Below are 1,153,433 nucleotides of genomic sequence, written 5' to 3' on the forward strand. Positions count from 1 at the left end.
CATCCCAGGAGGGTGGGCCAGGACCACTTCAAGGCAAGGACTTCCCGGGGCAGGAGGAAGATTTGGGATTGGCCGGGAGGCACAGAGCGGGCATTTCGTTTAGACCGGCGGGCGTAGCGCTCACCCGGAGCGAGGCGGGGTGGCGCCGGGTGCCCCCGGCCCGGGCGGGGCCAGCGCGGGAGCCCCGCCCACCTCTGCAGAGGCCACGAGCCCCGCCCCGGGCCCGCGTCGCCCCGCCCCCTCCTGCTTCTGGCAGGTCTGCGGCGGCCTGGGAGCGAGCCGCGCCCCCGCAGCACTGCCGCACCGCCACGCGGGTCGCGGCCGCGGGCCGCGGGCCACGGGGCGGGGCCGGGGGCGGGGCCGGGGGCGGGGCGCTGACGTCGCAGCGCGGCCGGCGGCTGGGGAGGCGGGGAGGTGGCGGCCGGTGGGCCCAGCCCAGCCCGCAGCTGCGGCGGTCCGGTGTGAGGGCGGCGGCGAGCGGGCTCCTGACCGCCCTCTGCCGCTGTCAAGTTTGTCACTTGGTCCCCGCGTCTGCGCCGGGTTCGGCCAGCCTTCCCCCGCCGCCGCTTCCCCCGCCATGGCCCTGGTGCGGGACGCCGAGCCGGTGGTGGGGCCCTCCCGCTGGCTGCCCACGCACGTCCAGGTGACGGTGCTGCGGGCCCGCGGGCTGCGTGGCAAGAGCTCGGCCGGCAGCACCAGCGACGCGTACACGGTGATTCAGGTGGGCCGCGAGAAGTACAGCACGTCGGTGGTGGAGAAGACGCAGGGCTGCCCGGAATGGCGCGAGGAGTGCTCCTTCGAGCTGCCGCCCGGCGCCCTGGACGGCCTGCTCCGGGCGCAGGAGGCCGACGCGGGCCCGTCGCCCTGGGTCACGGGCTCAAACGCCGCCTGCGAGCTGGTGCTCACCACCATGCATCGCTCGCTCATCGGCGTCGACAAATTTCTGGGCCAGGCCACGGTGGCGCTGGACGAAGTCTTTGGTGCAGGCCGCGCCCAACACACGCAGTGAGTGGGGGGCGCAGAAACGGTTGAAGGCCTCACCGGGTGGGGCTGGTGGGAGATCAGGACCCCGAATCTCAGCGGGGCAGTGAGCCCCTTGCCTCGCGCTCAAAGGTGTAAACCGACAGATAAGTTGGTTTTTCGCATTTTGGAGTCCTCTCCCGGTTTCTCAAACAGACGCTGGTGGGCTCTGGGAGGCCAGGGGAGTTTGAGTGGTGGCCAAGCACTAGCAGTAGATTGTCAAGTAAAGTTAGGAGTGGAATCCTGAGGCTTTGGGCTGGGAAATCAAAAAGGGAAATCTTAAGGCCTCGGGGCCTGTCTCTCTTTCCATGGAGAGGAAGGGAACTGCAGTCACTGCTCTGCCCTGTGGGGGAAGGAACGTGAGAGGCGTCCCACCTGAACCTCGAGATTGCTCAGGACATCTGCCCTCCACTGTCTAGTGTCGTTTGCAGTCCCAGTGTCCAGGGTCCCTGGCCTGAGGACTCGAGGAGCCCCTAAGAAAGGAAACACTTAGGTCAGCTTTCAAGTGGCCTGCCTGCTGCCCTGCCCAGGTGGAGTCAGTGGTGGTTAGTGCACAGCAGGAGCTCTCTCCCAGGCGCTTAGCTTGAGAAGGGCCAGTGGGTTTTTTAATAATTTATTTTGACAGCATTTAGCTTCCCCTGGGTTAAGATCAAGGCTTCAGTCTTGTAGCTTCATTTCCTGTTTTGGGCTTGGGCAGGATCTGGAAGCCAGTCCTCAGGGCGGACCACCTGCTGTGGATCACTGAGTGGTTAACTTGTCTGACCTGGGAGGGGAGGGGAAGAGGATGGGAACTGGGGTGTGTCCTAGGTGGGGACTAGTGGTCTCCAAAGTTTTGCCCAGGGGAATGGCTCCCACTTAGTAAACCTAGGAAGGGCTGCCAGAGGAGAGGAATGAGCCTCCAGCTTGGTGCAGAACCAGATGAGAGCAGAATTTGAGTAGAAAAGGGTCTGACCTTGAACATTTTTTAAAATGTGGCTAGAGAAGGGCCTTCCTGGCTGGCTGAAGCCTGGTGTGGGAAGTGGGTTAGCATGGGGCAGGTTCCAGGCAAGCCTGTGACCTGACTCCATCTCCCCCTCCTCTGGCCTTCTCCCCTCCTTTCCTATGACTTGTTGTTCAGTTGCTTGGTGTGGGATCATGTGGTATAGCTTGGCCCTTGTTTTGTTTTTTTCCTCCCTCTTTCTGTGCTCTCCTTCTTTCCTGGCTCAGGGAACCCAAAGGGGTGGGTGTGGGGTGAAATGCTCTCTCCTGGATTTCTTACCGCTTTCTTTTTCAGAAGAGGTATCTGTCTCCAGTGTACCTCTTCCCCCTCCCACTACTCAGCTACTCTGGCCAGGCTGGTGGATGACTTATCTGCTGTGTGTTGGGGGTTGGAGGGAGGGGAGCAGACCAATTAAAAAAAAAAAAGACAGGGAGGAGCATCTTTGATTCCCCCCTGCCCCCAGTTCCTGCCCTTGCTTTCCTCTTGGCCTCTGGATCTTAGCTGAGCCGGCCCAGCCTGAAGGTCCAGGTGGGCCTGTTTTCAGCCAAGAACAATGCTGGGAGAATTTGACTTACCACCCCTTGATCTGAACAAGAGCCTTAATTTACTTTATAGAAGTTGTCTTTTCCACCAGATCATTCCACATCCACCTGGCTGTCCTTCCTCTGATGCATTGACCTGGGCTATTTATAGAGCTTGGAGTTGGCAGGAGTGGGTCAGGATACTTAGGGTGGGCAAAGGGAAACTCCATGAAATTGGCCTCTAGCTTACTGCACCCAACTTCATGTCCATTGACCCAGGGTGAAGGCTGCCACCCCTACTCAGTCCCCACCTCTGGCTCTAATGGCCACTCCTAGTGGCATATCTTGACCCTGGTATGGGATGCTAAGACAGTGAGTCTGCACATTGCCCAGTAGGAAGAGGGCTAGGTGGAGACCAGGGTGTACCTTCCTCAGCTTTGCATAATGGTGGAAAAGAACATCCACATGTAGCTGTGATGGTTTTAGGAAGGTCCTGTGTCACTGACAGCCTAGGGAAGGGCAGGCTCTTGGTTAAGAGGAGATGGCTGTGTAGTTGTACCAAACAGATCCCAGTGTCAAGCCTGTCACCTTGTGGCAAGTTAGGTAAACTCCTGGTGCCTCAGTTTTCTCATCTGTGAAATGGGGATAATTGACTCCTTCTGAGGGCTGTGTGAGGAGTGAAATGAGAATGCAAGCAAAGCTTTTAGTGCAGTCCCTGGGCATGCTAGGGAGGTCAGTGGACACCAGTAATCATGGAGGGAAGTTTTGGTAACTGTGTCCAGTAGTACTAGTCTGGAAGACCTTCCCTGCTCTGGAAGAACTTGTCGTACGGGGAAGATAATCAAGACCTTAGAGTCTGGAAAAGCTTCAGGACCACTGTCGTGGGTGACAGGAATATGAGTTTCTAATGGAATGTCCTGACTCTGTGGCCTTCTGCCATGAGAACTAGGGCTGGGCATGTGGTCCTAAGCCAGGCTCAGATTAGCCTGTGGCTTTGCAGCCCTCCCTCATGACCTTGTCTGGAGCTGCCCCTGCCCTGGGTGGAATGCAGGACAGCACCGTGCTGAGAGACCTGGAGACAGGGTTTTATTCCCAGTTCTGTGACTAGTGGACAGGTTTCTTGATCTGTTTCCTCATTTCTTAAAAGATCACAATAATCATCAGTTATAGATTGAATAAGATACCACCTCTGAAAACCTCAGTATGGTTCCTGACACATAGAAGCTTTCAAATTGTTAGTGTTGGTTTGCTCTGGAGCACTGGTTCTAGGTGCCCCAGTAGTCCCTGAAAGTCCTTTGTCAGTGGGACCCTCTTTGAGATGAAGGTTTTCACTAGATTTTTTTCCAAATAATTGAACAGGAAGTTCTCAAAATAAAACTTAACGTGGTACACAAGGATACTTGATTAGAACATCTTCTCCTCTACAGAATTGTGTGTGGACCATCATGGTTCTGCTGGGTTTGACAATCCCAAGAGATGCTTCTCTGCTAGTGGTGGGTGGGTTGGGAAGACCTGCTCTTGACCTTCTGGGAGCCTTGGTTTATGTGTATTTGGCAGGGAAAGGGCAGGTCCTCTCAGGAAATCCATTCCACAGTAGTGAACCTATACTCCCAAAGATACTGATCAGCTTCCCCCTGACCCAAATGTGGAGTAAAATGGTCCCAGCCATTAGACCTAGAGTGTGGAGGCCTATTGGGTCAATAATTATGGGCTGGTCCCTTGGAAAAGCCAAAGCTATGGGTTTGATTTGGTTTGGGATTAGTTGTCTTTTTTCATCACAAAGACTAAAAATCTGTGTGGCTATCCAGGTTGCTAATTGTGATGTGGCCCCTGGAAGGCTCTGTCAACCCTTTGTGCAGACAGTGCCATTGGGGATTTTTTGGGGCGAGGGAAAGCTCAGGGGTCATGGTGATCTGAGACCTCTTTGAAAAGGCTGGTTTTGTGAATCCTGGGAAGCACCTGAGGGGAAATGCAGTTCGTTGGCCCAAGGGTGGGAGTTGTTTGAGGGCTTCTTTCTTTCCCTTGGGCTTTCTTTCCCGATGGGCTGCGTGTAACTATAGTGAGCAGATGATGCCTGACCTGCAGCCTTCCCTCCACTGTTTTTCAGGTGTGAGTCTGTTGTTCAGGAAGCAGCTAAGGCCACTCAGGTCCCTGGCTTTGGCTCTTGGTCCAACCCCAGGCCTGGAATCCAGGCCGTGGGGCTTCTAGGGAAGGGTGTGGCTGCACTCTAGCCAGTCGTTAGGACGCACAGGCATCTCTCTTGGTTGTGGGCCACTTTTATTTGGGGTGGCTTGAGCAGCAGCTTCTGGGAGTGGGGAGGGGTAGGAAGTGTGACTCCTCTGTCGGTCTGGGCAGCTCCTTCTTGCTGGCACAGCAGCTTCCGCTTCTCTCTGCATCTGCCCTTGGCCCTGAGCCCTGGGTGGGAACTGGGAGGCTACCAGGGGCCTGTGGTCAGCCTCATCTCTGCCCCGCTCCCCTGTCCCTGTAGACAGCTGGGGAGGAGGCACCATTCTAGGCAACCTTGAGAGCTGTCCTCTTTTTTTTTTTTGGTGGCAGCTGCCTGTCCCTCTTGTTATTGTTGCCACCCTGATGTGTGACGCTCTTCTGCTCTTCTCATTGCTAAACTGCTGGTCTGGCCTTGTCCAGATGTTTCCCCTGCCCTTCCCACTGTGCTCCAGGACAGATGATTAACACAGTGACAGAAACTGTGGTGACTCTGAGGAAATCAGTCATCTTTTTCAAAACTCTGCAGAATGCGGTAGCTCTTCTCCACAGCCAAGCAGTAAAAATGTGTCCACAACTTGGGTCCTCCATGTTCCTGGCAGTCTGGTCACTTTATTCTTTCTCTGTTGGCCTCAGGCTGTTTCTTCTTTCAGGATTTAAAGGGGGCTTGGCTCTGGGACATGTGGAAACTGAGGCTGGAGGAGGAGAGGAGAGGACAGTGCCCTCAGCTACTCAGCAGTTAGTAGAGGGTAGAGGGGACGGCTCTGTGTGGCTCCTCTCTCTCCCTCTCTCTCTTTTGGTACTGGAGATTTGACCCAGGGGCATATTACCACTGAGCTACATTCCCCACTCCTTTTTATTGTTTATTTTGGTACTGGGGATTGAACTCGGGGGCACTTGATCACTGAGCCACATCCACAGCCCTATTTTTTTGTAATTTATTTAGAGACAGGATATCACTGAGTTGCTTAGCACCTCATTTTTGCTGAGGCTAGCTTTGATCTTGTGATCCTCCTGTCTCAGCCTCCTGAGCTGCTGGGATTGCAGGCATGTGCCACTGTGCCTGGTAAACTAATTTTTACTTTGAGACAGGGTCTCGCTGAGTTGTGTAGCGCCTTGATAAGTTGCTGAGGCTGGCTTTGAACTTGTGATCCTCCTGCCTCAGCCTCTTGGGCTGCTGGGATGACAGGCGTGCACCACCACACCCAGCTCTGTGTGGATGCTGTTAAACCCAGCAGCCTGCAGAGCTGTAGGATTTGGGGTGAAGAAGAGATGGCTTTGGGCCCTTGTGTTCATTCCAAAGTTCCTGTGGATAAGCTGGTGGGGTTTTGCTGAGATAGGGATATTGCTGCTGGGAAAGGGGAGGGGACGTTGGGGCTCTCTGCAAGACTTGGCAGAGCAGAAGCGTTTCCAGAGGCATTTCTGGAGTACTTAGGTAAAGACCGGAAGTGAACCCCTGGTGGGGGAGGGGTTCCAGAGGAAAGGAGGCCATGGACATCCCTCTAAATTTTTGGGAAGTGTCATATCCAATAACAGTATTTTGGGATGAAAGTACATCTCTGGAGATGTTCAGAGTAGACAGGTCACTGGGGTAGGCTGTGGTCGGGGGAAGGCCTCCTGAAGAGGACTGCACCAAAGGTCTATTGGGTGGCCATTGGAGAATCCATCTGTCATCCCAGCCTTTTGAATCCCCACACTTGGAGCATCATGCACTCTTGTTTTGGTGGTTTATTATTGTTACCCTGTTGGTCTTGTGAATCATCATGAACCTCTTTCTAGGTGTTGGCCCTATCCTAACGACTTGATTTCTGTTAACTCACCTCAAGTCCTTGAGGTGTAAGTGCTGTCACTATGCTTAATAACCAAGGAAATATTGGCATAGAGAGGTCAAGTGACTTTTCTAAAGGCACACAGCACATGGCAGAGTTGGGATGTGCACCCAGGCAGTCTGGCCTCAGAGTCTATGCTCCTGACCATGACATGTGCTGCTCATTGTCTTCCACTGTCTCTCTCTTGATTCCACTCTTCACAGGGCCAGGTGTTCAGCAGCTGCCCTGCTGAGGTCTCTCTCCCTCCCTGATATATGTCTGGGGTTAGCTTTTGGGATTCATAAGTGAGACCTATTTCTTCCTGGTGAGCTCTGGGTTTATTGGAACAAGCATGTTTGGTATGTCCCTCTAGCCTGGTCATATCTGTTCTAGAGGATGGGGGTGTTGCCTGCCATTAGATGTCTCTGAGGGGTGGGGTGAAGCCTTGGAAGCTGTGCCTCACCCTGGGTGCTCCCCATTCCAGGGCTTGGGGCATCAGCACATAGAAGACTTCCTGACCTTTCCCAGGGTGTCACGTGCTTGCTTTACCTGACTGAACACTCCTAGCCCTTTGGTCCCTCCTCCTATAGCGATGTAGTCATTTCCTATATATTTTTCTTTTGGTTCAACATCTAAAAAGCCATTACTGGGCAACTGCTGTAACCAATGCTGGGAGAAAGCAGGGAAAGAAAATGGATAGCCCTTCCCCTAGAAATACAAAAATGTGTTTGGAGCAACACTCATGTGGAGGATAATGAGCCCACAGAGAAGCATATAAAAAATCTGAGAGAAGAATATGGTTGAGATAAGGGGGAGCTCATCAGGGTTGGAGGGATTTGCGTGGGTTTTGGGGGGGAGGCTGGGTCTTGAATGGCAGGTGTGGCCTGACTGGGGGACTTGGTATGTTGGAGGCAGGGAAACTGCCCCTCTAAAAGGAGAGGTGGTGTGGTGGGACTGGCCCAGGAGAGGTGGCAAGTGGGGAGCCAAGTTTAGTTTTCTTTGTGCTTCTCTCAAGCAAAAATAGCCTGGCTTTCTTTACTTTTTATTTTTGAGTAGTTCAGCTGGTTCAAAATTCTAAAGGTACAGAAGGGAACACCTTGCCCCCATCTTGAGTTACCTAGTTCCTCTCTTCAGAAGCAGCCAACACTGCCAACACTCCGGAATCCAACATTATTTTATGCATATATAAGCAGATGCATTGTGTGTTTTCCTCTCCCCCTCCCTCTTTGTATGTCCAAGTGCAACATTCCCAGCACACAGTTATGTGCTATGATTGGCCACTTTCCCACACAGGGATATTTATTGTTCATTTCTACCTGGGATTTGAACTGAGACCCAGAGGAGGAGACAGCCATCACTATGTTCTGTCTTTCCTGACCCAGGGCTGCTGTTTAAGGTGACTATGAGGTTAGGAGCCACGGGGGGCAAGTGGGGGAGGATGCATTATGTAGAATTCTTCCTTCTTCCCCAAGCTTCTGAAGATCCCCTGGAAGAGGGCATCTTGTTGCTTCTTTTCTTCCTCGTGGACAGGGTCATTGCTGTTTGGCTTGGACAACCTGGCTCCTGGAGGGCTGATGACAGCCTGTAAAAGGCCTGGGATAGACAGTAAACCCAAATCTTTATGTGTGGCTTGGCCTACTTTTCAGAGTACTTTCCCAGCATCACCTCATTTTGTTCTTCCCTAAGGGCAGCAGGCAGAGTGACCCCCATTTTCCTGGGCATGGGAGTCTGGGGTCTCAGGAGATAGAATGACCTGTCCAAGGTTACAGGACTTGTTTGATTAGTAGCTGGATTCCAGCCTGTACCTTTCCCCTGGGTTGTTCTGTTGGCCTTACATACTTTCTGTTGCTGTCTGGTGGTTAGACTTGCCTCCTGGCATTTTTATAGCTTTTTCTCATGTGGGTGAGCACGAGGCCTCTGGCCCCTTCTGAGGCAAGCTGACAGTGACAGACCTTTGGAGCCTCCAGCAGGAGGGTGAGGATTAGAGAAAATGTTTATGCTTAGGAGGGAGGGAGGCTGGACCTGGCTGGGGTCTGAGGTGGGGGGATGAGGCAGGGCTACCCAATGAATGATGGTATGGGCTCCCTCTGAGGGTTGTCGGTGCCAGGCTTGGTGTGGTGCCAGAAGAGGTGATAAGATCATCTTTGGGCTCGATAAGAGGCGTATCCTGTCCTGCGATTACGTCTGGCTTGCAGTTTTACTGTAGATAGCAAGTTGGAGTGGGTTAGGTTGTGGGTGTTGGGAGACACGGTTTGGCCTGAGGCCCCCACACCTCCTGTCTGCTGGAGTGTGAGACAGACTGCTTGGGTGGGGATTTGGAGAGGAGAGAAGGCATGGGAATGGAGGGGACTCTGGATAAAGGAATTTCTATTTGTCTCTCTAAACTCTGAATATACAACAGTTCTAGTTGGCGCTTCTCCCTGTCTATGTTATCACCCCCATTTTGCGGAGGTGAAACGGCTTGTTTAAAGCCACTTAATGAATGCCAAGACTAGAACCAGGCCTCCTATTTTCCAGTCCACTGGGGTTTTCCCACAATGCCCTTGAAATAATTTTTTTTTCATTTTATTTCTGAGACAGAAGCCAAGTCCTGCCAGTTACGGTGTTAGGAGGTTCCCCAGCCCCTTCTTCTCATTGAGACAGGCCTAGATGCATTGCCCAGACTGGCCTCAAACATCTATGCTCAAGCCATCCTCTGCCTCAGCCTCCCAAGTATATGGGACTCTGGACATACACTGCCACTCTTGGCTAGAAGATGTTCTATATCTTGGGCCTTGTCCTGAGTTGTGAGACATAAAAGGTAAATATTGGTCTCTGGTTTCAGTAGCAGTGAGTCCCGGGTGGAGTGGCTCTGCCACAGGCAGCTGTAGGGACACCAAAGAGAGGCATCCAAGGGGGGCCTTCTGACCCTCCTGACATCCCTGTTGCCCCTGACCTAGATCAGGATTTTTTTTTTTTAATTTATAGACTGTTAGCTGCTGTTGCCTTTTTAAAACCAGAGTGCCCATTTATTAATTTATGATCAGAAATTGCTGCTGTGGCATAAGGGAGTTACTCGGGTCATTCTGGCTTGGGTCTTCCTGGGTTGTACCAGCTCCACCCTGGCCTCCCGGCCTCACCTTGCTGCCCTGCCCTTTCCCTGCTGATCCTCACTTTTCCTACAGCATGGTGTCCTTCAGCTCCCGTCCTTGTGCTGTACCTTGTAGCACTCTTCAGGTTCCAGAGTAGAGTCACAGTGTGATATTGGAGACTAACTTCCATCTGCCCCAAAGCACCTTTCTGCCCACATTTGCACACCCAGTCCTGCCATCTGCATATTCTGTGCCTCTCACCTGGAATGTCTCCCTAACGCCTCCTTGCTTTTTCCCTACCTGCTGTTCAAGGACCCCTGTAAATGGCATGTCCTATATACCCCCTTACAAGATCACCCTGCCACTCCCTTTTAACCTTCTGTGAACTGTGGGGTTGACCACTCTGTTTCTTTTTCGTGTAACTGTCTTATTTCCTCACAAGATGTAAATGTCCCAAGGACACTGTGTTTTTGTTCCTGGAAAATCCTTGGGGAATTTGGGAATGGAGGACTGGGTGAGGCCTCCTTTGGTTTTGGATGGAATTTCACTGGCAGATTCCTGTGCCCCTAGGAGGGATGAGTGCTGGTGGTGTTGGTGTCAGGCTGGGCTGTCAGGCTCTCATGGGCCTGGCCTGTGCTGGGCAGTGGGCAGGTGGGGCTGCGAAGCTCACAGGGGAGCCTAAGGCTTGGGAGTGAGGAGCAGGATCAGGAGTGGGGTGCAGGACGTAGCACAAGGAGGAAAGGCCTGCATCCTGGCCCAAGGCTAATCCCCAGCTTCACAGAGGTCCTTGCAAGCCCACCATTGTTCCCTAGCGGGACCAAGAGGAGAGTATGCTCTCCAGCTGTCTCCATGATTCAGGCACTTTGTTAAAAAAAACATAACCATAATGTCATCATCACACAAAACCGGCAGTTCCTTAATAATCATCTAATATCCAATCCACTTTCAAATTCCCTCAGTATCAAAAATCTCTCTTCATGGATGGTTTGTTGAGTCAGGTTCCCAATAGGTCCTTGGGTTGTATGTCTCCTCAGCATATGTCTCCCCACCATTCCAGCTCCTGTTTCTTTGTTTCACAGCATTGGCTGGCATGGGAACTGGGCCCTTGTCCTTGAGAATGTCACACATTAGAGATGGATTCCTCATCATGCCTTCACCTTAATTTTCTGTTTTGTGAACTCTAGATCTCCCAGCACGAGTCCTTCCCAGGTGGGCTGTGACTGCATCACTGACAAGGAACCCAGAGTAAGCCCTGGATCTTGGCTGTTGGCCCGGCCCAGCCAGTTGCGAAGGTCCCCCAGAAACCTCCCCCTGTGGTTCTAGTGTCACTGGTGATGGCTGCCTGATCTCCAGTTCTGGTTCTCTGTGGGAGGAGCCCCCTGTAAGGAAGGACTCCACTTGGCTCCCTAGTCTCCCTGCTGTAGGAGTGGCAGGCTGGCACAGCTCAGCACCAGCAGGAATGGGATTCTTGGCTGTTGATTCTCATTTTGGGGATGACTTTCAAATTAAAATCCATCCTGCCTCACGATACTGTCTTGGCACCAGTCATTGAAGGCTGCAGGCCTTTTGAAGACGTATTCTCATCTACATGACATTGCTTGAAATGGCTGACTGCTGGCCAGGAGTGGCATCTGGGGCAGGCCACATAAGGCAGATGTCTTGGTATGTTGCCTAACATCTGCATTTTGAGGCACAGACCTTCTCGCTCTGGAACTCTGCAATCTCCTATTTATGTCAACTCTAGGGAGGGAAGTTGGAGAGTGGGGCTGGGAAAGAACTGTCAATGTTTTCCTTCTTCGAATAGCACCTGACTTCCCTTGACGAAGATTCTCATGGCAGCACAAGGGTAGCCCGATTGTGGGCATCTTGGCTTCCTTTGCCTCCGGGTGGGGTTTGACTCCTCCATCTGTCAGCTTTGCAGACCCTTGTCCCCTGTGTGGAGGTGGGTGTTATTTTAGTTAAGGTCTGTCTTTGAAGAGGCAGGAGCAGTGAGCAGCCATGAGAAGCTGCAGACCTGATGTGTGCGGCCTCAGCCTCAGCAGGTGAAGCTTAGATGAAGACAACCCCCAGGAATTTAAAGTTTGTGGGTTGAGGGCAAGATCAAAATAAGCTCCTGCTCCCTAGCTGGCAGGTGCCCTGCTGATTTGTTTCTCCAGAGTCATCTCTTTTGGCATGAGGCTCTTTGAGGGTCAGCCTCAGCACCGTGCGGCTTGCTGCTCACCAGGTCCTATGTGCCCTTGGGTAGGAAATGGAAGCAGCACATGGCCTCTGCTTTGAGCCCTCAGCCTGGGTGCCTGATCTAACCTGTGCTGAGCTGGCCCCCTCCCCACTTGAGAGTGGACCTTCTCAGCTGTCTGTGCCGTGGTCCCCTTTAGCATCTGTTGAAGTCCACAGGCCTCTCCCTAGAATAAGGTCTCTAAATAGAATTACAAAGTACACCAAAGATATTGAAGTAAATTTATCAATATGTTAAGACATTTGCTAGAGAAATGTACTTTATTACTGTTTTAAATAATGTGATCTAGTTGTCTAATAACTTTACAATTCAAAGTAACGAATACAAATACTTTGTGACATCTGCAATAGCTGTAATTCCATATGAAAATGGAATGTCTGGGTGACAAGCTTGTAGGTACTGCTACTATACTGTTACTGTTGCAGAAACTTACTGTCAATCGGCAAGCTAAATTTCAGTTAGAGATTAGGGGAAGTAAAGATGTAACTTTATTCCTAATACACATCCCTGCCCTAGAGAAATGAGATGACTTTGGATTCTTTGGTTGAGCAGAGATGCTGGGGTTCTGGGTCTGGGGCTGTGTATATGCTGTACTTGAAGAGGGAGGCAGTGATGAAGGCCCAGGGCTCTGGAGCCAAGGAGCCTGCTTTCAAGTCCTGGCTGTCCTGCTTCCTGAACAGCACGTGACTTACCTTTGTGAACTTCTCTGCACCTTAGTGTCCACATCTGCCAAACATGATAGCTGACACTTCTGTGCTGGCCCTGAGAGCTCCACCCATAATCCTGTGAATACTCGGAGAAGGGATGTCTCTTACCCCTGCTTTATAAATAGGTGAGGAACCCAAGACTTAGAGAGGTCAGTTAGCCTGCCCACCGAGCTCATGGTGAGTGACGGGCTAGGGCTGAAGCCCAGGCAGCCTGGCTCCCCAGTGCATGTTTCTGGCCACTCTTAGATCTTGCCTCTCATCCTGACCTCCGAAGGTTGTTCATGGAATTAAGTAGGATGTGAATTGTAATTTGGTGTGTCAAGGGTTTCGTATGGTATGTAGCTCACAAGTGCTGAGTGAGTGGTTGTGGTTGGTAATGGTGATAAGACCAGTGGCCTTTCAAGGCCATGTGGTGGGTTGGTGTGTGATCAGTACCCAGGCCTCCTCCACCCCCATGGCTGAGCACTTCCCAGGTCTGTTGATGAGATCTTAGCTTGGAGATGGGGGCTGAGGAGGGGTCTCACAGTTAGAGAAGGGCCTGTTTTGAAACTCACCACCCTCCTTAAGCCTGATTTCCGTGGCTTCTTCCCTCTGGAGGCTTCTGTCTAGGGGGACAGTGGACAAGGGAGGGCCCTATGCTCTGTGGGAGGTCTTGCTCTCATGGAGGAGACCCTGGGTGTGTCATGAAAGGAACAATTAGAGAGCACTTGGGAACAGGTACAAACATGTTCCTTTAAGTTCTTAATTTGTTAGTTTATTGAACAAATATTTGAGTGTCCCCTGTTAAGTGTTAGACATGCAAAGTTAAGCAGAAGAAATCTCCTGCCTATGGAGCAGGAGAGGTCAGGTGTGTGCACGGTCCTCATTTTGCTGTGGGGAGTGCGTCCATGGGTGCTCACATGGGGTCAGGGTGAGGTAAGTACAATGAAGAAATAAAATAAGGTGGAAGTGTGGTTGTAGTTGGGCTACTCAGGGAAGGCTGAGGAGGTGCGACTGAAGGGAGACCTGCTGGGAGGGAGTGAGCAATTGCAAGGTTTGGGCCTGTATTTCAGACAGAAGAAACAACACATGCAGAGGCTTTAAGATGGGACACGCCTCGTGGGCTCAGGGACTCCAGGAGAGGGCCGCTATGGCCTGAGTGGAATGAGAAATACAGAGAGTCATGAGTTGAGACCTAAAAAGACCTAAAAGTGCTGAGGGGTGCAGTGTGAGGTGCTCTGATTGTCTTTTCTGAGTGGACGCTTGGGCAGCAGGGTGGTGGGTAGGCAGGGAGTTAGAATGCTAGGAGGGTGGTGGTGGGGTGGGCTGCAGGGAGACAGTGCAGAGAGCGGTTGAATTCTGGAGATGATTTTCAGGTACAGCTAACAGTTTTTGTTTTTGCAGTACTGGGGATTGACTTCAGGGTGCTCTACCACTGAGCTACACCCCAGCCCTTTGTATACATGTGTATTTTTTTTTTTTTTACAATAAATCTCTTTCTTTTTTTAGAATATTTTTTGTAGTTGTTGATAGACCTTTATTTTATTTATTCATATGTGGTGCTGGGAATCCAACCAGTGCCTCACACATGCTAGGCAAGTGCACTACCGCTGAGCCACAGTCCCAGTCCCCCAGCCCTTTATATTTTATCTTGGGATAGCGGTTGCTAAATTGCTGAGGCTGAACTTGAACTTGTGATCCTCCTGCTTCTGCCTTCCCAGTAACTGGGATTACAGGCTTGGGCCACTTGTACCCAACCAGTTCAAAGTTTTGATTTGGGTGTGAGGGGGAAACAAAAAGAAACAAAGCTGGTTCCTTGGTTTGGGGTCTGGAATAAGTGGTGGGTGAGGGCTTAGAAAGAGGCACTATTATTTGGGTCTGAATATTGGACTAAGAAGTGGGGGGTGCATCAGGTGTGTTCAGATCAGTAGCTGCAGTGCCTCATAGCCCCCTCCCTGCTCTCTGACAGGATTCACCTGGCACTTGCATGGGTGTTTTTGGCAGCTGCAAGGTTGGCTCTCCTTGGGTGTTAGGCTTCCCTAATTATGTCATGTGACATCTGTTAGTCCAGCTGTGTTTCCTGAGAAATGGGTGGGGAACTGGGTATGAGGCCCTGGGAACCCTGTGGACAGGAATAAATACTAGGGCTATAATCTTGGTAACAGTTGAGCACCGTTGTTACCTTCCCACTCTCAATCCCGCTTTTGTCCCGCTTGTGGGGTATGTGGGGGGGAGTCTGAGGGCTGAGTCCCAAGTCCACCCCTGGGCCTGTTGAACTTTGACAAGCAGACAGGCTTGGGCGAGGAGTTTAAGTTGAGGAGGAGGCCCTTTAAGGGCTTTCCTTTCACATTCCTAGGAATTCTGGGGCAGATTGGCCTGCTCTTGACAAAGTTTTGGGGGGTTGGGGATAGGACAAACTTGGATCATGCCAACTTTTTGAAGTGGAGGGTCTGGCCTTCACACCCATCCCAGTGCCCCTTCTGGGGTCTGTGATGAATATCCAGGCCCTTTCCAGCCTCTGGGTCTCATGGCACTCAGAGGCAGGGGTACTTATATTCACCTTTCTGAGTGATGCTACATCTTAAAAGGACATGGACATGGAGTCGGGCATCGTCCATGTCCAAATTCTGACTTACTAGCTGTGTTAGCATTTTTTTGCTATGACCAAAATATCTGACAACAACAACTTAGAGGAGGGAAAGTTTATTTATTTTGACTCACAGTTTTAGATGTCCCAGTCCATTGCTCTGGGCCCAAGGTGAGGAGGAACACCATGGTCAAAGGGTACAGTGGAGTAAAGCTTCTCAACTCATGGAATCAGGGAGGCAAAAGGAGCCTCTTCCCAGTGACACACATCCCTCAGCCATACCCCACCTGTTATTACCCAGTCAGTCCATTCAAACTAGGATGATCTGATTAGGTTACAGTTTTCATAATCTGATCACTCCACCTCTGAATACTCCTGCATCAACACAGGAGCTTTTAGGGGAAGCCTCATATCCAAACCATAATTTTGGCTATTTGACCCTGGGCAAGTTAAAACCTTCTCACAGCTTAGTTTCTTCATCTACAAAATGGGTATAGTGGATCCCATACCCTGCAGGTATCCTGGACTGTGGGTAGTAAGAGAGGTACAGAGCTGGGTGCATAGTGAGCATCCAGTAAGATTAGCTCTGGTTATTTTCTAGCCCCATTATGTGCATCCCTCCACTTGGTGTGATCCATAGGAAGCAGCAGTGTGGGCATTCCTGGGAGCTGGGCAGAAATGGAGCCTCTCAGGCTCTGTCAAGGGCATCAGAGCCTGCATTTTCATAAGACCCATTGGTTATTTTGCAGTTTGAGAAGTGTTGATACATTTCTCCTGAAGAGCAGCATCTGCAACATTTTCAGGTGCAAGGAATTTTCTCTTACTCTCCCTTGCCTCTTGATGCCCATCATGTCTTGGCTACAGAGACACAAGGGACAAGACTCAGCTAATCCTCATCTTTATCAAAATGCTGTGCACTGAGCAGCTGCTGCCTGGGTCTTGGAGAGTCAGGTGTCCCAGATGGGGTGAGAGTTGGGGTGTGTGCATATGGGCGGAGCGGTTTGGTACCTGCAGTGAAGGATGTGCAGGTTGGTGATTGCATGTTGTAAGGACTGGGAACCTGGGCTTTGAGAACCCAGTGGATGTGAGGGGAATTTTACTAGGGCAGAATCACTGTCCTTCCCCATGTCTTGGTGAGATTGTCATTTCAGAAGTGGTTTTGTGGAAATGAGGCCTACTTCCTCATAGCACTCTTAATTTACACAGTGCTTAATTATGCCTGACCCTCTCCGTGTCTTTTACTGGCAGATTGCTTCCTCCTGGGGAGAGATGAGTGTTTTTAGGTTCAGTTCTCTCAGAAGCAGCATATTCTAGGGACTTGGGAAGGCAAGCCTTAGATGGGCACAAAGTGTCACTGGTTTCTCCTGGGTTCCACCAGAATGTCCTTGAGGATAAAGCCAGGTGGAGGGAATGTTGATCTCTGACCTGTGAAATGATGTAGAGCAGACAGGGGCCATCCCACTGTGGTTCCCACATGTCATTGAGGAGCCCCTTGCTCTAAAAAATGTAGATTTCCAGACTGGACCTTATTGTTCAGTAAGTTTTGGCATGCGTGTATGCGTCTGATACGTGGCAGGTTGGGGGTCTCTGAAGACAAGAGCTCTGTCCTGTGAGCCACCATCTTTTAGTAGTTGTATATTTGGGTCTTGGTCAAATCCTGATTGATTTTTGGCTGGGTCTCAGCCCTGGATGGGCGAAAGGGATCAGGCCTCAGCTTGGAATTTGTGGTTCCCAGGGCTGTGATGGCCCAGCCAGGCTCTGGTGAGTGGGCATGAGGGAAGGAACAGGTTTCTTCAGCGAAGAAACCAGGAGGCTGTTTCTTGTCCCATAGGACCATCTCCCCTGTTGCCAGGCCTGGGGGACAAGGGTGGTGTTTGTTAAAGGAACTGGCAAATTGTCTTGAAGGCCAGGCACAGTGCTCAGAGTTAGGAATCAAGAACCAGAGTCCGAAGGCTGTCGAGAGAAGACAGAACTGACTGGGAAGTGTTGGCAGCTGGAAGCCAGCTTCTGAGAGAGCAGTGAGGAGTGAATTGCTGAGGGGGCCTAAGAGCTCATGGGTTCTACCTTGCTTTTTTCCCTTACTTTGGAGCTGTGGGACCACAGTTCAGCTGGGGAGAAACACCCCAGGAGCCTGGGAATTGGATGGTCATGGAGCAGAGTACTGCCCAATCTGGTTGAAGGGTGAATTGGGTTCAGAGTGTCTGGCCTGGTCAGAAAGTGGAGGGATTGGATCAGGCCAGTGGGGTCGTAGCTAAGAGCTTCCCAGAGGATGAGAACTTGATGGCACAGGACCTGTTGTCACATTCCCTGCAGAAGCCTCAGGGATAAACTGTTAGGAGCCTGGAGCTCATTTGCTCTTGGGTCAGCTGGGGGTGGGACATTGAAAGGATAGTCTCCAGCTGCCCATCCTCGTCCCCAAGGTTTATAGCTCCCTAGCCTCCAGGGGACTGGGTGCTACTGTGCCTGGCAGGGTGGAGGGAATGTTGATCTCTGACCTGTGAAATGATGTAGAGCAGATAGGGGCCATCCCACTGTGGTTCCCACATGTCATTGAGGAGCCCCTTGCTCTAAAAAATGTAGATTTCCAGACTGGACCTTATAGTTCAGTAAGTCTTGGCGTGTGTGCGTGCGTGCGTGCGTCTGATACATGGAAGGTTGGGGGTCTCTGAAGACAAGGGCTCTGTCCTGGGAGCCACCATCTTCTAGTAGTTGTATATTGAGGTAGGTTGGGAGGCTTTCTGGTCCACAAAGAAGGAAGCAGGAGCTTTGGTCGTGGTGGGGGGTGGGCCTCATCTAGGAGCGTTTGGCTGTGCGGCCTTGCCACCTCAGCCTGAGGAGGTCACACTTCTGCTCTGGCCAAGTCCTCTGGGAGCCTGAGGTGCCTGGCAGGGTTCCTTTCAGTCCCACTTGGACTGGTGGGCAGAGGGAAGGTTGGGAGGCAGAGGGGTCGAGACATCCTCACTCTGTTCTGAGGAGAACCTTTTCGCCTTCCTGACCTCCCTAAATAGCAGGTCCAGAGAAAAAGCCGAATTCCTAGGGAAATTCGAAGAGAAAGTGAAGTGACCACACAGGGTAGGGCGGAGGATCCTTGGGGAGAGGCCTGAGCCTCAGCCTGGGCTGATGATCCCCCTGCCTTCACCTGGGTGAGGGAGAGCAGAGTGGCCTGTCCTGTGGCCCATAGTAGGTGTTCCTTATAAAAATTTTGAACAAGACAGAAATAGCCAATGTAGGAAGTGATAGTTCCCTGCAGCCTCACACCTGGGAGGTAACCACTGTTTTGGCTGTGTGTGTGGAATGTGACCAGCTAGGGCTGAGTGCCCTGACCTTCATGTCCCAGCAGAGGATATCTGTTACTGATTCCAGTTACTCAGGGGGCCTTGGCTAAATTGGGACTGGAGTCCATAAACTCCTTTTGCCTCACTTCCCAGTGTCTTCCTGGGCTAAATGTGGCCCATTCCACATCTGGGGAAAGTGACTGGAATGTGGTCTTTAAAGATTTAAGGGTCTGGCCAAGGGCAGGCATTGGGTTGAGAGGGCAGGAGGAGGCAGAGGCAGCTAGTGGGTCTTACCCCTAAAGTCGCCCCAGACATCCTCACACGCTGTCCTTCAGTTTGGCTCTCTTGTCGTGTACTCCTGCCCCTGTGTATCTGGACTCCCAAGAGGCGCATGCTCTTTGAGCATGGAGCTCTACCTTTCCTGCTGCACCACTGTTTTCTGGTCTGGCCTGGCCTTCCCAGAAGCTGGGAAGGAAAACCAGCAGCCCATACTCACTCTGTGCAGGCCATCAAGTGTGTCCCAAGGAGGGGACAGAGAGTAGCTCAAGATGAGCACCTGAAGGTTCAGTCACAATAACTCTTCGTAAGGGAGGCAATTTGGAAGTGCTCTTGGGACAGCCTTAAAAAAAAGTGTTAAACAACAACAAAGAAATTGCCAGCACTACCAAGTCTGTGCCATCCATGACTTAATTCTGGATATTTGGATGTGTAGGGATTTTTCATACAAAGGACTCTGCTCTCAACCCCCTATGTCCTGCAGAAGCTCAGGGAGCTGAGGACTGTACAGTAGGTGGATCCCAAAGAGGAATGGCTACCATACTGCTACTGAGGAGTGTGTGTGCATCAAGGGACTTCGAGCCCTTTGATGATCAAACTGACCACAGTTGCTAGACCTTATTTTGCCTTCATGCTTGATGGGCTGGGTCTAGAACTCTAGGTAGGTGGAAAGCTTTCTGTCGGGCACTTGGAGGTGTACTTCATACAATGCCCAGTGTGGCTAGCAAGGACTGGACACTTTTCATTCCTGGCGCATGATCCTATTTCCCCTCGGTGGAGGCCTTTAGGATTTCCTTTTCAGGCCTGGTGTTCAGAAATCTCACAGTGAAAGCTGAGCACACCGGTGCACGCTTACAATTCCAGCTATTTGGGAGGCTGAGGCAGGAGGATTTCAAGTTTGAGCTCAGCCTGGGCACATAATGAGGCCTTATCAAAAAGAAAGGAAAGGGAAAAGGGATCTCAGTGACACTGAGGGCATGGGTCTATTTTATTCATTGTGCTGCATACTTGGGGAGCATTTGTACCGGCACTGATATTCATGTTCAGGAAAGCTTTCTTGTATTATTTCTTTCATAGTTCATTTTTACTTTCTCTATTCTACTTTAAATTGATTAAAGTTTTTTTTAAAGAGAGAGAGAGAGAGAATTTTAATATATATATATATTTTTTTAAGTTTTCGGCGGACACAACATCTTCGTTTGTATGTGGTGCTGAGGATCGAACCTGGGCCACACGCATGCCAGGCGAGCGCGCCACCGCTTGAGCCACATCCCCAGCCAGATTAGAATTTTTTTTTAATATAGAACAGTTTTAGGTTTACCAAAAAAATGAGTAGAAAGTATGTGAGTCCCATACACCCCTACAGCCCCCATTATTTCCTTCCCGTCTACCCCAAGAGTCTCCAATTATTTCCTGTCTTATTAATGTCTTACCATAGTGTAGCAGGTTTGCTACGAATGATGGGCCAACATCAGGACATTGTTATTACCTAGAGTCTACAGTTTACCTCAGGGTTCACTCTTCATGTAGTGTACAGTCTGTGGGGTCTGACAAATGTAAAATGACATGTGTTCACCATGATAGTGTCCTTCAGGATTGATCCACTGCCCTAAATATAAAAAGCCCCAGTGCTCTCCCTCTTCATCCCTTCCTCCCTTCCTCTAAGTTGCTGGTAAACACTGATCTTTTTATTATTTCTGTAGTTTTGCCTTTCCAGAATGTCGTAGTGGAATCATATAAGACTTTTCAAACTGGCTTCTTTTACTTACACATTTAAAATTCTTCCATGAAACAAACAAAAACAAACAAACAAAAACCCAAATAAATAAATAATCTTTCCATGTTTTTTCATGGCTCAACAGCTCATTCCTTTTTATCATTGCATAACATTCCACTGTCTGGATGTACCAGTTTGTTTATCTATTCACCTACTGAAGGGCATCTTGGCAGTTTTCATGTTTTGGCAGTTTTATAACTAGAGGTGCCATAAACATTTGTGAGCAGGTCTTTCTGTGGGCATAGGTTTTCACCTTGGTAGGGTAAATACCAAGGAATGCAATTACTCCTTGTATGGCAAGAGTATGTTTAGCTTTCTAAGAAGCTCCCAAGCCACCACTCTCAGCCTCTTCTACAGTAGGGTAGACTCCCCTCACTCTGCACCAAGGTCATGTGTGTTGGGGTCTCCCTTTTTGTCTCCCTGGGAAGTGGAAAGTAGAAAGAACATGGGCTTCCCTGGGATGAAAACCTGACTTGGAGTCTCCCCTCTCCCGTCTGCTTCCTACTTTACCGCAGTATCACTCTCCCGAGCTGTAGACCGGGGTGGTGTCCGCTCCCCAGGAGCTGCTCATGAGGTGTGAATGGGAGTGAGGTATGACATCCATGTGGCTTGGCAAGTGAGTGTTCCTCCTCCCTGGGTCCATTGCTTCAGGCCTCTTGCTGTTCTTTCTGCCCTTCCATCTCTCAGAGGTGTTCCTGGCAGGACTTGGGGTGAGTCAGTGTGTGGGTGAGGGGTGTGTGTGCACTGGCATTCCCGTGTTCCTGGCCCTGGGCCTCTTGAGTGAGCTGTTCTTTTCTGAGAGCTAAGAGTAGTTCTTTGGCTGGGACTAGCCAGAGGAGATGATGTGAACCAGAGGAAGTGTGGGCCTGGATAAATGGCAGTCCCTCCCAGATCCAGCCTCACCCCTCTGGGCCTCAGAGTTTCAGAGGGGCATGGGACAGCATGGGTCTCTGAGCAGAGGGGAAGGTGCTGGCGGGAGGGGCATGGCATGGCAACCAGTGCCCTGCTTGAGTGCACCCAAGGACCTTCCCCCACTCAGGATGTGGTTCTCTTCCATGGGAAACGTTTGGGAGTTTCTTAGCTGTGTGGCTTGGCAGCCTGGGCTGGCATGTCAGAGCAGGAGTCTGTGGGGAGGCTCTGTGAGGTGCCTGGCACTGGGGGGAGCCAGGTGCATTGAGCCTGTGACCAAAGCTCTGCCCATCCCCCCATTCTCATAGATGGTATAAGCTGCATTCCAAGACGGGCAAGAAGGAGAAGGAACGCGGAGAGATCCAAGTCACCATCCAGTTCACTCGCAACAACTTGAGTGCCAGCATGTTTGACCTGTCCATGAAGGACAAGCCACGGTCTCCCTTCAGCAAGCTCAAGGACAAGATGAAGGGCAAGAAGAAGTTTGATCTGGAATCTTCTTCTGCCATCCTCCCAAGCAGTGCCCTCGAGGATCCAGAGCTGGGCAGCCTGGGCAAGATGGGCAAAGCTAAAGGCTTTTTCCTCCGAAACAAGCTGCGCAAGTCATCCCTGACCCAGTCCAATACCTCACTGGGCTCAGACAGCACCTTGTCCTCGGCCAGCGGGAGCCTGGCCTACCAGGGCCCTGGTGCCGAGCTTCTCACCCGCTCTCCCAGCCGCAGCAGCTGGCTGTCCACTGAGGGTGAGGGAGCTGGGGCCACATGCCCTGGGGAAGGGAGGGGGAGGGCAGGCTCTCCCCCTGGTAAGGAAGACCTGGGGCTGGGAAATGGGGCTCCCTTCCCTGTGCTAACTACAGTTATGTCTCCTTTTCAGGCAGGGATTCCACACAGTCTCCCAAGCTGCTCTCTCACAAGAGGACCTACAGCGATGAGGCTAGCCAGATGCGTGTGGCACCTCCCCGGGCCCTTCTCGACCTCCAGGGCCACCTTGATGCTGCCTCCCGCTCTTCCCTCTGTGTCAATGGGAGCCACATCTACAATGAGGAGCCCCAGGCCCCCTTGCGGCACCGCAGTTCCATCTCAGGCCCATTCCCACCCTCCAGCTCCCTCCCTGGTGTCTCTTCCCGGCCCTCTGAGGAGGTGCCTCGGTCCTCGGAGGACTCCTGGGGCAGAAGCAGCCGTGGCACCAGCAGCTCGGAGGTGGCGCCTGGACAAGAGGACTTGGGCACTCAAGCCAAAGTATTGGCCACTGGGGCTAGCCATTCTGGAGACGTGGAAGGGGTCCGGCATCCAGAAGGAAAGCCGGTCCAGGTTGCCACACCGATGGTGGCCTCCTCTGAGGCTGTGGTAGAGAAGGAGGGAGCTCGAAAGGAAGAGCGGAAGCCCCGGATGGGCCTCTTCCACCACCACCAGGGGCTGAGTCGGAGTGAGCTGGGACGCCGCAGCTCTGTGGGGGAAAAGGGAGGTCCTGCCCTGGGGGCCTCCCCCCACCACTCATCCAGTGGGGAGGAAAAGACCAAGAGTAGCTGGTTTGGCCTGAGAGAAGCCAAGGAACCAACTCATAAACCCAGGTACGTCCTTAGCAAGACTAGCTTTGCTCCTTGGGGAGGATGCTGAGGTGTTTGCTGCCTGGGACCTGGGGCAGGACCAGGGAGCAAACGTGACCCTCGGGCAGGCTGCTGGCTTCGCATGGTTAAGTGGGGGTACCCTGTTTCCTTAAGCTAAGGCTCGTTCTGTGCACGTGGACACAGGTAAGTTGCAAGATCACAGTGTCCTGCGGGTCCTGTCAGTGGAGGTTGTCCTTTGTCCCTGCTGCCTGAGTTAGCATGCCCAGTTCCTGAGGGAGGGACAGATAGGAGAAAATCAAGAAGGGGTTATCTTTAATAGATTCTTGGCTTCCTTACCTCTCCACCTCTTGCCCGTTAATCTCAAGGTGAGAAAGCCTTAGCAAGTAGTGAGGTGGGAACAGGGGACACCTCACCTTTGCTGAAGCTAGATGACTTCACTTCAGCTGCCCTGCTGGCTCTGGGACCTCTTCCTGCTAAGGAATAGGGGTCAAACAATTGTTGCTTTTGCTTCTCCTTACTCCCAGTTGTTTCCTAGCCTGGCAAGAGGCCATGGTAGCTTTCCTGAAATATATAGTCCCCCAGCCCCCGCCTCCTGGGCTCAGGCCCTTTCTAGTGTCTGGTGGTCTTGAAGTATAGCACTGTTGGAAGTGCTGATCACAGTTACTGATCACAGTTACTGTCTTTTGAATGTGACAAGTTCCACAGCTTGGTCCCCAGGCAGAAACCTGACCTCTACCCTGGCCCCTTTGTGGCCCCCTTGCCTTGAGCCAGGGGAGGCTGCTGCATTGTTTGGCAGGTCCAGGGAGGAACTTCAGATGTAGGTCACAGAAGCCTGTGTTCCCCTTCCCAAGGGCCTGGACCTGCCTGGATGGCAGCATAAGTAGCAGCCCTAGCCAGTGTGGAAGGCCGGTTGTTTCAGTCCCTCAGCAAGCCTGCCCTCCCCTCTGGATGGATGTAGGGACACGTGGGAATACTGGGCCAGTGGTGAAGGGTCAAGAGATAGAGGAGAGGGAGGACCCTGCACCTGTTCTTCAACAGAGGGGCGAGGAATCCTATAGTCCTGCTTTTTCTCTTTCCTTTGGAAATTGAGTCTGCTGAGAGGAGGAGGGGGTGAGGTACAGGGCCTTCCTGGGTTGGGGCCAGGCCAGATGGTGGTCCTCTTTAGAGGTTCATATGCAAGGGGTGTTGGGGCTGGATTAGTCTCAGGGTGATGCTGCCCTTTGCCTCCCCTGCTTAGTACAGCTGGTCCTGTGCCTTCTTCCCAGCCCCTACCCACCAATGCCTAGGAGATTGCTGGCCATCTGTAGCCTAGGGGACTCTTGGGAAGAATTGGGTAGGTCTTTGCCAGGTTGCCAGACTGAGCCTGGTGGTCCTATAACAACCAGAGGTACCAGAGGTGGTGGGCAGGGCATTTGCTGGGAGGAGCTGGGGGCATGGGGCAGAAGGGCACAAACTTTAGGATCAGTGCTATTGTCTGTAGAGGATCTGGATCTTTTTCAGGGCACGTTGGATACTCTTGTATCTCTGTGAGATTGTTTGTAGGTGAGAACTCAGGCTTTGGGCTCAGACTCTTGCAGACTGACTGAGAATGATATTGGGCGGTTGTTATCTTCTGGGCTCCCTCCAGTCTCCATTTTCCTTTTGTGTCCCCATGTCTTTTAATGGCCTTTCAGAGTCTGGAGAATTTGGGTCGCTAATGGATGTAAGGAAGCTGAGGTTCTGCTCACAGTTGAATCATGAGCCTTGTTCCCAGTAGGCTGGAGGGTTCCCAGGGATCCCTGTCTTCCCTGGATCATTAGCAGGTAGCAGCTACAGGGTAGGTCCTGGTGGTACATCTAGGTAGGGTGGGAGGAACTATTCTGGTTAAGTGCCTGGCCTGGAGCAGCACCCTGCCTCATATGCCTTACAGGGAAGGGAAACCTGGCCTGTAAGAAATGGTTTTTGTCTCTGACTTGGAATGGTTGCTTAGGGCTTCTGAGGAGACAGTGAGAGGTGGGACAGTTCACAGCAGCCATAGGCTGTAGGCTAGACTCAGAACTGTAGTAGCTGAATGCAGCTGCAGGATCTCCAGCTGGAACATGAGGAGCCTGTCTGTAGGCCTAGGGTTTGGGGTGCTTCTGCCCTTGGGGCTATTGTAGATTTCTGGGTGTTCCTCTCTAGCCAGGGCAATGGCGCCCTCTAGTGCTTCCATGTGGCATCAGTGCCCTATGGAGCGGCCTGAAGCTGAATGTCCGCTTGCACTGTTGTTGCCAAACACAGGTTGATAGAGAAGGAATGGAGGCCGGAGGAGCAGAGAAGGTCCTTCTGACGTGACCCTAGTCTGCTGGTCTGGGGCTGTTACTCTGGGCCCCTGCTTGTGTGGAGGAGGGACAGTGAGAGGTAGTTGAGACTGACTCCCATCTGGGTCGTAGAATTTATCAGTGTTCTCTGACCCTGCTGTAAGTCATTTGTGCTGAGCAATTTAGTGTGTGCTTGAGGGCAGGCAGCAGCCGCTCATGTTAACCTGTCAATGCCAGAGTAGATTGTTTTTCTGCCTGTTCCTTGTTTTCCTCATCCGCCCCCCATCCCCAATCAGGCTAACCCTAGAACTTTGAGCACTGGAAGGAATCAAATGCAAATACACCCCCCCCCCCAAAAAAAAGTGGGGACATAAGTTTGGTACAACAGAGGGGCAGTTGAGTCATTACAGTGGCCTTTGGCATCTCTGCCTTTCCTCAGCCCTTCCCCAGATGTGGGGGACAGCAGGTCCCTGTGGGCCTGGGATGTGCTATGATTGCTGGAGGGGCACAATATTTCTGGCTGTGTCCTGGGTGGTGTAAATGAAAACTGTGATATGTGCCCAGTTAAGAGTTGGTCAGGCCTTCTGTCCAGTTTGTGTCTGGTTTCTTGGCATAGTTACTATATTGAAAGTATTTTCATTTGGAAGAAATGATGGAGTCTTCCTAGTTATAACTTATAAGGGTCCTGTCTATCACCTTATTGTGACAGATGATGGGAGAGTGTGTGCCTAGCTTTCTGGTAAGGTTTCCTGGACACTGGGGCACATCTCAGGAGGACGCCAGGAGGCTATGCCTGAGGAGGGATGGCAGGAAGTGCACACTGGCTGGGGCTGGGTGTGCCTTGAAGGCTGGCTTTGGCCCCTGTGGGACTGCTTGGTGGAAGGCCTATGCAGGTCCATTTTTGCCGTGTTGGGAATAATGCATGGGACAAGGACACAGAACTCATCTCAGCCTAAGGAAGAGTGGCTACTAGTGAAAGTTGCCCCCTAGCTACAGAGGTGGTGGGAAGTTTGGTGTTTAAGTCAGTGGCAGGTCACGAGGGTGGGGTTCAGTGGTAGAATGCTTGCCGCCTGAAGTTCTGGGTTCTAGCCCCAGTACTGCAAAATAAATAAATAAATAAAATGCCTTCTATTTACCTAAGTGAATAGGTGATTTACATTAAGTCGCAGGTTCCTGCCCATCATCCCAAGTTCCTGTGTGTCCTAACATTTTATCCCCCAGATTAAAGGGGCAGAGTTATTTGGTCTTCTGATTTCTCGCCCCAACATTTGGGTCTAAATGAGAAGATAAGTCAGCATAATTTTGTCCCCACTTCTTAGGGGTGGCTAGTACAGTGGGTTCCAGGACTTAGAAAAATTTTCTCTGGTCTCAGACCCCAGCCTACAGAGTTGGACCACACAAGGGAATGTGCTTCTGACCTGTGCCAGGAGTACTGGCAGGGAGAGGATGTTTTGAAGTGAGACCCTTCAGAACGTGCCCTTGGTGTTGACAGGGAGAGGACAGATGAAGGGGAGAGTGTTCTGGAGACCAGGATGTACAGAATGCTCTCAGGCACCCCTGCTCTGGGAAGCCTGCTGTGCCTGGCGCCTTGTACCCAGAGCCCCGTTCTCTGGGGAGAGCCCTTAGTGGATTCCATACCAACGAGTTCATGTTCGTCTCTGGAGAGCCATGGTGGGGAGGGAGGCTGCTGAGCCTGGCTTGGCCTTCCTGGTGCTCCTCCTCTTGTAGTGGTGACTGCCACCAGGCTCCTGTGAAACTTCCTGGGTGAGTGGGGGGCCAGGCTGAGGCTGCAGGGTTAATGAGGCCCTCATTCCCAGGTCATTTAGGCCACTCATCACAAAGGAACTGGGAGAGAGATGTCCCAGACCTGGCTGTGACCCGCCCTCCCTACTCCTGTCTCTGGGATCCACCTTTGCCTCTGGTTGACTGAACTCCTTCCCATTGCCTGCTTGATTCTGTGTGCAGGCCTGCCCTGTCTGGACCCTGGCAAGCTCCAGACAGCTCAGCCTCTTTCCACTGATGCCCTGTTCCCCCAGCCTGCATTTCTCATGGACCATCTGGTGAGGCCTGGCTTCTGCTGCCTCAGGGTTTACCACCCACATTTCTTGTAGAAGAAACTGAATGGAGAAGATGGGTGTGGAGTTTTCCCTCTGATGTTTCCACCTAGGCAGGCAGAGGTCTAGGAGTGGGCCTTGGGAGCTTGGAGAGGGGGCCAGATGCCAGCCACGAGGAGTGAGACTGTTAGAGCAGTGGTGAGGCCACCAGGTGTAGGTCTGACTGTGGGCTTAGCTGTAACTCCTGTTAGACTCCAGGAAACCCTAGTGTTTGTTCTGCTTTCCTCCTCCAGTTTTTCTGGCCTCCAGTCTGTGTCTTGGGGCAGCAAAAGCTCTAAGTTTAGAGTATGCCCAGGCATCTCTGGAATGGGCTTTGTTCATAGGTATGGCTGAAGTGCTGGAAGACCCTGTGGTGGTCTCCTGTGTTTGGGGGGACTGTAGGTTCACTGTTAAGGAACGGGTTTCTTGAGAGGACCTACCCTGTCCCTGCTTTGTCATGCCCCTGCCCTCAGGGTGGCCAGAGATCTGTGTGGGGACCCTGGAGATTTATACAGAGTTGCTGTGGCCATTATTTCCCTATTCTTCATCTCCCAGGGCTGATCCACAAGGGAGGTGAGGTGAGGGGGCACCATGGGCAGGCGCTAGGCTGTGTGGATACCCAACAGCAGGTGTCCTCTGCAGGAGCCTGTCTTCCCTGGTGGGTTAGGTTGCCCCTCACAAAAATGAGATGGGCCGTCCTCTTTGATGATCACCTTGTCATGCTGGATGACAGTCCATCCTTACCTGCTTCTGCAGGGAATCAGTGCAGCCCAGTTTGTTTCAGGAGCCCAAATTCCAGGTGTCCTGCTTGGTTCTCTTAGTGCCGGCCCTGTCCAGCCAAATACCCAGGCCTGGCCTTATTCTGTTCTCTCTCCCCTCCAAGCTGGCTGGTGTCTTTGTTCTCAGTCCTAAAAGAGATGCCAGGTACTTTCAGTTGTTTTTGAAGTATAAATTTGACAAAGAGTTAAGTGTAAATTTGATAAAGACTCTTCAGCATGGGACAGAGGAGGGAACACTTGGTTTAGGTTTGGATCCTGCTGTAAGATGGGGGTCGGTGTGAGGATTAAGTTAGTTGTGCCCAGCACCCTTCTCCTTGGGTGGTGCCTAATAAAGTCATATGTTGGATCTTCCTTCTGGCCCCTGGCCCAAGTAGTGCCGTGGCACCTGGTCTTGAGGCAGGGGTGGGGGCGTGGTACTCGGCAGGGCCTTTTCCAGTCTCAGCATTAACCAGGAGGCTCATGGTTTTGTCTCCCTCCACAGCCTGGACGTGTCTCCTCAGGTAGAACCTGACCCAGCTGCTCCTCACCACTTCCCCTGCTCCCCCTGGGCTCCGGCCCCCCCCACTCCTGCTCCCACCGCTGCTCCCATGCTAAGCACTAACCTTTTTGCAGCCGCCTCCCCTGCTGCTGCCACCGCCACCATCACCCCCGAAGCCACCCCATCTGGATTCTTGGGTGTCACCAACCCGTTCCTCACCTCCTTGCAGAGCAACCCCTTCTTCGAGGAGCTCATAGCCGACATAGCACTAAACTCTCCTTCACCTGCTCCCTCTCTCCCCAGTGCCTCGAGGGCCAGCCCCGCCCCCCTGGCCTCCCTTGGGAAAGCCCTGCCTGAGTGGGACGACACCTTCAACATCTTTGCTGCTGGCAGGCTGCATCCGGAGGCCAGGAGCGAGATCCTGGCCCCTGAAGGAGTGGGGCTGGAGGCGGCTGGGCTGCAGGCCCCAGGCCCCAGGGCCTTGACAGTGAAGGCAGCTGAGCCCCAGGGAGACCCTGGGGGAGGAAGAGGTGGGAGCAGCATGTGGCTGGAGCCTGGGGCTCCTCTGGACTCTGAACTGGACCAGCAGAACACAAGTGCATCTGACCCAGGGCCCCTTGGGTCAGCTGGGCCTGGCCTGCCCTCTGCATCAGCCCAGCCGCAACTGAGAGCCTCGACCTCAGCACCAGACAGGGAGCCGCCGGACCCAGAAGTGGGAGCTGGACAGAGTCCAGCAGACAGTGGGACATCTCTTTTCAGCTCTCCAGAAGTGATCAGTGTGTGGGAGAGGCTACCAGGTTCAGGTGACACTCCTGAGGGCCAGGATGAGGAGGCCCCCAGAGGTGAAAATCAGCTTTTCCATGAGCTCAATACAGATGATTCCTGGCCTTGGGATGTGGTCACCATTTCTCCTGCAACTGAGATGGCCTCTACAACTGTCCTGCAAGGAGAGTCTAATGTGCTGTCTCCTCCCCGGGTGCAAGCAGAGTCACCAGAAACTGTGATCCTCAAGGGAAGCAAGGGGCCTCCCCCCCTGGAGCCAGAGCCAGAGGAGCCAGAGCCGGAGCCAGAGCCGGAGCCAGAGCCTAAACCCCAGCAGGAGCAGGAGGAGGGGCTGAGGCCCAGCACACCGCCTCCCAAGCCACCCCGCCTCTTCACACCCTCAAATTCTCAAGTGGAGGAGGACAAGGAGGAACAAGAGAAGGCTGCAGGGGGATTGAGTAGCTGGGGAGCAGGGGCAGGAGGAGAAAACTCTACCCTAGATGCACTCACTGTTGGTCCATTAGAGACCAAGGGGGAGGGCAGGAAGCCTGACTCAGAGGAGTCTGACAGCCGGTCATCTGGGACCCTGCTAGGTGAGCCAGGTCTGGAGGAGCTAGTAGAGGATGCCAGCCCCTCTAGGTCTGGGGCCTGCCCATCTGTGCCCATCAGGTGCCCTGAGGGTCATGTCCCCATTCCCTGTAATTCATTAAGCTTGGCACTGCCCAGTCAGCAGATTGCAGGGACTCTAGACAGGGGAGAAGGCTCTGAGGCCCAGAGTCTGGGGCCAGTCGGAGAGAGGCTTGGGCCTTTGTCAGTCACCCCCCAGCAGGCTGATCTGTGGGCCTCAGAGGATGCCTTGAGACCCTTCTTGTCTCAGGAGAGCCGAGATCCCCCTAGCCTCCCATCTACATCCCCACCAGGGTCCAGGGAATCCTCTATCCACTCTGGTCCGGAAGAGCTGCCCACGCCCCCAGAACCTGCCTTTCCTCCGCCCCCTCTCCCGCCCTGGGCCAGTCACCGCCATGTGGGTCCAGGCCTTCTGTGCTCTCCCTTGCCTGGAGCCTGGCCCCTGACCTCTACCTCCCCACCCCCCGGGGAGTCAGCCTCACCCCCCCACCCCTTTGAGCCCTCCCTTCCTGGAGGCTCCCCTGCCCCTGAAGGGGAAGACCACGCTGCAGCCACCCCAGCCTCCCCGCTTGTGCTTCTGCCCTTGGAGACACGACCAGCTGAGGAGCTACAGCCCCGTGCCAGGTGAGCATCCACCTCCCATCAGGAGGAATGGGAATGGGGCCCAGTATAGCAGTGGGTGAGGTGTTCACATCCCAGCCTCCTCCTTGCTTAAGGGCAGGAGAGGGTTTGCTCTACCCTAGGCAGGATGGTGGAGGCTGTGAAGTCTTGAGCTTTCTCTGGTACCAGCCCTGAAGCTGCCTCCATCATGGGGCCTTGGACAATCAGGGTGGCCCCATAAGCCGGGAGTTTGGGGGATAACACTGACAAGGAGGAGGGAGTAGGGAACAAAGTTGGGGAGAGCAGTACGTGCTGGCAGGAGGGGGGTGAGAGCCTTGCATGCAAGGCAGGGGGACTGCGGACAGGAGTGGAGCTTGTTAAACATGGAGGTCCACCCAGTTCTTCTGACAGGCGGTGGGGGAGCAGGCTGGCAGTGAAGCTGCGGACTGTTTTATGTCCAGGTGAGGTGAGGACTTGGGCCAGAGAACCAGAGGAGGGTCAAAGGTCAGAGAGGAAGTGGGAGAAACCCTCAGAGGAGAGAGAGGAAAGCTAAAATGCTTCTCACATGTGGTAAAAGAAGGCTTTCTGCCTCTGCAGCGCATTAGCCACTTGTCTGTCTTTGGTTTCCTGCCTTTCAGAGGTACCAGCCTCTAGGGCCAGTAGGACTACTGAGTGGACCAAGGAGGCCTGTGTGATTCTGGTCACTGGGCCTTGGTTTGGGGTTGCAGGTGTAGGGTGTCGGGGGCACAGGTCTAGAGGCTCAGGATTGGGATATGGTAAGTGTGGCTCAGCTGGCTGCAGAGTCCAGGGGACCAGGAGCATTCTAAGGAGTGGTGAGCAGAGGGGCTGCTGCTCCTGATGAGCACATGGGCCCTGGGGAACGGTCAGGCCTTCATCCCTCATTAGCTCACACATTAGTCACTTGAGTTCCCTGAGCATCTGCTCTATGTCAGACCCAAGGAATTCCCAGTCCAGTGGGGAAGACAGGTCCCAGAATGAAAGGCCTTGGGGGCAACTGCTGGCACTGAGAAGTGGGTGGGAGGGAGTCTGGATGCCCCACCTTTCTCCTCCAGCTGTGGGTAGTGCTGTGCCACCTGTGATAGGGGGAGCAGGCGAGGGAGCTGGTGGTTGCAGCTTCTTTGCTTCCTGATCACAGCATTGTCAGCTGGTCCCCAGCCTCCAGCACGACCTTTAATTACACATGCCATTTTTTGAAAGTTTTGTCTTTTCAGAGTTGGCTTCATGTCTGTGCTTTGCATGGTGAAGCAGAGCTAACCCCATTTCTCAGATAAGAGCTGCAGGGACCAAGGTCCTTCAGATGTGGGGCAGTTGGACTGGAGCCCAGGCTTCCTGCTGCCAACTCACTTAGGGTATTTTTTGCTGTACTGGTCATCCATTCCTGCACCACCATAGATGGCCCCCTTAGAAGTGTTGTCATACCCATTTCTAGTGTGGATTCCTAGGTGGCAGTTAAGCGCCTGGTTTTTTCCCTACTCTGCCCTGCTGCTGGGCACATGGCCACTCTTCCAATACTGTGTGACTGAATCTGCAGCACTACCCCAAGTAACAGAGCTGCTTCTCTGGGTCTTTGGGCCATTTTGCTTCCAACTTCTGAATGGCCTAAAGCCTCTGTAGGGGGAGCATAAATTTGTAAGAGGTCCCCCAAGGACAGGTTGGCTGATTTGAGAGCCTGATGCTTATAGCTTATATAAGTGTTATAAGTGCAGGGGAGCCCAGAAGAGGCTCATCTTAGCCTGGGGAATCAGAAAGCCTTCTTGGAGGAGGTGGCTTTGCACTGCTTTGAAACAGGAGTAGGAATAGGCCAGTGGGAGGAAATGGCAATACTTCAGATACAGGACTAGCTTTTATGAGGTCCTTAACAGATAGCACTCTTTCTCTTTCTTGCTGGGGAATGGTGGGCCATGAGGAAAGGGCAGGCCCCAGGTTTTGTTAGATTGTGTTCTCACTTTGATGGGAGCCATTGAAGGGTGGAAAGGTGAAATCATTATCCTGCAGCAGAGTGGGAGGTGGTTGGAAGTAGGCAAGATTTGCTTGGCAGAGCTGTTAGCTGTGGCTGGAGGAAATGTGTAGCTAGCCCTGGCTTGAAGAGGAGAAGATGGCTTGAGAGAAGGTAGGAAGGTGGCGGGGCTTGATTGATGAAGGCTGAGGCTGAAGGGGACAAGTCAGAAGGACACCCAGGTTTTTGACTGGGCCCTGGGAGGCTCTCTGCTGGGGGAGCTCAGAGGAAAAGGCAGGTGGGAGGAGAGCATGTGGCACCAGAGGTGGATCATGAGGGAGCGATTGAGCCAGCCTGCAACTGTTTGCACTGGTCTAGAGCCTGAAAGTGAGGTCTGGGCTGGAGCTGGAGACTTGGGTGGGAGGCTGGGTCAGGGGGAACATGAAGGGGAGAGACACCAGGGGCAGACCAGCAGTTGAGCCTGAGATAAGGCCCTCAGGTGGAGGTATTGGGGCAAGAGGAGGGAGAGCAGCCCAAAGGAAGGAGTAGTACAGGTGTGGACTTGGACTCCAGAGGGAGATGCCAGGCCCACTGCCACAGCAGGTTCTCCTGTGCTGGGCTGAGGTCCTGTTCTCATGGGTTGAGGAGTCAACAAAAGGTAAGAAATTAGATACACAGTGTGGCATCCGTGCTCTGGAGCGGTTTGGGTTTGAGGAAAGTGGTGATGACTGAGGGTGAGCGAGCAAGTACAGGTTGAGGGGGACTCATAAGCCTGACTGGGTGCACAAGTGATTATGGCAAGGCCAAGAACTTCAGTTTGCCCAGGTCTTTCCTGGTTTTAGCTCTGAAATCTCATGTTCTGGGAATCCCCACAGTCCTGGGGAAGCTGGGAAGGTTGGCTACCTCCCTAGAGAAAGTATAGAAGAGGAGGAAGGGAGAATGGCTGGAGGCTGGTGTCCCTGGCAAATTCCCAGTACAATGCAGAAATTTGTAGAGTGGCCTCTGCCAAAGAACCAGGTCATTAGGTCAAAGGGGGAATGAAATGTGGAGAGGGCATGTGGTGGGACGCAGATTGAGGCATGCAGGGTGCTGCTGCCCAAGAGACCTCAGCTGTGCAGCAGACCTTGGGCTCTACAGAGAAGGTGGTCCCACCTTCCCAGTGCCACCCTTCTCCCCTCATAACCCATCTTCTGTCTGTCTTTGCAGTCCCCACCCCGTGAAGCCCCTCAGTGCTGTCCCTGCAGAGGGCATTTCTGATAGGAAGCAGTCCCGCTCCAGTCTGAGCACAGCTCTGAGCAGTGGGCTGGAGAAGCTCAAAACAGTCACATCTGGTGGTATTCAGCCTGTGGCTCCGGCACCCCAGCTTGGCCAGATGGTGGACACCAAGAGATTGAAGGTGAGACCCAGGGTGCCAGGGGCAATCTGACAGAACATGGTGCTGTGGAGGGGCCTGTAGCATTGGGAGGGTGGAAGAGTGAGCAGGCCAGGTCCCCATGCCACAGTCCTGAAGTTGGTTAGCCCGTCTCTGGCATCTGAAACAGTTAGCTCTGGGGCCTGTGATGGGGTACTGGGGTGTAGGTGGGCAGTAGGCCAGGGGCTGCTCTGCTTATTCTCATTCCATCTGGCTTCAGGACTCTGCTGTGCTGGACCAGTCGGCCAAGTACTACCATCTGACCCACGACGAACTCATTGGCCTGCTCCTGCAGCGGGAGCGGGAGCTGAGCCAGCGGGATGAGCATGTGCAGGAGCTGGAGAGCTACATTGACCGGCTGCTGGTGCGGATCATGGAGACCTCACCCACACTGCTGCAGATCCCCCCTGGGCCCCCCAAGTAGCCTCCCTTGTCCCCATCCCTAGAGGGTTGGTGAGGACCTGCTACCCAGACAGGGGCTGTGACCACCTGTCCGTCCACCCTCCCTCCTGCTGAGCACATTCTCATCTGGGACGGGGTGCAGTCTGTCTTCCTGGCCACTCCATGCTCCCTCTCCCTCCTGCCTCTACTGGGGCTGCTGGAAGTGAGCCCTTGGACTCCTGTTAGAGCCTCAGGTTCCTTTACTACCATGCGTCTCTGGGAGCGCTCAGTCTTTCCCACCTGCCTGTTTTCATAACCCTTAGCTTTGGGGGCTCCAAGAAATTGGAATAGGGAAATTAGCCCCCAAGATGGAACAGGGAGAGCTGCAGTTTGATGTGGTATCTGGGACCAGACTGCTGTAGCACAGACTTTATTATCCTCCAAGGATGTCAGCCATTCCTTCCCATGGCCAATCCCTCATCTTCTTCATTTCCTAGTATTGCTGGGACTGGGACAGGACCAATTTGCCTGTTTGTAGGTTGTAGGCAGCCAGTGTGCCTATTCTCCTGCCCCGTGCCCATCCCCGAGAGCAGGGAGCCCATGTGGCCTGGTCTGTTCTGCTGCGTCCTGAGTCTGTTTCTGTTTGGAGCTGCTTGCATCAGGGGTGCAGTATAGATGGAGGTGGTGCTGTGTGCTCTCCAGGCTGCTCCCTGCCCTTCTCTGGAACTTTCCACTGAGTGTCATGGGTGACTGTGGAGGTAGGGTTGGGTCAGGGGAGAGCTCCTTGCTTTTCAGGTTCTCACCCACCTCTGATGTGTGGACCTGTCCAGGTCTGAGCTTTGGGCTGCTTTTGTTTTGGGGATGAAGCCTCCACATCTGTTCTTATTGTCTGTCCAGATGCCAAAACTCTGTGCTGCTGCAGGGTTTGAACTTTTGGAAACAAATTAAAACGTGCCTTTTGCGGGTGGGGTCAAGAGCCTCTGGATGTAGACCTTTCCTTCCTGGTGGCATCCTCCTCCTGTTGAGCACTTGGGGGTGGCTCTGGGAAGGGGAAGAGGGGTTGGAGGTAGCCTTGCTCTGTGCTCTTCCCTTCCCAGAGTTAATCTCAGCTAAGAGCCTGGCCAAGTGCTGCTGCCTCCTCAGCCTTCCTGCCGTCTTGCCCATTTCCCTCCTAGGCAGATCCTAGGATAAAAACTTCTGATGGGAGCAGGCCTGAGGCTGCTCTGCTCACTCTCATTCTGTCAGGCCTCAACCAAGCAGCAGTTGGCTGCTCTGGAAGTGGGAGGGCACACTATGCCTTAGGAGACACCTGTACATAGAGAAAAAAGCCTTTGTTGCCCTCCCACCTATCCACTAAGCTTCTGTCCTGGCCTGTCCCTTCATCCCCAGCACCTTGCCTGGCTTGGCTGCAGTGCACTTTGAAATGAAGTATCTGCCCTTTGGCTCAGCCCCTGGTTTGCTTATGGAAAGCATAGTAGGCTATCCCCATGACATCTGCAGGGACCCTTTGGTGGCTTGGGCATCCTGCATTAGCAAAGGGTGGGAGGTGAGAAGATGCCAAAGGAGGGTACTTTTGGCCCATTGAAGAGGCAAGAGCCCTTCTGGGGCTCCCTTCTTCATGAGAGCCTGTGGGCTCACTCAGAAGGCCTCATAGGAGATGGGCTCTGTGGGTGATGTCAGTCTTCTGCCAGGATGCACAGGAGCCCCATACATGGGGGAAAGCCCCTGCAGAGTTGACATCTTTAATGTCCACTCAGCATAGCTGAGAAAAGTATCCATAGGTGTCCAGATTTTCAGTTATGTTTTTTGGAGTGATTGGGGGTAGAGGTGTCTCTCGAGTAAGGAGATCACTCCCCTACTAGGTATTCCTCTGGGCTCTAGGTGATCCCAGCTCCAGTCCTGATCTTTCACCATCCTTGATGTTGGGCCTCTCATGTGCTCAGGGCAGGGGTGTCTTTAGAAGAAGGTTTGAATTGAAACCCAGGATTCTTGTTTGATGTTTCTGTTCTGGCCACAAGATGGAGAAGAGCTGCCGTGGGGTGGTCAGGAAGCAGGTACCATTCTGCTTAGCTGTTTGTCTTCCTAGTTGTAACTCCTCTGTTTATAAAGAGCTTGTTCTTCATGTTTCAAGCACTTTATGAAGAATAAAATTTCACATACTGCAGGTGGTCTGTCTTGTTCCTGTTTTGGAATGAGTGTGGGAAGGAGACTGCCTGTGGAAGAAGGCAGCCTTGAATTGAAGTGGGTGGGGTTCACCGATGATATCACAGGGCAGTAGTACAGTGTTGCCCAATGGCTGGGACTCAATCTTTCACCAACTCACAGGATCTCTATTAATTAGACATCTATTATGGCCGTGTTTATTGGTACAGTGAGGAAATACAGATGGCAAGACTTGAATTCTGTTCTCAAGCTACTTTGTCAAGTCTAGTAGGGGGAGATAAATTACAAATCCAAAACACAATTGTTTCTTATAGTTAGCTAGATTCTCTTTTCAGCTAAAGGAAAATTCTGTTTCTTATTGCTCAGCCATTAGTGCTACAACCTATGCAGGGTTCAGAAAGATTTGGGCGGACATGAGCCAACCCTGCACTTTACCCTGAGACTAAGAAGACCCAAAGTGAGGTTTCCCAGAGTCAAGTCCAAAATAATTTCACTGTCTTCGGTGAAACAGGCAGCCCCTTATACCCCCAGTCTGGTTCACTGACCAAATTCAACAAGGAGTCTTAAGCTGCTCTATGTAGAAGTGTTTACTATCCTTGCTGGGGTTGCTCCTTATCTAAAGTCCTTGGAGCTGGTACTTGCAAGGCTACTTAACCCTATTTTCAGCGGGCTCCCCCCACCTCCCTCCCACACCCCGACAGTTCTCTTCCTCCCAAGAAGTAAGGCCCAGGAGGGATCTTTCTTGGTTGGTCAAAGAAGGTGGAGGGCATTAAGGATTGGGTGTCAAAAGCCCAGCTTACTCTGGGAACCGAGTGTTAGTATGACTGGAGAGCACAGGGTGGGAGGTAGGGTGGTGATACAAGCAACTGTAGGAAAATTCAGCATTGCAAGTCCTTGCAGAAAGCCCTCCCAGTTAACCCCCACTTCACCTGGAGTCCTTGCCCATCTACTCCTGGGTCAGACCCATTGGTGGAGGGCCCTTGTTCTGGGCTGCTGCTTCAGGCACGACTTCTGTGACATCAACCCAAACTTCTGTGGGCTGGTTACTAGCGAGGGGCCGCCCGGTGTTCCCCTACCGGAACCTCAGGGCCATGCTTACATACCTTTCCCGTACTACCGACCCCTGCAACACCGAGACGGAGGCTGCGTGGATGCAACTCTCCGCAGTCTGAGGTTGTCAAGATTCTGAGAAGAGAAAAACTACACTTCCCACAACCCCTTGCGCGCCCTGCTTGCTGCGGTTGCTCATGGCCAATCGGGAGAGGCAGCTGTGGCGGGGGCCGAGGAGGGACATTTTAAAAGGGCCGGGGATTGCGGGCGTCAGTGGCCATGGCGGATACAGCGACTACAGCATCAGCGGCGGCAGCTAGTGCCGCTAATGCTTCGACCGATGCACCGCCTTTCCAACTGGGTAAACCCCGCTTCCAGCAGGTGAGGACCGGAGCTGTGATCTGCATGTCGGCGGGTGGCATAGGAAGGGCTGGCAAACTCCCCTCCAAAGTCCCCTTTAGCCCAAGGGTCTCCGACCCGCGGCCACCGGAGCCTGCAGTTAGTGCCGCGGGGACCTCGGCCACAACCACCCTTTTCCCATTGGTCAATGGGCCGGGCGAGGACTCCCAGTTTGACTTCCTATTGGCGGTTGTTTCTGTCACTCCTCTCCTGCCCGCGCCCTCCAGTCCTTCTCGCCCGAGGCGCTCTTTGATTGGCTACTGACGACCGAGGCCCGGACTCCCGGGCGCCCGGGTCCGGTCTGCTTTTGCAGGGTCGCTCCAGCTTGTGCAGCCGCCCACTCCCGGTGCAAAGTTCGGGCCCGGCCCTGGGTGAGAAGTTGGCGTGGCCAGGATGCCTTCTAACTTTTCCCCCGACTAGGACTGACTTTCCTTCCGAGCTGCAGGCTGAGCCGCCGTGCAGCTCCCGCACCTCGCGATCATACTTCCATTCCTCTACCCGCAAGTGGGGTCCGCGCTGCACCGCAGGGTGGGACCACGTGCCGAGTTCTGCGGCTCCCCGGCCTCTCCCATCCCCCAGCCGGGAATTCCCTGACGCAGCGAGTCGGCTGGCCGGTGCCCCGCAGAGATGGAGCTGGGACAAACCTGGAGAGCCAGGGGTGCGGAGGAAACGCTGTGTCATCCCCTGGGGCCGCAGTCCCTAGGAGGGTGCGTGGACCCGGGAACCAGCCCCAGCCTTTCCCTCGCTGAGTCCTCCGGTACCCCGGCCCAGGCACCACGGGGCGTTTGGCTCTGTCCAGATCCACTCGGACTCTTCTGGGCACGATGATTGTGTTTCTTTTCTTTCTGGACCCCCGCCTGGGCGCCGCTAACTTGGTACTCGGGTACCATGACAGGGATGGAACCTGCAGTCTCGACGTGTTGTCTGGGCCCGGGAGACCGGAGCCTAGGAGGGGCAATTCCCACTCCGCAGACCCTGGGGCCCTGCTGTCTCCAGCGCTGAAGAAGCGCACTTTATTAGGAAAAGGGCGAAGAGACTCAGCTAAAGGGAACCGGGGATTGCGATGGGTGGGGTGGGTGGCAGAGGAGCCAGAAAGAACTTTGCAGGAAGAAAGGCTATGGTACAAAGGTCGGTGCAGTGGCTTGCTTGCTTGCTTTTCTTTCTTTTTTTTCTTTTTTTGGCTGCAGTTGTGGGAGGGGGACTGGATCCAGCCTTGAGGTTTAATGATAATTAAGGAACTGCTCTCCTTATCCTTTTGAAAAAATGTCCCCGGGGGTTTTAAATGGGACTAGATTGTTTTTAAAAATAGATCATCTCAGCATGTAGGTATCTGAGAAGATACTGTCATCTTTCTGCTAGTGTAAGATGCCACCTATGGCGAAACTGGGGGTGGGGTTCTCCTGCCTCACCTGGGGTGACCCTTCATTCCTTTCTACATCTCCCATTCTGCTCATCCTTCAGTCAAGCTTAGGCCAATCTCTAGCTGTGGTGTTTTTCCCCCCTGGTCTGATAAAGTCAGGTAGCTGATTCCTTCCTGGAAGCCTCTTTGGCCACCCACAAAGACTTTTCCACCACCACAACCTTTCCCTGAAGTCTTTTCTGTTGTTCTCTACACCGTGGTCATTTGGTCTCAAACCTCATGTAGGTCTTTTGAGAAAATATTACCCTGTGGTGTTATGTAGGTAGTTAGGCTTTTAATTAGGTGTTGAGTAAAAACTTCTCCCCTTGTTCCTGTTATCTGTGTGTGGCCCTTGGAATATCCAGTCACCCAATAGATATTTATGGGGTACCTCTTAGTGGCTTAATGACTAGGCCCTTTGCTGTGGAGCCATAGATGCACGTTGGAGGCTATTGGTTCCTACTGCTGTTGCTGGTCCCTCTTTTGGGCAGTAAAGTGTGTGTTGCATTTGCTCTTGAAGCTGTCCAGCATAGTGGCCTGCATAAAGAACAGTGCCTGAGCACATGTGATTCATCCATGTTAAGGATCTTCTCTTTCCTCCAAACCTGCTCCTCCCACACTCTTCCCTGGCTCTCTGTAAGCAGCTCAGCTTGCCACCCAAGTGCTAGTCATAAACCTGGGATTTGCCTGTGTACTTCCCTTCCTCTCTCTCACTCTATAAGTACTATGAGAGGCCATGATCTCACCTCTGCAACAACTTTCAGATTTGCTCATCTCCATGGCTAGACTCCAAAACCAGCCCCCCTCATCTATTTCCTGGACCATTGTGGAAGCCTTCAGACAGGTTTCTCTGCTTCCACTCTGGCCCTCTTCCCATCCCTCTCTCTTCTGTGTGGCAGAGTCCCAGCAATGCAGGTCTGATCAAATGATACCCCCTCCCCCACACATGTACATTTAAACACCCTGAAGTGGCTTCCCTTGCTCCTAAGATAAAGATCTCATCTCTGAAGGGGCCCAAAGTTCTGCACAGTCTATCTATCCCTGTTGTCTTCTGTCTTGAGTCCTACCACCCACCCACCTTTGTAACAACCTTCCCACTACACTTACTGCTTTTTAGCTTTTAAATCTATTATGGCCTTTCTACTTCCCCCTCTCCAGGCCATCTGCTGGAATATCACCTCCCCACATCCTCAAATCTCACACCACTCCTCATTCTTAATGAATTAGTGAAGCATCACTTCCTTGGGGAAGCCTCCAAGATGAGTTGACTGTGCCCTGCTACTGCAAAGCAACTGTCTAGTGGATACATTGACTTGGGGATGACTAGTTCATTACTGTCTGTCTCCTCTTTTGACCTTAGATTCCATGGAATCAGGGACTGTGTCTGCCTTGACTCCCTATTGACTCAGCTATGTCTGGCACTTCAAAGATGCTCAGTAAAGACTTGTGAATAAATGAATGTGCCGCAAATACTTGAGTGGGTTTTGTGGACCTGAATTTGACATACTAGGTTGTGTCTGGAGCAGTGGTCATTGTCCCTTAGGAATCTTGTTAAATTGCAACCAAATGAGAGAATGTTTGATAGTTCAGAGACCCCAGAGTTGGTGGTCTCTAAGGGGGTGAATCTAGACAAAATTGTCTGCCTTGGACGTCCTGGGTTCATGAGCTCCTTTAGGGTCTAGTCATCTTTATCTGCCCTCAATATTTAGCATACAGTTGGTGTCCAATGTATACTCCTATTGCCTTGTGCTATTCTGACAGAAGCCTGCTTTGAGTAGCTCATAATCTAGCGTCCATTTCCAGAGCCAATGCTGGGAACACCACTCTGTTCTTCAGCTAGTTTCACTACTTTCTGTAGAAATTGGAACCAAAGTATTGCTTTCTGGAGTCACCTCAGAACTTCTCTTCTCCCCCGCCCCTAAGAGTCTCCTTGTGCTGGAGTGCAGGGGAGGAAGAACACCATGCAGGATCAGGGGGTGGAAAAAGGGTGATAAATGGACTTTGGAATGTGGCTGTTTTTCTCTCCATAAGATGGTGATAGTTAAGATTGTCCCAACCTGTATGCATGTTGAGTTATGAAATTTACACAACCCAGTGGGGTGAGTACAAGGATCTCCAGTTTACAGGCAGGAAACTTGTAACATATAAACAGATTAGATGACCTTATAGGCAGACTGGCTCCAGAGTTCATATTTGTTTATTGCCAACTCTTTTATTTCGGAGGTTTTCAAATGTACAAAACTGGAGAGACAGTCATTGAACCTCTACATATAACTCAGCTTCAACAATTACCCGTTTTTTTCTTTTCTTTCTTTCTTTCTTTCTTTCTTTTCTTTTTGTGGTGCTAGGAATTGAATCTAGGCCTTATGTTTTCCAGGCAAGCACTCTACCACTGAGCCATGTCCCCAGCCCCATAATTACCAATTTAAGGCCTGCTTTGTTTCATCTATACACCCCACTCCCAGCCACTAAATTATTTTGAAGCAAATCCTAAACATCATGGCATTTCATTGGCCTACTAGTGGATACCTCTAAAACTAAGGACTCTTGGCTTGTGTTCATTCATTCATTTATCATACTAGTGATTGAACCCTGTGTACTCTACCACTGAGCCATATCCCCAGCCTTTTTAATCTTTTATTTTGAGACAGGGCCTTGCTAAGTTGCCAAGGCTGACCTTGAACTTGGGACCTTCCTGTTTCAGCCTCCAGAGTAGCTGGGATTACAATCATGTACCACAAGTGTTCTACCACTGAGCCACAACCCCAGCTCCCCTAGCTACTTTTGATTAATTAATTAAATAAAATTAATTTTAATTTTGGATAATTTTAGATTTATAGAAGTTAGAAAGATGTACCTCACATTACCATGGTACATTTATCAAAACTAAAAAGCCAACATTGATATATTACTATTAACTATATTCCAGATTGAATTGGATTTCACTATGTTTTTTACATCAATGTCCCTTTTCTGTTCTAGGAGCCCATTATATTTAGTCATCATGTCTTAGTCTTCTCTGATCTGTAAGTTTCTCAGACTTCCCTTGTTTGGATGACCTTGATGATTTTAGCAAGTGCTGGTAGGATATTTTATAGACTGTCCCTCATTCTGGGTGAAGAATATTGCAGAGATAAAGTGCTCTCTGTATCACATCATATCAGAGGGCTTCTCAATTAGTTTTAATATAACCATAATACCCTTCACATACCTGAAACAATTAAATCTTAATGACTTCACATTTCTTTAATTGTCACCAAATGTGTGTGTGTGTGTGTGTGTGTGTGTGTGTGTGTGTGTTGGTACCAGTGATTGAACCCAGGGATGCTTAACATGAGCCACATCCTTAGCCTTTTTTTATATTTTATTTAGAGACAGGGTCTTGCTGAGTTGCTGAAGGCCTTGCAAAATTGCTGAGGCTGGCCTTTGAATTTGCAATCCTTCCTGAGCTGCTGGGATTACAGGTGTGCACCACCACGCCCGCCCGGCCCTAAATGGTTTTTTTTTTTTTTTTTTAAATTATTGTTGTTTGAATGAGACTTCTGTCAACTCTACACATTACATTTGGTTCATGTTTATTTTGTCTCTTGATATTCATTTCTCTCTCCCTCTTTATTTTTTGCAGAAACTGGGTTGTTTGTCCTGTAGGATGTCCCTTATTCTGAATATGGTTGATGGCATCTCTTTGGTATTATTTAACATGTTCCTCTGTCCCATTTCTCTTGCCAATTTGCAATCTATTTTTTTTTTTGTTGTTTTTTAATCTGTTTTAAAGCACTATCCCACCTGGCCTTGTGGAGGGGGGAAGAGGAAAAGGAAGAGTCAGCACCTGGAGCTTCTAAGACCTGCCTTCCTCTCTTTTCTTCTCCTTTGCTGCCCTTTTCCTCCCCTGAACTCTCTTCTCTCTCTCTCTCTCTTTTTTTTTGCTTCAGAGTAAGATCTAATCCGGCAGGTGGAGCCGAGGCAGGAACAAGAACAAACATGGATCTCCTCCCATTTGTTTTCAGTCTATCCAAAAATAGTTTGTTTTTTTTTTTTTTTTTTAATTGCTGCCTATTTATTTTTATTTTTTAAGCTTCCTCACTCCTTCAGAGAGCTCACCTCCTGTTAAGATGACCAGGGTGACAGTGAACTGTGTGTGTGCTCGGGTCCAACGTGGACTGTGGCAGATTTCCGTAGAGCAGGCGGGTTGCACAGGGCTCACTCTGTGGCCCCGGGAACTCCTGGGCAGGAAAATGTGCTCGTCACATGAAATTTGTGTGGGCTGAGAGTCCGGAGGCCAGGAGCAATTTCTCATATATTTTGCCTCATATGAAGTTTTAAAATCACAGTGCCTTTTAGATAGTTTTTTGAATCATTTCCTTCCCGTAGGCTATAGTGACTTTCTGAGAGCAGTGCTTGGGGTTGGTTTGTGTTGTGGAGCAGCTCACACTTCCCAGAATCACCTGGGAAGGTTTTTAAACCGATATTGCTGCCTGGAGCCTGGAGCACTCAAACCAATAGAACCAGAATCCGTGGGTGTCTGGCCTGGCCATGAAGTGCCTGCTGATTCAGACAGGGTACAGCCTGGTTGAAGACACCTGCAGCTCCAGCCTGTCTACCTTGGGCTATAGGTTCAGTGAGTATTTTATTTCTAATCCTAAAGAGCAATCATTTTGAGGTCTGGGGCTAGGTGTCTGTCAGTTCTTCTTGGGCCTTTGCCCTCAGCCTCCACTAAGAGGCCTGCTGTCCCCAGCTGAGCTGCATCTAGGGAGAGGACAACCTGCTGCTGGAGGTCCAGGGTCCCTGCCAAGAATCAGCAGACTCACCTTCCTTATGAAGGGAAAGGGAAAGGATTGTTTGACTGACTCATTCTCTGGTAAAGAAAAAGGGAAGGAAAAAATGTCCACTGTGTGATTAGATTCAGATGGGCTGAATTTAAGAGGTGGGGGTGAGTGGGTGCACTATACATTTTAAATTATTGAGAAAATAAAAATGAACTCAAAGAATAGAAACCTTGCCTGCCATTCATGGCAGGGAAGACACACAGAGGTAGTTTTTGTTTCTGCAAAGAAATAATGTTTCTTAGCTGAGGCTACAAAGTATCAGAAGGACCCCTTTCTTTGAGTAAGCACTCATTGAGAACTTGAGTTATCTAAAAATCATGGATTGCCAGAGACTTTGCTGTTTTAATCATATCGTTAGGAATGAAGTAACCAGTTCTTGATGGCAGATCTAAGCCACTTTACCTAATAGATAACCCAAAATGATTAGGTTTAAATGAGTTTCTGGTTTCTGGTCTCAATATTACACACTAGTTTTTCTTTGTCTTTGTGTGTGTGTGTGTGTGTGTGTGTGTGTGGCACTGGGGATTGAACCCCTGGGTGTTTACCCCTGAGTTATATCCCCAGTGCCCTGGCTCCTTTTTTAAAAAAAATTTGAGACAGAGTCTTACTAAGTTGCTGAGACTGGCTTTGAACTTGAGATGCTCCTGCCTTAGTCTCCTGAGTTGCTGGAACTACAGGTATGTGCTATGGTGACCAGCTCCACACTAATCTTAGCTTTATAGTTTCCATGGAAACAAGGCCCTAAGTCCACTTATCAGTCGAGACCTAGCTTGACCCTTTCCATGCATCCCCTTGCTTTGCTGGGAGTTAGGAGCAATCGAAGGACTACTTTATTTCAATTTCCCTCCACCTTTTATCCATAACATTGGACATCAACTCAATCTTTTCCTTTGGTGATACATCCGTCATAACCATGCTGTGCAGCCTTCCTTGTTGCAGTAATTCAGTAGACTTGACTTTGTTAAGGCTGGTCCCTGGGGGTTTTAGGCTGGCTGGGTTAGGATTACAATGTGCTTTGAACCCTTTTCATGGATCTCAGGCCTGTATTTCAAAGTGTTTATTGAACAGTTACATCTGGAATGCCCAATGACCTCAAATGTACATGACCAATGCAGAATCCTTGTCTTCCTCTCCACTAAAACAGTATGCCTCTAGCTCCCCTTATCCTGATTAATACACATTAGTATTGAACTGGCAATCTACACATCATCCATGACTCCTGGTTCTTCCCTGTTCTTCCACTCTCAGCAAGCCTCGCTGTACCCCAAGGCTCAGCACAGTGTGGATCACAGTAGGTCTTCAGAAGCTAGTTGAACGGTGAATGGGTGAAGAGACTCTAGGCATCTGCAGTTTCTGATCGCAGCCTTCATGCCCTCATGCTGTCCTGTATAACCTCTGTTAGGTTAACCAGCCACCTCCCAGTGTCAGTTCCTCTGGGTGCCTCCTTCACCCTCTCTAGGAAGAAACCTATGTGTCCCCAGTGCACTGTGTGATGCCTCATTTGGGCACTGATCACAGTGTTTTGTAGTTATTTGTTTACTTATTTGTGTTTGACTTCCTCGATGGTTCCGAGTTCCTGGAGAGCTTGTTCATGGTGATGCTCCTGGAGCCTGGCTCAGTAGGAGTTTGCAGATGTCTGTGAAGCAAAAATGCTTTATCTGAGCTTTTCCCTCAGTGACTGAAGTAGAAAGTGGCAAAAGAGGGCTGGCAGGGCAGAGACAGGATCAAAACCACAGGACAAGTCAGGGGCTGGAAGTGTCTGCTAGAGCATCTTTTCCAAGTTGCTTTGCTCACATCTGTTCCTGCTCATCCTCATCCCTCTTGGACCACAGACTTTTCAATTGTACCCTCCCTTCAAAGCCCCATCCCGCCCCGCCCTGCCCTATCCCCTTCAGGAAGTTTGGAGGCCACTGGATGCTCACTAGCCCACTCATCCATTCAAGTGTATCCGCACAGCCCTTTCTAAGTATGTGAGGAGACTGGTAGCCAAGGTGGATAAGGGAGGAACTATCCACATCCTACACCCTTCAGAAGTTCATTGTCGAGTATATTACTTAACATACCAGCTTGTACTTTAATTTACATATATTTTAAAAAACAGAATATTACTTCTATATGTCACTCCTAATACTGATGTTTTTTTCATTTTAAAAGCAATTTAAAAGATATAGAAATAATCACCCATAATCCTATTACTCGGAGGCAATATCTGTTATTATTTTAATGTATTTTCATCTAGCATCTTGAAAAATATGGTCTGTAATTTTTTTCTTTGAAACACCTTCAGTAGTACAGGAAAGGTGTCTTATAACTCTCACCTTACAAGAGTAGGAAAACTTCCCTTTGCCCTTTACCTACCTCCATCAGTTTTTAAAATTTTGTTACATTTCCTCATTGTTTTCTTTGTCTAGGTGATGAAGAAAGTCTAGAAACAGCAAATATACATGATCTCAAGGACATCCGCAGAGTGTAAAAAACAAAATAATAGCCAGTATGGTGGATCATGCCTGTAATCCCAGCAACTCAGGAGGCTGAGGCAGGAGGATCACGAGTTCTAAGCCAGCCTCAGCAACTTAGTGAGTGATGCCCTAAGCACCTTAGTGAGACTCTGTTTCAAAATAAAAAGTAAAAGGCTGGGATGTGGCTCGGTGGTTAAGTGCCCCTGGGTTCAATGTCTGGTACCAAAAAAATAAAAAATAAATAAATAAAATAAATAAATAAATAACAGTACTTACATTTTTAGGTTATATGACCACCTTTGTATTTATACATGTTCTTTTTCCTCAGCTACTTGAAAGTGGATTACATACATTCATCCCATAATTCTTTAGTGGATGTCTCCTAAGAATAGGGACATTCTCCACATAACCACAGTACAGTTATTACATCTAGGAAATTTAACATGGATACAATACTTTTTATTAATCTATGATTCATATTCCAACTTTTTCACTTGTGTCAATAATACTCTGGAAAACATTCTTGCATCAAATCCAGGATCCAATCCCATCACGCAATGTACTTGACCATCTCTTTAGTGACCTTTAACTGTGGGTCAGTTTTTCAGTCTTCGTCTTTATGACATTGACGTGTTTGATGAATGAGGCCAGTGATTTTGTGAAATGTTCCATAATCTGGAGTTTTCTGAGGGTCCCCATGATGAGATTCAGTCCCTCCGGAATGCCACATTGGTGACACAATTCACTTCTCACGTCTCCAGGCACAAAATATCCATCTGCCCCTCCGTGGTCCTTTTAACATGTCCCTGTCACTTTGGTGGAGATGGCACTTCATTACTTTCTAGCACAACCAGTTTCATCTTATACCATCCCTGCCCTGCCCTGGAACCAGCCACTTCCCTAGGGAACCTTGGTTCCTTTCACCAGGGTCTAGATGTCTTTTGGTAGTTTTGCTCTTCATTTAATATCCATCTGTTTCTATCTCCTGGCTAATTAAGTTGGAATCCCACTGCTTATACATTTTACAAAATCATGAGCAGTTTTCCATGTCATAACTGTGGTCTGAAAGCATGATTTTAAATGTCTGCATAATATTCAATCATATAAATGAATGTCACTCAACCATCACCTTGGTGATGATTAATGATGTAGCCTTGGCATGTACCTCTGACCATATCTCTGAACATTCTGATTGTTTCCTTAGACTGAGTTTTTGGAGATAGAATTTTTCCAGGACAATTGTATGAGCATTATGTACGTATGCTTTAAGTGGGGAATGGTTTGGGCCATTTGAGCTATAGAAGAGGCTGGAAAAGTGATTGTTGTAGCTAGGAATGCTGCTGAGGCTTGTTCTGGTCTGTGTTCTGTACCTGGAGGTGGGTGGCAATAGCGGGTAGAGAGGCTGCTCTGTGTAGGGGGTGCCAGGATGAGCAGAGGGATGGGTCTGATTTATGCAGGAACTTTGGTGACCCAGGGCCTGTTGCAGGTCTTTATTGGGAAGGGAAAGGAAAGAAGCTGACTGCAGGGGCTGCTGTCCTTGAATGCAAGGGCAGGGAAGTGGGAGCTCCTGTTTTCTTCACTATGTAGAGCATAGGGCTTGGAGAGCTGTGGGGCTCTAGGGAGGGATTTGGGGCAGAGCCCAGAATGTAGTGAGGCATGAACCCCCAGTGTTTGCAGCTTTCCCCTTCATCTCTGAGCTTGGCACCCTCTTTTTATTCCTCTTGAATTTGGCTTAGCCCAGCTGGCTTTGTCCCCAGGTCGAAGGCCCAGCAGCAGTGTTGCTTGGTTTCCTTTCACTGGGCTTGAATGCCGGTGGCCTGCTTAGCACAAAGCCTTCCTTTTCTAGGGCCCCTGCTCCGGGGCAGGGTTGGAGAAGCTGGTCCCTTGGCCTGCACCTCACAGCAGTTCCAGGACTCTGGTTGAAGCAGGGCCCGTGGGCCATGGGTGCAGTGCTGTCTTGCTTGGGCTCTGCCTGTGGCTATCTTCCCCCAAGTGCAGAGCCGGATCTTAGAGAGGGGCCCTATCAGGGGTGGGCAGGGTCTTCATGCTCCCTAGAGTTCCTAAGCAAGGCAGGGGGGCTGGGGAGATGGCTCCCAGTGATGCTTGGAAGCTTTTGAAGGGGTCAGCTTAGATCTCAGGACAATGGGAGAGAGGGAGAAAAGTGGGAGGCATCTGGAAAAGAAGTTGGGACAGTCACCAAGTATCTGAATGGTCTTTCTGAGTCCACTTTAGGAAACCCTCAACTCTGGGAAAGCTGCTTTCAGGTCCCTGAGCAATGAGGCCTCAAGGGCGTTCATCATCCCCACGGGGAGTCCTGAGACTGGGGTCCCCAATCATAAGGGCAAGCTGCAGGGGTGTTCCCAATGTCCTCAGGGTGTGTACAGCCGCTGACCTCCTCTCCTTTTCCACCCTGCTGCAGACATCCTTCTACGGACGCTTCAGGCACTTCTTGGATATCATCGACCCTCGCACGCTCTTTGTCACTGAGGTAAGTCAGGGCTGTCACTCTCAACAGAAGCCCCTTGGCTTCTGTACCTTGTCACTGCAGACTGTGTGGGCCATCTAAAGGGCCACGGAGGGTGGGATGAAGGAGTGAGGAGTTAGGGGTGGGTAGGAAACAAGAGGAAGGTAACGGATTGTCCGTCTGCCTACCTAGCTAGAGTTCATTGACTGCTATATACTGTTTCACATTATTTCATTTGGATCTCACAACGGCCCTTCAAGATAAATGCAGTGTTTTTGTTGTTGTTATTATTTGAAAACTTAATGAAATTATTACCAAATTTATTACCTAAATTATATGCTTGTTATAAAAGTTCAAATAGGGCTGGGACTGTAGCTCGGTGGTAAAGCCCTTGCCTAGCATTCGTGAGGCCCTGGGTTTGATCTCCAGGTCCCAGATTGGAAAAGTTCAAACAGCAGAAATGTGTTTAAGTAGAACAGAAGAGGATCCTTTAATCATCCTCCCTGCACAGTTTTCTCCTTTCCTACAAATTAATGACTTTTAAGGTCAGGTTTATTAAGACATAATTTATACCTTTTTTAGGTGTATAGTGCTATGGGTTTAGGCAAATGTATAAGTCATGTATGCATCACTGAAATCAAGATATAAAACATTCCTATCACCCTAACATGTTCCCTCACTTCTTTATAATCAATTCCCCTGACCCCAGCCCCTGGCCACCACCCATCTATTTTCTGTTTCTATAATTTTGCTGTTTCCAGAATGTCATCTAAATGGAATCCTGCAGCATGCAGCCTTCTTCCCTTGACCAAAATGCTTGTGAGATGCATCTGTGTTATTGCATGTATCAGTAGTTCATCCATTCTTATTGTTGTGTTCCGTTGAAAGAATGTTCCAGAATTTGTTTATCCATTCACTTGTTGAGGAATACCTGGGCTTTTTCCAGCTTGGGACTATTATGAATAAAACTGCAATGAACATTTTTTTTGTGTGGATGTATGTTTTAATTTCTCTGAGTAAATAACTAGGAATGAGATTGCTGGCTCATGGTAAGTAGGGGTAAATATATATTTAACTTTATCAGAAATTGCCAAACTGCTGTTTAGAGTGCTGCACATTTTACATTCCCATCAGCAATGTGTGAGAGTTCCAGTTGCTCCACTTCTTCACCAACACTTGCTATTGTCAACTTTTAAAATACATTTATATATTTGGTCTCTAAAGGCTTCTCATGTGTATTTACAAATATGTGTGCAGGAATGCATATGCCTATGAAATAGTATTACTTATTAGATACCGTGAGCGAAGCAATTTGTAAGCATTTTTAAAAATTGACACGTAGCTGGGTGCAGTGGTGCATCCTTGTAATCCCAGCGGCTTGGGAGGCTGAGGCAGGAGGATCACAAGTTCAAAGCCAGCCTCAGCAATTTAGGGAGGCCCTAAGCAACTCAGCAAGAACCTGTCTCTCAATAATTTACCAATAAATAAAATAAAAGGGCTGGGGATGTAGCTCAGTGGTTAAGTACCCCTGGGTTCAATCCCTGGTACCAAAAAAAATTGACACATAACCCAGTATTGCAGAACATCAGGAAATAAAGATAAAATTTGAAACCTAGTAGAGCAAAATTGAAATAAAAATAAATTGACACATAAAGTTACACATATTTAAGAGGTGCCATGTGATGTTTTGATACATGTATACATTGTGTACTGTTTAAATCAAAGTAAGCATCTGTCCCCTTAAACATTTATCATTCCTTTGTGGTGAATTTAAAGCATTTTCATGTATTAGCTCATGGGATTAAACTCACAGCCACTCTTAACAGAGGAGATGATTATACATTCCATTTCGCGGACAAAGAAACAGTAGAAGTTAAGTCTCATGCACATGGTGCTGGCCAGTGGTGGAGCCAGGGTCTGGACCCAGGTGTTTGTCTATAGACACTTATTCTCAGCCAGTTCACATTCCTATTCAGGGAACTTGAGTTGAGGAAACTCCTCAGAGATTTCTTAGGCAGCAGAAGGCCTGAGCGCCATCCCTAGCCTTGGAGGCAGCTTCCTCCTGGACAGCACTTCACTGCACTTCTCTGTCATGAGCAATGCCTTTCCTCAGCCCTGGAGTTGACAGGCTCTGGGAGCGAACAGTCATGGTGGGAGGAAACACAAGGCTTGCTGGACACCTGGGCCTGAACCATCCCAGTGTGCAAAGGTAGCAGCCCAGTAATGTGGAATGTAGGAATTACCCTGCTATGAATTTCCTACTGCATCTCTGCAAGAACTAATAAGGGCCCAGTTATTTTCCTGGCTGGCCTTATTGGCCTTCTTGGGCTACTGTATCTTAGGAGCAAATGTGCTGAACTTTTAGGCTCTGTGTGGATTCTTCTAAATAGGAATCAGTGCAATTACATAAAAATTTTTACCAAACTAGAGAGAATACTTAACTAGCCTAGGTAATATCATACAAGATAATTTCAGAACCATGCAAAACGAGGTACAATTGCAGTTCTGAAATCCCAGTGTAAGTGCTATCTGCTTGGGAGAGGAGGTAGCAGAACCAGAGCTTAACTCAAAAGATGGAGATGTTCATGGTGGACTTTGAGGCTCACTGAGAAATGGCAGAAGGGGATGTGGGAGACAGGAAGGTGTGTTAGCTTTCCATCACTATGATGGAATTCCTGAGAAAGGCAACTTAGAAGGAGGAAAGGTTTATTTTGACTATGGTCTCCGTCCATGGTCATTTGGCCCTGCTGCCTTTTGGCCTGTGGTGAGACAGAACATCATGGAAGGGAAAGCTGCTCACTTTGTAGCATGTGGGAAGAGAGAGAGAGGGAGGGAGGGAGGGATGGAGGGGGGGCGGGGGGGAAGGGAGGAGGGCTGGTCCCAGTTTCTCCAAGGGCACACTCCCATGACCTAATTTTCTTCTATTAATTCCACCTCCTAAGGTTCCACCACCTCCTGGATGGGGACATGCAACACGTCAACCTTTCAGGCTCATTCTAGATCCAAGCTATAGCAGGAGGTATTTCCATGGGCCTCAGATTACCAAGAGCAGACAGGGGGTTGGGGATGGGTGAGCTACAGGGTGGCATGCCACCTGGGCCAGGGAGCTCATCGTCCTCCCTTTTCCCAGTCCACCATCCTCCCATTCTCAAGACCATTTTATTTTACACTTCTCTTCCTTGATCCATTTCTCTTTTCTTTACCTCTTGTATTTTGAAAGACCTCAATATTCTTCCACATCACTAAGCCAAATTTGGTCTGTTTCTCTTATCAATCAATTTTAAAAAATGCTTTTTAAAAAAACTATTGAAGTGTCAAAGAAACTTAAATGTTTACTTATTAGAAATAATCCCAGTAGCTTGGGTGACTGAGGCAGGAGGATTGTAAATTCAAAACCAGCCTCAGCAACTTAGTGAGGCCCTAAGGAACTTAGTGAGGCTCTGTCTCAGAATAAAAAAGGGCTTGGGATGTGGCTCAGTGGTTAAGCACCCCTAGGTTCAAACCCTGGTATCAAAACAAAAACAAGGCAAACCAAGGCAGCAGAAGATTTAAAATACGTTTAAAATTTCACATGTTCCATCCCCTCATTGAGATCTAATAGGTTTCCCAGAAAGATCTGCACCTCCCTTCACCACTGTACCTGAGTTGTATATTATTTCCAAGAGTACCTGTTTACCTTTTGGAAAATTTCTGCTCCCAGAAGATATTCTAGGCCCTAAAATCTCTGGAAGGACCAGGTGCAGTGGCACACACTTGTAATCCAGCAACAAGGAGACTGAGGCAGGAGAATTGCAGGTTCAAGGCCAGCCTCAGCAATTTAGCAAGGCATGTCCCAAAATAAAAATTGAAATGGGCTGGGGATGTAGCTCAGTGATAAAGTGACCCCGGGTTCAGTCCCTAGTACCAAACAACAAACAACAACTCTTAACTCTGGAAGGGCCCTGAATGGGGTCTCCAGGCTGACAATTTGGTAAGTGGCCCTCATCCTCACTGGCTCAAGCACAAGCAGGCTGTTTGGCAAGGTCATTTCTATTGCCAAAAGGAGAAACTAGAAGTAGCAAGAGGAGCCTCTGAGCTGAGCCTGCCCTCCTTCAGGGCTGGTTCCTTCCACACTGCTGCTCAGTCCACAGATTAGGTCTACAGAACACTGCTTCTCTCCCAGGGCCTGTGGCTGGTGTCCTGGAAGGAAATATGGGGCAGTGGCTGCCCAATTGGAGGCAATCTGGATGGCCCATTGGCAGGGTGCAAGCATACGAGGAGGTGGCTTTGGAAACTGGAGCTTCCCAGAGTGGAAAGATCCTGGGCAGCATGAGCCATCTGTGACCCGGTTCTGAGGGGCATATGCTGAGTCAATGGAGAGACTCATCTTGAGAGAGTTTTGCAGCTGTTCGTTTGCAATTTATAACTGACCAAGCTTTAAAAAGATTCCAACCCTTGTATGTGTAATGAGGCGGAGGAAATTTTATTCACCATAATGTCTCTTAGGAAGAAGGCTGTCTTTGTTCTAAGAATGCCTTAAACAAAGACTTCAGAGGAGGAGGAGGTTGCTGTGTTTGACAGGGAAAGAAATGCACTTTTTGATCCTAAAAGGAGAAGGGAAAGAGAAGGAAGAGGAGGAGAAAAACAGTGGAAAGAAGAGTAAGAAGCCCCAGGGTGAGCTGAAAACCAGTACAAGAAATACCATAGCAGAGATTGCCTGGGCTCTTTTGTATTGTACTGTGTTTATAAAAGTTGTTGTGGACTTGCACTGTTGCCCCCCTTCACCATCATCCCTGAGAAGTTATCCACAAAGTCTGCTTAGTCCATGAAATCTCTGCAAGAGGAGATGACTTGGGTATCTTGGAAGGCCATGAACCTCCTGTAGCGTGCTTAGTGCCTTGCTTTTGCTGAGGCTGGTTTTGAACTTGCAGTTCTCCTGCCTCAGCCTCCTGAGCCACTGGGATTATAGGCATGTGCCATTGCACCAGACCCGAGTTAATCTTTTTTTTTTTAAATTTTTTTAGATTTTGGTGGACCTTTATTTTATTCATTTATTTATATGTGGTTCTGAGAATTGAACCCAGTGCCTCACACATGCTAGGCAAGTGCTCTACCACTCAGCCACAGCTCCAGCCCCACTGAGTTACTCTTAATTCTGGACAGAAGATGGAAGGCACTTGCTCTTTTGAATTTAATAATTACTTAAGGGTTGACAGATTATCATTCGGAAGGGCATAGAAAACTAACTGAAATAATATTAATAACACCAACTCAATTCTAATATTGGTGTAGTAATCTGAAACTATTTTGAATGCATTGTTGGATAGAATAAATAAGTAATTATACTGATATTGGAACCAGGATTTTCACTGTGGGAGTCAGGAGGTAGTATATGGAGTAGGAAAAAAGAAAAGGAATTGGTGTGCTGTTGTGTTTGAATTGGAGGTGTCAATGTGAACGCATGATTTGCACAAAACACACATTTACATTATATTTCCTAATTTCCTGGTTCTGTTCATTGAAAGGGCCTAGAAATAATGACACTCCAGTTACAATGAACATACCTGGCACTCAGATGTTGGTTTCTAAACACCATTACCCACAAAAAGGAACCAAGGCTCCTTGGAGAGATGGTGAAATTAGGTCGGAGGCAGGGAGGATTGCTGTGGAAAGTAAGGAAGTGCTGAAAGACATAGACATAACAATTGCCTTGAAAGAAAACCTACTGGTCATTTTTGGGATAATTGGAGCATTGAAAAGAACAGCAATAGATTCTAACACACTGAATAAAAAATAATCTGGGAGTCTGTAGTCATACTAAAACTGTGGGAAGGGGAATGAATCTCTTTGCAGAAGGATACCAGCTAATAACTGTTGAAGGAAATAACCTTGTGTAACTTTCATTGACGTAACTGTTCCTGTTAGGAGAGTTATTGGATGCTGCTTCTGTAGAGTAGAGGTTTTTGAGAAACAGAATATTTATTTTCTCTCAAAGTATCACTGGCAGATTACTTACTTAACAATAACAAAGGGGAAGAGAGAGGTACTTTTTAAAAAAACATTTGTTTTTTAGTTGTAGTTGGACACAATATCTTTATTTTATTTATTTATTTTTATGTGGTGCTAAGGATCAAACCCAGGGCCTTGCATGTGCTAAGCGATGCTCTACCGCTGAGCCACAACCCCAGCCAAGTGGTAGCTTTATGAAAGGCTTGGGGGATATGCTTTAACCAAATTAGCCTCACCAACTGTGAAAAAACGTTATATTATGTGCCTTCTGATGTGGTGAGAGTCAGGTGGTAATCACTAAATACTAGAAGACGCATAAAGAGAAAAATAAAAGTTGCTCGTAATCCCACTTGCTAGAATTAATTAATAAATAATTAATTTTGCAGTACTGGGGATTGAACTACTGCTGAGTTCTACTGCTTAGCTACATCCTTAGCCCTTTTAATTTCATTTTGAGACAGGGTCTTGCTAATTTGCAGAAGCTGTTCTCGAACTTGCCATCCTCCTGCCTCAGGCTTCCAAGTAGCTGGGATTATAAGCACATACCATCTTGCCTGGTTTGCTAGAAATAATTGGCATTAACATTTTGGAGTATGTATATGTACAAATTTGGGATGTTTTATACAATATGTATATGTATATCTATATCTGTATGTCTATATATATATAGGGAGAGAGACAGAAAATCATATGTGACATGTATGTATACATGATGCATCCTTTTTTCCATGAAGCATATATCATGAACCTTTTTTCTTGTTATTAAATGTTGTTTTAAAATGTAATAACTGCATTATAATTCATTATATGGTTATTCTAGAATTTATTTAACAATTTTCTCTATTGTTGATCATTTAAGTGGTTTCAAGTCTTTTGCCATTACAAATAACATTGCAGTAAATATCTTTGTACATAAATTTTACTGCATTTCTCTTTATTTTCTTTGGATAAACTCCTAGAAGTGGAATTTCTGGATGAAAGACTTTAAAGTTTTTGATATAAATATATATATATATATATATATATATATATATATTATATATATATAAATATATATATACACATATATATATACATATCCATATATACATGTCTCCACAAATTGCCCTGCAAATTTTACCAACCTATACCAAGATTTCCTCAGTATACTCCCAATTGCTATGAGTTCGTATCCTTATATACATAAAGTTTTTGTCTGTCTGCATACATTTTTGGCCTATTTATTACATCCAACATATACTTTGTACTTGTTTTTTTCCTTTCATTCATTTCCAAGTCTTTTACATAATTTTTAAAGATCCCATTTTATAGTATAAATAACCGTCTCCTGTTAGACTTCTAGTTCTAACAGATAGGTTGTTATCTTTTGCTTTTTTGCAAAAAAAAACGGTGTTGGGCATATCACTTCATTTCTGCTAACTTCATTTTTTTTTAGAATAAATTCCCAAGGGCAGGATAAGCAAACTGGAGACCATGGTTGTTTTTAAAGTTCTTGGGCCAGCTGGTTAGGTTTATGTCCTAAAGTAATGCACCACCTGTCATGCTACCAGAACTGTATCCGTTTACCTCAATAGTCCCCCTGAGGTGACTGGATGCCCCTGTCCTGGGGCCTATCCATGGCAGCAGTCAAGGACACATCCCATTAAAGACAAGTTTAACTCAGAGGTTCTGGAACTGCTAGGAGGGAGTAAGAAGTGGCATAAGATGTCCAGTGAAAGACAAGAGAAGGGCTTGGGACTTTGCCTGCCACGTGACCATTAACTTTGGCCCCCAAGTTCTACCACTTGAAAGTCGTGATATTATGGTTAATCTGTGAAAAAAATGCATGTCCCTAGCCCAGGTGGTGGGGAGTGCCTGTAATCCCAGCCATTCAGGAGGCTGAGGCAGGAGGATCACAGGTTTAAGGCCAGCCTCAGCAACTTTGTGAGGCCCTAAGCTACTTAGTGAGACTCTGTCTCAAAATTAAAAATAAAAAGAGCTGGGGATGGAGCTCACTGGCAGAGCATCCCTGGGTTCAATCCCCAGGATGAAAGAAAGAGAGAGAGGGAGGGAGACAGAGAGACAGAGAAAGCAAGCAAGCAATCATGACCCTGTTTCCAGTAGATCCAAGATGCGCCCTGTGAGAGCACCCAGTTACTGAATGATCAGGACATGAATTGACACAACCTCTGAGCCCCCTGCCATCTTATGCATCCAGCTGCTCATCCACTATCCCCCATCCCAGGCCTCTTTCCTTCTTTTTTTAAGTTGCCTTAGCTTTAGGGGCTGCCAACCTCGTCACTTGCCTGAAATGCCCTTGTTCCCAATATACGCACTTCCTCTAAACATTGAAGATTAATTCCTCTCCATTTTTTTTTTTTCTGTATCAGGTTGGGTATGGCTTTGAATGAGAATAATATTGCTCTTCCTTTTCTTACCTGGGTGCCCTGCCCAGGTAGCCATCAGCTTTGTGGAAGTTCCAGACAACTGCTGTGGTTTCTTTTAGAGTACAGTGCTATATCAGCTTTCTTGCTGATATCTCATGGAAATGGCTCAGAACTGGGGTGGAGGGTTCTCGGGATTTGTAGGTGCCACCCACCCACCCTGGGAACTTGGGTAAGAAAATATCCTTCTTGGTTACAGTTTTCTAAGAATGAGGATGGCCAAGATGGTTCTATGATATATATGTGCTGAGGAATAGTCTCACCCACGTATTGAGTGAGCAGGGCACGGTCTCGGATCCCAGCATCACCATTGAAGGGTTTCTTTTGGCTGCACTGGAACCTGAAATCCTAATCCTGACCCTGCTGTTCCCTTATCTCCCAGCAGCTGCAGTCCTTCATTCTGTCAAACTCCCACGATGCACGGCCTTGTATTGGTGATGGGTGGGGACAGGGTCCAGTCCTATGACACTGCAGATTCTTAAAACTAGCTCCTGCACTTTATCATATCTGACAGATAAGATGGGCACACCACTGGCAAGTGGTCAGGAACCTCAGAGAGGGGCAGACCCAATCCTCTCTATTTGAGAAGGGGAGGGAACATTTCTGGAAGATTCCCAGAGAAAATAGTACCAAGCCTTGCAGGATAGATGGGGCTGTGGTAGACTGTTGAGGAGGGAAGGACTTCTGCTGAAGGGAACAGTATGGGACTTTCCAGAGGAAGGAACACACAAGTGCCACCCATAGGGTCAGTGAAGCCCTTCCCAGGGGTCAGAACGTGGTGATGAAATAATCCTGGGTGCTACTCACCTCTTTTCCACCTGCTGTCACTACCATCTTGTATTAGATGAGTTAAATAGTATTATAATTAAATATTTAGATTTAATTATAGATATTTAGGGCTGTCTGGGGTCAGGAGTATAGAGACCTCAATATAAATAATTAAATATTTAGATCATTTTGACATTCAGGGCTTATACTGAGGTCTCTATACTCCTGTCCCCAGCTATTCAGGGTTGACTCTCCATCTGCATTTAATTTGGGGCTGGGCTGTGGTGCTCAGGAAAGATCAGTTTTGCTTCCGATGACTCTTCCCCTAACTGACTTTTGTCCTTTCCTTCCTGGGTCCCTCCATCCCCATTCCCCTCTAATACCCTGACCTCCAAACCTGTCCCTTTGCTTCATACCCCTTTCCCCTTGGGGTCTTGGAGGAGGCCCAGAAGAGCTGGGATTCTCCTTTGTTCCAAGTCTCTACTGTGGGAGCAGGCACATGCATTTGCGGAGAACTTTCTGGAGAACATTACCCCTATCAAATAAAAGGAGAGGCTCTCGTGGCAGGCCTACCAGCAGGCTGGCGCTCGAGAAGAGCTGGGGAGGCAGCAGTGCAGGCTGCTCTACCCCGGGCCCAGGGCTTTGCCCAGGCCCAGCCTTGTCTCTGGGCCAAGCAGGGACCCTCACAGCTTTGGCATTCAGGGGCTGCTAGCCTGTTTGTTCCTGGTTGAAAAGACTTCCTGCAAAGCTTACCCTGCCCCAAACTCCTGCCCAGCTTTCCCCCTCCTCAGGTTCCCGGGGCCCTTGTGTCAAGTCTCACAATACAGCAGCATGGGAGGAGGGTGTCAAGCCGGGAGACCTTCCTCAGAGCCCCCAGGTCTCTGTGAACTTAGCCACCAGAACAGGAAGTCTCAGGGACCTCTCGAGACAGGTGGCTTGGGGCCTTGCCCATCCCACAGGGCCTCTCAGTCTTAACAGAAGCGTCAAGCCAGGACCAGCCTAGGGCACCCAGGGGGCAGAAAAGCCTGTTCCAGCTTCCTGCAGTCCTGGGCCCTGAGACTTGTCTTCAGGAACTTTGGATTCAGTTCTCCCTCACCCACATCGTTTGCCAAAACCAGGACTTATTGGAACTTATTCTGTTGGCAGGAGGGCTCCCTTTGATGACCGTGTCAAATGAGATGGAATCTGGCCAGGTTGTTATAGGAACTCAGGAGAATCCCTAGAGTGGGAGAAAGAATGAGAACACGGGGCCATTCACCACTCAGCGTTGGAAAGTAGAGCATGCATTGTCCAGGCCCACGGAGGCCGAGGGAAGAAGCGGGCTTGGCCCGGGCAGCCTGCCCCATCTCTCAGAGGCTTTTGGGGCATTGGAGGTGGGGGGAGGGTGGGCAGAGCAAGGATCTGGCTAAACTCTGGGTTTAAATGCTAAATCACCCACCTACTATTTGTGTGACCTTAAGCAAGTTAAACCAATCGGCACCATCCAATTTTGTTGAAAAACAAAATGTATTGACTCTAGAGAGAAAATCAACTCCACCTTTGCAGAGTTATCACAGAGTATGTGAAAAGATGATTTAAACTGAGTTTTTGTGCTTTCCTATTTTTTCCCCCCTGGTATTTCTTTAAGCAGCATGAATTGCTTATGTAATTGGGGAAAAAGAAAACAAAAACAAAACAAATGAATAGTTGGAAATGAATAGTTTGGAAATGAATAGTTTCTAGGAAGTGGCTCTTTGAAGTCTGGTAGACATCTATACATTTAAAAGGAAATGAACAGTACTTTCCAGCCTTAGGCCATTCCAAGTAAGAAAAGCTTTCCTGGCCTGTGATTCTGCTGTGGTCCAGACCTGAATTGGATCAGTGCTGGCTGCAGGTCCTGTACACACAGACCTGATGGCCCAGGGGGCCTGGCTGGTTTGTTCTGGTTTGGAAGTAATTCCTGCTGCTGTGGCAGAGCCAGTGGCTATTCAGCATCCACCTCCTGCCAGCAGCCAACTTAGCAGCCCTGTCTGCCTTCTGGATGCGCCCCCCACCCCAGCACTGCTTCCTTGTTTAGACCAAGGACTCATATTGAGGTCTCTATACTCCTGTCCCCAGACAGCCTTTTTCCACAGGCCAGAGGTAACAAGGTAACTTCAGTGAGTTTTTCCCCCCACTCTGGCCCTTCCTACTGTCTGAATTTCCTTATCAGATCCTTGACATAAACTACCTTCTATCATCATTGTATGTTTATGGTTAATTTTTTGAGGTATGCCATATATATTTCAAAATGCACAACTCCTAAGTTTATGTCTTAATGAATTTTTACATCTGTTTATACCCATCTGACCAACATGCAGATCAAGACATTGAATATTTTTATTACCCCAGAGTATTTTTTTGTGTGTGTTTCTTAGTCCTTGTCCCCCTCCAAGTGTAATGCTGTAATGATCTCTACCACCCTAAGTTGTTTGGCATTTTTTTTTTCTTTTTTGGAACTGGGGGTCGAACCCAGGGCTTTGCAAATGCAAGGCAGATGCTTTGCCATTGAACTACATCCCAGCCCTGTATGGCATATTTTTGATTTGGGTATCCTCTTTTGTCTTTTGTCGTTGATCATTGAATGCATCAACCTTCCATTGCCATGTAACATATCACCCTGAAATTTAGTAGCTCAAAACAATCATCAGTTACTTTGCTTATAGAACTTTAATTTGGAAAGGACTTAGAGGGGATGATTTATCTTTGTTCCTGTAAAATTGGCTAGGGCGGCCCTCAGCAGGGAGGGACTGGAAGATCCATTTCAAGATGGCTTGCTTGCATGGTGGGTAAGTAGGTGTGGCTGTCAGCAGGTGGCTCAGTGGAGCTGTGCACCAAGGTCTAGTTCCTATGCACAAGGATGTTTACTAAGCTGCTTGGGCTTCCTTACAGCATGGCGAGTGGGTTTCAAAAGAGTGACTCTCTCGAGAACAAGGTGGAAGTGTGGGCTGGTGTGACCTAGCTGCAGATACTGCATGATCTTACTGCTCCATTCTGTACTTGTTGAGGCAATCACAAATCTGGCCTCCCAGAATCAAGGAAGGGGTCATTATTGACCTTTGGAGGGGAATATGAGAAGGTTCTAGAAGATTATGGGAGGTGGGGATATTGAAGTGGCCACTTTGGAAGATATATTCTGCCACATTATGTCTATGAGATTTGCCTACATTGTGACATGTATTTGTAATTTTACTTTTTCAAATGCTGTATAATATTTCATTGCATGCATATATTATGATTTACTTATTCATTCTCCTGTTAGTTATTTGCATCCTATGTGAATAGTACTTCAATAAACATTCTTTTTTTTTTTTTTTTTAATTTTTTATTGTGGGTTGTTCAAAACATTACAAATTTCTTGACATATCATATTCCACACTTTGATTCAAGTGGGTTATGAACTCCCACCTTCACCCCATACACAGATTGCAGATTCACATCAGTTACACATCCATTTATTTACAAATTGCCATACTAGTGTCTGTTGTGCTCCGCTGCCTTTCCCATCATCCACCCTCCCCCCTCCCCACCTCTCCCCTCCCCTCCCCTCCTCTCTCTCTACCCCCTCCACTGTATAACCCTGAGGGTCTCCTTCCATTACCGTGCAATTTCCCTTCTCTCTCCCTTTCCCTCCCACCTCTCATCCCTGTTAAATGTTAATCTTCTTCTCCTGTTCTTCGTCCCTACTCTGTTCTTAGTTACTTTCCTTATATCAAAGAAGACATTTGGCATTTGTTTTTTAGGGATTGGCTAGCTTCACTTAGCATAATCTGCTCTAATGCCATCCATTTCCCTGTAAATTCTATGATTTTGTCATTTTTTAATGCAGAGTAATACTCCATTGTGTATAAATGCCACATTTTTTTTATCCATTCGTCTATTGAAGGGCATCTAGGTTGGTTCCACAGTCTTGCTATTGTGAACTGTGCTGCTATGAACATCGATGTAGCAGTGTCCCTGTAGCATGCTCTTTTTAGGTCTTTAGGGAATAGACCAAGAAGGGGAATAGCTGGGTCAAATGGTGGCTCCATTCCCAGCTTTCCAAGAAATCTCCATACTGCTTTCCAAATTGGCTGCACCAATCTGCAGTCCCACCAGCAATGTACAAGTGTACCCTTTTCCCCACATCCTCGCCAGCACTTGTTGTTGTTTGACTTCATAATGGCTGCCAATCTTACTGGAGTGAGATGGTATCTTAGGGTGGTTTTGATTTGCATTTCTCTGACAGCTAGAGATGTTGAGCATTTTTTCATGTACTTGTTGATTGACTGTATGTCCTCCTCTGAGAAGTGTCTGTTCAGGTCCTTGGCCCATTTGTTGATTGGGTTGTTTGTTCTCTTATTGTCTAATTTTTTGAGTTCTTTGTATACTCTGGATATTAGGGCTCTATCTGAAGTGTGAGGAGTAAAGATTTGTTCCCAGGATGTAGGCTCCCTATTTACCTCTCTTATTGTTTCTTTTGCTGAGAAAAAACTTTTTAGTTTGAGTAAGTCCCATTTGTTGATTCTAGTTATTAACTTTTGTGCTATGGGTGTTCTATTGAGGAATTTGGAGCCCGACCCCACCGAATGTAGATCGTAGCCAACTTTTTCTTCTATCAGACGGCGCGTCTCTGGTTTGATATCAAGCTCCTTGATCCATTTTGAATTCACTTTTGTGCATGGCGAGAGAAAGGGATTCAGTTTCATTTTGTTGCATATGGATTTCCAGTTTTCCCAGCACCATTTGTTGAAGATGCTATCCTTCCTCCATTGCATGCTTTTAGCCCCTTTATCAAATATAAGATAGTTGTAGTTTTGTGGATTGGTTTCTGTGTCCTCTATTCTGTACCAATAAACATTCTTATACCTGTCTTGGTGGACAAAAGCTACCTTCTATCATTATTGCTGCCTCTTTTAGTTTTTTTCTTTTAATTTTTTTTTAGTTGTTAATGGACCTATATTTTATTTATATGTGGTGCTAAGAATCGAACCCAGTGCCTCACACATGCTATGCAAGCACTCTGCCACTGAGCTACAACCAGCCCCTCTTTTAGCTTTTAAGATTTAAAAAAATCATACCATTACCATCCAGCTCTCTTTTGTGTATGTTTGTGTGCATGTATGAGCGAGCACGCGGCTGAGGATGGAACCCAGGGCCTTGCACATGCTAGGCAAGTGCTCTACCACTGAGCTGCACTCCCAACCCTTTATTTACTTTCTTTTGGGACAGAATCGTGCTGAATTGTTCAGGCTGGCCATCCTCCTGCTTCAACTCCCAAGTAACTGAATTGACATGTGTGCTCCAGTGTGGCTTTGTTTTTTCCCTCCCTTTGTTATTGTCACCATATGTACTCTAGTAGATAATCTCTGCCAGTGTTTTTAAAATGTTCAAAGGAGATCATAAAAGCATTATATAAATATATCCTCCCTATAAATCAGAAGGTCAGAGTTCCTTCTGATACCCCTTTGCCAAGTCTGAGCTTTTCCCTCCTACCCTCAGGTAACACCTGTTTTTGCTGGGTCTCCTCCTAGCTCTTTTGATGCATTCACACACACACACACACACACACACACACACACACACACACTATTCTCATAGAAAAATGTGGTTTTGTACGTGTATCTTGTTTGTTTGGTACAACAAACGGCAATGTACTATTTGGCAATTTGCTTTCTCAAAGTATTTTGGAGATGTGGCCATGGAATCACATGTACCTCTATTTTACTTTTGTTTTTTCCTTTTTTTTGAAGTACTGGGGATCGAACCCAGAGCCTTGCATGTACTAGACAAGTGCTCTACCACTCTATATCCCCAGCCCTCTATGTCACTTCTGTTTTTTTTTTTTTTAACACACTGAGTCACATCCCCAGACCTTTATTGTATTTAATTTAGAGACAGGATCTTGCTGAGTGTCTCAGGGCCTTGCTAAGTTGCTGAGGCCTGCTTTGAACTCGTGCCTCAGTCTCCAGAGCCACTGGGATTACAGGTGTGCGCCATGGCTCCCATCTTCCAATTCACTCCTTAAATTGCCTAATAATGATCCATAGTATTATTATTATTATTATTTTAAATTGTAGATGGATATAACATCTTTGTTTAATTAGTTAATTTATTTTTATGTGGTGCTGAGGATCGAATCCGGTGCCTCCCACGTGCTAGGCAGGCGCTCTACCACTAAGCCCCAGCCCCAGCCCCAGCCCCATAGTATTATTATAAGACTGCTGCCCAGCCATTTCTCTATGGAAGGACATGTAGGTGCTATTCTTCCTATTGCTTTTTGTGTGTTCCATGAGCTGAGGGCTGAGCCCTCTTACCCTGTAAACATTGTCACTTTGATTGATACTGATGTGGTCCTACTTGATGATGGTTGTTAGGAACTTTGGCTCTGTGGCTTCACAATGCCTCTTCTTTCCTCTGCAGAGACGTCTCAGAGAAGCTGTGCAGCTACTGGAGGACTACAAGCATGGGACCCTGCGGCCAGGGGTCACCAATGAACAGGTAACTCCTTTGGAGATGGGCAAAGGCAGGTGGGGAGGGGAAGGAAGACAAATTTAATGATTAGAATCTGATGGGTAAAGTGTCAAAGTTTTTCTTTCCATTCATAAGTTTTATTTCATAAACTTAAAAAGTTAATTTTGTATTTTCAAAATAATATGTGGGCATAATTAGAAAAGTCTAATAGTACTCGGAACAGTTGTAAGAAAAAACATTCCTGTTCCCCAAAAGCAACTACCTTTAGCTGTTTCTCACAGACAAATCTGTATTTCAAACTAATATGGCCATCTATGCTGCTGTTTCCCAATTGATTCTTTTGCATTCTCTATTATGGTAGTTGAAGATTCCGCTTTCTTATTATCCACCCAATAAATCCACTCTTCCTCCCCTACCTCCTGCTCAAAATAGTTACCATGGTTTGAGGGTCTATAGTTATTCAGTATTCATGTTAGAATAATTATATAAATAAGCTGGGTGCAGTGGCACACGCCTGTAATCCCAGTGGCTCAGGAGGCTGAGGCAGGAGGACCGTGAGTTCAAAGCCAGCGTCAGCAAAAGCAAGGTACTAAGCAACTCAGTGAGACTCTGTCTCTAAATAAAATACAAAATAGGGCTGGGGATGTGGCTCAGTGGTTAAGTGCCCCTGAGTTCGATCCCTGGTACTCAAAAATAGATAGATAGATAGAGAGATAAACATATATATATATATATATATATATATATATATATATATATATATATATATATATGTGTGTGTGTGTGTGATATTTCCTGCATAGTCATGTTGGTTATATCATGATTAGGTTTCTTCTCTTTTTCAAAGTTTTGCTTTATCTGGAGTTAATAGCTGCCTGATTTTTCAGGTTTCCTTTGGGTTATTTCTCTGATCACACCCTCTAGCAGCCTTTCAGTGTTTTTAGTGTTCCCTTTCAATTGGAAGACTCTTATCTTTCCGTTCTCTCTTTTTTTCTCCTGAAATGTTCCTTTCTGGATCCGCCTCCCACCAGCGCCAGGTCTTCTTTATTCAGTGGAACACCTTTTTCAGTAGCTTCTGGGGGGGGGGGGGAATGGTAAATGGGAAGAACATTCTGGTTTCTTTTGTGTCTGAAAAATTATAATTCTGTATTCAGCCTTAATTGACAGTTTGGCGGAGGAGAAAATTCTGGGTTGACAGTCATTTTCCTTCAGACTTTTGAAGACCAGTGCTCTATTTTCTTCTGACTTCCAATATAATTATTGAGAAATCGGATGCCATCTCATTCCTGATTCCTTGCAGGTGGCCCGTTTTCATTCTTTGGAAATGTGTATTGGCCTTCTCTTTATCTGTTAAATGTATTTCTGAAATTCCTCAGTGCTGTCTCTTTGAACATGAATTAATTTGGATTTTTGTTGACCCCTTTCAATCTGAAGATTCTTGTCTTTCTATTATGGCAAAGAATTGTGCAGTTTCTTTGATAATTCTTTCTCCTTCTAGAACTCCTTTTTGTCACATATTGGATGTTTCAGGCTGACACTCAGCTTTTCTTACCCTTTTTCTATTTGATCCCATCACTCCAGGACAGTTATGGGGCCGGGGTCAGGGGATAGAACAAGGAAGAGACTGGATGAGGTAGGTTCTTGCCCCACGGGCCCCATGGACCCCCCAGAGGCAGGTGAAGACACCACACTGTGGGAAAGCAGTGGAAACAGTTTAGACTGGGGTGTCTGGTGAGGAGGGGCCCAGGGTAGGAGCCGTCCAGGGTGGAGAGAGCCCGCCCTGCACTGGAAGCCAATGAGGAATGTGCTGGGGGGGGAGGGAGGACAGGCGCACGGTGCATACAGCACCTTGGCCAGATGCGCTTGTCAGGGCCCCGGGGAGTGCTGTGACACACAGGACCCATCCTCAGGAGTCTGCACTGTGTGCTGAGTCATGGGCAGCCATGGGCAGGGACGGTGGGCTGCGGTCTTACTCCTGAGCAGCAGAACTTCTTTCTGGCCATGGACACTGGACACCCTGGGTGGCCTGACGTGATAGCACACCCTGCTCTGGCCTGAAGTTGTCCTCGGACCTGTGAATGTTTTCTCCCGATCCTGTGTCTGCTCTGGCTCTAGCTCCCCTCTGCCCCTGCTTGCTGAAGCTGGCCTCTTGGGACATCTTTCAGCTCCTGGAGTTTGGGGAATGAGGCCACATTTTCTCTCTTCACTCCCTTCAGTAGCCTAAAGCTGTCTGTACTGTTTCCTGGGCCTTCTTTGTCTTCTGTCCTGAAAGCCCCCATGTGCCTCTAGGGAACTGGAGGGAGTCTGGGGGGCCTCTTGGCAATAGCTGAGCCTCCCAATTCTGGCTTGAGGTGGCCATGCCTGCAGGGGCCATCGGATGACCAGGTAGCACAGTTCTTAGGTGTGAGCCTCCTGGAAGCAGATCCTCCCTCTCCCCCCAGCCCCCGTCCTCGGGGCTGCCCAGAGTTCGTGGCATTGGGCTCTGCATGGGTCTCCTGGTGCCTTCTTGGGCCACAGTCAAAAACCAACACCCCCTCTGACCTCCACAAACACAGGAAGAGAAGGGACAGTGATGTCGAGTCAACTCTGGGCTTGAGGAAGCCTCAGTGATCTGGAATTAAGGACACACCAACTCCTGGCCCAGGCTGGCCCTGCTCAAGGGTCACATCCATGCTATTTGAAGAGACCCAGGGCAGCTCTTGGTCTCAGTGGACAGCGACCTCGTCTGCACCTGCTCTTGCCTGCCCCATTGCACTCTTGCAGGTGGGTGTGTCGGAATCCTGAAACTGTGTCCCAATGCCTGCAGGCCTGTCCCAATGTCATGGGCAATACTGGGTAACTTGTGTGCACTCTTTTCTACCGGTTTGCCATCTGACCTGCCCTCCAGGTATGGCACCTCACCAGTGGGTATTGTGAAAGTGTGCCGAGAGTTTGTCCACTCCCGATGGCCTTGCTTTTGGTCTTCTGTTCACGAGGGGCTGATATCTCCTTCAGAGACTGTTACCATGTTGAGTGGTTGCTACACAAATAGATAATAAATCTCAAGGATAAAGGAAAGTTAGAGGCCAGATTGCGAAAATCTTTGAAAACCAGGAAGAGATGCTGGATGTGGGGCCAGAGGAAGACACTGCAAGCTCTTGAGCCAGGGAGTGACATGGCAGTGGTACTGCCGGCCTGGTGGTGGTGAACCAGGAAGGAAGCGCTGCTGTAGAAACCAGGCTGGAAGCTACTAGGGTAACCCAAGTGCCGAGCGCAGGTCTCCAGCAGCTGCTGTGGGCTCCTGAGTGGGGACTCCACCATCATTCCACATTCCCCAGAGGTGAGGGACCGGCCACCCTTTATTGAGTGCCTCCTCTATACCCAGCATAGCACACAGGCAGCTCAGAGCCCACAAGCAGCATGGATTTATGTCTGCAGCCTGCCAAGGAGAAAGGGCAGCTGGGATGTAAGAGATCCTGCGAGCCTTCTCCTCTCGGAGAGAAAATGGGGTCAGCTGTGTTTGGATTCTGCTGAAAATAGCAGAGCAAATACCAGAGGCTTAACAGCACTTGTACCCCAAACCTGTGCGTGTCTGCAGGTTTGCCGGAGCTGGCTGGCTAGTCTTACCAGGACTCCCAGCCTCAGGCTCTGGGACTCCTGGGCAGCACCCTGCTGCTCTTGGCCAGCACTGGCTTGACAAGTGTCATTAGCACAGTGATCCCTATTAGCCAAGGCCTGTGCAGGCTGGGCCAGGTACTGTACCAGGTGATATGGTCACACCTCTGGGGCTGGGTAACTACAGTGGCCTCCTAGATGTTCTTCCCATTTTACCTGGGTCCCTCCATCCATTCCCATGACAGCATCAGCACAGCAGCAGGCAGAGTGACCTGCGAAACACACGACTGGGTCCTCTGCTCCCGGCTTCTCAGCCTTGGCTCCATTGGCATTTAGAACTGCATAGTTTTTGTTTTGTTTTGTTTTTGTTGTTACTGGGGACTGAACCCAGGGAACTTAACCACTGAGCCATATCCGAAGCCCCCTTTTTAAAAATATTTTATTTAGAGACAGGATCTTGCTGAGTTGCTTGGGGTCTCACTAAGTTGCTGAGGCTGGCTTTGAACTCACAATCCTCGTGCCTCAGCCTCCCGAGGATCACAGGAGTGCATCACAGCACGCGGCCCCGCAGAGTTCATAGCTCTTGGTTGTGCGTCCTGTGCACCCAAGGATGTTCACCTGCATCTCTGGCTTCTTCCCACTAGATGCCAATAGCTCCCTCTCCCCAGGCATGACAACCAGGAAGTGTCACTAGGCACTGCCAGATGTCCCCTGAGGAAAAGCACCTCTAAGTGAGAACCACTGCTCTGTTAAGAAAAGTAGTGTTCCCCTCTTCCACTCACAGTAAAAGCCATCGTTCTGAACACGGCCTGAAAAGTCCTCATTCCTTTCTGACATTGTCCCCCGGCCCCCGTTCTTCCCTTATTCAGTCCACTCTGGTCACACTGGTTCCCTGCTGTCCCTCAAACACTCCTAGCAGGCCTACTTCTGCCTCAGGGTCTTTGCGCTGCCTGTTCTGCCTTCAGAGTCCATTCCCTCCCTTGAGAATTTCCTTCAGTGTCGCCTCTGAGACCCACCCTGATCCCCCACTGCTGTAACCTCTGTCCCCATCACCGCCACATATTCCCAATCCCCTTACCTGTTCCACTTTCCCTTGTTCCCTAAAGCACCGATCATTCTAACATAGCAGAGAATTTACTTTTTATTATTTTTATTGCTTATCCTCTGTCCCCCTTAGCTGGCAAGCTCCACAAAAGCCAGAGCTCTTTGTCTGATTTCCCCCCTCCTTCCTCTGATATATGCTCACCATGAACAGCAGCGCTCAGCACATAGTAGATGCTCAATAAATATTTGTTCGCTAAGTAAAATCAACTATTAATCCTGACAATAACCTGGTTCAACCCCAGGGTCTGTCCTCTCCATAAAGAGAAGCTATGTGGTAAGAAGTAGATGCTATGCTGCAGAATCAAGAAGAGGGCCTCTTTTCTTTTATGTGCCCTAGGGGTAAGGGTTAGGGATGTCTCTCAGTGGTGGAGTGTTTGCCTAGCATGCACGAGGCCCTTGGGGTTCAATTCCCAGAACTGCAAAACTAAATAAAAAAAGAGAGAGAGAATTGGTGGGAGGTTATTTCACCCCTCCACAGACTCGTACAGGTACATATTACCTGGGAGTTACCATGGCAACAGAATTAATGGTGAAGTATAATGCAATTGGCCCAACTGATAAATTGGGAAGTTTCTTTTTTGTTTGTTTGATGGAGGCATCCTTTGCCTTACAGAAGGATCCCCTTCAGGCTCTGTTTAATTACCTTCTGGAGGTTGTTTTAAATAGGCTCTGTCTATGCTGCCTTAGGAGGTTTGGAGAAGCAGCTTGGAAGGAGGCAGAGGGGAAGCTGAGCGAGCCAGACTGGGGGTGGGGCCTGGGCAGTTGCTCTCCTCTGGGTGCTGGGGGACGTCAGGCTCTCCTAGAAGCATGTGGTGACCCATCCCTGACCCTCCCTTGGTCTCCATACTGAGACTCAGGGTCAGAGGGCAGCTCCGTGGAGACGCTGGCCACTTCTAAAATCAGCAAACCTTTCCACCATTCCGTACTCTTTCCCCACACTGCCCCCTCTCCTCCTTCTCCAAGTTGAAAACATCAAAGTCCAAAGTCTCTTATCCACACCGGTTTGTCCCTGGAGCCAGTAAGAGATCAGGGCTGCACATTTTTATGTTCAGTTGGAGGCGTAGAGGGAGCTGGGCTCTGGGCTGAGCCAAAATGAGATCAGGTCACAAGTAGGGATTATAATTTGAAGTGGAGATGGTTCAGCAGGCTTCCGGAAGACACTGGGGCCCCTTGGCTAGATTCTCTGTGTAGATGGCCCATCCACCGTGTCTCAGTGGGCCTTGCTTGCAGTGCTTAACATCCCAGAATAATCCTCTGCTGTACCCTGTTTGCAGGATCAGCCTAAGAAACTTCAAATTTGCAACCAAGTCTTGGCTTCCATGGCCATTTCTGCTTCTAGCATTTAACTCATGGGTCCAGCAGGTCACAGGGAGAAGCGCAGAGCTAAGGGGTCAGACCGGAATCCTTCACCTGGCCTCCCCAGAAGCTGGACCTGGCTTAGCGGACTGTTGGGCAGGAAGAACCCTGGAGAGACTTGTTCCTCTTTCTGCCCCTTCTCCTGCATGACTAATTTTTAATCAGGTTCTACCGTGTGACGTGAACCACATAGGAAGACCAGGCCAGATAGTGACTGAGCCAGGGCCAAAGCTGGCTGTCCTCCCTGCAGCATGGAGAAGGGGATAAACCCAGGTAAGATCAGGTCTCGACTAGGAATTTTCATTAAAAATGGAGATGTTCCTCCCACTTCATCTCAAGCTCTCCTGAGGCTCAAGGTCAAGCCACAAGACCTGAAAAGCCATCTTCACTTCCATCCCTTCCTCTCCGCCATGGGGAGAGTAGTTTCATCTAACCCCAAGGAGATCACATTGGAGTTATCCAGTCACTGCAATAAAAACATCCTCAAACGCCCCAGCTCAAATAAGACAAGGTCATTTCCTCCTGGGTAACAGGCCAGTGGCTCTGCTCCACAGGGCCATTCAGGGCTTGTGTCATGCTTCTCTGCCATCAGACACATGGACAAACCTAACTGCAAAGGAAACTGGGAGATGCAGGGTAGCATATCAGCCACCTGCCGGCCAATTTTCTGTAACTATGGAATAGGAGGACAGAGATTTAACTGGACACTTAGTGGTCTATGCCATAGACATCCACAAAGGGCCTGGATATTGTGTAGACTATTTCCATTTTTCTAGTGGGTTTATTTATATTTTCCTGTGCTGGGGATAGAACCCAGGGCCTCACGCATGCTAGGCAAGCACTCTACCATTAGCTACATCCCCAGCCCTTACCTTTAATTTTTCTTTTTTAACAGAGTAGGTAATTTATGAACAAGATACAGAATTCTAGAGGTATAAAAAGATCAGAGAATGAAGAAAGAAGTCTCCCTTCTCTCCCACAATTACCCACTTCCTCTCCCTAGAGTAGCCATCAGTCTCTTCTGTATCATGCCAGAAACACCTGCATAAATTTGGTCTTTTTTTTTCAAATGCTGATATAATAATGAGAACGCCAGTGAAATTCACTAGAGCATGGTTCATAATAACTGTGACAAAAGGTATGACAGTCACCCCCAAAACCCAGATATTGTATGATTCTGCTCATGTGAGTTGTCTAGTATAGTCAAATTCATAGGGACAGAAAATAGAACCGTGGCTGCCAGGAGCTGGGGGAGGTTAGAGGATAGAGTTCCAGCTGGGGAAATGGAAGGTTCTGGAGATGGATATGTGAGTGTTTGCACAACTGGATAGATGTGCTTACCGCCACAGAGGTGTACGCTTACACATGGTTAAGGTGGTAAATTTTGTGTGTATTTTATCACAATAAAAAAAAAAAAAAAGATGGGAAGTTGCCTAAAAGTCCACCAGTAGGGGGCAGTTTATTTTTATTTTTATTAAAATTTTTTTTTTTTTTTTTCAATGCTGGAAATCAAACCCAGGGCCTCATGCATGCTAGGCAAGTGCTCTGCCACTGAGATCCTCCGTCCCCAGCTCAGGACAGTTTATAATATCCTCAAAGTTTCCACTAAGAAGAATACATCTCTCTGTGCACTGATATGAAAAGAGGCCAAATATACGAGGGCAGGACAATGTGCACAGTGTTTAGAGTCAAGCCCGAGTGGTATTTAAGAATGAGGCCTTGGAGGGGATAGGGAAATAGCTCAGTGGTGTAGTGCTTGCTCCAGCAAGTGGGAGGCCCTAGGTTTAGTCCCAACACAAAAAAAGAAAAAAGAAAAAAAGAGAGTGGGGACTTGGAGCTAAGTTCAAATACCTGCACTGCTGTGGGACTTTGGGCAAGTCACTTAACCTCTCTGTTCTTCAGTTCTGTAAAGTGAGAGTTAACAGGAGTTGCAGCCTCCTAGGGAAAATGCTTGGCAAAACAGAAGAGCTTGTATTCCTGAGGAGGCTTTGCCGCTGTCTTCATCTGTGGCACTGGCCTATCTGCTGGCTGGCTGGGTGGTGTCATTGTGGACTGCAGGATGTGTCTTCGGGCTCTGGCCTCCTCGGGACCCTCCTGCTGCTACTCTTACCACCCTCCTGCCTGTGCCGCTGAGCCCACTTCTGCCTGATGCCCTGTCGCTGCCCCGTGGGCAGAGGTGGAAGAGACAGTCCCAGAATCTAAGGGATACAGATGGCTTATAAGCGTGGTGCTATTTTGCTGGGTGCTGGTGGGAGGGGCTGAGTGTGCTGGTGGGAGGGGCTGAGTGTGCTGGTGGGAGGCGTCTGCCGTCAGGCTGCACTGAGGGGTCTGGGACCCTAGGACAGTGCCAGCCATTCCCTCCTCTTAGGCTTCTAGCAGTCATCCTAGCCAAGCTCAGACATTGGCCTGCTCCAGATGGGGGAATAAGGGGGGACCCAGCATACAGGCCAGGAGACCTGGGGCCCCATCTCCATACTGCCACCAGGCCCCTGGGACCCTGGCTGAGCCACGTGGTCTCTCGAGTTGAGCTACCCTGTCTGGAAAGAACCTCCCCACCTCGCAGGCACAAGGAGTGAATAAAACAATGAAGATGTAGTTGCTTTGCGAGATGATTAAATCCTTTAAAAACTGCTCATTTTAATTGCTTCCCCTCTATTTTAGGCAACCATACTGAGCACGTTCTATGAGTCAAATATTTTATATATGCATATCTCATTTAACCCTCTGTGTTAGTCACGTTAAGCCAAGTGCTATAACGAGCAAGCCCCAGATTTCAGGGACTTACCGCCGTAAGGTCCATTTCTCAATCCTGTCTGAATCCAGTGCACTGCATGGACCTGGCACATGCTATTGGCCAGGGACCTGGTTCCTTTCACTTCATGACTTTACCATCTTCTAGGGCCCCCTTGTCCTTCACTCGATCCTTCTTGGGAAGCTTTGGGGACAAGCAAAGGGATTATCATTTCTACTATCAGTGCACCAGCCAGTGCCCAGTCCCAGGAGCCCACCTGCCTTTTGGGGGAGGCTGGCTTCCCAAGCAGCTGTGCACCCCTACGGAAAAGCAAACTGTGGGGCTGCGGAGCACCGTCTGTCTCTCCTACCCTCCAACAACCCATTTGACTGATGGGGAAGCTGAGGCACAGAGACAAAATAGCTTTCCCAGAGCTACACATCCAGTAGGTGGCCGAGCCAAGGTTTGAACCCCATCCCTCTTCATTGCACAGGGCTCCTTTTCCAGGTCTGACTCTTTGGAGGTTGTCTGCAGTGCTCTTCAAGTTTCCTGAGTCCCTATGTTGTCTCATGTCCTCAGAGTTCATGTTCTATGCATGCATGTGCAAACTCTTAGCAGGGACCTTCTTCATTTAGGTCCTCCAAATATCAATTGATTTATAGGCAGAGACAAGTATAAAATTTGGGGGGCTCAATGCAAAATGAAAATTCAAGATCCTTCTTCAAAAGGCAGAAAAAAGCTTTCCCCTCTTTTCTGTGGGATCTCCCTTGCCCTCCCCTCTCTCTCTCTCTCCCTCTCCCCCTCCTCACTTTCTCCTCTCCAGCCTTTTAACAAGGTGATTTTTTTGCAGGGAGGGGGCAGTATCGGGGATTGAACTCAGGGGCGCTAGGCCACTGAGCCACATTCCCAGCCCTATTTTGGATTTTATTTAGAGACCTGGTCTCACTGACTTGCTTAGCACCTTGTTGTTGCTGAGGCTGGTTTTGAACTTGCCATCCTCCTGCCTCAGCCTCCTGAGCCGCTGGGATTACTGGCATGAGCCACTGTGCCTGGTTTAACACTTTTTTTTTTTTTTTTTAGTTGTAGATGGACAAATACATTTATTTTGTTTATTTATTTTTATGTGGTGCTGAGGATCAAACCCAGGGCCTCCCACGTGCTAGGCAAGCGCTCTACCGCTGAGCCACAACCTCAGCCCCCAGGGTGTTTTTTATTTGCTATTTAATGTCACACTTCCTTGGCCACAGGGACACCTGCGGGGCAAGCACAGATACTTGCAGGCACCCAGAACCTTGCTCCATGTCTCAGCATTGGGGACCACTGGTTCTACCCCATCCTCCCTGCACCAAGCCCTCTGCCAGGAATGGTGGGTGTCGGTGGTCACTGTGTGGGTGCCTAGAGGGGAGTGGCCAGTGGGGTGGCAGGACAGGAGTGCACTGAGGCTGCAGGCCCCTGGCACATCCCCACTGTCCACCAGCCTTTGACACAAATTCAAAGATAAAGATATTGAGAAAGTCAAGACAGAAATCACAGGGCCCTAGATCCCCAGAATGGGGCTTCCTTCCCACTACTGCACCGGGGGCAGAGCCTGTGGTCCTCTTTGTGGTCTTCTATTTCCAAGAGAAGGGGCCTCCACCCTCCTGTCTGTTGCATTCTGGGTGTGGACATGGGAAGGCTCCTGGAGGCCCATGTATAGTCCTCAGACCTTGGACTTGTCCCCCTCTGCCTGTGACCCCCACATCTGGGCTGCTCGGATTCCACTTCTCTGGAGAATAAAACTCCATCTCTGGAGCTAGGGCTTTGGGCCCCCTGCTCTATGGCCCCACCCCATGCATCTTCTTGCTTGGAACGTCTCCCAGGTTCACGGGCAGAGCCCACTGATCTCCCATTGAGCTTATCTTTGGGTGCAGATACGTGGGGCACACTGCTACCCCCCCCCCCACACACACACAGCTCTGCTCTCTATCCCTCATCATCTCGAGTCCTAGATATACTTCTATTTTAGAGGATGATATTCCTTCACCAAACACTTATTGAGTACCTACTGTATGCCAGGCACTCTGGGAGATGGTGCCCGGAGATAGTGCTTAAAGGCAAATTCCTGCCTCCCTGGAGGCTGGACAGTGAATCCAGAGGTGAGAAATGGAAGATTATGATTGGATGGAGGTGGAGGTGTCAGGAGTTGTACCACCCTGGGTGGCTTCTAGGACAGAGCCTCGACTTGGGGAGCACCTTCTGAGCAGAGGGGACAGGACTAGCCTCTCGTCCCCTAATGTTCCCACCTCCCTTTATGCTTGCAGGGATTCTGCAGTTGGTTTTTCTCTCTGCAGCCTCCTCTGTCTCCCCATTATTATTTTTAAAAGATCTACTGCTTCTAATCTGCCTGGTCTGGAATAGCAGACAATCAAGTATGTTTGAAATGTATCTAAAATAAGCCTTAATTAGGCTGGGATTTAAGTTTTGAGGGACTCAGCTGTGAATAAAAAGCATCAACTTTAATGTATCAATTTTAAAACTCCTATTTTTACTCCCCAGAGCTGCTTAACGTCTGCATCTTAGTTTATATTCCAATGACCATTATTACCATATAAATAAAGCATAACAACTATTCTACTTTATTGATATTTTTTTTGTTTGTTTTTTTGGTACTAATGATGGAACCCAGGGGTGCTTAACCACGAGCCACATCCCAACCCTTTTTACTTTTTATTTTGAGACAGAGTCTTGCTAAGTTGCTTAGGGCCTCACTAAGTTGCTGAGGCTGGCCTTAAACTTGTGATCCTCCTGCCTCCGCCTCCTGTGTTGCTGGAATTACAGGTGTGCACCATCACACCTGGCTACAACTAGTCTACCTTAAAAACTTTAAATATCAGCTGTGGGCAGGCTTTTCTTTCTAGTCCCCAAGCCCTTCTTCCTCCATTTAACATGTACTGGCCTTTGTTTTGCCCACAATATCAATTTTTATTCATCCTGTTTGTTTGATTTTGGGGCGAGGTGTACTGGGGATTGAACTTACGGGCATTGGATCACTGAGCTACACCCCCAGCCCTATTTTGTATTTTATTTAGAGACAGGGTCTCACTGAGTTGCTTACTGCCTCACTTTTGCTGAGGCTGGCTTTGAATTAGCAATCCTCCTGCCTCAGCCTCCAGAGCAGCTGGGATTATAGGTATGCGCCACTGTTTTTTTTTTTTTTTTTAAGATGATTTTATCACATTTTAGCATCTCTAAAATGGAATTGGGGGTCTGGACACCAGGTCAATTTTCTTTCTTCTGTGGCACATGATAGTGCATCTTAGAATCAATGATGTCCAGAGTCAATGAAAGGCAGTATTTATATCATTTGAAGGGATTGACAAATTGTTCTTTTTCTCTAACCACCCCAGCCTGGCTGTGCTAGAAAGAAACAGCTCATCCCTCATTTGAAGTTACCCTTTTCTTCTCACAACCTTCTTGTAATGACAATAGGAATAAATAATATTAACCACAGTGAGCAGCTGTGAACACCTACTGTGGGCTGATGCTGCTCCAAGCACTGTTTAGATACCTCTTCAACAGTCCTGTGTCAGAAGCCAGCTCTTATCCTCGTGTCACAGATGAGGAAACTGAGGTTCAGGGTTGGCCGTGACAGAACCAGGGCTCCAGGCAGCCTATCTCTGCAAAAAACGGTGCTGCACTGTAGCTCTCATGACTCTGGGAAACAGTGGAAGTGTATCCATTGAGATCGGGGACCTTAGTGAGCACACCTTAGCATCAACTAGGGAGCTTCCCTAGTTGGACTAAACCCTTGGACTGAACGATCTAACCAACTGTATGTAAACCCCTAGCTGTGCCCTTGAGGTCCTTTGTCTTATCACACCCTCCAGGTGTCAGCTCTTGGGTGAGAAGACATCATGAGACTCTGATGCTGAATTCCTTGATTAGAAAATAAGGCTTTGAGACCTTAAACTTTTAATCCTGCCCCCCATACTGGGGGGAATCCCAGAGCCTCACGCTTGCTAGACAAGCACTCTGCCACTGAGTTACATCCACAGTCTCTCCCTGACATTTTTTTTTTAAATTTCGTATGTCTTTTATTTTTAAGACTTTTTATTGGTGCATTATAATTATACATAATAAGGGGATTCATTATGCCACATCCAAACATGCACATAACATAATTTGATCAATCACATTCCCCAGTGTTTTTTCTTTCCCTCTTTTCCTCCCCCTGATCTACTTACTTTACAGATCTCCCTTCTATTATTTTAATTAGCACATTATAATTATATATATATAGTCAGGGTTCATTGTGGTATATTCATACTTGGACATAGCATGATTTGGCGGATTTGTTCCTTCTCTAGCCCTTTTTATTTTATTGTGAGACAGAGCCTCACTAAGTTGGCCCGGCTGACCTCAAACGTGCAATCCTCCTGCCTCAGTCTCCCAAGCTGCTGGGATTACAGGTACGCACCACGCACCGGGCTTGGGTTGCTTCTAATGTGTGTTTTCTTCCTTTTTCAGCTCTGGAGTGCACAGAAAATCAAGCAGGTAATCTAATTTTGGATTCTTTTTTTGTCCCCTATGTTTTCTTGGATCCTGACGCCCTGTCTCCCCGGGTTCTAGCAGAAACCCCTCCCCACCATGGCTATTGCATGCCCACCTTCTCCCCTCCCAGCCTCGCCCCTCCTGTTTGCCACCTCACCCCTTCCTTCCAACCCAGCACCCCAGGGCCTGAGCTTCTTTCTAAGCCTGGGGCTCGGGCCAGGGTGACCTTTCCCTGGGTGCTGTGAGTGCCAGGAAGGTCCAGGCTCCATCCACAGATTCTGAGTATGTGCCCGTGAGTAGACACGATCCTGGCCTCCACGGGCTTTAAGTCTTCCCCCACTCAGCTTTAAGGACTGGTCAGGAGGAGGGTGCTGTCGGGGCCCACACTTTGGTTTTCTCTTGTCCTGAATGGTGGAAAGGACCAACTAGCCAGAGGCAGTATGTAGCCACTGGCATCTGTGTCTCCGAGGGAAGCTGTCCTTCCCTCTCCTTCTCCTAACACTTCTGCTTGCCCCCTCGCCCTGCCCTCTCCCTCTCCCCTCCCCGACTGCCACCCTGTGCTCTATTCCCGGCTCTTGCCAGGCTATTCTGCACCCGGACACCAATGAGAAGATCTTCATGCCTTTTAGAATGTCAGGTAAGCTCCCAGGACCCTCTGGCTCAGCCCAGCCTGAGCTGTGGTCACAGCTGACTATATAGCCACAGCTCCAAGACGGTCCAGATGTACCTGCCTGAGGAGGGGACGGAGCCCGTCACACACCTGGTCGCACTTGCACCTATGGGTCCATCTTGGCTCAACTGTATGAGAACCTGGCCAGGCTCAGGATCCCCACGGCACCTGCCTGCCTTTTCCACTGAGTGGCTGGGCTGGAGCTGCAGCCCCCATGTGTGCCCCCACTCAACCCTCACTGGGGGCCGCCTGCTATGGGCAAACCCTGGCTTCTCCTGCCTCTGCCTCGGCCCAGGCACCATCCTGTTTTTCCTTCCATGTCCTGCTCCCTGCTGCCCCCTCTGGGCAGCCATCTGCAAATTAGCTCCTGTTCTCTGCTCCTGTGAGTAATGGATGCCCTCTTATTTGCACTACTGTGCCCACGGAGAAGGCTGGACTCCTGTTCAGTGGAGACGAGTGGACAGAGGGGGGGACAAGATCTCGGCCCCCAGGTTGTCCCCACCCAGTGGTCACTGGAGGACAGCTCTGTATGTTTGTGTCAGAGGCTTAGACAGCACTTGCCCGACACAGACTAGGGCTGGCGTGGTTGTCCTTTCCACGGTTCTGAGAGGTTGCCAGCCTTGCTCAGCATCATACCACAGAGGGTGACACTCATACTGGGGTACAGACGCCTCCTTGCCTTTTCTCATTACAATGGGTGTAGCCACCCTGAGCCATAAGGGTGACTGCTGGCTGCTGCCTTTGAGGGACCTCATGTGGCTGGAGAAAGAGGCTACAGTTGGATGAATCATTTAGGGTTCCCACTCCCAAAGAGCCTGACCTCATGGAGGCGAGAGACTAAGCAGCCAGTGAACAGAAGGTCACGTGATTCCATTGTGCAAACTGGGGCCATTAGTTTCCAGGGGCCCCTGGTTCTGCCCTGAAGAACTCCAAGGCAGCAAAGGCTCTAAGCACCTTGGAGCTGTGGCCGTAAGTGGCCCCAGTCCCCACACTGGGCCTGGCAGGCTATCATCCCGAGCCTGGCTTCTCCTGTAATTCTGGACCTTCTTGAGTCATATACTCCTCAGAGGCCCTGACCAAACAGGACTCTCCCCAGAGGGATGCAGGAAGGAGGAGGATGACGCTGCACATGCAGTTACCTGCACTTGGGATGCAAACGCTGGCTGCACATGCAACTCAGAGAGTATGTGCCACACGTCAGAGGGCACGAGGCTGCCCGTTGGCATCAATGGGGCCATAAGCAGTGAGAAGACTCCGTCCAGGGCATGGCCGAGTTCACTCCAGCTCTCCACTGCTCTGCATGGGCGTGCAACTAGGGCACTAGAGATTTAAGCAGCTCTGGCAAAGAGAGGTGCATATTTCAGGTGGGTAGGAAATTCTATTTCCAGAAACAGTCAGGATTGTCAGAGAAGGAAAAAAAAGACAAGCCCAGGGAAGAAGGAAAGCATTCTGGGGTCCTTGGAAGGTGGCCAGGCTTGCATAGTGAGTGTGGACAGGGATCCTTGTGCCTCATGGAGGAAATCATGGGACACCCCCGCCTCTGTGGTGGTCCCAGGCTGGGGTAACCCTGCCTGCAAAAATAGGCTTCTGGGCTTGGGAGGGGAGTGAGAGCTGCCTGACTATAGAGGAACCGAGGGAAGGAGGCGGGACACGTTGGCCACTGGGAGGGCTGCACTAGAGAGCGTCTGAGGGGCTAGAGGTGCCTCCTGCCTAACTGCCCTGAGCCCCTTGGCTAGGGCCATTGCCAACACCAAGCCTGGAGGTCCTGGGCATCTGGGTTGAGATGGTGGATTATAAGACCTGACGCTTCTCTTCCCCACTCACAGGTTACATTCCTTTCGGGACGCCAATTGTAAGTGCTATTTTCAAAAGATTTTTTTTTAAATGAAATTTTGAATGTATAACTTTACATCATAGTTTGTGAATATTTGACTGAGTTACTGATTTAGCGTAAATTCTTGGAGGGAAACCCTCAGATAAAATGGTACGGATTTCTCTTTTCTCTCTTGCTGTGCATCCCATGTCAAGCTTGTTTTTGATAAAAGGTGCTCTGACTTCCACCCAGCATGACAGGAAAGGGCCTTCCCCCCGCGTGTTTTTCACCTCCTGAACTCTCTGGGAAAGTAGGGAAGTTTTCCAAAAAGACTTAGGAAGGAGGTGCACAAAGGTGCCTTCTGCAAGCAAAAGTTTAAAATTAATTCCGAAAGGGTTTTCCATCTTCTTTTTGTTCAGTTTTGGAATCGGGGTTAGAGCTGGTTCATTATTTTCTTTCCTGTGTTAAGTATTCCACATTATGAATATGGATAAACCTCAAAGACAGTTGAATGAAAAAATAGTAGCAGAGTAGTAATGCTCTCTGATGTCATTTAGATCATGCTTAAAAATAAGCAAAGCAATATCATATATAGTTTATGGGTGTATTTTCTGTGTATCTGTAAAAGCATGCATGGGAACAATTAGCAGATTTGAGGTTCGGTTCACCTTGGTGAGAGAGAAGACAATGGAATCCAGCAGAAAAAAGGGGGTGTTTCATTTGTCTTTGTGCTTTGTCTCTTAGAAAAGACAAAATTTTCATAAAAATTTGACAAATGATAAGACTTGACAGCACAAGGATGCTCATTATATTATCCTCTAGACTTTTCTGTATGCTTGAAATATTTCATTTCATATATGTCTATCTATGTATCTATTCATCTATATTTATGTCTATATATTTTGGTACCAGTGGTTGAACCTAGGGGTACTTAACCACTGAGCCACATCCCCAGCCCTATTTACTTTGAAACAGGGTCTCCCTGCGTTCCTTAGGACCTTGCTAAGTTGCTGAGGCTGATTTTGAACTTGCCATCCTCCTGCCTCACTGAGGGTTACAGGTGCACACCACCACCACCCAGCTCATACACATATATTTTTAATCGAAAAAAATTGATGTCTGTTTTCATCAGATTACATTTTTAATTAAAAAATTTTAGAATATATATTTAGGAAGTGCAGTGTGATAATTTGAAATAGGTATATAGCCTATCATGATTAAATCAAGGTGACTGGCATTTCCTTCTCCTTAAACAGTGATCATTTCTTTGTGTTAGGAATCTTCCAACTCCTCTCTTCCGGTTCTTTATAAAATAAATGATGAAATGCTATGGGCTATAGTCTCCCTACTGTGCTGTAGAACACTAGAACTTATTTCTCCTATCTAACTTTATGCATATATCATTAATTTTATATGTAAATATGTCAACAGAAGTTATTTTTTAAATCTCTATCCTTATGTAGTTTTCCTGAAACTATTACATTTTTCTGAAATATTCTGAGAAAGGATTGTAAAGTTCCCACTGTGTGTGTGTGCGTGTATTTCTTTCTTTTGCATTTATTGCAGTTATATGTATTTTTTAGTGCAGTGGTGCTTGGTATATTCATAATGGTTGTATTTTCTTGATATTCTTTTGTCTGTCACACATATGTGAAATATTTCTATTTTATTGAATATTCTTGCCTTGAATTCTGTTTTATGTCACTAATATTTCTATTTCTATTTTGTTTAGTCTATTTGTCTTGTACATCATTGCCCGTACCTTTATGTCAGAGTCATTTACTTTGTGCCATTTTGCATTATAGGTTTGTTTTATTTGAAATCTAGCCAAATTTTGCTTTATTTTATTTTATTATTTTTTTAATTTTATGGCATACGGGGGACTGAACCCAGAGATGCTCTGCCACTGAGCCACATCCACAGCCTTTTAAACTTTATTTTGAGACAGGGTCTCACTAAGTTGCTTTGGACCTTGTGAAGTTGCTGAGGCTAGTTTTGAACTTGGGATCCTCCTGCCTCAGCCTCCTGAGTCGCTAGGATTGTAGGCATGTGCCACATCCTGTGAATTTTACTTTTTTTTTTTTTTAATCCAATTTGAGAAACGTTATCTTCAGTTTTAGTCATATGGGGAACCCATTCATGTTTATTCTGCCACTGATTATTGTGACCATGTATCCTAGTCATCAATTTTTTTTTTGCTGGTTTGTTCATTAAAATTAGTTATTATTTCCATTTCTATTTTGATTTGTACTAGAGTGATAGTTTTTATTGTTCCTTTAAGTTTCTTAAGTAGCTTGGAAGAGGAACATCCTAATTTTTCCTAGTCATCATTCATCTGTATTATTTTATAGTTCAGAGAGATTGTATTATACTTATATGTGTGGGTGGGTATGTGTGTGTATCAAGAATCAAATAATGAATGTGATTTCCCAACACTACCTCCATAGCAAGAGACTTTTACATATAATTTTACTCTAGTTTTTAACTTACCTCCAAATTTTTGGAAATAATCTGGAATTTCATTTTATGAAGTCCTTATTAACAGCTGTGTTAAATGTCACATTATTTAAGCTTTGTGTGTTTTGTGTTTGGCTAGAAGCTTCTTTGACTAACATTCAAAGTAAGTGGACAATCCAGCCTTTGCGTTCTTACGAACTTGGAAATGTCGTTTTCCCCCCTTTCATGCATGAACAATAGTTGGCCTTAATCTCTTTTCCTCTATAAATGAACTACCCCTCGTCTTTCCCCTGGAATCGTTTGATTATTTTTTTTTCTTATCTTGGAGTTCAGAAATAACTCTGGGATTTAAAAAATCTTCTCTGTATATTTTATAAAATTATACAAGTAATACATGAATATGTTCTTTGGGATTCAAAAATACCACCAAGAATTTTTTTTTTATAAAGAATATTTTAAAAGTTGTACAAGTGGTATATGAATGTCTTCTTAGCTCAGAATTCAAACAACACAGATGTGTCTCAACCCCAAATCTGTGGCTGGAAGTGACCTCTGATAGGAGTTTGGTGTGAACTTTCAGGCTTTTTTCTAGGCATATATGTACTTATAAGCCATCATATATTTAGTAGCTGCCTCAAAAAAAAGGGGGGGGGGCTCAGGGTATAGCTCAGTGATAGAGCTCACAATTATCATGGTAAGAACCTCTTACCTAGACCCTAGGTTCTATCTCCAGCAATAAAATAAAATGTTTTGTTTTTTTTTTAAATTTTGTTTTGCAGTTTTTTTTAACTAAAAAAAAATAATGCATTCACCTGCAATTACCTTGCAATTACCTTACTAAGCAGTTACATATAAATAGGCTCCATTCATTTGTTTCTTCTGCTCAGTAGAATTCTATTTCCTAGTTTTAAGGTATTTCTCATTATTTGTCATTAAAAACAATGATGTTGTGGCAAATCTTCCTACAGCTCTTTTCGCACAAGAATAAGGATTTCTCCAAAGCACATTCCAGAAAGTGAATTTGCTGCTTTAAAGACCATGCACATTTGTAGTTTTAATGGATAGTACTGAATTTCCCTTCAAAGAAGAGATATTTCCCCACATCTCTGTTACATTCCTATTCATTTTTTTTTTTTTAATTTGCCAGGTGGCTTCTCATTATGGTTTTAATTTTTATTTCCCTGAACACCAAAAAGATTGTGCTTTTTTTTTTTTTCATTTACTATTAGCCACTTCTTCTGTGAATTACCTGTTCATACCCTTTCCATTCCTCCATGGGCTATACTTTTCTAATTTATTTGTAGTAGATCTTTTTCTATTTTGGATATTAATCCTTTGAATTATGTAAATTGCAAATCTCTTCTCCAGCTGCTTTTCTTTTCTCCCTGGTGTCTTTGTTATAGAAAAGTTTGAAATGTCAGTGTTTTAAAATATCATGGTCTTCCCTTTGATTAATTTCGAGTTTATCCCCCTCATCTCCATCCTTTTGTTAAAATAACTAGATTCGTGGCTGGGGCTGTAGCTCAGTGACAGAGCACCTGCCTAGCATGTGTAAGGCACTGGGTTCAATCCTCAGCACCACATAAAAATAAACAAATAAAATAAAGGCATTCTGTCCATCTACAATTTAAAAAATAATTAAAAAAAAATAACTGGATCCGTGCCCGTTGTGTTTGGGAATCAGCTCTTGGACCTCTTTATCAATTTTTCTATTTTATTTTCTAATTTATTCATATTTGCTTTTGTTTTATGTCTTCTTTGTCTGTGGTTGGTATTCTTAATTTTGGAATGCTTAGTTACTTATTCTCATTTTTTTCCTTCTAATGAAAGTGTTTAGCATTATGAATTTGCCTCTGTCTATATCTACTACTTGGCTTTATCTAATAGGTGTTCATATATATGGTGATGATCCTGTGTTGTTATTTTCTAAGCAAGTTGAAATTATGATTTTGAGTCAATTAATCAAAAGAATACATTTTTATTTTTTTAATTTTTTTTTTAAATTATTTTTTAATATTTATTTTTTTTTAGTTTTCGGCGGACACAACATCTTTGTTTCTATGTGGTGCTGAGGATCGAACCCAGGCCGCACGCATGCCGGGCGAGCGCGCTACCGCTTGAGCCACATCCCCAGCCCCAAGAATACATTTTTAAATTCTAATTGGTGGGTTTCAAAAATATCTATTCTTTGGGGCTAGAATTGTGGCTCAGAGGTAGAGTGCTCACCTAGCACGGGCAGGACCCGGATTCGATCCTCAGCACCACATAAAAATAAAGGCATTGTGTTGTATCCATCTACACCTAAAAAAAATAAATTAAAAAAAAATCTATTCTTTTAAGTAATGTTATGGCTTATCTTATTTTCAGAGGGTGTGACCTCCATAATTCTGCCATTTGGGGTTTATTGTGGTTTTTCTCTGTGGCAGGTGATTATATTAATTAGAAGTAGGATCATCTTCATATAACAGAAAATCCAAAGTAAAAGGTATTAGTTTAAGTAGTTTATTTCTCTCTCATGTCTAAGAACTTTAAAGGTAGGTAGAACCCCATGATATCATCATGAATGCAGTCTTCCATGTTTCTACATCACCCATTTTCAACTCAGGCTTCTATTGTAAAAGTCATCTCGAAGACCAATATAGCTGCTGCAGTTCCAGCTGCAAGATTCACATTGCACGGAGGATAAGGAAAAGAAGTAAAAGGGTGTATCTCCTTACTGAGTCAGTTCTCTTTAAGGAATCTTCTTGGAAGTCCCACACAACAGTTCTGCTTATACTTCATGTGGGATTTAGCTGGTATATAGTTGACCCCTCAAATTTATATTTTATTAGTAAGAAAGAAGGAAATAATGGTTCATAGGTAGGCAAAAAGAGACTGCCATAATAATCCTTATAAATACTCCATCCACATTTAAAAACAAAAGATGTATCATTTGACACAATCACTTCTTTGCCCAACCAAAGACCTGGGTGTTTAAAAGGACAAAGGTGAATATGATCTCATTTTCCCTCAGAGGCCGAGAGGACTCTTGGTCAATGGCTGCCATCAACTGGGATGAGCCCGCCACGCCTAGAGATGCAGCACTGTTTATTCCCAAGGCATCGCTGAGGTTTCCCCCTTCCTCTCCCACTCCCTCCTTAGCCTGCGCAAGACAAGCGCATCACTGTGGCCCCTGGCAGCCCTGCCAGCCCCAGGAGCCTCGGTGCTGATCCACTGCGATGCTACTCGGGAATGTGTGCTGCGCCCGTCCTGGGAGGACCAACCCTCTCTGTGAACAGAGGTGCCCCGTGCAAGGACAGTGCTGACTCCCGAAATCCTATGGAGTCGTCTGATTGAGACAGAGTAGGTCACTGGACCTGGAGTGGCTCCCCGCAGGCCCCTGGCAGCTAGAACCCCAACCCCGAGCTCAGCTACCCGCTTCCCGGCCCCAAGTAGCTACCTAATGGGATTCAGGACAGCGGACCAGAGGCAGGCCCCGCGTGGCCTCAGCCTGTCGCCTTACATCGTGGCACTTGGACTTGCATAAGCAACACGAGGACCCATTGTGCCACTCCTAATCCTGCCCTCTGCCACTCCACCGAAGGCCTGGCACCACCCGTCTCCTCAGCCCCTCTACGGCCCTGCTGTCCCCTGACAGCGCGAACCCCGCAGCAAAGCCTCGTCGGAAGGGCAGCGAAAGTTCCAGTCCACACCTTCGGGAAGCCCCTGGTCGGAGAGAGTGGGTAAGAAACACACGCATGCAGAAGCCACTGAAAATGCTCACCAAAATAGAATCGGTGGTGCCAGCAAACGTGCTAGGAACCGGGCCCCTGAGTGAGGAAGGGAAGGGGTGAGCGCGCCTGGCACGTGCCTCCACCTAGAAACTTCTGGAAGCCACAGCCAAGCCGCCTTCTGCCCAGGTGAACATCCTGGGCTTGACCCCCGTCGCTGCTCCCAGTTGCCTGAGAGCAACCCCCACCCCCACCAGAGCGCGGGAGAAATGAGCTGGTTTCCTCCCAGGGGCTGCTGCCAGTTTAGTCAGCAGATTTCACAGATCCACTGGCACCGTGTAGTGTCTTATTTTAAGCTTAACATTTAAAGATGGGAACTTTTCCCCCCTTTGGTGTGTGGCAGAAGATCCCAATTTATACATAAGCACGACGGCTAAGCCAGTGCACCCAGGCTGACCCGAGGCCCCTGTGGTCTACGGCACCCCTTTGGGGGGATCCTCCCAGAAGAGACCCCATCAACGTGGCGGCTTCTTTGTAACCGGTGTCTCTGTTCCTGGGATGGCACCAAGAGGTGCGCTGCGCTGTTCTTTCCATGCACGTGGGACTGGGGAGGGCAAGGCCACCTTGGCCCAGGGGTTCAGCCCTTGACGTGCCTTCATCCTCTCCTCAGCTGCTGCCTGTGCTCTGCACCCTGGCCACGGTGGTGCATCAGATGCCAAGGGCCTGAGGCTCTTCCACGGAGCATCTGTGCCTCCCTCTCCAACTGCTGTCTTCCCCTTCACATCTGGAACTCTCAAAAGGCTCAGATCCAGCCCGGAAGCTGAGAAGGGTGGACCAAGAGCACCTCATCAGGGAGTCTGGTGGCCTCGGGAGAAATCCAAATGAGATTCTGTCCTTCCTGGGATATTAAGAGCTTACACTCTGTGCTCTGAGTCCCTTCCCTGTGACACTACAGATGATCCTGTGAACACAGAAACCCTCAGTGTCCGAAGGTGCTGCTGGGTGTCCTTACGTGTTCGGGAGGTGGGGGCAAGTTGGGGTGGGCCATCAAGGACTCACTTTATGTGAGGACGTGGCCACATCCCAGAGCCATTCTGACATTTCCCAATCCTCCTCATTCCAGATTGCTATTTCACACATTCTAACCACAATCCCAGTTTCCTCCCTGTCTGCCCTCAGCGTGACCGAACACCAGCCATTTTGTCCTAGTTCATACCACGCAAGAGTCGTCGGTCCAGTTAAGCTAGAATCGACCAGTCAGGGATAGACGCTCATCTGACAAATGACACTCATCTGACAGATGATCAGAAGCTGATATTTCTTTCACTATCTGGCCTCCTTTAAATAGCCAAACCCCGAATGCATGGGGCATTACTTTTCAGATCATTAGCCATATAAATCAGAAGATGGAGACAAAGCAGAAGGAAAAAAATTAAAAAGAACCTGGCAATTTGTTGGGTACCGGGGCTCGTGGCCCACACATCAGAGAGGAACGTTGGGGAATTGAGTGAGGTGGGAGAAGGGGGGTCATGTCAAAGCACTGTTCCTCTAGCAGTGTGAACTTCAGGTCTGTGGTGTCAGTGTCCTGTGGTCACACCCCTCTGAAGCTCTTGAGGAAGACAGAAAAGGACTGAGGCATACTCAGGGATCTTACCTCCTCTTGGGTGGGTGGGTGATTTCCTGGATGGATGAGCCAAATGGGGATTGGTGGAGGGGAGAGGGACGGTTATTACTGCCATTTTCACCGGGGGCAAGATCGTTCTGTCCCCGCCGTCTTCCCCTGGTGTGAATTTTACTACCCAGTTGTTTTCACGCACATCCTATTTCCTCTCCAGATTTCCCACACTTTAAAAATCTTTCTATTACTTGAGTCAGTTTCCGGGGGGGTGGCCAAGGGGGTAGGGGGCTGCTCGGTTCTCTCTGAGACCAGCTGTCTTGGTGCACAGAGTGCTGACCAGTGGCCTTGCTGCCCCTCTCCTTGTCTTTAGCTGCTCATGTCCCACTCCTGACCAAACAGATGGCCGCTCTCCCAGACTGAGGCCTCATCTGTCTGCTGTGGTTCAGACGCTCGGAAGGAGGAGACCTGCAAGGAAGCTGTGGTTTTCTTGTAGGTCCCTTTCTACATGGGACCATTAGTCCCCTTCCTTACTTTGTCCTGAAACTAGGGTCTAGCACACGCTGGCCCAGGACAGCCCCAGAGGTGAGCTGACGGCCCCTGGTGGGTGGGGTGATAAGCAAGGACACTTAGGAACCAACAGCACTGGTGAGACAATTCAAGGTATATTCATCATGGTGCAAAATTTGGGACCATGGACAGCAGATTCACTCTGTATGCGGTACCCCTCTGGGTACCCCTCTGTCAGTTAGCAGTTGCTGCCGTGGCACTGTGTAACAAGTACCCAAGCACTGCAGGAATGTTTGTAAGCATTGCAGGGGACCTGCAGTTGTCCAGGGTCAGCCGGCTCTGTCCCGTGGGTCAGCTGGAATCAGCAGGCCTGGCTAGCCTCTGCTCTGTCTGTCCCAGCCTCCCCGCACCAGAAGACCAGTCAGGGACATCTCCTAGTGCAGCGTTGGGTGCACAGGAGGACATCAGAACTGGCACACTGCACCTTCCTCCCACATACCCCTGGCCAAGCAGGTCAGATGGCCAAGCAGAGCCACCAGCATGGAGTACAGTCTTCCCGCTAGGGTGCCGTGGCGAGGGCTAAGATGCAGGGAGTGGGGATGGATCAGCACCAACTTCATTAAACCACCTCCCCAAAGGCAAATGAAGTTAGTGTTCTCCCACCCTGGAGTGTGGGTCCTGTCCTGGGCCATGTGCTTTGGGGGACATCATCCCTGATTGTACCTTGAGGAGCTCCCTATTCTTTGAGGGCTTAGACTAGTGTTCAAAGGTGATGTTCAACTGTGTAATGCAAGTTGTGGGATTCAGAGAAAGAAGGGACCATCAGAAGCTGGAAAAGAACTAGAGGTGGGAGGGGAATGACACTAACAGCTGGCCTGCAGGAGCAGGAGCTGTGTGCCAGACCCTGAGCCACATTCTTCCCATGCTGTCCTTCCTCTCCTGACCACCCAGAGAGGTGCCAGGGGTGCCCCACATTTAACAGATGAAGAAACAGAGGCACAAAGAGAGCTCAAGTCACCTACATGTGGTCAGTATTAGCATTAGCATCAGATGATCAGAAGCTGAATGTTAACTACTAGGGTCCTCAGCTGTGGATGCACCCGAGGGGAAGGGGACAGCAAGAATACAGACAGATGTGCAGAGAAGACAGCCGCCAGGGGACTGGAGCGGCAGAGGGGACTCCAGCCATGGTATGAACTATAAATGGGAGCAAAGATAGGATGTGCGATTTGGCCAAGGTCCTGCAGCAAGATAGGGTGGAGGCTGGGTAGCAATCCTAGCTGCTGGCTCCTGTTTCGCTCTCCTTCCACTTTCCTTGGTACCGGCGCATTCTGGGCTCTCTCCACCGTCTGCGCGGCCACGCCTGCAGCGTTTCCCTCTTGGAAGAGGTGCGATCCACTGGCATTGGAGCCGGGTGGACTGGCTCCCTCTCTCTATCCATCTCTTTCTTCCTTTCCCCTGCCATGTTCTGGAAAGGGCAGCGGGAGGGAATGTGGGCAGGTTGCACCAGAGATATACATCTGAGAGCTGAAGGGAACATTTATTTTTAATGTAGACTTAAAAAGAAAAAAGGAAGTTATAAAATATCTGCTCTTGCTCCTGGGATTGTGCAGATGGTGCTGCGTTTTGCCTAATAGGGAATGGAGCTGGCGTTGAACGCTGCTGGTCCCCCAGCCTGGCTGTAAGGACCCGGAGGGCAGGAACCCTGCTCCCCTGCCTTGGCCTCAAATGGCTCCCAGAGTCCATTTGGCCAACATGGTTTGGCGTTCTCTGCCTTATCTTCTCCAGCTGCCTCCTGCTGATTACCCTCCTCAGACCAGTCACTGGGCTGTCCCTGCTCCTGTCTGTCTGTCTGTCTGTCTGTCTGTCTGTCTGTCTCTCTCTCTCTCTCTCTCTCTCACACACACACACACCCATTCACTCATACCTCATCTCAGTTCTACCTCTTCCTTGATCACATAGCCAGGACACACTGACGACCCAAACTCCCGTGTGGGCATTAGCTTTGTGCACACCCCACATACTTCCAACCAGGCTGCCATTTTCCTGCCTAGATGCTACAAAGGCCATTCTTGCACACTGCCATGTTTGGTCCCTGTGTTTGTGGCGATCAGGGACCATCTATTTCTCTGCTCCAGCTCTCCCCACTGGGAGCAGCCTGGAACGTGACACAGAGACAGTTCTTTGTAGATGGGCTGGAGAGGTGACTGAATCCCTTCTCCCTTTGTGCTCTGGGGGATAAGCTGGAGAAGGAGCACCCCTAAAACTAGAGAGTCATGGTGGCCAAACCACGGTTCCAGAGAGCCGACTCTCTCTCTGGTTTGCTGTAAAGTCTTGGGCAGATCACTGAATTTCTCCAAGCCTCAGTTTTCCAATTTGCAAAATATGGGAGATAATCTATTTGGGTTGCTCCCCAGAGTTACTATGAGGATTATGGTAAGTGGCATCCAGGGAAATGCTCGACAAAAATTAATCCATTTCTAAGACAGCATGAGGAGATTTAACAGAGCTGCCAGCAAAGCCACCAGGCCCTGTTAGGACAGGAGTGGGGGCTGTTCAACAAGGTAGAATGCTCATTTGTCAACGTGTGTGTGTGTGAGTCTGCCTGTGTGTTATATAGCCTATGTACTAATTTGGTTTGGGGCTCTGGGTTGTTCTGGACAAGACTTTTTATCACTTTTAAATATGCATGCCACGTGATTAAACAAGATGAAAAAGATACAAGGAAAGTTAGGGAGGGGAAGATAAGAGGAAGCCAGGGATGACTTCTGGGCTCAGAACTTGCAGCATGAGTTTACCCTTGGCAGATGTGGTCACAGAGACCCTCCCTCAAATTCTTGACCATCAGTACAAAGAAAGATGCAGTAAAATGGCCAAGGTCAGCAAGACGCATGCAAACCAGTTGCTCAGAAGTATAATTTCTGACTTTTAAGAACAGAATTTCTCTCAGGGTAATTCATAAAGGGGTCCTTGTGATGTAACTAGGGGTGTTCTGGATCATTGTTGGGTAAGTGCAGTGTGTTCCATGAGGCTGAATCTTATGACATTCCCCATGGCCTCAGCACAGGTCAGGGGTACAGTGAGGAACCCCAGGGGAGAAGAGCATGTCGTCCATAACACATCATGTTGTATAGACTACAGATTGAAGGGGAATAAATAATAAACTGCGCTCTAAACGGTGGGCAGCGTGAATTTCCCCAGGCCTTTGGAGGCAGTTAGACATGTACGTGTGTACATCTATATGCACACTCGTCTCCACCCCCGCCAGGCTCCGTTTCCTCTCTGTATTCTGGCTTCCTACTGAGACCTGGCCAGGAGGAGGCCTAGGTCCCCCCGGAGACTCCTCAGCCTACAAGATCCCATCCCAAACATTAGGGCTATCTCTATTGACATCATACCTACCACTTGGAACATGAGGGTAGAATTTTAAATGGAGGTAGACCCTTTATCCTGCACTTTATAGGTAGAAACTCAAACCCCAAAGGGAACTGTCATCTGTCATCTATTAGAGACCCCAGGGATGGACCTGAGCCTGGAACTTAAGGTCCCCTGACTTTCAGTCCAGGTTCCTAAGTTGCCTCTGAAATGAAGATTCAAATACAGGTCTTATTCTGGGAGAAAAATCTCATAACTCCTCATTGGAGCTATGTAATGGCTTTACATTATATAATTTTATTCAAACTGATATGGGCCAATAAATATAAATGTGTGTGTGTTCACTGTTTTAAAACATTTTAATGTTTAAAACATGATTTACTAATGCTGCTGAGGATGTCTAGAATTTGATTTACTGCATAGTATTGAATGTTTATACTTGTTCCTTACAGAAATTCTTGCCAAAGCGCCATTTTATCTACAGGAATAATAAATAAGTCAATATGTGGATGGTTGTGCATATTTCTCCCATATGCAGCAATACTTGGTAAATGTTATTTTGCACACAAACATTCAAAAGGTGATGTTGAGGATTACACGTGGATCCTGAAGTCCAAGGCATGGCCAATGTCAAGATCAAACAGTTCATCTTGACATAAATCAAAAGAATTAGCCAGTGAGTCTAGGTCTGAGCTACTGTCTGGGCTTGGGTATAATGGATCCACACCTATGTAAACCTGGTAAACATGCTTAGCCTTGTATATGTGTTATTCATTCATTCATTCATACATTCCATCATTCATTCACTCAACAACCATTTGTTAGATATCTAAGAGTCAGTAGGTTAAACATAGTATAAGTTTTTGGTTCATGGAGATTCAGAGATAAAAAAAAAATTCCCTCAAATTCCACTTATAAGCCCAGTGTGGTGACACATGTCTGTAACTCCAGTGACTTGGGAGGCTGAGGTAGGGAGATTGCAAGTTGGGCAACTTAGCAAGATCCTATCTCAAAAAAAAAATATTTTTAAAGAAAAGGCTGGGGATATAGCTCACTGGTAAAACATCTGTGAGTTCAATCCCCAGTACCCCCCCCCAAAAAAAAAATTCTATTTATAAATCACTTGAGGCTTTTGAAATGATTCTTATTTAATCATCACAAAAATTTTATGGGGTGACTAGGGCATGAAGGAGTTCAGTTTACCTGAATGTCTGTGAATATGTTCCTTTTGTTTGCTTGTTTTTATTGGCCTCCATCCCTTCATTAATAATGCACCTCCATTGTTAAAAAGAACACAAAGCTGAACACTGGTGGTGGTGCACACCTGTAATCTCAACCACTTGGGAGGCTGAAGCAGGAGAATCGCAAGTTCAAGGTCAGCCTCAGCAACTTAGCGAGAGCCTGTCTCAAAATAAAAGATAAAAAAGGACTGGTCATATAACTCAATGGTAAAGTATTCCTGGGTTCAATCCCCAATACTGCAAAAATTTTTAAAAATAAATTAATGAAGTAATAAAAGGGCTGGGGGGGTAGCTCAGTGGTGGAACCTTTGTCTAGCATGTGCAAAGCCCTGGATTCAATCCAGTACTAATAAATAAGTAAATTAATTAAGTAGCCTGTAACCAGACTTCTAGAGAAACCCACAATTAATGGTTATGCTGTGCTATAATTTTTTCATGCTTGGGGATATTTGTGTGTATGTGTTTATAACTGAGAAGGTTTTCTTTACATAAATCGGATTATGCTATAACATAATTCTGCTACTTGATTTTTTTCATCTTTTACCAGCCCTCTGTGGGCATTTGTTTATATGAACACATCAAACCACATCAGTTTGTACAGGTGTAGCTCACTCTTGTTTGTGGCTGTGTAGTTCTTTTCTTTCTTCTGTTTTTTTTTTTTTTTTTGTGTGTGTGTGTGTATGTGCATGTGTCATACTGAGGATTGAGCCCAGGGGTGCTCTACAGATGAGCTGCATCACCAGTCTTTTTTGGGGGGGGACTGAACTCAGAGACAGTCGACCCCTGAGCCACATCCCCAGCCCTATTTTATATTTTATTTAGAGACAACTCTCTGAGTTGCTTAGCACCTTGCTTTTGTGAGGCTGGCTTTGAACTCATGATCCTCCTGCCTCAACCTCCTGATCTGCTGGGATTACAGGCATGCACCACCATGCCCGGCTCACCAGCCCTTTTTATTTTTTATTTTGAGACAGTCTCACGAAGTTGCCTTGGCTGGCTTTGAACTTGCAATCCTGCTACCTCAGCCGCCCAAGGATTACAGGCATGAGCCCCTGCCCTTGGCTGTATAGTTTTTTTTTTTTGCAAAAGGTGTGAGGGGTTTCTTTTGCCTTCTTCAGCCTTTCCCCTCTCTTCCTCACAGGTGGTGGGTCTTCTCTTACCCAACCAAACACTGGCATCCACTGTCTTCTGGCAGGTAAGAGGCTCTGCAAACAGCATGCTCCTGAAGGAAGAGCCCAGACAAGCACTGGTCAGGAATTCCCTTCTCTGGGCTCTCCTAAGCCCCTGGGGTAGAGTCAGCCAATCCCACTCCCCCAGCCCAGAAACCACTGGAGGAAAACCTGAGACTTTGGCCCAGCTGAGCAGGCCCCCTGTCAGGAGTCAGCAGGACTCTGACCATTATGTGTCACTCTAGCCTTTGAACAGAGGTGAAGAGGGGGCTGGGGGCCTGTACTTGGACCACAATGGCTTGTGGGTGGCTACTCCTTGGCTGCTCGTCCCATGGTCATCGATCTGAGGCCTACAGCTTCATTTTGACATCCATCTCCCCCAAATCTGTAGGGCAAGGTTGCGCCACCCTGAGGAGGTGAAGTGCATCACAGAGCCTGGTTTCTGCCCTTGGAGACAGTGTGTTGCAGTTCCCGGAAAACAGCTGAGGATGTCTGTGTGTGTCTGGGCAGGGGAAAACCTTCCCAGGAAGGAAAAGCTGTCTGACTCCTGAGAGGAAATGTCAGAGAATCTTCCCTGAAAAAGACTGCTGGGGACCTCTGACCTGGGTGCTGGAGCTGGTACAGAGCACTGGGCTAGGAGATTTTTGAAAGGTGCAAGCTGTCAATCATTCCACCTTCTGTCCAGCAAATATTATAATAAGGATAATATGGCAAAGGCAGTAGGGCCCTTTGGGGGAGTGAATGCCAGAATTTTAGGAGAGGGGACAGTCTCTGTACTGGGGTGGACAAGACCGCATCCTGATTTTCCAGAAATGGAAGGGTTTTCTGAGACCCAGGACTTTGATATGAGAACCAGTACAGCTCCAGGCAAACCAGGACAATGTGTTATACTAACCAGGGGGACTGAGGGAAATACCTGTGAGCCGGAGACAGCATCTTGTGTCTTTCTGGGGAGGTGTGGCCTCCAGAGGCCCAGGCCTGGCTTCCAGGAAGATGACAGTGCCTTCCCTGACTTCTTTCCCTGTTGCCTTTCAGTGGTTGAACCAGAGCCACAATGCTTGTGTCAACTATGCAAACCGCAATGCTACCAAGGTGAGTCACTGCCCTCAGCTCAGTGGTGGGTTCAGCGAGGGTGACCCAATGGTCCTCCTTACAGTGTCACATGCTGCCATCATTGGTATAAAGCATTGTCTTCCTGGAGACACCCTATTTAAGCTGCCAGCTCTGCAAGCAGGGGTGGTGCACTCAGACCTTGCTTATACAGGGCCCGTGGGAGTCTCCAGGCAGGACCTGCGGGGGGGCAAGGGGGACTGTGCATGAAGGAAGGTGGCCTGTGAAAGGGGAGTAGGATGGGGAATGAGCAAGGAATTGATTATTTTTTCCTTTTTAAAATTTTTTATTGATACGTCATGATTATACATAATATTGGGATCCATTGTGACATATTTGTACACCCACATGACATAATTTGATCAATTTCATTTCTTTATGCAAGGGATCAATTCTGCTGGCTTCAGAATTCCTCTTGCCCATCTCTCTCTCTTTCTTTTTAAAATATTTTTAGTTGTAGATAGACACAATACTTTATTTATTTATATGTGGTACTGGGGCTCGAACCCAGTGCCTCACCTGTGCCAGGCAAGTGCTCTACCCCTGAGCCCCAGCCCCAGCCCACGTTCTTGTGCATCTCTTGCTCAGATACTAGATCCTGATTGGCATCAGCCCCTTGGGGACCAAATTCCCCTATGGCTTCCTCCAAGCTTCTCTGGAAATTTTCTCAGTGACCCTGGTCCCTAGACTGTTGGCCACAAAAATCAAGGGACTGCTCTTGAGGTTGGGGGTTTAAGAACACTGGTACCTCCTCTCCAAAGTCCCCTGCACTCCTTCAACAAGCCATGTGGAGGCCCAATCACCCTCTTAGTGTCCCAGAGGGCTGCCGAGTCTTGCTTTCCTGGCAAGGCCACCACCCTTCTGTCAATTCAACATTTCAATCCAAAGGCAAAGGGAGGAGAGGAAGAATCTAGGTCCTCGGTGGGCGGGGGGAGCACTGTCAGTTTGGATAGGGGAGGGTCTTGGCATTTTTTAACCTTGGAGGAGAGTTGGGTACAGGAGTTAGAAGTTGTCCTGGGCAGTAGGAACCTGGGGTGGGGGGGTCCTGAGACTCAGGAAGCTACCTCCCGCATATCTAAACCTCAAATCCAGTCTCTTACAGGCTTCACCATGCATGTCGCCCTTTGGATGGCTTCTGTTTGCCTTAAACCAAGCATCTTCCACAACAGCAATTGTAGAGCAGGACATGACCAGCCCCTAGCTTTTTCTTAATTTTCTATGTTGGAACTTGGGCTCTGTTTTTTTTTTTTTTTTTGTACCAGGTATTGAACTCAGGGGCACTCAACCACCAAGCCTGATTCCCAGCCCTATTTTGTATTTTATTTAGAGACAGGGTCTCACTGAGTTGCTTAGTGCCTCGCCTTTGCTGAGTCTGGCTTTGAACTCGTGATCCTTCTGCCTCAGCCTCCCAAGATGCTGGGATTACAGGCATGTGCCACTTCATCTAGCTGGGCTCTGTTTTTTAATGGATGTATTGGGAACTGTCCTGTGTGGACATGAATTCCAGTTTCTCCCTGGTGAGCTGGCTAGACTATAGTGGGTGGCCGTGGATGATGGACAGTGCTCTAGGCGCCCCTCTTGACACTTAGCTTTCCTCACCTGGAGACTGTTCACCCCATCATAAATGACTCGTTTTGGCCCTTGCTGTCCTGCACCTCTAGCCAGCAATGTCTGCCTGGAATCTTTGTAGAAGAAGGCAGGAGTGAAACAGGCCTTTCAGCACCTTCCTGGATATTGCTTCCTTGTATTCCAATATTTGGATCCAAGTTGAGAGAGTCCAGGGTCCCTGTGGCTTCCCCTGGGGGACCTCTTCCTCCTTGCCAGACCTTCCAGGCTGGTGGACTGGCTTGTTTCTTGCTGGCTGGGGCTGTTGGCAAGGGTGGAACATGGAGCTTTGGGCATACAGTGGGTCTGCAATTCTACCTTTGTCTTCCAGCCCTCACCGGCATCCAAGTTCATCCAGGGCTACCTGGGAGCTGTCATCAGCGCTGTCTCCATTGCTGTGAGTAATGCCCTGACCCTGCCCTTTAGTTCTGCTGCTTCTTTGAGTGGGTGGACCTTGTCTGAGGGCCAGGGTAGGCCATGGTGTGGGGTCAGGGTCTGGGAGGGGAGCAGTGAGGGAGGCTCTCTAGGCAGAGAAGTGTCCCATAGTGAGAGTGTACATGCTAGTGCTCCATGGTTTGGAGAGGAGAGGAGAGGGGAGGGGAAGGGAGGGGAGGGGAGGGGGGGATCACATGGATGGTGAGGACAGGACATCTGTCCTTAGAGGAGCCCATACCACACTCTTCCTGGAGCAGGTGGTCTTCACACTGCTTATGCAAGATTGGCCCATCAACCAGCTCCTCTCTGCTTTTTACTTGAGCTCCTGGGGTACTGTCATTCCCTCTCTGTTGCCTTGGTTGTGTGGTCACAGGTCTAACTTATCCTGAATGCCTCAAGACAGTGGCATTAGGCTCACTTTGAATTTTTTTTGGGGGGGCGGGGAATTGAACTCAGGGCACTCAGCCACTGAGCCACATCCCCATCCCTATTTTGTATTTTATTTAGAGACAGGGTCTCACTGAGTTGCTTAGTGCCTCACTTTTGCTAAGGCTGCCTTTGAACTTGTGATCCTCCTGTCTCAGCCTCCCGAGCCACTGGGATTACAGGCATGTGCCTCCTTGTCCGGCCTCACTTTGAATCTTCACAGGATTTTAAGAATAGAGCAGCTACTTATTATGAAGTTTGTAGATTTGTGTCAATGGATGAGGGGTCCCTGTTCCCAGAGGAGGACAGAGGGGGAGGCAACACGGCAAGGGGCCTGGACCAAGCCAGAGTGGAGGCTCGGGACCTTAGACAAGGCTCCCAGGACCTTGCCCACCCTTGTCCCACCCTTGACACCACCCCTGTGCCACTATCTGGTACTCTCCTAATTCCATTGGGGTGGCCTCCTATAGCTAACTCCAGAGGGTAAAGTGTCCCTTCACAACTTTGTCATTACTTTCATTTCATAATAAATACATAACTGGAAAGAAAAAAAAATAATTAGAAAATGCTAATAAAGGCAAATCCACATATAATGGAAGAATTCAAATACAATAATTTTTCAGTAAAACCTCCCTTTCCTTATCTTCCCTGGATCCTTAAATAAACACCATCGGTGTTCACGACTCTGGAATGACCCTTTGTATCCGACACCATACTTTCACTGTGCTTCTGAAGTAGAGATCTGGGGCTGTCCTGAAATGGCCTCATTTGTTTTACTCCCACGTAAACCAACTCATCTCCAAATGGCTGTTAAGTGGGGCATCCCATCTCATGCCCAGGATCTCTCTCCTTCCCTAAGTCTTTATGTCTTACTGCCAGCGAGAAGCCACATGTTGCCTAACATATTTAGATGGGTCTCCAGGAGAAGGCCAACGCTTGCCTGCCACCCGGCATGGGACTTCATCTAGGAGTCAGAGTGGAGGTTCTTGATTCTGGGGCTTGCTGGGCTGAGGTTGTCCCAAGATAGGGAAAGGCCTCGTTCTCCCCTTTGTCACTTCTTGGCTCCTTAGGGTGAAAGGAGCTGATGGCCTGCCTAGCTCAGCACTTGAAAACCCCCTTCTCTTCTAGGAGATGTACAGGTCGGGGGCAGGGAGGAGGTCTCTCAGGAAAGGACATTGAGTTGCCCTGAGGGGAAGGGCTTGAGCCATGGGGATCATTGTCCTGGTGGGACTTCCTCCCCCTGCAGGCCTGGAGCTCAGAAATAGGAATTTACCTTCTTCTGAGAGCTCTGGACTCTCTGTGTCCCTAATCCCCATTGTCCCACCAAAGGACAACCAGTCATTCCAACCCACCCACTTCCCAGGACCCAACCTAGCCCAGATTGGTGGGTGTTTTAAAGACTGGGCCCAGCAGAGGTACGAGGGACTGCGGGCCTCTAGACCCTGAAACTGGGGACTCACCTGGTGGGGTATGAGGGCCTCATACTGCTCTGAGGGACACCCCCTCCCTCTTCTTCTCTGCCTAGCCCTAGAGCCCCCTGGAGAAGGCTTCCCTGTCCAACCTGAACCACTGTCCCCCCAGCCCAACTCCTAGAAACTTCTCCTCACACTCTCAATTACGCCCCAGGTCCCTGTCCTCTCATTGTTCCACAGCCTGAGTCTTGTCCCCCAGCAGGATTACAAGTTAACCAGGGACAGGCACGGTGTCTCCAACCCCCCAAGGGGAACAGAGAGCCCTGCTCCATAAATACCTATTAATTAGGCCTCTGATTGATTGCTGGCCTCGGGAGGTCCCTGTCCTCTCCCATCCGTGAGCTTTGGCGGTGGTGTCGTCCCTCCGCCTGATGTCTTCACACAGTGAGGGGCTAACTTCGGCAGATGGAGCCGAGTTTCTGACTTGGAAAATCTGCAGCCTGCTTGCTTTTCTTTTGTGTGTGTAAATCACAAAACCTCCCAAGAAAGAGGCTTTATTTTATTTTCCTTTCCCTTGTTCTCTGGAACCCCAGGCCCCACGGCCTCATTAACTGATCTCTGCTTCAATTAGTGACAAATCCCCTCCCAGGGTGAGCCTGTTAGGGGGAGATGACCTGCAAACAAGTGTCACGGCCCCAGTGGTTGGCCCCACTCTGGCATTAATTAAAACGAGTCCCCACATGCAGGCGCCTGGATGGGGGCTGACAGGCTGAGAGCAGGTCCCAGGGACGAAGGTGAGCTGAGGTGGAGGCCAGCCTCCTCTATGGACCCTCACCCATTCTCAGAAGAACCCCTAGGCTTGGCCAGCAATCCCCCTTGAATCAGGGATCCCCAGTTTTCATGCCCCCCAAATGAAGTCTCATGCTGGTTCCAGGACCACCAGGGTTAGGAGCCTGCAGTGAACCTCCTAAATAGATTTGGCAGTGTCTGGCTTCTTGCTTGAGAATAAAAAAGAAATTCCGTCTTAAGTTATTTTTGAAATCTAACAGTTTGCCGTCTTTTAACAAAGGAAGCCTCTCAGTCCTCGTTGTGTTTTCATTGGGAGTTTGTGCGGAATGATTATGGGATGGCCCTTGCTGTCCTCAAGGGCGAGAGAGGAGATGGGACCCACTCACTGACTCCCTTCAAGGGCCTATTCTGTGCTGGAAATATTACAGAGACTGGGCTGCAGCTGGGGCCTTCAGGATGCCAAGAGGGGACACTTGAGCTCACCCTGACGTAGTCAGAATCATGGTGAAGGCCTCAGGGTGCAAGGGGACCAGGGAGGGGCGCCTAATTCAGTCATGGGGCTCACTCAGGATAGACTGAGAAAGCCAGGGGAAGGCAGGGCTGGGTGTCGCAGAGAGAGGGCAGAGCACACGTAGAAGCAGGCAGGAGAAGGAACACTATCCAAAAACAAGTGGCTGCCACATTCAGAGCCATGTGAGAAGGTGTGGGGTGGTGAGCCATGGAGGGGGCCAGGGCCAGAAGTGCTGTGAGTGCCTGGCTCAGGAAGTAGGAGGACCACACCGGGAATCCTGTCCTGCGCTCAGGGACCTGGGCATTGCAGGGACTCAGGCAGAAGTGGGCTGGAGGAGAAGTTGTGAGGAGACCACACAGACCACTCATGGACGCAGGTCCTGGGGGAGGGTGGACGTGGAACAGGGGAGAAAGGCTCAGGGCTGAGGTCCCTCATGACTGGTCAAGGGCTTATCAGTAGAGCCAGATGATGAGAGGTGCTTCGTGGTCACTCCTTGAAACCTTGTCTTTCAGCTAGGTCTTGCTGGCAAAGCCCTTTCCCTGCTGAAGAATTGCTAACCTCCATGCCTGAAGGCTCTGGGCCCTGGGGTGTCCTTTCTGCATAGGACATGGTGGCTATTTCCCTGAATTACCAGACACTGGAGTATAGGGAAGGAGGGGCCTTGGGATCCCCATGAACCCCTATACCTCCCAGTTGCTTACTGGCAACTCCAGGTCCCCTTGATGGTCATGATCCTAATACTGGCAAATGATCATAATAATAGTCACAATAGCTGACACTTAGGAGTGCAAACACTGTGCCAGGCACTGTATCATTGTTCATCCCCACTGTACAGAGGAGGAAGTGGAGGCACAAGGAGATGTCAGCAGCAGAGCCTACCCTGGCTTCCCCACACACTCTTCTGCTGACACAGAGATCTCTTTTTCTTCCTGCCATTTCTGTGACATGAGAAGGTGAGAAAAGCCAAGCAGTGTTTTAGCTTCCAGATTGGAGGAACTATAACCAGGCTCTGGGTAGCAGGTACCTCCTCAGGTCCCCCTGGGAGCAGTGGGGACTGGAGGAAATTTTTTTGAGACACTCTTTGTGTCTTCTGCCCATCTTCATACTTGATTCCTGGGTTTTCTGACCAAAGTTGATTCAGCTGCATGTGTTTGCTCTTAGTCTGGAACATTCCCTGCCTTTCTACAATACAGGATCTAGCTGACTCTGTAGTAGAGGGTGACTCCAGACCCTTCTCTCCTTCTTGGGGTCTGAGGGAGGTGGGAGGGCTACACCTGTGCATCCTAGACCAGGTTATCATCTTGCTTCTTCTGTTATGAGCAGCTTCTTGGTTGAGGGACTATTGCATGGACCCTGTAGCAGAATCTGAAGTGTTCTGGAAGCCTGCAGATGGTGATGCTGGCAGTGGCAAGTCAGACATGAAAAGCAGCCCTGCATCTATTCTGGGGAGGACATGTTGCTGTCCCCTCCTACATGAAAGGGTCTGATGTAATTGGTTTCTCCCTAGGTGGCACACTGGTCCCTGGGGACAGTTCAGTGGTCAGGGTTGGCCATTGTTGCTAGCAAACAAGCCGCTCAGCCACAGATGCACTTACTGGCACTTTAACCTGTGCAGAACTCTGTCCCAGCCACCTCGGTCACTTTGCAGTTGAGCCCACTGCTGAGCCACAAGCTAGTTGGGGGTTGGAGGACAACTGACCTCCATGGAAGGTCATTGGTCCACTTGAGTTTATTCTACAAAGCATGCCCTCTGGTGGCATTTTTTGGTACTTCAGTGGTTGCTTGCAGGGCCCCAACCCTCGCCCTGCAGGACCCACTAAATCCACCACCATTAGGATCTATTATTACCCACCACCCAAGGGTGGGCCTAAATTCTGACCTTATGCCATCCTTCCTGCCAGGCATGCCTTCCCCTCCAGTGTTCTTCAGGGCCTCTTGGCAGAATTGATAGAGTCACAGAGCCAGCTGCAGGCTCCTCCAAGTGCCCTGTAGACAACCTGGCATTCCATGCCTCTGAACCTCTGCAGAGTCCCCCTCTTTTCCCGCCAAGCTGCTCCCTACTCACCCTTCAGGACTCAATCAGGCTTCCCTTTTCTCTGAAGCCTTTGTGGTCTAGCCTCTCTGGTCCCCCTCTTCCTGTCAGGGTGGGTGAGATGACATTCTGGAGGGGGCTTGTAGACCCAGTGTGCCGGGGCTGGGATCAAGCAGTGCTCAGTGTTTGCCGAGAGGGACAGCAGTGGCTCCCAAGACAAGTCTCTTTTATCGATTTTTCCCCCCTCTGCCTCAGAAATCATTCACTTCATTTGTTCTAGAAGCATTTAGTAAGCTCATATCACCATGCACTGGGAGTTCAGTGAGGAACAGGAGAGACACAGCCCTGTGGCCTGGTACCTAGGTTCTTTTGGGAGAGATGGAACTTTAAAGAGTCCACAGGAAAAATTAATTCTGTGCTCTTCCATTTTAAAAATCAGACACATGTGTTATTTTGATTCAGAAAATTTTAAGATGTACAAATAGGTACTTAGAGCTTGTGATAGGTACGAGGAAAGAAAAGGTTTTGGGATCTTTGCAAAACTATCAAGGACACCTTGAGCCAAGGGGAGGCCAGACATTTAGGCTGAAAGTGAGGAGGCACAGAGGGACAGTGGTCAGGGTGGAGGTTGGCTCATGGGAGGAGCAGGGAGATGGCCAGGTGGCTGGAGGCCTTTAAGCAAGGCCATGTCCACTTTCAGAAGACCACCCCAGATGCTGTGGAGAGCCAAAGAGAGGGACAGCAGAGGAAGTGGGGAGCCTGGTAGGGAGGCCGGGGCAGTCATATAGGGACAGGTGACAAGTGCTAAGTGGGAACAGAGAGAAAGAAGAAGTGCATTCAGGATATTTAGGTGACGGCACAGGTGGCTCCCAGCAGTGAGCTAGTTGTGGACCTGAGAGGCTTCTGTCCAGAAAGATCTTGAGGCTTCTGGCAGAGGAGCCGAGCTGGTCATGGGCCAGGAAGACAGGGTATGGGTGAGGCAGAGCTACATACCCTCCACCTGGGGACATGAAGATGGAATGCTGAGGCCCATGGGGACAGGCATCCCTCATCCTGTGCCCATGTGGGCTGGGAAGGAGAATGCAGCCTGGTGGGACGGGGATGCAGCCATGGCCCAGCCCCACCCAGGGTCTCCTCACCAGCCTGGCAGAAATGAGGCTCCTTTTGGCCTAGAAAGATGTCAGTATTGAGGGATACAGCCACCAGGCACATATCTCATGAGACTAAAGGCTGTATATCAAGGGGTCCCATCCCACCTGTGGCTCTTGGTGCCCTTTCCCCATCTCCTGGGAATCTGCTCTTGCTATGCAAATGGCTGGTCTTAGGTGGTTCACAAACATCATCAAAGCACAAACATCAAAGCATCTCTCCTTGGGAAGGACAATTGGAAAGCAAATAGCTCAGGATGAAGAGTGAAGCTTTAGAACTAGCAGGCCCCACGTGGACAGGCGAGACTTAGGAGGCATGTGTATGTGTCTGAGAGCAGGCCAGCACACGAAAGCCCCAGGCAGAGGCTGGGGACGAGCGCAGTGGGGAGGAGGAGACCTGAGCATGTGCGTAGCTGGGAGTTCTGTAGGACTTAGTGTGGTTACCCTGCCCACCCACCAGTGAAGGGACAGGGACAAGGAGGGTGTGAGTACAGAGGTGGCGAGTGGCTAAACGTACCCTCACTCCTCCCCTGGCCCCAAGTCCAGGCCTTCCTGCTCCAGCACCTCGGACAGCAACAGCCTGGGCAGGAACCCAGGGTGGGCTGCAAATCGGGGGGCTGGGAGCCCGTCTGTTCTGGTTCTTCAGGGCCCTTTGGCCTGGAACATTTGGTGGAGCCCATTAAAATTAAAAAGCCAAGTGGCTGGGGGCTCGGAATGCCAGCTCGTTTTCCCTGGCATGGTGGGTCCTGTTTAAGGGAACCAGCTGGCATGAATGGCACACAACTCATCACGAACAGCAGCTAGCGATCAGAAAAATCAGAGCTAATAATCAGGTTCGGGAAAGATAATGAGATATGGAACAATCACTGCTGAGGGTCCCCCAGGGTCTGTTTTAACAGCCTCCAAATAAGCTACAAAATAGAAATTAACCAAACAGGGGCTCCATTTGGGCAGAGGGGAAAACAAACAAGGTACAGATTTGCACAAGGATTCCTCATGTGGCCAAGCTCAGCCTGGGACCCTTGGGGCATTAGCAATGGCCTGAGGGAGGAAGGAACCTTCTCTATCCAGTCTCTCCGAGCTTTGATGGCCAGGCCAATGCAGTTGACAGGAAGCCAGAGAAGAGAGAAGACCAGCTTCTGACAGCTCAGGGGAGGGAAGGCCCAAAGACACCTGGAACCGGGGCTTGTGGGAGAAATGGGCTAGGTCACCTTTTTCTGACTGCGGCAGTTCCAGCCAGTGGGAAGAACAACCAGCCAGAGAGGGGACAGCTTCAGGGCACCCCAGAAAAGGCAGAGTGTTTGCCATAAGTACTGACCTCTCTTCCTCCTTGCCCTCCTGCTATATTCCAGCCCTGCCCAGCCCTGTGGGGAAGGGTCTGGAAAATTCCAAGACTCCTTGCTCACTTCCAAATGGCTCCTGCTCCCTGTCTCTTACACTTCCTTATCTCTCCAAGTGAATGTGCTGGGTTTTGGACCCAGGCCTTCTGACTCCTAGCTGCGGAAGCAGGGGTGTTGGAAATGATCTAGATCCCAGTCCCAAGCTGGCCTTGGTCAGGGGTCTCTTACTATGCAAACAGCCAGTTTTAAATGGCATAGGACATCATAGCTTCACTCCTGGAGAATAATTGAAAAGTAAATAGCGTAGCAGATAAGAGCAAAGCTTTGCAACTAGACCCTGGGTGGCCCATCCTAGCTTCACCAGTCTCATCATAGCTGTCTGTCCTTGGCAAAATTACTTAACCTTTTGGACCCTGCCTCTTATCTGTGAAAAGGGGCAATGCGGCCTCTCCAAAAGCCTGTGGTGGGGCTTTCCTTAAGACACTATGTGTGAATGTGTGTGAGTATGAGTAGCACATGGGCGGTCACCTAGTCACCTTTCTCCTCCATCTCCTCCTCATCACTAATGCCTGTTTGGGTCCTCTGGCTCCTCCATGTTTCTCCTATCTGCACTTTTTCGTAGGGTAGAGAGGCTATTTTGGGGAGACCTGAACTTGGTGAGGCCATGTGTGGCGGGGCAGCAGGGCCAGGGTAGGCTGGCAGTGCTCCAGCCTGGCCCTGCTGTGTCCAAGCACAAGCCTAGGACCCATGGGGCATTAGCAATGGCCTGATGGAGGAAGAAACCTTCTCTAGCCGCGTCTATCCTGGAACATTCGGTGGAGCCCAGTAAAATTAAAAAGGTAACCCTCTCAGCCTTACCTCAAGCCAGCAGGGAGGACAAGGAGCATGAGACAGGATAGAGGCTGGGCACCCGATAGCCCAGGCTGGGTGAGCTGGGTGCACTTTGGCTCCACAGGGCCCTAGGCTGCCCAGGGCTTGGCAGACTGGCATTCCAGGCCAGGTGGCGCCTGCCCCACTGTGCCCTGACTTCTGCAGGCACTGGTGGCCCTGAGGATTTCCCAAGGCTCTGCATCTTCCCCAGCCACTCAAAATGCTAAAGCCAGAGCCATACTTGAGGGTGCAGAGTGCCCTGCTGAGCCAGCAGGTGTGCAGATCTGAGAGCAAGATGGGCTGGCTCTGGCCTCAGTGTGGGGGAGCAGAGGCCTCCACACACTGTCTTCTGGTCTGGCCACATGCCTCACATCTTTTCTCACTCCATGCCTGTGCTTTTCCCCTCCAGAAAGTTCTGCTCTGCCAGCCTCTCCCCACCTTCCTCTCCAGGAAGCCCCTCTCAATCTTTTCTGTGCTCTCCCTGCTCTCCCTCCATTTGCCTGTTGGTTCATGCGCTTATTCCTTAATCATCAGCTTACAGAACATGAACTGGGTGCCACCAGGTACAACCCTAAACCCTGTGCACACAAAGAGGGAAAAGGTGTGGTTTCTCACCCCCAGGCTAGGGAATCAGACCCAGGAGAGGTAGACATTCCCAAGGAGGGAGGTACTGGTGATGTGGGCAGGGAGACTTGGGCTGCCTGGGAGAGGTGATATTATTATTATACAACTGCATTTATTAAGGCATCTCATGTACCAAGTTCATGCTTGATACTTTAAACCCTTATAACAGCCCTGGGATGTTGTATAAATTTCTATTCCTTTTAACCACAAGGAAATTGAGGCAGAGAAAGTTTAACTTATCTGCCTAAAGTTCTACTGCTAGTGAATGACACTGGTGGTAGAATTCAGAGGTGGGACCAAGAGTACAGGCATGGTCTGAGTTGGTGGCAGTGGGTATTGGGGGACATCTCAGGCATGGGAACCAGTCCTGGCAAAGGTCAAAGACCAGAAGACTCAAGTAGCATCTGATGGACATGCACTGGACACGTAGGGCTGAATGTGGGTGCTGGGGACTGGAGGGGCTGCACTATCTCACACAGGTTGAGGGAGAGCTGCTTTTCCTCCAGTTCTGCCCTTTCTTCCCATAAGCCATTGCAACTTTTTCTGTTTTTTGTTTTTTATTCTTTCCAAGGTGGGCCTTAATGTCCTGGTTCAGAAAGCCAACAAGTTCACCCCAGCCACCCGCCTTCTTGTGCAGAGATTTGTACCATTCCCTGCTGTAGGTAAGAGCTGCATAGTGCATGGATCTGGGCAGTGCTGCCCTTGGGTGGGTGGGACCATGGGGCTCCCAGCCAGCAGGACCTACAGCCCTTCCACACCTCTCCTGATGCCTGCAGGGGTTCTGCTGGGGGAACTGGAGTGAAATGTGTTCAGATAGAAGAAAGGATGACAGGGCTTCCCTGCCCAGCTCCATGCTGAAATTCTACATATTGCACAGGAATTCTTTTTTATTTTTATTTTTTTCTTTCTTTCTTTTTTCTTTTGCAGTAGTAGGAATTGAACCCAGGGCCTCAAGCATGCTATGCAAGCACTTGACCACTGAGCTACAACCCAGCACTCTTTTGTTTTCTTGGAGGTCTGGGGGTATAGCTCTGTGGTAGATTGCTTGCCTAGTATGCACAAGGCCCTGGGGTCAATCCTCAGTACAATAATAATAATAATAAAATTTTTCAATAGTTTTTTTTCTTTCTCAGCATATATTTTTCAATTGAAGAAATATATTAAACAATAATAATGATAACAGTTTGAGAGGGTCTTGCTGAGCTGCTGAGGCTGGCCTTGAACTTGAGATCCTGCTGTCTTGTCTCCTGAGTAACCAGGATTACAGATGTGTACTGCTACATCAGTAAGCATGGATCTTATGGGAATTCTTAACCTGGGGTCCCCAGGCCCCCAATGCTCAGTAGACATGATACAGTGGATCCTGTGAACTTGTAAAATACTTACCCTGACCATTAACAGAAATGTAGCATTTTCTTCCATCATGAATGCACCCAGCAAACCACAGTAAGGAGCAGGACACAGTTGTCACTTGGAGATCTTAAAACATTGTTTATGCACTACAGTAATTTAGAATATTTGTATTTAATATATACATTGCTAGATCTTATTTTCAATTCATTAAAGAACACATCTAATACCAAATCACAATTTAAAGATTTTTAATAACTTGTTTTAATATAATCCCTTTGTAATCCTTTGAATTTTGTTTTATGCATTTACAAACAGTTGTCTTCTTCCTCTTCCCCCTCTCCTCCTTCTCTTCCTCCACCTCCTTTTCCACCTTTTACTTTTTGGGGGCACTGGAGATTGAACTCAGAGGTGCTTTAGCATTAAGCTACATTCCAGCCCTACTTTTTATTTTTATTTTGAGTCAGGGTCTTCCTATTTGGCTCAGGCTGGCCTTGAACTTGTGATCTTCCTGCTTGACCTCCTGAGTTGTTGGGATTACAGGCATGTGCCACCATACCAGGCAGGAAAAATGACCCTGAAAGGGGTATGTAGGCCTAATGTTACTGTCAGAGAGGTTCCTGGCACAAAAGAAGGTTGGAAGCTTTTGCCAAACCCTGGAAATGCCACAAATCCTGGCCTGGCTCTTAGGAAACCTGAACTTTATTTGGGGAAAGAATACCTCTTTAGGTCTGACTTTGTTAAGTCCCCAAAAGTGGAACATTTTTCAAAGTGAAATAAACATCTAGAGCAGGACAAAAGCAGGGCATGACTAGTTGTCAAAGGAGACATTTAAGCAAGTGCCCAAACACTATCAGAGTCCCCCTCCCCACATCTGGTGCCCAAGGACAAATGTGGCACATGGCCTGAGGTCTCATGACCTCCCTGGTACTGAGGTTTGGTCTGAAGAGCCCAAGCTTGTGGCCTTGACCCTGATCTTCACCTGAGGGGTCTGCTTCCCCTTCTGTTTACCCACTCCTATAGCCCAGAGCTCTGGGAGAAGCAAATAAGGCCACAGACCAGATTTCATTGATAGTAAAGTGTTTGGGGGCACCTGTGAAGCCCCCGTGAGAAGGTGGGAGATTGTTCCTGGGCAGCCCCACCTCCTCCATGGCCCAGAGGCTAATGAACTCCCAGAACCACCCGGCTGAGCCTCTGCAGACGCAGATAATTGCTATGGCAACTCCACACTTTTAATGAACTCAGCTATTTCTGTCATGGGCCATTAATGGAATACCTCTTTAGGTCTGACTTTGTTACTGGACCTAATTGAATAAACGTGGCTGCCCAACTGGTGCTTGTGGCCATTGGGGTTGAAGGATCAAAAGCAGCCTGAGAACCAGCAGCTCCCAGCTGCCCTGGACTGGATCTAAGACTCCACACAGATGTAATCTGTCCTTGAGCCAAGCTTCAGATAACTTTGCCAGGGGCCCTTTCCAGACCTCTCTGCTGCCATCTTGCTGGGTAACCTTGAGATGGTTTTGACCTCTCTGGGACTCCTTAAAGAGGAGAGGCCCTTCTTTCAGTCTGAGCCTCTGGCGCAGTCTGACTCCCCTCCCAGCTTCTCATGGGGAAGGAGTCTTCGGCTCCCTCACACAAATCCAGCCATGGTTAGGTGTCTTGAGATCCCCCAAGCTCCTAGGCAGTTGCACAAGTCATCTGCAGCATGGCTTGCAACCTTGCTAGTCCTGGCTTGCCCGGAGAAGCAGGCCCTTCTGCAGCCCAGGCCCATCTGCAAACAGGCACTGGTCAACTCCCCCAGTCAGGGCTGACACCATGCTATGGGAAATGCAGTGGAGTGCCGCACCCTCACCCACCAAGGGCTGAAAAACCCCCTGGTCCTCTTAATCCAACATCCAGTCTCTGCACCTGGCCGTCTCCACCTTTCCCCAGGTGCCCCTGCCCAGAACAAAGCATCTCTGAGCCATACTGCAGGCTGGTAGGGCTTGATTGGCCCTACTTTCTAAGACAAGTGAGGCTGGAGCAGGCTGAACCACAGGAAGGCTGCTTACAAGCTTGCTCAGGATGTGCTTCACCTCGTAAAGTATCCTTTGGGCCCTTTGGGCCACTGGCACCATAGGGGACCACACTCAATGAGCTGTGGGTGCACATTGGAAGTTGGGAGAAGTGGGTGGAAGTGATTAAATGAAGCCTTGTGTTGGGGGTGGTGTGCCTGCGTGTGTAGGGTAATGGGGGGTCCTGAAGAGCAGTGTGCCCAAGCTCAGAAGCCGCACCCCACTCCCACTCTCCTGGGCAGGCTGGGAACAAGGAGGCTCCCAGGAATCAATTGCTTCTTCCCCCTGCTCTGTCCTGCTCCTCCAGGCTCCTCCCCAGCCGGAAGCCTGGGAGGTGAGGGGAGATATCTTTTCTCTGCTCCATGATATTGAGAGAGAGGCCTGAGACACCTGGGCACAGGACACGAGGTCCCTGCACCTGATTCCATTGCTCCCCATCCTTCCTCTTACCCATGGAGTCCCTTGCCACTGGGATCTCCCCGACGGTCACCAGAAGCCTCCTCTGGGTTTGCAGAGCCCAACACTCCCAGGAACTGCACACCTCTCCTCGCCTCTCCAGCGGTGTTCTTCATTTTGTGCTGGGAGGACCTTAAAGCCATCCTCATTTTACAGAAGCATAAGTAAATCCAGACTCACTGAAAGTTATATTCTAAATTGACCAAACCCCAGGCCTACCCAGGGCTACTTCAAGCTCGTGTGGATAACCCTGTGCCTCTGTCATGGAGAAACAGGGATGTGTCCAGAAGTGGCCAGGGCTACTCAGTGTCCTGCTGGGAGCATTCCACCTCCAGGTCACCCAATTTTTCAACTGGGGCTGTGTGTGCCTGTGCACGTGTGTCCCCCCACGTGTGGCTGATGCACGTGTCCATGCTAACTATGTGGGAAGCCTGGGATGCTCGCTGCAGCCACCTCCCTCCCTCAAGGTGGTTTCAGAGCCACGCTGTGGCCCTGGTCTAGAACGGCAGTCATGTGGGAAATCTTGGTTTCTATTTATACATGGAGATGTTAGGAAAGACGGTGAGCCCAGGAGCATGTGTGTTGGCATCGAAATCGATTGGGGACTGGTAATTAATTTGTTTAGACCTTAATTAATTCTCCAGTTCTTTCTTATTTGTGGGCTGTCACGCTTAATTGTGTTCAGGAGCTTGGGCTGGGAGCAGGCCCTCCATTAATTGACGTGTGGTTGCTGTGAGGTGGAGTTAATGGTTTGGGAAGCCGGGCAAACAGTGTAATTAAAGGTCGATAGAGGAGACCTCGGAAAAATACACACCCCCAGGCCCAGGAGCAGGCTCCATTCTAGGGGAGGCAGGCCCCACAAACACAGCCTTTCAGTGAGGACTTGGGGAGGGATAGTAGGGAGGTGTTCCTAGCAGGAGGGAGGGCCCTATGCAGATCCCATGAGAGGGTCAGTGGCCAGAGGAATAGACACGCTTGTCAGGAATGGGAAGAGTGGGGCTTTAGAGAGTGGGAGACCCCAGGGGTCACCTTGGGGAGCACATCTCTAAAGCTCACACCTCAGGCTCTGTGGATGTGGATATAGGCGGGAAGCCCTGAAGGTCACCCCAGGCCACCTACCTGTGTCACATGGAGAAGGGGACACCAGTAAATGCCATGGGCTAATGAAGACCCCATCTGGACCGTGGACTCCCATTGCAGGAGGCCTGAGCCTCAGCATCAACCTGCTGATCCCCGTCTATAGAATAACCTTCTCATAGGAACCAATGAGAAATGACCTCTTCTGGTGTCTTCGCCATATTTTGTTAAATGTCAAACATATTTCATTGCCATGAAAAAAAAAAATCTCTGCTCCTCAGTGAGCAGGGAGACGCTCAGGCGTCTGGGAGTCCTGGAGATCTGTTTGTTCACACCAGGGCACAGGACACCGGGTCCCTGTCCTGTGCCTGCTCCCTGCCCCCTTTGGCCCCCAGGCCACATAGGTCTTTATGTCCTTGATTTCCCCTGCTCCACTGCCCCTCCCTGTGCTCAGGCCACCTGCTGGTCTCCTAGGAGGTGGCTACGCAGTGCTGCCTGAGCCCCGGGGTCCAGACAGGTCAAAGCACAGCTCCCAGCCTGCAGCTCCACTGTCCCTTGGCCCCTGTGAGTAGGAGACAGCAGGAAGCACCCCTGGCAGATGTGTCCTAAATGCTGTGACATGTGCGCCCTTCATTGAGGTCAGTGGTGCTTCCTATGGCATCTCTGGCCCTTGAGGCTCCTCTGGAAGCCACAGTCCCTTCTCTGACTTGCTCTGTTCTTGCCCTTGCCTGCTCCCCAGCAGCTGTGGCAACTCTTGTGACCCTCCCCTCCTGCCTCTTGTGGGCCCCAGTCCTTTGCCCCTGACCCTGCTGGCCTAGAAGGCCACTCTTCACCACTCTTCAGCACTAGCCTTGGCTGCCAGGTATTTGTGATTTGGCTCAGACACCACCTCCTCCAGGAAGCCCTCCCTGGTAGTTTCATTCGGGGTTAGGCTGCCTCCATCTCTCCAGGACTGCCTCTCACATGTCCAAGTTCGCCGCTCTCATCAGGCTGGGTAACCCAAGGCAAGGACAAGATCTCATGGATCACCACCCCCCCAGGCCCCTTGGAAGCCAGCACACAGTCAGTGCTCAATGCAGGTTTATTCAATGATCAAACAAGTGCTTTACCACAAAAGGATTGAGATTGGGCACTCGCAGTGGAACTTCACCCTGATGACACTGGTAACTAGACTCTATCTCCCTGGATAGTTATTCTGGATTTTATTTTTCATTTTTTAAAATTGTTTTTGAGTATTCTGGTTGTGTGTGTGTGTGTGTGTGTGTGTGTATTGTGCATGCACGCGTGCGCATGCGTGTGAGTTTGCACCTTCACCTACATCCACTCTTTCAGTCAAGCAGAACTAGAGAGAATGATCAGTGAACCCAAGATTTAACAGTTCACCCAGTGTGTATCTGACCTTTCCGGACCATGCTTGCCCCATCCATGATATGGAGCTTCTAGTAGGTGTGGTGGCACATGCCTGTAATCCCACCAACTCAGGAGGCTGAGGCAGGAGGATCACAAGTTCAAGGCCAGCTTCAGCAAGTTAAAGCATGGGCCCTAAGTGAGACCCTGTTTCAAAATAAAAAGTAAAAAGGGCTAGAGAGCTCGGGGGTAAAGCGCCCCTGGGTTCAAAAAAAAGAGGGGTGGGGGGATACTAGTATCTTTAAGCAAAGTTTTCATGGGAGTTAATCCTATCCAGCTCCCAGCACATCATGAGCACCCAATAACTGTTAGTCCTCCTCCAGCTCCGTTCCCCTCCCCCTGTCCCAACCAGCATGGCAAGAACCAGAGAGGACACATACCTGCCATAGGGGAACTTGTTTAGGAGCAGGGATTGTCAAAATCTTGAAATGCTGCAAAAAGCAAATGTTCTAGTGATAAATACTATAAAGTTTCATAGAGGATAAAGCCTGTTAGATATTATTTCTTTTCTTTTGGGGTGGGGGGTTGGTGGGTGCCAGGGATTGAACTCAGGGGCACTCAACCACTGAGCCACATCCCCAGCCCTATTTTGTACTTTATTTAGAGACAGGGTCTCACTGAGTTGCTTAGCGCCTTGCTAAATTGCTGAGGCTGGCTTTGAACTTTCAAACCTCCTGCCCTCAGCCTCCGGAACCTCTGGAATTGCACATGTGTGCCACCATGCCTGGCTTATTAGATATTATTTCTAAATCAGCTTCCAATGCTTCCTAACATGAACTAAAGCATTTAGGTTAGATTATTTTTGAGATAGAGAAAGATCCTTAGACATCAAAGGGATGTGCGGACATGGTGACGTGGCTGTTGAGGAGCCACTGAAGGGTGCTCTTGTCGGAGCTTCCTGGAAGGAGGGTGGGCTGGGCTGGCTGCCGTAACAGGGGACAATCTCACAACCATCAGGGGCCCCAGTGTGTATCAGCCCCCAAGAGGACATTAGCAGGGAGTCCCAATCAGCCATGAGGAAGTCTCTAGTAGTGTGGCCTGGGGCGCTATCTTCAGTGCTATCCCTATCCATCATGTTGTGATTCTCTTGGACAGGGGAGGTTTGTGGCTCACATTCAGGGACAGGGACCCCCAGCCTGGTAGGGCTGTGAATTCATGAGTGAGAGTACATATCTAGAAAGGTCTGTAGAAGGGGGCTGATGGGCTCTCACAGGTTTGGCGTGAGGTATGCCGTTCAAAACAGTGTAGCTGCACAAATGTTAGGGCACCAACACCCGACTTGGCTGAAGGACTTAAGATGAAGAGTTGGGGCCCCTGGGAATTTCATGGACTATATGCTCAGAATGCCTCCCTTCTGGCTCTGGTGAGGCTCACTCAGATTTCAGCTACATTACCAAAGGTAAAATGTGCAGAACCAGGCTGGGTACCATAGCACATGCCTGTAATCCCAGTGACTCTGGAGGCTGAGTCAGGAGGATGGCAAGTTCAAGGCCAGGTTGGATAACTTAGGGAGACCCTGTCTCCAAATCAAAAAATAAAAAGGGTTGGGGATGTAGCTCAGTGGTAGAGCCCACTCACCTCTACAACCCTCTGGTTCAATTCCCAGTATTGGGGGCAGGGAGAATGTCCAGAAAGGAGGAGTCTGTATCCAAGTATCTCTGACAAGTAGGAGCCCAGCAAGAGAGATAGAACCTTCTGAAAATGTGATAGTCTGTTATTGGAATGAGTCTCTGACCCCTGGGATTTAGGGAAATATCTGATTAGCAGACTGGCTCAAAAAAAAAAAAAAAATGTGAGGGGCATTCACATGTGGCCGAATCACCAGTTTCTGGGCAGCTTGCCCAGGACCTGGCATATAGTAGGTGCTCAATAAATATTTATAGAACAAATGGCCTTCCAATTCAGAGATTTTGTAATTCCTAAAATCCAGAAGGCAGAGAAACCCAGAGGCAGAGAAGATGAGGCAGCACAAGACCAGGGGAAGGATGGTGATTATAGTTGGGAGCAGGAGACTGCCAGGAAAGGGTGGGGCATGTTGGGGCCTGGAGTACAGGTTTAGGGTTTGAGCTTTATCTTATGGCTAAAGGGAACCAGTGCACAGTCTCAAAGGAGGGAGCAGCTGCGACAAGAAGGAGCTTTTCAGGAGATGAATGTGCTAGCAGGATCTTACATTAAGAGATTCCAAACTTCAGAATCAGCCTACTCCTAGATTTGCAGGCTGATTTTTCAGTCCAGAAATTCCCAGTCCTGAGTTGGTGACACTTCAATATGGGTTGTGAAACTCTCCCCAGATTCTCAAGCTATTTAAAAGAAAATCTGTGCCATTTAGCACTGCCGCTCAGATGGAGTAACGGAATATTGTGAAATGAAGCAAATATTAGGGTATACATCTTCATTGGGTAATCATCACTCCTTTAAATCGGAGGGGTGTATCTTGCTGTGATTTGCATGAGAGAGTGTGTGTGTGTGTGGGGGGGGGTGATGTGCGTACGTGTGCACTTGTAAATGCATAGGTCATCTCTGGAGGACAGGAGAACCTGAAGAAGGGGGGTGAAGGTTCTTAGGAGAACCCTAAGAATCAGGGTTGGGAAAGATTTATAGCAAATATTCACACTTTTACACAATTTGAATTGTTTACTATGTGCACGGCTACCTGCAAAATAGAGGAAGGGAGGGAGGCAGGAAAAGAGGGAGGAAGGGAAGAGAAAGAGAAGGGGAAGGGGAGGGAGCCCAGCAATGCCAGACCATCCTTCCAGATGAGGAAGTGGAATCTGCTAGAAGTCAGTTTGGACCTCAAAATGGGAACTCAAGAATTCTGGGTACTACTGTGGTACTTTGCTTAATAAAAATGGCTCCATTTTTTTTTCTGATAATATGATTTTTTTCCCTAAAGTTAAACAGTCATCCAGAGATGAGTTTAATGTATCTCCCTCCAAATTCAAGTAAACATCTCAAAGTATATAAGTCAGTGCTTATTTATTATACCTAAATAAATACAAATGAACATTAATGGGATCAAATATGAACACAGTAAATTGCTTTATGCTCTCACAATAAATTTTGGATGTCTTTCCATGGAAGTCTTAAAATTCCAATTTATCCTTTTTAAACACAGAGGTAGTTCTTCCCATGGCAATTTTTGAAAATTATAAAATATTTCAAACACAAGAAAAAATGAGGAAATAGAAAAACAAAATGATAAGTGTGCTCAAAACACTCTGTACTCTCTGCCTTCTTAATTTGGGTCTCTTCTCCCCAAGGATGGCCATTGACCTACAGCCTGTGTATCCTTCCCATTTAGGTTTTTATTTTTTATTTTTGGGGTGCCAGGGATTGAATTCAGGGGCACTCGACCACTGAGCCATATCCCCAGCCGTTTTGTGTTTTATTTAGAGACAGAGTCTCACTGAGTTGCTTAGCACCTCACTGTTACTGAGGTTGGCTTTGAACTCGCAATCCTCCTGCCTCAGCCTCCCAAGGCACTGGGATTACATGTGTGCACCACTGTGCACAGCTAGGTTTTTATCCTATGTGCATGTGTCTCAAACCATCAACGGTATTTTGTCGTTGTTTGTTTTGTTTTTGTTTTCAGTGCTGGGGATGGAACCCAGGGCCTCACGCCTGCTAGGCAAGCACTCTACCACTGAGCTGTATCCCTAGTTCTTTTTACATTTGTATTTTGAAACAAGGTCTCACTAAAATGCCCAAACTGGCCTTGAACTCAAAATCCTCCTGCCTCAGCTTCCCAAATAACTGAGATTACAGGAGTATGTCACCACACCTGGCTTGTTTTTATATTTTTAAACATTTGTATTCACTATATGATACTGTATATGTCCTTTTGAAACTTGCTTTCCATTGTGGTTTTGAGATTTTATCCATGTTAATATGTATGTGTCCATTTCAGCTGCTACAGATGTTCTCCTGTTCTACAGGACTATCCACAGTTGATGCATCAGGATGTTTAGGTTGTTACACACAGTCCTGCTCAAACAACCTTGTACATGTGTCCATGTGCATGTGAATGGTTTTTTCCTGGATAGGGATTATCAAACCTTCATCTGTATCATGTCCACCTAGGAGGCTTAAGAAAAAAAAGAAACCCATCTGGGCCCGACATCATGTGACCAGTGTTGTGAATCCAGGGTTATGCACCTAAAAGTGGAATGAGTGTTGAAGGATGTGCCCTTTAATTTTCCTGGAGATTGCCAAATGGGCACACTGGCTTTTACTGAACCTGCAGGATATGATCTTATGTTTCTTATGTCCTTTTCAACATTTGATATTATCAATCTTTTAAATTTTTTGTCTATCTGAAAGGGTTTGTTTTGTTGTCTATTTATTTTATTTTATTTTTTGCAACACTGGGAATTAAATCCAGGGGTGCTCCACCTCTGAGCTACATTCTCCAGCCCACTTTATTTTTTATTTTGAAACAGGATCTCACTAAAGACCCATACTGGCCTTTAACTTTTGATCCTCCTGCCTCAGCCTCCTGAGTTGCTGGGATTATAGGCATGCATCACCATGCCAGGCTTATTTCTCAATTTAATTTGTGTTTTTCCAATTCCCAGTATGGTTTGAATCTTTTCTTAACTTATTGGGCATTTGGGTTTCCAAAAAGAAGAAAGCAAGAAAGAGATCTCTATTTCATATCAGATTCAAAAATGAATTCCAGATAAAGACCTAAATGTGAAAAGTAGAATTTTTAAATTTTTTGAAGAAAATATGGATGAACATCTGAGTAGAATTTATTTATTTATTTCTCTCTCTCTTTTTTTTTCTTGTGGTACCAGGAATTAAACCCAGGGGTACTTAACCACCAAGCCACGTTCTTACCTGTTTTTGTTTTGTTTTATTTGAGACAGGGTTTCGCTAAGTTGCTCAGGACCTCACTAAATTACTGAGTCTGGTTTTGAACTTGTGATCCTCGTGTCTCAGCCACCCAAGTCTCTGGGATTACAGGCATGTGCCACTGTGCCCAGCTCTAAAATTTCTTAATAACACAAAAAGCATATAGAAGAAAAAGAATTATTTATTTCACTACTTATTAAACTATGTGACAGAAGACACTATCAAAGAAGTGGCAAGTGTGGCTCACATCTGTAATCCCAGCAACTAGGGAAGCTGAGACAGGAGGATTACAATTTCTAGGCCAGCCTTGGAAATGTAGCAAGACCCTATCTCAAAAATAAAACAAAAAGGATTAGGGATGCACCTCGGTGGTAGAAGGAACTTGAGTTTAATCCCCAGAATGGGAAACAACAACAACAAAATTCACAAAAACAAAGTGGGAAAAACAAACCATAGGCCACGAATAGCTTATAAACTATTTAACCAAGGAGGCTCAATCTCTGAAACATAAGAACTCTTGCAAATTTGCTTTTTCTTAGATTAATTATCGGTCTTTGGCTATTGGTCAGACTGAGTTATGGCTATTGGTTTTTTGTACTCATATTTATAAGTAGTTTACTGTGATTTTTGATCACTGCACCTTTTTCTTAATTTTCTAAAGTTCTTTCTTTATCGTGTTGATGTTTTTGGCTGAAGCCCAAACCCTCCACTCTAACTAGCTGAAGTAACAAAGGAATTTATTACTTTACAAAGGGCAAGTCTTGGGGGAGGCACCCAGGCCGGCCCCATCTTTCTTCTGGCTCGGCTCCGCCAGTGCTCATGGGCTTCTTCTTCCAGTTAGCTCCTCTCATAGACCTAAGAAGGCAGCAGCAATTCCAAGCATCACCTGGAGACCCAGCAGTCAGAGGACTCGACACCGTGTCTGCTGGCTACCCCTTCTCAGATGGGAGGAGACTATTCCCAGTCCCAGGGGGTGCTTCTCATTGGCTGGGTTTTGGTCACGTGACCCTTCCTGGCCAATCACCCTCAAGGGGAGGAGTATTCCTATTTGGACTAATCTTTTGGAGGTAGAATAGCTGCTGGGTGTCAGTCATGTCTTAAATTTAGTGGCCCTTTGTTTATCATGTAAAATAAATATAAGTATCAATGTATATTTCCCCAGTTTCTTTATACTATGGATTAAAAATAGATCTCGTCTGCCATGGATGGCTTTCGAGGGTAATTATTACATTCCATTGTTTAAAAAAATCAAATAATATGGAAACATTTAGTGTAAAAAGTGAAATCTCTCAATAACCCCCGAATCTCAAATTGAGAGCCTTTTCCAAGGGCAGCAGCCTGGGGTGGCTGTGAGCCTTCCAAAGTGTTACCTGTGGATTTGTGCACACATAGATGTGTCTATAGCAATTACAGGGTTTTTACATACAGTAAATCATCATGCACACACACTCAGTAGCTTTTTTTCACATAACAATTTGTTTTGGAGAACTTCCCATGTGAGTTCCCTAATGGTGGACATTTAGGTTGTTTCTAATTATTTGCTCTTACAAACAGTGCTATAATTAACATCCTTGTAAATGTCTCTTTGTGCATATGGGCAAGCATTTCTTTAGGGTAGCTATCTATGGTTTGGCAATTTCTACTGCCTTTAATTGCATTGCCTGGTATCTGGCAGACGATCTTCTGCATGTACAATAACTTTTCATGTCCTTGCACCATTATAGTGTAAGTTTTAAAAAGATGTTTTAGGCAACAATTAGGAATCTAAGTTTAAGTTCAAATTCTGTATGGATTGCTGTGGTCGGCTGAGGTGACACTTGAATGAAGAGATTCCTCTACAAGTAGCTAAGTCCTTACAGGTACAGGCAATGGTTTGGGGTAGCAGGTAAGATCCCCCCCACCAATGTCCCAACATTGACAATAAGGCACATCATGATTTTTAAAACATTAAAATATGGGGAAATGCATCTTAGAATTGAGGAGTTATGATATCTCATTTTTTCTCAAATCAGTAGAGCACTGCTCCACCTGTGTTTGAATGAGCTTCCCCCCCTCCGTGAGTGGATACTGCGGTGGCTCTCCTACCAATCTGTTTGCAACACAGGTGTATGTGTTGAGGGACCAGTTCAAGGCATTCACCTATATGTTGTCTATTCTAACCTGGTGGGGGGCAAGCTCCCCTGTAGCCTTCCTTCTGAGAACTTTTGCTCATGTTTGTCTACTGCTCCTCCCTTTCCCCCATGCTGTCCCTGTTACACTGGGTGCTTCATTAACTGTTCACAATCTGCATGATTTTGCATCACAATGGGTTGGATGTGAGAACATCTGCAGCAGTTGAGAGCATATTTTGCTCAGGACTTGACACTGAGTTTGCTATCAGCATGAAGCAATCTGTGTGTGTGTGTGTGTGTGTGTGTCTCTCTCTCTCTCTGTATCTCTCCCTCTGTTGTTCCATGACATCTCCTAGCATTGCTGCTCCAACATTAGTTATGCCTGAGTCTTGAATGGTGTCAATCTGAGTTGAAAATGTGCCAGTCTTCTTAACATTATCACTAACAGACTGCTTAATTAACCTGCTGATACTGTCAATAGTACATCTTGCTGGTATGTCAGAAAGGAGACCCATGGTTGCATTCTCTCTCTCTCTCTCTCTCTCTCTCTCTCTCTCTCTCTCACACACACACACACACACACACACACACACACCTTGCTTGGGCTCTGAATGCCTCTGTCTAGAAGCTGGACTTCCCAGGAGTAGACTAAGAGGGACCTGGGAAGATTTCAAAGGAAGAGGTACAGCAGAATTAAAAGTTCTCGATTAAATCATGGAAATGAAATCACAAACAGGTCACGGTCTCATTGCTCAAAGGCAGGAGTAACTAGTAGCTTGTATGTATACAAGCTACTAGTTGGACCACCTGTGTACACAATCAACAGAGAGATGATGGACGTACACCCTCCACACAGGCAGTAGCCCATAGGCAGTTGTTCCCAGAAGGGGCCTGAGAGCTTCCCCCGTTTTGTGCATTAGAGTTTTCTTTTTTTCCCAATCCAGCTTAGATGAGGCTGGTGGGCATTGTTAGTCCCCAGTAGTGTCCTTAAAGTGGCTGTCTGTGGGGAAGGAAGGAGGCTGGTTTCCTTCAGTGCTGCTTCTTTTGTCTCACGTGGATTTTAATTTGAAACTAAGTCCTACTCTGCCCTGTGAGCCCTACACTCCACACTTGGGAATTTCAGAGAGCTTATAAACTATTTAACCAAGATGCCACAGTGAGCCTGGGACTGATCCATCACCACCCCAAGTCTACACTCCTTCTGATTTGTCTCCCCCAGACATAAACTCACAAAATGGGGACTAGAGACATTTCGCCTGTCCCTGGCTTCCTTGACCGGCATGGGTACAGGTGCAGAGGCTGGCATTTCATGTGAACATAATCTGTGCCCAGAGATCCCTATATGCTGCCTCTCGTTTTATACTCAGGGAGGCCCACTGGGGGAAGTGGGGGCAGCTGCTCAAGTTTTCACAGAGCTGGCCACCCTGACCTTAAGGAGATGCATGTTCCCTGGATCATGGTCCTGTAACTTTGCCTTTCCTGGAACATTGTGGGTGCAGTGGCATTGGTGATGGAAGGCATTCTCCAAGGGCAGGGATTGATGCCTTTCAGGGCAGAAAACCCCACTCTTCCTTCCACTGGTTTTTCTTGGCTCTCCTGGGAACTGAGGGCCTGGCAGCCCCAGGGGCCTGGGGATGCAGAACATTCATACTGCCACTAGAGGGCGTCCTACTAACACAGAGGCCCAATGCCAGCTTCCCTATGCCACCCTGGGGGTACCTTTCTGAGCCCTGAGCCCTGGGTGTCCTGGGCCTGCAGGAGCTCACTTTTGGAGATAAGCAGAGAGAGCCAAATTGAAGCCCAAGCCCAGAAAGCCCCCAACCCAGGCTCCCAACCCCTCCTCCAGGTCCTTTCCTGCTGCCCCAAATCTCCTTTACCTCCAATTCACCTTCCTAATTCCGTCTCTGGCTGTGGTTAAGACAAGGATTTTTGCATGTCAACATGACTTGGGGCTGGGTAATCCTTTGTCATGTGAAGGTGTCCTGTGCATTGCAGGGGTGTAGCAGTATCCCTGATCTCAACCCACTAGATGCCAGCAGCAGCCCCACCCCCAACCCCACCCCCAACTCCAGATTATGAGATAATAAAAAGCATCTCCAGATGTGGCCAAATGTCTCCTAAAATCACCCCTGGTTGAGAGCCAAAACAGGTGAGCATGTCTGCTGTGGGGACAGGAGGGGCCCAAGGCCTGAGTCCCAGCCTTAGGGGGTCTGCCCATGTTAGCATTGCCGAGTGTCGTGTGGCAACAGTAGAGATGCTCAAAGATGGCATATGTGCTCTAAATACATTGTACTGCTGAATCTGCTCTCCTGCTTTTCCTCCCCAAAGACTGCAGAGCCTCTCGGTCTTCGCCTCAGTTTCTTCCACCTCCCTACTTGATTGAAACAGGGGACTGAGGCTAAGAGACCCCAGGGTCTCAAGTCACCCACCCCTCATCTGCAGAGCTCTGTCTCCCAGCTGTGAGCACCCTGGACCTCGGGGGCCCCCAACTGTTGGCTCAGGCCCCAGGAGCATCTGTGGGCTCCCTCCCACTCTGCCAGCTCACTGGGCCCCGCTGCTCTCCAGCTCCCCAAACCCGGGTGCCCCCCCACTGGAGTGGGGGGAGCAGCAGGTGCGGATGCTAATCAGCGTTCACAGCCCAGAACTGCAGTCGCTCCCAGGCTCACACACTCCCCAAAATTAAACACTCATTATACAAAATTAATTGACATTAATTAGCAAAAATTAAAACTTTAAACACAGCAAGGCGCTTTGGGGGGAGGAGTGAAGCAGGCGGGCTCTGCATTTGTCACCCCCCACTTCCCACCCGCCCACCACCCTCAAGTCTCCCCATTTCCATCCTGAAGCAGGGCTGCATCTACACCCCACTATGATGAGTCCAGGCCTGGCCTTGTGCATCCCAGTGAAAGGGAGCAGGAAAAGGCACCCTGCTGTAGGCACCAGCTGATGTGGGGCCCACAGACGCCATATCTAGTGCTGAACTTAGGAGCCAGGAAGCTCCCCTCAGCGCAGGTCTCCAAATCTCAGCTGAGACAGGGAAGGGCATGGCTGAACAAAGGAATTCAAACATTGGAAGAACTGTGCTGCCTAGTCCCATGGGTACCCAAAGGTTGAGGCCTTGTAGTCTTTCTGCTCTGTTCCACTTTGCTGTGTGACCTCATATAAGTAACCTCCCCCGCCCCCCCAGCCTCAGTTTTCCATCCATATGATGAGGAGGTGGTGCTGGGTGAGCACTGAGGTTCCTGCCGGCTTTGGCACCTGCTGTCAGGGATGCAAATCTCTCTGGGAATTTGATTCACTCTGAGGCACAAGGGACTGAATGTGGGGACTGATATTTTGAATGGATGGGGTAGCCCATGGGGTAGTGTTCATGATGGTGGAACATCAGACTCCAGGGGGATGTGTCTGGAGGCCAGACAGCCCTTGCAGATGGGCGTCCACTGCACCTGCCTATGGGGCCTGGCCCAGAGGACAAGAAAGCAGCATTGTCCCTAAGTCCTGAACGGTTTCCCCCCAACATCCATTATTTTCCATCTTTGCTCACCAGGTTCCCAAGGTCCCCAAATCCCACACCAGGCTGATAGGCAAAGGGGCAATAGAACCTGGCCTGCCCCGACCTTCTCAGCCTTAGCACTCATTCAGGACCCTGTGGCTGGGGTGTGGAGGCCTGACAGTGAGGAGGGGGTGGCACCCGCAGGTGCAGCGCCATATCCCCTGCACCTCTCTCTCTCCAGCCAGTGCCAACATCTGCAATGTGGTCCTGATGCGGTACGGGGAGCTGGAGGAAGGCATCGATGTCCTGGACGCCGACGGCAACCTCGTGGGCTCCTCCAAGATTGCAGCCAGACACGTGGGTAGCCTGGGAGCACAAGGGACCCTGGGGGGCGGGGATTGGTTTTGCCCTCTTAATGTCTCCTCCCCACCCACTCCCACCTGCCATCTGTCCCCCTGGACACGCCTTTGCTTCTCTCCAACCTCTCCTCCCATCGCCACTGTGAAAAGTCCACAGTTCTTGTCCCAGTCCCTCAGGACCCAGATCCTCAGATGAGGTGTTAATTGATGAGGGCAGAGGAGACTCCCCCAGAGCTTTCTCCCTGTGCCCAGAACCCAGGGCTCTGCTGCCTGGGCCTTCACTCTCTTTTGGGTACAAACAGGAAGCAGGAGGAGAGTGGCACTTCTGCAGCACACTTCTGGGACCCCAAACCATGAGCTCTGGGATTCCAGGCTTGCAGAGGCCTCTGGTGTGATTTGGAGAAGAATGTTTTGTGACAAGACCGTCCCCTCACCTCGGTTTCACTAGCCCCGCCCACTCCAGAGCTGTGATTGAAGAAACAGCACCCTCCGCCATGGGCATATTCTGTGCATTCCCCACCTTAGCCTTCCTCTTAATGGTGGTCTGGCTCGTCCTGCTGCCCTGGGCTCTGTCCTCAGTGCTGGGGATGAGCAGTGGTCAGCCATGAGGTAGCTGAGCCTTCACCTGCTCCTGCCACTGTCCCTCTGTAGCTCCCACGTGGGACCCAAGTCTTACCTCTGCTCCTGAAGCTTTCTCCAAAAGCCTTTCATCTGGGGAGAGCCCTCTCTCGGTCCTCATCCTCTCCCCAGTGGCCACCAGGAAAGTCAGTGCCCATCTGGGGCTAGGGAGAGACACAGATGAGGTGCCACGCCAACAATGTGTCCTCTGCCCTCTGTCCTTCTAACACCTTATTCAGGGCCTGGAGCATCCTCTCGCTGGCCTCCCTGATCATGAAGAGCACAAGTTCTTAGGAGAAGCGTTTAGCCCTGAGCCTATCAGGGAGGGGATTTAGCCTCAGTTTCCTACCTGGTCCCAGCTCCTACCTCTACTCTATCCTTTCCCCCCAGCCGCTGTGAGGGGGGCAACTGTGATACCCCCTCATGGGCCCACAAGCAAGGAAACCCCTGCTCTTCTACAGCCCTGGGCTTTCTACAGACTAACCTGGTCCATTCCTTGCTCCAGGAATCTGTGGACTGTGAGCCCTTCCTGGAAACTCCTCTCAGGATGGGAGTCCCTGAGGTTAAAGAGACTTCCCCAATGGCCATCCAAACACAGAACTGCCACTGAGCTTAGCCCCAGTCTGTGGCCTCACAGGAATGCTAAAATCAAAGCTCAGGGCAGATCCCCAATGGAGACCCTGCAGGCACTCCACAGAAGCATGTATCCTTACAAAACTGACCTCTTGTGTCTAAGAAAGACTCAACCAGCAAGACCTGGTGGTGCATGTCCATGATCCCAGCGACTCCAGAGGCTGAGGTGGGAGGATTACAAGTTTAAGGCCAGCCTCAGCAAATTAGTGAGACTCTCAGCAACTTAAAAACACCCTGTCTCAAAAGAAAAAATAAAAATAGCTGGAGGTGTAGCAGAGTGGTAAAACACCTGGGTTCAATCCCCAGTACCAAAAAAAGAAAGACAGACAGACTCACCCAGAGCCAGGAGACACAAGATGTTCTGCATCTTTGTCTTTAAGAGATATCAAATATTAAATTAAAAAAAAATAAGTAAACCCCGAATCTCTGTCCTCCCTCGGCCATGGCTCAGCATGCCCCTTCCTGCTCCTGCTTTGTGAGCATCTCGGGTCCTCCATATACTGCTCCTGGGCCACTGCACATCCTGGGCTGAGGAGGCTGTCCTCTCACACCCAAGGCACCTCCCTGAGCACCAGTCCCTTCCTGGGGCTGCTTCTGTCACTGCCCCGCCCCCACATATGGTAGGTGACAGGAATCTGCTCTTTCCAAATGTGCATGGTGAGAAGCCAGAGGTGGCTTTTTCTGCTGTCTGGAGTACGGCTTTGTGAGCGATTCCATGAATAATTCCACGCTGCCAGATGTGCTTAGCAGCAGCACACACACCTAGGGCTCAGGGTGGGGTCTGTTGCCAGGTGGCTGTCCCCCACCCCAGATGCCCCTCTCACCCCAGCCTATCTTACCCTCAGGCCCTGCTTGAGACGGCGCTGACACGAGTGGTCCTGCCCATGCCCATCCTGGTGCTGCCCCCGATCGTCATGTCCATGCTGGAGAAGTGAGTTGGGCAGCCAGGACTGGGGGGCCTCTGGGGAGGGGGGAATGGGAGGGTCTAGGGCAAGGGACAAGGGAGCCACTGGCAGCCTGCTCAGTTTGTTCCAGGGGTGAAAAAGGTCCTGCTCTATTTTCAGACTCTCCCGGGCAGTGCTGCTGGAATCCCGGGAGAATTCGTGGACTTGTCTTCTGCAGGCCTCATGCTAGGGGCTGCGAGACACAGCCTACGGACAAGGCTGGCCTGCCCTGACCAGCCGACGGTTCAGGGGTGGGGGCAGAAGTCTGTGTGCGTGATTGTGAGTGTGCGTGTGTGCAGGCACACAGGGCCTTCTGAGTGAAGAGTGCGAGGCTATTGTGAAGGCAGTCTGAGGATTCAGGTAGGAAGACTAGATCTGGGGCCAGTGCCAGCCCTTGCAAACACCTGTCCTGAGGCAAGCCTTGGTTTCTCCACTGGAGAAAACACAAGTAATAATAACCTCCCTGCCCCACCCACCCTCAGAAGGATGTTCTAAGGACATATTTGTCATGACTGTCAAGAAATAAGGGAACATCATAATACCAATAACAGTGATTCTGTTAATGAATGAGTGTGAAACTGAATCACAGAGACTGATTGAAATCTTGCTGCAGAGACTGAGTAGAGGGGGCAGGAGGAACGGCCTACCTACTAAGGCCTGGGCAGGCCTGAGGTTAGGGGAGGCTCTTGCCTGGAGAATAGCAAGGGTGGGGGGCTCTAGGTGGAGGGAAGCTAGAGGGGCAGAGCCCTGTAAGGTAACTAGGTAACCTTGTGAGGTAACCAGGAGGAGATGATCACTCCCTCCCTCCTGGGGGCACTGACATGGGGTCCCCTAAGGCAGTGATGGAGAATGGGGGCAGTGTAGGATAAGGAGAGGATACAGGGCACTCCATGTGGGTTCTGGGACAAAGGCTTCTCCCCAGATTTGGGACCTTCTTATTCTTACAATTCTAATGATAATATCAACTAGCAGTTATTACTATTATTACTGTTATTGTTGTTGTTTTATGGTGCTGGGAATCAAATTCAGAGCCTCATGCATGCTAGGCAAGTGTTCTACCACTGACCTCCACCCCCAGCCCACATCAGCTAGAATTATTAAGCACTTACTACATCCTAGCCCTCTCTCAGTGGGCTTTCGAGAGGTCCCCCTGACCACCCCATTAAGAAATCAGCCTCTATCGCTCCCTCTGTCCTCTTAAAGCCTTTCCTATCTTCATTGCAGTTATCAATGTCTGAGATTATTTATCTAGTTGTTTATTGTCTTTCTGCTCCCCTAAAATGTGGTCTCCTTGAAGGCAAGTAAACCCCCTTGCTTACTGCCCTGCATTTGATCTAGCACAGTTCCCAGCACAAAGTTGATGTTCAGGAAGAATTTGTTGAATGAGTGAGTGAATAAATGCTCTCATCGACACCTCCTAACAGGGCAATGAGGTATTATGATGTTCCCATTTTACAGATTTTAAAAGGAAGGCAAAGAAAGTTATGTGGTCTGCTTCCCTTTGCATACTAGGGAAAGGCAGGGCCAGGACAGTCAGGAGAATGGCTGAAGATCCTGGGCCATTTCTACCACGCTGGCTGCCTCTCTGGTGTTCAGGTCACACCACATTATCAGAGTCTCCTGCCCTGCATGGAGATGGGGAAGGAACAGATTTGGGACCTGGCTTGGATGCCTGTATTGTTACAAGGGAGATGGGCAAGACCCACACAGGTCAACAGCAGATGAGACTGAGCCAAGGTGACCTTGAGAGGAGGGGGCACTGTGGGTCCATTAGCAAGGTGGGCTAGTCTCCAAGGAGAGCTGCGCCTGAGCCTGAGAGAGCAGGATAGGGAGGGCTGAGCAGGATGGTGGGCTGTTGTGCGGACACTGAGGAGTCCCGCCTTGCTGAAACAAAGTGCATTCACTGGGGCCCTGGGTGCCCAGCTGAGGACATGATCTCTCTCTGGCTCTAGAAGAGAGCAGAGCCTCTGGGAATATCTGAACAAGGGCATATTGAGTGTTGGGATCAAGAAAATGGCAGCCAGAGCTGGATGTGATGGCACAGTCCTGTGTCCCAGGGGCTCCAGGTTGAGGCAGGAGGATTGCAAGTTCAAAGCCAGCCTCAGCAACTTAGTGAGGCCCTAAGCAAATCAGTGAGACCCTGTCTCTAAGTAAAATATTTAAAAAGGGCTGGGGATGTGGCTCAATGGTAAAGTGCCCCTGGGTTCAATCTCTGGTACCAAAAAAAAAAAAAAAAGCAAGCAACAAAAATAAACAGGAAAACAATCTTTTTTGTGTCCCTGACTCTATCATAAACTGAGGTTGTCTCCAAATACCATTGACTGCAAATACACACAGAGACAGGGGCAAATGAGGTTGGTAGGCTATCTGTCTAGGAGGCCTCTGAATCCTGAGCCTCGGAACTCTGAGGCGGTTTCACCTGGCGCTGGTTGCCGATCGCTCGCACCATCTGGTGAGACAGAACACTTGCTGGACAAGTTAAGCAAAGAAGCTTCGTTAATCACAGATAGGCTTCAAAGGACAATGGAAACTTAGGGCAAGCTGGTCCCCCAAGGCTCAGGGAGGATGGAGTCACATCTGCCTGTGGCTCATGTCACAGCCCAGGGGATGGCTGGGCTAAAATGACAGGGTGTTCTGTGGTAGGCAGAACAAGCAATGGAGCCCAGGCTGTAGCCCTTCCTATCTCAGGATGTTGCCTTTCCAGCACATTCTACAGGTATCCTGAGGACCAAAGCAGAGGAGAGAGAAAGCTGATTTGGCCAAAGCCATGGGGGGGGGGGGCTCTCCTTTGGCAGGAATTTTTGGGAAGGAAACATGGTCTGTGATGCCTTCCCAGTTTGCATCTGTGTTGAGTTTGCAGAAAGTGGTTAGTGTTCCATGGGTTTGGGAACCTAAATTTAGTTTTGGGAGTCACAGGAGGTGGCATGGAGATTATTCTAGTTCTGGACCTCTCCAGCCTGGGATCTGCCTAGTGTCTGGGATGCCACATGGTCTGATTAAATTCAGGGTCCAAAGAAGCCTACCTGGCAGTGAGAGGTTAGCTGTTGGGTGCTTCTGGAAGACTTGCCAGGGGTTGGTCCTTCCCTGGAGCTCCTGGGAGAATCTCTAGGGAGAAGAGAGTCCAGCCCAAATTGCCCCAGTAAAATCAAGAAGAATAAGGCCCAGTGTGTGCCCTCAACAATTTACTGATCTCACACCTACTGCAGGTCTTCGTGGCAGGAGCGGCAGGGCAATGTAGCAGGGTGAGCTGAGACTTCCATTAGGAAAATGAAATCTAGGCCCCTCCTGCTCCACCACTTTCTGCCATTTCAATGTGGTCACAGAGCTTCCCTGGACCTCAGTTTCCCAGCTGGAAAATGAGGACACTACCCCTTCATCACTTTGCTCTTTGGACTTTGCATTTTGCACCATCCGATGCTTTTTGGCTCTTTGCGGGGTGGGTGGGGCTCTGCCATGCACCCCATAGTCTTTAGGTGCAGGGGACTGGTTCAGGGCCTCTACTGAGGAGGCTGCTGGGAGGGGCAGCCCCCACCCTCAGGGAGCTCCGCATGGGTGAGGGAGTCCGGACAGCCAGAGAAAAAAAGACAAAAGAACACTTACAAAGCAGCCTACTTGCAAATTAATGGAGCGCAAACTAAAACTGCGCTCCAAGTGCTGAAGGAATGCACAGCAATGGGGGAGACCAGCTGTTGTGTGGCAGCCGGGACTGGGACCCGACTTGCCTCTGGCCTCACTTTATCCTCTGTAGCAGGAGCACTCAGAGCCAAGGAGCCTGGGCTTCTTGCTAGGGTAAGAGAGAGGTGGGAACTCTGCAAGCTCCACTGTACTTGACTCTTGAGATGAAAAGGGAAAGTCTCAAGTCAGAGGCAGAGGAGCCTCCACGCCTGGCCCAGAGGCTGCTCTCAAGGGGGTGCAGGCAGGAAGGCAAGCAGGTGTCCTCCCCTGCAGCCTTCACCAACCAGAGCTGGGATGAGCCCCCCAGATGGAATCCCCCCATCTCAGAGGCAGGCTCCTGTGCTGATCAGGAGAAGCAGAGCAGGGCTCACTTCTCCCAGACCCTGGGATGCACCTGGAAAATGCACCAGGCTGGGTCTACGCTGGGTGGGGGGTGCCCAGGCCACACCCACAGTGGGTCCCTGAGTCCGCTCCCCCATCTTCCTTCATCCCTGGGATCCGGGTCTTTCCTTTCTCCAGGCATTCGCACATCTCTCCATCTGCATATTTTAACTCCCCCAGCTGCCTTTCCAATCCCTCCCTGCCATTTCCCTCTCCTCCCCTCCCCCGCCCTGCTGTGTTCACTCTGCCTGCTCTGGGCTGGGACTCCTCAGGCTTGGGTTTGGCTGTAGCCTTGGGCTTGCCTCCTTCCTGCATTGAGATAACAGGCCTGGGGCTTCCCAGACTCCCTGCCCAGAGAGACTTAGGCCAGCTGCCCCATGAGAGAGGAGCCCAGCTCACAGCCTACCTGGAAGGGAATCTATGTAGTGTTGTTCCCACCACCTCCCTCAGGAAGTCCCATGGACTGAGCTGTGATCTGCCCCTTCACCTGGTGACCTGCCCCTTCACCTATCAGGGAGGCAGCCACACTCTCCGTGCCCTCAGTGAACCTCAGGCCCGTGCCTCCAGAAAATTCACACCCTCCCATCTCACTACCTGAGCACGAGGCAGTCCCACTGTCCACATCCTGTGTGCTAGTTTGGACAGCAAAGCCTGCGGCCCACCTCATGTTCTACTCCAGAAGTTGATCTGAGCTGGAAGTCACCTAAGGCTGGTGTCAGCCTTGCTGCAGCCCCTCCACGTCTCCTGAGAAGCCAGGGGTCCTTGGGCCAATTACCAGGAAGGTGTGGACTTCACATGACACGAGGGAGAGAAGGGGTGCTAGCCTCCCAGGGGTCTGAACTTGACCCAGGCACCTTAGTTCTGCTCCTCTTGGTCCTGTGGAAATCCCCCTCTCCATAGTTCAATTTAGGCTTAACTTGAAGCTGAAGATCTTAGGGTCTGAGCAGGTGCAGGATCTCACCTCCTTCCTACACATAACATGGGCAATATCTACAGCAATAATGACGCTTACTGAGGGCCAGGCTGGGCTGATCCTTTTACTTGAATAGAATTGATAAATAACTGAATCTTTATTAATACCTAAGGAGAAATATCTGGGGCAGAGTTTCTCAGAAGTGTGTTCTGGCGATCCTCTATTTTAGATTCATGTGGGGTTGTTTAAAATGCAAACTGTCAGGTCTAATACCAACTGAATAAGGACCATGGGATTAAGCAACCCTTGGACGTTTGCTTTTTTAATCAGCTGACCAGAACATTCCAACGCACAGTCAAGTTTGAGAACAGCTGCTCCCAATTTTGTTCAGGGCCAGATGCCCTTGGAATTCTTGATCTAGAAGGCGAGGGTCTTACAGCCCCCTACACTGGGTCTCTGCCCCAGAGGGTCCCTGGTAGTCAGCTTTCCATTACTGTAACAAATACCTGTAATAATCAATTCATAAAGGGAAAGGGTTTACTTTGGCTCGTGGTTTTAGAGGTTTCAGTCCATGGTTGGTGGACCCTGTTGCTCTGGGCCTGTGAGGACACAGCATGTCATGGCAAAAGTACGTGGCAGAGAAAACCTACTCCCTTGTGGCCAGGAATTGAAAAAGAGAAAGAGGAAGGGGTGAGGCTCCCCTTGTCCCTTTTGAGATCACCACCCCAATGACTGGAAGACTTCCCACTAGGCCCAAGTCTTAAAGTTCCTCTACCTCCCTCTAGTTCCAAGCTGGAGACTAAGCCTTTAACACATGAGCCATTAGGGGAACGTAAGACCCAAACTTTAGCAGAGGCCTCTCACCTACCCAGGTGTGCTCCAATGGAGGAGGGGCAAAGCAGCCCTTCACACCAAGAGCTGGCCGTGTGGAGGGCCACGCAGCTACAGCTACGGAGGTCAGATATAGTGCCCACCTAACATCCTCTGGCTAATAGTCCACTCTGCTGGCATCCCTGGGGCCTCCCCACGTGAAGTGTATTGGTCCCCTCTGAAGGGGGAAAGCTCTGACAAACTTGGGATGGTGCACTTGCCAACTGGCATGGCCCCCACTCTGCCTGGGGAGCCCATTCTGTCCTGGAGCTGCAGTACCCCAGGCCTTGGAGGGGACTTTTCTTGCCCATCTCCTGCCCAGAAATCCCACCTCCAAAGTCTGCCATAGGGAGCTGGTGCCAGTTGTGATAAGCTGAGGATGAAATTGGCAAAGGGTCCTGAAGTTGGGAGCCAGGAGCAGCCCAGGGTGACAGCACTTGCCGGGATCAGGAGTGCAGGAAGCAGCCCTGTGGCCTCATACAGAGGTGGCCTTGGGTTTGGGCAAGTCCGTGGCCTTCTCTGGATCCAAGTGATGAGGTGGTCCTCGAGATGGCTTCCGCTCAGTAGAGCAGGACCTCCCCTTCCAGGCTATATGTGTATGTGTGCCCATGTGTGCAGATGCTCTATCTTCTTCCCTGGATGCCACCTACTCCGGTTTGTTTGTTACTTAAGCCTCTGAGGGCAATTTTCCACTCCTGCCAGTCTCCCCAGGGGCAGGGGGCCAATAGCCTTCTCTATTGTCTCCCCCACATGTGACCTTCTTGGCACAGGACTGGCCACATGATGGGTGGGCGCCCCACAAATGCTTGCTTATTGTTTGAGTAGTCAGGGTTCCATCCGAATGTCCTTCAGGCCTGGCCTGTGGGCAGGATAGAGTGACAACGGAAGAGGGCCCCAAAGACAGAATTTTGTTCCATCTATTTAGTTAGAAGCTGATATAGAACCAGGCTGCCCTGTCTCTGAGGAAGAGTGGTGGCTAGTGGCCAGCCCACCCTGTCTTTGGGCCTCATGGGGCTCCTCCTTCCCTCTCCCCCACAGGACGGCTCTCCTGCAGGCGCGCCCCCGGCTGCTTCTACCTGTGCAAAGCCTCGTGTGCCTGGCAGCCTTCGGGCTGGCCCTGCCACTGGCCATCAGCCTCTTCCCACAGATGTCAGAGGTCAGTGGGGGCCTCCAGGGCAGGGAAGGGAGGGGCGCAGTTGGGTCATTTATTAACAAATACTATCCCATGCTGATACCCTAACACTGTGCAAGGGACTGTGGTTAGAAGGGCAAATGGCCCAGGCTCTGACCACGGGAGTTGAAGGTCAAGCAGTCAACACAATGATGTTCAAGTTCAAGGGAGGTTAGGATGGGAGAAATCGGGCTGAATGTAGGAGGAGACAGCAGCTCGGAGTCTGGAGGGAAGTGGCATTTCCCTGGGATCTGGAGGCTGGGCTGGAGCTGGCCAGGTGAGAAGTGGGTCGATGGACACATGGCCTGGGATCAGCCAATGTGAAGATTCTAAGTTGAGGCAGCACATGGGGACTGTTCAAGATGGGATCAAAGAGCTGATCGAGCGCTCTTCAAGAGCTGACCACAGTCTGCAGCACGAGCAGAGAGTGGAGCCAGCTGAGGGAGCCCAGGTAAGTGGCCTGGGGCCAGGTGGTGCTGGGAACTTGGAAGCCAAAGCAGAGAAGCCAATGTCATCCTGAGGGCTAGCCTTAAAGCAGGACCACAGACTCCTGATTTTGAAGGGTCCCCATGCCTGTGTCATGAGTCTGGGTTGGAGCTCTGGAGAAGGAACCATCAGGAGGCTGTGGCGGGCATCCAGTGAGATGATGGCAGCTTGGACCGGGCTGTTGGCAGGGGGCATCAAGAGGAGTGGGGCCTTTGAGAGAGAGCTGGGTGGCCGCTTCATCAGGACTTCATGAAGAACTGCATGTGGTGGGAGGGAAAGGAATCCGGCAGGACGTGTGCCCGGCTTTCTAGTTTCAAAAGCAGAAGGCAGATAGGTGTAGGTGCTACATGAAGAGGGGCTGGCTGGAGGGAGGACACTGAATTGAGTTGGATGACCTCTGGGTGTGAAGAGTCTGTGGAACATGCAAATGGAGGTTCCCTGTGGAAAGTGGTTCTGGAATCAAGGAGAAAGGCCTAGGCAGCAGGGAGAGAAGTAGAGACCACTGGGGTAAAACCAGTACTGGGAGGGGCAGAGCCAGCCACATGGGATCCGGAGTAGGTGAGCAGTCCAAGCCCCATGGGGTTCAGAGTGTCCATTGTCCTTCAGGCAATGGAGACAAACCCTGTCCCCAAGGAGTGGAGCACAGGTGACCTACCTATGGCACCAAGGCCATCATCAGAGGTGAGGCTTGGCACCAGGGAAAAAGAGAAACAGGCACATCACTGTGACAGATGCAGGATCTTGAGAGCTTTTGTTATTTACTTTTCCCTTTTTATAAAGGGAAGGACTGGGGCTGGGTAAATGCAGAACAGAAGCACCCGGAGGAAGCTGAGGACATGGAAAGGAGGAGGATGGGGAGTAAGGCCCATAAAAGGGGGGAGGGGACCCAAGCAGAGACAAGGGGCAGATCTTGGCAGAGGGAGAGCCCCCTGCTCATGTTCGCATGTGGGAGAGGAGTCGGGGGCAGATGCCTTTGGGAGGGAAGATGGGTGGGAAGCCAAGCAGGAGGAGCAGGCCCAATGGGGCCGAGTGAGCCTGGTGTTTGGAGTAACGAGCTCATGAGAAGCAGGGACTGTGGCTGGAGTTTGTGATTTCAGGGTTGACCCTATTTGCGGAGGGCCCCAAGAAGGGTGGTGGGAGGGGTAAGTGTTCCCAGAGGGAATTTGGAGAAGGTGACAATAAGAGACAGGAAGGTGAGGACTGGAGATCTAGGGCCTTGAAGTAGGAGGTAGAGACCCAACTTTAAGGTCCCCAAGGGTCAGAGCTGGAGTTACTGCCCCCACCCCAGCCCCAGAGTCTAGGGAGGATACTATGGCAAGGGTGGGGCTCTTGTTTTATAGGACCCACCAAGGACACACCAGGTGGGATCCTGGTGTGTGAAATGAGCCCCCAGTTCCATCAGGCCTGAAGGGCTTAGCTTTGTTGTGGGGACAGGGACACTCTTCCCACCTGCAGGAAAGCTGAGCTTGGAAAGTCCCAATGGAGTCGAGAACACCAGGTTGCCTAGAAGTCTGAGGACAGAAGGGGGGTACTTTGCAGTGGTCCCTGACATCCATGTCTTGGAGGGTCTGAGCCCAGGCTGTCTAAAGTCTCTGCACATCTCTGTAGTCAGCCTGAACCTGAGATTCTAGGCAAGGGCCGAGTCCCCCGTGTGCCTCTAGCACCATTGTGCCCTGAGCATCAGGGGCTCTGGAAGCTCTGCATGGAGAGGGCCCAGGGCAGGAAAACTCTTGGCACCAGATCAGAGACCATCCCAGCTATATGGATTTCAAGGTCACCCCATTTACCACTGGGAAATGGAGGCCCAGAGCAGCCACAGGGGAAGCCCAAGGTCAGAGGAAACCCTGAAGGTCCACACTTCTGGTGCAGAGAGATGGTCCAAGGTCAGTTGCTCTGGCCTCACAGAGGCTCCAGGCAAAGCCTGGGCTCCACTGTCCCCCAGTGCCTGCTCAAATAAGCACAGAAGTCAGTTCCTCTGTGTGTCTAACCCAAGCCTCTGTGTCTAGATTGGGAAAAAATATCATCACCATATAATAGGTCTCTGTCCCCTGGGGAGGGAGGGTTGCATTGCCTCCAGCAGGATGCAAGCTGTCCTGGGCATCATGGGGTGTTCTGAAGCCTTTCTGTGACCTATCTATGGCACCAAGGCCATCAGCCAATGGCTGAGAGGACCTCATTCCCCCAGTCATCCTCCCAATTAATTCTAACGAGGTGCTTCTTCTACCGTGCAGGGATCATGTCTCATGTCCCAGAAGCCAGTGGGATTTGCCATAATAAGTCTGAACTTGCTTGGGCTGACCCAACTTTGCCAAAAGCCACCAAGGCTGTCAACAGAAGTAATCACTGAAACACTGATTAATTAATTAGGGGACTTGGAAATCGAGTTTAGGAACTGGTTCCTAGGATGGCCGACCTGCGGTGATTGGTGTGGTTTCCAACTCATCAGCCCCAGAGGTTGAGGAAAGAACTTCAATCCCTGCTTCAATTCCTGGGAGAGAGTTTTGTCTGCTCTTTTTGAATTAATATTTTTGCCTATTAAAATAGCACTGAGGGTCAAATTGCAAATAGTAGTGATAGCTACTTTTACCAAACAGCTACTAAAGCAGGCAAAATGCTGGAAACTCCGTGCCTTATTGTATTACCTCCTCCTAATGCTCTTCAAGTTCAAAGTATTATTGATTATCAAGGGATGTTGCCCAGACAGATAGATGTGTGCATCTATAGCTCTGGGGAGAGGTTTGGCTGGAGATATGAAACCTTCTGTACAAGGGGGAAATCAAAGCCTGGGGGAAGGTGAGGTCACTGTGAAGGAAGAAATGTCATCGAGAAAGGGAAGGAGCAGCAAGAGGCGGGGAGAGAGCCCAGGTGGAGTAGATTCATGCAAGCCGAGTACATGGAAGGCAGGGGCTCTGTGCAGAGTGAGCTCTGACTGAGGGTCCTGGAAGGAGCAGAGGAGACTTAGCCATTGTGTGGTGTAGATAGACACTGCAGTCAGGAGGCAAAATGGTAGTCGATTTTCTCTCTTTGTTCAGAAAAATGAGCTCAGGGATGGGCAACTCTGGGAGATCAGCACTGGGTGCTCTGTGAGATGGAGGTTGGGAGCTGGTGAGAGAGCAGCAGTGGTGAGGGAATGTCCACAGCCCAAAGAGGGAAGGTGTGGCCTCCAAGGAGTCCCTGGGTTCAGTGAGTAGAGGGGCCTGGTTGGTCATGGTGGCAATTCTACAAGGTAGGCTCCTATATTCCTTGTATGCAAATGAGAAAACTGAGGCACTTTAAGGTTAAGGACTTTGCCCAAGGTGCACTTTAGTAATGACGGAGCTGTCTTTGTACCCAGGCAGGATTCCCTATCCTTCCTCAGCCTGCCCATACCCCATCATAAAGAGAGGAGGCCAAGTCTCATCATAAAGAGGAGGCCAAGTGTGTGCCCCAGACTACTCACCACTAATTTATCAGCAAGAACATTCCAGTGTCTTCTCCTAGGCCTCCTAGACTTTGTGGGGGAAGTGGTATCCATTTTCACAGGAACCTTCTGGAGTGTGCATCTTTGTTTTCTGACCCTGAGCTGACAAAGGGGTGGGAAGGGTGGGGAAATCTAGAGGAGGGACAGGTGGGACCAGAGACCCCCTGAGGACTTGAGTGTGAGAACTGGAGGATGGGATCTTCCCTCCCTGCAGGGCTGTGATCCTATTGTCCATGCAGGGAGCATGGAGTCTGCCCTGATGGGCCCTGTGACCTGGAGGATGAGGCCACACAATAGGACATTGCCAAGAATCACTTGGCCAGGCTATTCCCAGGCACCAGCAGGCCTATCAGCACGCTAACCCAAGCTCTACCCCATAGACCCCCATACAGGCTGGGTTGCTTTCCCTTTCTGTAACTAGGATGGTCACATAATGGTTCCTAGTCTTAGGGAGCCTCCATTCTGGGGGTGGAACCCAAAATACAGTAAGTCATAAATGTCAACAGGAAGTGGAGCTATGATAAAAAGAAGGCAGAAGGCTGCGCTAGGGTATGTGGGTAATAGGGGCCTCCTGTGTCCAGTGGGGCCTGATTTACGCGGCCTTGTCGGCCCTGCCCTCTCTGGAGATTGCGACTCTGAGTTCCAGGCAAACTCGGTCACCTCCATCCTGCCTCCCCATCCCACTTACACTGGTGCCTCGTTCCCTGGAGGGAGAGTTCCAGGGTCAGTCTGGGCCCAGAGGCTTGGCTGCCATAGGAGGCCGGACCTGCTGATGGTGAATGTCCCTCCAACCCTGACAGGCGGTGTTCCCTACCGGGGAGCGCGTCCAATCCCCCTTAATGAACCTCGTGTCTCCTGAGAGAGAGAAGCAGCACCTTGGCCAAGGCCCCCTCGCCTGTCCCTGCCTGTTTCTGCCTCTATCTTTCTTTGTGCCTCTTTCTCCCTTCCCTGATTCCTCTTGGGCTCTCCTCCCACCCCAGTCCCCTCTCCTTCCCTCACGGCTCCCCCGGGAGCTCTGGGGCTGGGGGACGGGGCTGCACATACAAGCCGGAGCCATTGTTCCACAATCTGTTTTTGTCTTCATCTTGTTGGCAGGCGGCAGGAGAGGAGCGAAAGGTTAATGAGGCACTGTGAACGGGCGGCGGCGGGCGGGCGAGCCAGCGTGGTGACAGGGAACTAATTAGGAGCAGTTTAACAGGAGGAAAAAGTGAAATCTCCTCTTCACCAACTGTCAATAATTAGCTGATTTGGTGAGGTTGAAATGTGTCCACAGAAGAAGTGGGGCCTGTCTGGGGATGAGTGAGGCATGGGGAGTGGGGGGCAGTCAGGGGCTTGGCCCTGTCCCTAGGTGGTATTGGGGCAGGGGCTGACCTGTGTCCTCCAGGTCTGCCCTCTGCCCCGCTGGCTGGCCTCTGTCAGCCTCCACCTTCTAAATGGCCTGAGTCTTAACCTCAAAGACCTCCGTCCCCCCAGCTGTAAGATAAGGTGTTGGAACTAAGTTTCTTCCTGGCCTTATCCCATAGGATTCTGGAAGTGAAAACACAAGACAGGGCTCCCTTTACTAGAATCAGGAGAGCAGTGGTGGTTATGTGACCTAAAGTTCGGTGCTGAGCCCTGCAACATGGGTGTATCCTCTGAGCCATCCTCCAAGGCCAGGTCTGGCTTCCTGAACTGTGCCAAGATGTGAATGGGCAGGGGCCTTAGGCCTGCTTGGGATATGCCCCGTGGTCCCCTGGGTCCTCACTCTACTGCTGTCCTTCCAGCCACTGCAGGGGCCAGTCTAGAGAGAAGGGGAGGGCTCTGGGCTGAGGCTGCTTGTTACAGGAGCCTGGAGGGGACAAGGAGTCAGGTTCACCAGCCAGGAGGATTGTTTCCTGTTTGGCCTGTTTGCACTGTTCCTGTCAGTTGGCTTGTCTTTTGTCAGCTCCTGGCCTTTGACCTTCCCTGACACCTCAGCAGAGGACACCCCGCCCCCTGCTCTTACAGCTTCTGCTGAACACCTTGGCTGGGAGAAGACATGAGAGCCCCCCAGGGCTTCCTGCTCTGAGCCTCCCATGTCAGCCCTGCCAACCCCCAGGCCCCCTCCCTCTCAGTTGAATCCCTCCTCCCTCAGCTCCAGAGGGTCCCCGGACTAGAAGGCATGCTGTGAAGCTCTCTCCATGTCCACAGCACCTTTCACAAGCCATGTCTCACCCTGTCTTCAGCAGGTGGCTCTTAAGAGGCCACCTCCATGCTGCGATGAGGAACCCAAGGGTCACGCTCAGCCACCCCTCCCACACCCTCCCTTGACTCCTTCCTGCCACCCTTACAGCTTGGTGCATCAAGAAAAGAGGTGGCTGAGTGTGATGGTGCACGCCCTGTAATCCCAGCAGCTTGGGAGAGAGGCAGGAAGATTATGAGTTCAAAGCCAGCCTCAGCAACTTAGTGAGGCCCTAAGAATCCAGAGAAACTCTGTCTCTAAATAAACATAAAGAAATAAAATCACTGGGGATGTGGCTCAGTAGTTAAGCACCCTTGGGTTCAATACCTGGTACCAAAAAATAAACAAACAAGAAAACAAAAAACAGGGAGAGAGAGAGAGAGAGAGAGAGAGAGAGAGAGAGAGAAAGAAAGAAAGAAAGAATTACATCCTGCATAGGGAAAGAATGTGGGTTCCCCCAGGGGTCCCAGAACCCCCACTCTCTCTCTACTCCCTCACCAGTCCTGAGGAAAAGGGTGGTTTGGGGGATGGGGTTGTGCCTAAGTGGTAGAGCGCTCACCTAGTACGTGTGAGGCACTGGGTTCGATCCTAGGCACCACACACAAATAAAATGGAGGTATTGTGTCCACCTACAACTAACTAAATAAATATTTTTTTTTAAAAGAAAGAAAATGGTGGTTTTGATGAAATAGCTTGGCCAGGCAGCTGTGACCCACCAGAAGTCAGTCCCTGGCCTCCAGCTTATTCTCTGAGAAAGCATTTGAACTCTTCACTGAGAATGGGGAAGAGTTGATAACCCGCTTAGGTACCTGTTCAGACTGTTCTAGAAATAGCCCTCCTCAAAGACGTCATCCCTAATGTGCCCCACCAAGATCTGTCCCACCTCACACATGCAGATTCTGGTCCCATCTCCTGCCTGGGGACAACAGCCCCCTTTCCCTCCCTGGCAGCTAGCGTGTCCCTAAAACTCAGAACTGTGCTCTTGATCAACTCCTAACATAGAACATGGCTTATCTGGGTTCACCTTGACTTTGTTGGTTCCTCTTCTCTGGCTCTTCTGGGGCTGATACAAGGCAAGAGACGATGTCCAGGGACCATCATGTCCCTCCAGAGTCCACAGCACTTTCACTGTCCCCAGAGCAGGGGCCTCCTCCCCTCCAGTCTCCAATCCATCTCCTGCTTTGCTTGGAGATGTTTGTTTGGGGTTTTTCTCATTTACTGGTTTAATCAGGTCCCTACTGAACTCCGAAGCAAGCTATTTTTGCCGTCAGAAATCTGCCGCCTCCCCGCGCCCGCTGCTTTCTTGGAGTTTGCCCACAGGACCCCCCAGGAGGGACGAATGGGGATGGCAAAGCCGCTTGGAGCCCAGGAACGCCAACGCCACCTGTCATGTTGCCTGTTCCCCGCACCCCCATCCTAAACCCGCGCGTGCACACAGGCGCACACGCATGAACGTGCACACACTCTCAAAGACAGGCCTCAGCAAGGGCGCCTTTCAGCCTGTCCTTCCCAGATCTCCCTCCCAGGACCTTCTAGAACACCTCACTGAATTTAGAACAGACAAGAGGCTTGGTTGTGCGAAGCTTCCACTGAGATAACAGCAATGATGTGTGCACAGGGTCTCGAGCATGCCTGGCCCGCAGCAAAAGCTCCGGCCTGTGAGTGGGGTGAGCAGAACAGGGGTGGGCAGGGCAGGGCCTGGGCACTGGGATGGCTGCAGATCCTGCCTTAGTTACATAGCGTCACATGGGCTTTCTAAGCCTCCAACAGACTCCCGTCTGTTTCTAGATATCATTGTCTTCCTAGCTCCAGGAGGTTGAAAGTTTTCCCACTGCTTGTGTGGGGAAACTGAGGCCTCCAGATTGAGAAGATAGAGGACAGAGAAGGACTGTGAGATTGGTCCACCAGAGGGCACCCAGGAACAGTGCAAAGCTCCAAAACGGAGAGGGGGCTTTGACCATTTTCTGGGTCTACAAAGCACAGGGGAGATGGAAAGGTTTGAGATGGGCCCCCCGCATTCACACTTCGGTTCAGTTTGATTCAGTTCTTATGGAGGATCGAACTGTGTGTACCAGGTGCAGCTGCCTTGAATGGCACAAGATGGAGCAAGATGGGGTGGCTGTATTTACACCAGGTCTTCGACAGGGATATGATGAAGACCAGAACAAGTGCCAGGGGCACCAGAGGTGGAAGCAGGGGAGGCTTCCAGGAGGAGGTAGTCTTAGAGGAAGTGGATACAGCTTGGACTCAGGTCTCAAATATACAGGAAATGGAAAGTAGCTAGTGGATGAGGAACCTGGAGAAAGACCCAGAAGGCCTAAGTGTCCAGCCAAGGAGTGTGACCTTCATTGAGAAGACAATGAGAGCCCAGATCCAGTACCAAAGACCTGACCCCAGGGTCCAGGAATCCAAGTTCAGGCCTTACTCTTACACACCACCTTCTAGCTGCCCCCAAAAGGATAGGGCTTTCGTGTGTGTGTGTGTGTGTGTGTGTGTGTGTGTGTGTGTGTGTGTAGGGCCTGAGAGGCCTGCCAGCCCCAGTGAGAAAGGGTGGATGTAGCTGCCTATTGGGTCAGGGGTTGCCTTGCCGAGGCCTCAGGCACCCACGGGCAGCCATATGCCCACCTGGGCTTTGGGACCCTGTATCCATGTTGCCACCACCTGCAGACGTTAGAGGCTCAGACCTCGGGCCAAGCTCAGGAAGTGGCTTTGAGCTATGTCACAAGGTCAGGCTGAATGCCCCACCCCCTGGCCCTTAGTCTTTGAAAGGGACGCAGAGGAGCCAGCACAAGAAAGGCCAGGAGGAGCCAGTGCTTTGTAGTAGGTAAAAGCCCCTGAGAATGGGGCACAGGCTGGGGGATCCAGTTTCCTGTTTATGTCTCCACACCTCAGCTCCAGGTTCAAATATGTAAACTATCCACTGGCTGCAGGTGTGTGTGCTCCCAGGCTGGAAGGCAGAGGTGGCCCCAGATGCATTCCTCACTCTGGCCCCCCACCCACAATGAGCCGGGAGACAGAGAGAAATAGCTCAAGGTTAACCCTTCCCAGGCCACAGAGGAAGGCCACAGAGCTGCTCCAGGGGCTCTGGAGCCAGCCAGGCCTTGGGGTGCTCAGGGGAGGCTCTAGAGATATTGGACATGGTGCTTCCCACCTGGGGCTATCTCCTGGGAGGGGCAGGAGAGTCTGAGCTGGGCTGCAGGATGGAGTTGGTGCTCAGATACAGGCAAGTGGGGAGGGTGTACCCCACGAGATTGTGTGGGAGTCAAGGTTCAGGCTCGGCATGAGTCAGGCAGGACTAGCAGGTGACACTGCTTATTTCATAGTGGGCCGGGCACGTCCCTAGCATCCCCAGTTCTGGGGCTACAGGAACCATCAGCCAATGCTGACTGGGAACTTCAGCTTTCTCCGTGGTCCCTGCGACCCTCAACCCAGGTGTCCTGCCCTCCAGCTGCCGCCTGGCTCTCAGGTGCCTGGAAAAGGTACCCGCCAAGTCCCAGCTGCACCAGGGTCTATAGTCCCTTCTCCCTGTACCTGCTGCTTGCTCGGCCTCCTTTCTCATCATCACCTTCTCCCCAGAGAAGGCTCCTACCTTCTCAGCCCGACACAGGGGGTCTCTTCTGGCTACATCCATTCCTCTCACTGAGCCTTGGCATGTTCCTCCACAACCCCACCCATGAGCCACCTTGGCCCACAACACCGTTACTCTGCACATATAGCTGACTTTTGCTTCTTCCCCCTCAGCCTTCCCAGCAGCATGGTCCCCTAGAGAACACCTTTCCTTGGTTCCTGCCTCCAGGCCTGGAGCTGGCCAGAGCCACAAGAGGCAGCCACAGCCCCTGAACCACACTCACAACCGCCTGTCCAAAGGCCACTCCCGGGCAGGCCCCTGATGTCATTCCTTTGGAGAAGACTGGACCCCCACATACCCAGAGAGGGAACTTCCTAGGGGGCACTCGATTATTGGTAAGAGGGGAAGAAATGGCAGATCTGCTCAAGCGGCCAGCACATAGGGCTCTACCCCGTCTTCTCCCAGTGAGCCCAGTGCTGAGGACCCCGGGATCTCAACATCCAAGGGACCTGAAGATGGCATCCTATGGCCTCCCACTCAGCCATGGCCAGAGAGATAGAGGGGCCTGGCCAATAAGTGAGGCTGTTCCCAGGGTCTGCACTGAGTGAGGGGCTGGGGAATCTGGACCTAGGAGGTCACTGTCACCCAGTTGCCAAGATCAAGGCCTCTTGGCCCTCCTAGGAGCGCTTTCAAAAAACTGCCTCGTGTCCATTGCTGCTCCATGTCTGGATACCCTCTGTCACTGCTTCCGCTCCTCAGGCTGGTCCCCCGAGGCCGCCATCACGGGCTTGTTCCCTTCACCCGCCCCTCAAATGTGCCTGTTCCCCAGGCCCTGGCACCCGCCCCTCCATCTGCTCTCCTGGGCAAGCTTCTCCACTCTGGAGGCTCTGGCTGTGCTCACACATCCGGGCTCTCTCTCCTGCCCATCGCCCCAGAACCCTGGACCCATCTGCCCCCCAGGCCTCTCCACTTGGGGAGCTCACAGGCACCCCCAACTCAGCATTGGCTACCCTGAGCACACCTCCCCCTCCCAGCCCCACCCCCTCCCATATTCCCTGCCTCTGAGAATGGCATCGCCAGCCACCCCAGCTCCTGAGCTAGAATTAGGAGTCATCCAACGCACAGTCATCTTCAACACCTCCCTCTCACCCCCACATGGAATTGGTCATCAACTCCTATGGATTTCATCTTCAGAAAGGATCCTCGGCACACCCTCCTGCCTGCCCCCACTGGCAGCATCATAAGGCAGGACCTAGCACCTCTCTGATTCTGACAGCTGCTCCCTGGGAGGCTTCCCTGCCCCCTCTAGTCCATCCTCCACACCACCACCACCACAGAGACCTTTCTAAAATAGGCAAGGTTATGGCCCACCCCTGCTCTGAATCCTCCCATGGCTCCCTATTGCTCTCAGATAAAAGGTTGGCACCTTCATATAGCATAAAGGATTCTGCTTGTCCTCACCCCACCTCCATTGCCTGCCACATTTCCACCACATCCGACAGTGCTCCCCTGCCCTCGCGGCCCATGCTGGCCAGCTAATGCTTCTCCCTTCACCCAGCAGGCTTTGCCTAGCCTCTCTGATCACCAAAACCCTCTGTTCGCTTCCTTCCTCGTTCCTTCATCAGTTGTAACCCCCAGCCCCTCCCCAGTTTCCATGGCACTTTGCTTGTGTCTCTGGAATCCATCTGCGTTCACTGTCTGACTCCTCCCCTAGACTTTGAGCTTCTCAAGGACACAGGCTGATCTTGTCCTTCTCCGTGTGCCCAGCTGGGGCCAGGGAGTCAGTGGCCATCGACATCTGCTGAATTGAGAGCAGACTGAGTTGGAATGAGAGGAAAGCCTAGCTTAACAACTCTGTCCCCAAGCCCCTGCTCCTGGGCTCCTCAGTCACCTCCCCCAGGAGCCTTCCCACTGCCTGCATCTCCCCTCTCCCCCGTGCATCCCTCCTACCTGCTGCCCTCAGCTCCGAGGGGGCCCAGGGGAGCCTGGGGTGCTGGGAGGAGGAGGCCTCGGTCTCCCTGGGTCTGCATGCTCCAGGGAGTGAGCACCGTGGGCCGTGGCCCTGGGCCGTGGTCCTCCACTGCGGTGAGCAGCCTCTCTGATTTTAATGCGGGCCTCAGTGCTTCAGTGAAAGCCGGCATGGGAAGTTGCTAATAATGGCACTAAAATAAAATATGCTACATCTGTTATGGGTAGCAGAACAAAATTAGCTGCTCACACCTCTGACATCCAAGATGTCTTAACTTAAAATACTCCTTGGCTTACTTTACATCATTTACTGATTATATTTAAAAGAAATACAATTTTGCAATTACTGTTCTTTCCAGTGTGATATCTATGCATCATTTTCCTTTTATGTTTATATATTTCTCCTTCATTAGTGCAGTCTGAAGGGTGATTAGGATTCTTCAAACATTTTACAGAGGTTAAACGTTGATTAAGATTTAATTATTACTGTAAATAGCTTGGAATGACATATGGTGCAAAAGCCTGACATATGTGCATTTGAATAAATGAAGTGCTATTTCCCAGGATGCCTCAGTAGCTGTTTAACAGCTTTCCCGAAGGGTTATGTTACACCTCATGGTAAGATTGCTGGGATGTTATATTTTGTTGGTTTTTGCAGCTGAAAGCTAAGAACAGTTTTCCAGTTTTTTAAAAACATTGAATATTTTAAATACCTAAATTGTTTTGCACAAATTTTTGCTAATTTGTCTAACTAGGTTAAACATTTTCAAAAGCATTTAGATTTTTAAGCGTGGGCGCTGTGCATTGTGTCAGTGGCAGCATGGGGACGAGGGGAGCTGGTGGGGTGGAGGGGACTTGGGGTGGAGGGGACTTGGGGCCTGGCACGGGTGGGGAAGGAGAAGGTGGTTTGAGGAGAGGGTTGGGGGGCCAGGGTTGGTCTTGAGCCTAGTTCTTGTCTGTTTGGTCATCTCAAGGAGCCAGCACCTGGGTGTTGGTGTATCAAGACTAGAGGAGAAGGGTCCTCTGTCTCCAGGAACCCCACCACGCCCACCAGCTCCAGTCCTTACCAAACTCCCTCTCGGCTGGGCCCTGACCTACACAGCCTGGGTTGGTCTGAGTCTTTGAAGGCCAAGCTAGTCTGCACCACCTGCTGCCTCTCTGCCAGGGTTGCTATGTCTTGACATACATTAGGTGCCTAGGTCAAGTTCAACTGAGCTGAGTCTCAAACCTGATGCCCCTGTGATCCTTCCCAGGGTAGATGTCAGGCTGGGGCCTCCTCACTGAGGGGACACCTTCCTCCCTGACCCGCCTGGGGCAGGAGGCTCCGGTATCTCCACTGGTTCAAGAACCTAGAGCTGAAAAACAGATGCTGTAGCATTCTGCAGGGGCAACCCATCCTCCCAGGGCCTGTTCCACCCTTTTATTCAACACTTAGGGGCACTAGCACTGTACTAGGCCTTCAGGTGACCTGTATGTCCGTCCACTGCCTCAGGGAGCTTGTGACCTAATATGAAGGGGTGGGGGATGAGGAAACAGTCCCCAAACAACGTGATGTCACTTGGATATAAGAAGTGTGTGGGGCTGGGGTGCCAGTTGAGCTGAGCCACCAAAGTTGACTGAAGACAGGGGAAATGGAGTGGGGGCGGGAGGGGAGGCGGGAGGGCAGCTGTGGCAAAGATGGGGTACACAGGGGGAAGAGCACAGTGTGTCCACAGAACTCAATAAGTACATGTGTCCCGTGGCTCTAGGTCAAGGGGAAGGGTGTCCAGGGGTAGGGCAGGGGCTGGGTGGTGCAGGAGTCAGGATTTGATCCACAGAAGGAAATGGGAGTCGCCGAGTCATCTCATAGTAAGGAGAGGCACTAACAGATGGGAGCTGTAGAAGGTGGCCCCTGGCTGTGGTGGGGGGTGGACTGAAGTGGACAAGACCTTTGGGGAAGGGAAGGAAAGAGAAGGCTTGGGGCCCCAAGGTCTTTGTCCAGACCACCATTAGGTGGTGGTGCCATTATCAGAGATGGCGAGCCGGGGTGGGGCCAGGGAGATGGTGGATTCCATTCCATTTTCTGTATTTATTGGCCTTGGGGATTGAACTCAGGAGTGCTTAGCCACTGAGCCACATCCCAAGCCTTTTTGTATTCTTTATTTTGAAACAGCATTCACTGAGTTGCCTAGGGCCTTGCTATATTGCTGAGGCTGGCTTTGAACTTGTGGATCCTCCTGCCTCAGCCTCCCGAGTCTCTAGGATTACTGGCATGCGCCATCACACCTGGCCTCAGTTCCATTTTAAATGGGTTGAGTTCATGTGCCTTTGAGATGTCCATAGAAAGTCTGAGAAGTCAAGCAGGCAGCTATGGGCCTGATGCTCGGGGGAGAACCTTGGGAAGAGACACCTCAGATGTGGAAGTCACCCAGGGCGTCTAGTCACACTGAGACCCAAAGACCCTAAGAAGCATCCAGTGGATGTTGTGCAGTGAGGGCTGAAAGTGACCGTGGAGAGGAAGATTTTGTGGAGGGTGGTGAACAGAAGCCAGATTTACTGTAGGTTGAAAAGTCAGTGGGCGGTGAGGAGGTGGATACCACTGGTTTAGGCAATTCTTCAAGCAAATGTGATTGCCAGGGAAGGGAGCCAAGGTAGTAGTGGAGCCTGCCTCGGTTGAAGGAGAACTTTCCTCAGATGGAAGGTTCTTGTCCTGTGTGGAGGTGCTAATAGGCAGTGAAGGTGGGAAAGAGGGAGGAGCTGGGATCCAGCTGCCTCAGGGACTGGAGGGAGGTGGTGCCAGGTGGGGCTCTGCCTTCTGAGGGTCAGGATGGCTGCCATGAGGCACAGGAGGGCAGGTGGGAGCCAGGGTGGACACCAGGAAGCCATGGGTTTGACAGTGGGGAACTGAGTGGTTCCCTTCTGATGCCTTTGATCTTTCCCCTGCAGTTAGAAGACTCATGAGCTCAGGAGTGTGGATCTGAAGATGGGATGGCAGAGGAAAAGAGGGAAGGGTTAAGGTGGCCTCTGTGGGAGAGGGAGGTGACCAGGCAGGAGCAAGGGTGGGGGTGCTGTTGCCAGCTGCTGTGATGGCCCAGCCAAAGTCAGGGACGGTGAGCTTTGAGTGGTTCCATTAGGTGGTCAGGTCCAAGTGTGGAGATGGTGGGCACATGGTCGGGCGCCTCCACCAGTCAGGGCTTGGTTTGGGGAGTAGCTGAAATGATGTTTCCTGATGTCCAGGTTGAAGGGAAGGATGTGAAAACTGGGAGGTGAGGAGTCTGGGACTGGCGGCCTCTGCTGTCTAAAAGCATAGAGGAGCAGAAGGGGTGGGATACCACCAGGGTAGGGGACCATGGAGCTGAGAGGGCAGGGTTTGGGTTTGAGGAGACTGGGTGGAGCAGCCCTGGGTGAGCAGGTCCAGGCGACACCCTGAGAACAGTTGTCTGCAGTGTGAGGGACAAGGGCCTTGGAGATGAGGGAGACCCAGAGCTCAGAGACCAGGGGAGGGATGTTTTACCACATGGACATATAATGAGAATGAAGATGCCAGACCTGAGCTGGAAGGAATATGTGAGCCCCAAGGTGGCAAGACCGTGGAGAAGGAAGGAAAACAGGCAGGACACGTGGACCCAGAGGTGGAGGGCGCAGAAGGGCAAAACTGTGGGCACCAGCATGGTCTTAACTGCTACTCCAGCCTCCTCTTTCCCAGTCTCTCCATTCATCTTTCTGTTCTCTCTCTCCTCAGATCGAAACCTCCCAGTTAGAGCCTGAGATCGCCCGGGCTACAAGCAGCCGGACGGTGGTGTATAACAAGGGGCTGTGAGCGGTGGCCGGCTGGCCTGGGGACAGAGCTTTGTCCAGGCCAGGGAATTTGGGGGCAAGGAAGGAGTCTGGTGGGCTGCACCTGCAGGTGGACCCCACAGTCCTGGGCCACCTGGGGGAACACTCAACCCACTGTGGTAGGGAGACTAATCCATTCACATTTTAACTTAGGGGAGAGGAATTCTGACACATTTCCTATACAAAAGAATCAAGTGCATTTCTGGGCCTTATGTGGGGTTGTGGAAACTCCACTCAGCACAATTATGTATGAAACTGGAAAACTGCAGAATGCCCATGGGGTAAAATTAGGATCCTTTTATACATTGGTTTCTTTTTTCTTTTTCTTTCTTTCTTTTTTTTTTAATCAGAATTATGTCTGAGCCTTGGTTGCAGGTGACCAGAAGTGGCAGGTGGACAAATGATGGGAGCCTAGGAACCGGGTTGGTTTGGTAGTTGGGCTGGTAGATTTAGGATATCAGAGTGGCCAGGCCAGATGACTCCTCAGGCTGGAGAGGGGGAAGAAGGGGAGCTGGTTTGTACCCCACAGGATGGGAACTAGCCATGTTGAAGGTCCTCAGGAATTGGACCCAGGGAGTCAAGGAGCACTGGAGATTCTTTGGGCAGCAGGCTCTGAAAGTGGCCAGCTCTTTTTCATTTTCCAGCTGCAGAACCAATCCCTCTGCCAAAAAGCCAGTGATGGTGAGGCTAGGGTCCCCCTGATGGAGCTCTCGCTGATTCCAGTCCCCCAAGGGGACCCCAGCTCCAGGCAGAAAGCCCAAGGAAGGAATGATGCTTCCAGTGCAGGAACCACGCACCTGCACCGGCCTCTACAGGAGGGTCCCGTTTCAGGCACATGCTGGAGGCTGGGTGCTGGGGCTGAGGATGGGCTGGAGCTGGTCCAGCTGCTGTCCAGGGAATCTCCAGCCATTGACGCTGCCTGTCACATTCCACCACTTCCTGAGTAGGAGGGTCTCGTGCCTGAGAGTGCCAAGGCCAGATCCCTGGGAGCCATCTAAGAGACAGCATCAACCCAGGAATGGTGGGCCCCAGCTCTGGCACCAATGGGCCGTGTGACTCTGGGCAATTCACTCCCTTCCCTTGGCCTCCCCTCCTTGCCCAGAAGCAAAAGACTGGACCAAGGGGTGCCCTTCATTCTTCCAGCTTGTCTTTTCCTGTCCTGCTCAGGTAATGGTCATCCTGAGCACATGCACAGTATGGACACTGGACTGGGAAAGGGGGAGGCCCCTTGGAATGGCCTCAGAAATCGGACCTTGCCTTTCTGTGTGTGATCCCACATCTTGGAAGCACTTGACCTTTGCCAAAAACTTGGCAGTTCTGGAGGAGGAGAGAGTATGGATGGTTGGGTCTGTGTGGGGGGCCACACTTGCATGCCACTCCTCAGCTCTGCAGCCTGAGGCCCCTGGCTGCTAGCTCCCCTCTCCTTCTCCTTTGCAGGCCAAGGACAAGGAGAGAGTTCTACAGAGGGAAGCAGGACCTGGGTGGGGGCTAAGCAAGGTGACTCCTTGTCTGAAAGACCCAAAGGAAGGGGAAACACCAGCTTCAATGTGCCCCCCCACCCCCGACCCCCTCAAGGATGGAAGCTGCCAATGTGCAGCTTTTGGGCCTCCATCCCCTGGTGACTCCACCTTGGGGGGGATCTGGGCTAGAGCCTCTGCAAAACTTCAAGAGCATGGCCGTAGATGGCTTCTCAGCAACTTAGGGCAGGTGTCTGATGAAGGGGGTCTCCCATGGGCATTGACAGCATGTTCCCACCCAGAAGCCATGGTGCCTTTGCCCCCCAGCCAGCCAGCCCCTGGTGACCAGCAGCTGGCTCTGCAGGATGTTGTCTGAGCGCCCACCACTCTCCTGAGGAGCATCCCACCCGTCTGCTCTTCAGGATAGGAGGAAGACATGGGCAAGCAGGGAGGACAGAACAGCATGGGGGGGGGCATGGCTGAGGATGGGCTGGAGGGGGAAATATTTTTGAGCCAATCCTGTTATAATGTGAGCATGCCAATGACTGCTGTGCTGTGCTGGCTTCTAGGCATGGACGGGGCAGGGCGTGTTTGAGTCCTCTTTTGAAGAGCTCACTGCAAGCTCAGCCTGCCCCCACTTGTCATAGGGTCTTGTTCTTGTGCACTTTATCTTGGGACCAAAACTGCCTCCCAAGCCATATTCCCTCTAGAGGCCAGAGATGAAGCCTTTCCAGTTCCCCTGTGCTGGTTGCCCCTGCCCAACCTCACCCTGCCCTGTTCCTGTGGCCTTGGCCTCTCATAACTTACATGCCTTTTACTGGATGATTTGCATCAAGCTCTCAAATGCAATTTCATATGAGCTAAGGAAGATGTTCCCATAGGGGTGCAGTGGTAAAGGATCCTCACAGCTCAAGGTGATGGGGACAGAAGGACAGTGGGCCATGCTGCTAAGCCCTAGTCTGGCTTCAAAAAAAAAAAAAAAAAACCTCCATAGAGGGAAACTTTCTGCTAATTCCCATACCCAACTCTGATGAGGCCGGAGGAGAGAGGTCTGGGTGGGGCAGGTTGGTTTGGGTAAACTTGGCCCAGCTTTGCTGGAATACAGGGCACATCTGCAGCTCTGGTGTCCTTTCCCAAACCCCTCTGATCACTTCAAACATTCCCTCAGGCTTGGGGATGCCCTTCTCCCATTTCTGGAAAGCAATCTGAGAGTGCAGGAGGCAAAAGCCCAAGATGTCAAGATGGCTGCCAAGTAAAGATGGCCACCAGACCCCTATTCATTTCCCAATCCTGTTCTGAGTCTCTGGCCTGGGAGAAGGGTGAGGGTCATGAGAAGAAGAGCCAGTGGAAGATCTAAGGTGGTCTTCCAGCCTTGGATGGGCATAAGTGAGGCCCCAACCCACGTGCCTCAGCACACCCAGGGGACTTTACAGTGTCTTTTTAACCTTCTCAGAAATTTTCTCAATCTGTGTGATTTATGTAATACTAATGAACTGTGGGCAATAAACGATGGATTTAAAGCATCAGAGTGTGGTTTTGTGAATTATGTGGGGAAGGGTGGGAGCACGGAAACACAGCGGGAAAGGGTGAAGGGCGGCTTGAGGATTGTGTGGGAAGGTGTAGACCCAGGGTCCAAAGAAGGCCCAGAGAGAAGGGGACGGGAAAGGACAAAGGCCAAGTGAGGAAGGAAAATGGGAAAAGGGGGTGGGTTAAACTGCAGAAGGATACCCTTTGCAGAGCAGCTATCGAGTGCTCATGAAGGGACGCACCCAAGGAACTTGAGTACCTTAGGAATTCCAGTAGATTCTGTGCTCCAAGAGGCTGGTGGAGGAAGCTGAGGGGGCCACAGGGAGTCTGCCCACAGGGAGGAGGAAGGTCTGAGCTGAGTGGAAAGATGCAGATGTCTGCCACCTACATGATACCAGCTCTAGGAAATCTACCCTTCATAATAACTTCCAAGATCCCTTGCAGCCAGGACTCAGCCTCCTAATAGCCTCGGCTCCTCTTCCAAGCAGCCCTCAGAGGTCCCCCGTAAAGGAAGCCTGGCCTGGGACTCCAAGATTCTTCCAGTCCTGCAGAGAGAAGCCAATGAAGGGTGGGGAACAGGAAGGGGAGAAAAACCGTCATGGTTGGGGTCAGACAGACCCTCGTTCAGCCCCAGTGTGGCCCAGCATGACTGTGACTTCTAGCCAGTGACTTCCTTATTCACCCATTCATTCGGAAAGATGTGGATTGGGCATCTTTTCTGTGAGGGCATTTCTGTAACTGAGTCTTATCTACCAAATGCCAAGAACAGGGCCCTTGCTAGCCTGCTGGAAGGTTGGAGAGTCCAGATGAAGAATGGGCGCGAGTGTGTAGGTGTGAGGGTGGGTGGGTGGAGGTGCTGCCTCCCCTCTTAGGTGCTAGGCCTCCCTCCCTAGGAGAGAGGGAGAGGGGAAGGGGGTGGGGTCTGTTCTCAAAGTGATACCTCGAGGTCAGGGGGCTTCTGGTCTCTGGGGAATTTCTTTGCTAAGAGCCCCACAGGCCACAGTTCCCATCCGGGCCGGGCGGAAATCCTTGACTCTCAGGACAGACACAAATCCCTCCTGGGAGCTGTTTGTTGTTTTAAGCTGGTTTAGGGGCTCAGCTCCTGCCCAGCCCGGAGATCATTAACACTCCAGGAATGCGGTCTCCTCTGCCCTCCATCCCGCCCTCCTCCCACTCAGGCAAAGGCTACAAGAAGATTCAGAATACTGTGGTTAGAGCTGTGGTGAGTGACCCTTTCCTGAGGCCCTGGGGACCTGGCCTCATTTTCAGAAAGGAGGCTCCATCAGTCCCTCAGGGCTGCTGCTGCTCCTGCCATCTCAGTCATCCCCAGCCACTGGATAGCCCCTCAAACAAGTGTCTCAGTCATTCCCCCACATGCCCACCTTTCCTAACAGTACTGTCCCTTGGGGCAGTGGCAAGCAGTGTTCCTTCATCACCTGCCTCCTTCCTGACAAGGACATCTCCTCAGCCTGAGCAAGAACCTGGGGCCCCATTGCAGTTCCCTAGGCCTTATGAAGGGGTAGGAAGACAGAGGAGAACCAAAAAAGAACAGAAGGGACAAAAAATGGACAGACAGGCACAAGATCCCTTCCCTCCTTGGAGACCCCATACAAATCCAGTAAGGAAGTGGGGAGGTGGGGACCGCCATCAGTCCCACGCCACCTGATGTTGGCTTTCCTCCTCTTCAAATGCAAGCGAGCATGGCAGAGAGGGGTGGGGCAGCAGCTTCAGACAGCTGGAGGCCTTCATTAGGGAGTGGCTTCATCGGACCAGAGCATGGAGGAGAGAATGGATACAAAGGAGGCTGCTGGGGAGACCAGGCAGGGGCCATTGTGGTAGGGCCATTGTGGTAGTCACCATGGGGAAGGCGGGGACCTGGGCCAGCATGGGGAGAATGGGGCTGGAGAGAAGCAAAGAGGTTCTATTGGTGACCGGCACCTGCTGGTAGCTGAGGAACAGGGTGTCATTTCCCCAAGCCTAAACAGAGAAGGAAGAAAGGATCCCAGGGAGGGTGGAGCCCTCTCCTTTACAAGTTCATAGGGGTTCCTGTGAGATAATCAAGTGGGGACATCAGGAGACAGGAAGGGACTGGGGATATAGACTTGCATGGTATTCATTTCTAGAGAGCACAGGGAGTGGGGATGGCATGTGGGTAAGAAAAGACCTGGGGGCTGGGATTGTGGCTCAGCGGTAGAGCGCTCGCCTAGCACGGGCGGGACCCAGGTTCGATCCTCAGCACCACATAAAAATAAAGGTATTGTGTCCATCTACACCTAAAAAATAAATAAATATTAAAAAAAAAGACATGGGATGGCATCCTACAGAACCTGACTCTGAGGCCCAGGCAGAGCTGAACTGTGTCCTCCCAAAAGTCACATGCTGAAGTTCCAACCCCCAGGACCTCAGAATGTGACTATATGGAAGTGAGTTCTTAAAGAGGTAATTAAGACCAGTAGACTGAGGGTGGAGAAAGGGGCGAGAAAGGGATTGAGAAAAGGATACTGGGGATTGAAATTGACCAAATTATATTGCTATGTTTTGTCCATGTATGAATATGTCATAACATGTCCCACTCTTATGTATAATTATAATGCACCAATAAAAAAAATTAAAAAGAGGTAATTATAAAATGAGGTCCCAAGGGCCAACCCTAATCCAATATGGCTGATGTTGCTATCAGAGATCAGGACACAGACCTAGGCTAAGTGAGGGAGACATGTCAACGTGCAGGTGACTGTCCACAAGCCCAGGAGAGTGGCCCCAGAAGAAACCCACCCTGAGACACCTTCATCTCTGAAGTCTACCCTCCAGTTTGAGACAATAAAGTTTGGTTGTCTCAGGCGCCCAGTCTGTGGTGCTTTGTGGTGGCAGCTCTAGTACATCAAAAGCAAGAGGTAAGAGGAAGACCAGAAGAGTGTGGTGTCCTCAAGGGACAAGACATGATAGTGCTACCCAGGAGAGTTGTCCATGTATGTAGCTGGCGCTGAGAGTCCAAAGAACATGAAGACCAAGGTGGGTCCCTCGAGAAGCCTGGAGAGAACGATTCCCGTGGAGTGTTGAGAAGTCAGGAGGCCCCCTGCTGCAGAGATCATTCTTGAAAGAAATGTGGTTGTGAATTGGGCAGGAAAACATGGCTATGGCTATGGCATGGGTTAAGGCTTTTGAAGGCAGACTCTTGGACATGAATCAGAAGAGACTGTGAAGGCAGTCAAGAGGAAGAGCAGGACAAGCCCACCAGGAAGGCAGGTAGGATCTGGGGTCCTAATGCGCCAGGAGAGAAAGGTCATTGGTAGTGACAGGATGCAGGTAGGGACGATGATGCCATGTGCGTATGGTGGGAGTTGAGGGTGAGGCCCCTCGAGATCCACCTGCAACCTTCACCTGCTCAGGACTGGGAGGTGAACTCAGTGGGGGATGGGCTTATCTGGACTGGCTGTCTAGCTTTCACCCCTGGGAGCCACCAGAGGGAAATTAGAAGATTGGAGGAGTGAGTTGGGGATCTATCCCAGAGAGGGCTTCTCTCTACTGTAGGTCACATCTTCTGTCTGGGGCCTTCTCCAGCCGAGCTGTCCTCTCCAGGTTCTGGCCACTGCTCCCGCCTCTTTAGGCCTAAGGGCCATACAGGATCCCCACTGTTTCCTGTCTCAGAGTAATGCAATATCCCTTGTACACGTCCCAGATTTGTTCATCGTTCCTGTATTAAACTCTCCCCAATTGCCCTGTACAAAGGCAAACTCTGACTGTCTCGGAGGTGTTCCCTCTAGCCTCTTCAATCTGAAGACGGAAGTAAGGTTCTCTGCTGAGAGCAGGAGGGAAGGGAGGTCTGAGAGAAGGGCGACAGTCGAGACCTCCCCTGTGGAGAGTGGGGGTGGCCCTATCAACAGGAGTGAGGCCTCAGCTGAGACTGGGACCCCGGAGGCTGGAGTCAGGTGCAAAGGTGAACAGAAACAGGTCCAGGCAGGCTTTTGATTTTGCTAAGCAGGTACAGCCAAGGAAGAGTGGGACAAGAGCCTGTCGGAGAGAGAACAGGGGGAGCCATGGCCAGGAGCTCCTGATGAAGAGGAGAGCCGGTGACTAGTGGTGGGACAGGAAAGGATGTCTGAATGTGGGATTTGAGAGAAGGCCCAGTCCCAGCTCTCACAAGCCCTGAGAGTGAGCAGTGACGAGGGGAGGAGGCACTGAGAGGCTGGGGTGCAGGGAGGGTCGTCTTTCATCCCCAAGTCCTGGAGGGGAGCAGGAAGAGCATAAGCTGCTAGCCACAGTCTTGGACGCATGAGGGGGTGTGACCAGGACATGAAGCCACACACTGCACACGTGCGCAACACACACGCATGCACAGCCACACGCCCACACACACCCACACAGTCACACTCTCGCGCACGCCCACAGCCCTCCCAGACACTCCAAACACCCTCACATGCACTCACCCTCACACGAACCCCAGACAGCAGATGGGGCGCTCGGGTAATTGGTTAAACCTGTTCCGATGTCTGGCTCCGCCTTGGCAGCGCCGTCTGACAGGAAAGCTGGCTGGGCCTGCACCGCTCAGCCTGCTGGCCTCCCTGCCCCTCCCCCTGCGAGGCTGCCCTGCAGCAGGGGTCCAGGAGAGGCCCGTGGGGCTCCCTCCTGAACAGAGATGGCCAGGGCTGCTGGATGCCCTGTGGGAAGCGATCACAGCACCTGTGAGAAGAAAGTGGCCGCAAAGATGCGGAGATGCTAAGAACATGCGCCTTGCTACCCTGGAGGCCCTGGGGACCCATCCCAGAAAGTTCTGAGAACAAGAGGATGTGTGCGGATGGTTCCTTGAAGGCGAGGCCCATGGACTCAACCACAGAGTTAAGGACAATTCCCTGTGCTTCAACCTCGTGCAACTCAGAGCTATCACAGGTGCTCACAGCGGTCAGCGGTCATTCTGCAGGGCCACAGGGGGCCGGTCCAGCCCAGCCCAGCTGAGGGGAAAAGGCCAACCAGGCTCACTCAGGGAAGGCCTGTCCCAGCAGCTCCCAAAGGCTGAGGAAGCCAGCAGGCCAGTGTCCTCGGGCCTCACCCTCTGCAGGGCCTGCTCTTCAGGTGGGAGGGGCCCTCAGGGGAGAGAAGGGAGCAGCAGTCCTTGTCTTCTCCCCTTCTCGGCTGCATCTGCGTCTCTTTGAGAGAGACTTTGGTTTGTTCCCTGGAGAGGGCCCAAAAACTCCCAAATTAGCAAACCTGGCAAAGCCCGCAGCTCAGAAAATAGTTCATCCTGATTCCATGTTTTTCAGGCTCACAGAAGCCTTTATTAATGAAGTCACAACACCAATATTTACCGTCTGCGGGAGAGGCACAACATGGGGGATGGTGGGACTGCAGTGGGGACTCCCCAACCCGCCCCGCAGGCCTGGCTAGGAAGATTGGCAGGTTTCCTGGGTTCTTTCCAGCCCCTTATCTGCTTGACAGGGGGTGCTCTGCTGTAATCTTCCTGGACCCTTCCTCCCAACAAGTGAGACAGGATCTCGAGAGAACCACTCATCCATTCCTCTGCCCCCCACTGGGACCAAAAGGGTGCTTCTAGCCCTCACCCCACCTGGGCATGCATGCCCCCTCCCCGCCATGCCTACCTGCCCGTCGGTGAGAGAGCCACTGTGTGGTTTAACCTGGATTTTCCAGATGTGGAGGATGCCTTCCTGGCTGATGGAGGGGGTGGCAGAGGCACAGGGATGGGACGAAGCCCTTTGGTTTCTAGCACTGACTGAATACAAGTGAGGTGGGCAAAGAGGGGAAAGGGATGCACCAGGGCCCAGCAGGACCTGGGGTCTGTGCTCTCTGCAGAAGGACCTTGAGTACTTGGATCTCTGCACACGGCCCAGGCAACAAGACTGGGCCCTTGACATCTTCCCAGTGAGTTCAACACTGATTAAGCACCCACAGGATGCTCACCAAGAGCATAGTAAAGGCACAGCACAGTGGAAAGCCACAGCTCACTCAGGGGCAGGCACAGGTGGAACCAAAGCAGAGGACCACACCAGGAGAAAGTAGGAGAAGCCGAGGGTGGGAAGGGAGCCGGGGACAGAATTAAGAGGAGACACCATCCTGTTTGGGCAGGAGGAAGAGGATCCTGGCTGTAGTGTGGAGGGCCTCCTTCAAAGTGAACTTCGTCCTTGACATTCACAGAAGCCACAGGATTGTCCACACTTCCCACACAAGAGCAGGTGGGGCCTCGCCAGTGGGAGAGATGGCTGAGGACCCCTGCACTGAGGAGATACGGCTAGGAAGTCAGTGTAGACTCAACCGTAGAGGGGCTGGGGAGAAGGGGAAGGAGCTTGAGGAAGATTCCCGGGACTCATTTACCTTGGGGAACAGTGTACATGGCTAATGCGGCCTGCTGAGGTGGGCAACCCCGGAGGAGAACAGGTGGGGACATGAGTCCATCTGTGAACATGCTGGGTCTATGGTGCTCAGGGGCCTGGGTGCAGCAGGCAGCTAGCTCAGTGAGCCCACATGGAGCCCGCCAAAGAGAAGTACTGGAAGTGGGTGTGAACCCCTGCACAGAGGGTGGGATGAGGAGGCAGGAGGAACAAAGATGGACCTCGGGTGGACTGAATCCATGAGGCCTGGGTGAAACTGGGGAGAACTCAAGAGATACCAGATGCGGCATCAGAGAGACCAGAATGAAGGCAGAGGGGTGAAGGAGTCAACCAGGGCGCGGCCAGCAGATCTGGAACAGGTGAATTCAGACGGGAGCAGGTGAATTTGGCCACAAAGGAGAGACCAGTGACTGTGGTTGGCAACTGTCCTTTACATCAGTAGAGAGCTGGTGCAGAGGCCAAGGAACAGAGGGCTGGGGACACATGGGGGAATGAAATGGGGACAGAACTAGATGTTAGGAGGGGAAGATTGTTAGGAACACAGTTTTCTTTTTCCAGGATGAAGGAAATTTTAATGTACAAGTAGAAAGGACAAATGGACAAACTGAAAGACAGGTGGACAAAAGAGCTCAGCAAGACCTGTCTTGTGTGTTTGGGGCTGGGGAAGGCCCTGAGCCCTGGGCACTGGTGTGGGCTCAGCCTTGAGCTCTGCTTCTGAAGCCATAACCTGCCCAGGGGTTCTTTAAAGACACAGGAGCATCCGTATGGGGCCAGGACTGAGGGCTGGGTCAGCACTGTGTGACTCCTTCCTTCTCGTTTCTCCTCAACTGCAGAAGTCACCAGCATCTCTAACTATGGGAAACCTCTCTCCCTCCCCATGGAGCTACCTGGGCCTGATTCCCACGCTTCAGTGAGTTTGGAAAAACCTGGACCTAGCTTTCCTCAAAACACAAGGTAGCCCTGCCCTATGTCTGCACTCAGTTGCTCCTGCCGTGGAGCCCAGGTTAAGAGACCAGGGTCAACCATTTCCAAAGGAGAGCACTGAATGGACTGCCCTTGCCCCGTCCAATCACTTGCTGCAGAATCCCAGGCCCTGGGCTAACTCGCCCTGCCAGCCCCCACTGATCCCCAGAGCTGAAACCACCACCCCAGGCTCTTGGGTTGGAGCTGGATGCCTGTGTCATTAGAGAGAGACTTTTTTATTATTCCCATAGGGAAGGGAGACACAAGGGGATCACTAAGAACTATAGCAGGTGCCTGGAAAATAAATTAAAACAGAAATACATCAAAACAAAAAGGAGATAAGAGAAATGGAGAGCAGCGGGGGCTGCGGTGACAGGCGGCCCACCAGGCAGGCAGGCTCTCCCAGGAGAAGGCTGAGCAGTCCCAGGCTTCAACCAGCCCATTTCTTGTCCCTCTGTCTGTGATGGCCCCAGACTCCAAGCCTTGTGGGGCCGTGACTCGAGGCCTCCCTGCAGCCTGGCCAGGGAGTGGCCAGAGTCCAGCTTGGGCCCCCCAGGGGCCTGGCCGGCAGCAAGCAGCACTCTGCCCTCATGGGTTCGTGGGTGCTCCCTTAGTCATTAGAGGTGACATCGATGTCCTCCCCGTTGGCCTGCTTCGTGGCAATGCGCCACCGGTTGATGTGGTGGGAACCCTTCTTCTTCTGCTCGGACTCAGGCCCTTCCTCCTCCAGCTTCTGTCGTTTGTATTTTGTCCTCCGGTTCTGGAACCACACCTTCACCTGGGCCAGGAGGGAGAGGCACAGATGAGAACACCCAGCAGCCCCAGAGCAGCCGGGGCCTGAGCGCTCACGTGAGCTGGGAGGCAGCTGGAGAAACGCAGGGTCAGGGCTCACAGACCAGGGTCCTCTCCTCGGGACAGCTGCCACCTGATGGGTCTGGAGAACTGCTCTTCCAGGGCAAGTGAGATGGGGCCGGAAGAGGACTCTGGGCTGGTGAGGGGGACATATTCTGGTCCCTCTCACAGGCAAGGGATGGGGTGTGGAGCCACTGAGCATCCTGGTCCCTGCAACCACAGCAGAGGCAAAGCCCTGCAGCAGACCTGGTGCTACCGACTGCGAGAGAAGAGAACGATCGATCGCTGCTTTCTGGGGTGGAGTGAGTCACCATGTGGGTCCCAGCAGGTTCAAGCTGACTCCCTCCCGTGGCTGGCCCTGAGCTCTCCACTGCACAAAGAGGCTTCCTAACCTAGATATGGTTTCCACACCAACAGCAGGGCACAGGATGGCCAGGCCACTCCTAGGGTCATGGAGCCACCCCTAGAGGCTCTACCCCACCTCCTGTGCATCTCCTTTATCAGGGGACCCTTGATTGCAGCCTCTGGTGGAATCGCCAGCCCCCACCCACACACACATTAGAAGTGGAGCTGGGCAGGCTGGAGCTAGGCAGTGGGGAGCCCTGGCCTCTCAGTGCCAGGTCCTTGGGGTAGTCTGAAATCTACCACTGAGCCCTTGTCCTCCTTAGACAGACAGGGTGGGAGGAGGCATGTGTGAGGCCCCACATCAGGGCAACGCTCTGCCCTTCAGGATCAGCTCTGGACCTCCCGCTCCCACAGCACTGGCCCTGTCCTGCTGTGGGAACAGGTAGCACAAGAAACAGGAGAAATCCTGGGGACTATAGTAGACTCCTATTTGAACACAGAGAGCTCCCCACTGCATCAGGCAGTGAGAACCCCGACAAGAGGAGAGATGGGGCTCAAACCAAAGCTGGACAAAGGATCTCCATTGCAGAGGGGCAGGCAAGTCACGCTTCCAAACCACCCAGGAACCCTTCCTGGTTTTATCCTAGCTCTAATCGCCCTCGTCCTCCTCCCTCAGTGTTTACTCAGGGTCCAGGATGCAGCCCTTCACATCCTCCCATATGCAACCCGAGAGGTGGTACCTGGGAGCATCCTGGCCTGTGCCCTGTAGAGAAAGCCTTTGTCCACCAACTCCACCTGACTGTGAGCTTCTTTCTTTGGCCCTGCAGAGCTGGGCCAAACCCGAACCCTCCTCCTAGTTGGCAGGAGGAGCCTGGGTACCTACCTTGGCTAAGCCCCTTTCTCTCTCTGGGCTTAAGTCCCTCGTCCACAGGAAGAATGTTTTTTTGGAACCAATGCAACTCCAGGGCACCTCCTGGACTCTTGAGCCCAGGACCCAGAGGTCCCTGGGGGAGGGGATGCAGAGAGGGCAGGCTCACAAGGCATGGAGCGTTTCCTGGAAATGTCAGCACATCTAAAAGCAAGTTGGACCAGGCACAGTGGTGTGTGCCTGTAATCCCAGCAATTTGGGAGGCTGGGGCAGGAGGATAGCAAGTTTGAGGCATGCCTCAGCAATTTAGCAAGACCCTGTCTCATAATAAAAAGTAAAAAGGTCTGGGGATGTAGCTCAGTGGTGAAGCACCCCTGGGTTCAAGCCCCAGTGTCCCCCCAAAATAAATCAATAAAAGCACCCGGTGCTGGCAACTGTAGCTGTGCAGGTGGCATGGGTAAGTCATGTGCATGGAGTGCAGTGAGCACCTCAGTTTGGACAGCAGCAGTGACTGCTGAGGGAAGCATCCTGAGGATGGTTTCATGCCCAGGACATGCCACCCTCGCACACCCTCCCCAAATGCTCCTCTCTGTCCCCTCCATGGAACTCCCTGCTACAGGGTCCACCGCACGACCTCCTCTTTCCAGGTTCCCCTGGACCCTCTGCCCTGCCCCCTTGGTCTTACAGCATGAGGGTGGAGGTGGGGCAACAGGGCCCAATCACTGTCCCGGAAGACGAGGTGCACGGCTGCAATGGATGGAGCAAGGGTGAGGGGCTTCTTTCTCCATTTCCAGGGCAGGTTCAAATCAGTAGCCTGCACACTTCACTTCAGGTAGACTGGAGGATGGCAGTTGCTGTGGACACAGGGTTTCTGGATTCCATGCCCACCTCTCCTTGGGCACAGGGCCACCCAAGCCCTGGTCGGTTCTCAGCACAACCATTTGGCAGCCAGCCCAGTCCCTGCCCTCCACCCCAGAGCCTGCTGTGACTGTGCCAGCCAGTGGGTGGGTGAGCTCACCCTGCCTCCTGTGTGTGACTCAGGGCTGGATACAAGGCTGGGGTGTCATTTCTGAGAAGCCCAAGTGGGCTAGCCGAGGGTGATTACCAGGTGATGGTGGACAACACCAGAGACAGAGGCCCCTTCTGCACCTTTCTCCCCACACCTCCTAAATCTCCTTCTGGAAAGGAGTCTGACCATCACCCTGACTTCCAGTGGCTTAGACCCGGCCATGCTACCTTTCCAGCAACCCTGGCCAAAGAGGGACGTGCTGATGGTAGAACTAACTGCAGGCACAGGAGGACACGTTTTCAGGCCAGGGGCCGTGTCCTGGCACACCAAGTGGAGGTGTTTTTTCTCCATGAAAATCCTGGGGTCAAGGAGGCAGGTCTTGAGAAACAAGGACACAACCCTCTCCCTAAGCAGCCCAGCTATCTTCCGGAGAACAGCCTTGGACTGAGTGTCCAGATGCTGTTTACAAAGACTGTAATAACAGGGGGACGCTGATGACTTCATAATGCTAGTGACAAAGCCGGGATGCACAGCACTGGCACAGTGTGGTCACAACCATGGAAAACAAAATCTACACATGGGGAGAAAGACTAGAAGGGAATGTACCCGAACCATGGCTGACTCTTCTCTCTTCCTTTTACTTCTGAATTTTCTAGAATGCATTACTGATGTAACAATAATTATTTTTTACTTGGAGGGAAAGAAAAAAAGAAGGGAATGGGCACTGAGTACAATAGGAGATGAGAGTGTACTTCACACTCTTCCTAATCCAACCAGGTGACTCTGAGGACACCTCTAGAGGACAGAGGACCTAGAAGGAAAGCAGGTCACATGGTGTGGCTATCAGCTTCAAGGCAGCAGGCCCTAGGAGGCTGCACCTATTTTGCATGTGCCTTCCCACCCCAACACTAACACATTCATTCTCTTAGCTCCAAAGACAGTCAGAATGATTGCTGGGTGTGATGGCGCACACCTGTAATCCCAGTGGCTGAGGCAAGAGGATGGCAAGTTCAAAGCCAGCCTCAGCAACTTAGCAAGGCCCTGTCTCAAAATGAAAATACAAAAAAAGGCCGGAGATGTGGCTCAGCGATTGAGCGTCCCTGGTTCAATCCCTTGTACTGAGGGAAAAAAAAAAAAAAAGAATGACGATTCTCTTGCTCAGTGTGATGTTTCTGGGTTGGGGGGGGGGGGCGGGGTCTGTGGTCTCCCAAATCTCTCCCTTCATTGAGTGGCTCTCTGTTTCTTAGTGAAGCCAGATCCTTCTAAGACTTTCTCCACTTTTGCCTGAGTTACCAGACCTGGCGTACTCTCACTTGACCTTCAGGATGCTACTCAGATGGTCCTACACAGGACCTGCTCCCTCTTGGTGCTTTTCCACTGTCTCAGTAACAGAGACCTCCAGCTGCCTACTCCTCTACTCATTCACATCTCCATCTTCTCAGCAGTCTACGGGAATCTGGAGAACCAAGCAGTCTATTAGCTGGCCCCACCCGAAAACCTGTTCTATGTGTGGCTGTCCAGCTGGACTGAGGTGAGGTGCCACCTCGCCCAGGGCTCACTCAGGCAAGAGGTTCCAGGGCCATACCTAGAAAATAGAACATCAATAGAAAAAAGATTCAAGTCTAATCAGAAAAGGCGTTTGGGAAGTGCTGCGTGCAGGAGAGATGGGAGGTTTATGGACACTTTATAAGAGGTTTGGTTCCTAATTTTCCATGTGGAAAACTGGACTTACTGTTTCCAGGGGGAGTTGGGGGGAGGGAGACCCATATTTTTTTCAGAGGGACAAGGCTCAGGCCTGAGTCAGACAGGATCAAGGAGCTGAAATTCCTGTGGATAAATGAACATATCAGTTCAATAGGGGATGGTCAATGTACGCATTAGAAATGAAGCATGTGTATTAACACGTGAAAGATTAGACAAATGAACAGAAAACAAGCAAATTATAGCCCCAGCCAATGTTTCAGAGCTTCATTTTTTGCATAATGTCCTGTTTTGAACGGGGGAGGTCTAGACCCCTCCTTTTCCTCTGCTCCTCCAACCTTATCCTGTGGCGAATACGAAGGTCTGTGGTACCAGGTCCCCACCTACTTTCAGGGGAATACCTGTCCTTTCAAGGAGTTCAAATATCCTAATCCAGATCTTGTAATTCTGACTTAGGAAGTTCCTCCTTATGTTCTCCTGTTGTCTCTTCTGCTTTAATTTAAGCATGTCTTCTTATTCTGTCACTCTCAGACACACAGAAAGTCCTCAGAATAGATAGCAGCTTAAAACCATCAATCAAGTCACCCCTCAGCCTGCTCTTCTCTCTGCTGTGTCCCGTGGGATCCACTTCCTCTCATTTGATCATATCAGTGTTTCCTCTCCTAGAGTCAAGCCAATGCCATGTGAAGCTCAATCCCCACCCCAGCCACCTCAGGTCACCTCCAACTCCCCACCAACCTCAGCCCTAACTCCTCCTAAGCTTTCTTATCTCTTCCTCTCAGCCTACCCTGGACCCTCACCCTCACTCTCAGAGAAGCATCGCAAAATTCACCTGCCTCCTCAGGACCATGTCTCCTGTCCCAGCTCCTCACAGAATCACACCAATCTCCCTTTCCCCATCTCACCCCACCACCCAGGACTCCCGGAACATCAGAGATGCAAAGATTCTTGGAGAAGAGCCAAGGCTTAGAGAAGGGATGCGTCATCCCAAAACCCAGAGGGTGAGCAACAAAGGTCTCTTGACTTTTCCTAAAATTCACATCACTTGGGTGTCTCCCCTCATCCATCCTCCAAAAGGCAGAGCATTCCAGAGCAGAAAGAGACCCCCAGAGCCACCTTGCCATATCTTTCCCTACAGAGGGAAAGAACCGTCTCTAGAGTCAGGGATAGATGACCACGTACTCCTGCCCCTCAAGACCTCTCTCCTTGCTCTCTGGCTCCAAGATGACATCTGGACCTGACAGCTCCTTCTCCTTCTTAACCTGCCCACCTAAGCCCCCCTCCCCATCCTTCCCTCCAACATAGAATCCTATGCCTCTCTCCAGGCCTTCCAGATTGGAGGCTCCCTGGGAGCCTTCTGCCCATTCAGGTCTTTCTTGATCACCCCCTCAGCCCGCAGCTGTGGCCTCAAGGGGACTTCAGTCACTCATCCTGTGCACATTCTGTAAGTGTCCACACTTTCCATTTAGCCTCCACCACTAAATGAGGACTCTCTAAAACCAAGATTACATTTCCGCACCCTTCTCCCTCACAGCTCAGCTAAAGGCAAAGTCAGACAAGGTCAAGAGACACCTACTGATCTGTTCAGAGCAGAAGGAGCAGCAGCAACCTGCTCATTCATTTCCCCTAAAATTAATGTACCCTGCAACACACACACACACACACACACACACACACACAGCAGCATGCAAGCAGCATGATATCATGTGACTGCCTACTGGCATGTGATGAGTACCTATACCACCTGACCTTTGGGCGTCGATCACATTGTGGGCACACATCTGTTACTCATATACACCACACACACTTATCACACTCAGGCTCCGATGTGACACAGGCCTGAGCCTGCCCAACCAGCCACTGGGACTGAAGCTTAGATGCGTGCCTTCCTGGACACGCTCCAGCCCTGCACCATAGCAGTAAGGAGCAGCTAATTAGAGACAGAAGGGAGAACTGGCTCTTGCCCAGGGCCCTTTCTTCTACCTCTTGGGTTGACCCAGTGACCATCCCAGCACAAATCCCCCGACCTCCGACTAAAGGGTGTGCCTACACCAACAAAATAGCACAGACTGCTCACCTCTTGGTTCCTCATGCTAAAGTTCTGTGAGTGCAAAACTCCACACACACCGAACTGCTTAACCCTCCCAGAACTTTTATCTATGAACTGGTGTTTGCATCATCTAAATCAAAAATCATCTATAAAAATGCAAGGGAGAGATAGGATAGGGACAGGGAGGGAGCCGTGACAGCAGACAGCAAGGGGAATGACTAAGAAAGTTAGTGTTCATATCTGTGTGGAATGAAAAAAAAAATCTTTAAAACTTCCCATTCATTTAATGCATGTTTACTGAGCAGCTACTTCATGCAGGGCACTAAACTGGGCTCCCCTGAGAAATAAGACAGGATTGACTTCTACTTCCCACAGCTGAGATGCCCAGGTCTATTGTTCACCAAAATCATCCAGAGAGCTGCTTAATTTTTTCCCCCAATTCTGGACTTCCTTAGAGACTATGCTGGGGGAGGCCCAGGAGTATGTATTTTAAGATTTGCCAGAGAGATGGATTAAACTTATTTACAGATTGATATTTGCACATGAGAGATAATTAAACAAGTAATAACAGCAAGATTTGATACATATTAGGATGGGATATACATATAAAGGATATACTGTGGTCTCTGAGAACATAGAGGGGGGATTATACAGAAACACAGAGAAGTAGAATATAGATAATCCACAGAAACTCCAGGCTGGAGAGAACCCTGGAATTCATTTCATTCCATCTCACAGATACAGGAGCTGAGAGTCAAAGAGAAGACAAAGCCAGAGTCAACGAGATGACAGAGAGCCATTAGTAGACATCTGAACATACCCGCAGTTGCTAATAGCTCTGTAGAGGTGAAGTTTGAGATGGATGGTGGACACACAGAAAATATAACAAACTAGATGATAAAGAGATAACTAAGGATTGGCTAAATAGCAGTTATTGTTAGGAAGAAGAACATGTAATTAATAGAAAACAGGAAATATAAATTAACCAATTTGGCAGGGGTTTTAATGAAAGCAGACAAGTATAGATGGCTGGATATAAAACAGCTACCTAGAAGGGACAGACTAGAGAATTGTGAGTAACAGTTGTAGATATGGACAGAGATGCACAGCACAGGGCTGATGCTTGACAAATATCTGATGGCTGAAAAGGACACGTAAGCCTGTCTCGTACACACAGAGAGGTGGACAGACAATTATACAGCTTAGGTCCAAGTGATGAGTTAGGAGACAACTCTGATGTTAGAGACTGGATGTGGCAGAAGAACACTGGCCTAGAAGACATCTAAGTTTGTATCTTATGTCACTAACTTGACACATTCCTTTAAATGAAGAAAAGGAAAGGGATTGGGAATAGGAATTATTATTATCTGAGTTCATATTAGGCATATTTAATCATTGAACAATCTATTTTCTGGGTGAGGAAACAAGAACTCAGAGAGAGTGAGTAATTTTTCTAGGGTCACACAGTTAATATGGAGGTGGGTATTTGAAATTGCACCTGCCTGACTGTAGGGCTCTGCACAGTCCATCTCTCTATCTCAGGATCCTCACCTAGAAAGATAGGCAAACACAAGGAGATTCCTCAGGCTCAGACCTCCTATAATTCTATCACATGCAAAAAACAGCTCATTTACAGAGGGAATATGATTAGTCATGAGTTCTTATCATTAATGAAGCCGTAACTATTTCACTATTATATCTGGTTTTGTTCTAAATGTTTGAAATATCTCATAATTAAAGTAAAAGAAACAATCAGTCCATGTACTAACTGGCATTGTTAGGAACAAATATTGACAGGCCGCTAGATTTCATTTAAAAGAAAGTTAATTAAAAATGCTCTCATTGAGCTAAAAAATTGAAAGTTTAAAAACAATGACATTATTTCAACAAGTGCTAATCTGTGGGTGGTGGGATTATAAACTGTTTTGTTTTCTTACATGTCTGCAATTAAAATGCAATAAATATTACTTTTTAAATAAAGTTAATTATAAACACCATTCTTAAGTTGACACCTTGTTTTAAACAATAATTTTAAAACATTGTTTGCCAGGAGAGAAAAGAGGTGTTATTTTATCAACTTATTATTTTCTTTAAAACATTTTTAAAATTCACTTCATTGCTTCCAAAGCTTTTTTCCTACAGTTAGAACAGACACTTCAGCTCTACCAAGTCTGAATACGAACGGGTCCTGCCATGGAGAGGATGAATTAGTGGGGCATCAGACAGGGCTGCAATCGATGACCAAATAGGAGAACCAGAGGGTCAGGTCAGCAGCAGAGAGCTGAGGGTGCAGTTAGGGTTTCTGGCTCCCCCTCTAAACCCCCTTCCTAACCCATCTGCTAATGGGAGACCCCAAAACCAAGGTGGGGCTTCTCCCTGTCCTGAGCTAGGGGTGGGAGGTGTGGGAGAGGGAAGTGGGGAGGAAGGGGTGGCAGAAGGTGAAATGCCAGTTTGCTGAGAGTTGCTGGGCAGTGGGAGCCCACCTCTCATCTACAAATCTCAGAGATGACAGGGACTGAAAGCGTTCCAGGCACCAAAATCTGCCTCCAGGGCAGCAGCTGGGCAGAAGAAGGTAGGCCCTGGGTGGACAGGAGTTTCCATGTCGCTTTCAGGTAGTATTGGTGGCAAAGTATCTACAATGAACCCAAATCAGCTTTCCAGTAACTCCCATCTACTTCATTAATTTTGTTTCTTAAATTAATTATCCATTGCAAAAAAATACTTCATGGTAATTGTAACATCACTCAGTTCAAAGCCCTCTGACCCCACTGGAGTTTATTTCCTTCTGCACTTGACAGCACTCACTGTGGCAACAGCTCCTGTGTACCCAGTCCACTCTCCCACCCTCCCTAGCCTCTCGGAGGTTCTGCATACACCCTTCACTGTTCCCTAAGCCCCAGCTGTCAGCCTGCGTGGGGATCACTGCCACTCTTGGACCTCAAGCTGGAGCTGGTGGCTTCCTAGCTCAATCCCTCTGCTTCTGACGCTAGTAGCCTGAGGACACCTGGATTTTCCTCCCCGCTCCACACACGCTGGTGGGCGGCCAAAGCTTCGCCAGGTTTGCTCAGGAACAGCAGCTCAGTCAGTCGTTGGGAAGGCCAGGTCATCCCGCGGAACTGTGAGCGCCCCGCAGCAGCGGCGGGAGAGTGGCTGCAACAATCCCAGGGCTGAGACCGCTCCGCTCGCTCGGGTAGACTAGGTGCTGCCCGCGCGCGCTGCCGCTCCCGAGGCTGTGTGTTGCCTTGGGCTAACCTGGGCCCTCCAGAGGGGCATTAGGAGCCAACTCAACACGGTTTGTGTCTACTCTGCCTCCTGCTGGGTCGTTGTGCTAGACAAAAGTCCTGCGGTCTCAGCAGGATAAGCACAGCCCAGAGAGAAAGGGCTCTAAGGACGGGCTTTGCCGGAGCACCGCGGGGGTGGCTTTTGGAACCCGGGGGCAGAGAATTCCGGGCCGGGCTGGGGCGGAGGCTCGCGGCCGCTGCTGCCCCGCCCGCCCCACCTCCCGGGCTCCCGGGCGCCGCGCTGGACGCAGGGCAGGCTGCGGCCGGGGGTGATTATTACCTGCGTCTCGGAGAGGCTGAGGCTGCCGGCCAGCTGCTTCCGCTCGGCGCCCACCACGTAGTGGTTCTTCTCGAAGGCGCGCTCCAGCCGCAGCAGCTGCGAGGGCGAGAAGGCCGTGCGGATCCGCTTGGGCTTGCGCGCGAAGGGGCCGTGCAGAAGCAGCCCATCCTGGGGCACGTCGCTCGCTGTGGCCCCGGCAGCCGACGGCAGCACACGCAGGTACAGACAGAGAGAAGGGGCGCGGTAAGCTGCAGCCCGGCCGCCAGGCCGCCCGGGGGAGCGGGCCACGCTCGGCCTCCAGCCCCTCTCCCGAGCGTCCTTGAGCGCTCCTCAGTCTCCAATCCTTGATACCCCCATCCACTTCTCCCCTTTCCCTTTTGCCGTTTGACTCCACCCTGCTTCCCAACACCTCCCCACACTTGCAGAGTTACCCCGCCAGGGATGCGCGCAATCCCAGCCCAGTGGATCACTCTTTGGGGCCCAGAGTCCACGCCAGGCCTGATGAGGCGCCGACCCGCCCAAATCCACACTTCGTGGAGCAGCCGAAGAGGCCAAGGGATGGCAAAAGTCCTTTGGCCCTCCTTTTCCCTTTCACAGCCTTGCTACCTCTCCCCCCACCCCACCCCCTCACCCCACCCCCTCACCCCTCACCCCACCCCCTCACCCCAGTGATTTGCTTTTAGTAACTGCTTGTGAAGCACCTCCCTCCCAAAAGACCGAGAGTACCGAAGGTGAAAAGGGGAACAGTCAGGCTGTAGGCCAGCCCACCCCAAACTAGAAAGTACCCAAGGACTTTCCTCTCACACTTGCTTCAACTAATCTGGCAGCTACACGCTCAGGCTACTAGCCTGTTGGAAACTTCTGCCGAAAGGATAGGAGCAGGCTCTATCTTGGAAAAGGTAAAAATAGCCAGAGGTTAGGTCATCCTGCTGGAAGCACCTGGAGATCTAAATTGAAGTTGGGCTCCTTCTTCCCCCTGCCCCACCTCTCTCTCCACAAACCTTAGACTGCCTGGAGGCCCAACCTCAAGGATTAAACCTTGTCCTCACAAGAGACTCTAATTATTCCCTAGTGGGAAAAGGCACTGCTTCATCCCTAAATAGTCCTATGCTCAAGAAACATGTAAATAAATATCTGGATGTCATCTAATATATATATAGATATAGATATAGATATAGATATAGATATATTGGTTTCTGCAAAGGCATGAGTAAAAATATATGCTCCAGCTTTCCTACTACCTTCCCCCCCCCTAATTTATTGAATAGGATTTTTTAGTATGACTGTCCCTTGGCAGATGCTGGACCAAGTTCCTACACTCAGGGGGACTGGATGAGGCTAGGGCGGTGATCAGAAAGTACAAAAGCCAAAAGAGACTTCCACTCATAGACCCAGTCTTCAGTGAACCCCTCACACAATCTCCAGTCTTAGTTGCACATTCTTACAGCCTGGAAACAAGCTCTGAAAACATCACCCATGGAGTCTCACACAGTGGTATATAACAGTCTCCCTGACCCACCAACACAGAGCCCTAAACGGAATGTTTTGACAGAGTTTGCTGTTGAGAGTGACTGATCCAATTAATTTCTTCAGAGATGGTTACCAGTTTGACTCAATTTGACCAGCAGTTTTGCTCTTAAGACAATTATCTGGACAATTCAGTTGAGCTCTCCCATCTTAGGAAGCATCTATGTATGTGGAGTACAGGCACATCATAAAGATGCTATTGCTAAAACTCTCCAGGTAAATGTTTGGTCCCTCTGCTGGTGGAATCTGCCTGACCTCACTTTCTCCAAGTCCTTGGACTTTGGAGACATACGAAGGCCAATTTTATTACTGGGGTTTTCTGTGGAACAGGATTGCCTATGATTGAGACCTATGGCCTGGGGAGAGTCAAAATCACTAACCTCCAGTCATCTTATCCATTTAAGTGGCTGGATCTGTGATGTTAAAAAAGAGGGAGATGGAGGAGGGGTACTGGTCCCCTGAGCCGTTCAAGGTGGGGTCAGTTCCAGGGCCATTAGTCCTGACTAAAGGAAGAGAGATTTAAATGGAGGAGGTAGAGGGACAGATGGTCAGGGGAGGTTGTCTTCCAGAGAGAGGTAAAAGGAGAAAAAATGAGGAGTCTGCTCCAGGGGGAATAAGGAAGATTAAAGTGTCTGTGTGTTGGGGGGGGGGAACCAAAGTGATACACTTAGGGAAAGGTGGGGGAGGTGAGTGGGATGCTTCTTGGTGATGTTAAAATGAATTGCTTGAAAAACCAACATTGTTCTGAGTCCAGGTGAAGTCTTGGCACTGATTTCCTCTTGACAAATGAACCTGAGAGGGAAAGAAAAAGCCTAATTCATCCCAGCATTCAAAGGGTTTGGTTTCAGCTGCCGGCTGGCCTAAATTGGTCAGGAGTGGGGTTATAGCAAGGAAAGGCCCTGGATGTGTGGATGCAGAGGTGTGCAGGAAAGTGTGGGGCTGAGAAAGCAAATTGCACTCTGCGATAGTCCCTGTACTTTAATGGCTGTTTTATGATTTGGGGGAGTGTATCAGTCACCTGTGTAGTGGAGTTGAGTGCTGTCTTTATAATCCAGAGTGGAGGATGGCAGCCAAAAGCTCTGCCCTTCTGACATACATAACTCCTTTGCCTCCAGTCTTGTTAGTTTCAGGGAAAGCTAAGTTGTGTGGGATCTATCTCGCTGAAAGAATGGCCCCAGTTCATTGTAATGTCCTCTTGTGGTAGGCAACATGTGTCCCAGTCTATGTCCACATAAGGACAGGTATCCTTCTAACCCAACATGAAGAAGCAGGATTCTGGAAAATTATACAAAATGTTGATAAACAATGACAGGTTATTTGATCCAAAAGAAGCAGGGCTTCTTCCACTAAGAAGGAAGGATGTTTAGTACAAAACTAACATCCCAAGACACTGATCAATTGTTTCTGTAAGGATAAGGGTGCCTTAGGTGACTACTGGACCTGGACCCCTCTCACTCTGACCTGTAGGGAATGGTCCATCCCTTCCTACCACCTCCAATCATCCCTTATTCTTCATTTTCTCTTGACTGGGCCACAAGGGCAAAACAAGTTTGGGGCTGTGGTGCTGCCAGTTTGCACACATAATTCCAGGCTGAGAAAAGGCTGTCAGTTTCGAACTAAGAAAGGTGAAGGGGAAACGGACTGCTACAGCCTTCCCTGGAGTTTGAACTGAACATCCCCCACCTCTACGGTTTTCCTGTAGCCTCTCTCTGCGGGCCTCTTCAAGGCTATGGCTGGGAGCTAGCAGTAAGAGACTCCCAGGAATGAGGCAGCAGGAAGCGAGAGCTACGGATCGGAAGAGCCCTGGGCTCGAGCTGCAATCCTTACTTACTAGAGAGACCGCGGCCGGCCAGGGGCTCCAGGCCGGATTACCGGGCGGAGGGGCCTGGGGCTAGGACTGGGAAAGAAGGCCAGGCGGCGGAGATAACCTCAATTCTCCTTCTCTGGCTGGAACAAAGGCTCCCTTTGAAACATGGGCCCATTACCATCGCTGGACCGGGAGGGCTTGGTCTCACCCACAGCTCCCTCCCAGCGCCGCTTCCCTGCCCGGAAAGTTCTTGATCTCGGGGAAATAGCGCCGAAATGCAGCCAATCTCTCTCTTCGCGGATTCCTCTCATCCGACCTCGCGAGCGGCCCCAGGCTTTAGGGTCCAGATCATTCCATGCTCCTTTTTTAAATCTTCCACAGCCTAGCTTAGTGGAGAAGTCCATTCCCCGTGCGCCGGACCGCGCTGCCTGAGAGCGCCGAGCGCAGAGCAGAGCGCAGACATGTTTCCTTTTCGTTCGTGTAGGGTTTCGGTTTTTTTTGCATTAAAACGGGGCTGAAATGAGCAACGCAGAGACCCGGTTCTCTAGAAAACGCGGCGCCGGAGGCCCGGGGACGGCTCGGCTCCCAGCCCCGAGGCCCGGCCGGACTGGAGGGCGCTCGGCCGCCCGGACGCACTTCGATCTGCCGCAGAGACGATGGGCCCAAAGCCACGGTCTCTCAGGATTTGAAAAGTCCTTCAGTGCCCACCGGATTTTTGGATTAGAAAATGCGACCGCTTGCCTCCATCTCCGCGTCAAGACGCGATTCTTGAGAGAAAAATCCAACCGTTTCTGCAACTTGACAACGTATCCGCTGGGACTGATGGTTCGGGGAGCTGCAGCAATTTCCGAGAGAGGGTTTTGCGGAGAATTTATCCGGCCTCAACTGGCTAGGAATGCCCAGAGTAGGAACCTTATCTCTTGCAAGGCGCATCCAACCCTGGGTGCCCCAGGTCCTCGAGGGCGAAGCCAGAGGTGCAAAAGGTGTTACCGAGCGCGTGGGACTCAGGATCCGAAACGGAGGGAGCCTCTCGGGTGGCCATCAAGCCGAGCCGCTGCACAGGTCTGGGGACCTGTCGCCTGGTTCTTCTCTGAGCTCCTGACCCTCACCAGTTCCCTACCCGCCGGATGCGGGCTCACAATTTGCCGAGGCTGAAACTCCGCCCGTGGGTGCAAGGTTTTGAAACCCAGGCTGAGTCTACCCGGGGTAGTTTGCTGAATTTGAATATAACCTCATTTTATCAGTAAGCATTGGTTTTAAGTAACAGGAACTCTTGCTAAAGCGGCAAACATTGTAGGGTTTTTTTTTTCTTTTATCCCCCCAGATCTGGATTGGGGCAAATCTTTGAAATCCTCAGAAAAGACAAGTCTGCCCACAAAAATTCTTATCAAGTAATTACATTCTCTGAATCTACCGTGTGAGCATCTGTTGGTCAGGTGGAACTAAGAAAACTGACAAATCTGTTCCGGGAAAGCAGCTTTCTCTGAAACAGTCAAACGACTATAGCCAGGGCTTCAAGAGATAATTTTCTTTTATTATTTAAGTAATTGTACCAGACATCTAATTTCCTGTCGTACACCCAGCTTCCCTGCAGATTAGCTCCAGGAGCTGAAGCTCCAGCCTTGCCCTTTCCGTTGTTGTACTAAAATCCGAATTACCTAACTCCCACTGATAGATGGAACCTCCCAACACTGGAGTCCCCTTTACACTAACAAAATAAAAGTGAGAACTAAAGCAATTACTTCGCAAATTAAGGCCACTCTTAGAAGGAAGGAAGGAAAGGGGAAAAAACCCAAATTCCAACAAATTCAAAGAAGAAAACGAAGTCCAACAAATGCAACTCATTTTTAAGGTGAAAGTCAGATAATTGAAGACAGTGAGGGTGTGAGTGCGCGCGTGTGTAAGGCCTGTGGGGGATCTTAATTAGCAAACCGATTGCTTGGTGCAGACAAGGGGGATAGGACTTGCTACGACCTTAAAAGCCCTCCGCCCCCTGCCCGCTGCTCTGGAGGACTGTAGTCAGTCCCCCTGCAGCCGGGTAGATTCCCGCAGGCAGCCCCCCCGGTAAAAGAAGCCAGTTCACTTACTGCAAACCTTCCTCACCCTGGGTCCCAGAAGCACGTGTGACTTGGAAAAGTCGGGCTAAGGTTAGCTGAGAAACATCCCAAGACGGTGGCGCACTCCATACTGAACATTAACTCTGAGGTTTTCCCTGCCCGCTGCCCTGCTTCGTACTGAGCCAGGACAAACTGGTGGACTTTTCCCTGTTTGGATGCGCCCGCGAGGGTGGATCTGTGGGAGTTGGTAGTGAGTGTGAGACCGAAGAATCTTCCGGGCTCAAGCCAGGGCGAGGGAAGGCAGCAGTCCCTTCGCTTTCTGGGCTGGGACTAGCTCAGTGGGGAGAGAACGGGCAGGCCGACGGAAGGCCAGAGGAGACTCCAAGGATGCGCCTGTGCTTGGCGTCCGGACCAGCCTCATTCCTGGGAAAGCCTGGAAGTTCCAACCTAACTCACCGAGAGACCAACACGACAGAGCGCAGCTGGATCTGGCGAGGCTTTCCCTGGCTTGGAATAGACCTTCGCGGACCCACAATCTTCTCGGTAACAACTTCTGAACGGCCCCCTCTCGCCCCCGAGCCTCCCTCGCGTCCTCGCGGCACTGACACCGGCCAGCCCTTTCCGCAGGCACAGCATGGGCACTCACCCTGGAAGCGGTGGCCGAAGAAGCGGTTCCGCAGCACCCAGGGGTAGAAGTGGAGAGGGTCCCGGTGCTGGGCGCCGAAGAAGGAGTGCGGGGGCTGCAACGGGGAGGCGCCCAGCTGGTGCGCTGGGTGCACGGTCAGCGCGGGGTGGTTCATGGCCTCGGGAAACACGAGCTCCGGCCCTCCGTAGAGCGAGCGACCGGCGCCCGCGGCGGCTGCGGCGGGGAAACCGCTCACGAAGGCCGCCTCGGCCGCGCTGGGGTGAGGATAGTTGAGCGCTGTGGGCCGGAGTGGTTCCTCTGAAGCGGCCGTCGCCAGGGGATGGGAGCCCGCGCCCCCGCCTCCAGTGCCCCCGCCGGTGCCACCGTCCTTGGCCACCAAGGATTCTATGGTAAAACCTCGCTTAGCCGCGGGCTGGAACATGGTCGCGGCCGCCGGAGCCGTGAGAGGCAGCGGGGCTCTGGGGAGCGCTCCGTGTCCTGGCGCTGCCGCCTTGCGGGGTGTGCACCCAGCCAGGCACATGCACATACACCCGCACCCCTCACCTCCCCCGCCCGCCTGCCTGGGCTCGGCCCCCGCCGGCGAGCCAGGAGCGGAGCGGCGAGGGGTGTGCGAGCGAGCTAGCACGGAGTCCGGCCACCGCGCACAGCCTGGAGCTTCGGCCCCTCCGGCCAAGCGGGCAGTTTCTGGCTCAGGCACTGGCGCTAACGCGGTCTGCGTGCGCCACTGTGAGCTGCCTCTACGACCGGAGGCTTGTGCCCGGTTCCCTCCCTTCCAAGTCACGCCAGGACCGACCCCCGCCCGCGATCCTCCCAGCACTGCCCCGTCAGGCCTCGGCAGCCGCGCTGCTAGGCGCGAGTTAGCGGGCACCTGCCCCGCGTTCGCCCATTGGCCGCCGCTCACCTGCCCCAAGGTGGGGGGCGGGGCGGGGCGGGGCGAGGGACGGCGGGTGGAGATGGAGCTCGCAGTTGGAAGCAAAAGCCGGACTGGAAAATGTGCGGGACCATCTAGCCTCCCCCTCTCCGCCCCACCACGGGCTTTTCCTGGCGTCTCCTCCCTTTAGCTGAGTCTGGTGGCCGCTGAGCAGTCTCAACCCACGGTGGGGTCAGAGAAGATATCGGAAGAAACTGGGACTTGGCAAACCCTTTTCTCTAGTGAAACTCAGTCGAACCCTCTTCCATTCATCCTGGGATGTCATTTCAGTTCTTAGAGAACTTGATCTGGATTTGAGCATAGGGTGGGTGTTTGGGATCCAACAAATACGCCCCCCTCCCCGAGAATAAGTTCCCTGCTCCCCTGACCTGAGGGACCTTGCCGCTCACCCATCATCCATCTCTTGAATGCTCTCTGAAGCTGTGGCCTTGTTTCTGAGGTTTCGCGTTTCCTGGATGTCTTGGGGGACAGCTCCGGAATGGGGACGCTCATTCTTTTCACAAGGAACCAGGCAGAAGCAGAGCAGGAACAAGTCGCCGGGTCCATCACCACACAGCTCTCAAGCAACAGTTCGCGATGCTCCGAAAAACAGTTCGTTTACCCAGTCACCTTATGGTGTCTGGCTCAGACAGGGACAGTGGGCCTCAGCGCAGGGAGATCTGCTTTCCTTGCCTTCTCTGGTGGTGGGCTCAAGTCTGTTTGGGGTCTCAGGGACGTTGTACCTTAAATTGGAGCTGCTGGAGCAGCTCGACCTGATCCCCAAGAGGACATGCCAGCGGTACTAGGAAGCCAGCGTTCTTGGCCTCCCGGACCTTCACCTTACACCTGTGACCACAGAGCAGTGGATGAGTCTTGCTTGGGCCTATTTCCATTTCATGCTGTAATCTGCCGGGGATGAGAGAGCGATTGGCAATGAAAACCCGTACTCCGCAAACTTTTCCACCAGGGCATTCCAGGTCGCAAGAAACACCTTGTCGAGGCCTAGAAAGGCTCACAGGGAGGCTGCCACCCGCACCTTGCCAGCCCATCGGGAGGAAGGGATCCAAGCGAGTTCCGCTTTCTCATCGCTGCCGGGGTCAATCCGAGGGGCTAGAGGGGCGCGCGAGCGCGCAGATCCGGGCCGGGTCTCCTGGAGCGGGGAGGCCAGGGGGTCTGCGCGTCACACAACTCTGCGGGGACTCCAGGCCAGGTCTTGGCAGTGGCCTGTCTGAGAGCCAGGAGCCTTGGTCCGGGAGAGCGCTCCGGGCGCCCCTGCAGCCACAAAGCGGGTTAAAGTCTATTTTCCACTCGACTGCTCCGAAAAGCTCCTGCGCGCCGACGTCGTTCTGGCCCCCTTGGGCGAGATGGAGAGGGGGTGGCTATAGGAAGAGGAGGCCAGAGGACCGCACCCTGCAGTCTTTCACGTCCTGGGCAACCCAGGGTCAGGCACCGCGGCGACGCCCCGGAAACGCCCTGGGAAGGAATTGTTACTGAACCTGAGGCGAGCGCCGCGGGTCTTAGTGGCCTCTTTGGATCTTTCTGGCTCTCGGTGATGGTCGCTCCTTCTCTCCGGTTTCTGTCTGGGGCTATCCCCTCCTCTGTTTCCGTTTCCCTGCCCCCACTACCACCTTTTTTCTTTTCCTCCTTCTTTGCCTCACCCTCAGTCTTGGAAAAGGACGAGCGCCGTCGGGAAAAGGACCCGACCAAGCCAAATCACCAAGGGCGCGAGGATGTGCGGATAAGGAGAGGAACAGAACAGGAGATTTTCGTTTTCTATGTTAGGAGATGACAGGGAATTTTGCCGGAGCAAGGGTCCCCTAGGGAAGCGGATTCAATTGGATATACATTCCCTAGGCCTGTACTCTGCGGCTATAGACCAAGGGTTGGGGTGTGCAACGGAGGAGACTGGAGCCATTGGGGCAGGTTGAACCCGCTCCCAGGGCCTTGATTCTCTAGCCCAGGGATGAATCTAATCTTACGGGTCCATTTCTCGCCTCCCACTCAAGCTGCTGAGCTCTACTAGAGTCTGGAGCCTGGTCATGCACACTGGAATACCTATGTCCTACACATCTGCAGGTTGCTTATTTTTAATTTCGTATCTATCCAAACCCACCCCCAGCTTCCTGGATTTCCCGTCTCCCCACAACCCAGTGCCTCACTTTCTGCAGAGGAGCCTGATGCCAACCAGGCTGACACAACCTGAGCCACCTGTCTTGGTTCTGGCCCCACATCAACATTTTTCCTTCCTCCTCCCATCTCTGGAATAACCAAGGCTCAAATCCTGGCTCTTCCATTTACTAGTGATGAAACCTGAAGCCAATTATCTTGCTTCAGCTTGTACATCTATAAAATGGCAAATATTATATGGGCTCTGTGATTATTAAATGAGATAGCATGTAGTGCACAGGGCCAATGCCTGACTCCAAAGAAACACCAGGTAAAAGTTATTGACACTGCCTTTGCCCATGTGGGAAACTAGGAAATGATCCTCATGTCCTCCTCCCAGCTGGAATGCTGCGGTATACATCATGGCTCCCAGCACAGCCTGGCGATTTCTCCAATAGAGCCTTCACTCTTGCAGAGGGCTTGATCTGTCAATATCCTTAGCCATATCCCTTTTAGCTTCCAACTCCCTCTTTCCTCTTCAGCCTACTTTTATCTTAATGTTTCTTCACATACAAAAATTTTCTATCCTCATGTTTCCCTTAGTCTGTTGTCTTTTCTTCTTCACCACCACACTTTCTGGATACATTTTAGACTTTCTTCAATGTTCTCAACTTCTCTTTCACTCACGCCTTTGCAACCAGACTTCTGCCCCCATCACATTAGAAAAATGGGTTGCAAAGTTTCCAAACTTACATGATGTTATTATTGCAAGAGCCACATGTACTTGTGGAGATGATGATAAGCACAACAAACTTGTTGCTGATTTTGAGATTAGATTAGTTATAATCCTGGCCTGAAGGATTTAGAGCAGTCCCTAACACATAGGAATTGATATATGTTAGCTGCTATTATCTTAATAGAGCTCTGCTCTTCAGGAGACACATTTGTTTATAAGGCATACAAAATATGGATGGCCCAAATTGAGATGTTCTATAAATGTAAATATACACCACATTTGAACACACAAGTTTATTTTTTTTTAAGACACGCCATATTTGGCACCGGACGGGCTTAATGTTTAAAATATGTAAAATATCTTTTTAATATTTTCTATATTGATTACATGTTGTAATGAATATATTGAGTTAAATAAAATATATTAAAACTTTTCTGGTTTCTTTTTAAGTTTTTTAATGTATTACTCTAACATTTACAATTACATATGTGTCTAGTGTCGTATTTATTTTTTAAAATATTTTTGTGGTTGTAGATGGACACAACACCTGTATTTTATTTATTTATTTTTATGTGATGCTGAGGATCGAACCCAGGGCTTCACACATGCTAGGGAAACACTCTACCTCTGAGCCACAACCCCAGCCCTCATGTCATATTTCTACTGGACAGAGTTGTTATAGAAAATAAAGATAATGCAAAGCGGGGATAGATAAAGGGGGATGAGAGAATGGAAAACTTCTTATTTTCAAATGCAAGTCTTTTTTTAGTCATTATTGTCCTTAGTGTCTTCAGCATTGAGTATCTTTAACTCCCTTTTCTTTTGGAAACTCTCTTCCTTTTATTTTCCTTTCTTTTGCTGCCTGTAGGAGTTGCTCCTTCAAGGACACCATTTGTTCTTCTAAGTGGGTGTCCACCAAGGTATCCTTGTCCTTAGTCCTTCCTCATTCCGTTTATTCTATCTTTCTATCTATCTATCTATCTACCCATCATCTACTCCTATAGCTTCCACCAATATTTGATGCAAATTCCTTATGAGTTTATATATTCCCCCAGACCAAATCATTAAATTTTAGATGCTTGTGAGATGTCTTCTTGGGGATCCCACAGACCCCCAAGACATTCACCATGCCCCAAAACTGAGCTCGACATCTTCCCTGCCAACTCTGTGCCTCTCTCTGGCTTCTCTCTTTTGAGAAGGAGCATGCCTTTCTGCAGGACCTAGGCTCAGCAGCTAAGAGGCATCTGCGATGTTCCCTTCTCAGTCATGCCCTTTCTTTCCATTCTACCTGCCACTGCCTTAATTTGGGCTCTCCATGATACTTTTAAAATAAGCATTTGTGATTTCTCCTCTCTACAATTTATTTTATACATGACCACCAGAGTTCTGTAATATACCTCTAAACTCTTTTTTAAAATAGTTGGAATTATCACTATAATAATAATAATAATAATAATAATAATAATAGAACAGTCAGATAATAGAGGACTTGAGAAACATTATAAAGTTAAAATAATGCATACACATATTCAGAGCACTCCACTCAAGAACAGCAGAGTAATATCTTCTCCTGTTCTTTAACAAACATTTTAATTTTCCTGTAGAAAACAATAATTCAAATTATATTAGATATGAAGTTCCCCCAATTTTCTCCCCAATCTCCCATCACTATTTTTTTAAATTTTAGCTGCAGATGGACACAATATATTTATTTATCCATTTAATTTTTAATGTAGGTTCCAACCCAGTGCCTCACAAGTGTGAGGCAAGCACTCTACCACTTAGCCACAGCTAGTGTCATTGATTTGTAAGACAGATTCCACCCTTAGGAAAGACACTTATTAGGAAAAATGCACTTCTGATTATTCTGCATCTCTATACTCTTAACATTTGTTTTCACACAACAGTGGGACCCAGGTCAGTTTCATAAATAAACCATTACTCAGTTTTTCAGCATCGATATGGAGATAATAATAACACCTACTCTGGAGAGGTGTCAAGAGAATTAGAATCAGATATACCTCTTGGCATATAATAAATTCTTAATAAGCATGGACTGGGAATGCCACTATTTCTGATAAGTTCAAACAGCTTAGTTTAGCATGTGAAGCCATCCATGGGCAAGTTCCTATCTCTATAGCCTCCATCCTCTGCTCCTCTATGGGCAAAATGCCCTGAACAATACTACCACCAGCAAAGACATTCATCCAGGGACTTCTTGTTCTTTGTGTCTCTCTGTGTATGTCCAATACATTTCCCCTTTAAGCCTTGTTCAAAACACTACACTGAAGTATGTGTCAGTCCAACTTTGGAGAAGACAAAAATTGTCCAAAGTGCATGCAGTCAAATATTTAGAATGTCAACTTCATGACGACCATCTATGTAGTTCACTGTTGTGTTTCCAACATTCAGCACAGTGGCCTAGCATATAATAGATGCTCACTAAGGATTCATTGATTGACTATATAAATTTGAGAAACATACTTCCGGGTTATGAATGTTCTGAAACAGTATAAAAATGTGTTTTCATTATAATGGGACATAAAGAAGAGATAACTATATCCTGTAAGTTTTCCACGAAAGGAGAGCTGGAATTCTTGCTTGGTCTTTAGTGTGGGCTTCCCCAGGTCTCATTCTGAAAGAAGACTCCTCATGGAGAGCCTTTGACTGCTGGGGAAAAAAACTCAGACGTTTTGAACTTGGAGTCTGCCAATAATAAGCTAAACTCTTGGGTAGAGAAGACTATAAATTCAAAGTTTCCAGTGTATCTCTATATTATATGATGTGTGAACTTGGAGCAAATATCCCATTCTTCTGAAAAGACCTTTTCAATAGATGCTTTGTAAATCCAGGGATAAGCCAAACACTTAATTCTTAAATGGAGATTAAAGATCTCAGGGTTCTGCATAACATAAATGTTTTCTCTCTAACAGTCTATCTTTGCAGATTCATTTAATTTAGGGAAATGTTTCTTTTCTACATGTGTGTCGAGCCTGTTCTGTCTTCCCAAATTAGGGCTCCTTCTTTGGAGTGTATTTATGTATCAGAGCTTTAGTCTAGAAGAAATTCCCAGATTTGGTGAAATGTTGGATGATTATGTAGTAGTTGGCCCAGGAGGCATCCAGGCAAGGGCAGCCAATAGGATATTCTGGAGTGGACATCCCATGAGGAGCAAAAGAGGCTAGAAGGGGGCGGGGGGAATTAGAGTGGACGATACTTGGGCAGGAGCTGGGAGGCCATCTCTCTTACTTAAAACTAGACAGACAGGACCTAAGAAAGGGGAGGATAAAATCTTGCCATTACATAGATGTCCTGATCAACTAGCAGACACCGGATGACCTAGGAAGAACGGAGCCCTTTGACAGAGATCAATGTCAAGGCACCTCCATAGGCCTATCCTGACCTGGCTAGGTGTTCTGCTAAACTGCTCACCTGCTTTCTTCCCCACTGCCCACTCACACAAATTTGTTTGTTCATGTCTGGATCTGAATAGCTTCGCCTTGCTTAGTACACACATTTCTGACTCGAATTGAGTTGTTGAATGATTTGGCTTGTTTGCGGATGCTTTCTTTTGTGGGCACACTCAGCTGAATGTGATGTCAATTTTGTTTCTTATAATATGGTAGACTACATGTCCAGATGACCTTCCCAGGACAGAAGGTCTAATTCCATTCTATTTTATTTTGACCTTTTATTATAAACATTTCCAAATACAAAAAAAGTAGAAAAATCCTACATTTAACACTTAAATACACTGTCAGATTGAATTATTGTTAACAATTTTCTACTTTGCTTCATCCCTTTTTTCTCTCATGTTTTTAGTTTTTAGTTTTTTGAGGGCTACCAGGGATTGAACTCAGGGGCACTCGACCACTGAGCCACATCCCCAGCCTTATTTTGTATTTTATTTAGAGACAAGGTCTCACTGAGTTGCTTACTGCCTCGCGTTTGCTGAGGCTGGCTTTGAACTCAGGATCCTCCTGCCTCAGTCTCCTGAGCTGCTGGGATTACAGGTGTGAGCAAACTGGTTTTCTGGTGTATTTTAAAGTAAATTATATCCATTGTGAGGTTTCACTCCTAAATATCTCACTATGAAAAAAAATTTTTAACAAAAATTTTCAGGGTTTTTTTTCCCCCATACTTGGAATTGAACCCAAAATGCTTTTGCAACTGAACTACATACCCAGTCCTTTTCATTTTTTATTTTGAGACAGGACTTTGCTAAATTATTAAGGGTCTCGCTAAATGACTGAGGCTGGCCTTGAACTTGTGAACCTCCTGTCTCAGCCTCTGGAATTTCTGGGATTACAGGTGTGCACCACCATGCCCAGTCAAACTTTTTCTTATGTTGAAATTTAAGCATTCTTTGTAGAGAGGATGACGTAATGAATCCCCACATATTTTATTACTTAACTTTAACTATTAACCTTCTGCCAGTCTTTAAAACCTGCCCCCCCAAAACCCCCAAACAAACAAAACAGCAATTTTGGGGGGCTGGGAATGTTGCTCAGTGTTAGAGCACTTGCCTACCATGTATGAAGTCCTGGGTGCATTATCAGCACTGCAAGTAAACAAACAAAAAGTCCTATCTTCAAATGATGACAGAAATGGCACAAAAACAAGAAAGAAAAAAAAAAACTTTAGTTTTCCAGAAATTACACTTGGCTTGAATTGAGACAGGGAAGTAAATTCTAAAGCTAGAGTTTGTGTTGAGACAAATCTCAATTCCCTGGTAGCCAAAAGCTTTGCCTTTAAAGGGCCACAAGTAAAAGGAACAAAGGACAAAATTTGGGACTCATCCAAAGGAAGTCAGACCAGAGACCCCCTAAATGTTACATCTTTACTAAGTGAACAAAATATTCCACCCCCACAAAGGGAGATGATGGGCATATATGCCTTCCTCATCTTTAACTAGAAAGGAGAAAATGAGAAACTGTTTTCCTAAGAGTTCCTAACCACAGTCTCACTCTCACTTGGATTTGGGACCAAAAATCTTAGAAAACTCTAGAAGACTCCAAGCTAAAAATATAGGATCCACCAGGATAACAATGTAGAGTAACACATTTAAAAGTCAAACTTCATATAATTCCCATGGATGAAGTTCTAAGAAAGATAAACTCACAATAAAAAATTACAAAGCACCCCAAAAAACAAAACAGAAACTGCAAGTTACAGAATAAGACTTGAGAAAAGACCACATATAATAGAGAATTAGTAGGGCAGGGTAGACTTAGTAGCTCAAAGGTAGAAATGCTTGCCCAGCCAGTGAGAGGCCCTCGGTTGGATCCCCAGCACCAAGAGAGAGAAGTAAAGAGAGAGAAAGAAGAATTGTCAGATATGTAATATAAAATAATTTCCATTCAAAAATTTAAAAGGGTATTAGAAGAAAATAAAAAGTATCTAAAATAGGAGTATGCAATGGTTCAACTCAGGAAAACTATTTATCAATTTATCAATTTTAAATAAAAGTAAACATATACTCATTCAGCCATCCTACTACCATGCATCCATCCAAGAGAAAAGAATGCACATATCCACAGAAAAAAATTTACTCATAATTTCTAAGAACTTTAAGTAATCTTCATTCCCATAAACAGTAGAATAAATTGTTAGGTTCATACAATGGAATTTAGCAAAAGAGAGGGGAGAGAGAGAGAGAGAGAGAGAGAGAGAGAGAGAGAGAGAGAGATATTTCTAAATGCAGCAACACGGATGAATCAGAAGCATTATTGCCCACACAGAAGCTGGGCACAGTAGTGCACACCTGTAATCTCAGTGGCTCAGGAGGCTGAGGCAGAAGGATTGCAAGTTCAAAGCCAGCCTCAGCAACTTAGCAAGACCCTGTCTCTAAATAAAATGAAAAGGGCTGAGAATGTGGCTCAGTGGTTGAGTGCTCCTGGGTTTAATCCCTGGCACCAAAAAACAAACAAACAAACAAAAAAGAGACAGAAAAAAAGTACATGCTGTAAAATTTCCGTTCATATGGTACTGTAGAACAGGCAAAATTAATCTGTGTGATATAAGTCAGAAGAATAGTTATTTCTGAGGGATTACTGATTTATTGGCTGGAAAGTGGCACAGTGAAACTTTTCAAACTTCTGGAAATGTTCTATATTTTAATCTAGGTGCTGTTCACATGCATGTTACACATAAGTGAAAATTCATCAGGAAATACACTTAAGATATGTACATTTTATCCAGATGTGATGATGTGCACCTGTAATCCCATCTACTCGGGAAGATGAGATAGTAGAGCCAGAAGATTGAGGCCAGCCTGAATTTAGCAAGACCCTATCTCAAAAAATAAAATAAAAGACTGGGATGTAGCTCAGTTACAGAGCACTTGCCCAGCATGTGCTGTGTATAAATTATGCCTCAGTGTGAACAAAAAGGGCCCTGTTGATTTGGAACAGTACTAATGAGGAATAAAAAATATAGCCATTGAAATTAGAAGTTCAATTTATAAGAAATTAACAGATTAGACATAACAGAAGAGAGTGTTTATTAACTAGAAATATATACATATGGCACCAAGAGGAGCAAACTGTAAAATATATTGAGAGGTTAAGAGATATGAAGGGCTGTGCCTGAGGATGATCATTTATCTAGTCTGGGTTCTAGAAGTAGAGAACCCTAGAGAAGTTTTTATTTGAAGAGTTTATGGCTAAGAAACTTTTGAAGTTGAGGGATAATGTCAATCGTTGTAATAGGAAACCCCACTGGATCCCCACAAGATAAATAAATTTACACATAAACAATACAATTGCAGAATACATAATGAAAAAGGATCTTAAAAGTAGCAGAGAACCAGGTGTGGTGGCGCATGCTTGTAATCCCAGTGGCTTGGGAGGCTGAGGCAGGAGGATTGAGAGTTCAAAACAAGCCTCAGCAAAAATGGTGATGCTAAGCAACACAGTGAGAACCTGTTTCTAAATAAAATACAAAACAGGGCTGGGGATATAGCTCAGTGGTCTAGTGACCTTGAGTTCAATCCCTGGTTAACTGCCACCCCCACCCTACCCCGCAAAAAAAAGTAGCAGAGAGAAAAGACAAATTATTAGAAAGCGACGACATTTGACTGAGGACTGACTCTCGACTGTGGGTGCAGGTAAGGAGTGGGATATATCTTCAAAGCACTGAGAAAAAATAATTCACAAGTTAAAATTGTATTTTTAGAAAAAACTGTCTTTCAAGAATAAGAGTGAAATAAAGACATTCTCAGACAAATCAAAATGAACATTTCTACCAACCCAAACCTCACTAAAGAAATTTCAGGCAGAAGGAAAACTGTTGCAGAAGAGAAGTCTGAGATGGAAGGATGAATGAGAATTGAATTTATCTAAATAAATATCAACTGCACAAATCCATAACATTCTTGTATAATATATGAGACTCAAACCACAAAGAACTAAATATGGAATAACAATAGTATATAAGTGGGGCAGAGTGGGAGAGTTGAAGATAAAACCCATTGATATTAAATATTTTTTCTGAAAGATATTTTTTTCTGCAAATATAGTGATTAACTTTAGAGTTTGGAAAGTGAAATATGATTGATAAAGTGCCTAAGACAACCATCAAAGGATTAATAAAAGAAAAAGAATTAAGAAAATCAGGATGAAAGAGTGTTAAATAACAATAAAGCAAATTCCTCTTAAAAACTCTAGCCAGTGGGAAAACCTGAAATCCATTGTTTCTAGGCCATTAGCAGGAGTGTGTCATGAGGCTGAAAGAGCCCTGCTTTGGGACATTAATCTGGTTAGAAAATAACTGAGAAAACATGGAAGGCATCTTAACAGGAAGTGTTAGAGAATCTGTCATTGGCATTCTCTTCTTGTAAATGGAACACAATCACTGAGCAATTCTAAATAAATGCTTAAGTCACAGGAATCAAAAAACTGATGTCAAAACAAAAGTTTGGGTTTCTATTTTTCACAAAGATTTCCAAGAGTTTACCATCAAATAATGATGCCAGGAGTAGTAGTGAGGAGTAATCAAGTATTTCATCGTGAAGAGTAAATCAGGGTCAGCATGAGGGTTTGGGCATGGTGGCCCACGCCTGTTATCCCAGCAGCTGGGGAGGCTGAGGCAAGAGGATGAGGATCACGAGTTCAAAGCCAGCCTCAGTAACTTAGCAAGGCCCTAAACAACTCAGTGAGACCCTGTCTCTTAATAAAATATTAAAAAAAAAAGGGCTAGGGATGTGGCTCAGTGGTAAAGTGCTCTTGGGTTCAATCCCTGGTCCCCCCCCCAAAAAAGTCACACGTTTCAAAACAAGATTCTGCACATGAATTTTGAAAGGAAGCAATGGCCCTTATCACCCTCAAGCTATTTTTAAAGTACAAAGGGTCCGGGGCTAATAGAAATGCGATTTTTAAATCTTAGTAATTGGATTTTTCATTATAAAGGATATACAATTCTGTCAGCCACGCTAGTTGTTCTGTTAGAACAATTTAGGAAAGAAAGAGCAATCATAACTTGGAAAAATTCCTGGAAATTTTCAGAATACAAAAAAAAATGTATATGTATTTAATGTATTTATAATTGGTGTAGTTTTGTAATCATACACTTTTTGGTGACATTCTTTTTAAGCTATTATCTGATGAATTAAGACTAATGAGAAAAGTAGGATGTATTTGCAGTTGAAAAGATTTCAATTCTGGGAACACTGTCTATCTTTGGGCATTGGGACTCTAATTTGTGAACAAAGGCGAGTATTCTAGTAGGAAGTCAAAGAGGAACAAAGAAAATTTACAACTCATTTAAGTTGGTTTCTACACATTGTGCAGACTTGCTGTGAATCTTGGGCAAGTGACTCAACCTATCATTGCTAGTTTCCTTATCTGAAAAATGGGAATAAATCAGGGATTCTGCCTTACAGTTGGTTGAGAGGATTCAATGAGTATGTAAGTTAAAGCACTTAGTGTAACACCTGCATATAGCAAGCATTTAGAATTATTAATGGTGTGATAAAGACGGGCATTGTTTCCACAGATTACTCATGAGATACAATGAGACAACTGCTGGTGTAATGATGCCTAGCTCTCAACCTGTTCAAGGTCCCTGCAGAAAATATCTGAGGCTGTCTTAATTAAGCCGGCATTCATGGGTGCCACGGTATGGATAAGATCATTGGGAGGCTGTTACATCCAATTATTATGGAAGCCGATTTTAATAAAATGCATGGCTCTGTCTACACTGGAGCTGCTTACACAAGTGGAAGATTTAATAGTGTTGCTACAACGTTTACGGAGGATGAGCCAAGAGCTTTGTACACACATTGTCATGCACATCTTGGGGATTTAATGGTGTTGAGGTTTGTCGGGATATGAAAGAACTCCAAAGTGATCTCAGTACTGTCAATTCTTTGTATGACACTATTCATGCATCTCTGAAAAGCTGGCAAATTTTCAAAACATTTGTAAGGGAGGGAAGGCATAACATACAGGAAGCTCTGGGGTTGTTGAAAACATGTTGGATTATTGGTTGTGATTGAGGGGCTTCTGCAGATTATTCAAACCTGGGAAGTTGTATGGAGCTATTCTTGAAAAGCACAGGTGGCTGGTAGCAGGGAGGGCTTGGCTGACTTTGGTTTCCAAATTTGAATTCACCTTTTGTTTACAAATGTTAACAAATTTTAAACAATGGGCTAATCACTGCAAGCATTATTTTTTTTTCCTAAAGAGCTTCTGATCAAAACTACATTTTTTTTTCTCTTTGCCATCAGATTGGAGCAATACTTCATGGTTTGTCCTCTGAGAAGCAATAAATATTTCAAAACCATTTGGGACAGAACAGAGAAATTATGCCAGTAAGTAATCCCCAAAGATTTTCAAAGTGGGAAAAAAATTTAAAAGAAGAAAATGTTCATGATAATTCAGGTAGTACATTTTCTTCTGCTATATCAGAACAACAATTTAGAATAAATGTTTATTTCCAATAGACAGTGGCTATAATTACGAAGCTTGTGTCTTTCAAAAACCAGTAACAGCAAAATAAAATAAATTAAAGGGACACTGAAACAGTACATTAAATAAAAAAAAATCTAGACATGTGTAAAAATTTTCAGCATCTCTGCTTGCTAGACTCCCACCTCCTATTGGGCCCTGGGTAAACCCCACGGCCTTCCTTCTGGTCATCGCCAATTGCATCAGGGGTGGTCCCTGTGGGCGCGCTTGATTTGGGGCCTGACATAAACAATGAGTTTCTTTCTCAGGCATTTGAAGTAAGTGACCCAGAGGGAAGTGACATTTGGTAACAGGCAGAGGGTCACAGAATGAGTATGGCAAACCAGAGAGGTCGGGCAGTGTCTGGAGCCTCAGTGTCAGCCCGACAGAGGCCGAGGCCATCCTGGTTTCAATCCAAAGTCCTGTTGGACTCAAGGTCAGGTGCAGGCCTTTTTGTGGACCTGCTGCTCCCGTGTGTGCGTATCTCCCCTGAGCCACCATGAAGGCTGAGCACAGCTCTTGTGTTTTGTTGTCAGGTCCCCCACAGTAGATGGCATCCACAGGAAAGAGGACATTGCGTGAAGGGTGTGATGAGTGTGGAAGACTGCAAGAGAGGCTCTTGACTCAGCTGCGTCCCTAGATGGTGGCCACCAATGGCTGAGAGAAGCCAGAAGGAAGAGCATGGAAAGTATGGAGGACAGGAGAGTTGCTCCGTACCAACCCGGTTCCACAGCCCTGGGGCTTCAAAGACAGCTGCCATCCAGCCTCTTCTCTAACAGACCCTAGGCCACCCAGCTAGCTGTGTCCCTGTCCCCATGCCATGCCTGTTCCCTGATCAGTGGTTTTGCTTATGGGGTTTCTGCCAGAATGTCCCCCCACCCCCCACCGAGTGCCAACCATTCTCAACCTCCAGGTCAGTTCATGTCACTTCTTCCAGGTGGCCCTCCTCACCCTTCTTGTCCTAAGTGGTGTCCTTCAGAATTCTCAGACCTCTGCTTACACTTATATTTGTGTAACTCTGGAAAGGCATGTGGCAGGGACCTAGGACTCCCTGGGGCCGTGGATGAAAAGAACAAGGCAGCCACTGCCCTTGGTTCCATTTAGGTTCTCCTTACCCTCTCCCCCCCCCCCCCCCCCCCGGTACCAGGGATTTAACCCCAGAGTGCTTTACTATTGAGCTGCATCCCAACCCTTTATATTTTTTTTATTTCTTTTTGAGACCAGGTCTTGCTAAATTGCTTCGGGCCTCACTCGGTTGTTGAGGCTGGCCTCAAACTTGGGATCCTCCTGCCTCAGTCTCCAGAGTTGCTGGGATTACAGGCATGCACCACCACACCTGGTCTCTGTACCCTCTTTTGCTTCATGGCCTCTCCTCAGAAAAGAAGGGGAGTCAGAAAAGGCCTCTTTCACCTAGATCCATGTCTGATTTCCAGGGCCTCTTTCTTTTTCTATGCCCAGTGAGCCTCTGGTTTCAGCCATTCATGCTCCTTCTGCCTCCACAGAGGCACAAGGCTGCTCTTCACAGCTGCAACCTACTCACTCATCCCTACACAAGCCCAGGGGCACCCCTGTCAGCTTCATTTACGTCTCCTTCAGGAAGCCCTCCCTGGCTGCTCTAATTCACCTGGATCATCAGCTCTAACCAGGGAAATCTGAAGCTAACAGGTGACTACCACAGGGGTTCATTTTTTGCATCTCTATGTGACACATAGGTTGCGCCATTCATGACCTGATGCACTTTCCCAGAATTCAACAGATACATTCTAAGTGCATAAGTGCCAAGCATTGTGCTTAGTGGAAGAGAGCCATGGATAAGACAGAACTGGTTGCCCCCCTCAGGGAGCTTAGCATGTGGTGTGATGGCTATGAATAGAACAAGCCGCTAGACATTGACGATACAGTGTGAACCGTGTCCACATGGGGTGTTCTAGGGGCACAATACCAAAGATGCCAACCATTTCTTGTCCTACCCAGACCCCCATTTGAAAAACTGGCCCAAACAGTTATATGCTGTACCATGTGAACAGGTCTCCCACCACTCCACCTCTCCACAGTTCATCAGACCAAGGACGGACACATGATCCCTGGGAGCCAATCCACGGACCCATAAAGGAGCTCTAAAAGAGACCCTGGTCCAATATCATTCTCACTCTCAGAAATGAGAACTAAGCTGGGCATGATAGCACGTGCCTGTAATCCCAGCAGCTCAGGAGGCCGAGGCAGGAGGATCTCAAGTTCAAAGCCAGCCTCAGCAACTCAGTGAAACTCTGTCTCTAAATAAAATACATATAAGAAAGGGCTGCAGATGTGGCTCAGTGGTTGAGCACCCCTGGGTTCAATCCCTGGTACATCCCCCCAAAGAAATGAGAACTAAGAGACACACAAGGAATTGCAGTTAAGTGTGGGCCTCGGCCTCATGGACAGTGTTACATGTACACCGAAATCTCAGGGAAGGGAGATGAAGTGTGAGCAGAGGAAGTGTTCTGGGAGGGATGGGGAGAAGAGAGCTGCTCAGAGACCTCACGGTGAGCCTCTGGAGGCAAGGGATTGGGCTCCAGCTCCTGCTAACCAGTAAACAACATGGCCCCAGAATAAAAGAGACTCCACAAGAACAGACCCATAGAAGGCTGGGCGTGAGCGGCCAGTGGGAGACAGGTCAAGGAACAGGCTGAGGATATGAAGGATGAGGAAGCACTAACCAGTAGGAGTGGAGATGTAGAGTTTCCTGGAGTCCTGGAGGGGAGAGTGTTATAGTATGAGTAAGATCTACAGGGAGCATGGGCCATACAACTGTCATACCAAGTCTATCACCACTGTGGGTAGAAAATGGTAGAAATTTAGAACAGTAGAACTATATTTGCTTAGAGCATCTGTCTACCCTCCCTCCCTCCCTCCCTTCCTTCCTTCCTTCCTTCCTTCCTCCTTTTCCATCACCCTCCCCGCTCCTCTTCAAAATTACTCTGTCTTGAGGCTTGGGGTGTAGTTCAGTGGTAGAGCACATGCCTACGAGGCTCTGGGTTCAATGCTCAGCACTGAAAAAAAAATCACAAAATTACTTTATCTTATCACCAAGGTAATGTATGTTTGCTATGGAAAATTTTCAAGATAAAGAAAAACAAAAAGAGCTAAGTAAAAATTCCTTAAAATCCCACCACCCAGATAGCTTTACTTAAAAATCTTACTGTTACTAAAACTAGTAGTAGCTAACATTTATCAAGCTCTTTCTAGATATAAGACACTGTTCTAAGAGCTTCTATGCATTATTTTATTGAATCCTCATGAACCTATGAGTTGGGTACTCTTTTTTAAAATTCAACTTAACTAATGATAGTTTTCAAGTAGGTGGCAAAACTGTGACAGAAGTTCTGACTCAAGTTAATATTTTTATGTACATATTTGTGGTCTTTTAATGGAGATCATAAATTAACATGGACTCCTTTTCCTTTTTACAAAATATATTTTTTAAAATGTTCAAGTAGTATGTAGACATACTTTATGTTATTCAAACAATATATTTGTGCTAGAGAAAGAAAAAAGAATAAAACCAGATGATTTTAGAAAAGAAAACAAGAACCATTTGTAACCCCACCATCCAAAAGACCAGTGCTTATTTACATTTAGCCATAGCTTCCCCATTGCTGGAGTGAATGTGGGATTCGGAACAGAGATGTGGTTCCTGATCTGGGCAACATTACCTAGGGAGACTTTCAATGAGCTGGGAAATCACACGAGTATTCAGCAGTTAGGTGTACACCAAAGGATGTGAATTGCGTTTGAAACCAGATTTTTAGTGTGGAATGTCCCGCAGTCTTTATAAACTGGCTGCTGTGAAAGAGCTGGGCCCAGAGGTCAGTAGAGCCAGACTGTCCCTGAGAATCAGGGAGAAGTCACTTCCTGTCTGGGCCTCAGTTTCCTCATCTGTACAGTGAGCCACTACAATTTAGGAATGAATGAATGACCGCTAGCCGAGTTTCCTTGTTGGCATTTTGGATGATGCCTGACAGTTCCCACCCAGCTCTGGCACAAGAAACAAGAGGCCGGTAATATGAAAGGGCTGGGGTCAGGGAACACCAAAGGCTTAAGGACCCCCAAACGAGGGTGTGAGCTCTATTTTTCTGGAGGGCTGGGCCAGCCAAGCCGATTAGGGGCCCCAGAGCAGCTGTGGGCCAAGGGAGGCCGCTGGGGGTGAGGGGATTCAAACAGCTCTTTCCCACCCTCTCCCCCACCAGCCTGCTCTGTGTAAAAATTCCAAACTCCCAATCAAACCCCCTTCTCTTTTCTCCTTTCATTCACCTGCCCATCTTCCTCTCCTCTTCTCTCCTTTTCTATCCAAACTCATAATTAATCGCTCAAGGCAAAAGTAATGAATGTTAATTGGCCATCTGTAGGAAGACTAATTAAAATCTACCACGCTGGGGTTTCAAACATACCTATAGCAACGGAGTGAATCGGGAATGAGGCGAGGAGGGACTGAGGTAACAGCTGAAAGACTGCAAAACACCATTGGGCTTAGGTGTGAGGAACGACGCCAGAGAGGGGCCGAGATGCTGGAGAGAGGGAGAGATGGAGACAGAGAAAAAAAAAAAAAACCCGTCCTCAATTTGCGGCTGCCATGGCAGGGCCTGGCATTTTGTCCCTGTTCTGTTTTGAGTTTCACAAACACATTTACACATTTCCTTCTTGCTGGACGTGGCTTAAGGGGTGGCTGGAGTTTGTCAACACATAATTGTTGTCTCCAGTCGTGGGCCTAAACACACACATTTCTGCAGCAACACCTGCCCCATGTCAAAAATCACCCACACGCGCATGCACACACACACACACACACACAATGGTCAATGGTTAATGCACACAAGCTGGTTAAATCTCATGCACAACTTTGCATGGATTCTTGCTTGTATGCAGTTATGAACCCAAAGCAACCCAGGGGCATAATGTATGATTCAGACACAATTATTTGTAATCATATATATGTCCACTGGTGCACACGTGTGTCATTTAAACACGCATCCCACAGTTACCAAGAACAAATGCTGATGTGTGCTCCTAGCAGTTTTCAAAGTTACAATCACATTCATACAATAGGCTCGTAAGTATGTGCACAGTTACACACCCAACTCAAGCCCACATCGACACACTTGCTCTCTGGCAAATTTCATATCAGCACTGTTATACACAGGTACACATGCTATGGCACCCCTCCACGCATAAGTAAGGCTAAATGTTCAAGCCAACATATGACTATTAAGGTGGCAAAAGGTACACACATACACACACACACACACACACACACACACGGAGCTGGGGTTTTGGTTAGGCCCACATGGGGTTCATAGGCAACTATAAGAGTTTGGGTCTGGAACAAACAAACCCAGGGTGGTGGCCTCTGGTTCCCTTGAAAGGACTGGGCTTCAGCCAAGATCCAAGGTCTTTGGCTCCATCTCCTCTCTTAGAACCCTGACCTGGGCACCTTGAGTTTCCAAAGACTGCTTTAATGTCCTGACCTTTGGACATTAAAAAGGGATGATAGAAGAGAAGACCAGAGATGCCCTGGGGCTAAGATGAGTGCTAAGGCCAGGGAGGGTAGAAGGTGCCAGCCACAGGGATGGGTGGCAGCTTTTGTGCTCTTGTCTTGAAGCAGTTCTGTGGTTCAGGGGAGGCTTAAACTGGGTGGAAATGGCCTTGTGGGAAGACAGCAACATGGGAACTGAGACTTTTTGACCAGGGCTCCTCTTTGTCCTCACTTAGGGAAAAGGCTGCCTTCCTTATTGGATGGGTTTTGGAGCCTCCTCTGCATTACCATCAAGTCCCTCTGTGATAAACTTGGATTAAAGCAGAAAAAAAGGGCAAATACAAGAATGAAAGTTCTCCCACCTGGGGGTTCTGGAAGGGTGGGTATGAGAACATGGAAAGGACCATCAGACAGATAGGAACAGGATTCTACCCAGGGATTCTCACAAGAGAGAGCTAAGCACTCTTGTCTTCCAGGTTTGGTGCCAACTCTCTGTTCCTGGAGATTCTTACACCTTTTGCAACCCACAGTCAGTTCCCAAGTCTCATCATCATGTCAAACAAGGAAAGTAGCTGGGAGAAGGACAGGCCAGAGGAGGGCAAGGTGTTCAATGCTCCAGAGGGACCTGGATGTTTGGTGCATCCCCAGAAACCAGAGTCAGACACAGGAAGGACCTCCCAGCTATAATAAGAATGAAAGGAATCCCTGACATCCCAGGAGTGACCAGTACCCATCAGGCCAGATGCTCTGGGGTCCATGGAGCCCCGCTACCTGATGTCCCCCTCAGACAAGTGAGGAGATTCAGTTGCTTCTAGGAGAATTGACTGCCCAGGCCCACCAGGCTGAAAGTGGCCAAGGCAGGCTGCAGAATCCAAGCCCAGTGGGCTAGCTCTTAACCCTGGGCAGCCCCAGGCTGGACCAGCCCAGGAAGGGAAGGAGCAAAACTGCTTCCCAAGGCATGGGCTTCCCAGAGAGCCTTCAGGGTCTTCGGGGACTTCAGGGTCTTCTGCCGACTAAGGCCTCAGAATTCTTGGGGAGGAACAGGCCCACATGCACACACACACTCTCTCTCTCACACTCACACACACAACCCTATGACAGCTTCTACATTTGGAGCTGACAGATGTGCAAGGTAACAGCTCCGCACCGCCTGTGCAGCTGAGGCCCCGGCGTCGCGAACGGGATTATTTCCAGCAAGGCTCAGGGCGGCTGCGTGAGTGTGTGTGTGTGTGTGTGTGTGTGTGAGGAGAGAGAGAGAGAGAGAGGGGCTTCTCCTGCCATCGCTCTATTGCTCTCCCTCCATCTAAATCTGTCTGTTATATCTTTGAATCTTCCTGCTTTCCTCCCTGGGGCTCCTATTTCTGGCCCCTGTCTCCATCTTCCTCTTGTGGTCCTCTCAGCCTCTCTCAGTCTTTGCCTTTGGCTGTGTCTGTTTCTGTTCTCTGCCTGGATATTCCATAGAGGGGACTCGCCTCCTTTCAACTCCCCCACTTTGCCCCTTGTCCCTTGCTTTCTCACTCAGGCAAGTCACAGGATGGACTATTCATGAAGCTCCACTTTGTTCCAGAAAATAATGCAGCTGTCCCTGCCCTTTGCACCAGGGCTCCTGCCCAGAGTGTGTGGGGATCTGGGCCTTTTCCAGAGCCAGGAAAGCAGCTCCCGGTCTTCGTCACTGTCCTTCAGACCTGGCCTTCTCTCCATGGGCCCACTGGTCCTGACACTCATCATTTATGGGCAAATTAGCATCTTAAAAAGCAGACCTCTTCTGCCTCCCAGTTTTCTCTTGCAATTTCCATACTTTACTTTCCAACTTTTACTACAGATTGAGCCCAGGTTTGACCCCAGGTCTGGCCTCTCTGTAACTCTGACCCTGGCCATAACTGATCCTTAATTCTGGCCATAAACTGACCCCATTTCCTATCCCTGACTCTGTCCCCATGAACTTCCCCTTCTCTCCAGGGCTGCCTTCTCCGGTTTCTGCCAATACTCAGGTGGGTACTCAAGGCTCATAGCTCACTTTTAATACTCTGGTACCAAGGAGGATACACCTCATTGCACTGAATAAGAACCTGGGGTCAAGCAGGGGCAATGGGAGACTGAGAACTTTCTACTCCCCAGGTGATTCTGCTAAATCCCAGCTCTACCCACTTCCACAATAAGCATTTGTGGACTTCCTTTAAGGATTTCAAGGGGGACGGGCAGATTTTTTTCCCCAGGATGCCTGGGTTGGGTGAGGCCCATTCAGTGGGGTCTTGCCTGCCAATGTAGTGGCCCTTTCAATGTGTCTATACACCTGGCCATAGCCACTGCTGCATTCACTAGAGCTTGCTCACTCTCACATTCATTCATTCACTTAGCAAACACCATTGCCCAGATGTGTGGGTCTGGTTAAAGGATGTGGAATACACCCAGCCTCTTGAGAAGGAGGCCTTGTTCCCTGTTTTACATCTGGGGCCAGGTTGGAGAAGGAGAGGCCTTAGCAGCAGCCAAAGAGAGAACTGAACCACAGTGTGGGCCAGGCAGAGTCCTGCAGATCCAAGCAGACACCCCAGGTCTGGAAGAGAGGGTGGGTGGGGCCCTCTCCTCCCTGGCCTGGGGTTGGGGAGGCAGGCCTGTGAACCAAGTGGCCACTAGAAAGCTTCAGTTTCTTAGCTGAGGCCCCAACTGAGCCTAAAAGGTGGGTCCCCCAAAAGAAGAAAGAAAATTCCTTCTCCTTCCCCTCTCCCCTTCCCCCAATTCCTCACTAAAAACAGAAGTCCCAGGCTCTCCAGCTCACACTCAAGGCAGTTCACTCCCTCCTTGGCACCCCTGTCATTTAACCCCCCACCCCAGCTGACCCTAGAAGTTCTGAGTGACTACTCAGCTACATGGCTTCTAGACGATGTTCCTCAGCCCCTGCAGCCCAGGTCACTGAGAGGTAAGACTGAAGGGGGCAGTGGTAGAGAGATGTCACCCTAGGGGTCTCCACTTGGGTAACCGGAAGTGCTCTTTGTCTACCTCCCAGTCACCATGTGGGATCCCAGAGGTGAGGGAGCGCAGCTGGGCTTTCCTGGTGGGTTCACACGGGGTCGCACACATTAGCTCTGTGAGTCAGAATGACCACAGCCACAGGCAGTTCATGCATAGACAGGAGGTCATGCTCTATGGGGAAGGGTGTGAATGAGGAGAAGGTTGCTTCCCAGGGCCCAGCTCCCTGGAGTGAGATATTAGGATGGAGCTTGTCTTGGGGGAATGGTGACAAGAGTGGGGTAGGAGCAGCTGGTCCCTTCAGGCTTGGTTAACCATGAACCCGGTTCCAGCCTAGGTGTGGGGCATACATGTCTATTCATGGGACAGGGATTGGGAGTGGGAGGGCACCCTTGACCAGCCTCATCCTAGCTGGTCATGCTCAGAGTTAGAGTTCCCTAAGGTGGGCTTGGAATATTCCTCTCTCACCTCTGCCTCTGCTTGCCCCAAACACAAAACCCCAAACCTCAAAAGATTTATCCAGTTTTTTCACACCAAAGACAAAGAGAAACATTTGTTTATCTTTTGGCTAATCTGTGGTCCTGCTCACCCCAGCAGCTGGGCTCTGGGCATGTGTAGGCATGTATTTATGTGTCTTCTTGCATGTGCTCATATCTGTGGTAGTCCAGGCTGGACCATGAACTCCAGGAACACACACAGTTAGGCCCTGGAGGCTGGCACAAAAGTCTCCCTGCCTCAGTGATAGGTCCTGGGATCAAGATCTGGGAAATCCCTTTCTGATCTTCCCAGTTCCAAAGGCACCTGAGAGTCCAGAATCCTGGATTACACGGGAGATAGGCCTAGTAAGCACATAGAAGGCTCTGAAACCTGTGTTTTATGCTCAGAGAAGGCAAAGGCCAGGCATGAGAGGGCCTCGCCACCTCGTGGGGACATATGGTACTCCTAAGGCCCTGCTCAGCCAGGCGGGAGGGTGGAAGAGGGTGAGTAAACCCTGCTGGACCTCCCACAGGGGGCTGGATTGGTACTGATTACCCTCATTGCCCTGGGAGCAAGAGGCTAAGGGAGGAAATTCACCCACCACTCACCAGGGCAGCAGAGGCAGCCCAGGCTTCTGCAGGGTCCAACTGCAGAGACTGAACCAGATGCCACATGATGCAGCCTGACCACACTTACCACACCTTAGAGGAAGGTTTACTGAAAGGAACTTTGGAGTTCATTTGCTCTAAGGAAATTGAAGTCTGGGGAGGGAGCAAGGCCTGGCTCAAGCCCTACATGAAGGTTCTGGAGCCTAAAGTTCATGCATTCTCCTGCGAATTCATGATGGGTTATCCACATGGAACCCCAGTTCCTGGCCCACCCCAGGAGGCCTGCAATAGGGGCAGAGCAGTAAGAGTTTTTGCCACAGATCAGAAAGGGAAGGGTGTCTGGGCCACTTAGAGAGGAGGCTGCCAGTGGGGCTCCAGGACCATCTGGATCCTGATGCTGAAAGGTAATAATGTGGCCAGGCACAGGGCACACCCACCTGTAATCCCAGCAGCTTGGGAGATTGAGGCAGGAGGATTGTGAGTTCAAAGCCTCAGCAAACTGAGGCACTAAGCAACTCAGAACTTGTCTCTAAATAAGATACAAAATAGGGCTGGGGATGTGGCTCAGTGGTCAGGAGCCCCTGAGTTCAATCCCTGGTACCCCCACCCCCTGCCAAAAAAAAAAGGCAGTAATGTTTTATCATCCGTGGTGTAATGCCAGCACTATGCTTAACACTTAAGATCATAAAGTCACTTAATATTCATAATGGCCCTTTGAGATAGTGTATTATAATCCACATTTATCAGAGAAGGAAACTAAAGCAGAGAATTGCCCTGGGTTACCACCTGGTAAGCACCAGAGCAGGGATAAGCCCAGAGATTTTGACCCCAGTGAGGTCTGGGGCTCTGCTGGGCAAGGCAAGAGCATAAGTCACTTGCTCACTCCTTAGGGGTCTCTGAAGGATGCTTCCAGTTCCTGCCCTCCAACAGGAGCAGCTGCCGCTTCTCCAGGAGGAACAGCCTCAGAGTGCCCTCTGCTGGGCATGAGGGGGATCAAAGAAGAGTTCCCTTCTACACAGCCGCAGGACTGAGTCCAGGCATTGGCTGTCAAGAACTATGCTCTCTCCTCTCAAACATGGGCTGGGGAGCTAGCTATAGAGCACCACCGTGGAGCCCTAAGCCAGCCCCAGTCTTTTGAGCAGTAAAGGTTTGAATTTCTCAGGTTTCTCTCTTGGAATTTTTCCCATCTTCCTGGAAGGAACGCCGGTCCTAAGCCCACTCCACTGAGGACCAGGACCATGGGCCACATAGATGATGCCAAGGGGGCTCACAAAGTAGCTGGATGTCACTCAGAGCCCTGACATGTGGGCAAGGGGTAGAAATGGAAATCCAAAGCAGCACCAAGCAGAGAACCCCTCCATCCTTGAGGGCTACGGGGAGAGCAGGAGGCGTGTTGGGTCCTGAATGATGTATACTCTGAGTATCTTCAGGACAAGAAAAGGGTAGTAAAGACTTGGGTCATTGTGAGCAAAAGAGTGAAGAAACAGGCGTCTCAGCATCCATCTGGGACCACTGGCTACTTGGGTTTGTCACTGAGTGAGCCTTGGTGATATGAGGCAGACAGCTTCATGACAACTCCCCAGGAAAAAGAGCAACACACCCCAAGTTTGGGTTAATAGGCATTGGACCACCCTGGGGCCTAGGAAACCAGCTATGACCTCTAGGAGAGGAGGAGGGAGGCATTAGTGAAGACTGAGCCTCATTTTATTTGTGTTTGCCTTCTCTGTGTACATAAACTCCCAGCCTATAGGGAGGTGGGTTCTAAAGCAAGAAGGCATCAGGATAAGGACAGGAAATTTGACAGAAAGTGTTTGTTATCCAAAGCAAGGAGGATCTGTGTGGGTTGGAACCTGCTCTGTCCTCTTTCTCTCCAGGCCACCTGTGAGTCTGCATGGGCCACCCTTCACATCACATCACTCCCTCCTTTCCCATGGACCAGCCAGGGGCAAGAGATCCAAACTTTTCTCTTCAGTGTTTCAGCTGCATTTCCTGCTCTCCCATCCTGGGGATAGAGAACTACAATACCCATAACCTCTCTCCAAGCCAGGCTGCATGACACAGATCTGACAACTGGTGACACCTGCCACTCCCACTGGCTACCTTTGTGGGCAGGGCAGTAGGCATGAATGGTTGTCTGCATTGGGCAGGGTTGGCAGGGGGCTTTGTGAAAGGGTGTGGGCAGCCCCAGGGCTCCTGGGCTGTACCCCAAAGTGGAAGCCAAAAGACCCAAGAAGCCAAGGACATAAGCTATTTACTAGAAGGACACATGGGCTCCGGACTCAAACGTGTCTGTTTGCAGCAAGTTCAGCAGCTTCTGGGCTGACACCCCGCAATCCACCAGTTCCCCCTTTGTCTTCAGATCCTGTAGCCTTTTTCGTAAGTCTGGATCTACTGAGGTCTCCTGGGCCAACTTCTGCATGTCTGTGTCCATGATACCTAGAGGACAAAAAGCAGAAGACAGGACCAGAAGGTCATGGGTCCCTGCTATGTATTTAAGCTATGGAGCTGAGTCACGTCTGATCAGAGGCAATACCTACCTCATCTTGGCTCAAATGCATGGTCAGAGTGGCCAAAGTCCCCTCTTTGTCACTACTGAGTTCCAGACTCAAATTCCAAAGCCCACACAAAACACGGTCCCCTTCATGGGTCCTACTTCCTCATGAAGTAGTACCTTCTCCCCTGACTTTGTTTTCAATGTGGTGCTGGGGATGAAGTTCAGGGCTTTATATGTGTTAAGCACATACTAACTCCAGTCCCGCAGCACCTTCTCTTGATTTTCCCACTTCTACATATACAGTATTTAAAATCCCTGCACCCTCCTCCCACCTCGCCCTCCACCCAAAGCCAGCCAGGCCCCAGGCAGGATCCTCCTACACCTACATACCCTGACAACCAGGCCCTTCCTTTTCATAAAGCTCTGGTTCTCTCTCTCCCTGTTTCAACCCATCCTTCTGCTAAACTCATTTTCTAAAATCCCATACCCATTCCTCTGCTGAAAACCCCTCAGGGGCTTCCCAATAGCCTGGCCCAGTACTCAAGGCGCCCTTACTCACTTCCCTCTGTCCACAATCAGCTTCCAGACAAACTGCAAGGCCTGTCACTCTCTAACATATTTTCCCTCCTTTACCTGCACTGCTAGGACATGTCTACCACCTGCCAACATCCACACAGCCCTCATGAGTCAATACCAAGTTCATCTACCTCCAGTAAAATCATTCCTAATCTCCCATCTGTAAGGAGTTGTTCCCTTTTGAACTCTTGTAAGCACTTGTTATTCTTCATATAGAAATCACAACATCCCAGAATCTGGAGTTAATGATCCTGAGGGACAGAAAATCACAGAATCTCGGTGCTGAAAAGAGAATCACCTTCCTGACATTCAAACACCTTCCAATCACCTGTGCATCCTGATGACAGGAGATGTGCTACCTTTCCAAACAGCCCACTCTATCTTTGGACACCTGTTAGAACATTCTTTTTTTTTTTTAATATTTATTTTTTTAGGTGTAGATGGACACAACACAATGCCTTTATTTTTTGTGGTGCTGAGGATCGAATCCGGGTCCCGCCCATGCTAGGTGAGCGCTGTACTGCTGAGCCACAATCCCAGCCCTAGAACATTCTTCCAGAAACTGAAATGAAAACCAGACTGATCTCTGCCTTGTTCAGGCCCTGGGGAGCTCCTAAAAATCTCAGAATGCCCAGACTCCTGACATCAAACCTAGTCATTGGCCATCTGCCATCTCCACGCCTAGCTTAACTGACATTTGGTCACCGTGGTCTGACTGAGCTCTAGGCTGAGCTCAGAGCCTGTGATGGGCTGGGATGTTGGCTCCAGAATAACTGCATGTGTTTGCTGGGGTGGGAGCAATGGAGAACATGAGATGCACACATGGTACTGATCAAAATCTTGGAAGCAAGGTAGAATCCTGGTATTGCCACATATGGGCTTTGGGCAGGCCACTCTATATCTGTGTCCCCAGGACACAAAGCTGGATCTCCACCTGGCTGCTCAGACATTCAACCCCAGCCCTGTCACCCCCTTCTAACTTCAGGAACTGCAAGTCTAGAATAAAGGCCCTGGCATGTGGTATTTGGGTGGAGAGGTCAGAAACCAGACCAGGTGTCCCAACACCCCATACTTTTCAACTTCCACAAGGACAAGGAATGATCTTATTCATCCCAGCATCGCCCACTGCAAGGGTTCCAGCCCAGTTCAGCCTAGGTTGTCACCACTCAACAATGTCTGTCTGCATGTCACTCAGCTAACATTCTCTGCAGACTGCCCAATACTGTCCCACTACGGGACAATCCTGGAAGACCACCAGGAGGTTGATGGTCAGGCAGAGCATGAAGTCAAGTTCATAGCCCAGTAGCTTTGCTAGCTTGCTGCTGGGCACACACAGATGAACCGGTTTTCCCATCAAGTACACCTATAAAGGTAATGCAATGTGACAAGTCCTATGGAGCAACTAGAAGTTCTACCAATTAGAGAGTACTCCACTGAAGAGGATCATTTTCACATGCATATCTCCTTTAGCTCCCCTACTTCCCTGTTAAGACAGGTAGCATCTTTACCATTTCACATGAGGTGGTTTGGGCTCAAAATTCAAACCCTAGTGTTCTTCATCTAATATCTCAGACTTCCCTGTTCAACCCTCTAGTCGAGGCAAGTCCCCACCCCCTCCTTCCAGCTCTTAACTTCTCTGGAATCTATCTTTCCCTGAGGTGTGAGATCATGATTCAGAAACAACATACCTTGTGGGTCCTTCCCCCAAGGAGACAGACTAGGCCCTCTGTCCAGCCCTCAGAGGGGGACCAGCCAATTCTGGGGAACAGTGATGGCAATACCTTCCACCTACCTGGGTCATAGCTCAGCACCCTCACACTTGGTTCCTCTGCAGCCAGGACCTGGAACAACATGGCACGGGCAGCCTTCCCTGCACAGTACAATGCCCAACCCTTAAAGGGCTGCAGGGCACTGATGGATGAGATGTTAACCACAGTCCTGATCAAGCCAGGACAGTCCTGGAAGGCCCTCAGTAGTCCGGTGGTAAGGCAGAGCATGGAAGTCAAGTTCATAGCCCAGTAGCTCTTTGCTTCAGCTGGGTCACTTAGGTTCAGGAAGCCTTTGGAAACATCCCCAAGAGTGGCTGAAAAAAACAGAGGTGGAAATAACTCAGTGAAGCACCAGGGATGTAGTTCCATGGTAGAGCACTTGCCTAGCATGTGGGAGACTGTGGGTTCAATCCCCAGCACCAGGAGTGTGGGAAGCAAAAGAAATAACCCAGCACAGGAGGGGCTTTCTTCTCCCAGGGCCCTCCAGACACCTTTCCCATCCAGACCAAGAGCAAGCATCCGCCTCACACTTCCCAAGGCGTTTCCTGCTTCCCAAGCTCTGAAGAAACACTAATATGTAGAGAGAAGACCAACCACTCGAGCTGCCCACTGAGAATGCGCTTGTCTTGCTCTGGGACTGGGGAGCAGGAGTCTAGCCAGGAAGCTCTAGGGGTAGTTGAAGTGTATTGACTCAAGCCCTCGCTAGAGAGGGCTGCGCAAAATGTTCTGTAAAGTTCAATAACACTTTAGAAAACTTGATTGGGCCAACCGTGTCCGGATGAGGACCAGGTCGAGAACCAGGTCAGTACCAGAGCACCCGGCCTTCCTCCTGTACATTTTGCTTCCACGTGCCATGGAGGCTGTGTAACAGTGTAACTTTATGCTTTGAATATGACCCTTGCTGCTCTGCCACTGCAACTAATTTTTTTTTTCAAATGTACATGGTTCTTTCTCTCTCTGTTCCTCCATAACCGCACCCCACACACTCCCTAATCTCAGGGGAAACGGGATTACCTTTCTTCCCCACTTTAGGCAGATTTATCTGTCCTTGATTACACACCCACCATAGAAACAAAGTAATCCAGAGTTTGGGGTTGGTACCAGAAGATCTCAGAAATGACTATCCCCCAAGTTAACAAGTAAATTACAACTCCAACAGAGACCAGGTGGACTGTAGCCTTTGAATCACCTCTTTAAAAGACCCCTACTCCTACTGATGGGCAGAATCACAGTCTTTGGGACAGAGTCCCCTGTTTCTCTTTTATTAGCAAAGCCATAAACCTCTTTTTCCTTTTTCTCAAAACCGTGTCCTCCTTATCAGATTGGCATGGGGACAAGGACGGAGCTTCCAGCCACAGATGAAACAACTAGTCCTTTGGACTCAGCCGCCTAGTCTGCCCGCCTAGGTAGGAATCGCCCAGCGATGTGGGAAGTGAACGCTTAAATGGAGAGTCCGCGCCAGCCCCCGCGTCTCACCAGCGTTGTTTATAAGCAGCAGCCGCTGAAGCCCTTCGGGTCTGGGGAGGTCACGCAGGGCTCCAAGCAGCTGCTGAAGGCCGGCATCCGAGCCCAGGTCGGCGGGCACCCACACCACGCGCAGGCCTGGGTGCTCAGCGACCAGCTCTGCCTCCAGCTGCTTCAGCGCCTCCTCGTTGCGGGCGGTTAGGAGCAACACCGAGCCGGGGGACAGCAGCCCCGCCAGGAGCTGAGCCAGCGTGCGGCCGAAGCCGCGGGAGGCCCCGGTGAGCACGCACACCGTGCGGCCAAAGCCGCCTTCCCTGTGGCTCCCAGGCTCCATGCCACTGATCTCAGGTGCTCGAGAGGGGATCCGAGACCCTTAAGACCTGGGGCGGGGCGGGGCGGTAGGAGGAGCTGTCCAGCGGGGCGGGGGCGAAACCTAAGGTTTCAGGCGCCCAGTGATGGAACAGTTTCCCTAGCTCGCTGGTACCAGAAGTGAAGTGGGAGTGCAGGTTTGACCGGAGTCTGAGCGATTAGGTAAATAGGAAGGGCAGGGAAGTGGCCCCGAACTATTGGCGGTGTTCCCAGCGCTCTTGGGTGCTCACCGGGTCACTCCAGCTCGCCAAACCTCTAAACCACCTGCTAGCACAGGGCTGTGGGATTGCCTTTCAGCTCAGACCCAGCTTCCTTACACTCCTCACTTCCAGCGTAGATTGCCTTGCTCCTTGCCCCCTAGTGACTAGCCCTGAAGGAAGCCCATGCCTTGTAGGGCCGGGGTACCTGCTGGGCTTAGAGAATTACCCACCCTCTCTGTGGAGAGCAGGCAGTGCCCAGCTCTGAGTTACTCCCTGATATATAAAACAGAAGTTTTCAGGCGCTGCCTAAACCTGAGTTACTCCGTTTTGTATAGCAGTAGTCAGCAATGAGCTCCCCATTTTAAGTTCAAGTGCCAAGGTAGAATGGCTCTAGACCTTGTTTGTACAAGTATACAACCACCATCTGCCCAGCACTACCTTCAGGTACAAATTGGTAAATAACTTATATGTGCAAACTGAATCAAGGAGTAGCTGGATACATGGACATCCCAAATCATATGAGGGACACCAGACACAGGAGAGAATCAACCTCATCAGGTGCAAACCCCTCACCTATAAAAGATCAGTAAAAGGAGGAATGCTCTGAGACTGGACACAGCAGTACCCTGACCCTGTCACCTGGTCACTCATCAAGAGCCTTGCCCAGGAAAATCAGCATAGCAATGAACCTCTCTCCTCAGATTTCAGCAGAGCATATTTTCTCCTGCTCATGATGACGATGCAAATCTCACTTCCCACATCCTGAAACTAAAACTACTGTCCTTCATTCTTTGGAACCCTCTGCTTTGACAACTCTGCAGCACTGGTTCATTAAAATCCTTCTCTGATATTGGCCTCCTAGAATGAGTTTGAAAGTTCCTTCCTTTTCTATTTCATGAAATAATTTGAGGAGTGTTGGTATTAATTCTTCTTTAAAGGTCTTGTAGAACTCAGCTGTGTATCCATCCGCTCCTTTCTTGATTGGTAGTCTTCTGATGGCTTCTTCTATTTCCTTGCTTGAAATTGTTCTGTTTACATCATGTATATCATCCTGGTTCAGTTTGGGCAAATCATGTGACTCTTGAAATTTGTTGATGCCTTTGTTTTTTTCTATTTTACTGGAGCATAAATCTTCAAAATAATTTCTAATTATCTTCTGTATTTCTTTAGTGTCTGTTGTGATATTTCCTTTTCCATCACAGATGTTAGTAATTTGAGTTTTCTCTCTCCTTCTCTTTGTTAACATGGCTAAAGATTTATCAATTTCATTTATTTATTTATTTATTTATTTTTTGCAGGTAAATGGATGGAGTTGGAGACTATAATGCTAAGTGAAGTAAGCCAGTCCCCAAAATCCAAATGTCAAATGTCTTCTCTGATCTAAGGATGCTTACTCATAATGGGGATGGGGCAGGGAGCAGGGGAGGAATAGATGAACTTTAGATAGGGCAAAGGGGGTAGAGGGGGTTGTGGCTTAGCAGTAGAGCGCTTGCCTAGCACATGCAAGGCTCTGGGTTGATCCTCAGCATCACATAAAAATAAATAAATAAAATAAAAGTATTTTTTAAAAAAAGATAGGGCAAAGGGAAGGGAGGGGAAGGTGGGGATGGGGGTAGGAAAGACGGTGGAATGAGATGAACATCATTACCCTAAGTACGTATATGAAAGCACGAATGGTGTGATTGTACTTTGTGTTCAACCAGAGACATGAAAAGCTTTGCTCTATTTGTGTAATATGAATTGAATTGCATTCTGCTGTCATATGTAATTAATAAGAACAAATAAAATAATTTTTAAAAATCCTTCTCTGACCACCTACAGTCACTCTTTGACTCTAGGTTCATCTCTTGTGTTCTTGGCTCAGCATCCTATAACCCTGTGGCCTTCTCAACACTTTCTGTCACCTATGTGTACATCATTGTGTGAAGTATGACATTAGAAATCATGATTTTGATACCGGTGATGAAAATTCATCAGGGCCAAGTTCCATTCCCCTAGATGTGAAGATTCAGTACTGAAGAATTGCTGAGACAAGCACAGAAAGCAGGTTTTATTTAAAGGATAGAACAGAGATAGACTTCTCCCAGGAGAAGGGGTCCCAGAGCTGGGTGTGTAAGGAAATGGTGGGGGGACAACCTGCCCCTTTTGTACATTTTAGATTTCCTTTGTTCTCATGACCTCTTCTCCCATCCTACCTACATGGCTAAAAGGTGAGCCAAAGGTATAATGATTCAGGCAGAAAGGGAATGGCCTAGGAGACATTATTTCATTTGTTATTTCACAAATCCTAGTAGGGAGGAACAATTCCCAGGAGGCAGATATTCTTGGCAACAGGTAGAGGAGGGGGATGTGTCCTGAAAGTATTAACATTTTATTTCCTGCTGAATCAGCCCCCATTTCCTAGATGGGACCCAATTATGTATTACTTACACTGACTGTCTTTTTGTCCCCCATCCTCAATTGGATTAAAAGAATTTATGTTTTCCCAGCTTATGACTACTAGGTGACACACAGTATTCAGAGAACTGCCACAGATGAAAATGGTGTATCATTTGAATTTATTGTTATTCAACAAATTTTGACATTGTGGAAAGACACAAACGTGTTTGGTTCAATGTTAATGAAGCAGCTCTTTCAGGATAGAGCTGCCACAGGGCTCCTCCAAGTTTTGTGTGTATGTGTGTGTGTGTGTGTGTGTATATATATATATATATATATATATATATTTTTGCACTGGGTTCTTCTTATTATTTTTTTATTTTAAGACAGGGTCTCACTAAATTGCTGAGGGCATTGCTAAGCTGCAGATGCTGGCCTAGAACTTGTGATTCTCCTGTCTCAACCTCCTGAGTCACTGGGATTATAGGTGTGCACCACAGCACAGACTTATAAAAAGCTTTCTTCCTGTATTAAGTAAGTTCTGAGCAACTCTGATACCTATTACCCCTGATTCTCTATGATTTCTGACTCCTCCTATCCCTCAGTGTCATTGCCCCTGAGATTTTGCCTCTAAAGAAATTTAATACCTTTCCCCTGCTCTCTGGGCCTTAGAAAACAGGTTGGTGAAAGCACAATCTCATCCATGAATTCACTGGACATTTGTGGAACTCTTGTTATGTGCTAGGCTCTGAAGAAAAAGAGAGAACAATGAAGAGATGGATGAAAATCAGAAATTGACTCTGGAAATTGTTGCTTCTATGGGGAGCCATTTAGGAAGAGCCCCCAAAGACAGCAGTTTGCTTAGTTTGGCAGAACCTCAAAAGTTCTTCCCCTCCCAGGAAGATGCTTATCTACCCCATGAGTCCCCCAACTGCCAGTCTCACGAGTAACATCTCAAGGGCAACACAGCCCATAGAATTCCTTTGAAAACAGCACAAAATTTCCTGAATCTGTCTGCACATTGGAATCACTAGGCATTTGATAACTTCTGGGTCCAACTGACCTGAACTTAGGAAATTTAAAAAGATCTCCAGATGATTCTCATGTACAAGTCTGGGAACCACTGCAGTAGAAATTGACAGCAATGTGGGAATTTTTTTCCTTGCTTTTTTTTCCCCCCCGTGTGTATATGTGTGTTACTGAGGATTGAACCCAGGGCCTTGCGCACACTAGGTGAGCACTCTGCTAACTGAGCTATATCCACAGCATTGTTTTGGGTTTCTCTCTCTCTCTCTCTCTCTTTCTTTTTTTCTTCCCTTTTTCCTTTCTTTCATTCTTTCTTTTCTTTTCTTTCTTTCTTTCTTTTTCTTTTTTTTTTGTACTAGGGCTTGAGCCCATGGGCACTTTATCACAGAGCTACATCCCCAGTACTTTGTATTTTTTATTTTGAGACAGGGTCTCACTATTTTCTGAGGCTGGCCTGAAATTTGTGATCCTTCCACCTCAGCCTTCCAAGTCACTGGGGTTACAAGCATATATGACCAGCCCAGCAGTAGTATGTTTTTAAAGGTACACATGCCCCAAAGGTAAGAAATATATTAAAATAGCGTTAAAAGCCTAAATCTAATAAAGGTCATTAGTACAGAAATTGGTAAATTTTGTTTTTTGTGAGATATATAGGGTTAATTACTAGCATCATATCTTTTTCTGCTTTTGACTAGTGAACTATTATTATATTTTTGGAAATACAGTGAAGTATTTAGAGGTAAAGGGGTATCATATCTGAAACACACTCTCAAATGCCTTAGGAAAAAAATAGAATGAGACTGGGGTTGGAGCTCAGCCGTAAAATGCTCATCTAGCACGTGCAAGGCCCTGGGTTTGATCCTCAGCACCACATATAAATAAATAAAATAAAGGTATTGTGTCCAACAACTAAAAAAATAAATATTAAAAAGAAAAAAATAAAATGAATCAAGGAAGTGTGGTAATATGTAAATATTTAGGAAATCTGGATTAAAGATATTCAGGAGGCTATTTTCCCCCCTGCTAACTGGTGATTGAACCCAGGGGTGCTCTACCACTAATCTTCATCCCCAGTCCTTTTAATTTTTTTTTTTTTAATTTTGAGACAGGGTCTTGCTAAATTGCCCAGGTTGGCTTCAAACTTGTGATCCTCCTGCCTCAGCTGATCATTGAGATTATAGACATGCACCACCATGCCTGGCTATTCAAGAGTTATTTATTCTATTTTTTAAACTACCACCATGTCCAGCTTTTCAGGAGTTCTTTATTCTATTTTTCAACCACTTCCATGACCAACTATTCAGAAGTTCTTTATTCTGTTTTTCAACTACCACCACACCCAGCTAACCAAGAGTTCTTATTATATTTTTCAACTTTTTAAAAGTATGAATTTAGGGTTGTGAATGTATCTCAGGGGTAGAGTACTTGCCTAGCGTGTGTGAGGTCCTAGGTTCAATCCCCAGTACTAAAAAAAAAAAAAAAACAAAGAAAGAAAAGTATGAAATTATTTCTAAAAAGTTTTCAAAGTCAACGATACTTACAGTTCAATTATAAAAATGACAACTAACCCAAGGAGATTCACTGAGGTGCTCATGTTGCCAAAAGCTCAATCCTCACCACTGATGCCAATCCAATAATGAGGACATGGTTTTGAGAAGAAGAAAAAATAATATTTGTTGCTATGTTAGCAAAGGAGAAACGCAGGGGATTTCTGTCCCAAAGGCTGTGAATTCTGCCCATCAGCAGGTACAAGGGGCTTTTAAAGAGGTGATTCAAAGGCTACATTCCAAGTGTTCTCTGTTGGAGTTGTAGTTCACTTGTTAATTTGGGGGATAGTCATTTCTGAGATCTTCTGGTACCATCCCCAAAGTCTGGATTACTTCATTCCTATGGTAGGTGTGTAGTCAAAGACAGATAAATCTGCCTAAGATGAAGAAGAAGGTAATCCTGTTTCCCCTGAGATTAAGAAGTGGGGTAGGGCTGGGGTTGTGGCTCAGCGGTAGAGCGCTCGCCTCGCACGTGTGAGACCCTGGGTTCGATCCTCAGCACCATATAAAAAATAAACAAAATAAAGATATTGTGTCCATGTATAACTAAAAAAATATTTTAAAAAGAAGCAGGGTAGATTATAGAGGAATAGGGAGAGAGGGAGAGAAATAAACATGTCCCCATTTAAAAAAAATCAATTGCAGTAGCAGAGCAGCAAGGGTCATATTCAAAGCATAAATTAGGCCACTGTTGCATTTACCCACTCTCAATTTCTACACTTAATTTCTATGGAAATTGGGTGAGGACATCTACAAACTACTTCCTGCTGAAAGCAGGTGAAGTTGGGGGAAGTAACCCTAATTTCTTTTTCTCTATCAAGTGATGTGTGGACAGTTAAGGGCATTCAGCATCAGAATAGACCAGAGGTCCACAGTGGCAGATGGCAGGTGATTGGACAAGGCATACATAGGGCAGGGATCATACTAAGCCAATAATTAACAAGAAGCAAAGCATTACTTTTTTAAAAAAATAAACAATTGGCCCAAAAGCAATTGGTATTTCAGCCAGTTTCTGAAACCATGAGAACAGTAACTCATAATCTTATCAGTGGAAAACAAATCAAGTTTATAAATGTAGAAGGTGAGAAAGATTAGTAAGTCTATGAGATCAAACTCAAAGGAACTCAGGACAAACTGGCAACTCTGGATACTTTGGGATCATTATTATTAGGCACTCTCATACAAGAACCCTTTCTTTACAGCCTCCAGCTTTACTTACTTTTTGTAGGGCTGACATAGGTGTACATCTTAAGTTACATTTAAAAAATTGTTTTTCCTTTTAAATGTCCATGTTAGGACTGTGCTGAGGCTATGCTCTCCTGCCAGGTCTTTAAGACCAAGTTGGTCAACACTGACCTTGTGGGCTGGATCCCACCTTGTGGACATCTGCATATAGCTCAGTTGGTAGAGTGCTTGCCTCACATACACAAGGCCGTGGGTTTGATCCCCAGCACCCCCCTACCCCCCTCCCCCAAAAAAGACTGACCTTGTTCCTATCTGCTCTTAAAAATCAGCTGAGATTCCTCAGAGATCACTCTTGGGGACATATGTGAAGCCTCCTGGCTCCTTCAGCTTTTCTTCTACCAGTGGTGCCATCTTCCAGGATGGGTCAGGGTCCTGCTGACCATATGTAGCTTCTCTTGAAAGTATCAGGGACATTTCCATCTCCAATAACCCTCCTCTTTGCAGAATGTGCACTGGTTGGCTTCCTATTCTCTAGTGTCTTCTTGATCTCCCTGATCAGCAGATTGGGTGACTCACCAGAGTTGCAGGGTCCAGAGAGGGGTTCCTGTCATTCTCTGGGTCCTGGCTGACCTTAGAACACAAGGGCCAAAATATTGGCTGTTTTTTCCCTTGGCCCTTTTACTTTCTTGACTTCGGTCTCCAAGTTTTTGATTTTGAACACCCAACAAGCCAGCTTCACCAGTCTTTAAGAGAGAGCAACAGGTTATAACTTCAATATCTATAATTTTACAGTTATCCCTTTCATATAATTGGGGTCAGCATTAGTACTGATAGTCAGAATTATATACTATCTGTCCTGTATATGATGGCTTATTATCTCAAATTAACCCAGGTTTTTTTTTTTTTTGTTGTTGTTGTTGTTTTTAGAAGCAGTACCTCTGCAAAACACTAACAGGCAACAGTTACAAGGAAAATACAAAATGAAATTAACAGCAAAAACACATTCAGTTTGTGTAATAGCTATGAACCTAGAAAAATGAACTTCATACTCTTGAACCTTTACTTAGTTATACATTATATCCACAGTTTGAGATCACAGTAATCTTTACAACAAAAATCGATCTTTTGAACATAAATTTAAATGAGCTGAAGTGTAGCCTATTTTGGAGCCATTCTAACATTGAGTTAGGTGGGAGGCAGGGCCTAATCTCAGGTAAGTCAGGGCTCTTCATAATTAAGACAATGCAACATTACATCTGAAACATGAATTAAAGAAAGGCTAAGAGAGCTTTTAACTTTGTTTTTTGTGGAAAAAGTGGCACAATGCTTCCATGTTTTATAATGTCACCTTTAAACAGATCAGGATTTCCTTATTGTCTTTCAAAAATGCATTTAAATTCCAATTTCAGTGTGAGAAGTAACACAAAATTGTATATATAATTTATTGACAACAGGTTACGTTATCCAGCTATAAAACATCAAGTGACATGAATAAATACCAACCAAATTTGTTATTAGTATTATATTTTATGATTTTAAGTTGTCTAGATGGACACAATATCTTTATTTTATTTATTTATTTTTATGTGGTGCCAGGGATTGATCCCAGTGCCTCACCCATGCTAGGCAAGTTCTCTACCACTGAGCTACAACCCCATACCCCCAAATTTGTTATTTTTATATAAATTTGAGAATTTGGAATTCTCCAAACATAATTTTAGTTTGGAGAACACCAACTTGGCAAAATGTTCTCCTAAGCTTTACATTTAACTAAGTTTACCTTTGAAAGTACAATTTAGAATCCAGAATGTACGATAACAATAGTCACAGGCCTACATGGGTTAAAAAAAATCAAAGGATAGCCTTAAATCTGTTTTACATGTAGAGAACAGTGTTAATGATCATAAATTGACTTGGTCAAAGCAAACAAATATGACAGATCTTCAAATGATAATGTGGCCCTTCTATGTCAGATACAATGTATAAAAGGAAACTACATAAACTTTCATTTTATAAACTTTTACATAACACTTAAACAAGTCTTACACAGATATAGTTCTCAGATGCATATATATACCTAGTCACATATATTTAGGGTGTCAACTATATTGTTATAACCTAAATAACAGTTGTTTGTTTAACCAGTAAAAAGTAATCTTTAACACTTTAAAACAGGTACAAACCCTAATTCATTTAAGACTTAGTTTTCCCAAATAATAAAACCTAACAAATACAAGAAAATTATCTTGATAGATAAGAGCAGATTAATGTTTCAGACTTTGCTTCATATCAGTACATTAAAGTTCAGATAATTTTGACTGTGCTAATTATAGCCAATTGAATCACAAAAACAAACATTGAGATTTGTCTTCCACAAATGTTGGGCAACTTACTTAAACAGTCACAACTTTTTTATGTTCTTAGTTTTGTCTTCTTTCATCTTGGACTTTAGCCCAAGAGTATTACTTTACCAGACAAAATACTTTCTTATCCAGAAATAATTCTTTTACTTCTAATTTTCTCTACTAAATTATATTTCCATACCTATAACTTTCTTTTATCTTTTCTAGTTTTGGACCCTTTCTTAAATTCATAGTCTGAAACAGTCCTTATGAATGTTACCTCTGCATTTAATTTACACAAGAAATTTCATCCAGGGCGAGGTTTGGACAATTCAGCATATGAAAACCTGTGCCTTAATCTTTTTTCTTCCAGGCTGCATTCAAAGGGTTGGAGCACAAGGCACTTTTGAGCCTGACCTGTCTCCATTACCATCATCACAATGCCATCAACCCTAAGCGAGTTTGCCATTTTCAACTGTACCCAGGCTCTCTTTCTGGGCCTTTTTCTTATACTAGGCATATTGATATGCAATGGAGGAGGCTGTTTCCATCCTTTTATTTAAGCTTCCTTGAAGACTCCTTTGCAGAAGCTGCTTACAAAACTGGAGTTGGCCTTAGTTTCTGTCGTTTTCTTTTCTGGGTGCAGTTATCTATTCTGTCAGTCTCCCAGGCATTTAGTTTGATGGGATACTGTTATAGCAAAAACTGCTTTGCCTCAGTGATGGATATCTCCCGGCCAAATGGGATGTACTGTCAGATCTTAAAAGGGGAGACTATTCCTGTCCCTAGGTCATAAACTAACAGTGCTGAAAACTACTGCCACATCCTTTGTGGCCAGAACCCTCCACTTTCCATGGGCAAAAGGGGCTGGAAGGCAGGAGCTGAGGCCAGGGTCCCTTTTGCTATTTTTCTACAGCCCAGGCAACTTTTCTGGGATTTTTTTTTTTTTCCAACTTAGGGCCAGTGTCCTTGACCACAATGAGATGATCTGCAACTGCTTGGGACCAGGCTAAGAAACAGTGCTGGGAGTGCTGGTGCTGGGTTTAAAAGATTTAAATCTTTTTAACCCTTTCTTCTGGTGTCCTGCTATCCTTGCACAGAGGCAGTGTCTTCTGGCACCTTCAAATTAGTTCCTGACGGTTCAGACCCCTTATTAGGTAACTGCATAAATGCCTGTACATACAGAATCTCTTTCATATACTTTGCCCCTGACAAACCAACTTGAACTTCAGAATTGTATAATAATACAGCAAAGCCATTCAAAGTCCAGACTGTGTTACAGTAAATTCTCTTTCTCTTAGACAGGGTCATCTCTACCAATGCAGCATGGCCCATATAAAGAGCCAGTTACACATACAAAAAAATAGATGAGAGAGGATCACCAAAATCAGGGCTAAAAGACAGAAACCTTTATAACACACAGAAATGCACGTACAAATTTCTTCCACTTATTTTAGTTTTAACAGAACAACTCCAACTGCAAGATTATACAATAATCTAGAAAGCTATTTAAAAGCCAGATCATTGCAGAAAAACATCATCTTAGACTTATACATATAGGTGGCCCTTTCTTCAACTTACTTTACCTGTAACAGACCAACTCCAATTGCAAGATTGTACAAACAAGATACAACACAGAGAGACAACCAGAGAAGAGTGCCCAAACCATGGAACAGGAACCTTTGAATTGAGCAGCAAAGATCTTTCCCAAGAGACTACCTAGAGGATCAATGCAGTATTGGCCATGTCTTAAAAGTGGCAGTAACAGATACAAACAAAACAAAAACACAGACAACCAGAGGGAATTCCCAAACCCAAGTCAACAAACAGATGAGAACCTAGAACAGATCAAAAAGGAGTAAACATCCCTAGGTTCCTGAGTTATCCTTAACCGTGACTCCTACTCCAGTGGCACTGCAGATGTCTCCAGAAAGAAGACCAGATGTTCCCAGAAAGAGGGACCAGATGTTCCCACAAAGAGGGACCAGATGTTCCCACAAAGAGGAACCAGATGAGTGGAATCAAGGGTCTTGGCGTGCACACCGGGGTACTTACCAGATGGCCGAAGTTGTCTCGAATTTCCTCAGTTAAATTTCCTTTTTCTCAAAGTGGACCTTGATGGACCCATGACGAACAACCTGTAGAATGTTCAGAAAGGGAAGGCAGAAAAAGGAGCAAAAGGAGCTTCAGTAGCTGCTGGGATGGTCCCCCACTCCCTCCTTATACTCACAGGAACAGCTCCTCTGGTTCAGTTGCAGCAAGTTCACCAGCAACCTTTATCCTTACCATGGAAGTGGGGTTCCTTGGAGATGTAGGCCTACCAAGAAAGCTGGAGTGGGGACTGCTCTAGGGTCCCATCTAGGGTGCCAAATTTGTTGCTGAAAGTTCAGTCCTTGTCCTCGATGCCAATCCAATAACAAGGACACAGTTTTGAGAAAAAGGAAAAAGATTTATTGCTTAGCTAGCAAAGGAGAAACAGTGGACTCCTGTCCCAAAGGCTGTGAATTCTGCCCATCAGCAGGAGCATGGGGCTTTTAAGAGATGATTCAAAGGCTACATTCCACATGTTCTCTGTTAGAGCTGGAGTTCACTTGTTCATTTGGGGGATACTCATTTCTGAGATCTTGTGATGCCACCCCAATGGATTACTTCACCCTGATGGTGGGTATGTAGTCAAGGACAGATAAATCTACCTTAGAGAGGGAAAAAAGGTACTCCTGTTTCCCCTGAGATTAGGGAGTGGGGGTGATTATGGAGGAACTGGGAGAAGGGAAGAGTAAGAAACATGTCCATTTTAAAAATCAGCTGCAGTGGCAGAGCAGCAAGGGCCATATTCAAAGCATAAAGTGGACCACTGTTACATATTTGGCTTTAGCCAGGAATAATTTATAGAAAATTTCAGCTAATTAATGTAGAAGAAATGACAGAGCAAAAAAATATTACTATTTTGTAACTGGTAGTAAAATAATTGATTCAGGCAAAGATTATCAATGGGTGAAACAATTAGATGAAAAGTTCATGGGGAAATTTATAACAGAGGGACAGGATTGTCCCTATCTGAACCTGTTGGGTAATTCGGAGATTTCGAAGAGTTAAAAGGTCGCTCTTATCTGAAGTTCAGGTTCTGTATTATGTACCCTTTGATGTGATGAAATGTAAACTCCACAGCAACCCTTTAGAGTATTTGAGAGATGGGAAGTGAAAAATGAATTAAGAAAGCAGAAAAAAATCCAGAACATGAGTCTTTATGATGAGTTTCTTTGAGTCAATGGCAGACAAAGAAAGAAGGGAGGGATTACTTTATATTAGGGACATTACAACTGAATTCAAAATACAGATTTGATGCCTGGTGAGGTAGCCCATATCTAAATCCCAGCAACTAGGGAGGCTGAGCAGGAAGATTGCTAGTTTGGGAGACCAATCTCAGCAACTTGGCAAGGCCCTGTCTGAAAACCTAAAAGGGAGCTGCGGATATGGCTTAGTGGTTAAGAGAACCTGGGTTCAATCTCTGGTACCAAAAAAAAAAAAAAAAAAAAAAAAAAAAAATATATATATATATATATATATGTGTGTGTGTGTGTGTGTGTGTGTGTGTGTGTATTTACACACATACACATATGGATTCTGATTCAACCAAATCAATGTAAAAACACAGCTATAATATAGTGTGGGAAAATTTTAATATGGACTGGTTATTAATTTATATCAATAATTTATTTTTTAATCTTTTAAGATATGATAATGGCATATGATTATTTAAGAAAATGATCAGAGTTTTTAGACATATAGTAACACAAAATCTGGGATTTGATTTAAGATATTCCAGTAACACACACACAGAGAAGGAGAAAATAGTTAATAAAGCAAGGGGAGGCAAAACCTTGACATTAATTTTAGTATCGAATCTGGCTTATGGACACAATGAGGCCCATTATATTACTGTCTCTCTTTTTGGTATGTTTGATACGGAAATGGAAACAGTCCCATTGCCAGTCTGAGTATAAAGATACATGAGCCCCATGTTTGACCAACTTTTATAAAAGAAAATAATTTATAAAATCCTGGGAAACTGATAAAAGGACTTGAATATTCTTCACTCAAATAGATATTGTCAAAATGAGCTTTAAAAAGATTAAAACAAGTTTATACTCCAACCTAGGTAAGCATGTCCATTTCACTATGTTTCTTTCTTCTTTCTGCCCCACCGCCCTTCTTCGTGGTGCAGGGATTAAACCTGGGGTCTTATACATGCTGGGCAAACATTCTACCCCTGAGCTACACACTGGCCTTCCTTTATTTCTTTGGATTTTAGGAAGGTTGTTCTTTAGTTGCAGAGCTGGGGATGGAAACCAGGGCCTCAGGCATGCCAGGCAGAAGCTCTACCCCTGAGCTATTCCTCAGCTCCGGTTGTACATTTTTTTTCTTACCCTTTAAGCTGTTTGTTCATGCTCTTTGCCCATTTTTCTATTAGGCTTCCTATCTCTAGGCTTCGTTGAGCTTTCTATTTATTCACTTTTTCTTTACTCATTTCTTTTGTTATAATTACTTTACCTCCTATTGATCTGGAAGTTGCAATCCTACTTTAATTATACTAATGGTTGCTTTTGAAATAAAATTATAAATGCATGCACTTGTGTTTTTCCACCAACATTAAAATCAAAACCTTGGGCTAGGGATGTGGCTTAATGGTAGCAGGCTTTCCTAGCATGTGTGAGGCCGCAGGTTAGGTTCCTAGGACCATGCACACACCAAAGTCATCAAAACATTATGTGTTAGGACAACAATGACTTTGCACTTTGGAGGCCTGGTTATAATCCTTGCCTTTATTTGTACCGTCTTGGGCAGGTCATATAATACCTTCAAACCTTGTTTACTTTATTAAATGTTTTAATTAAACATTACACTAATACTTGTTGAAAGACTACTATGAAATAGAAAACCGGCTAGCTCTGGAGTTGTAATGGTGAGCCATTCAAACAATACACACACACACACACACACACACATACACACAGATTAAACGCAGGGGCATTAACCATTGAGCCACATTCCCAGCCCCTTTTAAAATTTTTATTTTGAGGCAGGTTACACTAAGTTGCTTAGGGGCTTGCTTAGTTGCTAAGGCTGGCTTTGAACTTGCGATCCTCCTGCCTTAGCCTCCTGAACCACTAGGATTAAAGGTGTGTGCCATCATGCCCAGCAAACAATTCTTATATTAATAGAGAGTGGGACAAAGCCACTAGACATAAAGCACTTAATACATTTTTCATGATTCAACAAGTAGTAGAAATTATTATTGCTATTAATATCCCTCCATATTATGAGAGATCTAGCACATTTAATCCCTTCCTCAATACCTTCTCAGGTACTATTTTTTTTTTTTTAATGTAGGTGCTGTATACAGTGGACACACCTGAAATTCCAGTAACTCAGGACGTTCAGGATTACCAGTTTGAGGCCAGTCTGCACATCTTGGTGAGACTTTGTCTCAAAAATTAAAAAGGGTGGAAATATAGCTCAGTGGTAGTGTCCCTGGGTTCAATCCCAGAACTGAAAAAAAACTTCATGTATCTTATGTTAGTTTTCCACCACTGTAACAAAATACTGAGAAATGCACTTACAGTGAGGAAAGATTTTGTCTCATGGTTTCTTGGCCCTGTTACCTCTAGGCCTTTGATGAGGCAGAATATCCTGGCAGGAGCATCTGGTGGAGGAAACCTACATACCTCATGGTGGATGGAACGAAAAGAGGAGCCTGGGACCCAATATCCCCACTCAAGGGCACGCCCCCACCCCAATGACCTAACTTCCTTTCATTAGGCTCCAACCATTAGTTTCTAACCATCTCCCAACAGCGCCAAACTCTGGCCATCAGGCCTATTTACCATGAGCCTCTGGAGGACACTTCATATTCAAACTATAGTTTTTTAAAAAAAAAAAAACAAAATATTTACTTTTTAGTTGTAGTTGGACACAATACCTTTATTTTATTTGCTTTTATGTGGTGCTGAGGATCAAACGCAGGACCTCGCACGTGCTAGGTGAGCGTTCTGCTGCTGAGCCACAACCCCAGCCCCTACAGTACAGCCTTTTGATTCAGCTTATCAGTATTTTGTCTCATACATTATGGTCTTCTCCTTTATGAATTATTTTTGGTATCTTCAGTTTTAACAGCATGGAAACAAAAAATATATTTAAACACTCTTCTGTTCTCACTGGTTATCTACATTTTTATTATACCACATCTTCTATGTATTCAAGTTCTAACCAGGTGTGGTGGTGCATACCTGTAAACCCAGTGACTCGGGAGGCTGAGGTAGGAGGATCACAAGTTCAAGGCAAGCCTTGGCAACTTAACAAGACCCTGTCTCAAAATAAAAAATAAAAAGTCCTGGGGATGTAGCTCCATGGTAGGGCACCCTTGGGTTCAATGCCCCAAACTAAAAACAACAGATACAACATCAAAATATGTACTCAGGTTCTTTATTTTGATTCCTTTCTTGGGCATCTGGAGTAATTCTTTGGCATTTTTATTTATTTATTTTTTTTGGTGTTCAGAGAAAAAAATAGTTTATTATTGAGACCTTTAAAATATAAACATGTCTTTCTGTTGCCCTCCCTTATGAACAAGACCTTAATAGAACATGGGGCATGAAGGTGCACACCCATAATCCCAGCTATGAGCTCTCTGAGAGTAGGATGCAGGCATTAATGAAGATTGAGCCTCCTTTTACTTGTATCTGCCTTCTTCATGTACATAAACACCCAGCCTAGAGGGAAGGTCAGTTCTAAAAGAAGGCATCAGGATAAAGACAGGAAATTCAACAGAAGATCTCATTATCCTGAGCAAAGGGTATCTGTGTGGGCTGGAACCTGCTCTGTCCTCTTTCCCTCCAGGCCACCTGTGAGTCTACATGGGCCACCCTTCACATCACATCACTCCGTCCTTTCCCATGGACCAGCAAGGGGCAAGAGTCCCAAACTTGTCTCTTCGGTGTTTCAGCGACTTTTCCCATTCCTAAAATTCTGTTCCTGGGGATAGAGAACTACAACACCCATAACCTTTCTCAGCCAGGCTGCATGACAGAGATCCTGACATCTGGTGACACCAGCCACTCCCACTGGCTGCCTTTGCAGGCAGGGCAGTAGGCATGAGTGGTTATCTGTGTTGGGCAGGGTTGGCAGGGGGCTTTGAGAAAGGGTGTGGGCAGCCACAGGGGCTCCTGAGATGTGCCCAAAAGTAGAGCTCAAAATGCCCAGGAAGCCAAAGACACGGGCTATTTACTATAGAAGTCTATATGGGCTCCGGACTCGAACGTGTCTGTTTGCAGCAAGTTCAGCAGCTTCTGGGCTGACATCCCGCAATCCACCAGCTCCCCCTTTGTCTTCAGATCCTGTAGCCTTTTTCGTAAGTCTGGATCCACTGAGGTCTCCCGGGCCAACTGCTGCATGTCTGTGTCCAGGGGACCTAGAGGATAAAAAGCAGAAGAATGGAGCCGAGTCAGGTCTGGCCAGAGGCAATACTTCATTTGGGCTGAAATGCTTGGTCGGAGTTGGCCAAAGATGCTACTTTGTCACTACGGAGTTCCCAACTCAAATTCCAAAGCCCACACAAAACACGGTTCCCCCCAACAAACTACCCTGTTGTCATCACCCCTCACCACCTGCCCAAACAGTACCTTCTCTCTCTCTTTTCCATTTGTTTTCAATGTGGTGCTGGAGATGAAGCTCAGGGCCTTACACGTGCAAAGCACACACTAACTCCAGTCCTGCAGCACCTTCTCTTGACTTTCCCACTTCTACACATGAAATATTTAAAACCCCTGGTGCCCTCCTCCCACCTTGCCCTCTGCCCACAGCCAGCCAGGTCCCAGGCAGGATCCTCCTGCATCTACATACCCTGACAACCAGGCCCTTCCTTTTCAAGGGTGGGTGCTTCAACCCACCCTTCTGCTGAACTCATTTTTATAAAATATCATGCCCATTTCTCTGCTGAAAACCCCTCAGGACTTCCTATCTGAGAGGTGGTATGAATCACAGTCATGGATGTCCAGCGACCAGAGCGCACCTGTGCTGGGAACTCCTTGTGCAAAGGAACTAGTTGAGACTGCCCAGTTGCCATGGTAATGCCCTGTTCTGTGCTTCCCATGACAGTATCAGTTTAGACCATTAGTTTAGATACCAGTTGCTGGGGGTAAAGAATTATGAGTACAAGCTAATAATTATAATGGGATAACCCAGAAGTTCATCCTTCATCCTGCATGCTTTGAAGAAACTTATGTAATAAACCCTCTGAGCTAGCTCTGGGTCATTACATTTCCATCAGGGTATAATGAACCAATTGGTCTCAGCTTTCTTTCTCTCTCTCTCTCTCTCTAATTTCTTAGTTATACATGGACACAATGTCTTTGATGCTGAGGATTGAACCCAGTGCCTCATGTGTGCAAGGCAAGCGCTCTGCCACTGAGCCACAACCCCAGCCCTCTTTCTTTCTTGTCTTTTCTAATCTTCCATTACCCCTGACCAGTTTTCTGAATTAACTGCCAAGTACTCAAGGTCCCTTATCACTTCCTACTGAGCACACCCAGCTTCCAAACTGCAAGGACTGTCACTCCATAACCCACTTTCCCTTCTTTACCTGCACTTCTGGGACATGTCTACCACCTGCCAACATTTAAATAGCCCTCATGGGTCAATACAGAGTTCATCTACCTCCAGTAAAATCATTCCTAGTCTCCCCATCTGAAAGGAACTGTTGCTCTCTTTTGAGCACTTGTAAGCACTTGCTATTCTTCATACAGAAATCACACCATCCCAGAATCTAGAGTTAATGATCCTGAGGGACAGAAAATCACAAGAATCTCAGGACTGGAAAGAATATCATCTTCTAACATTCAAACACCTTCTAATCGCTTCTCATCCTGATGACAGGAGATGTGCTACCTTTCCAAATAGCCCACTCTAACTTTGGACACCTGTTAGAACATTCTTCCAGAGACTGAAATGAAAACCAAATTGGTCTCTGCCTTGTACAAAGGCCCTGGGGAGCTCCTGGAAATCTCAGCTCTCTCAGAACACCCAGACTCCTGACATCAAACCTAGCCATGTGGCCATCTGCGATCTCCACTTCTAGCTTAACTGACATTCGGTCACTGTGTTCTGAATGAGCTCAGAGCACGTGATGAGCTGGCGTGTTGGCTCCAGAATAACTGCATGAGTTTATTGGGGTGGGAGCAATGGGAGAACATGAGACGCAGCACAGAAATGATCACAGACTTGGAAGCAAGGTAGAATCCTGATCTTGCCGCATCTGGGCTTTGGGCAGGACACTCTAATACTCTGTCCCCAGGACACAAAGCTGGATCTCTACCTGGCTGCTCAGACATTCAACCACAGCCCTGTCACCCCCTTCTAAACCGCGGGAACTGCAAGTCTAGAATAAAGGCCCTGGCATGTGGTATTTGGGTGGAGAGGTCAGAAACCACATCAGGTGTCCCAAGACCCCATACCTTTCAACTTCCACAAGGACAGGGAATGATCTTATTCATCCCAGCATCACCCACTGCAAGGGTTCCAGCCCAGTTCAGCCTAGGTTGTCACCACTCAACAATGCCTGTCTGCATGTCACTCAACTAACACTTCCTGCAAACTGCCCCAGTGGAGCTTTGATAGCTAGCTGCTGGGCACACACAGATGAACCAGTTTTCCCATCAAGTACACCTATGAAGGTCATGCAGTGTGACAAGTCCTATGGAACAACTAGAAATTCTAGGAGAGTACTTCATTGCTGAGGATCATTTTCATATACACTATCTCTTTCTTCTCCCCAACTACCCTGTGAGACAGGTAGTATCTTTCCCATTTCATATGAGAGGTGGTTGGGGCCCAGAATTCAAATCCTAGTGTTCATCTAACATCTCAGACTTCCCTGTGCCACTCTCTATTCCAGGCCAATCCCTACTCTCTGTCTTCATCCACTGTTCCTGCAAGCTCTAACTTCCCTGCTATGTACATGTCACCTTAGCGGGTGAGGATCATGATTCAGGAACAACATACCTTGTGGGTCCTTCCCCAGAGAGACAGGCTAGGCCTTTTATCCAGCCCTCAGGGAGGACCAGCCAGTTCTGGGGGACAGCGATGGCAGTACCTTCCACCTACCTGGGGAATAGCTCAGCACCCTCACACTCGGTTCTTCTGCAGCCAGGACTTGGAACATCATTACGCGGGCAGCCTTCCCTGCACAATACAATGCCCAACCCCTAAAGGGCTGAAGGGCACAAATGGATGAGATGTTAACCACTGTCCTAATCAAGCCAGGACAGTCCTGGAAGGCCTTCAGGGTGCTGGAGGTCAGGCAGAGTGTGGAAGTCAAGTTCAGAGCCCAATAGCTGTTTGCTTCAGCTGGGTCACTCAGGTTCAGGAAACCTTTGGAAACATCCCCAAGAGTGGCTGAAAAACCAGAGGTGGAAATAACTCAGTGAAGCACCAAGATGTAGTTCTAAGGTAGAGCACTTGTCTAGCACGTGGGAGGCTGTGGGTTCAATCCCCAGCACCAGGAGTGTGGGAAGCAAAAGAAATAACCCAGCATGGGAGGGGCTTTCTCCTCCTAGGGCCCTCCCTCAATTCCTCCAGAAACCCCCTTCCCATCCAGACCGAGAGCAAACATCCACCTAGCACTTCTCAAGGCGTTTCCTGCTTCTGAAGCTCTGCAGAAAGACTAATGGGTGGAGAGGAGACCACCTACCCAAACTGCCCAATGAGAGGGTGGGGCGGAGCTCTAGGGACAGTTTAGAGAAGCCAAGCAATTTGGAGACATCATGTTTGGACTTAGGCTCTCGCTAGAGGGCGCTGCGCAAGGAGTTCTGGAAAGTTCTATGGACGCCTTAGAGAACTTGTTTGGGCAAACCTTGTCAGGGTGAGGGCCAGGTCACCTCGAGTGCACCCGGCCTTGCTCCTCTACGTTTTGCACCTGGGTGCCACCCAAACTGTAACCACTGGGCGTCTGGGCTCTCAGCCACCTAGTCTGATGGCCGAGGAATCGCCCTTTCTTTTCCCGTGGGTGGGGGTGGGAAGTGAACGCTTAAATGGTGAGTCCGCCCCAAGCCCCCGCGTCTCACCAGCGTTGTTTATAAGCAGCAGCCGCTGAAGCCCTTCGGGTCTGGGGAGGTCACGCAGGGCTCCAAGCAGCTGCTGAAGGCCGGCATCCGAGCCCAGGTCGGCGGGCACCCACACCACGCGCAGGCCTGGGTGCTCAGCGACCAGCTCTGCCTCCAGCTGCTTCAGCGCCTCCTCGTTGCGGGCGGTTAGGAGCAACACCGAGCCGGGGGACAGCAGCCCCGCCAGGAGCTGAGCCAGCGTGCGGCCGAAGCCGCGGGAGGCCCCGGTGAGCACGCACACCGTGCGGCCAAAGCCGCCTTCCCTGTGGCTCCCAGGCTCCATGCCACTGATCTCAGGTGCTCGAGAGGGGATCCGAGACCCTTAAGACCTGGGGCGGGGCGGGGCGGGGCGGTGGGAGGAGCTGTCCAGCGGGGCGGGGGCGAAACCTAAGGTTTCAGGCGCCTGGGGCTGGAAATGATTCCCTGGCGGAAGTGGAGAAGTGGGAGTGCAGACTTCCAGAGTCTGCGCGATTAGGTAACTAGGAAGGGCCAGGGGGCAGCTCCAGCCGTTGGCCGCGTTCCCAGGGTTCCCTGGTGCTCACCGGGTCACTCCAGCTCGCCAAACCGCTAAACCACCTGCTAGCACAGGGCTGTGGGATTGCCTTCCAGCTCAGACCCAGCTTCCTTACACTCCTGACCTCCAGTGTAGGTTGCCTTGCTCCTTGCCTCCTAGTGACCGGCCCTGAAGGAAGCCCATGCCTTGTAGGGCCGGGGTACCTGCTGGGCTTAGAGAATTACCCACCCTGTCTGTGGAGAGCAGTCAGTGCCCAGCTCTGAGTTATTCCATCATGTATAAAACAGAAGTTTTCAGACACTGCCTAAACCCGAGTTTCTCCGTTTTGTATAGCAGTAGTTAGCAATGAGCCACCCCCAAGTGCCAAGGTAGAATGGCTCTAGACCTTGTTTGTACAAGTATACAACCACCATCTGCCCAGAACAACCTTCAGGCACAAATTGGTAAACAGCTTATATGTGCAAAATAAATCAAGGAGTAGCTGGATTCATGGACATCCCAAATCATATGAGGAACACCAGACACAGGAGAGAATCAACATTATCAGGTGCCCCCCACACACACCTATAAAAACACAGTGAAAGAAAAATGCCCTGAGACTGCATGCAGCAGGCACCCTGACCCTGTCACCTGGTCACTCACCAAGAGCCTTGCTCAGAAAAATCACCACAGCTATGAACCTCTGTCCTCAGGCTTTAGCAGAGCATGTTTTCTCCTTCCCATGATGACCACGCAAAGCTCACATTGGTCACTCTGAAACTGAAACTACCTACCGCCCTTCATCTTTAGGAACCCTCTGCTTTGACAACTCTGCGGCACTGGTTCATTGCAATCCTTCTCTGACCACCTGCATTGATGATCTTTAACTCTAGATTCATCTCTCATCCTGTGCTCTTGGCTCAGGATCCTGTAACCCTATGACCTTCTGAACCCCAGTCTGTGACCTACATGTGTATATCATTGTGTGAAGTATGATATATGAATTGGCTATTACATATATTAGAAATTATGATTGGACTAAAATAACTTGTATTAGCCTGGCTTAGGGACTACCAGGTGACCCACAAATATTCAGAGAACTGCCACAGATAAAAATTGTAACCTATGCATTTATTGTTATTCAACAACTTCTGACATTGTGAAAAGACACAAATGTGTTTGCTTGATGTTTATTGCACAGCTCTAGGAGGACTGCAGTGCCACAGTGGCTCCCCAAGAGATATAAACCCCAATCACATACTGGGGATTGAACCCTAAGATTCTACCACGGAGCTAAAATTATTTTTTATTTTAAGAAAGGATCTTTCTAAGTTGCTGAGGGCCTTGCTAAGCTGCTGATACTTGTTTAGAACTTTTGATTACCTGCCTCAGCCTCTTGAGTCACTGGGATACAGGTATGCACCAAAGCACAGATTTATAAAAAGCTTTCTTCCCTTATTAGGTAGGTTCTGAGGAACTCATACCTATCCCAACCCCACCACCACTTCTGTTAAGATTTCTTAGACTCCTATGCCTCAGTGTTATTGCTTCACCCCTGAGATTTTGCCTCCAAATAAATTTAATACCTTTCCCCTGCTCTCTGGGCCTTAGAAAATAGTTTGGTGAAAGCACAATTTCATCCATGAATTCATTGGACATTTATGTGCTAGGCTCTGAAGAATAGGAGAGAACAATGAAGAGATGGATGAAAATCAGAAATTGACTCTGGAAATTGTTGCTTCTATAAGGAGCCTTTTAGGAAAAGCCCCCAAGGACAGCAGTTTGCTTGGTCTGGCAGAACCTCAAAAGTTCTTCCCCTCCCAGGAAGATGTTTATCTGCCCCAGGTGTCTCCTCACTGCCAGTCTCACAAATAACATCTCAGGGGCAACACAGCCCATAGAATTCCTTTGAAAACAGCACAAAATTTCCTAAATCTGTCTGCACATTGGAGTCACTAGGCATTTCATAACTACTGGGTCTCACTGACATGAACTTAAAAAATTTAAAAGATCTCCAGATGATTCTCATGTACAAGTCTGGGAACCACTGTAGTAGCAATTGACAGTATTGTGGGTTTTTTTTTTTTTTTTTCTTGCTGGTGTGTTAATTACAAAGGATTGAACCCAGGGCCTTGTGCACACTAGGTGAGCATTAAACCAACTGAGCTATATCCACAGCATTGTTTGGGTTTTTTTCTTTTTGTTCTTTTTTTGTTTTGGGGTTTTTTGTTTTTGTTTTTTGATACTAGCGCTTGAGCCCAGGGGCACTTGATCACAGAGCTTTGTCCCCAGTCCTTTGTATTTTTTATTTTGAGACAGGGTCTCACTGTTTTCTGAGGCTTGCCTAGAATTTGTGATCCTTCTACCTTAGCCTTCCAAGTCACTGGGGTTGCAAGCATACATGGCCAGCCCAGCAGTAGTATGTTTTTAAAGGTACACATGCCCAAAAGGTAAGAAATATATTAAAATAGTGTTAAAAGCCTAAATCTGATAAAGGTCATTAGTAGAGAAATTGGTGAATTTTGTGTAAGATATGTAGGGTTAATTACTAGCATCGCATCTTTTTCTGCTTTTGACTAGTGAACTATTGTTATATTTTTGGAAATACAGTGAAGTATTTAGAGGTAAAGGGGTATCATATCTGAAACACACTCTCAAATGTCTTAGGAAAAAATAGAATGAATCAAGCAAATGTGGTAAAATGTAAATATTTAGGAAATCTGGGTTAAAGCTCTTCAGGAGGCTTCCCACCACTCCTCTCCCCCATACTGGTGATTGAACTCAGGGGTGCTCTACCACTAATCTATATCCCCAGTCCTTTTATTTATTTATTTTTTTATTTTTGAAACAGGGTCTTGCTAAATTGTCCATGTTGGCTTCAAACTTGTGATCCTCCTGCTTCAGACTCCCAAGTTGTTAGTATTACAGGCATGTATCACCACACCTGGCTATTCAGGAGTGCTTTATTCTATTTCTCAACTTTTTAAAAAGTACGAAATTAAGGTTGTAAATGTATCTCGGGGTAGAGCACTTACCTAGCATATGTGAGGCCCTGGGTTCAATCCTAGAACTGAAAAAAAAAAAAAGAAAAAAAGAAAGAAAAGTCTGAAATTATTTCTAAATAAAGTTTCAAAAGTCACTCATACTTACAAGTCAATAATAAAAGCAACAACTAACCCAAGGAGATTCGCTGAGGTGTTCTGAATCTTGTAGCTGTGTAGGGATTTAATCGCCACCACGTTGGGAGCAAAAAGGCAAAGATCAAGACCACCCTCAGCACGCACTATCCAATGTGCTTAGCATGTTTGACCAGACACAGATTTAGGAGTTCCAAGAGGCCTTCAACATGCTTTACAGAACAGAGATGGTTTCATCGACAAGGAAGATTTACCTCACTGGGAAAAGAATCCAACCGATGAATATCTGGATGTCATGATGAATGAGGCTCCAGGTCCATCAACTCCACCATGTTCCTCACCATGTTTAGTGAGAAGTTAAATGGCACGGATGCTGACGATGTCATTTTGCTTGTTTTGATAAGGCGATATGGGCACCATTTAGCATTACCAGAAATAGTTGCTCACAACAGTGCACAATTGGTTTAAGATGAGGAAGGGGATAAGCTGTACAGAGAAGCCCCTATTGATAAAAAGGGGAATTTCAACCCTCTAATCCCAGCTGCTCAGGAGGCTGAGGCAGGAGGATTACAAGTTCAAAGCCAGCTTCCTCCACATAGCAAGACCTTAGCAACTTAGCGAGACCCTCTATCAAAATAAAAAGGGCTGAAGAGGTTACTCAGTGGTTAAGCACTCCTGGGTTCAATCCCTGGTACAAAAAAAATTACCAAAAGGCCCCCTCCCCCAATAACTGCATTCTACAGAGTCAATATATTTTGTTCAGAGAAAGTTATTCACCCAAATTTTTTCAGAACCATAAACTTTATGATAGAAAAGACAAATAACCCAATTTAAAAGTGGGCAAAGGATCTGAACAAACATTTCTCCAAAGAAAACATACAAATGATCAATAAGCACATAAAAATATACTTACCATCAACTAGCCATCAGGGAAACACAAATCAAAACCAAAATGTGATGCCACTTCACGCCCATTAGGATGGTTATAAATAAAAAAGACCATAGTGTGCTACTAAGTATGCAGTACTTATTCGTGTTCATATCCAGGTGACATGAAGAAAAATATGTGAATGTGCCTTGTAAACTATTAAGCACATGAGAACTTGCGAGTTTCGGTGTTGATGAATAAATATTCATTACTTATTGTGCATCTTCCACTGTGTTGTGCTCTGTAGATACAAAGATTAGTAGAAGTCAGGAACTGTGCTCACACTTGCAACCCCAGCTCTTCAAGAGGCTGAGGCAGGTGGATAGCAAGTTATAGGTCAGCCTCAGCAACTTAGTGAGATCCTGTCTCAAAATAAAATTAAAAGAAGGGCTGGGGATGAATAAATATGTGCTTCGTCAAAGAACATAACACTATGTAGGCATAGTAAGTATTCATTAAATGAATAATTTGTATATTTGAAAAAAGACATAGTAAGTTTTGACAAGGCAGTGGAGAAATTGGAACCCTCATGCAAAAAGCTGTTGGCTTTAATTAATGAGGAATGATAGAAAAATTTCAGCGGATACATGTAGAGGAAATGACAGGAAGAAAAAAAATTACAATTTTTAAACCTCTAATAAAACGATTGAGTCAGGCAAAGATTATCAATGGGTCAAACAATTAGATGAAAAGTTCATGGGGAAATTTACAACAGAGGGACAGGATTGTCCCTATCTGAATTGAAAGGTCACTTTTATCTGAAGTTCAGGTTCTGTATTATGTGCCTTTTGATGTGGTGAAATGTAAACTCCACAGCAACCCTTTAGAGTATTTGAGAGTTGGGAAGTGAAAAATGAATTAAGAAAGCAGAAAAAAATCTAGAACATGAGTCTTTATGATGAATTTCTTTGAGTCAATGGCAAACAAAAAAAAAAAGAAGGGAGGGATTACTTTATATTAGAGACATTACAACTAAATTGAAAACACAGATTTTATGCCTGGTGAGGTAGCCCATACCTGTAATCCCAGCAAGTAGGGATACTGAGGCAGGAGGATTGCTATTTTGAAACCAACCTCAGCAACTTGGCAAGGCCCTGTCTCAAAACCTAAAAGGGAGCTGGGGATATTGCTCAGTGGTTAAGCAAACCTGGGTTCAATCTCCGTCACATGTGTGTGTATATAGTATATGGTTCCTGATTCAACCAAATCAATGTAAAAACACATTTTTACATGCTTGTGTAAATTTCAATATGGGTGTTAATTGATGTGAATGATTTATTTTTAATCTTTTTAAATATTTATTTTTTAGTTGGACACAATACCTTTATTTTTAAAATTTATTTTTATGTGGTGCTGAGGATCAAACTCAGAGCCTTGCATGTGCTGGGTGAGTGCTCTACCGCTGAGCCACAACTCCAGCCCTATTTTTAATCTTTTAAGGCATGATAATAACATATGATTATTTAAGAAAATTATCAAAGTTTTTAGACATATAGTAACACAAAATCTGGGATTTGCTTTAAGAAATTTCAGTAACACACACACACACACACAGAAGGAGAAAATAGATAAAGCAAGGGGAGGCAAAACCTTGACATTAATTTTATTTTTTATTTTTTTTTAATTTTTTATTGTGGGTTGTTCAAAACATTACAAATTTCTTGACATATCATATTCCACACTTTGATTCTAGTGGGTTATGAACTCCCACCTTCACCCCATACACAGATTGCAGATTCACATCAGTTACACATCCATTGATTTACAAATTGCCATACTAGTGTCTGTTGTGCTCCGCTGCCTTTCCCATCATCCACCCTCCCCCCTCCCCACCTCTCCCCTCCCCTCCCCCCCTCTCTCTCTACCCCCTCCACTGTATAACCCTGAGGGTCTCCTTCCATTACCGTGCAATTTACCTTCTCTCTCCCTTTCCCTCCCACCTCTCATCCCTGTTAAATGTTAATCTTCTTCTCCTGTTCTTCGTCCCTACTCTGTTCTTAGTTACTTTCCTTATATCAAAGAAGACATTTGGCATTTGTTTTTTAGGGATTGGCTAGCTTCACTTAGCATAATCTGCTCTAATGCCATCCATTTCCCTGTAAATTCTATGATTTTGTCATTTTTTAATGCAGAGTAATACTCCATTGTGTATAAATGCCACATTTTTTTTATCCATTCGTCTATTGAAGGGCATCTAGGTTGGTTCCACAGTCTTGCTATTGTGAACTGTGCTGCTATGAACATCGATGTAGCAGTGTCCCTGTAGCATGCTCTTTTTAGGTCTTTAGGGAATAGACCAAGAAGGGGAATAGCTGGGTCAAATGGTGGCTCCATTCCCAGCTTTCCAAGAAATCTCCATACTGCTTTCCAAATTGGCTGCACCAATCTGCAGTCCCACCAGCAATGTACAAGTGTACCCTTTTCCCCACATCCTCGCCAGCACTTGTTGTTGTTTGACTTCCTAATGGCTGCCAATCTTACTGGAGTGAGATGGTATCTTAGGGTGGTTTTGATTTGCATTTCTCTGACAGCTAGAGATGTTGAGCATTTTTTCATGTACTTGTTGATTGACTGTATGTCCTCCTCTGTGAAGTGTCTGTTCAGGTCCTTGGCCCATTTGTTGATTGGGTTGTTTGTTCTCTTATTGTCTAATTTTTTGAGTTCTTTGTATACTCTGGATATTAGGGCTCTATCTGAAGTGTGAGGAGTAAAGATTTGTTCCCAGGATGTAGGCTCCCTATTTACCTCTCTTATTGTTTCTTTTGCTGAGAAAAAACTTCTTAGTTTGAGTAAGTCCCATTTGTTGATTCTAGTTATTAACTTTTGTGCTATGGGTGTCCTATTGAGGAATTTGGAGCCCGACCCCACAGTATGTAGATCGTAGCCAACTTTTTCTTCTATCAGACGGCGCGTCTCTGATTTGATATCAAGTTCCTTGATCCATTTTGAATTCACTTTTGTGCATGGCGAGAGAAAGGGATTCAGTTTCATTTTGTTGCATATGGATTTCCAGTTTTCCCAGCACCATTTGTTGAAGATGCTATCCTTCCTCCATTGCATGCTTTTAGCCCCTTTATCAAATATAAGATAGTTGTAGTTTTGTGGATTGGTTTCTGTGTCCTCTATTCTGTACCATTGGTCCACACGCCTGTTTTGGTACCAGTACCATGCTGTTTTTGTTACTATTGCTCTGTAGTATAGTTTGAAGTCTGGTATCGCTATACCGCCTGATTCACACTTCTTGCTTAGCATTGTTTTTGCTATTCTGGGTCTTTTATTTTTCCATATGAATTTCATGATTGCTTTCTCTATTTCTACAAGAAATGCCATTGGGATTTTGATTGGCATTGCATTAAACCTATAGAGAACTTTTGGTAATATCGCCATTTTGATGATGTTAGTTCTGCCTATCCATGAACAGGGTATATTTTTCCATCTTCTAAGATCTTCTTCTATTTCTCTCTTTAGGGTTCTGTAGTTTTCATTGTATAAGTCTTTCACCTCTTTTGTTAGGTTGATTCCCAAGTATTTTATTTTTTTTGAAGATATTTTGAATGGAGTGGTTGTCCTCATTTCCATTTCAGAGGATTTGTCGCTGATATACAGGAATGCCTTTGATTTATGCATGTTGATTTTAAATCCTGCCACTTTGCTGAATTCATTTATTAGCTCTAATAGTTTCTTTGTAGAGCCCTTTGGGTCTGCTAGATATAGAATCATATCATCTGCAAATAGTGATAATTTAATTTCTTCTTTTCCTATTTTTATGCCTTTAATTTCTTTCGTCTGTCTAATTGCTCTGGCCAGTGTTTCGAGAACTATGTTGAAGAGAAGTGGAGAGAGAGGGCATCCCTGTCTTGTTCCAGATTTTAGAGGGAATGCCTTCAGTTTTTCTCCATTCAGAATAATGCTAGCCTGAGGCTTAGCATAGATTGCTTTTACAATATTGAGGTATGTTCCTGTTATCCCTAGTTTTTCTAGAGTTTTGAACATAAAGGGATGCTGTACTTTGTCAAATGCTTTTTCCGCATCTATCGAGATGATCATATGGTTCTTATTTTTAAGTCTATTGATGTGGTGAATAACATTTATTGATTTCCGTATATTGAACCAGCCTTGCATCCCAGGGATGAATCCTACTTGATCATGGTGTACAATTTTTTTTATATGTTTTTGTATCCGATTCGCCAGAATTTTATTGAGGATTTTTGCATCTAGGTTCATTAGAGATATTGGTCTGTAGTTTTCTTTCTTTGAAGTGTCTTTGTCTGGTTTAGGTATCAGGGTGATGTTGGCCTCATAGAATGAATTTGGAAGTTCTCCCTCCTTTTCTATTTCCTGAAGTAGCTTGAAAAGTATTGGTATTAGTTCTTCTTTAAAGGTTTTGTAAAATTCTGCTGTATACCCATCGGGACCTGGGCTTTTCTTAGTTGGTAGTCTTTTTATGGTTTCTTCTATCTCCTCAATTGATATTGGTCTGTTTAGGTTTTCTATATCCTCCTGACTCAATCTGGGCAGATCATATGACTTAAGAAATTTATCTATGCCTTCACTATCTTCTAATTTATTGGAGTATAAGGATTCAAAATATTTTTTGATTATCTTCTGTATTTCTGAAGTGTCTGTTGTGATATTGCCTTTTTCATCCCGTATGCTAGTAATTTGAGTTCTCTCTCTTCTTCTCTTCACTAGCATCGCTAAGGGTCTGTCGATTTTGTTTATTTTTTCAAAGAACCAACTTTTAGTTTTGTCAATTTTTTCAATTGTTTCTTTTGTTTCGATTTCATTAATTTCAGCTCTGATTTTAATTATTTCTTGCCTTCTACTTCTTTTGCTGTTGTTTTGCTCTTCTTTTTCAAGGATTTTGAGATGAAGTATGAGATCATTTATTTGTTGGTTTTTTCTTTTTTTAAGGAATGAACTCCAAGCAATGAATTTTCCTCTTAGAACTGCTTTTAATGTGTCCCATAGATTCCGATATGTTGTGTCTGTGTTTTCATTTATCTCTAAGAATTTTTTAATTTCCTCCTTGATGTCTTCTATAACCCATTGATCATTCAGTAACCTATTGTTCATTCTCCAATTGATGTATGCTTTTTCCTTCCTTCTTTTATCGTTGATTTTCAGTTTCATTCCATTATGATCAGATAAGATGCATGGTAATATCTCTACTCCTTTATATTGTCTAAGAGTTGCCCTGTGACATAATATATGATCTATTTTTGAGAAGGATCCATGTGCTGCTGAGAAAAAAGTGTAACTGCTTGATGTTGGGTGGTATACTCTATATATGTCAATTAGGTCTAGGTTATTAATAGTGTTATTGAGTTCTATAGTTTCCTTATTCAACTTTTGTTTGGAAGATCTGTCCAGTGGCGAGAGAGGTGTGTTGAAGTCTCCCATGATTATTGTATGGTGGTCTATTAGACTCTTGAACTTGAGAAGAGTTTGTTTGACGAACATAGCTGCACCATTGTTTGGGGCATAAATATTTATGATTGTTATGTCTTGTTGGTGTATGGTTCCCTTAAGCAGTATGTAGTGTCCCTCTTTATCTCTTTTGATTAACTTTGGCTTGAAATCTATTTTATTTGATATGAGTATGGACACGCCTGCTTGTTTCCGAAGTCCATATGAGTGATATGATTTTTCCCAACCTTTCACCTTCAGCCTATGTATGTCTTTTCCTATCAAATGTGTCTCCTGTAGGCAGCATATTGTTGGGTCTTGTTTTGTGATCCATTCTACTAGCCTGTGTCTCTTAATTGGTGAGTTTAAGCCATTAACATTTAGGGTTATTATTGAGATATGGGTTGTTCTTCCAGCCATATTTGTTTATTTCTGTTACTAAACATTGTTTGTTTTCCTCTTTGATTGTTTCCCCCCCCCTTTACTGTCCTACCTCCCACTGTTGGTTTTCATTGTTATTTTCCATTTCCTCTTCCTGTAATACTTTGGCTAGGATGTTTTGAAGAGATGGTTTTCTAGCTGCGAATTCTTTAAACTTTTGTTTATCGTGGAAGGTTTTAATTTCATTCTCCATCCTGAAGCTTAATTTCGCTGGATACACAATTCTTGGTTGGAACCCATTATCTTTCAGTGTTTGAAATATGTTATTCCAGGATCTTCTAGCTTTCAGAGTCTGTGTTGAAAGATCAGCTGTTATCCTGATTGGCTTGCCCCTAAATGTAATCTGCTTCCTTTCTCTTGTAGCTTTTAAAATTCTCTCCTTATTCTGTATGTTGGGCATCTTCATTATAATGTGTCTAGGTGTGGATCTCTTATGATTTTGCACATTCGGCGTCCTGTAGGCTTCTAGGATTTGGGATTCTGTCTCATTCTTCAAGTCTGGGAAGTTTTCTTGTATTATTTCATTGAATAGACAGCTCATTCCTTTGGTTTGGAGCTCTGTACCTTCCTGTATCCCAATGACTCTTAAGTTTGGTCTCTTAATGTTATCCCATATTTCTTGGATGTTCTGCTCATGGTTTCTTAACAGTCTTGCTGAGCTGTCTATGTTCTTTTCCAGTTGAAATACTTTGTCTTCATTGTCTGATGTTCTATCTTCTAAGTGTTCTACTCTGTTGGTAGTATTCTCCATTGAGTTTTTAAGTTGGTTTATTGCTTCCTGCATTTCTAGGATTTCTGACTGCTTGTTTTTTATAACCTCTATCTCCCTGTATAGTTGATCCTTTGCTTCCTGGATTTGTTTGCGTAATTCGTTGTCGAAGTGATCTTTCATTGTCTGATTTTGCTGTTTAATGTCTTCCTTGATACTCCAGATCATCTGAAGCATGTATATCCTGAATTCTTTATCTGACATTCCATCTGCTGCAGCTGTTACCTCTTCTAAAGTTGCGTTGACCTGCATTGCTTGTGGTCCTTTCTTTCCTTGTCTTTTCATACTGCTTGCGTATCTTTCCTGCAGGTGCGGGCGGCGGCTCTGCTCTCTCCTTATTCCAATTGGGGTGTCGTGGCTACCACGCCGGCAGGTCACTGGGCCTGTTCTGGGAGCTGGTGGCGGCTCTGTTCTGCCCCTACTCCAATTGGGGTGACGTGTCTGTCGTACCAGCAGGCCACTGGGCCTGTCCCGCTGGTCTGTCGCAGATCTGCCCAGCTTTCGGGCACGGGTGGAGGCTCTGCTTTGCCCCTACTCCAATTGGGGTGTCGTGACTACCCCGCCTGCAGGATGCTGGGTCTGTTCCTGGCAAGGGAGGCGACTCTGCTCTGTCACTACTCCAATTAGGGTGGTGTTTGTACCACGCCGGCAGGCTCCTGGGCCTGATCCGCAGGTCTGTTGTAGGTCTGCCTACCTTGAAGGCGCGGGCGGCGGATCTGCCCTGCCCCTCCTACCACGCCTGTGGACCCCTGGGCCTGATCTGCAGGTTGATCACTGGTCTGCTCACCCTGGGGGCACGGGTGGCAGTTCCGCTCCACCCCCACTCCAATTGGGGTCACGTGACCACCACACCGGCAGGGCCTGATCCGGGCGTGGGATAAGGATCTGCTCTGCCCCTACTCGAGTTGGGGTGACGTGTGTACCACACTGGCAGGCCACTGGGCCTGACCCGCCAGGCTGTCACAGGTCTGTTTACCTTGCAAGCGCGAAGGGCGGCTCTGCCCTGCCCCTCCTACCACGCCCATGTACTACTGGGTCGTGGGTCTGCCCACCTGGCGGGTGTGGGTGGCGGCTCCGCTCCGCCCCCTCTCCAATTGGGGTCACGCGGTCACCACGCTGGCGAGCCGCTGGGCCTGCTCCGGGGGCTGGCGGCGGCCCGGCTCCTTCCCTCTGGCTCGAGGACAAATTGAGGAGACTCGGGTGACTGAGCCTCACCCCCCTTACCAGGAGACCAACTGCTTATGTCACCGCTGGTATTGATGAAGATCTCTCCTCCACCGCTTTCTGCTGACATCAGATCTCTGCCATGTTGGTATCCTATGCGAATGGCAGCATTTCGTTCCCCTTGCCAGGCAACCCAAGCAATGGGTGAGTCCTGACCTGCCCTCAGCAGGACCCGGACCGAGACACAGTTTCCGCGGGCTCCTAGCCCCGGTCCAGGGAAGTTCCGGGAGCCGGAACTCGGCCGCTCCGTGCTCGGTGTAAGCTCCTATAAGTGTAAGCTCCAAGATGCAGCCCCCGCGGGCTCAGTTCCGGGAGCCGGAATTCGGCCGCTTGGTGCTTGGTGTATGCTCTGATAGTAGCAGGGTCCAAGAAGCAGCCTCCGCGGGCTCCGCAGCCCTGAGCCAGGGCGGTTCCGGGACGGTTCCGGGAGCCGGAACTCGGCCGCCCCACGCTCGGTGTTCACTCCGATAAGATCAGATTTTAAGAAGCCCCCAGGCGCTGAACCCTAGCAATCTGTCTGCAAGCCGCAGGCGAATTGCAGCCTGAAATTACCTGTTCTATGGCTGAATGAGCTGCGGTCAGTCAAAAACAGGTGTGGTGACGTCAGTTTACCAACATGGTGGCTGCTGGCCTCCTCTGTGGTCTGACCGGTGTGGAGAACCGAGATGGACCGCTTCCTTCCCCCGTCTCGAACCCAGAATTCAGCCCTGAGTGCGGTGCTTGCGCGTCTGGCAGAAACTGCAGCGCTGTAACCCTGCGTCTCTATCCCAGCGCGCCTTGCAGACTCTAGCCGCGGGGCGATTTGCTTAATAAGCAGTGTTACCCTCCGTGCGACAAACCTCTCGCGTTTGAGTCCCCGTAGCCGATCCTCATGCGATGGAAATCCTTCCTCCAGGTTCCGGCGCACCCCACTATTGCTGGAAATTCCTAACAAGATATCCTTTAGCCGTCCTGACTTGTCATACTCCCACACAGTGAAGCAGCACACGGGGGTAATGCACTCCCCTCGCCGCCATCTTCCCTCTCCCTTGACATTAATTTTAGTATCGAATCTGGCTTATGGACACAATGAGGCCCATTATATTACTGTCTCTCTTTTTGGTATGTTTGATACGGAAATGGAAACAGTCCCATTGCCAGTCTGAGTATAAAGATACATGAGCCCCATGTTTGACCAACTTTTATAAAAGAAAATAATTTATAAAATCCTGGGAAACTGATAAAAGGACTTGAATATTCTTCACTCAAATAGATATTGTCAAAATGAGCTTTAAAAAGATTAAAACAAGTTTATACTCCAACCTAGGTAAGCATGTCCATTTCACTATGTTTCTTTCTTCTTTCTGCCCCACCGCCCTTCTTCGTGGTACAGGGATTAAACCTGGGGTCTTATACATGTTGGGCAAACATTCTACCCCTGAGCTACACACCGGCCTTCCTTTATTTCTTTGGATTTTAGGAAGGTTGTTCTTTAGTTGTGGTGCTGGGGATGGAAACCAGGGCCTCAGGCATGCCAGGCAGAAGCTCTACCCCTGAGCTATTCCTCAGCTCCGGTTGTACATTTTTTTTTCTTACCCTTTAAACTCTTCGTTCATGCTCTTTGCCCATTTTTCTATTAGGCTTCCTATCTCTAGGCTTCTTTGAGGCTTCTTTTTATTTACTTTTTCTTTATTCAAGTTTCTTTTGTTATACTTGCTTTATCTCTTACTGATTTGGAAGTTACAATCCTACTTTAAGTATACAGATTTTGCTTTTGAAATAAAATTATAAATTCATACACTTGTGTTTTTCTATCAAGATTAAAATCAAAACATTGGGCTGGGGATGTGGCTCAATGGTGGGTAGTAGGTTTTCCTAGCATGTGTGAAGCTGCAGGTTGGGTTCCTAGAACAATACATATGCCAAAGTAATTAAAAAATTCAACATGGTATGTATACATAATGGAATATTATGTATACATAATATTCCATTGTTATGGGGAATGGAGGGAAGGTGGGGATAGGAATGGAAAAGATAAAATGAATCAGATATAACTTTCCTATGTTCATACATGAATGCATGATCAATGAACTCCACATCAGGTACAACCACAAAAATGGAAGTTATACTCCATCTATGTATGATATGTCAAATACATTCTACTGTCATGTGTAACTAAAAAGAACAAATGTAACAAAAAAGCAACTTTAAATAAACTGATTTAAAATAAATTATGTGTTGGGGAAAACAGCATGACTATGTACTTTGGGGGTCTGGAGCACAATGGCGCACACCTGAGATTCTAGCAACTCAGGAGGCTGAGGAGTCTCCAAAGGATTGCAAGTTTGAGGCCATTTTGAACATCTTGGTGAGTCTTTGTCTCAAAATAAAAATTAAAAAGCATGGAGTTATAGGTCAGTGGTAGAGTGCCCCTGGGTTCAATCCCGGTACTGAAAAAAAATTTTTTTCACATAGCCACTCTACTATCATGATGTTTATCCTCATTCAAGCCCCAAGGAATGGAGTCTGCTGCCTATAGACTGAGACCTCTGAGACTATGAGCCCCCAAATAAACTTTTCCTCTTTTCAATTGTGCTGGTTGGGTCTTTTAGTCAAAGCGGTGAAAAAGCTAAAACAAAAATTGTTACCAGCAGCAGACTCTTTATTGTGACTAACTGGACCATGTGGTTCATAAGTATTTGGATCATTTTTTAATTGGTGGAGAAATTTTTTAGATGTTTAGCAGTGCAAACTGGAAATGCTTTAGATTGTTGTAAGTGGAGCTTAATGGCCAATTCTGGTGGGATCTCAGAAAACCAGAATGCTAATAGGATCATGGACAGTGAAGACAGGGCTCAAGAGGATTTAGAGGAAAAGGTGGACATTATTGGTAATTGGACTGGATGCCATTCATGTTGTGTTCTGGCTGAGAGCTGGTTTGCATTTTGCCCGTGTCCTGAAACTTTCTGTGAAGCTGATTTTAAAATCAATGGACTTCATATTCTAGTGGAAGAAATAAGAAAGACAACATAGCATTCAGGCCATGCCGTGGATATTGCGGATAGTGTTTAGCCAAATTTATTGTGATCATCAGAAACAGAAAGCAGAGGGGAAAGATTTGAAAAACTTGGACTTGAAAGGTCGGAGTAAAACTGGGGCTAGGAAGTTGCAGTTGTTAAAGACAGTAAGACCACTAAAAAAAATGCTAAAAACTTTGCCCAGAGACAATAAGAAAGATGGTTTGAGGGCATCTCAGGTGCTGGCAAGACCACACCATCTCAGACTCAAGGAAGTAAGAATAAAAATTCTCTTGAGACGATATCAGTGGGGCACCCTTCTTGCACCAGGGGGCCTAGGAGATTTTTTTTCAACGTGCTCAGCCACCCAGGCACTCAGAGGCTGCTGCAGCCAGGGTTCCTGGAGGTTTGGGTACTGCTTGAGATGGCGGCAGACCTTGGTGTCAACCACATGGTGCTGGTTCTGTTGGTATGCAGGATGCTGGAGTTAGGGGGTCATGGAGGCTTCCAGCAAGATTTCAAAGGAAGGTCTGGGAGGCCAGGCAAAGTGCAGCAGGATCAGAGTTCCTGTGCGCAACCCCTGAGAGGGCAATGCGTGGAGATGTGAGGAGGAAGCCAGGGATGCAGTGGAGACCCCCGAGATTAAGAAATGCTGATACCATGGAATGCCTGCCAAGGAACACTGCAGGTATCAAGCTGAGACAAGCCAAAAGAAAGGCCACTTGGGCTGCAATAAGGCCACAGAGAGGAGCTACACATCACCATGCCACATGCCCCAGATGCCAGACGTGGAGGTACAGGACTTGTTTTCCCAGGTGGATTTCAGTCTTGCTTTGGTCCCACCCTTTCTTTCTATGCCCCTATTTTTGTGAATGGAAATATTTATTCTGTCCCTTTATATATTGCAGACTTGTAAATAGCTTTAAATTTTTTACAGGAATCATGGTGCATATTTTCCCTGAGTCTCAGAAGTGACTTTGGATTTGAAATTTGGGGCAATCTTGAAACTGTTGAGACTATGGAGACTCTTGGAAATGGACAAACACATTTTGCATTGTGAGATGGTCAGGAGCTTCTGGGGGCTAGGGGATGTGAGGTGCCTGCAACAGCTCATGTGTGAGACAATGCAAAAAGGTTTAGAGGAGTAACCATTGTGTCATGATGGCCTTAATCCAATCAGCAAATCAATCCCCTTGATGGGATTAACCGAGTGGTGATGGAGGTGAGTCACTGGGGCCTTGGCTTTGGGGTATATATTTTGCATCTGGAGACTAGAGTCTCTCTGTCTGCTTGTTCATCTACATGTGAGCTGCTTCCCTCCATCACACTCTTCTGTCATGATGTTCAGCCTCACTTCAAGCCCCGAGAAATGGAGCTGTTTGACTGTGGACTGAGACCTCTGAAGCCATACACCCTAAAATAAACTTTTCCTCTTCTTAAAAAAAAAATTCATGTAGCCCGTGTAAGTCAGTTTTTCACCACTGTGACAGAATACTGAGAAATGCATTTAAAGGAGGAAAGATTTGTCTCGTGTTTTCTTGGCCCTCTTGCCTCTGGGCCTTTGATGAGGCAGAATATCCTGTCAGGAGTGCCTGGTGGAGGAAACCCGTCCACCTCGTGGTGGGTGGAAAGAAAAGAGAGAGGAAGGGGCCTGGATCCCAGTACCCCTCCACTCCGGGGCGTGACCCCCCCCCCCCATGGCCTAAATTCCCTTCATTAGGCTCCATCCATTAGTTTCTAACCATCTCCCAGCAGCACCACCCTCTGGTCACCAAGCCTATTTATCATATGATACTCTGGAGGACGCTTCATATCCAAATGATAGTACAGCCTTTTGATTCAGCTTATTAGTATTTTGTTTTATACATTATGTTTTCTCCTTCATGAATTATTTTTAATATCTTCACTGTTTCGACAGCATGGAAACAAAAAAAATTTAAACGCTCTGCTTTTCTGTTCTCGCTGGTTATCTACATTTTTATTATATCACATCTTCCATGTACTCAAATTCTAACCAGGTGTGGTGGTGTACACCTTTACTCCCAGTGACTCAAGAGGCGGATGCAGGAGGATCACAAGTTCAAGGCAAACCTTGGCAACTTAGCAAGACTCTGTCTCAAAATAAAAAAATAAAAAGGACTGGGGATGTAGCTCCATGGTAGAGCACCTTTGGATTTAATCCCCAGTACTAAAAACAACAGTTACAACAACAACAACAAAATCTGTACTCAGGTTCTTTATTTTGATTCCTTTCTTGGGCAGCTGGAGTACTTCTTTGGGTTGTTTTTTTTTTTTTTGGGGGGGGGGTGTTCAGAGAAAAAAAAATGAGTTGTACATTTTTGAGACCTTTAACATATAAAGGTGTCTTTCTGTTGCCCTCTCTTATGAACAAGACCTTAATAGAAGACCAGACATGGTGGTGCACACCTGTAATGACTGGGAAGCTGAGGCTCCTGCCTCCTGCTCACATGTTCAAAGCCAGCCTAAGCAATTTAGTGAGATCCTATCTCTAAATAAAATATAAAAGGGCTGGAGATGTGGCAGTGGTTAAGCATCCCTGGGTTCAATCTCTGGTGCCCTGCCCCTCCCCTCAAATCCCTTAATATAACACAGAATTATTGACTCATAATATTTACCTTGGTACTCTGAAATGATGCTTCATCAACTTGCTAGCATTCAGTGTTAACCTAAAAAGAAGCGTGATATTCTTTGTTTTTTTGTTTTGTAGGTAACTCATTTGTTCCTGCCTGGGTTCATATAGGATAATTTTTTTTTTTGTACTGGGGATTGAGCCCAGGGCTATGCCTCCAGCCCTTTTATTTTTTATTTTGAGAAAGAGTTTCACTAAATTGTTTAGGACCTAAATTGCTGAGACTGGCCTCAAACTTGTAATCCTCCTGATTCAGTCTCCAGAGTTGCTGGAATTACAGGCATGTGCCATCTTGCCTGGTGGAATTTTCTATTTCTACTGGAAACTTTGAAAAGTCTACCTGACATGTCTAGGCACAGTGACCTGCAATCCCAGAGATTACAGAGGATGAGGCAAGAGGGTCACCAATTCAAGGCCACAGATTCATAGCTTAACGAGAAACTGTTTCAAAATAAAAAACAAAGGCTGTGGATGTAGCTTAGTGGTAGAGTGCCCCTGGGTTCAATTCCCAGTACCACAAAACCACACACACACACACAAAAGTCTATCTCATGTGTCTAGGCATAGTTCTCACTTTTCCATTCATTAATTTATTATACATATATTTATTGAGCATCTATCCTCTAACCATGTCTTCTTGGTAATTTTTATTATAAAAACTCAAGTTTTTATTATTTAATGGGGATCTTTATGTAAGTTCTCTCATTATAGTCTCTTCCAGTGGAGTTCCCACAATTAGTTCATGGGTTCTTCTGAATCTAACTCTCATATTTTCACTTACCATTTTATTAATTTCTTTATATGTTTCCCATGAATTCTGTAAGCCTCAAGAGAGCCAGTCTTTTAAATCAAAATAGTATCAACCTGTAAGGCATTGCCTCCAGAGGTTTGCTTGTTGAATGTGGGGCTCCAGATGGTTATAAGTTGTAGAGATGGAGCTCTGGGTGGAAGTCAAGTTTACCATTTTGGTACTCTACACGATCAGACAAACTTCTCTAGTAACGAACTATAGAAACGATCCCTGAAAGTATAGTCTTAAGTTTACCATTTTGCAGGAGGGATTTTTTTTCAGCTGCCCCATGAGTACCCCTCTTACATATTGCTGATTAGGGCTTTAAAGATTACAGCCCCATGGAAGGCAATTGGAAATATCATTCTTATTTACAAATGTTTTCACCCTATCACCTGTAATCCCACTTCTGAAATTCTCCCTCAAATATGCATCACATATATGAAATGACATGTTTAAGATTATACCTGGCAACATTGCTTTTAATGACAAAATATTGGAAAAGATCCAAATGTTATAGACCTGGTTAAACACACTATGGTTACCCCACATAATGGAATAATATGCAGCTGTAAAAGTGAATGAAAAATTCTCTATATAATAATGTAAGAGATCTCCAAAATATATTGACTGAAGAGGCAAAGGAAAGAACAGAATAAAGTACATATTATGCTACCTTTTGTGTAAGAAGGGGGATATATGTATGTGTGGGTGTGAGAGTGTGTTTATATGAATATATTATATATTTATGTTATTATATATTCTATATGTATGTGTATGTGTGTGTATATATATATATATATATATATATATATATATATATATATCCTTACCTGGGATTACAGGCATGTGCCACCATGCCTGCACTATATGTGGACTTTCTGACATTCACATATTAAATACTGGAAAAATACCAAATAAATTATAAAGCTAACAGGAAGGGGAGGGGAATATGGGTGAAAGTGAGTATACTCAGAGTGTATCTTTCTGCATTATTTTGAATTTTTTAAACCACTTAAATGCATACTGTATTAAAAAATAAGTGAATAATAGCTTCTTCAAGGAAAATATAAATGTACCTGAAGAAAAAAGAATAAAGACAGATTATATTAGAATTTTAATATTTGTAGATTTGCTTGGCATTTTAGCATTCACATCCTCAAATAAAATAATCCTTAAGTGTTATATTTAATTTTTAGGTATTTATTTGTGTGTTTGGTACTGAGGATAGAACCCAGGGATGCTTAATTACTGAGCCACATCCCAGATCTTTTTATTTTTTATTTTGAGACAAGGTTTCCCTAAGTTGCTTAGGGGCTAACTAAGTTGCTGAGACTGGCCTTGAACTTGGGATCCTCTTGCCTCAGCCTCTAGCACCACTAGGATTACAAGCATGAGCTACAGTGCCTGGAATTTTTTAGGTATTTAATTTCATTTAGTATTGAGTCATTCAAGAAAAAGTTCTATTTGGGAATTTTTCACATCTGGAGAAGGTGGCTGTTAGGGTTTGGATGTGAGGTGTCCCCCAAAGGCTCACAGGTGAGACAATGCAAGAAGATTTGGAGGAAAATGATAGCCCTAACCTAATCAGATAATTAATCCCTGGTGGGATTAACTGAGTGATAACTGGAGGCAGGTGGAGCGTGGCTGGAGGAAGAGGTTCATTGGGGGTATATGTTTCTATCTGGCCAGTGGAGTCTTTTTCTCTCTGCTTCCTGATCATCATGTGAACTGCTCCCCTCTGCCACATTCTTCTACCATGATGTTCAGCCTCACCTCAAGCCCTGGGGAATGGAGCCAGCCTTCTATGGAAGGAGACTTCTGAAACTGTGAGCCCCCAAATAAACTTTTCCCCCTCTACAGTTGTTCTGTTTGGGTCTTTCAGTCACAGCAGCAAAACAGTTTACAAATAAAACAATGGCTTAAAAGGAGAATATCAACTTTGCCGTTCCTGAAATTTATGAGAAGGGAAACTCTAAAATCCTGGGTACCTCACCTTTGCTGGAACACAAATATAACTGACCCAGATATAATAATGGAACTGGGGGGCTGGGGCAGTGTCCATGGCAGAGCATGTGCTTAGCATGTGAGTTCAATTCCAGGGTGGGGTTGGGGTTTAAGGGGATGGGGTGAATGAATATAAATTATTTTCATAGAAAAATGAGGTGTCCCAAATCAATTCTAGTCTTACTAATCACATTTCAAACCAGCCAACTTAAAAAAAAAATGTTTCAAGTCGGGCCCTTAATCCCAGTGGCTCAGGAGGCTGAGGTAGGAGGATCACCAGTTCAAAGCCAGCCTCAGTTAAAGCAAGGTGCTAAGCAACTCAGTGAGACCCTGTCTCTAAATAAAATACAAAATAGGGCTGGGGATGTGGCTTAGTGGCCTAGTGTTCCTGAGTTCAATCCCTGGTACCCCAAAAAATGTTTCAATAAAAGAGTTCCTCTTACTTTTGAGACTATGCAAAAATTTACCTAAAAAGCTTGACAAAAGTACTGTTCTAAACTGTCAACTACCAGTAATCCCAGCAGCTCGGAGGCTGAGGCAGGAGGATTGCAAGTTCAAAGTCAGCCTCAGCAATTTAGTGAGGCCCTGAGCAACTCAGCAGAGTCTGTCTCTAGTTAAAATATTTAAAAGGGCTGGGAATGTGGTTCACTGGTTAGGGACTCTGGGTTCAATCCTGAGTACCACACACACAAAAAGATTAAATAAAAAGGTAAATGATATTATCAAATGAGCTACTCTTGTACCTCTCCACCAGACATGTGGACATGCAAAAACAACCAGAATCCTTGAAAAAAAAAAAAAGATAGCATCATGGGTTACTGGCAATAAACAGAACGGGAGTTAACCTTTTCCATATCCTTCAGCCAAAGCAAACCAGGATATACAAGATACTTTGGAACCACCTGAAACATGTAAATTAAGAATTTAAATCATACTGTTCCATTGGGTCCTCTTACTGGATTCAAGGTTTAAAGACAAGTATTTTCTCAAATGATGTGTGAAGCAGCATGCACATGAAAGATATAAATAAAATTATACATGATGGCAATTATTATTATTATTATTATTATTATATTTTGTTACTGGGGATTGAGCCCAGGGGCTCACACATGCAAGGCAAACATTCTACCACTGAGCTACAGCCCTTTTCAAAAGTTCTCTCTTGAGACAGGGTATCCCTAAATTGTTGAGGTTGTCTTCAAACTTGCAACCCTCCTGTCTTAGCCTCCAAGTCTTCAGGATTACAGGTGTGTGCCACCATGCCCAGCTAGAATAATTATCTTACTACACCTCATTTTGAAAATATTCAGAAGGCATTTTCTTTCAGTTGTGTACAAAGCTTTGGAATGGGGCTGGGGTTGTAGCTCAGTGGTAGAATTCTTGCCTACCATGCATGAGGCATGGTTCGATCCTCAGCACCACATAAAAATAAATAAATAAAGATATTATGTCCACCTAAAACTAAAAAGTAAATATATAAAAAAACTTAGGAATGTAAAATCACTGTAACAAAAATGTACTGTCCTACTAGATAAAATCTTTAATCAAGTAGTTGAGAAGAAAATATCTTTACCTAGGTCAAGTACTGTCAAAGGAAAAGAAAGGTCCAATGACATGAGGGCAACACCACCATCAGCAGGGTCTGAATGGCAGAGCAGCCAGACAGTATTTTGACCTTTCACTGACCTCATTTTAAGATGAGTATGTGCTCTAAAAAATTAACATCATCTCTTAAAATATTGTCTCTTTAAAAATTCAATATTATCTCTTTCAAAAAATGAGTAAGTATTTAGTATCACAAATATTTTGTATGGTGACCACAGGAGCTGACTGGCAGTGCTGATAATTATTTCTTTACTATGTCAAATTGTTAAAATCTGACCATTAACAATAAAAATCAAATAATTTAACATTTTGGAAGAATTTCACTTGATTCCAAGAGTTTATTCTATAACAGTAATATTTGACTTTGGCCTTGGGTTTAGTCTAATATTAATCATTAACTTATTGGTCAGGGCATTTGGTGAAAGGGTATACTTGGTACCCCTCTTCTGAAAATGTCTGATCTCAGGCCAAATTTCACATGGACCCAGAACTCAAAATTACATTTCCCTGGGGTTGGGAAACTCCCAAACTGAAGTAAATTAAAGTGTAATCAGGTTGTTAGTGTCTCTGGTTACTCATAAATGGAGATTTTCCCTGGAAGAAATAGTTTTTAGTCAAGTTTCTCTGAATATAAATGACATGTTTAAGGAAACAAAAGATAAAAAAAAAATTCATAAGTGATATTGGTCTGTAGTTTTCTTGTAGTATCTTTGGGTAGCTTAGGTATCAGGGTTATGATAAAGGAGATTTGAATAACACAGTTGGAAGTTTAATTTAAGCATATATGTCTTATACGTGTTATATATGTACAGGAATGTGCATGTGTACATTTTGTATTCACAAATTGTATGTATGCATATGTATCCTATTTTCCAGTTATCCAAACATCATTTACAAAAATCCATCATCTACAGACAAATCTCTACAAATGTTCCAAATATTCCTCATTTAATGTTAACAAAATGGAAAAAAAAATCAATAAAATTGTCAAAAATATCACTTGGAATTCTAAAACCATCTTTCCAAATAACTGAAGTCAAAGAAATCAAAGCCCATTCAGAAAATGACAGTGAGACCATTATTTTGTATACCAACAAAATTGTCCTCAGAGGAAAATTAATATATGAAATGTTTTTTATTAGAAAGACAAAAAAGATAAAAACCAAATGAATCAAGTGTACACCTTATAGAAGTTCAGATTCTTTGTTGGCAAAACCAGAAATCAACTCAGGAAAAATAAAAGTTAAAACAAATTTTTGGTTCAGCTCACAGAACCGAAAGAGAAAGCTGAAAAATTAAGCCCCCAAAGGGTAGGAGCCACGGTGGCTCTGGGGAACCAGGTGAATTAGCTTTGGGATCCTCAGCTACCAGATGAGTGAGCTACAGCTGTTTTCCGTCTTATCTTTTTGCTTAAGATTCAGTTGCCATGGAGAGAGCATCCAATTAGTCTAGGTCAGGTTTCACATCTTTTTTTTTTTTTAATCTACAAATTAATGTTCAATGCATCTTAACTGATGGTCTCTCCAAACATTATCCAACAGGGAAACATTAGTTCCTTAAGAAAATTGGGATAGTATTATCAGAAGAAGGGGCAATGGATATGGGATACAAAAAACAGTAAATGGGTAAAAGGTAGATTTTTCTAGCATGTTCAGTATATAATTTATTTATAGTTCCAAAATTCATGAATGCTCAATAGTAATTGAATGGTTAGATAAAATATGGCACAATTAAGATAGTCTATAATGTAACCCTTAAACTAATGTTTTGAATTAATATTTAAAGATGGAAAAATCTTATTATGGAAATATAGGATAAAATCTTTATAGTTTATTAATTAATTTTAGTTTAAAAGTTTTATTTTGATGTATAACCAACACTTGAAAGAAATACACTAAAGTGTGAGTAGTAGAATTGTAACTCATTCCCCCCTCACCTCTCTCATCTCTATTACTTTCTATATAATACTGTATATTATCATATATTATATATATTACATATAGAGTACTATTTGTGGGGGTATATATTATGATAAAATATTATATATGTAATGTAGTATATATGGTATATTATATATAATTACTACATAATATATATTACCATACTATTACCATTATAGTATGGTAATATATATTAATATTATATATCACTGTGTATAATATATTATGATATGTTATATACTATTACTATTATATATGTAATATAATATAGTATATATTATAGTATATAATATAGTATATATCCATAATATATTGCTATATTATATGTATTAATATACAATTACTATAATATATACTATTATATATGTGATATAGTATATATGATATATTATAGGTAGTATATTATTATATTACTAGTATATTACATATTACTACTTATACTATATTAAAATGTTATATATTATTTCTACCATATATGTACTATATGATTTATAATATAATGTATTGCTATTTATGTATATTACTATACAATTATTATATTATATATTATATAATTAAGATGCTCTGACCATTAATTTCTAGATTAACAAGTCATCTCATATATACTATATTACACATATAATAGTATATAATGTATAATGTGTTATGATACATATTATAGATTATATATCATATATACTATATTACATATAATAATACCCACACACAAATAGTAATAGGTCTATATCAGTTATACAACAGGTATTTTCACAGACTTTCCATATTTTTAAACAATAAAAATATATAATTTTTTAAGATAAGGTTAGCAAATGTAATACCAGACAAAATTAAATTTGGGCAAAATATTCAAAGGGCCCATCTTCTCATGGACAATTCCTCAAGAGAAAGGCAACCACTGTGACATAGGGACAGCCGTGTCTTCTGTTGACTGCTTTGAGTGACTGGGCTCTTGCTGGGGTCTTCTAACCTTCCCACCTGGTCTCCTCTTGCTCCACCTCCTCCTGGCTTCGCTCAGTGTCTGAGTTGGTGGGTGATCTGGCTGGGGGTTCAGTTCTGCTTGGTTGCGGCCCTGCCTGACCCCAGCTCTCCGCATCCTAGCTTCCTGCTTGTGTGGAAAGGGGAGCTCATTTTCCCACAGAGCAACCTGGAAGGATAAGGAGTAAAAGCTGATGGCGACGCACAGCACACCAGTGACTTCACTGCAGCATAGGGTAGTGACTGTCTTCTTGTTTCCAAGGGCTGGGGATTACAGTGTGTTATGGTTGGATCCTAAACGTCCCTCAAACCCATATGCTAAACACTTGGTCACTTGCTTGTGGCACTATTGGGAGGTGGTGGAACCTTTAGGAAGTGGAGCTTGGTGCAAGGAAGTTGGGTCCCTGCGAGTGTGCCCTTGAAGGGGATATTGGGACCCTGGTCCCTTCCCCTCTCTGCTGCTTGGCTGCCATGGGGTGAACTCCTTTGCTCCACCATGAACTGAGCCATCATGCTCTGCCTCACCACTGGCCCCAAAAGAATAGAGTCAAATAGTCATAGACTGAAACCTCTGAAATTGTAAGCCAAAAATAAACATTTCTTTCTTTTAACTCATTTATGTTAGATATTTTGACACAGCTATGAAAAACTGGCTAGCACAAAGTGATTGTTCCCTCCACCCCCAGTCCCTTACTAGGGATTGAACCCAGGGGCGCTCGACCCCTGAACTACATCCCCAGCCCTTTTGCTGAGTTACCCAGGCTGGCCTGGAACTTGCAATCCTCCTGCCTCAGCCTCGAGAGACCCCGACACAAACTGACTACTTTTTGTCGGTGTGGTAGGTATGTGGGAAAGCCAGGGGGTGAAAACACAGGCCCCTCTACTTTTGGAAACCTGTAAGTGGAAAACAGACCCTTGTGTCCTCGTATTCTCGCCGCCCCATCTCTCCAGACTCCTCAACAAAGCACACAGATCCTGCCCCTCTCTTGGGAGTTCCAGCCAGCAGAGGCTCCTCCCAATGGCTCCACCAGCATCTCAAACAGGGTTTACCCCTGAGCCATCCAACTACCACCAGGTGGCGCCAAAGCGTATTCCAGAGCTGGGGACTCCGACGCCGGGGCTAAGAGTCAGATGAGTGTCTCTGGGAGGCGGGCCAAGCGCTCTGTCCACTCACCCCTTAGCAAAGAGTTGAAATGGCCCTGAAGGGGTAGAAAAGCCACCTAATTAGGAACGTGAGATCCAAAGCGGATATTTTCCAAGGAGAACAGGGAGGCAGCAAGCCTTGCAGATGCCAGTTCCCCAGCACCCTGGCAAATGATTAAGGCTGTCCAAGCACTAGAGGAGGTGGGATTGCCCCGGGTTTCTTCAGAACCCAGAGTAGCTAAAACGATATGTAAACGTTCCCCTTTGACCAAGAGGGGTCCCAAACTGGAAAACAAGTCACTAAGCTAATGACTGCTAAGTCTGCGTCAGGTAACAAAGGCCTGGAGAGGGCACTGACATACATCTCAAAGGATGCCAAAGAGGACAGGTGATGATCATTCAGAAGATCCTCCCTTCATGCTGCAAAAGTGCCCTTGACTTAGATGCAGCCACCAGGGAGGAGAAAGGATGGGAAAAACTAATTGGGAAAATCCTGCAAAAAACACAAGTGACTCATGCTAAGTGAAATAAGCTAATCCTAAAAAACCAAAGGTCGAATATTCTGTCTGAGATGCAGATGCTAACACATAATGGGGGAGAGGGGATTCATGGGATTGGATGGGGAGAGTTGGGGGAAGGAAGGGGAGATGGGAATGAGAGAGACAATCGAATGAATTGGACATAACTTTCCTGTGTTCCTATATGAATACACGACCAGTGTAACTCCACATGTACAATCACAAAAATGGGAAGTCATACCCCATGCATGTATGATATGTCAAAATACATTCTATTGTCATGTATAATTAAAAAGAACAAGTTAAAAAAAACAAAAGACCAACAAGTAGAGGAAAAGGATTGGGAGGGAAGGGATAGAATTAGGGACTAAAATGTAGCAAATTATGTTATATGCATTTATGAATATGCCAAAATGAATCCCACTTAAAAACAACTATAATTCACTAAATAAAAATTTTAATGCAGGAAAAAATAACACAAGTGATTGAGTTCATCTGGACATGACTAATATTGTGTGTGTGGTTGGTGGGGTTCCCCCCCCATTAATGAGCATTTGGAGTGAAGTATACTCAAAATGGATTAAAAGTATATAATAGGGGTGGGGTTGTAGCTCATACAAAATGGATTAAAAGTATATAATAGGGGTGGGGTTGTAGCTTAGTATATGTGAGGCACTGGGTTCGATCCTCAGCACCACATAAAAATTAAAAATAATAAAGATACTGTGCCCACCTATAACTAAAAAATAAATATTAAAAATAAATAAATAGGGGCTGGGTTTGTGGCTCAGCGGTAGAGTACTCACCTAGTACGTGTGATGTCCTGGGTTCAATCCTCAGCACCACATAAAAATAAATAAACAAAATAAATGTATTTAAAAAACCCTGATATTCTTAAACAAAAGATTAAGGAAATAACTGTAAATGTAACATTGTTTATAGATAAATAAATAAATAAAGGTATTGTGTCCATCTATAACTAAAAAATATATATATTTTTAAAAAGTATATAATAGAATGTAAAGTTACATTTTTCTTACCAAACCTGAATCTATGGCCTTTGAAATGCACATCAGCTACAAATACTCATAAAAATCAACTGCATATAAGAAATTATAATAAACTCCATAAAGCAGAAATTGTACAGACCAAATTCTCTAGCCACATTGCAACCAGTGAAAATGTCAAAACAAAATAATAAAAAGCCTCAGCCACCTGAAACTATAAAGAGGGAAAATTATCCCATAACACTAGAGTCAAAGAAAAATCAAGATTACCATATCAGATTCTTTAGAAAGAATGAATAAGAAAATATAACATGTAGCTGACCCAGGTATGATGGCACATGCCTGTAATCCCAGCTACTTGGGAGGCTGAGGCAAGAGGTTCCCAAATTTGAGGTCACCCTGGTCAATTTAGAGACCGTTTATGGAAGTAAATAATAATAATAATAAGAAGAAGAATAAGAATAATTTTTTAAAAAGTGGGGATAATGCTCAATAGTAGAGTGCCCTTGGATTCCATCCCCAGTAAAGCAACAAAAAAGAACAAACAAAATATCTAGCTGGGTGTGGTAGCACACGCCTGTAATCCCAGTGACTGGAGAGGCTGAGGCAGGAGGATTGCAAGTTCCAGGCCAGCCTAGCAAACTTAGTAAGACTCTGTTTCAAAATAAAAACTTTTAAAAAGGCTAGGGAGGTAGCTCACTGGTAGAAGACTCTTGGGTTCAATCCCCAGTACCAAAAATAAAAACATGAATCTAAGATGCATAGACCAAGCTGTGGTCAAGAAATGAATTCATAGATTTAAAATTTTAAAATTTGAATTTTTGTTTGTCGAGATTGTAATCCCCATATTTCACTTAGAAATCTATCTTATTTTATTAAGTGCTGGCGAGGATGCGGGGGAAAAGGTACACTCATACATTGCTGGTGGGACTGCAAATTGGTGCAGCCAATTTGGAAAGCAGTATGGAGATTCCTTGGAAAGCTGGGAATGGAACCACCATTTGACCCAGCTATTCCCCTTCTCAGACTATACCCAAAAGACCTAAGAAGAGCATACTACAGGGACACAGCCACATCAATGTTTATAGCAGCACAATTCACAATAGCTAGAATGTGGAACCAACCTAGATGCCCTTCAATAGATGAATGGATTAAAAAATGTGGCATTTATACACAATGGAATATTACTCAGCACTAAAAAATAATAAAATCATGGCATTTGCAGGCAAATGGATGGCATTAGAGCAGTTAATGCTAAGTGAAGCTAGCCAATCCCTAAAAAACAAATGCCAAATGTCTTCTCTGATATAAGGGGGGTGACTCAAAATGGGATAGGGAGGAAGAGCATGAGAAGAAGACTACCACTAAATAGGGAAGAGAGGTGGGAGGGAAAAAGAGGGAGAAGGGGAGTTGCACAGAAGATGGAAGGAGAACCTCATTGTTATACAGAATACATATATGATGTTGTAATGAGAAAAAGAAAAAAAGTGTGTCACATTAGATTGGATAGAGATAAAGGATGGGAGAGGAGGGGAGGAGTAGGGGGGATAGGAAGGGCAGCAGAATAGAATAGACAATATGATTGAAGTATGTACATTCCATGTATATATTATATGTCAAAATACATTCTGCTGTCATGTATGACTAAAAAAATAAATAAAATAAAGATGTTGTGTCCACCGAAAACTAAAAAATAAATATTAAAAAAAGAAATCTATCTTATTTTATTTATTTATTTATTTAGGTACTGGAGCTTGAACCCAAGGGCACTCTGTCACTGAATTCATACCTAGCATTGTTTGTTTGTTTTCTTTTTTCTTTCTTTCTTTCTCCTCCTCCTCCTCCTCCTCCTCCTCCTCCTCCTCCTCCTCCTCCTCCTCCTCCTCTTCTTCTTCTTCTTCAGACAGGGTGTCACTAAATTGTTAAGACTGGAGAATCTTCCTGTCTGAGTCACTTGAATTAAAGGTATGCACCACCACACCTGGCTCTTACTTATTTATTTTAATAAAAAGATTTATTTTGGCTCACACTTAGAATTTTAGGGGGAAAAAAAAGCATAAAATTACCAGGTGTGGCAAACATCTATAATCCTAACTATTCTGGAGGCTGAGGCAGGAGGCTTGCAAGGTTGAGGCTAGTGTGGGCAAATTAGTGAGACCCTGTCACAAAAATAAGATAAAAAGGGCTGGGGGTGAAGCTCAGAAGTAAAGTGTCCCTAGGTTCAATCCCTCATTATAAAAACAAAAACAAACAAACAAAAAAAAAAAACAGGGACTCCAGAAGATTGAGGCAGGAGGCTTGCAAGTTTAAGGCCAGCCAGTTTAAGGCCAGCCTTAGCACATTGGCAAGGCCCCAAGCAACTTAGTGAGACCCTGTTTCAAAATAAAAAATAAAAATGGCTGAGAATGTAGCTCAGAGTTAAAGTACCTCTGGGTTCAACCCCTGGTACCCAAACAACAACAACAAAAAAGTGAAGATACACCTATGGAAATAAGTTAATTTAAAAAAAAAAAGAAGAAAGTTTGCCTATGTTTTAAAAACTGACAAATTTCACTAAGAGCAAATGCAAAACACAGCTGGGTGAAGCAGGTGCACACCTGTAATCCCAGCAACTCAGGAGGCTGGGACAGAGAGATCATAAATTTGAGGCCAGCCTCAGCAAATTAGCAAAACCCTGACTCAGAGTGAAAATAAGGGTGAGGGGTGCTGAGGATGAGCTCAGTGATAGAGCACCCAGCCCTAGGAAAAAAAAAAAAAGAAGAAAAGGAATAAGAAGAGAGACAGAAAAAAAATGCATGCATATCCTGGTCTTTTCTGGCTCTGGGCCTGACCTGAGCAAGAGCCTCTGAAAAAACAGACCATGGAACGCCACGATGTTCCACAGGGTGGCAGCAGAATCTCAGGCTTTCTCACTGGTATAAATCCAGACTCCTTGCCTCCCTCAATCTGCCCAGGTTAAGGGAGTTCGTGTTTTCAAAATCCTTTGGTCTCTAGTCTGGTGTCTGGAGTCTGTTCCCGTCATTCTGCTTTTGCCTCCAACAAAATGAGCAACACTGGTTTGCATTAAAACACCACCGTGGCCAACACAGGCGAACTTTCTGTACTGGAGCCACTTTCCAGAGATAAATCACATCAGGCAATTACTCTGTATACTAGATGTTGTAGGTATTTATTTTGATTCGCAAAGCATTTATTTTGATTTATGAGCAATATAAGCTTTTCCTGAGTTGCCACTCATCACTTACTCAAATGTTGGCATCTAGTCTTAATTAAGCAAAATCCATGCATACCCTAGAACAAGCTAAATCTGAAGGGTGGGAAACCATCCCAAGAGTGAAAAGACTAGATCCTAAAGCTGCCCTGGTATTACTGAGCAGACCTGGCTCTAGCTGCCTACGTTGATCACCAATTCCTCTGAGATTTGGCATGAGTTTGTTGTGATTTATGCCTTTGTTGTTCTACACTTTCAAGGTGCTTTACAGGGAAGCTCAAAGAGGCTGTATTGAGGATTGCTAGCCAGGACACCCTTTCAAAACATAGCTGGGCTGAGCCAGTGTGCTGACACATGCCTATAATCCCAGCTACTCTGGAGGCTGAGGCAGGAGGATTACAAGTTTGAGGCTAGCCTCAGCAAATTAGCAAGGCTCTAAGCATCTTAGTGAGACCCTATCTCAAAATAAAAAATAAAAAAGACTGGGGCTATGGCTCAGTGGTTAAGTACCCCTAGGTTCACTTTCAGGTACACACACATACACACACACAAAAGAAAGACCACATAGCAGGACTGAACCTTTGACAGTGCAGTGGAACTGCTGCATGTTGAACTTGAAGGTTCCTAGAGCTGAGGGAAGGTCATCCTCCCTTCTCCTTCCCTCCCATCCTCACTAAGAGAGGTCTGACTGCATGTAAATGTCTCTGGTGCCGGGAAAACTCTCAGGAGGAAAGAAGAAGGGCTATCTAAACTGGCCGAAAGAAAAAATCTCATTCTCTTCTCCTACGTTCAGTCACAACTGAGTGCGAGCTCAGGGCTGTCACGATAGTCTTCTTCTCGTGAGTTCTTAGACATCTGGGAACTTCTGCTCTTGGAGTGTGGACCAGGCAAGGAGGGCATGACCTGCCTCAGCTCCTGGAAACCCCGCTCTGAAGTCTGGGATCCACCACTGAGGTAGCACCGCCCACCATCATGGCGCTCCCAGAGCCAGTTGTTCTAACCCCTGACAAGCCACCAGGGCCCACCCTTCCTTGTGTTTTTGGCAGTTTAGGGAAATAACCTGAAAAAGTTACTTTCATTTAACAGCCCAGGGGAGCCCAGTCCATAGCAGAGATTGAAGCCCATGCTCGGCGGGCTCCTGTGTCACTATATGGGATCTTGTTGAGGGTTTATTTTCATTAATTGTGTTGGGCAATTGATGGGCTCATTCAATCTAGGAACCCTTGTCCTTTAGTTTGCTTAAATTGTTTTTTTGGTACTGGGGATTGAACCCAGAGGCTCTTAACCACTGAGCCACAATTCTAGCCATATGTATATTAGAGATAGGGTCTCCCTGAGTTGCTTAGGGCCTCATTAAGTTGCTGAGGCTGGTGATCCTCCTGCCTCAGCCTCGAGAGCCACTGGGATTACAGGCATGTGTCATAGTGCCTAGCTAAATTTTTTTCTTATTTTTAAAAAAGATTCCCTCCTCTTCATTTTCTCTGTTCTATTTCTGTTACTTTTAGTAGCTGAATATTAGATGAATATTGGATTTTTTGTTTGTTTTGTTTGTTTTTGGTACTAGGGTTTGAACTCAGGGGTGCTTAACCACTGAGCTAAATCCCCAACCCTTTTTATTTTTTATTTTAAGAAAGCAATTTCACTAAATTGCTTAGGGCCTCACTAAGTTGCTGAGGCTGACCTTGAACTTGCAATCCTCCTGCCTCAACCTCCCGAGTTCCTGGGAAAACAGGTATGTGCCACCGCACAGATATTGGATCTTCTGAACTAATAAAATTTTATTTTATTTGTTTTATCTTGTTGTTGTTCTGTTCTCTGGAATATTTCCTCCATTTTAACTTATAATTCTTCTACAAGTTTTTAATTTTATTTTAAACCAAGATCTCTTTTATTAGGCCCAGACTTTTTCATTTAAAAACAAATTCTAGTGCAATTGACACAGTGGTCTTAAAGTTCATATAGAAACCCAAGGGACTCAGAGCAGCCAAAACAACCTTGAAAAAGAGAATCAAAGTTAAAGGATACAGGGCTGGGGATGTGGCTCAAGCGGTAGCGCGCTCGCCTGGCATGCGTGCGGTCCGGGTTCGATCCTCAGCACCACATACAAAGAAAGATGTTGTGTCCGCCGAGAACTAAAAAAATTTTAAAAAAAGTAAAGATTAAAAAATTCTCTCTTTCTCTCTCTCTCTCTCTTTAAAAAAAAAATTAAAGGATACACATTTTCCAATTTCAAAACTTATTATAAAGCAACAATGATCAAAACAAGGTGGAGCTAGAAGAAGGATAGACATCTAGATGAATGGACTAGAGCTGAGAGTGCAGAAAGACCCAGGAGTATGTGGTTAGTTGATTTTGACAAGGGTGTCAAGTCCACGTATTGGAAGGAAGACTAGTCCTTTCAACAAATAGTGCTGGGACAGCTGGATAGCCACATGCAAAAAAGAACGGAGTCAGACCCTTACCCCATGCTAAACACACAAAATGAATCAAAGGCCTATGTCATAAATAAAAGAGCCCAAACTATTGAACTCTTTTTTTGCTCTTTTTACATATACACGACAGTAGAGTGCATTTTGACATATCATACACATTTGGAGTATAACTTCCCATTCTTGAGGTTGAATGTGATGTGGAGTTGCACTGGTCGTGTGTTCACATAGGAACACAGGAAAGCTATGTCCAATTCATTCTACTATCTTTCCTATTCCCATCCCCTTCCTTCCCTTCATTCTCCTTTGTCTATCCAATGAACTTCTATTTTCCCCTCACCCCCATTGTGTGTTAGCATCCACATATCAGAGATAACATGGGGCCTGTGGTTTTGGGGGGATTGGCTTGTTTCACTTAGCATCATATTCTCCAGTGCCATCCATTTACCATCAAATGCTACAGTTTCATTCTTCTTTATGGCTAAGTAATATTCCATTGTGTATATATACTACATTTTTTGTATCCATTCATATGTTGAAAGGCACCTAGGTTGGTTCCATAGCTTAGCTATTGTGTGTGCTGGAGATTGAACCCAGCGTCTCACACAGGTGAGGCAAGAGCTCTACTACTGAGCTACCTCCCCAATCCTTTTATTTAATTTTATTTTTGAGACTCTGGGTGTTGAAACAGCAGGATAGCAAGTTGCATGTCAGCTTCAGCAACTTAGCAAGACCCAGTCAGCCTCAAAACCAAGAATGAAAAGGTCTGGGGTGTAGCTTAGTGCTAAAGCACCCCTGATTTCCATCCCTAGTACTGAAAAAAAATCTTTATATATTGTAGATAAAAGTCCCTTATCAGTATATGATTTGCAAATGTTTATTTTCATCCTACAGGTCACCTTTTCACTTTCTTGATAGTAGCCTTTGAAGAACAAGTGTTTTGTTTATTTATTTATTTCTGTAGTTGTCGATGGACAGAATGCCTTTATTTTATTTGTTTATTTTTATGTAGTGAGGAGGATTGAACCCAGTGCTTCATGCATGCTAGGAAAGCACTCTGTCACTAAGCTACAGCCCCAACCCAGAACATTTTTTTTTTTAACGTTAAAGAAATGTCGATTTAGCCAGGCATGGTGGCACATGTCTGTAATCACAGTGACTTAGGAGGCTGAGGCAAGAGGATTGAGAGTTCAAAGCCAGCCTCAGCAAAAGCAAGGCTCTAAGAAACTCAGTGTGACCTTGCCTCTAAATAAAATACAAAATAGGACTGGGGATGTGGCTCAGTGGCCAAGTGCCCCTGAGTTCAATCCCCAGTACACACACACACACACACACACACATGTGCGATCTTCTACACAAAGCCAAAGGTTCAAGTGGGCATTTCTCCAAAGAAGATTTGCGAATGGCCAATAGGCATGTGAAAAGATGCTTACTATCATTAGTCATGCAAATGTAAATCATAATTAGATGTTTCATCCCAATGGGGTAAAATGAAAAAAAAAAAAGGTAATTATAAGTGCCAGTGAAGATGTGGAAAAATTGGAATCCTCATACACTGCTTGTGGGAATGTAAAATGGTGGGCATTGCTTCTTTAGAAAAAAACTTGGTAGTTCCTCAGAATGCTAAATGTAGAGTTGCCATTTGATCCAGCAATTCTACTCCTAGGTATATATAGCTAAGATAAATTAAAACATTAGTTGAAACAAAAACTTGTACATAAATATTTGTAGCAATATTATTCATTTTAGCCAAAAGATGGAAAAACTCCAAATGCTGAATTAATAAATTGTGGTATATCCAAGCTGGGAGTGGTTACGCACACCTGTAATCCCAGCAGCTCAGGAGGCTGAGGCAGAAGGATCACAAGTTCAAAGCCAGCCTCAGCAACAGCCAGGTGTTAAGCAACGCAGTGAGACCCTGTCTCTAAATAAAATACATAACAGGACTGGGGATGTGGCTCAGTGGTCGAGGGCCCCTGAATTCAATCCCCAGTACCCTATAATTAAATAAATAAATAAATAGTGATGTATCCATACAATGGACTATTGTTGTTCATCCTTGAAAAGAAATGGATTTCTGATACATTCAATAATGCAGATGCACCTTGCAGAAGTTTTTAAGTGGTAAAACCAGACACAAAAGGTCACATATTATATGATCTCATTTATACAAAGTATCCAGAATAGAGAGATCTAAAGAGAAAGAAAGTAGATTTATTAGAGAGGGAATGGGCCAGTGGGGATAGCTGGAGAGGATGGGATTTCCTCCTGAGGTGATGAAAATGTTCTACAATCAATTGTACTTGTGGCAGAACAACATTGTGAACATACAAAAATCCGTATGTAAGCATTTATTTATTTATCTGTCTGTCTATCCATCCATCCTGGAGACTGAGGCTAGGGCACTCTACTATGGAGCGAGAGGCCCACCCCTTATTTTTTTATTTTATTTGAAACAGGATCTCTCTAAAATGCCCCGACTGGCCTTGAACTTGTGATTCTCTTGTCTGAGTCTTTGTAGTTGCTGGGATGTCAGGGCATGTGTCAACAGGCCTGGCTCATTTGTTTACTTTGAATGCTTGAATTGTATGAGATGTGAATTTTATCTTCCATAAAGTTGCTATAGAAATAAAGGCAAATCCTCATCCTGTGTCACAGGTAAATGCTCCTCTTTAGCTGTCTGAGTATGTTATTATTAGTGGTGTGTCTTTTGTTTTCGTTTTTTTCTGCTCCGTATATCTGTTTCCACGAATTTCTTTGTTTTTCTGTCTATGTAATTTGGTCTGTCTTTGTCTATGTTGGAGGTTTTCCTCAAATGTCTGGTGAGGCCTGGCTACCCAGATTTAAGACAGGGCATTAGAGAGCTGATTAGAAGTTGTGTGTGTGTCATGTGAGTACAAGCGTGTGTGTGTGTGTGTGTGTATACGTGTGCACAATGGGCACTCCCTGCACCAATGAATGGGTTTCCTGGTCACGTGAGGAGCAGGAGAGGGTCATCAGGGACCCCAAATGTCAGCATCTGAGTCTTCTTTCCCAGGCTGGATCTCCTAAGAATGTTCTCCACTCCAAGGCTGGTCCAGCACTCCTAAACCCTGCAGAGGATGCCATATGAAGTGCTCGCCCAGAGCCGAGAACCTCAGGCTGGGGACCAAGAGTCCTGGGGCACTCATCCTGCCATGGGCTGAGTAGGATCAGACACTACTTTTGTAGTTTGGGATAAAAAAAGATCTGTCCTGTTCACTTCAGAGTTATTGAGAGGGTAGAACAAGATGAAGTAAGTGAACATGTTTTGAAAATGGTAAAGCACTATTTGGACACACTACTGAACACTGGGAAAATATCCCAGTCGATGAATAATACAGGACTCCTGTTCTCAAGGTTTCAAAACAGAGGAGACAGACGGTGTGGACAGACCATTACACAGAAGTGTGCTTTGTGCTGTGATAAAGGCTGGCCGTGGAGCCCGGATCATGAGGTTGGGTTCTTTGTCTCATGAATTTGAAGAATAAAATCCATGGACACAAGATAAGAGCAAAGTAACAGGATTTGTTAGAGTAATAGAAAGCAGAGCTCCCAAAGAGGGAGGGGTCCCAGGAGAGGGAGCCCGAAGAGCGGCTAGTGTCTAGGGGTTTATATAGATCTATAGGTTAAGGAAGTCAGCCTCTGGCCCAATCCTGAGTACAGCACTCCATGTCCACAAGGTATTCACGCAAGCTTTAGTCAATCAAAATATCCCTCAGGCATTTTTCCTTCTTAGGAGAGGCATGGACCCCTATCACCTAGGTCCTGATTTAAAAATAGCCTTATTGGCCAGGTGTGGTGGGGCACTCCCAGCAACTCTGGAGGCTAATGCAGGAGGATCACAAGTTCAAAGCCAGCCTCAGAAACTTAGCATAATTCTGTCTCAGAATAAAAAAATTAAAAGGGCTGAAGATGTGGCTCAGAGGTTAAAACTCTCTGGGTTCAATTCCTGGTACCCCTCCCCCACACAAAAAAGTCTTTTTGTAAGTTTCTTATCAAATACCTGCAGGAGCAGTTTGTGCTCTTCTGCCCAGGAAGTTACCCAGGGCCTGTCTCTCTGTCCTCCTAGCCTTATCTCTTCCTCCTGATGTCAGCACTGTCCAGGGAGAACGTGAGAGATGGGATGGTGCCACATGTCACTGGGGGAAGCACTCAGGGAAGTCTTGCCAGATATTATCTCCAAGGGTGTGCAGTGGTTAATTAGGTGTGAAAGGCACAGAGCATGGAAGGGATGGTGCGGCTTCCTCTGGATGAGCGCAGCCTCTGAGTGGACCCCTGCAAGGCTGGGCATGAGGCCACGTCCACAACAAACCTGAGCGGCCCTATCTGAATGTTACCGTGAGAGCAGGTTTACAATTTGATCAGGTCCCTATTTCAGATAGCACCTCCTTCTGCAGTCAGTGTGGACACATATGTCTTGGAAGGAATGATGCTAGAAGCAGGCAGGACAGTTGGGGATAGTTCAAGAAGGCAGAAACTAGGACTATGGCACTGTGAATAGAGGAAGGGTGGACTCCAGAGATACTTAGGTTAAATCCATCGCCCTTGGTGAACACAATGTGGGTAGAGATGGAGGAAGGAGTCACGGCTGGCTTGTGGCCTGAGCAAAGGACATGGATGGTGGAATTATTCTCTGGTCACAAGAGGATAGAAGTGGTGGATTTCATTCATTCCTTCCGTAAATATTTATTGAGCACATACTACATGCTAGTGGCTCTGTAAAACACTAGACAAGCGCTCGACCCCCGAGCTACACTCTCTGCTTCATTCAAGTGTTCAAAGTAGATTTATGATATAATCTGATTTGTGTTTAAGAAAATATTTGTATTTAAGAAAATAACAGCACAATGATTTGGAGTGGGATAATCTTGTTAGGAGGAGGATGTTTTGTTCCCAGTAAGAGATGATGGTGGTGGGAGGGTGGTGGCCAGGGGGCAGGAGAGGAGACCTGTGTCGACTTGGGATCAAAGGGATCAAAGACACATTCACAGTATAAGGCACGTGCACACCTGCCATACCGTGCCACCTCCATCTCCGAGGCCCACCCCTTCCCTGGGCGCTGGGTGTTTTGCTATTGTACAAACGCACAGAAGCTGGTGTGCCTCCTGACCTTCATCAATGCTTCTCTGTCATCTCAGAGGAGGATTCCTCCACGGGTGGCTACAGAGGTAAACATGCAACTGACAATTGGGAAGAGTGACACCTGATGTGTCTCAGCAAGTCGATGACTTCAGCTGTGTGTGTGGGGGGGCCCTCCCCAGGGAGCCCTGGAGGGGAGCCTGCTGGCCACTCCTCTGCAGCCCTAGTTCCCTGAGTCCTGGTCTCTGGAGAAGCAGCACCAGAGTGCCATGGTGACGTGACCCCGCTCCACACTCCAAGGACCCAGCGCACCATAGGTGGAAGGAGGTTTGGGAGCCAGACCCCTGGGCTTTCTGCAGGGCTGCTTCCTTGTTTTGATGACAGAGAACGGAGCAGGGTGCTTTCTGACTTCAGCACCAGCCAGCAGGGAAGGAAGGAGGGTCTGCACTCCAAAGGGAAGGAAGGAGCCAGGCTGAGAGAGAATGTGCGTCTAGGCGTTGGGTTCCAGGCAACAGAATCAAAAGTAAGGAAGTGTTAAAAAAATATATATATATATAGGCTGGGGGCATGTTAAAATCACACAGCAACAATTTGAGCAATAAAATAAATAACATAGCACCAGGTGTGGTGTGCCTGCAGGCCTATAATCCCAGTGACTCAGGAGGCTGAGGCAGGAGGATGGCAAGTTCCAAGCCAGCCTCAGCAATTTAGTGAGGTCCTGAGCAACTCAGCGAGATCCTGTCTCAAAATAAAACATACTTTTTTTTATGGCTGGGGATGTGGCTCAGTGGTAAAGTGTCTCTGTGTTCAATCCCCAGTACCAAAACCCTACACCAAAACAAAACAAAACAACCCCCAGACAAACAAAACCCAAACCTCATAGTATGGGATTACTACCCAATATATGAAACAAACATACATGTGTTGACAGTGATAAAAGTACCTGTTTGAGCCAGGTGCATCGGCCCACGCCTGTAATGCTAGCAGCTCTGGAGGATCACAAGTTCAAGGCCAGCCTCAGCAACTTAGTGAGGCCCTGAGAACTTGGTGAGACCCTGTCTCAAACAAACAAACAAATAAAAAAGGGCAAAGGCTGTGGCTCTGTGGTGAGGCACACCTGGGTTCAATTCCTGGTCCAAAAAAATTTAAAAAGGAGTCACTCATACTCAAGTTCTAGATCACTAAACTGACACTAAATTATTATCAGACCTAATAAATTAGGAAAGAGATTTATTAGCCAAATTTCCCATGTTTCAATAAGCACGATAATGCTTTAACCCTTACCCTCATTCCAAAATAACTGGAATTAACTGCATGTCAATCAGTTATTTCTCTACTGTTCTATTTCCTTGTCCCTGCCTCCCAAGGAAAGTAACTTTGAAATATCCAATAACTTTTTGTTCTTTGTTTTTTGCTTTCTTCAGCCCTTCTCTGTCTGTAGAAGCAATTTATTCTGTTCAGCTCATTGGAATACTTATTCTATTTTATGGAACAAAACGTTGCCTGATTCCAAAATTGCAAATTAAGCCAATTAAGATCTTTAAATTTGTCGTAATTTGTCTTTTGACAGTTCCAAAGAACAGAATTTGGAAGGGGAAAATAGTAAAATTATAGCACGGCAACCTGACAAACGCTGCCCTAACCATGTGATGCTCTCCAGCTCTGATCAAAGCCCCTATACTTTCCCAAAACTCATAACCTCAGTCAAATCATCAGAAAAACTTCAAGTAGTGGGGTATGGTGGCGCACACCAGTAATCCCAGAGATTCAGGAGTCTGAGGCAGGAGGTCCTAAGTAATTTAGCAAGATCCTGTCTCAAAATAAAAAAAATAATAATAATAAAGAAAGGGCTGGGGATGTAGCTTGGTGATAGATCACCCCTAGGTTCAATTCCCAGTGCAGTTCAGAGAAAGAGAGATCAATCAGATAATTGGGTGTGGTGGTGCATGCCTGTAATCCCAATGGCATGTGAGGCTGAGGCAGGAGGATCATATTCGAGGTCAGCCTCAGTAATCTAGTGAGACCCTACCTCAGAATAAATAAGAAAAGAAGCACCGGGATTCAGCTCAATGGTAAAGCAATGTGGGATCCTGGAACAGAGACATTGGTATAAAAACCCAGTGAAATCTGAATGAAACCTGAAGTTTATTAACAGAAATGTCCCAATATTGGTAGTTTTGACAATGAAACTGTTAATGTGAGATAATAATGAGGCAAACTGAAATTGTGTAAGTTGTATTCAGCAACTCTGTACTATTTTCACAATTTTTCTCTAGATGTAAAATTATTCCAAAAATTATTTAAGAGTATGTACCTAGGGGGTTACTGATTCAGTGCACAGAGCTTCCTCACTTGTTTTTACTGCTGCATATTACTCCACTATGTGGATTTACTGTAATTTATTTAATCAAATTCTCTCTTGGGGGGCTGGGGCTGTAGCTCAGTGGCAGAGCGCTTGCATAGAGTGTGTGAGGCACTGGGTTTGATCCTCAGCACCACATAAAAATAAACAAATAAAATAAAGGTATGTTGTCTATCTACAATTATAATTTTTTTAAAAAAAAATGCTCTCTTGGTGAGTGTGCAGGTTGTTTCCAACCATTTTATAACACAAACAATGGTATATAAGTGGCATGTCATTCACATGTGTGAGAATATCTGGGGAGTAAATCCTGGGAACTGCAATCCTTAAGTTAGAAAACATTGGCATACCTGTACCTTTGGAGGCTGAGGCAGAAGGATCAAAAGTTGAAGGCCAGCCTCAGCCATTTAGCGAGACCCAAAGTAGCTCTGGGAGAGCACTTCCCTAGCACATCCCAGACCCTAGGTATAATCCCCTGCAATTCAAAGACCAAAAAACAACAAAACCAATAAAAAACGCACTTGTCGTTTTGCTCAATACTGTCAAATTGCCTTCCCTAGATGTTGAACCAATTTATATTTTTTTCCTTTTGTCAAGGAAAAAAAGATGCAGACCTGACTGAGATCTGATTGACAGTGGCCTTTCCAGCTCCACTTTAAGTGCCCCAAACCAATGCTACTCCATTTTGATCTTTTTACCCAGAAGCTGAAATTGCACCAAATCCCTTTCTTAGAAAACAGCTTTACTTTGTGAGCACCAATAATTATTCCCAAGAAGTGATGTAATTTCCAAACCCTTTGAAGTTTAAAGCTATAAATACAATCACTACAGCACATTTTCAAGGCTTTTTCAATCATTTTGAATCTGTTTCTCCAGACTGTAATCTTAATTAGCCCCAAATAAATATGACTTTCTTTGATTTAAATGAAGTTCTTTTTTTTTTTTTTTTTTGGTGCTGGTGATTGAGTGTTCCATCTCTGAGCTAGATCCTGAGCCCTTTTTTAGGGTCTTGCTAAATTGCTCAGGCTGGCCTCCAACTTGCAATCTTCTTGCCTCAGCCTCCCCAGTAGCTGAGATTACAGGCATGTGCTACTGTACCTGGCAAGTTGATTTTATTTTTGATCAACAATAACCAACAAAATTATGAATTTTGACAACCTAATAAGTAAACAACATTCTTTTGGTATAGTTTTGGTTTTAATTTTTCTTATTAAGAATAATGTAGGGAACAGGTAGAGATGAGCACTAGGAACATGGAGATGAAGGAGTAATTCCTCAGACTGAGCCCACATGCTAGCCCTCAACTCAGTTTTTTTTTTTTTTTCAACTCAGTTTTTTCTTCTTTTATTTTTTAGCTTTTATTAGAGTATTAGAGTTGTGCATAAGAGCTGTGCTCATTTTTACCTAATCCTACATGAATAGAATTTAATTTACTCCCTTTCAATTCTGGTGCCCCCTTCCTCTCCACCTTCCTCTACTGGTCTATTTTCCTCTTATTTGTTTATTTATTTATTGTGGTGCTGGGGATTGAACCCAGGGCCTTGTGGATGCAAGGCAAGCACTCTACCAACTGAGCTATATGCCCTTAGTTATTATTTTTAACTGGTGCTTTATACATATATATGAATATGGAATTTACTGTGTTATATTTATACAGGACTATAGCACAATTTTGTCAATTTCATTCCACATTTCCTCCCCTTCTCCATCCCTTTCCCCTCCCCATCAATCTCTTACTCCACTCATCTGCCCTGTATCTTTATAATATCCGGCCCCCAACTTTCCTTCTTCCTTTGCTCCAGCTTTCACATATGAGAGAGAACATTAGACCCTTGATTTTCTGAGTCTGGCTTATTTCACTTAGCACGATGAACTCCAGTTCTATTCATTTACTGGCAAATGCCATAATTTCATTCTTCTTTATGACTAATACTCCATTGTATGTATACTGCACTTTTAAAATCCATTCATCTATTGGTGGTACCTGGGCTGGTTCCACATCTTGGCCATTGTGAATTGTACTACTATAAACATTGAGTGGCCATCTTGCTACAGTATGCAGAGTTTAATTCTTTTGGACAAACACCAAGGAGTTCTGGGATATCTGTGTCAAAGGTTGTTCCATTTCTAGTCTTCTGAGGAATATCCATAGCACTTTCTGTAGTAGTTGTACAAATTTGCAGTCCCACTAATCATGTGTGGGTGTACCTTTTCCCCCACATCCTCGCCAGCACTTGTTATTATTTTCATTCTTGATAATGGAAATTATCTGAATGGAGTGAGATGACTGAGGTGTGGTTTTGACTTGCATTTCCCTGATTGCTAGGGATGCCTAAATGTGCTATAAAAGAAACAGCCTATGTGAAGTCATTCTGGCCCTGGTCTGACTTAAGATAATAGCCCATAACAAACAGCGTATTATTCACAGGGCTAAAAACTGTTTTCCGGACTGGGGATGTGGCTCAAGTGGTAGCGCACTTGCCTGGCATGCGTGCAGCCCGGGTTCGATCCTCAGCACCACATACAAACAAAGATGTTGTATCCGCCGAAAACTGAAAAATAAATATTTTTTTAAAACCCTGTTTTCCTACACCTTGTCCTCAAATAAGATGACTATATATTACCCTGACTGGAGGCTGGAGACTTCGACAGCCTCAAGGTCTACATAAAAAAGTTCTGGATAAAATTGGCTGGTACAGGCCAAAATGACCAAAGCATATTGTTTAATCTTATTCTAATAATTATGAATTTTCACCTCTGTGGGTTTCACTTAGACACTCATGAGTAAGACACATGCCATAGGGCTTTAGAAATCAGATACAACCCTAATGTTAATTAAGAGCTAGTAGGTGGTGCTCAGGCAGGAGCTTCTGGAAACTGACCCTTAAGCCCCCTAAAAAAAACAAAAAAGGGAGTTGTCAATCTCTTCTTTAAGATGACCCACTCTCTTCCTTATGGGTGTCTTTTTCTTGTCAGAAGTGGTGGTGCACATCTTAATCCCAGTGACTGGGGAGGCTGAGGCAGGAGGATCACAGTTCAAGGCCAGCCTCAGCAATTTAGGAAGACCCTGTCTCAAAATCAAAAATAGAGAAGGAAAGAGAAAGTGCTGGAGAGTGACACTGATCAAATTATATTGTTAAGGGCTGGGGTTGTGGCTCAGTGGTAGAGCACTTGCCTAGCACGTTCGGGGCCCTGGGTTGGATCCTCAGCACAACATAAAAATAAATAAACAAAATAAAAGTATGTGTCAACTACAATGAAAAAATATTTTAAAAAATTATATTGTCATATTGTGTGCATAAAATATGAATATGTAACAAATCCCATCATTATGTACAACTATCATGCACATATAAAAATGTGGAAAAAAGTTTTAAAAATTAAAAAGGAATAAAAAGGTTTGGGGATGTAGCTCAGTGATGGAGTGCCTCTGGGTTCAATCCTCAGAACTTTTTTTTTTTTTTTTAAAGAATGGCTCCCTCACCCCACGTCTTTCTCTTCTAAGAAATTTGCCATACTTTTACTAAGCCTCAGGTCTTGCTTGACATCTTGGAAAGGCTCAAGAGTCGAAAATACAATGGCAAACACTAGGAACAATTAAGGCTGAGCATCTTCTCCTGTGTTTCTGAGGCTCCCCATCTCCCTTTTTTTGTGATCTGTTTTGGGAGGATATTTGGGTAAAAATTTATAGATAAATAAGTCCTTTCAAAGGATCTAGACATTAAAAGTCGCCAGTACACCAACAAGTTAGAAGGGCCGGTGGAGAGGCCCTCAGCAGGTCCCAGGTTCCAGGCAGCGACTCCCTCCTGCTTGTCTCCCCTCCTTGGGGGGCCTACCATCATCCTCCGGGGCAGAGGTTCTCCCCCAGATTGTCACATGGTGGCCTGTCTCCCGGCATCTGGACCGTAGAGCTGGAACAGGAGGCTAAGTGGGGCCCTTCCTGTGGCCTAGAAATGGCAGCCATGGTCTAAAGCTGAGGACAAAAAGAAAAAACAAACAGAAATGTGGAATGTCCATATTCCTAACAGATGTAGCCAAGAACTAAAATCAAAGCTCTCTCCCAGGGACTATGGAGCTGGCCACCCCACCAGCAACGCAGAACACCCCATGTGGGAAGGGGAGAGGGAGGAGAGTGGTCTGTGTCCTTGGAGACCATATTCCTTTTGAGTTCCTGGCTCCTCCTCCTCCGAGCCTAGAAAGGGGGAGACTCCAAGAGAGGATACTTCAGAGGTTGGGGGGAACATGGTGTTCCACTTCCTAATGGATGTCAGCTTAGTGGACTCCCTGACTTTGCCTTGGTTTAGCCAAACAGGGAAGAAGAGAAGGCAGGGCAGTAAGGGGGAGTAGCAGAGCAACTGGGTGGGACCAGGCTGTTCCAGTTTCCTACGGGTTGAGTAGGCCACATGGGGGTCACCTGGGCTCACCTTCCTGGCAGGCAGCACAACCCCCCATAGTCCTGAGAGAAAGCGGCTTCTGCCCTGGGTCCTGTGAGTTAGAGGACCAGACGCTGGTCACCTCCAGCCTGCTCCTCCAGAGTCTGAGACCACCCTGGGGCCAAGGGAACATGACCACCTGGAACCTGTGCCTCATTGTCAGGACTCAGGACTCCAGAGTTCCCTGTCCAACTGGCTGTGAGCTCCCTTCTGGCATCTCTGTGGGTCTCTTTCTTCTTATCCTGAGGGCAGACTATGCTACTAATATAGTCTTCCTGGGTCTAAGGAACAGCCAGGCAGCTGATCTTGCGCTGGTGTGATTTGAACATGCGAGGTGTCCATAACTGTGTAAGTCCTAAAGTTACTATAATCAAATGTTCAGGCTGCCTGCCGCTCCCATTTGAGGCCAGTCTGGGCAATTCAGAGAGGCAGTATCTTAAAATAAAATATAATAGGGGCTGGGGCTGGGGCTCAGTGGCAGAGAGCTTGCCTTGCACGTGTAAGCCATTGATGTTCGATCCTCAGCACCGCATAAAAATAGATAAAACAAAATAAAGATATTGTGTCCATCTACAACAAAAAAAATTAAAAATTATAATAATTTAAAAAGGGCTTGGAGGTGAGCTGAGTGTGGTAGCACATGCTTGTAATCCGAGTGACTTGGGAGCCTGAGGCAGGAGGATTGCAAGTTCCAGGTCAGCCTCAGCAATTTGGCAAGGTCCTCAGCAACTTAGTGAGACTCTGTCTCAAAATTAAAGGAAAGGGCAAGGGATGCAGCTCAGAGGTTAAACACCCCTGGGTTCAATCCTCAGTACCAAAAATAAATGATAAATAAATAAATAAAGGTGTGAGGGTGTGGCTCAGTGATAAAGCACTCTTGGGTTCAATCCCTAGCACTGCCCAAAAATAGTTCTCAAATCTGGCTATACATTATTATCACCTGGAAAGTTTTCTTTTAAAAATTACTAATGCCTTGGACTCACCTGAGACTAAATCAGAATCTGTAAGGGTGTGACTGAGGTTGGCATTTAAAAAAATTCCCAGGAGCAGGGCACAGTGGTGCATTCCTGTAATCCCAGCAGTTTGGAGGCTGAGGCAAAAGGATTGTGAGTTTAAAGCCAGTTTCAGCAACTTATGGAGGCACTCAGCAACTCAGTGAGACCCTGTCTCCAAATAAAATATAAAATAGGGCTGGGGATTTGGCTCAGTGGTTGAGTGCCCCTGAGTTCAATCCCCAGTACTAAAAAAAAAAAAAAAACCCACAAAAAAACACAAAAATATGCCAGGGATGTGGCTCAGTGGTAAAGCGCCACTGGGTTCAATTCCTGGTACAAATAAATAAATAAATAAATAAATAATTCCCCCAAGTCAAAAAAAGTTTTTTGTTTTTTGTTTTTTTTTCCAGAACTGGGGATTGAATCCAGGGCCTTTCATATGCTAGCCAATTGCTTTACCACTGAGTTACATCCCCAGCCCTTTTTATTTTATTTTGAAAGTGGATCTTCCTAAATTGCCCATGCTGGCCTTGAATTTGTAATCCTCCTTTCTCAATCTCCTGAGTCTCTGGGATTATTGTCATGGGCCACAATGCCTGTCTGCCTTTCTTTCTTTTAAAATGCAATTTTGAAAGATAGCTGTAGGGTTGGAGAAAGACTTTTCAGGATAGGCAGGTGCAGCGGGGCACATCTGTAATCTCAGTGACTCTGGAGGTTGAGGCAGGAGGATGGCCAGCCTCAGCAACTTGGCAAGGCCCTAAGCAATTTAGTGAGATCCTGTCTCAAAATGAAAAATTAAAAGAGCTAGCATATGAAAGGCCCTGGATTCAATCCCCAGTTCTGAAAAAAAATTGTGGGACTTTTTTTGGGGGGGGGGGTACCAGAGATTGAACCCAGTGGCGCTTTACCACTGAGCCACATCCCCAGCACAGTAGTACAGCCTGCCCCCTACTTCAATCCCCAGTAGCGGAAAAAAAAAAAAAAAAGACATTTCAAGATAGAGGAATAGAAGGTAGTAGAGCAAAGAGCAAGAGAAGGAATTTAGGTTTGAAAAGCTTCTACAGGGCTTGGGCTGTGGCTGTGGCTCAATAGTAGAACACTTGCCTAGCATGTGCGAGGCCCTGGGTTTGATCCTCAGTATCACATAAAAATAAATAAATATAGATATTGTGTCACCAACTTGAATCTAATGTATGAAATATGATATGTCAAGAGCTTTATAGTGTTTTGAACAACCAATAAAAAAAAAATTAAAAAAAAAAAGAAAAGAAAAAGAAAAAAAAAAAGATATTGTGTCCAACTAAAAAATAAATATTAAAAAAAAGCTTCTACTACATTTAAAAAATAGGGCACCCAGGACTCTGTCCTTGGATTTGTTATTTACCAGTGCTTACTCCCTCAGGAAGTCCATTGAGTTTTAAGAATGTAATACCACTTACTTTTTTTTTTTTTTTTTTGAGGTGCGGAGAATTGAACCCAGCCCTCTCATGCATGCTAGACAGGCGCTCTACCACTGAACTACATCCCCAGTCCAATGCCACTTACATTTTTATTACTCCCAAAGTTGCATCTCCAACCCTAATCTCTCAATGATTTTTTTTTTTTGGTACTGGGGATTGAACCCAGGGGTGCTTAGCCACTGAGCCACATATTCATCCCTTCTTATTTTTTTTTATTTTTTATTTTGAGAAAGGGTCTTGCTAAGTTGCTTAGGGCCTTGCTACGATGCTGAGGCTGGTCTTGAACTTTCAAATCTCCTGCCTCAGCCTCCCAAGTCACTGGAATTTTAGGCATGTGCCTCCATGCCTGTCTCTAATCCTACTCTTACGTGAATTCTAGACTCACATGTTAAGTAACTACTTGACATTGCAACTAGAATGTAAAATAGACATGTCAAATTATGGGACAAGGGCAAAGAAGAGGTAGCCAGTTATCAAAGAAAAGGAAATGGCTACTCCCCCATCACCTGGTTGCCAACAACCTCTGGGGGAGGGGAAGGATCCCATTTTCCAACACAAGCAATCACTCCCTGGATGGCTCTCTTTCTGTCCTTTTTGGTCATGTAGGCAAGATAAGAGGAGGAAGGGACACAAGAAAGGAAACCTGAAACCTATTAAGGGCCAAGACACCCCACTCCCTTGGGTACCAGCTCTGGACCCCCTCCTCTCTGGAGGAGTCTCCCCTGCCCCTTTCTCTCTCTGTTCTATCCTTTAAATAAAACTTTTTTTCTCTTGTCTCAGAGTTTCTTGGGTATTTAATCTTCAACACAAGGGGAATGAGGGCCCAATCCTGATTTTCAAGACCAGTTTCAATATAACACATTCAAAATTAAATTCCCAATTTACCACCTCCCTCCCTACCTTGAACTCTTCCAAATCTTCTGAATGTTAGAAAATAAAAATGCCATTCCTCTAGCTGCTCAGGCCAAAAACCTTACAGTTTTCCTCCATTCCTCTCTCTCAGGTCATACATCTAATCCATCAGCAAAAAAATGCCAGTTCTACTTTCAAAACGCATCCTAAATCCAAACACTTCTTACCGCCTCTGAGGTGAGACCACTGTTGCAGAGTGAGACCCAGCTGAAGCGACCATGGGTGTTTGAGACCCCCTGTTTTTTGCAATCCCACAGGAATGATTTTTTTTTTTTTTTAAAGAGAGAGTGAGAGAGATAGAGGTAGAGAGAGAGAGAATTTTTTAATATTTATTTTTTTTTTAGTATTTGGCGGACACAACATCTTTGTTTGTATGTGGTGCTGAGGATCGAACCCGGGCCGCACGCATGCCAGGCGAGCGCGCTACCGCTTGAGCCACATCCCAGCCCCAGGAATGATTTTAAATGAGTCACACAGAGTAGCAGGCATGTGTTCATTAGAAGGGAAAGGGAAAAAGAAAAAGGGACACATTCAAGGGAGAGGGTGGGTTCTCAGGAAGAGGAGAGTGATAGCATGGCCCCGCCCTCTAGTTTTATTGGGGATCCCAGGGAAATTTCTAGAAAGCCCCACCCAGGTCCATCTCTCAACTTTTGACTGACAGCAGACTTCCAAGTCCCCATTGCTCATGGTCTCACCCACAGGTACATTAGTAAACTCATGGGGGGAAATTTTACTATTATAATGACATGCTAAAGATCCCAAAGCACCTCTGGGTCACCTTGGCCCATGCATTGTTCTTACAAATTTTATGATCAGTGGGCTTTGTTTCTAATTATCTTGTCTTCCTGAGTTCAGGAATCTTTTGGTCTATACAAAGGTCACCCCCTCCCTGCAGGGTGGCTTGAGTTCTTTTTACAGACAGGGAGGAGTCCTTAGACCCGCATTTCTCCCGCAGGTAACAGGTTGTCTGCTGAGGAATGCAGCATCTCCTGTTGTCGTTAGCCAGGGCAGGTCCAGAGTGATCCCAGGTAACTTGCTTCTTCAAAGAAAGCATGTGGGACTCATCACCCAATCTACAGAACTGTCCCCTCAACCGGGACAGTTGTCTGCTTCCTATCTCTACTACCATGGTCCAAGTGGTCTCACCTCTTACTTAGACAATCACCACAGCCTCCTTCTCATTCATGTGCCCATTTCCTTCCTTTTGATCTTACAGCCTATTCTTTTAATATTATTAACTATTTTACACTAGGATGTATTTTGACATATAGAACACACATGGAGCACAACTTCTCATTCCTCTGGCTGTACATGGTTCAGTCACTCGAGTGGTATAATCAGACATGTATACAGGGGAATGATGTCTGTCTCTTTCTACCATTACTCTATTCTTTGCATAAAGGTCAAAATGATTTTTATTATGTAAGCAAGATCCTGTCACTCCTCTACTCAAAAGGACCCCAAATCTCCCCATAGACCCCTTGTTACTTTTCTGTCCTTGGTTCTTACTCTTCTTGTTATCAATTCTTTGTTTTTGTTTTTCTTTCTTTTTTTAAGAAGATGGACATAATATCTTTAATTAATTAATTATTTTTTTATGTGGTGCTGAGGATCGAACCCAGTGCCTCACATGTGGTAGGCAAGCACTCTACCACTGAGCCACAACCCGCCCTATTACCAATTTCTGATCCCCAACTAGGTCCTTTTAACCCTCCCAGAACTGTGGAGGCAATAACAAGATGAAGCACTGACTGAGTACGAAAAAGGTTACTCTTGGCTAAGAATAGAAAATAGGAAAAAAGACAGATCAGTTTCTTGGCTCTTGGAGGGTAGGAGGTTATAGATAATAGGATAAAAGAGAGGGAGGGACAGGCTAACGAAGGGGAGGAATACCTCTGTGTTTCTTGCAAATGGGTGGATGTTTTGCAGGAATTCAGGTGCCACTTCCTTTTGGTCCTTTTATGGCCACTGTCAACTGCCATGGCACAGGGGGTGTGCCGTTGGGCATGCAGGTGGGATTGTAATGAAGTTAGAGGTTGTTTGGCTGGCAGTCTGGCAGTCATCTTAGGTCCAACCAGTTTCAGACAGTCCACCTGAGCAGGGGCTTCTGGCCTGCAGGTATCCTTTCCTCAAGGTAAACAAGATTAGGGTGGGGCAGAAATCCAGCTGGGGACTGGCCTGGTGGGCCACACCTGTAATCCCAGTGGCTCAGGTGGCTGAGGCAGGAGGATTGCAAGTTCAAAGCCAGTCTCAGCAACTTAGCAAGGCCATCATCAACTTAGTGAAACCCTTTGAAAAATAAAAAGGGCTGGGGATGCAGCTCAGTGGCTAAGCATCCCTGGGTTCAATCCCTAGTACCAAAAAAAAAAGTCTTCTGCAATTCTGCAAGCACCTCCAGAAACTGTCCTCACATTTGCTATTGTTCTCCATCCTTCTTACCAGGCTTTATTTTCTTTATAAACTTATCGCCACCTGATGTCTTATATAATTACATAATTATGTAATTATTTTTTATTTGCTATATCATCTCCTTCCCCTTCTGCTTACCTAGTAATAAATATAGTCCTTGACACCTAAATAGTGTTGCATACATTTTTTTTTTTCAGTATTGGTGATTGAACCCAGGGGTGTTCTACCACTGAGCTGCATCCCCATCTCTTTTTTTTTAAAGGCCGGAATGATCTTTTTTTTTTTTTTTAAGAGAGAGAGAGAGAATTTTTTAATATTTATTTTTTAGTTCTCGGCGGACACAACATCTTTGTATGTGGTGCTGAGGATCGAACCCCGGCCCCACGCATGCCAGGCGAGCGCGCTACCACTTGAGCCACATCCCCAGCCCCCCATCTCTTTTTATATTTTATTTTGTGACAGGAGCTCACTAAGTTGCTGAGGCTGGCCTAGAACTTATGATCCTCCTACCTCAGCCTCCTGAGTTGCTGGGATTACCAGGCATGTGCCATCATGCTGGGCTGGGTAAATTTAAGGCAGGTTTTGCAAGTTGGAGAATGTTAGAATTTGACAGCTTTGGATTGGTGGGTACAGTTAGGCAAAGGTCTTGAAGTGAGTCTTGAGGAACAAGTCATTTTAGCTGGTTCTCAGTCTTATCTCTCAGGCGCAGGTATATCCTGGAGCTATCAGTTACTTTTACTTGGTCTCCACGCTTAACACAAGGACAAGAAAGTATGCCTAGCTCCAGTGTTGTTAAACATAGGAACAAGGAAATTTTTAAATATTATTTTTAGTTGTAGTTGGATACAATATCTTTATTTTACTTATTTATTTTATGTGGTGCTGAGGATCAAACCCAGGGTCTCACATGTGCTAGGCAAATGCTTTATAGCTGAGCTACAACCCCAGCCCCTGGAACAAGGAATTTTATTGATAAAAGTTCTTACCAAAAATTCCAGTACTGGTCTGTATTTCTTCTCTTCTTTAGTTTAATAACCTTTCCTCTCTCCTATGAATCATTAATTCTGTCTATTGGATCATTTTCATCTTGGAAAAAAATAAAATAAAACCATTCCCCATTGGTCTCTTTCACATATGCCCCATTTGTTTCCCTTCACAAAATAAGCTTTTTAAAAACAATTTTTTGTTGGGGGGGGGCTACCAGGGATTGAACTCAGGACAATTAGCTACTGAGCCACACCCCCAGCCCTATTTTGTGTTTTATTTAGAGACAGGGTCTCACTGAGTTGCTTAGCACCTTGGTTTTGCTGAGGCTGGCTTTGAACTTGTGATCCTCCTGCCTCAGCCTCCTGAGCCACTGGGATTACAGGCGTGCACCACTGAGCCTGGCCCTTTTTTTTTTGTTTGTTTGTTTAAACAATTTATTTAGAGCATAATTTTCTACACTGAAATGAAAGTAAAGTAGCCGTCCCCTCTGAAAATTTCTACATTCTGCATTTAGGTATAAATGTTTTACACATATTATTAATTTTTTATTATTTATTTATTTTGTACTGGGGATTGAACCCAGGGGCACTTAAACACTGAGTCATATCCCAGACCTTTTTATTTTTTATTTTGAGACAAGATCTGCCTAAGATGCTTAGGATCTTGCTAAATTGCTGAGGCTGGCCTTCAACTTGTGATCCTTCTGCCTCAGCCTTCTGAGCCACTGGAATTATAGGCATTTGCTGCCATGCACAGCTTATATTTTATTTTGAATTAACCCATATTCATTATCCATATTAGTGGGCCTTGGTGTGATTTTTCCATATGGTCATACAGCTTGCACTGATGAAGTCTAATCCATCCACCCTACCCTCTCCGACCTCTATCAATCATTATTCTACATTCCAGTTGACTTTTTCTAGTTCCCACTTATGAGAGAGAACCTGTGGTATTTGAAAGAGCCGTCCATGGTTATCACAGTCACCTCTTCACCTTTCATTCTGGCTGGCTGCGCCTCCTTTGCCCTCAACTCTCCCTCCACACTGGCTTTCTTAGGTCCCTGGAACACTCCACATTTCTGCCCAAGGCTTCTCCTCTCTGTACCCTTTCCCTCTATTCCCTTCCTCACTATCTTTATAGGGTTAACTGCTTCTTATCATTTCTCAAACACTTCAACCATCAATCTAGAAACTCTGTACAGGCTCCCTAATGTCACTCCATTTGTAATAATATTTGTTTTTATTGTTATGCATAATATGACATTTGCCATTTTAACCCTTTTCAGGTGGCATTGAATGCATTCCCGTTGCTGTGTGACCATTACCACTATCTTCCCAAACTGAAACTGTGCCCATCAAACAATAACCCCCATCCCTCTCTCACCTCCAAGCTCTTGCGCCACCCCTTCTACCTTCTGTCTCTATGAATTTCACTATCCTAGGTACTTCATCATAGTAGAATCATTTCATTTGGTATGTCAAGTTTCATCCATGTGTGTCATGTGTCAAAATTCCAGGAATGGAATTTTAAGTACAATTTCATCGTATGTCCACATCATGTTTTGTCTGTACATCCTTCTGTCCATGGATATTTGGTTTGTCCACCTCTTGGCTCTTGTCAACAATGCTGCTCTGAACTTTGGAGTGCAAATACCTGTTTCAGTCCTTTGTGTGTGGAATAAGAACTGGAATTTCTGATCTTATGGTAGTTCTGTACTTAAGTTTTTGAGGAACTACCATAGTGGTTCCATAGAGGCTGTATCATTTTACATTCCTATCAGCAAAGCCCAAGAGTTCTAAGTTTTCCATATCTGCATAATTTCATATCTTTTTTGGTTTATGATATCCATGTGTAGGTGGTAAGTCACTCCATTTTAATTTTTTAAATACCTCCTATAATTGAATTTTTATTTTTTTTTTGAATTGAATTAAATTAGGGGTTGGTGAACGGAAGAGAGATTCCGTCTATGGAGATGCCTTTCTTACTGCTAATGGATCTGTCAGTTAAAACCCTAAGGCTCAGGGTGGAAGCCTCTGAGTACATAGAGGGAGAAAAAGCACACTCAAACTCGTTTTCTCATGTTAAGGCGAGATTGCAATAAATCTTAAAGCAGGAGACGGAAACTTTATTCATTAGCTGGCAGTCTGGATCCACCAGCTGGCAGGCCAAGGGGTAGGCTGCAAGTCTATATCCTTCGACCCCCTTCCAGGGCCTGAGTACACCTTTTATAGTCCAAAAACATATTAAAGCCTAAGTGGCTGTTTCTATGATTCAAAACCATCAATAAACGTTATGAGGTCTAAAATCAAAGCAGAAAAGAGAGTGGGCCAAAATGTCCTTAGTTGTGTACAAGTTAAAGAATGGTTACTAACATCTAAACAATCAATCTCTGACAGGGTACATTGTCCAAGAACAACAGGAACCAAAGAGAGAACACTTTTACATTGTATAAGAATTGCCAATTTGCCAATCATGCTATGCTAAGCAACTGTTGATGGGTACAGAGGCGGGGCTTTCCTGGGAGAAGCATTTCTTACATGACATGGAGTCTAAAGGCAAAATGGAGTCTGTTTGGTCATTGCCCATATAGCCTGGCTGATAACACTCCGACTAAACTCTCAGGACATGCTTGACACCAACTCTGTCCCAGCCACCAAGTGAGCAATGCAACACAGACAGCAGATGCATATCCTCTAGTTCCATTTTTTTTTTTTTTTGGTACCAGGGATTAAACCCAGGGATGCTTAACCACTGAGCCACAGTCTGTTTAATTTTTTTTTTTTTTTAAATTTCAAGACAGGGTCTCACTAGGTTGCTTAGGGTTTTGCTAAATTGCTAAGGCTGGCTTTGAACTTGTGATATTCCTGCCTCAGCCTTCTTTCCTACAGCCTTGTGCCACCACACCTGCTCCTCTAATTCATTTTGACTCTGACACTTTCTACCTGGAGATTACATCAGTTCCCCCGGACCCAGGTCTCAGATCTCAGGACTCCCCCTTCCCAAGATGCCAATCAAAAGCCCCAGGTTGTTTTACCTGTATCTCTGTCCATGGTGTAAACTGGGACTCCTGTAACCCCCTTCTCCTCAGATTTGATTAATACCTTCAAGTGGCTCTCTGAACTCAGGGACACCTCCATCTGTCAGTTTATTAGAGAGGTTGCAGCTGAAGAGGTGCATGGGGGAAGGAGCTCCCCCACCCTCTCCATGAACCCCCTCCCTGTTCCAGGAACCTCCATGTGTCCAGCTATCTGGAAACTCTCTGAGCCCTGTGCTTTTGTTTTTGTGTGGAGGTTTCACTACATAGGGATGAGTGACGAAATCATTTGCCATTGGTGATCAGTCAACCTTTGGGCCCTTTCCTCTCCCTAGGATTGGGCTGAACATCTCAGACCTCTAACCCTGCCTTAGTTTTTATTTTCCTTTTCCTCTTTCTTTCTTTTATGGTACTGGGGATTGAACCCAGGAGTGCTCTACCACTGAGTGACATCCCCATTTCTTTTAATTTTTTATTTTGAGACAGGAGCTCATTAAGTTGCGGAGGCTGGCCTGGAACTTGTGATCCTCCTGCCTCAGCCTCCTGAGTTGCTGGGATTACAGGTGTGCACCACCACACCAGCCTGTTTATTTTCTCTAGTGACTAGCTTCCATCCTGAAGCCACACAGAGGTTGCCATATATCAGTCAACTCGTTAGTATACCCAAAGTCACATCAATGACGATTCCAAGGATTTTAGGAGTTGTAAAGAAAATGAGATAAAGACCAAATACATATTTTACAGTTTCACAAAACATTTTCCAACTATTCTAAAGTGGAGCAGTCTTGTGAAAATCAGGTCCTGGAAAAGTTGACAGGTTGTCCTGATTTCCTTTTGCTCAGCTTTTCCCTGTTACAGTCAGACACACATCATTAGGGAATTTTTTTTTTTTTGTAATCCCCTGTGCTTCCCAATTTAAATTGGTGTGTCAGAGATTCCAGGCAGTTTAGGAGTCAAACAAAGTACTAAGTGAGGCATACAGTGTTAGGGTACAGATCTGTTAGGGTGAGAATGAGGGAGGAAGGCCACCTACATAAGGAAAAAGATCTCTGAGCAAAAGAATAAGCCCCCCCCCCCCAATCATGATCACAGAGGTTGTCTCCAGCAACAACACATGGACAGGGCTGAATTTCTTACTTAGCCCGTGGAAACATGGGTGATGTCAGTTGACTATGGACTCACAGGGGCCTGGCAGAGCAGGAGGCTGACATCACCACCCAGGGGACCCAGTGAGCTCAGACTCTGGGGAAGCTTCTGCACAGCCCCCAATGATGCTGGAGCAGCAAACATGGCTAAGAGGACTCTGAGGGCTGAGCTGCTTTCAAGGCTATTCAATTATTGTTCTTTTCCTTTACTCACTTCCCAGCATAGAGCTCTCCCTTGGTACTTTGGAGAGAGCCAGAAGGAAGGAGTATTGACGCTGGCACCCAGGAATCGGGAGGCTTATAGGGAGACATATTTGTTCCCTAAGAGAGCCATCTGCTGGGATACGCCCCTGTCCCCAAGGAGTTCATAGGTGGAGAATGAGACTTACAAACTTATAAAAGCAATAATAGAAAGTGTATGAGCTTTGAGGTTAGGCCTGGCTGCTAACATCAGTCTGTCACTTAATTATTAGCCATCTGATCTTGGGCAGGTTACATTACCACACTGGAGACAACAATTTTTTTGATCAGTGAAATGGAGACAATTCTTATCTCAAAGCCAGAAGATAAAAGGAGGAAAAAAATCATATTTTGTTCCTGGTACTCAGGAGGTGCTTAACAAACAGTAGCTATTATTATTATCAGTGCTCAAAGTCACACAGTTTGACAGGGATAATGTAAAGTGATCCACTGTGATAGGAATGGAAGGCTTTTGTTTACAGAGGGAGATCACACAAGCTGGATCTTTTTTCTTTTTCTTTTTTTTGGGAGGGGCACAGTACCAGGGATTGAACTCAGGGGTACTCTATCACTGAGCCACATCCCTAGCCCTAGTTTGTATGTTATTTAGAGACAGGGTCTCACTGAGTTGCTTAGCACCTTGCTTTTGCTAAGGCTGGCTTTGAACTTGCGATTCTCCTGCCTCAGCCTCCCGAGAATGCTTACCACAGAGCTACATCCCTAGCCCTTTTCATTTTTTTTATTTTAAGAGAGGGTCTCACTAAGACATGGAGGCTGGGCCTTGAATTTGTGATCCTTCTGCCTCTTCCTCCTGAGTCACTGGGATTACAGGTGTGTGCCACCTGTCAGTGCCTAACTAAAAAAACAGTAATAACACACTTATTTTAAGTATTTTGCATCTACTGATTCATTTTAACCCTATGAGGTCAGCACAATTATCATCCTCCTATGATGGGTGAGGAAACTAAGCATAGAGAGATTCATAATTTGTCCAATCACGCAACTAGACACTGGCAGATTAAGGATTTTAAGCTATGCTGACACCTGTGCTCCTAACTCCTGTGCTATTAACTCCCCTTGCTACAAGAGGATGAGCTGCCCTGAGAGGTAAGACACTGGTAAAATCACATGGTAATTCCCAGGACAGAGGTAGTCACAGGAGGCTGAGAGGCCAGAGGGAAGAATGAGCTCATAGAGGGAAGACTTCCCAGAGGAGAGGGTGACTCTGGAGATAAGTCTTAAAGAATGAGTGTGTTGTTCCAGGTGGAATGAACATTAACAAAACAATGCCAAGAATAAGTAGAGAGTGGTCTGGGGTTGGGGCTCACAGGTAGAGCACTCGCCTAGCACACATGAGGCACTGGGTTTGATCCTCAGCACCACATAAAAATAAATAAAATAAAGGTATTGTGTTCATCTCCAACTAAAACTAAAAATAAAAAAGAAGAAATATGAATTAAAAAGATAGAATTAAGTAGAGAGATTACAATGTATCTGATGTGAGATGCAAGGAACTGAACTAGGTAGGACATGGAGAGACGAGATAAAGAAGAGTCAACAAATGAATAAAATCAACAGGACTTGGTTGCTATTAGCAGGAGAGGAAGGAGGGATCTAGAATGACTCCCATTTCAGATGAGAGCACTGGCGGTCATTAATTAGATGGGTTTGAGAAGCGAGACACCATAAAATCACATCTGAACACATTGAGTTGGAAGCACCTGGGAGCTATTTAAGAATAGATTTTTGGGGTTGGGTTGTGGCTCAACGGTAGAGCACTCAGCTAGCATGTGCGAGGCTCTGGGTTCGACCTTCAGCACCACGTAAAAATAAATAAAAAGGTAGATTTTCATTCAAAAAATGATTAGAGACTTTATTACCCCACTTTTTTTTAAAAATGGGGGATTGAACTCAGGGGCTGTCTATCACTGAGTTACGTCCCCAGTTTTTTCCACTTTTTATTGTGAGACAGGGTCTTGCTAGATTGCTCAGGCTGGGTTTGAACCTGCGATTCTCTTGCTTCAGTCATCTGAGTTACTGGGATTACAGGTGTACACCACCATAACCTGGCTCCTATCCCCCTTTTAATAATGAGTAAAACAAAGAGGAACACGAGACTAGAAGACTCGATCAACAGCAAAATATACATTCTTTTCGAGGGTACTGGGATAGTCTCTGTGGTAGACCACATGAATAAATTTAAAAGAACTGAAATAATGAAAAGTGTGTAGCTGGGCATGGTGGCACACACCTGTGATCCCCCAGTTTGGAAGACTGAGGCAGCAGGCTCACAACTTCAAAGCCAGCCTCAGCAAAAGCGAGGCACTAAACAACTCAGTGAGAACCTGTCTCTAAATAAAATATAAAATAGGGCTGGGGATGGTGGCTCAGTGGTTAAATGCCCTGGGTTCAATCCCAGGTACCCAAAAACAAAACAAAAAAAACCTAAGTGTGTTTAAGTTCTGCATCATAATGGAACTAAATTAGAAATCAAAAGCAGAAGGAAAATTGGGAGTTCACAAATATGTGGAAATCAAATAACACATTCTTTTTTTTATTATTTAGTTGTAGATGAACAAACAGTATCTTTATTTTTATGTGGTGCTGAGGATCGAACCCAGTGCCTCACACTTTCGAGGCAAGCACTTTACCACTGACCTACAGCCCCAGTCCCAACACATTCTTAATAACCAGTAAGGTAAATGAGAAAATATTTTGAGATAAATAAGAATGAAAACACAACCTATGAAATATAGCTAAAACAGTACTAAAAGGGAAATTTACTGTTATAAATGCCAGTCTTAAAAAAAACAAGAGCCAGACGTAGAAGGGCACTTCTATAATTTGAAAGACTTAGGAGGCTGAGGTGAAATGATTGCTCGAGTTTGAGACCAACTTCAGCAACTTAGTGAGACCCTGTCTGAAAAGAAAAAAAAAAACAAAACCTGGGAATGTAGCAATGTGGCTTAATAGTAAAGTGCCCTGGGCTTGCTCCCCAGTACCCCTCCCAAAAAAAGAAGAAAGTTCTCAAGTCAATAACCTAAACTTCTATCTTAAGAATCTAGAAAGATAAGAGTAAATTAAGCCTAAAATAAGCATAAAAGGGGAGATAATAAAGATTTGAGAAGACGTAAATGTAAACAAAAATAGGAAAACAATAGAAAAAACTGAACCCAGGGATGCTTTACCAATGAGCCATAAACCTAGCCCTCTTAAAACATTTTTTTATTTTGAGACAGGGTCTGGCTAAATTGCTAAAGTCTTGCTATGATGCTGAGGCTGGCCTAGAACTTACGATTCTCCTGCCTCAGCCTCTTGAGCCACTGAGATTCCAGGAATGTGCATGTAAGTGATTTCTGACATCTACTTATCATTTAAGTCTATCCCATTGGCCAAAATAAGTCACATGGCTGAGCCCAAACTCAAAAGTCACAGCAAATTCACATGGAAGAGTGATTAACTCAGAATAATAATGCAATGAACTACATATATGTCACCAGCAAGGTTTGCACCCTAATGTTTTTCAAAGACTTTAGTTAGGGTTTTGAAAGGAAGCCCATTCTCCTCTACCTGGTTTCATTCAGTACCAGGAATTAACAATCAAGTAAAGAGTAGGATGAAGGCTGCAAAAATGCCTTCAGATTTGGCAGTTAAAAAGTTTAGGATCAGGGCTGGGGCTGTAGCTTAGTGGCAAAGCGCTTGCCTAGCATGGGTGAGACCCCGGGTTCAATTCTCTGCACCACATAAAAATAAATAAAAAATAAAGATTAAATTCTTTAAACAAAACAAACGTGGGAGACAAAGAGGAGGTATGTAAAATATATTTCCAAGTAATAATTGGAATGGAAAACTATCATAGCTGATGGAAGCAAGGTAGGAGGAGAACTTTTAGTTAGACTCAGGTATGTATTTATTAGCCAGAGTAAAGCAAAGAGGGGAAGATTGGAGCTATAAGAGGGAAGGCAGGATATGTCACGGAGAGATGGAAAAGCAACTGCTCCCAAAGGTGAGGCTGACTTTGGAAAGTGATTGGAATCCCCATTCCTGTTGACACAGGAGGTGAGAAGCAGTTGGACGAAAAGATGGTAGAGAGGGAAGATGAGGATATAATAATGGATGGTGGTCCTATATAAAAGAAGTGAGAGGCAAAGGTATCTTCTGAGAAGAATAGGGATCAGAGCTAGGGCCATAGGTAGAGAAGAAAGGATTATAAATGGATACCGGGAGTCTGGGGATACAGCTTAGTGGTAGAGCACTTGCTTAGCATGCACAAGGCTGCAGGTCCAATCCCTAGATTTAAAAAAAAAAAAGGTGCTGTGAGTAGGAATACAAATCAAAGGATGAGTAAGCTTCCCTGGGGGCCCAATGCTTTTGAGCAACACAAATGTGTTATGGCGCTGTCATGGCTACAGTCTTCCCCCACTACATTAGGAGGAGCAGAGGTTGGAGATGTGGGTATACTGAAGGATCAAGATGTTAAAGGAAGTTAGAGAATTAGAGAATTAAAGATTTAGTCACATTGGTGGCTTATGGGAATATATGCAGGTAACAGCTAATATTAATTCTTCTAAATCTTCATATAGCCCTATACTTTCTTTCTTTTTTTTTTTTTTTGGTGCTAAGTATTGAACCCAGGACTTTGGCATGCTCAACGTGTGTTCTATCACTGATCTACAACCCCAGCCTATTATTTATATTTATATAAATTATAAATTTATACTTATATAATTTATTTATATTTATAATTCTTACAATAATTTCTAACCCTAACCCCAACCCTAATCCTAACCCTATATAGATTATAAACCCCATTTTAAATACACACAAACTGCAGCTTGAGGAAGCCATGGAACTTACCCAAATTCATCTGCCTGTTAATGGATTAATGTTGATAAGTGGAATCAAATTTGGATCTCTGTATTGGAATGTTGGATATAATAAGATCCAGGATAGGCGTGGAAAAATGCTAACAGATTATATAGAAATCAGGGTTGAAGATGGGGATTAAGGAGAAGATCCCATAGAAATTAGAGGAAGAGTCATGGAGGTACACGCTTGTAGTTCCTGTTACTTGGGAGTCTGAGGCAGGAAGATCACAAGTTTGAGACCAGTCTCAGCAATTTAGTGAGACTCTGTCTCAAAAGGAAAAAAAAAGAAGGCTAGGGGTGTATCTCAGTAGAGAGCATCCCTTGGGTTCAATTTCCAATATCTGATGGAAAAAAAGAAATTAGAGGAAGAGGTAGGTGGGAAAGAGTAGAGAGAGAAATTTCAGTTTTGTAGTTCTGGAGGTGGAACATTTTTTGGTTTTGAGGTGTTTGGGATTGAACCCAGGACATTCTGTCTGTGAGTGAGATTCCCAACACCTTGTTTTGAGACAGGTTCTCATTAATTTGGCCAGGCTGACCATGAACTTGGGACCCTTCTGCCTCAGCTTCCCAAGCAGGGATTATAGATGTGTCCCACCACACCTGGTTTAGAGCAATGTTTATGGAATACACACACACACACATTTATCTGCAGTGCCAAGTGTTTATGGAATATTGAGGTAAAATAAAAGGTGGAGCCATGACTACTTTGCTTGTGTGGGATGAAGAGCCTGGCTGGGACAGGAGGGGTCCCTGAGGTCAGCGCCGGATGGATTATTCATGTTGTTGCTGATGTACCTCAGGGTGATGGCAGAGAATGGGACGAGGAGAAAAACTGAGCCAAGTGGTAAAACGACTGAGGAATATGGACATTAGTAAATGACCACGTGCACCTGCCCTTCACTTCGAAGGAGAGCCCAGGAATTGGGGTTTTAGACAACAGTCTAGATGTGACAGTGGGGAGCGATGAGAATGCTGCCTCTGTGCGTCCCCCGATGTCTGCTGACCCAGGAGAAGAGGTAACCAGTTCATTTAAACCAATAAGTGAAAGTATGTGGTTTTTGTTGTCGTTTGATTGTTTGTTGGTACTGAGGGTTGAAATCAGGAGTGCTTTACCACTGAGCTACAACCTTTTTATTTTTTATTTTGAGACGGGGGCTGGCTAAATTACAGAGGCTAGCCTCCTATTTGCCAGCCTCCTGCCTCAGCTGGAGCTATAGGTAGGTGCCAGCATCCAGAAGCATATGGTTTTGTGAAGAGATCACCAAGGTGATTCAGAAGGAGCCTGAGAAGTGATACAATATGTTACATTAGGGTGGAAACAGATTTGGAGGGGCAGAATAATTTGCTGAAGGAATGGTAAACTCCTGGCAGTAGAGAGTGTGGGTAGGGAAGAACAGGCTACTGGCTAGGAAATGGGTCTTTGAATTAGATGGACCTGGTTTGGAGGTCAGCTTCATTGTTTACTGGTGTGAGATGTGGGGTGCTACTTAACATTTCAGCTTTCTTATCTGCAAGGAAGGACACGCAGTATCTATTACAAAGGAGTATTGTAAGGATTTAATATGGTTGGTCTGTGTGAAGTGCTTCCTTTATATGTTTTGCTTGGAAAGGTACGTTGGAGAGAAATTGTGAACAGCCTTAAATACTGGGCAGAGAAATTCATACTTTATTCTAACAGTCCCTCTGCTCTGATTCAACAACCCATTGCATCAGAAGCTTTCTTTCTTTCATTTTTTTTTTTTAAATTGGTGTTTGAACCCAGGGGCACTTTACCTCTGAACTACATCCTTAGCCCTTTTTATTCTTAATTTAGAGGCAGGTTCTCACAAGTCTAAGTTGCTTAGGGCCTCACTAAATTGCTGAGGCTGGCCCTGAACTTGTGATCCTCCTGCCTCAGCCTCCTGAGCCGCTGGGATTATAGGCCTGCACCACTGTGGTTGCTCACCGTGCCCTGTTTTCCTGTGCCCAGCTCCTTTTTGTTTATTGAGACAGGGTCTTGCTAAGTTGCTGAGGCTGAGCTCAAACTTGTGATTGATTCTCCTGCCTCAATCACCCAGCTCGCTGGAATTACAGGTGTGGTCCACAGCTCACTGCTTTTTTATATTTCCGAATGCAGAGAAAATTTCCTACCTCTGGAGATTCTGATACAGGCAGCTGCTAACTACTAATGCTGGAACTGAATTAAAGGGATTCTGACTAGTGTTTTTCTGATCATTCTGTACTTCCCCTACATTCTCTCTATTTGGAGGGCATTAACATTAGGCAGTCCATCTTTACTGACTGGATCTTTCCTATACCAATTCCTCTGGACCCATCTACCTTTGTTGGTGAGATGTTGGGCCTCTGGCTTCTGTGGCAGCTCTAAAACAACCAACCAAACAGAACTGCTGACAGTAGCTGAAGTGAGTTAAACCACTACCATACACATCTGGTCTATACACCAGCTGGCTTTCTGTGACAGATGAAAAACTTTTTGTTCAATGAAATGATTTTAAGATGAGGCCCTAAAGGAGCCCTCTGTCTTATATTTAAAGAGATATTTAGAAATATGAAAGGCTTCATATTATTCCTACCCCTCCTACATCTGTGTGAAATTGTTTAAGCATGAGTAATGAACTAAAATGAGGACAGCCAGGGATTACCTAGAAACAGACAGGTTTAGCAACTTGCTCTGTTTCTACAAACCAGGACTTGTAACCCATTCTCCTCACTACTGGTTTATTTATTTTTATTTTTTATTTTTGTGGTGCTGGGGATTGAACCCAGGGTCTTGTGCATGTGAGGCAAGCACTCTACCAACTGAGCTATATCCCCAGCCCAACTATTGGTTTGTTTTTAAAATGTATTTTTAGTTAATAGCTACCATTTTAATAAAAAAATACATGTGCAAGGAAATCATTCCAAAAGTGCAAGTGATACATAATTAAGAATTATCTTCCTCCTATTCCAGGCCCTTTCCTTCCAATTCTTCTCCTGGCTGCAGACCACTGTCAACAGGTTTTTGGGTATCCTCTCAGAAATATTCTATCCATGTAATATCTTACATATATGTAAGCATATGTGTGAATATTAATTAAAAAACAAATGGAAATTTAGTTTGTATATTATTTGATGCTTTGCTTTTTTTCACTCAACATTATAACATGGGAGCAATTTTATATTTGAATATAGAGCTTTGTCTTTCTTTTTAATGATTGTATAATAATCCATGCTATGGTTGTAGCACAAATTATTTAGTCTTAACTTCCAGTTTATTTTCCTGACATGCCTTTTTTATTGTTGTCGAAGGCAGTACTATTCTCCCAGTCATTCTGGCTCTAAACCTTGAAGTAATACCCAACTTCCTCTTTCCTGGTATCCAGTAAATCCTGCCAATTCCTTCTTTACAATGTTTTCTCTAGCCGGGTGTGGTGGCACACCCCGTAATCCAGGCAACTTGGGAAGCTGAGGCTGGAGGACTGCAAGTTTGAGGCCAAACTGGGCAATTTTTGAGACATTGTCTGAAAAATAAAATAAAAAGGGCTTGGATGTAGCTCAGTGGTAGTGCTCCTGGGTTTGATACCCAGTACCAGAAACAACAACAACAACAACAAAACAACAAAAACAAAACACCCAAACAAACCCCTAAACAACAACAAAAACTCAAAAAACAATGTTTTCTCTATTTGTCCATTCTTTATTCTCATTGCTAATTCTCTGGTTTAGGCTTTAACATTTCTTACAGTGTCTATCTTCAAATTCTCCAGGAGTTTCTGATGCAATTGTTGTGGATCAATGGAACCATTAAAATAAAGTAAAAATCTCTCTATTCAGTAGTTAAGGCTCTTTACAATTTCAACCTTTCCCGCCTCATTTCTTTTTTTCTTTTGCAGTACCTGGTATTGAATTCAGGACCTCGAACATGCTACGCAAGTGCTCTATCATTAAGCTACATCTCTAGCCCTATTTTGAGACAGGGTCTCTCTAAGTTGTATAGGCTGGCCTTGAACTTGCAGTCCTCCTGTCTCAGCTTCCCAAATTGCTGAGATTACAACCAGTCACTGTACCTGGGCAACTAATACTTTCTTTTTTAAAAAAAAATATTTATTTTTTAGTTGTAGTTGGACACAATACCTTTATTTATTTATTTATTTATATGTCGTGCTGAGGATCTAACCCAGGGCCTCGCATGTGGTAGGCAAACACTCTGTCGCTGAGCCCCAGCCCCAGCCCAGCAACTAATACTTTCTTTTAAAATTCTTTTTAGTTATATATAACATTAGGGTACATTTTGACAAAACCACAAAAGCATGAAATATAATTTTCTCTAATTCAGTCCCTAGCATTTCCCCCTTCCCCTTCCTCCCTCTACTCTACTGATCTTATTTATAGTTTTTTTTCTATAACCTGATGTTGAGATTCATGGTGGTCTCTTCATGCATGTACATTTGGAAGTTCAATCAGATTCATTCCACTGTTCTTCCCTTATCAGGTCCTTCCTTTCTCCCCTTCACACTCTTGGTCTATTCTATTGAACTTTCCTCTATTTTGACGGAGTTTCCTCTCCCTCTTTCCCCCCCCCCCCCCTTTCTCTCTCTTTTCCTTTCTTCCCTTTTATTTTGGATTAGCTTTCACATATCAGAGAAAACATTTGTCCTTTGACTTTTGGGTACGGCTTATTTCACTTAGCATGATTGTCTCCAGTTCCATCCATTTACTGGCAAAAGCCATAATTTTATTCTTCTTTATGGCTGAGTAATATTCTAATGTGTACATATACCACATTTTCTTTATCCATCTGTTGAAGGACATTTAGGTTGGCTCCATAGCTTGGCTATTGTAAAATTGATGTGGCTGCATTCCTGTAGTATGCTGATTTTAAGTCTTGGATATATAACAAGGAGTGAAATAGCTGGGTCATATGGTAGGTGTTTTTTTTTTTTTTTTTTTTAGGAATCTATTACTGCTTTCCAGAATGATTGCACTAATTTGCAGTCCTGCCAACGATATGAGTGTACCTTTTCCCCCCACATCTTCACCAACATTTATTATTACTTGTATTGATAATTACCATTCTGACTAGAACAAAATGAAATCTCAATGTAGTTTTGATTTTCATTTCCCTAATTGCTTGAGAGATTGAACGTTTTTTCACATACTCGTTAGCCATTCATCTTACTTCTTTTGAGAAGTGTCTGTTTAATTCTTTTTTACTTTTTTTTTTTTTAATAGTTCCGGGCAACTACTACTTCTTTACACCTTACTCCGAATTAAATTCCACCTGGTTGGCTGGGTGCTCCTCACACCTTCCAGTCACACCTTTTTAGCCACATAAATCCTGTCTCTATGAAGCCTTCAGGTCAGAAGTGATTGCTGAACTCGATTCTCTGAACAGGCTTTCAGTCACATTATGCCCAGGATCAAAGTTTTGGATTCTCCAGCTAGCCCCACTTCCCGCTCCCCTCTAAGATCGCTGTCAGCAGACAACTAGTTAGATCTTTCTTCCTACGCATGCTATCGGACCTTTTGCACTTCGTGGCAAAAGTGTTAAGATTTCTAGGGTAAAGCCATTGCCTGACTTGGTCATCACTGTATACACAGTGTGGCTAATTTTTCCTGGCTTACAGTGGGCTTTCAACACGTATTTGTGGATTCAATGAATAAGTGAACAGAACCCCCCAGCATTGCCCAGAAAACTACAAATCCCGGCGGACACTGCGCGGACGCCGGCGGACGTAATGACGCAAGGGGGCGTGCCGAGCCCGAGGGAGGGGTCGTTCTGTGGGTTGCCGGAGGCTGGGGCAGCTGTGGAGACTGGGGTGTGAGAGCTAGTGCGAGGGAGCGAAAGGTGACCCGGGCTAAAGGAGGGGACGCACTACCGGGCGCCCCCAGTCTATGGAGCGGAGTAAGATGGCGGAGGCGGAGAGCCTGGAGACCGCGGCAGAACACGAGCGGATCTTGCGAGAGATCGAGAGCACCGACACGGCCTGCATCGGGCCCACGCTCAGGTACCCCGGGTACCGGGACCGTCGACGGGCGGGCACGGGAAGGACAGGATCAGGGTCCATTGGATTTGTGTGTGGTTCGGCTGCCGGTAGGGCCGGTGCCAGCCCCTCCCTTTGGAGAGACCCGCTAGCGACCTGCATCCTGCGCGAGGCGGGTCTCCCTGCGCAGCCCCGACGTGGGGTCCCTTCCCGGTCGCCAGCGCCTCTCGACCAGTTACTCAGTAGGCTCTGTGTGCCTCCTTCGGGCGGGGACAGCCTTCGTACTCACTCAGAGGCTAAGCCCAGCGCCGGGGAACAAGAGATCTCCCGACAGATGGTGGCAGGTCTTCTCCCTGGGGACATCATCCTTCTCCCTCAGACTCAAACCCTGTCCAGCCCTAGCCCTAAGTCCTGCTGTTCAGACAAAACAAAATTTCACTCCACTCTCTCTTGCTTGAAATTAAACTCTTGCCTCAAAATCACAACTACTTCTCCAAAAATGAGTCACTGAAATTCCTAGGCCCTGGAAGGAAGGAAGTTTCTTTCCACCCGTGCTCCTCTCCTGAGAGCCAGTGCTCCTTGAACCCTTGTTAGGAGGTTGAGATCTTACCAAGGTGCAGCCTCATGGTATTTTTATCGATGAGGAAAATTTATCTGGCTCCCGCACCCAGATACCATTACTTTGCACGTACACCCCCGTTTTTATTTTTATTTTTTGGAGATGTCAAAGCAAACTCAGACCTTCCTCAACTTATTTAAATACACACACACACACACACACGCCCGCACACACACGATTTATTTAAACCACAAAAACAATCCTAGTAGGTAGGTGCTATTCTTACTCTCATTTTTTAAATAAGACATTGTGCTTAAGTGACTTGGCCAAGGTCACAGAGAAAGTAAAGTGGGTGGGTCTGGAGATTCCTACTCAGTCTGGATCCAGACTCCTTCTCTCTCTCTCTCTCTCTCTCTCTCTCTCTCTCTCTCCCCCCTTTCTTTTGCAGTGCTGGAGATTAAACCCAGCCAGTGCCTTGCAGCGCAGTAGGCGAGTGCTCTACCACTGAGCTGTAGCTTTAGCCTACAGACTCTTTGCTGTTGTTCTACCTCACTTGGGGATTACCATCTACCATACTTCCTGTTGAAAATTACTCACTAAGCCTAATTTTGAACTTTTCCCTTTCCCCTCAGTTTACTGGTGCTGTGGAACTAATTCATCCTGGTATTTTCAGGTGATGCATTTTGATTTCCTTGCATCCAGTATGTAGGTAGTTAGCTTATCCTCCTTGTCCAGTCTTGGGTCACCTCTCCTCCTGTCAATAAAGAGTTACTACTCTCCACCTGCTTTTTCATGGAGAAAGTTGCTTTTTGAAACAGTGCTTTAAGGAAGATCAGCACAGCTTCCTTCTGTGGGGTGGGGGCCCCTGGGCAAATCTTAGCCTAGTTCTCTCAGTGCCATCCCTGGAAATAACTGTCCTTAGTAGTTTGCCTTTGCCCCTTTAAAGAGATTTTTGGGGCCTAATTCTACCATATAATTGTCCACTTTGCTTTGCATTATGATCATAACCAAGCTGTCCTCTTATTTCCTCCTCCTCCTCCTCCTCCTCCTTCTTTTTTTTTGGTACAGGGGATTGAATCCAGAGGTTCTTAACCTCTGAGCCACATCCCCAGCCCTTTCTGTCTTTTGAGACAAGTTCTTGCTAAGTTGCTTAGGGCCTCACTAAGTTGCTGAGGTCGACTTTGAAATTGTGATCCTCCTGTCTCAGCTTCCCTAGTCGCTGGGATTCCAGGCGTACACCATTGCATCCAGCTCATTTCCCAATTTCTTAAGCTTTTAAGGGTCAATGATTCTCTGTTCATAGTCTTTACTTCTCTGAAAGTAAGAGGTTATTTACTAATAGTTCTCTAAGTGCATCATTAATGGTTATTATTATTTGGTTTTCACAAAATAAAATATTGCTAGAATTACTGAGGATGCTGTTTCAATGTTCTGTAAAGAAATTTGGTTGCTGAGCTGCAGTTGGCAGCCTGGCACAACTCCCACTGGAGCAGTTGGGATTACCATGTTTTTAGGAAGGATTCCTTATTAGAGCACCATCCGTGTTATCTTGAGTTGTTGCCTGTGGTTTCCAGTTGCTATTGTTCTTGTTATATGTGATAAAAACTTTGTTATCATCAGTCTTATTAATTTGTCATAATTTTTATGTTAACCCTCAACCAAATGATAATACATATTTGTGTCCAATGAAGTTTTGTCTGTGATTTTCTAGCATCATATTGACTTTAAGAATTTATTGAATTATGGTTCAAATTATTGAAATATAATTCAAATGTCATTCATTAGGGAGAATGAATGACATTAGGAAGAATGTCATTCTGTTTACTGTTATCACTGAGTTATTTTTCCACTGTAAATGGGATTTTGTGGAGGTATATGAATGAAGGGATCTTTTGCCTTAAGGAGACACTGGCAAAAACAAAACAAAAACAAACAAACACAAAACTTGAGAGTGTTCCACAGTGTTCAAAAATCATGGCATTATCCTACCAGTTTTAGTTGCTTTTTCCGACACTGTATATCATTATTAGAAGATTTTCATTTATGCTTTCATCTTCCTTTTGAGATATAACCCTAAATCTTACTCTCAATTACTTGAATCCTATAAGTAGTACCCCCTGTCTTTTTAGCTCCTATAAGTAGTACCCACTATCTTTTTAGCTTAGCTTGTCTCTGCCCATATTCACAGAGCATGATCTCACCTTTTTTTTCCCCTTATCCCATTCAGAGGCAGCAGCATGCACAGACTTGATATTTCAGATTTCTAGCCTTCCCCTGCATGCACCTCCATTGTCATTATCTCTCCATCATAATCATTAAGCAGGTTTGATTAAGTCAGGCAGTAGACTTTCTTCCTTAATTACACCTCAGCTGCAAATGTCAAACTCCTCTACCTCTCTTCAAAAGTCTTTCTTACTTTTTCTGTCTTAGAGGCAGTATTTTTATTTCATTTTTTGGTGGGACTGATGATTGAACACAGCTCTTTTTATTTTACTTTGAAACAAGTTTTGCTTTGTTGCCTAGGCAGACCTCAAACTTGTAATCTTCCTGCCTCAGCCTCCTGAGTATCTGGAATTAAAAGCATGCACCGCTGGGCCCCACTTGAGATAGTATTTTTAAGACACCAGATTTTTAGCTGCTCCTAAGATAGGTTTTTCTAATAGAAGAGCAACTAAAGAACAGAGGATAACAAAAAATTGATAGAAAATTTAATTAGTATATCCATCCCTAAAATTGCAGTTTAACAGTCTAATTGCATTTTAAGATTTGCTTTCCAGCTCTAAAATAAACAGTGAAATACATTGCCATTTAAAAAATAGCTTTGAGATTAAATTCATATATCATCCACCTATCCATTTATCATTATCATTATTATTATTTTTCGGTAGCAGGAATTGAATCCAGGGACACTTAAGCCACACTCCCAGCCCTTTTTATTCTTTTCTTATTTTGAGACAGGGTCTCACTAAATTGCTGAAGCTGGTTTTGAACTTGCCATCTTCCTGCCTCAGTCTCCCTACCTTCTGAGATTATAGGTATGTGCCACCATACCCAGCTGAAGTATCATTTAAAACATATAGTTAGCCAGGTGCACATCTGGCATTCCAGCTACTATTATTATAGGCCACTGGGGAGGCTGAGACAGGAGGATCACAAATTTGAGGCCAACCTCATAAAGTTAGAGAGACTCTGTCTTAAAAACAAAAACAAAACCCCAAACAAAAACATAATTAAATGACTTTTAGTGTCTTCAGGGAGTTGTGCAACAATTACCACAATTTAATTTTAGAACACTTTCATCATTCCAAAAAGAAATCTACACCTTTAATAGTTACTCTTCATTTTGTTTCCACTCTCCCTCCCTGTTCTTACTTTCTTTCTCTATGGGTTTGTCTATTGTAGACATCTGGACATTTTGTATTAATGAAATCATATGCTTTTAAAATAATTCATCATGTTTTTAAGGTTCACACGTTTGGTAGCATGTATCAGTGCTTCATTTCTTTTTATTGCTGAATAATATTCCATTGTGTGGCTATGCATCTATTATTTGTCCATCAGTTGGTGGACATTCAGCTTTTTTTCTTTTTTTTTTTGTATTGGGGATTGAACCCGAAGCATTTTACCACCGAGCCACATTTCCAGCCCTTTTAATTTTTTATTTTGAAACAGGGTCTCACTAAATTGCTGAGGGCCTCACTAAGTTGCTGAGGCTGGCCTAGAACTTGCTGTCCTCCTGCCTCAGCCTTCAGAGTCACTGGGATTATAGGTGTGCATCACCATGCCTAGCACTTATTTAACTTTTTTTTTTATATATATTTTTTTGGTTGTAGATGGACAAACACCTTATTTTGTTTATTTACTTTTATGTGGTGCTGAGGATCAAACCCAGTGCGTTATATATGCTAAGCAAGCGCTCTACTGCTGAGCTACAACCCCAGCCTCTTATTTAACTTTTGATGCACAAGTTTTTAATTATTTTCTTTGGGGGAGGGTACTGGGGTCTGAATCCAGGGACACTTTACTATTGAGCTACATCCTCAGACCTTTACATTTTTTGGGACTGGGTCTTACTGAGTTGCTTAGGGCCTCACCAAATTTCTGAGGTTGTCCTTGAACTTGATGATCCTCCTACTTAGCCTCCTGAGTCTCTGAAATTATAGGCATGTGTCACTGCTGGGTTATTTTATTTTATTTACTTTTTGTGTATGCTTTTGGTGTCATTTGTAGGAAGCTTTTGCTCAACCAAAGATCATGAAGAGTTTGCTCTTACATCTTATTATTTTTGTCTGTTACATTTAGGTTTGTGATCTATTTCAAGTTTTCATGTATGATTTAAGGAAGGGTCTTTGACATGGGATGTCCTGTTGTTCCAGCATCATTTGCTGAGTTCTATCATTTTTTTTTTTCTCATACTAGGGATTTAACCCAGGGACACTTTATCACTGAGCTACATCCCCAGACCTTTTTATGTTTTATTTTGAAACAGGGTTTTGCTAAATTGCTGAGGGTCTACCAAAATTGCTGAGGCTGGTTTTGAACTTGGATCGTCCTGCCTCAGATTCCTGAGTTGCTGGTACTACAGGCATGCTATAACATCCTGTTTTCCTAGTACTGGGAATTGTATCCAGGGCTTGTGCATGGGGCAGGTGCTGGGCCATTCAGCTACATCTTCAGATCTTTAGCCATTTTTATTTTGAAATAGGGTTTCTCTGCATTGCTCAGGCTGGCCTCAAACTTTTTTTTTTTTAGTGGCTCTGAACTTGTGATTCTTCTGCCTTTGTTTACCGAGTAGCTGGGCATGCTCCACCGTTCCAGGCTCACAAATCTTTTTTTCACTGTGCAATTTTATATATTCATTTATATTTTTACTTTTAGTTGATACATAGTAATTGTACACATTTATGGGGGACAGTGACATTCAATATATTTACCATGTATTAATTACATTGCTTAATGATCAGATCAGGGAAGTTGGCATATGACAGTTCTTATATTTGTTAATTTGCTTTTAACTTTTTCCATATGCATTTTATTGCATTTCTTAATGAATATCATGTGTACCTTGCTTTTTCAGTTAATGTGTTATATACAGTTTCATATATTGTTATATATTATATACTTATATCATTTTTTTTGGTGGTACTGATGATTGAACCCAGCTCTTTTTATTTTACTTTATATTTATGTTTATATATTTGTATTTTTATATTTATAATATTGGTACACTATTTTTATTTTTATTAATCATGAACTAATTTATTTATTGATTTATTCATTTATTGAGCAACATCTGTATGCCAGATACTCTTCCAGGCTCTGGAGTGTAGCAGGGAACAAAATAGACAAGTCCTTGTCTTTCTGGAGTTTACTTTCTACTGGGACACACACAGAATAAACAAATGAATAGATACCTAATATAATGTTTAGTGATTAGTGTTACATAATGACAGGTAAGGTGTAGTTTAGGTCTTTGACATGGGATGTCCTGTTGTTCCAACCTGTTGGTCAAGGTCTGGATAGAGTGAAGTGCAAGCTATATGACTTCTTAGGGAAGTACCTTCCATACAAAGAGTATAGTAAGTGCCAAGGTCCTCAGGAGGAGAATAGTGTTAGGAGGTGATAACTGGAGAGTAGTTAGGTTCAGATCATATGGGCTAAGGGACTTTGATTTTAATCTGAGTGGTCTGGGAAAGTATGGGAGAGTTTTGAGCAGGAAAGTGACATGCTGTCACTTCAGTTAAACAATGGACATTCTGGCTGCTCTGTGGAGAACCAAGTAAGGGAGGAAGCAGGGTAGCCTGGGTAGGGATATTTACTCTAATAAGAGGTGATGGCTGCAATATGTAACAAGGCATTAAGGGGAAGGAGATAATGAGAAGAAGCTGAATTTAAAATGTTTTGAAGTACAGTCAAAATGATAGATTAGACTTGAGGGTTCAAGAAATGTGAGAGTCCAGGAAGAATCCAAGGCTCTTGGCCTAAGAAACCAGATGAATGATGGTGCCATTTACTGGGACAGAGGACAAGTGGGCAGGATTTTTTTTTTTTTCTTCATAGCACTTACTACTGGCTGATACACCTAGTTTTTAATATCTTCCCATCTAGACTCTGAATGGGTTTTGTTTCTTTTGTTTGCTGCTATATCCTAGGAACCTTAAGAGTGCCTGGCTTGTAGTTGTTGCTCAGTAATATTTATTAAATGGGATAGAAGAATAAACATATTGTACCATCAACTATTAATTATATGGGAGATAACATTTGCAGATTAACTTTTCAAAAATATGACCAGCTTTTGAGGAAAAAAAAAACTTCTAAAAATTATCCAGGCATGGTGGTGCACATCTGTAGTTTCAGCTACTTGGAGATTGAGGCAGGAGGATCCTGGGTTCAAGGCTAACTTATCAAGACCCTGTCTCAAAATTAAAAAAAAAACAACAAAAAACAACATGGGCGGGAATGTAGCTCAGTGGTAGAGATCTTGCCTAGCATGGCTGGGGTTCATTCCCTAGCAGTGCAAACAAAACAAAACAAATTACTTCTGAAAAATATTATTATAAGATAAATATATCAGAAATGTTTATTTTTTGGAATTACATATAATTGTATAGTTCTTCTTTCTCTTTATCAGTCAAAATGTAATATAGCGAAGCCCTAAGCAACTTAGCAAGACGCTGTCTCTAGATAAAAATATAAAAAAGGAATGCGGATGTAGCTCAGTGGTAAAGTGCCCCTGGGTTCAATTCCTGGTATCCTCCCCCCCAAAAAAAAAGTAGGGGAGAGAAAATAATTAGTCCCATTCCTTCTATTTTTTTATTAATTTGTTGTTTATTCTTCCATTGAATTTTTTTATGCAAACAGATGCTATATGATCTTAGTTTCTCCTTTTTGTTTCAAAGTAAGTAGTATACTGCATACAGAGCTCTGCAGTTTAAATCTCAGTATATTTTAGAGATTTGTCCATATTGATATGGAGATTTTCCTTATTTATTTATTATATAGCTACATAGTAATGTGTAAATACACCATGGTTTATTCAATTAGTTCCTTATTTATGGATCCTTGGGTTATTTCATCTTTTACTGGGTGAGATAATGCAGCAATGCCTTGAATATTTATCATTAAATTTATACTGTATCTATAGGAGAGGTTCCTGAAGTGAGAATCTAGGAATCACTGCTGTGTACAATGATGGAATATGTCTGTAATTTGGTAGATGTTACTTTCTATAGAGGTTGTACCATTTTATTCCTTCTTTAGCAGTCTGTGAGATAGCACATCTCTTCAGGGTTTTTTTTCAACAAAGTCCTCTCAAAGCTTCTTCAGCGATACAAAGATGTTTGGATTTTTGCCTGTATGGTAACAGCATTTTTTTTTTTCTTTTTTTGCACTGGGGATTGAACCCTGGGGTGCTTTACCATCAGCTACATTCCCCCAGCTCTTTTTAATTTTTTATTTTGAGACAGGGTCTCAAGTTGCTGAGGTCCTTGCTAAATTGCTGAGGCTGGCCTCAAAATTACTATCCTTCTGTCTCAGCTTCCCAAGCTGCTGGGATTATAGACATACACCACCATGCCCGGCCTCCAGCCCTTTTTAAATGTTTTATTTTGAGACAGGGCCTCCCTAAGTCCTTAGCATCTTGTTTGCCTAAGCGCATTGTTAGTATACAAACTGAAATTAGTTGTGATTGCTAGCAAAAACAAGCCATTGTATTTTAAGGAATGAAAGCTTCAAACCTGTTTCTTTATTATTTTAATCATAAAGGGGTATTCATAAACAGAGGCATTTAGACACAATTAATAAAAATATTATCAGTATTCGTGATAATTTGGTATCAGGAGATTTTATTGGTGAATACAGTTATGTCATTAGATAATGTCCTTTTTACACAAAACTCTTAGGCAGTCAGGGGATATCAACATTTGAATAAAGTTTTTAAAATATTATGGCATGTATCTATATGTTTATATCATTTCTAGAATCAACACAATTAGTATATGACTTACTTATAAAAATTATTGGAAAGGATTATTATTTAAATGGCTTTAGAAGCATTATAGAGTTTTAGATGGCATTTATCATAGAACTTTAGTTTATATGATATGTGTGAATATTGATTAGGTCATTAGGGAAAATAATATTTTGAGTGTTTACATGTGTGCAGTTCTTAGTATTTGCTAGTGATGTAATAATTTATTTACTCATATCAGAATTAAGCTTCTCTATATAAGCAACTTGATGAAATAAAATTAGTGAGTCATTTGTCAGTGAAATCTGTTGGATTTGAGATGCTGAGCAATGATGACATTTGAAGTTTGCTTGAGGGACATAGCAAAAATAATGGGTAGCAGGGGGAGTAGTAGAAACAGTGTTACACACAGAGCTGAACTTAAACTTGAGACCCGAGGTAACTAATAGGTTATTTCTTAGAGATGTCTACCATAACTGTTGGAAAGAAGAGTAAAACCATTATGATACAGTAGTGTCTGCTAGGGTTGTCAGGAAATAAGAAAGTTAGCTTGCTCAAAGGTAAACCAGTGTTGCATGGATTTTGTTCCAACATTTAAATTAATTAATTTAGCTAAAAAATAGACAATAATATTGAAGTATTTTAATGTTGTGGCTATTTTATATCTATCTATCTATCTATCTATCTATCTATCTATATATTTTAATTGTTGATAGACCTTTATTTTATTTATTTATTTGCAGTGCTGAGACCTGAACCCAGTGCCTCACACATGCCAGGCAAGTGCGCTACCGCTGAGCCACAGCCACAGCCCCAAGTTTTGGCTATTTTAAAAATGAAAATTTTGATGTTGTATATTATTGACTATGTTTTACATTTCTTGATCTTTGCAGTCTGTTGAACATTTTCCTTTAAATTGCATGGAATTTCTTGTTGACATTTTATACCACATTTTGGCTACTTTTTTTTGTTGGGGGATTAATTTTGTTCTAACTTTGCCTTTGAGTTATTCTCAGTCTCTTTTCTCTGGTTAGAAAAATGATGGTTCTTTTTCTTTGTGTCTGTTTTTTTCCCTGCCTTGTTCTAGAAAGTAATTAGGTGGTTTTCAAAAATCTAAATGATTAAAGACATGCACATAATAGATACATTAAAGGTAGTGAGGAAATGGTCAAAGGGGAAATAAGGATAGGGAGAAAAATATGATGTCCAGTGAGAGCAGTTAGGGTCTTCCTATCTGAGTGTCTGTACAGTTGTCTTGAGGATTTCCAGTAGATAGTGCCAAAAAAGGCATGCTCAGTTATTCTTTGAATTATGGTGTTGTAAAATTAAAAAGTAATTGAGTGTGGTGGCACATGCCTATAATCCCACTGACTAGGGAAGCCAAGAAAGGAGGATTGTAAGTTCAAAGCCAGCTCCATCAGTTTAGTGATGCCCTAAGCAATTTAGCAAGACCCTGTTTCAAAATAAAAAATAAAAAGGGCTGGGGATATGGCTCAGTGGTTAAATGCCCTTGGATTCAATCCCCAGTATTAAAAAAAAAATTATTACTAGGAGGAGCACCAGTTTTTCTTGGTTTTGAATTTAAGAACAGAAAATTGTTTTTCCCATGTTTCTTGACAAAGGTGACCCTGGTATGTGACTGTATTTCAATATGGTAAATGCAGCAATATGTGATGGGCTGTTTCTTTGCTTTAGTGAAAGCATTAGCATAATTAGTGTACAATTTAATAAAAGCAGTTCTTTGGGGTTGTAGCTGTAGCTCAGTGGTTGAGCGCTTGCCTGGCATGTGTGAGGCACTGGGTTCAATCCTTAGTACCACGTTAAAAAAATAAAATAAAGGCATGCTGTCCATCTACAACTAAAAAATAAAATAAAATAAAATTTTGGCAGGAGCCAAAATAAAATTGTCCAGGAATGCAGTTCTCTGTTGCTTTTGGTGTAATCAAGGTATAGATTTTATACCCACAGTAGAAGTTGAGTATGTACTTTCCCCACCCGCTTTTGGGGTCATTGATCACTTTGAGATTTATATGAAATCAGTAGATTATTTTCTTGTAAAATGCATATGTGTTCATAATCCGTGATTTCTAATCTGAGAGAGTATGTGTAATATATGTATGTGAGTTAATTCTTCATAAGTAGTTAAGATTTTTGCTGAGTATTGAATGTTAGTGAATTCAAGGTTATATTTTTTCCTATCTTTTTTTTTTTCTTGAGTATGTCACTTGCCTATGTTCTTGCTCTGTGTATAGATGATACATGTTTTAAAAGTAACCAGCTATGGGTAGGATTAATATCTTATGAAAGTTGAAGATCCTGAATAAACTACTTTAGGCCTCAAAGAAGTAGAGTGTGAAATAGCACCAAGGATAGGGCTAAGATCCTTTTCTAGAAATGATTTTGGGTGTATTCTATCTAGCACAGAAATAAAGGCCATAATAATTATGTTTGGAACACTCTTTAATTTGAAGTAAAGTCAATTCACCTTTACCATTTGGGACATTGCTAACCAATAAAGTAATCATAGACATTCTGCTTTAAGTTGTTTAAATTGGAAAATATGCTGAGTCGAAATGTAAGCCTTATTAAGTTAGTTATTTACCTGGGATTTTGGGAGCCAGATAAATTTTTTAGAAAATTGAGATATGTTAACTTCCAAGAGCAAAATGATAAAATAAATATAAACATATATATTTGTATAACTGTAATTTAAAGCTTTAAAATACACATCACCCAGTGAAACATCTAAGCTGGCAAGAACTATCACAGTGCAACCAATCATATTACCTTAATGTGATTTGTAATGTCATATATGGAATGGGACTCTTAAAACACCTACCTGCCATTCAGTCTTGGAGATGGTCCCATTACCATGCCTCTTACTCTGTAGTGATTTTATCTTCATTTACTACTGTGGCTTGATAATCAGATTAATCATTAGATAAAAGCAAAAACAAACTTCTTTTACAACACTGTATCAGAGTATTTAGATGCTTCCAGTGTTTAGAGCTCTATATAATGTTCTATTGTATGTTAGGTAAATAATGGAGGCTAGTTGCCAAAAATGATGATTTGCATTAAAATATTGGCTCTCTTGTTTTACTTATTCTCTGATTTCACAGTTGTAGAAGAAGACAGTTTTTCTGTCTTAGCCTTGTATTTCTTGACCTGGAACATGACAAACTCTGACTCAAGAATGGTTTTGGTACTATGATATTGACATCTTATTGCATATCCCAGCCAAGTCTCTTTTTTCCCTTTGTTCTCAATATCTTTATTTTTAAAACTTTCTTCTTCCTCCTCCTCCTCTCTCCCTTCTCCTCCTTCTTCTGGAGTGAAGGTAGAAGCATTCTACCTCTGACCTACATTTCCAGTCCTTCATCTCCTCTTCCTCTTTCTCCTCCTTTTCCTCTTTTTTCTTAATTTTTAAAAATTTGACACAGGGTATCACGAATGTGCCTAGGCTGGCTTTGAACTTGTGATACTCCTGCCTTAGCCTCCTGAATAGCTGGGACTCCAGGTGTGCACCACTGCATCTGGTTTAAAACTTGCTTCTTTATGTTTTTTCCTTTGCAAATTGTGTCTTTGCTTTTCCCCTTTCATTTGTGCTCTCCCTTCTACTTCCTGTAGTTTAAAAACACACATTGTCCAGTGAAACATCTAAATAAGCAAGAATCATCAAAATGCAACCCATTTTCATTTCCTGGGGAAGCTCTGGTGCAATAAACAATACAATTACAAAGGTTACTGATATGAAATGTGATCTTATCAAGCAATATATATGAATAAAAGAATAGGTTTGACTGAGTTTATACCATGAATAAATTGATGTAGAGTTTGATTTGAGGAAAGATATGTTTTAAAAAAGGAAAAAATTTGGAATTTTTTTTTCTTCAAAATGAGGTAAATAAGTTCCTTGACATTTGTAAGAAAGAGCTGTTTAATGAAGATCTTTAGGCATTGGTGTAGCAAAAGAGGAAAGTGATATGAGAAGAGCTCTTGATCATTCTTTTCTTTCTTTTTTTTTTTTTGGGTGCTGGGGATTGAACCCAGGGACTTGTGCATGTGAGGCAAGCACTCTACCAACTGAGCTGTATCTCCAGCCCCTAAGAAGAGCTCTTGAAATCCAAAGAAAAATGGGTCATTAAGGGCATTTTGAGCTAGGTGTGGTGGTGCACTCCTGTAACCCCAGAGGCTGAGGCAGAAGGATTGTGAGTTCAAAGCTAGCCTCAACAATTTATCAAAGCCTTAAGCAAATTAGTGAGACCGTCTCTAAATAAAATATTAAAAGTGGATGTGGCTCAGTGGTTAAGCGCCCCTGAGTTCAATCCTGGTACCAAAAAAAAAAAAAAAAAAAACAAACAAAAAAACAAACAAAACTTCTAATTTTGAAATTATTATAAATTAACATGCATTTGTAAGAAATAATACAGAAATTCCCTGTATTCTTTACACAGTTTCCCCAGAACTATAGTATAATATCAGGGCCAAGATATTGACAGTGTACCTTGGCAGTCAAAATACAGAACGTTTCCATCAGCACAAGGAGCACTTATGATGTTTTGTTAAAGCTCCAGCACCTTCTCTTTTTCCGCCCCCTGCAGGACCTTGCACTTGCTAGTCAAACACTCCACCACCTAGCTACAACCCCAGCCGGTTTTATTTTACTTTGCTAGTTGCCCAGTCTGGCCTCAAACTTCTGATCTTCCTTGCTTTAGCCTCCTGAGTAGCTTGTCCCCTCTTTGAACTCTAACAAATCCTAATCTGTTTCTGTATTTCTATAATTTTTTCAAGGAAAGTTGCATTTATGGAACCATATACATTATGTAACCTTTTGAGGTTGGATGTTCCACTCAGCATAATTCTCCGGAGAGTCATCCATATTCATTTTTATTGCTGAGTAGTTCTCCGTAGTATGGCTATACCACAGCTTGTTTAATCATTTATCCATTGTAGACATCTTGGTTGTTTCCAGTTTTGAGTTATTACAAATAAAGCTTCCATAAACATTTGGGTACAGGACTTTGTGTGAATATTATGAATTTAGTTCTCTTTGTATGTTTATATAGGAGTTGAATCGCTGGGTATATGGTAACTCTGTCTTTTATATTTTGATGAGCTGCCAAACTTATTTTTCAAAGTGGATGTACCATTTTATATTTCAGTAAACAGTGCATGAGGGTTTAAATTTCTTGACACCCTTGTCAATGTTGTTGTGACTTTTTAAGTTTGTCATTCTAATATAAGTGTAGTAATATGTCATTGTAGTTTTAATTTACATTTCCCTAATTGTTAATAATGTTTAGCATCTTTTCACATGCTCTATCTATCTATCTATCTATCTATCTATATTGATGGTGATGGGGATCAAATCTAGGGCCTTGTGCTGGCTAAGCAGGTGTTGTATCATTAGGCTACATCTGTTGTATTTCCTTTTTCCTTTTTGAAGATTTGTCTCTTCCTGTCCTTTTTTTTTTTTTTTTTTTTTTGATGCCGGGGATTGAACCCAGAGCCTGCTCTGTCATTGAGCTATAACCCCAGCTCTGTTTCTTTATGTCTTTTGTCTGTATTCTAATTGGATTTTTAAAAAATTGTTGCGTTTTGAGAATTGTCTTGGATATGTTGTTTGTAAGTTTTTTCTCCCACTCTGTAGCATGTCGTCTAATCTTTTTAAGAAGGTTCTTTATAAATCTAAAATCTCCTGTGTCTTTTCTTTAAAAGTTTTATAGTTTTACTAAAATGTAAAGCTGTGATTTTTGTAATATAATATTTATATAAAATATGAGACTAGGTTGAAGTTTTTTTATTTTGTTTTGTTTCGCCTGTATCTATCTAATTACTCTAGCACTAATCGTTGAAAAGGCTGTCTTTCCTCCACTGAATTGCTTTTGCACCTTTGTCAAAAACTACTTGGGCTGGGCATGGTGGTATACACCTATAATCCCAGTGACTCAGGAGGCTGAGGCAGGAGGATCCCAAATTCAAGTCCCTCCTCAGCAACTTAGGGAAACTCTGTCTCAAAATGAGAAATAAAAAGGGCTGGGGAGATAGCTCACTGGTAAAGTGCCCCTGGGTTCAATCCTTGGTACTGCTGCCCCCCCCCCCCAATTGCTTGGGCATATTTGTATATGTTTATTTCTGAATTCACACTTTTCCATTATCTGTATGCCTATCTTTCTGCCAATACCCAATCTTGATTACTGTAGCTATATTTAAGTCTTGATATTGGGTAGATTTTTAATTAGCTATCTCTAATTCTCTCTTTCTAATTATTTCTTATGATTAGTATTAGAATAAGCCATGCCTCAAATTTGCCAGCTCCTTGCATAATGTTAACTGGAGAAGCCCTGGGTTGCAATTATTGAGGATTCCAGCATACAGTTGTAATGCATTATTTAATAAAGTGCTGCATTTATTGAAGTTAAGGCAAAATGTTGTTCTTTGAGATAATGGCTTAGCTCTACTCTGAAATCAGAAAAGAACAATCTTTTGGAGTAGGTAATTGGCAAAGTGGTTCTTGAATACTTCTGAAGAAAATCTTTCTAAGGGCTTTATTTAGCTGGTTTTTTTTTTTTTTTTTTTTTTTTTTTTTTTTTTTTTTTTTTTAGTGATTGAGCCCAGCAGCGCTTTACCACTGAGCTACATCCTCAACCCATTTTGAATATTTGTTTTGAGACAGGGTCTTGCTAAGTTGCTTAGGGCCTCCCTAAATTGCTGAGGCTGACCTCCAATATGCGATCTTTTACCTCAGCCTCCTGATTTCCTGGGATTACAGGGAGTGCCACTGTGCTGGGCTCTGTACTTTTTCTTTTTTGCTGTACTGGGGACTGAAAACAGACTTCGCATGTGCTAAGCAAACACTCTACTACTACATATCAACGTTTTTTGGGGCGGGGGGACTGTGGTACTGAAGGTGGAACCCAGGAGCACTTAACCACTGAGCTACATCCTCAGCCCTTTTTATATTTTATTTTGAGACAGGGTCTCCCTGTGTTGCTTAGCGCCTTGCTAAATTGTTGAGTCTGGCATTGCATTTGAGATCCTCCTTCCTCAGCCTATCTTGAAGTTTCAAATTAGTTTGACAGTATTGGCATGTGTGACCAATATATATTTTTAGAAGTAGTTGAACACAGTACCTTTATTTTATTTATTTTTATGTGGTGCTGAGGATCGAACCCAGAGCCTCCACATGCTAGGCGAGTGCTCTACCACCGAGCCACAACCCCAGCCCCGTGTGGCCAATATTTAATCATAAAGTGGCCTCTTTTTAACAGACATATGAAAAAAAATCTCAGCATCACTAATTATTAGAGAAATGCAATCAACTACAATGAGATATCATATCAGTTAAGTGACTATTATCAAAAAGACAAAAGTTGCTAGGTATGGTGGCATAGGCCTGTAATCCCAGCAACTCCAGAGACTGAGGCTAGAGGATCAAAACTTCAAAGGCAGTTTGGGCAATTTAGGGAGACCCTGTCTCAAAATAAAAAATAAGGCGGGCTGGAGATGTAGCTCAGTGGTAAAGCGTCCATGGGTTAAAAAAAAAAAAAAGACAAAAGATAAGTGTAGGCAAGAATATGGAGAAAAGGGAAGCCTTGTACACTGCTGGTGGAAATGTAAATTGACACAGCTAATATAGAAAACAGTATGGAGGTTCCTCAAAATAGTATAAGTAGAACTACCTTCTGACCTAGCAATTCCACTTCTGGGTGTGTATCCTTGAGATATCTGCATGCCCATGTTCATACCCATGTTCAAGGACATGAGATATCTGCATGCCCATGTTCATTGCAGCATTATTCACAATAGCCAAGATATGAAATCAACCTAAGTAACCAGTTAACAGATGAATCTATAAGGAAAAGTACACACATATACATGCATGCATGCACACACATTATGGAATACTAGTCTGACTTAAAAAGAAGATAATCCGGTCATTTGTGACTACATTAATGAACCTGCGGGACATGATGCTGAGTGAAATAAGCTGGGCACAGAAAGACAAATACTACATGATCTAACGTGGATTCTAAAAAAGTTGAACTCAGTGGGCATGGTGGCAAACCCCTGTAATCCTAGTGGCTCTGGAGGCTGAGGAAGTAGGATCTCAAATGCAGTGCCAGCCTCAGCATTTAGCAAGGCGCTAAGCAACACAGGGAGACCCTGTTTCAAAATAAAATATAAAAAGGGCTGAGGTTGTAGCTCAGTGGTTAAGTGCTCCTGGGTTCCATCTTCAGTACCACTGGCGCCCCACCCCCCCCCCCCAAAAAAAAAAAAAAAAGATGAACTCACAGAAGCAGAGGGCAGAATGGTGGTTGCAGAGGCTGAGGGAGAAGGAAATGAAGATGTTGGTCAAAGGGTACAAAGTTCAGTTAGGATAAATATGTCTTAGAGGTCTATTTTACAGCATGACTATAGTTAATGATAATAAAGTATACTTGAAAATTATAAGAGAGTAGATTGTGAATGTTCTTACAAATAAAAAACAATATGTGAGGTAATGGATGTGTCACCTTGATTTAATAATTTCATAAGGTTTATATATATCAAAACATGTGCACTGTAAACTGGTGCAAATTTTGTCAGTTTTACTTTAATACAGTGAGGAAAAATTAAAAATTATCACCATCCAAATAAAAAAAAGAAAGGAAATGGTCTGTTTTAATATAGTAAGTTTCTGCCAATTTATACAACTGGGAAAACTTAGTCTCCAGAGGACTATCAGATTTAAACTATCATCACCTTGACTATCAAATTCATTCTTAGGACATCATGATCCAGAATTTGCCCTTGTTTCAGCTTATTAAAATGTTAGAACTTTACCGCCAGTCACAGTGTCCCACGTCTGTAATCCCAACTACTCATGAGGCTGACTCAGAATGATCCCAAGTTTGAGGCCAGACTGGGCAACTTAGCAAGGCTCTATCTCAAAACAAAATTTAAAAAAGGGCTGGGGATGTAGCTCAGTGGTAGAGCACCCTTGGATTCAATCCCCAGTACCTTCCCACTCAAAAAAGGTCAGAACTTCACTATAACTTAATTCTAAAAAAGAAAAAAAAAATCCCAGGTGTCATCTTTTCATTATTATTTCCTATGTTACTATATAAACTTGCTCAAGAGTTTAAGTTTTCCGTCAGTCTTTGACAAATTATGTACTGGAAGGACAACTCATATCTTCTTTAAAATCAGTTTATTTTTTTCTTTCTTTAGGCAGGTGCTCTACCTCTGAGCTATATCCCTAGCCCTTTTAAAATTTTATTTACTTTTTGCAGTACTGTGGATTGAACCCATGGTCTTGCGCATAGTAGGCAGGCACTTTGCCACCGAATTACACCCCCAACTCCCCTTTTTAAAATTTTATTTTGAGACTGGGTCTTGCTAAGTTGCCCAGGCTGCCCTTGAATTTGCCATTTTCCTGCCTCAGCCTCCTGAAAGCTGGTATTTAAAATCAGTTTTTATAGTTTGTTGATAGAAGGATACATGGACAAGATAGCAATTTCTCAAGATAGTTGAGGCAGAGTCCTGGAAGATTTTCATTTTTTTGCAACAATTTACTGGAAAGACTGGAATTGCCTTCATTCTCTCAGTTTTCCTTAGCTGATGGTCGAAGGCCAATCACATAGAGATGCCATTGGTATACCTTGTTCCTCCCCAACCTCCCAATCCTGGGAATTGAACATGGTAAGCGCTGAGCTACATCCTCAGGCTCTTCACCCTCCTTTTTAAAAAATTTGAGACAGGGTTTTTCTAAGTTGCCCACTCTGGCCTCAAACTGGAGATCATCCTGGATCAGCCTCATGAGTAGCTATAGACGTGGGACACTAACCTGACTGGTATAGCACTTAGGAGTGTAAATGAAAGAGAAATGAAAGTGACAAGGGATGCAGTGTCTAGGTTGCTGCATACCTGAGTAGAAATATGAGCCTTTTCTGTAAATATATTTCTGGTGCTATGATTTTGTACCACTAGGTTTGGTTCATTAAATAAATTCTTAGAGACAATTTTTTATTTAAAACAATATATTGTCATTAAAATAGTAGTTTACTAATAAGCAGACTACTTATTTACTCATAGCTCTAGGAAGCTTTGTCTAATGTAATATTTCTGTTGTCACAGATATAACATAAAAATGGGCAGCCAGACCTTTTAACTAAACAAGTGGATGAAAATGAAGTTCACTCAGAAACATTTGAAGAGAATGAGTCTGCAGCAAATTCTCCATCTGTTTTGCTTTCCTGTATTGTAGAGTCCATAGTTAAGGCCACATCATTCTTTTTGATGAAAAGCCAAGGGTCAGAGGACAGCCTACTGTTCTCAATCAGCTTGAAGCTGGAACCCCAAGAGCTATATTGCTTTATCACTAGTTACTTGTAAATATTAGGGTATAGGTTATGTACATACCAGAAGGCTGCTGTCCGCCTAACCTCTGTAAACTGTATAATCAAATCTTAGAGATTTCTAATACAGCTGGGCGTGGTGGAGCACACCTATAATCCCAGCTATTCAAGAGGCTAAGGCAGGAGGATCCCAAGTACAAGGCTAGACTGGGCAACTTGATAACACTCTGTTTCAAAATCAAAAATAAGGAAAACGGGGATGGAGCTCAGTAATAGAGTGTCCCAGTACTCAGAAAACAAGTAAAATAAGTATGGAGCTTCAAATGTGGTCAATGTTAGGTTAATTCTTTCTTTCTTTTCCTTTTTTTTGTGGTGCTGGGACTGAATCCAGGGCCTTGAGCCTGCTAAACAAGGGCTCTACAACTGAACTATTACCCTAGCACCAGGTTAATGCCGATTTATTAGTGGTACTGGTGATTGAATCCAGGGTACTCTACCACTCAGCAACATCCCCAGATGTTTTTATTGTTTTATTTTGAGTCAGGATCTTGCTAAGTTGCCCAGGCTGGTCTGGAACTTTTGATCCTCCTGCTTCCCAGGTTGCTGCTTAATTCAATATGGTGGCTGTGTATGATTGTGCAGATTTTGTAGTGCATGGCTGCACCATGTCTAAGGTGGTGACATTTGTAGCTTAGACAATGTAGATTTCTATATTCATTAGGAGAGTTGCAAACAGATTGCAGTCAAGCATCTTGAGGAGGGAAATGGTACCAGGGGACAAATAGAAACCCCATTTAAAAGTACTCATGTTTCTTTTCCTTCTTTTTTTCCTTTGAGGAGGGGGGATTTAACAAGGAGTATTTAACCACTGAGGTACATCCCCGGCCCTTTTAAAACATTTTTTTTTTTTTTTTTTAATTTTGAGACAGGGTCTCAGTAGCTTAGGGCCTCTCTAAATTGCTGAAGCTGGCCTTGAACCTTCTTTTTCTTAATTATTTTTATTTGTTATTTTTAGTTATACATGACAGTAGAATGTATTTTGAAATATATATATATATATATATATATATCTATATATGGAATGTAACTTCCCATTTTTGTGGTTGTACTTGATGTGGGGTTACATTGGAAATAAGCATTGGAAATTTATGTCCAATTCATTCTACTGTGTCTTCTATTCCCATCCCTCCTTCCTTCCCCTCACTCCACCATGTCCAATCTGGTGAGTACCCCCCCGCCCCCCCATTGTGAGTCAGCATCTGCATTTCAGAGAGAACATTGAACCTTTGGTTTTGGGGGATTGGCTTATTTCACTTAGCATGATAGTTTCCAGTTCCATCCATTTACTGGCAAATGCCTTAATTTCATTCTTCTTTATGGCTGAGTAATATTCCATTGTATATATATACCACATTTTCTTTATCCATTCATCTATTGGATATACACTGAGGGGTGGATAACCGGATCAAATGGTCGTTCCATTCCAGATTTCTGAGGAATCTCCATACTGCTTTCCAGAGTGGTTGCACCAATTCGCAGTCCTACCAGCAATGCATGAGTGTACCTTTTTACCCATATCGTCGCAAACATTTATTGTTACTTGTATTCTTGATAATTGCCATTCTGACTGGAGTGAGATGAAATCTCAGTGTAGTTTTAACTTTCATTTCTCCATACTAGTGATGTTGAACATTTTTTCATATATTTGTTTACTGATCATATTTCTTCTGTGAAGTATCTGTTCAGTTCCTTTGCACAGTTATTGATTGGGTTATATGTTTTTTGGTGTTTTTTTTTTAATATATTTATTTTTTAGTTGTAGTTGGACACAATACCTTTACTTATTTATTTTTATGTGGTGCGAAGGATCAAACCCAGGGCCTCTCATGTACTAGGGGTGTGCTCTACCGCTGAGCCACAAACAGGTGTTAAGTTTTTTGAGTTTTTCGTATATTCTCTAGAACATATATGAATGCTCTATCTGGGGTGCAGGTTGCAAAGGATTTTCTCCCATTCTGTATGGCCTTGAACTTTCCATCCTCCTGCCTCTGCTTTCTGAGTTGCTGGTATTATAGGTGTGTGCCATCATGGCCGGTTTGAATGTTTCTTTAAAAAATGTCAAATGAGAACTCTTCATGTCTAGGTGGTGCATGCCTGTAATTCTATCTACTTGGGAGGCCGAGGCAGGAGGATGGAAAGTTTAAGGCCAGCCTCAACAACTTAGTGAGACCCTAAGGAACTCAGTGAGACCTTGTCTTAAGACAAAAAATAAAAAGAGCTGGGGATATAGCTTGTTTTTTAAAAAAAAAAAATTTAAAACTTTATGGTTATATATAGTGCTTGGGTTCATCTTGATATACATGTATAGAAATTGATTTTAATTTGTGATTCCCTCTTTTCCCTCCCACCCTGTACTTGTCTACTAGACTTCCTATTAATTTGTATTTGGGGAATGTAGCTTAGCAGTAAGGTGCTACTGTGTTCAATCCCTAGTCAAGCACCCCTACCCCTGCAAAAAAAAAAAAAAAAAAAAAGAACTCTTTAAAGTTGAATTTATAGATGTAATAAATTTGAAAACACTACTTATTTACCTTCTTTTCCTGTGGGTTAAAAAAATTTCTTCCATATGTTTTGTAATACTGACGGCATTTTTTTTTTCCTTCCCTGGGGAAATAAGGTCTTAAGTGAATTTGCTCTGAAAGTGTTTTGAACTTTTAGTATTTCATATGTTAAGTTTGTTCACAATTTAGCAATTTGGAAGCCTTAATAAGGATGTTCTTGCCATGTTGAGATGACAATGCTTGGATTCATTTAATAGCTCCATTGTATGTAGAATAAACCTCACATTTTGGCTAGAGATTTGAGAATTACTCAGTGGCAATTCTGTCATTGTGTGCTGGGATTCCAAGTTCATTTGTTATTGCTCAGTGTTTCCAGAAAGTTGCCCTGGGTAGCATTGTAGGCTTTTATTATCATGTATTATCTAGAGAAGTTGTCTCTATAATTAGATTTGGAAATTTTATTTATTCTTTTTGCATCAAGTTTTGTCATAGTGCAGGTGGACTATGTTGCTGTTTCATTTCTGATATTTTGAATATGCTCGTGGTCTTTATCTCCCCACATTTATAGGTAAGCAGAAGCCACTGGAGGGGATATTAACTATATTTTTTTAGCTTTTATTTATATGTCAATACCAAGAGGAGTTTAAATTGGCCTTTAGTATTTTTTGATACCAGAGATTGAACCCAGGGGTGCTTAACCAAAAGTCACATTCCTGGCCCTTTTTTATTTTTTATTTTTAGATAGAGTTTCACTAAGTTGCTTAGGGCCTCACTAAATTGCTGAGGCTAGTCTTGAACTTGTGATCCTCTGCCTCAGCCTCCCAAGCTGCTGGGATTATAGGTGTGTGCCATGGTGCCTGGCAACACTTTTTTAAAAGTTTTTTTTTTTTTTAAATAACTTTTTAAAATTTATTTTATTTTTTTAATGTGGTGCTGAGGATCAAACCCAGTGCTTCACACATGCTAGGCAAGCGCTTTACCATTGTGCCACAACCCCAGCCTAGTTACAAGATTTTGAATTTATCTTAAAAATGGTTTTCAAACTTGATTGTCTCTGTGTCATTTCCAATCTGTTCATACAGATTGTTGAGCCCCCCACCCTTAGATTTTCTTATTTAGTAGGCTTGGGGTGAAGTCACAGAATTTGCATTTCTGTGTAGTTTCAAGTAATACATGTGCTGTTGATTTAGGTACCACACTTTGAGAACTACTGCCCTAGCATGAACTTTTAAATCTTTACTGAGTAGCATCTAGCATGAAAGGGAAGTAGGTTTAGTTCTTTGAAAAAGCTATTAGAGTCTTCCCCCCCCTCCAAGATGAAAATGAATTTTTTTCTTTCTGATTTTGAATATAAGAGTATAATAAAAAATTTAGATCATGCAGGAAAAGGTAAAACTAAAAATCACTTAAAACATTAATATGCAGTAAATTTGGTAAATATGATTCCTCATGTTTTTCTGTGTATTTATACAAATTTATAATCTCATTTGGAATGATTCCATTTATATCTGTTATTTTATAACCTACTTTTAAAATTTAATAATATGCAATAGACATGATATATATCAAATATAGTATTCCACAATTTATTTAACCAGTGATAATGATAAACAGATTGTTTCCAGCTTTTAAATGGTTACCAAATCTTATATCTTTGTACATATGTTTAATCATCTTAGGAATTTCAAGAAATGGTATTGCTGGTTCAAAGGAGGTACATTTCAAATTTTGATGCATATTGCCAGATTCCCTTCCGGAAAGGTATTATGAATTAGTACTTCCATTGAAAGTGTCAAAAGTTTGCCTGTAAAGTGAAATAGTTTTAAAAATAGTAACTCTATTCTTTGTATAGAAGAACAGGTTTTCTCTAAGATAGACAATGACTCTTCTTGGAGCAAAAAGAGTTCTGATAGTTCTGGCATGGAGTCTGTAACTCTAATCCTTGAAAATTCTATGCGGTGCTGATAAGAGTATTTACTTTTGGTGAGCCTCACAGGATTGCTCCAGACATCCCTTTATATTCATGCTACAGAAGGTGCCTTCTCAAATGATGACTGCATTATTTGTCTTTCTCACATTTTGTTGAAAGTTCCTGAAAAGGGCCTTTATTGTAGAGACAGTCAACATAGTGCTTTAGGAATCATCTGGTGACCAATGGTGACCAATGGACCAAAAATATCCTGAAATTTTAGTGTGTAAAGGAAGATCTGTAGGTGCTAGAGAACATGCCAAGAGGCCCTAGATTCAATCCCTAGTGTGTGCTTACACACACAGAAACACACACACACACAGACACACAAATTGTTACTTGTTTCTAAACTTTTTTTGCCATGTATTATTGGTAATAGTGCATTCACCTTTTTTTAAGTGTGTTATAAAATTGCAAGCAGTTACTAAAATATTTATGTATGTTATCAAACATACATAGAAAATAGAAATTTAAAAGGATGAGTTTAAGATATAGGTAGAGATGCTAATATTTTGTTTGTTTCTATACTTCAGTGGAAACTGCTGCTGTTCTTTGTAGGGTTTATTTCTTAAGTGCCTTTTTTTTTTTTTTTTTTTTTTTTTTTAAACAGAGGACAAAGGAGTTTCCTGATTTGACGCACTTATCTGAATGGAAACTTTTGTGCCTATTATAGCCCCACGAAGCCCAAATATCTGCTTTGATTATTTCCTCCTGAGCCCTGAAACATACTTTATGTTTCTCTAGCAACTTCCGAAAAAAATGAAGTTAGTTGTAATCACTACAGTGGAGAATGAGGAGGAAGAGGAGATATATTATGTGTTGTTCCTCTAGGTAGATGGAGAAATTCTGTTATTTAACATCTTTGATAGTGCTTGCCTAGCATGCATGAGGCCCTGGGTTTGATCCCAAGCACCACAATGAAGCAAAAACAAAAAAGACATTAAAAAAAATCTCGTTTTATCCCTCTTTATTATCTAGATTTAACTGTAATGTAGTGGAGCGTAGCCAGTAATCTGGAGTTAGATTACTTGGATTCAATTTCTGATTCTGTTGTATATCACTGTGGGATCTTGCCTACATCACTCAACTTTTCTGTGCCCCTCCTTTATCTGTAAAATTGGTTAATAAAAGCATCCATCTACTCTATCAAAGAGCAATGACACCTATCTTGTAGTCAGTGCTTTCTTAAATGTTTGTTATTATTCTTAGTCATTATTATTAAATTAACTTGTAAATAATATAAAAAGAAAAATTTAAAAATTCACCTCCAAATCTACCACTGCATATTTTGACAACTTTATAACAGGCAGAATAACATAATGTTTTGGAGTCCTCATGGTTGGATATGAACCCTGGCTTTATGACTTAACTAGCTGTGCCACTTTGGTCAAATCAACTTACCTTTGTCTCTGGTTACTCATTTAAATGGGTAATGATAGTGCTTATTTCATATCATTTAAAAAATCAAATGAATTTTACATATGTAGGGTTTAGGAGAATATATGGGTAATTAATGATCAATAAAAATGATATAATTTAAGCTGGTTGCACAGTGGTGTACACCTGTGATCCCAGTGATTTCGGAGATGAAAGTAGGAGGATTGTAAATTTAAAGCCAACCTGAGCAATTTATCAAGACCCTATTTCAAGATAAAATCAAAAAAGAGTTGGGAATGTAGCTTAGTGGTACAGTAGTTGCTTACTTACGCACCAGGTTCTGGGTTCAAGTCCCAGTATCAACCCATTCTTCATAGATACTTGAAAATACATATTTATAAATTTTAATTTTTAAAATAAATTATCAGATTATTTTTTTAGTTAAATTTGTAATTTTTAATGTCTGTATACTATTTGCTTATTTTAAGATACTTTGAATCCTAAACATTATTGCACCTGTATATTTAGAAATAAGATATTTTGTTTGCCTATTTCTTCTTCTTCCTCTTCTTCTTCTTTTTTTTTTTTTTTGGTACTAGAGATTGAACCCAGGGGTACTGAACCACTGAGCCACATCCCCAGCTTGTTTTATTTTTATTTTTTGGTATTAGGAATTGAACCCATGGGCCCTTTTACGATGAGCTACATCCCCAGTGGTATGTGCCTCTATGCCTGGCTTAACTTTAATTTGAAACACATTTCAGACAATATTGAACTTTAGGTCAAATGGACACATATAATAGTACCCAGAAATGAATTCATTATTGTTATTATTTCATATTATTGTCAACTTTTTCATGTTAGCTGAACGTGAACATTGAGCTGTTAGTGAATTTATGTGTATTGTGCACACCATCATGTACATGTTTTCATGAGTAATTCTCATGTTGCTTTGCCTGAGTGCCCTATCTTTAGTGCTTCAGTCTTTAAAACTTAAAATATATGATATGTGGTCACATACTCCTGTAATCCCAATGACCCAAGAGGCTATGTCAGGAGAATCGCCAAATTGAGACTAGCCTCAGTAACTTAGCTAGACTGTAGCAACTTGGTGAAACCTTGAAAATTCTGAAATTCTCAAAATTAAAATAAAAAGGACTGGGGATGAAGCTCACTGGTACAGCACCCCTGAATTCAGGGAACCCACGGATCTAAACGTTTGAAAATGGCAAAGTGAAAAAACATCTAAGCTATGCAAATCACTTTACATATACTTTTTTTTTCCTCTAAGAAAAAAACCTACTTGGTTTCATAAATGTGGCTTTTAGTAGTTTGGCTCTGCAAATGATGCATGTATTTGACTAGTGACTATAATATCTAGCGTGTTGCTAACATGTTACAGATCGGGGATAACTTTTTCTAAATGTATTTAAATTTTACACTCTACTTTTTTACAACTTGAATTTGGATAAAGTATATATTAGTTTGTAATAAACTCAGGCTAAAAATTGTAAAAATTAAGAGTTGGGGATGTGGCTTAGTGATAGCGTGTTTGCCCAGCATGAAGGAGGCCCTTGGGTTCAGTTTTCACACACACATTGTAAAAATTAAATATAATTCTTTTTCTTTATAGAGTTACATAAATGAGTTCTCATCTTTTATGTTTGTCTTTTCCAATTGGTAAGTGTTAAATGGATGAATTTATTATCCCTATAGGTGTTCATTTTCATTTACTAGATCAGTTTGTAAATACTTCTTTAAAATCGTCTATGTAAACTACTGTTTGTCTCAAAGAATATAAAGACAAAATTAGGAGAGCATGCTTTATCAGGAATATCTTTCGCAGTATACTCTAAGTTTTGTCTTTTCTTTCGTTTGGTGCTTGAGATTGAACCCAAGGGTTCTCTTACCACTGAGCTACTTCCTCATCCCTTTCTGTTTTACATTTTGAGACAGGGTGTTGAGGTTGGCCTTGAACTTAATGATCCTCCTACCACAGCCTTGAGGGTTGCTGGGATTATAGGTGTGTGTCACCCCATCTGGCAGACTCTAATTCTTAAATTGAAAAGTCACATTTAAGTAAATTTTCTATAATGTCAGATGTTTTTATTTTCAAGGAAAACAATTATTCTTAAAATATTAAGAATATAGGAAGTGAAATTAGTCATATCATCCTTTTTTGTGAGTATTTTTTTTTTCTGAGTATTTCTGAGTGGGCGCAGAAATAAAACAAAATTTTTCATATGCTGATAATATTTTAGCTGGATAATAGGTATGTGAAGGGAGAGTCATTTAATCTAGAATGTGAATTTAATGAAACGTTATTTTGATAAATATTTTGATCCAGTTAATATTTCTAGAAAAATTATAGTTTGTTTTATTTTTGGTACTGGGGTTGAACCCAGAGGTGCTCTACCACTGAGCTACATCCCCATTCTATTTTATTTATTTATTTGGGGGAAGGGTATTGGGGACTTAGCCCAGAGGTACTTTATCACTGAGCCATATGCCCCAACCCTTTTTATTTTATTTTTTTAAAATTTTGAGACAGAGTCTCACAAAATTGCGTAGGGTCTCCCCAAGTTGCTGACACTGGCCTTGAACTTGCAATCCTCTTGCCGCAGCCTCCTGAATTCTGGTGTGTGCCATTGTGTCCAGCAAATTTGGCAAATTGTATCTGGGGGTGGTAGCATATGCCTGTAATCCCTGTGATTTAGGAGGCTTAGGCAGGACAATTTTCGAGTTCAAAGCCAGCCTCAGCAACTTGGCAAGGCACTTAGCAACTCAGCGAGACCCTGTCTCTAAATAAAATACAAAAAAGGCCCAGGGATGTGGTTCAGTGGTTAAATGCCCTTGGGTTCAATCCCTGGTACAAAACAACAACAACAACAACAACAACAACAACAACAAAAAACCCCGGAAATTTTAGATTTAATTTCTGGTAAATTTATTCTTTGATTCAACATTTGATTTAGCTTGTGATTCAGTAAAATTATTATTTAGTTTGAGATTAACTGAATATTTAAGTGGGAAAATTGATTCTTATAAGCTAATGTAGAAGTAACATTATTTAAGCATGTTTTTTTCCTTTTCTTTACATGGGATGTATTAAAATTTATTCCTAGGGGTACTTAACCATTGAGCCACATCCCCAGCCCTTGTTATTTTTGAGACAGGTTCTCACTAAGTTGCTTAGGGCCTTGCTAAATTGCTGAAGCTGACTTTGAACTTGCGATCCTCTTAGGCTTGTGCCACCACGCCTAGGCATTTTGCAGTTTTCTAGGTAATAAAATTTTCATTATGGGAATTTTCAAATCACTTATCTCCATGTACTGAGTCTGAGTTAATTTTTCTAGATTATAGAATTTTTTTTAAAATTTATTTTATTTTTATTTTAGATTTTGATGGACCTTTATTTTATTCATTTATTTATATGTGGTGCTGAGGATCGAACCCAGTGCCTCACATGTGCTAGGCAAGTGCTCTACCACTGACTCACAACCCCAGCCTAATTATAGAAATGTTTAGGGAGATGATGGGTGTATCTGCTTGATGGCCTTATTTATAGATAATTAAAGGTTAGGGAATATATATATTTCTTGTTTATTACCGGGGATTGAACTCAGAGGTACTCTGCCACTGAACTACATCCCCAACCCATTTAATTTATTTTGAACCTCCTATCTGAGCCACTGTGCCCTGCAAGAGTATAGTTTTAAGAACACCATCTTGAGAGTTGGGGTTAGAGGGGAATATCCTTGAAGCTTATTTCAAACTCTGCATTTACTTTAAGAGTAAACTTAGGCCCAGAGAGTTGAAGTAAATTGCTTAAGATTGCCAAGTTTAGTTAGTTGGGGAGTTTGGATTGAAGCTAGGCTCTGTAACCCAAATCTGGTGCCTTTTCCCCTTAACTTTGGCTGTTTTCAGAGTATATTGTTTTGACTGTGTTGTATGGCTTTGAGTTTGTGATTGTTTTTTTCTAGTGATGCTATGTTGGTGTGGTTTCTTGAGGAAACCCTTAATATGTGTCTTTTACTTAGTCTTTTCCCTCTAATCCATTTCCAACTTTGTCATTCCTATCTTATGAAAGATTCAAATTCTAGACCATTTCATCTTTATTCTAGTCTTGCATTCTTCTACTAGAGATCTTTTCTAATCTTTCTGTAATCTCTTTGCTCATATTGAACTTAAAAAATAGTGGGAAATTATTCTCTACCTGGATTACTGTCCTTTTCTGAGAGGATCGGAGAAAAAGATACTTAAAAAAATGACAAGCAGGCAGAGATATAGCAAGAGACTGAGGGATATGTTGTAAATAGCTCTTTCTTTTCTCTTTGGAAAAGCGTCTTTGCTGAGGAAGAGGAATCAGCTAATGCTGCTAGGTTAATATTGGAAAGGATGAACCAAAGGAAATGGTGGGTAGTGGTCATTGGTGCCCACTGGCTTCAGCATGATGATCCCAGTATTGGGATTTCCAGGAGAGGCTCTCTTTGATTCCTCTATTCCTTTTATCAAAAGCCCCCTTCCTCACTTATAAGTCCTCTCAGAAGTTTAATTTACTCTGGGCCTTCCCTCCTTTGAAGTACTTTAACCTGAGGTATATGTGGATAGCATTAACTGCCCTTTTGGGAAGTTTACTTTGTAGTAAAATCTTGTTCTTTTTGATAAGTTGTCTCCTCTTCTTTCATGGGTGCTGTCCTGTGGTTTAAGTAAACTTGTCTGGTTGGAGGTTGATCTAGTGGTTTCCTTTGGCAATGGAGATGAGTGGGGGCATTGGGAGATCTCTTCCTCCAAACCTAGACTACCTGGATGTATGGAATGACAGATAGGTTGTGCCAGGTAGAAGAGAGAGCCTATGTGTGTGATTTATTGGATATGAAGATGGTTGTATTGTTTTTTGTTGTTTGTTTGTTTTGATCAGGATGCTTAGCAAGCCCCTCAGCACCAAGGAGTGGAAGATAGAATCATGAAAGTAGAGGTGAAGAGAGAGATTTACTTCTTACTTTTTGAAAGAATTATATAGTGCCTGATATATGTTTAGGATATAAAGATGAATAAGATGAATAAAATATGGTTCATGAAGAGCACATTGTCCAGGGGTGACGAGGGTTATATAAATATCAAATTATGACACATAAGCATGTCCATTTTTAAGGTAGAATAGATAAAATAGCAGTTAATTCTTTGAAGTAGAGGTACTTTTTGAGCTGGGCCTGTGATAGTGAAATAAAAAATTATTATTATTTTTGGTACTAGGGATTGAACTCGGGGGCGCTTGACCACTGAGCCACATCCCCAGCCCTATTTTGTATTTTATTTAGAGATAGGGTCTCACTGAGTTGCTTAGTGCCTTGCTTTTGCTGAGGCTGGTTTTGTACTCGTGACCCTCCTGCCTCTGTCTCTCGGGCCACTGGGGTTATGGGTGTGTGCCACCATGCCCGGCTCAAAATTATTTTTATGTAAGGAAGTACACTAATTGTCTAAGGCTGCCTTACAAATTACTGCAAATTTATTGTTTTAAAATAGCACACAATTATTATTTTCTAGTTCTGTGATTCAGAAGTGTGACAGGTGTCTCAGTGGGCTAAAATTAAGTTGTCAGCAGCGCTATGCTCCTTTCTGGAGAGTCCAATAGAGAATCCATTTCCTTGCTTTTTCTAGCTTGGGGTGGGCCATATACATTCCCCAGCTTATGGCCCCCTTCTTCCAACTTCAAAGATGGCCCACAAGGCTCTCTGTGACCCTACTTCTATCCTCACATCTCTCTTTCTGAGTCTTTTTTTGGTCTTTCCTTTCCACTTTTAAAAGCCCTTGTGATTACATGATATCCCTTGGATAATCCAAGATAATTGCTGTGTCTCACAGCTGATTAGCAACTTTAATTCCATCTGCAGCTTTAATTCCACTTTGTTATGTAACCTGATATATTCATAAGTTCTGATGATTAAGATGTGAGCTTCTTTGGGGGACCATTATGCTGCCTGCCATAAGGCAGGACAATTTTTATGTCATTCCCTGTTTAAAACTTCATCTTTTCTGGAAAACCAGAATCTGAACGTGATAAAATGGGCAGTTCCTTTCACCAAAATTATGTTTTTACAGAAATTTTGTAATAGTTTTGGGATGACCTGTTAGAAGCCCAGCCTGACTTTTGAGGTCTTCTTACAGATATCTGGCTCTCCTCTTCCCCCAACCCCTTCAGTCCCATCTCCCAATCTCAGTAGTCCAGTGCTCTCAAATCTGGCTGCATTTCAGAAGTACCTCTGAATTTATATAAAATCATGTACCAAAGATCCCTCTCCTTTCTAGTCACTGATGTAGCTACCCTGGACTAATCATATTCCTAGAATATCATTTGTTTTTGTACTTGCCTGCTTTGTCTTTGCTGTACTCTTGTACTTGCTTTGAATTTCATCCCTCTCCTTCTTTTACCTTTAATGAACAAATTCCTAGCATTGTTCAAGGTCTAGATGAGATGGTGTCTCTTTAATGTTTAATGTCTCTTTAATGTTTCTTCCCATTAGAACTTCCCTGTAAATTTCCTTTCTATTTATATTTTACACTCTTGTATTTCTGTCCTAGAATTTTCTCATAATGTGTACTGTTCATATTTGTTTACTGAGCAGGCTATGAATTCCTTGTTTCTAGCACTTACTACATATAGTAAATGAGTCATAGTAGCTGCTTATTGTTTGTTTGCTCATTTATTAAATAAATTACTGAATTTTTTTCATCTGATTTGATTAAGCCAAATCTATCAGTACCTTCTCCAGGAAGTTAACAGAGGAAATATGAATTTATAAAGAGGTAGGAACTGATTAAAATGTTCTATTAAGTGGATTTTATACTAGTAAAACATTTTTTCTCTTTGATGCTTCACATCTCCCCAAGATACCTGGGTGATATTTACCACACTTTAAGATTACATTTAAGATGTTTGTCTTTAAAGTAAGGGTTACATGACATTTATTTTGTGAGCTCTGGTGAGCTGATCACACGAAGCTAGGCAGTTGTCATTCCAAAGCAGTTGTTACTGAGCCAAGATAAGTCATATAAACATGTCACTGCCAGTTTGAGAGTCATGCTATGTATGTTTAAGGTTTCACATATGAGCTTCAAATCAAAACTCAAGTAGTAGACAAGATCCAAAGTATGTTGCATTGTTGCGGTATCACCCATATAGTGATTGGAAAGATACTAAATATTACATAAGAAACAGGGTTTCCCAAGAGTTACTATAAACTTGAAGATGTTCTCCACAAAAAGATGCAGATAAAGTCAACAATGAAGGTTGTTTTATACAGGTGATGACTATTATAGAGTCAGAAATTGGAGTTGTTGCAGGAATTTTCTTTGGAGTTGCCTGCTTCTAGCTACTTGGAATCTTTCTAGTCTGCTGCTTCTCTTGTGCCATAACAAATACCAGTATGAGATAGTGTGACCAGAAAAAGCAAGGGCATCTTTCTCTTCTACTTTAAGGATACTTAGGTTTCTCCTGTGAATTATAAAATTACCTGGTTGGAAGACTGACATCACTAATTACCACTAGGCTGACAAACTACACCAGTAGAATGAGAAACTATATCAATAGGCTGAAAAACTATACCAGTGGACTGATTCAATCAATATATTTGTTCAGTATGTTCTAAGTCCATTTTCTGTTGGATGATGTTGCTTTCATCTTAGATCATTGAAACTGTGTATCCCTTTGAAATACTGGAAGAGTTAGTAAATTGTAAAATGAAATAGAAAAAAAAAGTCAATTGGTCTGGGATCAGCAAACTTTTCTTTAAAGAGTCAGATAATAAATACTTTGTGCTTCATGTGGCATATGGTCTCTGTCAAAATAATTAGTCATGTAATTGTAGGGAGAATTGGACATATGTCATACGTAAGTGTGCTTATGTTCCAAAATTTCAATAAAAGTTTATTTGTAAAAAATGACAAAAGGCCAGATTTGGCCTATGAACTATATAAAAAAAGTCAATTGGCAGATTGTCTGTTTCATCAAAATTGAGCTGCTTCCAATAAGGGCAACCCTATGTAGCCGTAACTGGATTTCTCTGTATGATGTACTGAGTAACATGTCAGTGATCAGCAGGAGAGCAATTAGTTGTTCATAAACGTGTATTTCTCTCTCATCTCCTGGTACCAAGGAACTTTGTTTAACCAGAAGACACCTCCCTCTTGGAATGAAATTCAGAATAGCTCCTTCTGGTGTACCATAGCTCCAGAGGAAAGATTGGGGCTGAGTTTTAGTTTTCTCAGGATTCCCTTTTCTTCTATTTTTATTAATATTTCTCTGCATATTATCTACCACTTTTTGCCCATGTCATACTTGTTACTCTGGATACAAATTATTCTGGTATCCTCTTTTCTTGTGTGCTATTCTCTTTCTAGTTCAAGTTTATACCTTCACAGAGACAAAAGGATCTCTTCAAGTTGATTTGTTCTACCCAGTTACCTCTATCCAGTGACTTCCTCTTACATTTGTCTCATTCACCTGTTTGCCAGAAGTGTGCTTTCTATTGTTTTCAACCTGACTTCCACCTAGTCTTCAAAGGCCACTTCAAATGTAATGTCTTTCCCCCCCAATTCTCCAGAAGTTCAGGAGGTTATTTTCCTTGTTTTAAAAGAACATACCATTTATACTTCTGTTACAGAATTTTTCACATTATTTACAATCCTTCCTTCTCCTTAAAACTGATTTTTTCCCCCAAGCACTGGGAATTGAATCCAGGGCCTCATGCATGCTAAGTGAGAAGCCTAATACTCAGCTTCAGCCCCAGCAGTTTTATTTTATTTTGAGACGAGGTTTTACTTTGTTGCCCAGATTGGCCTTGACCTTGTGATCCTGCTGTCTCAGCCTCTTGAGTAGCTAGAATTTCTGGCATGTGCCACTGTGCCTGGATGAGACTAAGCATTTCTATCCTTCTGAGAGCTTTTTATTTAGAACTATCGCCAGAAATAGTAAGGTTTAGTTAGGTAAGGACGGGGTGATACCTTGCTTGATTAATTTAGTCTATTTTGAATGCAGCTTGTTTTTTAAGCATATCAGTTTTAGGAAAGAAAGAATACATATGGAAGATGTGAGTCTGGAATTGAATTCTTGAAAGACTATATATATGGCTCACTTAACGTTTGAAAGTCTTTGTATAGTCTTTATGTACCTTTGTATAGGTTTGTGTCTATTTGAAGATCACTTTCCTAAAGAAATTCTTGTGCATTTATATAAGGTTACTTGTAAAGGAAATGTTCATCAGGCCAATGTGTGATATCCAAAACAATAAGATAAATAAATTGTGTTATGTTTATGAGGTATAATATATACAGCTGGGAGAATGGTTGAATCCACAGATAAACCACAGAACTGGGATTGAATGCCTAGTTTTTATAGTATTAAAAGAGATGGCCAGGCACTACTAGTGGCACTTGTCTGTAATTCCAGTGACTTGTGAGGCAGAGGCAGGAGGATTGCAAGTTTGAGGCCAGCCCCAGCAATTTAGTGAGACCCTGTCTCAGAATAAAAATTAAAAAGGGCCACAGATGTGGCTCAGTTGTAAAACGCCCAAATGAGAGAACATAGTTCTGCAATTCCCTTTGTATAATATTCAATAAAAGGCAAAACTAACTATATTGTTGATGGATGCTCATTATATGTGTTAAAATATAAAGAAGAATGAGAAAATGATTACTAGAAAACTCAGGGTAAGGGTTTCCTGGGAGGGAAGGAATGGGATCGTGATTGGGGAGAGATACATGGCAGGGCAAATTGTAATATTGATTCTGATCATCAGTGACTTTGGGCAGATTATCCAATCCCCTAGCTTCACTTTCTTTGACAGTTAGTTGGAGTAATACAACCATCTTATGAAAGTAATAAGGACTGTTCAAAATTTTATAAAGCGCTTGACTTAGTGCCTCACTCATAGTAAACATTACGTGTAATATTTTCCTTATTTTGTTGTGTCTCAGTATAACTTGAAACAGATACTTTAGGTTTTTGGTAGGGAGGGTAAAATTCAAAAAACAAAAGGGAAGAAGGGGCTGGGGCAGTAGGTCAGTGGGGTGTGTGAGGCACTGGGTTTGATCCTTAGCACTGCATAAAAAAAAAAAAAAAAGAGAGAAAAACACCACAAAATAAAGGCATGCTGTCCATCTACAACTACAAAAAAAAAAAAAAAAAAAAAAAAAAAAAGGGAGGGGGGACAAGATTGGAACAAGAAGAAAAACTAGATAAGGACAAGGAAACTACATTTGGAGGCTATTGCCACTTTGTGTCATGTGTTTTATTAGGTGGGCATGTTATTTTACTTAATCTTTAAAATAAGTTGAAGACCAGTTCAGTTATAACAGCTAATCTTTATCTTTAGGCTTAGTTGTCACTGTCACTATTTTACATCAGATTGGTTAGGTAACTTTCCCTTTAAGTGGTAGAGCTAGGATTTGGACCAAGATTTTTTTCACTCTGCTGTTATTAATGATTAAATCTGACTTGTAAGATATGTGCAAATGGCTATTAGTCTTTATTCAGTGTACATGCAAGTACTCTCAGAAGTATTTAACTGAGAGAGTCTCTGAGAAAATTCTTTGGAAAATAGCAGAGAAAATATTTTTAGAGAGGGGCCCTTTCTTCTGTGGTTATGCAACAGAATCTGGTTGAGCAAATTTGGTTAACTCCAGGCCTTTGCGGGTAGTTATAATTTAGCAGTGTCTGCATTGAATTGCTAAAGCTTGGATTATGGGAAGTTATTTGGAATCTCAATTTCAGTGAACTCAAGATTACAGGCAAAAAATTACATTGTGCCGAATTACATCTCATGTTAGTTTTTTTTTGTATGTTTACTGCCTTTGATGTTTTATTGTGGTAAGCCTGGGTTTCAGAATTTGCATTCAGATTTACACTATATCCAAAGAATTAAAAGAATCACCATCGTCAGAGGTTGCTTTTCCACCAGATATCTATCCTTTGGGAGTTGACTCCATTCCGGCTGTATCATTATCTTGTATCATTATTGTTTGTTAATGACCATTTATGTAGTCCTTGATTTTAAATTTATTTTCAATAGGCCTATTCCAGTTCAGAAAGTTTGGTTAATATTATTTTCAGTTTTAGCATAAACATAGTTAAGTGGCTTGTTAAAAACTATCTAGAGAGGTCATAGTCATGGTGTATATTCCTAGTGATTTGATAGTGCTAATAGTAATCCCTACTTTAATTTTTCTAGAGTTTTTATTTTGCTTTCAACTGATAAATTTTAATTTAAAATGGACTATTTTTGTGTTGATTCATTTATACTTAATAAATGAGATATTTCATTTATAGTTTGTTTATTATAGTTAGCATTCATCTTAGTTTTTGAGGACTGCTTTAGGTTCTGGAAACTAGGGAATTATTGAGCTTTTAAACAAGTCCTTATCTTTATATTACTTTAAGTTTATTTTCTATAAGGAACAGGGTGATTAGGTCCTTCTGCAGTTGAAATATTGATGTAATATGAAACACAGATTCCTTTTCCATTTTTATTCAGGTGGAAAAAAAATCCTCTCTGCCACTTAGGTATAGAAACTCCCCACTTCCTGCTTTCTGCCTTACTGTTTTATTTTCCTTAGTTTATGTGGTTGCGTTCAGCATTTTCCTTTTTGGATTTGAAAAAATTTAAAAGATTTTTCTCAGTCAGGGTTTCTGCTGTTTTCTTAAGAGTGGAGGTGCTTTTATGCTGGAAGCTGGGATACCCTCAGCAGAGCTGTCCATTCAAACAGTATTGGAGAGCAGAAGGATTTACAGCTGCCATATGTGAATTCCTTTTCCTAATGGCCCTATATTATCCCTCTGTGTGTGGCAGACATCTAGGTAGATTGATAGGAGACTTGATAAAGTTTATGAGGAGAGGGAAGAAAATCAGGGGATTTTTGTTTTTATTAACTGGATGGGTAACCAGTAAATTGTTTATTTTTCTCACCTCTGGGAGTATTAGTGTATAAATCTGTCAAGTTCTGTTCCTCTATTCTCTGTTGCCCCATTTTGTAAAATTTAAAATTTCTTTTTTAAAAATTTTATTAGCTGTAGGTGGACACAATACATTTATTTATTTATTTTTACGTGGTGCTGAGGATTGAACCCAGGGCCTCACACGTGCTACTTAACTTCTTTGAACCTCAGCTTCCTCAGTTATAAAACAGAAAAACTAGTATTTATTATCATGAATTATTATGATTAAATAAATGCTAGTGTGCCTCACAAGTGCTCTACCACTGAGATACAACTCAGTCCTAAAATTAAAATTTCTAACTCATAGAAAAATGGAAATAAAAAAATGGAAAGCTGCCTAGATTCAGTAATTAATTATTATCATTTTTGCCATGTTTATTTTAAATATACACATTTCTCCCTCTGTATGCCACACTTTTTTTTTAAATAATCTTCCATTTAATATTCTTTTGCTTTATTCAGAGAACTTTTTTCTTTTTTTTAATTTTTAGTTGTAGTTGAACACAATACCTTTCTTTTTCTTTTTTTTATTGTTGGTTGTTCAAAACATTACATAGTTCTTGATATATCATCTTTCACACTTTGCTTCAAGTGGGTTATGAACTCCCATTTTTAGCCCATATACAGATTGCAGAATCACATCAATTACACATCCATTGATTTACATATTGCCATACTAGTGACTGTCGTGTTCTGCTACCTTTCCTATCCTCTACTATCCCCCCTCCCCTCCCCTCCCCTCTTCTCTCTCTACCCCCTCTACTGACCTTCATTTCTCCCCCTTGTATTATTTTTCCCTTTCCCCTCATTTCCTCTTGTATGTTCTTTTGTCACACTTTTTTTTTTTTTTAGAGAGAGAGAGAGAGAGAGAGAGAGAGAGAATTTTTTAATATTTATTTTTTAGTTTTTGGCGGACATAACATCTTTTTTTTCTTTTGTATGTGGTGCTGAGGATCGAACCCAGGCCGTACGCATGCCAGGCGAGCGCGCTACCGCTCGAGCCACATCCCCAGCCCCACGCTTTTTTTTAAACAATTTTTTTTAGTTGTACCTTTATGTTTTTTATTTATTTATTTTTATGTGGTGCTAAGGATCGAACCCAGTGTAGTAGATGAGTACTCTACCGCTGAGCCACAACCCAGCTGCTATCAAGCTTTTTTTATTTGAGAGAAAATTAGGTTTGGTGTCATCAGGTGTAGTTCTGATTTTCTTTTAACATTCTTACTAAAATATAGAATATTTTGCCTTCTGAGTCAGAAGATGAACTGGTGTTTTATTTCTGATGTTAACATTGATCATGATACAAACATATTCATGTAATTGCACCCCCTTTTAGAAACTTGGGAAGTACAGCTGAAATCAAGAAGTAGGAAACTACTGGGGCATGGTTACACATGCCTATAATCCCAGGGGATTGGGAGGCTGAGGCAGGAGGATCTCGAGTTCAAAGCCAGCCTCAGCAATTTAGTGAAGCCCTAAGCAATTCAGTGAGACCCTGTCTCTAAATAAAATACAAAAAAAGGCTGAGGATATGGCTCAGTGGTTAAGTGCCCCTGAGTTCAATCTCCAGTACCAAAAACAAACAAACAAACAACAAAACCAACCCAAAATAAAACAAAAACCACAAAGAAGTAGGAAACTGATATTGTTATGTATTCAACTGAAGAGTTATCAAGAACCCCATTGTCTCTAAGCTATGTGCCAACAAACCAACCTATTCTGTCCTAGTCTCTCTCCTCATCTTCACCAGGTATTCCCTGGGGTGGAGATGAAGTAGGGAGAGGAAGGGTAGAAAGAAAGAAACTACTCTCTCTCTCTCGCTCTCTCTCTCTCTCATATATATATGATAGTTGTATTATATATATATATATCATATAATACTCTTCTCAATGATTTATCTTTTGATGGCGGGGGTGGGGGTAGGGAGGAAGAAGAAAAGGAGAAGAAAACCCCGTAACACTCATTTAATCATAATAATTTCATGATAATAAATACTAGTATTTATTATTTATAATTGAGGAAGCTGAGGTTCAGAGAAATTAAGTAATTTGCCCAAAGTCACATATTGGTATAGAAGGTGCGAAGCAGGTGTGAAGTGTCAAATATACATATTTGAATTAAAAAATCTATTTTTATTTTCAGGTCATTGTGATGACAGTATATTTGAATTAGAAGTCTCCAGTGAAAAATAATACTTTTACAATGTTATGGTTGAATAGGTTTTCCATGATTAGGGTAGGACCTATCAATACTGCTTGTTAGAAGAGAGTTGACAAAAGTCTTAGTTCCTATTAGGGGGCTTGATCATGCTGAGTGTAGAACATGTAGTATGGCTTATGCTTTCGCTCATTCTAATAAAGAAACAGTGGAAAATTACAGGGCAAACAGCCTAAATACAACTGAATACTACCATATCAGCAGTCTCAGAAGAGATAGTGCCAAACATGGCACCACACCCAGAATCAGCCAGGCACAGCCCATGAAAGAACCTATATCAAGAATTCAGTGGGGGAGGTTGTGACTCATTCCAGAATCCTGGAAAAGAAGCTAACATGAGGATCTAAGGAGAAAACAAAAGCAAAGAGGGGATAATAACTTGCCCTGGGTTCTGCCAGTGATAGCACTAGGAATATGGGAGATTCTTGATATTCTTGAAGGACATATGCTATTAAGACTCCCCAGTTCTAGAATGTTGCTAGTTGAAATGTTGATGCTGTGTAGTTTGCTGAACTCATGTACTGGCTAAATGAGTAGGTTTCAGACTCACACCTATGTTTGCACTAAGGCATTTTTAATAATACTGATAATTAACCTCTATTGAGTACTTACTTTGTGCAAGGCCTTATTGTATGCAGTTTTACTCATTTACTCATTGAATGCAACAACCCTGTGAGGCAGATAAGGGAACAGATCAGAGAGGTTAAATTATATGGAGATCAAGGTCATGTCTAGGCAAAGGAACTAGGATTTGAACCTAGGAGTCTTTGTGCTATATCAAAATCATTATGTTATATAAGATAAGAGCACTATGAGTGTTCTTTAATAAATTATTTAATTGAAGTCATGCTTGACTAGTAAAAACGGGAATAGTAGGTATTAAAATTGTCGTGTACTCAGGTCTTTCTTATGTTCTCATAAGAAAGTTCTCAGATGCCTAGATGGGTCTTTCATTTAGTCTGTTGATTGTGTAATGTGCCATGTCTCAGAAATTACACCAGTAAGCTCTTTCTTGTTTTGTATTTTTTTTTTCTTTTTGATATTGGAGATTGAATTCAGAGGTGCTTAGCCACTGAGCCACATCCCCAGCTCATTCCATTTTTTATTTTGAGACAGAGTCTCTCTAAGTTGCTTAGGGCTTTGCTAGTTGCTGAGGTTGATCTTGAACTTGCGACCTTCTTGCCACAGCCTCCTGAGTTGCTGGGATTATAGGTGTGTGCCACTGTGCGTGGCTCTTTCTGGTCTTAACTAGACCCTTCTTGAAGGATACCCTGTGTATAGAATTATTGGAGATGTAAAGCAATGAGTGGTAGAGTGCCTGCCTAGCATGCATAAGGGCCTAGGTTTGTCCCCAACACTGCAAAAAATTCTATAATATTCTAAACTCTTTTTAATGATTTATCTTTTGATGGCGGGAGTGGGGGTAGGGAGGAAGAGAAAAGGAGAGGAAAACCCCAAATATTGAGGTCATTTAAAAAGATTTTCCGATTTGAATTCATAGTCAGTACTAGTTGAGAGACTCACTTTCTAATAACATGTGATTCATTTCATGTTCTATGGTTTCGATCTACAGTTCATAGTGAGTTTTTTTTTTGTGTGTGTGTGTGACAAGATTGCTTCCCTTTTTGGCACCAAGATGTCAGATCAGGCTGGGCAGGCAGCAACGAAAGGAGGCAGATTTAAAAGGGCCGCTGAACAGGCTTTATTGAGATATCACTCCCGGGCGGAACTCGATCAGACCCACAGAGGGGACAGGGGAAGGGTCTGAGGAGAAACCGCGTGGGAGCTCCACCGGACTGGACTTTTATGGGGCTTACAGCAGGAAGGGAAGAGCTTGGGACAGGAAAAGGTGTCTCTAGGGTCCCTTGCCCCCTTGGAGTTGGTCAGGGGAGTTGGCTGAACTCCAGGATTGGCCAGGGGGTCCTGCTGATTGACAGGCGTTAGTCAGGAGATCTGGCTGATTGACAGGCGTTTCCGCCGGCGTCTGATTGATGTTCAAAGCAGCACGGGCTGCTTTGTTCTAAGTTGCCACTAAGTCGCCACCAAGTCGCTGCCACCGACCTAACATAATCTATAGCTGTTTCTCCCAAATTCCTAGTTTATAAGCTAGACAATTTAGCATATAAATAAAAAGACTTATCTCGGTGTTGATGTCATCTCCAGTTCCCTCTGTCATTGCCCTAATTTTTCACTCTCATTATTCATTAAAGATAGCCTCTGTTTTGATGTTTCTGCTTTATTATTTTCAATTTTTTTCCAACAAGTATATGCTTAGCAAAACTTATTACACGTGAAATGCTCTGTTCAGCACTCCGTGTTTCAGCAAACAAGACTGATAACAGTGCCTGCCATGTGGCATACACAGTCTACCAGTCAGTTCATTTGCCATTCTACAATTACAAAAAATCCATATCAAACCTTTTCTGGTTCTTTTTCCCTATCTTATAGGCTCTTCATAGTCAGGTTGTTTACTGTTTAGATAATTTTTCCAATGAAACCATCCTTGATCTCTTTTTAGAAGCAGAACAATTATTTGTTTTCTTAATCCTAGTTTCCATAGTACTTTATGAAAATCTTTATCATGATTTTAATTGCATTTTATTACAGTTGTTTGCATCAGTTACCTCTGATAGTTTGTGAGTTTCTTGAAAACAGGGATAATATTTTATATATTTTTTTGTCCTCAGAATAGAACATAGTATCTGGATTTTAAGTGCTTAATAAATGTTTGAATTATGATGTATTTTTAGTACTTGCTCTTGTTTCATGCATATATGTCTTGTTTTTTTAACTACTAGCTCACAAACTGCTATATAGTGTCTTTGTATTCCTTCTGGCATCCAAGTTGGTGTACAGGAAATGATATACCTGTAAATATTTATTTACTGATTATTATTATTTTTTTATGTCTTCTGTGTTTGGTTTCATGTTAATAAAGCATTTCTTGTTTCCTTTTGTATTGTTAAGTGTTTTACTCATTTAAAAAAATCCAACATTCAACTTCAGGTGGCCATATTTAATTTCATGTGTCTCTTATTAGACTGTTTATCTTACTGATTCTGTGATTGATAAGATGGAGTCTGCTTTCTTATTCAGTTTGGCTGTTAAAAATACATAAAACTAAATTGTGGTTCACTTTCAAAAATGATATTTGATTTCTTGATATGCATCATGAAGTTATATCATCTTTAAATTTGACTTGTCTTAGGTTGTATCTATATTGATCTTGAATTTTAAATTTTATTTAGTGTTATATTGTGTGTCTTTATAAGCCTCTTCGAACTTTCTCTCTCTCTCTCTCTCTCTCTCTCTGTCTCCCCCCTGCCCCAGATAAAACAGAGAAACCAGTAGTACTTTAATTCATCCAACCTGTATTAATTGGACACCATCTTAAGTCACAGTACTAAGTCCTATGGAATATGCAAAGATAAATGATACTCTGTCTGACCCAAGTAGGTTGAACTTATTAATGTAGGAAACATTATATAAGAAAACATGAAATAAGAAAAGTTAGAGCAGGAGGACCAATTCTAGTCTCACAATTAAATAAAAAACTGAAAAATGTTAAAAAAAAGTTAGATAAGAGTGCTTTGGGAGCTGATGAGAGGCAGAGACTTTGGAGACTGTGATATTTGAACTGAGTCTTGAGGGTTGGGCTAGGATTTAGACTTGGAGAGAAAGGAGAAATGGGAGGAAATAATATACTTACTTATTATCAAGAAGATATACTTTGTGATGTTAGGGTTATCCACTCAGATTTCTTTCTCCTTCCAGGCACATGTGATAAATGCGTGTACTTTCCCCTTGGAAGGCAGATATGGTTATGTGAGACACTTTGGCTAATGATATGTGAGCTGAATTGGCATGTGTTACTTTCAGATAGTGATTATAAGAGTTCTTACACTCTCTGGGCACAGTACCACATGCCTATCTATAATCCCAGTGCCTTAAGAGGCTGAGGCAGGAGGATTGAACGTTTGAGGCCAGCTTCAGCAATTTAGTGAGACCCTGCCTCAAAATAAAATATAAAGGGTTTGGGATGTGGCTCAGTGGGAAAACATCCCTGAGTTTAATACCCAGTAAAACACACACACACACACACACTCACTTCATTTATGTATTGTCTATGGCTGCTTTTGCATTACAACAGCAAAGTTAAATAATTGTGACAGGAAGCATATGTCCCACAAAGCTGAAAATGTTTACCCTGGCTGTTCATAGAAGAAAAATGTGCTGATTAGTTGCTTCTTAAATTGAAGACATTGTAGAGCAAGAATAGAGCCTCCAGCCACCCCACAGTGGACTCATATATATTAGTCAGCTTTGCATTACTATAATGAAATAACTAATGTATAAGAAAGTAAGTTTATTTATTTGGCTCACAGCTCTGGAGGTTCCAGTGCAAGATTGAGTGTCCCCTTTCTCTAGGCCTCTGGCAAGGTCAGTGCATCATGGCTGGGATACATGGTGGAACAAAGTGCTCACCTCATGAGCCAGGAAGCAGAGAGACACAGGGAGGAGCTAAAGGGTCACAGTTTCCTTCAAGAACATGCTCCCAGTGACCTAAGGACCTACCACTAAGCCCCACGGCCTGAAAGTTCACGGAAGCTCTCAATAGCACCATTCTGGGGACTAAGCCTTTTTAATACATGGACCTTTGGGGACATTCATCCAACCCATAGCAGACATATGTCATCAGCAAAAAATAAATCTTATTTGTTTTAATCCATGAAATTTTAAGGATGTTTATTACCAAACTATCTAACTCATCTTCCTAAACCTAAAGGAGAGGAGTGGTGTGAAGAAAAGATGGATAGGCTCATTAGGGTAATATTGTGAAAGTACTAGACTGTTTAGCTCAGAAGTTTTAGGTTTTATTTAGAATGTTCAATGTGGATTCAGGACTTGGGTTTCCCACCCCGCCCCATCCCAAGGAACAGAAGAGTATCGTGGTTAGAGCTTTATGATATAAAGTTTTATCCACCCATGGTTATAGAAGGTCTGGAAGTAGTAATTGAGGCAAGAGTTTGATCACCTGAGCAAAACAAAACAAAACTCCTTGAAAACCTAACCCAATAGATATAAATGGAGGGTTTTTTTTTTTTTTTTTACTGTTTTTTGTTTTAATCTGACAAGTTGGCTTAGTTCTTTGTGCTATTTAATTATTTAATTTAATGCTTATTAACCAATCTCAGATTTTCAGTAATTTGAGCTGTTACACAGGTAAAGAAATAACATTGCAAAGGGTTGTGATAGCTGTAGCTGGGGGCTCTTTCTTTATTTTACTTCTTTTTTCTGTGAAACAAATATGTTCTATACTGCTAGCAACTCATTGAAATTTGGTATCAGGTGACCTAAGGTAGTATTTTAAAGTGAAAAATAGTCACTTTATAATTAGGTTTTATTCCACTTTCTGTTACTTAATCTGCTGTATATCTGTTGAAGGAAACCTTTGTCAACTTGCCAAATTACATGAATGCACCTGAGACTATTTGACAGCTCTTCAAAGTTAAAGTATAATATTTTAGGGGCTGAGTCCTTTAGGTTTCCTAAAGTAGCTTCATCCAATCTATGCTATTCTGAAGATACATAGGAGGAGCAAAATAGAACAAAAAAATGCTGTGAAAAATCCCTGTATAATCAGGTTATTTTGTGAAGTAACAGGAGAATTGTTCTTCTAATTCTGTTTTGTTCTAGTGAAATAAATGATTTACTGGTTTTTATTTTATTTGCATAAGGGCATTAAGGAATTTAGAAAATTCATTATATTGTTGGCATGTTTTTATTGGTTGTTAAATTATTAATATTTTTCTCCTGGAGTATGTATTTTAGTAATACATCACTGCTACATACAGATTATTTAAAAAAGTTATAAATGATAATTCATTTTTTTGTACTGCTGTTTGAACTCACGGATACTTTAACACAGAGTTACATCCCTAGTCCTTTTTACTTTTTATTTTGAGACAAGATCTTGCTAAGTTGCTGAGGCTGGCCTCGAACTTGTGATCTTCCTGCCTGAGCCTCCTGAGTTGCCGGGATTATAGGTGTACCCAGCTGCCTTTTTTCTGGTTATGAAAATAATGCATGTTTATAAGTGACAGAACTCAACAAGAACTTAAAAATAAATCTTATTAGCACAGGGTGAAGCTAGTGTTAATTGAAGACTGCAACATGTTTGTTTCATATTGACCAGAAAGTTTTCTTTCCCAGACTTTTCTCTTTCCTCCTAGTTCTTATTTATCTCTTTTGTTGTTTTCATCCTGTTGTAAATAATAGAACAGCTTCATCTATTCAGCAGGGGACATAGATAACGCTGGATACTTTAGGATTCCATTATAAATACATCTGTGAGACCAGAGAGGAAAAGAGTTCCTTTTTGTTAGCTTTAGTTTTTAAAATCTTGGGGAAAAGATCTGGTTTCCCATTCCTTAGATAATCTAATTCTTATGTCCTTGGGGACATGAGTTGTTATAATTGGCCCCAACTTGGACCCTTGTTTACTTTTGTGGTGGGGTCTAAGTGGTCTTTTGCCAGAAAGAGTTAGCATGTCGGGTAGAATCTGACTCAAATTATAATGCTATTGATGAAAATATGGCAATATTTAAGAAAACCTAAAATGGAGCAAAGTTTTATGTATAACTCATTATAGTCACTTATATTTTAGTGTATTTACTTTTTTATTTTTTTCTTCCTTAGGGAAGGGAATTGGATTCAGGGGCACTCTACCACTAGCCCTTTTTAATATTTAGTTTGGACAGGGTCTGCTAAGTTGCTGAGGCTGATCTCAAGCTTGTGATTCTTGTGCTTCAGCTTTCAGAGTGGTTGGGATTATAGGTGCACACAAGTTTTTTTTTTTTTTTTTTCTTTTTTTGCACCAGGGATGGAACCCAGGGATGCTTAACTACCGAGCCATCCCCACCCACAGAGTGTGGCAGAGGGAAGCAGCTCACATGTTGATCAGAAAGCAGAAAGGTTTGATCCTTTCATTTTTTATTTTGAGACAGGGTCTTTCTGTTGCTTAGGGCCTCCCTAAGTCGCTGAGGCTGCTGTTTGAACTTGAGATCCTCCAGCTTCAGCCTCCTAAGCTGCTGGGATTGCAGGGATGTTCCACCGTGCCTGGCCCCATTGGTAATTCTTAAAATATATATTCTTGTTTTGTGTTTTGGTATTTGGGGTTTGAACCCAGGCGTGCTTTACCAATGAGCTCTATCTCCTCCCCTTTATAAAAATTTCCCCTGCAATTGCCTAGGGTCTCACTAAATTACTGAGGCTAGCCTTGATCTTGCAATCCTCCTGCTTCAGCTTACTGAGTGACTAGGGTTGTGTGCGTGCAGCCACAGGGCCTGGCCGTTAAAATAGTCTACATATGTAAATATACATGTTTTCTATTTAGTTGACAAACATACACACATGCATATAAATAAAAATTTGTGAGTATATAACATGTATTTATAGTTTTACATATTTTGTATAAAGGCAGCAGTTTATGTACATTTATATAATATATATCAATTTTTTTGTATAGGTAGAGAAATGATTGAGTGTGTTTATATACTAATACCTTAATCATGAATTTATTTATTAGCTTTGTAACTTGGGTTAAAGCATTTATCTTATCTGTGACTCAGTTTCTTTGCATGTAAAATAAAATAAAGATAATACAGTTACCTTATATCATGGGCATGTTTTTTTTTTTTTTTTGGTACCAGGGATTGAACCCAGGAGTGCTTAATCACTGAGCCACATCCCCAGCCCTTTTTTTTTAAATTTATTTTTTATATTTTGGGGCATGGTTTTGAGGTTAAATAAGATAAAACAAAAAGATGTTTAAAACCTTTTTTATTTTTTATTATTCCAGGGATTGAATGCAGGGGTGTTAACCACTGATCTACATCTCCAATCTTTTTAAATATTTTATTTAGAGACAGCATCTCGCTAAGTTGCTTAGGGGGCCTCAATATTTTGCTGAGGCTGGCTTTGAATTTGTAATCCTTCTGCCTCAGCCTCTGAGCTACTGGGATTACAGGCTTGTACCACCATATCTGGCTAAAACAGTTCTTCATAAGTAGTGCACATCGAATAAATATTAGTTAATATTATAAATGTTTACATTATACCATGTTTATGTACATTTTCTCTGTATTGATTTTATTATTTAGATAGGTAGATACTTGCTTTTGCATCCTGCTTTTTTTTTTTTTTTTGGCTAATCTGTTTGTTTACTGTATTATGTTTGAGCTTCACCAGTTTTTAGAAAAGTACTAAAACTAAAGATCATACATTTTGGAGCTCATTGGTGATCTTAACTTTTCTTGGAAACAGCATTTTGGGAAAAATCTTCCTTTCACCTTTAACCCAAAGATGTGATGTATTGGAATTGGGGCTGTAGCTCAGTGGCAGAGCACTTGCCTAGCATGTGTGAGGCACTGGGTTTGATCCTTAGCACCACATAAAAATAAAGGCATGCTGTCCATATATAACTACCAAAAAAAAAAAAATGATGTGATGTATTCAGAAGGAATGGGAAATGACTAATAGCAAAATAATCATGATTTACAGTTCTTGGCTGGTGAGATTCATCTTTCCCTTTTCTGAATTGAAAGAATGTCTGGCATAAATGATTAACTAGACCTCCTTGTCAGTATATAAAGTAGTATTTTTTTGGTAACTAGTATAAGGCGTTTTAGTTTCTACCAATGATTTGATTCTATTATAGATAGTACATTATTTTAGGAGGAATGGTATATGCACTAGGTTTTGAGGACTAATTTTATGAACTCCAAAATAGAGATGATAAAGATACTCTGTATGCTGTTTGTCTTTCATAATAGTCATCTCTTGATGGGTTGCCCATTTTATCATTATATAATGTCCTTTTTCTTTTACAACTGTTTTTGTCTTAAATTTATTTTGTCCAATTTTAACTGTTTTGCTTTTGTTTAGTTATCATTTGTTACTGTTTGTAAAAAATATCTTTTTCTATCCTTTTACTTTTAATCTACTGGTATATTTGAATTTAAAGTAACTATTTGCCTTTTGGCACATTGATTATAATGTGCTTTGGTGTGGATATATTTGAGTACATTCTACTTGGAGTTTGTTGAATTTCTTGGATGTGTATATTCATGTCTTTCATCAAATTTGGGTCATTATTTCTTCAAATACTGTTTCTGCTTCTTTCTCCTTTCTTTCCTTCTGGAACTCCTGTTATATGTTTTTGGTGTGCCTTGTGGTTTCATAAGTCTCTTAGGTTCTTTCATTTTTTCTTTTCCTTTTTGCTTCTCAGACTGGATCAACTCAGTTGACCTATTGGCAAGTTACCTGGTTATTTCTTCTAAGTATTTCTGCTGCTGAAACTCTCTAGTGAATTTTTGTTTTAATTATTGTAGCTTTCAATTCTTATAGTTTTCTATTTTGATTCCTTTATATATATATATATATATATATATATATATATTTTTTTTTTTTTTTCTTTTTTCAAGAGGAGGAAAAGTTTATTTGAGGGCTCAAGGTTTCAGAGGTCTCAAACCATAGACAGCTGGCTCCATTCCTCCAGGCTTGAGGTGAGGCAGGACATTATGGAGGAAGAGTGTGGCAGAGGGAAGCAGCTCATATGTTGATCAGGAAGCAGAAAGAGAGGTCTCCACCTGCCAGATACAAATGTATACCCCAAAGCCACACCCCAATTCCTATCTCCTCCAGCCATACCCTACCACTTCAGTTTCCACTCAGTTAATCCCTATTAGGGGATTAATTCACTGATTGGGTTAAGACTCTCAGAACCCAATCATTTCTCCTCTGAATTTTTTTGCCTTGTCTCACATGTAAGTCTTTGGGGGACACTACATCTAAACCATAACATTCCATCCCTGGCCCCCAAGAGCTCACATTCATCTCACAATGCGAAATATATTTAATCCATTTCTAAGAGTCCCCATGGTCTTAACAGTCCTGAGATTGCACAACATTCAACTCCAAAGGCTTCTCTGAGGCTCAAGGCAATCTCGCACTGTGAACTCCTGTAAAATTAATAGTAATTTATAAGTATCCAGTATATAAAGGTACTGAATAAATGTTTCTATTCAGAAAAATAGGGGCACAGAAAGAAGGAATGGGACAAGGTAAGACTGAAATTCAAATCTTGTAGCTCCACATGCAGCATCAGGGGTACGTGGCAATGTGATGTTCTCTTCAAAGGGCTGGTGTATCTCTACACCTGTGGCCTTGTTGGTTGCAGCCCAAGTTCTTTCTGTTGGCTTGTCTATGCTCGATTCCTGCAGCTTTCCTAGGATGATGTCCAATGTTACTGGCATTTCTTAATCTAGGGCGTCTCCACTGTAGTTTCAGCTTCCTCCTCACATCTCCATGCTTTGCCCTCTCAGGGAGTGCCTGCAGGGACTCTAACCTTGCTGCACAGCCTGGCTTCCCACGCCTTTTTAGAAAAAATCTTAGTGGAAGCCTCCATGACCCCCTAACTCCAGAATCCTGCATTCCTGCAGGACCAGCACCAAGTGGTTAATGCCAAAGTCTTCTGACATCTAGAGCCAGTAGTAAAGCTTCCAGGGACCCTGGTTGCAGCAGTCTCTGAGAGCCTGGGTAGATGAGCATGTTGAAAAAGCTTCCTAGGCCCCCTTGTGCAAGAAGGATTCCCTACTGGTCCCTTTTTATAATTATTTGGGTCACTTTATCAGTATTCTCTATTTTAGTGAGACATCATTTTCATGATTTCCTTTAGCTCAAAGGAACTTGTTGTTTGTTTAGTCACTGGAGGGGGATGTGAGGAGGTCCTGGAGAGGGGGACCTCAACTCAGGCTGAGTGGGGTTCTTATAAATGTTGCAGCAAAGGATTTAAGGATGTATCACATAGAGGCACTAAGAGATTTATTTAGGAAAGCAAGAATTATGCATTTGAAGAAAGTTCAGGCTACCTCAAGAAAGAGAAGCAATACCTTGATTTGGGGTTTTAATATTTATAGAGGAATAGTAGTTAGAGGCTGAATTAGAGATAGAGTCAGGTCAGTATACACAATTTTGGGCCAGTTTTCCTGTGCTTATGCTTTATCCTTGCATCATGCAGCTTTCTGTGGGTAAGGATGTGGGTTCCTGGACCTGGGCTAGATTGCTCACAGGTTGCTTGTTTTGCAGTAGAGTGTTTCATGTGCACTTATCTTTTGAGATTTGAGTTTTTTTCTTTTATCTCCAAATTCCCATCAATTTTTTAAAATGAATTTGGTTAAGTTAGAATTACTTTATTCTGTGTGGCCACTGAAGTCTCTGTTCTGATAGTTTAGTGGTTAATCAAACAATGATAGTTAGGTGGTTTTTTTCCCCCCCTGATTAATCATTCCCTTGGTCACTGCAAACTTTTGATATAAAAAATTTGGAGAGAGTTGATTCTGACCATTTTTGCCTGTTTATGTTGGTTTTGTGTGGAGGGTGGATTTTTGGAGTTTTCCCTTCCTGCCATTTTTGTCCCTGTGTTTTTGAGAAACCATATTCACTCATTGATCCAGTTGATATTTATTGAGTTCTTCCTGTGTTCCAGGCACTGCTGGGGCTTGCACATATGCAGCATTCTTAGATACTGAGCTTCCTGGCAAAGCCTGAAGGCATGGAGAACAGAAAACTGGCATTCACTGATGGCCATGACCATTCTTCTTCTTTTTTTTAATTGTAAATGGACACAATACTTTTATTTTGTTTATTTTTATGTGATTCTGAGGCTTGAACCCGGTGCCTCACACGTGCTAGATGAGGACTCTTTCACTGAGCCACAACCCCAGCCCCATGACTATCCTTAAGTAGTATCTGACTTTGTTTTCATTCAGAATTTTCTAATGATCAGAGAAGTTGAGCATCTTTCTCTATTTCTATAGATCAGTTTTATTTTCTCTGACATTAATTGGAAGCTCCTGAACTTTTGTCTTTTTTTTCTTGTTTTTTTTTTTTTAAATACTACTGATCTATAGGAATTCTTATATGTCATGGGTATTAATCTTACTTATGTTAATTTTCAAAAGCACATTTTCCCATTTTATCTTTTTGTTTTTTGACTTATTTCATGTTGCAAGTTCTTATGTTACCAAAAGCTACATCCTTGTCCCTGATGCCAATCCAGCAACCAGGACACAGTTTTGAGAAAGAGGAAAAAGGAGTTTTATTGCTTTGCTAGCAAAGGAGATACTCCTGACCCAGAGGCTGTGATTCTGCCCATTAGGGAAATAGGGAATTTTTAAAGAGGTTATTCAAAGACTATATTCCATATATTCTCTGTCCAGAGGTGTAAATCACTTGTTAATTTGGGAGATAGTCCTTTCTGAGATCTTCTGGTGTCCTGCGCTAGTCTGTATTACTTTATTCCTGTGGTGGATGTGTGCTCAAGGACAGATAACTCTGCCTAGGATGGGGAAGAAAGGTAATCCTGTTTTCCTTGATATTGGGAGGGGGAGGAAGAGAGGAAGTGAAAGAAACATGTCCTTTTCAAAACAAATTGCAGTGGCAGAGAAGCAAGGGCTAAAATCAAAGCATAAAGTGGACCACTTTTGCACTTATACAGTAGTTTAAGAGTTTATTGTAGTAAAACCGACTAGTCTTTTCTTTTGGAGCATCTGAATTTATGTCTTGCTTAAAAAGTTCTTGCTGGGCGAGGTGGACTCAACAAGAGTACAAAGCCAGTCTTAGAAATTTAGCAAGGTCCTAAGCAACTCAGTGAGACCTTGTCTTTAATAAAATGTAAAAAAAGGCTGGGGATGTAGTTCAGTGTTTAAGTGCCCCTGGGTTCAATCCCTGGTAAGTCCTTGCTGGCTCCAGTGGTACATGCCTATGGTCTCAGCGACTCAGGAGGATGAGGGAGAAGGATCATGAGTTCAAAGCCAGTTCTGCAACTTAGCGAGACAATTTGCAACTCAGTGAGTTGCCTCTAAATAAAATATAAAAAAGGTCTGGGGATGTGGCTTAGTGGCTGCGCCCTGGTTTCAATCCCCAGTGCCCCCCAACACCCCCCCACCCCCAAGAAAAGTCCTTCTTTACCTTGAAATTGTAAAAGTATTGTTATGTTTTGTTTTTTTTTTCTTTTTGCAATCTTGCCAATACTTAGAGACTTTTCTTATCAAGTTGGGTAATGATATTAACAAATGTGGAATTCTGATACAATATGTCAGCATGAGAAAGATCTGTATAACCCACTGAACCAGTATTTTTCAAATGATCAGCAACTGATGTTACAAAATCACATTAAACGTTCATTTGATATGCAAAATAGACTAATAGATTTTAATCTAGCAGAGTACAAAAAGTTTACTGATATTGTTTCAGATTCTTCATTGTAACCCCCTTTAAGAGATACAACTTGTTCCAGATATGAGAACACCTGGAGTTAGTTGGCCCCAGAGTAGATGCTCAGCAAATACCCAGACTGTTCAAGGTGGTAGTGGGAGCAGATGAGCCTGCTCAGCAGGGCCTCGTTAATTTAACAAGCAGTGGAAGCCTTCACCTTAAAAATGGCTAGCAAGGATTGTGGCTCAGTGGTAGAGCACTTGCCTAGCATGCTTAAGGTACTGAGTTTGATCCTCAGCACCACATTAAAATAAATAAAACAAACGTAAAAAAAGAAAAATAGCAAGCAAAGAAGAGCTGAACATTTGGAGAGGGGGTATGTTTGTTTTTCAGTGTTTACAAATATTAAGTACTTTTAATATAAAATATACTTTTAAACTTTTTAAAAAAAATTTTTGTTTATTTTTATGTGGTGCTGTTAAGCTCAGGGCCTCACTCATGTGAGGCAAGTGCTCTATCACTGAGCTACAAGCCCAGCCCTATACTTTTAAACTTTATAACCTTTTTATAAAGGTTATTGCAGTAAAAGCTACTCCCTCAGTTCTGTGAATATAAAATTAGCTATAAATAAACAAATATCAATAAGAATGTACAAAAAATTAGAGAAAGGTACATTTGGGGTATAGTTTTAATGCTTGGCCAGTAAACTAGGATAAATCTAAGAGCACATTTTTTTTAAATATCTATTTTTTAGTTGTAGTTGGACACAGTACCTTTATTTCACTTATTATTTTTATGTGGTGCTGAGGATCGAACCCAGTGTCTCGCACGTGCGAGGCGAGCGCTCTACCACTGAGCCACAACCCCAGCCCCAGAGCACATTTTTTTAAAGAATTTTTTGTAAGTTTCCCAAATGTATATGTGTTTTGCAGTGGTATGAGAAATGTCCTTGGACCACTTTGCAATTGTAGATTCCAAACAATAAAATTGAAGATATGCTCAAACAACAACAACAAGAGAAATACACCTTGTTTTGAGATTTTCTCTCTCTCTCTGTTTATCTGAAAAGTCTTTAAAATACTTTCTACTTTTTAGTATATGTGTGAAGCTGGGTTTTCTTTGCAACCACACAGTTCCATATGTTAGATACAGAAGCAGTTACAAAATCCAGATGTCTTCTGTTATAACAGTTATTAAAGAGACATACACAAATATGAAACAGATTCTTTTTCTTTTGGTTAGAGTATATAGTTAAATTTCTTAAGATATATTCTTTAACTTGTGCGTTTATTATTCATTTCAAATGAAGTACTATTTTTGAATGCCTGATTCAATTTTTTCTAGCTTTATTGAGGTATAACACTGACATTGTATGCATTTAGGGCATATAAACAATTGATTTTGATATACCTGTGATGTTTTGATGTAGGCATACACCCTTTAAATGAATTACTCCATTTAAATTAATTGACATATTCATAATCTCACAGTTACCTTTTTTGTGGTAAGAACATTTAAGATATCTCTTAGCAAATTTAAAATATACACTACAGTATATTAGTGTATCCCATATATGTTAGAGTGTAGTCAGCAGGCTGTACATGTTCTTTTGTAGCTCTCTGAGTTTCTTTAGGGTGATTACTTTACATCAGTCAGTTCATAGATCTCTGCTTCTTTAAGTTTGCTTATTGATGATTTTGTTCCTTTAAGGGTGTCATGGTTTTCCAGTTTATAATCTTTGTTGCCTTACTTTGGTGGCTGTGCATTTGAAGAAGGAGTCACCTCTTTGAGACTTTATAGGGAGAGTCAGTCAATATTCAGCCCATCAAGCTACCTGAGCAGGTAGCTAGGTGGCTGGTGTGTAGGTGGCTTGCTGCTGGAGTCCTTGGTAGCTTGGCTTGGTTTCTTGATCAGAAGTTGGATATACCTGGCACCTGGGTTCAGGATCAGTCTTGTGCCTGAGTTGCTGGGTATGGGCCTGGATCCTGGCTTGTGTGGCCAACACCATCCTGTGCTGTTGTCTTTTGGGTTGGGCCTAGAGCTGGGATCTATGGCAGTCAACCAGGTGCTGGGGAGGCATTGTTCCTGCGTGTAGCTGACTGAGACTGGTTGTCTGATACTACATCTGCTGGAGCTGGAGTCTGCTGGGGCAAGCCTCATGGCTGGGTCCATATGGGCAGACCTGGTATCAGGTTCTGAGGGGCCCCTCTTGGCACCAGAGTCTATTGGGATTAATCTGGAGCCTGGGGTCTTGGGGATAATATGAAACTGTCCTTTATAACCTCTCAATGTATCCTTTCTTCTTTCTGTGATTCATGTTGGTGCTGTAGCCTCTCACCTGGATTCTTTAGCTCTTGTGAATGTTTTTTTGTGAGTTTTTCAAATTGATGTTTCTGAGAAAGGATGAGTGTCATCTTGCTGATGTCATTCTGTTTTAATTTGTAATACAGTACATATTATACATATAATACATATAAACAAAAGTTCTTTAATGTTCTTAGTAATTTTTAACAGTATGAAGTCATCTGGTGTCAAAAAAGAGAACTGCTAGTTTAGATGAAAGGGTACTGAAGAAATATGGCAATAAAATTTAATATGTGATTCTGGACTGGATCTGCTCCAGGAGGAAATGTCAGTGTCCCCAAGAACATTATTGGAGCAATGGACAAAATTGAAAAATGGATTGCAGCCAGGTGCAGTGGCACACGCCTGTAATGCCAACTACTTGGGAGGCTGAGGCAGGAGGATTGCAAATTCAGGCCAACCTGAGTAATTTAGCAAGACCCTTAAAATAAAAAAAAGACTGAGAATGTATCTCAGTGGTAGAGTACTGGCCTATCATGTGTGAGGTGCCTAGGTTCAATTCCCAGTTTTTCTGACCCCCACCCCCTATGGACTGTACATTAGATTATAATCGTATCAAAGTAGATTTGTTAAATGTGGTAACGATATTGTTATTATGTAAGAAAAAGTACATGCTGCTGTTTTAAGGGCACTTAAGGTAAGTGTGAAACCTACTCACATTAGAAAAATAGACATACATACATTTAGAAGGAGAATAATAAGACAAATATGGCAAAAGTGTCAAATTGAATTCTGTATGAAAATATATATGTGTTTTCTGCACAACGTAAAATTATTTCAAAATAGAATTAAACAAATTATAAAGTAATGTAATGAATATCTTCCAAGTAAATTTTACAAATTTATTAGTGAATGCTCTGTTAGGTTTGTGAATGATTGAAAGTTTTGAGCAATTGAAGATGCCTGAGCTAAGTACCTTGGAGTTTTTACTGCTTTTTGAAGAACACTCTTTGGGCTCTGCTGCCCTCTAGTGACTTTTATGGCTATGCACAGTTCATTCTGCAAGTGCTGTAACTTGGGAGTGTTGTAATCATCATCATATTATTATTAGAGACAAGGTCCCACTAAGTTATCTAGGTTGTTCTTGAACTTGCAGTTCTTCTAAGGCTTATGAGTATCTGGTATTATAGATGTAATCATTTTAAAATAACAGTAATAGGTAAAATAATTTTTTTCAGTGGTCGTGGTGATAGGGATACTACCGTGCAGCCACATGTTGGGCCTGTTTTTTTCTTTGAGTTTCTCTCCCTCTTTTGTGCTGGGGAATTGAACCCAGGGCCTCATGCATGTTAATCACTTATTCTACCACTGATGCAGCTGTAGCCTGTCTCTGTATTTTTTTTTCCTTTTTTTTTTTTTTTTTTTTTTTTAAATAGAACTCTGGCAGGGCATTCTATCACTGAGCTACATCCTCAGCCTTTTTAATTTTTGAGACATTCTCAGTCATTGCAGAGACTGTATTCTTACATTTACATAAGTTGCTCAGGCTGACCTCAGATTTGTGATCTTTTTACCTCAGCCTCCCTAGTCACTGGGATTATGGGCATATACCATTGTTCCCAGACATTTCCTTAAATTTTTAAGGCCATTTTAAAAATTAATGTTAGAATTCTAGGCTAACAGTTTTTTTTCAGAACTTTAAAGTATCTTCATTTGTCTTTTGACTTATCTTTGTTAAAAGTAAGCTCTTGGTCTTACTGTGGTTCTTTGAAGGTAATGTGATTTTTCTTGTAACAGCTTGTAATATTTTTCCTTTATTTTTAGTTTTTAGCAGTTTTATTGTGACATACTTGGGTGTTGTTTTCTTTACATTCCTCCTGCTTAGAGTTTGCAAGGCTTGATGTTTTTCATTAGTTTAGGGAAATACATGGTTATGGTGTCTTTAAATATTACTTATGTCCCATTCCCTAAAGATGAAACCTTTTCAGAGGAGTTACAAATTCAAAACTATTCCCATAATATAACACGTTATTTGCTCTTTTTATTTGCATTTGTACAAGGTAATATAGTGGAGTTTCCCAGAGGCCATATGACATAAAAAGATACTATCTTAATGGTGAATGTAATTTATGCTTGTGTATTCTTTTTTTTAATAGAAAAATGAAAGCTGATTTTTATTTTATCATCAACAGCCATTCTTACACATGGACATGCATATGTAATATCTTACACATACATCACAGTTTCTAACATTAGTTAATAAAAGTTAAACAACATACATCCTTTAAAAAGTCAAAATGCAAACTTAAAACTTTGAACAAAAGTCTTAACTAATTTAAAAAAGTTTTGTGTTGGGTCCCATTTGTACAATAGTTAATGTTTTTATTTTGTCTGCACATGAAAAAAGCAGCAATAGAAAATAAAATCATTGAAGGTTTTTAAATAGGAGAGTAGGATTAGTTTTTTTTTTTAAAGTTCCACATTTAAAAATATTTTGTTCAAGTCACAGAATTTTTCCCAGTAGAGAACCCAATTCAGTGCATAATTAGCTGCCTTAGATGGCCTGTTTGAAAGGACAGTGTCCCTTCAGAGTATAACTTTACTGATTTGGGCACAGAAAAGAAGTCTTAAGAAGAAGAACTTGATTAAAAAAGAGGGAAGAGGAACTGAGGAAAGAAATAAAAGCAAGAATAAATGAGATAGTACTTGCAATCACTAAAAAACTGCATTCTCAGTCATTGCAGAATACTGTCTTCTGTATGCTTATATATTCTTATGTTTACATTTTGTTCAGTTTTAATTTTTTCTTTCTTTTCATTGATTGATCCAAGGGATACTTAACCACTGAGTGCACTCCAGCCCTTTTTATTTTTTATTTGAGACAGGGTCTCACTAAATTGCTTAGGGTCTTGCTAAGTTGCTGGGGCTTGTCTTGAACTTGCGATCTTCTTGCCTCATCCTCCTGAGTTGCTAGTATTATAGGCATGTGCCACTGTGCCTGGTTCTTTAGTTTTAATTTCTACTATGGCAAATATCAGTAAAGAACAACATATTCAAAAGTTCTGTGGAAACCCAATATTTTTAAAAATATAAAAATATTGTTGGGCTAAAAAGCTTGAGAACTATTGGTTAGGTCTCTTAACTGTGGCCCCAGTGTTTCATGTTTCTTACATTCTTCTGTATTTTACATCCTTTCCCCCTTCCCTCCTGATTTGATAAGAATCTTTTGTGCTCATTTATTTTCACTTTTCTTGGTGATAAACTATCAAAAGGAATTCTTAATAATTTAAAAATTTAATAAGCCATATGTTTCAGTTCTGAATTTTCTTCTCAGTTTTTAATAAACATAAATTATAAGAGTCTGGTCAATTCTCTATTGTAGAATCAATCTATATTGATCATCATCTCACATTTTTCTTGTCCTATCAATTGTAGCCATTTAAAAATCCCTGTGTGACAGACACAACATATCGGAATCTATGGGACTCATTGAAAGCAGTTCTAAGAGGAAAATTCATTGCTTGGAGTTCATTCCTTAAAAAAAGAAAAAACTAACAAATAAATGATCTCATACTTCATCTCAAAATCCTAGAAAAAGAAGAGCAAAACAACAGCAAAAGAAGTAGAAGGCAAGAAATAATTAAAATCAGAGCTGAAATTAATGAAATCGAAACAAAAGAAACAATTGAAAAAATTGACAAAACTAAAAGTTGGTTCTTTGAAAAAATAAATAAAGTCGACAGACCCTTAGCCATGCTAACGAAGAGAAGAAGAGAGAGAACTCAAAATTACTAGCATATGGGATGAAAAAGGCAATATCACAACAGACACTTCAGAAATACAGAAGATAATCAGAAATTATTTTGAATCCTTATACTCCAATAAAATAGAAGATAGTGAAGGCATCGATAAATTTCTTAAGTCATATGATCTGCCCAGATCATATGGGCAGGAGGATATAGACAACCTAAACAGACCAATATCAATTGAGGAAATAGAAGAAACCATCAAAAGACTACCAACTAAGAAAAGCCCAGGACTGGATGGGTATACAGCAGAGTTTTACAAAACCTTTAAAGAGGAACTAATACCAATACTTTTCAAGCTACTTCAGGAAATAGAAAAAGAGGGAGAACTTCCAAGTTCATTCTATGAGGCCAACATCACCCTGATTCCTAAACCAGACAAAGACACTTCAAAGAAAGAAAACTACAGACCAATATCTCTAATGAACCTAGATGCAAAAATCCTCAATAAAATTCTGGCGAATCGGATACAAAAACATATCAAAAAAATTGTGCACCATGATCAAGTAGGATTCATCCCTGGGATGCAAGGCTGGTTCAATATACGGAAATCAATAAATGTTATTCACCACATCAATAGACTTAAAAATAAGAACCATATGATCATCTCGATAGACGCGGAAAAAGCATTCGACAAAGTACAGTATCCCTTTATGTTCAAAACTCTAGAAAAACTAGGGATAACAGGAACATACCTCAATATTGTAAAAGCAATCTATGCTAAGCCTCAGGCTAGCATCATTTTGAATGGAGAAAAATTGAAGGCATTCCCTCTAAAATCTGGAACAAGACAGGGATGCCCTCTCTCTCCACTTCTGTTCAACATAGATCTCGAAACACTGGCCAGAGCAATTAGACAGACGAAAGAAATTAAAGGCATCAAAATAGGAAAAGAAGAACTTAAATTATCACTATTTGCAGATGACATGATTCTATACCTAGCAGACCCAAAAGGGTCTACAAAGAAACTATTAGAGCTAATAAATGAATTCAGCAAAGTGGCAGGATATAAAATCAACACACATAAATCAAAGGCATTCCTGTATATCAGCGTCAAATCCTCTGAAATGGAAATGAGGACAACCACTCCATTCACAATATCCTCAAAAAAAATAAAATACTTGGGAATCAACCTAACAAAAGTGGTGAAAGAATTATACAATGAAAACTACAGAACCCTAAAGAGAGAAATAGAAGAAGATCTTAGAAGATGGAAAAATATACCCTGTTCATGGATAGGCAGAACTAACATCATCAAAATGGCGATATTACCAAAAGTTCTCTATAGGTTTAATGCAATGCCAATCAAAATCCCAACGGCATTTCTTGTAGAAATAGAGAAAGCAATCATGAAATTCATATGGAAAAATAAAAGACCCAGAATAGCAAAAACAATGCTAAGCAGGAAGTGTGAATCAGGCGGTATAGCGATACCAGACTTCAAACTATACTACAGAGCAATAGTAACAAAAACAGCATGGTACTGGTACCAAAACAGGCGGGTGGACCAATGGTACAGAATAGAGGACACAGAAACCAATCCACAAAACTACAACTACCTTATATTTGATAAAGGGGCTAAAAGCATGCAATGGAGGAAGGATAGCATCTTCAACAAATGGTGCTGGGAAAACTGGAAATCCATATGCAACAAAATGAAACTGAATCCCTTTCTCTGGCCATGCACAAAAGTTAACTCAAAATGGATCAAGGAGCTTGATATCAAATCAGAGACACGGCGTCTGATAGAAGAAAAAGTTGGCTATGATCTACATACTATGGGGTCGGGCTCCAAATTCCTCAATAGGACACCCATAGCACAAGAGTTAATAACTAGAATCAACAAATGGGACTTACTCAAACTAAAAAGTTTTTTTCTCAGCAAAAGAAACAATAAGAGAGGTAAATAGGGAGCCTACACCCTGGGAACAAATCTTTACTCCTCACACTTCAGATAGAGCCCTAATATCCAGAGTATACAAAGAACTCAAAAAATTAGACAATAAGATAACAAATAACCCAATCAACAAATGGGCCAAGGACCTGAACAGACACTTCTCAGAGGAGGACATACAATCAATCAACAAGTACATGAAAAAATGCTCACCATCTCTAGCAGTCAGAGAAATGCAAATCAAAACCACCCTAAGATACCATCTCACTCCAGTAAGATTGGCAGCCATTATGAAGTCAAACAACAACAAGTGCTGGCGAGGATGTGGGGGAAAGGGTACACTTGTACATTGCTGGTGGGACTGCAAATTGGTGCAGCCAATTTGGAAAGCAGTACGGAGATTTCTTGGAAAGCTGGGAATGGAACCACCATTTGACCCAGCTGTTCCCCTTCTCGGTCTATTCCCTAAAGACCTAAAAAGAGCATGCTACAGGGACACTGCTCCATCGATGTTCATAGCAGCACAATTCACAATAGCAAGACTGTGGAACCAACCTAGATGCCCTTCAATAGATGAATGGATAAAAAAATGTGGCATTTATACACAATGGAGTATTACTCTGCATTAAAAAATGACAAAATCATAGAATTTGCAGGGAAATGGATGGCATTAGAGCAGATTATGCTAAGTGAAGCTAGCCAATCCCTAAAAAACAAATGCCAAATGTCTTCTTTGATATAAGGAGAGTAACTAAGAACAGAGTAGGGAGGAAGAGCATGAGAAGAAGATTAACATTAAACAGGGATGAGAGGTGGGAGGGAAAGGGAGAGAGAAGGGAAATTGCATGGAAATGGAAGGAGACCCTCAGGGTTATACAAAATTACATACAAGAGGAAGTGAGGGGAAAGGGAAAAATAATACAAGGTGGAGAAATGAATTACAGTAGATGGGGTAGAGAGAGAAGAGGGGAGGGGAGGGGAGGGGAGGGGGGATAGTAGAGGATAGGAAAGGCAGCAGAATACAACAGACACTAGTATGGCAATATGTAAATCAATGGATGTGTAACTGATGTGATTCTGCAATCTGTATACGGAGCAAAAATGGGAGTTCATAACCCACTTGAATCAAAGTGTGAAATATTATATATCAAGAACTATGTAATGTTTTGAACAACCAACAATAAAAATTTAAAAAAAAATCCCTGTGTGATAAGTTCAGTATGTGTGAATCTTGATTTCTTAGTTATGTGATCCTCCCTTGGAATGCCTAGTAATTTTGTACATATTGGATGAAAAAACTGTGGAGGCTCTGCATGATATTTTCTTCCTAAAGAAAAGGCTTACCTTTTTTTTTTTTTTTGGTAAGGCAGGTGGTATGACAGTGATTTTAATACAGTGAGAAACTGAGCTCGTAAATCTAGGTTTTGGTTTTGGCAAGGCTGGACTGTTTCTGGTTCTTTACTACCTTACAGTGTCATCTTCTAGATAGTCCAGAGCCTGGGGTGATGCTTAGGGTCCCTCCCCCAGCTGGATCTTGGATCTATTTTTTGTTTCTTCTTTGACTCAAGACTCCTTAAAACTGTTCTGCTTCTCTGGGCTATTTGCTTATCTTCTTAGTTTGTAGCTTAATGTGAAATCATGAATGTTTGGTGTTTCCCCCCATTTTTCTTCGGCAGGATTCTAATTTTTCTTTGTTTCTTTCTGCATTGGGGATTCAACCCAGGACCTCAAGCATGGGAGGCAAGTGCTCTCTTACTGAGCTATACCGTCCTTCTTATTTCTTAAGTCTCTAATTTGAATTACTTGAATTCCATAAAACTGTCAAAAGTTCATTTCTCTGCTTCTTGGTCAGAGCCTTTTGCTTTGTCCCTTTGCTGGGAATTTCAGTCTCTTGTGTGTAGATTTGGCAAATACCTTAGAGGAGAAAAAAACTGACTAAGGAGTGTTGGCTCCACCCATCCTCATTGTTCCTGCTGTCCCTTGTTTTGTTCCCTTAATTCCTGGGGTCTGAGCAGCTCAGTAAGTCAACTAGGAAAGAACATCAGAAGTCGGTCTGCAGAAGGCCTGTGGAGGTATCAGTTTAGTTTGGAGCAGGAGAAAAGAGCTTCAAGACACAGGTTTCTCCATTGTGTATAAATGCCACATTTTTTTTATCCATTCATCCATTGAAGGGCATCTAGGTTGGTTCCACAGTCTAGCTATTGTGAATTGTGCTGCTATGAACATCAATGTGTAATTGATGTGATTCTGCAATCTGTATATGGGGTAAAAATGGGAGCTCATAACCCACTTGAATCAAATTGTGAAATATGATATATCAAGAACTATGTAATGTTTTGAACAGCCAACAATAAAAAATTAAAAAAAAAAAAAAGACTCAGGTTTCTAGGAAAGGGAGATTCCAACAAGAAAGGAATGGTAATCTTCATATATAGTCTGGTTTATAAGTGAAGAATATTTATATAAAGTTAGTGCAAATTTTATTTATTGGCTTTCAAAGACAAAGTATGGCCAATCCATGAAAAACAATTATGATTATAGAACAGAATATGTAAGCTGTCACCTTGACAATGCAAAATTCATTTCTGCACTTGAGGAAGGCAGAAACAGGAAAAGAGAGAAAGTAAGGGGAGTGCTAATGCCCCATTTTGCATTGTTTTCAGATTCTATTGTTAATGATACAAGAAATAAAAGTATGGATGTGTTATTTAAATTATTAAAGTAATATAATTTTTCTTGTTCTGAAGATTTTATCCAGGGGTGGTCTACCACTGAGTTATGTCCCAAACTTTTTTTTTGTTAGTTTGTTTATTTTTTTGAGACAAGGTCTTGCTAAGTTCTTGAGATTCGCCTTGAACTTGCTATTCTTCTGCCTCAGCCTCTTGAGTCCTTGGGATTATAGGCATGTGCCACAGCACCTGACAATCTTTAGAAGAACTATAAGTGGTTTAAGTATATTGGGAAGAGAGGTAGAAAAACGATATGGTATGATGAGTTATGATGTGGCGAATCTTGACTAATTATAGCAGGAAGTGAACAAAATTGATAAAAGGAAAATAGCAATATTATTATATTACTTAAAGACCTGGACTTACCTGTAGAAAATTGAAAATGGAAATATTTTAAAAATTCAAAGATTTTTCTCTGGAAAATTAGAATGGGAAACTAAAGATGCTGAGAGACTCTGTAATGGGATAAAGATAAACAACAAAACTACACCAACGTACTATTCAAAACAATGATCAACCTGATATGGTGGCACACACCTGAAATCCTAGCAATTCTGGAGGCTGAGACAGGAGGATTGCCAGTTTGTGGGCAACCTGGACCATTTAGTGAGACTCTGTTTCAAAAATAAAATAAAATATAAGTTCTGGGGATGTAGCTCAGAGACAGAATGCTCTGAGGTTCAATCCTAGTACTGAGAGGGAAAAAAGAAAAAGAAAAAAAAATAGTGATTACAAATATGGGAAGGAGGAAATGTATGCATACTCAATTAAAAAGAAAGCAAGGAAGAATCAATAGGTGGTATAGCATTAAATTAAAAAGCTTTTGCACCTTGAAGGAAATGAGTGTGAAGAGGAGAGCCTATTGAATGGGATAAATTCTTTGCCAACTACTCTCTGACAGGGAATTAATAATCTGAATATAAGGAAATAAAAAACTTCACATCAAAAAACAAACTGATAACCCACTGAATAAATTGGTAAAAGATCTAAAGAGCTGTGTCTTTCAAAAAGAAATACAAATGGTCAACAAATATATGAAAAAATGTTCAATATCCTTAGCAATCAGAGATATGCAACTCAAAACTACACTGAGATTCATCTCATCCCCATTAAAATGGCAATCATCAAGAACACAGGTAACAATAATTGTTAGTGAGGATGTAGGAAAAAAAGTATACTTATCCATTGTTGGTGGGACTGCAAATTAATATAACTACTCTGGAGAGTTGTATGAAGATTCCCCCAAAACCAGGCAGGCATGGAACCACCATATGATCCAGCTCTCCCAGTTATTGGTATTTAACTAGAAGAACTAAAATCAGCATACTATAGTGATATATATATACCATAGCAGCACAATTCACATCAGCCAAGTTATGGAACCAGCCTAGGTGCCCATCACTACATGAATGGATACAGCAAATGTGGTGTATATACACAATGGGGTTCTACTCAGCCATAGAAGAATAGAATTATGTTATTTGCTGGTAAATAGATGGAAGTGGAGAACATCTTGTTAAGTAACGTAAGCCAGAATCAAAAAGTCATGGGTCTCTCATATGTGGGAGCTAGAGAGAAAAAGGGAATTTAAAAAAGGGATCTTGAAAAAATAGAATGGCAATCAGTAGAGTCTAAGTAGGGGACCAAGGGTGATGGACGAGGAGAGGGAAATGGGTAAAACTGGGGAATGAGGTCTAATTATGCTAGGTGAATGTATAACTATACCATAATGCATTCTAATTTTATGCATAACTATAATGAATCAATTAAAAAAACAAATAGAAGGAAGAAATCTGAGTAAAGGAAGAGATAAGGGGGAGGGAGGTGAGGAGGGAAGGGTTGTACTGGAGTTTGAAATGGAGAAAACTATGTTATATGCATTAATTAATAGGTCAAAATGAACTCCACTTTTGTGTATAACTGTAATGCACGTAAAATAAAAAAGTAGGAAAAGAGGAAATAACTTACATTAATATAATTCCTACATGAGGAGGTTTAAGATTATATATTTTGTCTTCATTGTCTGAGGTTCTGTCTTCCAAGTGATCTAATCTGTTGGTGATGCTTTCATTTGAACTTTTAATTTGGTTTATTGTTTTTTTCATTTTAAGGATTTCTGTTTTTTTTTTTCTTTAGAACCCTAGTGAAGGAATCCTTTACTTCCTGTATTTGCTTATGTAGCTCTTTATTGAAATGATCTTTTGCTGCCTGTATTTGTTCTCTTATATCCTCCTTTAATTCACAGAACATTTTAATTATGTACATCCTAAACTTCTTCTCTGTCATTTTTTTCTGCTGTGCTGGTTGTGGATTCTAATAATGTAGTATCTTGATTTGTTTGGGGCATTTTCTTCCCTTGTCTTTTCATGTTGTTCATGGGTCTTTCCTTCTCTCACTGAGGATCCAAGGCATTACTGTTTTACCCTATAGACTTATAGTGCCTCTGCAGAGTTCTAATACCTCTAATACCTCTCCTTTGAGGTGAAGGTCAATGTTAACAAATCCCAAAACAGACGATATACAACCTTAAACCAAATAGTTGCTATTAAGACGTTTACAGTTTGGTCACAATATACAGAAATGGTGAGTTCAGTTATTATTTAAAATATAAATAGTAGGTTTGCAAAAGGGTCTACAGTTTTTTATGGTAAACAAAGAACTGAGGTGAGGTGTAGGATGAGATGTTGAGGGAGTAGGAGGTGAGGATATAGAGTTAGTGTCTCTTAGGAAGTGTGAAAGAGGAATGAAGAAGATTAGTAGTAGGAGATGGGAGAGGAAGTAATTTTGGGAAGTTTTTTTTTCTTTAGAACCCTAGTTCTAAGTGGGAAGACAGTAGAGTACATAAAACAAACACATATAAACATTAAGAAAAATAAAAACATGTAAAAATAAGAGAAAAAAGAATATACAACACAACTGTAATATACTATTCAGACATCCCAGTACTCAGTATCCTAATTCATGCAAAGTACTTTGTTTCACATATGTTGGGGATATGAGGGTGGAAGAAAAGAGAGGTAGAAGAAAAGAAAATCTCGAAGGAAGAAACAAGGATTGTTTTGGTTGGAGATCAGTATCTTTCCTGCTTCCCTTCTCATCCAGTAGGTTGGGTTGTCTGTTGTAAGCTTGTGTCTCCACCCTCAGGATGGTGAAGGTTACCAGGGTGGAAGGGTTGGTTTTGGGTGCAGGGAACCTGGAAATGGGGCATGGCACCTCCCAGTTATCAATGGGACCCCAAGGATCTCCTTTGGGGCCCGATCATGTGATGTGAGTGCCTGGTCTTATCTCCTTATCTCGCCTGTAGACCTCATAGTTCCTGGTATCTAAATTAGTCTTTAAACTGCATCTCACTCACCCTCTCTCTTTCTACTTCCTAATCAGGGACATTTCTCTCAGGAGGTCTTGTGGTTGTGCTTTGAGGACTGCACACCTGTTTTGGAGAGATGTTTTATGTTGGGCAGTCACCTGTCTTGGAGAGCTGTTTTGTGTTGGGCAGTCACTGTGCCGGGTTAGTGGCTGCCAGGGAAAGGAAGTTGGGAACTATGGTACCTGTTTAGCTAGTGTTCCAAACTGGAAGTTGCCCCAACTAAAGATGGTGACAAAGGTTATCGATTTTCCACTACTTGAGTCCCAGGTCACGGAGTGACACAGAATGCTGCCTCCCTCTGGCCCACCATCTATTATTTTCCTTTTTGTTTTGCATTTGTCCTGTGTTTTTTTTTTCCTTTATTTATTTATTTTTTGTTATTTTTCCTTAACTAAATTAGAATAACCAGATATTTTTTTAGAACTCCACTATTGGCTTATTATACCTTCTTATATGTGGGTATTCCCCACGCATCCTGTGGTTGCTCTAGGTGTTACAGTAGGCACCTTTACTTTATCATGATCTTTCATCAAATGATATCATGCCTCTTCACATATAAGTGTCCTTATAATAGTAACTTTAATTTCCCCTATTGATATTTTAATTTTTAAATTAATATTAACTTTACCTCTACATGTTATGAATTTTACAATTCATCGTTATATTTAAAAACAGTTGTCTCTTAAAGAAATTAAAAAATGAGGGCTGGGATTGTGGCTCAGTGGCAGAATGCTTGCCTTACACATTTGAGGCACCGGGTTTGATCCTCAGCACCACATAAAAATAAATAAATAAAATGAAGGTATGGTGTACATCTACAAGTAAAAAAAAATGAAAAAGAAATTAAAAAATGTTATAAAATGTGTTTACTCATATATTTGCCATTCCATGTACTCAGTATTTCTTTGCATAGATTCAAAATTTGAGCAGATTTTATATTCTTTTTGCCTAAAGAACTTCTTTAACATCCTAGAGTGGAGATCTGCTGGCAATAAATACTCGTAATATTTTGTTTTTCTAAAAATATCTTTATTTATTCTTCAGTTTTGAAGCATATGTTTGCTGGATATAGATTTACGTTTTTTCCTTCAGCATTTTAAATTTATCTTTCCATTGTCTTCTTGCTTACATAGTTTGGATGAGAAGTCTGCAGTCGTTCTTTGTTTCTCTGTGTTTTATGTGTTCAATCCTCCCTTCTGCTTTTGCTTTTAAGGTTTAGAAATTTTTGTTGTTTATTATTGGTTTTCAGTCACTCCAGCTGTTTCTATTCTGTTTCTACAGATAATCTATTTTCACATGGAACATTTGTTTATTTTTCATTGCTATGTCACCTACGTTTACAGATTTAAACTGTATTAATTTCCATACAGGTTTATAATTACTTTCAATTGTGATTTCTTGTGTATATACATACTAATTATAGTGTAACTATAATTATAATTATAGTGTCAGCTTCCTCAAAGGGAAGCGTTCTTAACTTTTTCTGTTTAGTAAATATTCAATAAATAATTATTAAAGAAACCCAAATGTAGGAAATTATTCAAATCATCTGGTGTAAACAATATTGTTAAATTTCCTGAGAAAACAGTTTCTATTTAATTTGCTGATGCCACTCATTTTATTTTATTATTTAATAGTCAAATTTTTGCTGTCTTTTGAAAATTCATTTTTCATACTTTATCTATATTGAACATTAAAAATGTTGCCCCTACTTTCCCTCATTAAATAAACAACCAAGTTATTCCAAACACTGGAGAAGTAGAATGTGGAGAAGTAGAATGTGGCAGTGAGATAACTTAGGGAAATGGTATTAAATATGACCATTTGAAGGCATAATTTACTGGTAAGCAGTTTTTATCTTCAGTGATAATTTGGACCATATTAAATCATTCCTTTGTTGAGTTTAGAGTTTATCTGCATAGGGTATAATATTTTCTAACAAAGTTATCTGACCTAGACAAGATTGAGAATAGATAAGTAATGAAAATGTGCATTACACCAAAGGTAGCTATCCAAGTTTTAATTGTAGATCATTTCTAAAAGGAGTACAACTTACTTTCTTTACACTTTCACACTGTAATTTCTTAGTTTGTTTTATTGAAAAGTTTTAGTCAGTTTAGTTACCTGTCTTTAGAGATGTCTTAATATATTAAACTGTATCATTAGGTATTTACATTATTGAAGTAGTCTTTCCTCAATCATTATTTTATTGTTTGAGTTTTGTCATTTATTGTGTTAATTTTTTTTGGGACTTTTCCCCCAAATAAATATATATAGATATTTTCAGGTATTATTATTATTTTTCAGTCTTAAACATAATATCAATTTAGTATCATTTGTATAGTTGAATATATGTTTGATTCCTTGATCCAGATAAAAAGTACAATTACTAAACAGCGGATACTACCATGGCTCCATATAGAGACAGTTATTGACAAGAGTGGGGCCTTTAGCCAAGACCATGACCATCACTAAACTGACCCTATCTTGAAATGTAAAGGTCTCTGTAGCCAGGCTCACTGTGATATGCCAGGACAATCTTTTGGGAGCATGACCCAGATTATTGCTCTAGATGCTAGCTAGCATTTGAAAATGATTTCTTGTTGGAGAATCTGTGACCTCAGAATCATGAATTGTCTTAAAATTTCTTTTCAAGGGAAAGAACACATGAGAGGGAGGGTAAACAAAATATTTTGTTTATAATTTGCTGTAAAGATGATTTATTACAGTTTAATATTAACCAGTTCTGTAGGCCTAAAATTTATCTCACTTGGTTCTAACTGGTGTGTTTCTCTCTGACACATGGTGTGAATCAACTGTCCTTCCAACTTGAAAGAGCAGAGTTCGCTGACGCAACTCCTTTGTTCTGTGGAATTGTTTCCATTGTGCCTTCAAAAGGGAGGGACATTAAAAGCTTTGGCTTATGGCTAAGTTTTTCCAAGTTGGACTCAGTTGGGGGGCTGAATATTGGCTTATGGAAGTGAGATTGGTGATTTCTTCTGTTTCCTAGAATTTCTTAAAAGGCTGAATGTTAATTTTTTCAAGTCTCTATTTGACTTTGATTAAACATCCCTCCTTCCCCCTTAAAAATGGAAACCAGAAAATCGTAGATTTTATATGTTCATGCTTTCCAGGGTTTTCCTTTCTTAGATCCTAGTTGCTTGGATTTCTGCCTTCCCCTATAGTAAATTTTCTTTTGTAAAATAATCTCCCTGTACCTACTTAACAAAAGGAAGCATGGAAATCGAAGTTAAAATCATTGTTCTGCAAAGTCTTAAAAGACTGGGAAAATAAAGTATAATTGTAACAGCTAGTAAATTGTAGACTCAGACTATCAACTGAATGTGTATAGCAATATATAAAAACCAAGGAAAAGGTTTTATTTGACTCTAAGCTCAATATGTAGCATGCCATGACTATCAAAACTGGACAAGCATTATTGTTAGGCTGTTTAAATTAGAAGTCAACTAACAAGATTAAAGGAGATAGGCCTTATATTCCTAGTGTGGCCATGCTTGATTTAAAAATTATTAATATTTATAGCCCACTGTCTGTGTGCCAGACCTGTTGTGAATACTTTATTTATCCCACTTAATTTTCACACAATGACTTCATGAAATGGTTGCTGTTATTATCTGCATTTTGCTACTGTGGAAACTGAAGTATAGAGAGGTGTAATAACCGTCCAAGGACACACAACTAATAAGTAGCAGAACCAAGGCTTGAATCTAGGAAGTCTGGACTTGAAGCCTGTGCTCTTGACCACTATGATACGCTGCCTATTTTATTACAGTTTAAGAAAAATGGTGTCATTCTGGGAGGGGAAGGGGGGATAGGAAGGGCAGCAGAATAAAATAGACACTAGTATTGCTGTATGTATAAATGTGGCTGTATAACCAATGTGATTCTGCAACCTATACACTTGGAATAATGAGAAATTATACCCCATTTTATTCAAATGTATGATATGTCAAGATCATTGTATTGTCATGAGCAACTAAAAAAAAAAAAAATGGTGTCCCAGTGGAACATGTCCAGAGGGTAAAGACTTGAATTGAAAAGTTGATTATATGTGGAATAGTGGGATACTTCGTGATTGTTTAGCCTGGAAAGGAACTATTGTTTGTGGTCCTTTGATGTTAAAAAATAAGGTAAATGGTGACCATTATAAGGCAAATTTTGATTTTGGATAAGAACTTTGCAATAGTTATTGAAATGGTATTGGGTGCCTTGTGATGATCTTTTTATTAGAGATGTTTCAGTAGAAACTCGACCAGTATTTGATGGAAGAATTTGTCATGTGTGTGAAATTGAACTGGATCATCTCTGAGGTTTCTTTGTTTCTATGTTGCTGAGAGGTCATTAAATGGGGCTAGTCTATACTGTCCTCAAGCAATTGTTTCTGAGAAAATGAGACAATATTGATTTCTAATGGAAACATGGTATCCATGGTGTGTATTTGTGTGTGTGTGTGTGTGTATGTGTGTGTGTGTGGTCCAGATTTGTTTTTTGTCTACAACATGAAGTTTCTTTGATTGCTGTGGAATTCTTTGCATATCATTTTAATAGATAGAATAGGAAGCAAAAGAAAGTGGTTTGCTTTGCAGTTCACAAATCAAGTTACTTCGAGATGGATTAGAGATTCCATCATAGTAATGGCTGGGACCTCTCCTTTTTTTTTGTCTCCACTTTGAGGAATAATGAAGGAAGATTAACTAATCTATTTTGAGTTCACAGTTAATAAAAAGAGGTGGTTAGAATGTGGAGAAGATACTGAATATTTAAAGTGATGACCAGTGGTGATTGCTTCTTTAGTTTATAGGAGATGCATTGTAAGAAGAAATTCTCCAGTAGATGAATAGATAATGTGGTGTCTGTACACAATGGAATTTTATTTAGCCATAAAGAAAAATGAAATTATGTCATTTGCAGGGAAATTTGGATAGATCTAGAAAGAATCATGTTTAGTGAAATAAGTCAATCTTAGAAAGGTTAAGGTTTATGTTTTCTCTCATATGCAGAAGCTAACGAGGAAAAAGGAAAACAAACATAGATCACCTAAAAATCAAAGGGAGATTAGTAGAGAAAAGGGACCAAGGGATGAAAGGATGGGATGGAGAAGGGAAATGCTGGGGAGTTATGTTGACCAAATTATATTGTTGTGTGCATGTACATTATATATGTCTGCATGTATTTTCCTAGAGATGTAGATTAATTATTTGGACATTTTTACCTTCATATTGAAATACATAGCATCATTATATACAATTATAATATACCAATAAAAAATGAGACAAAAAGAAGAAATTCTTACCCAGTTTTTACATTTGTTTTATTTGGGTGCTTATTAAAAATTAAACCTCAAGTTAACCTTGAAGTGTTTGTTTTTAATTTCATTTAACCTTTTATTGAACATCTACTATGAACTGCATTCTGTTCTAGACTCTTTTATGTGCATTTTTGTTTTTTTAATCAAAAAAAGAATACAAATGGAGAAAGAAAAAAGTAACAATCACATCATCCACACATTGCCCTTGGTCTTATTTTGTTGTTTTTCTCACTATTCTTTATTTTCCTAGATATGTAGATTAATTATTTGGACATTTTTACCTTCATATTGAATGTGTATATGGTTCTGTATCCTGTTTTTTCATCTTGCCTTCTCTCTCTTTCTTCTTCCTCTTTTTCCCTCTCATCCTTTTTCTTTCATTTTGTTATTCTTGCTTTAATTGTGGTAACTGGAGAATGGTAAACTTCTGTTGACTGCAGTGTCAGGAAGAATATTTCATGTACAAAATAATAATAATAATTAGTCTAGTAGGATTATATTTGAGGGACAAGTAATTTAATGTACATAAAATGTTGGCACAGATTTTAAAAAATGATTTTACTGTTATAATTTTGAACTAGATTTGCCCTTTATTGGTCTGGGTGACATAGGTATAGTAAGATTGCCTAGATTAAACTTCTGGGTGGTCAGATGATTAGTCTTTCTGTGCTTTTTGGATGAGTTGCTAACTGTCCCACTTATGTTCTTGAGCTGTCATTACAAACTCAGACACATATATCAGAACTTTTCTCAAAACCCTGATCAGGTATAAATTGACCTTGCTTTCCCACATGGAGTGTGGTAGGATTTCCCCGCACACTCCTTTGATAATCATTTAATAGCATGTTAAATTCAGGTCAAAATAAAACAATGAAAAATTGCCAAATAACAGAATGTTCAGGGTTGTCCTTTGTTCACCTCTCTATGAGTGTACATTACAGCATCTAGGATTGGCACGGAACTGATGTTGATCATTATGATACAGCGTTCTTGGGTACTTTTATGTTCTCCCAATATACATCTTTAACAGACTCCACCCTTCCCCTCACCCTTAAAACAAAACAAAACAAAACTTTGCCAACAAATATTTCTTTTCTTTGAGAGTTAACTTGGTAATTTGGATCATATAACCATGACGTTTAGGAGCCTGATTGTCCTTGGTTTAATCATCAGTAGTTATGAAGGAAAGACAAAAAATGGCTCCGGGCTGCACAGTACCATACAAAATTTCCACCTGGAAGCAATTTTTTCTAAAAGCCCTTGGGGACTGCTGTCACCCTCCCTCTTCTATTGGCAACAAGAGCCAGAAACATCAGTTCCCTCTAGAGCCAGATCTTGTTGTAGTTTATTCTTCCTTCTCCTAGCTTTCAGGGAAGGTTAGAGATCTGGGGAAATAACAAATTATTCCCAGATTCTATTTTTCTCCTACAATAAATTTCTTTGAACCTTTTAAGTTCCTCCTTTTCTTCCTCTGACTCCTCCTTTTTTTGTTTAGCATGTTAGCTGAAGTACAAATTATTTGCATTGCTAGAACTTGAGTTCACTTTTTAGTTAGAATGTTTGTTATTAACTCTAGCATTTGTCTTTGGGGAAAGTTGAAATGTTGAAACATTTCTGGCCGCTGCTTTAGGCCCTTTTGTCACTTTTTAATGCCTACTTTGTGGGATACAGGCATTGTTCCAGGTGTAAACTCTCAAGGAACTCTTGGACCTATGTGGGAGATAGACATGTAAATAAACCATTACTGTCTACAGTATTGAGTGTAGTAGTACCCTTTCAAAGAGATGAACAAATAAACATTTCAGAGCAAAAGGATATCAACTCTGCCTTATACCAGTGAATGTCCTTATTGGTGTCCATTCATTTCTGGGTCCATTATCCTAATGCCATCTCAGGATAATAGTAGGCATTTGTTCAAGAACTTAATGGCAAAGCAGGATGATAGTATTTTTTGGTGCAATTTGCTTCAAACTACGCATGGTTTCGTTGGGTCAAGGCCAGTTCAGATTTGTACATTGTCAAAGTGAGGGCCAAAGATGATAGCAGGGCTGTTAAGGATAGCTCCTGTCCTATAGCCTATTCTGTACTGCTCCTGATCATGGAAGGATGGGGCTGGGTCCTTTGACACATTTTGTTTTTTTAAAAATAGATTTTTAAATATATCACTTACAAAACAAGGCTCTTATATGCAGCAACAGATTTTTATTGGCCACTTTTGGGAAAAGATGCCTAATACGGCATGTCAGTAAATAGGAGAAGTGTAGCCTTCAGTTTGAATCTTCAAAGAGTGGATTCACAATCTTGTTTAGTGTGTTTGCCGCCATAGAGTAAAAGCTTAAAGTCCTCATTTTTAAGGTTTTCATTTGGGCTTTTAATGACAGTTTCTTAGGTTTGATCGTGTTGGTAAGGAGTCTATACCAGGCTGTAGTAGTTGTGTTAAAAAGGGAGGTTTCACAGCAGTGTTGTTTTGAGCGAAATCTTCAAGGATGAGTGGGAATTTGTCAGATGACTGATAATAGAGAGATTTCTAGGCAGAGGGAATCTGGACTATACCTGCAGTGAACATGGGGAGTATTCACAGGAAAAGCTGGACAAGAGGGGGTTTTATATACTGTGCTTCAACTTTGGAAATTGATCCTGAGGCAGGACAGAATGAGGGTGGGGATTGATTTTCATGACCAGGTCTCATTTAGAAAAGATAGCTATCAAAGAAGTGTGAAGAGGAGTTGTTAAGGAAATTAGAGGAGAGTGAAAACAGTTGCGTGAAAGAGAGAAAATGAGGGCAAGAATTGAGGCGGTGCCAGGGTAGGGCAGGGAGGGAGAAAGCATAGAAGTGACATTATGGAATTGGAATTGGTAGGTTTTAGTGATTGATTAGCTGATGGTAGGTGTGAGGTCGTTTGAGGGTTAGGGTTGACTTATATATTTCTAGTTCAAGCACCTGGGTGATTAGGGGTATCTTTAATTGAATTTGTGAATATAGGAGGGAAGCTTAGGTTTGGGAAGAAAGTTAATGAATCTAAAAAATTTTTTGTGGTACTGAGGATTGAACCCAGGAGTGCTCTATCACTGAGATAAATTCCCAGTCCTTCCCTTTTAAAAAACCTTTAAAATTTTGAGACAGGAGCTTGTGAGGTTGCCCAGGCTAACCTCAAAATTACTATCCTTCTGCCTCAGCCTCCTGAGTTGCTGGGATTTTAGTTGTGCTACTGCCACCTCTGGCTTATGAATTCAATTTTTAAAAAATTTTTAAAATATTTATTTTATAGTTGGACACAATACCTTTATTTCACTCTTTTATTTTTTGCGTGATGTTGAGGATAGAACCCAGGGTCCCGCACGTGCGAGACGAGTGCTCTACTGGCGAGCCCCAACCCCAGCTCATGAATTCAATTTTTGATGTGTATAGTTGAGATGTTTTTGAGGATGATGAGTGGTTGGGTATTCAGGCTTATAGGATTCGACAATGATATGCCTTGATGCTATTGATTTGGAAACTACAGATATTTAATAGTGAAAACTGAGATATTGATGAGACCTGTGAGGGAGATTACAGTGAGAGGAAATATAAGCCAAGCAGGTATTGAAAGGCAGAAAGAAGAATTATTGAAGGAGACTGGGAAGGGGGAGAAATATAATGGAGGATTTTAGGAAGAGGAATAGTTAGCCTTGACACCTGAAAAAGAGTCAAAGCAAATGATGAACTGAAAAGTGAATGTTGGATTTCACAATTAGTAGGCTTCTTATTGTCTGGTAAGAATAGGTTCACTGATTCTTCATTCTTGTACTTTGGATAATGATGTCCATCACATTCCACCATCCTTGCTAATCCCCTGCCCCCTCCCTTTCCCTCCCACCCCTCTGCCCTATCTAGAATTCATCTATTCCTCCCATGCTCCCCCTCCCTGTCTCACTAAGAGTCAGCCTTCTTACATCAGAGAAAACAATTGGCATTTGTTTTTTTGGAATCGGCTAACTTCACCTAGCATTATCTTATCCAGTGCCATCCATTTACCTGCAAGTGCCACTATTCTCTTTTATTGCTGAGTAAAATTCCATTGTGTATATATGTCACATTTTTTTATCCATTCATCCACTGAAGGGCATCTAGTTTGGCTCCACAGTTTAGCTATTGTGAATTGCACACCATATGTGCAGTCTTACATATACCTAGCGTAATGATGTCCTAGTACCTCCTTTTTCCTTTGAAATAATGGGCTGTGTTATTTTGTCAGAAGTCAGTAGATATAAACATTTGGAAGTACAGAATAATACCCACTTGCCCCCTGGGGGGAAAAAAAAAGAATCAATGGAAAAGCATTCCTGAGTAGAGAAGACATGAGATTTTTTAGAGCTAGGATTAGTCTTACATTGAGGTGGATATATATTCTATCAAGATAAGAAGGAATGAATATTTGTAAGGGTAGCTGGAAATATACATGGATTTGTGTCTTGGAAAGCAGGACATTAATTACACATATTAGTTCACACATATTAATTTTTAAGCCTTTGTGATTTGTATTCTGCTACTTGTGTTTCTTCTGATTCTTGTTTTATTGCTGTTTTCTTGTATGGTTTGTGATTGTTGATATATAAGTCCCAGCTTAAAAATACATTATTTGTGAGAAATATTTGAAGTATGGGTAAAAGTATATTCCTCCAGAGAAAATTTATCTTCTTTCAGTCAGCTCTCAGGGGGCACTGGGACTTGGAGTACTTTTAAAATAAATTCTTAATTTGAGATTTCTCAGAACACACAAATAACATTAATAGTGTGAATATGGGCCTCCCTTCTTAATGGTTTCCAATGATCATACAAGTTTTTCTTCTTCCTTCACCCAGGGCCATTACCAGAGAAGCAAAATTCCTTGTAGGCTGTGTTTCGGGGAGTTGTTTTTTGCTTTATCTTTCACTAATAATGTGGTCCTTTGATATCATGGCTTTATTAATTTGGAGCCTCTAATATTACTCCTTACCTTTTGTGAGCCTTAGACTTTGTCTCTTATTCTCTGTCTGGTTATAGAAGCATGAGTTTATAGGTAATTAGCAGAATCTTGATTCCAGTTCCTGTTTTAGCCTCTGGAGATTTTCCTTACTTTCTTTTCTGCTTAGTCATAGACTCAGAAACTTATTTTGCATTTTAGGTATTTCATAGTAAGAGGTTTTTCATTGTCTTCTGTATTGTTTGTGGCACTTCATCCTATTTTGCCAACTTTCTTCTCTGTCACTTTTTAGGATGGAAAGAAACTACTCTGATACTTTTCATTCATCCTCCTTCAGGGTCTTTATTGCTTACAGCCTTGAAGAGTTTCAAATCGTGGTCTCTTTTGGCCATGAGGTGTTAGTAAGCAACCACTTAAAGATGAAATTGGGCCAGGAGTTTAGTGTGATTTTTGTAGGTCTTGTTTTTTAGAAAACTAGAAAAGTGTGTGTGTGTGTGTGTGCTCATGACGTACGTGTGTGCATGTGATGTAGAGTATATATACTGTATAATACAATATATGTTTATATCTGTATGCATATGTGCACATATAGTGAACACAGTATACATATCTACAAATGATGTCACTTACCTTTGTCAGTGTTTCATTCAGTGATTTTGGGAAACTTGGCTCGTCTATTTTGTTAAGCCCACACTACATGCGTAAGTAAATCTACACGCGTAAGCAGATCAGGACTATTTGATGCAGTGTTCCTGCCATACTAGTGTTCTAATGCATTTGTTTTCCTTTATTAATAGCTTTCTGATCCATCATTGGAACTATAATAATTTTAAATGTGGACAGTCTAAAGTGTTTCAGCCAGTCTCTTAATATTTACATATCGCCTCAGAGTATTTGTTTAATTAAATTCTTATGATCTTTTATAAAGAATCTTAAAGAATTTTACCAACATGCCCTAGAATGAGGCTCACATGATTATGGTAGATGTGCAGTATAATGGTAGTTTCATTTAGCTCCAACATTGCATATTTAAGAGTTAAACAAGGCACATCGAATTCTATACAGTGAAGCTGTACCTAATTTATAGGTATATTATGCATTGCTGCTCTGCTTCTAGCAATTTCCCAGATTAGGTTCAGCTGGGTATCACCAGTTTATAGAAATACTCATTTATTCCTTCTAATTGGCAGCAACTTGTGGCTGCTGATAATCATGATCACCACAGAAAGATGCGATGGAATAAATCTTTTTGTACTTTACACAAATCCGTATAAAGGACAAAATGAAGCCACTAACATAGTCTGTCTTGCCTTTGTATCTTTTGCTTACTGATAGGGATGAATTGTTCTGCATATTATTATGACCTTAGTTATGGCAGTCTCTGTCCTTAATTTGGAGTTTTCTTGATTTCACTCATTTATTTTCTGTTTTATTTCTGTTGTTGATTTGACTGATGTTTTGTGACAAACTCTCCAATTTTCCTGTGGTATTTAACTAAAACCAGGTTTTTAGCAGGTCCTTTGGGTAAGAGCCAGTTGAAACTGCTCCACCCTGTTTTATGCCTCTGAAAACAGCCATCCTTGGGGTTCTCTTTGTGCCTTGGGGGAGATCTCTATCACAGTGTTGTTTTGGTTGCCTGGGCTGTCTTGGTGAAGCTGGTTAGATATCTTTGGTAGCTGTAAGGGTGGAAAAAGGGTTTGAATGTGATCTCCTGTGGCAGTACAAAAATCTTTGGGTCTAGTATTCGGCTAAGAATTCTTTAACTTGCATATGCTTCTCCTATTATGGATGATGATGTACATTGGTCTACTTTGTCTTTATTCGTCCATAGCATCCAGATTATAATACTAAGGTCTGAATTAAATCAATAGACTGTGAAGTAAGGAGAAGAGACTTTAAACTCTTTTTGACCTCCTGCAGTTTCTCTTTCAACATCATGCTCAAATCTGTTTTCCACTTTATTTTTAACTTTTGGAATAAACAGAAATACTAATGATGCTTTTATGGAGCTTAATGAGAAGAAAATGTTTGAGGACTAAAACCATGACAGAAGTTAAAAAGCATATATATGGAAAAGAAAAGGCCAGAATAAATTCTGGAATTTTTTCTTGGATTAATCAAAACCAAAAAACAAAATGTTCAGTTCTTGGTGTCTTGAAGTTCTCTCAGGTTCTGAAAATATCTCAACAGATATGCTTTGGGTTTTCTGATACTTGTTCCATCCACCTTTGAAATAATCAGAAAACCCCATCGATTAGTTTCCTATCCTTCTCTTTGTCCATCTTCAGCATACCTGGAGAGCCCTCTGTCTTAAACTGTAGATAAAATGGGTAAGACAGTCTTTACCCAAGAGGAGATTAACAATCTAGAATGGAGATTGATAAATCAATAGGCAATAAAATACAGTTTAATAAATTCCGTGAGGATGGTAATCACTAGTAGGAAGTGCATACCAGAATCTTGGAGATTAAGGGAGGGTTTCCCAGAAGACCACAATCTTGGAGATTAAGGGAGGGTTTCCCAGAAGATGTGAGCTGAGATTTGCAGGGTAAACACTGATTACTCTGAACTAAATTGGAAGAGGGAAGAATAGTCTTGGTTTGAGTCACAGATTCCTTAGCAATGTGTAGATCTTTGATTTGCCTGTTACCTTTAAAGACTATCATTCAGGATACTTTCCTTTGCAAGTAGCAGGACGCAAAGGGAAAGTAGCTTTAACAACAGGAAATTTATTGTCACATGGTATGAAATCTGAAGATAGGACTCTGTCAAGGACCAAAGTGTTTTCCATCTTTCCCCTTCGATGTCCTCAGATTATTGGGATATCTCCTCTCATCTCAGGCTGGATGCTGCATTTCCAATTATTATACTTTCAAAGGATAATGTCCAAAGTAGGAAGAGGAATTTCTTTTTCTGCATCCTTCATGAAACAAACAATCTTGACCTTTACTAACAGATTTCCCTTTACCATTCATTGGTGAGAGTTATGTGACATACCTTATATTAACTGGTCATTAAAAGGGGAATGGAATCACCATGATTAATTTACCCAGGAATTATCATTTACTTCTTGTGCTGGGATGGGAAGGGTAAGTACCAAAATGAATTGAGACTCTTCCAACAACAAGAAGGCAATAGCTGTTGTATTATAGGTACAGCTAATAGGCAGCAACTGACTCATCTTGAAGTAGAAGTTTGTCTCTGTCTCTTTTAAACCACTTAGCTTTGTGTTGGGCTTCATATTGCATTAGCCTTTTCTAATTTTGTTTTCTTTGGGAGTCAAGCCCAGCTGTATCAGTAACAAGCAGTCTTAATTTTGATTAAGGCATTTAACTTTTCTTGGCCTCAGTTTCCTTGAGTGTACAATGAGAACTTTATACTCTTAGACTCTAAGACCTCTTTGAACTCTGAGCGTGTTGGGGGCTCTTGTGCTTGCTTTCCTTGCTCTAGCAGGAGACAGACTAATATATTAGACTTCTTCTCTCTTCTCTTAGGGACTCATGCATGCTAGGCAATTGCTTTACCTCTGAGCTATATCCTCAGCCCCTGGACTGATGAGAGGAAGCTTTCTAATTGTGTGAATTGGCAAGTTAATTTATCTTCTTGAGTTTCAGGTTACTTGTTTGTAAAATGGGAATAATGCCTAATTTATAAGATGCATAGAATTTATAAGCATAATGCTTATAACATAATCCCCTACCTTTGACAAGCAGAGTTGAGCTGATATAAGTTCTAGCAAGTTATATAATTCTGTAATGGTTTAGTATAAGACAAGAGTAAATATTTGCTGAATCAGTTCCTCAAATGCCATTTAAAAGTTAAATCTCTGTCTTAATATGTACATGAAATCTAGGTGGGAGAGGGATAGAGCCCACTACGATTTTTAGAAGTGGGCATCAGATATGGACACTAGGATAAATATTTTGCTTTTCCCCACCTAAACCTGTTGGGAAGGGGGTTTGGAAATTAGATCCCACAGGCTAGTGTTTATTTAGTAGAGGCAAAATTTGGGCTATAAAAAGTTATTGTTAGTTTCCTAGTATTTCTTCTTGTTTACCTTTTTACTAAGTTCTAGAATATTCTTGGGATTGTCTGTCAGAAATACTTAAACCAGTGGTGTAGTTCATCCTATAGGCTTATTTGCGGCCTACCTGGACATGTCAGAAGCATAAGACTTCATTTTAAAGATCCTTTTTTATTTTTCAATAGAAATGAAAATTTAAATATTAGAGTAATTTATATTAGAGTAATTTAGTAATTAGGTATAAGTCTTTGGCCAACAAGTTTTATAGAATATAGTTTTTAGATTTTTAAGCAGTCCCTTTTACTTGGCTAAGTCAAATTTAAAATTTAAGGAATGTTTGAAATAGGCCACCACTAGATGGCAGTCTTTCTCTACTTTTTCATTTGTTTGGGGGGGAAAGGTGCTACATTTTGTTCAAGTATAATGTTGACTACCAATATTAGGTTAATTTTAGTTGAGCTCTGATCTTTCCCAAATGATTTGTTTATTTACTTTTGCCTTTTATGTCTGATAAATATGTTGATTAACAATGAATTATGCTGATAGATATGCCTGAAATGCTGATTCAAAGTGAAAAGCTGATTCAAAGGTTGTGGTCAGCCCACAGTTGCCTTGCCCTGTGGTAGACATTTTGAAATAAAACCTTTAAATCCTTGCTTTTTTTTTAAAAAATTATTTTTTAGTTGTAGTTGGACACAGTACCTTTATTTTATTTATTTATTTTTATGTGGTGCTGAGGATCAAACCCAGGGCTTCACATGTGCTAGGTGAGCACTCTACCACTGAGCCACAACCCCAGCCCCTAAATTCTTGCTGTTTAACCTGTTCGATAACCATATGGAAACTATGGATCCTTTTTCCTTAAAAAACACATGTGTGCGTGCACGCACGCACACACACACACACACACACAAATCTTTTAAGATCTCTCTGTGAATCTTAGATTTCCTAGGCATACCTATGAACAAAGCAAGTCTGCTAAATATAGTCCACATTCCCTATTTTACATATGTGCTCTTAGATTTTATTTGAACTTAAAAATGATTTTTAAAATTTATTTTTATTTTTAGTGCATTGTAGTTATTCATAATAGTAGGGTTCCTTTTGACATATTCGTAAATGCATGTAACATAGTTTTCTCCATTTCAATTCCCAGTACTATCTCCTTACTTTCCTTCCTCCCTCTCCCATTATTTCAGCTTTTTTTTTTTTTAAATTCTTAAAATTCCATGTCAGCTTTTCATGTTATTCAGCATTGGTTCGAGACAATTATAAAGATTCTGAATAGGAGAAAGAAGTAGGAGTTACTGATAAGGAGACAGAAAATTCATTAACTTGTTTGAAATACCACCTTTTTATTCTGAAAAATATTAATATTCTGAAAAATGTATGATCTTTGCATTATTGACTGATTTTGAAGGTGGAGGTGAATTGCAGAAATTTAGAGCTAAGTTAGTACTTCAGAGAATTTGTAATTGATTGCTTCCTATTCTGTTGAAGAGAAAGCTGAGGGTCAGAGTTTAACTGAACTGGCCAGACTCAAAGCTAATTACAGTACTGAGGCTAAAGCCATATTTGAGCAGCTAAAACTCAAATTTCCTTTCTTTAATTTTTGATTTCTGTTTTGTTTTAAATAGGAAATTCAGGGAGTTTAGGGAGGCCTGATTAATATAAGTTCTATATTTCTTAACTTTGGGATTTTTTTCTCTCCAAGGTAGTCCTTTGTGATGTTAATGTAGATCTTTGGAGGGAAACAGGGAAAAGTTCTCCCTGGTAGAAAGAGCTAGATTTGCTACCTGAGATGTATTGTTGAGGTAGAATGTACTGAATTTGAAACCAAGAGGTTGTTTAATATTGAGTATGTCAGCTTATGTCATTTAGATTGAGGAATTTTCCATGGTTTCTCCAAATGGCAAGGAACATGGATATCTTTAGGTATTGCGTTTTCTTTTCCTTTGAAAGGGGAAAAATTAAAGTTAATTGAGATTTGTTGAAATGTCAGCAGTCAATTCTGGTTTGTGTATTCTAAATGGCTTCTTCTGGCAAGCATAACCTTATGGGGAATTGTTTATAATTTGCTGGACTCTGTCCTTTTATCGTGGAAGAAGGGGAGCGAATCCAGACTGATCCACCTTTTCTGAAGTAAGTGTCAGGCACATATATGTTGTGTCAGTTTGAGTTTTGGGCAGTGGAGCTGCTGTGCCGCAGTCGGGCTGGGCACAATTCACCAGCCATTTATCAAGCAGAAACTAACTTTATTTTTGGAACACACCCGGTACCACACAAGCTCTTCAGGAATTCCCTCAGAGCCCAACTGGCACAAGGGCTTCCAGCAAGCCTCTCAACCCCCCACTCCTCCCGATTGGCTGGGTCGTGTGGGCCGAGCCAAAAGAGTCCCCCAATGAGCAGCTCTGTGGTCTGAAAGGGCGAGGAAACAGCCCAATGAGCATCACCACAGAGGAGGCAATCAGCTGGCAGCTGGAAGTTTGCTGGGGCCACGGTGAGCCAATCAGCTGGAAGTTTGCTGGGGCTGCTGTGAACCAATCAGCTGGAAGTTTGCTGGGGCCCCTTTGGCTGTGGCTCTCAACACTGCTGTGTTGAGGAGAGCATGCTATCCACAGGATCCAGGGTGGTGATCTGGCACCCACCAATGATAACAGGATCCAAAAATGTTGGCAGTGAGAATGTATATGTGTTGAAGAAACTTCAGAGATCAAAAAAGTCTTAGAGATAGTGTTAGTCATCTTTAGTCAGTGAATATTTACTTATTGACTGCTACCTGTTGGGCACTGTTCTGGATGTAGAGTTCTTTCCTTTATTGGAGTGGGTTGGAGAGAGAGATAGACAATAAATGATGGATGATGAGGAGGAGATTATTCAGACATACAGGGAAGGAACATCAGTACTAGCATAACAGCACACTGTTGTGTGGAAGGTGTGTAATGAAGCAGAGGATAATGGGGATGGGGAGTACAGAATGGAGACTATTAGACTACTAGATTGGTCTGAGGTGGTCATGTTATTGATGGGAACTTGGGTTTTGAAAGAAATGGTGGGATTTGGTCAATTTTAAGATACGTTTTAGAAGTTGAATTGTCACGCTTATCAGTGGAGTGCATGGGGGTGAGGATGGGACGAGATGGGTTTGACGTGACTACTGAATATTTGACTTGGGCAACTAGATAGTGCTATTAGTTGTGATGGAGTAGTTGGGTAGTTTGGAGGAGGAACAGGTTTGGAAGTGGAAATAGGTTGGTAATAATTTTTTTTTTCCTGTGTTAGATTTGTGATGGGTTTTAAAAGTTCAGTTGGAGTTAGTAAGTAGAAGCTGGACATTTGAGTCTAGTGCCCAGGGAAGTGCTCTGAACTGTAGGTATAGATTAGGAAGTCAGCACTATATAATATAGATGGTATTTAAAGCTATGAGACTGCATGAGAGAGCATAGAGAAGAGAAGTGATTTTAGGAATATTTAGAAATGTAATAGTGGCAGAGGAGCTAAGAGGGAGATTGAGAGGGAGTGTCAGTGAAAGGTGGAATAACAAGTTACTGTGGTATCATTGACGTCTACAGAAGGGACTGTTTAAAGAAGAGAATATCAAACCCTAGCCAATGCTGCTAGTAGGTGGAGTACAAGGAATAAGTCTAGGAAGGTAAAAAGTGAGGGGGTGAGGAGAGGAGAAAGACTTACCTGGAAGGGCAGCAGAAAAAGGAGATGGTAACTGGAGGGGGATGGGTGGGGCAGGTTTTAAGAATTCGTTTATATACAAATGAGAATGATCTAGCAGAAGGGGAGAAAGATAGGATGCAGAGGAAGGATAAAGGGGATTACTGCAGGAGTGATGTCCTTGAGACAATGAGAAAGGTCAACTGCAGGCAAGAGCTTGGAACATGGATGGCTTCCATTGCTGTGGGAGGGTGGACATAGTAAGTGGTACTGATGTAAGTAGGCTGGTTGATTTTCAGCGGGGAGGAGGAGTTATTTCATTATGTCTGTTTTTTTTTTTCTTTAAAGTATGAAATAAGGTCAGTAACTGAGAGTTAAGGGGCAAACATTTGAGGAAAGGAGAAATTAAGGTTCCCACACTTAGATACAAAGTGAATTGGTGGTGGTGGGGTGGTGGTGGTAATAGTTGTAGAGGTTGAGCATCCCTAATCCGAAAATCCCAAATTTTAAATGCTCCCATATTCAAAACTTTATGAGTGTGCACGTGACAGATGTCACAAGTAGAAAGTTCCATTCCTGTCCTAATGTGACTAATTGAAGTCAAAACATTGGTACAGGGCTGGGGATATAGCTCAGTTGGTAGAATGCTTTCCTTGCATGCCCAAAGCCCTGGGTTTAATCCCAAGCACCACAAAAAAATAAAACAAGACAAAAACAAAAACACTGATACAATAAAAATATTGTGTAAAATTACTTTCAACCTTGGTGTATAAAGTGTATTTGAAACATTAATGAATGTTATATTTAGATTTGAGTCCCTTCTCCATTACTTCATAATGCATATGCAAATGTTCTAAAACTTTTTTTTAAAAAAGTGAAATCTGAAACCCTACTGATCTCATTTTGGATAAGCATTTTGTATAAGGCAGACTCAGCCTGTAGTAAGTAGGATTTTCTAGTATTATTAAGTGTCTAATTTAGATTTGTAGCTTTATAGCTTTACTGAGTCTAGTCAGCACAGCTCTGTGATTTTTCTTCAGCATTGTTCAGTTTCTTGGGTCTAGTCATGGAGTAGTTATTGGATAATTGGGTTTACCAAAATTGCGCTTTTCTAAACTAGTTAAATTGAGAAAGAAGGGGACAGGGGAGTTGTAATTTAGTCCTTTCATTTTATGATGAGGATTCTGTGATGAATACTGTTAAATATATTTTGTAAAAGAAATTCTTAGTAAAGTTTATTGGTAGCAATGTAAATCAGTTACAATTAAAAAACAAACTAAACAATTTACCAAATGAATAAATCTTAACCACTATTAATTGCCTATAATGCATCTGGCAGATATGTCAATAATAGTATTTTGTTTTGTAAATTAATTGTAAAAAAAAAAAACAAAAAAACGTTGAGTTGATCTCCATTAGTACTTGAAAATACAAATACAGCAAGTCAAATAAAGTTCAGAAGACCTTATAACATATGACAAAATAGCCAAAAAAAAGCAAAGACAATTTTTAAATTGCTTAATTTATTTCTTAGGTTTTTTTAATATAAAAAAATAGTACATGTTTTTTTGATTATACAGGAAACTTCACCTCCAATTGTCTTTTTTTTTCAAATATTTAATATTTCTTCATTGTCAAAATCTTAAAATTTCACTTTTGGCTGGACTTTTCTCTCTTGATCTTTTTTTTTTTTTGTTATTCTGAAATAGTTATCATGGAAGGAATTATGACCTTTGTACAGCAGAAAATGGTCACTTAGCAGATGTGAATACTGGTCTGGGTTCTCAAATTTCTTCACCTTTTTCATTGTGATCAAGTGCCTTGATGTATGACTGGAAAGCTTCCGCTCATAGTTGCTGATGAGTTTCAGGCAAGAGTGCCAGGATACCATCTATTCAGCAAGCTCTTCTATATATACAGTGGTAACCAATAGATTAATCTTGCACCTAATATGATGGTCTAGCTTCAAAGTTAAACAGGTCAAAAAACATATCACTAAGGTGATAACTCAATGAAACCGGAACATGGCTTTCTGAACTTTCTATTTTCTTTTCTTTAAAAACCCTCTTTGGTATTTCTTTCTGTGTTTTTGTAGATTCTCTGATACCATGTGGAGGATCAGTGATAATAGCATCAAAATGTGTTTCCTTCCTGCAGGAAGGTTTAGATACATCTGAAACCAGGACGTACAGGGAATACTTCTGATGAAAATTTGCTCTATTATTTTCATGTGGTCCTCTCCAGTTCTGATTTTTCCTATTAGCCTTTCTGAACCCATGAACTATATTGTAGTCTATGTCTGTCTCATATATACATATATATGCACTAAAATGAGCAGAAGCTATCAGGAGGCCACCTGTTCCATCAAATGGATTGAAAACAGAATCATTTTCTATCACTTTTTCATGGTTTGCCATGATGAGTGGTAAACCTTCATCCATATTTGTATTTCTAGTAAAGTGTCTCTTTTTAACACTGTGTGACTCAATTAGCTCTCTCTGTTCATCTAATATATGGATTCTCAGAGATGCGGTTAGGTCCAAACCATAAGCCTCCAAAATAGAGAATATGTGTTGTGGTTTCTTTAAGTTCACTTTTCCTTTAAATGGCAGAAATTTAAGGGGGTCTATTCGTTTGATTTTTTTCTTCTTGTGTCAACGTTTTATTAAATGTGTGAATCTTTATTTTATATGTAGAGTCTGAATGCAGAAATGGAACTATCTCCTCAGGGTAATTTTTAAGAGAACTGTACACCTCTTCAGGAGATCTTCTGTGACCCCATAGTTCAAATATAGACTTGGCACCCACTGTCCAATTTATTAAGTGTCTTGTAGTATCTTCAGAGGGCATACTAAAAATCCCCTAAGTTGCCTGACAAACTGACCTCCAAAAAGCTAAAGCAAAGATTTTATCTCCCTCCTTGTCTCGGGTTCCTCTCTAGTGTTCTCTAAGTGATGTTTTTGCCTGGAAGTCCAGAATTATCTCTGTAGGTGGGATTGCAGATGCTCCTGAGCATTGAGCAGTAGGTGCCTGTTCAAGGTGGCCGGCCTTGCCATTGTGCCCTTCCATGTTCCTGCAGGGCTAGCATGGTTGGTTGTGTTTCAGTAAAGAGAAAGCAAAAATTTGGATTTTCCTGAAAAATACTCTGTTAACATTGAGACAGTGTTAATACAATTGGATTACTTTGTGGTTTACATACCCTGAATATCTAATTTCTAAAGAAATTAGCTTTTGGGTTTGTAGTCTTTTTTTTTCTTTTTTTTTTTAGAAGTAAATGTGACACCTGGCTGAGGTTGTAGCTCAGTGGTAGAGTGCATGCCTAGCAGCGCAGGTGTCCAGGTTCAATCCCTAGCATGGGGTGGGTTTGGGTGGAGGATAAATAAGTAAATAAATAAATAGGAGCAAATGTGACATAATCTCCATGTCATTTTTTTTTTAAAGGTCTGTCTATGATGGTGAAGAACATGGACGATTCATGGAGAAGCTTGAAACTCGTATCCGTAATCATGACAGAGAAATTGAGAAAATGTGCAACTTTCATTACCAAGGCTTTGTGGACTCTATTACCGAACTGCTGAAAGTGAGAGGAGAAGCCCAGAAACTCAAAGTAAGGAGTCTATGGGATTATGTTGCTGGTCATGTATTTGTGGTAAAGATTTTTGTGTAGTAAGAAAGGAATTTATACTGAAACCTCGATAATTGAGATCATGTCCATTAGCTAAAAAGGATACCCTTTTAAATTAGAGTTTAATTGGGAAACCTACACATGGTTCAGAACCAGTGATCAGTAATTGTTTCTTTCAAACAGAAACGTAAGAGTTTTGTTATTCCTTGATGGAATAACATCTCTGTAGGATGACAGAATTTATGGGGCATTGCTATAAGATTATTTGCAATATGGCACCTAGGCCAAGGATAAAAAGAGTTGTGGTCATTGTGGAATGTCTCCTACCAGAGGGTGACGATGCTTTCTTGCTTTGACAAATTGGGAAGGAGTCTAGGCACATTGGTCTGGTCATTTGCATGGCAAATTCCCATATGTTGTATACCAGAGTTTGCTTATTGATCTTAAATCTAACTACCCTACTAACACTTCTATTATGTCAAATAGTACATGTTTATATTTTTTGAGTTTTTATGAAAATACTTCGCATATGATATGTAAGTAGTAACAGTTTTATTTTTTCTTTCTAGTGCTTATGCTTTTAATTATTTTTTTCTTACCTGATTTTGAATTATAATCCTAAAGGATTTTCTTGGACATGAGGTTAATTTGACAGTAAGTATAAAATTCATCTAAAAGAATACATTAGTGGGTTGGGATTGTGGCTAGCGGTAGAGCGCTCGCCTAGCACGTGCGAGGCCCTGGGTTAGATTCTCAGCACCAAATAAAAGTAAAATAAAGATATTGTGTCCAACTACAACTAAAATAATATAAATATTAAATAAATAAATAAAAGGATACATTGGTGAGAAAGGCAAAGAAACAATTTTATTGAGGGGTAAAATGGGCTATCAGTTATTAAATTTTATTCTAAAGCTAAGGTATTTTAAAAATTCATCTGACTGCAAAACATGACCTAAATGGACATGAAACTATCAAATTTCTTAATTTACTCTGTTTATTGTGGGTTATTATGTTTTGCTACAGAAACATGAATATGTTTGATTATAGGGTGCTGAGTTGGTTCTCATTTGGGGATATTATAATATACGTGTACCTCATTATCTTTATGAAACCTACAAAATTCTGAAGTCAAAAACACATCAGGCCCTAAGGTTTATTTTTTATTTTTTGCTGCTGGGGATTAAACCCAGGTGTGCTCAACCACTGAGCAACATCTTTAGCCCTTCTTATTTTATATTTTGAAACAGGGTCTCTCTAAATTGCTTATGGCCTTGCTAAGCTGCTGAGGTTGTCCTGGAAATTGTGATCTTCCTGCTTCAGCGTCTCTAGTCACTAGGATTACAGGTGTATCTGTACCCAGTGGTCCTAAGGTTTTAAAAAGGAGTTCATGAACCTATATAGAAGCATGCATCCATCTTGAGAAATAGAATATTGCCAAAATTATTTAATCTCTCTTTTGTACCTCCCTAGTGGCTTCCTCCAACTAAGAATGAACAATCTTTTGATTTGTTGTTAATGTGCTCCTTGGGCTCACTCAGCCACCCCAGCTTCCTGTCCTCGTCTTGGGCTGTTCTTTTCTGTGCACTGTGGATACCTAAATCCCAAGTTTCTCTCACAGTTTCTTTAGGACTGTGCTCCATGATGTGCAATGGGATACTGAGGTGGCCATGTAGTGGAATACTTGCCTGGCCAGCTAGTAGTAAACATTGCCCATAACTATGCTCACTAGTTATTGGTATCACTTGCTAATTGGTACTCTTCTGTTCTTCCTCTTACTTCTGTCCAATTACTTCACATTGGTTCAAGTTACAAATTCCTTCAGATTGGTTAGGATGCCTCTGAAGGAACACCTAAACTAGATGCAGGGTTTTTGGCTGATTCAGGCTTCCACCCAGTTACTGGATATTAATGTTCAGCTGTATACCTTGTAGGCTCTGCACTTGGGGTATCCATTAGACCTAGGTTAAGAACCTAGGAAATGTAGAGTTTTCTAAACTCTAGAAAAGAGTTTAAAAGATGGAGCTGATTAAGTATTGATGACTTCCATTACCGTTTTAACATAACAGTGAAAAAAATTGTACATTTTAGGATGCCCATTATTTCCTTTGATTTACAGCAAGAATATACTTGTATGTGTATGTACACATTTATATTTTCTGAATCAAAAAAGTATCATCCCAGATAGTTGATATATTTTCTTTTCATTGTAATGTATTGAAATACTTATTGAAATAATTACTATATTTCTTACCAGAAGCATTGCTTAGGTGCCTATGGGTATGTTTTAGACCATGGTTTGCATGAAATCAGTTGAGTGAGCTTTGATCAGTATTTTTTTTTTAACAAAAATTGAAATTAAAGAGAAGAGAATTGAGTAGAAATAAAAGTGTATTACATGTAGCAAGGGTGAACAGTATTTCTTGAAAATTGTTCAGTTTATGTGTGTGTACATGTATGCATGTGTGCATGCATATGCTCCCTACTTCTGACTGAGTTGCAGTGTACATTGTATTTTTTACATTGAGTATGAGATAAAGAAATAAGATGCTGAGTTAGTTGTGTTCATGGAGGATTGAATTTAGAAGACCTCAGTATAGGATTTTAAAAGTCCAGCTAATTATCAGTTAACTACTTTTTTAAAAAATTTTCTTTTAGTTATACATGGATACAATATCCTTATCTTGTTTATTTGTTTTTATGTGATGCTGAGAATGGAACCCAGGGTCTCTCACATGAGAAGTGAGCGCTCTACCGCTGAGCCACAACCCCAGTCCTTAACTACTGTTGTTGACAATACTTCTATTACTGCCTTAGATATGAGTTTTGGGCAGCTACATCACACCCTTAGTTCATATTGAGCTCACAGTTCAATAAAACAACAAATTATTTCACATGTGGTGCTATTAGGTATATAATAAAGAGGTAATTTGGTGTTTCTTGCCTCTTTCTGATACTTAAAGGATTTCTGGGGAAGGTTAGGTTTCATTTTGTCTTTGGAAGCAGAGTGCATATGGTAATCTTCTCTGGACATGTAGTACAATTCAGGGCAATGATTTAAAAAAGTGTGTTTTCTGAAAAACTGGTTCCTTGGGATGATCTTGAATAAAAGGATGTTAAATAAGTTTGGAAAACCCTCCATATGATGTACTTTTCTTGGGCATTTATACTGCATGTTATATCATGTTTGCGTGCATGTTTGTGTGCGTATGTGCACAAGGAATGTCATAGGAAAAACTGGGTTGAAGAGTGCAGTAAAAGTATAAGTAGTACCAATGTTGATAAGGTCTGAGATGATGAAGATGTTATAGTCTTAATTTTTTAACATGGGTGTAGACATCAAAAGTAGATTAGTAAGAGGATGTGCCTGTTCCTTTAAATTACAAACTATATATAGGTCATTCAATGATTTAATCACATATTTTGACCATTGGAATGGGAGATTAAGGAGAATATAGAGCTGTTGGGAGCTATTAAGAATTAATAATCCAGGGGCTGGGGTTGTGGATCAATGGTAGAGCGCTTGTCTAACATGTGTGAAGCCCTGGCTTCGATCCTCAGAACCACATATAAATAAAGGTGTGCAACTACAATTAAAAAATAAATAAATATTTTTTTAAAAAGAATTAATGATCCAGAAAGAACTAAGATAAAAACATCTTCTAAAATTAGGATAATAAACACAGAAAAATTGACTTGAGTTAAAAAATCGAATTTATACCGAGCCTTTTCAGGAATACATTGATGAGGTGAGGAATATATATGATAAAATTTGTTCTTTCTTGGTAAGATTCTTTGTGGGTTACTTTTTCTATTATATTTTTCTCTCTTCTTTTTTTTTGTTTTAAAAGTTAAAGTGTGATATTTGGTCATTATTGTATCTTAGTTTGGAATGTTTCAAACTAAAGATATCTGTCAGTAAAATTTTCTTTTCATTATTCAAAAGGTCATGCAAAAGATCCAGTAGCAAAGTTGATGTCATTTAAATTCAAGAGACTGCTCATGACCAATATATGATAGAATACTGAACTATCTAGCTACCTGAGTCTTTTCACATGAAAATTTGATCTTTATTCAACTGTTGTCTAAATGTGTGTGTGTGTGTGTGTGTGTGTGTGGTTTTTTTTTTTATGAGTTTAAATTGTCTTCTCTCCACAGAATCAAGTGACGGATACTAATAGAAAACTACAGCATGAGGGAAAGGAAGTAAGGCCAGTTTATCTTTTGACCAAGCTTTTGTTTCATGCCATTCTCTTTTGATGACTGTTCTTCATTTAGTGGGCTTGTAAGACTATAAGCAGCATGTTGAAAGTTGTTGGGCATTATTGTTGCTTCTAGTATTTCTCTGAATTTAATGAATTTAGCCACTACAAAGTGTGATGAGAGTGTATGTAGCCTGTCTCTGATGTGTTTTAAGTCACTGAATGGTCCTAATGTGGCCAGTGCTGTTCTCCCTCCTGGAATGTTTTGTTCCCCTGTCCCCAATATTCACATACTTCAAATCTTTTCTCAAATCTTATCACCTTTTTTTTTAAATTGATGCATTTAAAAATATTGCCTTCTTAATAAAACCTTCCTAACCACCTTATGTGAAGATTTGAAGTTATAGTCTCACCTTCATTGCCTGCAATCTTTTTATATTTTTCCCATTTTGCTTTTCTCTATTATACTGTCATATTCTTTCTCTCTCTCTCTCTTTTTTTTTTTCGATATTGGGGATGGAACCCAGAGCTTCACACATGCCAGGCAAGCGCTTTACCACTGAGCTACATTCCCAGCTCTCATATTCTTGATATATATTTTTACTTATGTATTTGTTCTTTCTTTCTGTCTCCCTCCACTAGAAATTATGCTTCATGTGTTAAGAAATTTTTGTTTATCTTATTTATTGTATTCCTTCCATCTACTAAAACACTTTTTTGGCAGAAAGTGTTTAAAAAATGAATCATTACTCTCTTCATTGATGCACCCACTATTTAAACCTTTACATTTACATTGTTATTTTGTGTCCATTTCCTTACTGGATTTTTAATGCAGACCAATGACAAAGTCAGGACAGGTGTTATCACTATTTTATTAATGAAGAAACTAGAACAGGGGATTTGCTGAAGTTTACATTGTTCTGAGTATCCTGCCCCTTCCTTATGACCTAATCCTTATTTAGTGTTTAATTTTAATAATCTCTTAAGTTTAGATTTTGATTGTTAATGAGGGCCATTCTTGTTCATTTCTTTTTTTGCACGATATTTAAGGAGATAACATTTTTAGGTATGGCTATGAGACGAATGCTGCAAGTGAATATGTAAATTTTGTTTTTTGTCTCACATAGTCTAGATTCTATAGAGTCCAGTTTCTCCTGATTATATTATGGGGCAACTTCAGATAGAAGCCTTTAGGATGGGAAGAAAAGTGTTTTGTCTTCACTAAACTGGATCTCTTAAAAAAACCACATCTTCTAAGTGTGTGGTTTATTTGTTGAAATAGAGACTTTGTTGAAGATGATTTTCATGCACATTTGAAGCTGTATAGAAAGGATTGTTTTCCTCCAGGAGTCTAGCATGGCTGAAAGAAACTTAGGATCTCTTTAAAAGATTGATGAACTCCTAAATCATGAAGAGTCTCAAGGATTTGGAGAAAATATACAAAAAAATTTTTTTCCCTCCTGGACAGCCCCTGTATTTTAGGATTTCATTTTATCTAGCCTTTGGTAGGGTAGTCTGTATCTTGAGGAGAAAGTGGGAAGCTGTGCAGGAATGTTTTACTGGTTAGAAAGGCAGTTCCTTAGTCCACTTGGCAGGTCTTACTATGAAACTGTCTGGGATTTTCTGATGAATTGAACACAGTGTGGAAAAATGTGACTGAAAGCTTTTTATTTATAGCTATTGGCATAATTCAGTTTTTTTCCCTCTTGCCAAGCTGGTAATAGCAATGGAAGAGCTGAAGCAGTGTCGACTACAACAGAGAAATATTTCTGCCACTGTTGATAAATTAATGCTGTGTCTTCCAGGTGAGGAACTGGAACTGGAGTAGGATTTTTGATACAATTCTTTTAGTTTTAATTAGTCTTTCATTTTCTCTCAATAATGCTTGTGTGTTCTTTTCTCTCTTTCAAGTCCTAGAGATGTACAGCAAACTGAGGGACCAGATGAAAACTAAAAGGTAAGATTTTTTTTCTTGAACAGTTTTTATTATTTCTGAAATTTCTGTTATTCAGACTACTTTCAAGGTCTATATTTGGTATTGCTTTTCAAAAAATAACAAGTTTGTAACATCTTCTGTATCTTTTTGTCTATCTGTTGATTCATCCTAGATTTATTTACATATACAAATGATCATGTATTATGTTTGATAACATATATATACAGTTTGATTTTTAGTTGTTTAGGGGAAAAACATGTAATTATTTTTGTGATGGTTTGAGAAACATGTTGTGTAAGTTTAATATTGTCATAGAAAAAAATAGTCCCTAATTCTGGTACAAGAATGTATTTGTCAGGGTTCTCTAAAAAATAGCCAGTAGGATAGTGTGTGTGTGTGTGTGTGTGTGTGTGTGTGTGTGTGTGTATCTGGGGAAGTATTTGTTTTAGAAATTGGTTTCATGATAGTGAGTCTAAAACCTGTAGGATAGGCTAGTGAGCTACAAGCCCATGGAAGAGTTAATTTTATAGCTTAAGTCCAAGGGCAATCTGCTGGTGGACTTCCTTCTTCCTAAGGGGAGGTCAGCTTTTTATTTTTTTTAAACTAAGGTCTTCAACTGTGCTTGGAGGGCCACTCATATTATGAAGGGTAATCTTCTTTATTCCTAGTCTCCTGATTTAACATACATCTTGTCCAAAAAAAAAAAAAAAACCTTTACAGAAACATCTAGAAAAAAATGTTGGAACTGGGTACCATGGCATAGCCAAGTTGACAAATAAAATTAACCATTACAAAAGACAAGGTTATGTTAAATTTAGAGGATTCTTTCCCTATATAGTGTTTTCTTCTGGTTTTATTCCAGAGGAAACTCTATAGTGACTTTTTGACTCTTATTCCCAAAATAGAAGTAAGCATTCCAACCCTCTGTGCCTTGGGACACCCTCCAGTGTGAGGAGAGTGCCTGAAACAATAGGATAAACAGAGTACATCTTCTTGGAATGTTCAAAAGAATGCAGTTAAAATATAATTATTACTGAAATAAGACTGGAGATACTGGATAAAAATCCTAAATGCTCAAGAAATTTGAAGCTAAAGCATGAGCTATCAGAAATGTTGAGTTTCTTCAAATTATCTCCCAGACTCCCTTTTTTTCCAAGAGGATGCACTCACATATAAATATGTAGGTAGAAAACTATGAGAAGATTTGATCAATTTGAAATGAAAGCAGTAGTATTTCCCAAATAACCTTTGTTTTAGTTAGCTTTTCCATTGCTGCAACTAAAAGAACTGACCAGAACAATTGCAAAGGAGGGAAAGTTTATTTAAGGGTCTCATAGTTTGAGAAGTCTCAATCCATTGACAGCAGGCTCCATTCCTAAGGGCTCCAGGTGAGGCTGAACATCATGGTGGAAGAGGGTGGTAGAGGGAAGCAGCTCACAAGGTGATCAGAAAGCAAAGAGAGACTCCATTCTTCAGATGCAAAATATCTACCCCATAACTACGCCCCCAACGAACCACTCTTCCAGCCACACTCTACCTGCCTCCAGTCACCACACAGTTAATCCCATCAGAGCAATTCACTAGTTAGGTTAAGGCTATGACCTAATCATTTATTTTTTTTTATTAAGGTTTATTCCAAACCTTCTTGCATTGTCTCACATGTGATTTTTTGGGGGGATGCCACATCTAAACCATAACAACCTTTCAGTAAAGATCTAAAATTACAGAGGAAAAAAAAAAAAAAAACCCACCAACTGGTGGAATTGTTCTAATTAGGAGATGTTAATTTTCTAGTTTTGATTTATACATATAATGTGTATAACTACATATGGCATAATATATGTGTGTATGTATATATACACATACATACATATATAGACATGGAGAGTTAGATATATTTTTTCAAAAGCTATAAATAAAAATTTTGTTCCCTTCCTTGGTCTCATTCCTTACCTAAGGTACCATAGTTTTGTGTGTCCTAGTCCATGTTTAAATATCTGTAAATCATATATTATTTTGAGCTCAAAAACATTTACATAGAGGATTCATGATATTTATTTTAAAAAGTTTTTTTTTTTTTTGTAGTTGTAGATGGAGAATGCCTTTATCTTATTTGTTTATTTTTATGTGGTGCTAGGGATAAAACCCAGTTCCTCATACATGCTAGACAAGTGCTCTGCCCCTGAGCTATAGCCCTAGCCCCCTCAGTACTTGTTTTTTGAGATCCATTCTTTCACTCAACAAAAATGAATTGAATACATACCTATTATTCTTGTTGTTGGGAATAGATGTAGTTGTGAACAAAACAGACAAAAATATCTCCCCTTATAGGGCTTAGATACCAATAGAGAGCTTATTTTCTTTATGTATATAGTTTTAGAATGTTTATTTTATTTACTCTATGATTATCTATATTTTATATATATATATTAATAATATATGTATTATTACTCTATGATTGTCTATATATGAATATTTCATATTTCTCTTCCCAATTTCAGTGGTTGTCTTAAGTATTGCTCACCAATATTTTTAGCTCAATTGGCACCAGATAGGATTACTTTTTTTTCTGGCTTCCTTTGTATAGGTTGGGCTATGTTTTCGGTTCTGGCTGATAAAATGTGAGCATAAATGATCATTTTGGGTTTAGCATTAATTTCCAGTGCATGGCCCTCCAGAGTTCTCTTATTTTTCCTTGGTCAGAGCAAATGCCAGCTTTAAAAGATGGTAGTTGAGTCTTTGAGTACCTTCAATGAGCTTTCCTGGAAGCCTATTATGAATGTATAATGTGAGTAAGTTTTAAACTGTTGTTTTAAATCACTGAGATCTTGGGGGTTGTTACTGTAGGATAAGTATCCTGACTGATACTGAGGGACATTTGGTATGTTTCCAACTGTTTGCTGTGTCAGACAATGATGCAATAAATATCCTTGCTCATATCTCTAAGGACTCACATTCAAAATTTCTTGAAAGTGGTGCTCTTCAAGTTTTGTTTTGGGGATTTGCTAAATGTAGATCTGATTGAATAGGTCTGGGGTTGTTGTTGAGATTTTGCATTTTTTACCAAGCTGCCAGGTGATGCCAGTTTAGCTGGCATAGTATTTAAACCCAAAAGGTGATCAGCTGGATCAAAGAAGGATGTGTGGTCTTCAGTCTTACTAGATATTGTCTCCAATGTGATTTACCCATTTACACACTACCATGAGCATTTTATGAGAGGTTCTGTTACTTCACTTGTTGGTAGTGTCTCCACTTTTTATTTTTGCCATTCTAATGATTGTGAAATTTTTAGGTCACTTATGATTTTTCATTTCTTTGATTTTATTGCTACTGAGAGTAGATTTTAGACATTGAAGAGCCTTTCTTTTATATGCTTTGCACATTTTTCTAGGTGGTTGGGTTTTTTTTCTTCTTTGGTCATAATCTCATATACTTTAGATGTCTTTTTCTGTTATTTGCTACAATGTATGGCTTATTTATTAACTTTGTATATTTAATATTTTTTGTTGTGTGGCAATTTTACATTTTGATATAGTCAAAAATTTATTTTGTGAATATTAAATAAAATTTATTTTAAAGTATTTCCAAGTTCAATATAAATGTCTTTTTCCCACACCAACTGAAAGAGGCTAACATGATATGGTCATATTACTTTAGTCTGATTTTCTACAAATAGATATATTCTTCTATGCGACCACAATGGACAGAAAATGTAAATTAACATTGATATATTACTAACATCTAATTCTTACATCTAATTACCTAATTCAAGTTTTGCCAGTTGCCTCAATCATTATTCTTTATAGCCAAAGAATTCAGTTCAAATCACATGCTTTATTTAGTTGTCATGTCTCTTTAGTCTTCTTGAGTCTGTAATTGTCTTCAGTCTTCCCTTGATTTTTGTGATCTTTTAAGGATTATGGGCCTGTTATTTTATAGGGCATTTTTGCTTTTTAAAAAGGGTGTTATGTCTCAATCTTTGTTTTTTAACTGTACCATTTAGATCTTTAATATGAGTGCAATCATCAGTGTATGAGTTTAAATCTATCTTCTAATATTTTTTTTTGGTACTGCAGATTTAACTCAGGGGTGCTTTACCACTGAGCTACATCCCCAATCCCCACTATTTTTAAAATTTTGAGACAGGGTTCTCACTAAGTTCCTGAGGCTGGTCTTGTACTTGGCGATCCTCCTGTCTTAGCCTCCCAAGCTGCTGGGATTACAGGTGTGTGCCACTGTGCCCAGCTTCTAATTTATTTTCAATTTGTCCTATCTGTTCTTTGTTATTTCTCAGTATTCTTGCCTTCTTCTAAATCAATTGACTGTATTTTAGGATTCCATTTTGTCTACACTAATGCCTTGTTATCTGTATCTCTTTATCTTTTTAACAATTGCTTCTAACTTTACTTAACTTTTGATGGATCTTTAAATAATGTCGTGTCGAGTCATGTACAATGCAAGATTCTTATAACAATATATTTCCATTTAAAGGGAGATGCCATTCTCATTTGCTCAATACATGCTGTATGCATGTATTGAATTGTCACTCTATACTCCACAAATATGTACACTTATTATCTGTCAATTAAAATTTAAAAAGCTTCCATTTTACCCTCCCTTCCCTTGTGTTATTATTGTTATAGATCTTCTTTCTTTCTTTTTTTTTAAATTTATTTTTTAGGTGTAGATGGACACAACACAATGCCTTTATTTTTTTTTATGTGGTGCTGAGGATCGAATTGGGTCCTGCCTGTGCGAGGCGAGCGTTCTACCACTGAGCCACAATCCCAGCCCGTAGATCTTATTTCAAAATATGATATAGTGCCTAAAATACATTTTCATTTTTGCTGTAAGTCATCGTTTACCTTTTAAAGAAACTAAAAAATAAGAGAATATTCTTTCATATTTATCCACATATTTAACTACAAATGTGGCCCTTTTTATTTCTTTATGTTGAAGAAATATGTTATGTTCTTTATTTTCATCTGGTGTTATTTATCCCTTCTACTTGGACAGTGACCTTTAACATTTCTTGTTGGATCAGTCTGCTGGTTATGAATTCTCTCAGCATACAGTTTTTCTGAAAAAGTTTTTATTTTACCATCTTTTTTTAAAACAAAATGGACATTTTATTTGGATTGAATAAACTATACAAAATTGATTTTCTCACCAATAACAGCAATATTTTCTGTATTATTTATAAATAAACCACAAAACATTTATTTTGTAGGTTTTCCAGGTTTTGCTTATAAATCAAGACAAGGCAGTAGATATAGTCAGAAAAAGAAAAAAGAAGAAAACAGACAAGTTAATTTCCCGTAAAGATGGCCTCTGATTCTGTCTTGACTATGAAACAGAAGTTTCATCATCATTTTTAAAATTGAGTTATTTACCCCAAATACAGATTGCAGAATCACATCGGTTACACATCCACATTTTTACATAATGCCCTATTAGTAACTGTTGTATTCTGCTACCTATATTAAAAAAAAAAGAAATAAAAAAAAATAAAATTGAGTTATTTTATTGTTTTAAAGTGTATATTTCAGTGTTTTTAGAACATTCACAAAGTTATGCCACCACTACCACTACCTGATTTTACAAAATTTTAATAACCCCCACCCAAAGAAAACTTGTCCTCATTTCTCTTTCCCCTGAATCCAGGCAACCACAAATCTACTTTCTATCTCTGGAGATTTGCCTGTTCTGAATATCTTATATAATTGGAATCATACAATACGTGGCCTTTTGTATACGATTTCTTCCTCTTAGCACAGTGTTTTCAAGATTCAGTCATGTACTCAAAAAACTTAACACTACAAAAGCCCAAACAACCCAATCAATAAATGGGCTAAGAAAATTAACAGACAATTTTCAGAAGAAGATGTACAATTGATCAACACATATATGAAAAAATGTTCAACATCTCTAGCAATTAGGGAAATGTAAATCAAAACTACACTAAGATTTCATCTCACTCCAGTCAGAATGGCAGTTGTCAAGAAGACAAGAAACAATAAGTGTTGGCGAGGATGTGGGGGAAAAAGGTATACTCATACATTGGTAGTGGGACTGCAAATTGGTACAACCACTCTGGAAAGCAGTATGGAGATTCCTCAGAAAACTTGGAATGGAACCACCATTTGACCCAATATCCCACTCTTCAGTTTATACTCAAAGAACTTAAAAATAACATACGACAGTGATGCAACACAATTTTTATAGTTTATAGCAATGTTTATAGCAGCACAATTCACAATAGCCAAACTGTGTAACCAACCTAGGTGCCCTTCAATAGATGAATGTATAAAGAAACTGTGGTATATATACACAATGGAATATTACTCAACAATAAAAGAGAATAAAATTATGGCATTTGCAGGTAAGTGGATGGAATTGGAGAATATCATTCTGAAGTGAAGTAAGCCAATCCCCCAAAACCAAAGGCTGAATGTTTTCTCTGATAGGTGGATGCTAATCCACAATGGGGTGGGGGAGCATGAGATGAGTGGAGGAACTGTGGATTGGGCAAAGGGGAGGGATGGGAGGAAAGGGGGCATGAGGATAGGAAAGATGGTAGAATGAGGCAGACATTGTTAACCTAGGTACATGTATGATTGCATGAATGGTGTGACCCTAGTTCATGTACAACCAGAGAATTGAAAAATTGTGTTCCATTTGTGTACAATGAATCAAAGAGCTCCATTTGTGTACAATGAATCAGCTGTTATGTATAACTGATTAGAACAAATAAATAAAAAGATTCAGCCATATATGGCATGGATCACTACTTTATGCCTTTTTATGACTGAACATTCTTTCATTGTATGGATATACTACATTTTGTTTATTGCACATTTGGGTTATTTCTACTTTTTAGCTGTTATGAATACTGCTATTGTATATGTAAGTTTTTAAGTGGGCATATGCTTTCAGTTCTCTTGATATACTCTACCTGTGAATGGAAGTGTAGACCTTCCAGACTGTCTTGCAAAGCAGCTGCATCTTTTTATCTTCTTAACAGCAGCATACAAGGGTTCTAATTTCTGCATATCCCAGTCAATACTTACTGTTTTCTATCTTCTTGATCACCTTTTTTGAAAAAAAATTTTGATGGGTATGCAATTCTAGCTTTAAACCTTCATTAGTTGATAAGAAATCATTTCATTGTCTTCTGGCTTGTGTAGTTTCTGAAAAGAGGTATATGACAATTTAACTTTTGTTTCTCTGTATGTAATATGTCTTTTCCTCCAGTCGTTTTAAAGCTTTTGATGTTATTTGTTTTTAGCAATTCAATTTTGTTGCACTTTTGTATAAATATGTGTTAATGTGCTTAGATATATGTATTTTTTCCTGCTTGTGGTTTGTTTAGCTTTTGGGATTTGTATGTTTATAGTTTTCATAAAATCTGGAAAATGTCTAGATGTTACTTTTCTTCTCTCTCTCTTTCTCTCTCTCACCAGAAATTGAACTCAGGGGTGCTTTCCCACTGAACCACATTCCCAGCTCTTTTCATTTTTTATTTTGACACAGGGTCTTCCTAAGTTGCTTAGGGCCTTGCCAAGTTGCTGAGGTTGGCTTTGAACTTGCAATCCTCCTGCCTCAGTCTCCTGAATCACTGGGATTACAGGTGTGTGCCACCATGCCCAGCTCAGATGTTATTTTTCAAAACATTTTTTGGGTCCTTTTCCCATTGTCATTCTGGAACTCCAGTTATATCTATGTTGGACAGATTGATATAATCACAAAAGTGATTTAAAGACCCCCCACCCCATCTGCCTACTACCTATTTACAGTAAATGTTATTGCTATATTTATATGTACCAATCATGTTTAGAAGTTGTATTTTTTAAAAAAATATTTTATGGGCTGGGGATGTGGCTCAAGCAGTAGCGCGCTCACCTGGCATGCGTGCGGTCCGGGTTCGATCCGCATCACCACATACAAACAAAGATGTTGTGTCCGCTGAAAACTAAAAAATAAATATTAAAAAAATTCTCTCTCTCTCTCTCTTAAAAAATATTTTATTCTTGTCATCATTTTTGTGTCTTTCTTTAAATACACAGTTCTAATAGCTGTTTTCATATGCTTCTTTCCAAGTTCTGCCACTTCTAGCTTTTTTGAATCTCCTTATGGAGACTGATTTGGTTATTAAAGTTATAGGTGAGTTGTTATGTCTAGTAATTTTTGAGTGACTAATGAACATCATGATATTATATTGATGAGTGGCTGGATTTTGGGAAACTTTTTTCTCCTTAGTGTTGGATTTTATTTTTCAAACAGTTATGTGTGTAGATTACTTTGATCCCTCAGACCCCCATCTTTATGCTCACTTTCATTCCAAAGTGAGTTAGTTTTACTAAATAAGACATCATTCCTCTATAATCTACTCTGAATACTGAGCAGTCCCTCAGAACTCTTCATTTGGCTCTTCAGAGTTAAGATGTTTCCCTGTTTGTCTGAACTTCTTGAAGTCTTCAGCTTTTACTCCCTGTCAGTATTTCCATTTCTCTTCCCTCTGTTATTCCCCTTTCCTTCTTTTTATCTGTCCATGTGGTATTTCACTTTTCCTACAGCTGGCAAAGATTCAAGGAACCCCTTTATAGTTTTTTTTTTTTTTTTCCAAATTTCTTCCTTTAAACTGCTCTCACCTTCCTGAGAGACAACAAATCTGCTGGGCTGGGCTGTGTTTGGTTTTCTCTGACTGTATTCATGATTTCGAAATCACCTTTAGGTAGACAGCTCAGAGATTATTAAATTCGCATTGTAGGTGCTAGGGAGTATAGCTCAGTGGTAGAGTACTTGCCTACCATGTGGGAGGCCTTGGGTTCCAGCCCTAGCACTATCCCCCTGCAAATAAACAACAAAAACAAACAAACACAAAAAACAAACAACAATAACTCTCTAAAACTCACCGTGATCCCCCCCTTTTTTGGATATCATAATTCTGTGTTGCCTGAAGCCAAATGACTGAAAACAGTTGTTTTGCATGTTTTAGCCTGTACTTTACTTGTTTATAAACTGGGAGGTCATGTCTGTTTCTTGTTATGCCTTTATGGCTGGAAGCCTAATTTTGTTTTGTTTTAAAACTATAAATACTATTTGTACTACTGGGTTTTATGCTCCCAAAAGAAAGATATCTGACTGCCTATCTTTAGCATATAGAAAGGATGAAGTTTTTGTGAATGATACTCTTTGATTAGGAAAGGAATTAATATTTTCCTAAGTTAAAAGCTTTTATTTCATAGTTTAATCATACTCTAGATTAAAAAAGAATTATTATAGTTGTGACTTGCTTCCATCAACATTCCTCTAGTTAAGATAGCATTCAAGGGCTGGGGATATGACTCAAGCGGTAGTGCGTTCGCCTGGCATGTGTGGGGCACTGAGTTTTATCCTCAGCACCACATAAAAATAAAATAAAGATGTTGTGTCCACCGAAAAACTAAAAAATAAATATTAAAAAATTCTCTCTCTCTCTGTCTCTTTTAAAAAAAAAGATGGTATTCAACTTTGTCTAGGTTATTTGTACCTTATTTATCTGCTTATAGTATTATTTAGACATTTCCTTCTGCCTTCTTGCTTTTTATTTTCTGCTTTATATTTCCTTTAGTTTATTTATGCTGATATCTCTATTAGGGGCTCTGCAAGAGGGTAAAAGAGATTAAACACACATGCAAATGAAACTTAGAAATTTGGCTTTGGATTCAGTTTTAATGTTTGGAAGTTGTCAAAAGTAAAGTCAGAATCTAGCATGGGATGTCCATGACCACTGGAATAGAATTTTTTTTTCTTTTGGTGGCTGTTATACAGGTGTTTATTAGCTGTCATTGTTTATCTGCCATTGATATTGAAATATAGTAGAAATTTGAATGATCTAATTGATCTGTTATTGTTGGAATCTGGGTATGCTGGGGAAGAGATAATGGGGGAAGTAAGGTAACATTCTTTGTTGCAAGGAATCACTGAGTTTTATACTAATTAGCCTTGAAAAATGTGGAGCTATTTGACAGACCAGATGTTTTCAGCATGAGCCATGTGTCTCATCAGTGAATGTGCCTTGTGTCTGCAGGCAACATTGTTAGATTTTTCTCATTCTATAAACAGTGTTCCAAAATATAACTAAACCCCAAAGTGTGTTTATCTTTTTGGCTTAATTTCTATCCATTCTAAAGTTTCTCTCTAGAGGAACTGCATTTTATTACACATAGCTCTTCATACCTAATTGTAGTATAAACACCATTCTGTTTACATTAAACCATGTGACTTGTACTGTTTTCTTTGAGTCTGTAAAATTTTAATAAAACCAACTATTTGAGATCTAATCATAATTGTGCTTTTATTTCTAAATTTAGGAGGAATAAACCTTTCTTCTGTCCATTTATTTGAACTAAGATTTTGATTCTTGGAACACATGAGAGAAGACATAAAAGAAATTAAACAAACCGTCTCTAGTCTTTAGTGTTTATGGTATTGAGTGCTTTGGAGCAAGAAAAGCCTAAGTATCAGTTGCAAAAATCATTCTTTAAATCCAGAGTTGAGCTATATATCTTTTTAATTTATAGTTTTTCCTTTACTTACGTACATCATGGGAAATTAGGAAATTAAAAGCCTGAAGAAGCAAATTATCACTCATAATATTTTTGTGCAAAGAAAAAATCATGGTTAATATTTTTGCATGTATTTTTCTACTCATTTCTCTATTATTTATATGTGTTTTTGTAATTAATGATATATTGATAAATGATATATATACACATAGTTTTTAAAATGTCATGATTATTCTTATAAGATCATTTTTTTAAAATTGTTGTACCCTTCTTAGAGGTACTGTAATTCAAAGTTGATGGAGTGGATGGAACAGGCTCCCATTCCATCTCCCTACTCCAAAAATTTCATTTGATACATTGTCCATAGATAGAGAACATATCAGTTATGACACCGATAAAAACAAATATTATACTTGATCTTAGCCCAAAGGCTGATAAGTACTAAATTTATTTTTTGAAATAATTTTCATTTAACAGTATTACAGACTTTTTACTATTTCTTTAATACATGGACATGTTATGTTTGAAATAGTTGTTTTTGCCAACATTCTTCATTGAAAACTTGTTCACCCGAAGGCTGTGCATTTTCATTTATTACAATACTGATAATAATAGACATTATCTTTTAGGGAATCTTTGGCAGTTTGAATGATAAAATTCTGTTTCTGATTTGCATTTTTTAATCTTCTGTTCAACTTTTGTTTTTATATGTTGATTTCTCCATTTTTTATGTGAATTCTCTTTGTTTATTTCTATTCAATTATTTATTTTTGTGGTACTGGGGATCAACAAGACCTTGTGCTTGATAAGCATATGATCTGCCACTAAGCTACATCCTCAGCCCCAATTGTAGTCTTAAAAAAAAAGCAACAACCAAAGGTTATTAATCTTTTATATATGCATTACAAATAATCTTTACCAGTTTATTTCCCCTTTAAAGTTCTTATGTTCATGTAAGCCCAGTGGCTCAGGAGCCTGAGGCAGGAGGATCACAAGTTCAAAGCCAACCTCAACAAAGGCAAGGTGCTAAGCAACTCAGTGAGACCCTGCCTCTAAATAAAATACAAAATAGGGCTAAGGATGTGGCTCAGTAGTTGACTGCCCCTCAGTTCATCCTCAGTAGTCATCCCTGCCCAAATTCCTATGTTCTTTTTATGCATGACTAACTTTGTTTTCATTAGTTTTTTCAATCTTAGCTTTATTTATCCTCCCATGCTTATGAAAGCTTTATGGCCAATAAGGTAAATACTATATCTTTTATTAATATTAAATGTTTCTCTGGGTTGTCAGCAATATTTGTGGTCTTAAAATCTTTTGTATCTCATATTAACATAGCTATTCTATTTTTTTAGTATATCATTTTCCATCTTTTACTTTCAGTTCATTTGTGTCTTAGAATCTAAATTATATTTCTTTCAGAGAGAAATCAGTTGGATTATGCTTAAAAAAAATTCCATCTGGCAGTGTTGGCTTTTTTTTTTTGTGAGTTACTTTCTTAGGAGTTACTCTATGGATTATGATATGCATCTTAATTTACCATAGTTTACTTTATGCCATTACAAATTTGATATACATAGTTATAGTTCTGTTTCATCCTAACTCCTTTCTTCACTCATCTTTTATATTATGGTTCACATATAACATCCGTATATTTTATAAGCCAAACAATACAGTGTTGTATTACTTTAAAATACCTTATCTTCTGAAGAAATTAAGAGAAAAATGTGTGTATATGTGTATGCATATAATATACATATTGTATACATATATAATACCATAGTAACATATATATGTATGTGTATTTATATAAATTTCTGTCACTGAGGATTGAACCCAGGGCCCTTTACAACTGAGCTACATCCTCAGCGCTTTCTGGTTTTTAATAGATCACACTAAGTTGTTTAGGGCCTTGATAAATTGCTGAGACTGGCTTTGAACTTTCAATCCTCCTGCCTCAGCCTTCTGAGTTCCAGGGATTAAGGTAGGCTGGAAATATGTATATTTAATATTTTATAATCAGTATGCATTTATTATTTCCTATGCTCTTCATTGTTGTCTGAATTCAAGTAACTCTTGTCACTTCTTTTTGAGCTTTCTTTAAAAGTATTTCTTGTAAGGCAAGTTGGCTAGCAAGGCATTATCTGTCTGTTATTTGAAAATGTATTTCATTTCACTTTTATTTTTAAAGGATATCATCAGCTAATGATTGGTCAGAGGCTGGACTCAAACTTAAGCTGGTTTCCACTCTTTGCCAATAGATTTGTATGTGGATTATGGAGTGAGTTAAAAATTTAGGTATAGGAAGGGGATATGGGGGGAAGTACACTGGCAAATGAAATCTACCAAATTGTACTGTATCCATGTATGAATATACCACAATGAATCCCATATAATTTATATAATGTACTAATTGAAGTAATAATCATAATAATAGAAGGGAGATGAGTAGAATAGAGCAAGTGGATTAGGGGGAGGGAGGTGAAGGGGAGGGAAATGAAAGTGATCACATATGTTATGTGCATGTATGAATATGGCATAATGAATCCCATAATTATGTATAATAATAATGTAGCAATAAAAATGTTTAAAAAATTCAGGTAGGTTCCAAGTGTGCTTGAGTTTTTACTTTCTGATAGGCCTATGTATGTACCTATAGCCTCCTAGTCCGCCAGGCACATGTGAGGTGCTTAGGCCCTTTTAGATGTCCCATGTATGTCTGCACAGTCAGACAGCTAGAGCTGTGCAGAGAGCCTCTCTCTATATGTTCTTTCTATGACCTTCCTTTTGAATTTTTTTCTTCAGTCTGCCCTTTGCCCCAACCCAGACTGCAACTTTAGACAAGTAGAGCTGGAGACTTTCCTTATTCATATTTTAATTTTAATTTTTTTATTGAGTTTACTACTTCAAATATGGGGTTTTCACCCTCCGCTCCAAATCATGTCCTTCCCTAATGTCAAGTTTTCATGACTAGCTATGACTAATGACCAGTAGAAGGGTAATTGGTGGTTTTTGGTAGGGGTAGGTGAGTGATGGAAGTAGCCCCAGGCAAGATTACTACAAGAGCCCCATTGTTGAGCAGTTCTCATGAATAAACATTTCTGGATTTGTTGTTCTCATTTGTTCAATTTCCAGAACTCTGAAATGGTTGTTTTTGGTAGTTTTGTCCAGTGTATATTTGTTTTTTCTTGGGTAGAAAATTTGCCAGTTTCTTTACTCTGCTGTAGTAGAAGTGTAGCTTTCAGTACTTCGTTTTATAGGATGATTTTTTTGGTCACTGAGATGATCTTTTAAAAATTATTTTAATCTTTATGTAATTAATTCCTTATTAGATATTTTAAGTTTTACACATTTTTTGATAAAATCTTTTTGATTATATTTTTCTAGTCTTTGAAAGCATATGTTATTTTTTAATGAGATTTTTTTCATTGATGTTTTAGTTAAAACTGTATTTATCTAATGTACAGTGAAAACTAATTTAGCCTAAAAATTTTTACTGAGGAATATGTCTGTGACCCTAAAGAAGACTAAAAGTCCAGCTAAAGGTGATAAATTCCTTTTGTAGGCATTATCCTGCACTGAAAACTCTGGAACATCTAGAACATACCTATCTGCCTCAAGTAAGCCACTATCGATTCTGCAAGGTGATGGTGGATAACATTCCCAAGCTTCGAGAAGAAATAAAGGATGTTTCTATGTCTGATCTCAAAGACTTTCTGGAGAGCATCCGCAAACATTCAGACAAAATTGGAGAGACTGCCATGAAGCAAGTAGGTCTTGGGTTTGTGATAGGTTGGCCAATGACTTTGCAAGTATTCAGTTAAACATGGGTTTCTCTTTGCCAAATGTCCTGTTTCTTATCATTTTAAGGAAGTCCTTTGTCTTTGGGAATACATGATTAAAAACCTTTCTTATTGTCTTAACAGAGCAATGAATTATTGACTATTATATGGTTTTGCTCTGTGGATAGTCAGTAAATACTGATTGGTTATGATGATTTATATTGGAGAATTGAGGAAAATTAATTAAAAAATACTTCCCTTGGTTTTGGCTATGATTTGATGCTCATAGTATTTTAAAGTTCTTTTTATAGTTAATTATCTAAATTATGTTGCATGTGCCTTTGGCAGGATTATCTACTATGTAAGCAATATGACATATTTTATATGGGTATTTCTGATATTAAAAGGTAAATTTTTCTATTGAGAAATGCTGTGAATCATGATCACAGAAAGGAATATATTTATAGCTGACAAATTAATAAATGTGTTAGAAATATTTAGATTTTTTTAAAAAAATCTTTGTCTCTTAAGTCATGAAAGCTGCAAAGAACATCTGGATTTCTTTTGTCATTATGAATAAAAGAGTAGTAATGACTTGCAGTAGTACTTACTTTTTAAAATTTAAGCCACATTGATTTTATTAAAACTTCTCAGTATACCTGATGATGTAGCCTACAACCATAAATAGAAGATTTAGTTGTTTATGGAAAGTGTTTTTTGGTTTTATAACAACAGTGTTTTTGAATAGGTCATTTGTAGTTCTTATCATTCTGTGGAGAATGAGGGAACAGATTATATTTGGATCAAGAGATTTGCCGATTACCCTTTACTAAGGCACTGCAGATATTTTCTTTTTAAAAATTTTGTTAGCATTGCACTTTACAGTTTAAAACTAGTTAATGACAAGCCTGATAGAAATAATTATATGATTTTTTTATAATGATAAAGAAACAAAAAGTAATCATTGAAAATATAACTTTGCATTGCTGGGTATAGGAAGACAGGTATCTGGTACAAATCTTTAACAACTATGGTTTACTGATTTTTGCCAAACTTTGAAAATAGGTGAGTGTGGAAGTTGTCTTTTTAAAGGATGTTTTTCCTAGGCCTCTGGGTAAGAAATTAACTTTACTTCCCTTTTGATGAAAGAATCTATTAAGAACACTATTTCTTTGTTTAATATGAGGTTAGCTGGTCTCATTCCTTAATATTCCTTAATATTCTGAAGAAATGAATGCTCAGGGGAAGTTGAGAGAGTTGCTGAAGTTCAAACAAATCACTTGTAAAATTGGATCCTCTAGCAGAATTCATGTCAGGTTGAAATGAATATATCTACTGTGGTACTCAATCTGTGTAAATGATTGGCTGTTTGCCTCATTTTTGTCATACAAAGAAATGCTGGAGAAATCTTTTATAAATTCAGACTTTTATTAGGTCTTTATTCCCCCTATAAAAATTTTCATCTCAGGAATAGCTCTTATTGTATGAATTATTATCCTAATATGATATATGCATACAGATGTGTATGTGTGTGCATGTATATGTACACACATTTCTTGAATAAAGATATCTTTTGTATTTTTCAATCTTCTGTAGTACCTAGAAAGTAAAGATATGATATGAGAGGAATTACCATATACTTCATACTTAGTGAATGTTTAATATTATATTTTAATTCATGGATATTGGAAAAGAAGGAAAGGAAGTGGTCTATTTCTCACCTATATAAAGCCCCAAATGGTGTTTCTGACTTGTGATTTTTTTCCCCCCACAATGGTGATTTAGGAATTTAGACTCTTTCCATTGTGTGGCTCTGCTGTCTTTAGTATACTAGTCTTTGAAGATTGCAACCATAAGGGAAAGACCAAAGAGTATCGCATGTGGGAGGATTTTTAAGGGGACAGGCATGAATTTCACACATTATTACTTCTGCCCGCATTGCATTGGCTAAAACTCAGTTAACATGGCCATACCTACCTACAGTGAAGATTGGGAAATGTAATCTCACTTTGTCCCTAAGATGAGGAGGACAGAGTTTGGTGAATAGAAGCCAGTCTCTTCACCTTCTGCCCTATGTATAACTGTAGAACACACCCACCCCTTCCTTAAGGGAGAGAATCCAGTGGCCCACTTAGTCACAACATTCATCTCAAAAGTCTAGTATCTTCCATCTCACTCCAGTAAGATTGGCAGCCATTATGAAGTCAAACAACAACAAGTGCTGGCGAGGATGTGGGGAAAAGGGTACACCTGTACATTGCTGGTGGGACTGCAAATTGGTGCGGCCAATTTGGAAAGCAATATGGAGATTTCTTGGAAAGCTGGGAATGGAACCACCATTTGACCCAGCTATTCCCCTTCTCGGTCTATTCTCTAAAGACCTAAAAAGAGCATACTACAGGGACACTGCTCCATCGATGTTCATAGCAGCACCATTCACAATAGCAAGACTGTGGAACCAACCTAGATGCCCTTCAATAGATGAATGGATAAAAAAAATGTGGCATTTATACACAATGGAGTATTACTCTGCATTAAAAAATGACAAAATCATAGAATTTGCAGGGAAATGGATGGCATTAGAGCAGATTATGCTAAGTGAAGCTAGCCAATCCCTAAAAAACAAATGCCAAATGTCTTCTTTGATATAAGGAGAGTAACTAAGAACAGAGTAGGGAGGAAGAGCATGAGAAGAAGATTGACATTAAACAGGGATGAGAGGTGGGAGGGAAAGGGAGAGAGATGGGAAATTGCATGGAAATGGAAGGAGACCCTCAGGGTTATACAAAATTACATACAAGAGGAAGTGAGGGGTAAGGGAAAAAAAAACAAGGGGGAGAAATGAATTACAGTAGATGGGGTAGAGAGAGAAGAGGGGAGGGGAGGGGAGGGGAGGGGGGATAGTAGAGGATAGGAAAGGCAGCAGAATACAACAGACACTAGTATGGCAATATGTAAATCAGTGGATGTGTAACCGATGTGATTCTGCAATCTGTATACGGGGTAAAAATGGGAGTTCATAACCCACTTGAATCAAAGTGTGAAATATGATATATCAAGAACTATGTAATGTTTTGAACAACCAACAATAAAAATTAAAAAAAAAAAGTCTAGTATCTTTCAGGAATGCTCACCTCCTCCCCCACCATTAGGTCCATATGTGGCTCTTCATGGGCTGATGACCAGTTAACTGAAATTATAAATCATCTGTACCTGTGTCTCCTCTTGTCCCCAATACACAATGAAAAAGCTAGAATAAAAATAACTACAAACAAAACTTCCATTTAGGAAAGGAAAGAATAGGAGGCAAACTGTTCCCTGCTCCTTAGCAAATCATTTGGTCCTCTTGGGTAGGCATTAGGAAGTCCCTCAGGATTGTTGTAGGGGAACTTCTTTGCTTAGACCTTGATTGTCTAGAAGGAACTCCTTTTTCCATTGTTCTGCTATGCTTCTAGTTGTGCACTAGTTTTTTTCCCCCTGCATATACTCCTGAAGTGAATTCTGGGGAATATACATTCATTAGAAGGCATATTTCTTTCTCTCTTTATATCTATATCTACAATTACATCTATATTTGTCTTACTCTCCCTGCTTTCTGCTCCTGCAAGTTTAGGGATCTGAGGGTTGTTTTAAGGCTCTGAACAGTCAAAGGTTAATTTAGTCCAGATTTGTGTGTTTTGGGCATTATACTTCCCTTGAAACTTGGTAGGCTTCTGATCTGTTTCTTTCCAGTGGGTTCTGTGTGAACATCGTACCCAATGTTGTTTCCTAAATAAAGTTTTCAAGAATGGTTTTATTTTTCTTTTTCCCTGTTTAGAGAATTAGTGAAGGTGGGGAAGCATAGGGCTTGCCTCATGCCTAATTTTGGTTTAATGGTCTTACTTTGAGGCTATACGAAATAGTGGATGGGAAGACCATATTTGAATCTGATCTCTGCATCGGAATTGAGTCACTTTGTTCAGCTAGAAGTCTTCCTGGAGTTTTATTGTTCAATCCTTATTCTTTTCACTTACTGTTTAGAATTTATATGTGTTGAGCTTTCTAAATCTCTGAGGCTCAAGTTTCTGGATGTCTTCTATTTCCTATAATTTCAGTCTGCAAATTAATGAAGACTTTTATAGCTTATCTCTTTTATGTAATACCTTATTAAAGCAGAAAGTAAATGCCAATTGGACACTGTAACTCTTTTTATTCACTCATAGTGCTACAGGACCAGTTGGCATTTGGTATGCTTTTCTACTTACTATAGGTTCTAGTTTTACCAGATGTTTTCTCACAGAATTATAGGGCTGTCCAGCCTTTTGTCTTGTTAAGTGTATTCTTGATTCCTACTGCCTGATTACTAAGCCCAAATAAATTTCCCCTTTTTTATGTTTTATTTTGGTTGCTGTTGTGTTGGTAATATTATGCTTCTAACACCAGTTTCTGAATTTGTTAAATAATGCTAATTGCTATAATAGTTAAACTCCAAAATCTCATTATATATATATATATATATATATATATATATATATATATATATTTTTTTTTTTTTTTTTTTTTTTTCCTCATGTAAAGGCCAAAATGGATGTTCCTGGTGGGGTAGCTCTCCTCTCAAGTGATTATCAAGGGAGTCAAGACTCTTTTAAGTTATGGTTCTACAACTTCAACCTATAGCTTCCAAGAGTACAACAGAAGAAATAGAGTAAAGAATATAATAAGATTTTTTAATATACTGTTATGGTTTGGATGTGAGTCGTCCTTAAATGCAGGAATATTCAGAGGTAAAATGATTACATTATGAGAGCTGTAACCTAATCGGTACATACTAGTTTGAATGTGGCAGTTGTAGGCAGATGGGGTGTGGCTGGAGGAGTTGGGTCACTGGGGGCGTGTCCTGGAAATGTGCCTCTTCCCTGTGGCACCTTCCCCCTTTCCCTTTCTCTGCTTCCGGACTCCACTACCAGCTGAGCAACTTTCTTCTGCTGGGCCCTTTTCCCGTGGTGTACTGCCACAACTTGGGCCCAGAGCAATGGAGTCAGCCATTTATAGACTGAGACCTTTGAAACTGTGAGCCCCAAATAAATTTCCCCTTCTTTAAGTTGTTCTTGTTAGGTATTTTGGTCACAGAGACATAAAAGCTAACTAAAACATGGGCAAATATCACTTCTTCCAACATTACATTGTCTAGAGCTCAAACCCTACATGGGAGGTTTACAAATATACTCTAGCTGTGTGACCAGGAGGAGGGCGAAATAGGTTTGGTGAACAGATAGCTAGCCTCTGCCATAACTTGCTGTTGAATGGACTAGAAATATAAGTATCTTCCTTGTCTTTTTTTTCTTTCTTCACAGTTGTCATCCTTTTAACCACCTCCCTGATGTGTTTGCTTTCTAATTACTAATCCATTTTTTAGTGTTGTCAATGTTGCTATTTAGAACTTTTAGTTCAATAATCATGGTTTTGACTTTAAAGAAATTTGTTCTTATTTTTATATTTTCTTAACTGTAACTTCCCTTTTGAAAACATTACTAAGTAACATTCTTTAGAATTATTGAGAAAACACATTTGAAGGTCTTAATGTTGATGGTCGGTTTGGACTTTTCCAGAAATTATGTAGATGACTTTTTCTTGGTGAACATCCCTCTTTTCCTTCTTCTACTCATTATCTCCCGAGTTGCTGGGTGATCCATGAGTGAACTTTGTCCTTAGTGCAGTGAACTATTAGAGCCAGGTTTGTAGATTGGCTTCTCTTGTGATATACCAGCCAAATTAAATCAGCAGAAGGGCGCCACTCTAATTAAGTTCTACTGAACAAGTTAGGCTGCAAACATTTGAGATTATAATCTTAAACTGTTTGTTGTCCAATTTCACCAAAAGATAAAATGCAAATAATGCTATATGAAGATCATCTGAAAGATATATCATTTATCCATTTTTCTATTTGAGGTTTTACATTGGCTCTGATGGAACTTTATCACTAGGAAACTCCTTGCTTTGATTGCAAGTGACAGGCAGAATTCCGAGATGACTTCCAAGATCCCTTCCCCCTGGTGTGTATATCCTCTAAAATCTCCTCCCCTTGAGTTGGGCAGGCTTGATATAATCTGAGAGCTTCCTTAAAAGAGGGTCAGGGGCTAGGCACAGTGGTGTACTTCTGTAATCCCAGGGCCTTCTGAGGTTGAGGCAGGAAGATCATAAGTTCAAAGCCAGCCTCAGCAACAGTGAGGCGCTAAGCAACTCTGTGAGACCCTGTCTCTAAATAAAAAATATGAAAAAAGGGTTGGAGATGTGGCTCAGTGGTTGAGTGCCTCTGAGCTCAATGCCAGGTACCTGTCTCCCCGCAAAAAAGGAGGGTCAGGAGATCAGAGAGAGAAAGTTAGACAGATTCAAAGCTGCAGCAGATGCTCTGTTGTTGGTCTTGAAGAAACAGGATGCCATGTTTTGTAGAGGGCCATGTGGCAAGAAAATATAGGCAGCCATGAGTTGTTAAGAATGATCTTTGGCTGAAGCCAGCAAGAAAATGGCAACCTCAGTGTTAAAACTATAAGGAACTGAATTCTGCAACAGCCAGAATAAGCTTAGAAGAGTACCCTAAGCTCTAGATGAGATTAAGCCCCTGACTAACACCATGATTTCAGCCTGGTGAGATTTTGAGCAGAGGATCCAGTAAAATTATGCTGAATTTCTGAATTACGAAAACTCTGAGATAATAATTATGTAGTTTTAAGCTGCTAAATTCATTGTAGCAAAAGGAAACTAATGCATCTAGTATTTTGCCCTCAAATAGCATTACTTTTTACTAAATTGTACATTTATTTTTTTATTTGGACCAAGGCAACAATGTTATGGATCGGTTTAAAAGGTCCAGGTAGAAGTCTGTTTTTCTTCCACTGTATCTGGGAAGCTGTAGACAAATCAGAAAATGTGCAAGTGTGAAAATTAGGATAGAAGTTTACTCATTTAGCAGAATCTGAGGAGGAGTTTAAAAATTATTCATTTTACTGCTTATCATTATGTTGAATTTTAAGTTAAGAAGTTATGTTTTTATTTTCAAAACCTTTTTCATGTTTCCATGTTGCATTTTTTTGTTGTTTCTGTTTCTAACATGGATGTTAGACTGAAAGTGTGAGGTTCTGCTATGGGAAATAGAGCCAACTTTAAAGCAGGTAGAAAAAAAGCCTCCATTTTATCCTTCTCCATTTTCCGTGTTCATCTTCTTCCAGTATGTTTCTAAAATATTGTGTTATCTTATTTTGGAGTTATCACTTTAGCTGAAAGTGATTTTTAAAGATACCCAAAGAAGGCTTTTGTTAACTCTCTGCTGTTTTCTAGTTTTTCTTTTGAAATTAATTTCTGGAATTTACTTGTTATGGGACTGATTTGTGTAGGAGGGAATTTCTATATTTCTTATTTTGATTAGTTTGCCTTAGGCTTTGTGGGGCTAAATAACATTTGTGATATAAACATTTCTGGCTAGGTTGATGTCTGTGTGAGTCTCTTTAACAAAAAGAAGGATTATTTATTTTTAAAATTCTAACATGCCTTTGCCAAATTTTATGCGTTATATAACTGATGTTAAGGAAGTAAACTGGTAGCCTATAAAAGAAATCGAAGGCTTCTAGATATTCGTCCTTTAGTAACTGACCATTGGGTAAGAGTAGTTGTCACCATGATTCTTTTAGCATTTGATTGTTTTTGGTTAAATCTTGACTAAGAGCTTCATGGGCTCTTTTATTTATTGTGAAGAACAAAAAAAAATTTTTTTTGATACCAGGGATTGAACCCAGGGGTGCTTACCACTGAGCCCCATCCCCAGCCCTTTTTAATATTTTATTTAGAGACAGGGACTTGCTAAATACCTCGCTAATCTGCTGAGGCTCGCTTTGAACTCCTTCTGCCTCAGCCTTCCGAGTTGCTGGGATTACATGTGTGTGCCACCGCGCCTGAGAGTGTAGAACAATTTTTTTCTTAGCTCTGGTATAATACTCCAACTGTTAAGTGCTCTGTAAGGCAGTATTTCTGTTGAAATATCTTGTGTGCTGGACTCCATGTAGACCTCCACAAAATATGGCCTTTGGAGTCAAAAGAGATTGGTCTGGTATTTCTGGGTTTACTTTAGATTCTCTTTTATTCTTCATTTTGGTATTTATCTATGTGGACTCCTTCCTGATCTTTGCTTTTTTATCTTATGGGTGGCCTAGGGGATAGGTGGGGGAATCTAAGAACTGCTGTTGATTCTTGGCATATACATGAATCCAAATAGCTTACATTCAATAGTACAGTTTCACAGAGAGTCTGAAGAGGATAGTAGGGTTTTAGTGTTACTGTTAAGTGATATGGTAGTTAACAGAATAGACTTGGATTATGAATTAGACTCCTAGTTTGACATTTGTTTTATGACACTGAGCAAGTTGTTACAGCAATCTTCACAACAATGCTATAAAATTGAAAATTTTAACCTTCTTTGCACAGATAAGGAAACAAATTTAGAGAGATCCAGGATTTAGCTTAATTACAGCCGTATACTAAATTAAAAAAAAGAACCATTCTAGGTAAATGGTGAATGTGAGTAGACTGATGGTAGAGGAGATAAAGAGGTAGAACTTGATGTATTGAAATACATTTTTTATTCCTAAAATTTAATTGCCACAGTTTCTTGTGGCAATTTTCAGTATTGAATGAGATTTCCTTTTTAAGAATAATTGTCTTCTTTTTGCCCCCTAAAGTTGTTTTATTACATATACTTTTAAAATATATTGAACCTGATTTCAGTTAAAAAGCACATGTATATTATATGACCATTAAGTTTAAAGGATTGATGTTTCTTTACTGATATTAAGTTGAGGTGAGAAAAGAGAAATCAATCATTTCTTCAATCTAATTTAATGAGAATTAGGCAGTTTGTTTTGAGCTTTCTACTCTTCAGGGTAAAAAAGGAAAATATATGATTGTGTGTGTATATTATTTATTTGTTTGGGCTAAACAAAATACACTAGCTTATTGGGAGAACTTTTCCTTTATTAAATTTTAAGAGAGCATTGCTGTATGGAATCTGTAGTTTGAGAACATGGCTTTGTGGTGTGCTTATATTAAAATAGACATTGCTTAGAAAATTCACCAGAAGGGGTAGTTATTACATTATTCATGTCATCGTGTGTGTGTGTGTATTTCTGTCATTTTGAGATTAAATTCTTTAGAGAATCTTCCTTTTATTGGACCTTGGCTTGTGCTAATGAGAAACAATATCTAAAACAGTATGTTGTCCCAAGAATAAACTGAATGATGAGTGGAACAGAAGCAAATAACAGAAATTGACTTAAATATATAAAAAAGAATTTAATAAGTAGTAAAGGTGGTGTGATGCAAGACACACACACACACACTCTCTCTCTCACACACACACACACATACACACATTGGCATCACATTCTAGAGATGAAAAGTGAGTTTGCCCTTTGTAAACTCTACAGGTAGTGAGGTCAGCACAATGCATAGGAGTATCATCTTCCTGTCAATCTGTGGAGGGCTCTGATGGGTTCAGCTTTTCTCTTCCAAAGGTGGGTCATGCCTCAGGAAAGCGACCTTGCTTGTGTTTCATTTATAAAGAAATTCGGAGAAGGGCGGAGAACAGCTAGTCAGCTGTGCACCGTGTTATTCCTTGCTGACCAGACAAATGACTTGGCTAGGGGGAATTCTTATATCCGTGCCACATGTTTTAGCTAGAGAAACCTAGTATTTTTCAGATGATGCTAAGTCGGGCTTGCTGAGCTATGAGAATGGGGATAGTAGAGAACCACTAGGGCCCTCCTAGGTATCTCAGAAGAACAGTGGGGCACCCCATTGCTTTGGTTATTGGTTTACTTATCTTGTCTTCCCAATCTTCCCAACCAATCTGTGGTTTCTGTAGGAGTAGGGGCATGGTTTTTATTTTTCAATCTTTAGCCACCTTACAAGGTGGTAAGGAGATGGTTGGTGACAGATACTTGGTGATAGGAGATAGATACTAAATCAATTAATGACTATATTTAGTGAGTGTTTAATGTTCCTATACCTTCCAGGAAAAGCTATTTTTTTTTTTTTATGGTCTAAGATCTTAGTCTCCAATTGCATTCTTATTTAGGTATATAAGAATATTTAAAATTGCTCTTTGAATGGATTTTGACTCTTTTCTGAAAGTACTGTAGTCATGCTAAGAAATAATCAGATTGACTTCTTGTTAATGAAGGATTGAACATTTATGTCTTTTCCCTCTCCAGACTCATAAAAGCAGTAGCTGTAAGGGAATGTTTTAAAAAGCACAAGCTTCAAACCTAAAGGAGAGTAGATAATAGCAGAATTTTTAGGAAGCCAAAAAGTAAAAAGATATGTGATAATAGTCTTATCAGATCCAAACAACAATTAGTACTGTACCTGCAATACAAACCAGCAGTAGATAAAGCTGAGGCCAACCACTTTTATGGGTTCACAGAACTCCTCAAATCATAGAAATTTGTGGTATCAAGTTGCTCTGGGGAAAGGAGGTAAAACAGATGTCCAGATAGGGTTGGCTGAAAGTCATTTTCAAAAACAGACAATCCCTATTTCAACCCCAGCAGGACACTGGAGAAAAATAGACAAAAGATGAGGGTAGGGGAACCATATTGAAATAGAGTGAAAGTCAGGATAATGAATGTTGAGTTCATCCCCTTTCTCCCACAGCTCTCTCTCCTGATTTGGCTTCCAGAACTCTAAGAGCCGGGTTGTACCCACTAAATTGACATTTGAAGAGTAATATGATTAGCTCAAGAGAAAATTTCTAAAGATATCACCACTGGATAGTCCCCAGCAAAATGGACAAGTTAGATCACATTGAGTCTGTGGTGGACCAGACTGCTGGACATGCATAGAACTTTCAATCAGCTTTGTAAAAGTGTCTCAATTTAAAAATATGAACAGAAAGCTAAGGATCACTGGACATTTAAGAACTGCCTCTACTATGAAAGAGGTCAGAACAAACAATATAAAGAAGGAATTTAGAGAAAATATCTATGCAAGAAGAGAGAAAGTACTGTAGATGTACTACAGTATTTTAAGGCATGAATATCCAAATTAAAAGGTTCACTAAGTGCCCAATAAAAGGGATGAAAATAGATTTATATCAGGCATGTTGTGAAAATCAGAATTTAGAAGACAAGGGGAAAAATAATCCAAAATGCTTGCAGAGAGGGAAAGAAAAAAAAATCTAACAGGTTCGGGGAAAAAATTTAGTCAAAATGATTTTGGACTTCACAGTATTAATACTGGAAGCTAGACTTATATCAAGCAAGTGTGAGAGTAGAATAAAGATGTTTATCAAAAAGCCACCAAAATTTACTTCCTGTGATTTGTGTGCGCACATACAAAGTGGAGAATATGAGATTTAGGACACAGAGGAGAGACACAAACTGAGTTCTTGAATTGATGGTTAAGAGAGGTACTTGGTTGAAGGTGGAATAGCTGGTATAAAGTGCAATCAGGACTACTTTGAGCTTTTAAAAACGTTCAAAAGAGACATTTTTAAGAAGGTAAAAGTGGTAGAAAATTGCTTGTGTTTATACATAATGAGAAGAAATTCAGATAGTTTGGAAACAAAGTAATATGTATTTAGAAAACTAAACAAACAAAAAAGTAAGAAAGTTATCAACTCTGGGAAACAAAAATGGTGTGATAAAGGAAAAGTGATCCTAGTGTCTTACATGGCATTGCACTTATATAGTTAAAATGATTAAACATTAAAAATTATTTAAGCCATTGATGTATCTCTGTTTTGCAAGGGTAGGTGAATGGGTGCTGTCTATAGATATGTGGTGCTAAAGTGTTAAATGTATGAAAGAGCTGAATCTTCATCTTCCACAGGGGAAGGTCAATGGGGAATGCTCTAATCAAAACAAAACAAAAAAATAATACAATTAAAAGATGGCAGCAACTCAAGTGTCTATTGACAGATGAATAAATAAAATGTGCTGTATACATAAAATGGATTATTTACTCAGTCTTAATAAGGAAGGACATTTTGACACAACTTGGATGAACCCTAGATACATTATGCTGTGAGATAGGTCAGGCATAGAAGGACAAATATTGTACGATTCCACTTATACGAGGCTCTTGGAATAGTCAAGCTCATAGAAACAAAGTAGATGTTTTTCACAGGTCATGGGAGGGAGAATGGTGACTTAGTTTGAATGGGTATGGAATTTCAGTTGGGAAAGATGAGGACATTCTGAAGATGGATGGTTAGGATATTTGTACAACAGTGTAAATGTATATAATGCCATAGAACTGCACACTTAAAAATGGTAAAGTTTATCTTATGTGTATTTTATCACAATAAAAAAAGTTAAAAAAAAAAAAAAGCTGGGCGTGGTGGTGCACACCCAAAGGCTCTGGAGGCTGAGGCAGGAGGATCAAAAGTTCAAACCAGCCCCAACAACAGCAAGATGCTAAGCAACCCAGTGGGACCCTGTCTCTAAATAAAAAAAAAATACAAAATAGGGCTGGGGATGTGGCTTAGTGGTCAAGTGCCCCTGAGTTCAATCTCTGGTACAAAAAAAAAAAAAAAAAAAAAAAGCAGTAGCACACATAAGCACTTCATATAGAGATAAAAAGGTAAATGTGGAAAGAATGATGCCTCCAGGGAAGCGGACTTGGGGGGAAATAGAAGAGGGGAAGCTGCTGTTTCTCTTAAGAGACCCTATAGGATTATTGTGCTTTGGGTAATGTAACTATGCATAGCTTTGCATGTATAACTTTGATAAAATATGTTGAGCAAAAACAAAAAGAAATATAAGTGTGTATTTGAAATATATGAATAGCATACAAAATTTATTGGTGGAATGGATATGAAACAGGAAAAATCCAAACTTGAGAGTACAAAGGAAGAATTCCCCTTAGATATAGGGGATTATTTATGCTTATTTCTGTCATTATTGATTTTACTTTTTGTTTTCAGTGGGATAATTTAAGAGTCTCTGGTTTTCAGATTCATTGCTGTAGCAAGAGGAGATTGGATATAAATTAAATTAAGGTTCAGTTTGTTCTCTGTTTTATTGTGTGCCTTCTTGAAGAAGAGAACAGGTTAATTTAATATAATAGGTAACAAAGTAAATACTGTTGTTTGTTGAAATTGATGATGAAGGTTGAAAATTTGTGATAGTCAGATGATCTCTTTTGCTGGCCTTGGATTCTTAAGATAGGTATTTAACTATATTCAGAAGAGGGCATATGTTGTTCAGCTTCCCGTTTGATTGCAAAGTAAATGTCACACTGTCCTACCTCTACCAGCACTGTAGGACCACAACTTGGGCACATGTTCTGGTGGAGTGAGTGAGTGCTCCCTGTGCTGCTGCACAAGATAATGGAGGAAAGAGGGAAAGAACAGCGAGGGAAGATAGTGCTGATAGGCTAGCTCTCCTGTGATTGGCTTGGCTTCCGAGACTTATGGGAGACAGCCAGAGGCCTCATTAAGGTTTCATTGGGAAACTTAACTTTCCCTCAAGTTTAAAATAAAGGAACATGACCCACACCATGAAGTTTTTCTTGGGTGGTTTGTACAATAACTGAACTTGATTTTACTATGATACTCCTGGGACTTTCTGCTGCTCTAAGTTTTATCAGTAAATGTACTACACTAATGTGGAAATGAGTTCAGTTCACCAAACTAAACATTTGACTTTGACCTTGAAACTAATACTGTGCACCTACATTATGAAGTTGAAATGAGTTAATCTTGTTAACTTAAATCAGATGCTATCTAGTTGTGTTTTTATTATATAGTTTAACCTCCGAAATATGCAAGAATATGAAAAAGGTTACACAAAGGGATGTCTGAAACATAGTATGTAAATATACAACCTCAGTGCTATTGCATAGTACTGCACTAGGAGAGCCAAGAACAACCATGAATCATCAGATACAGTCTAGGTCTGGACTGGCACAGCCTGTCTGCTTTTTTAGAAGATAGGTGGAAACAAGACATGTTTTCATATCATTATTGGAATAAACTATCAAAACTTTTGTTTACTAATTAATGATCTGTCTTTACACATTTAAATTAATATCCTTGTGTTATATATTTATAAAGTTATTATCTTACTTTGCTTGGATATAGATAGTATTTTTCTGCATAATTGATATAAAAGATAGATATTTTAAAAAAAGAAGTACTTTTCTTTTACTCTCCACCTATTTGCATCATTAGTTCTTTAATTTCCCTTTTTTGTTCTTTTGCTTTTCTTCTTTCTCCCACTGTTTACTTCACTCCACTGTTGTTTCTAGAAATCCTATTTATGAGATTTGAGGCTTCAGCTTCTTCATGAATGCAGGCCTCTGTGTTGGCTTCCCCAACTGGGAGTCATTATTTTTTAAAACAAACCTCGATATAGTATCTAAAATCATAATCAAGTTTAAGTCAATGTTGAGAGTCATGGAATTTGCTTTCTATTACTCATATATGTTTTGCTGTCTGGATAATAGTTCTTTGGTATAAAAAGTAATTCCAAGTATGACATTTTTAGAGGATTTAAATTCAAAGGTATGGTTTTTAGTCAGTCTGGTTTCTCCCAGATATTCTGATTTATCTTCACTGTCAATTCTAATCAATTCTAATCAGTATTAAGTGTACAAAACGAACAGGGATACCAAAGACATGTTTTAAAATGGTTGCAAATCTTGCCATTTTTTTACTGAAATGTAATTTATCCTTGGACCCTGCCTGCAGATAGTTAATTCCTTCTACTGTTTCCTTCTTAAATTTGCTGAGTGCTTTCTTACATTCAGTTATTTTCAACCCTGAATTTAGATGCATTTAATATAATTTTATAAACTAGATTTCATAAAGTTTAATTGATAATTTCACCATTTCAGATGTCTTTTATTTTTTAATGTTTTCATTGGTCCATCAGGGATTATTAATACCCAAGGGAATAGAGTGTTTATGAAATTAACTATAGAAGTTACTGTAACATTTTATAAACAAAAGATTTCTGAATAATGAAATATTATAGTAAATGAGGAATTAGCACCAACCAAAACTAAGACTACATAATTTTAAAAAAGTTGAGTCAGACTATGGTGGTTGTAAGACCTTTTTAAGGTAGTTGTTTAAGAATATAGACCCTTTAATAGATCTAGGATTGGGAGAAAGAATTGAGATCATTGCTGATACCATCAAGGACTGTAGGTATTGACCTGGTTGTATGTACTTGACTTGTGCTAACTACAGACTAGGAGAGGTCTTGCCTTACCCTATCATTATACACTTGTAATGAATATAGAACAGTAATCACTCTCTTTCTGATAATTTTTAGAAAGTAAGCTCATATTTATTCTTAGTCAAATCTTGTAGAAAAACTTATGGTATCTTCAATAATAAAGAATATTGAGCTGGGTACAGTGGCCCATGCCTGTAATCCCAGTGACTCGGGAAGCTAAGGCAGGAGGATCACAAATTCGAGGCCAACCTCAGTAAGTTAGCAGGGCCCTAAGTAACTTAGTGAGACCCTGTCTCAAAATAAAAAAATAATTAAAAATAAAAAGCACAAGTGATATAGCTCATTGGTAAAAATGCCCCTGGGTTCAATCTCTAATACCCTTTCCTGCAAAAATTTTGCTTTGGAGTCAAGAAAGCTAGATTAGAACCCAGAACTCTCATTTAAGAGACTGGACAAATTATTAAATATAAGCTTTAACTTCCTTTTTTATAAGTGAAGGCCACATGAGATAACACAAAGCAGGCAATTAATAAATATGGTATTTTGGACTGTTCTTGTTTTGAAATCTGTGTGATTTTTCAGGCAACTGAGGTCTTCACTTGGGGTATTGATAGCCGATACCAACTGTTCACCTCTCCATCTTCTTACTAAACAGTGGCAACTCTATTTTTCTATGAGTATTTTTAAACAAATTGATTTAGGAGAAAGAATGATCTTTTAGGGAAGATTTTGTTGTTGTTTAAGCCCAAAAGTTTTTTCTTATTATTTTCAGGTTTCAGAGTTAAGAAATACAGTTAAAAAGATACAAATGCATACACATTATGTTTTCAGTGATGCTTTAATATTAGTGAGAAATCAAACCCTAGATCTATTTTAATAAGCAATTCAGACCATGAAAATTAGTGAGACTTAAACTAATTTCTTTATTTTGTTTTTTGGAAATTTGATTTTGGGCTCTTAGCCTTTCTGAGTCTCCTTGAATAACTTCAGTCTGCATTTGGTGATTGTATTTCTTGGTTACTGGATTGAACTGCATACCAAGCTTCTCAGCTTCTTAATTCTCAGCTACTTACTTCTTGGTATGAACAATTCAGTTTACTGGGGGCTGTGGTTTTCTTTAAGCAATCCAAGGTCCCTGGCATGTGTATAAAATGTATTGAAGCCCAATTTGAGGTTTAGATTTAGAAATTCCAGTTGAGTGCCTGTGATCTGGGGCATGGTTCTCACTAGCCTTGGGGAAACCCAATTGAGAATTCCTGGGATTGCTGGTGCTCTCAGCAAGAGCTTTAATCTTGTCCTCTGCCAGATGTTTTCTTTACTGAGCCTGAAAACATCATCAAAATAATGCTAAGAAAACTAATATATAAGGAAATAAAAAAGGAAGAAATAGGAATCTAGCTTGGTTGTGCTTTCTAACATCCTTATAGATCTCTTTGAAAGTTTAGCTTATTTTTTTAAAGTATTTTTTAAAAAAATTAATTATTTAAAATTCACTTTTCTTTGGTGTACTTGAATTTTAAATGAACAAATTCACGTAACTACTATTGAAAACAAACTATGGAACAATTGTATCACCTCTCTAGTCTTTTGTGCTACCCATTGCAATCAAATCTCTCCTTCATCCGTCATCCCCAAGAATCACTGATTTTTCTCCACCCCTATTGTTTTGCCCGTTCCAAAAACATCTCGTAAATGGAATGGCATGGAATGATGGGATTATTCATAGCTTCATGTGGTGGTACTTTTGCCTTTGTCAAACTTTTAAAATGGTACATTCACATGTAAGTTTTACTGTATGTAAATAAACATTTCCACCAGCTTATAGTTCTGTTACCAAAGAAAGGATCTTGCTGCGATGAATGATGATACATGAATGTTTTAATGATATTTTCAACTATATAGGATTGCAGTTCCACTGTCCTAACATGTCATTGCTATTTTCCCCATCTGGTATGTGCATTTTCTCATGTGCAAATTTCTCTCACATTTATTATTGGAATCTTGCATTTTTCTTTAAAATACTCAAATCATTATGTAATAACTATTGTTTTTTCTTATGAAGTAAACTTTTTCCAGTCTTGAGTTTTCTAAAAATTAATTTTCTTTGAAAATCTGAAATAGTCAGGTTATTGATCTATTATTACTTTTTCCATCACATTTCTGAAAGAAAACTTAGGTGTATGTTTTGATAACTATTTTATTCATTTTTTCTATCTGCTGTATATTTCTTTTTCCTTATAGAAATAATAGCTGTTGTTGAACTAATCTTCATTAGTTCACACATTCAGTGATGCAGTATGTGTTGGGTTTTTCTGATATGTGGAATATGGTGGTAGGTATTATGATATTCAAAGCTAAAAATCCTTGTCCTAATAGAGTTTTGTCTTCTAGTGAAAAATGAAAAATATACATAAAAGTAGAAATACAAAATATAAAATAAGTACCATGGAAGAAATAAAGGCAACATGTTAGAATAATCTGGAGGAATGAGAAATCTCTCACAATTGTATGAGATGCTCCAGGTTTAATATAATGGGGTATTTGAAATTGGTTTGGGTATATGGTGTTCCGGTTACTGTTGGAGCATAATAAACTATCACAAAACTTACTAGCTGGAAAAAGCAGCCATTTTTTCCTGCTTATAAATGCTGTGGGTCAGGAATTTGATCAGTGCTCATCAAAGATAGCTTTAGCCTGCCCCCAAGAGATCTGGGGCTTCTGTTGGGAGTGTCTTCTGGTTAGGAGCTGGAATTATTTGGAGTCTTCACAATCCTGCCATTTTTGTTGGGATGACTTGAAGAGATGTGCTGACTTGAGTGTTCATGTACAGCCTTTCCTCACAGTATGTAAGCCTCAGCATTGTTGGATTTATGGGCTCCAAGCACTAAGTGGAAACTATGTCACTTTTATTCCACCTAGCCACACTGAATAGGTCAGAGCAGTGAAATGCCAGCCATAGTCAAGGGAACAGCCTCTTGATAGGATGAAAGTCAATGAATTTTGTGGCTGTTTTAAAAATCTACTCCACAAGGCCATAGTCTTTCCAGGCTAAGGGGGTAATATAATTATAGCAAACATATAGAGAAGTAAAAATTTCTGAGAGATAATCCAAAACAGAGTTTCATCTCATGATAGTTAACCAAAAGAAATAAGGCAGATTAACTCCTTGAATAGCCAGTTACACATCTTAGCTTTTGCTGTCCACCTGCCCTTCCCTCGTCTCACCTGCATAAACACATATACACACACACACATGCTTGTGTGCATAAACACATGTGTGTGCATGCAGTCTCTCAGGTGTTCTTTGGGCAAATGACTGGGAAAACATTACATTGGAAAATAGTCTTCTTCCAAAAATTTGTTCAAAAATGCCTTCTTGTGAATATCATGTATATATGTCTTGCTCAATGACCTCTAAGTGAATTATCTAAATGAATTGTGATACAAATTTCCAAAAAACAGAACGGATACACTCATATGGGGAAGAATCACTTGACCAAAAGTTATTTTTTTTAATATATTTTTTAGTTGTAGTTGGACAGAATATCTTTATTTTATTTATTTATTTTTATGTGGTGCTGAGGATTGAACCCAGTGCCTCACGCATGTGAGGCAAGCACACTACTACTGAGCTACAACCCTAGCCCCCCAATTTTTTTTTTAAATATTGTGTTCAGGCAATAAACATGCAGTATTTTTTTTTTTAGATAAATAGTAGATTTTATTCTTCTGTCCTAATGGAGTTTGGTTTATTATTTTCCTTGGTCATTGATCATGAAATGTAAGAGAAATAGAGGCGGGAGGTAACGTTTACACCCTACACCCTTCTCTTTCCTAAAAAAAATTATGTGTGTGTGTGTGTGTGTGTGTAGAGGGGGGTGGTGGTGGCTGGAAAGCATCTTTACCAAGTAATGAGGAAAACCTGGCATTTTAGTTATTGTTTGATTTCTCATTGAATAGGCATATTCATCGAATGTGGCATATTTCTTTTTTTTTAAAATTTGTTCTTTTTTAGTTATATGTTACAATAGAATGTATTTTGGCATCTTATATATAGATGGAGTATAATTTCCCAGAATGTGGCATTTTTCTTAATACCTCTTATTTAGGATCTTAACAGAGAAATGAACCTTTAACCAAAAACAGAAGAGTTAAATTTTTGCAATTGAAAAGCAACACTGAGTTCTTTTTTTCTATATCTATGTGATTTTAAGCTTTATAGGATTTATGGCCTTTGCACCTGATTCTGAATGATTTTTGTTTCCTCATTAGAAGGTGAAGGATAAAGGACCCCACCGGTTGGTTAGAACATATCTTTATAGTTAAATTTTTCATTCTTAGAATCCTTTTTTATTCTTACAGTTACCTAACAAGTTAGTGTTAACAGTTTGTACTTTGAGCCAGGTGTAGTGGCCATGCCTGGAATCCCAGTTACTCTGGAGGCTGAGGCAGGAGACTTGCAAGATCAAGTCCAGCCTGGGCAACTCAGGAAGGTCATGGCTTAAAAAAAAAAAAAAAAAAAAGAAAGTGTCTAACTCAGTAGTAAAACACTTGCCTAGCATGATCCTGGGTTTAATCTTTAGTACTGAAAAAAAAAGTCTACATTTTGAGTTGAAAGTTTTTAGCTATGTTTTGTTTTGAAAGCTTGCAATGAATTTATTCTTTTAGCAAGTTAAGGCTACTGATGTACTTTTCTAATTGCATATCTATAGCAAAATTAGAATGGCTCTTAATTATTGTGTGTGTGTGTGTGTGTGTGTGTGTGAGAGAGAGAGAGAGAGAGAGAGAGAGAAAACAAAGAAAAAATTCTCTCACATTAGGGCAGTTGTTGGGAAGGAAAGAAAAGATTTTCAGGTTATAGTGTCTATTTGCACATGTGTGTGTTTATTTGCTTAAATTCTGAAGTCAGCCAACCATTGAGGTCGCTGAGTGTGGTTAGCCATTAAACAGAACAGTGATATGGATCTTTTTTAGTTGTAGTTGGACAGAATATCTTTATTTTATTTATTTATAAGTTAATTTTTATGTTAATTTTTAAGTATTTGAAGAATTTTTAAAATTGGGAAAACACTATTCTAGAAAGCGGAGTGGAAGATGATTACCTTCTATATCATTGAGAGGTTAATGAAATCGGGAGAGAAGTAGGAAATTTGAGACTTTTATTTGTATTAATTTTTTTTCTTGTGGTGCTGGGGATTGAAGAGAGCCCTGATTTAAAAAGCAGTCTTTCTCTCATATGCAGAAGCTACAGGAAAAGTAAGGAAAAAAATAAGGGGGTGGGGTAGATCTCATAAAAATGGAGGGGAGATCAGTGGAGTAGAGGAAGGGAATTGAAGGGAAAGGGAAGAGGTGGGGAAAGGGAGTAACTCCCAAATGAACAAGACAGAATTATGCTGTGTGCATATATGATAGGATATACCACAGTGAATTCCACCTTTAAATTTTTTTTTGATTTATTTTTATGTTTCCAAAATTAAACATTTAATTGCATAAAATAAATGTGTGCATACATACTTCATAAACAGTAATGAAAGTTCTTAAATAACAAAATTAAAGTGAATTTCTTCTTTATTTATATCTATAAAGCACCAGCTAAAAAATAAATACATAGAAGGAGCAGTAAAATAGAGGAAGGGGATCAGGGGGAGGGAAATGAAACAATGGGGAGTGCAATGGCCTACCACTATGAAGAAAGTGGGCTTTAAATCACGGGGCGGGGGGCTGGGGATGTGGCTCAAGAGGTAGCGCGCTCGCCTGGCATGCGTGCGGTCCGGGTTCGATCCTCAGCACCACATACAAACAAAGATGTTGTGTCTGCCGAAAGCTAAAAAAATATAAATATTAAAATTCTCTCTCTCTCTAAAAATAAATAAATAAATAAGTCACAGGGGGCCTGTTTAAATAGTAGTAGGTGACAAAATCTGGGGCAGGTGTTTAGAGGAGGGGAACATCCAGCTAGGATAAATGTGAAGAAGTAGAATAGACGATAATCATTCATGAACATTTTCTCTAAGATGTGTGTTTGAATTGGTTTCATATTTTGTGTCTATGGAACTTGCCTTGGACAGGCTAGGAATTCAGAAAATTCTTCTTTTACACGCATACATACACATAGAGAGTTTTATCTTATATATTTTATGTATATTGTTTTATTTTATATGTATATAATGGGGGTAGGAAGGAACACTTATTCATTCAAGGACAGGATGGATATTGTAAGAGTTTTAATATTTCGATTTGTCATAGGTGTTTAATTTGATGATGACATCAATCACTTACATTTGGCTTTGTTGTCTCAAAATGCAATTTATCTTTGAAATCTTATGTGAAAAAGTTTCACTTAAGTATAGTTTTTATTTTTATCAATTTTAAAATTGTATGCTATTACTTTTTATTATAATTTTTGTTTTTAAAAAACTTTCCACATTTTTTATTGGTACATTATAGTTGTATATAATGGTGGTATTTGTTGCTATGTGTTCATATATACACACAATTTTAAGTATATTTTATCTTGATACTTGTGTGACAAAACTTTCTCCATACCAGTGATTTTTTTATTGTGCTAAAATATACATATCCTAAAACTTACCATTTTAATAATTTTTTTAAGTCTACAGTTTTGTGACATCAAGTACCTTCACATTTTTGTGCAATCATTACCACCATCCATCTCCAGAAATTTTTTATATTCCCAAATTGAAGCTCTGTAGCTATTGAAATTTGAACTTAAATTTTGTGCCCCAACATTGATGCACAAATGAAATTGAATATATATGTTGAGGAACTCATTGTGATCTCTTTGCAGAGAAGAAAAGGAGGCAAAGGAAAAAAAGAATTTGCATGACAGCTTTTTAATTTAAAAAGTAGATTGTCTCAAATTTCATAGATAAGTTTTTCAGTTTCCTTCAGAAATTTGTTCAGAATCAAAATTGGGAGTAGGCTTTGTCTATCAAAGTCCATCTCTTTTTTGGTGGTTAATACAGAGAACCTGTGTGTGTGTGTGTGTGTGTGTGTGTGTGTGAGAGAGAGAGAGAGAGAGAGAGAGACAGAGAGACAGAGAGACAGAGAGACAGACTATGATCTTTGTTGTCTTCAAGATACATAGAAAACTATTTTTTTTTAGCTTAGATTTTGTGTAAAGGCTTTAAAGGTTGAAGTGTGGCTGAATCATGGTGTTCTCATTCTATTGTTGAGGGCCATCTTTAAATATGGTAGTTTTATCCTATTTACAGATAATTTGAGGATAAAGAGTATCTTTTTTTTAACATTATTTTTTTTAACATAAGTTAAAGTCTGTTATTAATTTTTACTTTTCCCTTACTTCTGAGTAAACCATAAAGAAAACAAGCAAATGCCAGAAAATAGTATGGCCTTCTTCCCAACAGAATGACTTCAGCTCTTCTCAGTCTGCTCAACATATGGATCTCCCAGCTTCCCTGATGAAGAAACCTGTGACCTAAATGGGCATAGATTCTGTTTGACTTTCTTGGTAGGTATTCAAGAGAATTTGACTATTAACATTGGAGAAAGGAGTGATTTATAGCAGTAGTTCATAAACATTTTAGGGACATAAATGTTTCAAGAATCTAATGAAAGTCATGAACCCTCTCTTTAGCAAAATTATAATGTATACATAAGTTTCATAAAATGTCAGACACTCTGAAATAAATTATATGTTCCTTGTAAGAGTCATTCAGATTATTAAGGCACAATATTAATGTCAGAATCAATGGAATATTTTGGGAGGCTCCTTTTCTAGTTTTTTCATGATTTGTGAAAAGTACACATTACGTTGGTGAGAGGAAAAGGTAGTGCAGTGAAAGAGTCAAAAGAAGACGGAGACTTGGGCACGTCAACTAGAGAAAGTAAAGTTGAAAAATAAAAGGAGAAAAAAGTGGAATTAACTGTCAAAACAGGATATTAGATTGAGTGGGAAGAAAGACAGTAGGAAATGTTGACTAAAGTTGTAACCATCTCAGAGTTTAATTTTATACCACCAGTGAAAATGGGTGCTATCTTCATGAACACATTGACAAATAGATGCAAGATGTTGGTAAACTTTTCTGAGTATCAAAATTTAGATAGCAGATAGAGATGTCTCAGAGAATAAGTCGACCTGTGTTGATTGCATTAGGCTCCAGCAGTGGTAAATTTGGATAAGGTTATATTTCCAATATTTGGACTTCTCCTGTGTGCTTTTGTCACTTGTTCTTTTCCTCCCGATTTCTCCCGTATGGGTAGTACAGAAGAAACAGGGAAGGACAAAATAGCAAGAACAAATGTTTTAATTTTTTGAGTTGAAAACCTAGAGGGTAGCATATGATAAGTAAGCTTAAAATTAGTATCTATTTAAATATTAATATTACTTGATGTAACACATGAAGGCATTTTGCTCTGGGAAAACTTTACCACCTCCTTCATGGAGAACATGGCCCTTTTTCTTTATGGGTGGCCTTACCACATAAGCAATGTCATAGAGAAACTGAGGGCTATTAGGCAGAAACTCTTGGCTTTTAGCACTGTTATTTTTTTGCTGTCTTTGTCTCTACCATTCGTTGTTTCTTTAATTCAAGTTTCATAGCAAGAGGCTATTCCTCCTGGTTTATGCTGTCTTCCCCCAGAATCAGAGAGGCGAGCTAGGCTAGTCTTTCTTCCCATGCTCAGTCTAATTTCCTTGTTTTGACAAGTTAATTCCACTTTTTCTCCTTTTATTTTTCAACTTTCCCTTCTCTAGTTGACGTGCCGAAGTCTCCATCTTCTTTTGGCTCTCTCACTGCACTACCTTTTCCTCTCACCAAACCATCCAATGCTTTTCTTCCCTGATTCCTTTCTCCTTTATCATTGACCCAAGGTAGATATCGGCTAGGCTAACAAAGTCAAACTTTAATCTGTATATTGGCTCTTGAAGGGGTTTACGTTAGGGATGGAAAGGAGAATGATAAGATATATTGTGGAGCTCTTTTTAGTCCTTCCTATTAGTGGATTGAGATCAGTGTCTTAGTTGTAGTGATCTAAGGGCGGTAAATAAAATATTGTAGAATGGTGGAGGAGCATGCATGATATTGTAAAATACAAATGCATTGTATTAATAAGAGCAGATATTAGAACTATGGAGACTTTTACTTTCCAGGACAGTTAGGAACTTGTAATGTGTGAAAACAGGTGGACTAAATAGCTTGATGGGGCTCTTTGTTCAACTTTACTACATGGCCTAGTGCATGGCAGCTCACCAGAGAGCTTCAAAAAAATTTGATAACTTTTCTTAAAAAAAATTTCACTTTTTTTCAAAAATGTTCTTCAAAGGAAGTAGAACATTTATGCCCAATATATGTAAATTTGTATTTATAAATTATATATGTGTACAACTTTCATTAGCTCATCATAAACCTTTTTAATTGTGGACTGCTTCAGTAAAACACTTTTGTGTTTACATTATATATATGGTTTATTACCTATGTATATAATTATATATGTAGTACTCTCATCAGCTAATATCTAGGGCAAGATATACATTTAGGGCAAGATCTATTGTTAATGAGCCATTTAAATTCCTTTTGTATTAATTAATTCCATAATTTTTGATAACTTCAAATTTTAGGTGTTCTTTTCTATCAGATCTGATTATTTTATTTACCACATAATATATTTGACCAAGGGCTCTTACCAGGTATTTTGGTTATCCTTTATTTTATAACAAAGAATCCTAAAATGTAATGACTTAAAACAATACTGAATTACTGTTTCTTTCTTACTTACTTTATTTATTTTTTTATGGTGCTGATGATTGAACCCAGGACCTTGTGCATGTGAGGCAAGCACTCTACCAACTGAGCTATAGTCCCAGCCCTAACTTAGTGTTTCTTGTGATTCCATAGATTAGTACTTTGGGCTGCTAGAGAGAGTGTCTGCTGGACTTACCTGGAATCACCGCTGTGGCAGGCTGGGCAGTTGGTGCTTATCGTTGAACTGGCTCTCCTGGTTCCCGTTCCAACCTCTCATCCCTTAGTAGACTGAATTGTTCATTATAGCAGGGTTACCCTGTTGGAGAGCAGAGAACTTAAACTACTAGGCCTCTTCAGACCTATGCAACAGAATTTGACAATGTCCTATATTCTTTTAGCCAAAACAAGTAATAGAACCAGTCCATACTCAAGAGAATTGAGAAATGAATGGTCTCTATATCTTTCTGAGATAATTAGCAGTGTTATGTTGCAAAGTGACATGGACACAGGAAAATATTATCCATTGGGAACCATCATTATAATAGTTTTAGCACATAAGGCTGCGAACAATCCTGCTATTTTCTTGTGAATTGCACATGGTAGCATTGAAAGTATTATTTTAGGAATATATTAAATCCATTTGTCCATTTTTTAAACAAGTTTAACTAAAACCAGATAACTGAATGTATTTTTATTTAACTGAGCACATATAATCTATAATATGTCACAGTAAACTGAAAGAAAATCAGCAAATGACAGTATTGCTCTCAGGCATTCTGTTCTGTCTTTCCTCTGTGTAGTGGTGGCACATGACTGACATACGGAGAGTAAAAGTATCAGAGTAATTCTAATTCCTTAAATCAAATGTTGGTAAAGCTTATTTTCTTTCTTTATTTAAAATGAAAATAGGGGCTGGGGATGTAGGTCAGTGGTAGAGTGCTTTCCTAGCTTGCATGTGGCTGTAGGTTTGATCCCCAGCACTGCAATACAAAACAAACTAAAACAAAAGAATAAAATAAAGTGCCAGTGGATTGTTTTTGTATAATCTTGGGGGATAGACACTATGAGTCTAAATGATACGGAACAGTGAAGCACCATGAGTCTGTGACACTGGTGTGTCTGTTAGTGTCAGCTCTGACTCGTGATTCATATGACACTTCCCATTGCACTGGATGGACTAAGCCAGAGAGTCCTCAGTGCAGTGGTCTGGGTCAGGCTTCACAAAGAGATTATATATGACACACGAGATAAAATTCATTTGTTTGTTATTTGTGGAAGGAGTGGGATGTTTATGTATTTTAGAGTAGACATTTTAGGAGTGTGTGTATGTATGAGGGAGTTGGTGGAGATTCTAGGTTCCTATCTCTGCTTTAGTAGTTTTTCTTCAGTTTTTAAATTATCGGTGATAAATTTCCTTTGGTTTCCACGTTCAAAGAATGACTTTAAAATACTTTCATATGTTTTTAACTTATGCTTATGATAGGAAAGGAAAACAAGTGTTTATTCCCAGTGCAGGAGGTTTACTTTAATCCTCTTCTTTACAAAATCCAGTTCATAGTTACAGCGTCTTGATGTGTGTGACTTTGTTGATTCGAGTTATTTAGTTTTTCTGACATGACTATTTTACAGGGATTGTATTACAGGAAGTTTTTGCTTTTACTAAGTTCACTACTAGAAAAGCTTTGCTACATTTGTAGTGTACTCACAGCTACTTCTCTTTTATCTATGCTTTTTTCTGTGACTAAAGAGAATGCTTCTTCCATGCAGCCAGCAGGATTAACAGATGGCCAAGCTGAACCCCAAAGCATCCAGCCTGTTTGACCCTTTAACCTCTCCCCTGGTTGGCAGTGTGCTGGTGTTGACAGTTCTTCTGGTTCAGCCAGAGGTGAAAGATAATTGCTTGTGGAGCAGTGGCTGGGATGGTATGTGTTTTTGCAGCAAGCACCCCCACCCCCGTCCCCAGGCAAAACTTTGAATCTGGTGCATATTTCAAAGCATGTGTTAAATTTTATGTGATACTGATTAAAATGGAGGGCTCCAGGGTGAATTGGCAGAGCCCCACAACTGCATCTGCCAAATGACATACAGAGAAATGTCTTGCTACAAATGGAAGGGCTGAAATCTATATCAGCAATATGCAAATCTGAAAAGCAAAGGTGACCATGGCCATGTGGGTGTCGCAGCCTGTGGAGCATCCAGGATTCCTTAGGAGCTCCTTTGCTATGGTGACATTTTTCTTTTCATTTTCCTTCTTCAAATAACAATAGCAAAACCCACACATAAACAATAGTTCACATTACTCTTTCCTCCATTTCTCCCTTCTCAATGAACATTTGTTTGAAAACTGAACTTGGGCTAAAGACACAGAGTCTAGGTTTGTGGGCCATTGAGATGAAATCTGTGAAGTTTATTCTCGAAGGATGAAAGCTCCTTTCAAAGCAGACAGAGCATCTAGATTCAAGGTCGTTTCATGATACCCATGCCCGTTTAGAAAGAAGTCTGCATGTGTTCCTTATAGGCAACGGAGACAGCCTTAGTGTGTCATGTTATATTCCGGAAGCATCTTGCCTCATTTTCATGACAGGGTTAAGATAGAGAAACCATTGAGTTCTTTAAAGGGATTTAAATATGTTGTTATGGAAGCAGAAAGGATAGAAATTTAGGGGAGTAAAAAACGTACATAAAACAAAAAAACAAAACTGTTATAGAAATTGGTAGAAAAGAGAGGTTGAAGAGAGAGATTAGTCTGGCTTCTAATTCATGGCTGAACCATAGGGAACAGATAAAAGATTGGGGATTTTGAAATGTAAAGTGGGTAGTAAATATCAGTATGAAGCAGTTACCATTACATTGATTTTTGGAATTAAATAAAGCCACTGAATGTTGATGTATTTCATCACATTCTCTGTTTCAGAGTCTCTGATCTCTAGAACCTGAAAAATTATTTGATCCTGTATATTGTCCTTTTGTTTTCCAAATGGCTCAAAAGATGGCTTTGAGGACTCATTGTGGGACTTTTTTTTTTTATCATCTAGGTTATATTTGAGTAGGGAGGTATAACTTGAAAAACTTTACAGGCAAAGAAAAGCACTATAGTGTATGTAGCAAACACTGGATTGGGAAAACAAATACACTTTATCATTCAGAACTTGTTTTTATAAACTCTCTTTAAAAAATTGCATGCCTTAAGCATATGGATATATTCCAGTTTTCTAGTTGAGACCATCAGAGTCTGTTTTGTTTTTTCAAGTTTCCTGTGCTGTATATTTCTTTGTTAACTCAAATTGCTCCTCCTCCTCCACCTTCTCTTCCTTCTGTTCTTTCTTTTGAAATGGGGATAAGGAATATGCAGGAACAGCTAGCTTTTTGCTTGCTGTTTTGGAGCTTTTTTTGAATTTCATTCAATTTCTCCTTCACTTTCCTTTCGTGTTAAAACCTTGTATTTCAGTCACAGGGGTTCTTATTTCTAAAGTGACTTAAATTATTTTAAGGGTGGTTTGGGGTTGGGAGAGTTAATAGTCTGTTTTTTTCTCTCCTGGAATACTGGTTGGGTCAAATAGGACTTGCCCTGAGAATGTTAGTATTGACTTTACGTAAAAGAAGTTTGGAACCCAAGATTCTACTTAGTTTCTTCTCCTGAGCTTTTGTAGAATATTTTGGACTGAGAGAAAAACACATCTAGAATATAGTCAGCCACTAAGGATCTATAGAATATACTCTTTCTAAGGATCATCTTGTAGTTCCAGATGGGTCACTTACTAAATGGAAGCTTCATCTTCTAGGAAGCAGTCTTAATTGATAAGGACAAGAAAGATTCTGCATACTTCTTTGTGTAGTGAAACTTGTCAAAGAGAAACAAATAATAGAAATGGAATTTGGAACTTGTCAGTACCTCACTAATTTATACTATGGGTGAAAGATTGTCATTGTTTATTAATGTCTCTGAATTTGAATATAATTTTTAAGAAATGCTGAGATTTAATTATCTTGATGATTCATATTTCATTTATTCTTTCAATCAGCAAATACCTGTTACATGTATATTAAAAACAAGTGAATATACAGTATGTCAGATGGTGACATTTGATATGGAAAAAGTAAAGCAGGGGAAGAATTAGGGTTTATTTTGGATTGGGTAAGGTATTCATGTCTTTAGCTAGATATGCAAAAATTAAAATGCTGATGTCATTCTGTCAGATAGGCTATCTCGGGTTGACAGAGCTTACTGTTGCTGCCTCTTGCATAAACCAAATTCTGACAGTAAACAACTATTTAATAAGCAAATGGCATAAAATTTTATCTTTGTCCTTGGCATTTTCTTAGTATCTTTGGCTAGTGAAAAGCTAAATACAATAGCAGGTCAAATAATAATAATAATAATAATAATAATAATAAATTATTTTAATATTTTTTTAGATGTTGATAGACCTTTATTTTTATTCAATTATTTATATATGGTACTGAGAATCGAACCCAGTGCCTTACATATGCTAGGCAAGTGCTCTACCACTGAGCCACAACCCCAACCCCTATATATATTTTTAAAAAGGAGTATTTGAAACTTCAAGATCAAAGAAGATTATATGTATTATAAATTTATATATTAAGTAAAAAGCAGATACAAATGTTCTTTCTATTTTTGTTGTAGTTGACATCTTTGATAAGCTAACTCATTTTTAGACAGTTTGCTAGACACTGTTTGTGTTCTATTATATCTAGCGTTTTGGTTAATACTTAGAATTTTGACTTATTTCACTGTATAGTAGGTTTTCTGAGGTAGACTTGGTGAACCCCTGGAGGTCTTTTCCAATTTTGTCCTTATGTGTATATGTGCATTATCTTGGTTTGTCACTTTCATGGACTTTCAAAGTATATGTATTGGTCAAAGTTTAGTCAGAGGAGAACCCCTAGGAGAGTGCTAGTTCCCACAACCGCATCAGGTCAAAGATAACATGCAGGGCTGGAACCCAGAAGGGTAGACTGAAATCCTGTCAGTTTTTCCTCTCTCTTACATTGATGATGTGGGTAACCTGCTGGAGAAGCTACTCTCTCATGAAGCTAACACACATGTGACGGGAGAAGCAGAAGAAAGATCCAGGAAAAGGTAGAACAATTGCTGAACGGACTCTGCCCCATGCTGACAAGCTTAGCCAGCAGAAAAGAACATTATGTGTGAACTATAGGATATTTGTTATTCATTTCCCCTCTCTAAATCTTGCAAAGGAATGTCTCTTGTGCCATATCCTAACAAGAAGCATATACAGAAGGGAATTCTGGGAAATGTAGTTAGGTGTAGCCAAATTGAGCCATTATGATTATGTGTCTGTGATCCTAAGACCCTGTAGCAGGGGTTGGAAGTGCAGCCAATTGGTGAAACATCTCTTTAGAGGTTTTGCAGTTATTGTTGACATTTTTGTGAAGTAGATTGGTGATTTTTCTTCACTGCCTGTAAGTGAGGAAGTAAGTACTCTGAGAAAAGCATCTAGCATCTTAAAAGCTCTAAGCATCTTAACCCAGAGCAACTGAGTAGAATCTTGGTGATAAACTAGTTTGAACTGAAGATTTATTTCCTGTACTCCAGTAAATCACCTCTGTCCTGTTGTGAAGAATTTAAATTTATGTAATAACAGCTGAAGCAGAGCTGGGATGAGAGGCTAAGTAACCCTCTGTGGGTGTTTTATATATACTTTGGGCAGACAGTCTCCTTCTTGATCCCAGAAAACTTAGGGACATTTGAGCATGCACCTAGATGTGTTCTTTGTTTTCTTGGTGCATTATGAACCAAAAAGGAAAGAAGTCAAACCCCTGCCCACAGTTTTGCATATTTAAACTGAGACAGAGCAGCCAGATTACAAGGAGAAATAGCAGTAGATTCCCCTGGATAAAGAATCACAGGAGGAAGATTTCTGGCAGTCAGCTAGACTTTGCCACAGAACCTGGATAGCAGAAAGGAGCCATTTCTTGTTCTCTTGATCTCACTTTATAGCCAAGCAGTTGTGTATACCTTGGGATTTATGAAAATGAAAGATGACATCAGAAGAAATTCTAGTCCTTCTGTTGTGGTATACCCATCTTTAAACAAGATCTTTAAAAATAAGACATTTCTGTACAGAAGAAAGACTTCTATACAGATGTACATATGGGTGGAGACAGAAGTTTAGTCACTTTGGTAAGTGAAGTTTTTGAGTGATTAGGTTTAGAGACATGTTTGGATTAACCCAATAGGATGCTCATGTTGAAGGTCCTAGGGGATTTCTGTTTGCCCTTATCTTTCAGAGATTTAATGTTGTAGACAGGTATAACTTTTAGTTTTGGTTACTTAATCATGAAATAAAATAACATGTACCTTTCCTCTCAGTTGCTCTGGGTTAAGATGCTTAGAGCTTGGAATTGGAATAATTAAGGCAAATGTAAAAGTTAATAAAAGACATGTTTTGAAAGGTTAAAATGGGAATCATGAGCTAGGCACAGTGGCTCACTCCCATAAATCCCTGTGGCTCTAGAGGCTGAGGCAGGAGGATCTTGAGTTCAAAGCCAGCCTCAGCAACTTTGAGATGTGCTAAGCAACTCAGTGAGACTCTGTCTGTAAATAAAATACAAAAAAGGGCTGGGGGTGTGGCTCGGTGGTTAAGTGCCCCCAAGTTCAATCCCCAGTATTAAAAAAAAGAAAAAAAGAATCATGAGTTTAGGTTTTCATTTGCTTTAGTTTACTTTGGGACCTCATGCATCACTTTATTGTTTTGGGTTCATTTTTTCATTGGCAATACAGGGGTGATTAATGTTTGTATGTAGTACAGAATGATGAAATTAGTATTATTAACTAAAATGATTATAGCTGTGACTAGATAATTTTGTAAAAGTGCTCGATACTGTTGGGATCCCTATCATTTATTACTAGATCCCTATCATTTACTACTAGTTTTCTTAAATACAGGAAAGAAAAGGATTTAAAAATGAACCTATAAGAGATGATTTTTTACATTGAATAAGATAGTAACACAATTTAGCTCAGTTATCCTGATGGACATAGCAGATGCTCTAAGTTTAGATCTTACTCTTCCTTGCATTCTGATCAGTCCTCCAGGTGCCAGCACCTGCATCTCTTTTCCCTAAAGGCTTTCTCTGGAAGTCAGATATGGGTAATTAATGCCCCCTCTTCTTTCCTCCTGCTCCCTGCCTTAGTGGCCGTCACTCAATAACTCGTGGAGGTTGGTATGTAAATACTTCAGTTCCCTTGTCCATTAGGTAGAAGGATGATAAAAATACCTCTGAGCTGTTGTAGAGGTATTCTGTGTCATTTCTGAGTTCCCCATGGAATTATGTTTCAGCATACCTAACTTGTTTGATAACTTCCTATTTTGAGTTCCTTATTTTGCCATCTCACTTGTTCAAGTCCCTAGAACCAATACCAATTAACTCCAACTCCCTTGGAAGTTATTTCCTAACCCTTCCTCACCTCTAGGGTTGTCTGAATGAACACTTGCCCTTGGGGGGGACCTCATTTGTTAGTGTCTTTTTTTTTTTTTTGTGGGAATGGGGTAATCAAATGACTAGAAGGAAGAATTAGATTTTTTTTCTGCTTGCCAATAATGAGATTGAGGACCTCAGTATTCAGTATATAAACTCTCATACTGATCCATTTTCAGAAGTGCATCCCTTTCCTCCGTTGTGACAGCTATCATAAAGTCCAGAGACCCTTATTTTATCTTCTGTAATGAATAAATTCTCAGCTTTTTGTTGTGGCAAAGGAGAAGCAATTGCTTGACTGGATGAAATTAGAAAGATAATTTCAGAGTCTACTGCTTCTTAAGCAGGCTGACTACCAGCTTAGCCCCTTCAGACTTCATTTTCTGCCTTTCCTTCCAGAGATTTCTACCACTCTCAATGTGATACTGTCATTCTGCCTCTTGACTTTCTCTAATACTTGCTTATTTTCTGGTTATTGACTGAGTCAACTTCTAAAATTTTGTTACCATTCATTATTTTTCTGTACTTTGAAATAAAAGTTTAGTTTTGTTTTGAGGAAGGAGTTCAGCTTAGTATACATGTTAAAGCTGTCATCTTTAACTTGAAGTTATAGAATTCAGTGTCTATCAAAGGTAGCATAAAATAAAGCTGTATAGATGACACTATTGAATATAATAATAGGTTGCATAGAGTGCCCCAGTAATTGATAATTTATATATTTTTGAACATCTGAGGAAAAACATTTGTGTTATTCAGCTTTCTGTCACTACAATGACTATCTGAGATATTAATTTATAGAAGGAAGATTTTATTTTGTCTCACGGCTTTGGAGGTTCTAGTCCATAATTGATAGACCTCATTGCTTTTGGGCCAGTGGCAAGACAGCACATCACAGTATGGAGTGTGTAACAGAACAGAACCACTCACCTCTTGGCTGGGGAGCAAAAGAGGATGAAGAAAGGGCTGTGGTTCCAATGTCCCCTTTAAGGGTATGCCCACAAGACCTGAACTTCTCCTACTAGACCCCACCTCAATGTGCCAAATTGGAAACCACGCCTTTATCCCGTGAGCATTTGAGGGACACTTAAGATCCAAACTATAGTACAATTCAAGCAATTATTTCTTTCCAGACTATTCATAAAATCATACCAAATAATTTTTCTTAAAACATGAAAGTGAAAGTTAGAGAAGGAACTTTATGATTTTAGTGTCTATGGAACATGCACTCTCTGCTTGTGTAGGATATTTTGCACTAACTATTATCATTTGAAATATAAGTGATTTTATATGTATTATAGAAGGCCTCCTCTTTAGTTGCCAGAAGGAATAAGTCAATAAAAAAAATCAATCCTTATTATTTCCTTTATGACAAGTTCATGTCTTTGTCTATAAATAATTGAGAAAGTTTGGTTAATTTTATAGGTAGAGTAAACAAAGAATTCAGAATGTTCCTTTTAGTTACACTGTTGTCTCAAAACAGAACACTAATTATTTATCTCTGAAACCTGGATTTTTCCAGATACTGTACCTTAGCAAAACAAAAACAAAAACAAAATTAACCCCCCAACAACAAAACACCACCACCACCCTGTGACTTCTTTATAACTTGTTTTGCTTCAGTTGGATTATTAGATCATAATTTTACATTTTAAAATGCCTATTAAAATGGAATTTTTTTTCTCTAAGAGTATATCCTTCCTCTGCTCCTTGATATTCTCTATTAACTTATTTTTTTTTTAAAGAGAGAGAGAGAGAGAGAGAGAGAGAGAAGAGAGAATTTTTTAATATTTATTTTTTAGTTTTCGGCGGACACAACATCTTTGTTTGTATGTGGTGCTGAGGATCGAACCTGGGCCGCACACATGCCAGGTGAGCGCGCTACCGCTTGAGCCACATCCCCAGCCCTATTAACTTACTAATTCAGTAAATTTCATATATGGCATGTTTGTTAAGTTATAAAATTCTGTGTGTGTTTTTTCTATCATAATTCTTTGACTCCCCAGACTGAAAATACTGAGCCTTCCTAAGGAAATTCATTTCCCCATACTCAAGACTCCATCTATGATGAAACTTAAAAGAAAAACTCTTGGCTGAGCCAGAAAGCTGAGACCAGTTAAGTGTTTTTCTCTGTCTGGAGAAAATTGGAAAAAGGGAATTATTAAGCCCAGAAAATGTAGTTGTTGATGGAATTGCTGACAGACTGGTCCTGCTTGGTGCCACTGTCGGGAGAAGTCAATCAATATTAGATGCATTGTAAGAGCTTCTGCTTATGTACAAGTTGTATCTTGTAGGCTTTGTCACATATAAATAAACCTCTTCAAAAAATGTTAAGTGATTTCCATAAAAAACATTTATTCTGTTCTCTTTCTTAAGTCAAATTCTTGTTGTTTATGGCTTCCTGTATCCAACAGTTCCTGATTGTCTCAAAAAGCAAAACATGTCCTGCGTGGATTAAGCTGCTGAAATGCCTTTCAGGCATTGTTTATGAGTCTGCACTCTTTATTTTCAGAGAGAAAGCGAATACTTTAATGTCTTCCATATTCCATAAATCTGTCCCAATGCTACAATTCAAAACTGTATGTGTTTTTGTTAGAAGGTACTTCTGGTTGTACTTAGAGTAGAAAAGCTGCCTAAAAATGTTAGTGAATATTTGGGTGGTGGTGGTGGACTCTTCTAAAGGGGATTTAGTACTGGTTGGAACCACTGTTAGTTTTTTGGCTCAAGAAAGCAGTTACCAAAGGTGCTGTTAAAATCAGTGAGAAGTAGTGTTGCCATGCTTTGATTGCTTTGCATCAGTGTGTTTCCTGTTGGCTCATCCTTAAGAACCAGTCTTCCCTGTGGGGCAAGCGTGCTAATCCACCACTTTTGACTCCACTGCTAAGTAGCATGCTGAGTGTGCCTGCCTAGTGCTGGAATAGAATAGAGGAAGTTGACTTGCCACAAAATGAGACTATCTCTGGAGACAGAGCAAAAGTAATTTGAGTTGGAGATGAAAGTTTGCTATTTTCTTCATAACACTTTATTTTGAAATATTTCAGGCATACAGAACATTTGGAAAAATTGTACAATCAACATTAATATTTATCTGTGACCTAGATTCTATAATTAACATCTTAAAATACCTGATTTATTTTGTGTCTACCCATCTACAATCTATCAGCCCATCACATCTTTTTTATGCATTTCAAAGTAAATCTGAGACATCTGTATACACTTCACTTCTAATATTTAAGTATGCAACATATTAGAGCTCAGTATTTGAGGTTAAATCTGAATTTATACAATATTATACAATATGTAGACATTTGAAAGGAGTTTTAACAAATATGTATACCTGTTTAACCTAAACCTAATTAAGCCCTAGAACACTGTCATCATCCTGGAAATTTTTCTCATGCTCCTTTCCCCCAGAGGCAACTAATGTTCCGATTTTTTTCCAGCATAGTTATTTTTGCCTATTATAGAATTTCATATCCATAGAATCAAAGAGTATATATTCTTTTGTATAAGCCTCCTTTTACTTAGTATAATGGTTTTGAGATGCATCTCTGTTGTTAGTTTCAAGTTCATCAATGAGTAGTATAATGTTTGAGTTTAATATTTTCTATATTCTCATGTTGATGGACACCTGGGATGTTATTATATATAAAGTCACTAAGAACATCCTTTTACAAGTTTGTTTTTGGACATATGTTCCATATTTTGTTAAATATATCTAGCAGGGCAATTCTGGGTCAGAATTCTGTGAGGTATTGTCAAATATTTTTACAAAGTAATTGTACCATTTTATGTTTCTTGAATTAATATATGAAAGTTCCAATTGTCTACCTCCTTGCCAAAAGTATTTGTTGACAGACTTTTACTTTAGTTATTGTGGTACCCACCACAATAGTGTTATCTTATTGTGGTTGACATTTATTTTTGGTTTAGTGTGGGAAATGTATAATAGATGGGAGAGACATAAAAACAAATTGGAGTGGTTGAAGTAGCAAATTGTCTGCCCTTCTTTGAGACATGGGTGAAGCAAAGAATGATGAAAAGAAAGAAAAGCAGGACAAAAAAGTAGAATGATTAAGCAAGTGATGAAGAAGTGACTACTTGAAGGATGGCAGGGTCACAGTCCCTTCAGGGAGTTGAGAAGAATTGTAGTTGGCTGAGTTAAATTTGGTTGGGACCCTCCCCCCACACCATATGAAAGCATCTTTATTATTTTGATATCTGTGGCAAGAATTACTATTCATTATTTTAAAATTTCACATACTATTTAAAAGTAGTTATCACAGAAATATAAGAGTCACTCGAAAGTCCTCTGTTTACAAATAAACACTGTTAACATTTTGGTGACAAGATTTTCGATTTTTACCTAGGGATCAATGAAAATCATTCATTTATCCATATATGCATATATGTTTGCAAAAATAGGCTTCAGTCATACAAATTATAGTTTATTTATTTACATTTTTTGACTATTTAATGCACATAAGTATAACATTAAACCATTTAAAAAGACTATTATATAAATCCATAATTTAACTATTCTTGTATTCGATGGACTTTGTGTTATTTCTAATTTTTGAAAATCAGCCACTTTTTGAATGGCTGCTGTATGGCTGGGTGGCCAGTACTGAGGAAGGCAGAGAATCCAAAATGAAAAAAACTTAGTTGTGCTTTCTAGGAACTCCTAATCCAGTGAAACGGAATCAGATGCTAAAAACTTTCAGAGTAACTGTTTTTCTTGGTATGCAGGGAGTATGTTGTGGTTTGTGCAAAAATTTTCTCAGTCAGACTTAGTATGACTGTATTGCTGGTCAGCCTGTTGTCAGTATACCTGGGCAGCAGGGTTGCCAAATTTTGGTTCAATTTGGTATTGTTAGAATAGTTAAGTGGTTTCAGTTGGGAATAGAAAACTGTTCCTCTGGTTTTCAAATGTTATTCTACAGAACTCTGGAATTATATGAGAAATTTATAGTGATTTGTTGAAATAAAGAATAATTATGGAGAGTATGTCATTTCCAGTGTTTACTTGAAGTCTTACAATAAGATTTGGAGGCCATGCCAGGCATGATGGTGCTCACCTGTAATCCTAGTGACTCGGGAGGCTGAGGCAGGAGGATCACAAATTTGATGCCAGCCTCAGTAACTTAGTGAGACCCTGCCTCATCATCTTCAACAACAACAAAAACAAAAAACAAGCAAAACAAACAACAAACAAAAAGATTTGGAGGCCTCCTAATATAAAACACCACCACAGAATAACTTCATAACATTTGTACTAAGTATGTGGGAGCAAAATGGATTTCCTCATCATGGTTTTCTTTATAGTTATGTTGTAGAACCTAATTAAGTTCAAATATTAATGCTCATAACTGTCACCTGACAACTTAAATGTTTTCAAGTTATTGATTGAACAAATAGTTCTGCTTTCCTTCTGTACTTTTTCCTTATCTCGTATGATCATCCTGAGCCTATCATTTTTCTTTTCAAAGTTTCCTTTAAAACAAGTTTTCCTTAAAGAAACTCCCTGGTGACTTTTCTTACAGAATGGTTAGCAATTAAAGTAGGTAAAAAGAGAAAAGGGAGGTTGAAATATAATATAAAAAGAAAAAAAAAACCTACCCAAAGTATGTCTAGTAGTTTGTGCAGTGTCTTACTGCAATCTGAATTTTATCTTCTTAAAATGGTGATTCTCAACTTCTGGTATTTTGTTTCTCAAACAGAATGAATAATAAGTCAGTCTATCCATTTGTGAAAAAGAAATCTTAGGAAGAAAGAGCAGATGGTTGGAGCCATTGTGTTTCTTACCCAGCTGGGAAGGATACAGTTTTCAAATGTTATTTCCATTGTGTTTAATAGGCTCAGGGGCCTTTTTCTAGCACCTTTTTTATTTGGCCATGTGTTTTGTCCAACTTGTGGTGGGAAAGGGAACTCTGGTCAAGACTTTGATTCTAGGAATTAGCCAGCCATTGTGACTAGCAAGATTAAAAGCCTTCTCAGACAGATTGTATTAGTTTTTCTTTTTTTAATGCTCTTGTTAGAAATAACTTTATGAACTGAGATTAGACTTTTTTTTTTTTCTTTCTATTTCATGGCTAGTGGAGAGAAAGAACTTAAAATAGTTGTTATTTTCTGGTGTATGCCTCTGGCAACAAATGTATTTTTAGTTATTTTTATTGTTTTTAACAAATTAGGACTATAATATTGTTGTGACTGGTGTCTTTTAAAAAAATCCATGAACATGTGTTTGGGGGGAATTCCCTTTCTTACTAGTTACATTCCCATTTACTGTTTCTGACCTCTTTTGAGCCATTACATTAGTTTTTTTTTATGATTAAAATGTATCTGGATAACATTTTATCTAATTGCTCAAACATATACTGTTGGTTTGTGTTAATCATTTACATTTGACAGATGCTTTCATTTGTTACTCAATAGATTATCCTATGTGAATATACATATTGGAAATTTAGGAATAGATCAGGGATGGATAAGAGCTGGTTTTTATTGCTTTCTTGTCAGGAAATTCATGTATTCCACATTAATTGAAAGCCTACATGGTATCAGGTTTTGTGTTTGGGATTCAGAATCTGAAAGATATAAGAATCTTGCCTTTAAGACTTAGAAACTAAGCATGTCAGACTAATCATTGGTCATAGTATGATATGCTGGAGGCATAGATGTAGAATTTTGGTGTGATCACAGAGATATCAATATTAGGCTTAGCTCTAAGTTTTAAGGATGAATATGGGTTGGCTTAATAAATAAAAGTGAAATCCTGTCCTATGCAATAAAGATAGTCTGTTTCAGGGTGGAAAAGTTTGTGTTCATGGAACAAGTTCATTGAGGCTTGAGTGAAGGGCGTATTTGTGGAAGTGCTGAGAAATGAGAAAAGAAAGGTATGCTGTGGTCAGATCATGATGAGCCTTGTGTTCTAAGTTTAAGGAATCAGAATCACATCCTTAAACTAAAAATGAAAGTTTTAAGGATGTTATTGGCTTATAAGAGTTGTGTGTATAAAGAGCTGAGTGCATGAAGATGGAGGAGTCCCCAGACAGCAATGGGAAAATAGTTTTAAGGAGACATAGACTGAAGGCAGGAAGCCAGCACTGAGGACCAATAATCCTGTAGCTGAAGATGAAGAACAGTGACTTTTTTCCATTGTTTGCTTGCTTCTGTCTTTTTTCCTAGAATTGGCCTGATCTGAGTCAGAGATGTTGGGATAAAATAGGGTGGAAAGAGGGTTATATTTGAAAAGAAATATCAACAACAATAATGATAAAGATTGGAGTGTTTCTTGCTTGTCATGTGTTGTTCTAAACATCTTTACACAAATTATCAGATTATCTTTTATTCTTTGCAACAACTTGAAGTAGAACTTTCATTATCTTCATTTTACAAATGAGAAAACAGGCAAAAAGAGGTCACATAGCTGATACATGGCAGAACCAGGATTTGAACCTAGGCTCTCATGCTTCAAAGCCTGTAATTTTTTTCCCCTCATGCCCCTTTCTTGACATAGTATCAAACTTACAGAAAAGTTATAGAAATAGCACAAAGTCTGTATATATTTTATCTATATTCCTGAAATATTAATGTTTACTGCATTTGCTTGATCCATTTTCTTTCCACATAACATTACTTTCATGGTTTTAGAGTTTGTTGTAGACACAATGACCTCTTTCTAAAAACACAAGTCAAAACAAATATACAAACCAAAAAAAAACATTCTCTTACATGAGCACGTTACCAAAAGCAGAAAATTAATATTCATGTAGTACTCTTGTCCACTTTATGAGCTTCATTTAAGTTTTGTAAAAGAAAAGAATTTGTTTTGGTCTAGGAGTAAATCCAGGGTCATTTATTCTTGGCCTGTGCTCTTAATCTCTATCCTGTACAGCCTTCCCAGGGACTTGTCACTATTTCTAGTCCTGACACAACCAGTGTCTTTAGTCATGTATTGATTATATTCCATTTCTCTTTTCAGTTTTCTGCCATTTTTGTCAACTTCAAAACTTTAATAAACAAATATTTACAGTTTGTTTTTTATCCACTCATAAATGTACATTCTACCTTTTGTTACTTCCTTCCAATTCATTTTACAACTTTTATGCTATCATTGAAGTCCCATGAAATTGCTAATTTTAAAATCAGAAATATTCTCTCTGCCATTTTTCCTTTATTCTCTCATTGAAAATATACTTTAAAAACATAAGCTTAAAAGATTAAAACTAAGAGACCCACGTTTTCTTTTTTTTATCATTAAAATATATTTTCAAAACTGGCGTTCTTTTTTTTTTTTTTTTAGAATTGTGTAAGAAACATTTTTATTTAGTAATCATAATAATTTTATAAGGTATAATATTTTTTTAAATTGAGGTAAATGACTAGAAATGTTGTACTACAAATAATTAGAAAAACTACATTTTATTATTTCAAATCTCATGTACTTAAACATTACTTTATCATCCTTCTCTTGGCAAAAACATATTAAATGTTACTATATCATAAATTTTTGCTTATTTTATAATATTCTATGATTTTAGTAAGAAAAATACATCATTCTACTTCATATGAACACACACACATAACAAAAACAGCATGGTACTGGTACCAAAACAGGAGGGTGGACCAATGGTACAGAATAGAGGACACAGAGACTAATCCACAAAGCTACAACTATCTTATATTTGATAAAGGAGCTAAAAGCATGCAATGGAGGGAGGATAGCATCTTCAACAAATGGTGCTGGGAAAACTGGAAATCCATATGCAACAAAATGAAACTGAATCCCCTCCTCTCGCCATGCACAAAAGTTAACTCAAAGTGGATCAAGGAGCTAGATATCAAATCAGAGACTCTGCGTCTGATAGAAGAAAAAGTTGGCTCCGATCTACATATTGTAGGGTCGGGCTCCAAATTCCTTAATAGGACACCCATAGCACAAAAGTTGATAACAAAAATCAACAAATGGGACTTACTTAAACTGAAAAGTTTTCTCTCAGCAAGAGAAACAATAAAAGAGGTAAATAGGGAGCCTACATCATGGGAACAAATTTTTACTCCTCACACTTCAGATAGAGCCCTAATATCCAGAGTATACAAAGAACTCAAAAAATTAAACAATAAGAAAACAAATAACCCAATCAACAAATGGGCCAAAGACCTGAACAGACACTTCTCAGAGGAGGACATACAATCAATCAACAAGTACATGAAAAAATGCTCACCATCTCTAGCAGTCAGAGAAATGCAAATCAAAACCACCCTAAGATACCATCTCACTCCAGTAAGATTGGCAGCCATTATGAAGTCAAAAAAAACTGGCGTTCTTAATCTAGGGCCTATGACCTGTTATGTGTGTTTGCATGTATTTCCGAAAAGAGCATCTGTATCTTTGATTACAATTTCAAAGTGGTTGATAATTTCAACCAGGATAATTTCAAGAGTCACCCTGTTAATGTGTTTACTTCTAGTGGAGATTACATGAGGTATTTTCATCGTCTTGTGAAATCCTAATAGGCAACAAAACAGTAGGTCCTTGCAAATTTTAACTAAGTGCACTTATTAAGAATTCACATTGTGCACCAATTTACTGTGTGTATGCACACTTTTTAATGTACCTATGTTCCTAATTTAAACAAATTGCTATTGTGTGTATGTTAGCTATCAGTTGGCTCCAGTTCTTTAATAACCAACTCTGTCTCCTCCTCTTGATACCTCTTCCAAGAAATGAGTGTCTGTTTCACTACTGGGCTGTGAAATCAGATTGTACACTGGTGGCCGTAGTATTTACAGGACTTGAAGCAAATTGGTAATTGTTACAAATGTTCGGCAAGCCACTTTTCATGACCAGCTTTGCAAGAAAAAATTGAAAGTGTGAACAGCTGTTGGTGCATTGCATTTGCATTTCTGAAGTTTGAAGTGAAAGATAAAATATTAGCAGCTGTGATAGATAGATTCCTGCACTTGACCTAGTGCCTTAGGGTGTGTAATACATTGATGTTGTCAGGCTGTCAGGGTCTTGGTGAGAACTGTGGGGAGAGGGAGAATCTGAGAGATGAAAACAAGTTTGTTATTCTTTTAAGACTGCCTGCCTTCCTTCCTTCCTTCTTTCCTCCCCCCTTCTTCTTCTTCCTCTCCCCTTCCTCTGGGAATGTAGCACATTAGTAGAGTGCTTACCTAGCATTGCAAGAAAATCTGTAGCATTGCAAGAAAAAAAAGTAAGTTAGTATTTTATCTGGAATAGTTTATTTTGGAAGACCCTTAAAGACCTTTTAGTCCAATAATCTGTATATATTCACATTCTGTTATAAGATTTGGGGAATTCATGATAAGAATGATAGTCTTTTGAGTTTTTCTTCTGGCTCATTTGAATCCAGAACATCATTCTGATGTGTCACCAGGTGGGTTAACCCAGAATTCTTTTGTTCTGGGGATTTTTCACTGGGATTCCTTACTTGAGAACCAAAACAGCTATATAGTCAGTGGTGACATCTTCTGTAGCTGCCTAGAGGGCAGGAGTATCTTGGGATCTGAGTTGCTTCTTAAGAATTCAGTTGACATCTGATTAGTAGAGATGATTTTTCTTGCCTTCTTTACTTAGTGTTATTGCCTCTGTATGAGAAATGGTATTTGGTGGTTCCCTCTCCACTTTCAACCACTAGACCCGTTAATCTTATTGAAGACTTCAGATTTTATATGCAGTCTGTGCAGGTAGCCAGATGCCATATGCTGTTAATTTCTGATCCCATGAAGGCCAGATCATACAGCTGGAAGTGATTGAGAAGAAAAGCATGTTCTTTTGTTTAACAAGACAAAGCCTATTGTGTACTCTGCTTCTGATGCTTAAAAGATGTATTTTTTTTTCTTACTGCATAGTATGTAGGGCTAAAAGTTTTGAACTCTTCACTTCAGAAATTACTTTTCCAGACAAAAGAGCAAAACAATATTTGTTTAAATTGTTCTCTGGAACATGACTGATAGTGTTTACAACATTTCTATGACATTTTGATCCAGTGGGGAGTACTTGGAGTGGTATTTAAAGTGCTTTTCACTAAATCAGATGCTTTGTAGTGTTTGAACCTTTTAAAAAAATCATTTGAAAGGTTGAAATTCTGAGCTGAGAGACAGAAAATGGCCAAGGCATTCTCTAAAGACTAAGAATGACTTATCATAAGCAGAACTGATTTTTTTTCTCTGTCAGTATTTGAAAACCTACTTCTCTTTTAACTAGAATGAGATGCATACATACTGGTTTCAAGCTTTGTCTATTCATGCCATAAGGGAAGTTTTCCAGAGTCAAACTTCTATTTAATGAAAACATCTTTGGAAAAAGCTGTTGAGATTGTGTGTGTGTGTGTGTGTGTGTGCACGTGCGCGCGCGTGCGCGCGCACACACACACACCTATTATTTGTGTGTGTTCTGTTTTTGTTTAGAAAAAATATATAGAGGAAGCTATAGCTTGATTCAGGTGAATTAGTAGAACATAGAGGAAAGAAAGTACACATAAGCATGTTGAACTGATGATAGAATTTACACAGAAAAATTTGTTTCATGCATTGTTTTTCCCAGTCTTAATTTTCAATGTGCTGGTCTAAGACATTTCGCTGCTTGAAACATCCTCAGGGGATCTTATGAGACATAAAGATTCCACAACAAAAGTATTCAAGTTAATTGACCCAATTTGCACAGTTAGTCACTTATAGAGGATCCAAGCTTTTAATGGGAGTCTTTTCAGGGGATTCTGTTTAATGACATCAGATTAATAGAATGTTTAAATGTTATTTTTAAACTGGGAGAGATCTTATTCAGCTTCTAATTTTTTTTTTTAACTCTGCTAGTCACAATTTTGCATTACAGAATTCCAACATGAAAGTCAGTACAAAGTTCAAGGAACCACTTAGTGGTATGACCTGATCACATGTATTTATCAGTAACAGGCTTTGTATTGTTGGATATGCACAAATCATAGTAGAGCAAGACATTTTAGTAGTGCTTGCTTCAAGTAAGTATATAAAGAACTGTGTCAACCTAATTTGCTAGAGGGGATATGTGTCAGAATTAGATATTAGCCGAAAGATATGAAAGGAATAGATTTAGGAAGTACTTAAGCATCCTTATTTTTCATTTGTTATTGTGCCTTGCCTTGGGCATCTTAGGTAGTTCAGTTGACATAGTCTATATGCTAGGATTGTAAATCAAAACATAAACATTTAATATTTTTTCAGTTATATAACCTTTTAAACAGTTATATGAATCATCACCATTATGTAAACATAAATGACTGAAGTAAATGGACATTTCTGTAAATGCATCTTGTGTTGATGTGTATGGACATAAGTGTGAAAAGGGTATTACTAAATGTTCAGGGGATACTGTATTCAAGGCCATGACTTAAAAGAATACTTTGTGTAAGAGACAGAACTCTGGATTTGAGGGAAAATTGATGTCATTTGTAGAAGATGGGATTTTCTTTATCATAGACTAAAACTTGAGACAAATCTCAGAAGGTTGGTGACATTGAAAGGAGAAGGAGTATGCTTGATTAACCTGATAGTGCTAAGGTTTAGATATTCAGTGTCCCTCAAAGGTCCATGTGGTAAAGACTTGATCCCAAGGATGACACTATTGAAAGGCACTGTGTGGACCTTTAGGATTAGGAGCCTTATGGAAGGTCCTTAGGTTAATGGGGGTATTCTCTTAAAGGGGATTTTGGGAACTTGGCTACTTCCTCTTTTGCTTCCCAGATAATGAGGTGAGTGTATTCATTCTGCCAGCATGCTTCCCAGAGGTCCAAAGCAATGAGTCCATTTGATCTTGGACTTGAACCTCCAAAGCTATGAACCCAAATAAACCTTTTCTCTTTGCAAGTTAATTATTTTAGTCATTTCATTATTGTAGTGACAAAAAGCTGACTTACATAGGTAGAAAGGATCAAAATGGGGAAACAGAAATGAGAGAACTAGGACTTCTTAATGAAACTCACTGGCATGAAGAAGTCATAGACTCATAAAAATCAAGTGGTAAAACAAATTTTTTTAACATAGAATCTGCCCTTTCTGCCTAGACAAAAATCTCTCTACATTCTTACTCCTAAATGAAGGGAAGTTTTAAATTTCTAAAAATCCTCATTTGGTCAGTCAGTAAATATTTCAGTATCTGCTATGCATTAGACATCTTATTATTAATGCTGTGGATACTGTTTGAAGAAAATAGATACTGATTGTCTTCTTGTGAGTTTTACTATCTAAGTAGGGTTGGTACTGATAAAAGACCAACTTAAAGGATTTTAAAACTAAATACAGTTGTTTCTCAGTATCTATGGGAAAGTCTCTCCAGGATTCCCATAGTCATCAAAATCATCTACATTCAAGACTCATATATAAAATAGCATATTTGCATATAACCTACACATATCCTACTATATGTGTTAAATAATCTGTAGATTATTTATAATACCTTATACAGTGGAAATGCTATAAAAATAATTGTTATACAGTATTGTTTTGGGAATAACAAGAACAAAAGTCTCTATATAGTTCTGTATAGATACAGCTTTTCTTCCATTTTTAAAGTTTGGCCTTTTCCTTTTAGCCATATTGAAACAGCAGAGGGGCATGAAGAGGTTGGTGTTATGTTTTGGATCTGAAATGTCCTTCAAAGGCTCATGTGTTGAAGGCTTGGCCTCCAGTGCAGCAGTGTTCAGAGAAGAGGCTCTTGGGAGGTGACTGGATCACGAGGGCTCTGACCTCAGGAGTATATTAATCCATTGATGGGTTTATGGCTGATGGCTATTGGGAGGTAGTAGAAACTTCAGAAGGTGGGACCTGGTTGGAAGAAGTAGGTCACTGAGAGCATGCCCTGGGGGAGGGTACACCTTATACGCAACTCTTCTCCCCCAACCCCACCTACCTTTCCAGCTGCTATGAGGTGAGTAGCTTTTCTCTGCCATTGCCTTCCACCATGATGTTCTGCTTTATCTCAGGCTCAAAGCAATGGAGCCAGCCAACCACTAATCTGGGAGCTAAAATAAATCTTTCCTCATCTCCATTGTTTTTCTGAGATATTTTGACACAGCAACAAAAAGCTAACCAGCATGTAAGGGTTACTGGTTTGCAGTGTGTAGGACTGATAAAACAAAAAGGGACCTGAGATACTCTTGCAAAATTTCAGGAGAGAGATGACATTACCTAATGTACTGATATAATTTAATGCTGCCTTTAATAAGAAATATTTTGTAATGCTCCTTTTATAATCCTGAAATAAAATTCAAAGGTGATGTAATCTATCTACAATAAAAATATTATGTCCTAAATGTAGTATTTAGAAGAAATAAAATGAAGCCCATTTATAATAAAGTATTACATATTTCCATTTATATGTGCTTGAAGACATAATGAAATATTGAAATCTTGCATAATGAAATTGTCAGGTACTTGCTAATAGTCACTGTATGTGTTAAAGTTAAAATGGAGACATATATACCAGCATGCAGCCTTATAACTTAAAACTGTAAGCAGTATTCTCTTTGGTACTTAATTTTCTGAGTCAGTGAAAAATGCTTCAAAAAGTTCTGAACTAACTATAAAATAATTTTCCCTCAATTTATATGGTTATTGCCATTTTTGGAAAGTTTAGTTTACAGTAGTTTCCTCCTCTTTAGAGTTTCACTTTCCATGATTTCAGTTATCCACGATTAGCTGGCATTGCTTTAGATTGAATACCTCCCTTTGACATGTCATTAGAAGGTCAGTAGTACCCTAACTCAGTGTCATAATGCCTATGTCATTCTTTTTGCTTCATCTCAGCACACAGGCATTATATCATCTCATAGCATCATGTGAACACAGTATGTTATGATAGTTTTCTCAAGTATTAAGTTGTTGTATGGGTGTACCACAAGTTGTTTATCCAGTCAGCTATTAAAGGGTTGTTTTCACTTAATAGAGCTTGTTTGTTTCCAAGTTTTTATGTGAACATAATTTTTCATTTATCTAGGATAAATACTGCAGAGTAGGGATTTCTTGCTCATGGGGTAGGTGTATGGTTCACTTTTTAAGAAATGGCCAGTCAGTTTTCCATAGGGCTGTTCCATTTTACATTCCCAGTATCAGTTTCTTAGAGTTCCAGTTGCTGTATGTTCTCCCCTACCACTAGGTATTGTCAACATTTTTCATTATCCTTAGGCATACAGTGATATCATGGTTTTAATTTGCATTTCTATGATGGCTAATGATCTTGAGCAACTTTTTCTATGTTTATTTTCCATCCAGTGTTCTCTTTGGTGAATTGTCTGTTCAGATATTTTGCCCAGTTTTTAATTGGGTTGTTTATTTTCATATTTTGGAAGTTGTATATCTATTCTGGATCCAAGTCCTTTGTCAGATATGTGATTTGCAGATATCTTTTCCCCAGTCTGTTGCTTGTTTTTAAATTTTCCTAGTGGTGTCTTTTGCACAGCAAAATATTTTAATATTGATGAAGTTCAATTCATCAATATTAAAAAGTGGGTCATGATTTTGGTGTCATTTCTAAGAACTCTTTGCCTCATACTAGACCATGAAAGTTTCTTCTCAATATCTTATAATTTTACATTTAGGACTATGAGCCATTTTTACTTCTTTTGTTCCCCCTTCTTTTTTTTGGGCAATACTGGGGATTTAACCTAGGGACTCACACATGTTAGGCAAGTACTCCACTACTGAGTTACATCCTCAACCCTTTTTTATTTTATTTTATTTTGAGACAGTGTTTTGCTATTTGCTCTGGCTGACTTCAGCCTCCCGAGTACCTGGGATTTCAGATGTGCACCATCATACTTGGCTTATTTTTATAAGAGAGTTGTAAGATTTCGTTCAGTTTTTCTTTTTTCTTTTCTTTTTTTCCTCTCTCTCTTTCTCCTAGTTTTTCTAGCACCATTTGATAAAAAGCTTATCCTTTCTCCATTGACTTGTTTTTGTACCTTGTCAAAAATCAAGCGCCCAGGGAGCTGCTTCATACCTTCTGTCTAGACTTTGTAACTGCATTTATGGGAGAGAGAAGTTTAAGAGTGCTTAATTAATTTTACCTGGAATTGGACTCCATTAAAGAAATTTTACAGGGATTGAGCTAAACCATCCTCTCTTGTGTGTGGAGTAAGTAATCCCAAATGCATGAGCTTGTGATGTTGCTATAGTTATAATGAAAGCATTCTATGTTAGGGCAATTAATACACAAATGCATTGGTGAAGGCAAATCTTTTAGGAAGCATTGAATCAGAATAGAACTTATAGTGTGCTCTTCAGTGGAATTCTAAGGATACAATAAATAATTCTATTTACTACTATTAGAAAGAACTCCCTTTCTATACTTTTTTATTAATTAAAAAATAGAAAAAGTCTAATTTTCTTAAGGTTGAGAAGGGAGATTGCTTTCTTAATAACAATCTATAAATACTACTGGAAGTACATGAAATAAGAATTTGTTGTTTACTTATATTCAAGATAATTAAATCACTACATGTTTCATTGAAAGTGGTTTTAAATTGTGCTTTAAAGAATAAGGATATGTATTACTTATATGTAGATTATGTTGGAGTAGTCAGTTTTTAACTCTTACTAGAAAAACAAAAGAGTTTTACTAAGGAAGAAAGTGGGATGGATTAGTAAAGGAGACTATCATATCAGCTTATACTCTGGTTCCTTGTTTTAGGTTTTGTCCAGATATGAAATAGATTATTTGCTGTTTTTTATCTTTTTCAGATGGAAGTTTAATACCTCACTTTAGGTTGGTTTTTGAAACTAGTTGTAATAAAAAGGTCTACATTGTTTCTATAGTGTGTATATCCCAGTTTGTATACTTATTGTATGTTTATGCCCCTACTTTTAAAAATGATTTGAGGCCTGGCGCAGTAGTGCCCGCTTATATCCCCATTGGCTCAGGAGGCTGAGTCAGGAGGATCGAAGGTTCAGAGCCAGCCTCAGCAAGTTAGAAAAGGCCCTAAGCAACTCAGTGAGATCCTGTCTGTAAAAGAAAATATAAAAAAAGGGCTGGAAATATGCCTCAGTGGTTAAGTGCCTCTGGGTTCAATCCCTCATATCAAAAAAAGAAAAAAAAATGAAGTACCTTGTGGGTAAAAACAGACTTACAAATTACCAATATTAGGATTAAGGGAACAGTGATACAGTATTGAAAATGATGATGGTTTATGGGTATAATGAAAGGGGACAGTAAATAAATACCAGGAAACAGATCTAAGAAGTTACTGCATTTTAGCATACAAATTTTTTAATTTTCTATCATCCAAGCTTAAAAAATAGACAACATAGGATGCATAATTTTTATCATTATCTGATAAAAAGAAGTGTGACCCCCCATTTCTAAGAGTATGAAGATAGGTTTTGCTTTGATTATATATCTATAGCTCAAAATAATTCTTGATTATAGAGCAAAGGTACATATTAACTAGTAAAAACACAAAAATAAATTTGTGAGAGGAAAAATAAAATTACTAACTCAATAAAAACATGCACACTTGGGCTGAGGATGTGGCTCAGTGGTAGAGTATTTGCCTAGCATGTGCAAGGTCTTGGGCTTAGCCCTCAGTACCCTCCCAAACCCACTCCAACACGTCCCCCCCCCCCCCCAAAAGTTACATTACTGGAAAGTGTTTTTGTATTTTCCAATATTCCCCCCCCCCCCCAATTTCTTGGCAGTTAGAATTGTAAAAATGGCCAGTTTTGTAGGAAAGGCAAGTAAGTAGAGACTCTATGTTGGCTCTAGTACCACAGTGTGAGGACAGTGATGGCAGAGGAATTAGGTGATGGGGAGGCAGTTGGAGGGAGGGAACATTGCACCTGGAACTGAGTCTTTTCCCTGATCTATTACATTTGAAAAACGAGCAGTTGACCATGAAAGTGGCAACAAATATAAATTATTTTAATAAATAGAATTTTTTGGTGCACTTACCATTAGGAAATTTCTTTTTGGACTTTTTAAATTATTGAACTTTTATAAATTTAGACATTATTGTTGGTTTTGTAATTTAAAAAGAAAACTGTCCTTTTGTTTTTACTATAATATATAACCATATGTCATTTTTTTTGCTTCTCTTCCTTTCTATTCTAATTAATTGAGAATAGATTAATCCTTTAAAGATCAAGGGCCATAGCTATATTGGTATTCTGAAGGTGTCTTTCTTTTATCTTCAGTGTAGTTTCTGGGGAAAGAACTGAATAACTGCATGATTATTAACTTATTCTTTGGACTTTAGTTTCTAACATCTATTGCTTAATTTCCATTATACATTTTTTTCAAATTATGAGAGTAATACTTAATGTACAACATCCAGGAAATAAATAAAAGAAAAAATATATAATATATGCATAGAGGTATGTGACCATTGACATTGTTTTGATGACTGTTCTTGTGATTGTATGCTAGCTTTTAAAATCTACTAGTATGTTATGAACATTTTTTATGTAAGTTAACACTCTTCAATAATAATAGTTAATATTTATTGAGCAAGCTCTTTTTCTCTAATGTAGAAATATTATGGTGGATTCTCCAAGTCTAGTCTTTTTGAAATGACTTTATTCCACAAAATCATCAAAGACCCAGTGTTTTTCTAATTTGCTGTTCGTCATCTGTGGATGCTACCTCTAGGTCTAAAAGATGACTTTTCAAGTTCCAGTCGTCCTATCCATATCCTAGTTAGCAGGAGAAAGGTTCAAAAAAATGCCCCCATGCCTCTCAAAAAGAAAGATCTAATGTTGAGCAGTTGCTGTAATGTGGTTAAGTAATTAATAAAATAGACATTGATGATCTATTGTTAATTAAAACACAAAAGAAGTAACATGTAGTAATATATTTATATAATTTTATGTGTATATATCCAAGTATGTTTATGCATGAAAAATGTCTGGAAAGACTTAAACCAGTACTGTGGTAATCATCTCTAGGTGGTAGTTTCATGGAATTTTAGGCAACTCTGTGATGAACATCAATGAATGAGTTTTTGTTTTTTTCACCAGTAGTAAATGAATGAGTGAGGCTTTTTATCTGAACTGTTGGCAGCATTTTTCTTCTTTTTTTTTTAAAATAAACTTTTTCTAAAGTAAAGGAAAAATTGATTTATAATTTATGATTTTTTTTATTTTAATTTTTTATTGTTGGTTGTTCAAAACATTACATAGTTCTTGATATATCATATTTCACACTTTGATTCAACTGGGTTATGAGCTCCCATTTTTACCCCATATACAGATTGCAGAATCACATCAGTTACACATCCATTGATTTACATATTGCCATACTAGTGTCTGTTGTGTTCTGCTGCCTTTCCTGTCCTCTACTATCCCCCCTCCCCTCCCCTCCCCTCTTCTCTCTCTGCCCCCTCTACTGACATTCATTTGTCCCCCTTGTATTATTTTTCCCTTTCCCCTCACTTCCTCTTGTATGTACTTTTGTATAACTCTGAGGGTCTCCTTCCATTTCCATGCAATTTCCCTTCTCTCTCCCTTTCCCTCCCACCTCTCATCCCTGTTTAATGTTAATCTTCTTCTCATGCTCTTCGACCCTACTCTGTTCTTAGTTACTCTCCTTATATCAAAGAAGACATTTGGCATTTGTTTTTTAGGGATTGGCTAGCTTCACTTAGCATAATCTGCTCTAATGCCATCCATTTCCCTGTAAATTCTATGATTTTGTCATTTTTTAATGCAGAGTAATACTCCATTGTGTATAAATGCCACATTTTTTTTATCCATTCATCTATTGAAGGGCATCTAGGTTGGTTCCACAGTCTTGGTATTGTGAATTGTGCTGCTATGAACATCGATGTAGCAGTGTCCCTGTAGCATGCTCTTTTTAGGTCTTTAGGGAATAGACCTAGAAGGGGAATAGCTGGGTCAAATGGTGGCTCCATTCCCAGCTTTCCAAGAAATCTCCATACTGCTTTCCAAATTGGCTGCACCAATTTGCAGTCCCACCAGCAATGTACAGGTGTACCCTTTTCCCCACATCCTCGCCAGCACTTGTTGTTGTTTGACTTCATAATGGCTGCCAATCTAACCGGAGTGAGATGGTATCTTAGGGTGGTTTTGATTTGCATTTCTCTGACTGCTAGAGATGGTGAGCATTTTTTCATGTACTTGTTGATTGATTGTATGTCCTCCTCTGAGAAGTGTCTGTTCAGGTCCTTGGCCCATTTGTTGATTGGGTTGTTTGTTCTCTTATTGTCTAATTTTTTTGAGTTCTTTGTATACTGTGGATATTAGGGCTCTATCTGAAGTGTGAGGAGTAAAGATTTGTTCCCAGGATGTAGGCTCCCTATTTACCTCTCTTATTGTTTCTTTTGCTGAGAAAAAACTTTTTAGTTTGAGTAAGTCCCATTTGTTGATTCTAGTTATTAACTTTTGTGCTATGGGTGTCCTATTGAGGAATTTGGAGCCCGACCCCACAGTATGTAGATCATAGCCAACTTTTTCTTCTATCAGATGGCGTGTCTCTGATTTGATATCAAGCTCCTTGATCCATTTTGAATTCACTTTTGTGCATGGCGAGAGAAAGGGATTCAGTTTCATTTTGTTGCATATGGATTTCCAGTTTTCCCAGCACCATTTGTTGAAGATGCTATCCTTCCTCCATTGCATGCTTTTAGCCCCTTTATCAAATATAAGATAGTTGTAGTTTTGTGGATTGGTTTCTGTGTCCTCTCTTCTGTACCATTGGTCCACCCGCCTGTTTTGGTACCAGAACCATGCTGTTTTTGTTACTATTGCTCTGTAGTATAGTTTGAAGTCTGGTATCGCTATACCGCCTGATTCACACTTCCTGCTTAGCATTGTTTTTGCTATTCTGGGTTGTTTATTTTTCCATATGAATTTCATGATTGCTTTCTCTATTTCTACAAGAAATGCCATTGGGATTTTGATTGGCATTGCATTAAACCTATAGAGAACTTTTGGTAATATCGCCATTTTGATGATGTTAGTTCTGCCTATCCATGAACAGGGTATATTTTTCCATCTTCTAAGCTCTTCTTCTATTTCTCTCTTTAGGGTTCTGTAGTTTTCATTGTATAAGTCTTTCACCTCTTTTGTTAGGTTGATTCCCCAGTATTTTATTTTTTTTGAAGATATTGTGAATGGAGTGGTTGTCCTCATTTCCATTTCAGAGGATTTGACGCTGATATACAGGAATGCCTTTGATTTATGCGTGTTGATTTTATATCCTTCCACTTTGCTGAATTCATTTATTAGCTCTAATAGTTTCTTTGTAGACCCTTTTGGGTCTGCTAGGTATAGAATCATGTCATCAGCAAATAGTGATAATTTAAGTTCTTCTTTTCCTATTTTTCTTTCAGTGTTTGAATATGTTATTCCAGGATCTTCTAGCTTTCAGAGTCTGTGTTGAAAGATCAGCTGTTATCCTGATTGGCTTACCCCTAAATGTAATCTGCTTCCTTTCTCTTGTAGCTTTTAAAATTCTCTCCTTATTCTGTATGTTGGGCATCTTCATTATAATGTGTCTAGGTGTGGGTCTTTTATGATTTTGCACATTCGGCGTCCTGTAGGCTTCTAGGATTTGGGATTCTGTCTCATTCTTCAAGTCTGGGAAGTTTTCTCGTATTATTTCATTGAATAGATTGCTCATTCCTTTGGTTTGAAACTCTGTCCCTTCCTGTATCCCAATGACTCTTAAATTTGGTCTCTTGATGTTATCCCATATTTCTTGGATGTTCTGCTCATGGTTTCTTAACAGTCTTACTGAGCTGTCTATGTTCTTTTCAAGTTGAAATACTTTATCTTCATTGTCTGATGTTCTATCTTCTAAGTGTTCTACTCTGCTGGTAGTATTCTCAATTGAGTTTTTAAGTTGGTTTATTGCTTCCTGCATTCTAGGATTTCTGTTTGTTTGTTTTTTATAACCTCTATCTCCCTGTATAGTTGATCTTTTGCTTCTTGGATTTGTTTATGTAATTCATTGTTGAAGTGATCTTTCATTGTCTGATTTTGCTGTCTGATGTGTTCCTTGAGACTCCAGATCATCTGAAGCATGTATATCCTGAATTCTTTATCTGACATTCCATCTGCTGCAGCTATTACCTCTTCTAACGTTGAGTTGATCTGCATTGCTTGTGGTCCTTTCTTTCCTTGTCTCTTCATACTGTTCGCGTTCCTTTCTACTTGGTGAAACTGTTGTGCTATTGAATTTTCCCCCTATATATTTATATTGGTCTTGTATAGTTGCAAAGTCTCCCTCGCAGGCGCGGGCAGCGGCTCTGCCCCTCCTCCAATTGGGGCAATGTGCCTACCACGCCGGCAGGCCGCTGGGCCTGCTCTGCCGGTCGGTCGCAGGCCCGCCTACCTTGCAGGAGTGGTTGGCAGCTCTGCCCCTCCGCGGGCCACTGGGCCTTTTCTGTCGGTGGTCACAGTTCCGCCTACCTTGCCGGTACAGGGGGAGGGGGCGGCTCTGCCTCTCAGCAGGCCGCTGCTCCTCTTCTCTGATTTATGATTTTTTGATTTTTATTTATTCTTTTGTGAATTATCTTTTACTGTTCCTTGCATTAACATGTAGAAGTTTTAGTTTTATGTAGTTATTTTGAACTTTTCTTTTGTTGTCTGATTTGAAATCTTTCTGTGTTCCAAAGTTAAACAGTTCCTTTGTGTTAACAACACAAAGGATAGTTAACAACACAAAGGATATAAAACAGTATAGTTGTTTTAGTATGAGACAGAAGAACCTTTTCCCTTTTCTTACAAATAACAATTTTCTTGGGTTACATAGTTTTTCCTTTTCAAGAACTCTTGGGTTACATATTTTTTCCTTTTCACGACATATTTTCACTTCGTTCTTGTGTCGCATTCATTATAGAAGTGTGTTGTCTGCCTGAGTTTTCTTTTTACCTTGCTTAAAAAGTTATGTGTATCATTATGCATTCTTCTGATGATGGTTCATTATATTTTAAGAGAAAATGTAACTAAAGTAATATATTGTTTATTCCACTGTTTTCCTTTTGATTAAAAGAAATGTTAGCTCAATTCAACGGACATTTGAAATTTAATTGCTAACATTTGCAGCACAGTCTTCAGTTTAGGTAGATATATATTCAATCCAATTTCATCAATTTATTTATTTGTTTATCTTTTTTTGTTTTTGTTGTTTTTTACCATACAAAACCAGACATTAATATTAACTATAGTTTTAAAGTTAATACCCAGCGACAACAATTAGTAGCAGTATAGTGATTTTTCTTACAATGGTCAAAATGAAGTTATTTCTACAAAAACACTCTTATTTACTATTTATAAACTACTGTATCTCAGTCACATTTACTCACTATATTAAAATACCAATACTCGTTGAACTAGGGTTGTAGCTCAGTGATAGAAAGCATGCTGGGTTAAATACCCTGCACCAAAAAATGAACAAAACAAAACAAAACAAAACAACTCCACCAATAATCAGTTTTTATGAACTGGCCAAATACTCAATATATTTGAAGTTTTAAAACCTGAGTACTCCAGAGCAAAGGTACTAGACATGTAATGGCAATAAATATTCCCAATGGGAAGAGTTTAGGTCTTTTACATGTAGTAGCAATGCAATTACACAATGAAAGAGTTGAAATTTCAAGGTCTATAAGTTAACAATAGGCATTTAAAAAGTAATCTTTAAACTTAAAGCACAAGAAAACCTTGATAATTTGAAGTGATTAACATACAATTATTGAGAATATGTGCTTATAATTTTTAAAATTGATTTCCACATTTTCCAGCTATTGAGCTGAATTATTTTGGTTATAATTATTCCTGTATAACCACTACCATGTCTAGAATTACTAAAATATTGTTTGCTCATTTACATCACTCATTGATCTAGTAATTCTGGACAGAGAAGTGTGGTTAATTTGTGAAAGATTTGTGCAGGTTGACTTTAGGCTTTGTACGATATGGCTCATCACTTTTCAAAAGATAAATACATTTGTAAGTTGAGAGAATGAGTTATTTCTGTACTACTATTTGCAAATGGTGGGAATTTGTTTTCAACTGGTATTTCTGACTCCTTTCTAGAAAGTATTTATGATAGCATATGTAGAATAAACTGAGGAAACTCTTTTCTGCTTGATAGTCTTCAAGATAACATATTGGGAAAGATCTGGAGGAGAGTTGAATTCTTGCATATTATTGGTAGGAGTATAAGCTAGTATAGCCATTATGGAAAAATAGTTATGGAAGCTCCTCAAAAATTTAAAAACATGATTCTAGCAACCACCATTTCTGGTTATGCATCCAGAACTATAGTTCCATTTCACTATATGACTCAGCAAATCCCACATCAGGTGTATATTTAAAGGAAATGAAATTAGTATGTTAAAGAGATATCTGCATATCCATGTTCATTGCAGCCCTATTTACAATAGCCAGGATATAGAATCAACCTCAACCTAAGTGCCCATTTATGGTTGAATGGACAAAGAAAATGTGATGTATATATACAATGGAACATTATTCAGCCTTAAGAAAGAAGGATATCTTGTAATTTGGGGCAACGTAGATGAACCTAGAAGACGCTGTGTTTAAAGGAGAGAAACCAGGTCCTGAAAGACATATACTGTATAATCACCCTTATTTGTGAAATCTAAAAAATGTTGAATTTATAGAATTGGAGAGTAGAATTGTGGTGGAGAGAATAGGGAGATGAAAAAAAAAAATCCTCAAACAGAAAGTGTAACTAGAGTGTTTTGTAGCCACGAATAAGAAAATTTTTATCACTAAGTTATTGCTGATTATTACAGCATTTCACTTGATTTATCAGGAAAAATGATAGGAAGGATAACTTTTACTTTAGAAATTGTTATTCTGTTTTACAGATTGGGTAGAAAAGGTAACATTGTTTTAGTGAACAGTTTGAATTACTGTTGTGGCCATTATGACAGATTTTTGATATAGACTCATGGCAATGAAATTTGTTGAAAAGTTAGAATTTGTGAATTGTGTAAGTATAAAAGCTTACTGTTATGGTTTGTATATGAGGTGTCCACCAACAGCTCATGTGTGAGAAAATGCAAGAAGGTTTAGAGGAGAAATGTTTGGATCATAACAGCCTTAATCCAATCAGTATATTATCCTCTAATGGGGATTAACTGGTAACTGAAGGTGGGTAGGGTGTGTCTGGAGGAGGTGTTCCTGAGGGTGTGACCTTGGGTATATATTTTGTATCTGGCAAGTGGAGTCTCTGTCTCTGCTTTCTGATCATCCTGTGAGCTGCCTCACTCTGCCACACTCTTCTGCCATGATGTTCAGCCTCACCTTGAGCCCCAAGGAATGGAGCTGGCCTTCATTCTATGGACTAAGACCTCTGAAACCGTAAACCCTGAAATAAACTTTTCCTCCTCTATAGTGGTTCTGATTGGGTCCTTTAGTCACAGCAGTGAAAAAGCTGACTAAAACACGAACCAACTTTCCACAAAGTGGTCATCATATTTAATTTCCTTTATTTTATTATTTTAGTAGCTTAACGTTAAATTAGAACAAAGTATATTGAGGAATTAGTAATAGCCTGTGATTGTCGGATGATTTCATTATTGCTCTGGATTAATGTAAATATATCATGCTGAAGAAGTTGAGAGGTCCATTGCTAGACCATAGACTTTGAACTTAATATAAAACGAGAGTAGCCTGAAAGATAGCCAGATGCAATCATTGTAAGGTTAGAGAGAAAATAATGTGTAAAGTCTAATTGAAACTATAAGGTAGATATGAATTCAATGACTTATTCAAAGACTTCATTATAACTGTATTATAGGCCTACAAATCCTTAATATTTTGAAATAAGATACTGTGCTATTATTGTTACTGTTCAATTATTAATAGAAAGTACAGTGCAATTCAAGAATATAAAGTCGATGGTGGAATGAGATGAACATCGTTATCCTAAGTACATGTATGATTGCACAAATGTGCGTCTCTATACTGTGCACAACCAGAGAATTGAAATGTTGCGCTCCATTTGTGTACGATGAATTGAAATGCATTCTGCTGTCATGTACAACTAAGTAGAACAAATAAAAATAAATAAATTAAAAAAGAATATAACGTCATTATTAAAATACAGAAGAGCAGAATTATTTTAATGTGCAATATAACATCATTTACAAATTCATGAAAATACATTGGAAGATTATTTTAACTAGTAAGAGAGATCAGTGACTAGCTAAAAATATGCAATACTCGGTTATTTACCATATGTAAGAAATAGTAAATAGAAAATAAAATGGAAAAAGAGTTCCTGTATGTAAGAGCATGGAAAACAACTGCAACTACTCAAGCATATGTTTATTTCCTAGTAATTAAACTGATAAAGAAGGTGTAGGAGCTATGAAGGATAGAACAAAGCATCATGAAAGGAAACAAAATGAGACTTCAGTACATGAAGGGAGTATGATGATGGATCATAAAATATCATAAAAAATCATAAAATGTCACAGTGAAATAAAATTTTTGGGGGATAGCAAAATTTAAAAGTAATTTCAGAGTTCACTTTGGAGGGGAAAGTACAACTGTATTATCATGAGTAGTGACATATGGCTTCTGTGCTGTTTGTGATTTGGTGCTAACATATTAAAATATTCTAAGTGGGGTACAGCAATGACAGAACAATAGACTAGAATATGGAGTTCATTAATCTTAGTAATATGAGAAATTGGTATATGACAAAGGCAACATTTTAAGTAAGTAGCAAAAAGACTAACAAGTTTGCTGTGGCGTACAAAATCTATACATGCTTTAAAGAAAGAAATGAAAAAAAATTCTTCAGAGTACAAGACAGTGTGGTTAGTTATTAATCTTGGGGTCAGTTGGGACTTCTAAACAGAAGTGTAACAATGTCTGGAAAAATGTGGTTAATTACATTATAACAATTAAAAACCTGTGTTATATTTATCAAAATCAAAAGGGAGAGGCAAGCCATATGCTGGCAGAAAATATTTCACATCTGATAAAGGACTTGTATCCAAAATATACAAAGAAGTTAAAGGAACAATAAAATAAATAACCAGGTTAGAAAGTAGGACAAAAAGTCTCAGTCTTTGGGATATCATCAAAGAAGATTATAGATGGGAGATAAGAATATGAAAGATGATCAATATAATGTCATCAGAGAATCACAAGTGAAGACAACAAGGAGATACTGTTACATAGCTATTAGAATGGCTAAACTCCAAAAAACTGACACCACCAAATCTGTTGAAGATGGTGAAGCAACAGGAGCTCTCATTTCTTGTAGTGGGAGTACAGAATGGTGTGGGCACTTTAGATATCAGTTTGGCAATTTCTTCCACAAAACTAAACATAATCTTACCATATGATTCAGCAGAACTGCTCTTTGTTATGTCCACACACAAAAGCTTGGGCAGGAAGGACTGATTATAGTAGCTTTATGCATAATTGTCAAATGTTGGAAGCAATCACAGTGCCTTTCAATGTGGTGCAGCCACACAGTGAAATATTATTAGTGATAAAAAGAAATGAAAGATCAAATCATGAAATGACATGGAGAAATTATAAATGCATCTTACTAAGAGAAAGAGGCCTATTTGAAAAGAGTACAACATACTACTATATGATTTCAACTGCATGACATTCTATAAAAGGCAAAACTATAGAGACAGTAAAAAGATTGCCAGGAACTGGGGTATAGAGTAAGGGAGGATGAATAGGTAGAGTGTAGGGAAATTTTAGCTCAATGAAACTATTTTTTTTTTTGTCATACTGTTAATGACATACATTTGTCAAAACCTGTAGAACTATATGACACAAACAATGAATCTTAATGGAAACGAGTTACTAATAATGTGCCATATTGTTTCTTCAATTGTGAACAAATGTATCATACCAATACAAAAATGTTTAAAAAATCATGCTAAAAAAAAAGGCAACTAACAATTGGAAACTACTTGTATTCTAAAAATAAATAAATAGTTAATATCTTTACTTTTAGAAAATGCTAGACAGAGTCTTATATAATGGGAAGATTGTTTACAAAAGAAGACAAGTAAAAATAATAAAATTTACATTAAAACTCTAATTTGCTGCCATTTGGCATCTATGAAATTGGCAGAGGTTTTAAAAGAGTGATAATATACTATGACAAAGAATGTAGAGAAACAGCTGTTCTGTTGAGTATTGAGTATTCAGGTGTGAAAAAATTTGAGAACATGTATCAAAGCTTTAATAAGCTTTAACCTAGATTTACAAGTTTAACGGTTAAAATAATAAGGGAAATGAAGATTTTTTATGAGGATACACATTATACTTTGTCAGCAAAAATTGGAAACCACCTAAATGGTTAAAATGTTAAACCATTAGAGAAATGGTTAAATAAGTGATTGTATCTTAATAGAGTGGATAAATATGCTGCCATTAACGGTGTTATATAATAGTGGGTTTCAAACTTGATTGTGTTTCAAAATCACCCAGATCCCCATTTTGAAATCTGTAGTTGGGGCTAAGAATTTGCTTTACTAATAAGTTCACACATGATGCTGGTGCTGTTGGCTTGATTTGAGAACCACTTTTTAAATGAAATATTGAGGGAACAAATGTTAATTATAAAATAATGTTTATTTTTTGATTCCACTATTATAAATGAAATGACTAACGTGCATGTATAATAAAGTTGAAAGAATACACAGCAAAATGTTTACAGTGGTTATTTTGTGTAATGAAAAAAGGGTGATTTTAGTTTTCTGCTTTTATTCATCTGTTGTTGAATTTTTTCGACAGTGAAGAGGGGCTATTTTTAAATGAGGGAAAGTTTTTAAGCAACTTTAGAAACAAGAAGATAAGGTAGAAGAAGTCAATTCTTTGTTGGTCCAGCATGAAAATAAAAAATTTCAAGTTATTCTGATTCCTTCTCCTCAGTCTTCCCCCACAAGGAATGTTATAAAGACTTGTTAATTTTACTTTCTAAAGAAATATTTTAGGGGGTTGGGGGCATTACTGGAGATTGAACCAGGGCCTTGCACGTACTCTGCCACTGAGCTATACACCTCCCCAGACTGGAAATATTTTTTAAATGTTTCCTCTGTTTGCCATTTGTTTTTTCATTATTTCCGTTTAGTTTGTTAAAATCTCATTACTGGATTTCTGGAGTAAACTCTTAATTTGGTTTCTCTTATTTCTAGTCTTACTATTTTCTAATCTATTCTTTATACAGCAGCCAAAATAATCTTTGTACAATTCTAATTTGAAGCCCTGAAGGAAATACTTAAAGTCACTTCATGTGGTTAACTTCTAGACTAAAATCCAGACTCGTACCTCTCTCACTTATCTTTTATAATTCTTCACTTATCTCCTCCTTTCCAGATATTCTGAACTCCTTTTATTTTAGTGTCAGTTAGATGCATTTTAGTTTGTCAGCTACATCTGAATACTTTATGTTCATTTCGTGTGAGGCTTATCTTCCTCCTTGACACCTGGCTAGCTCCTGGGTGACTGAAACATAAATATCATTTCCTTTGGGGAGTCTTTCTAAGGTATTTTTTGCACCATCACTTTCTATTTCTAGGTGAAGCACCCTTCCTGTGGATCCACATGCGTTCTCTACTTATCATAGACTGCTGAACATTGCATTTTAGTTGCTTCTATTCTGAATTATCCATGGGACTCTAAATCCTCAGAGGATAGGGATCAGTGTCTTGCATAGAGTTGGAGCTTGAGAAGTAATTGTTGGTATGTGCATGAATGAATAAATAGATGAAAAATGAAAAATGAATGTGAAATGTAGAGATGCATTGATATATGGCCTTAAGTATGACTCATGTAGCTTGCTCTGGTTAGACTAGAATTCCTTTTACTTCTTTGTTCTACCCAATAAAAGTTGGAAGGAATTCAGAAGAGACTCACCCCAAAGATTAAAGATCTAGGAAGTAGAATCAAATGAGGCAAAGTGAATGGAATTTAGAGGATTATGAGTAACCTGAAAATTAGCAGAATGATCTAATACTTAAAGTACATGCATACACAGTTATTTTCAAAGAAAATTGATCAGTGGATCTACACCATTTTATGAGGAAAAGGATTTAATTCTATAGTAGGACTTAAATCAGTATATTATGGGGAAAAGTTTATGACTCCTAATAATCCAGAGATAATGAGAAATGCCAGTGTTTGTTTTGTTTTAACATGGGGAGATGATTTTAATCTTTTTTGGTAAAATGATTTCTAACTTGTATTCAGAGAAACACTATAAAGAAAATAGATAAATGTGATTTCTGATGTTTATTTTATCAATCACCAATAATGCCTTAGGTACTCTGGGGATTTAAAACTGAATTTTTTTTCTCTAAAAGACCTGTTCAGATTTGAATACTGTTGATGGTGAATCATTTTTTGGCTAAAGTCTAGATAGCCTCACCAGTTTCCTCTCAAGATTTAAGAAATGTTGTTTCTAATCTGTGGAGAGAATACTAATGTCAAAATCTGAGATGTTAATAATCAATTTATGGAGAGCTATTTTTGGTGTAACATGAGCCTGGCAAAGTTGACTTGAATGAGCGATGTATATCCTATATAATCAACAGAACGCCAGGGTTTGCTTTCTGTGCAGCTGCAAGAGACATATTTAATTAATACTGAAGCAATTATCTTGACAAGTAAATCAAACTCAATTAGATCTCAATTAGAACACTAACATTTTCTCAAATATTGTATGGTTGCCAGATGGTTATGCTTTTTTGTTCTCCTCACCCTTCTTTTAAAGGTTTACTTTCTTGCTACTGTGTTTATTATTTATAATCATTCAGTTTTATTTTTATTTTTGGAAGGAAAATTTTTTAATTTAATTCATTGCTTTTCATAATTCTCTTCCTTGGTAATATAGGTTAATTTCATAGAAATTTGGAAAAGAAAAAATATTGATAAATTTTTATAATTAATAAATTCCAAGCTAGAAATTATGGAAAATTTAGTAGGAGACTTTTAGAAGGCATTTAGTTCATATCCTACCAGAGGCAGGCTGAGTTACTACTAGCTCTGTATATCATTGTGTCATACTTAAATTTTTCACTTAAAGTAGAATGGATGCATAGATCTTTTTAGACTTAATAATTGTAGGTTTTCCAATCAAATACAGTTATTTAATGCTCACTTAGTAGGAAATTATTCTAGCATCTATTAGTTATGCTAGAGCAATTGTGTCTCAGAGGTTTTCAAGTGCCTTTTCAAAGGTCAACTAAATTAATATCAATTCTGTTATGATGACCTTACCTCCCCCTTGAATTTAATTTTCTGCATTTTATTTGGTTATTCCCTCACAGATAGAGGTGGACAGAGTATTAAATCATGGATTGGGACTGCAGGCTTTGTGGTAGGATTGCTTGAATTTTGAATTTTGGCTTTATCGTTTCCTAACATTAAGGCTTTGAGTACATAATTTAAGTTCTATAATCCACTGTTAAATGTAGTGAACCTAACCCAAAGGACTGAAGGATTAGAACAGATAAAACATAGATGATACTTAATGTAATTCCTGGCACATCATAATATTCAGAATTTGGCTGTTATTTTTGTTATTCATTTACTTAATTTTGGTTGATTCATCCACTTCTTCAGTGAATACTTGATTAATACTTGTCTTTGGGTAACTTTAATTCTGAAATTTTAGAATTCAGGATTGTATTGGCTAGCTTATATATAAGATTTTTCAAGTGAGATGAAGTAGTCATCTCTAAGCTATTTCCTTACTTCTTTTTTTGTTCACCCTCTTCTCCACTCTCCAAATGCAAATATTAAATATTATAGGCTTTGTGGGCTACATACAGTGTTAGTCACATTAAGTTTTTATTTTGAAATAGTTATATAGATCAACAGAAAGTTGCAAAGATGATACGTAGAAGTCCTGTATACCTTCCATGCAATTTCACCAATGGTTATGTCTTACAGAATTATTCTGTGAAATTATGGAATAATATCAAAACCAGAAAATTGACATTGGCACCCTGTGTATGTTTAGTTTGTTTAGGTGTGTTCCCCACTCCTCAGAATGCTGTGAAGATACAGAACTATTCCGTAACCACAAACATCCTCATGTTCTCTCTTTATAGTCACATCCACCTTTTTGCCACCTGTCCCTAATACCAATCTTTGTCTCTATAATTTGGTAATTTTGAGAGTATTATATGAGGAGATGTTTGGGGATTGGCTTTTCTTTTACTTGCTCTCAATATACCTAAGTTATTACGTGAATTAGTGATTCCTTTCTCTTTATTGCCGAGTAGTGTTTTATGTTATGGATATACCACATTTAGTTTCACTGTTCATCTATTAAAGATCATTTTGGTTGTTTCTAGTTTTTGGCTGTTAGAAGTAAGCAAGTATGAATAAGTATGTATAGTTTTTTTATGGACGTATGTTTTCATCTCTTTGGCATAAATGCCCAGGAGTGCAAATTATGGTTGTATGTTTAGTATATGTCTATTATTTTATGAAATTTTCAAAATATCTTCCAGAGTGGGTGTACCATTTTTGCATTACTATCACAAATGGATGGGAGATATGGCTTCTACATATTCCTGCAACATTTGATTTTGACATTTTTTTTTCATTATAGCTATTCTGATAGGTGTTCTGCAGATGAAGAATACATTTTCATGTGCTTATTTACTGTATGTGTAGCTTCTTTGGTAAATGTCTTACTATCTTTTTTTTTTTTTGGCAGTAGTAGAGATTGAACCAGGGTGCTCCGCCACTGAACAAAATTCCCAATGCTTTTTTATTTTGATATGGGATCTTGCTAAGTTGCTAAGGCTGGCCTTAAACTTTCCATCCTCCTGGTCTCAGTTTCCCAAGTAGCTGGGAGATTACCCAGGTGCACCACTGCACTCAATTCTTACCATGTTTTTTGCTCATTGTCCGATTGGATTTTTTTTTTTTTTACTGTTGAGTTTTGAGAGTTTATTTGTACTTTCCAGATATGAGTGCATATGTGCCTAAAGATTACTCTTTTGGGATGTTTTTAGTAGCAGATTCAGTTTCTTTCATAGTCATAGTGCTTGCTATTCAAATGATCTGTTTAATGTTAGGTGAGTTTTGTTGGTTAAAAGTTTTTAAGGAATTGGTCCATTTCTTCAAAGTTGTCAAATTTACGTGTATAGAGTTGTTGGTAGTATTTCCTTATTATTGTTCTCTGTATGTCTGCATTTGTTTTGCAGATATGTGTTCTGGTTTTGTTCCTGATATGTGTTTTTCCCTTTTTAAATTGTCAATCTTGTTAGAAGTTTACTAGTTTTACGAATACTTTGAAATAATCAACTTTTTTGTTTCATTGATTTTCTATGTTATATTTATTGATGTATTTCATTGATTTTCTATATTATTATAGATTATATTATGTTTATATTTTCTATATTATTTTTACTGTTCTTAATTGATTTGTGCTTTTGTCTTTATTATTTCCTTCCTTCTGCTTGTTTTGGCTTATTTTGCTCTTTTTTTTTCCTAGTTTCTTGTGGTAGGACCTTTAGATTATTGATTTGAAACATTTCTTCTTTTCTAGTGTATATATTAGTGCCAGAAATTTCCCTTCTGCATTAGCTCTATCCTCTGACTTTTGATGTGCTTTATTTTTACTTTCATTCAGTTCAATGAGTTTTAAAATTGTCTTTGAGACTCTTTCATGGTCTGGTATCATTTAGAAGTATGTTTTCAAGTGTGTGGGAGTTTCATTATTTTTGAGATTAGAACTTATGACTTTAGTCTTTTAAATTTGTTGAGATATATTTTATGGACCGGAATATGGTCTATCTTGGTATATGTTTTGTGAATACTTGAGAAGATTGAGTATTCTGCTGTTGCTGTGAGGGATGTTGTATGAATGTCAGATCTTGTTGCTTTATGAGATTTTTGAGTTGTTCTGTCCCTTTGCTGATTTCCTAATTGCTCTATAAGTCATTGAAATAGGGCTGTTTTAGTCTCTACTTTCAACTTTAGATTTGTCTATTCCTCCTTTCTGTTCTATTATTTGGTCTCCTCTGATACCATGCCAGGGTTCCTTGTTACTGCCTGCTGGTGTTTAAAGTCAGGTTCCCAGTTCTACCTGTTCTGGCAGCATCTCTGAGGTGGGGAGAGGCTGAAGCATCTACTTTGTAGCCTGGAGGGATTGGAAATCTTGGTTACCTTGCTGGTCTTTGGTGGGGTGTGAGGGGGGTGGTGTTTCCTGCCTGGCTGGTGTAGAGTGATTATTGTGGGAAAGTTTTCTTTCTCCCTTGATAGCCTGCCTCTTTCCTGGTATTTTTAATTAGAGGGAGAAAACTTTTTTTTTCCCCCTGAACCTTTTTTGGTCTGCTTTTCAAGGTTGCTGGCTTCTCTAGCACCCAGTTTGGTATACATAAGATATTATACCAGTTATAATAAGATATCTACCAGTTTGGTATATATGTAATAAAACTTACTACCATGTTGTTTGTTGAGTCTTGAGGTCCCTAGATCTTGCCTATCTTTCTGTGGTCCCTTATGGTGTGCCTTCCTTTCTTAAGTTTGTTAAAAAGAACAAATAAATATTAAAGAAAAAAATGAAACCAAAAGTAATCCTCAAGAATTATAAAATCCATTCTTAGCTCCAGAACTGTACAGATACAGACTATGGATTGGCTTAGAGTTCCTATTGTAGTTGGCAAACGAGATAGCTGCCTATGTCTTTTTAGTGTTATCCTGAGTCTTTCTCCTGGTTGCTTAGTATATTGCAGCCCTTGGCTTTTTCTTTTTTCTGTTTTCCTTTTTAACTTGCCAACTCGTTTTAGTCTTTGGAACTTCATACATGCTCTTTTCCATCTGGGTAGCTCATGTTTATCCTTTAGATTTCTACCTAAATACCATTTTTTCAAAGGGATCTTTCTTGACCCTCAACAACAGAAGTTAGATCCCCTATGCTACTTTATAACCTTGTCAACTTTTCCTGTATGGTATTCATCAGAATATCTTATTCTAAATTAATTAGTGTAGTTATTTGTTTAAAGTTTCTTTTTATTCTCACAGAACTGTAAGGTCTTTAATGGAGCAGACCCTGTCTGTTTTGTTCACCAGCTTGCTGTGTGGTAAACAGTATTTCAGTGCTTAGCTCAGTGGTTCACACCCCAGCAGTTTAAGAAGGGGAAATGAACCTTCCATTTAAGTCAGTGCCATAATATTGTTCTAGGTTGTTTTACTTATGTTTACATTAGTTCCTACATTTGTGAATTTAATATTCATGCAAATTTTTAGAACAAACTTTACTATTCCCTTTTACAGGTGAGGGTGCTGAAGCTGTAAAAGCTTAGGTAGTTTGTTTCAGGTTAGAGAGTTAGGAAGGACTAGAGTCAGATGGTTGTTTGAATTCAAACTCATTTTGTTTTAATTATACCAGAGGTTGTCACTGAGGCTTCAGCATCATTGTGGATAGAGGATTGCACAGTGATATGCAAATAGCATCAGCAGCAAAACCCTCAAACACACTGTAGGATCTTGCCTGGCTCCTTCTCCATTTCCCTGCATAAGGGTGGGTTTGGGGGCTGGTTAGCAATGTGCTCCTCTGTTTAGAATCTCTGTACCTCCACCTGCTGGTAGAAAAAAGTGCTTTTCGTTAAGGGGCTTAATATTGATCACGTAGGCAAATTTTATAATTTGTAATAAGCTATAATATAAATCAGAATTAAATGCCACATTATAAAGTAAAAAAAAAAACAGCAAATATCAATGACTTATAACCAACTTGTTTTAACTGGACAGTTCAAAGAAGTTCTTCCACATCCTACTCCCTTTATGGTGAAATCAAGGATAGATTGAGAAGCTGGCCTTGAGGACTTACTTCCTGGGATCCAATTAGAATAGTTGCCTATTGATGTAACATTGAGTACAAAGAAATAGAAGGAAAGCTAAATAGAATATAATAGGCTACTATTATTAAAATTTCTGTTTACTTTCCGGTAGGATTTTTGTCTTCGCTGGTTGTGCTTTCTATAATTTATTCTTAATAATATTGTATGTGCAGGTATAAATCTTATTTTACAGTTTATTCATAAGTATTTTAATGTTATATTTCCCATGTAAACATCACTTTTGAATGTTTTTATTATCCAGGGAGTCATGCAGTATGTTAGTCAATTATTTTTACTAAATGATGGACATTTAGATTATTGTCAGATTTTTAAAAATATTGAAACACCACTATGTGACTTTAACCTTCCCCATATTTAAGATCATTTTTTTTAGGATGGATTTTGGAAATGGAAGTATTAGGTTAAGTAATATAAACCTTCTTAAGTTCCTACTACACATTAAAAAATTGTTTTCCAAATTTATTTTTTGTTTACATTTGTACTGATGTTTTCAGAGAGTTTCTATTCATTGTACTGTTGCCAACATGCATTATTATTTTTCTTCAATTCTTTAAAATTTGATTGGTGTTGTTTTGCTCTGCATTTCTCTAATCACTAGTATGACTGAACATTTTAACATGTGTTTATTCACTAGATGTATTTCTCTTTTGTGAATTGTGTGTTCATTTCCCTTGTTCATTCTTCTATTCTATTGGGAGGTTGTACTTAATTTTTTTTGGCTTCTGAAATCATCAAATGTATCTACTCCCATGTATATCATTTATTTATCTTTTAGATTTCTTATTGTTTATGTATTTGAGTATTTTTATTTTATACTTTAAAAATTGTTTGAATGTTTCTTTCCCCTTTATTTAGGTCTATAATCCATCTGGAATTTATTTTGATGTATGGTATGATATAAAAATCGAAACTTTTTTTCATGTTCATATCACATCCTCGTATTCTATCGTAGATGTGACTTCTGCAGTGCACAAATGTGTGTACATTTTCTTTCACAGTTTTGACACCAGAGTTACACAATATGATTGGGTGGGGAGCAGTAAGGTTCCTATATAATAACAATTATATAGAATTATGGATAATTTATCTTCGACTCTTTAAATTTTCTATTTACAAAACACAGAGAAATATACATAACACCCATCTCCACATTCTATACTTTCGAACTATGAAGGAGCATTGATTATACCATATTACCTGTACCCATACTGTCATAAATTATCCTTTATAAATATATGTTGGCTTTTGTCAGATGTTCTGCAGAGTCATCATGAATGTACTGTTATGTAGTTTGCTATGTCAGGACATCACTTTGGGATTATTTAGTTTAGTTTGGTGATTTGATGTGGTGCCAGTGTTTTTCCTTTAGGGTTGACTGCTGCGGCATTACATTATTACTTCTGTTGTTACTTCCTCCTGAGATTTGCACCTGGGCATTGGAAATTTTTTTCCAGACCAAAAATATAGTTAGTATGTTTTAAGTTTGCCATTTTTCCTACTGTAATTGTTTAATTAACTAGCTCAGGAGTTCACTTTTCTTTTAGTTTGAGAAGTAATCTTGTATTTCTGATTTTATGGCAGCATTATTGCTTTAAAAATGTAATTTTTTTTTGGGAAAATAATACATGTTTATAGTATTATCCAGAAGAGAGTATGGAAGTTTAATGATCTCAGAATGAGAGGACAGAGGATATAGATGAAGGTTTGGGGGAAGAGGTCATGGACATGGATAGATAGGTTACATTAGGGGAGATGTTGCATATTCATTTAACATATTCAGGAATCAAACAGGTAAGTATATGAGGATATTGAGGAGTATGCAGGTCAGAGGGGGTCAATTTCTGTTTAGATCGAGCTGTTTATTTTCATGGGGCAATATAGACCTAGTGGAAATCTTAAAAAAATTCTTTTAAGGCCTTATTTTTATTATTAAATTTAAATTAAAAATTTTAAGAGATCCTGGAAACCTGGATTTGTGTGAATTCCCCAAATTTCTAAATAGTGGCAGATCACATATATGTGATCTCACATGTAGGAGATCTAAGAGAGCATGTGGTGATGACAGTATGGAGGGAGATTAGATGATTAGACATCAGTCACTGAGGTAAATAAATGAATGTGAGCCATGATGTCCTGAGTCTGCACAACTGAGAAGGGACCATGGGTAATCAGATCTCCTGCTCTGTTCCTGATTGTTCCTTCTGGATTTGCTGGCTCCTTAAAGCTTGGCCTATTTTAATGCTACCATGGCTAATGGTGCTTCCCAAGGCCTGAAATCTGGTGAACATTAAAGACCAGAAGAAGCTACAATAAAGTACAGTCAAAACTATAATAGAAGGGTAGTGTAATTCTGAATCCCAGACAAGGAATATCTGACCCAGATTTGAGTAATCAAAGAGGTTTCCCATAAAAAGTGATGCATTAGCTGAGACAAAGGAGTTTGATGAAGGTCACTGTGCTGGGGGTGGCATGTTGTGGGTAGAGGACACAGTTTACAACCCTGAAGGCAAGAGAGAATGGTGTATGTAGAAACTAGAGTGCAAATAATTTATTTCAACTATTCTTCATTTTTAACATTGTTTTGTAAATCATTGCCCTAAGACCAATAAATAGTCAACTAGAGTACTGTCACTGGTAGGGGGAATCTATGAGAATAGAAAATGGCTGCTATTGTGTAGTAGAGTCCTTTGTACTGAGTATTGAGTTTTCCATCATAATAAAGATGTTAAGAATTTGATTACTGTATTTCTGGGTGGGGACTTTCTTTTCTTTTTGATGCCTTGGTCAACTGTGTTTATTTGTAGTAAATGAATATGATGAGTGTCAGATTTTGAAGGGTCTTTACAGTTTTGAATCTGGCTTCATCTAATAGAATTTAAACTTTATCATGAGTTAATGTGAAATCCTGCTCTTAAATCTCTAAAATTAATTCTAAGTACAGAATGAGAGAAGTTTATGAGCAATATACATGGAAGGAAAAGAAAGATGCAGTGTGATCATTCAGAAAATCCAAGGCTGCACAAATAGTTTAGTATCATCTTAGTGTCTGGATGAGGGAGTGATCATCTATTTCCTTCTGTTTGGGATATACTTTGAATGTTATATTCAGCTTTGGGTGCCACACTTTAATAGGAATAAGTGAAGCAGAATATCTTCAAGGGAAGGAACATAGTGCAGCTTTCTAACAGTATACTATTGCATAGGAAAGACTAAGGATGATTTTTTTCACCTGGAAAACAGAACTTTAGGGTCCATCATTACAGCTTCATATTTTTAAAAGGGTTGAACATGAAAAGTTGATGAAAATTGTTCTGGCACCAAGAGAGTAACATTATATTAGGTGGATAGAAGCAATGGGGTTGGGAAAATATTAGGATACAGAAAGAAAGTGAAAAGTTCATTTTTAAGTACTTACTGTATATTTCTGGCTTAGTCATTTTGAACTGCTGTATCAAAGAATCTGTGGCTCATGGAGTACCATAGAATCTATGGCTTATGAAGAACAGAAATGTTCTATTCTGGAGAATGGAAGTCTGGGATTTGGGTGCCAACATGAACTCTGGTGAGGACCCTCCTGGGTTATAGACTACCATCTTCTCATTGTATCTCCATACAGCAAAAAAGAAGGAGAGCTCACTGGGATACTATGTATGGACACTAATTCCCTTCTTCCTGATAACATCACATTGTGTGTAAACATTTCAACATATAAATGGGGGGATGTCAAACAGTCCTTAACAAATAATCTGTAACGTGTTGTCTGTTATATAATCCTTCCAACACTCAACACATTAAAAATTATTTTAAAAATAATTAAATTTTCTAGAAAATGTTAGTTTTTTTATAATTTATAATGCTTAAATTTGCTAATTCTATGTTTGTTCAAAACTGCTTTTTAAAAGGCTAATCTTTCATTTCAAATGGCTTCTACATCTTGCTCTTATAAAACAGTTAAGAACAACAACAAATAATATCTATAAGCATGAATGGTCACAAAAATAACACAACAAAAAATAACACAACCAAAAATAAGAGAGAATGGAACCTCAACCTTCTGTAAGAGAATTCCATCTTTGTGTTTTTTGTGAGTGAGTTTTCCAGTATTAGCATTTTCCAAATAAAAGGACTGTCAGTACCAGGTACATACTATCTCGTCTTCTCTTCAAAAAGAGAGATTGCCTGGAAAAGGTAGGCTTCTGCCAGGCCTCCCAGAGCGGGTGCCACATTGTGTAAGACAGTTGATTTACAGAGGAAGAAATAGCTAAAGCTTTTCATTAACAACTCATTTAATAGCTGTTATTAGTGGCTTTATTGATTATTTTTCTTTGAATGTAAAAATATAGTACTTTCTACTTGAACTTCATCCAAAAAGATTTTCCATCACAGGAAAGATATCTGGAGATGGTACACTGGTTGCATAAGAGTCCGTACAGCATAGTTTGTCAAATTAAAGATGTTCTGCTCTGTGAGTGGCAAGTGATTCTACATTCCGCCAGTGGTCTGTGATGTGGCACCAGTCAAGGGAGCACGGCTGAAATGCAGAGAGGTTTCAATACGTACATTTACAGGGACTTAGACTCAATTAGAGAAGGAATTTGGTTTGTATTGTGCCCTGTCTTTTAGTAACCTGAGAAGCAGAGATGAAAAGAGGTCCAATTTTGCAGCAGAACAGCATAGTCAGAATAACTCAAGAAAAATAAGACACTGATTTTTCCATTTTGCTTACTAAAAGTCTGTGCATGAATTCTGCCTCCACTTCTGTCTTCATAATAGCTCAGAAAGCAATCTCTCCTCTACTATAAACCATATGATATTCATCTGATATTGCTGTCTTCTATAGGTCTTCATCTAATCCACCCTCTGCAATATAATAGTCAACCAGCCTCATTAAATAGGAATTTGATTTGCTTCTGCTTACTAACATTTATCTAATAAGGCATAGACTAGAATCATCTTAATTAAAATCATTGCCTAGTAGTGATCAAACTTTAGATAATAGTGTAAGATTGAGTACATCTCAATTAACTAATGAACACATTTAAAAACAATATAATAACAAAGTTTTTTCTCTCATTTAAATAGATTTTGGGGGTTGGGGAGGGAAAAAGATCTTCTCTTTCAGACTTGGCAATGTTTAATTTTATGTGTGAAGTAGGTAGATGCCAAAAAAACCTAAAAGGTCATGCTTTTGTCTTTATTAGTTAAATATACTTGGAAAGATGTACATAGACACTAATGTGGAAGTATATTTTATAAGTAGCAAATAGACATTATAGGCAGTATGCAGTGAAGGGATAAGAATGAGGGGAGAGTAGTTGGTAGGGTAGTCAAAGAAAGCTAAAAACAAGAATTCACAGCATTGTGCAATTTGAAGGGATTCTAAAATAATCTTATGTGATACCCATTGAAGGACTAATCACAGAACATACTCAGAGTATCTTTGGATGAAGCTAAATTAAAAAATATCCCACTTTTTAGTCTTGGGAGCTATTAGGCCAACTGTTAATTATCTTTTGTTGAACTCTAAATTCTTTTTTTTTAAAAATATTGGTTCTTTTTAGTTATACATGACAGTACAATTCTGATATAATTGTACAATCATGGAATGTGTCTTTTTTGAGTTAGAAACCCATTTTTATGGATGTACATGATGGTGGGATTCACTATGGTGTGTTCATATAAGTACATAGGAAAATCATTTTAGATTCATTCCACTGTCTTTCCTTTTCCTATTCTGTCACCCTTCCCTTCATTCCCTTTCATCTACTCTACTGAATATCTGTTCTTCCCCTCTTCCCCCATATTGTGGGTTAGACTAGGAACGGAACCACCATTTGACCCAACTATCCCACTCCTTGGTTTATATTAAAAAGATTTAAAATCAGCATACTATAGTGACACAGCCACATCAATGTTTATAGCACCTCAATTCACAATAGCTAAGCTATGGAACCAACCTAGGCGCCCTTCAACAGATAAATGCATAAAGAAATTATATAATATATACACAATGGAATATTACTCAGCCTTAAAGAAAAATGACTTTATGACATTTCAAGTAAATGAACTCTAAATTCTTAAGGGTTCTTGGTATTTTCATTGGCCAGTTAGTGTTCATTCTCTTTTTGATAAATCTAATCAGATGACTGCTGAAAGACTAATTCATTTCTTTTGTTGAATCTGAGCTCAGCTACCAGAGTGCAGTTAGAATGCTCCTATATTTCATCTTTTTTATGTAAAAAGTATGTTTTGGAATTTTTAATTATTTTTGTCTGGGTTTGGTGAAGTTTTCTGGGGGAAAACAAAACTTGAAATTATTTGTTTTATGGAGTAGACCTAATATGGGAAAGGAATGGCTACTGTTAAATTCTGAATGAGGGTGAATTCAGAAGGGAGGGATGGATTAGCAGAAACTTTGAAGGCTAGCCAGAACATATATGTTTAGTCTCTTTGAAACCATGGAAAAGTTACAGTTTTGTGAAAACCACAGTAAATTCCATTGAATACCATTCTTAGTGTAAATGGTGACCAAATGTGAATTGGAGGTGAGGGTATTCCTGAAGAAGGTTTGTAATGGATATGCTGTGGTGGTCTTGCAGCAATGGAAGGATAATAAGAATATCTTCTGATATTTATACAATTCAGTAAAAGACTAAATCTCAAGAGAATGCATGACATTTGGGATCTTGAACAAAAGTGTAGGAATTTGGAGGTAATTGGTATAGCCTGGAGCCTTTCTTGGCATATGCTAGCAAATTTGGGGGAGAAAAATTTCTCTTTCCAGATGTGTTACATGAGAGATTTTCTCTTGAGCTGCTGGAATTAGGACAATAGGGGAAACAAGAAACTGATGTTTCCTTGCCATCCTTATGTATAGGTAGTGGGGGGCAGTCCTCCAGAGTCTGGCAATAAATTTTGTGTGTGAGAGAATTAAAAGGAATGAACTTAGCAGGGGCTGTCTTTAAAGGTTCCTGGACATGTATTTGACTGTGTAATTTTAGACAAATATAAAAAGGCTTTCAGTCTCATTTTGAGTTTCACAAGAGACAAATATTCAATAGTAGCAAAGTTTTTTTTAATGTTTACATAAAGGAAGAAAACCTCTATATATTCTTAAGCATGGGAAATGGTATGGAAAGACAGATTGCCAGGCTGATACTGTTGGTTAGGATGCAGAAGAGGGTGGTGGTTAATACTGTGTGGACTCTGTGGTCAGTCTGTTTCAAATTACAACTTCGTCACTTAAAATTTGTGTGACCATGTACGTACAAGACACCTAACTTACCCGTGTCTGTTTCTTCTTCTATAGAGTTGATATGAATATTAAGTAGGGTAACAATGTATAAAGTACTAGCAATGGTGTGGGGTGAATGGTAGGTACTATATAAATGCTTTAAATTTAACTACAATAAAATAAGCTTGTCTGATTTTGATTTGGGGAGAAAATTTAGAGTTGTTCTTCAGACCTTCATTTCAATTTAATTTCTGAGGACTAAAAACAGGATTAAAATTCTCACTTGGTATTTAATTTTCTGATTTTTCTGGCATAGAAATGTAATTTCGGATAGTATCAACCTTTAGTTACAGGTGTCCGGCTAGAATTGGCTAGGAAGATTGTTCAACATTGAGGAAGTCATAGGAAGAATATGGACAGTTGGATAGGAAGCCCACAATTTCGGGTCACCATTTGATCTGAAGTTGGATTTCCAAAATGCATCATCACCATTCTTTTGTTCTAATCTGCTTAGAAGGAATTGTATTCAGTAACTCCAGGGACAGGACTGAGCCTGTCATTTCTAAGTTCTTTGATTGCATGTTCCTAACAATAAAAATCTATATTTATTAATTTGGAAATTACACAAGCAATAGTATGTACATATATGTATAAATACTATGTATGTTGTCAAACACAAAAAAGAGGTTAAAAGGCTATAATATTGAAATGAATTTTAAACATTTTTATTTATCGACTTGACTTAGCTCTCATTAAATTAGGTTTTTATTAGTATCTTTAAGGAAAAGCAATGAAAGGGAAAGGTGACTTTCTGTACTTTGGAAATGTTTAGATTAACATTTTCTGGTGTAGCCAAAGTTCCACCAAGAAGTCTTCATTTCGATACTTGATTTTAATGGCTGCCATAGCTAGGAAAAGATACCTCACAGATATATGTAAATTCAAGAGAAAAAGTATATGATTGGTTGTATTTATAAAATAGTAACATTTGTTTATACATCTGCCAGTTGTGCAGAGATTATTTTCCCTATTTTTTTTCACTTTCTTATCCTTTGTGTTACCAATGTCTATTCTGGTACCTAGTAAGTGCACATATTTATTAAATAAATGATTGCGCTTGTTTCTTCCTTTGTAAAAATCTTAGTTCTTAGGTTAGCCCTTTCTTCCCTGCCTTCAACATTATACATTTCTATTTTTCCTTCCTTTCTTTCTTCTTCCCACTTTTTCCACTTTTCCCCTTCTTCCCACTTTGGACAAGCTTCTTATAGATATATTTTTCACACAGACAGATTGTGCTCTGGAGTGTTAATATGGAATGTTAACTTTTTTTTATTATAAAGAGAATACATTTTCATTGTAGAAAATTTAGAAAGAAATATGTAATTTTGTCATATGTAACTTTACAACTTAAAGACAGCTTCATTTTGTTTTTTAATTGCACAACAATTTTTAAATTATTTTGAGATCATAAGTATGTACACTAATTTTTTAACATTTTAAGTGATTGTGTCAAATGGATATGTCACCATTTGCTGAATCATTCTTTTTTTTTAAATTTTTTGGTTGTAGTTGGACACAATACCTTTATTTTATTTATTTGTTTTTATGTGGTGCTGAGGATCGAACCCAGTGCTTTACTCATGCTGGGCAAGCGTTCTACCCTGAGTCACAACCTCAGCCCCTGAATCATTCTTCATTTATTGGATATTTAAATGATTTTTAATCTAAGTATTAGGTCAAATGGCAGCTCTTTCAAAGATCTGATTTATGTTGCAAGGTTTAAAGAGGAGAATCTTGGGATTGGGGTTGTAGCTCAGGGATAGCACGCTTGCTTAGCACATATGAGGCACTGGGTTTGATCCTCAGCATCACATAAAAATAAATAGAATAAAGGTATTGTGTCCATCTACAACTATACATATTTTTAAAAGAGTAAAATCTTAATATAATATCCATGCTAGATTATTTTAAATTTAAAATATCTTCTATTAGTTAAACATCTTATATTCTTGGTTCTTGATATCTGTTTATTTGTCTCTATTTTTTCCTAATATCAGGTGTCTCTGGCATGGTTTGTTATTGTTTTTTTTTTTTTTTTTGGTACTGGCAATTGAACTCAGGGGCACTCAACCACTGAGTGCTGAGGTTATCTCATCGTGGGAGCCTTCCCTGAATCTTTTCTTCCCCCCTTCCCCTCCGTGGGCTAGTAAAGTGCCACGAGCAGACATGTCTAATGTTGTACTTAGTCTGCAGTGTAATGATTTGTCAATTTTTCCGACCTACGTTGGCTCCTTAAGAGTAAAAAGCCATGTCACATTGATATTTGTATACAGCATTAGCAAAGTGTCTGACATTCAGTAATTGTTTAATAGATGTTTGTACGACCGAGATGAATTGTTATATTTTAATATTTTCCATTATGCATGTCACATACTAGTTGTGTATAAACATTCTGTGTGAGTTCATATGAAGCCGTGCCATGTTTACGCTGCATACGGAAATGGCACTAGACAGAACAACATGTGGGCTGCTCATTGCTAACACGACCCATCTTTGGAAAATTTTATTAATTCTTCTAGATATCTAGACATTGATAATTATCAGGTAAGTAGAATACTTTTCATAGTATTTCACTGGAAGCCTGGTATGTTGGAAGTGGTGGTTCACATGTTCCTTTTGCGGTGCTGAGTGAAACTGTGCCATTAATATGTATTTTTTGAACTTTAGTTTTCTTTCTTGTAGATGCTGGCAATTAATGCTAATAGTCTCCATTGGCCTATGTAAATACTTCCAGTTGCAAATTGTTAGTCCGCCGTCAGTGCTTTCATAAGTGTCTAACTTTTGTCCTGATTAATCCTTTGTTTTTTCTCCTAAACTCTTGTCTTTTTTCATGGTGGTTGGCTTGTAACACTGGATTTCTTTAAGTTGGGAATCTTTTAGCCTATATGTTGTCTGGTGATTCTTCCAATTTTCTAAATAGAGCTAATTTTTGCCCTTGCCCTTGTATTTTTTTTTTTTTGTTGTTGTTGTAAATTTTCCCTGTCATTGTGTCAGGACTTTCCACATTCCTCTAGTCCAGTAATATCTCTAATATATCCTGCAAATTTCTAACTCTTTGAATTTGGCCAAAAGATATGTCTTCTACTGTTTTATTCACTGTATTTTTGATCTTTTGGATCAAAAGATAAAAATTGTATCAAAAAAATTTGGATCAAAAAAACACCACAAAACCCTACACATTTGTTGTATGGTTATAATCTACAGGTGTTCATAGTACTTTGCATAGACTCTTAATCCCTGTCATATTTTTGTGAATTATATTGAATGAAATGAAAGAAATGAGATTAGCCTGTGGTTACCAAATTTGTCAGTAATAAGAAAAAAATGTACTTAGCTTTCCATTTTGTGCTTAGTCTGCCTTTTTTGAGAGTAATATTATCTAAGAGTGAAATTTTTGTCAAATTAATTTTAAAGTTTTATTTATCGTCTTTTCCATTTTTAATTATAGTAGAATACACGATGTGTGAGTATGTAGTAGAAATTAAAGAGTATATTTAGGAATATAAATCCTAGGCAGCTTGTTCTTGCACTAGTATGTAAAGAATAATATTTTAGGTATATAGTAGCCCCCCTTATCCTCATGGAATGCATTTTAGAATCCACAAAGTATACCTGAAACTGTGGCTAGTACTGAACCCTATATATACTGCTTTGTCCAGTACATACATAGCTATGATAAGGTTTAATTTCTAAATTAGATACATTAAGAGATTCACAACAATAACATTAAAATAGTGTGATTATAACAATGCTTTAGTAAAAGATATGTGAATATGGTCTCTCTTTCTAAATGTCTCATTGTACTGTACTCACTCTTCTTATGATGATGTGAGATGATATAGTGCCCATATGATGAGATGAAGTAAGGCGAATGACTAATATTCTGTTGGCCATAACTTTTACCATTTGAGTTGCAACAGCAAAACTAATACAAATTTCTTTTTCCTTCCCAATTTCACTGATAAAAAATTCATTTTTACTGTAGATCTTGGCAACTTCAACATAGGATATTTTTTCTTTGTTTAAGTTGGGAACTTTAATCTTTCAACTTAAAAAGTATTTTATGGCTTCTCTTTTGGCATATCTGAATGGCCAGTGCCACTACTCTTATGTTTTGGGGTCATTATTAAATGAAATAAGGTTTACTTGAATACAAGCAGGATATCCCAACAGTCATTTGAGACAGATATTAAGTGACTGATAGGTAGGTAGCATATGATAACATGGCTATGTTGGATAGAGGGATAGTTGATTCATATTCCAGGTGGATTGCATGAGGTTTCATCAAACTATTCAGAATGGAATATAATTTAAAACCTTTGAATTATTTCTGGAATTTTCCATTTAATATATTCAGACTACAGTTGACCTTGGGTAACTGAAACCACAGAAAGTGAAACTGTAGATCAGGGGAGCTCTAGTATATTAGATTCTGGTTTTCCCCTTGACTTATGACTTCAGTGGCATTATTTTAACTTTTGGGTATATTTTCCCCATCATCACTTGTGGTTATTACTTGGCAGTGTAGATTGAAATTATGAAAAATGCCAACAGAATCAGCTGTTCAGGGAATACTTGTTAAATATTTTGAAAGTATGAGGAACTAGCTGAGTGCTTAGATCTGTTAACAGTAGGTGCAAGTAGAGATCTTAATTCAACCTCTGTTTTCACCCACAGTTGACTTTGTATTATATTTGCAGTATTGCTGTCTTGTTCTTTATACTTTACCTATTTTTTCTCAGCCTTGCTCTTCTTAAAATAACAGACACCAAAATGATTATTTCTGTGATTCCATCCCCTTCTATAATTGTGAGAGTATAAAATACCCCAGGAATAAAGAGAAGGAAAACAGAATATCAACTTCTGTTTCACCTTTTATGTCTTGAGAATACTTTAGCTATCCAAGTTACCTACCTGTTTTTTGACCTTTTCTTGTCTTGCATGGAAATGGTCAGTAGTGCTACATAACATCTGTAGACAGTTAATGATCAATTCACACAATATGTTTTTTGGGTCATATGCTTTTGGTTTTATCATCAACAGAAGTAAAAGTTAAGAACATATTTTTCTACATCCAATTTTCACTATGGATATTTGGAATAGTTTGTTACCCACATCTTTTGGTTTTTGATGGGGCTCTTGGCCTGAGAACACTGTGACCATTTCAGTATTCTACTGTTTTTCTAAAGTGCCCCAAAGACTACATTATTGGGACTTTCCTTATTTAAAACATGAAAGTGTTGTTGTTATTTTTAAAAATTACACCCATATTTTTTTATTAAAATCAGTTGCAAATAATAAAGCCAGAAATTTTCCAAACATTTGCTTTGAGTTGTTGCTTCTATTTTTAATTTTATAGAAACTAACTCCTCCCCCCCATTATAAAAGTAATATATATCCTTTTTAGAGAACTTGGAAAATGCTAAAAGGACAAGGAATAAAATATACACTATTAATTCTGTATCATCCATAAAGATATTATTAGTATTTTAATAGATTTAATTCTTTTGAAAAAAGATATATAAGCACATAAATTTAATAAGAACATTGACATCATACTTATGAATAGACTATTAGACATAGTTTAGTATTTATATTTTCCATCTATCATAAAATCTTTACTACATTCAAATATATAATATGTAAAAGTTATAAAGCATGAAATAAAAGTGAACATCTTAGCAGTCCTCCCCAGCTCATGGTAGACATGATTAATGGACTGGAAACCCAGGGGGTTGCTCCAGCTTCATAGTGTCCCTATAGTCTTCCCTACCAGAAACAACCAGGATGCTTCATTTTGTTCTAGTTTTTTTTTTTCCTTTTTGTAGTTGTGTCTGTACTCATATATAATATATTATTTAGCTTTTCTTGTTTTTGATGTGTATAAATATGTAACATATCTGAGGCTGACGTTTTACATTCAACATTGTGTTGCTACAAATCATTGGCTTTGTAGCTCATTCATTTTTGTTACTCTAAGAAAATACCATGATGTGCTTATCCATTCAGCTGCAGATGGGCATTTGAAGATGGCACAGGCCTGGAAATGAGAGAGAGAGAGAGAGAGAGAGAGAGAGAGAGAGAGAGAGAGAGAGAGAGAGAGAGAGATATGCAAGATGATGATCTGAAAGTAGGATAGCATGGTTTGGTATATGAAATTATATATAAGCCAGCCACAGTGATGCACACCATAGTAGTGTTGTACACTACTTGGGAGGCTGAGGCAGGAGGATAGTTAGAGGCCAGTGTGGAAACCTAGCAATATCCTTTCTTGAGATGAAAAGGACTATGTAGCTCAGTGGCAGAGCACCCACGGGTTAAGTCCACACAATATGGCGTGCGCACACACACACTTACATATATTACTGCACTATCATGTTTTGTTTTATTTATGTTTAACCTTTCCATCTTATAAGGTGATCTTTACCTCTAAATGATCTAATACTCTTGCTTGATATCTTGTATAAGATTAAAAGAGCTATATTAGCATTTTTTGTTAGTGTTTCATGTTGTATTTTTGCCCGTATTTTAATTTTATTTAAAATATTTTTAATGTTTCTTTTTTAAATAGTATATGGCTGGACTTCTAAAGCAATCCAGTGTGACTATCTTTATTTATTTATTTTTTAGTGCATTATAGATATACATAGGGTTGATTTTTAACAGACTTAACAATAGTGGGGTTGATTTTTAACAGATTCATAAATGCACATAACACAGTTTTCTCCATTTTATTCCCAGTACTACCCTCTTCCCTCCCCTCCTCTGTCCCTCTGATCCCCTTCCTCTCTTCTTCTAATCTTTAATTTATTTATTTTCAATTGATGCATTATAGTTTTATATAAAGTTGGTATGCATTGTGGTGTATTCATACGTGGAGCTACCATAATTTGTTCTTTCCCTTTCCCTTCCTTCTCTCTTCCCCTTGGGAAGAGATCTCCCTTCTATTTTTATGAGATTCCTCTTTAAAATTCTGTTTCTCTCTCTATCTTCCAATGAGAGAAAGCATTTGATCCTTGACTTCCTGAGTCTTGCTTATTTAAGTTAGCAAGATGTTCCCTACTTCCATCCACTTACCAGCAAATTAAAAGAAGATGTCATCCTTCTTTATGACTGAGTAGAACTCCCTTGTGTATATATGCCACATTTTCTTTGAATATTAGTTTATTTCTGAGCACCCAGACTGGTTCCATGACCATCCTCGCCAGCAACTGTTGTTATTTGTATTCTTGATGTTATTTGTATTCTATTCAGATGCAATATGAAATTTCAGTATAGTTTTCATTTGTGTCTCCCTGATTGTTAAGGATGTTGAACATTTTTTGATATATTTGTTGGCCATCGCTATTTCTTCTTTTGAGAAGAAATGTCTTTTTAGGTATTTTGCCCAATTATTGGGTGGGCTATTAGTTTTTTTGGTGTGTGTGTTTTTATTTCTTTATATACTTTAGTAATTATCCCTTGTCAGAATTGTAGCTTGCCATTTTTTCCCATTCTGTAAGATCTCTCTTCATATTCTTAATTCTTTCCCTTGCTTTGCAGAAGTTTTTAAATTTAATGCTATCCCTCCCATTGATTCTTGGTTTTATTTTTTGAACTTTAGGAGTTGGTGCCTCAGCTGGGTATGGAGGCACATACCCATAATCCCAGCAGCTCGGGAGGTTGAGGCAGTAGAATTTGGAAATTCAAGACAACTTAGTGAAGTTCTCAGCAACTTAGTGAAGCCCTAAGCAACTCAGTGAGACCCTGTCTGTAAATTAAAAAAAAAAAAAAAAAGCTGGGGATGTGGTTCAGTGTTTAATTAAGTGCTCCTGAAACCAGTCCTCAGCACGCATGCACACACACACACACACACACACAGAGGTTGGTACTTGCCGGCACCAATGTGTTAGATACTGAGTGTTACCCCTATGTTTCCTTCAAATTGTTTCAGTGTTTCTAGTCATAATCCCAGGTGTTTGATCCACTTTTAGTTGATTTTTATGCGGGGTGAGAGGGAGGGCTTTTGTTTTATTCCTCTACGTATGAGTATTCATCTTCCTAGCATCATTTGTTGAAAATGTTATCCTTTTCCCTCGTGTATGCTTTTGGCACTTTTTCAAAGGATCAGATGACTACATTCATGTGGATTTGTTCCTGTGTCTTCTCTTCTAGTATATTCCATTGGTCTTTATTCTGTTTTTATGCCAATACTATGCTGTTTTTGTTACTATAGCTCCGTAGTGTAGTTTGCCTTTAGCCTCACTCTTGTAGCTCAGGATTGCTTTGGCTATTCTTCTGGGTCTTTTATTGTCCATATAACTTTTAGGACTATTTTTTCTAAGTCTGTGAAGAATGTCATTGCTATTTTGATGGGGATTGCAATCTGTAGATTGCTTTTGTTAATATGGTCATTTTGATGATATTAATCCTACCTATGCATGTGTGTTATAGATATTTACATCTTGTTAAGGTCTTTGATTTCTTTCTTTAGTGTTTATTTGTTTTCGATACCAGGGTTTGAATCCAGGGGCACTTAACTACTGAGCCATGTCCCCAACCCTTTTTACTTTTCATTTTGAGATAGGGTCTCCCTAAGTTGCTTAGGGCCTCACAAAGTTGCTGAAGTTGGCTTTGAACTTGTGATCTTCCTGCCTCAGCCTCTCCAGCAGTTTGGGATTACAGATGTATACCACTGTGCTTGGTTTTCTTCATTGGAGAGGTCTTTTCACCTCCTTAGTTATATTTATTCACAAGTATTTTATTTATTAATTTTTTGGGTTTTTTTGGGAATAGAATAGTTTTCTTGGTTTCTTCTTTAGTAGATTCATTATTGGATTATCAGACAGAGTCATTTTTGATTGTTGATTTTTTTCATCCTACTACTTTGATTAATTTGTTATTCATATCTAAAAGTCTTCCAGTGGAGTTTTTTGTGACCTCTAGGTAGATGGTCATGTTCTGACTTTTTTTCTTATCTATGTACTTTTAATTTCTTTCTCTTACTCAGTTGCTTTTATTAGAGTTTCAAGGACTATATTTGAATAGGGGGATGAGTGTGGACATCCTTGTTTATGTTTTTAATTTTTCTCCATTTAGAAGGATTGAGTTTGTCAAATATAACCTTTATGTTATTGAGGTTAGTTCCTTCTATCTTTAGTTTCTCCAATGTTTTGAACATGAATAGGTGCTGGATTTTGTCAAAGGACTTTTCTGCAGCTATTGAGATGATCATGTGTTTTTTGGGTCTTTTTTATTCTATTTATGTGATGAATTCCATTTATTGATTTATGTATATTTAACTGACCTTGCTATCCCGTGGATGAATTCAACTTGATAATGGTGTACTATCTTTTTGAATGCAGTTTGCAATATTTATTAAGGATTTTTACATCTGTGTTCATTAGGGATATTGGACTATAGTTTTTTCTCTTTGATGTGTCTTTATCTGGTTTTGGTATCAGGGTGATACTGGCTTCAAGAATGAGTTTGGTAGAATGAATTGGACAGTATTACCCTATGTGCATATATGATTACATGACCTGTATCACTCTACATTATGTACAACCAGACAAATGAGAAGTTATATTTCATTTATGTATGATGTGTCAAAATGCATTCTACTGTCATGTATAATTAATTAGAACAAATAAAAAAAAGAGTGAATTTCCCATTTCATGGAATAATTTGAAGAGGATTAGTATTCGTTTTTCTTTAAAGGTCTGGTAGAACTCAGCTAAGAATTGGAAAATTTTCTGCTATTATTTCACCAAGAAGGTTCAAGAAGCGCTACTGCTTGAGCTACATCCCCAGCCCCTTTTAGCTTATATTTTAATGATCCCTTCTATTCTGATGATTCCGAAGTTTGATCACTTAATGCCCAGAAGTCTTGTATATTCTGATTATGGTCTTCATGTGTGTGTGTGTGTGTGTGTGTGTAGGAGATTGAACCCAGGGCCTTGTGTATGCTAGGCAAGCACTCTATCAGCTGAGCTATATCCCTAGTCCTGATCATGTGTCTTCTCCTGACCTTAATGTCTGCGTGTTACAGCTCAAATACCCTGTCTTTGAGATTTCAGGTTCTGTTTTCTATGTATTATAATCTATTGGTGATACTTTCATATGAATTTTTGATTTGATTTGTTGTGTCTTTCATTTCCAGGAATCCTGATTTGTGTCTTTTCAGAATCTCAATTTCTTTATTGCAATGATCTTTCACCTCCTGTAATTGCTTTTTTAGTTCATTCCCTTGTTTCTTAGATTTTCTTTTAGTTTATTAATCATTTTAATAATCATTTAAAAATCTATCTCTGGAATTTCATTTCTTCATGTTTGCTTATTGCTCTGTTGGGGGATTGTAACTTTTGGGTGGGGGAGGGACTTGTTTGTTTCCTCATGTTTTCTTGGGTCTTGTACATCTTTTGAGATGGATTCTTCTTCCTCTTTCGTGATGATGTCCTTTGGTGTGTACTTGTCTCTTTTATAAGAAGTTCTGTGTTGGCATCTCTTAGCTCCAGCACATAGGCTCAGAATGATCCAAGTGTTTGTTTCAATCACCATTGTGTCTTAATTTGCCATTGCAGAACTGCTAAATTCGTTTACTCTTGAGCTTCTGGAACACCGTGGTCTTTTCTGTGCCTTTCTTTTTGAAGTTTCTCTCTGTTTTTTTTTTTTTCTGTAAGAGTAGAGAGACCTTCTTGGGGCTTAGTCATTGTTGCTTTTTTTTCCCCCTCCTTCTATTTTGTATGTTAAAAATTGTGAAAGCTTTAGGGGGGTTCGTTTGTGTGTGGATAAAGATGTGCTGTCTCTTTGTTGAACTGTGAGTGTAGTTCAGCATGACTCTCTACCTTGTGAATTCCTAGTATACCAGACGCCTTTCAGCCCCTCTCAACAAAAAGGGAAACAGGCAATAGGAACAACCATAGTGATCAATGTACAGCATTAGAATAAATGTCAGTGTCTACTATGGCATTTACACCATTAATTACCGCACAAACAGGAATGGTGGTGCCTGCATTTAACAACAGCCATGATTGGCTGAACTTTAAACAGCTGTGAACCATCTCTAGCATTAAAGTAAACAACAGATGTCCACTATGCCTCCCTCGTACCAATAACAACAATAACACGAATGGTGGGGGCAGTAATTATATAAACTAAATTATTCTTAAAAGAGAGTAAAATTACAATTCACTAAAAGAAGAGAAAATGGGGTAGGAAGGTAAAAGAAAGTTTAAAACTATTTAAAAGGTGAACAAAGTATAGCAGGAGAGCGGTAGCCAAATGGTGGCTATAATGAAGGAAGGAGTAAAAAAATAACCCAAAAGTAATAAAATAATGAGAGAAAGAACAAGCGAATTTGGCTATTGAAAGATCAAGAGAGGAGAGGAGTAACAGAAACAAAAACATGAGCCAAACCAAACAAACAAAAAGTTAAATCAAAACACATAAACAAAAAAGCCTTCCCTCTCTTAAGGTCAAAACAAGGTGAAATAACAACCAGTTGAGGAAAGAAAAATAAAAAGTTAAAAAAAAAAAGGAGGAAAAAAGATGTGGTCAAAATGAAGAGAAAAAAATGAAAATGTGTATATATGTATGTATATCCATGAGCCAGTCAACACTACTAGTACCCACCCACTCATGATTTATGAAAAAAGGACAAAATAAAAGGAAAAGAAAAATTTTCCATTTTTTTTCTTGGCGATGTACCCCTTAGAGCAGAGGCCTGGGGTGTTAAACCGGCTCTGAGTTGCTTACTAAGCTGTCAGCTGGTGTGGCCTGGAACTGGATGGAGCTTCATGTATTGGCTCTCAGCTTCGCTTTTCCCCAGTTTAAGTTAGGACAGAATAGGAAGTAGTGACAACTGGAGTTTTGTCCCTTCAAAGTAGGTAGAAGCCCTCCCAGGGTGGAGTTGTAAATGTCAAGATTAGGCATGTTTAGGTTTAATTCTCACCAATCTTTCTAGCTTTGTCCTGAGGTATCTTGCTCTAAAGAGAATCCCTCCACTCATCCTATTGCTGGGCCGATGCCCTCTCTGCTGACCTTCTGGGTCTGGCTGGGGTGAGGTGGGGTGGAGCATCCTAAGAACTCCACTGCTTGGGCAAAGCAACCTATTTTCCACTATCCTCATACACTGACTTCCCACAAAGGTGGTCTTCCCAGGATCAAAACCCTACTGAAATATGCCCACCTCTCGAGCTTCTGGGATCTCCCAGGCTAATGCAACCCACCAAACCCAAAGGGAAAGCAAGAAGCACTCTTCTCCATATCCCCAGACTGAGTCCTCCTGGTCACAGTCCCCTCTGTGTCCACCTCAGTTGTGCCCCACCAGCAGGACTCTAGCTTTCACAGCAGGCGGGTGCAGAACATTCAGCTAATGCTGCAGTGAACTTCCTGGCTCCCCAAGCACAAAGCGGTATCTGAAGTGTACCCTGATCTCCCCACGACACCTCCCCACGATCCCACAGAGCAGTGCTAGCAGTGCCAAGTATCCCACACACCTGCTGCCACGTTTCTCCGGCCACTCCAATTCACACCACCTTTCTCTCTGTCCCATGGGTCCCCATGTCCCAAATTAGCCTCACAATTTTATTGTCTTCCTGTTTGGGTTGACCCTTCCTTCCATGGTGTACCTGCAATGTGGCTGATTCCCGCGGAATTCCTTAATGTCTTATGTTCAAAATCTCTAAATTTCTGTCTTTGTGATTCCAATATTGAGATATGGTGAATTCCCCATCACCCACCTCTCTGGAAGCAGTAGTCCTGCTGCTTAAATCCCAGGTGATGGAGCAACTGGAAATCTACCCTTCCTCTACTACTCAATCTTTTGTCTTCAATGACTGTATTTTCTAATGAAGCATTTTCCCCATTTATATTTAATTTGCTAGTATATATTTGAATTTGCATCTCTTATCTTAATTTGAGCTTTGTATTTCTTTTTGACTCTTCAATTTTCTTCATCTTTTTCTTATCTCTTTTTGGATTGATTTTAAAATTGAGTCTATCATCCTATCCCTCAATGTCCTACAATTTTGAAAACTACACACACTTTCTATTGTATTAGAACTTACCCTAGAAATTCAAACACTTCTGAAATTCTAATATTAGTTAAAAGTTTTGCCCTCTTCCAGAATAAGAACCTTACAACACCCAATTGCCCACCTGATTTATTAATAATTCAATATGCCATTATTGTAATTATATAATCAATGATATGTTTGTTTGCCTGAATTGTATCTTCTTTTCTTCCATCTCAGACCTTCCATTTGTGATAACTTTCCTTTAGTCTGAAGTTTGTCTTTTAGAATTTCCCTTAATGAATGTCTGCCTGTAATATTATCATTTTGTTGAGTTTGATTTTTTAAGCCCTTATTCTTGAAAGTTGATCTATAATTGGGTCTTGCAGCTGTTTTCTAGTACATTACACATTTTGTCCTACTGTCTTCTAGCTTCCATTTTTGTAGGATTTAAGTCAGCTCTCAAACTACTACAGCTACTTTGATTGTAATTTATCTTTTTTTTTCCCTTCCCTCTCCCCTGTCTGCTTTTAACATTTCTCCATGTTTTTGGTTTTCAGCAGCTTTGTTGTTACATGTCTGGGAGTAGATTTTTTTTTATTTATAGTGTTGGCTTCTTGAATTTAAGGATTTATATCTTTCATTAGTTATGGAAAATTCTCAGCCATCATTTCTTTAAATATTACTTGTACTTCAGTCTTTCTCCATTCTCTTTCCAGAATGTTAATTAGATGCATATTAGATGAATTTCACTGTAACCTGCTTGTCTGTTAATTGCTGTTCTATATTTTTCATCATTTTGCTCTGTAACTCATTCTACTTAATTCTTCTGCTGTATTTTCTATTAGTTATTTCTTTTGTTATGTTCTATTAATGACATACATTGAATTTTAAACTTCAGTTATATAGTTCATTTGTAGAATTTCTACTTCCTCAAATAGTTTCCAATTTCAGGAGATATTTCCAACAATTTCATTTCTAAAAAGGAATAAAAATAGTTGTAATATCTGTCCCTATTAATTCTAAAATCTAGTCTTCATGGGTATTTCCTGCTTGTTGGTACTCATTTTGGTTTCCATTTGTGCCTAAGTTTTCGTTGATTCTATCATGGTTGAAAATTGTCTGTGTATGTATTCCCAAAGGCCTAGGGTGGAAGTTCGTTCCTCTTAGAGATGAATTTTATTTGCTTCTGTTAGGTGTCTAGGAACACTACCAGTAAGGGATTTTTTTAAACCGAAATCACATGGGCCATCTAAGTCATGGCTCCCAAGCTTTTAAAGTCTTCACTAAGACTATAGCCTTTCCAGATTCTTGTTGTAGTTTTTCTTTTTTTTTCTTTTTGTTTGTTTATTTTAACATTTTGTTTTGTTCTGCACCAAAGCAACTTTTTTAAAGACTCCCCTCTGGTTATATATGATATAGGAATGATGTAGTCTTATGATCTTTGTCTTCTGTTATTTTAGAGACTGGTTAATTTATTAAACCTCTTTCCAAAGAGGTTTATTTTGGCTCATGGTTCTGGAGACTGAAAAGTCCAAGATTGAGTGGCTGCATCTGATGAGTGTCTCATGCAGCTTCCTAGTTTTGGTAGAAATGCAGAAGTGATCACTTGGCTAGAGTGGAAGCAAGAGAAAGCCCAGGAAGCCAAACTTACTTTTATAACATCTTGCTCTGTAGACAGTCAATCCTCTATTTTGAGAAGGACATTAATACATTCATGAAAATATCTTTTGCATAACTATATCAATTCTCACTAGGTTTTACTTCCCAATACTGCCACATCAAGGCATATGAAATTTTGGAAGATGCATTCAAGCTATAGGACTTATCTCTAAGGTGTAGTGCATTGAAGCTTTATATGGGAGACAGTTTCCTATAATATTCTTTATCTTGGAATAGACTTGAGCCTTGACTTCTGTCCTCCTTGCCCTTTAGGCCACCATATGGAACCCCAAGTTCATGGATTGTAATTGGCAAATGCCCTAAATTCAAAATCAGTTTTAGTACTTTCATATTCTCCTTATTTCTTTGAGTATACATTCCCCCATCTGGAATTCGTCCCTGTTTTTCCACAATAGTTTATTAGCATTTCATTGCTTTTGACCTGCTATTTTTAATATTTTAGCTATTATTTTTTCTTATTTTAAGCTAAGTGGTGGTTTTGGTACCTAGCTATTTATTACTACAAATATAATTACTATTGTGATTTGTTATTGTTGTTGGTGCTAATTCATTTTCTTTGGAGCTTTATTTGTGGATGCTTATGGTCCTTCTTAGAAAATATGTATTGGATTCAGTAAGATATTTAGGGGATCGGGGACACTGATTACATGAATCCATTTTAAAGTTTGATATTTATTCAACTCTGTCCCATATGCAGAGTGTTCATTGTCACAAATGCTAAAAGAAACTCCCCTGGTCCTCTGTTCAATCCCTGCCTGCTCCATGAAGTCACTGGTAGGACTGAGGCAGAGCTCCTTGGCAGAGCCCTTGCCAAGCACATGTGAGGCACTGGGTTCAATTCTCAGCACCACAGCAAAACAAATAAATAAAATAAAGATATTGTGTCCATCTACAACTAAAACAAAACAAAACAAAACAAAACAAAACAAAACAAACCCCAAAGAGTCATTGTAGAAGCAGGCATGTATAGAAGCAATATGATTTTGTGGGATATGTATTTTCCAGATCTTTCTTTTTTTTTTTTTAGAGAGAGAGAGAGAGAGAATTTTTTAATAATTATTTTTTAGTTTTCGGTGGACACAACATCTTTATTTTATTTTTATGTGGTGCTGAGGATCGAACCCAGCACCCCGCACATGCCAGGTGAGCGTGCTACTGCTTGAGCCACATCCCCAGCCCCAGATCATTTTTGATTAAATGTCTAAGTCTTTCTTTGTCAGTGCTGTCATACTAGCATGTCTAATTCAGTTACTTACTCTGCTTTATTTCCTTTTCACCTTCTCTATTCATTAAAAGTGAAGGTCTAGATCTAGGACTAGGGATGTAGGTCAGTGGTCAGATGTACAAAGCCCTGGGTTCTATCCCTAGTATTTAAAAAAGTAAAACAAGAAAACAGACAAGCAAGCAGCAACAACAAAGAGAAGATCGAGGCCAAGGATTGGCAAACTGTCATTCTGAAAAGTGTGTCAGACTTTGCAGGTCCTACAGTTTCTGTTGGAACTGTCCAACTCTGCTTTTGTGATGTGAAAACAGCTATAGACAATATGTAAATGAATGAACGAAGAGGGCCATGTTGCACAACATTTCATTTATTGACACAAATTTGAATTTCATGGAATTTTCATTTGTGAAGACTATTTTGTAAGTTTAAAAATTTAAAAAGTTTTTTTTTTAGCTTATAGGTTATTGATTACATTTGTCTTGTGCGTGGTTCCTGGTTTTCTAACTCTTGTCTGTAAGCCATTAACATATTTTTACTCTCTGTTGCTCCCATTTATGGGCCTTTTAGAATTTTTTTTTTCACTTCTATGGAAGCTTAGATGTGAAATTTGAAATTCAAGAGCTTGTTTCTGTATAAACAGTACTTCAGGTGTTTTTGCAGTGGGAAGATTTCAGAATATGTGTTGCAAATTTCACGTGTATTTTTTCATTTAATTTTAAGTCATAGTGAAATATGAAGTAAAAATTGATCAAATATTACCTCATTTATATTTTACCTGGTTGCACCTGATCCCTATTTTATGCATTTTTTTTTTTTTTAAATAAGAGTATATGCACGGGCTGGGGCTGTAGCTCAGTGGCAGAGTGCTTGCCTAGCATGTGTGAGGCCCTGGGTTTGATCCTTAGCACCACATAAAAATAAAAATAAAATAAAATAAAGGCATGCTGTCCATCTACAACTACAAAAAAATTTTTTAAAAGGTGTTTATGCACATTGTTTTCACTTATCATTCCTTGGACTTTTAAATGCATATTTATAATCTCTTTACTAGTTTAGTGAATATATAGTATTATTTATTCAATTTCCATATTTGGGTTTTTAACCCTAGATTTTTGTTGTTGTTATTGTTAGTTGTAACTGAGTATAACAAGTAGTTTTTGTCTTCTTTTTTTTGTTTCGTTTTTTAGAGATAGTTTATAAACTTTTTTTTTTTTTCCAGTACTGGGGATTGAACCCGGGGGCGCTTAACCATGAACCACATTCCCAGCCTTTTTCATATTTTATTTAGATACAGTGTCTCACTAAGTTGCTGAAGCTGGCTTTGAACTTGTGATCTTCCTGTCTCAGCCTCCTGATCCACAGGTATTACAGGTGTGTGCCACTATGCCCAGCTAGTGTATAAACTTTTATAGGAATAATTATGATCTCCTTGAAAACAGTATCTTGTTTCATTACACTTTTCACTTCAGTTGGCCTCTGCATAGCAAATGCCTATTCTGTATAATGTTTTATCCTGTAGTCACTGATCATTAAGTCAGAACATACATTGAAATGTTAACTCTGGTTTTATTATCATTAAAACTTCTTAAGATTTTTGTCCTTCCTCCTCCCTCCCACAATGATGGAAATGTTCATCTTCCAGCCATCCTAAGGAATTGAAATTGACATTTGTTTTAGCTTAAAAAATACCAAATACTACTGAGCTGAATGACCTTCTTAAAAATGTATTTTGTTCTTTCTTAAGACACCCAATAAGAAATATTTTGAGATATTTGTAGTGTACACATGTTCTTAGAAGGGAAAATTTGATGAGACTGTGAGGCTTAAACAAGTATGGGGTTTATTTTTCTTTTGTTAGGGGGAAATATGGAGGTAGGTATTCCAGGATCCATGAAGCAGAAGCATGGTGCCAACTGGGGCCAAGGATTCTTTTAACTTTCTGCTCAGAAATCTGAATCCAAATATAGCTTTTACCATTGTGCTTTATCTTCTCATAATTTTCAAAATGCTAGTTCTTGCTCTACTATTATACCAAGAAAAGGTTGGGCAAGAAGCAAAGTGGAATATAAGCTGAGCTGCAGCTTTCCATTTAAAGAGCATTCACAGAAACCTCCCTCAATGACTTATGTATACCTTTCCAAATGTAGCTTTTTATCTAAGCATATTGCTATCCCTAACAAAATTGGAATTCTGTTAGTATAGATGAAGGAGAGAAATGACATTGGACAGGGAAGTATTAGTGTCTCCCTCATTGCTTTATTTACAGTGCTACTTTTATAGAAACCTCAAAGGAGAGGTATGGAATCAAATTCTTTTGCATCTAAAACATAGTAGTGCTCATCACTTTTGTTGTACTGAGATAGAAATTTTTTAAAACCATTATGTGAAAAATTTATAGTTTTAAAATTTTGTATTTTTTCTGTGCACTATTGCTAGTATACTTGCGTGTGCTTTTTGTAAGATTTAGATCATACTATTTAAGTGACGTTTACACTTAACATGTTCTATAATAACTGTTTATCATATCATTAAAATTCTTCTTACTATTTTTGAAGGATTCACATAGAGATAAGTGTTCAGTTTTTCTACTATTAAATACATGGTTGGTTTGATCTTTTATTTATTTGTGTAATTATAATTTTGATGAAGCAATTTTAGATTTACAAGTAAGTTTCAAAGATAATAGGGGAAGTTTGGTTATGAACTCCCATTTTTACCCCAAATACAGATTGCAGAATCACATCAGTTACACATCCACATTTTTACATAATGCCCTATTAGTAACTGTTGTATTCTGCTACCTTTCCTAACCTCTAATTCATTTCTCTCCTTGTTTATTTTCCCATTCCCCTCACAACCTCTTATATGTAATTTTGTATAACAATGAGGGTCTCCCTCCATTTCCATGCAATTTCCCTTTTCTCTCCCTTTCCCTCCTACCTCATGTCTCTGTTTAATGTTAATCTTTTCTTCCTGCTCTTCCTCCCTGCTCTGTTCTTAGTTGCTCTCATTATATCAAAGAAGACATTTGGTATTTGTTTTTTAGGGATTGGCTAGCTTCACTAAGCATAATCTGCTCTAGTGCCATCCATTTCCCTGCAAATTCCATGATTTTGTCATTTTTTAGTGCTGCGTAATACTCCATGGTGTATAAATGCCACATTTTTTTTATCCATTCATCTATTGAAGGGCATCTGGGTTGGTTCCACAGTCTAGCTATTGTGAATTGTGCTGCTATGAATATCAATGTGGCAGTATCCCTGTAGTACGCTCTTTTAAAGTCTTCAGGGAATAATCCGAGAAGGGCAATAGCTGGGTCAAATGGTGGTTCCATTCCCAGCTTTCCCAGGAATCTCCATACTGCTTTCCAAATTGGCCGCACCACTTTGCAGTCCCACCAGCAATGTACAAGAGTACCCTTTTCCCCACATCCTCGCCAGCACTTATTGTTGTTTGACTTCATAATGGCTGCCAATCTTACTGGAGTGAGATGGTATCTTAGGGTGGTTTTGATTTGCATTTCTCTGACTGCTAGAGATGGTGAGCATTTTTTCATGTACTTGTTGATTGATTGTATGTCCTCCTCTGAGAAGTGTCTGTTCAGGTCCTTGGCCCATTTGTTGATTGGGTTATTTGTTCTCTTATTGTCTAATTTTTTGAGTTCTTTGTATACTCTGGATATTAGGGCTCTATCTGAAGTGTGAGGAGTAAAGATTTGTTCCCAGAATGTAGGCTCCCTATTTACCTCTCTTATTGTTTCTCTTGCTGAGAAAAAACTTTTTAGTTTAAGTAAGTCCCATTTGTTGATTCTTGTTATTAACTCTTGTGCTGTGGGTGTCCTATTAAGGAATTTGGAGCCCGACCCCACAATATGTAGATCGGAGCCAACTTTTTCTTCTATCAGATGCCGTGTTTCTGATTTGATATCAAGCTCCTTGATCCATTTTGAGTTAACTTTTGTGCATGGCGAGAGGAGGGGATTCAGTTTCATTTTGTTGCATATGGATTTCCAGTTTTCCCAGCACCATTTGTTGAAGATGCTATCCTTCCTCCATTGCATGCTTTTAGCCTCTTTATCAAATATAAGATAGTTGTAACTTTGTGGATTAGTCTCTGTGTCCTCTATTCTGTACCATTGGTCCACCCGCCTGTTTTGGTACCAGTACCATGCTGTTTTTGTTACTATTGCTCTGTAATATAGTTTGAAATCTGGTATCGCTATACCGCCTGATTCACACTTCCTGCTTAGCATTGTTTTGCTATTCTGGGTCTTTTATTTTTCCATATGAATTTCACGATTGCTTTCCCTATTTCTACAAGAAATGCCGTTGGGATTTTGATTGGCATTGCATTAAACCTATAGAGAACTTTTGGTAATATCGCCATTTTGATGATGTTAGTTCTGCCTATCCATGAACAGGGTATATTTTTCCATCTTCTAAGATCTTCTTAGAGTCAGTTGCTATTTTTTTTAAATCTTTGGTATTATTTTCATTGTTGATATCAGTGTGGTGTGAGTTTTTTTTTTTTTTGTGTGTGTGTGTTTGTGGCCTTTGAACTTATTTTTAAAAAATTTGTTTTAGCTTTGACATTCATTGCTGAAACTTTAATATGAAGGGCAGTTAGTCCCAAATACATGACCACTGTGTGTGTGTAAACAATAAAAAGAACTATGAAGAATCGTTGGCTCAGTAATGCTTCTATGCAAATATAATTTGTTTGAGGGGAGGAGAGGAAAAGAGTTTAATGAAAGAATTATGGTATTGTAGATCATTAAAACAGGAATACAGAGGTCTTAAAGTACTTTTAATAATTTCTAAGATCAGTGAGTTTTCACCCTTTGCCCACAGACTATTCTGGAATTCAACTATCTTTTTCTTATTTTTATATTTTTGATGCTACTGGTGATTGAAATCAGGACCTCCTGCATGATTGGCCAGCATTGTATCACTGAGTGACATCCCCAGCTCTACTATCTGGAAATCTCACTAAATTTTATTACTTGTTCCTTATTCTCTCTGCTTATGGCTTTTTAAATTTCCTTGAAGCTTCAGGTTTTTGTGTACCATGTATTGATCTTTCATTCTGAGATCTGTGGAGTGCTAAAGATTTCAGGGAGAGAATTCTCAGAATATTATGTGTTGTGTTCTGCTTTCATTTACTAGCATTGTGCATTCAGGTTAAGCAGTGCTGTTAGGTTATTTAAGCTTGTTAATTTTAATGATTGATTCTTTTCACATTTGTTGAATTTATACCAAGCCATCCTACCTTCAGATGTCCTATTTGTATTGTCCCATTTCTGACAACTTTTCTTAATTCTTTTTTTGTTCACTGTGAATTGGAATTCATTTTGCTTTCAATTCAGCATCGCTTTCATGTCTATTCTTCTTTCTTCTTCCTCCTCCTTCACCTCCTACTCCTCCTCTCTCCCTCTCCTCTTCCTTGCTCTTCTCCTCCTCTTCCTTGCTCTTCTCCTCCTCCCTCTCCTCCTCCTCCCTCTCCTCCTCTTCCTCCTTCTCCTTCTCCTACTTCCTCCTCCTCCTCTTCTTCTTTCCCTCCCCTCCCCCTCTTCCCTCTTCTCCTTCTTCCCCTTCCCCCCTCCTCCCCTTCCCTTCCCTCCCCCCTCCTTCCTTTTTCTTTTTGGTGCTGGGGATTGAACCCAGGAGCCTTATGCATGCTGGGCAAAAGTGCTGTGCTGCTGAGCTCTGCCCCCAGTCTTCATACCTACTCTTTTCTTTCATTCCTATTTATTTCATCCAAATTGTGAAAATTTTAATCCTGACCTCTCACCACTCACTAGAAAAATCTTACTGATATTATTTCTCATGTTTGTGAAACTTAGATAAATGTTGTATGTGACTTGTCAGCTACTAGGCCCTATTTTTTTAAAATGTTACATTATATAAAATCAGATATTTGGACTATCATTTGTTTAAGCTGTCCCCTCTTTTAAAAAGCCTATATTTCTCTAATTTATACATGGGCATTTAATTGACCCTATATGTGTATGGAATCTTATAAAATTTATATAGAAAGTTTTCCAAACAGAAGAATTATCATGTTTTTAAGTCTACCATATGGACCAAATTAAAAAAGAGGACTGATTTTTCCAGTGAATGGATCAGGAAAGGCTTACTTTATCCTTGATTATTCCATGGGCTGTAGGTTGTAAAATACATTTTTTTTTATTTTTAATTTTTTATTGTGGGTTGTTCAAAACATTACAAATTTCTTGACATATCATATTCCACACTTTGATTCAAGTGGGTTATGAACTCCCACCTTCACCCCATACACAGATTGCAGAATCACATCAGTTACACATCCATTGATTTACATATTGCCATACTAGTGTCTGTTGTGCTCCGCTGCCTTTCCCATCCTCCCCCCTCCCCCCTCCCCACCTCTCCCCTCCCCTCCCCTCCTCTCTCTCTACCCCCTCCACTGTATAACCCTGAGGGTCTCCTTCCATTACCATGCAATTTCCCTTCTCTCTCCCTTTCCCTCCCACCTCTCATCCCTGTTAAATGTTAATCTTCTTCTCCTGCTCTTCGTCCCTACTCTGATCTTAGTTACTCTCCTTATATCAAAGAAGACATTTGGCATTTGTTTTTTAGGGATTGGCTAGCTTCACTTAGCATAATCTGCTCTAATGCCATCCATTTCCCTGTAAATTCTATGATTTTGTCATTTTTTAATGCAGAGTAATACTCCATTGTGTATAAATGCCACATTTTTTTTATCCATTCGTCTATTGAAGGGCATCTAGGTTGGTTCCACAGTCTTGCTATTGTGAACTGTGCTGCTATGAACATCGATGTAGCAGTGTCCCTGTAGCATGCTCTTTTTAGGTCTTTAGGGAATAGACCAAGAAGGGGAATAGCTGGGTCAAATGGTGGCTCCATTCCCAGCTTTCCAAGAAATCTCCATACTGCTTTCCAAATTGGCTGCACCAATTTGCAGTCCCACCAGCAATGAACAAGTGTACCCTTTTCCCCACATCCTCGCCAGCACTTGTTGTTGTTTGACTTCATAATGGCTGCCAATCTTACTGGAGTGAGATGGTATCTTAGGGTGGTTTTGATTTGCATTTCTCTGACAGCTAGAGATGGTGAGCATTTTTTCATGTACTTGTTGATTGACTGTATGTCCTCCTCTGAGAAGTGTCTGTTCAGGTCCTTGGCCCATTTGTTGATTGGGTTGTTTGTTCTCTTATTGTCTAATTTTTTGAGTTCTTTGTATACTCTGGATATTAGGGCTCTATCTGAAGTGTGAGGAGTAAAGATTTGTTCCCAGGGTGTAGGCTCCCTATTTACCTCTCTTATTGTTTCTTTTGCTGAGAAAAAACTTTTTAGCTTGAGTAAGTCCCATTTGTTGATTCTAGTTATTAACTTTTGTGCTATGGGTGTCCTATTGAGGAATTTGGAGCCCGACCCCACCGACTGTAGATCGTAGCCAACTTTTTCTTCTATCAGACGGCGTGTCTCTGATTTGATATCAAGCTCCTTGATCCATTTTGAATTCACTTTTGTGCATGGCGAGAGAAAGGGATTCAGTTTCATTTTGTTGCATATGGATTTCCAGTTTTCCCAGCACCATTTGTTGAAGATGCTATCCTTCCTCCATTGCATGCTTTTAGCCCCTTTATCAAATATAAGGTAGTTGTAGTTTTGTGGATTGGTTTCTGTGTCCTCTATTCTGTACCATTGGTCCACCCGCCTGTTTTGGTACCAGTACCATGCTGTTTTTGTTACTATTGCTCTGTAGTATAGTTTGAAGTCTGGTATCGCTATACCGCCTGATTCACACTTCCTGCTTAGCATTGTTTTTGCTATTCTGGGTCTTTTATTTTTCCATATGAATTTCATGATTGCTTTCTCTATTTCTACAAGAAATGCCGTTGGGATTTTGATTGGCATTGCATTAAACCTATAGAGAACTTTTGGTAATATCGCCATTTTGATGATGTTAGTTCTGCCTATCCATGAACAGTGTATATTTTTCCATCTTCTAAGCTCTTCTTCTATTTCTCTCTTTAGGGTTCTGTAGTTTTCATTGTATAAGTCTTTCACCTCTTTTGTTAGGTTGATTCCCAAGTATTTTATTTTTTTTGAAGATATTGTGAATGGAGTGGTTGTCTTCACTTCCATTTCAGAGGATTTGTCGCTGATATACAGGAATGCCTTTGATTTATGCGTGTTGATTTTATATCCTTCCACTTTGCTGAATTCATTTATTAGCTCTAATAGTTTCTTTGTAGAGCCTTTTGGGTCTGCTAGGTATAGAATCATATCATCTGCAAATAGTGATAGTTTAAGTTCTTCTTTTCCTATTTTTATGCCTTTAATTTCTTTCGTCTAATTGCTCTGGCCAGTGTTTCGAGAACTATGTTGAACAGAAGTGGAGAGAGAGGGCATCCCTGTCTTTTTCCAGATTTTAGAGGGAATGCCTTCAGTTTTTCTCCATTCAGAATGATGCTAGCCTGAGGCTTAGCATAGATTGCTTTTACAATATTGAGGTATGTTCCTGTTATCCCTAGTTTTTCTAGAGTTTTGAACATAAAGGGATGCTGTACTTTGTCGAATGCTTTTTCCGCATCTATCGAGATGATCATATGGTTCTTATTTTTAAGTCTATTGATGTGGTGAATAACATTCATTGATTTCCGTATATTGAACCAGCCTTGCATCCCAGGGATGAATCCTACTTGATCATGGTGTACAATTTTTTTGATATGTTTTTGTATCCGATTCGCCAGAATTTTATTGAGGATTTTTGCATCTAGGTTCATTAGAGATATTGGTCTGTAGTTTTCTTTCTTTGAAGTGTCTTTGTCTGGTTTAGGTATCAGGGTGATGTTGGCCTCATAGAATGAATTTGGAAGTTCTCCCTCCTTTTCTATTTCCTGAAGTAGCTTGAAAAGTATTGGTATTAGTTCTTCTTTAAAGGTTTTGTAAAATTCTGCTGTATACCCATCCAGTCCTGGGCTTTTCTTAGTTGGTAGTCTTTTGATGGTTTCTTCTATTTCCTCAATTGATATTGGTCTGTTTAGGTTTTCTATATCCTCCTGACTCAATCTGGGCAGATCATATGACTTAAGAAATTTATCTATGCCTTCACTATCTTCTAATTTATTGGAGTATAAGGATTCAAAATAGTTTTTGATTATCTTCTGTATTTCTGAAGTGTCTGTTGTGATATTGCCTTTTTCATCCCGTATGCTAGTAATTTGAGTTCTCTCTCTTCTTCTCTTCGCTAGCATGGCTAAGGGTCTGTCGATTTTGTTTATTTTTTCAAAGAACCAACTTTTAGTTTTGTCAATTTTTTCAATTGTTTCTTTTGTTTCGATTTCATTAATTTCAGCTCTGATTTAATTATTTCTTGCCTTCTACTTCTTTTGCTGTTGTTTTGCTCTTCTTTTTCAAGGATTTTGAGATGAAGTATGAGATCATTTATTTGTTGGTTTTTTCTTTTTTTAAGGAATGAACTCCAAGCAATGAATTTTCCTCTTGGAACTGCTTTCAATGTGTCCCATAGATTCTGATATGTTGTGTCTGTGTTTTCATTTATCTCTAAGAATTTTTTAATTTCCTCCTTGATGTCTTCTATAACCCATTGATCATTCAGTAACCTGTTGTTCATTCTCCAAGTGATGTATGCTTTTTCCTTCCTTCTTTTATCGTTGATTTTCAGTTTCATTCCATTATGATCAGATAAGATGCATGGTATTATCTCTACTCCTTTATATTGTCTAAGAGTTGCCCTGTGACATAATATATGATCTATTTTTGAGAAGGATCCATGTGCTGCTGAGAAAAAAGTGTAACTGCTTGATGTTGGGTGGTATACTCTATATATGTCAATTAGGTCTAGGTTATTAATAGTGTTATTGAGTTCTATAGTTTCCTTATTCAACTTTTGTTTGGAAGATCTGTCCAGTGGCGAGAGAAGTGTGTTGAAGTCTCCCATGATAATGGTATGGTGGTCTATTAGACTCTTGAACTTGAGAAGAGTTTGTTTGACGAACATAGCTGCACCATTGTTTGGGGCATAAATATTCATGATTGTTATGTCTTGTTGGTGTATGGTTCCCTTAAGCAGTATGTAGTGTCCCTCTTTATCCCTTTTGATTAACTTTGGCTTGAAATCTATTTTATTTGATATGAGTGTGGACACTCCTGCTTGTTTCCGAAGTCCATATGAGTGATATGATTTTTCCCAACCTTTCACTTTCAACCTATGTATATCTTTTCCTATCAAATGCATCTCCTGTAGGCAGCATATTGTTGGGTCTTATTTTGTGATCCATTCTACTAGCCTGTGTCTCTTAATTGGTGAGTTTAAGCCATTAACATTTAGGGTTATTATTGAGATATGGGTTGTTCTTCCAGCCATATTTGTTTATTTCTGTTACTAAACATGGTTTGTTTTCCTCTTTGATTATTTCCCCCCCCTTTACTGTCGTACCTCCCACTGTTGGTTTTCATTGTTATTTTCCATTTCCTCTTCCTGTAATGCTTTGGCGAGGATGTTTTGAAGAGATGGTTTTCTAGCTGCGAATTCTTTAAACTTTTGTTTATCGTGGAAGGTTTTAATTTCATCTTCCATCCTGAAGCTTAATTTCGCTGGATACACAATTCTTGGTTGGAACCCATTTTCTTTCAGTGTTTGAAATATGTTATTCCAGGATCTTCTAGCTTTCAGAGTCTGTGTTGAAAGATCAGCTGTTATCCTGATTGGCTTACCCCTAAATGTAATCTGCTTCCTTTCTCTTGTAGCTTTTAAAATTCTCTCCTTATTCTGTATGTTGGGTATCTTCATTATAATGTGTCTAGGTGTGGATCTCTTATGATTTTGCACATTCGGCGTCCTGTAGGCTTCTAGGATTTGGGATTCTGTCTCATTCTTCAAGTCTGGGAAGTTTTCTCGTATTATTTCATTGAATAGACTGCTCATTCCTTTGGTTTGGAGCTGTGTCCCTTCCTGTATCCCAATGACTCTTAAGTTTGGTCTCTTAATGTTATCCCATATTTCTTGGATGTTCTGTTCATGGTTTCTTAACAGTCTTGCTGAGCTGTCTATGTTCTTTTCCAGTTTAAATACTTTGTCTTCATTGTCTGACGTTCTATCTTCTAAGTGTTCTACTCTGCTGGTAGTATTCTCCATTGAGTTTTTAAGTTGGTTTATTGCTTCCTGCATTTCTAGGATTTCTGTTTGTTTGTTTTTTATAACCTCTATCTCCCTGTATAGTTGATCCTTTGCTTCCTGGATTTGTTTGCGTAATTCATTGTCGAAGTGATCTTTCATTGTCTGATTTTGCTGTTTAATGTCTTCCTTGATACTCCAGATCATCTGAAGCATGTATATCTTGAATTCTTTATCTGACATTCCATCTGCTGCAGCTGTTACCTCTTCTAAAGTTGCATTGACTTGCATTGCTTGTGGTCCTTTCTTTCCTTGTCTTTTCATACTGCTTGCGTATCTTTCCTGCAGGTGCGGGCGGCGGCTCTGCTCTCTCCTTATTCCAATTGGGGTGTCGTGGCTACCACGCCGGCAGGTCACTGGGCCTGTTCTGGGCGCTGGCGGCGGCTCTGTTCTGCCGCTACTCCAATTGGGGTGACGAGTGTACCACGCCGGCAGGCCACCGGGCCTGATCCGCCGGTCGGTTGCAGGTTTGCCTACCCTGCAGGCGCGGGCGGCGGCTCTACTCTGCCCCTACTCCAAATGGGGTGACGTGTCTGTCGTACCAGCAGGCCACTGGGCCTGTCCCACTGGTCGGTCGCAGATCTGCCCACCTTTCGGGCACGGGTGGAGGCTCTGCTCTGCCCCTACTCCAATTGGGGTGTCGTGACTACCCCGCCTGCAGGTCGCTGGGCCTGTTCCTGGCACGGGCGGCGACTCTGCTCTGCCCCTACTCCAATTAGGGTGGTGTGTGTACCACGCCGGCAGGCTCCTGGGCCTGATCCGCCGGTCTGTTGCAGGTCTGCCTACCTTGAAGGCGCGGGCGGCGGATCTGCCCTGCCCCTCCTACCACGCCTGCGGACCCCTGGGCCTGATCTGCAGGTTGGTCACCGGTCTGCTCACCCTGCGGGCACGGGTGGCGGTTCCGCTCCGCCCCCACTCCAATTGGGGTCACGTGACCACCACACCGGCAGGGCCTGATCCGGGCGTGGGAGAAGGATCTGCTCTGCCCCTACTCCAGTTGGGGTGACGTGTGTACCACACTGGCAGGCCACTGGGCCTGACCCGCCAGGCTGTCACAGGTCTGTTTACCTTGCAAGCGCGAGCGGCGGCTCTGCCCTGCCCCTCCTACCACGCCCATGTACCACTGGGTCGTGGGTCTGCCCACCTTGCGGGTGCGGGTGGCGGCTCCGCTCCGCCCCCTCTCCAATTGGGGTCACGCGGTCACCACGCTGGCAAGCCGCTGGGCCTGCTCCGGGTGCTGGCGGCGGCCTGGCTCCTCCCCTCTGGCTTGACGACAAATTGAGGAGACTCGGGTGTCTGTGCCTCACCCCCCTTACCAGGAGACCAACTGTTTATGTCGCAGCTGGTATTGATTAAGTTCTCTCCTCCACCGCTTTCTGATGACATCAGATCTCTGCCATGTTGGTATCCTATGCGAATGGCAGCATTTCGTTCCCCTTGCCGGGCAACCAAAGCAATGGGTGAGTCCTGACCGGCCCTCAGCAGGACCCGGACCGAGAAGCAGTTTCCGCGGGCTCCTAGCCCTGGGCCAGGGAAGTTCCGGGAGCCGGAACTCGGCCGCTCCGTGCTCGGTGTAAGCTCCTATAAGTGTAGGCTCCAAGAAGCAGTCCCCGCGGGCTCAGTTCCGGGAGCCGGAATTCGGCCGCTTAGTGCTTGGTGTATGCTCTGATAGGAGCAGGGTCCAAGGAGCAGCCTCCGCAGGCTCCCCAGCCCTGGGCCAGGGCGGTTCTGGGAGCCGGAACTCGGCTGCCCTTCGCTGGGTGTTCACTCCGATAAGATCAGGTTCTAAGAAGCCCCCAGGCACTGAACCCTAGCAATCTGTCTGCAAGCCGCAGGCGAATTGCAGCCTGAAATTACCTGTTCTATGGCTGAATGAGCTGCGGTCAGTCGAAAACAGGTATGGTGACGTCAGCTTTCCAACATGGTGGCTGCTGGCCTCCTCTGTGGTCTGACCGGTGTGGAGAACCGAGATGGACCGCTTCCTTCCCCCGTCTCGAACCCAGAATTCAGCCCTGAGTACGGTGCTTGCACGGCTGGCAGAAACTGCAGCGCTGTATCCCTGCGTCGCTATCTCCTCGTTTCCCAGCGCGCGCTGCAGACTCTAGCCGCTGGGCGATTTGCTGAATAAGCAGTGTTACCCTCCGTGCGACAAACCTCTCGCGTTTGAGTCCCCGTAGCCGATCCTCGTGCGATGGAAATCCTTCCTCCAGGTTCCGGAGCACCCCACTGTTGCTGGAAATTCCTAACAAGATATCCTTTAGCCGTCCTGACTTGTCATACTCCCACACAGTGAAGCAGCACACGGGGGCAATGCACTCCCCTCGCCGCCATCTTCCCCAATCCTCTTGATTGGTTTCTTTATTCTTTCATTCCATAAATGCATACTGTGCCAGGTCCTAGACTTGGGCTGTCCAGTAAAGTAACTACCAGCCACATTTGGCAGTAAGATAGGTTTACTATGGAATTTGTCCTTAGCCAATGTAAATTGGCCTACTCTCTTTCTCTCGCCTATGTTCTCACTCCCAGTTGTGGTGCCATTAAATAGATTTCTTGTCTTTAAATTCCTGTTCCAATTTTATTAGTGGGGGTGTTTCCTTATCCGGCTCGCTATCTTTGGTGGTCTTGCAGGCCTTTCCTCTTTTAGAGGCGGTCAGCTTCTGAAAGTCTACGTCTCATTGTGCTTCCTTCTTAAGTCATAGCCATAGACCAAGTTCAGGTTTCACGGGTGTTCAAAGTGGACTTCTGCTCCAAAGTTAAAATAGATCACAGTGCCGCAGTCTGGCTGGGCACGAATAACCGAGCCGCCACAAAGCCTTTTAGGTTCAAACAGCAACTACTTTATTTCAACTCTCACTGGCACTGCACATGTGCTTTTCCTAAAATACATTTTTTTAGCCTGATGCAGTGGTGCACACCTGTAATCCCAGCGGCTTGGGAGGCTGAGGCAGGAGGATTGTGAGTTCAAAGCTAGTCTCAGCAAAAGTGAGGCACTAAGCAACTCAGTGAGACCTTGTCTCTAGATAAAATATTAAAAAGAGCTGGGGATGTGGTTCATTTGTTGAGTGCCCGAGTTTAATCCTAGATATCCCCCACAACAACAGCAACAACAACAACAACAAAACATTTTTTACATGTTCACCTAAAGACTTGGATTAAGCATATACTTCATTTGTAATGAATCTACTAAGAGAAAGAGAGATTAAAAAACTTATGAGTATAATACATTGGATAGGTATGGTTATATCTTTAGTAAGTTATGTGTAAAGACTATGGTAACATGAGGAGATAACTTGAGCTATAGAGTTAGATTTAGTTCAGATCTACCCCTATATGGGAAATAGATGTATATATTTTTTACATTGTAATCTGTTCTTCCTCTTTTCTTTTCATGTCAATATGTCCTCTCCCCATCCTACTTCAGAATTGTTGCTATTGTGAGAATGGCAATATATTTGGAATGCTATGAGTTTAACAAGGAGGAAACCACTACACTAAAATAGATTTCTTGTTTTATTATGTTGCATTGCATCAACCACGAGGGTGGTATTTTTAAATTTTGGCAGTTGGAATATTTGTTAGATTAAATCTTGATAGCAGTAGATTAAAAGAATGTGAATGTACTTACTGTGTTTATATTTCTGGAAAATGAAGTGATTTTCTGAATTCTTTTTAAATAAAGATAGGTGAACATTTTTACTAATATGGAGTAGAATTTTTTATATTTACTTCATAGGCCTGCCCAATATTGTCTCTCTCTCTGTGTGTGTGTGTGCGCGCGCGCGCGTTTACATGAATATATGGTAGTATATGTAGATCTTTTTTATCTTTAAGTTGAAAGCTTGATAAATGACCTAACTGGAGCCATTTCTGAAAGACTTGGTTTCAAAAATTGAAAGAATGTAGAGTATTAGTTTTGAAATTTGTATAGGTTGAAAATGAGAGTAATTATTGTGATGTATCTGGGAAATAAAATATAGTAATGCACACTAACAAGTTTGAGGAATCTTTATGTTCTCTCTCTGACTCATCCCACTGATGGCCTGTAGAGGGCATTACATGTATAATAAATATAGCTTTGTCTTTTCAGATTTTAGCTAAAGTCATTCAATTATTTTATGGTAGCATCATAGAGGGTGAAATAGGTTCCAAGTTATTATCCAAATAGTCAATACTGTGTCATAAATATCAAGATTATTATTTTAAGTGATATTATGTTGAAATAAAAGATGTGAAACTTTAATTCAGAAACATTAATTCAGTAACAATGACTTTTTTGTTATAATAATATTTTCTTTAAATGTCTTTCCATCTTCTCTGAGAACTAAAGGAAGAAAGTACACTTTGTATCTTTGAGAAATATAAATTAACCTTGCTGAGAGTTGTTTGCCTGGAGTAAATTAGCTAATGAAGCAGTCCCTAATGTACCTGTCTAGTCATACCTTTCCTGGGATGTGACAAGAAGGGTCCTTCTCACTAAAAAAAAGAGAGCAAAGCTTCTTAGACATTTTCTGATCGTTAAAAAAAAAAAAAAAAAAGGTTAGCTGCTTTTGAGACAAAGAAAATGGTTTAATTCCTTTTGAGACTGGTTGATGTAATGAGAAGTAGTAAGAACTTATAAAATGCTTTTCATCTAGGCTGAGAGGACAATTAATTATATAACCAAGGTAAGAATTGGGCTGGTAAGTTGCAAAGTGCTTCTGAGTTTCTCTCTGCAGTGTGAACTGATTGCTGACCTGCCTTCTCAGCCTGGGACTTTAGCATTCCTCTAAGTTGGAGCTTTTTTTTTTTTAATATTTAAAAGATTTTCTAGTTGTATATGGTCTGAATGCCTTTATTTGTTTTCGTGTGGTATAAGGATTAAACCCAGTGCCTCACACTTGTGAGGCAAGTGCTGTACCACTGAGCTACAATTCCAGCCCAAGTTGGAGCTTCTTAATTGTAATCTTTATAAGTTGTGTTTTGCTTTTAGATATTATGGACTTCTTAAGTGCATAACAGATGCTTGTATTTTTGTACATATATCACTGAATTGTTAAATAAGAGGGCGTTCATTATTTTTATTAACTAGGAAGCCCCCCTCCCTCCCAGGAATGTTTTAATTATTTCTTTTACTCTTTGGTGAGATAACAATATAAGCTAATGCAGGTATAGTGGTATACCTGTAGTCATAGCACTTGGGAGGCTGCGGCAGAAGGATCACTTGAGCTCAGGAGTTCCAGACTGGCTTGAGCAATATAGTAAGACCCTGTCTCAAAACAAAGCAAAAACCAAACAAACAAATTAACTATACATAATATGAAGCGAGTATGTGTGTGTGTGTGCGTGTGTGTGTGTGTGTGTGTGTGTGTATGTGTTCTAGACTCAGAGTTAAATATTTTTAATATAAGGTATTCTGGATATAATCAGTAAGAGGACTGCAATTATTATGCACATGAGGGTATAATTGTAAAGATTCAGAGTGCAGCCACTCTTTTAAGTTTTTCTTTAAATGTCTGGAATTTCCAAACTTTGGTGAGATAGTGCACCTCTCTAAACTTTAATTTCTTCTTCTCTAAAGTGAGTAACAAAAATCATCTACCTTATAGCAGTGTTTGAAATTTAAATAAAACAATCTAGATATATGCTTAGTATAGTGCCTGTGCATAAAGAGTATTCACAAATATGGTGATGATGGGATTTCTTTTTGTAATGTTTTTAAAGACTCAGAAGGATTACAAAGTTTCCTTGGTTCTAAGAGTGAAAGTGAAAATTTCAAAGTATCTTTGAAGAATCTGAAACCAGAGTTAATTCACTGTTTTTTTTTTTTTTTTAAGTGGGGTTAAGACTATGAATAACATAAACTCTCAGGGGAAACCTCCAGGCATCTCTGAGATTTATTTTGTAACACCGACTTTGGATTTTGTATTATACTTCTTCCTAAGGTGGTTAGAGCCACTAAATCATTTGGGGAATCCAGAAGATCAGTGTGACAGAAACTTCCATCAGCATCAAATGACCAGGGACTAATAAATCGAAATGATTTTTTTTTCCTGGCACAGTTAATAATTGCTCAGAAACGATTTTGATGGAACATAGAAATGAAAAAAACATTCTAACGGATCAAGATTCCAGTGTCGATATTAAGGGAGGAAGGGCCATAAGGGAAAAATATGGTGGGTGGGGGAAGTCCTTGAAAAGTTGTTAACTTGGGTAAGGGAAATACCAGTATCTCTGTGGTCTTTCAGGAATAAAAACATCTTTTGCAGAGGGCCTAAGGTTTGAGCCAAGATATAAAGTGACCTTTGTGGCTGGCTGGCTCACCCTCCAGTTTCCTGGGGAGAGTCCATCAGCACTGCTTGCAGCCTTGACAGTGGGCAAGGGGCACTTAGCAGTGGGAAGCAAGGAAATGATGGTTGAAGCAAGGAATGACTGTTATTTCTCACTAGCAGATAGGTACACACCACTTGCTGAAATGATTCAGCAGTTTCAAGTTGAGAGCTGTGAGACTTTGTGAGTTACACATGGGGAGCACAGGACCCAGGAGGGTCAGCTCTGTTGGAATACTTCTGGGATTGCACTATTCCCTCTTGCTTTGAATCACAAATGAATGTGTGGATGTGCCACTAGGCCTTTTCTTCTTTTTTTTTTCCCTCACTCCTAACCCGACCTGCGAAGTTCCTTTACTATTTGTAACAGAGTATTCTAGACAGCAGCAGGTCAAGTTTTCAAGTGCTGGGGGTCAGGGGAGGGAAAGTGAAGAGAAGAAGGGTGTTTCATCTGTCCCATCAGTGTTTAAGGTCCTTCCATCCTTTAAAACTGACATTATTCTATTCCACTCTCACTCCCTGGGAAAAAACAGGCCTCTTGTCTGGATCTTTTCGTTTTAATGATTTCCATGAAAAGGCTTTTACCCAGGCTCTGACATGACTGTCAGAACACATGTTTAAATGCGAGACCGCTTAAAAGGCTATTGATATTCCCAGGTGGAAAAGAGAGTGCTTTAAAAAAAATCCATCTGTCCATGAACAAGTTAAGTTAACCCTGGCCATTTTCCCTCCTCCTCCTCCTCCTCCTCCTCCTCCTCCTCCCCCTCCTCCCCCCCTTCCTCCTCCTCCTCCTCCTTCTCCTCCTTCTCCTCCTCTTCCTCCTCCTCCTCTTCCTTTTCTTCTTTCTCCTCTTTCTCTCCCTTTTTCTTCCCTTCCCTTCCCTCCTAATTTCCTCTTCACCCTGCTACCATCCCCTGGAAGACTGAAGTTAAAGCCAAACACTTGGCCCAACAATATTTGTGTGTCCACATCTCTAAGAAGTTGTCATTTTATACATTGATGGTACTGATTAATTTAATCCAGATCTAAGTTATGTTGAGTAGGGAAGAAGAATGGCTAATTTTAATCTAAGGCTGCTGTTCAGTCTCTGCAGACTGTTCCTTTTGAATCTGGGACTCATTTCTCTTTGTGTATCTTGGATATGTTAATAGAAGTAAATAATTGGTGTGATAAAGGGATGCTATATACAAGAATTATGTGTAGTATTTATAATCAAAAGCACATTTTGTCATGAATTTATGAAGTGTTAGTAGGAATTAAAGTTCCATGGCAGATTACTGTACCATTTAAACAGTCTGTTATAACAAATGGGTTCTAAAGTAAATCAGGTATTTGATAATATTTTAATTAATTGATAGGATGGGAATAATGAAGTTGTCAACATGGTTGATGTTTTCTGTTGGTAAGAAAATGTTATGTCTATTAACCATTCACTATTGCTGTCTCTCACATGAAGTATGATTGTTTTATCGAATATGCAAGAGATATAAACAGTAAAATTCATAACAAAAAGTACTGCTACTGAGAATTAAATCAATTCCTTGAAAAGGTAATATAATCATCCTGATTTTACCCACCATAATCATGATACCTGAACTCACCAAGATATTCATGGCTACTTACAAATACTTATAAACATGTCCAAGCCCTAATTACTTTCTCTAGATTGACTATTCTAGAGTTTTCTTATGTTATCCAATCCCCCAGGTTTACCTCTATTCTGCTTTTCAACAGATGATCTTTTACCTATTAGATAGAGCTTTATAAGTGATGTGGTACATTTAGAATAACTTTTTCAAATTTCTTTTTCTATTTCATGTTTCTTTTTGGTTATCCTTCACTTCCAATTTCCAAGACAGAAGTGCTTGGCTTCCTTAATGAGGTTAATAGCTACAAAAATTTTCATCCTATTTGTTCCAGAATTTTCTAGAACTTTGGTTCACTAGTAATATCCCTCCCCCCAATTTCCTTACATTTTCAGTCTCTTGAGTGGTTCTTTTACTTCTTCCCCAAACTTGGTCTTATATTTTAAGATAATAGTAAAATAATAAAAAGAAAAAATTCTTCTTCTAGCTATACTTCCCTCTTCAATGAAACTTTAACTTTACGGTTCTTTTTAATGCTTTACCAGACATACCTTTGATGTTTTCCAGTTCAGTTCAGTATTTACAGAGGACTTCTGTGTGCTTAGCACAAAGGATAGCCTGTTATGGCCTTTGTGTTCTAACATTGTATTTATGTTTCAAACTGGTGAAGAAGATTAGGTCAAGTTGTAATTCAAGTGATAGGTGCTGTTTTGGCCTTGAGTGTTTGTGTACCCCTACTCCTCCAATTCAGATGTTGAAATTCTAACCCCCAAGGTGATGTTTTGGGAGGAGACTTGGTCATGGGACTGGAGCGCTCATGAATTGGATTAGAAACTTTAGAAAAGAGGCTCAGAAGTGACCTTTTTGCTCTTCCTTCATGTGATGATATGGCAAAAAGGTGCCCTCTATAAACCAGAGAGGAATCTGCACAGACACTGAATCTGCCAGCCCCTCAGCCTTAGAATCGTGAGAAATAAATAACTGTTGTTTATAAGTGATCTGATTTATGGTCTTATAACACTCTGAACAGACTAAGATGGATGCTTTAATAGAGATATATAGTTAGTGCTCTGGGAGTTACACTGCTATTCACAATGTACCCTCAGCTTGTCTTTTCACTTTTATCTCTTATTGATCTCTGACTCTTCCAGTGAAGAGTAAAGAAATTAAGGCCTTTATGTCTATGCTGTATCCTTTTTCTTCTCTTATTTTTTGTGGGTGGTGAGGGTGGTGTTGGAGAGTTCTGGTCAGAAGTATTATTTAGTTCTTTCTGTGTAAAATAAAATTATTTAAATATATTATTTTGAATCAAGATTAATTGCACTTTTATCTTGAAGCAGATTCGTTTAGAGAGGTTCATTATCATTAAATGCTGTTTTGCCCCAGGGATTTAAAAAAAAAAAAAGAATAAATCTCCCTACGTTTTTAAAAAATATAAAAATACCTTCTTGGCTTTATTTTAAAATACCTTCTTAGACTTTATTTTTTAAGGAAAGTTTTGTGTTTACAGGAAAATTGGATAGTTTTCATATATCTCCTTATAACCTGACCTCTGCTAATCCCCACCCTTGTTCATCCTTTGGTGCTGGGGATTGAACCCTGGGCCTTGAGCATTTTAAGCATGTGCTCTATCATTGAGCTACACCTTCAAATCCTCCCTATTGTTAATATCTTGCACTAGTGAGACACATTTGTTACAATTGGTGAACCAGTATTGATTTTATTATTATTATTATTATTTTGTACTAGGGATTGCACGGAGTGGGGCTTAACCACTGAGCCACACTCCCTCCCCTTTTTATTTTTTAATTTCGAGACAGGGTCTTACTAAGTTGCTTAGGGCCACATTAAGTTGCTGAGGCTGGCTTTGAACTTATAAATTTTCCTGCCTCAGCCTCCTAAGCCACTGGGATTATAGGTGTGTGCCACTGTATCTGGCAGTATCGATATATTATTATTAGCTAAAATTTATAGCTTATTATAGTGTTTTTTGCCTTATATTAGGGTTGAAGTGTGTTGTACAGTTCTGTAGTGTGTGAGGTATGCATGATGCCATGTATGCATAATGCAGTATCATACAGAACAGTTTCACTTGCAAAAATCCCCTTTTGTGTAAACATGGTGGCACAATCCTGTAATCCTAATGGTTTAGGAGGCTGAGGCAAGAGTATTGCAAGTTGGAGGCCAGTCTCAGCAACTTAGGGAGACCCTATCTCAAAATAAAAAATGAAAAGCTTTGGGGATGTATCTTAGTGGTAAAGGGCCCCTGGATTCAATCCTCACTTAAAAAAATTAAATAAAATCCTGTATTTCTATCCACACTCCTTCAATCTCTACCAAGCAGTGATGTTTTTTCTCTGTAAGTTGTACTTCTTCCAGAATGTCATATAGTTGAATTCAGAGTATGTAGCCTTTCAAACTGGCTTTTCTTTCCCTCCCTCCCTCCCTCCCTTCCTTCCTTCCTTCCTTCTTTCTTTTTACTTAGAGTATGCATTTAAAGTTCTTTTGGTGTTTTTTTTTTTTTCCTGGCTATTTCTCTTTTTTATCAAATAATCTTCTGGTGTATGAATGTACTACAGTTTGCTTATTCATTCATCTATTGAGGACATCTTGGTTGCTTCAGCATTTTGGCACATATGAACACAGTGCTATAAAGATTTATGTGCAAGTTTTTGCATGTACTTAAATTTTCAAATCATTGAGTAAATAACTGTAAGTATGATTGATGGATTATATGATAAAAAACCGTATTTAGTTTGTCATAAATGAACAAACATTTTTCAAACTTGGCTGTACCATTTTGTTATCCCACCAGAAATGAATGGTAATTCCTGTTGCTCCATATCTTGTCAGTTTTTGGATTTTAGACATAACAGGTGTGTAATGGTGCTGTTTGTTGTTTTAATTAGCATTTTCCTAATAACAGTTGATGTTAAGTATCTTTTCATATTTGCTATTTATCTTATATTTAAAAAAATTTTATTTGTTCCTTTTAGTTATACATGACAGTAGAGTCCATACAGATATGGAATATGTTTTATTCTAATTAGGATCTCAGTCTTGTGGGATCTCAAAACCATGTTGAGATTCACTGTGGTGTATTCATATGTGTGCATAGGAAAGTTATGTTAGATTCAATCCACTGTCTTTCCTGTTCCGGTCTCCATTCTCTTTCCTCTTCTTGTCTCTATTCCCCTTTATCTAATCCACTGAACTTCTATTCCTTCCCCTCCTTGTTGTGTATTAGCGCCCACATGCTATTTATCTTCTTTGGTGGGGTGTCTCTTGGGGACTTTTGACCCCTTTTGAAAATGTTATTGCTCCTTCCCTTCCCTCCCCTCCCCTCCCCTCCCCTCCCTATCCTTTCTTCCTAATCATGCCAGAATTTATTCACCTACACTTAAATGTTTCCTCTTCCTGGAGTTTCTCATTTTCCCATTGTGTTCTATAACCCAGTCTTTGGGTTGTCTTTTCATTCTCATAATAAAGTCCTCTGCAGAGAAGATGTTTTTAATTTTAATGAATTTCGACCTGTCAGTTTTTCTTTTATGGAAAGAAAGGATTAATTACTGAATGAGTAATTACTGAACCCAAGATCACCTAGACTCTTTTTAATGTTATCTTCTAGAGGGTGGGTTTTACATTTAAATCTATGGTACATTTTAAAATTACTTTTTCTTTTTTTGTGAGAATGATATGTGCCTAAATTCATTTTATTGCATATGGCTATCCAGTTGTTCTATGACTGTTTGTTATAATTACTACCCTTTCTCCACTGGATTGTCTTTGTTTTCTTGTCAGAGTCAGGTGTCTTTGTTTTATGTGTGTGGGTCTGATTCTGAATTCAGTTCTCGTGAATCTGTTTGTCTGTTTTTTAATTTTGACAATACCACATTGATTTCATTATTGTAGCTTCATAGTAAGTCTTGAAGTTGAACATTTTCAGTCTCCTGATGTTTTACTTCTTCTACTTCAGTATTTTGTTGTTGATTCTGTCTTTTACCTTTTCCACTGAGACTTTAGAATTAGCTTGTCATTATCCACAAAATAGCTTGCTGGGATTTTTTTTTCTTTTAAATTGGGATTGTGTTGAATCTATAGATCAGGTTTGGAAAAACTGATATCATAATGGTATTCCTGTCAATGTACGTGGTCTTCCTATCAATGTATATGAAATATTTCTCCACTTAGATTTTTTATTGTTATCTTTCATAAGAGTTTTATAGTTTGCCTCCTACAGGTTACACACACACACCCACACACAATGTGATGGTTTATTTTGGGTGCTAATGTAATGGTTTTGGGTTTAATGTATCAAATTCTTATTGTTCATTGCTAGTATTTAGTAAAACAATTAACTTTGGTCTATTTCATCTCTATCCTACAACCTTACAATAATCATTTAGTTCTAGGACTTTTTTCTTTTCCTTTTTTTTTTCTTGCAATTCTTTGGAATTTTCTACATAGACAAGTAAGTGATTGACAAAGACAGTTCTATTTCCAATTTGTGTATATTTTATTTCCTTTTTAACCTAATTATATTAGCTAGGCCTTCCAATATGATGTTGAATGAGAATGGTGAGAGTTGACATTCTTGCCTTGTTCCTAGTGGTATCCTACTCTGCTTTGCTTTGCTGTGGCCAAACTACCCAACAAGAAAAACTTAGAGAAGGGAAAATGTATTTTGGCCCATGGTTCCAGAGGTTTAGTCTATGGTTGATTGAATACATTGCTCTGGGCCCAAGATGAGGGTGAATATCGTGGTAGACAGAAGCTGCTCTGTTCATGGCTGGCCAGGAAGCAGAGTGAGGGAGATGGGGAAGGGGCCATAGGGAAGATGAGCCCTTTCTCATCATGCCCCCAGTGACCCACCTCCTCCAGCTATGCCACTCCTGCTTATAATTAATTTGGTCCATTCAAACTAGGATAAACTAATGAGGTTACAGTGCTCATAATCTAGTCACTTCACCTCTGAACATTCTTGAATGAACATAAGAGCTTTCAGGTGACACCTCATATCCAAACAATAACAGGAAGACTGCATCTAATTTCTCACCATTAATATGATGTGCTATAGGTATTTTGTAGATGTTCTTATTGTATTTAGGAAGTTTGGCATTGGATTTTGTTAAATCCAAATTTTGCATGTGTTGTAAGATCACATGCGTTTTTTCTTTAGCTTATTAATATAATAGATTAATTGATTTTTGAATATCAAACTAGCCTTGCATACCTATAATAAATCTAACTTGTGGTATAAGATTATTTTTATATATATTGTTAGATTTACATTTTGTTAAATATTTTTCTATGCCTATTTTTTTTCAAGATGTTTGTAGTTTTCCTTTTTTGTAAGGTCATCTTCTGGTTTCGGTGTTAGGGTAATGATGACTTGATCCAATGAATTAGGAAGTATTCTCTATGCTTTTACTTTTCTGAAAGAGATTATAGTGAATTTGTTTTTATCTTTCTTAAATGTCTGGTAGAATTCCCCAGTGAATCCAGTGGTCTTGGTGCTTCCTGGTTTAGAAGATTATTAATTAATGATTCAATTATTCAATAGGTGTGTTCATATTCAAATTATCTATTTTCACATAAGGGAATTTTGAATGTATCTCAGGAATTGCTATTTTACCTAAGTTATTGGATTTGTGGGATAGATTTATTCAGGGTATTTTTTGTTAGGCTTTTAATATCTCTGGGATCAGTATTGATATCTCCCTTATGTTTCTACTATTTTTAGTCTAAAAAATAGTAGAAACATAAGTGAATATGTTATTATTCACTTAGCATAATAGCACATCTATTTTTTAGTTATAGATGGATGCAATATCTTTATTTTTTTTTCTTTATTTTTATGTGGTGCTGAGGATTGAACCCAGTGCCTCACATGTGCGAGATGGGTACCCTGCCACTGAGCCCCAGCCCCTATATTACCTGTATTTTTAAAGGACCAACTTTACATTTTTTTTTTGTCTCTGTTGTTTCTTTGTTTTCAGTTTCATTGGCCATTGCTCTAATTTACTTATTTCTGTTTGCTCAATGTAGGTTTATATTGCTATCCTTTCTCTAGTTTTCTCTGGTAGAAACTTTGATCACTAATGTTAGATCTTTCTTCTTTTCTAATATATGCACTAGTGCTATAAATTCCCATCTCTCAACACTCACTGCTTTTGTTATATTCCACAAATTTCAATTAGTTTTTGTTCATTTAGTTTTTTTTTTCAGCTTTTCCTTGAGATAGTTTGAGTATCCCAAATGCTAAAATCAGAAATCCATATGCTTCAAAATGTGAAACTTTTTAAACACCAACATGATGTGTGGCTTGTGGAAACCACTGATCTGCTTTTTATCAATTTGTTTTTTTTTTTAAAAATTCCGCATAAATGGAGTCACATATGTAGTTTTTGTGGTTGTTGGTGTGTGTGTGTGTGTATGTATGTGTGTGCACGCACGCACGCGCCTGCCTGGCTTCTTTCACTTACCATAATAATACTTTATGAAATTCACTCATATTATTATGTCTAACAGTGGTTTTCCCCATTAATTGCTGAATGGTATTTCATTGTATAGTTAGTTATACGTGAAAATAGGTGGGTAAATCTCTACATTATCTAGTCACTGGTTAATGGACATTAACTTTTCCTTGAGGCTTTTTCTTTAACTCATGCATTATCTATCTATCTATCTATCTATTTATTTAAAAAATTTTTTTGTAGTTGTTGATGAACCTTTATTTTTTTCATTTGTTATATGTGGTGTTGAGAATCAACATTTGAGGCAAGTACTCTACCACTGAGCCACAACCCCAGCACTCATGTATTATTTAGAAGGATTTTGAATATCCTGAATCCTAAAGTCTAAAATCCACATGCTTCAAAATCTGAAACTTTTTGAACACCAACACGGTGTTTGGTATGTTGCCAGGTTTTTTTGCTATTCCACATAAAACTGTCATTAATATTCATGTGTTAGGGCTGGGGCTGTAGCTTAGCATCTGCCTTGCACGTGTGAGGCACTGTGTTTGATCCTCAGCACCACATAAAATAAATAAATAAATAAAGAAAGAAAGAAAGATAGATATTGTGAAAAAATTAATGTATTAATCTTTGTATGTATACCTGTTTTTTTTTCTGTTTAGTAAATATGAAAGAGGGATTGTTGGGTCAGATGGTTAAATGTATTTGTTTAATTTTTTAAATTGTTCATTGTGTACCATTTTGTATTTCCACCATTAATGTGGAAGTGTTCCAGTTGCTCTACTTGTTATTGCCAGTCTTTTTTGTTATTGATTTTTTTCCTTTTAAACCTTTTTTTGGGATACTTTAGAATTATATGAGTTGCAAAGATAATGTAGAGGTTTACCCACCTACTTTCACCGTTCTTCCTCTTCTTATATTAACATAATCACAGAACATTGACATATTATGAAAATTAGGAAGTTACACTTGCTACAGTTATGCTACAAAAGTACAGACTTTATGGATTTCACTAGTTTTCCCATTAATATCACCACCCCTTCTTTTTGGTTCCAGGATGCAATTTAAGATCCCATGTTGTATTATTTGTCATACCTGTGTAAACTCCCTCAATCTATGTCTATCCCTCAGTCTTAATTTTCTTGACACCAGTCAGTGTTTTGTAGAATGCCTCTTAATTTGGGTTTGTTTGATGCTTTCTCAAGAAGAAATTGAGGTTATACATTATGGATATCGCAGAGGTACTGTGTCTTAGTGTAATGTGTCAGGGGTTGCATGATATTTCTAACCTCCATTACTTGGTTAATGTAATGCCTGGCAGGTTTTCCAGTGGAAGGTTACTATTTCTTTTCCTTTGTAAATTACTAAATATTAATTGGCAACATGTATTTTTCTGTTCTGTTTTCTTCTATGTACCTACATGTCTTTATACTAGTACATAGTACACTATCTTATTATTATAGTTTTTATAATAAGTTCTCAAATCAAGTTTTGTAGTATCTCCAACCTTGTTCTGCAAGATTATTTGGCAGTTCTGTGTCCTTTGCATTTCCATAAATTTTAGACTCAGTCTGTCCATATCTGCAAAGATCTTGCTGAACCTTCAGAGTTAATTATACCATAGGTTAACTTGAGGAAAATTAAAATCATAAATGTAAGAAGTTTTCTGGTTATGGGAGTAGCACAATGGTAAAGCTTTTGCCTAACATTCATGAAACACTGTGTTTAAATCCCCAACCCCCCCCCCCCCCGAAAGCCTTCTGATCCACAGGAACGATGAACCTCTCCATTTATCTCAGTCTTCATTGATTTCTTTCTTGATTTTAGAAATCTTTTAGTTTTTAAACTGTGAACCCCAAATTACATTCATTAGATACATACCATTAAGTTATGAAGTCTTAGCATCACATACACATAAATATATGTACAATTTGATTCAATTTGCCAAAAGTGTCATATCTTAATGTTTCTGTTCACAAGGGATGTAGGTCTTTGTTTTTCTTTTCTTGAAGAGTCTTTGCTTGGTTTGGGTAGTATGGTAGTACTGGCCACTTAAGTTAGTTTGTGTATGTTATTTTCTATTTGGAGGCCTAATGTAGAATTAACATTTTTTATTAATAGCATACACTTATGTTTATTAACAATATTAAATATTTAATATAATTTATTAGTGAACCATTGAGGCCTACAGCTTTATTTGCTAGAAGATATTTATACATGAATTTCTTTTCTTTACTATGTATAGGACTATTCTTCAAATGATCTATTTCTTCTTGAGTGTGCTGTAGCAGCTTATGTCTTTAAAGGAAATTTTCCAGTTCAACTAAGTTGTTGAATATATAGGCATAAGGTTGCTTTTAATATTCTTTTTCAATCTGTTGAATGTCTGTTAGATCTGTAGTAATATCTTACTTTTGAATCCTTAAAGTCTGTATGTAATTGTTAAACAATTTGGAGCTCTGGTTTATGTCCTTCCTCTGTTCTTTAAAACATATTGGTTTTTATTCCAATTGGTTTTAACCTTCTATTGGTGTTGGTTGTCTTTTGTGCTTTGTTACTTTGGATTGTGTCCTGGGCTTTTAAAAGTAAAAAAACCCAACACCCTTTTTTCAGTCTTAGAACACTCTGATACCAAATATATGCTTTTGTATACCAAGCAATTCTCCAATTCTCAGTGGACACCAACTGGATGTCCTATAATTTAACTTGATTCTGACACTAACTACTAGAGTTAGAATAGACCCCATAGGTTAAAGTCCTAATCCCACAAGACTGGTCCCCCCAACTCCCACTGTGCCAAATGCAATGAATAGGTCTCCTACTCATAAGTTATCCACACTACTGTTCAACTTGGTTACAGATTGGAGGTTTTTTTGACTCCCACTTCATGTTTGATAATTTACTATAATGGCTCACAGACTCAGGGAAACGCTTTACTTATCATCATGTGGTTGATTTCTCAAGTAACCAGCCTTTATTCATAATAAAGAACCAATAAAAAATAATCACTGCATTAGCATAAACTCAGGTGTAGTTGAAAGAGACTTAGTTTGAGTTACAACACTCTCTAACCTCTTCACTTAGAAAGTCCAGGGGATTTAAGGCACTCTGTGCCAGGAACCTAGGACCGAAAACACAATATTACAACAAAAGATGATCTTGTCACCTCTATCATTCAGGGGTGACATTTCAAAACATGTCACCATGTTTTAAAAGTTCTTTTAAAAGTTCTGTGCCAGGCACTGGAGTTGAAGATAAAATATATACATCTCTTATTGTATCACAACCACATGGCAATGTCATTGTAAAATTGTTTTTAGCAACCATTTAACATCTAGGATGATTGTGTCTTTTCTTGGAAAGGAGTCATATTTGCTTTTATCAGACACCAAGAATCAGCATTATTCTAAAATGCTGGGGTGTGGGGACAAGTGCATGGAGTACTGCATACATGGCATACATTAGGGGCGCCTGAGTGGCAAACCACTCCCCTCATGCTAGGCAGGTGAGCAGCAAATTGTTTACCCTGTAGGCACAGCCCTGGCATGAGGCCACATGTTGTGGTTCCAGCACTTGCTCTAGGGTCTGCTCCTCGTTTGGTCACCACAAGGACAGCTGGTAAGAAATTGTACTGGTGGCTGCCTGTAATCTGCTTAGCTACTGCCCAAGTGTATATACATGGTGACTATGCAATAAAATCAGGCCTGCTTCCAGCTTGGTCTCTGGAGGTCTTGATTCGTGACTCTGCAGCTGCACTCTCCTCTACTCTGTTCTGTGGACCTCCTCACTGGATGAGAGAGCCTACTCACTGGGACACACTGGTATTTTGCAGTCACATCAATCTGATTTTATATGTCATGTGAGTCTCTTTGAAGAGCCATTCTAGTCCTGGTATATCTGTCTCAGGGTGCACCTGTTCAGAGTTCCAATCCAAAATGAGTAGTATACCAACACCATTCATCTCTGATAGAGCTTGCTTTTTTATTTCTGTTTTTTAATTCTTTGGCATTCTCAAAAGTGCCATTGAGCTGCTCTGTCACCCCTTTCTATTTTGGCAAATGCTACAAGATGAAGAGTGGTTGAAAGTGTTGGTCTCTCTTCCCCATGTCACTTACGTTTCCTGGATCTTGGCCTGATGAGTTTTTAACATCTTGTTAGTTCTCTGCTGCCTTTAAAGAGATTTTTTTTTTTTTGCATTTTGTTTGTTTTTTTCCTATCTAAATATCTAGTCACCATTGTCGGAAGTGGATTTTCCTTTGTAATTTTTATGTTCATATTTCTTATAAAATTTTGATTATATTGTATAGAAAAATTATTTTGATTTTTAAACTCAACATGATATTAAGAACGTTTCTCCATGTAACCAAATACCATTTTAAGTCATATTTTAAAATTAATGTATATAGTTCTTCATATTTATGTCATATATTCTTTCATTCTTTTTCTTTTTCCTACTTAATTAGCTAACATTTTGAGTCCACCTCTTTATTTTCTTTTTTTATTTGCTACATAATGACATTTCTAGATTTACAATTATTTATATACCCTCTACTTTATACATTTATGAATGTAAACTTGATCATTCCTACTAAACTAAATACCTTGCTGTGATAACAAAATTAAATTTTACCAGGAGAATGAATAGAAACCTCTAATATCTTGAGAAACACCTGGCTTTTAAGTTAAAACTGGAAACAGAAGGCTGTGTGAGTGTATAGTTTTACACCTAGCAATAAGAGAACATGTGTCCATCTGATCTTAGGAAGATTTTATAAGCTTCAAATGGGTCTCTGGCCCTGAGCCATTCTTGCTGTCATTTTTTATTAACTTTGTTCTCTTTTTCTTCTTATAGAAGGTCTGCTTTTTGCAATATTATTTTAAAAGAATATGATGCCTTTCAAGAGGATATTGTAAATAGTCTTACAATTATGTAAATAGTCTTAAAATTGTGTGTCTTATTTCAATGAAAGAACTCATAAAACATCATAACACAAAATATGGAGTAAGTAATCAGAACCACAGAGTGAATGAACATTATTAGCTGTCTTTTGGCTGTGCTTAACAATCAGGATACAATGACCATCACATAAGAGCAAATTAAGTTGTTTCTTTTTAAAACAGTCTTCACTAGCTTCTTTGGTGAATAAAGATAAAGGCATTTAAAAATCACATTTATAGACAGATAGTCCAGATTGGAAATTTTAATAACTTCATTTTGGTTAAAACTTATAGCCTTCTCCTCAATTTTTATGAGACATTTGTATTAGCCTTTTTGTACATTTGAATAAAATAGATCTTGTTTGTAATGAATGTTTGGTCTTTCATAGATTGACTAAATTGCATTTTTTAACATTCTTTTTTTATGTGGCATTGTTTTTTAGAAGTAAGTAGTAGAGGGATGTTCTTTCTCTTCCCTGATTTTCTTCCTGTTTACTGCAGTTTTTCAAAACTCAATTTTTGTTGCGAATTTGCATTAGTTGTTTTATTCAGTTTTATAAGTTCCATCATGGTTTTTCCTTTAGGTTTTTTTTAGGTTGACTAAATTGTAATTAGATTTCCATTTTCTACAGCACATCTTAAAGGAGTGAGTAGTAAATATATGAGTTCCCTTTTCTGATATTCTTCTTACCTGAAAATATCATCCATGAAAAACATACCTACTATGTTTAACAGGAAGCCATTGATAAAGTAAGGACACACTAGCTCAAAGAAGAAGGGAAGTCATTTTTCAAATGCCTACTTATCAGTTGGATTGCTAGGCTCGCTTACATAACATGAAGCATAACATGAAGCAAATAATTGTTTTTTAAATTTGAATCTTTGGTAGAAATTCTGAATGTGAACAAAGATAGGTTTTGGAATTACTAAGTTTTGCAATTTTTTCTTTGTTATTTGTGCTATTTTTATTGTGAATTAATCAGGCATAGCAACTCATTTTATTTTCTTAGTAATATTTCTATTTTATATGGATTGGGTCTCTATAGTTTCTCTTTAGACAATGTGTTAGAATGTGGCCATAAGTTTGACATTTTCTTAACTTTTATTCTTCTTATATTTATAAACTATAATTTTATCTGTGTTAATTTTTCAGATTTGCATTGTTACCAGTTAAGCTTATTCAATGTATAAATTTTTGTTTATATGGAGTTTTTTTTTTTTTTCCTCTAGAAGTTGCCTTATATGCATTTGAGTTGCTCTTGTTAGCAACTTCTAGGACCAATGACTTATGTCTGGCAACTTTACTGGAATCCTAATACCATGCTGCCTCGTCAAGGTAGTTTACAGGATAGGAGAAGTCTGCCATGTCTTTTCTAGTAAACCACACTAAAGGTACACGTTTCCTCTGCCAAAAATTGGTTTTCTTCATCATTCTTCCCTCCTCAGATGGCAGCTTGGAGTATTGCCCTTTACTTTGATGTGGTATTTGAATTTCTTCTTTTCATTGGACTTCTTACAGAAACCTTTATTTGAAACAGAATGTTTAAATCCAAATATGGCTTTGTAACACATCATTTTTTTTTTCATCCAATGTCATATCAAGTAAGTTATGTCAGACCTGAATATTATTTTTTGGTACAAACCCATGAGGAAAAAAAAAGTGGAAATGAGGGGTAGTTTGAGTGACTCAGTTGCACACTTAACAATAACTTGTTTTCAGATTCCCCTTAATTTTGCTGGGGGAAATCTAATTTTCACGTAGATACTACGTAACTTGGGGCCATGGAAATTATCAGATAGACCTGAATATTCTGCTTCTTGCCAAAATTAAAATATTTTTCTTTTAATGAGAGAATAGTTTTCTTTTTTGGAATGTGTGCTTAAGTCTCTTGAATATATTCCATATGTACTACTGATAGTTGTGAATTTTGGTAGCATTTAAGAAACTCTAACACTGTTGAAGATGGTAGTGGGAAGATAAGAAATATGTTTTTAACTTTGGGCTATAGTTATTATTTCAATTGAAATAGTATAGATATTAATTAAAATAGGAACTATTAAATTTGTATCAGTACAGTTGCAACCTTCAGAGGCCCAATATTGTACATGTCAGCAACAAATTAACGCCTGTAATTTGCTGTAGGTTAATAACAAAAGCAATTTCACTTGTAGTTAGTTGAATTCCTGGATGTGGAACCTGTGGACATTGATGGCCAATCTTATTTATAGAACTTAAGTTTATATAGAATATAGAACTCAGCCTTATATAGAATTTAAGGTTACAACTTTTTTTAAAAATATATTTATTTTTTAGTTGTAGTTGGACACAATACCTTTATTTGTTTTTATTTGGTGCTGAGGATTGAACCCAGAGTGCGCACATGTTAGACCAGTGCTCTACAGCTGAGCCACAACCCCAGCCCAAGTTTACAACCATTTTAAGAGGTTCCAAATGTTCATTTTTTTTTTTTTTTCCTGTGAGTATACTAAAATCACAGAAAGTCACACAACTTGTTAGTTGAAATTAGATCTATAGTTGGGTCTCATGATCCTGATATCGTATTTAACTTTTTTTGTTTTTGTTTTTCTTGCTCACTTACTTGTTTTATCATAGCAGTTCTTTTAATTTTTAACTTTCCTGGGAAGATATTTGGCAGGAGGAAAAATACCCGTGAAAGAAAATTCTAAACTGGAGCCTGATTGCAAATCCATCCACCCATCCATTTCTCCTTCCCTCCCTCTCTCCTTCTGTTTCCTTCTTTCCTCTATTCATTTTGAGGCAGGGTCTCCCTGAGTTATCCAGCATGGCCTCAAAACTTGTGATCTTCCTGCCTCAGCCTCTTAAGTAGAGTATCTGGGATTACAGCTGCGCACAACCACACCTGGCTGCAAATCCTTTTCTTATTATAGGTTATTTCAGAGAGAAAACCTAACTGCTCATTTGAAAGGAAGTATTATATAAGATTGGGATCTTCAGTAAAATGCCGCTAGAAGCATTTTGTCTTTTGGGAGATAATAGTAGTGATATTTTATTTTTTTTCCTCCTCGGCTTACTTGATATAGTCTTTTTTTCTATTCCTTCTCATCTTTCCCAGTTCCTCTACCCACCTCACCTCCACTCAAACAAATATGATCTTCAGAGTTTGGAAGAGATGAGGAAGTGTAACAATACTTGCCTTGGGAAAAAATAACTTAGTCCTCAGATACTTGGAAGATAGGCATTTTCTCTGCTGCTTATAGGTCTTGAGATTCTGGCATTTATTGAGAATGCATTCTTAGATTTAAAGTCATGGACAAAAGTCATGGTTTACTAAAGGAAAACAATGGATAAATAATGAGTCTTAAAATTTTTGTTTTGCAGAAAGGGTGAATCAATGGAGTATTTCTTGCTGTTCACTAATATGGTGTCCTTGTGAGGTTTCCCCCTCCATGTAACTTTTGATTTTAAGTCTTGTAAGTGGAGTACAAAAATGAAGACACCTCTTCTTAGGTGGCTTTGTATAATAGAAATGGAAGGGACATAGAGGATAGATTTTTTAAAAAATTATTTGTTCCTTTAACATATACATGAGTATATAGAGTGTATTTTGGCATATTATACATACATGGACTATAACTTTTTCTAATTAGGATCCTATTCTTGTGATTGTGTGTGATGTGGAGTTACTCTGGGTGTGTATTCATTGGAGGATAACTTATTATGTATTTTGGCGATATGCGGGGACTCTGTTATAGTACCTGTATTGGGTATTTAGTTTTTAGATCTGATTTAGATTGACTTGATCGAGAAAAGTGCTCCAAACCTGTGTGAAATGTTAAGCCTGACTATGGAAAACATATATTAGTGGATATATGCCTGTTCTCTCTTTTCTTCTTCTTCTAATATTAAATATGTGTGGTGTTCTGAAATTTAAAAAAAATTACAGAAAACAGTCATATTTTTTAACACTGTTATCCTTTTTTACTATGAACACTTTGAAACAGTATGTTAACATGTTTAGTGACATCATAGTTATAGTTGACATTGGTCCAGTTGAAATATTGACTAAGGAAGTGTATTTCTTACTAGGGTTTTTCTTTTATTCTGACCCTATTCTGGGGGTGGTGTAGAGGTAGAAGTTGGTCTTTGGAGAAAGCCCTACTTATATAGACCTTATCTTTTCTGTGAGGCCACATTAAAACAAAACATTAGGCACGTGGAGTAATACTGCTCCCCAGGTACTACCTACCTTTAATTAGTTTTCTTCCTGCCTTTACTCACATTTTGAATATTTTGAGTCATTTTCATTACCACCTTTATTGACAATAACAAAGGATATAATAAACTTAGTAAAAATTTGCAGAGAAGATGACATTTTCTTAAAAAATGTTGAATTTGAAGATGGCTAAGAAATTTTTGAAATATGATTAATATGTTAATATTAGAACATATAATAGAATATGTTATAACTCAGCAGTCTTAAATCTATATAAGGACTTGGGTTTAAATGTGGTGGATTGACCATATGCATTTGTCTCCGTTTCCTAAGCCCACAATGAACATTAAATAAATAAGCTTTTACTGTCTGAAGCACATATGCCACTTTGTGACAGAGGCTTTCTTTTGAACACTGTATTTAAAAAGCTACCTTTCCTTCATTCTTTTATGCTTGTCCAATATATAAACTTATAAACTTCTTTTATATCTGCCTGTTTATCCTTCCCTTACCTCAACCATTGGCAAACCCTTCTCTTTTTTTTTAATGCTGATCTTGGAGTTTCTGACCTTTATTTTCTTCTCTCTGAACAATTCTTTAACATTTCTTACATGGCAGGTGTGCTGCCAACAAATTCCCTCAATTTTTGTTTGGCTGATAAAGCATTTTTCTTCACTTTTTAATGATAATTTCTCAGGATACAGAATTCTAGGTTGGTTGTTTTTCCTCTCAACTGTAAGTATTTCACTCTATTATCTTCATGATTGCTAGTTTCTGAAGATAAAGAAAAAATGATTTTTAATCTTTGCTTCTGTATAGTAAGGTGTTTTTCAGCTCTGGCTTCTTTTTAGAATTTTTGTCTTAGATTTTCTGGTTTGAATATTTTATGTCTAGTCATAGTGGGTTTTTTTTTTTTTTTTTGGTTTGTTTATTTATTATATGAGATGGTCTTCTCTGAACTTCCTGGATCTGTGGTTTGATCTGACATTAATTTGGGGAATATTCTCAGTTATTTTTGCTTTATATTTTTGTTTCTCTTTTTCCCCCTGTCCTTCTACTCTACTCTATGCATTACATGTATGTTGTACCTTTTATTGTTATCTCACAGTTCTTGGATATTCTGTTGCTGTTTTCTCAAATCTTTTTTTCTCCTTGGTTTTCAGTTTTAGAAATTTCTATTGTAATATTTTTAATTAGTTAATTTATTTTAATTAGGTATATATGACAGCAGAGTGCATTTTGATTCATTGCACACAATTGCAGCAAAACTTTACATTTCTGTGGTTGTACATGATGTATCGTCATACCATATGTGCAGTTATACATGTACCTAGAATTAGGCGTGGAAGTTTTTTTTTCCTCTACTGTACTCTGTCTACTAATGAGTCCATCAAAGGTATTCTTTTCTGTTAAAGTGTTTTCGCTCTATAGCATATTTTTTTCTTTCTTAAAATTTCCTTCTGTCTGCTTACATTATCTTCCATTATGTCTACTTTTTCACTTAAAGTCCTTAGCATAAGTCATAGATTTAAAAAATTCCTGGCCCAATAATACCAATATTTCTGCTGTATCCAAACTCTGGTTCAAATGCTTACTCATTCTTCTCCTCCCCCTCCCCCACCCCAGCCCCCTCCCCCTCCCCCTCCCTCTCCCCTCCCCTCTCCCTCCCCTCTCCCTCCCCTCTCTCTCCCCTCCCCCCCTCCTCCCCCCCTCCTGCCCCCCTCCTGCCCCCCTCCTCCCCCCCTCCTCCCCCCGTTTTTTTGTTATTTGTTTGTTTGTACCTTTGTAATTTTGGTTGAAAGATGGGCATGATATACTGGGTGAAAGGAACTACAATATGTAGACCTTTAGTAATGAAATGATAAGGTGTGGGGGAGGGGAATTTTTCTGGAGTTATGTGATTAGGTATCTCTCTTTTTGTGGGCTGTGAATCTCATCATTACTTCTTAATTCATTTTCTGCCTTTGGCGGGATAGGATGGTTAGAGGGAACTAGCATTTGACATTTCCTTTCCCCTAGTTGGATTAGGGATTGTGACCACCAGAAGGTTAGGCTCTGGTAAAATAGTTTCCCTGAGGGCGTGCCTTGTTAAGATCAGAAAGCTTGGGTGTACTTTAAAAACAATCCCTTTTCCCTTCCCCTTGCCAGAAGCATGATAAGAATTTTCTGTGATGTACATTGTGAGAACCAGATCTGGTTGGTGGAAGTAAATCAATAAGAAAGCATGGGATCCCTCAGTGACTGAGTCCTACTGGAATTTTTTTAAACTCTGAGACTTGTCCACACCGAGTCTTGTCAATTACAGTTTAGGTTTTCCTATCTCAGCACTGGTTATTGTAGAGGTTTCTGCTCTGGAGTTTCTGTCCAGCTCATCTTAAAATTGTTTTTGTCTGCCTTTCCAATTTTTGCCTGAAGACTTCATTTCTTTGGTAGATTTTTAAGAAGACTTGTTGATTTTTATTTGGTTTAGCTTATTGCATTATAAGAGGGAGTAGCAACTTCAAAGCTTCTTATGTTTCAAACTGGAAACCAGGTATCTCTACCATTAAAATTTTTAAACTATGAGTTTACTCTTTGGTAACACTTAAAATAAAGTAAATTAATAGGAAAATGATTAATTGTGCTTGGAAAGTTGAGTTGGGGGCAAATAACTATTTGGAAGAATGTTTTTCTGCCTTATATAACACTTCAAGGTAAATTATGAGAATAAAAATCTTAGGAGAGAAAATTAAGCTATAGATATATTAGAGAAAATGAACAACAATATAATCTTGGTTAGAAGTTTTTAGTATTTTTATTTAGGCCAGTTTAATAATATTTTTATATTACAGCTCTGTCTTTTTTAACTGCTTTATTCTTACTGTCACATTTTGAAATCTCATTTAGCTGGCAAGAAAAAATATAATCACTAATACCTAGTGATGGGCAGCTAGGAAGTAAACATCCATAAACTTTTACATGAAATGGCACAGCTTTTCTGGAGGGCAGTTTGTCAATATTTATTTATTCATTTATTTATGGTGTTTATTTTTTAATTTAGATTTTCTACTTTTAAGAATCCCCTTAATAAAGTAAATTTTTCTATAGTATCAGTAAATCACACATGTTGCAACATTGGAGCAATATAGAGAAAATTCTACTTATATAAAAGTATAGATTATTGTAGAAGATTATACTTATATAAAATTCATTTTTTGCTAAGTGATACAATGTAAACAGTATTATACACTTATTTGGATAGAAAGGTCTTTGTGAACAGTTTTGAGAAAAAAATCTTTACCATTTCTTTTTTGTGATTTTGATTATGGTTTATTATGATTCATTTTTGGTATGACAATATAATGCTAACTGCAGATAAATTGAGTACAGAAAAGCAAAAAATGAAATCCTTACATATGCATAAGAAATATTGTGGGATCTCTTTCACCAAAATAACTGATTGTTACTAAATAGGAATTTTGATAGAATTTTTTTCATTTAAAAAATTGTCTTTATTTAAACATTTATTTTCCAGTATACTGTGATTAACATATACTCTTATGTATGTGTTTGTAGAGAACAAAGGTAATATTTAAAAATAGCTGGAAATTATCCTAATTCTCATGAGTATATAGATTTTACGATGGCTTCATAGATATTGTAACACCCTACACGTGGTCCATCTTTTTGCAGTGTATTCTGTTAGTACAATTTTTTTTTTTTTGGTGCTGGGGATAGAACCCAGGGCCTTTTGCATGCTAGGCAAGCACTCTACCAACTGAGCTGTATCCCCAGCCCAAGACTTTTTTTTTTTTTTTTTTTTTTAACCATTACGTGAACTAGAGAGTTACAGAGAACTAGAAATCTCAATCACAATGTTTAAAATTATTATTTTTTTACACTTTTATCAAGTTTTAATTGTATAGTTCAGTAGTGTTGAGTATGTTCACATTGTTATGACACCAGTTTCTAGAACATTTTAACCTTGCTCAACTGAAACTCTACACTTGTTGAACCCTAACTTTCTGTTTATTATACTCCAGGCCCCAAGCAACAACTATTTCACTTCCATTGCTATTAGTTTGACTACTTTAGATACCTTGTATGAGGAGTTTATCACATAATTTTTTTTGTCTTTTTGTGACTGATTGGCTTATTTCAGTTAGCATAGTGTCCTCAAGATTCATAAATGTTGTAAGATGGAAATGTTCTTATTTTTTAAGGCCATGTAATATTTCACTCTGTGTCTATACCATTTTTTCTTTATGTATTCTTCAGTGAACATTTGGGTTGCTTTTACCTCTTAGCTGTAAATAATGCAAATATATTTTTGAGTTTCTATTATGAATTCTTTTGGATATGCACCTAGAAATTGGGTTGCTGGATAACGTTTTAATTTTATTTTTAATTTCTTAAGGAACCCCTGGAGTGGAATATGTTTTACATTCTTGCCAAAAGTATACAAAGGTTCTGATTTTATCACATCTTTGCCAACATTTGTCAATTTCATTTTTGTTACTTTATAAATTTTAAAATTTGTTTTAATTAGTTATATCTGATGGTAGAATGCATTTATGCACTTTGATATATCATACATAAATGGGGTATAATTTCTCATTTTTCTGATTGTACATACAGTCATATATGTACATAAGGTAATAATGTCTGTTTCATTCTATTATCCTTCCTATCCCTATATCCCCTCCCCTCCTTTCACTCCCCTCTACCTAAAGTAACTCTATTCTTTCCTACTATCCCCCCTCCCATTGCGAATTAGCATCCTTATATCAGAGAAGACATTTGGCTTTTGTTTTTTTGGGATTAGCTTATTTTGCTTAGCATAATATTCTCCAACTCCATCTATTTACCTGCCAATGCCATAATTTGATAGGGGTATCCTAATGGGTATGAGATGGTATCTCACTGTGGCTTTGATTTTTATTTCTGTAATTGGTAATATGTTGGGTATCATTTCATATACTTGTTGGCAATTTGTATGTATTATTTGGAGAAATTTCTATTTAACTTCCTTGATCCTTTTTATTATCGAATTTTTTTGTTGTTGAGTTGCAGGAGTTCTTCATAGGTTAAGGATATCAATCTCTAAGTAGATCTGTGATTTACAGGTATTTTCTCATGCACTCTAGATTGCATTTTTACTCCACCAAGTGTTTTCTTTGGTGCTTATTAATTATAACCCTAAAAGTGGAAGAATGACCACCTTGTTCAACATAAAGGAAAAAAAGTCCCAAAGCATCATAGTATTAAACTTATCCTATTGATGGAAATCCTTTGGGGCCTGATAACTGTTTATTCATCTTTTAAAATATCATACACCACACACACACACACACACACACACAACACATATAAATAGACTTCTGTGGGTTATAATATACGAAAAACTTTTAGATAATTTTGATATGTTCTTTTTCCTTCATTTTGAATCACTATAATTTTCCCCCCTGGTTTTATTTGAGTTTGATATTGGAATTAGTTGCCAAAGAAAGCTAATTTTGAGAGCTAGTGCTAATAGTGCAGACAAATCCCTGGTTTGAATGTGGTTCAATTGAAACTTGAAGAGGCAATTTAGGAATCTTCATTGCTTGATTTTGCCATTTAGTATGGGCTTCAGACACAAAACATGATTATATTTCATTGTAATATAGGATTGTTATTTTAGTCTTGGGTTAACTGAAGGCAACTGGGAATTGGTTCATTCAGTCAATGATCTTGTGGAACAGGAGTAAGGATCAGGAGAAGTGAAAAGAGAAGGGGGAGAGCCAGTGCAGTGGCCCAATGCTAAGGCAGCCTGTTTCCTTAAATCACATGATTTTTTGAGAAGTCTTGTGGAACTGACTGTGGGAGGAAGAGAGGGGAAGCATTTATCTTTTAGCTCCATGTTATGGATTGCTTCACTTTTGAAGTGGGCTTCATGAGTGCTAAGTTATTTCTTGTAGGACTACACATGGTGGTGTTATAAAAGCCTCAGGGCAGGAAGCTAGAGGTGTACTGTAAGTTTCTGAGCTGGTGTTTGGTTACATTGCGGGTTGCTTCTAACTCTGTTCAGCACTGGCTGCTGCTGATAGCTGAAATAAGAGGTGAGGCTGAAAGGATCTTTGGAAGTGTCCTGTACAGAAACTTAGTACTGGAAATGCATACAGAGGCAAAATTTGGTGCCATTAATGTTCATGTGTCTAAATATTGCTAGGTTTCAGATGCTTCCACACTAGATAGTGAAACAAGATTCCCGTCTCATTTTAAGAGGGAAGACAGGTGGAGCTTATATTTTAGTGTGTTTTGTTGTAATTTAAATTACTTCATATATATTATCTTATTTAATCCTTGAGATACCTCTGAGATGGGTTTGATTAATCTTGTTTTTTATTTATGGGTAGGTATGTTCCACAGAGAAGTGAAGTAACTTACCCAAAATTATTGAATTAATAAATTGCAAATATTAAAGACCTATATTACTCTATGAAACTTTTCTTCTGTATTATAGCACCCTGTTATTGAAAACTATGTATAGTAATTATATTAGAGATCCAACCTATAGGTCTAAACCCTTCATTTTTCAACTAGTTTCTGGTTTTAACGGTCATTTATATGCACTGCTCTGATCCACTAGAGGTCAGTATCGGGTTAACAAACAGGAGTCTTGTTTTTGATTCTTATTTTAACTGGCTCTAGATAGGTACCTTTGGAAATTATATTCTATGGTAAATCTTTATTTTAATGACATATATAGGATGCCTCATAGACAATTTTTGACTGTTTTAAAAGTGTTGATTGTGACTTTTTAGGTTAATAGTTCAGATTAGGTAATTCTTATGGTCATTCCCGTAGTCCTTAGCTGCTGTTGTCTTATCATAAGTAAGAAGAGTAGCCAAGTAATGTATCTCATGGAAATCCCTTTCTGTTTTGGTGCTCAATCTCATTCTCACATGGATTTCTTTTGTTATCTCCTGCCTTTACATAGTAAACATATATGTAAACTTACTATGTGTATGTCAATGTGTCTGGACTTAGGGGATTCCAAAATACGGTAGTGTAGTGTTTCTTACTCTAAAAGAGAGAAAAGTGGTATACTGAGGTGCTTCAGTGTCTTTTTCACCTGAATATCAGTAGGTTTACTGAACTCATTTTCTCAGTCCTACACTCTGCCTGCTATTTTCATGTTTCCTGTTGCTTGGAATCTTACCACCAGCTAGTCATCAAGGCCAGAACAATTGGAGTTACTTGTATTTCCTTCTTCTCTTCCATGTACAACATGAAAATCAATAAATTATTTTCCTTTTGTTTCTTATATATCTTCTGCTACCTCAATTCAAATTCTTATCATTGTTATGTGGACTAGTCTATATGTATTTTCCTGCTTCTAGTTTTTATTTTCTCCCAGTTAATTGCTCCTCTGTACCTAGAAGATTTGTCTGAATTGTAAAGCTGATGTTGTTTTCCCCTTGCTTACATTTTTTCATTGTTTCTCCATTGCCTGCTAACATTGAAGTTGTTTTATGTGGCATTTTTAACTTTATTTCTTGTTAATCCTTCATAACTCATGCTCTGTTCTAATTATTTAAAGTTTCTTATCGTTTCTGGTGGATAATGTTATTTCATATGTAGTCCTTTTTTTTGCTATTTACTTCTTCTGGAATAGTTATCCTTTCCCTCTATATCCATTTGGAAAAATATTTATCTTTTAAGAATATCATTGGATACCTGGTTCTTTGTGAAGTCTTGCCTGAAACTCTTTCATGCAGATCTGATTACATTTTGCTTTGTGCAATCATTGTCCTCTATTTATTTCAATTATTATACACATTTCATTGAACTTCATCTACTTATTTGCCTCTTCCCTGTAACAGTGAGATGGGAGGCTCATGAGTCAGAGACTTCATTTTATTTCTTAGCATACCCAGCATGCAGCACAATGCCTGCCTTGATTCCAAGTAGGCATTCAACACATGAACGCCCTCTCTTACTGCCTAACTCATAGGGTGCTTTGAAAGAGAGGCTTTCTAATGGAAGAAGAATTTTAGTTGGGGTTTTGATTCAGGCAGGGAGGAGTCATCACGTAGAGAAATGACGAGAGTAAAGGTACATCAGTGCAAATTCACCCAGCATATTAGGAGGCAGAGTCTAATCCAAGAGGAAGATTGAGGGTGGAGAGTACTGATGAATACATTGGAAAATATACTCAGCTTCCACTATGGGAAAATCCAAGTGATAGATTATGTAGTTTGGATTTTGCTTATTTAATCCCTCCTCTGCACCCATTTACCTTATTTTAAAGTTGCTTATCGCCTAATTTGCATGATGAACGTTGTAGGTTAAGAAGAGCCTGGCTACAGTTGGCAGAGACAGTGCAGTGATGTTGGAAGGGAGGTGATGGTAGGAAATATTAATAATAGGAAACCAGATATGCTACTGGGTAGGGAGAGTGAAAGGAGTAGTAAAAGAGGAGTGTGTGTGTGTGTGTGTGTGTGTGTGTGTGTGTTGTGTGAAACTCATTCAGTTTCTATATATTAGGAAACCATATATTACAGTATAGATGATGAAATGTATAAAAATTAATTCACAAAGAGAATGAACAGTAAAGAAAATTAAAATGCCTAAGTGTTTTCTAAGGTCCAGCAGCTATGTGTTTGCTTTGTGCCCTTCTCCTACTAATCCAACCCAGTTGGTAGAAATCAGTCACCTGCTTCTCTGGCACATTATTCTAGGAGTTAACTTTTAGGCATAGAATAAGTGGTCCTGGTAAAAACCACTGAGCATGTTAAGAAAGATCTCCAAAGTGCTTTTATGGATTTTTTTTTCACATTTTCATTTATGTTCTTATATGTTTATGTCTATATTTTGTCCTCACTACTTCATGCCAGTTTCAAAACACACATTTTGTATCATGTTGTTCCACCCGAAATTTGGTATTTCCAACGTGGCCCTTCCTGCTTGGCAGATCTCTGAGGGTTTCTTTACAGATTGGAAAAGCCTATCCATTCAGACAGAGCTTTAGTATACAACTTGAAACACTTTGATTTGTAGCAAAGGGTTCACTGTAACAATTTTCTGATTTGGCCAAAATGACTTTGCATCTTCTATATGACTAGGAAAACCAGATGACAACTAAAATAGAAAAAAAAAAAACTCATAGAAAATCTAAAAATACTTTCATAAGACCCTTTCTAGATTTTTATCACTTGAAGTTTCAGTGACAGTATCTAGTTTGGCTCCTCTTGATTGCTTTTGAGACATTTTATTGATGGTGAAAAAGTTATTAATTTGGAATTTAATAAAATCTACTTATGAAAGAAAGGTTTTGGTGTACTGAAAGAAGGTAGAGTTAAAGTGAGCAAGTGATCACTCTTCATTTTGGTGATTGCTTTTTTAAATATGGAAGCTTTAGAAGTTCTGCCTTCTTTTGTGCCTTCCCAGAGCTCTTGATCCCATCTGTGTGGCTTGTACTGAACATAGATGGGAAAAACATCTTACTTGTGAGAATAGAAAGAATGTTCTATTTTATTTGGGATCTCTAATGCTTGGAGGATATATGTCTTATGTACAAATCTAAGTTAATGTTTTTGGGTACCTCCTCTACACCAGTTTGTTAAAGAAGCCATGTATTTTATGTAAATCAAATCAAAATATCAATGGGTAATATGCAGAGAAACAGATTTGTCCATTGATTGAAATCTGTGGAATGTAGATTCTTCTTATTTTCTTGGCAGAAACCAGCTCACATACTTCAAGTTTTTCTCTGGCCTATTATAATTGTTTCATTTGACCAGTGCCTGAACTGACTTCTTACACTATAATATTTATCCTACATTCCTTAATCTCATTCAGAAGATTTGAAGACACTGATTTTTCTCCTGTTTCAACTTGTCACAGAGGAAAATTATCATATATTAATTAGAGTGTATGTTCTGAGATGTCACATGCTCAAGCTTTGTATCATGGCATGATGCTAAATATTACATTAAAAAAAAGAAAGTTCAGTTTGGGAAATGTTGTTTTGGAATGTGCTGGCTTTAACCAAATTAAGTTTCTTTAAAATTGTACTACTCCAAACTTTCATCCTGGTGTATATCCACAAGGCTGCATCATGTGTAGTGTTTCCCCATTCATTTGGCCACAAAATCCTTATCTTGGAAAACATTTTGTCATGTTTTTAGGGACTGTTGTTGTAGTGGAAGGATCAATGATCTGGAATTTGGAAATCACACTTTGAGCCTCTGTTTTACCATTCACTAGCCTTGGGACCTCAAACAAACGCTTTGTCCTCTAGCTTCAGTTTCCTGAGTGGTAATTGAGGTCACTTCCAGCTCTAGTCCTGTGTGGTTTAATGCTCCTATTGTTGACTCTGGATAGTCACATTTCCCACCTCTTTGCATCTATTGAAACCATACTGTAATTTTAGTAATTATGTTAGGCTGAGTGGATTGCACTTCCTTTTCTGTATAAGCTCCGAAGAAGAAACCCTTTAAAACTCTTTTCCATAGGTCATGATCAAAGGGTCCTGTTGGATTCATTAGTTAAATCTCAGAAAAAATTCATTTCTTAGATAATTCATCCTTATGATTATATTTTATTAGTATCTTATATTCATATAATTGTTTATTAAAGTCCCCTAAGTTCAAATGTATTAATTAGTTCCAATTAATTTTTCCTTTAACCATTATTAACCATTCATTGTGGCATTTTGTTCTAAGAGATAAAATTTAGGCATTTGTACTAATCTCTTGACTACTTATATGAAAATGGTAATTTAGTGGATATATTTGAAAAGTTTTATGATAATGTTGACTGATTATCTTTTTTTCTGTGTTAATTGGACAGTGAGTTAAGACCAAATAACTTCAGGGTTAAAAATTAATTAATCAGTATGTTAGATTTTGTATCTGGGGCTAAAAATTTATATATTAAGGAATTTTGTTGTATTTTCTGTAAGAAACTAATTTTTTCAAAATTGTAAGCTCATTATCAGCTTGATTAAGTGTTGTTTCTTTTCATCTTTTCTTTATCCCCCCTCCCCCCGCCCCATGTATGTTATTTTTCTGTATCCTAGGCTCAACAACAAAGAAACCTGGATAACATTGTCTTGCAACAACCCAGAATAGGCAGCAAGAGAAAATCTAAGAAAGATGCATATACGATCTTTGATACAGAGATGGAAAGCACTAGCCCCAAGTCAGAACAGGATTCAGGAATTCTGGATGTTGAAGATGAGGAAGATGATGAAGAGGTAACTAATATTTGAATTGTATAAATGAGATTATTTTTAAGCCTAAATATAGTTTGCTTGAGATAATAGTTTTTTGTGATCTTCTGATTATTCAAAATGTGATCTCATTTTGAATTCAGATGAGCCCTAATTTAAAGAAATTGAAGATACATGAAAAGAATTTAAGTCCTTTGGGTATAGTCTGAGGAGAGGGATAGCTGGGTCAAATGGTGGTTCCCAGATTTCCATACTGCTTTCCATATTGGCTTCACCAATTTTCAGTCCCACCAGCAATGTATGAGTGTACTCTTTTCCCCACATCCTTGCCAACATTTATTGTTGTTTGTCTTCATAATAGCTGCCATTCTGACTGGAGTGAGATGATATCTTAGAGTAGTTTTGATTTGCATTTCTCTGATTGCTAGAGATGATCAACATTTTTTCATATATTTGTTGATTGATTGTATATCCTCTTCTGAGAAGGCTCTGTTCAGATCCTTGGCCCATTTGTTGATTGGGTTATTTGTTTTTTTCGGTGCTTAGCTTTTTGAGTTCTTTATATACCCTGGAGATTAGTGCTCTATCTGATGTGTGCGTAAAGATTTGCTCCCAGGATGTAGATTCTCTGTTCACTTACAGATTGTTTCTTTTGCTGAGAAGAAACTTTTTAGCTTAAATTGTGGTATATATGTGAATAAGAATTGTAATGCAAAAAAAAAGTACATGTATAAAGACATGAATTGGCATGAACATACTTTATATACAAAGATATGAAAAATTGTGTTTTGTATGTGTAATAAGAACTGTAATGCATTCTGCTCTCGTGTATTAAAAAAATAAAATCAATTAAATAAAAAAAGAATTTAAATTTTGATTCTTTTGAAAGAACTTAGATTTTAAGTATATTTTCCATTATTTAAATGATTCAGAGTTTTTGATTCTATACTGACTATATACTACATTAAGGAAAGAGTAGAGTTTACCTGATCTAGAGACCAGAGGTCCAAATGACCATAAACTAAATCTAGAACAGTTATTTGAGATCAATAAAAGATGTTATTTTAAAAAGGAAGATGGATTTCATTGTCTTGAGAAATGATTTGGATTTAAAATATAAAAACATTCCTAAAAGCTGAGAGTATGTTTTTGGAAACAGTTGATTATGGGGTATTTGGGAATTTTGTGACATATCCATAACCTCTTAGATTATTAGTTCTGTGTCACTGTCAGACAAAGAATTAGATAAAGTGGCTTAACTAGTACATATTTTTATATACTTATTTGTTGTTGGAAGTATAAAATGTTATTAAAACTACAATTACAGTGACATTTGAGATTCCTATTACAATATTTATTCTAAATATTTATTATTTCATACTTAATCAGTTTCTTTGTGAGTACAGTATTTAGGAGCATGAGCTTTGGAGTCAAATAGGCTATTCGAATCCTGGCTCTGCTATTTTATTTTAAAAAGTTATCAGTAATTATATAATTTACTTTAAAGATGGCCATTAGCGTGTGAGGAACCATTTTACTCCTGAACTCAGTAACCTCTTTTGCCCTTTAAGTGCTTACCTTCTTTTCATTGTTTTAATTTTTCAGGTAAAACTAGGCTCACTATTTCTTCCCCATTCTTGTCCCCTCTTACACCTTTACTATCCTTCTTCCTCTCCTATCATCCCTAAAACCATGCCCCCCAAACCTGTCACCATCTAATTTTGTAATTTTGGGTAAATTGTTTAATTGTTGAAACCTTAAGTGTTTTCATGCGTCAAGTAAAGATAATAATCCTGGATCTACATAAGTGTCAGCTCCATAAAAAGTGGTCAACAAATATTAATTTTTATCTTATTTTTATTAGTCTTTCTTGCTGACTTCTGTTATGCATCACTACTGTCAGTATGCCTGTCCCTGTTATTATTCCTTTAACTTCAAAAATCAAGTTGACATTGTTTGAACTGTTTGGGCTGAAAAACAAATACCAAATTGTTTATGTTTGAAACATTAGCTTTTAGTTGGTTGAGTGTCTGAGGGACTATTGTATGTTTAAAGTACTACATTCTTTTATTTAGTTTTCATTGTTTAAGGGTCACATTTCTGTAATTTAAGTGAGTAATTGTACTTAGATGACCTAAAATTTATACTATACTAGGAGATATTTATGATGTAAACAAGATAAATAGTTAACAGAGCCTAACAGTTTGATCTCAGTCCCTATTATACTTTGATAATAAGAACTCTTAATGGCTCTTTATAGAATCAAGAAAAGTCCTTTGAATGTGATTTAATGGGACACTTTAGACTAAAGAACTTGCCATTTTTTTTTTTCCTTATAATCCATGGAGATAGATAGAGGCAGAAAGGAATTGATCTCTTTGAATATTTTCTGGTATTTTCTTTTCTTGCCCAAGATGACTAGTATGTAGGATATGGATCCACCCTGGGGACCAGACTGTGAAGTACTAGACTTATCACAGGTAGCCAGTTACAATGGTAGTTTAATACAGTCTCAAGAAAGACAAGTTAATTTTTTTTTTTAACATTTTAGGTACCCATCAAGGAAATTAAATTTGCAGAATGGCTTATGGAAACAGAATTTGGACATAAAGTGTATTCTTACTCCTTGACAAGATGGTTAGATGATAATATCAAAGAGTGAATTACATACCCTGTTCTGAATAGGAACCATTCTTTGTCACTTAATTCAGTGAAGATCATGAGTATGTTTCTTTTAATTTATGTGCCATGATTCTTCTTTGCTTTGTCCTATAAGGTCAAGAGAAGATGAGGAAAGTGGGACTAGTCAAATATGTTGGAATTTCCTCATCAAGGAACTATTATAAGAATGTATTTGGAAGTTAATATTTTTAAATGATTCAGTATCCCAAATCAAACAGAATTCATATTCAAGATTTGCTGATTGAGCTCTTACAACAAGAATTTGGCATTTCACTGTCATCTGATGGCATCCTATCCTTTAAAAAAAAATCCTACCTTATATTTATTTACTTCTCAGTTTGAATCTTCTTCTAGTGCACATTCTTAATCTCAAACCTCATGTAGAGAATTATTTATTTAGATGTCTCTAAACTGGTTTCTTGGCATAGTTCTTGCATGGTGTGAATAAATTCTTCAGATAAGGTCTTTCGTGACCCACTGTGACGTTCTGACCTTCATTCTTGTCATTCTTTAATGGACCTCATTGAGAGTCCCATAATTTTTGGAGTATTGTGACTTTTAACTGTGTGCATGATAGCCACTGCATAGATTCCTATAGGGTAGTGGTTCTTAATCTATTTGGGGTCATATATTATTTTGAGAGTTTGATAAAAATATACAGAGTCTTTCCTTAGTGAAATGTGTGTATATATATACTTGCAAAAAGTTCTGCATGAAATTTAAAGTGATTCATGAAATTCATTACCCCTAGGAGCCAACTTAGGCTCCCATGATACAGGGCAGTACTTCTTGAACTCTAATGTATGTAAGAAAATGCTTGGGAATTATATCAAAATGCAGATTCTGATACTGAACGTTGGCAATCAGAGTGAGTCTGCATTTTTACCAAGGTCTCAGTAAAGGAGGGTACTTTTGGTCTCTGCAGCATACTTTGAGTTGCAGGACTGTAAAGGACCTTGAGGAAGTTTCTTTAGTATATAAATAAAATAAACTCATGAGTGTTTGGGTCTCATATTGATTTTCCAATAAAATGATTTATAAATATTCTGGTAATAAATGCGATACTTGAAGATAAAGTTGTATTTGTGTACTAAAATCTGTTCCTTATAGTTGGGTACTAGTATTGCAAATGAAATTTGATATTTCCTCTTTTTTTGAAATTTTATAATTCTGATTTAACAAATTTACTTTATTATTCTTTCAATTAAGACTTTTTAACCCTTTTGTATACTTTTAATGGAAAAATACTTAATACATTCTTTGAGTAGAATGACAGTTGTAGATTATTTGCTATGTCTTTAGCTTAATGGTATTTCTTAATAGGAGATCATGGAATGAAGTAGGTAGGAAAACCCAAACCCCTAGAACATGGCTTTGCACATATGAGGCAGAAAATTCATGTATTATTAAACCGAAATAAAGTTTGTTTAAAAATGGTTAAATTTAGTAGCCTGGGGAAATGAAAATGGAGTCTTAGTAGTAAATTACCATCTTGGATGGAAAAACCAACTCCCATGTTGAACCTGCTGATGAAGTTAGGCCCTCTCCCCCCAGGTTTTGTTGAAGTATAGTACATCTCTCAGTGATTGCTGAAAAGTGTTGGAAAGAAAAATATTTCCTAGTAAAATTTTCTGTATATTTTTGAGTAAGTCAGTGAAATGGTCACAATTAAGAAAAGTTTTTTTAGATTAATCATATCTGATATTTAACTGTTTTTGATGAACAACTTAATTATTTAGATTTTCAGTGAAAATATGTGTGATTTGGGGAATCTGATTTGAATCTCTATTTTGTATCATGATATATGCATGTTTTAATGTTCTTCAATTGTCTAAGGAGGACTTTAAAACAGTTTTTAAAAGTAGTGAACATTTTGGATTGAGAATGTATTTATTGTTTGTATTCACCGGGAGTACCATTTTGAGACATTTGAAAACAAAATGCAAAGAAACTCTCAAGGTGACATATTGTTTGTGAAAAGATGAACAATAATATCTACTTGTGAGTAGGGCTGTTGTGAGGATTAAGTGAAATGCTTGATACATATAATGGTATGAGTGTAAATAGGTCCTATTACAACATTATGACTTTTTTTTTTAGATAAAGGTGAAATATCAGTTGACAATTTTTGGTAGTGTATATTTGCATAGACTGATGACTCTCATCCAATATATACAAAAAGTTGCTAAAATAGAGCAGTATTGAATAAAAAATTGTTTCAAAAAGGTGACACATGTCTGTAATCCAAGCTACTCTGGAGGCTAAGGCTGGAAGATTACAAGTTCAAGGCCAACCCTGGCAGCTTAGTGAGAACCCATCTCAAAATAAAAAGACTGGGGATATAGCCCAGTAGTACAATGCTCGTGTTCAGTACTTAACACAAACACATAACACACGCGCGGGTGCGAACGCACATACACATACATGGTTCATGATTTCCTCTTTGTTGCTAGGTTACTTCAGATCTCCTTCATTCTTAGAATACTTCCTTGGTAGCACACTTATGACAAATTTTAGTTTGTATCTCTTTTAATTTGTTTTCAAGCTGTTAAGGAACACTAGCCACCTTGACATCCAGGCCAACCTACAATGAAATAAATGTTTGTTCATCAAATGATTCATGTCAGGTGTAGCTTTCCAGATTTTGGTGTGTGTGTGTGTCCTTTGAAACATGGAATTAGCAGATGGATTTACTAATTTGCATATGAATGCCATGTACTTTAGAACCTTTAGGAATGTCTTGATTGTGGCAGTATACTAATTTTGAGGTGGCAGAGTGTATTAATGTGCTAGGGCTGCTTTAACAAAATACTAACAGAAGATGAGGATTAAACAACAGAAATTTAGTTTTTCACAATTCAGGAGTGAGGGGGAAGTCCAAGATCAAAGTTCAAGCATGGTTGCTTTCTCTTAAAACCCCTCTCCTTGGCTTATAGATGGCTGCCTTCAAGTTTTTCTTTGTATACATGTCCCTGGTGTCTGTTTCTCTTGTTAACATGACATCAGTCTTGTTGGAGTAGGGCTTCCATTATGACCTTATTTAACTTTAAGGCCCCTTTTGCAAATACAGTCACATTGGGGGGGTTAAAGCTTCAACATATTAATTTTAGGGGACTCAACATAGGATGATTGGAAAGTGCACAAATAAGACTTGTATTTAAAGATACACAGTCCAATCCTTGTGCTATTGTAGCAAATCATGTAAATTTCTCCGCTTTTTCTCACTACAAAATAGTGACAATAATTAGTTTGTGTCAAATTTCTTGTAAAACATAGTAGTTGTTTTGATATTTGACCCATATTTTAAGTGGTTTGTGTAAAAACTTTCTATTGACAGAAAGGTAGCAAAAAATGAGGATTATTTCTCAGTAAGTTAAAGTGAAATAAAGGATGCCATTATAAATTCATTTTCATTAAACCAAATTGGCAGCCCATAGGCCAGAAATAGCTTTAAGATGGTTCGTTGGCTTACACAGGGCCTTAAAAAATGTTAAATTGGTTGCTGTGTTACTTGGCTTTCCATTGCTGTGACAAAACACCTGAGTCAAAATTATTTATCAGTCCATAGAAATCCTCTCATTCTATTTTTATTGCTAGCCACTACTGCATTGTTTGGCTATAGCATAGTTTAATCAGCCAACCTATATATGAACATAGTGATCTCTACTATTTTCTTATAAAACAGTGTTTCAGTCGCACATATATTAAAATAGCAAAAATTAAAAAATACACTGAATATCAAGTATTGGCAAGGACATAGAGCAGTTGACATATCTGGTGGAAAATGTGAAATGGTACAATCACTATGGATAATGTTTTAGAAGTTTATTAAAAAGTTAATGTACCTTTATCATATGGCCTCACACTCCCACTCCTAGGTATTTAATTAATATATTCACTAAAAAGCCTGAACCTGAATATTTACAACAACTTTGTTCATGCATTGCCCAGAATACAAACAACCCAAACATCCTTCAGTGGATGAAGGCATAAACGAACTTTGGCATATCCCTAATTGGACTATTCCTCTGAAATAAAAAGGAATGAAAACTGATATATGAAACAGTGCAGATGAATCTCAGATGCCTTATGCCAAACAAAAGGATCCAAATTCAAAAGTCTACATACTGCATGAGCCTATTTATTTATTTACTTGTTGGGGATGGGATCGAACCTAGGTTCTCAAACATGCTAGGCAAGTGCTGTACCACTGAGCTACATTCCTAGCATGTATGAGTCTATTTGTAGGACACTCCTGAAAAGGAAAAACTCCAGGGGCAGAAAATGGATCAGTGTTTTCAAAGGGTGAGGCATGAGGGAACAATTTTACTACAAAGGGGCATGGAAGAATTTCAGGGGGTGTTGGAATTTTTTTCTTTTTATTTTGATTATGATGAGTACAGGGCTATATGCATTTGTCAGAATCTACAGAATTATTCACTAGAAACCATGAATTTTTACCATATGTAAAATACCTTAAAACTTCACTAAATAAAAAAAAAATGCAGGCAAACCTGAGAATATTTTTCCATATAGTTAATGATGTATCTTCAGGGTAGGTTCCTAGAAGCAGGAATGTTAAGTCCAGGGATAAATGTATAGTTTGTTGGATAATGTCAAATTCCCCTCCATAGAATTGTATTTTTCCCCCCAGCCGTATGCCAGCAATGTATGGGGTACCAATTTCCTTGTTCTTTAAGAGAGTATTTATTTTTAAGCTTTTAAATTTTTGCCAGTTTCATAAAGGAGAAATTGTATCTCTGTATAGTTTCAATTTATATTCCTATTATTATAGATAAAGTTGAGTTATAAGCTTAAGGACCATTTGTGTATACACACACACACCCCATGTAATTGGAGGGTAAACTACTCATGTATTTTGCTCGTTTTTCTAATGATTTTGTTTCCTTTTTAAATTTTTATGAATTCTTTATGTATTAGGGATGTTAGCTCTTTGTCTAGTATATTGTAACATGTTTCTTCTTAATTTGTTTACCTTAATTTTTCTTCGTCTCAGAACTTTTATATTTAATATTATACTTAGTCTTAAATTAGCTTTTTTGCCTAACAGTTTGAAGTCTCTTAGCATATTGCTGGTTAAATAAAGTCCACTTGAAGTTTTATTTTACCAGGGTTCAGCTTTAAGTAGAGACTTTGGAGAGAAAAGCCTTTGATTTTTGGCTATAGGTTTTTTTTTTTTTTTTTTGCAGGACCTCAGTACAAAGAAATAATCTCCACTTTTAAAAAATTGGTACATACTGATGGGATCCCTTCCCCTCTCCCCGATTTTCTTCTGCTTAGTACAAACACTTGCATAAATAAATTTGTAATCTACTTAGGGATTTGTCATTAAGGATCCTAATAATTTGTGAGAAGCTCTGAAGCAATATTCTATAGTTTTCAGATAGAGCTCTGGTCAGGTTATTCTTATGTGCTCAAAGGCTTAGAAAATATATTTTTGCTAATTCTAGTTACTTACAGCCATAGGACTTCTAGTTTGTTGGTATGTCTACTGTGTTTAGTCTAGTTCCATGAAAGCTTATGTCCATATGAATTCTACACTTCTCCTCTAAATTTTTGAAAGTAAAGTAATTCAGAAAAGCACCCTGGTGAAAAATGTTTGCCAGGTATTTCCTGGCTTCCAGACATAATATGGGCAGTCACAAATGATCCTCTGAATGCAAAAGCCATGCCTCTTCACTAATCATTTGTTGTTTGCTTCCTACAGAAAAATGCCTGGTACACTTTAATGACTTGAGATCCAGCTGATTCTCAGAAATGAGCACTAAGCCTCTGCATTCATGTACCAATACCAAGAAACTGTTTTGTGTAAAGTGGTAATTAGAAATATTTTCAAAGTGAAGAATGGCCCAAATAATTAGTGAGAAACGTATTTAAATTCTTTGCAAGCTTCTATCATATAATTTTTGGATGCTCCATCTACTTTAAAGGTTTCTTAAGAGAAAAAGAAATGGTGTGTGCTTGCGTGTGTGTGTGTGTGTGTGTGTGTGAGAGAGAGAGAGAGAGAGAGAGAGAGAATGAATTTGTGTATGTCTGCATCTTCTGGGACAGATGTGTGAACAGCAGGGCTAGAGTGTCCTAATGCATTTCTGTTTTCATGCCCTATCTTTATCAGCAGCATAGGCAAACCTCTAATAGAACATTTGCTACTTTTCTTGAGTGGAGGGAGCCAAACAATGCTTTCTTGTCCTGTTCTCCTTTTGTAAGGTTATGCTTACCTAGCAGTGAAGCCAGTACATTATCAGGTGATTACTGCAGATGCCTAACCCCCCACCCCAGACTTCCTTCTCTAGTGAGTCTTTTAAGATAGTAGAAATATCTACTGACTCTTATTCTTTTCTGTGGGGAGGAGAGGGTAACAAAAATATTAAATGGATGTATCTGTTAAAATTTGAATGGCATAATTTATTTTATAATCAAAATCTCCCTTTTTGACTGAATTTCCTCCTGAGTTATGGAGGAGAAAAACCATATCCAAACCCATGGAATGTCATTTGTATGTAAACTATCCAGAATATGTTATTTTGTTATAAAAGTACAAGTGGATTAAGTCTGTGGGCTAAGGATATAACTAAGAGATCAAATTTTCTTTGACTTCCCAAATGGCACTGTTTTCTTGACAGCTTGCTTAAAATATTTGTAAAATAGTTTTTAGACTAATTATAATTAAATAAATACATCACAGTAAAAAATTTCCCTTTTTACTTTAATGTGTAAAAACATTTCTCTATGTTTTATGGGAGGAACTTAGCCATTTACCTTTACATTTTCAGAAGCTTCCTTTTACTTAAACTAAGATCTCTACTAGAGAAGAAGCAAAAGATATCAGGAAAGACAAATTCTGATGTTTTGCAAGTATTTTCATAATCTAATCAGAAACAGAAATGTTCATGTTTCTTTTCTTCTTGACCACCTAATATTCTCATGTCTACTCTGAATCTTTGTATCTTCTTTAATATCATTTACAGGAGTTCCTGAGGCTGTTTTTTCAGTGTGTATTTAGTAATCCTATTTATAAATTGACTTTTTTCTTCCTTGTTTATTCTTTTGTCTATAGATTGTTTTTGGTCATCTTTCTTCATGTAATAGCTGGTACATTTACAATTTTTAAATGCTACTTAGCAAATATTCCATAGGCAAAGATGAGAAAATACTGCTTTGACTGAAACTGTTAATATTTATCACATAAGAGTCATTGTATTAACATCTGTATTAGCATATAGTGGATACAGCATCTCTTGGATATGTGAATATGAAATTATAGAGGAGTATAATAGTTACTTCCATGATATCTACTCCTAGATATGATAGTGCAGTCAATCCCCCCAAATTTTAATAGCTTATTATTTATCTTTATTTATTAAATATTAATAAATGTTATTTAAAAATATATACAAATTCTCTATATTATATAACATGCTTCCAGGCACAGATCTTATTTGTAGTATATAAAATCTTACTATTGGATCCTTCTGAAAATTCAGAGGTTTGAGTAGGCAAAAGGCACTACTCCATTCACAAACTATACAGGGAATTAAGCAGCTGCTGTCCTTGGTGATGAAATTATTTCATGTGACTTCTTAAAGAAAACAACTAGTTAAAAAAGCAGAATAATCTTGAATGTGCTGTTTGTGACTATTGTTGGTATCTTCCTAGGTCTATTTGAACTTCTAGAAAAATACAGACCCCAGTATCTTAATTTCTTGAGTTCCTGACTGCCAGGCAGAGGAAATGTTTAACTATTTTAATCATGTTTCTGTATCTCAAAAAGAAAGCCCTTATGAGAGGAAATGACAACGTCCTACCACAAAGTTATCTCTTATCAGTTATAGTCTCAGTCGATAATGATTTGTCAAATTTGGACATGTGTAAAATGCAAGGTCTGTGTTATTTACTTTGGAAAGGAAAAATTAGATGAAGCAGATAAAGAAGGAGTCATGGCTTTTGTTAGGAGACAGAAACCATTAGAGACAGTCATTGTTAGCTTAGGAAAGTGTCCTTGGACCCCTCCCTGTTGAAACCCAAACCTGCTTGAGTCATTCTTTGCCACTTGAGGGGAGGGAGGGGCAAAGGTAGGGAAGAAGTATGAAGACAGCTTTGACTGGGAGTTAGCATTTTAAATAGCTGAATGTGGACCTTAAAGCAGAACTATTGCTCTGAGTCAGGAAAAACTGTCTTTTGTTCTGATCTTCTTGCCTGCCCCCGTTTATTTACATTCTGGAAAATTCATTTCTTATCCTTGCAGCCGTGTAGCATTCCTTCACGTACAGCATGTGTTGTTCTCCTTTTGCCTTTCTGTAGATGTAAGTGATTCTTTTTCATTAGTGGAAGCAGAGAAAACACATCTAGCTCAAAGCAACATGAGTCAGTGCATACTTTACATACCTCCATCCTCACAGCACTCTTCTGGGTTCCTCACAGTGTTCCTTCCTAGGGTTTCTCACAGAGGGGAGCAGAGAGGAAAAATGATTTCTAAATATGAGGCTGCTAGGGGAGTAGAGGTGAAGATTGTGAGCTGACGTCCTGCTTTTCTCCTTCATTTTTTGGCCTAGATTTCTTTGTACTGCTTTCAAAGCAGGCAGTCCTTTACTTGGGAAAAACTTAGCCTGATGATCATTCCAGAGGTTAAGAGATAGAGTTGATATCTTAGGTCAGAGCATTTAACAGTTGGAAGTTGATATAAAGATATCAAAAAACCTCACATAGAATAGGTTTGATTGGAAATATTTGTTGGTGATGATGGAAAAAACTTTCGTCATTTCTCTAGATACATCTTTTTTTTTGGGGGGGGGGAGTACAGATAAACCAATCTTTGTCTGTTAGTAATAAGTCTCTTTCTTTGTTAAGGGATCTATTAACTTATTGGCTACAACTTTCTAGGGAAACTTTTCCTTGGAGTGGATGGTCATTCTATTAAGGAAGGGTCTGACTTTTGCAAGGCTCTGTCTGAGGAATCGTTGCAAGCAGTTTCCTTTTAAGTGAAACTATGGCTCTGTGATAAAGTAAAACAAAATAAATTGCATGAAGAAGAACATATAAAACAAAGTTATGATTGAATTTGCTAATAAAAATTAGGTATGAAATTCTTTAAACTTTTTTGTGAATATATATTAAGTAACTTCCTTATAATCCTTATTTCTAAATAAAAGAAAAATATTTTATTTCCTATGCACATCAAACTTATTTATGCTATATATTTGTGTTTTTTAAATTTTCTAGTTGTAGATGGCATAATACCTTTATTTTGTTTATTTTTACGTGGTGCTGAGGTTCAAACCCAGTGCCTCACACTGTGGTAGGCAAATGCTCTACCAATGAGCTACAACCCCAGCCCTATGTTATATATTTCTTCTTTGTTGTTTTTCCCTATGCATGTGTAATTTTTATGTAGTTTTGTGGATATGATTTTTTAACATGTTAAAACATGTTAAAACAATAGACATGAAAAACAATAGATTGTTTTTCTTTTGAGATTATGTTTTGCTTAGCTGTAGACTCTAGTATTTTGGTAGGCTAAAACCCATGTTTTTTTGGCAAGATAAAACAGGCTCTGGTTTTTTTTGCAAGATAAATTTCCTTCAAATATCCAGTTTGTAATAGGAGGGGTGACCATAAAGGTGGTTTAATGTTGGGGTCATTTCATATAGGGAGGGACTATAATGATCACTTGGTGGCCCTTTTTAAGTAAACTTATTCACATAAAATTTTGTTTTGTTTATTTATAGCGCATATAGCACAGTGAGGTACTTTATAAATGGAGAGATTTAATTTTTGCCATCATGGGTGTGAAGTATATGAACAGAATGTTCCATTGATTCAAAGCAGTATAGAGATATGATGGTTTGAGAGGGAAAAGAAACTAAATCCTGTGCCACTGAATTGTGGAATTTGTAGATTTCATTAAGAAAAGCATCTTGGTTACAGAAGGTATGCCCTTCAAAGAGAAATGTGGTTTACTTTATGAAATAAAGGAAACCAACATTGTCATTATGCATGAGCATAACTCAGTTGAGATGAGCCTGTTGCTTAAGTTCTGAGAATCATATAGTTGCCAGTGCCATAATAAAAACATCAGTGGGGCCTTTATTTTGATTACTTCTTCATGTATTTTTCTTTTCCTTTTTGGTGTGTTCAACATTTATTTGCAGCGTCTTCTTTTATTCTTATTGAATCCCTATGTATCAACTGATGGCTCTCTCTTTTCAATTGAGGAAAGCTAGGCCAAAGTAAACTGTGACCTACTCATTGTCAAGTCACATAGCAAATTAGTTTTGGCACTGAGACTTGACTCCAGTTCTCATCTAATTTTTTTTCTTTTATTGTCTGAGGGTCTAGATTTAATCAACATACATTATTCACATTCAATCTGCTGGTATTACTACGTTTGGCAATTTTATTTATAATCCTTTTTTTTAAAAAAAAATTATCTCCCCTCCTTTCCTAGAATATTTCTGTATTTCATTGTATAATGAATTAATTATTTACTAATTTTTGTGCCCTTCTGAAGTTGAATGCAGGCCATTTAATTCATCCTGTGTTGCAAGATTTGTTTTTGACTAGTGAAACTTTTTTGTTTTTTAATGTAAACTACCATGTATCTTAGAATAAAAAAGTCAAGTCATCAGAGTCATATTCTCACATTTTTTTGTATTTTCCCTTTAGAGTCCTAGGGCCCAAGAAGTATGTCTTCAGTGGATATAACAATGCCATCTGTTTCTCTTCTCTGCTATCCATCCTGTGGCTTGGCCCAGCCATGGTGTATACCTTCACAGTTTATTAATCTCTTAACTAGAATAACAGAACTAGGTGTTTTGAGGCATAGCTTTTGTTTGTTTTGTATTCACACTTAGAAGCTAATGCTGATTTTGTTAAAACACTTGAGTAATAAAAAATGCATAGTTACTCTTAATAGCTCTTTTTGAAAAATATTTTAATGATAATCTTGTGTTTGCAGGTCCCTGGGGCCCAAGATTTGGTGGACTTCTCTCCTGTTTATCGATGTCTACACATATATTCGGTTCTGGTGAGTCTTTATCTGGCTCTGCCTAATAAAGATATTTATTTTTCTGTTTATTATTAAGCATGGAATGAGAAATTAGTGTGTTCAAGGAGTTTTAAATAATTCAGTCTGTTCTTGGTTCTTGAATTTTTATGTTTGCTATGTAATATGCTATAGATAGTGGTATTTCTATCAGTCATCCTCAAATTAGTAGATTATAACTAGGAATGTAGCCAGTGCCACAGTAAAAACTTCAGCTAAACATCAGTAAGAACACATATCTCATATTAAAACAGTGTTTGTGAAAACTATTTACATGTACATTTTTTATTCTGAGGACATTTATTCCTTTTGTCTTATAAAAACACATGGGAAAAAGAAACTGAGTGGAAATATGGGTTTTAATAAAATTCCAAGAAATGACCCCTTTCTCTATCCTCGTGAGATAACCACATGTAGATACACAGATGAACACAAAATAACCTAAACTGTAGCATTAACAAAGACAAATTGATGAGAGGAGTCCATTCTTGTTATTTTTTTATAGCAAAGTTGTATGAAGCCTGTGTCAGGTTGTTTTTCACATGTTCAAGTATGTCTTACTGCTCAGTCTGTTTTCTTCCTTCATATATATAATGTAGCATCACTTAGTCATCACTCCAGTCCTTCTAGGACACTGATCTATGGATGTTAATGGCCTGAAGTATTTTGTGGTAGTCTCCATTGGTTTAAGAAAAGACCTACTGGCTTCTAGCCCTTCCCCTCCCACTGTTTCTTCCTCCAATCTCTTCCCCTCACTGTCTTCTCCCTCTCCATTCTCTCTCTCTCTTATCATCTGTCATTCCTTATGAATGAAGATGAAGCCAGGTGTAAACTGAATTGTATCAAGGCATTTAAAATAAGTCCACAATTTATTTTTAATCTCACATATAGAGAATCATATAAATCACATGTATCTTAGGTTATGGCACAGTATTATTATTTTATACAACACTATCTCTTGTATTTTAGTTTATTAGGTTTTTCTCATTCATTCCCTATCAACAAACCTCCTTGTCTCTTTTCCATGTATGCTGACTCCTATGTGTTTTTTAAAAATATTTAAGTTGTTGATGGACCTTTATTTTAATCTTTTATTTATATGTGGTCCTGAGAATCGAACCCAGTGCCTTACACATGTGAGGCAAGTACTCTACCACCGAGCCACAACCCCAGCCTTCTCTTACATGTCTAATGGTCATGAATGTGTATATGTGTCCTTGAAAAGAGTATGGTGATTTTTTTATATTTATATTTTAGTTGTAGTTGGACATAATACCTTTATTTTATTTATTTATTTTTTATGTGGTGCTGAGGATCAAACCCAGGTCCTCACATGTGCTAGGCGAGCTCTCTACTGCTGAGCCATAACCCCAGGCCCAAGTATGATGATTTTCCTATATGTATATGTTTTTAATTTACTCAAATGGTGTTAGGCTGCGGCTCTTGTTTTGTTTCCTGTATTTTTGGTTCAGCACTATTTTAAATATCTATCCTTATTAGAATTTACAAATCTGGCTCATTTCCTTCTACTAATGCATGATAGTTAATTGAGGGTTTGCATTTGCTGTGATTTTATTATTTATTACTTTAGTCATTAACACTTAAATTGCCTCTAGCAATTTGCTGTGGCAGATAGTTCTCCCTGATGGGTTCATGAGAGTTTTTATGGTTTCTATACCTAGGAACAGAATTGTTGAATCATAAGGTAGAATACTTAATTTGTAATTTTTTGGTAACCTGATATTGAATGAAATCTGTTTTAATTTGCATTTATTTTACTACTGGTAAAAATTGTGCTTTACTTTATAGAATTACTTATCATTTATTTCCTATTTTTAACGCTTACTTTGTGTTTATATTGAGCTTATTGTCTTTATTTCCTTTTTCCAAAAGAGAAATTTGTAAATATTGACAGTTTAGGATGTTGAAAATATTTGTTTTTCCAATTTGTTGTCAGATCCTAAATTTATGTTTTTTTTCATGAAACAGAATTGGTAGTTTTGATGTAATCTACTCCATCAATTTTAGCCCAATTTTGGTTTATAGTTTTTGAGTTGTGTTAAAAAAATTCTGTCTGTCCCAAGGTCACAAAATATTTCCATGATATTACTTATAATATTTGCCATTTATTTTTTCCAGTCTCAAGTATTATTATTCATTTTGATTTTCAATTCACTCAATTTTTTCCTCAGCATGAAGTGGATTTGGAGAGACAAGGATGTATAAATAAGTGAAGTACTTATGCTTCAAATGATTTCAATATACTAGGAGAGAAGTTACATTCTTTGAATGACTAATATAGTAGCACCATATCTCATCACTTTTGTGTGCTAGTTTTTATAAGCTTTATTAAGATTTTATAATATGAAAATATAACATTTGCCTCAAATGAGAATTCTAAAGTGATTCATGGATGTATTGGAATATTAAGTTAGAAATCTGGTTGTACATGGTGTTAGAGTATCCTAGCTTTTTCAATTATGAAATGGGATAATAATTACTTGCTTAGTACAGTTATAAACATTCAATGAATAGTGCCTAACTCAGCCTTTTGCAAATAATTGGCATTTAATAAATGATATCTGTCTGGTGAGAGGTGTGTTATCTCAGATACTGGTGGTTAGATACAGTACTGGTATTTTAAAAAGTATGCATAGGAGTTCTGGTCTCTGTCTTTGACATGCAAATTTTATAATTGTAAAAAATGTATACATTCTTAATTGAACAGTAACTATGAAGTTCTAATCTATGTGGGAGTGAGGGCATATTGGTAATTCTTTAGAAATGATGAAGTTCTTCCTGGAGGAGGACCTTAAACTGTCCATTTAAAAGTAAATACTAGAGGCTGGATCTGTAGCTCAGGGGCAGAATGCTTGCCTAGCATGTGTGAGGCACTGGGTTCGATCCTTAGCACTGCACAAAAATTAAATAAATAAAATAAAGGCATGATGTCCATCTGCAACTACAATTACACATTAGTGTTCTATACTGTTGAAATATTTGATATTCGTAAATTTTCTATAATTTATAAGGCATTGTTTGCATGGCAGAAACAGGTCCCTTCATAGTGTTCTGTAGTTTAGAAAAGGTGCAGCGAGTGGCTGGAACTTAGCTCTGGTTTTTGGAATGTATGTTAATATTTTAAATGTTGCTGTACCAGACCTGTCGGGACTTTGAATAAAATCTCCAATACCACTTTACTAAAGGAAAGGCCAGATCATGTGTCACTTACAGTGCTGGCTTCAGTGTGTTTTGGGGACTGTGCTTTGTTTTTCTCTGTATTTGCTTCCTCATTCTCAAGTCATTAATTTGCTTTACTGCATGGTAAATTGTAGCTCCTCATAATATTAACAACAAAGATATTTTAAAAGTGGGTTAGTAATATAAATACTATCATTTTTTTAAATTTTATAACATAGTTAATGTTAGGCCTTAAGAAAGATGATTTGAGTCTATTGAGATAGGGGGACTAAGAAGAAAATAAACCTTATTTCCTCATTCCTTTATATTCCAACACTTGACTCTGCTTCACAATTCAGTTTTTCATCAGTCTAGTGTGTTTTTCTTCCCTGCCTTGCTTCTGTATCTTACTGGACCTTCTGACTTTGACGTTGTTGGTCATTTTTGCCTTTTAACTCATAATCCCATTGTCTTCCTTTATACTGTTTTTCTTTCTGATAGTTGGTGCCTGTTTTGTTCTTTGTGGGCTCTGTTTCTTCTTTGCGTCCCTCGCTGTTCCCAGGGTTCTACCCTTGCTTCACTTCTCTTCTTTGTTTCTTGCCTTTCCTAAAAGATATAATCTACTCTCATGGTTTGCAGTATTTGATAACTTTCTTTTTTGGTACTGGTGTTGAACCCAGGGGCATTCTATCACTGAGCTACACCCCCAGTACTTTTTGTTTATTTATTTTATTTTGGGACAGGGTCTTGTTAAGTGCTCAGACTGGCCTCAAATTTGCTATTGTCCTGCCTCAGCCTCCTGAGTCTCTAGGATTACAGGTATTTGCCACTGTGCTGAGCTGAAGGTCTAATAACTTTCAAACCTGTATTTTCACTCTTTGACTTTCCCTTGAGATTGAAACATGTGTATATAATCATCTACTGGGGCAGGGGGTGTAGCTCAGTGGTAGAGTATGTGCTTAGCATGCACAAGGCCCTGGGTTTGATCCCCAGACCAGAATTAACCAAAAAACAAAACAAATCAAAACCGTATATTGAACCTAATCCTTTGGAGATTATACAGGCTATCTCTGTATGTTTCAAAAGAAACTCTTTTTATCTCTTGCCCCCACCCTCACCCATTCTGCTTCTCCTGAGTTTCCAGTGGTCTCAGGTAGGAATAGCATCATGTATCTAGTCACCAGCCAGAAACTTAATCTCATATTTTTTATCCGTGCCGTATCCAAATCTCCAAAGTTTGCAAATGTGACCTCCTGAATGTAGTTTAATTTTTTCACATCATCCCTACCCCCAAAATATAGCCCTAGTTCAGTATCCTTAACTCATCTTCCTACTCTCAATCTTAAACCCTTAACTCAGTTCTCACCAGGGTCCTAGTAATCTAACATACAAATCTAACATATGTGCTTAAAATTCTCCAATTGGTCTTCTGTAGGGTAAACTATAGAAATATGGAAGAAAATGTAGGGTATAGAAGGTCTTCCATATTTCCTTTTGCTTACCACCTTGACTTCATATCCTGGAATGTTTCTGATTCTTTCAATATAGCATGCTGTTTTATGCCTTTCATCCTTTCCTTATGCCAGGTGTTCTGCTTGAATTAATGTTCCCATTTCTTTTTATTTTACTGATTCTTATTTTATATCCTTGTGTCCTCCAGGAGTTTTCCCTGATGTCCCAGGTGAACTCATTGGACCTCCTCCTTCACTCTTATACTAGGACCCAGCACATATTTGTATCAGTGCTAACTGTATTGTATCATCATCTTCTAAATGTGCCTTTTCTTCAGTAGATTGTAAGCTCTTTTAGGGCAGGTATAATATTTATTCATTTTATTTTTTCAAGCCCCCAGCCCTTAGCACTTAGTGGTATATAATACTCAATAAATGTTTGTTTTTGATTTTGAAAGATAACCACTCTCCTTTTGACCTACAGATGAATTCAGTCTTCTAGTCACAGGCAGGCTTATACAATATCAGGGCAGGGACTTACACGAGGGAAAACAGTTCTATTGGTGTCCAACGGAAGGATCATAACATAAGTAACAAAAAGTTCTAATATTTTGTCATTTACAATAGTGTTTATCTGAACTTTTGGCCTGGAGGATAACAAGGCACACTTTGAATAAACATCGCAATATTTATTATTTTTAGTGAAACCGACCTTCCATTCACCCCCCCTTTTATGGCTGTGCTGCTTATAAATTCCCAAAGGATTATTTGAAAAATCCTACTTATATCTGCCAGCCTTATCAGTAGGGCAGGAGTTCACGTATTGTAACAGGAGGTCAGATTTCGGTCATGGTCTTATAGATGGGGCCAAGCACCTGTAAATTCTTCCTTTGGTGACTAAAGTGAAGTACAATATCAAACAGGCAGTGAGACTTTTCTAGGAAGTGCTGAACTTTGGCAGGAAGGGCAAACTTTGGTGGGTGGGGGGGAGGGAAAAAGTGAACAAGGGTCAGATACTGGTTAATGGTGACTTGGTCCTTGATATAATAATGCAATGGAAGTGTGCAGGGCAGAGGTAGGTGTATTTTATGGAATTGTTTTGAACAATTTATCTGGCTTAAATCTTCACATACAGTTTAGAGATGGACAGGTAAGTAGCAGAGTATAAAAATATTATGGTCATTAAAGAAAAATATTTTTTAAAGAGAAAAATCATAAATTTAAAAAATTTACTGTTAAAGAAATAATCTATAATAATAATGATCTGAGGTTCTTGTACACAGTATAGAGTTAGTTAAAAAGATAGATGGGCATCTAATGAAGACAGAAATCAGTCTGTCTTACAGATTTTCAAAAACTCAGTTGACCCAGTGTTATCTGCCATGTTTATGGGCTCCAAGCCTCAAACCCAGCTCAGTTTGGATAAAAATTTGCTCTTGCTGAAGCTCTTTTTATTCTCTGAATCTTTTCCAAGTTCACTGCTTTCTCACTGTTTCATGTACACCCCTTAGCAAACAGGTTGGATATCATTAAGAGGGACCAGAGGAGTAAACCTATAAATACAACCATTCTCCTGGTATATGGGTCTCATTTGTGATCTTTTCTTCTTTGGATATCTGGGTCACCAGCAATCTAATATCATCTGCTCATTAACAATTTTGATTTCTACATAAAAAAATGTAGAGAAAACATACACCTTTGATTTATATACTTTTCTGCATATGTGTTGTACAATCATCAAAAGTTTAAAGATTTCTGACATCTTGGGTTCAGGCATAGCAATTACAACATAGCAATTCTTTTTGGGGAAGCAGCAACGCCCTAGTATTACATGAATCATAAGAACCTCAGTTATATCTAATATTCCTCCAGTCTCTAAAGGCAACAGTAAGAGAGTCTAAGATATAAGGGAATGCAGAATGTTGTGCTGTGAATTCATTATTACCAACAGTCTATGATGTGCATTATTTTTCTTAAACTTTCTTAGGCAAGGGACTTTGGAGAATTTGATGAAAACTGGGAATCATTTATCCAGACAAAATGTACATATGTGCATGTAATGTTTTAATTGGAATTTCACAAGTATCCTCAACTCCCTAAATCTTATGCATAGACCCAGAAAGAATCCCTCATCTAAAAAGAAGTCAGGTTTTAGGTGTCTACTGAGAATGGCCACACAACCCCAATTGCATTTGAATACCTCATGTTAAAAGCCTCTTAACAACTTCCTACCATCTTGTCTTTTTCTTAGATTTGGAAACCTTGTCAAAATCTAAACGTAAATGTGTATTTCAGAGTGACCTTATTTTTGTCATAAATTTTTGTTCTCTGGACAGCCATTATGTAGGGCAAAAGTGATAATCTTTTTTTTTTTTTTTTTTTTTTGTTAGGAATAAGTTAGCCTCCACAGCTAGACTAATTATTTTGTTTCCTGAATTCTTTTACTTAGAAGGACCAGAGCAGAGATTTAGAAGTAATTATGAGAACTCTTGATTACTAATTGATTTTCCTGACAGAACTAATTGGTTAAGTTTCGGAATATTTTACTTTTATTTGCTTTTCAGAATATCTCTTTTTTTGGAACTTGATTCTTACTAAGAGAAGCAGCTCAGCGTCAGAGCTAGAATTTACCCACAATCTCTTCGTGTAGCAGCAGAGGGTGGGATGGAGTAGGGTGGGAAAGAATCTTCCTGAAACGTGTTTTTCTCACTTTCTATCTGAGAATTTCTAGTGGTATTGTCTGGTATGGTCTACAAAAACCATGGTCATGGTAGTTACAGATAATAGTAAGGAAAGGATCTGAAGAGTAAGTGACTTTTTTTTTTTTTTTTGAAGGTTTTAAGCTTAAAGAGCTTTGGTAGCAATTGACTATTATATTAAAGCACTGGGAAATAAGTAATTGAAGAGTCTAAGACATTACTAAAGTTTTTAATTGAAAAAAAAAAAAAAAAGATTTGTTTCAGCATTCCCAAGGTTACTTCATGATTTTTTAAAATGGTGGTTAAATGGTGGTAATTGAAGGGTGTTATTTATATATATATATTTGTAATATCATCAGATTGGATTTTTTGTAATACAGCTATTCAGTTTCATAGTGCTTCATAGATTTGACTACATTAAATAAGTGACCTATGTGGTAGATATAGGAAAAACACTTTGTTGGGTGGAGACTGGTCTTTCTCACTCCGAATCACACTGTGAAATAGTGCCTTTGTTGGTACCAATGTGAAGATTTTAGTGTTCTTATTTTTGCATTTTTATCAAAAGGCATTGTTGCTACTTAAAAAGTTGGCTACAAGAGTTTAAACATAGACTTAAAGCAGATCTGAAGGATTTCACTGTATTTCTGAAAATATATGGATTATATTTTAATGGACACTATAAAATTGGTTCAACATTTCTGCTATATCTTGATATTAAGACAGTTGATTGGCAAATGAAAAAAGATACAAATCAGCCTCACATTGTTTTTACCAATGCTCCTCACCAACTCCTGACCTGAATGCTAATAAACAAATAGAGCTATAACTGATTTCTTTTTAGTTTTCATTAAAATTTATAGCATTTCCATAATATTTAAAAAGAACTCTCCCGATTCTATTTTATATGTTGAAACTGTTGATTTGTATTTATTGTGCATAACTGTGGTAAAAATGCATTATTTGAACTTTCAGTTTTTCATAAAAGATACTTCAGTAAACATGCAAGCAAGATCATTTACTGTTCCTATGCTAGAAATTAAGGCTAATGAGAAATGCCTATGTATAAAATTCTGGGTGCTAGGAGTTTGTGAATAAATGTTTTTCTTAGTTGATATTTCCAGAGACACTGTTACACAGAAGGGGAAATACTTTATTTTGCCAGTGATGAGAAATTGTAAATTGTAAATCTAGAACTCCAGCATTGCTAGAGGCATATAGCTTAATAATTGAAATTACAGTTGTTTCTGGAGATGTATTTGTAGAGAACACTAATCTCATTAATTGACCTGTTAAAAAATAATGAAATAAAAAAGAAGAGGTCCCCTGTTTCAGATGTCATTGAAACTTCAGGTACTATACTGCTTGAGCATTTTGCAGCACATGTTAGTGTATTCTGAGAAGATCTACCAAAAAAAAAAATTGAACTTTTCTAAAGCCAGCATGTAATAATATACTGGAAAATACAAAGGACACCTTCTCTTCTAAAAGTTTATAATTTAATGGATCAAAAGAGAAGCTGCTTTGTGAGACCTGAAGAAGATTTTAAAAAAAAGCAACCATCATGTTTATTTGAAAAACACAAATTTTCTTTGGGAAATAAAAAAGAATATTAAACTTTTAATGGAAAAGGTTTTTTGAGAACAGAAATTTGAAATAAGTAGGCACCATTTGCAAATGTTTTGGAATTGCATTGGCTTGCGGATGTTTATATACTTGAAATCTATTTTTAAGAGTTTTAGATGACTTCAATATTTCTCAAGTTGGTGTTTAGACACTATTCTTCTTTATCCTTTTTACAATTGTAGTATTTCCATTTTAAATGGACTTCATTTTCCCCTCTCAAAATATTCATCTGTTTCTCACTGTATCTAAGAGAAATGCAAGTTGCACTTCGGGAAACAGCTTATATTTAGCAGAGCCAGAGCTTTCTGATTTGCTTCCAGATCTTGAGTACTTTTGAGCAATAATAATGTATTTTAAGTCTTTTCTTTACACACATACACACACACACACACACACACTCACAAATGTGGAAAGTTTTGCCCTGACATATTTGGTAACTCCTAGTTGATTACTGACACTTAACAGGTTGTCTCATCACTCTCCTGCCATATCTCACTGTCTCCTCACTTCTCTGACCCACCAGTGCCTGGTGGGGTTAGATAGGCAAACACTACATAGATCATAGAGAGAAGGCTGAGGGTGAGATACTTTGTGCACTGCATTGATAAGGACACAGGAAAAGCCATTTATAGTGATAACTTTCCTGCAGTATAGGCTAATGGGCCCTGGTTTATAGTAGCTGTAATCTAACTTCTTATAATTGTCATATTGCTCTTTTAACCTGGTGACCTTATTACCCATGGGCATACATATCATTTAGCCTTGAATGTAACAAGTGGGGGTTGGGGGGTAGGGGAGGAAAAAAGAAAGAAAGAAAGTAAGAAAGAAAGGTAGAATGAATTGTTTTCAAACACTTTTCTAGACAGGCATGCATTTGTTTTCCAAATGCTAACTTTGAGATAATCAAAGTTCTCAAGTGTGCTTACTTGTTTTTATTTTTTAAACAATAATCTCCCTGAAACAGCTTTAGACATCACAATAATATGATGACTTCTGTTGACAAAGTAAACAAGAAACAATTCATTTTCCATAAAACACTCAGCAATAAATACAATTTTAATCTTATCAAGACTATGCTTAAAATCTGTAGTTTCTCACTGTAGTTTCTTACTCAGAATAAAGTAAATTTCTTAACATTGTCTGAATAGTATTCTATATTGTGTCCTGGGTGTCACTTTACCTCTTTTCTCTCCCTCCTACCTGCTCACAGACACATCCTGTGGGCTCTATACTTATGCTATTGCTCAGAAACATTGTTCTCACTTTCTTTCTTTCTTCTTCTTTTTTTTTTTTTCCTTTTGACAAGTCTTCATAGTTATGCCAGTTTTCTCCCATTACCAGATATCTGGATTTGGGCTTGTAACGCTCTCACCCTCATCTTATATATCTGGTCAGATCTGACACATTTTCTTCCATATTTTTCTTCCTGCAACCTATTTTGGTTGTAACTGCCAAGTCTGCTTATTTATTTTTAAACTTAAAAATTTTCAGTATTATCTGGTCTACCTAAGATGCTTTCATCCTGGATAGCTTTTTAGTACATTGTCCCTGTAGTCTTCAATATCATGTGGCAGGGGGTAAGTAACCTGAGCCAAAGCCTGGTGATTTAAGCAACAAATGATCCAATAGGAGAGAAAAGGAGTTTTCTTTTGTTTTATGGGTGAATTTGGTCATCCAGATAGTTATGTAAGTGCCATATGCCAAAATGATTTTTACCAGAAGCAAATGCCATAGCCGAAGATCATGTTTATTTATGGGTTGATAATAGCAGGTGGAGTGAAGTATTTGTTTTTCAGTCTATGGAGAGAATGGATTTATTTTAAATTGCAGAAGCCTAAAAAGTTGTTTGGGACTGTGATGATTTTTCTACTTTTTCAGATTCCTAGCCACAATCTAGAGGTAAAGAAATAATTCTTCTTCTAACCGGCAAATTCTCTACTCATTCCCCAATCTCCAAATACCTATTATTGAAAGGACCTTTTAAAAATGCAGTAAGGAAGGAACAAAGAACCAGGCAGACTAGTATATATAGAGAGTAGATACACAGACAAAAGAAATAATGCAAGAAAACCTGTATACTATCTCCCCCAGCTCATCTCATTTCATGTTATAGTTATAAAAGTTTTAACCTACAGTTCAACAATCCACAACAAATGTTAGGAGATGAAACATTTTTTTTTTTATGCCTTTTCTTTTAGCCATCTCTTTTTTGCAGAAGAGGCCTACAGCAGCTAAGTTACTGACCTAAAATCAGATGAATGGTAAATAATGAAATTAGAACTAAAAGACTAGATATAAATTTTCTGTCTTCTGTACTTTTCTTCATCATCTTTATCATCATCATCATCATCATCATCATCATCATAGCAGCAAAATTTCCGAGGTTAAGCACTTTACAAGTTTTACTTCATTTATTAAGCAAAGGAATAAATTATGAACTTTGTAAACTTAGCTATGGTTTTCCTTTCACTACTACTGGTCAGGGACTGGATCTGGCTGCCTGTCAACAGTTGTTGGGAATACGGGGTGGGAAATCATCCTATTTTTTTTAAGCTACCTTTTAAAAAGTCTTTTCTCTGTAAGAGTTGCCTTTAGTACATTCTTTAACAATTCTATACTCTCAGTTGTTATGTGACAATGTCTGTCAAATATTTTTGCTCTGGTTGTCCACAATCATGCTGGGATGGGGGGCGGTGGCTTGGAGAGGCACTTAATGCTCACAGTTATTTCAGGGAAAAGGATTGGGTTTTATTTCCTGAGAGAAGTAAATCACTGATCACTTTCCTTCTTTGTGTGAATGTGAGTTTCTGCCTACTACTGTGTTTGTTGAAGACCATCTTTTCATGGGTGTTTGCAATAGCAAGCAGTTTTGGAAAGTGGGATAATGTCTCCTACCTGAGAAAAAGCAGATGTGCTAACAGCCTTGAGAAATATAGTTTTTCTGTGGAATGAAGGGATTTGGGTTCCCTATGTCCAGGGTTCCTCACTTTCAGTGCAGCTATTGTTTGTACACAGTATCACCTGAATTCTTCACATCACCCTGTGAAAACTGGGACTTGGAATTTGTTCAAGTATTCTAGCTACTGCTTTTAATATGATTAATAAAGCCCCTTGTCTCTGATCTGGAGGTCTTGTGCCTTCTGCTAGCATCATGAAACTGACCTGCTAATTGTTTATAGGTGAAACCATAGTATCATTTTTGTAGTCATTACAATAAAGAAAATTCAGGCAGGATAGATTGATACTAAATCTAGAGGGGACAATTTAGTAAGGACTAGGATACTTGTGTGGTTTTTAAGTGTCTCTTAAAGATTGCTTATTAATAAAAAGATAAAATAGTATTTGGTGGGGGATGTTTGTTGGGGGAGGTTCTGTGTTATGGAGATAAGGGGCATTTGGAAAATCTTTATGTCTTCTGAAATTTGCTGTGAATCAAAAACTGCTCTAAAAAAATGAAGTTTTGAACTGGGCATGGTGGTGCCTGCTCCTAATCCCAGCTACTTGGGAGATTGAGGCAGGAGGATCATGAATTGGAGGCTATCCTCTATCTTGGCCAACATAGCAATTTTTCCGCCCCCACCTCCTGCCCCCCAAAAAGTCTTAAAAAATGGTCTTTGGATACCACTCTCACTGGAGTAAAAGTTAACATCACAAATTGAGGATTAAGTAAACATGGCGTGCCTCTGAATGAAATGCTCTGAAAAGGATAGTGCTTCTGTAGTACTATTCCATCTGGAGTGCATCACTGGAATCTAATTTATGAGGGAACATCATAGAACTCTCCAAATTGGGAAATTGATATTAAATAAGAAAAAAATGTGTTTTTCAAAATTATTAGTCCTAAAAAATAAAGGAACTACTTAGGAAGCTAAAGAGACATGACAATTAAATGCAATAACTTATCCTAGAACATCATTTCACAAACCTTTTTGGTAAAGTTTCTGATAGTAAATATTTTAGACTTCTGTGTCTGTGTCTGTGTTACCACCACTCAGTTTTACTGTTATAACTCAAGAGCACCCAGATACAAGATGCAAATAAGCATGGCTATATTTTCATAAAACTATTTACACAACAGGTAATGGGAAAGGTCTGGCCATGGTTTGCTGACCTCTGTTCTAGATTGAATCCTCTACTCTAGGAAAAAGATGCTACAAAGGACATGTTTTTGGTGCATTGATAATATTGGAATATAGCCAATAATTTAAGAAAATGTTAAATTTTCTGAAATTAGCCACATATCATGTGGTTATACAAGACACTATTCTTTTTCTCAAGAAATGCAAAATTAAGTGTTTAGGAATAAGAAGATCTGATGTGTGTACAATACTTTTAAATAGTTTCAAAATATATGTAGAGTTGGTCCTCTATCTGTAGATTCTATATCTATGGATTCAATCAACAATGGATATACGTGTGTGTGTTTGTGTGTGTGTGTGTATGTAAAATGTATGTATATATAATGGAGATATATATATCTCCATTATATATACATGCATGTGTATACATATAAATATGTATACACATGCATGTATATATATTTATATATGTATGTATATGTATGTGTGTATGTATATGTATGTGTGTATGTATATATGTGTGTATGTATATATGCATACATACCTGGGTGTGGTGGCACAGCTACTTGGGAGGCTGAGGCAGGAGGATCTCTCAAGTTCAAGGAGTAGCCTGGGAAACTTAGTGAGACTCTGCCTCAAAATAAAAAGTAAAAAGGGCTTAGGATATAGATCAGTGGTAGAGTGACCCTTGGTTCAATCCCCAGAACAACATTTCCCCCATCCCAAATAGAAATTGCATCTGTACTGAATTTATACAGATTTTTTTCCTTGTCATTATTCTCTAAATAACACATTAAAACAAGAACTCATACCATATTAGATATTATAATTAATCTAGTAATAATTTAAAGTATATGGGAGGATCCGCAGAGATCATATACAAATGCTGTGTCATTTTGTATGAAGAACTTGAGTATCCATGGAGTTTGGTATTCACCAGTGGTCTTGGAATCAATCCTCTGTGGATACTGAAGAACAACTGTATTTAGGAAATGATTTACACAAAGTAAATGATAAAACAGGGCAAAATATGTTAATCTAGGTGAAGAGTACATGGGTTTTTTGGGCACAATTATAATTTTTATATAAGTTGAAATTATTTCCAAATAAAAGATTAAAAGGGTATATATGTTTATACATGAATTTTTTTTGTATATGTACATAGCCATACAGAAAGAAAAATATTTTAAAATTTGTGGCTCCTTGAGACTCTCTTGATTGATTCCTATGAGAGAGAGGAGTGGGGGAGGGAGAGAGGGAATTTAAGTGGTATATGAGTAGAAAACAAAAATCTGTGATTGATGTAACAAGGGAAACTAGCAGAATCATCCTTGGCCTAATCTGAATGCACTTAGTTACCAAGAGGCTGTAGTCTAGGGGCCAGATATTTTAGTGCAGTCTAAAAATGATGTTGGGAGCCACATTTTCCAGACTGTGAAACACAGGGTACCTTGTTTAGTCAGCACAGTTTAGGTCAAATGTGGTTATGAAAAACAGATGAATTCTGGTGATCAAGTTGTACTTTGACAAATATCCCATTGTTTGAACATGTAGTAATTTCTGAAAAATGTGAAGCAGCCTGAACTGCAGAGATTGAGTTCTCTCTTCTCAACTCCCTTGCCTGCTCACAAAGGTTTTATCATCGTGGGGAGTAGAAATAACAAGGCAGAAGTATGTTAGATGTTCCCCTCCCCCCCTTCCTTTTTTTTTTTTTCTTCCCATTTTCTTTGCTCTACTGGCAAATCAAGTTCTGGGCAGACTGTTTTGTCAGCTGGAAGTCTTGAACCATTCTGGGCTTTGGGGGCAGCCTTTGTGCTTCTGTTCTGTGGACAGTGGTGTGTTCTAGTGAATTAGATTCTTCAAGTTTATCCCATTGATAGAAAAATGGTACTTAAGATTAATGAGGCATTGTTATATGTCACAGGCTCTTCTGGCCTTGACTTGAGGCCTTTTACCACATCAAAAGGCTCATTCTTGTAGTTCTCTTCCTATGTCTTACAAACTATGGTAATAACATAGCAGGCCAGAGATGCTTGTTGTGAAGAACTCCACATTGATCTTTTTGTTTGATGATGGATTTTTTCATTTCTATGCTTATGTTGTACTTTTTTGTTGTTTCAGAATTTTGTATTCATTTGTTCACTCTGCTCATTCACCTATTCATACTTATAGTATGCAGAACATGTTGTTCATCCTTATGACTTGAGGCAGAATTTCTATTCTGATAGTTTAGACTTGTGCCATCCAACATGGTAGCCAATAGCCACAAGTGGATTTTGAAACAGATAATCTGAATTAAGATATGCTGTAAGATATACATAGGATTTCTAAAACTCATTACAAAAAAGTGATTTCAATAATTTTTATGTTGATTGCATATTGAGATAACATTTTTTGCTATATTAGGTCAAGTAAATTGTTGTATTTAATATCATATGCTTGTAACTTTTTTTTCCTGTGCTTGCTAGAAAAATTCATATGTGTGCTCCCAGTTGAAAATATTGCTCATATTTGTGTAGGTTGTATTTTATTTCTGTTGAACATGGCCATTCGTCATACATGAACTAGTATTTATAAATCTTGAGTATTCTTTTCTCCTATGGTGAAGGATTTTCCTGGTTATTTTTAGTGTTAATATGTTTAACATTTTCATAAAAGAGTAGCAGCTGTGATTATTTAGCTCCTTTTTATTTATCTTTCAAGTTTGATTATAGTCAGTATAACTCAAAATTACTAACAATTCTTGTCAACTTGTTATACCATTTCTGAATAAATTCAGAACCTTGGTGATTATACCTGGGCAACCAGATTCACCAATATTAAGTTGAATATTACCCAGAAGTCTTAATGAGGTATTTCTCTCAATTTTGCTTGAAATTTTACATCTTACTAAAAATCATAAAGACAAGATCTACTGGGTCTATTTTTTTTTAAAAAAATTATTTATTTATTTTGGTACTAGGATTGAATCCAGAGGCACTTCACCACTGAGCCACATCCCCAGCCCCTCCCCCCCCCCGTTTTTTTAGTTCTTTGATAGACCTTTATTTTATGTATTTATATGCGGTGCTGAGAATCGAACCCAGTGCCTCACACATGCCAGGCTAGTGAGCTACTGCTGAGCCCTAGCCCAACCCCTCCCCAGCCCCTTTTATCATATTTAGAGATGGGGTCTTGCTGAATTGCTAAGGGTCTTGATAAGTTCTGAGGCTGGCTTTGAGCTTGTGATCCTCCTGCCATAGCCTCCCAAGTGGCTGGGATCACAGGTGTGTGCTACTGTGCCAGGCTGGTTTTATTTTTTGTTTTAAACTTTTATAGCTGTAGAGAAATGAGGTCATGGTAATTGTATGATGTAATTATGAACTATGAAAGAAATAAGAACTGATTCTTAATCTTGAACATGCAGTCATCTGTGAAACTATAAACTCAAAATGATGCAGTACATATTTAATACTTATTCATAAATAAGTACCTTTTGAATCTGAAATCTAAAATTTTTGATGGCTGCCTGGCTGCCTTTTGGAAATGTTGTTCTTTCATTCCCTGAGATGACTGCCAAGATACAAGAGTTGTAGTGACCTGTAGGCTGCTTCATGTTCTACAGGTTTTAAATGAAATCTTCATTGTATACATTATGTACTACTTTGAACCCCTGAAAACAGCTGGAATAATCTTGATGTCTTTTGTCATCATTATCACATGGTTTGGAGTAGTCTGTTTGTCTTTAGGTAGGTCATTTGTGGTATTGGTGGCATGTATGAACTTGGGAATGGTTTTTAATCGAAGTCTCAGCTAGTGTGAATACTTTTCAGGCTGTAGGGCTTCCTTGACTTGAATTCTCAATAGGGAACAGTCCTAATGAGGAGTTAGGTTGTTGACAATGTTAAGAGAGGGAAGAAACAAGCAGAATATTGTGATAGAGACATTTCAGCAGTAGGTAGAAGCCTTACTTTTAGCTAAGAAGAATCATATACATGTGGACAAAGGCCTGCTCCATAACAATAAGCTAGAGTATGAAATATTCTTTTTCCCTCTTTCATTCTCTATTGCTAGTAGCTCTCACATGTTTTTGCAATTGACTGATTGGGAAAAAGACTGGTCTTTGAATATTTAAAGGAGTATGAGACACATTTCACATTTAGGAAAAATCAAAATGGATAAAATATGAGATGACTACTAATATGTATGAACTTTCTTATGTTGGTATGGGCATCCATGAAAATTCCACAGAAAAATTATATTAAATGACTAAACTTTAGAATGATACCCAGAAAAGTCAGGAAGAAGATGGAGATAAATGCTAGGACAAAGATGCCCATTTTCACTCATCTTGTTCATTAGCCCCAGAGTATTAGGCTGAGAAAAATAAAAAAGCAAAGAAGATGGATGAATAAAAATACATTCAACATAAAATAGCATTTCTCTAAATCAGTTACATCCATCAAGAAAGTGCAGTTGAAAATACATAAATCTTTTACTAGGAAATTAATCTAAAAAGTAGACAAGATTTTTGTGATGAAAATGTCAAAATTCTGTTTTAGGACATAGAGACAGTGCTGAATAAGTAGGAGAGAGATAACTTTTAATAAGTAGATTGTCTGAACATCGTGAAACCATGATTTTCTTATGAATTCAATTTGTAAAATCACTGAATCCCAATAGGAAGTTTGCACTAATTTCATGGGCCTTTTTCCCCAAAGTTGCCATGTTATAAAGTTTGTTGACTTGCTTTCAAAACAGGAGCTTCATTGTGATGGCCCATGTCCCAACGAAGCTCTCCTGTGTTTCTACAGGAAACATTTAATGAAGGTGTTTCTTTTGGCATTGTTTGCAGTAGCAAATTCTATGGGCAATCTAGGTATTCATCACTGGGGAAATGGATTAGAAAAATTGATATTTACATGTAATTGAATGTACTATGAAACATATATCAATCAATTGTAAATGGTGATATTCATTCATTTCTTCTTTCATTCTGGGGATTGAACCCAGTGCTCTCTACCACTGAGTTACATCCCCAGCCCATCTTTTAAAATTTTTGTTTGAGACAGGGTCTCACAAAATTGCTGAGACTGGACTTGAACTTGCAATCCTCCTTCCTTAGACTCCAAAGTCTCTGGAATTATAGGCTTGCACCACCATATCTGGAAAATAGCTTTTTCGTCGATTTCTTGTCTTAGAAATCCACGGAAAAGCTATTTTTAAAAACTTTAGTTAATGCTCTTGGTAGTTTCTGGGAAAAGTGCATTAAAAATAACAGGCGTGTCCTATCTTTTAATATGGGTAAAGTCTTAGAAATCAGATATAAGGACCCGAAGAAAGGCAGTTCAATAAACCACATTGGTTTTGGCTTAGAAAAAATGACTGCATAGAGAGGGATGATGGGCAAAAAATGCCTAATCGTTTACTCCAAAGTTTGGGAGTGTTGCCTTATGAGGAACTCTAATAATGTGTTAGTGTCGTCATACAAGGTCTCTTTGGGCCTGTCAGGGTTATTTTTAATTAGAAATCACCCTTTGCTCTCTGCGGTTCACTATAGACCTGGCTTGGGAAAATCAGGAGGGGAGGGGCAGGTGCTAATACTGCTGTTTTCAAAGGATCACTGCCAGCCCAAAGTTAGGCAGAGCCAGACTCATTCTGGACTAGTTTTAGGGTAGATCATCCTTCTTAGAGTTGCCAAATAGCCTTTCATGATGCCAATTTATTTTGCAGTTTGTTCCAGGATCAGACTTCATTTGGGCCATCCCATTCAGAAAAGAGCAAAAATTTCCCCTCTTTCCAGGCATAACTTTATTACTCTTTTAAGGGAGACCTTCAGATAGTTGGCTATTTCAAAAGACCTTTTGTTGAAAGTTTCCACTGTGCAGGATGTCTTCTGATGCCTGAAGTCATCCAGTATAGTGATCCTAAGTTGCATAATTGGTATTTTACAGGAGGATCATCAGATAGCCAGCTACCAAACTTGTAGTCACAAGTGGTAGATGGTCTCAGTAGATGGTCTCAGGGTTAACAATGCACAGTTTTTTTTTTAATATTTATTTTTTAGCTTTAGGTGGACACAATATCTTTATTTTATTTTTATATGGTGCCGAGGATCGAACCCAGTGCCTCATGTATGCCAGGCGAACGCGCTACTACTTAAGCCGTATCTCCAGCCCCAACAATGTACAGTTTTATAGTCATCTTATTCCTACCTGCACAGAGAGTTCCTTTCCACATGCCAACATCAGTAACTCCAATGCTGTTAACTCTAGGCATAGTCCAGGAACCACTTTGATTCCCACCCATCCCAGCTTCCAGGAAAGCACTTTTTTCCTTTTCCTTTTTCTTCTTCTTCCTGTGTTCTTTTTATCTTGGCACTTGGCAGTTTCACCACAAATCGGTTCACCATTGTCTGCTATAGGCGTTTTCTGTCCTGGCCTGGTGAGATTCATCAGTGGACACTGGGATGCCTTTGATATAGATGCTTGTGTTGCTATTTGTTTCTTTAGGAAAAGGTAGAGAAAGGTATACCTTAATATATTTTAAATGTCACTCATTGTTTTAAAAGAAAATTTGAAAAAACCAAATTACTTACAGTTTCACCTGCTTCCTTGCAAATGTGTCTTTGGACACATTTGATATATTTTTACAAACATTTAATTATATTATGTGCATTTCTTTATATTCTGCATTCCTTCTTTAATATGTACCATATCACAAGTATCTTTTCATGGCACCAAATATTGATCCAACATTATTGTTTATTTCCTGCTGTATGAATTTGCTTAATTATGCAGTGTTCTTGCATCAAGAGGGGAGAGACAGATGCTATTGTTGAAACCAATGACAATGATGATAATGATGATGGCTACCATTTACTAAGTACTTACTACATGCTTGGTACCACATAATATAATTTGCATACATTGTCTTATTTAATCTTTACAAAACCTTGATAAATATATATTAATATCCCCACTTTGCAGGTGATGAAATTGATGCCTTTAGAGAGATTAAAGAAATTGCTTCAAATCACACAGCTAGGGGTAAGCCAGGGTTCTAAACCACAATATTAGAATGTGAATCCAAGTTCTTTCAGCTGGAAATATTTTAAATTCCCCCTTTCCTTGCTTATCTGATTAACACTTTAGGTAAAATTGTTAAAATGAATTAAAGGCACACATTGTAAGCTTTCTTTTACCAAACCCCTCAGAAATGTCATAACTATTTGCATTCCTCAGTGAAAGAATTTGGGAGTGCCCTTTTATCATTTTCTCAGCAATACCAAATGTTGACTTATTTTCTTCTACTAAACTGTTAGGAAAAATATGCTACATTGCAAAAAAATCACTATTGATTGCAGACATTTCTGTAGTGTTTAGATACCTGTCATTTCCTTTTTGTGTACACTTGAAATATTTTTATTTTATTTATTAAGATAAATATTTTTGTCGGGGTATGCGTGTTTTGAGATTCATGCTTGTTGTTGCATTATATATAGGTAGTTTGTTCCATTTTATTGTAGAGTAGTATTTTGTTTTGATTATTGGTGGACGTTAGGTTGTTTCTAGTTTAGAATTTATAATAAATCAAGTTGCCATGACATTCTTGCACAAATCTTTTTAATGGACCTAGATACTCTTTTCTCTTGATAAAATACTTAGGACTGAGATATTCTTGTTGTCTTTGTTATTGATTTATAGATTTCCATTGAAGTCAAATAAAATATCCTGTGGAGCTCAACAATTTGAAATGTATGCAGATTTTCTTTATGATCTAGTTTATGGTGTAATTTGGTAAATGTTCACTGTATACTTAAAAAATGAATATTCTGAAGTTGTTAGAGTGTTCTATACTTTCTGGTTTGGTTTGAACAATATGTAGAAAAAATATTTAAGACAACTTTATTATAAATGGAGGACAGTGAAGACTTAAAGAGAAGTTGAATTTCTACACTTCCCTGAAATTAATAAAATGACAAAACCAGTATCCTATGTTATTTTATGTATGTATAATACCTACAGGAACCACCAAAAATGTTATACAAAGAAATATATTTATAAATACTATAAATAAATAAAAATGGAATTCTAAATAATATTCAGATAACAGGAATGATAGAAAAAGGGAAACAAATAAAAATAACAAACAAAATGATAGGTGTAAGCCTAAACATGTGAATAATTGCATTGAATGCATGTTATCTGAATATATCAATAAAAATCACACATTGATGGAGTAGATTAAGAAATATGACTGCTGGGCATGGTGGTGTGTGCCTGTAATAACAATTTTTTAGAAGGATAACCATGATCATGATTTGAAGGTTAGCCTGGGGTAACATAGTAACACCCTGACTCAGAAAACCAAAAATATTGACGACAACGATGACAACAGCAACAACAAACAAATAAAGGAAAAGAAAAGACAACCTGACTATATGCTCTCTGTAAGAAAACCATGTGGCCAGGTGCCCTGGCACATCCCTGTAATCCCAACAGCTCATGAGGCTGAGGCAAGAGGATCATAATTTCATAGCCAGTCTCAGCAATTTAAAGAGGCCCTAAGTAACTCAGTGAGCCCCTCTCTCTAAATAAAATATTTAAAAAGTCTGGGAAAGTGGCTCAGTGGTAAAGTGCCTTTCAGTTCAATCCTTAGTACCAAAAGAAAAAAAGAAAGAAATAGGGGCTGGGGTTATGGCTCAGCGATAGAGCACTTGCCTAGCATGGGCCAGGCCCTGGGTTCCACCCTCAGCACCACATAAAAATAAATAAATAATTAAAGATATTGTGTCCAACTACAACTAAAAAATAAGTATTTTAAAAAAAGAAATGAAAAAGAAAGTGGTGGTGAGGGAGAGAGAATTAAAAAATATACAAATTACCGGTGTTGGGAATAAAACAAGGAATATAAGTAGAGACTTTACAGATATCAAAAGGGATAATAAGAATATTATGAACAACTCTACACATATAAATTTGACATTCTTTAAAACATTGATCAATTCTTTGGAAAACCTATGAGAGTTCACTCAATATACAGTTGATTTTTTTTTTTTTTGTACCAGGGATTGAACCCAGAGGTACTTAACCACTGTATCACATCACCAGCCCTTTTTCATATTTTATTTAAAGACAGGGTTTTGCAGAGTTGCTTACAGCCTGGCTAAGTTACTGAAACTGGCTTTGATCCCACAATCCTCCTTCTTCAGCCTCCGAGTCTCTGGGATTACAGGCGTGTGCCACTGTGCCTGGCACAGTCGATAATTTAAATAACCCTGTGACTAGGAAGGAAATTGAATTTCTAATTTAAAAACTCACTCCTAAAATCACCAGGCTCAGATGGTTTCACTGGTCTTCTCCCAAATATTTATAGAAGAATTAGTCTCAATTCTACACAATGTTTTAAGGAAAGTAGAAGTGGAAGAAACATTTTCCAATTTTATGAAGCTAGCAGCACCTTTACAACAAGACAAAGTGAGTGCAAAAAAGAAACTACATACTAATATCCTGCACAAATATAGATGCAAAATTTCTTAATAAAATATTAAGTAGGATTCAGTAATATATAAAGAGAATAAATACCCAAATGAGTTTATTTCATAGTTGTATAAAGAAGAAAAATCACAGGATCATATCAATTGTTGTAGAAAAGACATCTAATAAAATGCAAAGTCCATGCATATTTTAAAACAATAAAATATTTAAAAAATATTTATTCAGTCTCAACTGAATAAAGAACATATGCAAATATTTACAGCTCACTTGGTACTAAGGGCAAACAATGGAATGTCTCCCCTCTGAGATAGGGAACAAAGCAAAGATATCTGCTTTCATTACTCTTATTGAACATGGTGCTGAAAGTCTTATCCAGTACAGTAAGGTAAAGAGAGGGGATGTAGATTGGGATACATAAGTTGGAAAGAAGAAGTATAACTGTCTCAGTTTAAAATAACATGGTTGCCTGTGTTGAAGATCCCAAATCCAGGTAAAATGAACTAATACTAATGAGTACCAAGGTGTCAGCATCCAAAAATCACGCAAAAGTCCGTTGTATTCTGTATGTGAGCAGTGAACCTGTAGATACTAAAAATTAAAAAAGATACTATTTTGAGTTGGGGTTGTGGCTCAATGGTAGAGTGCTCGCCTAGCACATGTGAGATCCTGGGTTCGATACTCAGCACCACATAAAATGGATAGATAAATAAAATAAAGGTATTGTGTCCAACTACAACTAAAAATTAAATATTAAAAAATACTATTTTATGTTTTTCAATAAAAAATGTAAAGATGTAAATCTAAAAAAAATCTATTTAGGATCTGCATGCTTAAAACTCTGAAATACTGATGGATGAAATTAACAAGATGCAAATAAATGGTGAGGCATGTTGTATACATGGATTTGAAGACTCCATACACACAGTAAATTTATTAATTTTCCCAAGTTGATATAGAGATGTAATGAAATTCCTATAAAAATTTAAGCAAGACTGTTTTAGATATAAACAAGATTTTTCTCATATTTGTATGGAAATTCGAAAGAACTATAATAGCAGAAACTTTTTAAAATAAGAATACAATGAGAAGTCAACTTACTCAATTTTAATACATATATATTCTGATATATATATGTATATATATATTTATTAATTCATTCATTCATTCTGATCCATTATTCTGTCTACAACTGCCAGTTATCAAGACAGTTTGGTATTGGCTGGAGGATAGACAGAGAGAATAATGGATCAGAATAAATAACTCAGAAACAGACCCACAAAATTATTTGACAAAACTGCCAAAGCAATTCAGTTAATATTGTTGCAAAAATTGAACATGCATAGACAAAAAAGCCCTTTGAGCTAATTGTTACATTTTATATAAAAATTATTATTATAATTCATACAAAATAGATCATGGACTTAAATGCAAATTTATAAAAAATTTTGGGAAAATCTTCAGATACAAAGGTAGGCAGAGTTTTCCTAAATTCTAAAAACACTATTCATAAATGAATAAAATTAAAATACTGGACTTCATCAAAATTAAATACTTTGGCTCTCAAAAAGATACTTCTAAGAGGACAAGAACTTAAACTAGAGTGGGAGAAAATATTTACAAAGCATATAATCAACAATGGAGTAGTATTTAGAATATACAAAGACTTTTCAAAATGCAACAGTAAAAACAAAAAACAGACTCTAAACAATATATACATATAGGAAATGAGCAAAAGACTGGGAAGAACAATTACCAAAGCAGATATACACACAGCACATAGCTGATAAAAAGATGTTCAATATCAGTATTCATTAGAGGAAATTAGGTTCACACTAAGCTATCACTTATACTCCTATCAAAATAGTGACAACACCAAATGCTAGCAAGCATTTTGTGCAATATAAAATGGTTTAGTCACACTGGAAAATAGTTTCTTAAAAAAGTAAACCTGTTCCCAACAGCTTGGGAGGCTGAGTAGGAGGATCTCAAGTTCAAGGCCAGCCTCAGCAACTTAGCGAGGCCCTAAGCAACTTAATGAGACCCTGTCTATAAAATAAAAAATATATATATAAAGGGTCTGGGGATGTTGTTCAGTGGTTAAGCACCTCTGGGTTCAATCCCCTATACAAATAAATAAGTAAACCTGAAACTTCCATATAACTCAGCAATAACACTCCTGGGTATTTATCCCAGATAAATGAATATTTTGTTCATGCAGCAATCTATACATCAATGTTTATAACAGCTTTATTCATAATAGTCCCAAACTGGAAACAATTTAGATGTCTTTTAACAGTTGAATTGCTAAATAAACTGTGGTACATTCATATCATAGAATATTACTTAACAATATGAAGGAAAGAAGGGAAGAATTATTGATGCATACATCAACTTGGATCACTCTCAAGAGATTTATGCTAAGTGACGTAAATCAATCCTCAACGATAACCTACTGTATAATTCCATTTGTGTAACATCCTTTTGTTTTTTTCCTTTCAGTTTTGAGGTATGGGAATTGAACTTAGGGGCACTTTACCACTACTGTATCTTAATAGTCATTTTTATATTAATATAGGGTCTTGCTAAATTGCTGAGGGTCTTGCTAAGTTGCTGAGATTGATCTGGAATTTATGATCCTTTTGCCTCAGTCTCCCCAGTCGCTGGGTTTACAGGTGTGAGCCACCATGCCTGATGTAACATTTTCATTTTTAAAATAAGGAATCTATAGAAATGGAGAACAGGTTAGTGGCTACCAGGAGTTAAGTAGCAGATAGAGGCAGAGGGCAGTGGATATGGCTGTAAAAAGGCAACTTGAGGAACCTTTGTAGTTTTGAAAATGTACAGCTTGACTCTTGTCAATGTCAACATCCTGGTTGTGACGTGGTAGTTTTCGAAGATGTTTACCATTGGGGAAACCAGATAAAGAGCACATGGGATCTGTCTCTATTGTTTTTTATAACTGTATGTGATGTATAATTCTTTTGTAATAAAAGGTTTAATTACAGAATTGATATAACAAAGTTAATTCAAGTTTTAGTTTTCTTATTTTCTCTTGTGTTCTTACATTCTTTTCCAAGTGCAGACCTAATATTGTCCACTTTGTCAGGTTTTAGATATTGTACCTATTTTTTCTGAACATCTGAAGTTCAGAACGACAGATTTATTTATTCTTAGATTCTAAATCTGTCTGTTTTTGTACAGCATCTGTTAATGGGGGAAAAGGCATAGATTTATTTATACAAAATTTTCCCGATCCTCACTTAACTATACAAAGGCTATTTTTTGTGTGCGTGTGGCAAATGTGATTTTGAAATGCAGGGAGGAACCATGTGTCTTTAATAAAACAGCCATTACATACATTTATATATCATAAAAATAACATGTATAACTCTCTCAGTTTATAAAGTACTTTGAACCTCAGATTCTGTGCTTTTTCTAGCATTAACTTTCTTGTATACATAGGAAGTCACTTAAAAGATCTCTGCCTACTTTTTTTTGCATACAATTCTTATACTGTACCTTCAGTTCAAGTCCATACATTTCATTATAAGGACCATCAACAATCTCTTATTGCCTTCATCTGTAAATAATGGCATTTTAATTTACATTTTAAATGCCACATTTCCCTTTTGACTCTTTAATAATTGTTCAGAGGCCCTAGTCATTTTGGCAACATGAAACAGATTAAGAGGTTTGTCAGGGGACGTTTGAACTTCCAAATTGTGATGCATGTTAGCACTTCAAATGATAAACTGGCATGAGTTTGGTTTTAAGAGACTTACCTTAAAAATGGGCAGTGTGAAATTGGGCATTTGAATAGTAACTTTGGAAAACTAATAACTTTGGGAATAGTTCTTTGGAAAAAAATGCAGAAAAGCCCCCTTTTGTTCACTCTCATTAATGGACTAACTCTTGTAGCTTATCATGTGTAGACAATCAAATCTCAAATTTTTGGTGTCTCATTGTTGCGCAAGTATTTGGTTTACTACCTTGCTCACATATCCTTAGTAGTTCCTGGTATGTCAGAGACCACTTTATAAAAGGATGGGATTTGGGATGGGATTATAATTTAAATCATAGTGCTTTTTAAAAATAGTACAATAACTTGCTTTTTATTTTATTTATATCAAAAGTTATGTCATATAGTAAAATTTTCTCATTAGTGGCCTACAAATTGAATCATATTCTTTAAATAATTAGCACACAAGGTGCACAGTTACATACAGATTATTCAGGTTAGGGTTTCCCTAACACAAGGGACACTCATCTTAAAAGTGAAATTCAAATCTTTCCCTGATCAATTGCCCTAATCATATAGGAAGTCTGTGTTTTTGTTCTAACCAGGTAGGTAAGTTGTAATTTTAAGCAGTTTGGTTTACTAAGCATGATTAAGACACCATTCCCTTTGAGGTTTACCCTTTCACTTTAAGGTACAACTGTTTATCATCTTGGGTCAAAGGTTATAAAAAGTAGTCATCAATTAAAGCTTTATTGGTTGTAATTGGTAATGCTATGAAAGGAGCCAGCTGAACTGAATCTGATAATAAAAGACTCTTTGTTAAAATATTTAATAAATTAACACTCTGTCTTGGAAAGGGGAAGCTAATTACAAAGGCCAAGATTGTTAATCATAATGTTTACTTTCTTCAAAACGACAGACTCAACTGCTCCATAATCATTAGACATCAGATTTCTTTCTTTTTCTGTTTTTAAATCCTGCAGACTGTGTCAGTCCCTGGAGGGGATGCTCTTCTGAGGCTCATGCTTGGGTATAGCAGCAGGAGGAAATGCCAAGACAAACACAGGTTTAAGGGCCATCTTAAAAATAAACAGGACTCTGTTAGAATGTTAGGCTGCCTCTGCTCATTTCAATGAGGGTCAGAAGTTTATGTAGATTCATTTCTGTAGGCTGTTTGTGTGATATCAAGAATTGGGGCATTTGGAAGTAATGATATTTTTAATGATAAATTATCTACCAGAGCAATTATCGTTTCCCTATACACAGTTTATTTTCTTAAGTGTTTTGACAATGTTGTAGCTCTGGAAATTTAGACATTTTTCAAAGTCCTAATATAGGTAAATGGAGCTGTAATACATACCTCCATGACTCTTGAATGACCCTGCCATGGGAACTCTCTGAATGGGCTTTTACATCTGGGAATCGAATGTTTCTAGGTTTAAGCAATAGGGGGCATCTTGGGTTTGTTCTTTACACATGTTTCTGTAGTCTGATCTTTAGGGCAGTTCTAATGAAAGAAAATCCTGCTTTGGGCCTGCTGTGCAAATTAGCCATATGGTGAAGTGTAATATCCCGCTGAACATCATTATGGGGCCCTATGAAAAGTGCTCCCCTTTACACATGGAAGCAAATTAAAATAGCCCTTTCAGTTTTTTTTTTCCCCAACCTCTGAATAAACCTGTCTTCACTTGGATACTGTGATAGTTAAAAGGGAGTTCCAGCTGCAGTTAGGGTGATGAAATTACAGGCTTTGCTCGGGACCAAATGGAAATATTGCTTCCTGTAGGCAAAGCCGGAAGAACAATTGTGTGTATTTCTCTTCTTCTGTTCCCCTCCCTTGTTCTTTGTCCATGTGTCCTTAGTTGCTTCTTGGTCTGGGGTTATTTTCTGTTAAGTGATTGGTAAGAAGAATTCAGCCTGCTTTTCCATAGATATTCTACCAAAACCTGCCAAGGAAGTCCACTGGAAGAAGAGCTGGTTTACTCTAGGCCCTTATGTTTTGTGGGGGTTTGGGTTCCAGGACCCTCTGTGGAAACCAGAATCTCTGGATACTTTAGTCCCTTATATAAAATGGCATGATATTTGCATGTAACCTATGTGCATCATCCTGGATACTTTAAATTTCTAGATTATTTATATTAATATGATGCAAATCTATATACATAGTTGTTATACTGTGGTGTTTAGGGAATAATGACAAGGAAATAGTCTGTACACATTCAGTCTAGAGGCAATTTGTGTGTTTTTGCCATATTTTCAATGCACAGTTGGTTGAACCCATAGATATGGAGGCCAACTATATATAATGTACATTGTCACCTTTATGAGGAAAAGCAAATTCATGGAAAGGTCTTTGATCTGGCATTCCCTCTCCTCCCACCTCCAGCACTGGGATTGTACAATCCTGACTTAATTGATTAATGGTTCACATTTGTAACCTATAGCTGCAAAATTTGGCCTTAAGCTTTGTTTTACCACTTTTGTGGACAAAAACACAAAACCTTACTCATTTCCTCATACTGGGTGGCGATATTGTTCATGTTTCATATTTTTATATCCAGATAAGTGCCTTGGTATAGAGAATGATTCAGAGTTGTTTTTATTTTTATTTATAAACATTTATTCAATGGTAATGATATTTGTAAGATTTTTGTTGTTGTTGTTGGGGTTTCTTTTGGTGGTACTTGGGATTTAACCCAGGGACACTGTACCAGTGAGCTACACTCCAGCCATTGTTTCTATTTATTTTAGACAGGGTCTTTCTAAGTTACTGAGGCTGACGTTGAACTTGGCAATTCTCTTGCCTCAGACTCCTGCATCACTGGATTGCAGGAGTGTACCATTGCAACCACCTGGTTTGACATTTATATGGCAAAGGAATACAGTATGTGTTTGATGAAAGGGAATCAGAACAGTGTTGTGGAGTAAAAATGAGTCATACCAAATTATGATGTTGAAGAATAGATTTTCCATGCAAAGTTTAATGAAAAGAGTACATGCAACATGACCCTATTTGTGTGTGTGTGTGTGTGTTTGAAATATCTATTTTTTTTAAAGAAAGAGTGAGAGAGAGTGAGAGAGAGGGAGAGAATTTTAATATTTATTTTTTAGTATTTGGCGGACACAACATCTTTGTCTGTATGTGGTGCTGAGGATTGAACCCGGGCCGCACGCATGCCAGGCAAGCGCACTACTGCTTGAGCCACATCCCCAGCCCTGAAATATCTATTTTGAAGAGGGAAAAAAATCTATGAGAGTACACCAAAAAGTAAATAGTAATTATCTCCAAATGAAGGGATTATGAATGGCTTTTATTTTCTCTCTGCCCAAATTGTGTTTACTTTTTCTAAAAGTCAGATATTTTACTTTTGTAATTAATAATTATTTTGAAAGAAATAAACATTATGGAAATGCAGCTACAAAAAAAATTCAGAAGACAAGTATTTCTGGAAGTGTGTTATTTCCTGTTAAAACTCAGTGTTAAGATTAACGATTAGGGAAACAGCAATAGCTTGTAGTGAACTTGATTATGAGTACTCACTTCCTAATTTATCATAACAAGTGGTATAATACTATTTAAATAACATAGGAATTTAGTAAATGAAGTACCGGATAAACTGAAGAAGAGGTTACAGAGCTTGGAAAATTTTCTTTCTCTCATTTTGGTATTAAATAAAAATACAGTATTGCTGCAATCATTTAGGTCCTCTAACTGAATGACAAGAAATTTATTATGGGGGTATCTTTATAATAATACAAACTTTAGTATTTAGGTTAAATTTCAGACAGGATATACACATATAACATAGAAATTGTTAAACAAAACTTTGCTTGTCTTCTTCTTTCTCTTAACTTTTACCAGAATATTTTAAATGCATAAAAATCCAAAAACATACAACACTTTTGACAATTAAGGCTGCTAATTAATATTTTGTCCTAATATGAATAAAATTTTCTCTTAATTGTTGTACCATTTGAATGGATCAAGAGATCTAATGGTTGACTGGTCTATGTTTTGCTTCTTTAAGTCAAAAGGCACTTATCTCTTTCTCACTATATGCCCTCTGGCTTGCAAATGCATTCCTGAATGGGGGAATGTATTAGTTAGGATCTTAACTCATTTGTACTGCTATAGCAAAATACTACACGAAGGATAACTTACAAGTAGTAGAAATTTATTTCTCATAGTTTTGGAGGCTGGGAAGCATAAGATCAAGGTGCCAGCAGGTTTTGTGACTGGTGAAGGCTGCTCTCTGCTTTCAATATGGGCCTGTTGCTGCATTCTCCAGAGGGATGAATGCTGTGTTGTTGGCAGAAGAGATGGCATAAGCAAACCTACTTCCTCAAACCCTTATATGAGGGCCTTGGCCTTAATCCCATCCCTGAGGGCTCTGCTCTAATGACTTAATTATTTATAAAGGCTTCACCTGTTTAAGCTCTCATATTGGTGATTTCCACACATGGAGTTTGGGGGACACATTCAGATCACAACAGTTGGTAACCCTTTTGATGCATGGATTTTCCTTTTTAAGGCTGCCAAAGTGTGGGATCAAGGGGAAAGAGGTGTTGTTGGTGGCAGGACAGTTCATCTGGTGCTGGAGAGTACTTAAAAAAAAAAAAAAGTAAACCCTGTCTATCCATGGGTTCTGCATCATGGATTCAACCAACCCAGATAGAAAATATTTGGGGAAAAATTACTTCTGTACTGCCATGTACAGACTTCTTTTGTAATTATTCTCTAAACAACTATTTAACAACTATGTATGTAACATTTACATTTACATGGTATTCAGTATTATAAGTAATCTACAGATTATTCAAAGTATACAGGAAGCTATTTATAAATTATATGCAGATACTGTGCTATGTTATTTTCTATAAGGGACTTGGGCATCCATAGATTTGGGTATACATAGGGGTTTCTGGAGCTCATCCTTCATAGATACTTAGGGCCAGCTATAGTGCCGTTTAAATATACAGATAGGAAGGTTCTGTATTACCCTGGTTTCCATTCACTTTAAAAGGTTCAGATTAATAAACACTGGGAACTATGTGGGAGGAGAATGGCTATATTTCATATGAACTTATTAGGCAAATCACTTATGAGACAGTAGAATTAGTTTTTGGATTCCTTTAGATACAACCTTGGACTGGGGAATATCAATTTGCTCTGAGTTGCTGATTCCATAAGAACATTAGATCTATAGCCATCTTAATGGTAAACTGGGCTAAAGAAAAACCACAAACTGACCCTGGAGGATAGTACTGGTCCAAAAAGAGTAGTACTTTGGCCTTGTTCAAAATAGAGCCATGGGTCTTGGATAGGCAGAATTAATATAGTCAAAATGGCCATATTCTTCATAGAACTAGAAAACGCAATCATGAAATTCATTTGGAAAACTAAGAGACCCAGAATAGCCACAGCAATACTCAGCAAGAAGAGTGAAGCAGGAACCATCACAATACCAGACCTTAAACTATACTACAGAGCAGTAGTAACAAAAATGGCATGGTACAGGTACCAAAATAGACATGTAGACCAATGGTACAAAATAGAGGACACAGACACAAACCCACATAAATATGGGTATCTCATACTAGACAAAGGTGCCCAAAACATACATTGGATAAAAGATAGCCTATTCAACAAATGGTGCTGGGAAAACTGGAAATCCATATGTAGCAAAATGAAATTAAACCTCTGTCTCTCACCGTGTGCAAAAATAAACTCAAAGTGGATCAAAGACTTAGACACTAGAACAGAAACCCTGATAGAAGAAAAAGTAGGCCCAAATCTTCATCATGTTGGCTTAGGCCCTTAATTCCTTAACAAGACTCCTAAAGCACAAGAAGTAAAATCAAGAATCAATAAATGGGATGGATTTAAACTAAAAAGCTTCTTCTCAGCAAAGGAAACAATCAGTAATGTGATGAGAGACCCTACAGAATGGGAAAAAGTTTTTACCGCACGTACCTCAGAAAGAGCATTTATCATCAGGATATATAAAGAACTCAAAAAACTTAATACCAAAACACAAAGAAAAACAACAACAAAAAAACAAAAACCAAAAAACAAATAGCCCAGTCAATAAATGGGCTAGGGAACTGGACAGACACTTCACAGAAGAAGAAATACAATTGATCAGCAAACATATGAAAAAATGTTCATCATCTCACTCCAGTCAGAATGACAATTATCAAGAATACAAGCAATAATAAGTGTTTGCATATACAACCAGAGATAAGAAAAATTGTGCTCTATATGTGTAATATGAATTATAATGCATTTTGCTGTCATATATTAATTTAAAAAATGGTTAAAAAAATCCCAGTATTAAAAAAAGGAGATTATAAGACAACAAAATAATAATAATAATAGTTGTTTGTGAGAATGTGGAGGAAAAGGTGCATTCATACGTTGCTGGTGGGACTGAAAATTGATGCAACCACTATGGAAAGTAGTATGGAGATAACCTCAGAAAACTTGGAATGGAAGCACCATTTTACCTAGCTATCCTACTCCTCGGTTTTTACCCAAAGGACCTAAAATCAGCCTTCTGTGGTGACACAGCCACATCAATGTTTATAGCAGCTCAATTCACAATAGCCAAACTATGGAACCAACCTAGGTGCACTTCAACAGATGAATGGATAAAAAATATGTACATATACCCGATGGGATGTTACTTAGCCTTGAAGAAGAATGAAAGTATGGCATTGCAGATAAATGGATTGAACTAGAGAATATCATACTAGGTGAAATTAGACAATCCCCCCAAACAGAAAGCTGAATGTTTTCTTTTGAATGGATGTTACACAGTGGGGTGGATAGGGAGGAATGAAGGAATTTTGGTTTGTGTAGAGGGGAGTGAAGGGAGAGGTAGGGCTGTGGGGATGGGAAGGATGGTAAAATGAGACAGACATTATTACCCTATGTATACATGTATGATCACACTACTGGAGTGATTACACCATGTTCAGCCAGAGGAATGAGAAGTTGTGCTCTATTTATGTATAATATGTCAAAATGCATTCTACTATCATGTGTAATTAATTAGAACAAATTAAAAAAATTGAAAAAAAGACAGCAAAATAAAGCAATGGGGAAACAAAACAACATACAACAAAATGAGATCTGAGAAAACTTATTGAATAAAAAGGGTCTAGGAACATCATCTTCAGAATCCATAGGTGACATAATTCTCTAAATGATTTTCTATAGGAACCAAAAAACAAATGCTTGAAAATTGTTTGATGTGTACAAATTACAACCTCTATATTGTGATTTAGATGTGAGGGGTCTCCCAAAAGCTCATGTGTGAGACCATGCAAGAAGGCTCAAAGTGAAATGATTTGATTAGGAGAGTCTTAACCTAATCAGTGCATTAATCCCCTGACGGAGAATTAACTGGGTAGTAATTGTAGGCAGGTAGGGTGTGGCTGAAAGAGTTGGGTTCCTGGGAGTGTGCCTTTTGGATTTTTATTTTGTCCTTATTGAGCAAAGCTCTCTCTCTGCTTCCTGTTGTGATGTCCTGAGCTGCTTTACTCTGCCATATTCTTCTGTCATAATGTTCTGCCTTACCTCAGGCCCTGTGAATGGAGTAGGCCATACATGAACTGAGACCTCTGAAACTCTGAGTCCCCAAATATACTTTTCCTCTTCACATTGTTGTTGTTAGGTCTTCTAGACACAGCAGCAAAAAAAAGCTGACTAAAACACTATGAGACAGGAATAAACTCTAAAAGAATAAATGGAGATAGAAAAGCAAGGATGATATAGGGGTACCAGGGATTGAACTCAGGGGCACTCAACCATTGAGTCTCACCTCAGTCTTTGGTTTTGTATTTTATTTAGAGATAGGGTCTCACTGGGTTGTTTAGTGCCTCACTTTTTGCTGAGGCTGGCTTTGAACTCGCTGTCCTCCTGTCTTAGTCTCCTCAGCAGCTGGGATTACAGGTGTGCACCACTGTGCCCGGCTAGATTCCTAATTTTATTACAAGGAAATGATAGTTGCAGTAGTAAATAAAGTATAAATATAAAATAGAAACTTTTAAAAGAAAATATAGATTATTTATTCATACTTTTAATCACTTATTCTATAACAAATATATATTGAATCCTGTTATGTGTCTGGCTCTGTTGTATGGGCTGGGAACTCAAAAGTGAAGAATATAAACTGAAACTTGTTCTCATAGAACTTGCAACCCAACGAGAGAAAACAGACAATAGACAAATGGACAACATAATATCAAACTGAGATACATGCTATGAAAGGATGAAAAAGGGGTGATATATCAGGCAAGACTTTCTTTGTTTTAGAGTATAAATTAGTTTCATAAATTTATTAGTACACTTACTCAACAATATTAATTGAAGCATTTTTTTTTCCGTATATTTGTTGATTGATTGTATATCCTCTTCTGAGAAGTGTCTGTTCAGGTCTTTGGCCATTTGTTGATTGTGTTATTTGTTTTTTGGTGTTTAGCTTTTTGAGTTCTTTGTATACCCTAGAGATTAGAGCTCTATCTGATGTGTGAGGGGTAAAAATTTGTTCCCAGGATGTAGGCTCCCTATTCATCTCACATATTATTTTTCTTGCTGAGAAAAAACTTTTTAGTTTGAATTCATCCCATTTGTTGATTCTTGGTTTTAATTCTTGTGCTATAGGTATCTTATTAAGGAAGCTGGGGCCTAACCCCATGTGATAGAGATTAGGGCCTACTTTTTCTTCTATTAGACACAGAGTCTCTGGTTTAATTCCTAGATCCTTGATCCATTTTGAGTTAACTTTTGTGCATGGTGAGAGATAGAGATTCAATTTCATTTTGTTGCATATGGATTTCCAGTTTTCCCAGCACCATTTGTTGAAGATGCTATCCTTTTTCCAGTGCATGCTTTTAGCACCTTTGTCTAATATAAGGTAGTTGTAATTTTGTGGGTTGGTCTCTGTGTCCTCTATCCTGTACCATCGGTCCACCAGCCTGTTTTGGTGCCAGTACCATGCTGTTTTTGTTAACTATTGCTCTGTAGTATAGTTTAAGATCTGGTATAGCGATACCACCTGTTTCACTCTTCCTGCTTAGAATTGCTTTAGCTATTCTGGGTCTCTTATTTTTCCAGATGAATTTCATGATTGCTTTTTCTATTTCTGTGAGGAATGCTATTAGGATTTTGATCAGAATTGCATTGGATCTGTATAGTGCTTTTGGTAGAATGGTCATTTTAATAATATTAATTCTGCCTATCCATGAGCAAGGTAGATCTTTCCATCTTCTAAAGTCTTCTTCTATTTCTCTCTTTAGGGTTCTATAGTTTTCATTGTATAGATCTTTCACCTCTTTTGTTAAATTGATTCCCAAGTATTTTATTTTTTTTGAGGATATTGTGAATGGGGTAGTTTTCTTCGTTTCCTTTTCAGAAGATTTGTCACTGATACAAGAATGCCTTTGATTTATGGGTGTTGATTTTATATCCTGCCATTTGCTGAATTCATTTACTAGTTCTAGAAATTTCTTGGTAGAGTTTTTTGGGTCTTCTAGGTATAGAATCATATCGTCAGCAGATAGTGCTAGTTTAAGTTCTTCTTTTCCTATAGTTATTCCTTTAATTTCTTTCATTTGTCTAATTGTTCTGGCCAGTGTTTCAAGAACTATGTTGATTAGAAGTGGTGAGAGAGGGCATCCTGTCTTGTTCCAGATTTTAGAGGGAATGCCTTCAGTTTTTCTTCGTTTCGAATGATGCTGGCCTGAGGCTTAGCGTAGATAGCTTTTACAATGTTGAGGTAAGTTCCTGTTATCCCTAGTTTTTCTAGTGTTTTGAACATAAAGGGGTGCTGTATTTTGTCAAATGCATTTTCTGCATCTATTGAGATGATCATGTGGTTCTTATCTTTAAGTCTATTGATGTGATGAATTACATTTATTGATTTCTGTATGTTGAACCAACCTTGCATCCCGGGGATGAATCCTACTTGATCATGGTGCATGATCTTTTTGATATCTTTTTGTATCTGATTTGCCAGAATTTTATTGAGGATTTTTGCATCTATAGTCATTGGAGATATTGGTCTGAAGTTTTCTTTCTTTGAGGTGTCTTTGTCTGGTTTGGAATCAGGGTGATATTGGCTTTGTAGAATGAATTTGGAAATACTCCCTCTTTTTCTATTTCCTGAAATAGATTGGAGAGTATTGGTATTAGTTCTTCTTTAAAGGTCTTGTAAAACTCGGCTGTATATCCATCTGGTCCTGGGCTTTTCTTGGTTGGTAATCTTTTGATGGCTTCTTCTATTTCTTCACTTGAAATTGGTCTGTTTAAGTTGTGTGTATCTTCCTGACTCAATCTGGGTAGATCATTTGACTTAAGGAATTTATCGATGCCTTCACTATCTTTTATTTTATTGGAGTATAAGGTTTCAAAATAATTTCTAATTATCTTCTGTATTTCTGTAGTGTCTGTTGTGATATTGCCTTTTTCATCCTGTATGCTAGTAATTTGGGTTCTCTCTCTTCTTCTCTTCATTAGCATGGCTAAGGGTCTGTCAATCTTATTTATTTTTTCAAAGAACCAACTTTTAGTTTTGTCAATTTTTTCAATTGTTTCTTTTGTTTCAATTTCATTGATTTCAGCTCTGATTTTAATTATTTCTTGTCAGGTAAGACTTTCAATTTTAATGATCAGTAGAAAAGTCTTCTCTATGTGACAAAGTTTTATTTGCATAACAAGAAAGAGCCATACATTTCCTTGATGTCAGTATCTTTTCTGGGTCTTTTTATACTTACATTGGACAGGCATTCCATAGAGTGTACTTTTTTCTACTAGGGCTTTGATTACTGTTTTTCTGTTAAGATTCTAACATTCATTATCTTTAGCCTATTCCATTCTCCTGAGATGTAGACAAAAATATTACCTGCTGTAAAACACTTGGTACTGGAAGTCAGTAACTGAATATGCCCCCCAAAGAAGCTATAATTATCTGTCTTTCCATAGTTAGCTTTCCTTAGTCATGGTAGTTATGTTCCATAAAGTCACCGTGAACACTGAGTTAGTGAATACTCAACCATTGCTCTTAAGGGATATGTGAGCTTCTTGTCACATATTCATTAGCTGGTCCATGCATAACCTTGATTTATAAATCTTTCTATTTAAAGTACCTTATTTAATATATTGATTTATTACTCTTGAGCTCAGCCACCAGCATTGTACTAATACTTGAATGAAGTACTAACATGTTTTATCTGTAAGTCACATCAAAAGTCTTTCTGAGCTGGACAACATTTTAGTGCTGTATTTGGGGTCAATTTTAAATAGCAAAATCACCAACGAAAAGTACAAAAATTCAAAAAACGTGGCACTGCATAGACCATGAAAATGATACTTGTTTACAGTATGAAAACTGAAACAAGAAGGCAGAGTGTTGCCCTATTTGACCTTAACTGGGAACATGTGCATTGAACAATTTAAATTTTTCAAAACTCTGCACATGGTTGTGAATGTCTATGTAAGAATGATGAGTATTTGTTTTGGAGTTACAAATAAATTTTAGCACTTAGGCAAGTTTTCAAGCACAGATTCCGTGAATAGTAAAGATTGTAAATTCCTTCCCTTGTGATGATAACACCATCAAGCCAGGCTAGAAAGATTGCACCAGCTTCTCTCCTTCCCACCTGATACCACCCATAGCCAAGGATGTCTCTCCTAAATATATCTCATTTGTGACTGATCCTTTAGAGTCAAATTTACCTTTTCTTCTTTGTACTCTCTATATTAAAACTTCCAAAATGTCTAAAACTTTTGTTGTCATTAGAACTTACGTCCCAATAATTGAAAAAACCCTTCAGCCTTGTCTCTTGCCATCCCTATACCTTACACCCTGAAGTTTCAGCCATGGAGAACTTCTTTCAAATTCACTAGATGTGTGATGCCTGTTTTTCTTTGAATCTCTTTGTCTCCACTAGGAACATTCTTTCCCTTTTGCTTTACCTGGTCTACTCTTCTGACTCATTCTTCAATTAGGAGTATAAATACCATTTTTTTTCCTGACACTCTGCCCCCAGTAATATATTCCCCCCCCACACACACATCCATACCATTCCAAATGCATAGGGTTCTGAAGCTCATTTTGTTTACTTGCCAGTCTTACACTGTACACTATAAATTCAGTGAAAACCGCATTTTCAGTGCCTATCACATGGTAAGTACTTAGGATATATTAAATGACTAGGTTTTCTGTGATATTATTTGTTAGTTATCATGAACTCTTTAGAGCAGTATAATATTAGTGATATAAAATGGGAAAGGAACAACCTTTCATTTACTTTTTTAAAAAAAATCTATTTGCTTATGCCTTCAACAGCTTCTGAGTTCTTGTGTTTGTTTTTGTTTTCTTAATGTTAGTGACAGAGAGAGGTTAGGGCTGACGTGAGACCTCTGTACTCTGTAGTTCATCTAGTGACCTATTCGTGAATAGAGAAGTACTTCACCGGTTGGTTACTCAGTTGGACTAGTCAAACATCTTCACAAATTCCACCTTTAAGCATCGAGTTGACAAAATTGGCAGACGAATAGAATAATCAAAAGTGAATTCATTCAGCAGCCACTAAGGAAAATCCAATTCATTTTTGTAAATGGGGGAGCCAGACCTACTAGATAGGTCCTTTCTTTTGTTTTTATTCTATTGAAGAAATATGTGAAAAGCAAAACTGTATCCAGTTTGGAATTAGGTAGAGGTTCATGATTTGATTTCTATATAGAATTTCACCCAATATATTTTCAATCATTTAAAACAAAAAAAAATCAAGTTAATATATTATGGCCTAATTAGAAAGAAGACTTTCCCTAAATTCTCAGGTAAGTGTATCTTGGCTGCAAAGCATGTTGAATATGTAATGTCATACTAGAATAATAAAGGTCCTTTACGGCTGTTAACCTTAAAATGAAAAGCCCTTCAGTGTATATGGAATGTAATTGACATTTAATAATACCACTATGCTGTGACATGGTGACAAGTGGGAGCTAACTTTAACACGCCAAATAGCAGTTTCTACTTTTTTCTTCTTAAATAGAATCATGTGCTTCCTCATTGACTTATGGATGAAGGAAGCGTTGAAATAGCTGTCCTAATATTTGATTTCATTTTATAGGCAGAAAAACTTAAGTGTATACAGTTATAATCACTTTAGCATTTTAAGACTTTTGTTTTTAAGCTATGCCAGGGCCCAACAAACCATGACCCATGGGCCAAATCTGGTCTGTGGTTTTTACATTTTTAAAATCAGAAGAAAAATAATGTTTCATGACAGGTCAAAATTATATGAAGTTCTAATTTCACTCCCCACAAATTAGGTTTTATTGGAACCTAGCCACACTCAAGTCATTTATGTATTATCTGTGGTTGCTTTTGTATGACAACAGAACCAAGTTGAAATAGTTTGCCCACCATCCTAAAATATTTACTGTCCTCCCCTTTACAAAATGTTCACCAACCTCTGAGCTATAGTACTGTGTTTGCATGATGTAGTATGTTAATCCAGCTGTTTAGGACCAATTTAGTAATAAAACAAGTCATATTGAAAAAGTTCTTGAGATTTTTAGGAAGGCATGGAAATTTAACTAGTTTATTGTATATTGCCAGGGTTGGTCATGGCTTTCCACTTTTATCATTGATTTCATCTTTTTAATTTTTAAAAAGATAAGTACTTACATTCATGCTTAGTATTTATCAAACACTATTCTAAGAGCTTTCTAACTCTTCTAAATGCTCCTAACAATTATGTGAAGTTGGCATCTCTACAAATGAGAAAACCACAGCATGCATATAAGTGAAAGTTAAATAAATAGTGGAAGGGAAATTATATAGCTATTTATAACAATTTACAGCTAGTAAGGGGCAGAGTCACAATTTGAATGTAATCACCAGGTTCCAAAGTCAGTGCTCTTTACTACTGTGGCATGCTGTCTTTCTCTTTTTACTTATTTAGAAAAGTCTTGTATTAATATTAGAATTTAGTCATAAGGTGGCATGACATTTTAAAAACTTTGAGCTGCTATAACAAAATACCACGAACTAGGTGGCTTAAAACATGAGAAATATTTTCTGTCCCCATTTTAGAGACTTGGAATCCAGAATTCAAAGCATCCACAAGGCCATGCTCCCACTCAGACTCTGTTGAATCCTTTCTTAGTTCTGCTGGTGGCCAGCAATCTTTGGTGTTCTTTGGCTTGCAGCTGCACAGTTCCAGTCTCTGCTTCTCATCACATAATGTTCTCCCTGGGTGTCTCCCTTGGTGTCTTTTGTTCTGTTCTTCTAAGGACACCAGGCATATTGTGTTAAGGCAAACCCTACACTGGTATGGCCACATCTTAATTTAACTGTTTTCATCTGCAGTGGCAGTACCTCCAAATAGAGTCATATTACAAGATGCTGGGAAGGACATAAATTTGGGGGGAGACTTTTCAACCCAATACAGAGCTCATGACTGTAGGGCTCATCTGCCAGATTTTGTTCTCTGAGCGCCTTTCATTTTAAGTTTAGTAAGTATAAATGAAAAGTGTAAATTGAATATCAAAAAGATTCATTGATTTGTCCCCTGCTCCTTGCTCCTGCTGTTGTTGCTGCCCCCACTCCTCTTCCAAGATGGATTTACTCTTCTCAGTTTCTGCCTTTTCCCCCACTTTCCATTGATCTTGTGCTTCTGATTCATTTGGTTTTATTTTGGACACTTTTCTTCTGGCATGTTCTATGAGTTTTTTAATGGAAATTTTTTTACCTGTGACTAAAACCTATGGGAAGATGGGTTTGCCTTCATTTTTGTGAATTTGTAGTAATTGACTCAGAAACCAGAGTTGGTGTGCTTGGGGTTGAGTTTTCACCCTCATGGGGTTAGCAAATAAAGTTCAATAAATCGTTACAGTTATTTTTATTTTCTATGATATGACCATTGTTAAAACAGCACATTTTAAGAAATGTTGTGCTGTCTCAAATTCTGGACCTAGAACCTCCTCTTTTTTTTTAACCTTGAATCCAAGAGTAATCCAACTGTGACAATTTATATTGTCTGTTTATCTTACAGGGTGCCCGGGAAACATTTGAGAACTACTACCGAAAGCAGAGGCGAAAACAGGCCCGTTTAGTGCTCCAGCCTCCATCTAACATGGTAGGATTACTATTTTCATTTTTCACACATTTACCCTTTTCTTTTCTGATATCTTTCAATTGTGTGTGTATGTGTGTGTGTGTGTGTGTGTTGTGTTTGTGTTTACTCTTATTCTGAGATCATTTTTGGTAGATGTGGGTTGCAGTAAGAATACCAATTAACATTCAATGATTTCTGCATGTTGGACATTGTTCTAAATATAGATATGTATTGTCTCATTTTATTCTCACTATAACTATGTAAGGTACATGATGCTATTATATTTACCTTATTCTTCAGGGAACTGAACTTCAAGATATTAAATAACTGATTTTAACTTTGTCTTAATGGAACAAAAAAAAACCAATAATTTTTTTTCTTTGTTGCAGCATGAAACTTTAGATGGCTATAGGAAGTATTTTAATCAAATTGTAGGGTAAGTGTATATTTATTATAGAAATATATTTAAATTCACCTACTTTCAATGCATAGATTTGTGAGACTTGGAAAAATAAATCAGATTTTCCTTGGGAAATTCTTTGTGTTTTCTTTTTAAAATTCTCAAGAAGACAAATTTATTTTTTATTTCCTTGTGATTTAAAAGGAACACCATGCTGGCTTCCACATTATATTGTTGGAGGATACTTTTTGAATTATAATCTTACTATAGTAGATGTTTTGTTCTCTATTCTTGGTAATATGGCAAAAGTTAGCAAACTTATTCCAAAATGGCCGAAGAGTAAATTATTTTAGGCTGAGTAGGCCACATGAAATGTCACTGCTCTTCAGCTCTATCATAGTCCAAATGCAGCTGTGGACGATTCGTAAATGATCGAGCATGACTGTGTTCCAGTAAAACAATCTTCATTAAAACAGGCAGGTTATAGTTTGGGTCAGGTTATAGTTTGCCACCTTCATCTGTAGTACATATAGTAATATGGAATTATAAGTCCCATATAAACATCCCAAGTACACATAGGGAGCTTGTTCTAATCTTAAAATAATAATTGCCATTAAAAGAAAGGGAAGTAAGTTGGATTCTTTCATCAAGTCTCTTTCTTCCTTTATAAAATCAGATTTAGATTGTTTTAGTGTAATTAATAATTTTGACTAAAATGTTATAAAATTCTCTAATAAAGAATAGTTTTAGTACTTGAACATTTAGGCAAGATAACTGAAGGTATGTTTTAAATGCATAATAACAAAAAGCCACAATAAGGATGTTAAAATATAAGTTTGCTTTACAAACCATTTTTAATACTTCGATGAGAAAAATCTACATAAGTGGAATTATTTTGATGTATTTTGTTCTTAAAAATACATATTTCAGCTTTCATTCTCTCTTTAAAACCTATTAGTTTCTTGAAATGTATTTATGACCTGATTTTAAAAAGATTGTTGAAATTAGCTTGTGGAATGAAATTGACCAAATTATGCTATATGTACCTATATGAATACACCAAGTAAATTTCACCTTTATGTATATCTGTAAGGCACCAATTAAAATTATTTGAAAAATAGAAGGAATATCAGTAGAGGAAGGGGAATATGGGGAGGGGGAGAGAGAGGGGGAAATGGGAAGTACTGGGGACTGAAATAGAACAAATTATATTCCATGCATATATGATTATGTCAAAATGAACCCCACTATCATATATAACTGTAATTCACTAATAGAAACTTTGAAAAATTATGTACTATTAAAAAAAGAAATTAGCCTTCATTACTTAGAAACGTTTTCTTCCATTTTAAATAGCGGGATAACATGGTTAACATTTTATAGAAATAGAACTCCATTTTCTGTAGAAGTGATTAAGAGGATATGATCATGGACATAATTATGAGTCTAAGAAGTCATTTCATTTATAATACTGAAAACTTTCTTTGAGAAAAAAAATGAATATTAATGTTGAATTTGATGTCAGCTCCTAATATTCATCAAAACCTAGAGACAGTAATCAGACTGCAATTTCTGACAGTTGTACTCTGTTTTCTCCTCAATCTTAGCTTTTTTGTGGTTGAAGATCACATTTTACATACAACCCAGGGCTTAGTAAATAGAGCCTACATCGATGAACTGTGGGAAATGGCACTTTCAAAGACCATCGCAGCACTCCGTACCCATTCGGTATGTAAGATGCACAAGAGAAATTCCTATTTAGAGCTGGTTATTTATGAACTATTCAGTGTTTTACTCCTTTAAAATCAACATGTATGTCTTTGAATTTACTCATTTGGAGCTATATATGTCTTTCAAAGTCATAGGGAAGTAGCCTCTTCAATTAGGCATATTCTCTAACACTGAGTTCAATTTTGTAGATGCTCTTCACAAAACACAAAATAGCATCTAACATCTATTGATGATTCTGTGTGTGTGTAATGCATCGTTCTGTGTATTTTATATACACTGTCTTATTTCATCCACATTACAACCATATAAAGGTAGGTATTATTAATGTATTTATCCTGTAATGTAGGATGCTAAACTCAGAGAAGTCAGGTGACCAGCTTTATGCCACATAATAAGAGATGGAACATGGATTCGAACCTGAACAGAGCATGAATTTTTGGTGATAATATAGCATGAATTTTAGGTAGAGGATGCTGGTTTTGAATTAATTATTCATTCATTCTTTCAGTATATTTTAACACTGACTATATGTTTGAAATACAGTTATAAACAAGAGAGAGAAAAACTTTGTTGCCAAAAGTTGTATTTTATTTGGAGATACACAGACAAATAAACAAGAATATCAGGCAGTGCTAATGCAATACAGACAATTAAAATAGAGTGATAGATTAGGGCAACAGGGTACTTGCTATTGATTATTTGGTAAGAAGTGGCATTCTGAGATCAGAATATTATGAAGTCACTATTTATGCAAAGATCAATGAAATTATAATTGGGGGCACAAAGAACAGCAGTATAAGGGCTTTTATGTGTACAGTGTTTGAAGAATAACAGTGGGAAGTCAATAACTAGGCAATTTAGTATTTAAAAAATTTTATTAAATGGCCCTACTATCCACCTACTTGTTCTAACTTGAAAGGATCATCATCCCTGATCCTGTAGGTCTCCTTATATAATTCATCAGGAAGAGTCTCAGACATAGAAACAATCACATGCAAAATCCATAGTGGAGCGGGAAGTTTGGCTCAGTGGTAGAGTGCTTGCCTAGCATGCACGAGTTCCTGGGTTCAATCCCCAGCATCACACACACACACACACACACACACACACACACGCACACACACACATACAAACACACAAATACAAAAAAGTTTATAGTTGAAGAGAACATGATCAGATTTCATTTTAAATACTTTATTTTAACTAAAGTGTGGAAATGGATGAGGGGAAAAAATATGAAGAGAACAATTAGGTTAGTCCAGTATTCTAGACAAGAGGTAGTGAGAGCCTGGATCAACGGATGAGAGCTGATATGGTGATATGTTGACAAATTCTAGAGTTTTTTTTTTTTTTTTTAAGAGATGAGATTTAACTGTACTTTCTGATGGATTAGATATAAGAGGTGAGAGGGAAAAAGCTATTAAGGTAATGCCTAAGCTTATATGGTCCATTATAAAGAAAAGAGATTTAGTTTCCTCACAGTTTTGGAGATTTTAGTCCATGACTGATTGGTCCTATTGCTTTGGACCTGTGTAATTTACCTGCGCGGTCAATTACATGGAGTCAGCAGTGCTCTGTGAAGGAAGCCCAGTCACTTCCTGGCCAGAAATGAGAGGGAGGAGAGAGGAGAGAAGAGGGGGAGGGACAAGGAAGACTACCTTTATTTTATATTTTAATGGACTTTAAAATATTTTATTATCGCTTAATAAAGCATATATGTGATATGTATGGTAAATACTGTTTCTTAGTTTCATATGTCTTTTCTCTGCTTTTCTGCAGCTTTTTAGAAGCTATAAAAATTTTTGTGTAGTTCAATTGATCTTTTACTTTGTAAATTATATCTTCTTTATTTCAAAGAATATATCATTATTTGTATTTGAATTTAGTACTTCTGTAGTTGCTTTTTCTTACATATACATTGCAAACATAAAAATGTTTATTTTAACACCTGGTATGAGATTGGATTCCATCTTTACTTTGAAAATGACTCATTATTCCCAGTAACATTATTGTAATTATCTATTGTCTTACTTAACTTGCACTGCCCTAACAAAATACCATAGACTTCATGGATTAAATAGTAGAATTTTATTTTTTCCACGTCCTGAGAATGAAAGTTGGAAATTAGGGTGCCAGTATGTTCATTTCCCGATGAGAGCTTTCTTGGCATACAGAATGCTGCCTTCTTTACTCAGTGTGTACCCTCAGAGAGAGAGAGAGAGAGAGAGAGAGAGAGAGAGAGAATGTGCGAACAAGAAACAGAAAATACTTTCTCATGACTCCTCCTTTTATAAGGAAACCAATCCCATTGGATTGGGGTCTCACCTAATCTTCTTCTTTGGCATTAATTACCATCCAAAGGCCCCTTCCCCACAAGAAGCCCCATGATGGATTAGGACTTAAACATATGAATTTTGGGAGACACAACATTCAATCCATTACATCCTTTCCTTTATATATTTTGAAGATCACCTTTGTCATGTAATAAAATATTATATGTACACTGAGGTCTTTTTCTAGGTTGAATGATTCATTCCCCACTTTCCTTGAGCCAATAAACACTGTTGTAATTATTATATCTGAAATTATATAATTATTATATCTGATAAACACTGTTGTAATTTTATATTTGAAATTATTTAATTTTTTATTGGGCATGCATATCCTTTTCAATCTTTTAAAAGTACAATAATTATTTATCCTCTTATTCTTCCAGATAAGCTTGAGAATCAAGATTCAGTTTATTATATCCCTCCTACCCTGTGTACTCCTGTACACCAAATTTGGGATTCAGTTTTGTTGTGCAATAAATCTGTAAATTAAAATGTATATAATTGGCATAGGGGTTCCTGCAATCAGTCTCCCACAAGTACTGAGGAACAGCTGTACAAAAAACTAAAAACCATTAAATTATATAATTTAAGTGGGAAAGCTGTATTGTATGGGAATTATATATCAACAGTTATTAAAAAATAATTCAGCATTTCACAGATTGACTCACTGAACCATTTTATCCATCAAGAGACAAAATGATTGGTGCCACAGATGCTAATTGTATTTCATGACACCATTTATTGTATTATCATTACCCAGCAAGCCAGACAAAATGAGGGCAACCCAAATATCTAAACAAATCTCAAAATAAACATTATAACTGAGTGATTACTTTATTTTTTTATAAAAAATGTTATACTCCCCACCAACTTTATGTGTGGCTATTAACATGATTTTTTTTCTGATTGAATTAATAGTATAGTTTGGGATATTTTGAAAGATAAACATTTTCATATATTAATATATGCAGAATTCTTAACGCTGATTTCAAACCTGGTGAAGATTTATATAATGCATCTCTTTTTTTTTAATTTTTTATTGTTGGCTGTTCAAAACATTACATAGTCCTTGATATATCATATTTCACAATTTGATTCAAGTGGGTTATGAGCTCCCATTTTTACCCCATATACAGATTGCAGAATCACATCAGTTACACATCCATTGATTTACATATTGCCATACTAATGTCTGTTGTATTCTGCTGCCTTTCCTATCCTCTACTATCCCCCCTCCCCTCCCCTCCCCTCCCCTCCCCTCCCCTCCCCTCCCCTCCCCTCTTCTCTCTCTGCCCCCTCTACTGACATTCGTTTGTCCCCCTTATATTATTTTTCCCCTTCCCCTCACTTCCTCTTGTATGTACTTTTGTATAACTCTGAGGGTCTCCTTCCATTTCCATGCATTTTCCCTTCTCTCTCCCTTTCCCTCCCACCTCTCATCCCTGTTTAATGTTAATCTTCTTCTCATGCTCTTCGACCCTACTCTGTTCTTAGTTACTCTCCTTATATCAAAGAAGACATTTGGCATTTGCTTTTTAGGGATTGGCTAGCTTCACTTAGCATAATCTGCTCTAATGCCATCCATTTCCCTGTAAATTCTATGATTTTGTCATTTTTTAATGCAGAGTAATACTCCATTGTGTATAAATGCCACATTTTTTTTATCCATTCATCCATTGAAGGGCATCTAGGTTGGTTCCACAGTCTAGCTATTGTGAATTGTGCTGCTATGAACATCGATGTAGTAGTGTCCCTGTAGCATGCTCTTTTTAGGTCTTTAGGGAATAGACCGAGAAGGGGAATAGCTGGGTCAAATGGTGGCTCCATTCCCAGCTTTCCAAGAAATCTCCATACTGCTTTCCAAATTGGCTGCACCAATTGTCAGTCCCACCAGCAATGTACAAGTGTACCCTTTTCCCCACATCCTCGCCAGCACTTGTTGCTGTTTGACTTCATAATGGCTGCCAATCTAACTGGAGTGAGATGGTATCTTAGGGTGGTTTTGATTTGCATTTCTCTGACTGCTAGAGATGGTGAGCATTTTTTCATGTACTTGTTGATTGATTGTATGTCCTCCTCTGAGAAGTGTGTGTTCAGGTCCTTGGCCCATTTGTTGATTGGGTTGTTTGTTCTCTTATTGTCTAATTTTTTGAGTTCTTTGTATACTCTGGATATTAGGGCTCTATCTGAAGTGTGAGGAGTAAAGATTTGTTCCCAGGATGTAGGCTCTCTATTTACCTCTCTTATTGTATCTTTTGCTGAGAAAAAACTTTTTAGTTTGAGTAAGTCCCATTTGTTCATTCTAGTTATTAACTTTTGTGCTATGGGTGTCCTATTGAGGAATTTAGAGCCCGACCCCACCGACTGTAGATCGTAGCCAACTTTTTCTTCTATCAGACGGCGTGTCTCTGATTTGATAGAAAAAGAGGGAGAACTTCCAAATTCATTCTACGAGGCCAACATCACCCTGATACCTAAACCAGACAAAGACACTTCAAAGAAAGAAAACTACAGACCAATATCTCTAATGAACCTAGATGCAAAAATCCTCAATAAAATTCTGGCCACTCGGGTACAAAATCATATCAAAAAAATTGTGCACCATGATCAAGTAGGATTCATCCCTGGGATGCAAGGCTGGTTCAATATACGGAAATCAATAAATGTTATTCACCACATCAATAGACTTAAAAATAAGAACCATATGATCATCTCGATAGATGCGGAAAAAGCATTCGACAAAGTACAGCATCCCTTTATGTTCAAAACTCTAGAAAAACTAGGGATAACAGGAACATACCTCAATATTGTAAAAGCAATCTATGCTAAGCCTCAGGCTAGCATCATTCTAAATGGAGAAAAATTGAAGGCATTCCCTCTAAAATCTGGAACAAGACAGGGATGCCCTCTCTCACCACTTCTGTTCAACATAGTTCTCGAAACACTGGCCAGAGCAATTAGACAGACGAAAGAAATTAAAGGCATCAAAATAGGAAAAGAAGAACTTAAATTATCACTATTTGCAGATGACATGATTCTATACCTAGCAGACCCAAAAGGCTCTACAAAGAAACTATTAGAGCTAATAAATGAATTCAGCAAAGTGGCAGGATATAAAATCAACACGCATAAATCAAAGGCATTCCTGTATATCAGCGACAAATCCTCTGAAATGGAAATGAGGACAACCACTCCATTCACAATATCTTCAAAAAAAATAAAATACTTGGGAATCAACCTAACAAAAGAGGTGAAAGACTTATACAATGAAAACTACAGAACCCTAAAGAGAGAAATAGAAGAAGATCTTATAAGATGGAAAAATATACCCTGTTCATGGATAGGCAGAACTAACATCATCAAAATGGCGATATTACCAAAAGTTCTCTATAGGTTTAATGCAATGCCAATCAAAATCCCAACGGCATTTCTTGTAGAAATAGAGAAAGCAATCATGAAATTCATATGGAAAAATAAAAGACCCAGAATAGCAAAAACAATGCTAAGCAGGAAGTGTGAATCAGGCAGTATAGCGATACCAGACTTCAAACTATACTACAGAGCAATAGTAACAAAAACAGCATGGTACTGGTACCAAAACAGGCGGGTGGACCAATGGTACAGAATAGAGGACACAGAAACCAATCCACAAAACTACAACTACCTTATATTTGATAAAGGGGCTAAAAGCATGCAATGGAGGAAGGATAGCATCTTCAACAAATGGTGCTGGGAAAACTGGAAATCCATATGCAACAAAATGAAACTGAATCCCTTTCTCTCGCCATAATGCATCTCACTTAGAAATGAAAGTTAGCAATACATTCTGACTTATTCTGGTTCCACCTTGGATTTTTCAATTTTACAGTGGTGCAAAGGTGATATGGGTTCAGTAGATAGTGTACTGCAAATATGGGAGTTTTAACTTTTCTTGAGCTAACATGGGTGATGTGATGCTTTTTTAGAATGCTGGGTAGTGACATTTAATAAAACATACCATAAATTTATGATAAGTTCTCTCAATAAATTATGAAAACAGGATTTAATTCAGCTTATCATGATAAAAGCCATTCTTTTTAAAGCCTATAATATTAAATTTAATTACCATTAGTTCTATTTGTATATTGTACTTGAAGTCATTTGCAGTGTTGTAAGCACCACAAAATAAATAAATAAAAAGCATAAATCTTTGAGAAGAAAAAATCTTGTCAGTTTTGCACATATAATTTGATACATTGAAAATTCAAAGAATTAACAAAAATTGTAATTAATAGATGGGTTCACTAAAATTCTTGGATAAAAAAATCATTATATAAAATTTCTCATGTTTTTATAATTTTGGAATAAAGTTGAAAAATTTTAGATTTGAAAGACAAAATTTATACAATAGCATAGATAAGAATTAGTTAGAAGTAGATGTAACAAAAAGTGATCACCATGAAGAAAAATTCTAAGAATATTATTGAGAATTAAAATTAAAGAAGATCAAAGTAAAACTGAGATACATATCATGTTCATTTATTGTAAGTTATTATTATAAAATTATTATTCTTTTAAGATTTATCAATAGACCTGGTTTAATGGCAATCAAAATTCGAATTCTTTTATTATTGGTAGGATGGGTGCCTTACAACCTGATTATAATATTTTTTAAGCCAGTACAAAAGCCAAGAGCAAATAAGAGACTTAAAACTGCTCGAATATAAAATCTATTAATTAAAAAAATACAAACAAATTGAAAAACTAAGGAAAGACATGGGAATGATTATCATCAAAGTCCGAATGAATGTTGTTTCTGTGACTAAGGAGGGATGAAGTTGTGATTAAAGCCCCCAACAGGGGCTGGCCTGCCGCTGGGGTTCTGTTTTGTTTAAAGGGCAAAATTGTGCATACAGGTTTTATTCATTTTTGTTTATGTGTACTATATTCATTATGTTAAGAAATGTAAGGAAAGAGGGAAATGATGAAAACAAGCCAAAGAAGGTTAATCCAAAATAAAACATGGATTCTTTGAAATTTATGTCTATCAGATAGTGAAATTCAATTCAAATATTAAATGGAGAAAAAAGAGTAAGAAGATGTGAGCAAGAAGATGAAGTCAAATGTATGTCCCAAAATACAAGGCAAAGTCACAGAGAGATAGAAATATGAAAGGAAAGCTAAGAAACATGGATATTGATATTGACTTTGGGATATATTTGATAAGAGATTCAGAAAGAAAAGATAGTGATAAATGAGGGGACTGTAATAACAAAATAAGAGAAAAAAAATTTCCTACAGTGAACAAAACCAGATTCTTGAGGTTGAAAGGATTGAGGACCAAGTAGATAAATGACAGGAGACAAATTTTTATATCTGATCCTTTATATTTTAGTTGGAGGGCAAAAGAAAGGGGTTTTCAAACATGAGGATTCTGAGTTTCCTTTTATCCGCCCTATCTTTGAAAGATTCTTACTGGTCTTCTGCAAAAATGAGAAGAAAATCCAAAACATAAAATGAAATCAGATTAAATAAAATGTACAAAAAAGGATACCATTCATAGAGTAATCCAGCTAACTAAATATGTGACTATTTGTAATGTTCAATGATATCAATAATTCCTACAAAAGGAGAGAGATCATGTTCAAAATATTTTAATGAAGACACTAGATTATTTTAAGAGTGGGCTGAGAGGATATAAGTGATTAAGCACTATAACATAATTAAAATGCTCTTATATAATAGAAACATGAAAGAAAAATTTAAAAGAAATCATTGAACCCACTTGAATCAAAGTGTGAAATATGATATATCAAGAACTATGTAATGGTTTGAACAGCCAACAATAAAAAATTAAAAAAAAATAAAATAAAAAAAAAATGAAAGAAATCATTGTATGTAGAAAACTTAAAATAGCATGACTTGAATAGGTCCCAATATGTCCCAAGAAATATTAAAGAGTTAGGAAGTTTTGTAGTATGATTACTAGGATGTAGTCATAAATTAAAATTACCTAAAGAGATTGAAATAAAAAGGAAAAACTGAGGGGCTGGGGTTGTGGCTCAGCGCTAGAGCGCTCACCTAGCACATGCAGGGCTCTGGGTTCGATCCTCAGTGCCACATAAAAATAAAATAAAGGTGTTGTGTTCAACACAACTAAAAATATTTTTTTAAAAATTAGAAAAGGAACAATGAAATGACAATATGGTAGGAGGCAAATAGAACCAAAGTTAAAGAACCTCAAATGGAAGAACAGAGGGATATTTTGTATTGATATTATTTATTTATTTAATAAATACATGACAATAGTGGAATGCATTACACTCATTATTACCCATATACAACACAATTTTTCATAACTCTGTATATAAAGTATGTTCACGCTAAATTATGCCATTATACATGTACTTTTTTGTATTATAATTCTTAATACACATATATATCATAATTTTTCATATCTCTGTTTGTATCAAATCTTCATACATGTATTACGTATAATGATGACCATCACATTCCACCATCCTTGCTAATCCCCTTACCCCGCCTTTCCCTTCCACCTCTCTTCCCTATCTAGAAATAATCTTCCTTCTATACTCTCCCTCCCTACCTCACTTTGAGTCACCCTCAATTATATCAGAGAAAACATTTGTTTTTTGGCATTGGCTAACTTCACTTAGCATTATCTTCTCTAATGCCATCCATTTACCTGCAAATGCCATGATTATGTTCTTTTTTAGTGCTGAGTGATATTCCATTGTGTATAAATGCCACATTTTTTTTTATCCATTCATCCACTGAAGGACATCTAGGTTGGTTTCCTAGTTTATCTATTGTGAATTGTGCTGCTATGAATTTGATATTAGTTTTAACCTACCAAAAAGACAAAAGTCTTTATAAGGGCAATATGTATGAAACCAAATCTGTTTGTAATAAGAAGAGAAATTGACAGACTTCATCATTAGGGGAAATTCAACATACCTCTTTTTGGAATTGAGGTTAAGTAGAGAAAAGAATCAAAATAATAACTGAGAAAAATCAGAATATCTAAAATCAATGTTAAAAATAGTAATATATATATTTTTGTCCTGTCTATAGAAATGATATTCCATAATTATTGAATTTTCAGATTCATTGATATGATATTATACATGGGCCTTATTGATAATTTTTAAAATTTTCCTCTTATTTGTGTTTATTTTTACTTTTGCATTCCTTGTATTGTTAATGTTGTTTTCTCTGTTGTGCAACCAGATTTGCCTAAGATTTGTCTGTTATTGTTTTATTTTTAACTTTATAAATGCTCTTATATAATAGAAGCACGAAACATTGTATATAGAAACATGAAACATTGTATATAGAAAACTTAAAATAGCATGACTTGAATAGGTCCTAATATGTCATTTGTCAGAAGAAATATTAAAGAGTTAGGAAGTTTTGTAGTATGATTACTAGGATGAAGTCATAAATTTTGGTTCAAATGATTAACTCTTTTATGTTTTATTTAAGCCATTAATTTGTGCTTTTAATTTTATTAATTTGATTTTTTGACTTAATTATGGTTTATTTGCCCTCCACCCTAGTTTCATGAATTCAGTGCTTAGTTTGATTATTTTCTGTCTTTTTTGTTTTCTAATAGTTGCCTATTAGGATATAAAGTTATTTTGAAAGTGGCTTTAGCCATATATCATAGGTTTTGGTCTGAATGTTTTTATTGTTATTTAGAAATAATCTGAAGCAATTTTGATTTCTATTTTAGGCAAAGATTTATAGTGTATGTTTTAATTTTTAAGTGCTGAAAATGTAGACTGTGGCTATTGAACTCTATCCAGATGTTCCCTGACTGGTTCTGTTGATACCTTGTACCACAAAATGGTCAGGTCCTTTCTACAAGAACCTTCCCCAGGTGGAGTGTTAATCACTTTAATAAATAAAAATTTAGTTGTATTTTTCTTCATTAAGAGGTCTTTTCCCCCTTTGTTTTTATTTTCCTTTAGTCTTACTGCTCTGATCCAAACCTTGTGTTAGATTTGAAGAACCTTATTGTGCTTTTTGCTGACACACTTCAGGTATGTGAGTTCTGTTTACATATGCTCATCTAGCTTAAGGTTTCATCAATACTGACTCTTGTCATATCTACATAAGCTTGGATAAGTACTTTAGTCCTTAGTAGTTTTTTCTTTTCCTAGAGGTAGACCTTTTTATCTATTTGTAGCATTTCCTAGGTTTCACCTTTTATGTGATATATAAACACCTTTGTGTTATAAAATACAATATAAAAACACCTTTATAGGGGAGCTGGGGTTGTGGCTCAGTGGTAGAGCGCTCGCCCAGCAGGTGTGAGGACCTGGGTTCTCTCCTCAGCAGCACATAAAAATACATAAATAAAATAAAGGTATTGGGTACAACTACAACAAAAAAATGTTTTTATAAGTACTTCCCACCCCCTTTTTTTCCTCTCATATCAAACCAATTAATCAACTTGCCACATTAGTTTTTAAAAAATGTTCTTAATTTGGGAATGGCACCTGAATGACTTTGTGGTTTTGTTAACTAACATCTTGAATAATGATGGTTGATTTGAACAACATAGTATCTTCAGCAGAGTAGCTTAGATGTGGTGAAATGGTACCATCTTTGTTTTCTTTCCTTATTCTCTAAGGCTGTTACTATAGGCAATAAAAGTTAAAGAGGAGTGAAAGGGAGAACTTTGCTTACAGCATACCTACCATATATTGATTTTAATTTTTATCATTTATTTTTTCTGACTGGCTTAGCCATTTTTGTATGTTTCCTTTAATTTTTGTGAAATAAACACTAAGTGTTAGGATGGGAATAGAAGATTTTCCCACATGGTTTCATTGAAATTGTCCAAAGAACAAAATGTCTTTCAGTGCCTAATCCTTCTTATGTTGCTTTAAAAAGCCACCTTAGAAAATGAAGTTATTTTCTTTTTTTTTTTTTAATTTTTTTTATTGGTTGTTCAAAACATTATAAAGCTCTTGACATATCATATTTCATACATTAGATTCAAGTTGGTTATGAACTCCCAATTTTACCCCAAATACAGATTGCAGAATCACATCGGTTACACATCCACATTTTTACATAATGCCCTATTAGTAACTGTTGTATTCTGCTACCTTTCCTATCCTCTACCATCCCCCCTCCCTCCCCTCCCATCTTCTCTCTCTACCCCATCCACTGTAATTCATATCTCTCCTTGTTTATTTTCCCATTCCCCTCACAACCTCTTATATGTAATTTTGTATAGCAATGAGGGTCTCCCTCCATTACCATGCAATTTCCCTTTTCTCTCCCTTTCCATCCCACCTCATGTATCTGTTTAATGTTAATCTTTTCTTCCTGCTCTTCCTCCCTGCTCTGTTCTTAGTTGCTCTCATTATATCAAAGAAGACATTTGGTATTTGTTTTTTAGGGATTGGCTAGCTTCACTAAGCATAATCTGCTCTAGTGCCATCCATTTCCCTGCAAATTCTATGATTTTGTCATTTTTTAGTGCTGCGTAATACTCCATGGTGTATAAATGCCACGTTATTTTCTTATTTTGTTTCAGGTTTATGGTTTTCCTGTAAATCAACTTTTTGACATGCTGTTAGAAATCAGAGACCAGTATAGTGAAACTCTACTGAAGAAGTGGGCAGGTATTTTCAGGTGAGAAACTATAGTCATACGTGTCCAAATGTGTACGCACATCTTTATGTACAGGATTTTCAGATGTAATGCAAGTAAGAATATGTGGCATATAAGTTTCTAGTTACTCCAGGTTATGTTCCAGAATTCAGATGAAATTTGATAATATTAAAAAATGATATTCCCAAGATATCCAGTCTTCTTAGTTGGGAATGTCAGAGTCATTGTTTCATACCATCGGGATCAACTTGTGTCTTATTCCAATTTTTAGTTTTCTCTAAGGATCATATCTAGTTTTATATCTCACGTATGTGGTAGTGGCATTTGTGCCTTTATGAATAATTTCAGCTTTGGGGAAACTGTGTTGAGGATACAGCCATGTTATCTGTCATTTTTCTTCTTCATCCTCAGAAACAGTGGATTAGTATAGTCCACTATTTAAGCCATGTTTTTTTGAATAGTTACTACAACTTGCATTCAATAATAAGAAAGTTATTCTGTTACAACTTACACTCAAAAATATGTTTTAGGATTGTTTTCTAAGCACATACCCTATGCCAACTCATTGTCTTTAAAACTTATTCCTTTAAGTGATCTTCTTGCCTTTTGCGTGATACCTTCCCTTGATTAGATTATCCTGCTTTCAGAGTATTATAGTTTTAAGATCTTACGTGATTCTTTTAATCTTATTTTTTATAGTTCATGAACATAGCCTTGATCATCATTTAGACAGACTCACTTGTATATTAATGTAAATACTTATACTTCCAAAAATCTGTATTTATTTAATGGTGATAATTGTTCTTAGGGGAGGGTTATCTCTATAGAATTTTCTGAAAATTAACAACAGGATAATGCTACAATCTTAAGTCCTTCTGTTATGGTGCTTTCACTCACTCCAGTGAGTTTCATGTTTTGATTTTGGTCAGCTGGTTTCTGTTTTTAGAGAACCCCCAGTCTAGTTAAGGAGAGAAAAATTATAGATGAACATAATGTGTGATTAATATAGAGTAGTAGATGAAGTAAATGAGCACAATTTAGATTTATGATAAAAGTTACTTATTCTACCTGCCAGTTTCAAAAGTTAGAATATCTAGCGCAGGATTAAAAAACATAATTATTATCACATATTTCTTGTGAAAACAAACAGAAACAACTTCTTTGTCTTTTCTAGAGTATACACTCTTATTATTTACTTCTCGCTTGCCTTAAAATTTTCTGACCCATTTTTGAATCTCAAATACTGCAAGATCATGTTTACAATTGTCTTCTATTTGTTTCAGAGCATAGTTTTCTTTCTGACTTCTTTAAAAATTGATCTTAGGGCTGGGTAAAGTATAAAGTGCTTGCCCAGCATATATGAGGCAAGCACTTTATTCCCCAGCACCAAACAAACAAACAAAAAAAGAAGTTTTTTAAAAGATGCTTTAAAAATCAATTTAATGTACATGTATGGATTTGTTAAAAAAAAGTACAATTATGTACAACTATATTCACCAATTAAAATGAGGAAATAAAAAATAAAAAAGTTGATTTTATCTTGAGCCAAATGGCTGTATTATAGAAGATATATATATATATATATACACACACACACACACACACAAATGGGCACTGGGAGTGTGACTTCGAAGTTGTGATATATGTATATAGCCATTGGCTGTTGGTGTTCATCATAAAATTGCTTGTGATTTACCCACCACCTCTCTTTCCCTCCTTCCCTTTCTTCCATTATTGTTTTTTATAGAAACATACTTGATTCTGACAACTACAGTCCCATACCAGTAACAAGTGAGGAGATGTATAAAAAGGTGGTAGGACAATTCCCGTTCCAAGATACAGAGCTGGAAAAGGTAAGGAATACTTTCAAGTAAACTTCCCTGGTTGTTTTGACATTCTGTAGAAGCTTTAATTAGATCAGTTTCATTGAAAATGATGACCTTCTCCCCAGTGGATTAGAATTCTAATGCACTTCCACGCATTATCTTTGGTGCTTAGAACAGAATTCCCTGATATGGCACTCAGTAGATGGCATTGGGGTCCAATAACCTCTGAAGGGTTTGGAGGACTGCTGGGGATATTCCAATTTGGTTTACACTCTGAAATGCTTGTTTTTATTATGCTCTTAAGACCATTTGTCCCCAGAATTCACAGTAAAATGTACCTCTGGGGGTATACATTTCTGTTATTTTTGACAATCTGTTGTGGATGTCTTCACTACCATGGTAAAAGAGAACAGTTTCATCACCCTCCCATATTTCCTCATGCTGCCCCACTCTGATTAACCCCTCCCATCACTTCCATACTTGAAAACACCAGTCTGGTCTCTATTTGTTTTTTTCAGAGTGCCATATAAATGGGATCATGTAGTATAACCTTTTGAGACTGACTTCTTTAACTAGTGTAATGCTTTTGAGACTTGTCTAAGTTGTTGGATAGATCAGTAGTTCATTTCTTTTTATTACTGAGCATGTGCTAAAATTTGTTTAGCCTTCCACGTGTTGAAGAACATTCGGATTTTTTTAAAATTTTAATTAAGCCCCCCACCTTTTTTTATAGTGGCAGAAAACTTTTGAAGACATTCTTTTAAATTTGAGCTTGTTAAGCAGACAGTTCCCAGTGTGGAAGAAAGTTCATTTTGTGTTTTAAATAATTTTTAAGTATATCCATTGTATGTTTGTGACTTCCTTTCATTAATTCTTGCATTTACAGCAACCATTCCCCAAAAAGTTTCCTTTCTCTGAATTTGTGCCAAAAGTTTACAACCAAATTAAAGAATTTATCTATGCATGTCTGAAGTTTTCAGAAGATCTTCATCTAAGGTACAGTATGAAAGAGTCAAAAATGAAGATTGTGGCCCTCTCTAAATAAAAATTTTGACAATTTTTCAATAGTGCCTTCATCTGTGATTTTGATTTTTAATATTAGCTCTTTGCTACATGACACTTTTATTTTTATAGTTCTTTATAGTCAAAGGAAAAGATGGCAATTTAAGAATAGTTTTAAAATTAATATTACCTATCTTATTTTTATTTTTAACAGATTTCTATCTTAATACTTTTATTAAGGAGAACTCACTGGAAAATTGTAGTATAACATAATAATTTTAATATTCTATTTAATGAAATTTTAAGGCCAGAAGAAAAATAGTCGATAAGATTCTTTGGAAACATTATTATTGCTCTGCTTATGTATATATGTTTCTGTATGTGTTAGACTATGGGCTTTTTTTTTCTTTGTTCATTTATTGGTTTATTTACCATACATTATGGCCAGTGTATTACATTAGATACTGCTTGGTAGTAAAGACAGTGAGATGTTAAAAATAGGGTCTCTATCTTCAAGGAGTATCTCATTTAATTAAAGGACTTAACAATTAATGGTACAAACTAGAGATAAACAGGAACAACATAGGATCCAGCATTAACACAAATTTAGAATGTTCAAAAAGACCTCTTGTAGGATAAAAACAGTATCTTTTATACAACACGATTTCTGCTGTATTCAACTCAATAAATTAAAAAAAATTTGAATGAATGAATGGAAAGTATAGTACACTGGGCCACTTTAAATTTAGTTTACCTTGGGTAAAATCTAAATGGTTCAAATTTCTTTTACTTGCATGAACACTATATTAAAATTTTGCCTGAAAACTCTCTTTGACTTGTTTCACATTGAAAGTTTAAATTGAATATTCAAGTTGGAGGCATTTTATAGTTACTTTTTACTCTTTGGTTGACATTTATCTTCTATCCTAGAGTTATTTGCCTTATAACCTGGAGTGACAGAGAATATTAAATCAATCATAGCTGTTTTAGGATGATGATTAATATGGCATATAAGACAATATATATATATAAACAGTTCTCTTAAACACGAGGATCTCAAAAATCTCAGTCCAGTGTTTCTCTTGTTTTATATCTCTTTAAGGTAATCATTGTCTTAAATGAAAGTTCCATTTCTTTCCTGCAAAAAATTTCTCCTTTTCAGGGGCCGGGGTTGTGGCTCAGTGGTAGAGCGCTTGCCTAGTATGTGTGAGGCACTGGGTTCGATTCTTAGCACCACATACAAATTATAATAAAAGTTCATTGACAACTAAAATAATATATATATACATATATGTATATATATATGTATATATATATATTCTTTAAAAAGTCTCCTTTTCATAGGATATAAGATGCTGCAAATTATTTAAAATGATAGAAATATGTAATTGCTTGAATACTAAGAATACAAAATTCTTTCTGAATGATTTTTAACAGTAAATAAATTGCATTTTTGTGATTAAAAAATGATGCTTTAGCATTAGTACTTGATATTAGAGTATAACCATAATTATGTTTTAATTATAAAACTTGATCTTTGAAAAGAATTTGGGGAATATTGAATAGTACAAAGAAGAAAATTACAAAAGACTCCAAACTTTATAACAAAGCATTACATTCTTTATACATGGATTTTTTTCTTTTTAATTTTTTCTTCTGTGTGAACAAATGCATATGTATTTATTATTTATTTATTTTTGTTACAGTAGTTAAAAAATAGATTGTTTTTAGATAGTTTCACTTATTATAATACAGAAACCTGAAAAAAGAGTATTGCTTCTTCTCTATCAATGAGAAAAAAGCATGTAAGCTAAAAAATTAAAACTCTTCTGAAACCTGTAAGAGAGCTGAAGATACAGGGCTACTAAGTATACTGAAACTACATATTAGGCTGGCCCTTCTTAGGAAGAGATAGGATACACAGATTCTACCACCTATAGCAGAACAGAGGAGAAAGGGATAGCCACCAGACAAAGGAGAAAGGGAAAACCAATTAGAGTCTTAAGGGGTTGCCAGCACCTTAGTGTGAGCTAGCATGGTAGTATAGAATTCCTAGTTGGGAGTCTCAGACTTAGGAGCTATTTACACTAACTCATACATTTTCTTCATGAACCTCCACTATGTGCTCACAAGAGAGATTGTGGGCTAGGTGGGAGAGACAATTACTGATAATGTTGCAGGTATGGAGAAGAGGATGAGACATGTATTCAAAAAGGCGTGAATCCCCATTCCTCATTGTTTGAAGTGTTCACTTATGCTCACCAGTTGCTTTCATGGCACTGGGGAAATGGCAGAAAACCCTGTCTATGGGAAGCAAGGAAAGATTCATTGTTACTGCCAGAGGCATTAAAGAAGCAACTTCCTATCTCTGCTAAAGAAGGTCAGAAAACAGTCCTGCACCCAGGCTCTTCTACCATTAAGAGGTCTTCTACAATTGGAAAAAGGGCAGAAACACCTCTAAGCTTTGGGCACACAGGATACACTTAAGATTGAGGCTAGCCAGGGCAAAAGAGAGCTTTGCTCACAGCTTAGCAAGAACTGAGTAACAAGTGGCTGCAGTATACCACTGGATGATGGGCCATGGATATGCAAAGAGTGGTACCTTCTATATTGGAGGTGTGCTGATATAGCTAAAAGATGGGGATGGTACAGAATCATTGTGGAAAAAAGCCTTCAGAGAGTCTACCATGCATAGAAGGCCTGTTTTACCATTAATTTTTTTTGAAATTAAAAAAAAGAAATTTAAAATCTATGAGACACTAAAGATAATCATAGCAACAATACAACTCAAGTGCAGGTCAATTCTTGCCTGTGTTTATTCAACCCATCACACTAAGGGTTCAACAGAAGGAGAGAGATGGAGTTATCAGTTAGGTGTGACATGTGTGAACATACTGAAACTTTTAGCACACAGATGGAAGTTATAGGAAAGAGTCAAATAAAAATTCTAGAAATACGAAATAGTTTTCTAGGTGAAGAATATCTTTGAAGAACTCATTGGCAGGCTTGATGTAGCTTAGGAAACAATCAGTGAACTTGAAGATATGTCAGTAGAAGTTACCCAAACTGACATAAAAAGAGAAAAAAAGTGAGGGCTGGGATGTAGCTTATTTAGTGGTAAAGTGCTGGCATAGAATGTGTGAGGCCCTGGGTTCAGTTTTCAGCATTGCAAAAATAAAAATGGAGTGGAGGGGTTGGGGGGAGAGAAGGAGAAGGAAGAACTGAAGTACCCAAGATCCTTGGAGCAATTTTAAACAGTAAATCCAAGAAGGAAAAAACCAAGAGATGAGGGAAGTAGAAATTTTGAGAGATAATGGCCATAAGAACGAACAAAGAAAAGTATTTAAAGCCTCATATTCAAACTGTTGAAAAGGAAAGGCAAAGAGAATCCTTGGAAGGCATTCAAGAAAATAAACATTCAATGCAGGTATACTAATAACAATACAGCAGAGTTTTTGTTTGAAACATGTAAGCCAGAGAAAATAGAGTGACATCCTCAAAGTGCTTAAAAAAGAAAAAATCTAGGGTGAATTCTGTAGACAGGAAAATAATTTTCAAAAATGAAAGCAGAGTAAATTTTTTCAGCTAAAAAACAGCTGAAAAGTTTGTTAAAGTACTTCAAATACTTTCTAGCATGAAGTCAATATTATTTGCTACTGTTACCAGTATCATTGCTATTATTTTATTATCATTATTACTGCAAGCACCACTGGCACTCCGTTTGCCAAATCAATTCTACTTGGCATGACTAACCTTGTTACTTATTTTCCAGTTCCACTGAAGTCGATGACATGATTCGTAAATCTACGAATCTGTTGCTAACCAGGACTCTGAGCAACTCTCTGCAGAATGTCATTAAAAGGAAGAATATTGGGCTTACTGAGGTAAAGCATCTCTTAGTGAAGGTAGCCAAGACAATATGTGAAAAGATGTCCCAAGCTCCAAGCCTCATGTGTGAATTAATTATCACTTTCTAAATGGTTTATTATCTTCTTTATAATAGATTCCTTATAGCGAAAGTACAAAATGAAATTTGTTCTTTGGTTTCTTTTGAGAAATCCATTATTTTTTCTAAAAGGTTGCTTCTTCCTCCTTTCATTTTCATTAGATTAACTGGTTTTCCTTTCTGATGTTCTTAGAATGGTTTTGTATAAGTTGCTATTGATCATAATTTTTGTTTTCAGTTGACAACAAATTCCTATTCAAATGAATTGCAGTGCATTTACAACATAGAATATGAAATCACATTTCACCTGCTTTAATTATTTTTGCCAAGGACAATGGTACTCAATAGTCCTTGCTTCATGACTGACTCAGCTTTTGTTTTTGTGGTATTTCATGTATATGAATGGTAAAGTAATCTATTAGCATATAGTGTTTGGCTAAAGGACTGGGGCTTTGAATTTGAGGAAATGTGAGAGAAAGACAATAGTTAATACACTCTCATAATGGGAGAAGGAATGTTGTACTTACATTGGGAATAATACCTTGGCAAACTGAAGATTTGGTTCATAGATGGATAGTTTCAAAATTTAGAAAGATATGAAGTTTTTTTTCTCTTGGAGACCCAGGATTATTTGGTGCCCTCAACCTGTCATCCTCTGAAGCATAGTGCCAAAAAGTGGGAGCTTGGAGAAATTTTCTTTTCCACAGGAAAAGGGAAAGGCTGTTAGCCATCTGTTATACCTATGGAGGTGTGTACTTTCAATGTCAGTTGCTCCAGGAAAAATTGACATTTTAAAATATATATTGTCAAAGAGTATGGTGAGACTCAGCAAATGGTTAATGATACTGACCTATAGGTAAAGACAGCTGGAAACCAGGTGAGCATCTACTTCTGATTTTGGAGTGACTTTCTTTCTTTTTGTTAAGATTTTAAAAATGTTACAAGGTGGGACATTGGCAGTGATTGGGCTCCACTTAAAACAACCTGTTGTTTTTTTTCAATTAGCATTCACCATAGTCAAGATTTAAGATACTTATCTCATTTTTCTAGAGTTTCCTTTTACCTCCCCTGGTGTAGAAATGTCAGGTATTGCCTTTATACATGTGAACATGGGCTAACTTCTTTTTATAATCAGGCCTATAAAAAAGGAAAGTAGGAGTAAGAATTAGAAAATTCTTGTGTTTTGTTAAACTGTACTGTTTTCATTTTTTCAGTCTCTACTAGGAAAAGAAGTCTATAATTTATTTTGTTAATTATCTCTTCACTGTAACTCTTAGTATGTGTGTGTGTGTGTGTTTCTGGTGGTAGGGATGGAACGCAGGGCCTCATGCATGGTGGGCAGCACTTTATCACTGAGCTACATCCCCAGACCTTTAACTCAAAAACTCTAATCATGCCATTTATTTTAGCAGTTTCTTTAAATCCATTTCAAAACAAGTAGACTAGCAAGGACATGGTCTGATACAAACACTTTTGGCCTCAGTAGACTCTTTGAGTTTTGTTGTAGCTTTGTCATTAGTTTACTGTGACATCTTAAGAAAAAGGCCTAACTCAACCAGCTGGGGTTTTCCTAGCCCCATTGTCCTTTACAAGGACATTATACAAATCCAATGATGATAGGAAGAAGCGATTAGAGCTTCTCAAGGAAAAACCACATTATAATTTTTGGCACTCTTTCATGGAATGCTAATAGTTATTCCTAAGTCTTTGGATTTTTTTTAGGCAAATGTACTTTCATCAGCATGATCTGTGCATGTAATTGAAGGAACAATTCACACAAATTAATTTCTTTTGCCTATTATCATGGTATATAATGTATAGACACACACACATCAAGGGTTTTTTTCCCTACCAACCAGAAAATCTTTGAAGAGTTATACCATTTACCTCTGGAAAGAGAAGACATTGTATCCTTAAAAGTAAACTAAAGTGATTTCACATCTGGAATCATCATCATAATAGGTAACATTTGTGGAGCAGTTTATATTCTTCAAAGCCCACTCACAAATACAATTTCATTTAGTATAGTAACATTTGAAGAGACTTGGCATGTGTTATTATTCCCATTTTATAGAAGGCATAATTAAAGTTCAGGGAGATTGCCCCTGAGGTCATACATCTAGCAAAATAGGAGAAATGAAACATAAATCTGGGTTATTTTTTTTCCAAGAGGTTCCCTTTTACTCAATTGAACTACCTTTCATATTGATTTAATTATTTCATCGTAACAAAGATAGAGATTTTACTGGAGGTATATAGCAACCTGGAAATTTTTTAATTAGAAAAATTTGGTTTCTAGTTAGAAAATTCACTCAAATAATGGAATTATTATAAGCATACAAAACTCATGAAATCCTGTATAAGGACATGAGATAATTTTCTTAAAACTTTGAAGTTCCTGTTAAGCTAATGTCTGTCTATCTGGCAATCTTGTTTTGGGATTACATGATATCTTGAAATCTCATCTTTTCTTTTTCTGACTACATGGTCTCTTCTTTTCTTTTTCTGTCTCCACACTGGCTTCTTGCTTCTGCACGTGTGTGTGTGTGTGTGTGTGTGTGTCTCCTTTGCTTTCCCATGTTGAGCCAATTCAACATTAGAACTCACTCTCAAATTTTATGTTATTCTCTCTAGTTGACTCAGCAACTACAGCTATTTTCCTAGACCTGCTTCTTCTAGGTCTATGGAAGTAGAAGTCGAGGTCTGCTTGAGAGGGGATGTCCTAATGTGGACATCTTGTGTTCCCATTCTGGTCCTCCCCTGAATAGCTGTATTCTTGGGCAAAATACTTGGCTTTCTGTGTAAAATGGGGATAATAGCATATATTTCATAGGATTGTTGTGAGGATTAAATAACCATGCTAAATACTTAGAACAGTGTCTGGGTCATTGTGAAGTAGTCAGTGGTTGTCATTGTAAAGAGGTCTGGGTAGGCAGTGGTTGTCAAGCCTAGTAGAAAAATGGACATTTTTGATTAAGAGATGTTGAAAGATGAGAAAAAAATCTTATTAAGATATAATAAAATAATCCATATCAATAAGTTCTGTGGAATTATCTATATTTTATATCTAATACTTCATTATTTATATTTAGTTATTAAGAATACATTTACTATTTCTTTGGCATAACCCTGATGTTATTATCTCAATTTTCAGATAATGAAAGATTATGAATATGAAGAACTTTAAGGCCAAACAGCCATTAAGAAATTTGAAATAAGTTTTCTTTTGGAATATGATTTGAAATAAGCTTTAAAAAAGAATTCTAATCCTTAGGTTTTTTTTTTTCATTCTACATTAATTTCAAAATATAATATGATGGAGAGAAATGAAACAATACAGTTTAATACTCTTAGAATATAATAGTTGTGCAGGGCACAGTTGTGCATGCCTGTAATCCTTGTAGTTCAGGAAGCTGAGACAGGAGGATCATGAGTTCAAAGCCAGACTCAGCAAAAGTGAGGTACTAAGCAACTCAGTGAGACCCTGTCTCTAAATAAAATACAAAATAGGGGTAGGGATGTGGCTTAGTAGTTGAATACCCCTGAGTACCAAAAAAATCCCCAGTACCCCCCCCCAAAAAAAAAAGAAAGAAAAAATAGTTGCAATTAAAGGAAAGTTTTAACATGAATCAAAGGAAATCCTGCTTCTATATTAATAGAAAACTTTAAGATATAAATTGAATTAAAAAGAATTTAAGTACTATAGATAATGGAAAAATAATATATTTAAGTCACTACTCAAATGTCATTTCCTTAAAAGAATCCTTCCTTAGTCTATTCCCTATTTCAAGATAGCTGAGAACTAGCAGAACCATTTAGTTCCTTACTCTCACTTTTATTCACAGTGTCTATTATAGTATAAACATTATATTAAATGTTTATGTGTATATGTGTTTATTGTCATCTTTATGAAGCCAGATACCTTGCGTACAGTTGTATATAGCAGTATCCAAAGTCCTTGACACATTTTAGGCTCTTAATTGACAAAAAGAGAGAAGAAAAGAAAGAAATTACATAGTTTGGTTCTTAAGGTAAAGTTAAAGATGTTCAAAGTGCCTATTAATGATACTGTATTGGGTATTTATATTTATTTATAATAGTGTCCCAAGAGACCTGAAGAAATGACCAATGCTTTGCCTTTATGCTTTGTTTTCTGTGTAATTCAGATTGATGACTATATGGCTCTTTCCTCTTATTTCTCACCTACCATTTACCTCCAGTCCCTATTAATAGCAGTGTTATTAGTTATTAGTTTTATACTTAAGTCAGGTTAAATAAAACTTTGTATTCAACCTTGGAATTCAGAATCAGTAGGTCTATGTATCTTAATATTTTCGATGTTTTAGTCGTTCATATGGTATGAAATAAGTAGTTGACACAGCTTTTTGTACCTTGGTTGTGGTGAAAAGGAGATAAAATCCCTTGAAGTCTTAGGGGTAACTCATTTTTGTGAGAGCCAGTATTTCTTTTTAAGTCTTTCCTTTTGTAGATCCAGCAGTTTGGAGGCATTAGTGGCATGTGACTTCTTATTTTTTTGCTTTGGGTTGAAGCTCTTGAAGCTTCAGTGTTCTGATTTTGTGCTTTTGAAAACAGACAAAAAGCAGTAATAATATAAGCAGATGTGAATACTCCTGGAGTGAGTTACATTTAGGAATGCAAACCTTGGAATTCAGGGATTAGATTTAGATGTTGAAGATGATGATTCTTTTTTTTCTGGAGTCTTTCAAGAATAGAACATCTGTCATTGTGGTTCAGGTTCCACTGGGCTCTTTGTAGCAGGATTTGAGGAGATGTGGTCTCCAGAATGTAGTCCATCTCTTTCTCAGTGGATCTTCCCTGGTACAAGGAAAGTGGGAGGCTGGGTGGGAGAATTCCAACTCCTAATGGTTTTTAACTTAAGTGATTTCTGTCAAAGTTGTGAGAGATGATTTTTCTTTATAATATTTTCTTATTCTGGTTGGTTCTATAGAACTTGCTATGAGAGATAACCATAATCTGCAGTCCGTTTTATTTTTTATTTAGAGACAGGGTCTTGTTAAATTTCTTAGAGTTTTGCTAAGTTGTTGAGGCCTGCTTTGAACTCATGATCCCTTTGAGAGTACCTAATTTGTTGTTAGTTCTGTGTCTTTGAAACAATGTTAAGGACAGTTTGGATTGGGAATTGGAGGTTAAAAATATCATCGAAGGAGCAAAACTTGGATGAAAGTTGATATCCGAAATTGCTTCATTTCATCTTTAAGTTCAAAATTATCTCCCAAACATCTGACTTTATATTTGTAAATGCCCTTGTAAGGATTGTGGTAACTGTCATTCAGGAGTAGAGATCACTCAGAGCTCATTAATAGACACTATTCCCTCTGAAAATGACATGGTATCTTCTGTAATCCTAGAGTGTTTTAATAGTCTATTCTGTGCTCAGCAATGAAACATTTCAAAAGTGACTGACAGCCAATTGATGTAATTCATGGTGATCTTTTTGTGTTGACAGATCTCTAAAAACTCATGGGAAATTACTACTGTACCCAGTGAAGCTGCCTCCTTTTTTTTTTTTTTTAAACTGCCAATATTCTACAAAACAGGACAATTTTCTCTTTGACTGCTGCTGATTTTTATTTCAATAACATGACATGATTCCTCCTTATTATTAGAATTTCTTTTGATAGTCAGAATGTGTTCCCTATAGATGTTAATTTTAAAATAGAAATTCTCCAAATTAACTCTCTTACTTTTCTAACTTCCATATCAAGACAACCTTGCCAGGAGCCCTTTTCCTACTCAGGAAGAAGTATTATTTAATTTAGACAATGTAAATATTTTTAAATGCTTTTTGTCCTTCACTAAAGGTAAAATATGGAAAGGATAAGGGTGATGAATTGCTTATTTTGGTGGGTGTTTTTCCTAGAGCACTGAAAAGCTAAAAGTCTGATATTTTGGTTAATATTAAGGAAAATAGCAGTCATGTGTTCAAAACTCAGAAATCTCCAGATTTATATTTTGGATGAATGGAAAGTGGCTGCTGATACATAGGCCCTTGTCTGATGAGTTATGGGGAATAACTCAGTGGTCTAGACCTCACTGTTGCCCTAACTTTTCATCTAAGAGAATTTGCTGGAACTACATCTCTTTGTCTTTGCCCTTTGTCACTGTGTTTCAAATGTAGCAGTTTTCCTAAGACTTTCAGGCTGATCTTTAAAGAGAAAGGGTACTCTTTTTCCTTAATTCAACTCATTACTTTGTAAAGCATGATTGTTATGAGTTGACAAGTTTTTTTTTTTTTTTTTTTTTTGGTACTGGGCTTGAACCCAGGGGCACTCAACCACTGAGCCACATCTGCAGTCCTTTTTATTTTTTATTTAGACACAAGGTCTTGTTAAGTTTCTTAGGGCTTTGCTAAGTTGCTGAGGCCTGCTTTGAACTCATGATCCCTTTGAGAGTAAACTGAATGGTGTAGCCCTGTGCTGGGTGTTTTGGAGGAGATCTGAATATACTTTCTGATTATAGTCTTACTCATTTTTGTTTACCCATTCCACAGCATGACACAATGATTTTATCAAAGTATAATTCCAATTTTTAAACAGTGTTTTGAAGTATCATTTATAATATGTGTAATACCTCCTTCATCTTTTGTTCTAATTTCTCCCTTGTATCATCTTCCCACTCTCCCCCTTGCTCAGTATTTCACTAAACTAAAAGGTGGCCTAAATCAGCCCATAGAGTCAGACTCTGAACCTCTCTGTACCTGCTATCAGATGTAATCTTGTGAAAATGAAAAGTTAAATGCAGAAAGGAGAGACCAAAAAGATTCCATTCTTTTAGACTATAGGGAATATGAAAAGTTACAATAGTTTCATAGTTAAGAAATAAATTGTAGGTACCCCCTCCCCCTCTCTCTTTCTTCCTTTCTTTCAGTGGAGAGTAGAAGAAAAGTATGGAGCTGTCTGGTTGATGGCAAACCCCAAATCTGACATATGAGCCCAATTTACACAAGCATGTAGTATCCTCAGTCTGCCATCTTATGCTTATGCTAAAAGGCACTGCTATAAGTTGTTTAGATGAGTCTGTAATTTAAAAGTAGATGACTTGGGATTTGAGTATTGATTCCAGTTAAGTGATTAATAAAAAAATCATTTTCATTGCTGTTACATAAAATGGAAGTAATAATTATATGCATTGAACCTACTTCTTCAGGTTTATGGGAAAACAATGTAAGAAAGTAAATTGTGAAGTTCTTTACAACTTTAATTTTATATAGAAATAATAATTCTTCTTCCTCATCCTCCTCTACAATGAATCCACTGAGGATGATTTTTATCTTACCAGTACTGCCTTTTCCTTCTCCTTCTTCCTCCTCCCTTCCTCCTATTTTTCTTCTCCTCATTATTAGTCTTTTTCCTCTTCCTCCTTTTGGTGCTGGGGATTGAAACCAGGGCCTTGCTCAAGATAAGCATGCACTTGGCCACTAAGATACACTCCACCCCCGATATCATCGTTGTCTTCTTTTGTTTTTTAATTCTGTTTGTTATACATGACAACAGAATGCATTCAATTCATATTACACATATAGAGCACAATTTTTCACATCTCTGGTTCTATATAAAGTATATTCACACCATTCATGTCTTCATACATGTACTTAGGGTAATGATGTTCATCTTATTTTTCAAGATCAATAATTTGTCAAGTGATTTAGTCCCCTGGTTTCTCTGACTTTAATGCCCATGATCTTTCCTTCCTAAACTAAAGTTATTTGTTAATATACTGCAATCTATTCTAACATCCATCTGTTCATCATGCCTAATTTTGAAACTTCTCATTGCTATTTCAGTTACTCTTATTCGTTTAGTGGGATCTCATTCGTTAATTCTTTGGGCAATTATTTATTTGCAGGCACTATGTTAGAATAGCAGCTTTTTTCTCTCAGTCTAGCTTTTTTAAAACAGAAGAAAACTGTGTTAAGAATAGAGTGACAAGTATTGCTAAAATGCAGAGAAATACAAAATGTTTTGGGAGGTCAGAGAAGGCATTGTGGAGAAGGTACGATATAAGCCCATGCTGCACCTAACCCTTTACAGGATGGCCTCTGCTACAGGCCATTCATTTGTTTTGTATCAGTGTATGAATATTGAGTCATTCTGTCTGGTGGCAGATATTCAAGTTACTTTTGCTTATTGTCTTCTAGCTTGTCCAAATTATTATAAATACAACACACTTGGAGAAATCCTGTAAGTACTTGGAAGAATTCATCACCAATATCACTAATGTGCTTCCAGAAACAGTCCACACCACCAAGCTCTATGGCACCACAACTTTTAAGGTGAGAGATTGTTTAGTATTATGGAAATGTTCTAGTGTACATAGTCTGGAGCATTCGATTAACACGGCTTTGTTTTCTCAGGATAATTTATAATATGCTTTTGAGAATAAGTACTTATAAAGGGTTTTGTTTTCCTTCTTCATTTTCTTTGAAAAACAAATATCTGTGTTAGTTTTTGGTGTTTAAACTAAACTAAAACAAAACAAAACACACCCCAAACCAGAACTAACCAAACAAAACTAAAAATATACAACTGTGTCCTCTAAACCCTTCCTTCTTTGTGTTTTGTGTAGGAAAATGACTGTTTCCTAAGTTGACTCCCTCACACCCAAGAATTCTAAATTGTGATCTAAATAATCCTCATTATGGCTGACATCAACATAATTAAAAATTTCTCCTTAGCTGTTCCCTTCTCTCTGGGTCTGATTTTGAAAACTCCTGATTTTTTGTGAGGAATTTCTCTCTCTTATTATTAGAGTTAGCATTTTTATAATTATTTTACAAGGTCATATCTTTAGTTTTGGTCCATCGTTGGATCAAATGGGAAAACTGACATTCTTGTAGAGAAGAAAGATTATTGGTAGATAAGTTTCTGGAGGATAAAAGCTTTAAGTAAAAGAATCCTAATTAATTCTTTTATGTTGCCATGTGAGCTTAAAATAGGTATTAAGCAGAACAAGTAATAAGGCAATGTGGATTCTAACATAAAGACTAACCTATGTGGTTTGAGATTTTGTTATTATTATTCAATTGTTTTCTTGTTTTAAACAAGTTCTGTTGCCCTTTTGAAATCTAGACATTGATAACTAGATATATAGTAGTTGAGATGAGACCAGGATTTATATTCCCTAATGTGTATTTATTTTGATTTTCTTTTTACATTTGTTGATATCTACTTGTTGATAGTATGTGCAAGGGAAGAAATCAAATTGAGTTCATACTGTCATTGTATGAGAGTACAACCAGTTGGTAAGAAAAAAGTACAGTTTTGAAATATAAAATAATTTTTGTGGATGATGTGATTAAGTTAGTGACTAGTTTGAGTTATATGTTCATTTGGTAACCATAGATTGTTTTATATTACTAATAAACTTACCTAAAATTTAATATATGACATATTATCTTCATGTCATTCTGTTCAAGTTGTTCAGTAAAGTCTAATTATTCCTTGGTCTTCATAATGGATTAGACCAGGATGCCCCATAGATGCCAGAATTTGTGAGAGGACCAATCTTTTATATAAATGGTTGAAGTATTTCATTTCCATATAGCTTATACACATCCTCCAGGATACTTTAAATCATCTGGAGATTATCTATAATGTCTTATATAATGTAAATGCTACATAAGTAGTTGTTATACTGTATTGTTCAGAGAATAATGATAAGAAAAGAATCTGTATATTTTTAGTATGAATGAATTTTCTTTCTCATATTTTCAATCATTGAATCCACAGATGTGAGCCTCTAGATACAGAGGGCTGACCATACTAAACATTGATTCTCTTTTAATAAAGAAAAGAATTAGAATGGGATAGTCATTTATATTTGTCTATCCTATGGAGAATATGTTGTATTTACTGGTACTCTTTCCCCAACCTATCTCAATTTTTTATTTTATTTTATGTCTTTTCAAATAGTGTCCAGAAATCCTCTCAAAGAATGGCTTGTGTGTTTTGTTATGGCTCCAACATTTAAAATGCTGAGGGAAAATGACAGCTAGACAGGAAGCCATAGGGGTTGAAAAGCCAGTTAAATACTTAGTAAAGGAGAAGTTCTGGAGCCACTAAAGGTCATGTTGACAGTGCCTATTGGAAACACTGATTGCTTAAAACACATTGAAAGTTTATTTTCACCAGGGTTGTTTCAGACTAGCTAACCCAGAACTCAATATAAACATGGCAATTATAACAGTTACATGTTGTGTATTTTCCTAAGCTACTGTTTCCAGAAAACTTTCCCTAGCAGATGGAAACCTTTATGCTGGAAAAGGGGCAGCGAGAATTAGAAGGTTTTCAAGGTATTTTCTTGCAGAGTTCCCTCTTGTTTGTGCCATATGTGACATAATCCAGCTGGCATCCTCAGGTTTCCTTGTTCATAAGATTTTCCTCACTTTCTTACATCTTCTTAGAATGAAGATATTTATTAACTTACAACATCACTAATATTGCTTGCATAATTACCATGTGACCTGTAGTAGATTCTTGGGGAAAGAAAACAAAAGTACTTTATCCCTGGACTTATAGTTTATGATCTACAGGTAAGAAAACACTACATTTTATGAAGAAGTATGCAAAAACACTACAATAAAACCCAAAATGCACTCATTCCCTTATTTAGTCAGTAAATTTTTATAAAGTATACCTCGATGCCAGGCAATTTCATAGACACCAACAAAATAAATGAGTCTCCTGACTTTACAGTAGTTATGTTTAATGAATTATATATGAGAAAGAAGTCTAATATAGTTTCAGGTAATAATAAAAACTAGGAAAAAATAAATGAACCAAATAACATAAAAAGTTGAGTCATTTGGATTTCTTGTGGATATGCATTCCAATCAAGGAGAATTGTACAGTGGTAGGTATAAGGGGTCAGTCTAACTGTGGCATATCTAGTACTTGTGCAGGTGGTAAGAGATGAAGTAGTAAGGAGTCAGATGATTTCTGATATTCTAGACCATAATAAAAACTTTATATATTTTTTTTAAATGAGATGTAAAGTCATGAGAAGTTTGGTGAGGATGGTGATCTGATTTATCTTTTTTTGGTTAAGCCTGGTTATCATATGGAAAATAAATACTTTGTAAGTCAGTAAGAGTAGAAGAAGAGAGCTTGGGTTGGAGGCCATTGCAGTAATCCACTAAGAGTTAGTGGTCACTTGGACTAGCGTGGTAGCATTTGAGGTGCTAAGAAACATTTTCAAAGGTAAGTAGAGATAGCAGGTCTCGTTGCTGAGTTGAATGTTGGTTTTTAAGAGAAGTCAAAGATAATTCCAAGATGGTTGAATGTTGGTACTATTCATTGAGATGGGAGTCTTTTATTATTCTTTATGAGAATAGTAGATTTGGAGAATTGAGGTAGAATCAAGACTTTCATGTTTGACATATTAAGCTTGAGTTATTTAGTTGTGATCTTCAATGAGGTGTTCTACTGATAGGATAAAATCTCATAACTGGAGATAAAAATTTAGAATTTATCAATATAAAGATGTATTCAGTGCCTTGGGATTGACTTTTTTCTGGGAATTGGACATATAGAGACAAAAGTTGTGAAGATTAACTCCATAGGTCTTCAACAGTGATACACCCAGAAGAGGGGAATTCCACAAAGAAAGGGAAAAAAGAAGGAGAGAAGAAATAAGTAAATCACAGTTGTTCAATAGGCAGAATGAGAAGAAATTACCCAGAAGAGTTTGTGTAACTCTGCTCTAGCAAATTTGAGGTCCTATAGAATATATAACTAAAAGTGATTAAAAAATATTTGGAAAACCTAAATTTGACGAGTAACCAAGTAAGAAATGAAAACATCGTCAATGACTTTAAAATTAGGCAAGGTTCAGATGATTTTAACAGTGAATTCATTTAAGACTCCCAAGAAACAGATAATTGCTATATAACAAACTATTCAGATCATAAGAAAAGAAGAAATGTATTTTAGTTCTTTAAACCCAGCATAAAATGATTCAAAATACAGAGAAACCACAAAACATAATGTGAACCATTAAATATTGCTGTAAAAATCAGAAATAAAAATCAAACAAAAAGTATATACCAAAAGATGAGGGATTAAAGTAGTTTAGGAATGCAAGGATAAATAGTACTAGGAAATTATTTAAAATCATTCCCTGCTTTAAAAGATCAAATGAGAAAAACATTTTGAAAGATATAAGAGGTATTTTATATGTCAACATCTATTCCTACCAATCCTTTCTATCTATAAGTGACAAATCCAGAAGGCAGGAAATCAGTAAAGATATAGTTGAACTGAATTCAACTAGATTTAATTGATATTTATAGAATATTTTGTCTAACAACAGCAGAATACACATCCTTCCTAAGCTCATACAGAACACTGACCAAGACAGACCATGTTCTGGACAATGCAATACGCTTTAAAAAATTTTTTTAGGAAATAGGGGCTGGGGTTGTGGCTCAGTGGTAGAGTGCTCGCCTAGCATGTTCGAGACCCTGGGTTTAATCCTTAGCACCACATAAAAACAAATAAATAAAATAAAGGTATTGTGTCCAACTACAACTAAATAAATAAAAAAAATAAAATTTTTTAGGAAGTAGAAATTGTAACAAAATTTGTTCTCAGACCACATGGAATTAAACTAGAAATCAATAACAGGACAATAACTAGGAAATCTCAAAATGTTGGGAGATTAAATAACATATTCCAAGGGAAAAATGTGTTTAAGGAAAAATATGTCATGAGGAATTAAAAAATATTTTGTTCCAAATAAAAATGAAAATACAATTCATCTATATTCATGGAATATAGTGCAGGTATTGGGTGGAGGAAAATTTGTAGCATTAATAGCATATATTACAAAATAAAGAAAAATCTGGATTCAATAATCTATGGTTCTACCTTAGAAAATTAGATAAAAAAGAATAAATTAAATCCAAAATAAAGCAAAAGAAAAAAGGAAATAATAAAACTAAGAGCACAAATTAATTAAAATGATCTAAAAAAGTGAAACAAGGTCAAAAGCTGGTTGTTAGAAAAATATCAATAAAACTATTTATTGATATTTGAATCAGCTAACCAAGAAAAAAGAGAGAAAACAAATTGTTAATACTAATATACGTGAAAGAGAAACTATTGTTACCAATCCCATCCATGCTCACTGAAATAATAGTAAATGAATATTTTGAACAATTCCTTACACACATCTTGAAAACCCACATGAAGTAGATAAATTCTAACTTAAAAGACATTGTGTTAACTTGCTGTTGCAGTAACAAAATACCTCAGATAATCAACTTAAAAGAGGAAAGATTTATTTTGATTCATAGTTTTGGAGATTTCAGTCCATGACTAATTGGCCCCATTGCTTTGGGCTTGTGCTGGTATGTACATCATGGAGGGAGTGTTTTGGGGTGGAAGCTGCTCATCTTATGGTGACTGGGGAGTGAAAAAGAGAGAGAGGAAGAGGCTAGGGTCCCAATATGTCTTTTAAGTGTACATCCTCAGTGACTTCTTTAAACTATGCCCCACCTCCAAAGGTTCTATCCTTCTCAATAGCACCATAGGCTGGGGACCAAGCATTTAACACTTAGGCCTTTAGGATACGTACGTTGAAGATCCAAACTGCAGTAGACACAGTGTATTTAAGTGTGCATAGGGAGAAAGATCTGAACATTTTTTTTTTATCTCTTAAAGAAATTGGATAAAAAATTAATGACCTTGATAAAACTGAAGACAGCAGGACCAGTAGACTCACTGGTGAATTCTGCCAAAAGAAAAAATTACATGAATTCTTTACACTGTTTTCCAGAAAATAGCAGCAGAAAAAAAACCCTTCCTGACTTATTTTATGAGGCTAGCAGCACCAAAATATCAAAAATGGATTTTATAACAAAGAAAAAATATAGAATAATATTGTTTATGGTCATGGGTACTAAAATCTTTTAAAAAACAGCAATAAATCCACAATGTATAAAAGGAAGCATATACCTCAACTAAGAGAGATTCATTCAAGGTCTGCAAGGCTGGTTCAACATTCAGAAATAAACTATGTAATTAATTATATTAATATTAACAGACTAAATCAGAAAAAAATATATACAGTTATATAAATGGATGCCAAAAAGTGCCCAATCATGTTAAAGACTTTCAGCAAATTAGAATAGAGGAGGAATTTTCTCCACTTGATAAAGAACACGGACAAAAAAACCTAAAGCTAACATATTTAGGATGAGATACTAGGTGTTTTCCTACTAAGCTCAAGAACTACCTGTCTTCCTAAACTACTCTTATTTAACATCCAATAAAATAAGAAAAGTAAATCAAAGATATACAGATTATTTCCAATAACATGGTTGCTGATGTAGACCATCCCAAAGGAATTACAGACTAACTGAAGGTACTAATTATAGCAAGATTAAGGACACAAAGTCAATAGACAAAAGTCAGTTGCTTTCCATTATATTTACAGTGAACAACTGGAATTTGTAATTAAAACATTACCATTTATATTAGCACCAAGAAATAAAATACTTAGATACGAATTTAACAAAATACGTGTCTGTCTGAGGAACCTGACAAAACTCTCATGCAATAAATAAATAGATAGATAGATATATAAATAAATAAATGGAGTTATTTTCCATGTTTCGGGGCAGGGGTACTATATAATATTGTGATCTAAATTTTTCCCATCACACTACATAGATTTAATGCAATCTCATTCAAAATTTCAGCAAATTATTTCTTTGATATTTGAAGTTTATTCAGAAAGGCAAACACCCAGAGCAGTCAACAAAATATTAAAGAAAAGCAAAGTTGGACGACTGACACTACCTGAGTTTGAGACTTAAGAATGAAGATAGTATAGTATTAACAAAGGAATAGCTCAGCAGATCAATGCATCAGAATATTTAGCCCAGAGATAAATCCATACAGATGTAGTCAACTCATCTTTGAGAAGGAGCAAGGCAATTTAATGGGGAATGGAGTTTTTTCAACAAATGGTGCTGAAACAACTGGACACTTATATGCAAAAAAGAAAAAAGAAAGAAAAAGGGGGAAAACCCCACCCAGATACAGATCATACATCTTTCACAAAAATATAACTTTGAATGTAAACACAATACCATAGAATTTCTAGAAGATAGGATTAGTGATGATCTAGGTGACCTTAGGTTTGGTAATGATTTTTAGATACAATGCAAAAGACATGATACATGAAATAAAACATTGATAATTTGACTTCATTAAAATTTTCTGCTCTGGAAAAGACACTGACAAGAGAGAAAAGACAAGTCACATACTGGGAGAAAATATTTACAGAACACATATTTAGTGAAGGACTTGTATCCAAAATATACAAAGAACTCATAAAATTTAACAAGAAGAAAAGAAACAAACCAATTTCAAAAAATGAAGAAAGTTCTGAACAAATTCCAAAGAAGATATGCAGATGACAAATATGTACATGAAAAGGTTTTCCACATCATATTTCATTAGGGAATTCCAAATTAAAACAAGAATGAAATACCACTACACACTGAAGAAGACATTGGCCTTGAAGTAATAGATGGCTTCATCCACAATATATGTATCTTTTGTTTCTCTGGGGGCAAGTCCTTTGAACTGACTTCTTATAGGTAATAGGGCCATGTTTCCAATGAGTTTGGTGTTGGGGTCCATGAGAGAAGATTGGTAAGCCAGCATCTTGGCAGCACCGGGCTTTGGACCCAGAGGAGTAGGACCTAGTTTGACAGTGTCTTTTTAAAATACTCAATACAAAGAGCAAACCCCATTGTTCTGTAGACTTTAGTTAATAATGAAATCCCAATATTGGTTCATTAGTTGTAAAAAGTGTACCACTTTAATACAAGGTGTTTCAATAGGGCCAATAGTTTGTGTTTGGGGTAGAGGGGAAGTTGTTACATACAAATGCTATGCACTTTGACTAATTTTTCCTTAAACCTAAAATGCTAAAGGAATTCAAGGACAATTTAAGGTTTTCATATAAATAGTGTAAAGATATAAGTAGAGAGGTGCTCACTGAAACTTTTTTATGTGAAAAATCTATTGAAAACTGTAAAATACTGACAAAAGAAATTGAAGGTGAGACAAATAGAAAAATATTATGTGCTCATAGATTGGAAAAATTAATGTTATTAAAATATCTGTCCTATCCAAAGTGATCTACCAGTTCAATATGGTCCCCATCAAAATTCTGCAGAGTTTCCACAGCAATAGAATAATGAATCCTAAAATTTGTTTGGAATTACAAAAGACCTGAATAGCCAAAGCTGTCTTGAGCAAAAAACTACAAAGCTGGTGGCATCATATTATTTGATTTGGAAATCTCCTGTAGAGCTGCAGTAATCCAAATAATCTGGTACTGGCATAAAAATAGACACATAGACCAAAGTAACCAAATAGAGAACCAAGAAAATAAATCTTCACATTTATGGTAAATTGATTTTTGGCAAAGATGCCAAGAACACAAAAAAGGGAAAGAATAGTCTCTTCAAGAAATGGTGCTAGAAAAACTGATTAGCCACATGTCCAAGAATAGAATTTGTCCTTATTTCACACCAAATGCAAAAATCAACCCAAAATGGATTAATGACTTACATGTAAGAACTCGAAACTGTAAAACTGCTAGAAGAAAACAGAGGAAGAACTCTATGACATTGTCCCGGGCAGTGATTTTTTTCAGATATGACTATAAAAGCCTGAGCAACAAAAGTGCAAATAGATGAGATTATATCAAACTTAAAAAGATCTGCACAGCAAAGGAAGCAGAGTAAAGAAACAACCTATTGAATGGGAGAGTGTATTTTGAAGCCATACATCTGATATGATATCAATATCCAAAATTTATCCATGTGTGGATAAATGTACCTGTAGTCCCAGTTACTGAGGAGACTGAAGCAGGAAGTTCAGCCTGGCCCCATCTCAAAAACAAACAAACAAACAAACAAACAAAAAACACTATAGTTTATAAGAAACTAAGACAGTTTCATAGTAAGAAAACATATACCCCAATTTAAAAAACGAGCAAAGGACCTGAACAGTCAATTCTCAAAATAAGACTTACTGATAGCCAATAGGCATATAAAATAATGCTCAACAGATTTGCAAATCAAAACCATAATAAAATATCACCTCATACCTGGTAAAATGGCTAGTATCAATAAAACCAACAATGGGAAGTGTTGGTGAGAATATGGAGAAAAGGGAACCCTTATACACTTTTGGTGGCTATGTAAATTAGTACAGCCATTAGGGAATATATGGAGTTTCTTCCACATATTCTACCGTATGATCCCACAATTCCACTATTCGATATATATTCACAGAAAATTACATCAGTGCATTGAAGAGAGATCTGCACTCCCATGTTCACTATAGACTATTCATAATAGCCAAGATATGGAATCCACCCACATGTCCATTAGTGGGTGGATGGATAAAGAAAATTTTGTATGTATACACAATGGAATAGTATACAGCTGAAAGAAAGAAGGATATTCTTTCATTTGTGACAATTTGAATGAACGTGGAGGATATTTTGTTAAGTGAATAAAGCAGGCTTATAAAGACAAGTGATACATGATCTAACCTATGTATGGAATCTAAAGTTATTGAACTCATAGAAACAAAGAGCAAGAAGAATGTTTTGAGGGGAGGGGCAGAGGAGTATTTGCTTAAAGATTACAAAATTTTTGTTAGATAAGAGGAATTAGGGGCTGGGGTTTTGGCTCAGTGGTAGCATGCTTGTGTGTCATGCGTGAGGCACTGGGTTTGATTCTCAGCACCACATACAAATAAATAAAATAAAGGTCCATCAACAACTTATACACACACACACACACACACACACACACACACATACACACAAAGAGGAATTAGTTCAAGGGATCTATTGTACAGCCTGATGACCATAGTTAAAAATAATGTATTGTGTTCTTGAAAATCTCTGGAGAGTAGATTTTAAATATTTTAACTACAAAAAAAGTGATAAATATGTGAGGTAATACATGTGTTAATTAACTTAATGTTTATTATATATATTACTGCTTCATTTAGCTGTTCCATAATATACATATTTGAAAATGTCATGTTGTACATAATAAATGCATACGCTTTTTGTCAATTAAAAATAAATTTTTTAAAATTTTGCTCTATAAGTAAACATAGTCACTACTTATGGTATGAAAATATATTATGAAATTATACAGACTTTAAATAAGTGAAATCATAAGTGAGGGTACAAGTTAACCAGTTAAATCCCATTTTTCAAGTCTGTGAATGTTTGATTGAGATTGACATAGGTGCCCTAAAATAGGTTGGAAATAATAATCTAGAACTTATTTTTTATTATATTAATTAATGTTAATGTTATAGCTGTTAGTGTAATACAACTATGTTCTTATTGTTACATAAACATATATTATATACTATGCTAAAGTTTTTATAGGTGTTTAATATCTGAGAAAATGGGATGAAATGGATTAAAAAGTAATTGAGGAATCAGAATTTACAGGACTCCTTTTCTGAATATGAACAAAAGAATGGAGTCAAATGTGTTGCTTATCTCTCTGCTTTGGTTTGAACTGAACATTGAAGAGTAGAAAATAAGATGCTTCTAGACTTCAACTTACTTATTTCAAAGTTTATAGGCATGGAGATGTCCACAAAGCAATAAGATATATGGTTCTTGAAACAGAATGTGTTTGAAAGAGATCTATCTATATTGAAGACTGGTACTGGAAGCTGTAAGAATTAATTAGATAAGCCAGGAGCGGTGGCGCACCCCTATAATCCCAGCGTCTGAGAAGGCTGAGAAAGGAGGCTGGTGGGTTCAAAGCCAGCCTCAGCAATGGCGAGGTGCTAAGCAACTCAGTGAGACCCTGTCTCTAAATAAAGTACAAAATAGGGCTGGGGATGTGGCTCAGTGGCTGAGTACCCCTGAGTTCAATCCCTAGTACCTCCCCCCACAAAAAAAGAAATAATTAGATCACTCAGAGAAAGTGAAAGAATGTATCCCCAGAGGTGTCAAAGCAAAGTCATGGGAAGACAGAATTTTCTCTTTTCTTTAATCCCCTGCTCTCCCTGCTTCCCTTCCTCTCCCTTCTTCTCCTATTGCTGGAGATTGAACCCAGTATCTCTCGTGCTAGGCAAGTGCTCAATCACTGAGCTACATCTTCAGCCTAGGAAAACATAATTTTTAATGGAGAATATTTAATAGAGCTGGAGTAAGTTCAAACTGGAAAATAAATATTGGATGTGGTAGCAATTAGTTAATGGGTTCCTGAATCTGTCCTTGTTGATGGATTATTAGTAATAGAATCCTCATTGTTCTGGTGTTCTGCAGACTCATTTGTCCTGAAAATATTATTTCCTAGGTAAATAAATTCCAGAATACTTCTTAGAGCATTTCATATGCTACTGTACATCATATATCTCTTAATTTATAGGGAATCTCCAATTTATGTGATTTGGGAATCTTTACTATTTGAGAATATTTTAAGATTAGTGTTACATAAAACACATTTTAGGAGACATAATGACATATTAGTCTTTTTGAAATAGATTGATAGTAAAGAAAGCCAAGAGCTATTACAATAAGTAGTGCGACAACATAGCATGAAGTTGAAACCTAGGGATACTTATAAGCAATGTGAAGAAACTAGAGGATATAGAGAAGGGTAGTATTGCTAGAAGGAAGCGCTCGGAGTCCCAGAAGAGTTAAAAGGGACTAGGATCCTGGAGAAGGTTTGCTTTTGAACAGAGATAAAGCAAGAAAAAGGGTACAGCTTCTGAGGGCAGTGAAGGCAGTTTGCTCATTTAGTGAAGTAAAAAAATGTTTTCTTGCAGACCAAAAAATAAAAAATAAAATAAAAAGAAGAAAGGAAGGAGACAAAAGATAGAAATGGCCACATTGAACTTTTGGAAAAAGAAAATATTAATGGAGACTGTGATATGAGTCAGTTTCCCAGTTGTGTAGCTCACTGAATGTAAATGTGAGATGGCTTCAAGTCATTTAAATTTCTGTCTTTTTCAAACTGGAAACGGAATTATATTTTAAATTTCATATTACTTCACAGGATGCTAGGCATGCAGCGGAAGAGGAGATTTATACCAACTTAAATCAGAAGATTGACCAGTTTCTGCAGCTGGCAGACTATGACTGGATGACAGGAGATTTAGACAACAAAGCAAGCGATTACCTTGTAGACCTCATTGCCTTTCTGCGGAGCACTTTTGCTGTATTCACGCACCTTCCTGTAAGTGACAGTGCCTCTTACTTTGCTCTTGGGTACAGAAAAAAAAGTTCCTTGAGCTCTAATTTTGTGAAAGATATTAGTTTCTGATTTAACTTACTGTTTGGTATTAAAAACTCACACTTTATTCATCAAACCTTAGTGATATTTTCCCTTTACTTTTACATTTTGTTTATTTTGAAAATGATCCCTAATGTCCTGTCTTCCTATTAACTTCAGGATAATTAGTACAAAGACATAATGAAAGCCTTGGTAGAAATAAAAGAGAAATATCAGAGTCAGAATTTCCATATATATATTTATTTTACTTTTAGAATCTTTTAATTTTTTTATAAATTGAAATTCTCTGATAAAATTCTTTGCTTTTTAAAATATAATTTGTCATTATTTTCTTGAGGATCATAGTTATAATTATTATAGCAATGTGTACTAACTCATGTATTATTTATCTACATAGTAGTAGAGTTATTTCTGATTTTTTCCTTGATTTTCTGTCATATGTTTCTGTGTCTTCCTAGTATTTTTTTGGTTGTTGTTAGACATTCCTTTACTGAATAAGTAGAAAGGGAAGGCAGGTTGTGGTTTGAGATCAGTTAGTCCACTTATGGACTGATGTGGGCTAAGGGTGGGTTGCTGATGTCCTGAATGGTTGTTTGTCCCTGTTGCTGGATATGATTCTACTGGGCCTTTTCTAAGAGCTTGGCATGTCATAATCTCTTTAAAACCAAAGAGGATTTTAGAGATTTTTACATTTTAGAGAACCTTGTGTATTCAGCTTTCTGCCTTCTTTGGTTTTAGACAATTTGACAATTGAGAAAGGAGTATTAGCCATTCTCAGGTCAGCAATTAATAACAGGAAGAAAGTGTGGTGGTAAGTTGTCATTGTCAATTTTCCATTTCTCCAAGAAAATAGTTCTTCCTGTGGTCTGAATGTGTACCCCAAAATTCACATGTTGATACTAATGACCAATATGAGGACAACAGGAAGTGAAGCCTTGGGAGGTGGTAGATCATGAGAGTAGAGTTCTCATGAATGAGATTAATTAATTTATAGAAGAAGCTCCAGAAAAGTGGCCGTTTTCTTCCAACATGTAAGTATGCAGCATGTAGATGCCTTTCATGAAATAGCAAGTCAGCTCTCACCAGACAATGAATCCGCTAGCACCTTGATCTTGGACTTCCTAGCTTCAAGTACTGTAAGAAATCAATTTCTGTTGTTTATAAGCAGTCCATGGTGCTTTGTTATTGCAGTAACTGCCTACCTGAGATTTTTCCATTTGTTAGTATTTTTCTCTGAAACACTGGGTGACTATGAGAAATGTTTTCAAAGGCTTTGATTTCATCCTTACATTTTTCAATGATGTAGATTTGGAATGGAGCAAATGTCTTGAGAGGAAAATTGGCCATCAAAGCTCTAATGTTGGCATTCTAACTCCTTGGAACCAGCAAAAATTTAATGGTTTATTTGACCGCTAGTTGCTAGTATATACCTGGACCTAACTTCAATTCTCAGTCTGATGCCTATGCTGAGTTTTGACCAGTGCCCTCAGAGACAACTGCAGATCTTTAGCTCAGCTTTGTAAGGTTCTGCCTTCTCTGCAGTTATATTCTGCTCAGCTTTAATAGTATCCTTAAAATTTTCATTTTTGGCCACATTTTTTACTGATTTACTTGTTCTTAATAGGAAATTAGGTCATTTCATCTAGCTTAATTGTAATTCCTAAGCCAGACAAAACTAGCACAAAAAAACTCCACAAATTAGTCTGACAATTATGGATAATAAATAAATAATTGAAAACAATTCCCAGTGTTTTAAGAAAGTAATTTAGTGCTATTCTATGGGATTTATTCCAGGAATGCCTGGATGGTTCAATGTTTTAACAATTCTATTAATATGATTTATCACATTGCTATGTGAAGAAGATAAATTATTGATTTTATCTGATGTTTTTCTCTCCAAGCCTTTAAAATTCTATCCTTATTCTTTATACTAGGAATTTTCATTATAATGTGCCTTAATGTGGGTCTGTTTTAGTTTTGTATATTTAGGAGTCCTATAAGCCTCTTGTATTTGATTTTCCATTTCATTCTTTAGATTTGGGACATTTTCTGATATTATTTCATTGAAAAGATTGTGCATTCCTTTGGTTTGTATCTCAGCACCTTCATCTATCCCAAGAAATCTTAAATTTTGTCTTTTAATGTTATCCCATAATTCTTGGAAGTTCTGTTCATGGTTTCTTAATATCTTCTCTCTGTGGTCAGCTCTATTTTCAAGATTATATATCTTGTCTTCATTGCCTGAGGTGTCTTCCAAGGGGTCTAGTCTGTCGGTAATGCTTTCTATTAAATTTTTAATTTGGTTTTGTAAGGGTCCGGCGAAGCGTCGGAGGAAGAGACCACCAAGAGACTGACTCATGCAATTGCAGAAGGGGATTTATTGGGGATCCATTCCAGCACGCTGGGGCTCTGTGCTCACTCAAGAATGGAGAGCAGCCCAGAGCCCAGAGCAAGGGTTGAGCAATGCTTAAGTACACTTTTTGGGGAGGGCGGGGACTTTACATACATCACAGTCTCCTTTAACAAATCATCATACACCGCGGGAAAATCAAACAACAATTCTGAGACATGATTAGTACATTCATTGGCGGGAACAGGTCAGGCGGGGGTGATAGGTCAGTTCTAAAGCAGGGTACACATTCAAACTGATTGGTTCAGGCCCTGTGATGTCTACATGCAAGGTCACACAGAGTCCTAGGTTATTAAACAACCAGGCGGTCAGGGGAAATATTTACTAGGCGGTTCCAAGTATTGTCTTAACAGCTACAGGAATTTCAGGTTTTACGTGTAGCATAGGAATTTAACAATACCTGGTCCTTTACATTTTAACTCAGGCCTTGCAGCTTAGAAACTTTACAGTGCCCGGTCTTTTATACTTTAACTTCAATTTCTTTTACCCTTACAGTTTATTGTTTCCTTCATTTTGAAGATTTCTGCTTTTTTTTTCAGAATTTCTGCCTCTTTATTGAAATGATCTTTCACTTCCTGTATTTTCTCTATGATTTCATTCATTATATGTCCTTTGCTTTGCAGATGAGTTTAATGATGTATATTTTAAACTCCTTCTCTGACATTTCTTCCATTGTGGTGTCAGTGGATTCTGTAATTGGAGTATCTTGGTTTGCTTGGGGTGATTTGTTGCCTTGCTTTTTCATGTTGTTTGTGTCCCTACCCATCTAAAAGTTCGGATATGAGGCAGTAGAGTTTCTACCCTGTGGACATATAATGTCCCTGAAGGTTTCCTGTACCTCACTGTTTAGGGTGAGGCAAATAATAACAACAACCAATGCAAACAATATGCATTGCAAATAGTTCCTACTATGACGTCTACAATGTTAATTATCACAAAACAGAAATTATATGATCAGTTATTGCCTATAATAAAAACAACAAGTTTGCAAAAGGGTTTATAATTTCAAATAGTGGACAGAAAGAGAGCAGAAGTTATATAGGATGTAATGACTGTGAGGCAGGAGAGAAGACAGAAGTAAAAGATTAAAGGAAGAGTGAAAGAACATGGAGGTTAGCTGTTAGTGGGAGAAAAGAGAGAATCAAGGGAAACAGGTAGGAGAAAAAAATATATAAAGTAAAATAAAAATATAAAACAAAACTAAAACAACTGATCAAACATCCTAGTTTACAAAAAAACTAATCCATGAAAAATAACTGGCCAGTTGTGTCTCACCCAGCTCATCCTGGAAACAGTGGAATTGGAGGAAGAGGGGTAGAGCCCGGTGGGTTTCCAAGACCAGTTGTCCCCTGTGTAAACTTCTGTCCACGTTTTGATTTTCTCCTGATCACGTAAGCACACTCCATGTCGTGCAGTGTGTATTTACTGGGCTGGGATTTCAGGCCAAACTTGGGTTTACCAGGAATTAGCTTCCTCAGATGCTGGCCCCTGTGCCAAGGCTGCAAAATGTTTCCTTCCTTTGTCCTCTTCAGGCTGCCACCTGGAGAGATGGTGGCTTCTTTCCCCACACATGGATATCCTGCAGCAAGTCTTTCAGGTTTGTTGGGCAATGTCCTTGATCTTTAAACATTCCATTTCCATACACACTTCAGTCCTCCCCCAAATGCTGGTTCCTTTAATTTCCTTATTTCTCCACTATGCTGACAAAGAGGCCACTCGGGCTGGTGCTTCAATCCCTGGCACAGCCCCCCCACCAGCCGCCCTGCGCAAAAAAAAAAAAAAAAATGCTTTAGAAATTACATTAAATAACATGGTTAGCTGGGTCCAATGGCACATCTGTGAAATTCCAGCAACTGGGGAGACTGAGGCAGGAGGATTGAAAGTACAAAGCCAGCCTCAGCAAATCAGCAAGGCCCTCAGCAACTTAGCAAGACCTGTCTCAAATACAAAAAATTAAAAGCAGTGGGGATGTGGCTAATTGTTTAAGTGTCTGGGTTCACTCCCTGGTACAAACAACAAAAAATAAGCAAGATTAAAATAGAATAAATTATAATTGTTATAATGTTAGCAGGAAGAGTGAAGCAGGTGGCATCACTATACCAGACCTTAAACTATACTACAGATTAATAGTAATAAAAACAACATGGTATTGGCACCAAAACAGACTGGTAGACCAATGGTACAGGATAGAGGACACAGAGACTAACCCACAAAATTACAATTACCTTATATTAGACAAAGTTGCTAAAAACATGCACTGGAGAAAAGATAGCCTCTTTAACAAATGGTGCTGGGAAAACTGGAAATTCATGTGCAACAAAATGAAATTAAACCCCTGTGTCTCACTATGCACAACTCAACTCAAAGTGGATCAAGGACCTTGGAATTAAACCAGAAAATCTCTGTTTAATAGAAAAAAAGTAGACCCTAATCTTCATCATGTGGGATTAGGCCCCACTTCCTTAATAAGACTCTTATAGCGCAAGAATTAAATCCAAGAATCAATAAATGAAATGGAATCAAACTAAAAAGTTTCTTCTCAGCAAAACAAATAATCTGTGAAGTAAACAAGAGAGCCTACATCCTGGGAGCAAATTTTTACCCCTCACACATCAGATAGAGCACTAATCTCTAGGGTATATAAAGAACTCAAAAAGCTAAGTATCAAAAATAAATAAATAAATAAATAACCCAATCAACAAATGGGCCAAGGACCTGAACAGACACTTCTCAGAAGAGGATATACAATCAATTAACAAAATATGAAAAAATGTTCATCTTCTCTAGCAATTAGAGAAATACAAATCAAAACTACTCTTATTATTTCACTCCAGTCAGAATGGCAACAATAAGTGTTGGTGAGGATGTGGGGAAAAAGGTACACTCATACATTGCTGGTGGGACTGCAGATTGGTGGCAGCCAATATGGAAAGCACTATGGAGATTCCTTGGAAATCTGGGAATGGAACCACCATTTGACCCAGCTATTCCCCTCCTTGGTCTATACCCAACAGACTTAAAAACAGCATACTACAGGGACACAGCCACATCAATGTTTATAACAGCACAATTCACAGTAGCTAAACTGTGGAGCCAACCTAGATGCCCTTCGATGGATGAATGGATAAAAAAAAATGTGGCATATATACACAATGAAATATTACTCAGCAATAAAAGAGAATAAAATCATGGCATTTGCAGGTTAATAGATGGAGTTAGAGAAGATAATGCTAAGTGAACTTAGCCAATCCCCAAAAAAAACAAATGTCGAATGTTTTCTCTGATATAAGGAGGCTGACTCATAGTGGGGTAGGGAGGGGGAACATGGGAGGAATAGATGAATTCTAGATAGGGCAGAGGGGTGGCAGGGAAAGGAAGGGGACAGGGGATTAGCAAGGATGGTGGAATGTAATAGACATCATTATCCAAAGTATATGTATGAAGACACTAATTGGTGTCAACATGCTTTATATACAACAGAGATATGAAAAATTGTGCTGTATAAGTGTAATAAGTATTGTAATATATTCCGCTATCATTTATTTTTTAAAAAATCAATAAAAAAGAAAAAAATACAACTTAATAGAAAAAAATTTCAATGACTGTATTTACGCTGCTGGTACTGGAAAAACAAAAACAAAGGCCACTGATGATAATGTGAACAAATATGTGACTCTGGTAATAAAATAGATGTATCAACTGGGTGCAGTGGCACAAGCTTGTAATCCTAGCTACTTATCAGGATGAGGCAGGAGGATGGCAAGTTCAAAATCAGACTCAGCAACGTAGTAAGGCCCTAGCCAACTTACTGATACACTGTCTCAAAACTTAAAAAAAATAAAGGACTAGGAGTGTTGATCCTTGGTAGATCACACCTGAGTTGAATCCCTCGTACTAGCACATAAAAAAGGACATACATATTAAGGTTGTCACATATTTTTAGCTGTACACTTGTTAAAGTAAAAAGGAAATAATAGCATTCAACATTTGTACTGGAAGTAGGTATTCTGATACATTGCTGGTAGAGGTCTCAGTGGTATAGTCCTTTTGGTCATCAATTTTTCAGTATACCACAGAAATCCCTAAAATGTATCTACCTTTTTACCATGCAATTTCGTTTTTAGACTAATTCCTTAATGAAATATTCATGAGTGTGTCATAAAATTCTGATATAAGTATGTTAAACACAGTATTATGTTTTGTATAGTGAGGAGTTGGTCTAATTAAAAGTCCAATAATATCATTTATCCGTGAATGTAAATGTATAGTCATTGAAAAACATCTTCATTATTTCTCATTGGAAAAACATATTGAAAACCAGACCCCAAAATTTCATAGCATTTTAAACATATATAATTTTAAATATTATACATACTCATTAACCGTTTATAATATATATAGTTAGAGTCTGAAATTGCTTACTTCTTAATTTTACAGTGCTTATCTATATACATAGTTTTTACTTTTTATCTTTGTTCTTTAAAAAAATTTGTCATAAAACATTTGCTGCTTCTTAAATCCTGGTGGTATGAGGAGGTGATATTTGGAATTATGTTCTTCATCTCAAGAATTATTCTGTCTTTAATAACTAATTTATTCATTATGAAAACAACACTTTTACTTGAATGATTTTTTTTCTAATGTATTTCATTTGTTGAAGGGAATAGGACCAATAGAATTTTGGCTATTAAGTTTCCCTTTGCTTTGTAGTGTTATTTGAAAGAGTGAGATCTTGGAGTATTACAAGAGCAAAAAACCACAATAATTCAGAACCAACACCTTCCTGAATTGGGTGTTCACTAAATTTATCATCTTCTGTTTTTTTTCTTTTGTGCTTAAAATATAAAAAATGATAACCTAATGAGATATTGTCTATATGTGCCATGAAATACAGTGATTCCTATATATGCAATAGTTATCAGATGTCAGTATCATACTCTGTTTCCCTTACTTTAAACTCTACATCACTTAGAAGAAGTAATGTGGATCAAATTGCTATTAGTTTGACTCAGAATGCATGCATTTTCCACCTGTGAGTTGTGACCTTAATTTTTTTATTCTCAGCTGTCATTGAACCTAAATATTGTATAACATCTCAGTGCGGATGAGTTGATCCTAGTATTCAGATTATAGAACCACTTTTCCAAGCACCATTAAGAACTAAGGTGGTAGGTAATTGACAGCACTAAATCCTCAATATTGCTTCCATAAATGCGATATTCTAAAGCAGAGATCTCTTTTTCTTAAATCACACTTTCAAAAATTTGTTGGATTGGCCAACTGTAATCTACAGAATGAGGTAAATATGACTTCCAAAGTACTCCTTCTCGTTTTCCACAGGCAGCAAATAGATTGCCTGGCGTTTGTGTTCTGTTCCCCAGAAGGCTAGATATTTTCTTCATGAAACTCCATGTGAGTGACAAAACAGAGCTATGTTCAACATTTGCCCTTGTGCATTACTAGAGAAAGAATGATAGGGGAAGGAGTTCTTCTGAGGAAGAACCAGATCATTTGTCTTTTACTTAATATGAATATTTTGTTTTCATGTTTGAAATTCCCAGACAGCACTGACTCTGTCAGAAGGGACTGAATCATAGGAAATATGTATATGAAGAGAACTGAAAGGAAAAAGCAAACACTGTCTTGTTCTCCTAAAATTTGAAATTGCCTGTTTCTCTTAGTCCTCAGTAATATTTTGTTGCCACATCACAACTGCAGCATAGTCAATGCATCAGTGGGGGAGAGGGAAAGGATGTGTGAGAGAGAGAGAGAGGGAGAGAGAGGCAGTATGTCTGAGAATGAGTGTATATATATTTGGTTCAGGGAGAGTATCCCAGATCATACTCATTATTAACCAATCAGGGAAACTATTGAATTTTGTGTCTATTTATCCCTGGAAGTTTTGAAAATCAGGGCTCCCACCTGTTGTCATGAGGCACCCAGAAATGACCATCATAGGGTTTTCCACAGTTAGAGTTTTAAAATGTTACTTTGTGCCTTGAGTTAACAGATGAGGTAAGTTCCCAAGTATTCATCTCAGGCTCCAATTGCATAATTTACGATTGCATGCATACTTACCCGTTTTGCATGCTCAGCATAAGAGCATATTTTTGAGGATTTATCTTTGTTATCCTGATAATTATCTTTCAGAAATGCTTAAGAGAGAGGAAATACTATCTCAAGTAACAGACCTAGAGGAGAGAATACTGAATTTGTTTTTTCTTTTGCTATTAATGTTAATTTGTATGTCCTGGGGCAAGATCTCCCATAACCCACCTTGGTTTGTGGGTTAAGTGTGGAAATTTTCTTAGTTCAAGAATCCAATGATACCTATCCCTGGCCTTACTTCCTGTTTGAAAGACCATCTTGAAGGGAAAGTTATTTTCCGTTAAAATATTTCTGAAATTCTTCTTATCTAAAACCCTTTTAAAATGGACATTTTTTCTTATCTCTTCATTTAATTGTATGAACTGCTACAATCTCAGGACTTAACAAATGTTACTCCTACTGAGAAAATGTCAGTGCCACTCATTAGGTACAAAATCTTTGTGATTATTCAGAATTTCCATTATGGGGTCTCAAACTGCCTTTTTTATCTGTCTGTCTCTCTGTCTTTCCTATTTGCTGAAGACACTCCTCCCAAATTGAAGCAATTCTCTTTGTCAAGAACACTCTTTAATACCCTGGGTCTTTTTACCAGGCATTTTATTATGGCTTGAATATGAGCTATTCCCTCAAACCCCTTATAACTGTAATCTAATTAGTAGATTAATTCATTTGATGGGTTAATAATTTAAATGGATTAATGAGTAGTAACTGTAGGCAGGTAGGATGTGACTGGAGGAAATAGGTCACTGGGTCCCTGCCCTTGCAGGTTATATTATCCCAATCTCCTTGCACTCAAGCTCTTTTTTGTTTCCTGGCTATCATGAACTGAGAAACTTTCCTGTCATGCTCTTCAGCCATGATGTTCTGTCAGAAGGGTGAGGCAGAGCTGTGTAATCCACTGACCATGGACTAAACCTCTGAAACCTTGAACCAAAATTTACTTTTCCTCCTCTAAGTTGTTATAGCAATGCAAAGCTGACTAAAACATCTTTATGGTCTACATTTACTGCTTCTGCCCTTTAACCATATGTGCTGAAATCTTACACATCCTTCCAGGCTCATTTTAAATACCAGAACTTTTATGAAGGTTTCTCCAGTTCTAAGTGGATGTGATGTCTTCCTTTTTCATAGTACTTCTTTTATGGCAGTACCTTATCTACCTTGAGTAGGATGTATCATTTATTTGTGTCTTGGATCCAGAAAAAGGAAAGATGATAAAGAAGTATCCCCTGCATTTCATTCTTTTCATGAACAAAGACTCAAAATACCCCAAATAGATAAGTATTGTTGTTTTGTTTTACTGATGAGAACATGAACTCTGGGCGGATATATTATTTTGGGAATACAGTAAATAGGTGGCAGAGTCAGGAAGTAAATGCATTTATTTGACTTTAAAGGTTTTCCATAATATCATTCTACCTAACATATTAATTTCCAGGTGTGAGCTGTGAATCTTGTGGGTAAAGATTTGTATTACTTATCTCTATTTCTGTGTAGTGAAGCACGTTGCAGGAAATGGTACATAGTAGCTGGGAATGGTAGTGCATGCCTTCAATTCCAGTGACTAGAGAAGCTGAGGAAGGAGGATTGCAACTTTGAGGCCAGCCTCAGTAATTTGGGGGGCCACTCTCTCAAAATAAAAGAGGGATAGAGGGGTATAGCTCAGTGGTAGGGTACTCCTAGGTTAAATACTCCATACCACACACACACATGAAAAAATGGTGCACAATAAGTTTTTGTAAAGTTTACTTGTTTTGAATAATAAAATAAGTGAATTCTTGTTTGGAAAAAAAACTGTTTTGGGGTCCTATGTGTAATTAAAAGTAATTTTATTATAAAAAGAGATGTAATCAGCTATTATTCTGAAATAAGGACCAAAAGTTGGGGGCTGAGGTTGTGCCTCAGTGGTAGAGTGCTTGCCTAGCATGTATGAGGCACTGGTTTGATCCTCAGAACCACATAAATGTAAAATAAAGATATTGTGTCCACCTAAAACTAAAAAAAGTAAATATTTTTTTTTAAAGTTGGTTGGGTTAACATTCCAATTGATCTTTCTTTTTCCACATTTGCTCATGTTTCTCCAAATAGAGTAGATTTTTATTTTTTCAAATGTCAGCGTTTTAATTTTAAAAAAGCCTTCAATTTATGTATTGCTTTGTAATGTTCAAACTTTCATTATCTCATTTCACTTTTATGATTTTTATTTTATTTTGTTTTATTGGTACTGGGGATTGAACCCAGAGCCTGTGCATTCTAGGTAAGTGCTTTACCACTGAGCTGTGTTCCCAGATCTTTTTGTTATTGTTATTATTGTTATAAAAGAAATTCAATGATAAATGGAGTTAATATTTTCCTCATTTGACAAAAGTAGAAACTGGGGCCTAAAATGATCTTATTCAAGGTCAAAAAATTAATCAGCAGTAGTCTTTTTGCCTTGGGTAATAGCTACCATATTTTGAGGATGTACCAGATACCAAGTATCTGCAAAGTGTCCTACTCCCATTTCTGTCCTTCATTCTGTGTGTGTCTGTATATATTCTCATTATTCCTTGCAATAAATTTGCAAAAAACAAAGAACTATTGTTATCCCATTTTACATATGATTCTTTTAAAACAGAAAGAAGTTTGCTAATGTGTTAAAAATTACTCATCTGGGGAAGTGGATCTGGGATGTGAGCTGCCACCATGTTCCTCTGTTTCTAAGCTGTGTATGAGGAGCACCAGGCTGTGGCACCCTAGCCGTCACTTAAACACCTTTTCTCCTGTGGGATTCTCACTTGGTGTTTTTTTTTGTTTGTTTGTTTGTTTGCTTTTTGGTTCATGTATAAAATTTTAGTCATTGTGAGCAGAATGTTTCCTAGTAGGGGAGAAAAACTGTGGTAATGTCCCCATAAGTGAAAACTCTATCAGGTAATGGGAAGGGTGCTAGTAAGTGGGTTGCCTGTTTCTGATTTACCTTAGTTCCCTTTTTTGACACCTTTTGTGAAAATTCTCTCATCTGTTCATAATGATCCTCTAAAGCAGCCCTCTCCCTATGGCTTTCTCTGGAACAAAATAAGGAAGGTTCAGGTTTCCTTAAGGGACTAGCAGGCATTAGAACCTTCTGGATGCAACCAAATTTTTCTTCAAGTTAATTAAGTTTGAGCCAATGTCAAATGAATCTTTTTCTTAAGTTCTTTTCCTCTGATGGGGCAAAAGAAATAGATTTGGTAATGATATCTCTGACTACCAAGAATTGTTTTATGTTTCCTATTTCTTTGCTGTTACCATTTACATTATTGGAGCCACTTAGAGGACAATGAACAACAAATGAGCATCTTTTTAGAATAGTATTGGTGTTTTTCACTTAAATCCTTCAGGGGTTTTGTATTCTTCACAGAGACCTTTGTGTGTTGAGCTATTACTTAGCATTTTTCTCCCCATAAAACTTGCATTACTAACAGCTACAGCTGCTGTTTCTGGTGGTATTCAGCCAGTAGTCCTTTGCCTCTTTAATGATACTGACTTTTGATTATCTTCTGGTCTTACAATTAATAAATAAAAACTTATTTGAGTTCAAACACTAAGAACTATTTACCTCTAATCTTGTTTTGGTAGTGTGATAAAGTATAAAATAAGCAGAACCTAGAGTTTAAAGGACTGTATAATCCTGCAACTGTAAATCTCCATATCTAATATCCTACTTAAGAGTCAAGAGATTCCAATGAGAGCATTTTAGATAGTACTATTCCTGGTCACATTAGTATTTCCAGTACCTTTATATGATGGAGAGACTGCTGTGAGTCTTTCTCATTGGTGCTGAGGTACTGGGATGCTGGGTATTATCTGAGGACAAAATACTTTTTATTTCAACATTGCTTACAAAGGAGCAAATAATTAAAATCCATAACTGTGTAATAAATAGGCAAATAGTTATATAAACTACAATGCTGTTGTTCAATTGAAATGTTATACATTTGCTAAAACTAATTTCATGAAGATCAAATAATATCCATGCAAAATATTTGTAATACAATGTCAAATGAAAGAAGCAGAATGAAAATTTTATAAACAAAATGATTGCAAGTGTGTAAAAACCATGTTCATAGTTGGGACAAAAGTTCAGCCTGAAATCTGTTAAAGGTAAATAATTGTGTTGGGGCTGTGTCTTCTTATTTTTCTTCAAACTTATCAGCATTTTATATTTTTTTTTGTTCTTGGAATTTAAAAATATTTAAACTTTTTTTAAAAAAATTAAATTTTTATAACTTTCTTCTAATTTCATATTTACTTTTGCCTTCAATTACAGTAGTACAAAAGAAATCCACTGTTTTAGATTTTTGTTTTTTTATATCAGTCTCCTTCATTTAGCTTATTTCTGCCTGTAAAATAATTCCTTTTTAACAGATTAGGTTTAGGTAAACTAAAGGAAGATGTTTGGCATGTGTAAGGGTTTTGTGGGATTAAGATTTCCTAGCAAAATTCTAGGCAAGGAGACTGAGAAGTGTGGTCAAGATTAGATCAGGGCAATAAATCATAACTGGTGAAAACCGAGAGTGTGTGGTCACTGTAAAGAAGAGCACCAAGGGAAGAACACAAGGCAGTTTTTCTATATGTCAGTTAATTTCCAACTGTGCCTTCCAAGAACTCTGTAGTATGTCATTCCCTCTGTTCAGAAACTTTTAATGATATCCACTCCTTCAAGTCAACTTCTATCCATATTGATTTTATTTCTTGTAATTCCCTTACAGTAAGTGTGACTTCAGCCAATTATATTTGTTAATTGTTCCCAGTCATTCTATGTTCATTTTTTTAGCTTTAGACACTTGTGATTTTCCTTCTTCTTAGAATGACTTCTCATCTTACTTTCAAATATTTCTTTCCTTTAAAATACAATTCAGTACCCATTTTTTTTTTCTATGAAGTGTTTAAGGGTTGGTCCCCCACTTCTTCATAGTTCATATCCCAGGTGTTTAACTTTCTTGTGAATTCCTATAGATCTTATTGTCTCTATTCTCTACTTGAAACTTATATATATATTTTTTCTTAGTTTTTCCCCGTATATTCTCTTTATCATTAACCAAGATTACAGTCCTTTGAAGGAAAGTATCTTAGACTTTTTAATATGACCAACACTGAATTGGTATCCAGCGGATGTCAGGATGAAATTGGATATGTTGAAGAGGAAACTCAAATGATTACTATCACATGATATTTTCTGTTCTGATTACCAATTTATTTTTGCTTTATAATCCCATTTCATTGAGAATGAGATTGGGAAAGCACTAAAAGGGTATTTATCCAAGTTTCTCAGGAAGAAAATATTGCTGCTTGAGAATGTTGCACTAAGGTCATTCTAAGTTACATTTTTTGCTTCTTTGACAGGATGGAAAATTTGAGCTTGTAAGTTAGTTGGTGCTAGGATACCCCAGCTGATCTTGCACATATTGTGGGGTGAGGAGTTCACCATTAAATGAATAGGAATCTGGTACATGCCACTGTTCAGCAGTGGTGGTGTATAGCCACAGATTTAATATGGCTTATTAAGTGCTACTTGAATTTCTGCTAACAAATAACATACATTATTGGAAATCAGACACAGTGCATACTTGCCCCTGGGGATTCCTCTTTCTTTGAATTGGCAATTGCCAGCTCCTTGCTCTTTTGAGTCCTTGGCTATAGATGAGGTCAGCTCTCTTCTTATGAAAAAGCTACCTTCTAAAAAGTGATTATGATTAAGGGGACACACACACACACACACACACACACACACACATTGAAATTTCTACTCTACAGTGTTTCCCTGAATGTATTGTTATATTTTTAAAAAAGGTTTCTCTAAAGGATATCTACTTCTTATTTATATAGCATGTACGGTAATTTGCCTTTACATGATTCATAAAAATGAATGATTTGCTTCCTTACCTATTCTAAAATGGTAACAAAGAAAGGAAACTTTTTTATCTTACGTGTGTTTTGTTTTGTTTTAGTCGATTATTACAGTTTATTTTTATTTTAGATTTCCTTTAATTGTTATATACCTTGATAACTCCTTTGGAATATAGTATTAGGATCAAGCAGTGACAGGGACCTGAAAATGGAAAGCACTCTTTCAGCAAACAGGTGCAAATTCTCCATCTAAAGAGTTTTAGATAGAGAACAAATCCTTAGAGTAGTTTCTTCTATGCCTGTTTTTGTAGATATGAGCATAGATATCAGATGGAACTATGTAAAATCTAAGGATTCTTTTTCAGAACTATATTATTTGTTCCACATTGACAATACATATTTTTATATTTACATACAATATGTATTTTTCTGCTGTGGTCATACACAGTTTGTTCATCGATTTCACTAACAAATCCCTGAACAAAATGTTTATTAAAAGTCTGTTCTTTAGAAAAGGAGATAAGTGGGGGCTGGGGTTGTGGCTCAGTGGTAGAGTGCTTGTCTAGTATGCATAAGGCACTGGGTTCGATCCCCAGCACCACATAAAAATTAAGGTATTGTGTCCATCTACAACTAAAAAAAATATTTACAGAAGAAAAGGAGATAAGTGGATGTGTCCTTTAAATTGATGAATAATGAACATAGGAAAAGGAACAAATCATAAGTATATACTTAGGTGAATTTTCACAAAGTAGGCATACCTGCATGATAAGCACCAAGATCAAGGAACAGAACATAACTAGTTTCCTGAAGGTCCCTTCTCCTTGTTCTCTTTCCTCTTCTCCTTCCAAATTATAACTCTTTCCTGGGGGCAATTATTATCTGTACTTCTTTTTTCATTATCTGTACTTCTAATATTGTATGTAGCTTGATTTTGCCTGTTTGTTCAATGTTGTAGTATGTACTCTTTCATGTAAGTTCTTAGATTCAACATTATGTCTATGAAATTTATCAATTGGATGTAGAAATTTTTGTTCATTCTTTGTCCTGTTATACTTGTTCTATTATTTGAAAATGTTTCATTGTGTTTTCCATTCTACTATTATTGGACATTTGAGTTATGTTCACTTTTTAGTTATTAGAAATAGTGTTCCTTTGAAACTTATTTTATATGTATTTTGGTGAATATATTTAAACATATATTTCAGAGTGGAATTGATGTGTCATAGAGTATGAAAATGTCCAGGATTCCGCTGAACAATTTTCCAAAGAAGTATGTCAATTTGTGTTTTCACTAGTGTAATTTGAGAATTCCAGTTTATTTATATCTTTGCTAACTTTTGGACTTACCTATCCTTTTTATTTTAGTTCTTCTATTAGATACATAATGGTGTTACATTGGCATTTCAGTGATCATTTTTGTGAGGACATATGAAATCAAGAAGCTTTTCATATATTTTTCTTGGCTATTTCTTTTCTTTTTCCTTCCCTCCCTTCCTTCCGTCCTTAGTTTTTTGTTTTTTTTTTTTTTGGTACCAGAGATTGAACCCAGTGACTCATAACCATTGAGGCACATCCCAGCCCTTTTTATTTTTTTGTGACAGGATCTTGCTATGTTGCTTAGGGCCTCACTAATTTGCTGAGGCTAGCTTTGAACTTGAGATCTCCTGCCTCAGCCTCTGGAGTTGCTGGGATTATACTCGTGTGCCACTGTGCTTGGCTTTATGGCCATTTCTATGTACTTCTTTGTGGAATGTCTGTTTGAGTCTGTTATCCATTATTCTGTTGAGCTAAATGCCTTTTTCATAGTGATTTAACATCTTTCAATATATATTTAGTTGAGCAGTTGTCATAAAAAGAATAATGTTCTCCCAAACATATTTACATCCTAATCCCCCAAGCCTTTAAATATGTTACTTGGCAAAAGATAGTTTGCAGATATCATTAAGTTAAGGGTCTTAAGGAAGATTATCCTGTACTAGCTGGATGGACCCAGTGTAATCTTAAAGGGTCCTTAAAAGAGGGAAGGAGGAATGTCAGAGAAGGATTCAGAATGAAAGAAATAAGAGTCTTAGTGCTGTAGTCAGGAGCCAATGAATGTGGACAGCCCTTTTTCAACCTTCTAAGAAGCTGAAAAAAGGAGTAGATTTTCCACTGGTGCATCCATGAATACACCCTTAAATTTAGCTCCATGTGACCCATTTTGGGCCTCTTGAGCTCCAGAACTGCAAAAAAAAAAAAATCTCTGTTGTTTTAAGCTACTAGGTTTGTGGTGATTTGTTACAAAAGGAATAGGAAGGTTCCCATATATTTTGGTCTTCAGAATCCTTTCTGTGATTAAATGTTACTGAGGATTCCAAAGAGCTTTTGTTTATACGGGTTATAGCTATCAGTATTTGCCATATTATATGCTAATATTTTAAATATATTTATATATTTATTTTAAAATAGCAGCAACACACCCATTATTTATGAACATGAATAACATAAATTTCAAGAAAAATAACTAGATTTTCCAAAAAAAAAAAAAATTTAGCGAGGAGAATAGCACCACTTTATACCTTTAATGTTTGCCCTAGGAGAAGTTGAATATCTCAGATTTGCTTCTGAATCAGTCTGTTGAAATATATTGTTCTGTTTGAAGTATATGTGAAAATATGGCCTTGCAGATACAAAGTTAGATAAAAGAGAAGTATTTTAATAGACCTTTCAAATAATTTTTGATATTTTTATTTCACAATATAGCAAAAACATGACATTTTAGTGGTTTATATAGTTATTTTATTTATTTATTTTTCTTTTAAAATTTATATACGACAGTGGAATGCATTACACTTCTTATTACACATATAGAGCACAATTTTTCATATCTCTGGTTATATACAAAGTATATTCACACCAATTTGTGTCTTTATACATGTACTTTGGATAATAATGATCATCACATTCCACCATCATTTATAACCCCATGTACCCTCCCTTCTCCTCCAACAACTCTGCCCTATCTAGAGTTCGTCTATTCCTCCCATGCTCCCTCTCTCTATCCCACTATAAATCTGCCTCCTTATATCAAAGAAATATTACATATTTGGTTTTTGGGGATTGGCTCATTTAGCATTATCTTCTCTAACTCCATCCATTTACCTACAAGTTCCATGATTTTATTCTCTTTTATTGCTGAGTAATATTCCATTGTATATATATGCCACATTTTTTTTTATCCATTCATCCACTGAAGGGGCATCTAGGTTGGCTCCACAGTTTAGCTGTTGTGAATTGTGCTGCTATAAACATTGATGTGGCTGTGTCTCTGTAGTATGCTGTTTTTAAGTCCTTTGGGTATAGACTGAGGAGAAGGATAGCTGGATCAAATGGTGCTTCCATTCCCAATTTTCCAAGAAATCTCCACACTGCTTTCCATATTGGCTGCACCAATTTGCAGTCTCACCAGCAGTGTATGAGTGTACCTTTTTCCCCACATCCTCGCCAACACTTATTATTGTTTGTATTCCTAATAGCTACTATTCTGACTGGAGTGAGATGAAATCTTAGAGTGGTTTTGAATTGCATTTCTTTAATTGCTAGCAATGATGGCACCAAAACAGACTGGTAGACCAGTGGTACAGAATAAAGGACACAGAGACTAACCCACAAAATTACAATTATCTTATTAGACAAAGGTGCCAAAAACATGCATTAGAGAAAAGATAGCCTCTTCAACAAATGGTGCTGGGAAAACTGGAAATCCATATGCAACAAAATGCAATTAAATCCCTATGTCTCACCCCCCAAAACTCAACTCAAAATAGATCTAGGACTTAGGAATAAAACCAGAGACCCTGCATCTAATAGAAGAATCTCCATTATGTGGAATTAGGCCCCAACTTCCTTAATAACACGCCTGTGGCGCAAGAATTAAAATTAAGAATCAATAAATGGGATGGACTCAAACTAAAAAGTTTCTTCTCGGCAAAAGAAACAATCTGTGAAGTGAATAGAGAGCCTACATCTTGGGAGCAAATCTTTACCCCTCACACATCAGATACAGCACTGATCTCTAGAATATATAAAGAACTCCCAAAGCTAAGCACCAAAACAGCAAATAACCCAATCAATAAATGGGCCAAGGACCTGAACAGACACTTCCCAGAAGATGAGATACAATCAGTCAACAAATACATAAAAAAAACCATGACATTTGATTCTCTATTAAAGGTTAGTTAATGTGAAATCTGGGAAATTATATATGAACTTTTCATGTTCTATTACCTTATAAGTTTATTAGTTCATTTTATATTTATTATAAACTGATGCACAAAAATTGCTTATACTTATTGGGTACCATGTGTTATTTTTACACATAAATATATTGTATAATGGTCAAATCAGCATAAGCATATGTATTTCTTCAAATTATGATTTCTTTATGGTTGCCAACCTTCAAACTTCTTCTGTACAATGACTATAGATAATAATAATGTATTGTGTACTTTTTCAAAAAAGCTAGAAGAAAGAACTTTGAGTATTTTTCTTTGAATAAAATGTTTATTCAGCATGTTTTTATGGCAACACACATTTATCATTGAGAAAATATTGGTTCACTCAAGTTATGTAGATCTACCATATGTTGATGTGTTTTATTATAAAATTAAAAATTATATTCCTTACTATTACTTGCAGTCTCATTAAAAAACAAAATAAAAACATTTTTAAGAGTCAGGACTCTGTCTCATGGTTAGGGATACTAGTTTTCCAAAATTCTGAATTTTACTTGTAGCTTTGAATTTTGTCATTGCAACTAATATTGTCTGTTGATTTTCTTGAAGCAACAGGTTTATGTTTTTTATTTTCTAGAAAATCCATAAAAAATTCCCAAGTTGGAGTAATCAAATTTGTCTCTTAGCAGTCTTTTCAAGTAAAAATGATGTTCCATGAAAAAGGAAGTAGATAGTTTAGCTTGCAACTACAAGCAGTCATACAAATGCTTTTATTTGAGATAATCCTTATACTTGGGTATGCAGTATAAATGCTTCTGCATATTTCCCAGTTTAATATGCAGAATTTTTTAAAAGTCATGTACTGAAGGAATGGTATTTAGTGAAATTAATAGCTTTTGCTGCTTCATTGCCATTTGTACATAAAGCTGCTATTTCTGTTACTGTGAGTACCTAGCAGTGAAGAAGGCAGGTACTGACCTCAATTCAGGCTAAGCCACCAGTAGTTTTGCCCATCATTGCTTTTGTACCATCAATGGAAGTGTCAATATAGTAAAAAAAAGGCAAAAAGCATATGAGTATTATTACAAAAATTGTTTGGGCCTCTTAAGAGTGTCTAAGGGTAGTACCCCCTGGGCATCTATAGACTGCAACTTTAGATCTACTATTGTAGTTGATTGTTCTTTATGGGGGTAAATGTGTGTGTGTGTGTGTGTGTGTGTGTGTGTACACATATATGATTCTCTCCTAGTTTGTAGCTTGCCTTTTTGCTCTCTTAATGCTGTCAGTTGATGATAGTATTATACTTTAGGAAGTATAAATTTATTTTATAGTTTAATTTTTTAAATTAATCTTTTTTTTTTTTTTGCTTCTCTGGGAATTGTAATGCCAGTCACAACAGTTTGGTCATATTATCATTTTGCTATTCTTCTCTGTGCCATACCTCTGTTTCCTAGCCCCTCTGTTTTCTTCTCTAGTACCATGGAGATGTCCAATCTACAGTGTTGGTGGATGTGCTTCTTGCAGCTCTGCCTTCTTTAATTGTATGCCTTCAGCATTCTTTGCTCTACATTCCAAGCATTGCTGTTAACTTGAAGTATATTAATTGACAGGTTGAAAGAAAAGGGAAAGATTATAAAAGTATATCTCAAATATTTACAAGAAGTTATATTCCTCTGGATCACCAATATATTTCCATTAACCAATGTAGGCCTAAAATTATTTTATTTAGAAAATGAGTAATCAAGATTGTTTTAAAACTAATAAAACTTTGTATATGATAACTGCCTTTGTATATGAAAACTTTGTAAATGATAACTAATAGCTAACATGTAGTAAGCATTTAACTGTGATATTTATAGTAGATAATATTAAAATTTATATAATAGTTATAGTATATATCATTATAATAAAAAGATTCTTCCTAATATATATGAGATATGTTATTTTGAAATTTTTAAAGGAACAGTATAGATATATTACATTATAGGTTCTATAGGAAATATGAGGTTTGGGATCCGGAGGGAACAGTTAATTGTGATGTTTCTTTAGGGTTTCCCTTTCCTTTGGCAGTGGTACCTGGGGATCCTTCCAGGTGTTTTTTGTTTATCTCTTTACCTTCTTGATGGAGCCTGGTTCCCAAGTGTAGGACGGAGAGTGATTCTAATAAGTATAAGCTTTATAGTTTCAATAGTAATAATTAAAACTTCATTTCTAGTGCAGCTTTGATGTTAGCTGATGGCCTTAGTTCTACTACACATGAGATCACTGTGGATAACCCTAATAATACCTTATCTATTTTTATTGAGGGAAAATTGCTGGACCTCATACAATTGTATTACTAATGATAACAGTAGAGTGTCAAGAGGAACTTCTGGTGACTTTTTGTCTGATTCAGTGAGTTCCTCTAATTATGATATGTAGCCCTCGATCTCCTTTTAACTATAAATTGCTACTATTCAAAACTAGTAAGCCACAGTACCTTTATGTACTTTATGAATTTCTACCAATCTTGTGAATCATGTGTAAGTTAGCAAGTAACCTCTCACACCAGTTCCTTTACTTAAAAAAAAAAAAAAAGTGAAAGTAATGTGATTAACTTCGGGGATCAAAATATTTTTAATTTATTTTTCAGCTGGTACACGGACAAAAAAAATTATATTAATGGGAGTCCTCTGTGATGTTTCAATGCATACATAGTTTGTATATTGCTTAAATCAGGTGAAAGATGTCTATTTCCTCAAATATTTATCATTTCTTTATGGTGAAAATTTTCAAAATCCATTCTACTTTTTAAAATAAACGGTACATAATTGTTATGTATAGTCATCTTACTGTGAAATAGCACACCAGAACTTTTTACTCCTCACTGTATCCTAGTACTCATTGATCAACTTTTTCCCGTCTTTCTTCCCATAATTGTGTCCTGTAATGTATACTATAACCTTTACAGTATATGAACTGTCTCTTACAGAACCCTTCAATAAACTTGCCAAGTTGTGTCATGATTTCATTTCTGCTCAGGCAGAAATTGGCTTAAAAGCATTCAGTCCAAAAGCCTGAGAGAGTTTGAGAAAGTGATCTTGTCCAAATACTAAAGTTTAGCATATTTTTCTTTCTTTCAGATCTCTTTGAAGGCCATTTTACTCTAACTACATTAATGGGGTATATGGAAATATTGGGTAGCCTTCCCTAGTTTTCTGGAGTACTGATTTTTCTGTTCATTATTTTCTTTTTCTGTTTATTATTTTCTCCAAAGGATACACTGTGGAGTTGTTAGGGAAAGAAAAGAACTTAGTCTCAATTGCTGGGTATTGTTACTGGGTATCTTACCATTAATTTCCAGTCTTTTATTTAGAGTAAGATATGAATAGTCAATGGTCCTTTGCTTTTTCTTGTTGATATAGGAAAGCCAAATGATGGAAAGAATAGTTATGTGGAAGTTGAATTAGACCTGTTATGAATGGATCTATAAAGCAGACCCTGGAGGGAGTTTAAATGAGCTAGTTAATTCATGGGTAGCCTAATAACAGAAGAAAGGAATTTTTTTTGAGTATGCTATAAAGTCAGTCCACATATAGGATAGTGTAGACTAGAACTTGTAATCTTCCAAATATGAGATTCTTGTGCCTCTATCTCTATATGCTGGACCCACATTTGTTTAAGAGTTTGATATAGTATAAATTAGTTAGATTTCATTATCTGTATAGTGCTTAGTAGTTATTTAGCACAATAAATGTAAAAGTATATGTTAGAAATTAAGCTAGTAGTGAAGATTATTTTAGATCAGGGTCTGAACTTGGAGGAATTTTCACCTTATATTTCTTGTTTTATTATTTAGTTATAAAATACTGAGTTGATTCAATATAATTATACACATTGGAAGGATTACTTCTGAAACTTCTTTATTATTTTATCTTTCAATAACTTCCATGGGAAAAATGATAATGCTATAAGACAAATTAGAATGTAAAATGAGTAACAAAGACTCAAAAGGTAAAGGACTTAAATCAGATTTACAGTTTACCACTCTAGTTAAGATTTCTAAAAGCTTTATAATATGAGCTGAGGTATATTTTTCTTATAAGTGAAACAGTAGACTTACAAATTTGTGCCTTTCTCTTATTTCACAATTGAACTCAATAAAATGTCATATGACTCTTTTGGACTTGTGAATATGTTAAAGAATGCTGATGACATTCTGTATCTCTCCAAAAGTCTTAGCCATCTTCTCAGATACCACAATGACAATAACTATCTCAACCAAAGCAGGGAGGAAGCTGACACTGATCTTCAGTTAGCTCCCTGTCTGATTGTTCTAACACAGCACTATATATTTATAGAGAACTTATATTTAGGCCATTTAAATTTGAATATTTGATTCAGTAAGATGTTCCAAACCATTATTTCTATAATATAACATATAATTTTTCTAATGTTCATATTCTACTTTCATGTTTTTTATCTTCTGCTATTTTAGTTGTCTAAGTAGTATGTTTTTTCAGTTAGCTTATTCCTCATTTTGTTAATGGGGAAATGATGGTAATAGATATCTAAAACGTTCAATCACAAGTTATTGCTACAAATACAGTAGGTTCACCTATTCCACAGTTTTACTTGATATGGTTTCAGTTACCTGTATTCAATGATGATCAGAGCACATTAAATGTAAAATTCCAGAAATAAGCAATAAGTTTTAAATTGTCTTCTGTTCTGAGTTGTGTGATTAAGTTTGTCACTGCCACATTCTATCTAGGCCAGGACATGAAATCATCTTTTTGTCGAGCATATTCGTGTCATACATGTCCAGTAGTCAATTATAGCCATCTAGGTTATCATGTCAACTATTGCAGTATCATGTTCAGGTATTCATTGTCTATTGCTTCATCAAAATGAAGCAATAGGTCATTAGCCTCATAAGAATTGTATTATCTCATATCATTACAAAGAAGAAGGATGAGCATAGTTCTATAAGATATTTTGAGAGAGGTAGAAAGGGATAGACTAAATTCATGTAACTTATTACAGTATAGTGTTATCATTATTCTATTTATTACTAATTATTTTTGTAACCTATTAATTTATAAATGAAACTTTATCATGTGTATGTAACTACAGGAAAAAAACTGTATATGTAGAATTGAGTACTGTCCATTGTTTCAGGCATCCACTTGTATCTTAGGAGATATATCCTTGAATAAGGGCCCATTGCTGTATAGTGTTTGTAATTATATTGTCTATTACCTTTATCTTCATAAGTTTATTTTGCAAACAACTGTTTAATTATATAAATTGAATTCCATTGGCTTGAATGAATAGAGATGCTCCGCTCTAGCTAATGATAGACAAACAAAATTATGTTTTTTAAAAGATGAGAATTCAAATAATTATATAAGTTTGATAGACTGATAAACATCTGTTAGAAGAGAAAGGACAAGACAGTAGGCAGAGGTACAAGGCATGTGAGGAAATAGAGGAATAAAACCAATCAGGGAGATTTTAGAATCGATAAAGGAGTGTATATTGAGGTGTTATAGAATAGAAAGTTAGGAGGACAGGCAGAGCCTTAAACAAGAATAACCTTGAATATCAAAATTAGGAAATTGGGCTCTGTGATGAAAATAATGTAGAAAGATAAATGAGTACAGGAAATTGCTGATCAAATTATGTTTAAGGAGAATCACTTTTTAGTTTAATGAATGAAATGGAGTATAACATGAATTACGATACTGAAATCATTTTGCAAGCATTCTAATATTTCTAGTGAATGATAATGAATATCTACAGTAAGTTGCCAGTAGTAAAGTTTGAAAGGAGAGGGCTAATGCAAGGAACATAAATGTAATCTGTAAGATCCAGAAAATCAACTCTGTAAGTACAAGGAAGTGAGGGCACAGCTTATTATCATATGACTAAAATTTGGGAATGCAGAAGACCAATAGATGTCACTGGTGAAATATAACGTCTAAAGCAGATAATATTTAGATAGCATTAATAAGAGTATAATTTCTGGCATCAGGGCCACAGTGTTTCAATTTCTGCTCTATTTCATTCAAGCCACACCTAATATTTTGTGTTTAATTCTTGGTCCACACGTATAAAGAACATTAATATATTGGAGCTCCTAATGAAGAGAGTTACAATGTGATTGGGTTTTTTTTGGGGAAAGAGGAATATTTTTCTAAAGGCCAACTTCTTTATGTAGAGGTGTTAAAAAGAGTTTAATAATATATGTTTAAATAATTTTTAAATCTTAAAATTTTTAAATCTGTTTTAAAATAGGAGTTTCTTAGTACCTTTTTTATTTTTTTTTAATATCCCTTTGAAACTTCCAAGGAGAAATCCTGGGTAAATCAATTTTTTTTCATCAACAACTTGTTTCCTGTTTTTTTCTTTTTCGCTGAGGTCAAATAAAGTTGGCTAGGACATTTTACAAAATACATGATACTAACCAATGTGTCAAACTTTTCTTGGGCAGCAGATTAGATAAAGAATCAAACATTGAAAGAGAAGGCAGTATACTAGGAAAGAGAATAAGCCTCAAGTGCTAGCAGGTGACATTTTAAAGTTTAAAAAACTTTAAGCTCCTTTTTGCCTCTGAAGAAGGTCTTCACAAGCAGTGCCATGCTCAAACCAATCCTTCTTGTCTTCTGAAATATCCTCTTGGTTGTTCTTAACCTGCTTCTTCATGAAAATCATCAGATAATTGGTGAAGACAAATCATCGGTTGCTAGTGTTGGTGCCTTCCATTTTATAAGGTTTGCTACCCATGATGGGTTCAATTCTTACAAAAATAGAGTTAATTAGAGAAAATATTTGCAAATTGAATATCTGATAACTGTGAGGTATCCAGAATATATAAAGAATGATTACAACTCAACAGTAAATTAATCTCAACAACCCTGTTAAAGAATGGACAAAAGATCTGAACAGTCATTTCTCCAGGGAAGATAATACAAATGGCACATAAACACATAATAATTTGCTTAATTTTAATAGCGCTCAGGAAAATTCACATCAAAATCATACTGCTAAGGATGGCTACAAATCAAATAAGACAGAAAAAGTGTTGCTTTGAATGTACAGAAATTAGAACTCGTACAGTACTGGTTTGAATATAAAATGACACCCCCACTTTGGAAAACAGTCTGGTTATTTCTTAGAAAGCAGTAACAGAATTACCACATAACTATACATGGGCTATACATGCAAAGGTATTAAAAAAGTTTTGTTGACCAAATTTTTCACATGGGCTATACATGCAAAGTATTAAAAAAGTTTTGGTGACTAAACTTTTTTTTAAATTCTTGTTTATTTTTTTTAGTCATACATGACAGCAGAATGAATTTTGACATATAATACATACATGGAATGTACATACATCAATCATATTGTCAATTCTATTCTGCTGTCCTTCCTATCCTCCTTACTCCTCCCCCCGCTCCCATCCTTTCTCTCTATTCAATCTAATGTGACACACTTCTTTTTTTTCTTTTTCTCATTACAACATCATATATGTATTCTGTATAATAATGAGGTTCTCCTTCTTTTTTACCAATGCAGTGCAGCATTATTTATAATAGTAAAACTTAGAAGTTAACACAAATGTCTTATTAATTGATGATTGGATAAACACAATATACTAAATCCATAGAATGTAATATTATTTTATCCATAAAAGTGTTGTAGTATCAAAATGTACCACTGAATGAAACTTAAGAGCATTATGCTAAATGAAGGAAGCCAGACACAAAAGACCACAAATTGTGTGTGTGTTTGTGCATCTTTTTTTTTTTTTTTGAAAGGGTGACTATAATTAGGGCCATGGTTTCTTTTTGAGGTGTTGAAAATGTTCTGGAATTAGAGAGAGTTGATGTCTACACAATTCTGTGAATATTCTAAAATCCACTGAATTTCACAGTTTAAAATGGTATACTGTATCATATGTGAATTATAGTTCAATAAAAATTAGAGAGCCTATTAAACATTTAGGGAAGTTGATTTTAGTAAAGTGGTAAATAAAAGGCATTTTATGTTCTGCTTTTAGGGTCTACTCATAATGGTACCACCTTCCCTTTAATACACCATAATTTTGCATTTTGAAGTAATAGATTAGGATTAAAAAAATCAGAGACTAATTAGGTTGTTTGGTGCAATGTGGTACTTGCTTCATAGTTCTGTTTCCAATGGAAAGAATGTGATTCCCAAAGGGAACTCAGAGGGGGAATCCCAAACTCAAAAGAATACTGTGAAAATGTGTCATTCATTTAAAATTGTTTATTCCAGTGAAAGCCTTGTGTTCATTGATAAGTTTTATGGAAGTATATTTTCATTTATTCCTAAACATTTAGAGGCAAAAAGGGGGGGGGGAACCTCCAAAATTTCTCACTGTGCATTCTTTTCATTAGAGAAGATCATTAGTTGATAAAATTTTAAAATTAATTGAACAAGATAATAGTTTTCTGAATTTGGATCCACTGACAACACATTTTTGAATAGCCCACTTATCTGAATCCTATGGTTGTTTGCCTGACTTTGAGTGGATTTATAAATTCTAGTTTGTGGCACTTTTCCAGCTTAAAATGATGGTTTCTGTTTTTAAACTCTCTACTTGCAATCTAGTTATATTATATTCATGGCATGCATGAATATAGAATTGAATATATGTGTCCTGAACACATATTATCTCCTCTAAATTGGATCCAGGGACTTATCCATTTTGATTGAGATCTTTCTGTGTGTCTATGGGGAAACAGCAAAACAGTAATCATAGTTGCCATTATGGTAGCTTCGCTATATTACTGTGGTAATTAGCCTGGAGCTGAACGTGTTTCACTCCATGCAGATTAGAAAAATGAATTTCAAAGATCTTATGTGCCATATCCAAGTTTATTATTTACTTAAAGGCAAAGAAAAACAAAAACAAAAACAGAAACAAAACCCTTAGATCTCCTGATTGCTTATCCAGCACTCTTTTTACACTGTGTCTAAGACTCCACTCAACTCTTTGTGTGTGTGTGTGTGTGTGTGTGTACATCTTATATCTGTATGCCTCTTTCGATAGATGGTATAGATAGATAGAGTTAGGTAGGTAGATAGATAGATAGAATATAGGTAAAAGGAAACTAAGTGACATGTTAATTACCTTGCCAGCAAATGCTCAATGGAGTGTTAGTTTCAAATCCTTTACCTTTATTTCTTCATATAAAAAGAGATGTTGTGTTCAGCAGTCACTAAAATGAAATCCTTGAACCTCTACATTGTGAAATGCACTGAACAAGTTTTTTTTCTAGTAATAATAGTTGAATGTAATGCCTATACATTTCTCTAAGAGAAATACATATTAAATATAATATATATTCAAGTAGTACTTAGATTTTTGTAGCAAGTTCAGGAATAAAGTTTTAAAAAGAAAATAACATCTGTAGCAGGTTTTGAAGAAAATTTGAGAGAGGTCTTTGAAGATATAAGTTACCCTATAAAGAAAGTAATAAAGGCTATAACCTTATTTAAAGAGAGTAAAGAGATAGCATATTAACTGGTAGATAAGAACATTTCTTTGTAAATATTGGTAACTACAGGCCCATGTTTTAAAATCACCTTACTTTTCTCCCTGATATTTTTTATCATTTTTTGATATATCTGTATATTTGTCCAGAGCCTTAGATAAATTGGTATAATACAGTTCTAATTCAATTCAATTTCCTTAAAATTGTTTAGTCTATTTTATTGTTATGTACACAGCTTTAGAATAACATGACCTCCTAGGATTTGGAACACACTGCTTTCAAATTATTTTTTTTAATTATTGAGTACCTAATATGTACTTGGTTATGTTCTACTTGGTAAGGTTATAATGAAATCTCTTCTCTGGGGAAAACTGATTTGACATATTGCTGACTGTATCATATGGGATGCATTTAGAATTTACTTGTCCTAAAGATTCCCTTTAGGAACAATGGTCACTTCAATAGTTTGAGAGATATCAATTAATAGATTTATTAAAAGATTTGATTATTTGCCCTCACTAAAGATCTAAGTAAGAGCTACATCTAATCCTGTTTCTAATAGTTATGTCAGGTAAGAGGAGATCCTTAATTCATTGTTGAGTATTGGTGGAGTTAATATGCAGCAACATTTAAATTAATATATTAGTCATTAAAGTAATTGTTTAAAATTCATCAGTGAATCTTTTTTGAATCCAAGATATCAATTCTCTAAAGTATGTACAGATCAAGAGTTTCTTTGTGGATAAGAGTAACCAGTAACTTTAAAATGATACTGTGGTCTTCTTAGTGCTCTAGGAAATTAAATCAGGGTGTATTATCTGATATTTTGTTCTTTATTGCTATTTATAGTAATAATAATAATGTGTAGCACCCCATAAGGTAGATTTTAATATTCCTGTTTTACAGTGAAAGGTAACTTAAGTTGCTTATGGCTGAATAACTTGGCAGTTTCCATAGCAATGGATTGGTTGGTCCAAAATTAATTCTCAAATCTCTGGGTGTAAAGTTTCTTCTCTTTAGTACATAATACATTTAATTTCTTACAGATAAGACTGGCAGTGTTGGCAGCTTAGTTTCTTTGAATAGCTTAATGCTAATTGAGAAATGCAGGATTTCCCTTTAACCAAGGTTCCTTCTTTGTTTTAATGGAGCTTGGTTGCTAGTGAAATGATATCTTAAGTGAGTTATAAAATTTAGTTTTCCCTCTGGTATGACTTTTTAAGATACTAAAGAGTTTTTATAGGTTCTGTTTTCCATTTACATCTTTTTACTCAAGCGTTTAACATAAAGAATTTTGAAGATATGTAGGCAGACTTATCTATTCCACTCACATATTTGGAAGCAAACACCAATTTCTTAGATGACCAGGCTACATCTATGGTTTACTTTTGCTTACTTATAAAAGTCACTGGTAATAAGTTTTAAAAAATGTAGGCTTCTTAAATTTGTTATCTGTCTTTAGTTGTGTGTGTGGCTTTTAATGCAATTATAACATAATATACTTCCAAATACATTTTGTCCTTTGAAAACAGTCTTCTTAGAAAGCTCCATAGTAATTATAATTTATTATACGAATCAGTGTCATTCAACTTAATTATTTCTCCATTCAGGAAATGTTTGTTAAATGCCTACAGAATGTAATAGACCATGCTAAAGTAAGCTTCCAAGTCATTCTTCAGTCTTGGCTCTGGAGTAGGGTTCTCCAAGCTTTGCACTGCTGACACTTTGGGCTAGATGACTCTTTGCTGTGGGAGCTACCCTGTGAACTGTAGTAGGTGTAGCTGCATCTCTGACCTCTGCTCATTTGCTTCCAGGGCACTCACTTTTCTCCCCCAGTGGCTACAAACAAAAATGTTTCCAAATATTACAAATTTTTCTGGAGAGAAAAATCATTCCCAGTTAAAAGCCATTTCTCTACTGTCTGAATTAAAATAAAAATGAATAAATAAAAATGATGAATTATTAATGTCACTGGAACTCATGAAATAATGACCAAGAAAGTTTTTCTAAAATAGGTGTTCATGTAACATTTCACAGGATGATTAGCATTATTGTATGACTTCCTGTGCTTTTTATCTATATTGTAATATGTTTATTAAAATATCAAACCACTTTATGCTTATATCTGAAATCATTTTCTGTCCTGGTGCTTGTATATTTCTTCTAATATGGCCAGTTTGTTTTTAATAAGACTGGGTTAATCATCCTAAAGTAATTTCCCATTAGTCAAAAATGTCTTGGCTATCTTCTATTACATTGAGTTTTTTTATCTGCTTCTTCATTTTGGGTAAGTAGAGGAATATCCATTCAAAACAACTGATGTTAATTTTACAGAAAATGACCAGAATATTTCTAGGCAACAAATGAGATTTTTAGGATATGTGACTCTCATGATGATTTTTAGAAAAGTTATTAGAAATTGACAGTCCCATCAGAATAAAAAAAAAAGTAAAGATAACCTTTTTTTTTTTGCCTTTGCCTTAAAGGAATTATATTAGTGACATCATCTTAGAACACTTCAAGTTCAACATAAAATTTATATATTATTACTACAAATTTTAAAGGCCTATTATTTCATAACCTTTATTTTAGCTTAATAAATGTTATTTAAAATCATGAAATTCATGTAAAAATTAACATTTGAAAGTTGAGTTTGATGGCTGATTTAGCCACTTGTCATTCCTGAAACACTCTTTGAAAAGCACAGAAAGTACCTTAAAATAGAGGTATAAGCTTTGGCGGTAAATGAAACCATAAGAGTAACCTTAACCCCATTTTACTTACAGCGAAGACTGTTTTCTACATATTGCTAATTTGTAAACCAAATCAGAGTTAGATGTCAATTGCTGATACATAGTATTCACAATTTCAAGCAGATTCTAGAATTTACAAAATAAGAAAATTCAGAAAGACCTAATCAGTTACACTTAACTTAAAAACAGAAGCTCTCGGAATGTGAGTGGCAAACATCAAATTGGGACTAACTTTCAAACTTCAGGATACAGAATGCTCGGGCAGTGGGTCTGACAGCAGGTCATGTTATGCTGTCTATTTTTTCATCCTGAATTCTCTGTAAAAGTTCTCCTTGTTGTGCTGCTGTCTCTGTGGTTAGTAATGGCTAAAAGTCTAAAATAACTGTCCCATGTTACTTGACATTGTCTCAGGACAAAGTTATCATTCAATTTGATAGGAAAATGTTTGGAGAAAATATATTTGAGCTTGTGTCATCTCCCCTATGCTTACTCGTGACTTGATAGCTCAGCACTGTGGCACACACCTGGAGGCTGAGGCAGGATAGTAAATTCAAGGCCAACCTCAGCAACTTAGTGAGGCCCTAAGCAGATTAGCAGTGGTTAAGTGCCCCTGGATTCAATTCCCAGTACAAAAAAAAAAAGACTTGATAAGCAGAAAAACTCAACCACACCTTTCATGGCATTTCATAGATATAATCAAATTGTCTTCCTTCTAAGAAAAAATAACTTTAGACCTATGTGTAATTACTACCAAAAGTAAATAAGGTAAATGAAAAGCAAATGAGGAATATATTTTGATGATGAATTACTTAGGGAACTAAAGAATATTTTAAGAAAAAAAATTTCAACATTTATATCTTAAGAAGATATAAATGATGATAGGTTCTAGGACATGAGATCAAGGAAGATATTTAAAAGATTAAAAGGACAGTAAAGTAAGGTTAAAGGAGAGTTGGCACAGGTGCATGAGTAAAGCTATCAAAAATAATTAAAACCATATTAGATCCAGAGAGAAATAGAGTGAATAATGCAGCATTTTGTGAACTTAATGAATTTAGAGGAAATGCTTGTGAAGAAAATCACATGAAAAGCAAAAAGAAAGAGATGAAAAACAATTGGTAAAAATGTGGTTATCAGTGTCGGAAGATGGCGGCGAAGGGAGTACATTACCCCTGTGTACTGCGTCACTGTGTGGGAGAATGACGAGCTAGAAAGGATAAAAGCTATCTTGTTAGGAATTTCCAGAAAAATTGGGGTGCTCCAAAACCTAGAGGAAGGATTTCCATCGCACGAGGATCAGCTACGGGGGCTCAAACGCGAGAGATTTGTCCGCACGGAGGGTCACGCTGCTTATTCAGCAAATTGCCCCTCAGCTAGAGTCTGCGGCACGCGCTGGGAAACGAGGAGATAGCAATGCAAAGATACAGCGCTGCAGTTTCCGCGGGCTTCTGCCAGCTGTGCAATCACCGTACTAAGTGCTGAATTCTGGGTTTGAGACGGGGGAAGGAAGCGGTCCAATTCGGTTCTCCATACCGGTCAGACCACAGAGGAAGCCAGCGGCCACCATCTTGGAGAGCTGACGTCACCATCCCTGTTTTCGACTGATTGCAGCTCATTCAGCCATAGAACAGGTAATTTCAGGCTGCCATTCGCCTGCGGCTCACAGACAACTTACTCAGGCTCAGTGCTAATTAACCCGTGGAAACTGCTTCTTGGAGCCTGCTCCTATCAGAACATACACCGAGCATGGAGCGGCCGAATTCCGGCTCCCGGAACTGCTCTGGCCCAGGGCTAAAGAATCAGCGGAAACTGCTTCTCAGTCCGGGTCCTGCTGAATACTGTGGAGGTAAATACCAACCGAGCCTTCATAGTCAGTGGCAACAGGACTGAGACGGGGCTTGTGAGGGCCGGTCAGGACTCACCCGTTGCTTTGGTCAGCCGGCAAAGGGAACGAAATGCTGCCATTCGCATGGGATACCAACATGGCAGAGATCTGATGTCATCAGAAAGCGGCGGACGAGAGAACTTCATTGATACCAGCGGCGACAGAAACAGTTGGTCTCCTGGTAAAGAAAGTGAGTCACAAACACCCGAGTCTCTCTCACTTTATCATCAAGCCAGAGGGGCAGAGCAGAGCCGCCGCCTGCGCCCGGAACAGGACCAGCGGCCCGCCTGCGTGACCCCAATTGGAGTAGGGGCAGAGCAGAGCCGCCACCCGCGCCTGCAAGGTAGGCAGACCTGCGACCGGCAGAACAGGACCAGCGGTCCGCGGGTGTGGTAGGAGGGGCAAGGCAGAGCCGCCGCCCGCGCCTGCAAGGTAGGCAGGCCTGCGACAGACCAGCGGATCAGGCCCAGCGGTCTGCCGGCGTGGTACACACGTCACCCCAATTGGAGTAGGGGCAGAGCAGAGCCGCCGCCCGCGCCCGGAACAGGCCCAGCGACCTGCTGGCGTGGTAGTCACGACACCCCAATTGGAGTAGGGGCAGAGCAGAGCCGCCACCCGCGCCCGAAAGGTAGGCAGATCTGCAACCGACCAGCAGAACAGGCCCAGTGGCCTGCCAACGCGACAGACACATCACCCCATTTGGAGTAGGGGCAGAGCAGAGCCGCCGCCCGTTCCCGCAAGGTAGGCAGACCTGCGACCGACTGGTGGAGCAGGCCCAGCGGCCGGCCGGGGTGGTAGGCACGTCACCCCAATTGGAGTAGGAACAGAGCAGAGCCTTCGCCCGCGCCCGGAACAGGCCCAGAGATCCGTGGGTGTGGTAGACAAGTCACACCCATTGGAGGAGGGGCAGAGCAGAGCCGCCGTCCGTGCCTGCAAGGTAGGCAGACCTGCAACCGCCCGGCAAATCAGGCCCGGTGGCCGGCCAGCATGGTACACACGTCACCCCAATTGGAGTAGGGGCAGAGCAGAGCTTTCGCCCATGCCCGGGACAGGCCCAGCGGCCCGCCGGCGCGGTAGTCACGTCACCCCAATTGGAGTAGGGGCAGAGCAGAGCCTCTGGCCGCGCCTGCAAGGTAGGCAGACCTGCGAACGACCAGCAGAACAGGCCCAGAGGTCCGTGGGTGTGGTAGACACGTCACACCAATTGGAGGAGGGGCAGAGCAGAGCAGCCGCCCGTGCCTGCAAGGTAGGCAGACCGCCACCCAACCCTGCAAGGGAGACTTTTCAACTATACAAGAGCAATATAAATATAAAGGGGGAAAAATTTTTCAAAAACACAACAGTTTCACCAAGCAGAAAGAAACGCAAGCAATATGAAAAGACAAGGAAAGAAAGGACCACAAGCAATGCAGGTCAACTCAACTTTAGAAGAGGTAACAGCTGCAGCAGATGGAATGTCAGATAAAGAATTCAGGATATACATGCTTCAGATGATCTGGAGTCTCAAGGAAGACATTAGACAGCAAAATCAGACAATGAAAGATCACTTTGACAATGAATTACACAAACAAATCCAGGCAGCAAAAGATCAACTATACAGGGAGATAGAGGATTTAAAAACAAACAAACAGAAATCCTAGAAATGCAGGAAGCAATAAACCAACTTAAAAACTCAATTGAGAATACTACCAGCAGAGTAGAACACTTAGAAGATAGAACATCAGACAATGAAGACAAAGTATTTCAACTGGAAAAGAACATAGACAGCTCAGCAAGACTGTTAAGAAACCATGAGCAGAACATCCAAGAAATATGGGATAACATAAAGAGACCAAACTTAAGAGTCATTGGGATACAGGAAGGTACAGAGCTCCAAACCAAAGGAATGAGCAATCTATTCAATGAAATAATATGAGAAAACTTCCCAGACTTGAAGAATGAGACAGAATCCCAAATCCTAGAAGCCTACAGGACGCCGAATGTGCAAAATCATAAGAGATCCACACCTAGACACATTATAATGAAGATGCCCAACATACAGAATAAGGAGAGAATTTTAAAAGCTACAAGAGAAAGGAAGCAGATTACATTTAGGGGTAAGCCAATCAGGATAACAGCTGATCTTTCAACACAGACTCTGAAAGCTAGAAGATCCTGGAATAACATATTTCAAACACTGAAAGAAAATGGGTTCCAACCAAGAATTGTGTATCCAGCGAAATTAAGCTTCAGGATGGAAGATGAAATTAAAACCTTCCACGATAAACAAAAGTTAAAAGAATTTGCAGCTAGAAAACCATCTCTTCAAAACATCCTCGGCAAAACATTACAGGAAGAGGAAATGGAAAATAACAATGAAAACCAACCGTGGGAGGTAGGACAGTAAAGGGGGGGGAAATAATCAAAGAGGAAAACAAACCATGTTTAGTAACAGAAATAAACAAATATGGCTGGAAGAACAACCCATATCTCAATAATAACCCTAAATGTTAATGGCTTAAACTCACCAATTAAGAGACACAGGCTAGTAGAATGGATCACAAAACAAGACCCAACAATATGCTGCCTACAGGAGATGCATTTGATAGGAAAAGACATACATAGGCTGAAGGTGAAAGGTTGGGAAAAATCATATCACTCATATGGACTTCGGAAACAAGCAGGAGTGTCCATACTCATATCAAATAAAATAGATTTCAAGCCAAAGTTAATCAAAAGGGATAAAGAGGGACACTACATACTGCTCAAGGGAACCATACACCAACAAGACATAACAATCATAAATATTTATGCCCCAAACAATGGTACAGCTATGTTCGTCAAACAAACTCTTCTCAAGTTCAAGAGTCTAATAGACCACAATACCATAATCATGGGAGACTTCAATACACCTCTCTCGCCACTGTACAGATCTTCCAAACAAAAGTTGAATAAGGAAACTATAGAACTCAATAACACTATTAATAACCTAGACCTAATTGACATATATAGAGTATACCACCCAACATCAAGCAGTTACACTTTTTTCTCAGCAGCACATGGATCCTTCTCAAAAATAGATCATATATTATGTCACAGGGCAACTCTTAGACAATATAAAGGAGTAGAGATAATACCATGCATCTTATCTGATCATAGTGGAATGAAACTGAAAATCAACGATAAAAGAAGGAAGGAAAAATCATGCATCACTTGGAGAATGAACAATAGGCTATTGAATGATCAATGGGTTATAGAAGACATCAAGGAGGAAATTAAAAAATTCTTAGAGATAAATGAAAACACAGACACAACATATCGGAATCTATGGGACACATTGAAAGCAGTTCTAAGAGGAAAATTCATTGCTTGGAGTTCATTCCTTAAAAAAAGGAAAAACCAACAAATAAATGATCTGATACTTCATCTCAAAATCCTAGAAAAAGAAGAGCAAAACAACAGCAAAAGAAGTAGAAGGCAAGAAATAATTAAAATCAGAGCTGAAATTAATGAAATCGAAACAAAAGAAACAATTGAAAAAATTGACAAAACTAAAAGTTGGTTCTTTGAAAAAATAAACAAAATCGACAGACCCTTAGCGATGCTAGTGAAGAGAAGAAGAGAGAGAACTCAAATTACTAGCATACGGGATGAAAAAGGCAATATCACAACAGACACTTCAGAAATACAGAAGATAATCAAAAACTATTTTGAATCCTTATACTCCAATAAATTAGAAGATAGTGAAGGCATAGATAAATTTCTTAAGTCATATGATCTGCCCAGATTGAGTCAGGAGGATATAGACAACCTATACAGACCAATATCAATTGAGGAAATAGAAGAAACCATCAAAAGACTACCAACTAAGAAAAGCCCAGGACCGGATGGGTATACAGCAGAGTTTTACAAAACCTTTAAAGAGGAACTAATACCAATACTTTTCAAGCTACTTCAGGAAATAGAAAAAGAGGGAGAACTTCCAAATTCATTCTACGAGGCCAACATCACCCTGATACCTAAACCAGACAAAGACACTTCAAAGAAAGAAAACTACAGACCAATATCTCTAATGAACCTAGATGCAAAAATCCTCAATAAAATTCTGGCAAATCGGATACAAAAACATATCAAAAAAATTGTGCACCATGATCAAGTAGGATTCATCCCTGGGATGCAAGGCTGGTTCAATATACGGAAATCAATAAATGTTATTCACCACATCAATAGACTTAAAAATAAGAACCATATGATCATCTCGATAGACGCAGAAAAAGCATTGGACAAAGCACAGCATCCCTTTATGTTCAAAACTCTAGGAAAACTAGGGATAACAGGAACATACCTCAATATTGTAAAAGCAATCTATGCTAAGCCTCAGGCTAGCATCATTCTGAATGGAGAAAAACTGAAGGCATTCCCTCTAAAATCTGGAACAAGACAGGGATGCCCTCTCTCACCACTTCTGTTCAACATAGTTCTCGAAACACTGGCCAGAGCAATTAGACAGATGAAAGAAATTAAAGGCATAAAAATAGGAAAAGAAGAACTTAAATTATCACTATTTGCAGCTGACATGATTCTATACCTAGCAGACCCTAAAGGGTCTACAAAGAAACTATTAGAGCTAATAAATGAATTCAGCAAAGTGGCAGGCTGTAAAATCAACACGCATAAATCAAAGGAATTCCTGTATATCAGGGACAAATCCTCTGAAATGGAAATGAGTACAACCACTCCATTCACAATATCCTCAAAAAAAAATAAAATACTTGGGAATCAACCTAACAAAAGTGGTGAAAGACTTATACAATGAAAACTACAGAACCCTAAAGAGAGAAATAGAAGAAGATCTTATAAGATGGAAAAATATACCCTGTTCATGGATAGGCAGAACTAACATCATCAAAATTACGATATTACCAAAAGTTCTCTATAGGTTTAATGCAATGCCAATCAAAATCCCAACGGCATTTCTTGTAGAAATAGAGAAAGCAATCATGAAATTCATATGGAAAAATAAAAGACCCAGAATAGCAAAAACAATGCTAAGCAGGAAGTGTGAATCAGGCGGTATAGCGATACCAGACTTCCAACTATACTACAGAGCAATAGTAACAAAAACAGCATGGTTCTGGTACCAAAACAGGCGGGTGGACCAATGGTACAGAAGAGAGGACACAGAAACCAATCCACAAAACTACAACTATCTTATATTTGATAAAGGGGCTAAAAGCATGCAATGGAGGAAGGATAGCATCTTCAACAAATGGTGCTGGGAAAACTGGAAATCCATATGCAAAAAAATGAAACTGAATCCCTTTCTCTCGCCATGCACAAAAGTGAATTCAAAATGGATTAAGGAGCTTGATATCAAATCAGAGACACGCCGTCTGATGGAAGAAAAAGTTGGCTACGATCTACATACTGTGGGGTCGGCTCCAAATTCCTCAATAGGACACCCATAGCACAAAAGTTAATAACTAGAATCAACAAATGGGACTTACTTAACTAAAAAGTTTTTTCTCAGCAAAAGAAACAATAAGAGAGGTAAATAGGGAGCCTACATCCTGGGAACAAATCTTTACTCCTCACACTTCAGATAGAGCCCTAATATCCAGAGTATACAAAGAACTCAAAAAATTAGACAATAAGATAGCAAATAACCCATTCAACAAATGGGCCAAGGACCTGAACACACACTTCTCAGAGGAGGACATACAATCAATCAACAAGTACATGAAAAAATGCTCACCATCTCTAGCAGTCAGAGAAATGCAAATCAAAACCACCCTAAGATACCATCTCACTCCAGTTAGATTGGCAGCCATTATGAAGTCAAACAGCAACAAGTGCTGGCGAGGATGTGGGGAAAAGGGTACACTTGTACATTGCTGGTGGGACTGACAATTGGTGCAGCCAATTTGGAAAGCAGTATGGAGATTTCTTGGAAAGCTGGGAATGGAACCACCATTTGACCCAGCTATTCCCCTTCTCGGTCTATTCCCTAAAGACCTAAAAAGAGCATGCTACAGGGACACTACTACATCGATGTTCATAGCAGCACAATTCACAGTAGTAAGACTGTGGAACCAACCTAGATGCCCTTCAATAGAGGAATGGATAAAAAAAATGTGGCATTTATACACAATGGAGTATTACTCTGCATTAAAAAATGACAAAATCATAGAATTTGCAGGGAAATGGATGGCATTAGAGCAGATTATGCTAAGTGAAGCTAGCCAATCCCTAAAAAACAAATGCCAAATGTCTTCTTTGATATAAGGAGAGTAACTGGGAACAGAGTAGGGAGGAAGAGCATGAGAAGAAGATTAACATTAAATAGGGATGAGAGGTGGGAGGGAAAGGGAGAGAGAAGGGAAATTGCATGGAAATGGAAGGAGACCCTCAGGGTTATACAAAATTACATACAAGAGGAAGTGAGGGGAAAGGGAAAAATAATACAAGGGGGAGAAATGAATGACCGTAGATGGGGTAGAGAGAGAAGAGGAGAGGAGAGAGGAGGGGAGGGGAGGGGGGATAGTAGAGGATAGGAAAGGCAGCAGAATATAACAGTCACTAGTATGGCAACATGTAAATCAATGGATGTGTAACTGATATGATTCTGCAATCTGTATACGGGGTAAAAATGGGAGTTCATAACCCACTTGAATCAAAGTGTGAAATATGATATGTCAAGAACTATGTAATGTTTTGAACAACCAACAATAAAAAATTTAAAAAAAAACCACTACAAATACAAAAAAAAATGTGGTTATCTATTTCAGAAGGAAAAATTATATCTGAAATAAAGACCTCAATCTATGGGTTTACTAAATACCAAGTAAAATACAAAAAGCAATAAAGTCTTAAAGTAAAACTTAGAGACACTTAATTGAACTTAGGGGGACTGTACCATCAATCTACTAGTTATGTAAGCATGACTAGTCTAAGAAAAATAGTCACCTACGATGGTTTTAAAAATCAAGTTGGCATCATATTTTTCTTCTCAGACTCCAAGTGATACTGTAATAATATTGATATAATATAAAAAATAGGTAGATATTTAAAGATCAAGAAATTATCACCTTTATGAACTTTTCCTAAAAACTCAATGAGAAGGTGAATCAACAGAAGGTTTTCATAAGTGTTAAAATTACCATTTACAGGGACTGGCAATTAATATGTCAAACACAGAATCAAGCAGATTTGGAAAAAGGGATGCAGTGTTTGAAGTTTTAAATTGAAGATACATGACGTAGAAATAATAATTGGATGATAATTAACTAAGACAAAAAATACAGGAAGAAGCAGCAAAATGGAGATTTGGGAGGCATGGGTAGAGGATAGGCCATATTATGGTGATTGCTTCATCTTTCCCAGGGGGAAAGTTTGTTTTTGAAATGTATACATAGAAGGTGGATTCAGCATACTAGTGTGTATTTTGTCAATTTTAGGAAACATTTCATATTTTAAAATCTCAGAAACTGACATATGTTTTTCAATCGATAGTGACTTACAATAGGGCAGTATTTTTTCAGGATCATCTAAAATACCAGTGCATCTTCTAGTTACTGGCATTTGAGAGTGTTTTAATGTTGATTTTGATCACAAAACCATCATTTATAGACCTAAAATTTGGTAACTTTTAAATTTTCTAATGTAATGATCAAAGGGAAGAAAGAGTAATAAAAATAATGAAATGCAGGCCATGAAACAAAATATGGAAAGCCAAATAACAGGGTCAGTGTATTAGAATATGCTAGTTAAGAGCTCAAACTTTGGAGTCTGTATGACATAGGTTCAAATTGTGATGTTAACAAATGTGGTGATATGGTAGATCAAATTATCTGAATAACAGAAACCTTGACAATTAAATACTTTCATATTAAACAATTTTTATAGATTTTATCAGATATGAAGAAATCAAAATTATAGGTAAAAACATACTCTTTCAAATTTGTTCTTTTTAGATATACAGGACAGTAGAGTGTATTCTAACATATTATACATACATGGAATATAACTTCCCATTCTTATGGTTGTACATGATGTGGAGTTTCAGTGGTGGTATATTCCTATGTGAACATAGGAAATTTATATCTGATTCATTCTACTGCCTTTCCTATTTCCTTCCCTCCTCTCTTCCCTTCATTCCAATGAACTTCTATTCTTCCCTCCTGCCCCCTTATTATGTGTTAGCTTCCACAAAGCAGAGAGAACATTCAGCCTTTGATTTTTTGGGATTGATTTATTTCACTTACCATGTTACTCTCCAATTCCAACCATAGTAAAATCATAATTAAAAGAAGTTCACAGTGTTAATGTTTACACTTGTTTATCTAGCAAGAATGAAAAGCAAGTAAGTTTTTAACAAAATGTGCAATAAAGGAAAAGCAATGGGAATTTATAATGAAAACTAGGAGTTTTATTTATTTATTTTTCAGTACTGGAGATTGAATTTAGGGGCACTAAATCGATATTGCTACCAATCTATATTGCCAGCCCTTTATATTTTATATTTTGAGACAGGATTGGTGAGGCTGGCCTTGAACTTGCCACTGCACCCAGCTTAATTTTTATTTATTTATTTATTTTTATTTTTTTGAGCAGTGGAGATTGAACTTGGGCACTCAACCACTGAACCACATCCCCAGCCCTATTTTGTATTTAGAGATAGGATTTCACTGAGTTGCTTAGTGCCTGGCCATTGCTGAGTCTGGCTTTGAACCCATATCAATAAGGAAATTGAAATATCAATAAGGAAATTGAAAACCTGAAATAAACAAATTCTGGAGCTAAAGTGTTCAATAACTGAAATGAAAAATTAATTGGAAAGAGTCAAAGATGTATTCAAGTAAGCAGAAGAATCATTCAGCATGATGAGGGGACAATGGCAGTTACTGAGTCTGAGGAGCATAAAACCAAAAGAATGAAAAAAATGAAATGCAGTCTTAGGGGCTTATGGAACACCATTAGTAAACTGTAGGAATCTTAAAAGGAAATGGCAGAAAGGGGAAAATAGAATACTTGAAAGAATAATGGTTGAAAATTGTCTAAATTGATGAAAAACATCAATACCAATGTAAAAAAACCTCCAAATTGGATGACCTCAAGGACATCCACACAAAGTCACATTATAATGAAACTGTTGAAAGACAGAGAATCTTGAGAGCAGCAAGAAGGAAGTGACTTGTCATATACGGAAAATCTTTGGTAAAAGTAGAAGCAGATTTCTCAGAAATTTTGGAGACCAGAAAGTAGTGAGCTATTATCTCTAAGTGCTAAAACAAAAAAATTAAGAACCATCAATTTTTCCTACGTCTGGAAAAATCATCATTCAAAACTAAGTAAGTAAGGTGTTACTAATACATTGAAAAGAATGATTAGCTTAGTTTTTTGAATGCACAGTACAAAAGTTGTAAATTTTGACATCAACAACTGAAAGTATTTATTAAATATGTAACAGAATTATTATTATCTCAGTCTTACAAGTTTCTCAAAATAAGCTCAATAGAAAAATGGAGAAAGAATATGAAGATATTATACAAAACAAGAAACAGAAATGACACGCAAATAAATGAAAAGACTTTTGATTTTTATTAGCAATCAAAGAAATTTAGTTAAAAATCACAGAAACATGCAATGGAGCTCACCTGCAATCTCAGGAGCTCTGGAGGCTGAGGCAGGAGGATTATAAGTTCAAAGCCAACCTTAGCAATTAGTGAGGCCCTATGCAACTTAGTGAGACCCTAAATAAATAAATAAATAAATAAATAGGACTGGTGATGTGGCTCAGTGATTAAACACCCTGTGTTTAATCCCCAGTACACCACCCTCCAAAAAAATTACAGTTATATGATGAGAAAAGGTGGTAGAAGGGAGCGAGGCAGCAATTTTGGATGTCCTTACAACAGAGAAAGAGGCAGTGAGGGAGAAGCAGATTGAAAGCTGGGTGACAAATAAATGCTTTAAGACTCAATATTATGTAATCTGATACCTGGAGAGATTTGAAGATTGGTTACCAGAGTAGAAAAAAGAACTTGAACCAGGGCGGGGGTGGGGGAGGACAACAGAAAGAGAAAGAAGGAGCAGGAAAGCTCTTAGGCTCACCCACATAAAAACATTTTGAAAAACAGACAAAATTGAAAGTATGACAAGAACAGCAATGTTCTTGAAGCAGATCAAACAGGTTAAAAACCAAATCATGAAAAGAAAGCTGTGCCAGGCCTTCACAGCCATCTTGTGGAGCTCTTACCCAATAGTCACCACCTTAAATAACCAAGGTATCTTTCCACATCTATATATCTTTAAATTAAAACAGAAGGAAGTCCTCTGTGGTGGTACCTCTTTAAGAATGGAGCTGGAAAGAACTTTTAGAGGGATCTCTATTAACAAAAAAATCAATCACTGAAACCCTCCTCACCTTACTTAGAACAAGGGGAGTAGGATAGAGCAGAACTCTGCAGGAAAGTAGACCTAACTGGGCTCGCCACACAGCCTCCAAGGAACCTGGGCAGAGATAGAGCAATTAGATATGGGCCCCCAAGCAGAGGAAAGGGTATTCATCAGATCCATACCAGCCCTGAGCACTGACATTGGAAACAAGCACCACGAGAAATTGCCTGAGTACTAAGAAGCCTAGAGGGACTGTTCCATTGATCATAGATCCTGAGGACCCCAGGAAACTTAAGCAGAAGGCATCTGGTTTGCACCATGACCTCCAGAGGGAGGAATGTTAAAGTGAAAAATTGCCTGATCCAAGGTAGAGGTGAGTAACTACTCCCAACCTGACACAGTTTAATCCTGACCTATGGTCACAACTGGTGAGTGAAAGGGCATAGTTTGGACACTCGATGGACCTTGAATCAATCATAGTTGAGAGAAGGAATTGGCACCTGCCATTCACAACCCAGGGCAGTGCAAACTGGTAAACTACTGAGTTCCTTTTCTACAGTATCCAGGAGAATGGTGTCAGCTAGGGGAATGCTTCTTTACCAGAGAACACCTACAGAAGATCTATAACCAGAAGCCCTGGGCTTATAGAAGCCAATAAGCTCTATTCCACCATGAAAAGGATCCAGTAGAGGGAAGCAGGTATATGGTGACCCATGGTAATCACCAGGAAACTCCAAAGCCTTCCTCCTGAACACCTATACACAATAAACAACCAAGCAGATAGCTGCAGACCCCTGAGCTGACAAACCCAAACTGGCTGATTATTGGTCCATAGAAAATAGGGAAGTGGTTCCGGTGCCCCCAGCATCTCTGGAGGAATCCACAGCCAGTATATGATGGACATATGCTAAATGTCCAAATCCCAATGAACTCCAAACCAAGAACCAACAAGAATTTTCTTCACCTTGGCATGGGGGTTTACTATAAATAACTCTAACGTCAACTTTGATCGTATATATATATATATATATATATATTTAACTTGATTGATAGTTTTTACCATAAAAGCAAGCATAATACCTTCAACCCATTTGAATGTATTTCTTTTAATGGTTTAAAGTATTAATTGAAATCAATCTTTCTATCTTTGTTTTCCCAGTTCCAGTTTATACTTGCTTCTCCTACTCCATATGTGCCTTCTTATATTATCTGTTGTTACCTCAAATACCCATCATGCATCTGTTTGTCCTTCCTTCATTGGTGTGTATTATTCTTTTCTCTTTTCTCTTTTTTCTTCTCATCTCTCTTCTTACACCCTTTAACCCTCATTTAAGGTAGCAATTTAAACTTTTTTTAGAATTTTTTTTTACCCATTCCAAAACTTTCCTATAAGTTTATACCTGGAATTGAGGATCTATGAAGAATAATATCAACAAGTTTTTTTTTTTGTTTTTCATAAAGTTGAATAGTGTGAGGCTTGGCTCTGAGGTGATTGTAGTAAATAGGTTTCAGTGGCATTTCTCAAAGTAGTGCTGATATTGGGATCAACAGAGTTCATACACAGAGTTAAAGTATCAACTTGTGGATATTTGCCCATCCCCAGGTTCTTAAGAGAAAGAAGCTTGCAAAGTAGTCCCTTGCATAAAAGAAGACATGATAACTAACCCAATGTGTGGTTAGACATACAAACAATATGAGAAGGCAAGGTAAAAACCAACCCAAATAACACAAATAACTTCTACAACTGACTCCATCAATACCGCGGTGGAGGATATGTCAAACAAAAGATTGAGCAAGTTCACAGTTAAAAAGTTCTACAATCTAAAAGAAGATGTAAGAAGTGAAAGAAAACATAGAAAGTGAAAGGTAACTTAAATAAAGAGATAGATATTAAGAAAGAGAACCAAACAGAAATCCTGGAATTCAAAAACTCAATAAACCATGTTAAAAATTCAATGGAAAGCATCACCAATAGATTAGACCAATTTGAAGATTGATTTTCAGGCCCCAGAGACAAAGTATAGAATCTTGAATATAAACTTGAACATAAAGAAAAGATGTTAAGAGACCATGATCAGAATATTCAAGAAATTTGGGATAATATCAAGAAGATAAATTTAAGAATTATTGGAGTAGATGAAGGCTCCCAAATACAAAATAAAAGGATGTACAATCTTTTCAATGAATTAATATCAGAAAAATTTCAGATTTTAAGAATGAGATGGAAGTTCAAATATAAGAGATATGTAGGACTCCAAATATGCAAAATTGCAATTGATCCACACCAAGACACATTATAACATACACAATAAGGACAGAATATTAAAAGCTGCAAGATAAAATGGCTGGTCATATTTAGAAGTAAATCAATCCAGATATCAACCAATTTCTTGACGGACTCTTAAAGCCAGGAGGGCTTGGTATAATATAGTCCAAGCTCTGAAAGAAAATGGATGCTAACCAAAAATACTATATCCAGCAAAATTAAACTTCAGGGTTGATGATGAAATAAAAACCTTCTATGATAAAGAGAAGCTGAAATAATTCACAGCTAGAAAGCCTGCACTATACTCAGTGACATATTTCATGAAGAAGAAATGAAAAATAAAGATGAAAACCAGCATAGGGAGGAATTACATTAGAAGTATAGTCAAAGTAGAATTAAGTCAGAATTAACATCAGAAATACATTGAAATGGTAGGAAATAAAAATCTTCTATCAATAATAACACTGAATGCAAATAGCCTAAACTCTTCAGTCAAAAGGCATAGGTTGGCAGCTTGGATTTAAAAATAAGACACAACAATATGCTCTCTGTAAGACTCATCACCTCACAGGCAAACACTTCCATAGACTAAAGGGGAAAGCATGGGAAATGACATACCATGCAAATGGTGCTTGTATGCAAGCAGGGTTAGCTATTCTCATATCAGACAAAGTGGATTTCAAGGCAAAATTAATCAGAAGAGACAAAGAAGGTCATTGCATACTGCTTAATGGAACCCTACAACAACCATTTACAATGATTGAAAATATTTATGCTCCAAAATATGGTACATCTTTATACATAAAGCAAATCCTTATCAATATTAAGAATCAAATTGAGTACATAATACAGTTAATTTTTAAAAATTTTATGTTGTCGATGGACTTTATTGATTGATTGATTTATATGCTGTGCTGAGAATTGAACCTGGTGCCTCACACTTGCTAGGCAAGTGCTCTACCACCAAGCTACAATCCCAGCTACATAGTACAATTACACTGGGTGACTTTTAACCTCACCACTAGATAGATCATCCAGACATAAGCTAAGTAAAGATTCTACAGAACTAAAAAATATAATTAATAATATGGACTTAACAGACATCTATAGAGTATTTTATCCATCAATGACTGATTTTATTTTGTTCTCAGCAGCACATGGAACATTTTATAAAATAGACCATATTTTAGGTACCAAAGCAAATTTTAGCAAATACAAAAAAAAGATAATACCTTGCATCCTATCAGATCATAATGGAATGAAACTAGAAATTAATGATAAGATGAAAATCAGGAACCATTCCAGCACCTGGAGGTAAAATAATATGCTTTTGGATGATAGATGAATAGCAGAAGAAGTAAGGGGAGAAATAAAAAACATTTGAAGTAAATGAGAGTAGTGATACAACATATCAAAAATCTCTGGGACAGTATGAAGGCAGTTCTAAGAGGAAAGTTTCTTACATTAAATAAAAAGATATCAAGTAAATAATCTAACATTACTATATTGATGACCTAGAAAAGAATGAACCAACATCAAAATCATTAGAAGACAGGAAATAATTAGAATCAGAACTGAAATCAATGAAATTAAAAGTTAAAAAAATATAAAAGATGAACAAAACAAAGAATTGATTGTTTGAAAGATAAAGATTGATAAACTCTTAATCAAACTAGTCCAAAGAAAGAGAGTGCTTGAATTTCCAAAGTCAGAGATGAAAAAAGAAATATCACCACAGGCACTATTAAAATTCAGAAGATCATCAGAAATTATTTTGAAAATTTATACTCCAATAATCTAGAAATTGTAAAGATATTGACAAATTCCTAGAGATATATGACCTACCCAAATTAAACATGAGTAGAGAGAAAACTTAAATAAATCAATATTAATTAATGAAACTGAAGCATCTATCAAAAGGCTTCCAACAAAGAAAAACTCTTCAACAAAAACTATAGAATACTAAAGAAAGATATTGAAGGAGACCTTAGAAGATGGAAACACCTCCCATGTTTTTGAATAAGCAGAATTAATATTGTCAAAATGGCCATACTAACAAAAACACTATCCAGATTCAGTGCAATTCCCATCAGAATACCAATGACATTCTTCACAGAACTAAAAGAGATAGTTCTGAAATTCATTTGGAAAAATAAGAGATCCAGAATAGCCAAAGCAGTCTGTAGCAAGAAGCGCAAAGTTGGAGGCAACGCAATCCCAGACCACAAATTATACTACATGGCTGTAGTAACAAAAATAGCATAAGACTGGTACCAAAACAGACATGAAGACCAATGGAATAGAATAGAAGACAGAGAGGCAAACCCACATAAATACAATTATCTAATAGTAGACAAAGCTGTCAAAAACATACATTGGAGAAAAGATAGCCTTTTCAACAAAGGGTACTAGTAAAACCAGATATCCATATGTAGAAGATGAAACGAAATCCCTCTCTCTCATCCTCCATGAAAATTAACTTAAAGTGGATCAAAGACCTAGGAATTAGGCCAGACATTCTGAAAACTGATAAAAGAAATGTAGAACCAACTCTCCAGCATGTCAGCCCAGGAACCAATTTCCTTAACAAAACTCCTAAAGTACATTAAATAAAATTTAAGAACCAACAAGTGAGAAAGCATGACTTTAAACAGCTTCTGCACAACAATGGAAATAATTAAGAGCATGAAGGGAGGGCCAACAGAATGGGAGATCTTTGTTACCTGCTCCTCATTTACGGCATTAATATCCAGAATATACAAAGAACTCAATAAACACCAAAAAAACAAGAATCAATAAATGAGCAAAATAATTAAACAGTCACTTCTCAAAAGAAGAAATACAAATAATTAACAAATATATGAAAAAAAATTTCAACATCTTTAATCATTAGGTAAATGCTCTAGTTAGAATGGCAGTTCTCAGGAATACAAATAATAATAAATATTATTTAATAATATGGTAAATACTTGGAATAATATTTTTTTTAAAAAGGAAATCATGACATTTGCCAGTAAATGCATGAAACTGGAGACTATCATGCCAAGTGAAGTAAGCCAGTCCCCAAGGGCTGGAGGGAGGAAAAAAGAGTGAGAGAAAGAGTGAGAAAAAATGGACAGGGAATTTTATTAAAATAGAGAAAGATAAGTAGAGTATATGAAGGAGTTTGATGGGGAGGAAGCAGAGTTGGGAAAAGTGTAGAACAGTGGATTGAATCTGACCGAACTTTCTTATGTATGTATATGAATATAACACATTAAATCCCATCATTGAGCATATCCACAAGACAGTAATTTTTTAAAAATTTAAATTCTATGAATAAATTTCAGAAAGTTCAATAGAGTAGAGGGAGAGGAGCAGCAGTGGGGAAGGATGGCAGGACAAAGTGCTAGGGATTGAATTGGAGCAAATTATATTTCATGCTTTTGTGATTCTTATGTATAACCAAGGTTGTTACATATAACTAAAGATGTTCAATGAAGTACAAAAGTCATAGTATTATGAGTTTTCCTATCAGATCTGCAAAAATGAATGAGATTGATGAATGTATGAAAATCAGCTCTTTTATATCTTTTTAATAATATAAAGTCCCTTTAGAGCACAATTTAACAGTATCTAGAAGTATTCATATACTCAGCAATTTAATTTTATACATTGGGGTGAGGATCAGTTTATTAAATACTTATTGTATCATTTTTGCATAAAAAAACCTGTAAGCAATTAAATGCTCATTGATAAGAGATGATGTTGGGTTAATTATTATTATACTACCATGGTAAATACTTGGAATAATACTCAGTCTTCAAAAGGAATATGGTGGTATTGCAAGTTATTATTTGGAAATATTCAGTTATAATATATCTTTACATTTAAAAAATAAGATACATATGCTTGTACATGTATAAAAATGTGTAAAAGCAAGATTAGAATAAATATACTCTGTTTTTAGGTTCTTCTCTGGATGGTAGTTTGTCTAGTTAGTAAGTATATAGAAGGACTTTCACATTTTGAGCTATTAAATTCTCTCTTCTATGAGTTTTTTATAATGACAATGTAATAAAATTGGAAGAAGCAACTGGGAATGTAACTCAGTGATAGTGTTACAGCTTTGCATGTGCAAGATCATAGGTTTGATCCCCAGCACTGTAAAAAGAAAACATAATAAAAATAAATATATAAAATTAGGAGAAGAAATGTGCAAATGGCAAAAAGCAATACCAATTGTCTAGTTTTCATAATTACAATAATAAATGACAACCCACCCAATGATCTCAAGCTTAGACATGTCTTCTTCTATCCTATGAGTATGTACAGAAGGGATAGATGTCACTTTCAAGCATAATCCTGAAGAAACATAGTGCTCTTCCACAGCTGTTTTCCCTTGGTTATGAAAGGAGCACATCCCAAACCTGGGCTACTTCTTCAGCTGACTGGCAGTTGACATATAACACAAAAAAGACATGTCTTCGTAGTTGTACATCACAAAAATTTAGAATTGCTTGTCACTGCAGCATAAGCTCTGATAAATCATTATTGGCCTAAACATTTGTGCTTACCTGTAGAATCTTCAAAAAGATAAGCCTCCAAAATCTTTTAGAAATCTATCTTTTGTTCTGCTTTTCTTAATGGAAGATTTGAATTAGAGCTATTACTCTTTGTCCCTATGTATACCAAGAAAGTGAATTGCTTTATTATCTGGTTAAGCCCAATAGTCAGAAACTTCCCTTGGTGCTACCTGTCCCTCCTTACTAGCAGAACAAAGCAGTGTTCTACAACAGTTCTGATTAATTGGCTTTTACATGAGCATGGTTAAATCTAGAAACTTTAATCTGTTTCTCACACTTTGATCACTTAATGATTATCTGAAGTGTCTGTGATTAAATATACTGTCAAAAAATTACAGAATGGTTTCATACATAAATGTCAGTGCAGTTTCAAGAGTTTTCAAAATGCTTTCCCAACATTTTTTTTAACAAGAATACCTTGCTTCTTTCCTCCACTACTTTTTCCCCCCATTTCTACAGTGATTCTGCTTTTGATTAGGTGCAGCATCTTTTCCTTGGTGAACCTGTCCTTTGAGTTCAGAACTCCATAATTGCATGTGGGAGATTTGGTTTCTTTAATTTAGCTGGAATGTGGAACCTTAAGGCTTATCTTTCTGACTTGAAAATGCAAGTGAGTACCAAGTGTTAAGGATCCCTCAGGGGTGCTGTAGCAATTATATTTCTTAAAAGAAACAGACATAAAAACACAGAATGTTCATATCATCTAGCATAAATATTTTTACCAACCAGTAACAGAAGAGTACTTATGATCAACTCAGTCATGGTTATGGGCCTAGTCTTAAATAAGGTTAAGAAAAAGAGAAATGTCATATAAGTTATATTATAATCCAGTAATTGTCTGGCCCTTGATCCTCTGCTACTCAAAGGCTCTTGAATTGTGGTAAGTATGAGTAGAGTTGGGCCCTTTTGGTGAGCTGGTAAATGTATGGAAGGTTGAAGACTGTTTTCTTGGAATGTGTCTTAAGTCTGTCATTCTGACTTGAGTTGAACTTTGGTACCCATGAAGTTGGCACAAAAATAAATGATTAACGAAAGCTGGTGAAGGTCATTAATTTCTAAAGTTTAGCTGATTGACACTGAGTGCATCTGTTCCTTGAGAGGCTGTTCTCTTAGCATATTAATATCCCTGCACAAGATAGCCTCTGTCTATGTTATGTGAAAATGGCAGGGTTCTTTGTCTTCTTGTCACATTGTCTAACTGGAGTCAAACATTCAAACATGAAACTAATTTTGTTCAATTGTGAGTAAGTATTTATAAAACTAGTATTTTGGACATCTAGTAATTGGACAATTAGATAAACTATTCATATGATTGAGAAGGAACAAATGGTTATTTTTCAAGGGTTTTTGGAAAGTATTATGTTGCTAATTCATTGTGGGTTTTTTTTTTATTGTTACTTTTTCTTGGTCATCCTTAGCAATTGTGCCCCTTAGCAGTTGTGCCATCGTGATGGGATTTTAGGAAATAATTTGTAGAATACCCAATGCAGAGCCTTCGAATTCTCTTAATGTTAGGAAACAAACCAAGAGACCTCAAAAACTGACTCACTTGTAAACCAGAGGCAACAGAGGTCTGGAACTCCTTTAAGCTTATGAGTCAAATCTAAAATATAAAAAATAATATACTCTCATAATAAGAATATATAGTGAATGATATACCACATGTAGCATGCTTTTTGTTGATTTTTTCAGCCTGTTAGAAAATAAGAAATAGGCATGTTAAGTAGGTTATTAAAACAAATTGCTCCTGTAAAAAAAAGACTAGGAATTAGAATTGACTGCAAGTTCACATTTAGTCAAGAATTGTCATTCTGTCCAAAAGTTAAATTTATCTTATATTGTGCTAAAGAAAAAAAAAAGTTATCTAACAATTTTCAAAGTGTAGTCTGTGGAACAGCAGTGTAAAATCACTAGAGAATCTGTTAGAAATGCAAAGTCTCAGGCCCCAAATACACCTTCCACATCAAAAACCCAGGCTGTGGCTCAACAGTTTTTACTTGAATGAATCCTCTAAGTAATTCTGATGTGTGTTAACTACTGATCTAGAACAAATTCCTCTTCTGGTTTATGCTTATCAGAGTGTACCTGGATTTTATAATTGTTGTCTTTAGTTAGCTAAAGGATGATCTTCATTCAAAAAAGTAGAACTGATAAATTTCTTACAAAAGTTATTATGTGCTGTCTGCATGATTTACTGAGCTTCACTTCTGCAGAGGCATTGGTGTTAAATTGTATGCATCCTCTGTTGTTGTTTTTTTTTTTTAATTGAAAGGAGTAGGATTTATTTAAGTGAGAATAAAAGCGACAATTAATGCATGGTCAGGGGACCTGATAGGGCTGTCCTGTATACGTTCTTGGAGTGGATTGAATTAGATTGCCAGTACCAAAAATCTTTTCTAGCACTTAGACTGTAAATTTATGGCTTAAAAGGAGCAGGCATACTCTCCAGGATACTTGTTGGTACCTATAGCAGCTTTCTCAAAGTCAAGTATCAACCTTTCTTTGAAAATGTTTTAGTTTCATCTCTGTTCAATTCTAGCTAGAATCAGAATTTTATTAGACCTTATTTTTATTGAACTTATTAAAGATAATATTTTTTATTGTTAGTTTTATTTATTATTTCTAGGGAATCTGTCTTCTTTATTGTTACTTTTAAATTTTTTATCTTTTTATCTTTTTGATGTACATTCTGGGTAATTCTTCAGATCTCTCATCCAATCTATGATTTATGCCATCTATTGACTTTTAAATTTCAGTTATGATGTTTTTCTAGAAATCCTTTTGCGTTCTTTTTCATATCTGTCAGTTTCATAATATTCTATATTTTTGTAATGATTTAACTCCTTTTTATTTTTTTACTTTCTTAAATGTACATATTTTATTGTATCTTTTTAAAAGTTCCTTCATCTTAGGTGGTTGTCTGTGCTTTTTATTCTTTTTGCTTTTCTGGAAGTTTGTACCACTCAAGGAATAATTTCTTTCAACAGATTTAATTTTTGGCTGTAAGCTTATCTTTAACAGGAATTGTTTTTTTATTTTTTTCTCCCATGGAAACTCATGTTTCTTAGATTATGAAAGTGTTCCTATTGAGCTATTTTACATTTCTTTTTCCTGATTAGAGGTTTCACTAATCCCGGACCAGTTTATGTTCAGTGGATACTGTATATGTGGATATTTTAAATTCTGATATCAAAACACACCTGGAACTTGATTTCTGTTGGAAAACCAATTTTACCTCACCCCCCAAGTGCACAGAGGAAACAAACATGTACTTAGTCTGGTCCTTTTTAAGTATAGCTTTTTAAAGTCATAGCTATATGCAGGAGTTTGTTTCTGTATTATCCAAGGTGAATGTTTAGTTTGGTATTTAAATCCATTATGTGGCCATTAGGTAATTTTGGCCTTACTGTTTGAGTTCTGAGCCAAATTTGTTTAGGATCTTAATTATCTGGCTTTTAGTTTCTTATTCATATCTAGCACTTAGAAATTTCCTTTCTTTCAAACTCACTTGTTTAATAAAAATATGTTTAATTCACAATTTTTGTATTTTAATGTTAGTTCAGTCTACCATATTTCTGGAGGTAAAATTCCTTGGTCACTCACTCCCTGAGTTGCTTAGTGCCTTGCTTTTGCTGAGGCTGGCTTTGATCTCACTTTCCTCTTGCCTCCGCCTCCGGAGCCGCTGGGATTACAGGCATGCTCCTCTGCGCCTGGCATTATTAGCAGTAATCTTCTAAAGACAACTTGAAGGTCAGAAGTAAGTGTATTGATATATTCAAAGTGCTGAATGTAAAAAAAAAAAAAAAAAGTCAACCAACCAGGAATTCTACTTTATTTATTTTTTTTTTTTTACTTTTTTTAGTTGTTAACAGACCTTTATTTTATTTATTTTTATGCCGTGCTGAGAATCGAACCCAGTGCCTCACACATGCCAGGCAAGTATTCAAGCAGGCTTCCACTGAGTCCCATCCCCATCCCTGAGGAATTCTACTTTTGATCAAAATATTCTTCAAAAATGAGGTAGATTTCAAGTCATTTCTTGATCAGTCAAATCTGAGGGTGTTTTTCAGTACCAGTGGCATCCTACAAGAAATGCTAAAGTGTCCTTTTTATTGAAATGAAAGAACACTATACAGAATTTAAAGCAATACGAAGAAATATAAACCTCCAGTAAAAGTAACTACATGTGAAAAATAGAAAAATTTATATTATATTTTCAATTTATTCCTATGTGGCTCAAAAGAAAAATACATAAAATAATTATAAATGTTATTTGAAACAAAATATATAAAATTATAATTTGTGACGATAATCTAAATGAAGTAGACTAATTTCAAGAATAACACATGCTACCTAAATAGAAAATATTTACATACTTATAATGAGAATAGGAGTAGAATTAGTAATCAAAAACCTCCTAAGAAAGGTCAGATAGTCTCACTGGTGAATTCTACCAACATTTAAAGAAGAATTAATGCCAATTCTTAAACTCTTCCAGAAATATAGAAGATGAGGAAACACTTTATTATTCCATGAGGCAGATTTTTATTTCTCTAAAATTTATTTTTCTTCATTTTTAAAGGATATTTTAAAAGTTCTTATGTAAGCAAGCTCTCCTTTCATTTGTCACTTCTGTTGAAAAGTCACTTGTCCGCTGCGGAGCCTGCGGAGGCTGCTTCTCGGACCCTGCTAATATCAGAGCAAACACGAAACACCAAGAAGCCGAATTCCAGCTCCTGGAACTGAGCCCGCGGGGACTGCTTCTTGGAGCTTACACTTATAGGAGCTTACACCGAGCACAGAGCGGCCGAGTTCCGGCTCCCGGAACCGTCCCGGAACCGCCCTGGCTCAGGGCTGCGGAGCCCGCGGAGGCTGCTTCTTGGACCCTGCTACTATCAGAGCATACACCAAACACTAAGCGGCCGAATTCCGGCTCCCGGAACTGAGCCCGCGGGGGCTGCTTCTTGGAGCCTACACTTATAGGAGCTTACACCGAGCACGGAGCGGCCGAGTTCCGGCTCCCGGAACTTCCCTGGACCGGGGCTAGGAGCCCGCGGAAACTGTGTCTCGGTCCGGGTCCTGCTGAGGGCAGGTCAGGACTCACCCATTGCTTGGGTTGCCTGGCAAGGGGAACGAAATGCTGCCATTCGCATAGGATACCAACATGGCAGAGATCTGATGTCAGCAGAAAGCGGTGGAGGAGAGATCTTCATCAATACCAGCGGTGACATAAGCAGTTGGTCTTCTGGTAAGGGGGGTGAGGCTCAGTCACCCGAGTCTCCTCAATTTGTCCTCGAGCCGGAGGGAAGGAGCCGGGCCGCCGCCAGCCCCCGGAGCAGGCCCAGCGGCTCGCCAGCGTGGTGACCGCGTGACCCCAATTGGAGAGGGGGCGGAGCGGAGCCGCCACCCACACCCGCCAGGTGGGCAGACCCACGACCCAGTAGTACATGGGCGTGGTAGGAGGGGCAGGGCAGAGCCGCCCTTCGCGCTTGCAAGGTAAACAGACCTGTGACAGCCTGGCGGGTCAGGCCCAGTGGCCTGCCAGTGTGGTACACACGTCACCCCAACTCGAGTAGGGGCAGAGCAGATCCTTATCCCACGCCCGGATCAGGCCCTGCCGGTGTGGTGGTCACGTGACCCCAATTGGAGTGGGGGTGGAGCGGAACCGCCACCCGTGCCCGCAGGGTGAGCAGACCTGTGATCAACCTGCAGATCAGGCCCAGGGGTCCGCAGGCGTGGTAGGAGGGGCAGGGCAGATCCACCGCCCGCGCCTTCAAGGTAGGCAGACCTACAACAGACCGGCGGATCAGGCCCAGGAGCCTGCCGGCGGGGTACAAACACCACCCTAATTGGAGTAGTGACAGAGCAGAGTCGCCTCCCTTGCCAGGAACAGACCCAGCATCCTGCAGGCGGGGTAGTCACGACACCCCAATTGGAGTAGGGGCAAAGCAGAGCCTCCACTCGTGCCCGAAAGGTGGGCAGATCTGCGACCGACCAGCAGGACAGGCCCAGTGGCCTGCTGGTACGACAGACACGTCACCCCAATTGGAGTAGGGGCAGAACAGAGCCGCCACCAGCTCCCAGAACAGGCCCAGTGACCTGCCGGCGTGGTAGCCACGACACCCCAATTGGAATAAGGAGAGAGCAGAGCCGCCGCCCGCACCTGCAGGAAAGATACGCAAGCAGTATGAAAAGACAAGGAAAGAAAGGACCACAAGCAATGCAGGTCAACGCAACTTTAGAAGAGGTAACAGCTGCAGCAGATGGAATGTCAGATAAAGAATTCAGGATATACATGCTTCAGATGATCTGGAGTATCAAGGAAGACATTAAACAGCAAAATCAGACAATGAAAGATCACTTCGACAACGAATTACGCAAACAAATCCAGGAAGCAAAGGATCAACTATACAGGGAGATAGAGGTTATAAAAAACAAGCAATCAGAAATCCTAGAAATGCAGGAAGCAATAAACCAACTTAAAAACTCAATGGAGAATACTACCAACAGAGTAGAACACTTAGAAGATAGAACATCAGACAATGAAGACAAAGTATTTCAACTGGAAAAGAACATAGACAGCTCAGCAAGACTGTTAAGAAACCATGAGCAGAACATCCAAGAAATATGGGATAACATTAAGAGACCAAACTTAAGAGTCATTGGGATACAGGAAGGTACAGAGCTCCAAACCAAAGGAATGAGCAGTCTATTCCATGAAATAATACAAGAAAACTTCCCAGACTTGAAGAATGAGACAGAATCCCAAATCCTAGAAGCCTACAGGACGCCGAATGTGCAAAATCATAAGAGATCCACACCTAGACACATTATAATGAAGATGCCCAACATACAGAATAAGGAGAGAATTTTAAAAGCTACAAGAGAAAGGAAGCAGATTACATTTAGGGGCAAGCCAATCAGGATAACAGCTGATCTTTCAACACAGACTCTGAAAGCTAGAAGATCCTGGAATAACATATTTCAAACACTGAAAGATAATGGGTTCCAACCAAGAATGGTGTATCCAGCGAAATTAAGCTTCAGGATGGAGAATGAAATTAAAACCTTCCACGATAAACAAAAGTTTAAAGAATTCGCAGCTAGAAAACCATCTCTTCAAAACATCCTAGCCAAAGTATTACAGGAAGAGGAAACGGAAAATAACAATGAAAACCAACAGTGGGAGGTAGGACAGTAAAGGGGGGGGGAAACAATCAAAGAGGAAAACAAACAATGTTTAGTAACAGAAATAAACAAATATGGCTGGAAGAACAACCCATATCTCAATAATAACCCTAAATGTTAATGGCTTAAACTCACCAATTAAGAGACACAGGCTAGTAGAATGGATCACAAAACAAGACCCAACAATATGCTGCCTACAGGAGACGCATTTGATAGGAAAAGACATACATAGGCTGAAGGTGAAAGGTTGGGAAAAATCATATCACTCATATGGACTTCGGAAACAAGCAGGCGTGTCCATACTCATATCAAATAAAATAGATTTCAAGCCAAAGTTAATCAAAAGAGATAAAGAGGGACACTACATACTGCTTAAGGGAACCATACACCAACAAGACATAACAATCATAAATATTTATGCCCCAAACAATGGTGCAGCTATGTTCGTCAAACAAACTCTTCTCAAGTTCAAGAGTCTAATAGACCACCACACCATAATCATGGGAGACTTCAACACACCTCTCTCGCCACTGGACAGATCTTCCAAACAAAAGTTGAATAAGGAAACTATAGAACTCAATAACACTATTAATAACCTAGACCTAATTGACATATATAGAGTATACCACCCAACATCAAGCAGTTACACTTTTTTCTCAGCAGCACATGGATCCTTCTCAAAAATAGATCATATATTATGTCACAGGGCAACTCTTAGACAATATAAAGGAGTAGAGATATTACCATGCATCTTATCTGATCATAATGGAATGAAACTGAAAATCAACGATAAAAGAAGGAAGGAAAAAGCATACATCAATTGGAGAATGAACAATAGGTTACTGAATGATCAATGGGTTATAGAAGACATCAAGGAGGAAATTAAAAAATTCTTAGAGATAAATGAAAACACAGACACAACATATCGGAATCTATGGGACACATTGAAAGCAGTTCTAAGAGGAAAATTCATTGCTTGGAGTTCATTCCTTAAAAAAAGAAAAAACCAACAAATAAATGATCTCATACTTCATCTCAAAATCCTTGAAAAAGAAGAGCAAAACAACAGCAAAAGAAGTAGAAGGCAAGAAATAATTAAAATCAGAGCTGAAATTAATGAAATCGAAACAAAAGAAACAATTGAAAAAATTGACAAAACTAAAAGTTGGTTCTTTGAAAAAATAAACAAAATCGACAGACCCTTAGCGATGCTAGTGAAGAGAAGAAGAGAGAGAACTCAAATTACTAGCATACGGGATGAAAAAGGCAATATCACAACAGACACTTCAGAAATACAGAAGATAATCAAAAACTATTTTGAATCCTTATACTCCAATAAATTAGAAGATAGTGAAGGCATAGATAAATTTCTTAAGTCATATGATCTGCCCAGATTGAGTCAGGAGGATATAGAAAACCTAAACAGACCAATATCAATTGAGGAGATAGAAGAAACCATCAAAAGACTACCAACTAAGAAAAGCCCAGGTCCCGATGGGTATACAGCAGAATTTTACAAAACCTTTAAAGAAGAACTAATACCAATACTTTTCAAGCTACTTCGGGAAATAGAAAAGGAGGGAGAACTTCCAAATTCATTCTATGAGGCCAACATCACCCTGATACCTAAACCAGACAAAGACACTTCAAAGAAAGAAAACTACAGACCAATATCTCTAATGAACCTAGATGCAAAAATCCTCAATAAAATTCTGGCGAATCGGATACAAAAACATATAAAAAAAATTGTACACCATGATCAAGTAGGATTCATCCCTGGGATGCAAGGCTGGTTCAATATACGGAAATCAATAAATGTTATTCACCACATCAATAGACTTAAAAATAAGAACCATATGATCATCTCGATAGATGCGGAAAAAGCATTTGACAAAGTACAGCATCCCTTTATGTTCAAAACTCTAGAAAAACTAGGGATAACAGGAACATACCTCAATATTGTAAAAGCAATCTATGCTAAGCCTCAGGCTAGCATTATTCTGAATGGAGAAAAACTGAAGGCATTCCCTCTAAAATCTGGAACAAGACAGGGATGCCCTCTCTCTCCACTTCTCTTCAACATAGTTCTCGAAACACTGGCCAGAGCAATTAGACAGACGAAAGAAATTAAAGGCATAAAAATAGGAAAAGAAGAAATTAAATTATCACTATTTGCAGATGATATGATTCTATATCTAGCAGACCCAAAAGGCTCTACAAAGAAACTATTAGAGCTAATAAATGAATTCAGCAAAGTGGCAGGATTTAAAATCAACACGCATAAATCAAAGGCATTCCTGTATATCAGCGACAAATCCTCTGAAATGGAAATGAGGACAACCACTCCATTCAAAATATCTTCAAAAAAAATAAAATACTTGGGAATCAACCTAACAAAAGAGGTGAAAGACTTATACAATGAAAACTACAGAACCCTAAAGAGAGAAATAGAAGAAGATCTTAGAAGATGGAAAAATATACCCTGTTCATGGATAGGCAGAACTAACATCATCAAAATGGCGATATTACCAAAAGTTCTCTATAGGTTTAATGCAATGCCAATCAAAATCCCAATGGCATTTCTTGTAGAAATAGAGAAAGCAATCATGAAATTCATATGGAAAAATAAAAGACCCAGAATAGCAAAAACAATGCTAAGCAAGAAGTGTGAATCAGGCGGTATAGCGATACCAGACTTCAAACTATACTACAGAGCAATAGTAACAAAAACAGCATGGTACTGGTACCAAAACAGGCGTGTGGACCAATGGTACAGAATAGAGGACACAGAAACCAATCCACAAAACTACAACTATCTTATATTTGATAAAGGGGCTAAAAGCATGCAATGGAGGAAGGATAGCATCTTCAACAAATGGTGCTGGGAAAACTGGAAATCCTTATGCAACAAAATGAAACTGAATCCCTTTCTCTCGCCATGCACAAAAGTGAATTCAAAATGGATCAAGGAACTTGATATCAAATCAGAGACGCGCCGTCTGATAGAAGAAAAAGTTGGCTACGATCTACAGTCGGTGGGGTCGGGCTCCAAATTCCTCAATAGGACACCCATAGCACAAAAGTTAATAACTAGAATCAACAAATGGGACTTACTCAAACTAAGAAGTTTTTTCTCAGCAAAAGAAACAATAAGAGAGGTAAATAGGGAGCCTACATCCTGGGAACAAATCTTTACTCCTCACACTTCAGATAGAGCCCTAATATCCAGAGTATACAAAGAACTCAAAAAATTAGACAATAAGAGAACAAACAACCCAATCAACAAATGGGCCAAGGACCTGAACAGACACTTCACAGAGGAGGACATACAGTCAATCAACAAGTACATGAAAAAATGCTCAACATCTCTAGCTGTCAGAGAAATGCAAATCAAAACCACCCTAAGATACCATCTCACTCCAGTAAGATTGGCAGCCATTAGGAAGTCAAACAACAACAAGTGCTGGCGAGGATGTGGGGAAAAGGGTACACTTGTACATTGCTGGTGGGACTGCAGATTGGTGCAGCCAATTTGGAAAGCAGTATGGAGATTTCTTGGAAAGCTGGGAATGGAGCCACCATTTGACCCAGCTATTCCCCTTCTTGGTCTATTCCCTAAAGACCTAAAAAGAGCATGCTACAGGGACACTGCTACATCGATGTTCATAGCAGCACAGTTCACAATAGCAAGACTGTGGAACCAACCTAGATGCCCTTCAATAGACGAATGGATAAAAAAAATGTGGCATTTATACACAATGGAGTATTACTCTGCATTAAAAAATGACAAAATCATAGAATTTACAGGGAAATGGATGGCATTAGAGCAGATTATGCTAAGTGAAGCTAGCCAATCCCTAAAAAACAAATGCCAAATGTCTTCTTTGATATAAGGAAAGTAACTAAGAACAGAGTAGGGATGAAGAACAGGAGAAGAAGATTAACATTTAACAGGGATGAGAGGTGGGAGGGAAAGGGAGAGAGAAGGTAAATTGCACGGTAATGGAAGGAGACCCTCAGGGTTATACAGTGGAGGGGGTAGAGAGAGAGGAGGGGAGGGGAGGGGAGAGGTGGGGAGGGGGGAGGGTGGATGATGGGAAAGGCAGCGGAGCACAACAGACACTAATATGGCAATTTGTAAATCAATGGATGTGTAACTGATGTGAATCCGCAATCTGTGTATGGGGTGAAGGTGGGAGTTCATAACCCACTAGAATCAAAGTGTGGAATATGATATGTCAAGAAATTTGTAATGTTTTGAACAACCCACAATAAAAAATTAAAAAAAAAAAAAAAAAAAAAAAAAAAAAAAGAAAAGTCACTTGTCAATATTTTTGCTATAGTTTTGTTACCTCTAGCAATTTTTATGAAAAATTTCCTTTAATTTTCTGTACTCATTCTACAATGGCTCCAGATGTGACATTCTTCTTATTAAAAAATGTTTGTCATTCATGATTTCTTTAATCTTCATCTTAGTGCTTTTTGTTAGTTTTGGAAAATTTCCAGCCAGTATGTCATCAGGTCTTTCTTCTCCCTCATTCTTTGTATATACTTAACTTCTAAATCCTTAGTTACACATTTAGTAGGCATTTTTATTGCATTTTATGTTTCCTATGGCATTTTCCACTTATATCTTTTTTCTTTCTGTATTTGAATCTGGATATTTTCTTTAAATCTATCTACCTGTTTACTGATCCTCTCTTCTGCTGTGTCTAACATGTCCTTAAAAAAATACCTCTTGTTGTATAATTATATTGTGCCAATAAAAATTATGGAAAAATAAATAAATAAATGAAACTCATAGTAAAATTAAAAAAAAAAAAACTATTGTCTAGGCCAGCAGTGTCTTTTGATAACAGAAGTTTGTTGCGTTGTTGTTGTTTTGTTTTGAGGTCCAGTTTGTCAATTTTTTGACTTGAATTCTAGTTTGGAATATTTATGTCATATCTGTGAAATCTTTGCCTACTCCAGGTTGTAGAAATATTTTCCCTAGGGCTGGAGTTTTGGCTCAGTGATAGAGCGCTCGTCTAGCACGTGTGAGGCCCTGGGTTCCATCCTCAGCACCACATAAAAATACATAAATAAAATAAAGGTATTGTGTCCAACTACTTCTGAAAAATAAATGTTAAAAAAAGAGAAATATTTTCCCTAAAAGATGATGTTATGACCTGTAACCATTGAACCATTTTCTTTTGTGTACTGTGAGGAAAGAATTAAATTTTATTTTTATCTATATGAATATCCACTTGTTCAAATGCTAATGTTGGAAAGTTCTTTAAAACTTTATTGGATATCACCCCTCTACTGTTAATAGGACATATGTCCTAATTGTAGTACACAGAGTTCAGTTCATATTTCTTAAATTCATATTTGTGCAATATTACTCAAATTCTATTTATCCTTGTAAGTTTTTCCAGTTAATATATCGACCTTGATGTGTTCTGTTAAGGTCTCATTGTCATTGTGCTTTCTTGTTGTTTAATAACTTAAACATGAAAAACCTCATTTATATTTTTAATTTAAGTGGTTTATATCACTCATTTTATTCATTTTCCTCTTATTCATGTTATTCCAATATTTTAGATCAAGAATAGTGTTATTACAGCATTATTTTTCTCTGTTAATATGTTTGTGAACAGTATTAAAATTTACATTTAGTTTAAGAGAGTTATTGAACTTATTTTGCTTTTAATTAGTTTCCTTGGCTTTGACAATGACTTTCTTAATGTATCTCTTCAAATAAAGGTATTTAGCTTTCTATTCAATATTTTGCAAATGTTATTTCACTATTATATAACTTTTAGTGTTGCAGTAGATAAATCAGATTTTCTTTTTTAATTTTTTTATTATCTACCAATATAAAATTGGTTATCAACCCAGTTTTCCTGCCTGAATGTGTGTACTTTAAAAAACATAAAAAGGTCATTTTGATCATGAGTTTTTCCTTGATGTACATGTCTGATGAGTCTGTTTTCACTGATTTATTTGGCTCAGCCTTTTTTATCTGTGTATGTTGGACTTTCCTCATTTGTAAAGTCTTTTCTCTGATGTATTGATTATTCATAATATTTTTTTCTTGGTTCTCCTTTAGTGACACAAATTTGATGTGATGCTAACTTTATTTTCTATCTTCAAATTACCATCTTTTCTGTCATAATTTTTAGCTTCCTATTGGCTTTCTAAACACTGGGTAAATGTCTCACATCTGTTTCCCACATGACTTTGGTAAATTTCCATAGTATAAATTTTGCAATATTCCCTCTTAGGTGGACTTTAATTTAGTTATGATGCTTTTTGTTCCCTTACAACACTTTTATTTGTCTTCCTTTTTATTTCCTATTGACTTTTGGGTTCATCATGTTAACATTTCATCTCATACTACTTACTGTTTTATCTTTATTGTCTTATTCTTCTCTTTCATTAAAAACAATTTATTTTATATCCTAGATGATGATACTAAAGAGTTCCTGGAATATTTCCTTTCAGTCTACTAATATGTAATTTTTTGATGTGTTATTATTCTGAGTCTTTTGAATGCTATATTATCCAGGGTTCTCCAGGGAAACAAAACCAATAGGATGTCTGTATTGGCTCACACAAGGCTACATAATAAGATCTGAAATTGGCAAGCTGAATGCCCAGGAGAACCAATCTATACTTCCATGTTGAATCTGAAAGCCTGAGAATCAGAAGAGTCTGTGGTGTGACTTGCAGTCTGAGAGCTGGCAGGCGTCAGCTCCAAGAAGAACCAATGTTTCAATTCAAATTTGAAACCTAGAAAAGACCAATGTACTGTCTTGAAGCAGTCAAGTAGAAGTTCTGTCCTACTCATAGGAGGATTGCCTTTTGTTCTGTTCAGGCCTTCATCTTATTGGATGACACCCATTGTACAGAGTACAATCCTATTTATTCAGGCCTACTAATTAGCCCCAAAGACCCTCCCAGGATAATGTTTGAATAAATATCTGAGCACCCTGTGGCTCAATCAAGTTGGCACATAAAATTAACCATCTCAGGTGCTATGCCCTTTCTTTTGTTTTGCAGTAGTTTTATATGTGCCCAATGCTAGTATTTTACTCCACTTCTAAGTTGATCTCATACATAGAAAAATCTTTATAAAATGTATACGTGTCAAACATAAGTCAAGTGGATAGTCCTCGATCCATTCCCTGGTTTATGATGATCTCATCCCTTTTGTGCATCATAATGCACATCTCTCCCTCTGATTCATGATTCTCCTAGATTTCACGTACATGTCAATTATCAATAGTAATAGATAAACAACTTCAAATGACTTGCACCCTGAAGAGTATGTTTTCTTACATAATAAGTATTCCATAAACAGTATTAACTCAGAGAATGAAGAATATCTATGCTAAGATCTTTGTCATTTTCTTGACCATTTTCTCAAGCTTCCAGGAAAGCTGCTAGAATTCTTGACATTACATCACATTTAGGCAGGAGAAAGAAGACAGGAGGAAGAGGAAGAGCTGAGGAGGTGTCTTTGGATATTGTTACTTTTAAATCATTTGCCTCTGCGTCCAGTGAGAGGCTGAGCATTATAATTGTTCTAACTGTTCATATTGCCATAGGTTATCATTTTTGAATTAAAAGAAAGCATGAATATTCCCTATTGGGATCACTTTATCTCTGGTTTCAAGAATCCTTGTTTTAGCATTTTGTGGCTTTTCATGTCTTTATGGGTTTTTACTGTTGGCAGTATTGGGAAGAAGCTATATTGAAGGCCTGTTAGCCAGACAGTTCCCCCGCCCCCGTGGGTATTTGTTTTTATAGCCATTTGGTTTCATTACCTTTTAATGAGTTCTTTGATAACAAGTTCCTTAATTAACAAGGCAGTCTTTCAGATTTCCTCTTCTCTAATTGTTAACATATTTTCCTGTATTTACGCCGATACACAGTGGTGAAAAGTTTCCTCTTTGCAGTTCCTTTTAGGGCCATTCAGAAGGAATGAGGGAGGGAATGGGGAGAATATTCAGCTTGTTTTCTTGATATAAATGATTTAAGCATATTTATCTTCCCAAGTTGTGAAGTATTCACATTTGATGTTTTGTTTCCTGCAACACAGTTGACTCAGAGTGGATTTCTAGGCATATGAAAATTGACTATGAAATTTCATGTTTTTTTATAACTACTATTCAAGAATATGGAATATTTAATTTCTACCTGGGAAACTCATAAAATTTGATTTTAAATTTCCCTTAAGCTATGGATAGTAATGCTGCATTTTTTTTTAAAAAATTACTCTAATTTGTTATGTATGACAGCAGAATACATTGCAATTCATATTGTTGCATTTTATAATCAAGTAGCTACCATTCACTGGGCCCGGACTCTGTCTCACACACTGTATTAGGCTCCATATTATATTAAGCATTTATTGCATATTGTCTGTGTAAGGTTGGTAGTGTTCTCTGTATTTTCCTGATGAGGAAGCTAAGTCTAACCCAAATTAAATAATGTCCTGAAGGTCATATAAGTGAAAGGGCCAAGATATGAACCTAAGTCAATCTGAAGAAAAGTTCTTGCTCTTTTTCTGTCTATCACTTCCTCTCTAGTCCTATCTTGTTTTTACTACCACATCCCATAAATTGGACATGATGGTTTGTGTACTGTTCTCCCATAGTGAGATTAATTAAAGAGCTAATTAAATTCTTGAAAAGAAGATCTTAAATTATTTCCCTCCAAGAAACCTAAGGTTTTAAATATTCTGAAACGAAGCATTTGTTATTGGCAGAGAATAATGAACCAAAGCACCTACAGGATACATTAGCTCAAAAAGGCAAAAAAGAAACTCAAGCTAATGAGGTGTTTGGGAGGAGAAATGCTCTTATTTAGGGTATTGACCAGTTAGGAACTGAGTAATAAGTTGTACATGGAAGTTAAAAGGGACTGGCTGGCAGACAGTCAGGCGTCTGTACCATTGTGTTTTGTAAACTTTCTCCTATGGCTGTGGTGTGTTTTTTCCAAGCCCACTTAATTTTTTATGAGGTTTGTAAAGGTCTTGAATAAACAATTGAGATTATACAGGTTTTCCTGGAAGCTTTGGTTAATATTTTAATATGCTTTGCTTTGTCACATTATTAAATAGCTTATTGGAAAGTTTGAAAGAGAGGGGTTTCTTTTTTCTTTTCCTTTCTTCTCTGTTCTCTTCTTCCTTATTTTTTCTGGTAGTTAAATATTAAAACTGGATTTAATTTTTAGTTGATTCCCTTTCTTTTTATTTTAACTTTAAATCACTACAGATCACTCTTAGATTGGGGCTCTGGCATCTGGGAAGCCTCCACTTAAAATCCACTTCAAGTGAAATTACAGTTCAGAGGGTGTATCTTGAAAATAAGCCAGTGATTGTAAATGTATGTAGTAAGAGAGGACTGGAGAAAGGGCAGGGGGAATTGGATAGGGCCAGAAAACAGGAACTAATCGAGCTTTGGAGATTACCTCATCCTGACCTTTTGCTCATTAATATTTGAATCTGATTCATTGACATCTTGGTTGTACTCTGGTGAAATGTCAGGCTCGTCAAAGACTGAATACCTTCAAAGACATTTCTGTGTTAATGGGATGACTTGGTGAAATTGACCTGTAACCTGAACAGGAGTTGAGAGAAGAGAAGGGAAGCTTTTATTTTTCATTATAAGCACCTCTCACTTTATAGAGGGTTGTATAGCAGTAATTGTTATTTGGAGAGTACTTTATTTTATTTCCATGTCTATTTGTAAGTCAGTTGAAAAAGTTTCCATGTTGGTGTCATTGTTGGAATGTGATGAGGATCACCCAGTGAGATCCACTTTTTACGAAGGCTTCTGTAATGATTTGGCCTCATAATTTTTTCTTCTAAAATCATATAGGACTTAGAGTTTATTCTGCTTAACTTATCACTTAATTGAATGTTTTCTTGATTTGTTTCAGAGCAGGAAATACACTTTCCACTTTTTTTTCAGATAGAATTATTTGGTTTGAAAGAAGAAAATCCTACAATTCTATAAAAGATATAAACAGTAAAATATTTTGCACTTATAAAATACCTACAATTTAAGCACATATACCCAATGTCTTTTTAAGTAGTTTCCATATTTAACTATAGGAATAAAAATTATGTATATCATACAGCATTACTCAGCACAATATGTGTTACCTAGGATTTATTTTTATTTAACAATTACAACACTCCTGTTTTGTAGATGATGTAACTGAGTCAAAGGCTAAGTATTCTAAGTTGTCATATCTAAAATGTAGTTTGGTTTTCATTAAACTACATGTCTGTAATTTATTTACCGTAGATTTTTTTTTCTTTACTTTTGCTCTGACACCATTATTGATTCATAGCAATAGATCTCTTAAGGTTGTTGCTAGTGGAGTTATAGTTGTTTTGAAATGGACATGCATCGATTAATAGCTACACTTTTAATGTAAATTTGGGTTCAAAATAAACATTTATGTATGCAATTTCTTATAAAGCAAACATGTTTGCCAAGATGATAATGCAAAGCATCACAAGACATATAGAACTATTGGCCGAGGAGATATTTGTTACATGATCCTTACAGTGTTGTGTCCCCCGACCCCAAGCCTGGTTTGGTACAAATTCGTAAATTAAAAAGATTATTTTTAGGATCTATTTTGTGAGACTGGCACCATATTTATCCTCTAGTCATAAACAACTATAAAACTTAGAGAAAATATAAAATCACACTTTTGCCTAATGAAGGAAGGCTTTAGTGTTTGGAATATCATTAAGAATAGGATTTAAATAAGCAGTATAACAAAGTACAGAGAAACACAGAGAAGGATACCTCACTACCATTTTTATTAAATTCCTGTTTGGTCCTTGGCTGATCTCTAAGCTGCACTGATCTCTAAGCTTCTGGTAGCTCAGAAGACAATAGCAGCTTCTGGATATTGAAAACTAAGCAAATACTCTTGAAATTACCCAGCATAGACATTGAGGATTGAACCCATAAGAGACTAGGTAAACACCATGGCTTTTTGTTTAAATATCAGTAAGTCCACACATGGATTAATAACAATAAGGCTCTTCAAGTAAGTATAAAAGTAACAGGGATCCATAGTAATAAAGTTTAAAAACCAAGCCTAATGTAGGTAAAGATGATTCATCAATTTAACAGCTTGCTGGAATAAAACTCAAAAGTCTTTTAAGGCTAATTGGTTAACCTAGAGCCTGTATGGCATCTTTTTTTTTTTGGGGGGGGGGCGTTATCAGGGATTGAACTCAGGGGCACTTAGCTACTGAGTCACATCCCCACCCCTATTTTGAATTATTTTAAATATTTATTATTTTAGTTTTAGATGGACACAATATCTTTATTTTACATTTATGTGGTTCTGAAGACCAAACCCAGTGCCTCGTGCATGCTAGGCGAGCACTCTACTACTGAGCCATAACCCCAGCCCCTTATTTTGTATTTTATTTAGAAACAGGGTCTCATTGAATTGCTTAGCACCTCACCCTTGATGAGGCTATCTTTGAACTCGTGATCCTCCTGTCTCAGCCCCTAGAGCCACTGGGATTACAGGCATGTGCCACCATGCCTGGAATCTGTAGCATCTTGTCTACAATGCATGGCATACAAAACAAAATTTTCTAATATTCTAATAAGCATAAAAAACTGATCTATAATCAAAAGTCAAATAGTCAAGAGAAGCAGATCATAAGATGATCCAAATATCAATGTTAGCAAAACCTTCAAAATAGCTTTGATTAATATGTTAAATAAAAGAGAGGAAAGAATGGATATGTAGAAAAAAAGATGAATTATTTGAATAGAAATTAAGAGTCAAATATGTATTCTACAAGAGCTGAATACAAAATCTGTGATTAATGACTTAGTGCATGAAATTTTTAAAAAGAGTGTTAAGTAGGTTTAATAGCAGACTCAACAAACCATAATTCAAGATTGGCAAACTGAAGTTCAGTACTATAGAAAACACCCAACCTGAAGCACACTGAAAGAAAAAAAGAAAAGAAGCATTTAATTTTAAGAACAGACAGGAGCATAAGAGATAGATGAAATACAATTGAAAGATCTAAAATGTGTATGTACAAATACTCTTCAACTTCGAGTGGGCTTTCATCCTAATAAACCTATAATAAGTTAAAAATATTGCAAGTTGAAAATGCATAATATAGCTAACTTATGAAACACCACAGTTCATTGTAGGGTAGCAGTCATTTACTCTTATGATCACATGACTGACAGGGAGCTGTGACCTCCTGGTGCTGCCCAACTTCACAGAAGAATATCATATCATATATATCACTAGCTCTGGAAAAGTTTAGAATTCAAGGTACAGTTTCTACTGAATGCATATTTCTATGACACCATAATAAATTGTTAAGTGGATCAACATTTTAATTGACAGTTGGGAACTTCTGTTCCTGGCATCCATGAAGGAAAGAAGAGAAAGAGAATGGTACAAAAGCAGTACTTAAAGGAGTAATGCTTAATTTTTTTTCATATCTGAAGAAATGCATTATTTCATAGATCCTGGAAGCTCCATGAGCCAGTGGAGAATAAATTAAAAGAAAACTATGTCAAGATACATAATGACCAGATTGCTGTTATTAAGTATAAGGAAAAAGAAATCTTAAAAGCAGCTAATGAACAAAGACACATTCATGGGGAAAACAGTAAGAATGATGGATGATGCCTCATAAAAATGATGGAGGCCAGAGGACAATAGAATGAAACTTTTTAATTAAGAAAAGACAAGACTACATTGGTATAGTTAGGTAACTAGCAAAAATGTGTTTTGAAAAAAGATGAGATGCCTCCTTCTGGCTATGATAACAATAACATTACCAGACTTAATCTCAACCACAAATATATGTAATAATAGAAAAAAGAAATAACTGTTTTCAGATATTGAACAGTAGGCAGTACAGTACAGCGATCCTAGAGAAAGAAACAAAAGAAGTGTAACCCTAGCAGTCTCTTACAGGTGCTTTGCAAATTGCTGTACAGGAAGGGGAGAACCAAGGCCAAGTCCAACAGAAGGCAAAGACTGGAGGTTGGAGAAGAAACTACAGTTTTCAAGGAAGTAGTTTGGAGTGAAAAAGTTATTCTAAGAAATAACAGGAGAAATCTTCATTGGATCCCTTGAGGTTTTGGTTGAATAGTAACCTGTGAAAAATCCATAAGGTCATGAAAAAATAAAGGAACTTCCAGTGTTCAGAAGCTGAGTACAATCACCAGAACTCACACAAGGCAGAGAGATATTCAAATTCCATCCTGTAAGACCAAGCTGAACTCCCAAATTATTCACTAGAGGCACCAGAAGAATGTGGCTAATCATGGCTCTAAAGTAGCCTTAGTACTGACCTAAAGTAATTATAGAAACAAGATGATTCCAGTCTCTGCATAAAAGTGGCCTGTGTGTGTTTCTGTGTGTGTGTGTGTGTGTATCCATATGATGATCTCCATAGATTCAGAGAAAGCATTTAGAAGCATTGAACATTTCATGAAAATAACCTACAAAGCAAAAATTAAAATTTTTCAAGTTAATCAAAGGTATCTATGAAAAACTTAAAGTTAATATTTTAATGCAAAGACTGTTTTACCCCTGTGATCAGGAAAAAGACAAATATATCTGCTCTCACCACTCTATTTCAACATCCTATAGAGCCCACTAGTGTAGTAAAGCAAGTAAAATAAATTTTAAAAAAAAGCTAATAGAAATGGAAGGAAAGAATTCAAATTTCTTTATTTTTTCTTTATTTTTGTAAAGACAACATGATCTATGTTGAAAATGTGTCAAAAATTATAGATAGAGATCCAACATGGCGGCGGGTGCGGAGAGATCAAGTCTCTGACCTCTTCAGCTGCGCGGGTAAAGGGAGCCTTAAACCGCCTAAATCCTGTTTGCTCAGGATCACTAGGCAATGCTAAGCTGACATGGATCTGGTGCGAACAGTCTGCGCCCCTCAGAACACACACCGAGCCCAGAGCAGCTGAATTCAGGCTCCCGTTCGCCTGCGTCTTGCAGACAAACCGCTGTGACTCAGCGCTAAACGCTCCCACTGAAACAACTTGTTGGCTCCTCCGTGAACCTGTGGAGGTTAATACCAACCGAGCCTTCATAGGCAGTGGCCACAGGATTGAGACGGGCCTTGGGAGAGCCGGTCAGGACCCACCCGTTGCATTGGACACCCGGCAAAGGGAACGAACTGTCGCCATTCGCATGGGATATCACCATGGCAGAGACCTGACATTACCAGAATGCGGCGGAGGAAATAACTTCATTGAAACTGGTGGCGGCAGGTGTGTAACCCCCTAGCCTTCCCTCTCCACACAGCGGGGAAACCTCAAGTGCCCCTCCCAGCTCTCCCGTGAGCTCGATAGTCAGACCAAAGGAATCAGGAGCGGCGCGGGACCCACAGCGCAGGACCCCCGGCTACCGCTCCCACCAGTGCTGACAACTGAGGTCTCTTGCACCAGTTACCAGGGGTGTGGCTACTGGAGGGCAGGCAAAATACGCTGAGGGTTCTCAGCCCCATGCTCCACAACCTTAGGGTCTGAGGGAATGGCAAGCAGGGAGAGTATGCCAAGTCGTTCAAGAAAATAGGGCTCCCGGGAGCAGCAGACCTGGTGTGTAGCCAGTATTGTGGTGAGCTTCACCAGTGAGCGGGGCCTGGCTGGAGGAAAAGTGGGGAAGTGACTAGACACAAGAAAAGGCCCTAGGCACTCAGGATAGGAGACCCGCCCAGTTGGGGAGGAGGAGCTGCTTCACAGTGGTTCCTGCATATTGAGAGGAGAAGCTTGGACTGGTGGGCACACCTCCACCTACTGGAAGAGAAGTTAGTCAAACTCTAAGACTGCATTTAAAAATTTTTTTTTCTATTTGTTTTTTTTTTATTTTTACTTTTTTTATTTTTTATTTTTTAATTTTTTTAATTTTTTTTTAAATTTTTTCTTTTTTTTTAATTTTCTATTTTTTCTTCTGTCTTTTCATTTCTTTTCAATTTCCTTATTCCCCTTTCCTTGAATTCTAACTGTTTACTCTCATTCTCTTTAGTGACTTCTTCCCTCCCCTTCTAATACCTTTCCTCCCAAGCATCACAATGCTATTTATGTGTAATTTACTAAATATGTATAGGTAAATGTTCCGAGGCATTATATAGTGCTACCAAGTCCCTAGCTACCCCCAAATACTCCAGACCATTCTCCTGTTAATATCCCTTGTCAGTAGAGCAACCTTCCAAAGTTTCCAAGAGATACCAACCTCAATCCCATCACATCATTCGACCTAAATATAAGTCCCAAGACCAAACTGCAGACCACTATATGCCATCAGAAACCGTACACAGTTTAGGAAACGAATGAATCTGCATTAAACTGCAACAAAACTCATCATCTCTAGTCATAGTCTCCCATCATGAAAGAGAGACCCCAGAGACATACAAAACCAAATAAATTTATAGGAATAAACAGTAACTCAGCAGTCAAACAGAACAAGAAGTAACATGAGCAGCATGAAAAAGCAAGGAAGAAAAGGAGTACAAACAATGCAGGACAGCCTAAATATATAGGAGGACCTAGAGGCATCAGAAAAATGATCAAATAAAGAACTCAAGGAATACCTTAGACAGATCGAATGGAATCTTAAAAGGACATGAGACAGCAAATTCAAACAATGAAAGAACACATTGAAAATGAATTACATAAACAGATAAAAGAAGCAAATAAGCCTCTTTATCAGGAGATGGAGATTATAAAAAAAAATCAGGAGGAGGGAAGATGGCGGCGAGGGGAGTGCATTACCCCCGTGTGCTGCTTCACTGTGTGGGAGTATGACAAGTCAGGACGGCTAAAGGATATCTTGTTAGGAATTTCCAGCAATAGTGGGGTGCGCCGGAACCTGGAGGAAGGATTTCCATCGCATGAGGATCGGCTACGGGGACTCAAACGCGAGAGGTTTGTCGCATGGAGGGTAACACTGCTTATTAAGCAAATCGCCCCGCGGCTAGAGTCTGCAAGGCGCGCTGGGATAGAGACGCAGGGTTACAGCGCTGCAGTTTCTGCCAGACGCGCAAGCACCGCACTCAGGGCTGAATTCTGGGTTCGAGACGGGGAAGGAAGCGGTCCATCTCGGTTCTCCACACCGGTCAGACCACAGAGGAGGCCAGCAGCCACCATGTTGGTAAACTGACGTCACCACACCTGTTTTTGACTGACCGCAGCTCATTCAGCCATAGAACAGGTAATTTCAGGCTGCAATTCGCCTGCGGCTTGCAGACAGATTGCTAGGGTTCAGCGCCTGGGGGCTTCTTAAAATCTGATCTTATCGGAGTGAACACGGAGCGCGGGGCGGCCGAGTTCCGGCTCCCGGAACCGTCCCGGAACCGCCCTGGCTCCGGGCTGCGGAGCCTGCGGAGGCTGCTTCTTGGACCCTGCTAATATCAGAGCAAACACGAAGCACCAAGAAGGCGAATTCCAGCTCCCGGAACTGAGCCCGCGGGGACTGCTTCTTGGAGCTTACACTTATAGGAGCTTACACCGAGCACAGAGCGGCCGAGTTCCGGCTCCCGGAACCGTCCCGGAACCGCCCTGGCACAGGGCTGCGGAGCCCGCGGAGGCTGCTTCTTGGACCCTGCTACTATCAGAGCATACACCAAGCACTAAGCGGCCGAATTCCGGCTCCCGGAACTGAGCCCGCGGGGGCTGCTTCTTGGAGCTTACACTTATAGGAGCTTACACCGAGCACGGAGCGGCCGAGTTCCGGCTCCCGGAACTTCCCTGGACCGGGGCTAGGAGCCTGCGGAAACTGTGTCTCGGTCCGGGTCCTGCTGAGGGCAGGTCAGGACTCACCCATTGCTTGGGTTGCCTGGAAAGGGGAACGAAATGCTGCCATTCGCATAGGATACCAACATGGCAGAGATCTGATGTCAGCAGAAAGCGGTGGAGGAGAGATCTTCATCAATACCAGCGGTGACATAAGCAGTTGGTCTCCTGGTAAGGGGGGTGAGGCTCAGTCACCCGAGTCTCCTCAATTTGTCCTCGAGCCAGAGGGAAGGAGCCGGGCCGCCGCCAGCCCCCGGAGCAGGCCCAGCGGCTTGCCAGCGTGGTGACCGCGTGACCCCAATTGGAGAGGGGGCGGAGCGGAGCCGCCACCCACACCCGCCAGGTGGGCAGACCCACGACCCAGTAGTACATGGGCGTGGTAGGAGGGGCAGGGCAGAGCCGCCCTTCGCGCTTGCAAGGTAAACAGACCTGTGACAGCCTGGCGGGTCAGGCCCAGTGGCCTGCCAGTGTGGTACACACGTCACCCCAACTCGAGTAGGGGCAGAGCAGATCCTTCTCCCACGCCCGGATCAGGCCCTGCCGGTGTGGTGGTCACGTGACCCCAATTGGAGTGGGGGTGGAGCGGAACCGCCACCCGTGCCCGCAGGATGAGCAGACCAGTGATCAACCTGCAGATCAGGCCCAGGGGTCCGCAGGCGTGGTAGGAGGGGCAGGGCAGATCCGCCGCCCGCGCCTTCAAGGTAGGCAGACCTACAACAGACCGGCGGATCAGGCCCAGGAGCCTGCCGGCGTGGTACAAACACCACCCTAATTGGAGTAGTGACAGAGCAGAGTCGCCTCCCTTGCCAGGAACAGACCCAGCGTCCTGCAGGCGGGGTAGTCACGGCACCCCAATTGGAGTAGGGGCAAAGCAGAGCCTCCACCCGTGCCCGAAAGGTGGGCAGATCTGCGACCGACCAGCGGGACAGGCCCAGTGGCCTGCTGGTACGACAGACACGTCACCCCAATTGGAGTAGGGGCAGAACAGAGCCGCCACCAGCTCCCAGAACAGGCCCAGTGACCTGCCGGCGTGGTAGCCACGACACCCCAATTGGAATAAGGAGAGAGCAGAGCCGCCGCCCGCACCTGCAGGAAAGATACGCAAGCAGTATGAAAAGACAAGGAAAGAAAGGACCACAAGCAATGCAGGTCAACGCAACTTTAGAAGAGGTAACAGCTGCAGCAGATGGAATGTCAGATAAAGAATTCAGGATATACATGCTTCAGATGATCTGGAGTATCAAGGAAGACATTAAACAGCAAAATCAGACAATGAAAGATCACTTCGACAACGAATTACGCAAACAAATCCAGGAAGCAAAGGATCAACTATACAGGGAGATAGAGGTTATAAAAAACAAGCAATCAGAAATCCTAGAAATGCAGGAAGCAATAAACCAACTTAAAAACTCAATGGAGAATACTACCAACAGAGTAGAACACTTAGAAGATAGAACATCAGACAATGAAGACAAAGTATTTCAACTGGAAAAGAACATAGACAGCTCAGCAAGACTGTTAAGAAACCATGAGCAGAACATCCAAGAAATATGGGATAACATTAAGAGACCAAACTTAAGAGTCATTGGGATACAGGAAGGTACAGAGCTCCAAACCAAAGGAATGAGCAGTCTATTCCATGAAATAATACAAGAAAACTTCCCAGACTTGAAGAATGAGACAGAATCCCAAATCCTAGAAGCCTACAGGACGCCGAATGTGCAAAATCATAAGAGATCCACACCTAGACACATTATAATGAAGATGCCCAACATACAGAATAAGGAGAGAATTTTAAAAGCTACAAGAGAAAGGAAGCAGATTACATTTAGGGGCAAGCCAATCAGGATAACAGCTGATCTTTCAACACAGACTCTGAAAGCTAGAAGATCCTGGAATAACATATTTCAAACACTGAAAGATAATGGGTTCCAACCAAGAATGGTGTATCCAGCGAAATTAAGCTTCAGGATGGAGAATGAAATTAAAACCTTCCACGATAAACAAAAGTTTAAAGAATTCGCAGCTAGAAAACCATCTCTTCAAAACATCCTAGCCAAAGTATTACAGGAAGAGGAAATGGAAAATAACAATGAAAACCAACAGTGGGAGGTAGGACAGTAAAGGGGGGGGGAAACAATCAAAGAGGAAAACAAACCATGTTTAGTAACAGAAATAAACAAATATGGCTGGAAGAACAACCCATATCTCAATAATAACCCTAAATGTTAATGGCTTAAACTCTCCAATTAAGAGACACAGGCTAGTAGAATGGATCACAAAACAAGACCCAACAATATGCTGCCTATAGGAGACGCATTTGATAGGAAAAGACATACATAGGCTGAAGGTGAAAGGTTGGGAAAAATCATATCACTCATATGGACTTCGGAAACAAGCAGGCGTGTCCATACTCATATCAAATAAAATAGATTTCAAGCCAAAGTTAATCAAAAGAGATAAAGAGGGACACTACATACTGCTTAAGGGAACCATACACCAACAAGACATAACAATCATAAATATTTATGCCCCAAACAATGGTGCAGCTATGTTCGTCAAACAAACTCTTCTCAAGTTCAAGAGTCTAATAGACCACCACACCATAATCATGGGAGACTTCAACACACCTCTCTCGCCACTGGACAGATCTTCCAAACAAAAGTTGAATAAGGAAACTATAGAACTCAATAACACTATTAATAACCTAGACCTAATTGACATATATAGAGTATACCACCCAACATCAAGCAGTTACACTTTTTTCTCAGCAGCACATGGATCCTTCTCAAAAATAGATCATATATTATGTCACAGGGCAACTCTTAGACAATATAAAGGAGTAGAGATATTACCATGCATCTTATCTGATCATAATGGAATGAAACTGAAAATCAACGATAAAAGAAGGAAGGAAAAAGCATACATCAATTGGAGAATGAACAATAGGTTACTGAATGATCAATGGGTTATAGAAGACATCAAGGAGGAAATTAAAAAATTCTTAGAGATAAATGAAAACACAGACACAACATATCGGAATCTATGGGACACATTGAAAGCAGTTCTAAGAGGAAAATTCATTGCTTGGAGTTCATTCCTTAAAAAAAGAAAAAACCAACAAATAAATGATCTCATACTTCATCTCAAAATCCTTGAAAAAGAAGAGCAAAACAACAGCAAAAGAAGTAGAAGGCAAGAAATAATTAAAATCAGAGCTGAAATTAATGAAATCGAAACAAAAGAAACAATTGAAAAAATTGACAAAACTAAAAGTTGGTTCTTTGAAAAAATAAACAAAATCGACAGACCCTTAGCGATGCTAGTGAAGAGAAGAAGAGAGAGAACTCAAATTACTAGCATACGGGATGAAAAAGGCAATATCACAACAGACACTTCAGAAATACAGAAGATAATCAAAAACTATTTTGAATCCTTATACTCCAATAAATTAGAAGATAGTGAAGGCATAGATAAATTTCTTAAGTCATATGATCTGCCCAGATTGAGTCAGGAGGATATAGAAAACCTAAACAGACCAATATCAATTGAGGAGATAGAAGAAACCATCAAAAGACTACCAACTAAGAAAAGCCCAGGTCCCGATGGGTATACAGCAGAATTTTACAAAACCTTTAAAGAAGAACTAATACCAATACTTTTCAAGCTACTTCGGGAAATAGAAAAGGAGGGAGAACTTCCAAATTCATTCTATGAGGCCAACATCACCCTGATACCTAAACCAGACAAAGACACTTCAAAGAAAGAAAACTACAGACCAATATCTCTAATGAACCTAGATGCAAAAATCCTCAATAAAATTCTGGCGAATCGGATACAAAAACATATAAAAAAAATTGTACACCATGATCAAGTAGGATTCATCCCTGGGATGCAAGGCTGGTTCAATATACGGAAATCAATAAATGTTATTCACCACATCAATAGACTTAAAAATAAGAACCATATGATCATCTCGATAGATGCGGAAAAAGCATTTGACAAAGTACAGCATCCCTTTATGTTCAAAACTCTAGAAAAACTAGGGATAACAGGAACATACCTCAATATTGTAAAAGCAATCTATGCTAAGCCTCAGGCTAGCATTATTCTGAATGGAGAAAAACTGAAGGCATTCCCTCTAAAATCTGGAACAAGACAGGGATGCCCTCTCTCTCCACTTCTCTTCAACATAGTTCTCGAAACACTGGCCAGAGCAATTAGACAGACGAAAGAAATTAAAGGCATAAAAATAGGAAAAGAAGAAATTAAATTATCACTATTTGCAGATGATATGATTCTATATCTAGCAGACCCAAAAGGCTCTACAAAGAAACTATTAGAGCTAATAAATGAATTCAGCAAAGTGGCAGGATTTAAAATCAACACGCATAAATCAAAGGCATTCCTGTATATCAGCGACAAATCCTCTGAAATGGAAATGAGGACAACCACTCCATTCAAAATATCTTCAAAAAAAATAAAATACTTGGGAATCAACCTAACAAAAGAGGTGAAAGACTTATACAATGAAAACTACAGAACCCTAAAGAGAGAAATAGAAGAAGATCTTAGAAGATGGAAAAATATACCCTGTTCATGGATAGGCAGAACTAACATCATCAAAATGGCGATATTACCAAAAGTTCTCTATAGGTTTAATGCAATGCCAATCAAAATCCCAATGGCATTTCTTGTAGAAATAGAGAAAGCAATCATGAAATTCATATGGAAAAATAAAAGACCCAGAATAGCAAAAACAATGCTAAGCAAGAAGTGTGAATCAGGCGGTATAGCGATACCAGACTTCAAACTATACTACAGAGCAATAGTAACAAAAACACCATGGTACTGGTACCAAAACAGGCGTGTGGACCAATGGTACAGAATAGAGGACACAGAAACCAATCCACAAAACTACAACTATCTTATATTTGATAAAGGGGCTAAAAGCATGCAATGGAGGAAGGATAGCATCTTCAACAAATGGTGCTGGGAAAACTGGAAATCCATATGCAACAAAATGAAACTGAATCCCTTTCTCTCACCATGCACAAAAGTGAATTCAAAATGGATCAAGTAACTTGATATCAAATCAGAGACGCGCCGTCTGATAGAAGAAAAAGTTGGCTACGATCTACAGTCGGTGGGGTCGGGCTCCAAATTCCTCAATAGGACACCCATAGCACAATAGTTAATAACTAGAATCAACAAATGGGACTTACTCAAACTAAGAAGTTTTTTCTCAGCAAAAGAAACAATAAGAGAGGTAAATAGGGAGCCTACATCCTGGGAACAAATCTTTACTCCTCACACTTCAGATAGAGCCCTAATATCCAGAGTATACAAAGAACTCAAAAAATTAGACAATAAGAGAACAAACAACCCAATCAACAAATGGGCCAAGGACCTGAACAGACACTTCACAGAGGAGGACATACAGTCAATCAACAAGTACATGAAAAAATGCTCAACATCTCTAGCTGTCAGAGAAATGCAAATCAAAACCACCCTAAGATACCATCTCACTCCAGTAAGATTGGCAGCCATTATGAAGTCAAACAACAACAAGTGCTGGCGAGGATGTGGGGAAAAGGGTACACTTGTACATTGCTGGTGGGACTGCAGATTGGTGCAGCCAATTTGGAAAGCAGTATGGAGATTTCTTGGAAAGCTGGGAATGGAGCCACCTTTTGACCCAGCTATTCCCCTTCTTGGTCTATTCCCTAAAGACCTAAAAAGAGCATGGTACAGGGACACTGCTACATCGATGTTCATAGCAGCACAGTTCACAATAGCAAGACTGTGGAACCAACCTAGATGCCCTTCAATAGACGAATGGATAAAAAAAATGTGGCATTTATACACAATGGAGTATTACTCTGCATTAAAAAATGACAAAATCATAGAATTTACAGGGAAATGGATGGCATTAGAGCAGATTATGCTAAGTGAAGCTAGCCAATCCCTAAAAAACAAATGCCAAATGTCTTCTTTGATATAAGGAAAGTAACTAAGAACAGAGTAGGGACGAAGAACAGGAGAAGAAGATTAACATTTAACAGGGATGAGAGGTGGGCGGGAAAGGGAGAGAGAAGGTAAATTGCACGGTAATGGAAGGAGACCCTCAGGGTTATACAGTGGAGGGGGTAGAGAGAGAGGAGGGGAGGGGAGGGGAGAGGTGGGGAGGGGGGAGGGTGGATGATGGGAAAGGCAGCGGAGCACAACAGACACTAGTATGGCAATTTGTAAATCAATGGATGTGTAACTGATGTGAATCTGCAATCTGTGTATGGGGTGAAGGTGGGAGTTCATAACCCACTAGAATCAAAGTGTGGAATATGATATGTCAAGAAATTTGTAATGTTTTGAACAACCCACAATAAAAAATTTAAAAAAAAAAAAAATCAAACAATAATCCTAGAAATCAAGAAAACTATAAACCAAATTAAAAACTCAAATGAGAGTATCACTAACAGAGTGGAGCAAGTAGAAGCCAGAACGTCAGATAATGAAGACAAAATATATCATCTTGAAAAGAGTCTAGCTAACTCAGAAAGGCTGGTAAAAAATCACGAGAAAAACATCCAAGAGATATGGGATAACATAAAAAAACCAAACTTAAGAGTCATTGGGATAGAGGAAGGTATAGGGGTTCAAACCAAGGGAATGAGCAATCTGTTGAATGAAATAATTATAGAAAACTTTCTAGATATAAAAAAGGAAACGGATGTACAAATTTTAGATGCATACAGGGCACTGAGCATACAAAATCACAGTAGACCAATCCCAAAACACATTGTTATGAAGATATCCAATATACAGAACAAAGAGAAAATATTAAAAGCCACAAGAGAAAGGAGGCAGATTATATTCAGGGGTAAACGAATAAGGTTAATGGCGGATTTCTCATCACAGACGCTGAAAGCGAGAAGATCCTGCAACAACATATTTCAAACACTGAAAGACAATGGATGCCAACTAAGAATTTTGTATCCAGCAAAATTAACCTTCAGGTATGACAACAATATAAAAATCTTTCATGATAAACAAAAGTTAAAAGAATTTGCAGCCAGAAAACCAGCATTGCAAAGCATCTTAAGCAAAACACTACATGAGGAAGAAATGAAAAACAATAACCAAAACCAACAGTGGGAAGTACCTCAGTAAAGCGAGGGTGGGGGGGAAAGTAATCATGGAGAAACAAACCAAATTAAAAAAAAAAAGATAAATAATCAAACATGGCTGGGAGTACAAACCATATATCAATAGTAACTCTAAACGTTAATGGCTTAAACTCACCAATAAAGCGACATAGGCTGGTAACATGGATTAAAAAAACAAATCCAACAATATGCTGCCTCTGGGAGACACATCTGATTGGAAAAGACATACACAGCCTGAAGGTGAAAGGTTGGGGAAAATCATACCACGCACACAGTCTTAGGAAGCAAGCGGGGGTGGCCATCCTCATATAGAATAAAATCTACATCAAGACTAAGTTAATCAAAAGGGATAAGGAAGGACATTATATACTGTTAAAAGGAACCATTCACCAACAAGACATAACAATTATCAATATTTATGCACCAAATAATGGTGATGTGACATTCATAAAACAAACTCTCCTCAAGTTCAAGAATCAAATAGACCACAACACAATAATTATGGGTGACTTCAACACACCTCTCTCACCATTGGACAGATCCAACAAACAAAAGTTGAATAAAGAAACTATAGAACTCAATATCACAATCAATAACCTAGATTTAACTGACATATATAGAATATATCAACCATCATTAAGTGGATATACTTTTTTCTCAGTAGCACATGGATCCTTCTCAAAAATAGACCATATATTATGCCATAGGGCAACCCTCAGTAAATATAAAGGTGTGGAGATAATACCATGAATTTTATCTGATCATAATGGAATGAAACTGGAAATCAATGATAAAAGAAGGAAGGAAAAATCCTACATCACATGGAAAATGAACAATATGTTACTGAATGCTCAATGGGTTACAGAAGACATAAAGGAGGAAATCAAAAAATTCTTAGAGATAAATGAAAATACAGACACAACATATCAGAATCTATGGGACACAATGAAAGCAGTTTTAAGAGGGAAATTCATTGCCTGGAGGTTATTCCTCAAAAAAAGAAAAAAACAACAAATAGATGAGCTCACACTTCATCTCGAAGCCCTAGAAAAGGAAGAGCAAAACAACAGCAAATGTATCAGAAGGCAAGAAATAATTAAAATCAGAAAGGAAATCAACAAAATTGAAACACAAGAAACTATTGAAAAAATTGACAAAACTAAAAGTTGGTTCTTTGAATAAATAAATAAGATTGACAGACCCTTAGCCATGCTAATGAAGAGAAGAAGAGAGAGAACTCAAATTACTAACATACGGGATGAAAAGGCAATATCACAACAGATGCTACAGAAATACAGAAGACAATTAGAAATTATTTTGAAACCCTATATTCCAATAAAATAGAAGATAGTGAAGACATCAATAAATTTCTTAAGTCATATTATTTGCCCAGACTGAGTCAGGAGGATACACACAATTTGAACAGACCAATATCAATGGATGAAATAGAAGAAGCCATCAAAAGACTACCAACCAAGAAAAGCCCAGGACCTGATGGGTATACAGCAGAGTTTTACAAAACCTTTAAAGAAGAATTAATACCAATACTTTTCAAGTTATTTCAGGAAATAGAAAAAGAGGGAGCTCTTCCAAATTCATTCTATGAGGCCAATATCACCCTGATTCCGAAACCAGACAAAGACACCTCAAAGAAAGAAAACTACAGACCAATATCTCTAATGAACCTAGATGCAAAAATCCTCAATAAAATTCTGGCGAATCGGATACAAAAACACATCAAAAAAATTGTGCACCATGATCAAGTAGGATTCATCCCTGGGATGCAAGGCTGGTTCAATATATGGAAATCAATATATGTTATTCACCACATCAATAGACTTAAAGATAAGAACCATATGATCATCTCGATAGACGCAGAAAAAGCATTGGACAAAGCACAGCATCCCTTTATGTTCAAAACACTAGAAAAACTAGGGATAACAGGAATTTACCTCAACATTGTAAAAGCTATTTATGCTAAGCTTCAGGCTAGCATCATTCTGAATGGAGAAAAATTGAAGGCATTCCCTCTAAAATCTGGACCAAGACAGGGATGCCCTCTCTCACCACTTCTATTCAATATAGTTCTCGAAATACTGGCCAGAGCAATTAGACGAAAGAAATTAAAGGCATAAAAATAGGAAAAGAAAAACTTAAATTATCACTATTTGCGGTGAAATGATTCTATACCTAGAAGACCCAAAAGGATCTACAAAGAAACTACTAGAACTAATAAATGAATTCAGCAAATTGGCAGGATATAAAATCAACATGCATAAATCAAAAGCATTGCTGTATATCAGCGACAAAACTTCTGAAATGGAAATAAGGAAAAACACCCCATTCACAATATCCTCAAAAAAAATAAAATACTTGGGAATCAACCTAACAAAAGAGGTGAAAGATTTATACAATGAAAACTACAGAACCCTAAAGAGAGAAATAGAAGATCTTAGAAGATGGAAAAATATACCCTGTTCATGGATAGGCAGAACTAACATCATCAAAATGGCGATATTACCAAAAGTTCTCTATAGGTTTAATGCAATGCCAATCAAAATCCCAATGGCATTTCTTGTAGAAACAGAGAAAGCAATCATGAAATTCATATGGAAAAATAAAAGACCCAGAATAGCAAAATCAACTCTAACCATGAAGTGTGAATCAGGTGATATAGGGATACCAGATTTCAAACTATACTACAGAGCAATAGTAACAAAAACAGCATGGTACTGGTACCAAAACAGGCGGTGGACTAATGGTACAGAATAGAGGACACAGAAACCAATCCACAAAGTTACAACTATCTTATATTTGATAAAGGGGCTAAAAGCATGCAATGGAGGAAGGATAGCATCTTCAACAAATGGTGCTGGGAAAACTGGAAATCCATATGCAACAAAATGAAACTGAATCCCCTTCTCTTGCCATGCACAAAAGTTAACTCAAAATGGATCAAGGAGCTTGATATCAAATTAGAGACTCTGCGTCTGATAGAAGAAAAAGTTGGCTCTGATCTACATATTGTGGGGTCAGGCTCCAAATTCCTTAATAGGACACCCATAGCACAAGAGTTAATAACAAGAATCAACAAATGGGAATTACTTAAACTAAAAGGTTTTTCTCAGCAAGAGAAACAATAAGAGAGGTAAATAGGGAGCCTACATCCTGGTAACAAATTTTTACTCCTCACACTTCAGATAGAGCCCTAATATCCAGAGTATACAAAGAACTAAAAAAGTTAAACAATAAGATAACAAATGACCCAATCAACAAATGGGCCAAGGACCTGAACAGACACTTCTCAGAGGAGGACATATAATCAATCAACAAGTACATGAAAAAATGCTCACCATCTCTAGCAGTCAGAGAACTGCAAATCAAAACCACCCTAAGATAACCATCTCACTCCAGTAAGATTGGCAGCCATTATGAAGTCAAACAACAACAAGTGCTGGTGAGGATGTGGGGAAAAGGGTACACTTGTACATTGCTGGTGGGACTGCAAATTGGTGCAGCCAATTTGGAAAGCAGTATGGAGATTCCTTGGAAAGCTGGGAATGGAACCACCATTTGACCCAGCTATTCCCCTTCTCGGTCTATTCCCTAAAGACCTAAAAAGAGCATGCTACAGGGACACTACTACATCGATGTTCATAGCAGCACAATTCACAATAGTAAGACTGTGGAACCAACCTAGATGCCCTTCAATCGATGAATGGATTTAAAAATGTGGCATTTATACACAATAGAGTACTAGTCATCACTAAAAAATGACAAAATCATGGCATTTGCAGGGAAATGGATCGCACTAGAGCAGATTATGCTAAGTGAAGCTAGCCAATCCCTAAAAAACAAATGCCAAATGTCATCTTTGATATAAGGAGAGCATCTAAGAACAGAGCAGGGAGGAAGAGCATGAGAAGAAGATCACCATTAAACAGGGATGAGAGGGGGGAGGGAAAGGGAGAGAGAAGGGAAATTGCATGGTAAAGGAAGGAGACCCTCATTGTTATACAAAATTACATATAAGAGGAAGTGAGGGGAAAGGGGAAAAAACACAAGAGAGAGAAATGAATTACAGTAGATGGGGTAGAGAGAGAAGATGGGAGGGCAGGGGAGGGGAGGGGAGGGGGGATATTAGAGGATAGGAAGGGCAGCAGAATACAACATACACTAGTATGGCAGTATGTTAAAAAGTGGATGTGTAACCGATGTGATTCTGCAATCTGTATACAGGGTAAAAATGGGAGTTCATAATCCGCTTGAATCAAATGTATGAAATATGATATGTCAGGAGCTTTGTAATGTTTTGAACAACTAATAATAAAAAAAATTAAAAATAAAAAGAAAGGGAAGGGATAGAAAATGGTATTCTGAGCATTTTATAAACCAAAAGAGAACAAGAGTAATAATAATTATATCAGATAAAATCGGTTTTAGTCATAAACTGTAAAAAGACAAAAAGTAGGTTATTATAATCATCCCAGGTATGTGTGGGAGAATTAGATCCAAGAACATCTAGAGACAATAAAATTTATGGATGATCAGGCCACTTATGTGCAATACATAGTATTTTTATATAACCTAGGCATCTTCTTCCATAAATTTTATTTTTCCATATTTTTATTGGTGTATAAAACTTGAACATAATGGTAGGATTTGTTGTTACATATTTGCATAAGTGCACAATATAACAATAAAATTTGATCACTATTAAAAAAAATATAGATAAATACCTCCACTACATGCAACACACACACACACACACACACACATACACACATACAAGTACTAATGGTTTAGCAAAGTCACAGGATGGAGATCAGTATGAAAAATCAATTCCATTTCTCTATATGAATAATGAACATTTAAACTGGAAATAATTAAGAATAACATCACAATATGGAAATATTTTATAGTAAATAAAATATATAAATAAAATATTTATAAACAAAATATTACCAAGAGAAATTAGAAAAGACTTAAATGAAGAACAATTTCTGGTTCAGTGGACTTGATATTGTCAAAATGTGTAAGTCTCAGAAAATGTAATTATAGTAGCTCTTCTCCACCAGGCTTCTTAATTAGAATTAAGCCCTAATCCTCTATAGCATTCACTATAGATGACTTAACATTTCTCCTATGAATGCAGAATAGTACCAGTTATGTACCAACCTTGAGTGAAATGATAAAATAGTTATTAATTATTAATTATTTTCTGTAAGTCATTCTGAAAAATGCTCAATTCCTCTTTCAAAGAAACTTAGCTGAGAAATACTGATATTTCACAATGAAAATGCCAGCTGATTTCTCTGTAGATATTATAAGCTGATTTTAAGATTTATATAAAATTTCAAAGGGCCTAACGTAACTAAGACTTATCGTGAATCTTAAGAAGAATAAAATTGGAGGACTTTGTGCTGCCCAGTTTCTATGCTTACTGTAAAACTTTAACAATTATTATAGTGAAATATTGGCATTAGCTTAAGTAAAATGATCAATGGAACAGAATAGATACTCTCAGAACAGTCCCAAATGCATGTGGTAACTTTTCAACAAAGGTGCCATATAGTTCAATCAGTAGGAAAAAGTATTTTCAATAGAAGTGATCCAGGAAACCAGTATTTGAATTGAAAATAAAGTTAATCTCAACATCTGCCCTATGCTATAAATTGAGATGGAGTATAGAGTTAAATGTGAAAGTTAATACAATAAGTCTACTAAAAAAATGGAATAGAACCTCTTCATGATTTTGAGATAGGCAAAGATTTCTTAGGTAAATTACAAACAGCATTAGCCATAAGAAAAAAGTTGATAGATTGTATTTCATCAAATTAACAATTGCTGTGGGTATTTGTGTGGATGTTTCCACTTAAAGACTTTATCTGTATGCTGGGCACAATGGTGTATAATGCCTATAATCCTGGTGCTTGGGAGGCTGAGTCAAGAGGATCGCAAATTCAAAGCCAGCCTCAGCAACTTAGTGAGACCCTAAGAAACTCAGTGAGGTCCTAGAAAAGAGCTGTGGATATGCCTCAGTGTTAAATGCCCCTGAGTTTAATCCTCAGTATCAAAAAATCGAAAAACAAAAAACTTTATCTGTAAATGGGAATAATTCAAATGCCTATCAATAGAAAACTGAATAAACAAATTGTGATTTATGTGTAGCCCTCTGCAGGAAGAGGAGACAGATTATGAATACATGTAACAACATGAATGAATGAATCTCGTAAACATTAGTTGAGAAAAGAAGCCAGGCACAAATGATATCATTACTAGGATTTCTTTTTTAGCAGGGGGTGGGTATCTAGGGATTGAACCTAGGAGTGCGAAACCTCTGAGCCACATCCCCAGTCCTTTTTTTTGTTTAGAGACAGGGTCTCACTAAGTTGGCCTTGCTAAGTTGCTGAAGCTGACTTTGAGCCTGCAATTCTCCTGCCTCAGCCTCCTAAGCCACAAATGTTTTTGTATACATTTAAGGTATATAACCTGATGTTATGGGATATATATGGACAGTAAAAAGTTACTGAAGTAAAGAAAATCAACATATCCCTAACCTCACATAGTTACTCATTTCTGTATATGTTATAAGAACCAGCTAAAAATTTACTCATTTATTATGAATCCCATATATAATACAAATTTATGACCTATATCCTCAAGATGTGCATTAGACTATGTTCATTCTACAAATCTGTTATTTTGTATCCTATGACTCATATCTCCCATTTCCTTATCATCCCCTCATCTCTCCATCCTTGATAAATACTATTTTGTTCTCAATTTTGATATATTTGAATTTTCTTTTTTTTTAAATCTTCATATGCAAGTGAGATCATGTAATATTTTTCTTTTTGTGCCTGTCTTACTTACATGGTATATCATCATCCAATATTATTCATATTGTGGCAAACAGAAAGGTCTTGGTTTATTTGGGGACTGCCTATTCTGTTGTATTATATACCATAGTTTCTTTATTTGTTCATCTATTGATGACCACTTAGTTTGTTTCCATATCTTGGCTATTATGAATAATGCTCCAGTGAACATGGTAGTGCAGATAGTTTTAGGAGGTGGTGATTTTCACTTTCTTTGGGTACATGCCCAGAAGAAGTCTGTCGAATTCCTTGTATATGACATTGATGAACAGACAAAACTAATCTATGGGTCTCTAAGTTAGGAAAGATGTTTTCTCAATGTATAGGTAGGGCATGAGGAACTCAGGAATTTTCTCAATCTGAAGTGCAATTTCATAGTTTTTTATATACATATAAGGCATTGAGTTGTACAAAAGATTTGCACATTTACTATCTGTATTTACCCTTCAGTAAAATCATCCATAGCAACAAGTGTTTTCAAAAGGATTTCTTGTTTTTCTTGAAAAGTGACTGAGAATAAGAAAATGAAAAAAACTGGGAAAATCTCAGAACCAGCCTTTTATGTCCTCTGACTCTTTCATTCTGAGTATATATTTCCAGCTGTCTTTTACTTCATGACAAATTAGGTACAGATTGTTTTCCTTCATTTTTTCTTTTTGCTTATTTCTTATTAAAGAAAAGAAATTTATTTATTTATTTTTACTGAGAGGCCACCATTTTATTATAGGCTCTACTCATGTCTTCAAATAATATCTCTTATCTTTCCCATGGTATTTCAGTCATCTTTGGGCTTCTTTTACTTTAGCTGTTAGGAAATATGTGCGTATGTGTCTGTGTGCACTTATGCATATGTGTGTAGAATCAGGATTTGTACATTCTCTTTATCGAGCATATATTTTTACAGATTGTCTAATTGAACTTAAGAATGTTCTTTTTAAAAAGAATTATAATGCTTCCCAAGATGTGGATTTAGCTGTGGAAGAATCTACTTGAGAAGGTAATTTTAAAGGTGATTTAGGTATAAGGGTGGATTAAAATCTTGCCATGGGATTTTTTTCATCACATGGGAACCAAAGTTCCAGACATGAGTCCCAGATAACACAAACACATACAAGAACTTGATCTTCAGAATGTTATGCATCGAACATCCATTCAACATAAGCAAAAGTCTCATTGCTCTGGGAATGAAATAGCTTCACCCATAGCTAATGGATATTAAGAAAAAGAGAATAAAAGAGCTTCGTTGTTCAATAGAGAAAGATAAATTATAGGAGCGATCCAACAATCAAGTTCCATGGCCAGGCAGGACTAAGGCAAGGATCCCTAATAAAAGAAGTGTCTATGTAGAGGTAAGGCTAGAGCATTAGGAAATAGAGTCATGACAAGAAGAGTTATTTTACAGCTACTGGTGCATAAGTGAAAGGGTAACGTCACCTTCTCTCTGAATGGTTCTCACTTGTCTTGCTTGATCTATTTTTGTCTGAATTGCTCTTTATTTCACAGTGAAAAAAAATCTTTGAGTAATTATATGAAGATAAAGTTGGACATACCAGAATTTAAACAAGGGATTTATAAAGAGAAAGTTGATGTGAGATTAAAAAGCCGCTGAGTAAATACTGGGAAGTAAATAAAGGCATTATAGATATGATTTTTTTAAAGGGGAAGCTGGTGTAAAATACCTCCTCACCTTTGTTTCCATATTATTTCTTTCAAATTTCCTAAGATCATCCACGGGAAGAAAAATTTTTGGTTGGCCACTAGAAGTCATTTATTATGTAAGATCTTTGATGATCGGGAACCTGGAATCGCTGTGGTTGGAGTCCAGTCTAAGTATTTGCTATGGATTCAGCATTCTTTTGTTGCCTGCTCAGATCAGGGAAGGGAGGAAAATTCTTACTCAACATCTTGGCCTTTCGGATTTGACTGATTTTTTTATCTTCCTGTCCTCTCCATTCCTTTACCCCAAATCACAGAGCAACCAAAAGATAATAGCAGCTATCACAAGGCCTTTATTTATAGGCAGGATCAAAAGATTAAAGAGTCTTTGGAGTCTGACAGGCTGGATTCATATTCTAGCCCCATCATGTACAAGATATATTCAAATTACTTAGCCTCTCTGTCTTTATCTATAAATTAAGGATTAAATACCTTAGGGGGTTCTTGTAAGAATCATATGAGATAACATTTTCAAAAAAATCTGCCATAGGACTGGGGCTGTAGCTCAGTAGTAAAGTGCTTGCCTCTTATATGTGAGGTCCTGGATTCAATCCCCAGCCCTAAGGAAAAAAAGAAAAAAAAAAGAAAAATCTGACTCATGGTGAGTGCTCAGTAAATGTAAGTAACCTCTGTGGTGTTGCTGGTAGAGGTATTGAGGAGGGCAGTACTTGCTCCAGGCTTTTCACCTCTACTCACTTGCTTCTGAATATAAGGATATAGCACTTGGTATGTGTGTAATTGAAGTACTTAGTAATTGAAAGAAATGAATACTAGTCTCTCTGTATTTCTTCAAAGGAGTTTGTAAGATCTCTACACATTTATCATAATTGTGTTTAATTTTGTTTTAGGCTAAGTAACAGTGTATGTTATCTTTCTTTTTTCAGAAGAGGATGTTATCCCCAAGAGATAAAGTTAGTTACCAGTTGCATACTTACTTTGTGCAGTCTTAAACTATACTTCATTTAGGTTTACCTATGACAAAGAAGTCAGAGTTTCTTTCCTTGCAAATCATGTACTTTTTATTTTAGCAAGTCAGCTTTTTAATGAAGTATAACATATGAATATAACTATGAAGCTGAATACCTTTTCCCAACTGGAGCATTCTGTGTAAGCAGCATCCAGAGACTATTAGAAAAGTCCTCATATCCCCCAAGGCATGGAAGGGTTTTTAAGCAGGAACATAACATGTCTTCAGGATGGTTATTTATTCCTGTTTTCAAACTTTATACAAATGGAAGTATACAGTACATGTGATTTTACATCTGGCTTTTAGGGCTCAAAATCATGTTGTGAGAATCATCCCTTTATTGTAAGTAGCATAAGTTTGTTCAATCTTATTTTAATTGACAAATACAGGCTGTATGTATTTATAGTGTGCAATCTCTCTTGATATATATAAGTATCATGGGATGAATGACTAAATAAATGAAATAATCCATTTAACTTATGCATTACTTTACATACTTATCACTTTTATGGTTAAAACACTTTAAAGTACTCTCCTAACAATTTTCAAGTATTCAGTTTAAGGCTGAATAGTATTTCATACATACCACATTTTCTTTATGCAGACATTCATAAATGGGCATGTAGGTTGGTTCCACATCTTAACTATTGTGAATAAAGCTGCAGGAGATTGCAGATATTTCTTTAACATACCAATCTCATTTCCTCTGGATATACACTCAGTAATGGGATTACTGGATAATATGGTAGTTCTGTTTTTTAATTTTTCAGTTACCTCCATTCTGCCTTCTGTAATGGCTATACTAATTTATATTTCTACCCTCAGAATACAAGTATTCCCTGTTCCCACACCCTTGCCAACACTTGTTATCTTTCATCTTTTTTATAGTAGCCATTCTAACAGGTATGAGAATGATATATCATTATTGTTTTATTTTGCATTTCTCTGATGATTAATGTAGTTTTTCATATGCCTGTATGTTGTATGTTGTCTTTTGAGAGTTTTTCTTCAGGTCCTTTGCCCAATTTTTAATTGGGTTATGTGTTTTCTCCTGATGTACAGGTTTTCTCTTCACTGTACTGCGTCCTTTGTTGTGCAGAAGCTTTGTAGTTTGATATAAACCCATTTGTATATTTTTAGTTTTGTTGCCTATGCTTTTGTGGTCATATAGAAAATAACATTTTCTACATCAGTTATGAATTTGGTTTGGTAGAATTCTATTGAGGATTTTTTGTATCTACGTTTATGGGTATATGGTTTGCAATTTTCTTTTTTTGCAGTGTTCTTGCTTGGCTTTGGTATCATGATAATGATGACCTTGAAAATGAGTTTTTGGAATAATCCACCTCTTCTATGTTTTTGTAAAGGTTGGAGAAGGATTGGTGTTTGTTTTTTAAATGTTTGGTTGAGTTCACCAGTAATGCCATTAGTAGGAGGGTTTTGACTGTTAATTTCAGTTTACCCATTATTGGTCTATTCATATTTTTCATTTATTCATGATTCATTCTGGGTGTGATATATGTCTGGGAATTCATCTGTTTCTTCAGGGTTATCCAATTTCTTGGTATTTAATTGTGAATAGAAGTTTCTGATGATCCTTTCTATTTATGTAGTATCAGCTATAATGTCTTTTTTCATTTCTGATTTCGTTTCTCAGAATCTTCTCTCTTTCTTAGTCTAGCTAAAGGTTTGTTGATTTTATCTTTTCAAAAACAAATTTTTGTTTTGTTGATTTTTTTCTGTTGTGTTTCTAGTTTCTATTTCATTCATTTCTGCTCTTTTATTATTTCCTTCCTCCTGCTGATTTGGGGCTTAGTTTGTTCTTATTTTTCTACTTCCTTGAAGTATATTATTGTTTATTTGTGATCTTTGTTCTTAGTTGATGTAGGCATTTTTTTTGCTATAAGCCTCCCTCTTAGAAGTGCTTTTTATGCATTCCATAAATGTTGGTATGTTGTATTTCATTTTCATTTCTCTCCAGAGCAAGCCATGTGCTCTTAAAGGCAATGCAAATGCCTGAAATGACAATGCAGAGCATCATTCAGTACATAATGTCATGGTACAAGTAGCATAGTACATAAGGAGAAAATAGGAGGTAAAGGAGATAATTAAAATAAGGGAATATGAATCTGGTGTATATTTTTGAAGACAGTGATTTGATATGGTTACCAAAAAGCTGCACAGTGAAAAGTAAAACAAATTAAAAAAGTAGAATCTTAACTCCTACCAAGTTTTGGTTCTTGCTATAGGAATATGTCTAGCTTATTGAATTAACAATCAAATTTCTTACTGGTTTACTCCTCTGTACTTCCCAAAACTTACAAAAAGTTATTGTAACTGGATTGATAAATAATGTGAATTATTTAAGTACTTTGGTATTTGACTTCCAGGTTGTGCAGTTTATATTTACTGACTGTCATGGAGTACATATTATAGATTCATGTAGAGACAGCATGATGTTGCCTCTATAGAGCTAGTTGTCATACCTATATCCCTAATCTTCCTGTATCCCATGTTTCTCATATTTTAAAGTATTACAATGATGATACTTATTTCATTTCCCTCTTTTCTAACATTCTGTTTATTTTAGTGCAGTCTGTGCCTTAGTTCTAGCATAATTTTGTAAGATACAGCCTCTATTTGATCAGGACTGATTTGAAACTGTTGCTACAGGTATCCAAAAGGCACTTTTGTGAAATATTTGGTCAGTATATGTTTTCTTAGTTTCAAATTCTTGCTTTGTCCTTGAGATCTTTGTTAAAAATTTTTCTCTAGATTTTGCTTCATATTAGGATTACTTAATGAAGAGGGTGAAACTGCCAATTTTTTTATCATTGGGTGATTGGTTGTTATTACTTGAGTCTAGGTTAATTCTTTCTTAGAAAGTTCAGGGATAGCATGGTAATGGAAAGATGTGGGGAAGAGTGAACTTTGAATTAACAAAGCCCAAGATGCCTTCTAGAATTAGAAAAATATATAACAATGAAAAAAAATATATATTTCTGAAATTAAAGCTTTGTTGAAAATAAAGAGTGGGCCTGAGAGAAAGGGTGGATAGTGATTAGAAGGCAGTTAAATAACTCAGTGTGGTAAAGTGACCGTCACATATGATCATATGTAAGTACATTTTGATTCTGTTGATTGATCTATATTGATATAGTCTTGAAAATCAAGTCTGTTTCATGTTAATGTTCAAGTTAGTAAGCTATTTAATATTTTGAGATGAATACTGAATCTGAAATGTCAAATATTGTAAGCAAATCACACAGCTAACACATGGTACACATAAAAATTCAAACTTGGGACTTTTTGACTCTGCGGTACCTTACTTTAATTTACTAGGTCAGTTTTAGTTCTCCTTAGAAATCTATTTTGGCCAATGAAATGCATTTTGCAAATACTATCTTAGCCTATAGCTTTTCTGTTTTTTGTTTTGTTTTGTTTTGTCTTGTTTTGTTTTTAAGCTCTTTGATTTTTCATGTTCAGTTTTTTTGGATCCCGTAAGCTGGTCTGTTTTTGCCTGGATGAGGATGTTACACTACAAGTTTAAAAAGTATGCTCCAGCAGATACTTAGAAGAGTTGGCTTCTAAACTACTACTACCTTATTTGCTTGGGCCTAAGGTTTCTCTTGGATAACCTTTTTAACCTCCTGATACTCTCTGAAACTATTTTTGCCCAACTATTCTAGTCTAATACAGTGATACAGTATAGTAGTATAGTACATCACTTCCTGAGGTAATGGTTTGGTGGAAAAACACAGATTTGAGATTGAGTAGAAATATCAAATAAGCATGTGGTTTTTTGTTTTTAATTCTCAAGATGAATCCTAATTTCTTTACATATAAGAAAAAATACTACTAATTCTTGAGGGACTATACTAAATGAAATGGTTTAACATGTCAAAGGCACATCTGGTATAGAGTGATGCCCAAGAAATGATTAGGTCCTTTCCCTTTTCTTTGGCTTCCAATCTACCATGCTGTCTCTGTGCATCCGCTTCAGTCTCACCTCTTTCTTCACTCTCATTGTCAAAAATCACAGTTAGTTTCACATCTTGATCTGTCCCCCTGAGAGTTCACACTGGGCCTAATCTGACAACTGTGTTGAACTTTATTGCTCATTAGAGGTGCCTGTCTCAAGTCCTCAGTGGGTTTAATTGAAAGCAAGACATTTAACATGACTGTCTATTATAATGGGACTTTTCTCTTTTAAGATTTTTGGTGCTTCCATTGCCTATTTCCCACATGGCCTCTGCTCCTCCACTTAAGGATTTCCATTTGTAGCCTTAATTCTTGTAAAATGTAGATCACCAGAAAATACAAACAGAATCATATAGATGAGAGATTTTTATAGTATTTATGTTAAAATAGATCATTATTGTTAGTTTTGTTACACGTTTTAGACAAATATAAATATCGAAAATATTCAGCTGCACAAAATAATCAAAGTAATAAAACAAAAAATCTCTTTGTTTAATTAGAAAAATTCATAGTAGTACTAAGTGCTGGGAATTTTGCAATAAGTGATATTCTCAGAAATATTGTAAACAGCATAGACAGAACATATCATTGAATGTATTACATGTAGCCATTTGTAATTAGATATTTGGGATTCCGTTTTCTTTTTACATTCTTTTTCATGTGTAAGCATTTACATTATGAATCACAGTAGTGATAGCCTTCTTCTTCAACTCTGGCAGATTTGAAAAGTAACCCTAAAGGAATCATCCATAATGGGAAGGGGGAGCATGGGAGGAATGGAGGAGCTTTGGATAGGGCAAAGGAGAGGGAGGGGAAGGGAGGGGGTATGGGGGTAGGAAAGACAGTGGAATGAGATAGACATCATTATCCTAGGTACATGTATGAAGACACAAATGATATTACTCTACTTTGTGTACAACCAGATAAATGAAAAATTGTGCTCTACTTGTATACTATGAATCAAAATGAATATTGATGTCATGTATAACTAATTCGAACAAATAAATAAAAAAATTAAAAAGGAATTATCCAAAATGTATAAAAAGATGCAAATAAAAAGATTTATTATTGTTTTATTTGTGTGTGTGTATATAATTTTTTTTTTCATTTAAAACCTGCTACTTTTGTGAAGGCCCTGGCCCAGTAAAGTCCATGAAAAAAACATATAAAAGGGACACTTATTCAGACTCTGGAATTTTCATTATCTCTTACTACACCTCTATAAGTCTATGATTTGTTTATAAGAGAAAAAAAAAAGGAAAGGAAATGGAAGAACAGAATGAAAAGAAAGGAACTAGGAAGGAAGGAAGGAAGGAACCAAGAAGAAACAACTAAATTTCCAGCAATAGAAGAATGGCCAAGATAATTGTGATAGATTCCTAAGAAGGAATGTTATGGAACAATAAAGGGGTAAACTACAGCTACATGTAATACATTCAAAATCTCCACCTTCATAATAATGAATTGAATAAGCTAGTTGAAGAAGGACATACCATAAGATAGTATAGGAAGATTTAAAATGTGTAAAATATTATTGGATATTTTTTCTGTTTATATACCTGTCACGATAGTACTTTTAACATACAAAAAGGTTATCTAATAGGATGGTTACCTCCAAGGAGAGGGAGGGAAATGATTAAAGACACTGCATAGGAACTTAGCCTACATTTGTAATGTTTAGTGAATGCATAAGTGTCAATCATATGATTTTCTACATATTTCTGTATAACTGAGTATTTCATAATTTCAAAAAAGGAGAATTCACTAATTTAAAAACTCAAACTTTTTAAGGCATATCATTCTGTCTTAAGAAGACAGTCAAATATTAATTTTAAAATCCAATTTTGAAAGAAAATAAGTTCATCCTTTTGATTATTTTGGAGGAATTGTTCTATATTAAATTATCATTTTTATATGTAAGAAATCATAAAGCAGTAAATTCTGATTTCTATATAAATTATAAACTATTGTTAATATTTATTTTTAAAAATTTTTTTTAGTTGTGGATGGACTGTTATTTATTTATTTATATGTGGTGCTGAGAATCAAACCCAGTGCCTCACACATACTAGGCAAGTTCTTTGCCTATGAGCTACAACCTAACCCCTACTTTTCAAGATTTTTAAAAAATATTTATTTGTAGTTGTAGTTAGACACAATACCTTTATTTTACCCATTTATTTATTTTTTATGTGGTGCTGAGGAGCAAACCCAGGGCCTCGCATGTACTAGGCAAGCGCTACCTCTGAGCTATGACCCCAGCGCAACATTTTTAAAGATTTTATTGGAGGACTTTCTCATATATTCTCTGAGGAATATTATTTCTCAGTTTACTTATGATATTGAGTATTGTTTATGTACTGTCAATTAAAAAAAGAAGAGCTTCTTGACCCCATAGCTGGGTTTTGTGTATTGTAGCTAACTATTATAGCTACTGTGACTGATGGGAATGCACCTAGTATTTTTGATGCTGCTGCTGGATGCTTTAATTCCAAGGTTGTGTGCCTGTAAGGATATCATAAAGGGGAGAACCTTATGGAAACTGGGGAATTCCCAATTGAAAAATTAGTGATTTTAATTTTTTTTTTTTTAGTTTCATTTTCATCCATTAACTTTATGGTTTACATTCTTGTATTTCAGGGAAAGGTGGCTCAGACAGCATGTATGTCAGCGTGCAAGCATTTAGCTACATCCTTGATGCAACTTTTGCTGGAAGCTGAAGTAAGGCAGCTCACCTTGGGAGCATTACAGCAGTTCAACCTGGATGTCAGAGAATGTGAACGTAAGAGAGTGAAACACCCCCTTTGCTTTTTTGTCTTACTTGCATACTCGCTTTTGTGGGGGGGGGGGAGTTTTGTCTTTAGTGTCCTTGTTCCTGATGGAATCAGACTGTATAGAAAAAAGAAATATTTTATGGACATTTAGAAATGAGCATATCAACAAGCTAATTTGAATGCCTAACAATGCCTAGACCTGTATTTAGTATGGAAGAGCTGTCTGGCCACAAGGAAGCTTGCAATCTAGAGAGGGATATAAGGCAGAGGTGCATTTAATAGACACCATTTAAAACCTGTTAAGTCCAAATATAGTCAAAAGAATGTAGTTCCCAATCACTTTGCTTTGAAATTTTATTTTGAAACCAAGTACATCTTATGTGCAAACTCTTTTTAGTCTGCAGTACAAGTGATGTATGCATTGATCAGTCAGAAATGCTTTCTGTTTGGAAAATAAAAAACTTTAGATAGTGATTTTTAAAATGTTTTATTTTTCTCAGAGGTAACCAGTTGCTCTATTGGTTAGTTGCTCTGTGACATCATCATTGGGGAACCAGACTCATTTTTTAATTTTCTGCTGTATATAGAATGTGGACTTTTTATCCTCATTACGTAGAATTACATAGACTCACCCGTGACAGGAAATTTTCAGATAAGAGCTTCTGAAAAAACCTTACATAGTATATTCCATAATTTAAAAGATAAGATGAACATGATTGGTTGAAAATTCCCTCATGATTGAGGAAAAAGTCTTAACTTAATTATTCAAGAAGCTTTAAAGTCTTCAGCAGGATAAACCAAAGAAAGCCACATGAAGGCATGTTTTGGTCAGGTTGCTAAATAAATGATAAAAGGAAAATTTTAAATCTTTTGAAGAAAAAAGGCATATAAGAAGTACTGCAAACTTTCTATCAGAAACAGTGCAAACTAGAAGGCAGTAAAATGATAACATTGAAGTGCTAGAAGGAAAAAAGAATTCTATCAACCCAAATAAAACTCTGTTATCCCAGGCTGAGGATGTAGCTCTATGGTAGACCACTTGCTTATTAGCATTTGTGAGGGAGGCCCCAGGTTCAAATGAAAATATTCTTCGAAAATTAAAAGTAAAATAAAGGTATTTTCAAATAAACAGAAATTGAGAGACTTTTTCACCAAAAATTGGTACCACAGCAAACCTAGAAGGTAATTTTTCAAGTTAAAGGGAAATAATGTTCTACATCAAAGCAGATCTATAGAGTAGACTGCATTTTTCAAAGATATCTACTACACAGTACCTTGTTTACCACATCTTTTTCTATAGCCTTAATGCTAACCCATTAAGAGGAGGTATCTAATCACCCTCCCCTTGGATCTAGACAAGCATGTAACTTGATTGTAACCAATAGAACATGGCAGAAGTAGCTGTTTGTGAATTCCAAGGCTGCATCATACAAGATGATGCAGCCTCCATGTCCTTGGTGAGATGCTAATGACAGCCCAGCTGCCCTGAGGCCTCCATTCTAGTCAGGAAGCCTATGTGGAAGAGACCACATTGAAGAAGGCCTGAGAGTATGGAGAGAGAGAGAGAGAGAGAAATCTAACCAATGACCAGTTGTCTCATTGATTTCTGCCTTTATTGCTTTCTTCTACTTAGTTTTTATTAATTTCTCTTTAGTTACTTTAGGTAGAAACTCAGATATGTTGAGGATTTTATTTTCTAGCATGAGTATTTGAATCTTAGAAATTATTCTTTAATTACTGTTTTAGCTAAAGTCTACAAATTTTGATATGTTATTAATTTGCGATGGGGGGGGGGGCAGGAATTGAACCCAGGGGCACTTGACCACTGAGCCACATCCCCAGCCCTGTTTTATATTTTATTTAGAGACAGGGTCTCACTGAGTTGCTTAGCATCTTGCAGTTGCTGAGGCTGGCTTTGAACTCGCAACCCTCCTGCCTTAGCCTCCTGAGCCACTGGGATTACAGGCATGCACCACCACACCCGGTGTGTTATTAATTTTTATTCAATCGATGTTTTCAGATTACTCTTGTGTTTTCTTCTTTGATATATTGGTTATTTAGAATATTTCCCAAATATTTAGACATTCTTATCGTTATGCTTGTATTGCAAATTCTAAGTTTACTGTCCTTTTTGGCCAGAGAATGTACTTCGCATAATTTCAGTTTTTTAAAATTCATTGAGACTTATTTTATGACCCAGGATATGGTAGAGTTTGCTAAAATTCTGTTTGCACTTGGAAAGACTATGTGTTTCATTATCACTGTGTGGTATATTTTATAAATATCAAATGGGTAAAGTTCGTTGATAGTGTTATTCAAGGCTCGTATAGTCTCACTGATTTTCTTTATACTTATTCCATCAATTACTGACAGGGTGTTGAAATCATTTTCATTAGTGGATTTCAGTTCTATCAGCTTCATATATTTTGAATCCCTATTAGTAGGTGCAAACATACTAAAGACTATTATGTCCCCATGATACCTTGATACCTTTATTATTACAAAATGACCCTCTTCATCCTTTAATATTCCTTGTTTGAAAAATCTACTTTTTATGATATTAATATAGTTCCACCCAAGTTTTTATGATTTGTTTTTGCATAAGAATATTCTTTTCCATTCTCTTAAAAAATATGTATTTTAAAGTTGTACCCAGCATATAGTCAGGTCTTCCTTTTTAATTCAGTATGACAATCTGTGATTGTTTTAGTTGAGTTGATTAGACCATTTATATTGAATATAATTTTTAATATGATTGTGTTTAAATTGACTATTATTTATTTTTTACTTTTCACATTCAAACTTTTACCCATTTTTAAGAAATAAAGAGGGAGGAAGGTGATAAACTAAAATATATGCACCTTTAGGGGGAATGATGGCCTGGGAGGAGCAGTGGAGAGAGACTAAGCAGCCTGAAGTACATTTTATTTAGAAGAATGATCAGTGTCTACTTGAGAGAACTATTCAGTGCATCAGCATCTTTAGTAGAGGGAGCCAGCTTTCAGTTAAGACTTAGAAATGGAGAGATCATTTATTGAAAAGGTGGAAACATAATAGTTTGTTAACCATGTAAAAGGGGCTTAAGGGAGCTAATATTTTTTCTGAAAAGCTGATAAGTATTTGCAATAGCCTTCAGACTTAGGATCAACTTGATGCTAACATTTGAAGGGCATGTCAGTACTGCTAATAACCATAATATCAGCTCTGAAAATTTTCTTCCATATATTGTGGAGCCACTAAGGTTCATTGATTTAGAATTTAATGTTTTATTTCTGATTGGCAGTAATTTGTCTGTCAAGAAACTTTCCATGGACATTTATTTTACTTCAAAAGAAAGAGTTCTATTCTATGTCTCTGCCTATACCACCCCCTTCTTTTTTTTTCTTTAAATGCTCGGTGGTCTATAAAAAAATCTTAAAGAAATGATACATAAAATTCAAGTAACTATACAGAGGCGTATAAAAGAAGCCCCAAATGACAAGATAATTAACACTTACATTTTTCTACCCAGTGGTGTGCGTATGAGATATTTTTCCATTTTTTTTTTCCTTTTTGTCTGTAAGTCCTTGGAAGAACTATATAGGTCTTGAAAGAAATCAAACCTTGGACAATATCTAACGCGAATGTACCTTGAATGTACCTTGAGTGTACTCTGAGGCCTGAGCTGCCATTTTCTTAGATCGCAAATGCACAGAGGAATTATGTACACTACCACAAGCCTGAAATAATCAGCTAGTGTAGTGCAGTCATTAAGAATGTAGATTTTAGTGTCAGTTCAACAGAATGGATCAAATCGCCAATTACTTTTAGAGAGACCACTGACATAGTTCCTAATATTATAGGGATGGGATCATAACTAAGTGAAATAATGCATGAAAGTATTTCTTTCCTTAGCTGGTATATATGCAATAATTAGTACCTGGTCCTGTTGTTATAATCATCAGAGCAGCAGAAGCAGTAGCTAGCGTCTATCTAGTTACTCTCAGAAAGTCTTTTGCAGACCATTGAACCTTTGTCTAGAGTTTGTCAATTGGTGACGTCTGAAGATGCCACCTAATTTGGTATAAGAAATTAACTTTTGCTTCTTGGTAGTTATTTGTGAAACTGCTATGGTTTCTGAAAGGTATAATCGAAAACTTATGATTTTCTAATTCTTGGCTGGATGCTTTTGTAAAAAATCAGTCAGTTAGCTCAACTGTTCTCTAAGAATGGTAACGACTGCCTAGGATATCATTATCTAACAGGAGCATTGCTGTTAGGTAATTCTTACTGACAGGCTACTAAACCTTTAAGGTAGAAGTTATTTGGGAAATGTGAAGCAATTATCTCTTTTCCTTTAAGAATTGACAGTGAATTCTTGAGTTTTTCTGCTTTGAGTGAACTTTCTTATCTCTTCTACCTTTATTTCTTAGGTTATTGAACAATGGATCCTGGGTTTTAAACACCAGAGGTTTTGATTTTACCTCCATGATTTTTGATTTTGATTTTTATCTACCTCCATGATCCAACCTGGGCTATTGTGTCTTCAGTTCACTATAATATCAAGTCGCCAATTATTTTTAGAGAGACCACTGACATAGTTCCTAATATTATAGGGATGGGATCACAACTAAGTGAAATAATGCATGAAAGTATTTCTTTCCTTGGCTGGTATATATGCAATAATTAGTACAGTCTGTGTGGGGTTTAGAATTTCCTAAATATTCATTTTGCATATTCAATATGAGGAGATGTAGATTAGTATTCCAGCTCAACTCCTTGTTATCAGCATTAAGTCATTGAACTATTCATTTATTTAACAAATGTATGTTCAGCTTTTATTCTGCAATATACCTTGCTGGACCCTGAAGGTAAAATGGGATATTCCAGATTTTATTTAATTTTTAAAAATTGTTTTATTTAGTTGTAGATGGACACAATACCTTTGTTTTATTTATTTTATTTTTACGTAGTGCTGAGGATCAAACCCAGTGCCTCGCACATGCAAGGCAAGTGCTCTGCCACTGAACCATAATCCCAGATCCAGAAGGAACTCTGAAATTATCAGGAGTTTTAGAAACCAGTTAAAAGGCTATTGCAGTAATCCATGATAGAGAAGATTTGGGAACTTAAGTATATGTCTGCCTGATGGTTCAAGATTGAATCAATAACTCATTTTACCTCCCTGAGCAATAAACTAGAAATACTAATCCCTGTTATATTTATCTCAGGATTGTTTTGAAATTAAATGAAATAATATATGTAAAACCATTGAAATTGATTTTTATTACAATGATCATTTCTTTATCCTATGCCTTTACAGATTTTCTTACTTTCTCACTTCTATATTTTGTGGTCTATAATACTAAGTATTTTCAGTTTTTAGTTCTCTGCTCAGCTCCCTAAGTTATTCAAAAGGTTGGTTCATTAGAAAGATGGCATAATTAAACCAAATTCAGAGCACATCTGGCTATAAGGAAATACAGCAGCAATCATAATTTTTTAAATTTAGCATATGTAGTCCATCATTGTCTAGAACCCATGGATCTTCGGCACAAAATAAACTGGGTACTCGAACAGGAAAGCAGTAAAATACATCTGGCCTAATTTTCTTGGTTCTTTGATGGCTGACTAAACTGAGCTTGGTTTACTGTTGGAAAAGGGACAAGACTCTCCAAAGCCTTCTATGTCACCATTTTTACTATAATAACCCTCACTCTACAAGTCAGGAAACCAATGTGTGGATTCTTCCTGTTCTTAGGATTTGGGGAAACAACTTGAAAGTAAATTTCTAATCTAAGTGAGCCACCATTACATAAAATAGTGGTGGAACACCATTTGCAACTTAAATACCACATTCTGACTAAGAGATCAGATTTTGTTCTTCCTCCCTGAAGAATGAACTCTAGCTCAATATCAGTACCCTTGAATTCCTGAAAAATTTGAACATTTCCATCTCTTTGCATATATTCACTAAAATAAATGGCTGCAAGTCCTTTTGGATATTGTTTGCTCTCCTCTGACTAAGGTGTAAGTGATTTCAGTGAATATTGATCAGACAAACCTTAACAGACTTGCTTGTAATTTTGCCACAGGAGCTAATGAACTGAGAACTCTTCACAGAAAGATCTCTCTGAACACTAGGCTCAGCTCCCTAAGTTATTGAAATAATTAAAAATTATGCCTGCTTCTTCCTGTTTTCCACACTACTTCTTGCCTCTCCAATTCCACATAGTTAATTATCTACCTTCAGGCACTCTCTGTAAGAGTCTCTGTTTATACTTGAGGCATTCCTTTATGGAAATCTTCCTATTGTAAGAGAGAGAGTCCTCTGGACCCTGGTGAGAACCATAGGAAAAGCACCTGTGACACAGCCATACTTCCATTCTTCTTTTGCAGCCTTTCAGGCCTGTAATATGCAGAGGGAGTTCTGGCCCTTAAATAACAACTAAGCTAGAGCTAAACCCAAACCTGTCTCAGCCAACCTGGCACACTGTGAACATAACTCCTAGCTGGTATATTAAATCAAGCCTTTCCAGTGGGATGCCCTATAGTAATTAAACTGTCAAATCAAAATTATGTTTAGTCGTCCTTGAAGAAGTACTACAAAGCACATACCTGCAGAGTTTTCCCTGGTTTTGCTGAGGTTCCCTAGAAAGCTTTTACATTTTCTTTTGGGTGTTATATTATTTCTTCTCTACTTTGAATTTTGCTTATCATCCTCAAGCCCATGTTGTGTTTAGACCCTAGTCACAGAACAAAATTCAGTGAGGGATAGAGCAGAGCAGAGTGCTTTCTTCTCTGGCCAGGGGAACACACAACATAGGAAGCTCCAAAAATCAGGACTCTATAATTTCCCTCAGAACCCTTTCTTTCATCAAGGAAATATGGTGAGATTGTGGAGGCAGCTGAAACTTGAAAGATGAACGTATACACTTGATTTTCAGCTTACTGGGCCAGCTGCAGGCAGAAGGGGATTGCTACAATACAGCTTCATTATAGTTCTGTCTTTTTTTTTCTTGGATTCTTGGCAGTGGACGTTCTAGGAAGAACCAGATTTGCCCTGTTTTCACCGTAAGTTGCCCCATGTTGTTAAAAGTGATCACATGACTCATATTCCTCAAGCTATTTAAATTGATAAGTGACAACAGAATTTTTCCTGCAAAGCTTCACCCTCAGGGAGAACATGTCCCTACATAACTAAAGGTAATACCTTAACTTCGAGCTTGGCTGCCACATTTCATAGACTGTTAACTTTCCATCTGGAAAATGAAGGGAAATCTCAATACCCTTTGCCCTAGCATCATTTGCTAACTAATTCCAAACATTCTACTGTGTGACACCTCTTTCCATAATAATAATCTACCTTAATTAAGTATGTTTACTTATAAATGTCTCAATTGATTTGTACTACTATAACAAAAGTCCTGAGTAATTTATAAACTATGACAATATATTTCTCACAGTTCTGGAGGCTGGAAGTGCAAGATCTAGCAGGTTGGATACCTGGTGATGTTCCTGCTATTGCTTTCAAAATGGCATCTTGCTCACATGGCAGAAGGGTGGGAAGACCACAAAGGACCTGTTTAGTTTCCTTCAATCCTTTTATAAGGTTACTAAATTCCATTCCTAAGGTCTGAGTCTCATGGCCTAATCACTGTTCCTTGAAGATTGAATTTCAACATAAATTTGGACAGACTCAAAAACAATAACAGCAAGAACAAAAATCTATTCAAACCAGTTAAAGAAGAGGACTTATTTTTATTATGTGGATTTCACAGAGTACAAGGAAAAGGTAAACTGTACATTTGTTGAGGCAGGAATCATGTCTGCCCTGCTCAGCCTCTTCCCTTAGTTACTAGCATAGTGCTTGACACATGGTACTTGAATTAGATTTTTGAATTAACAAAAATGACAAAATTATCAACTACTTTAGCTTCTATATCTCTTTGTTCAGCTCTCAGATCGGCAGTGAATAGATGTAGGAAATAGACCAGATGGATATTAGGTGATATGAATAGCAGGGCAAACTAAGATGTGATTGGAATTCTAAGTAATTATCTCTTTAGTGTATGCAACTAGAGAATCAGTGAGTTGCCCTTTGAGTATATACACACTACCATTGACTTCTATGGGTTATAAAACCATCTTTGCAGCAACATTGAATTTTCAATATGCCAGCTATATGATACATAATTAAAATCTTAGATGATAAGAACAGATTGTCCTTTGGAGCCTAGATCTTCAATTTAATGAATTGTGCATACACAATTCCTCTAAACCTCAGTTTCTTCATTTGTAAGAATGAATTTACCATTGTACCTATCTCTTAGACTTGTGATAATTCAGTAATCACTATCGTAACTGATCTATAACTGTTAGCAATCATCATTTTGCTACTTTTTATCACTGGAAAGAGTACTGAGCTGGAAATTGTATTATAACATTAGTTTTGTCACCAATTAGTTATATGGTCTTGGGTGTTCAGAAAACTCGTTTGAGCCTTGGGATCTTTTTTTTTTTTTAATTTTTTATTGTTGGCTGTTCAAAACATTACATAGTCCTTGATATATCATATTTCACAATTTGATTCAAGTGGGTTATGAGCTCCCATTTTTACCCCATATACAGATTGCAGAATCACATCAGTTACACATCCATTGATTTACATATTGCCATACTAATGTCTGTTGTATTCTGCTGCCTTTCCTATCCTCTACTATCCCCCCTCCCCTCCCCTCCCCTCCCCTCCCCTCTTCTCTCTCTGACCCCTCTACTGACATTCGTTTGTCCCCCTTATATTATTTTTCCCCTTCCCCTCACTTCCTCTTGTATGTACTTTTGTATAACTCTGAGGGTCTCCTTCCATTTCCATGCATTTTCCCTTCTCTCTCCCTTTCCCTCCCACCTCTCATCCCTGTTTAATGTTAATCTTCTTCTCATGCTCTTCGACCCTACTCTGTTCTTAGTTACTCTCCTTATATCAAAGAAGACATTTGGCATTTGCTTTTTAGGGATTGGCTAGCTTCACTTAGCATAATCTGCTCTAATGCCATCCATTTCCCTGTAAATTCTATGATTTTGTCATTTTTTAATGCAGAGTAATACTCCATTGTGTATAAATGCCACATTTTTTTTATCCATTCATCCATTGAAGGGCATCTAGGTTGGTTCCACAGTCTAGCTATTGTGAATTGTGCTGCTATGAACATCGATGTAGTAGTGTCCCTGTAGCATGCTCTTTTTAGGTCTTTAGGGAATAGACCAAGAAGGGGAATAGCTGGGTCAAATGGTGGCTCCATTCCCAGCTTTCCAAGAAATCTCCATACTGCTTTCCAAATTGGCTGCACCAATTTGCAGTCCCACCAGCAATGTACAAGTGTACCCTTTTCCCCACATCCTCGCCAGCACTTGTTGTTGTTTGACTTCATAATGGCTGCCAATCTAACTGGAGTGAGATGGTATCTTAGGGTGGTTTTGATTTGCATTTCTCTGACTGCTAGAGATGGTGAGCATTTTTTCATGTACTTGTTGATTGATTGTATGTCCTCCTCTGAGAAGTGTCTGTTCAGGTCCTTGGCCCATTTGTTGATTGGGTTGTTTGTTCTCTTATTGTCTAATTTTTTGAGTTCTTTGTATACTCTGGATATTAGGGCTCTATCTGAAGTGTGAGGAGTAAAGATTTGTTCCCAGAATGTAGGCTCTCTATTTACCTCTCTTATTGTATCTTTTGCTGAGAAATCTTAGAAGATGGAAAAATATACCCTGTTCATGGATAGGCAGAACTAACATCATCAAAATGGCGATATTACCAAAAGTTCTCTATAGGTTTAATGCAATGCCAATCAAAATCCCAACGGCATTTCTTGTAGAAATATATAAAGCAATCATGAAATTCATATGGAAAAATAAAAGACCCAGAATAGCAAAAACAATGCTAAGCAGGAAGTGTGAATCAGGCGGTATAGCGATACCAGACTTCAAACTATACTACAGAGCAATAGTAACAAAAACAGCATGGTACTGGTACCAAAACAGGCGGGTGGACCAATGGTACAGAATAGAGGACACAGAAACCAATCCACAAAACTACAACTACCTTATATTTGATAAAGGGGCTAAAAGCATGCAATGGAGGAAGGATAGCATCTTCAACAAATGGTGCTGGGAAAACTGGAAATCCATATGCAACAAAATGAAACTGAATCCCTTTCTCTCGCCATGCACAAAAGTTAATTCAAAATGGATCAAGGAGCTTGATATCAAATCAGAGACACGCCGTCTGATGGAAGAAAAAGTTGGCTACGATCTACAGTCGGTGGGGTCGGGCTCCAAATTCCTCAATAGGACACCCATAGCACAAAAGTTAATAACTAGAATCAACAAATGGGACCTACTCAAAATGGGATCTTTTTTTATTAGATGAAGAAGGTAGGGTGATTTCTGAATTTCTATTTAATACTAAGACATTAAGATCACAAACAGGAGACTGTGTGGATATTTTTAAGTCTGTGAGAGTTATCACAAAATTAAATGAAATAATGCATATGAAATGCTTTATACATTCTAGGATGTAAATAAATATTTGTAAGTCCAGGTAAATTAATATGTTTGCTAAAGTTTTCATTAGAGTTATGTATGATGCCAGGTTCCCCAGGAGAATTTCATTCAGAGTATATGGAATTACAAACCTGCTTTGAGTGATGGCCAGGGCTTTTTATAAATTCAGTGGCCATTGGAATGATGTCATTTTTTTTTTCCTAAAAGAAACCTTATATATAATTCTTTCAGGCAGGGTTATCTCAGAGTGTGCTTGCTTTTGGATAACATTGGTTTAAGGAGAAAGTCAAACTATCTAGTGAAGAACTGAAGCACTGTACTTTAGTATCCTAGTAGAAATGTCACTGTGGTTGTGGGTAAGATACAGTTGCCATAATGAAACATGTTAGCTAAGCAGTCCTAAACCTCAGAGGTGACTAATGAGAAGTAAGTGTATTTCTTTTGGAAACTTGGGTATCTGGATATAAATACCAGTAGAAATAAATTTTAAAATAAGGAGTTGACTGTCTGTGAAATAAAGCTTGGAAATGTTTGATCATTGTAGTAAACAGCACCATTTTATATTAAGGGATTCTTATGAAAATTTTTGAATTTGCTTCCTTTCTAATTAAGGTTTATTTTTAATGCTTCATCCAACAGATGCTTTTCACATTTTGTCTTAGGCATTTGTCACTGCCTCATGTATAAAAAGACAGCTATCTTAAGAGTGTAAGGTTTGAAGAGAGACAAGTGAAGGAAGTTTGAGCCAGTAAAAATTTAAACCTCATCTACTAGATTAAATGAAAATAACATATGCCTCCTTTGTTAAAGAATTTACAGTGCTTGAAGATGCAAATTTCCTTTGGGTAGACTACTAAAGACATTCTATGGGTTTCAGTATCATTAATTTCAGATCCCTTAGCTGCTATCCTCAACCTCATCCTTCTGAATTATAATTTTAAAACAAGCTTTTCTTTTCCCCTTTTTTCCATCTAAGAAACATTAAGGTCAGAGATTGATGATAGACTTTGAGTTTGTATGCAGAAAAATCAACTTGTATCCTATAATTTGAAGTGTTCTGCACATGTGAAAATCTAAGGATAATTAGTTGTTATTGCTTTAATATGATGAAGACAATAACTTGCTCCACGAGAAGAGCTCCATGGCTAATAAATTTTGTATTTTAGTTGATTGACTGGTTAATGGAATCAGAAAAATATTTTATGTCTCTTCTTTATAATAATGCTTTCATTCCCTACTGAAACATGTAGAGATTTGGGTAACCGGTCTTTGTTAGTCTACTTTATTCATTTTGTCACTTAGTTTCCTTTTTCTCAGTTTTATTCTGTATTCTTATTTATAATTCTCATTTTAATTTAATATTTTCAGTAAAACTTGCAAATTTCTAAGGGAGAATCATTAACCAGTAGTTCATTCTTTCTCTGCATTTTCTTTATAGGGGCTGGCACATTGGATGTTTATATAAGAAATCACATTTAAAATTCAAGAGCAGAGGGAATTAATAGGTTGAAAATAGGGATAGCATAGACTAATATTGTTTTCTTGAACACATGACTTTCAACCAACTTATGCAAAAACTTCTTTGGGAACTTATGGATTGTGTGACTTTGTCTTTTTCCTCCCTCCCACATCCTTACCAGTCTTTTTAAAAGCAGGATTGAGTTTGGATTCTCAGATCTAAAATGATGTGGGAAGAATATAAAGTGCAAATATCTCTCCTCCATCAAAAATCAGCAGTACAAAAGCCCTACTTTGTTTGCTGTTGTCTTTCCATACTTACAGTGCCTGATTGGCTAGGTAAGGAGTTTTTATGATGTGCCTTTCGCAGCTACAGAGAACCCAAATAGAAGGCTTCCTTGCCATTAAAACAGCAATGTCACTTCTTTTTGACTGTGGATGATGGACCCTATATCCTCTGACAGGGCCTGTCTCAGACATGGGTCAGTGAGTAGTGCCCACTCAGGAGTTATTTTGGTTTTTGGGCTGAAGTTCCTTGAATTCCAGGAGATAAGACGGTCATTGTGTCTCTGAACCCATTGCCACACACACAGTCATTTGATAGTAGATGCTGCCAACCTGAGCAGTGGGGACAAGCAGCCTGCTCCTGCTCACCATGGCCTAAGATGCCATCCTTGTCAACAAAATGGAGATGGATCAGGCTATTCCAACATAGTTATACATCACTGTCAGCCCTTGCTATTGGCTCCAGAGATTGGCCGACACAGACAAAGTACTTTTTCTGGTAACAGATGCTACCTTGGATTGTTTGTGGGGGATATTAGTGATGAGGGAGTAAAAAGGATTTGCTGCATGAAGGATCATAATTCCCCCAAAATACCTTTTCTTTCTCTTTTTTTTTTCTTTTTCTTTTGGCAAACTCCTCTAGTACTCTGAAACTCTGTTCGATGAGGCTGATTCCTCTTTTAAATTGTGTAGATTTTTCCTTAATCATTGTATTTTAAAGGACATTGAGGGGAGTGGGGAGTGGCTATGAAGATCTACCTTATTAAACTGATAATTTCCAGAAGGCCATTTTCTTGCTGTGTGGTTTTATAAAGGAGTGGACCAGAATTCTTTCTCTAATGTATTTCAAACTTGTTTCTCCTTCCTTCTTTCTTTGTATTTATTTATTTATTTATTTATTTATTTTTTGCATTCTAGCTGCTTTAGGTTTCATTTTGTATTTTTCTCAACTTGAGACCTTATATACCTTAGAAGGTGCAGGACCTACAAAGATTAAGAAATGCCATTTCAACAAACAAAAAGTAAAACATATATTGTGGTTATTGCTACCTTCATACCACTTGACCCTGGTTCTAAACCTGGTAAAACATATTTTCATAAAGTTAGAGGTATATGTCATAATAATTAATCTCTAAAGCCTTTTTACTTGTTTTTTATTAGAAAATTTATGGGATAGTTATTTTAAAATTTCACAAATCCCTATAATTTGCTTGAAAGTATTTTCAATAAGCCAGCAAAACAATGGCTTATATTAATTGTTCAAAAGAGAGACCTCACCATTAGCCCCAGAGCAATAGATGGCCATCTCTTTCTGTATCTCAGCTAACTCCAAACATCTTGGTATTTTATTTTTCCACTGCTTTGCTCTTTGGTTTACTCTTGTAGACCTCAGTCTTAATGTGTGTGCTACGCCAGAGTCTACCAAGAATTCTGATGCTTTTTCACTGTTCTTGCTTGTACCAAGTATTTACAAGGAGACATTTTATACATTTCATATTTTCTTTGGCCCTCACCTCAAGTTGTTAGGGCTCATGCCAATAAACCATTTATTTTAATTGGGCCATTTTATAGGGTATAAACTAGGAAGCCACATTAAATCCTTTGTCTATTTTGAAATTAATTTAATTGTTGAAAGTTGACAGACTTTACTCAGGTCCACAAGAAATTCCCATGACATTCTAATCCATCTGTTGCCTTTAGATGGAACACGTTACACTTATGAAAAAAATTGTTGAAAGCCCTAACTTTTACAAAAGATTTTGAAAGGGAAAAAAAATGCCCTGCCTTTCCATCATTACCTATTGTAGCTTATCAGCATTTTGATTCTGATTTCAGTTCTGCTGTTTCAGTTAAACCACCTATTTATTTTACCTTTACTATTACAAATTTTAGAAACGTAGCCTCTTTCTCTCTTTAACCTATTTGTGTCTTTTTGGCCATATTCATGAAAGAGAAAGGAGAAAGAGCAAGTGTGAATACCACCTTAGCATTCCTAATTACATATTTCTAAGATTAGAATGTAGAAAAGTTTGAGAAAATGTCAGTCAATACTTCCATTTAGAAAAGCTGAATTTTTCAGACATATTTTATATATTATAGAATTTTTAAAGTCCTACCTATAATGTTCTGTAGTGGTGGTTGATCAACTCTTTTTACTTCTATTTTCCACTACTTTCCTGGATGGAAAAGGTGTGATGTCATAGGGTCACTGGTTAGGTAGGTAAATTGAGGTCTGTATTTCATCTTTGTTTGGTCACTAAATGGCTGGGAATTAATACAATTCATTTGATCTTTCCCCAAATCTTTTCATTCATTTGGTATTTGAATGCATTAAAATAGAATATCCAGTTGTGCTAGATGACTAAGAGCCATTTTTGTGCCATGAGGTAGGTTGGGACATGTATTCTGAAAAAAGGAGTATGTATAAATTCTAAGAAAAAAGAAAAATCATAACCTATTATGTAATTTAACCTAGTTCATTGTCACTATAGAGTGGGATGGAATGAAGCTGGGTGGCAAAAGGAAGTGATGTAGGGAGAACTCATTGTTAGACCTTGCAAGACTTATTAAGAAATTTGTACTTTATTGATGTTTATGTTTTAAGTGTGAGAGTTACCATGATTATCTACTGCTTTAAAGAAAATCAGTATAGCAAAAGTGGGAAATTTGTGTAACAGGGGCAGGACTAACTGTAAAATTCATTTAGGAGGTTTGTCAGAGAAAAAACAAGACACCCAGTTAAATTAGAATTTCAGGGGAAAAACTGAAATTCAGATAAACAACAAATAATTTTTAATACCAATTGAGTATTTCTTATCTGAAATGGTTTAGGACCAGAACTGGTTTCAAATTTTGGGGGTTTTGTAATATTTGCTTATACATTATGAGATAACTTGTTTATAAAACCCAAGTTTACACAAAATTTATTTACAATTTATATATGCCTTATACATGTAACCTGAAGGTAATTTTATACAGTATTTTTAATTTGCCTGAGGTTTTTTTTTTTTCACTTTTAAAAAATTGGTTCTAATTAATTATACAGGACAGTAGAATGCATTTGACACATCATACATGAGTTTTGACTCTAGCCTGTCACGAGTTCAGATGTGGAGTTTTCCCCTATAGTGTCCTGTTGGCCATAAAAAAACTTTTTGATTTTATAACACTTGGATTTGGTATTTTCAAATTAGGGATGCTCAGCCTATAACAATGTCCCAGGTATTACAGAGTATACATGCAAATGTCTTAAGAACTGAGAAAGTATCATTTTTAGTAAAAAGGAAACCAAAGAAAAGTACTTTTTTGGAAATAATGTGGTAAAAACCAGAGTACAGATAGGTGAGTGAATGGAAGATAAATTGAATCAGTGTTTGTCAATAACTCAGAAATTTACTTTGAAAGAAGGGGTTTATTTTACCACTTCTAAGTGAGAATTAATTCTTATTTTCTTTGTAGCATCAGTAAAATTTGTCCATTAATCTTTCTCTTCCGTCTTTCTCTGTAATTTCTTTATGAATAATGTGCCTTTCTGGAGAAATGCAGTCTTTTTTTTTTTTTTTTTTTAAAACCAAATCCTAGCAGGCAGACTGCTTGAGGCCTGCCCTGCCCTCTGACTCACTGGAATCTCTTTGTCAGCTGTCTGCCTGTCAGGGGATGGAAACAAGGTGTAGCATAATCCTCTGCCCAAGCACTTCACCAGAGAAAAGGGTGAGGTTCTCTCCCCTACAAATGCCTTTCTGAGGTCTTTTTCAACAAAGACCATTTTTAAAGAGAGGAGTGCTTTTAATACTTGAAATGCTTATTTATCTCCTATACCTCTTAGTACTTAAGATATTCCTTAAAAAAAGCACGATCTGTCATGAGAAGAAGTTGCTTATGTACTGTTTTCTTCAAACTAACCTAAATTCTCTTTAATTTTTTTTTTTTTATTGGTTGTTCAAAACATTATAAAGCTCTTCACATATCATATTTCATACATTAGATTCAAGTTGGTTATGAACTCCCAATTTTACCCCAAATACAGATTGCAGAATCACATCGGTTACACATCCACATTTTTACATAATGCCCTATTAGTAACTGTTGTATTCTGCTACCTTTCCTATCCTCTACCATCCCCCCTCCCTCCCCTCCCATCTTCTCTCTCTACCCCATCCACTGTAATTCATATCTCTCCTTGTTTATTTTCCCAGTCCCCTCACAACCTCTTATATGTAATTTTGTATAACAATGAGGGTCTCCCTCCATTACCATGCAATTTCCCTTTTCTCTCCCTTTCCATCCCACCTCATGTATCTGTTTAATGTTAATCTTTTCTTCCTGCTCTTCCTCCCTGCTCTGTTCTTAGTTGCTCTCCTTATATCAAAGAAGACATTTGGTATTTGTTTTTTAGGGATTGGCTAGCTTCACTAAGCATAATCTGCTCTAGTGCCATCCATTTCCCTGCAAATTCTATGATTTTGTCATTTTTTAGTGCTGCGTAATACTCCATGGTGTATAAATGCCACATTTTTTTTATCCATTCATCTATTGAAGGGCATCTGGGTTGGTTCCACAGTCTAGCAATTGTGAATTGTGCTGCTATGAACATCGATGTAGCAGTATCCCTGTAGTACGCTCTTTTAAGGTCTTCAGGGAAAAGTCCAAGAAGGGCAATAGCTGGGTCAAATGGTGGTTCCATTCCCAGCTTTCCCAGGAGTCTCCATACTGTTTTCCAGATTGGCCGCACCAGTTTGCAGTCCCACCAGCAATGTACAAGAGTACCCTTTTCCCCACATCCTCTCCAGCACTTGTTGTTGTTTGACTTCATAATGGCTGCCAATCTTACTGGAGTGAGATGGTATCTTAGGGTGGTTTTGATTTGCATTTCTCTGACTGCTAGAGATGGTGAGCATTTTTTCATGTACTTGTTGATTGATTGTATGTCCTCCTCTGAGAAGTGTCTGTTCAGGTCTTTGGCCCATTTGTTGATTGGGTTATTTGTTTTCTTATTGTTTAATTTTTTGAGTTCTTTGTATACTCTGGATATTAGGGCTCTATCTGAAGTGTGAGGAGTAAAAATTTGTTCCCAGGATGTAGGCTCCCTATTTACCTCTTTTATTGTTTCTCTTGCTGAGAGAAAACTTTTCAGTTTAAGTAAGTCCCATTTGTTGATTTTTGTTATCAACTTTTGTGCTATGGGTGTCCTATTAAGGAATTTGGAGCCCGACCCTACAATATGTAGATCGGAGCCAACTTTTTCTTCTATCAGACGCAGAGTCTCTGATTTGATATCTAGCTCCTTGATCCACTTTGAGTTAACTTTTGTGCATGGCGAGAGGAGGGGATTCAGTTTCATTTTGTTGCATATGGATTTCCAGTTTTCCCAGCACCATTTGTTGAAGATGCTATCCTCCCTCCATTGCATGCTTTTAGCTCCTTTATCAAATATAAGATAGTTGTAGCTTTGTGGATTAGTCTCTGTGTCCTCTATTCTGTACCATTGGTCCACCCTCCTGTTTTGGTACGAGTACCATGCTGTTTTTGTTACTATTGCTCTGTAATATAGTTTTAAGTCTGGTATCGCTATACCGCCTGATTCACACTTCCTGAAATTCATATGGAAAAATAAAAGACCCAGAATAGCAAAAGCAATTCTAAATTCTCTTTAAATGCCAGGCCCTCTCTTTCAGTAGTACTCAGGAGTTCCAGTTCCCAGTGCCTCCTCTAGAGTGCCTGTGCTGTCTGAAGCCAACCTTTGACCCCTCACCTAATAACCAGCAGCCTGAGGCCTCCTGTTTCATTGGCAGAGATTCTCTTCTCCTATTTTATTTTTATTTGTTTATTTGATTTAGAAAGAAAAGAAAAGGGAAAACTCTACTCCAAACTGAGTACTCAGAGGCAAGTTTATATTCTCTGGTCAAATGCATTCTAAGTCTAGCTCTTGGCTTCTGAAAATAAATTCATTAATCTGTGTAAGTAAAATGGCAGACCAACATTTACATTCATGCTGATCTAATGCAGATGTTTAATGTGAATATTGGATCACTGTTTTTTTAAATTCCTTTCATGAAAATTCTATTTGGGGAATAAAATTTCCAAATAATTCTAAATCAATTCTGTGAAGCAAAGGAAAAAAAATAGAAAATATAAAAAATGTTAACTTCCTGTAAGCGATATATGCAGAGCTTTTTACTTGGGCCATATTGAAAATGACCTCTAATAATAAAAACTTTTAATATCTTTCAATTTTTTGATTCATTGAGGAATTAACCATGTAGGGAAAAAAGTATATAGTTATTTTATTACATCTGAATCAATTTAAGTTTTATTATAAAGGATACAACTCAGTAACAGGCAAATGGAAGAGCTGTAAAGGACAGGTAGAGAAGTGCATAGAACCTCGGTGTCTTCTCATGGAATCTAGGTGTGCTATCCACCGCCCCCCCACCCCCACCCCACACACATAATGGTATGTTCACCTCGGGAAACAGCACTGAGCTTTATGCCCAGAGTTCTGTATGGGGTTTCATCACATTGACATGATTGATTCAATAATTAGCCACATGATTGAACTCAAATCTCCAGTCCCAGTTCTAGCCCTGACGATCAGGGAAGGGACTGAAAGGTCAAACCTTCCAATCATGTGATTGCTATTTCTGGCATGGCTAGCCCTTTCCTTAAAACAATCTAAGGTCCCACCATGAATCATCCATCACCTTAACATTAAATCCAGATATTTTCAAAAGGAGCTCCTTATGAATGGCAAAAGGAATTCCTGTCAAGAAATTCCAAAAGATTTTGAGACTAAATACCAGGAGCGAATATATTCTTTATTATATCAAGTATATTCTTTATTATAACACAGACCTAAACAGTGCATTTAATTTAGTTCCATGCCTTTAATCAAGTGGAAAATCTGACACTAAGAACTTATATGATGGGCTCAAGGTCACGTAACTAGTAAATTCTGAAAAGGGCTGAAATCTCAGTTACCTTAGTAAGTGATAAGTTCATTTTCTGTGAATGTTAATTTAGAGTAGGTGACTAAGTTTTACTATCACATTGTGAGGTCATTCATGAAATATATACCAAATTTCAGCTTGGAGAAAGTTGTGTTGACTTAAATAAATAAATAAGTAGATAGATAGATAATTAGATAAATAAATTTTTGTTAGTTAGAATAAATAAATAGATAAATAAATATTTCTATTTGTTTATTTAATTTTCTTTTGGTACTGGGGGGATTGACCTAAGGGCTCTTTTACTATCAGTATTTATCCCCAGTCCTTTTTATCTTTTATTTTGAGAAGAAGACAGTCTTGCTAAATTGTAGAGGCTGGCCTTGAACTTAAGATCCTCCTACTACAGCCTCCAAAGTCTATGGGATTATAAGCGCGTGCTACCATGCCCAGGAGGGGAAAAAAATCTTTTTTTTTTTAAATATATGAAGCGTCCAGCATAAAGCCTGCCTTAATGATTTCTTTTTTTGTTATTTTCATAGAATAGGATACCATACCTCTACTCTGCTAGAAGTCTAATCATTTGTCTTGCTACTTTTGTTTTTAATGGTCAACCTTAATTTGATATTATACACTTAGGAAACAGTTTGCAGTTACAGCTCAAGATTGTTACTGTCACCATTGACTGGGAAAATAGGCATAGAGCTTTGTCCAGAAACATATGTAATGATCAGCAGTCATCATTTAAAAAAATTCTGCCCATCTATTTTTCAAATATAATTTAAGACCATTTTCAGTAGGATAAATTGACAAATATTAGATATAAGGAAGCAAAAAGTGGGATGAAGAAAATAACTTCAGCAAAAATGCAAGGATTAGTAAAGAGGTAACAAGTAGAGAATTAATAAAGAGGTAACAAATTTATTGATAGGTTTATTGAATAATATACAAATCTTATACCTGTGTCATTACCTAAGAGGGCAATATCTATAAAATTCCAAGATTCTAAGAGAAATTTTTTATAATGGGAACTAAATAGAAGTGCAACAGTCTGCATGTCTATGTCCCCCAAAATTCATACGTAGAAATCCTATCTGCCAAGGTATTGGTTACCTACCAAAAGATGAGGCCTTTGTTGGGGTCACTAGATCATTAGGCTAGAGGCCTCATGAATAAAATTAGAATCTTTTTAACAGATCCAGGAGAGATCCTTTTACCCCTTTTACCATGTGGTGACACAGTGAAAAGGCACATTCTGTGAATCAGAATGTAAGTTCTTTCTGGATATTAAATCTACTGTTGCCTTGATGTTGGACTTCCCAGCCTCCAGAATTGTGAGAAATAAATGTCTGTAGTTTATAGGCTGTAACTTCATTGTATCTTGTTATTGCAACTGAATGGAGTAAGGCATGAAGGATTAGTATAGTATCACAGGCATTTTCTTTAATTTCAGTTTTACAGCCAATATAAAAAATAGAATTCATATAGCTATAAATTTTCTTAGTGTTCCTTTCTTGTCATTTGAAAATCTTGTCATGCTTCACACATTTCGGTTTTGTTTATGTTCATTAAAGCCAGCCATCTAGACCTCTGTTGTGATACTTTAGCTACCAGCCACAAATGGCTGTTAAGAACTTAAAATGTGGCTAATCAGAAATGACATGTATTATAAATATAAAATACATATCATGTTTTGAAAAATACTTATAAGATCTTACTAATTTTGAAAATATTGATTTAATATTGAAATTCTATTTTAGATGTATTGATTTAGACAAGATATATTATTTTAGAATTAATTTTCATTTATTCTTTTTTAGTGTGTCTATAAGACTTCCAAAATTACTAGAGGCTTGCATTTTTACTCAGTGCTGAACAATAGAATTAATTTTCTGTTATGTTAAATGTCCTTCAGAATCTCAGGGTAAAATTTTAGGTAGCCCAAGGTTTAGAAACGTATTCATACAGCAGAATAATCAGTGGTAAACAAACACATGGATAAAATTAAGTCCTTGAAAGCACAGTAAAAATATCAAGGATATAAAGTTACTACTTTAGAACCCCAGGCTTTCTCATCTCTCAGGAAGCCTACCCCTTTCAAGGCAGATCTTCAGCTTTCCCAGAGATTATACACAGAACCACTACTGATTACTTACTTAGAGAGTCCCCCTTTCTCCATAATTTTAAAAGATCTATTGTGAAATTGGTCCTTATTACACTAAATTGTGAGGCATTCTGGAACTTCAGAGGAAAATTATGACTGTACATAGATCTATGTATTTTATGATTTTATTATTTCCTAAGTAAATGGAAAAGAATATGTAATATGTGTATAAAAGATCATGTATAGTGAATATTTCTTTGTAGACATTCTAGGGTGGGAGATGCATGTTGAAATAATAGACAGATTTAGAGGGATTTGATTGTAACTGGTTTACTGACTTAACCTTTTTGGCCTGATTTTTCCATCTGTGGAAGTCCTCAGTAATTACAAATGCTCCTTTCATCTTTAGGATTGTAGGGTTGTGGGATCTAAGCCCTAGGACATCTTTGGTATCCTTGGCTATTATTAGTCTGTGAAATGTAAAGGAAAAATCCAATGTTATGTGTAACGACATTATTCTACTGCTTGTTTTATGGTCTTAACATTCCTTAATCCTTCTTTCTCTGTAAGAGATCACACAATGCAAAAGTCATTCTGTTCATTTAGTCAATGTAGCTAAAATATTCTTACAACTCATTTAAAATAGTATTTCCATGGACAAAAAATAGCACCCAGTACCCCTGGACTCCCATGAATTGGCACAGACTTCATCTCCTTCAAGTTTTGACACAAAATTGTTTCCTAGTTTGCTTTATGAAATTGAACCTACTAATTTCCTTAAACTTTTACTAGTTATTCTTATATATTAAGCAAGACATAGAAATCATCTTCTCTAATTTTCTGGATTTATTCCTCTAATGACAGTTTTTTCTTTCCAGGTCAATTTGTGCTCTAATTGATATTAGTCACTGCAGGTGCTTAGACCCCCATTTTCTCTGATAATACTGTACTTGATTCGGCCAAATGGAGATTGATTGGCCTGTTATTTAAGCAGCAGCATGAAAGGCTGTGACATGCTTGTGGCTACTGCCAGTTTATGGGGGATTAATTCCTTATTAATTAAAAAGCTGTGTTGATCTGTCCTGGTTCTCACTTGTCTCTCAAAGCAAAAGACGCTGGGAGAATTGAACATTCAGAACAACTTTTAAATCCATTTGTAGTACTGGTGTGACATTTGCTATGAGATGTTATTATGATCAATTATAATCATCCTTCTTGCAAATAAACATTGAGAATAAGTTATGTGTTCCCCCTCTCTCTCTATTTAGCTCTTTCTTATAATTTTAGTAGACTTTATTTTAGGACAGTTTTAGGTTCACGGAAAGATTAATTGGACAATATAGAATGTTTCAATATGTTTCAGTATACTCTCTGCCCCACCACACCCATAAACTCTGCTTCTATTAATAGTCTGCATCAGAGTGGGAAATCAGTGAACCTAGAAGAAACATCCTTATCACCCAAAGTCTCTACTTTACATTAGGGTTAATTCTTGATGTTATACATTCTATGAATTAGGACAAATGTTTAATAACATATATCTTCCATTATTATAATTTCATAAAGAATAGTTTTACTTTCCTAAAAATTCTCTTTGTTTCACTTATCAATCCTTCTCTCCCCTCCACCCTCTAGAAACCACTGATCTTTTACTTTCTCCATAAATTTCCCATTTCCAGAATGTCATCAAATTAGAACACCACGATATAGTTTTTTCAGATTGGCTTCTTTCATCTAGTAATATGTATTTAAGGTTTTTCCATATTTTTCATGACTTGTTAGCCCATTTATTTTAGTACGCAACATTAACTAAGCAACATTCCATTGTCTGGAGGTAGTACATTTATCCATTCACATACTGAGTGACATCTTAGTTATTTCTGAGTTTTGACAATTATGAATAAAAGTAACTCTAAACATCAATTTCCAAGTTTTTGTGTGGATGTAAGTATTCAACTCATTGGGTAAATACCAAGCAATGCAATTCTTGAATTTTATTATAAGACTATGTTTTGATGGAATAGGAAGCACCAGGAATCTGTCTTTCCACTTAGAAAACAATTTACTGGCAGAATCTGTCCAGTGTAAGTATTTTTTAACTCTGGAGTTTATCGACAATATGCAAATTCCGGGTGGAAGCCTGGACCTTGAAATGTAGCTAATTTTGTTCGATTTCATTTCGTATCACAAAGGAAACTCTCTGTTCCCAACCCCCATGTCCAACAGCTTTGAATGTCGCACACAGCTTGTGGGAGCCAGGGTGAGCAAAAAGGACATTGTCCTCCAAAGTATCGTGTTCTGATCACTGATATCTGCTTCTCATCACAGAGATTCATAGAGGCTAGTGGCATTGTCATAAGCATCTTCTCTTTTTGAAGTGACTCTCAGGTGATTGAAAAGGTTGGTATGTTTTTTTCTTTTATTCATCCCTCTTCAGAATCCATATATTAAAGGCTAAGTCGTTCAAATGCCACTACATCGTTGAGAAAAATTAGAAGGTGACTGGGAAGTCCAGAGAAAGGTGCAGCCTCAAAAAAGACTTGAGAAAGTCTTAAATTTATATATTATACTAATCTTTTAACACAACAATCAACAAAACCAGAAGAATAACAAACAAGAAGTGTAGCAAAAACAAACACACCCTAGAGAGGTGAGAAAAATCTCATTTCCACAGTTATCAAATTATGAAATTATCAAATTCAAATGCTGAACATGAAAAAAGTCATAAAGCATACCAAAACAAAAGAGTATGACCCATTCAAAAGGAAAACAAGTGAACAGAAGCTGTCCCTGAAAAAGATTTGATGGCAGATACTTGATAAAAAGACTTTAATAAAAACAGGGGACTTAAGGACACTCAGAGAACTAAAAAAAGATGTGGAGAAAGAGAGAGAGCGAGAGAGAGAGAATGAACAAAATGGAATTATTACTAAAGATAGGAAAGTCAACAAAAAGCCAAAAGAATTCCCTAGAGGTGAATAGTATAGTAACTAAAGTAAAAAATCACAATAGGGGATTAAAAAGCAGAAATATGAAAGAATCAGTCATATGAACATAGGACAATGGAGATGATTGAGTCTAAAGAACAGAAAGAAAAATAATTGAAGAAAGGTGAACAAAGCCTTAGGTACATATTCATATTAGTCTCATATATTATTTTTCTAGTCTCTAATTTATTTCTGCTCTTAATTATTTCCTTCTTTCTACTCTTTATTTGTTCTACTTTTTCTAGTTCTTTTAGATGCAATTTTGGCTGTTTGTATATAAGTTTAGCAACCCTTATTCTTTTTTTAGTTTCCATGTACATAGTATTATCTTTTATGTGTCCATTTTTGTCTTTATGGGATAAATTAATCTCCTTATATGTAAAATAGTTCTTGATATGTGAATACTTACTTTTGCGCTTTTGTGCAACATTTACTGTTTATAGTGCCTTTGTTTATTCCAATTTTACTATCTTCCTTTGTGACTTGTTGGATCTTTGTGGTGGTATGCTTTGAATTCTCTTATCTTTTGTGTATCTACTATTGGTCTTTTTCTTTGAGGTTATCATAGGGTTTACATAAAAAATTTTTAGTTATAACATTTTATTTTAGACTAATAACTTCAATCTCATAAAAATACTATATACAGTTTGTCCTCCCTTTGCTATTAATGTCACACTTTCATCTTTTATATATCATGTATCCATTAACAAATTATTGGAGCTATAAGTATTTTTAGCCCTTTGAAAAAAAATATGGTAGAATTTAAATGATTTGCACACCACATGAACAATATTAGAGAATTATGAATTCAAAATTTAAATATGCATTTATCTTTCTTTCTTTCTTTTTTTTTCTTTTGTACCAGAGATTGAACCCAGGGGCAATTAACTACTGAGCCACATCCCCAGCCCTTTTTATATTTTGTTTAGAGACAAGATCTCACTAAGTTGCTTGGGGCCTTGATAAGTTGCTGAGGCTGGAGTTAAACTCGCAATCCTCCTGTCTCAGTTGCCCGAGTTGCTGGGATTACGGGCATGTGCCCCTATGCCTGGCCTACATTTACGTTTACCATTGAATTTTATACTTTCATGTTGCTTATTGGTATTGTCTTTTTTCAACTTGACTATTTGTTGTAAGATAAGTCTCATGCCTTTATTTGTCAGGGAATGTCTTTATCTCCTCTTTATTTCTGAAGGATAACTTTTCTGGATACAGAACTCTCATTTGACAAGTTTTGTTTGTTTGTTCTTTGAGCCTTTGAATATATAATTCTACTTATTCCTGGCTTGCAAGATTTTTGCTGAAAAAAAGGTCCTATAGCAGTTCCTTTTTATATTTTACTTTTAAGATTTTCTTTTTGGTTTTGACTTTTGGCAGTTTTGACTTTAATAAGTCTCAGATAGTCTTCTTCAGGTTGGTCTTTTCTGGGGGGTCTGTTGTACTCATGATTTATGATTGTTGATGTTCCTTCCAAGATTTGGGATGTTTTCAGGCAATATTTCTTTTAAATAAGTTTTTGGATCATTTTCATCTCTCTTCTTCTTTGGGGCTCTTAAAATTTATTTGTATGCATTATGGCAACACATACTTTTTTCTTTTCTTATTTTTTTTTCTCTAGTTGGCAAATGTCAAATGACCTGTGTTCAATTTTACTAATTATATTCTATGATTGAGTCTTCCATTGAAACTCTCTATTGATTTTTTTAAAATCCATCCTGTATTCTTTAACTTGCTGATTTCTGTTTGGTTCTTGTTAAGGTTTTAATTTCTTTGTTACATTTCCATTTTTTCATGCATTATATTCCACATTCTATTCATTCAGTTGTCTATGTTTTCTTGCATTTTGTTGAGCTTTTTACAAATGATTATTTTAATTTCTTTATGCAATTTCTAGGTTTTCATTACTTTGGAGTCAGTTACTGATGCTTTGTTTGTTTCCTTTGATACCATCATGTTTTCCTGTTTATTTCTTTTCTGGGTATCCACTAACTGATAAGATGGGTGTTTACTTATTTGAAGGAAAAATACACTTTTTCTAGTCTTTGTAGACTGGTTTAGGCAAAAAAAAAATATTGTCATTTCCTTTTGAGTCTTGTCTTATTTCATTGCTTCTACTGTAACAAAATACATGAGACTACTGAGTATTTATAAAAAATAAAAACTAATTTTTTTGCAGTGGTGGGGGCTAGGATATCCAAGGTCAAGATCCCAGTAGGTTCAGTTGTCTGGTGAGGACTGTTCTCTGCACCCAAGATGGTACCTTGATGGTACGTCCTCTGGAAGGAAAGAACGCTGTTCTCACCTTGCAGAAGGCAGAGGGCAAAATGAGACAAATTTCCAAACCCTTTTCTAAGGTCACCTAATCCTATTTGTGTTGGATGGCTTTTCATCACTGTGAACAAAATGCCTGAAAATAACAATATAAAGGAAGAGAGGTTTATTTTGGCTCTATGGTTAAAGGATTTTAGTCCATGAATAGCCAGCTCCATTGCTTTGGGCCTCAAATGAGGTCGAACATCATGGTGAAAGAGTATGGCAGAGAAAAGCTACTTAGTTTATGGCAGCTGGAAAGCAGAGAAGTGGGAAAGGAGCAGGGATAATGTATAGTCCCCAAGGACATGTCTCCAGTGTCCTTCTTCTAACCATTCCCCACTTGCCTACAGTTTCCATCTCCTCCCTGTAGCCCATTCAAATTATTAATCCATCAAATGGGTCAATTCAGTGATAATCCAATCACTTCTTCAAAACCCTACCTTTGGATACCTCTGTATAGTGGACCAAGTCTTCAATAAATGAGCTTTTGGGGGACATTCCATATCTAAATGATAATACTATTCATGAGAGTTTTTTGGATTGTGGAAGGTGGTACTGGGATTGAACTAGGGCCTCACTCATGCTAAGCACTCATTCTACCACTAGACTGCAACCCCAGCTCTGGGTCACCTTTTAAAGGCCATACCTCCCAATACTGTTGCATTGGGAATTAAGTTTCAACATGAAAAAAGTAATTTTTTAAAAAGTTTCAACCTGCATTTTGGAGGGTGCAGAAATATTTAAACAATTTCAGATCCAAACTGATAAGATTGACTCCAAGATAGTGATTGAGTGGGGTTGGAGCTGGTTACATGGTTGCTGATGGGTTCACAGATGGCAGGCCTACATCCTGGTCCCTGGATGGCCTGGACTGTCCCAAGGACCCTGACCCCAGGGTTGCAGTTCTAGGGATTTTGTTTCATTGTTCACAGATGGCAAGCCTGTTACCACTTGTGCCAATGGGTATGACATCCTCTAAGTCACTGAGAGGGTTGCTGTTGAGTTGCTGGGCAGGCAGTACTAGCCCCTGAATGTGAGAAATCCTGAAACTGAGTCATAGGGCTGCTTTAGAGTCCATTACTAAGACCAATGTCTGCAGGACTGCTTCTCAGGGTATAGCTGGACATGTTTTCCTATGGTTCTCTTTGCTGTCAAGACTATTCAGACAGTAACTGAGAGTGCATGCAATCAATGTCAAGCTCTTTTTAGGATCTTCTGTGGTACTGTGGTGAATGAGCTTGCCCCTACTATCCCAGACTGCATATCTTCCCCTAGGTCTCTCTGTGGGCAAGATAGTTTTACATGAAACCTGAAAAGGGATGGAGGTGAATTTCAGGGCCATTTCCATGTCCATGTCCATGTCCAAGACCAAGTTCATCAGCCACATCACCCAAGGCACAGGTAGGCATGACTCCTTCAGGTTCTTGTGGTGGAAGAATTTGGTACCAGAATCAACAAAGACCAAATGGGACTCTGGCCAAATGGGGATCTGGAGTCAGAAATACCATTGGCAGTTCTGCCACTTAGACATAGTTCTGCTCTCTCAAAGTACCTTGCTTATTCTTGGACTCTCCCAGGATTTTACAACCTCCTACCCGAATCCCCGTATCCACAAAAGCACTTTTATTTGTGGATGACTACTGTAGCTATGTTAGGCTATAAGTTGGGGACCATGTATTCCACTTTTTTGGTGACATATTTTCCTTTATGAGATATCTACTGTATTTTTGACTATTTTCTATTATTTAGCTTTATTATTATTATTATTGAATTTAACAATTCATTATATGTTGTAGATACAAATTCTCAAACATGATTTTTTGGATGTTTTCTATAAAGTCTATGGGTTACATATCATTTGCCTATTCATTCATTCATTAATTCTTTTTTATCATTGGACTTTTATAGTTATATGTAATATTTGGGTTCATTTTGAGAAAATTATACATGCTTAGAATTTACTCCATTTCAGACCCAGTTCCTTCTATTATTCACTCTTATTATGGTTAAAACACATATAAGATCCATGCTCTTTAACAAATTTTCAAGTATATAATGCAGTGTTCTTAACTATAGGCATGTTTTTCTATAGCCCTCACCCTTTCTTGAAGTGGGAGATCTAGTGAGTTAAGTTTTTAAATTGTTCTCCTTGGTTCTTATTTCCTTATGTTCTGGCCGACCTTTCTCTGACCAAAAGGACCTGGAGTGAATTCCCTAAGGAGTCCATCAACTCCTCTTTGTAATTAGCTTAGTGAAGCCACTGTGAAGTGATGCAAGAAGGTTTTAACTTCCCCAGAGCCACACTTGGTAGTCTAGCACACCCCTTATCTGTTGCTCCAGGGAGCCAGATACCAGGAAACCATTATATTAATACAGCAACAACAGCCCTTATTTTCTCAATCCCACAAAAAACACATGTGACCTGACATGATCTTAAAATATAAACAAGCACTCAATATACTCTAGACTCTGAAATACTGAATTTTCTTACTTATTTGGAATTTTGGCCAAAACCAAATCACTGATCCATTCAGTAAGAGCTATGTTGTCTGTTGTCAGTGCTGGAAGTTCACTGAGAGCATTAGTATATGATGTTGTTCGGGGACCTCTCTTTTCCACTTTGTAGATTGTCTTTTCACTTTTCTCTTATTTGAACAAATTATGTTTTCCTCCTGCAACTGCTATTTTAGCTGTTTGCTAGACATTATACTAATCTTGCTTTTTTGAAATGTTTTACCTTGTTCCTCATCTTCCTTTGAAAATTGTTCTTGTTCTGTGGACCGTCTGTGAAGATTAAGAAAGAATTTTGTATTCTGTTTCTCACAACTTGACTTTTGAACAATTCCCAAATGTCCCATCTAAATACACAAGTTACAGACTAGTACAGTCATTTTGACTCTTCAAAGCACATTCTAACTCTATCATTTAATTCTAATTTAGTAAACTGTGCTTTTATGTATTTTTTCAGATGTACCAGTTAAAGTTGAAATTCTTTTCCTTCCCCTTCTAAGTGACAGAGTTTGTTAATTTTATGATCAGCCTGCAATAAATCTAGAGACCATTTTGAGATTAATGAAATCCCTTTGATAATTTTATTTTACTATACTGTGACAATTATTAGAAGTGTGAACTTACAGAATATTTTTGCTAAAATAATATTACTATTAAAAATTATTACATCTCATTAGACTTACATGTATATGAGAATATGATGGGTTGTTGGATATTTGGTAGGTAAAATAAATTTATTTGTGATTTATCCATGATTTTCTTTTTCCTCTTGCCTTTTTTCTTGTAACTGTATAGCTCCTTTTAATTGTTATTTTAAAATGAAGATATTTTCTTCACAAACTTCAATGAATTGACAGTTTCCTTATTGAACAAGACTTTTGCAGTTGCAAATTGGATCTCGTACCACCTTCAACTCTGAGTCCCTACTGTGATTAGAAAGGGCAGGGTAGAATGCTGGAGAGAGCCAAGTCCTCTGGAGATGGTTTGGTGCTGATCAGAAGCTATACTAAACTTAACCTTCCTCCCAAGAGATTGCTACCTTGCCAGCCTCACTGGAACTTTGAAGTCTCCAAGTGATAGGCGTTGGACAAAGCAGCATTTGATTCTGTGTTAAATGGAGCAAGCACCTCTATTTCCTTGCTGATAATGAGGCCACATTGCAGAACTCTAGGCTTGGAAACTTTCATGATGGCCTAGGACACTTAGAGACAGAAAACCTACCTCTCCAGAGACAAGTCCGTGTACGCATTGGTTCCACTTGGCCACAGTTGCATGATTTACCCCTTTTTATGATGTCAGAAGATGGAAAGTTTTCATTGATGACTGTAAAGGGAGTCCTCTTGTATTTATGTATGATCAGTTTGTATATATGCATCAGCATGGTATAGCAGGCTGGGAGACTCTTGTCCCTCTCCCGTGTGTACTTTTCTTCCTCTCTGTCTGTCAAGCAACTATCTGGAAATTTGGGTGTACAGACCAATCCCAGTTGTCTATAGTGTTAAATCTTGAATAAATTATGTCTCTAGTTACTAGAGAAAGCACTGCTGAATCAGTACTACCACATGAAGTGTGCATGTGTGCATGTGTGTGTTCTCGCATTTCTTGTTTTTTGGTTACAGAAGTGGTCTGTATTAATTTGAAAATTTTATAAACTATAAAGAATAAAAAAATCTCACAACCTTCCTGTCTGTAGGAACCTTGGTTAGATTAGGAAGTATTTACCGTTATGTTTTCTATGACTATTTTATATACCTGAAATCAGGATATGCATAAATTCTCATTTTATTTTTTTAAAAACTCAAACTTCCTCATACTATTAACATTTTAAATATATTTAAAAAATGAATTCAGGAGGATAATCATGTTTCTGAGGATACATCATATTTCAAAGTTACCAGAGATGTATTGTATACATTTATTGACTTTTTTTTCCCAATAAATTACTGTGCCAAGCAACAGGCTAGTAATTAAGCCTATAAATATCCTTTCAATGAAACAATCAGATATTTGTCTATAAATAAATTTGCAATGCCATCTCACTAACTCATCACTGAATGGCACCTACATTTCTTCTAATGTTTTATCTTAGGTATAGAACAGTATTTCTTAACCTTTCTTGGGTCACCAACCCTTGTGAGAATTCATGAAGGCTGTGAACCTTCTTTGCAAAGAAATACATATTCACATAAAAAGCTGATTATAATGATAATCAGTTATGATATGCCAGGCACTCTGCCAACTGCTTTATATGTGTTATTTTGTTTCATCGTTGTTATGCTATAAGGAATGCTCAGTTTTTGAAATAAAGATACTCATGAGATAATGCTACTTTCTGAGATAAAGATATTGAAGTGTAAAGATGTTAGGTAATTAGCTCAAGCCCAGAAAACTAGTAAGTGGGGAACTAGGGCTCAAATTTGATTTTTCTCTGACCTCAAAGTCTATCCCCTTAAAATCATTGTGCATGTAATTTTAGGGAGCTCATCAATTCCTAAAGCCTGTTTATTGATACTCAAGTTAAGGACCTATAGCAATCCAGAGATTTTCATTGGCAATGACAAGTATACATGTTTAATGAATCTTGCTATTTGTGTAACTTATTTAATCAAAATATAGTATTTATTAAGCATGTACTATTTGTTAGTGATAATCTTTATTCCTAAAAGTTTGCTGTCTACATGGGAAGGTAAGAATTACATACATGAAGCAGTGAGGAAATACATACCAATATGAAGTCAAATATAGAGTAATCAGGTATTTCCATAAGCTACATGTGAAAATTAATCTTTTTATTTTATCATACCTGGTGCAATTGTCATTCTTTAATCCTCTGATTTTTAAAAGGGCAAATTGTATCCTTTGGTAACTTGGGAGACTCAGTCTGTCATAAAACTGAGGTCTGTACAGTGACTCAGAACTAAATATGCATCATATCCAGTTTCCTGAGTGATTTCATCAGCTTCATCAATTTGCTCCAGGAAGCATGCCCAGTAAGCAGGTTCAAAAGGTGTAGCCAGCTCCCAAGCATTCAAACTATGTATCACAGAGTAATTGTGTTGAGTTGAGCATATATAAGAACATCTTGATGGTTGTTGCATTTTGACTTAAGTAAGTTCCTGCTGACAGAGGGGACTTCAAATGATGTAACCTAGACTTGAGCAATGGAGGATCAATAGTGATATCTGTCAACCTTGGAAGAAACCATCCAGCCCAGGAAGCTTATTTAAGTTGACCATGTAACAAGGCTGTCAGAAAGAATGGCTATAGCCATAATTCAAAGAACTGATTTCAACAGGCACATAGTATGAGACATTTGTACATTTGAGTTGAGCAGCTCCTGTATATGAGGTTATCACAGATCTTGATTATTGTTGATGTGAAGAATGGATTATATCAAGCTTTCTGTTAACATGGCCTTCATCAAGTGTTTGTACAGTTTTAGAATTTTGTCTTATAAAACTTTTTCCTTTTGGGCTCTATCAGTAGAATCAATTTATAAATAGCATTATTCTTCTTCTTAAAACATTTAAAAACTTTAGTACTGCTAATCATACAAATTGTTTATCTCCTTCCATTTATAAGTCATTTTATTTAAAATGTCTACAATAAGAATATTTTATATAGAGTTATATGTTTGTTCTATATTTAAATTAGTTTAATACATTACTTAACGTTTCATTTCACATAGTGTTTCCATAATCCATACAATCTAAGTTGTTAGAATTATTTCTTGAAGTAAGAAAAGGTTTTAAGAAAATCTGTTATGTGTAAGAAGCTCCCAGGTAGAAAATATTTTTAAATAGCTGAAATTCTCATTATTCTTCACAGGTCATCATTTGTATTCATCCAGTTGTTGAAAGTAATTTTAGAGACATATGTATAAATATCTTGATATATTTCATTTAATTTCAAAAGAAGAATATGAGACCAATTCTGTAGTTTCTTAAATTCAGTCCTGAGGAATACATATATTTGATATAAATTTATTTTCATATTTGCTTCGAATAGTCACAAATGTAAATACAAGTTGATATTAAATGTCCATCACACTTTGTCTTCAAGGAGAGAACTGAAGGCATAGTAACTGTCTAACTTGGAATTTGTTCTGTGTGTGTGTGTGTGCACGCGCGTGTGTGCACGCGCGTGTGTGCATGTATAGAGAACTTAAGACCTTTTGATTTCATAATAAGCAGGGCTCAGGGACAATAAAACTTGACATTCTTATCTGTTACTAGTATTTGTCCCTATAGCCCTGTGCGGTTATCTTCTTTTTAATGACAAGGAAGCGCCAGACTCATAAATTGAGCCTCTACCCAAGGCGCTACTGTAAATTGCAAATAGCATGGTGTGGTCTTTTCGACCTAAGATGAAACTCGGGTAGAGGGAAGAGAAGAATTTTGAAAGTACAATGAAAATAGAAGTCAAGAATAAAAAATACAGTAGAAGGACAGATGTTTCCCTGAAATTTGCAGTGAGATTTATTTGGATGGGCATTTTCATATCCAAAAATACACTTTTGCTCAAAAGCCAAGCGCCCGATTGGGACAGCCTTTGCTGCTGGTGTGTGTGTGTGTGTGTGTGTGTGTGTGTGGTGTGTGGGTTGGCACTCATGAGATAATACAAATAATCAGTGAGGGAATAATTAATGGTGTGGCAGGGAATATTTTTTGATAAATGCTTGGGGAATGAGGTGACAAGCGTGAAATTAGAAAATTCCTTCAGCGATCTAAAATATAAATAGCTTTCGGAACTGAAAAGAGTTTCACAGCTGAAGATTTTATTGTGTTGAGAGGAAAAACTTTTTTCTCTCCCCCACTCCCTCCTCCTTTGCAAGTTGTTTGTCCATTCACAAAACAAATACTCTGAAGCCCAGCGCGGCTCATGGGAATAAATTTCAGGTCGAATTAGTACAGTTTCCTTGCTGTCAGGATGCTGGAATTAATGGTGTTTTGATGACACGAATTTTGAAGGGCAAACAAAGAAGCTGAAGGGAGAGAGACATGACTCCTTAGAAGCTTGGTCCTCCTCTCCCCCAGCCTCTCTTGTCTTCCCTGTCATCCGTCTGCCAATCTCCCTGTCCATGGTTAGTTAAAGGCGCTTTTTATCCTCTTTTCTTTCCCACAGAGTTTGCCAGATCCGGCCCGGTGCCTGGGTTCCAGGAGGACACGCTGCAGTTGGCCTTCATCGACTTGAGACAAGTAAGTCTTTGTGTTTTTGTTTTTTGTTTTTCTTTTAAGATGTGTGACTGAAGACCATCAGGTCTTAAGGAAAAGGGGAGGGGAGGGGGATTGGCGTTGGCGATTCACACTGGAGACCTAAGGGGTTTTTTCCCTGTGTTTGAGGCCACCTCTTTTATTTAGCTATCTGGGATCCTTAGCTATGGTGGAGTTAAAGGTTTTGTGGGTAGAAGGGAAGGCGGGGGGGGGGGTGGGAGGAGGGACCCAGAGAGTAGAGGGACTCAAGTGACCCTCAAGTGATGCGACCCATTGTGTTGTAGTTGGCTTCTGCAGACACAGCAGAAAGATAACTCGTCAAACCAATGCTAAGCAGGTGCACTGATGCAGAGACTGCCAGCTTGGACAACTTTTGTTTGTGGATAATGTGACTGCGGCGTTTAGGAAAAATGAAATATTTTACATTCTGGATTGTTGGTTTGGTTTGTTGACTTTTTCCTGCTGCCTTAAGTCTTCTCTTTGCTTGCTTTGTAGAATGTGGTTAGCCATGAGTGACTAAGTGGTCGTTTTTGAAGACGATTAGCAAAGGTCCTGACCAGCCACGCTAACTTGACAGGCAACCCTCTAAAAGAAACGTGATGAAAGCTGGGACTTAGGCGTACCTGAGCTTTGGCAAGCCCATTAGATAGAAAGCCATGGTATCTGTAGTTCTGTGGGACTGTTTCTTGCAGATTGAAATGGGTGGGATGATAGGCCTTGGTGGTTTGGATATAGTGGAACAGGATGGGCGGGGGCCCAAAGAGGGAGAGAGTTAACTGGGCTCTGTCATCTCTTCACTCTGAAGATGGATGGGGTTGGATAGAATGTGTGAATGAGGTAAGAATCAATGACTGATGTTTCTCTCCTATTAAAACAATCTTTTTTTTTTTGTCTGTTTTAAAAAGGGGGTTGGCTTTGTTTCTCCTGCCATAATGATGCAGTGCCTCTTATTTTCAGAGCTGACATAGTTTGCATTCTGAAAACTTTTAGATGCCCAGGGTATTTCTTAAAGCTGTAGGACCCCTTGTATCGGTAGACTCCTTACCACTGGGACTTGATTCATGCTGGAACGGCTTTTAACCCATAATGGATGGCCTGAGCTACCCCTGAATCCTTGTGGATGGGCGGTGTAATCTGTCATCTGATGACAATTCTGGAAAGCCCTGTTGAGTAGAAAACAAAATTGTGTGTCTACAGACCCGCCAAAGTTTGAGGATTCAGGCTGTGTCCTAGAAACGTGTATCAACTTAATATTTGGGGGCCAGCGTGGAGATTCTCTTTACACATAAAGGCTTTGCCAGCACGGTCACAAATGGAATTATCTCATCCCACTTATATGACCTTCCACCTGTGGATTCAGTAACTCAACTGAGATGCTCAGGTTTTAACCCTTTAACTCTTGAAAGATTAAAAGATAGTGATTTTGCTTTAGATTTTGTACCTCTTGGATTCCATGTTCACCCCCCTCCATTTTTGTCCATTTTTTCCCCGGAAACTTCTAAGACAATTGACTTTTCTTGGAAAGCAGAAATTGAATTTCATTGGAGAAACATATCCAAGAAGAATTTTTTTTTTTCCTTTTTCACTATTCATGAGAAGGAAGTGTGGTCATTCTGTCTAGTTTGTGGTTTTGGTCCCTATGGAAAGCAACTAGTGTTCACAGAAAATGTTAACTAAGGGAGTAAGTTAGAAAGCACAGCCAAGATAAGGTGGATCTGAGCCGGCAATGAATGCTCCAGTACTTGGGAGCTCTCAGTGAGCAGCAGTATGGTTCTTGCTTAAGTTCCTATTTTCTATTACATTTCTGTTCCCAGAGTTTCATCACTGGTGTTTTAGTGGTAGAAACCCAAATTCCAAATGAAAGACTATGCCTCTTCCTACTGAATCTGTTCCCTAAATTCTACTTATATTTGTCTCTATTAAAGCAGCTTGAAGGGTCAATTTTCCAACCTAAATCATGTGAAAAACTTCCTTAACTTTTGGATTGTATTAGCAGGCCTTGGGTAAGTTGAATCACCATGTGAAATATCGATCTCTTTGCAGTTTATCCTAGTCATTCTCAAAACTTAAAGTGGACATCTTTTAAAAGGAGACTTCTGAACTATAGAAATGTTCAAACTACAAATAGAAAGCCTGGGAGTATGTTTCCAAAGGAGATATCTTGACATCAAATGAGGCACAATTTGTCCTTTTGCATGTACTCCCCTAAAACAGGATTTTTTTAAATTTTGAGGTTGAGACTGATATTAAAATTCATATAGTAGAACCTTTGGCTTGATGCTTAAATCCCCTCACAGCTCTCGAGACTATACTTCAGTATCCTCAGGAAGGAGAACTCAGTGCCTGAAGCAGCAAGCTCACCTTAGGGCAAGGTGATTATTAGAAAGATATTTCTTAAGTTAACTAAAATCTGCCTCACTTAACATTGGCTCTTTGTCTCTATATTTTTCTTAATGCATTCCTAATGTAGGGGAATAGACTTTCTAGCCCTGGATTATTGAGCCTCCTATTTGCTAGTCATTGAGTCTTTTTTACATGTAGAATTATTATCTAGTCCTCATATGGTTGATTTCACAGACCTAAATTGAAGATTGTACTCTCATTGGTCATGTTTTTCTTTCAAACATATTCTTAGCAATACAAATTTTATCAATAAATAGAGTGGCCTTGCTAAGCTTGTTTGGGTCTAATATATAGCTTATAAACTGATTTGTTTTTTCTTTGTAAGTCACAGATAAAAATATTAGGGGAATAGCAGAAGTTAAAGGAAAGGTTAAAGTTTAATGCAGGATTTAGGGTTCATACCCATGCAAGAACGGGCTCTGTCTCCTGTGCAATACAGTAAGAGCATTCTTTTACTGCCATTGAGTGTATTCTGCTCACTGGTTTATAATAATCATTCTGATCATGCTTTCATATTCTCCTTGCATCAGAGTTTCAGACACTATTAATTGAACGATAATTTTAAAAGTATTCAAAACATGGAATGTTGATGAAATTATCTCTGTATAGACTGTAATAGCAGAATGTCATTAAAAAGCTGTAAAATTTCATTAGAAAGCAAATTAGATGGAGACAGCAAAACTGTTCATCCCTTTTTTCCTATTTCCACTTTTCTGCTTTTTCAGGAAAAGGGTGAAATGACATTTTGAATATACAAGCTTTCATGATATTTTACATTTGTATAGCACTTCAGAGTTAAAACACATTACCATACGTATCTCAGTTGTCAGATTTCTGGGTTTCAAAAACTTGTTATTAATACCAGTGTGAATTAGTACAAATCAAAAGCTGTTTCCTTTTTATATTTTATTTTTCCTTTTCTGATATCAGGGATTGAACCTAGGGCCTTGCACATACTAGGAAAGCTTCTACCATTGAAATACATGCCCAGCCCTAAAAGCTCCTTCTTAAATAATTTGTATTTCCTATATCCATAAATTCATAAAAGTAGGATAGCAGTTCAACTTTACATATAAATATCAATTATATGTGTGTATTTCTATAAAAATCCAAATTTGGCTTAATGCTAACGCTTGAGAAGGGCCAGGCACAGTGGTGCATACTTGCAATCCCAGACACTCTGGAGGCTGAGGAAGGAGGATCACTCAGCATCTTAGCAAGGCCTATCTCAAAATAAAAAAATAAAAAGGGCTGTGGATATAGCTTATTGGTGAAGTACCCCTGGGTTTAGTCCCTAGTACCACACACACACACACACACACACACACACACACACACACACACACACACAAAAACACCCAAAGCTTGAGAAGGACAAATTAAGGCCTCCTGAATCTTGAAGTGGTATATATACTCCAAGAATTAATAATTACAATAATGGCTGCCTTTATTGGAATTATACAGGGCCAATAGTAGATTCATAGTAGATATGTTATTCTTTAACAATATTGTGGTTAAACATTAAGTAGGTAATGCTGATAAAGAACAGAATTTGATTTTAATTTCAATTTCATCAAACTCTGAGTGTCTCCCATGTACAAAGCATAGCATAAATGCTGTGGAAATACACAGATGAATTTAATTTCTTCCCACCAGGATCATGTAAGGAACACTGTGATGAGTATTACGTTAGAGAGATGAAGCCGTTGTTTATATTTCAATCATTTCAGCAGCTTTTCCTGCATGGTAAATCATCCTACAACATATTGCCTTTAAAATAAGAATCATTTATTAAATTCAAGTTTCTACAGATTAGTAATTTAGGATGGATTCAGCTGGGCTCACTCCTACTTTGGGGTCAACTGCTAAATTGGTAAAGGACTGGCCAGCTCTTCTCTGCTCCATGTGATCTCTCGTTTATCAGCAGCCTAATCTAGGCTCATTCAATGCTTCTTGGAGGTGTTCTGAGAGCAAGAGAAGCATGCGCACTCCTTGAGGTCTGTACTTAGAACTAATGAATCATCATTTCCATCACATTTTCTTGCCTAGAACTAGCCACAAGGTCAGCCCACATTCAAGAAGTGAGGAAATAATTTCTAACTTATACCATAGCTGGGACATAAGACTTGTACATAAACAATGCAAATTAGGAGCAAGATTATATTTGTAAGTACAAAAAAAGGCCATGAAGTAAAGAGACCTTTATTTTATAACCATTTAAATATTTCATGGAAAAGGTAGACAGTTAAACTGAAGGTAAGTTAGACATTAATAAGAGCAGAAAGAATTTAAAGTGTAGAAAATAGCAGATTTATGTTTTGCTTAAAAACATGGGTCAGTGGGTGTTGATTTAAGTAGAATATTTAGACTGTCTTTCCTTCTTTAGGTATCTTTGTCAACCCCCATTTTTTTTAATATCTTTATTTTGTTTATGTATGTGGTGCTGGGTATTGAACTCAGTGTCTCACACATGCTAGGCTGGTGCTCTACCACTGAACCTCAACCCCAATTTTCTAATTTCTTATATGTAGTCCTTATTTTCTGGTGTTCAGTTTTCCCATGGATTTCCTTTTTTAAATCCTGTTTATCCTTCTCCTTATAAAATGCTGTTTATTGTGGGCTATCCTGAGATATTTCACTCTTCTGTTATTCATATTCATTGTGAATGCATTGTAATCCCCCTCAATGATCATTTGATTGATTGATTTAATTTTTGGTAGTTCACTTTACATGTTTGATTAGTAGGAAAAGTTTGGAGAGTATTCTTTTCCTTAGTAATATCACATCATCTTTTGTTCCTTAGTCCCAGTTCTTTTCTACTTCCGATATACATAAGTTTTCTAAAGCTGAATGAACTAGGTTGTGACATTGCATCAGATCTCCTGAATGGAGCTTGTTGGCAACGGCTCTTATACAGTAAGCCATCCCAAGATATCTAAGACTTTTTTTAGATTGAGTTGTTGCTATTCCCTCTTGATCAATTCCCCAATTTGCAACCTAAGGTCTAAAGTAAACACAGTGCATTTCCATTGCTGATACTTAACCTGCTTTAAAAACAACTACAAGACAAAAGAGAAATAATTGTATATTTCTTTTGGGATGTTGAACAAATGGTGATGCCATTCTGATTACAGGTGTAGAGATAAAACCAATAATTTCAGTTAATCAACACCAATTCGGGAATCCTGTGAACAACCCCAGAAACTATTCAAACTTTCCCTTCTATTTCCCATCCTATCTTGATCCTATTCAATACAAATTTGGTTTTCATATCAAATTACCTACATATAATGAACATTATGTTGTTCCTAAGAGGAATATTCCCCCTTTGCCTGATTGCTGTGTCTCGTGGAAAAATCTTAACCTTGCTTAATAATCATTTGTATGTTAGCTTTAGTAGAAAAGTCATTTACATCAAAAGCTGATTTTTTTCTGATACAGCATATATAAAATAATCCATAGAGTTTCTTTTTACATTTCACTTTAGTCATTTTAAACTACCCCCTAACTAGGAGACCTAGGAAGTAGGGGTGGGAGTGGGGCAGGCCCACATCTCAAAAGGCCTGAGCTTTCAGTCTTTTGTCTTTCTCCACAACTGTTAAGAGGAAGCCATCGCCCATGTGTGCTTCTTAATATTGGTCCTGAACATATAACTTGGGTTTTTGGAAAATTGTCTATAGTCTTTCCAAGTATTTACTGAGCATTTTCTAAGGAATACTGATGGAGAAGAAGAAAAGTATGGGAAAGTTTTTATGAGAGAGAGATGCTTGGTAGATGAAAATAGAGTGTGTTGTTTGAGAACCTTCAACCAGTGAAGTGTATGGTCCAGTAATATTGTCAGTAGAAATATTCTCCAAATGCTCTTTTGAAATATCCTATTGACCTTCTGTCAGATTGTGTGTGATCTTGAATAATGGCCTATAAAATGGGAGTCATCTGCACCAGAGTCAAAACCAAATAGCTTGATAACTCATGGAACTGGATGATGTCATTACCATGACTGATGTGGATCATGGGGTTGGAAGGAATGGTTTAAACCTTGAAGTACATTATCTTGATAAAAATTATCTATACCATCAATGTAGTAACATGTAAATGTGGGAAGGGCACATCAGAAATGAAATCCAGATTCATTATATCCAAAAGGTATTTAGTGGCTAATGAGGATATAATAATATATTAGACAATCCACATATTCTCTGTGCTGATATGGAGCCACTCAGAGTTCCTGTAGGCTATATTCATGTCTTGGCACAGGCACAGAAAGCACCTGTATGTAAATGTAGGCCTCCCTAATCCAGAAGCATTTAGTCATTCATTCAACACTGTGTCTAATGCTGTTGGAGGCAGTGGGCGTAGAATAGTGAAGAAAACATGGTCCCTACCTTTGTGGAGCTTAAATTATTAAATAATTTCTCATGCTTGCAATGCTGGCCTTTTCAACATTCTTTTCTTTCCATAGTCACTCTTTAGGTAGTCCTGGTACTATATAGGGATGTCATTTTAGCAGATTCTGATTTTTTGTATTGATGCTCTGTATTGTTCCATTGTAGGGATCACTCTGGTCTTTTGGTAAGATCCCCAGGGCAAGGCCAAGTCTTTTGTACGCTGATACCCAGGCTTTTAGAAAAGGACTATTAGTTATAGCCTGGCATAATAATATGGTTATCTTTAAAAGGTGGTCCTGTTTTCTTTGGTACCACATTTTTCTGATTGTTTTGAGAAGATTAGTTTGCTAGAGTTATTTTGATAGATACTTGTAACTTTCAAGGTAATAACTTACAACATCAAAGGAAGCTCTGACAAGAAATAACTCCTGTTTCTAAGAAGGGAAGAGCTAACATCTTCTGCGCTGGTACTGTAAAAAATATAGATAGAAACATTTTTGAGAGTGGACCTCACTGAGCTACATCTTTGACTTCATAAAAGATAAGAATGAATCAGTAAATGCAAAGACAAGGCACAGGTTGTCACAGTGTCCAGGTACTGGGATACTGCAGCAGCCTCTGCAAACCAGGTTTATCTCTTAACCTTGCTTGGGACATTGGTAATTGATTTCATCATTGAAAGTTAATGGAAGGAATTGCCAGCATTATTAACAAATTTTGGGATTTGCTGAATGTCTTGGATGATTGGCTTTTTAACTGGGGAGAAGATGACCTTAGAGATTCTCCCTCAGGGCCTTTTTGATTTAACACAGATTCCATTTTTCAAAGACCAGGATCTCATGAAATAATATACAAACACAGCATAATTTTTGGTACAGAAAAATCATGTAAGATGTCACTTAAGTTCCAAGAAAAGACCTAGACACTTAATGGTCCAATTGGCATTACAGCATATTTGGAAGGTTATTTTCTGTTCACTAACCTCTCACTATGGAAGAAATCATTTTAGCACCTCAGAGGTCTAATTTCCCGAAGTTCTCATGGAATTGTTTCAGGAGGCTGGGAATCAGAGGAAAGGGTATGACTATTAGCAGTAGATGATAACCATGTGGAAACTAAGGTAATTCTATTAGAATTGGACTCCTTGTTTAAAAAATTTATTCTAATTTTTATATATGACAGCAGAATGCATTGCAATTCATATTACACACATAGAGCTCAATTTTTCATATCTCTGGTTGTACACAAAGTAGAGTCACACCATTCATGTGTTCATGCATGTACTTAGAATAATGATGTCCATCTCATTTCACCCTCTTTCCTAACCCCATACTCCAACCTTCCCCTCCCTTCCCTTTGCCCTAACTTGAGTTTGTCTAATCCTCCTATGCCCCACCCCCCCAACCCTATTATGAATCAGCATTCTTATATCAGAGAAAACATTTGGCATTTGTTTTTTTGGAATTGGCTTTCTTCATTTAGCATTATATTCTCCAACTCCATCCATTTACCTTCAAATGCCATGATTTTATTCTCTTTTATTGCTTAATAATATTCCATTGCATATATATACCACATTTTCTTGATCCATTCATCTACTAAAGGGCATTTAGGTTGGCTTTGCAGTTTAGCAATTGTGAATTGTGCTGCTATAAACATTGCTGTTGCTGTGTCCCTGTAGTATGTTGTTTTTAAGTCCTTTAGGTATAGACTCAGGGGAGGGATAGCTGGGTCAAATGGTGGTTCCATTCCCAGTTTTCCAAGGAATCTCCATACTGCTTTCCATATTGGCTGCACCAACTTGCAGTCCCACTAGCAATGTATGAGTGTGCCCTTTTCCCCACATCCTCGCTAATACTCATTATTGTTTGTATTCTTAATAGCTGCCATTCTGACTAGAATGAGATGAAATGTTAGAGTAGTTTTGATTTGTATTTCTCTAATTGCTAGAGATGTTGAACATTTTTATATATATTTGTTGATTGATTATATATCATCTTCTGAGAAGTGTCTGTTCAGTTCCTTGGCCCATTTACTGATTGGGTTGTTAGTTTTTTTGGTGTTAAGATTTTTGAGTTCTTTATATATCTTAGAGATTAGTGCTCTGTCTGATGTGTATGGCAAAAATTTGCTCCCAAAATGTAGCCTCTCTGTTCACCTCACTGATGGTTTCTTTTGCTGATAAGAAGTTTTTAGTTTGAATCCAACCTATTTATTGATTCTTGATTTTAATTATTGTGCTTATTAAGGAAGTCAGGGCATAATCCTTCATGATGGAGATTTGGGCCTACTTTTTCTTCTGTTAGGAACAGTATCTCTGGTTTAATTCCTAGGTCCTTAATCCACTTTGAGTTGAGTTTTTGTTCATGGTGAGAGATATGGATTTAATTTCATTTTTTTACATATAGATTTCCAGTTTTAGAGTTGAACTCCTTTTTAATTTATCTTTTGACAGAGATGGAGTCCTTGAAGGGAAGGTGGAGGCCTAATGAACTCTACTGTATATTTTTCCAGGGTCTTTGGCTTTCCTCAGGGAGAAGCACACTCATTTAGTAGCAATGTAGACCCCAAATACAAATGTTCTTTGCACATTTGTACTTGGTAGAGAGGTAGCTTATGGGCCTCTCCAAATGGCATATATGTGAAAATAGCCATGGATAAAGGTCCTTCAGTTAAGAGTAGTCACTGACAACTTTTTTGGTAGCAGAAAACAAAATGGTGGGCTTTTGGAATATTTTCCCATGAAAAATTCATTGGGTTTGGCCTTCTGATTCATGGGCTCCCAAGTTACCACTATCCATTGTTACTGTCAACACATATTGCCATAGTCTTGGATTGGATGGACGCCTAACCAAAAGCTTGGTTGTCCAGCACTTTCTACTTCAGCCTGGTGAGAGTCCTACCACTTAACTTCCATTTCCAGTAGTGGGTAAAAGGCCTTTTCTAGTAGTGTGAGTCTACTATGTAACAACCCTCCTTTCCCTTTGCCCTAGTAGAAGGATGACTGAAATGTTCAATGTGGGCATGGTGCCAACTGAATAGCTTCATATCAAAGTTTGTCTGTTCAGAGGTCAGGATTCCATTCCCTTTCAACTTTTGAGTGAAGCAAAGACAAACCTAAAAAAGTAAGCCACCTGGAAGTGTCTACCAATGTTCACAGACAGAGTCACTGACCCCTCGTTCTTTATCATAAGAGACCTGGGTAGCCTATGAGACAGCCTCCTGCCCCAGGAAGCCCAAAGCGCTGCATCCCCCTGCTTCTCCCAGCTATCTAAGCCTGAGAAACTCTGAAGGCCACTCCCCCTTACCTCCAGCACCCAGCATGAGGATGCATACCCACATACCTGAAACTTGGATGTGTCTGAGACAATCAAATCTTTAGGAGCAAGGACAGGGGAATCAGCACCACTGAATTTCCCTGGCAGTAACAGTGGTATCAGAGACTATTGTGTTAGTGCTGACTGAGTGAAATCTTCTAGGTTCTGAACACTAATCTCATCTTCATAACCTGTATTGCCTAATGTTCTACTAGAAGACAGTCATGGGCCACAGGAAGGACAGCAAAGCCAGGCCTTGGAACTGACTTGTCACTACTGCATCCTACTGATAGCCGCTGGAGGGCAGCAGAGAGTGACAACAAAGATCCAGATTTAGGGAATTGGGGCATATTTCAGCCCCCTTAGCTGTAAGAGAATTAGTACCTCAGGCCATGGTCCCAAGCATAGTCCCCTAGGGAACAAGGACCAAAAAAAGAGAATCCAGAACCCTAACATGAAGGTTAAAACACTTCCTTATAGACAAGTTCAGGAACCAGGAATGGGTAGGGATTGAGGTAGGACTGACAGAAAGGAGAGCCAAACAACATCAGTGAAGGTGACAGTCTAAAGTGTCAAGTGCTAAGGGAGCAAGCAAAGATGGAAGAGTAAATAAAATGAAAGAAAGCACCATGGTAGGTGGCAAGCCAGAGCAAGTGAGTTGAAGAAGCAAAGATGGACTCAGGAGAGAGTGGCTTTCTGAGGTAGTGGTACCTAGAAAGAAACCTTTTGCAAGGAGGGATCTCAAAGGGAACAGTTCCACATACCACCAAACAGACATTATGTATAGGATCCCCAGCTCACAGAGTCTTTCCTTCCCTTAGCTGAGATCACTTTTTTCTTGGTCTATTGACTTTAAGGGTAAAATCGCCCCTTGAGGATGTAGAGAGAGAGAGAGAGAAAGAGATGATATGACATTCTAAGATGTGATTAAGGAGTTCTTATTCATGAAATGAAATTGAACTTGTGACATGAAGCCCTTCTGGAGAACATTTGTGTGAAAGGACAGCTCATTTTCCTTGAATAGCTTCTGATGTTCCCTTTTTGTATTTTAAACTGTAATACTTGCAAAGACTATCCAGTAGAAGATAGAAGCTGGCTCTGGTGACTGATTATATGGGCAAGATCTCAACCAATCTAGAGACTTGGGATTCATACCCTGTAGGTTAGCAGAAAGCATTGTGTAGGGACTCTTCTAAATGCTGACAGCACTTTTCCAGACCCCTTAGATACAGAGGAAGGAAACTGTTGATTGGCCTGCTAAACTTTTAGTATCGCTTTTCCTTAACTTTGCATGCATGAGCAAAATGGAGTTCCTGTAGCTACAAATTCCAGGACCCCATTCTGTTTGGCAGGGCAGCATAGTGGTGAAGAAGTTTGAACTTGTGCAGACTTAGTTTATTTGCTGTGACATTCGGCAAATATTTGATCTCAGATGTAGTTTCCTATGATATAAAATGAAGATTTTCAATAACTTAAAAGGCTAATAATTTGGGTGTATGCTGTAAGTAAAATAGCATAATTACATTGCCTTGTACTTGGTAAGTATATAATCAATGATAGTGCCTATTATTAGTAAGTGCTTCAACTATTGCTGCTTTTCAACTGTGGGATTCATACCCTGTAGGTTAGCAGAAAGCATTGTGTAGGGTGGAGGATGCCTGGGGATAGTATCCAACTCTGGAGACCCAGAGTAGTCTCCTAACTCTTGCTGATTCATTACATGACTTATGGTACTTGGGCCTTTGGCTGCTAACTCATGATGAGGTTCCTGCTCTTTCCCCGGGAGTAAGAAATACAGAGTGATAACTATTAAAAGTTCTGAGCTTCTGAGCATGATTGAAAAGAAAATAAACCTTAAGTTAACTTTTCATGTCTAACCAAATTAGAAGTTTTTTTTTCCCAGTAAAAAGTATTTCTTTAGGGAAATATTACTATATATATGAAAAATAATTTTTAAAGATGGAAAATAAAGCCACTATAGTAAATACATTGTCTTGACACAGTAGCTGTACTTTTGTGGCCTCTTTTTGGTCCTTTTTAAATGCTTATTTGTACCTATATTATTTTACATTCAACCTTTAAATTTAACATATCTTAAATATTTTTAGGCTGTTTTTAAAAATCAGTTTTATTATGTATAATTTATGTACAATGAAATATATGTATTTTAAGTGTACAGTTCAGTAAGTTTTGTTAAGTAAATACACATATGTAATCACCACCACTAAGAACATTTCCCTATTGCCGAGAAGCTCCCTCATGCTTCTTGGAAGTCAGTCTCATTCCCTTGCACCCAAGCAACCACTGATCCACTTTCCACCATTCCAGATTAGTTTGAACATTCTCGAATTTTAGGTGAAGTCTTCAGTTGATATTCTTTTGTGTACCCTACCCTTGTATCAGTCTTTTTTTATTCAGCATAATATTTTGTTATTTATCTAGTGCTTAATGTATCAATAGTTCATTTCTTTTAAATTGATTAATTCTGGTTTTTTATATGAATGCATCATTATTTATCCATTCACCTGTTTATATTTATGAATATTTTATTGGGTAATACTAGGAGTGTAATTGTTGGGTCTACAGTAAGAGTATGTTTTAACTTCATTTTTTAAAACGTCAAACTGTTTTCAAAACTATTTGTACTATTTTCCATTCCCACCAGCAGTGGATAAGAGTATAAGTTGTTCTACATCCTCTTTAACTGTTTGTGTTGACAGTATTTTGTTTGTTGGTTGGTTTATGAAAGCACAAATTATGCTTGGTAAAATTCATCCTTATAAATATATATCACTCTACATTTTTACAGACTTACACAGCTGTGTAACCACCACTAAACTCAAGGTACAGGAGATATCTATTGCTCAAAAAGTTCCTTGAAACTTTTTTGCAGTGAGTCTTCACTCCCTCACTCCCAGCCCCTACTGTGATTCCTGACACCGTAGTTTTGTCTGTTCTACGATGCCCTATAAACGGAATCATACATATAAGTGGAATCATACTTTTAATTTTGCCTTCTCTCACTTAGCATAGTGCTTTTGAGCTTTATCCATGTTGTTAGTACTCATTTATTTTTAGTACCAACTAGTATCTCATAGTATAAATTGTCTACTCATTGACCAGTCGATGCATTTGGTTTGTTTCTAGTTTGTAAATATTATGAATAAATCCACAATAAACATTTATGTACAGGTTTTTAGGTGAACATGTGTTTTCATTTCTCTGGAAAAAATACTTAGGAGTGGAATTATTGAGTCATACAGTAAATGTATTTTAACTTTATAATACAGTATTGGCCAAGGCTCATATTTTTACGTGGAGTGTATAGTTGTTTTAACTGTCTTATAAAGTGAAAATACATTTAACTGTAAACATGTTTTTACCTTATAAGAAAGTTAAAATACATTTACTATATAAGAAATGTCAAACTGACTTCCAAAGGTATTTTGCTATTTTGCATTCCTACCAGCATTACATGAGAGTCATAGTTGCTTTGTACCCCTTTTAAGTGTTTGATGTTGTATTTTTAAAATGTGTGTCATTTTAATATATATGTAGTAGTATCTTGTGGAAGTTTGAATTTACATTCCCCTAATGATACTGATGTTGAGCATCTTTTGTGTGTTAATTTGGCATTCCTGTCAAATATATTTAATTCTTATTTTTGAGTTGTGAAAGTACTTTATATATTCTAGTTAACACTCCATTATTGGATATGTGTTTGGCAATTTTTCCCATTCTGGGCTTTTCATTTTCTAAACAGTGTATTTCAAAAAGCTTGCTTTTTAATTTTAATGACATCAAGTTTATAATGAAATCAATTTATTCTTTCCTGGTTCATGCTTTGTGTCCTATCTAAAGAAATCTTTACCTAACCCAAGGTAACAAGATTATTTTCTGTGTTTAAAAATAAACATTCTGTAAAACTTCTAGGAGTTTTATAGAGTGAAGTTTTACATTTAGGTCTATGATGGTACATCTCAAGTTAATTTTTCAATATGATGTGAGGTTTGGCCAAGGCTCATATTTAAAAAAAAAATTATCTATTTTTTTGTTGTAGTTGGACACAATACCTTTATTTTATTTATTTTTATGTGGTGCTGAGGATCGAACCCAGGGCCTTGCATGTGCTAGGCGAGCACTCTACCTCTGAGCCACAACCCCAGCCCAAGGCTCATATTTTTATGTGGAGTGTAAAATTGTTCTAGAACAATTTGTTAAAATGACTAATGCTTTCTTCATTGATGTGCCTTGACACTTTTATCAAAAATCAATTAAACATTATATGTTATGGTGAATTTTTGGATTCTGTATATTCTGTTCAATTGACTTTCACATTTATCCTTTCTCTCTTAATATTTGAAATCAGGTATTGTGGCTTCTTTAACTTTTTCTTCTCTTCAACTTGTTTTGTATATTCTACATCTTTCCTATATTTCTTGGATAATCAGCTTGTCAGTTTGGACAAGAAAAGGTTTCTGGAATTGTGATTAGGATTGTGTTGAATTTATAGGTAAATATGGGGAAAATTGGCATCCTGATAATATTTGATATTCTAATTCCTAAACACAATCTTCCTTTCCCCCATTCACTTATGTCTTTGGGTTCTTTCAGCAGGGTTTTGTAGCTTTCAGCAGATCTTATACATACTTTGTTAATTTATTCCTGAGTGTCCTATGTTCATTGAAATTATATTGTTATTTTAATATCAATATTTAATTGTTCATTGCTAGTATATAAAAATATAATTGGATTTTCCATATTGATCATGAATCTGAAATTTGCTTATTAGATCTAGTAATTTTTTTGTACATTCTTAAGGATTTTCTCAGTGGATGATTATGGCATCTGTGAGTAGTTTTACTTCTTCCTTTCCAACTATATGCCTTTTTGTTTTCCTGGCCTTATTTCACTAGAACCTACAGTACAATGTTAAATAGATGTGTCAAGAGAAAATATTCTTGCCTCATTTCAGATCTTGGAAGGTATTCAGTCTTTCACCATTAAATCTGATGATAGCTGTAAGTTTTTATACCCTTTGTTAGTTAAAGTAGTTTCTTTTAATTCTTAATTGCTTAGAGATATAATATATGTATTTATACCCAAAATTTTGTTATCTGAACTCCTCCCTAATGTAAATTCCTTTATTCCCACATTTTTTATCAGTCCATAGTAGTTGTACATAATGGAGTGTTTGTTGTTGCATATTCATACATGCACACAACATAATAATATAATTTGGTCAATATAATTTCCCAGTATTTCCTCTTGCTCTCCTCCCCTCCTCTTCGCCCTGGTCCCCTTCCTCTACTCTACTAATTACCCTTGGACTTTCATGAGATTCCCCCACCTTTCTTTTCGGTTTTCCTCTCTAGTGTCCACATATGAGAGAAAACATATGACTCTTGATTTTCTGACTTTGACTTATTTCTTGAATTCCATCCATTTTCCTGAAAATGACATAATTTCATTTTTCTTTATGGCTGACTAAAATTCTATTATGTATCTATACCACATTTTCTACATCCATTCGTCTGTTGATGGACTTCTAGACTGGTTTCATAGTTAGGCTATTTTGCATTGTGCTGCTATAAACATCGGTATGCATGTATTACGACTTACAATGATTTTAATTCTTTAGGATAAATACCAAGGAGTGGGATAGCTGGGTCAAATGTGGTTCCATGCCTACTCTTTTGAGGACCCTCCATATTGATTTCCATAGTGTTTATACTATTTTACAATTCCATCAATAATGTAAAAGTGTATCTTTTTTTCCACATCCTCTCCAACATTTATTGTTTGTATTCTTGGTAACTGCTACTTTGGTGTAAAATGAAATCTCAGGATAGTTTTCATTTGCATTTCCCTAATTACTAATAATGTTGAACATTTTTTTCATATATTTGTTAGCCATTTGTATTTCTTCTTTTAATAAGTGTCTGTTTAATTCATTTGCCCATTATTAATTGGGTCATTTGTTTCCTTAATGCAAATTCTTATGAGAGAATTATAAACATGTTTATGGCTTTTAAATGTATTGTTAGTTCCTTAAAAGGGGCTATACCAACTTAAAATATTTCTAGAATTGTACAAGTTTTAAATCAGCCCCACCAGCACAGGGCCTATGCTATTAAGTTTTTACATTGATTTGGAAAGTATAAGCAGATACCCTTATTTTTTGTCCCAGAGTTTTGTTGTTGTTGTTGTTGTTGTTGTTGTTTTGTTTGTTTGTTTGCCATATGTAGAAAGAAAAATATTCAGTGGACCATGACCATTATAAATTTGCCAATGTCCATATTTTCAGTTCTTAATGCCCTGTCCTGTGATGGATGATGTTTTGCAATCTGATTTGATGTATTTCTAATTTAACCTTAAGTTATTATAATTATATAATAAATACAAAATTAACACTTCTAAAAAGTTAACTACTGGTAAAAGGTAATATGATTATGTGAGAAATAAGCAGCAAATATTGTATGTATTTGGAGGAGGGAGAAATTGCTGTGCCATTAGGAATGATGATTCTTGCCTTTTCACCCATGGGTCATTGGAGCTAGCTTTGTTTCTTAGTTTTATCTTTATTGTTTAGTTTTTATAAAAATATTCTATGACCAAAATGTTTGAAAATCAGTATTCATAGTGACTTTGAAAAGTGGTCAGCTAGGAAATTTAATTCCATGTTGATAAGAAAAAGTGTTCAAACCACTACCTGGCTCTAGTGTTACTACAGAAAAGAGCAAAATATTGGCAAGCAAAGTTAAGGTAGCCCTCTCTATTTTCTGCATTGGGTTAAAAAAAAAGCAGTATGCTCTAGAGACTTAATTTAAAGATTGACATGTGCATGAAAGCCCAATATCTATATTTATACTGTATAACTGCAGAAGCTACATCATACAGTCTGTACTATTTAGTGTCTTGCTATCACAAGAGAAAAGGAGGTGGTTTTTAGAGGTTACTAGTACACAAGGTTGTATCAAAAAGAACTACCTCCAACAATAGTAAATTAAAAATATGATTGAGTGGATATGTTTTATGAGGTAGTGTAAGTTGATTATCTTAAGTATTAGTTATAGTGACACAAACTTGACTAACGAAATAAAATAGATGTACTCATACTTTTGAATGTTTTTTTTGTGCTTCTCATTTGTCAGTTAAAGGGGTGTGTGAGCATGCGTGTGTGTGTGTGTGTGTGTGTGTGTGTGTATGCACATGCTTCCCTGTGTTCTAAATTCAGGTACAGTTAGAGTTCCTTTTGATGCTCTTTAATTTTTCCTTCCCTTGTAATCTTTTAGATTTTTTCCATGTGTTTCTCAGAGATACCAGCTTCTTCCATCTGCCTTCAATAGGGGCACCTCTTCTTTACTGCCTGCCTGGGTGAAATGTAGTTAAAGAAGACAGATAATTTAACTGATGGGAAGTAACAATAGGTAGTACGGATGAGAAAGGGACATGGAAGTAGATATGGTCATGGTTCTTTCTGTGAAATATGAAACTCCATTTTCTTTTTACTTATCCTCCTAATCTGTTTTATGCTACTACCACTGAAAATCTTTTATTTCTTTTCTTCCATTCTGCCACCTACTATTTTTAAAAAAAATTTTTTTAGTTGTGGTTGGACACAATATCTTTATTCTATTTATTTTTTATGTGGTGCTGAGGATCAAACCCAGAGCCCCGAACGTGCTAGGCAAGCACTCTACCACTGAGCCACAACCCCAGCCCTGCCATTTACTATTTTTCAAATACACTATTATGATCATGTCATTTGCCTTCTCAAAACTTTAGCCTGAGCACTCTCTGTTTGCTAGGGAGCTGACCCTAGCTTATCTTTCTGCTCTCCTTCTTATTATCCTTCCCCATTTAACTCTGCCCATATTACTCCTAACACCTCTGGAAACCCCAAACTGGTAAGTTTTATTTTCCCTCTGCCTGACACAAAGTGATATAGGTCTTAGTCTTGTGACAAACCCCTTTCCTTCTTCAGGGCTTGGCTCAAATGTTACCTCCTTTATAAATCATTCTCGACTTCCTCAAGCAGATTTAATTGTTCCCCCTTTGGGTACCTGACATTTTGTGTATGTCCCTTCATTATAAATGCTTTTATAATTATCTGTTTAATCATCTGCTCTCACCATGAGCTTCTGAGTTCACCAAGGGCAGGAACCCTGTTTCGTTTATCCTCAAATTTCCACTCCTTCAGTGGGTAACTTTATTTCTATTACATGTTATTCTTTCACAATTGCTTGTTAGAACACATTGGCTTAATATTGTTTGGTGACATTTCAGAAGTAAAGGAACTAAATGAAATTTCTGAATAATATTTGTACTTAATTGCTCATAAATAGATTCAAAATGTAGGAAAAAATAGATTCATCATTTTCCCCTCATTCCATGCTCTTAATTCTCACTTTACTTTTATCAGGTTAAATGAAGGCAGAGGCCACAGATATGAGAAGGCAGGGCCAAATATGGGGAAAGGGAACTCAAGAGGAATTTCTCTAGTGAGAGCCATGAGGGAGGGCTACTGAAGAGCACCATGCAGGTAGGTAGACGGCTCATGTCTTCTAGGCAGAGAGAGTCTCCCCTGGTAGATCACTACTGCTTCCACAGGAGGCATCTTTCATTTGAAACACTTGAGCCTATTTTTCCAACCTCATAGAGGTTCAAGTGTCAGATACTGTCTTCTTATTCCTTTTCTTCAAAGGAGAACATTTTTCTCAGTCCAAATATACCCTTGGAGTTCATGCAGCATTTCTTCCTTGTTATCTCTCTCTGAGTGAAGTAGCCACTTAACTGAGCTCCAATATTAGGTCAGAATGTCAGCCCAAACTCTGTAACCGATTTGAGAAGTTTAAATCTTCCTGGAAATGTCTTTTAAAGTAGTTTACAAATAATTCCTGCTGAAGCAATGAAGAGTTTTGAGTGATTAATGTGTTGAAAATGTAATATAACCTTTTTCTCTGTGCCACAAGTATACTAATCATTGTCAGGTATGATAATAATATTAATACTTGAAGGGTGTTATATTCTAGCCTAAAATATTCTGAAAATAAGTTCCTGATTTCCCTCATAAAAGCTTGTTCCTTTTGCAGTTCTCCTCATCTCAATTAATAGCAATTCTTTTCTACTAGGAATAGAAACCTTAGAGTCATCCTTGACTTCTGTTATCTCTGTTGGAAAACTGTGTTTTCTCTCCCTTCAAAATGTTTTCAGAAACCAATCACTGAGAACTATCATCTTTCTTCTCCTGATTTAAGTAATCATTTCTTTTTGTATCTGGCAATAGTCTTTTTTTAAAAAACAATGAGGCATTTTTACTCTTTTCTTTTTTTAAGTGGTAGATGGACACAATACTTTTATTTATTTATTTTTATGTGGTGCTGAGGATCAAACCCATTGCCTTACATGTGCTAGGCAAGCACTCAACCACTGAGCCACAACTCCAGCCCTTGCAATAGTTTTTTTAACTGGTCTCTATGATTCTGCCTTTGCCCTTCTACAGGCCAATCTCAGTAGAGCAAAAAGCAAGAAAAAGTTAAAATAACAGTCAGATCTTGTCATTCCTCTGCCAGAAATCTCACAGGGACTTCCTGTTTTATTCTAAGTAAAAGCCAAAGTCCTTTCAATGGTCCACGTGATCCTATAGAGTCTACACACACACACACACACACACACACACACACACTTCAACCCTCAGCTCCTGCTGCTTTTCTCCTCACTCTGTCACTCTTCTGATAGCCTTCCTATTGTTTCTGAGACATGCTAGGGACACTCCCATCTCAGCGTATACTCCTATCTCCTTGCACTTGATAGAATTATTCTTCCTTGATGACTCTTTTCCTGATAACCATATTGCTTGTTCCTCATCCCTATCAGGTCTTTATTCAAATCACTTAAAGTTCACTTCAGTGAGGCTTTTCCTCTTAAGATTGCAACTTCCCTCTTCTACTGCCTTTACCAAGCCAAAATCAAATCAAAATCATCGCCAAACCAAAATCAAAGCCAAACCCTCTGTTTTCTTTGCTGCTTCATTCTTCTCTGAAGAATTTGTCATCTTCTACTATATTATACCACTCACAAATCTTAAGTAATTATTCTAATCATGAAAAAATTATTCTCATTGGGGTAAGGTTTTGTACATTTTGTGAACAAACAAAATGATTCTTAGTACATAGAACAATTCTTAGCATGTGGTAGGCCTTTAGTCAGTATTTGTTGAAAGGAACAGAGTACAGTTTCTACATATTTGCCTTAGTAACTTTATTGACAAGAATTTTTCTTTGGAGAAAGCAGATTGTTTGTTATGGTTTAGATATTAGGTATCTCCCAAGAACTCATGTGTGAGAAAATGCAAGAAAGTTTAGAAATGAAATGATTGGGTTATGATAGCCTTAGCCCAATCCATAAATTAATCCCCTAGTGGGGACTAACTGAGTGGTAACTGAAGGTAGGCAATATGTAGATGGAGGAGATGGGCATCAGGGGCGGCCTTTGGGGTATATATTTTGTAACTGATGAGTGGAGCTCTTGCTGCTTTCTGATCATCATGTGAGCTACTTCTCTCTACCACACTCTTCCACCATGATGTTCTGCCTCACCTTGGACCCCAAGGAATGGAGCCTAGTCATCTATTGACTGAGACCTCTGAAACTGTGGGCCCCAAATCAACTGTTCCTCTTTAAAATTGTTCTTGTTGGGTCTTTAAGTCACATCAGCAAAAAAGGTGACCAAAACACTGATGTGCCATTAAAATTAGGAATTTTGGAAAGAACTTTTTATCAGTGATTTAAAAGTATATTGTACATATTGAGTATAAACTATATACCTTTCAGTCAATTGAATAAAACATATTTCCTAAAATTGTTTTTGGTTGTAGATATCTTTGCTTCACAATATAAATTGATACATACCTGCTAATAAATACCCTTTCCTAATAACATGTTACCCAGGAAGACGACAATAATGATGATGATGATGGTGGTGGTAACGACAATAACAATGATGACATTTGAAATAAAGCAAAAAAAAGTGTGAGCAAAAAAAAGTCTCTTGTCACAAGTTGGTAGTGAGACTTAAGGAAACCCAGCTTACAAAGAAATGCAGAAGTCATTTGCAAATATTTGAAGTAACTTGACAGAACATCTTTGAAAGCAGTGTTTTGGTAAATGGAAAATTGACTCTTGCTTGGAAAAGTGTGTCGTAAATTTTAATATTGTATAGGGACAAGGAAGCCCCTTTTCCAGCATATTATAATAAAATATGTAAAAACATGGAGTTTGGGAAATAAAAAGATACCAGGTAATTATGATATCCTGTGGTAATGACTATCATTGTACGAAGAAGATAGCCATAGAATTCCTCCCTACAATTGTGATAGTGTAAATACAGTATTTGGGGTGATGATGATGATGGTGATAATGGTGATGATGATGGTGATAATGGTGATGATGATGATGATGATGATGATGTTTAAAGTGCAAAACCTTAAGTCTACAAATTCAGTAACCCATCCTGAAAAGTGGAAGAGAAACTGAATACAATCTGTTCAATGCTAGTTAATCACCTTCTGTTTTTTTCTCCTATCCTTTTCTTCATTCCCTTTCTGAATATGGTTGACACTCTCCAGGAGGGCTTTAGGTCTATAGAAACCCAGAGAAGAGAGAATGATCGGTGGAGGGTCTAGCCTACTGAAATCCTCCACTGCTTTTGTAGAGGGCAGCTGGCAGCAGCTCAGTATTCTCAAGTAGCAAATTGCCTGGACAGGGATCATAGAATTTAATTGCTAAATCTATGATTGGCTAATTGCATAGATGATAGGTTTGGGTAGCCCAGATAGGCCAGCTGATTCCTTGAAATATTGACTTTTTAAAAATTTCAGTCTGGAACAAAATAAAATAGCTGTGGTTTTATGTTAGTTGTGTCCCATAATGTCCTGGGAAGCATAGGTTTCAGAGATTTCTTTATTTTGGCTCCTGTTTTTTATGAGGTAATAGGGTTTAAAAAGTCTTGGCAAAAAGTCTGATATGGCAGGAATGAAACCATTAACCTTTTTTTCTACTTTCTGTTTCCTATTTTTCTTTCCTCAGAATTTAGTGGTAATTTCACTCACTCACACACACACACACACACACACACACTCTAAAATCTCTTATGCAGAGTTAGCAAGCCTTGAGTTGTGTACTGTCTATGGTCTTCGAGACACACTGGCCCCTGAGTGGGAGGAAAAAAATCAGAGCTCATTGCTTTTTTACAAGTCATCTCCTATTATTTTTGAAAAGATGTTCTTTGCTGACTTTCTAGCAGAGGTGAGGCTAAAATTGATTGCAGTGGTAATGACTGGCACAGTTTCACCAGATTTTCGTTCCCCTCACTGAGGCTCCAGAATAAAAATGGCAGAGCAGTTAAAACTCATTTAGCAATATTAGAGACCTACCTCTATGGATCCTGATGTGGGACATTGAAGAGGAAACCAGGATGCTCATGATGTTGTGAGCAGTAGATATTTCCTGGTTGCATCTTACTTGCATTTTTATTTCCGCAGTGTAAAAATGAAAGAATTAGATAACCTTCATGTTATGTACCCTTTTGATCTCAAGTTCCATGACTTTTACTAGCTTTAGACTTGCCCTCTTTAAAGATGGTTTCTCCTTAACTTTTTATCTGTGCTTGCTGAGAATCCTCTATTTATGATTTAGAACATGACATTTTTTTAGTAGAAGACTTTTTATCTTTCTATTACTGATTCTCAGTTAATAACCCAGGATTCATGCAACTATTTTATTTAAATTAATATTTTTTCCATTCGCATGTCTATACCTCATAGAACTTATTTAATTTAGTTTTTTTAAGAGTATTTGAAGGGAAAGCAAGGAAGGAGAGACGGGTAAGCTAGAAATGAAAGACAGAGACCAGGCAGAGATACACACAAGATTTTATTTGTCAAAGGCCATCTCTCTATAGGAGAGAGAGGCAAAACAGGCTTGATTTCTGGGACTTCTATGGGGAGGCTCAGGAATCAGAGCCAGGTGGGTCCTAATGCAGTGGTTAAGGGTTGGGTTGTTATGAGGGAGTGGTGAGCCTTTCTCAGAAATGCCCTTGGCCAGAAAGCAAAACTTTTTCCTTAACATGGTGGCTCTCACTTCAGATGGCCATCCAGATGCTAAGCAAGACCTTAGGGTATTGACAACTGATGGCCTGCTGGGTGTCTCCTTTTGAAATCCTAGGGTAAGCATGCTGTTTGCCAGCTGTGGAACCTGCCATTTAGGTGTCACAGGTTTTCCCCAGCTTTCTGGTTTTAGGGAGTTCTGTAATAATCTCTTATTCTATTGCCTGGAGCAAGATGTTCCTGGAAATGAGGTCTTGGAATGTTCAGCCAATTTAAAATTCATTGGCTGAGTGTTCTGAGATATTTCAGGATATTATGTACAAAACTGAAATTTGTGTGGTCACTGCCCCAAAATCAGCACCATTAAAGATAACTAGACCAAGAGGTAAAAAAAAAAAGAAAAGAAAAAGAAAGAAACCTGGACAAAGGAACTTTTAGAAAGCTACTTCTAAGAAAAGAGGAAATAAAGTCCTGAGTAGGTAAGACACAAGAATATTCAAAATTAGTATACCTTTAAATCTAGCCCCAATTTACATCTTATAATGTTCCTTTTCATTCTCGTAGATGGGACGATTCCCCCTCACCCCCACATTTCAGCTCCTTGTAATCTTTTTCAGAGTTCTATCTTCAGTCCTCTGTTCTTTACTTACCAGCCTGAAAATACATGTGTGCGTGTGTATGTACATGCGAATCTATATATATATATTATATATATATATATATATATATATATATATATATATATATAATATATATATATATATATATATATATAATCTGTGCTTGCTGAGAATCTTCTATTTATGGTTTAGAACATGACATTTTTTAGTAGAAGACTTTTTATCTTTCCTATTACTGATTCTCAGTTTATAACCCAGGATTCATGCAACTATTTCATTTAAATTAATATTTATATATAGATAGATAGATATAATATTTATATATACACACACAGATATATATATATATATATATATATATATATATATATATCTCCAAATAATGTCCTGCCACCCCTTCCCAAATATGCCCACGTCTTAATTCCTAGAATTTATAACTCTGTTCCTTTATAGAATAAAAGAGACTTTGTAGGTATGACCTTACTGATCTTGAGCTGGGAAGATTTTCCTGGGTTACCTAGGGGAGCCAAATCCTGTGAGTCTTTAAAGCAAAAGAAAGAGGCAAAAAAGTGGGTCAGAAAGGAGAGATTTGAAGTGTGAGAGGAACTCCTCCTACCACTGCTGGTTTTGAAGAGGAGGACGGAAGCCACAAACCTGAATTAGGTAGTTTCTCTAGAGGCTGGGAATGGCCCTCAACTGACAGCCTGAAGGAAATGGGCAAAATGGGGATCCTAGTCATAGAGCTACAAAGAGCTGAATTCTGCCAACAACCCAAATGAGCAGGGAAACAGGTATTTCCCTGGAGCCTCCAGAAAGGAATGCAACCCTAGCAGTACCTTGATTTTAGCCCAGTGACTTCCATATTGGAATTCTGACCTATAGAACTATACAGGCATAAATTTGTGTAGCTGAAGCCACTAAATTTGTGGTAACTTGTTATGGAAGCAAATGAAAGTTAATACAATATTGATTCACTTTTTTCTCATTAATGTCAAAAACACTCTGTTATAGTATTCCAAATAAAATACAGCAATCGAAAGAAAAGAGTGTGGTCCATGCTATTAGAGCTGGGTTTGAGTGTTATTTCTATTGAATCCTTGCTGAAAGACTTTGAGAAAATAACCCTTTGAACTTGTTTTCTCTTTCTCAAGACAATGAACTCTGTGTGTGTGTGTTTGTGTGTTTACTAAATTAAATAATACATGAAAATGCTTGGCATATTTCAATAAATTGTACTGATGAATAAAAATTAAAGTCAACATTGATATATTTTAAGTGTCTATTTTTGTTAGAATCCAGAGTATACCCCAGAGGCTTATGTTTGAAGGCTTGGCCCCAAGTGCAGCAGTGTTCAAGGGTGGGACTTTGAAAAGTGATTAGATCATGAGGGCTCTATCCTCACTAATAGATAAATCTATTGAGGGATACATAGCTGAATGGACTACTGGTAGGTATTGGAAATTATAAGAGGTAGAACCTAGTTGAAGGAGTTGGTCCTTAGGGGTGTGCCCTTGGGGGTATATCTTGTCCCTAGCTCTTTCTTCCCTCCCTTCCTCTCTTTCTTCCTCCCTTCCTGCCTATTGCTATCCTTCCTCTCTTCTTTTTGGATGCCATGAGCCAAAAGAAATATTTCCTCTTTTAAATTTATTTTCTCAGGTATTTTGTCACATTATCAAAGAAAGCATCATGCTTAAATATGGCATCAGAAAAACAATAACAAAAGAACAAGTAAATAAATTGGACTTCATAAAAATTAAAAAATTTTTATATCAAAAGATGCAATCAAGAAAACAAAGGACAATATATATAACAGGAGATAATATTTGCAAATTGCATAATTTATAAAGGATGATTATTAAAAATATATAAAGAATTCTTACAACTCAACAATAAAATGATAAGTAATCCCATTTAAAAATGGTTGAAGGGTTTGACTAGATGTTTCTTGAAAGAAGGTTTTCACATAGCCAATAAGCACATGAAAAGCTTAAGATCACTAGTTATTAGGGAAATATAAATTGAAACCACAATGAAATACTAGGATGGTTATAATCAATAAAAAGGAAAATAAGTGTTGGCAAGGATATAGTGAAATTGAAACTCTCTGTTACTGGTAGGAATAAAAAATGGTGCTGCCACTGTGGACAACAATTTGGCAGTTCCTCAAAAAATTAAATAGAACTACCTTATTACCTAGTCATTCTATTCCTGGGCATATACCCAAAATAATTGAAAATATGTATTTAAACAAAAACTTATATGTGAATATTTATAGCAACACTATGGGCCATAGTCTGAAGGTAGAAACAACCCAAATGTACGCTGGTTGGTGAATAGATAAACAAAATGTGGTATATTCTTACAATTGAATATCATTCAGCCGTAAAAATAAATGGAGTACTGATACATGGTACATCATGAATGAACCTTGAAAACATTAAGACAAAGAAGTCAGACATAGAAAGGCAAATACTGTATGACTCCATTTATATGAAATATATGTAATAAGCAAATTCATAGAGTCAGAAAGTAGATTAGTTGTTGTCAGGGACAGGAGAATGAGATTGACTGCTTAGAGGATATGGGGTTTCCTTTTGGGGTGATTGAAATGTTCTGGAACTAGATGGAACTCATGGTTGTACAACATTGTGAGTTTATCTCATGCCATTGAACTATACACTTCAAAATACTTTAAATGGTCAATTAAATTTTACTTTTGATAATCAAATGTTAAAGAGTAGTCAGTACACGTGTGGAGGGGTGTGTGTACATTCATATGCATGTTCAAAAAAGGATCAGTGAATGGAAGAATTTTCCAAGTGTTAGATTAGAATAGGTGAGATTGCTAAAGAGATTGAAATAATAGCTTCTTAGCATGTAGGGAAATAACGTAGGCTTAGGACTTAAATACTATCATAATATAGTGTCCTGATGTTTTTATTTAAAGGAAGTAAAATTAGGAAGTAAAAGAGGCAGGGACCAAAGATTGAAGGATATATCTTCAGCCTGATTTTCAGTAATTTCACATTCTAACTTCTTCTGAAGCTTTGCCTTCAAATAGATCTTTGGTTAATTCAGTACCACATGATGAGAGTCAAATGGATCCCCTATAGTAGCCAAATAATTCTTCTTCCTTAATGCATTTCTTCTATACCTGCTTCCTCATTCTCTCTCATTCCTCCTATAAAGATCATTAGGTGGCCATTCATTTCTGATGAATTTTCCACAGTGGCCTGTGGAAGTCAGTATGGCTATGTTTGTGATGGATGATAGTCTCTCCTATTTTATATTATAAATGTTAAAGAGAATTTGCCAGATACAGAGTTTATTAAGTTTACCTTTTCATTACTCCTCTAGAGTGCATGCTACTATAAATTCATTGAGCATTTATGGAGTCCAAAGCACAGTACTAAACTTAGAGTGAATGGTTGTATAAGAAATGGTTGTGGCCAGGCGCAGTGTCGAATGCCTATAATCCCAACGACTCAGGAGGCTGAGACGGGAGGATCACAAGTTCAAAGCCAGCCTCAGGAACGGTGAGGCACTAAGCAACTCAGTGAAACCCTGTCTCTAAATAAAATAAAAAATAGGGCGGGGGATGTGGCTCAGTGGTCGAGTGCCCCTGAGTTCACTCCCTAGTACCAAAAAAAGAACTGGTCCTTTACCTTGGTTTATAGTCTAATGGGAAGATGAGTATAAGTAGTAATTTCTTAAATTCCTAAGGCAAAGAATGCCTCCATACCTATAGCCTGTAAGAAAGAGTCATTGTAGTTTACTACAATTTATCAGAGAGGGTAGACATTGAATAAAGAAAGCTGGACAGTGAGAGAACTTTAACCTAGTGACAGATGTAGTGACTTAAGAATAGCTCAGTAAAATTTATCTGAGAGAGACTGGAAGTACTAAGTATATCTGAAGATATCAAAACAAGAGGAGCATGGGATAGCTGATCCAGAACCATATAAAACAAGATGTTGGGTTTTGGACTATGTCATAAAAGCAATGAGAAGTCATTACAAATTAAGAATGGGATGTGATGAGACCTGGGTTTTTAAAAGGTTATTCTGAGAGTAATATGGAAGAGACATGGAGGAGGGCTTTCACAAACTTGGAAGGACAAGCTTGGAGATTCCTTAGTTTCTTATAGGAGGTAAATTAAATCTGATCTAGATACTAAAATGTACACTAAAGTGAGCATCTAAAAAAGCAACAGGAGAGTAATCTCACTTAGAATTACCTAGGAATTTATTACTAGTATGGAGAAACGAGTATCACATTTTTCTAGCACTTTGGAAATTGAGAACATATGGAAACCTACCATCAATTATAAAAGACAAAGATTTTTGGCAATGTAGACTTACACATAATTGAGTAAATTGCCAGTCTTTTTGGAGAATAGTTTAGCTGTATAAAATGAGGGTCATAAAAATGACTACTATTTTTTACCTAATTTATCTTTATAAAATTACCCAAAGAGAGTAAAAGAGAAGTACAACATATTTTCTACTTCAAGTGATGCTGCTTTACTATTTTAATAAAGAAATATATGAGAAACAGTACATATATCTAATAGTTTACAAGAGTTAAAACTATTACATATTATGATTAAGTCTTGCTATTAAAATGACACATTTGTGGGAGAGCTTATTACATGTAAGGCATACAGTACATATAAAATATACAACACAGTAATGTTTAAAATTTTTCAGCAACTGGTGTATCCATAATAATATAATTATATAAAAATATAATTTTTCATATTGAAGATAGAAAACACTGTAGAGTTTGAGGAATTATTTAAGGTGATGTCACCTTTGTTGACTCAGTTTTATCCACTACAAAGTGAGTCTGTATTATAAAAATATGCATTTTTGCTTTAAATTCTGGTCTATGAATTATTTAACCCAATTTTTATAAATATTGTTTTAATGGACAATATTATGACTATATCTTGGGGGGAAGCTTTAATGGGATTCAACTCTGCAGAGAGGAAGCATCCTTTCTATCCCGTAACTAGGCCTGCTGTCTCCAACAGGGAAAATGTGTTCAGACTCCAACCATGCTGCTTGCTCCCCCTTTTGGAATTGAAGAACAAGACAGGAGGCCCTAGTCACGTTCCATTACAAACAGGAACAAAACTTCTGAGCCCTGAAATTATAAACCTTTTATTTCACTGGGTTCTTAGAATAACCAAGAATCGAATTGTTTTAATCAGTATTTTTTTACTACTGTGATCAAAAGACCCCCGTCAAGAATAAATTTAGAAGAGGAAAAGTTTATTTGGGGGCTCACACTTTCAGAGGTCTCAGTTCACAGATGGCTGGCTCCATTTCTTGGGGCCAGAGGTGAGGCAGAACATCATGGTAGACATGTGTGGCTGAGGAAAGCAGCTGAGAACATGGCACCCATGAAGCAGAGAGAGAGCTCTTCTCAACAAGGATAAAATATATAACCCAGAGGCAGGCCCCCAGTGACCCTTCTCATCCAGCCACACCATACCTGCCTGCAGTTACCACTCAGTTAATCCCTAACAGGCTCTCATAAGCCAATCATTTCATCTCTAAACCTTCTTGCATTGTACATAAGCTTTGGGGGGGAACACCTCACATCTAAGCCCTAACACTAACTATATATTGTTCACAGTTTTAACAAACATAAAAGTAATCTGAGGAATCAGTAGAGATTAATTTTCTAAAATTTGGGTTACAATAATGTTCTGAACCTTTCTACACTTTAAAATAGACAAAGGATTTGGGGAGTTGCACTAGAGTAAGTATTTGCAGATATGTCTTATAGATCCTTTATGTAGAAAACAGTGTATATTTTATAATTTTAATCTACTGTGCAGTGTGAGTTGGATAACTTGATTACATAATTTTAGTAATCACATGCACCAGTTACTTTTGTGTGGGGAGAGTACCCCTAATCCTCCTTCGCAGGGTTCAAATATATACATATATATATATATTTTTTTTTTTAAGAGAGAGAATTTTTTAATATTTATTTTTTAGTTTTCGGTGGACACAACATCTTTATTTTATTTTTATGTGGTGCTGAGGATCAAACCCAGCGCCCCGTGCTTGCCAGGCGAGCGCGCTACTGCTTGAGCCACTCCCCAGACCCCCAATATATATTTTTAACTTAATCAGCTAAGCATTTTATCAAATACTTTCCCCACTAGTCTCAGAACTTAGGCTAACCTGGCATTCCCCTATACAAACTTGTACCTCATGACCTGGACAAGTTCATAAACTTTCTGTACCTCAGTTGCTTCGCTCAGAAAATATGAATAACAGAAGCAACCTCATACATTTATTGTCATGATAAATAAGCTAACCAATGCAAAGTGCTTAGCATACTACATGTCTTGTGGTAAATATTCAATAAATGTTTGTGATTTGTAGCCGTTGTGATTTAGTGTACCTCTCAGGAACTCCTTCATCCTTTAGGTACATATTCACTTTCCATGTAATGAACAAAATGTGTGTGTGTGTATGTGTGTGTGTGTGTGTGTACTATATCTGCTCGCAACCCCAGAAATAGGAGCTTCTGGACTCCCATGTTTCTCAAGAAACATTGTTTTAATCTCAAACTGGCCTGATACTGTCCAAATAACCTAGTCCTGATCTTATTGAATTTACCCCATATTCTCTAGGGTCCTTGCAACTTCCAGGCTAGCAAGTTTCCAAACAGCATTTTCCCATTTTTGGTAGATGAGATTAAAATAATAGAACTGGTTTGAACCAAAGAGGAGGCTCCACTGAATGCAGAGTTGACTGGTCTTTTCACAGCACACAGTATTTTGTATTAGGGGTTGGTCTTTGATTTGACTTTCTGCTCTATAAAGTTTGCTATAACTACTCCAAAGGCTGTGTAGTTTAGAATGACTTTCAAGAGCCCTGCTTTACTGAAAGGCCAGGAAGAGATGGGCAGTAGGGAACAGACAAATCATCAATGGACACTAAATGGTTTTTTGTTTGTTTTGGCCTGTGTAGAAAATGGGAAATTACTTAGCTTGTTCCTGTCTAGAAAAACTGACTATATCTTTCCTATATCTCTAAGAAGCAGCAGTCTAGAACTCAACTAGTGCTAAACTAGGTTAGGGAATAAGATATACTGTCCCCATGAAGAAAGAGACAAAACTATCCCAAAATATACAGTAGATATTTTGTTTTCATATTTCAATTTAATCAAAGTATTTATAGTTTTGAGATAAAGGATCAATTTCTTGGTTGTGGAAGTATGTATTTCCACTACACATTTTATCATAAACATTTTCCCCAAGATATCACTATGAAATCTCACCACCCTTGCCTAATATTGAATTACAGACCTATAACACAGAGCAAACTTCCTTACCAGTTAGGACTGTATCTTTATTTTCCTCCCCCAATGGAAGGGAAGTACACAAAGAATTGTCTTTTATTATTTTAAATGGAAATAAACATGTTTATTTAAAATAAATTTGAATATATATAATTTGGGTTTACAATAGTACGTAATATGATTCATACAGATAGTGAAATGGTTATATAGTGAAGCAAATTACATATGTATTCTGTTGCATAGTAAATTTTTTTGTATGTTTGAAAAGAATGGGTAAAACTTATGCATTTGATAGAAATACATAATATAGTACAATTAATTACAATTCTTATATTGTATATTAGATATCTGGACTTGTTCATCCTACATACATACTTCTTTGTATCTTTGACCAATTGTTAGAAACAAATTGTCTACATACAGAATTATCAACTTCCCATTTTTTGGTATTTTACATATTTTATGTTTGGCATGTAATGTTTTATAATCAGAAAAATAACTAAAAAGACTAAAGCCCACCAACATAGAGATTATATTGATCACAAGGGATTATTTATAGGAGAGGATTCTGAATAGCAAATATAAACTATCTTTAAAGTCTGGGTTTCAAGAAAAACAGTTCTAATTCCCTTTAAGAATCCATTAAGTGCTGGGGTTGTGGCTCAGTGGCAGAGCCTAGCATGTGTGAGGCACTGGGTTTGATCCTCAGCACCACATAAAAATAAATAAATAAAATAAAGGTATTGTATCCATCTACAACTAAAAAATTAAAATTAAAAATGAAATAAATTTTAAAAATAAAAAAAGAAAGAATCATTAAGCACAGCTTTAGGATTGATCATGTAGAGATTCCTGGATTTGGAGGCTCCTCCCCCCATACCTTCCCCATGTATCTCCTCATCCATCCATTCAGTTTTCACTTTGTATATGCATATCAAAACACCATCTTGTTTACCTTACATATACACAAAAATATAAATTAAAAATAATTATTAAGCAATAATCAGCCAACAAAATATTCTAACTCTGGATAAGAATTGTCTTTTGATATTATTATTTTAAATTTTTAAATTTTTTTGCTATTTTGCTGGTTTTCTCTCTCCTGCTATTTGGCCTGTTATGTTTCTTTTGTTCTTAGATTTTCTTTAGTAAACCCAAGATGCATGATGTATTTTTATTGCTGCTAGAGTTTAAATTACATTATACTGAAATTTTAATTTTTCCCAACCATGGCTTTATTTTAGTTGCTATTGATACTTGTGTATACATACAAGTGTAGCGTGTGTGTGTGTGTATGTGTTAGAAACTTAGAGAAGAAGAGAAGGAGGTCGTTGGCAACTATGGTTTAGTGGAGGAATTTGAACATTAAGTAGCCAGTGCTCCTACAGTATGGTCACTGCTAGAAAAGGAATTTATAGGGCACACAAGACACTGCTTAACTGAATTGAGGGTGGAAGTCCATTCAGGAAGTAGTTTGGGCAATTGTGTTCTTTTTTGTAACCACATTTACCACAATTTTGGGTTTAGCTTACTTGGCTGATCTCTGTGTTCATCACCAGTCTTCAACAACATGATTCTTCCGTTCACGAGTTCTTGATGGGCTGCCAGTATCTTTGAGTAATTTTTTTCAATAGTAATTTGAAGTAAACTTTGTAAGTCTTTTTATGCCCTGGAATGTTTTTTAGTATCATGGAAATGACAACCTGAAAAGTATAAAATTGCTGAAATACTTCCTCCCCCCCCCCCCCAGACATTGTTCTATGGCCAGCCTGATTTATGTTTCTTGGTAATTTACCTTTTTTGCTGCCTTTTATTTGGCGTTTGTAGACTTATTTCTTTATCATTAAAGTTCCACAAATTATCTAGTTCATATATTTCGGTATTGGTCTCTTTTTATTAAATTTGCTTATTATGGATCTTTCCAATCTGTGTACTTACTTCTTTAAACTGCTCAAAAACTTTTTACTATTTTAGTTCTTCTCTATGCTATTTTCTTCTTCATGGATTCCAATAATCCCTGTGTCTTAATAACTTTATATTCACTGTCATCTTCTTTCTGTTCTTTCTTCTGCTTTGTGGAGGAAGCATCTCAAACCAAATGACTAAACCATCTGGATTTTTTGTTCAAATTTTCAATATTGATTCTATACTTCACTGTATAAAACTGATTATAGTTTTAGTTTTGAATTTTTACTTCTTTACCATCTCATGTATTATCTGCCTCATTTAAAAATTCTATGCTACCATGGCTGGGGTTGTAGCTCAGTGGCAAAGTGCTTGCCTCACACATGTGAGGCACTGGGTTCAGTCCTCAGCACCACATAAAAAAATAAATAAACAAAATAAAGATATCATGTCTTACTAAAAAATTTTTTTGAATACTATGCAACCAAGAAAACCTTTTTATTTTCCATTTTCCCCCCAAAGAAACTATCATCCCTTGAATTCTATTGAAACATTAAAATCTCATTTTATTTAGATTTTTTTCTACCATTTACTCTTTTCTTGAAATTTACAAGCTTTATATGCCTTCAACTTACAAAATTTTTCAAGTCTTATGTGTTTATTTTCTTTAAAACTGTCTACTTTCCTTAACAAGAAAAGTGAAGCAAGAGACATCATAATACCAGACCTTAAACTATACTACAGAGCTATAGTAACAAAACCAACATGGTACAGGCCCCCCAAATAAACTTGTAGACCAATGGTAAAGAATAGAGGATAGAGGGCATAGAAAGAAACCCACATAAATACAGTTATTTCAAACTAGACAAGAGAGACAAAAACATTCACTGGAAAAAAGATAGCCTATTCAATAAAAGGTGCTCGCAAAACTGGAAATCCATCTGTAGTAAAATGATATTAAACCTCTATCTCTCACCCTGAACAAAAATCAATTCAAAGTGGATCAAAGACTTAGGCACAAGAACAGAGATCCTGTGCCTAATAGAAGAAAAATTAGGCCCAAATCTTCACCATGTCGGCCTAGGATCTGACTTCCTTAACAAGACTCCTTCAGTGCAAGAAGTAAAATCAAGAATAAATAAATGGGATGGATTCAAATAAAAAAAGCTGCCTCTGAGCAAAGGAAACAATAATATGAGGAGAGAGCCTACAGATTAGGAGAAATCTTTACCACATGCACCTCCAATAAAGCATTAATCTCTAGGATATATAAAGAACTGAAAAAATTTAACACCAAAAAACCAAATAACCCAATCAATAAATGGGCTAAGAAACTGAAAAGACACCCCACCGAAGAAGAAATACAATCAATCAACAAATATATGAAAAAGTGTTCAACATCTCTAGCAATTAGGGAAATGCATATCAAAACTACACTAAGATTTCATTTTACTCCTGGTAGAATGGCAATTATCAAGAATACAAGCAACAATAAATGTTGATGAGGATGTAGGGAAAAAATACACTCATACATTGCAGAATGGAGATTCCTCAGAAATCTTGGAATGGAACCACCATTTGACCCAACTATCCTACTTCGCAGTTTATACACAAAGGACTTAAAGTCAACATTCTACAGTAATGCAGCCATGTCATTGTTTATAGCAGCACAATTCACACTAGCTAAACTATGGAACCAACCTAGACATCCTTCAATAGATGAATGGATAAAGAAAATGTGGTATATATATTCAATGGACGATTATTCAGCTTTAAATAAGAATGAAGTTATGACATTTGCCAGTAAATGGATAGAGTTGGAGAATATCATGCTTAGTGAAATAAGCCAATCCCAAAAAACCAAAGGTGGAATATTTTCTCTAATATGTGAATGCTAATTCACAATGGGATGGGGGAGGCATTAGAGAAAAATAGAGTTATCTTAGATGAGGTAGAGGGAAGTAAAGAGAGGGGGATATGGGGATAGAAAGGATAGTAGAATGAAAAAAACATTATTACTTTATGTATTTATGTAAGTGCATGACCAACGTGATTCTACAACATGTACACTCATAAAAATGAGGAATGCATCTATGTATGATATATCAAAGTGTAAATAATGCATTATACTGTCATGTATGACTAATTAAAACAAATTTTAAAATTAAAAATTATAAGAAAAACTATCTACTTAAATCTGAAAAGAAAGTTCTATACAAAGCTATTATTTGCCTGTACTAGATGGTCACATCATTACCATTTAAAGTATGGTCTGCGCAGTAACAGCATCTGTATCATCCAGGAACTTGTTAGAAATGAAAAATCTCAGGCCCCACCCTGGCCTTGCTGAATCAGGATCTGCATTTTAATAAGACACAAAGGTGATTGCCATAGACCTTAAAGCTTAAAAAGCACTAATCTATGTTAATGCAATTAGAATACTCATTATGGTTTCCTATGTTTTAGGGATGATTGATGAATGTGATCCCCAGTTTGGGATATTTAGTCTTATTTTCTGAGGAAGCACATACTAGACCCATTTGATTAGCTGCTTGCTTATCTCCTTCAATTTAAAGAAGCAATTTTCTTTTCTTCTTTTGCCATAAAAATGGGAAGGATGTGGGGTGGGGGATCAAAAGTTACTACTCTCTTCCCTTTTTTCTAACCTTGTCTCCTTTACATTGAAGTTTCACACCCTGAGGGGAAAATTCTCATCCCTTGGATATTTCTTTTTTCTTTGTTCCAGGGATTGAAGCTGGGGGGGCGGGCAGCCGGAGGGGGAAGGTTATTTATTTGTTTGTTGCTTTGTACCAGGGATTGAAGCCAGGGGCCCTTAACTACTAGCCACATCCCCAACCCTTTTTGTTTTATTTTGTAACAGGGTCTTATTAAATTGCTTAGAGCTTCCCTAAATTGCTGAGGCTGGCTTTAAATTCGCGCTCCTCCTAACTCAGGCTCCTGAGTCACTGGAATTACAGGCGTGTGCCACCACACCTTGGCACCCCCTTAGCTATTTTAAGGCACATTGTATTCCTGATATAAAGGAGGAAATTTTTTCTTCTTTCCTCTTGTGTTCAATGGCTAGTGCCAGTAAATTGTGTCAACAAAAGACAGGTCAGTAGGAGAAAAGTTATACAACTTTAATACTTTTATGTGTATTGGGATTTCATAGAAAAGAAGTGAAAACCCAAAGCAAAGGTCCGACCCAGAGCTTTTCCACCATTTTAACAAAGGGCAGTACATTGTGGAGAAGTGGCTAAACATAGGAAAAGGGGGGTTAGGTTCCCAGGGGTGGTAAACTGTGGCAGTTGACTAGCAAATGTGTGGTACACAGAGTTGTTCAGTAAAGTTTCTTGTGTAGACTTATCTGAGTACCATTAAAGATCTTCCTATCATTGGAGAGAGGAACACCTTTTAAGTGGAAATCTATGACATCTTTGCCAAGGGAATTTATGCCCTGACTCTAGGCAGGAACAGAACTCTTCTTGCATCTATTGTTTCTCATTTGCTTTCAGATCAACATGATCCTTATACCAAAGTGGCATATTTAGGGTTGGTAAATCCTAAATGCTCTTACTGTGAATCATAGTCCTAAAATATCTGTCGCCATGCTTTGAAACTGTGAATTCTTTCTGAATTCTAACAAGTTCTTTAGTTGCCGATAAGTTTGAAACTTGTCATTACTTACTGTGTTTTTCTGAGAATTTTAATGGAAAGCGGGGGAATGACAAATCAGGCATTGTTAATGTTCCCATCAAAAGCTGAGAGGTCCTCACTACAAAAAAATGCAGGAACCATATGGTCATCTTATGCTATATGAAAAATTCCTCACTGAACGGAAGATTGCATGAATGATCTTCAAGGCTTCCGTCCACCCACACACACACACATTATGATTCAGTGGTCTTTTTGTTATATGTAATTCAGTTTACATATTTTTCCCTAATTGGAATCACATGAAGATTAGTAAAGTTATAGATATTGCAAAATATTTAGCTATAAATGTTTTAGTCTAGGATGATAACTTTATTAGAAAGATTGGTCTCAGTCCTTTTAAAAATCACCAAAAATGTTAAATTATTCCTATTATTTAGGTTATAATTTACATATATTCCTTTATTTTGCATCTCATTGAGGTTGACATTTTGATTCCTATTTTGCAATTGGACTAAAAGGCCAAGTAGATTAGGCATCTTGTTTAATATAATTTAGCTAATAATTGCAGACCCTCAATTATTTACTGGCTAGTGACCTTTTCAAGTGACTTAACTTCCTTGTGTTTCAGTGTCCTCATTTGTGTAAAGGCCATTTATCATACCTTACCTCAGATAATTCTTATGAAGATTGAATGAGGCAGTATATGTCAAAGCTTCTAGGTTAGCATCTGGTAAATAAGCAAACGATTATTGACTGTTCCTTCTGTTTGTGGCTTCCCCGGAACACCTTCTATCTAACTGACTTCGTATCTCTACTCCTGCTATCATTATTAATCCCAACCTGTTAAAAAGGGAACCATTTCATTTAGACTAAGGAAATCACACAACTGCACAAAAGGTTATGTGCAAAGAAGTTTGTCATGGCACATTCTCATTCTGGAGCCACTGTTCTTAACGTCTACACTGCTACCTGAGGGATTATTGTCAATACTTGATATCAAAACATTATGTAAAACTTTATATTAAAATTTATGATTTTGGTGCAAGTAGCACAACAGAAAAAATAGGGGATTTGATGGAACTTAGTTTACCCATGATAAAGGAACAATTTCAATTCAGTCAGAAAAACTTTAGTAGGGGAGGGGAGGGGGGATAGTAGAGGATAGGAAAGGCAGCAGAACACAACAGACACTAGTATGGCAATATGTAAATCAATGGATGTGTAACTGATATGATTCTGCAATCTGTATATGGGGTAAAAATGGGAGCTCATAACCCACTTGAATCAAAGTGTGAAATATGATATATCAAGAACTATGTAATGTTTTGAACAACCAACAATAAAAAATTTAAAAAAAAAGAAAAACTTTAGTAAATTATTTTAGAACAATTCACTACTTCTTTGGAGAAAGCATAAAAGTAGATCCCTTCCTCATTCTATACCGGCACATAATTTCCAAATGTATTAAAGGCCAAAAACATAAGAATAATAAAAGGAAAACATTTTTTGTATTCTCAGGGAAAAAAATCTAGAACCATAAAATAGAAGATTGACAAAAGTTGACTTGAGTATGACAAAGCACAGCGTAAACAAAGTTAAATCACATTCTGAGTGAATAATTGTAATATCTATAATGGGACAATGATTAATACCCATAATATATAAGAAAAAAATTCCCTAAGACTCAATAGGAATAAAAGGCTAACAACGACCCAGTACGAAAGTGATCAAAAGGAACAGAAAGTTCATAAGATAATATCTAAAAGTATCCCCCCAAATGAAAATATACTTACCTTGAGTAATAATAGAAATTAAAATAATAATGAGGTATCATTTTAACTATCATTAGTAAAAAAAAAATTAAACTTATAGTATCTAGTATTAGAGAAAGGAGTGGGAAAAACTAATATTATTTGAAGCTATATATTGTTACTGCATGTTTACGAACAGTTGGAGCAATAACTATGAATATTTTAAATTATACCTCCCATTTGACCTCTAGTAATCTCCCTTCCCCTCTCCTTTTCTCTTAACTTAAAATTTTTTTACATGTGTGTTAAATCAGTTTTCTATCAGTGTGACAAAATACCTGAGAAAATAAACTTAAAGGAAGAAAGATTTATTTTGACTCATGTTTTTGGTCCATGGTTGCTTGACCCAGTTGCTTTGGGCCTGTGATGGCAGATACTTCTTTGTGGGAGCACATGGTAGATGAGGTCTGTTTACCTCACGGCTACCAGAAAACAAGGAGTAGAGAGAGGAGGAGGCCAGAGTTCCATATCCTTTCATGCTCCTCAATAACTTATCTTCCTTCCTCCACAAGGCCCCATTTCCTAATGGTTCCATCACCTCCCACTAGCACCACAGGCTGGGGACCAAGCCTTCAATGCATGGGCCTTTGGAAGACACTGAAGATCTAAAGTGTCACACTATGTGTACAAAAATATAAGTATAAAATGTTCATTGTACTTTTATGTATAAGAATGAGGTCAGATCTAAATAGCCATTAGTAGAAGAAGGACTGAGTTATGACCAATACTATTATGGAAAATTAAAAGGTAGAAAGGTTAAACATTCAAAGGTAAGGTAGCCATATGAACTGACATGAAAATACTTCCAGGACAATGTGAAATCCTATCTATACATAAGAATCTATATTAAGCATATCTGCATATGTTAACAGCTCAATTATCATTTCATAGTGAAGAAGAAATGAGTTTCAGGAGGAAGGAAAGGGGGCATATCAACTTTTACATGATTTTAAGAATGCATTCACATATTGCTTGCTTAGTTTTTTAAAAGATAGCAAATGATTGAACATAAATTTAGAAAATTCCTTCTAGATAATTTTGTTCATTTCTTATCTTCCTTCCTTCAGCAAGTTTAGCCTAGAGACCTACTAAACTGCCAGAATGAAGACATATAATCTTATATTCAGCATTACACACAATTATAGTTTAGATCTGAAACGTCCCCCAAAGGCTCACATGTTGAAGGCTTGGTCCCCAGCTAGTGGTACAATTGAGAAGTGGTGGAAACTTAGAGATGGGGTCTAACTGGAGAAAATAGGTCAATGGAGACATGTCTTGGAAGGTTATAATTTGTTCCCAGCCCCTTCCTCTGCTCTGTCTTCTTCCTGGCTGCCATGTGATGACCAGTTTTACTTTACCATTCATGCCTTACCGTGATGTTCTGCTTTATCACAAGCCCACAGTGATGGGACCAAGTGACTATGGACTGAAACCTCCCTTAAATTGTTTTTTGCAGGTATTGTGTCATAGTGATGGAAAGCTGACTAACACACGTACTAATTTATTCAGAAGCAAATCTATTTTGATGTATTATTATTTAATGTCTCTTAAAATTGAGAAATACCTATTCAGGATACGGTTACAACTTTATTATATACCTGGGAACAAACCAATAGCCACTCTAATTCTTAAGTTCTTCATTTTTAAGGGATTTCTTTGTATTTATTTTACAGAGAAATTATAAGACATGATTCTTATTGGAAAGGTTCCTTGTAAATATTTAACTTCTACTTCCTCTTTTGTACAATCCTGAAAAACATACACATTCTGAATCTGCTTTTCTGTTCTTTATTTTATGTGAATCATCTAATCTTTTATAAAACAAATACATGAGAAGGTATAGGCAGACAGATGCTTTAGGAACTCAGGACAGAGTCATCTTTTCTCTACTTGCAAAACTAGGAAGATGTAAACTTCAGATTTCCTTCTCCAATCTTTGACATGAGGTCCCTGATATTCAAGATGTAGTTCTTTAAACCTTCATCCAGTTCTTACTGTTTCTGTGAACACTCACCATGATGCTTCTTAACCGCAGAGAACATTTTCATTCCTACTATGTGAACATTACATAGACGTAAGGGGCAATGTCAACTTACCCATTTATCATTTTTGTGCCACATAACAAATTACTCCAAACTTGGTAGCACTAAATAATATGTATTTATTAACCTTCAGTTTCAGTGTTCAAGAATATGTGTGGGTTGGCTGGATTCTCTGCCTCAGAGCTCCTACAGGGCTGCTCTACTGGGAAAGATCTGCTTCCTAGCTCACTTGCATGGTTCTGAAATATTTGCTTGTTGGACTGAAACCTGTTTCTCAAGAGCTGTGGGTCACACACTCAGTTTCTTCCTAAATGGGACTCTCTATAGACCATCTCACAACATGGCAGCTTGCTTCCTCAGAGCAATCAGTGACATGGAACCCAATCAGTGACCTGCCATCATTTTTGCAATATTCCATTCTTTCTTTCTAGTCTGGGTTTTAGAAAATTCCAATGCCATATCTACACACGTATTTGGGCATATGACAGTATAAATATCCAGTTGTTTCTTACCAAAATAAAAAATTTCATCAAAACATAGCATTTTAGATATTTAAAATGTCTACAACAATCTGTAGTTATCTGAATTCATATCTAGCACAAACATTCAAAGTTACAGATTGATTCAGCAAGTCACCTAACAAATTCTTGAAATCAAATATCCCTAGTTCTTCCTCTTCTCTACATGCTTCAAAGACTGGAATAAAAGGAAATTTGAAGCATGCCTACTGAGCAGTTGTAGCGTATATAAATGAGAGGATATCTTCAATGCAAACTATGCCAATATATGTTTAAAGCTGGGCTTATTTCCCTCCTGCAGAAGTTATCACCTGTAGTGATCAACCAGGCAGTCATCATTGGAATACTATTACCATTAGATGTTTATATGAAACAAGTCAGTAAATCAGACTGTGTTTTGGTTACATGGACTTGCAGAAGTGACAAAGCAAAGGCATTCTTTTTCTCCAGGTCCTACTAAAGCTCACCTGTATTAGGTTGGCACTCTGTTAGAGAAGAAAAAATGGTCTTCACTGTATTTGAGGAAGGAGATTCTGCAGTCTTCTAGTAGTTTCATTCCAGTGTTATCAAGCCTTCAGTGGAAGTCTCATTCTCATTATACTGACCTTGGTTGAGCCAACAAACCATTTAAAACCATTATTGCATTATACTTTTTTAAGTCATGATTGGAAATGGACACTCATACCACCATATATACAGAAATGAGGGCACGTACTAGAAAATTTTCTTCTCAGCCTTTCCTTCTCAAGGTTCAAATATCTCAGCTTTCATTAGCCTCATTAGAACTGTGTACCATCTCTTAAACCTTGTGGCTAGTAAATATTCCATATAAAAGTTGAGTTTAGGTATTTATTTGCATGTCTTTTCATCTAGCTCCTTAACCTAGCCTTCCTTTTTCTCTTGGTAAATAGATTAAGGATTATGGGATTACATTTTTATGACATAGATCTTAGAAACATCCTCAAATATATTGATAGATACATCTGTGAGTATTTATTCTCTCAACAAACCTAACTAACCTTTTCTAGAAGGTATCTTTTTTTTTCAGTCCCTGTAATTAAAACAGAAAGAAAAAACTTTTAATGCCTAACACGGATATTTATTCTGGGAATCAATTTAGGAGAGATACAGAAAGAGATAAACGAGGGATTTCTCTCTGAAACTCAAGAGTGTTTCTGTGTTCCCATTTTAAATGGTGAATTTAAACTCATAGGTTTGTCCTGGCTGTACCCTGTAGTTGTGATGAAAACTGTTCCTACTAGATTATGCTACATCTTTGGATTTATTAGCGTCCCTAAATTTACTTCTCTGATAATCAAATCTTATCTCCTCCCCCTTTCTTCTCCTACCACCTGGAAGATGCACGTCTGCTAATACTTCTTATGATTCCAATTTAGTGGACGAGAAGCCTGCCCATTAGAATCAATGAAGACTTCATCCATATCATGACAATGTAAGATGCTCTCAGATCTGTCTTCCTTCTCTAGTCAAGTTCAGGAAGCAGACGAGTGAAGTTCTTACACTTCATTCTGTGACCCAGTCTGGGTTTGTCACACTCAGAGCATTATAGAACTTTGGAGATTCACGTGCAAGTAGCCCCCATTGTTGCTACATTCACCAAAGCCCCATGAGACAGAGGACAAACTCTTAGGATTGCTTTTATATTATAGAAAACCCAAACTTTCTACTTGATAGAATAAGTGTATCAATAGAAATTAAGTGGAGATTAAAGAGGTAGTGTTCTTCAGTGAGAAAACATTTAGGTCTTTCTGATTTTACAATATTGTTTGAAAGCTAGTTTTACTTTTTCTTATTTTAATCATAATCAGTAATGATTTAGTATCAGCTGTACAGCCCATTCTCTTAGAAGAGGAATATCAGAGTAGAGAGTGCCTTTCATTTTATATAGTGTTATCTAACATTGGAGAAAGATTTAACTCATCAGACAAGCCCCAGCCTTTTCTCTACTGCAGGGGTCAGCAAACTATGGCCTGCTGCTTCTTTTTATAAATAAAGCTTTAGGAGAACACAGTGTGCCCATTTATTGGTTTGTAACCTGTAGCAGCCTTTGCTCTACAATGGCAAAGTTGAATCCTTGTAATAGAGAATTAATGTATAGGTTGCAAAGCCTAAAACTCTCTGGCCCTTTACAGAAAAAAAAAATTGACACTCTTTGCTCTATGGCTAAATGAAAGAAAATTAAAACATTTATAAACTTTTACGAGAAGAAAGTCTATAATCAAGTTGTTCATGTTCTTAGGCAATAGAAACAAATTGATATATACATATGTACACATAAATATATATATTCTTTTAATAAAAGAATATAGTGTGTAAAAGAACTGATAGAATTAAAATTTATAAAGCATGTTGAAGTCTGAGTTATTTTTGTAAGACACATTTTTAATATTTAAAAAGTTAAGATTCTTTATACGTATACATTTTTTAAACTCTTAAAGATAAGAACTAATTATACCAATCCAATCAGGAGATGAGAAGAAGTGTGGACTAAATAGATCCTCTTTATTCTTGACCCTAATAATTGTATACATTCATATATTAAAAATTGAATTGAGGGCTGGGAGCATTAGTTCAGTGGTAGCTGATGGCAAGGCCTTGGGTTTGATCCCCAGCACTGAAAAAGACATTGATTTGAAACCATTTGCATACCTTCTAAATCATTAGCTAAAAACAATGTCAGAGAAAGTCAATGAGCAAAAGCTAAGGAAACAACAAAGAAAAACAAAAGTATAAACAGGTAAGACAAGACCAAACATATTCATTTTAATAAATGTAAATAGATTAAGTGTTTCTATTAAAAGTGTTATATAAAATATGGAAAGAAAATAATCTAGATATCAAAAAGTAATTCTGAAATGTTGTTCTTATGTCTTCCTTAAAAGACATAAGACAAAACCATTAAAGCTAATGCAATTTAAAGAGAAGAGAGTCTATAGTAATGCCATTGGTGAGCACGTTAGGAGTTAGTATATTGATTTTTAGTTCAGATTGAAGTTCAGCTTCATTTAACTTTATTGAAAACTACATTATTGAATTTTTTATCAAACAAGATCATTCAAGCTTGTCATAATGGAAAACATATAAATACCCTCTGGAGGTTGTTGTCTTAGCCTTTGAATTCATCCCTATATATGTGAAAAGAAAATAAATTTGGTTAAGAGCAACAGAATATACTAATGTTTCTGAGGAAAGAAAGACAAGTGGAGGCGATTGTTGCCTGATTTCAACATGTGCCTTTCTGGTACTGAATGCCTTGAAATTAAAGTCACATTGGTGAAAATTTTAGAGCTAAGCAGCTCTATCAAATTGTAGAAGGTCTGCTTTTGTTGTGAAGAATCAAATTGAGAAAAAAAACGTAGAATAACTATAATAAGTATTAATTTTGGATGGAAAAGCAATAAATAATTGTTTATTTAATTCTTGAGTCTTGTTTCTTGATTCAAACTCTTTTCTTTCTACTTATCTTTTTTTTAAATCTCATATAACTTTTTGAAAGTTATTCAGATTTGTACTTTGTACTGTTGAGTTGCTGAAGTCATGATCATTACTGACTCTAATGTTTTCTGAAATTCTGCTACTGCTTGTTTTTTATTGTCTTCACAATCTTCCTTATCATGATTTATTATATAGACTTTTGCTTCCTTGCATTCTATTGTGAATGCAAAGCAGTTTTATTTTTTAATTTCCTTTTGGTTTCAATATAAGTCTTTTTCAGAAATATGTTTTCCTTTGGAACTTTGGATAAGAGTCTCTTTCAACCTAGAATATTTTTCCATAACAGTTTTTTTCTCCCTATTACTCATCATGAAATGAATATTCAAATACATTGTGTATTGCAACAGACAGGATGGGTGGTTCACTGTAGATCTTGTTTACTTGTGTTTGTTTGCCGTATAGTGTCTCCAGAAATATCACACACAAAATGTTCATGCTCTTTTATCTCTTGTATCCAAGTGAGGAGTCAGCACGATGGTATTCTCTACAAGCCTAGAGAATGAGCACAAATGTTGAATGTCACATCTTAGCATATATTTATTCCTTATAAAGATCCAATGTCTAACTCTGAGGGTCTCCTTCCATTTCCATGCATTTTCCCTTCTCTCTCCCTTTCCCTCCCACCTCTCATCCCTGTTTAATGTTAATCTTCTTCTCATGCTCTTCGACCCTACTCTGTTCTTAGTTACTCTCCTTATATCAAAGAAGACATTTGGCATTTGTTTTTTAGGGATTGGCTAGCTTCACTTAGCATAATCTGCTCTAATGCCATCCATTTCCCTGTAAATTCTATGATTTTGTCATTTTTTAATGCAGAGTAATACTCCATTGTGTATAAATGCCACATTTTTTTGGAAGTGAGGGGAAGGGGAAAAATAATATAAGGGGGACAAACGAATGTCAGTAGAGGGGGCAGAGAGAGAAGAGGGGAGGGGAGGGGAGGGGAGGGGAGGGGAGGGGGGATAGTAGAGGATAGGAAAGGCAGCAGAATACATCAGACATTAGTATGGCAATATGTAAATCAATGGATGTGTAACTGATGTGATTCTGCAATCTGTATATGGGGTAAAAATGGGAGCTCATAACCCACTTGAATCAAATTGTGAAATATGATATATCAAGAACTATGTAATGTTTTGAACAGCCAACAATAAAAAATTAAAAAAAAAACTGATAGGAACAACTTGCTTATAACTTAAAACTATGTTCTCAAATTTGTTCAGACTGTTGGAAAAAACCATAAAAATATAGATTTAACCCTTTAAAAAAAAAGATCCAATGTCATACTTACAATTTTAAAAACCATATACCTGTTAACTCCATTCTTGAGTGTGGACAGCCCATTTCAGATACTCAATTAGAACACAATTCCTATCTGGATATCTCACCTATTATAATTCATTGAATGAGAAATGTAACATTATTGTTTTATGTTTATCATAAGCCTATCTTCATTGTCCCTTTTTCTGTTATTCACCAGTAGAATAAATAGAGAAAACTATTGCCCCAACATATCCTCTTCCTGGCATCATCTAATCTGTACCCTTATTGAAATGGATTGCATCACCTCATATCTTTGTGCATATTATAAAAGCTTACGTACTCAATAGAAGGTGAGAAAAAAGGATATTCAGCTTTGTGCACCTCAAAAAACAGCAACTGATAAGCTAACTGGCTGGTGGGGATATAGAGCAACTGGATCTCTTATATGTATGATGCTAGTGGGTATATAAAATGGTACTGTCTTCTGGAAACAGGTTGTCAGCTTCCTCTAAAATTAATTATATACTTATCTTACAAACCAACATATGTCCTAGAGAAATAACAACTTACATTTACATAAAAAGCTATATACATGAATTGTCTTTACAGTTTTATATGTAATAGGCAAATATTGGAAATAATCCAAATGTACTCCAGATTTTGAAAAGATAAACAAACTGTGGTCCATCTATACAATGGAATACTATGCAGCAAATAAAAAGGACCACAGTGCTGATATGCAGAAAAACTTTGATGGCTCTCAAGGAATTATACTGAGTGAATGGGGAAAAGGCCAATCTCAAAGAGTTTTATGCTATGTGGTTCCACTTATATAATGTTCTGTAAGTGACAAAACTATGGTGATGATAGAGACCAGATCAGTGGCTCCAGAGGTTAGGATTGGGGAAAGAGGATAGTAAATTGTGACTATTAGGAAGTTAAAGAAGTTTCTTTAGGTGATTTCAGTAGTTTTGTATTCTGGGTGATGGCTACATGAATGAAGAAATTCTATAGAACCTAATCAGGACACACACACATACACACACAGTACATATAAAAACTGATAAAATTCAAATAAAATCTGTTCCTGAATTCACCGTACTGTACCAATGTTAGCTAACAAGTTTTGATAATACCCTATAATTGTATAAGCTATTATCATTGGGGGTAAGCTGGTTGAAGGGTATACAGAAACTCAACTCTTTTTTTCCAACTTTTTGTGAGTTCATTTCAAAATAAAAAATTACACTAAAACAGGCAGCAACTACATAATAGACAACTATCCAAATTTGCAGATTAGTATGGACCATCATTATCATACCTGGTAGATCAGATTGACTTGAAGAAATAAATACATACACACATGTATACACACATATCTCCCCACCCCCCAGCTCACATTCTTCTGGATTCTACCACCACCACCACCACCACCACCACAGATGTATTGAATCATGGTCTCTAAAAATGAAGCCAAGGCATCTGGGTTATCAGAAGATTTCCCTCAATCAGGAAACACTGTTATAGAGCCTGGTTTCTCAGGTAGGGATAGGAGTGGAGAAAACTGGTGGCTGTGTCTGTACGAACTCTTGATTGTGATTCTCAATTCTTTTCCACTCTTGTTAGTGTGAAAATCCTTCTGGATTCTGGCAGTAGTTAACCATCCACTTCAGATTTCATCATTGTTGAGTTTTTCTTATTTTCTGAGTTTTTATAGCTCTTTTAGTGAGAAGTTTCACGAGCTACTAATCAGTTGCCAATTTAAACCAGAAGCAGGGCAACAGTACTCTCAGGGATGGGCCTTGTCTTTGCCTGATTGCCTGTGCATGGTGACATGACTCCAGTTCTCCCCAGTGAGACTGCAGAATTCTGCTCTACTCAATCAGTTGTTCACACTGATGTGGTATCAACAAAAATCACATTTTACCAGATTGGCCAGTGAGTGGAAGACAGCCAAGGCACACCACAGTGAAGACATCAGTTAGAAAATTATATCCAAACCTGAAAGCGGCTATCATTGAAGTTTTTGTTTATGAAAATTGGATAAGCTCACTCCTCTCAGCCACTGACATCCCTGATTTATCGTTTCTGTGCTGAAAATTATCCAAAGATGTTTTCAGACATTAGCTGGTGAAAGCCACATCTATTGAAGATAGAGGAGAATGTAGAATCTTTCCATTTGAGAATTTCTCAGTCAGACATGGCATTCTTTAATAGCTGGAGTTGACCAGGTTCCTTTTGTGCCATATTGAAAATCAGTTGTGGAGCCAAGAACATGACCCATGATGCTAGAAAGGACAGATGTGCCATGGTGCAAAGAATACTGGATCAATAATCAGGAGGCTTGAATGTGTATCCTCCATCTGCTACTAACTCAAAATGTGCCATAGGTCCAATTGCCCAACTGCTCTGGGGCTCAGTTTCCTTATTTGTAAGATCTGGGATATAGCTTTAATTAAGCATTTTCAAACACTTGTGAGTTGTGGAATTTATAGTGAATATGATCTTATAATTACCTCCTCCAAAACTTTAAAGTAGTGCCATTTTTTTCATAGCATAAGATAAAGAAGCAAATTAAAGAAAATTTTGAATGTTGCAAATTTTTAAGGATTATAAACTTAATTTTGATTTGATTTTCAATATATCAATTAAAACACTTCACCTTTTCCCATATAAAAAGTACACATAATTTTAAACTATATATAAAAGAAAGCAAAACTTATTAACTAATCCATCTATAATGTCTTATCAAATTATTTGAAGATCCAGTGTGTATTAAAATACCAATCCAGAGAACCATATCAACCTGTATAACTTGTTGTTTAAATTTTTCATTTATGAATGTTGACAGATATTTACTTTTTAAAATTTGCACATTTTGTTTCTACATAAAAAATTTCATGCTCGGAAGTGGAAATATTTCTTTAAAAGTAACACTTCAATATGAGTAATGTTATATCCTAATGAATAAAAAGTCATATTGAATATAAACAAATTTCCTATTCCCTATTTTTAAGACTGAGAATAATTTTATGTATGGTATAAGGATTTCAATCAGTGAATGTCATTACAATTTTGTTGAAGATTATCTTTCAGACTTATTAGAAAAATTATAATTTTTATTGCTCTTCATTTTGTTTTTTAAGATTTTTTGTAGGTTTTATATTCTTTTATGTTCTGCCTTTATTAAATAGTCTGTGAGCAAAAACTTAGCAATATATTAGTGTATTATTGCTCATGATTCTCCAGAGAAGCAGAGACAATATGCTATATGTGATTATACGTGTATGTGTGTGTGTATATATATACACACACATATATTGTGTGTATATGTATATATATACTTACATACATATGTGTGTAGCTATATTGTGTGTATATACTTATACAATGTGTATGTGTGTGTGTGTGTGTGTGTGTGAGAGAGAGAGAGAGAGAGAGAGACCTAAACAGATTTATAAGGAATTGTCTCACATGATTATAGAGACTGACAAGTCTCAAGCGATGGGGTTGGTAAGCTAGAGGCCCAGGAGAGCCAAAGATGTAGTTCAAATTTGAGTCTGCAGGTAAATAAAAACTGATACATTTTGACCTATTGAGGCCTTCATCTGATTGGATGAGGCCCACCCACATTAGGGAAGCAGGTCAACTTTACTAATCTACAGATTAAAATGTTAAATTCATCCAGAAACACCCTTACAACACACCCATCCTATGGCACAATCAAGTTGACATATAAAATTAACCATCACAGTGAGTAACAATGAAAATATTTACAAAATTTATGATTAAGTGCACACGCACGCTTGCACGCGCATACACACACACACACACACACACACACACAGAGACAAACCAGAGCACCTGTTTTCCACCTGGGTGGAATACCAACCAAATGACTGAATCATGAGCAGTCCTCTGGATTGCATTGACTGCTGCTCCTTACTCTGTACTAAGAGGACCATAAGAAGAACATATTTAAAGAGAGAAAGTAATTATTCTATTTACTGACATCTTAAGATATTCTGACTTCAAATTTTATTTTTCCCCATTCTCTATCTCCTCCATAGCACTCCAAATAGACACTATGCCCCATATATTTGATCCTTTTTCTCCTCAATCTAGGCCTTGGCTTTAGTCAAAATATTTTTTGTTTATCAGGATTCCCGTTTACTAATATTCCCTTTAACTGTATCAATTCTGCTCATAAATCCTTCTGCTGTGTCCTTAGTATTAGCTATTATATCTTTCAAGGCTAGAATTTATTTTTTTAAGATTCTGTTATATGTGAAATTCTGCCTTTTGTTCTCTAATTGAACATATTAGTCACAGTTGTTTTAAAGTCTGTTTCTGATTTTGTTTACCAATAGGACTATCTCTGTTGTCGGTTTTCTCTTATTTCTGTTCTTGGGAAATTTGATTATTTTTTAAAGAATTTCAGCCATTATGCGTGAAAAATTATTGTAGCCCTGGATGATGATATTTACCTCTACATAGACTCATCCTTCCTTTTAAAAAAAAATTTTTTTAGTTGTAGATGGACACAATACCTTTATTTTACTTATTTATTTTTATGTGGTACTAAGGATTAAATCCACTGCCTTACACATGCTAGGCAAGTGCTCTTCCACTGAGCTACATCCCCAGCCCTCATCCTGCCTTTTGGCAGTTTGCATTCATGAACTTTACAGTCTTGTGGTAATAAAGTAGTCTGTATAAGTTTCAGGCTACTTTCTTTATACCCTTTGTTATAGGTGTCACTCTGTTTGTTCCACCTGGAGCCTAGGGCATTTAAGCAAAGCTCCTTCTGTAGGTGGGTCGTGGACTCTAATTTTTATATCCCTAGCAAAGGATTTGCTGAAAACTCTTCTGTGCTTTTCAGCCATTCTGCTTGGCTTCTTGCCCCTGATCACTACACCTTAGCAACAGTACATGCCGGTAGGCTGTTCTTAGTCCTCTCTTCTGCAGTCTTGATCATTTAAATTCTTAATTCTTTGGTATCAAACTCCACTTTTTATTTCTCCAACCCTATGAGTTTGCCAAAATTTCTCTAACTTCTTTGCCTCCTTTCTACTACCAAAAATATATGGTGTGCAGATATTAAAATTTATTTCAATAAGCTTTATTTTTCTTCCAGATTTTGTCTCCTCCAGCCCTAGATGTCTCAGCAGCTCTCTGATGCTTTCAAACAGCTTTATTTTTATATTTTAAATTTTCCTTTATGACTTTTCTAATTGCTCTTGGCAGAGTGTTGGTTTGCTTCAAGTTTCTCCATCATACCCAAAAGTCTGTTTCTTGACTTGAAATAGAAATTCTGAATGATGCCATTACCACCTTTAACACTTCAAAGCCTCAGGAGTTCCCAACCATATTTTATCACTTACAAAATGCAGTTCTTAAACATTTGGACCCTTACACAATTTTCGTGTGGACCAAGGTCCAGATTTTTTAATTGATCTGGTCTCTTACCCTAGTTGTTCAAATTTTAAGTTTAAAGATTAGGACAGATTATCCCTAAGGGGAAACTCAAATGTGATTTTGTAACTGTAGCTTCCAAAAAGCCTGGCAGAGTAATAAAAGAACAGATTTTAGCCCTGGGAAATAAGCCTGTGTCCATAGGACACTTCACTTCAGAGAATATCCACTCTCTGTTCCAGCTCCAGTTCGGAGCTGATTCAAGAACAGAAGAAGAGGTGGGAGAAAGAGTGAGAGGGAAGAGATAGTGAAGGCAAAGATATATGATAGAATGAAAGTCCTTTTGTTGTCATGGGCTAAAGACAATGGGTATTATTAGACAGTTCACAGATAAAGAAACATAAAAATGTATCATAGTATGCTTGCCCTATAAATCCAAAGTGGCTCTGGTTTTGCCTTCAATCTTCCTAGTGTTCTGAATAATTTGAAATACCCTCAGGTTTATTCTAGAACACATCCAGAGCCCTGGATTTCTTCCACACCCAATCCACAACTTTAGTTCCCTAGAACTGAGTTTGTACTCATGAGCCTTGTGAGTATTAAAACACAAATTGCCTTGGCTTTTAAATTATGGCAGTTGACTTGCAAAGTCATTTCTTTTGTATTTGCCCTTTGACCCATTTATATACCTGTGGTTTCCCACAGGTTACCGAATCAAATGTGCCCTGGGAATACTACTAGATATTTTCAAAAATCATACCTCTCTTATTTGAAAAATTATCTTGTGGGGTAGCAATTATTATTCCACTTAACAGATGACAAACAGATACTCGAGGTGCTCTTGAGCAATGTCATATGAGCCATCATTCCTAACTTTGGGCTCAAGGATCTGACTTCAAGTTCAGCGCTCTTTTTAGGACCCCAAAGGATGCAAGTAAATACCTGGTTGATTGTTGCCTGAGAAGGAGCAAGTCACCTAAAATGAAAGGCAAACTAAATTCTTTCCTTGTCTTGGTTTAACACTCACTATCTCCTTTTGAATGCACCACAAATAAAATGATTAGTTTAATTGTTGCCATTTATAGTTGGGAAAGTTGAGATCAAATAAGCTCTATAGAAGGCCTCAGCTTTCAATTGTCATTCTACATTTCTCATTAAGGAAAGTTGAGATGCTTGGAGGTTGTCACCTTGTTGAAGGTCAGGTGGAGTGTCCTGTGATGAATGGAGTCTGATTGATGAACAGTCTCCTGTGATCCTTGTGATGACTAAGAATTTCTGGGTGAATGAGGAGTGAAGACAAGAAGGCGATTTCATTCCTACTCCCTTAAAAGGACAAACTCTGCACGAAAGTAAGTTTTTTTCCCAATCTCCGGGACCAAAAGGTAGTGTGTGTATTGAGTTTAACAGACATTTATTGAACACTTAGAATGAACTAGGTATCTTGGGAGAATATAAACAAACCAAAGCTCCTGCCTTCAAGGCATGTTTGTCTTTTGCTTTTGTTTTTGTTTTACAGCTGGGGCCCCAACCCAGCATCTTGAACAAGTGGGGCAAACACTCTTCCAGAGCTGTATCCCAAACCCAAGAGATGATGATTTAATGAAAAAAAATGTCCTGACATGATTAGTCATATTATTCTGAGTTAAAGAAGTTTAGAAATTTGGTTTGCCACTTACAAATACCTTCTGTCTGATTAGTAACCAACATATCGTTCTCACTTCCTTTGAGACTATGCTGAATGGGAGCTCGTGGTTCTATTGAACTCCTTTGGGTGTAATTCTATGCAGTAGTAGAAGTAGGGGGTACAGGGACAGGTAAAATGGCTGAGCTAATAGATCTCTAGGTGGTTCATTCAAAATCTGCCTAAACATCATTGATATTCTGTATTTAATATACTGGGCTTCTTCATAAAATTCATTTTGGGGAAGAAAATAGGCTCTGCAACTATAAAAATTCACATCACCAGATTATACAACAATAGCAAAACATTTAGATTTTACATGTGGGGCACCCAGCTAGATGCTTTGTGATCTGTAGCAGCCAGAAACTATCTCCCTGATTTGAAAAGCAGTATTGAGATAATCCGTGGTTAAGATTTGAGAGTGAAAAGGATTGTTACACACCCACTTGTTTGCCAAGAACAGGATCCTCTGAAGAAGGAATGAGTGAACATTGTAGAAATTTTCATTTTGTCAGAAAGGATTGACAAGACAGATCAGATGGTGAGAGAGCAGATGCAGCCCTGCCAGGGCGTCATCCAAGGGCCAGGGAAGACTTCTAAGCAACTTAAGGCATGGTCTCATTCTGCTAATAACTATTGTAAGATGCATTGATGGCCAGGGATGAAACATACTAGTTGGGTCTATATTTATTTTCATTTTCTTCAAGTCAACTTACAACATGAACAATTTAGTACTATAAACAGTTGAGTCATTTACATTATTTGGAAAAAAAATTAAATTAAAACAAAAATTAGCTAAGCATTGTGAGATGGAGAATGAGATTTCTGTAACAAGTAGTGATGAATTCTGCAGGAATCATTCCTGAGCAAAAGCCTTGGGGCCACCTGTTTGGGGGGTTGAGATTTTTAGTGGGAAAGAGGGTCTTTTGGTCCCGGAGAGCATTCCCACAGAACTTGTCATTCTGTCATGAGATACTGCCACAGTCCGGCTGCAGCAAAATAACCGGGGGGTGATGAACGACTTGTGTACGTTGATACACCAGGAGTGGGAGCCGTTTATTGTTGGACAACAGAGGTATTTATACATTTTGCACAGCTTATCTTAATTAGCATAAACTAGATACATAAGTCAACCAATAAGGAATCTCCACACTTAATGGCTCGCTAGCGTTACTTCACAAACCACTCCCTCTGGCAAAATGCCAGGCGCCATCCAGACTTGTTTACAGACTCTAACATTTGCCAGGCGCCATCCTGACTTGTTTACAGACTCTAACAAGATACAGTATAGGCAGCAGAGGATGAGAAAAATCAACATCTGAAATGACTCTTCTCATTGATGTTAACTGGGCTCTTTCTTCCTAATTGATAAAAGAAAGAGTCCTTGTCTGCAGAAACCACCTACCTGAGAAATTTCTGTTCTGTTCCCACTCACTGAGAAAGCAGAAGGAAGTCAGCTTTTGTCCCAGTTGCCTTCCATGTAGAATTAAGCCTCTGTTATTGTGGGTCACTTCAAATGCAATATGAGGCCGCTTTTGAGCCAGTTTGGTTTCTGGCAGTGATATAGTCTCAAGTATCTAGAAACTCCTCTAAGACTCCATCACCAAAGTGCAGGCCCTTCCCCATCAGCCAGAAGCAACTCTTTAACCTAGTCATTGGCACTAAACCCCTCAACACTCCAGCAGTCAAGAGTTGTATGTATCTCTCCTTCCCTTTTCCACCCTCCTCTTATCCCTCAACCCTCTACCTTCTGCATCCCTACTTCCCTCATAGCTACTAAGTGCTCTCTCTGGAATGTTTGAAGGTGAGGATTTAGGTCTGGGCAACCTGTTAAAAATATGAATTGTTACCATGAACTCTGAGTGGCCTTTCAGCTTTGCTGACAGAAATTTACTCCATGTAGACCCCCCCTCAAAAAAAATTAAGCAGGTAAGGTCATTTGGAGTTGAAACAAGCATGCAGTCGGTGTGTTTGAAAATGAAATTATAATTAACCTGCTGATGGCTGTGAGGTGTTACCTTGAACTCTGTGTGGCCTCTTGGCACAGCGGCTGAACTTGCTTTATTGAATACCCAGAGACCTGAACAGGTGAAATCAGGATATGTCCGGAGCCAATTGTACTTTTAGAAAGAAGATTATATCTCTTTTAGTGCCGATTGCAAGAGAGTTTAGGATTAATTGAGCAGCACTAATCAGAAAAAAAAATGAGTTTTGACCATCCATGTCTTTGTGAAGCATAACATTTGTTAAAACTGCCAAGAAAAATGACTTTACTTGGCCACTTCCTGAACTGATTCCTAAAGTGAAGAGAGGTTTCCAGGCCTGATACTGGCCTCAGATTATTGCAGTTTGGAAATCACATAGCAGCTACATGTTTAGGAAAACATTGTAATTACCAGCTGAGAGCTATGAAATGTTGCTTGAACTCTAAGTGGTCCATTGATACCTGGGTTGAACAACTTTATGGAACCATTCAAAATGAGGCAGGTAAAACTGTACAGCAGTTAACTTAGCATTGTTAAAGACAAGAGGTGGTGGTGAGGTCATTTATGGTGTAGAATGAATGGATTTCAGATAAACTTTAACTCTGTCTTGTCCGTAAAATATTATTTTAAAGGAAGCATTCGGTTTACTGCCTTATATAATCAACTAAGTTGAATAATGGTGCTGTAGTTATCAGGTGAGTACTAGGTTAAGGGAATGCCATAAACAGTTTATTACCAGAGTCACTTATGACATCTTGTCACTGATTTAGACTGGGGGGGGGGGGGCGGGAAACTATCTCATGCTTTGTCACTCTGAATAAAAAAAGAACTCTGCATTATTCTGCTGCCTCTAACATCACATCTCTTCCTCTAATTATGTAATATCATTCCATGGTAAAGTCATATTTTATAAAAGCAAAAATTTTGGGTCCCTCCTTGTTTTGGCTGAGAACAACTATTGTTAGACTAAACAAACTGTTTAGTTTCACTTTGTGCTTTTGACAGCCTGGCTAGAGTGAATGCTCCTGTTGGTCTAATAAACAAAGAAGAATAATCTAAAATGGGTTTTATTACTGAGTAAATGACTCTATTCATAGGATTGGAATGATCTAATTATTCACATCTCTGCCTAGTTTAAGCATTGTGTGTATAAATAACATCGAGGTTTTCCTATTTCAAAAGAGGTTTCAGTTGGGACACATGCAGCAAGTCTTTGCCTTCCCATCGCCTCCTTTAGCAGCACAGCAGTCTCTGTTAACATACTCTTGTATCCCTCAAGATACACTTAAATGAAGAAGAACCTTCACATATATCCTGTGAAGGAATAAACCAATAACCCAGGCTCCTTAGCAAGTCAATGCCATATCACTTGGTTGGTGATTAAATTTTGACATTGCTAACAGACCAGAGAAATCTATTTCTTTGGGGGAAAAAAATGCTTTGTATTTTCCTAGTCTATTTTATCTCAATCAAATGCACAAACTTAGACACAGACTAGACTCCAAATCAGTAAATGTACAGGCTTGGTCAGATCAGATCAGTGTTCTCAGAAACAAGCTGGTCCAGTTCCACTTTGGGATCCCATTTAAATTTTGGTGCACTTCTATGCTACATTTCTGGTTAACTTGGAATACCTGTGCAAATGTGTGGGACCTCAGGTAACTATTTCCTTTCTTATTTCATCAGTCTAATAGTCTTCACTTACAGACATGCCCAGCTGTTAAAAGCATCACGTTTTATTTGATGCTCTACACTCTGAGATACTCTACCTAACCTAACATCAGTTGTTTCACTGTTCCTGCCTGTCTTGTCTATGAAACCTTCCTGCTTCATTTCATTCCAGACTCTGAACTCTTTTTTTAAAAAAATAATTAATTAATTAATTTTACAGTCCAATGCATTTTGGCATTTAGTACACAAGTGGAGCACAACGTCTCATTCCTCTGAGACTCTGAACTCTTATGTTATCCTCTAACACATGTAACAATGGCAGGTATATGACAGAGCTTATGTAGGTTATCACATTAATATTAGCACCTATCAGAAGCTTTATCAGCATTGTTTTCCATATTTGTCTCCATGTACCCACAGCTTTTTCATAGTATACACTCTACCTACACCACTGCCAAAGTGACCTTCCTAAAGTAAAATCTGATCATTCTCCTGCTTACAACTCGTAACACCTCACATGAAAAGCAGACTCCAACTCTTCAAGTATCCTCCTCAGGAGATACTACATGCTGTAGGCAGATTCACCAAAGGACTCCACGAAAGCAAGAAATCCAGGAGGCTGCGATTTTAACTGTTACTCTAGTAGTCAGAATACTCACCGTCATCTTTGCCTACTTAGTTTAAACTTTTGAGAGAGTGAAGACCAGTGTATAGAAAGAACATATCCCAACAAATCAAAGGTGACAGGGTCTTCCTGTCACCTTCAGGGAAGGTCCTAAGCACTTGTGTACAAGGACCTGTTTGTTAGGTACCTTCTCGGGCCAGGCCCTGCCTGTCTTTCCAGCTGCATTTCCTGTCATTCACAAGGTGTAGCCACACCAAATTTGTTACCTTTCCCTAAACATAACATAGCAAATTTCTTCCTTTTAGAGACATCCTTTGTCCTCTGGCAAACATTTACTCAATTTTTAAAATTTAGATCAGATGTTTCCTAGGAACCTTTCCCTGACCTTCCCAGGCAGGGACTGGACACTATACCTCTTTAACACCTTATGGAAAGCTCTGTCACAGAATGTCATACTCTACTGTGTTCATTTTCCTGTCTCTGCTGCTTGGCTGGGAAGTAAGATAGACACTGTTGTCTTACTGTTTTCATATCCTCTTCTCCATTCCTGGCACACGGCAGCTATTCAATAAAGGTCTGCTGATTGAATGAACAAACAAAAGAAGAAACATCATTTTTTTAATGGAATATAAAGAAAGCCAAGTGATTTTCTGTGAGAGAGATGCTTAGAAATTAAAGAATTTCATGTTCCTATGTGTCCTGCTTTCTGAACTACTTGTGGAGGGGCCTGGGTACACACCCTGGGTATTTGAGCAGAGAATTGAGTACTTTGAACTGAGTCTTGACCATGGGGAACCCCGATTTGAGAAACCCTTGGAGTTTGAGTGGAAATGATTATTGCCCAGATTTCAAATCAGATCAGAGAGCTCTAAGGACAGTTTGACTGAAACTAAGAAAGTAGAGTCTTCAGTTTCTTTTTTTTTTTAATTTTTTATTGTGGGTTGTTCAAAACATTACAAATTTCTTGACATATCATATTCCACACTTTGATTCAAGTGGGTTATGAACTCCCACCTTCACCCCATACACAGATTGCAGAATCACATCAGTTACACATCCATTGATTTACATATTGCCATATTAGTGTCTGTTGTGCTCCGCTGCCTTTCCCATCCTCCCCCCTCCCCCCTCCCCACCTCTCCCCTCCCCTCCCCTCCTCTCTCTCTACCCCCTCCACTGTATAACCCTGAGGGTCTCCTTCCATTACCATGCAATTTCCCTTCTCTCTCCCTTTCCCTCCCACCTCTCATCCCTGTTAAATGTTAATCTTCTTCTCCTGCTCTTCGTCCCTACTCTGATCTTAGTTACTCTCCTTATATCAAAGAAGACATTTGGCATTTGTTTTTTAGGGATTGGCTAGCTTCACTTAGCATAATCTGCTCTAATGCCATCCATTTCCCTGTAAATTCTATGATTTTGTCATTTTTTAATGCAGAGTAATACTCCATTGTGTATAAATGCCACATTTTTTTTATCCATTCGTCTATTGAAGGGCATCTAGGTTGGTTCCACAGTCTTGCTATTGTGAACTGTGCTGCTATGAACATCGATGTAGCAGTGTCCCTGTAGCATGCTCTTTTTAGGTCTTTAGGGAATAGACCAAGAAGGGGAATAGCTGGGTCAAATGGTGGCTCCATTCCCAGCTTTCCAAGAAATCTCCATACTGCTTTCCAAATTGGCTGCACCAATTTGCAGTCCCACCAGCAATGTACAAGTGTACCCTTTTCCCCACATCCTCGCCAGCACTTGTTGTTGTTTGACTTCATAATGGCTGCCAATCTAACTGGAGTGAGATGGTATCTTAGGGTGGTTTTGATTTGCATTTCTCTGACAGCTAGAGATGTTCAGTTTCATCCTTTACTTTCTCTTCAATCCAATTTGAGTTTCCGAAAATGAACACTTTTCCTTAGTGTTCTGCAGTGCTTTTGACTAAGACCTTAATAGGTGGGAATTAGGACTTCCAACTGGTTTATACTTTTGATCATTCTCTAGTAGGACCCAAGAAATGGACAAGCCTGTCAAAAATTAGCCTCAAAGAACAATGTCCCTGGCATCCTATTCAAGCCAGTCCATTCTCCCCCTGTCAGCCAAAGCTGGGTCCCAAAATCCAGAAGCACAACTCTTAAAATTTGACCTTGTGTTTCTTTTCCTGTCACTAAGACTTAGTTGTTCTGCTCTCTGGGGCTCTCTAAGCAGGTAACAGAGGCAATTTTAGAAATAAATAGCATGGACTGCCATTTTATAGGACAGGAAAACAAGGCATACCAAGGTTAAGTGGTTTGTGAGATGATGTCGGGGAGGTTCAGGTGCGGGTCAGTGCGATGGTGAGGAAAGCACCAGGTATCCTTGACAGATGGTCCCCTTTACTAAATGCCCAGCTCCTCCATCCACTGCAGTTTACCTTGTGCCAGTGATCCCGAGGATTTTCTGAATGAATTACCATAATTGGATTTAATTCAGGAAGGGGATGTTTCCTGTATACACCAAACAGGCTACATACTGGATTCTTTTGCCTAAATGACAGGGAGGAAGAAACCCAAGAGGAAATACATCTTTGCAAATTAGAAAAGTCGATAAACTAAGTCCTGCAAACATTGGGCACTTATCCAAGGTGAACTCTTACTGACCCCCTAGCACCTTGGCTCACCTCACTGTACTTCACAGCCAGAAGCACACCAGGTAGATTCACTATCTTACCTCCCTGATAAGGCAGAAGGACCTTGCCACACCCAGACTCACATCCAGTTTCCTTTCCTGCTTCCCCTGACCACAGGTCAGATAAAAATCCAGGTGATAATGCTATTGAGGTATGGACTATAAAACCATATCAGTATGTACGTAGGTGGAGGGAGGAGAAAGGGGAAGAAAAAGCAAAAAGGCTAAATGGAGAGTTCAGCCTCACCTCTTGGTGACCTTGGCAGCATGTGGAATAGAAGAGAAATTGCCAGGAACTTTCAGTCTCTCTCTCTTTTTTTTTTTTTAAGCATTGTTTTGACTTGGCTTTGCTACAGAGCAGCTTTTGTGGACAAGGGCAAAATATAGTTCATTGTAAACTGCAGGTGCAGTTTTGATCTCACATTATAATGCTCTGTGGTATATGTGCAAACCCACAAGTATTTATCAAGGTGAATATATAGCTTTTTCCTATAGGTTCATGGGCCACTTTCCATTATATTAGAACCAATATAAGTTTCTTTTTCCCCCCAAAAAGGATACTTGTCCTCTATCTCTCTCTCCCTCCTTCTCTCCCTCTTCATTTTTTCATCCCTCCTTCCCTCCCTTCCTCCTTTAATCCTTCTCTGAATCCCTCTCCTTCTCTCACTCCCTCCTTCCATACACCTTCCTCTGTCTTCAGGTGATACTGCACAAGGCGACAGACTCAACTCATGGACTCCCGATAGGCAAGATATTCAGGAAGCCAGGATTTTATTTACTTCTCCAAGGTAGTCCAAATGTTCACTGTGAACTCCACCTACTTTAAATTTAAACTTTTGAGAGAATACAGACCAGTACAGTACAGTACAGAGAGAACAAATCCCAAAAAATCAAAGGGAAGAGATTTAAAATCCTTACTTATGGCCTTAGTCATGTCACTTAATCCCTCCCACCATCTGTTCCCTTATTTTTTCAACATAATAGGAAATATGTCAAAGCACCTAGCTGCTAAAATGATAGGCATTGTCTCTGGACTATGAGGCAAATCCGGAGAGAGTATTGCGTGAACAATTTTGTTGAGATGCTAACAAATGGGGTTCTAGTTTCTGGTCTCTTCCTTCCAACTCTTCTGTATATATAATTAGATTAGGAGACCAGAGGTTTAAATTTCAACAATAAACATTTAGATTTGCTTAGAAATTTCTCCACCACCTTTTTGTCTTGAAAGGAAGCATCTTGGTGAGGCTGAATACAAAGAAAACTCAGTCTTATTTATTTTCTGATCATTGTCATTGTAGAAGATTAATAACTAGGGGAAATAGATATCTGCTACTGATACTTTGGGGATAAAATTTCAGTAGTTGACAGAAAATTTTGATGAGAAACAGTTAATAAAATCAGTTTTGTTCTGTTTTTAGCAGAATGTAGTTCTGTTGAGCTGTGTAACTGTATTATAATGAGTTCTGAATAGTGTGGATAGGAGGGAGGGGCAGTGAGAAGGGGAGATGCACAGACACCACTAGAAGTTTCTTCAGAGTCTATGGTTTAATCTTTCTGAAGAGTTCACATTTTTTAGCCTTTATTCTGAGCCCTTATTGATATTTGGAAGATGATGACATGTAGCATTATCTCTGTGACAAAGAGAAGTGGAACTTGGAGTGGAAAGATGCTTTAACACAACCCCTCAGCCTTTGTTTGGGATCCTGCTCTCTGATTCAAAGTGGAAGTCCCTTTAGACAACTCATATTGCTGCCAGGCTGTCTAGAATGACCTGCCACTACTACTCTACTTCATCTCTACCTGCCACCGTCACCTGCTGGTGCCCCAGAATTTTGCCCACCCAGGGGTTTTAACTGCTGCCAACAGGAAGTCTTATGGGACCTAGTCTTCTGGGAGGAACAGTGGTTCAGCCTTGACACCAGCCACATCTCTATAGTTTCTTTGAGCCTAAAATACCTTGGCCTCTGTTCTGCTAGACGAAAACAGTGATGAAGGAATGTTGGGGGGATTGGAGCAAATCACATTCTGTACCTGTGTACCCCACACACATTCCCACTATTATGATAGGAATGATGTGCCATAGTCCTCACATATGTTGAATTAACAAATTAAAGGTCAGGTTTTAAAACTCTTACTAATTGCTTCTTCCTTCCTTTCACTTTCCCCTTACTGTTCTTTGAATATTTACTATGTGATAGGCAAAAACGAAGTAATGTGTTTAATGCATTATCTCAGGTAATTCTCCAAATCCCTATGAGATAATTATTATTTCCATTTTATAGATGAGGAAACTGAAGCTCAAGGAAGTTAGGCAGTTTAGCTAAAGTCACACTAAGTAGCTGAACAAGGGGTTTAACTTAGCCCTTCTAATGCCTGAGATATCTGTTCCTCTCTCCAGTGACCTCTCCTAGAACAGTTTAATGAGTGACTGGCTCAGTTCTGAAAGAGCAAATATCCAGATAACCATGAATGTTCTGCCTTTAACCAGCATTTCCAGGAAAGATAAATAGTGCTAAGATTTTACTTATGTTTATAATTCCTTATAACAGTAGATGCTTTTCTTCAAACCTTAAAATAAATGAGGTCTAATGAGTGAACCCTTTGAGACCTATTTTTTTTTTTGAGAAATTTAAGTAAAATAACAAATACCTCACTCCACTATTTATACTTGAAATCTAACATTTTCTGTTTGTTTAATCTCAATTTAAAAATATATATGATTAACAAGAAGAAACATATGAAGCCAGGTGTGGTGATGCCTGTAATCCCAGCAGCTTAGGAGGTTTGAGGCAGGAGGATCACAAGTTCAAAGCCAGCCTCAGCAAAAGTGAGGCACTAAGTAACTTAGTGAGACTCTGTCTCTAAATAAAATACAAAATAGGGCTGGGGATGTGGCTCAATGGTCGAATGCCCCTGAGTTCAATCTCTAGTACCAAAAAAAGGAAAAGAGCCACATCTCCAGCCCTATTTTGTATTTTATTTAAGAAAGAGTCTCACTGAGTTGCTTAGCATCTTGCTTTTGCTCCTGAGCCAGGTGTGCATCACCGTGCCTGGCCAGTTCATTTTTTTTTTCATATTTGAGGATTATTTTTATTTGAAGGGAACAATATTTAGACTGTATATCATTCCATCAACAATAATGAAAATGAATGAAAACAGTAGGATATCTTCCATGTTTTGAAAAACATGATTTTTCAAGCAAACAAGAAATGAGTAAGTTTATGTCAGCCACTCCTGATTAAAGGAAATTACAAATGGTCGAATGGATGTTATAAATAAGAGAAATAATCCTAGATCATAGGTATGACATTTAAGAAGAAAATGAAAATAAAATATTTTAATATGTGCATGTAAGTACATTAATTGTATTAAAATAAACATGCTGTGAGGTTGCAAAAATAATTATGAAATTAAAATCGACAATAATATCCTATGGCAGATGAAGCTAAATACAGTTAAATGTTCTAAATTCTTTGTATAATTCTGGAGAAAAGAACAGATATTTAGTAATTATATAAGTTTAGTCTGCAAGTTTTATTTACCAGACAATGACTTTTAAAAATAGAAGTGAAATTTTTTACATATACTTTTTTAAGTCATCTATGAGTACCTATGAACAGTAACATTGCTTTGTGTGTTTTCCAAATTTACATACATGCATCACACAATGTGTCATTCTACAGCATTTTTTATTCAGTATTATTTTCAAGATTTTTTCCATGCCAATAATGTGATGTCATATGTTCTTTTTAACTGTTGTGTGCTTTTCCTTTATGTCAGTAGCCTCACTTTGTTAGCCTTTGTCCTATTGATGATCATTTTGTGGTTGTTATAAATAGCACTTTATGGAACATTCTTATGCTTGTTTCCTTGTGCATACGCGAGTTTCTTGGAAGTTTTTAACCTAAAAGTATGCCCAGAAATAGAATAACAGGCTTATTGAACTGTTTTGTCTTGACGCACATGAGATTTTTATTTGGTGAGTTGACCAAAGTGAAACTGTGAGAATATGTTTACAGTAAGAGAGGAAGGGTGGGAACAGGTATAGAAATTCGAGTATCTGGGTCCAAGGACTGTCTATAACAGCCTTCCCATTCAACAGTCAGAATGGCAGTCATTTGCTCTATAGGTAGAAGACAGATGAGTATATATGTCATTTGCTGTTTGTTGATACATTATTCTTTCTTCATACATCAGGGATGGGCCCATTCCTTAATTCAGAAAAAGGAAATAAAATAATTCAAACATCCGCAGACTCTGAGCAAACTGTTCTCAGGATCTTCCTACATTCTGACTGTCTGTCAGAATGCTTTACTGTGATGCCTGAAGCAAAACCTGAAAGAGAATTTGCTTTTGCAGGAGTGGCTGAGAACAGGGAGACTGTGCATTGTCTGGCATTCTGCTGTATGTATAAAGTATTTATTTACTTTATTTAGTGGCTGTGGCTGTGACTTTATCTTCTTCTAGCTCATTTTCCAGTGTAACAGGATAAGACCACTCCTGCCATTATGATTTACCATGCAGTAAACAATGAGGGCTTTTGGATCGCATTTTATAGAATTGCTTTATTCAACCTCCCTTTCCAACCCCTTTGGGAAAGAATTGACAATTGATATTTCTCTTTTGGATTTCTCAGTGAATTCAGCATTCCTAGATTTGGTTTCTATTTGTTTTTTGGCTTGTAAAACCCATTGCTTTGGGGACAAGACTGGCTTGTGTCCAGCATAATAGTTTTCTGCTTACTAGTCTACCCAGTGGCTAGAGGGAAAGGACAACGTGGCTTGCCCCAGCCCTGTCTCAGTTGTTCTTCTCATGTTCTGCTCCAGATATAGCAATGTCCCTCCCAAACCAGGACTGCATGTCAGTTTTGACCAGGGAGCAGAGCACTTTCCCAACACCCGATCTTTAGTCATGGAAAGTTCAGGTACATTGGAGTCAAAGAAGCTCACTGCTGACTGTAGTGGGGCGGGCAGACCTGATATGACACTGGCTGCTCTCCGGCAGGCGACCTGCTCCAGGAGGCCCATATCCAGTTAATTCTCATTCTAAGATCAGTTCATTTCACAGAGCAAGTCCCTGGACAGAAAAGGAATTCCTGGATTGTGTTGTGAGACTTCCATGAAATTTCCAATCCAATGTTAAATGTAACTTAGTCCCAATTCTAAATTGTCTTTCACTTTCAGAAGTACAGCTTCAGTGTAAGTATGTTTATATCTGTGCATCCATTTTTCTGTGATATCAGGGTGGCTTTTTGTTGTCTGCATGCTCTCTTCTTAACATCCATTACAGAGTTCCTTTAAGGCAAACCTTTTCTCGTTTGTAAATTTCAATTCTCACTGCCTTTTGTCTTGTTGATCTGCAGTAAGCATATGTTGAATTAATTCCATATGTATTTTGAAGGATAAATTTAGAACATTTAGGAAGTAGGGAAGAGATACAATGAAAGCACCTAAGCCAACCTCAACCAGGATGCAACCAGAAAGCTATTTTTCCAGTGCTCTCACCTTTGCTACACACATTTTAAATTCAAGATTCTGATTAAAGATAGTATAGCTCATAACTCAAGGCTTCCCTCACCACATGCCACTACCACCAGGACCAATATTATAATTGTTTTGCACTTTATTATTAGAGGATACTGTTGCCTAAATAATTACGTGTTGGGATTTCAGTTGGGAAGTTCAGGAAACCTCTTAAAGAAAGACCAGCAGCTGTTCATATGCTTTGATCCCCTGCTTTACTAGATCCTGTAAGACTTTTACTCAGAGAGGTTACCTGGGGGTACATCTTGTTTTCCTTTTCAGGCAGGAGTGGAGACCCAACAGGAGGAATTAAGCTAACCTAGAAGAAATTCTTGATCCTAAAACTCACTATTTTTCATTCATTCCTTTTGTCATCCCCCCAACTCTGTTATCCATATCAAAGAAACATTCTCATTTTTTCAAACCAACAGGTTATTTTCAGTGTGATACAGGGAAAGAATACTGATGTGAGAATCAGGAGATCTATGTCCTGCATCTATCTTTGCTACTACCTGCTGTGTAAGTGTGAGCCAGTAATCTAACCTTTCTGGACATGTCTTTCATCAGTTGTAATTGGAGGCAGTTAGCTATGATAATAAGCCCATGCCTAAGGCATTGCATTTCATTTAGAGGACCGCATTTTAAGGAGGATACTGATAAACTATGGTTAGATGTTTACCAGGCTAGAAAGAAGTCTGGAAATATTGTTAAAAGATCTATGAATATTTCTTGGAAAAGAGAAGAATTGGGAGATTCGTTACATCCAGATGCAAATATATAAAGGTCAAATTTATACAGAATTATGAATATGCTTCTGTGTTGCTAACTAGGACCTAGGTTGGAAGTTTAGGGAAGGTGGACTGCCTCAATTTAAGAGAAGAACTTGACAACAGCTAGAGCTCTTAAAAAATAGAAGCAGCCTACATTTCCTACAACCAGAGGCATGCAAGCAGCAAACAGATTCTCATTTATAAGAAATGTTTAATGGGTAACAGATTATGCTAAATGATTTCTGAAGTCCTTTCCAAAGCTAAAAGTTCATCATTTTGTGCGTAGAGAAACTTGAACCTCTTCTGTGATTTTTTTAAAAAGATACATAAGGTTTAACCAACTTTTCTTAAAATCCTAAGTATGAGAATAGATGAGGCATATAGTTTTACTACCTTTGGCATCTGACAGGACCTCTCAGCCTCTGATAGGTTCATAAGTTCCCTGGAGGGGGTGCTCCAAGTGTATTCTTCTTTTCCTTGTTCTCCCTCCCTCCAAGCACATCTGCCACTTTTTCCCCCCTTTTTCTTCTTAGTGGTTTTTGTATTTCTTTGAATCTTTACAGGTGGTAGCAATTTTGGTTCATCTGACTTGATGGTATGAAATTCTAAATAGTTGGGGGTCATTTGGAATGATTACTTTTTCTTTGTATTCTAGGAGCCTGGGGGAGTGTGTTTGGAGCTGCTTAGTTTATAGTCCTTGTCAACATAAACTCTATTCATCTTCTCATCTCTCTAAATAACAGACAGAGGAGGGTTCATGATATCGCAGATGTCGTGCAACAGACTCATACAGAGTCATGCAGAATTATAGTAGTCTCCAAAACTGGATAAATTTAGTAACATTTTCAAGCCAGTGATTTAGGGAAAAGAAATTCTGTAGATTATCAACCAGGTAGAAAATAAGATCTCCGTTTTGTTGAACAGTCTCTGTAATAGGAAAGCTGTTGGAATATGCTGTTGCATGTGGGAATATCCTCACTTCACCATCCCCCCAAGGATTAAGTTACCGAAATTGCAGCTATTACAAGGAAATTGCCAGGATCTTCTCTGTTCTCTTATCAAATGATCTCGATGGCTCTTTTTTACTTCCCCCATTCCTCTTGCTGAAATCTGCTGGAGACTGTTGTGTATGAGATTCTTTTCCATTACACTTTCAGGGTGTTTGAAATCCTGTCTAGGTTATTGGCCATGGGGCGGGAAAGGGAATCTTTGAACTTGATCTGTGTGGTGACATTTTTTAAAGCAATCTCTTCCAGCTTCACAGATTGTGCTAGTGACCCTCTGTTGAAAATTGTTCCCTCACATAAACTGGATACGACTTCTGTTTCCCTATGGGCTCCCTCCAGAGCATGGATATTTTTAAAAAGTGAATTGTCATGCTTTCATAAAAACTTAATTTCAGCTTCACTTTACCTTATGATATTGACAAAAGCCCAACAGAATCATAGCATTCCCTAACCATGCACCTCACAGTTCAATTTTCCTTTATATGTCACTTTTTATAATGTGTCATTAAAGTGACTGCTTTATTATAGTTGGACTTTATTATATGTAAACTTGAAAAGGGCGCACAATCTCTGCTACTGTTTCTCAAAGCAAACATCCAAAATGACATGCTAGAGGGACACTAACTAGAGCTAAATGATTCAGGTAAAAATGGGCTGATTAGAGCAGTCAGAGTGCTCACACATTGCCAGTGGGAGAATAAAATGGTACAGTCACTATAAAAAATGGATTAGCAGTTTCTAATGAAAGTACACATACCCTTACCCTATATCCAGTAATCCTGGATGTTTATCCAATATGAAAACACATGTCCACAAAAAGACTGCTCATAGAAACCATACCCATATCCCAAGGGTCCACTAATAGGAGAATTTATGAACAAACTATAGAATATTCATATGAAGAAATACTATTCTCCAATGAAAAAGGAACAAATACAACAGGATGAATGTATCTCAAAATATTACACTGAATGAAATAAGTCTTACAGAAAAAGAATATATTGTGTGTTCTTGTTTATGTTACATTTTATATTAAGTGACTTTCTACAGTATCCATAAATCAAGCATAATTAATCTATGTGGGAAAAATCCAAACAAAGATTGCCTCTGAGAGATTGGGACTGGGTAATGGAAATAACACATATCTGAATATAAATTTGGGCTACACCAGTGTATGCATTTGTAGGAATTTACTAAACTGTATACTTAAGATTTATGCATTTCCTTAGATGTAAATTTTACTCCAAAATAAAAAGTAGAACTTAAAACAGATATGGAACTCCAGTTAATGATATATGCAATGAAACTCTCTACAACTTACTTTGAAAGACATCAAAAAAGAATAATAGATGAATATATGTATAATAATACAAATATAGTAAAAATGTAAATTATAGAATTTATGTGCTTATGTATGAATTCTCACTGTTAAATTGTTTCACATTTTCTGTAAGTTTGAAATGTTTCGTGAAATGTTGATGGGTTGGGTGGGAAGCAATAACAGCCACAATGACAAGAAAAGTCATGCTTAAAATTTTTAGTGGAAGCCAGGCACTGTGGTGCATGCATCTAATCCCAGCGGCTCAGGAGGCTGAGACTAGAGGATCACAAGTTCAAAGCCAGCCTCAGCAACTTAGCAAGGCCCTAAGAAACTCATCAAGACCCTGTCTCTAAATGAAATATAGAAAAGGGCTGTGGATGTGGCAGTGGTTAAGTGCCCCCGTGTTTAATCCCACTAAAAAAATCTTAGTGGAGCATTGCTATCTCTGTATTATTGGAGCTTTTAAATAAGAATATCATTATTTTTCACTTCATTCACTTGTTCAGCAGGCATTCTTAGGGCACCTTCTCTGTATTGAGCTGTGGTCTAAGTGCTGGGAACATAAGATAAGCATACACCCTGTCCTTAAGGAACTCACAGTCTAATGAGGGAGATGCTTCTGTGCCCTTCATGCTTGACTTTCCATAAACACAGCAAGCTTCCTTGCTGTCTTTGTTTTAGTAGTCTAAGAATTTTTAAAAGAAATAATTGAGAGAATTCTGGACTGTGTAGATTTAAAGAATGCATAAGAATCCAGTCACATGTAGGCAGTTAGCTTTAAATTACTTAAAGACTCTATGACATTCAGTGAATGAGCAGCCTCCTGAAAATCTTGGGATGGAAGTTCCCAGACAGTGTCTTCCTGGAAAGTGTCCCAACTGCTTGACTGAGATATTTCTGTGCCCATTTAACTCAAGCTCTTCAAAGAGACCAGAGTTGTAGGAACCAGAAGACTGTCTGGGACCATGTGGCACCTCCCCATCCACTCCATGTATCCTATGACTGCATACGTTGTGGTGACTGGCCCAGCCCTGGTGATTTGGAGTGAGCAGAAGAAATAACTCCTGCTTTGATCGTCCTCAAGAGAGCCTTCAGTGTTTCATTGATCTAAGTCTTCCTAGTTCTGCAGAATTCACAAATCCTGCCTCAGTAAGGAAGCTGACAGACATGTAATTCAAGCTTCCTGCGTTAACAGGTCTTGTTAGCACACTGCATTTAGCTAATGGTAAACATCAGAACGTCGCCTACAGTCTTGACTTCATGACCAGAGGTAGTAGATTTTCATTCTCCTAAGACTGGGTTTAGTCAGGAACAACTAATTTTAATGATTACATGTGGCTCTAAAACAAATTAATTTATTCAGTTCTAATATTGTCAAAGATTAAATTCAGGGAAGAAAAGGGTTAATCTGAAAGCCAAGAAAGAACATAACCTATGCCTGGGTTTAAAAATAAAAACAACTTGTTTAGTCAACTGGGCCTCTTCTAAGAAAGAAGATGTGTTTTATTTATTTTTTTAAATCATGTGACTTTTGAAAGATGGAAAAGATTTTGCAAATATTATTCTCAGATGTGGGAAATCCATGTTAGCAGTACTAGCTTATATGCAGACATGCTGAATAATACCTGTTTCACCTGGCCTGATTTGTGTCACATCTGTGCTTTCCCTTTGTGGAGAGAAAACACTCTGTACTGTCATTTTAATCCTAGTACATGATGAGCTGGGGCAGGAGGGAGTCAGCCTAGGGACAGTGACTGTTTACGCATAACAAAGCATAGTAAAGGTTACTTTGAGCCCAAATTCCATGCCCCTGGAACCTGGAATAAATAGGTTCCAGATACTCGCTTTTATATTCAGACTCCTTATGTTCATAGGTACATTCAAAGTCCCATGCAGATACCTAAGTGCTGAAAACTATGGGATAGGTCTATAATCTCAGGTATAAAGCTTTAGCACCAGAAGAAATTTGGTAATCATCTAGTACTGTGATTCCCAAACTTGGTTCGTCTTAAATCACCTGGGAGTGTTTGAAAAATAGATTTTGGGGCCATAATGATTCTGACTCTCAGCTTGGGCTGAGAATCAACAGTTTAAGTAAATTTCCCACACATGATTCAGGTGATCAGCCAGTTTACAACTCTATTAATTTGTAGTCACCAGCCCTATTCACAGTTTTGCAGATGTGGCAACTGATGTCCAAAGAAGTTGTGCTCTGCCCACAGTCACACAGCTAAAGCCAGGGAGGTAGAACTCTAGTCTTAATTCCCTTTGCAGTGCCTGAAGGAGCAGTTACACAGACCAACTATTTCATGCTTGTTCTCTGAACTGAAATCACTTATCTCTAAATGTTAGTTACCTTATCTGCAAAATGTTTTGATAACATCTTAGTTGTCATATTAGTTTTCTGTAACCACCATAACAAATTACCACCAATGCGATGAGTTAAAACAACAAATTATTTTCTAAAAGTTCTGGATCAAAATCAAGATATCACGTATGTGCCCCACCCCCACCTCCCCACATGTCTTCCTTGCCTCTTCCAGCTGGTAGCTCCAGGGATTCCTTGGCTTGTGACTTGCAGAACTCTAGTCTCTGCCTCTGTCTACATAACCTCTTTCCCCCATGTTTTCTCTTCTGTCTCTCATAAGGACATTGGTTTTAGGGCCTATCTGGTTTATCCACAATGATCTCATTTTGAGATTCTTGACTAAATTACATCTGCAAATAGCCTTTCCAGATACAGTCAAATTCTCAGCTACTAGAGTTTAAAACATAGACATATCTTTTTTGGATCACCATTCAACCTACTATAGTTCCCCCTCTAGTCCTCAAAAATTTACATCTATTCCATGGGCAAAACATATTTACCCTTTCCCGACATTCCCAAATTACAATTCTACGTAATTCTATGTCTAAAATCTCATTTAAATATCACCAGTTCTAAAGTCCCAAATTTTCTATTCTAAATCATCAGAAAGTGGTAAGACTCTGGGTATGGCTCATTCTGGGCACAAGTATTCTCTATGGACCTATGAATATAGAAAACAAATTACCTATTTCAAAATACAGTAATGGAATAGGGCAGGGTGGGCATTTCCATTCCAAAAGAGAGAAATTGAGGATATAAAGGAGTCACCAGTTCCAAGTGAGTTTGAATTCAGCAAGACCAACTCCATTAGGTTTCCAGGCTGGAACTAATCCTCTGTGGTTCTTGGCGATGCCCTCTGAACCCATTGCTATGCCTTCCCGATGCCCTCTGGACCCATCACTATGCCTGCCTTGTGCTGGCTCCATTAGCCTCTACTTCTACACCCGTGGCTCTCCTGTAGAAATCATCCTTTTCTTTTCTTGAAAGGTGGTATATATTTGCAGCTAAGTAGTTCCATTAACCTATTTTCTGCTTGTAGAATTTTCAAAGTTCACCAACCCTTCTTTTATTTGACTTGTCTGTATCCCTTTCAGTCCACACTGGTAGTATTTTTTCTGATTCACAATTATTTAAAATCTTGTACCATGTGTCACAGGAATCCATACTGAGACAAAAGGGTCCTCTATAAATCTCTCCTGGATGATTCCATCACTATTCCTGGCTTCTGCTGAGATGGTTGAATCACACACCAAATCTGTAAACCCTAGGTTTGTCCAGCCACACCCTTGGCTTTATCTTTTGAGCAGACTTTTTTTACCAGTTAATTTCCTGACTTTGGCATCCAGAATCTCCCAAATCATCAAGTGCTGATTCCTTCATCAATTTATGTCTTTTCTCTCACATTTTACCAGAGGAAATGAGGAATCCAGCTGCACTTCCAATATTTTGCCTGGAAATGTCCTCAGCTAAACGTGCAAATTTGTTGCTTGCAATTTCTTTCAGCCAAGCTTTTGCCGCTACGTAGCAAGGATCACCTTTCCCTCAGTTTCCAATGATGTGTTCCTCATTTCTTTCTGAGACCTCAGCAAAATAACCTTTAATGTTTATATTTCTACCAGCCATTCTGTCAGGATGATATACACATTTTTTTAAATGGGTTCTTCTGAGTTACACATGACAATAGGATTCATTTTCACATAATCATAAAAGCATAGAATATAATTTCTTCTAAATCAGTCCCCAGTACTTTCCTTTCCCTTTCCTGCTACCTGCCCCCTTTCCCTTCACTCTAATCCACTCATCTTTTTGCTCTTTACTTAGTTATTTTTTTAAATTAGTGTCTTGTGGATGTACACAACAGTGAGATTCACTGTGCTGTATTCATATAAATACATGGGAAAATTGGGTTAGATTTACTCACTGTCTTTCCCTATCCCACCCGTCTTTCTCCTTTGTCTAGGCTACTGATCTTTCTTCTATTCTTTTTTTATCTCCCCCTATTTTGTATTAGCTTCCACATATCAGAGAAAACATTCAACTTTTGACTTCTCAGGACTGGCTTATTTCACTTAGCATGATAGTTTCCAATTCCATTCATTTACCAGAAAAATGTCATAGTCATTCTTCTTTATGACTGAGTAATACTCCATTGTATATACCACATTTTCTTTATCCATTCATCAGTTGAATGGTACTTACGTTGGCTCCAAAGCTTAGCTATTGGATATACACATTTTCTAAAGTGATAGAAACTTTTCCACTATACTCTTTACTTGTATATGAGCCTTCCTTAGAATTGCCTTGAACATGTATATTTCTACAGTCTGTACAGACTCTACTTCTATAGTTTCTTCAAAACTTTTTCCATCATTTACCTCAAAATTTTTCCAACATCTTCCTATTACCTGATTTCACAGTCATATATACATTTTTAGGTATTTATTAGAATAGCAGTTATCTTCCAAGTACAAAAATCTGTATTAGTTTCCTAGGACTAAAATTGGCATAAACTTCATGGCTTAAAACAACAGAAATTTATCCTGTCACAGCTCTAGAGGCCAGAAATCTGAAATCAAGGTGTTGACAAAACCACGCTCCCTCTGAAGGTTAGCCTTTTCCAGCTTCTGGTAGCTCCAGGGATTCCTTGGCTTGTGGCCTGCATAACTCCAGGGTCTGCCTTGGTCTTCTTATCATGTCTTCTCTTCTGGCTCTTATAAGGATACTGTTTGTTGGATTTATAGTCTGTCCAGGTAACCCACGATGATCTCAAAGACCTTTTCCCCAAATAAGATCAAATATATGACAGAACCTAGATTTTAACCCAAGTCTGTCAGACAATGAAACTGCAGCTTTCAGTCTCTACATTATATTACCTCCCAATATGTTACTTTTTCAGAATAGAACTTGTTGTAATCATATAAAACTCTCTGATATAATAGCAGAGAGTAGCGATGTGTTCCCATCAGCCACCCCCCCCAACACACACATGTCAACCAAGAAGGAATATTTATGTAGACCATAGGGGCAGACATTTCACCCTGTTTATATAAATGCAATTAAATAAAATTGTACAATTTCCAAAAATAACTGTTATAGCTGTGGCTCCTGTGCCCACCTTCCCTTTCCTGTGCCCCAGTGTTATTCAGGAGTTACCAAATTGGAAGATGTTATAATGTTTACGTATAATGGGAGTGATCTGGTAGAGGAAAAAGTTGATGCTTCTAGTGAGAAAGGGGAGATAATTAAGGGAACAAAGCCCTTAAAAAGACAGAAAGGATTAGGATGATTATTATTATATTTTTTTTAGAGAGAGAGAGAATTTTTTAATATTTATTTTTTTTAGTTTTCAGTGGACACAACATCTTTGTTTGTATGTGGTGCTGAGGATTGAACCCGGGCCACACGCATGCCAGGCGAGCGCGCTACCGCTTGAGCCACATCCCCAGCCCCAAGATTAGAATTAATTGCACAAGGGAATTGACAAGGCCAGTTGATCCATGATACCAGATGGAAGGGTGCTGATAGATTTGATGGTGATCAAACTGTGTAAACAATAACAGTTATCTAGTGTTGATGTTGATCAGGTGTGAAGTTACTTAAGCTTTTGCTTGCTAAATGTTAAATAATAAATCTTTCAAATTTTATTTTAGTTATTCTATTCATGATTGTACATAATGGATAAAGGTACAAAAGGGAAGAACTAAGAAAATGCCATGTATCATTCTACCCAGTGATCAATAAATTATGCTTTTTCTCTCCAGGAAAAATCAAAACACATGCAAATGTGTATTTGCCTGAAAACTAATTGTCTCAAGTGCTACTGAGGTTATGGTTTCAAACTTCAACTATGTCATTTTTCTTATTTAGAAAAGTTAAAATTAAAATGCAGCCCATACATGTATCCTATTACCTAATTTTTAATACCTCTAACAGTTTTGCAAATGTTTGCCTTCAGTTTCAGTGGGAACGTATTTGGTTCATATCTGTTCCTACCACTAGAGCACTAATCTAGCCAATATGCATGTGACAGCAGATGTGTCATTGTCATACCCATTCCTTCCAGACTGGGCATTTGAATTAATTACTTCTCTAGATTACTAGAGTCTGATGGAAAACAAGTTGTATTATGCCAACATAAATCCCAGCATACACTTTAGACACACAGGCATGTGGAAACCCTGTTCCAAGAAGTTGGTTTATGATGAAAGGCTTAGAATCTAAGTAGAAATGAAGAGGATGTTTTTAAAAAGACAACTATGGAGACATTTCCACTATCAAATAGAAAGTAAACAAGTGAAATAATGAAGACCTACCTGTGCTTCCTTTATTTTCGGGAAACAAATTGAAAGTGAGTTTCTAACAAGTGATGAGAGGAAAGGGAACCATAAATTTTCAAAAACTATAATGGATTTCAAATCAAGTAACTTTATCAGCTCACAGATTTCTGCAAGCTCTTCTGTAAACTTTTGCCAAGTACACTCATGTCTAGACAACGTTGTCAGGATCAGAAAGGTACTGACCAGTTTGATATACTATAATACAGGCTATCACTGGGCAACACATTGTGACTTTGATTGGTGCCATACTTGAACAAGAATTTGGAAATTGTCTTTATTTCCCAAAATTATAAAAATGAATGAAACTTGATTATGCTCTACTATGTTTTCCAAACTTTGTGTTACTTTCTGAATGAAAGATTTCCTTAAAATAACCCAGGGAGTAAAACTTCCAGATGCTAAGGAGTAAACAGTTAAAAAAAAAAAACAGGCTAGCTCACTGCTTTCAGGAAGCTTACATTCTAATAGACAGGTTTAAATAATCTAAATAAAGATTGAGCTTAGACACCCTTGACCTTTAACCTAAATAAAGCTGTTAGATCAGATTGAATCCTATGAAGCTACCAATATCTAACAAACACTGCAATTTCATGCAGTTTATCCAGCTGTTAATGAGGTAAATGCCTCCCAAAGGAGACACTTGCCCCCATTCCTTTGATACACTTTATTGTCATAAACTAAGAATGATCATAAGAAGCAAGTAAAGTCACTGGCTAATGGTTTTCCCTTAACATTTGACCCGCTTAAATTGTTTATTCAGCAAGCATTTATTGTACACCTTCCCTGTGCGGGGATTCTTTCGTGAGTTGGATATATGATATTGAACAAGACAGACCAGGGTCCACAGTCTGTTGAAAGCTGATGGAATCAGACAAGACACAAATGACTATATAAACAATGAATTATCAGGTAATGATAAGCTTTATAATAAAAATAAACTATATGCATTGACTTTTGTAAGTGCTATTAGAAATACCTATTTGGAATAAACCTTACAGATCTTTTACATAATTAAAGATAAAAACCCTGCGTGTGTGTGTGTGTGTGTGTGTGTGTCTACTATCCCACATATGAGAAAGAATCTATGTGGAAAAAAATCCTCTCCTAGAATTCAGTTACAGAAATATATTTGCCTCTTTAGATGCATGTTATTGAAACTAGAAATGTGATGTTTTTCTCCTTTTATTTGACTGCCAGGAATTCAGTAAAACTTACATTTAGTGCTCCATCCAGTGATAAATCCAATCCACATTTCTAGTTCATCTTTCTTTCCAATTTTTTTCTTTGCTTTATTGTTTTTTACTCTTTTTTCTGTTTTATTTTATATATATCTATCTTACGTCCTTTTTGATAGTAGGCTGTATTAATAACAATTCAATTACCTCTTAATGTAGAACTTTTTAGTTTATTCTACAAATATTTATTGAGCATTTACTGTGCTAGACACAAAGATAAAGCAATGATCAAAACAGATCTGATAAAAGTAATTACTGTTGAAAATGGACTTTTGTGTTCTCAAAGAAGTGAACAATCACATCTCAATGTTTTGATGGAAGACTGGATACTCAGAAAGCAGATCAACTTCAGGTAACAGTCTTCAGATGAGCCTACACTACATATGGCATATGATAAAAAAAAAATTAAAGGAAATTTAGGCTAAAATGCCTCTGCCTACAAAGACTTTAAAGTTTTATAAACCCAGATAAAACTATTATTTATAAGTTTCTCTGCTAAGTACTGCTTATGAGAAAATGATGACTTTTAAAACCTATATCTTATCTTCAAAGACCGTCTGTCTAGTTGGTAAATAAAACCCAAATCCAAGATTAAAGGACTTGAGGTATAGGTATATAACCTGTCAAGGAACATGGAATTAATGAAAAAACTCAAATGTGTTTTTTAGTCGTTATCACTTTTCTACTTACTAAATAGTTCATGTTTTAGCAGAGGGAGTGAGGTAATATGGAAAAGAATTTCCAAAAGACTAGAATGTAGACCAGTATCCCATGACCATGGGATAGCATAACCATCATCAACAGAATCATTGTGAGATTTGGTGGTATATTATTATAGGATCTTTGGAGAAAGACTCTTCAGGGACAGCTAGTCTATCTTCCATTTTCCAGTCATCTTCCATCTACACCATAAAAGGAAAGACGACAACCTTTCTAACTCTCCAAGATTCTTACAAGTTCAAGTTCAGAGCATCTTAATAAGCCTTCCAAACCTCCTCATCAGATAAATCAAAACAAATTATTAAAAGGCCCAAAGTATTCACTTTGAAAAAAAAATCTACCAACCAGCCTCACTCTTCTGTTCCACCAAAAGAATCTCAGCTGTTGGCCAATCATCATATTCTAATAAATTTGCAAATTTCCCAAGTTTGCTTTCCAAAGCAGCTGTAGAAAAGGAGCTGGGAGTTTACATGAGTAGTTGCACTCACGAACTTCAGCCTGCCAAAAAGTGTCTTAATTTCATAGCAGATCTAAAAAGGAGAATTTTGACATCTGGATAAGGCCAGAGACACACCATCAGGTCATCACAGTATATTATCCTTGGGAAACCCTGGAAGAAGAGCTAGAGGAAGATTTAAAACTTTTAAAAAGACACTAAGCAAACAACTATATCTGTGTGATAAGGGCATCATCCCTAGCATTCTTTTTCTCAGGCAGTAGTCTCTGAGACAGAAAAGGAAGAAAAGATTTAAGGGGAATATAAGTGTAATTCCTTGATTATTCAAGTCTCATTATTTAAAAAAGAGCTGTAGTAGACATAAAATACAAGTATTTCACATTTTTAAAAGTGGTATAGCGTTTTTTAGGTTAATAAAAAATTGTTCAGAAAGTACAGAGAGTTTCCACAGGCCTGATGCCCTTGCCACAGCTTCCTGTCTTGGGTACATCTTGTATTAGTATGAGTATGTGTGTGTGAGGGATGCAGGATACAAATCACCTTTACTTAGGAAAGGATGTTTAGTCCACACAGCCCTATGGCATCTTCTCTGCTTCACCTAGCCATTCCTCCACCAGGAACTTAGCCTACAGGTGGCTCACATAGGGCTTAGGAATCCTGCATGCAGCATTGCAGAAACGAGAGAGAGAGAGAGAGAGAGAGAGAGAGAGAGAGAGAAAGAAATATATATATATATATGTATATATGTTATAAAATATGAAATAACATATATATAATAACATATGTGTGTGTGTGTGTGTGTGTATATATATCACTATGTATCAAAAAAAAGTAGATTCACTGTCCTCAAAATCTGTGCTCCACCTGCTCTTCCCTTCCTAGCTTATCACCCTTAACCCAGCCCCCTGGCAAAAACTGATCTTTTTAACTGACTTCATAAATTTTCCATTTTTGGACTGTCATATTTGAAATCATACAGCACATAGCCTTTCCCGGTTAGCATTTTTCACTTAGCAGTGTCCTTTAAAGGTTGTTTCATGTCTTTTTATAGCTTGATAGCTCATTTCTTATGTATCATTGAATAATCTTCCGTTGTATGAATGTATCACAGTTTGTTTATCCATTCACCCATTGAAAGACATCTTGTTGCTTTCAGTTATGAATAAAGTTGCTATAAACATGTGCAGGTTTTTGGTTAGATAAATTTTCAACTTACTCAAATAAATACCAATTGCTAGATTATATGCTAAAAGTATGTTTTATGATTAGTTTTGTAAAAAACAGACAAACTACCTTCTAAGTGGCCATCCTGTTTTGCATTCCCACCAGCAATAAGTGAGAGTGCCTACTGTTCTACATCCTCAACAATGTTTTCAGTGTGGTCAATGTTTTGGAGGTTTAGCCATTGTAATAGGTGTGTAACAGTGTTTCTTAATTTTTTGAATTTGCAATTCCCTGATGGCCTGCAGTGATATTGAATGCTTTTTCTTATGCCTATTTGACATCTGTATATCTTCTTGGTGAGGTGTCTGTTCCAATCTTTTTTTCCATTTTCTAATTAGATTGCTTTCTGATTGTTGAGTTTCAGGAATTCTTTGTACATTTTGAAAACAAGTCCTTTATAAGCTATGTGCCTTGCAAATATTTTCTTCCAGTCTGTGGTTTGTCTTTTCATTCTCTTGACACAGTGTCTTTCACAGAACAGAAGTTTTTAATTTTAATGAAGTGAAGCTTATCAGTTGTGCCTTTGCTATTGTCTCTGAAAAGTCATTGCCAAACCCAGGGTTACCTAGATTTTCTCCTATTATCTTCTAGGAAGTAGTTTTGCCTTTTACACTTAGGTCTGTGATCCATTTGAGTTGATTTTCGTGAACGAAGTGAAGTCTGTCTCCATTCTTTCCCCTTCCCCTTCTTTTTTCCCCCAGTACTCTTGGTTAAAAGATTGTCCTTTATCCATTAAATTGCCTTTGCTTATTTGTCAAAGATCAGTTAACTGTATTTGTGAGTTTATTTTGGCGCCTCCATTCCGCTCCATTAATCATGTCTTCCCACAATGTTGCACTGTCTTGATCGCTGTAGCTTTAGAGGACATTTGAAGCTGGTAGTGTAGATCCTCTGACATTGTTCTCTTCCTTCAGTGTTATGTTGGCTATCCTGGACCTTTTGCCTTCCTATATAACCTTTAGAATCAGTTTGTGAATATCCACAAAATAACTTGCTGGGATTTGGATTTAGATTATATTGAATCTGCAGGTCAAGTTAAAAAGAATGAACATCTAAAAGAAATTGAAGAATACCAAAATATATGGAGAGATATTTCATATTCATGGATCAGGGAAGACTTAAAGATGTTAAAATAGGGGCTGGGGTTGTGGCTCAGTGGCAGAGCTCTGGCCTCATGCATGTGAGGCACTGGGTTCAATTCTCAGCACCACATAAAAATAAATAAACAAAATAATGGTACTGTGTCCATGTATAACTAAAAAATATTTTTTAAAAAAAGATGTTTAGATGGCAGTACTCCAAAAATTGATCTGTAGCTTCAACAACTTTGATGAAATCCCAGTTGGCTTCATTGCAGAAATTGATAAGCTGATCTAAAGTTAGTATGGAAATGCAGGTTTCTCAGAAGTCAAAACAATCTTGAGAAAGAGCAAAAGGGATTCATCTTCTTGATTTCAAAACTTACTATGAAGCAACAGTAATCAAGACTGTGTGGTACTATGTTAAGGATAAAAGTGTAGATCAACAAAACAGAATTGAATGGTCAGGAAAAAAACCCTTGTGTTTCTTAGCCCATTCATCTATTGATGGGCATCTAGGTTATTCCATAAATTGTGATATATATACACAATGGAGTTCTACTCAGACACAAAGCAGAATGAAATTATGGCATTTGTAGGTAGATGGATGGAAAAGGAGAGTATTATACTAAGTGAAATGAGCCAGACTCAGAAACTCAAAGGTCAAATGTTTCTCTCATATGTGGAAACAGGAGTAAAATAAAGGAGAGGAGGAGGAAAGACTAGAATATTGTAAAGATATAGGGAAGATCAGTAGTATAGAAGAAGGAAATTGATGGACAGAGTGAAGAGATAGGGGAGGGGAGGGAATATGGAATGAATTCTTTAAAAAGCGTGTTATGTGCATATATAAATATACCACAGGGACTTTACCTTTATGTATAAGTAAAAAGAACCAATCAAAAACAAATAAATAGACGACCAAAAGGAACTCTAGCAGAGTAGAAGAAGGAGAGTGGGGGAGGGGAGAAAGGACAGGAGGGAAAAGGGCAGGATGTGAAATTCCAAGCATGTATGATTTTGTCAGGATGAACCCAATTACCATGTATAATTACAATGCTCTAATAAAGAAGGTTCAAAAAGTTTTTAAAAACCTTTGCATTGGTAGCCAGTTAATTTTTGACAAGTGTTTGAAGATAATTCATTGGAGGAAAGAATAATCTGTTCCACAAATATCGCTGTGACAATTGGATATCCACAGGCAAAAAATAATAAAGTTGGACCCTTTGATATACTGTACACAAAAATTAACTCAAAATGTATGAAAGACCTACATATAACTAAAACTGTAATTCTTAGGAAGAAACATTAGAGTAAATCTTTTGGCCTTGGTTAGATGGTTCCATTTTTTTATATGACATCAGAGTACAAGTGGAAAATGAAAAGTAAATTTGAATCAATCAGAATTTAAAACATCTGGGCTACAAATAATACTACCAAGAAAGTAGAATGAAAACCAGCAGAATGGGAGAAAATGTTGGCAAATCATATATCTGAGAAGAGGCTTATATTCAGAATACATACAGAATTCTCATAAATCAATTCAATGTAATTTTTTAAATAAAAAGGATTTTAATAGGTACTTATCCAAAGAATATAAGAAGTCAATAAGCACATGAAAAAAGGCTTAATATAATTAATTATTAGGGAAATTTAAATAAAAACTATAAGGAATGATATGACATGCTCATCAGGATGGCTATAATCAAAAAGACAAGTAACAACAACTATTTTTGAGGATCTAGAGAAATTGAAGCTCTCATGAATTTCTGGCGTGGATATAAAATAATTAAGCCACTTTGGAAAACAGTCTGGCAGTTCCTCAAAAAGTTAAACATGGAGTTACCATGTGATGTAGCAATTCCACTTCTAGATGTGTATCCGAGAGTAGTGAAAGCATTTGTGCACATGAAAACTTGTGCGATGAATGTTCACAGCAACTTTATTCATAATAGCCAAAATGAAGACACCCCTAATTTCCTTGGACTGATGCCTGGATAAAAAATAAATCCATACAGTAGAATATTATTGAGTAATAAAAAGGAATGAAGTGATGTTATATACTATGACATGGATGAACCTTCAAAACAGCACATTAAGTCAAAGGAGCCAACTTGTAAGACCACATTTTATATGACTGCATTTATATAAATGTCCAGTGTAGGCAAATCTAGAAGACAAAGCAGCCAGGAGAGGGATGAATAAGATGACTGAAGATGGGTGCATAGTTTCATTTTGGGGTGATGAAAATATTCTCAAGTGATTGTGGTGCCAATTGTACAATTCAGTGAGCATTGAAGACTGTGGAGTTCTAGACTGAATGGTGAATTATATGGTTCTGAATTTTATCTTTTTTTTAATTTTTATTGTTGGTTGTTCAAAACATTACATAGTTCTTGATGTATCATATTTCACACTTTGATTCAAGTGGGTTATGAACTCCCATTTTTACCCCGTATACAGATTGCAGAATCACCTCAGTTACACATCCATTGATTTACATATTGCCATACTAGTGTCTGTTGTATTCTGCTGCCTTTCCTATCCTATACTATCCCCCCTCCCCTCCCCTCCCGTCCCCTCTTCTCTCTCTACCCCCTCTACTGTCATTCATTTCTCCCCCTTGTATTTGTTTTTCCCTTTCCCCTCACTTCCTCTTGTATGTAATTTTGTATAACCCTGAGGGTCTCCTTCCATTTCCATGCAGTTTCCCTTCTCTCTCCCTTTCCCTCCCACCTCTCATCCCTGTTTAATGTTAATCTTCTTCTCATGCTCTTCGTCTCTACTCTGTTCTTAGTTACTCTCTTTATATCAAAGAAGACATTTGGCATTTGTTTTTTAGGGATTGGCTAGCTTCACTTAGCATAATCTGCTCTAATGCCATCCATTTCCCTGCAAATTCTATGATTTTGTCATTTTTTAATGCAGAGTAATACTCCATTGTGTATAAATGCCACATTTTTTTTTATCCATTCGTCTATTGAAGGGCATCTAGGTTGGTTCCACAGTCTTGCTATTGTGAATTTTATCTTAACTAAGCTATATTTTTGTAATTCAAATGCTTCCCAAGTCCAAAAGTGAAACAAAATTTTGTTTCCTTTTTTCTTTCCCAGACTTGGCTCTCTCCTGCCTCTTCTCCATCCACACTTCAAGTCAGCAGCCTCCAAGGAGCACTCAGTTTACAGCCCCTGTTGCCCCAGTGTCAGATGCTGTAGAAATATATTATACAGAGCAGAAATCAAAAAGTCATAGTATGTGAAGTCCGACACAAACTGGCAATTACACAGAGATTCAGAGGTCAGGTAGGGGCCGAGGGTAAGAAGGACAGAGTTGACTAGTTGACTCCGGAATACATTTAAATTCTTTTTACCATCAAGCTTGCTTTCCATTGTCAGTAAGAGAGAGGCTTTACTTCATTCATGGTCTGTTTTCTTGTTTATTATCTGAGTTGGTTTCTTTGCATGTGTTTTCTTAAAAAATTTTGCTGAATCTTTGTTCCTTAAAGTATTTGCCCTCATTCTCTATCAAAACTATTTGATTTGAAATTCACATATGTACTTTTAAATTTCCTTATTATATTCTCAGAGAGAAAGGTGTATTTAGCCAATAATAAGAAATTAATGATCAGGCTGAGCATGGTGGCACACACCACCATGACTCAGGAGGCTAAGACAGGAGGATTATAAGTTCAAGTCCAGCCTCAGCAACATAGCAAGGCGCTAAGCAACTCAGAGAGACCGTTATTTTAATAAAAAATTAAAAGATCTGTGGATATAGCTCAGTGGTAAAGCATCCCTGGGTTCAATCCCCAGTATGTATGTGTATGTATGTATGTATGTATATATATTTTAAAAAATCTGTGATCAGAAATAAAGGATTGGGAGGTGGCATCCCAAATACAATTACAAATACAGATATCTGGCACACAGTATACACACCTTCTTTCTACCTTGAACGAATTCCCATCTTAATGGTGTATTGAACTTTGCATTCCCTCTGCCTTATATAACACCTATTACTTCATATATGCTCCATAAATATTTATGAATGAACTACTTGGATAGCTTTGACGTAATACTTCTTTCTATTCTAAATGGGCCTCTCTACCTTTTTCTTTTCCAATCCTATCTTTCCTTCTTGAAGTCTCGAGAAACATTGACAATGCATAGCATTTATAGCTGTGCCATCTCTCTACCTAGCAAGTAGATAATCATTCCAGAAGAGAGAACATGATCACTACTCTGCTGTGGTTGAATATGGGACTAGTGATTGGTGTTGATGGTGATCACACTCATACATAGCACAGACTTTGTCAAGGAACAATGGGATCACCTGAGACCATGTAGAAGAAACTGAGACTGCACTGGGCCCTCAGAATTTTGATGTCCCTCTTTGACTGTCCCACTGTTATCTATTTGCACTAAATATGGCTAGATGACAGTTAAGGCATAAATTGCCAGGAAAATAACCGTGTCTTTCAAGATCCTTCTGCTGAGTCACAGAAATCCCAGCCACTTTGCCTGTGGAATAGCATTGCTAATTGATTGAGTCACCATGGGCCAAACATGTCAAAACAATTCAGAGACAGGGATGGTGCTGGTATGAAATTTCCAGGGGATTCTGCAAAACATAAAAATATTTGAATTTCTTAGGAGATACCTTGAAGGAAAGTGTATAGAAAATAACACTGTATTTGAAAAACAAATATTTAGTGATTTGGGAAGTCTGAACTCAAGATAGTACTGAAAAGGATGTGATTTTTACTTCCCTTTGCCCTCAGAGTAGTGTTATTTCCCAATATCAAAGAAAATCAGGATTCAGAATATTTCAAACCATTTACTCCTCTTGTGTATTAGTAGCCTAATGTTACAGCCCTGCTCTCCAGCTGCCTTGCGCCTGCAACCGTAAATCAATACCAGCTCTACTGGTAAGCAGCCCGTGTTGCTGAAGGGTTATATACTTTGATTTTCCAAGAGGCCGCCTGGTCTAGTCAAGGGAGAAACATTTGCAGTCCATTTTGGTTCAGTTCAAGAATCTGATGGAAGTAAATTAACTCTTCGAGATGTCGGTTTTGTTTCCATAAAATGTGAGCAGGAATCCTTTCTTCTCAGGAATGATCAGAATGATTAATACAGCATTTGTTAGATGCTTTAAGCTCTGTCATGAATTGCCGTCTGTTAAGCTCTTCTGTATGGCTGTGTCAGCTGCAAAGGTTTATAGGCCCTTTGAATGGGGATCTAGAGAGGCACAATATATCTGTGAAAAGATAAGCCACAATGCAAAGTGGTGTGTGATAAGCACTTAATAAGTGGTATAGCAATGGGAAGGAGAGGTGAGCAGAAACTGCCACGGGATGGAAAGGCTTCTGGGAGACCAAGGGCCTTAACCATAAAGCAAAGGGGAAGGCAAAGATGTTGCCTCATGAAAGGAGCACAACATGTCTGAAGGACCATGGCTGGCAAACAGGGCTGGAGGAAGGAAGTCTTAAACCAGAAAGCCCTGTGCACCTGTGAAGTGAGATTCTTTTATGTTCAGTTCCTAGACAGCACCATTTAGAAGCGATATTTGTCAGTTCTGTCTCCATTTCCTAGTCCCTTTTATTTAATAAAGAAGGTAAGATTTCACAGTTAGATGATCTTTTGAGATTCTTGGTTTTCATGGTAATTTTTTGAGGGGTATTTTCGAAGAGTGTCTTTTCCTGATCCTAACAATAATATGTTTATTGTGAGAATTTTGAAATGTATAGAAAATTATAAATTTGAGATATTACTGAAGATATTATTTAACATAGATTTGTGTCTTGTTTTTTCACTTAATATCATGAGTATTTCTTCATATTATCAGAAATTATGTTAGCATCACTTTTTATATTCTACTTTATAGAATGTAATTTTTAACTATTATTCTGTGAAAGACATTTATATTGCTTCTAGTTTTGCCCTAGTATAAATAACTAGGACATAACTATTATGGACATCCGGTATGCATATCTTTGTCTATATTTATTTGCTCATTAGATCCTTATATCAATTCCCAGAAGCAGAATTTCTAAGTTAAATCATGTGAACATATTATGACTCTTGATGTATTAATAAATTCCTTTCTAGAAAGGTTTTACCAATTTATCCCCATATGTAATATATGAGAGGGACTATTTTAATCTCACTGTGACTAATATTAAATACTCTATTTTTAAAAGGTTTGCTAAATAGGCCAAAGGTATCACATCGTTTTAACTTGCATTTCTTTAATTGCTCTTGAGGCTGAATATTCTTTAGAGCTATTTTCCATTTATGTTTCTTCCTCTGTGAAGTATCTAATAATATCCATTGTCTTTGTCCATGTTTCATAGGTGTATTCAATTCTTATCAATTACAGCTCTTTGTGTAGTGACATTACTACTCCTTTGTCCTTTCTACTAAAGTCATTTTCTCCAGTTTATATACCTTTTATTTTATTTTTTTAACGTAAGGTTTTAATTTCTTTGAGGTCAAATCTGTAACTTTCCTTTTTGGTATCTCTTACTGCTTTTATTCTTTGAAAGTTCTCCCACATTCCGAAAAAAGATTAATACCTTCATTTTTTTTTCTTTATTGCTCGCTCCACTTTTCAATATGTAGATTACAGATACATCTAGAATTTATTTTGGACAATCAGTGTTAACTGCTTTATTCTTTAGCTGTTTCCATTGATAGAAAAATCATTTTTATTAGTTCTTTTTAGATATACATGACAGTAGAATGTATTTGACTTATTTTAATATGTGGAATAAGCTGCCCATTCTTGTGGTTGTACATGATATAGAATTACACTGGTCATGTATTCATAGATGCACCTAAGAAAGTAATGTCCAATTAATTCTACTGTCTTTTCTGTTTCCATTCATTTTAAGTGTTTGTTTATGGACTCTTTTTTTTTCATTAAGTTCTAATTAGTTATACATGACAGTAGAATGCATTTTGACACATGATACATAAATGGAGTATAACTTCTCATTTTTCTGGCTGTACACGATGTAGAATCACGCCAGTTATGTATTCATGTATGCACATAGGGTAATAATGTCTGACTCATTCTACTATCCTTTCTACCTAACCCCAAGCACCATCCCCTCCCTTCACTCCCCTTGCTTAGTTTAAAGTACCTGTATTCTTCCCTAGCTGCCCCCACAACACATTGTGAATTAGCATCTGCATATCAGAGAAAACATTCAGCCTTTGGTTCTTTGGGATTGGCTTACTTTGCTTAGCATGATATTCTCCAGCTCCAACCATTTACCTGCAAATGCATTCTTCTTTAAGGCTGAGTAATATTCCATTGTGTATATATACCACATTTTCTTCATCCATTCATCTGTTGAAAGACACCTTGGTTCCATAGTTTAACTAGTGTGAGTTGAGCTGCTGTAAACATTGATGTTGCTGCGTCACAATAGTATGCTAATTTTAAGTCCTTTGGGTATAAACTGAGGTGTGGGATAGCAAGGTCAAATGATGGTTCTATTCCAAGTTTTCTGAGGAATCTCCATACTGCTTTCCATAATGTTTGCACCAATTTGCAGCCCCACCAGCAATGTATGAGTGTACCTTTTCCCCAGTTCTTGCCAACATTTATTGTTACTTGTATTTTATGTACTCTTTTTTAACCACTGTTCTCCAACACATACCTATAGAATCTGTTCCTTCACTCTTACTAATATGTTGTTTTAATTCCTGCTTTCATTAATGCTGTTCCTAGCCTAAAATGCCCTGTGTTTGACCATCTCCCAGCAGTACTTCAACACCCAGATCAAATCCAAATTACTCTAGCCAGCTTTCTTATTCCTGTCCTTCAAATTCTAGTGGCAGTAGTAGTCTATGCATAACAATTGAACATGTAAATTCATTTTATCCTATGTGTAAATCTTATTTTCTCAGATACTGTAAGCTTTTTTAAAGAAACTATACATATTACAGAGCACTAAGAATTTTTAAAATATATGATAAGGTCCTTAGTTAAAGTGTTAGAATGCAGAGGTTCCATGGTTGTGTATATACGACACTTGCTGCCAGCATATCATGGAGCTAGTATAAGAGACTCTGTAATAACAGTGGTGAAATAAGGTATTATCTCCATTTCACATAAGATAAAATGATATGCCTTCATTGCTTAACGACAGTGCTCAGAAATCAGACCCCACAAATTCAGTCTTGTCTTTCTATTAGCTCTTCCCTTTCCAGAGTTTTCTTCTCAAATAAGAATTTCTTTTACATTTAGCTCATATTTCTCAAAGTATGTTCAATAGCATCATGGGCCCATAGCATGCTAATAAGTGACCAGCAGCAAAAGAGTTCCACAACAAATAAATTTGGGACAGGCTGAGTTAAACAAACATGCTACTTAATGACTATAGTTAAGCAAACTTACTGCTTTGGGAACTCTTTTCTTCTTCTTTTAATGCTATTCTAGTCCCTTTCCTTTCTATTTCACCCTTTTCTTTCTTTCTCACTTCTATTCCTTCTTTGGTTTTCTGTCTAGGTTATGTTGCACAATTAAGTGATCCTGGCATTTTAAAATACTTTGAGATGGGGATACCTGTCAGTAGGAATCCCCTGTCTTGATATAATTATATCCATTACCACACACACACAAAAAAAGCCAAAGCTTCACCAACAGTGTAAATTTTAAGAACGTTAATAAGTGGCATGTGGTATCTATTTCTCTGAACACAGGCAGCTTTTCTGAAAGAAATATGTTGAGTTAATGTGCTATAATTTACCAATTTAAATCTTTGTTGGAAAGTTAGATTGTATCTAATTTTGCTTTTGTAAGTGACTCTATAGCACACATTTTCATGCTGTGTTAACTATAAAGGAATGAAATGAAAATGGAATATTTGTGGATTGTCTCCATTTCCTCTTTTGGGACGCTCTATAGCCTTCATTGGGGAGCTCATTGCCTGTCTCCCTCTGATAGGTAATACCTGGCTTCTTCCAGGTCTGCAAAGAGATGTCTTATTATTATAACCATAACTTAGATTAATCTTGTCCCATGATCACAAAAGTGTAGCTTTAAAGAAAATGCGAAACTGATTATGTTTCAGCCTATTAGAATTTTGTAGCCCCTAATCTCTACCTGCTTCCCCTCACTTCCTCATGCTTCCTCCTAAGGCTCCAGGCTGTCAGGGTTAGGTTTTCTTAAGTATACCAATACTTCAAATGTAATATGTCTTGAACCCCAGTGCTTTATCTCTTTTTTCTCCTTTTCTACGTGCTTTTCCTTTTTTCTCTATTCCCTCTTCCTAACAAAGCATCACTACCCAATCCGTCAACCAAACTAAGAAACCTCAGATTTCTCCTTGATTCTTCTTTTTCTTCCAATCCATTCATTTTTCTAGACATTAAGTCAATTGTCAAGTGACATATCCCTGTGCCCTTAGCATCATCTCTCATCAACCCCACCCTTAGACACTTTAGATTGTCTTCCTCCCGCTAAATGATTAAAAACCAAACTTCCTTCTCCTGAATAAAATCCAAATTTCCTGGCTGCAATCTACTGTCACCTCTTTTCTACTTTTTCCTTCTCATCCTGTGCGTTAGTCATACCTCACCCCCAGCTGACTTGTCATTCGCATCTTCTAACCTTTGTAATCAGTATTCTACACAGCAGTACTCTTCTTGGCCTGGTCCACATTAACTGTGTAATATTAAAACAAAATCATCATTTCCCAAACTTTGTTTGCTCCCCCCAGCATTGTTTTGCAAGTTGAGTAAAATTATATGCTTCCTTGGGAAAGACTATCTTGCTAAAAATAAAAAGACATGCAGATTTAAGTTACTTATGTATGATTTTATTGCATTGAATCAAAGAATGTGACTTTTCTTTGAGGTTTTCTTTATAGCATCTTTGTGGCTAATTTTTGCAAATGCTGCATGGTGCTTCAAAGGATGTAAATGAATGCAAGATTGTATATCCCGATGATCAAATGTAATCACTGTGCCCTTACTAATTTTTTAAAATTCTGCTGTAGCCAGGTTTGGTGGTGCACACCTGTAATCTCAGGGGTTCAGGAGGCTGAGGCACAAGTTCAAACCCAATCTCAGCAACTTAGCAAGGCCCTAAGCAATTCAGCAAGAGTTTCTGAATAAATAAATAAAATATAAAAAAGGGCTGGGGGATATGACTCATATTTACTGAGTCATATCCCCCAGTAGTTACGTACCCCTAGGTTCAACCACCAGTACCAAAAAATAAAATAAAATAAACTTTATCCGCAATCAAGAAAAAAAGTTCAAATCTTCTATGATTGTGCTACATTAATGTATCTTTATAATAGTGTCATTTTTGCTTTGAACTGTTGTATATTTTGAGACTGTGCTATTGGGTATGTAAAAGTTTTAAAGTTTTATGTCTTCTTGGTAAATTATTAGTGACCCTCTATTTCTAATACTTTTTTGTGTTATGGTCCATTCTATACCAACTTTATCTCTTTTCTCTCTCTTTCTTTTCTTCCTTTTTTTTCTAGCATTCATTCAGTATGTCTTTTTCCATCATTGACTTTGAACTTGGTGTGTCTTCCTACTTGTAATTTAGATTTTTCTCTTGTAAGCAGCATATAGTTGAATTTACCTATTAATATAATCTGAGAACCTTTTTAACTGTTGAATTTAGACCAACCATTGCTCTGATATTTTTATTTCTAGCATTTTATTCATGCAATTCATCATGATTTTTATTTACTTATTTTTTGTTTTTATATTTTCCTGACTCCTACTTTTTATATTTTGCTTTTAAAAGTTAGAATTACAAATATGAATGTATAAAAGGCAGCTATATTTATAGGGTATTTTACACCTGAAATTACTTTTAGTCTTTGATATACATATCAAGGATTATATTATCTCTCTTTTAATTTTATATAAAATTTTATGCAGTGGTTGTCAGTAGTTTTATATAATGGTTGTCAGTTCCATTGCTTCCTATTTATCTGACACATATGCAGATAATTTGCCTCTGGTAAAGAGGGCAGAAAACATATTGTCAATAATCTCAAAAGCGTTTGATTTTGCTTTTGATATTATTTGATTAACAGAGATATCAAACTTATATATAATCACCACTTCTTGGCCATTCATATACCTTTGAAAGCAATTGATGTTTACCAAGTCCACTGACTTAATGAGTGAAGTAAGTCTCTTCACTCACAGGTGCTACCAGAATGACAAGGCTGGTATTATGTGATGGTAATAATGGTCTTATGACCTAATCAAAGTATATGTAAAACCTAATTTTATACCTTTTTCTTTAAAAGATGACAGCCCACATAAACATAGGTTCCAAGAACTTTTTAAGGAGACGGCAGGACAAAAAGAAATAATTAAACACTGTATACACTAAGAGACAAACCTTTGCTCCCCAGCAGCACCAAACTGCCTGTGGTTCCTTGCATGACTGTGTGTGGTCCCCCTCTGTGCATTTGCTCCTACTGCCTTCCTCTCTTGCTGAAATGGTCTTCCCATTCCCTTCTTTTTCTCTCATTTTAAAATAGATCTTTGGGAATAATTTCATTTTTGGAAAAGGTGCAGAGATAGTACACAGAATGTCTGAATGCTCTTGGCCCTGTTCTACCTAGCCTTGTTTTTCTCGTAGTAGCACACTTGCCATAGCTAAGAGATTAACACTGGTACATCACTGTTAACTGAATAGGAGACTTTATTTTAACTTCACCAATTTTTCCATCAGCCTTCTCTTCTTGTTCCAGGATCTAATCCAGTATACCACACATTTTGTCATCATACCTCTTTAGTCTCTCTACCTCTATTTGATTTTTTTAGATTTCCTTTCCATTCTGTTACTGTTAGTTTGGTGGTTTACAGTCTATTTTGATTTTTTTTTTTTTTTGGTACCAGGGATTGAACCCAGGGTTGCTTAACCACTGAGCTACATCCCCAGCCCCATTGCCTCCCCCTTTTTTGGAGACAGGGTCTTCCTAAACTGCTTAAGGCCTTGCTAAGATCTGAGGCTGGCTTTGAACTTGGGATCCTCCTGCCTCAGCCTCCTGAGCACTGGCTGTGGGCACCTCACCAGCTTCTATTTCTACTCTTTTAGAAGTTACCAACACACATGTGTCCCAGAGTCTGAAGACATAGTCACATACATTGCTATTGCTGTCATAATTTGACACAAATACTTAGAGGGAATATCATGGGCATATCTTTTGATGCAACAGTTCCATTCCAGGGACTTAGTCCCACAGATTTATATACTGTACATACATACATACTAGCTTATTCGGTATATTATTTATAGTTGTTTAATAGGACACTAATGAAAAATGTTTATATATGAATATGAAATAATGCCCAGTGTATCATTAAATGGAGGGAGAGCAAAATGTAGAGCAGTAAAGTTATTATGCTATAACAAAGAGGTTTCCTTGTTGCCTCCCTGTACAAAGGAGTAGATTTGTTTTATGGTCTGCCTATTCACCGAAGTTCAGATCTCTCTAAAGTAAGGAGTCCTAGCCTTACACAGAAGTCTCATTCTAACCTTGATCCATAGACAAGTCTAAGTCATTATCTCCATCCCCATGTAGGCTTGCAAACCCATACCGTAGACACCCTTCTGGCCTCTACAACAACCAAATGAATTTTTCATGTTACTATCTACTTCTGATACTGATTTTTTAAATCAATGTAAACTATGCCAACAGCTCTACCGCTTATAGATATGAAAATTAGATAAAGAATAGGGTCTGCTAAGAACTTAGCCCAGTACTTGACATATAAAGTGCCCAATAAACATTAGTTACTGTCATTGTTGAGTTGTTTTGTTGCAGTTTTCTGTTAGTAGACTTGCCACTGATGTTTAGATCACTAGATCTCAAACTTTCTTTACTCATGCCTGCTTTTAATGTACATAAAAATATATCACAGTATTATTTAAAATCATTTAAAAAGCAATTTTATGTCTTAGAGAAAGTAAAGTCATGGTTATTCTAAATATGTTTTTTCAGACTACACATATATTTGTTCCTCCTTCTTTTCTCCTGAGAAAATTCTGATATACTTCCTTCTATGATAAGGGTACTTATATGTACCTACTTGAGATCCATTTATTTGCTTTATTTCCAATTTTATGTACTTTCTTTTTCATCCTGAGAATTCTCTAACATACATCTTTATGCACATAGCATTTTTAGTTTAGTAAATTATTCTCTTCAGGTAAATTTTGCAGAGTGGAATCATTGTGCTGGGAGAGAATATTTTTGTGATTCTCAAGATAGGAGGTAACATTTCTTCCTAAATGATTTGTCATGATGCTTTTCACAATGCGGGAGTATACAGGCTTTTACTAAAGCTTTACAGACATAAAGAATTAATATTTCTAATTTATTTGCTAATTCATACATGTAAAAGAGCAATGCTTTGATGTCTATTTCCTTGATTACTACTGAATATAAACTAGATATTTGTATGACATTCACTTCTGGTACTTTTATCATTAAGAATATGATGGCATTAATCTGAAAAATCCTTAGTTAGGCTCTTGCACTCTGAAAAGATTTGGGGCTTAAACAAATTGAAAAAGGAGAGAAATTAAGCTAGAAAGTGGCTGTGTTTATAAACAAGCAGTCTTGAAACACAAGACCATTGTGGTAATTAGAATGGTCTGTATTCCAGAATGTTCTGCTTAATGGATGCCAAGCTCACCGACTAGCTGGGAAAAGACAGAGCAATGTGTTTACCCCCAAGGTAGTCAGACAAGGCAAATCTGAATTCCTAAACTCTATAGTTACTCTCTACCCAAAAACTTATTATGCCCCAGTCCATCTGAGTGTTTGCATTAAAGATTCTATCCTCCTGAAGTGTTACAGGATTCTTGCTTTTAAAAAAAAGCAAACAAACAAAAAACAGACTTCCACTAGGTCTAAGAACATTTTCTCTCTTTATAGATGTATTTAATAATAAAACAGAAACACATGTTCTTTTTTCCAAATACCATGTTAATTCAAAAAAGACCTTTCATTAGATGATATATATACAAGGGCTACAGATTACAAAGGCAAAAAATTAAATTGTAAACTATACAAGGATGCTTAGTAGAAAACCTTAGTGGGGTAGTAATCAGAGATGCTAACCCTTCTGGCTTTCTCTGTTTGCAATCTAACATTCATGGGGAAGACTGTCTAGGGAGAGCCTGAATTGCTTTCATAATCTGTAACCACAAAGGGATGACTCAGATCTTTATCTTTTATAAACTGTACTCATAACTTAGGGCTTTACTCACTTTTCCAAAGTCCAAGTGTTTTTGGTCTAGTGATTTAAAACAAGCTGAAGAAGTCTTTGTGTGTGTTTTTTTCCCACTACATTTTCTGAATAGTGGTCTCTCAATTGCTTTTAGCTATTAAAGTCAGTTAATCCTCATAATTTCATCTGCCTTTAGGGCTCTTCCTACCTTCTTACCAAACTAGAGTAGAGCTTGGTAATCAAGGAACAGACAGCTGTGCTTTTGGGGTGGAATGCAGGGAGGGATACTGGGTAGAGAGGATGGACCTCAGGGAGACTCAGAACATAGATGCTGTCACTGCTGCTCATTTCCAGTGCTGGTGACTCAAGAAGAGAGAGTGAGTGCATCGTGAGCCCTCACATGAAAGCAGGAGGCTCCTCTCCTCCTCCCAGTGTCTTAGCCATCAGTCTCACCTCATTGCTTCAGTTACTAAAGAATTATGAAGACATGAAGAGACCCTTGGCATGAAGCATTCCCTCTGCCCAGCTAGGGTTCGAAGTAGCTTGTGATGACTTATTTCAAGTGTTGGGGATATGTTAAGTGATATATATGTTAAGTGATATGTTAAGTAATATAGTTTTTTTCATTGTGAAATAATAGCATTTTCCAGGAAAATTACCCACATAACCCAGCCAGCCACCTGACCTATCTCCAACACAGGCCAGTATCAAATATTTCCTGAGAAAGGTACTGATGCCCCATTAGGACCCAATTATGAAACACTGTCTGTATCACAAAAAGAAAAGCTACGTGCTCTCCCCTAGATGCTAATCACCTTAGCATCTAGCCAGGAGGGGCTTTTGCTCAGTTTTGAGATTATCCATACCTAGACACAATGAAATGCCAATATATAATAATGTTTTTATACTACAAAATGTTTGAAGAAGCTTCCTGAATGAATTATCCCTTGCAGTCAGCTTTGTCTATATAAACATAGCTATTATATATACTTGTTCTTATGACTACACAGAAATATTTTTTTCCACATCGTAAGGCCCAGCTTTACAATACAGAACCTTCTCCACAGAGGCCCCATGAACTCTTTCCACACATTGTGCACTTTTAACCTTGTGCAGCATCATGTAAACATTAGTTGGCTTGGGGTAACATTTACCTCTCTTTTTTTTTTAGATCCAATTCTGTTTCTCTGTGGCAGTCATAATATTCCCTATATCTTATAGGATTCAACATTTAAGTGGCTAGAACATACCAGATAATAGGGATCAGCCAACAAAAGTGCAGAATTTGTACATGTTCAGAAGAGCCTCCATCTTCTCAGGCTATTCTCTTAAGGAATCTCCCAGGTTCCATGGCTCTTCCTGACTCATCTTGTTGTGAGCTCTCTGTTTCTCAGTTATTCTGGATCTCTACTTAGTCATCTCCTACTTTTTCCTTTGCATCCCTTGCCTTTATCCTGCTTCATCTTCCCAGCTTGACCCTCCTCCCCATCTGGCTAATTCACAAGGGTTTCCCCAAACCAAAGAGAAGATAGATGAAAGAATTTTAGTCAAAGAATATTTATGATTTCCAGATACATATGTCAATCAAATACAAGTTTTTTAAATGCCTACTGAGTCTAAACCCTGAGCTGGATATAGTGACAATTCAAAAGAAATTAGCTTCTGCTTTCAGGTAATTTAAGTCCCTATTCCTTATGGGTCATTCATTCATTCATTCATTCATTCAACAGATATTTACTGAGCCTCTGCTAGCTTCTGCTTGGACACCAAGCACTTGAGATACATCAGTGAACAAAACAGGCCAAGATTGCTGACCTCATGGAGAATATAATTTGGGTAGAGGAATGAGGACATAAATCAATAATAAATAATTTGTCTAGTTGTGGACAGGTGATAAGGTTTGTGGAAGGAATAAAAAAGTAGAACAGGGGAAAGGGACTTGAGCATGTGGGGATTTGAGGGGACCTTAGTGTTGAATAAGGTGGAGTAGGCGTATTTGAGGTGAGCAACACTTGGAGGGAGATAACATAACTAGTCAGGCACAGATACCTGAGAGAAATAGCATTTCAGGTGATGGGAAAGTCATGACTTATCATTTAAAATGATTTTTAAATTTAGTAATTTGATGTATATTATTTATTTTTGTTTTTCAAATGAAGAAACTGGATATGCCATCTGAACATTGGCCCTGGTTTAAAGTGACTTTCAATTGAGGCAGATTTTAGTCAGAAGCTATCGCCTTTGTTTTACAGATTAGGAAAAGTAAGACACAGAAAGAAGAGGGAAAGTGGCTTCTTCAGTCACAGGCTGAACATCACCACCCTGGTCACAGGGTTTTGTTAGTGCTACAGCCCTCTGTCTTGCCCAGCTTGCCTCCCTTGGGCCACAGAGATTTCTTTTCTTATAAAGTAAATTGATTTCATAAATTTTCTTGGATATAATGTTAACTCATCACCAATTTTCTCTGATGCTTAATAAACTTGTTATAAAGCAAGTTAAAAGAATTTCAATGAAAATGGGAAATATGTCCCAGAGACTTTAGATATAATTCTAGTTCATTTTTATTGGCCAATGCTGAACTGAAATGTGTGAATGCCCTGGAAATTATTAGGGATGTTTTCTGGAGGTCAGAGTGCCCACATGGAAGGTCTCTAGGGCCAACCTAAGGACAGGAGCCTGCTGTGATCTTCTCTGCTGCCTCCAGTGGGCATGAACATGAGCATAAGCACCCCTCCTTCCTGTATTTTCTAGTGGTCTTGGTGGGATAAAGAACATTCCACCTGCTTGGTTTCAAGAGAGGGAGAACTAGCAGAGGTAGGACTTGTAAATAGCAGGGCCAACTAACTATTCTTATTTCTAAGAATAGCTTAGAAAAAGCTGGTCATATTCCCTAAACCAACTCATTCCAGTGAATGCACTCTCAAGGCCCTGGAAAATACAAAGCTAACAGATAAAGTCACTTAATTTCCACCTATGGGTACTTAATGGAGCCTTAACATTAGAAGCTTATTAAAACATTTATGTAACATTTGGAATTTCCAAATCCCTTTATAATTATTTGTTGGCTAATTAATCTCTGCAGCTTCTCTGGGAAGCCAGTTGGTACTTTTATCCCCATTTTAGAGATTAGACACAAATAGGTTAAGTGACTTACCTGAGGCTGTACTGTGAGTCAGGTCCAGAGTAACTCCACAGTGCATGAAGCGGTATTCAACTGTGTCTGCACCAGCACAAATCACTTAATCTGTATAAGCCTTAGTTTTTTTCATATATACATAGGATGCTAATGATCTTTGTCCTGCCCATTTCAAAGAACTATTGTGAAAAATAAAATGGGCAAACTCAAAGTGCTATAATGCTAGTTATAATTAGATAATGGATTAAGGTGGAAGGACACAACAGCATCATTATTTCATATTTAGGGAGTGCTACTTACTTGGGACAAGAGTAGAAAACAATGAAGAGAGACTTGTGGCTGACCCCCTAACAAAGCTAAGTTCCTCTTCCTCTCATTTGTCTCAGTTTATATTAGAGTAAGGAAGAAGAGGAAAGCATGGGGTAGTAAACTGAAGACTGAAAGAGAGAAATGCTAGAAGAAAAATTCAAGTGGTCAAAGTGTGAGTCTTTGGTCCTGGCGCAGTGCTGGCACAGATTAGAATCCTGGCTTACGGATCATTTATGAACTCAAACGGTACTGTAGCACAGAGAAAGAGACTTCAAATTCAAGAGCAAGGGATGCTTCAAGGAGATAGATACAATCTGGTCTGTGTCCAGATTTGGAAGTGACCATTCAAGATCATGTAGTCCTCCTGCATGCTTCCCTCTTACCACTGTCACCCCCTCTTGTCACTCTCTGAGCCATGCTTTGGAAAATGAGACAAGTAAGTTGGTTGTCAGTGTCCACATACTGGCTGGCCACTTGGTGGTTGTAGCTGGTCTTGCCTTGAGCCTTCCCTGGCCTTCAGAGTTCAGATCAACTCCTTCTTTCTGTTTATCACTGCTAAATATCAGTGCCTCTCCTTGCCTCCTACAAACAACTGCAACTTAGTTACTAAAACATTCATTCATTTTGTTCTCTCCAGTTTTTTTGTTTTTCATTGGGCATAGAGGAGTAGAATTGAAGGATCCCTTGATCCTGGAAACAAAAATTTAACAAGGTGAGGAGCAGTATTGGAGGACATTTGAGAAATAAATCATTACTGATCAGGTTAGGTTGGTTAATTAAAGTGATTAATAATTGTTATAGATATGAATATAGACATATGCACATGTGCACATCATGTTCTGGGACCTTTCTTGGGTGTTCCTTATTCTAGGTTGAATCTTTAGAAATTAAGGCAGGATCAAAGAACTCATGCATATGCATAAATGCTAAACTATAGAATGACTTTATGCTTAGGATTAAAGTCCTCCAGCTAGTAGAGTAGGAGGCAACCTAAAAATTTTACTTTACCTTGCTTAAGAATAAAACAGTAAGTAGCCACTTGATACGCCTTACTGCACATATTCACAAATAAGCACTTAAGAATTATTTTTGAGTACCTAATTGACTTGTAAGCTGACAAAACCTCCTCCTTTCATTTCTCCTAACTGCATCCATTCTCCTTTTTCCAAAGAGTCTCAATGATTTGAAACAGGTTACTTAATCTCTCTGGCCTGGTTTCCTTCATCTGTATAGTGGGCTTATTATTAAATCCTTTGTCATAAGATAATTAAAATGATATATAAAAATGATGAGCACACTGTCTGGCACATAGTAACCATATTAATTTATTAAATGCTTAATTAGGTGTGAGGTCCTATCCAAGAAGAAAAGAAATCATAATCGAGGAGTCTTAAGATGCTCATCATCTTCTCAGGTCCTAGGAGTTCCTAACAATGCCAAGTGTCTGTCCCTTGAAGTTGACCTTGAACAGCTGAAGCACTCAGGCATCCAGAGTCACCTATGATTTTCTTTTGTCTTTTTTCCTAATCTCCATTCTTATGTCTGGCCCTTTGGAGAAAAGTACCCCCTCTCCTACCCTGAACAACGAATGTCCTTATCTTGAAAGAATCTCTCATCCACCAGACCAGAAGTTTCCCAAATGGGGGTAATTTGTCTCTTCCAGCAGGCGGTGGGCACACAGTGAGTCTTGCATACACTGGTGCTCTAAATGTGCCCACTCCTTTTACACCTGCTCCTTTTTGTAGCTGAGGGAACATACATAGCAGAGGTGGTCAACACCCTCATTCTGTGACACTGAGTTTGGAAGTCCAAGTTAAGTGTCTGTGTTGAACCAGTTCAGGAAATCCTGTTTTATGACCCTCCTCTGTGTTTGTTTCTCAACTTAATTTGAGCAAAGGGAGAGAAAGTATCTAAGAGGGAGGGATTGTGAGGTTTAAGTATTAGAATTGCATAATGTTTTTAATCCCCAACTTCTCCTGACCTGCAAATATTGGTATTATCCAGGGTGAGTCACCTTTGGGAATGTAGCCACAAGATGGGATTCTTCAGGAAGCACACAGTGTAATCCATATATTTTAATCATAAAAATAGGCCTATTGGTTTAGGCCACCTTCTTCTCTCACTTTGATCACTGTGAGTTTTCTTGAGGATCTCTCTGCTTCCAGTCTTAACTGTCTGCTGAATAATTGGCCTTGTCACTGCCAGATATCTCTTCCCCTCTCAAAGATCCTACACCTGTGACTGTCTTTACATTTATTGCTTTCTACCTTGTATGTAGAGCCATATGCACATTGTCTGTGTTTGCCAGATTAGCTGGCTGTGAGGTCCCCAAGCTAGTCTTCTTCCCTTTTGATTGTGAGGGTTCATTCCTTTATAAACAGCCCAGTCTCTACATCTGTAGAATCAGTTTTCTATGTTCATCCTGGCTTTGCCACTTGCCAAATTGTCCAATTGTGGGCAAGGTCATCCATGCCTCAGTTTCTCATTCATAAAAAGTAGATAATAGAGTCCCATAGAGCTAATGTGAGGATTAAATAAGGAGATGTAAAAACAATACCTGGAATAGAGTTAATACTTGATCAGTGTCAGCTGACTGCTGTTACGGCTGATAGTGATGCTACTGTCAGTTAGGTGTCAGTGTACTTTCTTGTGGCTTCTGTAGTTCCACACTTACTTCTAAGGTGACAGGTGCCCATGAAAAAAAGACTCACTTTCTAGTCATGAGTAGCTATTGTAGTATTAGCTAATTAAGAATGGAATCTATCCTTCCTTTGTATTCCTTATAGTGCTATTCAAATAGATGCTAATTAATGTCTTAGAATTTATTTTCCCATTTAAAAACTAATAAATGCTCATTAAATAAATTTAGAAAATACAAGAGGTGCAATTCCCCTCTTATAAGAAGGAAAAAAATTACCCATTATCATACCACCCATATATATCCATTTTAAATAGTTTTGTGTATCTCCTTTCCTCACTTGATGTGTATTTCTGTGTAGCTCACACTATTTAATTTTGCATGCTGATTTTTATATTCTAGATATTTTAAAACATTTTCTGCTATACTTTTACAAGCTTGATTAAAATTATCACAGCTACACTATAAATTACATTACCATTCCTCCATTGCTGGATGTTGCAGATTTTTAGTTATTATAAATAAATCTGTTGGGCTGGGATTGTGGCTCAGCAGTAGAGCACTTGCCTAGCATGCATGGGTCACTAGGTTCGATTCTTGGCACCACATACAAATAAATTAAATAAATAAATAAATCTGTTATCATTTTGGATTGTAAGGCTTTTTTAATAGCATGTCAGATAATTCAGTACAAACTCTCAGAAATACAATTACTGTATCAAAGGGTATTAAAGTATGAGAGTCATCTATTTTATTTTAGTTTTCATCATCTACTTTCTTTCCTCTTTTGAAAATTAAGGCAACACTTGGTCAACACTAAGTTTTTTTTTTTTAATTTTTTATTGTTGGCTGTTCAAAACATTACATAGTTCTTGATATATCATATTTCACAATTTGATTCAAGTGGGTTATGAGCTCCCATTTTTACCCCATATACAGATTGCAGAATCACATCAGTTACACATCCATTGATTTACATATTGCCATACTAGTGTCTGTTGTATTCTGCTGCCTTTCCTATCCTCTACTATCCCCCCTCCCCTCCCCTCCCCTCCCCTCCCCTCTTCTCTCTCTGCTCCCTCTACTGACATTCGTTTGTCCCCCTTATATTATTTTTCCCCTTCCCCTCACTTCCTCTTGTATGTACTTTTGTATAACTCTGAGGGTCTCCTTCCATTTCCATGCATTTTCCCTTCTCTCTCCCTTTCCCTCCCACCTCTCATCCCTGTTTAATGTTAATCTTCTTCTCATGCTCTTCGACCCTACTCTGTTCTTAGTTACTCTCCTTATATCAAAGAAGACATTTGGCATTTGTTTTTTAGGGATTGGCTAGCTTCACTTAGCATAATCTGCTCTAATGCCATCCATTTCCCTGTAAATTCTATGATTTTGTCATTTTTTAATGCAGAGTAATACTCCATTGTGTATAAATGCCACATTTTTTTTATCCATTCATCCATTGAAGGGCATCTAGGTTGGTTCCACAGTCTAGCTATTGTGAATTGTGCTGCTATGAACATCGATGTAGCAGTGTCCCTGTACCATGCTCTTTTTAGGTCTCTAGGGAATAGACCGAGAAGGGGAATAGCTGGGTCAAATGGTGGCTCCATTCCCAGCTTTCCAAGAAATCTCCATACTGCTTTCCAAATTGGCTGCACCAATTTGCAGTCCCACCAGCAATGTACAAGTGTACCCTTTTCCCCACATCCTCGCCAGCACTTGTTGTTGTTTGACTTCATAATGGCTGCCAATCTAACCGGAGTGAGATGGTATCTTAGGGTGGTTTTGATTTGCATTTCTCTGACTGCTAGAGATGGTGAGCATTTTTTCATGTACTTGTTGATTGATTGTATGTCCTCCTCTGAGAAGTGTCTGTTCAGGTCCTTGGCCCATTTGTTGATTGGGTTGTTTGTTCTCTTATTGTCTAATTTTTTGAGTTCTTTGTATACTCTGGATATTAGGGCTCTATCTGAAGTGTGAGGAGTAAAGATTTGTTCCCAGGATGTAGGCTCTCTATTTACCTCTCTTATTGTATCTTTTGCTGAGAAAAAACTTTTTAGTTTGAGTAAGTCCCATTTGTTGATTCTAGTTATTAACTTTTGTGCTATGGGTGTCCTATTGAGGAATTTGGAGCCCGACCCCACAGTATGTAGATCGTAGCCAACTTTTTCTTCTATCAGACGGCGTGTCTCTGATTTGATATCAAGCTCCTTGATCCATTTTGAATTCACTTTTGTGCATGGCGAGAGAAAGGGATTCAGTTTCATTTTGTTGCATATGGATTTCCAGTTTTCCCAGCACCATTTGTTGAAGATGCTATCCTTCCTCCATTGCATGCTTTTAGCCCCTTTATCAAATATAAGATAGTTGTAGTTTTGTGGATTGGTTTCTGTGTCCTATATTCTGTACCATTGGTCCACCCGCCTGTTTTGGTACCAGTACCATGCTGTTTTTGTTACTATTGCTCTGTAGTATAGTTTGAAGTCTGGTATCGCTATACCACCTGATTCACACTTCCTGCTTAGCATTGTTTTTGCTATTCCGGGTCTTTTGTTTTTCCATATGAATTTCATGATTGCTTTCTCTATTTCTACAAGAAATGCTGTTGGGATTTTGATTGGCATTGCATTAAACCTATAGAGAACTTTTGGTAATATCGCCATTTTGATGATGTTAGTTCTGCCTATCCATGAACAGGGTATATTTTTCCATCTTCTAAGATCTTCTTCTATTTCTCTTTTTAGGGTTCTGTAGTTTTCATTGTATAAGTCTTTCACCTCTTTTGTTAGGTTGATTCCCAAGTATTTTATTTTTTTTGAAGATATTGTGAATGGAGTGGTTGTCCTCATTTCCATTTCAGAGGCTTTGTCGCTGATATACAGGAATGCCTTTGATTTATGCATGTTGATTTTATATCCTGCCACTTTGCTGAATTCATTTATTAGCTCTAATAGTTTCTTTGTAGACCCTTTTGGGTCTGCTAGGTATAGAATCATGTCATCTGCAAATAGTGATAATTTAAGTTCTTCTTTTCCTATTTTGATGCCTTTAATTTCTTTCGTCTGTCTAATTGCTCTGGCCAGTGTTTCGAGAACTATGTTGAACAGAAGTGGTGAGAGAGGGCATCCCTGTCTTGTTCCAGATTTTAGAGGGAATGCCTTCAATTTTTCTCCATTCAGAATGATGCTAGCCTGAGGCTTAGCATAGATTGCTTTTACAATATTGAGGTATGTTCCTGTTATCCCTAGTTTTTCTAGAATTTTGAACATAAAGGGATGCTGTACTTTGTCGAATGCTTTTTCCGCATCTATCGAGATGATCATATGATTCTTATTTTTAAGTCTATTGATGTGGTGAATAACATTTATTGATTTCTGTATATTGAACCAGCCTTGCATCCCAGGGATGAATCCTACTTGATCATGGTGCACAATTTTTTTGATAAGTTTTTGTATCCGAGTGGCCAGAATTTTATTGAGGATTTTTGCATCTAGGTTCATTAGAGATATTGGTCTGTAGTTTTCTTTCTTTGAAGTGTCTTTGTCTGGTTTAGGTATCAGGGTGATGTTGGCCTCGTAGAATGAATTTGGAAGTTCTCCCTCTTTTTCTATTTCCTGAAGTAGCTTGAAAAGTATTGGTATTAGTTCCTCTTTAAAGGTTTTGTAAAACTCTGCTGTATACCCATCCGGTCCTGGGCTTTTCTTAGTTGGTAGTCTTTTGATGGTTTCTTCTATTTCCTCAATTGATATTGGTCTGTTTAGGTTGTCTATATCCTCCTGACTCAATCTGGGCAGATCATATGACTTAAGAAATTTATCTATGCCTTCACTATCTTCTAATTTATTGGAGTATAAGGATTCAAAATAATTTTTGATTATCTTCTGTATTTCTGAAGTGTCTGTTGTGATATTGCCTCTTTCATCCCGTATGTTAGTAATTTGAGTTCTCTCTCTTCTTCTCTTAGCTAGCATGGCTAAGGGTCTGTCGATTTTGTTTATTTTTTCAAAGAACCAACTTTTAGTTTTGTCAATTTTTTCAATTGTTTCTTTTGTTTCGATTTCATTAATTTCAGCTCTGATTTTAATTATTTCTTGCCTTCTACTTCTTTTGCTGTTGTTTTGCTCTTCTTTTTCAAGGATTTTGAGATGAAGTATGAGATCATTTATTTGTTGGTTTTTTCTTTTTTTAAGGAATGAACTCCAAGCAATGAATTTTCCTCTTAGAACTGCTTTCAATGTGTCCCATAGATTCCGATATGTTGTGTCTGTGTTTTCATTAATCTCTAAGAATTTTTTAATTTCTTCCTTGATGTCTTCTATAACCCATTGATCGTTCAGTAACCTATTGTTCATTCTCCAAGTGATGTATTCTTTTCCCTTCCTTCTTTTATCATTGATTTTCAGTTCCATTCCATTATGATCAGATAGGATGCATGGTATTATCTCTACTCCTTTATATTGTCTAAGAGTTTCCCTGTGACATAATATATGATCTATTTTTGAGAAGGATCCATGTGCTGCTGAGAAAAAAGTGTAACTGCTTGATGTTGGGTGGTATATTCTATATATGTCAATTAAGTCTAGGTTATTAATTGTGTTATTGAGTTCTATAGTTTCCTTATTCAACTTTTGTTTGGAAGATCTGTCCAGTGGCGAGAGAGGTGTGTTGAAGTCTCCCATGATTATTGTATGGTGGTCTATTAGACTCTTGAACTTGAGAAGAGTTTGTTTGATGAACATAGCTGCACCATTGTTTGGGGCATATATATTTATGATTGTTATGTCTTGTTGGTGTATGGTTCCCTTGAGCAGTATGTAGTGTCCCTCTTTATCCCTTTTGATTAACTTTGGCTTGAAATCTATTTTATTTGATATGAGTATGGATACTCCTGCTTGTTTCCGAAGTCCATATGAGTGATATGATTTTTCCCAACCTTTCACCTTCAGCCTATGTATGTCTTTTCCTATCAAATGCGTCTCCTGTAGGCAGCATATTGTTGGGTCTTGTTTTGTGATCCATTCTACTAGCCTGTGTCTCTTGATTGGTGAGTTTAAGCCATTAACATTTAGGGTTATTATTGAGATATGGGTTGTTCTTCCAGCCATATTTGTTTATTTATGTTACTAAACATGGTTTGTTTTCCTCTTTGATTATTTTCCCCCCTTTAGTGTCCTACCTCCCACTGTTGGTTTTCATTGTTATTTTCCATTTCCTCTTCCTGTAATGTTTTGCCAAGGATGTTTTGAAGAGATGGTTTTCTAGCTGCAAATTCTTTTAACTTTTGTTTATCGTGGAAGGTTTTAATTTCATCTTCCATCCTGAAGCTTAATTTCGCTGGAAACACAATTCTTGGTTGGAACCCATTTTCTTTCAGTGTTTGAAATATGTTATTCCAGGATCTTCTAGCTTTCAGAGTCTGTGTTGAAAGATCAGCTGTTATCCTGATTGGCTTACCCCTAAATGTGATCTGCTTCCTTTCTCTTGTAGCTTTTAAAATTCTCTCCTTATTCTGTATGTTGGGCATCTTCATTATAATGTGTCTAGGTGTGGGTCTCTTATGATTTTGCACATTCGGCGTCCTGTAGGCTTCTAGGATTTGGGGTTCTATCTCATTCTTCAAGTCTGGGAAGTTTTCTCGTATTATTTCATTGAATAGACTGCTCATTCCTTTGGTTTGAAACTCTGTCCCTTCCTGTATCCCAATGACTCTTAAATTTGGTCTCTTGATGTTATCCCATATTTCTTGGATGTTCTGCTCATGGTTTCTTAACAGTCTTGCTGAGCTGTCTATGTTCTTTTCAAGTTGAAATACTTTATCTTCATTGTCTGATGTTCTGTCTTCTAAGTGTTCTACTCTGCTGGTAGTATTCTCAATTGAGTTTTTAAATTGGCTTATTGCCTCCTGCATTTCTAGGATTTCTGTTTGTTTGTTTTTTATAACCTCTATTTCCCTGTATAGTTGATCTTTTGCTTCTTGGATTTGTTTATGTAATTCATTGTTGAAGTGATCTTTCATTGTCTGATTTTGCTGTCTGATGTCTTCCTTGAGACTCCAGATCATCTGAAGCATGTATATCCTGAATTCTTTATCTGACATTCCATCTGCTGCAGCTATTACCTCTTCTAACGTTGAGTTGACCTGCAATGCTTGTGGTCCTTTCTTTCCTTGTCTCTTCATACTGTTCGCGTTCCTTTCTACTTGTTGAAACTGTTGTGCTATTGAATTTTCCCCCTATATATTTATATTGGTCTTGTATAGTTGCAAAGTCTCCCTCGCAGGCGCGGGCGGCGGCTCTGTCCCTCTGCGGGCCGCTAGGCTTGTTCTGTCGGTGGTCACAGTTCTGTCTACTTTGCAGGCGCAGGCAGCGGCACTGCCCCTCTGCAGGCCTCTGGGGCTGTACTGCCAATGGGTCGCAGGTGCGCCTACCTTGCAGGCGCGGGGGGGGGGGGGCGGCTCTACCCTTCCTCAGGCCACTGGGCCTGTTCTGTCTCTTGGTTGCAGGTCTGGCCTGTTCCGATGGTGGTCACAGTTCCGTCTACCTTGCAGGCGCTGGGGGGAGGGGGCGGCTCTGCCTCTCAGCAGGTCGCTGCTCCTCTTCTGCCGGTGGGTTGCAGGCCCGCCTACCTTGCAGAAGTGATTGGAAGCTCTGTCCCGTCGCGGGCCACTGGGCCTTTTCTGTCGGTGGTCACAGTTCCCCTACCTGGCAGGCGCGGGGGGTGTGGGGCGGCTCTGCCCCTCAGCAGGCCGCTGGGCCTGCTCCGTGCATGGTCACAGTTCCCTCTACTTTGCCGGCACAGGGGGAGGGGGCGGCTCAGCCTCTCAGCAGGCCGCTGCTCCTCTTCTGCCGGTGTGTCACAGGCCCGCCTACCTTGCAGGAGTGATTGGAAGCTCTGTCCCGCCGCGGGCCACTGGGCCTTTTCTGTCGGTGGTCACCTGGCAGGCGCGGGGGGGTAGGGGGTGGCTCTGCCCCTCAGCAGGCCGCTGGGCCTGCTCTGTGCGTGGTCACAGTTCCCTCTACCTTGCCGGTGCAGGGGTAGGGGGTGGCTCTGCCCCTCAGCAGGCCGCTGGGCCTGCTCTGTGCGTGGTCACAGTTCCCTCTACCTTGCCGGTGCAGGGGGAGGGGGCGGCTCTGCCTCTCAGCAGGTCGCTGCTCCTCTTCTGCCGGTGGGTCGCAGGCCCGCCTACCTTGCAGGAGTGATTGGAAGCTCTGTCCCACCGCGGGCCCCTGGGCCTTTTCTGTCCGTGGTCAGAGTTCCACCTACCTGGCAGGCGCGGGGGGTGGGGGGCGGCTCTGCCCCTCAGCAGGCCGCTGGACCTGCTCTGTGCGTGGTCACAGTTCCCTCTACTTTGCCGGCGCAGGGGGAGGGGGCGGCTCAGCCACTCAGCAGGACGCTGCTCCTCTTCTGCCAGTGGGTCGCAGGCCCGCCTACCTTGCAGGAGTGATTGGAAGCTCTGTCCCACCGCGGGCCCCTGGGCCTTTTCTGTCCATGGTCAGAGTTCCACCTACCTGGCAGGCGCGGGGAACACTAAGTTTTTATAATTATTTTTTCCAGTAGAGCTTACAATTTATATATTCAGAAGTTAAAATTAAGGATAAGGAGATGTATCTGCAGAGGAATGATTTGCCATGGGATGACAGAGTCTGAGCAGGGTGAGGAGATGTCTGTGCATGAAGGATAACTTTATTGAGGCTATTTTAGCATAAGTCAAAATTCACACTTCATATTGTACAATTCTGACAAGTACATGAATTCATGTTATCACCATTATAACCAATCTATACCACAGTTCTGCCATCCTAAACAACGTCTTCATCCTCTTTGTAGTCAAACCTTTCCCCCACCCTCAGCCTCTGGAATCACTGATCTATTTTCTTCTCTATATTAGTTATTATATAAATGGAATCATACCATATTGAATGTTTTGAGTCTGGCTTTTTTCATTTGGCTTAATGCATTAGAGATTCTTCCATATTGTACCATGTGTCTGTAGTTCATTCCTTTTTTATTACTGAGTGGCATTCCTTTCTATGTTTGTGCTACTGTTTATTTACCCTTTTACTAGTTAGAGGACATCTGGGTGGTTTCCAGTTTTTTGCAATTAAAAAATAAAGCCATTTTAAAGATTTACATATAGGTTTCTTTCCTTTCTGTAAATGTAAATTTACATTTAACTTTTTAAAATAGCTTGGTTGGGATTACTGGGTTGTTTTTTAAGCTAACATGAGAAACTGCCAGACTGCTTTCCAAAAGAGGTCTACTTTGTTTCTTTTAAGCAATTTTAATAGATGTGTAATAGTATCATATTGTGGCTTTAATTTTCTTTTCCCAAATGACCAGTGATACTGATTATCTTTTCCTGTATTTACTTGTCATCTGTATCTTCTTAGGTGAGTGTCTAGACAAGTCTTTTTTCCCCAATTTTAATATTAGGTTGCTTTTCTTATTCAAGGTTTTAAAAGTTCTTTTTACGTTCTGGATACAAATCTCTATAAGTTTTATAGCTGTAGGTTTTACATTTGATCCATTTTGAGTGAATTTTTACATAGTATAACATATAGATCAGAGTTGGGGTTTTGTTATTGTTTATTTGTTTTGTTTTGTTCTTTGCTACACAACTGCAGTGACTGAATGGTGGCAACCAAAAGATATACCTATTTCCTAATTTCCAAGAGATGTAAACATTGTTTTATATGATTGTGATGTGCCCTGGCACATGCCAGTGAGTACATGGAACTATGAGAACTGGGAGAGGCAAGAAACAGCTTCTCCCAAAGAACCTTCAGAGAGAATGAAGCCAACATCTTGAATTTGGACTTCTAGTCTAAAGAACTAGAAAGGAATAAATTTCTGTTGGTTTAAGCCACCCAGTTTATGGTAATTTGTTACAGTAGTCATGGGAAATTAATACAGTGGCTATCCAGCACCATTTGTTGAGAAAGTTTTTCCTTCTCCATACAGTTCCCTTTGCATTTTTATCAAAACCAGTGAACACACCTATGTGTTTTATCTACTTCTGGGCTGTCTGATACATTGATCTCTATGTCATTTCACTGACACTATTTTATAATAATTACCATAGCTTTTAAAAATAGTTTGACTACTCCAACTTTTCAAATTGGTGTCACTTTTTTCTATACCAACTTTTAGAATCAGCCTGCCAATTTCTATTAAAAAAAAAAAAAACTGGGCTGGGGCTGCAGCTTGTGGTAGATAGACTGCCTCGCACATGTGCGGCACCAGATTCAATCCTCAGCACCACATAAAAATAAATAAAGAAAGAATATTGTGTCCATCTACAATTAGAGAAAATATTTTTTAAGAGAGAGAGAGAGAGAATTTTAATATTTATTTTTTTAGTTTTTGGCGGACACAACATCTTTGTATGTGGTGCTGAGGATCAAACCCGGGCCGCACGCATGCCAGGCGAGCGCGCTACCGCTTGAGCCACATCCCCAGCCCAGAGAAAATATTTTTTTAAAAACTCTAATGAAATTTCAATTGGAATTGTCTTGAAGCTACAGATCAGCTGGTGAAAATTTACATGTCAATAATCTTGAGTTCTCTAATCCATGAACATAGTTTATTTCTCCATTTAGTTGAGTCTTCTTTGATTTTTTTCATTATTTTATAGTTTTTTCATACAGATCTGATATCTAACTATTCCATGTATTTTGTGCTGTTGTAGATGGTGCTTCTTTTTAAAATTTTTTAATATTAAATTGTAGTATATGGCATTAGGATGAATTAGGTGATCCTACATAGATGATCTTATAAGTGAGTAGTGCTATTTCTTTCTTTCCAATATGTGAGCCTTTTATTTCTTTTTCTTCACTTATTGTATTGCTTCTACTACAGTATTGAAGAAAAGAGGACATACTTGTTGTAGTTCTTCTCTTTGTGCTTCATCTCAGAACATCTCTCCTCCAGCAGTTTGCTAGCATTGGTGGCCAGGGTTGGAGGTATTCATATTTGTCAGTCCTCAGTTATCCTGTCCCTCCTTCAGCACTAAGGAATTTGCTAATGATCTGGACCCAGTTCCTTTGGGAATCTCATGGATGAAGGTTTGTTTTCATTTTTGTTTTATTTTCTATTCCCTTTACCCCAGCTATACTGGGTCTTCCCCTGTGTGCTGAAGGTAAGGTTTGCTGTCCTTTCCCTCCCCGGCAGCTTAAAGCTTTTGTTTTGTAGTGGAAAAAGGGCAGAGCTTTGTTCCTTTCCTACCTTATCAACTATACATCTCCTCCAGGTCTCCACTAAGGAAGCCTTCTCTAGTCTCTTGTCCTATTCCTATTCTCTTATGAACAGTGAAGTCCATGAGAAAAATCTGTCAAAGGGTGCACATTTCTCATGTATATTGACACACCCGCCCCCCGGAGTTCTGTGCTCACACTAGTCCACACTCAGCCTGTAGCTATTAGTTAACAAGTTTAGCTGACTATTACCAGCTTGCCTGGCACCCACCTTCCAACCCAGATAAGCAAGTGTTCCATGCCTACTTGTGACTGTCTTTCTTTAGATTTCAGACTAATTAGTTTTGCAGCCATTTTCCTATGAAGTTTTTACTCTGCTTTGATCTCCTTGGTCATTTTTGTAGGGGGTAATAATTTCTTTCTTGGCAGTTACGTTTAAGTAATAAGTATTGCAGGAGGTAGGGAGAGTGAGACAGGATGAGGAGATAATGTGAAGCAGAAGATGTGTCTACTTTGGCCTTTTTTGGTTACTGGATGATGATAGGGTAGTAATCTAAACAGATATGTTGGAACTTGTGCCTAGCCCAGGGCAATCTCAGAATGAAACATGATTTCTCCTCCCTAACATCCTACCTCAGGGGACAGCCATGAAACAGTGACTCCTTAATTTGAATTTCCACCTCTTCTTGCTGTGTCCAGGCTTCCCAATGAAGTGTACCTGTGTAGGCAAGTGAAAGAAGATAAGATTTTTTTGTATCTCTCACTATTCAGCGAGAGATTCAGTGGCCCATGTGTGGTTCTTGTTCCCCATTTTCAATTTAAGCCAGCTCTTATGATTAATGAGAGAGGGCATTCACTTGTGCTTTTGAAAGATGGATCATTGTGAAAAGGCCCAACCCTGTTTGCTGCATTTCCTCCCTAAAAGCAGTCTTGACAGAAGCTATGCAAGTCATCCTGTCTCCCATTAACAATGATCTCAACTGTTTGTTTTAAAGAGTTCACAACCCCAAAGCAAAATTTTCATATACAAAAGCATAGTGTCAACCAAAACTTTTGGGAAAGCTTGCCCTGAGCTCTCAGCCTGTGCTTCTGTTTATAAAATCAAATTAATCTCTTTATGATAGGTGAGAATCTCCCATTAGTGGCACTGATATGGTCTTTTTAAAAAATTTGTTCTAATTAGTTTTGCATGATAGTAGAATGCATTTCAACACATCATACATATATGGAGTATAACTTCTCATTCTTCTTATTGTATATGATGTAGAATCACACAGGTTGTGTAGTCGTATGTGTACATAGGTAATAATGTACAATTCATTATATTGTTCTTCCTACCCCCATACCCCATCCTCTCCCTTCATTCCTCTCTGCCTAATTCAAAGTACCTCTATTCTTCCCTAGCCCCCCGCCACATTGTGAATTAGCATCACATATCAGAGAAAACAGTTGGTCTTTGGTTTTGGGGGGATTGCTATTATTTCACTTAGCATGACATTCTCCATTACCTGCAAATGCCATAACTTCATTCTTCTTAATGTTGAGTAATATTCCATTGTGTATTTATACCACATTTTCTTTATCCATTCATCTGTTGAAGGGCATTTAAGTTGGTTCCATAGTTTGGCTATTGTGAATTGATCTGCTATAAACATTGATGTGGCTGTGTCAGTATAGTATGTTGATTTTAAGTCCTTTGGGTCTAAACCAAGGAGTGGGATAGCTGGGTCAAATGGTGGTTCCATTACAAGTTTTCAGAGGATTCTCCATACTGCTTTCCATGGTTGTACCAATTTGCAGTCCCACCAGCAATGTATGAGTGTATCTTTTTCCCAAAATCCTTTCCAACATTTATTGTTCTTTGTATTCTTGATAATTGCCATTCTTACTGGAGTGGTTTTGATTTTAATTTCTCTAATTGCTAGAGATGTTAAACATTTTTCATATATTTGCAGATTGATTGTATTTCTTCTTCTGTGAAGTGTCTGTTAGATTCCTTAGCCCATTTATTATTGGGTGCTAAGTTTTTTGAGTTCTTTATACATCCTGGAGATTAGTGCTGTATCTGAGGTGCATGTGGTAATGATTTTTTTTCCCCATTCTGTAGACTCTCTCTTCACATTCTTGGTTGTTTCCTTTTCTGAGAAGATTTTTAATTTGAATCCACCCCATTTATTGATTCTTGATTTTACATCTTACGCTTTGGGAGTCTTATTCAGGAAGCCGACATGTGAATATTTGGGCCTACTTTTTCTTCTATTGGGCATAGGGTCACTGTTCTAGTACCTAAATCTTTGATCCACTTTGAGTTGATTTTTATGCAGGGTGAGTGATAAAGGTTTAATTTCATTTTGCTACATATGGATTTCCAGTTTTCCCAGCACTATTTGTTAAAGAAGCTATCTTTTCTTGAACGAATGTTTTTGGCACTTTTGTCTAGTATGAGATAACTGTATTTATATGGGTTTGTCTCTGTATCTTCTATTTTGTACCATTAGTATGTCTGTTTTGGTGCCAATACCATGCCGTTTTTGTTACTATTGCTCTATAGTATAGTTCAAGGTCTGGTATTGGGATGCCTCCTGCTTTACTCTGCTAAAGATTACTGTAGCTATTCTGAATCTCTTATTTTTCTAATAAATTTCATGATTGCTTTTTTTAGTTTATGAAGAGTTTCATTGGGATTTTTTTTATTTATATGTGACAGCAGAATGCATTATAATTCTTATTACATATATAGAGCACAATTTTTCATATCTCTGGCTGTATACATAGTATAGTCACACCAATTTGTGTCTTCATACCTATACTTTGGATAATAATGATTATTATTCCACCATCATTAATTACCCCATGCCCCCTCCCTTCCCCTCCAACCCCTCTGCCCTATCTAGAATTCGTCTATTCCTCCCATGCTCCCTCTCCCTATCCCACTATGAATCAGCCTCTTTATATCAAAGAAAACATTCAGCATTTGGTTTGGGGATTAGCTAACTTCACTTAGCATTATATTCTCTTACTCCATCCATTTACCTGTAAATGCCATGATTTTATTCTCTTTTATTGCTAAGTAATATTCCATTGTATATATTTGCCACATTTTTTTATCCATTCATCTATTGAAGGGCATCTAGGTTGGTTCTACAGTTTAGCTATTGTGAATTGTTGTGCTATAAACATAGAAAAAAGATAGCCTCTTCAACAAATGGTGCTGGGAAAACTGGAAATCCATATGCAACAAAATGAAATTAAGCACCTATCTCTCACCATGCACAAAACTCAACTTAAAATGGATCAAGAACTTAGGAATACAACCAGAGACCCTGCGTCTAATAGAAAAAAAAAGTAGTCCCTAATCTCCATCATGTGGGATTAGGCCCCAACTTCCTTAGTAAGACTCCTGTGGCACAAGAATTAAAATCAAAAATCAATAAATGGGATGGACTCAAACTACAAAGTTTCTTCTCAGCAAAAGAAACAATCTTTGAGGTGAACAGAGAGCCTACATCTTGGGAGCAAATCTTTACCTGTTACACATCAGATAGAACACTAATCACTAGGGTATATAAAGAACTCAAAAAGCTAAGCACCAAAAAAATAAATAACCCAATCATTGGGATTTTAATAGGAATTACATTAAATGTGTGTAATGCTTTTGGTAGTATGGCCATTTTTGAAAATATTAATTCTGCCTTTCCAAGAATATGGGAGATCTTTCCATCTTCTTCAGTTTCTTTCTTTACTATTCTGTAGTTTTTATTGTAGAAACCTTTTACATCTTTCGTTGATTGATTCCCAAGTATTTTATTGTTTTTATTTTTTGAAGCTATTGTGAATGGAGTAGTTTCTCTAATTTCTTTTTCGATGGATTCATCACTGATGTGTAGGAACACATTTGATTTATGGGTGTTGATTTTATATCCTGCTATTTTGCTAGATTCATTTATTAGTTCTAGAAGTTTTCTGTGGAATTTTTTGAGTCTTCTAGGTATAGAATCATGTCATTGACAAATAGTGATATTTTGAGTTCTTCTTTTCCTATTCATATCCCTTTAATTTCTTTTGTCTAATTGTTCTGGCTAGAGTTTCTAGGACTTTATTGAATAAAAGTGGTAAAAGAGGGCATACCTGTCTAATTCCAGTTTTTAGAGGGAATGCTTTCAATTATTCTCCATTTAGAATGATCTTGGCCTTAGGTTTAGCATAGAAAGTTTTTACAATATTAAGGTATGTTCCTACTATCCCTAGTTTTTCTAGTGTTCTGAACATGAAGGGGTGCTGTATTTTGTCAAATGCTTTCTGTACATATGAGATGATCATATGATTCTTGTGTTTAGTTCTGTTGATGTGATGAATTATGTTTATTGATTTCCATATGATGAACCAACCTTGCATTCCTGGGATGAACCCCACTTGATCCTGATGCACTATCCTTTTAATATGTTTTGTATGTGATTTGCCAGAATTTTATTGAGAAATTTTGCATCTATGTTCATCAGGAATATTGGTCTGGCCGTTTATTATTCCCATTTTCTCCGTGTGTATATTGTTGAAACCAAAAAGGTGAAGATGAGACCTCAAATTATTTCTGCCTAAATTCCACCATACAAATACTGTCTAATGTGTTCCAAGAATTTATCCAGAAGGATTATTTCCAACTGTTTTGATTGTCTTTTGCTACATTTATGAACCATCCAAAAACTTTGTTATTTTAATCAGTTATTATTTGTGCACAATTCTGTAGGTCAGACCAGACATCAGTTAGGAAATGTTACGTGTTGTTAGCTAGTTTCTCTCAGGAGGTTGCAATCAGCTGGTGATTGGGGCTGGAATACCAGGATGGCTTCATTCAAAGGTCTGATGCCTTGGTAGGGTTGACCAGGAAGCTGGGACCTCTTTTTGCCTCTCCCACGTGGCAAGTTTAGTCTTCTTTATGGGCAATTGGATCCCAAGAATGAGTATTCCAAGAAGAAACTACCATCTCTTAAGGCCATCTTCAGAAGGTGTGTAGTGTCACTTTCAGCACAGTGTCTTGAACTAGACCAAATTAAAAGGAGGGAAAGTAGATTCTACATGTTGGTGGAAGAGTGACAATGTGAATTTGCAAAAGAACTGGTGAGATGGAAGATATTGTGGCAACCACCTTTGGAAACACAATCTACTCTACCACCCCTCAGGCTATCTATCCTTCCAGTGCCTCTTGAACTGCTCTAGGAAGAACTGATTTGTATTTTGCTTGAGTATTATGCCCTAATATTGACATTCATGTCTTTTTGTTCACTTTATAGTAGAGATAGAGAACATGGGAATCCTCATCCTCCTACATCCATGAAAGGCTGATTATCCAATAGATATGCTTCTCTTAAGTAAGATTAGAAGTTGCAAGGAAAAACCTGGAAGGAGATAAGATACAAACTCTTGGTTCACTTCCCCCATTATTACCAGATGCATTTTTTATTATTATTAAGCTGAAGGTGTTTTATTATGTACACAGGGATTTTCAGTTCAGTTAATATGCTTGATCCTGACATTTAATTTTTTTTATTGCTGTTCTTTAATCCCTTCTCAGAACTGGCAAATCCAAGTCCTCTTTTATGGGGTTGTTATTTTGTAGGGCTATTCTGTTCCTGTGTGTGTTGGAAAGTCAGGTTTATCTTTGTGATATGTCAGTAATTAAAGCAAATTTCTACAAGTTATAAAACAGCCTGCCCTTCCCTAAGAAACTGTAACTGTGAAGAGAACTAAGAGCTAAATAAGACAAAGATTAAAAAAGAAAAGAAAAATACAGAAAGAACTGTGTTGGTAGCTCATAGATTAAATCATACCCTTTGAAAACACTGTTGTTACTCCCTACATCTAGCTGGGCTTCAGGTCCCCTGAGGGCAAAGATGCCACCTTCCTAGAGAGGGAGGCACTAAAGAGGCCTGGGCAGACTTGTCAACCACCTTTAAACAGCACTCATTTTTACACATCATTCTCCCACCAAAGGGAGAAATGCTTTCCTTGTATTCCAAAGCAGTGGAACCTTTTTTTCTTCTTCTTTTTTCCACCTCAACATACCTGAGGGATTCCGCACACTCCTACCAGTGTCAGAGGCTCATGGCTCATTAAGGCAATGAGTCTTGGGGAGGGTTATGTGGCTTGGAAAAATTCTGCCATTGAGAATCACTGGGATAAAACTTTAAGCAGCAGAAGGTATCACTGGGTGACAGAGGAAGTCAAAGCAAAGCAAAAGATAAACCAAACTGATAGGCAGCCTGCTAAATCCTTTGCACAGCCTCTAAGATTGACAAAACAAAACAAAACATACTCTTATCCAAAGTCATATTAGTTTCATAGTAATCCAAGATCATGTTACCTGACCACAGACCAGATTTACAGTGGGAAGTGGGTAGATGTATGATAAAAATCATTCATAAATTTGCATAGCCTCTTCTAATAACCTCACCATGTATGGTGTGGCAAGTAAAATCTCCATAAAACCCAGCCTATGGTGGGTATGGCATAATGGTTCAGCTTAAGCAGGGACACGGCCTTTGTTTCTGTTATGGCTTCATACTGTTTGGGGCACACTGCAGGCATTCATTGAATGCTGAATGAGTAAACAAATGCATGGGCAGGAATAATAGGGCCCAACCTTAGTCCTGAACTGGTGCCAGATTTCTCTAAAAGCTTTCCATTCCCTGACAGTGCAGCCCAGCAGAAGAGGAGAGCTCATTTGCCTACCTTTGTCTCTCACTGGAGAATATGACACACATAAAGATTAAATTTCAGAGCTAGAAAAGGGCCCTTGGAAATTAATTAGCCCCCAAATTTTATTTTATTGTAAAAATCAAGTCCAGAAATATTATGACTTTTTCCAGAATCACTTGTTAGTAAGTATATCTGTAATTGAGTTCTCTGCAAAGGAGCATGTAAACGGGTCCACTGAGGAATGAGTCTTAGAGGTTGCAGGTGCCCAGGCAGTTGGTGCAGACAGGACGCATTTCAGGTGGAGAAGGAGAATAAAACTGCTAATACTTTCCTGGGTCAGCTCTGGCTAGAGGGAGCTATGGCTGCCTAGAGAGGGCACAGGCGGTATTTCCATCTTCTGCAGATACATTGGACTCAGCCTCATGAGCACCCTCAAATAAATGCTAAGTAAAAACATTTTGAAGAAAGGCCTTTGGAAACCAGTACTGCTGTCTTATAACCCAGCCATAGCAGTCAAGATTCCATAGCTGGATGCCCTTTCAGGATATATACATACTGCACTGAGGAAAAAGGGACAAAGATTCCAGGATTTCTGCCTCACCACTGAAGACCTATATCCCCACCTTGCTGTTTCCCACCACTTCCACCACCTGCCCAAAAAAACTCATTAGCAGTGCAGACCAAGCTCCCATGGGCACTGTCCCCAGAGAAGCAGCACACACTGACTTGTTAGATGAGGCAGAGCCCCCTCTGGGATGGCTGCCAGAAAACTGCACAACCTTATGGAAATTGTAATGATTCTAGGGCCCTGTGGGGAAGGTAGGTGTCCTGGAAAACACCTGGTCCCTTGGCTTTGAAATAGATGGCAGATCAGGAGAGGGGGAAATTCATTCTATAAATATTTATTGGGTGTCCATTGTGTCAGGCACTGTGCGGGAAATGGGTATCCAGTATGAACAAAATGTTCTCGTCACCCACTTGTCTTCTTCTAAGCTTTCTATGGTGATCCCTGTCTTAATTTTTTATTGACTTGTTCATTTTACGTAGCATTAATGGAAAGTTAGTAATAGGCCATCCAAAAACAAAATAGGCCATCCAAAAACAAAAGTTAGTAATAGGCCATCAAAAAAAAAATCTTTTGATTGACTTAAATGTATGGATCTGACTCCACAATTAAACTGTAAACTCTTTGAGGGTAGAGGTCTTATCTTCTCCTTTCTTAATAGTCCTCATTAGCACTTTATGTGATGGCAAATGGCAAGAAACCACTCAGTAAAGTTTGGTTGATTATCAACCTGCCTAAAAAATATCTGGGAACAAACCAGAGAGGACTGGAAAGGAGACAGCAAGCAAAGGTTTGGGACCTCAAAGAGCAGTACACCCTATACACGGCAGCTCCAGATACCCACCAAAAGAGGAAAGCCTTTCAAAAAATGTTTTCCTGTATAATCCTTGCGTAGTAGCATCTTTTGTTGTATCATATTTGAATGTGAAAAGCCACAACATAAAATGTTACCACAGAAGATCAAAATTAAGTATCTTATCTAATAAACAAGAGACTGTTTTGGATTTGGTCCTTGGTGTTTTAAAAAAAAAAAAAAGTGTGTTTGCAATGCCCACATTTTTTAATTGCCCTATCCTTGATTTTAACACTCAGGGCACAGGTTATCCCACTTATTCTCTAACATAGACCTAAACCTTTACTTCAACAAATGCCATAATGGTCAGCAATATAACTAGAGCCCAGTTTTTAAATGAGCCACTTATTCTTTTCTTCCCTGAGCACAGGTCAGCACCAGGTCTTTGGCCAAAACACATCCAGTTTCTAATAGAGTAGAAAGTTCATACTTTCTATTTATAGGAGAGGGAACTAAGAGAAATTTAGGGAAGTCCTGAAGACACCAGACCTTGCTTCTTTAGAATACTGAAAATTTGAGGTTTTATTAGAGTAGAGAGCAACAGGAAAGAAATAGCTAAGGAAAACTACCTTAGGGTGTCTAATCCTTGCCTATGATATGTTCATTTGATGGAAGAGTTTCTAGAGAGTAGAGAGAAATAAACTGTGGTTGAAAGATTAAAGTCCAAGGAAATGATGCTCTTTAATGGTTGGGTGGTGACAATGCAAGATTACTACCACAGAGAGGTTCTGATCTGGGGATGGTGCCAGGCATGTGGCACCCAGGGTCTATTTCATTCTGAGGCATAGAGCTAAATCTAAGGAACTTGAAAAGGGTTAACATGACATCTGACATCCCTCTTTTACCCCATTTGAAAAATAGGATTTTGCATAGCAAATAGGTGGGTTTTGTACCAAAAAATGAAAATATACTTAAAACATTTTGCAAGTCTTAAAGTACTTTTTTTTTTTTTTTTTTTTTTGGTGATGAGGAGGGTAACCTGGGATTGAACTCAGGGACACTCAACCACGGAGCCAAATCCCTAGCCCTAGTTTTGTGTTTTATTTAGAGACAGGGTCTCACTGAGTTACTTAGCACTTTGCTTTTGCTGATGCTGGCTTTGAACTCACAATTGTCCTGCCTCAGCCTCCTGAGCTACTGGGTGTTGTAGAGGCGTGAAGCACTGTCTAAATGCAAATTAGCACTCATTCCAAAGTGATTCGGGTATTTTCAACTTGTTCTCATGGTCTTCATTATGTTTATATGATTTAGGAATAGGGTAAGAAAGTATGATAGAAAGGGATTGTTGAGATCATAAATCTAAAGCTTTTTGTTTAGTGAGATAGCTCCTCTAGTATTTCTAAGTTCTATTCAGGTATTCCATTCAGAAAATACTCTGGTAAAGACTTAGGGAGTATAAATTGATACACCATTCTATAGGGAAGTTTACCAATAGACATGAAAAGGTTTGACATACAATTCTACTTCTAGAATTTACCATCATCATTGTTAATCTTTGTTCAGCATTTACTGTATGAAAGGTACTGTTATAAATATTTCCCATGAATTAAATCATTTCCATCTGCATGGCAACAATATAATATGTGGACTATTATTCCTATCATATAGATGATGAAAATGGATTATAGAAAAGTTAGATAATTTGACCAAGGTCACAAAACTGCTAAGCAAAAGAGCCAGGAATCTAATTTAGGCTTTTCAATCCAGAGTCAAAGCTTAATCACTATGCTATATTGCAACTTGAACTATTTCCTAAGGAAACGCTTGAAAAAAAGTAAAAGATATTTTTGAATATTTTAATCAAGACATTGGATAATGTAGGAAAAGATGAGAAGCCAAAATATCCATGAATAAGAGATTTGTTTGACTCAGCATGGTATATAACCATTAAAAAGAGATACCGTAGAGCCTTTAAAACTAATTAAACTAATCCTGGCGTGGTGGCCCATGCCTTTAATCCTAGCCATTCAGAAGGCTGAGGCAGGAGGATCAGAAATTCAAGGCCAGTCTTGGCAATTTAGTGAGACCTCAACCTCAAAATAAAATAAAAAGAGCTAGGGATATAATTCAAAGATAGAGCCCCAGTACAAAAAACAAAATAACATCAAAAAAGATGAAGTTCATCTACACATATGTAAAAGATGTCTATATTGTCTTATTTGGGGGAAAGGTCAGCTTTTAACTATCCCATGCTCTACTTCTGGTGAGACAAAATTGTTAAAGGATAGGTACCAAATTGTTGAAGCTTATTATCCCTGGGAGAAGAAATTATGAATTAGTTTCCTATTACATTATTTTGAGTTAAAAACTGTTTTAATTTTTTGAGGGGGGGGCAAAGAACATATATTATTTTTATATAGAAATATGCAATATAGCTATATTGTTTTGTGGGGGGAATGCACAAAAGAAATAGAACTGCTCTTAAATATGTCCCTTTCAGTCTGTTCCAGATCATTCCACTAATAAACAACTCTCCTTATTTTATAGTTTTCCCTTATTTTGTATATCAAGAACTTTTCTTTTTTTTTAGTTTCTGGAGACAGGGCTTAGTCACAATATATTAAGGTCCCACTGTGTGTCTCTTACTGGCATAGGCTTTGTGGGTCTCAGACCTCAAAGACTGACATTCTATTCTGGGAGATACAAACACAAAACACTTAGGTTTCTCTCTATATCAACATCTGGTTTACTGACATAAGCAACTGTTCAGTTGTGAGAGACAAACAGTTGGAAGAATAGAAAAATATGTGATACAGTACTTCCTGTGCACCATAAACAATAAGTACAAACAGAGTTCAGAGAAGGGATGAATCTCAAAGCTGATAGTAGTATTCAAGGTTTCCTAGAGGAGAAAAGGACTTAAGCAGGGTCTTAAAGGATGGTAGGGAATTTTGATCAGTCTAATGGTATGAAATTTTATAGGTTCCCTTAAATGTCTTTTTGTAACTGGGAATTGAACCCAGGTATACTTAACCACAGTACCATGTCCCCAGCCCTTTTTATTTTTTATTTTGAGACAAGGTCTCACTAAGTTGTCAAGGGTCTCACTAAGTTGCTGAGGCTGGCCTCAAACTTGCAGTCCTCTGCCTCAGCCTCCCAAGTCACTGGGATTACAGGCATGTGCTACCATGTCCAGCTAGGTTTCCAAGATTCAATTTGCATATTTAAATATGCATTTAATCAAATAGACCTGAGTTCATATTCTGGCTTTCTTGCTTACTAGCAATTTGATTTTGAGCAGCTGCTTAAATTGTTCTGTGCCTCAATTACTTTATGTGTCAAATAGGCATGATAATAATTATCTTTCCCTTAGGATTATATTAAATCAAACTGTGCCCAGAATTTAAGATGTACCTGGCCAACTTTCAGCTCTCAACAAATGTAAGCTTCATTATGATTGTGCTTTTTCTCCCAAGTGGTCCATCCAACAGTCTCAACTCATTTTGCACTTCTGAGTACAGTATGCCTGTTCGCCTCTTGTGTGTGCCCTCCTGGTTCCCAGCTGCCCCGCTGAGTCTCTCTTTGCCCTTGGCTGGTAGCTGTGTATTGTGCGATGATGTGCCAAATTTCATACTGTCAACTTCAGTATGGTGCCCTGCTTGCTATCTCAGCTTCCATGATTCTCATATCCCAGCCTCCATATGTTCAGACTGATGGACTAACCATCTAACACAGCTCTTACTGAAAGTCAAGAACCTATTCTTCTTTTTCTTCAAGTCCAGACCAGAGAGTTGAACACAGTTTGCTGCTGAGACCAGAGGTTGACCTCAGAACTCTCATGCTAAACTTAAATATCCCCACTACTGCCCTGACACCAGGGCCATTTCACTTCCTGGCTCAGCTCTGTGTGTCAGAGGCAAGGCCTGAGCGTTTCCAAGGCCTGTTATTCTGACTTCTGGCTGATTCTTGCAAGCAATGAGAGATCTTGCAGCGAGTCAGAACTGACCTAAGCCATCAGCTGCCTTCCTCATGTGGACAGGCCCTGGGCTTTGCTGCTTTTATGACAGGGTCTTGCCAACTGTAGAAACAATGAGCCTCTTTAGCACCCCGTCACCACCATAGGGTAACCAGAGACAGAATGACTCCTTTCCAAAGGTGACTTAGCTGGCCAGCACCTATCACCTCAGTCTGGGCTTCCTGACCACTTTTTACAATTCTTTTGGATCAAACAGAGCACTCCCTGGCCCTTTCTGGTTATAGAGGTCTCATTGTTTCATGCGTGGTCAGCACAGGCCTTTTGCAGGCGTATCTTGGCTTTGGAATCCTAAAGAGTTTAGCAAACTTGACTTCAGTGGAACATCCATTTTTTTCCTACTTTAAGCATAAAACAGTGAATCATAGAAATAAATGTTCTTAGGTCATCTGGTCAGTCGCCTGGGTGTTTCCTTTAGAACATGGTCTAGTCTCTGTCCAGTCTCTGTTTAAATGTCCCAGATGTTGGGGCTTCCTCATCTCATAGCAGCTCAGAGAACAAAATGAACTGAGTTTTCTAGCAGCCTTCTTTTCCCTGCCCACCACCTTGTTACTTGTAGCAAGTGACCCCCACCATGTAGCAAGTTGAAGGGAAAATCTCACTCATTCCCTCAGGCACAAGTATTACTTCAGAGATCCCCTTCAAGATGCACCAGGAGCAAGCACAGAGCAGGCATGTGCTTCACCTGTGAACTTGCAGGTTGTCTGCAAATGGGACCAGGAGCACCCCCTCTGTTCTGCTGAGTTTGGGGCTTTTGCAGTCTTCTGGAGATCCGATTTCTCTCACATGACCAAATTTCTTTCCCCTTATTTCTGGGACACCTATACAGTGTTTTCTCTTTTGTTCAGAACTGTGAAAAGGAACTGTTTGTTTGCCTATGGGTTTCCCTTTTTTTAGCATCCCCCACCCCAAACCCATTGCTCTCTTCCTCTCCCAAAGAAGAAAGAGGAAAGCAAGCCACAATAATACTTCTGTAAATTTATGGCCACTCTGTAATGTTTAATCACAGCTACGTGACTGGGGGCTTCAGAGCAGGCGTACAAGTTCAGTGCAAGGTGAATCTTGTCTGAGATAATCTGAAAGTTCATTCAGAGGTGAGGGCAGCAGCCTCTTGCAGACGGGTGAGGTTAACAGGAGGTCACCTGCTTTTTTTTTTTTTTTCTTCTGGTCTTCTCCCCTGTAATGTGTAAACAAAGGGAAAATGTAACTTCCAATGAACTTGGCATATGTTGTGCTCACGCTAATCTTGGCCTGGCCAACTGTAAACAGTCCAATATCCTGTGGCTGAGCCTTTCCACCCATTCTTTGCCTTTTGGAGAACATGAAAAAACACCAACAGAAAGCAGAGACTAACACCTTATGCTAGCCGGACCCTCGTCCTAACCTGAGGAAGCCAGGGGTGCAGGCAGGAGGGGAGAGATGTTTGCTGTGGTACATTCGGGGCTTTGCCAAGATACTGGCCTCCTGCCATCCTGTCTCATAATCATTAGTCAGCATGCCTTTATTGAGCTCCCTCTCTCTTCCACCATACAGTGCTGAACACCAAGATGAACAAATGCCCAAGCTCTTAAGTTGCTTACAGGCTGGAAGGTGAAGTGTCTATGAGCTGGCCTTAGAGGTAGGAGGGTAAAGGAAAGGGACTTTGTTGGTAAACAGAAAAAGCTGAAGATAGCAACTGGATAGATTACTATTGAAAGTTCCCCTCCATATAGGACTGTGTTGTGGTATCCAGCCCATTTGCAGAGATGCATCTAGGGCAGAGAATTCCAGAAGCATATAGGACAATATAGAATACTATGGGGCCTATCACCTCAACCTCAACAGCTTACAGAAGACTATCAAGTAGCCACTTCATGATTTCTGACCAACTGTCATTTGCCATAAACTAATACCTTGGCAGTCCAAAGCTGCTAGATCAGGACAAATATGCACTGGGAACAGACCCCTGCTGTACCTCAGGCACCCTCATGGGAATGTAAGAATAAAATTAGTGCTCCAATATCTGGAGCAGGTAATTGCTTAGTGCATGATCACTAGCAAGTATGAAATCTCAAACTTCTAGAGCTTCTAGAACTCCTTACTCATAGAGTGGTTCAAAGAATGTAGACTTTTTACTCTTCAGCCAATGTAGGACCATTTTAGTTATATGAGTTGGTGAAAATTCAGGGGTATTGAGTAGCATTTGGCACCACTCTGTGACCATCAGATGAAAGTCTTCTCAACTCTGCTTAATTCTAAATATTTCATAGCTACCCTGGGCCAGGTACTGTGCCAGGTAGAAGCAGAGAAAAAGATCATACTGTAAAGAAACTTATAACTCTTCCAGAGAAGATAAAACAAAGATATAATTAATAATTTAAGATAGGCTGTGATACTACCAAATGAAATGTTGTGCCAAGGACTGATTGAAAAAAGCTTAAAGGTCTCTCTAGAATGGGAAGGATCCGGATAAGATAAAGAGGAAAAGAGAGCACTGTGAATCAGAAAACAACACAAGTGACATTGGAAAAGCAGAAGTGAGTTTGTCATCTTCACTGTCATCCTCTTCACTAATATCTGCTGAGAATTTACTAAGTGCCAGGCACTATGCTGCACTTTACCAAGCTAAGTATTATTTCCACCTTAAAAAGAGGTTAGAAACTTGCCAAAGGGCATGTGAATGAGAAAGAGTGAAAACCCTGAGCTGACTGTAGCTCAAGGCGGAAGGACATGCATTTGCCTCCACACCACTTCTCATCATAACTGAGGATTTCCTAACGTCCTCCCAGCCTTCTGTCTCCAGTTCAGTGTTGTAAAATGTTTGTGATAGCCATAAAGGGGACAGGAGGTAGAAGAGTATTAGAAAAATTGAACGTCTAAGGACAGCATCTTGAAGTCAGGAATATGGTGTGTCACAAGATAGAAAGTGCTAGATAAGGGGTCTGGCTAAAACAAGATGATGGTAATTTTCCATATCACTTTGGTATGTACTTGTAGGTAATTTTCTGGAAGATGTGGGATAGATCCCAGGTAAAAGGGTAGATTGTTTCTATAGTTTGCTCTTAGTATTAAAAGTACAGGCAGTCCCTTCTCAAAAATTTCTGAGCATAATCTGACCCTTGTTAAAATCCTTGAAGGAACTCTGCTCCCAGGGAACAAGCCACATGGACAATGCTAATCTGGAGAATATCCATCTGGCCCTAGCTCACAGAGAATGTGGACACGATGGCTCTGGGGTCAGAAGAAGGGAGTTGTAGCTTGGACAAGAGCCAGGAACTCAGTCTATATTACATTGAAGCAAAAGAACAATTCCTGTTGCTGTAAAGTTCACAAAGGGCAGTGCTTAGTTGATTTAAAAAAAAAACCTCTTCGAATAATAATGATACTTTTATGGTAAAAGTGTTATTAACTATAATAACAATGTGAGGTTTTAAAGTACTTTCACTTACTGTACCTCTTTTCACATCCTTATTCAATAAATTGGAGCAGGTTTTGACAAATTCACCTGATTAAGAAGCTGAGTCAGAAGCCTATAATGATTTGTGTGAGACCCCACAACAAACCACACTGTTACACAGAGATAATAAACACAAAGATCTAATGTTGGATAAAGACTCCTTTGCCTTCAGACCAAAGATATTCTTGCTCTGATCATACAAAAGGGTAGAAGATTAAGCTTCTGTGTGTAGAATGAGGGAAGACAGCTTTCCATCCCTAGATCTCTGAGAATGAGTGATACAAAGTTCTTCCATAAGGAGATTTCTCTCTTTCTCCTAAATTCTCCTACCCACTCAATTCAGACACTGGCTAATGGGTATTTGCATACTTCTTGGAGAATTTCAGAGTTAATCTATTCAAGTTTAAGGAAAATATAAACTTGGAATTGAGGATAATAGTTATGAAAGCAGAGCTTGTCCCTCTCTGCCATTCCAGATCAACCTTAAATACTTTGAAAATCCTATAGAGACTTCCTGATCCATTCCCAAAGGCTTGGAAATGGGAATATAACTTCCTGAAATTACAATTCAGAGAAGAACTACTTTGTGTTCATCTTAATTCTGGTCAAGCCAGGCCTACTGTACTTCTTTATTCCTCTGTATTTTCTCTTCCAGGGAAAGAGGAAAAAAAATTTTTTTTCAATTATCTCATTAAGAATCTTGGCCTGGACTGGCCATCTGAGGTTTGCTGTGCCCCTTGCTATAAGATCAAACTCAGAGAGTATTTAACTTGGCCCACATCATTTCATGTGTATGGTTGTAAAGACTGACTGATAATCCTTTCTTTCCACACCCTAGCATGCTGTCTGCTCCCCGGGTGTAGACAAACACCCATTCCCTCTGTTAGCCAGGAATACAATTGTATAAATTCCCATCATGAATGAATTGATAAATACATTATAATTTATTTAAGTATTCTTATACACTGAAGAATTCTATTTGACAGTTTGAATGAATGAACCATATTTAGATGGGTCAGTAAGGATAGATCTTGAAAACATAAGATTAAATGAAAAAAGCAGATTACAGAATGATACATAAAATGTTTCACATGATTTAAAACATTAGCACATACAACAAAATCATGATAGTAGTTGATCTTCTCCAGGAAGGTGAGAGATAAGAGGATTCTTTTTTTACCTTTTTATTTCTTAATTCAAAAACAAAACTTCCTTTTATTCTTTTTCATTTCTCTAGGCACTTGACCAGTATGCTATTCCCAAAGATTTTGGTTCTCCACCAGCCAATTAAATTGCATTATATAGTAGGAAAAAAGTGAACTCAAAGTCAGGGACATGAATTCTAACTGCAGCCCTAGTCATCATAGCTTTGCCACATTGAATCTTCCTGGATCTCTGTTTTCTCCTTTGTAGATGAAGGAACGGTACAGTTATCTGCACTTCCTCACAGTCTGCCATTTACAGCCCCATTCCTGCTTAGTGCTGAGAACTACTCTCTGTTACATAGATGTTTACCCCCTATAAGGACTTCATTAGAGTTGGAATCTTAAAACTGAAGGAACATTAGATATCTGGTTGTCAGTAAAAGTGAGTTTTAGAGAAGTCCTAAGTTGCAAGACAACTGGTGACAGATCCAAGACTACAGTGCTGGTCTTCTGTCTTCTATTGAATGTGAGAGCCTTTTAAAAGGCAAAAGAATAAGTCTAAAGCTAGCAACAGAAAGCAGAGTGACTGAAAGTATATTCACTAAGCTGGAGACAGCACAGAACAAACTGTAGAAGTTTGGGGTCCAGGAGAAGGTAGGTGTAGGGCAGACCCAAGATGGCTGTAGTTAGACTCCCTCACTGAGGCTGCTGGTGGGCTATGTTTTCAGTATGTTGCCAAGGGCGTAAACACTCTGATTCAGTGTATGTACTCAAAGTCATAAACATTTGCTTGCGAGCATGCACTCACTTATGATAGTAATGTGCTTTCTTTGTTTGACCTGCATATAAAAAAGGTCTATGAAAATGACTGGGGGAGGGAAGCAGCTGCTGGCCTCCAAATAAAGCATGTCCACTATCTGTCCCCCCCCCCCCGAAATATGCAAGGGAGAATTCAAGCAAAAATGTTTCTATGTAGGCTCCTTAGTCCCTCAGAGAAGAATTCTGAGAAATGATTTTGTGACAGTTTCTGGCATTAGGACAATATTAGATAGGAAATGCTACTAGAAAAGGAAGCATATTCATGGTGTTGATGGCTGGGGGTATTTGTCCTAGGTTTTAGAACATTTCTCAGACTTCATTGTTCCTTGGAGCCATGACTGCCTTTGGTCATTGAAACCTGCCGCAGACCCTCTGACCATAACAATGCACTTAAACTTGGACAAGATTTTCAGCAAGTACTCACCTACTGGACCTGCTTATATATATTGCCTTTGAGCATCTTGGAACTGAGTGAGCTATTGATATTGAGCAATCTCACCCTCTAAGACAGTTACCTAATAAAATCTTCTTGGAAATCTAAATTGAAATGTCTATCTCCCCTGGAGGGTGGCTCAGTGTTGCTGCCTAGTTATTGTCAGAAAGCACTGAGTCACTGAGGCTCACCAGCCAGCTCTGGGTGGGACTCTTCATTCTCCAGTCTAATACCCACAATTGTAGCTCCACTTTCTTTTCATGTGGTTTCCTTAGTGAACTCTGTTACTTCTTGGAATTTCGTTGAGTTCCTTATTTTCCCTTCTTGGAGGTTCTTCTAGCTGATGAGTACATGCTAGGCAAGTCAGGCATTTAGCCAGCCCAGCATTATCACATTCTAGTAGTTTCCGCATACCATGATTTAAATATGGTACCCAGTTTGGATTTCCCTGGATTGGATACCCCAGATTTGTAGTAATCTGATTTCAGTGTTGTTAACTGTTGAATTATATAGGTACTAGACTTCACTTAAGCAAAATACACATATAAAAGAATTCAGAAATGTATTGATTCATCTGCTTTTGTTTGGAATGAAAACAACAGTGAAGACCTTAGACCTTGACGTCTTTTTCCATTGAGAAGTAACTTGGCATTGTAGAAGGGTGTAGCTTTGGAGTTAAAAAGACTTATATTCAAATCCAACCCCTGCTATTTAATAACTTTATGATCTTTAGGCAGGTCACTTAAACCTCTCTTATTCACATCTATAAAAGTGGGCCAGTAATACCTCTCTCAGAATTGTGTAAAGGATCAAAAAAGATTATCTATGTAAAACATATACCACTGAGCCAACACTGGCTAGGTTCTCTATAAATATTCATAACCTTCTCTCCCCTCTGCCTTATGACTTGACCTGACTTGATCTGAGAAGTCCTTCACAAAATGGATCCTGATAGAGAAAGAGAGTAATCTCGGGGAGGAAGCAGCCCTGCTCTGTGAGAGAGCAGGCACTGAATACTGTGCTGGTGTTTTTTGGAGGCAACAGCTTATTTGGGATCTGTCTGCTTTCCTGAAGGCCATGGGTTTAGCTCATGCCAAAACTTGATATTCTAAGCAGCCTGGACAATACTGGCTTGAACTTGAAATACTTTTCTTTGCACATTGGCCATATTTCTTCTTCGTGCGACATGTATGTTAGTTCAGCTGGTGGAGACAAATGAGGACTGATAATGACCCTAATTAACTTGGTATATCCTGCTGAAGGGAGAAGAAAAGCAGCTGTGGGAACATGAAAGGTACATCTGGCATACTCACCAAGTCTCCTCTTTGGCCCACCCTTGTCTCATCCAGCTTCAAAACCCATACAATTTTCAAACCAATAGCCCAAGAAGTGACTGGCATGGTGTTTTAGAAACATCTGCTTTTGAATGCCTTTTGGGGGATTCCCCCTCTATTCCCTATTGCTTTTCACCTGCCTGATTTATTCATCTATTACTGTCTGGTCTATGCCAGCAATTGGTTTTGCCTGTGGCTAATTTTCATTCTTCCCCCTCAGATCCTACACTTGGACCTGAGACAGTGACCATTCATTCCTTTCTCATCCTAGGGCTGCCATCCTGGTCCAGATCGTTACTGACTCAGATCTTCCTGCCTGAAAAATTTCTACTCCAGTCCATTGCATAGGCTTCTATTAAATGTACCTTACTTAATATACTGCTACTGAAATGCTATACTCCCCATGAAATATACGTTTTAAAAGCAGATCCTTAGACAGGGAATCAATACTCTTTCATAGTTCAACCCTACCTAATTATTCTTTGACCTCTCCATTGTTGCTGCTCTATATACCACCTCAGTGTTCCTCCAAGGTATACACCAGTTGGCTCTTGACAGAGACCCAAAAGGAAATGGAAGAAAAAGGGTCAGACACCCTGGGTCCAAGCCCTGACTCTTAACAGATTGGTTCCTTTCAGTTCATTCTTTTATCCTTTTGGAGATACCCTTTCTTCTTCTGTAAAATGGAGATACTTTCCTATTAGGCTGTTGATTTTCCCAGGGATCAATAAAATAGAGGAAGATTCTAGCCCAGAATCAGCACACAGTAGTAGATGTTCAAGACATATCTGTTTTCTTCTTCCCTCAAACATATCTCAGAAATTCCTATTTTTGCTTCTTGGCCTCTACTAGTCCCTTTGCTTGAAATTTCCTCTGTTTTCTTCTCTGTGTATTTAAATTATGCCTGTATTTTTGGCAGAGTGGAACTGTGAATCTTTTGGGCCTCTCTGATCTTTCCTTGCTCTGGACACACATAGTCTTCAATGCCAGGACTCCTTCCTTGACCAAGGGCAGGTGCCATACACATGAGCAATTTTTGATCAAATTTGTTTAATCTGACTTGTTTCCAAAATGAAATTGAGGTGATTCATTAAGATGATACATAAAATGAATTAGTGAATAGAATTAAAAGAAAGAAAATAAATTTAATGAAAAGGAATATAGCAAATTTACTGTCCCCATAGGGCTGAGATTATAGCCTTCCTGGGAATGAGTATTTACTTAACATAGTCTTTGGGAAGTAGAACCATTTGATTTGGAGTTTATGGAGTGACCACAAACAAAAAGGACCATTTTGTTGAGAACCACTTATTTAATACTTCTTTAATTAATCTATTGATTAGTTCCTAAATTTGGTAATGGAATTCTGAATTGCAATTTGATGTGATCTCTGGCCCCTTAAACAAGTGAACAGGATATATTTTAAATATATATCCACTTGGGCTAAGGGTCTTAAGAAGTTAGTTGTCTAGTGTTGAGTCTTTTGGTCAGACTCGTATATCTCCTAGTCCACTGAAGTTCTAACTTCTTCTACACTTACCCAAGATATAAATACATTTCCCACTTTACTATCCTTTAATGTTTGATATTTTTCTTATGCCTATCATAAAATTAACTAGGCTGTAATTTGTAATAATAACATATATAAAGCACAAAGTAATTTTCTACAACTGTTTCTTAATTTACCCATTTATTTAAAAAAAAAAAAACCTAAACCATTTTCACTGTGACTTTATGATAGTTTTCCCTGAATATTATTTAGTTAGTGTCTCCAAACTTTCCTGGCTGAGTACCACTGTTGGTAAAATAAATTTTGAGGACTCAACCCTAATATATTTATGTATATAACTGCTGGCAGCTGGAAGTTTGCGGCCCCAAAGGGGCCCCAGCAAACTTCCAGCTGCCAGCATATAACAATGTATTAATACATTCTAATTAGATATTAAATAGCCACGAAAGAATATTTGCATACACCCCTGGCTCACTGCAGCTTAAGATATAGAACTTTCTTTATCACTACCTTTGAAAGTCTGTTTGCATGTATATGGACATATGTATATGTGTATCTACTAATATTAATATTTTAAGGCACAGTATGGACTTAGCCTAAGAAAAGTTCATTATAATAGTAGATAAAAGTCACATTTCAAATAGCCTTTCTAATAATTTCAAATTTTGCCAACTGTCTTGTCAAATCTGAGTAGCTTGTCACTCACTACCTTTACTTTCTGATGGAAATGATAAAAGAATCTGTACTACGATTAGGAGATTGTCAAGTTCTGCCATTTTCTTGATGCTTGCTTATACTTACATTATTAATGTTATCTTTAATCCATGGTCTCTTTGTAAATGTTGGTAAACCACGTAATCATTTTGGCCAGGAGGTGAGGACTAGTTTAGTTAACAACTCAATAATATATTCCCTAATCCACTCACCTAGAAATCTTTAACAAATCAAAGTATATTAAAAAAAAAAAAAAAAAAAAAAAAAACCCTAGCCCATGGCTCCTAGCTGCTCTCCCACCATCTCTGCAGCAGTTCCACACAGAACTCACACCTGCCTGTATCCCCCAACCCAACAAGGGACAACTTGTCCATTGCATGGGCCTCCCATCCTCCCCCTGAGTACACATGGTTGTATGGTATGGTTATTATCACCCAGTGAGGCAACAGGCTTTCTTTTCTTCTGCCCCCTGCAGGAGGATAGATGCTCTATGATCAGTGGGAAATGGCTGTATAGGACAGTCTCACTTGAAGGAATGTTTGTGTTAGCATTTTCATTTGGCAATCTTCCCCTAGGAAGCTGGTGAAAATGGAAGACCCTGAAGCCTGCCTATCTTTCTTTCTCTCTTTACCCAGGTAGTCTTAGAGGTGAGACTGAAAACCTGGAAACCTGTAGAGAAGTTTGGGACCTCTCCCCTCCCCAGTTCTATCACCTGTAGAAAATCCAAAGACCTCTTTCAGATTTCTGCGAATCCCTAGGTATGGAGGTCTTCTTGCCTTCAGAGCTGCCATTTGACAGTTCCGTTTTGCATATTCCTGGGTGTGATATTCAGCTGCTTCATACATAGGCATAGAAAAATCCTTCACCCAAGCAAGGGGGAGCAGAGGAGATTTGTCTAAAGATTGGGATCAAGGGGGTGAGTTCATAGAGGAAATTACATCACATACTGCACAGCAATGGCTTTGTAAAAGCTACTATTAGATATCCTAGTTCTCCAAAGTTTTTTGGAGCCTCAGTATCACTACAGATTTCCTTCTTAGCCCCTCTCACACATATTAGTGAAGTCTCCTGTCACATTCTGCCTCTCAAGACCCAGCAAAACAAATTTCTTCCCCTTCTCATCTAGATGTCTTCACACTTGCAGGGTTTCACTGAAGTAAGAAATTTTCCCAAATATATCTCTCCTTAAAAAAAATTCTAATGCCAGTTGTTAAGAAAATGAAGTTTTTATCATCTCATTGCAATCAGAAGGGTCTCCTTAGAGCCATTTTTTTTTCATTTCTTTCTTCAATTTAATCGATATTAGATATCACATCTGAGAAAATGTCAGAGCACACTGTCCTCCCTGCCTGGGACCTAGAGGTGAACTTTTTCTATGAAAAAATCAGATAATGAATACTTTAGGCTTTCCAGGTCATATGGTGTCTGTCACAGCAGCTTACCTCAGCTGCTGTAGCATAAAAGCAATCACAGGTAATATGTAAACCAATGAACATGTCTGTGTTCAAATAAAACTTTATTTACAAAATTGCCAGTGATTTGCCGTAGTTTTTTTTTTTTTAATCCCCCAATCTAGAAAAAAGCAGAGAGCAGTCTCCATGAAAACAAGTAGAGGAACCTCCAGGCTAAATTCAGTCTTTTTAACATAGCAGAGGAGGTCATTTATCACTTGCTTCATTTGTCCTAGTTATTCCAGATGCACTTCTGAGACCCAGCCCTGTCACATTCCTTGCCTGACATCTTATCACCCACCTACCTGGGTCAAACTAAGATGCCCTTCTTTTTAACTTTCTTTGTGCCTGTTAAGTGTATCTCTGACTATTCTCATCACTCTATACCTGTTTATTTACCTAAGTTCCTCAAGAATGGAGATATTGTTTTATCATATTTTCTTGTACAGTACCTAAGTGCCTGATACATTGTAGGTATTCGGTTTATATTTATTGAAGTCCAGTGTTCCCTTTCCAGTATTTGCCCAGATTCCTGCGTTGGGAAGTACTTCTGAGGATATGCAGGAGGCAAGCAAATGTTCTTCTTTGAATCAGAGTGGCCTAGCCCCAAGGATACCAGTTTGGGGAAAATCTTGGGCAATAAACCAAATGGGTCATTAGTCAATTCTATTCTTTTTAGTGGACTTTTTGCAATTGTTTTCTTATTCTGTCCTCAGCTGCTGATAGAATCCTAATATCTAAACCAGAAAAACAGATTTGGTGTTTACCTGGAGTCACAGAGTCAGGGAACCTTCAGTCTGTGGCTCTTTTTGCTGTGCTCTACTGTTTCCTAAAAAACACCTGTAGATCATAGATTGTGAAAAATACTTTATAATGATATGATTAATTACATCTTGTCAAAAACAGGGGATGGACAATAGGAAACTTGGGCCATCGTGTTCAGTATGTTACTATTCTCCTGAGCAAAGTAGTAGACTATACATAGTAGCCATGTTCTGAAGAGGTAGCATATTTAGAATTTTTGTTGGATTATATGATAAGTATCTCAGAGAAGCATGTTATTTGAAATCATTTTGTAATCTATCCTGTTTAGCATGAAGAATTTTGAATGTATATAAAGTGCAAATTCAGGTTTTCCTGCATCACGTTTACTTCGGGTCACACCTACTTTGGGAGCACAGTCCTCTTCAGGACTTAATGTGCCTATTCAAGAGACAACATGTAAAGAAAATCACCCTTAGGGAAGCGGGGTGTGGCTGTTGTCAGTGTGTCTTTGTATCTGTTTCTCTCTGTGCCTACCTTAGCTCCTGTGATTCTTTGCTCCCCATGGAATCTTTACAGGCATTCTGGAAAGAAAACACTTTCCCTAACACAACATGCTATCCACTGGAGCCAGCCCAGACATGACCAAACATCAGCTGGGTTCCTATTCACTACTTACATGAATCTTCCCTCGAAACCTTGAAATCAAATATCCAAGACTGGTTACCCCTCACCTGTAATAGATAGCATTCTTTCTACTCCCTTATCCATGAGAACTCATTTATTTGAATTATTTCTATATTTTCTGCTGGAAATGTTTGCCTACTAGTAGGCAGTAACAAAGATCAAGAGAATCCTAAATATCCATAATATCTCATCCTGAAGGTCTTTTCTGGAACTTTGCATTTGTTCTGCTATTATAGTGCTATCTGTCCTCTGTCCAGTTAAATTGATGTGTGGCCTTGAACGATTTTAGACTTTGACTTGTTTGGATTTTTCTAGTCTTTCTCAACTACCATTACAAAACAGAAGGTTTGGCCTAACCTCAGATGAGTACCAGAGATGGAATCAATGAGGATTTTTAAAAACAAAAAGAATTGGCATCTTGGGGAGAGTAAGCCAACAGCCATCTCTACCACTTGTCTACTTGTCTATCAGCCAGTTGCTCATTCTTTCTCAGTCTTGATCCTCCCCACTCCTACCCCTACCACCATGAAATAAGAATGATAATTTGAGTCCTATTAAGTCATGGGACTGTTTTGAAGTAACAAAGAAGCTTAACAGAGGCAACTTTAGAACTTTGCCAAAACCATAGTTAAAAGTAACATAAGAGGCAAAGAAAAGGTATTCTGTCGCAGCAGCCAGCTTAGCATAACCCAGCTCAAAATATCTTCCCTTTTCACATCCTTTCCTACCGTATACTTTCTTGTATAATAACCAGTGATCAGCTAATTTACAACTTGAATTAACCTGGGTAGCTTGTAAACTACTATACTAGTTCTCACTGTCAGAGAGGGAAAAGACTAGAATTAATTGGAATTGGAGACATTGATAGGAACTCATAATTTACACACATACACACACACACACATACACACAGTTCCAGAAATAAACTAGTATAGTACAAATACCATAAGCAAATAATTCCGTGTTTGAGATCAAAACATCATTGATGACTCGTTGAGTTTGCTAACCCTAATAACATTTATCAGTATGTCCCATTCTATAAATATCAACACTTTTGTTCAGTTTAACAATGTAATATCTGATCTGTCTCTTAAAAGTGACTTATCTAGTTTACAAAAAAACCATTCATTTGAATAAATCAAGAATATGAGCATTAGTGAAGAATGAGCTTCTAGGAGTGAGTTCTAGGATATACTGATATATGAGAAAAACAAAGTGAGGTGCAAACGAGTAGCTATGGTACGCTATCTTTCAAGTGAGAGAGGAAGATATAAAAAAATTCACAGGTATCTGCTCATTTGTGTGAAGGAAATTAAAAAAAAAGATAAACAAGAAACAACTAGATTGGTTACCTGCAAGGGATGAGTGGGAAAATGTAGAAAGAAATAAGGAGAATAGGATCAGATTAGTGAGGATAAAGAGAGAGTGAGTGATACTTCTCTCAGCATACTATTTTATAGAACTTTAACTCTTAGAACTGTAGTATTGTTTCACATACCCCCAAAATAAATAATTAAAATTATCCAGGTTGTAGGGGGAATCCAAAATGGAACAGAAGCAGTAAAAAAAATGAACCTATCTAAATTAAAAAGAACAGTCTAATCAAATGGAAGAGTGAGGTAGAAAAAACTAACTGAGGTAACTTTCAGAACCAGTATTTTGACTGTAATCTGTAAGGACAAAGACAAAAAAAAAAAACTGTATACAAATGCTGGACTCTAGTTAATAAATGTGTTTCTCACCGAGGACTGGGTTAGCAACTCTGAAACCACTTTAAACTAGGACTGAATAAATAAGGCAACTGCATTTTAGATGACAACCAACTTTCTCACTGTCAGAGACGGAAAGACTAGAATGAATTGGAATTGGAGACATTGATAGGAACTCATAATTTACACACACACACACACACACACACACACAGAGAGTTCCAGAAATAAATAGATGTATATACAAGTTAGTATATATACACATATTTTCCTTAGATCTTTCCATTGAGAGAGCCTGGATACAATATTATCCTAGTAAAAATGAGCATGATACGTGTTAAGACCTTGGTTTCTAAATACCATTCTTCAATGGAAAGAACCAGGGCATCTTGAAGAAGTGACTGATTCCAGGTCTGTGACAGGAATAGATGCATGATGAGCTTAGAACATCTTGTAGTAGCAAAAAGGAAGTAACTATTTATGAGAGGATTAGAAACAGATAAAAAATACAAGGAAGACCCAACCTTAAGAAGTTCCATCTTGCCAAAATGGGAACAACTTGAACAGCAAATAATAATTGTGTTAAATTATAACCCACAAATAAAATAAATATCTAGGTTATACTGAAAAAAATTGATGGATGGGTAAACAAATAAATGTAGGAGAAGGAGCAATGCTAAAGAATTTGAAATAAGAACTACAGAAGAAGTAAGGGAGATAGCGAATACCTTGGTCAAAACCACAGTAACTATTATTGTAGGCAGGACCCACTAATAGATGTTAAAATTGATAGACAAAAGTTTGAGGAGAAAAAAGATTTTTGCATCATCTCAAATACCTCCCCCCAAGAAGTGTATTAATTACAAAGGGGAAAATAGTTACTTTACCGTAGAGAAACCCATCAGCTACCCCACCTGAACCAGGTGATCAAGATTAATATCACCAGTGATAAGATATGCAGACGTCATGTATTCGCTGATTTGATGCATTAAACATAGCTCATATTTCTGATCATATTCTCATATTTCATCTTGATGGTTTAGAAAGAGAAACAATCAGTATGTCATTTAATAGCTAATTTGGTTTGGATTACAGTTATTCATTCATGGTTTTCTTTTATTCTCCAGTGTGATAGAAGACATTTTATTTTAATATTGCTTGAAAGGCCTAGCTCAGTTCTTTGTACATATTAGATGCTTTTAATTTTAATTATTAGCTAAATTCAATGGTTTTTACATCATTTTTAAAGAAAATCTGATACAAGCTATTATGTTTTAGGTATGAGGTATCCCCTCATATGAGGAAACATAGTCATGAGAAGAATGAGAATATAGGGACTAGCTTATTTTGCCTTCAAGAACTCTCTATGGTTGTCTCAGCAAGTTGTCTGGTCCATGTGGCCTCATCAGGCCTCACCAGCTCAAACATACATTTAGTTATGAAACATCCTGGCATCCAAGACACAGGACCCATGTGTGCACTGATCCTCTCTGTTGAAACTGATGCTTTTCTGTACACAAGCCACTTAACTCTGTTCTATGCACAAAATCATCACTTAACTCTGAAATCACAAACTAATCCTATAATATATGTTGTATGGAATATTAGAGGCACAGAAGGCCATAAAATGATACTCAAATAGGTTTAGATAGTACCAGATATGCCATTAGACACTAAATCACTTGAGAAAGTTTTCCCTTTTAATCTTCTGATGACAGGGAGAATGTCTCACTGTGGTTCTAGTGTCTGCATTGTCTTCTATTAATGGCAGATAATGTGGCTTCCTGATTATGTTGGTATTACAAAGTTTTCTTTTAAAATTTTCTTATAAATTAAAATGAATCAATACAAAAAAATTACTAAATAAATATTAACACATGAAGCATGAGATATGGCAACAATTTTGAAAGTGAAGCTCAATAACAAAGTTTGAGGAATAGTGATCTTAATTTATGTCTCCCACCTCTGACCCTCTCCTTTCTTCTTCTCCATCCACCACATTCAATCATTTCAAGAAATAAAATGCTTTGATGTGAATATAGATGTATGTGCATAGCATGTAACTTTTTATAAAAGAAAAAAAGGGAGATGAGAAAGCATGCATGTCTGCTGTATCTTTCCAAGTAGGGACATCAGAATAACAGACCTAAAAACAATGGAATTGCTTACCCTTGTGGCCCAGGAGGGATTGGGGTACCATAGGGAAGGAGTGACACTTCTTAGAGTTAACCTTTTTGTATAGTTTTGACTTTTGTAAGCATGTTAATGCCCACATATTAAAACAATTAACAAGGATGGGTGGGAAGAACCTAAAACTAAAAGCAAATTTTAAAAAAGGAGCACAATTGTATTTTGATGAATACCATAACTACACTGAACAGTGGTCAGAAGAAAATTAATCCAAGCAGATTTATAAACATGGTATTTGATGATAGACACTTAGTCTTCATTTGGAAAGGAAAATTATGAACAAATCTTGAGATTGTTTTGTAGTAGCATTGTTTTTGTTTTATTTTTTAGTGGTATGTGCAAACGTGAAACCATTTTAGATGTATTATAAGTTTGAGTAAATGAGATGATAATGTTGAATCCCAGGGCTCTCACAGGAGAAGACAAATAGAACCCTATGAGAATGAGTTAGAACTGCAGGTATTGGCTTCACACACACTTCTAAAATGTGTGTGTGTGTGTGTGTGTGTGTGTATTTACACATATGTTATTCCTAACTCTATCTGCTGAAAGGGTTTAGCTCCCCACAGATTGACCCCCCAATAGCAGTGAACAAACACTCCAGAAGCAATGACAATACCTGGCACCCAAATCTTGATCTCCACTAACATTCCTTCCAGAAGAATCTTCTCAGAGAAATGACTGGTTGCAGAGCTGGGGCAGCATAGATGCAAGATGAGCCTGCAAGTTCTTTTTATACCTGTCTATGCTCAAAAAAATCATGGGGACATTCAGAGAAACACTTGCCCCAGCTTGAAGGAATTCCCATTTGCCTAATCTGAAACAATTTGAGTGTGAAAACAATAGGCATAATAGTGAATTTAAGCCACTAGGGGGAAAAAGGGGGAAACCATGAGTCCATACCAATATAAGTTGATAAGTTTGATGCCAACATGGAAAAGACTGAATCAGAAAGGAATCCTCATCATATGTTAAATATACAGGGAAATTTTCATATGGAGCAGTGTATTTGCATGGTCTTCAGTAGTCTCCTTGATTGCTTACTATTTACAAAGGAAAACATGATAACTAGACAGTGAAGACATCAGACATCATCTTGATCAGGTGATCAAAATTAATATCAGTATGGAACAAATGAACATTGTATGTCTCCAGATGTGATATCCACTTATGTAATATTCTGGTCAGGAATGCATATCTTGTATCAGATAAAAAACAGACTGAGGGAAGAAATGGGGGTGAGGGAGACTCTATTCTTTAAAAATGTCAATATCTTATAAGAAAAAGAAGGGCTGTGGAAATATTCCAGATTAAAGGAGACTACAGAGACATGACAACTCTCCATGTGTTGCAGTAGCTTATTCCTAAAAAAAAAAAAAAAAAACGGCTATTCAGGAGGCTGAAGCAGAAGGATCACAAGTTCAAGGCCATCCTTAGTGAAACTCTGTCTCAAAATAAACTGAAAATGGTTGGGGGTATAGCTCCATGGTAGATTCCCCCTGATTCAGTCCCCAGTATTGCAAAAAAGGAGAGATTTGACAACTAAAACACATCATGCAAGAAAACAGCAACAACAAAAAGGCTATAAAGGATATTGGGTCAGTTTACAAAATTGTAATATGAATAGTATCAATATTAAATTAGCTGATGTTGAAAATTATAATTTGGCAGTGAACTACATTCACCTTTATTTGTTCATTGTTGAATGCTGAGCTCCTAGATTGGTGTTTGGGATGTGGAAGTCATTTGATAAGTGTTTAGTAAATTAATACATGAGTGATTATTATGAATCTGGTATGTTGTGCCAGTCCATTGTTAGTTTCTTCACAGGCCTGCCTCTGAAAACTAACTGCTATGGTCTTAGCCCTGTTACTGTGCTCATGGAAGAGATTACTCTCTTCTTTTTTTTTAATATTTATTTTTTAGTTGCAGTTGGACACAATACCTTCATTATTATTATTTTTTTAATATGGTGCTGAGGATCGAACCCAGGGCTTCACACGTGCTAGCAAGTGCTCTACCACTGAGCCAGAACCCCAGCCCCTGAGATTACTGTCTTCTTATGTTAACTCATTTATTTTCTTAGTTGTACTATGGTCTGAACCATTCATTCTCTCGGTAGAATTTTATTTTTATTTTCAGATCTGTTAACTTGTAGCAAAGTATGTTGGGATTTCTGGGATCCTGATTTGTCTGTTTGATTAATCCCTGCTATATGTATTTGAATATTTTACAGCTTTTGGATCTCTTCATCCAGTGGGATTGGTCAACATACCTTGCTGACTATGGTCAGCCCAACTGCAAATACCTCCGGGTAAATCCAGTAACAGCTCTGACCCTGCTTGAGAAGTAAGTATCCAGCCCAGTGGTTTATGCTGGGGATGGGGTACTGAGGTAGGGGTTGGTATAGAAGGTAATTTTCCTATTGCCAGTACCTTAAAATACATCCCTGTTCTTGACATTACTGTAGATGCTATCAACTGTCTCAATCATTGTATTTGTCAGACTAGTAGCCTCTTAATTGTTGAACTCTAATAAGCTAGGCCAAGTACAGGTCAGAATCAGACTCTGACATTACCTTATAGACTAATGAGGCAAAGTATCATGAACTAGAGTTAAGAAGGGCCTCTGACCAGCCTGGTGAGAGAAGTGAGGCTGATCCCAGTCTGGGTATGATATGCATGGAGCAGCCCCACAGAATAAGTGGCTTATCTGGTACCTAGCAGAGAAGCCCTGGGAATTATTGACACCTTTCTCTGTCCCCAACTCCTGCCTCCTGCCAGATAAAGCTTTATTGTGCTGACTGTCCCAAGAAATCTGTGTCCAAGAAGGTGCCTAATTCTTCTACTAGGCAGTTACTAGCTGGCACAGGTTGCTCTTCCATAGAGCTGTAGCCTCCCTGAAGCATAGGTATCACCTTTGGAATTGGGTTAGCCAACTTCAAAACATCTCAGGGCTAACCAGTGTGTCACCCAGAAACTGGGCTCTTCTATGCATTGCAGCCTGGCTCTGGTTTTTGCTAACCTAGTTGACAGCTGACAAGCCAGAGACCAACAACCATGTACAAGGGCAGCTTTCTCTTGAAACTGGAATGACTAGTCAGAAGAGTGCCCTGCATCTAGGCAGTGTGAAAAGTCTCCATATCTGGCTAGCCTAGCATGACTCCAGTCCCAGCAAAGCAAGGGCCAGAATCTAGGGAGTCAGAGTAGAGCCTTAGGCTGGCGAAGTGAAGTTGTATCTCACTGTGTGTTATGGAGAGGGTGAGAAGGGGAAGATAGAAGGTAAGCAAGAGCAGGAAGCACAGCTATGTTTTTGGAGCCAAGAGACTGACACCATGTCAGGGACTGATGTTTCCATTTTAACTTTGTTTCCCATGGTTCTCTCTCCCAATGACCTTCCTCCCTAGGATATCTAGAGAGTAAGTATATTATTCACTTGGGCCTTTTCCATCACTTTGAGGCAAGTCCTTCTGGTTTCCTCATTGACACTAATGACTACACTAAAATCCCTACCCTGTGAGTTGTCCCCACCCTGACATACTAATCTACTAAACCAGCCTGGTGCCAACTGGCTGGATGCCTCCTCTGTCCTTGATCCTTAAGTGACCCTTGGCTTACTAATTCCTTTGGGGTTGGGAGTGGTGACAGGGATTTTTCCCCATCAGTACCAGCCAAAGGATTGTTCCCACTCAGCTCCCTGGCACATTCAATTTTTGCTAATGCAGGGCCTGAAATTCAGTCCTGGCAGAGGAGAGCTCCTACAGTCTCCCCCACCTCCTGGTGGTGAGGCCCATGGCTTGAAGATCTGAAACCTATGTCTCCCATAGAGGAGCCTTATTACAGAAGAGGCCTAATCCCAGAGTCCTCACTGCCTAGATAAAATGGGGAAAGATTTTGACCTTTGAGCTTGTTCTGACATTGTCATATCCATTATGTATCCAGATAGATTCTGAGATTCCCTTCAGTCAGTTACTTCTCTTGGGAATCCTTTACTCCTCTGTTTTTGAGAATCTCTAGAACCAGAAAGTACTGGCTCACCTACTTTCCATGGATTAACAGTAGGCTAAAATACCCTTCTTTGCCAGTCTGGAGGCCATGACAGTAATGAAGCTATGTGCTTAGCCCTAGCAATCAGCAGGATTTCAAAACTTCCTTCCAAACACAACAGGCAAAGGCCATCAAGATTACCAAAATCCACATCTTCCAGCCTCATAGAAACCACCCCCTTTACCTGACCCACCCCTGCCTGCCCACAGCCAGCTGTACCATCAAGCTTAGCAATCTCTCCTTTCCAGTCTGGCCCTTCTTAACAAGGTGAGACATAGGAACACCCAAATACCTGCTGAAGACATTCAGGAAAAATAAGAGGCCTCTGTGTCATTGAGAGATGTTCATAGCTAAAGTAGAACAGGATCCCGGGCTTGCCAAATGGAGAGGAGGCGGGAGGATCGCTTTTGTTTTGGAACATTCCTGGTTACACACCAGCCTGCTACCATCAGCCCTCAGGACACTCATGTTATCTTTAGTCCTTATTCCAACTTTAATAGCCAAGAAATCCTAGCCCCAGGGGTCAGAAACTGCCCTCTTCATTTTCTCTTGCATATAGCCGAAACCTCTCTGTGGCTGCTTGCTCTGCCTCAGGAGCCAGGAAGTTCATGATCACATAGAGGTTGAACTAAATGTCCTATGAATATAGAAAGTGGTTTTCATTTTTGTTTGTTTGTTTGGGGTTATTATTGTTTATATTTATAGCATATCCAGCAGAGGAAAGGGATTCTTCTCTGGCATAATCTAAACTCAGGCCAGTTCCAGAAACATAACTGCACCTAGTGTGTAAGGGACCAGATCCAGGAATCCTCAGAGCCATGAGAACCCTTGTGCTTTCTTTTCAAGCAAGGCTTCTCCTCCTTACTCCCCTCCAAGCACAGGCCCCCACATTTGGGTGGTGGTTCCCAGTTTGTTTGATGAGTAATTCCAGCCTGAAGGAGTTACTTAGACAAGGGAGAAGAGTCTCAATCAGTTTTGGCTGCTACTGTCAGCCAGAGTCATACAACCATGGTTGTCTCTTGCCACATATAAGACCCTTATGGAATAGAATGAATACACACACACACACACACACACACACACACACACACTTCATATATCTGATATATGTCACATATACCAGATATAAGTGTCCTTGTGAAATCTCTGCCCATTTGACATGTTGACCTCTAATCTGCCCTTCTGCAATAGTCAGCCCACAGTAGAAAAAGGCCCAGGATTGGCCAAAGGCCCCTCACAAGTATACCCAGTGCATAATTTACACCCCAATGCTGGGTTTCCTTCCTTCTCTCTTCAAGCCTGACCCCATGCAGCCCAGAGAACTGGCTCAGCTCCTAGAGAATGGTGGTGGGGGCCATCAGGGAGAAATTGGTCCACATACTCTTTTAAATTCTCTAACACTAGAGCTAGCTATGAGCTGTAGGGGTTCTGGTGTATACAGGCTGGGACCAGAGTTAACCATCACCAATACATGACAGGGGTTATAGGCCCTCTCTAGGGAATAGCGGGTTCTAGATTCTGTCACAATGGCATGGTCAGACTTTGAGGTTCTGTGAAAATCTCAGTCTAATCTTGACTTTCTTTACCTGTACTTCCCAGTTAGGGCTCTCAATTGGACAGAATCATTGGCCACAGCTGCTCATTATTTGTGCTCTAGGAATATATCATGTGTGGAGTTTTAGCAGTGACAAGCTCGGTGATCTGAGGATATAGAGAACCATTAAGAACTCAGGGACTTCTCTTGCTTAAAGCTCTGGTTTATCAGGTGAGAAGATGGTAGTCTTGCCTTTGGTTCCTATTTTCCTCAGCACCTTACCCTTGTAGCCACCTTACTGCCTCTCAGCCCTTACCCTGAGAAAGAGAAAAGACAGACCAAGCCCTTAGTTTCATTAGGAATGGGAGATGGAACCAGATAGAGTGAGATTTGGATATACACAGTGACTTTCAGTTATTCATCATCTCTTGAAATTGCTAGTTTTCAAAGGTCTTTTTTTTTAATCTTCCATATACATCTCTAAGGTCACAGCCTACTCATGAGGTAATGAATAGACCCTAGACATTTGGTAAGAGCCTGTTGACCAGCAGAGCTGTAGCATCTCAGACTCCTGAAAGAGGTGCACACCTGGGGAGAGAAGGCAATGAATTGGTGGGTTAGGTATGAAGGATAAGAAGATTGGCCCCTCTGAATATTAGGGTCTAGAAATGGGATCAGGATAGAAGGGAAGGGTAGAAAAAGGGGGATATCATCAAAGCCTGATATATGTGTGTATGAAATGCCACAATGAAACTTATTAATTTTTACAATTGAGATGTATTAATAACTATGGTAATAAAAAAAATAATAAATAAATGCAATGTGAAAAAAGTAGGTTGGTGCCTCCAAAGCTGGCTCTTAACAAAGTTCCAACTATAGGTGAGGTTGGGAGAGCTTTAGGTACCAGATGGACAGCTTCCCAGACATAGGTAAGTTCAAGCCTGATGATGGAAATATTCTAGATTCTCCCACTCTGGATAAGGGTTAAGATGTGTCACAGAATCCCATCTCCTACAAGCTCTTCCCATATCTCCTCAATCACTTTGCCCTCTTTCTTTTCTTCTCTGTGTAGGATGAAGGATACTAGCCGCAAGAACAACATGTTTGCACAGTTTCGGAAAAATGAACGAGACAAGCAGAAATTGATTGACACTGTGGCCAAGCAGCTGCGAGGCCTCATCAGCAGCCACCACTCGTGAAGACCTCACCTTGGCCCACACAGGCTGTTTGCTGCAGCCACACAGTCTTGATCCAGCCCCAGCGGGCCCTGCATTTGCGCGTTCTTCAAAGAGAGCATATGTATTTTTTTATTAACCCCTGTACAGTATTCACATAACCTTTCCCTATAGTAAAAGACGCACAATAATAAGCAAGTACATGAGATGTTGCTAGGCGGAGACTCAGGGGAGGTTATTACTACACTATCTGTGTTATCCTGGAGAGGTGGCATCACCAATCCCAACGAGGTGAACCGCCACTCATGCATGGCTCTAAAGCTTAGGTCTGTGGCCCAGGAACCACACAGAGTGAGTGCTTGGCCCCGGGAGGTAAGGTGAGTAAGCAGAAGGATAGTAAAGCATATCCTATTCATTCTCGGGTGCCCCATTCACCACCTAGGTGAGGCTGATCCTTGTTGGCACAAGGCAAAAGCCTGTCAAACATTACTATTTAACACACTAAAGACCAGCACATGGTTCTAGATGTTCATCTCCTCAGTCTGCTGACTTCCATTAGCTGGTAATCAAGCATGGCATATGGCAAGATGACAGCTTCACTCCAATACCCCAAGGATGGCAGTTTCTTTAGCCTAGCTCTGACCCAAGGCTTTGACTGCTTATTTTTCTGGGGTAGGCTAGAGCTAAGTAGGCCCTGATAACTGAAAATAGTTTTTACTTTACTCTTAGGTAAAACCTGAGACTTGCTTGGTATTGCTTATTTATGTTTTAAAAACAACTTTCTGGCCACCATCTTTAAAGGAAATATCACCAGCTCTGCACTGTGATAACACCCACAGCTGGACTAGATGCCTCTAGGGATGGAGCCACTGCCATCATGAAGTAGTCAGGGCCAACTATGGCTAGTGGATTGTTGCCACTGGCTCAATTGTGTTCTATTACTAAGATATATCCTGTATAAGAAGTTCTTCTTGACCAAGCCAAGACTTCCTTCCTGTTCTGAGATCCCAAAGCCATCTTTTGGCCTCATCTGAAAAAAGATTGCCTATAATCCTATCCCCCAAACTCTGGAGCCTGGACCAGCTTAGCTTAGAGGCTATGTCTGTTGTCCTAAATAGATTCCTGAGACTCGGTGCAAAGGCTTTACTCTGAGGTTAGTCGGAGGAACTCACACTTTAAGACACGTCAGGATGATGCTTAATGGCACTGGTAAGAGTATGATTGTGCATCACCAAGTAATAAAAATCAGTCACACAGGCATTTCAACTTGGATAAGTGGGAGAAAAGATTCATCAAACAGAATCTTCCTCTACCTTTGTCAGTTACCAAATTGTTTCAGGGGAGGGCAGTACTTTCTTTTACATTCCCTATCCCTACCTTCATCATACCTATTACACCTCAAAAAACATGTGAAAGAGAATATGCACACTGATATGCAGCCCTCCTCAAAGCCTGAGACCAGGCTACAAAAGGGTTCTGCAGAAGTCTGCTGAGACTCATTCTGAGGGCCCGACATTTGGCCCAAGGTTTTAGGAGGAGGGTCGGGAATGGCATGCCAACCCAAACTTAAAAAGCCAAGGGAAGGCAAGGACCTGTGGAAATGAAACTTATGATGACATCTCCAAGTTCTGGACTTTTTTTTTTTAAAGGTGAGAAATAATCACACTAATCCAAAGTCTGTTGCTTGAGAAGAATCCAAAATACCCTATTTCACTGGTACTGTTTTCAGCAAGATCTCTTCAGCTTTGACTGCTCAGACTTTGAATGGAATGGAGAGAATCTCAAGTATGTTACAGCATTTGTCTTTTTAGGGAGTCATCATGGCTGGAAGAACTGTGCTATAGAGGAAAAGGAGAATAGGGTAGAGGAACAGGGGCCAATCTACACCTTCAACCAAGAAGTTCTGCTAAAGAAAAAGCTTATCCAAGTTCAAGACTCATTCGGATGGACTCTTTGGTGTACCTCCTCTTCACTCTAAGTCTGCCTTTATTCTTTCCTAACAAAACAAAAAACAACATGCTACTTCTGGGCTGTATGTGGAGATATACTCTTGGTGGGCCAGGGAATGTAAAAACAGAGACCAGCAATGTCAAAAGCTTTTTTACTGGTGAAGTAGAAATTTTGTGTCATTGGGCCTACAGCTGAGCCAACCCTTAAGAGGCTGGAATGTGTGCCAAGCATGTGTACCCACGCCCCTCAGCCTTTCCAGTCTGGCCTAAATGCCTACACGTGTAGAAGTGCCCTGGAAGGCCTCAATAAGAGGATAGGGGGACATGAGTCACTGGAAGCCCTCTTCCTTCTGGTCACTATGAGTCTTTGGCCAAGTTCCTAGGGAAACCAGGTTCATGTTCCTGAAGAGAGTCTGGTTTGTAACCTAGGTTTCCATAGTAATCTAGGCAGCTGACTTAGTTTTACATTCATAGGAAAATCTCTGAATAGACTGGGTGAAGCTGCTAGGGTTAGGGAGAAACAGGACTTGGAAACTGGCACCAGCAGAGTTGGCAACAGGGAATGTTCTTCAATGATTTCGTTGCATACCAAGCCTAAAAGTCCCCCCAGCCTCAAAGTCATCCTAACTTCTCTGCATACTTGACAAGAGCTTGCTCAGCAAGTGCTAGACCCAGGGAAGGATTGGCATTGGCCATGATCTTCCTTCTCAGGCATCCAAGCACAGTCCCTGGGGCTGGCTTCAGAAATCTCCCCTACCTGAGCCCCACTTCTCCCAGGATTCCTCTCCTGACTGCTTCAGTTGCCTCTTTCCTTCCTGCTCTCTCCCCCACTTCTTTCCTTCCTTCCTTCCTTTTGCCTGCAGTTGCGATTACTTTTCACTAATGTGTTGGAAATGGCCTTTTTTTTTTTTTTTTGCACAAATAGTTACACATTTATGGGGAAATTTTTGTGAAGTCCATTTTTAACTCTAAAGGGAACTTTTTTCCTCTAAAACTTACTAGTAAAGCTACTGATGCAGATGGGCCGCATGGTTAGGGGAAAGCTCCTCTATGGAAAGAGCATGTTTACTCCTCTTGTACATTTTCCTCTTTTAACTGCTATTAAACAAGATATCCTACATACCTGTTTCAAAAGCCATGGTGTTGTCTCATGGGTTTTTTGTTCTTCCATCCCTTTTGCACAGTGTAGCTGTTGTTCATGACAGACACTGGATGGCAGACGGTGCCTCCGCTAGACTGAGGAATAGAGCAGGCAGAACCTGGTGGGGAGGAGAAAGCCTTCCTGCCACACAAGGCAGGGAGCTGTGCTGTGGCCTTGGAAACATCCCTAACTACTGGGTTAAGTTCTTGCATCTATACAACTGACACTGGCATCATCATTGTCGTCATCAAGACTAATAACATTTGAAATGCCTTATTTATGTGGAGTCCTGGGTTAGGCAACATGGGGCCAATGCATTTTGAACCCATACCCTGCATGGAAGGACTTCCAGTCAAGATAGAATAATGTAGCCAGGCACGGTGGCATACACCTGTAATCCCAGCTTGGGAGACTGAGGCAGAGGATCACAAGTTCAAAGCCAGTCTCAGCAACTTAGTGAGGCTTTAAACAACTTAGCAAGACCCTGTCTTTAAATAAAACATAAAAAAGGGTTGGGGATCAGTGATTAAGCACCATTGGGTTCAATCTCCAGTACAAAAAAAAAATATATATATATATATATATATATAGAACTATCCAGAACAAAGCCAGCCCAGGGAGGTAACAAGCCTATTTGAGAGTTCAGCAGGGAGAAACAGGTATCCTAGACTGATGTAAAAAAGGGGGGAGGGGGGTAGTGATTAAGGAAAATAGCATACAGAAAGCAGGATGCCATTTAATTGGGCCTTGAAAGAATTTAATTCAGACTCTGTTAAGTTATGGGAGTTATGCGGCACAGACTACGTTAGTGTACAAAGCTGGCATGAGCCTGGTGTGTGCTGGGAGGATAGTGGAAAACCTGTAGGTACATCTGGAACTTTGGTGAGTAAGACCAGAAATATCAGTGTGGCAGCACTCAGGATGGCATGGAAGCCATGCATAGAGGCTGGGAAGAATGTCCTCTGTAACAAGCCTGACTACTGCAGTAGGACTTAGATGCCTGAGAAAAGTGTGCTTCCATCTCCTGCAGTGCCACTTACTAGCTGGGTGACCTTGAACAAGTAATTAGCTAAGTCCCTAAATCATAATCCTCATCAGCAAAAGCAAAATGACAGTCCCTAATTTTCAGGGATGTTGTGAAATGGAAGTGAACCATGGGAGGGCAAGATGCTTAGCCAGTTCTGAACCACAGCACACGTACTGCTTACGGCCCCTTCTCCCCTCCATCCAATTCCACAACATACTTCATGGCCAAGCACTGGACAATCACGTCCAGAGATGCTCTGCCTCTTGGCTTCCTTTCCCCAAACCCAGCACAGGATTGTGGTAACAACACCCCTCAAGCACCTATACCAGGAATGGGCACAGTCTTTTCAAATCAGATCACCAACTTTCTGGCTTAGTAAAGCTAGTCCTGCAAGTAGAATCTGCCTCTCAACACCATCTGGAACCTTCTTGGCTCTCACTTTAGTGCCACAACTTATACCTTCTGGACAACTCAGAGGTCCAAAAATCCTGTGTGTGTTACACATGTCTGCACAAGTAGCCTTCATCTACCGAGTGTTTCTGGAAAGAATGTTAATGGCTTTCATGAATGTCTAAGATTTGTGCCTACATGCTGTGAATAACAACCAAATCTGTTTGGAAATGTCAGGCTCTGAGCAGTTGCCTGCTCTTCCTGACTTCTGTGGCTCTGGCAAATTTCCAAGACCTGCTGCTCTACCGTCCACCTTGTCCAGGAGGCCCACCAGAACCCCAGGTCCCACCAGGTACTGAGGGGGGCGGGGACTCTGCATTCCTGAGAATACAGAGGCTTTAACTGGTTGAGGTGACAAGCAAGAGGGTCCAGTACATAGGCTTGGACTCTCAAACCAGGAGAACCTGACTTAGCCCAGAACATTCTCCAAGCCTCTGAGCACTAACTGTTACAACTTCTGGTCCAAGGCCCTATCCAGAGAGACTAGCAGCCCTTGTGAGGTGCTCTGAGGGGAAGGATGTGAAGCAAGAGGTCACCAGCTTGTCCCTTTCTCACAGCTGGGCTTGTTCCCTGCTCACCAGGCAGATGAGGGTGGGAATAGTTCCTGGGAGATAAGAGGAGGGAGGAAGAGAGTGCCAGACCCTTTCCCCAGAGGCCTCATTTTGAATTTAATGGGCAGCATTTGTGGGGAATGAGAGAGCCTCCAAGCCCAAGGGACCAGAAGACAAAAGCTCTTGAGGAAGTGTGAGGAGGAGGAGGAGGAGGGCCGGGCATTGTGTGGGAGAGCTCCCCCTCTATCTGTTTCAATCGCTGCTGGGGTTAGGGTTACCCTGCATTTGGGGCCCTGGCTGCTCTGTGGGGTCTGTGACATCAGCTGTTGTGATGGTAATGGATGGGCCTCTCTCACAGGGGGCACCCCTTCCTTTGCCAGCCCACACTAGCTTCCAGAAAGGATTGAGGCTCCCATTCCCTCAGGGAGGGGACGGGCTGTGGGCCCAGAATTGGACCCAAAACAACAGTCCCCTCCCAGTCTGAACCCACTGTTAAATGTACCTTCCAAGCCCAAGCTGTGACCTTCCTCTCTCCAGAGCTCCAGAAAAGGAATGGAATCTGAACATTGAGACGCTTTTCTGGCCCTAAACAATCCTCCCATTCTCTGGGCTCAATGATGGGTCTATTCCCTCCTGTAAATGGGTCTCGTAATCTTCAACTTTTACCTTTGCTTCTAAGGGTAATTAATTGGATCTCCCTCTTGTTCTCCCCACACACACTCCCCTCTCTGTTACAAGGCTCAGGTTAAGCTGGGTGGATGGCTTTTTCTTTCTTTCTATTCCATGGGGTGCTTATTTTTAAAGCTGATGGACTAAGGCTCTGCCTTCCCCAGTGAGCCCCTTCTCCAGAGAAGCCTATGGGGAAACCACTTCCTGGGGCAGACTGCACCAGCTAGTGGCTTTTCTAATGGCCAGTTCTAAGCTACCTGTTCATTCCCCCCACCACACATTTGTTTCCAAAGTTGTGGGAAAGAAAGAGTTTTCAGGTGGCACTGTTGGGAGCAAAGTAAGTAGGGGGTGAAATGGGACCTGACACAGGAGATGCAGACACAAAAATGGGCATGGAATAAATAATATCAAAAGACCAAAGAGGAAAGGGGGTGAGGACAGTGCCCATCCAAGGGCAGGTGGATGTGAAGCTGGCAGGGAGGTGGTCTTACATGCAGGAAGTTGAGCCCCAGAGAGACTGGTTAATTTCTAGTGAACTGTGGCCTTGTCTGATGCTTCTGCTAATAATCAGTTCTTCAAAGGCAGGAACAATATAATCCCCTGCAGCCCCTAACCCTACAAATGGCACATGGACACATTGAATTTCAATTATGGTAGGGAGAGTGGCATAGCAAGGGAGGGAGCTCTGAGAGCAGACTACTTACTGGAAGGAATATTCTGTCACTAGCATGGTTTAGGATTGCCAACATGGTGGACCATAAAAAGCAAACCAACTGTTAGTCTGTTTGATTGTGGTATTAAAATACTCTAGAAATGTGTAATCAAATAGGGAACAGGTTGAGTCAGACGAGAAAAGAAAGTTGCAGTTTAATTTTTGATGGGCAAGATGTGGCCCTGGAGATGCTAGTGAGTGTGTGTGTGTGTGTGTGTGTGTGTGTGTGTGTGTGTGAATACAAAGTGTATGTGGAAAGCTGATAGGATTGGGACTTTCTCCACTGACCTCTAAGCCCATTTGCCTCATCTAATCACTGTTAACAGTGTAATGATATTCTTTCAAATTATTTTTAACATATATATGTATATAGAGAGAAAGAGACAAAAATTATAATGTATTATATTACAGCTTTATTTTTTTTCACTTAATGTGTCTTATCTTTCATTGGCAACATGTAGAATTTCTTCATCCTTTATGAAGCCCATAAAATATTTTCATTACATGAATGAACCAAGAGTTTATTTAACCAATTCTGAATTGATAAATATTTAGAATGTTTCCATATTTCATTATTTTAAACAATATTGCAGGCTATTTGTGTATATCATTGCTTACTTTCTTAGGTATTTACATAGCATAAAACTTAAGAGAAGAATTGACTTGATTGGTCAAAAGCTACAAATATAAATGATAATAGAAGGCTTTTATAATATTTTATGAAATATAAAATTTTATAAATTTTATAAATAAAATTTTACAAAATATAATATTTTAATAGAAAGTCAATGTACACTCTTCCAATAGGATGTGAGTCAGTTTCTATGTCCTAAACCCTATGTAATATCAGTATTTATCATTCTTTCCAGCCTTATAAGTAAAAAATGAATGATTTCCCTTTGTTCTAATTTATATTTCTTTATAGAGAGCTTGAGCACCTATTTGTTATTTGTTGGTCATTTCTTTTTTTTTTATCAGGTATATCAGTTTATTAGCAAGTTGGAAATAGTATAGCAATTAGAAAACTGTAGCGGAATCAATACATTCATACAAAGAATGTTCTCCAGTAAGCTGGGTCAGTTTGTATCAACTGAACTTTGGTTCTTTTTTTTTTTTAATTTTATTTATTTTTTTATTAGTTGTTCAAGACAGTACAATGATCTTGACATATCGTACATTTGATTCAAATAGGGTATGAATTGTCATTTTTCCACGTGTACAGATTGCAGGATCACATTGGTTATTTCTTTTTCCTTTTATTTTTTAAAAAAAGGCTGTTTTCTTTTCCACATTGATTTATAACACTGCATAAGGAATTTTTTAATATATTTTTTAAATTGTCAATGGACCTTTATTTTATTTATTTATATGCAGTGCTGAGAATCAAACCCGGTGCCTCACACATGCTAGACAAGCATTCTACCACTGAGCCACAACCCCAGCCCCTCTGCATGAGGAATTTTAATGATTGCAACTTGCATTACAAGCATTTTTCCCAATTTGTCTTTTGAGTTTATTAATGGTCTGTATCAGTTAGAACTCTGTATTATGCAGGTAACAAAAACCCAACTCAGAAAAGGAGATTTATTGACCAAAACTATCCAAGGATAGTTTAGGTTTAATTTGATTCAATGACTAAAACATGTCAAAGTTCTGTTTTCTTGTTTCTCCCTATTCTGCCTTTTATTAGGCTGTCCTAATCGCACTTCCCTTGTGGTAGCTAAATGGCTGCCATTTGGTCAGTTTTCACATCCTTACACTACACTGTGAAGAAACTGACTTCCAATAGCCCTTTTAGAAGAGAGAGGAACTTTCTATCCCCTAGGCCTCCAATATTTAGAGCCCTAAATCAGATTACATGTCATTCTTTTTGATCAGGAGCATTCCACAGGTTTAATGCTTTGACCTGGATTACTGAATCAACCACTGTGTCAAGAGCAAAAGATTACCCTGGTAGGTTAAGACAATCTGGTCTCACCCCTGACACTGGAGTCAGGGGGTGTGAATACCCACCCTCAGACAAAGGGCATGCAGCCATACCCAGGGGAAGAGGGCGAAAATACTAAGGAGACAGCCACAATATTCATGACTTGGTATTTTTTTTTTGCCATATAGGTTTTTATTTTTGAAATACCAACTCATCAGACATTTTCTTTGTGATGTTTGGATTTTCTCTAGAACTTTAGATTTCATGTCACATTTTTATCTTCTCCACTTGAAAATTATAAATATATCAGTCTTATTTTCTTCTAGCACTTAATTTTGAGTATATTAATCATGTATCAATTTGAAATTTACTCTGAGGTGAAGAATCTGATAGGGACCCAGCTTTCTTTTTCCCAAATGGCTAACCAGTGGTTTCACAACATCTTTATTTATTTATTTATTTACCATGAACAAATATTTTATTTTATTTTTTTTTAGCTATTGACATATCATATTTCATACAATAGATTCAAGTTGGTTATGAACTCCCAATTTTACCCCAAATACAGATTGCAGAATCACATCGGTTACACATCCACATTTTTACATAATGCCCTATTAGTAACTGTTGTATTCTGCTACCTTTACTATCCTCTACTATCCCCCCTCCCTCCCCTCCCATCTTCTCTCACTACCCCATCCACTGTAATTCATTTCTCTCCTTGTTTATTTTCCCATTCCCCTCACAACCTCTTATATGTAATTTTGTATAACAATGAGGGTCTCCCTCCATTACCATGCAATTTCCCTTTTCTCTCCCTTTCCATCCCACCTCATGTGTCTGTTTAATGTTAATCTTTTCTTCCTGCTCTTCCTCCCTGCTCTGTTCTTAGTTGCTCTCATTATATCAAAGAAGACATTTGGTATTTGTTTTTTAGGGATTGGCTAGCTTCACTAAGCATGATCTGCTCTAGTGCCATCCATTTCCCTGCAAATTCTATGATTTTGTCATTTTTTAGTGCTGCGTAGTACTCCATGGTGTATAAATGCCACATTTTTTTATCCATTCATCTATTTAATTCACTTTAAACTGCCATTTTTATCATATATTGAATTCCCATTTGTCCTTGGGTTTGTTTCTGGACTTGCTTTATGGTACTGTGATTGTTCTGTTTCTAAGCCATTACCATATTGTCTTCATTCCTGTTTGTTGATTTATTGTATACTGTGGATGGAACCCAGGGCCTCATGCATGCTAGGCAAGTGTTCTACCACTCAACTACATTTGCAGCACCCCCTTTAAAATTTGTTCTTTTTAGATATACATCACAGTTGAGTGTATTTTGACATGTTATACATTCATGGAATATAACTTGCCATTCTTCTGGTTGTGCATGATGTGGACTTTCACTGGTCGTGTATTCACATAAGAACATAGAAAAGTTGCGTCCAATTAATTCTACTCTTTCGTATTCCCATTACCCCTCCCTTCCCTTAATTCCCCTTTGTCTAATCCAGTGACTTCTATTCTCCCCCTAGCCCTCGCCCTTATTGTGTGTTAGTAGCCACATATCAGAGAGAACATTTGGCTTTGGGGTTTTGGGGATTGACTTATTTCACTTAGCATGATAGTCTCTAGTTCCAGCAATTCACTGGCACATTTTTGCAATTGCTAATTTCTGTTAGGCTTAATCACCTTTTTAATTTCTCCTTAGACATTTATAGTTATTTTCATTAAATTATCTTTTCATATCTTCATCAGTAAGTAATAAAAATGTAAGTAATTAAAAATGGACTTAGTGCAATAAATCATAGAGTAAGGGTTTTGTTTGAGTTTTGGTGGGCTTGTTTTTATTTCTGGTTTTTGACAGAAGAATAATTCTGGAGATTTAAGCATAAGCAACACAGGACTGGAGCAGCTGAGTACCAGAGCTGTAGGCACTTTCTGGTTTTCTGTTGTGTCATTGTTACAATGCTGCTGACTCCACGGCATAGGACAGCTGCTTCACTTCTAGATATCACATTCTCTTTCAGGTGGAAGGAAAAAGAAAAGGCAACAAGATAAAGAGCTATGCAGGCTGATGTCTTGGATATCCATCTTCCTTTAAATGTACAGTTTTATTTCCCCAAAATGATTCAAAATATTCTCAAAGTTATTTAAAATTAAATGACTATTTAGAATTCTCTCTTTGTATAATCTCCTCTTATATCTTCTTGGCCAAAACGAAATCACATGGCAACCTACAAACCAATCATGGCCAAAGAGAGAAAGATCTTCAGGTCTGCCAGTCATGGTTCACTCTCTATAAGCTTCATGAAAACAGGGTACTTTGTTCACAGTTTATCTTCAGCACCTAGAAAAGTTTCTGTGCCACTATTTGTGCCAGTCTGCATGCTGTCTGTCCAGAAATCAAGCAGAAAGATGGTTATCAATAGATAGGGTTTGGCTGGGCATGGTGACCCACACCTGCAATCCCAGCCACTTGGGAGGCTGAGGCAGGAGGATCTCGAATTCAAAGCCAGCCACAGCAACAGTGAGGCACTAAGCAACTCAGTGAGACCCTGTGTCTAATTAAAATTTAAAAATAGGGCTGGGAATGTGGCCCAGTGTTTGGGTGCCCCTGAGTTTCATCCCTGGTACCAAAAAGAAAAAGAAAAAAAAAAGAGATAGGGTCTGTCACAATATCTTTGATCTATTGATGCTATTAATTCTACTTATATATTTGTCACATATAAGCAAATATTTTCTCCCAGTCTTTCACCTACCTCTTAAATAAACTTATTATTTTGGAACAGTTTTTGGTTTACAGAAAAATCTGCCAAATAGTACAGAGTTCCCATATATCCATCACCCAGCAATCTCTGCTGTTATTGTTTTATATTACCACATACATTTGTGAACATTTTAAAAACAACATTGACACATTAGTATTACCTAAACTTGGACTTCATTTGGATGCCACCAGTTTTTCCATTAATGTTCTCCTGTTTCAAGATCCAGTCTAGGATGCCATGTTGCATTTGTCATATCTCCTTAGTTACCTAAGGTCTCTATTTCTCAGTCTTTCCTTGTTTTGCATGACCTTAATAGTTTAAAGGAATATTAGGTATTTTGTATAATGTCCTTCAGTTTGCATTTGTCTGCATGCAAATTCTCTTGATTAGATTGTGGTGATAAAGGCTTTGAAAGAATACCATAGAAATAAGGTACCCTCCCCATCATAGTGAGAGGTAACATGATATCCATGTGACATCACAGGTGATGTGAACCTCCATCACGTGGTTCTGATGGTGTTTGCCAGGTTTCTCCATTGTAAGGTTACTATTTTTCCCCTTCCAAACCCTATTTATTGGAAACATGTCCCTACTGCACCCCACATTCAAGATGGTAGCAGCTAGGGGTAAGAGGTTGAAACTGACTTTCTACAAAGACTATCTCCATAAATTATTTGGAATTCTTCTGTAAGGAATACTTTATTTATTTATTCCTTTAAATCATTGCTTTATATCAGCATGAATTGAAGGGTGTCTTTGCATTCATTCATTCTTTCTGGAAAATTTTATTAAAATACAACATCAAATTCACCATTTCAAAGTGTAGCAGTTTTTATTATGTCCACAATGTTGTGTACCCACCACCATATAACTTCAGAACATGTCCATCATTCCAAAATAGAAGTTCTATAACTATTTGCAATCACTCTCAATTCTCCTGCTCTCCTATCTACCTACTTTCTCTATTTCCCTATTCTGTATGTTTCATATAAATAGAGTTATATAATATATGACCTTTATTCTGGCTTCTTTCACTTAGCATAATGTTTTCAAGTTTCATCCACGTTCTTCATTCCATTTATGGCTGAATAATATTCCAGTGTATGGATATACCACATTTTGTTACCCATTTACCTGTTGATGGGGTTATTTACATTTGGGGGTCTATTATGAATAATGCTGCTATGAACACTGGTGTACAAGTTTTTTTATATGTGTCTTTTTAGTTATCTTAGGTATATGCTTAGGAGTGGCATTGCTGGGACATACGGTAACTCTTGTGTCTAAATTTTTGAGGAAGTGCCAAACTTGTTTCCAAAGTGGTTACATCATTTACATTCTCACTGACAATGGATGTGGTTCTAATTTCTCCATATCTTTGCCAATACTTCTTACGTTTTTGTTTTATATTTTAAGTAATATCCATTCTAATAAGTATGAAGTGGTATCTCACTATAATTTGATTTGCATTCCCTTAATGATGTTGAGAATCTTTTCATGTGGTTATTGGACATTGTATATCATCTTGGGAGAAATATCTATCACATCCTTTGCTTCTTTTTAAATTGAGTTTTGTTGTTGTTGTTGTTGAGCTATGAAAGTTCTTTATATATTCTGGATACCAGATCCTTATCAGATATATGATTTGCAAATATATTCTCTTGTTCTTCGTATCTTTTCATTTTTGACAGTGTCTTTAATGTAAAAAGTTTTAAACTTTGATAAGGTCCAAATTTATTCATTTTTCTTTAGTTGTTTATTCTTTTGCTGTGATATTAAGAATCTAAGAAACTGTTGCTTCATCCAAAGTCATGGAGATCTGTATCTTTGTTTCCTCCTAAGAGTTTTATGGTTTTAGGTCCATTTTGAATTATTTTTATGTGGTATAAGGTGGGGGGTCCAAATTCATTCTTTTACATATTGTATCATCTCAATTGTTGAAAAGATTGTTTTCTTCTCCCCTTGCCTGATCTTGATATCCATGTTGAAAATCAATTAATCATAGATGTATGAGTTTATTTCTAGACTATAGATCTATTCTTTGGAGTTATATATTTCATACTTTGCGTTTTAATCCAATTCCATGCAATCTCTTTCATTGGACTATAGATCTATCCTTCGGGGTTATATATTTCATACTTTGCATTTTAATCCAATTCTATGCAATCTCCTTATGCCATTGCTTAAATGCTCCAGGTTTGGCCATTGGCCACTCTTTCACATTGCCTCCTGAATGCCTTTAACCACCCCTCATTCTTTTGTTTTTTGAGCACTTCCTTGCTTTGTGGTACTTCAGGATGCTGCCTGCTTATCTTGTGCCTTCCCTCTCCCAGTCCTAGAATTAACCACTTCTTCAGGGATCAGATTTCTTTTATTGCAGAATGATATTTTAAAACCAAGATCTGGAGATCGGATGTTCTCCTTTATCCTGGGATGTTATTAGTGCTTTTAGGCTATCAGCAAAGAGAGCTAGACATCAGTGTGTGTACAGACACGTGTGTGTGTGTGAGTGTGTGTGTGTGTGTGTGTGTGTGTGTATATATATATATATATATATATATATATATATATATATATATAAGATAGAGAGAGAAGAGTGATAACTTGAACTGAGGATAAACATTTGATTCCAGGCCATACACATAAAAACACAACTTCAGACTGATATCTCCCACAATATCACAGGGATCATTCTGGCTTGTCCTGGTTGCCCATCTGTCTCCAAGAGTGGGATCTGGTCTCTCACCATTGACCAGCCATTTACTTGTTTATTCAGCCCTAGTATACAGTTCCAGAATTATTAATCCAGATACTCCACTTTCACCCGCTTTTTTAAACTTTATTTATGGTAGCTTTCATCATACAGAATTTTGGAATTTTGATGTAGCTTAATAGTCAAGCTTTTCCTTTAAGCTCTTGAGTTTTCTCTCTTACCTAGAAAGGCTTTCCCACCTACCACCACCCCCAGATTATAAAAATATTTTAGTTTTACTTTATATTTAGATATTCAATCTACCTGGATTTTATTTTGAGTTATATAAAATGCAGTCATAACCTTTTTTTCTCAAGTGGTTATCTAAAAATCCTAGACACCTATTATTATTAGTTAGTCCTTCCTCAGTTTCAGTGCCTGGGTCTGTTTCTTAGCTTTATATTATGCTAGTCTACTCGTCTATTTCTGTGCCAAAATATGAATATTTTAATTTTTGTATCCTTAAAATATGTTCTGATATCTAGTAGGGAGAGTCTCCAGTCATTGATCTTTTCAAACATTTCTCAGATCTCCTTGTATGTTTAGTCTCACAGAAGAGCTTTAGAATTAATCTGAGAAGGTGGATTTTAAAAATGCCTTGGGGATTTTGTTAGGCGATTCACTGAATTGATTCAATTTGGGGGAAATTGACATCCCAACATGGTAAGTCTCTATTTAGGTCTCCTTTTATGTCTTTCATAAAGTTTTATGTTTTCTTCCTGTAAGTCTTGCATTATTCATGAATTCACTTTACTCATGTGAATTCACATGAATATTCACATTATTTATTATACGTTTTAAATTCCATTTTCAAATTTATTGTTGCTAACATATAAGAAAGCTATTGATTATGTTTGTCACGTATCTGAACAAGTCACTTAGTGTTTATATGGGATCTGATAGGTTTTCAGTTGATCCTTTAGAAAATTCTATTGTGAACAATCCTAAATTATCTGTGGATAATCACTGTTGTCCTCTTCCTTTCTAAATCAAAGGAATGGGAAAGGGATGAAAAAGACAAATCACTAAGCAAACTTAAGGAAAAACAATATAAAAAAAGCACAAATACTTATCAGATTCCTAAACCAAATGTAAATAACCACAGGCTTGAGGGAACAAGATAATTTAAAACAATTTAAATATATATATAGTGTTGAGGATACTTCTTACAATTTTGTGGAAATAAACCTATAAAGCTATAGAAAGATAGATGATGCTTCTGGAAAAAATATATATATACATATGTGTGTGTGTGTGTGTGTGTATTTGAATCAAGAAGACAGAGCATTTATATCTATCTATATATATATATTGAAAATTGAATCAAGAAGACAGAAAAAGTCCCCAAAGACCAATAATCATAAAAGAAGTTGATAAAGTTGTTTAAGAGCTATCTCTAATTATGTGGTTAATTATGTAGATTTATCAAGTTAAGTGAGTTTTCTTTTAGTCCTATGTAATTTATAAGTTTTTATAAGAAACTCATTGAATTTTATCAAATGCTTTTTTCAGTATCAATTAGAATGATCAATTTTTTTAATTTTTTTAGTTGTAATTGGACACAATATCTTTATTTTATTTTTCTATGGTGCTGAGGATTAAACCCAGGGCCTCATACATGCTAGGTGAGTGCTCTACCACTGAGCCACAATCTCAGCCCCAGAATGATCAATTTTTTTGATCTGGTAAGTCTATTAATACAGTAAAGTTCTCATGCTGAAACTTCTGTTGGTTTCTTTATGGGTTCAACCCCACTTGGTCAAGGTATCTTATTATTTTGATGAACTTCTGCAATTTTACTTGATGGCATTTAATTTGGGATTTTTTGCGTAAATAGTCATAAGTAAGATTTGCCTGTACTTTATTGTTGCCTTCAAAAAATTGTGTTTTGGTATACAGGACAAAATTTTTGAGAAGTTACGCCCTTTTCTTTGCATATCAAGAGTTATCTGTTCCTTGATATAATTTGTAAAACTAAATTCATCCAGGACAGGGGAAGGAGAGTGCTGGTCACTGCTGTTTTGTTATTTCTATAAATCATTAAATGTGTATAAATGTGAAAGAGGCAGTCAGGGTGGGATGTAACCTAAGACCTACTTTGTATTTATTGTCTCTAGACAAACTCATGTCCAATCTGAAGATTTCTCAGCTGTGGGAATGGAGGTGAGGAATATATTCAAGAATCAACATGAAAGGTGAATGAATGGATTTTGGGTTAACTAAACAGCCAGGAGGTGAGAAAATGACAGGTTGCTAGAAGACAAAAAGTTCCAGAGTGATGTTGTTTGGAAAGAATATGAGGAATTCAACTTTGGGCATGTGTAGAAAGACATTCTTAAGAAGTCTGATGAAGGAAAGAGAATGTACATGGAGTGCAGGCGCGTGGATACAGCAAACTCAGAGGCCCAGAAATGTCCCTCAGCGCTGTTGAATTCTATCCCCTTGCTCTTTCCACTGCATCCCATCCTTTGTGAGATGTCAGCCCAGAGTTCACTGGCATTAAGGGAAAGTCTTCTCAGGCTACTTATGGGCGGAAGGGAAGAAATACTGAGAACTAGCTAGGATAGAGTTACTGAAGTTAGAAGTGAGCAAGGTCCCCAAGTTTGCAAGAGAGGATTTATACAGAGAAACACTTACCGAGAGCAGGGACGCTGGAACTCCAAAGAAGAATACACAGTTTTTGTACTTGAAATCCTTTTAATCCATCAAGTGAAGGAGCATATGATTAAGTGCTGACTTCCCAGCTCCCACCTGTACAACCTACCCCATTCTTCTGTCCCCTTTCCCTCCCACGTCCCTGGGTCTACATGGAAGGAACCATAGCTGCCTTTATCACCAGGGTAGGTGGTGGTATGTGAATGAGAAAGAAAGAAAGGATTAGAGTGAAATAAATGCAAGGATGATCTGTACAGAATGTTCTAGAGCACCAAGGAAGGGGTGACAAATTGGAAAACTTCACAAAGGTAAAATCATATTAGCATTGGGTATTGAAGATAAGTAAGCATTTACCAGACTTTGAAAGGAGTCTATTTAAAGCAGAAGGACATTAAGAGAAATATTAAAAGGAAGACTGTTCAAAACAGGGGATTGCTCTGCAGGAAGGCTTAAGTCACTTTAGACCCATCAGACTGGTAAAATGAGGCAGAAAGATATGCAAGTTACCAGCTCTGCACACCACCAAGAGTGTGGATTTGTGTGGCCTCTCTGGAGAGTCCCTGAAGGAACTTAGTTCAAATATGCACATCCCCTAGGGTCCTGTAAACTAGTTCTTGGTTAAACACTCAGAGAAAGTGACCTTTACTGTACACTGTACGGACAGGGAGTTGGAGGCAACCTAGATGTCTATTACTAGAGTACAGTATGGTAGATAGGTTATTGGAAGGAGTTTGCTGCTGTCAGCAGTAACAAAGTAGAAGTACATAAATGGTGTTAAGTTTAAAAAAAAACAACCTCAAAACAAATGAGCCCTATAGTACAAGATCATTTATGTAGATTAAAAATGCATAGTACTATTTTCAAAGATACATATCCATCACCATGCATAGTGTTACTGTGGATTGTGTGTCTGGGAGCCAATTTGGATCAAGAGTAGGACTGGCGTGAGCACAGTATACCACTCCTGTAATCCCAGCAGCTCAGGAGGCTGAGGCAGGAGAATCACAGGTTCAAAGCCAGTCTCAGCAACTTAGGAAGACCCTAAGTAACTCAAGGAGACCCTGTCTCTAAATAAAATATGAAAAATGGGAGGGATGTGGCTCAGTGGTTAAGTGCCCCTGGGTTCAATCCCTGTACCAAAAAAAAAAAAAGACTGAAGCCTGACCAGTTGAAACACCCCAAAATTGAGGAGTATGATGACCTGTTTCCTGTATGAGTCTGATTAAAGTTCTCAGAAGCATTAAATGTATAGTATGCTTTTCCTGTAGAAGGGCTGATGGGAGTCAAAGCAGCCCCAGAGCTGAAGCTGGAGAGAAGCTAGAGTCAATGCCAGCCTGCAGCAGCGGCCCTGATCCTGAGGTCAACAGGGAGCTGCTGACAGCTTTTAAGCAGGAAAGAACATTTTGTTTTAAAATATCCCCTCTGGTGACCTAGAGGAATAAGGAAAGACTGAGACAGCATAGTATTTAGGAGACTGCTTTAAAATTATAGCAGAAAAATAGAGATCAGAACTAGTGTTGGTAGGTTAGCAACACTGTAGGTGGTCTGGGGTAGGTGCCCTCCAGAGCCAATGCAGGAACCCACTATAGTAGGCCACCTCCTTTTGGAATAGAAGCAGTCATTGGCCTTGAAGTTGTCTCTCCCATCTTAATCCCAGGCTCTCTTCCGTTCCTGGCTCTCCTGGCACAGACAGCTGGAGACTCAGGTTCTAATTCCAGCTCTTCCCTCTGGTTCCAGATGTGACCTTGGCCAGGTCACGCCTTCTTTCTGGGCCTCTCTTCCTCTCTCTCTTTCCTTTCCAGCAAGCACTTTCTTTGGCTTCATATTCCTATATTTCCCTAGTAATAGCCCCCAACAGGGAAATCTTGCCTCCTCCCTAAACTCCCCCGTACCCCAGATGTCTCTAAAGTCCTGACATCCTCCTTAATCTTCCAACTCCACTGCCCCACCCTGGTGAGGAAGAGCAACAAATTGGTATCTTAATGGCCCTGCTGATTGCATTATGGGTGTCTAATGCAATATGCCCTCATGAGGACCATCCATCAGAGCGGAGCCCCTCCCAAAGTCCCTGCCACCCCAGTCACATTAGTCAGGCAGCCCATTCATCACTACCACACACCTCCATGGAGACTAGCCTAGACAGATGAGGGGCCAAATCAGATTTATGGGAAGGAATTGTGGAAAAAATCAGTCCCATCCATCTCCCAGACATTGAGGAGGGAGACCTGTGTCCCCATTCCCTCCAAGGCTCCTTAGGGAAATGGGTGCTAATAGGGAAGCCAGCCAAGTAGCCTTTGTTTTCTGGAAGGCCCATTCCTGAGCTCCTGTGTTGCCTAGCACAGCCCTAGAACTGGCTTCTCTAAGAGTACATAATTTTTTGAAGAAAAGCCCCTGCCAGGACCAGGACACAGTGCCCAGAATTGGTTGCAATCCCAGGACATGCATTTAACTGGGTTCCTGGGTTAGGTTAACCGCCATTAGCAGAGAGTGGGGAGGAGAAGGCTCCAAGCCCAGCTGAGGAATGAGAGTGGTCCCAGGGCAGCCTCCACAAGGAAGATGACTTTACTCTGGCTTTCCCTCTGGGCATAGGAGAGACCTTGAGAAGCTTGAGAAATGGGGTAAGGTGTAGGGCCAACGACCATCTTTCAGTTCCCAGGATTTGTGGAGCCTGAAGCTTGTGTGATTTGAGGGACTCTCTTTAAGAAATTCATGCAAAATCTTGAATGGCAAGACCCCTCCTGGGGCTTTGGAAGGAACATATTGGAGAGAAGCTTTAGCTTTCTTAATTTCTGTGAATTGGTCTCCACCATTGCCTGACACAGCCAAGTGTTTTACATACATTGTCTTTTTAAAATATCTGCACAACTGCCAATTGCCAAGCAAGGCAAGACCTATTCTCCCAATTTTATAAGAAAATTGAACTTCAGAGAGATGAAGTGACTTGGCCGAGACTACACAGCTGGCAAGAGACACATTGATGACTGGGCTTGGGCTCCTCTACCGCCCCTTGGCCTGTGTTGAGTTGCCTGGTTATGAGGTGGGCTGGGAGGGGTCTCTGGCCCAAATATCTCAGTCCCCTCAAGCTATGCACAGGGAGTCCCCTGTCCATATTAATTGCTTCAAGTAATGCTGCATCTGCCCTGGGGTTGGGAAAAGACTAGGCAGAGGCAGAAATGGGGACAGGAAAGGTGGAAGAAATCTTACAACATGAGTTGAAGGGGTCGGTGATGGGGCTTAGCAGAGCTGAAAGTCCATATCTGGGACCCCGGAAGAGGGCCATAAAAGCTCCTTTTTATATTAGTGTCGATTTGTCTGAGAAGCCTGGCCTACCCCACCCCTCTCTCATCCCCACCAGGTTTTCTTCTCTTTGTTCCTGCTCTTTGTGATGCATCCCTCACATTGAGGCCAAGCCAATTATTGCCATCAGGCTACTAAGGTGATGAGAATAGAGGGTGCCCCTCTGCCTGCGAGGCAGGAACCACAAAGTTTAGCCCCCTAAACCAGCTCATAGAGAATGAAAAGTGGGACTGGACATGCGTAGTGTGAGCAGAGAATGTGGGTATATCTGTGAGCAAGTGTAGAACATGTGCATCCACCCAGTAGGAAAGCAACCGAAACTTCACTCTATTAGTTTGGCCTCCATTTGAAGGTTTTACCACTTACACTAAGGGCAATGCCTTTTCTCCCCTTGAAAGGAATCTCTGAGATAGAGCTTTGGTGGCTAGCATTATCATGCCCAAGCATCTCTGTTCCATTTTCTCTCCCTGTCTTCCCCCAGGTCTGTGCCTCTAGCCTTTCAATGCCAAGACTCCCCTGCACCCCTGCTGCCTTCCTCAACCCATGGGGTCTCGCACAGTGGGTGAGATGGGAAGAGATTCCATTTTTCTCCACTTATTTCCTCTTTTCTTCCCATGCATTCTATATCCCATTCCCACACAGGTCATTCTGGAACAAATGACCATACCATTTAGGTCCTTCTTTTGAATTCACTGGATCCTCACTCTCCCTGCTGGCACAGATCCCCTTGCTGTCTCAACCCTGAGCACTGAGCAGAAAGCTACAGGTCAGGGAGTGTTCTGCAGGCATGCACAGACTGCTGGGAGTCACAGTGCATGCTGCAGAAACTCCACCCTGAGGAAAGAGAAGCAGCCTGGATACAGTTGCGTCCATGAAAGTGTTTTTGCCACTGTAAAATATAGAGAAAATTTTCAGTGGAATAGTTTTATGTATAAATATAGATGCTAAAATTAATTGCTAAAAAAGCAGCTGGATAAAGAATCCTACTAATGGGAATTCATAGGTTAGGAAGCCTCTGTGTGCCCGTGTGTGTGTATGTGTGTGTGTGTGTGCGCACGCATGTGTGTATGCTCGTGCATAGGGATCCCTAGGTCAAGAAGGGGCTGAGATTACTCATCTCCAAGAACTCAAGTGCTAAGGGAAATCAAAGGGGTATTCAGTTTCGATTGTTCTAAGTGCATGTTTGGGGCAAAGAGGGTCCTCTTTTCAAAACTCTTTCCTCTGCATTAAATGTGAGTGTTCCTTGGGACACTCTCTTAGGCCTGCTTCTTCTGTGCGGGCTTCGCCCCTCCCCTTTTTTCCCCTGGCATCTGAATGGGGATGAGGTCTAAATGTCTCTCTCCAGCCCAGATCCTTCTTCCACCTCATATCCAGACAGTTCCACCAAGATACCCTGCAGCACCTAGAGCCTGCCATGGCTCAATCCCAACTCACAGTCTTTCCTCCCAAGCCTTGTTGTTCTCTTGAGTTTCCATAGTTCACGCTATCTTGTCACCAGGCACCCAGTTCCCCAACTGGAACCCCATTGCCAATCCTCCAGTGCGTCCAACTGCAGTTGCCCAATGCGTACATCTTTTGATTCCACCTTCAAATACTTCTGAACTCTGGGCACTTTTTTCCCAACATTGCTTCTAACTCAGCTTGGCCTTTAGTGTGCTGGATTATGGGCTCAGACTCCAATTCAGATTCCCAGGTTTGAGTTTTGAGATTACATTTCACCTGCAGAGTGCAACTGGAGTCACTCAGATTCCTTCTCTGTAGAGTGAGGGTGATCAAAGGTACCTCCTGGGCTTGCCAAGAGGGTTACATGAAACAATGTGTGTGAAGTGCTTTATAAAGTGCCTGGCACCAGGGCAAGTGCAGAAGGGTGTTGGCTAGTAGTAATTTGTTGTTGTTATCATTATTGTTACCACGGTGACAACGATGATGATTATTACCTGAGTGATCACCATAGTCTCCCTGCAGGCTTCCTTGCCTCAGCCCTCATCTTCTTCACAGCCTGAGGTCCAGGCAGGTGAAGCTTATTTCTCAAGCTAGTAAATGGCAGAGCAGATATTGAGACTGGTTCTAAATGACTCCTGAGCCCTTATTCTCAGCTACCAAGATACATAGCCTATTTGCAAGTATGAAAATTAATGGATTTAAAATAACAGGACAGTGAGGACAGAATGAAACCCAGGGAGGGAAAATATAAAAAGAGCATCTGAGGTGCTCCACACTCTGCATAGAAGTGTTTCAGGGCGGCAATTCTGTCTCAGTGGTGGGGGATATGGGAGTGTGTATGGATGCTGAGTTAAAGATGAAGCATCTCAGCAGCTTGGGAGGCTGAGACAGGAGGACTGCAAGTTTCAGGCAAGCCTCAGCAACTTAGTAAGGCTCTAAGCATCTTAGCGAGACAGTCTCAAAACTAAAAAAATAAAAATAAAAAGGACTGGGGATGTTGCTCAGCAGTAAATTGACCCTAGGTTTAACCCCCAGTACCCACCCCCAAAGAGGAATCATAGAGTTTTGGTGGGAATGCTGCTGGAGAGAATGTGCTAGATGGGCTGGAGTCCCCCAGAGCCTCTTGGGGCCTGCAGAGTGGGGACCAGGTAATAGCCTGGAGGGATCACAGGTGTGCATCAGAATAGCCTTGGTCATCCTAACAGTATGAAGAGGGCTCTTCCTGGGAATGGATCTTCTTTGGCCAGCACAACCACATCTGGGGAGCAAACTAGCTAAAGCTGTAGCATTAGAGATTCAGGTGAGCTTGGAGCTGGGGTGGGGTATGATAGGGAAGGTAGGGTATGCTTGGGTGGGCAACCACACCACCTCTGGACTCTGTTTGCTTATCTCCTTCTGAGAGGTAGTCTGCAGGATTCAAGGTCATAGGCAATAGGATATAGCCTGGTAGCATTTGGGGCTTAAGATGTAGAACCCTGCTGTCTACATTCTCAGGCTAGCTGTGGGTGAGGCTTGCAGGCCAGTTGGCTGGCACCTGAAAAGCCAGTGGAATGGGGAGGCAGGGTGGACTGGTTGCTGACAATGTCTCCAGCGTCTGGATGAAGGAATATATTTCCTTCCAGGCTTTTTCTTCTGCATCAGAGGCTGGTGACTTAGGTTGCTACCCTATCCTCTGACCCCCAAACAATGGAAGCCCTTGAGACTAGCAGCAGGCCCCAGCCTGTCCCACCACCCACCCTTCTCCATCTAATATAATCCTCAGAGTTCCAGTGCAGGATAGAACGCAGAGAGAAGCCCACTCCATTCTGCCCAACTGTACACCTAAGGAGAAGTTGGTTGGACAAGCTGTAATGGGGTCCAGAGGACTCTGTACCGCTGAATGACCTCTTTGAGGTGGTTTCTCCAGTATGGGGGACTGAGAAGGGGACTGGGGGACCCTGGGAGCCCTGGAGGGAGAAGGCTGCTCTTCAGCTTGTCTAATTCAGTGTTTCTTTTTAAAAAAAAAAATCAACAATCTTGCAATTTCTGGGATCCTCGGGATTTTTGCAGCCTGGGCGGAGGGTGGGGGAAGCAGTTTTTAACACTAAGCAACATGAAGGCAAATTCGCTTACAGCCACCAGCCACATACCCTGCCTTTCACATCGGTGTTTTACCTTCCACAAAAGCCCTGGGTTCTCTGTCGTGCCTTTCTTTTTTCTTCCTGGATCCCAATTGTCAAGCCTTCAAGAAAATGCACTTCAGTCCTTTGTCACTGAGTGTAATTTGATAAACTGAGCAGAAACACACTGCTCTCCCCATCCTTTCAAAAACTGTTACTGCCAGAGAAAGAGGATGAGGGAAAAAGATCTGAGGTCTTTGAATGGACGTTTAAGCACGAGCGCACGCGCGCGCACACACACACGCACATGCACACACACAGGCTCACTCACATACCAGGACATAGAGTTGCCTGGGGTGGGAGGAGGTTGAATCCCAGATTCTTGTGTGTGGGGGCCTGGCCCTGGGGTCCTGGGACGGATGCCCTCCCAGCTCCTAGCGACTCCCCTAGTTGCAGGCCCTTGTTGCAGCCGCCCAGTGGGCGGTGCCAGGGCAGGTTTCAGGCTATAAAGGGCTCTTGGCTCCCTGGGCCTGAGGGAACGCCATCGCTGCGGCAGTATCCCTGCCAGCCACAGCCAACTTGGGGCACTGCCGGTGTCCTGTCCCCACCAGGCAGGCTACTCTTTTCCAAGCAGTGCTGATTTGGACACAGCTGTCAGCTGCGTTCCTCGGCCCTTCCATAGGCAAGTCCCTTTGGGTTGCTTTGGGTAGGGTTGGGTGTGGGACGGGAGGAGAAGGACTGGATATGGGGGGCTTTGACAGGGGAGGATGGGATATTTCCTTCTTGAAAAAAAAAATCTTCTGTGGCGTGTCTGAAGCTGAGATTTCTGAGATGAGGTGTGGAGTGAGACTTGCTCCTTGTTTAAGCAAAGGAGAAAACAAAGTTTTTTCCCAAAGATCACCCCCTTCCCAGAGGGCTGCAGCGGAGCAAGTGAGGGGCTATCCCCTAGTGGGTTCTTTCTGAGGGGCTGGGAGTGAGGAGTTGGGCCATGCCTGCATCTGCAGGTACATTCACTTGAATAGGGGTTGTTATCTATTGAAACCAAGGGAAAAAGAAATCTGAAGATACCTGGGTGTGGGGTAGAAGTAAGTCTTACTAAAGGACAAAAAAAAAATAGTCTCTAAGAAATAAATACACAGAATACAGAATCCAGCTTTGGATTTAGTAGCATTGCAAAGCGCAGAATGGTATCTCCAAAGATGTGGGTGGGTACGGTGGGTTTCTGGCAGGCAGTGGTGTGGAAGTGGTCAGTGAAATCTCTAAACAGCCTCAGAGCCTGGGTGGGGGTTAGGGGAAGAGAGCTCAGCTCCTGTAGGCTGTAGAAAGGCAGAGTCTGTGGCGCCGTGTTGATTTCCAAGTGGAGTTGGGTTAAGTGTGCTGCCGCATGCCTCCACCCCTATCCAGACTGGACAGCAGGGGTCCAGCCCCTCTCAGAATAGCCAGAGCACAGTCTGTAGTGTCCTCTAAACTGTCCTTGAGAATCGGGTAAGGACAACTTGCTACTGCCAACCTTGTAGCGCCTGTTCTGGAGGGAGGGCATGGAGTGGGAGAAGGTAGGCAAACAGGCCCCAGGATAAGTATCAGGGACCACAAGCCAGGATCTGGAGCCAAAGGGGTTTCTGTTTATGCTCTAGAGAAGATTCTAGGCAGAACCTACTGTCCAAAGGGATCAAGGGTACCTTGGAATGGAATGGGACCAGCCTGAGGCCCTGGAGAGGGTGAGAAGTCACTAAGAGTTGAGTTTTCCAAGGCTTCTGGGTGCCAGTGAGGCAGAACAGGGCTAACAGCAGAGAGGTCTCTGAGGTAGAATCTCGAGCTTTGTCGCTTGAGCCAGACTGCTTACAGCTCAGTTGGGAGACCCTGTGCAAAATCTGTTGGCTGCTGAGCACACACCCCTACCTCCTGTCACCTAGTCTCTTTTATCTGGACACTCAGGCCACCCCTGCCTTTATCCTGGACTTGTCCTATTTGGATCTAGTTGGAGGAATGAGAGGTGTTTTTAGGAAAAGAGAATAAGCATCAATTGAAAAAAAAAATTTGGAGCCAGATGCAAAATTGAATGTAAAACTGACAGCTCCCTTTGTTGTCGGTTGTAGTCGTCAGAAGCATGGACACCAAACAAAGGAGGAGTCGGAGTCGCCATGTGGAGCAGGGTCTCACGGCTCACAGGGTTGTGTTCTGGTTGCTGGGAGAGGGACTAGGACAAAGCAATGGGGATACAGAGGTGGGACTCGGCCCATTTTTTCATCAATGCAGGAAGTAATATGGAAATCTGATGTGCTGGGTGGAGATGACATTAAATAATAACTGTGGAAGAGGTTTGTTGGCTATATGACTGCACATGACTGCACAAGGGACTTGGATGGGGCAAGGGCTTTGTTCCTTTGAGCATAGAAGGTCTAGGACAAATAGCACCGCTGGGCAGCTTTGTGCCACAGTGAGAAGTGGGAATTGCTCCTGTGTGGAGTGCTCTGCTCATTATCTGCATATTCCAAGGGTGTCGAGGCCCGTCCTCCACATCCTTCCAGTCCCTTCTGCCAAGCTTTACAAATTTTATCCAGACTTGAAGCAGCACTCCTGACTGATCTCCTAGTCTGCTCTGACTTCAGAGTGCCTAAAGGGCTACAGGGACGCTAGGGAGTTGAGCGCTGACCCAAGGCTTCATAGCACTGCGGGCAATAGCTGAAGCCCCGGAGTGTGCCCTGGGCCATTGAAAGGCTATGGGGTGGGGGTGAAAATGAGTTCCTGTGATATTAGCTATGCTGGCCAGGGGGAGAGGGATGCTTTCTGGAGAGCAGGCAGGTCATTCTGAGGCCAAAATAAAAGAAAAAAAAAATCTGAACTAGAGCCCATTCCTTCTCCCAGAGCCCCATGGATTGAGCTAAACCCCAGTTCAGGATAGTCCATGAGGGACTGGGTATACTGTAGGACCACAGGTGTGCCTGAGTGGACTTGTTAGTACTGGGATTTGGTCTGGAGTTAAGGACAGGGTCAATCTGTGATGAGGATTAAGGGTCAGTCTAGGATTTGGCTCAAGGGGGTCTGTTTTAGGTTCAGGGCAGGGTTTGGATCAGACTGAGGACTGGATCAGGGCATATCAGAAGTCCACCTGAGGCTGATGAAAGAATATTCTTCAATGAGATGGAACTGGCAAAGATGGTGGCTGGCCTTGCTCTGACCTAGTCACCCTCTTGAGCCTACTCCAAAATCCTGGCACTCTCTACATGCCTCCAGGAAGCCTTACAGAATTGGGGTACCAGGGCTTTCCTTTTCTTTTTTCCTAAGTGAGTACTCCTTGGGATTTGAGCAGAACGATAGTTTCAATTAGGTCATGCAGCAACTATTGCTGGGGGCTGCAAGTCCCTGTGGATATTCCCTAGGACCCCACTTGGCAGTTGCGCAAAAGAAAGACTCAAAAATGACACCCCATGCCCCCTCCCAACTCCTTCTCCATACCTGAACAGGAAGAGAGGCCAGATGATGGATGGCAAAAGAAAGTTCACAAAAGCCAATCCTGGGAGTTGTTAGAGTCTGTAAACAAGTCTGGATGGGAGTAAGGGAATGGAGGGAGGCCATGGGCGGGTGTGACTTGTGGGACTTTGATCCTGGCAAAGTGGACACCTCTTATGGACTCTTGGGTTGGTGGCAGGGAAGTAGGTGTTTTGTGGCTCGGTGGACAAGGATCCTGTGTGTGTATGTGCCTTTGTGTGTGCTCCATATCTGCCTGTGCATGTTTGTATCTCTCTGTAGGGCTGTGTTCAGGTCCAGCTGTTTGGAGATGGCTATCTCCACTGAGAGTTCCCCAGGGTCATCTTGCCCATCTCACCACCTCAGGCTAGTGCCAGGAATCTGGATGCTTAAGGTTCTTCCAGAGGGCAGGACTTCAACAATCTCCCTCAGCTCCATTTTATCCCAGCTTCTTTCTATGACAGGAAATGGGATAGAACTGTTGAATCTGGCTTCATTACATCTGGGTTGCCCTGATTAAGGGTCAGTCTAGGATTTGGCTCAGGGGGTCTGTTTTAGGTTCAGGGCAGGGTTTGGATCAGACTGAGGACTGGATCAGGGCATATCAGAAGTCCACCTGAGGCTGATGAGAGAATATTCTTCGATGAGATCGCACTGGCAAAGATGGTGGCTGGCCTTGCTCTGACCTAGTCACCCTCTTGAGCCTATTCCACAATCCTGGCACTCTCTACATTGCCTCCAGGAAGCCTTACAGAATTGGGGTACCAGGGCTTTCCTTTTCTTTTTTCCTAAGTGAGTACTCCTTGGGATTTGAGCAGAACGATGGTTTCAATTAGGTCAATTAGCTAGAACCTTCTCTAGCTCTCTAGCCCTAGCTCTCTAGCTCTCTGTCTCTGGGGCCACAGTGATGCTGACAAGGACTTTGTGAGTGTCCGGGCCCCTAACGGCCTGGGGGTGGGGAAAGCAGAGTCTGAGGACACTGAGGCGGGAGCTCTTTTGGAGCCTACACACAGGTCCATGGGAGCTGATCTCTCCCAAGGAAAGGCAGTTCAGGAAAGGGGAAGCGGGAATTGCTTCCTCTGAATCTGTAGTACTGTAACTGTCCACCAGGTGGGGTTCCAGGGCAGAGAGTGAGAGCCGAGTTGACCCAGCGCTTGTAGCAAGAGCCCTGCTCCAGGATCTCTTCTGGCAGCATCAACCTCTGAAGCGCTCACTCTGAGAGGGACAACACATTTGCGCTCATCTTAGACGCTCATGCACATTCTTTCCTAGGGAATTCTAAAGAAGAATAAGTCCTGGGTGCAGAAGAGGTGTTAAAAAGGGAGGTTAATTGGTTTACATGCACAGTACCCTAAACTAAAGGTGGGATGTCTAGTCTTTCTCTGGGAGTGAACAACAGAGACACAGGGGCTAAGGGAAACAGGACGCGCGCGAGAGGGAGAGTCAGTCACTAGCCAGATGTCGGGATTGGTGTGCAGAGTTCCATCGTAGGCTCTCAGGAGGAGAGGCCAGCTGACGGATAGATGGATGGAGGCAGAGACAAACATACAGTACCAGAGAGAACAAACCTGCACACACATCACATTGCTCCACCGACGTGGGGCCGACGCAGGGTGGACACAGTCGCCCGCACACACAGGTGCGGCCACGGGCCACACGCACACCTCACACAGGCACGCGCACCAGGCCTTCTGCGGCTGGAGCTGAGAAGGTGGCCGCGCTCACCCGGCTTGTTTATTTACTTATTTATATCACTGAATGTCGGTACCGAACTCCTCCCGCCTCCTGGTGCCGGGCCGCTTTATTTGTCCCTGGAGAGAGACACTCCTTGGGATCAGCATTGGGGTTCCTCTGATGCTGCCAGCAGTGGAAGGAACCACGAAGTGTGTGTATGGGTGTGTGTGTATGGGTGTGTGTGTGTGTGTGTGTATGTATGTAGCTCGGAGGTGTTGGAGGGAAGGGCTGCAGCGTCAGGATCCCTGAACGCTCAAGGGGTCAAGGAAACCTTCAAATTCTGTAGTATAATAGACTTCTGAGGGAAGGGGGACCTTGGCATCTGAGGTTTGGGGATGTAGGGATCAGGCATGGGGTCCCGGGCTGGAGACAATTGAGAGTGCCAAGTCAGGGGTCCTAGGAAGCAGGAGCCCGGGAGGTCCCGCAGGAGAGGAGCGTGGGACCCTGGACGCGGGTTCTGGGACTTCTGGCGCCCTCCAGTCGAAGGGTAACCTGGCCGGGACCTCCGGTGCTGGGGCTACGGCGCACGCGGGACTACTGCCTGAAGCAGGAGGGGGCCGGGGACCCGGGAGGGAGGAAAAGTGGGAGGGAAGTAGCCTAGCAGCCAAGCGGGCACTAAGTGAGTGCGCACCGTGAGTGTGTGTGTGTATGTGTGCGTGTGAGTGTATGCGCGCGCGCGCGCGTGTCTCATCTCGTCCGTCTGTAGGTGCCCGGCTAAGCGAAACGCTGCGAGAAGGAAGAGAAGGCGAGAGGTGAACTGAGTTTGATCCTGCGGCTGCTACAAGTGGGTCCTGCGCGGACGGCGGGCGGCGGGCGGCTGGCGGCGGGCTGCGGGGCGGGGCGGGAGGCCGGCGGGCGCTCACACGCTCCGGCCGCGGGCCCGGCCTCTCACCACGCCTCCGGCTTTGTGAGCGCGCGGGAGGGGGGGTGCTGGCGGAGTGCCCACGGCGGGCGCAGCCTCCCGCCTCTATATAAACACACGCATCGCCTCGCTTTGGCCTCAAATTCACATTGAGAGACGCTTTTAAAACCATCAGCCCTGAAATCCTGCTTTCTGCTTTCCCTCCTCTTTCATTCCTTTTGCCTTCCTTTCTTTTTTCCCCCTTTCTTCCCTCAGCAGCAACTCCAGAGCCGAGAGACTGCGTCCCCGGACGGACTGCCTTTTCTTAATTGATACAATAGCCCAGCTCGGGTTTTCCACCTCCTCCCCCAACCCCACCCCGCCTCACCCCTCCCGCCCGCCCGCCGTCGCCGCCGCCCCAGCGCCCGCCCGGGGCTCTGTCGCCGGCTGCGGCCCGTCCCGGCTGCGGCTCGCCGGCTCCGCACCCGCGCTCGGGCCGCTGCGCCCGCCTCGCTGCTTCGCCCTCTGCGCCCGCCTCGGGGTGCCGCGGCGGTTCCCGGGCTCCGGCGCGTCGCCGAGGCAGCCCAGGGACGCTGGGCTCCGGCCTCTCCACTCGCCTCAGCTGGGGAGCTTTCTCCCTCGACCCCAGAGTTTCTGGGTTCGTTGGAATTTTTGAATTCAGAATTTTTTCTTTTCACCTAGGAATTTTTTGAATACTTTTGACAAATCGATCGCATTTCCGCTAGCTCTCTGTTCCCCTTCTTCTTTTTTTTTTTTCCCGAGCAGGGGAAGGGGCTTAAGAGAGGCTCCCGCTGGATAAAGTTTTCCAAAGTTTTCCGAGTGTGATGGTTGCGGAGAGATCAAATCCACCAGCTTGACTCACGGCTTCATCTCACCACCCCTTGAGCAGCCCCTAAGCCCGCTGTAAAGGAACAAACAAACAAACAAACAAACAAAGTTACACCCCGAGTCGCCTCGTGTCTCCTCTCTTCTTTTAGGCAATCTTCCCCCCCACCCCACCTCTCTCCGCTCCCCTTGCAGCCTCCACTCCCCTTCCCTCTGTCTCTGTTTCGGCTGGAGGTGCCAGGACCCCCGGCCGCAGCCTCCCCTCCCCCGCCGCTCCGGTCAGGCCCTCCCCTCCCCCGTCGCGGCCGGCACAGCCAATCCCCCGAGCGGCCGCCAACATGCTCTTTGAGGGCTTGGAGCTGGTGTCGGCGCTGGCCACCCTCGCCGCGTGCCTGGTGTCCGTGACGCTGCTGCTGGCCGTGTCGCAGCAGCTGTGGCAGCTGCGCTGGGCTGCTACCCGCGACAAGAGCTGCAAGCTGCCCATCCCCAAGGGCTCCATGGGCTTCCCGCTCATCGGAGAGACCGGCCACTGGCTGTTACAGGTAAGGGCGCACTCGCTCTGCTGCTCTACGGGGTCCGCTTGCTGCGAGCGCGGGACCGACCTAGCCGCGGGCAGGCCACGGGGAACGGGAGTTTGAAGGCACAGGTCTCCGCCCCGCCCCTTCCCTTCTCTCAGCCTGAGCCTCCCGGGTTTTCCCTGCCCGCCAGCGGCGTGGCTCCGAGACCTTTGGCGCCCGGTGCGCTGGTTCGGAGGACTGATAAAAAGGGTTCCAGGACCCGAAGTGACTCCCAGGACCGACCTGCCTCTGTTGCTGGCGACCGAGCAGGGGCGCGTGGAGAGGCCTGGAGACTCCGCGCTCAGCGCGCGTTCGAAGGGGCGTCCAGACAGACGTGAGCCGCTTTCGCCTCTTCATTGCGCTCCAGGTCCCGGTCGGCGTCAGCCGTTCTGGGTGTTAGCAGTGTAGCTGGGAACCAAAAACTTGAGTCCAGAGGGGAGGAGGGGAACATAGCATCTTGAATTGCCCTCTTAGACCCGGGCTGTGTTCCTGCCGCTTAGCCAGGTAGTTCTTGGTCCTCGCTACTGTGTGTGTTTTGTGGTGGGAGAAGAAGAAGGTAACCCAAGAAAAATGAGAGGCTAGAATCTCAAGGGCTCTCGACTTTCGGGGAAAAGGGTCTATTTACTTATTGGGTGTGGACAGTTCAGCAGGAGAAAGAAACTTGGGAGAAGTGAGTGGGAGAGTTTGCTCTTAGAGGCTACACAGTCCCCGCTCTGGTGGTGATAATTGGGGTGGGGAGCGTCGAAGACCAGACCCAGGTAGGTAATGGAGAGATTAACCTGGAGTTAACCTTGTCAAATGACAGACAATCGGTTTTGCAATTTGATACACACCAGGGTTTTTTGGGGGGGAGGGGCGGGGGTACACCTCTGAGATATCCGCTGGAGGGGTGTTTGAGTATACGTATGTACCCATGTTTGTCCACTGGGTGCTAATGGGCCTTAGGGGAATCCTGGAATCCTGAAACAGACAACCCTGGCGCAGGAAAGATGAAGCTGAAGGTGAGCGCGGGGACCTGTAGGTTTAGACGTGCGAAAGCTTGGCTTGACATTAACAGACGCGTGTAATTTTCGCACGCGCGCGCACACACATATATATACACACACTCTGCACGCTCTGAACCAAGTGACAGCAGAGCGTTAGTGGAGACAGGCGGGGGAGAGGTTCCTTTACCCTGTGGTCTCTGAATATCGCAAGGTTGGTCCCACTCTTATTTGGGGGAGGAATGTCCGTCCAATGGGGTGGGGTTCACTTGAGCCAATCAGATTGTCTCCCATAAGAAATCCCCAGAACTTCCCCCTTAGGACCACACTTAAAGGGTTAACTGCGGCGGTGGTCTAGGCTTTTGGCCGAGAATTTAGAAAATAAAATAATTCATGTGGGCAATGGCTTCCTCCTTGTTAGATCCAATTTGTGGAATCAGCCCTCCCCCATCTCGTTTACTGACCCCCCCCCCAACCACCCCGGGCTTGGTGTCCCCTTGACCTTTTTTCCCCCCTGAATCCTACAAAGGCCCTTGGGATATGCGTCCAACCCGCACAGAGTTGGGGAGAAGGACCTGCGCCTCACCATCCATGCGTCCCAGGGCCCTAGATCCCGTGGGATGAGGAATAAAGGGGTGCGTGTTGGGAGGTGCTGAAGGGGTTAATGGGAGCCCTCTGAATCCCAGCGTTTTTTCGGAGTCATTTATCAGATTTTACGGGGGGACCTCCAAGGGCTCTCCTTTTCCACCGAGCGCCATCTAAACAGAGCCCAGGGCTAAAAATACAACATTTTTGTATAAATTGGACTCGCGGCCCGAGCGGCCGCCCCTATGAAAGTCCTCTTTGTGAAGACCGTGGAAACGGCGGACAAATAACTCTTTATTAATGCCACAAAAAAACGCACTTTAATTATAGTTAGGCAGATCAGAGGCGGGGGGTGGGGGCGAGGCGGCGGGCGACCTCGAAATATTCACAGCCCAACTTTTGTGTCAAAAGAAAAGAAAAATAGAAGAAGGAGAGACGGAGAGTCAGACCGAGCGAGGGATGCGGAATAGCAGACGGAGGAAGGGAACCCCGCTCTTCATCCCCTCCTCTGTCGCACCCTACCTCCGCCTTGATTTTTCTTAAAGGGGTAGAGGCCGTCTACAAAGGCGTCACGGTGTGTGTGTGTGTGTGTGTGTGTGTGTGTGTGTGTGTGTGTTGGGGGTTGGTTCTCTCGACCCACCAGCCTGGGAGCAGGACAGCGTCCCCCGCGGCCGGGCCCCCTTCTTGGCAGCTCAGGAGCTGCCGACTAGCTCCCTGTCGCGCGCTGGGGCTGGAGGCGCATGTGGAAAAGTGATTAGGGATCCGAGTTCTGCAGAGTCACTTTTCGCTGCGCTAACGTGTGTACACGTCTAGCTGGAGAATAGCTTTCCTTGGAAGGAAGGAAAATGAGGAGGGGGACCAACCCGGGAAAGGGGTAGCCAAGTTGTCCCGTCGGGGAATAATGAGCCGGTAGGTCTATAAGTCTGTTAGCGGGCTGGAAGAGAGGCTGGACAGGTAGCGCCCCTCCCCTTTTCACCCGGAGCTGCCCAGGCAGGAGAAGGGTTAATTTGGGCTGTGGTGGCGAGCGCCGACGTCAAAGGTGAGCGAGACGCCCCTGCCCGCGCCCCTGTGAGGTCCCCTAGGTTTCCGGTACCCGCGCGCGGCGGGCTCCTCCAGCTCTTTCGAGCGCTGGTCCCGGACCGGGGCCCCGCAATCCTCGGCTCGCGCCACAGCCGCCGCCGTCGGGATCCGGTTACCTGCCCGGGTCGCCCCGCCCGGTCCCACCCCGCCCAGCGGGAAGCGCCTTCCGCCGCTCTCCCTTTCCAAACTCCAGGGCGGCGACGAAAGTCCGTCTCAGTTATTTCCAGGGCAAAATGCTTTAGGAAAATCGCGGCTCACGGCCCGTAACTCCACCCTGAAGAGCCCGCGGAGGGCTGCAGGGTCCCTGCGCGGGCCACACCGGAGAACAGCGGAAACTCCAATCCCAGTCTCTAGTGACTGCCTCCGGGCACCGACCGCTCACCGCTATAAATAATCTTTGGCCTGCGGCCACCCCGCGGGGTCTCGCCAGCTCGTGGCCCGGAGCCTGGAAATATTTATTCCGAGAGGCTCCCGAGCGCGGAGTGGCGGGGGTGGTGGTGGGGCGGAGGATTGAGGAGTGGGGGGCGGAGGCTTTAGCTTCAGGTCCAGCCATCCGGGATACCTTTTCCCTCCCTAAAGTCATTACTAAAAAACAGCGTCCCGGGGGGTGCTCCTGGGCCTCCCGCCTCCTCGCATTATTTATTATACTCTAGGCCCTACTTCCCAGTTCTGTGCACGCTATGAAAAATAAAACCTGCATGCGTGTCTGTGTGTGTGTATGGGGTGGGGGGGTTGGGAGAGTTGGGGGGTTGGGGATGGGGGAGTTGCGGGGAGTGGGATCAGCTGCCCTGGCCGGCCTCGCAGACCTGTGAGCCCTGAGAGAGGTCTCTTGTGTGGCTCCCACAGGGTTCGGGCTTCCAGTCATCCCGAAGGGAGAAGTATGGAAACGTGTTCAAGACACACTTGCTGGGGCGCCCGCTGATCCGGGTGACCGGTGCAGAGAACGTACGCAAGATCCTCATGGGAGAGCACCACCTCGTGAGCACCGAGTGGCCGCGCAGCACGCGTATGCTGCTGGGCCCTAACACGGTGGCCAACTCCATTGGCGACATTCACCGCAACAAGCGCAAGGTAAGAGCTCTGATTGTTTTCGTCTACATCTCAGGAGTTCACGGAGCCAGCCTAGGAGCATCCCAACTCAAATCTGCACTTTCTTTTGTGCATGATGCTTCAGGACTCCGCAGTTCTCTCCCTAGACGGCTTTCAGCCTGAATCCAGGGCCTATGGAGGCCTTCTTCTGGTCCACTCTCTTGCTGGCCTACTGCGCGGCGGGCACCACCAGGCCCACGGGGGCTTGTTTGAGGGCAGTTTGGACAAACTTTGAACGTTTGAGATCAGGGAGTCCAATGCCTATCCTAGCAGTGCTCCACAGAACTAGAAAAAGAAGGGGGCGGGGCGGGACAGTTGGCCTGCGCTTTCCTTTTCTCCGCTTTTCCTCCGAGAATTGCAAGGACTGATCATTCTAAAAATCAAACCTGGCCCTCCAGCCACAGGTAGCCTTGAGGTCGATGCAAGCATGTGATGTGCAGGGGGAGCTGGGGACAACATGTGGGCAGCGGTTAGCGGGCCTTGCCAGGGAGAGGTACTGTGAGCTTTGGGCCCCTGAGCGCACCTTTAACCGTAGGGGAAAGGAGAGGGGTGGGAGAATAGCCTGGGAGCGGGCTGAGGATCAAAGTGCCCCTACCCCCAGTTTAAAGAGGAAGAGAAAGTGGGTGTTTATCCTGTGGATTTCCCGAGCGACTGAAAGAGGCGCAGAGGAGGAGAGCCAGCGCTCACTGAGCAAGCCTCCCCGCCCCCTCCCAGAGCTGCGCGGCCACCGCAGCGGCTGCGGCTCTGAGCGCGGGCGGCACGTGCTATTTGAACTGCAGTAACCCGTAAGCTGAGCCGGCGGGCGGGCGGGGCGCCGGCCTGCGGCTTGAAGCCGCCAAAAGGGAGGCTGCATGGCTCCCCCACTCCGTTTTTTCCATTGGGTCAGAGGAATCACCCAAGTTTGGAACCTAAAGGAAAGGAAGAGGCGGCCTCTCATTCCCGAAGGAGTGGGGGAGCGCGGGAGAGGGGAGGGGCAACCCCCACCGCCAGCAGCCTGTGTGCGAGGTGGTCTCCCTGAATGTGGGCAATTGTGCTGTACTCGCAGACACAGCCCATAGTATTTGATGTTCTCTGAACCGCCTGTGAAGAGTAATTCTCCGTGGCAGACAACCGAAGGAAAAATCCAGCGGAGGAGTCTGGTGTGCATGTAACCCCAAGAGTCCCCCAGTAAAGCGTGTATTTCAGAATCTGGAAAGGGGCTCCCAAAGGCATCTCTCTCCCATCTGCTTTACTCAGAGCTGGAAGCAGTTAACTGCAGCTTGGGGACAAATGTGGGGAGGTTCTGGGAGGGGGGCTGTGAGGTGTTCTGGAGAGTGTTGGGGAGGGGAAGGGGGCTATAGGCTTAGAAATGCAGGTTTTTCAAATGTGGACAGTGATTTTTTTTTCCTCCTTAGTTTCTGAGTCTCCACTAAAAGCCCATTCCAGAGAATGAGGAGAGAGCTGAGACTCAGGAATAAGTCTGAGATATAAGTCTGCTTCATTTCCTCTTTGTAGGGGTTTGATGCAAAGTGGGACCCTGAGACTTAGGTAGAGCAGGAGGTGAACCAGGTCAAGCAGCAAAGAAATAGCAGGGCAAGGTCTGCAACACAAGTAGTCCTGCTCAGTCCTGCCCATTTGGGGCTGCTGGAAGCTGAGGTGGGGCTAGGTTACTGGGAAGAAGGAGGAGGCTTGATCAGGACCCAGTGTGAGACCCCAGGGGTTACAGCAAGGCTTTCTGATGGCCCTGTTGCCTTGGAGTCCCACCTCTATCTGTCTGACTTGGCTTTGAACCTCCAGTGCTAGGTGGAGAAGGCATACCTGGAAAGACCCCAGGTTTTGGCCTACTTTGTCCGTTTGTAGGCAAGGGGACAAGAAAGAGGACAGCATAGATGAAGTGCCAGAGGAATACACAGGATAGGAAGACTGGGAATTGGGCTGGAGGTGGGGCCAGAAACTGATGACTATGGCTGAGGGATCCAAATTCTCCCTCTTCTGAGCACTTGATCCCTTAGCTTCTTAGAGAATCACTAGAAACCAGTTCATCTGAGTCTTCAGAACCACAATGCCATAATGGACTAGTTGTGTGTTTGCTATGTGGAGTGTGGCAGAACATAGCCAGACAAAAGGATCCTTTCCCCAAATCTCCATGATCGATGATCCTGAGTTTCCTGAACCACATAGAAAGCCTTGGGTCAGGTACAGAGAAGCAGGAAACTTGATCCTTGCCCTCAAGAAGGAGATTCTGACAGACAGGATAAGAGTACTCTGAGGACTTCTTTTCTGAATACCCATGTTGTCCTGGAAAGATTGGCCAGTCTTTGGGACCCAAGGCCTGGAGAGTACCATATGGCCAGGGTAGGGCTGCAGGATACCACTCACACTACTATATCTAACCCATGCAGTAGTTAGGGACCTGTCTGGAGAGTGGGTTTGCTGGGCTGGACCCTGGCCTGGTTAAGATGTACGTGCAGGAAGTGGGGCCCAGGTGTGCTGGGGCCAGGCTGGCAGGGATCTAGAAGCATCACTGTTTCCACTGGGGCTGGTGGCCCACCCCTTCTCTGGGAGGTCTGGCCAGATGTGCAGGGAGGGGGCTCCTCACTGCCATCACTGCACTCCAGGTGTTTGGCCTGGCTGCCCTGGTGGTCTGGGGCCAGCTGGGATAGGGTTGCCAGGAAGAAAGTCTTACCTGGTCTAATGGTATCATCCACAGAAGTCAGGCCTGTGCAGCTAAGACTTCAAATTTCCTCCATCCTCCTTTGGCACCCCTCCCCAGCTCAGGGTCAGGAGTATCCCTGATGGAGTATGTAGGGAGGGGTATTGCCCAGGAAGGGTAAATGGGGTCTAGTTGGACATGTGGGGGTGAGCAGGTTGTCAGAGACATGGAGAAGGAGTTCCGGGGTGGGGTTTGGGTGCCACACAACAGGATTGGGCATCTTCTCTTTTCCTCTGATGACAGGGCTGGGTCTCTTTGCACTAAGAAATTAGCAGCTTCAATGCACCCCAGAGAGTGGTCCTGAGGTACCCATAGGAGTCTTGGAGAACATCTCAGAAGATACATTTAGCCGTGAAGCCCCTGGACTGGGGACCTCAGAAGTAGTCTCCTTGTCCCTTCTACTCAGGCCCCTGCCGACAGAGCCTTCTGTGCCTGAAGCTGAGGTGGGGGAACAGGCTTTGGAGGCAGAGATCAAGAAGCACTTCCTACCCATCCACCATCCCTCACTGACCTGGCCTTTGGGTCTTGTCCTGGAATGCAGGTGGAGGTCAGGTTCAGGGACAATTCACTCTTCTCACAGTATGTCCTGGGGTTTCTGCTGGGTTTACCTAGGAGTTTCCCCAGCAGGAGGGCCTGGGATGGCAGGATTCTGGGGGAGGCCAGCCCACACCTGGCTTTGTGAGGCCTTTGTACCAATGCACAGTCTCTGGTTGCACAGTCACATCCAAATGTCTCAACAGAAGGTCCAACCTGATTATGTGGAAAGGCGGGTGGCACTGACAGGCGGCAGAGCTACTGGGAGCTGTGCCCTAGTTGCCTAGTGTTGGCACAGAGCCTTTATTCTGCCAGCCAAAGTCCTTCACCCAAAAGTTACTGTAGCACCAGTGCATAGGGTGCATAGGGCTGCTGAGTGGGCGGGTGGCAGGAGCGGATCCCTCTGAAGGTCAGTGGGGGAGGAAGCTCATGGTCAGCCACCAGGGTGCCTCCCTCTGCATTCCCTTGTGCCAGGCAGTGGGCAGGTGGGCGGGCTGGGCGTGGGGGCAGCCTCCTCCTGTTTTTCCTCATTATGTCCTTCTTCCAGGGGCAGGGAGTACAAGGCTATGGTGCAGATTGATGTGTCTGCTCACTCTCCCAGCCTTGGAAGACAAATGTGGCCTTGGCTGGGGTCTGTTCTGGCACTGAGCCCCCTGTGACAGTCTCCCTATCCATCCTGGGCTCCCCAGGCCTAAAAGAAGGAACTTCTTTAGAAATGCTGACAACAACCCAGAACAACCTTAGCATGGGCCTTACCCTTAGAATAGACTGGGTCCATCGCAGAGGATCCTTTCAGATTCCTAATTTCAGAGCCCATCAGTGCTGGTAGATGGGGTCTGGAGTGGTGGGAGGCACAGGGCTTCAGGGTCCCTGCTGGGTGTGGCCAGTCATGCCCTGCACTGTGACCTTGGGAGGCCCTTCTTGTGAGTCTCAGCTTTTCAAGGGGATTTTGTTGTGGCTGGAAAGGAGGAAGAGCAAGGGGCCATCTTTTGTGATTAGGGGCTCAGCAGGTACTTGCAAATGCTGCCTCCCCTCCCCCACCACCTTGGTTGTATGTGTTGAAGAATTAGGGCAGTGGGGTGAGACCATCAGAGCTGGAGTCCAATGGGGGACAGGTACTCTGTTCCTATGGACACAGGGAAGGCACATGTGCAGGCTGGGGAGGGGGATGTCTGGGCCTACCCCTCCCAACCAGAGGTACTGAATGGGGATGGGTGCAGGGTGAAGTCTGAGCCCAGTGGAAATGCAGGCAGCTGGGAGATGACTCCGCTCTTGTCCCCCTCCTTGGATATAAAGTACACACCTTGGCGTCACCCCTGTGCGGACGGATGGCTTCCTCGGTGGCTGCCTGCCTTCTGTTATTCTTTCCACTCCATGGGCCTGGCTCTGGTGGCTTGGCCAGGTGGCTTGCCTGGGCCCCCACCCCTCCTGTGCAGCCGCTTCCATTCCTCCCAGTCTGAGTCACTGGCTGGGGCAGTGGGCTTCCTCTTCGGCTCTTATCTGCCCATCTGTTTGTCCAGGCATCTATAGCTGCCAGCAGATGAGAGAGAGGTTACCTGGTCAGATGGGGTGTGGGGTCTCACAGATCCCCCTCCCAGGGGCACTGGATGAGAAGCGGGAGGGGCAAAGAGACCTGGCGGCAGGGGAATGGTCAGGACATTTCTAGGAACAATTACAGGGAATTGAAGCCTTATCAAGCTCCAGTGGGGCCCCAGGCCCTTGTTGTGGAATTAGCTCCCCTTCCCGAGGGAGGGAGGGAGAGAGCAAGGACTTGGGCTCTTGAACTCATTGTGTTGTTAGGGACACTGGCGAGGTTTGAGGGTTATCCAAGGATATGACTTAAGGTGGGAGCCCATCCTCCCTCCTGCCCCTGTCCCCGCAGCTCCCACAGGGACACAGGGATGAGCATTCCCAAGTCTCCTGGGACCCTCTGCCCGTGCCCTCCCCCCACGCCAAGTCTGGTGCGTGGTCCATACCTGCAGCTCCCTCTGCAGAGCTCTGCCTGGACCTGGGCTGGTTCCCAGTGACCTTTGTCGGGCATTCTTGGCTCATTTTTGGGAATTCCCAGGGAAGCCCCAGAGGGAAACGAAGCAGGCCTGGCTCCGATGATGACTGTGGTCAGGCCAGTCGTCTCTGGGGGCCGGAACCCTCCTCTCTTCACATTGAGCCACTCCCGGGCACCTTCCCAGTGTGCCCGAGTCTTGACCCCAGCAGGCGGCAGCCTCAGACCCAGCCCGCCCCAACTGGGCCCAGGCCTCCCTCTGCCCTGGCGGCACCTCCGCCTCCGCCCGTCCTTTGTGGTGGGCGGTGGTTTCTGGTCTGCTCTGGCTTTGGGAAGTGGCTGTGTTGTTCACCCTGGGCACAGACCCAGGGATGAAACCCTGGAGTCTTCCCAGTTCCTGGGAGGACCCCATGCCTGTGCAACAGCTGGGCTGGAGGAGGGGCATGGACTTGGTGACCTCTGAGCAAAGCCCACCCAGGGCTGGGGTGCCTGCCACCCACCTTTGTGTGACTTCTCCACCTCAAGGGGGCTCCAAGGAAAATCGGGACAGCTGAGTATGAAAAAGACCTTGGAACATCCGGATGGCCCCCTCATAAACCAGTGGGAGAGCTAAGACCCAGGGCAGCAGGACCCTGTTGGCTGTTACTTAGCAAGCCCGAGGTTGGTCTGGACAAGAGCCCTGGACCTGGCTTCAGTTCTTTTTTCAGCGGCTCCACCTCAGAGCCTGCAGGGTACCAGGGAGCTCCTGGTCTTACTCAGGACCCCTTTCCACATCTAGGTCAAATGTGGACTTCCTTTCTTGGAGTCCCTTGCTCAGTCCCAGGTCCCTCTGGGTCCTCTGTCTTCTCGGGTTGTCAGGGCCCTCCAGGGCTCCAAAGCCAGAGGAGGTGTGATTCAGCTGGCCATCACTAGAGGGCGCAGGGAATGTAAACTAGTGGACAGACAGGACTTGTCAGTGGTCCTGTATGGCTCTTCCTCAAGGGGCAGGGGAGGCACGTCCATCCCCTTTGAAAACTCTGGGATGGCTCCTCCTGGGTCACCGTAGCTCAGTGGGATGTGAGAATGGGGGCCTAGAAGGCACTCTCTAGGTGGCTTATGCATTGTTGGGTTTGGGGCTATTTACAGGGATTAGCATCTATTTGGCAAGTGGTTATAGTGTTCAGGTGCTCTGTGGGTTGCGAAGAGGTCACTTGGTTCAGCCTCACCACTTTATAGAGAGGAAACTGAGATTTGGGACAGGGTGACTTGGCCACAGTCACATAGTAAGTTGGTGGATGATCCCTGATTACAGCTCAGGCCTCTTGGTGCCTGGTCTCTTTCCCCATCACCCCACTGTATCCTGGGACCTAGCTGGCTTTGACTTTGGCTGGTCCTGGTGCGTATAGCCTTTGCCATATCCCCCTTCCATATGCTCATTTTGGGGCCCAGGTCTTTTGGGTGATGGGGGCCCTGGCCATCTCCTACCCTTATCCCCTCCATAACAGTATCCCTAGTCTGATCAACTCTGAAAACTGTGGCTTCCAGTCCCCTCCTGCTCCACTGCCAGCTTCCCTACAGAGGCCTGGTCACTGCAAAGTTGTCCTGACTCCCAGTCTCATTTCCCAACGAGCTTGTTCACTTCTGTGCAGCACTTTCTGCACACCCCCTAGTTTCTTGGCTGTTTTGTAAGAGTCCTTAGTCAGCTAGTGTTGGGATCTTGGGGCAGAGCCCCCTCCCACCCATCAGGACCCCCTTTCCAGACTCCTAAGGACACCATAGTGAGGGCTGAGCACACAGCACTGCTTTTATTCATAATCCTCCAGGACCCCTGGAAATTCTCTGGGACCCCAAACCTGGACAGGGTGTGAGTGACTCATATAGGCCTGAGCGGACCTAGGGGACCTCCTATCATCCTTCTACTTTTCAGCTGTCCCTTTGTAGCAGGAGTGGCCCCAAACAGTGTGGGCCTCTCTGCCCCTCACTGGTCTCCCTCCCCCTCCCTCTGCCCACCGGGGAATTTCGGAATGAAAGTGCTATTGTGCTCGCCTGGCTGGGCCACTGAAGGACCAGCACTGTTATTCCTGCAAACCAGCCTCCCATTAGCCATGCAGGGCTCAGGCCAGGAAAATGTTACCTTTTCCTTCTCAAGCTGACTGCAGGGGAAATTCTCACATTTACAGTTTGTGCGGTGGTTGTGTTTGGGGGGCAGGGGGGAGGGTGTGCGCATGTGTGTGGTTTGCATGGGGCCATGGGGGCTCCTTCCTTGCACTGCCCTTCTGCTCTCTGACTTCACCTATGACCCTTCCCTAAGCTCCAGTGGGAGGCACCCGCTTCTGCTCTAGACTCTGAGGGGTTATAAGTGAGACCCACAGGCTGTCAGTAAATAAACTAACACCCTCCCTCTCCTGCATACCTGGGGCAACTGTGAGTGTATGTGTGGGGGCTGCTGAGCCAATCACGAGGCTTCAAGGCAAGGGGGGTGGAAACAGGGACTCCTTGACTACTTAAGATGGTCCTGGAAGGTGCAGGGAATTAAAAGGGCTTCTGCTTATCTTTATGATCTTTTGGGGTGGAAAGCCATTGTCCTCATTTCTGCCTCTGGACCCAGCCATACTGAAGACATTTTAATGGCACAACTATTAATAAAGACCCTAGAATTCCTGCCCAGTGGTTGTTGCATGGGAAGTGGGAATAATTTTGGTTCCCAGGAAGTTCTGCTTATACTAGAATTATGGTCCACTTGCCCTTCCATCAGGGGAGTAGGAGAGCTGTTGATTGCTCTCCTACCTCTTCCCTGTCCAGGTACTCACTCGTGACTCAATTCTGGGAATTGGGGAATGGGCCCCTGCAATGGAAGACAGCCTCCCTGCTCTAGCTCCGCTTGCCCCACCAAGGCTGGAACAGCCACATGCCCCCAGACTTTTTGGCAGCTGGACTGCAAAGTCCCCAAGGCTTTGCCATTGTGTGGAGCATGTATTTTTCTGGGGGCTGAGGAAAGAGATGATAGCCAGGTCACCCTGCGAGTTATGTGGAAGTTTCTGGCTTTGAGTAAAAATGCTTATGAATTGTGTGTTCATTTTGTCCTCCCCTGCCTGTCCCTCCCCCAGTCAAGGGAAGTAGAATGAGGTTCACATTGGGGGACCCCACAAGGGCCCTGTGTCTGGAGGCCCCTGGGGCCTCAGCAGGAGGGAGAGAGGACGGGGTGTTCCCTGGTTGTGGTCATGGGATCTGTGCCTCCACCTAGCAGTGTGAAAGCTGGTCAGCTTAGGGGCCAAGCTCACTGCCTGCCTCTCTGCCCTCCAGATCTTCTCCAAGATCTTCAGCCATGAGGCCCTGGAGAGCTACCTGCCCAAGATCCAGCTGGTGATTCAGGACACGCTGCGTGCCTGGAGCAGCCAGCCCGAGGCCATCAATGTGTACCAGGAGGCGCAGAAGCTCACCTTCCGCATGGCCATCCGGGTGCTGCTGGGCTTCAGCATCCCTGAGGAGGACCTCGGGCACCTCTTTGAGGTCTACCAGCAATTTGTAGAGAATGTCTTCTCCCTGCCTGTTGACTTGCCCTTCAGTGGCTACCGGCGGGTAAGCACCCAGGGCCTGGAAGGCCACCCTTGAAAACGGACCACTGTGACTGTGAGATGGGCACGGGGCACCAGACTCAGGGGAGAGGTGTCAGTGGGAGGGTGGGCTGGAGCCTCCCCTGGCAGTCCTGAGGCCCTGCCCTTCTTGTGGCTGACTGGCCCTTTCCCCCTCAGGGCATTCAGGCTCGGCAGATCCTACAGAAGGGGCTGGAAAAGGCCATCAGGGAGAAGCTTCAGTGCACCCAGGGCAAGGACTACTCGGATGCCCTGGACATCCTCATCGAGAGCAGCAAGGAGCACGGGAAGGAGATGACCATGCAGGAGCTGAAGGTGGGGTGGGGCGACTCCTGCAGCCCGTCCTCTGTTCTGGGGCCTCCCCTGCAATGGGTAGAAAGGCGCCTGGCCATTTCCTCCTGTTCTGGTCTGGCTCTGCACATGTGTTCTGAGCAGCTGTGGCTGCCGTTGCACCTGGGCTGGAAGGTGCTGGACAAGAAGCCGAGCTGTGTCCTTGCCCACCCGGCTGTGAAGGATACAGTGGGGCCACCCTGTCTGCCCACAGCAGCAGAGGGCTCAGGGCTGTGCACACCTCCGATGTACCCATAGTCACATCTACCATTTTTTAAGAGGATGCTGGAAATTGGTGCTTAGGCAGTGGGTTGTGGACGACACCTTATCCCCACAGAACCTCCCCCGCACCAAGTTCATTATCTCAGTTCATTTCATGGCCACCAAAGGAAACACAGGTCTAGAGAGGAAACCACTTGCTTGAGGCCAGCATCAGCCTTGGGGGAGATTTGGTTCTTACTTGGGCTCTCCTCCAACCCCCAAGACTTCTCCAGTGGGTGACCCTTTGAGCTCTCTTCCTTTACACCTGCCTAAGCCTCGCTGGCCTGCAGTCACCTGAACTGCTCACTCTGGACCCCGTGCACAGCTTCCCTGCACTGTCTGGGGTGTTCCACCTGAGGAATGTCCCCAGACTCTGCTCACCTGCTCACTTGCCACATGCCACAGACACCCTTCCCCATGCTCTTTCATCCCCTGTTCTTGCCCCAGCTTTTTCCTTAGGAGGAAGGAAGAGGTCACAATCACTTTCCCATTTCACAAGTTTTCATGCCATGGCAAGTAAAGGACCCAGGCCCCTTCACCACCCCTCTGGGCCCAGCATCCAGATTTGTAAATGCAGGCTTCAGAATGAAGTGGCCTGTGGGGACTTTTCTGTGGAGCCCCATGGCCCTGAAGCCCCTCTGGGGCCACCTCCCCTCAGTCTTCCTACTGTAGTCCTCTTCCAGGTCTTCAAGGATATGGTCCCAGGCAGCCTCCAGACCCTGTCTGCCCTTCTGGCCACTAACAGGTGTCCCACTTCCAGGGATGAAGGAAGGAGCCAGAGCCAGGAATAGGAAGGCCAGGGCTTGGACCCCATTATCTGCCATGTGCATGGTGCCCGGCTCTTCTTCTGTGAGCTCATAGCACTGACTAGGCCTGTTGCTACTGGCCCAGGAATCCAGCAGTGAGTGGAAAGTGGCCCTAACCTAAGGATTCAACTGGCTAGTGTTTCTGCCCTGGGTGGCAGCCGGGTGTCTCCTGCCCAGCCAAGAACTAGCTGTGACCCCTGTGTCCACGGCAGTCCTAAGTTTCCAGCATATGAGGCTCAGGGCAGCAGTGCAGGGCCCAGTGCAGATGACCCTGTGTACTGGGGACCCTGGCACCATGGGGCTGCCCTGCTTGGCTGGTCCCAGATGGCCAACAGCACCTTTCCTCTCTGCTGCTGCAGGATGGGACCCTGGAGCTGATCTTCGCGGCCTATGCCACCACGGCCAGTGCCAGTACCTCACTTATCATGCAGCTGCTGAAGCACCCTGCCGTCCTGGAGAAGCTGCGGGAGGAGCTGCGGGCCCAGGGCATCCTGCACAGTGGCGGCTGCCTCTGTGAGGGCACCCTGCGCCTGGACACGCTCAGCGGGCTGCGCTACCTGGACTGTGTCATCAAGGAGGTCATGCGTCTGTTCACGCCCATTTCTGGCGGCTACCGCACCGTGCTCCAGACCTTCGAGCTAGATGTGAGGCTGGGCCCGGGGTGATGGCTGGGATTCAAGCTGACTCATAAGAAAGGACCCCTCTGTACCTCAGTCTGATGGGGAGACAGTGATTGATTTCAGGGAGCTTTCAGGCAGGGGAGAGACACAGCCCCAAATGCAGAGTGGGGAGAAGCCAACCTGGTGTCATGGAACCGCCTGTGGCGTGTACACACAGGGGAGTAGACCCGCATGCTGAGCGGGCCAGTCCTGGGGAGCCCCGGGGGTGGGGGAGATTTCTCTAGGAAGAGGCAGGTCTTGAGCACCTGGGATGGGGAAAGGCAGCTGGGCACTCCTGGGCCCTCCCTCGGCCTCGTCCGGTGCTCACACCCCTCTCCCCGACCCCATCTTGCTCCAGGGCTTCCAGATTCCCAAAGGCTGGAGTGTTATGTACAGCATCCGGGATACCCATGACACGGCACCTGTGTTCAAAGATGTGAACGTGTTTGACCCCGACCGCTTCAGTCAGGCGCGAAGTGAGGACAAGGATGGCCGCTTCCATTACCTCCCATTTGGTGGCGGGGTCCGGACCTGCCTGGGCAAGCACCTGGCCAAGCTGTTTCTGAAGGTGCTGGCGGTGGAGCTGGCCAGCACCAGCCGCTTTGAGCTGGCCACCCGGACCTTCCCCCGCATCACCTTAGTCCCTGTCCTGCACCCCGTGGATGGCCTCAGTGTCAAGTTCTTTGGCCTGGACTCCAACCAGAACAAGATTCTGCCCGAGACGGAGGCTATGCTGAGTGCCACCGTCTAGCAGAGCTCAGGCCCATGCGCACCTCCACCCAACCCAGCAGAGGGGGTGGGGTGACAGAAGTAGAAACCTGTGTGTAGGAGGGGGCTGGAACCTGGGAGGGCCAGTGGCCCCCATACTTTCCTCCCCCAGGCACCTCTCCTTGGAAAACCCTACCGAAAGCCAAAAGGGTCCCGTTCTTTCAGAGGACCCGGCTCCCCTCCTGGCTCCTGCTCTCTCCAGAGTCCCCCCACTTCCCACCAGCTTAGCTCTTGGGAAAGGGCCTGGCTGGGCTCTGCATGCCCGTTACAGTGTTAAGTGTCAGTTGGCTGTGCTGCAGTGTACCTGTGACCTGAACTGGTTCCCTCCTTTGTCTTTTAGTTGGCGGCCAGGTGGTTGTGCTGGGGGAGGGAGGAAAAAAGGCCCCCGCCCTGTGCTCTCTTCAGCACCCCACTCCACTGCTCAGACAGTGCTCCTCCTGCTGTGGCTGGCGAAGAACAGCATCCTGGGTAATCCAACACAAGTGCACCTGAGCTGGGAGGGGTTGCCACCAGCCTAGAGGGCACCTCCTACCCAGCCCTGCCAGTTTGGACATTTGAAATTACCTATTGCTGCTACTAGTTCTCTTCTCGCCTTGGGGCACAGGAGCCCCAGGCCTGATCCCCAGCATTCTCCCTGGTGCCCCTGGGCAGGTGCACTGACATCCCTACCCTTCTCCCAGGCGGGACCCCACTGAGCCAGGCACTCCCTGCTCTACATACCAAACGGAGGCCCTGGGCTTATCCCTTGCTCATACCTGCCCTCCTCCATAGTCTGTATTTATTCACTGATCTTGGCCATACTGATATCTGGAGCAAATGTCTTCTCCACCTAGCCTCCATGCCATCTGTCCTCCTCAGGACTTCTGTGAATGAAGAGGAAGGGGTCTTTAGTCAAACCCAGCTCCTCTACCCTTTCCCCCAGCCAAGAGCTGAACAGCCTTCTGTGCTCCAAATTAACTTCAGAGCCTCACTCTCGGCTAAAATCCAGTGTCTGCCTGTTGTCACCTGGTAGAGATGGGGAACTAGCCCATTGCCGCCTCCTGTCCTGTCAAAAGTTCTGATCGTGTAGATTTGGAGGCTACCACAATCTCTTACTTGGCCACTGTTCACCCCAGTGCCCCCCAACTCCACTAATGAGTATGGGGCAGGATACGGGTTCTTCTGACGGAGCTTGAGGCCTCCGTCTTCCTTTCCTTAACCCTTACCCTTTGACCTTAGCCCTTGGGAAGGTGACCTTGAAGTCCCTTCCACCTCTATGCCAAGCCACTGTCTGCTTAAGCCCAGCTCAGGGGTGTGGGGAGGAGGAGGAGGCAAAAGCAAGAGGGGAGGAGGAGAAACTTCCCCAGAGCTGATTCAGGCTCTTGAGGGGCCTGGAGGCCCAGGGGGGAGGCTGAGCAGAGCTGAGGAGGAGGGTAAGTGCCATTTGTCAGAAGGGATTTGGTTGTGGATGGGCCAGTTGGGATGACCGGATAGAGGAGGAGTCGCTCCCGCCACTGGTGTTTTGAGCATTGGCAATTGGGATGCCTCCTGGGAGTGGTTTTGAGGGCCTTTGGTGAGTCTCTAAGCAAATTTGTCTGTTTTCAGAATTTTCATTGCTTTTTGTGTTTTCCTTTTGCTTTTTGATGTTATAAAAGCAATGAATCCTCTTTAGTGCAAAAAACAAAACAAAAACAAAACAACCCAAAAGAAAGTAGCACATGAGGATCCCCCAACTGCCAGGCTGAGCAGCTCAGTGACAGTGGCTCTTGGTGACTAGTGGGCAGACCCACGAAAGACCCCACTCACATCTCCCCAAAGGGATCCTGATCAGGGTTGGGGGTCACACCACACAGAATGTCCTATAATTGCCGATTCCCAAATGTTTCATGTTTTTTTTTTTTTTTCACTACTAAAAAATCAGTGTGGGACAGACATAGTGGCAGAGATGGTGAGATTTTTTTTTTAGCAAAATCCCTCAGTCCCCTCTTCCAATTCTAAAAAAAAAAAAAAACAGGCCAAAATGTGTAAAGACTCACCAGAGCTTGCAGAAGAGCTCTCTGATGGTGCATCAGAATCTGTTATCCACAAAAGAGACCACTGTCTGGAAGGTTCAGTTTCCTTCCAGTTGATCCCACTTGCCCTGAACCGATGGTTTCAGACTGAATGTCTGGGAGTGTGCAAGTCTGGCCCTGGCGAGGGGCAGGGGGCTGCAGGGTTCTGGAAGGCCTCAGTGGCCTTCCCTTGGGGGGCCAGCCTGGGAGGAGGTGGAGAAGGAAATGCTGAGGGGGATCCCTGGGAGGAAGCAAGCAAGGAAGGATCATTTGCCCCACTGGGTCTCAAAGGAACAGGCAGAGGAGGGAGGAAAGCTCTTGACTGGCCCACAGGACAGGTTGCCCCCTGTCACCACGTCTCCGTCTCTCCTCTGTAGCTCTGTGTCCGGGTGTCCGTGCCCCTGTGTATGTATGTGTGTTTTATTGAGGTAGCATTAGATGGGTGATGTTTTCTCACTTACCATTCCTAACTATTGTAACTTGACATTAAAAAGACAAAACCCCACAAAACTCTCCTTGCCACAGGCTTGCAGATTGAAGCACTTTCGATGTTGGGCGCTGGCGTTTGTGTTCTGGGCACCATCCTGACCCTGCCCAGATCGCTATAATATTATTTTATACACAAAACTTTTTTTTTTCGTAAATGTTATAATTTTGTGTCTGTCTTTATAAACTATTATAAGTACTATTTTTGTTATAATTCAAAATAGATATTTAGTATAAAGTTTTTGCTGTTAAATATTTGTTATTTAGTAAAATATGAATTTTTCTCTATTGTAAACATGGTTCAAAATATTAATATGTTTTTATCACAATTGTTTTAATATTGAGAAAGCACTTGTGTGTGTTGTTTGGATATGGAACTGGTGCCGTGTGCGTGTTTTGCCGTCATGTGGTTTTAATCTGTATATAATATTCCATGTAGCATATTAAAAAAATGAATGTTGTGCATTTTGTGATTTTGGAAATACTCAATGTGGCTCTTTTATAGGCTTCCATAATAAACCGTGGGGACTCACCCTTGTCTCCTTTGCCTCTGGTCTCTGACTTCTAGCCTCACTGAAATGGGCCTCCCAGTCCAACTAGGCAGGAAGTTCCTTTCTAGATCCTCTGTTCTGGGAGGCCAGCCCCCTGTTCCTTGCGTGTAGGGCACAGAAGTCTGTGGCAGGGTCTTGGGAGAAGTAGGTTCCCCTAGAGAGGAAAAGATGTCTCTGGTTGGTTTTTTGGGGAGGGGATGGCAAAGCTAGGAGGTCATTCTCCTGACCTAGAACGGCCAGGTGTCTCTGGGCTGGACATGGCTCTGTGGACCTGTCCTTGGAGTTCATCTTGTTTGAGCAAGGACACTGATGTCCATAGCCATGTGGCAAACAGAGGAACAGGATTCCATTCTCCAGACTTGAGCTTTGGGCTCCATATCAGCACTTCAGAAAGCCTGTGTTATGATTGTTGCAGGATCAAATAGATCCCATGATCAAATACCTGGGAAATGGGCTAAAGAAGATAGGCAGGCTCTTGTATTGCAGGACCTCTCTGAGCTTTGAGGCTCTCTAACGGGCAGAACACGTTCAGGGGACATAGGTTGTAGAATTCTACAAGCCTATTTGTCATTTTTATTGCACTTTGTGAAAAGCACCTCCATGCCATGTCACAGGGCCCAAGGTGAGGGCCACCAAAGGACACAGCCCTTAGTGCTGAGGTACACAGTGCCCACCAGTGTTCTAAGGATCCTGGACTTTGGGTGGTGATGGTGGGGATACAGGAGACAGAGCCTAGGCCCCCACTGTGCACATTAGGAAACAAGAAGGACCACAGATGTCCGGGCAGGTTCTAGCCCCTGCCACGCCCTGGCCTCTCCCCACAGCCTGGGGTGAGAAGGGCCCACCCCTGAGCCACTTTGAGAAAAGCTTTTTGTAACTGCAACGTTTCTTTTCAATACAGTTAGTCAGTCCCAATCTCAGCTGGGAGCACCCTGGCCCAGGCACACCCCAGGATCCAGGGCCTCGCCCCACCTGGGTCAAAGAGCCTGGCCACCCAGACATCTGGCAATGCCACCAGGCAGGAGGTTTAGCTGCCCCACAGCCTACTTTTCCGCCAGCTTCCCACTCCACCTTGCCCATCATCACTGAACCCCCCAGCCCTCCCCCCTTCCCAGGGTAGGGGACAAAAGGGGAGTTCCCCCATTTTCCATGAAAGAAGTCTTGGAGCAACCACGACAACCTAAGGCCACACAAAACTGGAGGGAGGGCAGTATTCCTCCCATGCCACGGGGCCAGGGGCACTCTCCCACAAGCCTCAGCCCCCGCGGGAAGCAGCCATGAGAGGCCAGAGGGCTGGGGAAGGCTGCCAGGGGAGGTAGTGGGCTCTCAGAGTGTAAATTCCCTCTCTCCTGGTGGGACGTTCTGTGTGGCTGCGGAGGTGAAGGAAGCATGGCCCTGGGTTGCCCTTGGCCTGACCACCCTGCTGTGGGATGGCAGGTCAGTGGCTGGCCCTGTCATCGCCCGTCTGGCCCTGCTACTCCCCCGTGGGCCGGGTGGGTCAATGACGTCCGCCTGCCTGCATGCCCCCCCCCTTTACAGCCAGCTGCCAGCCCCTGGGATCTCCTGACCTGGAAGGCGAACACAAGCCGCTGTGGACAGGCAAACACGGACACTGTTTGTCCAGGGATTGGGGCGCCAGTTTGGAGGGAACTCGGAGACCGCACATTCTGCCACCTCCCAGCGCTTTTCCAAAACAGCCTGGTCTTGGCTGGGCCTGGCTGCCCAGGGCCGCAGGGGGCTGGGAGCCAGGGACAGGGCAGAAAGAAGTGGGGCCCTGGGGCCAGCAGGGTGAGGTGACCAGGGGAGGACAGAGACAGCACTCTGGCAGCTCGACTCAGCTTGATGTGCTTTGGAGGGTGCTGGGTGGGGGTGGGGTGGAAGGCGAGGGAAGGGAGAGACTGTGTGTCTGTGTTGGGGTGAAGTGAACTCACCTGGCCTGGGCGCCCTCGGGAACAGCTTCATTTCTGGGAGAGCTCTGGGCACTGAGCACAGCTTAGACCCACTGGTGGGTGCAGCAGGCTGGGCTTCAGCTTGGCTTTGCAGCTCCCACCCAACCGCTTGTTCCCGGGAAGAGGTTGGTCTGGCTCAGGGTTTGTCCTGCCATGGCTGTGCCTGCTCGGCTTCCCAGGAGACCCCATTCCAGCCCACTGAGGCTTGGGCCCTCCCTGCCAAGGGGACCCTCACTCTCTTCCCCAAGCCCTGGTGCCCCCGCTGCCTCCAACTGGTTCCCCAACCCACACAGCAGGTGAGTGACGGGGGATCCCAGATGGGCTTCCATGAAGCAGGATGCTCTGCCACTGCCTGCTGGGGGAGCTGGGTCTGCCCTGGAGGCCATTTGAGGCATGGGGCAGGCGGAGGGGGGGGTTTCCTTGCTGGCAAGAGCCACATGACCCAGGTGCTGGCCTAACTGGGGATGCATTCTCTCCAGAAGAGAATGTGAGTGTCTGAGAGGCAGGGGTGCTTGAGAAGTGGTTGCTTGGATATACACCCTACCCCTTCCTGGTTGGTCCACACCCTCAGAGGCCATCTTTCCTTGCCTGGCGTAGACCTGACATACTGGCATGGCTTTCCGTCACACAAATTCTTCCCTGGGACTCTCTGAGCCCCCAACAGCAGAGGCCCCCAGGCAGCCTCTGTGAGGACTTTGATTGGCCCAATTTGGTTTTTGTTTGTTTGTTTGGTTGGTTGGTTGGTTTTTTTTTTTGGTACCTGGAATTGAACCCAGAGCATTTAACAACTGTGCCACATCCCCAGCCCTTTTAAAAACATTTTATTTAGATACAGGGTCTCGCTGAGTTGCTAAGGGCCTCATTAAATTGCTGAGGCTGGCTTTGAACTCTTGTACCTCCTGCCTCAGCCTCGGATCTGCCAGGATTACAGGTGTGCACCACCAGGCCCGGCTGATTGGCCCACTTTGAAGTCCATGCCTGCCCTGGCCAGGAAGATGACCTCCTCTGATTAGTCACCATGAAGTGGGATTGGCAATCCAAGGTAGAGGGGAAGGTGGTGGGAGGGGACAGCTGGGGTTGAAAGTACTCCAGGGTACAGCTAAGGCTGCAGCCGGGCAGAGCCAGCAAAGGGGCAGGGGTTGGGGGGGGGCCCGGGCTGCTGAAGTCATGTGCTGGGGTGCAGCAGAGACCAGGCACCCAGTGACATCTTAAGATGGAGATGCTCTTAGTGAATTCCCTGCTGCTTCACGTGAGGTTGTTTGAGTTGTTCTGATGACAACCGCTTCTCCTTCTAAACAAACCCTGCCGTGCATCCCAGGGCTGCAGGACTGTGTTTGTGTGTGCGCGCATGTGGGCGCATGTGTGGGTGATTTTCATTTTGACATATTATTGATTCACACAGAAAAGCCTAGTACACAAAAGGTCCTGTGTACCCTTCACCCAGTTTCCCTCAATGACTCCGTGCACACTCAGAGTATAATATCACATGGGGATTCATGGAACCACCACGATTCCAAAACCTCCCCCTCTTCTCAGTTGGCTCTCAGTAGCTACTAACCTGGTTTCCATATAGATAATTATTTTCTTCTCAAAAAGGTCATATTAATGGAATCACACTGTGTGCAATGATTTGACTTTATTTTTTCCCACACAGCACGATGGAATAATGCCTTTAAGAGCCAACCAAGGCATCACGTGCATCTTTTCCGGTCTCTTTTGGTTGCTCAGTAGTATTGCACAGTGTACATGTACTCCAGTTTGTCTTACCATTCACTCACTGGGAGACTATTGGGTTGTTTACAGTTTGCCTATTACACATAGAACTGCAATGGGCATTTGTGAATGGGATATTTTGTGGACTTTTTTTTTTTTAAGTTTTATTTCACTGGGATAAATGTCCAAAAGTGTAAGTGCTGAGTCATATGGAAGTGGAATGTTTAATTTTATAAGAAACTATTGAACTGTTATCCAAAGTGGCTTTGCTCTTTTCCATTCCCACCAGCAATGTATGAGAGACCTAGTTTCTCCACATCTTCACCAGCGTTTGGCATTACAACTATTTTAGTTTTAGTTATTCTGATGATTTTATTGTGGTATTTCGTTGTGGTTTTAATTTGCTTTTCCGTAATGGCTAGAAAGGTCAAACCTACTTTCATGAACTTATGTGACATCTGTAAATCATCTTGGGTGATATGTTAAACAAATTTTGTTACCATGACAAAATACCTGAGATAGCTAACTTAAAAGGAGGAAAGGTTAATTTTGGCTCATGGTTTTAGCCTAGGGTCTTGTTGCTTTGGGCCTGTGGTGGCACAGTACATGATGGCAGAAACATGTGGTGGAGGAGGTATGTTCACCTCATGGCAGCTGGAACGCAAAGAAAAAGAAAGAAGAGTGGCCAGGGTCCCAATATCTTCTTCAAGGATATAGCCCCAGTGACTTAACCACCTTCCACTAGGCTCCACCTTCTAAAGGTTCCACCTCCTTCCAGTGATACCACAGCCTGAGGACCAAACCTTTAATACATGAATCTTTGGGGCATTCAACATCCAAACTGTGGTGGGTGGCAAAAGTGTTTACTCATTTACTAATTCATTTTTTTCTTCTGCTAAATATTGGGATTTTAAAAAATATTCTAGAAACTAGTATTTTGTTGTATGTGAGGCTTGCAAATGTTTTTTCCCATTCTGTAATTTGAATACTCATCCTGTTAACTGGAAAGCAAAGTTTGAAAATTTTTATCAGGTCCTAGTTATCAATTTTCTTTTTATTGATTGATCTTTTAATGTGAAGTCTGAAACCTTTGCCTAGCCCTAGCTCTTGAAAATTTTCTATTTTTTCCTAAAAGTTCTGTAGTTTAATATTTTACAGTTAAGTCTGTGATCCACTTTGTGTTAATTTTTAAAAGATGTAGGACTTATGTTGAAGTTCTTTCTTGGTTTTTATTTTCAATCTGTGGATATCAGACTATTCCAGCATCATTTGTTGAAAAGGCTACTTGTTCTCTATCAAACTGATTTTGAATTTTCTTTCTTTCTTTCTTTTTTTTATTTTATTTTTTGGTACTAGAGACTGAACCCAGGATTGCATAACCACTCAATTACATCCCTTTTTATTTTGACACAGGATCTCACTAACTTGCTTAGAGTCTTTCTAAGTTGCTGAGACTGGTCTTGAATTTGTAATCCTCCTGCCTTATCCTTCTGTATCCTCCTGGGTCACTGAGGTTACAGACATGTGCCACTGTGCCTGGATGCATCATTGTTAAAAACCAGCTGGGTATTTTTTCATGGATTTATTTCTGGAATCTCTTCTTTTCTTGGATCTACATGTCTATGCATTTGCTAATATCACATTGTCTTGATTTTGTTTCTTTATTTTTTAATATATTTTTTAGGTGTAGATGGACACAACACAATGCCTTTATTTTTATGTGGTGCTGAGGATCGAACCCAGGTCCCGCCTGTGCTAGGTGAGTGCTCCACTGCTGAGCCACAATCCCAGCCCTGATTTTGTTTCTTTTTAGTAAGCCTTAAGATCAAGTAGTGTGAGTCCTTCTACTTTATTCTTCCTTTAAAAGATTATTTTAGCCATGCTAGAGCCTGTTCCTTTCCATTTAAATTTTGTGATAAGCTTGCATATGTGAACAAAAACCTTGCTGGAATTTTTATAGTACTTTTATCAAACCTTTAAATCAATTTGGGGAGAATTGATGTTATCAGTATGTTGACGTCCATGGACATGGTATGCCATTCTATTTATCAAGATCTTCATTGATTTCTGTAATCAGCATTTAGCTTTTTTCAACATACAGATCATGCACATTTCAAATATATATATATATATGTGTGTGTGTGTGTATTTAATTTCCTTTGCAGTGATTATAAGTGCTCAGTGTGTGTTTTTTTTTAATTAATAGACTATTTTAAAGAGCTGTTTTAGGTTTACAGAAAAACTGAGCTGAGTTCTCATGTGCTACCCTCCTCACTTTGTCCTATTTTTAATATATTGCACTAGTGAGGTTTTACATTTTTAATTTCAGTTTCCATATATTCATTGTTAGTATATAGAAATGCAATTGATTTCTGTGTGTTGATCTTTCAAACTTGGTGGAGTGTTTTAGAATGACTGTTTTGTTTGTATGAGATCCCTTGGTATTTTCTACACAGAATTATCTGTGTATGTCATCTGCAAATGTGGATATTTCTTTCTTTGCCCCAATCTATACTCCTTTTCTTTCTTTTCTATTACAGTTGCTAAAACTTAAATATTATAGTAAATAAGGGTGGGAGTGTGAACATCCTTACCTTGTTCCCAAGCTTAGAGAAAAGCATTCAGGCTTTCCATCATTAAGTATGCTGGTCCCTATATTTTATAGATTTTTTTTAATCAAATTGAGATAGTTCATCTTTATTCCTAACTTGTAGAGTCCCTTTCTATTCCTAACTTAAATCACAAATGGGTGGTGGATTTTTGTAAAATGATTTTTATGTGTCAAGAGATATAATCAGGCTAGACAGAGAGCTGGGCCGACCACACAGCGGGGCTGGAGCTCCTGTGTGAGCAGGGTCACTGGATGGAAGGTCGTGGCGCTGGGGAGCTGTGCAAGATCCAGGCGCACCTCCAGTTTACGCAGCAAATGCTCGATGCCGCATATGGGCTGAGTAAATGCCCAAGTTCTTAAGGTGCAATCCTGGGTATGCCCTGCCTCCTGCATCCTGCATTCCCCTATTCCTCATCGTGCCAGGCTCTAGCCCATTCGGTCACTTCCCCGCAGTTCTACTCTGATGTCACCTTTGGGATGCTGCCGCTCCAGGCCACAACAGGCTTTGTTGCCTTTCTGTGTCTACCACCCCGAACGTCAGTTCTACTTAATCTTACTCGTTTGTCTTCCCACGGGAACATAAACTCTCTGAGAGCAGCGACTTTAAATAAAACTGTCTGATTTTATTGCCATGTTCTACGCTGTAACAGTGCCTCCCCAATGCAGAGATAATTTTTAATGGCTGAGCACATTAATGCGGGAGCCCAACTTTCTAGGTGAAAGAAGCCAGGATGAAGGCAATGGGTAGAAACACACATGGCACTTCTGCAAAGCCGAAAGAATGCACGTGGAGGGAGAGGAGATGATTCCAAAGAACGGTTTCCAGGGAGATCCCGGGTGCTAGGTCTCGAGCTCTGCCTGACCAGGCTCTGGTGAGCTGTCAGTATAGTCAACAACCTTCAGCCCAGGTGAGCGCAAGCGGAGGCCACAGGGAGACCGTAAGTCCTGTAAATGGGCCTACAGCTGCACCAGACCTTTGAGGCAGCCATTCTTACTCAGCTGCGCCCAGGATCCCAGATTGACATCTACACGCAGGGGCTGCAGGCAGATGGTGGACCCTACCCAGCTTGGGTGAATGCAGCCACGCTGGCCGTTGGATGCTGGGATACCCATGTGGGACTCTGCGCATGTTCAGATGGTTTTGTGGAAGGCACAGCCCTGGCAGACCTCAGCCATGTGGAGGAAGCAGCTGGTGGTCCCCACCCAACTAGCCCTGGCCCTGCTGCCAGCTTCAGGCCAGATTGTGCTGCTTGAAATGGATGCCTGGCTGCTTTAGGGCCACTGGGAGCAGGTGCTAGAGGCCGCTGTGCAAGCCGCTAGAGGTGTGCACATCTTGTTGGACCATGTGGTACCGCAGTATGTGCGTGAGGCATCTATCTTCCTGGGGGACTGAGCACCCAGCCACCTATGTCCAGAATAAAGTCCTGCTCCTCTGCTCAACAACAACAACAACAACAAAATGTTGCTTTAAGCAACTAGTTTCAAGAGGCCCATACCTCTAGTCCCAGTCACTCAGGAGGCTAAGGCAGGACCCTTTGAGCCCAGGAGTTGGAGGCCAGCCTGGGCAATATTGGATATCTGAAAACTTAGATGGTACTGAACTACAAATACTCTTTTGCCCCATACCTGAGACAAAAGAAGAAAGGAGAGGAAAGGAAGACAAACAGGAATCGTTTTCAGAGTGCTTCTATGCACAGGTTCACCTGCGTGACCTCCTTATTATTGTGGAAGGAGTCGTGTGCAAGCATTCAGAACCTACAGATGAGTGAATGCAGGTCACAGAATGACAACAAGCTAACCTGAGAAGACATGGCCGGCCCAGAGCCTGTTGGCAACAAGTGGAAACTGGGGCCCTCGGACATGGGCCCTGCTCAGGGTATCCACTGGTTCCAGCGACTCAGAAGTTGAGGTGGCAGATGAAGGCACCAAGGAAGATGGACCAGTGGTGGTCCAAAAAAAAAAAATGGAGAGCCCCAGCAGGAACAGGCTGAGGGGTCTCCTGATATGCTCCCTGCCAGGAGGGATGTCCACAGCCCCCCAGGAGGCCGCATGCCCCAGAGCTGGTGGGACTGGGGGCCAAGTCCAGGCAGAGAATGAAAGCAAGTGCTTGCATGGCCGCCCCCCCCCCCTTGGTACACTGGAGCCCACGGAATGATGTGGAATGGTGTGGAATTGTCTCAGGTGACTTCAGTGACTGCTCACCTGCCTGACGCCAGAGGCTTCACGCAGCACTGCTGATGACAGCGGGGTTGTGACTAGTGTGGCTGCTTCTTGTCACTCATATAAGAGACCAAATCCAGGAGGTCTTCCTACGCCTGTGTGTGATAGCCGTAGAGCTGTTGGCAGGAACTGGATGACACACTGCTGTGGACACACGACCTTCCCAGTACTGACAGTACGACTTGTTCTCCACAGGTAGAAGAATGAGACTAGAACCTTATCTCTCACCCTGCCCCCAAATCAACTCAAAATGGACCAAAGAACCTAGGATTCGACCAGAAGCTATGCAACCCCTAGAGGAAATGTAGAGTCGATACTCCTGCATACAGGCACGGGCAAGAATAATATACGACATGGCATCAAATTGAAACGCTTCTGCACAGCAAAGGAAATGATTAAGAATGTGAGGAGACAACCTCCAGAATGAGAGAAAAATTTTTCTAGCTACTCTTCTGACAAGAGGATTAATATTTAGTAATATCTAGAATATATATAAAGAACTTAAAAACTTAACACAAAAAAATAATAACCCAATTATTTTTTTTTCAAAAAAAGTGATATAATCAAATGGTTTTTCTTCTTTAGCTTGTCAACATGATGGTTTTGCAGACTTATTTTTGAATGTTGAACTAGCCTTTCATACTTGGAATAAATCCTACTTGGTCATGATGTACAACTTTTTTTTTTTTTACATATTATTAGTTTTGGTATATACCTTCATCTAAATTGTGATAAAATATATATAATGTAATTCACCATCACAGCCATTTCTTTAGTGCATAGTTAAGTGGCTTAACACATTCATGTTGTTGTGTGGCCATTGGTGCAGAACAGTTACATCTTCTAAAACTGAAACCCCTGTACCCACTAATCCCTGACTATCCATTTCTATTCTCCCCTTTCCCCTGGTGGCTTGCATTCAACTTTCCATCTCTGTGAGTTTGACTACCCTAGGTCCCTCCTATAAGTGGAATCAACACTATTTTCTCTTTGGGACTTGCTTATTTCCCTTAGTATATTATTTTTCTTAGTATAATGTCTTCAAGGTTCATTCATGTTGTTCCAAGTATGGGGATTTCTTTCCTCCTTAAGATAGACTAATATTCCATTGTGTGTGTGTGTGTATATATATATATATATATATATATATACACACACACACATTTTGTCTATCCACTTCTCTGGTTATGGACATTTGGGTTGCTTCCATGTTTTAGCTATTGTGAATAATGTTGCCACGGACATGACATGGGTGTACAAACATATTTTGGAGTCTCTGCTTTCAGTTCTTGGGGTCTCTACTCAGAAGTGGAATTGCTAGACCATATGATGACTGTATATTTGATTTTTTGAGAAGCTGCCATAGCGTTTTCCACAGCAGTTGCCCTTTCCCCTGCTGATTCCAAGGTATCAGCAGTACACAAGACTTCCAGTTTCTCCACACCCTTGTCAACAGTTGTTATGTTATTTCTTTTTTGTTAATAACAGCCTCATTTTGGTTTTGATGTACCTTTATCTAATGATTAGTGATAGGGAGCAACTTTGCATATGCTTATTGGTCTTTTTAATATTTTCTTTGAAGAACTTTCTGTTTAAGTCCTTTGTCCATTTTCATTGGATTTTGTAGTTGTTTCTGTTGTTGAATTGGAATAGTTTTTTATATACTCTAGACATCAACCTCTTATCAGATATATGATTTGCTAATACTTTTTCCATTCTTCGGGTTGCCTTTCATTCTTGTTCAGTGTTCTCTGTTTTTGTTTCCTGTGCTTTTTACCATATCCAAGAAATCCTGACCAAATACAATGCCATGGAAATTTCCCCTATTTTCTTTTTTGAGTTTGGAAGTTTTTAGGTCGATAACTTTTGAGTCGATTTTTAAATGGTATAAGGCACAGGTCTAATTTTACTCTTTTTCATGTGAATATTCAGTTTTACCATCACCATTCATTGGAAAAACAATCCTTTGAATGGTCTTGGCACTCTAGTAAAAAATCACTGGGTCGGGGTGGGGATGTGGCTCAAGCGGTAGTGCGCTTGCCTGGCATGCGTGGGGTGCTGAGTTCGATCCTCAGCACCACATAAAAATAAAATAAACATGTTGTGTCCACCGAAAACTGAAAAATAAATATTAAAAAATTCTCTCTCTCTCTTTAAAAAAAATCATTGGGTCAAATAAGTTGAGGTTTATATCTGGACTATCTATCCTGTCCTATTGGTTTCTATCTCTGTCTTTATACCACACTGTTTTGATTATTGGAAGTTTGTATTAAGTTTTGAAATCAGAAGTATGAGACCTCCAACTTTTTCAATAAACTGTTTGGCCTATTCAGGGTCTCTTGAGATTCCATACAAATTTTGAGATAGATTTTTCCATTTATATAAAAAAAAGTTGTTGGAATTTTGATAAGGATTACATTGAAACTGTCAATGTCATTAAGAAATATTGACATCTTAACATTACGTCTTTCAATTCATGAACGCAAAATGCCTTTCCACTTATTTGTATATTTTAATATTTTTCAGCAATGTTTTGTAGTTTTCTGTATACAGATATTTTTCCTCCTTGTTGAAATTTATTCCTAAGTATTTTATTCTTTTTGATGTCACTTCAGTTGAATTGTTTTCTTGATTTCATTTTCATATTACTTATTATTACTATATAGAAATGCAAGTGACATTTTTAGAATAGCCTTCTTTAGATCTAAAAAATTTGCTGCTTGGATTTTTATAGGAATTGTTTACACATAAATCAACCTGAGAATGATTGATGTCTTGACAGCTCAAGGTCGAGATGGGAAGAAAATGGGGAAAAGGCCAAAAGGAGACAAGTGTTGCCCCAAAGGCAGGGAGGAGCTAGCATGGTAGTGAGTGGGCCAAAGGGGATTGGGGTCAGGGGGTGAGAGGCTTCCACATGAAGCCTTTGCTGCCCCAGGTAAAATTGTTTGCAATATTATGATATCAACTACTTCTCCATCTAAACAAAGTCCCCCATGCTTGCAAGGGCTTTAACTCTGTATATGGGTGTGTGTATATTTCTAAAAAATCAAAGCACATTTTTAACACATATACCACTCAGGTAAGGGATGTTGACAATGAGGAAGTGATCTAGGTGTGGGGACAGGCAGAATATAGGAAATCTCTATACCTCCTTCTCAATTTTGTTGGGAACTTAAAACTGTTAACAAAATGGAGTCTTTAAAAAAATATACAAATAAATGAACAGAAAAGAACTTGTGACCATCCCAGTGACAGACAAGAGAGAGGTAAAGGAGGACAAGTGTGCTTGTTATGCTTATAAAAATATGTTCAACTTATGGATTTTAATGCATAACTATTGGTTATTTGAAGAGTTCAGAATGAGAATGTTGGTGGGGGATAAGAAAGCTGGAATGGTTGAAGTCTTTGGCTCAATAGTTAATATTGTAAATCTTGAAAATAAAAAAAATTGATTTAGGACCCTGGAAATGGAAATACCTTTCCTACTTTATTGGTTAATATTTATTTATTTATTTATTTAAATTTATTTTTGGTACCAGGGATTGAAACCAAGGGCATTTAACCTCTGAGCCACCTCCCCAGACCTTTTTAAATTTTTATTTTGAGACAGGGTCTCACTAGGTTGCTTACAGCCTCACTAAGTTGCTGAGGCTGACTTTGAACTTGTGATCCTCTGACCTCAGCCTCCAGAGCTGCTAGGATTACAGATGTGTGCCACCATGCCTAGGATGGTTAATATTTATTAGGGGTTTGCCTACTCCCTTTCCTATAATAGGAATGAAATAAACATTTGTTGAATTTAAAAAATGTCAAAGTGGGGCTGAGTTCTGTGCTTGTCCCTGAATATAGACAGAGGCCAAGATGTACAGGGGATCCCAGCCGACATGTCTGTTTGCGCCCATTCTGTTTCCCAAACAACTAGCTCTGGAAGTTTCTCCCAACTGTCCTCCATTATTTTGAAGAGCAAGTGGAGAAAAGAGGGTAAAATTAAGTCAGATGTCGCAGAGTGATTTTTATGGCATGATAAAGGTCTATGGGTGGGTGTGGGTGGTGCAGAAGCCCTAGTCGTTCTTGCTTCTTCTCAGGCAGGCAAGACGTCCTTCCTAGAGGGAGGGTTGGTCGTGCAAGTTGCCTCCATGGGCACTTTCTCAGTCCCTCACTCACTTCTTTATTTTCCATTCTAGGATTTAGAACCAGTGTTTCAGTTCCCATCCCTTTGAATGGAAAAGGAGATTAGAGGAGGAATAGAACGAGAAGCGTGAACCGAGTCCATCCCATCACCACGTCCACTCCAACTTCTAGGTCCTAACTTCAGCCCAAGCAAAGTTCCAATGAGCCAAATCTCAATTCCATCAAAACACTGAGATATCTTTTGGAGCTTCTTAGAAAAGAAGAAAAATCACCCTCAATCTCTGAGGCTGGGGTTGTGGCTCTGCGATGGAGAGCTTGCCTAACGCATAGGGGGCACTGGATTCCATCCTTAGCACCACATAAAAAAATGAATGAATGAATAAAGTGGAGGCATTGTGTCATCTACAACTAAAATACACACACACACACACACACAGAGTTCTAACCTGCTGTGTTATTTGCACCCTCAGTGGAGGTTTAGAATATGCATTAACCCCCTCTTGAAGGACTGTGACCCGAAGATACCTCCCAAGGTGATTCATGCCCACAGAGGCCGAACTTGTGGTGTGGACTTGAGATATAGCTCACACACCTTTGGCTGTCCTGAGCCACGTACCACTTCTTTATTAATTTCATAATTCAATCTAGATTGAGTTCCATAATTTGGTACCCAAATTAGGGCAGGGGTCAGTTATAAAAAGCCTTACAAATTTCTAAATACAAATACTGGAAATACTTGATGCCCCACTCAGCCACCACGGCCTCCTCCTCAGCTCTTCCTGTCATGGTGGCCTTTCCGTATGCCTAACCCAACTGCCACCAAGAGCCTCTCACTCTCAAGGAGGCAGGTGTCTGGGGCCTTGATATGATTCTTAGGGTGACACTGCTGAATGGGGAGTCTGGGGACTGAGGTTGAATTTGGTCTCTGCAGTCCCCCCCTGTGAAGCGCTGCCACAGAATCCCTTCTTTGGCCTCCATTTTCTGTAGAGTGAGGAGTTGGGTGCTGAGCTTCCTGCCGACTCCAAGGTTAGATCAGTCCAGACTCTTTAGATTACAAATAAAAGAGAATCATAGCAACTTTAGCAAAATGGGGAACTGATTGAGAGGAACCTGGATGTCCCATGGCCTCTGAGGGAGACCCAAACCCTATGACACAGGAAGAGACCTGCCCTGGAGACCCCAGATATGGAAGTCTGTGGCATCATCCTTTCCCGGGTGTGACTCTGCAGCTCCCAGTCTACTATATCAGTGTCTCAGAAGAGAGAATCCAGTTGGTCTACCGCTGGGCCAATTAGCTATGCTAGGAGGCAGGGTCACTCTGCAAACATGAGGCAGCTGAGAGATGATGGAGGGCACGGAGAAGCAGCTCATACCTTCAGGGTCCATGCCAGGTACTGACAATATTTGTAAAACTCAATCCAATGGTTTCAAAATGAACTGAGTGCTAGTGAGGGGCCTGGCTGGGAAGGTTGTAGCAGAGAAATTGTTGCTGTGGGATAGAGTAAATCAGGGAAGGCCTCCTGCAGGAGGTGGTCCGTTTTCCCACCTGGTCATGTCTACATGTCTTGTCTGGAGGACTAACGGCCCTCCTGTCCTCCAGCCATAAGGACTCAGCTGAGGCTGGTATCTCCTCAGGCAGCCTCACAGTCTCCCACTGCAGTTATGCCTGGATTGACCCCAAGCCCAATTCTTCCATGAAGCCAAGAACTCACGTGTATCTCTGCCTCAGTTTTCTGATTTACCAAACAGGAGGCGCAATCAGTACCAAACGGGAGCAGATGGAGCCTGTTAGGCTTCTGCAGTAACCTAACTTTCTCGGCTTGCAAACATGAGCAAAACTTACCGGAAGCTATTTCTTATAAATACCTATATTTAAGAAAAATAGAACTTTACCTTAATCAGAAGCAACCAGCAAACTTATATAAATGAGGTTTTGTCAAATTGTTCTTTTTAGATATACATGACCGTGAAATGTATTTTGACATATTATACATATATGGTGTATAATTTCCCATTCTTTAAAAAAATTTTTTTAGTTGTAGATGGAGACAAGACCTTTATTTTATTTATTTATTTTTATGTGGTGCTGAGGATCAAACCCAGTGCCTCCCACGTGCTAGGCAAACGCTCTACCCCTGAGCCACAACCCAGCCCTGACTTCCCATTCTTGTGGTTGAACATGCTGTGGAGTTACCCTGGTTGTGTATTCATGTACGAACAGAGGAAAGTGATGTCTGATTCATTCCACCGTCTTTCTAATCCCATTCCCCCTCCCTTCCCTTCATTCCCCTTTGTCTAATCCAATGAACTTCTAGTCTCCCTTCCCTCCTATTGTGTGTTAGCATCCACATATCAGAGAGAGCATTTGGCCTTTGTTTTTTGGGATTAGCTTACTTCAATAAGTGAGGTCTTAACAATGGGATAAAATGAATCAGGCAGCTGTGTACCTGTGACCACACCATGGGTCACAGATGGGATGGACTTCGTGTCATCCTGTAAGAGCCCTGCCTCGAGTTTCTCTGTGACATTCCTGAACCACTAGTGGTTTAGAGTTGCCTGATTCCTGAATGTTTGTTTGCTGAAATTAACTCTTTAAATTGTATCGTGCCTCAGTATACTTTTTTTAAAAAGAGCTTTAAAGATACTATGCCTATCTTTTATTTTCCATGCAGGAGATGGAACCCAGGGGCTCATGCTAGGCTAGGTAAGTGCTGGGCCACTAAGCTACATCCCCAGCCCCGCGTTTACCTGTTGTATTTCACACACACACAGCTTAAAAAATAATATAAAAGAACATGGGACTTGTCCTGGACAAGAGATGTGAGGGACATGAGGAGCAGGTCCCAGGGCTGTGACCCTCTGAGGACCTGCATGCTGCCTGGAGGCACCTGGGTGGGAGGCTGGGGGTGGCAGGCAGCTTGCGGGAGACCGCAGACCTTGGAAAGGCTGAGAGCGAGCTACATACCCACAGGCTTCCCTTAGCCCTACTTGGGGAGAGGCTGCCATCACCAGGCTCCGGGAGCTGTGTTCCCCTTGCACAAACCTGAGAACACCACTTCCAGATGGGCCAGCGGTGGAGCTGAAGCCTTGCCGTGCTGCAGCTGGAGTGACCAGGAGCCCTGGGTCCTGACCCTGAGCTCCCCTCCAGACAGCATCAGTAGAAAGGATTTTTAACCAGGTTTCAGGGAGCTCCTGGGGGGTCCCGGCATGCCCATTAATTTACTTAAGAAACTTCAAGTATGTGCCTTCTTGGAGGTGAGGGTCCACAACTTTCATAGCTTTTGAGATCTGCAGGGGTTAAACAGCAGTGCCCTGCATTTAGATCATAAAGGATTATTTTTACTCTTCATTCTCTGTCCCAGGCCAGATTGTCCCTTTCTACAGATGAGAAAACTAAGGCTCTGAGCACTAAATAATGTGCCCAGGGTTCCCCAGCTGGAAGTCAAGGGAGGGGCCAGCAGGTGCCATGCCCGAGGGACCCGGCCTCTCCTGGCTCAGCACAGACAGCAGAGGGAGAAGACTGGATTGGGTGGCTGTCCCTGGGCCTGGGTGCTGATACGTTAGCTTCAGGTCGGGGCAGAAGCCGCCAGGCATGATTCCCCTTTACCTTCCTGAAGGGTGGGCAGAGAAAGGGCTGAACAGGGGGACCCCCCTAGGGCAGAAAAACAGAGCCATGTAGCCCCTTCTCGGGTTTTTATCTGGTCCTGGGGCTCAGGGGGGATCCTGGGGACTTCTTAGCAGCGGCAGTCTGGGAGCTGTGCCTGGAAGGCTGGGAGGGGTGACGTGAGCATTGAGAAGAGTCAGGGCATGTGTGGGCCCAAACTGGAGGAATGAGCATAAGGTGTGTCCTGAGGGGCCAAACTGCAGCACTAATGCAGGGTGGGGGAAGCTGATGAGGCAGACGTGCTTAAGAAAACGACCCGGGGGTCAGGGCTGGCCTCAAGCTGGCAGTGAGCAGCAGTTACACAGAAGGAGTTGTGGGGCAGGGCCCACAACAGGGTGTGGGAGGGTTGAGGGCCAGGAAGTGATCTTTCCTCAACCTTCAGCATCAACCCCACCCTCGGTGAGTGCGTGTCCTCTGGAGGGCAGGGGTGATGTCTGCTTGGGAGTAGGACAGCCACTGGCCGCTCCCTTGCCTGTGACTGGGAGGTGCCCTCTCTGTCCTCAGGCCCCACTCACAGGCTCTGGCCCTCAGACTCTAGCCTGTTATCTCCTTAGCTTAAACATTTGTTAGTTATTTCTTATTTAAGTAAAATGTCAACTCCGAGGAAATGATGGGAGTTAGGTGTGGTGTTATGAAGATGCCTCTCTGAGCCATGGCACCAAAAATAGTGTCGTTTCCCAATCATCTTGCAGAACCCAGGGGGACAGGGGCCTGCAGGGGTCTGGAGGAGGGCGGGTGTGTAATGCTGAGTGGCAGTGAGGGTGACTCGCTCTTTCAGCCACCGCGCGTGCCCAGCACAGTTGTGCTTTGTGTTTGGCTGGGGACTGAAGGAGGCCCACAGTGGCCAGCAGGGGCCCTGGTGCAAGGACCTGACCTGTCTAGGGTAAAGGCCGCATGCCCCTTGCTGCGGGAGGAGCCCCTGAGGAGAGAGATACCCATGTGCTCCAGCCCTGAGCCCCTTGGCATGCTGTGCCAGGGAGGGGCAGGGGTGGGGGAAACCAGTCAGCCACCATGAGTCAAGCCCCTGGCAGGCGGCCCCTAGCCCTGGGGCACCCATGACTCACCCTGCTGACTGACGGACAGGGGACCCACAGACAGTGAAAGTGCTGGGAAAGGGTGGCACCAAGGGCAGGTGAAGCTCCCAACGGCTCCCTCCAGACCAGCCCTGGGCATCCTCTGCATCCGGCATGTCCCTGTGGACTCCCAGAACCTTCCAACCCCCGAGGGCCAGGGCAGGGAGGGCAATTAGCCTTGCCAGTGAGGACTTTCTCCGTCACACAGCTAGACAGGGCCAGAGCTCTGGCCAGAGCTGCAAGTGCCCACGGGCAGCAGCAGGCCAAGCACCCCAGGAGGGGCGGGGGCAGGCACACTTGCTTGGCCACCTTCCTCTGGGTCCTGTGGGGAGCTTCTCACTCTCTCCAGGTCCTCATAGTACAATGGACCCTGGGGGCAGGATGATGACCCCATCGGCCAGCCAATCACATAGCCCAGTCCTTTCCCACAGCCAATCAGAGTCTTCCCTGGGATTGCTATTGAAGGACAAGAGTGGGGGATCTCCTTCCATAGGGGTTTCATGGTCGGGTTTCTGGGACTTTCAGGGGGACAGAAGACCTGAGAGGACTTAGGGAGGGAACAGGGCAAAATCAGTATCTCAATAAGAAAGAATATTTCAGTCGAATTCAGGGAAATATCTTTTCTCCTTGTGTGGAGTAAACAAAATATGTGACCAGGTGTGCCTTCACTGGGCCTTCTGGGACATTCGGTAACAGGGAACTTGCAGAGACAGAGCGGCAGGACTGGGGGTGCTTGCTGTCCACCTCCCTGGAGGCAACATGCAGTCTCAGCAGGGCCACATGTTAGAGTCTAGGGGAAGAACCTAGCTGTGGAGCGCTCAGGCTTCCACCAGGAGAACACTCTCCTGGGCCCACTGGGCGGGACCAGGCCACGCTGGTCTCCACCAAGAAGGCCCACTCCAGCTCCTCCATCTTCTGCCAGGACAGGTTGCCCTGGGCACCTGACTAGTGATGGGGGAACTCTGCAAGAGACCAGCTCCCTCTCCTGGGAGTCCAGGCAGCAGGGATTAAGTTCTGGATAAGTTCACCTTTCCCTCCCTCTTCCTTTCTTAGCTCAGCCACAAGCCACCCACCTGCCCTAACCATCATACAGACACCCACCAGCTGCAGGGATGGAGGGAGCCGGGTGCACAGGATGGAGCAGCGGGTGTTCCCTGCCCTGAACGCCATTGGCCTGCTGCAGGGGTCAAACCCACACAGCTGCTGGAGGTGCCTGCTGTGAGAACATTCCCAAGCTTTGTCTGCAGGGACTGGATGGAAAGTCTTTGGGACCTGTATGATGGTGACCTTGATACCTACCTCCCAGGGCCTTGATACCTACTTGGTGGGGACACAGCATTCCTTCAGGAAGCTGGCAAACTCCCACACTAGGGAGCTCCACACACGTCCCCATTCCCTGCCAAGATTATTCCAAACACAGTCTGCTCGGGCCTCACCTCTCCTGCGATCCACCTATGGTTCCAGTGGGACCTTCCAGACCTGAGGCAGAAAATGGCCAGGAGAAACTTTTAGGAGCCTCTGACAAACCTCTTCCTACCTGAATCCTGTGTGCTCCTTGGTCCCACCTCCACCGGTGACGTTTCTCAGTGCCAATACTCATGCACCTATATGGGGAGCTTGTCTCCCACGTGCTCTCTGATTATGTGCTGTGGGTGGACCTGCCTTCTCGGGGGACATAGCTTCTTTATTCTCCTCAGTGACTCTTACACTTTGCATGGGTAACAACTGGGAATGGTGGAGTTAAAATGGACCTGAGCTTCAAGTGATCCAAACGCTCCACTTACCAGGAGAAGTGACTGAATCATGGTGGAGGGAAAGTGACTTCCCTGTAACAGGTCAGCTTGGTAGGGCTGGAACTGGTTGCAGAATCTGGCTCTTTTGGACCTTGGGTCATCATCTTCTGTTTGTCCATGCTGTCCTGAGTCCTGAGTCAGTGAGTCAGTCCTGTGCTCAGGAACTAGCCACTTGAAGGATGCAGATAAAATGCTCAGACCTTCTCGCATATACCAGAATGGACCCTGTGTCTTGGCAGAAATGCTCAATAAACAAACCCTTATGTATCATTCAGGATTCTTCCAGTTGCAAGTGACAAAATCCCCACTCAAGCTAGCTTGTGCACAAGAAGGGATGTATTGCCTCACGTTCAAGGTGATCCAGGAGGAGCTGACTTCAGGCTGGAGAGATGCCAATCTGGTGCCAGTTTGTCCAGGCACAGAAGCTTCTTGAGACCTATGACACTGGGAGAAGAAGTGGATGTGGCCTGCTCCTGGGGAAGGAGTGGGGTCCTCCAGCACCAGGAAGGGATGCCACCTGGAGACTCCACGGGAGCAGGGAGTTGATGTCTAGTTTAAAGACACCCTCATCTTAAAGGCCTGAGTCAGGAAGCCGGTTAGTCTTTCTTTTCAGTTTGTTATACTGTGAAATATTTCTGACCTATTGAAGGTAAGAAATATAGGCGAGGCATATTAAAAATCCGTGTACAGATGAAAGAATGACATAAACCAAATACCTTGGTATCACAACTCAGGATAAGAAATTATTTCTGTTAGGCCTTGCCCCATCCAGCGAAACTCACCTTAGTTACATTCTCTTCCTTTCCTGTCTTCCTGTATTTTGAATTTATCATTCTATTTCCAATGAGGGAATGCAGCCCTGAGGCCAGCGATATTTCACATTGCCTGCCAAAAATGGCATTGAAATCATTCTGCCCTCCCTGGCTTCTTTTGTTCCACATTTTGAATGTTGAGAGTCCCCCATGTGGACATGGGCAGTTGTGGTTCATTTTCATTGCTATATAATAGACCGTTATATTTAATAAACATGCTTCCATTTATCCACCCGATAGCTGATGGACATTTGGTAGTTTCCATTTTTTTTTCCTACCATAAACAGTGTGGCCATGAACATTCTTCTCTCTGTGAATGTTTGGCTATTCAAGAGGGTGCCAAACCCTTTCCCAGAGTTGGTTCTTCCTGTGTGGTAATCACTTCTGATACTGCCCACATTTCCAGGCAAGAACGTGACCTAAATTCTGTGGTGTGGAGAGTCCTTCTGAAGAGAAGGATGGGCTTCCCTGAAGGAGAAGGGGTACTTGGCTCTTGCATGCTCCCTGACACGAAATTGCTGCAACCCCCAGCAGCCCCTGGGAGCTTCGTTGTAGGTGCCAGGGAGACTTATGTAAGCAAGAAGGGAGATCCACACCGTGGCCCCCTGGCTGGCAGAGAAAGGCAGGGATGGAGCCACAGAGCCCGCTGGCTCTGATGACCTCAATCTCTGGTTTGGAGCAGAGACAGACCCTTGCTACTGCTGGCCTTCTGATGTTCCCCTCCAGAAAGTCCTTCCACCAGTGATGAGATCCCAGGCACAGACCTTTGGAGAGGTGTGATCAAGCTCCAGCAGGGTCCCCCCTCCCGAGGGAGGAGTGATTTGGAACCCATGCCATCTCTGACAGAACCTCTGAAAAGTCCCAATACTGGATAAACAGAGAAAAAAAATTGATACGGTCAATTTGTTTAAAGGAAGCAGACTGTGTCAGTTATGTCTTGCTGCCTAATGAATTACCCCCAACCTTAATGGCCTGAAACAATTAACACGTTGATCTCTCATAACCAGGAATGATCATGATGATATTGCTGATATCATTGATGATAATAATTGTGATATTGGTTACTGAAGGATAATGATAATTACGGGCACATGACTGTTAACCAATGGCTCGGGAGGCTGAGGCAGGAGGATTGCGAGTTTAAAGCCAACTTAGTGAGGCCCTAAGCAAATCAGTGAGACCCTGTCTCTAAACAAAATATATAAAAAGGCTGGGGATATGACTCAGTCATTAAGTGATTCTGGGTTCAATCCCCAGTACCCCGACCCCCACCCAAAAATATAAAGATTATTGGTGAGTCAAAAATTTAGGAGAGTGGTTCTGACCCAGGGACTCTCATGATAGGATGCTGGGGCTGCTGTCACCTGAAGGCTTGACAGGTCAGGAAGATCCACTTTCTAGTGGACAGGGAGTGCTCTCTGTTGGCAGGAGTTTTATTTTCTCCCTGGATGAACTCTTCTACAGGGCTGCTTGAGTGTCCTTAGACCATGTTGGTGGCTTCCGGGCCCCCCCCCCCGCCCCCGAGTGAGAGGCTCCAGAGTACAAGGAGGAGCCCACAGTGCCTTTGAAGCTCCTAGCCTTAGAAGTCACACACCATCACTTCTGCATCATGGTGAGACCTCTCTGGTCCCTTTTTGGTCAGCCCTGGCTCAGTGGGGAAGGACAATACAAGAAAGGCAGGAATAGCAGGAGGGGGGTCTGTTGGGGTCATCCTGGAGGATCGCTATGGCAGAGACACATCCAATGAATGGAAAAGATGTTCCCCTAGGGAAGAGAGTTGCTACAGAAAACAAGAGAAAACAAAACAGAAGGAAATGAAATAAAATATTATGCCTCTCTTTATAGTTTCTACGAGATTCACTGTACTTATGGAAAGGATTACAAAAATTTCTTTTATTATGAAAAATCACTCTTAGAATATTTTAAAAGTTGTGAATAGCATGAAAGCAAATGAAATTACGAAACTAGCTTGAAAAATTCCAGGGAGACCATAAGGGCACAGAGAACCCAGCAACACAGCATTTGTATAACAAGAAGATTGAGAGATTAAAGGAAAAGGGAGGAAAAAAGTTTCATTTATCCATTTATTTGTTTACTTATTCACTTAATATATACTTCTTGAGGCTACTTCAACCCAATCATGAATGGACTTTTATATGCTCATTTGAAGTTTCTACTTGACATTTCTATTTACTAATATTTTTATAATCTGCTATTCCTATAATCAAAGAAATAATAGAAGAAAATTTCTCTGATGTGGAGAAAAGTACAAATCATCAGATTTAAAGTGAAAATTGATATAAAGTGACTCATAATACTTATAGCTCTTTAAAAATCTCATGTTTCAAGGATAAAGGAGAAACATTTTTTAGTATTCAGGCAGAAAAGAAACAAGTTACCCACAAAGAGAGAAAATTTGGGTGTGTCATCGACTCCATTAATGCATCTTCATAGTTCCAAAGACAATGAAGCAATGTCTGCTAAGTTTTGAGGGTCAACAAAATTGTGAATAATTCTGAACACAGCTATGATGTCATTCATATATAGGTCAAGAGAGAGGCATTCTCAGACATGTAGGACTTACGTAATCTGACTCAAAAACAATGCCCCCAAAGGTCCACCAATCACCGGAGAAATGAGTCAAATCAAGAACCTGGGGATGGAAGATGGGATACAAAAGAAACAAGCATGAGTAATTAAGCCAGTGAAGAATGGTTAATGTCTAAATCATTGTTTGGAGCACGGTTATGAAACCAAAAGCAAATATCAGAAATAATTCTTGCAGGAAAAGCAACGTAAATGGCAAAGACACAAGTATTTAGACCAACATTTAAAGAGTACAAAATTTCTTTCATCACTTTAGTTCACTTATTCTTTAATTCTTGGAATTGGCAGAATTTTGTTTTTTCTTAAAATATTTTGGTTTTATTCCACAGGTACCTAACTTTCAAATTATTGCAGAAAGAAGGAGCCAAGAATCATATTAAAAAGCTTCTGCACAGCAAAGGGAACAAGAATTTGAAGAGAGAGTCTATAGGAGGGGAGAGAAAATCCTTGCCAGTTATTCTTGTGACAGAGGATGGACATTCAGAATCTATAAATAATTCAAAAACTTAGCACCAAAAAAATAATAACCCATTTAATCAGTGGGCAATGAACACAACAGATACTTCTCAAAAGAAGAAATACAGTTGGGGGCAGTGGCCCTCACCTGCAATACCAGAGGTTCAGGAGGCTGAGGCAGAAGGATCACGAGTTCAAAGCCAGCCTCAGGAGATGGACATCCTTACCCTAAGTACATTGTATGAAGACTATTTCATCTCACGCCAGTGGACTCCACTATTATGTATAATCAGAATGCACCTCTGAAAAAAAGTAAAAAACAGGAAAGAAAGTGTGACTCTACTTTGTGTACAACCAGAGACATGAAAAACTGTGCTCTATCTATATGTGTACTATGAATTGAAATGCATTCTGCTGTCAAGTACAACAAATTAAAATAAATAAATAAATAAACAAACAAACAAACCAAGCAACTCAGTGAGATCCTGTCTCTAAATAAAATATGAAATAAGTCTGAGGATGTGGCTCGGTGGTCCTTGAGTTCAATCCTGGTTCAAAAAAAAGAAAGAAATACAAATGTCAAACCAATATATGAAAAAAGTTCAATATCCTTAGCATCTAGGAAAATGCAAATCAAAACTATTTCATCTTATACCAGTCAGAATGGCAGTCATCAATAATACCAACAATAATAAATGTTGGAGAGGATGGGGAGAAAGAGGAGCACTTTTACACTGTTGGCGGGATTGTTAGTGTAAACACTATGGAAATCAGAATGGAGTTTCCTCAAAAGACTGGGAATGGAACCACCTTATGACCCAGCTATACCACTCCTTGGTATTTACCCTGAAGAATTCAAGTCAGCACATTATAGAAAGACATCCACACCCCTGTTTACAGCAGCAACCGTCTACAATCGCCAAGTTATGGAACCAGGGTAGGTGCCCATCAACGAATGAATGAATAAAGAAAATGTGGTTTATATACACAATGGAGTTTTACTCAGCCATAAAGAAGAATGAAATGATGTCATTTGCCGGTAAATGGATGGAACTATTTCCAGTTCCATCAACATCATGACGAGTGAAATAAGCCAAACTGAGCAAGTCAAGGGGAGAACAATTTCTCTCACATGTGGAAGTTAGAAAAAAGAGAAAAAAAAATGGATTTTCATGAAAAAAGAAGGGACACCAGTAGAGGATGAAGATGGGGAGGGAGGAGGGGAGAGAAAGGGAAGTAATGGGCATTGAAACTGACCAAATTATGTTATGTGCATATATGAATGTGTCACAGTGGACTCCACTGTTATGAATAATCAGAATGTACCTCTGAAAAAAGTAAAAAACAGGAGAGAAAAAAGGAGCCAAGAAAAACTGATCAATTAAATAAATTCAGGAAAAGAAACTGCAAAGAAATAAAAACAAAGCACAACATACTAAAGAGAGAAAAGAAACATACAATTTTCACCCGAAATATGAACATATACAATTCTGTGAATTAGCTAGGTGCACACCTGAAATTCCAGCTCTCTGGAGGCTGAGGCAGGAGTATTGCAAGTTTGAGGCCCGTCTGGGCAACTTAGTGAGATCCCATCTCAAAATAAAAAATGGTATGGGCTGGGGTTGTATCTCAGTGGTAGAGTCCTTGCTCAGAATGCATGAGGTCCTCGTCTCCATCCCCAGTATCAAAACAACAACAACAACAACAACAAAACACTATTGTGAACAGATGATAATTTTATATTGTGTAAAAAAGTAAATACTGTCTTTCAGAAACATAAATGACATGGAAATATGAAAGATGAATGGGAAAACACTAGACTCAGAAAAATGCCAACCAAAAGAAAGAAGACTATAATTTTAGTACAGAGATGAAATTCAAGGAAAGAGAATGTAATTTTATATTGATCATAACACTCTATAAAAATAGTAAACTCGAGGAACTAAATAGCATCTTATTAAAGAGTGGAAAGCAAAAACTATTACAAATAAAAGAAGAAATCCACAAATCCATAGCCTTTGAGAAGATTTTAGACATATGGATCCCTGTGTTTGAAAGATCAAAGAGACCAGAAATTATAGAGAAGTTGAATATCATGAATATAACAGTCAAGAGGAAGAGTAGAGACCTCAAGGATCTACCTGGATGGGGTGGAATCACCTTCCAAGCCTGCACTGCTCTCTCTGTTGGTAAGAAGGGACAAACAGCCCGACCTATCCTTTGGCTATGGAATTAACACACACTCTTACCACAGGACCTTTGCACTAGCTCTCCCTCAGCTTGCGAAAGCCTGTCCTCTGCCTTTATCCTGCCTTCACCTGACTCACCCGTTTTTCATTTTACTGCCTAAAGTCACGTTCTCTAAAAAGCCTTCCCTGACATTCCATGATGGGATTTTCCCTGCCGGCTCACCTCCTCTCCAGGCCACCTCTATTCCCTCATCTTGCTTTCTTGACTTATTTTTGCTCATAAGAACCACTACTAGACATTATATTGTTACATCAGCATTCGGTGTGTTCATCTCCGTATCCCCAGTGCTAGAACTCTGCCTCACCTAAGAGGTGTTCCATTCATAAATAAGTAAAATTTTAAATATGAAAAAACGTAAAACAGCTCTATATTCTTCATGTGGCACTAGATCAGTGGCAATGTCTGGAGACAGTTTTGATTGATAGAACTTGGGGGTGAGGGAATTGCTACTGATCGCTGGTGGGAAGGAACATGAGGCACAGCCCAAGAAACCGTGACGCACAGCACTGCCCCACAGCAAAGGATTTCTTGATCCAAAGTGTGAATAGCGAGGGACATTTGGCTGTAGATCCATAGAATGATACCTTCTTGGGACTTTTGAAACTGTAAATAAGTAACAAGATTTTAATAATCAAAGTTTTAAGTGGTTGCCAGGGACTACGGGAGGGAAGGTGGATAAGCAAAACAGTGTTTTTCGGGCAGAGAAACTACTCTATGACACTATAACAATGAACACATGTCATCATACATCCATCAAACCTGCATTCTGTACGGTACCAAGAGTGAATCCTAACGTGATTGACGGACTTTGGTGAGTGATGTGCCCCTGTAGGCTCATGGGTATAACAAATGCTGGTGCAGGATGTTGATGAGGGGGAGGCTGAGCATGGGGAGGGGGCAGGAGCTCTATGGGAACTTTCTGTACTTACCGCTTAATGTTGCTGTGAATCTAAAACTGCTCTGAAAAAAGTATATTAAAAAAAATCAGAATTTTGCTAAGGCACACAGTCATTCTAGCTCTTTGATGCTCAAAGTGTGGTCCTGGGAGCAGCTGCTTCAGCCGCACCTGGGAGCCCAGTAGCAATGCAGACCCTGGCCAGACCTGTTGAAGAAGAACCCAAAGCTGAGTCGCATCCGGTCACTTCCCAACACATTGAAGTCTGAGGACACAAGGAATTTCCAATCCCGATGCCCAGGCCACACTCGGACAAATTAAATGGGAACCTGGGGGCTGGGAGTCAGACCTCAGGTCATTTCTGTGCCCCCAGAGTTGTGAACCACCGTTTGACCCAGATGCTGAAAAACACAAGAATTAGGAAATCACCTGATTCCCCGACTCTTGTGTCCTTGCCCCCCCTCACCGAAGGTGTCAACACCCTGAGAAGGCTGGATTTGGGGATGAGAGAGAACCAAGAGGAACAATTGCTATGAGCATCAGAGTGAGTCTCAATCTCCTGCTCCCTGGCCTGGGCGCTCAGCGAGGGTCTGACACCTGCCTGGGAGACGCAGTGGCTCCCAACGCCTGCCGCCTGCCGGGTGGAGGGAGGAAGGTGAGAGGCACGTGGAAAGAGGATTCAGAATCTAGAGCTGTTAACATTCCTGCCAGAGGACCTTCTGAAAGGGCTCTGGGATCCTGTTGGTGACAGCCAGTGTGGAAATGGAAAAGAGCCGTGGAAGAAATGGCCCCTCTTTCCTGGCAGGTGCCATCGGATGTTCTGTGTGTGGCCCCAGAAGATTCCATGACTGCACCGAGAGTCATCTGTGCATGTCTGATGGGAACCTCCTGCCCCTTACTGCCCCCTTCCCCTCACTTGATCCTCATCCTGGAGGGTCAGATGTCGCAGTTATGGGGCAGGGAGAGGCCGAGTATTGAAAAAGAGAAAAAGGCTTGTGCCACGGACCCCTCCCGAGCTGCCGCTGCCTGTGCTCTGTGAGTGGCCCCTTCCTTGCGGGAGGGGAGAAGATGAAAATCGAACTTGAAGACTTAATCATCACAAGGGTTGGGTAATTTTAACTAACTTGAGTTGGTGTTTGGGACTTGGGGCAATATTTATTATCTGAAAATGAGAAATAAAACAAAAGCCAACACCCTGTCATCCCAGCTACTTTAGAGGCTGAGGAAGGAGAATCCCAAGTTCAAGCACAGCCAGGGCAACTTAGAGAGACTCTGTCAAACACAAAACAAATCAAAACAAAACAACAACAACAAAACCCAGTGCTCTGATGTTTTAACCTAAGGGTTGAGTACTAACATCTCTTACCAGATACAGATTAAAGGGATGATAGTGGATACCATGGTTGGAATGTGGCTCTCCAAAATTCACACTGAAGCATCGTCTCCAATGCTACAGTTTAAAAGCCTTTAGGAGGTGATCAGGTCATGAGAGTAGAGATTAGAGCCTCAAACAAGGGCTGCCCTGTGAACACACAGCAGCATGACCCCATCCCAGGCTGGAGAATCCAAAACCATGAGCAATAAATTCCTACCCTTTATAAATTACCCATTCCAAGGTGTTTGGTTCTAGCAGCAAGCATGAACTGAGACAAGAGAAAAGAATAAAGGAGCCTTCCGCAGACATCACCGGAGTCCTTCTTATTCAAAATGCAGGTGACACAAGAGAGGCCTGGCTCAGTCCCGCAACGGAAGGCTTCACCACAGCCAGCCGGTTCCTCTGCCTAGGGAGGCCTGGGGGACTTGTGCCTGTCTGTCTGTTTCAAGAGATAGAAGGGGTCTGGGATGAGAGAAAGGGAGAAAATAGGGAGATGGGACTCAGAGGTCAGCGAAGGACAGAAGGCGGGTCCCCAAGAGCAGCAGATTCATTTCCTGGGGTGGTGTGTGGCTGCGGTCTGGAAGGGACGGGGCCCACTGCTCAGAGTTAATGAACTGGGTACTGGCCACGCGCACAGTGCACACACCCCTCACACACACACACACACACACACACACCTCACATACACACACACAACCTCTTACACGCACACCCTCACACACACTCATACACACCCTCACACTCACACCCTCACACCTTTACCCTCACACACACACCCTCAGATGCATAGCTTCACACACACACACCCTCACCCTCACATATGCACACTCATGCACACACCCTCGCACCCTCGCACACACACATCCACACCCTCATACACCTCCCCCGCATCTCACACACATTCACACCCTCTCACACGCTCACATTCACACCCTCACACACACTCACGAACATTATCGTTTCCCAAGCTGCGCGGCTGCCCTTTGTCTTCTCCCAGGCGAGGCAAAGCCATTGAGCCAGCAGTGATCGCGTTCTCTTTTCTCAAGCTCGTCCCTCACCCCCACAGCCCAATTCTGATGTCCCACCTGGATGGAGAATGGCCAGCAGGGGCAGGCCTGTTCTGAGCACAGGAGAAGGAGTGGCAAGTCAGGCTGGTTCCGGGGACACTCTGAGGCCCCCTGGCCCCTGTGTCTTCTCCCATTCAGATACAACTGGGCCTCGAGCAGTGGGACGATGCTCCTAGGGCAGCCCTAGCAAGCCCGCCCGGCGGCCCAGCATCCCAAGGAGAGCTTTCAGGCCTCCCAGGTTCCACCTGGAGATGGCAGGAGGACAGCAAGTGGGGGTGGCACCTTGGCTGTCCTCGGGATCCCATCTACTGGCCTCGTTCCCTTTTTAACTTTCCGGTGTGGTGTTGAGAGCCCGAGACTACTCTGTGGGCGTGCATCCTTCATCCTTGCCGCTGGCCCAGGGGTCATCCGAGAGAACTCTTCAAACAGAGGACACGCTCTTCAGGCCCAGCGGAAAGCATTTTCAAAAACTGTGCTTACACCAGGTCACAAAGAAGTTCCTGGTAACCTCCATAGTGTGCACACTGTACAGGTCACCTTCTGTGGTCAGAACTCAGGAAAGCCAGACCTTCAAACCAAGGGGTAAGCCAAGAACAAAACCAGGGAACCACTTGGGAAATTAAAAGTCAATGTTCTGAGTAACTCTTGGGCCAAGGGGAGCGCAGACATCCACGCAGGCTGCAGAGAACATAATGATAATGATGGCAGCAGAAAAATAAATGAGCCAAACATTAATTTCGGATGCCAGAAAAAGAGAACAGCAAATAACCGCCACCAACAACGCCGCCCAAGGAAACAAGGAGAAGCTCATAATGAAAGACCCTAGAAATTAATGGATTAGAAAATGGGAAACATAAATTGATAAATAAATCCAGGGTCTGGCTCTTTAAAAAGACCAATGAATTACAGAAACCATTGGCAAGCCTAATCAAGAGAAGGAGAAAATATGAGAGGGTAGAAATGAGAAATGATACAGAGTAAATGAAAAATATAAAGAAATAGGTTTCATAACTGTATGCTAATAAACTTGAACGTCTCCATGAAGTGGATAGTTTTCTAGGAAAATATAAATTACTAAATTTGATCGAAGAAGGGGTAGAAAATGGGAATAGGCTAAGAATCCTAGATGATAAAGCTGAAAAAGTTGTAAAAAAATTTAAAAGTATTTGACCCCCGATGGTTTCAGGGGTGAGTTTTTTTCCCCAGCCCTCTAAGGATCAGATCATCCTTGTGCAGTTTAAACAGGGTCAGTGCATGGTAGCGACGGGCGGCTTCCCATCTCGCTGGCATTGCCTGGACACTAGGGCCAACCAGCCAGACGGCAACACAAACTGCAGCCCAATTTTGCAAATGCAGATTCAAAATATTAGAAAATTGAACACAGACATATGTTTCCAATCACAATACACTATGTGCAAGCAGGGCTGATTGTGGTGAGACAAATGTTCAGTATTAGGAGCCCTCTCTCTCTCTCTCTCTCTCTCTCTCATTCTCTTGTTTTTTGGGGAGTAGTAAGTGGGACAGCACATTAATTGGTAGAACGAAAAATGAACTGACACTCCTGAGGCTCATGTATGGCTATTGAGCCATTTTTTTTTAGCAGATATCACTTCTATTATTACCATCATTATTGTTGTTATTATTATTATTATTATTATTATTATTATTATTTTGGTACTAGGGATTGAATCCAGGAGCACTTTACTACTCAGCCACATGCCCAGTCCTTTTAATTTTTTTTTATTTTGAGACAGGGTCTTGCTCAGTTGCTTGGGGCCTCGCTAAATTGCTGGGGCTGACTTCAAATTTGTGATCCTCTTGCCTCAGCCTCCCCTGTTGCTGGAGTTATAGGCATTTGGTAGATGTCACTCCTATATACGTATTTCAGAAGCTGTCACTAAAATTACACCTTAAAACAAAATAACAAGCTACAGAAATACGGAACATCATGGAAGAGACTCACAAACATAAGGTTGAACAAAAGAAGTCAGGTACCAAAGAATACAGGGTATGTTGTATGATTTGTAAAATTCAAAGCTGGGTAAAAGTAATCCTTACTCTTAGAAGTCAGATTGTCTCTGCAGAGCAAGGAGCCTCTAGACATTGGGAGGAGTCCCGAGAAGTCCCTTAGGGATGATATTCATATTTTATTTTATATTTTTAAAGAAAAAAATTTTAAATTAAAAAAATTGTTTTATTTAGTTATATATGACAATAGAACGCATTTTGCATATTTTATTGTTTGACCTAAGTCGTGGTTACATAGATGTACTCCACTCATGATAGTTTGTCAAAGTAAAATTCATATAATTGGTGTACTTTTCTGCGATATGTTACTCTTTAATGGAAAAAGGGAAAAGAAACATAATCTACAGCATAATTTTGGGTGGTGATCTTGTTAACTATGTAGCTATGATCATTTCTTTTTTATATGCAAACTTGTGAACGATGATGATGATCTATTTTGAAGCACTCCTTTGTACTTCTGCAAGTCCACCAAATTGATTTCTTCTTTTGCTCGCGGTTTCTAACCAACTAACAACCTCTGCCTCCTGAACACAAGCAAAGCCAGGCCTACGATTAAATGCAAACTCAGTTACACGTATTGCTCATTGATTTCTATAGCTCACTGTCCCTGAAGCTAAGCTGACTGATTTTCATGGGTTCCTGTCATTGACAACTTTTATTTCGACTTGATCTGCTTTTTTATTCCATGGCATTTTAAAGTGTTGGATAGCTCCAGTGAAATCCAGGTAAATTTTATGTCCAAAGTGATTCAGGTCTGAAGCTTTCTTAAACCAGTCTGATTTTATGCCTGCATGTCCTCAGAGTTTGATTCTATTTATTTTTTTTTTGGGGGGGGGGGCGGTACCAGGGATTGAACTCAGGGTTACTCGGCCACCAAGCCACATCCCCAGCCCTGTTTTGTATTTTATTTAGAGACAGAGTCTTACTGAGTTGCTCAGCACCTCACTTTTGCTGAGGCTGGCTTTGAACTCCCCGTCCTCCTGCCCCAGTTTCCCGAGCTGCTGGGATTACAGGTGTGTACCATGGCGCCTGGGGTCTGATTCTTTTAAAATTTCTTTTCTTGTATTAGTGCACATAATAGTTGGGTTCATTTTGACAAAATTATACATGCATGGAATTTCCATTTCAGTCCCTGTTAAGAGATCTCTTAGTGACCAATTATGTTTATAGGTCAGGTTGGAAACCACATTGTCACTGTCATGGAGAGTTAAGAACTTAGGTTCTGAAGTCAGAAGGGCTCATTTAAATCCTATCTTTTTTCACTTCCTAACTGTGGACTCTCAGTCAGTTTCTCTATTTTAAAGTTTAGAAAATAGTATCTAATAGTCAAGGTCATTTGAAGAGAAAATTAAATAATGAATACGCAATACTTAGCACACATCTGGGCACAGGATCAGAGGTCAGTCAATCAGAGTTTTAGAAAAATTCCAAGACATTGCAATCCATTCCTGGTGTTGTTTTTGTAAATACAAGCATTGAAGAGCATTCTTTTAGCATTGCAAAGATAATCTCTCTCAAACCAAATCTACAGTATCATTAACTGAAAATATTAGTGACATCCCAATTAAGTTCAGGAATAAGATAAGGATGCCTCTATCTGCACTAGTACTTATGAATGTTCTGGAAGTTCTAACAATGGAATTTTAAAAAGAGGATAAAATCAGGTTCATAAATATCACCTCAAAGAAAATATGATCATCATCATTTCTGGGGATATGATTTTGTGATTTGAACATCCTCAAAAAGGAAAAAAAATCAACTGAGACTGCCATATAGCTAGCAAATGAGTTTAGCAAGGTAGTTGTAATAAAATACAGACATGCAGTTTAAAAAACCAATACCTTTCCTATGGTAATGAGCCAGCAGTTACAACATGCCATGAAAATATGTTGCAGTTACTACAGCAACAAAATTCATGGGAATGAACAAGAAATATACAAGACTTACATAAAGAATTGGGAAAAAGATTTTACAGAGAAACCAAAATAATATTTGAATAAAAAAGGAGATTCTTTCTGGGAAGAATCAATACTATAAAATTCCAACTGTCCCAATGAATCTATAAGTGACAGCATTCTAATTAGCACCTGAGCAAGACCTTTTTTTTTCCTTAAGAAAATCCTGAATAAATAATTGTAAATTTCTCAGAAATAACAGGTGTACACAAAGGAGAATGTTTCATAAGAGCAAGGTAGATAGGCTTTCCCTAACAGATAATAAATGTAATTAAATATTCCAACAGCTGATGTCCTGACCGACATCCAATCTAGCACCATTATTGCATTTATTTGTCAAATCTTTAGTTCCCTTTATTGGGGAAGAAAAAATAGATGGGTTCATGGAATAGACTAAGAAGTCAGGAGCAGATCCAAATGTATGTGAGAATTTATTATTGATTACAGAGGTAATCCACAGGGTTGGCATATGACTAATCAATACATAAGGTCTATGTTAGATTTCTTTCTCCAAATACACTAAAAACAAATCTTGACTTTCAATTATGTACATTTTTATTTTTAACTCTTTGCTTTGAAAAAATTTCACATTTGCAAAAAAGTGCAGGGATAATACAATCAATTCCATCTTATCTTTAAAAAGGATTCAGCAGTTATCAACATTTTATAATTGCTTTCTCATACATGTGCACACACACACATCTGAGTGTGTGTGTGTGTGGGGGTGTGTTTGGGGGTGTGTGTGGGGGGTGTGTATTGCCCTGTAATATTTGAAAGTAAGTTGCAGGCAATGTGTAACTCTTTATTCTTAAAATATTTGGAAATTCTCTAATATAACCACAGTATGATGCTCAAATTCAAAAATTTTAACATTGACACAATACTATTATCTAATGCTTAGCCCACATTCAAATGTCCTGGATGTGTCCTGATAATATCCTTTGTAGGCATCCCCTGACCGACATCCAATCTAGCACCATTATTGCATTTATTTGTCAAATCTTTAGTTCCCTTTATTCAGAAATAACCTCTCAATCTTTCTATGTCTTTCACATCACTCATTTGTTTTGAAACATAGAAGCCCAGTGGTTTTGAGGAATCTCCCTGCATTCACATGAGTCTGGCATTTCCTTCGGTTACACACGTGGGAGAAGCACAGAGGACTCACGGTGTCCTCCAGCCTCTCTTCAGGAGGCTCCTGCAGAGGCTCCTTCCTTTATTGGTGATGTTAGCTTTGATCACTTGGCTAAGCAGTGTTGGACAGATTTCTCTGCTGCGAAGTTATTTGGTTTCCTTTTGTGATTAATACAAAATTTGTGGGAGAATAGTTGGAGGCTTTGTGAATATTCATCATCAATTTTTTTTTGCCTAAACTTTTACTAAGATTGTTTGAAGGGGATGGTTTTCTAACTTTATCATTCCTTCTAAGTTATGAGCTGCACTTTATTATAAGAGCTTCCCTACTCCCTCATTTTTGTGTGTGTGTGTGTGTGTATGTGTGTTGGTTGGATTTGTGGATTATTATGTCACTCAGTGGGCCACTACCCATTACTGTCTTTTTTTCAGTTTGATGCTCAAATTGTCCCCAATTTGGGGAATGGGTCCTGTGCCCATTTGACCTGTTCTCCTCTTCCTCAGCACTTATGTGCTTTCTGGCATTACAAGATGTTCCAGGATTGTTTTATACTTTCCACGCCCCAGATTTGATATCAATCATTTCTCCAAGGAACTCTGATACCTTTGATTAGGAAATAGTATTGAGAAATAAAGATCTGAACATAATGACATAGAAAAAATTACATTGCAAAAGGACCAGAGATGCATAGTTATTTACCTTTGGGTGGTAAAGGACTTTAATATACTATCAAACGCAAAAACCATAGATTTAACTATATACACGTTTAAGAATTTCTTTTTTAAAAAATTTGTTCTTTTTAGTTATACATGATAGTAGGATATATTTTGGCAAATTATACATACATAGAGTATAACTTATTCTAATTAGGATCCTATTCTTGTGGTTGTATGGGATATGGAGTTACTCTGGTCATGTATTCAAATACCAGGCTAGGAAAGTAATGTCTGAATAATTCTACTGTCCTTCCTGTTCCCTTCCCCCTCCCTTCCCTTCATTCCCCTTTGTCTAATCCAACAGACTTATTCTTCTCCCTACTCACCTTTATTTAGCATCTGCATATCAGAGAAGAATGTTCAGCCTTGGTTTTTTGGGATTGGTTTATTTCACTTAGCATGATAGTCTCTAGTTCCATCCATTTACTGGCAAATGCCATAATTTCATTCTTCTTTATGGATGAATAATATTCCATTGTGCATGTGTACCACATTTTCTTTATCCATTCATCTGTTGAAGGAAACCTAGGTTGTTTCCATAGTTTAACTATTGGGAGTTGAGCTGCTATAAACATTGGTGTGCTGCGTCACGGTAGTATGCTGATGTTAAGTCCTTTGGGTGGATACCAAGGAGTGGGATAATTGGGTCAAATCGTGGTTCCATTCCAAGTTATCTAAGGAATCTCCATCCTGTTTTCTAGAGTGGTTGCACCAATTTGCAGTCCCATCAATAAGATTTTTTTTTTTAGGAATTAATCATAAACAAAATGTTGAGAGGGTCCAGGACTCATTCTTGGATTTTTTCCCCTTCTCTGTCCCTTCTCCTTTGGTAATCTCATCCAATATTATGGCTTGAAGGACCACTGATGTTCTGAGGGTGAATACGTTTCCATTTCCAGCCTGGACCTCTCCTGTGGACTCCAAATGTATGTGTTCAGCAGCCCTCTTAATAGCTCCACTCCGATGTGCACTATGCATCTCAAACATCTCGTGTCTGTTCTCAAAAGAGCAGGCAGGGCAACCAGACCACCTCGTTCCTCCATCAGAGTCCCTCCTGGCTCACAGACTTCTTGGAGAAGCCTAGATCCTTACAACAGCTTCCATGGCCTGACATCATTGGCTCCCACCCCTGGCTGCTCAACAGAATCATCTGGAAATTTTGAGAAGTAGAGATGCTTAGATAGAGGGCAATTAGATGAGACTCTCTGGGGTTGGGGCCTGGCATTGGGAGTGCTAAGCAAGCCCCCAGGGGTCCCAGTGCCCAGGCAGGGTGGAGCACGCCTGTCCTCCATGATCTGCATGCCCCTTGGCCTCTCCGTCCTCATCTCCCACAGTCTTCTCTTTTCTTCCCTGCTTGCTACGTTCCAACCATGGCAGCCTCTCAGCTGTTCCTCCAGAGCACCAGGAATGTCCCTGACCTGGGGCCTTTGCACAGATCTTTCCCTCTGATGACCAAATGACTTGGCTTTCTCGTTTTCTTCAAGTTTGCTCCATGGGCCCTCCTCAGTGAGTCCTCTCCTGTTTGAAGTTAGAATTCCTGTCTCCCTACTAGCACCTGTCTCTCTTCCCTGCTATATTTTTTTCCCATAATACCTCAATAATCTCATATTGATTGATTGATTGATTGATGGTGTCTCATCCAGGGCAGGAGTTGGCCAAATCCAGCCTGGGATCGATTGGCGGCTGGAGAGCGCTGCACAGGTCAGGACCAGGAGCTGGGGTCAGAACATGCTCCTGCCACTCTTGCCCCTTGGCTTCTGGGGCCTGCTTCCCCCGCTGTGTCTCCAGCTCCCTGGGACCCCTGGTTGCTACCTGTGTGCTGTTGGCAACTGCCAGGCACCAGGTGGTGGAGTCTCAGCCCAGGAGTCAGTGACTCAGACGTTCACCTCCCTTCTAACCAGCTGCCCACGTTGAGGTAGCCAGGTTCCACGGAGGAACAAAGTGTGTCAGGTCTTGGTTGTCACTGGGGCCAGAAACTGATACTGCAGCTGTCCCCAAGTCTTGCCTGTCACCCTTTCTTATCAGGATGGTTGTTCCTCTTCCAAGAGGGTCTGCAGAAGACAGGTCCAGCTCAGACTGTGCCCTCACCCTGGTGTTTTATTCTCTTGTGACTCCAAATTTGCCTGTTGGCCTAAAATATTTGCTATCTGGTCTTTTTACCAAAAAAATGTTTCTGGATTTTCTTTGGTAAAAAGAGCATAAACTTCATAAAGGCTTCATAAAATTTTTTAAATCTTACTTCGTTCCCCAATAATTTTTTTCTGTATCTAATAGAGGAGCTGGCATACACTAGGTTTTCAATAGTTGTATAGTAGATGAATACAAAACAAATGATACAAAGAAGAGAAGCAAGGGGGGATGGGAATAGGCAAGACAGTGGAATGAATCTGACACAACTCTCCTATTCCACACATGAGGATACCACAGTGAATCTCCACATAGAGTACAACCATGAGACTGGAGTCCTAATTAGAATAAGATCTACTCCATGTTTGTGTAAATATGTCAAAACATACTCTATTATCATGTATATCTAAAAATAACAAATAAAATTTACAATAATGATAAATCAAAAAATATTGGTATCACATATAATAAAAATCTTTAATATATACAGCCATTATACAACATTGAGAGAAATAAAAATATGAACTTGCTAGGAGAAAATCAGGTCAAGACATAAAGATAATGATTCACAAAAGTAGAAATACAGTGGACCATAAATGTATGAAAACGTTAATACCAATTGAATGACTCTAAAGTAAAAATAGGTAAGTTTTACTTATTAAGTTGGTAAAGACTAAAATGAGGAGAAATACCTAGTCCTTGGGGGCTGTCTGAGATGGAGTCTCATAAGCCACTGGTAAGTGTTTCAGACTCTGTTGTAAATCTCACAATTTTGGGTGGTGCTTTTATCTTTTGTTAGGTATGGATATCTGAATTTTTTACACAGATATTACTTCTTAAGTAATCAAGAGGAGGTATCGGAACAACTGAATACGTAGAAAGAATAAATCCCAACCCTGATCTTTCATCATACACAGAAATTAACACTAAATGGGTCACAGACCTAAATATAAGATGCAAAATGATAAGTTGCTAGACAAAAACCAGGAGGAAATCTCTGTGACACTGGCCTGCCTGAAGATTTCCAAAAAAGGACACAACAAACTTATGACATTGAATTAAAAGGGTTTTTTATTTTTAATCCCTGGGAGAGAGAGATAAGAGAAGAGAAAAACATATTTACATAAACATATATCTGACCCCAAACACTTAAATCCAGAACAGTTGAAGAACTCTTTTTTAAAAAACATTTTTTAGTTGTCAATAGCCCTTTATTTATTTATTTATATGTGGTGCTGAGAATCAAACCCAGTGCTTCACACATGGTAGGCAAGTGCTCTATCACTGAGCCACAACCCCAGCCCAGTTAAAGAACTTTTATAAGCCAATATAATAAGACAGATAACCTAGTTTTTAAAATGAGCAAAATATTTGAAGAGACAATTCTCCAAAGAAGACATTTGAATGGACAATAAACACATGAAAAGACGCTTGACCTTATTATTTTTCAGTGAAACACAGATTAAAATCACAATGAGATGCCAATCTATATTTGCTAGAATTAAATTTAAAAGATCGACAATACCTAGCATTGTTGAGGGAACCAACCAGCAAGCTGACACACCACTTGGGGACATCAGATAGGACACCTACTTTGGAAAATAGTACAGTTCAAACTTATATGTTTATAGCCTGGCAATCCCTCTCTTAGAGGAATTTGTTGGCAAATTGTCTTAGAATGCATGGAACATTACCTTACTCCCCAACCATTCCAGATGTCGATAGTACAGAGGTTGGGAAACCCTGGCTTGGACTAATCAGGATGCCTCTTAGAGGTGAAAGGAGGTCAGGACCATTTAAACAGCTTGGCTGCTAGGCAAGGGGACATGGATACTCAACACTGTATCCCCAGTGTTATTTACCCAAGGGGAAAAAGTACCCGACCATTCAGATTTTTGAAGGTGAAAGTTCACAGCAACGTTTTTCCATCAACGACCCAAATTGGAAATGGCCCAAGTGTTCATCACAGGCAAAAGGGTAAGCTAACTAGAATTTCCAGGTAGCATTACTCCACAATAAAAAAGGAACAAACCATCGATACACATAACAATATGCATGAATCTCAAAAGCATTCTGCTCAGTGAAAGAAAGAAAACACAAAAGCCTACATGCTATAAGATCCTATCATACGAAATTCTAGAAAAAGCAAAATTATAGTCACAGAAAGTAGGTCAGTGGTTGCCTGAGGCTGGGGGCAGCTGGAAGAGGGGATTGATGTGAAGAAACCAGTGAAACTTTCTAAGGAAATGGAAATGCTTTATATCTTAATGGTGATAGTGTTTTCGTGACTATGTGATTCCTGAGTCACACTCTTCAAACTGTAATGGATGAATTTCATTGTCTATAAATAAGCCCAATAAGGCTTGTTTTTAAAAATGGAGAGGGAAAAGGATAAAATAATGGGAAGCATATTCAAAGAAGAGAGAACTGCAAAAAATGTCCTGTCTATCCTCCAGGTTCAAGATAGGAGGGAACCCCTAGAACTTGAGGGCATAGTGTCCTCTAAACAAAGAGCACAGGACTTCTGGTTAAAAAGTGATTTGGGAAGGATGCCTCAACTGTAGCTGTCAGCAATCCCAGCCCAGTCCTCCATGGCCCCAATAAATCTTAAGGAAAAGGGCTGGCCTAGAACTTCCTGCCTTGTAAGATGATTAAGAAACAGAAAGAAACCACCAAGAGAAGTGCATATTGGTAAGAGAGTCACTTCAGGAAACCGAAGAGCATTTCAGAAAAATACCCTGTAATCATTTCAAAGGAATAGATGAGAACATGAATTCTTAAGAGGGAAAAGGAATTAAGATTAAGAGTTGAGCTGAGAATCTAGGGATATATAGGGATAACAAATGTGTTAGAAAGGTGAAAACCTTAATGGCGGTCACAAGAAGGAATAGGTTTCTGAAAGTGAAGTAAGTAAGACACACAGTAGACAAGCCAGAGAAAAACACAGATGAAATGGAAAAGAATGAAGATATAAAAAACAAACAAACAGGTAGATGTTAAAGACAGATAAAAGAAGTCTAGAATACACTCCATTGTTGTTCTTAAGTAGAAATAGAATAAATGGATTAGAAACAAATTCTAAAACAAAATTTAAAAAAAAGAAAGCTGTTCTATAAAAGGAGACCTGAATGTACAACCTGAAAGGGTGCATTATGTTCCAGAAAGAACACAACCCTGTGGAGTAATTAAGTATTAAAGCTAAAGAATTGTATGGCCATTCAGATAAAAAACAAAACAAAACAAATAAGTCATGCACAGGGAGAAAACAGTATCAACTGGCCTCAGGCACACCCCCAGGGACATTTAACAGCAACAACAACAACATGGGAGGTATTGCCTGCAGAGGTCTGAGAGAAGTGTGACCCAACAAGTTTTCACTGGGCCAAATTGTCACTCAAGTCTAAAGGCCACAGTCAGCCACAAACATGAAAACATGCTGGTACTGCTGCGCCCATGAACATTTCTTGAAAAACTACCTGGTGGTGGAAGCCAGTTAATCAAGATATGACTATAAATAAAGCACTCTGGAATGGAGAAGCCATTGTACTCAAGGGGTGGTAATGAACCTTGAATAAATTTACACAAAGAACCCTTATGTTTATGTTATAATGTTGACAATGTGAAAGGCCTTGTTGTTGCAAGCCACTGAGATTTTAGGATTGCTTGTTACTGCAGCCTACACTAACACAAGCTGATTGATGTACTAATATTAGCCTAAAAAAACCCCTGGAGTCTATCTGAGTGAGAGATTGAGGGGTCCTTGTGGGAAAGAATAAGTTCTAAGATTGGAATGATCCATGTGTGACCTGGTTGCCTTGGAGACTTAAAGGAGTCTAATAGAGGGTGGTGTCTTTTACTTAAATATGTCCTTGGCCACTTTCCAAGGATGCATATCTTATCTTTGGGAGAGAGACAGTGATGCAATGCAAGTAAAACAAAAATATGTTTCACTGAAAGTCTGAATAATACTGTAGCCAGAACAATGAGTGTTGATCTCCTCCCCCAGAGACTAACATGCAGCTGGAGAGAGAGGATCTGTCTCACTTGCCCTGGACCCTCTGATGGCTTTGCATTTTGAGAGTTACAGCATGTTGGTGGCAGTGCTTACTACAAGTGCTGCAGGCAGATGCCACCCTTGGGGTGATCAGAATCCAGTGGGAAATGACAGTAGTGCCTAATGGTTGTGGAGTCTTGTCAGGTTGTGGATCTGGACCCAACAATGTAGCATGATGGTTTTGGTTGCAAGGAACAAAACTATAAACAATATAAACAATGCAGAGAACTTACAGAAATGTTCAGCAATGCCATGGACTTATGGTGGTTTGATCTAGAAGTCCAAGGAGGTCACTCAGGACTTGATTTCTTATCATCTCTCTGTTTTGTGCCCATGATGTCAGCCTTATCCTACAGCTGGATCCCCTGGTGCAAGATGGCCACTTCCGGTGTCCAGCTGATAGATGTGTTGAGCAGGTGGGAAAGCAAAACCACTGAATGCTGAACACAACTGTGGAACTTTATTCAAATTTGACCATTTGGGTCACATATTCCAAACTGAGCCAATATCTATGGAAGGGAATGACATTAGAAACCTGGCTTGGATGGGTGGTGCTCCATTAGGGGTAATTTTGCACCCCAGGGGACATTTGACAATGCTGGAGACATTTTGTTAAATGGATGCATATGTGTGACTGGTTCCCAGTGGGTAAAGGCCACTGATGGCAAATCGTCTTAGAATTCATGGAACAGGGAAACCCTCACCTTCAACCATCTGGGGATGTCGATAGTGCAGAGGCTGTGAAACCCTGGCTTGGATGAATCAGGGTGCCTCTTAGAGGTGAAAGGAGGTCAGGACCATTCAGACAGCTTGGCTGCTAGGCAAGGGGACATGGATACTCAACACTTGTATCCCCAGGTGTCTGGCAGACCACTAGGTGGCAACTGGACTTGTGTGTGAACATAGAAGAACCACTGTTGGGGACTCCTGGAAATACATGGAGTGGAGATTGTGAGATGCCACATTTTTGCATGACTTGGACCAGAGAAGTCTAAGTTAGATAACTAAGGGAGTGAGGTCATTTCTTCCCAGGGGCTGGTGAGGCCTTGGCCAACGCAGGTTACCCAATTGTAGGATTCTGGTCTTATTACCTGGAGGCTTGGTGCACCATTACCTGCTTGAGGAGTTAAAGGAGACTTGGGTGGATTGACTAGGGATGAGACCTGGTGCAGGAGGGAGCTCCAGAGGTGAGCAGCTTCCATCATGAGGTCTGCGGGCCTGGGCAGTGATGAGCTCGCCTCGCAAAGGTGATGAGGATACCTCAAAAGATTTTAAAAAGGGGGATAATGTCATCAGATTTGTATTTTATAAAAGCACTCTTGTGTGGAGAATGAAATGGAGCGAGGGTGGAGATGAGGGTGAGTCGGTCAACAAGACCACACAGACGGAGGGAAGAAGACACTGCATCCAAGAAAGAGCTGGAAAAAAAGCTGTTTGAGAGTTTCTCAGCAGAATGCAGTTATAAGACGTGAAGATGGGTTGAATGAGCAAGGTCAAGGAAAGGGAGGAGTCAAGAGTATCACTTTTCCAACCAAAGCCTGGAACTAGGAGCAGAGGTGAGCACCTGGGCAGGAGGGACAAGGCTGCTGGTGCATGGGGGGACACAACGGGCTGGGTTTTATTTGGTGGGGGGGTACAAGAGATTGAACCCAGAGACACTCAACCACTGAACCACTCCCCCAGCCCTTTTTTGTATTTTATTTAGAAACAGGATCTTGCTGAGTTGCTTAGGGCCTTGCTAAATTGCTGAAGCTGGCTTTGAATTCATGATCCTCCTGCCTCAGCCTCCTGAGCTGCTGGGATTACAGGCATGTGCCACCATACTGGCCATGGATTGGGTTTTGAACCTGCTGGTTCAAAGGCACTTGAGGGATTTGGGTCTGGAGCTCTAGAGGATCATGAACTAGTTAATGGAGTTGAACCCCTGGGAGGGGGGTTACAATAAAGGGCACCCAGGAGAAAGTGCTGGGGAGTGCTGACCTCTCAAGCACGGGGAGAGGTTGGGAGGGGAGGTTGTTGAGGCAGTAATTTGGACTCTTCCATGGAGAAGGAGCCTGGGATGGGTTGAAATGGTAACAGGAGGAAGAAGGGAAGATTGGTCAGATCAGAGATCCAGAGATCTGAAAGCTACGTCCATTAAATTTAAAGAACAAATTATTAGAAAAGCTAACAGACAGTAAGCCGGACAGTTAATACAGAATTTTTGCTGAGTGAAGATAAAAAGGAATGTGACTATAAACTTTCAAAAACAAAATGCTTTTAAACCTGAATTTTTGGCCTTTGCTTAGCAAGGCTGATATTTTCTTATTATAAAAGCAGTAAATGCTACTTACAATTTGATTATTGACAGGAGGATAGAATTATACCACGTTATATTGAATACAGTTTATTGATATATTAACCAAATACACATTGAATATGTGTGAAATCATTTTATAATTTAACCTTTTCCCTATTGGTGAAAATATTTTTGTTTTCATGAAGAGGGAGAGTTAATGGAGGGAGAAGGTAGAGGGGAATGAGAAGCCTGGTTCCAAGTTCATGGCCCTTCTAACACCTTTACATCTCCTGCTTTAGCCTAGGGACACCTCTAATTTCCAGTACATTTGGAAAGAAGAGATGACTAAGACCAAAGGATGAACAAGCCCTTTCCAGCTGAAGTCACCAACTTCTCCAACACCCAAGACCTCTCTCTGGCCTTTCAAGTGAAGAAATTTTCTGGTATCTTATCACTACTGGCTTACATTCACGTATCAGAATGCACGTACACTGAAACCCTGCTGCTTACAGCAAAGAGTCATTTCCTTACATGAAGCTGAGGAGTTTGGACTTGACCTTACAAAATGAGTGAGGAATTGTCTCATATGCCAGCTATCCCCTAGGAACTTCCCTTGATGCAAACCAGGGCTCCACCTGTTGCCTCTGGGCTGAACTTAACCTTCCCATAAGTGAAAGATCCAGAAGTAATGCAGAAGTTCATTTCCATCACTGCCCTTTTGACAACTCAGGGGATATCTGACCATTGCCCCAAGGGCATTCAATGGGTCCTCTGCTATCCTGTAGGTAAGCTGTGAGTCCAGACCTGGAGAGAACTGACTTGTGTATTGCCAAGTCCTCATGGAACCTGGGAGAGGGCCAGGAAACCTGGAAAAGTGGCATTCTGAATTTCGAAACTGGAGAGAAGATGGATATGGTAGAAGGTACCAACTCAAGGGCTTTTGATAGGGTGAATAAAAATACAGTTTGCAAATCTGTAGAAAGGAAAATGGTTACCACCAGGAACAACCTGTCTCTGTTTAACAGACCTATGAAATTGCTTTATGTTCATTCCTAATGGGTAATGAATTAGGGTGGGAGGGGAGGCTGGAGTGGGGACAAGTTTATCTGTTTCAACCAAAGTCTCTTGAGTCACCCTGGTGGGACCCAATGGAGACTCATGGACTGGGATGACCTAGCCCTTCTCTGACCCTCTTTTCTCCCCTCCAGCTGAGGCCAAGTGGATGCCCAGCTCTCTGGAAGGTTGATTCAGAATAAATCCCAACCAAGCTTGTGGGGACTGTAAGTGGCCGGTTCTGTAACTGCATAAGGCAGTGCCTTGTTTTCCACCTTGCTGTGACCTGATGCCCCAGCTCCTGAGCCAGGACATAGTTTACTATAGGACCCATCATGATGCTGTGCCAGTATCCTGCTTGGGTCCTTTCAGGAACTCCAGTCTACCCAGGGGTTGGTCTGTCTCCCGTCCTTACCAGTCTACTGCACCTCCATTTCCAAGCGAACCCTACACTGCTGCTGAGCTGCACTGGGCAGTCTGACTACCCACAGATAGTCATCACTGCATTGCTCTCTTTGCCCCCTCTTCCTGGGCTTCCCCGGCTGGCCCTCCTGGGGTTGTATCTGCTGCAGTCTGCTTTCTTTCTACTGGTCCAATTGCACTTCCTACCTATATCATGGAAGGGCTGGCTGCTCCAGAGTCATGTCTACTCCCAGCTCCCAGCTCCCCTACAGCCTACAGGCGCGCCTGAGACTCTGTTTTTGAAGGGCTGGGTGCAGAAGTACTATTCTCCTGGACTTCAAGAGCCTGCCTCCCCTCCGTGACCTTCTGAGGAAGACTTCCCCAGGGGGATCCTTGAAAGTGAATTCTGAACCTTTTGGTAGGGCTCTGATCTGAGTTAAGACTTGAGTGCCTGGAAGCCATCCATTGGCTGCAAGTGAGCTGCCCATGAGCCACTCCAGTGATAGAATTTTATTGAACTCCATATGAAGCTGGCCCAACAGATGCTCTGTCTGGGGAATTTTCAAAATGAGGTAACTCATAGAAGTCAAACAGGAAAAAGGAAAAACAGGTAGAGGAAGGGGAGAGAGGGCTACCTGCTTCTGAGAAGGGGAAGATACAGCCCCACAGCCATGTTGAGCCTTCCTGGGCATCTGGTATCAGTCTGTTCCTTCCTTCCTCCCCCACAGGCCTGGCTGAGCCCCTGTCGGGGCAGGTTTTCCTCACTTCCCATTTCCTGAGGTTATCCTAAGCAAGGCTTTGTTCCTACCCAGCTCTCCACGGGTGAATGACTACACCCAAAGGGTGTTGGAGGAAAAGATCGAGGTCAGATGGAGGGAGATGTCTTCAGAGTGTCTTGGCTTGTTTAATGATTCAAGTAGCTATGGAGATGAAGACTTAGATGATGCACCTATCCAATGAGGGCATGACCCAGGACTGAGGAGGACTATGATTGGAGGCCAAGGTCAAAGGTCAAAGAGACCTTAGACTGGAGAGACTGGGAACATGGGCCAAATTAAATGTGATGACATTCAAAAGGGACAAATGGAAAATCCTCCCTCCACCCTGATGACAGCATCCTGTCACACTACAGTTCTTCTGAAAAGTTCTTGGCAGGTCTCCTTGGCTGCAGAAAAATAGCCCATAGGGTAAGGGAGTTGATCTGAAGAGAAAAAGCCAAAATACTTTGATATTTGAACAAAAGTGAGCATGGTGTCTAGTTCCAACTCCACAGATGGCCTGGGACAAAGTCACGTCCAGGAGCCTTCATGGGGCTACTCTAGTAGCTAGGGGGGGGTTTCCTTAGGAGGAGTAAAGGGACCAATGTCCAGGTATCATCCCAGTCCTGTTGTCCTTCCTCCCTTTTTTCATCAAACAGTCCACTGCCCGCCTCTCTAGCTCCATGGTAGGCATCTGGCCCAGCAGGGGATGAGAAGTTTCATGGGGAAGCTTGTGTCTTGAGGAATATGGAGATTAGCTTTGCCAGGCCAGCTTAGGCTGGGCATCCTGGTTGGCAAGATCTGTGAAGAGCAGCTTGAACTGGCTGGAGATTGGGTAGGTGCAGGAAGAGATGTTGTGGTCGCCCAGTGGAAGACATGCATGTCACACCAAGGACTGTGTCTTTTATTCTGAGGTTGATTATTAAAAGCTTTCAATCAGGGACCAACACAATCAAATCTGAGGGTCGGTAGATTATTCTGCTTTTAGGATGGAGGATAGGCTGAAAGGAAAAATGGAAGGACAGGTAATCCAGCTAGCCAAAGCGACAGGCTCCCTTCTCCCTGCTGGCAGAAACCACCTTCTGAGGAAGGGGCCGAACATGCCAGGCTTCCCAGCCTCCTCTGCGGCTAGTTTGTGGGCCTGGCACCTGAATTGGCTGATGGTGTCAGTGGGTATCTGGTTGTGGTGGGCTTCCAAGAAAAACGTCCCCTCCCTACTAAAGAGAGACAACTGAAAGGGGAAATGTCTCCTTTTCTGCTTTTAGGTTTTGTCTTGTAAGATGTGATGTGGGGACCCATGGTACTTATCTTGAACACTCAGGCATTTAAAGTAGGAGAAGGGCCTCCGGAAGGAGGGAAAGTTTTTCAGCAGGACTTCCAAGTATGTTTACAATCTGTGGAGAGGAACCCAAAACAGAGGTGGGCAGTAAAGAGGGGGACACTGACCTCAAGCTGTGAGAAGCCACCTGAAGCACAAGAGGAAGTGAAGGAGGCAGCAGCCCAGGGTGTCGGGTCCCAGGCCTGTTTCCTTTTCACATAAGGCTGGGTCCCCTGCCAAACAAGGAGCAGGGCAGATGTGAGGTTGTGGTCAGGGAAGGGACTTCATAATTGAAGACTTGCACGTGGTGCAGCTGCTGGGGATGGCCAAGGCCTCCCAGTTCCTCCCAGCTGAGTACCTCCTCCTCTTTCCTGTTTCTCTTGCCCGTGACAGCAGGGGACACCCAGCAGCCCTCAAAAGGCTGTTTCCTCTAGATCTCTTTCATAGGTTGTTGGGGGAGCTAGTAGATTCCCACACACCATGTGACTGTCACAGCTGCCACCAGCCAGGGACCCCGTCCTGCTTCCTAGAACTTGACTTTCACATCTGCCTTTGCTATGTATTGATGGTTCTGGTCGCTCACTCTGATCATGGCATTTCTGGAACAGTTGGGTCTCTGTCCATGAAAAAGATGGCTTCCTCCCCTAAGACTGGTGTTTTCCCAATGTGGCTTATCCCTGAGGCATACTGAGCAGAAGTGGGCCAGGTAATATTGGGGGGCCCAGTAGCCTCCCAGGGATTTGTTGGAGCCCTAAGGGTAGAGTCCTGATGAGAAGGTATCCAGAGGGGAGACTTCAGGCAGGTGAGATATCCTTCCTGATCCTGACCTCTTCCCCGGGCAGACTGAGGTTGGGGTGGGGGCACTCCTCTGTGGCTATCCTGGCTGGGGGTATGCACAAAGATGGCTCCCCAGAACTCCAGGTGTTCCAATCTCTTAGGCAACTTCCAGGGGAGACCCTCAGGGAGACAGCCCTGAGGAAGATACCTCCCTTGTGGGGTAGGCAGATCACCCAGCTTTGGAGCCATTGGCCCATCCTGTCTCTCATCCCACATCCTCTTTTAAGTGTCAAGGTGCCGGGTGTGGTGGCGCACACCTGTAATCCCAGTGGCTTGGGAGGCTGAGGCAGGAGGATCGCAAGTTCAAAGCCAGTCCCAGCAACTTAGTGAGGCCCTGAGCAACTCAGTGAGATCTTGCCTCTAAATAAAATATAAACAAGGGCTGGAGATGTGGCTCAGTGGTTAAGTGTCCCCTGAGTTCAATCCCTGGTACAACTCCCTCCCCCCCAAAAAAAGAGAGACAAGGTCCTTTGGGCCACATCTGTCTTGTGGACAGTGACACCTTGTGCAGAATGACCTTATGGTCCAGGTGGGCTCTGGAGCCACTCTGCTTGGTTCCTGGATTCAAATCCTAGGTCTGAATGTGCCAGTGGAGTAACTGTGGGCATTGGGCTTTCAATCTCTTTGAATTTCCACTTCCATTGGTAAAATGGGGCTAATAATTTTACCAACTGCATGAGGTTGTCAGAAGGATTTAAATGAATTGGTCCATGAGCTGGCACACAGGAAGTCTCTGGAATCGTTGTGTTATAGCTTTTGCTGCTTCTGGCGGGGCTGCCCCTGGCTCCTGTCTGTGCAGGGAACACTCCATCCCGGGGCTGTCTAGGGAGCAGACAGACAGGAGACAGCACATCCCTGGACTCCGCCCAGGCTGAGGGTGGAATGTGCGTGTGTTCAAGTGGAGCTGATCCGTGAAGCAGACCCTGGAATGCACTGCGCTCATCTGCTGAATCCCAAATGGAAACAAATACAAATACCCTTTATAAACAAAGACAGTGTCTTAAAAAGAGAACAAACCAATGAGCCGGTCTGAACTGGAACTGAAGCTCTGGGTTTTCTGATGATTTTCTTTCAATCTAAACAGAGCCCTCCCCAACTCCCTCCAGAGACCTGAATTTCCTCCAGGCCTGGATGCTGGTGGCGGTGACTGCCTGCACCTCCCTCCTCTCCCGCAGCCCAGCCACGTGCCCGGCGCTCTCCAGCTGGGGCAAATTCTTCCAGCTGCCAGCAGCTTCTCTTGCAATGCCAACTGTGAGGGAGGACAGTGTGTCCCTTGCCCTTGGAGGGAACAAGTTTAGCTGACAAACACATCCCCTCCCCAGATCTGGGACATGTGAGCCTGTTGGTGGGTGCTGAGGCACAGACTCCCGAGGACCCCAGTGAAGGGTCATTGCACACATGTGTGTGACTACACAAGCGAGGCCGAGGAGCCCCATGCATCACCCAGCCCACCCGCCCCTGGCTCTCAGGACCTTGGGCAGAGGTGATCTTGAAGAAGCAGAGATCTCCATTTCTTTGGGCCCAACTCAGTCTCCTAAATTTTCCATTTGGGGTCTTGTGTCTACCTTTCTCCCATCCTCCATGTGGGTCACCCCTGCCTACTCCCCAGCTCCCCAGGCCTCATCTCCCGCCTTCCCAAGCCATGCCCCCATGCCTCCCTTCCTCACTGGCCTGCCCCCAGCTCAGGCCTAAGTCCTCTCAGGTCAGACAGCTGTGGGAGCCCTCTTGGGCAGCATCTGCTTGACGTGCAAACAGTTATTGGATGCTTCTGAGAGCCGGCCAGTCACTGGGAATGCAAAGTCAGGGAAGTCCTGCTCCTGTCCTTGGGAAGCATCTAGGCTGGTGCCTGCGCCATCGCCCCTTCTCTCTGCCTCCCGGGCTGTCTCCACACTTGGCAGCTCTCTGCCCAAACAGCTCTGACCACGTGTCTGTCTCCACGCTGCTCTCCATTGCCAATAGAGAGAATCGGGTTCTTTGGCAGCATGCAAAGCTCTTCACAGTCTTCCTAATTTTAACTTCTAATTCCTGCCTCTCCATATCCTCCCAACCTTCTGGGCTTAGCGGCATCCTCCTCCGACCATTCAGTTTCCCCAGCAGCCCTCTCTGGCATGCTTGTGTGCTCACTGCTCTGGAATCTGGCTGTTTGTGCACAGGCCTCAGCCCGCATATCCTAGCGTGGTCTTCTCCCACCACACGCTGCACACAAAGACTGATTGTGGGCTCCCCCAGGGACCATAGCCTCAGAATCTGAGAATGGGGGAACAGCTCTAAAATCAGATGCATGGGGTGGTTCTGGTTCTATGAACTTCTGAGAAGCTCTGTGGTCCACAGAGGGTAACTGTGGGGGGTGAGAGGCTATCTCTCCTGCCTCTGTCTCTCCCACAAAGCCCAGAGCTAACAGAGATTGTCCCCACCACAGGGTGGGGTGGTCCTGCTACAAATGAGGGTGCTCACCTCCACAGTAATGGTGCACCCAGGAGGGAACCCCAGAATACAGGTTTCCTTCCTTAAAGGAAGGAAGTCTGTGGGGTGGCAAGAAGTGGACAAGAGGTCTCTGGGAGGACAGTCTGGTGAGGACCCCACCTTTATGGGAAAAAGACATAGTCCCCTTTCTTGGGGGTGCAAACAGGAGAACACGTCTGTGAATTGTTTCTCTCTGAGGTGACAAGTGTCTGTGGCAGATTCGTCCTCTGAGCCGACCATCATTTCGTGTGAGCAGATATCACACATCCAGGCTGCACAGATGTGCTGAGGGGCAGCCGCTGGTCTCGGGCTGGTAGAAGGTGGAACAGGAAGATATGTCTCAAGTCCATGAGGGCTGGTCATCTCTGGCCTCTTGTCCTTCTTATATCCAGAAGCCCAGCCTCACTGGGCCACCATTATGGCCACCCCTCCACCCTGAGGCCCAGCTGGCTGTGATCCTGCTATCAGCACTTGTTGGGGCCAGAACCAGCATGGTTACCGGCAGCATCGGGAGCAGCAGCAGCAGAACAATGCATGACTCAGAATTCCAGGCCTCTGTTGTGGGTTCTAATTTTAGGCCATTGTTCCACTCCTTTCTTTGCCTTCCCAGAATTCTAAGAGGGTGTGGGGGCCAGCTGGACAAGATGGAGAACAAGAAGGGGTGGGGCAGATCCAGGGAGAGAGGCAGGGCTGAGGGGCTTGCTCTGGGGGCCAGGTTGGGTGTTGTGGTGTGGATCTCTCCACAGGCCCTGTAGAAAGTTGTCCCTTAGAACAAAGGTCTCAGCTTGGTCTCTGGAGTGGCCTGAGAGTTGGGAAATGGGTGCTCTGACCCTTGCAACCCTTCTAATTACTCTGTATGTTATTTGAGCTACGGGGAGGAATATCTGGAAACCTCGTAGCTCTGAGTCACTTGGGTTCACAGAAGAGCGAACAGCAAGCGTCAGACAGGCAGGAGGCCCGAGAGCTCGTATAGAAGCGCAAGTGTATGTGTGCCCCCCACCATGTCTGGGCTCAGTGTCTGGAATGAGAAGAGAAGAGATGCTCCAGATCTCCAGGTGTACCCTGAGTCATCCTTAGAGTGACCCGCAACTGCCCAGCTCCATGTGTGGTCCAAGCATGAGGGTGGACATTAAAGGTGGTTCTTTAGGCCAGAAACCCATCCAGCCCTTCCTTCCTGGGCTCTCAGTCATCACCACTGATTATAAGTGATGGGCTAAGGATTGTGTGTGGAGTCTTGTTGCCTGGGTCTTGGTGCTTTGGTGCTTGTGTTTCTGGAAGGTTCTTTAGAGCCTACATTTACCCAGGGCAGAGTGCGGTATGCAAGTCTGAGCTCCTTTCAGGCTGGTGTGTGTGTGTGTGTGTGTGTGTGTGTGTGTGTGTGTGTGAGTGTGTGTGAGAGAGAGATAGAGAGAGAGAGAGAGAGAGAGAGAGCGTGCATGTGCTGTGCAGTGATAAGTGGTTTAATTCCCCCCCTGCATTGTAACAGTTACACAGCCATGTTCTTGCCTGAAACCGGCTTTGAGCTAAAATGAATGACCTCCCCTCTCTTCTTCTCCCCTCTCCTTCCCTCCCCTCCCCTGGGGTGGTTACTCAGGTGCACCCTGGTGGAAGGAACGGGAGTGGGAATCCAAGAGCCCTGGCATCCTGCTCCACCCCCAGACTGGTTGGTAGCCCTGGCCTCTTTCTGGTTCGCTGTGAGCCTGGGTTTGCTCAGAAGTTTGCCCTTCCTTTCCTATGTCAAAGTCCTCAGGGCAGAGGAGGTCTGCAGGGAGTACCGGTCCCCTGCCTGTGCCTCCTGACCCTGGGAAGGTTTCCCTGCAGATGGCGACCTCACGTTTCCTCCTTGCCTTTAAGGGTCATTTTCTCCCAATTCAACATTTTTTTTTTGGTCCTTCCCTCATCTTTTTCCACCCCAATCAGTCTCCTCCCATGGAGATTCTCTGCCCACCCCCTACTATTGTCAACATAACCACATCCCCCATTCCTTCTTGTTCATGACTTCTCTCTTCATGGGTCCTGCCTCAGCTCTTTATTGCTGTGTAACAAAGTACCCCCCAAACCTCAGCAGCATAAAAATATCCCCACCATTTTATTATATTTCAGAATCTTGTGGGTCAGGAATTGGATAGGGCTCCCCTGGACCATTCTGTTCCTTATGATGCCCATGAGAGTTCCTCAGTGGTCCTCAGCTGGTGAAAGGGCTGCTACAGAAGGGCTAGGGTGGCTTCACCTGGCCATTAGGTGCTCTTGACTGACCTCCCCAGGCAAAGGTTCCAGAGGCCTGGACAGAAGCTGCCAGGTTAGGCTCACCTAGGGCTGTCAATCAGAGCACTTCAGGTGGCCTCCCTGGTCAGGGTAGGTGTGCCTGTCCACCTTCCCAGCTGAACCACATCCGGGAGGAAAGAGTTAGACTCCACTCTCAGCCAGAGGACTAGCAAAGGCTATCAGGCTTCTTCTCCTCCACCACGTCTTCGTTCAGGGTCTTGAGCTGAGGCCTTTCTCTTTACCCTTAAAGATGCTCGTTACCTTGCAACTTTTATCTAGGTCCTAATGATCTGGACTTTCCTGGTTAGGCTGTGTGCTCTCCCAGGGAGTGAGGAGACGGAGGGTTTGACTCAGTGCTGCAGGCCTGAGGTTATATTCAGCAGAGGCTTAACCAAGTCAGCTGCGAGGCCCCCAGGGAACTGGAATGGAAGTTGCACAGGTCAAACATGCTGATGACCTGGGTTACCCCTGAACTGTTCTCTACGCACCTGGTACAATCATGAGACAGTGAAATTCCAGGGCAGGGGTCTTTCCAGGGAGCAGGGATGTGGGGCCCAGGCAGGGAGGTAACAATCACCTGGTCAAAGTGGGTGCATACCGTCTTGATGGTGGCAGGTCTCCCTCATGGCTCCTGGCTGCTAAGGATTTGAAGTCAGCAGAACTGAACTCAGATTGAAGCTTCTTATTTCCTTCCTGCTTTGGGAACAGAGCTGTATGGCAGGAGGACTAAGACAATGCCTGTGTTCACGTCCAATCCAGGATGCAGCCGAGCTAAAGTTATAGAATTTTCCTGAAACTCAGGTTCCTTTTTCAAAAGAGAGAACGGGAAGCAGCACCTACTTCATTCTGCTGTTGAGAAGATTAAATAAGACAATGCAGATTGGCAGCTGTCATCACCGCCAGTATTGTCCTCCATCATTAATACCCAACCAGGAGGAGAGGGAAAGAACCGGAACGAGAAAAATTCCAGGAAGACTAATAATTGCACAGAGATACACCACTAATTAAAAATATAAAGAGAAAAAGAATTCATGACAATTTATAAGACTGTAATACAAGTCAATTAAAAAACGCCTCCATAAACTTTAAAAAATGCCTCCATAAACTTCAGCACCTTATTTAAACATGTTTTATTTTGATAAAATTATACATGTTCATAGTTTTATAAGTCTAGTAATTCTGCCCCTTATTTCCCCTGAGTCACACTTCTTAGAAGCAGCCACATTCAACTCTTTCTGCAACATTAGACTCTGTATTTTTAAATATCATATTTGTTCTGCCCCTTTTTTTTGTAGACTTAGATATTATGATTGGTTTCCTACTACCTAAAATGAGTTTTTTTTTTTTTTTTTTTGCTACCATCACTTCTCCAATCTATGAAGGTACTTGCTTTCCTTTTGACCTTCTAATAGAATTATATTTTTTTTTGGTTGGACTAGTATCTACCATTATTTGCTACTGAGCCACATAGTGTACTATGTTCACATTTCTTTTCTTATGCAACTTTTTGTTTTTCCTGGGATTAATGATTGTCCAGAGTTTGGTTCTTTGGTTTCCATACTTCTCACTTATTAATCTCTTAAGTCTAAGGAAGTGAAAACTCCTCTCCACATGTTTAGACATATTATAATTAACATTGATGATCAACAAATTCTATTTTCTTCTTGTGGACATCCTTCATCATATATTGGCAATCCTTCATTATCTGTTCATCTTTAGGAGTGAAACACTAAAACATCTGTTAGCAAACTATGTGTATAGATGAAGCTTTTTGACTGGGGGTGACCTTCTAGGGCATCTGTCGGGGGCTGATTCTTTGGGGCTATGCTGAATGTCAGAATCTGTATGTTTTTTTCTTTGGGAATAGTTGGTTTAATCAGAGAAGGATCCACAATCTCCTGCCCAGAATGGAGGCAGGAGATTTTGACAAATCAATTGAAACCTGCTGCAGGAGTGTGGGAACTGAGTTGAGGGAGAGAACTTCTCCCTTCACTTAATTCCCCTATTTACCATGTGGAATTCCCCCCCTGTCCCCCACCCCCACCTTGGTGCTGCTGAATTCAGAGCTTCTCCATTTCAATCTCTTTAGAGAGAGAAATTCTAATCTTCTGGAAGAAAGCATTAGGGGTCTAATTACCTTTCCTAAAGACTTTGAGTCAGCCAGGCTCAGTGCTGTGGTCCCAGCACATGGGAGGCTAAGGTGGGAAGATCACTTGAGTCCAGGAGTTGAAGACAAATCTGGGCAACACAGAGGGACCCTGACTCACAAAAACAAAACAAAAAAACCCTTCAAACAAAACCTACACTCTCCTTTTGGGAGACCCCTGATAATTCTGATTCTTAGATTTCTAGGGGCTCTGCAATCCAACTAACCTATCTTTGGTCTTTCCCAATAATTTGTTTGAGGGTCAGCTTTTCAGCATATTGGAAGAAGATACCGTTCAGCTGCCTACTGACCACCATTTTGTGATTGTTGATTTCTCTTGTATTTGTACTTGTGGGTTTGTGTCTTTAAAAAATTAGTTAGTTTTTAATTTAGGAAATTCCACGGAGAGTGGCTCAGTCTGCCATGTTATGTAGAGGTTCCAGAGGAACTATCTAGTCACTTAATAATGAAGAAACTCTAGCTTACAGGATGTGAACTGTGCAGATCCCAGTGAAGGGACTGGATCTGGGTCTAAAGCTTGTACTCTGTCTACACTACCCCTTCTACTTGACCCATACTGAAGCCCTTCTCCCAGTGAACATTTAACATGAGACAATTTTGTGTGGCAGGATTTAATGGAGGTTTGAGGGCATGATGGAGCAAAGGTTACATCACATCTGCTATCATATGTTGTAACATTCAAGGAATTTAATACCATTAGGATTTTACCACTCTGATTCTCTTTCTTCTTCCTGTTTCTCTCCATGTTCAAGGTGACTCATTCTTCCTCTCTCAAGCTGCCTATGAAAATTAGAAATTTCTGGGGCTGGAGTTGTGGCTTACCGGTAGAGCGTTCATCTAGCACATGCGAAGTCCTGGGTTCGATCCTCAGCACCACATAAAAATAAAATAAAGATATTGTTTATTTTAGTTGGATATTTTTTAAATATTTCATTAATATTTTTTAAAATATTTTATTTAAATAAAATATTTACTACAACTAAACTAGAACTAAAATAAAATATTTAAAAAAAGAAAATTAGAAATTTCTCTTTCTCTAACAATTTCTTCAAAGCAATTGAGCTTTTCCTTTTGTGCTCTCTCTCCATACCGCCGAAGTAGCAGGATGGTAGGGGATGGAGAATAACTGATTTTGACTCCCTGAAAATTCAGTTGTAGTGATGGTAAAAGGATAAGCTATTGGAAAAAAAAAGACTTTAAAATCATGTGACAGAAAATAACTTATTCATCTCATATAGGTGGAGTTAGTGAAGTTTTCTGCTCCAGCCAAGCAGCCAGGCTGATGGTAGCTCTGCCAACTTGGGCACTGGTCTCCAGGGATGTTCAGGTATCACCGTCTTGGTCAGCTGAAGGAATGTGAGGGGCATAGATCAGCTTGGGCAGGAATATACCTTATTCCTGTTCATGCCTATTATGAGACTGGCCATGAGGCTGTGCCTTGGGTAAAGGGGACTGGGAGATGTGGTATCAGGCTGATATCTGCTTCCTAAAGAGAGCTCTAACTGTGGAAGAAAAGGAGATAGCATCTTAGTGGACAGTTAATATTTTATGCTACAACTATCAAGATATTATTAGATCAAAATTGAAATTATCTTTCTAAATGGAATGTTGTCTTCCAGAAGGCAAGGTGGTTCAAGTTATAGTTATATTTTTAAAATACCATATTTTTCTTTATGGTATTTCCATCCACCCATCCATCAACCCACACACCCGACCCACCCTTAATGTATCTGCGTTAGCTATCAAAACATGGGAAGAACCCATTAGGCTAACAGGAACTTAGTGGGTAGATTGGATGTCATGTTTCTCAATATCTTTGCCCCTCTAAGTTATCTTACCCTGTTTTCAAGTGTCCCTCCAGTCAAAAAGATCTCATTGAGTTTTGCTTTGAGTTTGATATGATTTCAAGAATATTGAATATTCAACTCTCCTCCTTCTCTCTGTGCCTGTCTTCTAATGGGTTCCCTTAGGAGGTAGGCTTCTTGAGGCTTCAGAATAACTGGGATTAAAGGAGACATAACAAGCTTATGTCTTACAAGTGAAATAAATAGATGGGTTGCCTAGGGAACCTAGTAAAAGTCTAAGCTTAGAGCAGAGAGGCACAGAGTTGAGATCAAGTTAGAAACAGTTGGGGTGCTGCCATGGAGTAAGATGGAGTGGACAGGAGTCAGGAATTTCAACTTTGATTTTGAAATGTGAGGCAGATGATAGTGTAGAGCAAGAACAGCCAAGGCCAGGGGCTTCAGCTTGCACTTCAAGGGGGTATCTTTGATGGCACTGTTTTAGACAGACCAGGAGGTACAATGACTCAGACAATCTTAGCATACAACAACCTTAGGCACAGAAGTCTTTCTGCATGGATCACTTGGTCCTTACCCAACCCATCTTTCAAGCAAGTAGAAGCCACCTTCTGCACAAATCAAGCAGAAAGAAGCGCCAAAATGCCTCTTTTATCTAGGACTAAACTATTTGTATAGGAGCTAACACATAAACAATGGTTGATGGTCTTTGTTATAAATCTTAGTCCGGGACCAATACGTACACCCTCTGTATAGGCAAAGCCAAAGCCACCAGACGCATGAATTGATTCAGGCAATCTGAACAAGGGCTCCACTCAGAGAAATAAGAAAATATATCCCTCCCATGAAAAAAACCTACTCCATTAAACCCAATTAAAAAAACAAATACTCTCCATTCATAGTCCCAATGAGACAAGAGAAGAATAATCTGAAATCAGAATCCAGCAGTAATTGAATCTACCTTTAGAGTTTGGGTTTTGAATAAACAAGTTTTCTTTTTCTGGCAGGATCCAGGTGCTCTTTTTTCCTGTCACCTCTCAGGTCTGTGTTACTTTGAGTTGGCTTCTTTCTTAAGTCTACATGGCGTCCCAGGTGGCCATTAGCGGCTCTAGGACTTCCAGTGTTTCTTTTCTTTCCTTTTTGGTGTTGGAGATTTAACCTAAGGGCTTTGCTACTGAGCTATATCCCCAACCCTTTTTATTTTTCTTTTGAGACAGGATCTTGCTAAATTGCTTAGGACCTTATTAAATTACTGAGGTTGACCTTGAACTTGCACTCCTAGGTGTGGGCCACCTTTTCCAATATTTCTGCAAAAGTGCTTTTTGGAGGCCTGGCATAGGGCAGTGCCCACTATTGAATCAGTCACTAGACCTGGAGATTGCTGTGCTTTCGTATCATGTATGGGTCCATCCTTGGGGTTTGGAGTGATGTCATCTCCACCCACTCTATACCAAGAATGATGTAGTTCCTGAAAGAAAGAGATGGGTGCTAGATCAGCAGATGAAATAAAACAAAACAACAAGAATAACAAAAAACAAACAAAACCCTCAAATACTCTTCATTTATTCCACATAACTATCATTTATATGGAAACACAGAAATATCCTTAGACTTTCCTGGGTTCAGAAAGTAATTCCATCTATTCTGAAAAATTGCTTGAAGAAATAAAATTGATAAGTGGATCAGTAAGAATTCCAATAAGGGAGATATGCCACAACATAAATGTTTATAAACAAACTACTTCTTACATCTTGATTACATTTTTTAATTGTAAAAAAATCCTAAATTATAGCAAAAGATTGAAATCTTAGAGTTAATGTGTAAATTATTGCTAGTAATATAGTTATTTAATAAAATGAGAAGACAAACTCTTTAGAGAACTGAGGCAAAAAAAAATGGGTGGTAATGACCTAGACCAATAAAAATCCTCAGATTACATTGCATTGGGAAAGAGAGAGGGATGTGAACAGGGAGAGTAAGAGCAAACTGGAGCCCATGGGGACAGACAGGAGCCCATGGGGACAGACAGGAACCTCAGCCTATTGCTCACCTCTAGTGAGCTGGCACCAGCGGCTCAGGAAGCAGGACCAGAATTCTGGGAAGCAGGGGACACTGTGGGAGTGGGTGTGGCTGCTGCCCACCCAGCAAGGTCAGCCAGCATATGCTGGAAAGTTTGTGAATTGCATTAGTACCTGGTCCTCTAGGGATCTTTGGTTTGTCTTCCAAACCCCATGCAAATTTCTCGTGGGACCAACTCTAATCCACAACCATATAAGTAAGGAAATTCTGTGAACTGTAGTTCTTCCATCTTAATTAAGTGGTCACAGTACAAAGTCATCACATTAATTAAATAAGAGAATGAAAGCCAAATGCACTCAGCAGTTGAATAACAAATTTAGAGAAGAGTGACAAAATAAACTTCAAGAAAGTAAAAGGAAAAAGATTAATAAGGACAAAAGCAAAGCTTAATAAATTAGGAAATAAAGACCCATAGGCTTATTGAACAAACCAAAGTGTTTATTTGTGTCAAGCTTAATAAAATTAAAAAAAAAACATTTAGCAGCATTAATAAAACAAAAAGGATCCCACAAAATATTATGAACAAGAAAGAACACAAAGTCCTAAACAGAGACTTCTAAGGAAAAATACAGCAAGCAATAAATAATGGGGAATTTAAATATAAAATACCAGTTTCAAGAGCATTATAACCATAACAATCAAGGAAAAATATAATAAATTATGTTAGAAAAAATGTATACTGAGAATTATAAAATATTACTGAGAGAAATTAAATATGACTAAAATAAATAGACATCATATTTATGACTTATAGAACTCAAAATTAATATTTCAAATGTCCCCCAAATGATCCATAGATTCACAACAACCCAAATCAAATGGCTGGGGGCGGGGGGTGAAGGGACACTGAAATTGACATGTTAACTCCATAATTTGTATGAAAATTCAAAAGTCCTAGTTTCTAAAATAATTTTGTACAAAAGGATAAATTTAAAAGACTTAAACTATTTGATTTCATGACTGTAAAGCTATAGTAATCAAGAGATCATGGGGGGCCGGGAGTGGTGCTGCACGCCTGTCATCCCAGCTGCTCAGGAGGCTGAGGCAGGAGGATCATGAGTTCAAAGCCGGCCTCAGCAAAAATGAGGTGCTAAGCTACTCAATGAGACTGGTCTCTAAATAAAATACAAAACAGGGCTGGGGATGTGGCTCAGTGGTAGAGTGCCCCTGAGTTCAACCCCTGGTACCAGGAAGAAAAAAAAAAAAAGAGAGAGTGTGGGGGATGGACACACAGATCAATGCAAAGTCAGTGGGCTTCCCACAAATGCCAGGGTGACTCAATGGGACTCTTTCCAACACATGGAACTGGAACAAATGGATATCCATATCCAAAAAAATGAACCTTAATCCTTAACTCACACCACAAAAAATTAACATGAAGTCAGTCACAGACCTCAGTATGAAAGCTGAAATTATAAAGTTTTTAAGAGGGATGACAAAATCCTCATTGACATTGGGTTAGACAGAGCACACAAAAAGCATAAGTATAAAAGAAAGAAAAATATTAAGATGGAATTCATTAAAATTAAACATCTTGCTATTTGAAAGTCATTGTTAAGAAACTGAAAAGACATGATAAAGCTTGAGGTAAATATCCGCAATTGCTATATAAGGATTTTTTTTAACAATAAGGCAAACAATTGAGTCCAAAATGGATAAAACATTTGAATAAACACTTGACCAAAGGTATATGAATGACAAAACACATGTGTAAATTGCCCCACATCATTAGTCATCAGGGATGTGCAAGTTAAAGCCACAGTGAGATATCACCCTAAGCACACTAGAAGGGCTACAATTGAAAATCATACCAAGTATTGGCCAGAACCTGGAATAACTGCTACATCCACACCTCAGTGACAGGAATGTAAAATGTTACAAACATTTTGGAAAAGTCAGTTTCTTATAAACTTAAACTTATATTCCACGGATCCCATTCTTATTTATCTAAGAGAAATGATCAATATATCTTCACATAGATTGGTATACCAAAGCTTATCTAGCAGCTTCATTTGTAATAGCCTCTGGATTTGTTTCCTGAGGTTGTTAGAACACATCACCGCAAACTTGGAGGTTTAAAACAACTTGAATTTATTCTCTCACAGTTTTAGAGGCCAGAAATCCAAAATTAGTTTCCATAACCTAAAATCAAGGTTTTGGCATGAGGGTGCTCCTTGTGCAGGATCTAGGGGATAAATCCTGTGTCCCCTAGACTCAAGGGACCACAGGCATTCCTTGATGTGTAGCTGTATCCAGCTCTTTCAAATTCCTGTCTGCTCTATTTTCACCTCTCCTTCTCCTTTATGTGTGTCAAATTTCCCTCTGCATTCCTCTTATAAAGACAAGTATGATAGCACTCATCCTGATAATCCAGCTTAATCCCATCACCCCCTGAGATCTTTAATCATATTTGCAAATGTGCTTTTTCCAAGTAAAGTCACATGGAGTCCAAGGATTAGTATATGAATATCTTTTAATGAGCCATTTTTTAAACCCACCATGATCTCGACCTAGAAATAACTCAAATGTTCATCAACTAGTGAAAAGATAAACAAGTCTGAAATATGCAATACAACAGACTACTATTCAGTAATAAAAAGCAATGAACTACTTATACATGCGTACATAAGTCTTAAAAATATTATGCTGTGTAAAGAGAGTCATACAAAAAGGCAAATTCTGATGTATTCATATAAAATTTTTAGAAAAGGCACAGTTGCTGGAACAGAAATCAAACAAATAGTTTCATGAGGCAGAGGTGAGGAAAGAAACTGATTGCAAAAGGGATTTGGGGGAACTTTCTAGCATGACTTTAAATACTAAAAAATACATTTTTGTTGGAGATTCCAGGAATGCATTCATTTGTTAAAACCCACTAAACTGTATTTAAAAGTGCATGAATTTAAAAATGTAAATTATGCATCAATGAAGCTGGTTTTAAGAAGAAAAGGACTATAGATCCAAGAAATTTAAAAATCTAGAATACTTGATTATTTTTTAAAGAAAATATAACTCAAATAGAGTCAAGAAGAAATAGAAAGTTTAACTAGAGCAATAAATATGGAGTAAATTGAGGAGTTTGTGAAGACACCCTCTGTCACTCCCCGTCTTATCTGAATTACACCAGAAGAATGAAAAGTCTATCTGTTTGCAGGTGATTTATCTCAAATGGGACAGAATTTCTATACAACTTAAATTGTTTTAGTGCATAGAAAAAGAACAAATAACACGTTTTTGATTTATTTAATTAAATTGATTTAACCCAATACAAAAATTTGATGATAGCACAAAAATGAAAACTATCAAATAATGTGCTTATGAATAAGCCATCAATAAAACATTAGCAAATCAAGACCATTCACATGTGAAAAGAACAACACACTCTGCTTAAATAGGGCTCATGCCAGAAATACAAGATAAGTTTGAGGAAATAAGAAAAACAGACAGAAGTCTGGGCATGGTGGCACATACCTGCGGTCTCAGTTACTTGGGAGGCTGAGGTAAGAGGATGGCTTGAGCCCTAGAGCTGGAGGCTGGCCTGGGCATCAGAGTGAGATCAGCTCTCAAAACCAAAAAACAAAACCAACCAAAACAAATCACGTAGAGAGTAGTTAACTTTGAACATTAGCTTCCCCATTTCCCAAATCCCCAGGAAAGAGGAGTTATATTAGGTGGTGGTTGGGGGCAACTTCTTACAGTACTGCTTCTTTTTAGGGTTCAAAAGGTGGATGAAGCCCAGTCCCAAAGGAGTTACTTTGTGGGGTGAGTAGTGGTGGAGAAGAGTTTCTGATGCACTCTCCTTAGACCTCTTCCACCCTCACCCCTTCTGCTTCCTGGGATTGGACACAGGCAGGAGTTTGATCTTCCAGGTCACTAACTGACCAAGAAGGCAATATCTACAGTGCAAAATGAGCTCAGATCCAAATACAGCAGTTTAGAATCATAGCTATTTCAAACAAAAATAACATATAGTCAGAGTACAGATTCATTCAGAAGGAGAAATATTAGAAGAGATGAATTGATAATTTAAACTTAGAATACTAAGCTAAAACTGATAAGAGAAGATATTAGCTGTTATGGTTTAAATATTAGGTGTCCCCCCAAAAGCTCATGTGTGAGACAATGTAAGAAAATTTAGGGATGAAATGATTGGGTTATGAAAGTTTTAACCTAATTAGTACATTAACTTCCTGATAGGGATTAACTGGGTGGTAGGATGTGGAAGAGGTGGGTTCCTAGAGGTGTACCTTGGGGTACAAATTTTGTCTTTATTGATCGAGTCTCTCTAGTGGTCCGGTTCTGAGTCACTTTTCTCCACCATATTCTTTCACCATGATGCTCTGACCCACCTGGAGCCTGAGAAATGGAGCTGGCCATCTGTGAGACTGAGACCTCTGAATCTATGAGTGCCAAATAAACTTTTCCCCTTCTAACATCGTGCTTGTTAGAGCTTTTGGTTGCATCAATGAAACAACTGACTAAAACATTAACAATATCTAATACATGAAAACACGAACCAGAAAACAAACAAAAATCAAATAAAATGTTAGGTAAAGAAAATATAGTAGTTAGAATAAAGAATGAAATAGTTATAATTAATAGACTACATCTATATGGGTGGATGAATTAATAATTTGGAAGATCAGATTGAGATCATCTTCCTTAAGGAGACATTTTTCCAGAAGGAAAAGAAAATGATAAAGAAATATGAAAATAAAAGCCACGACACATGAATATGAAAGTAGAAGTGTTAATATCCAGATACTAGAAGTCTAGGGAAGAAAGAAAAATTTAAAAAGAAGCACAAGGACTATTAGAAGAAATATTGATGGTAAAATTTTTAGAGTTAAGCAGAGGAAAGGAAGAGGTAGAGAATGAGGAAGGGGATGAATGGAAGGAGAAGGGAAACATGAAGGAGAAGAAAGGCTTTAGACTAAAGAGGCTGCTGAAAATAGATAGGAAAAATGAAATAGGGAGGTGAAATTTAAGAATAGCAAGAGTAAGGGAAAATTCTCAAAATTTCCAGTAAGAGAGAGTAGTTTATACATAAAGGAACAAGAGTCATATTGATTGTTAGACATTTTTCAAACAAACATTGGGCACAGGAAATTATAAAAGTATTACTTTAAAATATTACAAGGAGAGAACTTGGACTCTAGAATTTTATATGTAGCCACATCATCATTAGGACAGGACAACACTAGCACAGGGGGAAGCCTCATTAACTAATGGAATAGAGCAAGGAGCCCAGTCCAGCCCTAGACATGTGGAATTTGGGCAATGGATGGGCAAAGACACTAACATAACTCAGAAACAATGGCTACTCATATGGAAAAAGATGAAATTGGAATCGTGTCTTTTACTACATATGAAAATCTACTCAAGAGAGATTGAGGACTTGTGCATTAATATCCAACATTTAAAACCCATAAGAGAAAAATTTTTCTTAAAACACAAAAATATTGGTTATAAATGAGAAGACTGATATAATTATCTATATTCAAATTAAGAATCTTGGTTTCCAAAGAGACATACAAAAGAAACGAGGAAGGTAAAGTAGAAACTCAGAGAAGATATTTGCAATATATGGAGCTGATAGTGGGTTTGCTTTGAGAATAAAGAATTCTACAGATTAATTAGAAAAGTACATACAACCCGACAGAACATTGCCCAAAGGTGCGAACAGATATTTCACAGAAGAGGAAACACATATCTCCCCTATGTAGATGAAGAGATGCTTAACATCCTTAGTGATCAGAAAATGAAAATTAAGACTACAATGAGATAGCATTTAATAAAATCATCAACAGGCAGAAATTTAAAATTCTGACAATGCCAGAAGCTGTAGAGAATATGGATTCATAAGGTCTCTTTCTTTTATATTTCTGGTTGGAATTCAAATGGATACAATTAATGTAGAAACCAGTTTGGCATGCCTTCCTGAAGTTTTCTGTACTTTTTGAGTCAGTGGTTCTAGTCCTAGATGTATACCCAAGAGAAATGTGCATAGTGTAGTACAACAGGAAGCATGCATAACTCTCTCTCTCTCTCTCTCTCTCTCTATATATATATATATATATATACATATATATATATACACATACATACTGTTTTATATATGTATGTTTATATATAATTTTTTTTCAATATTTGTTTTTTAATTGTAGTTGAACACAATACCTTTATTTTATTTTTTTATTTTTATGTGGTGCTGAGAATTGAACCCAGGGCCTCGCATGTGTGAGGCAAGTGCTCTACTGCTGAGCCACAACCCCAGCCCCTATATATATAATGTTTATATATGTTTATATCATCAGAAATCTGGCAATTTAAAGGCCCATCAATAGAAAAGTGTCTGAGTACATTGATACAATCACATGATAAAATGTTACAGAAACAAACCAGATGAACTAAAGTGATTCACGGCCCTAAGGATAAATAACATAATGTTAAAAGAAAATTTTAAGTTGCCCCAAATTGCACTCAGCATACCACTTTTATGAAGTTAAAATAAAACATACAATTTAAATAAATGTGTATGTGCCCAAAAAAACTATTCAAAAAGAAAAATAAATAATGAATACAAAATTAGGGATGATCAACAGGACAGGCAGGGACACGGTAGAGGATGATTATGTGTGTAGATGAAGGTTCATGATTTCGTTTGGGGTGGTGGTTTCATTCATGAATTTATACATAAAGGATTCATGAATTTATACATAAATTTATATGTAATTATTAAAACTAACTAGAACTATCCATTTTAATTATTTATTGTTGACTATCAAGCCACCCAAGCTTAATGGCTTAAAATAAGTTGTTATTGTTATGCCTCATGGTTCTTGAAGTATAAATAGGGCACAGAGGGGCTTATCTTTGACCTACAATGCCTAGGGTCTCAGCTGGGATAAGTCTAATAGTTGGGGTCTATAACAGCTGGAGGTTGTCCAGGTATCTGTCCATTTCTGTTTATGCGGTTGGCTTAGGCTTCCTCACAGCATGGCAGCCTTGGGAGAGTTGGCTTTCTAAGATAGTGGCTCAAGATGCTCAGGGTAACTACACTGAGAAGCCCAGGGGTTATCTTCAAGGCTTCTGTGTTAGTTAACTTTTCTTGGCTGTGACCGAAATACTTGACAAGAACAACTTTGGAGGAGATAAAGTTTATTTTGGTTCAGTTTCAGAGGTTCAGTCCATGGCTGGCCGACTCCATTGCTCTGGGTCTAAGTGAGACAGAACATCATGATGGAGAGACATGGCAGAGGACCACTGCTCAGTTAATGGCAGTCAGAAAGGAGAGAGAGAGAGAGAGAGAGAGAGAGAGAGAGAGAGAGAGAGAGAGAGAGAGAATGAGAACAGGAGAGGAGAGGAGAGGAGAGAAGATAAATCCTTCCAGGGCTCACCCCCAGTGATCTACTTCCTACTTCTTCCAAGAAGGTCTGACCTCTAGTAGTCTATTCAGTTATCAATGGATTAATCCACTGATGAGGTGGGAGAGTCAAAGCCCTCATGATCCAAAAATTGCCTAAAAGCCCCACCTCTGAATCTTGCTTCATTGGAGACCATGCTTCCCATCATGAGTTTTTTGGGGACATTTCAGATCCAAACCATAATAAATTCTTATTACCTATCTTTAGAAATTAAGGCAAGACATGTTGGAGATTCGGGCCTACTTTTTCTTCCATTAGGTACAAGGTCTTTGGTTTAATTCCTAGGTCCTTGATCCACTTTGAGTTGAGTTTTGTGCATGGTGGTTTAATTTCATTTTGTTACATGTGGATTTCCAGTTTTCCCAGCACCATTTGTTGAAGAGGCTATCTTTTCTCCAAAGTTCATTTTTGGCACCTTTGTCTAATATAAGATAACTGTAGTTATGTGGGGTAGACTCTGTGTCCTCTATTCTGTACCATTGGTCTACAGGTCTATTTTGGTGTCAATACCATGCTATTTTTGTTACTATTGCTCTGTAGTATAGTTTAAGGTCTGGAATAGTAATGCCGCCAGCCTCACTCTTCTTACTAAAGATTGCTTTGGCTATTCTGGATCTCTTATTTTTCCAGATAAATTTCATAATTGCTTTTTCTATTTCTATAAGGAATGTCATCAGGATTTTAATGGGATTGCATTGAATCTGTATAGTGCTTTTGGCAGTATGGTCATTTTGACAATATTAATTCTGCCTATCCAAGAACAAGGTATATCTTTCCATCTTCTAAGGTCTTCTTTAATTTCTTTCTTTAGTGTGTTATATTTTTCATTATAGAGATCTTTTACGTTTTTTTTGTTAAGTTTATTCCCAAGTATTTAATTTTTTTGAGGCTATTGTAAATGGGGTGGTTTTCCTAGTTTCTCTTTCAGCGGGTTTGTCACTGATATACAGAAATGCCTTTGATTTATGGGTGTTAATTTTATATCCAGCTACTTTCCTGAATTCATTTATTAGTTCTAGAAGCTTTCTGGTGGAATGGTTTGGGTCTTCTAGCTATAGAATTATATCATCTGCAAATAGTGATAATTTGAGTTCTTCTTTTCCTATCCATATCCCTTTAATTTCTTTCTTAATAAGACACTTAAAGCAAAAGAATCAAAACAAAGAATCAATAAATGGGATAGATTCAAACTAAAAAGCTTCTTCTCAGCAAAAGAAACAATCAGTGAGGTGAATAGAGAGCCTAAAGAATAGGAGCAAATCTTTACCCCTCACACACCAGATAGAGCACTAATCTCTAGGATATATAAAGCACTTAAAAACCTTAACACCAAATAAAAACAAAAACAAAAACAAATAACCCAATCAATAAATGGGCCAAGGAACTGAATAGACACTTCTCAGAAGAGGATATACAATCAATCAACAAACATATGAAAAAATGTTCAACATCTTTAGCAATTAGAGAAATGCAAATCAAAACTACTCTAAGATTTCATCTCACTCCAGTCAGAATGGCAACTATCAAGAATACAAACAGCAATAAGTGTTGGAGAGGATGTGGGGAAAAAAGGCAGCCAATATGGAAAGCAGTATGGAGATTCCTTGCAAAACTTGGAATGGAACCACCATTTGACCCAAGTATCCCACTCCTTGGTTAATACTCAAAGGACTTAAGAACAGTGTACTACCGGGACACAGCCATATCAATGTTTATAGCAGCACAATTCACAATAGCTAAATTATGGAACCAACCTAGATGCCCTTCAGTAGATGAGTGGATAGGGAAACTTTGGTATATATACACAATGGAACATTACTCAACATTAAAAGAGTATAAAATTATGGCATTTGCTGGTAAATGGATGAAGTTGGAGAATATAATGCTAAATGAAGCAAGCCAATCCCAAAAAACCAAAGGCGGAATGTTTTCTTGGATATGAGGATGCTGACTCATCATGGTGATGGGGGGTGGAACATGAAAGGCATGAAGGAACTTTAGATAGGGCAAAGGGGAGGGAGGGGAAGGGAGGGGACAAGAGGGTAGGAATGACAGTGGAATGAGTTAGACATCATTACCCTAAGTACATGTATGAAGACACGAATGGTGTGAAAATACTTTGTGTACAAACAGTGACTTGAAAAATTGTGCTCTATATGTGTACTACGAAATGAATTGCATTCTGCCATCGTGTATAACAAATTAGAATAAATAAATAATTTAATAATAAAAGAAATTAAGGCAAGAGAAGGCATAGGCTACTTCTCAAAGGATGAATGATGTGAAATACAAAGAAGGGAGAAACTGATGGCAAACATCTTGGAGGCAAGCTAGTGCATGACCTACCTAACTAAATAAATGAATACATAAAAGCAGGTCATGCATGGACCAATGGAAGTGAGTCATGAACCAATGGTTATGATTAATCAATTTCTTGGCACCTGAGTTCCCCTGGGGGAAAAGAAAATCTAAAAATCAATGTTCTGAGTATTAGTATGTTAAAACATGAGATGGCAGTTTTATAAAGGTCAAAACTGGTCAAATACAATCAAGTTTATTGAATTCAATCTAGTAGCAATAATTACAGAAATAGATATCACATTCAATTTCTTTCTTTCTTTTTTGAGGTGATTGATAAGAATTGAACCCAGAAAAAAAAAAGAAGAAGAATTGAACCCAGTGCCTCAGCTATATCTCCAGACCCACATTTAATTTCCATATGGGAAGACTGTATCATAACTATATTAATCTCCTCCAATTAATTTATTAATTGAATATGAAGTTGACTAAACTCAATGATTTTTTTCAACTTGAAAAAAATGTTCTAAAATTTCTGCCAAGATTTGATATGAAAGAACAGTCAATAAAAATATGAAAAGGGAAGTAATGAGAAGTTAGTTGCTCTATCAAATAATAAAATATATTTTAAAACTATAATGAATAAAGTGATGTAGTAAAACATCCAAATATACAACTGTAAAAGTGAAAGAAAATAGAAAGTTCAAACCAAGACAAATGTTTCTAAGAAGTTAGTATAAAGATAAGATTTCCTATCAATAGTAAAGGGGTGGATTATCTGTTCATTGGTATTTGCAAATTGGCTTCTTTGTAAAGAAAAAATATGGTTGAATTCTCTATAGTTATTTCTTATAAAAAATAAACTTCACATTTATTATTTATTTCAATGAGAAAAATTATATCATTAATATCTTAAAAGAGAATATTGTATATTTTTCTTACTATCTCTGAAAGAAATACTTTCTACTCTTGGCACTAAAGCAAAAGCAATAAAGTAAGCTACTGATAGATTTGACTATGTAGAAAGAATAAATTCTTATTGTGAAGATTATTATGATGAAAAAATTAAAAGAAAAATATGGCAAATTGAGTCTGGCTGTAATCTCACTGGCTCAGGAGGCTGAGGCAGGAGGTTCACAAGTTCAAAGCCAGCCCCAGCAAAAACAAGGTGCTAGGCAACTCAGTGAGACCCTGTCTCTAAATAAAATACAAAATAGGGTTGGGGATGTGGCTCAGTGGTTGAGTGCCTCTGAATTCAATCCCCTGTACCAAAAGGAAAAAAAAAAAAAAAAAAAAACCACAGTCAAATGGAGATTCTTTTTTTTTTTTTTTTTTTTTTTTTACTGTTATCTGTGGAGCTCTTTATTGGCTTTATTTCTTAATACAGAGATAGTAGGAATCAAGCACTTTATTTTTTTTTTTTTTTTTTTTTTTAATTTTTTATTGTGGGTTGTTCAAAACATTACAAATTTCTTGACATATCATATTCCACACTTTGATTCTAGTGGGTTATGAACTCCCACCTTCACCCCATACACAAATTGCAGATTCACATCAGTTACACATCCATTGATTTACAAATTGCCATACTAGTGTCTGTTGTGCTCCGCTGCCTTTCCCATCATCCACCCTCCCCCCTCCCCACCTCTCCCCTCCCCTCCCCTCCTCTCTCTCTACCCCCTCCACTGTATAACCCTGAGGGTCTCCTTCCATTACCGTGCAATTTACCTTCTCTCTCCCTTTCCCTCCCACCTCTCATCCCTGTTAAATGTTAATCTTCTTCTCCTGTTCTTCGTCCCTACTCTGTTCTTAGTTACTTTCCTTATATCAAAGAAGACATTTGGCATTTGTTTTTTAGGGATTGGCTAGCTTCACTTAGCATAATCTGCTCTAATGCCATCCATTTCCCTGTAAATTCTATGATTTTGTCATTTTTTAATGCAGAGTAATACTCCATTGTGTATAAATGCCACATTTTTTTTATCCATTCATCTATTGAAGGGCATCTAGGTTGGTTCCACAGTCTTGCTATTGTGAACTGTGCTGCTATGAACATCGATGTAGCAGTGTCCCTGTAGCATGCTCTTTTTAGGTCTTTAGGGAATAGACCAAGAAGGGGAATAGCTGGGTCAAATGGTGGCTCCATTCCCAGCTTTCCAAGAACTCTCCATACTGCTTTCCAAATTGGCTGCACCAATCTGCAGTCCCACCAGCAATGTACAAGTGTACCCTTTTCCCCACATCCTCGCCAGCACTTGTTGTTGTTTGACTTCCTAATGGCTGCCAATCTTACTGGAGTGAGATGGTATCTTAGGGTGGTTTTGATTTGCATTTCTCTGACAGCTAGAGATGTTGAGCATTTTTTCATGTACTTGTTGATTGACTGTATGTCCTCCTCTGTGAAGTGTCTGTTCAGGTCCTTGGCCCATTTGTTGATTGGGTTGTTTGTTCTCTTATTGTCTAATTTTTTGAATTCTTTGTATACTCTGGATATTAGGGCTCTATCTGAAGTGTGAGGAGTAAAGATTTGTTCCCAGGATGTAGGCTCCCTATTTACCTCTCTTATTGTTTCTTTTGCTGAGAAAAAACTTCTTAGTTTGAGTAAGTCCCATTTGTTGATTCTAGTTATTAACTTTTGTGCTATGGGTGTCCTATTGAGGAATTTGGAGCCCGACCCCACCGACTGTAGATCGTAGCCAACTTTTTCTTCTATCAGACGGCGCGTCTCTGATTTGATATCAAGTTCCTTGATCCATTTTGAATTCACTTTTGTGCATGGCGAGAGAAAGGGATTCAGTTTCATTTTGTTGCATATGGATTTCCAGTTTTCCCAGCACCATTTGTTGAAGATGCTATCCTTCCTCCATTGCATGCTTTTAGCCCCTTTATCAAATATAAGATAGTTGTAGTTTTGTGGATTGGTTTCTGTGTCCTCTATTCTGTACCATTGGTCCACACGCCTGTTTTGGTACCAGTACCATGCTGTTTTTGTTACTATTGCTCTGTAGTATAGTTTGAAGTCTGGTATCGCTATACCGCCTGATTCACACTTCTTGCTTAGCATTGTTTTTGCTATTCTGGGTCTTTTATTTTTCCATATGAATTTCATGATTGCTTTCTCTATTTCTACAAGAAATGCCATTGGGATTTTGATTGGCATTGCATTAAACCTATAGAGAACTTTTGGTAATATCGCCATTTTGATGATGTTAGTTCTGCCTATCCATGAGCAGGGTATATTTTTCCATCTTCTAAGATCTTCTTCTATTTCTCTCTTTAGGGTTCTGTAGTTTTCATTGTATAAGTCTTTCACCTCTTTTGTTAGGTTGATTCCCAAGTATTTTATTTTTTTTGAAGATATTTTGAATGGAGTGGTTGTCCTCATTTCCATTTCAGAGGATTTGTCGCTGATATACAGGAATGCCTTTGATTTATGCGTGTTGATTTTAAATCCTGCCACTTTGCTGAATTCATTTATTAGCTCTAATAGTTTCTTTGTAGAGCCTTTTGGGTCTGCTAGATATAGAATCATATCATCTGCAAATAGTGATAATTTAATTTCTTCTTTTCCTATTTTTATGCCTTTAATTTCTTTCGTCTGTCTAATTGCTCTGGCCAGTGTTTCGAGAACTATGTTGAAGAGAAGTGGAGAGAGAGGGCATCCCTGTCTTGTTCCAGATTTTAGAGGGAATGCCTTCAGTTTTTCTCCATTCAGAATAATGCTAGCCTGAGGCTTAGCATAGATTGCTTTTACAATATTGAGGTATGTTCCTGTTATCCCTAGTTTTTCTAGAGTTTTGAACATAAAGGGATGCTGTACTTTGTCAAATGCTTTTTCCGCATCTATCGAGATGATCATATGGTTCTTATTTTTAAGTCTATTGATGTGGTGAATAACATTTATTGATTTCCGTATATTGAACCAGCCTTGCATCCCAGGGATGAATCCTACTTGATCATGGTGTACAATTTTTTTTATATGTTTTTGTATCCGATTCGCCAGAATTTTATTGAGGATTTTTGCATCTAGGTTCATTAGAGATATTGGTCTGTAGTTTTCTTTCTTTGAAGTGTCTTTGTCTGGTTTAGGTATCAGGGTGATGTTGGCCTCATAGAATGAATTTGGAAGTTCTCCCTCCTTTTCTATTTCCTGAAGTAGCTTGAAAAGTATTGGTATTAGTTCTTCTTTAAAGGTTTTGTAAAATTCTGCTGTATACCCATCGGGACCTGGGCTTTTCTTAGTTGGTAGTCTTTTGATGGTTTCTTCTATCTCCTCAATTGATATTGGTCTGTTTAGGTTTTCTATATCCTCCTGACTCAATCTGGGCAGATCATATGACTTAAGAAATTTATCTATGCCTTCACTATCTTCTAATTTATTGGAGTATAAGGATTCAAAATAGTTTTTGATTATCTTCTGTATTTCTGAAGTGTCTGTTGTGATATTGCCTTTTTCATCCCGTATGCTAGTAATTTGAGTTCTCTCTCTTCTTCTCTTCACTAGCATCGCTAAGGGTCTGTCGATTTTGTTTATTTTTTCAAAGAACCAACTTTTAGTTTTGTCAATTTTTTCAATTGTTTCTTTTGTTTCGATTTCATTAATTTCAGCTCTGATTTTAATTATTTCTTGCCTTCTACTTCTTTTGCTGTTGTTTTGCTCTTCTTTTTCAAGGATTTTGAGATGAAGTATGAGATCATTTATTTGTTGGTTTTTTCTTTTTTTAAGGAATGAACTCCAAGCAATGAATTTTCCTCTTAGAACTGCTTTCAATGTGTCCCATAGATTCCGATATGTTGTGTCTATGTTTTCATTTATCTCTAAGAATTTTTTAATTTCCTCCTTGATGTCTTCTATAACCCATTGATCATTCAGTAACCTATTGTTCATTCTCCAAGTGATGTATGCTTTTTCCTTCCTTCTTTTATCGTTGATTTTCAGTTTCATTCCATTATGATCAGATAAGATGCATGGTAATATCTCTACTCCTTTATATTGTCTAAGAGTTGCCCTGTGACATAATATATGATCTATTTTTGAGAAGGATCCATGTGCTGCTGAGAAAAAAGTGTAACTGCTTGATGTTGGGTGGTATACTCTATATATGTCAATTAGGTCTAGGTTATTAATAGTGTTATTGAGTTCTATAGTTTCCTTATTCAACTTTTGTTTGGAAGATCTGTCCAGTGGCGAGAGAGGTGTGTTGAAGTCTCCCATGATTATGGTGTGGTGGTCTATTAGACTCTTGAACTTGAGAAGAGTTTGTTTGACGAACATAGCTGCACCATTGTTTGGGGCATAAATATTTATGATTGTTATGTCTTGTTGGTGTATGGTTCCCTTAAGCAGTATGTAGTGTCCCTCTTTATCTCTTTTGATTAACTTTGGCTTGAAATCTATTTTATTTGATATGAGTATGGACACGCCTGCTTGTTTCCGAAGTCCATATGAGTGATATGATTTTTCCCAACCTTTCACCTTCAGCCTATGTATGTCTTTTCCTATCAAATGCGTCTCCTGTAGGCAGCATATTGTTGGGTCTTGTTTTGTGATCCATTCTACTAGCCTGTGTCTCTTAATTGGTGAGTTTAAGCCATTAACATTTAGGGTTATTATTGAGATATGGGTTGTTCTTCCAGCCATATTTGTTTATTTCTGTTACTAAACATTGTTTGTTTTCCTCTTTGATTGTTTCCCCCCCCCCCTTTACTGTCCTACCTCCCACTGTTGGTTTTCATTGTTATTTTCCATTTCCTCTTCCTGTAATACTTTGGCTAGGATGTTTTGAAGAGATGGTTTTCTAGCTGCGAATTCTTTAAACTTTTGTTTATCGTGGAAGGTTTTAATTTCATTCTCCATCCTGAAGCTTAATTTCGCTGGATACACAATTCTTGGTTGGAACCCATTATCTTTCAGTGTTTGAAATATGTTATTCCAGGATCTTCTAGCTTTCAGAGTCTGTGTTGAAAGATCAGCTGTTATCCTGATTGGCTTGCCCCTAAATGTAATCTGCTTCCTTTCTCTTGTAGCTTTTAAAATTCTCTCCTTATTCTGTATGTTGGGCATCTTCATTATAATGTGTCTAGGTGTGGATCTCTTATGATTTTGCACATTCGGCGTCCTGTAGGCTTCTAGGATTTGGGATTCTGTCTCATTCTTCAAGTCTGGGAAGTTTTCTTGTATTATTTCATGGAATAGACTACTCATTCCTTTGGTTTGGAGCTCTGTACCTTCCTGTATCCCAATGACTCTTAAGTTTGGTCTCTTAATGTTATCCCATATTTCTTGGATGTTCTGCTCATGGTTTCTTAACAGTCTTGCTGAGCTGTCTATGTTCTTTTCCAGTTGAAATACTTTGTCTTCATTGTCTGATGTTCTATCTTCTAAGTGTTCTACTCTGTTGGTAGTATTCTCCATTGAGTTTTTAAGTTGGTTTATTGCTTCCTGCATTTCTAGGATTTCTGATTGCTTGTTTTTTATAACCTCTATCTCCCTGTATAGTTGATCCTTTGCTTCCTGGATTTGTTTGCGTAATTCGTTGTCGAAGTGATCTTTCATTGTCTGATTTTGCTGTTTAATGTCTTCCTTGATACTCCAGATCATCTGAAGCATGTATATCCTGAATTCTTTATCTGACATTCCATCTGCTGCAGCTGTTACCTCTTCTAAAGTTGCGTTGACCTGCATTGCTTGTGGTCCTTTCTTTCCTTGTCTTTTCATACTGCTTGCGTATCTTTCCTGCAGGTGCGGGCGGCGGCTCTGCTCTCTCCTTATTCCAATTGGGGTGTCGTGGCTACCACGCCGGCAGGTCACTGGGCCTGTTCTGGGAGCTGGTGGCGGCTCTGTTCTGCCCCTACTCCAATTGGGGTGACGTGTCTGTCGTACCAGCAGGCCACTGGGCCTGTCCTGCTGGTCGGTCGCAGATCTGCCCACCTTTCGGGCACGAGTGGAGGCTCTGCTTTGCCCCTACTCCAATTGGGGTGTCGTGACTACCCCGCCTGCAGGATGCTGGGTCTGTTCCTGGCAAGGGAGGCGACTCTGCTCTGTCACTACTCCAATTAGGGTGGTATTTGTATCCCGCCGGCAGGCTCCTGGGCCTGATCCGCAGGTCTGTTGTAGGTCTGCCTACCTTGAAGGCGCGGGCGGCGGATCTGCCCTGCCCCTCCTACCACGCCTGCGGACCCCTGGGCCTGATCTGCAGGTTGATCACTGGTCTGCTCACCCTGCGGGCACGGGTGGCGGTTCCGCTCCACCCCCACTCCAATTGGGGTCACGTGACCACCACACTGGCAGGGCCTGATCCGGGCGTGGGATAAGGATCTGCTCTGCCCCTACTCGAGTTGGGGTGACGTGTGTACCACACTGGCAGGCCCCTGGGCCTGACCCGCCAGGCTGTCACAGGTCTGTTTACCTTGCAAGCGCGAAGGGCGGCTCTGCCCTGCCCCTCCTACCACGCCCATGTACTACTGGGTCGTGGGTCTGCCCACCTGGCGGGTTTGGGTGGCGGCTCCGCTCCGCCCCCTCTCCAATTGGGGTCACGCGGTCACCACGCTGGCGAGCCGCTGGGCCTGCTCCGGGGGCTGGCGGCGGCCCGGCTCCTTCCCTCTGGCTCGAGGACAAATTGAGGAGACTCGGGTGACTGAGCCTCACCCCCCTTACCAGGAGACCAACTGCTTATGTCACCGCTGGTATTGATGAAGATCTCTCCTCCACCGCTTTCTGCTGACATCAGATCTCTGCCATGTTGGTATCCTATGCGAATGGCAGCATTTCGTTCCCCTTGCCAGGCAACCCAAGCAATGGGTGAGTCCTGACCTGCCCTCAGCAGGACCCGGACCGAGACACAGTTTCCGCGGGCTCCCAGCCCCGGTCCAGGGAAGTTCCGGGAGCCGGAACTCGGCCGCTCCGTGCTCGGTGTAAGCTCCTATAAGTGTAGGCTCCAAGAAGCAGCCCCCGCGGGCTCAGTTCCGGGAGCCGGAATTCGGCCGCTTAGTGTTTGGTGTATGCTCTGATAGTAGCAGGGTCCAAGAAGCAGCCTCCGCAGGCTCCGCAGCCCGGAGCCAGGGCGGTTCCGGGACGGCTCCGGGAGCAGGGACTCGGCCGCCCCGCGCTCCGTGTTCACTCCGATAAGATCAGATTTTAAGAAGCCCCCAGGCGCTGAACCCTAGCAATCTGTCTGCAAGCCGCAGGCGAATTGCAGCCTGAAATTACCTGTTCTATGGCTGAATGAGCTGCGGTCAGTCAAAAACAGGTGTGGTGACGTCAGTTTACCAACATGGTGGCTGCTGGCCTCCTCTGTGGTCTGACCGGTGTGGAGAACCGAGATGGACCGCTTCCTTCCCCGTCTCGAACCCAGAATTCAGCCCTGAGTGCGGTGCTTGCGCGGCTGGCAGAAACTGCAGCACTGTAACCCTGCGTCTCTATCCCAGCGCGCCTTGCAGACTCCAGCCGCGGGGCGATTCGCTGAATAAGCAGTTTTACCCTCCGTGCGACAAACCTCTCGCGTTTAAGTCCCCGTAGCCGATCCTCATGCGATGGAAATCCTTCCTCCAGGTTCCGGCGCACCCCACTATTGCTGGAAATTCCCAACAAGATATCCTTCAGCCGTCCTGACTTGTCACACTCCCACACAGTGAAGCAGCACACGGGGGTAATGCACTCCCCTCGCCGCCATCTTCCCTCCTACCAAATGGAGATTCTTTTTGCAGTAAAAATATACAAAGTGTTCTTAAAAATCAGTAAGAAAATGAACGGCCTAATTGTAAAATAGGAAAATTAGCAGGTGCAGGCCATTTCACAAAACTAAAACTCAACAAATATGTTAAAAACTGATATTCAGTATTAATAAACGCAAAATGGGATCCCCCCTTAACAAACTAGCTAAGATTTAAAGGAAGAAATAAACCTGTCAGGATATAGAGAGATGGGCACTTCCATAACCCACTGATTTGCGCATTCATCAGTACAACCCTCCTGGAGGGCCAGCCGACCCATCTAGGAGATGCTTTGAGTTAAATATGGTGAAATAAATACAGGGCTTTTCCTCTGCCGTCTCTGAAAACCCCACTAGACTGACAACATTAAAAGAGAAGTGCAAAGTCACAAGAAGAAGACATTGGGATAAAGTTGTCAACACAGTTTGGGGAGTTGAAACACCAGGTGCATGAAGAGAAAATGTCAAACGGAACACGTGTGTTCAATTTTGCTTTCCCACCCCACCCCAAATCCCAGTAAAGTTACAGTGAGAGGATGGTTTTAAAAGGCTTGAACCCACAAGGCTGGGGAGAATGGGAGACGAGAAAGGAGCAACACAAGTCCATGAGCTGCAAGGTCAGTAGACGAGGTGCAATTTACTCACCTGGATTTTGCCCCAGAATCTTAAAGACCCAAGAAATGGAGGTGAGGGAGGGGATGTGTGTGGCTCACATGAAAGCTGTTTAAGAGGCAGTGAGACCTCAAGGTCTCTTCTCCAAATCTGCACCCTTGAGTGCCTACCTCCTTCCCACCCTGGCAGGTAACAGAAGCTCTGTTCTCTGAAGTCTGCTGTTGGGGTTCCTTGATTTGTGGCCCTATAATGACAGCCTCTGCCTCTGTGGCCACATTGCTTCCTCTCTGTATGATCCCTCTGCCCTCTCATCCAAGGACTGTGATAGCTTTTAAGTCTCTCTCAAAGAATCCAGGATAATTCCCTCATCTCAGAATTTTATTTCATCTCATCTGCAAGGATTCCTTTTCCAAATAAATTAATGTAAATTTATAGGTTCCAAGAATTAGGATATGAATGTCTTTTGGTGACATTTTCCAGTCTGCCACATATGCTAAATTAAATGTATTGATTTCTGAATGTTAAACCAACTTTACGTTCCTGGAATAAACTCCCCTTGGCTGTGCTGTGTCAGCCGTATTAGAGATACATTGCTGGATTCCATTTGCTAAAAATTTTAAAGGATCTTTTTAGGCTTAACATTGTAAGTAGCATTATACGTATCATGCAGGATATTGGTTTGACGTATTTTGTAGTCTTTGTTAGGTTTAGATATCACAGTTGAGGTGTCAGTTCTTACTTCCTGTATTTTAAAGAAACTAGTTTTTGGTGTCATTGATTTTCCTTATCGTTTTTCTGTTTCCTTTTAAAATTTAGCAAGTGAATTTAGTCTATTTAACTGATTTGAATTAAAATTTTAAAAAGTTTTTAAAGGTAGAAGCTTAAATCATTAGTTTGCAATCTCTTTTTGACATTTTAAAATTTTTATTATTTATTTATTTATTTATTTATTTGGTATCAGGGATTGAATCCAGGGGTGCCTAACCTAACCACATCTCCAGCCATTTTTTAATTTTTAAATTTTGAGACAGGGTGTTATTTTTTTGAGCCATTATTTAGAAATATGTTTCTGTAACAATCACATTTTGTCATTGTGTTCTAATTTTACAGCATTATAAACAGAGATCGTAGTTTGTAATTATAGTGATTCTTTGAATTGTGTTTGGTTTCCTTTACGCTCTGGCGTGTAATCAGTTGTTGTAAATCATTCATGTATGCTTAAACAAAAACCTATATATCTTCTGATTGTGAATGCTGAGTTCTAGAAACATCCATTAAATCAAGCTTCTTTAGTGTGTTGTGCGAATCCTATACATCTTATTGATTTTTATTCTTCTTTAGCCGTAAGTAGTTGAGATGTGTTGAAAGTGTTCACTTCTGTTGGTGGATTTGTCCCTTCTCCCTGTATCTGTCATCTATTTGAATAGGTATAAACAGTTCAGTGCATTAAACTTTTTCTCATTATGAAGTAATTTTTTAATCCTTAATGATGCTTGGAATCTTAAAGTTTCTTTTGTTGATTTAGCTTTCTCCCTGTATCTTCTTCGAATTGGCTTAGAGATTTTTATCTTCATTTTACTTTCAGCCTTCCTCTGTCTTCCTGTTTGATATCTGCCATTTTATAACAGAACATAGATAAGATTTTCTAAAGTTGAATCTGACCATATCTATCATTTAGCAAGTGAATTTAGTCTATTGAACTCTATGGGAATTACCTTTCTCTTTAAAATCGAGTTTTGTGGCTGATTACTCTGTTTTTCTGTCATAATGCCAACATTTGTATTTGTCCTCAGGGATACCTCTTTTTACATAGTTATTTATGTTTCATCTTTTCTAGTTTTATGTTTCAGAATTTTTTGTTTTCTGATTCTTTCAGTTTGCTTTTTATTTATTTATTTATTTAAACTTTTACCTAGGGATAGATTTTGTTTTATTTTTATATCCCTAGAAATTATGACTCAGCATATCTTAGGGAAAGGGCAAAAGGGATTTTGGTTACTACAAGACAAAACAAAATCTCTCAACTAACAACTGACAATGGTTTCTAACCCTAATTAGAAACCATTGAGTTGGAGGAAATGTCTATTCATTATTGACAAATTAAAGGACATGAATTCTGCTTTATCCAGTCGTTTTTTTTTGTGTGTGTGTGTGCCTGGATTAGAAGACTTAATAATGTTAAGATGATGATACTACCTAAAGCTATCTACAAAGACAATGCAGTCCTTATCTGAATCCTAATAACATTTTTTTCAGAAATAGACAAATCCACTGTAAAACTGACATGGAATCTCAAGGGATCCTGAGTTGTCAAAACAATGTTGGAAAAGAAAAACGAGCTGGAAGTTTCACATTTGATGTTTTTAAAACCTACCATAAAACCACAGCAATGAAAACAGAATAGTACTCCCGTAAAGATACACATACACACCCATGGAATAGAACCCAGAAAAAAACCTTCACATTCATCCTTCAGTAAGGATGCCATATGCACTCAAAAAAGAAAAGACAAAAGTCCCCATGCAAAAGAAAGCAAGTGGACATTTACATTATACTATATACACAAATTAACTCAAAATGGATCAAAGATCTCAATGTAGCAACAAAAACTATAAAACTCTTGGAAGAAAACAGGGCAGAGGGTCCATGACATTTAACTTGGTAATTCTTTTTTTGGACATGATACCCAAAGCATAGGCAATAAAATAAAAAATAAATAAAAGGAATTTTAACAAATTTAAAATATTTTATACATCGAAAAGGCACTATCACCTGGATGAAAGGGAAACTCGTGGAATGGGAAGAAATAATTTGTATGTCATATATTTAATAAGGGATTACTCTACGGAATTTGTAAAGAATTCTTATAATGCAACAAAAATCAAACAACCTGATTTACAAACAAAGAACTTGAGTAGGCATTTCTGCAAAGAAGATATACATAAGGTCAAAAAACACATGGAAAGGTACTTAACTAATCTTTGGGGGAAAAAATCAAAACCCATAATGAGATACTCTTTCGCATCCATTAGAATGCCTAGTACCCAAAACAAACAGAACCCTCCAAAACTCCAACAGAAGGTAACAAATATTGGCAAGGGTGTGGAGAATTAGAAACCTTCTGCATTGCTGGTGGAAATATAAAATAGCACAGCGGCTATGAAAAACAGTATTGTGGTCTCTCCAAAAAATATGCATAAAATCAGCATATGTTTTAGCAGTTCCATGTCTGAGTATATATACCCTAAAGAACTGGAAGCAGAAACTCAAACAAATATATGTGCAGCCACATTCATAGCATCAGTATTCACAACATTCAAAAGGTAGAAGCAACTCAATGTCCATTGATGGGTGAAGGTGTATACATACAACAAAACATTATTCTGCTTTAAAAAGGAAAGAAAGTCTGACATGTTCTGCCATAGGATGAACCTTGAGATCAACATGCTAAGGGAAATATGCTAGTCATGAAAGAACAAATGCTATGTGATTCCACTTAAATGCAATACTTAGAGGAGTCAAAGAAATAGAGGCAGGAAGTAGAGTAAGGGTGGTGAGGGGCTGGGGATAGGGAGGAGTGGGCAATCCGAATTTAATGGGTACAGAGTTTCCATTTGGGAAGATGAAAAATTTCTGGGGGTGAATGGCGGTGATTGTGGTGACAACAATGTGCATGTGCTGAAAGCTACTGAGCTGGAGTGGTTAAGAGAGGAATTTTATGTTATGCACACTTTACCACAATAATTTTTAAAAAGCATCCTATATGTCTAAAAGTTTCTCTCTCTCTCTCTCTCTCTCTCTCTCTCTCTCTCTCTCTCTCTCTCACACACACACACACACACACAAGCACAATTTATGCTCATCCTCACTGTAGACCAATAAAATCATTATTCTGGGGTAGCAGTACTTACGTTAAAGCTCCATTGCTGATTCTAATGTGATGCCAGTGTGGGGAATACCTGACCTAAATTATAGATCTGAATGATGGAAGAATAAGTTCCTGACTTTGGTATTTTTAACTCCATTCTGTTTTGTGAGTATGGTTACAAAATAAAAATTGTGTTTAAGATAATTTTTCTAGGATCTGGCTGTATTTTAGTAGAAGGGCTCTTTAAAGTTTAAATTTAGAATTTTATACCCAGCCAAATAATCAATCTTGAGGGTAGAATAAAAACATCTGAACCCATAAGATATTAATAAAAGAGCCATGGTATGGTGGATCCGAGTACTGACATACCGACACAAGGAAACCCCCAAGATAAAATACAGTGGAAGATGGCTTGAGATGGCGACCTCATTTAGAGAGGTTTTGTGGTTCTCTCAGGAAGTTTGGGGAGAATTGGCAATATGGTCTGAGAAAGCTAGGTAAATAAAAAATGAGGCAATTATTGACTCCAGGAAGGACTGAAAATTGCATTGAAAAAGAAATGTAATCATAACATCCTACCCAGCTCATATGAGGAAATGAAGTGTTGTCATTCAACGCTATTAGAGGGCCAGGGAAAGGAGAAACGTTTGTGGAGGTAGAACAGCACGTCCTTTACATCTTCCCTAGTAGGAAGTCAATGGATGATGTCTAAATTTTATTGATCTAGAAAATAGAACATAAATTATTTAAATGTCTGTGGTTAAATATCTGAAATCAAAGGGATGCCAGGGGAACGGGTGGAAGGCGGAAGGTCAGTGTTAGTTTTTACCACGAGTTTTTTGACTTTTGCTTTTAAAATTATGTTTAGAGTATTCCTCTATTTGAAGAAACATTTTAAAAGTATGTCAGTACATAGAGAAAAATCATAGAGATGTTCACTGCAATATTGTTTATAGTGAGAAAAACTGATATCTCCTCAGGGAGATAATTAATTTGAGTGTATATCTTATATGCAGTACTTCTGCAAATGAAAATATAGTTTAAGAAGACAATAGAAGATAAGTGGGTCATTGCTGTAGAAGTTCAAGGACCACTAGAACTTTCTGACTGGGACTGGTCAGGAGGAGAAGGTGAGAGTTTTTCTTGACTGGTATGATTGGACTATAAAGCTAGGACAGGGTGTCTCAGTTTTGTATCCCTGTCTCAGAATACCTGATATCAGGTAATGTATAAAGAAGAGATTATAAAACTCCACATCATGTATAACCACAAGAATGGGATCCTAATTAGAATAAGTTCTACTCCATGTATGTACAATACATCAAAATACACTCTGCTGTCATGTATATCTAAAAGAAACAAAAAAAGAAGAGGAGGAGGAGGAGGAAGAGGAGGAGGAGGAGGAGGAGGAGGAGGAGGAGGGCGGCCCAGGATGCACATCTGTAATCCTATGGATTGGGAGGCTAAGGCAGGAGGATCCAAATTCAAAGCCAGCCTCAGCAACTTAGCAAGGCCCCAAGCAACTTAGTGAGATCCTATCTGAAAATAAAATATAAAAAGGACTGGGGAAGTTGCTCAGTGGTTAAACACCCCTGGGTTAAATCTCTTGGTATCAAAAAAAAAAAAAAAAAAAAAAAGAAAAAGAAAGAAAGAAAAAAGAAAAAGCACCAAACAGCATGGTGCTGCTATCTGGCCATTTTACAACATGGTGGAGAAGCGGACAGGGAGTCTGGCTGCATGCAGAAGAGGCCAGGACATGGAGTAGACTCATTTTATAATGACCTGCTCTTGTGAGAATGAGTCTTGTCACAGAAGACCTGATCCACTTCTGTGAGGCAGTGTAGATCTATATGTGAAGGTGAAGCCCCCTTGACCTTGTCACCTTCCACTAGGCCCCACCTCCTAAGGGCCCTACCACCTTAGCAGCACCACACTGGGGGCCAAATTCCAGGCCATGAGCCTTTAGCAGGAGGATAGAAAGGACCCTGAGATGGGCAGGAGCCCAGAGTCAGGGAAGAGTGGGAGACAGGGTGGTGGGGAGGAGAGGGACCCGTCTGTGGCAGGCACTGGGCCTTGACAGAGCAAACTATGGACTTCTAACAGCTTTGCAACCATGACCAACGTGCCGTCCAATGCTGTTCCACCCAGCTCCTCTGCTGTGTGCTTGGTGGGGAGAGTGGTGGGGAATTTCCCAAAACATCAACACAGGCTTTTCCTGTACCTTTGGAGACAGAAACAGAGTTCTGAGATGGCCATTAGCCAGGATCAGACTCGGTGCAGCTGGAATAGTTGGGATTAGGGGTGAGTCTGAGGACAGGTTTAGCAGTGAGTCTGTGGCCAGGGTTAAAGTTTAGTCTGAGGCCAGTTTCAGGGTTCAGTCTGTGATCTGGGTTAGGATTTGTCCGCACATGCTGGTTTCCGATTGGTTCCCATTTTATTTCTGTGTCAATCGTGTGGCTTAAATGCATGAATGCACAGCGTAGCTTGGCCAGCCAGTCTTCTGGCAGCTCTTCAGCCCCTGTCTTTCTAAGTCTCTCTCTCTCTCTCTCTCTTTTTTTTTCTAGGCTTCCTTGCTCCCTTTTACCCCACCACACATATAGGACCCAGATGTCCCAGGACCCCCAAGTCTCACTCATTCTTATTAGCTGGGGTCTGAGCCCTCAGGCAATGGGTGCTCAGGAAGGGGCCACATAATAAAAGGAAGTGGCGGTGGGGCCGTGGTCCCCTGCCAGGGGCAGTTGGGCTGTCTGTCGCCTGCCCACCTCATACCAGCCGAGGCCAGTGTCTCTCTCTCCCTATCCAAGCTGGGATAGCAGCCTTACTCAGCACCCAGGAATCCTGGCCTACACAATGCCTGGCACTTTCGAGGCAGAGTACTGAAACTTTAATCCCAGCTTTCCTTTGGTTCCTGATCCCCCCCCAGTCGCCAATGGTCTCACCTGGGACACTCCCTTTCCCTGTCCCCAGCAGGCACCTGAGCCAAGCCTTGAAGAAGGACTCCCTGTCCAGCCCAGCTCGGCCAGCCAGGTGCAGAAGCTACCCCTTGGCTCCAAAGGAGAAGACCTAGGGTGATGGTGGCCACAGGACAGCGCAATGTGTCCTTGTCACTGCCATCTTCCTGGGTGCACACCTTCCTGGCAACAGGTCCTTGGGCTGCCTTCCAGTTTGGCTCTCCTCCTCCGACCTCTTGCCCCAACATGCAGGAGTTTCAGGAGCAGCTCTGAGGATGCAGAGCCCAGCGGCTGGGAGGCAGCTGGGGAGGGAGGGGCACGCGCCCTCTGCTCTTCTTCCTCTCTCAGCTTTGTTGGCTGCCTTCTCTCCCTCCCTGTCCTGTTGGTCCATCTCTCTGGGTCTCTGCCTCACTCTGCTTGCCCCGTCCTCCTCTGGCCCTGGCCCTTCTTCACCGAATCTCTGCCTTGCTCCCTCCTGGTCTCCATCCCACATCCATGTCAGGTTGCCTCTTCCTTTTTCTGTTTGCATCTCTGGCTTGCAGAGCTGGCTCCGTCAACCCAGATGGGAGGAGATTGGCTCCTCCATTACTTTGTGACATAGGCATACGACAGGTGCCCATTAATGATAATGATTTGAGGGAGGGACACTTCCTTCAACTGCCCCCTCATCCTCTTATCTCTGTATAAGAAATTTCACCACTGAGTCACTCCTTGGAGGTAAGGCAATGCAAAACCACAGAATGTTCTCTGAGCTCCAACCAGGCGGGTGCCAGCATCATGCTAGGTGCTGGGAATGTGTGAGTAAGAGGGGTCTCCATCCTCCAGAAGTCTTCAGTAGAATGGAGGTGGGCGGCGAGAACGCAAACGCTGGAATGATGAATAGGAATGTCAGACACAAATAACTGTTCGGGGTAGTAACTGAAGACTGGTTGAATTTACAGTCGGATCTCCCCTCTGCTTTGAAGACCGAGGAGTCACGGGGACTGAGAAAGCTCTGGAGATCTTGATGGAGTTTGTGAGAAGAGAATCAGGTGTCGAGAGATGGGTGGTATTTGTAGAGGAAGTGAGTGCCCTTGGGGAGGATGGTGGCCATTCCAGATTGGGGACACAGTTTGAGCAATGGTGCACAGGTGGGGACATCCAGGGATCTGTGAAATTAGCCTGTTGGAGCCTTGGTGTTGGTGTTTATAAATAAGTGGGACAAGGTTGAGGGGCCCCTTGAGCTCAGATGGTGGACTTGGATTGGATCTGTGGATCTGCAGGGAGCCATGGCAGTTTCTTGAGCATAAGAATGATGGATTGCATGCAATAGACCAAGAGGCAAATAAGTCCGGGCTTCAGAGTGTGTCCTGCTTTCTTCCTGGATGTCAAAGCCCCAGAGAACTTGGGCCTGGGACATTGTCCATGTCCATGAAGGCAGCTGTGCAGTGTGGCCCCAGGGAGGACCAAACTCAAGCCCACTGACTCTGTCTGCCACGGGAAGCCTTCAGGGAGAGGATCACTTGGTGTATTGCCATTGGCTCTTGCAGTTCTGGGAGAGAGCTTAGAATCCCTCTGTCCTGGGGTCCACAGGCCCTGCCTGCATGGCTGCACCCTCTGTCATGTGACATCTCCCTGCTGTGGGTCATCTCAGCATGCTTTGACCATCTCTCCAGTCTTCTTCTTGGAGGCCAAGCAAGGGCTTCCCCAGGGAGGCCTCTGGTGCTCAGGGATGATGAGCTTTCCTCCTGCCCCCGTGTCACACTCAGTAGCCCTGAGTGCTCGGCAGGCACCCTCGGGTGGGGCAGTTGGCAGCTAATTGGTGCCTGTAAAGCACTTAGAAGCATAAAGGATGACACCAGTGAGGAATGCAGCTGCTAATCCCTGTGTCTCCTGAGTCAGAGGAGCTGGGGAGGGGACAGCCCTGAGGAACTCCTGGACCAGTCCCCTTCCTATCCCCAGGGATTGCCCCCTCGAGGGTCTGTGCCCCTCCGGAGGTTCCAGAAGCCTCCTCCATGCCAGGAAGCTCCCCTGAGCTGTGGCCCCATCTGGATGCTTCCATCTCTTAGGAGCAGGAGGAGAGAGGACCACCTGAAGTCAGACCCAGGCTCTGATCTCCAGAGTGGCCGTGAGGTCTGCAAACGTCACTTCCTGAATCTGCACCCCATGGTTACAAGTGACTGAGGGGCCACTCCAGAGCAGCTTACACAAGAGAGGTTCATCTTCTCATATAGCGGAGAGTCCCATCTCGGGTGACCTTAGGTCTGCTGGATCTAGCAGGTCAGCAGCTCCCCAGCCTTCAAGGACTTTAGACTTTCCATCCTTCCTCTATCCAAGGCCACAGATGACAGTGTCTCCCTCAGGTTGGCAAATGATAAGTTGGCATCTGCTGAAGAAAAGGGGTGGTTCCCTCTTCTCTCAACCATGAAGAAACATTCCCCAAGCCACTGGCCAAGATGGTGTGGCATGCTCAGGCCAGGGGAGGGAGACCCTGCCATCAATTTATGCCACTGGCTTGGTGCAGAGGGAACCGTGGGCACATTTGGATTGCCACGGTGATGGGCACCATGATATGTGGAGGTGGCGAGGGGAAGGAAGTTGGAATATCCTGTAATGCATGGGATGGTTTGTCCCTTCCATGACCTGTACTGTCACACTGTCATTTGTAGAGGTGAAAAACCTGCTTTTTATTATCCAAGTCCAGGCCCTAACTCCATTTTATAGAAGTGTTCTTGCCTGAGATTACTAGGTAAATTGAAGGAAAATACTCTGTAGTTTTCTTTGGAACTGGACCGAGAACCGCCCACTGCATCTCAGAGCATCAGTGGTGTATGAGCCACCCCCGGGTAGGGCTGTATCTTTTGCTGCCACCTCAGGTGTGTTCCTGCAGGACCATGTATGCACCGCAACACAGGTGCTTTATTAGAAATGACTTTTCCTGCACGGTCCTCCTTTATGCTAGTTAAACTGTTGCGTTGTTTTTCTTTCTTTCTTTCTTTTGAAATTATATGGTCCATGGATCTCATTAGAGGATAGTAAAGAGGATGGCTCAGAATCCATCACGGAAGCCCCTGCACTTGCTAATAGTATTAGTGCTGGGGGCTGGGGTGGGTATCTTCCCCGAGCACCTGGGATGATGAGCCTCAGGACAAAATTGGGGATTTCCAGCAATAGAGAAGGGTCTAGGGTTGACTGTCCCCTAGGAATCTGCCAGTGCATTTGTGAGTGACATTTATCCCAAGGGTGCCTCAGTTTGCTTATCTTGAAAGAGTCACTAATCTCTACTCTGGTCACCTGCTCTCAGTTCTTATAAACAGAACAGTGAAAGTGCCTGGCTTCCTTGAACTGTCTTTACTGCCTGCGGGAACCCGTGTCCCCACGATCCTGTACTGTAGCCCCAGGTTCATTAATATCAAGGAGAAATGCATGAAGTTTCCAAAGCATCCCTCCCCACCCCCAGAGGCCGGCCCAGTGCCTCCTGGGTGGCCCCCCTGCAAGGCCCTGGTGCAAAGGAGCTGGTGGCATTTCAGAGATTAAGAAAAGTGGTGATGTTCATGTAAGTCACTCTTCTCCAATGGCCTCCTTGCTGCTGCTTGGAATTCCATCCATAGAGGTTTTGTCCTGGTTTTGAGCTTAGGAGGAGGGGTCGTGGGGAGTTGGGAGGCCTCTGGCATTGCCACCGTATGCTTGAGTGGGGTGAGAGTGGGGGTTAGTTTCCTTCTTGCTCTTAAATCATATGGTGGTGGTAATGAGGCTGACCACCTGAGTCTAAAACTGTGCTTGCGTTTAAGTGCTGTATTAAACCACTCTGATCCTCAGTTTTCTCATCTGTAAAATGGGGATAACACCATCGGGTTAAAAGAAACAGTGCATATAAATCACGCCCTGGCACATACTTAAGGCTTGGTGATTCGGCCACTAACTGACTCTTCGTTGTTGGCATATGAGGTCTGGAGCTGGCCGCAGCCCGGTGGGGGACCCTGAGCTGCTGGGCCCAGGAGCTTTAGTCTTAGGGATGGTGACTCATGAGCACTCTGGGGGAGCCGCCTTGGATCCTCTGCTTCCCCTCCCAGGCCTGGGGTTGCTGGGCCCATGGAATGACCTCAACTGGGAAGAATGAGGGGCGAGGAGACTACAGGGCTGGGTGCAGGCTCCCGGCAACCATGGGGACTTCACAGCCCCACCTTGTACCTGATCCCTATCAGGTGACCCACAGGCAGCTGGACTCTGAGGGTCATCCTGACGGTCATTCCTGTGACTCACTGTGGCCTCTTGATTCAGACTCAGTTCTTGGGATCTCCCAGCCTCTCCCTTCCATATTCTTAAAGGTGGATCCCAACCCTAGCCTGAGATGCACCATTAACCCTGATTTTTTAGTGCAGACCTCAAGTTGACCTCTGACTGATGTGTAAACCCTGATTGTTGACTGACCTCTGACTCTGGTTGTGGACTGACTGGCTTCTGGTTGGGTGCTGCCCTGGTTGCAGATGGACCCATCTCACAGACTTGGAAGGTGTCCAGAGGGTTTCCAGGCTGTGGTCCCTCTCTGCATCATAGTCCGTCCCTCCCTTCTGATATCCCAGGTCCAGGGTGGAGTCCTCCACCTACCTTCAGGTCCAGCGCCCTGAAGGTGGGGAGTACCTACCTGTCTCCTTTGCTAGAAGTGGTCCATGTAGAGCTGGTGGAGCTTAACCTTAGAGGAGAAGATTCTGGAGGATTCTTCTAGCTTTATCCCTTGGGTCCGCTTCAAGATGATGCCCACAGAGGAGCATCCTTCCTCCCACCCCTTCTGGTTATAGCTTTCAGATCTTAGGGACCACCCTCCAGCCCTTAGTATTAGCCTAGGGACTCCTAAAAATAGTGACTGAGCTCCTCGTTAGACCAAGTTTCTTAAGGACAGACCATGTCTCTTCCTTGACGGGGTATCCCCAAGAGCAAGAGTTGTGTCTCAATCATCAGAGGGGAGTCTCCCAGAAGTGTACAATAGCAGCCCAAGTGCTGGAGTTGAGCAAACTTGAATTCAATTCTTGGCTCCACTGTTAACTCCACTGTGTGCCCTTGGGCCAGTCTCTTAACTTCTCTGAGCTCAGTTTCTTCACCTTCAAAATGGGGTTGGTGACATTACTTACCTCTTAGAGTTGTGAGGATTAAATGGGATTAGCTCTGGGAAGCATTGAGCCCAGTGTCTGGGGCTCACAAGTGCTTGACAGATGTCAGTGGTCCTTGAGAGTCTGTCCCCTTCACATCAGGGATCCACAGGGCTGGGCAGCTTAGTGAGGCTGAGCCTGGGTTTTCTCAGTGAAAAGAGCTCAAGTGACTTCCCCTTCCCATCTTTGCTCCTTGTGGCTTCTGGGACACTGGGCCTGCAAGACTTGGCCCGACCTTTCCCAAGGCTCCTCTGGACTGTAAGAAAGCCTCCCCTCCCTGGCCTTTCCTCCCCACATCCGCCCAGCCTTCCTGACCCAACCAACCCTGATGGAGAAGCTCATGGGCTGCCATCCGCCAGGGCCTGGCTCTCTGAGACTATCACCAAAGCCAGGTCTGATCCTTTACCACGATGGCTTTGCTGTGAGCCCTGGCTGCTGGTTCTCCTGAGACAGGGAGGATCCAGGGACTGCCCGTCCCTCCCACCATGGACCTGGGCTGTGGGTGTGTGGGCTGAGTCCCCTGAACCACAGCCACCATGCTGGGGACATCTCCGTAGCACTTATGACCCAAGCAGGCACTTAATCTGCCCTCAGAAGGGCTTGGTTTCTCTTCCTCTCTTTTCAATGAATTAAATCAATTAAGTCACTTTTGAATCACTGCAATTGGCCACTCGGGGCTTTCTCCTTATTGAGCCCTGACTCATGACGGCAGCAGGACAGATGCCAAAGTCAGCCAGGATTCCATGAGCCCCAGCACACTTCTGAGGCAGCCTGGGGGGTCCTGACCACAGACCACTGCTCAGCAGAAGGAGAAGAGCAAGTGCAGACCACCCAGGCCTGGCCCAGGGCCAATCTCTAGGGACAGACCTTGAGCACAAGGGTGTGGTTCCCTGTGGGGTCCGTGGCTAAAGCCAGGTGTGAATTTGGGCCGCCCAGGGAACTGGGGAACCCGCTTGTTCCACCAGCCTCAAGCCAGCTGCTGGGGAGTTGAAAAGACATTTGGCCGCATCCTGGAGACTCCCTTTGGGCCCCCACTGCTGGGAGCTCATTTATCAATTTAACCCTTCATCACCAAGACCAACTGCTTTAGCCCCTGTTGGACATATTTGGGCCTTTTTCCCCTTGAGTTTTTACGTATTATTAAATATTTTTATTAGTAGCAGGTTTAGATACGTGCATTTTATTGTAAGCTGCCTTCTGTCTTCCTTGGATGTGGGCTGATAGAAATCCTGTTAAATCCTGGGTCAAGAGGCGCTCACAGACCAGTAAGGGGGACCCGTGGAAGCAGCCAGTAGCTTTCCTTCTTGTTTAGAGGAAATCTCAAGCTCTAGGGTGTCGGAAGTGAATCTTCCAGGCTGAAGGCCAAGGAACAAGTAGCAGTTGCAGCCTCTGGTTGGGAAGAAAGGGAAATTTTTCTCTTTTTTAGGTGCTAGCTCCTTAATGAACACAAGTGGCTATGTGCTAGCTCAGTATATCACCCAGACTCGAATTGTGGAGGAAACTAGCCTGGGTTTGGGATCATAAGCCCTGATATGGTCCCAGGTCTATGTCTCTCTAGGAGTAACCCCTGGGCAGACCCCTTTCCCCTGGGGGCCTCTGTTCATCTGGGTATTACATGGGTGTGATCCTAAGGGCCTGATCTTACTCTCGTGGGGCACCTTTGAGGCTCTGCTGAGTCAAAGAATAGATTTTAATGATTTTTCTGATCAGGACTATTTTGTACACTGAGCTTACTGCTCGGATTCCAGGCCTAGAAAAGTGGCCCCTACAAGAGGGATCTATGTATAATAAAATGACTGCTCCTCAGCCCCAGAGTGACCCACTTCCCTCCTAAGGCCCCCGGCCTCCCTCATTGGCCCTCCCTTCATGACACACTTCCAGCAGCAGAGCTGGCTGCAACTCCCAGAATCAGGATCCTGCTCCTCAGCTTGCAGTACCCTCCAAGGCTCTGAGCAAGAAGAGCCCTAGGGGCCTCTCAGAAGTGTCTCCCAATCTGTACATGAGCTCAGTGGGCTCTGAGCCACCTGCCTACCAGTAGTACTGTGCAGATGGCACCATGGGTCAGTCAACATTGCTGAGTACATGTCAATCAACACAACAATCCCATGAGCCAGTTACCATTCATTATTAGCTTAATTTTGTAAATAAGGAGACTGAGGCCAAAAGAGGTTATGTCACACAGTTGGGCAATGGCAGATTATCAACATTTTCTTAATCACTATGATCTACAGACTTCATTCATTCATTCATTCTTCATTCCACAAGTGTTTATTGAGTGTGTACTATGTGCCAGGTGTTAAAGATCCACATGGAGTCAACACAACAGACAAAAAGCCCTGCCTACCAGAGCTAATATTCTAGAGGGAGGAGAAAGACAATAAATAAATCAGTATGGAGTGTGTTAGGAAGTAACAAGTGGTACAGGGTAAAAATAAAGGAGAATGAAGTCGATGGGGGGATTCTGGAGGTAGGTGTTAACAATTTCAGCCTAGATTGGAGGAGTGGGAGGCGCTGCCCAGGAGGAAGACATGCATAGGCTCTGGGAAAGGAGCGAGCCCTGCATGTCTAACAACAGAAAGATGTCGTGAGGAGGAGGAGGGGAGGAGGACATAATTACTGAGAGGTATAAAGGAGGACAGAGCACATGGGGCTCTGCAGCCCTTGGGAGGCCTTTGGGGTAGTTTCCCCAAATGAGTTGGTTCTGCGGCAGGGATAGGAGGTTGCTGCGTTGTGCGGATGTGGTTCTGAGCACCGCACCGAGGACTTGCTCTGACTTTGTGTTCACGGGGCATGCTCCTAGGAGGGAGGCGTGTGGTTGAGAGACCTGTGAGGGGTTCCAAGATGGTCCAGGGGCTGGGAGGGGGAGAGGTATCATGAGAGACGTGGGATGTCAGTCCACACAACAGTCTATTCTTGATTCTATTTTGAAGGTAGCACCAGAGGATTTGCTGCTGGACTGGATGTAGGGTGCAGAAGAAAGAGAGGAATCAAAGTTTGGGGCCTGGACAAGAGGAGACTGGAGCTTCCTTCTGCTGCGAGCAGTTATGGAGAAGGTGCTTTTAGGGGGAGTGGGGACCGGGGATTGAACTCAGGGGCACTCAACCACTGAGCCACATCCCCAGACCTATTTTGTATTTTATTTAGAAACAGTTTTTCACTGAGTTGCTTTGCACCTCGCTGTTGCTGAGGCTGGCTTTGAACTTGGGATCCTCCTGCCTCAGCCTCCCAAACTGCTGGGATTACAGGTGTTCGCCACTGCACCTGGTTGAGAAGGCACTTTATGGGTTTTTGTTCAGTGCTGGGTACCTTGAGCTTGCCTGTTGGGCTGGCCGCTGGAGGGTGGGTCTGAAGTGTAGGGAGAGGCCCAGGTGGGAGACTGGACTCTGAGGTCCCACTGACTGGCAGAGCAGGTGGCCCTAGGGAGCTGTGGGAATTAGGACTACACAGTTGGTAGATGGCAGGGACTCCAACCCTGTGCTGTTTCCCAGATGCTCTGTGTTTATAGCAGCTCAATTCACAATAGCTAAGCTATGGAACCAACCTAGGCGTCCTTCAACAGATGAATGGAAACAGAAAATGTGATATATATATATATATATATATATATATACACACACACACACACACACACACACATACATACACACACACACACAATGGAATCTTACTCAACTATAAAGAAGAATGAAATTATGTCATTTGCTGGTAAATGGATGGAACTGGAGACTATCATGCTAAGTGAAATAAGCCAATCCCCAAAACCAAAGGCAGAATGTTCTCTCTGATATGCAGATGCTACATGCAATAAGGGTGGGGAAGGGAAGAATAGAAGTTCATTGCATTAGATAAAGGGGACTGAAGGGAAGGGAGTGGGGATGGAGATAGGAAGACAGTAGAATGAATTGGGTCCACTGCCTCCTCCTATATAGAGTCAGGACAGGACGAGGCTGGCCGAATGCCTCACCCCCTTCAACAGAGAAGGTAGCTGAGACCCATGTGATTGCCTGACCCTCACCCTGAGCAAGCCACAGAGCGAGAACCCAGGCCTCCTGACTCTTCAGAGATTTTGCATGACAAGATAGCACCGGGAAGGCGCCCTGACAGGTCTGGAATGTGGGAGTGAGGGTGAGGGTGATGACTTGTGCGCCCCATTGGCTGGCCAGGGGCGCCTTTCGGCAGAATTGCTCTCTCACCCAGTGAGGGCTGGGGACGGCTCGTGCTCTTCCTGCTGGGAGGGGCCCGGGCCCCTGGGTGGGGGCCTCACTCAGGCTGCCTCCCTGATTCACTCCAGCCCTCCTGGAGGCCTGAGTCACTTTCTTTCCAGGCTAGAGCTGCTTGTTTGGCAAATCCTTGGATTCTGGTGGGGAGGAATAGGAACTCCTGCCCAGGGCCGGTCCTGTGCATGTGAGGCAGACAGCCACCCACACCTGCCCCAAATCCCTGCCCTGGCCTGGAATTCACTCACTTGTCTCTCCGTCCATCCCACCCACCATTCCCGATGACAGTCTCCATTCAGGTGTTCTGGATGTTGGAGTTCACACACTGAGGCTCAGAGAGGGGCGAAAGCCTGGTTCAAGAGGGCCCATCTGGGAAATAGGGGAGCCAGGTGCGGCCTCAGTCTTGCCTGAAGCCAGGAGCTCTTCCATTTATGGTCACTACTGTCCCTAGGCCTGGCAGCCACCTTTCAACTCTTGGCTGTGATTCTCTGACCTTGTAGAAATTTGTTGATTCCCTTTGTCCTGAGGTTGGTGGAGGAAGGAGACCTGGGATGCGCAAGAGCAGCAGGGTAGAGGTCTTGGGTAGGCTGTGGACTCAGCCACAGCTCCCTGGAAGCAATCAGGATATCAGAGAAGGCAGTTAGGTAAAGGATGTCCCAGGTAGGGAGGCAGCCAGGGGAATGGAACGAACTTGCATTCAGGGGCCAGGAACATAGGGTGGGGAGGAGGTTGGATTGCAGAAGTTTCTGAATACCTTTGGAATGTTCTGGATAGTCCTGGTGAGGGGCCCAGGGGTGCTACCTCTTCCCCCAAGAAGCCTTGCAGCACTAACTCCTCTGGTTTCTCAGCCCTGGCTGGCCCTCCTTCCCCAGCACAGCCTGTACTTCAGAAGGAAAGCCCCAGACTTCCTGGATCATGCCCTGTCTCCCCTGGGAGTGGGTATTGGGTTGCTCACAAGATATCCAGAGTACTGCTAGAGACCTCGGGATGTCAGGAAGTCCAGAGAGTTGCCCGAGAAGAGAATCGCAGCTCAGAAGGACAGACAACATCACAGGACAGGAGGACCACCTGTCCCTAAAGGTGAAGGTAGACGTCTGATCTCCGTGGGGCCATGGGGTCTGAAATTGTAACAGAGGTTATTCACCCTCTTGGACTTGGGCACATCCCTTATTCAAGGCAAATATTCCTGGGAGGAGCATGGCTGCACCCATCCCTATGAATGCCAGGATCAAATGCTTTCTTTCCTGGGTGAGGGAAGCAGAGAAGAGGAGGGTGAGCTGAGGACCTCAGGGCAAGGTGGGGGAACAAAGGCTCCTTGTGTCACTTCATGCCTGATCTGCAGGAGGAGTCACAATAATCCATCCCCACCTTTGACCAGTGCCCTGACAGCTGGGTCAAACTTGCCCTTTCAGTAAGATTCCTGCTGTGTCTTGGGCTTCTTTATTTACGGGGTAATAGGGGCTGATTTAGGGGGATCATGAAAGTGGGTCTTTGAACCCAGTTTCCCTTGGCAGGAAGAGTGTAATTTAGGGAAAGCCAGACCCCCTGCCAGCTAGCCAGTCTTTAGAGGGTACAAAAGATTTGAGTTACAAACATATGCTGCTTAACTCAGGTTTCTAACTGTGACCCCGTCTATAATCAACAAAGGCAAATAGGCTCCACTCCCTCTGAAATTGGGCCCTCAAGTAAAATTTGAAAAACCTGGTGCCTATCTTGACTGTGTATCTGTGCAATGAGCATGAACACGTTGAATGACACAATTACGTGCCACACCTCTCACTTGAGACCCAGCGTCAAAGCCACAAACACCTGAAATCCTGCCACCAAACAATGCTGAACAATCAGCAGTGTTTATTGAGACGGAGTGATTTGCCTTATTCTATAAAGCTTAAAGTCTTTGACACGACTCTCCCAAACAAGTCTTGTTGGGAAAAGCAAAGAGCAAGAACTTGAGGCACGCGGGCAGTGTGTGACCGCGAACCAGAATAAGATCGTTTACAAAATATAAGGTTAAATACACATAACTTAGAGGATGTGGCTAATAGTATCTAGTTCAAAAAAAAGGGGGGGGGGAATTGTCAAACAATAATTTATCAATAGATCGCCTTTATTTAAACAATTTTAAGTAAACTATAATTCCAGTAAATTTGCTGCAAATAGTTGATTCCATATTCTGAACATAAAAATATGAAATTTGTATTAGATGAAAATCTATTTCTCTCCACTTCTACTCAATATGAGTTGAACAAAACCAGTGTCCATGGTTTATTGGGACCACCAAGTGATTTGCTTCCACAGGTTGACCAGCTGTACCATTCTTCCCTATGGCTGGTGGGAGCTACCAGGGAAAGAGGAAAATCAGGGGGTGGGGATGAGGCCATTCCAAGTGTGTGATGTAATAATATATGTGCTTCTGAGTCCGCACTAAATAATGAGACCTAGCAGCAGGTTTAATAATTGTTTTAATTCCAGTGAAGGAATAAGCTTTTTTGTTATTTCAAGATGCTTTCCCAATGACATGTAAATATTCAATTTTGATTGGTGACAAAGTCACAAGTATTTTCTATACGTTTGTGGGGTTTTGCCTCCATGCATAACTGAAAGGTAATAGTTAGGGGTTGGTGCAAATAATGGTACATTTTCTTCCCTATTAAATTCCCCAACCCTCTACATTCTGGCCATGAACATCCAAGTGGTTGAGGGGAAGCAGATAAGGGGTCTCGGGCACTCTACCAAATCCCAGCTGTTGGGGCAGATGTCTGAAGTGGAAAGATCTGAGGCTGAGCTCCCGATGGGGCGTGTGTCCCTGATAGCCCTCCTCAGTGCTTTGCTTAGAAAAGGAAAGAGCAGGAACTTGAGGCACACAGGCAGTGTGTGGCCAAGAACCAGAATAAGGTAATTTACAATATTGTATCAATAAGCCCAGTGAGGCTATGTCCTCCTGTGTCCTGCCTTCCGTGCTCTCCCCTGTTAGCTGCTGCTTATTACTCCTGCTCTGTCCATTACCCATTTCCAATCCTTCTGAGTCAGGGCCTCTTCCTGCTTCTCTCTGTTGATGTCTCATTGGTTCCCCGTAGGATGACCAGAGGGACATTAAGATGTAAAAATTCATCATGCCATCCCCTTCTGAAGATCCATCCTTACAGATTCCTCAGAAAACCTGGAATGGAACAACCATTTGACCCACTCATCCCACTTCTCAGTATATATACCCAAAGGACTTAAAATCAGCATACTACAGTGACACAGCCACATCCATGTTTATAGCAGCTCAATTCACAATAGCTAAGCTATGGAACCAACCTAGGTGCCCTTCAACGGATGAATGGATAAAGAAAATGTAGTACATATACGTATACACAATGGAATCTTACTCAGCCTTAAAGAAGAATGAAATTATGGGCATTTGCTGGTAAATGGATGGAGCTGGAGACTATCATGCTAATCGAAATAAGCCAGTCCTCAAAACCAAAGGCAGAATGTTCTCTCTGATATGCGGATGCTAACATGCAATAAGGGTGGGGAAGGGAAAAGTAGAAGTTCATTGGATTAGGTAAAGAGGACTGAAGGGAAGGGAGGGGGGATGGAGATAGGAAGGACAGTAGGATGAATCGGACATAACTTTCCTGTTCATATATGAGTACACAACTAGTATAAATCCACATCACGTAAAACCACAGAAATGGGAAGTTATACTCCATGTATGTATAATATGTCAAAATACATTCTACAGTCATGGGTAACTAAAAAAGAACAAATTTTAAAAAGTCCTTTCTGGTTCTCTACCTTCACAGTAAGAACAAGAGACAGACCATGATCCTCAAGGACAAACCCTGGCTGCCCCATGCCCGCTCCTCTGCCACCAGGTTCCACCACATGCTCTGGCTGTGCCCTGTTCCTGTGTGCTCCTGGCCTTGGCCCGTAGTTCCCTCGGACAGGGCGCTCCCTGCTCAGATCCCTTCCTTACGCGTGCTCAGTTCTCACTCACACCTTGCTGTTTGCTCTCCGAGGTCCTCCCTTCCACACCTGCTGCTCTGTGCAGTTTGTCTCTCTCACTGGGGATGGCTGCAAGCCCTTCCATGCCACAAAGGCATGGTGATGGTGGAAGTCCCTGTGAATATCCTGCCACTTAGAGAGCCAGTGTGTGCAGGGAGGATTCTGGCTGAAGGCTCCTGCTGATTTCAGGAGTCCTGGAAGATCCAGGGGTGATGTTGGGAACCCAGCCCACAGGCTTGTGGGGTATGGGAAGGCAGGCTGTCTTCCCTGTATGGAACAGAAGGGGCGTGTGCTGTGTGTGTTCCACTATGAACTATGAACCTTTGGTTTAAATCCCCTCATGCAGTTACAATTTTCTTTTCTTTAATTTATATCGTCTTCCTAACAGATTACAAGTTCCAAGGAGGCAAAGGCAGTATGAGCCCAACATCTCAGCCGTTGCTATGATAGGACCTGAGAGTTCTCTCTTCCTGCTCACAGGAAAGGCCTGGGCTCCTTTGTCCCCTGTCCTCCTCTCCCAGACCCAGGCCTCTTCTGCCTCTTGAGCCTGCACACCCTTGGCCGGGTTTCAGTGGCTGTTTTCCTGCTCACTAGTTAAATCATCCCTTACTTGTTTTGCAGGAGGTTGACATGTGACTCAGACCTGGTGTGGCCGGCCCAGGCTTTTGGGGACTCCCAGAGATTGAGTAGGTGCTCAATAAACATGTGCCGAGTTGAGCATCGGCCAAGCTTGGAGCGGAGGGATGGACAGGATGACCTGGTTGGAGGAGGGTGGGGCCCTCAGGCCCTCCCAGGGGAACAGACAGGCCAGGTGCCTGGGGTCAGGGTTCGATTCCCGGTCAGGCGGCTCTGGGAAGGCTTTGGGATGACTGGGGAGTTCCACACCCACTCCCCTGTGATCTGGGCTGGGTGCTCCAGATAGGATCCTGGCACACCCCCCGGTGGCCTGCCCCCACCTGCTCCTGGGGCGGGGGCAGCAGGTGGGGCCCACTTATCACCCATCAGGCCAGCAGGCAGAGCCAGCTGGGCTCCGTGGAGATGACAATCGCACCGGCACTCCTCAGTGGAAAATCACGGCGCCACACGGCCCCTGTCTGTGCATGGGAACCGAAAGGCCTGGGAGACGTGGGCCAGAAGCCCGTGCCATGTTTGGGCCAGGGGAAGAAGCTCAGGCTCCCCTCCAGTGGGCCAGGCAGGGGGGGCCTCCCCTCCGCAGCCCTTTAAAGGGGGTAGTCTTAGGCAGGGTCAGGGTGAACTGAGGGCCAGTCCTTGGCTGCATGGATCTTAGACTCCCAAGGCCTTAGGAAGTAGGTGCAGCCCCCACCCTGCTGCCAGCCCCTTGGGATTTCCTTTTATGTATTTATTTTTTGGTACTGGGGATTGAACTCAGGGGTGCTTAACCACTGGGCTACGTCCCCAGCCCTCTTTTGCATTTATTTAGAGACAGGGTCTCACTGAGTTGCTTAGGGCCTTGATGAGTTGCTGAGGCTGGCTTTGAACTCAAGATCCTCCTGTCTCAGCCTCCCCAGCCACTGGGATCACAGGCTTGTGCCTCAGTGCCCAGCCTCTTGGGATTTTTAATCACGCATTTTCATGAAAACTCAAATTTATTTTTAAACTAATATATAAAAACATAAAAATTGTACATATTTATTAAGCACCATGTGATGTTTTAATACATGTACACATTGTAATGTTAAAAGCAAAGTAAGTCTATTGTTCTCTTCAAACATTTCTTTATGGTGAAAAGATTCAAAATCCTTTTTTCTACTTTTTAAAAAATATCTTTATTTTATTTTTAATGTGGTGCTGAGGATTGGACCCAGTGCCTCACACATGTTAGGTGAGTGCTCTACCTCTGAGCCACAACCCCAGCCCTCTTCTACTTTCTGAAATACACAGTGCAGAATTGTGGTCTACAGTTACCCTAGTGTGTAATCAGAACTTGCTTCTAACTATAATGTAGTACCATCAATCAGCCTTTCCTCAGCCCTCCTGCCTCTCCCCGTACTGTTCCCGGCCTCTGTTAACCCAAGCTTCTACTTTCAAACCCCTTTGAGACCAACTCTTTTTGATTCCACCTATGAGTGAGACCACGTGGTGCTCATCTTTCTGTGCTTGGCTTACTTGACTTAATATAATGATCTCCAGTTCCATCCATGTCATTGTGAATGATAGGATTTCATTCTTTTTTTTTTAATGGCTGAATAGTGTATATGTATCACCTTTTCTCTATCCACTTATCAGTTGATGGACAGTTAGGCTGTTTTCATTGCTTGGCTGTTGTGAACAGTGTGGCAAAAAAACACAGGAGGGGTTCTAAGCACTTCTAATCAGAATCAGCAGGCCTGAATATGCTTTAGTCGTGGTTTCCTGGGCCCCCAATGTGGGTGTGAGTGTGTTTTTGGCAAGGGCTAGTGAGGGGGGCAAGTGCACCTTTTATGGGGGTGTGGCCACTGACCCCTTTATGGACAGGGTGTGCAGTCTGTGAATTTTCCATGTCACTTGACAGTTGCTTTGGATGAACACAAAGGCTTGTGCATAAAACATATGTGCACAAACTCAGCCTACCCTGCACGCGTGTTCACACTGGTGCCTGCAAATCGAGACGCCGGGTACCAGAGCACGCTGGCCAGCTCACACACAAAGACAGATGCACATGCCTCAGGCACATACAGGTCTCCCTGTCGGGGTCAGCTCCCTAACACTCTCCCAGAAGGTGGAGATTGGTGCATATTTCTTGGTGTTCTCTTCCCCCCCCCATATTTTTACTGGTGCATTGTAATTGTGCATAGTGGTGTGATTCTTTGTTACAGGTTTGTAAATTCACAAATATATAACAATGTAATTTGGCCAGTATCATTCCCCAGTGCTTCCCCTTTCCTCTCTTCCCCCCTCCTCTGGATGCTTTGATCTTCATGAGGTCTGCCCCTACCTTTTTTTTTTTTCCTTTTCAAGAGAAAACATATCACCCTTGACTTTCACACTTTGGCTTATATTGTTTAACATAATGTTCTCAAGTTTCATCCATTTCCCTGCAAATGGCATAATTTCATTCTTCTTTATGGCTGAATAAAACTCCATGTGTATATATACCACATTTCCTTTATCCATTCATCGGTTGACGGGCATCTAGCCTGGTTCCATAATTTGGCTATTGTGAATTATGCTGTTATAAACAGGGCATGTGTGTTGCTGGAGTATGCTGACTATTTCTTTAGGATAAATATCAAGAAGTGGTATAGCTGGGTCATATAGTGGTTCCATTCCTAGTCTTTTGAGGAGCATTCATCCTGATTTCTGTAGTGTTGTGCTAATTTACAGCACCCCCCAACAGTGTAAAAGTGTTTCTTTTGCTCCATGTCCTCTCCAGAATTTAGTATTATTTTATTCTTTTTTAAAAGTTTTTTTAAAAAAAATATTTTAATTGTAGATGAATACAATGCCTTTATTTTATTTATTATTTTTTTTATGTGGTGCTGAAGATCAAACCCAGTGCCTTACATGGGCCAGGCGAGTGCCCTACCACTGAGCCCCAGCCCCAGCCCCTCATAATCTGTCTTCTTGATGACTGTCATTCTGGCTGGAGTAAGATGAAAGAAATCTCAGTGTAGTTTTGATTTGCATTTCCCAAATTGCTAATGATGTGAAACATTTTCTCCTATGTTTTTGGCCATTTGTATTTCTCCTTTTGAGAAATATATATTTTTTAGTTCACTTGCTGATTAATTGGGTCATTCTTTTGATGTTTTGAGTTCTTTATCTATTCTTTTCTCCCATTCTGTAGGTTCTCTCTTCACATTCTTAATGATTTCCTTTGCTGTTCAGAAGGTTTTTAAATTCGATGCCATCCCATTTATGAACTCTTGGCTTTAGTTCCTGAGTTTTAGCGGTCCTATCGAGAAACTCATTGGGTGCCTATATGTTGGAGTGTTGACCCTATATTTTCTTCAAGGACTTGCTTAGTTTCTGATTCAATTTCTATGTCTTTGATCCATTTTGAGTCGACTTTTGTGCAAGGTGAGAGAGAAGGGTCTAGTCTCATTCTTCTATGTGTAGATAACCAGTTTTCTCAGCACTATTTGTTTAAAACTCTATGTTTAAAACTCTAATGTATGTTTCTGGCAGTTTTGTCAAGGATCACATGACCCTATCTGTGTGGGTTTTCTCTGTGACTTCTGTTTTTGTACCATTGGTCTATGTGTCTGTATTTATGCCCCCACCATGCAGTTGTTACCACAGCTCAGTAGTATAATTCGAAGTCAAATATTGTAATGCCTTCAGAATTGTTTATTTGGCTTAGAATTGCTTTGGTATTCTGGGTCTTTTATTCTTCCAAATGAATTTTAGAATGGTCTTGTCTAGCTTTGTGAAGAATGTCATTAGTATTTTGATTGGGATTGCATTGAATCTATATATTGGTTTTGGTGGTAAGGCCATTTTAACAATGTCAACTCTGCCTGTCCATGAACATGGGAAGTTTTTACCTCTTCTTGTGTCTTTTTCAATTTTTCTTCACTGTTCTGTAGTTTTCATGGTACATGACTTTCGCCTTTTTGGTTGGATTTATTCCTGTGTATTTTTTTTAAGTTATTGTGAATGGGATGGTTTTCCAGATTTCTTCCTCTGCAAGCTATTGATTTTTTTTACATTGATTCTGTAACCTGATATTTTGCTGAATTTGTTTATCAGCTCTAGAAATTTTCTAGATATTTTGGGGTCATCTACATATGAGATTATGCCATCAGAAAACAGATAATTTTAACTTGTTTTCCTATTTCCTTTCATATCCTTCTCTTGCCTGAATGCTCTGGCTAGGACTTCAAAAACTATATTGAATAGGAGTGGTGAGAGTGGACATCCTTATCTGTTCTGAATTTGAAAGGAAGTGCTTTCAGTTTTTGCCCAATTTCTATGATTCTGGTTCCTATTCAATGCATTAAAAACCATACCTGTAATAGAACTGTTTTGTATAAGTTTATTTCTCATGTCATGAACACTCTTTGTAAACATTATTTTAAATCATTACATAATCTATTGTCGTATGGGTGGACCATAATTTATTAAACCAATCCCCTATTATTGGACATGTAAATTGTATTTGTTTTTCACAACACTGTGCGGAAATCTTTATCCACTTATCAGATGATTTCTCTGGGCTGAATTCCCAGAAACTGCACTGCTGGGTCAAAGGGTTACACATTTAAAAAGGCCCTTTGATTCATATTAAATTAACTGATTGATCACTTTATATTATTGTTTTGAAATAATCACTTTATACTTCTATCAGCAGCTCCTTTTCTTGTTCCCTTGCTAATCCTGGAAATTCTTATTTTAAAATCATTTATTAATGTCACATACAAGATAGTTTTCGTCATTCTTTTTATTTGCATTTGTGAATTATTCATGATTGTTAGTTCTTCATTTTCATTTCCATTTGGTCCACTTAATTTCTTATACCACTTACCTATTTGGGTCCTAGGATGGTTTTCACATTGATTTATAAGAACTTTTTTTTATATTAAGGACCTTAAGTCTCCTTTTACTGGTGGTATTTGTTTTAAATATTGTTTCTGTGTTTCCCATTGGATTTTATATTCTGCTTTTTCTTTTTCTTTTCTTTTTAACATAGAGGAGACTTACATTTTAAGCAAACTGAAAATATTTTCATTCACAACTGCTCCATTTACTTTTAGTTTAAGAAAGCTCTTCCCTATTCTAGTTGTTGAATATCACCTCTGCTTTCTTGTGTGTGTGCACGTGCACATGCGTCTTTGTTTTACTTTGCAATCATCTTGGAAATAAGGAAGAAAAGACATTATCTCTGCCCTCAAGGAGCTTGCAGGGAACAGAGCGAGGAAACTCAGAGTTATCACTGCACAGAGATAAGATACACAGATAGAGTTTTAGTGAAAGGAGATGAAAGATGCACGGAGGTGATGAGTCTCTGGAGAGTGCTCTAGGTTGCACTGGACTGGGAGAGGTTTTATTTATTTATCAAACACATTGTATACATAGGCTTATTATGTGGCGGGTATTGTTTTAAATACTAACTCATTCGACCCTCACAATAACTTACTGAGTTATTATTATCCTACTGTTATCCCCATTTCACAGATCAAGAAACTGAGTTAGAGTTATTCATACAAATAATACAAATAACTTACTCAGCATGAATGAAAAGACTGGACCAGGATTTGAACCCAGGAAGTCTGGTTGTTGTAGGGGAAGCAGGGTTGTTTATAGTTATGGGAATGGAAGACTTAAAGGAAGAGTGTAGGCCAACAGTTGGCAAATTTTTCCTGAAAAGGGTCAAATAGTAAATATTCTAGTTTTTGAAGGTCGAGGAAAAATACTGAGGCTATTATAGGCAATCAGATACTTCCACAAATCTTTTATAAAATATATTTTTAGTTGTAGATGGACACAATATCTATTTTTTCTTTTTTTAGTTGTAGTTGGACATAATACATTTATTCTTTTAATTTTTACGTGGTGCTGAGGATCAAACCCAGGGCCTCGCATGGGCTAGGCAAGTATTCTACTGCCGAGCCACAACCCCAGCCCCTGGATACAATATCTTTATTTATTTATTTCTCTGTGGTGCTGAGGATCGACCCCAGTGCCTCACACATGCCAGGCAGGTGCTCTACCATTGAGCTACAGCCCCAGCCCCACTTTGACAAATCTTGTGTGATTAAATTTAAAATAATAAAGGTGTTCTAAGATAAAGAATCGGGCTTCCTTGGGGAAGCATGACATTTTGCTTAATTGAGGTTTAGAATTAGTGGTGACTGTCGTCACACTGAAATGTTCATCTAGGTAGACCTGTTAGCTAGTGGGGTCTTGGGAAAACAGCCTGCGGGCTGGATTTGGACTTTGGGCCTCATGTAGCTGGATCACCTGGATTAGGAGCATCATTGCAGGAGGGTCATTGAGCCCTTGGGCAGCAGGTGGAGAAGAGGCAGGAAGCTACTGGCCAGGTCCAGGGGGAGCTGAGGAGGATGCACTTGAGGGCCAGGTGGGGAGGTCCAACAGATATGCTGGACTTTTCTGACAGGTGATCAGGTGAATGTCGAGGCAGAAGCCCATAGACGGCATGGGTATGTCCTTGCACACAAAGTGTGGCCCCTGCCCATGAGTCTGCAGCCCCGAGGCGCTTGCCTTTCTCTCCGACAGCTCGAGGGTAATCCATTTGGAGGCCTTAGAGAGGGTCGGAGACACCAAAGAGAAAAACATTGTCCCTGCAGCATTTGGGGGGCCTTCTTCTATGGGGCACCAGGAAACCCCATTGGTGGACCTCCTCCGTGTTTGCTGTTGCAATGCCAGTGATCCCTCTGTGGGTCATCCTCTCTTGGGCATAGGCATTGTCCCCTTCAGATTCCTTTCATGGAGTGGCAGGACAGCCAGACCTTCCCTTTTGGGGTGAATGAAAGGATAGGCTGAAATAGGGCCTGGGTGGGGGAACACAGGGGAGCAGGTAGAATCGGAGAAAATGTAACCATGTGGTCACAGTTTCCACCGAGACTGACCACACTCCCAGCTAGGCTGCTGGGCAATGCAAACGGCCCTCTTCCTCTGTGCCATCTGGTGGCAGAAGGTGACTCCTTGCTGTGGCCTGGCTCTGTAATCGAGTCTGCAGCAATGGATCTGGGGAGGGACAGGTCTTGTCCCATAGTGTCATTGCTGTCCATGGGCTTAAGTCCAGGCAGGCGGCTTATGAAACACTCTGAGGGATCACCAGAGATGCACTGGGACAAATGGGCCTGAAGGCCAAACACACGGCACCTCTGCTATGGCTGTGACTGTCCCTCCTGTGCACAGGACTAGAGGGGCTGAGCAGAGCAAGATTAGAAGGCTGTGTGAATCAGGTTGGGTAGGAGGCGGGTTCACCCATGGTGGCCAGCACTGGTCCGAGGGACTATTACTCCCAAGCACAGGGTAGTCCTTTCACCCTGACTCCAGAGTGGCCCTTTCTAGCTTTGGCGTAACCTTGGCCCAGAGTTACCTTGGCCCTGACCTTATATGGAGCTTTAAACCCTCCTCAGGTGGACCTTAAACGCTACTTATTATCCTACAAAACACGTATCCTTCATTCAAAGGGAGATTGGGCAGATTTGAGTCCCAAGGGACCCAGTTTACAGCCTGAGACTGAACGCCAATGGAGTGACAGTTTCCTCTCACCTGGCTCCAGCTGAGCCAAAGCAGTTTGAGAAACTCTCTTAACCAAAGTGCGGTGTGAGTGCTCAGGGCGATGTACTCACCTGCCCAGCGCCTGCCCTTCCCATCTCCTGAAGGAGGTGCGCGGGTTCAATGGGGAGGAGTGGAGTGATTTGGAAACTGTGTGGCATTATTATCCAACCTGTGGTATTAAAATGAGGACTGCGGTGTGGTCTGCCTGCTGTCAATCAGTCTGCCCGTGGCGTTTTCAACGGCTGCTATACAGGGCAACTTGTTAGAGTTTCTTCCTCCCTGGACTCTTCTGCTCTCCCCATTTTAATTTTCCCTATAATTTCCATTGAGAAAAATTTCAAATACTCAGAATAGTTTAATGAGCATGTGGCAGTTTAGCAGGCCTTGATTTGACCCACCCACCATGTTGCCCACCTGCCTCTGGACAGGACATGCCTACCCAGCCTTCTCTCTCTCTCCTCCTCCTCTAGGGCTTCAACTTGGATTCACAAAGATGGCTGGCTCTCCCAGCCTTTCTGGCTCCTTCCCTATTTCCTTTCTCATTTCCCCTAATAAAATAAAACCTTTAATCCCACCTTGGTGCCTGCTTCTTAGAGGACTTGGGCCAACAGATCTCATAGACCCATGACCCAGTCGGCAATTAGCAATTTTTTCCAACTCTTGCTTCATTTATCCTTCCCTCATCCTCTCCCCCCTTTTCCCCAATGAATTGATTTAAAGTAAATCCCAGACACTGTGCCATTTTATTCTTAAATACAGTCGGTCCTCATTATTCATACTCTCTCTTTGCAAATTTGACTGCTTTTTGAATTTATTTGGAATGCCAAAGTCAATACCGTGCTTTCTTGGTCATTCAGAGACATGCACGGAGGAGTGGCTGTATGGGTGGGTTTCTGGTTGAGGTCAGGCGAGGCAACCCTCTGCCTATTTTTTTATAATTAGTTCGAATTAGTTATACATGACAGCAGAATGTATTTCAACTCATGCACAAATGGAGCTCAACTTTTCATTTCTCTGGTTGTACACGATGTAGAGTCACAGCATTCGTGCAATCATACCTAGGGCACCTAGGGTAATGATGTCCACCTCATTCCACCATCTTTCCTGCCCCCATTCCCCGTTCCCTCCCCTCACACCCCTCTGTGCAATCCAAAATTCCTCCATTTCCCCCTTTCTTTGTCTACTCCCCCTCCATTATGAATCAGCATCCACAGATCACGGAGAACATTTGGCCTCTGTTTTTTTGGGGGGATTGGTTTATTTCACTTAGCATGATGTTCTCTAACTCCATCCACTTACCTGCAAATGCCATAATGTAATTCTCCTTTAAAGCTAAGTAATATTCCACTGTGCATATATACCACATTTTCTTTATTCATTCTTCTATCGAAGGGCATCTAGGTTATTGGTTCCACAGTTTAGCTATTATGAATTGAGCTGCTATAAACATTGACATGGCCACATCACTGTAGTACGCTGATTGTAAGTCCTTTGGGTATATACTGAGGAATGGGATGGCTGGGTCGAATGGTGGTTCCATTCCAAGTTTTCTAAGGACTTTCCATGTGGCATTTTCCAGAGTAGTTGCACCAATTTGCAGTTCCACCAGCTTTGTATGGACACTCTGCCTTATTGTTGCAGGTCTCCTACTTAAACAAGTATTCCTTCCATGGTCTATGTAATGTCACTTTGTTGCACTTTTGTGTCTTTTGTTGCTCATTTTATTGTTTAAGATGGCCCCCAGCGTAGTGTTTAAGAGCTGTCTGGTGTCCCTAAGCACAAGAAGAGAGTAAGATGGCTTATGGAAGAAACGTGTCTTAGGTGAGCTTTACTCAGGCATATATTATAGTGTCATTGGCAACGAGTTCAATGTTAATGAATCAACAATACATATTCGATGAGGTGTCCTTCAATAGAAGCACACAAAACAAAGTTATGTATTGATCAGAGGATAAAAATGTTGTGACCAGAGGCTCACAGGAACCTAAACCTTCATTTCCACTGGGAGCAATGATTTGGTATCTGCTAATTCAGTGTTTTGGTGACTTTATACAACACAACTATGGCAAACAACAAGAATCAATTCTACTTCAGTGTCACAAACAGGTTCTTACAGCACTGCAATGCCATTAGCACACCTAACAAAACAAATTCCCTGGTATCACCCAATACTCAGCCTATTATCCAACTGCCTTAATCGTCTTAAGTGTCTACTTATGGGTTGGATGCAGGCAAGAGCCACAGTTCATAATTGGTTATTGTGATTCTGAAGTTTCTGAATCTACAACATTTATTTCCTCCTTTTAATTTTTTGATGCTATTAACTGGTTGTGGAACCCAGGTCTGTTGTCCTGTGAAATGTCCCATATTCTGGATATGCCTATTTGCTTTCTTCTGGTGTTTACTTTGTACTTCTATCACCCATGTTTTCTGGCAAAGAAATATATCTCTAGAGGACTCCATTACTGGTGGGTTCAGTCGGTGGGGGTGCTTGGGTGGCTGCTGAAGTTCGGGATGGAGTTGGGATTATATTGAGAGGATTACATTAAGGTCGGGTTGATTGGGTGAGCTGGTTGCTTTTGGCAGATGATCCGGTAGTAAAGAGTGAAGACTCAGGATCTTTGATTTCTAGGTTCAAATCATGGTCCTACCACTTATTGGCTATTGACCTTCAACAAGTTATGAAAGTTCTGTTTGTCTTAGTTTCCTCATTTGTAAAATGAGAATAACAACAACCCTTATACACTGTGCTAGTAGAGAAATGTAAAATATGTAAAGGTTGTTGCAAGGTTTCAAAATGTAAAGCATTTGAATTGGCACGTGACGGTTGCTGTGTGTTTGCTATTCTGTTGTTATTAGAATAGACTAGGGCTTGGGACTGGGGTAAAGGTAACTCTGGTTCATGATTCCACCCATTATTAGAGGCTCAGCCTTATGGTCCAGGACTGGCCCTCCCTTAGAGTGGATTCCTTTTCCTCCATCTCTGGAAGACAGGCTGGGGTTGAATGGGAGTGAGTGGTCTGCCTCTCTGCCCTAGTTTCTTTTGAAAAAGGAAATGCCTCTCCATTCTTCAACCAGTTTTGACTCTGACCCTTCCCCTTTCTCTTCCATGTACCAGGAGGGCTGTGGGAGTTCTCTGATACATACTGAGTCTGACATCTGAATGGTGGGAAGAAAATTATCTTGGCCTCTAAATCACATCTAAGAAGAAAATTTTGCAAGGCAAGGACACCTGTGTGGATATATAAATTAGTTGCATGGAGTCAGAATGGAGAAGGGCTAAAATAATACCAACTGACGAAGAAGGCAAAGTCTGTAGAGGTTACTAGGGATTCCGGCAGATGTGAGTGGTGTGTTCATCTATCCATCCATATTCTTGCCATCCATCATCCATCATCTATCCATCTACTTTCCACTCCACCATCTATCTGCCCCTCTGCCATCCATCCATCCATCCATCATCCATCTGCATGTTCATCTAATAATCCATCCATCCATCTATCACCACGACATATATGGAGCAACCATCCTGCACTGAAGCAGCTCGTTATCTAGTGAAGGAGGTATGTACTTAGTCACTACCCTGTGCTAGTTGAGGAATGTACAATATGTGATGAGCGTTCTGGACAGGGTGGAAGCATTTTTTTTTTGCTGGAGCCAGGGGCTGGAAAGGAGGCCTCTCCCTTCCTGGGTTTGACTCTCCCACCCTGATGGCAACCCCTAACCTAGGGCTGGGTCCAGTGGCAGGCCAATTCTTCAGTTTCCTGTTTCTATATCACCAGGTTCAACTGGAGAAGAGATCTATTCCTTGTGGGAAGGAATTCTAGAGTTACCAAACAGCTGTAGCACACCTGGCCAGGCACCCTGAGGTCATGGACAAGTTCTCTGTAGAAGGCTGTCTTCCTTACAAAAATTCCTGTAGGGAGACATGAACACACAGTGCCCCGGCACCTCCATCTGTTGGGTTGGTAAGACACATGGACGCAGAATGGCTGTCCCGTTTGGAGCTATCTCCATTCCCCCTTACTTGGGGTGGTGGACCCTGGGACAGAAGTTCCTCCTATACTATCCTCCTTTGCTATGCCTGCCCCCACCTCTTGGCCTCTGATTTAGGTCTCTTAGTAATGGCTCTCAATCCTAGGTATCCAAATGGAGAATATGTGGCCTCTCTAATTTTAGGCTCCAACAGACAGAGCTCAGGATGTATGATATCCCTAAATAAGACCAAGGCTTCTGGATGGTGGGGACAGCCTTTGTCGCCAGCCAAGGGGGAAGGTCAATGTCACAGTTGTCCTAGGACAGGGCCCGGGGCCTCACCGTCTCTCTCTCCAGCTCCAGATTAGGCCTCTGGAGCCTCTCAGGTCGGTCGCCTGCCAGGAGAACTTGGCCAGGGGCCTGCGGTGGTTTCAGTGTCCTCTCCCTCTGTCTGTCTGACTAATGTTCCCAGCTCTAAGCCCCAGGTGAGAGACGGCAGCGTTGCACTGCTGCCCCAGCGAGCGGCTGTGTTTGCGGTGTAACTGCCTGATGGTATCTCTTTGGGTGGTGTGGGTGAGCTGTCTCCGGGGAGTGTCTGCCTGATGCTTGCCTCAGCCCCTCTCCCAGCCCTGCCTGGGCTCACTAGGTTATTCATGGAACTGTAGGACCAGCACCCCTCACCTCGCAGCTCTGCGGGAGACACCTGCCCGACTCATGCATGTGGGTGAGTGTGTGTTTCAGGGGAGGAATCCTCTCTGCACCTCCTCTTGGACTAGCCCTCAGGATTCCTCTTCTGACACATTCCTAAATAGAAGCTTTGAGGACATCATCGATGCCAAGGTGTCTCTTGGGAGGGGAGGCCCAGTTTCCAACTTCCAGTTCACGAAGATCCCAGCGATGGACTCTGAGGTCCAGTCCCCCCATTTCTGACTGACAAAGCCAATATCTTCTTCATTTAAGAGATGTCTTCTTTGCTCCCTGCAGCTGATGCGGGCCTCTTCCTGCACCCATCCCTCCTAGGGTAAGAGATTAGATCTGATGCCAGCAAACGCAGGTTTCCTCTGTACCACCAACAACCAACTCCTCCCGCTGGGCCTACTTCCCAGACTCTAAAATGGGCATAATATACCACGTGTGCCCAAGTGCTGGGACATAGGAGCCCAGTGTCTTAACTGCCTTCCTTCTTCATCCTGACTTCTTGTCCCCTTTGTGTCCCCCCAAAGACTGTCTCTTGCTCAGAAACCACATAAAGAGACTATCAGAGGAGAAACAAAAACATAAGTAAAAGAAAAAGGGCCCCACCCTTTGGGATCCTCTGAACTGATGGGAGAGATACGTTCTGTTCTCCGCCTCGGGGAGCTCCCAGTGTGTTTGCGTCTCTCTCTGTGTGTGTGTGTGTGTGTGTGTGGTAGGGGTGTTGCCCCACAGGGGGTGGGGTGGGGGGTGCAGCCCAGATGTGTTACCCAGACTGGATGACTACTGTAATGCCTCTTTAGCAGGCAAGAGTAATCAACAAATTCATTAAGTTCCTGTTTACACATCTATTGTCAAAGCTAATAATTTGATTTAACTAAGCTGATTACCTTCATTAAAAACCATTAGTTCCCATAAGCAAATGTTCCTGTGTTTGCATTTTTCATAATTATGTTGGCATTTCACAACTTGCATTTCAAGGGAGGCCTGTGCCCCAGCTCCTCCTTGTCCACCTCAGCCCATCGGGATCTCTGTGCTGACCTCCTTGGGGCAGGTCCTGTGCTAGGGGTCAGGGGACAGGGGAGATAAGACAGGCCTGGTGGGCCTTTGCCTGCATCTCATGCTTTGCACTGCCTCTGGTGTTCTGGATGACCCGGTAGGTGGATAGGGCCTGGGCCAGTCTGATATTGGTTTCGGGTACCTCTGGTGTCCCCAGTGCCTCTCTGAGCATCTTGCACGTGGGCAGCTCTTGACCCAGCCTCTCAAGGGTGGACTAACATGGCTATCATTAAGTGGGCAAAGGGAAGCCCAGGTCAGCCTTCAGCGGGGGAGAAGGAACCAATGTTTGTCAAGTGTCCCTAGGTACTAGGTACTGGTGCTGAGGTTCTGTCGCTAATCCCTCCAGGAACGCGTCAGCATCTCCATTTTATAGACGATGAAACCGAGACTTGTTTCGGGTGAAGTAACTCACTGGAGTTCACATGGACCTCCTGAGGCCTGGACTGAGAGGCCACATGTGATTCCACTTACAAAGGCTGCAGCCTGCCATCTGCCCTCCTGCCTTCCAGCCAGTGCCCCTTGTGGCTTTTCCTGGACGGCCATTAACCTGAGTCAGAGCAGGACCTGGGCATGGGGATGTGTAGAGACGGCACACCTTGGGAGGGGTCCAAATGAGACAGAGGAGTCTGGGCTTTATAGCAACACCAAGAACTGACATTTATTGGGCACTGGCTGTGTGCCAGGCCCTGTCCTAAGCACTTTGTCACTGAAAGACAGAAGACTTGCCTCTTGGAGCCTCACTCTCCCCATCTATAGAATAGGCAGAAGAATTCCCTGTCCCATCCACCACGGGAGGGTGCTTTGACAATTGTGACACCAGGAAGATGCTACCACAGGGGGCTTTGGGCTGGGCTTTCTTGGCCCTTGATACCTCCTCATCCTGGATTGTGATGGAAGGTGGCACTGGTGTATAGGGTCTCCTGTGCTGGCTGCTCGTGTTGAGGAAGCCTGAGGAAGAAAGGACCTTTTCACAAATGTGGGGACAGATCAGGGGGCACAAGGGGATCATGCATGGGCACCTCAGGGGCCAGCCCCAAGAGGGAGTCTCCCCTGCTCTTCCCTTTCCTCCTCTCTCCTGTGTCCCTGGCTTCCTGGGGGAGGCCATCTCCTGCTTCCATCTCTCCGTACCCACTCTGTCCTGCTCTCCCCTGGCCACATGCAGGGGCAGCTTTTCTGGGGGAACTGTTTCCAAGGACGAGCCCAAGGGACAGGAGATCAGTCCCATCCCTGCCCCCTTGTCTACCACTGTCCCTTCCCAGGGACCTGTGGTCCTCTCCACCTGCCTTTCTTCTTCTGCCTCTCCCTTCTCCTCTCCATTTCTACCTCCTGATTATGAACACCTCCCGCAGTGCTCCTTTGTCCTGTCTCTCTGCCTTGGTCTTCATCTCATCTTCCGGCCAGCTGACCATCTCCCTCCCTCGCAGGCTCTCTCTCTCTCTTTCTTCGCTTCTTTCCATGAACTTTTTGTCTGTCTCTTGACTCTCATGCCTTGCTGACTCCTTCCTTCCAAATCTGGGCCCTGACTGCACCTCCATCCCCAGACCTGAGACAGGAGCACCCTCCATATCTGCAAGAAACAGAATCTTCTAGACTTTACATGGGAGGAAGCTGAGGGCCTCAATACTGTGGGTCAGCAGCTGCTAGTCTTGACTGTCCAGAGAAGCCAGGTGGGCCCACCAGAGGAGACAAATGACACAGCTCCCTTCCTGCTCTTATATGAGGACAGAATTGACCCTTAATAAAAGCCCAGCGTTACTGTGATCCAGTTGGTACGTGAGGACAACGTGCGATAGAAAAATAGCCATGACAATAAAGGCAGGCTCTTTCTTGTGTGTCCTGTCATCTAGATCGTCGTGGCCACGAGCTTCTGTTGAGTGCCACGGTGAACCAAATACTCTGCCTGGCTTTTGGGGGTCGAGAGCCATAGCCAGGCCTGCCCGTCCATCCTCCAAGGCTCATGTCTAGCAGATAGGTGTGTGGGGGACCACAAAGAGTATTTCTGGATATGAGGGAGAGTAATTCAATACCCACCACAGAGAGGGGGAACTGAGGTGTGGAAAGACTTCCGGAAAAAGTGGTTTGCCACTGGGACACGAAGAACTAGGAGCTTAGTGTCAAAATGCAGAGAGCAGTCCTGGGCCCTCTGGGCTTGAATTCTGGCCCCACCACTTTCTAGCTGTGCAATATGAACATGTGATTCTTTGAAGCTTGATTTGCTCATCTTTAAAATGGGAATAATTGTCATACCAACCACCTAGTGTTAGCATGAGGTTTAAATGACCGAGTCCCAAAGGAAAGGACCTTTCAAAAAACATTTTTTAAGTGAAACGCGAGCAGCCTCCTGAGCAATTGCACAAGCATCTAGCTGGTCTTTGGTCTCTCAGAATGGGAATACTGGTTCCACCCTGTCTCTGCTGCTCACCAGCTACGTGCTCTTTGGCAGGTGATCACCTTTCTAAGCCTTAGTGTCTCTTCTGTAAGAAAAGACCCTGTCGATGCAGTAGATGTTTCTAAAGTTTCTGCGGGTTGACATGACTTCCTCAAGAATCCTGAGACTGTCCCCCGCAACCAACCCACCCCACACACTGAGTCAGGCAGTGGGGACACTCAAGTGGGGGTGGGTGAAGTAGGGGTAGAGGGCCTCTTTCTCCCAGAAGCCTTGGATCCAGAGAAAGGGGATCCAGGTGGGACAACTCTGCCTTGAGCCAGCTTCTTAAAGGAATAGAGTCCATGCATTCCCTGGAGCCCCAAGTCCATATTTGGAGGCTTCTGCAGCTAGGGTGCGGCAGAGGTGAGTCACACAACAGGAAAAAAAATTGGGAGAACATTCCCCAGGTCCTCCTCCCTTCCTCCTCGGAGTACTCGGGAGCAGGGAGGGCAAGCAGGATCAAAGCCATCCACACCTCCCAACGTTGGCATGCTTAATCACCAGGGCAAGCGGCGTGGCGTGGGGAAGGGGTGCCATGGAATGGGACAATCAGAGCACTTGCACACCCATGTATGCACATGCCACCTCACTGTCACCTTGCACTGGTCTTAATGAGCCCCTTGCAAACTATAGCCCTTTAAACAGGATTACATCCATCCACGTTGGAAAGAAAGCATTAACAAGTTGCCCTTGGCACCCAGTAATGATTGTGAGTAACTGTGAGCCAGGGTACACTGGGGCACTGCAACTTGAAAGGGGACATTTTCCAAAGGGAGGTGATAGGTCTTGATAATTGTTATAATAACAGCTCAGCGGCCTGGGTTGGTTCCTTTCATCCCGTGAGGTCATAAATGGCTTTCTCCACTGGAGAAAGGATGGGCCTCCACCCACCACAAACACCCTCTTGCCCATGCTCAGCTGGGCAGATCCCAGCTGGGATTTCTGAGCTGGGGCAACTCAGGATTGTTAAAACAGGTGAGCTAATCATGCTTGTGTGCGCCATTATCCCAGGATGGGAGTGGAAATTCCACTTGGAGAGTAAGTTCTGGAATCCTCTGCCAGGAAGCCTGTCCCAGTGCTGTGGCCCAGTTTCCCCTCATTGTCTCTCACGCACACTTGGCGTCTACAGTGCAGTTTAGTGCTTTCTTTGTTATGCGAGTGACAGTCAAATGCATGGCCAACTTATCTCAGTCTTCTCTTCAGATGTGTTTGCACTTGACACAGTTGACAGTGGTGTCTTGAGGGTGGAAAAGTCAGCACAGCTCTGATTTATCTAAGGAGGCCAGCAGCCAAAGGTAGCAAGCCATCAGAGCTCCAAGAATGGACTGTGCCCATGTAGTCCCTCCTGATCAGGCACGGATGGAAGGTGCTTTGTCCTTGACCTATTTGCTTTAAATTGGACTGAGATATGTGACCATAAAAAGATTGCAGGGGCTATTGTGTTAGCCTGAGACATGATACCATGGTACCTCTCCCTTTGCCTGGTGATTTCTCCTGCAGAGGAGGTGGCCACATTGAGATCACATGATTATCCATCTTCACTTTGTTTCTGCTGCTGTTCCAAGTTTGAAGCTGCCTTGTCTTCAGTATGAGCCTGGTGGGACCCACACAGCCCTGGCTCTCCTGGAAAGGTTAATATTCAATGTTTAACTTGTCAGACCTCTAGAATTTGGTAAACCACCTCCTTGGTTGCTTATTTACCAAATTTTACCACATATATAGATGCCATCCGTGCCTCCAACATTCATGAAATCACTGTAGAGGTTGATTTTTTTTTTCATGTTAAATTCTGTTCTGTCTGGCTGCATAGATCTGGGCACATAGAGGGCTCCTAGGAAATACTTCTGAGGTCAAAGTAGGAAATATGTGAAGATGAGCAGGAGGCGCAAATCCAGCTCTGCCACTTAAGGCAAGGTCCTTGCGATTTAATACCAGTTATTTGTCTTGGCTTCTCAGTTTCCTCAGCTGTAGAATGGGGATCCTACTTTACAGGAATGTGTGAGGTTGATATGACCCGGTCAATGCAGGAAGAGCATTTAGAAAAGTGCCTGGAACATAGCGTGCCAACTTTTAGAGTATTAACTGTGATTTTTATTATTGTGAAAGTGGCGGAGGAGCTTGACTTTGACCTTTCCCAGTCTCACTATCCAGAAAATAAGGCTCCATGGTTGGCAGGTGTAGAAGGGGCTATCTGCCATGAACAAACAAGGATCTTATTGAAAGCCTTCAAGGCAAAATATTCTAAGACCATCCTTCACTTAAGGAGAGCTTCAATTTTTCCCTGTCAGGAGTTCCCCCTGAGGTCATACTTTTAGCCTGCATGCTGCAGTCAAATCATATCTCTGTGCTTCCCTTGTGCTTAATTCAGAGGGGAAGGATGGCCCAGGTTTCCAGGCTACAAGGCGTCCGGGTGATCAGAGCCCAAAGAGAGGGATAATGTCAGGGCAGTCCCTGGGCATGCAGCTACCCAAGACTCCAAATGGAGCCACCAGAAAGGTTGTGCATACAAATCATCCTTGTTTGCACTCCCTTTCAAGTGCAGCCTCTGACTGCAAGGCCATGTGGATGTTCCTTCAATGTGGCTTTCACCCTGTCACTTATGTTTCAAAGAGCGCGTCTCCCCCTGTTTTAGTTCTTTCTCTGTTGTTTTGGCAAAGTACCCGAGGCTGGGTAATTTATAAAGAATGGAAGCTTGGTAGCTCATTTTTTTTTTCTGGAGGTTGGGAAGTCCAAGGTTGAGGGGCTCCATCTGGTGAGGGCCTTCTTGCTGATGGGGACTCTCCACAAAGTCCTCATCATAGGATAAGAAGGACATATGCAAGAGACAGCCAAGCCTGGCATTTATAACAGACCCACTCTCAAGATAACTCATTAACCTATTAATCCATTAAGCCATTAATCCCCATGACCTCATCGTCTCCTGAAGGCCCCACCTGGTCCCACCTCTTGGTACTTCACAATGGGATTAAATTTCAACATGAGTTTTGTTTGGGACGTTCAAAGCACGGCGCACCCCCGATTCACCAACCAGTTCACAGCCTCGACAGGTGCCATTGCAAAGGGTGTCCTCCGCTCTGTGTCAGCTCGTAAAGTCTCAAATCACATGCCACCTCCACCAGGAAGCCTTCTCTGGCCACTTTGGTCCACATGGCTATCTGAATTCTTCTAGCCCTTGGTGTGAATATGAATTAGGCTAAACCATGATTAAGGATCATCCCATCCTCCCACTCCATTGTCCCACGATAGCTGAAATCTGGCCAAGGCAAGGTGACAGAGTATGGTGAAGTCTCTTCAGAGGTCACGAGAGAGACAGGCTTCACTACCCTTGTGGAGCTTGGCGCTCTTCCCTGCAGCAAGCTGTGGTAGAACCTTGGCCATGCTGGCTTCCAGAGGGGCGGGGACTTGGAACTTGTCAGGGATCCTCAGAGGATTAAAGGTTTAAGGTGGGGACAGGAGAGGGCATTGGGGCTCTCTCAGGGTTGGATCTGGCAGTCAGGTGCCAAGGGAAAGCTATTTATTTGAGAAACAGTGGTGTTTCTGTAAAGACCACTCTGTGGCTGCCAGGTCCCCACCCTCCTTGGGTTTCTATTTGTCCCTGTTTCTGTCTCTTGTTCTCTGTGCCACTATTCCCTGCTTTTGGCTTAAGGAAGGCTCACAAAAGGGCCAGATGAGCGTAGACACAGTTTTGGACAAAACGTGTTCTGACACCTGTGCCATCAGACTCCTGTCGGAGGCTGGATCTGCACATCATCAGGACAAAAGATGGGTCGGCTGACTGTTAGATCCCTGTTTTCCAGGTCCTCAGTGGGTGGTAGATTCTGGAGAGCATCAGCCTTAACTGATCTTGAAATACCCCCTTGCCACTGTCCCCCCATGTTCTGGGTTATTTTTGTCACAAAACACCTCACTCAAAGGTTCTTTCTCATGTGTGATTATCTGTATTATAAACCAAAAGGAGAAAATAAAATAGCTGTCTCCTAGGAGAAGGAAGCCACAGGGTCCAGGACAGGAGATAACTGCTCCTCCTCTGGGATGACAGAGTCCCCAGCCAGGACTGTCCCTGGATCCCTGCCACTCATGCCAAGGCTCCAACTTCCAGGCAGCCACAGGAAGTGAAAGGGAAGGAAACATGTTTGGTAGTCGGGCAGGGTGGTGGGACAGAGGGCAAGGTCAAAGGTCAGGAGAAGCCTGTCCAGGTCAAGAAGGCCACCGTCAGGAGGACTCTTTCCCAGACCCAGGAATCTCGTCTCGGCTTCCTGGCTGGACACACCTTGCCTCTCTCCGGGGATCACCCTTCTGCCGGAGGAGTTTTCACACAACAATGGTTGGCAGACTTTGACGTTTATTTTCATCACTGTTTTAAAGGTGAGTGGCATTTGTCACATTCCTTCCTGGTTGGCTTTGATGTGGGGCGATTTCCCACTCCCTAATGACAGGTGAGGAGCCGGCCAGCTAACACCCAGCACCTCTGGGCGGCTGGGCCATCCCTGTTGGATCTGGTTCCCACAGCTGCTGCTTGTTTTGAGTATCTATTTCGGGGACCTTAATTAAGATCCTCTTTAATGATGGAGAAGACGTTCTCCAGCGATTACCTCCTCACTTTTACAGCTCTCTCAGGCTCTTTTGCCCTCCCTCCTCCTCGACTCCCACAGTCTCCGCTCCTCGCCCATGACTTGGGCCGAGGATTCAGCTTCTCGGGGTTCAGGGGTTCAGGGTTCAGGCAGAGAGCTTGTCCCCTGTATTCCGCCATGCTCAAGTGCACCATTATAATAACACACGGGAGCATTTTAAAGCCCATTCTCTAAACAAATTGCCAAATGACAGTGCAGCACAGCGCCAGGCACACAGAAGGAGCTCAGTAAGTATTGGTATGACGAATAAAATGAAGGAAAAGATCAGTGAAGGGATGAGTTTAACTTTGGGGCAGGACTCTTGGTTTGGCTGGCAGCAGCCTTGGATTCTGAGCCTCCCTCATGAACCAAGCATTTGCATTCATCAGCTCAGAGGTGCAGGACGTGGTCATGAGGGCTGTGCTGGCACTAAGGCTCCACGGAGGAGAAGGTTCTGGGCCGGGCCCTGCAATCCCCACTTCTGCCCTGGTTCTGCCCTGACCTCATTTGTCTGGTCTGTTCTCTTGTCTGCAAGAGAAGGGTACTGATCCCAGTGGTGTCTTAGACTGAAGCAGTAACGAGATCTCACGTGGGCGCACGTCTGGCAAGAGTCAGTCAAGTCGATTCAGGTTCAAGGTGGGCCTCCACTTGGACATTCCAGAACACCAGGGCTTTGAACTGGGCTCTGGCCTCCAGTTTATTTGTAGCCTCTTGGAGCCCTAAGTGGGCCTCTCCTCGCCCTCAGTCCTCTCCCTGACCTGGGGCCTCCTGCTCTTCCTCCTCCTCCGGGCCTTGCCTCCTCCTGCCTCCACCTCTAACTGCAGTCCAACACTCCGGTCTGCCAGTGCCACCCTCCATGGCTTCCGGGATCACCCAGCCAGTGAGACCACTACTTCCTGAAGGAAGCCCTGGAATTCTGGAATGAACACCGAGGCCAGAAAGACCTGGGAGCTCACGCAGGTCAACCCCTTTGTGGTAAGGGCTGAGAATAGGCTTTCGGAGGTTAAAGGCATGACTCAAATCCACCCAGACGGTCTGCTGCCAAACCAGGGCTGTGGCGAAGAACTGCTCGTGCTCAGTTTCTTGTTCTGTCTAGACCTCGAGTGTGGCTCAGATGCGCAGGATGGGGAGGCCCAGAGGTCTGCATGGATGTGTGTGGCTGGGCCAGAATCTGCCCCCAGCCCTCAACTTAGAGTCCTTGTGGCCAACTCCAGTCATGAAGTAGGCATCCTGCAGAGGAGCACCCCCTCTCTCTGAGCCTCAGTTTCCCCACTTCTAAAGGGAAGAGCTGCAATGGGCAACCTCTTGGGTTCCTTCTGGCTGGGGAATATTATGGCCTGGTAATACAAAGCAGGAGATACGGCGGTAATGGGATTCCAGACACACTCCTCCACCCCTGGCCTGGCCCCTCCACACACATGCTTGCCCACTGGGCGCTCCTTTGATGAGGCTGACTTGTTCCGGATCAGGTGGCTGGTCCTGGGTGGGGTATAGGCTGGGAGCCTGGAGTCTGGACTTTTGCTCTCTGCCTGGACACTCACTATGACCTGGCTGTGGGAAAACCATGGGATGATTCTGAGGCTGTTTTCTTATTTATAAAATTGAGATAATAATTAGCCTCAACCACCCACCTCCCTGTGGTTGTGAGGCAGATCTAAGGTGATCTGCCCTGCTGATGTGAGAGGTTATTATGACTAACCCTAAAGAGCAAGTGCGGGGTGCAAACATTGAGAGGGGGCAGCCAGATGGCAGCTCGGATGGCTGAAGAGACTGGGGGATGTAACGGAAGGGGCAGGACTGAGCTATTGAGGGTCCAGGGAGTAGAGTGGAGTTGTGAGGCCCAGAGATGGTTCTGCTGAGCAGGGAAGCTGTTAGGTGGTCAGCAGGACAGAAGGGTCATTTTTGGAATTAGGTGAATGTGCTCAGCATTTGTGAATTCTGCAGAGTGTTTTAATCTGTACCAAGAATAATTTAGAAAAGATACTGATTTCTTTGACATGGTCGCAGGTGAGATACTAATTTCAGGAGCCAGGGATCTGGGGGTATGGGGGAGCTGGCAGGGCCTGAAGCCCACCTTGCAATTCATGTCTTCTGGGTGCTTCCTGCTCAGTGCTGTGGTTTTTATTTACCTAGCATCTTCCTTCTCAGGACCTCACAGGAGGGGCCCTTTGTTATCTGGGAGACTTTCAACACCTCAGGGAGGCTTGGAGGAGGCGGCTGGGATCCTTATCAGGGGTGGGGACTGGGGTTGGGGATGGGCCACACCAGCTCTGCTCCGTGTCCTGCCGGCCCACAATCTGGATTTTCTGGGATGGCTAGATTTCAGTGTTCAGTCGCAGGGCAACAGCTGCTCCTGCCATCTAATTATGGCCGGAAAGAAAGACTTCGGAGCAAATACTCTATCAGCAAAGTCATTATTTTTAGTAGTTGCACCTTGGCTTCTAAGGACAGTTAATTGTCCCACACAGGTCTCCTCACAGTTAACTTGATGTGTATTTCACAAATGGTTTACCTGGGAGTACAGTAGGAGGGAATCTTTATTGACACTTAAAAAAAAAAATAGGGTCAGTGTTTGGCTGAAACTCTTTTGAGATGTTCCCAGGTTAAAACCATTTTCACCATATTTCCTTGAGTCCATCATTATTTTGTGAGAAGAATCTTGCTCTTGTTGGTTCATCTGCAGACCTTGTAAGCCCTATTTGATTTTTACAAGAGGATGCCAACCATTCCCCAGCTTGACATCTGGTGCCTCATTGGGTCTCACATAGTTTTGTCACCTAGAATAGCTTAGATCCCCAACACCTACTAGGGACACTCCCCCTATGAGGCATTGCTTGAGTAGACTGCAGTCTATGCTATCCACATGCATGTAGCCATTCTGAACCTCCTATCACTAGCACCCCAAGTCCCCATGTTCCTTATTAATCAAACTCCCCCGTAAGCTTGACTGAGAAATGTAAGAGACAGATCATAAATCTGTGCGGAGAATGCCTCTGAGCACGTGCTGTCTTCTCCATTGTCCTCTCTGGGAGGGGTGATGGAGACATCAGGAATGCTTGTGTTTCTCCTGGGCTAGTGGTTTGCTTTAATCTTGAGGATCCTGGGAATTGTGCAGCTGATCAGGTTTCCTCTTGGCACTGACTGTTAGAAATTTTAGAGCCAAATTTGTGGCCCACCCCTAGCAAATGGATCAAAGTTTATGGTATGTTTATTTTGTATTAGTCCCATCCTTGGCTCCATTTTATGGCTTTACCCTTGCTTGTACATTTCTTTTTTTCTCACCTGCTTCTAATTTATGTCTTCTTGCTGAATTTTATGCATCTTTGTAAGCTGCCTTAAATCCTTTTGTGAAACAAAGCAGCGTATATACAAACAAACAAATAAATGCATACTCCGTCTCATGACTACACAACATGTCATAATTTTTGGCTTGAGAAATAGCGTCCGCACAGCTTTTGATGTCTCCTCCAGGGCCGACGGTCTTCTGCAAGACCAGCCAAATAGATAAACTGTATACAAAGCCAAGTGTCCCCTCTGGGAGCAGGAGGGGGACAGAAAGCTAGCAAATATACCATAAGGTGTTGAGGGCTGTGAACATCTGTGAGCAGGGTAAGGAGGAAGAGGCCCAGGCATCCTGGTCTGGGAGGACTTGCTGAAAGGATGCATCTGAGCAGAACCCAAGCAAGGGAAGGAGTCAGTCAGGGTGCCCTTGGTGGGAGAGCATCCAGGCAGGGCACCAGCTGGGCAAAGTTCCAGCTGAGAATTCAAGGAGGCCAGAGTGGCTGGAGCTAAGTGAGCAAAGAGGAAAGTGGTAGGTGACGGGGACAAGGGGACTGGGCCCTATCGGGTCTCGTGAGCAATGGCAAAGACTTGATGTTTCTGAGAAGCCTTTGATGGTTTTGGGCAGAGGCCTGACCTGATTGTATTTAAGTTCCAGTGATTGTCAGGGGGAAGGACGACACAGGGAGTTAGAGGATATGGCAATAGTCTGAATGACAGCCAAAGAGGGTCTGAACCACAACAGTGGCAGTCAAAGAGGTGGGCAGTGGTCAGGATCTGGAACTTTCTCTATACTGTGTCACTCCTCTAGTAAAAGTCTGTTTTCCCATCTGTGTTGTGTTCATGTTCTCTGATCCTGTCACACCTCAGACAGTGCTGTGGGGCTGTCACCTGCATCTTTTCCTCATCATCAACTCCTCTGTGGTGCCCATTATATTCTCACCGCCCTCACTTCCAAGACCTGCACCCCCAGCACCTCCTCCCACCCGGCACAGGATTCCACCAGAGCTTCTGGCTCCATGTGTCTTCATTTTAGGAAATCGCCACACAATTTTCAGGGGTCAAGGCAAAAATTATTAAGAAACCAAAGAGTATGGAACCCAGCATGGGGCCCTTCTGAGCACAGGGCCCATGGGGTCACATGCCCATGAACCTGGCCTCGCTTGCTCTGCATGCTCCCAGGACAATTTCGTTCATGTTGGCATTAGCGACCACACATACTGATGACACACGGAAGCATCCTCTTCTTCAGCCCCAGACCCAACTGTTGGCCCATCCTATTGACATCAACGCTCTTGTCATTTTTGCAGGCAACTTAAAAGCAGTGAGTTCAAGCCTGAGCTCATTCACTTCCCCCAAACCTGCTTCTCCTCCCATATCCACTATCTTGATGAATAACAACCTAATCCCGAGTTGCCCAAACCAGAAATATCTGAGTCATTCCTGACTCTTCCCTCTGCCTTAGCTCCTCTGTCCAATAGGTCCCGAGACTCGAGTGAATATAATTTCTATTATCTCTGGGATTTAGCTCTTCCTTTCAATCTTCTGGCCACTGCCTGAGTTCAGGGGTTCACAGCTCCTGCCTCCTGGGGTGCAATGGTCTCTTTCTCCCCACCTCTGGCTTCCCAGCACCCCTGCACACTCCCCACATGTCTCCACAGTGATCATTCTAAAACAAAAGTCCCAGTTAGCTCATTTGCATTTCTGTGTCTCCCCAAGTCGGCCAAGTTTGAACTCTTTGACCTTGCATGCTGGTTCTTCAGGGACCTGCCTGCCAGTGTCTCCTGACCCTGACCCCAGCCACACTCCCTCCTACCTCCAAACAATGTGTAGGGTCCATCCGTCCTGTTTCTGCCCTGACAGGCCACATACTTTCATACCACTTCTCTCTGCACTTCCTGTTCTCCTGGCCCTAGTGCCCACTCCTGATGCCCTCTGACAGCTGCCTTCCATCCCGGCCACCATGGGCAGTTCTTGAATGTCCAGAATCAAGGTGGCAAATTCAATCTCTTGTGCCTCTCAAAGAACCTATAAGTGACTGACAAGAACAAAATTAGAAAATGTCCTTAGTAGCACTGAAAAAAGGACAGACTGTCATGAATAAAGAAGGTACTTATAGTAATTTCTGGAAGAAATGAAGCAAATAGGGTCAGGTCAAGTGTACAAACAAGCCAGGAGGGAGCCCACGAGACCCAAAGGACCCAGTGCTTAGAGCAATTGGGACAACCAAGGAGCTTATATAGTGGGACATCCCAGTTGGCCAATGGAAAGGGTGTGAACTGGAAAGTGGGTCACTTCTCTGTGGCAGATTCATTTTGTGTGAACTGAAGCCCGAGGTGAGGTGGAGGTGGTGCCCTGGTGAACTCTGGGCAGCACCACAGATATGGAGAAGGGAAGCCCAAGGGTGGTGAAACCCTCCGAGGTCCTCTGCACCCTCCTGAGATGCTGTCCTCAGGGTGACTCCTTTTCTTCTTCCTGTTGACATTGTCCTGTTGACATCACAACATCAACAACTTTGCTAGAGACACACATGTAGCCAAGGTGCCAGAGCAGGAGGACAGGGGGCCAACAGCAGGGCACATAAAGTGATCCTCGGGGGCTCGTCCAGAACTCTGCACCCCAGCTGTTGGTTAAAGTGGTCTCCACTACTAGGAATGGACTAGGTGAGGATCAGGTCGTCATCCCTTACTACCACAAGCCTCTTACTAGGAGTTCTGGCCCACTGCCCACCCACCCTGAAAGGAAGGCCCCGACTGGTGCATTCCAACTCAGACCCCACCCCAGGACACCAAGGCCTACCATCCATGGCTCATCTATGTTTTCTTGGATAAATGCTTGGCATAGAAATATACCCCTCCTAACTGAAGTGCATATGTGAGATACAAAGAAAGAGATTCCTAGAACATAGAAATCACAACACCTGTAATATCCTTTCTGAAAAGAGGGGGCAGAGAGTCAAGCCATAAAGTGAATCAGAAAGATAAATCCAGGTAAAGGAAAAGTCAAGGATATAAGAAAGTTTAGTCTTGGGGTGGGGGAAGTGTTGACAATGGGATTTTGAAATTCTATGCAACTATTTTGGAAAGCTACAGTAAAGAAAAAAGACAAAAACATAAAATAATTCAAGGTAAAGAAACATTGGAAAAAGTCAGTAAAAATATTTAAATGTTCCTCATTTTTCTAGATAATGTTTATTTACTGATGTACATATTTTACTCAGATTTATTTGCTAAATTTTAAGGACATTCAATAAGATAGAAATAGGATGTAGGACTTTGAAACTACTTGAGAATAAAAGGAACAAAAGTTTATCTAGTAAAATTTAGGAAAGGGAAAACAGAAAATCTTAAACAAAAACCAGAAGATAAAGTATCAGGGATGAGATCACATGTATGACCAATTAAATTCTGTAAAGAAAAAAGAATCTCAGAGTAGCTATAAAAGCCAAATCCAGAATTGCGCTGCTATAAAAGAAACACCTAAACGAAAATGATCCAAAATGTGTAAAATAATAGAAACAAAGATTTATTGGAAAATGTGTGTGAGAGAGAGATAGAAACAGAGACAGAGAGATAGAGATAGAGGAAGAGACAGAGAATATTAAACAGAAAAAAATTAAGCTAGTGATGGTGGTATTGAGATTAGAATAACTAGAATTCAAGGCAAAACTTATATTGGAAAAATAAAATAATTTATATTGATAAAAGTTATAATCTACTAAACTTTACAGTATTAACAAAACTTTATGTACTAAAAGGTAGGTAGAGAAACAAATTGCTAAAAAATGCAAGAACTTAATGAAAGTACAGTAATAACAGGAGCTTTCTGTACATGGCTCTCACAATGCAACAAACACTGGAAAGGATTTAAATAATACAATTGTTAAGTTTAATGTAATGTATACCAAATAGAACTTTGTAAGCAGTAGAGAGGAAAAAACTGTCTCCAAATACCTGTGAATTATTTACAAAAGGAACCATGTACAAGTACATGAACAAATTCTCCACAAATTTCTAAAACCTATCACAACACCAATAAGTTATGTAAGAATACAATCCCTTGGAAACAATTTTTAAAAATTCTTTTCTACTTAAAAATGAATAATTAAGAAAAGAGACTATATAGCTGGGCATGGTGGCACATGCCTGTAATCCCAGTGGCTCAGGGTTGCTGAGGCAGGAGGATCAAAAGTTCAAGGGAAGCCTCAGCAACTGGAGAAGGCCCTAAGCAACTCAGTAAGACCCTGGCTCTAAATAAATTATAAAAAGGACTGGGGATGTTGCTCAGTGGTTAAGTGCTCCTGGGTTCAATCCTGGGTAAAAGAAAGAGAGAAAGGAAGGAAGAAAGAAACACATCAAAGCTTATATTGTGAAGCCAAAGATGCATTCAGAGTGGAATTCATTGTTTTAATTATTTTATTATAAATAAAAAATGGAGAAGAACTTGATGAGAACTTTATTCCAGAAACTAGAAAAGAAATAACAAAACATTAAAGGAAAGTAGGAGGAAGAAATTAAGAGCTCAGGGAGAAAAAGAATTGACATAGAAAAACTAAAACAAAGCTCTATTGATTTACCCTAACAATTAATATTTATTGCATGCCTAATACATGCCCAAGTACTGCACCAAACCATTGAGGATGCTGAGATGAACAAAATACATTCGATCCCTGTATTTGCAGAATTTATTTGAAAGGAATTTTCAAGAGACAAAGCTCTTTCAAGACTGGCAAGCAAAAAGAGAATAAAAAATAATATTTATACATAAGAAAGAACATCACTATTTACATGGAGGGAGAATTTTTAAAAGTTTCGTGTCCTATATAGATTTATTTTAGTAAAATTGAAATTTTAGATAAAATGAGCTCTCTTTCATAACTAACATAGATGACAAAATTGGCTCCAGAAAAGGTAGAAGACCTTAAAAGTTCCTAGAAGAAAGTAATAAAATAACAACCCAAAGACCTCAGACCAAATGATTTTATAAGTAAATTCTATCATCTCTCCAAAGGGTAAAATGTCTTATCTATACTTAGAGATAAAGTCCTTCATAAATCATTTCATGAGACTCCATTAACTCTGATGCTAAAATCTAACAAAGATAGCATCAAAACGTAGACAAATTTATGGAAGTATAAAAATCCTAAATAAATTATTGGAAATTTCAATGTAGTAGTGGATTGAAAGATTTTTTTTAAATGCCAGGTCTAAGCATCCCAGAAGTTTGAGAGCATTTCATTACTAGAAATTCATTAATTTATATTAATAGAATAAAGAAGAAAATTAGATGCTAAAATGTTATTTGGCCAAATTAAAACTCTGTCCTTCACAAAAAAACTCATAGTGAGTCAGGAAAATGTTAACATGATATAATTATTTACCATAAAGTAACTAGAGGCAGGCACTTTGGTGCACACCTGTAATCCTAGCAGCTCAGAAGGCTGAAGCAGGAGGATGGCAATTTCAAAGTCAGCCTCAGCAACTTAGCAGGGCCCTAAGCAACTTGGTGAGACCCTGTCTCTAAATAAAACATAAAAAAGGGCTGGGGAGGTGGCTCAGTGGTTAAACACCCCTGGATTCAATCCATGGTATTAAAACAAACAAACAACAACAAAAAGTAGCTGTATCCTTAATGGTGAAGAACTAGAAACCACCAAAATAAAGAGTAAAACAAAGATGTTCAAATCACTGCTGTTATTTTCACTGCTCTGAAGGTTCTAACCAAAATGAGAGTCTCAAATACAGAAGTACATGGAGCAATCCAAAAGGAGAAAATCACCACTTTTGTGCGTGCTGTGATAATGGAAACAGCCGAGAGAATAAGCTATCACAGAATAAGAGAATTCTGTGAGGCAGCCAGATTAAATTTATATAAAAATCCCCCAATTAATAGGTTTCCTACATACTGACAATGACCTGTTAGAAAATTTTAAAAATTTAAAATTCATTGGAAGAACTCACTTAACTATAAAATAACTAGTAACAAATTTAACAAGAAATACATAAGACGTAAAACATAAAATTCTCTAATTTTCTTAAAGAATACAGAAAACTATTGAATTAACAAATAAAAGAGATACAACAAAGTCCTTGGTGGATTTAATTGAGTGATAATGTCAATTCTTCCCAAATTGCTCTTGATTTAATTATAATAAAAATCCTAATGGGATTTGAAAAAAAACAACTCTCATTCTGTCATTCTGTGCCTATAAACACAAATTCTGTGTATTTGTAAGTGAGTAATTGGATTTTTAACATCCTAACATAATAAATCAATTCTCATTTTGTAAAAAGAATATTAAAAGGGAATTTATTCTATGAGCTGTTAAAGAGTACTACCAAGACACAGTAAGAAAAATTGCATGCTAGAAGTATAGAAAGAGAAAACACAATTAATTGAAAAGAATAAAGGGTATAAAAATGATGTATATGTATGGGATCTAAGTGTGTAAAAAAGTGGCAAGCATACTAATAGGATGAGGATTTTTTCAAATAAAATGGGATCAGAATATTTGAATAAATATTTGGGAAAATAGTGTCTTTTTTTTTTTTTTTTTTTTGGCACTGGGGATTGAACCCAGGGGCACTTAAATACTGAGCCACATCTCCAGCTCTTTTTTTTTTTATATTTTATTAAGAGATATGGTCTTGCTGAGTTACTTAGGGCCTTGCTAAATTGCTGAGGCTGGCTTTGAAATTGCCATCCTCCTGCCACAGCCTCCCAAGCCACTGGGATTACAGGTGTGCATCACCAGGGCCAAGTGGGGAAAATAGCATCTATAGGCACTTGGTACCACAAAAGATTTTTTAGTCTCATTAATTAAATGTAAAACATACTACCATGAAAGTATTGGAGAATATTTACATAATCTTTTCATTTGAAACAACTTTCCAAGTATAACTGTAAATTTTAAAGTTATAAAAGATCATTGGATTTTACTAAATCTGATTTTACTGATAATTTCTGCCTAGCAAAATACCTAAATAGATCTAAAAAGATAAATTTTAAAAACTGGAAATAAGATTTGTGATATAGGTAATTGCATATAATTAATTAATATCAATTAATGTGAAATATCATCACACTCCTAATTCTGTAGCCCATGGGCCACACTCCACTTGGATTGGAGGAAAGAACTTGAAAGTCATTCAGGTTTAACTCTTTCACTTTACAGTGAAGGGCTCTAATTCTTGACAGATGGCTGTCCAGCTTCTGTTTGAAGCCCCCTGGGCAGAAATCCTGGCTATGAAACTCGTCCTTATAGAGATAAAAATCTCTGTCTCTCTGTCTCTCTCTCTCTCTCTCTCTCTCTCTCTCTCTCTCTCTCTCTCTCTCTCTTTCTCAGTAGAAGAGATTGAACCCAAGGCCTCAGGCATGCCAGGCAAATACTCTACCATTGAGCCACACCCCCAGCTGTTTTGTTATTTGGAGACAGGATCTCACTAAGTCACCCAATGCTGGCCTTGAACTTGCTATCCTCCTGCTTCAACCTCCTGAGCAGCTGGGATTACATGTTGTGTACTGTGCCAGTTCCTTTTTTTTTTTTAAATCACTACTCAGATATTATAGCTTCTTAATTCTTTCTCCTCCAGGCCAACTTCATTTGGTCATTTATTTTTAATCTTCAGTTATGGAACAAAAAATTCCAGTTGTGGTTTGACCAATGTAGACTACAGTGAGATTTTTGAATTTTCTGACTTGGAATATGACATACAGTTCTTGTTTGTAAAGTCCTGGGTTACTTCTTTGAGAGCCAGTTTATATAGCTGAGTCATGTCAGACTCACTGGAGGGATACTGTGAGTTTATGTGCTGCACAACTCTAGGGGGCTCTACTTATAATGTGTTGTAGATTTACATATTTTTTTCAATAATTTTCCAGTAGATGGCAGTAAAGTGTCTGAGAAGGGGGGTGTCTTTTAATTCGTGCAAACACTTGTGGGTTAGCACTGACCTGACATAGAGTCAATCAAAGCGATAGACATTTCAATAAGAATGCACTATCTCTACTGCAGATGCTCCAAAATCCATCTCTCCCCTTCTTCACTCCTAACAAATCCCAATTTTGCTCAGATATCTACCCCTCTCCAACATGACTTTGGGGAAAGCAATTCTTTACCCCTTCAAAGTTGGATCTGGGTTATTCTAAACCAAAGTTTCTCAATCTCCAACTATGACATTTTGGGTCAGAAAATTCTTGGTTGAGTGGCTGTCTTGTATATTGTAAGATGTTTAGCAGCATCTCTGGCCTCTCTATCCACGAAATGGCAACATCCCCACCATATCACCAGTTGTGATGACCAAAAAAAAATATCTCCAGACATTGCCAAGTATCTCCTTGAAGCAAAACTAACCCAGTTGAGAATCACTATAAAAGCTGCTTTTCCTCTGTCGCCTTTTTATAGGAGATGACCAATTGACTTGTCTATCTCCAATTACATTTTTTTTTGTTGTTGTTGTTGTTCTTACTTGCAGCCAAAAGCAACCCATTCAATATAAGGCATTACTGGCTAACCCTCACCTACACTTCCTGGGTGTGCTTATATTATTGCTCTTAATCTATCAGAATAACAACTTTACTTTATCCCACTCATTTTGTTATTGTTCCAATTCCAGTCCATCAAAAAATTTTGAATCCCAATTTTATCTTCTAAATTATTAGTTATCCCTTGCAGTTTGGCATGATTTGTAAATCTGACAAGTATGTCAAAAATATTTTTTTCAGAGTTGCTGATTAAATATACTCCTTCAGGTATACTTGTCCATATAGTTATAAAGTCACCTAATTTACCAGCAGATAACTCATATTTCTCCATCTTACCTATTAAGGTTTCAAGAGAAGCATCATAAAAAATCCAGAAGGAATCAGGCCCATCCTGCTTCCTAATTCATAAGTCAAGTAACCAAGTGGAAACAGACTAGATCATTTGGGGTGAGTTACTCCTGAGGACCATGGATTATGCATGGCAATCTAGTGTATAGGAGCTTGCCACTTACTAGTGTGTTTTAGTGTCTAGCTGTATGTCAACTTGTAATTTCCCATGCTATCCATCTCGCCTACATGAAAAATATTGAACATTTGTTGATCTATTGCTGTGACCCATTTCTAGTTCTCTCTGACCCCTCAAACATTATCAATAATAATGTAATAACCATACTTGCAATCATATTTTTTGTTCTGAGAGTTCATTCATCCAAGACCTGGATTCATTTAAAACTGGTGCTTATATTAAAGAATTTAAATAAAGAGGATTATATATAATTAGTTAATCAAATGCCACAGATTCAAAGAAGTGTCTACTGAACATGATACTGATAAACCTGAATTACAAAACATCATAAAGAGTCGTCTGCATCCAAAACACAGCCTTAGTTTGGCGATCTAAGGGGGAGAGAGAATCCTTGGAGAGCTCCGGGGATATAAGAAAGGACTTTATTGAGAAAGAAAAATATAGAGAGATCAGTTTAGCTGACAACCTCCACTAATTTGGGACTTTGTTCCATTATCTTCTTCTCTGACCAATTCCTTGCCCCAAACTTACTCCTTTAGCTTTCAAGTCTTTGTTGATAGGGAGCTGTAGGCACTGTGGTTTAAATATGGTTTATTCCCTCCAAACTCCTGTGGAAACTTAATCTCCATTATGATATACTAAGAGGTGGGATGAGGTGAAACCTTTGAGAGGTGATTAGGTTCTGCCTTTAGGAATGGTTTAATCCATTTGTGCAATTAATGGATTAATGAGTTAATGGCTTATCTCAAGAGTGGGCCTGCTATAAAAGCCAGTTTGACTAGGTCTCTTGTATGTTCCTTGACTGTCTCTATGTGCTGCCCTGCACTGCCTTGGGACTCTGCCAGCAAGAAGGTCATCACCGAGGTCAAGGTGGCCCCTTGACCTTGGACCAGAATCATGAGTCCAAACTAAACCTCTTCTTTACAACGTAATCTATGGTATTGTGTCATTAGCAACAGAAAACAGTGACCACAGGGCCACTGTCAGAAGTGAGCACGTGCAGCAAGTGCTAGCCCCAGAGATAAGTTAGCATCGACGGAAATAACAGTGTGGAGAAGAGGACCCAAGGACTGTATTCAGCAGTTCTTCTGGACAGTGGAGAAGTGGAGATGGCACCACAGAGCTGTCTTCTCCTTTAGGCTTAGTGCAGAGGTCGGGTAGGAGAAGGAGGGAGGGTGGCAGGTGAGGCTGATCAGGAGGCTTCAGTATCTCTTTTGTGGTCTAAATATAAAGCTTTATGCACCAGAGAGGGATATTGACTTCTCAATCTGCACCAGAAGAATGCCCAGCAGCCATGGTCAGCTGCAGAGGGGAAACAGTGAATCTTATTCTCAGGCTGTGTTCTGGCTCCTCATCTGGGAAGCAATGCAGGTCACATTTAAGAGGGCTCAAGTCAGATTGATCAGCTTCAAATAATGGCTCTCGTGGTTATTAGCGATGGGATCTTGAGCAAATCCTTAACCTTTCCGAGGTTTACTCTCCTTGCTAGAAAATGAGATAGAACCTGTGCAGAGTGAGCGCTTGGTGTGATGTTAGCTACTGTCACTCTTAAATCACCTGCTTTGGAAACTTCCTCCTTGCAGAGACTGTTTATGGAAAAAGGCCAAGGCATTCTGAGCTGGATCCTCAAATCAGAAATGAGCCCTGGGGTTTATGTAATCCTCATGAGGAAATTGGAAGCTGGAACAGAACCATCATTTCAAAGGTTCAAGTGATTTCCTTTGTTGTTGGAGGTTGGTTCTTGGGTTCGTTCTTGGGCAATGGGCCTTCTGATTAAGCAAAGCAAGGGCAAAGGATTTCCAAAGAGCTAAGTTTCACTGCATGACAATGTTAACAGGTTATCTTGAACGAGAGTGGTACAGGTGGGGAGGGTTGGACGGAGTTGCACCTCTGCAGATAGATTTACTTCCTCTAAAGAAACGCCTCTTTCACAATGATGGGATTAAGCCGCCTTATGTGGGATGACTTTGCTTGTTTTAGGGAGGGCTTTCTGGGTTACCTTCAAGCACTGGGTCACAGATTTTGGAGGGGACCCTGAAGATGACAGAAAGCCTTGCAGTCCTGGTCAATACAGTTACTAGAGAAAGATGAACATGAATGGTTTGGGCTAATCTTGGACTATTAATAGGTCATGCATGGTATCATTCAAGACTAAATAATCTAGAGTGGGGAATATCTTGATTTATGCTTTAGGTTCAGCTCTTTTAAGGGCCCTCTTAAGGGACAAAGGGTAGGGCGGTATTCTTGTGGCGAGGGCTGGTGTTTCCTTGAAGGAAGCTGGTTTTCCATTGTCAATCGTACTTTCCAAAGATTAATCATAGGGCTGGAAAATAATAATTTGGAAGGTGGGATCTGGAATTAAGTAAGGGAAAACTGCCTCTTGTCTGTTGGCCTTGTACATGACTCAGTTGGATTGTGCTTTGGACTGTCATGCTCAAGGACACTTCCTCTGGGGTTGACCTATTGACAAATGACAGAGTAGGGCAAGATAGGGAGGCCGGCCTCCACCCCAGTGAACCAAGCCGGAGTGGAGGAAAAGATGCCATCAGTAGGGGATCCCTGGGAAGGGGCCTTGGACTCTGAGGGCAGCCTTGGTCATACTCAGTATAAAACCTTGGTGTGGGAGTCCCACATGTCACAGTCCATATTTCAACCAGCTGGTGTCAAAATCTATATCCCAGTCTGCTTAGGAGTGGCACACTTAAGGAAGAGATGGTAAAAGGAGGGTGGGAACATCTCAGCGAAAGCTGAACTTGAACCTGCATAGATAGGGTCATGCTGAGAAGATAAAGCCATCTTCCAGAGCCAGAGGATGCCCTGGGCTGGAGAGGAGCACAGAAGGCCCTGGATGAACACACCAGTGCTCCCCAGGAATAGACAGTGATGGCAGAGAACAGGAGCTCAAGTTTCTGTGATTTGGAAATTAAAGGGAAGTAAGTGTGGCTTCCTAAATCGGCAAGGCCTGGGATGTCAGAGTAGGAGACTGTGTCACCTTCTGACTCTAAGGCTTGGTGCTGGTTATTTACCTTTCCAAGTCTAGGTTTCTCCATCTGGGAAATGGGAATAAATGATAGCTACTCTCTCATAGAGTTCTGGTGAAGACTAAATGAGCCACAGTAACCACCCAATGCACAATGACTGTTGATATTATCCTTACTAAACCCAGGGGGGCTGGAAAGGGGAATTAGAAGTACACCCAGCAAAAACCCTTACAACTAGTTGCCAGGACTCAGGCACGAAGCATGGACAGTACTGCAGCAGAGGAAAGGGAGGTCAGAGCTCAGCACCCACCCAGAGATGGGAGAAGAGGAGCTCTCGGGCGGCCCCTTCCTCTGCAGACCCACGGAGCTGGGCCCTGAGATGCAGCAGAGCTCTAGGCTTTGAGTCTCACTTTCCCTGAGCAGAGACGTGTTGGTGGAAACCTATTTTCAGAGGCTCGGAATTGATTGAAACCAAAGAGCAGACCCAGCAAACTCCAGTGGAAATGGGCACCGGGGTATAGTACGAGGCTGCCTTCACCCCTTCTCCTCCAATTCCACTTTGGTGGAGGCAACAGAACAAGAGTTTTATGTACCATTCCATTGGATGCCTCCGTGGACACGGCTGTGCCCCGCAACTTGACCCTCGGGCGTCGTGCTAACGTGGAAACCATTCCCAGCCTCCCATGCCTGCCCACCTCCAGCTCCTAATGCCAGGTGATGGTGGGGTTCCCATGGGCACTCTCCCTCCACCCATGCAGCCCTCCTCACTGGCCCCGGACCTGTTCCCTCTTCAGACTGCAGGGCTTCCCGCTTGGGGCACTGCCTTCTAGAAGTTTCCCCCTACCTGCACCCCCACACAAGCTAAGGTAGACCTGAAGTTCCCCTCCTTGGCTCCCCAGTAATACCTGATTCTTACCTCTGTCGTACCATTCTTTGTAATCACTGCCTTCCTGGTCTTTTCACCTGCGGGAACATAGGCCTTCTTTGGGGATTCCTATTGTAGCTCCGTGTTGATTCCATCTACAGCAAGTATTCTTTACACATGTGCTAAATAAATTCATGAGTAATTGAAATGAACTCAAGAATACAAAAGGAAAAATAGAAAATAGATTCACTCATAAATTCATTTAAGCATTGCTTGAGCACTTACTGTCTGCCATCTCCTGCATCCAGGCACTAGAGACACAATGTTAACAGAGGACCCGATCCCTGGCTCAGAGCATGCATAGTCTAGTGTGGACGACCGGAGGTAAATGAGCAGATGGCATGTTCTCACCTGGCAAATGTGTGCTATGAAAAAGTAAAGGGCAGGTAGGGCAAGACACGAGTGTACTGAGCATCTGAAAGACGTTCTTTTTTGTTTTGGTACCAGGGATTGAACCCAGGGGCACTTAACCACCAAGCCATATCCCCAGCCCTTTTTAATATTTTATATTTTATTAGAGATAGGGTCTTGCTGAGTTGCTTAGGGGGGCCTCACTAAGTTGCTGAGACTGGCTTTGAACTCCCCATCCTCCTGCCTTAGCCTCCCGGGTAACTGAGATTACAAGCATGTGACACTACACTTAACAAGATGTACTTAAGACAAAATTTTAAGTAAAAATATTGAAAATATCAAGTGGAAAACACAAGAAGAAAGAAAGAAAAGCAGCATAAATATGTTTTAGAAGCAAATAATGGAATTTATAATCTTGGATTAAAATTTTTGAGATGATCAGAAAGATGGAAGAAGCAAAATAAATAGTTTAATTTCTTGTAAGATGAATAAAATGTTATTATTTGGTCTTTTTAAAAAAATATTTATTTTTCAGTTCTGGTTGGACTCAATATCTTTATTTATTTATTTTTATGTGGTGCTGATGATAGAACCCAGGGCCTTGCACATACTAGGCAAGCGCTCTACTCTGAGCCACAACCCCAGCCCTATTATTTGGTATTTATCTTTTAAAGTTTTAAATTTCTTTATCACATACACAGCTAATTTTACACAAAAGAATAATGTGTTGCTTTTTATTCCTTTTTTGTTTGACATCTCCTTCCTTCTATTTTATTTTTCCTCCTATAATAATGCCTCAACTCATGCTCCTGAACTAGAAATAAAACTTTCCACACTTTCCTCCAAATTGTGATCATTTATATTGTATGACCTTGCACACACACACACACACACACACACACACCATTCATATACCTAATAAGAGGTTTTTTTTGTTGTTGTTTTTGTTTCTCTGTAATTTAAAATAAAAAATTTAGAGGCAGAATATTGTTTACTCTTTTCCATATCTTACTCCATAAAACCTCATGTAAACACCTCTAGAGCAAAAGCTATATGTCTAGTCCCATTTTTTATAAAGCTGCATAATATTCCATGCTATGCCTCAACCACATATTTTCTCAAGCATGCCCCTAATTATAGGAATTAATTTGGTGTTTGTTTTTGTTTTTTCAAAATAACAATGCTGCAATAAATGTCCTTGAATATGTATCTCCACATACTAGTTCTCTTATATTTATGGCTAAATGTCCATCAGTGCAATTATTAGGCCATGTGTGCACAAAACATAATTCTATAGGTATTTATAGTTGCTTTTCATAAAAGCCATAATGCTTCACATTGCCACCCATTGATGCTAGAGTTCTTCTTCCTCGTGTCTCCTGTAGGAATGAGGGTTGTTGCATGAAGTGATATTTCATTATTACTTTAATCTGCATTTCTCTGTCTGATTGAGATTTTGTGTATGGATTTTAATAATTCAATGAATATATGTTTTTTTTCCAAAATGTGCATTGAATGAATAAACTGCTTTACACTGGTCAAAGGATTCATGGGATAGAAGAAGAAGGAGGAGGAGGAGAAGAAGGAGAGGAAGAGGAAGAAGAGAAACAGGAAGAAAAAGGAAGACGAAAAAAGAAAGAAGAAGGACAAATGATGACCATCGTAATCCCAATCAGACACATATTTAGTTCTAGAATAAAGACCGATGTGGATCATTAATGGTACTATTTGAAATCTCTTTTGTTAAAAATGGTTTGGATTCACAAATAATAATTGTGTGTATTTATGCTGTACAGTGTGATATTTAACACGTGTCTACGGCATGGGTGGATCATATATCTTTATGTTTAGAGACTTCTAGCTCCTCTACTTCTAGTTCTTCATAAAATAGACAGCGGTATATGTGTGTATACCGTGAACTATAGTCACTCCTGAGCTTGCTCTTTCCATCTAACTGTTACGCATCCTCCTCTATTGCCCTCCCCCACCCTGCCCAGGATCTCATGAGCACTATTCTACATTCAGATCAATACCTTTTAGGTTCTACAAATGAGAGAGGACATGTGATATTTGACTTTCTGTGTGCGACTTATTTCAGTTAACATAATGTCCTCTGGTTCAATCCATCTTACTGAAAAGGACAGGATTTCATTATTTTCTGTGGCTGAATTATAGTCCATGTGTGTCTCTACCTCATTTCCTTCACCTACATATCCATTGATGGATACCTACGTTGACTCCTTATGTTGGCTGTCATGAGTGGTACTGTAATACACGTGAGCGTGCAGCTATCTTTTTGGCTTACTGATTTCATTCACTCTGGATATACATTCAGTGGTAAGATTGCTGGATCATATGGTGGATCTGTTTTTAGTTTTTGCAGAAAATTCCATATTGTTCTCCATAATGGCTGTTATAATTTACATTCCCATGCACAGTTTAAAAGGGTTCTTTTTTCTCCACATCCTTGCTAGGATTTTTTGTCTTTTTGACAACTGGCGTGAAATGACACTCTGTTGTGGTTTTAATTTACATTTCCTTGATGACTAATGATATTGAGTATATATTTGTTGGCCACGTGTATGCCTCCTTTTGAGAAAGATCTACCCAGATCATTTGCCCATTTTTAAATTGGATTATTTGAGGGGTTTTGTTAAATTTTTTTAGTTAGTTCCTTATATATACTATCTATTAATCTTTTGTTAGATGGATAGTTTGCAAATATCTTCTGTTGATTGTTTCTGTTGCTGTGCAGAACTTCTTAGTTTGATATAATCCCATGTGCCTATTTTTGTTTCTGTTTTCTGTGCTTCTGGGGTCCAAATCAAAAAAAACATTGTCTTTACACAAACAGATGTATTTCTTCTATGTTTTCTTCTAGTAGCTCCACAGTTTCAGGTTTTACATTTAGGTCCTTGATCCATATTTGAATTCTATTTTTCTAGTAGAGGTCAAGTTTCTATTTTTTGGCATATGGATAATCAGTTTTTCTAGCACTATTTATTAAAGAAGCTGTCTTTTCTTCAATGCACAACTTGACACCGGGGTTGAGAATCAGTTGGCTGTAGATTTGTGTGTTTATTTCTGGGATTTTGTTCTCTTCCTTCCATTGATCTGTGCATCTGTATTTATGCCAGGCTAGTCGGTTACCATGGTTCTGTAGTATGTTTTGAAATCAGGAGTTGCGATGCCTCCAGCTTTGTTCTTTTTGTTCAAGATTGCTTTGGCTACTTGGGATCTTCTGTGTTTATATATGAGTTTTATAATTTTTTTCCAGTTCTGTGAAGAATATCTCCATGAACATAATTTTAAGTAAATTTTTATATAACATATGCACAAAAACGTGCAGTATTCTAAGTATGCTACTCGGTGAACGAATCCCCAGGACCAGCATTCAGATCAAGAAATAGAAAATTATCAGCTCCCCAGAAGTCCCATCATGCCCCGTCCCGGTCACTCTCCTCCAACCCCTTTCTTTGTTGATCATTATCCAATGATCACAACACCACCATTAATTGGATAATTTCAACAAAGAAAGCCACTGTTCTGACTTCTATCACAAGTAGGTTAGTTTTGTCTACTTTAGAAATTTATATAAATGGAATCAAACTGTCTATATGTTTTCACTCAATATGAGTTTGTGAGATGCATCCATGTGGTTGCATGAAGTGGTCATTCTTTAACTCTCTTTGCTATACAGAATGACATTGGTAGAAATATGCTACCAACAGGAAACTGTGAATCCATTCAATATTTACTCCCCATTTCCTTCTTCCTCCACCTGCTAGCATCCATTTGTCTGATTCTTTTTCTAAGAATTTGCCTACCCTGGATATTTCAAATAAATGGAATCATACAATATGTGGCTTTTGTGTCTGGCTTCTTTCAGTTAGCATAGTGTTTTCAGGTTTATCCATGTTGTAGAATGTATCAGTATTTCATTCCTTTTCATGCTTGAATGTATGTACCATATTTTGCTTATACATTTATCAGTTGGTGAGTGTGTGGGTTTTTTTTTTTTTTTCTACTTTTGGACTATTGTGAGCAGCACTGCTTTGAATCTTTCTGTACATTTTTTTTTTCTTGAATGCCTGCTTTTTGGTTCTTTGGAGTATATACCTACAAGTGCTGGGTCATGTGGCAACTTTACATTTAACTTAATGAAGAACTGTGAAACTGCTTTCCAAAGTGGCTGCACCCATTTTACATTTCATCAATAGTAAACGAGGGATTTTATTTCTCCATATTCTCACTGACACTTGGTATTACAGAATTTTATTAAGGCCTCTCTAGTGGGTGTGAAGTAATTTCTCGTTGTGGTTTTGATTTGTCTTTTCCTCATGACTATTTTCATGTGTTTATTGATCACTTGTATATCTTCCTTAGAAAAATGTCAATTCAGATCCTTTGCCAGTTTTTTAGAGTGAGTTATTTGTTTTCTTTTTTTTTTTTTCATTGAGTTGTGAGGGTTTCTACTATATTCTGGATTCTAGACTCTTAAATGATTTACAAATATTTTCACTTACTCTGCATGCTGTATTTTATTTTCTTCCTTGTGTCCTTTGATGAACAAAATTGTTTATTTTATTGAAGCTCAATTTATCTATATTTCTTCTATTGCTTAGGTATTTGTTGTTTATATCTAAGAAACCAAAATCATGAAGTTTTACACTTATGTCTTCTTCTAAAATTTCTGTAGTTTCAGCTCTTATATTTAGGTGTTTGGACCATTTCATGTTACTTTTTTTTTAATGTGGTATAAGTTTGTCAATTGATTTTTGTGGACACAGGTATAAAAGAGGTTCAATGAAGGAAGGACAGTCTTTTCAATTAATGGTGGTGTTGTGATCATTGGATAATCATATAAAAAAAGAACCTCAACCTACATATCACATACTTTAGAAGAGTGAAGTCAGTGAGTTTAAAGAGAAATCTCAGCAGAATACCACCATTCAGAGTTATTTAGGGTCTACATGGCCAAGAGATTTTAGAGAAGAAATTTTCTTTTCTGTATCACAGAGAACCCAGCTGAGCTCTGTTCCCCAAGGACTGGAAGACTCAGCGCTCCTGGAATATGCACCTTGGCATTGGTGATGTCAGTGATAATCAGACTAGTTTTAGAGATGCACAAACTTCATGGTTCATTCCACAAAGCACTGGTCCAAAGCAGTCATCTGAAACCGGAAAGTACCACTGCAGAGACCTCATTAAATAGAATGACAACCCCATCATATCCAGGAACCGGACACATTTCCTGACCCAGTTCATGTTCTCACTATCCTCAAAAAGTATAAAAAACACCCAGAGTTTCCATGATTCCTTTTCTCCCATTTCCCAGCCATCAGTATACAAATAAGAGAAATGGGATGGAACAGAGAATGCTGTCTGTTTTGAATCAAGAAAGGTGCTGCGCGCATGAGTCATAAGTGTTTAACTTGGTGCACGATGTAGCTTAGTCTATCTAAGCCTGTCTCTTTAACAGTAGGATGCTGGTGTTCTTCCATTTCCTATTATTTATAAATCCTCTGAGCTGAGGGCCCTGGCCATTTCTCAGAGCTAAAGAATAAACTTGGTTTGTAAACAACTGTTGCTATGATGAGAAGATGTTATGGTTTATCTCTCTGTTGCCCCAAAGCGTAGAGGTTCTAGAAGAGATTAGAGGCTATCAAGCCCTGAACGGAAGCTTTCTCTTGGCCCAGTTGAGCGCCTCTTTGCTATTCACTCATCTTCAAGGAGATCAGGAGGACTGGGCTTTGGAGTCAGATTAGATACGCCTTGCTCAACCCCAACCTAGTCAGGTTACAGCTGTGTGACGATGAGCAAGTTTCTTAAGCTAAGTGAGCCTTGGTCTCCTTAGGAGTAACAATGAGGACAATAGTATCCACTTTGCAGGATTATTGAGAGGATTAAATGCAGTGAAAGCACATAGCAGTGCTCAAAAAAAAAGTATTAATCTCTCTTCTCTTTTTCCATTTAAATAGAGACTGAAATTCTTCTTGCTATCTATATTAGTAAGGAATTAAGCTTGGCTTGGTGTAACATCCAAAATACCAGTGACTGAGATAAGAAGTTTATCTTTCTTTTCTAATGTCTGGAGATAATTTGAGAAGTTTATCTCTTTCCTGTCATGTCTGGAGATAAGCAATCAGAGTGATCCAGGGACTTCACTGTTCTACCAACTCATGGTCCAGGAGGACTCTCCGCTATACTCCAGTTCAATCTAGGAGGATGGAAGAAGGGGAAAGAAGGTTTCTCTTCCATCCTTCAGAATAAAAAACCAGTCTTGCCTACATTAGTCTCCTTCACATCCTCTTGGCCAGATCTTAGTCCCATGGCTACCCTGGTTACGAGGAATCCTGGGGGACGTGGTCTTTATTCTGAGCAGCCATGTGCCCAGATGATCGCTAAAGGTCTGTTAGTATAGATGATAGGGAAATGGATATTAGGGGACATCTGGCAACCCCTTTCCAGCCTCCATGCGTTTCCCCTTAACCTTAGCATGTAGAAAGTGCAAGCTACTTAGACAATAAAGTCACAATGGCTTTATGCTATTAAAAGATACATAGGCTAAATTGCATTGGAAAAAACATGTTACTAAGAAATCAAAAAGAGCAGAATTAAAGACAAAGAGAATCACACAAAGGCCTGTTTCTATTTATCAGAGTTCAAATGCCTAAGGACTTCCTAAGAGTATGGGACCTCTGTACTGGACACCTTCCATGCCCCCCACTCCAGATCCCAATATTCCTCAAATAATATTAACCTATAGCAGGATATAAAACTGTGGAAATAGTTTGCATCTTAATTGAATCGAAAATATGCACAGAAAAATATTGAGCATTCATATGAATAGTGAGACGGCAGATAATTTTTATGTCTTTCTCGTCTACAGTCTCTGACTGTACATACTTTCATAATACTGTGTATTTTTAAAAGAGCAGACAAATTCTGAATGACTCAAGCTACCTAAGAAGCAAGCCATTTTCACGAAGTGTACCATGTTTTTGGAGCCTCAGGGGGACATATGGTCCCCACCTTCCACCTCTCTACACCCAGCACACTGTTCGTCTCTCCACTCCCACACACCGCTCAACACCACACTCTGACACCGGACGTGCGTGGGTTTCTTGCCACACACCAAACAATCCTCTAGCAGACACCAGCTGGGTGTCCTATAATTTATTTTAATTCAGAGACTATTACCTGGAGATACCATCAAATACCACAGGTTAAGGACTCCCATCTCACAAGACTGCCTTCCCCACCACTCCACATGCCAACCACAAGCCCAGGCTGTGACATGTGCTTCTGTTCTACCCATTATAAATAGTGGTGCCCATGACCCTTCCTCCTTGGGTTAGATTCATTTGCTAAGCAGCTCACAGAACTTAAGGAGACACTTTACATTTACTCATTTATTATAAAGGATGTTGCAAAGGATACAGACGAACAACCAGATGGAAAAGATGCACAGGCAAGGTGTGTGGGAAGGGCTGCAGAGTTCTCCATGCCCTCTCCGAGCCTACGACTTTCCAAGTACCTCCCCATGTGCAAGTTTTCAGAAGCTCTCCTAATTCTGACCTCTAGGGTCTTTGAGAGGGCTTCAGGGCACGGGTGTGATGGATTACATCACTGGCCATGCTGACCGACTCAACCCTCAGTCTCTCTCCCCTCTCATAAGTTGGGGCTGAAAATTTCTAATCATGGCTTGGTCTTCCTGGTGGTCATTTCCCCTCCTGAAGCTATCTAAGGGGCCCCCCAACCACCACTCATCTCATTAGTATACAAAAGATATTTCTATACTCAGGAGATTCCAAGGTTTTCAGGAGCTGTGTGCCAAGAAACAGGGATATGTTTCATGATATCACAAGGATCTTGGGAAGGTACATTCTTCTCATCCTGGAAGAGATTTTGAGCTTTTTTAGAACAGTGTGGACTGAATGCACTTGTTGCCAGGGTGAATCATCAGGAAGAGCACCCGGAGGAAGGCGGGGAAGAGATTCCTGTGGAACCACTGGGGACCCTGGTAGTGTGGCTCAGAGCAATAGGGGGCAGCTGAAGCATTACAGCTTGGCACTGCGTCTGGTGGGGACTGAGGGAGGAGAGCAATGCAGAGGAGGCCATTACAGCCCTGTGTTATAGCAACGGAGTGACCAGCTGCCTGAACAGATTCAAGGGCATATATACAACACCTCTGGAGGGTCTTAGGAATGCCTGAGAGGTGGGGCTGCTGTGGCAAAGGGTAAGATTTATACAGCAAAGTTATTATTTTTTTCACTACTTTCCTTTTATTATACCAGAATATCCTTTTTTTTTTGGCCACTAACATAAGTTTCTATTATTTTAATTTTAAAATATGTTTTAATACCTACAAGTTCAAATTCATCCTATAAAACAAAGATGTACCCCAAGCTTTATTCAGAGGCAATTTTGTGATCCTACATGTTTTCATTGTTAAACAAGAAAAAATTTTAAAAACATATTATAAAAGCCATTAATTCTAAATTATAAAAATTAATAGACTTACTATCAAGTAACAGTTATTAAGACAGTATGATATTGGCCTAAGGATAGACAGACATATAGATCCTTGGGATAGAATAAATATTTCTGTACTAGACCCACACATATATGGCCACTTAATTTCCAGCAAAGAGGAAAGGCTAATTCAGTGGAGGAAAAGAAAAACTTTTGGCAAATAACGCAGAATCATCTGAATATTCATGTGGAAAAACAAGTTCAAGCCTTCAACCCTTAACTTGCATCATACACAAAACATTACTCAAAAAGGATCGAAGACCTAGTAAAAGCTAAAACTAAAAACTTCTGGAAGAATTGTAGGAGGTAATTTTCATGACTCTGAGGTAAGGAAATATTTCTTAGTATGGACACAATAAAACATGAAATAAAACAGCAAAAACTGAAAAATTCAACTCTATCAAATGAAAAACTGGTATTTAAAAATATTATGAAAATAAAAAATAAGTTATGTTGGGAAAAATGTATACATTTTGTATATATATGTTTATCTATCTATCTATCTATATATATATATATCAGACATATATACACATATATATTCTAGATGTCAGTCCTTTGTCAGATATATATGTATATCCAAATATATATATATATATATATATATATATATACATATGTAAATATCAGATATATATATATACATATATATATATGTATATATATATATATATATATATATATATATATATATGTATGACAAAGGACTGACATCTAGAATATAAGAAGACATACATTTGATCAACAAATATATGAAAAAGTGTTCAACATCTCCAGTAATTAGAGAAATTCAAATCAAAACTACTCTAAGATTTCATCTCACACCAGTCAGAATGGCATTTATCAAGAATACAAACAACAATAAGTGTTGGCAAGGATGTGGTGGAAAAGGCACACTCATGCATTGCTGGTGGGACTGCAAATTGGTGCAACCAATCTGGAAAGCAGTATGGAGATTCTTGAGAAAACTTGGAATGGAACCACCATTTGACCCAGTTATCCCACTCCTCGACCTATACCCAAAGGACTTAAAAATCAGCATACTACAGGAACACAGCCACATCAGTGTTTATAGCAGCACAATTCACAACAACTAAACTGTGGAGGCAACCTAGATGCCCTTTCATAGATGAATGGATAAAGAAAATGTGATATATATACACAGTGGAATATTACTCATCATTTAAAGAGAATAAAATTATGCCATTTGCAGGTAAATGGATGGAGTTGAAGAATATCATGCTAAGTGAAGTAAACCAATCCCCCCAAAACAAAAGGCCAAATGTTCTCTCTGATAAGTGGATGCTGATTCATAATGGGTTGGGGGTGGCATGGGAAAAATGGAGGAACTTTGGGCAAAGGGGAGGGAGTTGTGGGGAGGGGGCATTCGGGCAAGAAAGATGGTGGTATATACACAAGGTATATGTATGACTGCACAAATGGTGTGATTGCTACATCGTGTACAATCAGAGAAATGAAAAGTTGTGCCGCAACTGTGTGCAATGAATCAAAATGCATTCTGCTGTCATATATACCTAATTAAAATGAATTAATTTAAAAAACACTTGTCACATTTCAATTGTCATATTGAATAAAGTTTTAATCAATGAAGAATTCTTAGAACTCATTGACAAGAGAAAAACAGCTTAAGAAAAACTTACAAAATAAAATATTTTCCCTTAAACTTTATCTTGTAATCAAATATTCAAAAATATTTGAAATATTTGTTCTGTATCCCCAATACGAGGTGGAGATATTATTTTACACAGTAATGGAAAGAAACACTGCTAGAAAATGAATGAAGAAACAGGAACAGGAATGTACAATCTCTCTGAAGGGCAATGGGAGGGCATACAGCTTGCATATTCTCTTCCAAGACATCACATTCCAGAAATTTGTTCTAAATCCCAAGTTAAGAGTCACATGCATAAAGATTTAGCTATACAAAATTATAAAAGACTGAATATTGCCTAAGTGGCCCAGTAGGGAATTGGTTAAATAAATGATAATACATCAATACAATACAATTATGTGGAGCCAACAAAAATATTATTGTAGAAATGTAAGATTGACATAAAAAGATGTCTACATTGTATTGTTCAGCAAAAAGACAAATTACAAAAATTGTCCAAGAGTCAATTTTTATTAAAAAAAAAGCTGCCCTATATAAAGCAATGTCTAAAACTCAATAGTATTCCCTCTGGGAATTGTGATTACCTGTTATCTTTACTTCCGTGCTGATGATTTCCTTCGTGCTCCTAATTGCCAGCCTAGTGTCTCAGTCCATCTTGTGCTGAAATAGCAGAACACTTGAGAATTGGGCTTGGGGTGCAGCTCAGTGGTGGAGCATTTGCCTAGTGGTGAGGCTTTAGGTTCATGAATCCAGGGGGGTCTCTGTGGTTCCTCTCCTTGTCTATTCCAGGCTTTCTGACTGCCCACCGGCCAACCGTGGCCCCTCTCCACATTCTCCTTCTACCTCGAAGGCACAGCCAAACCTCTCTGGTCTTCTCCAGGCCCAGCTTCTGATTTCATATCACTATATTCCAAGGGGTCTGTTTTCTCTCCTCTCTCTCTCCCACCCTGATCATCTAAATCCTTTCCTATTTTTCTTCCCTCCTTTTTCACCTGTAGCAGACAGATCTCTCCTTTAGTTTCCAAACTGATTTGTGCCCTGAACCTTGTCATTCAGCTCTCATGTTGCTTCTCCTTTGAAGCTGAGACTTTCAGGTCTGTGTTCAAAGCCTTTGCTGAGGGTATTAGAAGGGCTCTTGCCTCTTTCTGCTAAGCACCTTGCCCCCAAACCCTTTCTTCCAGGAAGAAGAAAGAAATCTCCACGCTACAAGTATGGAATAGCTTCTGGATCAGGGCAAGTACTGGGATGAAATGCAACCCGGCCCATCGCAGTCCTTCTCTGAGCCAACTGCTTTCCCTCCTTGGACCAAAACTGTAAGAAGAATCTGCTTATGACCATGTTCCCCCATCACGTGTGAAAGCCACTTTGAGAGAATTAGTAAGACACACGGAATAAACAATCTAGATGATATTTGTTCTCTCCATACAGCTGCTTCTAAGGCTAGTTCCCTCCCTCCTTTCACTAGGAGTTGGTTTCAGTTGTCAATGAATTTCCCATTGAGTTCCTCTGAAATAAATTTTTGTCACTTCCAACCAAAAGTGTTCTAAAGCAACCATTTCGAACCTCTCAGGGCTACCACGATTTAACATCACAATTGCTCTCTGTACTCTTCCCTCAGGAAGTTCTTACCCACTTTCATACCCTCAAGACTCACCTTTTAGCAAAAGACAGAAGTTCTGGACTGGAATGGAGAGATGTGGGTTCTACTTCCAGTTCTGTCAATCAAGGTTGTGTGAGCTCCAGGAGAGCCTTAAATGGCAGGTCTCAATCTTGTCATCTATAAAACAGGGAGGGGGCATTGGATTAGATAGGAGCCTGAAATTCCTTCTGGATCTAACATATTCTGGTTTTCTGATTCCGAATTCTACATCTCCATGCTGAAACCACATGTCCAATTGCATGCCCCACCATTATCTCAAATGTGACAACTCTGATACCGTCTCGTCATTTCTCCCCACAGCCTGGTCTTGTTTCTGCCAGTGGAACCACTGTTCTTTCAGACACCAAGAGTCAAGTATCTGGAATATTTTTTCACTGTTTACACGCTATTATGGTTTGGATATGAGGTGTCCCCCAAAATCTCGTGTGTGAGACAATGCAAGAATGTTCAGAGGTGAAATGATTGTGTTGTGAGAGCCTTAACCTAACCAGTGTGTTCATCCACTGACTGAGATTAACTGGGTGGCAACTGCAGGTAGGTAGGGTGTGGCTGGAGGAGGTGGGATGCTGGAGGCATGCCTTTGGGATATATATTTGTCTCTGGTGAGTCGAGCTTCCTGGTGCCATGTTCTGAGATGCTTTCCTCCACCACACCCTCCATCATGTTCTGCCTCACCTTAGGACCACAACAATGGAGCTGACTATCTATGGAATGAGACCTCTGTAATCATGAGCCCCAAATAATTGTTTCTTCCTCGTGTTATTCTTGTCAGGTCTTTTTGGTCACTGCAAAGGAAAAGCTGACTAAAGCACATACTTTTATTACAAAATTGTATTACATAATTTTTTTACATAAAATTAAGTGATCATCAATTACTATTATTTCTCCACTGAAAAATTCTTATAATAATCTTGGTTTGGGCTTTTTTTGTTTTTAATTTTTTTGTAGTTGTAGATGGACAGAATGCCTTTATTTTGTTTGTTTATTTTTATGTGGTGCTGAGGATCAAACCCAGTGTCTCATACACACAAGGTAAGTGCTCTGCCACTGAGCTACAGCCCCAGCCCTTGATTTGGGCTTTTATTGCTGTTTGTTAAGATATATCTTAATTTCCATCTATCTCTCATGCATGTCTATATTGATATCTGTATCTGTTCTTGTATGTACACCAATATTTATAGCTATATTCATATATCCACAATTTATATCACAAATTCTAGGCTCGCATCTTCAATCATATATTGAAAATTTCTACCTGGGTGTCACTCAGGAAGGTCAAGCTCATTATCCTCTCTTTGAATGCTCACATTTTTTGAGTAGAGTTTTCACTATGATTTCTGAAGCTTTAAACCTCAGATATAATCTTAACTTCTCCTCTGTTCTAAACATCTCCCTCTAATCTTGTTAACTCAAAACTTCCATACTCCCTTGGATCCACCTAAAATTTCCTTAGTTCCAGAGTCCTTTTGTTCATTTTTTGTTGCCATAACAAAGTACCTGAGACTTTATAAAAAAAAGAGAGAGGTTTATTAAGTTCATGGTTCTGGAGATTGGGAAGTCCAAGGACATGGCGCCAGCATCTGCCTGGCATTGGTGAGGGCCTTCTTGCTACATCATAACATAATGGAGGGCATCACCTGGTGTCACAGAATAAGCATGCCAGAGTCACTTCCTCTATCATTAATCAATCCCAAAGGTCCCAACTCCAAAGACCACTGACATATGAATTTGGGGATTAAGTTTCCGATACATGAAAGGTAGTGGACACATTGGAATGATAACATTAGCCTTTCATTTTCTCTTACTAAATTCTTGCAATGACCCCTTAACAACTCTCCTTGCCCCAAGTCTTAGCCTGCCCTACCTATTCTTTTCATTGATGCTAGAGTTTTCTTTTCAGGGCACTAAACCAACCAAGACCATCTACTGGCTGGCAATTTTCAAGGTTTGCCATGTCTTTAGAAGGATCAAGTCTGAAAGTCTAACCATGGCTTGAAGTGATAAAAATGATAAAAAGAAGGTATTTTAAGAGGGACAGGAGGTCTTCAGAAGTTATTTCAAATGGTTTCACATAAAGCATCCAAGGACATTTTCTGATGAGCACAGGCAGAATAAGACTTAAGCAAAGATGGAGTTGGACATGCCTGTAATCCTAGCAGATTAGGAGGCTGAGACAAGAGAATCGCAAGTTTGAAGTCAGCCTCAGCAATTTAGCGAGGCCCTAAGCAACATAGTGAGACCCTCTCTTCAAATAAAAAATAGAAAGGGCTGGGGATGTGGCTCAAGCACCCCTGGATCCATGGGTTCGATCCCTGGTAACCAAAAAAGAAAAAAGAAAAAAGAAAGATGGAGAGTGGAGTATCTAAAGAAAAACAGATTTTGGAATGAATTCAGGCTTAGAAAAAAATATTAAAAGTCCACTTCAATTTTGCTCTGTTGTGGGAGGATCAGGCTCCCCTCTCATTTTCTCCTCTCTTCCCTTTCCCATAGTGAAGATGCTCAGGGTCATCAGTGGGAGAGGTGTGGCCTGCTTTCTCTTCTACAGTCAGTCCTTGGATGGTTACTTACTTTCACCAGGCTGGTGAGTTGGGTCAATCAGGTAGAGGTGTCATACCGCTGGAGGGAAGCCCCTGGATCAGGATTGCTCCGGTTTTATGGACCAACCCCCTCTCCCTGGGCTGCTCTGGATGGTCTTTCCCCACTCAGCCAGAGCTCCAGGATCTGATGGGCTCTGTCAGCGAGAAGTTCATCCAGCTCAGCCCTGGGAGACCTGGCTAGTTCTACACGGGGGCTTGGGGCAAAGTGTGAGCAGGAGCAAAGGGCTCCTTTGCCCTGCTTTATCTTTGGTGCTTATGTTCCCCCGGGGGATTCTGGGGAAGGCTTGCAAGCAGGACTTGGAAGCTCTCACCTGGGCCCTTCACGTCTCTGTCTCTATCCATCAGTACTCTGGTGAGTTCTGATAACAACTCAAAACTTCCACGATTACTTTCTGTCATACAAAGCAAGAAAAAATAAGGAAGGAACAGGAACACGTTTTCTGGCAGATGGTGTCTGAGAACAGATGACAGAGAGAAGACAGGTCAGTCAACTCCTACTGAAAGGGAAATTTTGGCGTTCTCTAAGACGGAGATCTTCATTCTTGGAAGAATACAACAAATGTGGTTAGGGAGGAATGGGAATGTAAAAATAGGACTGGGTGGTAAGAGAGTAATTTATTGCTTTTGAGAAAAAAAAGTTAATGATAATTTTTTTTTAACTTCAAAGAATGGTACGAAAATGAAATACAGAAAGAATAAGAGCCACCCAGAACCCTCCTAGCCAGAGGTGAACCTGCATGGACTTACATCTAGCTCCTTCCCCCTCTCTTCGTTATTTTACTGCACATATGTGTTCCTTACATTTATTTTACAAATTGTCATCTTGCTCCACGCAAAACTTGTATTCTACTTTTGGTATGAACAGTATAGGATGATCATATTCACGTTTTATTGCCAGTTCCCGTGAACCTTTGTTAATCCAACAAGTACTCACCGAGCACCCACAAAGCCCCCAGGCAGGGCTCTTTCCTCATTTTCTTCACAGACAAAAGAGGCCCAGGAGAAAGCAAGCCTGAGGGAACCCAGGAGTGAGGTAAGGGCCAAGAGAGTGAAATCTGTGAGCAGGGAGAGCATGGCAGGCCCAGATGTGTGTGGGTGGGTGTCACAGAAGCTTCCTGGAGGAGGAGGTGTGTGAGCAGAGTCCTGCAGGAGAAGAGTTGGCCAGGAAATGCCTGTCAGGAAAGAGAGGGTCCTGAGGTCTGGAAGAGAGTGAGCACGAGAAACTGAAGGACGAGAATCTCCCAGGATGAGCCTGGGTCAGGGACAGAGGCTAGAAGAGAGAAGAGTAAGAGAAGAGATTGGTATAGGAGGTGAAGTCGGGCTGGGTGCAAAGTTGCCTGTATGGTACTTTCAAGTTCATGACCGAATCAAAGGGGTTTTTATTTGGAGGGGGAGGGGGCTACCGGGGATTGAACTTGGGGGCCCTCAACCACTGAGCCACATCCCCAGTCCAATTTTGTATTTTAAGTTAGAGACAGGGTCTCACTGAGTTACTTAGTGTCTCCTTTGGCTGAGGCTGGCTTTGAACTTACGATTCTCCTCCCTCAGTCTCCTGAGCCAGTGGGATTTCAGGTGTGCATTACCATGCCTGGCCTGAAAGGTTTTAAGAAAAGGAGTGATAGTGAGGCCTGCACAGCTTTGGCTGTGCTAGGAGGTCATATTGGAAGGGGATAAGGATAGTGTCAGGGAGACTAGGAAATCGCCATAATCCAGGTGAGGGCTGATGGCTCTCTGAACTCTTCCTCCTCAAGCCCTACCCATCCCACTGACTTCCATAGACTTCTCTGATTTTCTTGGTCCCCCTTCTGGCTGGGCATAGTTTGGTTAATTGGGCCTTCTTCTGGGCCTTTGTCTCCCTAGCTTTCCCCACAGTTGTATCCTATGTCCCCTGGTTCTTAATTCCACAGTGTCTCTGCTTCCTGATTTAGCCCTGACCAATGCAGCCTCCTTGGTCCACAGTCATACTGACCCGTTACTCTGCCGGCACTGATCCTGCACGGCATGACCTTGTTATCATACATACTGTGTCCTGTGGCCACGATGTCAAGCTCCCAAAGAGCAGAGACTCCCTGGGTCTTGTTCCTGAGGACAGCGTCTGGCCCATGGTAAGTGTCTGTTGAGTGAAGGTATAAGCCCAAAGCTCAGGAGGGAGATCTGGGCTGTAGAGAAAGATTATGGAGCCCCTGAAGCTGTGGAAGTGAGTAAGATCACCCAGGGGAGTGTAGAATAGGAAGAAAAAAAAGGGGGGGGGGATAAAAAACAGAATTCTGAAGAGGGCCCATAGCAGAGATTGAGAAGTCACCCCCTAAAGGTAGGGGCTAGTTCCAAGTATCCTGAGCAAAGGAAAGGAAAAGGACCACTTTAAGATGAAGGGAAGACCCTGTGCTGAGGAAATTGAGGTTAGCAATAAGGTGAGGCCTCTGGGGATTGTGGAGAGAGCATTTCAGGAGAATAGTGGGGACAGAACTCACACTACAATGGGTTGAGGATACAACAGTTTGTATATGGTTTATCCCTCAAGGGCTCATGTGCTGGAGACTTGGACCTGAATGTCATAGTATTGAAGCAAGTTGTGACTTTTCAGAGGTGGGACCTAGTTCAAGGTAAATAGGTCATAGGGGCACCACCTTCAGAAGGGATTAGTGCTAGCTTCTCAGGGTAAGTTGTCATAAAAATGACCAAGCCTGACCCCTGAGTTCCTCTGACTTCCTGTCTTGCCACATGACCTCTTCTATATGCATTCCCACCATTATGATGACATACACCATGAGGCCTTCACCAGAGGCTAATAGATGGGACTGTCCAATCTTGAGCCTCAGCCTCCAAAACTGTGAACAAATGGACCTCTTTCCTTTATGAAATACCTAGCCTCAGATATTTTGTCACAGTAACAGAAAGTGGACTAATACAGAGAAGAAAGTAAGGGTGAGGAACCGAAGGCAGCCATGTGTGTACTACCAGGAAGTTGGCTGTGAATGGGAAGAGGAAGCTGGGTCTGCAGCTGGAGCTACATAGTTCTAACAAGTCAGACACTGGAGCATTATAAATGCCAATGGGAGGGGCAAATAGAGAGTCAGAGATTGAATGAGGACAGGGGTACTCTGAGAGTGACGTCCCTGAGAAGACAGGAAGAGGTGACCATGTGACTCTCCTTGGGGATGGTACTCAAGCATGGGGTGGAAGCTTGCAGCCCTCAGCTCCTCCATGTCAACCAGAGAGGAGGGCCCGCAGTCATAATGGGACAGGCCAAGGGAGCCTTGCACATGGGGGCAGGCCATCCTCAATGGGAGGTGGGAGGCCTGGCCTTTTGCTCAGAGGCTGTGAGTGAGGCCTGAATGTTTTCGGCTCAGCCATGGACATGCTGAATTCCTTTTAAGAAGTCATCAAAGCTGCTGCCTAGGCCCAGAATACTGCGGTAGCCTCGAGTAGGCCCTGAAAGCGTTAATTCCCATCTGGAGTTTTAGGCCAAGAGGACTTTCCCTCTCTCTTTAGGAAAAGACCATTTCTTAAGCTCTTCTGAGCCTCCTCCCCATCCTTCCTCTGGGAGCAGCAGAGGGGCCTGGTCCCTGCCCTTCCCTGCCTGGCTCAATCCCTAAAGAGGGCAGTATTTTCACAGGTGGGCCTTGCTTTAAGAAGCCCCTTTATAAGAAGATGCTGGCTTTTTAAACTGGGGCCAATAAAAGAATTTGCCAAGAGGGTCTTTGAAGTAATGACCTCCCTAGTTAGTGCCTTGAAACATATTTTTACATCTTGGAGGAGAGATTATGAGCTGGAGGGGGCCTGAGAACTGTGGGAGGCAAAAGACCCTGAGGGTGGCAGAGTTCTGGCTCCTGTCCAGAGGCCCCACTAGAGTCAGCTGCTTGGGGAGGAGCCTGGGATCTAGGGAAGTCAGATTCACTGTGTTTCAGCCCCGTTCTTGGGAAAATGAGGCCTGTCTTGATTAGGACAATTTATTCACCAACTCAGGCCCAGCCAGCCTCAGTGTGAGGTCCAGGCCAGCTACAGCCATGTAGAGCTGTTTATTCTCCTGTGTCTGGTGAGGACGAGCAGGGTGTGGGTGGAGAATGATAAGGGGCAAGGATACGGGGTGCAGAGGTGATTAGGGGAGATCCCAGGCCAGGCTAAGGTTCTTCTTTGTGATTAAAAATATTATGTCCCTTCCCATTCATTCATTCCCCAAGTCTTTATTGAACACCTACTGTGTGCTAGACTCATGGCAAGGGATTAAACAGTGAATGAAAGAGGCCTGACACCTGATTTCACAGTGCTTACATTCTGATCGGGGAGAGAATAACGAAATAAATGAACATGTCGATGTGTAATTCCAAACTGTGAAAGAGCTATGGAGAGAAGGAATGGTGATTATGAGAGCACGGGGGGGGGGAGGTGCATAGCCCTGGGGAAGCCACCTATAAGCTGGGACTTGAAGGGAGAGTGGTTATCATCAGGGGAATGTAGAACTCTAGGCCAAGGCAACTGCAGCAGGTAGGCTTTGCTTCAATTGTCTTTCCCGGGGGCAGACCTCGCTAAGAGGATCAGAGTGTTGTGGTGTATTTTAAAATAGTTCCTTTTCCTCTCTTCCTGCTGGAAGCATGAAGAGGCTTTTTATTTTTGTTATTTTCTTATTTGGTTTTGCCATATTGACTGTGAGATTCTGGTTGAAATCCTGGAGGCAAAATCCAGTTCTAAATAATACATCAGTCAAAAGAAGAAATCTCAAAAGAAATTTTAAAATATTTTCAATTAAATGAAAATACAAATACAACTCATCAAAACTGGCAGAGTGCAGCAATGCTCAGAAGAATATTTATAACACCAAATGTTAAATATTAGAAAATAAGATAGTTCTACACTCAATCATGTAAATTTCCAATTTAGGAAATTAGGGGGAAAAAAAGGAAATCAAATTAAATTAAAAGGAAGCAGAAGAAAAGAAATAATAAAGACCAGAGCATAAATCAAGGAACTTGAAAACAGGAAATGAATAGAGAAAAATAATGAAACCAAAAGCTAGTTCTTCAAAATGATTAGTAAAAATTGATAAGCCTTAAGCCAGGTCAGGAAATGAGGCAGAGGGTGGGGGGTAGGAAAAACACAAATTACTAGTATCTGAAATTTAAAAAGAGACATCACTACAGATTCTATGGATCTAAAAAGGATACTAAAGGAGTACTATGAACAATCTTTGCCCTCAAATTTTATAATGTAGATGAATTGGACCAATTTCTTGCCAAAAACTCACACAAGAAAAATAAAATATAATAAAAAATAAAATACACACACACATACACCCTCAGATGATTTCACTGATGAATTTTATCAAACATGAATTTTATAAAACACTAAGAAGGAAGTTATATCAATTCTTTACATTCTCTTCCAGAAGATAGAAGTAGAGAAATAATTCCTTACTCAATTTATATGGCCAGCATTACCCCAATACCAAAACAAGATTAAGACTTTACAAGAAAACTATAGACCAATATCTATTATAAACATAGATGCAAAATTCCTCAATAAAATATTCGCAAAGAATCCAACAATGTCTAAAAAATGTTACATATTACCACCAAGTGAGAGTTACCCCAGATATGTAAGCCTGAATCAATATTTGGAAAGCAATTAATGCAATCCATTGTGTCATATGATCATATCAATACTTGTGGGAAACTAATTTTATAAATTTTATACCCCTTCATGACGAAAAATTTCAGTAAACCAAAAATAGAGACCTTGTTTAACATGATAAAAAAATCTACAAAAATACTAAAGCTAATGTCATACTTAATGATGAGAACTTGAAACTTCCTTACTAAGATAAAGAACAAAGCAAGGATGCCCCCTCTCATGACTCCTTTGCAACATCATGCTTGAAGCCCTAGCTAATGCAATAAGACAAGAAAAGGAAATAAAAGGTACACAGATTGGTAAGAAAGAAATAAAACTACCTTTGTTCACAGATGACATAATTATGTGTAAATCCAAAGCAAAACAAAACAACATAAAAACTCCTACAACTAATTTTAAAAAGTATAATTAAGGTTGCCAAGTTAATATACACAAGTTAATTGCTTTCCTATTTATCAGCAATGAACAAGTGACATTTGAAATTAAAAACACAAGTATAAAGAAAGGAAAGAGGCAGAAATCTACAAAATATAAAATCTATATGAGGAAAACTATAAAACTTCAAAGAAAGAAATCAAAGAATAACTAAATAAATGGAGAGATGTTCCTGTTCACAGATAGAGGGACTCAATACTGTCAAGATGTCAGTTCTCCTCAAATTGATCTACAGAATCAATGAAATTCCAATCAAAATTCCCATAAGTTATTTTGAGGGTGTAAACAAACTGATTCTAAAGTGTACATGGAGAGATAAAAGACCCATATTAGCCATCACAATATTGAAGAAGAAGAACAAAGCTAGAGGATTGACGCTATCCAACTTCAACTTCAAGATTTACCATAAAGGTATAGTAATCTATACAGTGTGTTACTGTTGAAAGAATAGGCAAATAGATCAATGGAATAGAATAGAGAGCCCAGAAATAGATCCATATAAATAAATCCAAGTGATCTTTGACAAAGGAGCAGAGGCAATACAGTAGAGCAAAGACAGATGGTGCAGAAACAGATGGACATCCATATGCAAAAAAAAAAAAATCTAGACACAGAGCTTACACCCTTCATAAAAATAAACTCAAATGAATGGTAGACATAATGTAAAATGCAAAACTATAAAACTCCTAGAAGATAATCTTAGATATGTGATGACTTTTTAGATACAACAGCAAAGACACAAACCATGAGAGAAATAACTGAAATAAGCTGGCTTTCATTAAAATTCATTAAAGTTCAAAACTTCTGCTTTGTGAAAGACAATATTAAGAGAATGAGAAGACAAGCCATAGACTGGGAGAAAATATTTTCAAAAGACACATCTGACAAAAGACTATTATCCAAAATATACAAAGAACTATTAAAAACAACAATAAGAAACAGGCAAACCAATGAAAAAATAGGCAAAATACCTTAACAGATATCTCACTAAAGAAGATATACAGATGGCAAATAAGAATATGAAACAATGTTCCACATATATGTCATTGGGAAAAATACAAATTTAAACAATAATGAGACACATCTATTAGAATGGCCAAAATCCAGAACTCTGACAATATCAAATGCTGGCAAGGATTTGGAGCAACAGGAACTCTTATTCTTTGCTGATGGGAATGCAAATTAGTACCACTACTTTGGAAGACAGTTTGGCAGACTGTCTTTACAAAGCAAATATAATCTTAGCGGGCAACCCAGAAATAATACTGTTTGGTATTTGCCCAAATGAGTTTAATACAGGGCCATACAAAAACCTGGAAGTGGAAGTTTGTAGCAGCTTTATGCATAATTGCCCAACCTGGAAGTAACCAAGATGTTCTAGGTAAATGAGTTGATAAATAAAGAGTGGCACATCCAGATAAGGGAATATTAAACAGTATCAAAAAGGAAATGAGCTATTCAACCATGAAAAGACATGGAGGAATCTTAAACATATATTGTTAAGAGAAAGCAGGTAATCTGAAATGGTTAAATACAGTGTGAGTCCAACAATATAACATTCTAGAAAAGGTGATAAAATAGACACAGGAAAAATGTCAGTGGTTTTCAGAAGTGGAAATGGGAGAAGGACAAAGAGGTCAACTGAAAATACTCTTTATAATTCTATAATGATGGATACATGTCATTATATATTTGTCCAAATCTGTAGCATTTATAATACCAAGAATGAGCCCTAGTATAAACTATGGACTTTGAGTGATTTTGATGTATTCAAGGAGGTTCACCAACTATAAAAAATGTACACTCTGATGAGAGATATTGATAGGACAGGAAGCTGGGCATGTGTGGGGATAAGGGGTGAATTTTGCATGAACCTAAAATTGATCTAAAAACATAAAGTCTTCAAAACAACAACAACAAAAGAATAAGAAATAAAACATGATCCCTGCCATCTATGTATTACTTTAAGGCTTACAAAGTGACTTCCCAGACTTAAACTACTGTGAAGTCCATACTATTTTCACTTAAGAGATGAGGAACCCGAGGTTCAGAGAGGTTAATGTGACTTACCTAAATTCACACAGCCAGTAAATGGAGAAGGGGGTCCTAACCTTCAGTCCTCGTGTCTGCCCCTTTGAAACTCTTCACAATGACAAGAGGAGAAAGGTGAAATGATAGGACAAGAGAACCATCAAGAAGGGCATGACAGGACACAAGGGATCTGATTGGAGTAAGGGACAGAAACAGTAATAAGGGTATCTGTTTCAGGGATTTTTTTTTTTTTTTTTTTTTTGCAAGGGACTAGTAAGGCATTATGTCCAGCACATGTCAGATGGAACTAGGAGGAGGTTTTGAATGCCAGGTGGAAGAGGACATACCCTGAGGGCTTTGAGGCAGAGGTGTGACCCAGGTAGCTATTGGTAATCTTGTTTGGTGCTGTAATGCAGGAGGGGCATGGAGAGAAAGGAGACAGGGTAGGCCGTGCTGAGGTTGCTGTGGTCTATGATTATGGGGGTGTCAGTGATTAAGGTAGGAATAGAGGCTGAGGCATTCTTGGAAGAGGTCCTGATGAGACTTGTTGAGTATGTGCGTGCGTGCCTGCGTGTGTGTGTGTGTGTGTGAATCCCACAGGGTTCTGAGCCCTTGGCTACATGCTTGGATTGCAGTGACATTGGTGCCAGGTTGTGGGGGAGGCTGATGCATGAATCACTTTGGCCAGGTTGAGGGTGAAGTGTTGAGAGGACTCTTAACTGGGGAAGCCAATTGGAGTATTGGAAAGTGGAGCCTGGATTTCAGAAGGGAGAAGCTCTGGAGTTATCTAGCTTCTGGTGTGAATTACTCATCAATTGATGGATTGTTCCCTAAGCAAAATGCTGCCTGAAAATTCCCATACTCCCAGTCAAACTCTGCAACCCCAGTTACTGGATTCCAGCCTGTCCTTCCCAAGATCAACTCCACCCTTGGCTATCAGTAATGATAATATTAGTTCATCTTTCGTTCTCTGCACGTTCTGCTCCCTTCTCTTGGCCAACGCGGGGTGGAAACAGCCAGAGAAATTCAACTCTCAGTTCCCATCTGACTTATCTCCTAAGCTTCTCTAACCTTCTCTAGGTTTCTCTTGCAATTCCAAGGGAAAAAAATCACATGGCCCAGTCCTTTTTTGGTTGTCACCGACACACTCTAGCTTCTGTGTTTTGTCCATCCAGATGCTCCCCCAGGAATATCTGCCCTTCTCCTTGGCCTGCCTCAGCTTTCCCAGTGGGTAGTCAAAACTTCTTGTAGGTTGAAAACCACAAACCCACTGTCCATTTTGCAAAGTCCAACCCTAGTGTCCTGTCCTCTAGGTGCTCTCCCAGGGTCATGTTTCAACCAGCAAGGTGTTGGCTTCCACAAGGCCAGCAAGGTGTTGGTTGTCCCACATGGGTTGTCTGGATTGCAAATGGCATTTACCCCACAAGCTTGAACTTGGCTTGCTTCTTTGGTTGTCCCTGTTTATTTCGTGAAGGAGGGCTGTGCAGTCGGGGTAGCCGGGCTCTGCAGAAACAGCACCTCCACTCAGAAACCTCAGGTGCTTCTCACAGCCCTGGTCTGTTTCTCGCTCATTCTCATGTCCATTGGTTGCTTGATGGACAGGCGGACAATGACCTGACATCTTCAACTTTACGGTCCACAGGGTATCGTCCAGCAGAACTTTCTGCGGCGGTGGAGGTGTTCTGTGTCTGTGCCACACACTGGAGAAGCGATGAGTCATAGGTGGCTATCGAGAAATTTAAATGTGGTTAGTGTGACTAAGAAATGGAAATTGAAATTTCATTTAATCTTGATTAGTTGAAATTGCAACATGGGGTTGTTGGCTGCCACATAAGACAGTGCAGATTTTAATTGGAGGTTTCTTTGTTCACCTCCCCTGGGGGTCAGGAGAAGAGAGCACATGGAATATTCTCACCTGCTGTTCTATGTTCAGCCAAGAAGTAGTCATTGGTCAGGACTGGTCACCAGGTCCCACCTCACTGCAAGTGTGGAGAAGCTCATGAGCATTCAGAACAAGAGATGTTTCCCCACAGAGCTCTTCTAAATATAGCCAAACCTTCCTGAGGCTGAGTTGCATGAGGTTTTGAGATAGAACACAGAGACCAGAGATTAGAGATGCAGAGACAGGAACCAGAGAGGGCAAGGAGCCTAGTCATCACCACACAGCCAGGCTGAACTAGAGTTCTGAGATCCTGGCTCAGAGAAGTGAGAAGTCAGGTTGCAGTACCTGCCCCTGGGGGAAAAATAAGCCCGGCTGGAAGCATCTAGCATTTCATTCTGGGTCGCTGGGAAGGGAAGTGCTAAGAGCTGCCAAAGGTCTGTTCTTGGAGCCCTTGGAAGGGAAGGGCCCCACAAGGCTTTCAGTTTTCAAACAGCTTTGGCTCTTCCCCCCGCTGAGGTGACTCACCAGCTGTGGAGGGATGAACAGCAGGGCAAAAGCCCAATATGAAGCCATCTGGGCCATGCTTCCCGCCTGACCCCGGTCCTAGGGCCAAGTTCAGGGAGTTTCCCAAGGCCAGTGAGGAAGGGGTCACACCAGAGCTGCCGCAGAGCTGCGGTCACCGCCATGGAGGTAGAGCTGGGTGTGCGGGGTGTTGCTGGGGTCAGAACCCCTGAGCTGTGCAGTGGGCCTCGGAGGCTACTCAACACGGCAAGAAAACTGAGGTCCCAAGAGAGGCCACTCAGGAAGTTATTGGCCTGATCATGAGCAGTGCCAGGCACCAGGCCTTCTCCCAACACAAAGGGGTCCCCGAGACAGCCCTGCTCTGATTCATCCTCACAGTCTTCTAAGGCTCCGCTGTCTGTATGTCTCCTAGAGGCCACAGAACTCCAAATCCATCCATTTCTGATTCGATTCCTCACTGTGCTGCTCCAGCTGGCAGAGAAAGACCCATTTGAGCAAAGGAAAAGTCTTATCAGAGCCTGGGGCCTAAGGGGGGAACCTCTGCTGAGTCGATGCAAAACCTAAAGTGGGGGAAATTCTTAACTGTACCAGCTTTTCTTTGGAAGAGTTTTAGAAAAGACTTTACCATAGCATTCCGTGAAGTTGAGAAGATCCCTGGTATTTCATATGCAAGTTGATTCATCAAACTTCTATGTTCCTCAGCAAAATGTTATTAACAACTCACGCCTGGTGTAAGATCAAAGTCTTTTAAATCATGGCATCCAATCAAAATGAGGGTTGTCTGTAGGTTCCTCAATTCCAGGGAACCCAGAATTAGTTGGACAGTGGCAGCCTCCAATCTGCTCAGGCCAGAAGAACATAGAATAACTTAAATTATATGCTTATATTCACTGCTCATCTTTTCATGGAAGGAAAATTGATGCTGGGTGCAGTGGTGCACGCCTGTAATCCCAGCAGCTCTGGAGACTGAGGCAGGAGGATCGTGTGTTCAAAGCCAGCCTCAGCAACTTAGTGAGGCCCTAAGCAACTTTGCAAGACTTTGTTTCTAAATAAAATATTAAAAAGGGCTGGGGATGTGGCTCTGAGTTTGAGCATCCCTGGGTTCAATTCCTGGTATAAGGGGAAAAAAAATTGAAGGGAAACTGACACTAGAGTGAATAATTAAAGCCAAGACCTGGAAAACTGTCAGTCCTCTCTGTGCCCAGGGAAGGAAGTGTGTAGAACCTGGTTCGTTGCAGAATTTCTTCAATTCTGAATCTTTTCATCTGACTTTCAGTGAGTCCTCAGGCTTAGCGCTACCTAGCAAAGGGATTTGCTCCCCTGTGCAAGAGGCATTCTGAAAGCATCCCCTTCCTCTTTCCCTGTCCAGGGTTGGACCCGTTACCATCGCCTGCACTGACCTACCCTCTGCTGGGATCCATGGGAGATAGTAATTCCCAAGATTTCCAAGTATCTCTGATCCGTGTGCCTTCTGAAGTATGACCAGGGGTTGAGGTCCAACTCTCCTTCCCTTGTTTCTTGGTTAATGTTGATCACCTTGAGGCTGCCATGCTCCTGAGGAAGTCCAGCCACAAGCCAATCTTGGCTTTCGCAGTGACTCTAACCTCCAGCCCCAGCCTTTGGGTCCACCCAGCTGAAGTACCAGACATCATGAGCCAGCCATCCCTGCCATACCCTTCCCAGTCTCCAGCCCACAGAATCTGGAAGCACAATAAATGCTTGTTTTAAGTTGTAAAGTTGTGGGTTCCTTTGCTACGTGGCCCTGGTAACCAATCTCTGAGGTCTCAGGGTACCTGGCATTTTCTCCGTGGCATCTGATGGGAAATAATGAACTAGTCAGGCAATACCTTTTTTAAGGATTATTTTCTCCATTCAACTCTAAGTTCTGGGAGGGCAGGGATACTGTCAAGGCCATCATTGGACTCCCAGGGAGTTTGCCAGGGAGATGCTCAATTAATACTTAATGAATGACTGATCCTAACACTGTCCTCAGACTGACCCCTAATTTGCCCTCAGAATGACTCTGGCCCTGGATTCAGACTGACTCTAACCCTGGCCACAGACCAACCCCTAATTCTGGCATCAAAGACCTAACCCTGGCCACAGCCTGACACAGCTTCTCATCCTGGTGTCTGAGCACTAAGCCTCGATTCAGGCTGACCTCTAATCTTGACCTCAGAATGACCCCTGACTCTGACCTCAGGCTGAGTTCTGGCCTCAGCTTAGCCAGCATGATCTGTCCTTGCCTCCTCTCCTGGCACATTTTGCCCTGCCCTGGCCCCATGTGGGTGCCCCCACCCCCAGCCTTGCCCTTCTGGGTTGCTGGAGGTGTAAGGCTCTGTCAGGGGCAGGCAGCTTTGAATACACCCTCTCCTTGCCCCAGGAACACCCTAACTCCTGCTCTTTCTCTCAACCTCGCTTCATCGTCACTTCCTTAAGGATCAGCTTGTTTCAGTGGGACCTCTTTAGAACTGCTCTCAGTGTTTTTTTGCACTTTATGAGTGTCTATGTGTGTGTGTGTGTGCTTGCTATTATCTGTTTGATGTCTTTCTTTTCCTCAAGACTGTAAACTCCTCCTGTGAGCACAAGGCCTGGCATCTGGGGTCTAATAAATAATTGTGGGGCCACCGAAACAAATGACTGGGTAGAGCCTCTTCCAGAAAGCCTTCTCTGTGGCCTCCCTGCTACCGCGGTGTTCCCATTCTCCCTCCCAGCCACCCCATGCCAGCTCTCAGCCTGGGGCTGGGTTATTTGCATCTGGGCTTCTCTCTACAAGGGCAGCCTCCTTCAGCCCTGGGCCTGGCCTCTCCCCTCTGCAGCTCCAGCACACACAGGCCCGGGTGGCTCAATAAAAGCTGGCTGAACTGTTGAACTGAACCAATTCCTTCTCCCCAGCCTCCTCTCTGGCCTCAGCTCTCACTGATTCATGTGCTGGGGCCATCAGGATGAGCGCTTCAAACACAGAAGAAACAAATGAAGAAGCTGAGGGATCGGCAGAGGGAGACAGCCAGACATCCATCTCCTCCTGCCCTCTGTCCTCAGCACCATCCTCCGGAGGGTTGCAAGCAGTCAAAAGTTCAGGCTCCACGTTTTCTGGAAGAGGGAGGGGGAATCCGTGTGGGGGGGATAAAAAAAAAAGTCCCCAAACTCAAATCACGCACACAGAACAACAAGCCATAAAACAGAACACCATTGGGAGAAGACGGAGTCACATGGTGGGAATCTGTGGATTGCAGGGGAGGGGGAGGCGGCACTGGAGAAAAGGCAGCTTCAGCCTCCTCAATGGGAACCAGATGGGCCGAGTGTTCTTAAATAGAATCCCAGACTCTCAGCGCTGGGCGGGAGCCGGCCTGGGGTGCTCTCCCCTTGGCCCCTTGGTGTGCAGCAGGCGGGGAAATGGAGGCAGAGGGAGGAGGTGGCAGACCCTGAGGCCACAGCCCAGCCAGCAGCTTCCAGACCCCAGGCTCCTGGCCCCGGGTCAGTGCTCCTCTCACCCTGCCATGCTGTCTCCCAGCCCTTTGCCAGTATCTCCAAATTAGAAGCATATCGACAAACAGTGCTGTCATTTCCCCCCTGTTTTCTGTTCTTTCTTCTAATTCTTTCTCTTTGGAGTCTAATTTTAGAGGTGCCAGGAAGATCTCATTGTTCCAAAAATCTCCCTTAGATCAACAGGACCCGTAACAATAATACGATGCTTGTGATGGGCACCATGCTAGGGGCTTCACAGCTATCTACTTCCCTAATTGTCCCTGTGCCCCATGCAAAGGCGCTGGTCTATCAGTTCAGCGACCCAGGATAGGATGCAGGATCACAGGTGAGGCTGACGATACAGGGGTCAGATATTGTCGTTTTGCCTCGTAACCAGAGACCCTTGTAGCCATGAAAGCATGAAATTAAGCTGACCCTCAGGGGATCTGGCAGATTTCTTGAGATACTCTGAAAGCAGACTTTCTTTTTCCCAGCATTGCCTACCACTCCCACTGCAGAAACCATTGTGTGAACACACAAACTTGGGCGTGACTTTCCTTTTTTTTCACTAATTCCTCCTTCCAGGAAAAGGTCTCTTTTCCCAGCTCCCCTGAGAAGAAGACTCTCATGGTCACAGTGTGCTGCATGTGGCCGTGCGGACTGTGTGCTAAACCGCATGCAGAGACCATCCATGTGGACTGTGAATGTGCATGACTGCCCTGGGTCCCCCTGAGCTTTCCTGATACTCAGCTTAGCAGGAAGAGAACCTCAGGCTTCCCCCAGGCCTGGTGAGGAACCCTGCTTGTGTGGGCCTCAGAGGTATCAGGGTTTCCTATCAGGAGGGATTAAGAATTGGGCTTCCCCTTACTTTGAAATCTGTCCCCCTCTGACCTGCCATGGGGTTGCTTGCTTTTGAATCCTTCCTGGGGTGGTGGTGTGGTCTCTAACAACCAATCACTCCGTACCTTACAGGGTACACCTGACTGGTAGGTGGATGGGCCCTACAGGGAGGGCATCCCTGTCAGAGGAGGAGCAGACAGGTCAGAGTCAGGAGACCCCCGGGGCAGCACAGGGGGCTGATGCAACTGTAGCCCAGGGAGTGAGGAGGAGAGGGGTATGAAAGCTGAGAGGCAGGAGATTGGAGCAGAAGCCAGCTTAAGGAGGGTCTGGAAGCCCAGGCAAAAGAGTCTAGGTTTATTCTAGGAGTGATGGGGAGCCTTAAAAAGGCTTTAGGCAGAGAAGGAATCTGAAGTCTGACTCTGGCTGGAGTGGATTAGAAGGAACAGAAGTTAGAGCTGAGCGTCAAAAAGGGTGGCCCCGACAGGGTGATGTCAGTGTGATGCCGAGTAGTGGGTGGCCTTGAGCGTGTGTTGGAGGAAGGCTTGAGTGGACATGTGGAGGAACTGAATGGGGCCCGTACATGTCCTAATTTGTGCCTGAATAGGTAGGGTGGCCACAGGGGCCATTCATGGGGACAGCAAGGTCGGCTTCCTTCCTTGACCCCCGTCCCTGCCTGCCTCAACCGGTGACTTCAGCAAGTGGGGAATGAGCCATGGCATGGCCCCTCTCTGCTCCCTTCCTCGCAAAGCAGATGGTGGAGAAGGAAGAAGGCCACGCCTCCGCGGCTGTGATCACACTTGCTGCTTTCAGCGCAGCAGTTGGGAGCGGTGGCCCTGCCATGGGGCTGCCTCCCACTCCGGTTCTCTTACCTCTGCTCTAAAGCAAATTCAGCGCTGAACTCAAGGAAGGAGGGGCTTCTGTTGACCCGCCTTCTGGGCTAGAGGAGGCCAAAGGACAGGTGAAGCAGGAGTGGCCTGTGGTCAGAGGAACTTTGTGGAGTGGGTGGGGATTTTGCTTGGGCTGAAAAGCCCCTGTGAAGGAGAAGGGGAGGAATCCCCACGAAATGATTATTTTTTATATGGGTCCCAACCCAGGGAATCAGAGACTTGGAGAATGAGGGCCTGGAATCTGTGTTTCCTCAGCCCTTTAAGAGATTGATGATGATGATGATGATGATGATGGTGATTTTGGTATTGGGGTTTGAGCCCAAGGGCACTTTACCACTGAGCCACATCCCCAGCCTTTTGTTGGTTGGTTGGTTGGTTTGAGACAGGGTCTAGGGTTTAGCTAAGTTGCTTCGGGCCTCACTTGAGTTGCTAAGGCTGGCTGGGAACTTCTAATACTCCTGCCTCAACCTCCAGAGTCACCAGGACTAAAGGCGTGCACGACCACATCCATCTCCCTTTAAGGGATTCCGATGCTCACGCGTGCTGGAGAACCTTGGCTATCTTGCAACAAGACTTCCCCGGACTACCGGGATTCTCTCTCTTCTCTTAAGAGGAAGTCCCTTTGTGCAAGATCCCCTCCAGGGTCGGAGCCTGCTTCTCCTCCCTAGAAGTCATTTCCGCCCATATGGACTCTAGCTCTTTAAGTTTATCGCCCACTTCCCCAGGCCGGCGGAGTGAAGGCCAGGTGGCAGCATCTGCTTCCTTCTCACCCGCCCACCTACCCCCAGTCCACTGTCACATCCATGCAATGTCCTCAGGGGAGCCAGGGTCGCCAGTGGAGAGCATGCCCAGGCAGGGGAATGAAAGGACTGGCGCTGCGGAAGGGAAGCAGGGCACCCAATGCCCTTCACAGCTGAATTCATCTGGTTCCCATTTTTGCCCCAGAACTACATTCCTAACCCTGGAGATGGGCAGTACTGAGGTACTGGCCCGCTAGCTTGGCCTCTCTGGGTTGGAGATTAAAGGCTGGGCGATTCAGACACGAAAGCAGGTGACTGGTGCCCGTCTCCTGGAAAGGCACCACGTTATCCCCTAGGGAGCTCCTAGGCCAATGTGACAGTCAACTAGGGGCCTGTGTTTTCTCCAAAGCTAGAAACAAGACCCACCGGAGCAGACAGAGACCTCCTCCGCAGGTGGGGGGCACCGAGTGGAGCTGGGGTGCTAGGCCTCTCCTCTCCTGTGAACATTTGGCTAAAGACCAAACATTTTCATATCTTTTTTTTTTTCATCGCTTTCACCATTTTCTTGGCTTTGTCCCCAATGAGGGAGTGTGGAGTCTACTTTTGTCAAATTTTGTTTGCTTAAACTGTACACATGGGGATGGGCAAGGGGATGTTTGGTGCTACACTGGGAAGGGCCAAAAAGAAGTGGACAGGATCCAAGCCCCTCAGAGGAGCTGCCAAACGAGGCTGTGTGAGCAGGCATGTGTCTGGCTGCTCAGTGTTGGTGGCTGGAGCTCAAGATCCATCCTGAACAGACTGTGGCTCTATTAGTCTTTATTGGCCTCAGTTTACTTATCTGGCAAATGGTACTAATACTAGCTCTGCCCACACCTGAGGACCACTGTGGTATCAAAGGAACTAGCATAACTAAAATAAATCTTTAACATTTTTGATGGCTACATAAAGCAAGGCAAGGTAGCCACCAACAGGCATCACCTCTACCTCAAAGGTGGAGGGAGGCCTCGGTATTCCCCAAAGCCCCCAGCACAACCCATAACAGGTGGTCAATCAATACTTGTAGAATGGATGAAATAGAAGACATGGTCCCTGTCCCCACGGGATTGGAGATCTAGCTGGGGGTGGGGGGTAGGAAGAGAAATACACAATAGGAGAAACTTAAGAAGAGTAGGGAGAGGCCCTTGTTAGCTCAGACACCTCTAATTTAGAATTTGTGATGCTTTTACAAGGCCAGAGAGGAATTGGCCCCTGCTGATGGAACATGTGCTGAACAAACTCCTAGTGGGAACAAGATAATAATAACAGGAGCTACCGGCCTCCGGGTGCACGTTGTGTTCCAGATGGCAGAGCCAGCGCCGTGCCCTCTGGCAACACACAGCTGCACGGGAGCAGTGAGCATGCCAATCACCGGTGAACTCTGACCTTATCTCTGAAGCAGCCAGCACCTTCCCTTTACCATACTTTGTTAATTGCCATCCAGGGTGACTTCATGTATTTAAGGAACATAAAATTTTATTTTGTTAAGACTAAACCATTGCTGGCCTCCTTCTGCCTCCACCCAAACAACTCCGATCCATTCACAGTTTTCAAACAGAGCTGAGAACATAGAGGTGCTACCAACTCCACCTCATCTCCCCAGAACAGGCTTGTAGGTTCCATTCATAGTAATCAGGGGGGAACTGTGGGCCTGGCAGAGACCTGCTGGGCTTTGGGGGACCCTGGGTCAGCCATTGCCCCTTCCTGGCTAGCCACATCTATCTCCCTGCCCTCCTTCCTAATGAGGAGGTTAGAACATATGAGCCCTCAGGGTAGATGACTGCTGTGTTGGACTCTCATGGTTCTTGGCCAGGGATGTCCCAGCCTTGCAATTGTGTAAGAACAGGATGGTCCCTCTGCTGGTTTCTGGCTTCTCCTGCCCAGTGCTCTGGTTGGAGGAGATGTGGGCCCCACAGGCAGGAGGAGGGGGCCCAGGTGTCTTCTCCGACCCCTCCTGGCCTCAGAGCCTTAGACAGTTAAGCCCCACAACTGGGGTGGGACCGAGAGGAGCAGGGGCTCAGAGGGCAGTGGGGAGACTGGGCTCCCAGGAGTAGCAGAAGGCCATGTCCCAGGCACTCTTGCCCCTGGGGGGTTTCCTTTCATGAAACATCCCCCTCTTCATCCTGGCTCAGGCTAGAAACAGAGGCAGGGCGAGTGGAGAGAGGGCAAAGGGTTGAAATATTGGGCTGGTCCTGAGGGAAGTTTTACTCTTCCTCTGGACCCTTCCAGTCCGGAGGAGGCTGAGCTCTCTCCCGCATCCTGTCCCACCTCGAGTGGAGCACTTGCTGGCCCAGGGTGGGATGGCACTGCTGCTAGCCCACACAGTACCTTCATGTACCTTCCAGAGGGGGTTCAGTGGAAGAATAAACCTTCCTAGTCCTGGGCAGGAATCACGCCTAACTGAATGGCAGGTGGGTGAATTTCAGGTCTGCCTAGTCTCTGGGTAGGAGATCTTCAGGCAACCAACAACCTGCAGGAGTCTCCAGGGGGCCCTGGCCTAGATGGCTTTCTGCTTTCTGTCATCTCCTCCTCCTCAGCAGGTTTCCCTGGCATTCTGGTCAACCTCCTTAAGAAGCGGAGCTGCTGGCCGCAGCCCAGGGGAGCAGCATGGCCTAGTGGTTGCAGAGAGGGACTGCAGCCTGGCACCCAACTTCTGACAGCAATGCCGGTGCTATTCAGCAAGGGAGGCTGAGCTCCTGCCTGCATCCTGTCCCCACCTTGAGTGGAGCACTTCCTGGCCCAGGGTGGGCTAGGGCCATTGCTAGCCCACACAGTCCTTCATGCACCTTCTAGAAGGGGCCCATCATCTCTGGTGGGCACAACTCCACCTCAGGGCCTATCTTGAGGAGCCTTCACAACTGGGGGCCCAACTATACAGAGCATGACTAGTGAGAGGGAGAGAGGGAGAGTTGAGTGCCCCCAGGAAAGCTCTCACGCAAGGAGTGGGCTTTGCTCGGGGCTTGGGGAGCATGTCCATTTGGCAGGACTGTGTGTGCCACACCCAGGTAAACACAAGAGCATTGGTGTGGGGTCTGGAAGGTGAACGCTGAGGTCCCCAGGGAAGGGTGAGGGCAGTGCCCAAGGAAGGACAGAGGGTGAAGCTTTCAGTCCTACAGAGAGAGGCCAGGCGTCTACCTGAACTGGGAGGCGGGAGTCACTGCAGGAGTGAGAAAGGAGGACTAGAATCAAGGCCCCCTGAATTGATCTGTGAGCACTTGGATAAAATGGGCTGGATCTAGGGACCTTGCTAAGGTCCCAGCAGGCCAGGGAGTGCTGTCTGTAGTGACTCAGTTCCCAAAGGCTGCAGGGAAGAGGGTGGAGTTGTCAACTCAGGCAGCAAGAAGGGCCTTTTGTTTAGAAACCTCACAGAGAATTGAGGCTCAACAAACCCTTCCCGAGTTCCTACCAGGCCCGGGTGACTACACTACATCTAGGTTCCCTGAGACCCTGGTGCCATGATTGTCCTCACACATGACTGAGGAAACCAAGAGCAGATGAACTACAACTTCACTGGGGGCCACGTGCTAGGAAGGAGCTACCGCAGGGTTTGAGCCCAGGCCTGTCTAACTCGAGGGCCTGCTCTCTCCAAAACCCCTGCCCCATGCCTGAACTGGCCTCTCGTCTTCAGAGCTGGCCTGGAGATCCGAGTTGCCGGGGAGGGCACAGGGCCAGGCAGAGGTCTTGCTCAAGGCCCTGGCTGTGGAGGGGAGTTGGGCCTTGTCAAACTGAACCTTCCTGGTGGACACTGCTGCTAGGTTCCGGGGTCTGAGTGGCAGAGGAGGCTGGGTGGCATTCTACCCCCAAATGAACCCCGTGCTTCCTGCTCTTCTTTCTCATCTTCTCACGCCCCTTCTGCTACCTGTTCTGCTACTTTCTGGCTGAAGCTCTGAGCCCATCTCCTCATTTAGCTTCACATTTCTCTTTCCTGGCAGTGAAGTGGGGCTGGTAACAACACTGGTTGGTTGAGAAAATTGAACAACGCAGTGAGCACTAGGAGCCTCTCTTACGTGGCTGCTTAATTCCGCCCCCTCCCCCCGCCCCCCTACCACTGGGGTCTGCAAAGTCCTCTCCATGTCCCCTTCCCCTGCAGCCCATTCTGCTCAGCTTGAAAGCCAGTGCAAATGCCTTCTCATCCCTTGGGGCAGAATCCATGTCCCCTGACTCCTGCTCTGTTGGCAGCTGGCTAAGGGCTGGTTAGGATTTATGACTGTGTAATCGGTTGAGGATCTGAGCACCCTAGACCCTGAGCCCCCTGAGGGCAGGAGCTGTGCCCCACCTCCTCTGTTGGCCCCTCTCTGGCTCAGAGGGGACAGCTGACTTTGAGCAGTGCCTAGACACTGGCCTGGTCTATTGGCCTCTTTCCTCCATAGGCAGGCTTCCCCAGGGGGAGCTTCTGATCTCACTGTGCCACTTCCTCAAGGTCCCCTCTCTCCTGGGCCCACTCCCCAGCCTGCTTCCTCTCCTTTGAGATTGGCCACCTGTGGCCTCCATGGCCATTCTTTATTTTACTGACTCTCCGTCCACTTGAAAGTGCAGATCACTCCCTGTTTCGAGAAGTGAGTTTCCTCGTTGACGTCGGCTGCCCCCGCCTGCCCCAGGTTTTCCTTCCTCTGGCTACTTTCTCTATTCTTCCTAGCAAAGGTGGGTATTCACAGCACTTTAGGGGATTCTGACTCTAGGACGTTCTAAGAAAAGTCCTCCCCACCCCCTGCATGCAGCCGAGCTTCCCCGCTGACCCTCTGCCTGGCCACCGTCCTGCCACATCTGCATATACTTATCTTTGCTGTTGCCACATGAGTGATCTGAGATGACACTAGGAAAGCAAACATAATCATACTATAAAAATGAACGTAGAGACGAAAGTAAAGATGTGTTTATACTCATGTGATGGCAGGCATGGCGATGCTTTCTCCAAACCCACCTCTGCCTCTGGGCAAGGCATTCCCAGCTTCCTTTGTAGGGAGTCTGGACCAAATGACTAAGTTTTAGCCCAGGAAATATGAACAGGAGTAGGTGATTTCAGACCTGGCTCTGAGAACCTCCCATACAATCTTCTCTCCCTGGCTGGATGTGAAGGGGTCAGGAGAGAATTCTGGAACCCACAGAGTTGTTAGAGTCCAGGTCCCAGAATCATGTTAGGAAGAGTCACCCAATCAGCAGTGTATGCAGTGGACTGTACCACAGAGAGACATACTCCTATTTTTGCTGAGCTGTTTCAATGTGGAGGTTGCTCATGGGCACAGTTATCCTACCCTACTTAATACAAACCCAGAGTATTTATGCAGTTTATATGGACATACATAGAAGGAATATTAAAATAGATAGCTAAAGAAATCAAGATGGGGCAAAACAGATTAGAGAGTTTAGATGAAATCAAAAGTGAAAGAAAGTAGACAGAAGGTCCTGCAAGCCATACAAAAATCAACAAGTAAAAGACTGATATTCCAATGTGAGAAAAGGGATAAAGGCTCTGAACAGGTTATTTGCAAATGATTTAACCTCAAGGCCAATGTATACAGGAGAAATGCAAATTTAAGAAACAATTATCTGGGGGCTGGGGATATGGCTCAAGCTGTAGCGCGGCCTGGCATGTGTGTGGCCTGGGTTCAATCTTCAGCACCACATACAAACAAAGATGCTGTGTCCACCGAAAACTAAAAAAATAAATATTAAAAAAAATAATAAAAAAAAGAAACAATTATCTGGAGGCTGAGGCAGGAGGGTTGCAAATTCAAGGCCAGTCTCAGCAACTTAGTGATTCCCTGTCTCTAAATAAATAAATAGGTCTGGGATGTAACTCAGTGATAAAATGCCCGTGTGTTCAATCTCCAATACCACCAAAATAAAAAAAAAAATTTAAAAAGAAAAATAAAGAAAGGAAGAAAAGAAGTAATGAAATACACTTCAAACCTTTAAATTTGCCAGAAACTAAACATTATGACCACTGTTGATTGTGACAGGAAAAAAAAAAAAAAGACACTCTGTGGATCATGGAATAGAGTATAAATTTCTACAACCTCCTTAGACAATAATTTGATAATATGCAGTCAAGTTGAAGATGAGAATTCCCTCTGCCCAGCTAGTCTACAGAAACTCTCCCAGGTATGCATAGCAGATGGGATGGGATGCTCATTTGGCCTTGAGTTCTCTGCAGATGAAACAAAGAGGAACAGATGATCATTTACAGGATTCTCAATACTCATATAATAAAGAAGTCAACCAGTGGTTTGGGCTTCTTTGGCCATGAGATCAGAGAAAACTTTCTCCTGTGGGTTGCTCTGGGGAGCAATAGGTACTTTAATAGAGGAGATCTTAGGCAACATGCCCATAATAAATAGTAAATCTTATAAACTTACTTCAAAACCACATACACAGTTATGCAGAACATATTATTGATTATAGGGATGAAATGTAAGCTGAGGACCAAAGGCAGTCCAGTGAGCACAATTACAGGAGAGTTCAAAGCCAAGTGGTCCAGGTAGTGTTCTCAGATGACCTAGGATGGGCTGGCTTCATTCAGGGATGATATTTTTAATATCACCAGGAAACCCTCACCCCATGGTGACTATTTCTCTGAACCAAGATTTTGAATACAGCCCAGTAGTAGAGAGTTCTGGTTATGATTTCAAACATATAACAGGTGTGAAAATATCCTCTGTTGTTGATCTCAGGCATGGTCCTGAGCTCTGCTGATGTCGTAAGCAGGAAAGTTGCTACCATTCCATGTAAATGAAGGGGCCTTCCCAGGAACAGTGTCTGGATAGATGTCCTAATCCAGGGGTGTGTAGAAAGAGTAAGGATAAAAAGTAAGGGAGAATGATCTAGAAAAAAAAAAGTGCATAGACACGAGCTAAGGTTGGTTTTACTCCCCAAATTGTGATAGGAACCTCCGGGCAGCCACAAGAAAGTGGACAATGTCCACGTGGAATTCTGTCTTCTATTGCTTCTCTGAGAGAGTTCAGGTTTGGGTTCAGAATTCATTGACTTTAACTCTGAAAGGTCAAGGTCCAGGGTCAAGTTCCCAGGGCACAGCTTCAAAGGTTCATGAATAAAGCTCAGAGTCCCTGGAGGAGCACTTACCACGTCCCTTATTTTATTTTATTTATTTTTTTTTGGTGGTCATGACAAAATGTACATGGCTGAACCAAGAGCTGCAAGTCCCAGAGAGTTAAGAGGGGCCTAGGAAACAGTCCATTCCATTTTATAAAGGGACTCCCTCTGTCACATGTGTTTTCCAGAATCATGGAATGGTCATCAAGTCTGTTAGAACACATTGGAGTGATACTAAAACCACACCGTTGGCCCAGAAGTGGTTTCTGCCTTAGAGTCAAAGGCCAGGACAGTGTGATCCGTACTGGGAGGAGGGTGGTTGGTGTCCAGTTGTGTTTCTTTTGGGTGGAATGAGGTGACAGAGATAATGGGAGGAGTCATTGTCGACCCAGACTTGAAGCTTACAGAAGAGGAGGCTGCCACCTCTTACTAACCAAGAATGTCTAATTCTTACAGAGGAGAGGAGTTGCCCCTTTGGTGGGAACCAGAGTCTGTACTTTGGGGCCAACCTGTGTGTGCCTCCCTAGGAAAGAAAATAGACTAAAAATTGAGCCTAACACTTAGGGCAAAAGTTCCGGAGCTCTAGGAGCAAAGGGATCCTTCAGTACCTTTTCTCTGTTCCGGGAGGCAATCACCAATGACATCACCAGGATAAAGGATGATATTGGCCTCCATCCACATGCCCTTCGCCTGTCCTCTGTGCCCGTCCCCCAGCTCCTGTGAGTTTCCATCCTAAGAATTTGCACCTTTGAAAACCAGTCTTGGGTCCCTGGGGTCACTTCACTCAGACCGTTGGAGATCTGGAAGTGCTGAGTTTCCACCCTCGGGCAGCCGGAAGCGAAGTCCTGACTGACGTAGGAATAGGGAGCTCAGCTTTCTGTCTACAGGGAGAGAGATTCTGTTGTATTTCATATCTCAGAGCTCCCTGCAGGACAGGCAGAGGCTGGAACGCCTCTGAAATTGCATCCTGACTTAGCTTCTTCCCTGTCCTTGTCCTGTTCCCCTGCCTTCCCTGGTCCCTTCTGGGAGCATATCCTTGATAAATCACTCACACATGAATCCTCTTCCCAGAGTCTGGGTGACAACAGGTCCACCCAGGGGCTTTCTGGGGGCTGATGCCGGAGGAGAAGACAGGTGGCACGGGCTCCCCAGGAACCCTTTCTTGTCACTGTGCCTGAATCAAGGGCAGCAGGGTCCTGGGGTCTTTATTCACTGCCAGCCCTTCCATGTCCAGGGACACTCTTGCGACAGTCAGCAGGTGCTTGGGCTTTTGAGAATGAGATGCAAGGCATCCTGGCAATGGAGCTTCCTTTGCTGTGCTCCTCTGGGGCTCCCTGGTTGCCCTGCCAGGGGACTTTTGGCTTCTCAGAGAACCTCATAAAACAGGAATTTTATAGCCAGACTCTCTGTTGCCCAGATCAGGGAAGTCAGACTGAGACTGAGCAGTCCCCATTGGTGCTGTGTGACCACAAGGGAAGAAAGCCTTCCTGGGGAGGCAGAAGATGCCACAATCTGTCCCTCTGCCCCTCAAGCTGTAGGATGGTTCTCCCCTCCCCCAGTGTTTTCATAACCACCTGGTCAGACCTGCCTGGGTCTGCCAGAGGCTGCCTGTGGGCAGAAGGAGCTTGAGGGTGGGAGGGCTCCCTTCTGATTCCTCTGGATTGCCCGTGTCACAAATGCAGCAATTATTGCATCATCAAAGACACCAGCCCTTTGGCTGAACTGCGAGCCCATTTCCCATCAACATATGCCGTGGGCTGCTCTTGAGTAATAATGTGTAAGTTGGATCAGATGGCCCCCTGCAGTCACGATGACTTTCCCAGAGGTGTGGCCTCAAAAACAGTCTTCCAAAGGCTGTGGTGTGCCTGCAGAGGACACACAGCCTGGACCTTTTTAAAAGTAGTTTTTTTTTTTTTTTATTGTTGTTGTTTTGTTTTTTTCAATACTGATGATTGAATCCAGGGGTGCTTTACCACTGAGCTACATCCCCAGCCCTTCTTGTTTTTATTTTGAGACAGGATCTCACCAAGTGACTAAAGGTCTTGCTAAATTTCCCAGGCTGGCCTTGAACTTCCGATCCTCCTGCTTCAGCCCCCCATGTTGCTGGGATTACAGGCGAGCATCACTGTGCCCAGCTAGGAAGGGCCTTTTGGAGAAAAACATCAGTATTCCTAGCATCAGGGCCCCTGCCTGTTGGGAGTTGGGCTGTGCTAGGTACAGGAATCTCAAAAGGCTAGGACTTCAGCCTGAGGAGTCTTCCCTGACTCACAGCAAGGGAAAGGAGATACAGAAACTGGCCCTGCCAGGTATGATCAGGAGGCCTGATGTTCTCCAGCATTGACCCAGGGGCCAGTCTTCAACAGGTCACCTTGTTAGTGGCACAAAGACCCCAAATCTAGGGTTCTCACAAAGAAAGTCAACTTGAGAAAGAGAATGGGGCCTGGGTCTCCACATGCAACTCCCATATTCGGAGACAGCACTTTAGATCTGCCTCTTCCCTGCCCTTCCCTCCCTCCCTCTCATGGCCAGAGGTCCCCGTCCCCCGATCTCAGAGGGTCCCCCGATCTCAGAGGAAGAAGTGCCTCCTGTGCTCTCCAAGGCTCACCTTCTCCTCTGGGAAGCAGCCTGGGGGGCCTTCTTCAAGATACTGTCCCAGTACTGCTTCATCGTCCATTCAGGCTGGATTATGAATGGAAGGGGCTGACCACGCCCAGGCCCAGGGGACCCTTCAGCTGCACAGGCCCTTCTGGTGGCTTTAACAAAGTTCCGTAAACTGAATCGCTTATAAATGACCGGAATTTATTGCTTTTTTGATTGTGGAGGCTAGTGATGAAGGTACTGGCAGTTTCTGTGTCTACTGAGGGCCACTTCCTGACGCACAGATGGCATCTTCTTGCTTCTCTTCTGGTGGAGAGGCAAAGGGGTCCCTCAGGAGCCTCTTCTATAGAGGCACACAGACCCCTGTACTATCCTACCCCTGCTGAGGTCTGACCTCTTGATGTCCCTTCACTCCAACAAAACGGGTTTTCCCTGGAACCAGCAGGGTCCTCCCCTGCCACCAACCTTACAGGCATCTCAGGCTTCAGCGCACTGCCCTCTCTCGGCCTTGGACCCAGTGGGCCTGTCTCCCTTCTCAACATCCCTTCCCACTGTCCTCTCCCTCCCTCTGGCTGTGCCTTCCCCAGTCCTATGCAGGCTCTTTGTCCTATGGTGCTGGCCTGGCTCAGGCCGTGGCCCTTCTCTCCTTGTCCCACACTCTCTCTGGACAGGCCTGCTTCAGCCTGGCATCAGTGACCATCTCTGTACCCCAAAACTCCCTGGAGCTCCCTCTGAACCTCCAGCTCTCTCCCCACTGGATAGTTCCTCCAGTGCAAGGTCTCAGACAACTCACCCACCCTGAACCAAACCCTCCTTCTCCTTGCCCTTCCCCTAAACCCACTCCTCCTCAGCTAAACTTGCCTTTGGCACCCACCCAGCTCCTTGTCCCCAACCTCCCATGGCAGCAAGTGGCATCATGAGTCCCTTAGCTGCTCAGTCCAGATGCCCGGGTCTCCCCTGACTCCACTGCCCCCTCCATCTCGCTGCAGGGGTGCTGTTGATTTTTTTCTACACAGCACGGTCCCATCTCTCCTTGGCCAAGCCTGGGCTTGGTCAGCCCCTTCCAGGGTGCTTCTGCCCTGATTGCCAGGAGGAGGTCCCTTTTCATTGAGGGATGGACCATGCACTTGTCTCCTGAGCAGGTGGCCTGAAGCACAGCTGGACTGGTGTGCAGGTCCTACAGCCATCTGGAGCCATTGTGACCCTTCAGTCAGGGTAGACTTGTTGCTGTTTGCTGTGTCCAGAAGCTTCCTGCCCAGGGCAAACTCAGGGACATCTTCTCTCCCGTGGCCACCTTACAGTGCATCTGAAGTGCTTGTCTTGGGATGGAGGAGAGAACAGGAGGTCCCCAAATTGTAATACTCAAGGGGGTGTGCACTTCCTCCTGGAACCCCTGGCACTCCGAGTTCTTCCCAGGGGATTCTGCTCTGTGCCCTCATTCATATGTCTCTCCCTCACCAGCACAGCCGCCTTGGCCATTGTCCCCCAAGTCAGTCACTAAGTCAGTCTCCAAATTGATGAGTTTAGAAATCCTGAATGACCCTTGCTCAACTACCCAATGTCCAGCTTCCTAGGACCAGGGGACATCTCTTCTATAGACCCACTCCCAAATGATCGAAGATGGGACTATGGGAGGCTTCCCCACACCCTGGAGGGGATGCTTTATCTTTGTGTTGTTCCCAAAATTTCTCTGAATGGGCATGGAGCTGAAGGCTTTCCTGAGGACTCTTCACTTCTCTGGGCACGTGCCCCTGTAGGACAAGAAGATCCGCAGTCTTGTCGATCACCACAGCTGCCTCCTCCAATCCATCAGATCTGCTGGGGACGGTGGGGTGCTTGCAGAATAGGGGGGTGTGTGTCCAGGGGAGGGATGAAGAGGCAAGACTAGTGACTTCCTGGGGACTTGCAGGTGGAGGGGTGGCCCTCTGGGGCCCCCTGGGTAGTGGAGACGCTGGAGAGAACCCCTGGGCCTGAAGGACTCAGGGAACCGAGCACGGTGGCCTGGGGGAGGGGAGGAGCTTGTGGGGGAGAGGCTTTCAGACTTTCAGGGAACGTAAATTTTACCCCCGGCTACTTTCTCTGGGATTTATTTCTTGGTGAACTTGAGACTTTGCCTAATTACATTTGGGTCTCTTTCAAAGCACATAAATTGCATCCAGTTCTTCTGCCTCGTTCTTAGGAATAAATTGTCCCTGTGTGAGGAGGGATGTGGGGGGGAGAGTGAGACTTTATTAATTTGACACAGGGCTCTGTTCCCCTGCCCGCCCCTCTGCCCCCCATTGAATAATAAAATAATGAAGATTTGACTTGGACCAGGATGTGTGGATAAATATATTGGTGACATGAATGGAAATGGATTTATTACATAAACAGGAGACTTCATCAATTTAAACCTGGCCCCCTTTCAATGGGCATAAATTACATTTTCTTTTCCTACCAGTTGCATTTTTTTTTTAAGAAACTGGATTTATCGGAATTGAGATTTCCCTAATTTATTTCACGGAGGCTTGCGCTTCCTCTTTCTGCTCAACTCATGGAGACACGTTTCCTTCCAGTCTCCCACCTCAGACCCACTCAGGGCGATGGCGGCCTGGTGGCGGCTGAGGATGAGGGTGGGCCTGGGTTGACCTGTCTTGGTCCTGCCCTGACTGAGAGACCCTTGTGCCTTTACTCCCTCTAGGATTACGCAGCCCACCTTAGGAAGGTGTTGCAATGGGATGTCCCACACCAGAATAGAAGGTCTCTTGCCAAGTCCCCAAGAGGGCCTAGGTGTGACCCAGGGCAAGGACTGGGCTCCATGGATTCCACAGCTCAGCAGGCAAATGGCAAGAGATGCTGCCAACAAGATGCCAGGGCAGGGTTCAGGTGCTTGGCCAGGAGTTCCAGGGGAGTTGGGCATGGGAGCGGTGCAGAAAGTACTGGAAGTTTCTATCAAAGACCAGTGATAGAACACCTACAACTCAAGAATTGGTATCTTAGGGGTTCATGGCCCAATTTACGAAGTTCTTCCTCTTCCTCCTCTGATGTTCCTGCTTCTCTTGGCTAAGTGGGAGGTTCGGATCAGTACCAGCTGCCATACTTGGTTGGAGTAGAGAAGATGGCATGAAACTGCCCAGTTAGGGAAGATGTGGCCGCCAGGTTCTGTGGCTGGCCCTTACTGTAGCTTTGCTGGCAAGGTGAGGTTACCTTCAGCCTGAGATTTCCATGTGGGGGTCTCCTATCTGCCTCTCCCGGGTCCTGCCCCTCCAACCTGGACATGGTGGAAAGTCTGAGAGAATCTAAGAAATAGTCCATGGAGAGGAATTGGGGCACCCCAAGAACCAAATGGGGACTGTTTACTGTTCCCTGTGCCTCCTGACACACGAGGGTCCCACACTGGAAAGGGCAACACCTTCCTAAGGTGGGCTGCATAATCCTCAGCCACATTGGCTCTGTGGAGTCGGGAGGTGAGCAGGGAGGTGACAGGAGGAAAGAGACAGCCTCCCGCTGGAACCTCATCTCACCTCCCCTCCCACCCATTTCACCAGCCTGGGATTGGCAGGGGGCCCCCATGGTGGCTCTGCAAGCTGTCATTCACCAGGCCTGCCGTCTGGCACAGGTGTTTCTAATAAGGGGTCCTTCGAGCTTGCTTCATCCAGGAGGATGTTTACAAGAAGGTCTGATGAGAAATTGTCTCCAAATGCTGTCTTGTAAGCAAGACGTTAAGAAGGGAGGGGCTGGGGGCGCCTGAGGCTATAAGCAAGCAGAACTCTGGAAGGGGCCCTGGCTAGCTGCTCCCTCCATCCCCCTCCTTCTTGGCCAGCATTGGCAGGCTGGGGCCTGGGCAGGTCTGGGCCCAAGGCCAAGGGTGGTGAGTGCCATGGGGGTTGGGTTTCAGTAAACAAAAGCAATAATGTTGGAAGAACCTCCATCCTAATCAGAGAGACTGGGGCATCCCAATACTGCCTCTCCTGCCCTAAGGCCTCGTCTTTGGCCTGTGATCTTCCTTCAGCCCTTCCATTGCAGGCAGGGAGGTAGGCAGGCAGGCACAGGTTTATCACCACCACAATGAACACTAAGTGCAATCTTAAGGAGCATCCTTCCCGGAGAAGCCCAGGGAAGGGAGGGAAGGGCCCTGTATACAAAGTGCACACATAGCTCTCCAGCACGAGGACCTGAGAGGAAGTTGCGGGATACAAAGACAGTAAATGTCTTTGACTTTGAGCCCCATGGTTTCTTTTCAAACTACTCACTTCTCCATTGCGTTGCAAAGGCAGCCAGAGACGATAGGTCAATGAGTGAGCATGACCAGCTTTGATCTCCGGCCCAGTCATTAAGTAACGCCGCCCCCCACCCCACCCCATGTACAGAATCAGATAAATACCAGACAGGTGCAGTGACCAGCCAAGATCACGCAGCTCATGGGCAATCGGAGCAGGACGATTGCCCAGGCTCCTGACTTCTTTGCCATGAAGGTTACTCAGACTGGCAGGACCCAACTTAGTATTGCCAACCCTGATGATTCCCCAAAGAACCTTCACACCAGGATGTGTAACTCGTGGAAGAGGACATATGCATGTTGGAGAGGCATTTGATAGTCGAGTTAGAGGTATGACAGAAGGAGGGAGGGGTAAGCCTTCTGGAGCCTTCCTCGGGGTTGTGCAGACAGGACGTAAAGGGAAGCCTAGGGCGTAGGAGCAGGCTCTGGAGAGGCACCCTCTCTGAATGCTATCCCTGTGTGTGCAGGCATGTGTCACTGGGGTCACTGGGCCTTGGGTGAGGTTGGAGAATAAGGTGCAATTGAACTTGGGTGGTCTCTGAGAGGATGGTCAGTCCCTTCAGGTGTGGGGGAGGTTGAAGGGACAGAGTGAGGTTGCAGTGGGAGTACTTAGTGGTGGGTTGGTATGTGTACAGGATTTGAAGGTCCAGTGTGACTGCGGGAATCCCTGAACAGCGGGTGGGCTTGGGCTGCCATCAGAGCGCCCTCTTTAAGTGGAAGGTCAATGAAGTTTCGCATGGGACACTCAGCTAGATTGGGCATTCAGGTGGCTTTTGACTTTGGGGTCATGATATTTCTTTTCTTTCTTTCTTCTTTTTTTTTTTTTTTTGGTACTGGGGATTGACCCCAGGGGCACTTGACCACTGAGCCACATCCCCAGCTGTAGTTTAGATTTTATTTAGAGACAGAGTTTCACTGAGTTGCTTAGCACCTCGCTTTTGCCGAGGCTGCCTTGGAACTCATGATCCTCCTGCCTCAGCCTTCTGAGCTGCTGGGATTACAGGAGCTCGCCACTGCAGCTGGCCTTGGGGTCATATTTCTGTTGAGTAGGTATGGAGTTAAGGTTATGGAGGGGGCTTGAGGGTCAGTGGATTCTTGGGACAGGGTCACTCTGAGGGTGAGTTTACTAGGTCAGCCTTTGGTTAGGACTGAGAATGGGTGAAATTCTGGGGGTTGAGGGTGTAGCCTTGTTGTGGAATCAGAGTGCCTGGTGTTGGGGTGGCTGGGATTGAGGTCATTGTTTGTTTGAGGTTCATGGAGTCAGTGAGTGTTTATCTTGGGGCATTTGTGCTGGTAGCTTTAATTGGGTGGTGAGAGTCTGTGCAGGGCTTGAGATGGGAATGACAGGCGGTGATTAGGATCAGGGTCAGTCTGTGGTTGGAAAGCTGGCGACAAGCACCCTTTGGGGTTTGGTGGATCAGTGCCTCATTGAGTTGAGAGTTTGGCCTGTGTATTGTTTAGAACTGGGGAGCCGGTGTGTGTTAGGGGTTGGGGACTTGCCATGTGTGACTGAGTTCAGAGTGACACATGGCTGGGCTCCATACTCCCGTGTGGTTGTGCCTCGGGTCAGTATGTGGCTAGGGATGGAATTGGGGCTTCAGTGTGTGGTTGGAATTTGGGGATCAGTATGATTCAGGGTCACTTGTGGTTGAGAGAATTCAAGGTACAGTTGGGCTTGCAGTGTGTGAATATCTAGGTTTGAGCATCAGGATGCAGCCAGGTTTGTTCAAAATGGTCAGTGTATGCTCAGGGATTAGCCGGTCATCTTAGGGTGCAGTTGGAAGTTGGGGTGGGGATGAACGAGTGGTCTCTCAGAGAAGGCTCCCAGAGAGGGGAACCTCAAAGCAGATACTTGGAGGCTGAGTCACAATCAGCTGGCAACTTGGGCCATGGGTTCCATTCATGATGGGGTTTAGAGGCCAGGCTTTGACCCTGAGGGAGAGAAGAAGTTGTAGAGGAAGCAGAAAGGGACTTTACAGGTAGCTGGTGTCTCATTTGGGGTGTAGAGTTCTGGGCACGGACTTCTCAAACCAGACTTCTTAGAGAACACAGAAGCCAGGAGTATTCTGGGGTCCAATTTACTTGACTATTTGGATCAAAACCCTATAGCAAATGCAACAGCCATGCCCCCTGGTCCCCTCTGCACCCTAGACACCAAGAGCTTTCTGTTGCAGAACTGCATCTCTGTCAAGCACGTTCTCTGGAAGTGGGAGCAGGCTCAGTCTGCACTAAGCATGTCACAAAAGGGCTGCGATAGTATCCCTAGTGCTAGCCCAACACTAGTAATGGGCAGGGAGTAGAGAATAAATACCGTGGCTTCAGGTCCTAGGCAGGACTGAGCCCCTCTCCTGCTTATAAGGTACCCTAAGAAGACTTCCTCCCTTCCCCAGCCTCCATTCCACTCCTCTATGGTGCTTCCCGGGATCACAGCCCAAATAAACTGACTTGCCCTCACATCCTGTCTCGGGTCCGCTTCGGGGGAACCCAACCTAAGAGAAACATTTTTATTATAAAGCTAACAAAGATATATAACGGAGCATGAATTCCACATGACTTATCAAGATACAGCACAGGTCTCAAGAGACTGCATGCTTCTGGCAGGGAGACTACTGTCCCTAACATTACACTCTGATTTCTCCAGCTGGAAGCCCAAGGGCCAGGGAGTCATAGTCCCTAGAAGTCAGTTCCCAGGCCATAGACAGGGTAGAGAAGGGTGGAGCATGAAATTAGAGGGACACAGGAAAGGTTCTGAGCATAGCTGTGCCCTTGAACTTGGTTGGGGGGGAGGGTCAGCATGTGGCCAGGGGTGCAACGAGTGTGCTGTTGGGATTTGAGCTCCTCAGCTGTTTCTTCTGTCATAGGATCAGTGTGGGATGGAGGTGGCCTGACTTTAGGGGTCAATTGTATTGGGGTGGTCCATGTCCTAATGACCCTGTAGGAATTAATATGTAGTTGCTGTGGGGTGGCCAGAGTGGCCCAATTGTGGTCATTGTGTGGTGGGGGATAGAATTAAAACACTCAGCCTCAGGGGGGATCAGCATGCAACCCATGTTAGACGTCAACCATTGTCATGGATTTCTCTGGTGGGAGGGCTGTGTAATTGGCTTGGTGGTACATCAAGCCATCGAATTTGGAGGTCAGTATCTGAAGAAGTCAAAGTGGGGGCCAGGGTGGATCCACAGGAGCTGTGAGTGCTCCTGCTCATCTGTAGGGTATGTGGGCATTTTTGAAGAGGTCCTTGCCCTGGGCAGAGACAGCCCTGCCTTAGGAGCTCAGGTATGGTGTAAGGAGGGCTGGATTTCAGTCCCCACTGGTCCTCTCCTCTGAGTCCCTTTGGGAGGTAAGCAACACACGGCAGCCCTGGGGGCAGGTGGGGTCTCAGCAGCTCCCACCTCCCCAGCCCCCTCCGCCGCTGAGTCCTCCAGCTGTCCTGTTCTTCCAGGAGGAGACTGGACAGGTTTCTGCAGTGTGAGCCTCTGCACCCCGTGCGGCTTGGGAGCTGGCTTCCTGGAGTGAGGGTCAGGGTCAGGGTTCGAGTCCTGGCCACGTCGTATATGTGTCAGAATGAGCAATGCCTTTTTAGGTCACATATACTTTGGACTTCAACACTGCTTTATGTAGGCCGTAAAATTAATAGGTGGGAACTAGATTTATGGGCCCCGCTGGGCTGTTCTTTGCTTGTTAGGTTAAACACACTGATTTCCTGGTACAAAAGTGCTTGTTAAAATAATCTCCCCCAGCATGTTCAGAGGGGACATATTTGTCTTGTTTGGGGGATGGGGTGAAGACCACGGCGCCCCATCCCTACCTCCCCTGCTGGCCCACCTGTCATGGCCTCCCCCAGCCCCAGCTGTGTGTGTGATGGAATGAATGATGGTGTTTCTGGGCAGGGGGCAACGAGGAAAGGGACGCACCTCTGTGCAGACAGTGCCAGAGCCAGATGCGCACCCCCATCCCCCCACCCATCCTGAAGAGCTACTAGCCTTTGTTCCTGCCATATCTTGAGAAGGAAGGCTAGAAGAGGGAGCCTGCTCTGGGGGGAGGTGCGGTCTTGGAGCAGAGTGCCAAGATGTCCCAGAGGCTGCTTCCGAAGCCTTGCAAGTCAGAAGTGGCGGCAGACAGAATGGGGTACAGGCCCCGCAGCCCAAGCCCCTCTCCATTCTTCAGGCTCATTCTTGCAGGTACACAGGGCTGGAGTCTGCACCTCTCCAGCTCTGCTTCCTCCCCCACAATACCCAGGGGCAGGGATCCTCTTCTGAATGACTCACCTGCCCCAGGGGCTGTCTTACCATCTCCTGCGCTGGTGGGTGTCCCTTCCTCCTGGGGGATGCCTGGTGGAGTCCCAGGCGAAGTGGCTAGTGCAGAGCCCAGGGAGAACTTCTGACAAGAACCAGGTTGCTCACAGGCCATGCGGGAGACAGGCCTGGAGGCCTGGGAGGAGCTGGTGGGGAAGGCCCAGTCGGGGGACAAGACATTGTTCTGAGTAGCTCCAGGGGCACAGTTATGGTGTGGCAGGAAGAAAAGCCCAGGCTGAGCCAGCCAGAGAAGAGTGTTGGGCACGCAGTGGGCCCTCCAGGTGCTTGGATGACAGCAAGCCGACAGTGTTCTGAGGCCTCCGACTCCCTTTTAAAATCCAGCTCACTTCAAAACCCTCTGAAGGTTCCATTTTCCAGCCCTGAAAAAGACACCGTGCCCTGGTTCCATGGGACAAAGGGGGCTCACTGAGCTTCCTCCACGCTCACACTCTCTCAGGGGTCACGGGCTGTCCTGTCTCCAGGCCTTGTCAATGCTCCCTTCCTAGGCCAGAGCCACACCCTGCTCTGTTAGCCGAGCTGCGAACTGTGAGGCCTTGGAAACACAGTTCCCCGCCCTCCTCTGGGCTGCCATCGCCTTTTGTATCTGACATTTGCTACCATTTCACTGAAGCACATGACTGACTCCATGTCTAATTCTCCACATGTGTTCTCTCATTTCATCCTCATGAGGTTGATATTAGACCCCAGTTTAGATAGATGGAAAAAAACAGAGGCCCTGAGACGTCAATGCACATACCCAAGGCCACCCAGCCAATGAGTACGGGGGCCAGGATCTGAGCCCCCGGCGCAGAGGACGCTGGTCAGGGCTCAGCATTGCTACCGGCTGCCTTGTGTGCACCTACCTATGGCCACTGTCATGGGGTGTTAGTATCCTTCTGGGGGTGAAACCCAATCAGATGCTTGGCTCCTGGAGCAGGCAGGTTGTCTAGACAGGTTCTGGATGTCTAGCACCCGGCACAATGTGGTGGGGATTTAATAGATGGGCGTGGGTTGGGTTACGCTATTACCTCTATAGACAGCTGAGGTCTGGAGTTAAGCTACCTGGTAAGAATCTTGGTTCCAGTATTTCCTGCCTCCGGGACCTTAAGCAAGTTCCTAAACCTCTCTCATGGGTAAAATAAGGCTGGTAATAGTATACCCATCTCATAGAGCTATTGGGACGACTCGATGAGACGCTGTATATAAAATGTGAAACCCCCGCCCCTGCCTGACACACAGTAAGAGCTAGAGTCTCCTTTTCTTCCCTGTCCTCACCAGAGTCCCTTCTTGTTCTGAAATACTGCCACCTGCTGGTATCTTCAGGGTGTGACCACCATGCACCTTTAGTGCCCAGAGCATCTGGCACCCAGCTGATGCCTCCGTTGGGCCCCTCTTCCGGGGACTCTTCCACACTCAGCCATACTTCTCCTCCGCTCCAGATTTTTGCTCCCAGCACTTCCCACTGGGACTTCTTGATCATGAATCCTGCACACCCGTGAGCACAGAGCCTTCTCTAGCTTTTCCCCTCTGTCTACCTGTTCTCCAACTATTTGTTGGGACTCGTGCATTTTAGAGCCAGGAAGATAACAGATTTGGACTCTGTGTGACATAGGCAAATTACTGAAACTCTCTGAGCTTTATGGTTGAAGGAGCCCAATAAATGGTTCTGTTATTATTTATCTTGTTCCCTTTGTCTCAGTTGATCTTTGGTGTCTGCTCCCAGTTCCCTATAGGCTGCTGCTGGTCTTCATGTCCCCAATGGCATGTACCCTCTTGGCAGGTTCCAAAGAACCTGTTCCTGCTAGTAATCACAAGGAAAAGGGGACCATGAAAGGAAGCCGTTATCACAAAGATCCAAGTCCATCGTGATGGCCACCCCAGAGGGCCCGGGTCATCCTTATTTCAGTCCATTCTTGGCTCTTCCCCATGTATTTCATCTGGACCTTGCTGGCAGAGGGCTCCCCTCCTGCTCCCTCCTGACCTCTGCATGCTCTCCTAAAGCAGCGAGTTGGAGGAGGTTGTCTTACTCCAAATACTGCTGGAGGAGGCTCTCTTGGGGATCAGTCTGCAGACGTGGGGGTTGGACCACAGAGTTCCCTAAGAGTTTTTCTAGCTGTAGCATGCCTCGCGTCTGAGTCAACCGTATTTTGATTTAATGACTTCCAAATGTCTATTGGGAAAACTCCCCTGTGCATCCGAGGCTGACATGGAGCAATAACCACAGACCAGAGGAAACCTGCTCCGTCCTGAAATTAGGAACTAGGTATCCTGCTGCTGCTGCTGCTGCTGCTGCTAGACCAGTTCTTCCCCAAATCCGCTCCAAGAAGGTCCGAGGCCAGAGAAAAATTCAGATTCAGATTCTGGATGGGTGACTGTCCTGGGCCATGTGGCACATTCCCCTCTGATGGAGGCCTGCAGGCCCCTCCGCCCTGCAGCTGTCTGCCTGAGATTTCCCTATAGCTCCTCCCTTGGGCTTGGCAGGTTCATCTGAAACCCAACCTTACATAGGTAGGGAGGCACATCTCCTGCCTTTCCCTCGGGGGGCTACACGGGTTTCCCAGGCCCTTGCGGGCAGACTGAGAGTTCCCCAAATGGCAGGAGGGGTGAGGAAGGGCTCCCCCACAGGGGCTGAGGTTGGGAGCAGACGTTGGGCCAGCCTTCGCCATGGGGCAGAGCCTGCCCGCAGGCCCGATGGATTAGAAGGGTATTTGGTGAGCCCGTGGTGGAGGGGAGCTTCACTCAGACTTTGTAGACCGTCCAATGGCCTCTTTCAAAACAGGATTTTGATGAGTTAAGTGTAAATGAATCAGAAACACATGGGTTGAATTTCCCTCCAAATGCAATGGGGTTTGAATACAGCCCAGGGAGGGGAAGAGGCGCTCTCCGGAGCACGATGTGGCTCAGTCAAGCAGGTCTCTTTTATCTCTGTCATTTTTGCCACCACCATCCCATAGCTCCTGCCTTCGCCCATCCCCTCCCAGCCCACCTGGGGTAGGGGTCAGAGACCCAGGTCTTGCTGTCTGTGCCCCGTTGAGGACCCTGGGCCAGGGCTGCCAGCATCACACTCGGGGGAGCTGGAAGCTCCCAGACTCCCTCGGGCTGCCGTCCAGCAGGCCTGGCTGAGGGCGCTGGAAGCTCTGCTCTGGAGACAGAGCCTCTGCTCATCCTAGACTTCTGAGGGCAGAACCGGGGAGCGAGTGAGGCCCCTCTGACTGAGGCGACTTTCAGACGATTCTGCGTTCAAGTCACATGCCTTATTTTACCTCTTTATTATAAATGTCACTTTCTTTTACTTTGGTGCAAATATTTAAAGCACAAAGAAGCAAAAGAAAGTGAAAGCTACCTACAACCCCTACCCAGAGGGAGCTTGGTGAACATTTGGGTACAGTTGCTTCCAGGCCCTAGCTCGGTTACTAGATGGCATGATCTATCAATTTCTTAAACCTCAGGATCTTCAATTCAAATTGATAACAACAACGTGGACGTTGCTAGGATCATGTGGGATGACACATATACAGCAGCCAGAGGAGTGTCCGGTCCTGGCCACTCAAGGGCTTACCAGCTATTAGCAGGTCTGCTCTTTATTCTGCCTTTTCCTGTTGTAGGTAGGACATAAGCCTCACCCCAGGTCACTCATAGTCTCTATAATGTGACTGAATAGTTGCTTTCTTGTCACAGGTCATTCATCCGACCTTTTATTTATTTTATATGTGTATTATAAATAACACTGTGCCAGGTGCAGTGGTGCATGCCTGGAATCCCAGCAATTTGGGAGGCTGAGGCAGGAGGGTCTTCAGTTTGAGGCCAGCCTAGGCAACTTAGGAAGACCCTCAGCATTTTAGCAAAACCCTGTCTCAAAATAAAAAGTAAAAAGGGCTGGGGATGTAGCTCAGTGATAAAGTGCCCTTGATTTTGATCCCCAGTACAAAAACAAACAAGCAAAACTCAGATAATCATCCTGTGTATTAAGACTATAAAAGTTTGATCTGAGTTTTTTCCCCACATAAGTTGGTTGTGCACACATTATTTGCATGGGAAGAATTAACTTGGAGAATATTTATGCTTATGAATTTTGGGGAGAACTAGGGGGTTTCTATCCCTATAGTTTGCCTTTTCTAGAATGTCAGCTTTTTCATTTTGCATATTACTTTTGAGATTCCATTCATGTTATTGCACTTATCAATACTGTCTTGCTTTTTTATTGCTGTATAGTATTCTATTATTATATTATGAATATAATAATATGATTTGCTTTCCCATCTACTAGTTAATAAACTTTGGGGTTTTTTCCAATTTGGGACTATTCTGAACAAAATTCCTAGGAATTTGTGTATTGGGTGAACATGTTTTTATTCCTTGTTAATTTCCTACAAATAGGATTACTAAGTCCATCATGTATAGCAAGTATGTTTGACTTCATAAAAAACTGCTAATTCCTTTCCTTAAGAGGCTGTATTATTTTGCATTTTTACCAGCAATATTTGAAAGTTTTAATTAATCATATCCCTAATTAACATTTGATAATAGAAGTTATTTTAAAAGTGATTTTTCTTTCATAGAGTGAACTTTTAGGTCATAACTAAAAAAACATTGCCCAATCAGGAGTCACAAAGATATTCTTCAAAGTATTTTCTCATAATGTATATAGTTCAAGAATTTATATTTAGGTTTATGATTAAGAATTAACTTGGAGAATGTTTATGCTTATGAATTTTGAGTTGATTTTTGTACAGAGCGAAGTATAGATTGAAGTTCTTTCTTTCTTTTTTTTCACATACGGAGGTCCAATTGTTTGCACACAGGCACAAAAAAATTCCTACCAGATTTTTATTGGAATATTGTTGAAACTATAAATCAATACAGGGAAATGTTTGGGGTTTGAACAGTTTGACTATAATGTTTAGATTTAATTTCGTTTCCTTTTTGTATGTTTTCTCTAGGATTCTTGAATCTGTGGTTTGTGTCCTTCAATAATTTTTGGAAAAGTTTTCAGTAGCTGTCTCTTCAAATATTTTTTCTTCCAAATTCTTTCTCCTTCTGAGGCTCCCATTTGAGATTGTCCTACGGATTTTGGAACGGCTTGTTTTTGAATATTTTTTTTTCTCTTTGTGCTCAGTTTGAAAATGTCTGTTGATGTACCCTCAAGTTTGATGATTCCACTACTTGTAAACCTGTCAAATTAATTTTCTCTATCTCCGAAATTATTTCCATTTGATTTTTTTAAAGTTTCCACCTGTATGTTGACATTCCCCATATATCCAAGTACATTGCCAACCTTTATCATTATCTCATTTAACATATTAATCAACTATTTTTAGGTTCCTGTTTGATTATTCTAACATCTGAGTCATCTCTGGGTCTATTTCTGTTAACTGCCCTATCTCTTAACAATTTTTTTTAAATAATTTTTTTTGCATCTTGTAATTTATTAATGAATTAGAGATGACATATATAAATATAGCAGATGCTGAAATGATTATAACTTATGCTTATTTTTCTGTGAGGACATTAGTGTGTGTATGTGTGTGTGAGAGTGTGGTGATATGAGGTGCAGAGTTAACTTATCATTGGGTGCAGGCATATTTAAGGCATATTAAGGATCTTTTTGATATCTTTGATATCTTTTTATTATTATTAAATATCATTTCTGATGTCATTTGTTCTTGAGTTAAACTTAATATTAAAATAGCCACTCTGTCCTTCTCATGATTAATGTTTGCATGGATAATCTTTCCATCTATCTATAAATTCACATGTTAAATGACTTAACTATAGTTGTGGCTTCCTTTTTGCACAGACTGATGATCTCTGCCATTGATTTGAAGTGTTTTAACCAAGAGTTAGTGAACTACACCCTGTGGATCAAAGATGGCCGTGCCCTTCATTTATGAATTGCCAGTTACTGCTTGTGCCTCACAATGTCAGAGTTGTGTAGCTTTGACAAAGACAATATGGCCCACGAGAGCCTAAAATATCTGCCCTCTGGACCTTGGAACAATTTCCCAACCTGTCATTTATACTGTTTACATCTGATGAGGTATGAATATGGTTGTACATAAATCTGCCATCTCACTGTTTGTTTTCTATTTGTCCCCTTTGTAAATTTCTTTTCCCCGTTTTGAGTGAATCATTCTTTAGGATTCCATTTTATATATTAGCCATTCTTTGCTTTATGTTTAGAGGTTGTGCTGGTGTTTATGATATTTAATTGTAGTCTGTAGCACTGCGTTACTTCATGCACTGTGTTAAACTTTATGATACTCTTCTCTTTTGTCATCCTGTGTGCTGTTGTAACACAGTTTACTCCTCATAGGCTATAAACTCTGCAATGCACTGTTTTTTTTTCTTTTGTTTTGTTTTTGTTTTACTTAGACAATCAACTGTGTTTTTTTTTTTAAAAATTAACATTTATTTTTTAGTTGTAACTGGACACAATATCTTCATTTCATCTATCCATTTTTATGATCATAAGTCTGTGATATGCTTACCTTTATCTGTATATGTGTCTTTTACCTTTGTCAATATATATAACGTATCTGTTTCTACTCTTCTCTTTAAGATTTTCTCTTTAACATGGGTTTTTAGAAATTTTATAATGATGTGGTTCTTTTTGTGTTGTTCTTTCTGGGGTTTATTGTCTTTTCTAGACCTGTGCTATAACTTTTCATGAAATTTCTTAGTCACAATTTATTTGAATATTTTTCTACTCCTCTCCTCTGTTCTTCTGAGATTTCAGTAACAAATGGGAATATGTCATACCTTGAGCCCTTGATATTGCATTGCACATCATTAAGACTCTGATGATGTTTTCTCCTCCAATCTTCTTTCTCTCTGTACTTCATTTGTATAGTTTCCATTGTTATATCTTCAAGCTCACTAATTTTTCTTCTGTTTCCAATATGTAGTTAATCCCATCCAGTCAAATTTCCATTTCAGATGGGTGTGTATTAAACACACACTCACATCTATACATATGTAAGTGCTTAGCTGTACATATATGTAATATATGCACCATATATGCCATTTTATTCCTCATTGTTTTCATGTTTCTTCTTTAAATACTTGAATATATTCATAATGGCTGTTTGAGTAAGTGTATTTTGATAATTACTTTGTTATACCAACTGATTCTCTTTCTATTGGGTGATTTTCTTTTCCTGTTCATGGGTCACATCTTCTGTTTCTTGTCATGCCCAGAAATTTTATATGGGAGGATGAACATTGTCATTGGTACATTGTTGAGAGTCTGGATTTTGTTATCTTACTTTCAACAGCATTGGGCCTTATATTTTTTAGGCAGTTTAGTTCTAAAGGTCCAGTTTGAACCTTTCAAGCTTCCTCTTAAGCATTTTTTTTATCCTCTTAAGGATAATTTAGTTTTACTACGAAGGTCTGATTATTGTAGAATCTCTGCCAAATATTCCACATGTTTGATGAGAATTCTACCAGTCTGGATTAATCTCTTAGAATTGTTCAGTTTATTTTTCCAGCCTCAGGGAGCTTCACATCACTACCTTCGTATTCATTAAAGACCCAAGATGTGTATTCATATCTCTCACTCTCTCTTGCTAAATAGCTCACCCCACCTAGAAATTCTTCCCCTCATATTTGACTTCCTTGTGTTTTTGAACTTCAGTCTCATCATCTGGGCTCTACGAGGCAGTCATGTGCAGTTTGGAAGCCCTTCCCTGTTCTATGGTTCAAAAGATGGCTTCAGATCCATTGCAATCATAGGGATCTCCTCACTGTTTCCCTTCTCTCAGGTATCACAGTCTTACTCTCCCCGTTGTCAAACAGCTGAAGAAAAAAAGAAGTTTTTCACTTACTTTTCCAGTCTCTAATTGTTTGGGTTTGGAGTTAAACTCTACCTGCTAATCCATTATCACTAGATGTATAAGAGTAGACACATTTTTCATTTTTGACTTGGATAACTAAAGAAATATAGGCTAAAATAACTTGCAGAAATTCATTTTGCTGATTATCTGATGTCTACTGTGCATATTACCACAGTACAGTAGTTATGACAAAGAAAATAACC

At 40.7% G+C, this 1,153,433-nt stretch overlaps 7 protein-coding genes, 1 long non-coding RNA gene, 1 other non-coding gene and 3 pseudogenes across 33 annotated transcripts; 6 read left to right on the top strand and 6 right to left on the bottom strand.

The window, feature by feature from the left end:
- Positions 1–413: 413 nt before the first annotated feature.
- On the top strand, positions 414–36,466 carry Rab11fip5 (RAB11 family interacting protein 5). Of its 3 annotated transcripts, none has more exons than XM_046432373.2 (6): positions 414–1,005; positions 21,677–22,110; positions 22,242–22,938; positions 28,568–30,577; positions 33,717–33,906; positions 34,142–36,466. In XM_046432373.2, the coding sequence occupies exons 1-6, from the start codon at positions 578–580 to the stop codon at positions 34,343–34,345; spliced, it is 3,963 nt and encodes a 1,320-aa protein (XP_046288329.1). In that variant the 5' UTR covers positions 414–577; the 3' UTR covers positions 34,346–36,466. The 3 variants fall into 3 exon arrangements, with proteins under 3 accessions (XP_046288329.1, XP_058431118.1, XP_046288330.1); XM_058575135.1 differs by having other exon boundaries at positions 415–1,005; positions 28,868–30,577; XM_046432374.2 differs by lacking the exon at positions 28,568–30,577 and having other exon boundaries at positions 420–1,005.
- Positions 36,467–37,737: 1,271 nt separating this feature from the next.
- Sfxn5 (sideroflexin 5) lies at positions 37,738–151,733 on the top strand. 3 transcript variants are annotated; one of them, XM_046432375.2, is made up of 14 exons: positions 37,738–37,896; positions 49,018–49,086; positions 64,662–64,739; positions 78,004–78,030; positions 78,610–78,664; positions 80,524–80,549; positions 94,560–94,613; positions 95,623–95,679; positions 97,634–97,699; positions 107,461–107,551; positions 123,933–124,048; positions 126,147–126,232; positions 133,123–133,240; positions 148,659–151,733. In XM_046432375.2, exons 1-14 carry the CDS (start codon positions 37,795–37,797, stop codon positions 148,734–148,736), a joined length of 1,023 nt encoding a protein of 340 aa, XP_046288331.1. In that variant the 5' UTR covers positions 37,738–37,794; the 3' UTR covers positions 148,737–151,733. The 3 variants fall into 3 exon arrangements, with proteins under 3 accessions (XP_046288331.1, XP_046288332.1, XP_046288333.1); XM_046432376.2 differs by lacking the exons at positions 123,933–124,048; positions 126,147–126,232; positions 133,123–133,240; positions 148,659–151,733 and adding an exon at positions 107,666–108,365; XM_046432377.1 differs by lacking the exons at positions 37,738–37,896; positions 49,018–49,086; positions 64,662–64,739; ... (2 more) ...; positions 80,524–80,549; positions 94,560–94,613 and having other exon boundaries at positions 95,642–95,679; positions 107,461–107,532; positions 123,937–124,048.
- Positions 151,734–159,258: 7,525 nt separating this feature from the next.
- Emx1 (empty spiracles homeobox 1) lies at positions 159,259–176,325 on the bottom strand. 13 transcript variants are annotated; one of them, XR_009225679.1, is made up of 6 exons: positions 175,465–176,325; positions 169,428–169,612; positions 163,848–163,942; positions 163,614–163,700; positions 161,792–161,960; positions 159,682–161,242 (listed from the first exon to the last, which is right to left on the bottom strand). XR_009225679.1 is itself a non-coding variant. In XM_046432307.2 (4 exons), exons 1-3 carry the CDS (start codon positions 175,988–175,990, stop codon positions 167,400–167,402), a joined length of 729 nt encoding a protein of 242 aa, XP_046288263.1. In that variant the 5' UTR covers positions 175,991–176,324; the 3' UTR covers positions 159,685–159,819; positions 167,369–167,399. The 13 variants fall into 13 exon arrangements, 3 of the variants coding, with proteins under 3 accessions (XP_046288261.1, XP_046288263.1, XP_046288264.1); XR_009225677.1 differs by having other exon boundaries at positions 161,792–163,700; XR_009225678.1 differs by having other exon boundaries at positions 163,614–163,942; positions 175,465–176,324.
- A 24,636-nt stretch (positions 176,326–200,961) lies between these two features.
- On the bottom strand, positions 200,962–205,445 carry LOC124084884 (sepiapterin reductase). Its single transcript, XM_046432318.2, has 3 exons — positions 205,043–205,445; positions 203,590–203,880; positions 200,962–201,163 (listed from the first exon to the last, which is right to left on the bottom strand). The coding sequence occupies exons 1-3, from the start codon at positions 205,362–205,364 to the stop codon at positions 200,982–200,984; spliced, it is 795 nt and encodes a 264-aa protein (XP_046288274.1). The 5' UTR covers positions 205,365–205,445; the 3' UTR covers positions 200,962–200,981.
- A 15,100-nt stretch (positions 205,446–220,545) lies between these two features.
- Positions 220,546–225,574, bottom strand: LOC124084885 (sepiapterin reductase). Its single transcript, XM_046432319.1, has 3 exons — positions 225,196–225,574; positions 224,237–224,527; positions 220,546–221,546 (listed from the first exon to the last, which is right to left on the bottom strand). The coding sequence occupies exons 1-3, from the start codon at positions 225,515–225,517 to the stop codon at positions 221,356–221,358; spliced, it is 804 nt and encodes a 267-aa protein (XP_046288275.1). The 5' UTR covers positions 225,518–225,574; the 3' UTR covers positions 220,546–221,355.
- Positions 225,575–244,239: 18,665 nt separating this feature from the next.
- On the bottom strand, positions 244,240–244,318 carry LOC124084950 (small nucleolar RNA U3; annotated as a pseudogene).
- A 48,290-nt stretch (positions 244,319–292,608) lies between these two features.
- Exoc6b (exocyst complex component 6B) lies at positions 292,609–915,304 on the top strand. Of its 7 annotated transcripts, none has more exons than XM_058575127.1 (23): positions 292,712–292,838; positions 302,086–302,121; positions 380,583–380,748; positions 384,925–384,972; positions 386,683–386,773; positions 386,880–386,925; positions 401,017–401,221; positions 538,440–538,616; positions 552,250–552,318; positions 593,659–593,742; positions 594,111–594,157; positions 595,729–595,849; positions 606,159–606,230; positions 607,739–607,836; positions 609,563–609,668; positions 610,528–610,637; positions 614,416–614,527; positions 622,769–622,903; positions 634,700–634,879; positions 732,251–732,392; positions 766,650–766,723; positions 907,699–907,811; positions 912,115–915,304. In XM_058575127.1, the coding sequence occupies exons 3-23, from the start codon at positions 380,617–380,619 to the stop codon at positions 912,239–912,241; spliced, it is 2,289 nt and encodes a 762-aa protein (XP_058431110.1). In that variant the 5' UTR covers positions 292,712–292,838; positions 302,086–302,121; positions 380,583–380,616; the 3' UTR covers positions 912,242–915,304. The 7 variants fall into 7 exon arrangements, with proteins under 7 accessions (XP_046288277.1, XP_058431114.1, XP_058431109.1 ...); XM_058575128.1 differs by lacking the exon at positions 302,086–302,121 and adding an exon at positions 296,332–296,408 and having other exon boundaries at positions 292,722–292,838; XM_058575130.1 differs by lacking the exon at positions 292,712–292,838 and adding an exon at positions 296,394–296,408.
- Positions 378,784–380,197, bottom strand: LOC124084825 (tRNA (guanine(10)-N2)-methyltransferase homolog; annotated as a pseudogene).
- Positions 397,710–397,897, bottom strand: LOC124084949 (U2 spliceosomal RNA). The gene has a single exon (XR_006849297.1). It is a non-coding gene; the product is annotated as a U2 spliceosomal RNA (small nuclear RNA).
- A 26,942-nt stretch (positions 915,305–942,246) lies between the features above and the next one.
- Positions 942,247–961,518, top strand: LOC124084940 (cytochrome P450 26B1). Its single transcript, XM_046432415.2, has 6 exons — positions 942,247–943,094; positions 946,604–946,828; positions 955,357–955,632; positions 955,806–955,961; positions 957,403–957,687; positions 958,061–961,518. Exons 1-6 carry the CDS (start codon positions 942,891–942,893, stop codon positions 958,451–958,453), a joined length of 1,539 nt encoding a protein of 512 aa, XP_046288371.1. The 5' UTR covers positions 942,247–942,890; the 3' UTR covers positions 958,454–961,518.
- A 5,703-nt stretch (positions 961,519–967,221) lies between these two features.
- Positions 967,222–969,203, top strand: LOC124084841 (exosome complex component RRP41-like; annotated as a pseudogene).
- An 84,053-nt stretch (positions 969,204–1,053,256) lies between these two features.
- Positions 1,053,257–1,058,315, top strand: LOC131423740 (uncharacterized). 3 transcript variants are annotated; one of them, XR_009225687.1, is made up of 4 exons: positions 1,053,257–1,053,633; positions 1,054,510–1,054,684; positions 1,055,646–1,055,877; positions 1,057,875–1,058,315. It is a non-coding gene; the product is annotated as an uncharacterized LOC131423740 (long non-coding RNA). The 3 variants fall into 3 exon arrangements; XR_009225688.1 differs by having other exon boundaries at positions 1,053,257–1,053,406; positions 1,053,511–1,053,633; positions 1,054,510–1,055,877; XR_009225686.1 differs by having other exon boundaries at positions 1,054,510–1,055,877.
- Positions 1,058,316–1,153,433: the final 95,118 nt, after the last annotated feature.

Source organism: Marmota monax, unplaced genomic scaffold (genome assembly GCF_021218885.2).
Source record: "Marmota monax isolate L192 unplaced genomic scaffold, Marmota_monax_Labrador192_F-V1.1 WCK01_AAM20220418_F8-fsc00106, whole genome shotgun sequence".
NCBI lineage: Eukaryota > Metazoa > Chordata > Mammalia > Rodentia > Sciuridae > Marmota > Marmota monax.

What these genes read in the sequence shown, in the direction of transcription:
- Rab11fip5 (XM_046432373.2), top strand. Translation starts at nt 578, where the DNA reads ATGGCCCTGGTGCGGGACGCCGAGCCGGTGGTGGGGCCCTCCCGCTGG. An exon ending in GAGCTACAGCCCCGTGCCAG is followed by an intron (nt 30,578 to 33,716) that starts GTGAGCATCCAC and finishes CTGTCTTTGCAG; the next exon opens with TCCCCACCCCGTGAAGCCCC. An exon ending in TGGACACCAAGAGATTGAAG is followed by an intron (nt 33,907 to 34,141) that starts GTGAGACCCAGG and finishes ATCTGGCTTCAG; the next exon opens with GACTCTGCTGTGCTGGACCA.
- Sfxn5 (XM_046432375.2), top strand. Translation starts at nt 37,795, where the DNA reads ATGGCGGATACAGCGACTACAGCATCAGCGGCGGCAGCTAGTGCCGCT. An exon ending in CAGGGGTCACCAATGAACAG is followed by an intron (nt 64,740 to 78,003) that starts GTAACTCCTTTG and finishes TTCCTTTTTCAG; the next exon opens with CTCTGGAGTGCACAGAAAAT. An exon ending in CCAAGATTGCAGCCAGACAC is followed by an intron (nt 124,049 to 126,146) that starts GTGGGTAGCCTG and finishes TCTTACCCTCAG; the next exon opens with GCCCTGCTTGAGACGGCGCT.
- Emx1 (XM_046432305.2), bottom strand. Translation starts at nt 175,990, where the DNA reads ATGTGCATGTGCCTGGCTGGGTGCACACCCCGCAAGGCGGCAGCGCCA. An exon ending in CTTCGGCCACCGCTTCCAGG is followed by an intron (nt 169,613 to 175,464) that starts GTGAGTGCCCAT and finishes CCGGGGCCACAG; the next exon opens with CGAGCGACGTGCCCCAGGAT. An exon ending in TCAGCCTCTCCGAGACGCAG is followed by an intron (nt 159,820 to 169,427) that starts GTAATAATCACC and finishes CTCCTGGCCCAG; the next exon opens with GTGAAGGTGTGGTTCCAGAA.
- LOC124084884 (XM_046432318.2), bottom strand. Translation starts at nt 205,364, where the DNA reads ATGGAGCCTGGGAGCCACAGGGAAGGCGGCTTTGGCCGCACGGTGTGC. An exon ending in GCTGCTTATAAACAACGCTG is followed by an intron (nt 203,881 to 205,042) that starts GTGAGACGCGGG and finishes TGTTTTTTTCAG; the next exon opens with CCACTCTTGGGGATGTTTCC. An exon ending in GGTGCTGAGCTATGACCCAG is followed by an intron (nt 201,164 to 203,589) that starts GTAGGTGGAAGG and finishes TTTGTCCTCTAG; the next exon opens with GTATCATGGACACAGACATG.
- LOC124084885 (XM_046432319.1), bottom strand. Translation starts at nt 225,517, where the DNA reads ATGGAGCCTGGGAGCCACAGGGAAGGCGGCTTTGGCCGCACGGTGTGC. An exon ending in GCTGCTTATAAACAACGCTG is followed by an intron (nt 224,528 to 225,195) that starts GTGAGACGCGGG and finishes CTGGTTTTTCAG; the next exon opens with CCACTCTTGGGGATGTTTCC. An exon ending in GGTGCTGAGCTATTCCCCAG is followed by an intron (nt 221,547 to 224,236) that starts GTAGGTGGAAGG and finishes TTTATCCTCTAG; the next exon opens with GTCCCCTGGACACAGACATG.
- Exoc6b (XM_046432321.2), top strand. Translation starts at nt 292,726, where the DNA reads ATGGAGCGGAGTAAGATGGCGGAGGCGGAGAGCCTGGAGACCGCGGCA. An exon ending in TATTTTAATCAAATTGTAGG is followed by an intron (nt 594,158 to 595,728) that starts GTAAGTGTATAT and finishes CCTCAATCTTAG; the next exon opens with CTTTTTTGTGGTTGAAGATC. An exon ending in ATGGCACCACAACTTTTAAG is followed by an intron (nt 622,904 to 634,699) that starts GTGAGAGATTGT and finishes ATTACTTCACAG; the next exon opens with GATGCTAGGCATGCAGCGGA.
- LOC124084940 (XM_046432415.2), top strand. Translation starts at nt 942,891, where the DNA reads ATGCTCTTTGAGGGCTTGGAGCTGGTGTCGGCGCTGGCCACCCTCGCC. An exon ending in TGACCATGCAGGAGCTGAAG is followed by an intron (nt 955,962 to 957,402) that starts GTGGGGTGGGGC and finishes CTGCTGCTGCAG; the next exon opens with GATGGGACCCTGGAGCTGAT. An exon ending in TCCAGACCTTCGAGCTAGAT is followed by an intron (nt 957,688 to 958,060) that starts GTGAGGCTGGGC and finishes ATCTTGCTCCAG; the next exon opens with GGCTTCCAGATTCCCAAAGG.